Raw genomic sequence first — 1,153,433 nt, forward strand, 5'->3', positions numbered from 1 at the left:
TGCAGACTATTCACAAAGACAAAACAAAGATAACAAATGCCTCATCATTAACATTTGTCTAGCAATGTTTCTGATAGGTATTAAGCAGTTACAATTACACATGTGTAGTTGAAGTTTACATGTGTGCCAGCCATCCAGCAGTCAGGACAAATCTCTCTGACTTGCATCTCCCAAGTAAACACACAGAGGCTTATATTAATTACATACTGTATGCCCATTTGCTCAGGCTTATTACTGACTAGCTCTTACACTTAAATTAACACATAGTTCTTATTCATGTTTAACCATGTGGCATTGTACCTTTTCTCAGTTCTGCCTTGTCATCTTGCTTCCTTTGTGTCTGGCTGACGACTCTTGCCTCAGCCTTCCTCTTCACAGAATTCTCCTTGTCTGCCTATACTTCCTGCCTGGCTACTGGCCACTCAGAATTTTATTTATCAACCAATCAGAGCAACACATATTCACAGCATACAGAACGACATCTCACAGTACACATGTACATAGGATTTTGCAAGGATGTAGGAATTGTATTATCAGGGATGAAATGCCTTTTCCTCCAATAAAGGTGTTTATACTTTTTAAAGGTGTTTTAAAATATGAAATTATCTCCTTTAAAGTACATAATAATATAGAAAGATTATATTTCTATTTTAAAAATTACACTTATTTTAGATTTTGAAAATATTGACTGTGAACTTTAAAAAGTCTATGAAAATGTGGACTAAGAGAGGAAAAGGGCTTTACAATACTAAATAAACAAACTGATGGGACATAGAAGAAAAATGCAAAATTGTAACACATCGTCAAAGTGTAAGTTAATATAAATATGCTAATTTATTTTTTATATGGTAACTATGTCCTCACTGCCCTTATAGGTCACAGAACCTAGGGGAGAATTTCCATTATTATTCAGCTAAACTGACAAGTATTAAAATAACTCCTAATGGCTTATTCTTAATACTCATATATTAATGCATCTTTTAATTCTTACAGGAAATGATCCTTTTTGGAATAGATTGAGATTAACTCAGAGATGGACAGCTGGTCAGTATGCAGAAGTCAGATACTAAACAGTGCTCAGGTTTCAAAGGGACATTTGTAACACATCCCTCCTCTCAGTTCTCAGGGATCATTGAGAAAAACAAAAAGATTGTAAGAGCCAGAAGTGATGGATGAAAACAAGGGAGGAGTATTTTCTGGACACACCAGAGCAGTTTAGAATTATCAACTCATCATAGTTGTGGCAGCATGAATGAGCACCCTAAACCCAATCCAGACAAACTACTAATGTGAAGAGAACAAGTAGGCATGAACTCTCACTCCTGGGAGAGTAGCTACTGACAACTGACAGCCAATGAGAGAGGAAGAATCTGATTATGTAAGTGTGTGACCCCCCCCCCCCCTGCTAAGTAAATCATGCTCCCGTGGAAAGCTACACATGCAAGTATACAAAGGCAGCTCAAATTGAACTAGATGTTTTTATCTTGGTTTGTTTTGTTTTAAGAGGAAACAAAGTTGGTAGGAGCTGAGGAAGGGAATTTTGAACATGATCACTTTAAATTGTATGAAATTCTCAAGGAACTAATTTAAAAAAAATGAGAAAAAATATCTGCAGACAAACAACATTGGAATTTTTTCTGGAGAGAGAGAGAGAGAGAGAGAGAGAGACAGAGAGAGAGACAGAGGGAGGGAGGGAGGGAGGAGGGAGGGAGGGAGGGACTTGTGATCTCCAGAAAAAAAGTCCCTCCCTCCCTTCCTCCCTCCCTCCCTCTGTCTCTGTCTCTCTCTCTGTCTCTCTCTCTCTCTCCCCGTGTGTGTATCTGTCTCCTACACCTTTTTTATTGAAAGTGTATTTTTTCATATAATAAATCCTAATTATGAATTTCCTTCCCTCTACTCCCAGTTCCTCTCTCTTTACCTCCCCTTCCGTGCAACTTAACCCCTTCTATCTCTCATTAGAAAACAAACAGACAGGCTTCTAAGGGATAGTAATATGGTACAAGATAGTAATATGATATAATGTGACAAGACAAAAACAAACACATAAGAACTGGTAAGAAAAACAAACAGAAGGAAAAGAGCAAAGGAAAGGCACAAGATGCAGATGTGGAAACAGAGACAGACACCCTCACACTCACAAACCCCATAAAAACTCTAAACTAGAAGCCATAATATATATGAAAAAGTTGTATATAGATTTTAAAAAAGAGAAAAATAAAAGTAAAAGTAAAACCCACAAAATTTTATTAAGTTAGAAAAGAAGAAAAGCCCTGACATGACATTTGGAGATAAGGAACTTCCAAACATTACATTAAGTTTGTTTTCTGTTTATCCATCACTATGCATACAGACTACCCCCAAAAGCAGTATGTTTTTCCACTGAGACTCCCTTGCAGAAAAGTTAATTTTCATTTGCAAGTAGTTATCAATTGTTGATAGCTTCTAGGTTAAAGATAGAGTCATGTGTCCACTTTTCCTGCTCTAGGGTCCTATTTGGTATAGATTTGTGTGGGTCCTATGCATGCTGCCTCAATCTCTGTGAGTTCATATGTGTATGGATCCTGTTGAATTAGAGGTCCTTGTTCCACTGGTCTCCTCCATCTCTTCTGGATCTTACACTCTTTCTGCCTCTTCTTCATGAGGTTCCCTGAGCTCTGTGGGGGAAGGATTTGGTGGAAACATCCCATTTAGCACTGAGTGTTTCAAGGTCTCCCACCCTCTGCACATTGTCTGCCTGTGGGTCTCTGTCTCTCTTTCTCTGCCCTATGTCTCTCTTTCTCTCTCTCTCAACATGATTTCTTGCTATAAAAATTAGTCTGGTCTTAAAGTCAATGTCTTTCATCATCAACACTCCAAATGTTAATAATTAGTCTCTGGAGCCATCCCATTCACCAGCAGTCCCACTTTGACCTTGACCTAGTAAATGCAATGTCATCTTTGGACAAGTTATACAACTATGTTATAAAAGCACAGGACAACGGAAAGTATCATTTCCTGATTGCCTAATTAAGCTATGACAGCAATGAAGTTTATTATTAGTGTTCTGGACAGTTTTAATTGCACTTGAACTGGGAAGGACTTGAAGGAAAGGAAAAGGATACAAGTAGCTATCATCAGATGCTAGTTTTTCAGAGATACAAAAGCTTCTTTGCTGGCCTTTAAATACGTAAACATGTGAAAATAAAATGTATATTTTACAGCTTGGCACTCTATTTAGTGCATGTAATTTCTAATTGCAGAATTTTATGTAAATGAATTTCCACTATTATTAATTTATATAATTCATAAAATTATGAGACTGATATGATCAATCCATTTGTCTCCTTTTTCTTTCTACTAACATAATGCTTTTTTGCATTTATTTCCATTTCATTTGCAAGCTCACAGCATGTTTTAACAGAAATACAATTACACACCTGTGTTTTTCACAATTGTAAATTTTTGATTTGTTGCAGTAGCTGCATATATTAATGTGTTTCTCTCTCACCACAAAACTTTAAATTCCACAGTGGCAAAAGTACTGGAAAAGGTACAGTGCCCTTTTCTTCAAAGGCATTTGAACAGGCAGTGGCCCGATGGCTTCTGATGTGCAATGGAACAGCAGCTGAAACAGTTATTCTTGAAGAGTAACTAAGCTCACACCTCTCAATAGTAGACTGGCATTTGACAGACAGAGGGATGTGGAGAAGAATGGGATGCTGAGATGAAGCTATATATATATATATATATACACACACACACACACACACAGCCAAGAAGAATGGACAGCTGAATTAAAAAACCATCAACAATTTCCAGAATTTAAAATCCTGAATCATGACATGACACTAGTGGAATTCAGGTGTTTCTGGTACATGGACTGCTCTCACCCAATGTGAGGTTGAACTGTTGACCTAATGTACATCCTACTTACTTTACAAATGAGTCTGTCAGATAACTAAGCCTATAGGCTGGATGATGCACCAGCACTGCAGAGAAACCTCAGGTAACTGTCCAGGCAGCTGGCTGTTTCTGTCAACTCACAAATATTTTGGAAGTTGCTTGCATGCACTTCCTGTTTTTATTTCTGTTAGCTAATATTATTTCCTTCTTGGGTCGATGAGGGAGTTGAAGATTAGTTAGTTATAGTTGAAGATTAGTTAGTTATAGTTGAAGGTTAGTTAGTTATAGTTGAAGATTAATTAGGAAAGAAAGTGAATTAGATACATTTTGGACTTACCAAAATAGGATAGATAATAAAATTATTTTCTCTGAATTTGTGAAATACAAATGTACTAGACATTGTTTAGGTATTTATTAATGTATATATTGTATATAGTTATTGTACTTTTGTATATAGTTTTTCTTTTGTAGTTATAACCTTTTTCTTTTTTTCTTTTTATTAAAATAGAAAAGGAGAAATGTGGTGGTATATTATTTGCACTAAAATGTGATTTTATTTGTATGTTAATAAATAAAGTTGCTTGGGGGTCAGAGCTAGTAGCAAGCCATAGCAGAGCTGGGCGTTTCTGGTGCATGCCTTTAATCCCAGCACTTGGTAGAAGGGCTAGGTAGATCTCTGTGTGGTCAAGGGTACAGCCAGCATTGGAGACACATGCCTTTAATCTCAATACTGTAGAAGACTTGGAGGTCTGTACATACAGGCAGTAACAAGGCAGTCATGGGTTTGGGTTTACAACCAATCAGAAGGCAGAACAGAAAGACTATATAAAGACAAACAGAGAAATAAAGGACTTAACTGATGTCATGACCCAAATGGACCTAATAGATATCCACAGAACATCCTAACAAAAAAGAATATACCTTCTTCTCAGCACCCCATGGAACTTTCTCTAAAATCGACAACATACTTGGCCACAAAGCAAATCTCAACAGATACAAAACAATTGGAATAACCTCCTGTGTTCTATCAGACCACCATGGTTTAAAGTTAGATTTCAACAACAACAAAAACTACAGAAAACCTACAATCTCATGGAAACTGAATAATGCTCAACTGAATCACCAATGGGTTAAGGAAGAAATAAAAAAAAAAATTAAAGACTTCCTAGATATCAACGAAAATGAAGACACCACATACCCAAATTTATGGGACACTATGAAAGCAGTGCTAAGAGGGAAATTCATAGCACTAAATATCCACATAAAGAACTTGGAGAAATCTCACACTAGTGACTTAACAGCACACCTGAAAGCTCTAGAACAAGAAGAAGCAAAGTCTCCAAGAAAGAATAGACTCCAGGAAATTATTAAAGTGAGAGGTGCAATTAATAAATTAGAAACTAAGAGAATAAAACAAAAAAATTAATGAAACAAAGAGTTGGTTCTTTGAGAAAATCAACAAGATAGACAAACCCTTATCCAAACTAACCAAAAGACAGAGAGAGAGAATCCAAATCAACAAAATCAGAAATGAAAAGGGGGCATAACAACAGACATTGAGGAAATCCAGAGAATTATAAGGTCATATTTCAAAAACCTCTACTCCACAAAACTGGAAAACCTACAAGAAATGGACAATTTTCTGGATAGCGACCACTTACCTAAGTTAAATAAAGACCAGATGAACTATTTAAATAGTCCAATAACCCCTAAGGAAATAGAAATAGTCATTAAATCTCCCAACTAAAAAAAGCCCAGGACCAGATGGTTTCAGTGCAGAATTCTACCAGATCTTCAAAGAAGAGTTAATACCAATACTCTCTAAATTGTTCCACATAATAGAAACAGAAGAGATATTACCAAACTCCTTCTATGAGGCTACAATAACCCTGATTCCCAAACCAAACAAGGATACAACAAAGAAAGAGAACTACAGACTGATCTCCCTCATGAACATTGATGCAAAAATACTCAATAAAATACTGGCAAACAGAATCCAAGAACACATGAAAACAATGATCCACCATGATCAAGTAGGCTTCATCCCAGCGATGCAAGGGTGGTTCAACATACAAAAGTCCATCAATGTAATACACCATATAAACAAACTCAAAGAAAAAAACCACATGATCATCTCACTAGATGCAGAAAAGGCATCTGACAAAATCCAACACCCCTTCATGATAAAAGTCTTGGAGTGATCAGGAATACAGGGAACATACCTAAACATAACAAAGGCAATTTACAGCAAGCCAACAGCTAACATCAAATTAAATGGAGAGAAACTCAAAGCAATTCCACTAAAATCAGGAATGAGGCAAGGCTGTCCACTCTTTCCATACTTATTCAAAATAGTACTTGAAGTTCTAGCCAGAGCAATAAGACAACATAAGGAGATTAAGGGGATACAAATTGGAAAGGAAGAAGTCAAGCTTTCCCTATTTGCAGATGACATGATAGTATACTTGAGTGACCCCAAAGATTCCACCCAGGAACTGATAAAGCTTATAAACACCTTCAGCAACATAGCAGGATACAAGATCAACTCAAAAAAAAAAAATCAGTAGCCCTCCTATATACAATGGACAAAGAAGCTGAGAAGGAAATCACCCTTTACAATATCCACAAATGACATAAAATACCTTGGGGTAACACTAACCAAGCAAGTGAAGGACCTATATGAACTTTAAATCCCTGAAAACAGAAATTGAAGAAGATGTCAGAAAATGGAAAGATCTCCCATGCTCATGGATAGGCAAGACCAACATAGTAAAAATGGCAATTTTACCAAAAGCAATCTACAGATTCAATGCAATTCCCATCAAAATACCAACCTCAATTCTTCACAGACCTGGAAAGAATAATACTCAACTTCATATGGAAAAACAAAAAACCCAGGATAGCCAAAAGAATCCTGTACAATAAAACAACCTCTGGAGGCATCACAATCCCTGACTTCAAGCTCTACTATAGAGCTACAGTAATAAAAACAGCCTGGTATTGGCATAAAAACCGACATGTGGACCAATGGAATCAAATTGAAGACCCTGACATTAACCCACACACCTATGAACATATAGTTTTTGACAAAGAAGCCAAAGGTGTACAATGGAAAAAAGAAAGCATCTTCTACAAATGGTGCGGGCATAACTGGATATAAACATGTGGAAGGCTGCAAATAGATCCATATCTGTCACCATGCACAAAACTTAAGTCCAAGTGGATCAAGGACCTCAACATAAATCCAGCTACTCTGAACCTGCTGGAAGAGAAAGTAGGAAGTAGTCTTGAACACATTGGCATAAAAGATCACTTCCTAAATATAACACCTGTAGCACAGGCACTGAGACAATCAATCAATCAATGGTACCTCTTGAAACTGAGAAGCTTTTGTAGAGCAAAGGATACGGTCAACAAGGCAAAGCCACAGCCTACAGAATGGGAAAAGATCTTCATCAACCCCACATCTGACAGAGGACTGATATCCAGAATATATAAGGCACTCAAGAAATTAGACATCAAAATGACCAACAATCCAATTAATAAATGGGCTTAGTTGGGGATTTAGCTCAGTTAAAAAAGAAAAAAAAAAAAAAAAAAAAAAAAAAAAAAAAACAACCAATAATAAAGAGAGATCTTCAGTTGGGGGATTTAGGCGCAGCTCAGGAATGTCGAAAAACAACAACAACAACAACAAATGGGCTATAGAACTAAACAGAGAATTCTCAACAGAGGAAACTCAAATGGCTCAAAGATATTTAAGGAATTGCTCAACATCCCTAATCATCAGGGAAATGCAAATCAAAACAACTCTGAGATACCACCTTATGCCTGTCAGAATGGCTAAGATCAAAAACACTGAGGAAACTTTATGCTGGAGAGGATGTGGAACTCAGGGAACTCTCCTCCACTGCCGGTGGGAATGAAAACTTGTACAACCACTTTGGAAATCAATATGGCATTTTCTTAGAAAATTGGGAATCAATCTCCCCCAAGATCCAGTTATACCACTTTTGGGCATATACCCAAGAAATGCTCAATCATACCACAAGAGCACTTGCTCAGCTATGCTTATATCAGCATTGTTTGTAATAGCCAAAACCTGGAAACCTAGATGCCCTTCAACTGAAGAATGGATAAATAAATTGTGGCACATATACACAATGGAATACTACTCAGCAGAGAAAAACAATGACATCATGAGTTTTGCAGGCAAATGGATGGATCTAGAAAAAATCATCCTGAGTGAGGTAACCCATACTCAGAAAGACAAATATGGTATGTATGTACTCACTCATAGGAGGATACTAGATATGGAACAGGTATGACTGGACTGCTACTCACATCACCAGTGAGGCTACCTGGAAAACAGGACAAGAAGACAGGGATCCCAATGATGAGATGGAGATCAAGATAGCTGAAGAGAGGAGCAAGAAGCAAGGGAAAGAGAGCAGGAGATCCCAGTTGGATCAAGAACAAAGAGGGAGAACAAGGAATAGGAGACCATGGTAAATGAAGACCACATGAGAAAAGGAAGAAACAAAGTGCTAAAGAGGCCCACAGAAATCCACAAAGATACCCCCACAAAAGACTGCTGGCAATGGCCGAGAGACAGCCGGGACTGACCTACTCTGGTAATGGGATGGACAAACACCCTAATAGTTGTGCCATAAACCCCATCCAAGTACTGAGGAATCTGGATGCACACATCCATGGCTAGGCCCCAGGTGGAGCGCTGGGAGTCTAGTTAGCGAGAAAGAGGAAGATATATACGATCGAGAATTGATGAAACCAAGGTTGGATAAAGCACAGGGACAAATAGCCAAACGAATGGAAACACATGAACTATGAACTAAAAGCTGAGGGTTCCCCCAACTGGATCAGGCCCTCTGAATAGGTGAGACAGTCGATTGGCTTGATCTGTTTGGGAGACATCTAGGCAACGGTACCAGGTCCTGGGCTCGCTGCATGAGATAGCTGTTTGAAACCTGGGACTTATACAAGGATGCTTTGCTCAATCTGGGAGGAGGGGCCAGGTCCTTCCTGGACTGAGTCTAACAGGTTGATCTCAGTCCTTGGGGGTGGCCTTGATCTGGAGGTGGTAGGAATCAGGGGTGGGCTGAGGGGAAGGGGAGGGTGGCAGGAAGGGGGAGAACAAGGAAATCTGTGGCTGTTATGTAGAACTGAATGGTATTGTAAAATAAAATTAAAAAATAAAAAATAAGAAAAAGAACAAACAAAAACATTTAATTAAGGATAGCTTACAGTTTTAGAGGCTTAGTCTATTATCCCCATGGTGAAGAGCATGGCAGCATACAGACATGCATGGTAACTGAGAGTTCTACATTTGGATCTGAGTACAGAAGGAAAAGAGAGATCCACTGGTCCTGGCCTAGCCTACCTAAAGCCCACCCCCAGGGACATATTTTCTCCAACAAGGCCATATATACTTCCACAAGTCTATACCTCCCAATCCCTCTCATGTAATGCTATTCCCTGGTGATTTAGCATTCAAGTGCATGAGGATATTGGTGCCATTCTTATACAAACCATCACAGATATTTATTCCTATATATAAAATATATCACATATGTATAAAATAAAAGCAAGAGAGTCACTGAGGCATAGTTATATACATTTTAATTTTAGAAAGGTACTGAAAAATCACAAAATGCTTTGCCAAACTATCTTACTAATATGCAGTGTAATTTCATCAATGTGTTTTGAAAATGTTTTTATCTTTTTTACTAATATTATTCTAAACCATTTTCTATGCACATTCCTTGGCTTTTATAAAAATGATATATGAGAAAATGTTTGATAATTTGTTTCATTAACAATTCATCCTTCCTGGTAAAACAGAATATGCATTCAGGGTTGCTTGCTCTGTGAATTCCTTAAGGCATCTTTTCTTGTTCTTATGAATTTACCATTTTCTTAATTGTATTTTTTTGTCTTAGTTACAAATGAAACAACATGACCAAAAAGCAAGTTGGAGACAGAAGGGATTAGTTGACTTACACTTATATATTGTTTATCATTGAAGAAATTCAGGACAAGAACTCAAACAGAGCTGGAACCTGGAGGTAGGAGCTGATGCAGACGCCAAACTGCTTATTGGCTTGCTCTTCCTGGCTTGTTCATCCTGCTTTCTCATAGAACCCAGGACAAGCAGCTTAGAGATATTATCACCAACAATGGCCAGAGCCCTCCCACATTAATCACTACTTGAGAAAATGCTGAATAGCCAGATCTTATGGAGGAATTTTCTCAATTGAGGGTCTTTCCTCTCTGAGGATTCTATCTAGTAAAAGGTTGACATAAAACTAGCAAGGATAGTTTTGTGTTTATTCTTGACTTTAATCACTTTTAAATATTTAAAATAACTTTTTACTCCTTGAATGCACATTTTAGTTGATTAAGTAGTCTAGTTAATTAATTAACTAATTTTTTGCAAACTCTTAATAAGAAGTCCTGGATGGTCTGGACCTTACTATATGAACCAGGCTGGTCCATGGCTCACTAAGTAGACCAAACTGACCTCCAACTCACAGAGACCTGCTTAGGCCTCCCAATTGCTAGAATTGATGTCATAAAACAGCATCAAACATACATTTTTAGAAAAGTTTTTCTATTTATTATATTTAGTGAAAGAAAATCAGTGTGAGTGAATTGCAGCTGAAAGAATTCTGGAAAAGTATCTGGGAGGCAAAAGAAAGACAGACATGTGCTGTGGATATCGCTCTGTATAAATGAAACACTGATTGGCCAGTAGCCAGACAGGAAGTATAGGCAGGACTAACAAAGAGAAAAATTAAGAGAACAGGAAGGCGGAGAGGAGGAGACTGCAGCCACTGCCAGAACAAGGAAGATGTAAGGTACCAGTAAGCCATGAGCCACATGGCAAAGTATAGATTAATAGAAATGGGCTGAACATAAGAGTAAGTGCTGGATGGAGAGATGGCTCAGAGTTTAAGAGCATTGACTGCTCTTCCAGAGGTCCTGAGTTCAATTCCCAGCAACCACATGATGGTTCACAGCCATCTATAATGATATCTCATGCCCTCTTCTGGAATGCAGTCATACATGCTGTATACATAATAAACAAATAAATCTAAAAAAAAAAAAAAAAAGATTTCTTGGGGTTGGGGATTTAGCTTAGTGGTAGAGCACTTGCCTAGCAAGCTCAAGGCCCTGGGTTCAATCCTCATCTGCAAAAGTTAAAAAAAGAGTAAGAGATAGACAATGATAGGCCTGAGCTAATGGCCACACAGTTTAAATAATATAAGCATCTGTATGTTTATTTTATAAGTGGGCTAAGGAATTGCTGGGGCTTGGCGGGACCCGGAGAGAAAAACTAGCTACAGACCTGTGGCTTGAATGATGACTATCCCTCATAGGCTTGGGTATTTCAGGACTATGTTCCCATTAGTAGTTTATTAGATGCAGTCTTGATGGAGGAAGTGTCCCTGGGATCAGACATTGATGCTGTATAGCCTTATCCAATTTCCAGTTTATTCTCTTTGCTTCATGCTTTCCTTTGAAAACACGAGCACTTCGTTTCTTGTGTCTACTTCCATGCCTTCTTGATGTGATTAGCTTTTATCCCTCTGAAAACATAAGACAAAACAAGCCTCTTTTTCCTTCTATAATTTGCCTTGGTCATGGGTTTTATCACAGCAACAGAAAAGTAACTAATATAGACATTCTCAGCAAGAGAACTAAGGAAAGCCTTTTGGGGGAGGCGAAGAAGTTAATGGAGTGACAGCTGAGCTTTCCAGGGATTGTCACCGATTCCTTGGAAATGTTCACAATAGTCTGTATTCACAATTTTGAGCCCTTCTCTTGCTCTTCAACATATGCAAAATTGAATTGTCAATTTTCTCCAAGTCTTCTTTGAAGACCAGATGTCTGCTTTATTATAGTCTTTTTTCTGTGTAATCAGACATGTTAAGCAGTGTGGTCTCTTTGACCCAGTGAAACTCTATTACTTGGCCTGTAGTGAGTATGTTTCCAGTTCAGAACTTTCCTTGTGAACACTGCGGTAGTACAAAGGTAATGGCTGTACCATAGAGTACTGCGAGATGGTGAAAGCATATTCCAACTACATCTTCAGATATTTAGGCTTGCCCTGTGCTGTCTATCCCAGTTTGGTTGTCTTCCCTAATGCCTCCTTACAGGTTTGTCTGTTACCTTACAGACAAATTAGTAGCTGAATTATCATCTGGCTATTCATTTGCTTATTTTAAAAAATAGCATATTTCAAAATTTAAAATCTTTCTTTCTTTTTTTTTTGAGACAGGGTTTCTCTGTATAGCTTTGGCACCTTTCCTGGAACTCCCTCTGTAGCCCAGGCTGGCCTTGAACTCACAGAAATGTGCCTGCCTCTGCCTCCCGAGTGCTGTGATTAAAGGTGTGGACCACCACCATATGGTGAAATCATTTTTAAAGAAAAAATTTTCATATTTTAAAACTTAGACATGTGTCATTGACTGGCTAGATATCCTTAGAACTTATATATTCCATTTCGTAGGCTGCAGTAAAATACTTTCAGATGTTCTGTGTTCTATTATTTTTTTCTGTATTCCATGATAGTAAAGTTACCTAGAAAATAAAGTTTAGCTAGCTGTTTCAAATGCTAAAAAAAAAAAAATATGTCATTTAATTTAGTATCTTTCAGGAATAATCGAGAAAATTACTCCTGAAGCTGAAATTATAGTTAGTTAGTTCTATAAGAAATTCCTTTTGGTTGTCAATCTTATTGTCCAATTTCCTGAAGACTTACTCTTCAAACCAATAAGCTGCTTGAACCCCATGTTGCAGCTATTGCTTTGTAAGATTCAAAAGAGTTAGAATTACAGTGTCCTTAGTAGACTATGTTCTACAAAAGTAGAGAAACTGTGGCACCTCAATTTTTTATGCATTGCCCCTAAAAATCTGCTTGACACATAGATATCTGTAGAGCTGAGTTGAACAAAATCTTGTCACCATTGAGTACTGTATCCTCAGAATCAGTATTTCCTAGCAAAGGAAAAAAGTAATCAAACAAAACTGCAGTATCAGGGAAAACAATGTGTTTTCAAACATATAGCACTTACTTTGTCATGTGAGTGTTTCTGACAGTGCCTACTGATCCCAAATTAATGATTTATAAGTGTTTGTATAGTGGTGAAAGACTTACCAACTGACAATGGAGCTAAATACTTTGTCAGTCTATCAGAGAAGGGAGTAAGTAATCAGATCAGACATCGTCCCTATATCGGATCCCTCTGTCTCCTGTCCTTATCTAACAGAGTGCTTCCATCAGATCCCATCACAGGTAAAAGAAAAATAATAATATTTCTGTTCAGCTGTTTTCAATTATAAAAGACCATATACAGGAAAGTTTCTAGCTCTATCTGTGGCGCATAAAACAATACTGTGGGGTTCCAGTTAACAGAGCGGATGATTCTGTTTGTCTGGTTAGTGAAGGAGTAGAGTATGGATTTAAAAAGAGCAAATTCTGTTCCTAACCCAAAGGAAGGAAATGTCAGAAACATTGAAAGGTATTATAGGTTAAAACAAAGGATACACAGAAAAACAAAATAAGCCAAGATGAGATGTACTGAATACTTCAAGGAAAGAAGTAGGCTAGAGTAATCACTATTTTATTCCAGGCCGTAATGCAAGACCCACATCTCAACAAGAGGAGTGAAGAGTCAGATGTCTTGTCTTCTCTTAGGCTTGGACACCATAAGAACTGCAAGGTGGGGAGCAAAAGATGGATTGTAGAGATGTGATGAACAGTCAGGAGCACTGTGAACTTAGTGATTCAAGACTTAGAGAACGGTATTGATGGCCCTGAAGGCTTTGGCAAATGAGTAGCACTGGAACTGAAGCTGAAAATTAATATATTTTTGCTTGATTTTCAAGCTTAGAGAATATATGGATGACACTATCCCAACCACTGCCTAAGTGAGCAACAATAGGATAATATAAGACCTGCTGGAGTCTTGCAGATGAAGCAATTGTTCTCAAGTGAGATTTTGGGACACTGGGAAAAGTAAAAGAAAGCAAACAAACACAGCGGCTGGCATCTGGGTGGGAGAAGAGCCTGCAGGAAATGTAAATACAAGTGTGGTTGCAGCACCACATCCCTTCAGAGCCTCAGATGCTAAAAGCTCTACATGGAAACTAAGGTCTCCAGACCACCAGAGACAAGTCTACAGTTGGCAGATGTGTGGAGGGGGCACTGCTCTCAGACTGGGAAACTCCTACAGAAAGCTGAATCTAACAAAGAATCACCTACCAGCAGGGGAGACATAACCAGCTACCTCATTTGAATATCTGAGACCCACAGCCCTCTATCCATCTGCACAGACAGCTACAAACATTAACTTTGGGGATGAGAAACTTTTTGGATGTTGATCACAAATTGACAGTTTAACAGTTTCTAGCTCATGTTATTCTTATTTATGTTTGTATATCTTTAATTTCATGCTTTTAATTCTGAGTGTTTAGTTGTCCTTTAGCTTAAATCATTCCTGATTATAAAATTATTGTACTTGTTTGCTTGTACCTACTCCTTAATATTTTCTCCATTATCTCTCATATCCCTAGCACATATAATTTCATTGTTCAGCTGTGGAATGGTCTTTCTGTATGCTGTGAATATGTGTTGCCATCATTAGTTATTAAAAAAGCTAATTTGGCCTATGGCAAGTCAGGTTATACTCAGGCAGGAAATTCAAGCAAGCAAACAGGGAGAAGAAATGCAGAGTCTGGACAGATGCCCTGAAGCCGCCCAAGGAACAAGATGCCATCAGATCAGTAAGTCCATGGCTATGTGGCAAAATATAAATTAATAGATATGGGTTAATTAAACATGTAATAGCCAGCTAGCAATAAGCCTGAGCCAAAGAGTTTGTAATTCATACTAAGCCTCTGGGTATTTATTTGGGACCAAGCAGCTGTGGGACACAGGAAAACTTCCAGGTACATTGTCTTTCATATATTATTCCCTCTTTTCTCTTTTTTCCCCATATTTTCTTTTCTTTCTTTTTTTACATGTTCATTATTAACACTTTCAGTTACACCAACCATATGGCTCTGTTTCTAAAGCATAGCTGGATATAAACGAAGTCACGAATGTTTTCAAACTGTATAATATCAGCAGGATTGCCATGAAATCATTGTTTCTGTTAATTCAGTCTGCTGCTGTACTAAATGTTACTGTGTACCTAACACTATTGCGAGAAATCCATGGGAGTCTGCTAAATGGTAAAAGGAATTTATTGGGAAAGAAAACTCACTAGACAGGAGAACCGGCACTGGGTCCTGGAAGGTTGAGGTGCAATCCCACAGCTTTACCACCTGAGTCAGTCCGTACCATCCATCCAAGCCCATGACTGAGAGAAGAGAGCAGCATACGTGTTTCTCAGGTCTAAAGGGTAGCCCTGAGGCCACACCCCAGGGGCAGGAACTTCAAAGTTCTAAGCAGAACAGTTACCCACTACATCTTGAGAGGATGTACCTCAAGGTCATAGGTAGAATAAAAAAATCCATTACAAAACATCTGAGCAACAACCAAATAGAAACACCTGGGAACATGAATATATACATGAATGTATATCATGCTCACATATAAAATATTGTTTATAGTTAAAAAGATGTCTACTATTTTTATTTTTACTTATAAAGTCATTTTTGTAATACAAAGCTTTGTAAAGGTTTTTATTGCAAAGTTATCCAATTATAGAAAATTATGAGAATATAGGGTTTCTCAGCAATGATATATTCTTGATTTTTCCAAGTAACTAAATTTTCTTCTAAATTTCCCCTCATCAATCATCAATAATTTCTGAAGCCTAGTCATTGATTTACTTACACCAATATGAGTAATTGTAATATTAAAGAGCAAGATCGACGGCAGTGTGTACAGGTGGTATTGGACTATAAATCCATTGATTCATAATTAAAATCTTTGTTGCTTCAATGTCACTTAAGGATGTTTCATGCTGAAGACATGTGTTATATTATTTACTACTGAACAGTATACTTCTCAAACAAAGCAAGCCTGGGGGAATTCACAGTTTTTCCCTCTTGTCATTCTTTTTGGAGTGAGCACATGCTGTGTCTCTCCAATGTCATCTTTTACCCATAATTCAAATAAACCTCCTACATGCTCACCTTAAGAGAGTGAACTTGAAAAGACACACTTGCCTGAGCATCAGGACTGGAAGTATTCCTCATCTTTCTGCTTCAATTTATGTTGTTTTAGAACTCTAAGAGAAACTTCAATTTCTTGTTCACTTAATATTCAAATCCTGAGAACACAACCTAAGTTTCTTAGGCCTTCTTGTAAGAAGAAGGCTTAGTTAATGAACAGACTCAAGCTTAGAACTCAAGTTTTCATATTTTGAAATCCACATTAAAGATATTCTTTCTATGTTGTTTTCCTCAGCTTCCCTCTAGTCTTTTGTGAAGAAAAGTCATTTTTACTTATTTTTGTTTCAAATACCACCACCATGGTAATTCTTCAAATACTATGTCAAGCTTCAATGTTATTCTTTCTTCACTGAATCTTTCTACTGCTTTGTCTGGAAATTCTGTAGATAATTGAAATATGGATAGGCAATACAAACTCATGTAGTGTTCTGAACATACATGGTAAATTTTCAATTTTCACTAAAGTTATTATTCTGTCAAATACAGGAAACCAGTATAGATAAGTCTACTCCTAAGGCTTCTTTCAGTACCAGAATAAAACCCTACTCCATGCATGAAACATTTGTTCCCTTATAATTCATCTAGAATACTTCCCAACTGCTATAAGTTCTTGGAAAACGATTCGTATAACAATCAGAAAGAGGAAGCTCTTGCCCTTTCTGAACTCAGAGCCTTTTATTGCTTTCAAATCATTTTGAAAACAAACAAACAAATAACCAAATGAAAAAAATGTGTTGTCTCTTTGAGGCCTGCTCTTTTCTGAAGGGAAAGTGAAGAAAAGTAGATTTGGGGAGAGGGGAGGTTGTTGAGGGGTGGTGGGAGGAGCTAGAAGGAGTGAGGGATAGGGAAACTGTGGTCAGAATTTATTATGAGATAAGAATCTAATTTCAATAAAACAAAAAATAGCAACAACAACAACATTCTTTTGTATTTTAAAGCACACCAAGCAACATTTTTTTGGCATCTACTTGTTCCTGTCATCTGTTCCATGCACTATAAACTTCATATGTGGCATTTGGTTAATGAAAAAATTATAATTTAAGAATCTCAAATAGAAAAGAATTATTTAGGCTGTGACTTCATCACATCATCATGTAACTATACAAACCATTAAGAAGGGATTTGAGATATACAGATACCTATGAGCACTAAAGTGGTAGGAAGTGAGATAGAAAGATCGGCAGCAATCTTGCAAAGGGGTTAAAGAAGGCACAGAACTACAATGTTCCCAGATAAAGGTGTGTCTGTTGTATCCTCTTTCAGGGTCCTTTGAGTATACTATCAAGAATGATATAGATAGATTACATTTAAAAATCTTGATGGAATTTCCATAATGATGTCTATCGAAGCTTCAGTCATTTAAATTCATACCAGCAATTAATGTTCTCCCCAGCAGAACCTCACCAGCAATTGTTAAACTAATGACTGCTATTAGGAGAGTGGTGATGTAGTATCAAAATATAGTTTTAATTTGTATTTCTCTGATGGCTAAGCAATTGAACATTTTAAAAATATATATGTTACCTATCTGTTGTTCTTTTCAGAGGTGCATTCATTTATCTTGTCTATGCATTGGTTATTTGGGTATTTAACTTTGAGTGCTTTGTATATTCTAGATATTAGTTCTCCATCAGTGGTATAACTAGTAAGAATATTCTCACAATTTTAGACCTAATCTTAAGCTTGTTAATACATTCACTGGCTGTAGTGAAGCTTTTCTAATATCAGATACTCCTATTTGTCAATTTTTGGAATTTGTTACTCAGCTATTAGAATCCCATTAAGAAAGTCTGTTTCTATACCTACATGAATCATGATTTTTTCTGTGTTTCTCTGGTTGTTTCAGAATCTCAGTTGGTACCGTGTTTGACTGATTTTAAATTGATTTCTTCTCAAGGTAAGAGATACAGTTCGTACTCCACTCTTCTATGTCTTAATATTTGGCTTGAATAGCATCATTTCTTTTTAATGTATATTCTTAACAGTTGTAGCTATTAAATATAGGCTACTAAGTATAGGCTTGTGTTTGGTTTGGAGTTCTATTTCTTGAGCAGATATGTCTGTTTTTGTGCAATAGCATGATGTTTCTTGTGCTCCCATATAAAAGTTGAATTGATCTTTTCCAACCTATTATACAAATATCTTTTTGTATACTAGTTTGCTAGTATCTTTTTCTGGTGATAAACACCCTGCCCAAAGCAACTTGGGAGAGAAAAAAAGCTTAGTTAGATTAAAAGTCACAATCTGAGGTGAAGGAAGCTAGGGCAGGAACTCAGACAGGAGTCTGATATAGAAATGTGGAGAAATGTCTCTTGTTTTCTTGCTCTTGATTTGTGCTCAGAAACATTGGTCATACAGCTCAAGCCACATGCCTAGGGATGGTACTACTCATAGTGAGCTGTGACGTCCTATGACAATAAGCAATCAAGAAAGTGGAACCTAGATATACTCACATGTCAATAGGATGAGGACAGTTCTTCAAATGACATTACTTTCTCCCACGAGTGTCAAGTTGATAAAAAGTTTAGCTGGCTTTTCAGTAGTGAAACATAATTTTTTAATAATATAACCTTGTCTATTGATGTTCATGGAAGATCATTCCACTTTATAGTTCCCTTTTTAATTTCTTTCTTCGGTGTGTAAATATTTATTGTGGAGGTCTTTTACTTCCTTGGTTAAATTTATGCTTACAATGTTTTTGAGATTGTATGGAATGAGATTATTTCTCTGATTAACTTAGTCTCAATATTGGCTTATAGAAAAATCTGAGTTTTCATATGTTGATTCATATCCAGATAATTTGCTGAAAGTGTTTATCAAACCTAAGAGATTTCTACTATAGAATTTAGGGTCCTTTTAACTACAGGTTCCTTAAATCTGCATGTGCATATTTTACTTCTTTTCTTCCTATTTCTGTCTTATTTCTACTTAGGTTATTACTATGGCCAAGACATCAAGTAGTCTATTGCCAAGTTATAGACAAATCCTAGACATCCATCAGCAGAACAATGTAAAAATGTAATATCAAAGTTTCTTTTAACCATGAAGATAAACAGTATTTTTACCCGCAGGAAAATAAATGCTGAGGATCATTTTGGTAAGTTAATTCCCTAAAAATACACATCATGTGATTTTTCTTATAGAATGTGGTGTGTGTGTGTGTGTGTGTATGTGTGTGTGTGTGTGTTTGTGTGTGTTTGTAAGAGAGACAGGGAGAGAGAGAGAGAGAGAGAGAGAGAGAGAGAGAGAGAGAGATGCATGAAGAAGAAAGTGAACTTGGGTAGAAACAAAAGAGGGTAATGAGAAGTGAGTTTGTTCAAAGTTCTTAATACATATATTGTTTATTCCTTGTTTAGAAATATAGAGAATAAAATGAATTTTAATAACATCAGTTTAACCAGTATATGCAATTAACTATCATTTCAATGTACAGTAAGTTTAACAATAATATATAAATGTTTTTTTTTTAATTTGTGAAAAATAAAAGAAGTTAGTAAATATTAAACCGTAGTCTTTCTGATGAGTGTTTGGCCTAAATGGACCTCAAAGCTCAGAGAACGTAATGGAAAATGAATTGGAAGGCCTCTGGCTACCTGAAATAATGCTAAAGAAATAATGATAAAAGAAATACAATAGGGGAAACAGAGGCATGAGAGTAGGAAGGGACTATTTTCCTAGGGTAGGAAAGGGAAATGATGGGAGTAGAATGAAGAAGACAATTGGAGTGGGTGGCAAATGTAGGTTCTGCATATTTTACAAAGGAATGATATTGTTCTTACATGCCTTTGCTTAGATTCTTTTAGGACTGTATGAAAATACTGGGTTTTTTTTTTTTTGTTTTTTTTTTTTTTTTGTTTTTTTTTTTTTACAAGGTAGGAATTTTAAGCCTGGAAATGAACTAAATAATTTGTTCAGAGTTTCAACTTAGCATTTAATAAAAAAGATTCATGTAATCATGGAACTTCTGGTAAATTCATGAATTCTTGGGGTTGCAAAAAGTAACTAGTTTGGAAAAGTTCACAGATTCTTATAATGAGAACACTATAAAATTTCTCTGAGGGAAATACACTATCAAAGCATTCTCTAAGAGAAAATAGAATTACTATTCAGGGCAACTGAGAAGAAACAGTGGTGATCTACCTTTGCAACTGGGTTGTTTCAGTACATTTACCTAAATGTGGTCTCCTCTCTTGTGGTGATGACATGGATGTTAGCAAACATAAGAGCAACTGTTACTGCTATTTTCTCCCTCTACCAGAAGTGCTTGCTACCATCATAAGTCTTCTTACTTGGTATAATTTAATACAGCCCATCTTAACTGTTTTTATGAAATAATTTGATCTGTGAAGGAGGCTTTGAAGAAATCACAAAATAGTGTCATAAATATGACTGAAGAAATTTAAAAAATTATTCTATAATACAAGAAAGAAATTTTAAAGTTAAATTACTCTTTTGCTATATAATATAAAAAAATTATACCACTATATACAAAATTTATGGAGGCTATAATACATGATGAGATAAGGTGAAATAGGAACTAGAAAGATGACTCAGTGGTAAACAGCCATGAATGCTCTTCCACAGGCCCCTGGTTCAACTCCCGGCTCTCACATGGCAGTTAACAACTGCCTGCAACTCCTGTTCCAGGGAATCTGATGGTTTGGGGCCGCTGTGGGCACTGCACACATGTGCTGAGCAGACCAAAACACCCATACACATAAAATAAAAGGGAAAATACCTCAAAAGATTTAAAAGGATACTAGAAAGAGAAAATGACAAAAAACCCTAACTTTAGTTCAATTAAATTGTGAGCACAGACAAAAAGAAGTTTTTCATAATACAGTTTATATTTTTTTCACAACACACTTTAGATTCTATCCATTAAGCAAAAACAATAATAATACTAGTGAGAATGGTCTGAATTATTTGAAGAACAAAATCTCATGGGTGTAATAGTTGTTAAATTATTAAATATTATTAAATTTTATGAATTATAAGTTCTCTTTCCCTTTGCATCTGTTATCATAGGAAAATTAGCAAATATTAGTTTATAAATTCATTTATAATTTCTTTAGTTTTTATATACTATACCATATGACTGAACATTATATAATAATAATACAATGTTAATTTCAAATGAAAATAGCTATCTATCAGTTTTGGAATAAATGATACTGCGGTGGTATTGTGTTCCCCAAAATATTGTGCACCCTAATAAACTTATCTGGGGTCGAAAACAGAACCGCCACAATATTAAACATAGAGGATAGGCAGTGGTAGCCCACGCCTTTAATCCTAGCATTCCAGAGGCAGAAATCCATGTGTTCAAGGACACAGCCAAGCCTGGTGACTCATGCCTTTAATCCCAGAAAGCGAGCCTTTAATCCCAGGGAGTGAGGCAGAAAGCAGAAAGGTATATAAGGTATGAGGAGCAGAAACTAGAAGCATTTGGCTAGTTGAGGTTTTAGCTGGTTAAACTTCAGGCTTTCGAGCAGCAATTCAGCTGAGAGCCATTGGGATGAGGACTCAGAGGCCTCCAGTCTAAGGAAACAAGACCAGCTGAGGATCTGGAGAGGTGAGGTAGCTGTGGCTTGTTCTGTCTCTCTGACCATCCAGGATTTCACCCCAATAACTGGCCTTAGGTTTGATTTTTATTAACAAGACTCTTTAAGATTCATGCTACATGATACTGAAGAGATTTTTAAAATAGTGCATCTTCATGGCTGTAGAACATAGTATCAGATGTACTGTGGTATGTATGACCTGGTGATCTGCTCTTCCGAGTGGCTGTTTCTTTGCTGCCTTTGCTGTAAGCCATTGATTATGTCCTCTTTTATTAGGTAAGCATTTCAAGCTACAGATTTGACCATTAACTTGTCCTTAGAACATGACACATAAACAGATTTATAGTGCTTTAATAATGATCCTGACTACAATATTCCTAAAATTTCATTTCATCTTTTATCTGTGGAAAAATTATAGATAATTTTTTAAGATAAAAATTATTTTAACTTGTCTTCTTCGGTTTACAAATACATTCAGATTTTGGGGTTTTCTATTCTCACTGAAATGGTTATACCATCTTTATTGATATACCTCACACATGTCGCAAAGATCAATCTTAAATACTGGAAATAACCATTCATGGCTGTCTTTGTTAAGAGAAAGTTCACATTCATACACTCATGACCACTGTCAAGATTCTTTCATGACTTACTCTGTAAGACTTACATATTTTAGATAACATTTAAACTTTTGCTGTGTTCTAGCCATTGGAAGATGTTGAACATTCTATGAACAGCACTAAGCCATGTATATTCTATAGTTATTGAGTAAATGTTCTAGAAAGATGTTCATATCAGCATTGTATGTAATAGCCAAAACCTGGAAACAACCTAGATGCCCTTCAACTGAAGAATGGATAAATGAATTGTGGCACATATACACAACGGAATACTACTCAGCAGAGAAAAACAATGACATCATGAGGTTTGCAGGCAAATGGATGGATCTAGAAAAAATCATCCTGAGTGAGGTAACCCAGACTCAGAAAGACAAATATGGTATGTACTCACTCATAGGAGGATACAAGATGTGGAACAAGTATGACTGGACTGCTACTCACATCACCAGTGAGGCTACCTGCAAAACAGGACCTCAAGAAAGACACAGGGATCACCCAATGACTGAGAAATGGATGAGATCTACATGAACAGCCTGGACATGAGTGGGAGCAATGAAGGGCGAGGTTCGAGGGAAAGAGAGCAGGAGATCCCACCTGGATCAAGAACAGAGAGGGAGAACAAGGAATAGGAGACCATAGTAAATGAAGACCACATGAGAAAGGAAGAAACAAAGTGCTAAAGAGGCCCACAGAAATCCACAAAGATACCCCCACAAAAGACTGCTGGCAATGGCCGAGAGACAGCCAGGACTGACCTACTCTGGTGATGGGATGGCCAAACACCCTAATAGTTGTGCCAGAAACCCCATCCAAGGACTGAGGAATCTGGATGCAGACATCCACAGCTAGGCCTCCGGGTGGAGCGCTGGGAGTCTAATTAGCGAGACAGAGGAGGGTTTATATGACTGAGAATTGTTGAAACCAAGGTTGGATAAAGTACAGGGACAAATAGCCAAATGAATGGAAACACATGAACTATGAATCAAAGGCTGAGGACCCCCAACTGATTCAGGCCTCTGAATAGGTGAGACAGTTGATTGGCTTGATCTGTTTGGGAGGCATCTAGGCAATGGTACCAGGTCCTGGGCTCGCTGCATGAGATAGCTGTTTGAAACCTGGGACTTATACAGGGACGCTTGGCTCAATCTGGGAGGAGGGGACTGGAACTGCCTGGACTGAGTCTGTCAGGTCGATCTCAGTCCTCAGGGGTGGCTTTGATCTGGAGGTGGTGGGAATCAGGGGTGGGCTGAGGGGAAGGAGAGGGGGGGCAGGAAGGGGGAGAACAAGGAAATCTGTGGCTGTTATGTAGAACTGAATAGTATTGTAAAATAAAAGAAAAAAATGTTCTAGAAAGTATAATTAAAATACAGAAAAAGAGAGAATGTTCCTATCTTTCATGGCCTAACTTTTAATAAACTTCCAATTGTTTTTGAGATGCTAAAATTTTTTATTACAGTTCTAAAATTGTCTATTTTTTTTTTAAAGTATATAGATTTGCTTCCTATATTTTAAGGTTCTTTTAGAAATATATATTTATAAACATAGTAATTTCACAATTCATTCATATGCTAAGTGTTATAAAGTTCCAAATCTCACATGTAATCATCTTTTTCCTGAATTATACTTTTTCTAACATTAATATGGTCACTCTAGGGCTCTTATTTACTGTTTGCTAGTATTAGTTTCATTCCTCTTAATTACTGTTTGCAAGTATTAGTTTCATTCCAGTTGTTTCCAAATAATTTATGTCATTGTATTTCAAATGCAATTTTTGTAGTTAGAATAGTGTTTTTATTTTTTAATCTATTTCATTAACACCTGTTTCTGATTATAGTGTCCAGTCCATCTGCCTTGAAATATGTTATTGATATGATTTGAATCACATTTAACATCTTATTACCCTTCTATTTTTATTTGTTTTTACACCTTTGTTCTATTTTTTAACTGTTGGAGAACATATTTTAAATATTGAATTTTGTTTTAATAACTAAACTTTACCTCTGCCTTTAGAGTAAAATGCAATGGTTATTTTAGAGATTAAAATATGCTGTCTTAATTTTTATAGAGTTGGCTAGCTAATAAACTCACATGAATCGCAGGAAAGTTGAAATAATGTAGTTTTCTTATTATTTATTTATTTGTGTCATGGATGTATGGTATGTTTAATGTGTGTAATTTCTATAGAATTGACATTTCAGCTGTATTACTATCTGATATAATTTTATTAAATTGATTTTATTTCCTGTAATATAACAAAATGCAGCTAAACATTTTTATATTATGTTATCAAGATTTTATTTAGTTTTTGAGTTTTAGAAGAAGATATCATGCTGAAAGCAGAATTATTTTACAATTTGTTTCTTTCAGTATATTAAAAGGACAACTATTTAGGATATCTGTAGAGTCAGGAAATTACTAATGATCTGTGGGAAGGGGCAATCAAGGAAGAGCAGATACTCTGCACTGTTACAAATGTTTTTAAAAAACTATGGAAAACAAAGGAATTGAGGTTAAGATGTGGAGTGTCTGATAGAGGAATGAGTGTTGTAGTTGTGTTTTAACTCTTTTGCTTTTCTGGAGGTCCTGCCAACAGCTCGCAATTAAATCTACAAGAAGGCTTATTTTTTCTTATAAGTGCCAGAGCTTAGCTTGGCTTATTTCTAGCCAACTTTTCTTAACATGAATTATCCTGTCTACTTATGGGCCTTTACCTTACTCTATTTTTATATAGCTTTCTTGCACTTACTCTGTGGCTGACTATCAGGCTTGAGGGCTCGCACTTTTGCGTTCTCCTCTCCTTGTTCTCTTGCTCCTTCCTGATTTCTCCTTCTATTTATTTTCTCAGCCTGCCAGTCACACCTACTCTTTCTCTTGTCTTGCTGTTTGGCACTTCAGCTTTTTATTAGACCATCAGGTGTTTTAGACAGGCAAAGAATCACAGCTTCACAGGGTTAAACAAATGCAACATAAAAGAACATAATGCATTTTGCATCATTAAAACAAAGCTCCATAGCATAAACAAATATCACATATCTTAAAATAATATTCCACAACATTTCCCCATTTTTGTCTAAATAAAAATGAAAGGTTTTAACTTTAACATAGTAAAACTATACACAAAAAAACTGTTATCAAAGAAGAATTATTTACAGTGTGCAGTCCATTTATATTTAGCAAACTCAGATAAAACATTCTACCACCTGTCCCATTTTAGTGACTCCAAAGTTTCATACCTAATTTACTTTCAATCATAGCTAAAGAAGCTGCAACTTCATTTAGTCTTTAACTCCATCAAAGTCCCCAGAAGGAATTAATGTTACCTAACAATGGAGACATTTGGCTGCCTGGATAGTCACCAAAAGTTTCTTTGTAACACTGGGGCATCCATCTTCAGCCTACAGGCCTAGAGTATTCAGTAAAGCAGTAATTTTGCAGGACTGTCCATCCTTGTTTTGGCAAAGTTCAGCAGTTACTTTCCTGTGGGTTCTGCATGTCCAGTCTGCATATGTCCAGTCTGTACAGCACATAGTCAAGTAGTCACAGCAAAAGCAGTTTCTTTCCCAAATTGCCACAATGAAAGCAAACTCCTGTGGAGTTTCTTCCATGCCCATCATCCTTTTATGAAGTAAATTGGTGCTGCCAGGACTAGATGTGCCTCATTGCCCTAAGTTAGCAAAACATTCTAAATGCCATATTCTGTAGGTCTTTGAAGTGTTTGAAGACCATTTATCTAAAATACACCTGTTCCACCTTGAAAACATACCTAATGTGCCCTCAAGTTTGATTATTATAGATTAACTACTAATCTCTATACATTGAATTTTTTAAAAAGCTGCATAAGAAAAATACCCCAAACAAGAGTAGAAACATATGTATGGTTTACCAAAATCAACTTTAAATTTGTATTAATATTCCAAAATCCATGCCAATGTAAAATATCTGAATTTAGTTGTTGTCTTTTTTAAACCAATATTCTTATATTATATTATAACAAACATCCATAATTAACCAATAACCAAAGTGTCCACACCCCTCTTGGGAATGTGGATGTCACTTTCTCTAGACTGCTTCCTATTTTCTCTGGGTGAAGTCGTTTTTAGGGGTCTCTGAGAAAAAAATTTGAGATAATGGCCAAGTCATTGGAAGACCAGCTACAAACTTTGTTGACAGATATCACCTGTCAATTTTCTTTCTTGATCATACCTGATCCATATTAACCTGGAACAAATCTACAGCCTCTTGTTTTCTGTGGAACCAAATGCAAAATTGCTACTCCAAAACATTTTTAAACTTCTATTTAACAAATACATTTTTGATGTCATTTTTTAAAGTTAAGATAGCCCTAAAGTCTATAGGTTGGTTCAATTTTGTAGACTAGTTCACAATCCCACGCCACCCAACAGCTGTCTCTTGCCCATCAACTAGCAAAAATTCAAAATCAACATGATATTATATAGGATCCAGACTCCCTGCTTATTTGCCATCTTTGCATGGCTTTTTTCTTTTATATTAATTTTAGTGTCTCTTTAAAGACTATTTTTTCAAATTACTTCTTTCTTTCTGTGACTATCTATACCCATTTTCATTTCTTTCTTAAGCATATGCACATTGTGAAACACACTGGAACCTGATTAGAGGATTTTGTTTTTGTTTTTTCCATACTTTTTGACCATAGGAGCAAACTTTAACCTGCTAAGTTACACCTGAATCCTCCATGCATCACTTGGCTGGATCTGTGTCCTTCTAGGGTTATGAAAGCCAAGATTAAAACTTGTAGCCTGGTCAGAAGTGCCCTTGACCAGGAACTACATTCAACCACAAGCTATGGAACACCAGTGCCCTGCACTGTGGAAGGCATTTTTTACTTATTTTTTTCTACTTCGCCTGCTAAGTAGTTTCTGTAGAGCAGAACTTCTTAAAGGAAATGTGTCCATTTTTTTTTGTTTTGTCTTGTTTTTCAAAATTTCTCAGGCCTTATGGAAATATGTGAGCCCCACCCTGATACTGAATTATTATTATTATTTTTTACTCTTTTGCTTTTTTGAAGGGCCCCCAAAAATCAAGGAGTAAAAACTACCAAATACAGAGTAGGCTGAATGATAAATAACACTAAAGAACTCAAAAATTCACATGAGCTGTGTGACAGTGGTACAAGCCTTTAATCTCAGCCCCGGGGAAGTAGAGCCAGTCATATCCCTGAGAGTTCAAGGCCAGCCTGGTCTACAGAATGAGATCCAGGACAGCCATCAAAACTACACAGAAAACCCTGTCTCAAAAAAAAAAATTATGAAACTATACTAGCCTACTTTTGTGGAAGTTCCCTGAACATACACATACACACACACACACACACACACACACACACACACACACACACACAGTTGGACTAGAAGAGAAGGGAGTTCTACATGAAAAAGTTCATGGTAGGGTATGGATATAATTAAAAAACACATATGAAACTACCAAAGCAGTTTAATATATATGTTAAATACATACAAACATATGTACATATGTACACTATATATGTGTATATACAAAATAAAATAAAATCCAACTCTGTGTCTTATATCTAAACTATAATTCATTATATTGCTTCTTACATGCATTCTATTTTCCTGTGTTGACTTCTCAATATTTTTTCATTTATTATATTTTAGAAGTTTGTCTATGTGAACTCTAGTATGGCTTTTTGTCATATTTCCTTGTTATTTTTTATGAGATTGTAGTTTTATCCATTAGACTGCTAAACTCACTTGGTTTACAATGCTCTGAACCATAATTTTCTCACATACATCATTCTGCTCTACTTTCTCTGCTCTGAATGTCAGGATTTGGGTTATTGGCTATTGACACTTATTTTTCCACTGCTGTGTAATATCCTTTGTTAGCTACTTTTTATGAAAATAAATTTTCCATTTAATTTTTTATTTATTGTTGTGTCTGGATGTGTATAATGTGATATATGATTTATAGTAACCCTCCCTCCATCATGAAAACATTTAATTTGTTCTGAAATTTGCTGTTGAAGTCATCTGTAAAATTTTCATTAAAAATGTATGTCTATTTTTCAGTTTCAGTTTCTGTATTTTATTCCATTTAAAGAAGGCTTGTGGTTTTCTTCTCTGACATCTTTATTCATTATTAGTTTGTATTTTTAACCTCTTTAAATTGATTCATGATAAAAAATTTAAATATTTAATCTCATTGTAGTTCAGCATCTATATTGTCCTTATATTGCTATTTTTATTGTGTATGGGTAATATTTTCCAGTTAATGTTATTTTATTTTTAATATCACAAAAATCAATTGTTAGTACTCATTTTAAATGTTTTCCAAAATTTGTTAAATTTTTCTTTCTAAATGGGAATCTAATTCATTCTGAGATGTTGCAAGGTAACCAAATCATTAAAACATAAGTATTTATATAATTGATAGCTATATATTTAGAAAAAGTGTTTCTTTGAAAGATTCCAGTGGTGAATGAACAAAGATTCCTAAAGACTAGATATATATAATTTCCTAAATATTTTCACAAACAAACACAGGAGATCATGAAATTTTGATGTTCAGGTAGAAAACACAAATTAACTCTAAAGACAAAAGAAAAATTGACAGAATTATTAAAAAGAAAGCTTATACCTTAGATTCCAACAAAAGACAGTTTCCATTGAGTAGGTTCATCATCAATTATATACATGAGGCTGCTTGAAACAGGAGCTGAAATTTCTGTAAAGTTAGATGCTATCTTTAGTGGTATCATAAAAAATGTAACAGATAATTAAAAGAAAGAGACTGTGTTAGTCGGGGTTCTCTAAAGGAACATAACTAATAGAATTCATTCTGTAGAGCAATTTATTAGCTGGGATGAGTAGTCTAACAATTGCACTCTGAATGCTGTAGAAGATAAAAACTTGGTAGATGAGCAGTCTAAGAACCTAGATACTATTATAGTCATGAAGTCCTAGGGAGATGCTGGTCTCCAGTCCATGTTGTATGCCAAAGAAGCTGGATTCTAATTACAAAGGAAGATGGTAGCAACAACAATGGCATAGACATCTACCAATAAAAACATAACCAGGCAAACAAGCACGTTTTACCTTTCCACTAGACCCCTTTGCACTCAGACCTCTTTATATCTGGGCCACCACATAAAGTTGCTGTCCAATTCTGGAGACTGTGTTCTCCCTACAGTTTATAATTCTTGGAGATACTTTCACAGACCTGTCCAGGGATTCTGGTGATGAGCAAAATTAAATATTAAGAGACCTAGCTAGTTCTGGATGCTGCAAGTTGGCAAGAAAGAGATATCATTCAGTTTCTTTATTGAACCAGTATTCAAATCCAAAACCCATTAAGTGAAGAGTTGGCCAGGTTCTCAAGTTAAAGTTCCTCACAATACAACAGTGATTGTATGCCATGATATTCTGAGTCATCATTCAAGAGGGCAGTAGTCTTTACTTGTGTTGCTATGCACTGGAGGCAGAAGAATTAGGGAAATGAGCAGACACTTGCAAGATCAACAGAAAAGAATCTGATTTGATTTGATATTTAGAGGAATCAAGCATTGTTACTGTGCTGCTGAGCATTTACAAAGACCACAAAATATAAGTCGTCTTTCTCTAGTTCCTAGAACAATGATTTAAATCAGAACATCAGGCTATTTTGAATAATCCTTATAATTGTCTCAGAAATTAGAGATTTTGACTGAATGATAAAAAAATCATTCTATTTAAAATGAACAAACTTGGTAGATTGTAAATAGCAGACTGCCAGAAACTCTATTATTTGCTCTAATTTAAGGTATAATGAAGGATATAGTGTCATTATATGAACACATTTATAAATATATGATTATTGATTAATGTTGGCATACATTAATATTTAAGTGAGAACTGAATATCAGCAACCATTCACCTAGACATAGTTTAACAGTATCTCATTAGATCATTGTTCTCAGGCTATATCAGTCTCTCATTATCTGAAGTAATATAGTATTAGAAATCTAGATCTACAGGACAGTCTAAGATATCATACATCTCAACACTTTTAAATAGTTTTGATAAGGCATACACATATGTAGTGTGTAAGATAAAGATTTTTCTTTAAAAAATCATATAAATTTATCCTTATCATGTTTTCCACTTCTTAGACTAGCCAAAATAATATAATACTAAAGCTTAATATTTTATTTTATACACTTATCCTTTGATACTATGTAGCTTACAGACTGCATTGTGTCAAGGATCCTACACAAATTTTAATGTATCCCAGGTGTGTGTTATCTTAAACACTTTCCCTGCTATGATCCTAGCAGGCTGCTTGTGAACTCATTCAGTAATAACATAAATGTATTTTCAGCATGGTACTGAGAATGATCGTCATATGCATGTATTTATTTACCTAATAGAATTTTTACACTGAAAAAATTTATTGTGGATCCCAGTGCACACTTTTAAACCTAGCAGTCCAGAGAAAAAAGCAGGAAGACCTCTAAGTTTTCAAGGCCAGGTTGGTCTAAGTATCAAACTTCAGACCAGGCAGAGCTACATAGAGATGATCTGTTTCAAAGAAGGTGGGGAAGGAAAAGGAGGAGGAGGAGGAGGAGGAGGAGGAGGAGGAGGAGGAGGAGGAGGAAGGAGGAAGGAGGAGTTACTTGTGAAATTATTAAGGCAACTCCATGTAGTTAAAAGGGTGGATTATTTTGTGTGGTAACTTACAAGTAAAGGGATAGGTTACAGGGTCTGGGATAGGTGTAGCACAGTCAGGCAGTGTTCTCTGGAGAACTCTGCTAGGTCTACCTCCAGCGTCCAAGGTCCACGAACCAAGAGAGCCAGCGTATCCAGATCTCGGGTCTTCAGGGTCCTCTCTCAGCCCTGCCTTGTAGGCAGAACAGTTACTGAAGCCTCCATAGGGTTGGCACTTCTAGATCAAAGCTGGAATGGCTACCCACTACAGAGGAGGAGAGAGATAGAGAGAAGAGGGCTTTGAAGGGCAGGGAAGGAGAGGGGAGGGGAGGGGACTGAAGGGGAGAGGAGGAAAAACTTGCAGTGCTTTGGTGTCCTGGCTAGTCCTGGTTGTCAAATCGATATACCTGTGCAGAAGGGACTTCAGTTCAGGAATTGACTCATCAGATTGCCCCGTGTGCACAAATATGGGGTTTGGTTTTGATTTCTAAATGATAGAGGAGAGTTTATCCTACTGTGGTCTTGCCATTGGTGGGCACATAGACCTGTATTGTATAAGGATGATAGTTTAGGTAAGTTTTAGTAAGAAACAGGGGAAGCATGTCAGTAAACAGGGTTCCTCTCTGATTCCTGCTTAGGTACTTTCCTCTGAGTCCCATTCTTAAGTTTGTTTTGAGATTTTTGCTTGGTTTCCCTTGAACGATGGACTATATTCTTTGAATCAAATAGACTCTTTTGTTCCCAAGTAGTTTTGTGTTAGTGTTTTATCACACCAACAGAAATGAAAGTAGGAGGACAAAGTCTATGAAGGAGACTGGGGGATCCTATGAAAGGACGCACTAAAGGTTTTTTTTTTTTTTTACACTCTAGAACAGAGCTCTTAGTCTCTCTCTCTCTCTCTCTCTCTCTCTCTCTCTCTCTCTCTCTCTCTCTCTCTCTCTCTCTCTGCATATAATCAAAATATTTCAAATTTCAAAAGAAACAGTTTATCTTCTTAGACTGTCTTTGAGAATTGTACTTGTCACTTATAAGTGAGTAGTGAAAACGAATAAATTGTTTTACAAGTACTGCATGCAGGAAAGTACCCCTTGATAATGCACTGATGATATCAATCTACAGACCCTGGATCTTACTCAGTTCCAGAGCAGTTCATTTTCTTGATTGATTGATTAATTGATGTATTTTGTAAGATTGTTGGACTTCCCCAAGTACTACAAAAGAACAGCTCTTTTAGTCAAAAGAATCTCAAGAATAAGTTCAATATTTTTCAACAAAATAATTTTTATCCTTATCCATATTTATCACATTGTGTCATGCAGAAGTGTTTTGCTAGCATGATCTCATTTATCATTTATTACCTCTGTCATCTCTTTTTGCTGTTGACAGGACACTCACTGAATCAAAGAAGCAATTGCTCCACAAGGCTCCATGGGAAAAGTGCCAAATATCACCCTCCAGATGGCCATTTCTTTGCAAAAATATTGATTTCCATCTCTGAACTTGATCCAAGAGTCCCATGATAATGGTGACAGTTTACTGATCTTCTCAATGAGTGGACCAAGAGGGTTCAAGCCATGGTGGCCTGTCATCATGTTGTAAGCTAGCACAGGCTGCCAGGAAAGATGAGTAAAGTGTGACTTGGCTGAATCATCCTTCGTCACAAATATTGTTGTTACTAATTTAAAATGTTCCTTTGCATGTGAACATTGCTTTCTATACTACAGTGTCACATATTTATACTTTAAAATTCTTGTAGTATCAAAAACTATGCAGAATATCATAACGTTCATGGTGGGCTGTCTGAAGTGAACCTATGCTGCTTTGTAATCAGAACACAGACCACAGTATTAAAACTGCTTGTGTTTCCCTCTCATACAATGATACTCATTACATTATTATAGTGTGATGGAATGTGTGTGTGTGTGTGTGTGTGTGTGTGTGTGTGTGTGTGTGTGTGTATGTATGAATTGGATTGACTGTGCTATTTAGAAAAGAAAAGCGTGTAATACACAGACATAGTGGGGACCTCCACTAACACTTCTAATGCATAGTATGTTGCTATTGAAGGAATGGGCACAAAAAAAGATTGCCAGATGAGTAGCAGTTGGAGAAGCATGTATTCTCAAATTATTATGACATAAAACAACAGTATCCTGAAATGGTTTCAGGAATTGTTTAGTGGTTAAGGAATGAATGAGAGAAAAATAACACTGAAGAATTTCTTATTATCATTACTAAAGTGTTGTGATATGCATTTTTCTCCACTGAACCTGCGAAGGATAATGGCCTTTTTCCTCCTCTCAGTGAATTTGAAGATCTATTTTAAGAGGAAGCATAATTGGAGGTAATTTGACCATTAGTACAAATATATGCAATATCAGATTTGAAGAAATTAATAAGAAACAAGTGTTTGTAGTAGATGAGTCGATGCAGTATGTTTAACAATTTCCTTACTTAACATAGTTCATATTACTCCATAAAGCTAATTAGTGGTTTGAATATGATATATTTTCAATATAAAAGTGGTTGAGTATGAGGTGAGCTATTAGTAAAGGTTAATAAAAGAGCAAATGGTCAGTATTATTATGAATGCTTTCAGAATAAAATTAAATATGAATGAAGTTTGGAATTACAGGTGGTTGTAGTGCAAATGTTTTATAAATATTTTGCAGGTTCCATAATATTAGTAAGGAAATGCTAGGATGATCACATTCAATAATAGATAGGCAGATCTGAAAGACTTTAGTGAGCAATAATAATGCATGTGCTTACTGCATTTTATTTTAAAGGTCATACCTTCTATATTCAGTACAAGCAACATTTTACAAATGTGAAAAAAATGAGACTAAAAAAATGTGCTGTAATGTTTCTAACTTACAGTTAGCATATTAAGTAGTAGGCATGTTATTGGAAGACAAGTGGTAATATTCCACATAATGAAGTTTTAAGAAGTACAACACTTTATACACAGAACTCAATGCCAATTTAGTATGTAAATATAAAACAATGGTCCCAGAGAATGAAAGAGGTCTGCAGACAAAAGATGACACCTGAAAAAGAAGATTCTACAGGAGAAGTTACAGTGCTCCAGGAAAAGATTAAGCTAACAGATGGAAAGCTAAAACATGGAAGACACAGAGGAACGGAAATACATCTGCAAATGTGTGGCACGAGCTAAAGGAGCTCTGGTACCGAAGATGCTGGAAGTCATCATTAGCCTGGTGCCTTGACAAGGAACATGACTGAAATCAAGAGAGGAGGAGCCAAGATTGAGATATTTAAAATTCTATGCAACCATAATAAGGGCTTGTCATTAGGAAATTCATATTAAAAACTGATCACACTGTGAACGATCACTTTGTATGAATTTCATATAATCCCCAAACAAGTTTATGTTATAGATATCCTATTAAATACTGTATTTAATAGATGTAGTAAATATTTTATCTTTTCTCACATCAAGTGTTAACTAAATATTATTAGAAAATTTTCATCATGATAGTATTGACATAACTATAACGACAAATGCAATAATGGTGCACTTGAAATAATGATACTAGAAATGGATTACATATACATAATACACATATAACTTTTCATATAACAGTAATAAAATTTCAATTTTTTTTATAAAAATAAAATTATTCTTTTAAATTTATTGGTTCTAAAATGGATCCCTAATGCTATTCCAATGATTTTATTAAAGTGAATGATTAAACAACTAGTACAGTATTTTTTCTAAGCTTATAAGTTATAACAAATCAATATAAGAATTTATAATAAGTTTTCAATAAATTAGTACATAAAAGGCCATCAATTATAAAGGACATAATTATCTTTCAATTGATTGTCTCAATTATAAAATTAATTTGTATTATTACATAAAATCACATATAAGTAGAATTCCAATAAAATACTTTTTCACTTATCTATATTTGTATATATTATGCATAGCAATATTATGTATACAATTTTATGTTTATTTAATTCCTTGCTCATCCCAATTAAATAGTTTTATAGGGATGTCTAAGGAAAGAAACAGAGTAAAAATCAATTGTAAAATTCAAATGAATCAACACCTTTAATTTTGTGCTAATAGACTGACGTTTTATGGAGTATGTTTCTGAATGTGGGTTGTATTGACGACAAGAATGATGGCACACAGTCAGTTAGACTTACACTGATCAGTTCTTAGTCAGCCTCACGATTTTCGTTTTCTAGTGTTTCCTGAATGTAACAGGCTCGGAAACATGAAATTACAATTTACAGATTCTCATGCCATCCTGTTCCAGATAGTATTTCCAGCAAGACATCCTCGAAATAGAAGGCTTGAAGAGGCCAGCCGCTCTGTGCTTTCTTTCATTATTGATGCTGTCTGCAGCAGAGAATAAAGCTAAAGTAGTTCTGGTGTGGTGATATTGTGTTCTCCAATATATCGTGCACCCTAATAAACTTACCTGGAGTCAGAGAATAGAACAGCCACTAGATAGACATAGAGGCCAGAAAATGGTGGCATACACACCTATAATCCTATCACTTGGGAGGCAGAGATCCATCTGGATCTCTGTGCGTTCAAAGCCACACTGGAAACAGCCAGGCATAGTGACACACACCTTTAATTCCAGGAAGTGATGGCATGGAGCAGTAAGGTGTATAAGACATGAGGACCAGGAACTAGAGCCTTTTTAAGCTTTTAAGCTTTTAGCAGCAGTTCAGCTGAGATTTATTTGAATGAAGACTCAGGGGCTTTCAGTTTGAGGAAAGAGGACCGGCCGAGAAGTTGGTAAGGTGAGATTAGTCTGCTTCTCTGATCTTTCAGCATTCACCCCAATACCTGGCTCTGGGTTTGTTTTTATTAATAAGACCTTTTAAGATTCGTGTTGCAGTCTGGTTACCAGAATTGGTTTTCCCTAAAGAAGCAGTGGAGAGACAGTTGGACAGTTGCGGTAGTTAAGCCACAAGCAACGTGGTCATGTGCACGGACTCCTGGGAAACTCAGGAACACTGTCAACCTTCTAATAGCCAAGTGAAACTTCTTCAGCTTCATTGCTTCTTCATCTTTCCTAGAAGTTTACAAGCATGTCTCAAATGAATTTTATATATTTGAATTTTCAAATATGAGTAAACATTGACTGATCCAAATAAGATACAATAAAAATGATAAAAATGAAGAAGAAAGAATGAGAGGCAAAGAGAGAAAGAGATTTGATGTATACTTTGGCGGCTTATCCCCTTGTTCCCTCCCCTCCCACATACCCTACTCACAGGCGTTATGACACAATCCATTAAAGAATGTAAAAGTAAAGGGACAATCAAGGCAATAGGTGAGCAGAATGAAAGTGGCTTAAAATGTCATGAGAAACTAATATGGACCACGAGAGACTGGCTCCCATGATCAGCTCAGGGTGATAAAAGGAATGCTTCAGAGTAGTGAGGAATAGGAAACTTTTTTATCTGAGGGTAATTAGGAATAAGTTTTAATTTTTCTATGACTAGTGAAATAAGGAAACACACATGCTTTTGGATGTTAACATTCTCTTTTACTTCCTCTTAAAAATGGTCTCTGACTCTTTCTGTCTCCAAACTGCTCCATATTTCCACACTGCTACAGTTTATACATGCAGCTACATATCTTTCTTCCTATACACGCAGCCACACATCTCTATACAGAGTTACATCTGTTTTCATGTGCCTACATGTCTATCTTTTGCATATATTTCTCTTCTACATACCTTTTCTATACAGCTTTATCTTTCTTGCCTCCATACAGTTACAAATCTCCACACAGTTATAGCTAAACATCCCACCTCCATACTTCTCCCATCATTTAGCACTTTACACAGTTCCTAGGCACAGCTCCTCTACGTAGCAGCAGCTCTTTCACATAGCTCTCTCTCATAGTTACTTACTCACACACGCATACTTCTACCATACTTCTACATTATTTACCCACTCTTTACTCACTCCTTCTTTACCCACTCACTTTCTCACACTTCTCCCATGCTTCTTCTTCATCTCTCACCCAGCACACACACACACACACACACACACACACACACACACACACACACACACAAACACTTTACCCACATTCAGCAGCAGCTCTCACATAGCTCTACAAAGCCATCTCTCTCCACACCGCCACTACTGCCCCTCTAAAAGCCAAACTCTGGACAATTAATTTTCAGGGCTCTACCCATACTCAAAACAGGAGATAAGTCACATAGTTTCTCTTAGGCTAGTAATGTCACATTGACCCATGTGCATAGCTCTAAGTTGGTGAGGGGTCCCAGACATTAAACAATTGGTTAAAACTTGAGTCTTGAGCAGTTAGGGTACCTGCAGAAAGAGAACTACTGCAAGGAGCCAATCTCAGGGTAAACAGCCTGGCCTTGATTTAGCAATAAACAACACCTGAGTATTAGTCTTTGCGTATTCCACCTATTCTGTAGAGGCAGCTTAGTCTGTTTTGGACTAGTTCTAAGATCTTTGCAAAATACATAAAAGGCTATTTTTGAGATTGAGGATACTGTTACTTTCCTATGTAAAGAAGAATATTCTGTTAATATTTCTGCTCATCAGAATTATATAGCTTAGACAGAAAACCACAGCTACATGTGTGCTCAGAGATGTAAAACACACTACCAATGGGCTGTGGAAAGCACCTCACAGCTCTTATTACTAGGGAGGTGTAACAGTGGCACCTAAGAAAGTACAAACAGAAAACAACCAGTTTCCACAGCCAGTGACCCCACGGCTTTGCCAGGAGGGACTTCCCATCATGGAGTTACATGTCTGATGGGTCGGCTTCTCAAACACTAGTTGTCGTCTGCTGTATACTCCTAAGGCCCTCAGCAAGAAACTAGGCTGTTTCAAAGACTTTGACTGAAATTTGACTTTGTCTAAGATTCAAGACCATGATTGGTTCTGCTTCCCTCCTGCTTCATTTGGTGAAAAGGAGTGTTTTCAAAAAGTTGAACTTGTCTTTTTCTTTTTTGTGATTGAATATAACCATATCTTTTGTTCATCTCTCCCTCCCTTGTTCTTTTTCAAATACATGACATTTTTTTCTTCCATAATTGTTGTTACTGTAAGTATCTACAGAGGGGTTTCTCAATCCATGGCTCACAGCCCCTTTGATGGTTGAAAAATCCTTTCCACAGGGTCAAATTTTAGGTATCTGCATATTAGATATTTACATTAGCATTCACAACAGTAGCAAATTTATACTTATGAGGTAGCAACAAAATAATTTTATGGTTGGGTGTCACTATATTAAGAATTTATTAAATGGCCACAGCATTAGGAATGTTGATAACCCACAGATCTGTAGACTTAATGTAGCATATAGCTCATTTTTTTGAGCTAGAATTTTCTAATAGATGGTTTGTTGGTAGGCAAATTATGTTGACTCCATTTTTTATGTAGTTGATGCACTCATCTTAACTGAATAAAATTTCTGTTACAATTATATATTATTTTTAACATTTCCAAATTTATGTAGACTTAAGTTGTTTGACAAAAATGTATATATTAGAAAATTATTATTTGTTTGTTTGTTTTTCGAGACAGGGTTTCTCTGTGTAGCTTTGCGCCTTTCCTGGAACTCACTTTGGAGACCAGGCCTGCCTCGAACTCACAGAGATCTGCCTGCCTCTGCCTCCAGAGTGCTGGGATTAAAGGCGTGCGCCACCACTGCCCGGCTAGAAAATGAAATTTTGTTCAAGTAGTTAGCTTTCTTTTCCTTAAACTTTCAATAGTCTATTTTATACTTCTAAACCAGCTTTCTTTTTACTAAATATTTCACAGTGAGTTTCTGTCTAAGGGGAGACTTTTGTTTTGTTTTTAGCCACTGTCTTACTCTGTAGCTCAGTCTTTCCTTACTCTATAATATTTGGGCAGCAGGCTCTGTTGTAGCAGAATTACAAGTTTCTCTCACCATAGCTTTATAGTTGGGTATTTTTAAAGGAAAATAAAAATAGTATCCACCTATTGCTTAATGAGTGTATTGACTCTTCTTTCTTCTTTTTTTTTTTCTCACATTTTTATTTAATGTCATGATATTTAAGCTCTAGGAACTTGTCTCATCTTTAAATGGTTTCCTGGGGATTTAAACTTGTATCTTAATTATCACAGTCTAAATTCATATTCTAAGTATATTCAATTTACAGGAATTTTCAGTGTTTTTTTTTTTACACTTTTGCCATCTTTCAATTTTTATACCAACATAATATTTCTTTCTTTTTTTGTTAATTTCACACAGACAGTGATAATTGTAACTGCCAAAATAAATTAATGTGGTTTAGTACTCAGGTACTTATCTGCTTTGATATTCTATTTCATTTCCCAAGTTTGAAAATACATTTCCAGTTCCAATGCTTCTGGCTTTGTGTAGGTGTACTGAGGATGTTTATTTTATTTTTTTTATTTCCATTCTCACCCCCAGTTTCTCACCCTTAGGAATCAGGACCATTTCCCACACACCGGCCTTCTTCTGGAAGCTTCTACTGAGCGCTAGGGTCTAGAGGAACCAAGAGAGTTTTGATCAGCTCTCCAGTTTGCATATGATAAATGTACTGTGAAAATGTTTCTGATTTCCCATATTTATGTACAGACAGAAAACATATATGTGTGTGCATGTATTTTTGTATATATAGATATAGATATAGATAGATAGATAGATAGATAGATAGATATAGATAGATGATAGATAGATAGATAGATAGATAGATAGATAGATAGATAGATAGATAGATACACACAAATTAAAGGAAGTTACAGAGGTTACTTACACATCAACTTGCAGTATTAAGTGATCAAATTTAGTAAGATGAAAACAAAAAGTATTTATCACTTCAAAGTTGAAACAGTATATGTTTTGAACCCAAGTTACTGACAGGAACCTAGTTGACATACAAACAGAAATACACTGTACACTCTTCATGTCTAAATAGGATGTCTGTATCCCACCACCTCTGTCCCAAGGTGCAGGCATCATCATGGAAGAGGTGGGGAAAATTTAAGGCCAGTGCTGGACAATTGTAATAAAGCAGAATTTCCCAGACTTGTGAGTGCTGTTGAACACATGAACTGAAAAAGACTGTAACTATGTCCAAAAGAAGTTCCACAACTCGCTGATTTCCTCAGGGATATGGCCCCTGGAATGGGTCTCTTCCTCCAGTAGATGGTCATATGACTGTGAACATATAGGTGGCACTAAGTGAATTTGGTGGGCTTAAGAAAAAATACACTCAAGTTGTAAAAAAAAAAAAAAAAAAAAAAAAAAAAACGGGAGTAGAAGGGAATGGAATGGGGGTTTAGATTTCATCAAAATATGTAATATGCATGTTGAAATTCACAAAAAAATAATCGGAAATTAAAACTTAACTCAAAACAGAATGAACTAAATGCATTCTTTACATAAGTCAGACAAAAAAGTGAATGAAGCCTTATGGATAATCTGACTTAAATATCTTGGTTTATATTAGCATTCTGTGACCAATGAAAGATGCAATTCATAAACTGCTTATAGACTAGTACCACTTTTTTTGTATTCATTCATTCATTCACTCATTCACTCATCCATTTATCATTTTGTAGTAAGCCATTAATCTAATAGAGATGTTTTCAGCATACAGCCATGACCTAGCACATTAATACTGTTTTGTATCTCAGGTGATTTCTTATTGCTGTAGCAAAATGCATAAAACACTGTCATTTTCAAGAACAATGAGGTGCTATTCACTGTTCTAGAAGTTTAGGAAATTAACCACAAGGTTTTGATGTCTGATGAAGGTCTTCTAATCCTGATGCAACATCACTGTTGTGAGAATTACACATATAAGTCAGGAAAAGGAGACAATCTCTTCAAGAACCCTGTGCTGTGATATTTAACCTAGCTCTAGAATACTAACTGCATAATAACTGTAATAATAGAATGTAGAATAATGATACAATATTCTAATTGTGTGCTCATCTTTTTACTATTACCTTAATTTTGAAGAATCTTTATATATAGCATTGATTGACTTGTAATTCATTATGTAGACCAGTCTGGCCAAAAATTTATGATACCCTTTTGCTATCCAGCTATAGAGATTATAACATTGTGCTCAGTAAAACAACCAGCTCACAATCATATTTTAAACATCCCATCTCTTTTTATAAAAATGTATTTGTAATTGAAGTGGAATTATATAACTTTTCCAAAACTATTTTTTCCTTCATTCCCATCCTGCTATTGTTTCTAGATCCCTTCTTATGACCCCATTCTCAAGTTGGTAGTCTCTTTTTCTTTGAGGATTGTTGCTACAAACCTGTTTGTTTGTTGCTTCTCTGTGTGTGTATCTTATTGAGTTTATTTGTGTTGGTTGTATGTATACGATTTCAAGGCTGATCGCTTTGCACTGGACAACTAGTAAGGATAATGTTCCCTAGGAGAGGCTGAATCATCTTATCTCAGCAGTTACTAGTTTCCTGTAGTTATGTGCCTAAAAACAGGACTCAAAATACTCTCACTTCTACACTAATGTATCTATTAATATTGGCTTTGTTCTGGTCTTATTTATGCAACATTTCTATGAAACAGATTCTAGTAGAAGACTCCCTGATATTGTGGTTCTTACAAACTTTCAGCAACTTCTTCCTCAATGTTCCCCGAGTGAGAGAAGCAGGAGTTATGAAGTAGATGTGTTTGCAAGGGATGGGATCCCAACAATCTGACGACCTCAGCATTATGCCCTGTTGTGTTTTTTGGCATGGTTTCTATCTGCTCTGCCAAAAAAGAGAGTTTTTTAATTATGGGTGGTAACTATTCTTATTTCCAAATTTCCTGGCTTCATAGAATAGCAGAATAGTATTCCATTGTGTATATGTATTGTATTGTTGCTATGCATCTAAACAGATAGTTTGCAGTAGAAGAAACATTTAAGAAATAACCTCCCCCAAATTTTTATCAACTTTGACAATTACAAATTGTAATTTGTAATTTGTAATGCAACTTTGACATCTTACCCCAGTATGAATGGCTGAGGTCTTGCACCTTTATCAAATATTATTTTCTCAAAAAAGAAAATTTAGGGTTTTTTTTTAAATGAAATACTGAGCCAGGTGGTGGTGGTATACATCCTTAATCCCAGCACTCGGGAGGCAGAGCCAGGTAGATTTCTGTGAGTTCGAGGCCAGCCTGGTTTATAGAGCAGGATCCAGGACAGGCACCAAAACTACACAGAGAAACCCTATCTCGAAAAAAACCAAAACCAACAAAAAAAAAAAAAAAAAATTGAATACTGATTAAAAGTCTTATTTTTACATTGTTTAGACCCAACTTGCCTTCCACAGATTATAAACTGTGGTATGCTCCACAGATTATGAAATGTGTTATTGTATACATAACAATATGTATCAATTTGTAAATGAATCAAAATTTATTTACATCAAAATGTAAATAAATATGAATATTACTTATTCACAAAATTAAGACAGACTATCACTTTGAGTTATGAAATAAATAAGCCTCCAAAGAATAAATTAATTAAATAATCAATTCATTTCTAACTAGAAAACAGTGAAAGTATCTCTGAGAAAATGCTATTCAAGCAATGGACTAATGAGACTTTAAGGCAAGAAAAACAATGAGAAATTATTTTTTGTTTTTTCAGAAAAAAATAATCTTTTCCTACTCAGATGTGTTTTCATATAATAATATTACAACACACAATAAATATGAAGTAGTCCTTTCAATTGTACATAGTTACAAAATTAAAAGCCCATAAAAACAAAATTTGAAATAAATGATTGTGGTGGTATTGTGTTCCCCAAAATATTGTGTACTCTAATAAATTTATCTGGGGTCAGAGAACAGACAGCCACTAGATACAAAGGCTAGAAAATGGTGGCACTCACACCTTTAATCCTAGCATTCCAGAGATAGAAATCCCTCTGGATCTCTGTGAGTTCAAGGCCACATTGGAAATAGCCAAGCATGGTGACACACGCCTTTAATCCCAGAAAGCCAGCCTTTAATCCCAGGGAGTGGTGGTAGAAAGCAGGAAGATATATAAGGCGTGAGGACCAGAAACTAGAGATTTGGGCTGGCTAAGCATTCAGGCTTTCCAGCAGCAGTTCAGCTGAGAGCCATTGGGATGAGGACACAGAAGCTTCCAGTCTGAGGAAACAAGACCAGCTGAGAAGTTGACCAGGTGAGGTTAGCTGTGGCTTGTTCTGTCTCTCTGATCTACCAGCATGGACCCCAATAACTGGCCTCGGGTTTGATTTTATCAATAAGAACTTTAAAGATTCCTGCTACAAATGATGGTTGATTTATACCCTTCATTGGTTTTGGAAAATCCTTACCACCACAGAAGAATACAAAGCATTTACAGTTGAAAACAAAGAAGAATTCACAAAGGCTTAAGCTTGAACACAGTAACCCCCAGTATGAGACAGAGACAGAGTCTCTGCATTCTTGTGAGAACTGATTTCACAGTCAAGGTGTAGCTTAGAGTTGATTCTCAGGGAAGAGACAGTAAACTTCACACAGACTGTCCTGCAGAGCAGATTGTGAAAGACCCATGGCCTGAATCAGTTGGAAGCTACTCAGTATGCTTTCTCTCCTATCGTCACATAGTAGTTACTACAAAAGCAGATAGAATGGGATTGACATTTTGAATTAAAAAGTAAAAGTTCACCATAGAAATTTAGCATAGCATGAAGAAAGACTACTAATTCCTGTGTGAATGCTTTGAACACAGAATGTAGCAAGCCAATGTTGAGGTAAACTAAAATAAATCTCTCTCTCTCTCTCTCTCTCTCTCTCTCTCTCTCTCTCTCTCTCTCTCTCTCTCTCTCGCGCGCGCGCGTCGCTCTCTCTCTGTATGTGTATGTGTGAATAAGAATCCATATGCAGCCTGGTGGTGGTGGCACATGCCTTTAATCTCAGTACTCGGAGGCACAGGCATGCAGATCTCCTCTGTGAGTTCAAGGCCAGCCTGGTCTACAGAACAAGTTCCAGGAAAAGTACAAAACTACACAGAGAAACCCTGTCTTGAAAAAAAAAGAATCCATATGCAAGTATGTGATGCTATTATGGCTTTTGAAAGTAATTCATAGGATAAATTACCTTTTAATTGATTAAAACTTCTAATTTTCACCATCATGGGTTAATTAAATAGGGGATGGTACATAATCCATGACTACAAAGAAAGTAATAAAATAGATAAACAAAGTATAGGACAATTCTTCATTGTTCTCCATTTTATAGCAGAAAATTAGTAATAGCTTCATTGTATAAAATAAAATTAGTAAAATTATGTTTAACTCAAGATTAGTTTTCTTTTCCATAATTATTTCATAGTTGCAAATTTCCTGTTACTAGTTACTCTTTTATTTCTCAACATAATGTAGTAATTATACAGTAATATACTGATAATATTAGAATTTAAAACTTTCAAACCTGTCAAACTTGCCTCTATTAATATGATGAGGACAGAGAAATTGAGCACAGGGACCATTCAGAATTCACATGCTGCATAGAATAAGAGCAAGATTTGTTGGGGCACCCAATATCAATAATCACACATACACACATAATCTTATTGAAGATTAGAAGTGATCAGAGCATGATTACTTGGAAATGTGTGTTCAATACATTGAACCAAAGAATTATCATTGAAAATCTCCTATATGTCTACAAATTGATCTCAAGTATTTTAGCTGAATAGTTCAAATGAAATTCATTTCATTTCAAAATAGGGTTCAAAACAAGGAACAAACAAAAAGTCTTGAAGGTTAGGCAATGTCAGCAACAGTAAAAAGAGTGAGACTATATACTAAAGCACCGTGGAATGAGGATATATGTAATTGTACAGGAGAGTATGTTTGTTTTTGAAGTAAGTCAGGGCTCAAAAGACAAATATCATATATTTTCATTTATATGTGGATATGAGCTTTTGGCTTCAATAAGCAGGCTACAATCTTTAAAACAACAGAGTTTAAGTGTAGAGAAAGGGATTAGGGAGGAGGGATGGATCTTCCTAAGAAGGGAAAATAGACTAGATTCTTAAAAAAGAGTTTTCCTGCCTTGCCCACATTCAGGACAAATCTTTGTCACCCGCCAGTCCCACAGCTGCTCAGACCCAACCAAGTAAACACAGAGACTTATATTGCTTACAAACTTTATGGCCGTGGCATGCTTCTTGCTAACTGTTCTTATAGCTTAAATTAATCCATTTCCATAAATCTATACCTTGCTATACGGCTCATGGCTTACTGGAATCTTCACATGCTTCTTGTCATGGCGGTGGCTGGCAGTGACTCTCTCAACCTTCCTGTTCTCTCATTTCTCCTGTTAGTCCCGCCTATACTTTCTGCCTGGCCACTGGCCAATCAGTGTTTTATTTATTGACCAATCATTGCAATTTAACATACAGACCATCCCACAGCACAGAGATTGAGGTTGGAACTAGAGGATTAAAAAAAAAAAAGATAGATTAGAGGGGGTGAGAGTGAAAATGAAGGAAGGGGAGCTAAGCCTAAGGGCCATTGGAAGGACTGTATGGAAAACTAATACAGTAGATACTTCCTATAATATATACTTATATAAAAGTGATTTAATTGAGTTGTTGATTGTTCTTTCTGGACATCTCTAGTTCACCAAATTAAGACTCCATTTTGGGGAATGTGTTACACTGAATTGAGTTGGTGGACAATGGAGCCCCCTGGGAAGCCCCAAACAACCCAGGCTGTTGTCAATACTATTATTTGCTCTCTGCAAACAGATTGTAAAGGGCTATTTCTGGAGACACTACCAACCCAACTTACTGAAGAAGGAAAAGTCAAACTGGTGCTTACTTAGAGCCTTTAGTCCTAATGAATAGTGTTTGTGGCACTGGAAAGTACTTTGTTCATTACCAAAGGAAAAAGGTAAACACCAAAAAAGCTATCAACTTTTTGATCTACAATGGTGAACTGCATGTATGATATAGTAGTGAAATAATGCCACAAAGTTTGTAGGATTAACTAAGCAATATCTCATTGGACTTTAGGTCAACTCCTTGAAATGGAACCTATCTACCATATCATTGTTTGGGTGACTAAATACCTAATGATGAATAGGCCATTGCCCTAAGGGCAAACAAAATATTGTGGTGATATATTGTGTACCTCAATAAGGCTTGCCTGGGGATCAGAGGACAAAGCCAGTCACTATATTAAACATAGTTGTCAGGCAGTGGTACCACATGCCTTTAATTCTAGCATTAATGAGGTAGGGATCTATACAGATCTCTGTGAGTTCAAGAACACACTGGGAACAGAACCAGGAATGGTGGCACATGCCTTTAATTCCAGCACTAGGAAGGAAGTAAGGTGGCAGGGCACAGAAAGGGATATAAGGCATGAGTAAAGAGGAAGTCTCTCTCTTGAGGCTGAGGATTTCATAGAGGTAAGAACATGGCTGGCTTGTTCTGTTTCTCTGATCTTTCTGCTTTCACCCCAATATCTGGCTCCGGGTTTTTGTTTCTATTAATAAGAACTTTTAAGATCTGCTGTGGGATGTTCTGTATGTCCTGTGGGAGCCCTTCTTGGGTTCTTTGTGGTGTTACCCAGCAGGTCCGCATGGAGGATGATTAGGACCATGGGCCTGAGGGCAGGTGTCTGAGATGGTCTGCACTTGGCTGTGCTGGGGGATGGTCTGTATGTCAAGTTGTTCTGATTGATCAATAAATAAAACCTGATCGGCTGTGGCTAGGCAGGAAGGATAGGTGGGACTAACAGAGAGGAGAAATAAAAGGACAGGAAGGCAGAAGGACTGCCTGCCAGATGCCACCAGTACAAGAAGCATGTGAAGATGCTGGTAAGCCACGAGCCACGTGGCAAGGTATAGATTTCTAGAAATGGGTTACTTTAAGATATAAGAAAAGTTAGCAAGAAGCCTGCCATGGCCATACAGTTTGCATGCAATATAGGTCTCTGTGTTTGCTTGGTTGGGTCTGAGCGGCTGTGGGACTGGCGGGTGACAAGGATTTGTCCTGACTGTGGGCAAGGCAGGAAGACTCTGGCAACAAAGATCAGTGTTACAAAATACTACTAGTCTGCTAAAGGAACATAGTAATAAAGTGACTCCTAATGACATTCCTGCTATACTTATAGTTCAGCACCATGCTCAGCCATGGTCAGAGAAGCTTTTTCCTACAGTAGATGAGAATGAATTCTGAAATCGACAGCCAGACAATGTGCAGATAGTGAGAAACCTTGGAACACTTGGTTTTTAAATGGGTTATCTCCATTAATTCTCTCCGCTTGTGGCTTAGAGAGCCCAAAGAAGTGGAGGCAGAGAGATTGTAAGAGTGGGAGGGAAGGGATGACAATAAAGAAACAAAGCCTTCTAAACACAGCAGAAATAAAGAACATATGAACTCACAAAGAGTGGGAGAGTATGTCCAGGGCCTTGAAGGTCATGGCCTGGTTGGGCCCTAATGCTGAAAGTGGAAGTGGACACAAGACAAAAACTCTAACACAGAAACTATCTTCAATTGTTAACTACACGCAAATGAAAAATTAGATTTCTCCAATGGTTCTCACTGGTTATACAAACAATTCTTAAGGCCAGGTTTCTTGCCTAGGAGTAGATGGCCAATTCAAATGAACTCAACAGTATTTTTGAGTGGTTTGTTGTTGTTGTTGTTATTTTTGTTTTCTGTTTTATTTTATTTTGCTCATGATGCTTTGCCTACGGTTTTTTTTTTTTTTTCTTACCCAACAGGTATTTTGTTTATATATGATGGTTTCTAATTTTGTGTTTTTAAGGAGTTTCTGTGTTTGCTACTGTGTGTGGCTATGTCTATATTTGGTTTTTATGCTTTTGTTTGGCTTTTTGTTTTACTTACCAATTGTTTGCTTTGCTGTATTCAGGTTTGTTTATTTTATCTTATTTTAGATCTTTTTCTTTTGATTCCTGTTTAATTTCTGAAGAAAAAAGCAGAAAGATATAGGATTTGGTTGGGTGGGGAAATGAGGAAGATATGAGAGGGGAATTCAAAAGGCAGGAAATATAATCAGAATATATTGTACATAAAAATCTATTAGATTAAGAAGAGCAAAGTTAATTTTGACATCTTATTTTTCAACAGAAACAAAGGAAGTGGAGTGAGAATACAGTAGAATGATATCTTTACCAGAAAATGATAAGGAAAATGCCAACCCAATATCCTATATCAATTGTAGACAGCTTTCCAAATGTAGATAACAGAGACTGCAGGTATCACTCAAAGGCAGAATACTAGCCTAGCATGTTCAATGCCATTGGTCCCATTCCCATCACCACAAAAACCAGTAATATAAGTAGGTGATGCCTCAGTCACTATCAGTAATCCATAATAACATGGAAGTTCCTTTAAAAAATTAAATATAAAATTTCCATTTGATTCAGGAATATATATATATATGTGTGTGTGTGTGTGTGTGTGTATTTTATTATGACCTATTGTTATCATTATTTAAATATACTTGCTTGAAGTTAAAAATTTGACAGATCATAGGTGACACATTACAACCCTTCTAAAGAACACAAAAGAAACACATATACACACATGCACACACACAAAAACTTGATATTGATAGAAACATTGGAAAGATGAAAATGCTTGGTTAACTTTAGCAGGGTGCTTTGGCTGTCAGTTGTTCTAGAGTTTGGGACAAAGAATAACAATATGAAATTAGTGGAAAATATTGACAGAGTGTCATGGACCATGGCTATTTCCAAATAGCTCATCTTCATTGTAATTTTTGTGAAAGAAGTATAAAATGAGATTTATTAATGAATAATGTTGTTTTACATTATTATCTCTCTTAAGGAAGAATTGTACATAGGTAGGGTGTAAACATGATTGCAATAAGAAAAGATACAGTTCCTTGCATCATAAGGAACCTTCATGGGGAATTTTCTTTCATAAGAAACATACAATGCTAAACTAGGAGCTGTAGGGAAAGAAGATAATAAGAGTAATGATCAGATAATGTTTTACCTGGACACTAGACAATGTTAAAGATGAAAGGGATTTAGGGCAGTCTTTTTTTTTTTTTAACAGAATTACATGCCACTCGGGCTATGACTAGTCAGAAGTTCAGTGTTAAGAGAAAAGGAAAGAAATATCACACAGATATCACACAGGAACGCATACACAAATTTTGAGAGTCAGAGAGAAAGAAAAAGAGAGAGTTTGGATAACAAGCAGTTTCTTGAAATTGAGAACTGACAATACAGTTCAACTAATAATTTATGAGGCAGAGAACAGAAGAGTCACAGCCTCTATTTGCCCTGCTCATGGGTAAGCAAGGATATTTTTTAGCCATATTAAATTGTACAGAACAATGATTCTATATAGTAAGATGCTTCACAGAATACAAGATGATCTGGAAATTTGTTAGCTTTCAATATTTTCTAAGAACAAGAGGCTTAGTTAAAATTCAGTACAGAGAATTTATCCAAAATGTACATATATATGCATATAAATTACTATTCTTTCATCTGGGTACTAGGATTCTTAATATTAAAAGTATCCTTAATTGAACTTTTACTGTTGCTTGTTTCTGTAAATATTTTGGTATTGTGTTTCTCTGAAAAATAGAAAAATAAAATGTGAGCATATTATGTATGCATTTGGAGTTCATAAAAAGCACAAGCAAACAAATGAATATATCATTTATTAATGATTTATATACCTCCAAAATTATTGATATATTCAAGTTAAAATATTTCATTCTCTGACATTTCATAAATTTAGCATGCATGAAATGGAGAGATTCTCATGATTTACAGCTTAGTACTTCCCCAATGTTTATCATGAAATCTGTGAGAGATGCAATTTAAGGTGAATGCATAAACTGGCCAGTTTCATTTTTTTCCAGGTACAGCTCAGACCACTGCCTAGGAAAGATATAGTTTGGTAGGAAATAATAAACACACTGAGTTGCTGAATAAAATCATACACAAATTATTAAAATATAACCCATATGACTTTTTAATCTTGAATAATCAGCACCTACTCCATGCAGCTATTTTAATTTAGAAATGTTTACAATTTATTCTTGGGCAACTTACTTAGTTTTCTGAAGAACTTTGCTAGTGACCAAGTATGTCTCTTGGCACATCTAACAAAACCAAACACTGGGTATGGAGAACCATTTTGAATGTAGCAAAATGTTGTTGGGTTGCTTTTACTCTTCTGGAAGAGTTCACTAACAGATGGCAACTTGTCACTGCTAATGGAGTGTGAGCCTGAAAAACTTCAAGGATCCATGCAGAGTGTGACACCCTTCTCTTCCCCCTTTCAAGTTACCTCACAGAAATAGCCAATAATGACCTTTTTTTCTTTTCACAGATGATTGTACCTTATGTCTGCTGTTTCCTTCCAAGCCACATCATGGATGTTCTCTTCCAAATATGACAAAAGACTTTTCATTGTGTGACAGCTAATCTGTGTACTAAATACTGGCCACATTTGGGCTGCAGTAGGAATGATGTGATCAGATAATTTCAGTCCTGGGGTCTAACCCTGACTCTGTGTGTCTTGGGCCAGAAATTGCTCCAGCTGTGGGTGTCATTGTTCCCATTCAACATGAACAGATTGTCATAGCAAACAATAGATTCATCTAATATAATATATGAGATTCCAAATTCCTTTTATATATACAAAGAAAAAAACGTACTGTTAGTTAACCAGTAAGACCACATTCTGGTGATTTTATTTGATTAAAATTTCATCTTCAAATAAAAGGTACCAATTTGATTTTTAAAGCAGGTATTTGTTGAAAATCAGCATTCTTATCATCTCATCTCTGTGTATTTAATAATGTGCAATTTGTATAGATAATTTACCATATATATCCCATATGTCTTTAAATAAATTAACAATTTTGAAGTTGAGAAATGACAATAGAAAATTATAAATTCCTACCCCAAATCATTTAATACGGAGAGGTAAATACAGACTAAAACCTAGGTAAGAGAAATCTTCCACCAAGCTTTGTTCACACATTGAGCCAGAAGTATAGACTTTGCTACTAAAAATTAATACTACATGATGCCTGTTGTGGTGATTTGAATGAGAAATATCTACTTTAGATTCTGGAATTTGAACACTTGGGTTACACTGTTGATACTGTTTGAGGAGATTTACTTGCTACAACCTTGCTGGAGGAAGTATGTCACTGAGAATAGGCTTTGAGATTAAAAATTATTTCGTTGTTTTCTCATCTTCTGCTCCATTCTGGCAATTTCCCATAGTGATAGACTCATCCCTCTGGAACTGTAAGCCCAAGTAAACTCTTCCTTCTAAAAGTTGCCACAGTCATGGTTTTTTATCCAGAAACAGAAAATTAACTAAAACACCACATGATTATATAATGTTTGGGATTTTAAAATAATTTTAGATTTGATTGTGCTTAAATATTGGTGATATTATCCAAAAAATGGTATTAAAATTGTGTCTAAGACACGCAGCTAGTGAGTGACACGTGTCATTAATGGTCATCTATGACAAACAGGTAAAATGGAGGTAGCTGCAGGTTTTCTCAGGATCCAAGGGCTTCTACATGGTTTAAACTAGCCACTATTCTAAAAATCAAAGGGGATTCTATAACTGAAAGCTTATTGAATAATACAAATAGCTACATTTGCATGCACTTTAGTACTTCAAATTTGCTGATATATTTTCTAGGTTTCTCTTTCTTTTTCCTATATTCTCCTCTCCTTTGTTCCATTCTTCCTTCCTCTATTATCCTCTTTTCCTCCTTTTTGTTCTTCCCTTCCTCCCTCACAAGATAATTGTATTTCTAATCATGATGGTGTATAGAATACATATGATACACATATCATTTACACAATTCTATCATTTAAACTGATAGACATATATAGATACTTTGGAATGAGTGAGCATATGTATACATACTCTCAATTGTATTATGACAGAATAGTTTTCAGGTTGTTTTAGTTGGTATTTTTTATAAGTATTGCCATAGGTAGATTAAAGATAGAATTCAAAATAATTCCTGAGATGATCCTTAACATTGTAATCAATTTCAAGGGAATTTAATAGCATATCTAAAGATTTAGCAAGTATATCCATATATGTTTCATAACTGTTTCTTTTGTGATTTATTCCTTTATTCGGATAGCACATTTAAATATGCAATTTCTTTAAACTGTATGGCATTCTAAACCATTTCTTTTCAACATAATCTCATCTAATTTCAGGATTTTCAAAGTATTTTGACAGCATTTGTTTTCATGATGATATGAAAACTTAGTGCATTCACAATGACTTTGGATTTTTCCATCAGGGCTGAACTAGGACTTCAGTCTAAATTAGTGACTTATCAAAAATTTTATTTAATCTTTATAATTACTACTTTATTAATTTAACTAATTATAAAATATGCAGTTTTGTGCAAGGTGATTGATATGGATCTATTTGCATTCTTCTACATGCCTACACCAGCCCCATTTGTTGAAGATGCTTGGTTTGTTTGTCAAAAACCAAGTGTCCATAAGTGTGTGGATTTACTTCTGGGTCTTCTTAATAGGAGAGGAGCTGCCCAGTCTCACTGCAACCTGATATTCCAAGGCTAGCTGACATCTCTGGGAGGCTGCCCTTTTCAGAAAAGAAACAGAAGAGTAGTGCATTGGTGGAGGGGGGGCGGGTGTGTGTGTGTATAAGAAGCTGTGGTCAGGATTCAAAATCAAAAAAAGAAAGACAGAAACAACCAAAACTGAGTTCTCAGCCTAGAATTTTATAATCATGATAAACATGTAACTATTTGTTTCTAAGTAGCTAACATGTAAATAAACAGTATTAATTCTATTGGCCATGTGTTAATGGTAAACTGAACACAACAAGCAGCAATTATAATTCTTAGAAATCCCACCTCTTTCCTTTCTTCCCTCCAAACTTTCTCATGTACTTTCCTTGCTTTTTTCACATTCATCACCTCTTTGTTTCTCTAATTGTGTGTGCATGTGCCTGCGCGTGTGCGTGTGTGAGCGCACACATTCCTAAATACATAAATGCAACCTGGTTCAGTTTGTATAATGTTAATTGTATCGATGTTTCAGGGCTGAAAATTTGGCATTAGAAAAAAACTGATGTGCTCCCTCCCCGAGGCAGAACAGTTCCCCTGCTCTCTGCATTACCCAGTTATCTGTAGTTGTTTATCTAGTGTTGACATTCCATGGGATTTACCTCATCGATTTTAGCATGTCTGTCACTGTCATCCTTCTTCAGGTCCCAAATAAGCAGTCATTGGGTGAGAAATTATGGGAGTAGTTTCTGAAATTTCCAGGAGATACAACCTCACAGCAAATGCTCTGTTCCTCTGGCTCTTATAATTCTCTGTGTCTTCATCTGCAATGATCCCTAAGTCTTGGGTGCAGAAGTTGTGTTGTAGGTTTATCAGCTGGTACTGAGTTCCACAACTCTGCAATTTGATCCATTGTTATTTTTCTGTAATGGTCTCCATCTGTTGTAAAGTATACTTTCCTTGGTGAATTTTAAGGGCTGCATTTATATGTAGGAATGAAGACAAATATTTAGAATGATGTTCAGAATTATGCTTGTTTGGTAAGGTGTGGGTTGTAGACACATTAACCTTAAGCATATAGTAATGGCATGCACACCTTGGCAGTAACCAACAGCTCTCTAATTTGACTTATGACCTTTTTAACAGAGATAAACCATGGCTGGTGTTGATAAACCTATCAAACTAAATGGGGCTAGTTGTATCATGAATCTTGGAGTAAGAACTCTCTTTGAAAACCTAATTAAGAAAGAATGAATTTTAGTTTAAAATATATTCACAAATAATATAAAATGACATATGGATTAGTCAAAAACTATAGCATACTTCAAATTTATATCAGACCTAATATCATCTCAACAACATCATAAATCTGAAAGATTTTGCTAGGATTTGAAGAGAACAAAACAAAAAAAAATTATATCTTATCACATATGAACTTTGTATTCTTATATTCACTTTACTTGTCTTTCTGCTGTAACCAAAACTACTCCTGTGTTTCAACAAGTATAAGTACCCAGACTCTTCTAGTACATACATATGTTGAAAGGCTCAGAATATGGTAGCATATGGTAGCGTATTCAAATGTGAAAATTGAGCAAACTAATTTATGAATATTGACTTTCTTAAGATCAACAACATTTTTTTTAAATCTCATGTATGATAACTATTGGTAAAGATATGTTCTCTTATCTTCTCATCCAGCAGAATAGAATATTCAATCTTCAATAATTGTATCTCTGAAAAATTATACATAACTAAATGCACAACACCACATATGTATACTTAAAGGGTTTATGTAAGGAAACACTGTTTCATGAGTCCAATGAACACTAAGATTTCAGAATTAGTGAACTGGGATGGTAAAACTATGTCAAATTAAAGATTTAGAATATATTTGAAAGTGATTGCTATGGCTAATGTTGACTGTATATTTGACAAGACTTATTCTCCGATGTAATTTAAAATAGGATAATATTTGTGCAAGACTGTGAGAGACTGTCTTGGAAATTGGCCTGGAAAACAATGTGGAAGGGCCGTCTCTTACTTAAGGTTTCTGTTGCTATGAAGAGACAGCATGGCCATGGCAACTCTTATAAAGGAAAACATTTAATTTGGTGGCTTACCATTTCAGAAATTTAGTCCATTATCATTATGCTGGAGCATGACAATATAGAGACAGACATGGTGCTAGAGAGTACTGCATCTTGTCTCACAGGCAGTAGGAAGTGATCTGTGATACTTGGCATGGCTCGAGCAATATAAGAACTCAAAGCCTGCCTACAGAGTAACACACACTCTCCAAAAAGGCTATACCTTTTCCAACAAAGCCATATCCCCTAACAGTGCCAGTCCCTATGAGATCATGGATAATATTCCACTCAAACTACCATAGTACACTCCCTGGCACCTAAAAGCTTATAACAATATTAACAACATCCTAACACAAAATGCATTTAGTCTAACTTCAAAAGCAGATAACATATTTTCAACATATAATGGCCCAGGATATAGATTATACTTCCAAAATGTAGGGAAGGGAGTATAGTGAGAAAATACTGGACCAAATCAAGACTGATAACAAGCTGGGAAAACTCAAAACTCTCCCTATCCATGTTTGATGTCAAAGTGCTCTTCAGATCTTCAACTTCTTTGGGAGATGTTGACTGCCATACCCTCTTTCTCTCAAGCTGATTCTACTCCCTATTAGTGGATTTCCTTGGCAGGTATTTCATGGCTCTGGCATCTCTAATATTTTTGGTACTACATGGCAATCCAGGCTTCAGCTTCATGCAATGACCTCTCTAGGCCTACATTCAGGGACACCCTGATACATACCTGGCCTCAACAGCTTTCCTTAGTCACAGAGCAAGGTTCTATAATACCTTTCTTCTATTCTTAAAGCCAGAACCATGTTACCAAAGCTGCTAGATTCTGCTTCTTTCCAGGGCTAGAACATGGACTGAATCTACACTGAAGAAAAGGGGGAAGATATAAAAATGACAAATGGTAGACTAATGAATCTATTATGAAAAGAAAAAAGAGAAAATATGGATATGATAAGATAAAAGGGAGATTATGGAATCTACTTTTAAAAAGGAACTACTTTTTTTTTTTTTGGTTTTTCGAGACAGGGTTTCTCTGTGTAGCTTTGTGCCTTTCCTGGAACTCACTTGGTAGCCCAGGCTGGCCTCGAACTCACAAAGATCTGCCTGCCTCTGCCTCCCGAGTGCTGGGATTAAAGGCGTGCGCCACCACCGCCCGGCTAGGAACTACTTGTTTTAAATAAGATAAGTAATGAAAATTTTTTGGTCTGAGTTTATCAGATGTTACTGGACTGGACATTGTTAATATATATAATGGAGTTTTTTGTCTGATTCTGTCAAATGTTAATGGACTAGACATTGTTAATGTAATCTTGACTGTGTATTGCATATACTTATTGAAGATAGTTTTTCTTGTATTAGTTATAAGCTTTTTTAATTTTAGACAAAAAAGAGAGGAAATGTGGTGGTATTGTGTTCCCCAAAATATTGTGTACTCTAATAAATTTATCAATTGTTCAACTATGTCTTCACCAGCTTTCTGTTTTTGATGGTTTCTTTCACTGCCTAAGCTTGGTTGTTCTGCAACTTGCTCTGTAGAAAGGCTTGCCTCAAACTCAGAGATCTGCAAACCTCTGCCTTCCAAGTGCTGGAATTAAAGATGTGCACCGCAACACCTGGATCTAAGCTTTTCTTTAATTCCTTTTCACAAATTATAAACATAATGGATCTGAGACACATAGGAACTCAGAGGAGCAGAGACAACAAGTGCAAGAGCTGCACAACTTCAAACCAAACTAAATCACAACACAGAGCAAAGGAAGTGGACATAAAGATCCACCTCTAACAAAGAAGCTATTTGTTGTTTTTATTTTTTTATTTTTTTTATTTTACAATACTATTCAGTTCTACATAACAGCCACAGATTCCCTTGTTCTCTCCCTTCCTGCCCCCCTCCCCTTCCCCCAGCCCACCCCCCATTCCCACCACCCCCAGATCAAGGCCAATCCCGAGGACTGAAATCGACCTGATAGACTCAGTCCAGGCAGGTCCAGTCCCCTCCTCCCAGATTGAGCAAAGCGTCCCTGCATAAGTCCCAGGTTTCAAACAGCTATCTCATGCAGCAAGCCAGGACCTGGTCCCACTGCCTAGATGTCTCCCAAACAGATCAAGCTAATCAACTGTCTCACCTATTCAGAGGGCCTGAATCAGTTGGGGACCCTCAGCCTTTGGTTCATAGTTCATGTGTTTCCATTCGTTTGGCTATTTGTCCCTGTGCTTTATCCAACCTTGGCTTCAACAATTCTCGCTCATATAAACCCTCCTCTTTCTCGCTAATTAGACTCCCAGTGCTCCACCAGGGGCCTAGCCATGGATGTCTGCATCCAGATTCCTGAGTACTTGGATGGGGTTTCTGGCACAACTATTAGGGTGTTTGGCCATCCCATCACCAGAGTAGGTCAGTCCCGGCTGTCTCTTGGCCATTGCCAGCAGTCTTTTGTGGGGGTATCTTTGTGGATTTCTGTGGGCCTCTTCAGCACTTTGTTTCTTCCTTTACTCATGTGGTCTTCATTTACCATGGTCTCCTATTCCTTGTTCTCCCTCTCTGTTCTTGATCGGAAAACAGGACCCCAAGAAAGACACGGGGATCACCCAATGACGGAGAAATGGATGAGATCTATATGAACAGCCTGGACATGAGTGGGAGCAATGAATGGCGAGGGCCGAGGGAAAGAGAGCGGGAGATCCCACCTGGATCCTGCATCAAAGAAGCTATTTGTAATTTTCTCCACTGGGTGTATTTACCACAGTCTAAGCTAGGTCCTATATCCAGGAATAATTTGCCAACAATAACAGACTCCATATTATTTTGTGTGATTTTTTATTTTGTTTTGGTATTTGTATCATTGGGCTTTTTTTGGTATAATTTTGCTTTTTATTTTTGTTTGGAGGTTATTTTTTTTATTTATTTTTTGTTTGTTTGTTTGTTTTTTGTTTTTGTTTTTTTTGAGACAGGGTTTCTCTGTGTAGCTTTGTGCCTTTCCTGGAACTCACTTGGTAGTCCAGGCTGGCCTTGAACTCACAGAGATCGGCCTGCCTCTGCCTCCTGAGTGCTGGGATTAAAGGCGTGAGCCACCACGGCCCGGCTTGAGGTTATTTTTGAGAGGAGAGAAATGAAAAGAGAGCAAAAGATGAAATGAGGTGGAGGTAAGGTCGATCTGGGAGGAGTTGGGGGAGGGGAAATATATGATTAAAATATATTGTTTGAAAAAGTATTATGTAAAATGAACATGATGGATTATCTGAATTCGTAGTAAGCTATATATGTAGATTGTAATAGGTTATACTTTTGACTCTCAAGTACTTATGAATCTGTCATCAACATTAAAAGCTAGGAGAGAGTGGAACTGAATTGGAAGTGACTTCTTCACTTAGCTCCCATCATATATTAAATATTGATTGACTTATTCTTGTATGCTAATAACAGCTGATTGGATTCCCAAAGCACTATGATAATATGAGTAAAACCTCACCATTATACCAATAAATAGGTCTCTACATGTGTCATTTTGAATCTTATAAAGTGGTTATTTTATATTTACACATTTTTCTACACCATGTACATTATAAAATTGAAACACAAAACTCTTTCATTGAATAATTAGTGAAATATTCTTTTACTGGAACTAGAGTCCAGATTTCATCTACTGTCTCCACAACCACATGCTTGTCTTTTTGCTTTTAGTCCAAAATGAAAGCATGAGAAAATGTAATGAAATTATTCTAGAATTTTCACAAAGGCTTCTAGGTGACATTATGTTGACTAATAAGCTCATTCATTTCTACAAATATTAACATGTCCTTGAGAAATTACTTTTAACTAAGACTAATTCATTGTTTTGGTCTGGCAGAAACACACAATTATTTATTACTGTCTTCCATTTTACAAATCTATGTATTGGCTAATGAGTGTGACTGCTCAAAACCACATAGCTACTCTCTTTCCCAATACCATTTTGCCTCCTTTGCCAAAGTTGACTACCTACAAAATGTCTATTTATAAAACATACATTTCAAAACAAAGTGGACTTTTATCTGCCATATGTTTTATAAGTAAATTAGATAAAAAATGAACAGAATTTTCACTTCTGGCAGGGGAAATTACATGCATACTCTACTAGACATGCTTTTAGTCAATTGACAATACCTTACTAGAGAAGAGGAGAATGGTGTGGATGGAAAATAAAGTTGAAACATTTGTGATTTTACATGTAAAACTTTGGAAACCTTTGTGTGACTTACCTGAAAGTTTAATGTCATTGGCATCAAAGGCCATTCACGGCCAAGGTAGCCATTTTAGTGCTATATGTGATAGCCAGCCATAGTCAGTCAGTAATTTCTTTTAGATAGGGTGGCATGTGTTACTTGAAAGTTACATATCCGATAGAATAGAACAGTAAATGCTACAAACTAGAGGATATATATATATATATATATATATATATATATATATATATATATCAGGACGCATCACTAAAATTAAAGCATGACAAAAACACTCAATTGTGTGTTTCATTTTAGCTGCAGTTTTAAACATGATCCTGAAATTTGCCTTCTCAAAAGTATTAAAGTACTAAGAGTACTAAAAGTTATTTTTAATTTAAACATAAGAATTAATTATTAGTATTATTTGAAGAATATATCAAATGATAAAATACAGATTAAGTTTGGTCTTTCTATATTCACCTTCAAATTGATTTAGACATCTTGCATTGTGAAGTTGGTTATTGTGACATGTTCTCTCAGTTTTTCAAAAAGCTCCATTCAAGGAAGCCTTAACTGACTGACAGTCTATGTTTTGTTCTATTTGTATGTTGCCTTTATTCAAGTGCTTTTCTGAAGCAAAATCAGAGCAACTTTTCCAACTCTGTATGTTGGGATTTCCTACTATACATGTTGTTAGATATAAAGAACAATAGTGAAAAATTTTAGAAATCAGAAGAGTTATAAGCATTTTTTTAAATGGTATTCTCCTTAACTCTTCTAAAGTTAAGTTTCTAAACTTTATTTTTGGATGCAAGATTTATATTACCTCAATGCTTACCTACTTGGTTGACTTCATCTTTCTATGTGTTTTAAAACTGGCATTGGAATGTCACTTGCAGACATTATTAGAATCTCAGAAGCACAGAACTCTAAATATTTTGTGAATATTAGGGCAACATAATGAAAGAAATTTAACTTTTAGGAAACAAAAAAGGCAATAATCATAATCAATCTTCCTTAAATCTCTGCTCTACTTTATGAAGCAGTGTTCTTATACTTTTGTTGGTTTTGCCTAGTATATTGTGTTTTCCATCTAGGAAAACACAGGTCTGTTACCAATGGGTCAGACAAAAAAATTAATATCAGAAAAATATATTATTAAATCCCCGTGCTATGCCATCTTGCCTTGCAGCACTGAGATCATATGGTAAGTGTTCTTACAACTCACATTCACAACTCACTATCCTGCACATCATTGTTTTTAAAGTGTGGACTAAGCAGAGAATAGGATGCCCACTGTTAAAACTACTTTCTACAGAGTAATTCTTAAATTAAAAGCAATATTTAAAAAGTATGCCTAGAAAGACAACTCAGTGGTTAAGAACACCTAGTATTGCTCCAAAGGGCCTGAGTTCAGTTCCCAGCACTCACTCAGATGGCTCATACCCATCTGATACTCCAGCTTTAGGGAATCTGTTGCCCTCTTTTGGCTACACTGGACATTGATAGACATGTCACAGACACTACCTCTCACAAATATATACCTACATAAAATGAAATAAATCCCTCAAAAATGATTAATCTCTGATATATACTTCTCACTATAATACTTCTTTAACTAATATATTATGTTAAAAACATATCTGAAACTTAAACAAAAATCACATTTTCATACTACAAAATTTTTCATAAAGCATATACTCATTAAATTATCACTAAGTTTTATCAGTTTCACTTTACTTTCTTTATCCTCCAACTACATCCATGATTTTGAACATATATACATGTCATTTTCACCCTAAATCCATCCTTAGTTTGAGCCCTTTAAATGTTTTATTGATATTCTTTGAAATAAACCACTTCTCTCTTTCTCTGTAAGACATCAGGTTTCATAGTTATTAGTTAGTTTCAATAAGCAATAGAATAAAAGATAATTTCTGGGTAGTTTGAGAGTGGATTCTATAGAGCTCAAATGAGCAAGTAAATTTTCTCCATGTCTGATGTCCAATGCACATCAGATCTCCAACTCCTTTCTGCTTTGTTGGCAGAAACACACCTCTCTTTTTTGGGCTGGTTCCACTCCCTATTAGCAGCATTCTTTGGCAGGTATTCCACAACCCTGGCATCTCTAACATATTGTGGGCTCCAAAGCAGTCCAGGCTTCTCCATCACAGCTTCACACAATGGCCTCCGTGGGCCTACCTTCAGGTATAACTTTTACACATGTCTGGCCTTAGCAGCTATCCTTCGTCACAGGGGAATATTCCATAACTCCTTTCCACTGTCTTTTGACTCTAAAGCCACAACCACATGGACAAAGCTGCCAAGTTCTGCTGCCTGCTGTGGCTAGAACATCGCCCACTCATTCAGTTACATATTCACTGGCTTGGCTATCCTGAAACTTGCTCTGTAGACAAGGCTGGCCTCAAATTCAGAGAATCACCAGTCTCTGCCAAATTTAATCTTTTTCTTTAATTCATTTTACCAATTTGGAAAGTTAGCTGGGTGGGATCTTGCCCTGAAGTCACCATTCTCTTTCTTTATTTGTTTATTCATTCATTTATTTATTTTACATCCCAACTGCAGTTTCCCTTCCCTTCTCTCATCCCCTCCCCTCTCCTCCCATCTGCACCCCCCCAATCCACTCCTCTTCTGTTTCTGTTCAGAAAGGGGTGGGTCTCTCATGGGTATCAACAAAGCATGGCATATCATGCTGTGGTAGAACTAAGCACTTAAGCAGCACTTAAAAAAAATCCAACTGCTTTTCTAATCCATGGCCCCCAAATCCATATTCCCACTAACAAAGCCATGGTCAGGCCTATCACAACAATACCCCAGTCCCTGGAAACAACTTCTATTTTAGTCAGGGTTTCTATTTCTGTGAAGAGACAGACACCATGACCATGGCAATTCCGATGAAGAAAAAACATTTAACTGGGGTGGCTTACATTTTCAGAGGTTTAGTCCATTATTATCATGCTGCAACATGGTGGTGCACAGGCAGACATAGCACTGGGGGAGTTGAGAGTTGTATATTTTCATCAGCAGGCAACAGAGAGTGGTCTGACTTGTCACACTGAGGGAAGTAAGAGCAAAGAAATCTCAAAGCCCATTCCCACACTGATACACTGCTTCCAACAAGGTCACACCTACTCCAGCTAAGCCACAACTCCTAATAGTACCACTACCTGTGAGCTTATGGGGGCCAATGACAATCAAACTACCACAATACTCACAGGAGGTTTTTCTCTTTCATTCTGTTCATTCTTACCCAAACTTTTCATCTTTATTGGCTTACCACTGTGCATTACCAAATCCGTATATTTGTATTAGATTTACTTCATATACATTCCCTCATAAGTTTTTCCTAGATTTCTTGGCTTCAGTTATTCATCTTCTTATGATTTTTCATGTAACTTCATGTTACTTGCTAAAATAATTTTAACTTAATCATTTGATTGATAGATCTTGCAATAACGTGTAAAAATACTCTGTACAGGTGCTGATTTTACCTCAAAATACCTATAATCTTTTCTCATAATGGATATACAGTGGTAAACCTCTTTGGAAATGATGAAAGAATAAGGAAAAAGAAGGCAGAAAATGCATAGGCTAAGAAAAAACATTGAAGAGCCTAGAATTACTATGACAATATAAACAAAAAATAGCATAATATATGTACTATGAGCATAAGATATGCACATATGTTTATTTACTCAAAAGGAATGAGTGTGTTTTTTTCCATCTCTTGTCATATAACAGCCTCAAACCCTAGCCAGCCTACAAAAGGGCCATTTTGGTATTTAATCCTGTGTCTTTTTCCTCAAATCTGGACTTGAATCAAAAGGCTTCTTTTACCAACTTCTCTCTCTCATTTTTTTTTTTGTCAGCAGCTGTTAAACAAACAAAAACCCCTCTGGAACCCATTTACAATACAATAGAGAAGTAGAGGAAATAATGTAATTGTCTAACACAAAAAACTAAGAAACATGCAGAGTGCAATTTGAAGTAAATTAATTTGAAAAGAAGAAAATGTTCTTGTTTCAATCTATAGGCACACATTTCAATGTTGTGGCTACTGGAGAATGAAAGAAGGTAGTCAATATGCCAAGTATGCCTCAGAGTTTTCAGATTTCTAAAGAGAGAAGAATTGGATATCAGAAATTAGGAGTGAGACAACAGTCTGGGTAGGCCTAAAGTTCTAAGATTTGGTACACACACACACACACACACACACACACACACACACACACGTCAGCATCAACTATATCACAACTCTTGATGCTATACAACAACCAAACAGATGGTGAATTGAAAACTAGCAGCCTAAATATTATAGGAGCAAGTTGTACCATATTAACTTAGCTTTTCCTCGTTAATCCTCTTACCTATTTTAGCTGTGTTCTTGGGAATTATACTCCAATGTACCAGTGTGTCAAATGTTTTAGAGGGATTATAGTATGCATTGTCTTCCTAAACTGTTTTACTATTCAGAATGTCTGGGATATTCCTAAAGTATTTATGCAATAAATATGACCTCATGTATCCTTAACTTGATTCTTTCAGCTTGGGAAATCCTAAAGCAGGATATTTATATGAACATTAAAAGGAAGTAATCTTCTTTCCATAGCACATACTCATCAAAATGGAAGTGAACAGAGGCATCTCCAAGCCACATGGTAGGCTGCATGGTAGATTTAGCTTTTGCTAGTTTTAAAAAAAAAAAAAGTTTTCTGGGCTACACACTACTTTGAAGGAAGCATATAGACCCACTGCTTCCCAGAGTCAGTGATGAGCATGGTTCCCCCAGAGTTGGAAGGATATGTAGTTCTGCCATATTGGGAAGCTGAGGTGGGTGGAGCCAGCAGCTAAGACTGCTGCTTTTTGTTATAGCCACACAGTTTAGCAGTTTAAAATCTCTCCTGTTCAGAGAAGGATTATAGATTCACGATAAGGCAGATTCAGATAGAACAAAATTTAAACAGTTTACAATGTGTGTAAAAATGTACATAGGCTTAAAAGAAAGATGAAAAGAAGGATAGACAGTTAAATAAAGAAATAAATGGTTTCAGAAAATAAAGTCCTTAAAGAGACAGTAAAAGTAATATAAAAAATAAGCCTTGAAAAGATGGATATCACACAGAGAGTCTGGATTATATTGTCTTTGGGATTTTTTAACTGCAGAAAGACATTTGATTGTAAAAGCTGTTGAGTTAAGACAATATATGTATTTTAAAGGTATTTGGACTTCAAAGTTTATGTCTAAGGATAGGTTACTTTGGAAAAGAGGTTCTGTTTTTTGTTTCCAAATAAGATGAGAATCTATGGATTACTTCCAGACTAATAAGGTTTGACCAGCCAAGACCTTCTGAAAGGTCTCCAATGACACCATGGCCCAGATTACCCAACATCCAAAATCAACTTCAAGGCAACTGGTTCAGAGATTACAGCCACACAGACTTCTCCAGTCAGGACTTGATCATAATCCTAAAATTTTATTTATGTCCCCATAAGATTACCATTGCCCTCTATCAGAAGGTACTAGCTTAAAAAACTACACCCACATTCCCCAAAAATAGATTATGGATGTTTGTCTTTGTTTAGATTATTGGTTACAAATTGTTATTGGTCACAGTCAATCTCTTTCTAAAAGAAGAAAGGGGGATATGATATAGAAATATAAGATAAATATTTTACATTACTATAGATTTTAGTTTATTGATACAAATGTAAAGTTAATTTTGTTACACTGTATGTATATTTCTACTCTTGTTTAAAGTATTTTGTTTATACAACTCGCTTGAAATTTTAGTGTATAGTTGAAAATACAGATTAATAATTAGTCTTCTATGATAGTCAAACTTATAGTCATATTAAGTCATATTAAGTTTTAATGAACATTAAAAGGAAGCAATCTTCTTTCCATAGCACATACTCATCAAAATGGAAGTGAACAGAGGCATCTGTTAGGTAGGCAATCTTCAAACACGTCAAAGACCTACGAAATAAGGCATTTAAAATGTTTTAAAAACAGACTTTTTTGGACAATGAGACACTTCTGCTCCTGGAAGCACCAATTACTTCAAGGAGAATGATGGGCATTGAATAAACTCATTATGGAGTTTGCTTTCTTTGTAGCAAAAGTTAGCTACTGGGCAAAAATGTGCCCTTGTGTCAACTGCTTGATAATATGTTGTATGAACTGGACATGCAGGACTCATAGGAAAGTGACCACTGAACTTTGCAAGGCAACATGGTTCTTCAGGTTCCTGCTTCACAGAAGAAACTTCCAGACATTCTACAGGAAACAGGAAAAAGTGACTGAAAGACTAAGCCTATTGGCTGAAGATGGATGCCCCAATATAACAGAGAAACTTTGGGTAACTGTCCAGGCAACCAGCTGTCTCTGTCATTTTAGATTTTTGGAAGTTGCATACAATGCATTTCTTGTTTACTTAGGTAATATATCCTTCTGGGGTCTTTGATGTAGTTGAAGACTAGATAATTATAATTTTCCTTGGTCATGCTAAAAGATAAATTACATATGAAGCTTTAGACTCACAAATATAAGACAGATAGAATATTTTATTCAATTTTGCCAAATACAAATAGACTAGATATTGTAACTATAATTGTTGCTTGATAACTGTTTTCTTATAGGTAATTTCAGTATGTTAAAGTGAAAACCTTCCTTTTGAATAGAAAGAAAAGGGTAAATGATGTGTGATATTCTGTATGCTGTGAATATGTGTTGCTCCGATATGTTTTGTTCACAAATAAAACAATCCTTCTTGAATTACTCTATAAATTCATTTCAATGCCCAATAATTTTAGTAAAGTTGGAAAAGTCCATCTTGAATTAATAGAGGATTTCAAGAACCTCAGAATGGATAAACAAATTGAGAATATTTGCTGATTTTTTTTTATCCAACATCATATTTACACTGTTTATTTCAGAATTTCTTTCTTTTGTTTTTTATTTATAAATATTCATTTTTTTTTTTTTATTTATTCATTCATTCATTTATTTATTTATTTATTTGTCTGTTTTACATCCTGGCCACAGTTTCCCATCCCTCATCTCATCCCAGTCCCTCCCCCTTCACCTCTGCTCGGCCTCCTTCCACTATCCACTCTTCCTCTGGTTTTTTTTTTTTTTTTTTTTTCTTTTTTTTTTTTTTTTTTTGGTTTTTTGAGACAGGGTTTCTCTGTGTAGCTTTGCGCCTTTTCCTGGAACTCACTTGGTAGTCCAGGCTGGCCTTGAACTCACAGAGATCCGCCTGGCTCTGCCTCCTGAGTGCTGGGATTAAAGGCGTGCTTTGTTTTTTGTTTCTTTCTTTTTTTTTTTTGGATGATCAAACACCCTAATAGTCATGCCAGAAACCCCATCCAAGGACTGAGGAATCTGGATGCAGAGATCCAAGTCTAGGCCCCTGGTGGAGCTCAGGGAGTCCAATTATCGAGAAAGAGGAGGGTTTATATGAGTGAGAATTGTTGAGACCAAGGTTGGATAAAGCACAGGGACAAATAGCCAAACAAATGGAAACACATCAACTATGAACCAAAGGCTGAGGGGCCCCCAACTGGATCAGGCCCTCTGAATAGGTGAGACAGTTGATTGGTTTGATCTGTTTGGGAGGCATTCAGCAGTGGGACCTGGTCCTGTGCTCATTGCATGAGTTAGCTGTTTGAAACCTGGGGCTTATGCAGGGACTCTTGGCTCAGTCTGGGAGGAGGGGACTGGACCTGCCTGGACTGAGTCTACCAGGTTGATCTCAGTCCTCAGGGGAGGCTTTGCCTAGAGGAGGTGGGAATGGAGGTTGGGCTGGGGGGAAGGGGAGGGGAGCAGGAGGGGGGAGTAAAAGGGAATCCGTGGCTGATATGTAGAACTGAATAGTATTATAAAATAAAATAAAAGGAAAAAAAAGAAATAAAGAATGACTATAGTGTATTACCAGGATTTATATTAATAAAACATGAAGAGAAATTTTAAAAAAGGGATTTTTAAAATTTTTATTACTAAGAAATTTTCTATTCATATACCAACAAAAGATCCCTCTCTTCCCTCCTCCTTTCCCTCAGCCTTCCCCTAAACCCACCTGCTGTGGATACCACTCTATATAAATAAAACACTGATGGCCAGTGACCAGGCAGGAAGTATAGGCGGGACAAAGAGAGAGGAGAATTGGGGAAACAGGAAGAAGGAGGAGAGACACTGTAGCCACCGCCAGGACAAGCAGCATGTGAAGACGCTGGTAAGCCACCAGCCACGTGGCAAGGTATAGATTTATAGAAATGGTTAATTTAAGATAAAAGAACAGTTAACAAGAAGCCTACCATGGCCATACAGTTTATAAGTGAAATAAGCATCTGAGTGATTATTTTATACGTGTATTGTGGGACTGCGGGGCTTGGGGAACCTGGAGAGAAGCCCTCCAGCAACACCCACCCCTTATTCCCACCTCCTACAAGACAAGGTCTACCATAAGGAGTACTGGTACATTCAGTTGAGGCAGGTATAAGCCCCTCCCCTCTACACCAAGGCTGCACAAGTTGTCCCACCATAGGTACTGGGCTCCAAAAAGTCTGCTCATTCACCAGAGATGGATCCCAATCCCACTGCCTGGGTGTCCCCTAACTAGTTCAAGCTAAACAACAGTCTTGCCTATCCAGAGGGCCTATCCAGTCCCATGGGGGCTCCACAGGTATTGGTTCACAGTCCATGAGTTTCCACTAGTTTGGTTAGCAGTCTTGGTGCATTTTTCCATCATGATCTCAATGTCCCTTGCTCATAGAATCCCTCCTCTCTCTCATCGACTGAACTCCTGGAGCAAGCCTGGAGCCTGGCCATGGATCTCTGCATCTGCTTCCATCAGTAACTGGATGAAGGCTCTATGATGACAGAGTATTCACTAATCTGATTACCAGAGTAGCCCAGTTCAGGCACCCTCTTGACTGTTGCTAGTAGTCTAAGCTGGGGTCATCCTTGTGGATTCCTAGGGAACTTCCCTAACACCTTGTTTCCCCCTATTCCCATGATGTTTTCATTTATCATGGTATCTCTTTTCTTGCTCTCCCACTCTGTCCCTGTTCCAGCTCTAACCTCCCATTCCCTTATGTTCTCATGCCCTATCCCTTGCGCTCCATTACCTATCCCATCCCCAGTTTGTTCATGTAGATCTCATCTATTTCTCCTTTGCTGGGCAATCTATGAGTCCCTCTTAAGGTCCTCCTTGTTAGCTAACTTCTCTCGAACTATAGTTTGTAGTCTGGTTATCCTTTGCTTTACATGCATTATCCTCTTATGAGTGAGTACAAACTATGTTTGTCCTTCTGAGTTTGGGTTACCTCACTCAGGATGATATTTTCTAGTTCCATCAAATTGCCTGCAAATTTCACGATGTCAATAATTTTTAGTGATGAGTAGTACTCCATTGTGTATATGTGCCACATTTTCTTAATCCATTCTTCAGTTGAGGGGCATCTAGGTCTTTTCCAGTTTCTGGATATTGTAAATAATGCTGCTATGAACATAGTTGAGCATATGTCCTTGTGTATGATTGAGCATTCCTTGGATATATGCCCAGGGTGGTATAGCTGTGTCTTGAGGTAGATTGATTCCCAATTTTCTGAGAAACCACTATTCTGATTTCCAAAGTGGCTGCACAAGTTTGTACTCCCACCACACAGTGGAGGAGTGTTCCTCTTGCTGCACATCCTTTCCAACATAAGCTGTCATCAGTATTTTTGATCTTAGCCACTCTGACAGGTGTAAGGTGGTATCTCAGAGTTGTTTTGATTTGCATTTCCCTGATGATTAGGGATGTTGAGCAATTCCTTAAATGTCTTTCAGCCATTTGAGATTCTTCTATTGAGAATTCTGTTTAGCTCTGTAGCCGTTTTTTTTTTTTTTTTTTTTTTTTTTTTTTTTTTTTAAATTAGATTGTTAGGTATTTTGATGTCTAGTTTCTTAAGTTCCTTATATATTCCTCATTGCCTCCCAGTCCCTCCCCCATTACCTCTGCTTGGCCCCCCTCCACTATCCACTCTTCCTCTCTTTCTATCCAGAAAAAGTGTTATCTTCCATGGAAATCAACAAAATATGGCATATCAAGTTGTAGTAAGACTAAGCATCTCCCCACATATTAAGACTGAGCAAGGCAACCCAGTATGAAGAAAAGGGTTACAAAAGCCAGCAAAAGTGACAGTCACTGTTCACACTATTAGGGTGCCCATGAAAAGACCTGCCATGGAATAATCTTTTTGTACACTATTGAGATTTGTCACTTGAATTGTTTTAATAAAAAGCCATCTTTCTGATAGCCAGACTGAAGGAATAGGCAGAATAACCAAATTAAGGATGTTGGAATGAAGAAGGGTAGAGCCAGAACAGTTGCCAGAAATCCCAGCGGGAGCAAGATGTGCTGGAAGACAGGTAAGCCTTGAGCCATGTGGCAATACATAGATTAATAGAAATGGGTTAATTTAAGTTGTAATGCTAGTTAGTAACACATCTGAGCTATCAGCCAAGCACTTATAATTATTATTAAGTCTCTGTGTTGGCTACTTGAGAGTTGCTTGAGGACAGAAACTTCTGCCTATAAAGATCAAGCTACACAACTGTCACATATATGCAGAGGGCCTAGGTCAGTTCCATGCAGGCTCCCTGGTTGTAGGTGCAGTGTCTGTGAACTCCTATGAGCATAGGTTAGTTGAATCTGTGGGAGTTTTTGTGAGTCCTTGATCCCTCTGGCTGTATAATCTTTGCTCCCTCACTTTAGCAGGATTCATTCCCCTAGCTTCGGCCTAATGTTTGACTATAGGTCTCTGCATCTGTTTCCACCATTGCTGGATGAAGCCCCTCTGTTTTGTTTTGTTTTGTGAGACAGGGATTCTCTGTGTAGTTTTGGCGCCTGTCCTGGATCTCCCTCTGTAACCAGGCTGGCCTCAAACTCACAGAGATCCACCTGGCTCTGCCTCCCGAGTGCTGGGATTAAAGGCTTGAGCCACCATTGCCCAGCTCTTTTGTTTGTTTTGTTTTTGTTTTTCAAGACAGGGTTTCTCTGTATAGTTTTGGTGCCTGTCCTGGATCTCACTCTGTAGACCAGGCTGGCCTTGAACTCACAGAGATCCACCTGGCTCTGCCTCCCAAGTGCTGGGATTAAAGGTGTGTATCACCACCACCTGGCAATGAAGCCCCTCTGATGACTATTGGGCTTGGCAAAATCTATGAGTATAGCAGAATATTGTTAGACATCATTGCACTGACATTTTTTCTCCATTCCTGTTAGACTCTATGCTACGTGTCTGGACCATCATGTCTCTGGGTCCTGGCATTCCAGGCAGTGTTATGGGTGGGCTCACTCTCATGGCATGGTCTCAGGCTGTAGCATTCATTGTATGGCCAATCCTACAATCCCTGTATCACCCTTAAGCCAGCATATCTCATAGGTTGGACAAATTATAGGTAAAAAAAATATGTGACTAGGTTGGTTTCCCAATCCCTGCACTGGTAGTCTTGCCTGATACTATGAAGTGACCAGTTTGGGCACCTTTTGCTAGGAGACTGGGGTGGGGTCATCCTTGTAGATTTCTGGGAGTTTCCTATGCAATAGTTGCCTCTTTTAATATTCTCCTCCCACCCCACTCCCAACTGATCCCTCATATTCTCATCCTCATCTATCCACAGTCCACCCACAAACTTGCTCCTTTTTCCCTTTTTCCCTAGGGAGTTCTGAGTGTCCCACTTGGCCTGCCTTGTAATGAGGCCTCTATCATTTTTATTATTAAGAAATTTTAAAATGATAAAAATGAGGTCGGTGGATTGTAGAATGGTTTTTCCTTTACTTTAGAGCTAATATCCATTTATAAGTGAGTATATACCATGTTTGTCTTGCTGGGTCTGGGTTGCCTCACTCAATGATTTTTTTTTTCTAGTTTCATCCATTTGCCTTCAAATTTCATATTGTCATTGTTTATAACAGCTGAGTACTCTGTTTTGTAAATGTACTATATTTTGTTTATCTATTCTTCAGTTAAGAGACATCTAGGTTGTTTCCAGGTTCTGGCTATTATGAATAAAGCTGCTATGAATATAGTTGAGTGTGTGTCCTTGTGGTATGATTGAGCATTTGAGGATATGCCCAAGAGTGATATAGCTGGGTCTTGAAGTAAATTAATTCCTAATTTTCTAAGAAACTTCCATATTGATTTCCAAAGTGGCTGTACAAGTATGTACTCACACCAGCAATGGAGGAGTGTTCGCTTTACTCCACATCCTTTCCAAAATGAGCTGTTCCTTGTGTTTTTGATCTTAGCCATTCTGACAGGTGCAAAAAAGAATCTCAGAGTTGTTTTGATTTGCCTTTCTCTGATTGATGTTGAATATTTCTTTAAGTATTTCTCATCCATTTGAGATTCTTCTGTTGAGAATTCTCTGTTTAAAGCTGAATCCCATTTTTTGATTGGACTACTTGGTTTTTTGATGTCTCATCTCTTGTATTCTTTATATAATTTGGAATGCAGTCCTCTGTGAGATGTAGGGACAGATCACACTCACTTCTCATTTCTCTCAGATTAAAAAAAAATGTTTGGGGATTCACAATTATTTATTAAAATTTACTATAATGGTATACTAATAAATACTGTAGAACACTAATACTATAATAGACATGTGTAAATGTGTAATAAAATAGACTTCAGAAATAAACCTTGCAATCATACTCACAGGATTCTAGACAAGGATTCCATTATAATAGGACAAGAAAATACTTGTCTTTTCAACAAATTACTCTGAGACTTCTGGATTTCTATAGGTAAAACAACAAAATGAGCACTTTATCATGCCACTTAAAATTTGACTAATATTAGGACCAAAATATAAGATCTGTGACTGAAAAATAGAATACAAAATCTTCATAATTTTGAACCTGGCCATGATTTCTTACATTTAACCTTAAGAGCATAAGTACCAAAACAAATCTGTAAGCTACACCCTTTATTGGAAAAAGTATTTTGTACATTAAAGACCACTTTCAGTATAATGAGAAAAGCTTTAATATGGGAGAAAATAATTGCTTATAATGTATTCTGTAAGTGTTCTGGAGCTAGAATATATTAATTCTTCTTATAATATAACATAAAGACCAATGCCCCTGCAAAAATAATAATAGTTTACAGCACATGAAAATTTATTATCATATTAAATCACTAGCAATTTTAAACCAAAATTATGATTAAATGTCACTTCACTGATCACTATAATTTGTATGGAAAATAAGTGTTGACAAGTATGTGAAGAAACTACAGCCCTGGTGTATTGTTTATAGGGATATAAATGTTGCAGGTATAATCTGGAGACCCTCAGAAAGTTAGTTTTACTACATGAAGCAGCAGCTGTTGCCAGATAAGTACTTGAAGAATGGCATACAAGTATTAACACACACACACACACAGCTTGCAGGAGTGTTCATAACAGTACTTCAACAATAGCCAAAACTTCATTCTGATGCAAATATTAAACAGACCAACCAACAAACGAAATATATTACAACATTACACTGGAATACTTTTCCGGTAGAAATCAGAACTCATGACTCACAAGATAACAATAAAATAGCATGAAATGTGAAGTATATCAACATGACTATGTTTATATAAAACATACACAATAGGAAAATTTATTATACAGAAATAATTTTAGGGATTAACAGGGATTGATGAGAGGGAGAACTTGATTAATGGAAATAAAATCATCTTTAGAGGAGATGACCAAGTTTGGGGATATTAAGGTTTGAGATGATTTGTACATGATATAAACAACATCCTAAATAATGCTGAATTGAAGACTTTCAAGAGGTCATTTGCATTTACATTTCACTTCAATTTAAAACAAAACAAAACAAAAAAATGGCTAGTGACTGTTGAAAGACAAATGTTAGGTTGAATTAGTAGAGATACAATGAGATGAAAACAAACTTGAGATACTTAAAATACTTTACATGGTAATGAACATAGAAAACATCATATGACAAAAATAGTGAATATTTGGTAGAAGTTATATTAGTAAAGGTACTATATTGCTGTTGAAAATAACAAGAATGGTTTGTGAATTAAAAAAAATCATATAAATCTTACAAAAATAATCTTTTAGCAAACTTTTCATGAAATTGGAAAATGCTGTATTGAAAAAATCACAATGTACAATAAATGGATGGCCTAAAGAATCAGAAAAAAAGTTGAAAAAAAACATTAAAATGCAAATGAGGGCTAAGAATGTTAATAGAGCAAGTTCCAGAAGTAAGTATAAGTTGGCAGGTTGACTGAATTTTGAAATTGAGGAATGGTGGTTCTTACTCCAAAAATGAGAGAAATTAGTAAAGTTACACATGGTTGTGAATAGCCAGGACTTTTTATTGGCTTTAGGTAAGACAATTTTTATGAAAAAAACAAGATGATAGTAGGTATTGAAACAAATGCAAAATTATTGTCAAGATTCTTTTTAAAATGAACAAACAGAAAACACAAAGCTCTGGAGACATTAGAGGATTTAACATAGATATAAATGATGAAACGGGAGTCAGAGTTGTGACTGAAATGAGTAAGAGAAAGCTGGCTGAGCATAGGAAAACAGATTCAATTAATTTCTTGTAATCTGAACTCAGGATTTCAGAATGTAAAGCCTGCCATTAGAAGCGTTCCAATTTGTGATAAAGATGAGGTTTAATTTCTTAGTGGGTAATGAAAGAAAAATCACATTAGTAGGTATTTCCTAACTCTATATGATATATCTGGAAGAAAGCAAGGTTCTGCAAAAAAGTAATTTTAAGAACAAAATATATTCTAGGATAATAAAACCCAATGAAATTATATCCCAATCTACCTAATGCTTCAATGTGTTGTGCAAAGTATGATATAGAGGGGACATCCAGTATTTTAGAAAAAAAAGAAGGACTTTTTAGAATCCAAGCAGAATGTGATGTTTGAGAATGAGTTGTAAGTGTTCAAAGTGAGCAAAAGTATGATTTTTAGTTGGAATAAACCAAGCAGATTCAGACATGATCAGTTAGGTTGGTAGTTGTACTGAATGAAGGTCACTGAATTAGTTAGCTTTCTATGGCTATGAAAAACTGTAGAGAAAAACAACTTATAAGGAGAAATAACCTATTTTGGCTCACAATTTCAGAAGTGTCAGTGCATGGTTATTACCCTTTGTCACCTTCAGGCTTTTGGGAAAGAAACCTAGTACGGTGGGAAGTAAATGCTGTAGAAAATGCTCACTTCAAGGTAAACAAGAAGGGAAAAGAGAGAGGAGAGGAAAGTTCTAGTCTCAATATTCTTTCAAATGTACAGCTTCAATAACTTCATTACATCCCTTAACATAGGATGTTTGCCCTTAGTCCCAATAGTTGGTGGCCAAGCATTTGGTTTATGAGTCTTTAAGAGCTTGCAAATCATTCCTTCTCCATCAACTGGCAAGTGGGATTTCAGGACAAAAAAACAGTTTTAGTTTAATTCCTTGACTAGCTTAGCTTTTCCATTTCATCTCTAGAACATTGTAAGTTGCATTCAGCACAAAACATACATTGTTGTACTCACCTTCCTACCTAGATGGCTTGGTCATGGCTACTTCAACAGTTGACTTTTATGCACGCCAAAAGTCAGTTGTATTTATTTTAGTGGCAATTATAATTTTGTATACTAACATGGCTGCTGAACTCTAAACAAAATATGTTTTGGTTGATTATAACTAAAATGATGGAAGCTATTGAAGAACTTTGAAGACAAAATGTATAAAAAAGTTGATGAGAACAATTAAATAATAATTTAGGAATTAGAATGATTGCCAAATACGTTGATGACTGATACTTGCAACAAGTATTTCTTTTATAATAATAAATTATACAATAATATAATAATATTATAATCAGAATTTAAATCAACTGCCTTATATTTAGCAAAATGTACTAGAACAATACTAAAAGATAAGCTATTGGAAAATGTGCCAAATAATAATTAATTGGGAATCTATTTGTTTAAGTAAAATGCCTATAGTGTATACTAGTTATGGATAGTAATGCACCTCTTTCCATGGTCTTTTTATAACTGAGTGTATTGGCGCTCTGTGTTAGATGAAAGATCTTGTCTCATTAACTGCTGAGTAGAGAGAAGAGGAGGACTTGAGGAAGATGGGTCAGCTTGCCCTGTAGAAGCACTGATAAAATGCTGAGCAAGTTACCTCAGGGCTTTGCACAGAAGTTTGATCGATAGATACTTGATGAATGAAAGCATAGCTTAGAATTTAACTCACATACTAAGGCAAGACACTAATGGGTTTTAGCAAGTGTGATTGTGTTTAGAAGGATTAGTTTGTCTTACGTAGTGAATAATACATGTTAGCAATGACAAGGTGGGTGGGCAGAAAATGAAGGAGACTATTATAAATACTCCAGTGAGATCCAATTAGGACTAAACCCAATTAAATTTAGTACAGCTACACCACATACATCATACACTTATATTTGCCGTGTAGCTACAATTTGCCATATTGTGGAGTGGGCATTAAGAGTTTATAGGGGAACCAGATAGCATGAATCATGTTTTCATGTAATTTCTATCCAGGATGAAATTTAGCTAAAAGTTATTGCTGTACTGCTGCTGCATATAATGATGGACAAGTTGCAGTGTGCTATGGATGTGTACAGAAGTATCTGCTAGACCAAGGCAAAGACAGGAGACTTTTCAGGAAGGAGGTGAAGTTTAAAGTTAAGTTTGAGGATGGAATCTGGTGTAACCAACAATGAGAATTTAGAAGGAAGGATCTGCTGGGCAAAAGCTGGATAGAAACCCAAAGGCAAGAGAAAGTATGGGATAACATTAGCAGAATGAGTTGTGCAGTGCTGTCCATTGAGATAAGAGAGAGGGGCCAGATAGAGAAAACTACAATAAGATTAACTAAGTAGTGAGGTTATACTGTCAAGGGCAACAGGAAATACTAAAATGATTAATGTAAGTATTTGTTGGAATGAATATTTTCTCTATTAAGAGAAAAATGCATTAAAAAGGTAGCAAAAGGATAATCAAACAATATACAGGCTAAACCTATAACTAGGGTAACTTACAGATTGGGACTTAAACTGAAATAATATTATAGAGTATAAAAATCTAATAATGCTGATAACATTCATTATTTATTATATATTTAGAAACATGGTGAGTGCTTTAACATTTTTCACAAATTCTCAAAATAGCCTATGATAGAATCATTAATGTAAAAAGCTTTGTTTATTGATGATGGCATTGAAACTTAAAGATAACAATTAACCCTCCTAAGATCATAAGATTTAAAGAATACTATTGACAGTACTACTGTAGGAATATTAAAAAGAACTCTATGAAGAATTTGATGCTAATGAAATCAGTGGAAAAGCTGAAGACAGTGATTCCAATTGTGTCAGGAATGACTTTGGAAATGTTGATGGCATTGATAGAGTAATGATTTACCAGAAATGTCAGATCTCCCAATAAGCTATGATGGGATCCACAGCCCATGGCTTCTTCAAAGAATCTCACTATCACAATTTTCTCTGTCCTGTAGTAAAGCGGTGGACTGAAACTAACAATTTTATCTAAAAGAACAGGAAGCCAGCTACTACTTCAGTCTATTACTACATTGTTGTTTTCCATCATTGAAAGGGGAATGGAAATAATTTCTGGATTGGCCATGGCCATGAAAGTTTTTCAAAAATGATATGAGAGAGAGAGAGAATATATACAATATATGTATTTTATATATATATATATATATATATATATATATATATATATATATGTTTATTTTCAGCCTTGCAGACTTGCTTCATGAATTGAATTGACAGGACCAAATAGATGCAAGTACAACAGAGTCTAACAAATATTTTTAATTCATTTATTTTTTGAAATTATAATATAGTCACAGCATTTATGGCTTTCCTTTCTTCTATCTACACTCTGTCATAAATCCCTCCTTACTCCCTTTAAAATTCCTGGACATTTTCCATTATTTTTATTATATATATATATATATATATATATATATATATATATATATATTTGAAAGAAAGTGGCACCCAAAGGGAGTAGCACTATTAGGAGGTATGGCCTGTTGGGGGAAGTGTGTCACTGTGGGTGTCGGCTTGGAGGTCTCTTGCTCAAGCTTCCTTCACCATGACAGTCAACTTCCTGTTGCCTATAAGTCAAGATATAGGACTCTCAGCTCCAGCAGTCCATCTTCCTGCATGGTGCTGTGCTCCCCATCATAATGATAATGTATTGAACCTCTGCAACTTGGGAGCCACCTCAATTAAATGTTTTTATTCATTTGAGCTTCTGTGGTCATGGTGTTTCTTGACAGCAATAAATAACACTAAGTTATATTATATTATATTATATTATATTATATTATATTATATTATATATAACATTCTACATTTTATATATATATATATATAACTAAATATTCTGGATAATGTTACATATATGTATATTTTCAGGGCTATTTGATATTGAATAAATAATTGGTGTGTTTTTTCCCTAAGGAAGATTAAAGTTTCGATTGTGCAAACTTTCTTGGAGGAGAAGGGAGAGAATGGGAGGAGAAAAGTGAGGGGAAACTGCTTTCAAGATGTAAAATAAATGAATAAATTTAATTAGGAATAATTAAAAGAATGTACAGAAAAAGCCCTTAGTAAACCTGTGCACAAGAGGGAAATAATAGAAGATGTCCAGAAGAATATTATAGCGGACCAACTACAACTAATTCCATTTTGAACAGTGAAAATGCATGTGGTGGGAAGGGTTTAAACCGTGTTTAGGAGATAAAATGATCAAGATTTAGTGCCGCATTTGAATGAGGGGTGAAAAAGGACATGCCAATATTAACATTAACATTTTACCCAAAGAGAATGGAAGAATTAGACTTAGCATTTGCTGAGGTGAAGAAACTGGAGAAGCAGCAGGTTGAAAGAGAAACAAAGGGAGGAAGCTTAGGAATCAACTTTACCACACTGGGGAGCTATCATTTTAAACATACAAGTACATGCTCAAGAAAACCATATCCAAAATTCAGTGTGAGCTTAACTTAAAAACTACATTTAGAAGATATCATTCCCTATATTTTTGACATTTCATTGTCCAACAAAAATAACTGAAGAATTTTAGATTGCATATTTTTAACTTATAATTTCCATTTCTTTAAGAATCAGTAAGTTGTGAGCTGGAGGGATGGCTCAGCCATTAAAGGCTAGGCTCACAACCAAAAATATAAGAATTAGCAAGTTGTTACTATAGCAATAATACAGTATTCTCTTCAATATCTAAATAATGAGATATTTAATAAATAACACATGTGAGTGATATGTAGAACAATATCCACATTAGAATAAAAATAAATCTCTAAAATGTCATTTTTGATATTTTTACTGTTCAGGATAATATGCAAAATGCAACCACCTGACACCATTAAAATCCAGCAAGTGTAAACAACGATTTAACACATATCTTGGAACAGGATAAGTAAAGGAAGATGACAGAGTTCATGTTTCATAGAAGAATTGAATGAGAAGCCAATGCAAACACCAAATTCTGACAAAGAATAAAAAAAAAAATCAAGCAAAACCATAATGGATTTTGCACATTGCTTTGCATTGCTATTAAAGGACAGGATGATTTATCAACTCTTATGATACATTGACATATTATTCCAGTTGCAAGTCTTATATCCTTTGCACATCTAATATGCAGAAATAATAAAGATTAAAGGTATTTGTGGGCGATCATGTGTCCCAAAGTTCACAGGTCACACTGTTGCCTTCTGTGCTCTGCTGCTTTGATTCTATTGCTTTTTTCCTCTCCTCACAGCATTATTTATTCAATCTGTTTAGTTTGCTTTACAGGCTGTGGCAGCATCCACAGGGTGGACCTATTGAACCAAGCCGTAATAGATGTAATACATCAATACATTTGAGCTGAACAGCTTTAATTAGGCCTTCCCGGTCATTTCATCAATTCCGTTGAGTACCACTGGGATTTGGATAACGCCGAGCCTCCTGTCGAGCATGAGAATTACAGCACTTCAGCAAGGCTCCACCAGTCACAGTGCAAGGTTAGGCAATCAACTATAATTCACACAGGGAAGTGCCCAGTGCCCAACCCATAAACTTAGTCTTACAGTAATATCTTTGAAATCCTAAAGCCTCTAAACTCAAGTGTCAATTCAGAATGCAAAATGCCTTACACCCCTCAAACTGACACAAAGCTTTTTATTTCTCCCTACTCGATAAATGAGCAAGATTTCTTTGCTCCCAACATAAACATGCAACCAAGTTACCACTTCTGTAGTGATTAGGCTGACAGTCTAGATATGAGTATTTGCAAAAAGAAAAAAGAAAAAGAAAAAGAAGAAGAATTATCCGCCCCCCCCCAAAAAAAAAACTTAGAGTACTCTAAGGTTGTAATTGTAGTATGCAAAGAGTAATAATGAATATCAATTAAAAATAAGTAAATTAATATATTAAACAATAAGCAATGCAGAGAGATGTTTGTTTTCATTCCTATTATATGCTATTCATATCATAGTTTTCCTTCTGAAAACAAATGATTACACATTAGACCATGATTGGCTTGAGATTATAAATTTATTTGGTTTGCTGCATGTTCATGAAAAGGAATGCTGTAATCTAAACAATTTGGGGGTTTTGCCTTCTTTGGTGATTAAATTTTCTCTGAAGTGTCAAAAAAAAAAAAGAATTTGCAAAACCTAGTGCTAGACATAAAATATTGAAAGTTTATATTACTTAATTTCTGTTTCTTCTGTTTCATTTGAAAGGGTATTACTCTATAGCCCAGGCTAGGCTTAAATTCACAACCATCCATCAGCCTCAGCCTCAAAATTACTCTCATTACAAATGTGAGCCACTACTCTCGGCTAACATACTTGACTTTCATTCACTGTACTTATCTCCCATACATCAGAATAAATATGCTGAATGTAACCGGCTGGAGAAAAATCTATACAAATGAGAAGCATATGAGTACAAAACCACTTATGGCTAGAAAAGGGAAGACTATTTTACAGGCAGCTTTGGCATACCTCACCCCTAACTTCTGAATTCAAAATAACACTGTAGCCAGTCTAGCTGGCCTAAATCCAGATAAAAAAAAAAAAAAAAAACCTTATGTTTATGCAGAAGGGCATCAAAATGCCAATCTACTTCCTTTTGTACATGATGTATTCAGCAAAAAGACAAAACCTTGTCAGGTAACTCACTATGAAGGTACAGTGGGGGACAGCCAGCATTGACTACAGCAGGTTTAGCATAGAAAGTCCACCTGTTTGGTTTGCTAAGAAAACTTACAAAGAGGAAGAGATTAGATTTTGAGAAGAGATGGCATTGGGCCAAGAGAATTAGATGGGGGATTTCAGTTTCTCAAATGCCAGGAGAAAATTAACGGATTAATTGTGAGACTTTTTTTTTTTTTTTTTTTTTTTTTTTTTTTTAAATACAACAAAGGCTCTACCAGTTTCAGCAAGGGTTTCTTCTTTTTTTTTTTTTCCAGTGTTACAGAGTTAATTTCCTCAGAATGTATACTCTGGAAGCCTGACTATGTTGTGGCCAAACTGTTAAAACTCGGAGGCAGAGGTCACTCAGGCAGGATCTTGAATCAAGTTGTCCCCAAGCCAAATTATTTTGTCTGTGGATATTTTAAATCATCTCTCCAGACTGAAATAACAATAGGAAAGTAATGCTGCTTTAAAAAAAAATATAACCTTGCTAAAACTGTTATAGTACAAAGTGAAAAAAAAAATAAGCAAAAATAGAAAAGGGGAGCAGAAGAGGTTTCGGTGGTTGCGTTACTTTAAAAAGCTAACCATGTTGCTATGAGCTCAGAGGATAATGCCACACACATCTTAAAATAATACTAGACATCATATAGGTTAATTTGAAATCTTCTTTCTTTCATCTACAGACAAGAAAACCAAATTAGTCTTAATTGTGCCGTGTTCCACTTGGCCATTTAGAGACTGTTTTCTAATCTAGATGCTTTTACAGTTAGCACGTCTTTTTACATGGAATTCTTTTTCTTATTTGCCTTCAATAACCCCTGGAATGTTTATAATGGGACATTATTATTTTTGGAAATTATAAAAGAGGGGATATAATTATGCAGACAGAACTCTGAATATTTCACTTTCTTCATTATGCAGCTCCACATCAGTGACATTTTTTTTTCTTTATTCACACTATCCATAAAAGTAGGAATATATGTGGGAATTTAGGGGACACATGTAGTGCATAGTGTGCATATTGAGTAGAGATCTAAATCATGTTTAAGGGAATAGTGAGAGCCATAATAATGAATGTGCCTGCACTCATGTGAGGCTTATCAGTGGAGCTATGTCTGTCCTTAGCAGTAGGCAAGTTTGTACTAGTTTGGACATCACACTGTGCTAAAATAAACATGAATGCCATGGGTCAATCACAGGATGGGGTTTTTGATGCAGTCAAGATGAAAGAAGCACAGAACATATGCTGCTGCTGCCAGGGTTGCATGGCATGTTGTTTACAATAAATACTTGTATGAGAAGCATACTCAAAAACAGTTGCTAAAATTCAGTAAATTTACAATGTGCAACAAAATCCAAGTATTATGATTATAGAGTGTTATATATTATACACAATTTCATATTCTGTACATTTACAAATGTGAAAGAACAGTATATTGAGTCAAATAGCTCCATAAACATGTTGTGCTTCAACATCTCAATGTCTATGAGATCCCTATGCTACAGAGAGTTTTGCCAACAGGATTGTCTACATGGCCCATTGTGGGTTGAAACATCTTTGTTTGTTGTATGATGATACACACACACACACACACACACACATATATACACACTATATATATATATATATATATATATATATATATATATACACAAACACATATCTACATACATACACACATACATACACACACACATGTGTGTGTATGTGTGTGTGTGTGTGTGTGTGTGTGTGTGTGTGTGTATAAAATGTCTTAGTTAGGGTTTACTATTGCTGTGAAAAGCCACCATGACCACAGTTATAAAGAGAACAGTTTTAGTGGTTCAGTCCATTATGATCATGACAGAGGCATGGCCACATGCAAGAAGATATGCTTCTGGAGCTGAGAGTCCTACATCTTGACTCAAGGGAAACCAAAAGTCCAACTGACGGTCGCACTGAGTGAAGCTTGAGAAAAAATAATGCAAAGGCAGCCCCAACACTGACACTTTCTCCAACAAAGCCACACATCCTAATAGTGCCCTTCCTTTGGGAGTCATTTTCTTTCAAACCATCACATAACACTCCATGGCCTTCAAAGGCTTATAGCAATATCATAATGTAAAAATGCATTCAGTCCAACTTTAAAAGTTCCCAGAGTCTATAACAGTCTCAAATTTATTTCAAAGTCTAAAGTCTCTTCAGAGATGCATGCCAGTCTCTTAATTGTAATCAACTGTAAAAAAACAAAATCAAAAACATATAATGGCACAGGATATATAGTACCATTCCAAAAAAACAGGGAAGGGGCTATAATGAGGAAATGCTGGACCAAAGCAAGATCAAAACCCAGCTGGGCTAATTCCAAACTCTACATCTCCATATCTGATATCAAAATGCTCTCTACATTTCCAATTCCATTGAGCACTTTTGACTGCAACACACTTATTTCTCTTGGGCTGCTTCCACTCCCTGTTAGCAGCTCTCCTCAGCAGATATCCTATGACTATGGCATCTCTAACAACTTGAGTAACCATAAAATTCCAACCTTTCAATATCTTGGATCCACCCTCCATTTTCTGGACTCCTTCAAAGGGCTTGAACCACTGGCTCTGCCTTCTGCAGTACACACAGATAGTCTTCTAAGGCTCCAACTGGCGCCAGCTGGCTCCACTCCACTGCTGCTGCTGCTCTTGGTGGTCATCCCATGGTATTGGCATCTCCAAAACAGTGGGGTCTTCTGCTGCAACTGGGCTGTTCTTTCATCAGTACTTTTCATAGGTTTTCATGGAGCCAAGCCTCAACTCTTTTGCATCACCCCTTTAGTTGTGGTCCTTCAACTGCTACAAAAGCTGTCCTTTCACCAATGACCTTTCCTGGCCTCTCACAGTGCCAAGTATCAGCTGTTCTCCATGACTTGGGCTACCAGCACAAGGTAAAACTTTGGCCACCTCTGGAATACAGCTTCTCTGTGCTCTCAGGAAATACTTCACAGATTTCACCCCAGTGATGCTGGTCTCTTCTTAATTGCTGCTAATGTTTTAGCTCCAGTGTTCAGCATCAAGTGTCCCAGCAAAGCAAAATTTTGCTTTAGTAGTTCTGGTATCTTGTTTATCACAGCTGATTTTTTCATCCCTAGCTAACCATAGTCACAAGATCTTCAGCCCTTTCTTCTATTCTTAAATGTAAAGCCAGAACCACATGGCCAAAGCTGCCAAGTTCTGCTGCTTGCTAGAGCTGAAATGTGGTCCTTGTTTAATTATATCTTCACCAGCTTTCTGTTTTTCACTGACTCTGACTAAGCTGTCCTGAAACTTGTTCCATGGACAAGACTGGCCTTGAACTCACAGATATCTGTCTACCTCTGCCACCATTGCCTAAGGTTACAACTCCCTCTATTGCATTTCTTAATCTGTTTATCTCCTTGAACAGAGGATTTAGCATCATTCCACATTTTGTGTCCTTTTCTTGCTCAGCTTGAACCTTTCATTATATATCTTCTTTAGAGTTTCAACTGATATCCACAGAACAAAGTCTATACTGGATCTTTTTGAGATTTCTTCTGCCAATGAATTAATCCAAAACTCTTCGCTTTATCTCAAGAAGACACTTCAGGCAAGGGCAAAGGGAAACCACTTCCTTCACCAAAATATAGCAAGAATGATTTCTTGGCAACATACTAAAATTCTCCTTTGAAACCTCTTAAGCCAGCTCCTGACATTTCAAATCATTATCAACACCATTGTCTTCCATGCTTCTACTAGTATGCTCCATTAAGCAGTGCTTAAAGCATTCCATTTCTTTCCTAACCCAAAGTACCAAAGTCCATAATACTCCAAACAAAAGCATAGTCAGGGTTATCACAGAAATACCAGTCCCTGGTACCAACTTCTGTCTTAGGGTTTACTATTGCTGTAAAAAGACACCATGACCATGGTAACACTTATAAAAAACAAACAAACAAAAAAAAAAAAACACATTTAATTGAGGTGGCTTGCTTATAGTTTCAGAGGTTAAGTCCATTATGATCATGACAGGGAGCATGGCAGCATGCAGGCAGACATGGTCCTGGAGCTGGCCATGAGTCCTACATTTTGACTCAGAAAGTTGAACTGACTGTCACACTGAATGAAGTTTCAGAAAAGAGACCTCAAAGCTAACCCCACAGAGTGGCATATTTCCTCCATCAAGGCCACACCTCCAAATAGTGCCACAATACATAATACTAAAATTCACTTAAGTCATAGATTATAATATAGATATAATATAATGATTATATATGCTTTTCATTCCTCATAGAATTTATTTATTTACACAAATATGCATATGCATTTACACATGTGTGGCTGATGATAGATCAACTGGTAAATAGCTTAGCTTTCATATCAAAATGTATGTGACTCAGAGACCTTTAGATAAAAATACTAGAGTAGCACTTAACATACTTTTAGCTATTGGTGAAATTATTAAGGCCACTCCACATAGTTAAAAGGGAGGTTTATTTTGTGAAGTAACTTACAAGTGAAGGGATAGTTTACAGGGTCTGGGAAAGGCGTGTGCAATCCAGTGGTGTTCTCTGGAGAACTCTGCTCTGTATATCTCCAGCATCCAGGGTCAAGGAACCAAGCGAGCCCGCTCGCCCATCCAGGTCTCAGGTCTCCAGGCGCCTCCCCTGGCCCCGCCTCATAGGCGTGACAGTTGCCAGAGTCTCAATGGGGGTTGGAACTTACAGATCCAAGCTGGAATGGCTACCCACTACATTTAGCCTTACAGAAAATTAATTATTATGAATACATACCTTAAGTTAATTTCCAGTAGCTAAATTAGCAATGATTATATTAAAAATTTAAAGAATTGTAAAACAGGCCCAAAATTAAATGCTTCTTCTCTGAAATCTAGTACACTATAAATAGCCACAGTTGAAAGATTGCATATATAATTATATGTTTTATAAATGAATATTTATTAATCATACAAGTGAAATATAGATCTAAAGTATATATACATATACATGTGACTTCTGTAATTTGTCACTATTAATTGACCCTTTCAAGAGGTTAATTCACCAGAATTTAGACTTACTTAAAAATACATTTCATTTTAGGTATTTTTTCTATTGCAAATGGTGTACAGTTATATATATATATATATATCTTTAAATTCATAATTGAACATTTGATGACGCATCCTGTGTTAAGTTCATATATATATATTTAATATATTATTTTATTCTATGAGAATTTTATACATGCATATAATATACATTTTGATCATTATGCCATCCAATTCCCACATATTAACTACTCTCTCATGGTCCTTTTCTTCAAATATATTAGTCAAAATCCCTATGTAGTACAGGCTAGCAAAACTTGAGGTAAACCTCCTGCATCAGAATTCCATGTGCTGGTATAACAAAGTGCATTTCTCTGCCTGGTTAAATTCCTAACCTTTATTAGGTAGTTCTACTTTTATTAAGATATTTCCCATTATCCTTTAACTATTTTTCCAGTTCCATCTTACAGATCTGCTTATTAGTACAACAAAGCTGTAGGAGACTCCCATTTCTTCTGACATTTCAAGATTTATATATTAATAATGTAAATGTTAAATACATTGAAATATTTTTTCTCAATAAATATTCTATTTCACTTAGTTTATGTTTTATTACATCAGTGATTTTTCTATTCAGAATAATAAACATCTCCTTTTACGTCTTCATTGTTTCAAGACACTTAGAAGTTACTTTTGATTTTATGATTTAAAAAGAATTATCTTGCTCTAACTATTTTTATGAAACTTCTGAGAAGTATTGTCCAGTATGAGTCATTAACGAAGGCTGAGACAATTCAAGGATGTGAAGAAACCAGCTCAGGCAAAAAGTTCTCACTTAAGAGATGACTGGAGGTTCCTGCCCATTCCCATATAGAGGTCTTCACCATAAATGACACTACAAAGCTTGCCCTACTGGAGACATTAGAGTTGTTCTTCACTATCAGGAATTGATTTCTGGGCTGCAGGAAAGGCATACAATTCAAGAACTTCCTGGACTTCTGAAAACAAAGTGGGTTTCCACAGAAAAGCATAGCTCTTCAGAGAAGGGACAGATGTGAACTATCAGCAGCAGGTGGTGTATGAAGTCACCACCTGTCTGGACAGGGTATCAACACACTCTTTGCTACAAGTACACACCTAGAATTGCTTCAAATTGTTTCACAGATTTCAGGAAAAATCCGTAGTTTTTCTTCCAATCTGTTAAGCCATTTATCTTTGTCTTTAATTTTTTTCTAAAAATATATAATTTTTCATTAAATGTGTTCATTGGCAATTTTGCAATCTTGTTACTCTTTTTAAACTTTTGATTGAGATTATAATACAATTCCTACTCTTTATAATCTCCCTCTCACCCCAATAAATTTTCCTTTCATACATCCATTTTTACTTTTACACCTTTTCGTTCTGTTTTGAGATGTTCTTGTGTGCATGACAATGAATTTGGAGTGACAGTTGGGCTCATTTGTAGGTACACAGCTGACAAGAATGACCATCCTTTACCTATAATCCATCAGCAGCTAATTGTTCAGCGAGGAAGGTTAGGGACTTGTAAAACACCCACCCACAACCAGTGATTAACAGTTGATACCACCAGCCATGAGTTAGCCTATGAAAGATCAAGATTGCAATGACTATGTTAAACCTAGAATATGACTTTTATAACCTCATCCTCTTTTGTCTGGCTCTTCCTTTCTATCCCTTTGTTTGTGATGTTTCTTGAGCCTTAGAATTTGTAGTATAAAAGTTTTGTTTAGAATTCAACACTCAAGCACTTCTTACTATCTGAACCTAAAGGAGTCATTGGTCTCTGAAGTCACCACCAGTCATTGTTGAGCTAGTTATTTTTGTTGAACTTGACACTTACTACGGACATATGTGAAGAAGAAACCTCGATTTAGAAAATATCCTCATCAGATTAACCTGTAGTTAAGTCTGTAGCATGTTTTCTTGATTAAAGATTGATTGAGCTGAGAATCCATCTTTTATGGTCTCTTCTTCAGTTCTTTCCTCCAGGTTCCTACTTTTGCTCCTGACCTTTCTTCCTCCTAATAGACTGTGATTTGGACATTTAATACAAATAGATATTTCACTACTACAAGTTGTTTTTTGGTCAGTGTTTTATTCCAGCAACAGAGAAACAAACTAGGACAAATGTGTCTTGAGTAGTTTTATGTCAACTTAGCATAAGCTACAGTCAGTGGAAAGGAGGAAACCCCAATTGAGAGAATGTCCCCATGAGACTGAGATGTAGGCATTTTCTTAATTAGTGATTAAGGGGTAGAGTCCAGACCATTGTGGGTGCTGCCATCCCTGGACTGGTGGTCCTGGGTTCTACAAGAAAGCAGGCTGAGTAAGGCCTGGGAGAGCAAGCAAGGAAGTAGGACTCCTCTGTGGTTTCTGCATCATCTTCAACCTTTTGGTTCCAGTCCTGTTCAAGTTCCTGTCCAGTTTCCTCCAGTGATGGACTATAATGCAGAAGGGTAAGTAAGTAAGTTTAGAGCATGTCAGTTTAGCTACAGGACAATATTAAGTCCAACCTAAGGCTTTAGCCAGCTTCAGCCATGGACTTTCAGTGGGTTTACAGTAGCAGACATGAACTCCCTTTGTGGAATGATTAAGTTCAGATAGAAAAATAATTTTATTTTTTAAATAGGAATTTAAAAATAGGAATTACAGTTTCTGTTTACCTCTTGTATCCACACATGTGTGGCCTCTTCCCTTATTAACATCACCATAAGAGCAGCACATTGTTACAAGCGATGAAACTGTTAACATAGCAATTTCTCCCAGGTGTCATAGTTCTTATTAGGGCTCACACTTGCTGCCTAGCCAATAGATTCCCACAAATGTACAATGGTTGATCTATCTTTACAACATCATACCAAAGTTGTTCTAAATCCTAAATATATCCTTTCAAAAGAATCAGTTCAGCATGATTTTAATTTATTTCCTTTTTCTTACCCTATGTGTAGGAGTATATCATAATGGTGCATTTGTGAATGTCAGACGACAATCTTGAGCTGTCTGTTCTGTTCTTTCACTTTTATGTCGGATCTGGAGCTTAAACTCGAGTCAGCAAGCTTCCTGAACAAGCATCTTTATCCACTGAGACATATTCCCAGCTCCTAAAACAGGTATGCCTAACATTTAATCAAATGATAGACAGAAATAAAATCTTTTTATGTAAAAAGAATTATCCAAAAGCAAATAAGGCAAAACAAATCATAAGGACTAAAAATTTAAACACTAGGGAAAGAAACAAAGAATGAATAATTAAATGTACCCTCAGGCACTGCTTCTGAGGAAAGTGTAAACCAAAACAAAGAATGGGAGAAAAATCAGAACATATACTTCAGTCACTGTGGAAATGAGTATGGGATGCATTTTTTTCATATTGCTTGTTCTTAAGATTTCATGTGATTTTTAATTACATGTGAAGGTGTATGGACATGCACACATGCATGAAGGCTCACAGAGGCAAGAAGAAGGAAGGCACCAGATCCCACAGGTCTGTAGTTAAAAGGGGCTTTGATATCCCTGATGAAAGTGTTGGAAAACCAAAAACAAAAACATGGGTCCTCTGGAAAAGCCATACATGTACTTACCTGCTATGACAACTTTCCAGCCCCACCACTATTTTTAATAATACTTGGATCAAATATTTAAGAAATTCTTACAATGTATTTTCATCAAGTTTACACCCTACCCTTATCCCTTCTGGATACTTTCTACTCTCATATCTCTACACACTGAACTTCAAGTTTTCTATTTGTTTTTTAACTCATCAAGTCCAATTTGTGTTCCCAAAAACTCTTGGCAATAAGGAAGACAATGGAGTAAGATCAACCTACCAGGGTTATCACATTGAAAAAATAAACAAACGAACAAACAAAAAACTAACTCTCCATCTCACAGAAGCTATCAAACACCAAAAGCTCCTCAGCTAGTGCTAGAAACTGTACCCATCTTCTCCCTACATGCTCGGATTCTGTCTGGCTGGAGCTTATGCAGGCGTTTTGCATGATGCCAAAAATTTGTTAAGTTGCTATGTTCATGTTCTTCATTCACTGAGTCTAAAATAAGAACAAAGAAACAACAACGACAAAAACAAAACCACAGGGAGGCCCCTGTGATGAGCACATTGCTTTGGAATAGGAATATTAGAAAAACAGCACATGAAGTGCTATGCAATTGAAAGAGGTCACATGTAGTTATGGGATGAGATGTGTATACTGGGGAGCTTATGACTCTTTCTAAGGTTATTTTCTAATACACAAAGAAGCTATTTTGTCTTTTAAATGCCACATTCTCTTTTAAAAATTGTGCAGTCCATCAAAAAACAGTGTCATTAACTTTAAATGGTAACAGGAGTCCACCAGAAAGAAAAGTAAAAGTAAGTCTCTGTAATTTAGCATTTCTGCAAGGTAACATATGGTCAAGTTTATTGGAAATTAAAAGGGAACCATCTAAATTTGGCTGCATATTAGGAGAAGTTTTACATTATACTTATTAGTTGGCTGAATTCACTACATGTCAACTCTAATTCATCCTGAACAGGTCACCTTGCCAAATGCATGGGTTTTAATTGTGCCCACATTTCATAATGGAAATTGAACAGGTGCTGAAATTCTAGGGTCTCATGTGTGTTGTTAAGATAAATGCATTTGTATGTTCTTGATTCTGTTTTTTGCTTATTCCACTTTCTCTTTATCTCCTTTGGAACAAGGAGCATAAATGCAGACTGCTTCTGAAGGTACTTTGGGTATATCATATTTTAAGCTATGAAAAAGCAATTGCATTCACCAGGGGTATAGCATTGCATTTAATAGTGAAAATCTTTAGTGAGACACTGATAGTAGATTTGGCAGCTGAATGATGCATTTCTGGAAATAGGGAGATGTCCTAGAAGTAACTTGTGGCTGTTCCTAAAGATTTATTAAAACCAAGCTGACACTTCATCACTGATAGAGGTAATTTCAAAGCTCTTGAAATTCTACTGACCCTAAGATAATGAAACCACCACCTTATACACATTTGTATTCTGTGGCATGTGTTGTGGTTAGTGGTACAGAATTTGAAATGCTATCATTATCTTCCAAAAGAATTCACAAAAGAAACTGAGGGCAAATGCATGGACTCAGAGACATTACAAAGAAAGCCAGATACAGCACTGAGTTTGGATGAGTGGAAGAGCACAAAACAAATAATAATGATAAGAGATTATGTAGGCAGTTAATAAATCATGAGGCTTCGTGATGCCAAATACCTTACAAGCAACATAGTTTTTTCTTTTAATTTCCTTTATCATGTGTTGCAGAAGAGAATTTACATTATGTTCTAAAAGAGCTCAAGTCTAGTGCTAGTGAAGGGTACCACGAATGGTATGTGTGTGTTTACAACAGAGTTCCATAAAAGAAAAATCCGCTTATTATTTAATTAATATTTGAACAGTGTTTTCAGATAAGAGGAGTTGTTAAACTCTACTCTAAACATCAAATTTTAGGCTTACTCAAAATGAGGATTGCCTATGAATGGCAACGATCATCTATATTGGAATTTAATGGAAACATTAATGGAAATCTATGACGATAGTGGGCATTAAACTGACTCCAGAAATTCAGCAATAAACTATGATTTATTAAACTTGTATTCCTGAAAGCAGTTTACTTCTTTTTCCCATCATTTCCCTTCAAGTAGTATATTCACTAGAGCTGAAGCAAAAAAATAAGCAATCAGATAAAATAAGGGATGAATGGAGTGTTTAAGAAGCAGAAGGATGCATAAATGTAGCAGATGTTATACACAGATGTTAAAGGCTAGAAGACGAAGAAGTGAGACAGCATGTGCTCTTTTAATATTATGTGTTCTTTGGCAACTTTATCATTATGCTATGAAATAAAATTGTGTTTCTGTGGTCAGATACTTCCCTCATTGTGGAGGAAGAATATTGAAAATTCTCTCCTAATCTAATCTGCTTTCCATCACCCAAGTCCCTCTTTTCAGTTGACAGTTTATTTCTCAAATTCTCACACTTAAAAGGCGAAAGATTTATACGATCTGAAGACCACATGAGAAAAGGAAGAAACAAAGTGCTAGAGAGGCCCACAGAAATCCACAAAGATACCCCCACAATAGACTGCTGGCAATGGTTGAGAGAGAGCCGGAACTGACCTACTCTGGTGATGGGATGGCCAAACACCCTAATAGTCGTGCCAGAAACCCCATCCAACAACTGAGGGATCTGGATGCAGAGATACACAGCTAGGCCCCGGGTGGAGCTCCGGGAGTGTAATTAGCAACAAAGAGGAGGATTTATATGAGCGAAAATTGTTGAAACCGAGGTTGGGTAAAGCACAGGGACAAATAGTGAAACGAATGGAAACACATGAACTATGAACCAAAGCCTGAGGGCCCCCAACTGGATCAGGCCCTCTGAATAGGTGAGACAGTTGATTGGCTTGATCTGTTTGGGAGGCATCTAGGCAGTGGTACCAGGTCCTGTGCTCATTGCATGAGATGGCTGTTTGAAACCTGGGGCTTATCCAGGGATGCTTGGCTCAGTCTGGAAGGAGGGGACTGGACCTGCCTGGACTGAGTCTACCAGGTCCATCTCAGTCCTCGGGGGAGGCTTTGCCCTGGAGGAGGTGGGAATGGGGGCTGGGCTGGGGAGAAGGGGAGGGGGGAGGAGGAGGAAGAACAAGGGAATTCGTGGCTGATATGTAGAACTGAATGGTATTGTAAAATAAAATAAAAGGGGAAAAACAAAACAAAACATAAAAAAAATTCTCACACTTATAAACCACCTCAGCTGACTTCATGATGCTCTGTCATGGCTGACTTCACTATCATTCTTTCCTTAGTAGAAATGGTCTTTCACAAGTGCTATAGGTTAACCCTCCTCTCCCTTTCATGACTGTATTTACCACTTTCTTATTTAATCACTTGACTCCTTTGTACTTGCATGTTTCCTCGCCTGTGGCTTATTTCAGTTGTACTTGATCTCTTAGGTGTTTCCATCTATGGAAGGTTAAAGCATTTCTTTGATCTGATTTTCTTCCTGCCACTGTGTTTTACTTCTACCATCTTCTTATTCTCTATTCTTCCATAAGAAATATTTTGGAAAACCCCTTTTCAGTTTTTGAAGACTCTTCTTCTATAAAAACTTCTTGCCTAATACTTAATCTATTTAAATATATTTTCTTCAATAGTTCCTTTTTTTGAGACAGGGTTGCTTTGTGTGGCATTGGCTATCCTGCAACTACCTCTATAGACCAATCTGGCCTCCAACTCACAGAGATCTCCCTACCTATGCCTCACCAAATTTCTGGGATTAAAGAAATGTGCTACCACCACTATACTAAAAATTATAAAATTTTTCTAATCCTTTACTAATCTTTCTCGTTAATGCTGTGACATTTATTTGCTTTCAGGTATTATATAGCTCTTTCCAAACTCATCAATTTTATTTTATGTGTCAGGGATTTTAACCATCAGTACAGTTGATATTTTGACTGCATAATTATTTGTTGTCAAGTATTTTCCAAGAACTGTAGGATGTTTATCAGTATCTTGGCCCATTCTTGACTTTTTCTCTCTAGATGCTAGTTACAGACTCCTGCATCATGTTTTTAGTCTCTCCCACAAGATATTAATAGACCACAGATATTAACGTGTCATCAATGGTATGCACTGGTCTCATTTTCACACATTAGGAATCACTGTTTTCCCTCTCTTTCAATACCCTATAGTCTCTTTCTCCTCTCTAGACTGTTATCTTTATTCAATTCAGTGTTGATATTATTTATATACTACCATAAATCTGATTTTTTTCATATTTTCTACATTCTTGTACCTTACAAGCATATATATCATATTAAAATGCTGCTATTGTCCATTATACCCTAACAATATAAAATAAAAGAACTTCTCCTAGGGGCCTAAAACTCAGAATTTATAAAATTACCCTTTTCTCACATTCACCTCTTCCAACTGAACATTTTTACATATTCTTGGGGTAAAACAACATCTCTTCTTCCTGTTGCTACTTCAGAAACATGGGCATTATCCTCCAAAATAGTGACAATCTTAGCAGTTAGTATTTTGCTGCATTTTCTCATTTTAAAAACCACATTTTTTAACAGATTCCTGAAACCGTTTTATGCTTACCTCTTGATTTCAATATATTCCTTCTTGGTGATAATGACTTTTCAATGTTAACACCTTTGCCCATTGAGTTGTCCCAGCAGACAAATGATCTTGATGCAAAGCCTAATGGCCTGAGTTCAATACTTGAGACACAAATAGTGGGAAAAAAGAAGTAAATCCAATGAACTCTGTGTATGTATTTCCTGTATGTGAGCATACATGTGAGAATATATGTGCAAATATAAACTAATACATGTAGACCAAACAACAACTAAAGAACCTCGATGTTGTATGGAAAGTACTTTCCCTGTATGTTCATGGTACACAGTAATAGGAATTCATGAAGACGGTTCACTTCACTTATGATTGCACATTGACCATAATTACCTGCTTACTTGCCTCTTCCCCCATCTTTAGTTCTCTCTCTTCACTTCTTTCTTTAGCCCGAAACTTGCCTTCATATCACATATATCTATGGGTTTGCATCTATGTGCAATCTAGTATCCACAAATGAGAGAAAAATGTGTGCTGTCTTTCTGAGTCTAGTTTATTCACTTTATATAATCTCCAGTCACATTCATTTTCTAGCAGGCAGTATAATTCCATTCTTTATGGCTGAATAAAGCTCCATTTGTATATATGCCACATTTTGTTTATCAATTCATCTGTTGATGGACACCTAGGCTGATTCCATTACTTGCCTATTGTTAGTGATGCAATAAACATGGATGTGCAAATGTCTCTTGTTGACTGAGAATCTGTCAGGTACATACCCAGGAGTAACATAGAGGAGCCATATGTTCCTTCTAGTCTCAGTCGTCTGCTATACATTAATACTGATTTCTAAAGTGGCTGCAGGAGTTTATTTTCCCGCTAGCAGTGTGTTAGTGTTCCCTTTCCCTTGTAATCTTGCCAGCATTTGTTGTTCCTTGTTGTCTTAATGATAGTTATTTAAACAGGGATAGCTCACGGTTTCTTTAATTTGCATTTCATGGATTGCTAAGGATAGTAAGTGTGTTCTTAGATAATTATTGGACACTTGCAGCTCCTCTGTTGAGAACTTTCTGCTCATTTCATTAGCTCACTGAAGTGAATCATTAAATTAGGTTTTGAGATCCTCTGAGTTTTGATGCACACATTTATAGCTCTAAACTTCCCCATCACACCATTTCATTAAATTCTACAGATTCTAGTATGTTGTGGATTCCCTTTCCTTAGATTCTAGGAATATTTTAATTTCCATCCTATTTATCTGATAATGTGTTTATCATTCTACAGTTTGTTCCTTCATCTCTGGGAGTGTTTACATTTTCAGTTTATCTTAACATCTAGTTTTATTCTATTTTGATTAGATACAATATAATATTTTTTTCACTTTTTTGGTATTTGGTAATACTTTCTTCCCTAAACAATGATTATATATACATATTTATTACTTTTTGCTTTTAATAATATAATTCAATTTTCCTCTTCCCCTTTATCCTCCAATTCCCTCCACATAAAACTCCTTGCACTCTTTCAAATTCTTGTCATATTTCCTCATTTTCATTGCATGTATAACCTGCTCAGTCTGCTTATTGTTACTTATATGTGTGTATGTACAAACCAGTGTTTCACCTACAGGGAATATTATGAGAGCAGAAAGACTATAAGAGCCTGAAGTTCAAAGACTTTTTTCTGTGAGACTGTGTCTCCTGGTAACATCACAAGCCACTCTTGTAAAGTCTTGCCAGCATGACTGCCCAAATATGACCTTACAGATGACAATAATAGACATAGAAGTGTTTGAGGAAAAGCCCACTAGGCCTCAACCCTACAAAAAGAACTACAGGCAGCCAAGGAATGCTGAGAGTGGGATAAATTGTCTTCCCTAGTGATGAGCACGTTCAGCCCTGAAAACATACATGAAACTTCTGTTGTTCTGTCGTTGCCTGCTTTATAGGATAGATTCATTCTGAATATCCTCGGTTAATTCCTCATATGTTCTAGAAGTCAATTGAATAGTTCTGATTTTTCTTAACCTTCTCTCCTTCATTTTGCAAATGTCCAAATTCTCATGTATGTAAAAGATTGTTTTCACTGGTTATAGCACCATGAGGAACTTTGGGATATAAATGGGACCTGATAAAAGGGAATTAGGTCACTAGGAACATGGCCTTGACAGGGATACTAGGCCTGTGGCATATTTTCCTTAATTATAGCTCTCTTGGCACTATTAGATGAAAGCTTCCCCCTGTCATTTGTTACTTGCCATAGTATCCTGCCATCCTACATGCCCAAAGAACCCAATGAAAGTGCTGTGGAATATCTGAAATAGTGAGCCAAAGTAAATACTTGCTTCTCATTAGTTGATTATATCAGGTATTTTCACCATTTCAATGTGAAGCTGCCTAACATCCCTAATCTTGGAGTCCATCTGCTTAATCATATCTGAATCCCTATTATATAAAAGGATAAAATACAGAAAGAAAAAAACTTGTGATCCTGTGATCCAGTTCCTGCTGCATTCTCTGTTAACGCCTCTTTTAAGTTATAACAATATTCTGTTCTGCCCATTTCCTTACATATATCATTCCATCTAAATGCTGAGCCCTCCCATGTTATTTCTTTGCAACGCATATTTATGATTTATAACATTTTTACTTGCAATTACAGAGACCTAAGTTATTTGAATTATTAGGTAGAAAATTTTGCGAGTTTCCAAGGTTATATAAGACTTATCTTCAGTGTTTTCAAGAACTGCTGTATATAGATGCATCATTACACAGGACTGAGACTGTACACTTACTGTAATTGTCCTCAAATGGGCATATGCGATTTGAAGGTAATGCATTGTTTCAACCACCACTGTATCTTTGGTAACTAATAGAGGTAGTTAATTACTAGTTAATACTATCAATACTCTATGAATATATACACATTGAGTGAACTGTAAATTGCAAATTTTTAATTATTTCTTCAAGCATTCAATTAGGTTTTGCAATTAATCACAATCTAGTTGAAAATACAACAAAGCCTCCAATGGTAGGGGATCTACACATATAAATGATAATAATGGAATGTGACAAGTCCATTTTAGGGCAAGGACCAGATATAAGTATATATTATAACAGCATTTGAATGTCTTACGATTTTAAGTAGATTGTGATAGATGATAAATGATGTCAGAGCACTCTCAAATGAAACAAGATAAGATGAGATAAGATTATCAAGTGGAAAAATCACCCAACAAATACTTTTAAAAAGGAGAGAGGGAGGTTTTCCACTTATTCCAGAACAAAACGCTAGGTATTATTTTATATACCCATCAAATATTTTACCATTATTCCATAGGCATGGATCCAGAGAAAAATAACAACTGAGTTAGAGGCTATGTTAAGACTTCTTTTGTATTATAATAAGACATGTCAGGCTTTATACATGCTGATACATTACTTAATAGTTCATTCTCCTCAAGTTGTGACTTAACAAGGGTGGAGGTATAGAAAACAGTTCAGTATAAGCAATAAAAGATTTTAAAGTGGATTCCTCTAACAAATTCTTCAGTATCATCTGTCAAGGTGACAGCTTCAAGGAAATAAATTGAGAGAAGTGGAATAGAAATAATATCAACACCAGTAGAATCAGATAAATAAATATTTAATAACTTAGTTACACATCCTAGGAAGCAGAATTTTTATCCTCAACAGAACAAAAACAATCAAGTTTTTAAGGTAGAATACAGATTCAACTCCATAGGAATTCCTAATATGAAAATCAAAATAGTAAAACAATTCTGCAGAGAAATTCGCTATGGTAAGACAGTAGATTTTCAGTTGAGCCTCAGGGTTCTCAGATAAGCAATGAACTTGATAGGCAACTGACCAGAAATTCTCCTCCAGACTGTCATTCAGAGTGCAAAGATGTGTGAGCTGAATCAAATTCCTTAAGCACTCCATCTCATCAGTTCATCTGTAAAACGTGCATAAAATATTGTGATAACATTTCTTAGCACTATAATTAAATTTTAGTTAGTTTTCAACTAACATGAAGTTAACAACTTCCATCACTATAAAATATGAGTAGAAAAATAATACAAAGTAAATTCCAAAGTTTCATTTTATGAAATTAAAAAGTATGCTAGAAATTTTTCTGGTAATTTATTATTGTTAATGTTTAGATATAGATAAACCAAAAATCACTAGAATGCAGAAATCTAGGACATGGAAAACTAAAATAAAGATAACCAGCTATAGATTATAGAAAGATATGAAACATCTGTACATTTAAAGATATTGCAAAGTAGTTTCAAACACTGTTAAACAAATTACAACACATATACTATATATATGATCTTCTTGAGATACTCTTCTGTGAAAAAATTGATAGGCAAAATGTTAGTTTTGATTAGGAGAATATGAAGATTATTTTTTAATATTTACCTTTGGCTCATCCAACATCAGTATGTTTTTCATGTTTCACATATGAATTAGAAAGGAAAATTAGTATATATAATAAAACATTGCAGTGTGATACTGCTAGCATTTGTTATTGAGCTATTGAGGTAATATTGCTACAGTGAACATCAGAAAACTTGGCCTGTAGTTGTAGTAAGAAAAAAAAGAGATCGCTACATTTTTGCTAATGTTAATGAAAGTAGAGTAGTCTTTCATAGAACAAGGTGGGGTGATCATCAGACATTCATCTGGAATTCCAGTCAACATTTCTTCCTGCCATGGTCCCAGATGGACATGACTTTGAGCTGCTTGACTATAGAAAGTGGAGTTTTAGAGAGGTGGTAACTCTTTAGTAAAGCATCTTTCACTGGGAGGTGGTGGCACATGCATTTAATCACAGCACTCAGGAGGCAGAGGCAGGCAGATCTTTGTGAGTTTGAGGCCAGCCTGGTCTACAGAGTGAGACCCAGGAAAGGCACAAAACTACACAGATAAACCCTGTCTCAAAACCCTCCTCCCCCCAAAAAAAGCATCTTTCATCCATCATCACTCATCATTTTTGATGAAGCAGTTGCATTATGTCTCCATGTCCTTGTAAATAACCCTTTACCTGTGCTTCTGTAAGAAACCCCAATAAATTCATTATTTCTTAAAGCTGACCTTGCCTGAGATCCTCTCTTTCATCTCTCACCACTATATCTGGGTGAAGACACATGCCTTTGTGGTTCCTCAAAACTAAAGATCAGTCTGAGCAAAGTAGCTTAATGGCCAGTGCCTTATGGGAAGACCGGTGGCTGAGCTATCTGATAATTGAGTGTACACAGGGTGAATCTTATGCCTTTTCCTCATTTGGCAAAGGAAGGTGCTCCTCTTTGTTTTGGTGGCAATAACATAAAGGCTATTAAGAATAATATGCATATATGCAATTGAGGCAGAGCTGTATGTCTAGAAGAAGCTTGACTTAGTAAGTCATGGATATCAATGGGAAATAGAGTGGTGAGATGTTTTCCTTTATTTTAATTTCTGGTTTAACAGGAAGAATGTATAAGATAATGATGACATGGGGGTGTTATATTTTATGTTATGGGGAGCAGCTGAAGAAAAGAGACACCAATTGCACCTATGTTGAAGATATTCTTCTACTGTGAAAAGGTGGCGCCCTCAGGAAGAATCAGATGGTGAAGATAGAAAAAGGATGAGGTAGAAAAAATAATGAAGGAACAGGACATGAAAGAGGTAGTGTTTGATTTCCAATTCATCAAATCATACAGGACTGGATTCATCTGAGATTTAAGATGGAAGTCAATGAATGCATCTTATCACAGCTACTGCATCTATGAACTCAAAGAACAGCAGAGAAGAGAGGGGAGGAAAGATTATATTGCCCAGAATGCTAGGAAGTCTGCTCCAAAACAGTATTTCCAAGAACTGCTTGCTTATGCAAGACTGGAACAGTGGGTATATTAAGTTAGAATGGAGAAAATTATGTGGGTTCTCACCCCTAGATATAGAGCTGCAGACAAGCAATGACTGGTGGAAGGAGGATTATCTTCTCATAGGGATGAACCTCATTATTGATTATCCAATCTGGAGTGGTAAGCATTACCGATATACACACAAACAACAACAGCAAAATCAGCATGTTGCGTTAATATATATTTCCAAATGCACACATATATATGCAACAATAATAATACAAAGGAGACTACGAACTTGAAATTGGGAAATGGGAGGTTAAATAATAGTGACTGGGTAGACAAAAGGAGTGATGGAAGTTATGGAATTCTATTTCAATTAAAAAATTTAAATATAATTCAGCAAAGTCCAAGAAATGGGTATGGGGAATTAGTAACATTCTGATATACATGTTTGACATCATTTTTATGAGAGAGATAAGGCTCTGTCATATTTGAGTACCACAGGTGAGCATAAAAATGGGAAATATAAAAATAACTAAGTAATCAAAAATGGATAAGGAAGATGAAAGTTAGACAAAAAGCCCTATCCAGATCACCCAAAACATATGTATAAGATTTCACTTGAGATGTGGACCTCTTATAGGAAAAATTACATAATTTTGTTGTAGAATATTATTTTAAGATGTATTATATTTCTTTATTCCATGGGACATTTGTTTAATGATGCAAAGATGTGCTGCATTATTTTCTGTTGCTTTTCTTTAACTCTGTGAAGCTGTGTTATTGTGCCTGTTTAGAACAGATGATGGTCCAATGAAGAGCTGAACGGCCAATAGTGAGGTAGGTGAAAGGATAGACAATGTTGGCAAGCAGAGTGAATGAATATAAGGAGAAATCTTGGAGGAAAAGAAGAATCAAGGAGCAAGAGAACAAGGAGAGGAGGATGTTAGGGTCCAGCTGCCCAGCCACACAGCCAGCCATGGAATGAGTTAAAATAAGATATACAGAAGTAAGAGAAAGGTAAAAGCCTAGAGGCAAAATGTAGTGGGGATAATTTAAGAAAAAGATGCTAGAAACAAGCCAAGCAAAGGCTGGACATTTATAACTAAGAATAAGCCTCTGTCTGTGATTTATTTGGGAGCTGGGTGGCATAACCCCCAAAAGAGCTAAAGAGCAAGAGTAAAAATGACCAACAACATAAATGTACTTCTGTGAGGCTCTAGAAAGCTTTAAATCCAGAACAAACATTCACCAATAGCATGGACTACAATAAAGTTTAGGAGATTACCTATCATACACCACTGCTTTGGGGGAAGAAGATCTCTGGGAACTGAATCTGTCCAGCCAGTCCTCTGATGGTGTAGCTAACACTGTTTGCAAGTTAGCACCATATATGGTAACTGTAGGTTACATGCTAAAACATGGGATTTTTAGAACCCTGCTAGTGAGAAAATGTACCTGAAATTTACTTGCTGCTGGGGTGTTGAGTGCCTTTGTAACTTCCAAAAGCAAGAGCACAGTGAGCATCAGTGAATAGAATTGTAAATAACAAGCATCTAGCTTAACCTAGAGGTGGACCATTGTCCTCATGAAAATTAAACCCTGTATATTTTTCTTCTAATATACTAGTGTTTGATGCATAGCTATGACACATTCTGTTTGTGGCTTTCAGAGAGTCTCACCTAGGGCAGCCAGTTCTAAAGGCAGTCATGCATTATAGGAGGAAATGTTTGTCAGTTTGGTTGATATTTCTCATCCAGCATGAGGACCTTTCAGCAACCAGACAATAACAGTTGATAGGGCAGTGCTTCTCTCTCCAAACATGTTGCTGTTCCTGATACTACTTTGATAAGAAAATAACTGACACAAAGGGTGAGATGTTTTATTATATATTGGGCCTTTCTAATGCTTTCTTATCACATGCTTATCTAGTGCTTTCTTATTTTTCAGGAATACTCTTGCCACAGATTCTTGACAGCAATTTGTACTTGTTTAGGGTAGATGATATTGAATATAGGGGGAACCTACATGCTCTATTAGGACAAACAAGAAGGGAATTAGGTGAAAAATCTCAGGGCTAGAACACCCTTAAACACACACACACACACACACACACACACACACACACACACACACACACACATACACACCATACAAGCTGTGCCACTGCTGCTGGCTGCATGCTAGAATTAGATGGTGATTTGTGGTTGCTAAATATACAACATGTTAATGTTGAAGGACAGAAAGTGATTCCTCCCTGGCAATAATTATTAATACTAGAAAAGCCAATGTAAATTACTGGTGGGGAATTTTTGGTAATGTTCTTCCTTGGCTGTGGATTCTCTGTGTTAGGCTTTTTGACTTTCCAGTAAACATGTGCCTACAAGTACCATAAAACAAACCAGTTTCCCATTTGATTAAAGGTGAGTTTGACAGGTGGGAACTCATCCCATGCTTGGTGTTACAGTCCATGGGATAAAGCATGCAGCAGAGGAAATAGGTCCTCATAGAAAGGCTTCTGCTATTGTTTGGTCAGACAGAAGAAAAGTGCCTATCAAACTGCCCTCTAAAAATTTGTGTGGTCTAGCTCATCTATTAATGCTGTCATGCATTAATAAGAATTACTTATTTGTCCACTGGCCCGAATTACTGTGTAGACTCTTAACCAGTCAAAATATTGATAAGTGTCTGTTGCTGTGGTATACTGGCCTGCTGCTCATAATGTAATTATGCATATGTATCTGTGTAAGAGCTAGAGCAGTAAGTGTGGTAGTGCAGTGGTGTTATTTCCTTGGGTAAGACATGACTATTAATTATCCTGAAGCAGAATTGTTGAGGTAAAGTATAGATTACATTGGCAGTTGATAATGTCAGTGAAATACAGAAAAATTGGTGATAGTTTCATGTATCACAATAGCAATAAAGCTGTTTATATTTTCTAGAGAAGTGGAGAAGGGACAGCTAACCCTTACCTGAGATTTTATTCACTGTTCCCTCTGATCTCCTCACCATCTACATGGTTCCAAGTTTCATGTGAGTTAGGCAGGTGGCACACTAGACTCTGTGGGAGGAAATAAAGGCTGTTAGTACTCTGAAGGAATGCTGATTTCATGAGTCTTTACCTCAGCTCAAGTGGTAAAGTTTGGTGATTCAGCTGCTTCAAATCAATCATGCTCCATTAAGGAAATTTGCACTTATACTCCTTTATAACATTAATTCTTGGTTCACCAAGGTGGACTTGAGTAGAATCATGTCTTTGATCTTTCATTAGTCTATCAGAGAGAATGTGTCTTTCTTTATGACTCTCCAGGAAAAGTCATATATCATAACACATTTGAAGGTTTCAATGCCACTGGATTTGAGGAATATAGTTTTCTTTTTTTAAATATTATTAAGGAACAGTTTAACATTTATCTCATATTAAACAAACTTGAAATAATCTTCCAGATTTTCCTCATGATCACACTATTTTGGAATCGTTTTTTAGAAAACATATAACTTCAAACTACTTATCTCTAAAAATTCAGATATAGGAATTTTCCTAGTCATTCTTTAGTTATTTACAAGCCAGGAATTTCTTTTGGGGGCAAGCTGGAAGACTTCCAGTGAAATGTTCTTTGGAAAATAGAAGAACCTTTTTCAAAATTTTTCCATGCTCTGTGCTTTTCCACTGGCTCACCTCACAGATCTTTGATTCATAAGAATTAAAGCCAGTTTATCTTACCACACGTCTTCGCTGCCTATTTGGGTTAATTTGATGAATCAAAATTCTCTTAGAGAAATTGCATTGGTAAACTATTGATATACTCTAATTATTGATAAGTTTCCATAAAAGGCAATAATTAATTTTCAAATTTTATTTTCTACATTAAAAAGGAAGTTTTGAATTTAATAACAACTGAATCACCTTAAAATATGGTGTCCATCAGTATCTAAAAATGGTATCAAGTTTAGTAATTCATATTTAATTCATATATTCAAAGAACACTATAACATTTAGTGTGTTATTGTCTTTAATATGCCTATTTGTGACACACTTTACCACTTGTAGAGTAATTCTAAAAACTGATTTCTCATTCTCCACCTCACCAAGAGATAAGTTTTACTAGAAGTTGGGATTTTCTGATGGAAAATACAATAACTTTCACAAAACTTTAATGTATTTACTAAGACTTACTTTGTAATGATATTTCAGTTATGATAAGTTGAAACAACTATTAACATACTGTTAACAAAGGGGGCTAATGAGACGGGTCAGTGAGCAAAAGCACTTACTACCAAGCCTACTGATTTTATTTCAATCCCTTATGACCTACATGGTGGGAAGACAGAAACAATACTTGCAAGTTCTTAAAGATGTCCACATGTGTGCTGTATTAATGCATGACCTCTGCAATGAAATGAACGCGTAAGTGTAATGAACTTTAAAAAAAAAATTAAAAGAACTATTGGTAAAGGATATCAAGATGGCTCATTGTATTTCAGTCCTGAACGATTGTTACTAGAAAATGGTACATAATCAAATCGTGGATTCCATTTTTACTTGCCAGGTAAATATTTTTAAATTCTAATTTTAATAAAATCAATGTTAAATATTATGTTGATTGAGAAATTAATTGAATATATGGATATGTAATTTATTTTAGCTATCTATAATTACACATTGAATAGTGTACATGCCATAAAAATGTGTTCTAACTTCAACATATTAGAGAACAAATTTTCAAGTTTATTATTAACTTAGTCATATGAGTCAATAACTTCATTTTATTACATATGAATTTGTCAACATTCAGAGAATAAATGTTTTCATTAATTTCCTAAAGTAACTCAGTTTTTATATAAAGCCTTAGATTTAAGTCAATACCTTCAATTTGAGTATGTATATTCTTATATTCAGAGTTTAAACAGTTTCTTTAATTTCCCAAACTTGTTAATTTTTATATAAAGCCTTAGATTTTTATTAGTGTAGATATTGTCTGATGTGGGATATCTTTCTATAGACTGCGAATATGTGTTTCTACCATTGGTTTATAAAGAAGCTGCTATGGCCTATGGCAAGGCAGAATATAGCCAGGTTGGAAATCCAAGCAAAATCACAAGGAGAAGGAAGGTAGAGTCAGAGAACATGCTGAGTGCTGCTGTGGAAGCAAGATGTAATAGAATACAGTTAACACCATGAAACCATGTGGCAGCACCAATTAACTTTAAAAGAGATGATGGGCATTGAAGAAACTTGTTATGGAGTTTGCTTACAATGTGGAAAGGGCTAACCATTTGGGCAAGAAACTGTTCTTGCCTGGACTGCTTGACAGTATGTTGTATAAACTGGATGTGCAGGATCTCTTAGGAAAATAACCACTGAACTTTCCCAAAACAAGGCAGATGGTCCTTTGGGTTCCAAGACCTTAAAGAAACTGTTAGACATTCTGTAGGACACAGAAAAAGCAACTGACAAACTTTGCCAAAATAGGCGAAACAGTCCTTCAAATATCCTGCTTCATTGAAAACTGCCAGAGACTCTAGGCCAGTAGGCTGAATGTAGATGTCCCAATGTTAGAGAGAAACATTGAGTGACTGTCCAGTCAGCCAGTTATCTCTGTCATTTCTAGAATATTGGAAATTGTGTACAATGCACTTCCTATTTACCTAGGTAATATTATATACTTATGAGGCCTTTGATGGAGTTGAAGACTAGATAGTTCTAATGATAGTTATGCATAATCATAATAAAAAGGAAATTAGATGTGAAACTTTAGACTTACAAAAATAAAAGATGATAGAATATTTTCTTTAATTTTGCTAAATACAAATAGACTAGATATTTTAACTATAATTCTTGCTTGATAACTTTTTTGTTATATGTAATTTTACTATGTTAAAATTAAAACCTTCGCTTTTTGTTAGATAGAAAAGGGAAAATGGTTTCTGTATGCTGTGAATATGTATTGATATCATTGGTTAATAAAGAAGCTGCTATGGCCTATGCTAAAGCATAGTAGAGCCAGACAGGAAATCCAAGCAAAGATACAAGGAGAAGGAAGATGGAATCAGAGAAGATGCTGATTGCTGCCAGGGACTGAATGGCTGTAGCACCAGGCAGGATAGAAACTTCTGCCTACACTTATCAGTGAATATTCTTTATAGAATAAAAGTATTTTTATTTAGAACACTAGTTTTCTAGCACATACATAAATACTATAAAATCTTTCATTAAATATGACATTTTAGTTAATATAAAGAAAGTATGATAATAAAATTATATTTTGGCTTTGATTTACTAATTCATGTCAATAATGTTTATGTATGTTGAAATATGTTTCTAAGAATTTGTTGAGAGAAAACTCCTGACCAAAAAAAATAATAATAATAAAACAGAAAGAAAAGAAAAAAGCCAGGCAGTGGTGGCACATGCCTTTAATTTGAGCACTCGGGAGGCAGAGCCAGGTGGATATCTGTGAGTTCAAGGCCAACCTGGTCTACATGGCAAGATCCAGGACAGGCACCAAAACTACACAAAGATACCCTGTCTTGAAAAACCAAAGAGAGAGAGACAAGACAGAGAGAGAAGAGAGGAGAGAGGAGAGAGGAGAGAGGAGAGAGGAGAGAGGAGAGAGGAGAGAGGAGAGAGAGACAGAGAGAGGCAGAAAGACAGAGAGACAGAGAGAACTGTTTTTCATTTACCATATTTGGAAAGTAAGCATGGAGTATTCTACATAAAGTGAGACACTATAAGTTCTTCAAAACAGAGAATACTTCCAGTAACGATAAAAACATTTCTCTAAAAATATCTGGCATGAGTTAAGCATAAACACTTATCAAATATACAGAAATGTTAGAGATATTCTCAAAACATAACTAGCATTAAAATGTTTCAGGCATCAGAAGCATAATGGGTGTCAACAATATGACAGCAGAAATTCAGAGATGCAAACAATAAAGAGACATGTTGAATATTAACAATGATAGAGGACAGAAAAGACAACATTTTTTAATGTCAACTACCCAAGAAAGATGCTGTTATTTTCAACAGTCAAATATGCAATTTTCTCAAAGTAATTAGGAGTCATAAAAGCACATAAGACTGATTTCTCCTTAAACTAAATGCATATTTTTGGCTAAATTTGGAGATAAGATAATGTTAAAATATTAAACTTTTTATAAGAAACCTTTGTCAGATAAAAAACATTCTACTTCTAGTTTAACTTTTATAAAAACAGAATTAGATGAATACATATCCTAAATTGCATGAGAAAAAAACACATTAGGTAAGTTTTTACTGAGGTTATTTCTTATTTAACCCAAATCAGTTTACTTCATCTAAATGCATTACTGCTTTCCTTTTTATTTTCTTTACCTGGTACTCTGTAGGTTGAAGAAACGATGTAAACAAATAGGCATGATTTCTTACATATAATTCAAAAAGCACAGAAATAAACACTGAGCAAATATCGTGACACAGTTAAACTCAGAATTCAGGAAAATGTACACAATTCACAAAGTAGAGAAAAATATAAAATCTAACATATAGGAAAACAATATAACTAACAACAGGAATCCCCAGTTTTTGAGTTACCCAAGCAACAACTGTTCAAAGAAGTCCTTGAGTCCTCAACCCTACACGAAGAACTATAGGCAATGAGTAAAGCTGAGAACAGGAAAGGTGGTCTTCCCCAGGGAAGAGCACACAAAGTGGTTGTCTAGTTCCAAATGGTGAGCCCTGAAAACATATGTAAAGCAACATTATATGGATTAAATGGGTTATATATATATATATATATATATATATATATATATATATATATGCTAGCAATTAGTGAAAACGGAGGCCATGAACTTGATAGAGAGTAGGAAGGTGTGTATGGGATAATATGGAAAGAGGAAACAGAAGAAATGCTGTAATAATGTTATATACTTAAAAATATAAAAAATAGATAAAAGAAAAAACAGAAAAACATTCCTTCTAGACAAAGTATTAATTCAAAGTTTTTTTTCTGACTATTCTATGAGAGTTAGAGGTTATGTATAGGCACAGAATTGGTAATGTTATTCTATTCAGTAACAGTAATTAAAAGTCTAGATTTGTTTTCTATGCAGTGCATTTTTAATAAATTCCATACAAGACTTATCATTTTTATACAATAAATTAAATATTTCTCTGTGAAAGTGAGAATATTGATAGTACAAGTCAAATATGCAATAATTCATTCAGAAAAAAATTAATTTTCAAAAAGGATATAAATTATTTTTAAAACTATGACTTCACATTTATTTCCTATTATAAAATTTTCACACAGTAATGTCCTAAAATTATTCTATTTGTTCTTTTTGTCAGTACATGAATGAATTTTCTCTGTATGGATTATTTGTTTATTTTTGAAAATAGCTTTTTATTTATTCAGGTAAACCCAGGATTAACATGTTCAGTATAACATAAAAATAATATAACTTAAATTTTATATAACTTTTAATGCATTCACATACTCATAAAAGAAAGTGATTTGACTAGCATGCTTTTTATTCTAGGGCAAATGAAAATGTTTTCAGTAAGGAAGAATGAAGTTTAACTCTATGTGGTTCTAAACTGAAAGCATACATTATCCAAAATGTAACTGAATGAGCAGCCACATATTCATAAAATAGTTAAATATTGGAATGCAAAGGAATGTGTTGTTTAAAAAAATACAAAATGATAGAATACTCAAGTGCTATTTCAAGGGGAATATGGAGAATGAAGCCGGTGTCTTCAAATCTCACATCACTTTGATTTGCAGTGCATGGGTAATTGTATGCCACTTCAATTATCCTGAGTATTATTTCACAACATGCAATATAGTATTTTGTACTTGAAAAGCACTTTGCAATCATTTGCTAATGAAAAGTATTTATGAAAACTATTCTTTTCTTTCTGTTGCCATGTTGTGAATAAAAGCTTGAAATTTATCATGAAATCAACAACCTGTCCCAGCCCTCCACCCCAAAAAAATTAAGACCTTAAAAGCAAGACTAATAAATGAGAAAAGTCTTATCATCCACTAAATCATACAGAACTTGTCAGAAAAAAATCAGTTAAATCATGAGACATTTAACCAAATCTCTGTATATGTTAGACAAATGATGTCAGCACAAAGAAATGAATGTTATAGTTTATAAGACAAAGACATAAGGTTGATATTATAGTAAAATTTGAATTTAGTATAGGAAAAACTGCAAATAGTTTCATGGGAAAGTGGATACTGAATAGAACTCTTTCAGTATGGAGAAAAATATGAATATTTTATATTGTTTTATATAAATATAATATCTATGTATACATTATTTTCTTAGATTATAAGATAATTGCATCATTTTTTCCTTTCCTTTTCTCCCCCCCCAAATCTCATATAACATTCCTTTCTCTCTTTGAAATTAATGGCCATTTTATGAATAATTGTTGTTACATACTTACGTGTATGTGTATCTACATATATATTACTGAATATATAAATACAACCTGCTCATTGTGTATGGTGCTATTTGTATGTGTATTTCATGGCTGACCATTTGGTATTGAAACACTTCTTAAAAAATACATTAGTGAGAAAGAGGAAGGTTTATAAGGGCTAGAATTGTTGGGAACAAGGTTGGATAAAGCACAGGGACAAATAGCCAAAAGAATGGAAACACATGAACTATGAACCAATGGCTGAGGGGCCCCCAACTGGATCAGGCCCTCTGAATGGATAAGACAGTTGATTGGCTTGATCTGTTTGGGAGGCATCCAGGCACGGGGACCAGGTCTTGTGCTCATTGCATGAGTTAGCTGTTTGAAACCTGAGGCATATGCAGGATCTCTTGGCTTGGCCTGGGAGGAGGAGATTGGACCTGCCTGGACTGAGTCTACCAGGTTGATCTCATTCCTCAGGGGAGGTTTTACACTGGAGGAAGTGGGAATGGGGGGTAGGCTAAGCTCCACCCAGGGCCTAGCCGTGGATCTCTGCATGCAGATCCCTCAGTCATTGGATGGGGATTCTAGCATGACAATTAGGGTGTTTGGCCATCCCATCACCAGAGTAGGTCAGTTCCGGCTGTCTCTCGACCATTGCCAGCAGTCTATTGTGGAGGTATCTTCGTGGATTTCTGTGGGCCTCTCTAGCACTTTGCTTCTTCCTATTCTCATGTGGTCTTCTGTAGCAGGAATCTTAAAAGTTCTTATTAATAAAATCAAACCTGAGGAGAGTTATTGGGGTCCATGCTGGTAGATCAGAGAGACAGAACAAGCCACAGCTATCTCACCTCGCCGGATCCTCAGCTGGTCTTGTCTCCTCAGACTGGAGGTCTCTGAGTCCTCATCCGGAATGGGTCTCAGCTGAATTACTGCTCAAAAGCCTGAATGCTTAACCAGCCAAAATCTTCTAGTTTCTGGTCCTCACGCCTTATATATCTTTCTGCTTTCTACCACCACTCCCTGGGATTAAAGGCTGGCTTTCTGGGATTAAAGGCGTGTGTCACCATGCTTGGCTATTTCCAATGTGGCCTTGAACTCACAGAGATCCAGAGGGATTTCTATCTCTGGAATGCTAGGATTAAAGGTGTGAGTGCCACCATTTTCTAGCCTTTGTATCTAGTGGCTGTCTGTTCTCTGACCACAGATAAATTTATTAGAGTACACAATATTTTGGGGAACGCAATACCACCACAGTCTTCATTTATTATGGTCTCCTATTCCTTGTTCTCCCTCTCTGTTCTTGATCCAGGTGGGATCTCCTGCTGTCCAGTCTCTCTTTTCCTCGACCCTCACCCTTCATTACCCCCACTTACGTCCAGGCTGTTCATGTAGATCTCAGCCATTTCTCCATCATTGGGCGATCCCCGTGTCTTTCTTGGGGTCCTTTTTTCCAGGTAGCCTCCCTGGTGATATAAGTAGCAGTCCAGTCATCCTTGTTTCATATCTAGTATCCTCCTATGACTGAGTACATATGTTTGTCTTTCTGAGTCTGGGTTGCCTCACTCAAGAAGATTTTTTCTAGATCCATCCATTTGCCTGCAAACCTCATGATGTCATTATTTTTCTCTGCTGAGTAGTATTCCATTGTGTATATGTACCACATTATATTTATCCATTCTTCAGTTGAAGGGCATTTAGGTTGTTTACAGGTTTTGCCTATTACAAACAATGCTGATATGAATAAAGCTGAGCAAGTGCTCTTAAGGTATGATTGAGCATTCCCTGTGTATATGCCCAAGAGTGGTATAGCTGGATCTTGGGGGAGATTGATTCCCAATTTTCTAAGAAACACTGTATTGATTTCCAAAGTGGTTGTACAAGTTTGCATTCCCACCAGCAGTGGAGGAGAGTTCCCCTAGCTCCACAACCTCTACAGCATAAAGTGTCTTCAGTGTTTTTGATCTTAGCCATTCTGACAGGTGTAAGGTGGTATCACAGAGTTGTTTTGATTTGCATTTCCCTGATGATTAGGGATGTTGAGCAATTTCTTAAATGTCTTTCAGCCATTTGAGTTTCCTCTGTTGAGAATTCTCTGTTTAGTTCTAAAGCTCATTTCTTAAGTGGACTGTTGATTGTTTTGATTCTTTTGGCTATCCTGGGTTTTTTGTTTTTCCATATGAAGTTGAGTATTATTCTTTCCAGGTCTGTGAAGAATTGTGTTGGTATTTTGATGGGGATTGCATTGAATCTGTAGATTGCTTTTGGTAAAATTGCCATTTTTACTATGTTAGTCCTGCCTATACATGAGCATGGGAGATCTTTCAATTTTCTGACACCTTCTTCATTTTTTTCAGGAACTTAAAGTTCTTGTCATATAGGTCCTTCACTTGCTTGGTTAGTGTTACCCCAAGGTATTTTATGCCATTTGTGGCTATTGTAAATGGTGATGTATCTCTGATTTCCTTCTCAACCTGTTTGTCAATTGTATATAGGTGGGCTACTGGTTTTTTTTTTTTTTGAGATGATCTTGTATCCTGATATGTTGCTGAAGGTTTTATAAGGTTTATCAGTTCCTTGGTGGAATCTTTGGGGTCACTCAAGTATATGATCATGTCTTCTGCAAATAAGGAAAGCTTGACTTCTTCCTTTCCAATTTGTATCCCCTTAATCTCCTTATGTTGTCTTATCGCTCTGGCTAGAACTTCAAGTACTATATTGAATAAGTATAGGGAGAGTGGACAGCCTTGCCTCGTTCCTGACTATGGTGGAATTGCTTTAAGTTTCTGTCCATTTAATTTGATGTTGGTTATTGGCTTGCTGTAAATTGCCTTTATTATGTTTAGGTATGTTCCCTGTATTCCTGATCACTCCAAGACTTTTATCATGAAGGGGTGTTGGACTTTGTCAAATGCCTTTTCTGCATCTAGTGAGATGATCATGTGGTTTTTTTCTTTGAGTTTGTTTATATGGTGTATTACATTGATGGACTTTCGTATGTTGAACCACCCTTGCATCCCTGGGATGAAGCCTACTTGATCATGGTGGATAATTGTTTTGATGTGTTCTTGGAATCTATTTGCCAGTATTTTATTGAGTATTTTTGCATCAATATTCATGAGGAAGATCAGTCTGTAGTTCTTTCTTTGTTGTATCCTTGTTTGGTTTAACAATCAAGGTTATTGTAGCCTCATAGAAGGAGTTTGGTAATGTTCCTTCTGTTTCTATTGTGTGGAACGATTTAGAGATTATTGGTATTAACTCTTCTTTGAAGATCTGGTAGAATTCTGTGCTGAAACCATCTGGTCCTGGGCTTTTTTTTTTCCCCCTTGGGAGATATTTAATGACTGTTTCTATTTCCTTAGGGGTTATTGGACTATGTAAATAGTTTATTTGGTCTTAATTTAACTTAGGTATGTGGTACCTATCCAGAAAATTATCCATTTCTTTTAGATTTTCCAGTTTTGTGGAGTAGAGTTTTCTGATGTATGACCTGATGATTCTCTAGATTTCCTCAATGTCTGTAGTTATGTTCCCCTGATTTTGTTGATTTGGATTCTCTCTCTGTGTCTTTTGGTTAGTTTGGATAAGGCTTGTCTATCTTGTTGATTTTCTCAAAGAACCAGCTCTTTGTTTCATTAATTTTTTGTATTGTTCCCTTTGTTTCTATTTTATTGATTTCACCTCTCACTTTAATAATTTCCTGGCATCTATGCTTCCTGGGAGACTTTGCTTCTTCTTGTTCTAGAGCTTTCAGGTGTGCTGTTAAGTCGCTAGTGTGAGATTTCTCCAACTTCTTTATGTGGGCATTTAGTGCTATGAATTTCCCTCTTAGCACTGCTTTCATAGTGTCCCATAAGTTTGGCTATGTGGTGTCTTCATTTTCGTTGATCTCTAGGAAGTCTTTAATTTCTTTTTTATTTCTTCCTTAACCCATTGGTGATTCAGTTTAGCATTATTCAGTTTCCATGAGATTGTAGGTTTTCTGTAGTTTTTGTTGTTGTTGAAATCTAACTTAAACCATGGTGGTCTGATAGGACACAGGATGTTATTCCAATTGTTTTGTATCTGTTGAGATTTGCTTTGTGGCCAAGTATGTGGTCGATTTTAGATATGGTTCCATGGGGTGCTGACAAGGTATATTCTTTTTTGTTAGGATGGAATGTTCTGTAGATATCAATTAAGTCCATTTGAGTCATGACATCAGTTAAGTCCTTTCTTTCTCTGTTAAGTTTCTATTTGGGAGATCTGTACAGTGGTGGTGAAAGTGGGGTGTTGAAGTCTCCCACTATTAATGTGTGGGGTTTTATATGTGGTTTAAGCTTTAGTAATGTTTCTTTTACATATGTGGGTGCCCTTTGGGGCATAAATGTTCAGAATTGAAACTTCATCTTGGTGGACCTTTCCTGTGATGAGTATGTAATGCCCTTCTTGATTTCTTTTGATTGATTTTAGTTTGAAGTCCATTTTGCTGGATATCAGGATGGCTGCACCCGCCTGTTTCTTAAGACTGTTTGATTGGAAAGTGTTTTCCCAGGCTTTTACTCTTAGGTAGTGTCTATCTTTGAATTTGAGATGTGTTTCCTGTATGCAGCAGAAAGATGGGTCCTGCTTTCATATCCATTCTGTAAGCTTATGTCTTTTTATAGGTGAATTAAGTCCATTGATATTAAGGGATATTAATGACCAGTGATTGTTCATTCATGTTATTTTTTGGTGGTAGTATGTGTGTACTTCTCTTCTTTGGGGTTAACTGCTGTGGCTTTTATCTATTGACTGTGTTTTCGAGGGTTTATCTGACTTCCTTAGGATGGATTTTCCTTCTAGTTCTTTCTGTAGGGCTGGGTTTGTGGATAAGTATTGTTTAAATGTGGCTTTGTCTTGGAATGTCTTGTTCACTCTGTCTATGATGATTGAAAGTTTGGCTGGGTATATTAGTCTATGCTGGCATCTATGGTCTCTTAGTGTCTGCATTATATCTGTCCAGGTCCTTCTGGCTTTCAAAGTCTCCATTGAGAAATTGAGTGTTATTCTGGTGTGTTTACCTTTATGAGTCACTTGGCCTTTTTCCTTAGCTGCTCTTAATATTCTTTCTTTATTCTGTATGTTTAGTTGTTTAATTATTATGTGGCGAGGGGACTTTTTTGGGGGGTCTAGTCTGTTTCGTGTTCTATATTCTTCTTGTATCTTCATAGGCATTTCCTTCTTTAAGTTGGTAAAGTTTTCTTCTATGATCTTTTGAATATATTTTTCTGTGCCTTTGAGTTGGTATTCTCCTCCTTCTTCTATCCCTATTATTAGTAGGTTTGGTTTTTTCATGTTGTCCCAAATTTCTTGGACATTTTGGTTCATGACTTTGTTGGCTTTAGTGTTTTCTTTGACTGATGAATCTATTTCTTCTACCGTATCTTCAACTCCTCAATGCCAGAGATCCTCTCTTCCATTTCTTGAATTCTGTTGGTTATACTTGCATCTGAAGTTCCCAATCATTTACTCAGATTTTCTATTCCCAGCATTCCCTCTGTTTGTGTCTTCTTCATTTTTTCTATTTTCCTATTCAGGTCTTAGACTGTTTCCTTCATCTGTTTCATTGCTTTTTCATGATTTTCTTTCAGTGCCTTATTGTTTTCTTCCAGACTTTATAGTTTTCTTCAACTTATTTGTCCTTTCCTCTAGTTTTTTATAGCTTTCTTCCCATTTTTTGTCTTTTCCTCTATATAAGCCTCTACCTTCTTCATGATGTTATTCATAAGGCTGTTTTCTTCTGCTTCTTTCAATTTTTGATGTTCAGGTCCAGATGTTGGAGGATGGCTAGGTTCTGGTGATGCTGTATTGCTCTTCATTTTGTTGCATGTACTTCTGCCTTGATGTCTGCCCATCTCCTTGTAGATCATTCTTGGTCTTATCAGCACACTTGGTCCAGACAGAGCTGACAGATTCAGGAAGAATCTCTCTCTTGTCCAGATGGGAGCTCTCTTATCCAGATGAAAACTCCAGGGCAGGATGGGCACTCTTGTCCAGAAGGGAAGTCTGGGGCAGGATGGGAGCTGGGGCCGGTCCCTAAGTCTCAGGAAGTGGTTGGTGTCTTGGGCAGATGGACTTCTGAGCAGGCCGTGGAGATTGCAGGCTCTGCTGGTGGTCTTGCAGAAGGGCAGCCTTCTAGGTAGGGCTAGAAGGGAACCTGCCAGGTGGCCAGAACCTGGGGCCAAGTTGGGCAGGTCTTCCCCGGAGTGACTGGTGCCCAGGAATGGGGTCTAGGCTGAGCCCGGGCACTCACCTCTGGTCCAGAAGGGAAGTCCGGGCTAGTTGAAATTTTCTAATGTGTGTAGGTGTATAGAAATCAAACTGCTGGTAACCTGGAAGATTTCTCTCTGCTGGATACATCATATAATATCAGAAGCAGAAAATTAGGGTGTTAGGAGAGAGAAGCCATTAACAGACTTAGGCAGCTGTGGACCCAGTATGCTATGCCAAAATGATTAGCCAGACAATAGATACCTATTAGTGTAGTAATGGCCTCAACCTTATGTGAGTAGCCAACCACTTTCTGATTTTAGGCATTCCACAAGAGGAAACTCATACCTAGGATTGTCAATCTAGCCAAGTACCCTTGGCTGGGAAGCCTATGATGCTGAGGAGATAAACTACCATTATGGTGCAAAATTTGCACAATATCAAACTGCCTTCTAAAACCAAAAAAGTAATTGCATGCCTACATATTAGTGAAGCTATTACTCCTCACACTTGGAACTTCTCCTAACACAGAGTGCCATAAATGGCCAAAGTGCAAAGAATAAGTCTTAGTGGTGGATTTCTGCCATAAATGGGACATCTATATTTCAGGTCCTTCCCCTCAAGACTCTAGAACTGCCCTGATCTACAGGGCTACAACGTGGTTCTAGACCACCCTAAGGACGGAATGATAGAGACAGGATATACAAGGAAATACACTAAGACAATATTCTGATCAAGGTGCAACTTTATTTTTCTTCAGGAGGGTTTATATAGTTCCTGCAGGGTTGGGGGAGCAAGAAGCTGTCATCTGCATAAGGTGGGGCAAGCTAACAGGATGTTTGTATAGGATGTCCACAGGGTGAAAGGGTCAAGGGCTCTGACTCAATGTCCTGTTGCTAGGCAACCTGACTGTAAAATAATCTAGTTCCCTTTCTTATGGGGGTCTGTATTTTTCTACTACCTAGAGATTCTATCCTTGTCTCTGACATGGAACCAACTTCTGTTCTAGATTGCTGTATGTTGCTGTGAAAAACAATCATGACAAAGGCAACTCGGGGAAGCAAAGTATTTTTTCATCACTCTAAGGTCACGATTTATCACAAAGGGAAGTGAGGACAGGAGCTCCGGCAGGCCTTGTCAGTGTTCTCATCTTCCAAACAGCAACTCCTTACACTCTGAGCCCTCACTGGGTTTTCAGCTCAAAATGTACAAAACCATCCATCTAACTTCACAAAATATTTCAAGGTGTAAAAGCCATATGGTTGTAGATGTAACCAACTGTCTTATTAAATAAGAAACACAGAACCAATGTAAAAGAGAAAGCCAAGAGGTCAGAGCTCAGAGCTAAAATTTCACCCTTCCTCCTCCGGTCGTCCTGGCTTCCCGAAAGAGAGCTATTTCCCTGTGTGTAAGTCGTTTCATAGTCATTCTGCCTTCTCATTGGTTGTAAACCCAAACACGTGACTGCCTCATCACTGTCTGTATGTACAGCCCCCCAGGTCTTAAAGGCATATGTCTCCAATGCTGGCTGTATCCCTGAACACACAGAGATCTATGGGGTTAAAGGCATGTGCCACCACCACCACACTCTGCCTATGGCTCTAATAGCTCTGACCCCCAGACTACTTTATTTATTAACATACAATCAAAATCACATTTCAGTATAATTAGAATACCACCACATATGGTAAGTCCCATCACAGCAACATCCTATGTTTCTGGGAATAATTTATCTGAACCTTCATCAACACTCAAGCAAATATCAGATATTGCAAGTTCCTATTCAGTAGACCATCTTTCTGCAAATAGTTGAGCCAATCAATTAAATAAACTCTTTGTACCATTTTTAATTATGTAAGCTTCAATATTAATTCAAGAAAATCAACAAATTCAGCCTTGTCTAATTTTATACTCCTTCCAACATTTTCCTACATTCTTAAAATCTATCACTGCAAATTCCCTCCAGAAAACTGCTTGAATTAATTAAAAGCCCCATTATGTTATCTAGGGGTATATTACACCTCCTCATGGATCTCAATTTCTACCTGACCTTTACAGGCCTGCTTAACCTTAACTGTATGGTGAGTCAGCAGGCAATAATAGGTGTCATAATCATGTCTTCTAGATGTGACAGGAATTTTGCACCCAGGAACTCACAGCAGCTGTGGCTGTTGGCACAAATCCTGGATAAGATCAAGCCAATCAATGTTCCAGTATAGATGTGGAAGGAGCACATGAATAGCCCACTCCTAACCAAGTAGCTCTTGATAGCTGATGGATACTAAGGAGACAATTTTCACTGAGGGTGATTCCCCTTGCAGGTTAACAATACTCCAATGGATGTCCTGTTACCCATACATATGTAGCAGGGCTAATATCTGTGGGTTAGTAGAAATAGGACATGAAGTTGGAGGGTATCTAGGATGGATGGAGGGATATATATATATATATATATATATATATATATATATATATATATATGAAATAGCTGAAGTTTTCCTGTGTCTTGCCCGGTCCGTAGCCACTCAGACCCACGTAAACAGACAGAGGCTTATATTAATTAAAACTGCTCAGCCATTAGCTCAGGTCTACCACTGACTAGCTCTTACAATTAAATTCAGACCATTTCTGTTAAACTATTTGTCCCCACGTGTTTCATGGATTTATGCTGCTCCCTGGATGGATGGATGGATGGATGGATGGATGGATGGATGGATGGTGTCTCCCCACTCAGCCTTCCTCTCCCAGAATTCTCCTTGTCTGCTTATTCTACCTATACTGGTAGAATTGACTACTGGCCAATCAGTGTTTTATTAAACCAGTGTACAAAAGCATTATCTCACAGCAGATATGTGATCACAATACATTAGCATCTTGAAGAATAAATAAAAATATTACAACAAAAGACATTTTCATTATCAATTGAAGGTAGCTTCTGGTTTAGGGAAGGAGCTTATGTCCATGTCCAGTCTCATTATTTGTCCCCATCTGAATTCGATATTGGCAGGCCCCATTCATGTTGGGGCAGCTATATTTTAATTGATTTTCGTAGGCTCTAAATAAAATACTCACTCTTATAAAATAACAAATGATAAAAATACTTTAGAAACATAAAAGCACCCACTTTGCAAAACAAATAAAAAAAAACTGGAGATATTTTGCAAATAGTAAGTGTAACAAAATTTTTTTCCATAAAAAAATACTTAAATACTGTAATTCCCAACTAATAACCAATATTTTTTAAAATTAGGTAGAAAGGAATTTGTGTGAGAGGGCAAACCAAAGAGAGAGTCTATCAAGGAGTAAGCAATATCACTAATGACCAAAAAGAAATAACTACGCTTAATTCATATCAAGCAGAATGAAAAGTCAATTCAGTGTTTCACCAGAAAGCACATCAACTTTTTTTTTAATGCAGCAGAAAAGTAATCAGAATTGTTGGTTCCCAAGAGCATTTAAGCATCACAGGTCTATAGAATGTGCAAACAATTGCAAAATGGGGAAGAAAGGCTAAAATTGAGGGAATTACAAAAGCAGGGGAAAACACTGAAAGCCATATCACAGAGGGGGTCTGAGGCTGATTGCTAAAATTTGCCCCGAGTAATTGCTGTACTAGCACAATACATTTGAAATTTCAGAACTTATCAAATTATTTCGTTGAGAAAGCAAATAGCAACAATTTTCTCTTAAATTAATTGGACGGCGAAGGCAGAAAGAAAATGCAATACAAGTAATAGGACTGAAAATCATAGATTGTTAGATTTGAAGGAATCTTAAGATAAATACTAACAAACAGGCTGGGAGTTGAAACATTTTTCTTTAAACATTGACCCAACCAAAGTAAACTAAGCAAGGGCTCAAATTTTGATGAGTTACTTTATTTATTTTGTATTTAAAACTGAGAGGTTGAAATGAACAGAAATACAAAGGACCTTTCTTCATTCAAAGTTTGAGCCTGTTGCATACTTGTTTTATTCCATGTGTCTTCTGTGATTTTTTTATGCAGAAGATGGTAGACTTAATTTCCAGCTGCATGTGATTAATAATGATGGAAAATTCTCTCATGATTCCCAGCCTATTTATTTAAAAACACTTAGTGACTGCTCTATGTTTCCCCCCTCTTTAAATTGTTATTAATAGAAGCTGTTCACTCTCATTATGGAAAGCTGTACACTTTATACTGCTATTAGCCTATCTATATGACTTTTTCTCTCCCTTTTGCCAAGAAATACTAGCATCTGGATCAATATAATCTGTGATATTATATATGAAAGAAGAGTATGTTGGAACTCAATAAATATGGTTCAAATAAAGAATCAAAACTGGTACTAGAAAACAGGATTATAATAAGTATTTTGAAGTCAGATCACACTGGACTAGAAACCCTATTGTTTCTTAAAAGTAATTTTTAACATTTATCAATTTTTACCCTATATACATTGTTCTGTTTGTCTATTACATTCTACTAAAACTTATATCTTAAAACAGCAGCAGCTGCTTTCTCCTTAAATGTGCGATCTAAGCACCATTGCCTGGGGGAAACAGTTTGCTGTTCCATATACTATCATTTGATGCAACTAAAAGTTTGCTGTTCCGTATACTATCATTTGATGCAACTAAAAGGTTGGACAACTAGATTTATGGGTAAGTTTATTTTGTACTCCTGTGCAGGGAAGTAGATGCTTGCTGGAATCTGGTCTATTAGAAAGAGGACCCTCAGGTAGAAAGGGACTCACTGAAACTACAAGTTGGATTCTAATTGCGAGCATCCAAAGAGATATAAGTGGAAACAATATAAGCATGCATAAGCTGAGTCCAGAAGCAGGGTCAGGCATTAGAACAGATTTGGTTGACATCCCTGGGATGCCAGCACTTTTTAGAAGGGAAATGAAAGAGAGGTAGATCTGGAGAAGAGGGAAGACTGGTGGAGGAATGGGAGGAGTTGAGGGAGGGAAGGCTTCAGTCTGTTTGTATTGCATGAGAGAAGAAAATATAAAATATAAAAAGAAAGAACTCCAAATTCAAGAAAATGGGAAACAGATTTTTCTTTTGTAGAGGTTACAATGTTCTAGAAGATCACTCATAGTAGGAGTGTCAAGTGTTCCACCTGCCACAGTCTGGCATACTCACTTGATCTATGAAACACATTTACTCATCGTCCCATATCTCAAGCCTTATTCCATTACACATCTGCATGAACTTCAAAGGAAGGTCTCTATACCTTGTGCAGTTCACCTGTGGAAGATGCTTCATTGATGCAGTGACTCATCTATACTACGTTTGTTGCTGTCACTTTTTTAGCCATGGTGACCATCTTCCAGTAACTTGCCAAAACGGCAAACACAAAGGGAAAAAGGAGAAGCACTCACTATATGTTTTTTGGGCCTTTATAAAACACAGAAATTTCAAACCAGCTACAAACCCTTCTATCTATAAGTATCTCAAAAGCTAGTAAGTTTCCTATGAATTATATATTTTTTCTTTGGAATTTAAATATTTGGAGTTTTTCTGTTTATTTTTACTTTCTTATAAGACATCCCAAAATATGTTTGCTTATAAGAACAACAAAATTTTTTGACGAGTCTGAATTTGGAATCTGCCATATCAAGTCAGATGTTGGGGACTAAGATCATCCTGTCTCCTCATAAATGTATACTCTGTTAATTTTTCTGAAGGCTGAGGATTTTGCTGGGACTGTCTGGCAAACAGTTACACTGTACTCAGAATTTGACTTGTCTTCCTTTATACTAAAGATTGTCTTGTTCCAACTTGGGGTCTCCTGAGTTACAGTAGCACAAAAGGGAGTCCATTGGCCATTTATAATCCATTTGAAAAACTATGCATCACTTTTGCTTCGTTTTAAAAATGAATATCAAGATGTCAAAGTTCTAGATGAGTATATAGGCTAAGAATTACTATTACCAGTTCTGTAAAATGTAATCTGGCATATTCAAAATTTAAATGTAATTTAATACTGTATTGGATTTTGAAATCTTTAGTATCCCTGTATTATGGGTGAGGCAGTTGATTCTCATACAGTGACTTACACAAGCTCATACAAATTTAGCAAATGTCAACATCACAATACAAACCCTGTTTGTCTGAATAAGTGCCTGCAATTACTCCTTTGTGTGGTTCTATAAGTACAGGTTGAATTATCTAATTTCATCAAGTAAAGGAAGATTGGTTTATCTCTTTTCTTTAAGTTCTAAAATAAGAATAAATGTGATAAGTTGAAAGTATTTAAAAAGTTATCAATAGTGCTAATAACAGTAACATATTAAGAAGAAGAAGGATTTTGTTTTCCAGTATTTGAGTGATGTGTTTCAAAACTCACATTTGAAACACAGCAAAACTGGTATAAATAATATTTATAAATTGTCTTTGAAACGGCTTGGAAATTATTGCAAGAGGAACGAATAGGCAATTGTTATGTACTTTAAAGAATATTAAGCAATCTGTAATCTAGATCTCATTGTAACTTCAGGTAGGTTGCTGTTTATTCAAAGGCAGTCTAAGTAAATGCCAAAATACCACAATGAAATATTCATGGATGAGTCTGTATATGTGTTTTTAGACTTTATTTTCAGTCATCTTTAAAGGAAAATTCTGGGTAAAAGACTATCACTAGATTTAAGAGTAAGATTGTTCATAAACACAGAAAAATATTGCTGTTTGCAACATAAAATAATGAATCATATCTGTCACTAATACTCAAAATTTAGAGAGGCACCCCCCAGTCAAATTCAATGATTTTGTGTACTGTTTTGCTGTAAGTATTCAAACAATACTTTAAGATGATTAGATAAATGTTCTTTTTACTTCATTGTTTAGTTACTCCCATTGTTTTATATGGACATGGGGTATTCACATTGACACTTTGTGTCAATTCATGCAGCTTCTCAACCCTGCTGTGAGCTTGGAACACTGACTCCAAGTACTGCACAAATCAACCTGTGTTATTCTGCTTCAAATACAACTGAAATCAGCAACAGTATCATCAAGGACAAGAAGAATAAAGTCCTGAACTCACTTCCTCTTCTGCCTTCTATGGTGACTCTGGGTACTTAACATTACTCATCATCTTCCATAAAGCTTTCCTTCCCGTAAAGTTGTCTTCTCTAGAGTTTCGTGATTGTTCCTTCCCCTGATTTTTCTGACCCACCAAATATTTATCTCTTATTGGTAATAGAGGACATTGCTATATTCTGTTAAATATGAAGGAAACTAATCTAATGTGGAAAACAGCAGAGAAGTTCCTAGCAATAATAACGTAATGTGTACCCTGAAAGAGGAATGCATGGGATATTAGAGGGGAAAGTGGTTTTGAAATGGTTCTTAAATCATTGGTGACATTAACAAACACTTTTAAAATAATCTATTACTTGTTAAACTCTAGTAAGTATATCACATGGTAAACTTAGAATAACATCGAGCTGAGAGCAGAATATTAATAATCCATGAAGAAAAGTACTCAAGGAAAGAAAAGTACCAATGTACAAGGACATTACCAATCTCTTAAAAAATTGTCTTGTAACAGCAGTGGAAAATCTTGTGAGATTTTGTGAAACTCAAAGGAATAACGGTAATGATAAGGAATATTCTTATGGCTGTTGCTGGAGAGCTTCTCTCCATGTTTCACCAAACGCCGCAGTTCCACAATTCACATATAAAATAATCACTCAGACACTTATAATATTTATAAACTGTATGGCCGTGGCAGGCTTCTTGCTAACTGTTCTTTTATCTTAAATTAACCCATTTCTATAAATCTATACCTTGCCACGTGGCTGGTGGCTTACCGGCGTCTTGACATGCTGCTTATCCTGGCGGTGGCTGCAGTGTCTCTCCCCTCTTCTTCCTGTTTCCCCAATTCTCCTCTCTCCTTGTCCTGCCTACACTTCCTGTCTGGTCACTGGCCATCAGTGTTTTATTTATATAGAACGATATCCACAGCACTTCCCCTTTTCTTCTTTTTTTAAAAAGGAAGGTTTTAACTTTAATATGGTAAAATTACATATAACAAAACAATTATCAAGCAAGAATTGCAGTTACAATATTAAAGATGTCCTATCTATCTTATATTTGTGAGTTTAAGGTTTTATATCTAACTTATCTTTTATCATAATTGAGGAAATTACAACTATCTAGTCTTCAACCATATCAAAGACCTGAGAAGGAACATAATGGTACCTGAGAAATGGTAAATGGATGCAAGCAACTTTCGGGAATCTTGCAAAAGTAGACCAAGACAGCTGGCAGCCTGGACAGTCACCTAATGTTTCTCAGCATTGTTGGTGCATTTAAATTGGCTACAGGCCTAGAGTATCTGACAGACCATTTTCAGAAGCAGGAATTCTGAGAGACCATCTTACCCTGTCTTGGCAGAGTACAGTGGTCGCTTTCCTTGTGTCCTGCTTGTCCAGAAAGGAGAGCATTGCATTTGTACTGTCAGCCATCAAGGCAAGGGCAGTTCTTTGCCCAGTAGGCCATTTTGTGCCAAGAAGACAAACTTCCAAATGGAAATGTCTTAGAAGTCCAACATTCTCTCGGGATCAATTGGTGGAGCCAGGAGCAATTGTGTCTCACGTCAACAGAATTTTAAGTTATTTAAATGCCATATTCTCTAGGTCTATGAAGTGTTTGAAGATTACCTATCTATCTGAAATATATCTATGTATACCTAGAAGACTTAACTAACATGGCTACAGATAGGCTTATCATAGATTACTAATTATTAATCTATTTTTTAATTATCCATTACAATTTTAAATGAGTTACATAAACATAATACCTCAAACAAGAATAGAAGTATATATATATATATACAGTATAACAAAATTAACTTCAAGTTTGTATCAATAAACTAAAATCTATACCAATGTAAAACATTTTAAACAAGTTGTTCTTTAAAAGTAGGTTAATTAATCTACCCTTTTATCTTATCATCTCTATATCTTCCTATATATCTATATCATATCCCCTTTTCTTTTTTAGAAAGAGATCACATTCATAATCAACCTGTTTTAAATAAAAATAATGTTTTTTTCTCTGTCCCACACCAGAGGGCTCTTCTGTTTTGGGATATAAGAGTCTCTTAACCATTTTTTTTTAAAGCAATATGTCTGGGTTTAGAGGGGGAGTGAGCCAATTCCACCTCTAAAGCCAGCTTGGTATATTTGGGAATTTGGGCGTAGTATCTCTTACTACTTCCTGTTGGAGGGGGGTGCTGTATCTTATGGGGACACAAAGAAAATTTTAGGCCTATGGGGCAGTCCGTGAGTCTGTATTGTGTGAACCAGTTGCCTTGAAACCACTCTGGATGTTGGATCATCTGGGCCGTGGTGTTTTCAGAGAACTTTCAGGGGGTCTTGGCTGGCGAAACCTGATGTATCTTAATCTGGAACAAATCCACAGCCTCTGACTTTCTGTGAAAACAAAAGCAGAACCTCTTTTCCAAAGCAACATATCCTTAAATCCAAATTTTGAAGTCAAGGTACCTTTAAAATATACATTTTGGCATAACTCAACAGCTTTTGCAATCAAATGTTTTTCTTTAGTTACGAATATCAAAGAGAACATAATCCAGATTCTCTGTGTGGTAGCCATCTTTACATGGCTTATTTTTTATATTACCTTGAGCCTATTGCTTTAAACTGCACCATTCTAAGACTGAAAAGGCGCAGTGGCTGCTGGCTCTGCCCATTTCAGCTTACCAGCATGGCGTTTTCCGCCAGTTCTGTGAGTCATCAAGTCTCAGAAACAGTGGGTCTAAGCTTTTATCAAAGCAGCGTGTAGCCCAGAAACCTTTTATATATATATACTAGTAAAGACTAAATCTACCCCACAGTGTAATGTGCCGCTGGTAGACACCTCATTACCGCCATACTGCTGGTCAAATGCAAACGCCAGGAACCCGCCAGTAGTTCAAACCTGTGTTTTGCAGCGTCTACCTGCCTATATGAGACAAGAAGCAGGAACCTGGTTTTGGCTCTGTTTAGAATTGGTTATTAAATATTCTTAGGTTTAAGGTGGAAACTCGAGCCGTTGGGTGCCATTTGTTGCTTGAGAGCTTCCCTCCAGGTTTCACCAAACCCTGCAGTCCCACAATCCACATATAAAATAATCACTCAGACACTTATAATATTTATAAACTGTATGGCCGTCGCAGGCTTCTTGCTAACTGTTCTTTTATCTTAAATTAACCCATTTCTATAAATCTATACCTTGCCACGTGGCTGGTGGCTTACCGGCGTCTTGACATGCTGCTTGCCCTGGCAGTGGCTGCAGTGTCTCCCCCTCCTTCTTCCTGTTTCCCCAATTCTCCTCTCTCCTTGTCCTACCTACACTTCCTGTCTGGTCACTGGCCATCAGTGTTTTATTTATATAGAACGATATCCACAGCACATGGCAAACTTCTCTTCTTTAGGTTAAAAATTTCATAACTATCCCGTGAAGATTTTGTGCTAAATCTTACCTTGCCATTCATGATACTCTTCAATGTCCATCTCTTTTAATGTTTAGAAGGAGCAATCATTTTAGTTTAGTGTACACTATATTGTACTTATTTATTTTATGTATCCTTCTTGAACTTTGTTTAGAATGTCAAATATATAATGAACTATATATTTCTATATTCAGTACCTTTAAAATAGTTTTAGACAGAGAGTGGATGCTCAATTAATATTTGGTAGAATAATTAGTTGTGGCACTGGGTAGTAGTGCTCACCTGTAATGCCAGTGCTTGGTAGGCAGAGGCAGGAAAATTGCCACATGTTATAAGAAAGCCTGATTAGCATAGTGACTTTTCATTCAGCATTACTCTTTATTTGCATATTCATTTGCTTAGCTATTCATTTGCCATGGTACTCTGATTGCTTTCCCCAATGCTCCATGGCATCTGCTGGGTTCATAAGGAGTCTAAAATCTGTCAGAGCATGATGCTGTTATGCATGGTCTTTGTTTTCTCTCTCTGGTATAATTAATTACTCTGATTTTGATCTTCAAGTTGCTTATGTGTTTGCTTTATACTTCAGTTTTTGATATCTGCTATTTTATGTTCTTTAATTTATTAGATAACTGTTACTTATTGCTTCTCTCTCAACTGAATATATATCTTGGATATTAGCTTCTTTTGATAGTATTCTTTATCTGTCTATCTATCTCTCTGTCTGTCTGTCTCTTTCTCTCTCTCTCTCTCTCTCTCTCTCTCTCTCTGTGTGTGTGTGTGTGTGTGTGTGTGTGTGTGTGTGTGTGTGTGTGTGTGTGTGTTTGTATGTGCATGCTACCAACTCCTGTGCCTGTGGGACTTCACACTTCAAATGCTTAGCTTGATTTTTGTTGTTGCTTTCGAGACAAGGTTTCTCTGTGTAGCTTTGGAGCCTGTCCTGGAACTTACTCTGTAGACTAGGCTGGCCTCAGACTCAGAGAAATCTGCCTGCTTCTACCTCTCAAATGCTGAGGTTAAAGGAATGTGCCACCATTGCCCTGTCTTTAACTTGACTTTATAAAACATCTTAACATAACCTCTTCATAAAAATTTTCATAAAAATTACACACTATAAAACATTCCCATGAATTTCCCTTCTTTAAATTAACCATGTAAAAATTGAGTAAGATTGACGTTGGGTGACTTTTTTGATCCCAGAAAATAATAAATCCCTTGTCCTTGCCATGATTTTCACTTTCCTCATGATTACTATCAGAACTCTCACTTTTCATCTGCTCTCTGTTGCTACTGCAAAGTAGCACAGTGTCATTTAGGTCAAATATAAATCAGGGAGTGTAGTAGGAACCTGCTCAGCCTCCTCTTTTGCACAGTCTGGCCATCTATCTGTCATGCTCTGACATTCCTCTCTGCCCTTCGCCCCACTATTTCTCCATGTCACTCTTGAGTGTGATACTTTATTTGCATATACACTCAAGCTCAGCTGTTCATTTCCCTAGTTCTTTGAGCGCTTACCCCAGTTTTTCCAATTGTCTGCTACACACATAAGACATCTCAAATCTGTTGAAGCATGATTCAATCATACATGACACTCGTTTTCTCTTTCTAGTGTCTTTTACATTACTTTACATGTTTTTAAGTCATCTTGTTTCTTAAAAATAGTAATTTTCTTGTTATCACTTGTTTCTTGGAACATACTTTCAGTCTGGTGATTTGAATTTGCTTGTAAGTTTCATTAGTTCTATTTAAATTTCTCTCTGATATTGAATCCATTTTTCCTGCTAATATATCAGTGTGGTCTATATTTTATCACATAAGCTATTCCACAAATCAACTAATCATATTTTATTATTCTTAATATCTTATCTACACAGAAATATAAGTTATCTATGAAAAGTCTTCTAAGTTATTGTTTGATGACACAAACCTGAGTGGATTTCATTTCAATGCTATATTTTATTGCTAAAATATTTAGTTTAGTAGTTCACTCTTACTTTTTAATGAATATATACTCAGGCTTATGCATTTATTTGACTATTTCAAATACTAATTAAAATTTCTGTAATTCTAATTTTCATCTCCAACCATGGAGGTTAGCTAGATTAAGGGACTAAGATAGGAGGGAATTGTCTCCCTAGGAGGAGGAAATAAAATCTATAGTTATGGTTGAACTTGGGAGGTGCTAGAATGGAAAGATCAAATGTGGGAGAGAGATGATAGACTTAAGGTAAGAACTAGAGGGAGGGACAAATAAAACTATGTGCCATCTGAGGGGTAGAAAACTATAGCTTTCCAAAGTATATGCATATATGAAGGTGAGTAAAATGGAATCAGCAAATAACAGGAGAGAGAGATCTCTATCTGGACAAACAACCTACACTATTGCCAATGCTACTGGTTGCTCTCTCAAACTAATAGTACAGGCCTATTATTGTTGACAATACTTACACAACTCACTGAGCATGAAGAAGATGAGATCTTGCCTACCTAGAGAATCACCCTCTACTGACAGGGTACTTGAAGATACCAAAGGAGAAAGGTAAACACCAAACCAGCTACAAACCCTTCCATCTAAAATTATGATCTGTCTCTAGACACCAGTCAATAGTCAGATAAAACTTAAGGCCCACTCCATGAATTGGAACCCATACCCAATACTGCTAGGGTGGTCAAGAACCTGAGATTGTATAGGTCAGTTGCTTAGTGGAAAAGCAAATATTACTATACTTCTAAAAGACAGTAGCAATAAAATGATGCCTAGCAGCTTTCTGCTGTACCCATAGATCAGCTTCTTCAGCCATCATCAGAGGAGCTCCACACATGCAGGAAATGAGAAAAAATACTGAGATCCACAGCTGGAAAATGTGCAAAGAGTGACCTTGGGATATTTGGGACTAAATGAGATGTCTTTATCAAACTCTCCTCTCAAGGTTCAGGGAACTCTGCAAGAGGAAGCAGAAAAAACATAAGAGCCAGCAAAGGATGGAATCGACTGAGGAAACAAGGCTATCTTAGTCACAAGAGAGGAATGATCCAGTTGTGAATTCACAGAGACTGCAACACAATACACAGAGCCACAATACACAGGAGCCACTTCTAAACCAGAGGCGGCCCTAGTTTTCTGTGTGGAAGTGAACACACGTCCCTATCTCTATGCTAAATGCTATCTGACAAAATGAAAATATAGTTTTCTCATGCAGAGTCACACTGGGTTGTGGTGATTTTGTGTTCCCCAGTATATTGCGCAGCCTAATAAACTTTTCTGGGGTCAGAGAACGGAACAGTTACTAGATAGACATAGAGGCCAGAAAATGGCTGTGTGTGTGTGTGTGTGTGTGCGCGCGCGCGCGCGCACACACACACACACACACACACACACACACACACACACCCCTTTAATCCTAGCATTCCGCAGGCAGAGATCTGTCTGGATCTCTGTGAGTGCAGAGCACCCTGGAAACAGCCAGGCATGGTGACTCATGCCTTTAATCACAGGAAGTGATTTCAGGAAGCAGAAAGGTATATAAGTTATGAGGAACTAGAGCCTTTTTAAGCTTTTAGGCTTTCAGCAGTAGTTCAGCTGAGATACATTTAGGTGAGGACTCAGAAGCTTTCAGTCTGAGGAAACTAGATCAGCTGAGGTGAGGTTGGCTGTAGTTTCTTCTGTCACTCTGATCTTTCAGAATTTACCCCAATAGCTGGCACTGAGTTTTGTATTAATTAGAGCATGTAAAATTCATGTTACATTGAATTTTATGAATACAGTGAATGAGTATACAAGCTACACTGTATGACAGGACCCATACCCAGCAGTAGATGGAAAACATAAAATATACTCAATGGTATTTTTGACAATTTTCTTCATCTCATGATATTTTGTCTGGGCATTTTTTACCTTATGAATCTTTTGCTCATAAATCATGGTAATTCTTCCCTAGAATCACCAGCCTAGAGTCAGTGTCACTACTTGACAACTATGGGCACTTCTTGGACACTGTGAGTATCCACAAATGCCCACAGGATGCTTGGATCAGTCCTTCTACAGGAGGCACCAGATGATATTTCAGCACACAGGTTCTTATAAACATTAATTCCAGGGGGAAAAATGATAGCAGAAAATTTTAAAGGAGTTTTTGTTTGCTTGGACCTGGGAACATAGCTCACAAATAGCTTTGTATGTATGTATGTATGTATGTATGTATGTATGTATGTATGTATGTATATGGCATTTGTAAATTGTTGGGTTTGATATTTATCGAAGAAAACAGAAAAAAAAAGATAACAAAAAAACAGAAGGAAACAGAAAATGAAAGATCAACAAGAAAGAAATTTGATAATTCACAACTTGGGAGACCCATCTCCAGAGAAAGCTTGGTGATAGTTTATTGCCTGTGCAGAATGACAGGCTTGCTTTCCCAACTATCTCCGTCTTCCTCTTATACTAGATATCAGTAGAGCACTATGTCAAGTGTGCTCACTTCTCCTGTTTCTGTTCCACTTGCCTTTTATAAAAATATGTATCGTGTTAAGCATGATTACATTGCTGTTATGATCTATTTTAATAGTTATAAGTTTTGACTGACCCATAATTTTAGTTTATTATTGATGAAGTGATATGCATCTGATCGTACAGCATTTTTGTCTTCAAACAGTAAAATTTTTATATAAGTCACTTCAAATTTCATAAAATATTACAATTGTGGAGAAAGATAATATAGCAAAAATTCATCAAAACTTAATTATTTGTTACTATTTCTATTTTATCTTGTAATTGAGACAAAGGACATGTAAATAGAAATATGGGGAATATAATTACATATATATATATATATATATATATATATATATGGAGAAAGAGAGAGTCATTATATCTCTTTTCTCAGAATAAAGTAAGTATTCATCTTGCGGTATCAGTACAAATTCACCATGTCAATAGTAAGAAGTATTGAACTCATGAACTACAGTAGTAGCAAAGAAGTGGGGATCATTGAGCCTGTACTGAAAATGTCATAAAACTCAGAGCACAGTTACCTATGACTTCAATGGAAATGCTATTTTTGGTAAAAACTAGTTGAAAAACTAGTTACTGCATTAACATCCATATCTGCATACAGCTTACAACTACATAAACATATATTTTATATATATATATACATACATACATACATACACACATATATATGTATATTACCCAACATGCACACATATACACACAACACATGTACACACATGCACATAACATGCACACATATGTGCATACATCCATAAACATGCTCATGCACATATGCACAGGCATGCACACAAACATACATACACACACAGATACACACACACACACACACACACACACTGCGTTCTTTTCTTTGCCTTTTTCAGCTAATGCATAAAGGCATTTATTTCAGAAGAACAGCACTAATTATACAGATATTCAGTGACCTAATTAAAATGTATTTTAGTGACAATAGCAATAAAATTGAAAAGATTAACCAAGTACACTGAAGGACAATATGTTATGATATACTGTTTCAGTTGACAGTCTTATTACTATGTTTTCTAAAACTGTCCCGAGAAATTGTTTTAATATTTTGGAACCTCCTTAATTTTCCTATAGTTATGATTTTTTAGTATTTACCTTCTTGGTATATTGTTCCTTGTATCTAAAGTCATTAGAAACTGCTCATTTGGCTTCCAGTCATACACTATAGAGGGCTTTGTCGCACATCCTTTGTGAAGAGTAGAGACGTGAAATCACCATTACTCTACTGTCTTTGTGTTCTTGTTACTCAGTTTGTTCCAGGAGATGCATTGTGACTTTGATGCTATCTACCTCCACCTCAAACCTCCGTGGCCAAACCTCTTACCTCCTATCATACTCACACTTTTCTGTACTAAATATTATCCATGTAACATTGAAGGACAGCTTCCAAAGCACCAAAGCTCAAAACTGCTCATGGCAAGATAGAAAGGGGACTCAGAAAACCTCATCTTATTTTGAAACTCTCATCCGCTTGATTAAACAATGTCCATACTAGTGCGGGTGTGTTAGTATGTATGCAAAAGGTGTAAGGATATTTTCTAATGCTGAACAGATTGATGATCTCCAAATCTAAATACTCCTGACTATCACTAAAGAGATGAAGCTTAATATTGTACTTACTGTTGAGGTATCAGCATTTGGCCCATACCTACAATCCCTGCTACATTATTCCAAATGCATGCTGTACATAGAAAAGAATTTTACATATTTACCCTATTTCTTTGTTCATGCCTTTTTTTTCTTCTTTTTGCTTTTAGGCTTAAGCCAACATTATTTAATTTTTCTCATTCAATTCAGTTTATTTTATTTTATTTTACAATACAATTCATTTCTACATATCAGCCACGAATTCCCTTGTTCTCCCCTCTCCCGCCGCACTCCCCTTCCCCCCAGCCCACCCCCCATTTCCACCTCCTCCAGGGCAAAGCCTCCCCCGAGGACTGAGATCAACCTGGTAGACTCAGTCCAGGCAGGTCCAGTCCCCTCCTCCCAGGCCAAGCCAAGCGTCCCTGCATAAGCCCCAGGATTCAAACAGCCAACTCATGCAATGAGCACAGGACCTGGTCCCACTGCCTGGATGCCTCCCAAACAGATCAAGCCAGTCAACTGTCTCACCCATTCAGAGGGCCTGATCCAGTTGGGGGCCCCTCAGCCATTGATTGGTTCATAGTTCATGTGTTTACATTCGTTTGGCTATTTGTCCCTGTGCTTTATCCAACCTTGGTTTCAACAATTCTCGCTCATACAAACCCTCTTCTTTCTTGCCAATTGGACTCCTGGAGCTCCACCTGAGGCCTGGACATGGATCTCTGCAACCGGTTCCCTCAGTCATTGGATGGAGTTTCTAGCACGACAATTAGGGTGTTTGGCCATCCCATCACCAGAGTAGGTCAGTTCTGGCTGTCTCTCGATCATTGCCAGCAGTCTATTGTGGAGGTATCTTTGTGGATTTCTGAGGGCCTCTCTAGCACTTTGCTTCTTCCTATTCTCTCTGTGTTGCATTGTGTTAATCAATATTTCATCCTGCATGCAAATTTAACACATGCGTTCTTGATTTATTTCTAATATTTCTTTCCACATTCTGTTTGTTTTTTAACTCTTTGGCTTCGTAGGGAGCCTGCCACCCAGCCCCCAAATAAATCACATAGAGGCATACCCAGCCTTAGTTTGGCTTGTTTCTAGCCAGCTTTTCTTAAATTATCCCATCTACTTTTTGCCTCTGGGCTTTTTCCATTTCTTACTTCTGTGTGTCTTACTTTCATTCTTACTCCACAGCTGGCTGTGTGGCTGGGTGACTGGCCCCTAGCGTCCTCCTTTCCTTGATCTTTTGCTCTTCTATTCTTTGCAGATTTCTCCTATTTATTCTCTTTGACTGCTAGCCCTACCTATCCTTTCTCCTACCTTGCTGTTGGCTGTTCAGCTCTTTAATAGACCAACCAGGTGTTTTAAACAGCAAAGTAACACGGCTTCACAGAGTTAAGCAAATGCAATAAGAAGGAATGCAACACATTTTTGCATCTTTAAACAAATGTTCCACAGCATAAACAAATTTAACACATTTTAAATCAATATCATTCTCTGTTATACGGTTGAAAGGAGAAGTTGAAATTATAATACTTATGCCATGTCTCTATGACTACATAGGCAATTAGTACCCTGGTTCCTTGTACCACCAAACAAAATCTAGAAACTACTAGTCTCACATACAAGGAGCAAGTTGTTTCTGCAGTCATACAAATCACCAGCTAAATTGAAACATGATGATTACCATACTTCTACTTTATAAAATGAATTGCAAATAAAAAAGCCCTTCTATTTATGATTTTTCTAAGCACATCTATGGCTAACTTATAAAAGAGATTATGTCAGTGTGTGCCATTTATCATCTGCATTTTTGGAAAATTTTCTTAAAACAGCTTTAACAAATAAGAACTAGTATAGAATTTTTAACAACTCAGCAAAACCTGGAATTATTCTTAACCTGAACACCCAAGTTTAGAAAAATATATTAAAATTTATTCCTCACAGCAAGACACCTGCAGCCATATTTTAAACTACAAAATATAGTAATAGGAACTTTCTCTCGGTATGTTATAAGTCATTATGTATGTTGAAAATGATTTGTTCAGTATATGAAATGTTGGATCTACATAAGGACTACCAATGTATCCTCACAAAAAAGCCGGACACAGATGCCATTGCTGTGCTTATTCCTTAGGCGGAGGATCATGAGAATTAATTTTCTACTTTCTACATGTTGAAAAATGTCCAAAACTAATATAAATTCACATAAATATATGGAATTTTTGACTCAAATATATTTGGGATAAATATATTGGTAACACATCTTTAGAATGGATGTAATAATGTAATAGAAATATTTTCTATTACAACATTATCTGAGTTTCTTGAGTATTATCTTTTACTCATTAGCTGAATGTAAAAAAAATGAAAAAAAGAAAGAAAAACATCATAAGTTAGTGCATTAATTCTAAATTGTTATATGTATTTCCTCACCCTGGCAGTTCTAGAAAATATAATTCAGCAGAATTTTATGCTTGTCCTCATCATTTTCTCACAGTACCAAAAGAACCATATTCCTACTCCTATCCAGGTATAAGTATTGGTACTACTTCCGTTTAGTCCACTAGAAAATAGAAGGAACAGTGAGCAGAGTTCTTGTTTACTTTGGGAAGTAATGAAATTTTTGTCTGTAAATGTAACCAAAATGTGCAAAGTATTTAGAACCAAATCTTTTAATGTGTTGGTGGTAACCTGAAAATAAAAATGTTTAAATCAAAGCCAAGTGATGTTAAACATATAAATCATATAAAATTGTGTTCAAGTGCAAACAGAAAAAACATACTGTGGCGTTCAAAAACATAACTATTTATGAATAGTGCCATATGGAAAAAGTCAGCGGTATGCATTGACCAGCATAGTACGTCTCCACTGTTTTAATATGTGCCATTTTCTACCTGCATTATCGAAATATTTTCTTAAAATTGTATATGTAGTTAAGATAGAATCAGTCAATATAATTGTATGATGCAAAGGAATTATCATATGTCTAGGAGGTAAATATTTTTCTCTGAGATAAGTCCATGGTTTAAAAGTCTTTAGGTACTCTAGCTATTATTTCTAAATGTCATAGATAAAAGAAGGGAAAATAACTACTATACACACACACACACACACACACACACACACACACATATATATATATGTATATATATATATATATTCTGAAGCTATTTATGTATATATACTTAAAGTATTCCTTGGCCACAATTGGAAAGCATTTAAAGCACTTAAACTTTATGATCTAGTTATCACTTCATTGGCTATACACAAAATAGCACCAGAAAAATAAGAAAATAGTCATTCAATCTGATCTGAACATGTAAGTTTAGACATATTTTGAATTTATGTTTTAACACATATATTGTTTGATATTAGTGCATGACCTATAGATACCATTTCACCAAGTGTGCTAGAACTTTATGTCTATAGTAAAAGAACAAGTGAGATTTAGTGATATGATTCCATGTTGAATATGGTGACATAGAAAAACACCTAAGATCTAATATTAGCCTCTTCATGTATGTGGACAAATAAAAAACTGTTTTAACTTTGCTAATAAAATATTTTTAATTTCTGAGACATTCTATAGACACAAATAATATTTTAGATGACTTGATAACATTTAGAAATTGTCTCTGAGTAAGTATAGAAGCATTTTCTTCATATTAATGCAGACTCTGAAATTTAAATTTGAAGCCCAAATGAATATAAGCAAATAAAACACATTAAAATTTCAATTAAAACAGGCAATACATTCTGCTTACTGTGAAGCTATTTTTTTTTTTTTAGAATGTTGTTGAGTGATAAAAAAAAAAATACTGAACTAGGGCCAGGTGGTAGCAGTGCATGCCTTTAATCCCAGCACTTGGAAGGCAGAGCCAGATGGATCTCGGTGTTCAAGGCCAGCCTGGCCTACAGAGTGAGATCCAGGACAGGCATCAAAACTACACGGGGAAACCCTGTCTCAAAAAACCAACACACACACCCCCACCACCATCACCACCACCACCAACACCAACACCAACACCAACACCAACAACAAAAAAAATAGAATTGAATCAATATTTAATCATCCTCCATCTCTTTCCCTTCTTTCTCTTTCCCCTTTTTTTCTCTCTCACCAAGGGCCTGTTCCAATTTTTTCCTGATGCTGGTAGTCAAATCAAGGACTACATCAATTTTTAGGGAAGCGCTCTAACCTAGAGCTATATAGATACCACTACTAATGACCGCCTTAACTATTTCTTTGTCTATGAAACATTCACAAACTTCAGTGACAGTTCAATGCTCATGTGTATTAAGAAGACACACACTGTAATTTCCTTTATGTGACATTATATTATGTTGTGAATACTCTCTATGATTTTAAGATTTATAATATATACTAAGAAACAAAGAAATGTTGATAATAAAGTTGAGTATTTTAAAAATAGTTTTCTACTTAATGTACAAAAATATGACTAAACATTAGAAAAACTCTGAAGTTTAACAATCAATGAGTTTTCTGAAATTCCAGGCAGTGCTACTTAAATGATGTGCAATTAATCTAATAGATGACATTAATTGTTAAGTATATTTCATAATAGACTAGCTGTCACAGCTTAATTATTATACTTTGGTAGTACTATGTTCTTCAAATTAACTTCAGTGGATTTAATATGAACAGGAGATACTGCAAGCATAAATGATCAAATCATCGTCAAATTGTTTGCATGATTACTCTTTCCCAAGAATTAGCGAGTCTGTAAAATATAACTTTTCAGAGTTTTAAAGAGGAAATGGCTGGAATCTACTTTTAAACTGTTCTTATACCCAGTCTTTCTTCTCCTAGTCTTTTCTATCTTTGCCTTATACTCTCCTTATATTCAGTCTCCATGTGATATCTTATTTCTCCCTTTTCTCCAAACCATCTATAACACTACTACTACATATAAGAGCTAACATACCCATCTAAAAGAAATTATTAATGGATTTTATGTGGTAGAAATTTTCTGTCCTGTTTCTGGGAAATTTTCTCTTGAATGAGTGGAACCAGATAAGCTAAATAGAAGGAAAAGGCATGTGAGGTGAAAAAGTCCATGCCAACCTCCACATTTGAGCTGAAAACTCTTCTGATCTAATTTGGAAGTTACTTTACTACTTTCCTGAAATTTAACAAACATCTATGTATAGGTAATGATGTATAAATTCTGTCTCACTTCCAGTTTTGTAAAAAAATAAAATAACTATACCAAAGACTGGTTGTGTGCCTATAATTGGATAATGAAATCCACAAAATATGTGAGGTTTTTTTTTTTTTTTTTTTTTTTTTTTTTTTTTTTTTTTTTACTGTGTATGGGTGCTTTTTTCTTTGCTTCATGTTTGTCTGAGCAGTACACACATGCCCGGCATTTGATCCCCTGAAACTGGAGTTATAAACATATTCTTCTGTTATGTGTGTTCTGGGATATAAAGTTAGGTCTTCTGAAAGATCAGCCATTGCTCTTAACCACTAGGTTTCTAATATGTGAGATCTTAATCGATATAGTTATATTGGATCATGTTGGAAAAAGAGGCTTTGGAGACAAAGTTGAACATTGTCTCATGTTTCTCTATGTAGATTCCTTATCCAAAATGTTCCAGTCTTCAACTCTAGTGGGTAGACAGACTAAATGTGTTTGTCTAAATGAGTAATTTAAATGATATGTCTATGTTTACTTAAAAGGTAGTAATGTACTTTTCCTCTTACATAATAATGAATATTTATTCTGGTGCCGCTTTGTTTTAAAAAGAACCTGAAAATGTTTATTTCTATGTAATCATTTTTAAAAGCGCATTTTAACTTGGTTGTGAAATATATTCCACATACTCATGTGTTAGAGACTGTTTTGCTAGATAAAGTGTCTTTGAGAAGTGATTGGATCCTGAAGGACCTGAAATAATCAATAGATAAATCCTTTGATTAGTTCTTAATGGGACATAATCATTGGGGGTTGGTGAAAGATGGAAAGTGGTATTTAGTTTGAGAAACTATGTTCATAGGGTCCTAACATGGAAAAATCTATTTTATTACTTACCTTATACCTGGCTATCTACTTCCTATTATATAACATAGGCAACTTCCTTTACTGTACATCCATGGTACCACAATAACCTAGTTTTTAATATGTCCTGGACCAAACAGGCTCTGATTTCAGACTGAATGCTCTTAAGTGCCTAAATTGCAAGTACTACTCACAATGGTGCAAAATAAATAAATAGACAAAGAAAAATTGTACCAGAGTAGTTGAGTCATTGCTGAGGTATCTGGTAATGTTTAGAATTGCTTTGTAACTGAAATGTGAAGTAATTTGGGAACAATGGAAGAGGTAAGCTAGAGAATCCTTAGAATTCTCCAAAGACAGCTTGATATGGCAATGCTCACAAGATCAGTATGGTGGCAGGAATGTGGACAGAGAAGGTAGAGCTCATGGGTTTCACATAGAATAGAGACTATTGTTCATTATACTGGGTTCATATCCCTTTGTGCCAGTAATTTGTTTCCATTTTGTCCACATGCCTAGACTTTGTGAAAGGAATATTTTAAGGCTGAGGGACTAATTGCCATGGTCCCAACTGCAGCATGATTCATGTCCTGAGACAGGGAAGGTGCAAGTGGCTGGCCTTGAATAGCTCCAGCCCTCTTTATTTATAATTTGAAAATAAGCATGTGTTTCCCACCCTTCAGAATTAATCTCTGGGGAAAAAAAACAAATATTTTTCCCAAAAATTTACTTAAAAACAAAATTTAAACAAAAAAACAGTGTTCAGCGTTTTGTTAGCTTGGCTAAATACCAAGCCAGAAACACCCTGTCCTGACAAAGCTAAAAGATGATAAATGTAGGCATACATTCTAAAGAACAACAATGTCATTCAAAAATCTGAGAAACATCAGTGTTGAACAAATACTAATTGATCCTCTAATAAAAACCCAGAGCCAGATATTGGAGTAAATGCTGAAAGATCAGAGAAATAAAGAAACAAGCCACTAGAGAAATTTCTCACCACTACCGAAGCCTCAGGTTGAAAGGCAGGGAGGCAAGATCCTGTCTGTATGAATCCTCAAAAGAATGCTTCTGAGTCCTCAGCTCAAAGGACTGAGTTCTTGTTGCCTCCTGACTTACATGTCTTTCTCCAGAACACTTCCTGTCTCAACCTTCTTAGTACTGGGATTAAAGGCATGTGACTCCCAGGTACTGGGATTAAAGGTGTGAGTCATCACTGCCTGGCTCTGTTTCTCTTTTAGACTGGATTAATATCATGTAGTCCAGGGTGGCCTTGAACTCACAGAGACCCACACAGATCTCTGTCTCCCAAGTGCAAGGTTAAAGAACGGTATGTTCTGCCACCGGCTGGCCTCTATGTTTAATCTAGTGGCTGGCTCTGTCCTCTGATCATCTGGCAAATTTTATTTGTTAGAGTACATACAAAATATCACCACTCATCAGTTCCAAAATAATTTTAGGGTGAAATATTGAAGGGAAAAATGGAATTTCTGGGAATGATCACATCTGTCCCACTCATGACCAACAAAGTGACACTAAAAACCACTGAGACAATCATCAGTATTATGAGAGAGAAGAGAGTGAGAGCATCCAAGCTACATGGTCTTAACAGTTCTCTGTGCTGTCCCAAGGTCAACTGGTCCTTGCAAAGTTAGAGACAATAAACACTGGTCTTGCCTCTCAGAGACCGGTGAGACAAGCATCCATTAGAGGATCTGAAACTAGGCCACATGGCTCCCAGCATCTAATTGCTCTGAGAAAATGCCCTCTAAGGAAATTCAGGATTTGGGCTGTGGCAGGGATTTATTTATTTGGTTCTTTGTTCACTTCTTTGTTTTTAGATATATTTATTAATGAGAAGTAAGAACAAAATCAGACTAGAAACATTCAACAAACTTTTAACACCCACCCCCCAAGAAGTGTATGCAAATTTGGGCAAGAAAATTATGTCCGTTGAGGAGATGTGTGCTATTAAGAAGATTAGAAAAATGTTGGCATTAAGGAAGTTAATATATCATACCAATTGCTGGCTAGATTTAGGTTTAATTTACTTGGAAGATGTTGCCTTGAAGGGAACAACATGGCATATTGTACGTACAATCCTGCTAGGAAATACTCTTCTGTAACACGAGTTGCTAAACAGTCTTGTTAAAAATAAAAACAAAAACCCGGAGCCAGATATTGGAGTGAAAGCTGAAAGATCAGAGAAACAGAACAAGCCAGCCATGGTCTTACCTCTATAAAATCCTCAGCCTCAAGTGCTAGAGTTCCTGTTTCTTCATGCCTTATATACCTTTCTGTGTCCTACCATATTACTTCCTGGGATTAGAGGCATGTGTCCTTCCCAAGCAAAGACATGAGATCTCAAGTGTTGGGATTAAAGGTGTATGCATCCAATGTGATTGAATGAGATGTGCTTGGTTGTTAAATTAACAGCTGTATCTTTAATGGTTCATGTTGATAGTCTGCTTAATCAAATTGAGAGATCCCTAGTATATCAGTAAAGCACATTTCATTGAGGTTCTATGAGGGTCCCAGAGAGAATCATTTAAAGGAGGAAGTACTGCCATGAACATGTGTGAACCACACAGTAGGCCAGGAACCGAGATAGCATAAGCTCATATTCTCTGGGCTTTGACTTCCATGACATTAATAGTTCTCTCTGCAATGCTATTCTGCTGTGGTATATTCCCTTACCCTTATTCCATAAGTCAGAACAAGCCTACCCTAGCCTGAAACCCTGAGCCTTTTCTAAGTTGTCTTACTGGTACTTGGCCAAAGAAATACAAAACTAAACATGAGATAGCAAGAAATAAGGTCTTGCTTAGTTTATTTTATTTTATCTTATTTTATTTGTTTCGTTATTTATAATTGTAGTGAGAGAAAAATAAATTTAGAAGATGCACATTCTATTTAGAATACCCTTGATCATTTATAAATAGCTGATCTTAGCCTTTGTGGTCACAGTTTATTGGCATGGAAAGCCTCTGGGTTGCCATGGTGCTTTAATAGACCTGCAAGTGGCCTTCTAAGTATGCCTGCTGTGTTCAGGTCAGAAAATGTCAATACTTAACTAGGCCAAGGTTTGAGAAAAAGACTTACACTCACCATATGCCATTGTAATTAGTTAATATGCTATAATTCCTAACACTAATTGCAACCCTAATTGATATTTATCTTTATAAAACAATGAAATCAACTTTGGGATATAATATTTTTAAAAATGTTTATAAGAAAATAAGAAGTCCAAACACAAAAGGCCACCATTTGCAGAAATTGCACTCTGAAAAGCAAGCTTTGGGTATGATACTCACATTCTCCCTTCTGGCCAATACATGGAACAGCAGTAATCAATCACAATTGTTTTATAGGATTGAGTTGCTGGTACCATGTCACAACAAACTGATTAAATCCTCCCAGAAGAAATCACCAACATTATTAGGACTAACGATATCTAAGAGCCTGAGTCAGAAAGCTGTTTTCATGTACCCTTCATGGAAAAGTCCCAATTTTGAAAATAACAAATCTAATTCAACATTTTTTTTGCCACAGTAAATTTATCAAGTTGGTACATTATACTATATGTTTATGCTTCAGTATATAAAAATAAGTTGCAGTTTTAGAATATAATGGAAGATCAATTTCAAAATGTCTTACTGTCTATATTTTATGACACATTTATTTCATTTGTTTATGCAATATAAAATTCTAGATTTAAAGAAATTAAAGTTCACTTTAAATTAAAATTGATAATGGATCTAGTGCAGAAGACAGATGTATTTGTGCAGGTAGTAAGAGAAAAGTATCAGGGGACTACTATATGCTACTCTCATATGTTCATGGGGAGAACAGAGACTGGGATATAAAGACAGACAAAGGGTAGAAGTGAAAAAGCCTGAAGCACTGTAGAAAATGAGCCATGGGGCTTAGAGTTGGGTAAGGGATAATCAAACTAGACAGACAAGAGGAAATAACATGGCTACAGGCCAATGATGGCAGGCAGGCTGGCCACATGGAAACCCTTGAGACACATATGTAAAACATATTTTCATTTCGTATATCCTTGTTTTTAGACCAGCTGACTATAAGAGACTTAATTATAGGTGAAGATGCAATCTAACAAGAAGTTTCTACATAGAGCACCACTCCAAACCACACTAGAGACAAGGAGCTAAGTATGGGATATCCAGGAATGACTACTTGGTGGCTGTGTTAGTGATAAATCTTTGGATGGTAAAAGCTACAACCTGGTCATGTGAATGTGAAAACAGAATATAGTCTAACAGCAAGAAAGACACTTGTAAATCCACAGGGCGCTAATACTACCAGAGTGCCTAATAACTAGTAAATAGCCAAGGTCAGTAATTAACAAAGCCAGAGTCAGAGATGGACAGATAGAGGCTTCAACTACACCTAATTGCATAAGCAGTATGTGAACAGTGTCTTAACACTCTTAATGCCCTGCATAAATTGTTATGAGATTGTGATAAACAGAAATTGAAAGACAAAGTTAACAAAATTATGTGGTTTATCTGTTGTTTTAAAGATAAAAAATGAATGTAAAACATAATAAATAGTCTTATCCTACTTTCTACTCAAACTCTGTGGTATCCTACAGCAATAAATAGAATTAAATTCTAAAGGTAGGATCACATCATCTGAAATATCTCATATATAATATTACTAAACTGTAATTTTGCTGTGATGTTTATAATGATATTGTGGAAAGAATCTTTTACTTGGGAAACAGCTGACCAATAATTCAAGATATATTAGAGAGAAGCTGTATGTTCTATAAATAATATTTATCATTTTAGTCCAAATGTGAAATCTCCCCTGTAATCTCATATATTTAAACATGAGATTGTTTCAGAGCTAGTACTGCTTTTTGGAAGGTTGTGTGAACATAAGGAGGTGATGCTCACTAGAGGATGTATGTTACTGGACACAGTTTTCAAGATTTCATAGGCTAGCCCCATTTCCTTTCCAATCTCTGAAACCTGACTTAGAACCTATGTGACCAACCAACAATCATGCTACCCTGCCTTCCCCATTGTGATGGACTATGTCTCCTCAAACTATAGTAAAATATGCCCATCCTCCCTTATATTGCTACCTGTTGGACATATATGGTGATAGTTACGAGAAAATAGTCACTACACTGAGATGTAACTTGAAAATCACCCAAAGGAACCTTACAAAGATTGTATCATTGTTAAGAGATACGTGTCTTTGTATGAGTATTTCAGCACTCTTTTACTCAATAATTTGGTGTCTAAAATTTATGATCATTAGCTAGAATTTGAAACATGACTTTGTTGTATATTTTGAATGCATATATTTAATTTATATGTACCACAACACATTATATCAATAATTAAAGTAAATTAAGTAAATGTTCTAAGGATTCTCTCACTTTTCATATAGTTACGTACTGCTAATGTTTCCCAAATGCAGTTTGTTTTTCTCCTTTCCTTTTTCCTATCTTTCTCTTCTTTCTTTCTTCTCTTTTTATCTCTTTATTTCATTCTTTCTTTCTTTTTTTGTCTCTTTCTTAACTATTTAGAAAAACAACTCAAAGCTAACTGTAAGCATTAACATGTTTATACAATGCTGTTGCCTATACATAACGCCTTGTGGGTTTTGAGGCACATCTTGGTACTGGAGCATGTGAAATGTAAGGTACATGCTTCCGTTGTGCAAATCTCTCAAGTGAATTAAGCATATATTTCAAGTGGATAGAGAGGTAGAGGAGAATGTGATGGCTATGATTAGGTGTCAACTTAAATGCATATGAAATTAACTAAAACCAAAGCAGACAGACACACGCATGAAGGATTTTTCTTGATTTGATCATTTGAAGTAGAAAGACCTACCCTAAATCTGAATCATTTGAAGTCAGAACACTAACCCTAAAACTAGGTCATGCCGTCTGGTGTCAGCTTGCTTAAAGGACATGGAACAAAAGAAGCCTTTGCTTTTTGCCTGCTTGCACTCACTCCAATTGGCCAGTTTGTCTATCCTGTTCCTCAGGCGTTCCTTCATTGGTTTTAGAACCTACTTCTTTTTGACAATGATGCTGAAAGCATACATTAAAAAACTGAGATAAAATATAGTGTACAAATTTCTCAAAGAACTAATGAAACAAAAATTTTAAAGTGGTGCCTGTAGAATACAGAATGCATAGATAAATATTTGCTAGCTAGCTATCTGACAGAGGAATAACATTTAGAGTACATAAAGAACTTTAAAAATGATACCAAAATTACTAATTGATAAATGGACAAATAAAGGGTCTAGAGACGTGGCTTAGTGGTTAAGAATACTTATTCATCTTTCAGAAGAACCATATCATTTTGCAGTACCCACACAGTGGCTTATAACTGACTATATCTCCAGTTTCTGAAGATATGATTCTCTCTTCTGACTTCCAGAAGTTCCAGGCATATAAATAAAAGACATATCTACAAGCAGGCAAAGTACTCATAAAAAATGCAAATAAATAAATCCTTCATAAATGGCCCAATGATATTAAAAGATTTTAAAAGATGAAAACACAGTAAATATGAAATATTACTTCACATCCTTAGTCGTCAGGGTAATTCAAATTAAAATGACAGTAGCATTCTGCCTCATCCCATTAAGAGTGTATATATCATTAAGATCTCTTTATCCTTAATTTGACCTCTTTATCCTATCCTTAATTTGACCTCTTTATCCTTAATCATTCTTTGACTACCCTTAAAATTCTGAAGAGATCACCAATTTCTTATCTCTCAGACTGTGCCTACATATACCTGTATGCTGATTACCATCATAGTCACTATATATGTTCCCTTCTGCATTTACCCAAATGTGAAAAGTAATCCCAGTATCTCGAATTAAGCTAAAGAAAGTGAATGATACATAAATGAGCATTTGTTATGAGCATGCAATAATTTCTTTGAAATGTTGTTAAACTCATAGGTGGTACACTTAATTTTATATCCTCAGCTTATGTACATAATTTGTATCTACTGGGCTAGTGCATTCAATGTCCTTATAACAGAATATATGTGGATGACTAATTTCTGTGGAAAAAGTCTCACAGTTCTGGTGACTGGAAGCACAAGATGGGGTGTTAGCAGGGTTAGGAGCCTGGAAAGAACCTTGTGCTCCAAAGAGTAGTAATAAAAGTAATAGAAGGTGGAAGGTGGAAGAGCAAGGCTGCTCTATGTCTTATTATGTTAAGGTATTAATCTCATTCAAGGGAAATAAGTCTTCAGGACATAATCAACTCTGAGGAGTCCCACATGTACCATCACTCTGAAAACTAATCTGCACCACTCAATATGAATGAAGTCCATCTGTAATAGAACAATCAGTGATAACGACAGCAACCCTAATTCTAAAATAATAGTTCACACCATTTCATGCTATGCAGTGTTCTAAGCAGTAGACTGGTATTAACTAATTTAAACCTTACAACAAATGTGAAATATAACAGAAGAGCTCCTTTACAAAGAAGAGGACACTATGAGATTTTACAAAAGGACATTTTGCCAGTGATAATAAATACGAGGTACGTCTGGTTAAACAGAAAAGTGTAATTGTCTTGCATTTGAATAAATTTTTGATTGACTCAGAACCTAAAAGAATTCCACATCTAAGTTCCAGATGCTTTTGTATTCAGGGTGATTACCTGAGGAAAGAAAGACAGACTTACCTGAAAATCCTCAAATCACATCTTATAAATTTCCACATACTTGACCTCCCTTTAGGGTGTTTCCAAATTTTTAAATAGGAACCCAGGATCATAAGGGCCAGTTTTCCTCATGAAGCACTTCAGATGTCTGAAACAATCTAACAAACAAAACCTCAGAAGAACTCTTAAGGTCCAGCATGTACGTCTTAAACTCTTCTTCACATTCCATAAGCTTGTACATGATAGGAATTTTCATTGATTGTGGTCATGGAGACCATGATTCCCTGTAGTTTTCTTCTCTACACTCCTCTAAATGCTGATAGCAATCACCTTGAGAGATTGATTGCTAATGTTCAAATTGCCTTTTGTGTGAAGCTGACAAATTTAGGATTAAATTGCTGTTGGCCATGTTTTCAGAAAAGTAGATCTTAATAATGACATTTAATTTTTCTTTTTGAACAAGTGAATGAGTTTCAAGACTGTTTCTACAAAGACAAAGTACTATGTAAATTTCACATGAAAGCAACCCCTAATTCAAAAAAAATACCCTAATGATGCCTAATTATTTTCTTGAGAATAAGCAACAACCTAATTAGTCACCTTTATCTTCATATGCACCTGGAATTGCTATTGTGGATGCAGCAGAAAAAGCTCAGTCCATTTTTAAAACCATACTCCAGAGTGGAGCGCACTGAGAAAGTTGCTGTGAAGAAGGCAAGACAATTTATGATAAATTTACATTTTCTAGTAGTACTTTATCCATATTTTAGAAAATTGATAAAATAAATTAATAGAGTTTGGAAAACTTTTCATACCAAGATACATGGAGTCATCAAAGGACTAAACGTAAAAATTTGTCCTCAGAGAAGAGACTGCAATGGGAGGAAATGTTATCTGTACATACCAGATGTTTTTCCAACAATACAAAGGCTGACTAGTGACTCCAAATGTCGAACTTTTTTAGACATAATTTCACAACCTCTTCACCATAAGATAGCAGTGTCTTCACAGAGATGGACCATTGACAGATTTGCAAAACTGAAAAACACTTAGATGAGATGTCAGGTAGGTGCTAACTGCAAGAAAGCCCAAATAAAATATTGATTCTCTTACTTCTATTGTAGACCATGAGTCAAAAATTAGATTGAACCACTTATGAAAATCAGTTAGAAAGATAAGTGGCTTCTGTACTACTATAGTCTATACTGTTTGTGTTATAGCAAGTCTTTGTGTTTTTTATTATACTATGTTTCCCCCCCCCAGGGAAAATCAAAGCGGATATTCTACCCATGAAGAAACACTAACGATTCATATTAAACCGAAAATAAGTTACTTTGGGACTTTAGTACCTTTTTGTTTTAATTACTCTTTAGATTTTCTTTGTTGTAATTTAATACTATTTACCACAGATCCTGGTGTTCAAAACAGTGTTTTCTTTCTTATTATTGTTAATTTTTTTAGATTGTCATTTAATTATATTTTTCTCTTCCTTTTCATTCATGCGAACCCTCCCATAAGCCAGCCCTTCCTAGATCTCCTTCAAATTCATGGCCTCCACTTTCATCCATTGTTATTACATGCATATACACACTTGTTTATGCATATATTGCTAAATATAACCTGTTGAGCCTATATAATGCTGTTTGATATGGGCTTTCAGAGCTGACCATTTACTACCAGAAACCAAAACTAAAGTGTGATATGTGGGATTTTACACGAAAGAGAGAAAATACAATAGACAGATAACAGTAAGAAATAATTGGATTTTCTTAGCTATATTTCTTGATGGACAGAGAAAAATCTTGACACTGTAGACAGGTGATAACATCTAGAAAGAAATGTCTGAATCTTTAATAAATGAGGAATGAATATACAACCCAGAATGTATAAATATGTGTATGCTGTAAAATGTTTCATTTTGACGTTTGTTTCCAGATTTGTTAACTGCTACTTTCTGTCTTTTAACTGGATTTTGCTTAGTACTATTACTTTCTACTCTCACTAATAAATGCTATCCCTATCAGTGCCTGAGAGATATCTCAGAGATGGGTTGGAAACTGCTAATGATGCAAGCTAACTTAAAGAGGAAATAACAGAAGTAGGCCATGACCATGCTGTCATAGTTTGTACTGCCCTGGGCATTATCCTGCCATCTCCAGGGCCTTCCACTAATAGGAGCAGAGATGTCAGGCAGGGACACTGTATCAATCTTCTCATTTTCTTTAATGCTACTGCACCATAATTTTAACCTTACAAAAGATATTTCAGCAGGCTTCACTTTGTTTATAAGATCAGCAGAAGTGAGAGTTAATACTTGAATTGGGAATTGAATCTACCAAGTAGTGCCAGCTAGAAAAAAAAATATTCAAATTTCAGATGAGAAAAGTTCAATATAGTAACTTTGCATTCAGTGGTAAATATGTAGACAAAGTACTAAAGTGGTGTTATCTTCTATCCCATTATATGGGTAATTACTAAGGGAGATGTTACATGACTTAAGCGAACTAAAAGCCTATACATCCCTGGTTGCAGTATTCTGTATACCAGAGGCCAGAATATTTCCTTAACCCTACTAAAGGCTTTTTGTATTGCAGACTGGTTCTTAGTTGTCAGCAACAGTCCACAAAGATACTTAGTACCTTATTAATGTGAATTAGCTTAATAACAAAGCTAATATTCTTAACAGATGTCACTCTGGCTTTGCAGATGGAGAAATTAAGGTTTAAGTTAGAAAACCATGCATCAGTAAACCTAAATGAAATTTAAGAATGATCTTTTTTCAATATCTTACAAAAAAGTAAGTAATTATGATTAATTTTTGGCAATTTTCAAGAAAATGAATTTAAGATCTGTGTGAGAAGAAAACCTGTCATCACATGCAACCTCCATCAGAGAGTGGTAGCATTTCTTCTTGGCCAACCAGTCCTTGTAATAATAACATCTTACTCTCTTAATGTTCAGCTCTAATTAAAGGGAACTTATTGGTCATAGCAATTTCAGTATTTACCACATTCTTGCCCACTTCCACTTTACATTTTTGTTATTCTTGTCATATCCTTTATCAAATTTCTACTTTTAAAGAAAAAATATCTATAATTATTTCACTGTAAATTATAAAACAAATGAATAACATAATTGATTATGAAATAAAATTCAGGTTTTTTTTACTATTTTCCAATAAGACATTACTAGAATAATTTTCACTTGATTTTAAAAATATGCAAGAGTTTATTTTCATGTATTATCTATGCAAGATATATGAAGATGACAGGAAGTTCAAAAAATATATCTTGCTGTCCAAGGCAATCTTCTATTCTCAGCTGTTATTTGCTTTAAGTTATTTTTATAGACCATTGAAGAAGAACTTTGATGGTCAATCATGTTAGAATGGAGAGGATCTGATTTCATTGTATAAATAAGAGAATGGTGCACTTACCCTCTTATCACAAAAGTCAGGGAATCACATTAGGTCATATTCTATTAACATATTTTTAATATCTGGAAAATATGCAAAAATTAAAAATTATGAATTGAAAACTATCAGGTATCTTTACCTAATGTCTAATGACTCCATCAAAGAGATAGGCAAGATTCTATATTTACAGAAAGAAATCTTTCAGTCCTATTCATTGTTTCATGGATAGCATAATTACCTAAAAATCAGCCATTAACAATATCAGAATAATATGATTAAAGACCAAGGCATAGAGAATGACAGAGTCTCAAATTAAAATTCACCTGTTTCAAAATTCATTCAGGAGAAAGTCTATGTCACCAATGGTTCAGGAGGTAGAGCAAAATTTTTCCTCCAAATCACATCCATGTTGATACATAAATGTTGAATGATATTATTAAAAATAGAAGGAGGTTCAATTTGCTTGTGGTGTGTTGGCCATAGGCATTTCTCAGTGTTTTAGTGAATTTTATACATTCTTGGCAACAGATAACTGTTTGACAGCAGCAATATTCAAATTCATTATTTTACTCCTATAATTCTAGATGATCAAATAAAAACAGATTATCTAAACTCTTGTTTTATGAATCTCTTTTGGTACATTATCACCAAGCATGTTATACAGAATAGGTATAGTATGCATTTATTGAAATTGTGAATGTGCTAAAATTAGTGAATTTTGGTTAAGTGTGGTACAAAAGAGCATATAGTCTTGGGATTTCCTTTGGAATAAAAATAAGAAGTTTAAGTTTTGTGCACAGTGGCAGATATGGAAAATCATACTGAGTGAGGCAAAGCAGACTCAGAAAGACAAACATGGTATGTACTCACTCATAAGTGGATAATAGATGTAATGCAAAGGATAACCAGATTGCAACTCACAACTCCAGGGAGGCTACCTAGTAAAGAGGACCCTAAGAAAGACATAGGGATCAACCAATGACAGATAAATGGATGAGACCTAAATGAGCAAACTGGGGGTGGAGAGGATAATGGAGCGCAAGGGTCAGGGGAAAGAGAGCTTAGGGGAGCGGGAGATCCCAGCTGGATCAAGAACAGAGAAGAAGAATAAGAAAACAGATACCATGATAAATGAAGACCCCAGGGGAATAGGAAGAAGCAGAGTGATAGAGAGGTCCCCAGAAATCCACTATAGACTACTGACAATGGTCGAGAGAGTGCCTGAGCTGAACTACTCTGGTGATCAGATAGCCAAACACCCTAACTGCCACAATAAAACTCTCATCCAGTGACTGATGGAAGTAGATGCAGATATCCACAGGCAAGTCCCAGGTGGAGCACCAGGAGTCCACTTGGCAAGAGAAAGGAGGGACTGTATGAGCAAGAGATATTGAGACCAAGATTGGAAAAAGCACAGGGACAAATAGTCAAACTAGTGGAAATGCATGAACTGTGAACCAAAGGCTGAGGTGCTCCCAAGGAACTGGACCAAGCCCTCTGGATAAGTGAAACAGTTGATTAGCTTGAACTGTTTAGGAGGCCCCCAGGCAGTGGAACCGGGACCTGTCCTTGGTGTATGAGCTGGCTTTTTGGAACCTAGGGCCTATGCTGAGACACTTTGCTCAGCCTTGGTGTAGGGAGGAGGGGACTGGACCTGCCTCAACTGAATCTACCAGGCTGGGCTGACTCCCCAGGGTAGACCTTGCCTTGAAGGAGGTGGGAATGGGGGGGTGTACTGGAGGGGAGAGAGGCTGGGGGGCAGGAGGAAGGAAAGGGGAATCCGTGGCTGATATGTAAAACTAAATTATGTAAAAAAAAAAAAGTAAAAAGTTAATTTTAAAAGTTAAGGTGTATATTTTTCCCACAAATTTGAATATTAGGTAGTTATTTTCCATATAGTTAGTATATGTTCATAGAGACAAATGTAGATAGATGGGGAACAGGATCAATATCATACCCACAAGCCAAATGTAAACTAATAACCCCTCAAAAGAAGAGAGGTTAAAACACATTTTTATATGAAATTAAAACTAGAGAATTGGGACACAAGAATATATTTATGCTAGAGAGGATATATGGGTCAATAATGTGTACATATCACAGTTTGCTTATATACACAGATTCATAGCATAGTCATCAAACAGAATATATGTGAGAGACATAAACATCAAGAAATTTTAAAGGTATATTGTTTCGCATGTGTAAGGTAGGGAGAACTGTGATATACTAAATATTCCTAGAAATACTAGGAAGAAAACTCAGCAAGTATCTGTAAACCAAAAGAATTAACAATTTTATGTTTTTTTCAGTGGAATACCATATCAAAAAGAATTCAAATGAGTTACTGATAAATATAACTTGCTTAAATTTGAAACACATAATGCCAAATTTAACTTAAAAAATTCTAGACATCAAAAAATACTTTTGAACATAATAAAATTTAGAAAAATAATAATTGCCATTTCATTTATCTATGTGTACCTTTGTGTACATAGAAATCATGTGGTATGTGTGTGTCTGTGTATGTGTGTGTCTGTGTATGTGTGTGTCCGTGTATGTGTGTGTATGTCTGTGTGTGTGTATGTCTGTGTGTGTGTATGTCTGTGTGTGGGGGGAGGGGGCATTGTTTAAGTTAATGTTCTGGATGGTAGCTAACTCTATACTGGTTCACTTTATAATTTGTTACTGCTACATTAACTTTTATGTGCTTTTATGTGTGATACATTTAATGATTAATAAAATTCTAAAGGGAGATGCAAGATGATTAGCAAAAAATGCTCTTTATGTTCTCCTATGTGTGTTCAGTGAATTTAGAATATATTTAATTAGCTGTTATTTTATTGACATACATATATTTAAAAGGAAAATATAATTTTAAATGTATAGTTGTGTTGATAGTAAAGAAATAATACAAAATTTGTTCTCTTGTATTTTTTTGAGAAAACACTGGCCTTTTGAGTTTTTGTTTCTCCTACTCCAGCCCTCCCAAAGAAATAACTATTTTTCATTCATTCGTCATGATGGAATTTGAAACAATTTTTGTTATGTCACCTGTGTATCAGGCATATCTATCTTTATTCATTGTATAAAATGTAATGGTTTTATCTTAGGAAAAAAATAAAGCCTAACTTCAAGTGTTTCCAATTATCTACATTTACATACAGCTTTATATTTTAACCACATTTCACTGCATACACTAGTAATATATCGCCTCACTGGAAATAGCAAGTTGATCTAACACCGTAAGATGAATTGGCACAATAAATGGCATGAACTATTGCTTTGTTTCTTTTAATTTTATCTAAGTAACATTTCTTAGTTTATTGGGAGAAAGTTACAGAACAATAAGCAGAAGAAATGTAGAATATGAAAATTGTTACAGAAACATTACACATTTAGCTATGACCCGAGCAAGCTGTTTGCTACAACTGCACCATACGTTCTGTGTGATTCGGAATGTGCTTTGTCTGCAGTGGAGAGGGGGCCCACCTCTTTCTTGGTGACTGAAATACTGCTTAGGATGAGGTGGGTGGTAACTCAGATAGCTCTTACTCCTGTGTTCAGACTTTACCGGTGTCTCCTGAAATCCGAAGTCGGTTTAAAATTTGTTTTATGGGAATGGCACACAGTAAGTAATGATGAATGAGTTTTTGCTAGCAGTTCTGATCTTTTGTAGAAATACCCCATTAGGCTTAACTCTTGTGAAAATATTGTACCTTGAAGAAATGCTATGGAAAAAATGAATATATTAAAGTGATGTTTCCACAACATAATACACTAGGAAGCAAATCTTCAGCTATACTGTATGTATATTTTTTTCTGAAATATAACATGATATCTAGCTAATACTCTATGAACTCATGCAAAAATATACCCAAAATTCAATTATGCCTGCTTTTACATTAATATATGTTGTAGTGATCTACTGTTATATTTCTCCATTAAGTTTAATTTCTAATATCATTTAAAGCAATTTGTCCAAATTATTAATATTCAATTATCTTTTACATGACACGTAAGACATAAATCATAACCAAAATTAGTCCAGTTCGTTTAATTACTTTCAGAGGCAAATTTTGTAAACCAATCAGCAACACTCTAGGAAACCCATTAACTCAATTGTGCCGTTGTTTGGTTCAAGATGAGGAAAGATGAAAATATGGGAATGCATGCCCTCATCTTCCTGCATCTTTTCCTCACCCAGCATATAAGAAACACTTGAGTTTTATAATTTTCTTGTCTTATGTCTTGGTGGTGCAGGTTAAGAAGCTAAAACAACTTGTATCAGAGTACTGAAAGGGTGTGGTGGTATTCTAATTGTACTGAAATGTGATTTTGATTGTATGTTAATAAATAAAGTTGCCCGGGGGTCAGAGCTATTAGAGCCATAGCAAGAGTGTGGTGGTGGTGGTGGTGGTGGTGGTGGTGGTGGTGGTGGTAGCACACGCCTTTAATCCCAGCACTTAGTAGAAGAGCTAGGTAGATCTCTGTGTGTTCAGGGATACAGTCAGCATTGGAGGCATATGCCTTTAAGGCCTGGGGGGCTGTACATACAGACAGTGATGAGACAGTCAAGTGTTTGGGTTTACAACCAATGAGAAGGCAGAACAAAAGACTATGGAAAGACTTACACAGAGGAAATAGCTCTCTTTTGGGAAGCTAGGAGCTCTCAGGAGGAAGGGTAAGATTTTAGCTCTGAGCTCTGACCTCTCGGCTTTCTCTTTTACATTGGTTCTGTGTTTCTTATTTAATAAGACGGTTGGTTACATCAACAAAAGGGTTTCTCATGAACTTTGTGGCCTAGGGACTTTTCCAATCTTGTAGGCTTAGGTTCTTTACCTCAAAAATGAGGACAATTGTAAACATATTTTGTCAGTTTCAAATATGCATTCATTTGCTATCATATGGGAAATTACAATATTTCATTTGTTGCTAAGTCTAAATAGTATTACATTTTGCAAATGTGCCACACATTTTGTCCATAATCTGATGGGGGATATCTTGGCTTTGCAAACAGTGCTGCAATAAACATGGAAATACAAGTGCATCTTTGACATGCTGCTTTCTTTTCTTTAGCTAAATGAGCTAGTGGCTCTGAGAGTAATTCAATTTTAGTTTTTATTAGCATATGTTCACTGTATATGATGATAAACTTCATGAAGACATTTTCTTTTTGGTATATAATGTGCATTGACTGTGTTGACTTCCTGTGCTGTCTCCTGTCTCTTCTCTCCCTACTCTAAGTATTCTACTTTCTCAAATATTCTTCATTTGATTTTACATCACATGTATATGATTTTATACATACATATGTGTCTCTGTGTGTCTGTCTCTGTGTGTGTGTGTGTGTGTGTGTGTGAGAGAGAGAGAGAGAGAGAGAGAGAGAGAGAGAGAATCAAGAATCCAGTCATGAGAGAAAATGTGATATTTCTCTTTAAAAATATGGCTTATTTCACTTAGTATGTTGATTTCCACTTTCATCTATTGATTGGAACCTAAATTAATACTATAATTTGGCTTTTGTGAATAGTGCTAGAGAAAATATGGAAGTAAACACATCATCACCTCTTCTCCTGTTTTGCTGAATTAGATTCATTTGAGTTTGTCCCAATGAATACTTATGCTGTATATCATGGAGGTTAAATGTTCAGTTTTATCTGGATACTCCATTCTGATTTCCAGAATTTCTGAATTAAGTTATATGCACAACAACAATGATTTGGATTCATTTTTTCCCTACATCTTCACTAGATTTTTGTAGCATGAATCTTTAAAGTTCTTATTAATAAAATCAAACCTGAGCCAGGTATTGGGGTGAACTAGAAGATCAGAGAACCATGTCAAGCCATAGCTAACCTCACCTGGCCAACTTCCCAGCTGTTCTTGTTTCCTCAGACTGGAAGCCTCTGTGTCCTCATATCCGAATGGCTCTCAGCTGAACTGTGCTGCTCAAAACCTAAAAGCTTAACCAGCCAAAATGCTTCTAGTTTCTGGTCCTCACACCTTAAATACCTTTTTGCTTTCTACCATCACTGCCTGGGATTAAAGGCTCACTTCCTGGGATTAAAGCTGTGAGTCACCATACCTGGCTGTTTCCTTGAACACATGGATTTCTGCCTCTGGAATACTAGGATTAAAGGCCTATGCTACCACTCCCTAACTTCTATGTATAATATTGTGGCTGTTCTGTCTCTGACCCCAGATAAGTTTATTAGGGTGCACAATATTATGGGGAACACAATACCACCACAGATTTTTTCATATTTACTTTCTTTTCTTTTTTTTTTTTTTTTTTTGAAATAGGGTTTCTCTGTGTAGTTTTGGTGCCTGTCCTGGATCTCACGCTGTAGACCAGGCTGGCCTCGAACTCACAGAGATCTGCCTGGGTCTTCCTCCTGAGTGCTGGGAAAAAAGGTGTGCACCACCGCTTCCTGGCCCATATTTAGTTTCTTTTTTTTTTTTTTTTTTTTTGTTGTTTTTCGAGACAGGGTTTCTCTGTGTAGCTTTGCGCCTTTCCTGGAACTCACTTGGTAGCCCAGGCTGGCCTCGAACTCACAAAGATCCACCTGGCTCTGCCTCCCGAGTGCTGGGATTAAAGGCGTGCGCCACCACCGCCCGGCCATATTTAGTTTCTTAATGATTGCTGTACATATCATATTCCCATTTCTTCTTTAGATTGTTCAGTTTCACAGTATTTTTGTTCTATACATATATATACATATACATATATATATATATATATTGGATATTTAACATATGTAATATATTTATTTTATTTTGTTATATCTATATATCTGTATTAGATATTAATCTTTTGTCTAATGTGAAATAACCAAAGCTTTAACACTTTCTCTTTACTCTGTTGATTATTTCTTTCTCTGTGTAACCACAGGGATTGACTTTTGTGATTATTTCCCTAAATAATGGGACCCTGTCCACAAATCACATGCCTATACCGACAATTTGAAGTTTTCCTTATGTTTTCATCCACATTCAACTGTTCAGGTTGTACATACATGATGCTCTTTGTTCCATTCTGAAATGATTTTATTATACAAGGTGAAAATGGGGATCTTGTACATTTCATATTTGGATATCCAATTTGCCTAGCACCAATTGTTGAAATGTTTGTGTTTCTCTAATGTATATTTTATACATTTTTTATAAATAATCAGGTAAAAGTAGTCATATAGTTTTTCTTTATGTTTGTCCTGAATATTTTATTGATTTTCTCTCTCCCCACTGTGTGTGTGTGTGTGTGTGTGTGTGTGTGTGTGTGTGTGTGTGTTTGAACCAATACTGTGCTGTTTTGTTACTCAAGACCTGCAGCATAGACTGACAAGTATATTGATACATTTGTGTTCTTTTTTTACCTAGACTTGGTTTGGATATTTATAAATTTTGTGCTTTTAATGAATTTCAATTTCTATAAAGAAAGGCATTAAATTTAGGAGGGGGTCATTTTGACTCTTTGTGCTGCGTTTAAAGTACAGCCATGTCCACAACATTAATTTTGCTGATCTATGTGCATGTGCATTATTCCATCCTCTCGTTTCTCCCTCAGGTTCTCTCTTTGCTGTTTTAAAGCTTTAATTGTGGAGAGTTCATTCATATTTATTTACTTTTACCTCCCTGGCTAGTGTTATTCTAGTTTCTGAATTTTTTGAAATCTTTTTAAATGAGATGTTTTACACTATTTCTCAGCGTGTTCTTCATAGGTAGGAAAGCTACTGATATAGTAAGTACTGCTTTGTGGAAAGTATTTTTCAGTTCTAAGACTTTTCTGGTGATGTATTTAGGGTCTCATATATATATGACTATATTATCTGAAAATACAAATAATTTGATTTTTTTCTTTCCTACTTGAATTATTTTATTTATTTGTATTTTCTTAGTGTTCTGGCTAAGAATTCAACTATTATATTAAATAATAATAAAAACTGAGCCCATGTGTCTTATTGCTGATTTTAGAGCAAAGCTTTCTTTTATAACCCATGTTTAGTATAATACTGGTAATAAGCTGCAAATATCCTTCAAGCTTTTATTCCTAATTTCTTTAAGAATTTATCAGGCTGGACTTGTCAAGATTATTTTTAGTAATTGCAGGATGATCATGCAATAATGTCTGTCTTTGTTTCCATTTGTGCCATGTTAAATTTATTAATTTACTTATATTACACAGTCCTTTGCGGCTGCAGTGAGGCAAACTTAGTCAGAGGGAGTGATGTATTTAGTGTAAACATGTTTGTAAGTGGTTTGTTGATGCTTTTTGCTTCAAGTTTACCCAGGAAATCAGCCTATATATTTTCTTGTTATATTATTATCCAGCTTTAATATATAAGCAACATACAAATAATACTATTTTCTCATTTTTATTATTTGTGAAACTTCCTCAACAATGATTATTATATAATGTATATTTTCATTAAAAAATATATAGATTTTCTTTTCTCTACATCTGTTCACATGCTTGTTCTTGTTTATTTAATGATGTTTATTCCTACTAGTGTAAGAACTTGGCACACTGTCCTTTGATTTTATTCCCTGGGTGTTATTGATGTTGAACATTTTTTTATATGCCTCTGAGCCTTCTGATAGTTAGTCTTGTCTCCTTAGCACATGATAGTCACCTGTGAAGCAGAACGTCAACTCAGTAAATACCTCCATCCTATTACTTGTAGGCAAGTTCATAGGACATTTTTCTTGATCTGTAATTGATTTGTGTGGGTCTAGGCTAATGTGAACAGTGCCAAACTTGGGGGTTTGTCCTGGGTTTATGAAAAAGCCATGAGGAGCAAACCTATAAGCCATGTTCCTTTGTGGCTTTTGCTTCAGTTTCCTGCTTCCAGGTTCCTTCTCTGAGTTCTTGCTCCAACTGCCTTCAGTGCTGGAATGCAACCTGAGAGTTATAAGATGAAATAAGCAATTTTCCTGTTCACTTGCTTTTTGTCATCATAGTAATCACAGCAGTAGAAACCCTATATAAGACAAACCTGTTACTCATTCCTTCTTTTTTTTATTATTTGTGAAAATTCCATTATAATGTGTACAATAATGTGCATTTTCAAAAAGTTTATAAAGTTTCAGTAGTTGTATGAGCTACTATTATATTCTTTTTTTTTTTTTTTTTTTTTTTTTTGGTTTTTTTCGAGACAGAGTTTCTCTGTGTAGCTTTGCGCCTTTCCTGGAGCTTACTTGGTAGCCCAGGCTGGCCTCGAACTCACAGAGATCCGCCTGGCTCTGCCTCCGATTGCTGGGATTAAAGGCGTGTGCCACCACGCCCAGCTCCTACTATTATATTCTTAATAGTAACCCAGTGTCAGATGTTTGGTTTTTCAATATTTTATTACATTCTATAGGTTATTTCTTCACTGTCTTGATTAGTCCCATTATTATGTGAAGCTTTTCAGTTATATATTATCTATTGCTGCTTTTATTTCCTGTGTTTGGGGGATCTTGTCCAAATGACCAGGTTTTCACACTCCAATGTCCTAAAATGTTTCTCCTATGGTTTATTCTAGTAGTTTCTTGGCTTTGCATCTTATCTTTAAGTGTGCGTTCTATTTTTAATTGATTTTTGTAAACCAGCAAGCTAGTTTCATTTTCCTGGAAGTAAATGTCAATTTTCAGAGTATCATTTACTGAAGTCAATTCTTCTCCAGATTGTTTTCTTGGAAAATTTGTTTACTGTGTCTATGTGCTGAATATGGGGGTCTTAACTGAAAATATTTTTAAATAATATATTCTGATCATGGTTTCCTTCCTCTCCTATCCTCCACACCCAACCAAATCCACCTCTTATCTCTCTCTTTTTTAGTAACAAAAAGGCAAATGAAAACAAACAGAAAAGAAAAACAGAATAAAAAGAAAAGAAAGTGTAAGCAACATATACAGACACACACATACATATGAACACAACCCATAAAAACAACAATCAGATGTGGTGATATATTGTGTACCCCAGTAAAGCTTGCCTGAGAATGAGAGGACAAAGCCAGCAACTAAATTAGACATAGAGGTCAGGCAGTAGTGGCACACACCTTTGATCCTATCACTTGGGAGGCAGAGATCTGCCTGGATCTCTGTGAGTTCAAGGCCAAACTGAGTTGTATGAGAGAAACAGAACCAGGCAGTAGTGACACACAACTGTAATCCCAGGATGCAATACACAGAAAGGTACATGTGGTATGAGGGAACAGGAACTTATAATCTTGAGCTGAGGATTTTGTAGAGGTAAGAACATTGGCTTCTCTGATCTTTCAGCTTTCATCCCAATATCTAGCTCTTTTTTAATATAACCATTTAGCAATTTGTGTTAGAATCAAAAAACATAATAAACAAGCAAAAGACCAAGAAGATAAAAATAAATATAAAAAGCATGAAGAAAGAACTATGAAAGAAAATCTCCAAAAGTATCCTTGAATTTACCTTGTCTTAGCTATTGAGTGATGGATATGGTGCCTGCCCCTAAGTAGGGCTTGAATTCTGAGTGAGAATCCACTGAAGAAAACTGAGTTTTCCTTTGTAAGTTTGTCAATTGGAGATAGCTTCTTGGTTAGGAATGGTAGCTCATGTCTACTTCCACATCTTAGTGCTGGCACCTTATCTAACTTAGACCTATGCAGACTCTGTTCATGCTGCTTCTTTTTCTGTGAGTTCCAATGTCCATCCATCCGGTTGTGTCTGAAAGACACTACTTCCTTGATATAATCTAATCCCTTCGACCCATGCTTACAAAATGTCTACCTCCTCTTCCACAAGAGAAGTTCCTTAAACTCTGAGGGCTGGGGTTTGATGAAGATATTCTTTTTTTTTTTTTAAAAAAAAAAAAAGATTTATTTATTCATTATGTATACAGAAGAGGGCACCAGATCTCATTATAGATGGTTGTGAGCCACCATGTGGTTGCTGGGAATTGAACTTAGGACCTGTGGAAGAGCAGTTGGTGCTCTTAACCTCTGAGCGATCTCTCCAGCCCCTGATGAAGATATTCTATTTATGACTAAAGTGTTCCAAGAATCCTCAATTTATCTGCACACTTTCCAGAAAGAAAGGAGGGAGGGAGGGAGGGAGGGAGGGAGGGAAGGAAAGAAGGAAGAAAGGAAAGAGGGAAGGAAGGAAAGGAAGGAAGGAAGGAAGGAAGGAAGGAAGGAAGGAAGGAAGGAAGGAAGGAAGGAAGGAAGGAAGGAAGGATAACAACCAGATTCTAACATATTTTTCAGATTGTATGTAAGGAGGATGCTTCACTTGTCTTGTAGGTAACAGGTAGTGGTGACTTTATAGTAACTTTTCATGCATTGCACTCAGTAACAAGACCTCTCTGTTACAAGTTGTGCCTGCTATGCAACACTTTACAACAAACCACAAAGACAGATTACAATCCAGATAGAATTAAAGAAAATAAGCTATTTCCTCATTTACTCTTGCTCCCCGAAATATCCACACCCTTGATTTCCTACAGTTGAAACTGAAAGTGATTGATGGTTTGATACTTGTTTTCTCATAAAGTAATACTGAAATCTCTGGGAAATTTTTCTTCAATTCACTTAAAATTTTGAAAAAAATATAAAGTTCTGATTTTTTTTGCCTACTATTTCTTATCGAGATACTCCTCTGCTGTTATTTTCATAGGCTCATCAAAATGCCTGCTTCTTCCACAGAGTCTGTACCGACTCCTTTTGGGAGCAAGTATATTCAATGTTTGCTAACATATGGTGTTGCACTGGTGCCATCAGTACCAAGTGCTGTGCCAGACTAGATTGTTCACTATTAAAGACTATTAATCTTGTCTCTGTTCATATCAGAGCCTAAGTTCAGTTCTGGAAATCTTATTTCCTTAAATGTTCAGTGTTATTATTTAACATTTAGTAGTTGTTTATAAAATTCCTCTCCTTTCTCTTGAACAGACTTCATCTAAGGGGCTATCACCCACTGGCTCAGTCTTTATGCCTCATTTAAAAGTTGCATCTTCCAGTAGAAATTCTCTGATCTTACTTCTTAGGTCTCTTGCATATGTGTGCTCAAGCTACTTTCTCTACTGCAACAGAAATCAAAACTGTTTAAAAGTGCATATGTGCTCATCTGTCTTCCTCACAAATTCTATGGAGGCAGAGACAGTGAGACATTTAGTACTTCTCATACAACATTTCATACTACGGTGATCAGAAAATTCATTCTTAATCAATTAACATATACTAATAAGTAAATTAATATTTTTAAGTTACTTAACAGCACAGATTATAGACTCTAGTCCATGAAGACTGTCCATACAGTACTTCATAGAAGTCTGGAAAATTTCAGAAGTCTTCAAACTTTAGTGATTCTCTTGGAGAATCCCATTGCCAGAATTTTTATAGACATCAAATATTTAAATCTTCAACATATTCCACTTTCCTGAGACCTCAAAATCGGTGGTATTGATAGATTATACTTTCCCATGTTTGCGACACACTTTATAGCATCTGCCTTACTGTTTTGAGATTGGCATTATAGGGCTCCTTATATTAGATAAGAACTTTTAGAGGTTAGGCAGTCAGAAATCACAATGTAATGTATATTTAGTTTAAGCCTGATGAATTGTAAACAGGAGTAGTGTTATGTTTCTTACTGGGAAACAGTTATGCTTTTCAGTTTGAAGAAAATATAAAAGTGTGATTTTTGTTTAATGAATAATTTTACCAACAGTGTAGTTAATGGGTTGTTTTTTACACTGGGTAATTCATGAAAATTCAAATAAACACTGGCAGATATCTGAGCTCAACATTTTATGCTGACAGTTTCTCTAACTATATATTTAACTGTAGGATGCCTTTCTAACTGTTCATTTGCATATCTGTTTATGCATGTATCAAAGTAATAATAAACACACTTTTTCAAAATCCCAATCATCTACATCAAGATTAAATTAAATGGGAGAATGAGTGATGAAAACTCAGTACTAAAAGAATGTGTATTAAAAAAAAATACATAGGGTAATTGTTAATTCTTTACTGTCACTTAATGAACTTGTGATAGTAGGGTTGGTATAATTAGAGCTGTCAATATTGAATTCCATATGTGCATTGCACTATGAATTTAATTTAATTTTTTCATCCCTGCTTTTCCCTTCCCATCACCACTGGGAGAAACTGAGCCACTTGACTGCTGCTGTGGCAAATTGGATCCTAATAAGGATGATGCTTTAGTGATTCTTGTTTTTGCTAAGATACAACTGCAGCATTTCAGAAGAACTCACCTGGGCATTAATTCAACAAGAGATGTTGGTAGGAACATTATATTTTCCACGTTCTAATATCTCAGTGAATGTGTTGCATATAAAGAAGAAGAGTAGCTGGATTGTTTCATTCACCAATGTGCTTGTCATTCTTACTTCAGGTGAGGCTGGCTAATCCCTATGCATTTAGAAGTGACAATTTCAGTGTCTCAAAATATTGTATATGGTAATTTTCAAAACAAGATGTCTATCATATAGTAATGAATAAATATGCTTCAATATGAAGAGTTGATATCAGAACCTATCATAAAAAAATGGTAACAATGTGGGTCCTTATGGAACTTGTTTAAGCAATGTCTGAGAAATCAACAGCTACACTATAAACAATTAAAACTGGACATAATCAATAGTCCCCCTTATAAAATTAAAAATACAAGTTTCAAAAGGGAAAACATCCTAAAAATATAATAAATATGGAGAGATTTAGAAACTATATAAAATACATCAAGCACTAGTAATATTTGAACATTAGAACTCAGAGTCTGCTGAAAAATAAGTGATGTAATTACTTTCTGTTAGTTTAATGCTATCTATTAAATCTGATTACTTCTATAATTATAGCATACACACACACACACACGTTTGTTTTCCTCAAGAGTGACAGCATTAGTCAAAAGAATTTGAACTGCAAATAACACACATATGCATCAATAATAGAATGGACAATAAAGTTGCATTGTAGACAAAAAAAGTGGGAATAAACAACTGACACATGGAATTTTTAACCAATTTCTCAATTATTGTTCTGAATGAAAGAAACCATGAGAAATGAGTTTTCTACCACAGTTAGTTCAGAAGAGCAAACTCAAATATAATAGAGAGCTCAAACGCAGTTACTGTGGGGGAGCTTCTGGAATCAAGTTTTACTTCCTAATATTACAGACATAATTCTCTTTTATAAAAATGCCTCTTGTTGTTCATTTTAATTTTACAATGTGTGTGTATGTATGTGTGTATGTATGTGTGTGTGCATGTGTGTGTGTGTGTGTGTGTATAGAATTACAACTTAAAAAAAAACTGTTTAACCAAAGACTGTTTCAGAGGTTAAGTCCTCTTACAGAGGACCCACATCTGGTCCTTAGCACTACATTTCAGCGAATTACCATCTGGAACTTCAGTTCCAGGGGTTTCAACATCATCTTTAAGCACCAGGCATGTATGTAGTGCACAGACAAACATGGAAGCAAAAGCAAAACACATAAAATAAGAACAAATAAAGATTTTTTGTGTTATTTAAATGGGAAGTGGGAAATACAATAGAATATATGATACACTTGGAAGAAATAAAACTGCAATTTCTAATTCTTAATTATACATGATATTGATAGCTTTGTGACATTACATAATATAATTATATTTTTACCTCATTAAATCATGAAAGTAGTAAATCAGAAATATACATTCCAATTATAGTAAAAGGAATATCTGTGGAGGTACTGTTTACATTTTAGGCTTTCTCATGAAAGAAAATATTTTTTAAACTATTCCTTGTTGAGTGCTTGTTGTGTGCCAGTATTGCTATTAGTTATTTGTGCACCAAAATAAGTTTACCAGAATCATGCAAAGCACTTGGTAGTAGTGGAAATATGATTAAAATTCAGGCTTCAAAATTTGTTTCTGAACTCTTGTAAAAAAAAAAAATAATGTCACCTGCTTAGCAAGTAAGAACTCCGTATATGTATACTACAGACTCATTTAAAATGGTGAAGGTCTCTTTTGTGAAAGCACAGAAAAAATGATAGCAATCCTTTATTTACACAGCATTGCACTAGTCATCCAACAGGCAGATAATTCCATCATAGGAAGTCTCAACTGTCAGAAACTCTACTTGGTAAAAAAGACAGCCTTTAGGAAAATCATCATAGCTGCTGCATGTTATCAAGGAAGTCTATTGATTTCATTAGCATGCATGATAGAATACAAGGTGTGCTGGAGAAACAATGAGACCAGTGTGATAGAACTAAGGCAGCCAGGACATATCTAGTGTGAAAGGAAGACATGGAAAAGGCAGGGACACGATTGATTTATAGAACAGTAGAAACTGCCAGAATCCAATTATTTGACAAAGAATTCAGATGAATGTTGTATTTAAAGAAAGCTTAGGTCATCTTGAGTAAATGTGGCTGAATGCTATAAGAAATAACAAAGTTATCCTAATAAACAAACAAACATACAAACAAAAATAAAGGAAGGTTGCATATGATCAAGAGACAGGAGAAGAGGTAAAGGAAACAAAGTCACAGATGCTGAAGCTGTCATTCTGCTTGAGTGGCAGATTTTAAAGTTTTGCAAACACGTCGTTTCTGTATTCATAAAAAATGGTGAAATAAACAGTCCTGTACTTTTCCTCCATCAGTGAGTCATGTGGCGATTCACTATCAGTGGTAGCTCTTTATACTCTGGTCATTCAACAAATCCTTGAAGCAAGAGTGTTCAATGACTGTTATTTCTACTGTCCAAGTCAAGAGTCAGTAGTGGCTGAGAGGTTACAGGATTGATGGTGCTGGGATTCTGAAAACACCCCTCTCCTTAAGCTCCTGAAGGCAATGACATAGCCTTTATACCATCTTGACATTCATCGCTTTTTCTCATATCTCTATAATAAAATGCCTGCTGCCTGAGAACCTGACACACATCAGGCTCCAGTCATCTTTGGAGGACTCAACACCACTTTAGAGAATCCAGAGTGACATGGCATGGTTCAACACCTTGTGCTGAAATTACAGCAGTGACAAGCCAAGGTGACTCTAAGAGTTTTGTGTTCATTTTAACTTTGCTAATTTAGGTAATAAAAAGTTTAAAAGCAACAGATGTAAAATTGACATTTATAAATATATATTTGTCAAACAATGCAAATTTATTTCAAATTTACCTATGCTCTATATGCTTTTCATAGCCATTGAAAAAGAAATAGAAGCAATAGGTGTGACAGACAGGCAAATTTTGCGGGAATGTGCTAAAAGTGGAGTAGGAATATATTGCACAGTCTCATGAAATAGTGGCATCATTGTCGTACTGTTGATCCTTAGAGCCAGGCAGGAGGATGCTGATAGGGAAGTAATAAACTGGATGTCTCTGTGGAGTAAGAGTCTGATTATTTATGAAAACCAAACTCTTCAAGATTTCAAATGATAATTGTTACTATTGAGCACTTAATCTTTGCTGGCTTTTTTCTAAGTAAATGGCAAAATTTCCCAATTCAATAGTCCTGGCAAACATACTAAACTATGGTAATTACTTCCATTGAAAAAGAACCTAAGGCTTCAAGGCATTTAGTGAGCTCGTGTCAATCAAAGCTGAGTATTAAAAACAGTTGTTCACCCTTTCATAAGACGACTCAATGGAAAAGACATGTCCATACTCATATGGAGTGGATGGAAGAATTTGGACAATTTAGAAGGTGATGTTCCAGTCCCCCTCAGACTCTGCAGAGTCAGTTCCTTAGAAACAAAGTTGCCATACTGTGTTTAATTTTATGTTTTCCTTTATCTGGATTATAACAAATATTGAAGTTACATGGTTTCAGCAAATGGGAAGAAATAAGTTTGTGAAAATGGGAGCCTCAGAAGCAGCTTGAACCAGAGCTAGATATTGAACTAGAGATTTGATCAGTGCTGATATGTGAGAAAGGACTCCGATACCCTAGGCTTCCCTTTATTTAATATCATTATGTAGGAAAAATACCATTTGTAATGTCATTTGTAAATATATGAAAGAAAACAATACTATGTCTGCAAAAACTTGTAATTTTGCATATATATATACATATATATATAATTACTATGTAAAAAGCATTTCAAAGATGTTGACTCCAAAAAGATTTTAAGGTAGTAACCTATTCTAATATTAATATTTTCTCATGGGTTTGTTTATTTTAAACTTTCTTCTTATGTTTTTGATGAGAAACTTCAGTATGTGTATGTAAAAATATACATACAAATAAATATAAATACATTTTTTGAAAAGTAACAGTGGGTCAAAAGTCTTCATAATTCACCAAGAAAGTTTGAGAATTTTCCCTGAGACAAGCTTACTCCTGCTGCCCTTTCCCTTACAGGGGATTCACTTTAGAAAATTTGTGAATGGTTTTGCCATACTTTGGTTACATAAATATTTTTGAAAGCTTCCTTCTAATTCACCGTTCAGTCAGGTATCTCTCAAAGATCTTGGAGTCTTCTATTAGAAATATAACCAGAGGGGAAATAGAATACCTGTTTTCCACTCTCTATGAAGGTAGGAACCTAGTTGATGGAGGAAGGGACACAGAAATGTAAGCAAGTTTTAAAACTACCTCTGGCATAAAGATAAGAAAGGCTTATTTATTTAATATGAAATAACAAAAAACAAACAAATAAAGAAGCAGTAAATGCTATTTAGCTTCTTCCCCATCCCAGCACTTTAAACTCTAAAAGTGTTTCCTTTATCAGAGTTAAGCTTGACCCCTCTGTTCTATTAAAGCAGTCTGAGTATCTTCTTTGCCTCTTTAATTTTGCCAAGTATAAGTTTTGCTTTGGCATTAAGTGGCAGTAGATACAAATAGACAAATTGGATGTTGTAGCTGGAGAGCTTTTCTCTCCGTTTTCCACCAAGTCCCACCAGTCCCGGAGCCCACTTATAAAATAAACACACAGACGCTTACATTATTTAAACTTGGCCATTAGCTCAGGCCTATCATTGTCTAGCTCTTACTCTTATATTTAGCCCATTTCTATTAATCTATACTTTGCCACGTGGCTCATGGCTTACTGGTACCTTACATCTTGCTTGTCCTGGCGGTGGCTCCAGGCAGTCTCCCTCTCTGTCTTCCTGTTCCCTCAATTCTCCTCTCTGTTAGTCCCGCCTATACTTCCTGTCTGGCTACCTGCCAATCAGTGTTTATTTATACAGAGCAATATCCACAGCAGGATGTCACTGACCAATCATGTTATTTCAGTAGCAAAGAGCAAATATAATAAAGCAGACATCAGTGTGATATGTAGTATAGCATGCAAGTAAAGAAGTACTGTAACTAAAAGTTGTCCTGTGCCTGCCCAGCTCCTGCAGCCGTGTGATCCAGCTCAGACCCAAGTAAACACACAGAGGATTATATTAATTAAAACTGCCCAGCCATTAGCTCAGGCTTACTACTGACTAGCTCTTGCACTTAAACACAGCCCATTTCTGTTCATCTATATGTTGCCATGTGTTCTGTGCCTTTACCTGTGTGCCATTACATACTGCTCACTGGATGGAAGGATAGCATCTCCTGACTCAGCCTTCCTCTTCCCAGAATTCTTCTTGTCTGCTTATCCTGCCTATACTTCCTGCCTGGCTACTGGCCAATCAGCATTTTATTAAATCAGTGTACAAAAGCATTATCCCACAGCAGACTACAACGTATGCAGTGGCAAACAGTGGAGGTGGTTTTGGAGGCAGATGGAGAATTCTAATCATTATTTCATCAGACAAAAAGCTGAGGTATGTTACCAGTTTGTGGTTTTGAGGGTGATCTCAAAATCTGCTGAGTATAGCCAGCAGAACTTAAAGAAGATTATGAATGATAGAAATACATCATCAATTCATTGAATGGAGTATAAATAGATTATTCAACTACTGTTTCTATTGAGTTAATAAATATGACAGGACCCTCCAGTCCCTATAATGAACCATCAGTAGACTGTGGTTTCAAATTTCATAGAAGAGAAATCACCAAGCCTGGCCTAACTCCCCTTTTCTGGCCTATTTTCTTCATTTCAGTGTTGATATGTAAATGCATTTTGCTTAATAAATATCAGTATTAAACTATTTTGACTATTATTTGTACCAAATTACAAAGTCAAATGTAATGTTTACATTAAACTGAAGGAAGCTGTATAAAAATATATTATCATAAAAGCTGCGACTAGAGAGGTCATGGGCCCTAGGGGAAAACTTACTACAATTAATTTGCTAAAGACACACAGATGCAAAATGACTCTCAGTGACATATTGTGATACCCATATTAGAGTATTGCCTCTTCAGAGGATCTCCTTACAGCAGGTATGAATTAACACAGAGACCCACAATTGGAGATGTGAAGAGTGAGAAACTTTGGAGCACTTTGCCCTACTTGGGATATCTTTTATCAAACCCTCACTTCAAGGCTCAGTGATCTATGAGGAAGAGGAGGCAGAAAGACTGTAAGAACCAGATGTAGAGGATGATTCTAAGGGAACTACATCTTCCAGATACAAGATGACTCAATACATATGAATTAACTGAGATTGTGAGAAGATACATGAGACCTACATAAGTTCAACAGACAAAGTACCAGAACAGCAAAGGGATAGTAGACACAAAACCTATTCAATTCTAAAAAGCTATTTGCAATTGATAGCTTCTGGCAAAGGGGAGGAAATCAGTATTCTCCAGTGGAGTGTCTATGCCTATATCAAACACAGTCCAGGTCAGGTTTAAGGCCCAGGATTATTTGGGCAACACATAAGAGACTTCATGCTTTTTGTTTGTTTGCTCATTTTGTTTTGTTTGCTTGTTTTGACTTTTTGTTTGTTTGCTTTTTTGTGAGGTTTTTCCTTTGTTTTTGATACATTTGACTAATTTTTATCATTTTTTAGTTTGATTTGATTTTCATTTTTTATTCTATTTTTGTATTCGTTTTTTTTTTTTCCACAAAAGAGAAGACATGAAGTGTAAGTTAGGGAGGTGCGGAGGATGTGAGAGGAGTTGGGAAGAGAAAGAATATGACCAAAATATATTGCAAGAAAAAAATTTAAAAAAGAAATTATTATTAAGACAATTGAAAATGTTTTTTCTAAAATCATGCAGATTTGTCTTTATATGTAGGCAATCCCCCTATGAAGTATTCTAGACAAAGGAAGACAAGAAAAAGAGAGCTGATTGCTGTAGAGCTTCCAGGAAAGTGTCCACAGTAACCGAGAGCTTCTGCTGCCGTCAGTGGCAGGCAGTGGGCCACACTCAGGCTACACTTTTGAAGTATGATTATAAATATTTACTAAAATTATAGACTCTGCAAAACAAAATAGAAACATAGCAGATGTTTTGAAAATTAAAAAAAAAATGAATGAGTAAATGAATACACACAGCAGAGAGGGCGAGGGGGGACATATTAGACCTTCATTCTTCCTCAGTGATCTCATACACTTCTGTAAATCATATTTTGACCAACAAAATACCCTTTGCCCAAGTGTGTGATTACTCATTTTTAATCGTAGTTGCTAAATTAGACTAACAATTTTATCCCTCCTTGCATTTTTGTGATTTTTCCATTAATTTAAATAGTGTATTTTTTGTTTTGTTCTTTCTTTTTTTGTTTTTTTATTAATATACAATTACTTGATAAGGGTTTGTAAGGCCAAATTCAATTGTCCATTTTGATTGTTTGTTGTTTTCAATCAGGCAATTTTTTGTTGCATAAGACAAGTGAAACCTGTGCTACCAATGAGGTGTTTTGGATGATGTTTCTCAACGCTAGACAACTTCATTGACAAATATAGAATTTTAAAAATACACAAAAATGTTTTCTAAGTTCCTGTAAATTTTTCACATGGAAAAAATCTTTTTCACTATGACTAAAAATACAAAAATTAATGAAAGTCAAGTTGTGTTGAATTTTAAATAAAGGTTTTCTGATAGTTTCTGTATTGTGACTCAATGTAATTTACTAAAATGCTGAATTCAGTTTTTACAATACTCTTTTTAGTTTTATATATGCTATATATTTAAAAATATTTATTTTCAAAATAAATATACAATACCTATAAAAGGGAGATGCCAAGTTATAAGAGAAATTTAAAGTATTTCCATAATCAGAAGACTATATTCCCATGTTATCCTAAACATCTAATATTTATCAGTAATGTCCAAATTGTTCTCTGTTACATAATGTGAGGAGGTTATTTCAAAGCATGAACTTCCACTCTGCTGGCCATGGTTACATGCTCTTACTCCCAATGTATTTATTTCTGAGTCAAGTGTTCTGAGCCAGACCAGTGAGGTCTGCCATCCACCTGGATGATGAATTCTTTTTCATCTTTGACAACTTTTCAGATTTTTGCTGCATTTTCTTTCATTTGATTCTTGTATCCATAAGACTTCCCCATCTTCTTGAAGTTTATTTTATGTTTAAACCTCCCTTGGGAACCATCTGCAACCCCGAAGCCCACATAACTTCTGAGGAAATTTTTGTAATGCTGCCATCTACCTGAGTGGCATGAGGGATCTGAAGCTGCTTGAAACATATGAAACACCATCCAACAAGTAGATATTTTGAAACAAAACAGCTTGCATATGGAAAAGTTGTTAATCCTGGAACACCAGATTCCATAAACTAGGAGTTATGAGCAGATTTCAACTATTGAATTGTAATCACTACAAACATTAAACTTTATAATAACAAGGTAAACTTTTATTACTTTTTATACAAAAAATAAATGTGCTGTGGATATCGCTCTGTATGCTGTGAATGTGTTGCTCTGATTGGTTAATAAATAAAATGCTTATTGCCAGTAGCCAGGCAGGAATCATAGGCAACCAAGCAGAGAAGAGAATTCTGGGAAGAGTCAGGAGTCTCCAACCAGACACAGAGGAAGCAAGATGTCAAGGCAGAACTGAGAAAAGGTAGCAAGCCACATGGTTAAACATAAATAAGAATTATGGGTTCATTTAAGTGTAAGAGCTAGTCAATAGTTTGCCTGAGCTAATGGCAGAGCAGTTTTAATTACTATAAGACTCTTTGTGTTTACTTGGGTCCAAGCAGCCACAGGACCATGGGAGCTGGGCAGGACCAGGAAAACTTCAGCTACAAATAAGTGATAAAATGTTCTTGAAAAATGAAATATGCATCCCAAATCTCAGTAAAATTTGAATTTATCTGATAAATTTAAAATCTGTATATACTTACAAATAAAATAATGGGAAAAATAACTGAAATATTGTTGTCAATTTTTTTTGAGAAATCAAATAACAGTTCCCTGAAACAGTTAAGGGTCCTGATAATATGTTATCTCATTAAAAAGACCAAGCTTATGGAGTCAAACAGCCAAAATATGTTAAACAAGCTTATGGAGTCAAACAGCCAAAATATGTTAAACAAACTACAAGATAGTCAATCCAGCTGTTCACAATGTTAATTAAAGCAATAGTAGTCAATATCCTTTACAAATGTCAGATACTTTTGAAGGTCAACATAACTGAATTGACTTACACTCTTTTGTAGTGGCTTTGATCATGATAAAAAAAGAGATCAGTTCTTATTAGATAATATATAAGAAGATAGTTAAATAATAGATGTTATGAGAAAAACCAATGACACAGAGATAATTTATAGTTAGTATGCACAAGTGCTTGTAATCCTTTGATGGCTATGTAAGGACACAGAGTCTGAATTAAACACAGAAATCTCCTGATTGCCTTCTTCCAGATTAAACATAAAGAAAAATGGACTTGCATTGTTAATTTCAAACATAGGTGATACATAAGATATGGAAAGTGCTAATAGACTTATTTATGCATGCTGGGCTTCATTGAGAACATCTTTTGGAATAGCATTATATTTATTTTAATTTGCAATTGTCATGTATAATTATTAAGAAGATTTTTAGACTTCTTTTTGGAGAGAGAAAGAGGTCACAAGAGTGTGGGGTCAGACCTGGGAGGACTGGGAAGTAAGTGTGCTTGGGATTCATGAAATGAAATTCCCAAATAACCAATGAAAACATTAGGGGAAAAAAATATTCTCAAATAAAATTTTCTCTCCCTAATATTATGGGAAGGAAAAGCTGAAAGGCTATGGAGCCAAAAAAAAAAAAAAAAAAAAAAAAAAAAAAAAAAAAGATAAGATTTGAATGCATATGTACTAATTTCTGTTCAATCTAGTTACACTGTTGTTTATTTCAGTTAAATTATATATATTGAATTGTACAAGCTGTTTCAAAGAGCAATCTGTTCCAAAGATGCTGAAAAGTGATGAAAGATGTAGAATGAGACAAATATATGTAGCAACAGCCGTGAATAATGTTGGTGTGTAAGTGAAAATCCAAGCAAATACATTTTGAATCTGACATGTTAGTTTGCAGCCTCTTTGAAGATGATTGCATATTTTCTCTCTTAGTCTCTTAATTCCTGTAACTTTGCAAAATTCAAAATTTCTATAGTTGGAAGATGCTCATTGTTGTACTGCATTGTTCTTGAATGCACTTCTAGATTCTGAATTATGTTCTGTATCACATATTTGCATTGTTTCTTGTATGTAAATGTAACTTTTGATGTCATTTTGTGTGGAGTTTTCATTATTCATTCTTGACTATGTTTCCCTTGCTTTTCTAAACTTGATTATGATATTTTTTTCCTTTTGTATGTGTTGTGCTAATAAAGAAAACTTAAATTTACTGTTTTTAATGGAAATTCTGAATTTCTTGATATTTCCTGAATTTGATGCACTGGAGATCAGGGTTTTTTGTTTTTGTTTTTGTTTTTATTTTTTTTAAATTGGGCAGGCCTTTTTTTTATCCTTTTATGTTCTTATATGTTTTATATACCCTAAGATACTGGAACGTATTTTATAATTATATTTATTGAACTTAATTTTGCATCACAAATTTTTGTTTTATATAAGAAGATACTGTGCATCTCTAATTCTGTTTTTATTTTTCCTACATAGATGATTTTGTACAATTTCTTATTTTGTTAACGTCACTGTATTATTATATCCTTTACTATCATAAAGTGATCAAAAGTTCTTTAATCATTCTTAACGAAATGTTTCATTATGGATGAGGAATGTGCCCAAGATATCCTGCCTTTCCTTTGAAACCAGTCGCAATAAATTGTTACTGGCAGAAGGGAGGCCATGCTGTTCAGGAGTATGGCCACTGTTCAGTTGTACTTGCTATGAGATGACCTCCTGGCCATGCTTGTGCCCGAAGCTCTGGTTAAACTCAAGCACTCATAGGAAGGCATGTGACTAGAAGGGGAATTTGTTGGAAAGAACAGTTTTAGTAGCAAAGAAGTTTAACCGGAAAGGAGCTGTGACATGAAAATGACTAACACCTACTACAGAAAATGGATGAAACTACCAAAACTAGAAATTAAAATGGTATACAGTTTTAAGAATTTATCAGTTTTAAAACTAGTTGATTTGTTTTGTAAATTTGTTTTAGTCTTTTATTTATTTTGATTTGCTGTGATTATGTTATTCCATTTATGTTTTTGACCTGTACATTTATTGCACTTTGTTCCATTTTTAATTTTGTCTTATAATTTTTCTACGATTATTTTTATTCTAAATGCTGACGTATTTTCTGTTTTTATTACAATTGAAATAAAATTTGTCACAATTTTGTTTCAATGACTGTTTATATTAAGTATTTGTGTAAGAAAATTTTGAGGTTTTAGGTTTGCTTCATTCTTTAAATAATTTAGGTAAAAGCAAGTATTAGGGATAAAATGTTTGCTGCAAATCTTGCTCACAAAATAATTTATTTTCTTTTTAGATAAAGATTGGTAAATATATTTTCCAATATTAACTCACTATGTAATTTATATGCCGCGGATTCTTCTGCATCTCAATTTCTTCAAAAGCTATAGATTGTATTTTCAATACAAATTAGTTTGTCAGATACACTATGATAATTGCAATCAGTGGTTGTTTATCACACATCATGAGTACACACAACTTAGTGAATTCTGATCTACAGTAACCATAACACATCTGTTTTCTGAGAAATACCATCATATTTAGAGTCAGATTCCTCATCAATTTTGTTTATGTCAACAAGTTAATTGAACAGGATAAATTGAGCTTGAATACTAATGAATTAAGGATTGTACAAAGGAGGAAGAATGGGTACACTGAATTTTGAGAAAATGCTAAAAAATATATAGTTGTTTGTTCTGCTAAAAAAATATGTGCAGGTTGTTCTGCACATCCAAGGCTGTATGGTTTCCTATTTCTAATCATCTGGACATTATTTTATGGTAGAAACAGAACAAAACAAAATTCAGTTTATCCAGGTTGGCAGTTTAAGTGAAAAAAAAAATACATGTAAAGGATCAGACTAATTATGAAATATAATAAGGTATAGGGTGAGTCAAAGTGTCTATCTCACCATGAAGATAAGCAAATTGAGTGATTCTAAACTTTTATTACTGGGGAAAAGAAAGTCAGTTGTAGCTGGAAGTTTTTCTGTGTCCCAGCATGCCGGTGGTCAGGACAAATCTCTCTTTCGCTTCCCCCAAGTAAACACACAGAGGCTTATATTATCTATAACTGCTTAGCCACTCACTCAGGCTTGTTACTGACTAGCTCTTACACTTAAATTAACCCATAATTATTATTTATCTTTAGCCATGTGGCTTGGTATTTTTTTTATTTCTGCCTTGACATCTTGTTTCCTCTGTGTCTGGCTGGTGACTCCTGACTCAATCCTTCCTTTTCCTAGAATTCTCCTTGTCTGTTTACCCTGCATATACTTCCTGCCTGGCTACTGGCCAATCAGTGATTCATTTATCAACCAATCAGAGCAACACATATTCACAGAGTACAGAAAGATATCCCACAGTACTGCCACTTTTCTGTCTAAACAAAAAGGAAAATTTTAAATTTAACATAATAAAATTACATATAACAAAACAGTTATCAAGCAAGAATTACAGTTATAATATCTAGCCTATTTGTATTTGGCAAAATTAAAGAAAATATTCTACCTATCCTATATTTGTGAGTCTAAAGTTTCACATTAAATTTGTCTTTTATCATAACTAAGAAAAATTATAACTATCTAATCTTCAGCTACATCAATTATCCCAGAAGGATAAAATATTACCTAAATAAACATGAAGAGCATTGTTAGCAACTTCCAAAAATCTAGAATGACAGAGACAGCTGGATGCCTGAACAGTCACCCAAAGTTCCTCTACAATGTTGGGGCATCTATCTTCAACCTATAGGCCTAGAGTTTCTTAGTCACTTTTTCCTGTATCCTGCAGTATGTCTGGCAGTCTCCTCTGTGAAGCAGGAACCTGAAAGACCATCTCCACAGCAGTCAGGGCACTGAGAATTTTCAGGGATTTTAAATTTTTATTAAACATGCAAATATTTTAAATAAAGGAATTTTTACATTTTGTTATGCTCTCTGAATCTGAAGGGTTATTAAACATGAGAAGGAACTAATCGTACACCAGACACAACCAGAGCCCACATAGAGTACTTGTTTTCTGATGTAATGGCTATAACAAAGAAACAGGCACTGCTTGAGTGAGCAAGCAAACCAGTGTCTTTAAGCAGCAGTCCTGATTTTATTTGAGCTAAAGATGAAGTGGTCTTTGAAAGAAGATTTTCCAGAATAGGATATGTCTTAATAGTCACAAAATGGGCAATCTAGCATGTTATGTGGTCTTAAGGAGGTAAGGAGGTAAAATATTTTGAATCAAGGGGATTATTGTAAGATTTTCATGCAAACAGAATGAAGGGATTCCCACTAGACATAGCAGCATGGACAATAATAAAAGTTTTCCTTTGTGTTCTACAGAAATGTAAGAATGTGAAGCACACACTTTAGGCATTCAAGTATATCATTTGAAAAATGAGATTGAGAAAATGAATGGTTGGATATGTAGTGTCAATGACTAGTATTTCAGTCTCTTTGCCATAATTGAAGATAATCGGAATGATGTAAGAATCAAATAATTTTTCTCAAAGACAAAGAACAATTTTGTCTGAAATCATGGTTGCCTGAACATTGAAACAGTGTTATAAGCAATATAAATGAAGGTGGAGAAAATAGCTATTTTATGTTCTAAAAGCTAATATTAAAGAAGGCAGAAAATATCATGTTGAAGGAAAGTGTAAGAACACAGAATGACCAATGTATCACAAGAAAGGAAATCAGTGGCTGAAATGAAATAAGATCTTTCAACTCACACTGTGCACAGTGAGTACTCCTGATACTATGAATATATACAGCATATGAATATGTACAGAAAATATATTACATACATAAACCCGCAGGGAAATAGGTAGATACCTTCAAAATAGGTAGATTTCCTTCAAAATTCAGACCTTGGTTGTAGTAGTAATAGTAGTAATCATCATCATCATCATCATCATCATCATAGTTGAGAGAAAGAGTATATGCGTTTGTGTGAAAATATTGATTTATCTATAAGAAATTTATATGGACGTCTCAGAAACACATTCCAGAAAGGACAAGTAGAGAAAGAGAAGAATACAAGAATCATCAGTGTGGGAAAGTGAGAAACTACAGTGATTATGACTATAATGCTTCTGAGACAAATACCCACTGTTGCAGATGCTGTGGATATCCCTCTGTATGCTGTGAATGTTTTGTTCTGATTGGTTAATAAATAAAGTGCTGATTGGCCAGTAGCTAGGCAGGAAGTATAGGCAGGACAAGCAGAGGAGAGAATTCTGGGAAGAGGAAGCTGAGTCAGGAGTCACCAGCCAGATACAGAGGAAGCAAAATGTAAAGGCAGAACTGAGAAAAGGTACCAAGCCACATTGCTAAACTTAAATAAGAATTATGAGTTATTTTAAACTTAAGAGCTAGACAGTGGTAGACCTGAGCTAATGGTTGAGCAGTTTTAATTAATATACGCTTCTGAGTGATTATTTTATAAGCAGGTGCAGGGTCTGTGGGGCTGGGCAGGAACAGAGAAAACTTCAACTACATGCAGCGTCATATTCATAACAGTATGGAGGAATTATTCAATCGGATGATGCTTTATCTCATGAAACCTTCTGAATCTAGCCCTTTTAGAAATCTTGCTTATAATTGCCACCCTAAGTTTTAAAATATTATTTTCCTTCTCAGGAAATATATATATTTAAAAGTGGTTAAAATCTCACTTGAAAACTTGTCTACTTTCTTTTATAATCCATTTTCTAATCAAAAAAAATATGGGCGCATTGAAATTGACATTGTGAAAAGGGGACTAAAGGTAGCAAAATCTTTAAGAGATCAAAGCTAGGTAAAGTCAGTGTATCTGAGTCACATGTCATTCAAAGGCAACAACATTAATAAATAGTCTTTTGTAAAAGATTACTAAACAAACCTTTAGATATATGTAAGATACTGAAGAAAACTATGTGTACTGAAATGATGTGACCATTGATATGATTTCAGGCTCCAGTGGATAGCCCACAACTGGATTTAGGGAGTTATCCATCCCCCAAAAAAGAAGACATCAAGTTAAGAGAATTTAGAGGGTCAGTGTAAGGGGGAGCATTGGATAGTTGAAGGGATGAAAAATGGGCATATATAATATTAAATATTCTATAAATGTATGAAATTATTCAAAAATTAAGAAAGCATATATTATTATTTCATGGCAGTATCTTACTTTCAATCAAATTAACAAGTTCTTTTGTTTTTCTAAATAATTTCAGAGTTCTTACTCAATATCATGGGGAACTGTTGGTAATAGCCCATAAATTACCCATAAGATAATGTGTTATTATTTTGATGGGTAGTATATGAGATGGTCATTTCACAAGCATTCATTTATTCTATGGCAATTTAACAACAAACAATCTCCCCATGATATTGAGCTTGTTTTGGTGAGGAAAACAGACTTCTGAACCCTAACTTATTCCCAAACATGTGGTTTGATGAATGAGATACTAACAGGTATTTTTAACACAAAAATATATTTTGTGCACTTAAAGTCAACATTTAACCTTTGCCACTCTTATGAAAAAATTATGCAGGTTATTCAGAATACAGAACATATCTTTTGCTTCTTTTTTTCTTTGCGATTAATAAAACATTCCCATTACTGTCCATCAATTCTGTCACAGGCTCATCAATACATGGAGTACACTAGAAACCACATCAAATTTTGAGTGAAGACCAAAAAAGACCAAAGTTTACTAGCACTATCTTAATTGATTCATGGGAGAGAACAAACAGAAATTTAGCATGTTTTATAGGATGAATAATAGAGTGAGTAAGTAGCAACATAGAAAAGAGGAGAGATGTATGATATTCTGTTTCTGTTCTGACAAATAAGGCTTGACTGGAGATCAGATGGTGGAGCTAGTCACTAGTTAACCACAGAGGCCAGAGAGTGGTGGTACTTGCCTTTAATCCCAGCACTTGGGAGGTTTGTGTGTTTGATTTCAGCACAATCGGGAAGAGACAGGAATATAGGATTCCTATAATCCTGGAGACAGGATTTCTAGGCTTTTCAGTCTAAGGATCAGGAGACATAAGAAGTGACTAGTGGCTCCTCCTTTACTTCTCTGATCTTTCAGGTTATTATCCTGATATTTGACTACTTTTTTTTTTTTTTTCGAGACAGGGTTTCTCTGTGTAGCTTTGTGCCTTTCCTGGGACTCACTTGGTAGCCCAAGCTGGCCTCGAACTCACAGAGATCCGCCTGCCTCTGCCTCCCGAGTGCTGGGATTAAAGGCATGTGCCACCACCGCCCGGCTTGACTACTGTTTCTTAGAGAATGAGACAAGTAAGATGAAACAGAAATGATCAGAATGGGTAATTCACAGTATGAGCAAAAATTTAATTAATAAACTTAATTTAATTTAGATATATATAATTCTTAAGTTTAGATGTATGTGTGTTCTTCTGTATCACATTATAAAATATAGGCTGTGCGGTAGTGGCACATGCCTTTAATTCCAGCTCTTGGGAGGCAGAGCCAGGCGGATCTCTATGAATTCAAGGCCAGCTTTGTCTACAGAGCGAGATCCAGGAGGAGCCACCAAAACTATAAAGAAACCCTGTCTTGAAAAACCAAAATAAATAAATAAATAATGATAATAATATAATGAAATAAATAAATAAATGTCTTATTGTAGTTAAAGATTTTCAGAACAATAGAAAAGAGTTGATTGGGATGAATTCCTGAGTTATATTACAGTGTAGCCCTTAATCCTGTACATTTACCAAACTAGCCACTTAATAAGGCATAAAATGCATATTCATTCATTGTTTGAATCACTACAACCAGTGGGAGCAAATCCTGCTCTATAGATTCAACACTACAAAACATCTCACTTTTTGATTCCCATAAGAAAGAGAATGAGTTGATGGAAACTAGCATAAGTAAGCAGGGCAGCAAGAGCCATAAAACCATTAACTCTTTTATAGGTGACATCAGTGGAAATATGCATCACAGGTGAAGAGCAGGATAGACTGGGTCCATTCCATCCCAGGTCAAATCACAACTGGCCTACTTCATTCAAATCAGCACACTAACATTTTTGTAAATTAAAATATCTACTTTGCACCAAAGGAGTTTGTGGATTGGCCTTTAAAACGATGATAGGTAGGAGGTCATAAATAACAAGAGACATTGTGCTATAATAGGGACCATCAGTGGGAAAGTACAAGAAGATAGTGTCTTCTTGAAAGGTGGCTAGGACTTCCAATGTAAGGTAATTGAATGGCATGGTATAACTTGCTTAGTACAATGCTTCCTTGTGTTGGATGATAAGTGTAATGGAGTGTTAAAATCAAACAGCCTATACTAATAGAAAGTCATTAGCAATTTTTTCTCTTAGTTTGATGGGGAAACTTTCTTTGGGTGATGGAATTAGACGGTATTTTAATTGTAATTCTAAAAGGGAAGAGTAAACAGTAAGAATGGTAAGGAAAAAAAAGGGAAGACAAACAGAAAACACTACTCACCAACATAATAAAAAAGAAGTGTAGGTTAGCCAGTACAGAATGAAGCAGATGATTTGAGACCTAAGTTAAACACTTCTCTAGGAAGGGTTAAAGAACAGAACAGGATCATGAAGTGTAGCAAATCAGGAAGACCTCAGCAGAGAGAGCGGTGTATAGTTCTTACTAAACAATGGCAGGATTCTAATGGAACAGGAGGTTCAGAATTTGATAAAAGTTTACAGCAGGTCAGAACATCAAAATCCTCTAAAAAATTTCAGTCTGTCTGTAGAATAGTACTGCCCCTACACAAAACCGTACATGGGCTCCTCAAAAAAAAAAAAAGCTATAAAGCAGCAATAAAATCTACATGTTGAAGAGACAGTTCTGCACTCTTACTACTACAACACTATTCACAATCACCAAAATTGGAAACAACCTAAATGTCCATCAACTGGCCAGTGAAAAGGAAAATCCGGAACATATGCACAGTAGAATGATATTTGGCTATACAAGAATGGAATGCTAGCAGTTACAGCAATATGAACAGAACTGAGATTACTGCATTTGTACAGATAAAACAGGCACAGAAACAGACATACAATCTTACTCATGTGTAGGATATAGAAACATTGATATGTATAGGTTGCTATAGTCTGGAAATGAAGAGATGAAAGAGGAATGATTATGAGTACTAAATTTTAATAAGAAATGAGAAGGTTTGCTATGTTACTACACAGCCACGTAACTGATTATAATAATAGCATATTGCAGTTTTAAGAAATGAAGACAATGATTGCTTTTATCATAAAAATGAAGAGATAGCTTTAATGTAGCTTGTTCATTTAAAGGTACATATGTATCAAAATATATGTATATGTATATCATACACATACAGATTAAAAAATTAAAACTGCATCTTGTGATCCATATATGTGCAGTTCCTCATAAATTTCCATACTAATTTCCAAAGTGACTGTATGCTTTGAACTCCTACCAGTAATAATTAAATGTTCCCAATTTGTCCATGTCAAAATCAGTATTTATTGACATTTAGTTTTTATTTTAATTTTAACATAACAATTCTAATAAGAGTGAAATAAAAATCATAAAAAGTTTTAATTTGTATTTCCCAAATGGCTAAGAACATTGAAGATATATAAAATATTCTTGGCCATGTACCCAAAGGACTCTATTTCCTACCACAGAGATACCTGCCCATCTACATCCATTGCTGCTCTATTCACAACAACAAGGAAGTAGAAACAGGATAGATATCTATCAATGGATAAATGAATCATGAATTGTGGCATATTTATATAATGGAATATTACTCAGTGGTAAAGAAAAATGGAATTATGCAATTTGCATATAAAAGTATGGAGCTGATAACAATCATTTTGAGGGAGGTAACTCAAACACCAAAAGACAGCTGTTACATTTTAAAAAATATTTAATTAAGATTGTGAATATGTTCTTAAGGATTTTTGCATCTGTGTTCATCAGGTTCTCCTTTTTTGTAGTGCTTTTGTCTGGTGTGAGTAATAAGGTAATACTGGCTTCATAAAAAGAATTTAATAGCCTTTTTGTTTTAATTTTCTGTTTCATGGGATACATTTGAGTTGCACTGAAATCAGATTTTCTTTGAAGTTCTTGTAAAATTCTTTAATGAATTCATCTAGTCCTGAAACTTTTAAGTTGTGAGTCTTTTTATTACTGCTTCGATCTCATTGGTGGTTATCAGTTCTATTTTATTTTATCTTTATTTACATTTTATTTTATGTACCTAAAAAACATCAGTTTCTTCAGCCTTTTCCAATTTAATGCAATAGAGAATTTTATTTTAGATAATTCATTTTCTTTTTTTTAATTATAATATGATCACATAATTTTCCTTCTTTTTTCCCCCTCTCATCCTTCCTATGTACTGACTACCTATGTCTCTCCAATAAATGGCTTCCTCATTTATAACTGCTGTTTCTGTCTCTCTCTGTCTCTGTCTCTGTCTCTCTCTCTCTCTCTCCCATCCTTTCCCTCTCCCCACTCTCCTCAACATATAAACATCAGTCACTATAATGTTCCTTGTGCACACATTTTCAGGGCTGATCATTTTGTGTTTGATAACAGATCAAGAGAGTCTTCCCCGGGAAACATAGTTTCTCCTGCTCTCAGCTCTCCTCATTTGTCCACAGTTCTCTGCCTAAGCTGAGTTCCTGTAAGCTTTGCCCCTTCCATGCTAGCATGGCCATTGTTGTCATTGAAGAGTGGTTTCTCTTGATTTTCTGAATTTCGTTGGTATCTGTGTACAGTCTCCATTTGCTTGTCTAATTTCATAATGTTGGATCATCTGTCTTTCTTTTGGTTAGTTTGGCTATAGTTTTGTCTCATTAATATTTTCAAGAAATCAACTCTTCATTTAATTGCTTCTTTGTATTATTTTATTGGTTTTGTTCATTTATTTTATCTCTGATTTGGGGTATTATTTATTTTTTACTAAAGCTTTCAGGTACCTCTGTAGTTTATTATTTTAGGCTTCTTTTTTATTTTTTTAATGTACATACATAATGCAATAAACTCTTTTTTTAGGACTTCCTACATTGGGCCCAATAGACTTTTTATGGTGTGTTTTCATTAAAAGTTAATTAAGTTTTTTTCTTTCCTTTATGACTTTCTTGGTGACTAAATTATCAATCATTAGTGGTTTGTTCAGTGTTTATGAGTACTTTCTGTAGCTTGTAAAGATAATGATGGGTATTTTATTCCATTGTGGTCAGATAAAATGCAAGCTATTATTTCAATTTTCTTGCATTTGTTGAGATTCAACCTGTGTACTAATAGGTGATCAATTTTGGTGAAATTTATGTAAGATGCTGAGAAAAATGATTTTTGTTTTGTTTGTTTTTTAGTGTTTGCATGGAATTTTACATATATGTCTGTTAGGTGTACTTCATGTATAATCATTTAACTCCAATGTCATTTCATTTCAGCTTTTTCTTCAGTAATTCTAATCTTTATTGCATCTTTAATATCTTATTCTGGCATCATTATTTCATTTAGTTTTTTTGTGTTTTTGGAGTGTATTCATGCCTTCTTTTAGTTGTTTGAATATTGTATGATCATTCCTTTTAATTATTTGACTGGAGTTTTTTCCAAGTAATCCTCACTGCGAGCTTTATTAAAGAATTTGTATTTTTTTGTTTCTTTTATTTTTGTGATTATAATATAATTAAATCATTTTACCCCTTTCTCTTTCCTCCTACCGAACTTGCCCAGATAGACCTCCTTGTTCTCTTACAAATTCACGGCCTTCCCCACCTTAAATGCTGCTATATATATACATGTAAATTTAAGTGTACCTATGTACTTCTAAATACATAAATACAATTGTGTCTTTTGTTGTGTTGGGTTTTTTTGTTTGTTTGTTTGTTTGTTTGTTTCTGGGAGGAGTCTTGTACAGTTGGAGTAGTATGTCTCAAGACTTTTTTGATGTTTTCTTTATTTTATTTGTTATTTTGTCAATTCTTTTAGTGGAAATGTGTTTGCAGTGTTCCAGAAGGACTAAGTCTTAATGTGTTTGAGATATTTTTATCCTCTCTTGGAGGCCAAGACTTCTGTCAATGGCCTTTGTCTGAGAGTCAACTTCTGCCTCGTGCACATAAGTAGGTTCCTACAATATTGCCGGTGGATCCTGGCACAAGAAACTCTACATCCTGGTAACTGGAAAGAGTGCCCAGGACTGCATATGTGGAGCTTAGCAGAGGAGGCTGAAGTGGCTCATTTTGGTTCTGGAAAACATGTGAAGTGAGCTTCTAAATCAAAATTCCTCAGTCTTGTAAGTGAGCCTATTGTAGAGGGCTACCTAATATCAGTGCATATTCAATGTTTAAGTCTTTATTGGATTTAGGCCTTTATTATATTTGCCTTTTAAGATATAGAAATATATAGCATAAAATTCAGAGCATTGAAGCTCTGGTTAATGGGGAAGTATAAATTTAAAATGACAGAGGATCATTTTAATTATTTTGCTAGTTACTAATCTGTTATTGCCTTGAACACTGACTATTTTACTGGAAATTTTTGAATAATTTCACATGAGGCAATTGCTACAGTTCTTCTTAGAGCTTTGTGGGAGTTAATCATCATCATGGAACTAGAGTTAGCCTTAGAGATCATTCACTGTAACTGAAATCAAGTGCCACCCATTCTCAGAATTGTCCATATGTCTTCAGCTTGAATAGTGTCAGTGATCACGTTTTAATCAATGTTCACTGCTCCATGATTGTATTAATGCCATTTATTTTATAATTTTATAAATAACTATCATTTAAAACAAATTTGCATAGTTTAGCTAATGCAATCTTCAGTGTCACTAAATTATATCCCAACAGAAAATAAAGTCAATGAACTTGACTAATAACTGAAACTTGTAATTTCCTTTCTGTGCTTGTCATTCTGAATGTATTGTACTCTCAAAGGGCACTGTTCTGCACAGTATTCTGAAAACCAGAAATCAGTCCTTCAAAACAGTGGTTCTTGATATTTTTAAGGTTTTGGTGCCATTAAAACCCTAATTTGTCTACTCTGTGAAATGGAAAAATTAAAGGCTTTTATCATGGAAAAGAAAATGGACCATGACATGGCTTACATAGTCTGTCATGAGAACAGCAAAAGAGGCTGAATCTATTGAGGATCCCTGCTTTGGATGAGCAGGCAAATGAAATCTTCCCATAGTATTTCTGTTTTTGCAGAAAGACTGGCAGGTTATTTTTTATTTATTTATTTTTCTTTTTTAAGAAATTATCTACTCACTCCACATAACATCCACAGATTCGCCCTCCTCCTCCTCTCACCTCCCAGCCCTCTTTCCCAAGTCACCCTACATCCCTACATTCCCCAAATAGAGGTCAGTGAGCCCAGCACAGTGAGCCTAGACAGGTCTAAGCCCCTTCCAATTGCACCAAGGCTATACAAGGCATCACAACACAGACACTGGATTCCTAAAAGCCCGCCCATAGACCAGGGACAGATCCTGATCCCCCTGCCTGGGTGCCCCCAAATCTCTCCTCTCTCTCATCATTTGGATTCACAGAGCTCAGCCTGGTGACTGGCCATGGATCTCTGCATCTGAGACTGGCAGGTTATAGTGGCACATATGGTGATATTTTATTTGTACTGAAATGTGATTTTATTTGTATGTGTAAATAAAGTTGCCTGGAGGTAAGAGCTAATAGCAAGCCATAACGCGGTGACACACACCTTTAATCCCAATCACATGACTGGCAGATCGCTGTGTGTTCAAGGATACAGCCAGCATGGAGATACATCCCTTCAATCTCAATACCAACCATAGAGACCTAGAGGTCTGTATAGACAGGCAGTGAGAGGAGGTCATGTGGTTGGGTTTACAATCAATAAGAAGGCAGAACAGATAGTCAATAAAAAGACACACAGGAAGTAGGTCTCTTGCTGAGGGGAAGGACAGCAGTGGCAGGAAGGGTAAGAAAGGCGTTTTTAAGTCTCAGCTCTTAGCTACTGCTCTGACCTCTTGGGCTATTAACTCTGCATTTGGCTCTGTGTTTCTTATTTAATAAGACTGTTACATCTACAGGCACACATTTTTAATTCTAGTACTTGGGAAGCAGAAGTGGGTGAATCTCTGTGAGTTCAAGGCTAGCATTGTCTATTTAGATCTATATTGATCTATGTCTATGTTGGCTCACCTCTAACTTCTTTCTTCATGTCATCACTTTGATCTTCTCTTTGGTACATCAAGATAGGACTCATCTTTATTGGCAAGGTCGCATGGTAGTCTGATATTCTTATTCATCCTATATTATTGTCATAAAATTGTAGATGCAATAGAATTTCTTTCTTTCTCTTAATATAAAAACAATTGAGAATCCAATTTATGACAGAATCAAGTCAAAAGTAAGTATTATCCAGATGTAACTATATCACTTCCATGAGCTGTTGATCAGTAATTATACTCTCTAAACCATAAGAGGAAAACAAGCATTCTGGTGAAAGAAATAGATGGAGGATAAGAATAGAATCCTCACAAAAACATGCAAAGAACTAGTGAAATAAAATGGGTCTTGATTTCTTGATACATCATGGACAAGCATTTAGAATCTAAAATGGCAAACCAAATTCTTTCAAGTAGACTATCTATTCTAGAAAAAATAAATAAAAACATAGAAAGTAATACATGCCAGTAAGGAAGTAGAGGAAAGGCAGCTTTTGCATATCACTGTCAGAAATTTATATAAGTATGACTATTACTGAGAATAATTTTGAAAGTCCTCACAAAACTAAGTTAGATCTACTAAAGACCTAGCATTCCAATTTTAAGATATATTTCTAAATGAAAAGTAATCAACCAAGAGAGACTCTCAAAAGGACGTACATTATGGCACTATTTACAAGAGTTATATGTGGAATTAGTGTATTCCACAGCAAGAAAGTAATGGATAAAGGGAAAAATGACAAATATATTCAAAGGAATATTATTCATCCAAAAATAAGAATGAAATATGTTATATAAGCCAAACTAGATGGACTAGAAAAGCATCTGTGATAATGTGAATAAGCCAGAAACAAAGAGACAAATATTGCATGTTCTTTGACATATTTTTGTGGCTATGGTTTGGGTTTTGTTACAGTAATAAGGAAAGTGATTAACACAGAGGCTAACAAAATGTTAACCTGAAAGAAGAGGAATGATTAATAGATATTGATTTTAAGAGTGGGAGTAAGTAGATGAGAAAGCAGCAGGTTAGAATTTTTTTTTTCTGTGCAGACTATATGTTTGTATGAAAATATTATAATCATCCTCATTAATATGTATGATTTATATGGCAAAGAGATAATGAAGTGAATATAAAAATTTAAAAGAAAAAAGAAAGGCAGTGGTTGGCAGAGGCAGGAAGGCCTGGTGGACGGCGGCCAAAACACAGTTGTAATAAAGACCAGAAATGCGCTATTACCCCCCTGAAGAGTTAGTAAAAACAATCTCTTAATCAAGAGCTTGGAACAGGGACATCTTTAATCCTAAAACCCAGGGAAGAAGCCATCTCTATGGGACAGAACCAGAATGGATCTGAACACTCTGTCTAAGGCCAATCCAAGGCCCAGCTGCTGACCCTGCAAAATCCAACAACTTGGAGGTGTTGGTGAGACTAACCTACTCAGCTGAAATCCTTTCGGGAGAGGATTCAGATCCCTACAGTTTGAAGTCTGTGGAAACAAGATCAGCTGAGCAGTTGATGAATGAGCAAAATGTGACCTGAGAACACAGAAGAAGGTGCTGCCCAGCCACAGAATCAGATCACCAGAATCATAAGTATATACTTCACTGACTGAGATAAGCTGCTCCCAAAGAAACAGCCCAACAACAACAATTTAACCAAGAACTTCTAGTGAACCAAGACTAAAAATTAGAACAAGAGAGGCACCTTCAGACACAGACACCGCCTGCACCGAGCAGAGGAAGAGATGAGTCGATGCCAGTGCAAAAATACAGGCAACAACATAAAGAACTATATGACAATATCAGAACCTAGTGATTCTACACCTACAAGACCTGAACATACCAAAACAGAAGAAACAGAAAATCAATCCTGAACATGACTTTAAGAATAACATAGAGGCCCTTAAAGAAGAAATAAAAAATTCCCTTAGAGAGGAAATGAAAAACTCCATTAAAGAGGAAATCAAAAATTCCCTTAAAGAAATGGAAGAAAAAAAGAACAAAAATTTGGAAGAAATTAAAGAAAGCCAAGAAAAAGCAATTAAATAGATGAAAGAAACATTCCAATATCTGAAAAAAGAATTTGAGAAAATAAAGAGAACACATGCTGAGGGAATGCTGGAAATAGAAATCCTGACTAAACCAACAGGAACTACAGAAACAAGCATAACCAACTGAATGCAAGAGATGGCACAGCATCTCTGATTCTGAAGACACAATAGAGAAAATAGGTTTGTCAGTCAAAGAAAACAGTAAAGACAAAAAAGTCGTAACACAAAACGTCCAAGAAATTTGGGACACAATGAAAAGAACAAATCTAAGAATAATAGGGATAGAAGAAGGAAAACAATACCAACTCAAAGGCACAGAAAATATATTCAACAAAATCATAGAAGAAAACTTTCCTAACCTAAAGAAAGAAATACCTATGAAGATACAAGAAGCTTACAGAACACCAAATAGGCTCCCCCCCCCAAAAAAAAAGTCACCTCACCACATAATAATCAAAAAATTAAACACACAGGACAAAGAAAAAGTATTAAGAGCTATAAAGGAAAAAAATCAAGTAACGTATAAAGGCAAACCCATCAGAATAACACCAGACTTCTCAATAGAGACTATGAAAGCTAGAAGGTCCTGGACAAATCTTATGCAGACACTAAGAGACCATGGATGCCAACCCAGACTGTTATATCCAGCAAAACTCTCAATCACCATAGGCAGAGTAAACAAAATATTCCATGATAAAACCAGATTTAATCAATACCCATCCACAAACCAGCCCTACTGAAAGCACTAGAAGGGAAAATCCAACCCAAAGAAGCTAAACATATCCATTAAAACTCAGGCAATAGATAATACCGCACCAACATACACCAAAGAAGGACATCACAACACAACCACAAAAAATAACAGGAATTAACAATCACTGGTTATTAATATCCATTAATATGGTCTCAACTCACCTATAAAAAGACACAGGCTAATAGAATGGATAAGAAAACAGGACCCATCCATCTGCTGCATACAAGAAACATACCTTAACTTCAAAGACAGACACTATCTCAGAATAAAAGACTGGGAAAAGACTTTCCAATCAAATGGATTTAAGAAACAAGCTGGTGTAGCTATCCTAATATCCAATAAAATAGACTTCAAACTAAATCAATCAAAAGAGATCAGGATGGACATTACATATTTATCACAGGAAAAATCCACCAAGATGAACTCTCGGTTTTAAATATTTATGCCCCAAATACAAAAGCACCCACATAAAGAAAACAACATCAAAAAAGTCTTGAGACATACTAATCCAACTGTACAAGACCCATCCCAGAAACAAACAAACAAAACCAACACAACAAAATACATTCATAAAAGAAACAGTTCTAAAGCTTAAAACACACATCAAACCCCTCACATTAGTAGTGGGAGATTTCAACACACCACTCTCACCAAAAGACAGATCTACCAGACTGAAACTTAACAAAGAAATAAAGGACCTAACAGATGTTATGACTCAAATGGACCTAATAGATATCTACAGAACATTCCATCCTAACACAAAAGAATATACCTTCTTCTCAGCACCCCATGGAACCTTCTCTAAAATTGACCACATGCTTGGCCACAAAACAAATCTCAACAGATACAAAAAAAATTGGAATAGCCTCCTGTATCTTATCAGACCACCATGCCTTAAAGTTAGACCTCAACAACAACAAAAATTATAGAAAACCCACAAACTCATGGAAACTGAATAATGCCCACCTGAAATACCAATGGGTCAAGGAAGAAATAAAGAAAGAAATTAAAGAGTTCCTAAAATCCAATGAAAATGAAAGTACAACATAACCAAACTTATGGGACACTATGAAAGCAGTGCTAAGAGAAAAATTTATACCTCTAAATGCAGACATAAAGAAGATGGAGCAATCACATACCAATGAATTAACAGCACAACTAAAAGCTCTAGAACAAAAAGAAACAAACTCACCAAGGAGAAATAGATGCCAGAAAATAATCGAATTGAGGGCTGAAATCAACAAAATAGAAAACAAGAGAACAATACAAAAAAATCAATGAAACAAAGAGTTAGTTCTTTGAAAAAATCAACAAGATAGACAAACCCCTAGCCAAATTAACCAAAAGGCAAAGAGAGAGCACCCAAATTCACAAAATCAGAAATGAAAAGGGAGACATAACAACAGACAATGAGGAAATCCAGAGAATCATCATATCATACTTCAAAAACCTGTACTCCACAAAAATGGAAAACCAGGAAGAAATGGATAATTTTCTAGACAAATATCACATACCAAAATTAAATCAAGACCAGATCAACTATCTAAATAGACCAATAACCCTTAAAAAATAGAAACAGTCATCAAAAGTCTCCCAACCAAGAAAAAGCCCAGGACCAGAGGGTTTCAGTGCAGAATTCTACCAGACTTTCAGAGAAGAACTAATACCAATACTCTTAAAAGTGTTCCACACAATAGAAACAGAAGGAACACTACCAAACTCTTTTTATGGGCCTATAATTACCCTGATACCCAAACCACACAAAGATGCAACAAACAAAGAAAACTATAGACCAATCTCCTTCATGAACATTGATGTAAAAATACTCAACCAAATATTGGTAAACCAAATCCAAGAATACATCAAAAAAATTATCCATCATGACCAAGTAGGATTCATCTCAGGGACGCAAGTATGGTTCAACATACAAAAATCTGTCAATGTAATACACCATATAAGCAAACTCAAAGAAAAAAAAAAAGATCATCTCCTTAGATGCTGAAAAAGCCTTTGACAAAATCCAACACCCCTTCATGATAAAGGTCTTAGAAATACCGGGAATACAAGGAACATTCTTAAACATAATAAAGGCAATTTATAGTAAGCCAACAGCAAACATCAAATTAAATGGAGAGAAACTCAAAGCGATACCACTAAATTTAGGAACAAGACAAGGCTGTCCATTCTCCCCATATTTATTCAATATAGTACTAGAAGTTCTAGCTAGAGCAATAAGACCACAAAAGAAGATCAAAGGGATACAAATTGGCAAGGAAGAAGTCAAACTTTCACTATTTGCAGATGATATGATAGTATACATAAGTGACCCCAAAAACTCTACCAGGGAACTCCTACAGCTGATAAACTCCTTCAGTAATTGGCAGGATATATGATCAACTCAAAAAAATCAGTAGCCCTCCTATACACAAATGATAAAAAAAGCTGAGAAAGAAGTCAGAGAAACATCACCCTTTACAATAGCCACAAATAATATAAAATACCTTGGGATAACACTAACTAAACAAGTGAAGGACCTCTTTGATAAGAACTTTATTTCTCTAAAGAAAGAAATTGAAGAAGATATCAGAAAATGGAAGGATCTCCCATGCTCATGGATAGGTAGAATTAACGTAGTAAAAATGGTAATCTTACCAAAAGCAATCTACAGATTCAATGCAATTCCCATCAAAATCCAAACACAATTCTTCACAGACTTGGAAAGAAAAATACTCAACTTCATATGGAAAAACAAAAGACCCAGGATAGCTAAAAGAATCCTATACGATAAAGCAACCTTTGGAGGCATCACTATCACTGACCTCAAACTCTACTATAGAGCTATAGTAATAAAAACAGCTTGGTACTGGTATAAAAACTGACATACGGACCAATGGAATAGAATAGAAGACCCTGACATTAATCCATGCACATATGAACACCTGGTTTTTGACAAAGGAGCCAAAACTATACAATGGAAAAAAAGAAAGTATCTTCAACAAATTGTGCTGGCATAACTGGATGTCAATATGTAAAAGATTACAAATAGATCCATATCTGTGACCATGCACAAAACTCAAGTCCAAGTGGATCAAAGATCTGAACATAAATCCAGTTAAACTAAACTTAATAGAAAAGAAAGTAGGAAGCACTCTTGAACGCATTGGCACTGGAGACCATTTCCTAAATAAAACACCAACAGCACAGACCCTGAGCACAACAATTAATAAATGGGACCTCTCGAAATTGAAAAGCTTCTGCAGGGCAAAAGACACAGTCAATAAGACAAAAAGACAGCCAACAGAATGGGAAAAGATCTTCACCAACCCCACATCTGACAGAGGATTGATCTCCACAGTATATAAAGAACTCAAGAAACTAGACATCAAAATACTGAACAGTCCAATTAAAAAATGTGCTAAAGAGCTAAACAGAGAATTCACAAAACAAGAATCACAAATGGCTGAAAGACATTTAAAGAAATGCTCAACATCCTTAATCATCAGAGAAATGCAAGTCAAAACGACTCTGAGATACCACCTTACACCTGTCAGAATGGTTACGATCAAAAACCACCAATGACAGTCAATGTTGGAGAGGATGTGGAGCAAAGGAACACTCCTCCACTGTTGGTGGGAATGTAAGCTTGTACAACCACTGTGGAAATCAGTATGGCGTTTCTCAGAAAATTAGGAATCGAACTACCTCAAGACCCAGCCATCCCACTCTTGGGCATATACCCAACGAATGCTGATTCATACCATAAAGATACATGCTCAACTATGTTCATAGCAACACTATTTGTAAAATAGCCAGAACCTGGAAACAACCTAGATGCCCGTCAATGGAAGAATGGATGAAAAAAATGTGGTACATATACACAATGGAGTACTACTCAGCAGAGAAAAACAATAAAAGCATGAAATTTGCAGGCAAATGGATGGAACTAGAAAAAATCATCCTGAGTGAGGTAACCCAAACCCAGAAAAACAAACATGGTATGTACTCACTCATAAGTGGATTCTAGATATAAAATAAAGAACAATCAGACTACAACCCACAGAACCATGGAGGCTATATATATAGCACGGAAGTCCCTAGGATGACTGTGACTTATAATAAATTTCGGTTTTACTCAATTACTGAGCAAGCCTCAATGAAACATCTCACTATTAAGATAAGAATACATACTGTATCAAGCTGATAATAGAAAAATTAATTAATTAATTAATTTTAAACAATAAAAAATAAATAAAAAGAGAAGAAAAACTTGAAATATTAAACAAACATTTTACTATTGTAAAAAAAAAAGGGAGAACTAGGGACTCATCATTCCTCTCCACAATCTATTCTTTCCCTTGTTTTACATATTTTACATTTTTTATCAGTGGATTCTGCTGGAGTATCTGATGCAGATAAGCACTGGAGGGCTTCCGTTGCAAATCACCCTCTGGAGCGATGAAAGGAACTTTCTCCTAGCACATGGAAGAGACCTGATCTAGTGTTGGTGTGGCCCTGGGGTTCTGTTTATGTCTTTCCTCAGGACAATGAGGTTCCTCTTTGAATTCCTCAGCACGGAATGTGCCCTGTGGCTGCTGCTGAAACCCAACATGACAGAGACCTAATGGGTCTTCATGAAAAAAAATCTGTACTTCTGATGCCAATGGAGATTGAGAGCCCAATTTTGCCAGCTTTGGCAAGCATTAATGTAAGCCTAGGAACTGTAGCCATGAGATTGGATTCTCCAGAAGTGCTGCCAGTTAAAGTCGTGCTGGGATCAAGAAAAATGGGCCTTGGCGGTTCATGTTACTGGAGTTGTATCCATGCCAGTGGATGTCCACACACTCCAGAAGAGAATTTGACATTGCTGCTGCCGTTCTTTTTGTTATAGCAATGGCAGCCACAGCTGCTACTATTTATGGGATTACCATTTCATAAATGCTTACTACAGCTAGCACAGTGGAGACCCTGGCAACAAAAGTAGCTACCACAATTAGTTAATCTTCCATTCTATTGGGCATGATAAATTTAATTCAGTAGTTATATACATCTCGATTGGCTTTGAAAATTATAAATTTATAAACTCAAGTTCCAGTGGCTTTTGGGATACTATCTTACAAGGACTCCAATGTACAGTATGGCTCATTAAGGAAGGGAATGGCTCTGTTGCCTTTAGCATACTGGCTATGGGTGAGATAGGACCTCTGTTGGTCTTTTCTGTGTCAAACACACAGATTGCAAGTCCAGTGCCACTTTGAGATCTTTGGCAGCAGTTAACTCTGCAGCTCACACATGATTGAGCCTGTATGATAATGAGTATTCAGAGACGGGTAATACCTGGGGGGCACTCACCAACCTAAGACAGAGCACCTGTGTGACCTGGGCAGGCGTCTCCATGACAGGTAAGGTGACCTACTGACGTCCCATTCAACCCAAGTCAGAAGCTCATTTTTTAATAAAAGGGGGACCTGTAGGTCCCTGGCCCATGTTTTGGGTAACTGTTGCCTTGCTTGCAGACCTTGACCTTGATATCCTCCCTATGCTAATTCCCTGCCAGGTTCCACCCTCCTGAATGCTTAAGGGAAGTTCCTTGTCTGTGTATCCTGAATAATGGGCATTAACAGCTTAGATGCAAGATTGTAAAACATCAGTGTGAACTTTTGCCTTCCAGGGTTCTCCCATTGTACTGTAAGCCTGTATTTAAGACCTCCTCCCTCCTTCAATAAATGACATTTGGCATTTAAATATTATATATATAAATATAATTAATATAAAATATAATATTATAAAATATAATTATATATATAATTATATAAAAATTATAAAATATAAAGTTATATATATACATAATTGAATGAATACTGTGAATATAATCTATGAATACCACAAATGTGAGTAATATCATGAGTGTAATTATGAATATCATGAGTGTAATTTAAAAATATATATATAAATAAATAAATAAGTGGGAGTGGCCAAAAAAAAGGACTGCTGCAAAATGCTGTGGGATGTCTTTCTGTATGCTGTGAATATGTGTTGCTCTGATTGGATGATAAGTAAAGCTGCATTGGCCTATGACAAGGCAGCTTAGAGGCAAGCAGGGAATCTAACCAGATATACGGAAAGAAGAAAGGCAGAGGCAGTTGAGTCAACTGCTGAAGGAGCAACAAGATGCCAGCAGACCAGTAATAGCATAGCCATGTGGCAATATATAGATTTATAGTAATGAGTTAATTTATAATGGAAAAGTTAATTAGCCAGAAGTTGAAGCCATAGGCCATACAGTTCATAATTAATATAAGCCTTGGAGTGATTGTTTTATAAGTGTCTGCAGGACAATGGGGCTGGCAGAACTGAGAAACATTCCAGCTACAACAAAAGGATCTGATTGCAAGTTGTTTTGTTTTTTTTTTTTTTTCCATTTAAAGTGAAATACAAGTGAAAATGACCATAACATTAGGGTCAAAGGTTGAGAATACATGATTTTGAGTGCCTATCCCTATACGGGACATCTTTATTGTAGCAGAAGAAGTGGTAATCAAATTGTAAGAGCAAGAGGAGAGGGAGAAGTGCTATTAAACCCTGTCCATGCCCTGGTCATTGCAATTATGATCTCACAACTATGTGAGACTTACAGGGATTAAATCAGCCTGCATTTCATCAAGGACTGAGGAGATGCTCTTGTACATTCACTCCTATCTGAAGAGCAATCGGCAGGTGATAGCTGCTTTAGGAAGGAGAGTCATTCCATGGGAGTGTGGTTACATGTGGGTAGCTTTCTTTATTAGTCTTCATTATCAGCTTGACACAACTTAGAAATGGGAAACCCCAGTTAAAGAAGTACCTTGATCAGATATTCAGACTGGCCTATGAACATGTGGATGAGATATTGTATTGATTGCTAATGGATATAGGAGGTATCAACCACTATCTGCAGTATCATTTCTAGGCATAGGGTCTTGGACCATTTCAAGCTATCTGTGCCAAGTCAAAATATAAAATAAAAACAATACAAAACAAACAAACAAAATCCCCAATCAATAAGGAGAAGTGCTCCATGTTTCCTGATTGTTTTCCTCACCTAACTTCCTTCCATGTTGGATTGGAACCTGGAAGTGTAATCAGATAAACCCTTCCCTCTCTTAAGCTGCTTTTAATCAAAATGCATTGTCACAGCAACAGAATGAAAGCAGGAGAGTTGCCCATGCTCAAGTGGGTGGCCATGCCCAGATATGTAGCACTAATTGAACTTAGTGGCTTACTTTAAATGAAGGAGGAAAGCATATGAATTTGGGAGGGAGTGTGTTGTCAAGGATCTAAGGAAAGTGGCAGGTGTTTAATGTGTTACATCTCAGATGGAAAGGAATCCTGGCAGTAACAGCACAAAGTCACACCATACAACAGACCTCACACAAGAGATTTATTGGGAGGGAAAAACACAGGGGTGGCTGCCTCTTCTCAGGTGAGAAATAGCAGAGAACTGAATGGAAGACAGGGTTTATATAGCTTTTCTCAAGGGGTGGGTTGAGACAGAGCTTTCCAGGGTGAAGCTTTCAATGGTAGGAATTGTTGAGAATTCAAGTCCAGAGCTTGGATTTTTTATTCTGGAGGGTGATAGCAGGTGGTAGCAGCATCCAGCCCTTAGGGCTGTTAGAGTGTTCTGTGGGTAGAATATGGCAGGTGGAGGTCCTCAGGGGAGAGACATGGCCATTTGTGTGCTTTGAGGAGCTTACATTAAGAATGTGGATGAATATGATAATTTCATTTTATATATGTATGAATTTCTCAGAAAATAAATTTTAAAAATAAAATTTTATTTAAAAATAGGTGAAATCAATAAATAAACTCATTTACAGACACAAGCAGCTATGCAACTGTAGCTGTCCATGTTCTGTAGAAGAGATCATGTACTCTCTTCCCAGTCCCATTTTCTTTACAAAAAGAGTATGGAAGGGTTGAGAACACAAGCCAGCAAATATACAAAAAGATACTAGTTTGTTTTGATTTGTTAAGTTCAAATGCTGAGAATCCTAGATCTTAAGAGTTGACGATAGGACTAGCTGAACGTTTTTCTATGTGATGGGGAAGTTTGTTTTCATCATCTCCTTTTGTTTTGGGAGTGCTGAAGGTCAAAGACAAGGAAAAGAAAGGCAATAAAAGCAGAGAGGATTGTGTAACACAGCACAAGTAAACAGAAAGGGTTTACAAGCTTAGAAGTAGAAATGTGAGTCAAGTACCCCATTGTGAGTTGCTCCTGAGACTGCGCTATGAACTTCCTTCACCTTTCCAAAGCCTGCTATAAATGGTGCTTTATAACATAAAGACCAAATGGGAGGCTGATCTATCTGGGTTTACAGATTTCAAACAGTAGAGAACAGTTGTTAAGAACGGAGTAAACTTAAAAGAACTTTATAGAATCTGTAACTTGACAGAGAGGGAATGATCATGAGAAAGTCAGGAGTGGAAAATATATAAAATCAGAAAGAATGGAGTTAGTGTAGGTGCTACCTACTCTTAGTAGTTAGCTGCCAACAAATAAAAACATGTATATGGTATCAAATCATTGTAATTATGCCATTTTCTAATGCATTAACTGTCAACATTGTAGTTGTCCAATACAATGTAAAATTACAACCTCTTTATTTAAAAAAGTAATTGAATGATTTGTCTGAAATTATAAAATAGATTCTTATTTAAACTCTACCAACAAAATACAAAAACATTGTCGCGTCTGCCTCGACCAGCAAGGAAGACGCAACACCAGGCTCTTCTCCAAGCAGTTTATTCAGGAACCTTGAAACAATCTTCTGACTTCTGACCCCAGGGAAAGCCAACCCTCAACCTAAATAGCTTCCGGGCAGCCAACCCCAATCTGCCATGTGGGTACTGCGGATAGGTCCAGGTGTGCGGAAGCAAGCCAAATCCTCAGCCTTAGCCAAATAAGGAGTTGTTTATCACAGAGAGCGCTCACCGTCAGGAGGGTGGAAGGCAGAAGCCAGCGCCATCTTTGAGGCATGGCTGCACGCAGCTCTCTACAAAACATCATTCAGTTAAAAAAAGGTTTTATTTCCTTCAACACTTTAAAGATTATAACTAACATTTCATAAGAAGGACATGTGCAATTAGGTATTTAAGAGGTGTGTATCTATACACACATGCATTCTAGTATAATTAACTACACATTGTTAAGAATATTCTGGAAATATCTTGTATGGGATAGGCTATTTGTCTTGTATTTTAACATTTTATTTAAATTTAAAATATGTTTGATATATCATTATTTTTTCATATGAAAGAATAGAAATTGTAAAGGATAGAGGATTTATTTTGGAGTTGTGTGTATATTTTTAAACTGAACAATATTCTGAAAATGGATGTTTGGCCATGAATCTACAAAAAGTATTTACATCTAAACTTCAATGGGAGTATTCCATGGCATATAAATCATATTTCAGTACAGTTAGCATAATAAAAATACCAGGGCAATGAATGGAAAGTGAAATGTTGTATGCCTTTAGCATTGATTCAATCATAGCACAGATTACATTATCATTGAATATCATTGTAGCTACAAATTTGCTTAAATGAATCCATCAGCTATTAAATAATCTGACATTCATATTCTAAGCTAGCAGGACTACAACAGTGAAAACAGACGTATAACAACAGGATGAAAATCTGAAAAGCTGATACTTTTAAAGGTTTGGCCTTGAAAGTTGTTTAGAATATAAAATTTTCAAGTTTAAATTAGTCTATGTAAACTGCAAATAGTTCAGCATAAAACTGGCTTGAACTGCTTAACAAGTTCATAAATGTGTGGACATCTGGTAATGTAATGCATGTACTAGCCTGATGGTCTAATCATATATTTAGCTCAGTAGTCTACAGGGTAAATATATAAAATATGCATTCAGAATGGTATTTTCAAGTGATTAGAAACTTGAACAAAACATTTTGTGTACACATATTTATATATACATATATGTTTATGCATACACAAATACACATATTCAGGCATGTTATCTTCTACAAAAATATAATCCAAGTATTAACATTGCTGCATTGTCCTTACTTTTTTTGTCTCAACAGTGATTTTTTTAATAAGATAAAATAAAATCCATCACATCAAAATTAGAGAAGGCAACTAACCAAAGGAAAGAACCCCAAGAGAAGGCACAAGAATCAGAGACACACTGTTCAAACACTCAGGAATCCACAAATGTAGTAAACTGAAAGCAATAATATATACTGTGCAGAGGACAAGGCACAGACAAGTGTAGGTCTGTACTTGCTCCTTCAGTCTCCATGAGTTCATATGAGCTTTGCTAGGTTGATTTAGAGGGCCTTGTTCCCTTGATGATTTTTCATTTTTTTTTAATATTAAAAAAGTTGGGGGTTTGAGAATTTATATATAAGTTCTGCATTTACGTTATTCCCACCCATCCCTCTTGCCTTCTCCCTCCAAAAGTCACTACCTCTCCTTCTGTGTTACATGTGTATATATGGACACATAAAATGTATATACAACCTACTGAGTCCATTTATTATTGTTTATATGTATATGTGTCCAGAGTTGGAATTGGACTATTTTGTGGAGCATATCCACAAAATGAAAACAAAAACCAAATTTTCCCATTCTCAATAGTCCTCAATCTAGAGTTGGGACTTTATGGAATATATACCATCCAGAGGGACTTGCCAACTGAGATGCTACTTAGTAACAGGTATTCCAGTCCTCTAACTCTTACAGTCTTTTATGTAAGAGTTGCATTGTCCCTGTATATATTTACATTGTACATCCCATGGACATATATTCTCCATATTTTGACAATCTGTAGATCTCTGTAAGAGTCTCCTTAGGTTCCATAAAGAAGCATCTTTGATGGGTAATAAGAGCTACACATAATCTATTCTTTTTAATGATAAGGGCATTCTAATTATGGGATGGAAGACAGGTTAATGTAATCTTTTTTCTCCACATAAATTTTAAATGGTATTAATTGTACAGTAGATAATGATCTTAACAGAGAAAAGAATTAACTATATATTATATATATATATATATTATATATATATAATGTATATCAACAAATACATAGCTTTACCTGCAACAAAATTCTGAAGAGCTGAAGAGTCTTGAAATAATGCCAGAATTAGATTTAATGTTTGTGAATCAAGAGGGACTGGGCATCTCTATGACTCTTTTTATACAATTCCATCATGATATATCAGATGATAAATTAAGGAGAGGACAGGAGAGAAGATGAGTTATTGCTTTAGTAAAATTTTAGTGAACATATTACATGTGAGTTGGGTCTGATGCCTTTGCTTTATTTTTTGTTTATAAATACAAATTTCATATGAGATACCTTGCAGCTTATATGGCTATTAAGAATACAGACAAATTTTCCCTTAATGTTCAAAGATAATCATCTCCTGTTTGTTAGACCATATAGAGGTTCACATTCAAAACTGCTGTATCCAGGAAGCACAAAACTTGAAAATATTTTCAAAGTCTTCATGGACTTAAAGAAGTAACTGCAAGGTAAGTTAAATGAATTGTGGGCTGTAGCATGAATCTTAAAAGGTCTTATTAGTAAAAACAAACCTGGAACCAGGAATTGGGGTGAATACTGGAAGGTCAGAGAAGCAGAAGAAGCCACAGCCACCTCACCTTGCCATTCCCTCAGCTGATCCTGTTTCCTCAGACTGAATCTCAGTTGAACTGCTGCTCAAAAGCTTAAAAGCTTAACCATGCCAAAAGCTTTTAGTTTCTGGTATTCATGCCTTATATACCTTTCTTCTTTCTGCCATTACTTCCTGGGATTAAAGGCTCTTGTTACCATGACTAGCTGTTTCCAGTGTGACTCTGAACTCACAGAGATCCAGATGGATCTCTGCCTCTGGAATGCTAGGATTAAAGATGTGAGTGCCACCATTTTCTGGCCTCTATGTCTGTCTAGTGACTGTTCTGTTCTCTGACCCCAGATAAATTTATCAGGGTGCATGATATATTGGGGAACACATCACCCCAGTGGGCCCCATATACAACAAAGCACAATGAACAACCATTTCCTGCCAGTGTCTCTACTAGCACCATGAAAATTACACTGAATGTGATATTTCAATTGCATAAAATGGTTACATATATAAAGTGAGTGTCCCTAAATCTTTAGTTGTTACTATTTGGCTTGTGGTATTATACACAATAAATATCTTTTTTTAAATGACTTCCTTTCATCCTCAAAGATATGTATGCATGCACACATGTGCATAAACGCATACACACATGCACACCATAACTGTGTGCACATGGAGACTCTTGCACACTTAGAGTTTCTGACATTGCATAGGCATGATAATTAGGCCAGTGTCTTAAAACTATATTATTATTATTATTACAAATGAATACTGCCACAGAATTTATACAACACTGTACATTTCCCAAGAACTTGATCTTTGTAGTCCAAATCCAAGTACAGAATTCTTGCTCTGTATTACTGGCTTCTAAATCCATGAACTGTTGTCCAGGATACATTAGTTTTTCTAGAGTCATCCAAAATACAAATACTTTTGGCTAATATGGATATCTAATATTAAAAATAACTACTAGTATCAATTATTTCATTTTAAAATAAGATAATTTTTTCTTATTTGTAGAAGTGGAGAAGAAAGTTGACAAGAATTCTAATACATGACCTTAAATTTTCAATATTTCTGAGGATGACTTTCAATTCCTCATCCTCCTATCTCACTACATTCTAAGTACTCAAACCGTAAGTACTACCATATTAATGTCTTTAATTTCCCTGAAATCTGCAATTATGATGTTATAAAGGTAGAGAAATAATGATTTCATTTTTTAAACATTGAAGTCAAGATAAAACATAATGCACAGCTTTGCTTAAGAGACTTTTAGCATGTATACTCAATGCATATTGCCTATTTTTGTTGTCAGTACATTTTGACTTATTGTATTCATCTTCAAAGCCAATCATCTTGGGGCTAGAGAGATGTCTCAGTAGTTGAGTGTTTCTCCTGCTCTTTCAGAGCACTTTTGTTTCATTACCACACTAACATGATAGGTTACAACTGTCTCTAACTCCAATTCCAGGACCTTCTTCTGGCATCCTGAAGGACCAAACATTCTGTGAAGCACACATATGCACATTCATACAAAACATTCATACACATAAAACAAACACTCTAAAAGGCAATCAGCTTTATGAAAATATCTTGCTAAATCCGAAACAAAACCCACACACTAATTGAAAGTGTCCTTGTTTGATCACTAATAGTGTCTTCATGTACAATTAAACACATATAGGGCTGTAATTATTCTAATTATTTCACCATTAAGCATGAGGCATAGAACTGTTTCTCAGCAATTTCCTTGTCAATGTGTCTGTGTAGCTTTGCATTATCTTTTGAAATGTAAAATACTAATAGCCATTATTAGTAATAAACCTGAAACATGTAGAGAGTATTTTCTAATTTTTATATTCTCACTGGTGACTAATTATTGAATATGATAATTTAGAAAATAAACTATTAATGACCTTAAGAAATGCCATGCTTTATTAGTACTTTGTTTTAACTATTTTCTTTATTAGAGATCATGGTGGATGTGCACTGTATGCTTTGGTAATGTTTTTCTTGCAAAAAATCCCAAAATGTTTTCTTAAAACATACCCTAACTAGTAAATTTTGTATAAAAAAGGAATCAGAGACTTAAAAGTCACAAGTTAGTACAACTTTTATGACTTTGGTTCTATTTCTACTCAATTTTTATGAGATGTGGATAGATAATTTATCTAAAACCTAGGATTCTAGAAATCTCTATGGTGTATGCAATACCGATTTTTAAGTACAAATCAGGCAGCAACTGCAGGGAATTGTGGGTACTGGCCACCATTTTTCTCCTCTAACTGTATTGTTTTTCTACATAATTCTTCTGGTCTATTAGATGTAACTCACTGTGGTCTCATTGCATACTCACATGCCTGAACATACTTTTTTTAGTAGCATTTTAATCAATTTATTTATTTATTTTGTGACAGGGTTTCTCTGTGAAGCTTTGGCTGTCCTAGAACTTGCTATGTAGACCAGGCTGACCCGAACTCACCAAGATCCACCTGCCTGTCAAGGATGACTGTGTTGGCATATTGTTCTCTACCTACATCCTTAACTTTTAGAAAGTTTCACAAATAACTTAGGTAAATAAACTTACTCGTTCACATTTGCTACAATAAAGAGCAAGTGGTGATCACAATAAAGTATTTTTAATATTTCTATTTTTTTTATTTCTGTTCAATAGCAGTAACATAGAATTTGTTAAAAATCAATTCAATATAGTTTGACAATTACACTAATGAAATACATCTTTGCTCATGCACAATAAGTTATGTCCTTGGCTGTATTAAATTAGGGGCCAGGATTCAGTTTCTCTTAGAAAACAGTACTCTGCAGAGTCCTTCCAGAGACTGTGCTTCATATTGTAGAGCTGTCCCACCAACATTTAGATGAACATTGTCTATAGGTAACATCCATCTTCTCATCAATAAAATGCTAGTAACTGAAATAGCTTTCTATTTGTAGCTAGAGTTTTCCTGCCTTGCCCACGGTCAGGACAAATCTTTGTCACCCACCAGTCACACAGCTGCTCAGACCCAACCAAGTAAACACAGAGACTTATATTGCTTTCAAACTGTATGGCCATGGCAGGCTTCTTGCTAACTGTTCTTATAGCTTAAATTAATCCATTCCCACAAATCTATTCCCTGCCACACGGCTTGTGGCTTACAGGCATCTTTTCATGCTGCTTGTCAGGGTGGCGGCTGGCAGTGACTCCTTCTACCTTCCTGATCTTTCTTTAAGGTCTCAGTTACCTTAGCATTTGGTACACTTGGCCAATCTTTGTGTTTACATGTGGGACTTGGAAGTGAGGGAGCATCTGTGCAAATTACTCTTTTCCATTGAGAATTTCTCTAAGAGTTCACAAGGGGTAACCACAATACTTCCATTAGCTTATCCATGAACTTTCACTTCCAAGCTCAGTAGATTCTCAATAAACTACCTTAGCCCCTTTGGATGGGTCATAGTCTTTCTCTCTTCTGGGTCAGTGTGCATTCTGTTAAGGTTTTTTTCCTTACCATAGTAAACAGATTATGGCATCCCTTTTTACATTATTTTATTGCATTTTCAGGATGCTTGCATTTCCCTTTGAAGACAGTTGATTACAAGCTAGTAAGTATGTTTCCTCACAGAATCTCTTTTCATAAAGCCAGATTTTGCTTTTGCAGGACACCGAGACCAGGACCATCTTGGTCTAAAGCTCTTAGAGCATTTCACTCTTATCACTCTTGCTGATGACTTCTTGTTAGATGAATTTGAAGTATCTGTTTAAGATCCAAGCACCCTTCTAAACACTGGCCTGGAGTGTTTAGAGAGACTTTAATAGTTCATTCTGATTCAGTTGGTGATGCTGACTAACTTCTGGTGCCAAAACATATGCGATATATTATATATAGTGATATATATATAACACTCTTCAGTAAACTAGACACAAAGAACCATCTTGTCTGAAATTAGGCATAGTTTATCAAACTGTATGTCTCAGAACTCAGAACAAGAGAAACCGGTGGGTTTGAGTAAGGACACTGTTAGTCATTTCTTGGGAATGTGTTGATTTCTTTCGGGTGCCAACTTTCCTGGGTGCTTTATCATTGATGGGTCATAAAGCCTTGCAAATCTGAAGCCTGTATTTTTCAAAAGATTAATACTAAGTGTTATAATTTATTTAAATAATGGAATTTGAACATAGCTTGGTGTTTATGTGTATGTGTGTGGTGTACACATGCATACATGTGTGTAAATGCATAGCTGGTGGCCAGGTAGGTTATTTATAGTGTTAAGAATTCAGGGGGCTTCCTCAATTCCTTCAGCTTATATTTGGACATAAAGTCTTTCACTGAACCTGGAGCTAACTGATTATCTATAAACCAGGTAGCCAGTGAGCTCAAGGAATCTGTCTTATTGCATCTCCCATTACTGGTGTTCAGATAATCATTTGTCTGCATGCCCAGATTTATAACCCAGTTTTCTTTACTAACTTGCAGTCATCTTTGGAAAGGACAAAATTATCCCTGATCAGCTAGTATGTGAGGCTATATTTCAACCTTTTCACTAGCATAAACAAATTAATTAATCACTTTATTTAGCTTGTGTGCAGATATTTTAATGTGTCCCCATGAAAGAAATCTCCTGTTATATTCATTCCTGAACAACCCTTTACTCCTCAGTGTAGATGGAGATTAGGGATTTGCTTCTCACTACTTCTCCAATGATAGATCATAATGTTATGTAAGAGTCACTGTATTAAACCCCTAGTTTTGTTTTTTTTATTAGCTCTGTAGGATAATGCTGTGATGACCAAATCTGGGAGGAAATAGATTTGATCAATAACTTAGATGAGATTGTGCACAGACTATCTCACTTGAGCCTCCACATGAGAATCCAGTTTTGTCTGCCATCTTGATTACAATTTTAAGGCTATGAAATTAGATTCCACAGTCATGAAAAATATATAATGCTAAGTGGGTCATTTACAAATAATAAATTATTTTTAATTTTCTAGAAAGTATAGAAAATAAATGCAAAAAATTTGATGTGGACTTTATCATATATTATTTCCTTCAAAGCATTATTTTTTAATAAATTTAATAAATATGCATGCATATTTATCATTTACATGATTGTACTGCATTTAAATACATGTTTAAGAGGACATGAATGCATACAGTACTTTTTTATTTCCAGTAATAATCCAAAATCAATTAATAAGACTTTTCAATTTTGCCTCAAAACATAGCTAAAACTCCTTGTGCTGCTCTGGAAATGATTTCCCTGTCCTATATTTTTTTGGGAGCCATTTTCATTCTTAGAAACTATTCAATCACACCAAATTAATGTTCAGTGTGTTCTTTTTATTCTTTGGATACAGATTTCACTTTTGGCTTCACAAGAGCTGTCAGGTCTTGCTTCGGTCAAGAACTTGCTCTTGTTTCTGAACATCTGTGTTGGTGAGCTCCACCCATCCTGTCCATCATTGGTTAGCTCCATGCACTCTGTCCATCATTACACTTCCAAACAACACTGGCTTCTCTGTGGGGCTCTCTGCACAAGTACTGCCCAGCTGTTCTCAGCAGGATGAAACTAATCTTTCTTGCTGAAAAAAAAAAATCCATACATTAATTTTCTTTCAAATTTGTCACAAATAGTTTCTAATTGTTTTCTATGTCATTCATTTTTGCTTTGATGGTACCCATCATAATGTCAGTTCCATGAGCTTGGCATCCAGTTTGTGTTTGGATGCTATTCTATGTTCAGTTCTACCTCACTGTCTCATGTCTTTCTTGTAAAGACAAGGCATTCATCTTTCTGTTTCTTTCCATTTTTTTCAATTGTCTCCAGCATTTCTAGTTCTGATTTCTCAATCTGCTTTCAAAATACTTTTAGTTGATTAATTAAGGAATACCCAGAAACATCTCTGGTTATTTTCATGTGGGCAGACTAGATCCATTAGTTGCAGCTGAAACCCTTTTCACCTTTTATGAGTAATATTTCATAGGGATGGACTGCTATTTTACCCAAGCTCAAATTGAGACTGGTCTGAGCACCCTTTATACACAGTTTAACGTTATGGAAGCCACATTATAATTCTGCCTTCTACAAATATTAGCACTCACTTTCTGACCCTGAAAGAGTTTATTCTTTTCTTTTTTCACAGATATGCTACCATTGTGTATCTATTAAATATTAGATTTCTTTTAGACAAGTTAAGGAGTGAAATACTTTAACAACTGAAATGCAAGTTAAAATAAAGGAGCAGATAGCTTTGATATATGTGTCTGGGATAAAGTAACTAAGAAAGAGAAGTATCGTGCTTTGAAAGAAAAGGGCCCCCAAAGGGAATGGCACTATTAGAAGCTATGGCTTTTTGGAGTGGGTATGGCCTTGTTGGAGGAAGTGTGTCACTGAGGAAGCAGGCTTTGAGGTCTCTTATATGCTCATGCCACATGCAAGGTTTTAGTTCACTTTCTGATACCTGTGCAAGATTTAGAACCTTCAGCTACCTCTCCAACACTATGTCTGCCTGCACGTCACCATGTCCCATCATGGTGATGATGGACTGCACCTCTGAAATGTAAATGAGCCACCTCAATTAAAAGTTTTTCTTTGTAAGAGTTGCCATGGCCATGTTGTCTTTCACAGCAATAGAAGCCCCAAAGAAGACAAGAAGCATCAAACTGTTATAAGATGTTTAAATACTCATAAAATTCATGATAAAGTCCAGTAGCAAAAACAATTTGTCTTTAAGTGTTACTGAGGAGTAGTAGCAGGCCTATTATATGTATACAATTAATTTTTTTTCTTTTTTTTTTTTTTTTTTTTTTTTTTTGTTTTTTTCAAGACGGGGTTTCTCTGTGTAGCTTTGCACCTTTCCTGGAACTCACTTGGTAGCCAGGCTGGCCTTGAGCTCACAGAGATCTGCCTGGCTCTGCCTCCTGAGTGCTGGGATTAAAGGCGTGCGCCACCACCGCCCGGCAATTTTTTTCCTTATATCAGACATACAATGAGCAGAGATAAATTCAGATCAATTTATTATTTTTTTCCATTCACTTATTATCATTTCTCAGGGAGCCCAATTCTAATTTTTAACTCTGTTTATTGAAGAATTTTGTGTTAAGTGTCAACTTCAAATATAATGACATTATAGCCCAGTGAATCTATTCTCCAGCTCTTCTACTATGAATATGTATAGATGATGCAGAATTCCAGAGACATTCGCAGGTAGTCTGTGGCTTCATAGTATCTTCTGTGCTAGTAAAATACCCTGCTAACTAAAACTTCGCCGTGCTGTATGTCACAGCAATACCAGTATCCTACTGAGTGCATTATCAAATGTTAAAACTGGCAAAAGACCATTGAATGTTACAACAGCAAAAGACCAGTTATAACATTTTGAATTCCAATTTTTATTTTTAGATATTTAGGTATTTTGTTTGTGTATATGTATATACATGTACACTTCTTGGACTTCATCTTTGTTTTATTTTTTGTTCTGGTTTGTTTGTTTGTCTGACTGCTTGCTTTCTAAAAGAATGAGAAAGAAAGCATGGAAGTGAGTGGATGGGGAGTGGTAAAGATCTGGGAGGAGTTAGGAGAGGAGAAACTGATGTATTACATGAAAAAATCCAATTAAAAAAAGTAAAGGAAGTATGAATTTACCATCTGAAAGGCAATATACTCCACCTGTTTTAAGCTGCCATGTCTTTAATCTTGCCAATCCTTTCATCTGGAATCTTTTCAATTAATTAATATATTGGAGCTTCTTTCAAATCCATTAATCTCAAGTGAAAGACTCCAGTTATTACTTTTTATTTTCTTTGATCCATTCAGGTACTATTCAAACATATATATAATCTCCATTGTTACCTATGAACTTTAGATACTAAATTTCCCAACTTCTTCCTTATACTTTCTGTTAAGAGACAAGGTCTTACACATTCCAGACCATTCTAAGACTATGTTTTTGAGATGGCCTTGAATGTCTGATCCTTCTGCACCCTTCCAGAGTATTATAGAGATTACTGGCATGAAATTGCTGTCATGTACCACCACCCCTGGTTTATGTTGGTGCTGAGGCTCAAACTCAGGACTTTCCATGAGCTATACAATTACTCTGTCACTGGATCTATATTCTCAGCCCTACTTTCTTCTGTTTCTTGTTTACTAATTTCCTCTTTGTGGCTTTAATAAGTCTTCCATTATTTTCCCATTTCTAATTCTAACAATAGCATCATTTGACAATTTTTCTCCTTCCTCTAAACTCTCCCATGTCTATTCCATTCAGCTGGCTCCCTGAAATTCATGATTTTTTTTTCACTCTTATTTTACATAAATGTAACATATGATTACAACCTGCTGATTCTATCTAGTGTTGCTCTTAAGTATGTTTTTAAGGCTTATATATAGGATAACCAATAGTGAGATACATCCCAGAGGAAAATTAATTCTCCCTCTTCCAGTAGTTATTAATTGCCTGTAGCTCTTCATCAGAGAGTGAAGACTTGTGAGATTTCCTCTAACACACTGGCCTATCCACTAGTGTTGTCACTGTTTAGGTTACATTCAGGAAGCAATATTATTGAAATTTCAATGTGCAACTTCCCTATCACATCGAGAGGACACTATCTTGTATCAAACTTCCTGACCCTCTAATATTTACAATACCTTTTTATTTGTTATTCCAGTTTATTATCAATATTCTTGAAAGTTTGCGAGGATGTTCCTTTTACTCTGGATGATCCCATTTTTGACAGGGTGTATATCTGAAATACACTGCTTCTCCAAGAGAAAAGCATTATTTTCATGAGAAAATAGTTTACCAGACATTTATAAATCACACCTACTTTTCAATCAACGCAGACCAAAGTTGGAATCCATATGTATATCAACAGATACCATGATCCATACTTATAAATGAGAGCCATCATTATTCATTGGATTAATATTCAGTGCCCAACACTTCAATGTTTAGACCTGAAAGATTTAAGAAAAACAAAACTTGAGAAAGCCTATCTTTTTGAAATATATTTGTTATTTTACTTCAGAAAAAATGGTCATAACCATATAGTCAAACAATTGACATTAATATAAGTATTTTAAAAGGCAGTCATTATGTAGGTTATAGTTTACAAAATGTTTATCAAGGAAAAGATAACTATGTGTCACAAAATGGAAATGGCACAGCCAGAACCAAGTAAATAACAATCCAGCACCACTGAAACAATGGATAGATTGACTAGAGTGAAAATGTAGAAATACCCAGTATTTGAAGCGTGGAAATTGGCTCAAAAAAAGCTTTCAAGGGCCTTGAAAGTCTTTGTAAAGTTTATTTAATTTTTCTCAAGATGTTTACATCATTTATTCTAATTTTATTTATTCTCTTAAAAATCAACATTATACAGAACAATAAAGGAAAACAAAGAAATCAGGTATTCTTATCTGTGCCAAGGAGACAGGTGGACATTTTGCAAATACCTGGGGGATATATTAAGAACAGAAAGAATGCCAGATGTAACATGTCAACTCCTGTGAGTACTGGAAGCAAAGACTGTTGAAAATATTTAGTGAAAATATGAGAAAAACGAACAGTGACACATATCACAAACACATTTAAACTTGTGCATGTGCGTGTGCACACACACACACACACACACACACACACACCATGTTCAAATGAAGAAAGAATCACTCAAACAAAAAATATACTACACATTCAACACAAAGGGAAATCCCTCACACCACATATCATATTCCACATCAGTTCCAAAGTGGTTAAGGGACAGGAGTCCAAATATGTTGTTCCTCCTAGCTATAAATGAAAAGAACTGTTGGTAAAATCAAATCAATCATTTTAATTAAAAAGTGCATTATTTCTCTTTCATAGAACATGAACTTTATTTTCTATATCTGCATATTAAATAGCTATACACTGTTAATAGTTTGCCTTATCCTTGTGATTTTTAACATATATCTTTAGCCTCAGTATGTGGATCAATAGATGGAGACACTTTAAAATGCCCTATAGAGGCATTCGGTCAGTCAAAAAATGAAATCTTATTAAACAGATAAATAGCATATAGCATGCTTTCATGGCTGAAGGATTTTAAAAGCTGATAGGTCAAAAAGAAATTTAAGCTATAACTCTGACATAAAAAGTTATTTTGTGATATATCTTGAAGGACAAAATAGTTAATAGGACTCCCAGAGAATTATTTAGGTACTAAAAGAAGTTGTTTTGGTCAAAGATTTCTTAGGTGTTAGACAAAGAGGGAGCATTTAATCTGTTCAATGACAGCTTTCTACTTACCAGAATAGTAGCATCTAACCACATACTGACCCAGACAACTGTGTTAACTGCCTGCAATCAGGAACCTAATGTCCACAGCCATATTCTGTCTTCCCAGAACTCGCTAAACTATCCTAGGTGTAAGTCGTTTTGAACACATGTAGAAATGTAGAAGGTGAACACAGCAAGTTCTTCAGTGGAACTGCTTCGTGTGCTCCACGTTGATGCTGGAAATGTCTGTAGGTGTCTTTGTTTGTGACAAGTTTCCAAGATAATCCTTAAGACTGGACAAGTCTGAGTACATCAAATATAAATAATGTGGTGAGGTTTCAATCGGACTATGATATTAACACATTTTCTGAGATTGCAACCCTGGTCTATCCCCGTTTACTTCCTCTCATTTAAAGTACATTGACAACAAGAGAATCTGGAAGACACTTTAAAATAAATGAGGTAGGCAGGCACTCAATAAGCAAAAGAAGTCTTATTAAAAATACTTCACTCATTTTCTACAAGGCCTTTCAATCTTTGTCGGACTGGTAATTGATCTGATAAGTTGTCAATAGCCTCTAAGATGCACAGTTCCAAGTAAATCAGCTGGAAGTTGGTACTGCCTCACGAAACTAATAAACTCCCACGTGGATTCTTTCTGTGAAGATGTAGGGGCAAAGTGATGCAAGGAGGACTATAAAGGTCGGGCAGTAGAAGGATGTAGATCGCTGTTTGTGTACCAGCTTCTGCAAGCTTATGTTTGAGAAATTGCTCACCTTACTAGATAGAGCTTTGCTTTAATAGAGATAATGTTGTCTTGGTTTCTAGTTTCTGATCCTAGAATCCAGAGAAATAAACTGGAAATGCCCTATCCTAAGTAGCCACTAAAATTAGGGATGCAATGATACAATACGAGTGGCATATCATCCCTTCATAAGCATCACAAACAGAAGTCTTAATAGTGGTGTCCATGTAGAACTTTTGTTGGACAATTTTCCAATCTGTATGCTAAGAAATTAGTAGGTACACTGAGAAAAATAAATGTCAAAATCTTACTAATGTAGTTCTTTTAAAGATTTATTTTACTTTAATGATGAATAGATTCTGATATGATTCTTTCCCGAGAAACAAGTTTCAAATCCAGTTAGAAAATGGTTGTTTGCCTCATGAGTCTTTCCACTATTGTCCTGGTGGAAAAATCTTGTCTGGCATATCTGTATTATAACATAATATAACAGGGTCTATTGCTAGGTAAGACCACTGAGACTCTTCTTCTCACACAACACTCTGAAATCTAGCCAGCAGGGAGAATATTTCCATGTCAGTTTGATATTATTTTCTTTATGAAGTCACCAGCACATGTAGTGTACTCAGTGATAAGATCTTATTATTTAGTTATGGTAGAGAACCAAGAGAGCAATGACAGTAGTCTGCATTGTGCACCCATGCATGATACCTATATTCAAACTCTATCTGCAAATATTATAAATTGAAAAGAGCTTACAATCTATTAGATTAACTTTTAATACATGCTTATTTGTGTTGACATATTCCGTCCCCTCTTCTCTCCCATGCCATCACACCCATCTCCACTAATTTAAACCTGTATCCCCGTGATACCTTCTTTTTATTTCATTTCACATACAATGTAAAAATGCCAATTATGCTTTTTTATTAAGAAACTTTCCACTCACTCTACATACCACCCATAGATTTCACCTCCTCCCTCCTCCCATCTCCCAACCCTCCCTCCCAAGCCACCTCACATCACCACATCCCTCAAATCAAGGTCTCCCATGGGAAGTCAACAGAGCCTGGCACACTGAGCCTACACAGGTCTAAGCCCCTTCCCACTGCACCAAGGCTGCGCAAGGGCCACACCACAGGCACTGGATTGCCAAAAGCCTGCCCATGCAACAGGGATGGATCTCAATCCCCCTGCCTGTGTGTTCCCCAAACAGTTCGAGCCAAACAACTGTCTTCTATATCCAGAGGGCCTAGTCTAGTCCCGTGGTGGCTTCACAGCCACTAGTCAACAGTTCATGGGCCTCCAATAGTGTAGCCAGTCATCTCTGCACTTCTTCCCATCATGATCTCGACGATCTCGCCTGCAGTATCTCTCCACTCTCTTATCAAATGGATTCCCGAGAGCTCAGCCTGGCACCTGGATGTAGATCTCTGCATCTGCCTCCATCGGTCACTGGAAAAAGGCTTTATGATGATAGTTAGGATATTCGCTAGACTGGTCACCAGAGTAGTCCAGTCCAGGCACCCTCTGGACCACTGCCAGCAGGTGGTGTCATCCTTGTGGGTTCCTGAGAGCCTCCCCAGCACCCTGCCTCTTCCTTTTCCCATGATGTCCTCATCTGTCATGGTATCTCCCTCTCTGCTCTCCCACTCTGTCCCTGTTCCAGCTAGACCCTCCCAATTCCCTATGTTCTTATTCCCCACTCCTCATCCTCTGCCACCCCCCCACACACACACAGTCCACTCATGTAGATCTCATTCGCTTCTGCTTCGCAGGGTCATCTATACTTACATCCTAGGGTCTTTCCCTGTTAGCTAGCCTCTGGAGCTGTGGGTTACAGTCTGGCCATCCCTTTCTTCAGATCTGGTATCCACATTTGAGTGAGTGCATACTATGTTTGTCCTTCTGAGTCTGGTTACCTCACTTGGATGATATTTTCTAGTTCCATCAATTTAACTGCAAATTTCTTAATATCATTTTTTTTTTTTTTTTACTGCTGAGTAGTATTCCATTGTGTATATGTGCCACAATTTCTTTATCCATTCTTCAGTTGAGGGGCATCTAGGTTGTTTCCAGGTTCTTGTTATTACAAATAGTGCTGATATGAACATAGTTGAGCAAGTGTCCCTTTGGTAACATTGAGCATTCCTTGGGTATATGCCCAAGAGTTGTATAGCTGGGTCTTGAGGAAGACTTATTTCCAGTTTTCTGAGAATCCACCATACTGATTTCCAGAGTGGTTGTACAAGTTTGCATTCCCACCAAGAGTGGAGGAGTGTTCCCCGTGCTCCACATCCTCTCCAACATAAGCTGTCTTCAGTGTCTTTGATCTTAGCCATTCTGACAGGTGTAAGATGGTATCTCAGAGTTGTTTTCATTTGCATTTCCCTGATGACTAAAGATGTTGAGCAATTCTTTAAATGTCTTTCAGCCATTGAAGCTTCTTCTGTTGAGAGAATTCTGTTAAGTTCTTTAGCCCATTTTTAATTGGATTCTTCAGTATTTTGAAGTCTATTTTTTTTAATTTAATTTAATTTTATTTTACAATACCATTCAGTTCTACATAACAGTCACAGATTCCCTTGTTCTTCCCCTTCCTACCCTCCTCCCCTACCCCCCAGTACACCCCCCATCCCCACCTCCTCCAGGGAAAAGCCTCCCCCTAGGACTGAGATCGACCTGATAGACTCAGTCCAGGCAGGTCCAGTCCCCTACTCCCAGATTGAGCCAAGAGTCCCTGCATAAGTCCCAGGTTTCAAACAGCTAACTCATGCAATGAGCCCAGGACCTGGTACCACTGCCTGGATGCCTCCCAAATAGATCTAGCCATTCAACTGTCTCACCTATTCAGAGGGCCGGATCCAGTTGGGGGCCCCTCAGCCCTGGTTCATAGTTCATGTGTTTCCATTCGTTTGGCTATTTGTCCCTGTGCTTTATCCAACCTTGGTTTCAACAATTCTCGCTCATATAAACCCTCCTCTTTCTTGCTAATTGGACTCCTGGAGTTCCACCCGGGGCCTAGACTTGGATCTCTGCATCCAGATTCCTCAGTCCTTGGATGGGGTTTCTGGCACAACTATGAGGGTGTTTGGCCATCCCATCACCAGAGTAGGTCAGTCCCGGCTGTCTCTCGACCATTGCCAGCAGTCTTTTGTGGGGGTATCTTTGTGGATTTCTGTGGCCCTCTTAAGCACTTTGTTTTTTCCTTTTCTCATGTGGTCTTCATTTACCATGGTCTCCTATTCCTTGTTCTCCCTCTCTGTTCTTGATCCAGCTAGGGTCTCCCGGTCTCTTTCCCTTGACCCTCACCCTTCATTGCTCCCACTCATGTCCAGGTTGTTCATGTAGATCTCAGCCATTTCTCCATCATTGGGCGATCCTCGTGTCTTTCTTGGGGTCCTGTTTTCCAGGTAGCCTCACTGATGATGTGAGTAGCAGTCTAGTCATCCTTGTTCCACATCTAGTATCCTCCTATGAGTGAGTATATACCATATTTGTCTTTCTGAGTCTGGGTTACCTCACTCAGGATGATTGTTTCTAGATCTATCCATTTGCCTGCAAACCTAATGATATCATTGTTTTCTCTGCTGAGTAATATTCCATTGTGTATATGTGCCATAATTTATTTATCCATTCTTCAGTTAAAGGGCATCTAGGTTGTTTCCAGGTTCTGGCTATTACACACAATGCTGCTATGAACATAGCTGAGCAAGTGCTCTTGTGTTATGATTGAGCATTTCTTGGGTATATGCCCAAGAGTGGTATAGCTGGATCTTGGGGAAGATTGATTTCCAATTTTCTAGGAAAGTGCCATATTGATTTCCAAAGTGGTTGTACAAGCTTGCATTCCCACCAGCAGTGGAGGAGAGTTCTCCTAGTTCCACATCCTCTCCAGAATAAGCTGTCTTCAGTGTTTTTGAACTTAGCCACTCTGACAGGCATAAGGTGGTATCTCAGAGTTGTTTTGATTAGCATTTCCCTGATGATTAGGGATATTGAGCAATTTCTTAAATGTCTTTCAGCCATTTGAGTTTCCTCTGTTGAGAATTCTCTGTTTAGTTCTGTAGCCCATTTCTTAATTGGACTGTTTTTTCGTTTTGATGTCTAATTTCTTGAGTTCCTTATATATTCTGGATATCAGTCCTCTGTCAGATGTGGTGTTGGTGAAGATCTTTTCCCATTCTGTAGGCTGTTGCTTTGCCTTGTTGACCGTATCCTTTGCTCTACAAAAGCTTCTCAGTTTCAAGAGGTCCCATTGATTGATTGTTTGTCTCAGTGTCTGTGCTACTGGTGTTATATTTAGGAAGTGATCTCCTATGCCAGTGCATTCAAGACTACTTCCTACTTTCTCTTCTGGCAGGTTCAGAGTAGCTGGATTTATGTTGAGGTCCTTGATCCACTTGGACTTAAGTTTTGTGCATGGTGACTGATATGGATCTATTTGCAGCCTTCTACACGTTGATATCCAGTTATGCCAGGACCATTTGTTGAAGATGCTTTCTTTTTTCCATTGTACACTTTTGGCTTCTTCGTCAAAAATTATATGTTCATAGGTGTGGGCGTCTATCTTTTTGAGTTCTTTACATATTTTGGATATCAGCCCTCTGTCAGATGTGGGGTTTCTGAAGATATTTTCCCATTCTGTAGACTGTCATTTTGTCTTATTGACTGTGTCCTTTGCTCTACAAAGGCTTCTCAGTTTCAGGATGTTCCATTTATTAATTGTTGCTCTCAGTGCCTGTGCTACTGGTATATTTAGGAAGTGATCTCCTGTGACAATGCGTTCAAGACTGCTTCCTACTTTCTCTTTTCTCAAGTTCAGTGTAACTGGATTTATGTTGAGGTCTTTGATCCACTTTGACTTAAGTTTTGTGCATGGCGACAGATATGGATCTTTATGCAATCTTCTGCATGTTGACATCCAGTTATACCAGGACCATTTGTTGAAGATGCTTTCTTTTCTCCATGGTACAGTTTTGGCTTCTTTGTTGAAAATCATATGTTCATAGGTGTGTGGATTAATATCAGGGTCTTCAATTCGATTCCATTGATTCACATGTTGGTTTTTATGCCAGTACCAAGCTGTTTTTATTACTATTGCTCTATAGAGTTCTTCCTTTCCAATTTGTACCCCCTTAATCTCCTTACGTTGTCTTATTCCTCTGGCTAGAACTTCAAGTACTATGTTGAATAAATATGGGGAGAGTGGACAGCCTGGTCTTGTTCCTGATTTTAGTGGAATCTCTTTGAGTTTCTCTCCATTTAACTTGATGTTGGCTGTCAGCTTGCTGTAAATTGCCTTTATTATGTTTAGGTATGTTCCTTGTATTCCTGATCTCTCTAGAACCTTTATCATGAAGGGGTGTTGGATTTTGTCAAAGGCTTTTTCAGCATCCAATGAGATGATCATATGTTTTTTTTTTTCTTTCAGTTTGTTTATATGGTGTATTACATTGGCTGATTTTCGTATGTTGAACCATCCTTGCATTCTTGGGATGAAGCATACTTGGTCATGGAGGATAATTTTTTGATGTGTTCCTGGATTCAGTTGGCCAGTATTTTATTGAGTATTTTTGCATCAATGTTCATGAGGGAGATTGGTCTGTAATTATCTTTCTTTGCTGCATCTTTGTGTGGTTTGGGTATCAGGGTGACGGTAGTCTAATAAAAATAATTTGGTAATGGGCCTTCTGTTTCTATTGTGTGGAGCAATTTGAAGAGTATTGGTAAAAGCTCTTCTTTGAAAGTCTGGTAGAGTTCTGTGCAGAAACCATCTGGTCCTGGACTTTTCTTGGTTGGGAGCCTTTTAATGACCATTTCTATTACCTTAGGGGTTATTGGTCTATTTACATAGTTCATCTGGTCTTGATTTAACTTTGGTTTGTGGTATCTATCCAGAAAATCATCCATTTCTTTTAAATTTTTCCAATTTTGTGGAGTACAGATTTTTGAAGTATGATCTGATGATTCTCTGGATTTCTTTGCTGTCAGTTGCTATGTCTCCCATTTCATTTCTGATTTTGTTAATTTGTTCTCTCTCTCTCTCTCTCTCTCTCTCTCTCTCTCTCTCTCTCTCTCTCTCTCTCTCACTCACTCTGCTTTTTGATTAATTTGGATAAGGGCTTGTCTATCTTGTTGATTTTCTCAAAGAACCAAATCTTTGTTTCATTGATTTTTTTTTTTTTTTTGTATTTTTCTCTGTTTCTGTCTCATTGATTTCATGTCTCAATTTGATTATTTCCTGGCATCTGTTTTTCCTGGGTGAGTTTGCTTCTTCTTGTTCTCGAGCTTTCAGTTGTGCTGTTAAGTCACTAGTGTGAGATTTCTCCAACTTCTTTATGTGGGCATTTAGAGCTATGAATTTTCCTCTTAGCACTGCTTTCATAGTGTCCCATAAGTTTTGGTATGTTGTACATTCGTATTCATTGAATTCTAGGATATTTTAAATATCTTTCTTTATATCTTCCTTGACCTGTTTGTAATTCAATTGGGCATTATTCAGTTTCCATGAATGTAGTGGGTAGCCATTCCAGCTTTGGTCTGGAAGTTCCAACCCCCATTGAAACTTCGGCAACTGTCACGCCTACAAGGCAGGGCCAAGGGAGGAGCCTGGAGACCTGTGATCTGGATGGGCAAGTGCTGGGACCCTGAACGGTGGAGGTGGACCACGCAGAGCTCCAGAAAACACTGCTGGAATGTGATACACCTTCCCCAGACCCCACGATGTACCTATCCCTTAATTTGTAAGTTACATCATTAGATAAATATCCTTTTAACTATGTGGAGTGGCCTTAATAATTTCACCAATATCTGAGACTGTAGGCTTTTTGTGATTTTTGTTGTTGTTGAAATCTAACTTTAAGCCATGCTGGTCCAATAAGATACAGGAGGTTATTTTAATTTTTTTTGTATCCATTGAGATTTGCTTTGCTTTGTGACCAAGCATGTCGTCGATTTTGGAGAAGGTTCCTTGTGGTGCTGAAAAGAAGGTATATTCTTTTGTGTTAGGGTGGAATATTCTGTAGATATCTATTAAGTCTATTTGAGTCATAATTTCTGTTAGTTCCCTTATTTCTCTGTTAAGTTTCTTTCTGGCAGACCTGTCCATTGATGAAAGTGGGGTGTCAAAGTCTCCCACTACTAGTATATGGGGTTTGATGTGCAATTTAAACTTTAGTAATGTTTCTTTTACAAATGTCATTGCCCTTTTATTTGGGGCATAAATATTCAGAATTGAGACTTCATCTTGTAAGATTTTCCCTGTGATTAATATGTAGTGTCCTTCCCAATCTCTTTCAATTGATTTTAGTTTGAAGTCTATTTTGTTAGATATTAGGATAGCTACACCAGCTTGCTTCTTAAATCCATTTGATTGGAAAGTCTTTTCCCAGTCTTTTATTCTGAGGTAGTGTCTGTATTTGAAGTTGAGGTGTGTTTCTTGTATGCAGCAAATGGATGGATCTTGTTTTTGTATACATTCTGTTAGCCTGTGTCATTTTATAGGTGAATTGAGACAATAGGTATTAATGGATATTAATGACCAGTTATTGTTAATTCCTGTTATTTTTTGGTGGTAGTGTTGTATGTTTCCCTTCTTTTGTATTTGTTGGTGTGGGACTATCTCTTGCCTGTGTTTTCATGGGTGTATCTAACTTCCTTAGGTTGGATTTTTTCTTCAAGTACTTTCTGTAGGGCTGGGTTTGTGGAGAGATATTGTTTAAATCTGGTGTTATCATGGAATGTTTTGTTTACTCAGTCTATGTTGATTGAGAATTTTGCTGGGTATAAGAGTCTGGTTTGCCATCCATGGTCTCTTAGTGTCTGCATAACGTCTGTCCAGGACCTTCTCTGGCTTTTAGAGTCTCCATTGAGAAGTTAGGTGTTATTCTTATGAGTCTGCCTTTATATGTAACTTGGCCTTTTTCCTTTGAAGCTCTTAGTATTTTTTCTTTATTCTGTATGTTTAGTGGTTTGATTATTATGTGGTGAGAGGAGTTTTTTGTTTTTTTTTTTTTTTTTTTTTTTTTTTTTTTTTGATCCAGTCTATTTGGTGTTCTGTAACCTTCTTGTATTTTTATAGGCATTTCCTACTTTAGGTTGGGAAAGTTTTCTTCTATGATTTTGTTGAATATATTTTCTGTGCCTTTGAGTTGGTATTCGTCTCCTTCTTCTATCCCTGTTATTCTTATGTTTGGTCATTTCATGGTGTCCCAAATTTCCTGGACATTTTGGGTCATGTCTTTGTTGGCTTTATTGTTTTCTTTTACTGATGAGTCTATTTCCTCTATGGTATCTTCTGTAGCAGGAATCTTAAAAGTTCTTATTAATAAAATCAAACCTGAGGCGAGTTATTGGGGTCCATGCTGGTAGATCAGAGAGACAGGACAAGCCACAGCTATCTCACCTCACCGGATCCTCAGCTGGTCTTGTCTCCTCAGACTGGAGGCTTCTGAGTCCTCATCCCAATGGCTTTCAGCTGAATTGCTGCTCCAAAGCTTGAATGCTTAACCAGCCAAAATCTTAACCAGCCAAATGCCTCTGGTTTCTGGTCCTCACGCCTTATATATCTTTCTACTTTCTACCACCACTCCCTGGGATTAAAGGCTGGCTTTCTGGGATTAAAGGCGTGTCACCATGCTTGGCTATTTCCAATGTGGCCTTGAACTCACAGAGATCCAGAGGAATTTCTATCTCTGGAATGCTAGGATTAAAGGTGTGAGTGCCACCATTTTCCAGCCTTTGTATCTAGTGGCTGTCTGTTCTCTGACCCCAGATAAATTTATTAGAATACACAATATTTTGGGGGACACAATACCCCCACATCTCCTCTCTTTTTGTCTAAAATTAAAAAAGCTTATAACTAATACAAGAAAAACTATCCAATAAGTATATACAATATATACAGCCAAAAATTACATTAGTGATGTCTAGTCCATTAACATTTTACAGATTCAGATAAAAACTCCATTATATATATTAACAATGTCCAGTCCAGTAACATCTGAAAAACTCAGACCAAAAAATTTTCATTACTTATCTTATTTAAAACAAGTGGTTCCATTTTATAAGTAGATTCCAAAATCTCCCTTTTTATCTTATCATATCCATATTTTCTCTTTTTTCTTTTCATAATAGATTCAGTAGTCTACCTTTTGTTATTTTTATATCTTCCCCTTTTTCTTCAGTGTAGATTCAATGATCTACCTATTTATCCTATTATTTCTTTATCTTTTTTCTCAGAGTAGATTCGATGATCTATCTCATATCTATATTCTCTTTTTATCTTTTTTCTCAGAGTAGATTCAATGATCTATCTCATATCTATATTCTCTTTTTCTTTTTGCTTTCTAGGGGTGAAGATATCTTTAGGGAATCTTGAAAAGAAAATTTTTTGGGTTAATCATCAAGTCCTGTATCATTTGTCCAGTCTCTGCATAATAGGAAAGTTCAGGGCTTGTTTCAAGTCCTTGTTCGAGTAGTCTGTCAGGCTGGATCATCTCAACTAGTCCTCTCGAAATTGTCCTGACCAGTTTGTAGTCCAAAGTCCATTTTTCCATGGTGTTAATTGGCTTAATGGCTTTATCATAGTCCATGTGGAATCATCGTTGTAGGATCCTGTCATCTTTTTGAAGTCACTGTTAGGCATGGTCATGGTTTCCTGCAGACTTTTTTTTTTTTTTTTGCCTCCTCTGTGGTTTGGAGCAATCACAGTCTGATAAATTTCTGTCTCTTGGAACCATGAACGTTCTTCCCTAGAACAGAAAATCTTCACAACAATTTCTCCCCACCATTTGTCTTGCCAAACTTTTCCAAACTGACCTTTGCCGATGCTTTCTTGTAACACAATGGTCCTGGCAATTCTTCTCTGAACCAGCAGCAGTAAACCCTTCGTCCCAGGTAGCAGCATCACCGCAGTCACCAACATGATGAGAAAGAGCTGGCAACGTGGAGCAGTAGCCACTGCTTCCATGGTCCCACCACTGTTTGTGGCTCAGTCTGGGCAAAAGCTTCTCCCAAGCCTCCTAGGCCGGCCTCAAACTCAGGATCCTCCTGCCTCTGTCTCCTTCAGCAAATCCTACCGGTGTGCACCACCACACCGCCTGAGTATAGCTTGGGCCTGAGCTCACAAGGCCACAGGCAAACAGCTTTTTCATGAATTCGTAACACGAACGTTGGGCGCCAGTTGTTCACAGACATTCTCTCTGAGCCTATTCTAGTGTGAATGCACATATAACTTGCAAACATGTGAGTTCAACTCATTTTTTAAAATCACTATTGTTGGAATATACTTCTGTCTGAGCACTCTCCACTTTACATTTTACTAAATTCTTTGAAAATATGCTCTCTTTTATGAAGGCCTTCATAAAGAAATGACCAAAAGAAATGACCTGATGAAGATTTTTCTATATTAGTTATTCATTGTTCATTCTCCCAGTTCCTTGATTACCAGATAAATATTGGTTCCTATCTTCTTTGAGCACCTTTCATCCTACGCAGTATAATTTTATGTTAAGGTTTAGAGACACCACAATTGAATTGCATAAATCTACTCATTATATCATTTAAGCTTTGACTTTATAGTGTAGCCTCTGGGAAGGAAGGCCTTTCCCCATTCTGTAGTCTAAATGTAAAATCTAGAAATCTGACCAGATGTTCTCATTAAGCATTAAATGAATACCATGCATGGATATCATTTCATTCTTGCACATAAAATGCCTAGCTATTTTAGTTTTAATTAAATATGGATTTTCTTTTCTACTTAGCTCATTCTCTAGATAGCTACACTAACTATAATAATATTCTTAGTATTCTCCAATGCCATTGAATTTTTATAGAGTCAGTGTCTCACTGTGAAAGCTCAGCTAGAAACTTATGACATTTATGATCTTTCTACATAAAGTTGAGAGCTCCTAAAATAAAATATTCTTTTCAAAATGGAACATTTCAAGTATTCCTAGCATGGGGAAGTTATATAAGATTTATAAAATGTATATGCTATGATTTGAACCAAAGTGAAGAATTTGCCAATGCTTCATAAGTACTTTAAAAATATGACATAGTATAACAATAATGGCAAAAATGTGTCCATACTTCAGCATTATCCTTCAAAATCCATAGAAAAATGTACATTGATCTGAGATCCATTCATTACATAATTGTACAGTGTCAGTCACATGGTTGGTATCATGCTGAGATTTGAACTATGAAAAATTCAAGTTTATATTTATTAAGCTCTAGTTTTCCCAGGAGAAAAAAAAATAACAAAGGAAGAGAATCTTTGTTAAAGGAGCTGTATATGAGATGCTCAAAAGACATTTCATAAAGAAGGTATTAATAAACCTGATATCAAAAAACTTCACTATGTAGATATTAAGTCAATGATGAAAATTTATACTCAGTAGAAATATGAATTTCAGCAGCTAAAGGTAGTAGTGAAGGAGCTTGAGACCACATGTATTAGATTCAGATGCAGCTGTACAATGTCCCAAGCCCAAACTTGCTGTTAAGTACCCTCTACATGCCAGAGTTTTTTATTTTTGTGATGGGGTAATAATGGTGACAACTAGGTTGTTTTCAGGTTCTGGCTATTACAAATAATGCTGCTATGAACATAGTTGAGAATGTGCCCTTGTGGTATGATTGAGCATTCCTTGAGGATATGCCCAAGAGTGGAATAGCTGGGTCTTAAGGGAGGTTGATTCCTAATTTTCTAAGAAAGTGCCAAATTGATTTCAAAAGTGGTTGTACAAGTTTACATTCCCACCAACAATGGAGGAGAGTTCCCCTTGCTCCACATCCTCTCCAACTCTGTCTTCAGTGTTTTTTATCTTAACCATTCTGATGGGTATAAGAGTCTGCCAGCCTGGGCTGACTCCCCAGGGGAGATCTTACCCTGGAGGAGGTGGGAGTGGGTGGTGGATTGGGGGGAGGGCTAGGAGGAGAAAGGATGGGGGAATCCATGGTTACATGTGAAATTAAGTTAATCATAAAATAAAAATACTATAAAATAATGGTGACAATATCACTTGGTACATATGGAGTGTTCTGAATAGTTTCCATTTAAGTGTGAGATAAACAAAAATAAATAAATTCAGGATACTAAGTTTCCTGAAATACAGAATTTTAGGCAAATAAATGATGGGTTAAGGTGGTGAGAGCATAGCCATATGAAAATTCTTTAAGAAGATAAACATCAAAGTAATTTTGAGGAAAGTGAGATGCTGTAGACAAGGTAGATTAATTCCATTCCTCTTGAAGATATGCCAAAGTTCATTACAACTTCTCTGACAAATGTGGCAGAAGTTAGGAAGTTTCTGAGGTCAGAAGATGGCTAATACTTGGATAACCCTGGAGTACCCTCTTTTGAAACCCTGAGCCTGGGTATAAGAAGTCTCACTGCACAGACACAACCACTCAAAGTTGCTCCATTGATGGTTTTATGTAGCTCCACATTTTAGTCTCTTTCCAGGTAAAAAACGCAGGAGTGAGAGTGGCATGCTTTTCTGGGCTGACACACATGCTCTTAGGAATACCCAGGGTGCTTCACCAACTTTAGATTCACTAAAACAATCACCTTGGCCTTGGCTGAAATCTTCATCAAGGACATCACAAAAAGTTTAAAGGAAAATAGCCACAGTTTCATCATATTAAATTTGTATATAGTTATTTCTTCATCAATGCACAACCTCATTAGAATAAGATCACATTTTCTTTCTATACATATACTCTTGCTCTATGAGAAATAAAACATAATTAATGGTGTTTCTGTTGGGGAACTGTATCATGATAAGGTGGGTCTTTTTGGTAAGGGAAATGATGAGGGTCTTTAAAAATCAATATGAGTACTTATAGAGGAGAAATTAAAAGAAATTTAAAATTAGATTCACTTGAACATTTAAAATCCTGTGTGTGTGTGTGTGTGTGTGTGTGTGTGTGTGTGTGTGTTTCTCATTCTTTTACTCTGTTTCTGTCTCTCTACATCTCTGTCTCTGTCTGGCTTCTCTCTCTCTTCCTCCCTCTCTCTCCCCACCTCTGTGTGTGTGTGTGAATTATCTTGAAGGACTTAAATTCTTAATGCTTTTATGATATCCCATTAAGTAAGGAAAGTCACAAAGTGGTTTGAAATTTTGCTGTGGTATACCACCACCCTGAAACTGAATGAAATGAGAAAAGGCAAAGGAAAGGAACACTGGGAAACAGTATCGTGTCCTAAAGATTCCAGTGTCATCCCCCAAATCACTGAGGACAATGTAGGAAGTATTCTATCAAATTTACAATTTCCTTTTGTCCAAGGTTAGTTATTAGAACTCACTTAATATTTCACACACACACACACACACACACACACACACACACACACTCACTTGTGCTCACAACACACACTCCAAACATTCCATAAACTCTTTCTTTTTGGTAAACTGACATTTCATAGATGTTCTCAAAAGTGTGGTGAACTCTTATGTTCCACTATACTGATGTCTCCAACTACCACAGATTCCCATTTAAAAAGCTATCACAGCCAGGCATGATGTCACACACCTCTAATCTCAACACTCAGAAAACAAAGCTAGAAAGATGGAGAGTTTAATGATCATTCACCTAAAGAGAGACTTTGAAGCCTGTCTATACTATATTAGGTCTATTTTCAAAACCAACAAAAATATGTATCATTTGCTCGCAGAGAGAGTGTAGGTAAGTAGACAGACAGATACAGTTAGATAGATGATACATAGATATAGGTAGATGATAGACACAGATAGATGACAGATAGAAGCAGATAATGTATAGAATATATTTTTGTGAATTTATATTTAAAAGACAGCATTTACCTATTTAGAAAAGCATTTGAAGAATACTGCATTGAACGTGAATTCACAGCTATTGAGGATCAGCCTCTGAAAAGTGTTACATAAAATACATAACATGTCGATTCAGAGAGGCAAAGGTAACACCTTTCTGTGGCTCCCTCTCAGGGCCAGACTCTATCACAGAATGCATAAATGGAGCAGTGTTTTGGACTCTGGAGAAGCAGCAAGCAGTGAATGTGGATAGGATGACTGCACAACTTCTGAAGACCAACTCACCTGTGTGTGTTGACATTACATGTAAGTCACAGCTGCATCTCAGCAGAAGCCTACACTGACAAAAGACAGGAGAGAATCCACAACACTTCCACCATCCTTACTAAGAGGTTGATTTATTTTTTAGTAATTATGTTTATTCTCTGCCTCAGATTTTCAGATTGTTTTGAGACTATGTAGATTATTACATATAAAGTCTCTCTTTCCTAGCCAGGTTTAGATAATGACAGAGAAACGTGGTATCTCAAGGCATTTGTACCTACACGTTTCAATTACCTAGTCTTTTCATTCTGAAGCAATATATAAAACTACAGGCTGATCCAGGGCACAGGGATGTGACATGGTAGATGGATTAAGAGATAATCTGGGGTAACAAAAGCAAAGTTTTGAGTATGTGGGTTTTTTTTTTTGTGTGTGTATGTGTATCTATGTATGTATGCATCCATGTATGTATCTACAGGCATGTGTGAAAGAGACTACGGCAAAGATGTAGACACAGAAATGGACAGAAAGATTGGTAAATAGTATGACATGCATGAGTAACTTATCTATCAAATATATAACTTTTTTCATGTACAAGACAAGAAATTTAAACTGTTTCCTTGATGCAAACATGAGAATTGAAGAAACATTTTTTTACCATACAAAAAAATCAAACTAATGTGACATGAGTCTCACCATTCACATTCAGATACAAGAAGGACTTGAGCGGCTTGTCCTTCTGTGTCCTCAACTGTGGCTTTTATAGTATGGTCTGCCATGTACTCAAAGACAAAGATGAGAGGTCTGTGATTGATTTCTCACTTCAATATTTTCTATTTCTATTCCACTCTTGTGTCCACCACTTCAGAGACACAATTCTTATTGAGGCACAGGTAAATTAGTTATTGCTAAACTTAAGAGACAAGATGTTTCCCTTTTACATTTCAGTACTCCATAGAAAATGGTATTGTTGCTTCCTCTGCTTCAAAATCCCTTCTCCTTCAGGTGTTAGGACATGAGAATTTGCCCTTTTCATAGACTAGGATACAACTAATTGATCTCTTTTATTTACTCTCCTTTTATTTTCTGTTCATGAAAAGCTGGGGTTTGTCATCAAGCTTAATGAAAGATAAATTACTTGTATGTTTATGGCTGCCTTATTTAAGATTGCAAGCCTTATTTTTAAATAAAAGCTTTTACGGAGCATTTAAAGCAATAAATAATTCTAATATGTTATAGCATCCTATGGAATTCACAGAAAAAGGGCAACTATACAATATCACAGATATTCTGTTGTTGTATTTCAACACCTTCTTTCCATTCCTCTACTTATATCTCTATCTGAGTGAGTAAGAACATCAGCCATGTGTCTGCCTAAATAAGATTTTTAGAGCATCCTTGTTATTCCATTACCAAGCGTCTCCCTGGGGGTTGTTCATATCCATCCTCTCAGATTTTACATGAGGAACTGCTTACATGGTTCCATTTTTACGTAAGAATTTTTTTTTAGAATCTTTGTTAGAGATGTAACAGCTTTGTGCTAGAATATGTGAAGAAACATGTTTCTGCCTTTCAGACAATTGCTGACTAGAAAACACCTTCCAGAGAAAGCAATCTTGGAAAGGAGTCTATGCTAACTAAAGGTGAAATTATTGTCTACATTGGTTTGTATCTATGTTGGATGAAAATCATGACCAAAAATTGAGAGGCAAAAACTAAAGCCCAAATCTTCACTCATTGAATAATTTCCATAGTTTTGATATTGAAGAAGTGGATTAATAGGCAATGAAACGAAATTCGAAACAAACATAAAACATTTAGAAATATATTTTGGGCCACTCAGACTAAGCTATTCAAAGAAAAAAATCTTTGTAAAAAATGTCTTATCAAGGAAAGATATAATTACTACAGAAATTATCTTCATTTTTAAATTTGTTTGTGAAAACAAGTAGTGTATCAATTTAGGTGTTCAATACACTGCGTGCTTTTGCAAACAAATAAGTAGTATTTCTTTTGAAAAATAAATAATGCTTTTGATATAAAGTCTCCTCTACTTCAGGATCTACAACCTTGGAACTTACTCACCTGCATGTGACATCACTCTAACAGAATTGCAAAGGCAGCTCTTTAGACTACTTTCTCATCCTTATAGCTGAAATTCAAAAATAGTTATTCAACAAGACAAATTCGACATCAACATTCTACCTCACTCAAAAGAACTGTGAGTTTAAGCAAAGTCAGACAATTAAATTATGTTCTTGTAGTGCTTTACAATGAGGCCCCAGCTCAGTGAAGTAACATTTATGTTACTGAAAGGCGATGGCACAGTAAATCCTACTTCATTGCTAATAAACTGAAGATCAAAACAATCAACCAAGCTCCACTGGTAATAAATTGAAAGTCAGTGGAGCACAAAATGTATTACTGTTAGAATTAATTTTGGCACAAAATGGGTTGTTGAGTTTTCCCCTTTTCTTAAAGCAAATCAACCCCAAGCAAATAGTTAATAAGCTGTTGAAAAGCAAATCCATTCTGCTAGTAGTATTCTAATGGAATTTGAATTTCATATTTTTTTAGTACAATGTAATCATTTGGACTCTAGCTTATAAGTATTTTGGTAATTTTTTTTAAATAGAGCTTCCTGATTAAATTGCGTCTTGAAAACTCTATTGAATTGCATGTGTTTTTTTTTTTATTTACTAAAATTTTCTCTTAGGGAGCAGCAATTATTCAAATTATTGTTTATAATAAGCTAGACTGGTATTTTATGGAATTCTGTGAGCTATGTCAAAAAGTTTTTTGAATGCTGTGAGGATTTATAGTTATATAAAATAGTACCAAACTAAGGGAGCTGACCTGTTTTAAGGGTACTCCCTAAGTGTAGATATAATACAACTAATAACACTGTGGAGAAGTACAATGCTGTGTACAAGCTATAGCAAATCACTCAAATATATGAGTGTAACTATTACAGGTTGTTAATATTCTAATTTTAATTTTTCTTCCTTCTCTCTCCATTTTCTTCTCCTACACATTTTTGAATAATATTTGATTAATCTCACTTTAATTTTGTTTTCTAATACTGGAAATTGAACCCAGGAACTTGTCCTTGCTAGGTCAATCTCTAGCCCCAGCTACATGCTTTGCCATGAGCAATATTAGTTTCAGTGATGACTTACTGCTTAATATTTATCATTGGGAAAAGTTATTCATTCTTGAAGTGGCTTCTATCAATATTTATTTAGATGTAGTCAAGTCCTTCACTATCTAGAAGAGTAGACAGTATTTTTTGTTGTGTTTGTTTTTTTTTTGTTTTTGAGATAGAGTCTCACTGTGTTGTGAGACAGGCCTGGAACACTGTGTAGCAGGCTGGCCCCAAACTAGTAGACATATACACTTGTCACTCACTACCTCTCAAGTGTGAGTGCTGAGATTAAAATTTTGTGCCATCATATCCATCTAAAACCATTGTATTTGTCTTCTTATTTTCTGGCAGTGCTGCAAATTGAACCCATGCCCTTGAGTATTCTAGGCCAATAAGGGACAATTTGTTGATTGATGTATTTTCACATAGAGGGTTCTACATATAAACAAAGGTACAGGGCAGTACATACTAGATATAACTTAGAAAATCTGATTCCATAGACCATAGAGAAGATGTTTTTCTGTTTCCTTTTGAAACTCTCTGGCATATGTTTTTCAAAGGAAATGTTTTCTGTAAAGTTAAATTTTTTAAAGTATATGTGTCCATTCCTCATTAAAACTATGTTCCATCAGTCAATGAGAAACAGGTATGAAGTACGCTATGTTTTAAAGTTCACAAATGCATCATAAGTGCCATAAATTATCTCTGTACAAGTCAATGAGCCCAATGGTAGAATCTGTGTTGCAAGATATTATACCTGCTAGGCTAGTATCTTCTCCAATATATTTCAGAAAGAGCTGAAGAAAGACACTGATATAAAGAACTCAAAAAACTAGACATTAATAATACAAATAACCTAATTTAAAATGGGATACAATGTAAACAGAATTCTCAAAAGAGAAAACACAAGTGGCTGAGAAGCACTTATATTTATCATCCTTACTCAACAGGAAAATACAAATCAAAACTACTTTGAGATTTCATCTTACACCAGTCAGAATGGTTGGGATTGATAAAGGAGATGACAGCTCATGCTCACTGGTGAGGATATGGAGTGAAGGGAATGCTCATCCATTGCTGGTGGAAAGGTAAACTTGTACAGCCACTGAATAAATTAGTGTGACAATTTCTCATGAACCTGGGAATTTATCTGCCTCAAGATCAAGCTGTGTGACTCTTGCACATATACTCAAGGGAAATTTCATCCTACCACTGAAACACTTGCTCAACCATGTTCCTTGCTCCCCTAGATTTCCTAATAGCCAGAAATTAGAAACAGACTATATGTTCATCATAAAGAAAAATGTGGTACATTTATACAATGGACTATTACTCAGCCAACCCCCCAAAAATGAAATCATGAAATTTGTAAGGAAATGGATGTAATGAGGAAAAATCCTCATGAGTGATATAACCCAAACCCAGGGAGACAAATATGATGTGTATTCACTTATAGACTGCTATTAGCTATTATGCCTTCCACAAGAACCCTACAATGTATATACCCACAAAGATTAGACATAGAGTAAGCAACTAGAACTGTGGGAGGAATCTCCCTAGGAAGTAAAAGCAAATAGATTGTTGTGGTTAGACATTGTGAGGGCAGCGGCTAGAAAGGGAGAGTGGAAGAGCAGTAATAGGGAGGGAAAACTAAAATTAAGGGACACTTGATGGGTCGTATGGAACCATAATACAGTTTAGCTTCCTATAATACATAAATTTTTGAAGGTGAGCTAAATGAAATAGCCAAATAATGGATGAGACAGAGCCACAACTGGACACCTCTTGACATCAAATGAAACTTCCAGTACCAGGAATGATTGCATATAATTGAGCTGTTGTCCAAAGGAAGGGGCCATGGGAACTCTCAAACAACCAAAGTTATTAACAAAGCTAATGATTGCTTTCTACAAACTAATGTTAATGCCCTATTCTGAATGAAGACAACAACTACACAACTGATTGAACATGAAGAAGTCAAGCTGTTGCCTACCCAGAGCCTTCACCCTTATGGACACTAGTCCATAGGGACTGTTAGGTACTCTCCATGATACCAAAAAAGAGACCAATCAACTTTGATCTAAAGTGATGTCCTACCTTGTGCCACAGTGCCATGGTAGAACAAACATTGTGGGAGAAACCAACCACTATCTGACTGGATTTACAGTCCACTTCATAAGATAGAACACATCCCAAACACTACTGAAGTTGCCCAAGAACCTGAGACTAGGTATGCCAGTGACCTAGAGACAAAACACTACTCTTTTGCTGAAGGAATCTAGCATAGTGATAAAATGACTCCTAACTACATTATACTATAGTCATAGATTAGTCTCTTGCTCAGTCATCATCAGAGAAGCTTCTTTGTACAGAGTATAGGAACAAATACAGAGACCCACAACCAGAAAAAGTGCAGACAATGAAAAATCTTGGAATATTCAGTGTTAACTGGGATGTTTCATCACATCCCTCCCATGGGGTCTCAGAAAATCTTGCAGAAGAGGAGGCAAAAAGATTTTAAGATCCAGATAGGATGGAGCACACCAAGGAAACATGGCCTTCTAAACCAATAAGTACATGTATACATAAAAAGTCATAGGGACTCCAGCAGCATGCACAGGGCCTGCAACAGTCTGCATTAGATGGGGTCCAATGCTGAGAGAATAAAGTGGGCACAAATCCCATCCCTAACCCAGAAGCTACCTCCAATTGATAAACAGTAAGAAATGAAAAATTAGTTTTCTCCAATGACATCTCAATGGCATACAAACCATTCTTAAGGGCAGGCCCTATTTCTAACAGTAGATGTCCAACCTAAAAAGGACTCAACAGGATATTTGAAGGTGCTATGTCTCATAATCTTAAGTCAGGGAATTTATTAATTTTGTTATTTTACTTTATACCTTATTTATTGTTAGCATAAATATTATGGCTTCCAATTTGTGATTTTATAGGATTCCTTCATGTGGGAACAATTATGTTTCCATATCTATATGTGTTTATTGTGCTTTTTTTGACAGTTTCCTTATGTTTTTGTTTTATCTTATTATATTTTATTATTATTATTATTCAGTACCTTTTTGTTTTCTAAGGAGAGACAGAAAGGAGTGAATGGACACTGATGAGGGAGAAGTGGATAGAATCTCAGAGGGTTGGGTAAGGGAAAACTATAATTGTGTTTTTCCTCTTTTGAGGGGCCCACCACCCAGTCTCGCAAATAAATCACACCTGTAGGCTTATTCTTACTTTTGAATAACCAGCCTTAGCTTGGCTTATTTCTTGCTAGCTTTTCTTAACTTTAAATTATTCCATCTACCTTTGGCCTCTGGTCTTTTATCTTTATTTTACTTCCGTATATCTTTTTCTTTTTTAAAGATTTATTTATTTATTATGTATACAGTGTTCTGGCTGCATGTATGCTGCAGCAGAAGGGCATAGATTATTAAGATGTTGTGAGCCACATGTGTTGCTGGATTGCTCGACTCTGAAAGTCGTGTTTTACTTACGTCTCTCACTTATATATTTATTTTTACTCTTATTCCATAGTTGGTTGTGTAGCTGGGTGGCTGGGTGGCTGGCCCCTAGTGTCCTGCTCTTCTTGTTCTCCTGTTTCTTCTTCCCCAAGTTTCTCCTCCTGTTTATTCTCTCTTCCTGCCAGCTCTGCCTATCCTTTAGCCTGCCTTGCTATTGGCTATTTAGCTCTTTATTAGACCATCAGCTGTTTTAGACAGCCAAAGTATCACACCTTCACAGAGTTAAACAAATGCAGCATAAAGGAATGCAACACATCTTTGCATCATTAAACAAATTTCCACAGCATGAACAAATTTAACACATCTTAAAATACTATTCTACAAAACCTAATCATTATATATTGTATGAAATGGGAGTTGTTTTCAATAAAAAAAGAAGAGAGGAAAGCAACAAACATCTTTCCATTGTTTGCAACTTGAAGGGCAAATTTGGTATTAATCATTTTGAAATACTATGTTCCGACTACTTTCCAGCACTGCAGTATCTGCTCTCCTACGTGTGTCTCAAGTTTGACCTCTTAATCACAAAAATTAAAACCATGGAATTGTCCACAAATAAGGAGCCATGAGCTTCCAAAGAAAAGATTTTTTTTTAACTTTTTTTAGTTAATCACTTTTAGAACATGAAGATAGTGATTAACAAAAGAAAACCTTTCAAAATATTATGTTGAGTGTTGTTTTCACTGAAGTACATTTAAGTCCAAGGTCAGAGAGGATCTGCCACCTGATAGCTAACTAAAATGCCATAAATTACTCAATATCATATGGTTGTAGGGTCAGAATTTTGACTCAAATCTCACAATTTACACGAACACTTTTAAATTAATAAATATTTTTCTGCTGCCACGTTCCCCCTAAATCTACTGGAGTCCTTAGTTGCATTTAACTTTTCATACTAAAGATCTGCAGCATTTATAACTTCATTCAAACTCATATTTATCCTTGAAGACTAAAACTAAGTGTATTATATATGAATCTTTTTAGAGCAAAGGAGATTATTATCACTGTTTATCCATTTTGTGATACATTTTGTCTGTATCTAAGAAGTTACAGGAGTCCCTTAACTTTCCTGTGGGGGTTAACACACACAGATTTGCCAGGAGATAGCTTAGTTATAAAACTGTATTCTTATTAGGTATAGAGAGTGCAGTTTATCCACTGATAATGATATCACATTCTCTCACAAATAATCCTCACAAATAATGCTTTCCAATGAAATTATAATCCTGAATTTTTTTTAAAAAATCTGGGTTTTATGATGGTGTAGAATATGTAAATAAACTTAGATATCTGGACCTACTAGGTGTGAGATTAACAGTAATAAGAGAATTGGCTGACCTAACAACTGTAGCTGCTTAAAATTACTGAAAACATTGGTAAACAGAAATTATTTGTAATCATTGACACTGTACAGCATTATTAGTTTAACAATTTTGACAAAATAGTTCATAACATATATCTAATGTAGGGGTACATTTTATTTTTTTTTTTTTTTTTTTTTTTTTTTTTTTTTTTTTTTTTTTTTTTTTTTTTTTTTTTTTTTTTATTCTGATGTAGGGTACATTTTAAATTTGTGTTTTTTGCATTGTTACTATACAAGCAAACTTAAAGTGAAGTAATATGTGAATAAAATGAACATAAACTTAACGAAAAATCATGCAAATAAATCTAACACACACACACACACACACACACACACACACAATATAGAAATAGGTGAAAGGTCCTTAGAGAAATAGTTCTTTATCTTACTAATTTAAAACTTAATAGATAAAATTAGGCAAATGCCCTTTCTTTTGTAGATTACAACTTGTAGTAGGTGCCTACTATTGACCAGCCTATCATCATGTTTATGATTGCCAGAGAATCAAACCCAAATTCAAATCTTATTCTCCAATTTGCATTTCTGGAGTTGGTAGCAAAATCTCATCTCATTAGATAGCAATAGAGGTATTTTCTATACAAGACTCAAAATATTTGCTCTATTTGTTTTGTTTACTATATGCAAGATTTATTAATAGAAGTACTAATAACCATCATTTTTACTATACAAAGTTAATCCACACAAACAATTACAGTTTCTAGAATTGTAATTACCCAATTCTTCTATTTCAGCTTCCTAAAAGATCTTATTTTGTAAGATCAACGACTGATTGGGATGCTGCACATTAATTATAGGTTGTAACTATGCAGACAAGGTCAAAACTATTCCAACTGAGTTAAAATACCACATGGTCCTGAAAGGGATAATGGAGAAAGACTAAAATGTTCAGGAATTTTTTTAGTTTACTTGAAAACAAGTATTTACCATTTTGTAAACAGTAACTGAACACCTATTTAAATTTGCCAGCTTTATCTCTGTTTTGAGAATGGTGAGAGAGAATTAAAGCAGTACTTTATTCTCTTTCTATAGTCTAACATTAAATTATTATTAGCTTAGCTAACAAATAAATTAAAAGTTAGAAAATTGCCCAACCTCAACAGCAAAGTGAATATGGGATATGAAAATCATGTGCCCTAAGGTCCCTAACATCTCTTTAGAGTCCATAATAATAATGAAATTCAGATATAACTTCCTTTAACCAGTAAATAGGATTGGATTCTAAGCTTCTTTAAAATTTATTTTTCTATAAATATTGTGTGTTTCACTGAAAACTGTATAAACACAGTGTTGAGCTTAAAATGAAAGCAGTATTTTACTGTAATATTCTGTTGAAAATGTCTGAGGCATCCAGCATGTGATTTGTTTGGATAATAGAAAGCACCCTTACAGCAATACAATGTATATCTGAACTGAACAACTTTGTTATTTGCTTTATAGATTTACAGATACTAGAATACATATCTCAGCTGAATAAGTCTTGTTCATATTAAGCAAGTGGGTAGAGCTTGCTTCCATATAGCAATTGCTTGTGTTCTTAATGTTGCATTCACATGTTTAAAACATCAAGGATAGTCTATAAAATAATTTTAAACTAGTGAAAATCCCAAGTATCATCATTTGCTGAAAGGTGAAGACAGACTTATGAGATTATTCAAAAGACAAAAGCAAATGTTGTTTCTCACCTCAAATTATTGTTACTCTAAATAGAAATTCATCTATAGTTTGTAAAAGGACAAAGGACTGTCATCATTGCTCTCTTGCCATTCCTTTGAGGGGGCTAAAATTCATGCTAAGAAGCAAGTTTTCCACAATTTCTAAATTTCAACATTTAGCATTTAGATAACCATATAGCTTTAGTGGAACTATGCTTTTTTTTTTTTTTAACCATTTCCATCTTCAATGCTAATCACAGTTCTGGGACACTTATCAGTTAAACATGCCAACCTCCATCAGTTGGGAAAGAAATTTTAAATACAAACAAAGAAAATTTCTCAGAAGATGAATTGGAATTTTCTTAAAAACAAATAAACTTTGTCAAATTATAATAGGTTGCAGATAAGACACCCACTCAAGCAAAATTGTGCAAACATAGATGATATTTAAATTTTATGGGGTAATAATACACAGATTACTATCCTAAAACATGTATGTACAACCAAACTAGTCAAGATGAATGGCAAAATGTTATGTTTTTGCAGGAACTACAATCAATTTTGAATCTTCTTCACAGTTAAAATTTTTGTTATTCAAGTTGAAAATGTTGTTATATATTTCTAACGTCAAGTAGAATATTTGCTTTTGTTTTATACCTATGTATTGATATTATTTAACTAAACTGGCCTTATTAAATTAAAACTATTAAGTTCGGACACATTTCAGTGTAACTTCTGATTCATTTCATCATTCCTTGCTATTTTTATCATGGGATTCTATTACGAGTTCATGATACAAGTTCATGCTTAAAGTTCCACTCCAGCATTCCACAAAAGCATAGACCATGTATGAGACAATTTGAAAACGTTCAATGTTAAACAGAGAAGTAGATTTTCCCAGGTGGTGCATGTATCCAAAAACTGTTCCAAATAGATGGAAGCAGTAGCTAGCAGCACAAACCTGTCTGGGAAACTATGAGTTAAATAAAAGTTTAAATGGAGAAAATTGTGTCAATAGCATCATTTCTACCAAGGGTAGAGGTTTATTTAACCTTCAATTTTATAAACATGGATATAACAGTGGTTTGGGAGAAAATAGTTTTCTGGTTTGGAGAAACTCTGTACTTTGGCAAACAAAGGAAATAGTAAACTGAAAAATTCATATCTAAATGACCTGGTTTTACTGTAACATGACCTAGTAAGGAAATTTTTTTTGAGGTCTTTCTATCTCAGACTTTCTCCAATGGGATTTATTAGAAAAATGCCAGAAAAAGTTCAGTCATAAAATTTTCTAACCTACAGCAAACTAGTGTGGTTCTGACCATGTTATACATACCCCAAAGTCCAATGGTTTACACAAGTATAAATAAATTCAAACGTAAACAAAGGAAGATACATTTCATAGGCTGTCTATAGAAGTATATGGAATATAATCATTTACTGATACCTTAACTAGCTAGTCATAATGTGTTTTAATTGCTGTGAACATTACTAAAAATAAAAAGCCTAATGAAGATTCTGATAAAAATATTATTTGTTTTTATTGAAAATAGATTATTCTCTCATATAATACATTGTAGCTAGAGTTTTCCTGCCTTGCCCACAGTCAGGACAAATCTTTGTCACCCGCCAGTCCCACAGTCGCTCAGACCCAACCAAGTAAACACAGAGACTTATATTGCATACAAACTATATGGCCGTGGCAGGCTTCTTGCTAACTGTTCTTATAGCTTAAATTAATCCATTTCCATAAATCTATACCTTGCCACATGGCTGGTGGCTTACCGGCGTCTTCACATGCTGCTGGTCATAGCAGCAGCTGGCAGTGTCTCTGTCTCAGCCTTCCGCTTCCCAGAATTCTCCTCTCTCCTTGTCCCACCTACTTCCTGCCTGGCCACTGGCCAACCAGTGTTTTATTTATTGACCAATCAGAGCAATTTGACATATAGACCGTCCCACAGCACTTCCCCTTTCTTTTTTTTAAAAGGAAGGTTTTAACTTTTACACATCTCCAAAGTCAGCTTGGTATATTTGGGAATTTGGGCGTAGCTTCTCTTACTACTTCCTGCTGGAGGGGGGCGCTGTATCTTATGGGGACACAAAGAAAATTTTAGGATCATGGAGTAGTCCGTGAGACTGTATCGTCTGAGCCAGTTGCCTTGAAACGATTCTGGATGTTGGATCATCTGGGCCATGGTGTCATCGGAGACCTTTCAGGTGGTCTTGGCTGGTCAAACTTAATGTATCTTAATCTGGAACAAATCCATAGCCTCTGGCTTTCTGTGGAAACAAAAGCAGAGCCTCCTTTCCAAAGCAACATATCCTTACATCCAAATTTTGAAGTTAAGGTACCTTTAAAATACACATTTTGGCATAACTCAACAGCTTTTGCAATCAAATGTTTCTCTTCAGTTACGAATATCAAAGAGAACATAATCCAGATTCTCTGTGTGGTAGCCATCTTTATGTGGCTTATTTTTTATATTAGCTTGAGCCTATTGCTTTTAATTGAGGCCTATTGCAGCCTTTTAAGCCTGAAACGACACTGTGGCTGCTGACTCTGCCCACTTCAGCTTCCAACATGGCGGTGGTACGTTTTCCGCCAGCTCTGGGAGCCATCAATTTTCAGAAATAGTGGGTCTATGCTTCTTATCAAAGCAGCGTGTAGCCCAGAAACCTCTTTTTGTTTTGTACTAGCACAAGCTAAATCCACCACGCAGCTTAATGTGCCACTTGCAGAGGCCTCATTCCCGCCATACTGCAGACCGAGCTCGCACGCTAGGAACCTGCCAGTAGCTCAAACCGGCAGGCTGCCGCTCATTTGAGAGAGACAATTAGGAAGCTGTTTTTAGCTCCATTTTAGAATCTTTTCTCAGGTTTTAGGTAGAAACTTTTGCCAACACATTGGGCGCCATTTGTAGCTAGAGTTTTCCTGCCTTGCCCACAGTCAGGACAAATCTTTGTCACCCACCAGTCCCACAGCCGCTCAGACCCAACCAAGTAAACACAGAGACTTATATTGCATACAAACTGTATGGCCGTGGCAGGCTTCTTGCTAACTGTTCTTATAGCTTAAATTAATCCATTTCCATAAATCTATACCTTGCCACATGGCTGGTGGCTTACCGGCGTCTTCACATGCTGCTGGTCATGGCGGCAGCTGGCAGTGTCTCTGTCTCAGCCTTCCGCTTCCCAGAATTCTCCTCTCTCCTTGTTCCACCTACTTCCTGCCTGGCCACTGGCCAACCAGTGTTTTATTTATTGACCAATCAGAGCAATTTGACATATAGACCGTCCCACAGCAATACATCCAAACCACACTTTCCCCTCTGTCCACCTCTCCCAGTTTCCTTCCAACTCCCTTCTTCCCCAGATCTCCCCCCCTTCCATTTCCAATTCAGAAAGGAGCAAACCTCCAAGGGACAACAAACCAAATACAAAGAAATGCTAAATGGAATAAAGGGAGTTATGACCTGAAGGGAAGACCCCACCCAACTAAGCTTCTAACTTATGAAAAGAAATTTAAAAAAATCGCTTAGGCAGTGGAAGAAACCACTCACAACAGAAAGCTGATGTAGATGTAATTGAGAGAGGAGGCAGCTTCCAGCCCTTGAAAGCAGCAGAACATGGCGGCTTCAGCCACATGTTCCTAGCTTTAGGGTCAAACAGATGTGGCTTTGTTTCAGGAAATGTGTCACTAACAGTGGACTTTGAGATTTAAAAATCTATGCCAAGCCTGGACTCTCTCTCTCTCCCTCTCTCCCTTTCTCCCTCCCTCTCTCCTCCTTTATCTGCTTGTGGATCAGGATGTACCTCTCAGATACTTCTCCTTAACGACTCTGCCTGCCTGCCAACCATGCTCTCTGACATGATGATAATGTACTAAGACTCTGAAACTGTAAGCATGTCCCAGATGAATGTTTTCTTTTATAATAGTTGGCTTTGCATGGTCATGGTTTCTTGACAGCAACAGAATAGTGAATACGACATTGCCATTCCCTAAATATTTTAAAATAATGAGCATTTATTTATTATAAACTGTAATACTGAACACATAATAGTTATACAGTGCAACAGAAGAAGAAAGAATCATTATTTGGGATCAGATATTCTCATGTGTTCAAGCAAGAAAAGTAGATAAATACCTATTTAAATCAATAGATAACGTGGAGTCAACATGTCAAGGTTATGCAGTTGTTCTGCTAATCCCATAAAGAAGTCATTTCACCATACAAAAATGTTATTTGTTAAAATAAAATGCTGTCATTTGAAACATGTAGATTTTTATGCCAAGTAAAATGAATAAAGCATAGAAAATCTCATAGGAGCTACCTCATGTAGTGGGTAGAGAAACTTAATGTCATGCAATAGTGTTACCATGCACTGGCAAGGGCAGTGGAAAAATGGAGAGATAGGAGAACAAATGGATACTTCATTATAGCTATATTGGCACAAGAAGGCTGATTCTATTGTACCCCAGTAAACTTGATATAAATTGTGTTAGTGCCTGCATTTCAAAAAATTCAAACAGGTTTAGGGAAATGGGTCAGACTGTGAAGTGATTGCTAGGCAACATTAAGTACCTATGTTCAGACCTCCAATACTGATGAAAAACAGCATAGGGATGATGCCTTTAATCCCAGCTCTGGTGGGAAAGAGATATGTGCATCTACAGAATATGGAGTCTAGCCAGAACAACAAATCAATGAAGACCAGGTGCAGCACCAAACCCTGTCTCAAAATATGGTGGGAAGCAATGGTGGAAGGCAGCTGAATCGTATCTCTGACCTTCACATAGCTGTATAAACAATCAATCATTCACAAATGTAGTAGAATATACTAAGGTATATTACTTTTGTTTATGTTGCATTTGTTTAACTGTGTGAAGCTGTGTTGCTGTGTCTGTGTAAAACACCTGATGGTCTAATAGAGAACTAGCCAATTGCAAGGCAGGAGAAAGGAAAGGCTGAACTGGCAGGCAGAGAGAATATATAGAGGGAGAAATCTAGAAAGGGAGAGATATAGCAGCCAGAGAAGGAGGGCACCAGGAGCTAGCCACCCAGCTACACAACCCGAAAGCCAGGGAGTAAGAGTAAGATTTACAGAAGTAAGAGAACAGGAAAAGCCCAGAGGCTAAAGTTAGATGGGATAATTTAAAGTTAAGGAAAGGTGGCTAGAGAATAAGCCAACCTAAGGCTGGGCATTTATAAGTAATAATAATCCTCCATGTGTGATTTATTTTGGAGCTGGGTGGCAGGTCCCTCACAAAAGAGACAAAATCAACAACATAAAAGTGCACAAACACACACACACACACACACACACACCTTATACACAAATACATAAACCCACATAGTAGGCTCAAGGAAAAGACTTGAAACTCAGAAGCTTCTGTAGGGCAAAGAACATGGTAAATAAGACAAAATGACAGCCTACAGAATGGGAAAAAATCTTCACCAACCCCATATCTGACAGAGGGCTGATCTCCAAAATATATAAAGAACTCAAGAAATTAGACATCAAAATACCAAACAATTCAATGAAAAATGGCCTACAGAGCTAAACAGAGAATTCTCAACAGAAGATTTTCAACTGGCAAAAAGACATTTAAGGAACTGCTCAACATCCATAGTCATCAGGGAAATGCAAATCAAAATGACTCTGAGATAACATCTGTCACCTGTCAGAATGGCTAAGATCAAACACACTGATGACAGCTTATGTTGGGGAAGATATGGAACAAGGGGAACACTCCTCCACTATTGGTGGGAGTGCAAACTTGTACAGCCACTTTTGGAAATCAGTATAGTGGTTTATCAGAAAATTGGGTATCAACCTACTGCAAGACCCAATGATATCACTCTTGGGCATATACCCAAGGGATGCTTAATCATATCACAAGGACACTTGCTCAACTATGTTCACAGCAACATTATTAATTATAGCTAGAACCTGGAAACAACCTAGATGCCCCTCAATTGAAGAATGGATAAAGAAAATGTGGTACATACAAACAATGCAGTACTACTCAGCAAAGAAAAACAGTGACACCATGAGGTTTGCAGGCAGATGGATGGAACTAGATAATATCATCCTGAGTAGGCAACACAGACTCAGAAAGACAAGCATGGTATGGCTTACTCATAAGTGGATACTAGATGTAAATCAAAGGATAACCAGACTACAACCACAGCTCCAGAGAAGCTAGCTAACAAGGATGACTCTAAGAGAGATGCATGGATTGCCCTGGAAATGAGAAACAGATGAGATCTCCTGAGTAAACTGGGGGTGAGGGGAGCAATAGAGGGGAAGGGATGGGTGATGAGAACATAAGGGAATGATGGGATACTCAAACTGGAACAGGGACAGAGTGGGAAAGCAATGAAAGAGGTACCTTGATCAAGGGAGACAATCATAGGGATAAGGAGAAACCAGATGCTAGGGAAGTTTCCAGGAATCCACAAGAATGACCACATCTTATACTACCAACAATAGTGGAGAGGGTGCCTGATCTGGCCTACCCTGGTAATCAGATTAGTGAATATGGAAGTAAATGCAGAGATGCACAGGCAGGCACCAAGCTGTGCTCGAGAAGGGAAGAGGGATTCTATGAACTAGGGACATCAAGATCATGATGAGGTAATCTACAGAGATAACCAAACCAAGCAAGAGGAAACTCATGAGCTCCAGGCCAACAGCTGTAGAGCCCACATAGGACTGGATTAGACCCTCTGCATAATCAAGGCAGGTATATAGCTTGAGCTGCTTAAGGGGCCCCTGCCAGTGGGAACAGGATCTATCCCTGGTGCATGAGCTGGCTTTTTTGGAGCCTATTACCTGTGGTGGGACATCTTGCACAGCCTTGATGCAGGGGAAAGGACTTGGACCTGCCTCATCTGAATGTTACAGGCTTTGCTGACTACCCATGGGAGGCCTTACCTTTTCAGAGGAGGGGATGGGGAGTGGGTTGGGGAGGAAAAGCATGAGGAAGCAAGAGGAGGGATGAGAGGGGGATTTGTGGTTAGCATAGAAAATGAATTAAATATATCTTAATAAAGAAAACAACCTACACAGGTTGTTCTAGAGAAGGAAAAAGAAATTCTAACTGGAAGATTGTAACTTTTCTTTGTTTAATGCTGGTGAATTTAAGAGGAAAAATAAAATCAAGGAAAACCCTTAAAAAAGAAAAGAAAAAGATCTGAGTGTTTTCATTATGAGAAGTGACAGATACATGTTTTAACTTAAATTTTAACTGATTTAACTTGTATACAACACATACTTTTTACAATATAACATAAATATCGTAAGTATGCACAGTTCTTATGTTTCAGTTGAAATAAATTTAATTTAAAATTAAAAAGTTTTTTTCCTTATCTCGGTTTTAAGCAACGCCAGCTATCATTAATTTTTGTGTCTCTGTTTTACTTGACTATTCTTAGTTGTGTAACTAGATCACATCCCCATTATATTAGAAATTGGTGCTTAATTTCAAATTCTGATTCTATGAAAAAAAGTAATTATGACTTACCTATTCTCTATATTTTACTTTTTTTGTACTTTTTGAATAAGTGAATACAAATCTGATCTATTTTATTTGCAGGACTTTCCATAGCTCTATCACAGAAATTGTTATATATTGACTCCTATTACTAAGATTCAGGATTAGATGAATAAATTGGCAGATATTTTTCATGTATTTCAGACCTGAGATGCTACCAGATGGTCCTGTGGTATTCTCAGGTTGATCATTGTGTGAGAAGCCTGGGCTCACAGCCAGACCAGTCACACCATTGACAATAAAAGCAATGCAAGGCTGAATGAAACCTTTGCGAAAAATCACCAGGGGTATATTTCACTTTAAATAGATATCTGCTTTTGCAAGGCATATTTATCATGTCTGTGAAATATAACATAATACATACATGATAAAGATATTATTTTATATATTATAATATAGTTTATATTCTATTACTCTAATATATATTTAATTTTATTGGGGGGTTTCAAGGGCAGAAGGTAGATACAAAGGGACAGGGAGATGTATGGGATCAAGATGCATGATGTGATAGTCACAAAATGTAAATAAAAAGTTTTTTAAGAGACTATATCTATGTTGTGATATAACATATATTTAGATACTTTTATAACTGTCCCTAGGCTTTCCACCCTAAGCCTGACCTGATAATTCTCAAGGGTTATGTTACTCTATTTAACTTGGAAAACTCTCCATACCTCCAACTTAACAAAGTCACAATCTAGGCACAGACATGGCTAAAGACTCTTCTTTCTGTTCAAAGAGTCCTGCAATTGCATCAGAAACTTTTACAGACACAACTTATCATTCGAAACTATAATAAAGTACACAGAAATTTCTTGGGAGGCTCCATTTATCCTCTCTTCTACCTACAACATCCATATTCATTGGTTTAGACATATGCTTAGTAGCCTGTCTGATTGCTTCTTATTTAAATATTTTCAATTTTTGAGTATTATATATGTGTGTACTATATTTACATAATTTTCACAACCCCCTCATCCACCACTAACGTCTCTTCTGCTACTCACTCACTCTCAAATTTGTAACTTCTTTTTATTTAGTTATTATTATTGCATATACATGCATACAGTTAGTGTTGCTCATATGTGAGTGTGTGTGTGTGTGTTTGTGTGTGTTGTGTGTGTGTGTGTGTGTGTGTGTGTGTGTCTGTGTCTTTAAGGCTGACCACTTGTGACTGACCAGTCCATCAGAGGCTTGTCCCTAGAGAAAATGGTTCTCCTTCTCTCAGCAGCCATTATTTTACTTTAGCTCTTTATATAGGAGTAGGACCTTGTAGGGTTTCTTCTACCTGTGTTAAAGTCATATGTGAAGGTTTAAGCATAAATGTGCCTCCCCCTCCGCCCCCATCACCATAGGGTCATATGTTGAAATGCTGGATCCGTGTCTAGTGGAATTCTTTGGGAAAGATTAGGGGATACAGCCTTGCTGAGATAGGTGAGACCTTGGTTAAGGAGGTGTGTCACTGTTGGTGGTCTTTGTGTTTCAAAAGCCCATGCCAGATTCAGTTCCTCTCTCTGCCTGGTACCTGCGATTCAGGATGTAAAGCTCTTAGCCTCTTTTCCAGCGCCAAATCTGCCTGAATACATGTGATCACACTTTCCACGCTGATGATAATAGCTTAACCCTCTGAAACATGAAACAATCCCCCAGTTAAACACTGTCTTCTATGCTTTGGCTTGGCCATAGTGTCTGTACACAGAAATAAAACAGAAACTGAGTCTTATTTAGGCAATTACATTGTTATGATCTCATGGGTACAGTAGTCCTGTCATGTCTAGAATGTCTTATAGCAGACAGCTTGCTCTTATGACTTTCTCACCCTCTCTTCCACAATGTAAGCGAAGGGTTTGTGTTGTAGATGTATTGATTGATTTTGGTGTTACATACTCACTGATTCACTGCATTTTGATCAGTTGTGGATTTCTTTTATGATTTTTCTTGCAGCAAAAATAAGCTACTTGACAAGGGTGACATTTACACATATATGTGGGTATAAAAATAAATAGAAATTTAGAATGCAGTTAGACAATGCACTGGCTTGGGAAAGTGACTGTTGTATGTTCTTCGCTAGGTTCTAGAACTTCACCAGCTATGGGTATGTTTACAGCAGCAGGCTTGAAATTCCTGCTTTTGAACAGGGCTTAAATCCAGTTAGACAGCTTTTGACAGCCCACAAAACATAATTGTTACCATTGGTCTGAAGTATCAGGGGCCAAGCCAGGCCCAGTATCACTCTCTCTTCCTGCTGCCTGAAGATCCAGATGTAGAACTCTCATCTACTTCTCCAGTATCATGTCTACCTGTCTGCCACCATGCTCCCTGCTATCATGACCATGAACTACACCTTTGAAACTGTAAGCAAGCCCCAATCAAATACTTTATCTTATAAAATAAAGAGTTTCCAGGGTCAATGTGTCTCCTCACAGCAATAGAACACTAAGACAGTCGTACTGTTGATTATTTTTCTTCCTGGTTAGCTTGGACAGTACCTTCCAATACAATGAGAATACATTCTCAGAAAGAAGGTTTTCAGGTTCAAATCATGTGGTATCTTTTAGCGATGTGGTTTTACCTTCCTGCTCTGAGAGGTAATCAGGGACAATGGCAAGAACTACTATTGTCTTCAGAGTCTCTTGGATGCCCACTTATGAACAACACAAAGGGAGGGTTCCCATGCCCACTGTGGTTTTTGTCAGTTTATGGCACCTGGAGCAACAATTATCAGAATATGTGCTCTAACTATATATATGTGAGTGTGTATGTATATATGTGTATATATATGCATATGTTATTGTATTATATGTGTATATATGCATATATATGTGTGTATGTATATATATTTATATGTGCATATATTAATATATACATAAAATTATACATGATTCTTTTAAAGATTTTTAATTACAGCATTGCCCCCCTTCTTTGCTCTTCTCCCTCCTTCCCCTCCCATGTAATCACCATGCTCTCTCAAAATTCATGGTCTTTTGGTTTTTAACTATTGTTACAGCATATACATATAAATGAATCAATTTATCAATAGAACCTGGTAAATCCATTCAGTGTTGCCTTCCTGTATATGTTTATATTCCATCATTGTGGATTGTTCTATTTGTTGTGCCAGTCTTTTAGTTCACAAGTAATAATACCCCAAAGTGTTTTTTTGTTGTTGTTGCTTTTTCTTTGTATACTGTCTGAATATGTACATGTATTCATATGAGTATATGTATAGAAGTATAAGATACAGATGAGAAGTAATATGTACAACAAAATATGTACATCTTTGTATACATACATCTTGTCACCCCTTCATATCCTGGTCTTTCAAGCATTCAACCATTAACAATACCTTTCAGAATAGTTAGTGATTTAAATGATAACTGATACACATATGTTAAATGATCATCGGAGATATTTAACAAGAGATATATGTTTTTACCCTCATTTTAATTAACTCTTTATGTAGGGCTTCTTTTACTATTTTGATAGTTTTTGATATTGTATTTTAATTACATTTCTCCCTTTCCTTTCCTGCATCCACACTCTCCTATAAAACAGCTTCTCTTCCAATTTATGCCTCTTTTTTTCATCAATTAATGAAATGTATATCTGTATGTATATGTACACATATATATGGAAATATATAATATATTTATATATTCACAAATATAACATATTAGTTCATATAATGTTATCTCTATGTATGCTTTCAAGGCTGGCCATTTGGCATCAGTTGGTGTGCTCTTCCTGGGAGAGGGCTAGCTCTCCCACTCCCAGCTTTGTTCAGTTGACTGTAGTCCTTTGTGTAGAGTTAAGGCCTCATGATTTTTTTCCCACTCTGTTTGGCATCGTCTATGGTGTCCTCTTTGTTTAGCTCATGTTTGCATGATCATGTGGCTGAGACTTTACAAATATAGCTTTTGCTGTTACTTAAAGACACAGTTTCATGTCAAATTCTCTGATCCCCATTCTCTCCCAGGTTTCTACCCGTTCTTCCACATTTCCTGGGCCTTGAGTGCAGGAGTGTGTTATAAATTTAACAGTTGGGACTGGGCTTCACAAGTCTTCATATTGATTGAATGTGGTTTTCTGTAACAATGTTAGTCTGTTGCAAAGAGAATGTTTATTGATGAGAGGTGAAGACTACACTTATCTGTTGGTAGAAAGATGAATGATTATAGATTTCTGTTAATGATTATGCTGATTTAGCAAAATTTTTGTTGTGCATTCTCCTCTAATAAGCATGATTTCAGTAGCTCTAATTAGATAACTATGTTTCCAGTAACAGGAATGGCTTTTCTCTTGTTGAACAATTGTTAAGTCCAAATAGGGAACTCCTGGTTACCTACAAAATATATGTGACATTACTGCACCCTTAGAGTTATCATGCCATGATGGTAATTGCTGTAGTTCATAGATATCATAGCTGTGTGGTACTATTGGTTACTTTTCTCCTTTGGAAGCTTGAATAGCACTTTTAGGTACCATGAAAGCTGGTTCTCATGGATGAGACATTCAGTTCAGTTCCAGTTCAAGGACCTCTACTCCCTCTTTCTGAAGTGCATAGTGTCAATAGATACTTAGCTACCACCTCTATGGGATAACCAAGAGCAACCTTAAAAGGCTGTATCGTCTGGGGATCTCTCAGCGAACCCTAGCTGAAAACTCAAAAGAAGAATTCTCATTCCTGGTATTGGGTTATTGTTTAGGTGGTTTGGGGCTCTTGGAGGGCACTCAGCCAAGATAAGAAAAGTTCCTCAAATCTACTCTTGTATATTCATGAACAGAATTATGAATGAATTTTTAAGTAAGTAGTAACGTGATTTCCTGTGATTTTTCGAGCCAGAAATATTGTTACATAACTGGCCTCCCCCCTCCTCCTTCTGTATTTTTCTCCCTCTGTCTTCCCTAAAGAATCTCTCTTTTTCCTTTCCCCATCAGATCACATATATGCTGTTATTTCCCTTTACGATTTTTTGATACTAGCCTTTCTCACTAAGAGGGATTCTTTAATTTAATTTTTTTAAATACTGTGTAAATGACATAGTTAACCTGCAAAACTTATACTTCTCAAGTACACATATTTTAATTACCTCCTTAATGTTTAGTTTCACTATTAGATAAAATTTAGAAAAAAGTAATACTGGAGCTTTACATGGGGCACAAAATTAATTAGTAGCAATAAAGATTTAATGTTTACATGGTACAACTGAATAGTGCAATTAATTGTTGAGTAAACCTGAACCATTCAAAAACCATTATGCTTGTGTGGCATGAATGTAAATGAAAATTAGATATGCTTATCCATCTTCCATTATCCTTTTGGATAATTTAACCCAAAGTTATGTAACATATATGTCCATATAATATATGTATACTACATAAATTGCATGTAATGTATACTCTGAGCAATGCATGCATATTTGTTTCTCTATGCATTTGGATATTTATCATAAATATAAAATTATAAACCTACATAAAGGTATGTAAGTTTTTAAATTGTATATTTTGAGTAGAATGTTAATCATACATGGGGTACTTTTTAAAAAGAATTATAAAAAAGTTTACATTGTCAGGAGAACTGCCATACGTTTTACTTAAGACAACAATAGGAAATTAATTGAAATTTTCATTGAAAAATTATATTAACTTCAAGATATAAAATTAGAATAGTTAACTTTAAATATAAAAAATGAATTATCCATCTTCTAAAGATTACTTAAGAAACAAGTTCTGCTAACTTAAATGCTTGCAATAGAATTTAAGGACACTATGGGTTAATTGGAAATACTATTGCATCCATATTTGCGAATCCTTAAATAAATGATTAATTTATTGTTAAAAGGTTAAAAACTATAAATACAGCTGTTCAAAGTATGTTTCAAATAGACAAACATGTTGAAAATTCCAGCAGTTTTACTCAATATCAAATCATTCTTAACAAGAAAAATGTGAGACAGAAATGGATGCTGCATTGTATGAGAAATAGGAAAACCAAAAAGATAAAGTTCGGCTATTATAAATATCTACAGTACTTGTTTATTGCTTATGTAATTAATGTGGTCATAGAGCAAAAATTATAAAATGTGGTCATTGCTGTTCTTACTAGAACATAATAAATGTCAAAAGCTGAAACGCAAAGGTCATGGATCACTGTATTAAACCGTAGTTAGCAAGTGAAATGGCTGTTTATTGAATACAGGTTGTTTATTTTTCTTTCTTCCAAATCCAGACTTCTTTTTGACTTTCCATGGACATTTATAGATTTTTACCTGAATGTATAAGTAATCCCTAAAAAACTATTTATTCTATTTTTAAAACACCATATCATCTCCATTTTAAAAATTTAGGCACAAAGTCATTCAAATATTTCCTTATTTCAAACTACGTGCTCTTTGAAAAACTTCAGTATCATATATTGTCAAGATAATTTTAGTGACTTGTTAAGTTCACACTCTCAATTTATGATGTTATGCTATTTCCTAACTCTCAAATACATATAAAGGAAGTAATTCAGTGCATCAATTAAGTGTTTTAAGCTCTACAATATCTGTTAATTTAATAGAAACTGATAAATGTATCTTATGGAATGTAGAAGATAAAATCACAAAGCATTTTATTACTATATTAATAAAATTATATGTAATAACAACACTTCAAACACACACAAACACAAACATGTGTGCACGCACACACACACACACACACACACACACACACACACACAGAGAGAAACACACAGACACACTCACCTAAGGGACAAGAAAAATAAGGCAGCTCTCCATACACCTTTCACATTATCAAAGGTCTTTTTAAAAAGTCTGCAGAAATCAGTTAGAGATGGAACTTAAAATGATTCAGATCACTGATCTCTTATTATTCTATCTACAAAATTTTAGTTCTGGTTAACTCCTAGATTCAAAGTAATTCAGAAAGATAAGAAAACATAACTAATGCACAAATTTATGTGTGTTTCCTTATGAACTCAGTGCATTTTATAGGTAATATATATCCTAACCACATAGCTAGAGAGATCAAAAGTCCATGAGGAAAAATATCAGACTCATATTGATATAAATGAGTCCCCTCCCATCATTTATCAGCTTCCTGATTCTTGCCTACTTTATTCTCCCTGATGCTCAGTTTTCTTAAATTTAAATTATCCCTGCTTTTAATGTAACTACGTTTTGCCTCTCACTATCATTCTTTCTAAACCAAAATGTGAGAAAATGCTGAAGAAGTTTCTGCTATATTAAATATATGAGTTGTATTGATAAGAATCAGCATCAAACAATAGCAAAAAAAAGCCACATTCTCATCTACATTACATTAACAATGGTCCAATCTCTAATAATTTCTACTTTTCTTTTTTCTTAAGACATAGAGACCTTTCTGAAATTTTACTTATTATTTCTTTACTCTATGTTTAAGAAATACAAGAATTTGAATGTATCACTTGCTTTCAGATTTAAGGTTAGCTCCCAAACACTGTATTTAATAGCAAAATCATAAATGCTAACTATGAAGTCCAAGGACAAACATCATAAAATGATGGGAAATCATGGGAATACAGTTGATTTAAGGAAATAGTAGAATTGCATGTGAAATTAAACTTGCTATAATAACAAACATAAATGTTGTCCTTGTACGTTTAGTTTGCTAATGAATATGAATGGTAAGTAGGCATCAGCAGTTAGTGAAAATTAGATGTCCTTGTTTTATCCTATGAGTATTAATGAAGAACAGTTTACAGTATTAAAGAGGAATATAATAAAACACAAATATCAATAAAAAAGAGTAACAATAAAAAGTCGTACCCCAAAAAACTAGATTCAAATATTTTCTGGGTTTGTTGTCATTACTCTTCCAAAGGCTATTTTAATATTAACATGTTCCTTAGAGTAATAAAAAAAAGGAATTTTAGATAAATGGTGGCATGTAAAATATTTCAGAATGAGTTTAAATAAATTTCTGAGAGGTCAACAGGATTGCCAATTTAGCTACTAAAAGAGCCAGTATGGCTAGACATATAAAACAAATTCATAGTTCTTTTTCCATATGAAAATCTTTCTGTCTAATTAAGGATATTTTAATAACAAAAATTCAATTTCAATGAATAATTATCTCTAATAATCTCCATTTTTATATTTTTAAGACAGAGAACTTTCTGAAAAAAATGAATTAACTATTAAATATTTTTATGTAAAAATATATGGAAATTTGAATGTATCATTTGATTTCAGATTTAAGTTTGACTCCCGAATATTGTAATTAATAGCAAAATCATAAATGCTGGCTATGGAGTTCAAGGATAAACATCATAAAAGGAAGGCTTTTGGTATATGCTTCTGAAGCCTCTCCATTATCATATTTTTTTCACCATATCTATAAAACCTAGGAGAGTCAGTGTTAAGTCAATGGGATGACATCATTATACTTTGTAGGAGGAGGAAGAGCCAGAAAAGGAGGATGAGCAGGAAAAATTAGACAATAAAGGAAAAATAGAAGGTTATGCTGGCAAGGAACCCATAACTGGATCAACAGGAAAAATCCAACAGATTAAAAAATGATGGATTTCAGAAGTTTATTAAATTGAAGCTGGCTACATTGCCATCACTTATCTTTAGAAACAGATTACAATTAAAATTAATGGGGTTAAAAATAAATTTAGATAATGTAATCAAAATTCTGTATTCAATGTATCTTACTCAAATATTCTAGCCTAATAACATAGAAAGATAATTATTACTGTAGACTATAATAACATCATCTCAGGACAAGCAAAAGTTTAGATGTAGGATGATACAAACTATGTACAAGCTATATGGAAAAGTGTTGAACTTGGGGTGGGATTACAAGAATAGACTTAAATATCCATGAACACTGGGAATTATACCTAGACTAGAGCACATACAGGATTTACACAGGCAGAAACAAAAATAAGGTCAATTCATTGAAGTCGAATGAGTCCATAACATTCTGGTTTGACCACCTACAGTTCTTGAAGACACTTAGTTTTTATCTAGACCAATATATTTAATTGAAAATAAAAATACACCTGGGTTACTGTCATGGCTGACTAACTGAACAGAAGTAAATTCCTTTAAAGGCACTAAATTACTATTTTATTTATAGAAAAAAATGGTAGCAAAGAAGACAATGCCTTTCACAACGAAAAATGTGAAGTTAACAAAAAAAAATAGAAGCCATCCTCTTTTTAGTTTCTTAATACAAAGATACACAAAATCAGATGAATATAATGATTATCACAGAGGGAGAAATGTGTACTAAAGCACTCTTACACATTTTAGAAACAGTTTCTTTGAAAATGACAGTATTTTATTCATCTACTGGAATCTATCATAAATTGTTTTCCATCCATTTATAGTAACTGTGTAAAGAAAGAAAATTTTAGAGTGACTCATAGTTATGAGAAAGAGAGTCATCTTAGTAATGGTATCATTATTATAGAATTGTGAGGCTACAACAGGAAAATGACATTACATCTATTTTGTGGTGCAGTAGTGTAGAAAATTCCTATAAAAATCTCAAGGTATTAATGTGTATATAGAATTGAATAAATATAACTCTAATAGAAAATAGCAGGCATACACATGTCACTTGGAAATCTATTCATCACATACTATTAGAGAAAGGTACTTACAGGAATATGTACTTATCTGAAATATAAAGCCTGATCTTTTGAGCATAGATTCATTTCTTTTCATATACTAACTTTGATCCAATAGCTACTTATATCTAAGATTTTCAATATGGTGCACTTTACAAAAACCCAATGAGTGTGTCTAATTTTTCTGTTCTTGTGATGTATTTTGTGTACAGATGATAAATATTCAGTTGTATTTACAATAAGAACTTTCAGTGATTTTTAAAGATAACCAGAAAGACATGTCTCTAAGAATCTGAGCATAGAAATGAAAAATTGTTCAATCTGTGTCCTGAGTAAATCACAAATTACTATATTATTTTCCACTCTGATCTGACATTTACCAAAAATCCAATATTCTTGGACCAAACATTTATTTTAGAATACTTCATGTATATCACACTTTGCAAAGCAATATCATAAAAGTCAGACTCTATGCTGGAATAAATTTACATGTGACCAACACAAAAGAATACTCAACTACAGTAGACATGATTTTCTGGGTAATAGGTTTCAACTTTATAAAGACAAATTAAAGCTTTACAATTTGAAAGAACTTGATGGAGAAACAAATTGAAGTAAAAATTTTATTAATACAAACCCTACAAGAAAAGACACTAATTGCACTTGATACTCGAAGAATTTTGATAAAATTAATGTCTATTTGTATATGAAGGGTATAATAGGGACTCAAAGATACTCACGGGGATACTTTTATGAGAGTGACATGGATGACATATTTGAGATTTTGAAAGGTAAACATGATAGAATAGCATTATACAGGGCTGGTCTAAGGAGGAAGAACATTCTACTCTCACAACACATTGTGAAATGATTGTAAATTATATCAAAGCATTAAAATTGAAAATAGCAGTTGACTTGAACGATCTGCTTGTCATTTGACTAAATTAATTAGTTACTTAGAGTAGATACACAAGAGCCTGGAGGGATGCTCAGAGAGGTTAAAGAGTACCTGCCGCTCCTGTAGCGTATATAGGTTGTATTCCCTGCCCCCATATGATGGCTTACAACTCTCTGTTATTGCAACTCCAATGAATCAAACACCATCTTCTGGCCTGCATGGGAACTACATGCACATATGTTAAGATCGATCCACATGAGTCTATGAATGGGTATTAAGGATTTATTAAGATATAAATTGAGGAAATACACTCATGAATACAGAACCGAGTAAATAGCTGAAGTTGTCCTCTGTTGTGTCTGGGAGTGGGTGCAACTGGCTGTCCGGTCACACCAGGAAGAAAGAAGCAAGGGCCCAAATGACCTCTCTCCCTTTCAAGATGTCATGTAGGAAGGCAAAAAGCACCATCTCTTTTGGGCCATATAGCGCAAGGTCATGGGTAGAGCAAATACTACTACATTTCCCCTTTTTGTCTAAATAGGAAAGTGATAACATAATACAAAACCATATAAAAGAGGAATAATTGTCAAGTATTTTCCAGGTGGTAGGAAAGGTAATAACAAACAAAATAGAAACACAACCATTAAGAACAACACCAGACAAGAGACACATCTTAAATATCCAGAAATATCCAGACCATAGGTAAATGGCATGTTACATAGTTTACTCCAACAGCTGTCCCATTCTGAAGCATCAAACTTTAGTACCTAAAATGTTCTTAACTAAGATATGAGAGGATTATAACTATAACTATCTAGTCTTCAACCCCATCATAGACCTGAGAAGGAAAGTAATATTATCTGAGGAAATAGAAATTTCAAGAATAGACAGAGACACTCGGCAGCCTGGACAGTCACCTAATGTTTCTCAGCACCATTGGGACATTTACCTTTGGCATGCAGGCATAGAATATCTGATAGACTTATCTGTGAAACAGGATTTTTCTGAAGGGCTGATCTACCTCATTTTGGCAAAGGTTGGCAGTCCTTTATTTTGTGTCCTGCTTGTCCCTTTGGGACAAGATACTGTCAGCAGTTGAGGCAAGGGCACTTTCTTGCCTGGTGGCTAGCTTTTGCCACAAAGAAAGTAAACTCTGTATGAAGATTCTTCAGTGCTCATCATCTTCTCTAAAGTAGATTGGTGCTATCAGGAGTAGACATATCTCATTGTCATAAAAATAATAAGAATATATGTTATTAAAACATCTTAAATACCATATTCTGTAGATCAATGAAGTCTTTGAAATAATGTGTCTATCTAAAATATATCTCTGTTTGACCTTGAAAGCATACCTAACATGACTATAAGTTAGATTATAATAGATGACTAACTACTAACCTGCATTTTTTTATTATCCTAAATACTTTGTAATAATAACTTTCAAGGACTAACTGATAAGTTTTAGGCCTCCTGAAGACCTCGCAGCCGATGCAGCAAATCCAAATCAGACTGAATCAGGAAAAGCCCAGGTTTAATGGGTAAAGTGCTCCTAGGTAACTCCCCAGTCCTGCAGAAAGGATACAGGGACATGAGACCAGAAGAACCACTAGTCTCTTTTCTGAGATGCTGCTTATATATCTCCTATGGGAGTCATTCTGAGCCTCTCTGGGGGAGGAGCTGTGTTTGACAGGCTTTGAAGAGGCAGGCTTTGGGAGGAGCTGTGTTTGACAAGCTTTGAAGGGGTGTGTTTGGAGAGAAGCTGTGTTTGGAAGGCTTTGAAAGGGCGGGTTTAGGGAAAGAAATGAAGAAGGGAGCCCAGGTGTATCTTCCACCAGACTCCTTCCAAACACTAAAAATTTGCATTACATTGTTAAATGAGTTGTACAGGTACAATACCTTGAACAAGTCATGCATTAAGTGTGTGTGTGTATATTTAGAGATAGACAGATAGATAGATAGAAAGTTTTGTGGGGGTACTACTACCCATGTATAATTATTCTTAAATCCATATTTTCAAATTTCTTATGACAAATTTTGTCTCCCAAATATTCTTATTAACAATCTGTTTTGTATAACCAGACAAAGGATAAAAAAGTGTTAGGGAAATGAATGATGAAACTAGCACTATTTTAGAGCAGTGGAAATAGAAACATATTCAAATCAGTTCTGATACATAATTATTTCAGTTTCACTGGGTTTGTTTTTATGCCTTTGTTTTATGAGGTTTTATCCTAATACACATACTGGGTTGGCTTCATAATTGAGGTCCTTCTCTTCCTTCTGCCTCACTCACCCTAGTGCTGGAATTACAGGCTTAGTTGCAATTTTCATTCTGAAATACATAATTCTACCTCCCTCTTCCATTGTCTACCATAGCCTACACTGTCTCCATTTGTATGTATTTTTCCAGAATTTTTCTCTGTTTAGAAAAGTGTATATTTAAATTATTAAGCAGATATCACTTTATCTTGTCTTCATGTTTAAAGAATAAAGTTAAAGGGTACATTTATTGTAAAGGTTTTTATTTACTCAAACAGGATTTGTAGTAGATGTTAGATATGGATATTAGATACAAATGTTGGCTATATTAGAATACAATAGCAATTCCAATTCCTATTTCAAGCTCCATATCAACTATGAATACTTTCCTACTGGAAGGCCTCATTCTCAAATGGTAAAATTCATATACTAAAGTGGATTAGAATATAATTCCAAACATAAGAGAAAAGGCAAACTAACTTTAAGTTAACTTTTCATAAGGACACTTAAACTTCTTTAAATATTCTTCTAAGAAATAAAACAATGAGCCTATTTTGTCTTGACAAGTACCTCGTTATTTTTAGGAATATTTTTAGAATGTTTTTGACTGGGGAAAGATGGTTTAAAAATTATGTATAACAAATTTAAAAAATAAAAAGAATAGCAATTAAAGAAAATGAATGAAATCACCAACTGCCAGGGAGTTGTCTTATAGTTTGAGAAGCTTATGTCTCTCATGAGTGCTATGTTAGCTTTGTCTACTATGGTCCCAGAAAGAGCCCTGACTCTCACCATTAACCAGTTAAGAGACCTTAGACAAGCATCTCAGTCCCTGTGGACTATGCTAATTCTCTTATCGAATTCTTGTATTATGCCCTATCTCCTTCAAGGACTTTTTATGTCTGTAGCATGGCAGGTTCAACCTTGCTCCAAAGCAAAAAGGTTTCTTTGTTTATGGTACTCAGTCCGCATTGTACATATTTCCTAGGGCACTAGTTTCCAGACTTCTGTAGACACTCTTGTGTCTTCCTTTCTTCTCTGCTTGTTTACAATCTTTGTTTATCTTCTAGACATAGCATCTGGCATTACTATTTCAGCTCTGCCTTATGTGTTTTCTTTATGACCAGGGCTAATATTTATGTTGCTGACCATTTTTTGTTCAGTGGTTCTAATCTGATGATATTTGGGCTAGTCCAGTCTCTTGATATCCCCACACAACTTCTTATGAACGAAATCTTCTTTAATGTAATTGTATTGAAATGTAAGTCCTTCAAGAGAATGTCTCACTTCATGGCTTAGGTGAATTATTGGATTTATAGAGCATCATGCTTGGGTAACTCGGGCTGTTAATACTCAATATTTGTAGCTTTCATTAGGCTTGATGAATTCATGAAACCAGCACATTAGTCAATGTTTTATCATGGTGACTGAAAAGAAGAGTGATTAAACTCAGTTTATCACCCTCTGTATCAGTTGTCAACGTAAGGCAGAAAGCAGATGAATAGAGAGGAAGGACCGCTTTTACCAAGGTGGGTTTGAGGGTGGGGCACTCTCACAAGAGGTGATGTGGTAAACAATTTGAAGAGGATCCCTGATGAGCCTCTTCTTGCTTTATATAATATTCTCATGATTATAGTGTTTATAAGTAAAGTACTATCTCAATTTAGAAATACCTTATTTCTATGACCGAATAGGAAAAGACACTCACTTATGTCTTGCCAACACACAGTGTCACCTTCAAGTCATCACACTGAAGGGAGACAAATACTGGAAAATATATGATCTCTGATCAACCACCAGAAAGGAAGTGTGGCCTCAGTCCAACAACCCAAAACGCCTAAATTTATGAACAGATCATGGGGAAGTGAACTTGAAGAAGAGAACCTTCAGCTGAGTCCATCCCTGGACAGTTCCTTGGTTACTGCATCTTGGTAAACTCAGTGAGGGGATACAGCTTCACTATGGCTGATTTCTGTCCCATAGAAACTGTAGCTGGAGAGTTTTCTCTCTGGTACCGCCAAACCCCGGCAGTCCAACAGCCCATTTATAAAATAAACACACAGACACTTATATTATTTAAACTGTTTGGCCTAATGGCTCAGGCTTCTAGCTATCTAGTTCTTACAGCTTAAATATATCCATTTTCATAAATCTATACCTTGTCACTTGGCTCGTAGCTTACCAGCATCTTCACATGATGCTTGTCATGGTGGCAGCTGGCAGTGACTCTGCCCACCTTCCTGTTCTTTCAATTCTCCTCTTTGTTAGTCCTGCCTATACTTCCTGCCTGGCCACTGGCCAATCAGTGTTTTATTTATTGACCAATCAGAGCATTTGACATACAGACCATCCCACAGCACTGGCCTATTTTTTTGCTATGTCCTACCCATGACACCCACTTTGCAATAAACTTACAGATCCATCAATTGTTAACTTAAATGACCAGAAATTTACACTAAGAGGAGGGAGAGACTACACAAAAACAAACAGGGCTATAGTTAGAGCTCAAAATTTTCCTGTCTCTATGCCCTCTTTGTTCTCAGCTTACTAGATTCAGTTTTACAGGGATTTTTGGGTGTCTTTTAGGTATGAGCCATTAGAACTAGAAAAAGTTGTTTTTTTCTTGATTGGGTCATGTCATGTGGTCACTTGCTTTTATGTGGTTTTATGCTGTCCCACTTCAATTAAAAGCTGTCTCTGGAGTTGGGGTATGGCTGTGCCTTCTCTAGATGCAAGCACACTTGTTTAAGGTTTTTTTTTTTTTCCAAAATCTCTGTCCCATGTCAAGTGATCCACCTGACTATGTGACAGAGAAAGAAGAGCAAAACAAAATAAAGGGACAGACTATTCCCAATAGGGACTATTGCTATTCATCTTATATTTATAGTCTCATACTTTAGGTTTAGGTTTAAGTCTCTAACATCTTTGCTAAGTACAAATCTTATCTCAAAATTTGTAAAACTATCACATAAAAATTTCTGCAACTCAAAATTTGTAAACATATTGGGTACGATTAAAACCCAGTAAAATCTATAACCAATGGGTTAACTTAAAACTCATAACACCTGAGTTGATAATTAAAAATCTGTACATGGGTAATCTCAAAGGGAACATGTGGCATGCTGACGTCTTAGCTGCTGGCCCTTGTCAGGATGAGGCAAAAATATGGCTGACAGCCATCTTTGCTACGGTTAGAAAGGATGGACTTTGCCATGTGACCTCACTCCCATCTTGATTAAAAGTGACCACATGGCATGACCCAATCAAGAAAAAAAAAACAACTCCTTCTGGTCCTGAGCCCCCCCCAAACCAGATGATTCTTCCACAATTTTGAATGATACTAACAAGCCTCTTCCACATCAGCCTTAAACCACAGTCCTTTCTCTTCCTCTCCAGCCTCTCTGGTTTGCCTTTTTCTCCCCTCAGGAACAGGCCTCCTACCCAGTCAGGACTAAGGTATTCCCCAACCAAGATCCTAAATGGAATTACAATACAGTAAGGGACTGGATTTGTAACTTGCCTCCTGGCTGATTTTCATAAGGCTCACACTTAAAGCAGCAGATTAGGAGAAAATCTAAGATGTCAGCTAAGACAAACATGATAACCCATTTCAATTCCTAGACTGCCTCACAAAGACCCTCTTACAGTATACCAATCTGGATCCTGAGACCCCAGATGAAAAACAACTCCTTATGACCCACTTCTCCTAGAGTTTCCACAATATTAAGGCAAAACTTAAACATCTAGGAAGAGGACCTTTGACTCCACAGGCGGAAGCCCTATCTGTGGCCTTCATGGTATACCATAGGAGAAATGAAAAAGTACCCCCAAAAAACTACCTGAAGGTGGCTAAGACCTCAAAACTGGCCAAGGCAGAAAAGCTCAGGCTCCCTAGCCTTCCAAAGCTCAAGAACCTCCACATCCTAGTTTCAAATGCAGTCAGGAGTGTCACTGGGCCTGGGCCTGTCTGCACCCTTGTAAACCACCCAGACCATGTCCAAAGTACCTTCAAGAAGGGCATTGAGGTGTTATTGACTTGAGGTATGGGAACATTAGGCCTAGATCTTCCTTCTACCAAACTCTTAGATCCAGCCATGGATAACTGAAGAGGCCACTACCGTCTCTGACAAGAAGCCTCAGGGGTAGATATCACAGTATCAGGCCAATCTCTCTCTCTCCTCCTGGACACTGAAGGCACCTGATTAAGGTTTAGGGACCCACATCTTCTTGTCCCCCTGCTGTCAGGGTAGGAGGACAGCTTTGACAGCCTCACCACATCCCACTAAACCCAGATTTAATACTCACTCTGTCTCCACAGACTCAGGGCACTTAATCCTCTTATCTCTGATCCCTAAGGAAAATGTCTTACACCCCATTTCTTCCCCCTTTAATCATTCCATACTCATGATAAAAATAAAAATAAAACAATGGAACCTACCACTTAGTTTAGGGTCTCTGACCTACCAACTCAGCAGTGGTTCTCCTTTACCCCAAAGTATGCAATGCCTATACCCCCTTCTCTACCATCCCCTCAGAGACCTCCAATTTCCCTATCCTAGACCTCAAGAATGCCTTATTTTCCATACCTCTCAATCAACAGTCACAAAATATCTTTGCCTTTATTTGGACTGACCCAGATATGCATCTGTCCACCCAAATCTCCTGGACTGTCCTATCCCAGAGGTTCTGGGATATCCCACTTATATTTGGCCAGGCTCTGGCCTCTGACTTAATCTCTCTGTCTCTTCCTAAATCCAAGCTTATACAATACACAGCTGACCTTATCCTTTGTAGCTCATCCCTTCAAATTAGATAGGCCCACACCTCTAACTTATTAAACTTTCTGTCCATCCAGGGATATAGAGTCTCACCCTCTAAGGTCCAGCTGTACACCCCTCAGGTTACTAATTTAGGATTAGCTATCACTCCAACTCACAAGTCCATTACCCTGGATAGAAAACACTTAATTCAGTGACTCACAGTTACAACCTCCAAGGATGAAATTCTGTCCTTCCTAAGGATGGCCAGCTCCATCCTGGGAGTCTCACAGATCTGCTATGCCCTCCTGGGCTTCTCTCTTACCTCTCAGCTCCAACTTGCATCTTATAGAAACTCCTTCCAGTAGAGTTCATTGTATGACCCTTCCTGTCTTCCTCCATGGACTCAGATTCTATTAAAGCTTCACTCTGTTATAACAAACAGCTTGGCCTCAGAACATTTTGGTGGCCTAAATTGGCATACTCAATTCTCAATGGGTGACTACTTCTGCCACTGCACAATGGATCTGAAAATTTTTGATATCTAAACTTGTTCTCTCCTCCTCCATTTCTTCCTAAAAACACCTGTCCAGTGTGGCTCTTACATATGGATGTTTATCATTAAAGAGACCCCCCCCACTTTTAACCAACAACTGGTCCTAATAGGTTTGGGGAATTGTTATGCATCAGCCTGTCAAGGGCTGATTCAATTTACTATAATTCCTTTATCCATCTGTCCTTCACTAGGGCTTACCCTCAAGCCTGTTTTCTTTATTTTTATGATAATTCATGTCATAAAAATAAAAATCATAAGACAGGGATTTTTTATAAGATTTTTTTAAAAAAATGCTTGCTTAATAAGGTATTAAAGCTGCACCTCCTTGGACTCATAAAAGAATGTACGTAATATTGGTTTGCTGAAATTTGTAATGTAAGAGTCACTTGGGTGGTACTAGTTTTAAAAAGACACGAAGGTATCATAAAGAGAAACTGACACTTGACACTATGTGGAAGGACTAAAGTTTCTAAAGAGAGCCCAGGAGAGGCCATTGGTGAAAACACAACCACCCCATTGCAATGAAAGCCTAAGAAAATGTTCATGAAGGTCTGAGATTGGGAAAGCTTCAGTAAGTTCCTAGTTTCTAAGAAAGTATAAACACCCAAGGATACAAAATCTAAAGAAAATTCTGAAGGTATAAGAAAATGATTAAAGGTAATGAAAAAAATGTCCAGATTTTCCCTCCCCTATGCTATTGTTATATTAAGATTCCAAAGGTTCAGGAAACCTATACTTAATGAAACCTATACTTAGCTGGTTAAATTCAGACAACTCATATTGTGGGGTCTGCATACTGCAACCAAGAGGTTGCCCAAAGGGGATATTTGTCCCTGTAACACCTAAATCATCTCTAATCCACCTGTCCCCTATGCTTGCTTTCTCTAGGATCAAACTAGAGATTACTGTTGACATTGGTCAGAGACTTATCAAGGCTGCCTTTTTTGGTCGTATAGGAGACATGATGCATATTCAGGAAGACTTTCTACCTTTTATGCAAAGTGACCAATCTTTTTTTTTTTTTCCGAGACAGGGTTTCTCTGTGTAGCTTTGCGCCTTTCCTGGAACTTCACTTTGGAGACCAGGCTGGCCTCGAACTCACAGAGATCTGCCTGCCTCTGCCTCCGAAGTGCTGAGATTAAAGGCGTGCGCCACCACTGCCCGGCAAATGATTAATTTTTTTTTTTTTTTTTTTTTTTTTTTTTTTTTTTTTTTTTTTGGTTTTTCGAGACAGGGTTTCTCTGTGTAGCTTTGCGCCTTTTCTGGAACTCACTTGGTAGTCCAGGCTGGCCTTGAACTCACAGAGATCCGCCTGCCTCTGCCTCCCAAGTACTGGGATTAAAGGCATGCGCCACCACCGCCCGGCTCGTGACCAATCTTTTATGGTTTAATTAATGACCCATGGCACCCCAGATGGGAGATGAGGATCATTGGTAAACTTTACTATAGCATTATCACAACTGCCCATCAGGCACAATCAAAATACAGAGGATATACACCCAACTCCCTCAGTTCCTAAGAATAGGCATAGTAGAAGTTGCCCAAAGCTCCTCAAAGATATTACATCCCTAATATCATCTTTTTGTTGATATTCATCCTACATTCCTGTCACCCCATCTATTGTTTCTGACATCAACCTCTGCCTATCAGCTATTGCATTACACTTTGCCTGATTGCCTTGGAGAATGCTGGGTTGTTTGTCTCTCCTGGATCAAACTCACAACTACCATTTGTGGCCTCACCTATTGTCTTTTTAGACTCTCTCATCGTGCCTCTTGTTACTTGCTCTAAGCAAAATATTACTACCACCCCTTATCTCTCCCACACCATTCTCTTAGGTATCACAAACTGGTTTTACTCCTCAAGAAAATGCTTTTTGGGCACACTATATTAAAGGTGTGTCTTCCTCCCCCAAAGACTGAAATTAGGTTGAGATCTTTCCACTTCAAATTAATCAGAAAACATCACAAGTGTGCCCTCCATTTTGGGTTCTAGTTAATTCCAGTTTTTGTCAAGTTGAAAACCAAGAATAGCCATCACATTGACTGTGAGACCTTGAACTCTTCTGCAATCCAGCTTGTTTTGATGTTATAATTGTCCTGTCTCAGCCCCATGAGTAGCTGGGATCACAGTCATGTGCCACCAAGGACTACCAGGATGCCACCAGGCTTTTCAATAAAATGGCAAAAATGAGAGATTGGCTATATAATCAACTCTTAAGGAATTCAGACTAGGTAGTAAACAGAAATAGCTTAACAGTGTCCTTCTAACTAGGAAGCAGTTCCCAAAAGAGAGTACAGTGTTATTGTAGGGTCCTGTGAGGTTCCCTTAGGGGAGGGGGGGAGTAGGTGCAGAGTCAACAATATAGGCTCTGGGAGTCAGGTTGAAAACAAGCTCAGTTTATTCAGGAAGAGGGAAGCCTTACATACTGCCCACCCCACCCCAGGGGAAGGTCTGATGAATATGCATCTGTTAATGTGACGTGGATGCCTCTCATTGGCCCAGGTCATCTCAGATCAGGGCTCAGCTGCTGTTGCTAAGGCCCTTAGGCAGACTCATATTGGCTCTCAGGAAGTATCTTATGCACATGCTCTCAATTACCACTTTTCACTGGCCAGCCATTAGGCCTGGTAGGGACGAGTCGTTCCACACAGTCTTAGTGTGATGAGCACATCTCCGATAGTATAGGTAGAACAAGGCAAAGTCCTGCTGTCTGGAAGAGATTTGTCAAGACCACAGAAGAATCCAATATCTCTCTTACTTTTCCAATGACAAAGAACAAAAGGGTCCTCTGCATTCATGCAAATGGAAGCTGCTGGGTGGGCAGTAGAATAGAATAGTGACTTACATTCAAGAAGTTCAAGAAGATTCTAAGGGAAACATATCTGAAGAGTTATAGAAAATAAAGAATATTTCCAAAGGTCGTCTGTTCCCCAAAATGTAAAAGAGAAAGCAATCTCTGAAACTTAAATTTCTGGAAAAGTCTACGCTACATAGAAAAAGAAATTAGGAGAGAGCAAGACTAAAACTGGGAGTCATGCAGAAAAAACACAGCAGCACCACTGGGGTCATTGGTGGCAAAGTGAATATGAAAGACAGACTCAGGAGGTGTTGAAGGACAGGCAGCCTTCTCAGTTTCCCCACCACATTATGGTGCAGGATGTTTCCTGTCTGTGCTTGTCTGTGCATGTTGGGAGATTTGGACAATCATATGTCTTTCTTTCATTAAATTTGCTCTTTGGCAGTTCTATACATACATAAACATAATACTTACTGAATATTCTATCCTTCCACCTGCTCCCACCTCCCTGTTACACTGGTTTACCTAACCCCCAATCTCTTTCTACGAATCTCTCTCACACATTCATAACTATTCTTTGTTTTATGACTGGCTGAATTTACCCAGGGTCATCTTTGTAGGCAAATTTTGAAGCTATCCTTTGGAGCTAGTGGGCTCATTCACAGATCTTCAAACTAAAATTATCATATATGAGCAGTAGAAGCCACAGAACTCTGTCTATAGTTAGGTTTGGTTTAGGAGTTGGGCATGCTGGAATGGAAAACTGAGCCACATGTCAGTTTAAAAAGAGATCATTCATTTTCTTTCACAGTGGAAGAATGTCTGTGTGTTGTGATATAAACAGTAGTTGCTGTATGTGTGGCAACCAATTGGGAATTTATTTTATGGATAGTTATAGATATATAGATCCACTATATAGATCCACTTTAGAATGTACATCATTAAAACTGCTTCAACCATTATAATATGCCAGAACTGCTGCCATATTATAAAAAGCAATAGATCTTATATATTCAGTAGTACACATACTGTTAATAGTGTTTGGAGACTGCCATACTGAAGAGGTCATATTTGGGCATTGTGGTGACAATTCTGAGTTCAGTCTTTCAGATATTTCCACCAAGCTACCATTATATGAATACTGTTTGTCTTCTCTAGGCAAGGCTCAGAGAACAGATTACTCTCATCAAGTTAGTTCAGTCTTGCACATGGACAGCAAAAGCCATACAGCAAAGCTCTGCTAGACATCTACATGAACAAAAAAATGTGAAGTGCATGAGAATATATATATATATATATATATATATATATATATATATATATATATAATTCCTTCCAAAATCAAAATCTTTAATGGTTTAAGTTATGAGAAGAAGCAAGAAAATGCTGTAGACAAACATAAATTTGAAGGGGGATTACTGAAGGAAAAGGGCAGGGGGGGGTTACGTTCTCCTTTCTTATTTCATCTCAGGCCGATGTACTAAAAGTAGATTGTACCAAAAGTGTGTCTTATAATAAGGAGAAAGTGGAAAGCTATGAAAGTCTTTGCTAGTACATTCTCCCATTCCTTTCTTTTATCACATTATCTTCCACATTTAACATGGCAAGAATCTTCCCACACAGGGATGTAGTAAATATAAATATATTGTAATTCTTTGTAGAACTGACGTGTATTTTGTATTTGATGGACATTTAAGTTCTGCCTTATTTACCCGCCATCTTCCAATCAAACCCATTATGAATGTCAGTAGACACACATTTCAGACTACTTCTCAACCTCAGAGAACCCAGGAGGTCCAGTATCCAGAAGGATTCTGCTGAGGCATATCTGGAAGTACCAATTCAGCAATTAGCATTTCCAGACAAATATATCAGTTTATTCCATTCTTCCCTGTGTTAACATTCCCTTCATGGGTTTTCATTATCAGAATAAATCAAACCTGGGTTCTACATCAGGCACTAGATTCTCTTTATCTCACTGGAATGCCTTGTTGAATCCTGATTTGAATATCTGTGCATCTCCTTACTTACCCAGAAATTTAGTACCATTATTTTTGAGAATATATGCTTCAGTCTGCCTTGAAATTATAATCTGTGAAGTAGGAATTACACTACTTCTTTCCAATTTTCTTAACCTTCCTGTGATTCTCTCTAGAATCCTCAAGTTGACATTAACCTTCTTCAACTTAGTTTTTCTTATTGCTTTTGTTGTTGTTTGGCTAGTGCATTTTTATTGTTATCATCATCATCATCATCATCATTATTATTATTAATTTTATTTTTCTCACTTATATTGCATCCTAATTAGAGTCCCATTCTCTCCCCTTGCCCAGTCTCGCCCCTTCACCTCCTCTCTCTCACAGATCCACATCCCTCTGTATATCCTCAGAGACCAGAAGGCCCCCACCCCCAGGGACATCAATTAAACATGGCATAATGTGCTACTGTAATACCAGGCAGATACTGTCATATCAAGACTGGATAAGGTGATCCAGTAGGAAGAGAAGGGTCCCATAAGCAAGCAAAAGTGTCAGACTAAACCCCAGCTCCCAATGACTTATACACAAAAGACACCCAAATCCCAGCTTCCATCAGTTGCTGGATGAAGTCTCTCTGGTCTTTTTGAAGATGATTCTTTTGGACTCTAGTCCAAAAACACTCTAGGTCAAAGGTTCTATGGCTAGATTGGTATCCCAATCCCTCCACGTGAGGCCATACCTGATTACAGAAGATAACCATTTAAAGCTCTGTGTCCCCCATTACTAAGAGTCTTTGCTAGGATTACTCTCATGGATTCCATGGAGTTTTTATTGCACCAGGTTTCCACACCACTCCGGAAATTCCCCCCTCCCCAATTCTAGTCATTTCTCCCAGTATTTTCTCCTCTCCACGCCCCCCTCAACTTGATTCCTTCTGTTCCCAATCCCACACGCCCCAGTCCACCCTCAAAATCTATCCTATTACCTCTTTTCAGGGTGATCCTTGTGTCCTCCCCTTAATTTCTAGCCAACTGACACAGAGGGGCTAAGTAACTTAGTATTTATTGACTACACACTTCTCTCTTACACTCTTGTTAAATTTTGACAAGAGTGTAATGCTTTTCTGCCAGTTTGTATGTCTGAATTCCTGCATGTCTTGATTCATTTCTGCCTAGTCCTCACCATTATATTCTCTGGAATAAGTCTTGTCTGGGTTTTTATAATGTGACTCTTTATTATTTTGTAAAATATGACTTGATTTCCAAGATTTGTTTTAGCTTCCCATATTCAATTTGGTTGGTTTATGCCACTGCCAGGTCCAAGAGTGGTTATAGGAAAATAACTTGTATATGGTAGCAAATGAGACAAAGGTATCTCTTTAATAAATAAAAGTATAGGATTGATGATATAGCCTAGTGGTAAAGTACTTGCCTCATAAGTACAAGGATGTGAATTTAGATCTCAAGAACCCACATTAAAGTCAAGTGTGGTGATATCATCTGTATTCCTTGTGCTGGAGAGACAGAGACAGGTGGATCCATGGAATTCATCAACAACCAGCCTAGACTAATTGATGAAATCCAGGTTCACTGAAGGATCATGTTTGTCATAAATGTGGAGAATGCTTTAAGAAGAATCATAGTACAACTTCTAGCTTCTACATTACACACACACACACACACACACACACACACACACACACACACACGTATCTTTATGTACCTATTCACATACTCACATGAGCACACACATACACACAAAAATATATCATAAATCAGTTGTGCCACTGTTTTTCAAATGTCTCTCTTCATGTATTTAAGTTTAAAATATTGTGTGCTTCATATCTAATCTTTCATAGAATAATAACTGAATACCATAAACTGACAAATTAAATTACAGTGTCTTTAATGTGTATATATTTACAAAATATCTGACTTTAGAATCACATAATACTCAAGTGAGTGCTTATTTTCATGTTTCCTTTTGAATAATAGCATCATAGTTCTTATATAATGCAAATATAACATAAATACTTCCAAACTAACTAGCTTTACCTATAAAGCACTGAAGAAGAGTATTAACTTGAAGTATTTGATAGTTTTCTCCTTTGGAAAAAAAATGTGTTTAATAATTCCAAGCTAGATTACTGGTCAATGATTTAACAGCAGTCACAAAATATGTATGCCAGCTACTATTATCATTTACAAATTTACAAATAAAGTTGCAAATATTTAGAATGTAGTTCATATATTATATATGGTCATAATATCTGGGCCAAATTGGGAGAGAGACATATAATAATTTTAGTAGAGACATTTTAATGTAACCAGAGATTACTACACTGTCAGAGAATTGTATCTATAAAACGAAGATAAGGAAAACCATTAAAACATACTCTAATTCATTCCTTTACCTTTGACTTTGATAAGAATATATGTTACTTATAAAATAGTACAATGTGGGACTGGAGTGGTCTTTCAGTGGTTAAGAACACTCACTCGATATTCTTCCAGAGGACTTAGGCTCAATTCTCATTACCAAAATGGTGGTTTACAACCATCTGTAGCTCCAGTTCCAGTGATCTGATATTCTCTCATGGCCTCCCAGGAACCAAGCATGCATGTTCTGCACAGACACACATACAGGAACAATAGGTATAAACATTAAAGAAAGCATAATTTTGAATTAAAATAAAGAGTGACTATAACTAACATTCTCCCCTAGCACTACCCCTATATTCCTATAGCCTAAACCAGGATAGGGTGCATTCCTACTTAGGCAGGAAGGCTATCAGAGAAGAAAACTGCAGGATACCATGTTACTTTGTGTCCTAGGTGCCTAGAGTAGGCTGAACACATGTCCCACACAACTGCTCTTTGCTAGAAATAGAAAATCAAAGACAAGAAAGTGCCAAATATCATATAGCCTAACCAGGAAAGTGCTGTCCTTCTCATTTGGAACATATCTTCAGAGCCTTTGGCTGGCAGAGCTAAAGTTGTGCTTTTTATAAGACAGCGTATTCTTGAAAAGCAATTGACCAGAGTGTGCACACTGGAGAGCAAATTTGATTAGAAGCAATGCATTGATGTTTGCTGTATTCATCATGTGATCACCTCACTATATTATATGCATATATTAAACACTGAAAAGACCTTGTTCTGACATGGACATTCTGACATCCCACATTTTCACAACTAACATGCAATTCAAAAAATTACATATTAACATTTTTAAAAAGGTTAGAAGAATAGAATTTGTAGTCTATAGATATTTTAATGACTCCCCTCTACAAATTTGAAATGATGTAATTTTTGCTCTAGAAAGATTTTTCTGCCCCAACACAAAGCAGATGAAGTTGACATGGAGCACATATCTATCTTTATGTTTGACATTTACTAATATATAATATATATATATATATATATATAATATATATATATATATAAAGATTTCTGTGTTTTTTGTTTTAGTCTCTGGAAATATTCAAATGCATATCAGTAGCAAAAAATCCACTCATATATATACCATGTTATGATATAACTTAAAACAAATCCCAGTCTGTCAACTAATTCTGATGCCATAACCAATGTTTTGACCTGTAGTGGTTAGAATCAAATATAACCATTCTATTCTCTGAATGAAACATATTTTCCATTCTCCCATTAGCCAATGAGGACCAGACTAGAGAGTGGACATTTGTTGTACAATTAAAAACATTCATTCACACACACACACACACACACACACACACACACACACACACACACACATGAAAAAAAGAACAACAACAAAAATCCCAACCAACTACACATAACTGGGAATGTTTGGTCCACTACTGATTTTCTAAAATCATGTGGAGCAAGAGAATGGTATCCTGCTGGGAGAGTGCTGGAATGCTCAGTACCAACCACGTGTTCTTCTTACATTAAGGACAGTGCATTGGCTAATTTAATGTAACTTTTGTCTCACCAAGTGTTAAGGAGCTATGATAATTAATATAATGGCATTTAAAAATCAAAACTTGCTTCTTAGTGCTTTAATCTCCCAGGAGTAATTTAAAGTCATTCTGGAATTAGAATGTGCACTTTATGTGCAAGTAAATGAAGTGTTTCTCTTCTAAAAGTTACTCACATGGTTAGCCTAACCTATTGGGTAGAGATGTGTGGCCTGAAGAAAAGAATAACAAATTCTACATTTGAGTTTCAATTTTGTTCAATGATTCATTCTTCCAACTAATATTAGGTAAGGCATGGTGATGCATGATGAGAAGTAAGAAATTAGCAAGCTGAACCCAGTCATGTCCATAGAAACCATATTCTAATTCAGAGTGAGTTCCATACAATAGATAAACAGCTACCATGGTACTTAAAACTATTTGAACTGCTTTGTACAGGGATATGGAGCAATATGAAAAAGAGAATAAGGTCTGTCTTTTGTATTTTCTAGGAAAAAAAAAATGTCAAGAGAATTCTGGATAGTAATTAGGAAGAATCCAGGTAGGATTTGTAGTATTGGGTGTGTTGTCCAGGTGGAGGGAGAAAGCTATAAGCTTGCAGAAACCTATAGTAGAGGGGGGTCCATGGTGGTGTCATACAAGGAATCAAACCATATGAAGAGATAAGAATGAAAACCCCGTGGATGCCGGACAGTGGTGGCGCATGCCTTTAATCCCAGCACTCGGGAGGCAGAGCCAGGCGGATCTCTCTGAGTTCGAGGCCAGCCTGGGCTACCAAGTGAGCTCCAAGAAAGGCTCAAAGCTATGCAGAGAAACCCTGTCTCAAAAAAACAAAGAAAAAAACAAAAAAGAAAGAAAAGAAAAGAAAGAAAAGAAAACCCTGTGGAGATTAACTTCATCAACCTGGATCAGACTTCAGGAAGTCTAATAACAGGTAGTTAATTCCCAATGTGTTTAAGCCCAGTATAGTTTGGAAAAAAAAAGTTTTGTGGTATAATAAATTTCTGCTGTACAAGAAAGAAAGTATAATTACATTGAAACTCAACTCAGGGTACTTGTCATTTCTTCCAAGAAGATGGATTCTACTTGTATTTGCTTAAGAGCCTTAGAGTCTGGCCCAGTCTATGGCATACAGCTAGCATACAGTTCATTTGGACTATTCGCCACCTCTCTTCCTGGTTGTGGGAACTTGGGAGAGTCCCTGGCTATAAGGTCATTTAGATTACTAGCCACCTCTAGTCCTGGTTGTAGGAGTTTGATATGGCCTGACCCAACAGTCAGGGTAGATCACCAGGCTGGTTCATTCTTCAGCTTTCTGAGTGGAAGAACAGGTTTTTCATCATTCATATGGGAAAGACAATCCTATGTGCTTAACATTCCTGGTTTGTCTGAACAACTGCAGGCACAAAGACGTACATGCTATGTTCCCAACATTAATATTCTGACTTGTCTCTTGAAATCCCACCCCTTAGGGCCACCCTGTGTTCGAATGTAAAAGCCACATTTTAAGAAAAAACTATCCCCTTCCTCTCTTCTGCTCCCCCTCTCTCTCCATTCCCACAAGTAATGCACATCTCTGCTTTCTCTCCATTCTCTTTCTTCCTTGTCTCCCTCTTTCCTGTCTTTCTCTTCATCTCTCTATGATAATAAACTCTCCACATGGATGTAGCACCTAGGTGTGAATGACTTTCTATACACTGCCCTCCACTGCTGCATCTACTCCGCATGGGTTTTGTTTGTTTGTTTGTTTGTATGTTTATTTGTATGTTTGTTTGTTTTTCCAAACAGGGTTTCTCTGTGTAGCTTTGCACCTTTCTAGGAACTCACTCTGTAGCCCAGGCTGGCCTCGAACTCACAGAGATCCACCTGCCTCTGCCTCCAGAGTGCTGGGATTAAAGTGTGTACCACCACTGCCAGCTACCCAGCATGTTTTCCCTCATGCATGGGATACCCTGCCCTGGCCAGCTGGGAGTTCCCCACTCCTGCAAATTCATAACACCCAACATGTAGTAACAAAACATAAATAAGACATTTTAGCCTAATTTTACCCAAGTTTTTCACTATTCAGTATTTACTACTATTTGTAAAATTGCTGGATGCAAGAATCAGCACTGGCTGGCTGGGTGGCTGGGTGACTGACCCCTAGATTCTTCCTCTCCTTGTTCTTGCTCATTCTTCTTCTCCTCCCAGATTTCTCCCTCTAGATATTCTCTCTGCCTGCCATCCCCACCTATCCTTTCTCGCTGCCTCGCTATTGGCCATTTAGCTCTTTATTAGACCATCAGGTGTTTTAGACAGGCATAGTAACACAGCTTCACAGAGTTAAACAAATGCAGCATTAAAGAATGCAACACATCTTTGCGTCATTAAACAAATGTTCCACATCTTAAAATAATATTCTACAGAAAAGATTAATAAAGTTCCCAGATATAGATCACACAGTGCTTTAGTAACTTTAAATTTTTTTTAAATCTAATGAAAAGTGAATGACAGATGTGAAGAGACATTGGATAGTAGGAAAAATTGGTGAATTAAATCAGCCTATATATTTTAAAGATGTATTGACTTCAGAATGGAAACTGGGATATGTGACACATTGGGGAAGAGGTTTTACTTTTGTTTCCACAGGAGAAGAAAAGCTATGGATACCATGAAGATTGATAAATTTTGGATTCAAACAGGAGAGACCTCCTGAATAGGAGAGATGATATATATCAGACAGCTTAGTCATTCAATCCACAGTAATGTATAAAGATTAACAAATGCCTTTCATTTGATAAGATATTACAAAATAAAAATAATATTTCTGAATGATAATTTACCAAAGTCACACTTGCCTTACTGGTATGAAAAGAAAAATGGGTTTTCTTAAAAACATATCTTAATTCCATGTTAGAAAATTAGACTGCAGATTACCACATGGCCCTAACATCTTAGATATCAGCTTTTTGAGTTTTCTTCTTATATAAAAAGGATATTTTTGTTGTTTGGTATTACAAACACAGTTAAGATATTTAAAATGTTTTAAGTACATTCAAAGGGTTTACTCCAGTCCGAGCTTGTTTTCTAAATCATTAAGAATTAGAGTGATTTGGAGCTGAGATAAAGTTCTTAAGTAGGGTTGTGGTTGCCCATGCCCATGCCTTTAATCCCAGCAGAGACAGGTGGGTCTCCATAAGTCAGTTGTCTTCTAAATTCTAGAGTTAAAGTGAACAAAGTGGTAGAGGCACACACCTTTAATACCACCACCCAGGGACACAATTCAGATACAGCTCCTCATCGGTATGTTTGCGTCCTAGAGAAATCGCATACCATGTTTACAGATTATTATAAAAACCCTCTACAGGATTACCGGAAAGACAGGGTGAAATTCAAAGTGAACATCCCCTTTTTTTCTAAAAATAAAAATATGAAAACCTTGAATTTATATATATAAAGAGAAAGGGGAATATAGGTATACTTATCCACACATACTAAGGTATATTTAGTTTCAAATTTTCAAAAAGAAATTTAAGTGATAGAGAATATCTTTTCTGCTGTCAAAATAACATTTTCCCTAGCAAAAGATCAGGAAATATAAATGGCCAAAAACAGAACTACTCAAATTTAGGTGTGGGTCAGGATTTTATCTTTGTCTTTCCAGGAGAATAAAAGAATCCAACTAAGAAATCTGGAGACCATGGTAAAGTGAGACATCTGAAGAATAAGGACAGATCATCAAGAGAAAATTGAGTAAGAGTAAACTGGCCAAGTGGTATTGTCCACCTCTAACCTCTTCTACTGCCAGGTTCTGCACAAACGGGAAACACCTTTCAGGTCTCCAAGAAGAGGGAGCCTTGCAAAGACAAATCTACCTGGATTAGGGCAATGCCACTAAGCTGACAAACATCACACAAAAGTCAGCTTCAGATTACAAACTGATCAAGACATTCAAATCGCTGTGTTCATACGAGACTGATACGAAAGTTTTACAGTACTTTGAACTCAGAAATACTTAATCCTAAACCAGCCAATACAAACATGCTGGACATTGTAGAAAGCTTGACAAAAATAGCTTCATTTTTGTAAATAGTGTTACTGTGTTAGCATTAAAACCTTTTCTTTTTATTTAGTTAAAACAGGAGACATATTGCAGGGTATTTGATCACACTGTGAATCCTGAAATTGTATTATTTAAATAAAATCAATCATAGGACAAGAGGTAGAGCAAGCAACCAGTTGATTGGAAGTAACCACAGATAATGAGGGGAAGTTAGGAGGTGAGAGAGAGAGAGAGAGAGAGAGAGAGAGAGAGAGAGAGAGAGAGAGAGAGAGAGAGAGAGAAAGTAGAAGGGGAGGGACATCCGCTTAGAGGAGTTTTGTTTCAGAGGGCATGGGAGAGAGCCCTCTTCCTGAGATGACATCAGAGGAGGAAAGTCAGCTGGCTGCTTTCTCTGCCTCTCTGAGCTTGCAGGCTTTCACCCTGGCATCTGAATCCCAAGTGTTTACTGGTAAAATAAAAAGATAGAGACTTAGTCAAAAATATTAGCTCCCCCTATATGTTTGCAGCCAAGGCAGTGGAAGAGGTAGTGTGATGGGACTGGAAGGCTCCCCTGGGCCTTGGCATCAGCAGTGAGGCAGCAGAAGATGGATAGGAATAGTTGGCAACTGAGGGAATATTAGGTTCAGGTTCAGCCTCTGTGCCACAGATAAAACAACAATTCTGTTTCATGATGTATTCTGTTTTGCTCTATCACATACTCTCCACCATGGACTGCATTCCCAAAGACACGTAGCACAGGGGCCAACATGCCATGCTCTAGAACATCATCACGAGCATCTGAAATTATGAACCCAAAGAAGCCATTCTATTTTTTATTGCTAATTCATTCCAGAAACAGTCATTATAATGATATAAAGCTTCCTTAACAAATAACACAGATGATCAAATAATTTAAAGAGTTGTCTAATTTGAAGAATGCCTGTCTTCAGGATCTTTATATTTGACATACTCCTAGTTTCCCCCACCCCCTGGAAACATGGGAAATACTATATAAACTTGTTTTCTGTTCTTCCTCATGGAACCAGCAAAAATTGCTTGAGTTTAATGTGCTTTCCAATATTCAAATAAATGATTCTTAACATGTAATGAAAACCAGTGTTCCTTCTTGTATCTCCTTTAGAGCAATATATCCCTTATAACGTACAGGATAAGATACCCTCATTTTCAAGAGGAGCTAGAACAGTGCAGATTGAGTGTCAAAGTGTTCCATAGTTCCTCAATGTTTACACTATTATTTAATGTTTCCAAATTCAGCCTTGAAACATATATATTGTTTTTCACTTTTACATTTTAAAAACTGAAACCTAGAAAACTTTCTAATATGTCAATCATTTTACCGTCACAGTTTTTAAAGGCCTTTTTTTTTTTTTTTTAACCTCTGTGGCCATTTCAAATGGCATGTTAAAGGTCTCTATATCTATCTATCTCTCTGTGTCTCTCTCTGTCCCTCATTCATATTTATCCTGTAAGGAATGCTTTGAAGCTCTGCTTTACACAAGAATATGACATCTCTGGCCTCACCAAAGAGAATGCAATGTCTGTTTGTTTTGTTTTGTTTTTCTGAGGAAAATACCCACCAAGTGAATAATTGACCTAGATTTTCTCTTTTCCCCTTTGCTGTTTTCTGAATGTAAATGTGTAAATGATGCTTTCCCCCCTCTAACAACCTAGAAGATATGTATACATAAAAGTCTGAAAATAGTGGCAGCAGCCTGAAAACCAGCTGCTGTTATTCCAATCTGGGCCACTGTGATGTTCAAAGCTGTAGTGTTTCACCACCACCCCAAATATGTGTGTGTGTGTGTGTGTGTGTGTGTGTGTGTGTGTGTGTGTATGCATACATATATATGTACACACACACACACACACACACACACACACACACACACACACACACATCCCCTGTCCTCCAAGAGAAATGAAAAACAAAACACTGCAGTTATGTATTAGGATTTAACAAGCAGGATCATTGAAAGAAAATGACTCAAAATTATCCTCAGATGAGCTATATTAGTAGAGCTAGCAGCACCACCACAGGCAGCCATAATTAGGAATTAACTTCTGAAAGTGTTAGAAGAGATAAAGCATCACAGCCATAGGCATGCATAATTGGCCCTTCCTGGAAGTGGAGAAACTTTCCTTGAAATCCCATGATATAAGGAGAATTAGGACATTTCACTATTGACCGAATAGAGGACTTCTCAAGGGCAAGGCAGACCTTTCACTTCAGAGAACAAAAAAGCTACTTTACCACATAGGTTTCCAATGTAAATGTAGGAGTTGCAATTTTTGTACTACAAGATATGGCCTTACTTGACCTACATGTCAGAAGTTAGGAAACCACTGGGAAGAACCAGGTTTCATTATAGCTTGTGCTTGGTCTAGGGATTAGAAGAGGGGAAGTCTAGGCTTGTACACAGTTTCAAGTGGAGGGAAAATAATATGTGACACTTCCTTATCAACTTGCGGTCACTGACACAAAGCTGAAGGATGCCTGGCCTTATGGTGATATTTTATATGTGCTGAAATGTGATTTTATTTGTATGTCAATAAATAAAGTTACCTGAGGGTGAGAGCTAATAGCAAGCCATAGCAGAATTCTGGCAGTGGTAGCACATGCCCTTAATCCCGATCACATGACAGGCAGATCTCTGCGTGTTCAAGGACACCACCATCATGGAGACACAGTCCTTTAATCTCAATACCAACCATAGAAGACCTGGAGGTCTGTATAGACAGGCAGTGACAAGGAGGTCATGTGGTTAGGTTTACAACCAAAGAGAAGGCAGAACAGAAAGTTAATAAAATGACAGATACACAGGAAATAGGTCTCTTTGGGAGGGGAAGGATGGCAGCAGGCGGTAAGAAGGCGGTTTTTGTCTCAGCTCTAACTACTACTCTGACCCCTTGGGCTTTTAACTCTGCATTTGGCTCTGTGTTTCTTATTTAATAAGACCATTACATCTACATGCCCTAATTTCTGGGAGAGGGAAGAAAACATTGATAGGGTCTGTGATATAGCATGCAACAGTGTCATTAATGTTTTTAGGAATATCAGTATTAGTTAATCATGTGTGCATGATTAATTATGCAGAAGACCAAAAAGACAAATAATAAGAAATCATCTGCATTGTTACCATATATCTTAATTTTAGTTCTTGAGTGAGGTACATAGGAAGATTTACCTGGTCGAGCCAGAAAACAATTACCTTCTGACACACTGAAGTAGACTTGCCATGAGCATGTCATCATTGTCTCATTTCAGAAAACTATCACTTAGATTGCCTTTCTTGCTTTCTTTTTCATTCCCTTTGTTTGAGACGAGGTCTCACTATATAATTCTTAGATAGATAAATAAGATAGATGATAGATGATAGATAGATAGATAGATAGATAGATAGATAGATGATACATACTTATATACATATATGCATACATACATACATACATACATACATACATAAAAAGAGGCAAAGACATAGATAGACAACAGGTACACAGATAAAAGAGATCAGACATCCTGCATATAAGACCATATTTGGAATATTTTCCTTCTCCTCTGTTGTTAACCTTCTTTTTCCCTTACTCCATTGTTTATACATTTTTCTTCCTTCATTGGAGTCCATTTTGTTACCATGTCATATGTATTTTTTAAATTCTAGATTCCACATATGAGAAAAACCATGGAATATTTGTCTTTCTGAGTCCAGTTTAGTTTTTATATAATATCATGACCTCACTTCCATCCCTTTTCACTATAATGCCTGTTTTATGGATCTGGAAGTCATCTATTTGAAACAAAGGCACTCAGGGACACAACACTCTGAGTCCCAGTTTCACTGGGAGAGCTAAGCTAAAGTTTGGCCAGTATTATGATCCAACTTAAAAAAAAAATATGTTCTCTCCTGAGGATATGCTATAAATGATAAACACTACACAAAACAAAACAAACAAAACATGGGGCATGGAACTAAACAGACACTTTTCAAATGATGAAATCCAAATGATTGAGATATATTTAAAAAGTAATCAACATCCTCATTCAGAATGACTAAGAATATGAAACTAAATGATAATATATGCTTGCATACATATGGGGAAAGTGGAAGACATATTCAGTGCTGTGAGGGTGCAAACAAATGCAGCAACTATGGAAATCAGTGTGAAGGTTCCTGAACCATGTACGTGTGTGTGTGTGTGTGTGTGTGTGTGTGTGTGTGTGTGTGTACCAATCATGTGATCCATCAGATCACTCTTGTGGACATACCAAAATGTCTCTACATGCTACTATAGAGATAACTGCTTGTACACATTAATATGTGCTTTATTTATAATAGCCAGGAAATGGACCAGACTATCAACTAATAAATTGATCATGAAAATTTGGTAAATTTACAAAACAGAGTACTATTCAGCCATTTAAAAATGAAATTCTGGGGAGTGCAAACTTGTACAGCCGCTTTAGAAATCAGTATGGCAATTTCTCAGAAAATTGGTAATCAATCTACCTCAAGACCCAAGGATACCACTCTTGGGCATATACCCAAAGACTGCTCAATTGTGTCACAAGGACACATGCTTAGCTATGTTCATAGCAGCATTATTCATAATAACCAGAACCTGGAAGGAACCTAGATGCCCCTTAACTGAAGAATGGATAAAGAAAATGTGGTCCATATGCGCAAAGGAGTATTACTCAGCTGTAAAAAACAATGACACCATGCAGGCAAATGGATGGAACTAGAAAATATCATTCTGAGTGAGGTAACCCAAATTCAGAAAGACAAACATAGTATGTGCTCACTCATAATTAGATACTAGATGTAAAGCTAATGATAATCAGACTACAACCCACAGTTCCAGAAAAGGTAGGAAACAAGGAGGACCCTAAGAGGGATGCATAGATCACCTTGGGAAGGGGAAACAGAGGAGATCTCCTTGAGTAAACTGGGGATGAGTGAGGCAATAGAGGGGAGGAGGTGGGGAATGGTCAAGCTGGGGGAGGGATGGAGTGGGAGGACAATGAAAAAGATATCTTGATAGAGGGAGACATTGGGGCATAAGGGAGAAACCTGGTGCTAGGGAAATTCCCAGGAATCCACACAGATGACCCCAGATTAGACTTCTAGCAATAGTGGAGAGGGTGCCTGAACTGGCCTACCCTGGTAATCAGATTAGTGAATATCCTGTCATCATAGACCTTTCATCCAGTAATTGATGGAAGCAGATGCAGAGACCTACAACCAAAACCAGGCCAAGCTCCAGGAGTGCAGTTGAAGAGAGGGAAGAGGGATTATGTGAGCAAAGGGAGTCAAGATTATGATGGGGAAATCTACAGAGACAACTGAACCAAGCTTATAGGAACTCATGAACTTTAGACCAATAACGATGTAACATGCATGGGAGTGGACTAGATCCTCCGCACATGGGAGAGACAGTTGTGTATCTGGGTATGTTGAGGGGGCCCTGGCAGTGTGATCAGGATCTATCTCTGATACATGAGCTGGAATTCTGGATCCCATTACCTATGGTCAGACACCTTGCTTATCCTTAATCCAGTGAGGAGGGCCTTGGTCCTGCCTCAGCTGAATGTACCAGGCTTTTCTGTCCCAGCATGGAAGGACAGGATGGGGGGTATGTTAGAGGGGAAGGCAGGGAAGGGGGGAGCAGGAGGCAGGATGGGAGGGAGATCTGTGGTTGGTATGTAAAATGAATAAATTTTTAAAATAAAAATGGAATTAGAGAAGCTGGGAGGTGGTGGTGCATGCCTTTAATCTCAATTCTCTGGATGCACAGGTGGGTGTATCTCTGAATTTGAGGCCAGTCTGTTCAACAGAGTGAGTTCCAGGACAGTCTGGGCTAAACAAACACTATATCAAAAATTATTAAAAATGAATTCATGAAAAATTCAAGTCTATATGGATAGACTTCAAAACAAAAATACAAAGGAAACACAGACTTAGAACAAATGTTGCATGTTGTCTCTCATATGTGGATGTTGATTTTGAATCTTTAGATATATGTGCTTCATCTGGAGGTCACAAAATTAGTAATGTGTGATAGAAAGGGGCTGTCTAGAGAGCAGAGGGAGAATGGAGTGGCCTGTGATTTTAAATCAATGATTTCAATGCTGTTCTTATGACATGACATTTTCAGATTTTCAAGGTTGCAGATTAATGGTGGGTTTCTTCAAATCGTTGGATTAGCATTTGTGATGCTTTGAATGAGAATAAGCCCCAAAGGCTAAAATATTTTAAATGTTTGGTCCTTAGTCCACGGAACTGTTGGGTAAGGATTAGGAGATGTAGCCTTTTTGGAGTAGGTGTGGCCTTGTTGGATAAAGTGTATTACTGGAAATGGATGGACTTTGATGTTTCAAAAGCCTATGCCAAGCACAGTCTCTCTCTCTCTCTCTCTCTCTCTCTCTCTCTCTCTCTCTCTCTCTCTCTCTCTCTCTTTCTCTCTCCCTACTATCTGCAAATCAGGATGTAAAGCTCTGCTTGCCTATCTATCACTATGGTTTCCACCATAATGATAATGGATAATGGAATAACCCTCTGAAATTATAAGCAAGCTAACAATTAATTGCTTTATTCTCTAAGTTCCCTTGGTCATTGAGTCTCTTCACAGCAGGAGAACAGTAAGACAGAATTCATTTATTTGACTTTCTTTTTAATCATCAGACTAATATATAGAAATTATTTAATTCAATCAAATAAAATCATATGACATGGTAATATTAACAAGTTGAAGTAATGATTGTCAGTAGCAACACAAATCTTTTTAGCCTGTTTCTTATAATCACTAGTACTTCTAAAGCTATGTAGTTGACTGAATGCTTATGCCCACATAATAAATAAATATGCCAAAGTCCTATACACTGATAACATAAAATCATGAGATGCGATGGAATTTCTGTGAGGTGTTTAGGTCATGAGGATAGAGTAGATTAGTGTCTTTTAAAAAGAGACTCCATAGAGTTCCCTTGTCCTTCCATAATGTAAAGATATAACATAAAAATAAACTTGAACGTTAGCCTTCACCAGATAACAAATCCCCCGAACCTTTCCAGCAACTTTTAAACATTCATCGTTGTGAGAAATAGGCTTCTACTGCATATAAACCATTCTGGGTGTGGTCTTCGGCTGTAGGAACCTGAATCGATTAATGCAGGCAAAGAGAAGCTACCACAGCAGTCAAGTGCACCTCATCACTTTCAGAGTTTGTTTCAGAGTTAGGAAGCAGCAAAGGCCTGTTGGGTGTTCATGGAGACAGCAGAGGTTCATTATCATTACATCATCCTCTGAGCTAAGAAAAAAAATTAGACATATATATTATTTAGTTGTCAAGAGAGCTCACTGGAGATCTGATCTATGGTTTACTGTTAGCTGACAACAGGTGTAGAGGAAGTCTATTGAATGTATTATATTGGATATAATAAATAGTTTTATATAGGGCTTACTGTATGATACAAATTAGACATAAGGAAAGTTTGCTGTTTACTGCCACTATATATTAAGGAAGACTTATCAGCTTCTATTGTAAGTTGTATCTGTTGTTTTTAGTTTGTTTTCTTAGAGAAATTTGTGGACTGATAAAAGATTATTTTTCTTAGTAACACAGAAATATATCAAGCCCATTAAATAATAGATATTAATTATGCTGGCAGAACATAACATAGTTATATTAGAGGAACCTAAGTCACTCATTGTTTATACCCTGCAATCCTAGAGCTCGTGAAGCTGAAGTGAGACGATCATGAGCTGGTGATCAACCTGGGCTACACACTGATTTCAAGTCCAGCTGAGGTACATAATGAGAGTTTCTCTAAAAAATATTACAAAAAAAGAAGACACACACAGAGAGTTTGGGTACCCATACAATACCAAAATAGATATATGGAAGAGACATTTAAAGAAACAGACCTTTAAAATACAGCCTTGAGCTGGACATCATGGTACACATTTGATAGCTCATTATTTCAGAGATGGAGGCAGGAGACTCAAGAGTTCAAGTTCAGCCGGTGCTACGCAAAACACTGTCAAAGGTCACCTCCAGTGATATACCTTCTCCACTAAGACCACACACACACACACACACACACACACACACACACACACACACGTATATTATGAAAAATATTGTGGCTGATGACATAGATTTAGATTATCAACACAGATATAATCATTAAGACTTTGGCATCAAGAAAGTTCTGAAAGAACAGTAATATGAAGCAAAAGACACTAGGGTGAACTTTGAGAAATATGAGTGCCATGTTAGTTGGTGTGATGAGACATCAGAAGGCCCTTTAGCTTTATGAATTGTTGAGCCAAAAAGGTATATTAGATAAATATTTTCAATAAACTGGTGGAGTGAAACTTTATTTTAACTGACTTTTTCTGGTTTGGTCCATCACTTACAGAAAATGTCAAGTGATTCTGAAGACCACCTGGAGTTTCTTTAACTTCAATCCCCCCAAGAACCTCAAAAGGTCAAGTATCAGCTCTTCCTGCTTCTCAGATGCCTTCGCCCCACACTGCGTTCCCAGTTAATCTTCCTCATGCCTGTGAGATTCACATTCACAGTGTTCTTGATAGAAATCATACACACTCTTTCAATTTCAGAAACTCAGCTTTCCTCGTAGACTCAGGGGGATCATCCTTCATTTTAAAGATAGAATTTAAAATGTTGAAAGCAGGAATGATCAAAAGATTAGAAGAGCTCTTAAAATACCCTAGAAACATATTATACAGTAATAATGTACATTGTTTTAGAAAGTACATGAATTAAATTTAAATATACTGTAAGGAATTATTTGAAGGGAAGTTTTATATATATATATATATATATATATATATATATATGAATTATAATACAACATACATAAAATGCTACTCATACATGAGTGTGTACATGGTAATCTAAATTCATCAATATATAAATATGTACTGTGTGCATTAATTACACATAACATATTCATAAAATTATTCCAAAGCTTCAGCAGTAGTAAAAAAATCTCATAAATCTTTTTCTTTTGTTCAGATACTAAATGGGTCAGGTGATGCCTACTTCTATTAGAGAAGACTCTTTTTTTCTCTAGGCTACTGATTCAATTGCTGGTCCAGAAAAACCCATAGACACTCCCTGAAGCAATCTTTAATGTAGGCACTTCTTGAGTTGTCAAGTTAACAGATAAAATTAATAAGTGCAAAAGAAGGACAAGCCTTGCTTCTCCAATGAATGAGCAACATGTAAGAGAGACCTATAAACAGATAAGTATTCTGCTTTTCATTTATTCATAGAAATTCCAGTGGAGAAAAGATGTTAAATGGTGGTTCCCAATAGAGGAGAATAAACATTAACTTTAACCAGAGGTGGCAAGATGAGCTGGAATAGCACAATAAAGGAAAACAAGAATTTAAAACAGTTGAAGGATGTCAGAGAATGTGATCCTTGCCTTTAATCCCAGCACCTGGAAGGCACATGTGTTCAAGGTGAGCCTTATCTACATAGAAAGTCCCAGGGCAGCCAGGACGATGTAGTCAGACCCTGTCACAAACACAAACAAACAAACAAACAAATAAGTAAACAATAAAGACAAAAATCATATATCCTGGTATGATTTATATAATTACATGAATATCTTACTTAAGGAAACTATTTCTATGATAGAACACCATGTAAAAAAAAAATTGGAGAGGAAAGGGTTCAATTGGCTTAAACTTCCATGTAACAGTTTACCATCCAAAGCACTTAGGGCAGCAACTCAAACAGGGCAGGGCCCTGGAGGAAGGGGCTGTTGCAGGGCTGTAGAAGAATGCTGAATTTCTGATTTTCTCATCATAGTTTGTTCAGTCTGTTTTCTTCTAGCACCACAGACCAACGGCCTAAGAATGATACCATCTACAATGGGATAAGCTGCCTACAACATTCACTCATTAATAAATTCGCCTACAGGCTTGTCTACAGTCTCATCTCATTTTACCAGTTCTCAGTTGACTCTAGCAGCTAGCTTGTGTCAAGCTGACAATAAAACCAGTCAGGATAGTGAATTTTCATATCGCCTCATTCCACTGAATTATCACAAAACCCTGTGATTGAAAAGAAAATAAAAGTTTAAAGAGCCCTTGGTTTTTGTCAAACAATTTTTAATAACAATACTCTAATATTGAGTAAAAATATTGAGTAAATATGCATAAAATATGACAGTAACTATTTAGTGTATTTTGATAAAATTAAAAAAGTATTCAGCACAAGTCACTAACTATAGATATATATTTATTCAATGTGATTCTCATTTTGTACTTGCATGATACTGCAGCTTTTAAAAAACTGATTGCCAATTCACAAGAAGGGATTTTGCACTAGATAGTAATAGGAAAAGATACTCCAAATAAAAATTGAAGATAAGAAAAATAAGCTAAGTCTAGACAAACCTTTTTGAATGAAATAGGTGAGAATCTCTGAATGAAATATCAGTACTGTACAGTAAACTACCTCCCTAAGGAAACATGGAAATTCAATTCCATGGAAAATCTAAATTACACACACACACACACACACACACACACACACACAGAGAGAGAGAGGGGGGGGGGGGCTACACATATATATGTTTGGCAGCGGGTATCTTTAGCATAAGGATTTATTCCATCTGTTTTTCTTCATTTGTCTACAAATGGTTGTAAATTTGCATACATCATTATATCCAAGCCAGGTTTGCATTCTTTGTTGTTTTTTGTTAATTCTGATATCCAATTTCCTCACCCTCACCAAACCTAAAGTAAGTACAGGCATAGTATACCTTTGAAAAAAAAGTATCATTTGAGAGGCATCACAGTGACAAATTTAAAAGTAAATTGACAAGAAGGGTGCTTTGATACATCAGAATCCAAGCACTAGAATTTGAAAGTGTTCTCTTCAAATCTAGAAACTTTGTAGTCTGTTATTTTTCCAAATCAAATGGAATTTTTAAAATAAATTACGGCTATTAGTGACTTATACAGTGAGATATTATTGTTCTTACAATTTCATGTATCTTCTTTTGCCAATAATCTTCACGTTAAAATTAAGGAAAAGAGACAGAATATATGGAATCTTGCCGAGTCTATAATGCTAAGTCTAGAACCCACACTACAACGTTGACTTGGTCCATCTTTCAACTACAAATTCTCAAGTAGCTCAACTATGAAATTTATAATTTAGATGAACAGTTATAGCTTTCTCTAAAATACACCAGAGTTTTATGAAATGTTCCTGAAATCATCTGAAGTTTATGGTGGGTTTGGATTAATTCAATATACCCAGAAAATAAATGATATGCACAATGAAAAAATTCATTTAAAAATGACAAAAATCCAAGCTTTCTTCTGTTTCCTCTAAACCCTCTTTTCAAGGAGGCCTTACCTTTGGCCTTACTGGGTCTGCACTGCTGTAGCCAGAATGTTACTAAGTAATGTAGAGAGTATCCCTCTTTTGGTGTCTGACCACCCTTAAGGTCTATGAAATGTGAGCAAGTTCTTACATGTCCTGTGAAGAATATCTCATGACCCTGCCTTTCTTTTAATTAGAATTGTGTTGCATCAGATTATAAGAATATCCCTGCTTGCCGGGCGTTGGTGGCGCACGCCTTTAATCCTAGCACTTGGGAGGCAGAGGCAGGCGGATCTCTGTGAGTTCGAGGCCAGCCTGGGCTACCAAGTGAGCTCCAGGAAAGGCGCAAAGCTACACAGAGAAACCCTGTCTCGAAAAACAAAAAAAAAAAAAAAAAAAAAAAAGAATATCCCTGCCTTAAGTTCCTTGGGTAACTGACTAGATTCTACCACTCTTCTCCACTCTTGATCTATAAATCCCTACTTGTTAAGTTGAAAAGAGAATACAATCTTATACTCATGTACTTCCTGGGATATTTCCTAGATAAAGCCTCCCTTTTCTAGTGTAGACAATGCTATTTTCTTTAACACTATATGCATGTGTCTTGGTGAGGGTTGACTTTGAAAGTCAAACTACTTTGGTCCAGGTGCTCATTCTTACAAATAAAATAATTAATGAGCAGTCGCTGAAACCCAGGAAACAAAAGATTTTCAAATGCAAGTCTTGATGGGTCAGGGACACACTTCAATTGGGAAAGTGATTTCCAGAGTTTGATCTCCAGAAGCCTTATTGAAAAAAAAAGATGCTTTCTTGGTTAATGATTAGTTCGAATTGTTGACTTGACACATCTTAGAATTACCTAGGAAGAGACTATCAATGAGCAATTGTTTATATCAGGTGTTGGCCTGAGGCAGGTCTGTGAGGGATCTTTTCTTAATTGAGTCAATATAGGTGGAAAGAGCCAGGCCACTGCGGGCAGAACCATTCTTTGGGCTTGGGGGCCATATAACAGTCAAGGAACCTAACTGATCACAAAACAGCCATACATTTGTGCTCTCTTTTCTCTTAACTGCAGATGTGATGTGCCTGGCTGTCTCAAGTGCCTGCCAGGATAATTTCCCTGAATTTGTAGTCTACATTTGTGTGCTAAGGTAACCACCTTCTCACCTAAGTGACCTTTAGTCAGGGTGGTTTGTCACAGCACAGTAAAAAATTAAACTACTGCAGATGTCGAGTGAGAATCACTAGCTCAAAAACCCAGGGTGGATAGTGTCTGAACAAGAATATCTGAGATTGTTCTCTGTCCTCCAAACTCACAGGATACACACGTGCACTTTCAGCACTGTATGTCACACACTTGAACATGCAAACATACAGGTACCTGCAGCTGCAAACAAAACCATATACAAAAACACATGCATTAAAAAAGAAGGGGCATTTGAGATAGTAAAAGCAGACATACCAGAAACAATGCTGGTGAACTTGTGAGTAAAGATCACTTGTATTTGTTATATTCTTTTGACCAACCAAGAGGTGTTGAAAAGAAGAGACTGAAGAACATTGGGATCACATCAATCTTTTATGATAAATTATAAAAACATTTATAAAATCCATGACCCATGGCCATACATTTTATTGACTTGAAGCTGGGGGCATTTGCAGTGGGACTTTTTTCCTTGAATTTGTCTATTGTATTACCAATGGAAGCTCAAGTACTCACCACCTGGTGGGGGATTTGTGGGACTGTGCATGCTTTGGAGTTTCATGTACTCTACTCAAATGATTCTGAAGGACACAGCATTTGGGGAAGCAGTCAAGCCTCCCCGTTTTTGACTAGATGGAGGACTGATAGTTTACCTCAGTGTCATGAATTGTTTGATAATTATACTTGACCCTGGACTCGCTCTTGGTTTCTCACGCAGGACTGAGAAACCATAGGAAATTGAGGAGTTTTGAAAACAATTTTATTTTATATCCACAGAGTTTCCTGCTTGCATTGAGAAGATGCCTTATAAGCTTGGAATGCGATCTTTCATTTCTTATGCCAGCGGGATACTGCAGGAAACTTCCTCTACAGTGGAGCAGACAACATGGTTGTTTACTTCTTCAAAAATCTCAAGTTTGTGGAGGAGATGTAGACTACATCTTTTAATCTGCTAATGGACACTGTCCTGAGAGAGGACACAATCGGCATGAAGCAGGCTCTAGAGCTCCCCATTGTGTCAGAACACAGTTGCTTTGATTAGAATTCTCTCTGGCTAAAATAACACTCTTATCTTTCTGCATGCTACATTTGATGAGCATAAAATTTATTTTGAGAAGAAAGAAACAGTTTGATCCCCAATCTGATCTCTGCAGGGTAAGCCAGTTTATCATTGATAATGTTCTTATGGAGAGAGATTGTATTGTTCAAAACTGTATCTCATGAAGCAGTCATAAAGGACTTTCAAATATCATCAAGTGAGCACTCTGAATGTTAGAATAACAAAAGCAGGGTTATCTTGCATTTGATAACAAGTCTGTTGTGATTTCTCTTGTGTACTAAAGAAACCATTTACAGTAGCAGCTGTAAAAACAGCATAAAAACAGCAGCCAAGTCTCAGATAGCAGTGAGTACTGAACAGACATGTTTTCACCAGCAAAGTTAGCCCTTTCTTCTGAAAAGCAAAATTTTAACTTATGACATGATGGTTTGGGTACTTTTATTATATGTGACTACATAATAATTCCTTCAGGTCTGGAAAATCCCATTTATTGCTATCAAAATGCACTTAAAATAAGTCTCTGTGTTTTTTCAATAACATGATTAAGAAATATACCCTACTATCTGGGATCCTACAATAGATGCTTTTTCATTATTTTCCAAAAGATCCAATAGAACATTCTTGATTTCAATCAGGTGGGACATCCTGTCACAATCCAATCTTGGCACATCAGTGACAAGGCATATCAGAGCAGTCAAAAGTTTACAACGTGTAATAAAAACTGAACAAAAGTTAAGCATGCTATCCTCTTACAGGCCAACGGGGCCTCTAGGCAACTTATGATTTGTAGGCCCAGTTACATCCAAATGTTCACTGTATCTAGCCCTTGGCAGGATGTCAAGGACAAGAAATAATCAGTCTTTAGAGATCACTTTTGAAAAGCTCTGCACTCTGCTTCCTTCAGGTGAATCATTCCTTCCTTGTTGTCAAGATCCTCTGATGGAAACGGATGCCTTTCAGTCGTGTGTGACAGGTGAGGCATCCACGTACTAGAATGCAGAAAATGATACTTCCAAGCTTTTCAGTCGGCATGTTGTGAGTGAGTGATGAGTTTGTCTTTCCCATGAACCGTTGCAGGGACAAAGTTCAAAAGAGAGGAATGGACATGATCTTATACCTCAGAGCACAGTGGTCACCACAAGGTTACACAAGAGGATGTCTAACTATTTATTTATACAGAGTTCATGTATAGGATCTCTTGGAGGACAAACAGTACAGTTTAGTTAAAATCTTAATAGATTAAAATCTGGCAATATTAAACAGGGTCAGTTTTACAATAAGTGATGCTGAGGAGTTCAGTTTTATGACAAAAAGGAACAGCAGAATATTGAGGGATTTATTAAGGCAACTCCACATAGTTAAAAGGGAGGTTTACTTTGGGAGGTAACTTGCAACAAGTAAAGGGATAGATTACAGGGTCCAGGAGAGATGAAGTGCAGTCCAGCAGTGTTCTCCAGAGAACTCTGCTCGGTCTACCATCCAACATCCAGTAGTACCAGGAACCAAGAGAGCCAGCATATCCGGATATCAGTTCTTAAGGGCTCCTGGATCAGCCCTGCCTCAGGGCATAGGTAGGTGTGACAGTTACCAGAAGCCTCAACAGGGGTGGTACTTACAAATCAAAGCTGGAACAGCTACCCACTATAGCAGAAAGTAATAACAACACCCAAAAAGAAGACAGGACATTTAGAAATAACTTCCTTGTCAGATAGAAAACCAAGGCAGAATAGAAAAATATCTGAGCTGGACATGGTTGCTCAGTTGTATGATGCCAACCTTCCTAAGGCAGGAGAATAGCAAATTCCTGGCCAGCCTGAGCAATCCTGTGAGATTCTCTCAAACAACAAAATAAGCCTGGCTAACATAAAGGTACATTAGATCTTTCATGCAAGAATTATGTTAAAGGGAAAAATTATCAAGTAAAATGGCCTATTTGGAAAATCGGGCTGCTGTGTCTATAGTTTTGATTTCAGTTGAAGTCAGAGCACATTTACCTGGGAGTTAAATGTGACAGATAACAGTTTGATTTTGAATCTAATGTTCTGGGGCCCAGAACAGGAGTTTAATGCAGAATAACAATCTCCTGTAACTTTAAATGACTGAAAAAAATGTTTTCACGATTAAAATCCTTTAAAACTGTGCACAAATATTAGGTGTTTAAAAACAATGTGGGAAAATGTTTTCAGTATTCAAACAGTATCAACCTAATATGCCTTAATATGAATTTTACTTTCCTTATCGATAATCTAATATAATTATATTCTTAAACAAATGAAGCAATCACAAAGGCTAACTATTTATTCTAGGTTCCTTTCCATGTCACTGTGTAAATGGCTTAGCACCATTCTTTTGGCATTTAGACCGGATGGCATAGCATGAAAAAATCAGATCTCAAACCTTTCTTTCTGCGAGTTCCACAGAGCTTATAGTAGTCATTTTCATCATTGAAGTCACAAAATGCTGACACAAAGAACTGAAGGAAGGAAAAATGTATTTTAGCTCACAGTTAGAAAGCACAGTCTATCACGATGAAGTCACTGTGGGACATCTGGTCCTAATGTTCCCGGAATCCTTGGGTAGAAAGAGGAGAGCTGGAACTCTTCTGTCTTTCTCCTTCTTATGCAGTTCTGGGCTCCATCCCATGGGATAGTGGCACCTAAATTCAGGGTGAATCTCCCCTCCTCTGTTGAAATTTTCTGGAAACATCCCAATAATACATCAGAAAGTGCATCTACATGGGGCTTTTAAAGGCATTCAAGATGTCAATAAGTAGTAACTGTCACAGAATCCATGCCAGCATTCTGTGAGTAAGAATATCAAATCTTGTTTTGGGATCATAGAAAATAAGTCTTCTATGCACTATGCATTCCAAAGATTGTTATTTAAAACAGTTCAACATAGTTGTTTTTATTGTATCTTCAAAGGAGTTGTTGATTTTCAAATAGCTACTTTTTACATCATGATAGGTTTAGACAGCTTTCACTCACTAGAATTCCAATTTTTTAAGTCATAAACCTCTAATTTAAGGTTTTCTTGTCATTACTCTTTTATATTTATGGAAACAGCTCCTTTTAAACAAAGATTATTATGTATTTCCAAGTAAATTTAGATCTTTATTTTTAGTTTTTTTTTCATTTGGAATAAATCCACTAAACTTTATGGAAAACCAGGTGAAAGATCGTAAGATCTAGGGGTGATGGATGACTTCAAGAAAACAGAGTTCTCCAGACACAAGAGGGCAGATGCACATAGAAACTCAGAAACTGCATAAGCTCAAGCCAGACAAATCCCAGAATGGAAGAGGGGACGTGGCCATATACTCCTAGCCACAGTATTGGCAATTGATAGCTGCAGGGAGAGGGAAAGTCAGTGTGTTTCAATGACATGATGCTGGTTAGATCCCACCACCAGAAATGAGTATAAGCAAAATATATAGTATGAAATTCTAAAATAATAAATGAAGACATTATTAAGACAAAATTTTTAAATTAGAAACTATTGATTATGTATCTTGTTTCATTAAATCTTAAATGTTTTCAATCATTCATAAAAATATGCATGTACATAGGTTTGCATAATCTGTTAAACTTTAATTATACATTTTAGGGTTTTAAAATGCAAAAATTATTGAATATTTTAACAAGTGTTGCTTATTATAACATATTATTCTAAAAAAATTAAGCTTAAGTTTTTACTTGAAAAGTAAACAAATCCCAAACTGTGGAATAATTTCTACTGAGTCACTTCTAATTACATTCATGTTAGATTATAAAATATACATTATTTTATTCTAAATGCTGAATGTTGCCCCGTGCAGATGTTTTTGTATGTGCTTAAGTTATATAGATAAAGAATACTACTGGTCCATATTGTATCTTCATGTTAGTCATCTGATATATATGTGTACTAAAATATAGACATTTGTGACATATATAACATTCCCCTAAAAATTATATGTGAAGTCATGTGGACATGCATGCCTGTAATTCTAACACTAGGAACCTGAGGCAATATGAATTCCTGGCTAGCCTAGGCTAAGTAGTGGGACATTGTCTGAAAATAAATTAGATACACACACACACACACACACACACACACACATATATAAAGATATATGCAAGTGCACATATGATATATACATATGCATGTACACATACATGCATGTCATCACATACATATATCATATACCCAAAATGCAGGATATCTGATATACAACCCCTGTGAAATGGCCATTTACCCCCAAAGGGGTCATGACCTAAAGGTTGAGAACCAGTCCTCTAATGCACTAGAAATGTCTGCTGTTTTCATGGTATGACTCTGGTTTCTTGTCTTCTTTCTCTACCTTTTCCCTCTTTTTCTAGTCTCTTTACAGTATGCATACACAGTGAGAAAGTTTCAAACTTACAATTGCCTCCCAGAGAACTGTCTCCAACATGGATTAACAAAGTTGCAATATAGATTTGTGGCAGATACATACATTCAACATCCATTATAACATTACAAAATTCAGTGGAAAAATCATTTAAATATACTACAAACCAACATTTATTTAGGTGAAACACCATAAGTTGAATATATCCTGTTGTTGAAGTCTTAGATGGTCTTTTAATAAAAAAATCCAGAGCCAGATATCAGGGTGAAAGCTGAAAGATCAGAGAAGCAGAGCAGCCAGCCACTAGTTCTTATCTCTATGAAATCCTGAGCATAAAGAGAGTGAATTCCTGTTTTTTCACACCTTATATATCATTCTCTGCCCAGACATCACTCCTAGTATTAAAGGCTTGTGTGCTTCCCAGTACTAGAATTAAAGGTGTGAGCCACCACTGCCTGGCTCTGTTTCCAATGTGGCCTTGAACTTACAGAGATCCAGAGCATCTCTGCCTCCTGGGTAATAGGATTAAGAGTATGTGCCACCACTGTCTGGCCTCTATGTCTAATCTAGTGGCTGGCTCTGTCCTGTGATCGTCAGGCAAGTTTTATTAGGGTACACAAGATATCACCACAGTATACACATATAAATTTTCTTTCCTTCTTTTTTTTTGGGGGGGGGTTGTTTTTTGAGACAGGGATTCTCTGTGTAGCTTTGTGCCTTTCCTGGGACACACTTGATAGCCCAGGCTGGCCTCGAACTCACAGAGATCTACCTGCCTCTGCCTCCCGAGTGCTGGGATTAAAGGCATGCACCACCACCACCGCACAGCTAAATTTTCTTAATATTACAAGAATGTTTTAAAATATTTAAGACAATATGACAAACATGATAGAAGAGTAAAATCTCATGTAAACAAATTTATAAGATGATAAAGTAGTAAAAAAAATGATGCCTGGCTTATCAAAACAATAATAATATGAAACCTACAGGAACAAGAGCACCAACAGGAAGCCAGCCTGGGAAAAAATTCAGAATTAAATAACAACAAAGTTCTAAGTAACTTTTTAGAAGGAACAGGAAGAGACAACTTTTATCTCTAGACAACGACCTGTACCTAATGAGAAGCTATCAGAAATGATTTAATTGAAGAGACCTGTACATGGAGAGTAGGATAAAGCTGAATTTGAGAATTAGTGCTCAACACAGAAATAAGTCAAGATTTAACTTCTATAAATACTTGGTGCCCACCATGGGGCAACATGGATCCACATAAAACCTGAGAAAGCTTAAACAAACAAACAAACAAAAACAACAACCAAAAACAAAGCAAAAAAAAGAAAGGAAAGAAAGAAAGGAAGGAAGGAAGAAAGAAAAAGAGAAAGAAAGAAGGAAGGAAGGAAGGAAGGAAGGAAGGAAGGAAAGAAAGAAAGAAAGAAAGAAAGAAAGAAAGAAAGAAAGAAAGAAAGAAAGAAAGAAAGAAAGAAAGAAAGAAAGAAAGAAAGAAAAAGAAAAAGGTTCTAATGTTAAACCCGGCTTTCTTGCCTCAGGTCTCTCATGCCAGCCACAGTACAGAGAAGCATCTCCTGGCAGCTGTCAGCATGCCATGGTCTAAGCTGCATGTGGGTTTCTGAAGTCTCTCACATGGGCTGAGGTACAGAGAAGTTTCTTCCAGCCACTATCTTTGAGTTTGAGCCCTAACATGAACTCTGCTGGAACACTGCCTGGCAGGTTTGGGGTTTTGGTCATACAGACAGAAAAGATAAATGGTGCTTACCAAAGACCAATCTAGGTGGAAAAAAAAATGTTGTAAATGTATTACAGTATGTTTAAAAATATACATAGGATTGGGAAAGAAAAGAGAAAGGTTAAAGACAATCATTCATTAAAAGATAGTTTTAAAAATATTTAAGTCCTTAATAAAGTAATAGAGTAAAAAATACATAATAAGCCATGTAAAGAAGGAAAATACAAAGAGAGTCTGGATTCTGTATGTTATTGTCTTTTTTTTTTAAGATTTGTTTATTATGTATACAGTGTTCTGCCTACATGCTGGAAATTGAACTCAGCACCTCTGGAAGAGCAGCCAGTGCTCTTAACCACTGAGCCATCTCTCCAGCCCCATGTTATTGTCTTTAGATTTTAGGATTGCTAATAAAGAGACGATAACTGCTAAGACACATTGGATTATAAAAACTCCTGAATTGGAGTTGGGGATTTAGCTCAGTAAGAGCGCTTGCCTAGCAAGCATTCGGCCCTGGGTTCGGGCCTCAGCTCTGAAAAAACAAAAACCAAAAAACAAACAAACAAAAATCCCTGCTGGATTAAACCAACCGTATATTTTTAAAATGTCTTAACTTCAAAATGGAAGTCAAAAGGTATGCTCTCTTGGGGAAGAGGTTATGATTTTTTTTCCACAGGAGATGGATTTGTTCCAGGTTGATATGGATCAAGTTTGAACAGGGAAGTTCTCCTAAAAATCCTGACAACAAACATAAAGAAAAAAAAAAATAACCTAAAAGAACTATAAAACATGATGTATATTTTACTTGCTCAAACATAAAATAAAAAAAAATCTTTGCTGACTTTTGTACAATGCACAGTCTATACTTGTATTAATAGAGACATGCATGTTACCTTTAAAAGTTTATGTATTTTCAGAGCAAGAGGACCAGACATCAATAAAAACAGATGGCTCAGTTAATCCGCACTCATAAATGCTTCAAAGCTGCTGAGATGATTCAGTCTCAGAGAATACTCTAGTCAAAACATAATTATCCTTATTTTCTCAAGGTTCCTCAAAAAAAGCCAGCACCCTCAGACAACAGTAAACAGTCTAGCAAAAACAACATCCATATTCCTCAAAAGATGGGTGATGAATATACACCATCATTTAAGGGGGGTTGGTTACAAGTTGCTGTTGGTCATAGTCAGAAGAAAAGCTAAACAAAAGAGTTAAATGCTATCATCTTTATAAAGGAATAAAGGGCAATATGATATAGATATGATGAGATAAAAGGGTAAATTATTGAATCTACTTTAATCCAAAAAACAACTATTAATCTCAAGATATTTTACATTGCTATGGATTTTTGTATATTGATAAAAATTTAAATTTAATTTTATTATACTGTATGTATGTCTCCACTCTTGTTTAGGGTATTGTGTTTATGCAGCTCATTAAAAAATGTAATGCATAATTAAGAAATAAGATTAAGATTAATAGTTATTTAAAATACTCAAACTTATAGTCATGTTAGGAATGTTATCAAGGTCATACACAGATATGTTTAGATAGATAGATAGTCTTCAAACACTTCAAAGACCTACAGATATTGTATTTAAAACATTTTAATAACATAAAGCTTTCCTTGACAGTGAGACAGGTCTGCTCCTGGTAGCACCAATTTACTTCAGAGAAGATGATGGGCATTGAAGAAACTCTGTATGAAGTTTGATTTCTTTGTGGCAAAAGCTAGCCATCTGGGCAAAGAAACTTTCCTTGCTTCAACTGTTGAAAGTATACTGTCCAAACTGGACCAGCAGAATGCAGAAAAACTAACTGCCAAACTGACAAGACAAGATAAGGACAGTCCTTCAAAATTGCGTGCTTCTCAAAACGTCTGTCAGATATACTAGGTCTGTAGGCCAATGTTGAATGCCTCAACATTGCAGAGGAACTTTGGATGACTGTCAAGGCAGCTAGCTGTTTCTGTCATCTCTTAATTTTGGAAATCATTTGTTCTGCACTTCCTGTTTACTCAGGCAATATTATATCCTTCTCATATCTTTGATGGGGTTGAAGACTATAAAGTTATAGTTAGAGCTTCTCTAATCATGGTAGAACATAAATTAGGTATGAAAATGTGGACTCTTCAAGAAAGGATAGTTGATGGAGTATTTTCTCTACTTTGCTAAATACAAAGGCCTGCATATTGCAACAACTGTAATTCTTACTTGATAATTGCTTTTGCTGTATATAGTTTTACTGTGTAAAAGTTAAAATGTTCCTTTTTATTTAGACAAAAAGGGGGGAATGCTGTGGAATAATCCTTCTGTACATTGTGAAAAATTGTTGCTCTCATTGTTAATAAAAAGCTGATTGGCCAATAGCAGAACTGGCAGGATTTTCCAGGCAAAGAGAATTCTGGAAAGAAGAAGGGTGGAGTCTGGTGAGTATCCAGCCAGATGCAGAAGAAGCAATATGGGAATTATTTTCTATGATAAATTGTATTTATTTTTTTAATTAAAATTTTTTTATTCATTTTATATATCAAAGATCCCCCTCTTCCCTCCTCCTCCCTCTCCAGCCTCCCAATCCACCCCCATGCCCTTCTATAAGAAGGTAATGTGGAAATTTTATAGATGAGGTAAATGAACCCTAGGGCAGCATGTAGATTAATAAAAATGGGCTAATTCAAGTTGTAAGAGCTGGCTGGAGACAAGCCTAATCTATCCACTGAGCATTTATAATTAATAATCAGTTTCAGTATGGTTATTTCGGGGGCAGCTGCCAGGACACATAGAGAAAAGTCTACCTACAGATATTTTTAGATCCTTCTATTCCAATCAATAATATTGGAGAATACAAATTAAAATATTAATGATGCTGATATGTAGAAGTCCTAAAGACTAAACTCCTATCTTCTCACCATATACTGAGGTCTGATAGCAGACCTATGAATTGCAAATAGCAGTTGGAGCTATGTAAATATAATGAGTTATTAGAGAAATAAAAATGAATTGTAATATATTTTGCCAATATGAACTTAAAGCTCCAGAGCACAAGAAAATTCTAATTTAAGAATAAACATCTGGTCTAAGGAGTGTGGTCTAGTTGGCAAAGTGATTGCCTTGAAGGAATCAGGATCTAGGTTTGATTCCCACACCTTCATAAATGTGCCAATGTAGAAGCATGCTTATATTCTCAGAGCTAGGAGGTGGAGATAGGAAGATTCCTGAAGCTGTTTGGATAGTCAGTCTAATATAATTGTTAAGAATCAAGCCAATAGAGGATCCTGTCTCAAAAGAAGACAGTGTTCCTGAAAATGACACACAGGGATATCCTCTTTCCCCACACATACATATGCATATATGTATTAGCTTTCACACACACACACACACTCACATACACATACACACACATGTACACACACACACACACACACACACACACACATACACAAACTCAAACAAAAGAAACAATTAAATGAACATCTGGGAATTAAACAAAAGGGCAAAATTTGACAAAACAGATACCCCAACTAACTCTAAAATAAAACTTGAAAATAACAGAAAACTGATTTTATGAGAACGTACTAGTCAAACTTAAAACCAAGAACAAATCAGTTAATAGATACAACAATAACAAATCATATGTTTCAGAAAGCTGATATAGAATTAGATAAGAGAAAATTGCATGGAAATCATAAAAAAAAAAAAAAAACTGCTGTGGATATCGCTCTGTATAAATAAAACACTGATTGGCCAGTAGCCAGACAGGAAGTATAGGTGGGACTAACAGAGAGGGGAACTGAGGGAACAGGAAGGCAGAAGGGGAGACTGTCTGCAGCCGCCAGGACAAAGAAGATGTACGGTACCAGTAAGCCACAAGCCATGTGACAAAGTATAGATTAATAGAAATGGGCTGAATATAAGAGTAAGAACTAGACAATGATAGGCCTGAGCTAATGGCCAAGCAGTTTAAATAATATAAGAGTCTGTATGTTTATTTTATAAGTGGGCTCCAGGACTGGCAGAGCTTGGTGGGCCCTGGAGAGAAATTCTCCAGCTACAACACACAATCTTTCATTAAACTAATTAAACTAAATGTTTAATGAAAATAATGATAGATTTTTTTTTTTTTTTTTTTTTTTTTTTTTTTTTTTTTTTGGTTTTTCGAGACAGGGTTTCTCTGTGTAGCTTTGCACCTTTCCTGGAACTCTTTTTGGAGACCAAGCTGGCCTCGAACTCACAGTGATCCACCTGCCTCTGCCTCCCGAGTGCTGGGATTAAAGTCATATGCCACCACCACCCGGCTCATGATAGACTCTTTTTTAACAAAGTCACAATGACTACTTAGCACAACAAAACTATATAAAACAGCTCTGTATAAAACATTTTAACAAAATTTATTTTTTACAAAAAATATTTTGATTTATTATATGAAGATTTCATACCAATGTATTTTATATTTATATTCTCCATTCCTGAATCATCTCAGGTACACCATCACCTTGGTACAGCACCAAATTTCAGCTTCTTTCTCTCTATCAACAATCCAGAACAAAAAGCAAATAAACAAACATGGAGTACAATTTAAAGTACCCATGAGACTGGGTGGTTATTGTGCCTACTCTTATTTTAACATGTTATTCCATGTTTGTTTCACATACCGGAGAGGCCTGCTCTTTTCTGAAGGAGTGGATCTTTGGGAGAGGGGATATGGGGGGACTGGAAGTAGTAGAGGGAGGGGAAACAGCAGTGAGTATGTAATGCATGGGAGAAAAACTAACAAAAAAAAAGGAGGAAACAAGTATGGGTGTATTAAGTATCCATATTGAAAATAGCATTTTACTTTTTAAGAGTACTTCAATGCAATGGAAAGAAGAAAAAAAAATCCTCTTGGTTTAGAGCAAACTGGTATGCAATCCTAAATTGTACATCAAAATAGTCAAGTCTAAGTCATACTATATTTCAATGAGTTTGAAAACGTTATTGCACATGGGCAGACCTTCACACACCTCTTGACTATACTACTCTTTGTACTATCTTCTCTCTGACCTAGGTTCTTAATCTTTCTTCTTAGAACACTTATTTTAGAAACATTGTCATTGTGAATTATTTCTCTGCCCTGATGAGAGTTAACTCTATTTTTTTATTAACAGAATAAGTATTTTTATAGCTCAGAAATGTCTTTCTTGAAGCCTGAAAATCATCTCCTTAAGATTTAATCACAAAAGAAGACAGAACTCTTATCTTTGTTTCCCAGCAGGTGCCTTCCTCTCACTTGGAAAACTACTGCCTGCTGTAAAGCCTGAAGAGTTAATTGTCCTTTAAACAAAGCCAATTATCAGGCACAGATCTCCCCATCAAATTCTTAAAAATTCCCCAGTGCTTTGTTTTTTGTGAGGTTGATGTCAGACTGGATTTGGGACAGTCTTCTTAGCGTCTTTAAATTTTAGATGTTTAAATTTTTCCCTGGATACAAAATTGATGGAGAGTTTTGGTTGTCAACATGAAGTGAAGTAGAGTCATGTGGAAAGGGCATGTCCATACAGAACTTTCTAGATGAGATTCGCCTGTGGATGTCTGCGAAGGATTTTCTTAACTGAGTTAATTGAAGAGGAAAGACCTGCCCTGGATTTGGCATCACCAGTGATGCTCTGGAGTGAACGAAAAGGAGACAGCACCCTGAGCACAAGCACGTGTACATTAATTCACGGCTCTCAGTGTGACTAGCTAGTTCAAGTTCCTTTCTCCCTAGAATGCCAACCAAATAAATCTTTTTTTTTCCCTTAAACTCTTTTAATTGGGGTTTTCAGTTAAAACAATATGAAATGAATCAAGAAAATTGTGTTGCCAAAAGGGTGTAAGACACAGCATGCAAAATAGGACACGTACCAGGAAAAATACGACTAAAACCTCCACCAGATTATTAAGACAATACCTGAAAGACTCTGTGGAAACGCAGGGCACCACAAGACCAAGTTCTCAGCACAAAAGTTCTCAGCACAAAAGAAATTTATTGACCCTGAGGGACCAAGGGCAGGGAATAAGAGACAAAAACAGGAGATAGATCATCAGCGAGAAGGGGAAGGGAACAGAGATTGTTTTTGGGGGGGGGCAGGGGAGAGCACAAAGGGACTGCCTCTGAATAGAGAGGAGACATACTTGGAACATACAAAAAATGACAGTTCCAGGGAAAAGGGAAAAGGAAAAATCCTGTGTTAGAATGAGGTGTTTAATTTTAATTGGGCGTGTTAATTATGTGAGTCAAAGGGATATTTTGCTTTCTGGACTTCAGGACTTTGATAGCTGGACCTTGGTAGTCGGCCTCAGGAGGAAGAAGTGACCAAATAAGGAAATAAACTTGGGGGCTAGATTTAGGGATGTAATCTAATGGTTTATAGCAAGGCAGAGGGGATGCAGAAGAAGGGCAAGGTCTGCCAGAGCCATGTTTGCCATGCTTGGTCTCTCTAGGGTCTCTTCAACACTAAAGATGGCCTTTACAGGAACTGAGATTATAAGAATATGTCAAGAGAGATGTTACTGTTGCTCAGATTCTTCAGCAAAATACTAAATACTGTAGATGGGGTGGCCTAAGGAATAGCCATTTTTATTTTTTTTTTTATTTTATTTATTTATTTATTTATTTTTTTGGTGAGGTGCTATAACTCTGGAGTCTAGTAATTCTAAGACTTAAGTGTTTCTTTCTGGTGAGGCTCTCTGTTCTGGCTTCTAGACAGCTGGCTGCTCACTGTATTCTCATGGTCCTCCCTTGGGAGGCAGGAGACATAAGAGAAAGATTCAAACAGTTGGAATGAATAGATCTGTTTGCTTCTTCTTATAAAGTCATTAATCTCATTATGGGGTCTCACTCTTGTGGATTAATATAAATTTTATTTCCTTCCAAAGGTCTTACCTCCAAATACAATTACCTTGAGGGTTAGAGCTTTAACCCAAAAACTTACTAGGGAGAGGAACAAAAACATTAAACTCATAACACAAAGCTGCCATTTTGGATGAGTTACATTATACTGAAAGGAACAAACATTTTGGATTTTTTTTTTTTTTTTTTTTTTTGCTTAACTATACTCAAGGAGTATAGAATACCCAGACTAGGAAGTATCCATTATGGGCCAGTTTCTGATTTTCTTCAGTATTGACTGGAGCAGATGTCTCACTTTATAAGCTTCTGAAGGAAAGCAATTCAGAAAGAACACTGTAGTAAATGAACCAGCTGAAAGTTTAATTAGAGCAAATGAAGGCATAAAGGCATACTCTTTAGGAAAAGGGTGGTCTAATGAGGCCAATGATACTACCAGTTCCTGCCTACTGGGTCCTGGAGTTGTGCAAAAAATGGGGACCAGACCACCGAAGTCTATTAACCAGAAGCAAACTTTATTCCAAACATCGCAAGGTACCAAAACTTCTAACTAGTTAGGACCATAGAGAGTTATTGGGCTCAGTGACCAGATTAGTGGCCAAAAGTGTCATTTTATAGTAAAAGACCATCCAGGGTGGGGAGAGCATCTCTGAGGTCAGCATTACAGCTAAAGGAGAGTGCATTCCTGGGGTCAGGATTTACTACCCCTGTGGAGTGCACCCCCAGAGTCAGGATTTAAAACCTCTGATTAGAGTGTTAATTCAAGATGTTTACATAGCCTGAGAATATAGGTCAAAGTGTCAGGCAGCTTGTTTGAAGGCCATTATCAGGCCATAGGGATACAACTTTTCATATTCCTGGGCCCTTCACAGCCCACACAGGTTTGTTTAAATCTCTCCTACTCCTGTTTTGTCTCTCATGTGTCTCTCTATAGTGGAACACTTCTAGAACATAGACTTCTTCAAGAATATAAAGCTTATTTTACCATGAAACCTGTTTCAGTAGAAGCATTAGGAGCATATATGTACAATAATTTAATTATCGACATATATGAAATATAAGAAAAGGGTAACAACACTCTATGTATATTTTCTTGGCATTACTTTGAACTGATCTTGCTAGGTTAAGTCCACAGCTATCTTAACATCTTGACTAACAGTTAAACACCACATTTATTTTTACACCCTCTTTCAGAGTAATGAGCATGCCCACATATTATTCTTTTTAAAGTTATTTTTGTTCAATTTATTTTTATCTTATGTGTATGTGTGAGTATCTCCATCTATATTTATGTAACATCTATCATCCTGGAACCTGCAGAGTTCAGAAGACAGCATCAGATCTTCTGGATCTGGAGTTACAAACACTTGTGCATCTATGTGACTGCTGTATATATCTGAGATAGTTCTCAAACTCATCACCTATTCTTTATGGACTAGTTTGGGACCTCTTGATCAATACTTCTCTGAGCTAACCTGAATGACCTAGATAATAAATCACTAAGAATAGACATAAAAATTCACGTACAAAAGTGATGTAAAACAGGTATATTAGTTGTCTCATTTAAGACCTACTCAATGATGTATAAGTGATGGCTTTTTTTGTGGTGCTCTTGCCCCAAGGAAATGTCACCACACATGACAGATTCCACTAACAAGAGTTTTATCAAGACAAAGAAAAAGGGATAGACGTGATCAGGCCTGTGGAAGGACACGTGAGAGAAAGAGCCCAGGAAAGATGGGGCTTGCCTTATAAAGGCAAGGATGCACCTGCACACACACGTGGCTATTCCACACATGTGCATAGATCATGTGGTCATGTCCATGCAGCTACGTGACCATGTAACCATGGGGCATGGGTCACACAGGACATATGACCCAGAAATGACTAGGCAGAGATGACTAAGTGTTCCCCTGGCAATGCACGACCGTGGGGGCGTGGTTGGAATTCCTATCAATAAGTCATGCCTGGTACTGGAAACATAGCTATACAAGTCTAATGAAGTGCTTCCCTTTAAAGGAGAATCTACAATGACTACTCTACAAAACCATATAATCCATAACTGTGCTCTAAATATTTGTCCCTATCCCCACAGATAAGTGCCATCTTCACAGCTCATCAAGAAAACTTTTCTTTGCACCAGATGAAGATCATCATGAACAATTACAATCAATCAAAATACAGAGTTGTGAAGACTAATCCCAAAGGATACATCACAACACAGTTCCTATGCCTCATGTCCAAGGATCATTATCTAATAGCAGGCAGAAAGATTTCAAGAGCCAGATGAACAAGGTGTTTGCTTTGAACATGTGCCTCCTAGAAATGTCAAAAACTATACCCATAAATTCTCACCAACATAAGGTTCTAAACATATGCTGAACAAGGACAACAAGAGTTTACATGGTAACAAGGATGGAGGAAAGCCCTACATAAAGAACTACAGGCAACTAAGAAATGTTTAAAGTGGGAGAAATGCTCTCCTCCAGGGAGGAGCACAGAAGTTTGTTATTCAGCACCAAATGATAAACTCTGAATATATGCATATGAGTAACATTATGCAGACTGAACAGGCTATAGTTAAAAATATGTATGTATGTGCATATACATATATACATGTAATAACAATAACAAAGAGGGAGTGAATTTGAAAGTGAACCAGAAGGGTTATTATGGGAGGTTTTGGAGGGAGCAAAAGGTATAGAATAGTGATATAATTATATTGTAATACCACAAATAAAACAACAGCAAAAAAAGACATGTGACAGGAGAGTAAGAAAAAAACAGTCAAAATTTTTTTGTAAAGTAAAAATGGTGCTTTTGCTCGGTGGTGAGAGCACACACCTTTAATCCCAGCACTTGGGAGGCAGAGCCAGGCAGATCTCTCTTAGTTTGAGGCCAGCCTGGTCTACAGAGCTAGTTCTAGGACAGCCAGGGCTGTTGCACAGAGAAATCTTGTCTAGAAAAACAAACAAAAATAGTGCTTTAAAATTTTAGTTTAAATAAACCACTTCATAGTATCTCTGGGGGATCACTGGACTTGATCAATACTCTACTAAAGAAAAGCAAGTGAGCCAATGTAACATTGATAACTACCACAAACTGTACTCCTTCACTGAGTGAGAGACTTAGACCTAAACTCCTCAGCTTTCTATGAATCACATCTTATCACTACTACCTTCTAATTTAGTTCTGATAGAGTGGACTATGGGAGTACCATGGGGTTTTCCAAAGTTCTCTACAATTCTCTATGTATTGACATTTTTTGTCCTGAATGAGCTATTAAAAGAGTTCACCATCCTCTTAAAGTCCTATAGTTACTCCCTGCCCCACTCATTCTCAGCAAATTAACCTTACCTTGAAAAGAAATTGAACACCATCAGATCACACCTTTCTTTCTCATTTGTAAATTCCACACCTTCAAATACATCTTAATTTTCACCTATACATTCTGCATGACTCTCTTTTTAGCGGTGGCTGAAAACGAGACCCAGTACCTCTCTTGCACATGTCTGGTGGTTTATAGAGTTCCAGGCTAAAGTGCTGACCACCAAGAATATTGAATATTTGTTGAATTTGGAAATTTTTCTAGTGTCTAGAACTATGTAAAATGCACTTTAAACAAAGTTATTAGAAAATCCACTACAAGTATTTTCATAAGCATGTTCATTGCCTGAGTTGCATATATCCAAACTTGAAATCTTATCTCCCTCACATGCAATTATGCAACTGTGTATTTATCCTTTATTTTTTCTTCTGCTATCTACATTTTAATAATTACCCATTCAGTTGGTTAATATTGATTGTCAATTCCACAGGATCTAGAATCAAGAATAAATGCCTTTGGGCATGCCTCTGAGGTGGTAATTATGTTAGGTTAGTCTCTGATCTTGTCCATGAGAGAGTGTCTTGATTAGGTTAATTGTAATGGGAAGATCACGATGAATGTGAGGAACACCATGCCTGGAGTTCTAGACTGCACAAAAATAGGAACCAAGCTGAGCACCAGCATGGGTCACTCTCTTCTTAACTGTGAATATGAAGTCTTTGGCTGCTTCAAGCTCCTGGTGCCATGACTTCCCTTTCATGATGTACTGTACCTTTATGCTCTTGATCAAAATAAACTCACTCTCCCTTAAATTGGTTTTGTCATGGTACTTTATCCTAGAAATCAGACAAATAAGTAAGATACTGTATTAGTTGCATTTCTGATGCAGTGATAAAATATCATGACTAAAAGTTTACAAAGAAGTTTATTTTGGCTTAAAGTTCCAGAGGATAGTTGTGCGCAATGGTAAGATAGGCATGGAACAAAGAGTAGTAAGTTGCATCTCAACAGCACACAGAAAGCAGAGAGAGCAAGCTAGAAATGGGAAAGAACATATATTCTCAAACCCCAGCCCCACTGATACACTTGATCCAGCAATGGTCTACATCCAAAAAGACCATATTCTCCCCATGCAGAAACATCAGTTGGCATCCAACTATTCAAATACATGAGCCTCTCAGGAACACTTATTTATTTATTCAAACCACAGAAGACAGACATGTAAAATTTTTCTCTCATAAATGTCCTTCAAAAACATCCATGACTCTTAATTCACACAGATAGACACCTAGTTGAATAAATGGTTATTTCCATTTGGATTTGAGAGACAACTTCATTGCTGATATTTCTTCCATGAGATTTCTTCTCCACCTGCACATTTGATGGAGAAAAACAGTGATTTCTCATTGGATTTTACAAACTATTATCAAGATTTATTGCTTTTCCAGAATGAAAAAAATTTAAAAGTGGTTCCCAATTTTTAGTGCCTTAAAAATAGAGTTTTTCATCTATATCCTGTTTTACATGTACTTGAATATTCATTCATATATTTTTACTTAGCTTAGTTGCTTCATCGCTCATTTCAACATTCCTTCTTATAAGAATTAGTTTTTCAACCAAATAATTTCTTCTATTCTTGATTTTTACATACATACTGTGTTCAATATTATTTCAAAGCTTCTTTCCCTTTAACACTAATTTACGTCAATTTTCCTCTGGTTCTAATTAGTCCTTCTGAGTTTTGTAGAGCCACAATAAAAACCAACATAATAGGGTTGCTTCAAGATATCTATTCTTTCATATTTCTGCAGAGTATCATTCAAACTTACAAGGCAATCCAACCATGTTCCCAGTAACATCCCTGGGGAGAAAACATTTCATGCCTCTCTCAATAATCCTGATGGTTACTTGGGTCTACAAAAAAAAAAAAAAAAAAATCCAGATTCCAATAGGACACACCTACTATTCACTATCTCAGGAGGTGGAAGCTGGTAGGATTTTGTGGCCAGTCCCACTTACATAATACTCTGAGTCAATAAACCAAAAATAAAGTGAAATAATAAAATATAGTTTATATCTTATTTCCAAATAAAGTCACATTCTGAAATTCTAGAGATATAAATTTGTGAGGGATACTGTTTCACTTAGGAAAGATACCCTTTTTACCTTTCTTCTGTGGCAACTCAATACCCTTTAACAGTCTAGTTATGACATTTTATTGAAAATTCCTCCTGACTTTTCTTTTCCACAATTGCATAAAGACAGCAATGTGCTTCCCTTCTAGGTCATTTCATCTCCAGGCCCCACTGCAATGCCTGGCAGAGAGGAGAGGCTCAATAGACTTTTGAAAATAAAAGAATAAAAAAAGAACAGAGGATAAAAAGCTTCTTAAAATTCTCACAGTCTGCTCATAGGATTCAGGATAACTTCCTGAGGTAGAACAGACTTTTCAAGCAGGCTTTCTCTCATTCTCTTCTTCTTATGTCCTTGGGTCACTTTCTGAACAAACAGAAAACAAAAATAATGAATACTCGAATGAAGTATGTTTGAAGACAAATTATATTTTATTTGACTAATTATTACTCTCAGCATTTTATTTTACCTTATTTTGTATTACCTTGATCTACTCTTCATCTTGATAACTTTTACATATCATTTACCTTGAATCATTTAATTTTACTGTTAGCATTTGATTCTGTACCCTCTCCATTCCTTTGAAGTAGATACATTCCTGTATATTCCTATAACACTCCCAATCACCACACTGCCCAAGATCTCATCTTTGTGATAAATCACATACATTCTAGTTGCATCTTGGTACAAGTACAACAGAGTGCTGGGCTGGCTAAAAAACTATGGATCTGAAGTCCTAGAAAAATCTCTGACAAAGATAACATTTGCAGTAGGATCAGCAATTAAGGATTCAGCTGGGGAGTATCTGTACCAATTACCCCAGAACCTGCAGGCAGTCTGCTTCATTCTGTGTATCTATCCTGTAGTGAAAACTGACCTAAGACATTCCATCAAGCTCTTCTAACATCATTCATTATGCTCTGCCATCTACTCACTGGTCCTTTGCAACTACTGCTGTGTACCAGCCCCAGTGGTTTGAGTACTACTTCATTACCCACTGATGCCAGGTACCTAGTAGTAATGCTGGCAGTATAGTAGGAGCCAATAAATGTTTACTGGATTTTTTCTTCTGTCTGTATAGTTCATTCACAATTTTATTATCATATGACAAAAATTAAATTTAAAAGTGGTGAAGACTTTAAAGTAGCATACCTGACACTAACATGTATCATGTTTAACCTTATATTAACTATATCACAAACAACATATTTGCATTCGTAGGCAAAGCACGACAAGCGTGTTTTAAAGCACAGGGCAATTTTTCCATAGTTTTCATTACATTGCAACTCTATGGATTCTTGCTGCCTGTACTGGTTTTAGCCCCTTAGTACTTTTTAAGCTTATTTTGAATGCTTGACAGTATTTTTGAAATTTATTTTCATGACTGTGTTAAACTAAGTCATTGTTTGATAAATTGCTCATAATTATTTTAACAAACAACACAGATTTTACCTTAAAATGATGACAAAAAGCATTGTTCTACCTTAACTGTTTTTCGAGAAGTACAGACCTACGAAAAATTGTACCATTTAATGCTGATGGGCTTCATACTATTATTTTGGTGTAAAAACATACACTTAACATTTAGCTTACTTGTTTTCAGAACATTCAGAATGCTGTCTGAACAGGCAACTTTATATTTAAAATCAAAACCCTTTTCTTAGTTTTCTTTTCTCTGATGTTTACTCCCTCATCAATTTCTACTTCTTTACCAAATTGCATTCCTGTACTGGAATAGTTTACACTACATTGTTAGATTTAGTTGGTTTTGTACACAATGTGGCATGGAGTCTGATGTATTGTGCCCCCCTATTGTCTTTTGTTTTCTTATTTTATCCACTGCTGTGAAGAAGAGTTGAGCTCACAGACCAATTCAGTGAGTCTTAGCAACATGAAACAACATATTCAACTTTGCAGTGTGGGCATATTTACGTAAATGTTCTCCTTAAAATATTCTAATGTACCTGCTGCTAAAATTAGCATGGTTGGAAGAGATACAATGTTATCTTGTAGGAAAGAACAATAAAATAGAAGGAATTCTTTTATTCAGTATTGAAACTCTGAAACAACTTTTTTGTTTTTATTTTTATTTTAAAACATATTTTAAGAATTTTCCACACTATTATATTTTATAAAAAAATATAAAACTAAAAAAGATGACAATTCTGGAAGATCTATGCTTGCAATTAATTTAGTGTTTCTTCAGTTATGGCAAATAAAGAAATAAATAACAAGAAGGAAAAGGACAAATTCATTTTGTCAATAAGAAGATTAAGATAATTTTGATAGCATGTGAATTATTTTGTTGTTATCAGTCTTCCTGCTTAGATTTCATAGAACATAGGATGCTCAAACTTTGGTTTAACAATTATTTCAGTTTGGTTGCATGTTTATTGGCCTACACAGTCTTGAACATTAACTGATATGTAATCTATTTGATTTCAGTGAAAGACTCATGTCACTACTTATAACCAAAGATTCTTTTGAGACATGCCTTTTTTCCTACTTTCAATCTGGGTAATATGTTAGGTATTTGAATCACTGTAACAAAATGTGTAAAAGAAACAATCTAATTGAAGAACAATTTATATTGGCTCAGAGTTTCAGTATTTTCAATCCATGACTGCTTAATCTAATGTCCTGGACTAACATCCTCGTCATAGAGGAGACAAGGCAGAGAAACTCCTTCATTTCCTGAAGCACAGAGGCTTAGGAAGGGACCGAGGACCAGGCATAACTATGCTCAGCCCACCCACAATGATCTACTTCCTCCAGGTAGGTCCCCTTTCTAAGACTTTCACCTCCTACCAAAATATTTCCAGCAAGTAGACTCAGCTTTCCACACATGAGCCTGGAGAGGACATCGCATATTCAAACCAAGAATGGAAGCCTTCATTTCAGCCACTGGGAAGAAATGTCTTTGTTCTCTTTTCGAGGAGGTATATGTCCCCGTGAATTTTATAGATCAACATTATATTCTTCAATACAAGGACTGATGTAAATATAACCTTCAATCTTGAGTTCTATGTTACAAATAATTCAACAGATTTATAAGTTCTTTGTTACAGATGCGAATACCTGTAACTCTCAACCCAGAAAGTCATCAACCTCTGAATTCTCTGCTTTCTTTCCATTTAGCTTCAAAAATAGTCTCTTTGTTTCTAAACTCATTGTCCATCCAGGCACAACAGAAAAATAGAAAACACCATGAACTTACTGTTTGGTTTGTTCTGTTTGATTTTATTTTTACCTCCCATCTAGACTATTAGATACAAAATCTCTTTTGCAAGTTAACACAGATAATACTTTTCCTAAGTATTTATGTCCTTCCAGTCTCTAACAAAATTTCATTTTTTTATTTTATAATATAACTTAATTTTACATATCAGCCACAGATTCCCTTGTTCTCCCCGCCCCCCTACTTTCCCCCCAGCCCAACCCCATTCCCATCTCCTCCAGGGCAAAGACTCCCTTGAGGATTGAGTTCAACCTGGTAGATTCAGTCCAGGAAAGTCCAGTCCCCTCCTACTAGGCTGAGCCAAGTGTCCCTGCACAAGCCCCAGGTTCCAAAGAGCCAGCACATGCACTGAGGACAGGTCCCGGTCCCACTGCCTGGCTGCCTTCCAAACAGATCAAGCTAATCAACTGTCTCACTTATCCAGAGGGCTTGATCCAGTTGGGGGCTCCTCAGCTATTGGTTCATAGCTCATGTGTTTCCATTCGTTTGGCTATTTGTCCCTATGCTTTATGCAACCTTGGCCTCAACAATTCTCACTCATACAAACCCTCCTCTTTCTTGCCAATTGGACTCCTGGAGCTCCACCTGGGGCCTGGACGTGGATCTCTGCATCCGGTTCCCTCAGACTTTGGATGGAGTTTCTAGCATGACAATTAGGGTGTTTGGCCATCCTATCACCAGAGTAGGTCAGTTCAGGCTGTCTCCGCCCATTGCCAGTAGTCTATTGTGGGGTACTCCCAACTCCAGGGAGGCTACCTAGAAAACAGGACCCCAAGAAAGACACAGGGATCGCCCAGTGACAGAGAAATGGATGAGATCTACATGAACAACATGTACGTGAGTGTGGGTAATGAAGGGCAAGAGTCGAGGGAAAGAGAGCTTAGGGGAGTGGGAGATCCCAGCTGGATCAAGAACAGAGAGGGAGAACAAGGAATAAAAGACCATAACAAATCAAGACCACATGAGAATAGGAAGAAGCAAAATTTCATTGTTAATGAATATCTGTCCTATAGGCTAATGTCACATGTTTAAGTGACATTTAAGTTATCAGTTAAGGACCCTGATCTACTACTAAGATTTGTGCCAGTCATAAGAGGCTCAGTTATTTCATGGAAATGAAAATCTCATCTTCTTGAAATGAGATTGTCTTTGTCTTGTTGATGAGGTGTATTATATCACATGTTACTAGAGGGGCTCTTTGCAGGCTGATGGTGGTTGCATTTTAACACATTAGAGGAGTCAGGAGAAAAATAAGAATATGGTATACTAAGTGTTCACTCTTAAAACTCATGCTTACTATCACATGAGGCACATCTGCATGCACTTTATCCAAGCAAGTAACATAATGTACTGGGCTCAATAACATCCTTTTCAAGTTCATATCTCTTTGGAACAGCAGAATATGAATTTAATTGGCTGTAAGTTTTTTGTAGTTGAAATTAGTTAAAATGAGATCATACTACATGAGGTCTGCTTCTAAACTGAGTGACTGTTGAATTTACAGCATAGAATAATGTGATGATGCTCAGGCATTCAATCAAGGAAGCTACAGGAAGATGAAAGCCTGGATTGTAGTGATGCATCTACAAACCAAGGAAGAAAAAAAGTATTGTTGTCACCCGCTGAGCAGTGGACATGGGGTAACTTCTCTCTCAGAATTTTATGAAAAAAATCTAAGTATTCTGACTCATTGAATTTGGAATTCCATCCTCGACTAAAACGTTACATTGCTTTAAATCACCTAGAACCACTCCTAGATAATTTATTATGTTATCCTTAGGAAATGAATCATACATGAGGATTGAATTTAAAATGAATAATCTTTCCATGGATAGCATACTAAATTAATATACATTTACTCAATTAGTTAATTTATTATTGTGCGAATGTATGTGTTTGGTTGTATGCACATGAGTATGCATTTTTGCAGATGCACTTTTCAAAGCTTCCACATATAGACTTCAGGGGTGGACCCCAAGGATCTTCCTCTATCGCACTCCACCTTCGTGTTGACAGAGGCTCTGTCCCTGTACCTGGTGCTCACAATTTTACTTAGATGCCCAGTTCTTCTCCCAGGCCATTCTGTCACTCTCTAAGTCCCTGCCAGTACGGGTTTTCAGATGGAGTTGCCACACCTGTGGAACCCAATCTCATGTCCTCCCCCTTGTACAACAAGCAGCGTATCCTCCGAATCATTTCCCCAATGGATACATCTTATTTTCTGTTGCTGTTGGTATTTCTGTCTTCTTGCTGTTTCTTTGTACTCGTAAATTAACCCTATTTTCTCAGGTTTTGAGGCTGTCACATATGGATACAATATATTTTCATTATGTTTAAGTTCTGCTCACTTATCCTTCTAAATTCTCCCAGATCCAGCTTCACCTTTCACATTTATTTCTTGTGTTTGTTTGGTTAGTTGGTTTGATGTGATGGTAAATGTTGACTGTTTAATGGACAGCATCTAGAATTACATGGAAGAAAAGCCTCTAAGACATCTGTCAGAGATTATCTCGCTTAAAATTGCCTCTTGTCAGGCCTGTGGGGGATTGTATAGATTAAGAAAACTGAAGTATCAAGACACATCCTTTCAATGGCTGCACAGCTGCATGGGTTAGGTCCTGGGCTAGATCACAAGAAGAAAGTAAAGAAGAGCTTGCCCACAGCGCCCTCTGCATCCTGACTGCACATGCCATGAGATCAGCTGCTTCCAGCTCTTGCTGCCATGACTTCCCTGGAACACAGAACTATAAACCCAGATAATCCCCTCTTCTTAAAATTGCTTTCTCTAGGTATCTTCACTGCACAACAACAAAAAAAAAAAAAAAAACAAAAAACAACGCACTTGGTCTTGCAGTGATGAGGTGGAATGCTAGACTTTGTCCCTGTGGAGCTAACGCTTATCTGTGAACTTTACCTGGAGTCCAGGAGTGCCAAACACAGATTATTTTCATGAAGGTAAGCACAATGGCAAAACATGCCAAAGTAATTTTCCAAAGTTTACATCTATATTTTGAAGTGATGTTGATATTTGTTAGTTTCTGACTTCTGAAAAAAAAAAACTGAATTAAACGAAGTGGATATAAAATGAGTGTCTATAAGTGAAATTCATGAACAAATAGAGATATTTGAGAAAAAAACTATAGAATGTTTTTATTTTGTTTTTTATATAGAGCCAAATGTCCTTATCTTTTCTGTTGTTGTAGTACCTCAGAGTGTAGCTCATGGAAAGCAAACATTAATTTCTCTTAGCTCTGACATCCAAGATCAAGATATTGGCAGATTTGTGATGTCTAATGTGTGCCAGATTCTCCATGAATATATGTTTTTGTCACTGCCAGTTCAACTGATAAAAGAAGTAAGGTGCTCTGGTATTTTTTATAAGCATGCAAATCAATTACATTCAAGAGAGCTGTACACACACACACTAATTACTTCCTAGAGACCTAACATATGAATTTTTCCAGATTACTCACACGTATGGATTTTAGCAACAAGTATTCTGAGTGTGAAAAATTCAACAAGTGAGTTCCTTCCAGGCCTGTTGTCCCTTGAGTTATTAGAATGTGAAATATGCAACCTCTGAATTTGTGGTTTTACCTATGAATTAGAATGTATTCATTTATTATAGTGTCTTATCAAAATTTGTGTGTATTATTTTCCTGTATAACAACACAATTATAAAATCAGTGGTGACCCAAAGCCTTAGAGATGGAGGAATCAGTTAAGATAAGAAGTTTAGTGAAATTTAAGTAGCAAATCATATTCACACAAACTACAATTCTATGAATAGGTCAGAAATGGTCATTTTAGGGGAATATTCTATGAGAATTATTTCTATGCAAAAGTTCTTCAAATAAAGGCACAAAATGTTCAGACTCAATGTAAAAATATATTGCATTGTGAAATTACCTTTTATATACCCTAGTTTCATAATAGTTGATATTTTCTGTTACTCATTATAATGGATGCTTGGAAAATAGTATTTCTGGTCATACTATCTGCTTTAATATTGTTGCGCAGTACATAATTTTATTATTTGTGTCAACCTGATCCTAAATGAGTAGCTGAGTCAGAGGGATATTGATCTTTTGAGTTGAACTAGAAAGATTGTTCATTCATTTGTTTGAATACCAAGCAGGAAAAAAAGAAAGGTGTGTTGAATCACAGTCTGGAAATGAGGCTGCTCTTAAAGGAAAGGAAGGTCTTTACACAATGTGTAAGGAAAGAGCACTTTGCTAGGAAAAGAGACTAGGACAAAAGTGTTTGATTCCCTAAATATCAGAAAATGTTTCTAAGATAACAATCAAAATTTGAAAAAGTAACAACATTCATGAAATAACTAAAGGTTATACAAGACCATTTGGTAGCTCCACCAACACCAAATATTATAATAGTGAGAAAAGGAATTAGACATCGAGAGTTGTAAAGTATGACACAGAAGTCTCTCTTGAGGTCTGTAGTGAGAATCATTCAGGACATAGAAGTGAGGAGTCAGCTGAAGGTGGAAAAATGTCCTTTTCCTTGGCATTCATTCTGAAGACAGGCTGAGATTTCCATTTCAGGACAGGCTACTGTCTGTCTTCAATGTTCTTGCTGACCTTTGCCATGTCTTCAACTTTGCAAAGAAAGCTAAATAGGATTGAACTTCATTAGGCTGCATATCAGAGGACAAGTCAGGATGGAATTTATGTGTATATTTTGGAGAGAAATAGAAATCAAATACCTTGAATAAAAAAAAAATATAGGACCTTGAAGGATTATCTGAAGTTTAAGATATTTTTAGAAGTCCACTAGATATACTTCATTCAACAGAAAATGGTATTGGTAATGATTTTCATAGTTTATATGTTGATGTTTACTTAGTCTATACTTCATTATGTTAATATGCCCCAGTTTATTTTGCTTTTGAGGGATTTTTGTTTACATAAATTATATATGCTCTCACATATACTTATATAGGTACTTATGTCTTCATGAATGAAAGCACAGCTAGGCATAATCACACTTAAACTCCATGAAATGCATTCATACATTAACTCATTCATGATTCAAAAGACATAGGTTTAAGAAGCAATTAAATAAGCATTTTTGAACACATAAATGTTTATGCAAAAATTTCATATACTTAAATTTAAACAGTATTTTTTCGAGTTAAATTCAAGAGTGTTGTCAAGTGAGCACTTCAAAGGCTAATAAAATAAAAGATAATGGAAGTACTGGATAAAGAGAATGCTTAAATGTGAAAGAAAACATGAAATCTCCAATTGCATCTTGCTTTTACTAGTGATAGAGTTTGAATTTGGAAACAGAGGAACTTAAATTTAAGTATTCTTTTCAAAGCTTTCTAACTACAAGATTCTGGATAAATTACCTAATTTAAATCTCAATTTCATCCTTATACTTGAAAACACTGTGGATTCTTCCTGTAGAGTCTATTTGAACATTGAATGAGGCAATCAATGTCAAGTACTTATCACAGATGTTAGCATATAATGAGCACCCCACAAATATTGGTTATTATTGATCTCTCACAGGGATGAACTCACCATTGGAAAGAACACAACAAGAACCCCAGAGAAGGAATTGAACTTAAATAACAACGATTACAAAGAATACCTACACTCTGTGCTTGAGTTTAAGTGCCTGGCTTGTATACTTCATAGAATTTTAGAGTTTCAGGAGCCAAGATTATCTCCTAGATACCATAGGGGCACTGTTAATATGAGTCCAGGTCCAACTTCAATTTCATTGTTCAACAGGGGAAGAACTCAATACTGAAAACGTGTTTTATATTTTATTTTATTTTATTGGGATTTTTTTTTGGAAGAACTAATGATTGAACATAGAGTCTTATACATGTTAGGCAAAAACTCTACCACTGAGCTACAGACCCAGCCACTATGGTAGTAGTTTAGAAGTAGCTATTAATTTGTAATAATTCAGGAGGAAAAACTGATGATCATCAACCAAGCTAGAATCACTGAGACAGGAATTGAAGGAAGGAATAACAAACCCATTTCCATGTATCAAGGATCATTAGAAATATAGCATTATACATTTACCTGCTGTTAGTTTTGGGTATTTTGTCTCTAAAATTGCTAGCAATAAACCTAACAGTTACCTTTCAATCAAAACTAATGGTTGTATAGGTGGATGGAATAAGCACAATAGATGTTTTAAAGATGAATGTGGTGGGAGGTATAGTGTCACCAAAAGGAACCTATTTTCCTAGGAGAAAGGGATTTTCCTGAATATACAACTTTACATGCTAAAAATAAGGGTTCCAGTAAATTAGGATCAATATTCTAATTGAAAAATAAAAGATAACTGTGGTGTGGTGGTGTACATCTTTAATCCCAGCACTCAGGAGGCAGAGAGAGTTGAAATCTCTGAGTTTGAGGACATTCTAGTCTAGAAAAGTGAGTTCCAGGATAGCCAAGCCTTCACTGAGAAACACTGTCTTGATAAATAGAAAAAGAAAAGTGAGAGAGAGAGACAGAGACAGAGACAGAGAGAGACAGAGAGAGAAAGCAGCAGTGCTTTCACAATGTATTCAAGTTCCCACCAAGCAAAATAGATGGATAGGATCAACATTTCATTTATACACCTTTTGATTCTCTGAAAGCACCATAGTGGTTGGTACCAACAAATCCCCGAGAAAGATAGCAGGTAGGGGCCAAGATAGATGTGCTTGATCTAAAAGCTCCAGCTTAATTCAATACTACTAACATTGGGAAAGAAGTCTTCACAAGGACACAAGGAACCAAAAATTATATCTGATGGAGGTCATGTATTTGTAGTGAGCCTTACTGATTTACAGATGACAACATTGTGTATACAAATTCAAGCTAATTACTGAGTAGGTCCATGATAAAAAACTACTGAATGACATGCATAGCATGGATCTTACCTGGAACAAGTTGTGTTCTGTGGTCAAAAAAAAAAAATGGCAGATCATTATATAAGCAGATGTCAATGTTAAGACAACCCACAGTTAATTTTTTTTTTTCTTTTCTATATTGACTTTACTAAATAATGTTACAAGTACAAGATCTCTTATGTGAAGAACCCACAGGTTCACCAGATCTGGAAACCTTGATGAAAATCATGGATAGATAATTGCACAGCATTAAATTGAAAGAAGTGCTTAGTAAATGGATCCCAGTCGGCCCTGGGAAATCATAGGAAAGGCTCACCATTCTATTTATCCTCTTCACAACATCTCTGTTAGAAAAGTGAAATTTTGAAGAAAGCCCCTTTTGAATTGGGAAAAGAAAATTTCATGGAGCTTCATGGTAAAAGGTGTAGTTCTTGAAAGACTGGTGCTGTGCATATCACTCTATATAAATAAAACACTGATGGCCAGTGACCAGGCAGGAAGTATAGGCGGGACAAAGAGAGAGGAGAATTGGGGAAACAGGAAGAAGGAGGAGAGACACTGCAGCCACTGCCAGGACAAGCAGCATGTAAAGACGCCAGTAAGCTACCAGACACGTGGCAAGGTATAGATTTATAAAAATGGGTTAATTTAAGATAAAAGAACAGTTAGCAAGAAGCCTGCCACAGCCATACAGTTTATAAGTAATATAAGCATCTGAGTGATTATTTTATACGTGGATTGTGGGACTGCGGGGCTTGGTGTAAGCTGGAGAGAAGCCCGCCAGCAACAAATAGCACCCAACGGCTCGAGTTTCCACTTTAAACCTGAGAATATTTAATAACCAATTCTAAACAGAGCCAAAAACAGGTTCCTGCTTCTTGTCTCATACGGGCAGCTAGACGCCACAAAACGCGCGTTTGAACACTGGCGGGTTCCTGGTGTGTGGGTTTGACCTGCAGTATGGCAGAAATGAGGCGTCTGCCAACACACATTAGGCTCTGTGTTAGATTCAGTCTTTACTAGTATTAAAAAAAAGAAGAAGAAGAAGAAGAAGAAGAAGAAGAAGAAGAAGAAGAAGAAGAAGAAGAAGAAGAAGCAGAAAGAAAAGAAGAAAAGAAAAAAGAAGAAGAAGAAGAAGAAGAAGAAGAAGAAGAAGAAGAAAGAGAAGAAGAAGAAAGAGATTTCTGGACTACAAGCTGCTTTGATAAAAGCTTAGACCCACTATTTCTGAGACTTGATGACTCACAGAACTGGCAGAAAACGCCAAGTTGGTAAGCTGAAATGGGCGGAGCCAACAGCCACAGCTCTGTTTCAGTCTTAGAATGGTACAGTTTAAAGCAATAGGCTCAGGGGAATATAAAAAATAAGCCACGTAAAGATGGCTACCAAACAGAGAATCTGGATTATGTTCTCTTTGATATTCGTAACTGAAGAAAAACATTTGATTGCAAAAACTGTTGAGTTATGTCAAAATGTATATTTTAAAGGTAACTTGACTTCAAAATTTAGATTTAAGGATATGTTGCTTTGGAAAAGAGGTTCTGCTTTTGTTTCCACAGAAAGCCAGAGGCTGTGGATTTGTTTCAGATTAAGATACATCAGGTTTCACCAGCCAAGACCCCCTGAAAGGTCTCCGATGACACCATGGCCCAGATGTTCCAACATGCCACGTGGCAAGGTATAGATTTATAAAAATGGGTTAATTTAAGATAAAAGAACAGTTAGCAAGAAGCCTGCCACCACCATACAGTTTATAAGTATTATAAGCGTCTGAGTGATTATTTTATACGTGGATTGTTGGACTGCGGGGCTTGGTGGAAGCTGGAGAGAAGCCCTCCAGCAACAGACTGGTGCTGATAAACAGGTGTTAAAGCTAAATGAGGCATTGATGGATAGAAATAAACCAGTTCACAAACCTCTTTAAAATCTAGCTTGTAATAGTGACAAATAAAAAGTCCTATTTCTGAAAAAGAAAACTATTTCATAGTAGATTCTGAACATCTTGATGCTGGATGTTCACAAAAATACTAAAATTAATTATTTTGTAAAAATATGCATTTTGTCACAGTATTATAGAGATTGTACATTTATCATTACATTATTTACTCTTAGAGTTATTTGAAATATCTAACTCTATTATCTTTTTTATACAATAAAAAACTATAATGAAAAACTAATTAAATAGTTGTCCTGTGTTCACATAACACTTATGAGATTAAGATTAGTCCTTAACAGTGAGAGCATACTTTAATACATTCGAAGTACAGTGAAAATTTTCTTGTAATTCATCCTCTAGTTGTATGTATTCTCTAAAAGAGGAAGATCCAGGACAGAGGATAATATAGAGAAAATGATATATGTGAAGTTCAAGGATCATTTAGTCAATTGAGGCTTCTATGGCCTCATTACTTAAGTTCCAAAATAGCTGAGGAGTTAAAAGGAGATGCAGAATATATGTGGTGCATATAAATGTCAGGAAATGTCTACAGTAGACCTAAGATGTGAATCCAGATCCACCGCTCACTTTGGTGGTTTGTCTACAATGGTGGTGGCACCAGTATGAGCCATAACCTGGTGTTCAAAATTGAAGGCGCTGCTGATTTTCTGGGGACTAAGCTATGTTCGCACTCAGCAGGAGCTTTGAGGGTTGGTTTGGGCACTGCTTGCAGGCATCTGAAAGGCTGTGCAATTGCAGGGCTCCTCTCAGCATCACAGTTAGAGATTCCTCTTCGGAGTGAGCCTCCCTATTCATGGAAAGAATTAGAGAGATTGCAATCAGACAGTGATTTTTCTGTGAATTTTCTTCTCCCCTGGTAGTTGGTACTATAAATTTCTCCTTCCTGGGAGGAAAGACTGCACTCCAGGAATTCACTAGATGGAAAGGGATGCTCAAGCTTGACACACTAAAATGGAAATGATAGTGTAATGAGAGAAAGCCATGGAGTTTAACTATGTTATAGCTTATATGTTGAAAAATAGATTCATGTATAAAGTGCTCAAAATTAATTCAATCAAAGAAATGTATCAGAGAGAAATAAAATCCCTATCTTTGGATTCCTTTAAGCATAATTATATTTCCTTCATGCAGAAAAGTTTCAAATAGTAGAAAAGCTAATAGATTAACCAACCATTTGTTCACCAAATGCCCATTATATTTTGTAAGTAGACATGATGGTTTCATACAGTTTATGTAGTGTTTAGTTTATTATTTTTAAAGAGTTTCTGTTATTCAAATATATAATGAAAAGGTTTTTAAAATATCATTAATCTGATTTCACACTTATCACTTATCTACCTATAATATCTTTATTTAAACCTCTTGATTATATTTATTATTTTGGAAAAGGAAAAATGTCAGATAGTTCATTTTTTTTCCTGCATTTTTCTCTCCCATTCACAAAATGAAGACAATTTTTTTTTTATTATCACTGTGTTCATATCAATAATATGTGGTACCCAAACTAAGATTTAACTGCCATGGACTTAAAATATATTTCTCTCTCAAATAATTTCCCAAGACAACAATTAAATTGAATTTAATGTTTTTATAAAAGGCTATGTGTGATACAACAGGAATCTTGGAAACACTAAAAATGCCAATCTTAAAAACATTGAAACAGCTTACCATATATTATTTTGCTTAATTTTTAAATATATATCATGGTCCAATACCTGTTCACTAACGTTTACATGTCAGTAAGCCAGTTCTGCTGTTTGCCTGATAATGCCTTGGAATTACTCTCATTAGCACCCTATATAGGTACCCTGTAGGGCACACAGATTCCATGGTTTGGATCATGTTGTTTTGAGCTCTTAAGTTTTCTCCATTCACTTGTTTAGTTGGGATCATTTCATGGTTCTCAAGGAACTTCTTTTAGTAATATTTCAAAACTATGGAGTCTGAACTCACCCAGCTAGTAAATGAATGCCATGATGTAAAATATTAATGTACTCCTTGACCACTTCAGTCATTCATCAGTCATTTCACAGTCATTGAATGTCTCTGTTATTCATGTAGGAGGCATACAGTGTACAACTGGGTATGAGATGGTTTTAGAGTAGTGAAAAGGTCTCCAAAACCCTTAGAGATAATTTCAGGTGACAGACCACCTAGACTCTGGTATGGAGTGATATATTTCAGCCAAAGCATTTAAATAATGGAATCTCATTTTATCTAGACATAAGTAAATAGTATACCATGTTCTTTACTTTTTCTTACTCCAAGATACATGCTTCTTCATTTAAACTTTAATATGTTTTATGATAGCTCAAAAGAACAAAGAGCAGGCATTTTACAGGAAATTAGGCTGAATTGAGATTGATAACCTCTAAGGACCCATTTACCTTCTGATTCATGCTTTTAAGGTATATGTGACATGGTCTAAATAGGAAAATAAGTCAATAAAACACATAGATAATTTAATTCAGAGACTAATCTTAGGATTCAGAGGTCATACAAGAGTCATACATGGAAATATTGATAACCCATAGCATGGCAGGAGCAGGAACTACTATGACTTTAGGTCCAAAAGCAGAAAAGAGAGCCCAGTGCCCGAGACAACCCATAGAAAGCAGTCAGCATGATATAAACCACAGGGAGCCACTCTGCCAACAGAACATGCAGGGATAGATAGATAGATAGATAGATAGATAGATAGATAGATAGATAGATAGATAGATGATAGATAGGTAGATAGGTAGATGATAGATATATCTTGTAGGGTACACTTCATTAGGCAGAGAGAGATGGAGGATTGCCCTAGATTCTTCCTCCCTGCTCACTCCAACAGTTCCCATCCACTGGCTCCATAACCTGACCTGAGTTCAAGGCAATATCACACAGAAACTTCCTCTGATGTCAAACTGAAACTGGCAGAGGGCCACAGATGTCCAGGATTGACACATAAATAGAATCGTCTCTTCTAGAAATAAAGACAATATTTATGTCTTGAGACTCAAAAATGGAACACAGAAGCTCCATTACCCTTGTTATGTTATTTTTGAGTAAATCATCAGGTCATTTTCTTATTCTTTCTGTGGATTATATTGGATGCACATGCCTGCCTTTCAAGTCTCTCAAGAGTTAATGGCCAGTGTTTTGCTGTGTCTATTGGTTAGAACTGGTTCATTCAGGTTTTCCTGCAAGCCACCAATCTGATGGCATTTTTCTTATTGGTGTAGTTACAGGACTACCTGTTTCTTTTTTGAAGGCATTAGGATACTTCTCATAGCAGCTACACAGTGACATTTTTACTACTGACAGCACCAGCTTTTCTAAACTTTTACTACCTGATATTTTAAAAATAAGCTTCAATGTTTCAGTGGAAAGAAACCACACTTTCTCAAATTTATGTTTACCCATATTTCTTCTCTCTGCATGTTTTATGTTTCAAGACTTTATTATTATTTAACATGTATTCTCTCTGTTTGAAGAATTTCCTTTGCTCTAAGTATAGGTACAGAACTAGATAGGCTTTTGAAACTATTTTCAGTTTTCTTTCTTTTTAGTGCAGCTTTATTTTTCCATTCATTTCTTAAAGATATCTCTCCTATCTATAGAGGTATTGGAATTTCATTGCTGCTAGGTGAGTTCTGCTGGCTTCAGTTCTCTTTAACACGGTGCCATTTGGTATACTGACCATATTCTACCTGTCATCTAGCAGTAGTTGGTCAACACAAACTGGACTCCATATTTTACTTTCTGTTAAGAGAAAAAAAATCGAGAAAATATTAAGTTGGGTGGATAAAGAGATAAGAAAGATCTGGAAGGAATGATGGGAGAACAATGAATGTGGTAAAAATGTATCATGTGAAATTCTCATACAATAAGTAAAAGCATTATTTTAAAAAGTAGATTCTAAGACATCATATCAATCACTGCCAGTACTTCAGCATCTTTAAACAATATCACAATACTTAGGTTCTTTTTGCCTTCAGATGGGAAAAGAGTTCTTAAGTGGGTGTCTATTCATCTTAGAAGTAATGTTATTCTTTCTGGGTCCTTTAAATATTATTTTCATTGAATTAAATTTTCAGAAATTTACTTATGATTTGCCTTGGAATATAACCCTCTGAATCTATTCTGTTAACATTTACTTAGCATCCTCAAAATAAGTGGATATTTATCCAGAAATTTCAATTATACCAAAGACTAATCTGTCTAGTTACTATTCTGCCAGTTCAGGAGAATATGTTCTCCATGGATTTTAGTCTGTCTTCATCTTTGTTGTGCAGGTTGAGAAATTCTATCAATTCTTTAATTCCTGGGTTCTATGGCCTATCATTTCTAATATTTAAGAGACACTTACAATGTTCGAAGATTCATAGCTGGTGGTTGGACCCCTGGCTCAGAAGTGTCTATAACTGATATCAATAAAATGTCTGCGTCTTTGCAGAATACAAAGTCTTTCTCTAGCCTCTGTCAGAGTCTCTCTGTCTTCATGGTGTTTGGATCAATGATTCCCCTTGGTGGTTTTGAGGGGCTACCACATACTGTTAAAAGGACTTTAGATCTTGGCAAGGGAAGCTCTCACCTGGTCCATCAGGAAGCCTGAGATAGAGAACTATTCTTCTATTGGGCCAAATTTTGTATGATCCCTTCTGCTCTATTATTTCTCTAGTCCCTGACCCCTACGGCTTATTGTCTTACTGCATTTCACATTTCTCTTTGGGTTGTCTCAACATTGAAGAGAATTACAGTCGTACTGGGAAGGCTAGGCAGAAATAGTGCTGTCCTGCCTGGGCTCGATTAACAGACCTTTGTCTCTAAACAAATAGTTTCTTCTTCCTGGCAATAGTGCATGAAGATATAGCTGGTAGTAATATTGAATGGTGGCATTTCTGATATCATACCTTGGAGAATCTAAAATAGAGAGCCCAGAGTATTGATAAACCTCTTACAATGAACAGGAGAGACCTCCAGAAGAAAGAAACATTACACCCAATGTTAACAGTGCTAAAGTTTAGATATCTTTTTTTAAAAAAGATTTTATGCTTTAAGAGAGAAAAAGCATTAATTTTCCAGTTTATTTTAGAGATTGATTTCAACATCACTTTTTTTTTCTGTTTTCCAAGTAGTTTTTAGTTCAGTGGTGCAAATCTTGCAGACTTGCAAAGAGTCTTCTAAATATATATATAATTTTCAAATTTGAAAATGTCATTTTCTTAATTTAATGCATTTACAAATCAAAGTAATGGCTATTATATTTCATGGCCTCAAGATGATCTACATTAGATTTAATCAAGGAAAATTTTTAGAAGCTAATAACTCCTACCCCTCCCATCACATTTAATGCAGTTACATGCACAAAAGTGGTCTGGGGCTTTGAGCTTCATTAGCATAGGTTTTATTTTGAATATTAAATATAATCTGGCACTCATTTTAGTAATCATTATTCTAGTACCATTTGATGTTGTAATTTAGGCTTTATACTAGTATCTAAATTACTGATGATCATTTTAAGAGCTGAAGAAGTTTCTGGAAACCTTGCTTCTGTAAACACTGCTACAGACTTGGGAACTCAAAGAATTAAAGAAGGAATTGATATAGCAGTTCATTGCTGAGCTGTGAGCTCCAGGTCTATTGAGTTACTGCCAGGAAATATTTGTATTCTTCACTCATACACTTTATCCTCTGTCAATGAGGTCTAAAGCACACTACCCGAGTGTGGCTAGTTCTTCCTGCTTCCTGATGATGCTCTTCCCTGGTATAGAGGAGTTCTTATCAGTCTCACTGTTCCTGCCCTGTAGTAGTAGCATGTAGGGGCCAATAAAGCAGGCAGGTATTGCTTCTCAATACATAACTCATCAAAAGTCTGAGAACAGAAGGTTTTGAATGAATCTGAGTATTCTGGACAGTTGTTCAATTGCTAATGAGGAGCACAGACACTTTTCTCAAGCTGCCCAAACCAGGAGGCCATCTGTAGGGCAGAATTGTTTTTCTGAGGATAGATACAAAAAGTACAAAAAAAAAAAAAAAAAAAAAGTACTGAGCCTGACCTCTCAAGGGAGTACTTTGTACTGGACCTTCTGGCTTCAAAATTATATAAAGCATGCATAAGAAATAAAAAATATCAATTATTGAAAAGGCCCAATTTTAAAAATATTTTCTAAAAATTTTCCTATGCGCTTAAGCCCTATTTGTTAGATTTAATAATTGCTTTATTTTACTGTTATATATCTTAGCAATACTTGTAATTATTCCTACTCTCTGTAGGTCAAGTACTTCTAATATGATAATTCATAATGCATCTCTTTGTTTACATCCTTGATTTCTTCTATTGTAATTGCATTTCATTTAAGGGTAGATTATGTCATGCCTTTAAAAAATAGTGCAATTTTGGAAGGTGGTGAAATAATGTGATATTTGAAAATATTTATTTTGAAAACTGTTTTTATGATTCTATAGATATATATTCAGATTTATAATCAAGCATACTTGTATATGAAGCTTCCTTGGACAATATAGCTATTTGTTCCTTATTCCTATATACTTGAGCTGAACACAGGAAGATATAGTTGAGAGCTATTGAAATTTTTCCTCTACCATATCAATATAAATTTAAATATTAATCCTCTATTAATTATATCCTCTGTTCACATCATCTAAATTGTCATCTTTATTAAATCATATGTTTATGCCCAAGATGTGAAATTGAGCCCTTGGATTTGTGTAGTTTTCTTGATAGGCTATTGAGTCATTCAGTTCTTTTTGAGGCGCCTGGACAGTATCAAGAGATGAACAGAACCAATGCAGCTACCTCATCACCTAACTACTGCACTTGGTGCTTAGCTTTCATTATCAACTTGAGATTTAGAAACACCCAGGAGATACGCCTTTCAGAGTGTCTATGAGGGTATTTCCAGAGGTAGGTTTACCTGAGAAATGTAGATTTAGCTTGAATGTAGGATACAGGGTTGAATCAAAAAGAAAAAGAATGAGGAGATTAGATGAAGACCATCATTTAACTCTAACTTCTTGTCCAGCTAGAGGTAAGCAAAGAGCCTCTCATTCCTGCCACCAGGCCTTCCTCGCCATGGTGGACCACATTCTGATCTCAAACTACCAGCCAAAACAAATTCTTCACACCTTAAGTTGGTTTCCATCAGGTAATTTATCACAGCAGTGAAATAAGAAACTAACGCATCTCCCTTTCCTTTGTGGAAGTACAAGCTTCTTTTCAATGATTTCATACTTTCTTATCTCCATAGTCTTACCTTTTTGCCTATTTACTCAATGGACACACCCTAGTTTTCATTACAAGCTGTTCAAGTGCATGTAAAGGACACATATGAACAATAACACGGAGGAAGCTTAATGTTTGGTGACAATAATCAGTAAGATAAAGTTTATATTTAACTATAAAATAAATAACAAGAGCATATAAACATGTATGTACACAAGATAGAGATAGAGACAGACAGACAGATACATGATAGGTAGATAGATATACACTCAAATTCATTCATATTTTTATAAGTAAAAGGACTTCCAGTCTTCTGCTATGGAAAACAAAACATTCTTCTATAAATAAATGGCTGACATTAAAAGAAATTCTAAACTAATGCTTTCATTCACACTTATCATTCTCTATTTTCCTATAGGAGCTATATGTTACTTTCCAGTTCACTCAAGCATTTGGATTACATCTCTCCTGTCATCAGTCTTGAGGCAGCCGCTATAATATCTATGGGCTTCATAGAGTGCTAAATATGACCTATGATTGGTGCTTTATGGACATTAAATACATCAAAATCTTCCTTCCTAATTCTCTCTTTCTTTTTTACATTCATCTTATTGGTCTTTTATTGGCATATTATTTTTTCCAAAAATACATCTCCATGATTTTTGTTTGTTTGCATTATTTTTGCATTTTTATTTGTTTCTTGTTTCTGTTTGTTTATTTGTGCATGTGTGTTTGTTTTTTAAAGAAAGAGAAATAAGGGGTGTTGAGGTGGGTGGGTTTTAAGTTGGGAGGGAAAAATAGTGACAACATATTGTGTGAAAGATTGTTTTCATAATATATATGTAAAGAGAAGAAAAGTTTTCAAGGCAATATTTCAACTTTCTGATCCTTTCAAATCATTTTTCAGTTCTGAGTTATACTGATCCATCAAAGAGATTCATGTGAAAGGCTAACACTCTGAGCCAGAGAAGCAAAGTATGTCATGTATACACTAATTTAGTTTTATACAGATGGAAAGTAGCTGAAAGGTTACAGTGTAATGGGAACCTGGGATGTTATGGTTTGAACAGGAAGTGTATCCTCAAGGCACCTGTGCTGACACATCCAGTGCTGGTGCTATCACTGGATGTGGTGAAACTTTGGGCACTGCAGCTTAATTCACTGAGTTGTTAATTCACTGATGCTTTTGATGGTTACAACTGGCTCTCATTCATTCCTTTTTCTGTTTATTGGCCATGATGACATGAAGTTTACCGTGTTGGCTTGTCTTCTCTGCTTCAGTGGACTGAAAAATCTGAAGCGTTGAGTGAAAATAAATATTTCCTCCCTTATAGTATTGTAAATAGTATGTGCCTTCTTACAACAAGAAAAGGTCTGACTCAAATATATAGGCAAAGCGGGGCGGTGGTAGCACACGCCTTTAATCCCAGCACTTGGGAGGCAGAGGCAGGCAGATCTCTGCGAGTTCGAGGCCAGCCTGGGCTACCAAGTGAGTTCCAGGAAAGGTGCAAAGCTACATAGAGAAACCCTGTCTCGAAAAACTAATATATATTGGTTCTGATTTCCTTTATATATAGACTAACAAAAGAGTTTTAGAAATGGGAAATCAGGCCTAAGTGGTTATACAACATTGCAAATATAAACATACTATCAAATAAACACTTTAATACAGTTCATCTTATTTTATGTGATGATAAATACGTTAAGTACATTAAAATATTGTAAAGATAATTAAGGAATAGCAAGACAGCTTATCAACTTGATGTACTTGCAGTCCAAGGCTGACAATATGAGGTCATTCTCTGTGACCTCTGTGGTAGAAACAGCTCCTGGAAGGTGTTCTTTGACCTCCACACATACACCAATACATGCAAGCATATGCATATACATATGCACACATAAACAATAAATATAATAATAAATAATAATAATAATAATAATAATAATAATAATAATAAAACATATGTTTTTAAGAACAGTTAAAAAAAAGTATGACTTGGTTACAAAGTCCTTAAGGAAAAGAATATTTGTACCTGCTGACTACAGGTACAATGAAGTGCTAGATTCTGAAAAATTGAGCTTAAATCTTGTCTATAAGAAAAAAAAATGGCTGAGCAGTGGTGGCACATGCCTTTAATCCCAGCACTCAGGAGGCAGAGCCAAGCGAATCTCTGCAAGTTTGAGGCCAGTCTGGTCTAAAAAGTGAGTTCCTGGACAGGCACCAAAACTACACAGAAAAACCCAGTTTTGAAAAACCAAAAAAAAAAAAAAAATGGTTAAGCAATGTCTTTGGGACAAGGGACACTGAAAAAGTATAACTTCCTAAAGCAGCCAGAAATATTTATGACCCAGGCACAATGCCTTTTTCCTGTAATTCAGGGTTTAGGAAGTAGAGTCAGAAGGATTAAAAGTTCAAGGTCATCCTCTTCTATATAACAACTTTCAGGCAAGCCCTGGAACAGAAGACACTGTTTTAGCAACAAATCACACACACACACACACACACACACACACACACACACACACACACACACACACACGTTATTTCTGTTTTGAACAGCTGCAACAGTATATTCAAAATCATGAGGGATTCTCCAAAGGACACTTAGAACTTCCGGCATCTGTAACAGAGCTGTCCTCCAGGTCCCTGTCAGAGAATGTGATTGTTTTCCTGGAGTGGCAGTCATTTGAAAGGATGCTGACTAGAGTCCTTGGTGTCACCTGGAACTCAATCCCTTCTAGGTTTAGGGTTTTGGATATTTTCTGTAGGTCATCAGAAAACTTCTGTGGCTCTTACTCTGAAGAAAGCAGTACCCCATTTTCTGAATGTCATTCAAGAACTCAGCAAATAAAAATAATAGGACACTAAATTAACCATCCTTCCTTCTAAAGAAAAGCAAAATTAGTCCCTATAGCATATTCCCCAAAGTTCTGGAGCTGTCAGCTTTTTAAATGATTCTGTGTCCATCCTTCCTCTCTCTCGCCTTAGTGTCTGGTATTGCTTCCAGTGATTTATAGTGGGGGTTTGCTGTGTGAGATGTTCACTGGAGGACAAGTTCTTCCAATCCTGAATAAATGAATGCCTTCAATTCTGATGGGAACAGATTTCTTCTAGGTCCACTAGATGATGATGATAATGATGATGATGATGATGATGATGTGTGTGTGTAGTATGGGTGTCTGTGTGTGTTTGTGTGTGTATGTGTGTGTAGTGTAGTTTAGTGTAGTGTGTGTGTTTATGTGTATGTGTGGTGTAGTATAGGGTGTGTGTCTGTGTGTGGTGTAGTATAGTGTGTGTCTCTCTCTGTGTGTAGTGTAGTTTAGTGTAGTGTGTGTGTGTGTGTGTGTGTGTGTTGTGTAGTGTGTCTGTGCATGCCACAGTATACCTGTGAAATGAAGAGGACAACCTTTGGAAGTAACTTCTCTCCATTGTAGACTTTTGGGATCAAATTCAGGTTTGCATGGCACAAGAGAGAGCAAAAGGGACTGAAGGAGGAAAAGGGGACTTGAGAAAGGAAGATGAAAGACAAGGAACTGAAGAAGCAAACAGGCCAAAACAGGAAAATTACTCTAAGTAGGATGAGGTTTGGTCCCATGATAGAAGAGTATTTAAACTATTTGTGAAGTCTGCTCACAATTAAGGATTTGCCCAATTATCCAGAACTGCTATTTAAATTAGGAGGTTATTCTAAGGTCAAATAATGGCACTTTTTTTTAATCTTTTAGATAAATACTAACGATATTGGATGAGGATTAGGGACACAGAAAAAGTTTGAATTTATTTTAGAGATAAAAATATCTTCCTGGAGCACATGGAACAAAATGGAAGTGTAAATCCTGTAACATGTCTTATCAATCACATCATAAAGAGAGAGTGACTGAGAAATCTAGTGTTGCTCCCACTCAGAGCTGAGACTGTGGTGCTCCAAACCAAGTGAACTAAGGGAAGTACTGTCTTTGCTAAGGTCAGGGGAGGGGAGAGTTTTGTTGGTGGCTAGTTCCAAAAAGGGTGAGACCTGGTAACTCTATAAATTAGCCTTTACAGCTCACTCCTTTGTCTCACATGTCTTTACTGATTATGATTATTGTTTATGGCCAATATGCCTTTTTATGTAGTGCACACTCCTTTTCCATTTGAAGCACACATAGCATCAAGATTGTAGGTGGCATTATTAAGTAAAGATCTTGTAGAGACAAGATCACATACATCACAAACGTAGTGCATTCTTGGTAGATTAACCATTGAGTATGGATTTTTAAGTTTCTCAAACATTTTGGGGGGAATCAATTGAGGATATCCAAATCCTGGTTGTTTCAGTGCCTTATTCTGGTTTTGTTTTTATTTTTTTCTTTGATTTTTCCATTTCCTTATATTGTTACCTAATTCAGGTGGTGTTGGCTACAGCTTGGAATAGACACAGGAATCACCAATCATTCCCTAAGCCATGGTTATCTTCCAGACCTGTGAAGCTGAATCAGGACCAGATGGTTTGCAGAGTGCTCAGGACCTTATAGAAAGCTGCCTTCTCTGAATGGAGAAGACAGGGACATTCTGAAGACCTTCAAAGAATCTGAACCAGCAAGCTGCTTGTCCTCAGTAGATTGCACCTGGGGTCTGCTCATATTTCCCAAGACTCTGCTCTCCTCAAATCTACTAAAGTATTCACCTGACTATATTTTCCTCTGAGTTCTCATTTTGTTTGAGGAGTCCAATGTCCCATGACAACTTACGCTAAACAAATGTCAACTTTTCTTCATTTCGTGGCATTAGAACACGAATCTGAGATGCACAAGGAAAAGATTATTTTTTAGCATTTGTTTGTCTTCTATGTGAAGAAGGAAAAAAATCTGATTCTTTTAAAGATAAGACTCCCCTATCCCATAAAACTATTTTATGTTTTATTAACTTCTATTTTATTTCAATTGGTATTCTTCCTTTATATTGTTTCCCAGGTATTATTACATTAGTCCTCTTTCTTTCATAATGTATACTCTCCTGTATTGCCTCCCAAACTCCTATGGTCATGATCACCAAACTCAGGAATATTTGATGAGAAGCCTGTTCCAAAGACTATTAGTTCTGACTGAAGAAGCTGCTTCATTTGAAGTTGCCTGCCTCCTGCCACTTCAAATAATAATCAACTATCAAAAGACTCCCTCCAGGAATGTCATTGAGATGAACAGCTAGATTCGAGGAAAGTTCCCTGTACCCTCAGAATAACTAATAGACCTGAATTTTCCTCACGGAATGATGACTTATTACCTTTAGAGAGCTAAATAATCATGAATTCCCCATCTCTAGGTAGAGAGCTGTAGATACACCTGCAGACTCCACAATCATAGTAGTTTTCTAGATAACATAAGAAAGATAAACACATAGGTTTACTTCAGTTAGTAAGATACTTAAAAGAAAACCATGAAAGAGTTTTTTTTCTTAAACATCAACATAATAGCTTCCTTCCTCCTTTTCCTTTGGAACGTAGAAAAAGAAATAAATTTTAAAAAAAAACAAAGTACTGTGTTTCTCTAGGGGAGCTTAAAAGTTCTGACCAGAGTGGCTTCTGGTGCTGTCCCAGAGATGCACAGAAAAAATAACTGCAACTCTCAGAGTACTTGGTAGAGTTTCATTCACTATTGAGTTCTGCAAAATTGGTCTTTATTCTACATGAGCACAAAGAAGTAAACAATGTTCCTAGAATTTCTCAAGATTATCTGCATTTCAAAATATCGTTTCAAACACAAGCTAAGTGAAAATAATAAATTTTAAATGCCTTGTTTTGTCTAATGTTTCTCAGTCTAGCTTCATATTAATAACCACCTGTGACATTTTATACATACTGCTTCTAATGATGTACCTGAAGAGAACCTGGTTTCAGATGTCTCAGGAATGGATGCTTTTTAATGGAATACTTTGGTTGTTCTTAATGCACATTCACACTTAAGAAGCATTGAGCTAGTGAATAACTTGGGTGATGTTCAGTCTTTTCTTGATTAAGCACTTTAGCTTATTATAGTTTATTATTGCATTTGGATTCAATTATTATCATAAATGATAATGTGTGAAATATGGCTTAATTCATAAAGCCTCAAAATATAAATATTAGCTTTTCAGAGACTGTTGCATTCTTTGTATTTAGGTTGGCGGATCTTTGTTTTTCCTGATCCCCTATCTTAAGTAATTTAATTTTTCCACTTGTAGTCTTAATATTAATAAAACATATCCTGAGTAAAATGGTATCAGTCATCACATGCCATTAGGAAGAGGTTTAGAGTTCGTTTCTTTCATGGCAACTGCCAAACCTTGAAGTTCTTTTATCTCTTTCACAATATAATGGTCTCTCTTTGCACCATCCAAACGTCCTTCCTAGACCAGATATCTTTGTGTCACTCCATTTATCTAATACAGACCACAAAAAAAAAAAAAAACAATTCTCTTTCTCAGCACTATAGTGTATAATTAGTGCCTTCCTAATGGGAAGATCACCTGCAGTGACTCAGAGTTCTATTGCCCTTGGATTCTGTCAGCAGCACACCACTCTCTCCATTATGTTTTTAACCTGGTCTCAACCTACAGAAAATAACCGTGTTTCTGGATATTTCACTTGCCCTTATTAGACGTTCTTTACCAGGCCAATTTTTTCTTCCTTAGCCCAAGACTTATTGCAACAACACCCCCGCCCCCCTTACCACTGTGTTCCACAGAGATGCTAGCTTACCTATTATTTTGTCTGCTTCTTACCTTCTATAAAGGTTGATTTTCAGTTGTGTTTTCAATTAAAAATTATTGTCACTTACATCAACAAATCTATGCATTCACTTATTTGACTGCTATCCAGTTGCCAGAGATTACATAATATACCATATGTGCTAACAACCTTCAACTTGAGAGTCCCAAAAGCAATGAAAGTGTTCAAACAAAACAACCGTCTTCTTTAAATGACACCGTGGAGATCAGACAGGCTTTAATCATTAAGTCTAAGCCTGGAGCATTCCAAATGCCTTCCAGGAATTTGTCTTTTTCTTGTTTAAAATTAATTGAACTTGCAAAACATTGTACTTCAAAATCATAAACTGTCTTCAATTATTAATATTTATATCATTGACCTTTAAATAAAAATTCAAGGAAAGCAAATGTACAAATTCTAAAATGTGTTTGTTTCTTAATTTAAAAAATACTTTGTTTCAATATTACAGAAGGAAGTTAAATTCATTCAGCTTGTTGGAAAGATAAAATATAAACTAAATATATTTGCATAAATTGTTACATTTGTTTTCTTTGCTTTTCCAAGTAACTACACTAGGATTCTTTCTATAATAAACAGCATCAGAACAACAACAGTCATCATGATAACTCACTAGACAATTTTATATATATTTACTCTGGGGTTTGTGTGTGCTCATGTGCATTCTTTTGTGTGTATGTATGTGTATGTGTGTGTGTGTGTGTGTGTGTGTGTGTGTGTGTGTGTGTGTGTGTGAATGGATCAACGCATAACAAGGAATAATTTAAAATTCATCAATTATAAATAAGGAAATTAGCAAGCTACATTTTTTATCAGTATATACACTGAGTATGACACATTGGCTATAACCCTTGAGTTCTGATATCTTCTAAAAATACACTAAAACGAAAATACCACCTCAACCTTTTCAAATATTTGTTTCATATTACCCTATACACAAAACTTTATGTGCAAAAATGTCATGTGTTGAAAATGTAATTAAGTAAACCATAGATAATTGTTTCCCCATTGATGAGCCATTATACTCCAGTATACTGCAGTATCAGGTAATTATCACTGAAATAAGAATTTAGCAAGAAGAAACCAAACATGGGTTATGGAATAATCAAATAGATAATATTAAACTATTCTGTCTCATCTTCCAATGTAATTTACTGAGTTTTCTGATAAATTAATATTGGCTTTCAGACTTAATGATTTCATTACAATAGTCATTAATGTAACATTGAAATTCACCGTGAAATGTAAACTTGATTTAAGATATTCAAACTGCACAATTAGCCAATTATTGTTCTTGAAAGCATATACATACAGAAGGGATATTTTGTCACTTCCTCTTTGTTTTATGAAGACTCATGTCTTTATCATAATGTACTGTATCTCTTGTGATCAGTGTAACTGATGCAGACTTAGCAGGACTCTTTACTCCTTTGTATTTCACTACTACTATATAAAGTGACTCCTGAACACACAGAGCTTTCTAATTTTGCATAAGTAATAAAAGTGGTAGCTTTACTCTGTGATTCCCTTTATACAACATCACAGGTTCTTTTCTAATTGACAATTTGATGGCTAGGAGGTATCTATCAATATAGCCTGTGAGGTATAATGTGCAGATAGATATTTAATGACTGCTAACTTTCTGCTGTCACCAGCTTTCTGGCTGTACATCCTAGGAGTCTTACTACTCAAAAAAAAAAAAAATGCTTTTTTAGTCAAATGTATTCACCGGCATTTCTAGGTAGCAATTATTTCTTGACCAAGTCAATTGTTGCATTAACAAAAGTCCTTTCCATGGAATGATTATAATCTGAATCTGCCTTCCTGGTTGATGGGCTACAATTGCTTTTGGTATTTGTAGACATGCATTTCACAAAATCTAGGAGTTTTTATTTCGTTACTTTTATTTTACATTATGTTATGTGTATTGATGTTTTACCTTCATGTATGGTTATGCACCACTTATGTGCTGATAACTGTGAATGCCAGAAGTAGGAAATCAGATACCATGGAAGTTTGATGATGGACTGTAATAAACTGTCATGTGGGTGCTGAGAAGTGAATCCAGGTCCTTTAGAAAAGCAGTCAGTGCCCATAAACACTGAACCATATCTGCCACCTGGAGGAGTTTATTAGTTTGGACAGTCCTAGAGTAAATTTCACTTCAGATGGTGTATATTATTCTTGCCTGGCTAAACAATTATTTCTTTGTTATTTTCTAATTCTAGTACATATGCTGATAAAAGTATCACAATTTTGATTTGTTTAAATTCCAAATTAAAAAATAACAAATGAATAAATAATAAGTAAATAAACACCATAAGGCTATTCTTTCATAGTTCTATTTTTTATATCAATCTTGAAAACAGGGTATATCTTGCTGATTGATAAAGCAAAGCCTTAGCATGTATGAGTCCTGGGTTCATACACATATATGCACACAGAGATGCACACACACACACACACACACACACACACACACACACACAATTTTCAGGAAACAGACTATTTGATCTCATAAATAATCTGTAGGTCTTGAAATTATGGGTTTTATTGTATTTATAGATACCATTGTTAAATAGTCTGTATTTTGTATTACCACAAGATGCCAGATGCAGGATTTGAAGGCAGAATGGTGCTCAAGAAAGCAGTTGAAATTTGCTTTTTTGAGCACCATTTTTGAAAAAAAAAAATGCTTTGGGTAGCATTGGGGAAGGTACTTGGGTACTAAGGGTACTAAGGGTAAATCTCTGGACATCAACAAAGTCACCACTTGGAGGGACTCCAGCCAGCTCAAGCGTGGCAAGCATGGCTCTTGCCGGCCTTACCCTTATCTCCCATACCCCCTGCCTTGCTAAAAACCATTAAATTACATTCCTAAAGCTAGCTACCAAGGTCTATTCCCTTATTTGACCACTTTGTCTTCCTGAGGATGATTACCAAGTTGCAGATATCAGTGTATTGAAGACCAGCAATCAAAAGCTACATTTGGTTCATTTAATTAATATGCCCAATTAAAATTAAACTCCTCATCTCATCCTAACAAGGGTTTTCTCATTTTACCTGTATAAACTGCCATCTGCCTATATGCCTTGTCTGTCTCCTCCCTATCCAAAGACAGTCTTTGTCTCTCCAGGTCAAACACCTTTCCCCGCTTTCTCTTGTCCCGCTTCCCTTCTCCCTCATCCCCATCTCCATTACCATGGTATCCTAGCCCATTCTAACCCAGACCTCCCCTTCTTCTCCTCTTAAAAATTACAACTGCTAGGTCATTTGCTGCTGTTTTTCTGACAGAGTCAGAAGGCAGCCACTACTTTCTTTCGCAGCTTAATAAATGATTTGTCTTAGAAAACAGGTGTTTGTGTGGTTTGTGCCTAATCCACAGTCTGAGAGAGAACATCTGCTGTGTGGGAGTCCCCTTCCCAACTCATTCATATCTAGGAACTAAAATCAAAGGGGGGAAATGTAATAATTGGCTTTTGTTACTTTCAAGCACATCATTCTCTTGGAACACTACAGAGGGAAATAGAAAACACCTCACTTTGAAGCCATTGCTACATGTTGAATTGTAAGCTTGACTTTGGTAAACCTTTTTGCTAGTCTTTATTGTTTTGAACAAATTCAAAAATGAACACCAAAATTGTTTGAAATTATTTATTTTTATTACCATTCTTTAATTTCTTATCATTTTATCAGAAAAAAAAACAATTAACTAATATAAGGAAATTTTTAAGAAGGAATGAGCCTTTCCTGATTTTGGCAAAATCTCAAAACAACATAGGCAAATTATATGAAGAATTGAAGCAGGGTTTCAGAAAATTAAATTAGTTTAAGTCATTACAATTTATTATAGCCTAAGTGGTGAGTCTAAGGGCAGGGGTTTCATTCTAGCTGATACCAGGACTGTGCTGATGGTGGTCTGTAAAATTCACTCCCACCCTCAGCTCACTCAGATTTGCTCTTGGATATAGATGGCATTCCCCAGAAGGATGGATTTACTTTCTACTTTGTCTACTTAGAGAAGAAGCTTTGTAGCAAAACATATAAATACTCCATGTATTTATTTAGATCTTTCTTTACAGTCAGAATATAAAAATGATTATCAACCAGAAATGTACGAAGATTTTCCAAGTAGTCTTCAAAAATACATACATATACATACATATATATATATATATATATATATATATATATATATATATATATTATATGTGTGTGTGTGTGTGTGTGTGTGTTTCTTTTGGAACAATCTAGCTCTCCAGAAAATCAATAATAGTCATGCTTGAACTGATAGTCTTGGTGTGTTTAGAGCAGATAATTTTGTATGCCACTTTGTAAAGAAGAAATGTTGTCCACTGGATCCCACTTGGTAGTTCTACTATCCTCTAGATTGGATCATATATGATCTTTAACCACTTTGTCATCCTTATCACTGTAATACTTAAAGCTACAATAGTGATAATTTGAAACTACCATGCTATTTGATGGTTAAAATAAAATTTTCATTTTTGGGGGGCATCTTGTCATGTACCCCTGATTAGCTGTGGATCCTTGGAACTTGCTCTTTGGATCAGGGTGGCCTCAAACTCAAAGAGCTCAACCTGCCTCTGTCTCTGCTGAGTGCTAGGATAAAATGTGTGTACCATCACACCTAGCTTAATATATTTAATTGTGTGTACTGTAGACATACATGCATGTCTATTGCTGAGAATTCATATATTTCATAGCATATTCTTTATACATAAAAATATATTCATGTGCTCATGTGTGTATGTACATGCATATATCTAGGATAGCTGTCTCTGTGTATAGATGTATATTTCCCTTGCAATTTATATTAATTGAAATGATGCTATAATTCTATGTTTTGTACACTAGCATGAGGTATCCCTTAAATGAAAAATTAATCAAAGGCTATAGAGCAGAAAATAATATGTAGACATACACTTATGTATAACCAGCATGTTTCTATTGGGATGTTTTCCTCTGAAAAACAATCCTCTCAGTCATAGAGAGAAATTCCATGTTTAAAATAAATATAGTATGTATATTAAGAAAAACTCTACCTAAATATTCTACAGAAGTAAACTACAGGTATATAACTAGAACAACTTAAAAAAAAAAAAAAAACCTAACATTCAAACCACTTTGAATGATGGCTACATTTGTCTAAATCCCCTATCAGAATGCTATCTAATCTATAAAGGTGTACTCCATCACAAAGTATTTAAGAACAGAGACCCAAAAAATATAGTGCTACTAAAACAGAATGAATTGATGGCCTTACATGAATAATTCAGAAATTTATATGTGGAGTTATGTGGAGTCATCTTTTACATTCTTTTATTTTGTGGATACTGAGAACCAAACTAGGCTCATGCTCATGCTTTTAAGACTAATTATGGTTTGTTGTTATGTGCATGTGTGAGTGACTGCAGGTGTTCATGTGTAACACATGCATGTCTGATAACTGTGAAGGTGAGAAGTGGGTGCCAAGTCCCCTGAAACTGGAGTTCCAGGGGTTGATGAGCCCACATTTGGATGCTGGAAGCCAAACGTGGGACCTCAGCAAAAGAAACAAGTGCTCTCAATATCTGAGCCATCACTTCAGCACCCCATGTTTTCATCATCAGCTCTAGAGTAATTGATACATAAACACTATCTTTGTCTATGTACAAACCTACCAAATAATATGTCATACAAAATAAGATCCGTGTTTAATTGACAGGATCTTTGATTAGTTTACAGGAAAAGCTGAATTTACATTCTCAACTTCATGTAAAATGTTGTAACTGTAGTTAATACAAAAGTTTTTCCTATAGAAAATACCATGATTCATTTAATACGTCAATCAATGATATGAAGAACTTTAGAAACTTTCTGGATAAAGCCAAGTACAGAAAATCATAGGCAATCATGCATAAGGAAAATCTGCTCCAATCGTTCATGAATGTTAAATGTCAACAGTGATGGATATTTATACACAAAGGAGGGAAAGGTGGAACAGTGGTATTATGGATCAGAGTTTTTGAAAGTGACATTGATGTGTTATGACAGATGAAAGAAATAGTAAAAAATTTGAAATAGGTTAAAAAGTTTAAAAAAGAGAACAGAAGGAATTTGCACCATGTTCTGTAGGCAGAAGCCTGAAGGTCAACAGAGTCATTTCTTCATGAATAAAAAATCATTTGTCAATTATACAGAGCCCTGCTTTCCAAGCAAGATCCAAGGGATGAATGCATGGCCCTGCAGGAACAATACTGTTTGCAAAACTCCACCAGTCACTTATTTTAACTAATCATGTACAACAGAAAATGACTAATTTTTGACAATCCTGTGGACATGATTTCTAATCAAAGCTATCCCTTGGGTTAAGTCTAGTTTGAAAATAGAAACAAGTTTGCTCTTCTAAATTATTCAAGAATATTAATAAATTTATAAGAAATGAGATTATACAGGAATCAACATGATTTGAAAATACAGGAGTGAAAATAACTATGATACTCCTGACCTCATATTTTTGTGCTTCATTCTTTATAACAAATGGTAATATTCCTAACAGTATTAAGGGAGATCAGAACACTACAAATACAAAGAAGATAAAATAAACTTATAAGAAATACCTTCCTCCTTATGCTATGTCTAATTCTGAGAAGGGACTGAGTAAATCTGAATAATTTACAAATCCTTATGTATCATATATACTATCATTTTTATTCATTACAAATAGTGGTTATGTAAGCTAGAAATTGTTCATGGCATGCTTTATAAAATTAGTTCACTCTTAAAACACCTGTTGGTGGAATATATGATTGTGTATGTGTGTGAGATACTTATAATTTTGTGAATTAAATTCAAATTTTGTGAGTTTCACATACTGGACAATAATTTATCAATAAGTAAGTGGCAGAAATATATTAAAAACCCATGATACTGTATATTATACTAAAATAGTGCCAATATCACAATCTCTAAAAGATTAATTGAGGAGAAAGGTAAGTCAAACTAATGCATATTTACTCAGTAGGAAAATGCCTTTCTGTTGGAAAATGATTACTTTTAAATTAACCAGTCAAAATAACTAGAAAGGCAGTGTGTCAGAAGTTTTAAGTAAATTCAAGAATTTTTTAAAACTAAGATGCAATTCATATTTTGGAAAACTTAAATTTGAAAGAATATAAAAACTGATACTGTAATTTAATTTAGCTCCTGGGACTTCAATTCACTCGTGCCTTGTGCTAGCTAATAGTATCCATCTGAGTAACTGGATCCTTTGGTAAACAGTGCAAATCAAGTGTCTTGGAATATATTACTCACCTTCCTATGGATGTGGTAAAGTACCACGATCAAGGCAGCTTACAGGATGAAGAGTGGGTTAGGTTGTGGGACCAGAGGATGAGAGTCCATCACCATCATAGCTGGGATACATGACAGCTGCAACAGCATCAAGTGGGGAGTTCTCATCTTGAGCCACAGACAAGAGAGAGAGAGAGAGAGAGAGAGAGAGAGAGAGAGAGAGAGAGAGAGAGAGAGAGAGAAGGGAGGGAGGGAGGGAGGGAGGGAGGGAGGGAGGAGGGAGTACACTGGAAAAGATTGGGAGGTTTGAAACTTCAAAGTCCCACCCCAGGTTGGAACTTCCAACTAGGCCATACCTGTTAGATATTCCCTAAAGGCACTACCAACAGGGGCCCAAGTGTTCAAATACATAGAGTATTTAACCGCATGGAATATGCGATAATAGTCAACTCATATAGCAAAATTCCCATGTAGATTCCCCTATATGTTTCCATCAAGTAAAAACAATCCACTTATCTTGACGTCAGGAAACCATTCATTTCCAAGAGAAGGTGTAATTAATATTCCCCAATAGCTTGTGTCTATACTGGGCAGTGTCCTCAGAGACCTAAAAATATTTCTGAATGATTCAAATAAGTTTATTATGTCATTCTGTCTACAAATTGTGTTCTAAGGATAACTGTTTCAACTCTCATATCAGAACAGGCAAGTACGTTTTCCATAGATGTGCATTCACTATAGGGCCTTGCCTTGGGAAGTGAGCTGACACAAATAGATGAAGATCGTCTTCAACAAGGTAGTGCTGGAAGCCGACCACTGCTTTATAAAGTGAAAGGAGTTGGACCCTGCTTTCGGGTTGTAAGAATGCAGCAGCAAAGGAGGTCCCCATATATAGTTCTCTGTAATATCGAGGCCTCATCATCAAGAAATCCAAGTTTGAAAAAAAAAATCATTTTAAAGAGGAAATATTCCAGGGCTGGTAAGATGGCTCAGCAGGTAAGGGTGCCTCTGACCAAGTCTGACAATCTGAATTTGACCTCAAGGACCTATGTGATAGAAGGAGAGAACCACCAATGCCCACAAACTGACCTCTGACCTCCACATGCTCCATGACACACATGCATGCACACATGTACATAGATAATTATTTTAAAAACTTGAAGAGAGTTATTCCGTCAATTGTAACATTTTTATATAGGAATGTAGCCTAAATAAGTCTTTGGAGGTACCCAAAATGTTCTATTTTCTTCAAGAAGTAACATTACATGTTCGTCACATGTAAGTCAAAATGATAACTCCCTAGAGCAACAGGAATTTGAAAATATGTAAAGGTAGCACTAAAAAATAGCACTTACAAATATGAGGTTCAGAGGAGGACACATTCTGGTACAAACTTGCAGCACCCAGGTTGTGTTGCCTTTGACCTCTGACCAGCTGATGGCCATCCACTCATGGTTTTTAGGTGCTTTTTTTATTCACGAAGGACTTCTTCATCCACTCTCTTTGTTATTTGTTCTCAGCAGGATCCTCTAATCTTAGGTGCATCTACTGTATACATTCTGAGAGGTCAGGACTGTCGATGGTTCTGCTAAGTTTGGAGACCCACTCTTTTAAAGAAAACTGCTGGTTGCATTTCTACCTGATGTAACCAGCAATTACAGATTACCCAGCAGCTACTGAAAGTGTATTTTTTAAAAAAGCTCTTAAGAGATGTTAAAAGAAAAAAAAAAAAGCAACTTAATGAAATAAGGCAGTTGTTCAAATGTTTTTCTCTTTCTCTGAGTGTCCATTATGACAGATTCAGATGCTGATGAGAATTCTGAGCTGCAAAGCCATCAAGGGTGCTATCACTTTTCATAGATCTCCTTGAGACTTTGTAGTCCATTATTGCACTTGAAAGTGTTTCATTATATCCAATTTTTTTTTGGACCAGTCAAGGTAAGTGAATACAGCTGTGACAAAACCTCTTTCTGTGTCAAAGCATAAATCCCACGAAGCCTGCTGTGTGATCATCACAATCAATACCAAGATTATTAGATGAGACTCTCAAGGCGAGTCCTGTTTTCCTATCACGTTCTTCTGAGATGTTTCTGGTAGCTTCATCTAACAAGAATACTTGAATTAAAAGCACATCCCTGTGTTCCTGACAATAAAATATTCCTGTACAAAAATCAGTGGGAAAAACAGTGGTGGTGTGTGGGTAAATTGCCCTCTCTTACTTGCATCTGTGACATGGAAAAGTAATCATGTCTTAAATTTATAATATTGCTCTTAAAATATATTAGTGAATTCTCCCTCAGTGCAAAATCATTCTTTGCATCACTGGGCTCTGTATCAGGAATCTTAAAAGTTCTTATTAATAAAATCAAACCCAAGGCCAGTTATTGGGGTCAATGCTGATAGATCAGAGAGACAGAACAAGCCACAGCTATCTCACCTTGCCAATTCCTCAGCTGGTCCTGTTTCCTCGGAGTGGAAGCTTCTGTGTCCTCATCCCAATGGCTCTCAGCTAAACTGCTGCTTAAAAGCCTGAATGCTTAACCAGCCAAATGCTGAACCAGCCAAATGCTTCTAGTCCTCATGCCTTATATACCTTTCTGCTTTCTACCATCACTCCCTAGGATTAAAGGCTTGCTTCCTGGGATTAAAGGTGTGAGTCACCATGCCTGGCTGTTTCCAATGTGGCCTTGAACTCACAGAGATCCCAGATGGATTTCTGCCTCTGGAATGCTAGCATTAAAGGCGTGTGCTATCACTGCCTAACTAGTGGTTTTTCTGTTCTCTGACCCCAGATAAGTTTATTAAGGTACACAATATTTGGGGAACACAATACCACCACAGGGCTCCAGCATAAAAAGCCAGATAAAGTGGCATGGAGGCACACACAAAGATTTTTGTCCAAAATCGATTCCCAGAATTAAAACTTCCACAAATATGTACATAGGTATAGATAATAGATGTTATTCTATATTGACAACCTATTACAGTACACAAGTTGGGAAGAACAATCACTGCAGATGAGGATTTTATTGACTTACTAGTATTAAACTAGTATCTTTTGGTTCTTTCTGAACTGATGGAATCATAAGGTAAGGCATTATTTATTGTAAGCATTAAGCATCTCCTTTGTAAATCAATTATTCTGACCCTGTCCATCTGTATTCATCAATTAATGCAACGATAATAAAAACAAGGGAGAGAAGCAGGGGACATTATAAGAGAACATTGAAAATTTCTACAGCAAAAACTTAACAAAATCTAAATTACAAGTCATGTTACTTTTTTTTAAGTTAATGCGACAATGTAAATAAATGAGTAAAAATAGAATGGCGATGTGAGCAGGTTTCAACCCAAAGATGGCTTTTTTGAGATGGGCATGTACTCCCAGTCCTTTGTGGAGCTTTTTTCCTAAGTCTGGATTCTTTGTATATCCACAGCACACTTGTAGACAGATCTTACTGCTGACTCCAGCTTTCTCCCACATGGTGATGCCTCTTTCCTCATTTTCCAAGTCCTAAGTTTTCTATCTTAAAAGTCCCTCCTTTTACTGCTTGGCATCTACAATATTGCATATTAAATACTATTAAGTAATTTTGCCATAACACCAGACTAAGAACTTTAATCTACTAATAATCAGTACATATATCTAATATAACTTAGAAAATATCATTAATTTTGTAAAAAATATATGCTGGTTTGATTAATTCTTGTATTTCCCTTTCCTTAACCACTTTAAAAGAAAATTTTTATTTTAATAGATGTGTATGTATGTGTGTATAGTAACAGGTTGAGATTCATAAGAACAGTATTACTGGAAGTTTAGATTGTAAACCTTTTCATATCTAGGGATCGGTTTGTAATCACTCACGGTAAAGTAAGGACAAAAGCAGACAGTAAACCAGTGCAAGCTTTTACTGCAATTTGAAGGAGTAACACTGTATCCATTTTATTTTTTCAGAAATACTAAATATTTTTAATGGAGTCTTGTGTTCTGTATATATATTTCTTAATTATTTCATGTTTACAGGAACTAAACATAGTATGTGTATTAGGATTTCCTATAGAAAGAAAATCAAAGAGAGTTTCTGTGCATGCCTGTGTATGGATCTGAAGTTAACTGATGGCCTACTAGTGCTGAAGTATGCATTTATTGTTCAAAATATGCCTGCTGAGTGGTCAGGTCAGCAGTATATTTCGATGTTTTTTTCCCTTCTATTCTGTATATGTGGGTGTATATAGAATTCTGTTTCTTGCAAGGCATTGCATGGTAACATACAGTGCCCTAGTCCCAAGAATTGCAGGCAGAGTCAGCAAACTAAGGACCAAGGGGAGCTGATAGCACAGTTTGCAGGCCACATGGATTAAAGAAGCCCCACCCACACTTGGGAGATAATTGGCTTCACTCTGTCTAATGATCTTTAAAACCTTATTTCTTCCAATGACATTAAATAAATACATAAAATAAGGAGGAAAAACACAACAAAATTTGCTGTCAAGTAATTTGACCATTCAGCAAAGACATTTAGAACAACACATTAAAGTAAGAAATATAAATGTCTATAGCTCACCCATCCCTCCTGGAGTCACTGTCCTTTCTCTGTTTGTATCTGATTGTTTGACTCATGCTGGTTTTACTCTAACAAGCTTCTTTTAACATTTTTGCAAAACAAGTCTTCCTGGAGCACATTTCTTCAGTTTTGGTTGTCTGAGAAAGCCCTCATTTCTCTACTAATTGTAAAGGTTAATTCCACAGAGTGAAGAACTATGGACTGATATTTTATTTTGTCACAATCAACAATTAAATTCTCAATGTACTACTGTCCAGCTTGCATAGTTTCTGGGAAACAGTCAGAATGTTTTCCTTTAAAGATCATCCAGCACATACATCTCCCAGGTTCTTTCCACACTTTCCTTAGCTTTGATTTCCTGAAATTTGGAGGTATCAACTTTGCTACATTAATGCTGCTCATATTCTCTTAGCTGATGGTAGACTATGGTGTAGTGCATAATCTTAAGTTAGGAGAAATTCTCTTCTTATGGCTTCAGATACTTCTTACTTTCTCTTCTCCTCCTTCTATTCCCATTTTGTGTATTTGCCCATTGATAATTGTCTTAAATTTCTAGGTATTTTGTTCCATATTTCCATCTTTTTCTGTTGGACTTATGTTTGGGGACTTTCAAATAAGATATACTCAGAAAAAGAGATCATCCTCTCAATTGAGTCAAGTCGACTAATACCCCATCAATGGCATTCTTCATCTCTGTTGTGCTGTTATTTCTGATATTTATTTTTGGTTCCTAGCACTTCCATCTGTTTGCTTACACTGCCCATCTGTGCTTGCATGCTGTCTACTTTGCCCGTCAGAGCCCTTAGCATATTAATCACAGGTGGTTTAAACCCCCATCTGATCATTTCAACAACCCTGCTTTTTCTGAGTCAGGTTCAGATGCTTTCTTTGTATCCACAAACTGTGCTTTTGGACTTTTAATGTGCAGTGTTACTTTTCTCTCTGGAGTTGGAGTTGCTGCACACTGACCTCAGTATGAAGTTGTAAGAGTCTGGAGAGAAAAATCATTCTATAAACCTGTTATCAGGTTTCAGTCTTCTAGTGAGAATTTGCTTTGGACTGTGAGCCTCACACCAGCTTTTCACAGAACTCCCTACCTTTAGGTGAGAGAGGATGGCCACAGTGGAATGAGTTTAGATATTTCCCTTCCCAGAGATCAATCCTCCTCTGATAAAGCCCTAGCAATTTTGCTGTGCTTAACTAGCTCCTCTTGAAGGCACAGCTCCTTCCTAAGAGGAGAGATTGTTCAGTGGATGAGTGTACTTGCTGCTCTTGCAAAGGACTGATGTTTGGTTCTCAGCACCCACCTGGTGACTCACAACTATCTGTTACTGCAGTGCCAGGGACCCTGAATGGTCCATTAAAAATATCAGACATGAATTCCATCTTGTGGAACAGACTTTACATTCAATCAGAATTTATTTAGTTATTCCTATAACCCTCATGTCACCATTGCTCCAGTCCATGCATCTTGCTAGGTTGGCCATTACAGGAACTCACAGGCTCCACAACTAGAAAGGACTGTGTATTCCTTTTCTGCCTCTGGTAGCAGAAATAGAATCATCTGGCCTAGGAAGGCCATCTTGAGGATGATTCTTCCAGGTTATTGATATCTTCATCTCTTTATGTTCTATGAGGCAAGTGTGTGGTGTCTTTAGCAACAGTGTTTTATCATCAAGGTCTGGAGGGTAAGCAAGAGCAATGGCAAAAGACTTTAATGTTTTTACTTGGGGAAAGGTGGTATGGAACCCAGCTGATCAACAACTCAAAAAGTGGTTGCTTCTTTGAAAGCCTATGGTGTCTGAGAAAGACATTATAAAGTAATTATTTTAAAGCTGTTTTTATGTGTGTATTACATACATAAAACCCATTAATATTATATATGTAGGCATTTTATTGAATTTCTATGGCAGTAGGTTTCCATATGGCTTTTTCATAGGTCTTTAGTATTGGTAATCCCTCCCTGTACTCCATTTTCCACCCTTCCTTTCGATCACTCATTATTAACCCTTCCTGTTTCATTATCCCCCTTTTCCCCTTCATATAACTTATGCTTCCTTCCATTGAGCCCCATCCTCCCAGCACAAACCCTTACTCATTTTGTGACTTCTGTGGGTCCTCAACTTAAACACACATATCCACAGTCTCAAATTTAACATTCACACATGAGGAAGAACATGTGGCAGCTTCCTGTGTGTCTGGGTTACCTCACATGGTATAAATATTTCTAGCTCTATCCATGAGCCCTAGGAGAGAGCTGCAAACTTAATATTAATTCTCTGCAGATTAGCACAGTATTAAACTATCCTCCAGAGTTATCATTATATTCATAGATCAGTGTCTCTCAACTTTCATCATAGGAGCTTCTTTCTCTAGAAAATGGCAATTAATGAAGAGACCCACCACTGGTCAAGTGCAGAGAATAAGGGACTACCTAAGGCTCAGTCCTGAGTGGGATCTCATTATCTCACACCCTCCCAACAAGGAAATGGGACCAAACAGATGGTAAGAACAAGGAGAAATAAACATCTACAAAGAAACAGTGTTTCTGGACATGATAGATCTGCTATGCACATGAAATTACAATGGCTATGACTGCATGCCTACATTCTACAAAGGTATACAACAGATCAAGCCAGCCAAAATTCCATTGAGGAATGAAGAGGAGATCATGAGGCCTTACTCTTATTTGGGAAACTACTAGAAATTGGTGGCTGCTAGGGGAGTTGGAAAAAGTTTTGCTGAGTGATGCAACCTTTGAAGTCCTACCCATATTCCTGAAGATTCATGTTCCTACATTTATCTGGTGGCACTAAGTAGACTCATTTGTGTGTGTGTGTGTGTGTGTGTGTGTGTGTGTGTGTGTATGTGTGTGTGTATGTGTGTGTGTATGTGTGTGTGTGTGTGTGTGTGTGTGTGTGTGTGTGTGTGTGTAGAGGGGGGAGAGGGAGAGGTGGGGAGAGGGAGAGGGAGAGCGAGAGAGCACATTGTTGTGACTTAAATGTGTGGTAGGGTCAATACAAGAAAAGTTAGAGAGGAGGCCATAGAAGGTGGATTGATCAAACACATAATATGCATGTATAAAACTCTCAATTAAAAAGATAAGAATGTTTTGATATATTTTAAAAGCTTTACTTCCCTCTATTCTTTGCTAGACAGCAAGAGGGTATTTACCAAACATTCACTGTAAAACATGTCAGAGTTCCAGAATACAAGGCTCATGTTGAGGGATAAGGAGGCTCTTTTCTGACTGAGTTTTCTTCAAAAATTGAGTTATAATAATTTTTTTTTTGCATTTAACATCTATAAGTATAGCAGTTGTGGTCCTGATTTCTCTATGGTTAGTATAGAGTCATTTCATGGAAATTCCTGCTTCAGAGCTCTGCTGTAGAAGGTTTTGATTTTCAGTTCCTGCCTGTTAGTGTCTCCAGTTGAAGAGAAGCAGTGGTTTACCCTGTGACCTCACTTTTCTTAAACCTTAAAGAACTGTGGAATCTTCAACTCTTTCCTCTTTTACTTGTTGGGATAAAAAGAAATTTTGTAGCTTCATGTATGTCAGACCCACACCAGAAGCTAAAAATGGTTTTTGTGTGCCAAAATCCAGCTAGACTTGAAGATTGAATATATGAATTTTAAGCAACAAATATTTGTCAAATACTATGTCACACGTATGAGTAACAGAAGTATTTAATTCATCATTATAACTAAACAGTGAGGAAACTGGCTTCATTTTACAATTGAGGATATTGAAGTTTAGAGTACCTAACTCATATATCAAATAATAAAATTATAATTTAAATTTAAGTCAAGGTAAAACTGTTAATAAATAGTCTTTTGAGTGTAAGAGAAAGAACAAAAAGAAGAGTGAAAGAGAAAAAATAGGGAGGAGGGAAAATAGAGAGATTAGGTTTCTTTGAAAAATATTTACAGCCATTGACTTTATTTCATGAAAATAAATAGATTATTATGTTTTCAAACATAATAGAAAATAATATAGATATTATGTTTTCAAACATAATAGAAAGAGTCTATTCCAAACTTTTGTGCAATGCATATCTTCTTGTAGAATAGAATTGTGGTTATCAGTAAATATATGAAAAACTTTGGAAATTTTTTTCTCTCAACCTGTGAGAAAACAAAAGGACATTTCATATTTGAGTTAGACATGTCATTGTCCCAGTGATGTACAATCTTATCACCAGAAATGTGATGAGAAAAAAGTGCCTGTCCTCCATGCCTTCCTGGTTTAACGTTGGAGAGCTGGTGTTTTATCACCACTCCAAGGTGGTGCCATCATTTATGTATATAAGAATTACTCAGGTAAATGTCAGTCCAGTTAAGGCCAGGAGGCCTGTGCACTCTGTAAATCATGGAAGCAAAGCTCACCACCACTTCTTTACCTTAGGCAACAAGCTCCCTGAAAGGAAGGGGAAAAAATTAAAGCCGTAAAGCCAGTTAAATGAAAGGAGAAAGTTGAGTGAAAATGCACAGGCAGTTTCTGCCAATATACTTTATTGTGAGTCATTTTGTAATGTTTTGATTCCCCATATGTATTTGTTGAAAGTTGCATACAACCATTGCTCTGCTTATCATCAAGGCAGTGAATATATTAAGAAAGCATCTCAGTCCAGCAGGGTTCTCAATGTTGGGAACAAAGTCTGTTTAAGAAAAAACATTGTCTTTGAAGTTTGTCCTCTGCTGTCAAAGCATTAATAAAAGTGGGAATACACCTCACTTATTTAAATCAGAAGAGTACACAAGTGTCCTTCCAATAAGGGGCCATATAATTATATGGGAAAGATCATACAACAGGACTCAGAAGTCACTGTGCAATTTCTCTCTGATCAAAGAAGAAAAAAACTGTTTCAGTAGAAAAACTAACACTTGTTTAAAACGGTTGTGTAATGAGAAAGTAGGTTAATGGCTGCAATTATTTAGAGGCAACTGTATTGAGTTTTTGTTCCCTTATATTTACTTTTTTGGTTTGTTTGTTTGTCTCAAGACAGGGTTTCTCTGTGTAGCTTTGGAGCCTTTCCTGGAACTTGCTCTGTAGACCAGGCTACCCTTAAACTCAAAGAGATCTGCCTGCCTATGCCTCCCGAGTAGTGTGATTAAAGTATTTTCAGGATTACAAAGCAGACTTTTCAGATAACACTAACAGTAATATTCCATGAAATTGCTTTTAACTACTAAATGACAGATGTTGAAATATACCATACCTAGTGCTTAACATTATAAACATACACCATCAGCTTATTTCTAATACTAACTGTCATCTTCTATTAACTATTATTAATTGTTTCTTTTGCTATGTCGTTATAAAAAGACATACAAAAAGTGAATATAAAGCCGATCGGTGATAGTGCATGCCTTTAATTAATAATTTAAGAATTGACTCTAATGTTACTTAATCATGGCTGTGAAGCCTTACAATGATCATGATGTAATTCAACTGAAGAAAGGATGCACTGTAATACCCTTTCAGTGATAAAGTTCAGGGTATTTTCTTATGAATGAAGAATATATATTCTGAAGGTTTTTCAAAACTGTAATAAGTGAAACTTCCCTCTTTGAAATTTTGAGGGAGAGAAAATATCCTGCCATGCCTTAAACTAGAAAACTTATGAGAAAAAATCACTTTCAAATAACTATTTATGGTAATTTGCTGCATGATTTATTTTATTAGTTGTTATTGTTGTTAGTTTCTTCTGTTCCTAATTTATGCATTTAGTTGCATCATGTATGTATACACATGAAAAGAAGGTAATGTATATTACAAATATATAATATGCATGAGTATATATATATATATATATATGTGTGTGTGTGTGTGTGTGTGTGTGTGTGTGTAACCAACCGTCTTATTAAATAAGAAACACAGAAACAATGTAAAAGAGAAAGCCGAGAGGTCAGAGCTCAGAGCTAAAATCTCACCCTTCCTCCTGCTGTCCCAGCTTCGCGAAAAGAGACCTACTTCCTGTCGGTTCGTTTTTTTATAGTATGTTGTTCTGCCTTCTCATTGGTTGTAAACCCAAACACATGACTGCCTTGTCACTGTCTGAATGTACAGCCCCCTAGGTCTTAAAGGCATATGTCTCCAATGCTGGCTATATCCCTGAACACACAGAGATCTTATGGGATTAAAGGCATGTGCCACCACCGCCACACTCTTGCTATGGCTCTAATAGCTCTGACCCCTGGACAACTTTATTTATTAACATACAATCAAAATAATATTTGAGTACAATTAGATTACCACCACATATATATATATATCAGTATTTTCAAAAATATGGTTGAGGAGGGGTCTTGGAAATTATCGCCATGGTTAAACAAAATAACCCATAATCAACTTTCACATAGCAAAACTAAAAATAAGGAATGCATATAATCTAATAGGCATATTATAATCATTTTAAATACTTATATGGTTTAATAGTATTAGATCTAATCATGTTAACTTCTGCAAAAAAGACAGGTAACTAAAACTGTTCATGAGGTTGTGTGGTAGATGATGAGCTCTCTATGCTTATGAGAAAAAATCTGGCACTTTTGTATAAAACTGAGTAAGTAATACAAACTGTACCCCAAACATCATTTGAGATCATTTTATACAGACATAAAATGAAAACAAACATGAATATTCTGTACTACATTGGCATGGATGTAAGAAAGTACTGCCCATCAAACTGTCTATCATTTTTAGAATAATGAAACAAAGCATAATGAACAGAACCATGGAATTCAACTAAAAACTGAGTTTACATATGAACACATTTAAATAATTTAAATGTGTAGGATAAACCAAAGAGCTATGAAACTGTTGGCATAATAATTTATGTGCTTTAAAACACATCCACAAGACATCAATACACACTTCATGAGAACAGGTGGAAAAGTTATCAGTGGATGCTGAAAAAAAAAAAAAAAGAGCAATGAAGTATCAAAGAGACAATAAAGTTAACTAGCATAGACCAGAATTAAGGCCTGGAACCAACTCAAGTTGTTACATTACAATACAAAAAGAAAGAGTGTTTTCAACAAACTTTGTCACACGTACTAAGTATGTTTCAATGTGAAAATATAGTTCAAAAGAACTATAACTGAAATAGTAAGGTCATAGTTTTGATAGATGAATTTGATAAATTTGGCATCTTTCAAATCACATGATCAAAGCAACTACCTAACGCCAAACAAACGTGTTGTGTTCATTGGCAACATTCAGTTTCTGCTGTTATGATAATGGGTTCTGAGATTTATGGGCTTGGTCATTAATTCTTTAACAAGAGAGGATTTTTTTGTTGTTGTTGATGTTTTTGTTTGTTTCATCTCTGTTCTATCTTTCCAATTCAGTAACATTCACTCAAAATCAATTTAAATTTTTTTTTTTTGTGATATGCCCTTCCAGTCAAGCTAGACACATCAAGAAGAATATCATTTGGAGTAGAGAAGCTCTAATTTAGTTCATCAGGCTAATTGTACAACATATTTTTTAACAAATCTCTACAAATGAATTTAAAATATATCACAAATCCACACAAATTCTCACAAACTTAATTAAAAATTCATAAGCCAGAAATTTCTAAGTGAGACTCTAGTCTGTGTGTGCTAGCTTTTTTATTACAATTATTATATATTGATAGTGGAGTATTACCCTTAAACACAGTGTGAATCACCATACACAAACTGTTGAAAGCTCTCCACTGGTTAGAAAGAAATTCTGCACCCTCTTCTAATACTCATTTCTCTACCGATCCCATCTTTGTCCCTTTTCTCCAACTTAAATAGGTTTCAAATTAAGACTTAGAAGACAGAAAATGAGTCTCATATCTACTCTATTGATGTTTCCTTTAGGTTAACTATGCTTCTTCTCTGATAATTAAATCCCTGCTGTTGTTTTAAACTTAAGTGCTTCTACCTCTACCTAGAAACAATTATGCAGTTGAAAGTCACAAACTCTTATCTTGTGCATGTATCTGAATTTATTTATAACACTTCTATTAAACAAAATACTTTGTCCTTGTGTGGCAGACATGAAAATATTTATTTCTACATGTCCATAGCATTTTAATACATGATTATGCAGAAGTTTTATGTTTGTAAGTCTTGGATAAAATTTCCTTCCATCCTTACCTCTTAATTTCCTTCTTTGCATATTATAAATTTACTGAATAATTTGAAATTGTAACAGTTGAACATAATAATATCTCAAAAATATACCTGTAAATTCTTGTTAGTTGTGATAATTTATTTGTTGTAAATTTCTCTTTTTTGTAATTTTAAGAATGAGATAGCAAAACTTGTCAGGGCAAAATTGAAGATGGTAAATAAATTGATACATTATGCAACAAATAATAGAATGAGAGGAGTTAGAGATAGATGATATACAGATAAAGATAGATAGATAGATAGATAGATAGATAGATAGATAGATAGATAGATATCCATCATATATCAAAGGTAAGAGTAGCAACATAGAGGCACCAATACAACAGCAACCAGCACCTACAAGTTGGCATAAACCCTGAAAAGTTTTCATAAAGATTATGAATCAGGAATTGTGGTATATTAGGTACTTGCACTGAAGAGTTGAGTTCATTTGAAACTCTACAAATGTGTATGATTTAATCCCCATTTTTTGAGATTACAAAAAATTATAACATTCTTACTTTCATTTCTTCCCTCTAAACCCTCCCATATACCCTTTCCCAATCTGCTTCAAATCCATGGCATCTTTTTTCACCCTACTTGTTATTTCATACATATATGCATGTGTATGTACATTTAAATTTCTGAATATAACCTGTTGAGTACATATAATGTCACTTATATGTATAATTTCTGGAATGACTATTTGACCCTAGACAAACAATTGGTGTATTCTTCCCTGGGGAAAACCACCTCCCAGCTTTCTTCAGTTGCCTATAGATCTTTGTATAAAGTTAAGTTCTTACGGGCTTTTCCTTGTCTACTTTGGCATGTTCACATCCAGCTTACCATTGGACACGCATAATGATGAGAGTTTTGGGGTATAGCTTCTGATATTGATAGCAGACAAAATCTCACAACATACTCTTGGATCCCCTGGCTGTTACATCTATCTGCTCATTCTTCTGTAATATTCCCTGAGCTCTAGGTATGGTACTTTTGGTAGGTGTATCCACTAGGTTCCATAGCTCTACATCTTACTTGTAGTTTTCTGTAATAGTCTCCATCTGTTTGAAAGAGAAGTTTCTTTGATGAATGTTGAAGACTACAGTTATCTATAGGTATAAGGATAAATGTTTACAGATTATTATTGAGAATAGTGCTAGGTTAGTAAATTAGTAGTTGTAGAATCTTAAATAACCATATGTCACAAGCACTGAGTAAATAGCTAGATTTACAGAATTATATATTTTCCCTCTTGTAAGGGAAAGCTTGTTAAGCTTGTCTTAAGTTCAGTTACAGATTTGTTGGTAATAGCCAATCACATGTGCCACAACTGCATCCTTGGGTTTGCCTTGCCATGCTACTTATTGACGTGGCTCATAAGCATCAATGCTAGGTAAGACTATTGGTTGCTTCCCTCATTTAGTTCCCTTCGCGTAAGATGAAAGCTAGCTTTCAGGAAGGAAAATTTCAGCTCAAGGGTCTCTGGGTCCTGTTTTTTCAGTGTGTAGTGTCATCAGCAATAAAGACTTGACTTCTAACTCTGGGCACAACCAAGGGCAACAACAATAGGCTGTATGTTTTGTGAGTCCCTTTGACACCACTGATCAAAAACTCAAAAGAGTGGCATTATATTCATTAAGGTAGGATAGATAATTGAGTATTTTCTGTTAATTTGTTAGACACAAGTGGACTGGAATTCATTACATTGTGAATGCAGTCTTTACTTGATAATTGTTCATGTTGTATACAGTCTTACTGGGTTAAAGTTAAAACTTTATTTTTTTTGTTTAGATGAAAAGGAGAAATGTTGTAGAATGTTATTTCAAGGTGTGTTACTTTTGTTTATGCTCTGGAATATTTGTTTAGTGATGCAAAGATGTGTTTGATTAAATAAAATTCACCTGTGGTCAGGAGGCTGAGTCAGAAACTAGCTGACAGGAAGTGGTAGGTGAAGCCAGGTGGAGAAGGGTCTTTAAGTAGGGGCAAGGAAAAACACAGGGCTTTTTGGAGGACATGAGCAAGGTAGGGAGATGAGCTACTTGCTATTCAGCCTCTCTGCAGAACAAAATTCCACCTTAAAAAAAAAAAAAAACTCAAAAGAGTGTTTTTCATGCCTAGTGTTTGTTTTGTTTGTTTGTTTGTTTTAAGTGGCCATTTGGCTCTTGAAGGAAGCACTATCATCTCAGATAATAAAAGTTCATTAAAACTGTATAAATATGATTATACAAGGAATTACTTATCCCCATTTTATACATGATACAACAAAAGACAGAAAATTTCTAGTGGCCTAGATCTTCAGCTAAAATTACTTTCCTGTGCCAAAAAGTCTGTTGAGAAATGAGTGGCAGAAGAAGAGAGGCACACTTGGAAGAGGAGAAACAATCCTGATTTGAGAATTGAATTTAAAAATGTTAACAATCACAAAACATGGAAAACCTTAGATGAGGATTGTTTGCTTAAATCTTCCAGTTCTCACTCTGTCCTGCACATGAACATGGAGATAGATAAAAGAGATAAGATAGGTGTAGAGCATGAAATGCATTAGATAGGATGTGAATTACACTCTTCTCAACCTGCTTAACATATGATGTGAAGTAGCCTGTGATGACATTGATGTTATACTTTCCTTATAATTTGATCCATCCTTTATTCAACACACTTAACAGTGAAGAGTAGAGAAATATTTATTTTACTTTAAATCAAGCCAATGTTGACATCACACCCTGAATTTCCAATTATTTCAATGGAAGACAGGCACAGAATTAAGTTCATTTCATAGTTGATTACCCATACACTCAACTACCGATGCTCCTTTTCAACCAGGCCCTCTTCCCATTTTCTCATTCCTTAACCTTGTCCAAGAGGAACAATCCTCCTTCGTCACACTTTATAAATATTTTTGATACACTTCTTTGTATTTTGCCCAGAGGATACATGTCTTTGATAAGATACTAGCCAGCTACAATTGTTACCATTATTTTGTAGTGCTGAAAACTAATTGCCTAGTAAAAGAAGTTGGATTTTTATACAAATTTGATGTGACTTGCTTTCAGTCCCTCCTAGAACAGTAGATAGACAGGACACCAGCTGTCTCTCACACAATGGACTGGCTGACTTAACTTTCCCATCAGCACCCTCTTCATCTTACAAGAGACCAATATTCTTGGCTACACATCAGATTATTTATTTCCCAGTGATGGAGTCTCCTTCGTGATTATGTCCTTAGCTTTGTTTCAAATCAGACACAATTGCATGGGATTTTTATGATCGCAAATGTTTGGTCTGCTGATTTGTTTTTGTGTTGTTTTGTTTGCTTTGTTTTGTTTTTCTTATAGCATTTAGTTTAGAGAACTTACATTCTTGCTTTTGAGCTCTTAAGTCTTCTAGCTATGTTTTACCAGTTTTGTATCCAGAAATGTCTTCCTCGGGGACTTTGGTGCCGTTCCTTCAACCTTCAAGGTCTAGGAAGATGGTGTCCCTGTCTCAGTCTCAGGGTGGGTAGGTGCCTTATTGTAATGGTTGCAATAGGCTAACAAATCAGAGAGATCAGCTTCCTCCTAAAATCCTCCATCATTGTTTTCCTTATTTAATCTATGCTAACCCCCACATCTACTGTTTCCAAAAAGTTGAAAATCATCTTTCACCTATATGTCAATAGCCTGGCCTTATGTCTCACATGTCTTTAGAAAAATGCTTCACATCCTTCAGTCTGTCCAGAGCAGCTTTACTTAGACACTTTGAAAGTAAGGAGGAAAATGGACTACAGTTCTTAATATTTTATGAAGAAATAGAAGACAGTATATCCTTTGGTGTAAACAAAGACTATTCTCACACACATACATATGCAAACAAGTTTGAACCTGATGGGAAAGTCAAACCCAAGTTGCTTTGTTCATTTCGGTGTCTGCCTGCATCTGTCTGTATTTGAATTTGTGACCCTGAGTTTATACTTTTACAAAAGCCAGAAGGAGGTTATTTTCAAGTACCTTCTGCTTTAGGCCCTGAAAGGCCCCTCAGGCAAAGAAACACAAAAGACTTCTTAGAACAGAAGGAAAAAATGCAGAGCACAAAACACATTGAACTCTCATTCCTTCTGATCACTCCTCAGTGGAGTAAAGAAAACACAAATGAATTTTCCAATAAATGATCCTGCCACACGGTGTTTGTGAAGTGCCATGATTTCTGCTCATCTTTGCCACGCAAGTGCCTGCTTGTTAATAATTCACCAAGAGAGATTCATTACCCACTTTTCTTCTGTTTTGTAGTTTTTAATAAAGTTAGGATGCTGTGCTTTTTATTTTGAAATGTGGGATTTCAATTATCAGGATACTTTTTACTCCATGAAAGTCAATGTGAAATGTGTTAAAATGCCTTGAGATCCTCTAGTGAAATGAATGAGATAAATAATAATTCACTCCATAAACAGTTGACACTTAAGCTTTTGGGAGTTCTTCAAATGTCTCTTGCCCTTGGTGATCTAAATGGGAATCCTACCTACTACTTTACACTAATCTGCATTGTAGCATCATTGTAATTTATACCTGTAGCAGAAAAAGGTGTTCTGTGGGAAGGAATGAGAAACCACAGAGGAGTTCTGTAATTTATCATACTCGTTACTCAACTTCACTGTTTCTAACATATGGAGTCCTTACTCAAGTTCCAATTCAAAATTTATTGAATTCTTTACAAAACAATAATTTCATAATTTCTATGGAACGTGATTTAGGTATTGCATATATCTGCCTGCTGTTTGCCTTAAGCAAAAAGAACTTTACTGCTTTCTGTCATCTGTATTTAGAGAAGAATGCTTGCTTGGAAGGCTCAGACATGGAGATAATGTCCTATTCCTCATTGAGTTTCTTTTTATTAAGCCTCAGCTACCCTTCCCCTGATAGTAAGTCTTCACAATTCAGATTCACATCTACAAAACAACAGGTTCTGAATTAGAGGCTCAAAAAGATCAGTCTTCTCTTACTTTAACTCATTCTTAAATTATTAATTGTGATTTAACATTGTCACTCATTCATTCAGCACATAAATAAGAACTCAAATATGTAGCAAATGTTAAATATGAGAAATGGCACAACATTGACATTAGCTTTTTATACTTTGCAGAATTTGAAATCGGAAAGTAAATTCTACTTCATAGAGCCCAGACTGTCTATATCATTTGCTTTTGTTTGTTTTGTTGCTGTTGAAAAAAAAAATAATAATTTAGACTGGCTGGTTTCAAAGGTAGCATACTTTGACAAAGAGACTTCTTAGTCCTTAAAAGTCTCTTTCTTAAATGAGAGTGTTAATGATAAGAAAATGGAAGGGTTGATTTTTGTATTTGTTGTTCTATTGTGGTTTTCTATTACATAAATGAGAGACTTAGAAAAAGAGGTTTCTTTAACAAGTTCCCCCCCCCAAAAAAAAATCAACTGGATTTTAGCTATTTGTAGCTGGGGAAAAATAGGGAGGAAGAAGAGGGAAGAAAAACAATAGAATTTTATTTTCAAAATTCCAGATGTATCATAACACAATGAAATACAAATGAAGATATTTTACTTGTAAATAAATACACATAACCATATTGTTTATACTCCACATACTTTTAAAACCTACTGTATCAAATTAAATTTGACAGTGGATATTATGTTATAGTTAGATAGGAATAAAATGTTTGGGTGTGCTATTGAACTGTGAGGTAACCATAGATAACAGAGCTTGCTTACCTTACATTTTAGAACATTTTAACTTGTTTTATTAATTTCTATAAGTTTGGAAAGGAACTATGTTATCTTGTTTGGAGTGTTTTGACAATTGACTTGGTGAGAACCATTTGTCACAGATACTTGGACATTCCAGTATCTGTGGTGAACTTTAATAGACATTTCCAGCCAGGATTGATTGTAAAACAGTCTAGGAGTCCTTTGTGGTAACTACAGTAAAGCAGCAGCCATCAATTTCTGATACCCAGGTCAAACAAGTGAGGAGGAAGAGAAGGGCTTGGCCTGGCTCTGTGGAATATTGGAAACCCCAGTGGTAGCAAGCCCTGGGAAAATGAATATTTCCCTTTTCTGCCTGTTTCAGAAAAACGATTCCTCATCCTAATTTATTTTGCTATAGTTTTGTTAAAGAAATCAGCTGATTCTCTTTGAAATGTGCTAGATGACTTCAGAGCAAACCACTGATGAATGAAATCAGATCACTGGCTACTTAAACTCAGACTTCCTAAATTATTGAGCAGATGTGTTTCATAGCATCCTAACATCTACATTGTACCCCTAGAAAGGAAATAATTCAAAGACTTCACACCTAGTACGAAATTTCTTCATTCACTACTTAATGTCTAAAACTCTGTATCTTATATTTCTCCCTCCAACTTCTTGATGCTGATGGATTTACTTATTGATGATTATTCAGGTTTCTTCCCTGCTCAGTGAATCCACTGCTGAAGTAACTGGTCCTGGCAAGGTCAAAATAAGCATGCTCAAAGCTGACTCACAGCTGCCTTCCTGGCAGGGAATCTCTCTTTCTCAATACCCCCCTCCTCACCACGCCCAGGAAGATATAATCACATATTTCTTTTGAATATCAAAAGCAAACAAAAAGATAAGTTCTTTGGCTTCAATTTTCACATTTGCAATTATTTACAGAACTCAATTGGTATGTGATATTTGAGAAATCCTTCACGATACCTCATTGAATATAAATATTGAGTGAACTGGTTATATTTCTCAACAAATATAAATAGTTTTAAGCCCCTTTATAATGTCTGACACATTAGATAATTACTCACAAGATTGACAGTTCTCCATATGCTTGTGCCACTTGATGGCTCACGGAGTCTCAAGGCAGTTGCTGTGAATCCTCTTCCTAACCACACTTGGCATAGAATTCAATGAGACTCTTCAATAATTATAATGATGATCATAATAATAATTGCTTGATCAGTGTCCCAGTCAGAGAACAGATGGTACATTGAAAAGAGACCCTTGAAGATGGTTTAGTAAAGAGATGATTTACAAAGCTGTGCACTAGTTTAAGGAGATCCACCAAAGACAGAAGACTGGAAATGATTACATCAGGAGAACTCCTACATCCCTACAAATGAAAGGAAAGACAAGGGAAGAGGCAGGGGAGACAGTACTTGACAGGACACCAAGGTCTGCCTGAATTGAAGCACAGTCCCTGCCAAGCCATTGGGAACAGAAATGGGATAATAAAGATCTACACCCATTTCTTATGTTGTCTCCTTCTCCAATTCCACTGCCAATGCTGATTAGCTGCACTGTGTCCCATATAAGGAAAACTTGTATCTTATGTAGTTCCAAATATTTTCTTTACACATAAATGTACATACATTCTCAGTACTCACCCAAAGTAAGATTACACTGAGAAAATTTTAGAGCTTACTTTAAAGTATTGCCTATATCAAGATTCTTTCCAGAAAATATCCACCATTTCAGTTTATGAATATCTATATTCCATCCTCTACTTAGAAAAATCTCAGCAATCCTCATCTTATGCCCTTATATTCACATGTAAGTATAGTCTTTACCCTTCATCAAGGAAATTTCTCCATGTAACAGATGGGGACCATCACACAAAAACACAGCCAATCAAATTTCAGAGTTATGTAGCTCAGTCTCAAAGAGTACAACTATGAAACACTTGTACACCCAAGGATAAGGGCACATTGTAGATGAGGTAGCAGAAAGATTGAAAGTCAGAGGATCAGGGATTTTGCTGGGAGATTGTGTCTCCTGGAAATGGCAGAAGCTAACCTCTTAAACTCTCACCAACATGACTGTATGAATGGGAGCTGAATAAGGACAACAGCAATAAACATGCTAAATTAGATATGGGATAGCCCATGAGACTTAAGCTGTACACAAAGAACTAGAGTGCGGAATACTGTGAGTGAAAGAAATAGTTTCCTCTAAGGAAAGCTCTGTCCATTGATTATCCCACACCAAATGATCAGCTCTGAAAACATATGTACAAGTAAAATCACAAACTTAGCAACTTGCATTTAGAAATACATACATGAATATACATATACATATATGCCTGTAAAAATAATTTATGAACAAATTGGTCATATATTTAAAAACAAGCAAGGAGGTATATGTGGGAGGTTTGAAAGGGAGGAATACAAAGAGAGACATTATATAAATATATCATTATCTCAAAAAGAAGAGAAAAAAATTAGAATGCATATCTGCACCATTTTAAGATCTGGGTATGTTTTGTTCTGTCTTGCTTTGCTATTTCAAAGAAAACGTTTGTTTCCAGAGTTTGCCCTATTTTCTTTTTTTTATTTTTTATCTTCTCAATGCTGATTTTCACTTGTTCCATATTCCAGTAGCATCTCTGTATTCATTATAAGGTCCAGTTCAAACCCTGAACATGAAAATCATGCCTTCATCTTTGAATCTAAGTCAGGAATGGGTTTCTTAGCAATTGCATCTTTTGCATAACACAGAGGCAAGAAAGGAAATTCAAAACACAAAAAAGAAAAACCATGAACCTGGCATGATTAAGTGGACAGATTATTCAGTTATTTGGTCATTAGAAAGAATATGGAACTGAAGTCAATAAAACTAGTCTCTAAATAGTTTGCTTACCACTACTTTATCTGCAAATTGATCAATCACATGTCATCCAGGGACAGATTGGTAAATATTCAAAATAATATCATTGATTCTCAGAAAATTTTATGGAGATAATATGGGACAAGACATATAAAAGAATTATAAATAACAAAAGCAATAAATGTTCTTAAACATTACTGATCATAAATATTATTATCCTCTTTGGGAGTACTATTTATTTTGCTTGGAGCACAATACTGCTTGGTTCTTTTTCTACTTTATTTTTACACACTATGATGATCTCAAGAGATGACTACTAATCATTGTAAAGGATCAAGATGAAGATATACAAAGAGAAATTAGCTAAAGAAATAGAAAAAAGAGAGAGAAGGAGTATATAGATAGAGAAAGTGGGAAGGGGAGAATTATTTCTAGGTTTGCACACAATTTTATGGCCTAATTTATGTGTTATTGAAAATGTATTATTAAGTTGAATGAGCTGAGTGCATACGCGGCTGTTGCTGGAAGCAGTCATATGTCACATTCTGACAGTTTACAAGTATTTAATGCAACTATTTATTTTTTATACTGTAGAATGAATAATTTCTTTAGTAATTGCCAATCATATACTTCCTGAAATTCATGGCATCTTCTTGGGGAAATACATTTACCAAAATGTCATATGAGCTTATGCATATTTTGAAGTAAATTTAGGAGAAATATGCATAAGAGCTCCCGGCTTCCTTACTGATCATTGGCAATGACAGGCTGTATTTTCTTTTGTTATGTTTTTTTTACAAGATTTGAAATTTTTAAATACTTCTTGCAATTCAATAAAATTTACCCAGCTCTAAAGAATCTAAATATATACACTATTGAGGCTAGTAGACAATAACAAGATCAATATTTCTGCTATGTTCTTCATCCCTTTGGGGTTAAGGAAGACTTATTAAACATATTTATTTGGCTTCATGACCACATAATATAGTTGATCAAGTCAAGGGATTTGACTGTATAACATTTTATCTGTGCCATTGGGTGGGACTCATCAGTTAATATTTCACCAGAAAAATGAACACAAATCTGTTAACAAAATTAAGGAATCTAAAATTACACATGAAAATTAACTTAATTCTTTTTTTAATTTTAATTTTTTTATTTAAAATAGTTTTTATTCATTTTACATACCAACAACAGATACTCCTCTCATCCCTCATTCTTCTTCCCACAGTCTCCCCCTGCCACCTGCCCCTCATCCTCTCCTCCAAAAGGGTAAGGCCTCCCATGGGGAGTCAGCAAAGCACTGTACCTTCAGTTGAGGCAGAACTAAACCCCTCCCCCTGCATCAAGGCTGAGCAAGGCATTCCAACAGAGGTAATGGGCTCCAGAAAGCCAGCTCATGCACCAGGGATAGATCTGTATCCCACTGCTAGGGGCCACCCAAACAGACCAAGTTTCATAACTGTCTCCTGTATGCAGAGGGCCTAGTCAGGTCCCATGCAGGTTCCATAGCTGTTGATCTAAAGTTTGTGAGCTTGGTTCAGTTGTCTCTGTAGATTTCCCCATCATAATCTTGAACTCCCTTCCCCCCACTTGCTCATGTAATCCCTTTTCCCTCTCTTTGACTGGACTCCCAGAGCTGGGCCTGGTGCATGCCTCTGCTTCCATCAGTTACTGGATGAAGGCTCTCTGATGACAATTAGGGTAGTCACCAATCTGATTACCAGGGTAGGCCAGTTCAGGAACCCTCTCCACTATTGCTAGTAGTCTAATCTGAGGTTGTCCTTGTGGAGTCCTGAGAATTTCCCCTGCACCAGGTTTTCCCCTAACCCCATATGTCTTCCTCTAGCAAGATATCTCCTTCATTGCTCTCCCACTCCATCCCTCCCAAAGCTTGACCATCCCATTAATACTAGTGTTTCTAGTGCTGTGAAAGATCAGTCATTAAATATTATGAGCCAGGTATTTTATAGAGTTCTAATTTGAATTGAGTGGAAAGCTAATGTAATATATAGTATTTTTCTGAGGAGACGTAGTCTTTTTTCATCTTTAGTGATCTTCATATTGTCTTCGGCATTTAAATAACATGGCGAAATATTTGTTAGAGTGATCTATTGATCTCAAAATGTTAGCTTGTAATATGATAAGAAACATTCCCCTTATCTTTTTATTTTCTAAAGAAAATTTCAACAGTTAGTTCTTTTTTTTTTTTTTCAGAGTCCTTTGAAATACTTGGCTGAGCTTCACTGAGCTTCAGTCCTTCATTCATTTTTATGCCCGATAATAGACTAAAAAAATGATACAATAGTTCTAACAATAGATTCAAGGCCATTTAAAAACATCATTCCTTTCTTTCCCACTTCTCACCGTTGTCATAAAATCTTATAGCCCATTGTTAATCCTTCATTACTTTTATAGACTTGTAGGAATTATGATACATTCTTAACTATCTCCATAGTCTAGAAAGAATAATTAAAACAAATGCAGAATTGTGGTGATATTTTATTTGTGCTCTAACAAATAAAGCTTGCCTGAAAATCAGAAGGAGGAGCTAGCCACTAGTTAACCATAGGTCTTGAGGTTTGTATAGACAGACAGGAAGTGATAGAGCTGGGCAGACAGAGGAAGTGATAAGGCAGGGTGCAGAGAGGAGCTTGCTCTCTTTTGGTGGAAGATTTCGTAGGGGTAAGAATTAGTGGCTTGCTGCTTTGCCTCTCTGATCTTTCAGCTTTTACCCCAATATCTGGCCCTAGGATTTTTATTAATAAGACTGTTTAGCCATTCATGTTATACAGAATTACTTTCTTAACTAGAATATCAATGCATCACAAAGACATAATTAAACTTCTTTAGTTATGTATATCCATTGTTTCTTCCTGACCTTTACACATGGAACAATATTAAAGGAGAATCTCACAACTGTTCACTGCCATCTATTCAGATATAAAGTGGTGATTTTTCAAGACTGATAACCATTCCTCTTTGTATCAGTCAGCACAAAATGATTCAGGCAAGAATACTTTAGAGTGACAGTGATAGGAAGAAGAACCTGTTCAAACATGATTCTTCTCATGTAGCCTTCTTATCTAATCAGTCATGTTGACAAACATAGCTGCGCACTTAATATATTCTAGATGCAGAAGAAAACAGATTTTGCTATTGAAAACACTAATATCAAATAAAAATTCTGTGCCCTTCAAATCAAGATATATTTAAAAGTTGTAGGAGATGCTAGTATCAACCCATGCTATGGACAGTTATAGTATGAAAATATTAGTCCCTACTGAAAAGATCAGGCAGTCTAGACTATGGTTAGGTAGGAGACAGAATGAAAAGAGAAAGAAGATTTTTTTTTTTTTTGCAAGTGAGGAAGGGTAAAAAAGGTGAAAAGCATCTATGTGGACCAACGCAGGAAAATAGAGAAGGATATGATTTAAATTTGCTTACTTGATTTGATTATTAGCATCTTGCAGTAGGACTTAGAACACAATGCTACTTGATTTCTACCATCTATAAGTAGGGATCTCTCTTCCACAGTTTTCTATGACATGCCAGTGAGTGATGCACAGCCAGAGGGAAAAATCAAGAGGAATTTAATTTAACAAGTCTTTAAGAGCAAATTTCAGAGTGGCCACTACTCTATTAGGATGAGTTAGCAAATGAACAAAGAATATAATTGGCAGAGTAACATGCCAATAAATGTAGACTCAACCATGGGTGCACACCTAGAGTATGTGGGGCTCTGTTTCACTATATTCTAGCTTACAGCATAAGCAGTAAGCAATGAAGTTAGGTTAGGTATTGTCTTCAGATTCTGTGAGTGTATATACTGTATGTGTATATGCATTTATATTGCCTTTGAATGTTTTCTCTTGGGTAATGTGTTGAGTGTATTTCTGGAATTCTGAGTTATACTAAACTAAGTATGATCAAGAACCATGTAATAGTATTTTGGATGGACTTTGTTTATGACAGTGATTCAGAATATTCTATTGTTAGTGACATCCTATCAGGTTAGTGTATGCAAGCACACTCTAAGATATTTGCAGAATCACTGAGCATTCTAATAATGCATTCATTAGGATAGCATCCCTTCACCAAGTGATTCAAAGCTATTCTATTTAGACCAGAACATGAACCCATTTTCTATCTCAGTGTTAATACAAAAGAAGTTACCTAGAGAAATGCTTCTTGCATGTTTGTATTTCAGGTCTAGCTGGGTAATAAATTCACCTAAGGTGCTCACTAGAAAAACAGTTCCTTTTCATGCTGTTATTGTTATGACATTCTCATACAGCAAGTATTAGTTAAGGGATCTAGGGTGGAGACTAGTGATTCTAAAGCAGGGACAGTACTCTATAATATAAGAAAGGTTATCGTAAAGATAATTATAGGTTGGAAATCTGCTATTACATAATCAAAATCTCCCCATCAAGAATAATGTAACTAATTAGATAAATTATTTCTGCATGCCTTTGTTAGTAAAATTTGGATACTATCGATAATGCTTTTATGAAAGACACTATTCCAAAGACAGAATATTACACTTTTTTCATGTTCTAGTAATATTTGAAAGGAAAGTTCTTAATTACTGTCTAGGGAACGACTCTGAGGTGGTCCAGCCTACACTCTAAGCATTCTGAAATGAATGGCAGATATGGAAACATTAGAACTCAAGTCTTGTGCACCCTCATTATCTGAAGCCTATTTCTTAGGTTAGTATCTAAAATTTGGCAATTCTTTAATCTTTATCTCATTTTTATTTAAATTTATGTTTATTTAAATTGACAAAAACTATGAGTAACATTAATCATATTCAACAGGATTCTCTGAAATGCAGCATCAATATGTGCATACCACATGAGCTATTCTTTTGATTAGAAAACAAAATATTACACCCCCAATTCTTTTAGAATGCAAAGTGTTAATTGTAGTCATCATGCTTTAATAGCCTTTTTAAGATTTTCCTTTTGTCTTATGGGACTTCTTTTCTCTTTGTCATGAAACATAGTTACCTACCTATCGACTTGACTTCTTAGAGTTTCCATCATGGCAACAAAGTACATGTATGCAGAATGTCTTCCACCATGCCCAGTTTTGATTTTGACTGGTACCAAACCTGTTTCCTCACCACATCCAAAATACCAGTATCATTACTGTTGTTCACTACTTGTGGGAAATTCCTATTCCTGAAACCTCTTTCCTTTTTTTTTTTTTAATTCTTGTATTAGTCTAAGCCCCTTTTTAAGTTTTCACAAAACTATTTTATTTCTATTCTTTGTGAAAGTATTTATTGAAAACATTTTTTATACAGTATATTCTGATCTTGGTTTCACCTCAACCAGATCCTCCCAGATCCTCCCCGCCCACCCAAATCCATGTCCTTTCTTTCTCTTTAGAAAACAAACAGGAAAAATCAAAAAAATCAAAACAAACAAACAAAAAAAAATAGGAAAAAGAAGCCAGAATAAAATAAAAACTGAAAAAACATAAGAAGCAAAAACTCACAGAGACATATACTTTTTTCTTTTATTAGCTCTCTCTCTCTCTCTCTCTCTCTCTCTCTCTCTCTCTCTCTCTCTCTCTCTCTTACTCACTCTCTGTCTGGCTCTTCAAGACAAGGTTTTTCTGTGTAGCCCTTGTATCCTGAAACTCTTTATGTAGGCCAGGCTGACCTCAAATTTACCAAGATCCACCTGCCTCTGCTTCTGCAGTGCTGGGATTAAAGGAATGAACCACCATCACCACCTGGCTTGTTTTTTGATGTGTGTGTGTGTGTGTGTGTGTGTGTGTGTGTGTGTGTGTGTGTTTGGTTTTTGTTTTGTTTTGTCCCAATTAAGAGAAAGGCTTATTTCTTTCTTCTGAATGGTGGATTATTTATAGTCAAAACAGCACAAATAGTTTTAGCCTGATTGCACCAGCATACTGGAGAGCAGGGTAATAACCTTTTATAACTGAATACAAAGTTAAATAATATTCTTATTTAATATGCTGAAAATTGCCACTCATAGTAAAAGTTTAGCAAAAAAATTAAATAAATAAAAATAGCCAGTACAATATCTCCAATAGAGTTCAGCTATCCTACCACAGCAGGTCCTGAATATTCAAACATAGCTGAAGCAGAAGAGAAAAACTTTAAAAACACATATATGAAAATAATAAAGATCCTTAAAGAAGAAATGAATAAATTCTTTAAAGAAAGCCAAGAAAAAAAACCCAAAGATTTGAAGGAAATAAAACTGTTCAAGACCTAAAAATGCAAACAGAATTAATAAAGAAAACACAAACTGAGGGAAAAAATATTAGAATAAGATTCAGTTAACATGAATGGTTAAGTTTATAAAAAACTAGCTATGATTTGGAAATGTCCTTAAATGATTGTGTTAACATCGTGGTCCCCATTCTATAGCTCCATTAGAAGTGGCAGAATATTTAAAAGTGAAGGACTCCTTGGAGGAAGTTAAGTCATTGGGAATATGTTCTTAGGGTAGACATTGAGATCTTGGGCCTTACCTATCTCTCATTTTCTGAGGCATATCAGCTAGACGTGAACAGGTGTATCCCCTATATGTTTCTCCAATGATATTCTGGCTTTCCATCCTCCCAAAAGCAGTGGGCCAAATATCTGTTGCCTGAAATCATAAAACAAAATAAACTTTTCTCTCTTTTAAATTGCCTTTGCTCAATTATTTTGTGATATTAATGGAAGCATACTGTTACTTAAATTGCAGCAGCATGTGTTTAGTATTATTCCTATAGCCATATAAGATGATACCTTGCATATTATTATGTATTAGAGTAAATAAGCACACACATAAAACTTCATGTTACAATAAGGAAATAAGGATTATGGAATGGGAATTGGGGTTTTTAACAATGTCGGAAATGTCATCCCTATTTGGTTAAATTCTATTCTATTGGAGGATAATGGGTGGGGGATGTGGGCCAACACCACACAGCAGGGAGAGAAGTGGGCATGGACAAAAGGAGTCTAGAGGGTGGGGAAGACTAAAGAGAGAAGAGGAGGGAGATGTTAAGATCTATCTTTAAAAGTAAACTTCTTCCTAGCTATGAACTTAAGTTTGATATCTTTAAAGTATATGTGTTCCTTTTCCATTCAAAACACTTGCTGAAGATTAACAAACATCTTCTATACTCTGAAACCTGTAACACAGGCTGAAAAAAAAGCCTTTCCTTTTTGTCCACCTTCAAATTCAAGAACCTACTGAGTGAATATTTCTTTTTCTTTTTCTTTTCTTTCTTTTTCTTTTTTTCTTTCTTTTTTTTTTTTTTTACAAAAATACATTTTATAACATTCTTGTTTGAATATAATTTCCAGTTTATTCAAGATTTGGTCTACCATCTATACTTCATGGTGAGATTTTCTTAAGTCCTTTCTTTTACTTGTGTGTGCTCATACTTGGGGTTTTGGTATCTTGAATTTACCACTGGGAGACCTTCATCAGTCTTTCAAAATTAATGAATCATATGCTCGCGAGCACATGGATTTCTGAAACACATTTGTAAAAGAGCAGGCTTTAAAAGTCAAAAATGATAAGGAAGAGGATCAGCTAAGCACCACAGCCACCAATCTCATTCACTCCTCAGTGCTTCTGAATTTATTAGCGGGGTTTCACTACACCTGAATTACTTGAATTACTTCGGCTCAGATAAGTAATTCCAATAGATCAACCCTAGAGATAATCGTCCGACTTTAAATTTAGATGCTCTGAAAAGTCTGCTCTCATCAAAATATCATTTTCGAGGTTGAATATGCTGTCCTATGAAGATCTGAGGAGCTTTAAGATGAGAGGCACATGTGATGTATTACATCACATGCATAATATAGATTTGACTTTCTTCTCAAGGTGTCACATTTTTATCAAGTTACACTGCTCAAATACAATTCAAGGGACTTCTCATTACCCTGGCTTCACTCTAAAGGGAAATGGTTGAAATAATAGTTATTGTAGTGCTATGCTAGCAAAGAAAACTAATTAGCTTAGGTCAGAGGCTATAAAAACAGAACAGTAAGCAGATTCTGGATCATTATAATTAAAGAGAAAGGATGATTGCATGAAGGAAGTGACTGCAGAAATAAAACTGAGACTTCGACATGTTCATTATTACCATCATTCCCCTGAATGCAGTGAAATAGATGAGGAATAATTGCAGTGAGTGATTTCCTTTATATCTGACATACCATCATTTCTACCCTATGATGATTTATCAAAACTGCATAAGTGAAAATCATTATTAATGTAAAAGTAGAGTACATAACTATAAATTTTGGGGGGAGTTCATGCAATGTCAAATATCATTAAAGAAGCCACTTAGCATTTCTAGACAACTTTGGAGGATCCTTGGGCAAAATGAAAAATACAAAGTGATTAAATCAGCATATGAGAAAGGAAATCAGATAAAGATGGCAGAAACAGATATGTCAAGTATCCCCTGAAATTTACAAAACCTCTCAATAATTTACTCTGAAAACTTGGTATACATTATCAATGAACTAAGAAGCACTATCATATTATTAAAGTGAGCTAAAGTAAGATATTACAGAATGATCTTTCCTGCCTACCAATAAATAGCAATGTCTGGTACAGCAGCTTGATGTGTAAAACTGGCCATTTTAGTTTCTGTGAACCTAATAAAATGCAATAATTTCTCTGATATTCTCTATTTCTTAAGTCCTTGAGTAGTAGACTCCTAAGAATTCTCATAGCCATTTTGTACTGTCATTGCCCCCTTCTCCACTACAGGCTTAAAGGTACCCTCAGTTTGCCCTTCAGGTGGTAACAACATATTCTACTTTTGACAGTAATATCCTCCATTTAGCCCAAATAATCCAACAATGGCTACCTGTAAATGATGGAAAGTCCAAGGATCTAGTAGTTGCTCATTCCACGAGGCCAGGTGTCTCAGTTGATCTTCTGTATATGCTGAAGTCCTGAATAAATAGACTCTGATGCCATTGAAGGAATGGATGTAGTGGCAAGGTGAGGGTAAGTAGGCAAAGAATGAATGGACGACCCTTCCATCTTCCATAGGCTTCCAGCATAAGGTGTGACCGAAATTAGAGATTTGTCTTCCAGCCTCAAGATTCAGATTAAAGGAATGTGTCATTCCATCTCAATCAAGATCTGGATCAAAATCCTGTGTATTCCAGCTTCAAAAAAAATGATAATCTCATTAGATGCTGAAAAAGCCTTCAGAAAAATACAACACCACTTCAGAATAGAGGTCTTGGATAGATCAGGAATACAGGGAACATATCTAAACATAATAAAAATAATTTATACCAAGCTAACAGCCAACACCAAATTAAATGGAGAAACTCAAAGCAATTCTACTAAAATCAGGAACAAGACAAGGCTGTCTACTCTCCCCATATTTATTCAACATAGTACTTGAAGTTCTAGCTAGAGCAGTAAGACAAAAGGGGATACAAATTGGAAAGGAATAAGTCAAACTTTCACTATTTGCAGATGATAGGATAGGATACATAAGTGACACCAAAAATTCTACCAGGGAACTCCTACAGCTGATAAACTCTCCTTCAGCAATGTGGCAGGATACAAGATTAAATAAAAAAATCAGTAGCCCACTTATATACAAGTGTTCAATGGGTAAAAAAAAAGTAATCAGAGAAAAATCTTTCAATGTAATCCATCATATAAACAAATAGATGTGATGTTTTTCAACAAGACAAAAGTAAACAAAATTAAAAAAAAATCTTGAAACAAAATAAAAACATGTTCATGACTTTTCCCAAAGATGTAAATAGTATCAAAAAAAGTAACAACTAAACCACAAGTAAAATTTCTTAACAAGTAGCATTAATTTAATTAAGTTTTAATATTTAGTAATACTTTTTTCTCTTGAATAAAATTGACAATGAAATTTCAATAGCTCAAAAATCTTTAGACAGGGTATTGTTATGACAAATACCCCTCATCACAAAATTATGTGAAATCTCATTTTTTAAAATATAAACATTTTATTTTATGTCTATGTGGGATTATAATAGCATGAAATTAAATTTAAAGCATTTTAATCCATATATGTTTATAAATGATGACTTAGTCAGAAATATCCCATGTACCCCAAAGCTTCACTGCCCTGGCTCACAGATACACATGTCCACACCCAGGTACTGAATCACTGTCAAGAATGAACTTGCAAAGCTCAGCAGTTTTGCCTAAAGTAACCTTGCTGTTTCTCACCCACCAGGGAGAAAGCACATTCATTCCTTTTATTGTGTCTTCCATACTCTTGGCCTTATCCATATACCTATTGTTTACCATGCTATATTTGTCTACTCTGTATTTTCAACCTTCCATCAAGGGTATCCACAAAGGCATCTGAATGACTACTCTGTTGCCAGGTTTTCCCTGTTCTACTCTAATGTCCAGAGCCAGCAAGCAACGGGAAACAGTGTTCTAAGCACAGAAAAGATTACTGCATTACTGAGTTGCTGTAGTGCCTCCCTGCTTTAAGAACGTTAATGAATCTCCTTTGCTTTCAAGTTCATATGCCCTGGTCAAATACACCAGCTCCTTCAAGGCCAGAGTGTAATTTTTTCAACCTTTTCTTCACATGCCCCTTTATATTATATCTATTAACCTTTCATTCTACAACCCTTTAGTGGCCTTTTTTACCCCACATAAATGCCTAAAGTGTGTAGCCTCTGTGTCATTATTGGACATCACATGCAACTTTTCTTAGAAGATTATCTCATTTCTCCTACACTGTAATTGTCACTAAATTTTGTTAACCACTCCCATCAAATGAATCATTCTTCAGAGTAGTCAGGACTCACTATGCTTTTAGTACAATGTCCAGAGCATTATATTTAATAAGTATGGTGCAGTAAATGTGTAGAAGAACAAACTATGGTCTAATCCTATAACCACCTGTAACTGATTATAACTTTGAGGAATAATGTCACTATACATAATTGCTTTGAAATCATACAATGAAGAACGCAGCTAAGAGTTGTCAATAAGTCTCTTTGCTCTTGTATTCTCAGCTTCATTGAAATTTCCTGCTCCTGAATTTCTAACACTTTCAATTTCTCTGAAATATACATTTAATTGAGTATGGTATTTATTGAAGATTTGCTACCCCCATGGCAGTTACAAAGATACAATGGGAAGACATGAGTGACATATCACTGCTCAGGTAGCAAAGTGATGAAAGACAAGCATCATTTATCATGCTCCAACTCAGCCTTAAATTATGTTGGGAATGCACAGAGATTCTACTTTGCTGATTTCATTCAAATGCAGACCTGTCCCCATGTGGCAGGCAGTTCAGTTCAGACTCCCCAAATTAATATTATTAAATAACAAAAAATGAGTTCTGAATGATGAAAAATAATAAAAAATATTCATAGTGAAATATGTTCATTATTTTTTGCTTTTATGTGAACAAAAGCAGTTGCACACATAAATATCTTGCTAATAAAGGTTTATATATACAATATACTTTTCAAAAAGGGCTATTATATAAACCAAATCAGCCACAGAATTTATGTGTTATTCTAATCACATTCTTTGCTTATTGACACAGTACCACTAGATATTGAAAGAATATTTTATTGACTTATTTAAATTTCTGATATGTATCGAAGCCCAAATATATAGCTTCTGTTGTGGAAGATGTCAGAAATAATTAAGAATACATCTCTGTGGTATTGTATTTCCCCAAATATTGTGCATGCTAATAAACTTATCTGGGGTCAGAGACAGAGCAGGCACAGTATTAAACATAAAGGATAGGCAGTGGTAGCACACACCTTTAATCCTAACATTCCAGAGGCAGAAATCTATGTGTTCAAGGATACATACAGGCATGGTGACTCATCACGCCTTTAATCCCAGAAAGCGAGCCTTTAATCCCAGGGAGTAGTGGTAGAAAGCAGAAAGGTATGTAAGGTGTGAGGACCAGAAACAAAGCATTTGGCTGGTTAAGCATTTGTCTGGTTAGGCATTTGGCTGGTTAAGCTTTCAGGCTTTGGAGCAGCAGTTCAGCTGAGAGCCATTGGGATGAGGACACAGAAGCTTCCAGTCTGAGGAAACAAGACAAGCTGAGAAGTTGGCCAGGTGAGGTTAGCTGTGGCTTGTGCTGTCTCTCTGATCTACCAGCATTTACCCCAATAACTGGTCTCGGGTTGGATTTTATTAATAAGAACTTTTAAGATTCATGCTACACATCTCAGATTTTACTAGTTAATAATCTAAGGCATTGACATAAGTATTGTTAAGGATAGATCATAGGAGATGTTCAGTAGATTTCATAAAAGTAATTCTCCCTTTTTTTTGGTTGTTTCTTTGTTTGCTTGTTCTGTGGAGTTTGTTTTGATTTTTATTTTCTCTTTGGAATATAATTTTTGGTTATCAGAAAAGGAAAATTCAGATAAATATTGGTGAAATTATTAAGGCCACTCACTCCATATAGTTAAAAGGAAGATTTATTTAGTGGGTAACTTACAAAAAAGGGAAAGGTAGGTCGTGGGGTCTTGAGAAAGTGTATCAAAGTCCAGCGGTGTTCTCAGGAGCTCTGCTCGGTCAACCTCCACCGTCTAGGGTTCAGGAACAGAGAGCACACTGGCCCATCCAGATCGCGGGTCTCTCAGTGCCTCCCTTGGCCCTGCCTTGTAGGCATGACAGTTGCTGAAGCCTCAATGGGGGTTGGAATTTCCAGATCAAAGCTGGAATGGCTACCCACTACAGATAAAGCTCATCCATTCTGACCCTATTCAAACACAGCCTTCTCTGTCATCAGCATCCCTCATGAGAGGAGTATAACACCTCTGTTATAACTGAGTAACCTACATTGTTTATCATAATCACCTGAAGTACAGAGTTGGCCTTAAGATTCCATCTTATTTGCAGTGTATCATTGAGGTTTCATACAAAGTATTGTCCCTGACATAAACTTCTATGCTCTGCTCTGGTTAAATATTTCTACTTGCCCCTAAACCTTGGCAAGCCCTAATAGTATCTTCTTCATAGTTTTTCCTTTCAAAGTACAGTATATGTCAGAATTAAATATCATTTAGCATTTTATTGGCTTCTTTTATTTTTATTCTTTTTAACAGCTATCTATGTCATTTGTTTTGTGTCTAATAATATTTTAGGTTTGGGTGCAACACCATATATTTATCCATTTACCTGATAATTGACATATTGATTTTTTGCAAACTTTGGATTGATGAAGAAGTCTCCTACAAACATTCAAGAGATGGTTATGCTGCAAACACAGAATTTTAATTTTATGATATAGATTATAAGGAGCTTGATTATTGTTTTTGATGCTAAAACTATGTTTTGTTGTGTAGAAAACTTCCAAACTCTGGCATGCAGTGTTTTTTTTTTTTTTGTTTTTTTTTTTTTGTCTTTTCACCACAAGATGTTTATGAAGGTTTGTGTTGTATGTGGAACTCCAGATGTTAGTTATTCCAATAGTTCATGCAATTTACATTTCCATGAAAACATAAATATGCTGTATATTTTCACATATTTATGTGTTATCTTCAATTTTCATTGGTAAAGTATCTGTTGAGGTTTTTAGATTATTTTTTAATTAGGTTGTTTATGCTTCTTGTTGAGATTTAAAGGTTCTTTGTTTATTTAGAAATACAATCTAGATGAGCATGCCACTGTGAACGCCTTATTTCTTAATTTTTCATTCTACACATCTTTGTTTAATTTATTATTATTGATATTGAAAAGGAATAGTTGATAGTAAGAAATCTTAAGAGCAGGGAGATGACTTATGATTAAAAGCTTTGGCTAAGCTTTCAGAAGACCTGGTATGATTTCAGGCATTTACATGACAGCTCAAGTCTATAACTAAAGTTCTAGGTACAGAAAGGCACAGCAACCATACACACTCAAAATAATAGAAGGAGGAGGAGGAAATTTACTCTTTCTGCATTAACCTAAATGCTCAAGTTTAACAGAATATAGCCTGATGTTATCAGCAATACATTTGTAAATATGCATTAGCAAATTGAAATTCAACTCTAATCTTAGTTTGCTGAGATTGTTCCTAATATATAATAATTAGTTTTAATTATTTACCTATTTGCTCAGTTATCACTGATATGATATGATACTGTTCCTTAAATAGCTATTTCATAAGTACTGAGGCTTGTTTAAAATTTTGAAAGGTAAGTGAAGGTGTCTACTTGTATGTATTTATCCATGCATTCTTTTCTGGTATATTCTGGGGAAGATTACAGTAATGTAATCCTGAGTAAAAGACTCAGATAACACAGTTTACCTCATCAGTTCTTCTGAGACATCAAATAGACAATATCACTCAGTTCTCTGTACTCTTTTTAGGTCCAAGTAACAGAACCAAGCAGGAGCTCACTCATTCAAGTTCTGTGGTCAATACTCTCTGATAGATTGTTCTTTAAGGCAGGAGCTTAGTGTTATTTATTTTTCTTCACCCACAGTGTAAGTCAGAGAAGCCAGCACTGGAGTGTTTACTGAATCAAAACATGTCATTGTTTACCTCTACAAATGTAACAATTTCATCAGTGGCATTTAAGGAGAGCTATTCTTTGCAGCTAATTTTTAAGGAGCCAAAGCAGCAGAGAAGCCATATTTATCCAACACACCACTTTAAACTGGATACTGAAGTTGGCCTCTGGTGTAGATAATCAATAAATAATGCGGAGTGACTTTTGAATCAATTAATTCAAGTGACCATGAAGAACATCTAAGGAATATATTGCTCTAAAGAAACTGTTTCGGTGTTTGGTGCTGGCAGTCAAACCCTAGTCCTTGTCAAACAAATATTTCTCTTCTGATTCTGTGAATAACATCAAGGAATCACTTTCAATCTATTGTCCAGCAGTGCCTTTTGTTTATCCATCAAACTGCTTGTGAGGATTCCAGAACTGTCCACAATAATTTACATTACAGCTGTTGAATAAGGAAAGAAAGAAAACTCAATCACAGGAAATGGTGGTGAGGGTAACACAAAGGGATAAGACCACAAAGAAGGGCATAGATCAAATAATTATGCTCACTTAAAAATCAAGACCTTTGGGAGGGAATATTCTACTCAGAGTAGAAGCTTACCAGTCATTATACAAGACTGGCAGGAAGCCACTGGACAAAGGTACAGAAAATCCTGGGAAAACAGCTTGACATAAGGACAGAAATGAAAAGCATAGAGAATTTCAGACACTAAAAGGAAAAGAAGATTCTGTAACCACTACTTACTGTGCTCACATATACTAGACCCTTCCACGAACAGTTTTTCCTGTATTTCTTGCCTTCAAATTTAAAATATCAGTTCAATTCAGCCTTTAGAACCATCCTTCCTAGCCATCCCCTTTCAGTCATCACTGAAATACTACCTCCATCAGCGAGGCTTTCCATTTCGTTTCTCTTGGTTACACTCTGTCCTAACTGGGCCAGCAAGTTTTACCAGTATCAGAGAAGCCAGGGCTCTGTGATCCACAACCTAGTGTCTGATTCCTTTCATGTAAAATTGAAAGGAGACTGGAAGACTGGGAGGTAGGTGATTAAATGGATAGAAGAGAGAAAGCATGACCAAGCACTCTGGCTGACCTGTGTACAGCCAGGAAATTTCTGGCACCAGGGATAAGGGCAAAATTGTTAATAGAACAATGGGTTTTTCTAAAGACATCTTGTCAAAGACAGTAAATAAGTCATGTTTACTTAAAGCCAAAGATGATGAATAACCTCCAGGTTTCTAGGATACCTTCCTCCCTCCTATTCTAAGCAATAACCCTCACAAATCCACCTCACCATTTTGTTTAGAGAAGAGAATCATCTTTACTTTTTACCTTGTTGTAAACATCATTTCATCTCGGGGTGATGTTTAAAGCTGGGGGTAGGAAGCTGGTCTTAGAAGCCTTTGGAGATAGAAACAGAGAGCCTGCTTGTCCATTGTAAAGGTTCATAAGTGTTACTCTCCCTTGAGAAGCCCACACCCTGCCACCAGGTATGTTTTCTTTTCTTGGGGTGGCTTTCACTGTCCTATTAATAAATTCAGTCTTACATCATATTGGCAACATCTGAAATTCATTTTACCTTGAAACCATGAATTCTTTTTGTCTGAAGAGAGGTCTCCAAGGGGAAAGGGAACCCTTCAGGATGCTGAGGGCTAGGGGGAAGGGGGACTCCTAGAGTTGTGTATCATCCTTACTGCAGCAACAAAACAAATCCTGTAACCAGATGCTGGTGTTTACACTGGCCTAAATGATTTGTTGGTGGATTAATCTAAAATGAACTGGGTTTTTTTAATCTTTCCTATTTATTGTGATGCTCTTTAGATATTTATAAATGCAAATATTTCCATGTCCTTTACTCATTTAAACCAAGGGTTTCCAGTGCATGAAAGATAAGGACTATCAATAATCCAGTGTTCTTTATCAAATGAGGTTTGTAGAATTTGGCTTCAAAATCCCATAGAAGTTTGAGCTGAAATCTCCTGCTTTCTTCTCCAGAATTAGGATGCAAGCGTTCTGCAGTTCCTTGAACAGAACTCCCATTTCCCCCCTGCTTGTCTTTTCCTCAGTTACTCTTTACTCTTCTAGACCCTTCGTCCCAGTGGTCCTTTTTATAGAGTTAATTCAGGACACATTAGCTCTATGTAGACATGTGAAAAAGGTGAGATTAACAGTGTATATGTAAACAAACTTGTCTGTTGGATGTTTGGGAAAATATTCTCCTTAGGGTCTATAATCCCAAGGCAGGGCTTCTCAAGGCCCTAAGGGTTCTGTCAGACTCCATCCTTCCACTGCAGATTTTTCAGCAGTGTCTCAAGTCATAGCCTTTATAAAATTGCATTTTCAAATGTTGTATATATTTGGTTTTATTTTTGCTGGTGGAAGTTTATTCAATCAAATGTATATGTATATTTATAATCAAAACTGTGAAGTATTGTCTTCCAGTTGGGGTAATCAGTTGGCATAGGTTTCCTCAGAGAAAACTAAAATACTGAACAGGAATGTATTTCTGGAGGCTCGGCACTTGACTCCCTTTCCAGCATATGAAAACTAGCTAAGCTCTCAGACCTTCAGAAGTTATGATGGTACTCATAAATAGGTGACAAATTAACATGAAGTAGTAGGTAAACACATTAGAACATTATTTGTTTCTCTGAAAAGAGTGAGATTGTGGTCACTTGGATGGCCTAGAAAGTAAAGGAGCCTGAGGGGCAAGCCTGGCAAATTGAGTTTGATGCCTTGAACCTATGCAAATGTATGAGAGAAGAGATTCCACAAAGGTGTCTTTTGACCTTCAAAGGTATGCAGTGGTGAAGGCATTGCTGTACTCACTTGGGAGCTTCCTGATGGACCCCTCTTTCCTTCCTATATAAATAAATGATTTAATTAATCCCTTCACTAAATTTTAAAAAATACAGTAAATTCTGCCAACCACAGCCAAGTGGCTGGAACTGGAGTTCTTCTCAAATGTAGAAGTTACAAAATAAAGCTGTGCTGAATGTAGCTGAGTAATTTTTGTAGGTTGGGTAGGGTAAATAACAGAAGCAAGACTTGATTGGGTCATACTTTCCATGGGTTGAAATATCACTTTGAAACCCATTATAGAAAATATATATTTAAAGAACATAATGTCATATTAAACATTTGTTTCTCTAAATGTCATTTTCTTTTTGTTTTTGTGTTTTATGAGACAGGGATTATCTATGTAACAGCCCTGGCTGTCCTGGAACTCACTTTGTAGACCAGGCTGGCCTTGAATTCACAGAGATTCTCTTGCCTCTGCTTCCTGAGGGCTGGGATTAAAGGCATGTATCACAACACCCTTCTATATTTCTTTAACTTCTAAATGTCTCTAATATCATAAAATTGGACTGTAGCCATATGATTCCTCCCTTCCTCCCTTCCTTTCTTCCTTCCTTCCTTTTCTTTTTTTTCTTTCTCAGATGCCAAAAGGTTTTTATGTCATTTGCTATTATAATGATTAAATAATGTGATTGTGTAGATGTAACCAACCTTCTTATTAAATAAGAAACACAGAACCAATGTAAAAGAGAAAGCCGAGAGGTCAGAGCTCAGAGCTAAAATCTTACCCTTCCTCCTGCGGTGGTCCTAGCTCTCTGAAAAGGAGCTACTTCCTGTGTGTATGTTTTTTCATAGTCTTTTGTTCTGCCTTCTCATTGGTTGTAAACCCAAACACGTGACTGCCTCGTCACTGTCTGTATGTACAGCCCCCCAGGTCTTAAAGGCATATGTCTCCAATGCTGGCTGTATCCCTGAACACACAGAGATCTACCTACCTCTTCTACCAAGTGCTGGGATTAAAGGCGTGTGCCACCACTGCCACACTCTTGCTATGGCTCTAATAGCTCTGTCCCCCGGGCAACTTTATTTATTAACATACAATCAAAATCACATTTCAGTACAATTAGAATACCACCACATGATTGAAAGAAAATAATGGATTTCACAGTGGCATTTCCATACATGCATTAACTGGAATTTCTGGAATTGTGTCCCCAGGTGATTTAAAATCTATACATCTTGGTATTTTCTTTGGCAATTATACTTTGAATGATATCATCCTTATTTAATTTTAGAAGTACATTCTTAATTTAATAAGTAAAAGAAATACCTGAGAATACAGTCTCTTTCCAAAGTCATGTTACCCCAGTAATCTGTCATTTAATGCAACTGCAATCATCAATATGTGATATATCCAATATTCATGCAAATTCCAAATTATTGTCAAACAAATGACTTGGCCTACATATAATTATCATGTTCTGAAGTGCATATTATTTTTTTACCTTCTCAGGATCTATGGAATACTGTTATTGTATGCCTCTCCATATGTAAGTGTGTATATGTGTGTGTGTGTGTGTACATATTCATTTGTATAAACACTGAGGTATTTCTCAGAATACATACTTGTGCACATTGTTTTACCTAGTTGAGTAATAATTTGCCTTCATAATACTCTGTATATAATTTTGAGAATTATGCATTTATTCCAGTTAAGGAAAAAAATTTGTGGTACGGCAGAGTAGCTCATTTCATATTATGGCAAATAGGAAGCCAAGAGCAGTAAAACCTCATTATGTCATCTCTCTTTTAATAGTCTGACCCATTCATTAGACCAGAGCCCTCAAGATGGTCTGTGGAAACACCATTAAATAAATAAGTGTAGTTCACTAAGCTTCTAGGAACTTCTCGCCCAACCATTTTGACAATTAAAATTTACTATCCCATGTAGACCCAGAATATCTTAAAAGAATAACAGATAGATAAACTATGTAGAAAATACACCCATGGCCAACCATATAATAAAACTGTTGTGAAGCAGGGATGTGGAAATGTTGGATTACATGAAGGTCATTATCAAATTTTTCTTTCAGGATATGTGCATATTCAGTAAAAAGTAGAAAGATGTTACCAAAGGGTTGTAGTAACGTCATCACATATGTATGTTGTCTCTTTGCTATTATAAAATCAAAGGTAGTCTTGATGTTCAGTACAAAGATGGTTTCATATAGCTCTGTCATTCAAACAAAAGATTTGGAACAAAGGGTGATTGAATTGAGTTAAAGTGAAATGAATGCTTTAAATCCCAATAAAATTGATTTAATATTTAAAGCCTAGAAGTAGTTATCCATAGTAAAAATTTGACCTGAGAATTTACAGTACTTAATAATTTACATTTTTTCCCTAAAAAATGAAAAATATAGGTTTCCTTTAAATTTAAAAAGGTTTTCTGAAAAAAAAATAAGGTTATATAAGTGGATAATGATTCAAGTGTTTTTAAAGAAACAATTCTGTTCCTTGGCTACTATAATTCTTGATTCTGTGGGTTTCAATCTCAGTTGTAGCATATATCAGCATGATGTTTAGCAATTGCTAAAACATCTAGGGGGAAATAAAAAGTGGCTCCTTATAGATTTTTGGTTTTAAAATGTTTAATTTGTAGAAACAATATTTACTACTCCTTAAGGTTAGTCAATATCACTACCCTCCATTATATTACAGTGTTGGAAACTCCCTTTAATGCAACTAGAAACTCTAAACTCTCCTTTCTTTAATATTTTTAATGGATCACACTCTTTAAACTGTTACAGCCCAATTATTTTTGCTTGGAAACAGAGTGGGAGGTTTCTGGAGACAGAATTCAAGCCTCGTGCTAATTATCTGAAATTCAATTTGTTGTCTACATCCCTTTAGAAATGTGAGCTATGTAGTATGCAATATTCATAATATGACTAGGTACCTCATATGAGAGTAATTTAATTGTCAGTGCTACTCAAGCATTGTTTAATGAATTCCTAACAATTTGAAAGGCAAGCTGTTGGAAGGCCGTTATTAAATTTCATATTTGTGCTTCAGTTTTCTTTACCATTACTTCATCTATTTAGGCTTATGATAACATTAACTTTTTAAAAAATAGAACTTTTGCATAATCAAGCCATAGCTTTTTATCTACTTGCAAAATAGAATAAATTCATTTTAAGGCAAACTTGGGACCGGTCACAGAATAATGATTACATGAATCTGGTACAGATTCATAAAACAAAAGGAATTATTATTCATTAACTCATTTAGTAGCAACAATAAAGAATGATCTGTTAAAACACAGAAGAGGAATTCAGGTAATTACAGTAAAAACTAATCTTAGCAGTTAAATATGTTAATAAATTGTGACCAGTAACATCTAGAAAAATTACACAAGGCACACTTAATTTATATTATTTATCACAGGAAAGAACAAATAGATTATTCCTGTGTTAAATTGTAGGAATACTTCAAGATAACATCAAAAAAAGAACAATTTTGTGTGGGTTTATTTCCCAAAGAGAAGCCAAAAGATATCTAAAGAAGTTAATTAGCTTGGTGAGTAAAAAAGACAAATAAAATGTAAGATATGTATTTCCAAATATCCATAATCATGAATGATGACTTATACTCCATTTAAATCAGAATTTCCATTTATGTGTCTTTGTACATGTCCCTGATTTCTAAAGTGTCATGAAAAAAAAAAAAAAACATCTACTTATGATCTTGCTGTTGTCAAGAAAATCATCATAGTGCCATGTTGTGAATGTGAGCACTTCCAGAGAGTAGAGAAGGAAAGGCCAACCTTGTCCAGGCTCTGGAGAAGGCTTCTGGTTATTAATGAAGAGCTGCTGAGAAAGCCATAAATTCAAAACTGATAGATAGAAAATAAAAGAGCAATCAGAAAATTTTCTGAATGAATAGATTCAGGCACATTTAATAAAATATATTGATTCAATGAGCATTTGATGGAAAGGCAGTTAAAAACAAAAACAAAAAACCTTGTAGCCCTAAGTGAAGGTTGACCAGTTATCAAGCACATCAAAATGATATGTGTGTGTTGGCTTTGGAACCATACTGGATTCATTGACCTGATCTTCAATACTTAACTTGAATTCATTATGTAAATGTTATCCAGGAAGATAGAATGACAGCAAAGGACAATAAGCAAATTTCGTGTTTCAGTGGTAGAGACTCAGATGTGTGCTTTCATGATAGCTCTGCAGGTTTGAAATTACTAACTCAGACCAATTTTTACCATGCATTACTAAAGACCTCTGAATACATTCTGTGGTAGTCAATTTTCTTGGTAACTAATAATCCTTCCCAATGTTTCATGCAACAAAGCCCATTCTCCTAGACACAGATTGCCCTTCTCATCACCTCTCAAACTCTATGCCCAACTTCTAAGAGCAGTTGATGCCTTGAAATTTGAGCATAGATAAAACACTCAAACTTTTATGCAAACTAGTTATGGAAGAGACCAGACACCTGATATCTGTGGTTGGGAATCTGCATGGCATTAAATTCAGATACACTGAATTCATAATTATGACAAAAAGCAAAGTCTAACAAAGATCATGATAATGAGTGTATCTACCACAGTTGATTTTATTACCCCTTCATCTATTTTCTGCCTAAGGACTCCTTCTATCTTCTAGATCTTTGATGAAAACTGTACGTGAAATCATCTCATTGACTGAAGCAACATACACAGGGCCTGCTCGGGTCTGCACCAGGTCCTCTGCGCTTATATTTTGGCTTCCAATTTACTGTTCTTATGGGAATCCTTATGCAAACAAGTTGGTCTCTGATTTTTATGCTTTTGCTTGGACCCCTTTTCCTTCTGTTGGTTTGTCTTGTACAACTTCAATGAGATAGTTTTTGTTTTATCTTATTTTTTTATTTTGTTATCTTTTAAAAAATATATGAATGAGTGAATGGATAATGGATGAAAGAACGAATGCATGAATGCATGAATGAATGAATTAAAATATAGCCACTATTGTAAAGGTTAATAACTGAACTGTCATTTATACCTCCTGGGAAAGAGAAAATAAGTTTTCTCCAAAGGAATGGCAGTGGGTATATCAACTATTCCAGGGCAGACCTCATGTTCAAGAGTAGCTGAACAACAGTTTTGGGCCTGCTTTTATTTGCCTTCAGCTTGATATTATTTTTTTGTGGGTGGAGGCATTTATTTTGTTCTTTTGGTTTTTCAGGGTTTTGTTATTGTATTGGGTTTTTGTTTGTTTGTTGAGATAGAGCTTAAGATTGAGTAGTTAGGGAGGCATAGAGGATTGTGGGAGGGCTTTGGGAAGGGTAAGAATAAGATCAGGATATATATAAACTTAAAAATTATTTTAAATAATAATAAAAATATAATAAAGAAAGAGAAAAATCATCTCATTTAATCTTCACGATTTATGAGTATTCTATCAATTAAATTTAGTTTAAATTATAAATGAAACAGCCCATTAAAAAGGCCAAGAAACTGAATTAATGTTCAGATCCATTGTACTCTGTACTCAAGTACCTAATCATTAAGGCATGTTTTCTAATCTTCCTATAATTCCAGGGAAAATTAGCCTGTCATTTAAATCACCCAGACAATCTTACCGCTTCTCCAGGTTTCTTGATATGTACGCATGTGGCACGATTACACTCGGTGAGATCTTAGAACCTTCCAAAATAAAGCACACTGCAGCATGCATAACAATGGTATGTGGTCACAGTATTGGGAGATGAAAAGAAAGCTAGGCTCCATTCTGCTCATTTGTCTTCAACAGATTTTGTAGAGTCGACAACAGTTAGGTAGGGAACACTTGCATCTTCAGAATTTATAAAATCAGGAGTGACGAATAGTGACATTGCATTCTCCTTTCAGCCTATACCAAGAGTTTTGGAATGAGCATAATATATAATAAATGCTACTGGTAAGGAAAAAGTAAGTTGTCATAAACCTACACAATCTTGCAAAGAAAAAAAAAAAAGATTATCTTTAAGTTGAATGTAGAGCTGAATATTTCCAGTAGCAGAAGTGGATTCTAAGGGAGGGACAAAAAGACGACATAGTGATCTGTGACCTTTGTTCTGGATCTTGTTTTTAAATGTTCTTTAGCTGTCTCTACTTCTACATCATGACATATTATTTGCAGTTAATTTTCCTTGTCATTTTTTGGTTGGTTTTGGTATCCTTTTCTTTCTATATATTTTTGAAAACAAAATTTAAAAACCATCTTTGGAAAAAACTGTATTCTTTTCTGCAGCTGTCAAGATGATTTAAAGTATGAACTTTCAATCAATGGGCAGTGGCCACTTTGTCTCTAAATGGTTTTTTTCTTTCTGATTCTCTTTTGTCTTTTGTTCCATAAATGTGCCATTAAAGTAGTGCCTTTGAGTTGTTCAAATTGGCCCATTTCTTGAATTGTCTTGTCTTTTCAAAGTTTCACTTAATGTCTCTCTAATGGTTACTGTCAGAGGCCCGGCAGAAGGTGTGACTATGAGTTTATGTCCTCACTAATGCACATAATCTTGAATATTTAATAATGCATGTCTTTGAAAGGATGCAGTTTTATCTAATTGCAGGCTCATTTTCTTGTCCTTCTCATGAGATATGTGCTGTGTTGTGAATTTCCTCTTGGTCGTTTTTTAATCTTAATTTTGACTTCATTAAAAAAAACTTTATAAAAGACATCTTTACTAAATGTCAAACATAATTCTGCCTTCAGTATGCACTGAATGTAAATGACAACAGGAAAGAAACAAAAACCTACAAGCTTATTATTAGTGCCAATTTTCTATATTTACAATATTTTTACCTTATTTAATATTTCACACAGCTTCATGTGATTTGGGCACTGTTCAGCAAATATAAATGAATAAGTATGCTTAAAACTTAATTATTGCTTCTTCCTGAAGCTGTGAACAGAATCCTGGCTTTGGTTCACTTTGCTTTTCTGAGTGATTCTACTCACACACCTCTGCAACCCACTGTCTCATCACCACTAGACCACCTCATCTCTGCTTGGCCAGTCTTTCTCCTTTGTTCAGCTTTTGTTGTTGTTATTTTTGTCATTTGTTTTATTCTTCTCTCATATATTGCATTCTTACCATAGTTTCCCCTCCCTTACCACGTCTCCTCTCCTCCAGATCTACTCTTCCTTTCTCTTCAGAAAAGGTCAGGCCTCCCAGGAATATCAACAAAACATGACATATAAAGTTATTAGGACTAGACATATCTCCTCATACTAAGCCTGGATGAGGCAACCTACTAGAAGGAAAGGGGTCCCAAAAGCAAGTCAGAGTTAGCCCCCACTCCCATTGTTAGAAGTTGTACAGAAACATCAAGCTACACAACCATAGCCTATATACAGAGGTCCTATATCATACACACATAGGCTCCTCCATTGTTGGTTCAGTCTCTGTGAAGCCTCTATAATCCCTGGTTACGTGATTCTGTGGGCCATATTCTTGTGGTGTCCTTGACTCCTCTGGCTCCTATCCTCAGCCTGTAAGCCCCTGGAGCCACTCAAGGCTCCTTCCCCAGGCCCCTTCCCCAAGAACCTCTGACTGCCAGGTTCCACCCACAGAATACTCTAACTGCCCTTACTGCTGGATCCTGCCCCCACCCTGCAGAGCAAAAAACAAAAAAAAAAACCCTATCTCTGGGCATGAAATCCTACCAATCTCCACCCTGGAAAGCTCCACACTGAAAAGTTCCATCCCCTCCCCAAGAAGCTCTATATAAACCCTCTATCCTGTTCAGTTTGCTGCCCTTTCTTGTTGGAGCAGAGGTAGCCACTCTCCTGGTTCTTTTCCTCCTAATAAATCTCTTGTGTGAGGTTTGTTGTGTGGTGTGACTTTGTGATATTCCTTGGCTTCCAGCTGACAGGATACTCTTCCATCTGATATGCAATGCTTACATTTAAAAATGTAAGCGATTGCTGCAACTCTGGGGGAAAGAGATCCTGACTGCTATGGGAGTCAGGCTATACCTGGAGCTGCAGTAGGACAGCTGGGCTCTGGAAAGGTATCCTGACTATTCCTGTAGTCAGGCTATATCTGGAGCTGGGGTGTGGTGGGGGAGGTCTCCCAGCAGGATATAGCAAGCCTGCTTCTCTCCTGGAGAGCTGCTACAGTTGAGCTTTGCTCAGCCCCCTTATGAGGGCTTCCTACAGAGCTCTGCTTCTTCTCTCTGGCCCAAGATGTTGCTTCTTTTGATTCACTCTGCTAAAGGGGAAACCCCTGTAGAAGTGTAGCCATCTCCTCTGGCTTCAGAGAAAAGTTGGTACTTTTTTCTGCTCCAACTTGCTCAGGACCCCCTAAAGGAATATCTTTGCAAGATTTTTTTTTTCTGCTCAGTCCCCCAAGGGAAGTTTTAACAATGTTCTTCTCTGCACTGGTGAATTGAAGATCAACCATCATCCATGACTCTTTTGAGAAAGAGATTTATTTGGGAAGGAGGAGTTCAAGAGAGTAGCTGTACCAGGGTGGGAAAGAACAGACAATAACTGAACAGACAGGGTGGTTTATATAGGTTTTCTTAGGGGTGGAGTTTCTCCGGGGAGAAGATTTTCTGTTCAGAGGTTGGTTAATTTCATTGGTCAGGGGCAGAGCTGGCTCTGATTTCAGAGCCAACCTGTGTTTCTTTCACTGGCTCTTTTTTAGCCTTTGGCTCTAATTCTAAGGCCAGAACATATTTCTTTCACTGGCTCTGATTCTAGAGACAAAGAGTGTTTCTTTGGCACTGGTTTCAGAGTCAGCACATGTTTCTTTGGTTCTGGATTCAGGGATAAAGTGTTTCTTTCCCTGACTTATGTCCCAGATCCAGGCTGTGTTTCTTTCACTGGTTCTGGGTTTCAGGGTCAGGGTGGGTTTCTTTAGCTGGCCCTCTTTTCCCTACACCCCTTTTTGTTTAGTAATAAGCAAGTGGGGATTGGAAATGGGGCGAAGTTATCTTTCAACTATTTCCTACTGAATTTGGGCATTGAGGTTCTTGAGACAAGCTTGATCTTCATCTTTGGAATGTAACCAGGTTCTGCAGATATCTGGCTCCATAGTTAGGGGCTGGTAATCCTGTAATAGTAACTGTTTAAAAGTCTGGTTAGAAATATTTTAGATCTGTTGTTGAAGAAATCTAGACAAGAGGTTAACAAGGCAGGGTGCAATTAGGAGGATTAAGAAAAAGAAGAAAAGAAGGGCTAAGAATGATAGCACCCAGTTCCATATCTGACTATTAGTGATCCACTGGCTAGAGGTATCAAGCTCTTTATGGGCTTTAAGATCCATTTGGAGTTGTTGGATCTTATCTTTTACTATACCTGATTGGTTGACATAAAAACAACATTCTTCCCCAAGAAAGAGACAAACACCACCTCTCTCTGCTGTTAGTAAATGTAATCCTCTCCAATTTTGTAGTACTATGATGGCCAGCAAGTCTATTAGTCCCTGAAGGGTAAGGATAGTCTGAGTTACCCAATGGAAATCCTGGGTGAATTGCAAGGAAAGCTGATGGTAAATAGCTAAGGAAGTAGTCAGTCTTGCTGTTCCAGTGGCTACACCTGCAGTTATGCCCAGGACTGCTAGAATGGGTATTACTTGGGTTGCTCATTTGTCATGCTATGCTGCTATGAACTTGGCAATGAGAATTGGCAAGGGTTCTTCAACTGGTACCATCCCTAATTTAGGAAACAGTAACAACAGTATACAAGTCCTGGACCACTTAACATGTAAGCAGTGATAAACTTGAGTACCACAGAGAATAGAGGCATTGTGAATGTTTGGACATAAGGGCTAATGATATTATTACAGTCTGCAGAATACACAGTAATCATAAAGTGTGTTCTTGAGGAGTTAAAGCAGTCTATAATGCCAAAGAGAGGAATATAAGAGAGATAAGAGTTGGTATTGACATTTGGTTTGGAGCAATTAACCAGTGGTAAGGTGAGAGAATCTAATAAGATGATGAGTGAGGCCAAAAATGGTGGGTGCAAGTGTGACCCTGGCAGGACACACACACATCACTCTTCAAAGCAGTTAAGGCTGAGCATTATTCAATAGCTAGTATGCAGTAGTTAGGGTCTGAAACAAGAGACAGTGCGCAGGGAGGTGGGATCAATATCATCAAGAAAGGGTGATATTAAGGATATAAGAGCCTTCAAAGAGCTTTGGATCACTTCTTTCACTGTGTCTATACCTAAGGTCTGAGAGAGTGGAATGTATACCACTTGTATTTTGAGCATATCTGATGGTCAGGTTTGATAAATGCTATAGTAAAGCTTACCAATGACTCCCATTTCCCAGTTGGGATGCCATGGGTCCTTAATTAGGATGTAAAAGATTCCCCATTCTTCATAAAAGGCAGAGTGTTTTCGTGAATATACATTATGTCTCCAGCAGACTCCAGACCCTACTACTGAGTGGTCTGGTTGAACTACTGGGCATATATCTCCTGAATCTCAAGTCTCCATACATAGAGTTTGATAGCAATATGGGTGAGTGGGAAAAAGTACAAGGAGAAGACCAGATAGGGTAGGGCTCGAGTCTTGACAGGTTTGTGAGGTCACATTCTTCTAAGGCCAGAGCAGGCTGGCAGTCTGTATATAGTTTTAGAGATTGTCTCTTTGCTAATTGACAGGCACCAGTAAGAGCTATTAATTCAGCCTGCTGATTTGTGGTATAGGCAGGAAGGGCTCATATCTCTACCACTATGGTGTCTGAAACAGCAGCATATCCTACTTCATGTACTCCTTCATATAGGAAGGAGATGCCATCTGTATAGCATGTATAAGTGGCCTGAGGTAGTGGTCCTTCCTGTATATGCGTAAAATAAGGTAATAACTCTTCTAGGGTCTCGATGCATGAGTGTGATGGGGAGTATTCCAGGATTGGTTGGGGAAGAAGATTTGAAATGTTAAGAAGTAGACAAGTTTGAAAAGTCAGTGTTGTGTTCGCTACCAATGTTACCTGAAGGGAGAAAACTCGGAAGGGAAGTAATGTTTGAAGGCCCTTGTATGTTAAAAGGTATGACAGGTGGTAAGGAGAAAGGACAGTAATGGGTGACTCAAAGGTTAATTTCATAAGGAGATGCTTTCCATCTGGGGTCTCCGGTTCCAGGTTGCTATATTGTTAGAAGGCCTTTGTAAGGCAGTTGAGGAATTGAGATGGGTTTTCATGTTTTTCCTGGATGAACTCTTGGACTTTTTCATAATTTACTGTCTTAAGGGCAACCCTGAGAAGACCAGCTAGGAGGCAAGTTATAAATTGATTCCTAGCTAGGATGTCCCCTGGAATATTGTAGTCCCATTCAGGGTCCTGATCAGGGACTACCTTAACCCCCACTGGGTAGGTTTTAGTCATTTGATGGAGTTCATCTGGATGGATGCTAGCCTGATTGCAAAATCACCTACACTCTTGTGGGAGGAGATTGTTGTTAAAGATCATATAAACACCGTGAAAAGTTAGGTGATAGGATTGGGTAATGCACTGGAATTCTTTAGTAAAAGCGGAAGAATTGGCAGTATAGGACCCTAATCTTTTTTCTACTTGGAAGAGGTCAGATAATGAGAAGGGTTTATTTGCCCTAAACCATCTACCCCATCAATCTCTCAAAAAGGGAGAACTGAGGCTGGTTTAGATCAGGGAGATACAGGAGGTCCTAAGGAAGAGTGAGAATGAGTAGCGAGAGGACTAGGGGCTGTTGGTGGGCTGAAAGTGGATGCCAGGGAGAGTTGACCTGGCAGATGACCTGTCACTGAGGAGAGAGAAAGGAAAACTGAAGGGACCAGAAGAGAGGGAGCTGTGGTCTTTGGTCTCTAATGGGGAGGCTCATTAGCTGCGTCAAAGGAAATAGATTCATCCTGTTCTGACTTTACAACTAACAGGAGCTGGATGGGGGAACAGGAGGCGCAGAGGGAAGGGTTTGCGTGAATGTAAGAGGAAACTTGAACATAGAGGATCTCTTTCCATTTCCTTGATCACTCACAGTAGTTGTAAAGGTCCTGAATAATATTGGGATAGAGTGTGCCATTAGGTGGCCCATCGGATAGATTATTTAAGGGGTATTGAAGGCAAATTTGATTGTAGAAGCAAGTAAATTTAGTGTTCTTCAGGTCAGGTGCCAAGTGGGGAGGCTGGAGGTTTTCTAAAAGGCATCCTGATGGGGCAATGGGAAGGTATAGACTTCTGAGTTCCCACGGATGAGAGAAGTGAGGGAAAAGCTCACTGCAGCCTGTAGTTGTGGGCATCCCCTGGACTCAGGGAGGACCAAATGAATGAGGACCAAGCCATTCAGAGGGTCATCACCCAACTCAACAGGGGTCAAATGTAGCAAGCTTAACCAAGCCAAGCCAGTGGAGAGACTCGGGTGCCTGGTACCAGGGCTTCCATAGAGGTGAGAAGGCAAGAGAAAACCGAGCTCTGGGGGAGGGTCGCGTCCAAAGGAAAGGACCAGAAAAATTAGGCTTTTGTGGTTTCTTTTTTGTGGGGAAGAAAGGGGAGAGCACAGGAATGGATGCTATAACCCAATAACTTAATCGGGCCTAAGAAAACTGCCTGATTGTGGCTCCAAGAATCGGGGCGTGTGGTCAGCTGAAGAGTGCTAGCTGCAGCCTTAAAGACTGTGCTAGGGGTAACTCCGCTTCCAAGAGTACTAGATGGGTGCTTGACACTCAGTGGTCACTTCCTCAGACGCAGGGAAATGTTTACACCAATCAAAGGGAAAACTTACCGAACTGATTCTGATGGATGGGGTGCTGAGTGATCGGTGATCCAGAAGGTGAGTCTGTTTTGGGTGGACTGGAGAAGAGGGATAGGGTCCCAGTGCGTATTAGACCAGGAAAATCTGAGTCACAACACCAAATTTAAGAATTGCATCTTGGATGGAAAGGTATCCTGGCAGCTGGAAGCCAAGGAATACCACAAAGTCACACCACACAACAAACAAGAGGTTTATTGGGAGGGAAAAACCAGGAGGGTGGTTGCCTCTGCTCCAACAAGAAACAGCAGCAAACTGAACAGTATAGAGAGTTTATTCAGAGCTTCTTAGGGAGGGAGTGGAACTTTCTAGGGTGGAGATTGGTGGGATTTCATGTTCAAAGACTGCTTTTTTTTTCTCTGCAGGGTGGGGGCAGGGTCCAGCAGTAAGGGCAGTTAGAGCATTCTGTGGGTGGAACCTGGCAGTTAGAGATCCTCAGGGGGAGGGACCTAACCACTTGAGTGGCTCCAGGGGCCTACATGACCTTTTCTATGGGATTCCTGGAGCTTTGGGGGTGCCTAGTGTAATAGAAACTCACAGGGAATGATGAGGGTGACCCTAGCAGAGACTCCTTGTAATGGGGAATACAGAGCCTGTACCCGCCATCTTTCATACCTGGCAAGGATTCCAGTAGAGGGTTTGAGACACCCACCTAGCCACAAATCTTCCAACTACAACCTGTCCTGCCTGCAAGTTATGCTAGGGTAATGATGGAGCAGAACTTTTGGGAGTGGCCAACTAATGACTAGTCCAACTTGAGAACCATTCCAGAAGAGGGAGCCTACACTTGACAATGACTAAAAGACCAGGGGCCAGAATCTGGATAGTCCAGAGACCTAGAATAGAACCAAACACAGCCAGATTTAAAAAAAAAATCAATGAAATGATTCCTAATAATTTTCTGGTATACTTATAGACTAGAGTCCAGCATAATTACCATTAGAGAAGCTTCATTGCACAACTCATCACCCACAGCCTTGTTTAGTTTTAGGGAAGATCTCCTTGCCCATCTCCTTATTGATGCTTCACTTTCTCTTCACTAGGTTGTAGGTAATTTCTGTAACAATGATCAGAATATAAAGAAAAATAACTTTCAACCAATATTGAGTCATCTTTCCAAGTATATCCAAAAAGACTTAACATGAAATCCTATAATCCCTTCACTTCCTCGTGATCTATAAAACAAACCAATCACAAAGATCAAAGAAATCATTATATCTATATGTAACTGGTTTTCAACTATGGTGCTAAGGCATAAAAACAAATAGCAATGATAAGATTGGATATTTTCATTAAAATCAATTACTTACATACTTTCTTCATATCATATGTACATAAGTTATCTTTCTGTTGCTGAGGTAAAACACTGCGACCAAGACAATTACAGAAGAAAGTTTCCTTGGAGTTATGGTTCTAGAGGGACAGTTCAAAATGGCAGGGGAGTTATCATAGCAGGCAGACAGAGTAGAAAGCAGACAAATCCCATGTTAAACCACAAATAGAAAGTAGAGAGTGAACTGGAACTGGTGTGTCTATGAACGCTCAAAACCCACTCCAGTAAGAAACTTTCTCCAGGAAGCCTCCACTTCCTAAAGGCTCCATAAGCTCCTGAAACAATGTAATCAGCCGGGGATCAATCTTCCAAACACATGAGCCCCTGAAGGCATTTCTCACTCAAACTTCCAAATATGCAAGTAATTAACCAAAAGAGGATGACACATCAAAATCAGAACACTAAAATGTAAACTTGTAAATTAACACAGACAAGAAAAACTCAGTGAACCTTATTTAGATGCAACTAAGAAATAATACATTTAAAACTATGTAAATTTGACTTAATTAAAAAATGAACCTTTGGTTTAAAAAGCTTAAAAATTCTTAAACCTTTGGTTTAAGGAAATGAAAAAATAAGCCACAGAGTGGAGAAAAACTTTGTGAAGTACAGATCTGATTGAAGACTTGTGTTCAAAGTATTTAGAGACTTAAAATTTAATAAGAAAATAACACAAGTCAAAACTGAACAAATCAATAGAATATACATTTTACCCAAGAAAATATGTGGATGACTATTGAGCACATGTAAAGAACTCATTGTTAGTAATCAATAGAAAAATGCAAATTAAAAACATCAGCAATACCACTTTAAGCCCTCTAGAATAACTATAATTAAAAAGATAAGACAATCAATGCTATAGGCAAATTGACAGCAAGGATTCAGCTAGATGTTGTGAGCAACAAGGTACAGCCACACAACAGACTACTTTTTATGTAAGTTTACTTTATTTACTGGCCATCTTTCTCCTATATCCCCTAGGCCACAGTAAAACATGGGTCACAGGAGACTTGTACAACTACACATAAACCAAAACAGAGGGGGGAGAGGGAAGGAGAGAAGGAAGGATAGAGACAAGGACAGAAACAGGGAGAGAGAAAGAGAGACAGAGAGAAAGAAAACATGCTACTGGGAGAAGGAAACCAGATAAAAAGACCGCACAACATATGAAGTGTCCAGTAAGAACCAATGGCTGGAAAGCAAACAGTGTGGCTGGCTGGGCAACGAGCTAGAGTTGAGTATAGCTGCTGACAGATGTGATATATTTCACGATATGGAAATTTCTAAAACTGGATCATGGTGGTTGTACTGTACAAAATTTACTAAAACTAAAAATGTGTACTTAAACTCAGTTTTCTATTATGTCTATTGATTTTATATTTTGGCTACAACAATCTGTCAAAAAACAAGTGGATTCAAACAACACAAATCAAGCACTATACATCCTCTACTGGGTGCAACATCTAGGCTAAGGTGAAGGTGCTGGCAGCTGTGTTTCTACCTTCTGGGGCGTGGTTAAGGGACATTACCCTTCCTATTTCCCAGGAAGTAACAGAACAATTGGAAGACAATGTGGGTTTACATTGCCCAGAGGACTCTATCTGCCATTTCAAGCACCATCTGCATCTCAGAGATAGAAAGAAAATGCAATCACATCATGGACATTCTCTCTGTCTCTCTTTCTGTTGTTATATCCCATCTATTTCAGCCAGTATAGTTTTCATACATTAAAGGATCAACTTGTTAGCTTTCATCATGGAGATACTCTCATCATTTACAGATTCATAACCTCATATTCATCTTCAAAAATCTCCTCTATCATGTAAAGTAAAACATTCATGACTTAAAAAGTTAGAGTATATGTATCTTGGAGGATCCATTTTTCTACCTACATGAAACACTACATTTTAAATACAAATTTTTAAATCAAAATCACATATTGGACATGAAACTCTCAGGAGAATTGTTTAATATGGAGAACATTATTTTATCTGCATACACAGACTGCATGGTTTCATTACTTCTATCTAATCAAATATCTATAGTTTTATTTCTGTTCATTTTCTTATCACTTATATCTCCATAACCTCACACACAAATAATATTTTAATAATATCAGACCATAATGTCAAACCATTTTAACTCATCTAGCTTTCCCTCAAGTTCCTCAATGAACTCAACATTTCTCAATGAAAATAAGCCTGGTTCTTCATATCTCTCTGCATCTTGCTATTTTCAATTTCTGAAAGTTTTCATCTGGCCCTGTTCCATTGTCTTTATGATATTTCTACTTCTGCCCTCCTCTACTCTCCTCATCTATTATTCTTTTTATTTGATATATGAGGTGAGTGAAGGTCACTGTTTAGAGAGTGGATCATAATGGCTATGCACCATGATTTTTTGTAATAATCAAGACTCACAGAGTGTTAGCAGTCTCATGAATGTCTTAGATGGATTTACTTATCTGCTTTTCAAACTAATGTTATGAAGTAGTTTTATTATTTTACCAATTTTCACACATATAGCTAAGAAAGTACTGAAGTAATTTAACCTATAATGAAGGAGACAGCAACTTCAGTGGCCAGCATTCAAACACAGCTTAGTTATTCTAAAGCCTAAGTGCAATGCCTATCATGCACCGATCATTTAACAAGTATGATCAATGCTAAATTTGTCTTGCTCTATTGACCTGGTTGTTCTTATAGAATTAAGTCATTCCCCATTTCACTCTTGAATATTGCACTAGAATTCCAAGGAAAATCCCAAAGTGCTTCACTGGCTATATGAACATGGGTATAAATACTGAGAGATACATGGAGCTCTCCTCACAAATGATAGAGAGGCTGCAAAATAATCATTTATAGGGCTACTGCAGGAGAATTTGGTTTCTTTGTTGAGTCTCTAAGTGGTAAACTTGGCCTCCCTTCCTTAGCGTTTCTTACCATGGAGAAATCAAATGACTTAGAATGATGGTTGTCTGGCTCTCTTGGAACCTATATACTGACGCTCAGGCATCTAGGGGTGGAGGGAGGTGAGAACTTACTTGGGAATCAGAATTCTAGACCAGTAATCTAGGCAATAGACCTCAAGAAATGTCCATATGCTGTGCAGGAAAAAGCAACCAACCAACACCAACGGGGTGCTTGCCGTCCAGAGACTGCCCACCAGCAGTGTAACTTGGAAGGTATGAAGAGCGAGACAGGAGGGGATTAGAGCACAAAGGCAGTGATGAGGAGCCATTTCAACTCCTCTCTCCCTTGCCTCTTCCTCTTCACTTGGCAGAGGGGCACAGGCTGCCGTAGGAGGGAGAACTGTGAAGCAGTATTAAAACATGAGGCCATAATTTTCAAAAACTGAGGGTATAGATTTCAACAAACTATGAATCAAAGGCATCATTTCAGAATATAAAGGTGTGTATTTTCGTTGATAATTAGCACTAACCATCACAAACACATCGACAGGCTTTATATATTTTATGTTTATTCTCCGTTATGATGAAACTTTCGATCACCATATTACTAAGTTATAGACTGTATGGGAGTAGACTCATACCTTCTCACCCCTGTTTTTTTCCTTACCATACACTAGATACAAACAATTTGTAGCCTCAGGATCCTTGTGTAGGCATCCTGCACTGCTTTCCCCTATTTATTTTTCATAACTCAGCTGTCAAGTTTTAAGTCTATCCTGAGGAAGCTTTCTAAAAGTTGACCCTCTCCTAGACCTAATGACCAAATTATTTTCATCAGCATATCTGGTTTACTGTATTCATCACTTTTCCAATAATAGAACATTTAGGATGAGTGAGAAGCTGTTCTATTAGTTAGCAAATTCATCAAAGTATATAAATCTCCAGTTAGGAGATTTGTCTAGAAACTTAAAAATTGTCTGAGATTATCATTCTCTGCCTGCCACATAAACTCTACACACCCCAGGGCTGGCCCAAGAATCCAGGGGCCATTCAAGAGGATGGTAATCACACCCCAAAATTTTTGAAGTTCTTGTTCCTTTCTCTGTTCAGGATCCATGTAATCTACCGTTTCCATTTTCCACTGCCTTTTCAGTTCCAACTCTATTTCTCTGCAGTTTGCAAGATATGAAAAGTATAAAGATCCACCTACAGAGAAAGGATGCAAAGTCTCCACTGCTTCTGTTCAAGATGAAGTGTGTACTGAGCCAGGGAAAATCTGTCCAACTCATATCTGGCCTCACGGTTGGAAAATATTTATCTAGTTATCTCTTTCCCAGGTGCTATGAGTCAAATGTTAAGAATGGTATTTGAAAAAAAAATTGCAAGCTTTTAAATGGTATCCAACACCTTCTGATTAGTTCTTATGGGAGTGACGTGGGCATTTACTTCCTCTATTCAAGCCATTTGATTTTTAAAGATGTGCTGTTTTTTTGTTTTTGTTTTTGTTTTTTCTGAACCAAAGAACAACTTTAACTTTGCTCTACTTGAACTCTTCTACACTATTAAAAGGAAGGGGCAAGGGTGGCACTGAGCCTCCAAACCTTAGTGTCTAAAGATTCACTCCTTCATGGAAAACTCTGTAAATGTGAGTCAACATTCTGGAGCTTGTTCTTTCACAGACCATGGATATACAGAGCCAAAGAACATGTTCCTGCTAGAGGCAGATGCAAATTCCCATCAAGTACAAGAAAACAGAATCATTATTCTTTCAGACAAATGAATATCTAGAAAGAAACCCTGCTGTGCACATGCAATTCCTAGTTAATACATTCTTTGCAAACTAATCATTTAACACATTTCTGTCTACAGACCCATACTCCTCACTAAAAACCAAAGAAACTTGGTTGATTTCCTAATTCTGTTCAGCTAGAAAATTAAATTAGTTTATGCTTTACTTCTCCATTTTCATTAATAGTTCAGAACCAAAAGCAGAAATAAACAATGCAAATGAAAAAAAAATGTGTAACTTCTGTAGCACTTCTAATAGTCGGTAGAAAAGGTGGGATACAAGGCCACACAGTTAATTGTGAGTTGTATTCATTATTAAGACCAAGATGAGTTTCATGCCTAGAGATTTGCAACAGAGTTTTTACCTGGAGATACTTAGCATGGAACCTGAAGGGAAATGAAATAATTATGACTGATTCTTCATGGTGTGATTTAGAAGCCGTTACAATATGATCCTTTCTATTTTCAGAGTCACAATTTAGGAAATAATTTATCTTCCAATTAATAGAGGTAGAACTACTGCTAATATTGGTGAGGGTCTTATCCAAACAACTTTAAAATATGGTGATTGTAATGAACTCAATTATCTGTGTTTGATATCATAGAATATACGTGTGTGTGTGTGTGTGTGTGTGTGTGTGTGTGTGTGGTCAGTTGGTTGACTTTTTGGAATAATTTTCAAATATCTCAGACCCAACTCAGACTAGTTATCCAATTGGCTTCCCCCTTCCCCAAGTGCTGATATTACAGGCATATGCCACCATACTCAGCTTTCTACCAGTGTATATAATGGTTCCTTTGACTTCCATGTATTTCCAGTTGCATGTTAAGCACAAACATGAATAAATTAGATGAGCTGTAACACTCAGAGGCATAGTATATTACCCATCAGTAACATAGGATCAAGACAATAGATGATTACTTCTGCAGACATGCTTATCATACAGTTGCATGGAATAATGCACACTGTATTCCTTTGTTCCTCTAACCATGTATTGGGTACATCCTGAGTAGGAGATCTCATAGTGACTACTGAGACAAAGAAGAACTTCTGTGTCCAAAATATCTGGAGGAAATAAAAACATAGACAATTAAAAATAGATGTGACAAGGAGGTAGCACGTTGTGTGCAGGAGTGTTTTGTGTTCACCCGTCCTGTGAGGCTGAAGGAAATCTCTGTGGGATGACACAGGGCTCAGCAGGAAGTTAAATTAGCACTTTGTATGTGGGGTGACTGGTAAAGTAGAAAGTGACATTTAAAAAGCATGAATATATAAGGCTACAAATTGTAATAGTTGTTTTAAAAGTATCTTATCTAGATTAATCCTAAGCAATAGACATGTCCTAGAAAATATGTGAGTGCATTTACCTGAAATGCAATCAAGATTTTAAAATAAATTACTTGTGGCTTACCATTTAATTGATGTTGAGGATAAAGCAAAAAAAAAAAAATATGTTAGACACATTTCTATCACTATAACTAATACCTGAGATAACTTATAAAGAAAAAAAAATGTCTTTGATTGACTTACAGTTTCAGAGCTCCTAGTCCTTGATTGCTCAGCTCTTGAAAGGATATTACTTTATGACAGGGGTTAGTAGCAAATACACAAGCTTCCAAACTTCACAGCTATGAAGCAAAAGGGAGGCATAAAAAGAGACAATCCCTCAGCTATGTCATAATCTAAGTGACATCTCCATGGCTTACCTTTACTCTATCAGTTAACAACTAAACTATAGTAGATGGCATTGAAAATATTCTAGGTTCTTATACTATAGTTGCAGATCCTGTACAACTCCATAACACAATCTGAATTATTGCATTGTAGAAAATGTTATGAAAACTAACATAATCAAATTAGAAACATTCATTAATTTGGTTCTTTGTCTCTGTCTCTCTCTCTGTCTATCTCTCTGTCGTTCTGTTTCTCTGTCTCCCTTTCTATCTGTCTGTCTCCCTATTTACTCTCCTTAAGGGTAGTATTATTCAACTATAACATTACTAAATTTTTAGTGTTTTTATTTATTTATGAGAGTCATGTGCTGTAATAACCTGGACCATTACTTCAATTTTAACTACGGCTAGACCCCGGGTGGAGCACCAGGAGTCTAATTAGTGAGAAAGAGGAGGGTTTATATGAGCGAGAATTGTTGAAACCAAGGGTGGATAAAGCACAGGGACAAATAGCCAAATGAATGGAAACACATGAACTATGAACCAAAGGCTGAGGGGCCCCCAACTGGATCAGGCCCTCTGAATAGGTGAGACAGTTGATTGGCTTGATCTGTTTGGGAGGCATCTAGGCAGTGGTACCGGGTCCTGTGCTCATTGCATGAGTTGGCTGTTTGAAACCTGGGGCTTATGCAGGGACGCTTGGATCAGTCTGGGAGGAGGGGACTGGACCTGCCTGGACTGAGTCTACCAGGTTGATCTCAGTCCTCATGGGAGGCTTTGCCCTGGAGGAGGTGGGAATGGGGGGCTGGCTGGAGGGAAGGGGAGGGGGGCAAGAGGGGGGAGAACAAGGGAATCTGTGGCTGTTATGTAGAACTGAATAGTATTGTAGAATAAAATAAAATAATAATAAAAAAAGAATTCTTCTCATCAGACACTATTTTGTACTTCTCTTCTGTACATACATATGATGTAGCTAGCATAATCTATGTACCTTCATATAAGACACAATAAGTAGTCATCTTCAAGCATGGAGACAAGACTAATTCGTTCTATTTTACTGACAAAAGGAAATCATACTTTATATTCTAACCAGGGTTTCCTCTCCTCCAACTCCTCCCAGACCCTCTGCATGCACCCTTTTCTGTGCCCCTCCCTCTCTTTCTTTCTCTCAAAGCCAAAAAGGAAGGAAATGAAAAATACATAATAATCAAATCCAAGAAAAAAAAAGCAGCACACATACACACAACCTAAAATCAATGAAATAAAAAAAATGAGAAACCATAATATTCAAGCAAAATGCCGGTAAGACAAAGACAAAATATATTCAAGCAGAACCCTATGAGTCCAAAAGTCTACAGAAATACCATTGAAATCATTTTGTGTTGTCCATCTACTGGTAGGCATGAGGACTACCCTAAGTGTTCTTTAATATATCCATTGAGATTCCAGTGAAGAAAACTAACTTTCCCTTTCAAATCAGATGTAATTGCTGATAGCTTCTTGGTTAGAGATGGAAGCTCATGCCTATTTTCCCCTCTTGACACTCATGCCCCATCTAGATTGTACTTGGGTGGGTGCTGTCCATGCTGCCCTGGTCTATGTGAGTCCATACATGCCTCAGTCCTTTTTTGTCTAGAAGAAAACATCTCTGGAGTCACCTATCCCCTCTGTTTCTTACAAGTTTTCTTCCCCCTCTTCTGTAAGCTCCCTGAGTACTGAAGGGAGGGGTGTGGTGAAGACATCCCAACTGAGTGTTCTATAATCTCTTACTCTCTATATATTTGTCCCTTGTAGGTCCCTGTGCTACTTCCCATCTGAGCCACTCTTAAATGAGTCTGTGACCTGTGATAACTTATGATAACAGTATACATAATGAACATTCAGTAACACCAAATTTCCTCTTCACAGTAAACATTCTTCAGTTTATTTCTACCAACGTAGTGTTTAGACTGTCAAACAAAAATATCAGAACTTACTAGCAACTGAAGACTAATTTACTATTCATACATGTGCAAAGCCTAGCAGGGAGACATAATTATTACAAGTAGTAAGGGATTTTCCTTTGTAGCTTTTCTTTCCTTTCACTGCCTTGCATTAGCTGCTGCCACGCTTTTTCTCATGCTAATATACAATATCTCAGGAACAAGTTAAAACCTTATTCTGAGGAACAGAACTGTGAGTCTTGTGGATTTTATAGATGAAAAAAATCAAAACATTTAGACACCTGTCTGTCTGTTGATGTTTAATGCAGTATACATAAAAATAAATCAGTTTAGTATTCTAAGAAAGAAATTTATTTTTTCTTCCTACATTTTTTTTATGGAAAATCGCTTTTTGTCTTGAAAGTTATGGACTATAATAGGCGATCTGATGCTTTTAGACTATGTTAGTGTATTACCGCACAGAATGGGCATGCCGGGCACAGCACTACTCTTTAGCCAATATTCCAGTATCCACATTCCTTTTTCCTACCCACATACTCAGCCCACTTCAGCTTCACACCTAGCAGCTGGTTCAGCATCCTGCCTCCATCCATCCTCCACATGTATCCAGCTCAGTGGAGCTGCATTAAAGTGAGCAGGGCTTTGCTGTAGTGAGGTTGGCTGCCTGCCAGGACTTCATTATCAGTGATCCTTCTTACTGCCCATGTTTCACAGGCTCTTGGGTGACACAGAATCAGGTTTTCAAGAAACTTCATGGAGAGCTGTGGCAAGCCTACACTTCGCTGCCTTCACTCTGTAGAGGCCAAGCCTGACTGCTGACAAGTCTGTCCCTTGCACAAAGGAAACGCGTGTGTAAATAATACATAAATTCTGTACACTAAGGTGACTTGGCATGGATGATGGTGAATACATTTATTTGGAAGAAAATACATCTCTACAATACTAAATAATATTATGTTAAACCATACTCATTTCAACATTTACTTTCCACTGGAAATTATAAGTATTGGTGCTTCACCACAGCTAGTAGAACCTGTGTCCTAATTGCTTAGTTTAGCAGTCAAGAATCTTACATTTTAGTAGAACTGTGCCTTTTTGTGTGATAATGGCTCACATTTGCCATCCAATTTAGGACAAAGTCAGGCAAAATACAAAGTTAAATATACATAAGAAAAAAGAAATTGTTATCCAAACTCATGATTCTGAGAGAGTTAGGAGTAAGATTAATAGGGTGTGAAGTATGTAAGAAAGTATGGGTGTAAGTGGGGGGTCATACTGTATTATGTACATGCATAAAATTATAGAAAAAATAAGATGAGCTATGAAACCAAAACAGAAGTTTGGATCATTTTCTTTCTCTAAGTTTTTGTTCTATAAGGAATAATGATTCGTACGTAGATAGTCTAATCTCTCATAATTCAATTGACCCTACAAGTCACCCTGGTGACATTATTTGAATAATGTTCAACTTGATAAATACTTTGGTAATAACTGTTCTAACTTTTTTATACTTCAAATGAGGAAAAAGTTGAGCAATGTATTGTCTCCTAAAGAAGCAACCCTGATTCACTAACTCTGTTCATTCTGTCCCACTGGAGGAACGGACCCTTTTGCTTCAGAGAGAAAAGTCCTGATTTATCTCTTTATTATCCATGTTTATTATCCATACACAGTTATTTCTATTTCCTCCCCAATTACCACAAGCTCTCTTTAGTGAAAAGCCTTATTGAGAACCTAGAAAGGTGAACCAAGGAACCATGTGTTTCCATTGTATTTGGTTAGATTACACCAGCACTAAATGAGACTGGTTGGTTGAGTTTCAGAAAACTCAGCTACCTCCTCTCTCTCATCCCAGAACAAGTCAACTGTAGAAAGAACATGACATAAGAATAAGATCACAGGACACATGATCCAGAAACCCAGGTCTTAGTGTCCCATTATTTTATTCACCATATGGCTATACATACCAGGCCTTCCTTTGTGTCACATATAAAATATGTGAAACCACATAGTTTTTAAATGCATTGCTTACAGAATTGGTTCATTTGCTCAGAAAAATTCATATTACTTGGGAAACTATTGTACATGGGTTGTTATTGCTGTAAGCAGTATTATAATGAAAATAAAAAAAAATAGGTACAAAATCCTATCCTTACAGCATTTAATTCTGGTGGATAAATCAGAACACAGTCACAATAAACATGTTAGGCTTATAGTATGTTTGGCTTACAACAAATGTTATGGGCAAAATCAAAGCCAACATAGGAGAGTACAGTGTGCAGGGTAGCTTGTGGTCTAGGTATGCTTTAATGAGAAGATGACAATAGCAAGGAATGAGAGCCACTCACATGGATAGCAGGAACCTGACAAGTGCAACCAAACAGAATATTTGATGTGAAGATCTTAAGCTAGAAGGAGGCTTCATCCTCTGGGAAGACTGAGGAAGGTATGAAGAATGGTGGAAACAGGTAAGTAAATGAAGATTCTGTGGGATCCAGAGCATATAGGCCCTTTAGGGAATTGTAAGCAATTATTTTATAACTGAATTAATAAAAGAGCTTATTGGTCCGTGAAAAGGTCTTACAAGGTTTGTTGTGGGTAGTTATGACTTCTGTACAGAAAATAGACCAAGCCAGAGGTAGTTTGACACTGTTAAATGTCCAATTAACAGATAAATGAAATCATTCAAAGAGATATTCCCTATCAAAATATGATGAAAACCTTGCCATTGATTAGGAGTTCTTCCATTGGTGTATTTTTGAAGTAAATCGGGAGGATTTCCTAGCAGCTTGCATGTGAATATGAAAGATATAATGAGTTGTGATGTCAAGCATTTTGGCAAGGAAACCCAGTAAAGCCCACCAGTAATGGAGATCAGCCACTGATGTCACAGTTACTGGAATGTCCTAGGCTTGGTAAGAACTTGGGACTCTCAGCTGCCCAGAGAAGACCAAACAATTTTGAGCAGATGCTGAAAAGGGAGTCCTAGTTTCAGAACAGAGTGTAAGGAGATATAATTTGAGAGACATTCCTTTGCAGATTGTATTTTAGGGCATCTGATATGTTGGTTTTTGGTTTTTGTTTTTTGTTTTTTTGGTTTTTTTTTTTTTTTGGATTAATTCTCTATATTCTTCTGCCAGATTTCAAGGATATACTGTAGAGTATATATGTTCTGCTCATATAGAAATATGGTGTGTTTTATAACTTTGACTGTAAATTTATTTTAAATAGATTTAAGTCTGTAGAACTATTTTAAACTATTTTAAAGACACTGAGCCCCCCTCCCCCAGTGGCACACGCCTTTAATCCCAGCTCTTGGGAAACAGAGCCAGGCAGATCTCTGTAAGTTCGAGGCCAGCCTGGGCTACAGAGTGAGTTCCAGGACAGGCTCCAAAGCTACACAGAGAAGCCCTGTCTCAATAAATAAATAAATAAATAAATAAATAAATAAATAAAATAAAATAAAAAGACAACAAGGTATAAAACATTTGGTTGAACTATGATATGCTTTTGAAGTGATATGGGTTAAAAATAAATTGAAGATCTGTTTTAGATGTTTTCTGTTTTTATTTTTGAAAGGTACCTATGTATGTGCAACATTGATATAAAAATTTTCCAATTTTTAATAAGCAAAATAATTAATAAAATACTGATAATGAATTGCATGAACTTCTGTGCTCTGACAATAATGATAATGATACATTATGCAGTAGCCATCATTATACCAGACATGTTAACAATCTATAACATTCTACAGATGGAAATGCAAATAATGTAATCTGGTGGCAATAAAATGTAAATAAAAAGCATTAGCACAGATAAAATTAACTTTTAAAGCATGCTATCTATACCTTAAACTACATATTTATAAATATAAACTATGAATACATATGTAAATATAAGATATACCAAGAATTAAAAATAATGTAATATATGAAGATAAAAGATAGCAATTGTAAAACTTAAATATATAAATAACAACTTGCAACCAACAAAAGTTGGAGAAATTATTTCTTTAAAAATATTTACTTTAAAGAAGGTTATGTACTAGTTTCAAAGAGTTATAGAAGTATATTATTTGGCTCCCCCAAATACTCTTGTAAATTTCATCCACGAATCTCAGTACAAAAATCCAAACTTCTCACTAATAGGCTTATGCTATTAAGTTTCTCATTTTGTGAGAAAAAAATATAAAGAAAATAGGTAAAAAATGAATCATATTTATATAAATAACATTTTATGAAAATGGAATATTATGGCCTATTTGAATTTGCACATGCATGTGTGTATATATTAAGATACATACAAAGCACACATACATGCAAATGCTGCTATGAGTTTGGACAGATGTAGATGATATACTTACAAAGGAGAATACAACTGAGGGAAAGCTAATATTACAAATATGAATATTTTGTCAGGAATTATTTATTATATTTAGACTGAAGAAAATGTCAGATATAAATATGTATATTAAAAGATTTGTTCTTATTTTTATTTGTTTGGATGTGTGTGTCTAGGTGTGTTCCTGTCATGTGAGTGTGGGTGCCTAGAGAGATAAAAAGAGGGTCATCAGATCCCCTAGAGTTACAAGTACAAATTGTAGTGAGACACTTTGCAAGGCTCCAGGGAACAAAATTCTTTGGAAAAACACTAATTATTCTTAACTTCTGAGTCATCTCTTCAGCACCCAAATAAATGGATTTTTGAAATGATAAAATAATGTGCCATAGACACATAGATCAGTGTGTCTTTCACCCATCAACAAAGAATCTTCTTTTGGAAGTAGATGGGGACCATTACAGAAAGCCAAATTACTCAAACTGCAGAGGGCAGTTAACACCAATTAATAAATTCATAACACAATGCATACACATAAGTCTCAGGGAACATCCAAAATGGGGCACAGAAAGATGGTAGATCCAGAGAGCAAGGACATATGCTGTGGAATAGTGTCTTCTAAAAACAAATAAAATACAAATAGAGAATATAAAGTTGGTGAGAGAATCGGGAAGAAAGGTTGGCTATGGGAGAATAGGGGAGTAGGTCTATGCAATTGTCAAAGAATTAGTAAAAATATTATATTATTTAAAAATGTATTGAAATTAGAAAATAGAATATAAAAAATAATATTCTACCAAGTAAATAAGAGATTTTGGCATGTAATATTAGAAAGTTTTGCTAATTTCTGTAGCACGCTTAAAAGTTCTTATTAATTAAGAACAAACCTGGAGCCAAGTACTAGGGTCAATGCTGGAAGATCAGAGAAGCAGAACAAGCCACAGCCACCTCACAGAACAAACCTTGCCAGTTCCTCAGCTGATTCTGTTTCTTCAGACTGGAAGCTTCTGAGTCCTCATCTGAATGGATCTCAGCTGACTATTGCTAAAAGCCTAAAAGCTTAAGCAGCCTAGTTCCTGGTTTTCACGCCTTACATACCTTTCTGCTTTCTGCCATTACTTCCTGGGATTAAAGGCATGAGTCACCATGCCTGGCAATTTTCGGTAAGTCCTTGAACTCACAGAGATCCATGCCTCCAGAAGGCTAGGATTAAAGGTGTGAGTGCCACCATTTTCTTGCCTCTATATCTAGTGGCTGTTCTATCCTTCTGACCCCAGATAAGTTTATTAGGGTGCATCATATTTTGGGGGACACAGTATCACCACAAATTCCTTTTTTCTTTATAGCTAAATAGTATTCCATATTTGCCATATTATCATTTTCCACTCATCAGTTAAATGACATTTAAGTTTCCATTTCTTAACTATTGTGAGTATAATATAGGAAACATGACTGATCAAGTTTCTGTATCATAGAGTGTTGAATCCTTTGGGCCAGTACCAAGATGTAGTATTGATGGGTCATATAGTATTGTATTTTAGCTTTTTTGAGGACTCTCCACATTGATTGACAGACCAGTTTGCAATACCAAGAGTGAACTGAATGAGGGTTCCCTTTTTCCCCATATCAGCACCAATATTTGGTGTCAATTGTTCTCTTAATCTCAGCCATTGGGAAAATATACAATCTTAAAGTTGATATTATTTGTGTTTTCATAATTGCTAAAAATGGTTGGAATTCATTGGATTATTACTTGCTAATTAAAGCAGGTTTTATGTGGAGTCTGAAACCTAGGCCCAGTACTGGGGAAGTGCTAACAGATTTGTTGTAACCACTGTCTCCAAACAAAAGAGATGAAACTAATAGTGAAAGGTCAAGGAAGGATTTGGGGGGATGACAGTGATCAAGCATGTGAGCAGGGGCCTTGGGTACTGAGGTGACCTTTAGGTTTAAATAGAAGAAACACTGGAGCAGGTGGTGAGAGGAATGTATAATTGAGCAGTTGGTGTCAAACTGATACAAACCGGTGACTATTTTCCTGTGAGATCCTTCTTTCTGCAGCACTGGGACCATGGTGTGCGTGTGTGTGTGTGTGTGTGTGTGTGTGTGTGTGTGTGTGTGTGTGTGTTTGCCTCATTTTCTGTTGTGCTCCCATGGTAGGTGACTTATCAAATCTGCTAGGTGCCACTGTTTGTAGAATGTAAAGTGGCTTCAAACTGAGGCTATTGACTGAAGAATTCTGGATGCCATTTCACAATTAGGATCTTACAAAAAGCTGACAGGAGACACTCCCAGTTATCCTTATCTTTGTGCCTTTAGCCCTGATGGGGGTGACACAGGTTAAGTGTTACCAGCTTTTAGACAGACACTCCTTGAGCAATTAGCATGCATATTTGCATAGTTGAGTAGTAATCCAATCCAAAGTTTTTGGTTCTTTTTTTAAGCATTGGGGAAAAAAAAAGAAAAAGAAAAAGGCAGAGATATCAAGTTCAGCCTACTTTTAGTTACCTATCAGGCATTTGTGGATCCAAGTGAGGATCCAGTGCTTTTTAGTAAAAGTATTAACTAATTATAGATTAATTTAATGACAATAGTCAGACTTATATCTTGGCTGAATATGCTTGATTTTTTTTTTGATACAGTATGTCAAGTGAAAGTAATAATTTTTTTTTCAAAAATGTAAGATAATAATCTCCCAAGAACTATATTTTATTTGGGAGCAGAGCTTTAGAAGCTTAAAATGGCTACATATATTACCAGTATTTGATTCTCATGTTTCAATCAAAGGAAGAAAACCAGAGTAAAAATGTCTTTTCCAATTTTATAGATAAATATGAATTTTCAAAGTTTAATTGACTAACACGTGGCATATCTTAAAGTGGTTCCAACATTTTTAAATTTTTACTTCACTTCTTTTTTTTTTTCTTTTTTAAAAATTTATTCTTCTCTTATACAATACATTCCGACTGCAGTTTCTGCTCTCTCCACTCCTCCCAATACTCCCTCTCCCCTAGATCCACTCCTCCTCTTTTCCCTTCATAAAAGAGCAGGCCTCCCAGGGAAATCAACCAAACAGGCCATAACAAGTTACAGTAAGACTAGCCACAAACTCTCACATCAGGACTGGTGAGGCAAACCCAGTAGGAGGAAGAGGGTCCCAAGGGCAGGTGAAAAAGTCAAGAGATATACTCCCCACTTACTCCCACTGTTAGGAGTCTCACAAAAACCCCAAGCTAACAACCGTAACATATATACAGAAGACCTGGTGCAAACCCATGCAGGCTCCGTGATTGCTGCTTCAGTTTCTGTGAGCCCATGTGAGCCCTGCTTAGATGATTCTGTGGGCTACATTCTCCTGGTGTCCTCGACTCCAGATCCCAGCTGGATCAAGAACAGAGAGGGAGAACAAGGAATAGGAGAAAATGGTAAATGAAGACCACACGAGAAAAGGAAGAAACAAAGTGCTAAAGAGGCCCACAGAAATCCACAAAGATACCTCCACAAAAGACTGCTGGCAATGGTTGAGAGACAGCCTGGACTGACCTACTCTGGTGATGGGATGGCCAAACACCCTAATAGTTGTGCCAGAAACCCATCCAAGGACTGAGGAATCTGGATGCAGAGATCCACGGCTAGGCCCAGGATGGAGCGCTGGGAGTCTAATTAGCGAGAAAGAGGAGGGTTTATATGAGTGAGAATTGATGAAACAAAGGTTGGCTAAAGCACAGGGACAAATAGCCAAACGAATGGAAACACATGAACTATGAACAAAAGGCTGAGGGGCCCCCAACTGAATCAGGCCCTCTGAAATTTTTACTTCACTTCTTGACAGCACATTGTTTCTCACAAAATGCAGAGAAATCCTAGATTGGCCTAAGACAGGGACAATTCACAGGGCACAGTGCTTCATTGACAAAACAAAGGTAATAGATGCCACCAGTGCATGCTAACACACCGAAGGGCAGTGTTTAAACTCTAAATATGTAATGCTGTTAAGTATACAGAAGATGCAAGTGTTTTACATAAAAAAGATTAGTCTTTTACATTTTCATATGTTCAGTTTCTGGGAAGGGGAAATCTACAATGGTAGCTTCCATCTTTTTTAATGTTGCTGTGTTTTCAGATGAAAGATAATTCCAGGAATCTTAATAAATAATGTAGTCTTATGTAAAGGGTACCAAATTACTTATGCACTTTAGTAGAGTACCATAATTGATAAATACAACCTCAATTCCTTTTGACATATTTAGAGATACTTGATGAGCCATTCCACCTAGTCTTCTGAAGGTACACTGCAACAGCCAACACAGTTATGGCTATGCTTTACCTTCTGTATGACTACTTTCATAAACCTATCTCAGAGCCACACACAGTGTTTCCAAATACTCTGCGCAAACTGTGATGAAGACAGCATGATCTGCAAATAATGGTGTGTTTGATGTGACATCAGAGGGAGTCAGTTCCTAACATATCAAGAAAATGAACTGTCCAATTCATAAACACCCCTAATGATAGATAAGAAAGGAAAACATGAGGGGGAAACCTGAAGACATGACCAGACCAAACTAGTGGGAACTCGTGAAAATTGAATCAATGGCTGTGGAGCCTGCATGGGACTGGACTAGGCCCTCTGCATGGCAAGACAATTGTGTACCTTGATTTGCTTGGGAAGCCCCCTGGCGGTAGAATCAGAATCCATCCCTGGTGCATGAGGGGGCTTTTTGGAGCCCACTACCTATGATGGAACATCTTGTGCAGCCTTGAGGCAGGGGGCAGGGCTTGAACTTGCCTCTACTGTGTAGCATGAATCTTAAAAGTTCTTATTAATAAAATCAAACCTGAGGCCAGTTATTGGGGTGAATACTGGAAGGTCAGAGAGACAGAACAAGCCACAGCTATCTCACCTTGCCAATTCCTCAGCTGGTCTTGTTTCCTCAGACTGGAAGCTTTTGTGTCCTCATCCAGAATGAATCTCAGCTGAACTGTGCTGCTCGAAAGCCTGAAGCTTAACCAGCCATATGCTTAACCAGCCAAATGCTTAACCAGCCAAATGCTTCTAGTTTCTCGTCCTCACACCCTTATATATCTTTCTGCTTTCTACCACCACTCTCTGGGATTAAAGGCTGGCTTCCTGGGATTAAAGGCGTGAGTCACCATGCCTGGCTATTTCCAATGTGGCCTTGAACTCACAGAGATCCAGAGGGATTTCTGTCTCTGGAATGCTAGGATTAAAGGCATGTGCTATTACTGCCTACCTAGTGGCTTTTCTGTTCTCTGACCCCAGATAAGTTTATTAAGGTATACAATATTTTGGGGAACACAATACCACCAACTACTGAATGCGCCTCCCCATGGGAAGCTTTGCCTTCTTGGGGAGGGGGGTTGGGGGCATTGGAGGAGGGAAAAGAGGGATCTTTTCCCCCCTTGCATGGTGGTACATGCATGCCTTTAATCACAGCTTCCAGGAGGTGAGTTTGAGGCCAGCCTGTTCTATAGAGTGAGTTACAGGACAGTTAGGGCTTTTATACAAAGAATACCTTTTTGCAGCCAGGCGGTGGTGGTGCACGCCTTTAATCCCAGCACTTGGGAGGCAGAGCCAGGCAGATCTTCGTGAGTTCGAGGCCAGCCTGGTCTATAGAGTGAGTTCCAGGACAGGCTCCAAAGCTACACAGAGAAACCCTATCTCGAAAAACCAAAAAAAGAAAAAAAAGAATACCTTTTGCAAAAAATATCTAAAAAAAAAGAAGAAGACGAAGAAGAAGAAAAGAAGAAGAAGAAGAAGAAGAAGAAGAAGAAGAAGAAGAAGAAGAAGAAGAAGAAGAAGAAGAAGAAGGAGAAAAGAAATCCCAGAATGTGTAAAATTAGGTATATACAGAGATGGCTTATTGTCTCTTTCAAAGTTTCTTACTGTCAAGCTGTGGATAGCAACTAAAAGTATTGGTACCAAATACCTGAATCATAGAACATGGATAAGTAAAGCTGGTGCTGTGGTGCTGGTACCAACCTACAAACATTATCAATCCCTACTGGTTTACTTTCATAATATTGGAAGGTGCTATCTATGCTACTCTGGGGAAAAGTAATTAGCTATCTTACCCAGCTGTGAACCTTGCTGTCTATAATAATGACTGGCATAAAAAGACATGGTCGCTTGTGTAACTGTGACATGAACATCTTTTGAGTAACCAACCACTTTTTGAATGAATTTACATCCTGGTCCATAACATAAAACCCATACCAAGCACCACTGTCAGGTCAATAACCTATTGCTAAAGATATCATATGCCCTAGTGGAGAACTATTATCATTCTGATAAATGGAAATAATATTAAATCTATTACTAATTATTTATCATTATACATAGGCATCTCCCAGACATTACTAGAAAAGCTTTTAGTTGTAGAATATGGTCATTAACCCAGAGACTCACAACTGTCCATTGCACAGAGAATACAGACTGCAGGTTGCTACCTATAATAGAAGGTCTCAGTTATGGTTTCTATTGATGTGAAGAGACACCATGACCATGGCAACTCTTATAAAAGAAAATATTTAATTGGGATGGCTCAGTTTCAGAGATTTAGTCCATTGTCATCATGGCAGGAAACATGTTGACATGCAGGCAGACATGATGCTGGAGAAGGAGCTGAGAGTTCTACATCTTGATTTGCAGGCAGCAGAAAGTGATCTGTCTATACAAGACTGACAGTAGCTTGAGCAAAGAGACTCAAAGTCCACCCCCAAAGTGACATGCTTTCTCCATCAAGGCCACACCTACTCCAACACCTCCTAATAGGGCCACTCTCTTTGGGGACCATTTTCTTACCACCACATGAAACATACATGCTGTACTCCCTCTCAAAGTATCAGTGATCATTGAGAACACAGGCAGAAAGAGTATAAGAGCCAGGGACAATGAGTGGCTACAAAGTATTTTCATCTGGACACAAAAAATAGATGCACATACTAACTTGTATCAGTTGTGACAGAATGAACAAAATCTGTGCAAGCCGTAATGAATCCTAACATGCAGCGGGGAGTTGGGCATGAAGTCCCATGGCTAGCCAAAGAGTTATTGGCAACTGATAGCTGTAGGGGATAGAGAGTAGATTTTCTCTATGAGTATGTATCCCACAGCAACACAACCAAACTCTGGGGGGAAAGCACATGTCAAAGAATATTTGAGGAATATAAATTGGTCTTTAAGGACTTAAAATACTTTTTCAGAGAGCACAAATTTTGGTGGGTAGGAAAGAAGGGTAGATCTCTAAAGAGTTGAAGAAAGAAGAGTAAATATTATCAACATGAAATACTTAAAGATATAATAAAAATATTTAAAAGGAGTGATGTTTTGGTGAACTTGTCTCCCCTTTCTGCTAGTTATGCTCATATAACTATATTTCCTGAACATAGAACGGTCATTTAAAGGTTGTGCATATCTTCAATAATTGTCAAAGTATTGTCTTGTTGATTGACATTTGATATCACTGAAGAAATCTGTGGAAACCCAAACCCACCTGAGTCGAGGACCAAGTCATGGTTTTTACAACCTGGGCCTAGAAACGCTCAGCGCAGAAGAAGGTGATTTTTATCTTCTTAGTTATCAGTGAAAGAGTGTCACTGATGTTAGTAAATTATAATTAAAGTGAAGTTGCTATATTGGATGAGACTACAAAACCGAGAAACAAAAAGTTAAATAAATAAATTAGAAATGAATTTAATAGCTTAACAAGGTTGATGTAGAGGCAAGACACTTTTATAGTAGAAACTAAAATTGTTCATACATATATAACTCAAATATACATTCATAGGTATACTTTATACTTATTTGAGAATTTTATACACAAGAACTGTATTGACATCATTTCTACTCCTCCCTCTTCCACCTCCTCCCTTGTTCACCCCACACCCTCTCCAATTTATGACGTCTCCTTTAATTAATGCTACATACATACATACATACACACACACACACCAATCTAGCTTGCTAAGTCCATTTTGGGTTGATCATATATATTATATATTTATATATATATATAAAATATATATATGACTATATATATATACTATATATATATATGACTATATATATATATATCACTTATTTATTTAGCCATCAACTGTTGTAATTGGATAATCTCTCTACATGTTCATCCCTGGGGAAAACTAATTTTTACCTCTCTCAGGAGTCATTAGTTTCATGGAGCTCTTTATATAGGGTTTAGGTCTTGTGAGATTTCCACCTTTTACACTGGAATGCTGACTAGGATTTTTTCATTGTGTATGACTTGTTTAGGTAACTATACTGTTGACATTTTGTGGGTGCAGCTTCCCTGTCATATATAGCAAATGCAATCTCACAACAGACATCTTAGTCCTCTGGCTCTTACAATGTTTGTATGCATGTGAGCACACACAACTGCTTTTGTGCATGTGTGTGTGTATACATTTATACACACATATATACATACATACATATATATCTATGCATATAAATACATACACATATATACTATACACACACACACACACACACACATATATATATATATATATATACATATACATACACACACTATACACACACATATGCTGGCTAATTTTCAGTCAACTTGACACAAGCTTGAGTCATTGGAGTAGAAAGAGTCTTAGTAGAAGGGCCTGCTTACTGGTCCTGGTAGTTCTGGATTCTTTAAGAAGCAGTCAGAGTAGTCTATAAAGATAAAGCCAGTAAGTAACATTTTTCCACAGTCTTTGCATCAGCATCTGCCTCCAGGTTTCTACCCTGTTTGAGTTCCTGCCCTGACTTCTTTCAATAATAAGCAGTGATTCAGAGTTGTAAGCAAAATAACCATTTCCTTTTAACTTGCTTCTGGTCATGATGTTTCATCACAGCTATAATGAACCTAAGTAGGACAGAAATTGGAACCAGGAAAGTAGGGAATTGCTATGACAGATCTGACCATGTTCTTGGGAATATTGTGAAAGTACTTTGGGACTTTCTGCAAGAAAAACCAGTGAATGTTCAAAATATGGTGTTGTAGTTTGAATGTAATTGCCCCCCATGATCTCATAGGAAGTGGCACTATTAGGAGATGTCATCTTGTTGGAGGACTTATGTCACTGTGAGGGTGGGCTTTGAGGTTTCCTATGCTCATAAAACAGCCCAGTGTCTCATTTGATTTCTTGTTCCCTGCAAGAAATGACACTCTAAGTTCTAGCCCCAAGTCTGCCTGCATGACACCATGCTTCCTGCCAAGTTGATAATGGACTGAACCTCTGAAGCTGTAAGCTAGCCACTTCAGCTAAGTGTTTTTCTTTGTATGAGTTGCCATGGTCATGGTGTCTCTTCACAGTAACAGAAACCCCAACTGAGACACTTGGTGAGCTGTTCTATGAGCTCTAGGAAGATAAAACTGTTAAGAGAAATGGACTATGGAGGCCTTGCTTGTGAAGTTCCAGAGGAAAATTTGAGAGTCACTTAAAGACTCTCTTGGAGTCACTGCATATTTTGAGTTAGGAATCAGAGAATCTGGTTAGCTGGGGAAGAATCAACTGTGATTTAGAAGATACAAGAAACACTAAAGTGAAAACTTTGCTTTACAAGGATATTTAATACTGGGCAACTAAAGCTAAGAAATTTTGTTCTATCACAGAGAACTGGTATCTGGGTCAGGTGTACAAACTAGCCTTGCAGTAGAGAACACACAAAGAAATTGTTTACCACAATAATTAATTATGTAGAAACACCTAGTTACACATAAACATATAAACAAGAATCCTCTAAAGGGATGGCAGCCTCCTTATGTTTTGCTTAATGGTTTTCTATGTATATTCTGAATTGTTTTCATAGAAAAATGTGACCTAATCAGACATATCTTTCCAAGGGTTCAAGGCCATATATTTGAATCAAAATGAAATATTAGGAGTCTGGGAGTAGCAGACATGAGTAGTGCACATAAGAATAGCATGGTGGTGGGGGAGGATGTTCCTGGGAATTTAAGTTCCAGCTCAGACAATAGGTGTATGTTGTGTGGTCTCTGCCTTGAGCACACAAGAACAAGCTAGATGTAACAACCTGTCTTTCTAATCCCATATGTCTCTAATTAGACCACAGTAATCTCAATATAAGTGGCATCAATGACAGCTCTGAAAAGTTAAATGCCAGGTTAAGCAGATATTCTCACAAAGAAGGCAGAATTTGGTTCCTCCTATTCCCTATGTCTGCAAATCAGCTATGTGTACAATGCTCAGAAATATTTCACCCAGACCCACAAGTTAGTAAGGACAGAGTTTAAACATGTTTCTTTCAGTCAATCTGTTTGATGGAAGTCAAGTTAGTTAACACTCCAGATTATCAACTGTCTCCTAGGTAATATAGTCTAATATCTTGCTTGTAGAATTGTTGAGCTTGGCTGCTCAGGATAGACAAGTATAGACTTTTCATCTTACTCTAACAGGAAGTAAGCTTCTTGATGTCAGAGATTAAAGACATATGGTGTGCTAATACATTGACCAGTAATTGACACACTTACATTGCTGTGTAAGGATTATGTTTATTGGTTAATCAAATACATTATTAGCATCAAGTGTCTGGAGGATATGCTGCCTTCAGAACTATGTCCTAAGGATACATGATGAGTCACGTTGCCTTTTGGAAAATGAGGAATACCAATGATACCATCTTCTACAAAATGCACACAGTAGCCAATAGACTTCGAGGACTTAAGTGCTCACCTTGACTGTAAAGAGACTTTTAAATTATGTTCATGTGCTCTTTCAAAGGGAAAAGGGAAAAGACCGACCCATAGTTTAAGTATCTTTTCGTTTTAAGTACAAGGACAAGCACGTGTGATTAAAAATATTAGCTCAGCTGTTTAGAAATCTGACTCGGCTATTTTATCAATGTCATTTTCTCTTTTATATGACTTTTCAAACACAGACATTTGGGCAGGAGAGACAGCTCAGTGGGGGAAAATGCTTGACAAGAAAACTTGATGGCCTTTTCATACCTGGATTCCAGGGCAGTAAGAGAACATTGATTGCTAAAAATTACTCTCTGTTCTCCATATGCATGCCATCACACAAATGCACCCATGCTCAAGCATACATATTGTAGATAAACATCCATAATAATAATAAATATAAATGATATTTTTAAGATTGCCTTCTGCAACATAAAATACTAAATATAAATTCATTGGTAGAACCCCCCAGTACTATAGAATAAACCTATCAATCACAATTTTTTTTATTATCTCTTTATACTTTGAAAACTATTAAGCAAAACTTTGGGAGATTACCATCCCCTTAGACAAGGTTCTGTACACAGAACAACGATTAATATTCCATGCCTCAATATTATAAAATACCTTTTCTTATTAAATTATAAAGAAAGTTCTGGGGTGATACCTTAGTCAGTAATGAGATTGCCACCCTAGTTCAGCTCCTCAAAGAGCTATGCACAGGGATGCACATTTGTAAAACCAAAACTGGGAAGGCAGAGATAGAAGGACTTTGGGAGAAGGCAGTCTAGCAGAATTGATGAGGTCAGGTTCACTGAGAGACCCTGCCTCAAAAAATAAGATGAAAGTAATAAAAGAAGACACATGCACACACACACAAACACACACACACACACACACACACACACACCACACACCACACACCACACACATATATACAATACACACACCACACACACACACATCTCACACATATAACACACACACACACACACACACACACACACACACACACACACACACACACACACATAAAATATAATCTAAACTTAAATGTTTAATTGATTAGGGGACTGAAATAGGAGGATTACCATGAGATTGAAACCTGCCTGGAGTGCATATTTACTACCTGGCCAGTCATGAATATACATTCAAACCCTGTCTCAAAAAACAAACAAACAAACAAAAACTAATCAAAGGAAATAAGTAACAAGATTAATCATCTAGAAATTACTTGTGAAAAGTACATGTCACTGTCAGTATTAGGTCAGTACAGCCTTTCATGTTTGTGCTTATGTGAATGTGAATTTGTGTTTCACTTTTATTTGTTTCAAGAGAATTATAATTTGAACACTATCACATAAATTTTATTTTCTAGGCTATTAAAAATGTACACATTTAAGTTATTTCAAGTCATTCCATGGACCATTTGAACCTGGAAGATTTGGAAGAGATACTATTACAAAAGCAAGTAATAATGTTAGAATTTTTACATAACCTATTCAAATATTTTCCTTTTTAACACTTTACTTTTGAGATGATAATATAACATTTCTCCTGTCCCTTTTCTCCCTCTAAGCTGTCTTTTACACCCTTCCCCACACTCTTTCAAATTTATTGACCTCTTTTTTCACTAATTGTTTTTGAAAGCATATGTGTGTGTACAAATATTTATATTCCTAAACAACATGCTTATTCCATATAGTGTTATTCCTTTGTATGCTCTCAGGGTTGACCATTTGGCACTGGAAAACCAACTGATATGCTCCTCCCTGGAGAAGGCCACTTCTCCCAGTCTCAGATTTTTTTTTTCCCCCTGTTGTTTGGGTTTGTTTGTTTGTTTGTTTGAGACAGGGTTTCTCTGTGTAGTTTTGGTGCCTGTCCTGGAACTCACTCTGTAGCCCAGGCTGGCCTTGAACTCACAGAGATCTGCCTGGCTCTGCCTCCCAAGTGCTGGGATTAAAGGCGTGGGTTACCACCACCCAGCTCAGTCAGCTTTTTTCAGTTGCCTATAGTCTTTGTGTAGGGTTGAAGCCTCGTGAGCATTTCCCTCCTACTTTGAGATGTCCATTGGTGTTATTCTTGTTCAACTCATGTGGGGCAGAGTTTGCGTGTAGCTTCTGATATTACAAAGTCATTTTTTAAAGTTATTCAAACTCAATTTTTTCTTATTTCCTTGTCAAGCTTTTGCAAATACTATGGTAACTTTCATATTGTTTCTTATGCCAAGTGAATAATGTAATCTCTTACCATGAATAAAAATAATCATGTTTTATTTGATTTTTAAGATTGCATGATTCCAAAATTGAGAAATTGTAAGCTCCAAGAATAGTTAGTATATTAAATCTCTTACAAAATCCTTATAAATTTGCATGTAACTGGAGCTGTTCATATTTCATTTCCCATTGTGCCTTTCCTTAAAATTGAGGGAAGGAGAATCACAGTGCTTTCATGGAGATGGCACTTCCTAGAGGTGATTGCATTCAAGATAAGAAAAATGAGGCAATAATGTGTGATTTTTCCTACAGACACTAATTTCTCTGTTCCTCTGTTAGGATTTACATGTATAATCTTCCATTCTTAAATCTTAAATACAACTTTACTTAGTATTCTTTACTTTTTCATCCCATGCGTTGAGAATTTAATCAGCAGACTTACATTTCTAGCATTATTTTCATCAATGGCTATGTGAGTAAATGAAAATGCTGTACAAGAGTACAGCAGGAGGCTGAGGATTTTTCCTGGTATTTTCTTTTGTCTCCAAAGGACTGGTGATAGCTGAGCGTGTACTGGCATACCACAACCAGCTAAATTGGAACAATTTGAGGAGGTGCCTGGAGGCTTGAAATCTTCCAGATTATTATACATAAATCCAACACACCAGTTTTTATTTTCTATTTTCATAACTCACATTAGTAGCATATCAATTTGCAGTACCAATGCCACATATTGACTCTTTCAAATATTTACATATGCATTTCTGAAACTTCTTTTCCAATGTCAGTTTTCTTCATACTGTTCTTTGTTAGCTTTTGTCTGCATTTTTCAGTTGTCTCCTGAATTGCCACATATTTATGTTGTAGTTTTTGTTTGTCTATTTTGTTTCTTATTTTTATTTCATTTTACCAGAATTTATAGTCTTAGTCTTACGTCCTCAATAAATTGTTCACTTTGGCCCCTTAGCATTCTTTCATATTTGTGCTTGGACTCTCATAACAAAACGCCATAGACTGGATGGTTATTTTATGTTAGGAATTGTGAAGTTTTCTTAAACTTAACATTGAAGGAGAGCGGGAGGAACTGGGAGGAGTAGAGGGACAAGAAACCATAATCAGAATACAGCATGTAAAAAAAAAAATCTATTTTCAATAATAGGAAAAAAAATAAAATGGTCTTCAACAAGTCAAATGAAACAAAGAAGGTCTTTACAAAAGACTTCTAGCTTTCCCATATGTCCATGAAAATTATTTGAGGAAGCCTGACAACTCAACCTGAAGATAGCTAGAAGGAATCAACAGTTGGTTCTCAAGTCTAAATGGTACATTACTTTCCCATATTCAAATGTGATTTCTCTATAGCTAATATTTGAAAATAACATCAAAGGCTCATGGGTAAACACATATTTACGACAGTGTTCAAAACTTTTAAAAACTAAAATTCATCATGTACTTAAGGAAGACTTTAAAATAGGAACCATATCACATTTATTTTGATCACCAATTAAAAGAACTAAGCAAGGCATGGTGACACTTGTTGACACCAGGCACTTAGGTCTGAAATGGGACGACTATGAGTTCATGATTCATCTTCATTCTAGTAAGATTCTGTCAAAAACAACAAACAAAACCACAACAAAACTTAACAAATGTATTGATGGGAGCTGGCATGCGCTGAATAAAATATTTTGTTTTCTTAATTTATGAAAAATGTATAAAGAGATTGGAGAAAATATGTTTATCCTTATTTTAATTTAAATAATTCATGTACTCTATAACAAAAAAGCCAAATGACTAAATTTATCTTATTAACAACTAAATCTTTTTTGATCGGTGATGTATTTTCTTTACAAACATACACTGTACAGAAGCCACTAGTTTCTTCCATTTAATCACAAATAGTCAGCTCCTCCATTGTTGTTAAAAGTCAAAGGAGAGTCAAGGGAAGGTAAAAGAAAGTTTCATTTCATATAACGTAACTAGCATTCTTTTTCTTAATATACTCAAAAAGTCCAAAAGATGGCTCAGGTGGAAAAGTATTTGCCTTACAATCATAAAGACCTGAATTCCATTCCCAGAGCCAAACAAAAATTCCACACATTGTGGTTCATGTGTGCAATTCCAATGATAGGGAGAGAGGGAGAGAGAGAGAGAGAGAGAGAGAGAGAGAGAGAGAGAGAGAGAGAGAGATTCGCTGAAGCTCACAGGCTGACAAGCCTAGCCCAACTTAGAGAGTTCCAGACCAGTGGAAGACCTTGTATAAAAAGAAGTGAACACTGTTCCTGAGTATGATACCCAAGAATATCCATCCTCTGGCCTCTCCACACAGGTATACACAGGTTCATGTACATCTTCACGCATACACGTACACAAACACACAAATGCACAGATTAAGAAGTCATTCTGACACGTCACAGGTAAGCATCAGTTCAGTTTCTAAGACAGGCAACCCATGGTCCTCCTTCAGTGTAGAGTTGTCTTACTTCCAAACTACCAGGCCAAGTTTCACAACCTTCCTTTCCTGATGTGTAACCCTGAATTCTTGGCTTATGTTCAAGGCAAACTACAGCTCTGTCTAAGAGAGCTACGTTACTGATGGCTTTCCTGTCTGGTTTTATCCTAAATATATGCTTCACTAAGCTTGTCTTAAGAACCATTCTGTTTGTCTCAGACTTGGGAATCATATTTGCTTATTGTTCGTAAGGTGTAAGAATGTTTAAAGAACCTTTATTCTTCTTAAGTAAGAACAAATGCCCTCCTGTGTTCAGAAATGTGATATCTGAACAGAAATGCACCTTGTCTTTAAATGGAAACTTCTTAGAATGCTTGGCTAGGTGTTGATGGAAGCTACATGCAGTTTTCCATTATGAACACTGTGTCTTATGATAAATTTCCAGCTGTGTTGTTTTTTCTTTTAAATCAGTTAAATATAGCTGTCTTTGTATTTCTGACTTTTTAAGGTTTCAAAGGCTATAATTTGGAGTTCCAGATAAGCTTTTAATGTGTTTAATTTAGTTAGTAATCTAAGTTTCTATTGGACTTTTCAATAACAATGCAATGATGGGGTCACTGAACACAGCTCCATTTAGCCTCCATCTAAGAGTTTTGAAGAAATTGCTTGAAAATTAATACCTAAGTTAATAAGTATGATGGGGCCATGTATAGACTTTCTTTGAGTTCAACTTGACAACTTTTCACTGTTTTTCTGATTCCTTGTGACAAATAGAGCCCACACAGTTAAAGAACAAGAAGACACTTCAGGGACAAGAATGAAAATGTGACAAGAGTCTGAATGCTTCATACAGTTAATCTCGGCTCTTTCGCTTTCTTTAATATAAGAGTATGTTTAATTTTATACAATGTTAAGCAATGTTACATAGATATATTTTAAAACAAAAAGCTTACTACTATAGTAATATTCCTTCCCTTGTATTTACTGTAAAATTGAAGATGAATATCTCATATCATCTTTGGAAACCTAACCTTCACATGTCTTTTTTTATAGCATTTTATTTCTGTAAACTTTTATGAATACTTCTGTTTATATAATTCTATAAGTGTTGTCTGTACCATAAAAATCTTATTTATGCAGTTACTGTAAATTTGTGGAGTTCTTAAAGCAGTGAAATGTAGCACTACCATCTTAATCAAGCCAATCCTTTCAAACTTCAATTCTGGCTAATCTGATGGCTATTGTCTCCAAGCCTAAAAATTGTTTAATTGTTAAGCTTGTACTTTCAAATGACTGTGTACTCACATACTGTTAAATGGTCACATCGTTTCTATATTATAGCAACATTATATGTATCTATACATATTCATGTTGGTCTGTGTGTTTATGTGTGTGTAGAAAGAATATTCTGGGCCATGATCCATGTTTTCAACGTTGATAGATGCATGAAATTAGATTGGTCACTCTGAGCCTTGGTTGTGTTACTTGTGAAATCAAAACAGATGGCTATGTTTCAGTGTTTAGAAAAAAAGGGGGGGAACATAGCACTAATAGCAGATAACTGATATTCAGTAGAAGGACTGTGTTCATAAAAAGAAATAGTATCCTTTCTCTTTTTTTTTTCAGTGCAAGTGGCCTACTCCATAAAAAAAAATTCATGACAAGCTGTGTTTGAATTTTATATTTTCACAGTATTACTTTCACTCTTTTATTTTTTTCTCCTAGAATTTCCTACATGTATCATAAAATTTGGTTTATATAGTAGTTCCGTGATCATTTTCCTTTCTAACTGATTGATTTAATTACAACAGATCAATTTAATTTCAAAACTTTTGTTTGGGGAAAATATGAAATAGTATGAAGAATCATCAATAACATGGATATGATGGTTGCCAGCCTGGTACAACTCAGGAAATTTTAGTAGGCTTGTGACTAAGGCATATTACAGGGAAAACATAGACACATTGAGGGAGAAAATGAACCAAGACGTCAAGTACAAGCTGTCACAGATACCCCCTTCTAACTGAGGCACATAGAGGCATGCTCAGGCTACCTTCTTACAGCAACTGTTGTAGCTTCCAACTATAGAAGCTTGCTCACTACTTTCTGCTGGTGCTTTGTCAGTCTTGAAGGCATACTGTAATTAAATTATTAGACTATATACTCTTCAACTCCCTACCTATCACTTTTATTCCCACTCTGTCATGCTTGCCTTTCACATTCCTAATCCTCTACCCTCCGATAGCCCTGAAGAAAACAGACACTCAGAGCCTCAGTTATACAGAATTAGTTTCCTTTGGCAGAAGCCAGATCTTCACCCAGAATAGACCTAGTTGGTCAAAATACTGTCTGAATCCATAGTTTGAACAATTCAGAAATGTCTATTAACCTTTCTTGCCTAATGTTATAATCACATGACAATACACTTAAAATTTCCCTTGCATCTGTTTCTTAGTCCATTAAATTGCTCTGAAAACCGGGGAAACAATCTCATCTGCTGATGCAGCCCTTCAGTCCCATGTGTGCATCTTCCTTTTTGAAAAGCTGATGTGTATAGTGCTTGATACCATATTGAATAAGTAACCTATCTTAATTCCCTGTATTCACATAAGCAACTTCTCTACCCTTTTCACTATATGTTTTTCATTTAATTACAGAACCATAATTGTCAGAACCATCTACTTAAATATGTTGACATAGAGTCAAAGATTTACCTTAGAAATGATGTTCCTCTGTTTCATATTTGTGAAAATTTGGAAATAGTCTCCATTTTAAACTTCAACAGTTTTAAATGCAATTATAATTTTAGAGTCAGTATTGATAAATAACCCGAAATGATTGTGCTGACATTAGGTCACAAAAAAATGTGATATTGATATATTTTTTAAACACTGGCAACATTTAACAGAAATAGAAGTAATCACATTTCACTCTGAAGTATGTAAATCTTATCATGGACAACTTAATATTCTGCTCTGTATTCATATATAGACTGAATTAACGATACTATTTAGGCATTTATGTTTTATTTTCCCTGCGTATGAATTCTCCTACAGAAACAAATGAGAGCATTGCTGCAAAAGGCCTTGTAACTAGGATCCATCTGAATCTTGAACCGTATGTGGGATATGAGCAACTAAACACATCCAAAGCTGTACGCAGACCACATCAGTAGAGGTAATGGAATAAATTTCTATGAACTGTAGAGATGACCATGAGTCTAATTGCAGGGATGCTGAGATCACAGCTTCATGGGGTTGTACAGGATCCTGCAAGGAGTATCTTTGCTTATAAAGACATGATTTTTCCTCTAAATAAAACTCTGGGAAAATGTAATCTTTTTAAATATAGCAGAATCACATTTCCAGCTAATTTTAGCTTGAGTGTGAAGAAAACATTTCAAGCAGATAAGCTCACACTGTCTTCATTCCGATGACAATGCTCGGCCATGTTGTATGATCCTGTGGTTTTTGTAATGACAATGGAGTCTTAGTTTTTCCTCATCTTTGTCATTTCTGACACAAGAACAAGTCATCAGCATTTTAATAGCCTGTATATATTTTCAGAGGTTCTGACTATGCTAAATTGCCAGCAGCCTACATTATTGTAATTCTGCTTTGCAAGCCTCCCGGCTGCAGACTTCTTGTTCATGACAAGCTTCCTGAACATATTTCTTCTTGTTGGAACTTCTTCTACACTGGCTGGCTACCTGTGGCATATTTTATGAGTCTTTAAAGAAATCATTTACAGACTTTTCTACTTTCAGATTTTTTTTTCCATCGTGGTACTTGATATTTATCAGATCTATGCCACTGCATCATCATTGAATCCTAAAGACTTTATACAGAGCAGGCATTGCCTTTAGTATGTGCTTAAACAGAATAGAAATTTATCATCTCCATAGCTGGATAGTGAATCAAGTTATATATTTTAGTTCTTTCTGTTATTAACTTTTGTTTTTTTTAATTAACATGTAACATTGTTTCTCCCTTCCTTTTCCTCACTTCAACCTTTCCCATGTAGACAACAACCTTGCCCTCTCCTAAAATCATAGTCTCTATTATTTTAATTGTGACATCTATAAATATGGAATGTGGTGATATTTCATTGCTGTACACTGTTGCTTTCCACTTGCTATTGATCAACTAGGCTTAATTAGTAACGAAAGATATTAGTTTATATCACATACCAATGTATGTTTTAAGTATTCTTTAATGACATTGGCTGTACATTTCTAAGAAGAAGAAATTGAGTATTTTGTTATGAATCAAACAGAGGAAAAACTATTGAGATGTTCCATTTAAAGCAGTGGTTCTCAACTTTCCTAATGCTGTGACCATTGAGTACAGTTCATCATGTTGTGGTGACACCCCCAAACCATAAAATTATAACTTTGCTACTGTTAGGAATCATGATGCAAATATCTGGTATGCAGTATATCTGATATGTGACCCTGAAGCGGGTCATGACTCACAAGTTGAGAGCCCCACTGATATAAAGGCTCATTATTGTGAGCATTAAATAAAGATCTGATTCTCAGGTAACCATCACCCAATATTCTTCTCTTTTACATAAAAGAGAAACAATGCTCCCTTCAAAGGCTCTCTCGTTTGCTCTGACATGTGGCATCCATATTCAAGATACATGCCGCCTTCTTTATCTGTTTGGTCCAATTTCCTAACATGTAGAAGCTATCAAAACTTTGGATAAACTTATGTTTATATGAGGAAAACATTTCCTTAATTAGAAAAAAAAACTGGGGCTTTTACAATAACCTTCCTATATGGGGAGATTACAAGAATACTTAAAAAGTATTTGCTTAAATTATTGGATGTGACATGTGTGTTCCTGAGTGAATATGTGTTTACCACATGTTTGCAGGTGAGCTCAGACCTCAGAAGAGTCTAGCAGAGGCCCTAGATCTGGAATTACAAATGATTATGAGCTATGAGATACAAATATTGGGAAGAAAATCTCAGTCCTCCAAAAGAGCAATAAGTGCTATTAACCAATAAGCAATTTCCAGTCTCCATGTGGTGATATTTAAAAAAAAAATGATTTATTAAATTTTTAGTATAATGAACTTGTAAGTAGAAAACATCACAAATCAAAATGAGTCAGATTCAAAGTCTATACATTTCAAATAATTTTTATACTGTTAAAATAGCCATTCTGAAGCTAGTGTCACTACATTTCAAAAAGATTATCAGATAATTTTAAGGCTCAAGGAGTGACAGACTACCATTTACAAAGAAATTTATATATCATGGTATGTGTATATCACCCCATACATAATTTTCTTAAAAATTTTAAATCAACAATGCACTTAAAATGTAATTAATAATCATAGAAAGCATGAATAGATCCTGGGAACCTACATAAATGCTAGTGGGTGTAATAATCCAACTGCAATTCCATCTTCGGAAAGCAGAGACAAGGATCCCCAAAGCTTGCAGTAATGATCACTAATCTGATTGGTGAGGTCTGCGTGCTATTGGGATACCCTCCTTCAAAGAGTGTCGGTGACCATATCAGAGGAACTCCAGTTAGCAATGGAGTTTATGGAATATAGTCCAGTGGATAGCAAAGGTACAATGGGTTCCTTTAAGGGCAAAAGCCTGGGATATTGTTTCTAGAACGTCCCTTGATTCTGCTGTGCTTCCTCCTGCTTGCTGCTACTGTGTGTCTGCTGTATTGGCGTGGTGTGATTACTATGTTAACACATCCCACTGTATCTAGTATAGGGTGATTGTTTCATGGGAAAATCTCACTCCTCACTTGGCGATTTACTTACATTTCATACTGAAGATAATTTTTATAAGAGCAATGATACTTAGTTGAATCAATGATTGAATTGAACTTTCTTAGTCAGCCTAAAGATACAGGTGGATAGGGAAATAATTTAGGTTATTCTGCCAATTGCTCCAGTAAGAGATACAAAATGGCAAAAAAAAAAAAAAGCCAGACATCACCTTTCCCTTCCTTAGATATGAGATTTGCAGAGGATGGAAAATAAGAACAAAGAAGTTTCATGCATTTAAGACTCATGAATTCTGCCTGTGGATAAACAGCCTGATGATGAAAGAAGACAAATTTGTTTCTACACCCAAGGTTAGGTCTGACTTCCTTGGTCATGTAGCTTACAGGATTAATCACAGGTTTTGGTATGCACCTTGAAAAAACAAAACTGTGAAAGGAAATTAAATGACTCTATTGTGTGTAAAGAAATATAGATGATTAGCTGACCACTTGTTTAAAGATTTTGCAGAGTAGAAACAGAATGGGAATCTGCTACACTGAAACCACAAATAGCTGCCTGCCAGCACAAAAGGAACTGGCTGAAATATACATAACTTGCATAAAACTTTGTTAATCAATTATAAAAGAATCATTGGTCTTTATTGAAGATGTTATGGTGAGAAAATTAATACAAAGAAAAATGTTTAACTCTTTATGTACTTCTAAGAAAAACATATAACTTTGTGATCCTAATGTGATGTCTTCCTGTATAAAGATTTTAATTTGTTTTTGGAAAATATGTAACTTGTGGTTGTGTTGTGAAGTAATCTTTTCTTGTGTAGAATTTTTAGTCTTAGGAAGTATAAATGAATAAGAGAATAATAAGAGAAGAAGAGCAGGAAAAAGGAGTAGGAAAAGAAGAAGGAGGAGAAAAAGAAGGAGGAGAAGAAGGAAGAGCAGAGCAGGAGAACAGAAAAAGAGAAAGAAAGAACAGAGAGGGAGCAGAAAGAGAAAACAGCCAAAGTGTTTCACCAGCCTTCTGAGAGCTTAAAAATCCTTCCCACTTCTGTCTTAATAAAGTTCAGAATTGACTTCCTCCATCCTCTCAGCAGTCTTGAATAAAATCTTCCACGTTGTTTGTTTGGCCTTTGCTAAATTTAGATTTGATAACTCTTTGGAAGGAGACTCTGGGGAAAGGATTCTCTGGTAAGCCACTATTAAGTGCTACCACTGTCCCAGGAGAGATGAAAAGCTGACTTCGACTCTCTTCTTTGGCAGTAGGCCTTGGTGAGGTCAACAGGAATGCTCCTGAAGCATATGGAACTGGAACTTAGTTCAATAGTGTTTGTTAGCAGACTGATACGCTCTTCTTCTTCAGGGAGAGATTAGTTTCACATAAACAAATGAAAACTACAACCAAACTACCACCTGAGCAATCCTCACTGTTCCTACTTCTCTTACATCCCCAGACACTGGAGAGTAAATAGAAGAAATAAGGAAAGGAGCATGAGAAAGCAGAAAAACCCAGCATTGTGCATTTCATTGAGGGGATCGAGCCATAGGTGTTAACCTTCAAGACTAAAGTGAGACTGCCATTTCTGAAGGAATAGAGTTATGTCTCAGTAATAAGCATCATATTGCTTAAGTATCACATTATTTGAAAACTTATATGTGGTGATATTTTATTTGTGCTTTGATAAATCTTTCCTGGAGATCAGCGGGGAAAGGCCTGCCTTTTTAAGTAAATGAAGTCAGGCAGCACACACCCTTAATCCAATTACTTACCACGCAGGAACACTATGTGTTCAAGGCCATACTAGGGAACAGAGTCAAGCATGGTGTCACACGCTTTTAATCCCAGTACCAACCATAGAGACCTGGAGGTCTGTACAGACAGGCAGTGACAAAGAAGTGAGGTAGCTGGGCTAAGATAGCCAATGAGAGGGCAGAACAATAAGGCAATAAAGGTGTAGGTAAGACAGGAAGTAGCTTGTATTTGGAAGCTGCAGAGTTGGTGAGGTAATGTTGGCTGGTGGCTCTCCCTATTTCCCTGATATCTCTAAGGCGTTCACGCCTATGTTTGGCTCCATGTCTTTTTATTTAATAAGACTATTTAGAAATCCGTCTATACTTATAAAACTACATTTATGTGTTTTAAGTGAACCTGCTATGTGGAGAAATGATTACTGTTTAAGTCATCTGATAGAGCACTCCCTTAGACTCACCACATTGATTTTGATCCCATACATATACAATGTCCCTCTTGCATAATGAGTGTTTATCAAGCATTGTGTAAAATTGACTACTTAAAAAATTGAAGTTGAAAGTTTCAGGAGGCAATGATCTGATTGTTCTCCCAACTACTACAGCACTAACACGTGGATGATAGATGGTATAGTGGAATCGAGAGCCTTCTACTGGTGAATGATGCTGAGATAACTATTTTGATAGCCTAAGCTGAGGGAGAATCCTTTGTTCTACCAACTACTGAGTCTCAAATACAAAAAACAAAATGGTAGAAATGGCCAAGATTTCAATACAAATACTGTGACAGAAAATATGAACATTTTGAAAAAGCAGCTAATTGTCTCATCATCTAGTGATATTCTAAAAAAAAAAAAAAAAACAGGAGAAATCTGTCTCTAAAACAGTAACTGAACTTTGTAGCCCATTTCTCATAAATGCTGCATTCTTAGATGAATATTTGAATATGAAATGTTTATGTATTAAATCTATTTCACAAGCTTTCTCCTAAGTTTCTTTACCTATTCCTGTTATGAGGGTGGTGCTTCAGACCTACACAAATCTTAAATGCAGCGAAGCAAAAAGTGCCTCAGAGACCATTATTTAGTTTTAAAAACACCTTTATTGGATCACCTTGTGAAACAATGAGCCTTGAAGTTGTAGCCTCTAATTCCAAATGTATCAATAAAAAAAAAATACCCAACCTTTCAAGCCATGCTTGAGCTTGTCCTTCATCTAAAAATAAGGACATAAATGCTCTTCTTTTCACCAGGGTTCTCAGAGGAATAGCTAATTAAAATAACAGTAGCATGCTTATGTTACAATGGAAGGGCTATGCAAATACTAAATAACATGAAGGGTCATAAACACACAACTAGGGCTGAGTTAATAACAACAACAAAAAAAACTGGGCATTTTAAAAAATAAATGGTAAATGGAATACCTCCTTACAAAAAACATATATCTCTCAGAATTAGCTCCCCATGTTCAAGGGAGATTCATATTAACTTCTTTTTTCTAGACTAAAGGAGTCTAAAAGGCTTTCTAACTAAAATGATTCAGTGTTTTGAATTGTGGGAATAACCAAAAATATACTGTGATAAAAATTAAGAACTATTGAACTTGGTTCAAATGGATCATCAGCTAAATTAAACTGTCCAATATGATCTTATTCTCTATATTGCACACATAAATGACAGCAGCATTTTCCTTTGTATCTATACAGACAACAAAATAGAATTCCTTGTATGAACATAAAATCAGTTATGAGTGGAATGAATGTTTTCATAATTCAAGGATGGTTTATATTTTAACACATGACCATGTAAGCTGCTTTTTCCTGTTCTTTTAAACTCTGGTAAATATAAATTCTGTTACCATTTAATTGCTGCCACATTCATCTTCCTTTATTTTCTTTAAATAATTTTATTTGATATATTTTAATTATGTTTTCCCTCCATAACTTCACCCATATCCTACCCCTCTCCTTACCCATACAAATTTATGTTCTCTCTGGCCCTCTTTACAAAAAAACCCACACACAAAAACAGATTAAAACAAATAAGAACATTACTCTTTCTTTAGGGAAAAAAATTGAATCATATCATGTGCATCTGTTGGGGTTTTCTTTTTGCACAATTTCCCAAAACAAAACAAGAACTGGGCTGGTAAGAATAACATTTGAATTATGGGACATATTCTAAAAGTTCACCTTTAGCCCTAGACAATAATACGGTATTATCTAGAATAGGACATAATAAGAGGAGATTGTGAAGAACAGAAGTTATCTTAAAAGAGAATGCAGAGCATCTCAGAGCTTAAACTCAACCCTGTAAGTTGGAGGCTGTAGCCTCTTGGTAGAGAACTTGTCTGGTAGGTGTTAAGCATTGAGTTCCATCCAAAGCAAAATGAAACAAATCCAAATCAAAACTCTGCCAAAATCAAGTCTTCTGAAAAAACAAAAGTCTGTGGAGTAGTTTTGATACCATAAAAGTAATCACCAGTTTACCTCGTCTTTTCTCTGAGTATCTCAAGACTCCAAGTGCCTTTACAAAGCTCCACAGGACACCTCTCCATAGGAACATGATACTAGAGGGCAATCTTGTACCTTCACTCTTTTTTTTTAATAGTACAGAGAACTTTTCATTAAAGAATCTTTTCTATGTATGACCAACCTGTTCAAAAATAGCTCCTGTGACACCTCCACGCCTTTTCAGTCCTGAACTTATGCTATGTCTTCTCTCTTCCTCTTTCAAGGCTCTGAAATAATTGGAAGAATATTTGTATTGTGCCATCTTTCTGGAAAGGAAAGCTGGGATAGTATAAGAAGGGCCATTCTTTCTTGTAGTATTTTTGGCCACGACTCAGGGTGGGACGCTTTATATGTGTCACAAGAAAGATGGCCCTCATTACATTTACACCCCATTTGCACAGGCACCAGAAGAGCTCAAAGGAGAAAGTTCAGTGTCCTGTCAGTCACCTAAAAATGTCTATCTTTTGACTTTTGTCTTTCACTTTGTCTTACACACACATTTTTTCCCTTTTTGTTAGTATTCTTTAGTCTTCCCCCCTCTTTTCTTTTTAACTTGAATGCTTTTTTACATTGAGACTCTTAGTAGTCTAGCCACAGGCCTAGGACCATTTGCAATTGTATAATAATAGTAATAACCCATGTGTGTGCAGAATGTTTCCCTCAGGAGCCCAGAGAACTTCATAAATGCCCTCCTGTTAACCTTGGCAACTTTCTGATTGATAGGCACATAGCTTTGGTCCTCTAAGCTTGTGAATTTTCAGACTGGGAGCTGAGAGGTTCAGAAATGTACATTTGTTCATTCCCATCAATGCTGCGGCAGCTTGGCTGTGCAGCACTGTGATGCCACAAAGGAACCAAGGATTTAAACAATACCTGTTGTGGGTATCATTAGTGTTCTTTTTATAACTATGTCTTTCTTTTTAGACAGATTTTCCCAATACCTTATCAACTGTTAATTAGAAGTGTTAATTCTGCATATTTGACATAATATCTCTAATATTCATAGACATAATCTCACCTGAAATGGTCTCTTTCTTTGTAATAGATATAGGGAATATGAGTGCATGTAAATAAAAAGTGAAGAGAATACTAGCAAATTCACACATAGACTTAATTTATTTACTGTTAGGTTGAAGAGCCAAGTAAATAACTCAGAGATCACTGGTGTGAAATTTGCACTTGAGGATATTTAAAATGATAAAAATAGTAGATGATTAAATGCTAGTTTTCTCATATTCAAATACAAAAATCATAAAAAGTTGTATTAAGAACCAGAAGCTATGTATATATTTGTGTTTTGTATCTTTTTGTTAACAATTTGTCCTTTGGCCTCATTAGTGATGTCAATCTCTCCTTGCTCTAACTCCTTCTTTAGACCATTAGGTTGTTAAAAATAATGACTAAGAGAAAAAGCTCTGGAGCATGATTGACAAGAGCTTGTTTTAATTGCTCTAGATTACCTTTTTGTTGTAATGAACAAGATATTGTGAAATCCTTTGGAGCCATGGTCAGGAGAGGCAAACAAAAAGCCTAACAGAACTACCCTGGTATCATTATGGGGATAAAGCATATACCAATGATATCAAGTTCAAGTCTCTGTCAAGAAATAATAATCTTCCTTGCATTAGTTACTGTGCTTCGGGTTATGACCTGAGGGTCCTTTTATCAGACTCCATCAAAGGCTCTTCCCCTTAACTCTCTCACCTGGTAGTTGTCCTTTATGATTTCATGATTTACTGTGACATTAGGATATTTAGTGTCTCTAGAGGTGTCACATTAGCTAGTTTGTTTTTCTTTGATGAGTTAGTGAAAATCAAGTGAAATGTGTTGGTGTTTAATGTTGCCCAGCTTACCACTGGCCACATGGTGCGTGGAAAGAATTCTGAGAGCCGTATTTGCAGTAATAAAATGTATAAAGGGAAGAAAAATCCGTGTAATCAAAGTCTTTCTGTAACAACTAAGTGAAGTCTCGGGGACTAAGCATGTATCTGTGTTATCAATCAAGTCTTATTCTAAAATAAGACAGCATAGAAATATTTTAAACAAACACATACATGTATATTTGTTGTATATGTTATTTGTTACTTATTAGCTGATGCCTTAGACATTTTACACCATGTTAGAATGACTAAAGCGCGTAATGTTTAAAGAATGAGATTTTATTACTGTTAAGTCACTCTCAGCTGTCTCTCATCTGGTGAGGGTTGAATACTCAAAAAGAGAAACACAATTTTCCCTTTTAAAATTTACCTGTAAAATGTTGCCCTAATGCTGTGTCCTAAAGGAGTGGTTCCCATCTGATAATCTTTGGGAGGTAGTAGAAATGTAAGAAAGGAGAGTCTAGTGGAGATAAGTTAGTCACAGGGCTTTTATGCCTGTAAAGGTGTTTTGTTTGTTTGTTTGTTTGTTTGTTTTACCTATGTCTCTGTCATTCACCACTCTTCCTAGGTGGCATGCAGTGTGCAGCGTTCTTATGCTTTTCTTTTATACCCTGATGTTTCTGCCTTGCTGCATATCAAAAGCGTTGGAGCCAGCTCAACATTGGCTGAAATCTCTGAAATCATGAGCCAAAATGAACTTTTTCCTCCTCTTAAATAGTTTCACTAGGGTTGTCACAATAACAGAAAAAAAGTAAAGAAGAGGAAAACCTGAAGGAGTGAATTATGATCTAGAAGTGGAGCCGTTTCTGTGACTGCACCTGACAATGCAGCCCAGAAGAATGTGGAAATGGATTAAAGCAGGGCTTTAGAAAAGTTTAGAATGTTTGCTAGAAATGGCTCAGAATGCTGCAAACATAGCTATAATAGATAATTGTGGTGAGAGCTCAGAAGAGAAGGATGTTGACAAAGGATGATCAAACCTATGCTGATGGTTTTCAGATGGAAAGGACAATTCTACTCAGTATGTTACTTGAGATTACTCATGTTGTTTTGGAGAAACGGGTCTGCATGTTGTCCATAGCTTTCGGTGAATCTAGGTTAAAGGCTAACAATTCATTTAACCATGGAGACAACATTAAGGAAGCAAAACATTCAGGCTGGGCAAAGTTTTCTGCTTTTAGCCAGAATTACAGTGAGAATTTGGAGCAAGAGCAGATGAGGAAAAAAAATTTTTTTTTTTTTTTTTTGGTTTTTCAAGACAGGGTTTCTCTGTATAGCTTTGCGCCTTTTCCTGGAACTCACTTGGTAGCCCAGGCTGGCCTCAAACTCACAGAGATCCACCTGCCTCTGCCTCCCGAGTGCTGGGATTAAAGGCGTGCGCCACCACTGCCCGGCCAGATGAGGAAAAATGATGAGGAAAAAGACTTCCAGTCTGTCTCTGAAAGGAACACAACAAAAGCATGGAGAAGGATGCTGGGATTGTAGATTAATACAATTAATCACATGTCAGTCAATAGAACAGCCAAATAGCTTCCAATGGGACAAAATGAAAGTTGCCTTGCAAGCACCTCAAAGATTAGCCAGACCAAACCCATTTCACGTTCAAGTGTAATAAGTGTAATTTATTTGGAAAGACATTTGTTGGAGAAGAGAATACCAGGGTACCTTGTTCACATAAGACCAGTGATTTTTCTCAGACTTAAGAGATGGCTCAATCTACAATGTGTATACAATGCCATGCAAACATGAGTACCTGAGTTTGGAAAAGCCAAAACAAGAGGATTCCTGGGCCTAGCTTTCCAGCCAGTGTACTAAATTTGTGAGTTCCAGGTTCAGGGAAAGCTTTGTTTTGAAAACTAAGTGTGAGGAGCTAGTGAAGGAGATACCTGACACTAACCTATGACTTCCACAGATACATGCACATGTGTGATAACATACTAAACATACCCATGACTACCCACAAATGCACACATGTGAACACATGCATACATGTGCACATATACAAAGAAAATGGTATCTCTAGAATTCTTTCAACTGTGCTTCGCTGTTCAAGCATTGACACTCTACTGAAGCTGTGCTCTAAGTCCTCATGGCTGCTTGGATTGTTCTCAGGCCTAGTGTTGTATGTGCTCCTTGTTCTGTAGGCATGAAAAATGTAAAAGTTGTGGGGTGATGGAAAATTCTACCTTGAATTCAAAGAATAGCCTGGGAGGCTAGAAGTGTGTGGTAGAGTCAGAATCTAATGTTGAGCCCCTAAGAGCTGATGCATTAACCCAAGAGAGTGAATTTGAAGCTTCAGTGGAGATCCTAGCATATTAGGAATGGGAGGGGTGTGGGACAATTGCAAGACAAGCCCTAGCCTATGAGTCAATCCAACCTAAGACAGTATTAATCTGTGGTTCAGTCAGCATGGTAACAGCAGCAAGGCTGTCAAAGCTATTTGGAGCTCATACTTTAGAACCATGTGTCACAGTGGACGGACATGAGTGTACCTGTTTGTCCTATTGGATTCCATATTGTTTTGATCTCATTCCTCCTTGGTATTCTATTCCAGAATGAGAATGGGAGTGCTTATGTTATACATTGAAATTATAACTGGCTGCTACTATTCCCTTATTATTGTCAGATTACTACCAGATTGCCTTCAGTCTCAGAAGAGACTTCGGGTTCCAGTATTCAGCTGGAATGGTTTGCTTACTGGCGAACTGAATGCACTTGCCTTGTGAGACTCTTATGTGTCTTTGCAGGCCAGGGGTGAAATTTCATTATGTAAATCTTAGGGTTTTCCTCTGCCAGCAACTTCCACCATGAAGTTTCTGCTTTACCATGGGCCAAAAGCAATTTCAGACCATTGACTGAAAACTCTGGAAACTGAGATTAAACAGACCTTGCTTATTTTTATTTATTTATTTTTTTATGTCAGGTATCTTGTGAGAACAATGAAAATCTAACACTGCCCCCATATTGCTGACAGTGGAAGGGGGAGATAGTTCAGTGTTCCTTGAAACCTCTTTAATTAATAAGGCCCTTTATCTCATTCCGGAGGGGAAATTCCGGTAACTCCTTCTTACATGTTGCACTTTTTATTGTCCCTTGGTTAAACTTGACTCTGGGAGGTCACACAGTCAAGCCTTGCATTTAGGTATTGAAAAACTGAACAGTGAAAAAAAGTATTTTTTTTTTTGAAGAGGTAGTAGCTGTAGGGTGAAGCTTCTACCTATAGGGCAGAGAAGAGGTTAGAATTACTGTAACTTGGAAGCTTCCTAGAAGAATTCTACAAAGCTAAAGTTTAGAGTGCTAAATAATGGGTGCTACCTGTTCTTACTGTTATATCTCAGTTCAGAAAAGAGACTTGTGGAGCTCTGAGCTAGAGGGGTTGTCCTCAGTGACATCTGTGCAGAGGCGGCGACATGGCTGGTTCTACAAGTGCTGACAATACTGGAATGTGTTAATAACTAGAATCAATTTCCGATGCCAAGGTAAAGCAACATTGTCCATAAAATACAAATAGAAGAAACACATAAGAAAATAAGCTTTATTTTTTTAGCCATTACTTCATTCTCTAGAATTCATTATTCATTCTCTAGAATTGCCAATTGACAGACATATTGGAGGGCCAAATGAGCAAAGAGGAATGTAATTGGAGCTACAGTTCCATCATCACAGATGGATGAAGACTGGATTAGACAGTGTATGTTTTACTAACTATAATGAACAGTTAGTGTGAATGGTAAGTATACCACTAAACCAAATGGGTAAATCTGCTGGTAGATGTTGAAGTGACAATTGAAAGTACATCTTCAACTTCAGTTAAACTCTGTTTCATGTCTTATACAAGTGAAATCATGCCACATGTGGTTTTTCATCTAGTAGCTTGGATATTAAAATCTTTTGCCTACACAAATTAATTTGCACCTTGACTTCATCTCACTGAATCTGTTTTCTATATCTTAAATAACTTTAAAACTAGACTTTAATCTCTCATGCTTTTTTTTTTTAACTCAAGAATTGTCTGAAAAAAGGTAGGACAACTTTAAATGAATTTAACCTTCACCAGAAGAGATTACACTTGGCTGTAGACCAAGACTCAAGAGTACCTGCTCCCAGAAACATTGTCTCATAAAAAACCTTCAAGATTATCTATTTATCTTTGTCAATCAACATCCATCTTCAAGAGGCTATCCACTTGTTCACCGTCCATTATCATGCTATATCTGTTTCTCATGCTTCTGTGCTCTTAGTTCATATGACTGGCATTGTGGGTCAGTCAGTATCTGAAACTATGATTAACACCACCCTGCCTACATATGCTGTTTTCCAGCTCCTCTGATTATATTTTAGTGTTGACCTGTTAGGCTAAATCATCCTTTTATTATGATAGTAATAGGAGATTTATGTAATGACACAAAGGGTAATGGTTAAGAATATGACTTTAGAGGTGTTATTCCCAGATGGGAATCTTAGTTAAAACACATACTTATTATGTGACATTTGTGATCTGGACCAGAAGATCATTCTTCAGTGATAGTGTCCTGAGAGAGAGGACCAGAAGATGAGAAGATAAGGGCATAAAGTTTGGAGTCAAGGGGTCTTACAGAAGCTATGTCTGATGCCAACCAAGTTTTTCAATATGTACAGCAATTTATACACTATTTGCAGGACAAAAATGGGACAGAGTCAACAGAAAGTTATCATGCAATAGGAGAAATCACCACTATGCAGTGGGAAAACCCTGTAAAGAGTTGGTCCCAAACAGTGGTGCAAGACCTCCTTCTGATAAGAAGTATAGAGACTCAAAAGGAAGGTAATGACTATGTTTGGAGTAAGGCTTCACATAAAGCATCTTACTAGCATATATCAGGGTTATCAGGGAAGAGCTATCTTGGAAGAAGATGCAGGACTTTGTGTTGTTATTGTTGAGTGGATGGTATCTTTGGTTATGAGTTAAAATTGTACATTTGCACAAATGTGCAGTAAATCTCACAATTTAACGTCATTCCAAATTAGAACATTTCCTCTTGTAGATTCATGGGAGGTTCCCTTGCACCAGGTTTCTACATGACCCACAAATGACCCCCACATCAAGACATCTCTTCTATTACTCTCTACCTCCATCTACCTACCCAACCCAGTCCCTTATGTTTCCGTCTCCATTGGCCCCCAGTCTACTCAGGAGATCTCTTCTATTTCCCCTTTTCTGAGAAATCTATGCATCCCCATACCTCTCTGGGCCCTCTTTGTTACCTAGCCTTTATGGGCCTGTAGGTCACAGCATGGTTATCCTTTACCTTACAGCTAATATCCACTTATGAGAGAATACATACTTTTTTTTTCTTTCTGGATCTGGGTTAACTTATTCAAGAAGACTTTTAGCCATATTGGATAGGGAGCCTGAACTGGCCATCTCTTGTAATCAGATTGGTAACTATCCCAGTTATCATCAGAGAGCCTTCATCCAGTGGCTGATGGAAACAGATGTAGAGATCCACAACTAAGCACTGAGCTGAGCTTGGGGGATCTTATTGAAAAGAGGAAGGAAGGATTGTATGAGTCAGGGCCTCAAGGTCATCATAAGGGAACCCACAGAAACAACTAACTTGGGCTCATAGGAGCTTAAAGACTCTGGACCAACATCTAGGGAGCCCACATGGGACTGACCTAGTCTCTCTACATATGTGTGACAGTTGTATACCTTTATCTACTTGTGGGACTCCTAGTGGTGGAAGCAGAGCCTGTCTCTAAAGCTTTGGCTGGCTTTCAGGAACCTATTACTCATACTATGTTGCCTTGACCAACATTAATACAAGGGGAGGAGCTTTATCTTACCTCAACTTGCTATTCAATGCTTTATTGACACCCATCGGAGGTGCCTTTCTGAACAGAAACAAAGGAGGAGTGGATGAGCGGGGAGGCCTGGGGCATGCAGGGGAGGTAATGTAAGGAGAGAAGTGAGGAGAAACTTCAGTCAGGATGCAAAACAAATAAATAAATTTAATTAATAAAAATCATATATTTCCTTTTGCATAGTACATTAACAAGAGATCAGTATCCCTCACTCCAAAAACACTTGTGATAGTAATCTATTTAAAACTCTTAATCTTTTCATGTATTACAGAAGCAACATAAACAAAATAGCATATATTTCTATTTAGCATCTTAGTTTAGAGCATAGTAATAACCTTCAAAAAGTAGCCAAAAAGGTCCACTGCCCAGATGAGTTCCAGACTAATTCCATTACCTTCTATAACTTCCCTGTTGAATTCATGAATATATAGTTTTTAAAAACCCACAAGCTTTACCATTCAGCATTACTTAGGGACCTGTGGGAAACACTGGTTCTTGGCCGCACACCATTTCTACTAAAACAGAATCTTTATTCAAGACAATTTCCCGATGTGACCCTCATTATTCTTTGAGAACTCAACCTGTGCAGGCCTTACTCAGCCAGGCAAATTGTGCCTTACTAGAGAAGAGTATCTTTATCTTAAAGAAATTACATTCTCTGATGTTTTAGGTGGAAGATATTTAATATTAGTGGTCAAACTGAATTTAGGACACCTTTGTTACCCATGTGAAAAAGAGATATTTGTAGTATCTTATGGAGTAGATTGCAACTGATGCTGCTTTACATCAAATGCTGTGATCATAAAACTATTGAGAGAACAAGCTCTGAGACAGTCAGTGTTTTCATTTTTAGTAAAAGGCATTATTGTATATTTACATATTAGAAATAAAATATGCACCCTTTTAATAATGAAAAAATAAAACTTGCCAACTTTCTCTAGATAAATGTTTTTGCCCAAACTAGATTTGCCAAAGGGTACAATACATGATATCAAACACTTAATTACAACTTTAATGTAAAATTTATACTGCATATAGAAACCAGAATAGACATTTTACTTGCAAAGACTTTTAAAATATTGTATTGATGTTCTTAAAGTATTCATAGTAGTACAGAATTGCACATGTTCTCTTTTAGCTTATGTTCATTTATCATTTGGGTATATAAATATTACTGAGAGAGAGAGAGAGAGAGAGAGAGAGAGAGAGAGAGAGAGAGAGAGAGAGAGGTGAAATACTCCTGAGACTATTTTAATATGAAATCCATGTAAATTTCTTCTGAGTTGATTTATCCTGTAATGTTTGCTTAATCAGTGTCTTAGCTGTCTTGAAGTAGGAAGTTTGAAATGTTCCATTCAAAAGTGTTAAATTCCCTCTTCTTATCTGATAACCATTCTAAAGATCATTCTTGGGCTGCGTTTTTCTAAGTAACCTGGCAGTTGGACTACTTCTTCAGCACATAATTGTTTAAATGTAGCATTTTGGAATCTTGTATTTATAACACATGATGACTGATGAGGGAAGATTTGTTAGGTTTACCTTTACATTTACTTTATGAACCTGTTTTCTAGCAATTTTTACTAGAGTTCATGGCTGTATTGTAGTCCTATTAATCTTGTGTATACTATACAAAATAAATGAAATTAACACTTTCAAACACCATTTATTTGGCATTCTCTAAAAGAAATGGTTACAGTAAGATCTCTATAGAATTTTAAGGACTTTTCTATGTGTTTTTACACAATACAGAAATAAATATATAAAAACTTTCAATGTATGGAAATAGCCATAATAAACTGTGTTACCATGAGAAAAGCAATTCAATATTGACCCACATGGAAAATATGCTTTCATTTATACACACACATACAGAAACACACACACACACACACACACACACACACACACACACACATACACACTCATATACACAAATATAATAGGTACATCCTATGCACTAGTAATGTAGTTCCCCCAGGAAGAATGCAATTCTAAATTGTGAATACTTTGTTACCATGGAACATATTCAAATGAAAGGCAAATAATAAACTATGGAAAATAAAACCAGGCATCTATCTATGTGTGTGTGTGTGTGTGTGTGTGTATGAGGCAAGTCAAAGAGGTAAATAGGTGAAATAGAGTAAGAAAGACTTTTCTTAATAATTCACATTTGGGATAGTCACCAATATGATTACAGCAGATGTCCAGTTCTATTGCTAGGAGTCTTAGCTGGGGTCGTCCTTGAGGATTCCTAGGAGTTTTCCTGGCACAAGTTTCTTTTTATCCTCGAAATGCCCCCACATGGATATGTCTCTTTCCTTATTCTTCCCATTAGTCCCACCCCCAACCTGCCTCCTGCGCCCAGCCTTCCCAACCTTCTCCCTCAAGTTCCCATCCAGTCATCACTCCCACCCCACCCCTAGTTGTTGACTACCCTAATTGTCATCAGAGAGCTGTTACCCACTAACTGATGGAAGCAGATGCAGAGATCCATAGCCAAGCACTATGCCAAGCTCCCGGAGTCTTCTTGAAGAATGGGAAAAGGGATTGTACAAGCCAGGGGGGTTAAGGTCATGATGAGAAACCCACAGAGACAGCTGACCTGAGCTCATGGGAGCACATGGACTATGGCACAATGTTAGGGAGCCTCCATGGGACCAACCTAGGCCTGCTGCATTTGTGTGACAGTTGTATAGCTTGGTCTGTTTGTAAGGCTCCTAGCAATGAGATCAGGACCTGTCCCTGGCACTTAGTTTGCTTTAGGGAACCTGTCCCCATTCTGAGATGCCTTGCTTTTTTCAAGCACATGGAAGACCTGCCCCTTTCTGAATGGAGACAGAGGAGGAGTGGATGAGGAGGAGGGTAGATGTGGAAGGGAGGAAACAGGAGGAGAGGAGGAAGGGGAAACAGTGGTCAGTATGTAAAATAAATGAAAAATATTAAATAAAATTAAATAAAAAAATAAGTTATATATAAGTTGACCCAAAAAATCTTCACATAGAGACAGTCTGAGAATTTTTGAATATGGGAAATTGTTGAACTGAGTTATGAAAGAGTAACATTCAAGTTGAAGGTTAACAGTATGCTCTGAATTAGCTGTAAGAGGCCTTGCCAAACACAGAAGCTTGGATTTCACTTGAAGAATCCTCACCAATTATCATAACAGATTGAAGGTAAATTATTGAATTTGTATTTTAAGATTTTTCTTTAGATACTGAATGAAATTAAGGGAAGATAAGCAAGAAAGAATAAGGCAGTAAGCTTGAGGATTTGAGATTTAAATAGAAAGGAAAGTTATCTTCAATAAATGAAATAAAATTGATCACTTTTTACCTTAATTACATGTTATAGTTTTGGTGTGAAAACACATTTACTAAGTTATTAGTAAAACATGTCTACTTGCTATAAGGATTTTTTTTTAATTTAGCCATTTACTATTTTTAGATGCAAACATCAGAAATGGCCATACTGAAGGAAACAATAAGTTAATTTGAGGAGTGTAAGGTGGTGTTTATAAATACAAATGCCTTGGAGATATGTAGAAATTATGGAAATGCATTAAAGTACAAGCTTTTCACTGATCTGGTTTCCATAATCAAATTAAAACACAGTAATTATTTTACAATGTACAATCAAAATTAAGTCTCCAGCAGAATATGAAAGACTGTACTTTCCTTTGTATTACTAGAGCTTTGAGAGAAAGGAATTATGAAAGAAATAATGAATAATCAGACCTACTTCATGGTGAGAGCCAATATATACCTGAAATTACACAGAAACTATCAGTACATGACATAAGAAATATATTATTCCCTAAAGGAGGATGGATACCAGGAAAACACAAATGTGAAAATGTCCATAAAATAATATGAAGCTATCTGCTCTTTGCGGGTATGAAGATGTATAACTTTTAATTACAATACTTATTAAAGGAAATATAATATGTTGCCTTAGACTTGATCCAGAAAGACATATCCTTGAGAAAGTAACATGAGTAGATTCGTAGTGCATTAAAGGGGGATCTCTGTTCCTTGATGGTATACATCGCCACATCATGTCAATGTGGTCTACTACTTTTCACCTATGAGTATTGGTGTTTGGTTGGCTGTTGGTTGTTACTCAATAAGAAAACCTACTAGACAGTTATGTTATCAAGACACATTAATTTGGCTACATTTATCACACATTTGTCAGTTCAGTCCAATTAATGTATTAAAAATCAATATGATTATCAATATTTTAAGCTTTTCTATCACCAGCTAAATTTTCATGTTTATCAAATACTAACAAAAGTATGTTAATGTGTGAAAGTAATACATTTGAATTAATAAGGACAAAGAAGCAGGCATATTTTACTACTATCTATCTTTAAAGACATATCTGAATCAAACATTTGGGAAGCAAAATCAAATATACATAACCCACTTGGTTGACGTCTATTAATTATTTTTTGCTGCTATGATGAAACACCAAAACCAAAAGTGATGCATGGAAGGCAGTTTACTTTGTTTTTACAGTTCGAGAGTGGAGTCAATAGTAGTGAGAAAGGCAGGGTGGTCCAAGTAGAAAGATGAGAGATAGCAACGTGTCATATAGAAACATGAGGGCTGACACTGAAGTCGTTTGAGTCTATACACTCTTAAAGCACCCTCCTTCTGTGGCACTCCTCTTCCTCTAGCAAGGCCCTACCTCCTATAGTGTATAACCTTCCAAAACAGTGTCAGCTGAGCATGAGGTGTTGGCATTCCTGAGCCTACAGGAGACATTTCCCATTCAAACAAACACAGTCAACTACCTAGCTCATATAGGATCATGGCCATTTCATGATATAAACTATATTCCAACTTAACTATTTCCCACAATCATTAACAGTTTAAACCGAAAACTGTTTAAAAGTCCAAAGTTAAATATCTCTCCCAAAGACATAAAGTAATGTCTTAACCTTAACTGTTAACTACTTTAAAATAAAAATAAAAAGCAAAGCACACACATCAAATATACAATAGCACAGAATTTGGATTAACATTCCATAAATGGAGGGATGGCTACATAATAAGGAAATACTGAACAAAAGAAAAAGTAAAGCCAAACAAGACAAATACCAAATCCTACCCAATGTTTGAAACTACAATTTCAAGTGGCTTAAATGGCTCATTCCCTCTATCTTTGATATCTCTGACAAATACCTCACTCCCAGATTTTTCCTTCCACTTCATGTACCTCTCCTTTACAAATGTCTGATGTTTCTGCAATCTCCAAGATCTTGGGGGCTCCATGACCATGCAAGCTTCACTTTCATACTTTCACACAATAAGCTCTCAAGGCCTTCCACAGGGACTACCTGCCCTGCATTGCCTATCTTCAGTGGTTCCCTGAGACCCCAGAGGAAGAATCCATTACCCAATGACTCTTACACGTTTCATGCCTCTAAATTTAGTTCCACATAGACAGTTCTAGCACATTTGGCTGCTAATATGAGATGTGCCTTTACCTCACGTAGAGTACATTAGCAGTATCTTCAGTATGCTATTTTTTTTTTCTAGGAAGAGAAGACCCTTCAGGCCCTCTCCCTTTACAAGTTGAAAGTTTAGCTCAGTCATACGGTTCCCTTAGGTTACCTTTCCTATGTTTCAATGCAAAGCAGGAAGCCTTTTATTAATGGTGCTAATCTCTTCAGCAATTACACCCTCTTTTCCAGCTCATCTCTTGACGGTAACCATAAACTTCCCAGTGAGTTTTTTTTTTTTTTTTTTTTTTTTTTTTTTTTTTTTTAACAAACTACATTTGTAAATAGTTTTGTCCAGTGTCTTCTTTTCCACTGTAGTCTTGCAGAAGAGCTATCAGTATCAAGCATGCCACAGACTCAAGGTAATGTCTTGAAATTGACTCAAAGACATTAATCACTCTTACATGAATAACCTCTAACCCACTTGTCAAAAGAGTCCTTGTTTCCCTCCTGAAACCTCATAAGCAGGAACTCTACTGTCATCACTCTGCTATCCATTTAAACCTCCACACTTGTTATAAACAAACTACAACAACAAAACAAACAAAAATACAAAGAACCGCACCAATGCTAAATTTCTTCCCTGTATTGCATGGTATTTAAAAAACATTATTTCTTAATTTTGACAACCTACTGGTGCCTTATTAAATAGTGCTTCTCAAGGAATTCTATAAAATCCATTAAGTATAGCAAAACAAAAATCAGTGAATATATATTTGTAGAAGAATATCTGAAGAGCAATATTATAAATCAGCATTTGGAAGGGAGTATTGCACTATGATCATGAGCCTGGGCTTTCCACACAAATATGGTGTCTTACTTCTTTTCCTATTTCCATGACAAAATACCATGACTAAGAAAACTTATAAGAGGAAGCATTTAATTTGGGGTTTCATGTGTCCACAGTGTTACAGTCCGTGACTATTAAGATGAGAGAATGAAAGCAGGAATGCAAACATGGCACTAGAGCAGTAACTAAGAGTTGACTTCTGATCCAGAAGCTTGAGGCAGAGAGAGAGCTATCTGGAAATGGTGTGGGCTTTGGATACTCCAAATCCCACCCCTAGTGACATTCCTCCTCTAACAAGGCCACACCTTCTGATCCTTCCCAAACAGTTACACCAACTGTGGACCAAACACTCAAATATATTAGTCCTTCTCTCTAAGTCACATTTGTGTGTGTATGTGTGTGTGTGTTTGTGTGTGTGTGTCTGCTTACAAAATAAAATAAAAAAATATATAGAAATGCTGTTGGGAAGCAAGTTTATTGATTCACATACATTAAAGTGTCTAGCAATTGATGATGAGGATAAATTGTGACTATGGTGTTGTACAAATAAAGGCATATTATAAAACTAGAAGAAAAGGCTTGTGTAAGATTACAGCAATCCCAAGGATAATGTGTCAATCAGAGCACAGAGAAGTAGCAGAAATTAATGGAGAATCAAAGACCAGGATAAAATCCTTTCTCAGAAAATTCTTGAGCTTGTCAGTTCATAACTGAACTTCAATGAACTTGACAAAGTTCACTTTTTTCCATCATATTAACCTTCCTTCAGTCAAAATTATTAAGGCAAGTGATAGGATTCCTGGTCATGGGAAGCTATCAGTGCAGCATTGGACTGCTAGTTATCAAAGGTAGCTGAGGAGAATACACAAGTGGTAATTTTCCCCCTGGTGAATTTAACAGCATGAAATCTCAGATAGTCTTTCCTGCCATATCCAACTTCTTTAAAAATAAAATAAAGTAAAATTGTAGCCTGCCTATTTAATGAGTGTGTAGAATGCTGTCCACATTGCAGAATAATCCTCTTTCGGCAAGAATACTGGGTATAATTTTCTACATAAATGGAAAAAAGTAATCTTATCTCGAGTATATCCCTTTTCTGTGATATGCTGGGTTATGCAGGCTAAAGCTGTTGACAGAAAATTCACCACTCGGGTGAGAAGCAAAGATGAGAAAAGGCATCCCAATGGTGACAGGAAACCTTTATATAATGAGGGAAATTCCAGAACCTCGGGGATCTCATTCACTATGGAAAACATTTCATGTTTCTTTCATTATAGGAATGATATGCTGTCTATTAAAAGTACAGAAGTGAGATTGTCTCAACAGTTATTTTAATAGAGTAACTCGCTTTGGATTGTCTTTTGGTTTTGGCAGACAATAGCACATGAGCCTTCCCCCACCTCTACAGAACCTTGCATCAAGCCAGCCCAATCTATCGCAGTACGGTAGAGTTAGAACCTCTTATTATACAAAATTGTCAGGGCATTACAATATAAACAACACATTCTGCACAGCTGCAAACCACCTATTCGAGGAGTCCATTTAGTTTCATAAACTTTTTCTGAGTCTCTGACACCTTAAAAAACTATGACAGGCGTTTATATTATATGCCAAACAAGAAGAGTCGCTCACTATGTGACTACCAACAAAAGAAAAGAGTACAAGATAAACTCCATTGGGGAAAAATATCAGATATATTAATAATCCCTGGGAAAATATTGTTTGCCTGTCATCAAAGCAAAAGACAACAAAGGATCAGATTTAGCTCAAACTCAAAAATCTCTCTCAACTATGATTTTATATAATTTACTCCTCTTGGTATTGGTGCTGTTTGGCTGTTCTATTTGATGTGACTCTACTTAATACTAGCATATGTATGTAAGTATAATCTGACTGAAAACATGAATAAGAGAATGTGTATTTGCTATTTACACCTTCTCACAATTGTGTGTGTGTGTGTGTGTGTGTGTGTGTGTGTGTGTGTATACATGTGTGTCCATATAAAACAGCAAATAAAATAATGAAGCAAGGCATACTGTTCTGGGCTTATATATCTACTTTCTTTAGAGTAATTATTCTTCTCTAAGCTGAACTTCCTAACTGAAACATGCCCTAAGGCAATTCTGTATCATAACACTGTGGTTTATAGAAAGGCTTCCAATTTCGCCCATCCACACAATTTAGGAATCTCTGCAAGTGCTGCAAGAAGAAGCCAAAGCCATCCACAGAGGGATGCAGGCTTATAGGAAGAGAGACAAGTACACTTTCAAGGGACTGAGATTTGAAATATTGATATAGTCACATTAATTGAATTTTTGCCTTGAGAAGTGATTACAAAAATGTTGCTCCAATATTAATTTGTATCTGCTTTGGATGAGATTAACATTAATTTCTTCACCAGTCCCCATTACTCTTTTATTATTCATTAACATCTCTCTTTGCATGTGTAAGAGACCTTGATGAAGCATGTTTATTCATAGCCTAACCTTTTTAAATAATTCTAACAGCTCTCTAACAGTAACCTTCCTGGCATGCTGAATATTTCTTCTTTGTTTCATTATTCAATGCTTGCACTCTACCCTCCACTTGAGATGCTGAACATGAATCAAACTCCTCTTCCTGTTGCTCTCTTCCTCCCCCTAAAATGTCCTCTGCAGTCTGTTCCCACCGGAGAGCTCTGCTCACAAAACACACAAAATACTCCAGCAAAATCATGCCCTGGTTGGATCAGGGACAGTATAATTTTCAGAGATCCGGATTGCAATTATTGATTTACTTCTCCTGTAGCTCATTACAGATTTGTTACCACATTTTGGCTTATTGTTCACATATCTTTTGTTAGAATATTTAGTTTGAGCCTGCCTTTGACAAAAGCTCTCGAGGTGACATTTTATCTTTTCTTTGAACGTGTAAGCTCTCAGCTTATTTTTCTGAGCAGATAAAATGGACAAAGTGGGAAATGAAAGGGAGAAAAAGAAAAGAGGAACAGTTGAATAAGTGAGGCTATTATATTTTTTTCTACCAGCTGCAGTATTGTTTTTGCTGGAACTTCATAATCACATATAAAATACAAAAAAGCAACATTTGCATTTCAAATACAGATTTATGTTAGATACATATCTTAAAATAAAATTTGGCTATAAGAGGAATTGCTAAACAGTCTTATTAATAACAAACCTGGAGCCAGAAAACTGAAAGATCACAGGAATAGGAGAAACCACAGCCAACCTCACCTTACCAACTCCTCCGCCTCCAGAGAGAGCTGCTTCCTGTATACTCACGTCTAGATACCTTTCTGTGCCCTGCCATCTCACTTCCTCTCTCTACCCAGCTACATTACTTTCTCTTTCTGTCCAACTCTATCACTTCCTGTCTGTCTGTACAGACCTCCAGATCTCTATCGTTAACTAGTGCTGGGAATTAAAGGCGTGTGCCACCACGCCTGGCTTTGTTCCCAGTGTGGCCTTGAACTCACAGAGATCCAGATGATCTCTGCCTCTTGAATGCTAGGATTAAAGGCATGTGCTACCATTACCTGACTTCTACGTTTAATATAGTGGCTGGCTTTTTCCTCTGATCCTCAGATAAGCTTTATAGAGGTTCACAAATAAAATATCACCACATTTGACTGCATCTCACTTAAAAATTACCAATCTTCTGTTTTTTGGAGTTCTGTCTTTTTTTGGGGGTGGGGGGCTGGAACAGACAAGCATATTTGTTTAAGTGTTTCTGACATTAAATATGTCTTCTTTTTTATGACATGGAAAGGACATCTTATAAAATTTTGGCAGGAACACAGTACTTTATCATTGATAAAAGAATAATTATTTTAATATATTTTCTGAGTTTGAAATAGATAATTATATGTTTTCCTGTAATCACTCAAATATTTTCACATGGCTTCTACTTTGTCATAACAATGGAATGAAAAATAAATCCCTTCACTAGAGCTTGTAAATACTTTGTTGGCTCTTAGCAGCCTACAGAATTAGGCTATGTCATTTCTTATCATTTTTCTTCATAAATGTATTGAATATAAGCTTAGTTTGCAAGAAAGTCACTTAACTTCCGTATGCTTGGGTAATTCATTACTAATTGTTCATTTTATAACATTTCTATTTTAATATTATGTTTAATCCTTTGCTACTAAATTCCTACAGGAAGGGTGATATATGTCAAGTAGAATATTGTTTTGCTGAATGTATACAAGTGTAAGGGAACTTCTTTTAAAAGACTACCTGGGTCTGTAGGACATAAAATAAGTCCTAGATTGGCTGTTACATTTCCAATCAAGACCTGCTGAGCAGGTCTTAGAATTCTTCACAGTATAATTAATTCAAATTCACTGCAATTGCAATTGACTTCACTTCATTCAACTATAACAGAAATGTCTGAGGTTATAATGGATGCAGCCTGTTTATATCTCAGAAACCACAACAATGAAAATCTGTAAGCTACAACAACAGTTAAAGACAAACCACACCAAGCTGTGCACAAATGGCAGAAACAGAGCAAAACTAGTAAAAGGAATGTCCTTTTAGGAGAAAGTGAAGGTGCCCATTCAGTGGTACTGGTGAGGCAGAAGCTCTCAGGAGGGTTTGATATCTTTCTTTGACAGAGACAATGACCTAAGGTCCTCAGCTTATCAACAAGTCTCACTTGTAAAATGATAAGAGGAAAAAAATAATCCCAGTTCAGTGATGATATTTCCAAAGGAAGATAAGTTTGAACACTAAAGTCTTCTATAACTTAAGAAAGTAGATGGCGCCAGGCGGTGGTGACACATGCCTTTAATTCCAGCACTCAGGAGGCAGAGCCAGGCAGAGCTCTGTGAGTTTGAGGCCAACCTGGTCTACCAGAGCGAGATCCAAGACAGCTCCAAAACTACACAGAGAAACCCTGTCTTGAAAAACAAACAAACAAACAAAACAAAACAAAAAAAGTGACTCAAAAGATTATGCTGTTTTTGCAGAGGACCTGAGTTCTGTTCCTACTAAATCACAACTTCTTGTAACCCAGCTGTAGGAGATCAAACAACTCTATCATCTACAAGCTCTCACATGCACACATACTTACTGGGTCCCCACCCTTCAAACATACACAATTAAAAGAAAACAAAATAAATCACTAAGATATATGCCAGTCAGCTTACATATTTCTGAATGTATACAGAAATCTTAGAGTGAGGCTTGAACAAACATCTCTGTGATTTCTGTGTTTATATCTTCATGATGAATTATTAGACATAAAGGAAGCACATGGGGGAAGTAACAGCTTCAAACACTAACATAAAAATGAGTATTTTTAATTTGTACTGATGAGCATCTCTGGAAAATTTAGTTCAATTTGCAATCTCCTTTAGTATTCTGAGTTTAGCTTACTCTCCAATCTCCGTCAGACTCATTTGACCATTATTAATAATCAACACAGGTCACCTGACACTGCTTTTAAAGTTTACAACATAACAAACAACATTTTTTACGCTACATTTGTTTTCCTATTTCATGTATATGTACTTATGATTATTATTTTCTCAATAGGTGTCAAATCACTGATGCATTTTAATCATTGACATGAGATAATATATGGATTTCTTCTTTACTTACTTTCTCTTGATGATTAATTTGGGGACAAAGGTTAGAATTAACTTTTTATCTTATTTAAGTGATTTAAAGATCAGAAAGAGATAATTTTTTTGATTGAGGTAGTGGTAAGTTGATAGGTTAAATTGAGATAAATTAGCTTCATTACCATGTTAAGATTATTCATCCTGGATATTTTTTCTGTTTTTCCATTTTATAACAACTAAAACCATACTTTTAAAAATTAAATACATTTTTACATTTTAAAAATATTTAATACTTTTAAATATAGTAAATACTTTTAGAAACAGTTTTGAAGAATTTTTAAACAATTTTTATTAAATATTTTCACATATCTTGATCACATGATTTGCCCTCCCTCAACCACTACATGATCCTAGCCAAGTCCTCCCTCCCCAACTCATTGTTCTTGCTCTCTTTCTCTCCTCTCAAATTGCCCCACCAAAACAGGAAAACAAAACAAAAAAATTAAAAATCAAAAGAAACTAACTACAAAAAGAAAAGGAAATCAATAAGGCACAAACGAAAGGAAAGAAAGAAAAGAAGGAAGGAAGAAACATTGAAAGACAGGAAAAGGAAAATGCACAAAAAAAATCCTGAAGTTATTTTGTGTTTGCCAATGGTGCTAGAGTGCTGTGATGTGGCCAGTGGCACTCCGCTGAAGAAAACTCATTTCCCCCTTTCCAGCAGGTATCAATAGCTCATAGCTTCTTGGTTAGGGACAGGACTTTGCTTCCACTTCATCAGTGCTGAGATTTTGTTTGTATTCAAACTGTGTAGGTCCTTTGTGTGCTGCTACAGTCCTTGTGAGTTCACATGTGCATTAGTCCTGTTGTGTCTCAATGACTTTTCCCTTGGGGTCACCTACCACCTCTGCCTCTTAAAAATCTTTCTGCCTCCTCTTCTGTAAAGAACCACTATCCCTGAAGGGTGGTTTTTGATAAAGACATCCCATATAGGACTGAGTGTTCCGAAGTCTCTCACTCTGCACAGTATTTTGTTGTGGGTCTCTTTGTTAATTGCCATCTACTACAAGAAGCTTTTTTGATAAGAGATGAGAGACACTTTGCTATACAGACATGGCAATATGTCATTAAGAGTCATTTCATTTTTATGTTCCTTTAACAGAATAAGATTATGTTTTCCATGAGGCCCATGACCTATCTAATTTCATACCAGGTTATTATTTACTTTGGTAGTGTCATATTTGAGTTCCATGACATAGGGTGAACATTAAATTCAATTTTTAAAAAAGTGGTTTGTTACTCCCATAACATATTGCCACTATCACACTGTAGAATTAAGATTAAAATCTACCTAAAATATAAATACTAATTTTGCAACTTTTATAAGACATATGATTGAGCTATGTCTTTCTTTTCCCTTGTTTATTATTTGCTTCTTTTCTACCTTTCTGGAATTTCCAATTACATGTGGGAGAGAATACTTTCACTTTTTATAGAAGTGTTCTACTCCAGACTGTGGTAGATTTGCCTGCATTATTAAATTTCCATAAATGGTAACTTGCCGTGTTCTACAAGATACTGTCTGTCTCATAAAATATATATTTATGATTTTTAAAATTAATCTTAAAATTAGTATAACATATAATATATAAAAACAGATTCATATATATGATTTTATATTGCTATTTCATCTTAAATATTGTTTTGATAATTTGCTTCAGATTTTTAGCATTATTGTGTATCTTCATATCAAAGTTTAATAAGCACTGTCATGTAGCTATGTTTTATTTTATTTTTTTCTTCAGAGAGGCTTGAACAAAGCCCAAGCTAGCTTCCAGTTTCTTAAGGAGCCAGTGATGACCTTGAATTCCAGAACTTCATGCTTCCATCTTCTTAGTGGTAGGAGTATAAGGCACATACACCATGCTTGTTTTTAATGTCATGCTGGGAACTAGGGTTTATGCAAACCAGAGTGTATATTAGGCATGTATTCTACCAACTGAGCTATATTATCAACCTATAAAAAACAATTTTATTAAATCTCATGATATTTTACTTATTTAATTTCGCAAATTACAAATTATATTAATAGAATTTGATCTCTCTTACTATTTAATAAATTTTCATTGTGATAAACCTATCTAAATCTAAATTGTTTATAAATAAAACCCTTCTGAAGAACTTAATTCTTCCCAAGTAATTTTTTAGGTTATACTACAATTATGTTTTTTTCTATTTAGTTATTTGAGAATCTTTAAAAAAAAGTCTGTTCTTTAAATTTTGTAGTACTAGATGAAGAAAATTAGCATCTATTAAGAAAATAATCATCATTAAATTACTTTGCTTTTTTACTTTTTGAAGTTATTTGAAACATTAATTCTTCTAGTTGCATCATTTGCCTGCAAATTTCATTGTCACTTTTTTAATGCTGAGTAATGCTCTATTGTGTAAATGTACCACATTTGCTTTATCCATTCTTCAATTACAGGACATCTATATTTTTTCTAGGTTCTGGTTATTATGAATAAAGGTGCTACGAACATAGTTGAGCAAGTGTCCTTGTGGTATGATTGAGCATCCTTTGGGTATGTTAGGCCTCTGTTGGATGTGAGTTGGTAAAAATCTTTCCCATTCCATACCTTGCCTCTTTGTGTGATTAATGGTGTCCTTTGCCTTACAGAAGATCTTAACTTTAATGAGATCTTGTTTATTAATTTTGATCTTACTGCCTACACTATTGGTGTTCAGTTCAGCCTACTGACTACACTATTGGTGTTCTGTTCAGAAAGCTGTCTTCTGTGCCAGTGCGTTCAAGGCTATTCCTCCACTTTCTCTTCTATCAGGTTCAGTGTGTCTGGTTTTATGTTGAGGTCTTGATACACTAGGACTTGAGATTTGTGCAGCATGATGCATATGGATATATTTTCATTCTTCTACATTACAGACATCCAGTTTTACCAGCACCATTTTTGAATATACTTTCTTTTTTCCACTGTATATTTCTAGCATTTTTTTTTTTTTTATCAAAAATCAGATGTACATATGTGTGTGGATTTATATCTGGGTTTTCAATTCAATTCTGTTGATCAACATATCTGTTTTATGTCGATAATATGAGATTTTTATTGCTATAACTCTGCAGTATAGCTTGAAGTCAGCCTCGGTGATTCCTCCAGTGGTTCATTCTATTATTCTTTAAGCTATCCTGAATTTTTCACTTTTTTCATATGAAGTTGAGAATTATCCTTTCAAGGTCTGTAAAGAATTGTGTTAGAATTTTGATGGCAATTTCCCTGAATCTGTAGATTGCTTTTGTTAGGGTGGCCATTTTTACTATGTTAATCCCACCAGTTCATGAGCATAGAAGAACTTTCCATCTTCTGATATCTTCTTCAATTTCTTTCTTCAAAGACTTGAAGCTTCTATCATACAAGTCTTTCACTTACTTGATTACAATTACCCCAAGATTTTTTTACATTATTTTAAGTTCTTGTGAAGAGTGTTGTTTCCCTTTTTTCTTTCTCAATCTGTTTGTCATTTATATATAGAAGAACTACTGACTGTTTAATACTTCATCTTGTATCTGGCTACTTTGCAGAAAGGGTTTATCAGCTGTAGGAGTCACTATACAATTTTTCAGTTTTTTTCCTTCAATTTTTTATTATTAAGAAATTTTCTATTCATTTTACATACCAACCACAGATCCCCCTCCTCTCCCTCCTTCCAACCCCCACACTTCCCCCCTCAACCCACCCTCCATTCCCACCTCCTGTCAGGCAAGGCCTCCCATGGGGAGTCAGCAGAGATTGATACACTCTGTTAAGGCAGGTCCAAGGCCTTCCCCTGAAACAAGGCAGTGTAAGGTGTCGCACCGTAGACAGTGGGTTCCAAAAAGCTCACTCATGCACCAGGGACGGATCCTGATCCCACTGTCTGTGGGCCTCTTAAGCAGCTCAAACTACAAAACTGTCTTGCCTATGCAGAGGGCCTAGTCCAGTTCCACAGAGGCTCCACAGCTATTGGTCCACAGTTCATGAGTTCCCCACTAGTTTGGATTGGTTGACAGAATCCCTCTTCTCTATCTTTGACTGGACTCCTGGAGCTCAGCCTGATGCTTGGCTTTGAATCTCTATATCTGCTTCCATCAGTTACTGGATGGAGGCTCTATGATGACAGTTAGGGTATTCACCAATCTGATTACCAGGGTAGGTTAGTTCAGGCACCCTCTCCACTACTGCTAGTAGTCTAAGGTGGAGTCATCCTTGTGGAATCCTGGGAACTTCCCTAGCTCCTGGTTTCTCCCTATCTCCATGACAACTCCCTCTATCATGGTTTCTCTTTCATTGTTCTCCCACTCTGCCCCTGTTTCAGCTCGACCATCCCATTCATTCCCTTATGTTCTTTCTCAACTACGATCCCCTACCCTCCATTGTCCACCTCACCCCCAGTTTACTCCTGGAGATCTCATCTATTTTCCCTTCCCAGTGTGATCCATGTGTCCTAGATGCTCCTGAACCAAAAAAAAAAAAAAAAAAAAAAAAATAGATAAAGAAAATGTGTCACATATACACAATGGAGTACTCAGCATTAAAAAAACAATGACATCATGAAATTTACAGGCAAATGGACAGAACTAGAAAATATCATGAGTGAGGTAACCTAGACTCAGAAGGACAAATATGGTATGTACTCACTCATAAGTGGATACTAGATGAAAAGCAAAGGATAACCACACTACAACCCACAGCTAGCCTCCAGAGAGGCTAGTTAACAAGGAGGAGCCTAAGAGGAATGCATAGATTGCACTGGGAAGGGGAAATAGGTGAGATCTCCTATACAATTTTTAGGGTCACTTATGTGTATTATCATGTCATTGGCAAATAATGATACTTTGACTTATTTCCAATTTTTATCTCCTTGATCTCTTTTAGTTGTCCTATTGCTTTAGCTAAAACTTCAAGTACTGTATTGAATAGATTAGATAGAGTGGAAAGCCTTGTCTTTTTTCTGATTTTAGTGGAATTGCTTTTAGTTTCTCTCCATTTAATTTGATGTTACGTACAGGCTTGCTGCAAATTACCTTTATTATAACTAGGTATGTCCATTGTCTCTTTAATTTATCATCCTGAGCGAGGTAATCCAGACTCAGAAAGACAAAGATGGTGTTTATTCACTTATAAGTCAATATTAACTGTTAAGTAAATAATAATCAAGCTATAGTCCACAGATCCAGAATTGTTAAATAAAGAGGAGAGATATAGAAAGGAAGCAAGGGTCTCCCTAAGAGAGGAAAATGGAATAGATTCTGTGGGTGGACTATGGGCAGGTTGGAATGCGTGGAATGCAAAGAGTACAAGGAGAAACAGCTGGAACTGGCATGCATTTAGGGAGCTGTGTGAAAACCTAGTTCAGTGGAAACCTCCAGGAATCTCCGAAGGTAACCCTAGTGAGGACTCCTAGTAATGGAAGATATGGAGTTTAAACTGGCCATCATTTACAGCCAGGCAAGACTTCCAATGGTGGGATTGTATTATATCCATTGAATTGTTGGCTGAGGAGTTCTGGTGGCCAACCCAGGTTGATGTCAGGCAAAACGTTACCTTCTGAAAGCTGACACCAGGCCCTATGGATGAGAGACAACTTCCACTCAGCTCATTTAATGTAGAGAGGTCAAGCTGCTATATCCTTGGGACCTTCACTTCTATGTTTTATTTGCTTTGGCACAAGAAGGTGCACTGCAGGCTACAGAAAGAGCAACCTAGACATCAAGCAAGCCACAAAAACCCTCCACCTACAATCTGTCCTGCCTCTAAGATATGCTGGGGAATGATGGTACAAAATATGTGGGAGTAGATAACCCATGTTTGGTTTGTTGAGGCCTATGCCATGAGAGAGAGCCCATGTCCTACACTTTGTTGATGGCCAGGAACCAGAGACCAGATAACCTACTGAGCTAGGGTAGAAACAAACATGATGACGTGAAAGAGTACAAATTGGAAGTCTCCACTGAGTTCTTCCACTTGGAGATATGGAAACAACACAGAAGAGTGGGGAGGAAAAATTGTATGAGTCAGAGGGGATGGAGGAGGCCAGGAAAACAATACCCACTGCGTCAACTAAGCAGGGCTCACATGGGCTCACTGACACTGAAGCAGCAAGCACAAGCACGGGGCCTGCATGGATCTGGACTAGGTCCTCTGCATATATATTATCACTGTTAGCTTGGTGTTCTGTGAGACTCCTAACAGTCAGAGCACATAAATCTCTGACTCTTTTGCTTGCTCTTGAGACTCTTTCTCTCCTATTGGGTTGCCTTGTTCAAACTTGATCTGAGGCTTTCACCTTGTCTTACTGTATCTTGTTTGGTTCTGTTTGGCTATACTCTCTTGGAGAATTTCTCTTTTCTGAAGATAAAATGTAGGGGGAGTGGATCTGAGAGGGAGGGGAGAAAGAGGGGAACTAGGAAGAATAGAGAAAGGGAAAACTATGGTTAGGATATATTGTATGAGAGAAGAATCTATTTTCAATAAAAAATTATTACTTTATTTATTACAATAAAAAATTCTCTAAAAAAGAAGAAACATTAATTTTTCTAGGAAAATTACACATGTATAAGCACTGGACTACTCAGTGTTTTATTTTAATAATCTCCAAATTATGGCATCTGTGGCTTCATAATCATCTATGTTTCTAATGGCAGAAATTTGTTGTCATTTTTTTTATATGTTGAGCACTAAGTTCAACTGATCTTCTTGTTTTAGAAATTAACTCATCAATATACTGATTAATTATAATTTATTTTTCTCTATTTTACCTTGTTAATTTTTTGTTTGGCTTTAAAAAAATTTTTTTGGAGGCATGCTCTAACCTTATAGACACAATGATCTAAACTAGTTATTCTCCTGCCTCAACCTCCTTAGAACTGGAAGTTCAGGCATGCAATCATTATGACAAGTGCTGATTGAACTGCTCTCTTGAGTATCCCTGTAAACCGTTCTCTATAACTCATTAAGCAAAACTTGGAAGATTCTGTATTTTTAAAATAAAAGTTAGTTTTTCTCTATACATGATTTGAAATATGTTCTTAAATAAAAATTTCTCATTTATTATCTTCTGACTTGCATTTTCTTCAGAGAATGAGTCTGAACAAATCTATCCATTGAATATGTTAATCAATTTCATTCCAATAATATTATTTTTGAAAATATTTAAGAGATATAAGTAAGTAAGTTCATTCTGGTTTTGCTTTAAATGTTATAAAAGACATAGAAATTAACAAATATTCACATGTTTGAAATATATTTCCAAACACAGAGGTTGGAACATGGTTATTGCTGGGTGTCTTAGTAAACATCTAATTATTAATTATATCATTCAAATTCATATGTCTGCCTCAGGGTGAGAAAAAAGGTTACACCTATAACATTACAATCTCTACCCATTAATATTTTTTATTCTGTGTTCTCTATGTTATGTATACCTTTTTACATAACCTAGAGTTTAAATGTTCATGTGAATTTAATATTCATTGTGAATTTTCCACAAATTGATGTAAATATAATTTTTTTTTTTTTTTTTTTTTTTTTTTTTTTTTTTTTTTTGGTTTTTCGAGACAGGGTTTCTCTGTGTAGCTTTGCGCCTTTCCTGGAACTCACTTGGTAGCCCAGGCTGGCCTCGAACTCACAAAGATCCGCCTGCCTCTGCCTCCCTAGTGCTGGGATTAAAGGCGTGCGCCACCACCGCCCGGCTGTAAATATAATTTTTAAAAATTAATTTCTGTGTAGATGTTTTGGTTAGCTTTACAATGTATTCCTGTGATTTTTAATGTTTAAAAATCTGAGTGTGGACTTGGGGACTTTATTATAGTTGCCCTGTTGGTAAATACTGGTATAGAGAACACATGAAAAACCTCAGCTTTCAGTTTATAATTAATAAAACTACCTACTTCTTTTCTTTGTTTTTTGTTTGTTTTGTTTTGTTTTTAAGTTGTAATGCTGCAGATGCAATCTAGTGCTTCACACATGCTAAGCAAGACTTTTTATTGTTACTTTGCTTGGTCTCAGTCGTAATTACACATCTTCTTTAATATTTTATGGTTGCTCTTTTTGATCATTCAATATTCAGTAATCCTTTGTTTACTCAGAGTGTGCTCTTTCTATCTACTTTCACTTCCAGGCTTCCATGTCTGGTTCAAGAGTTTAAAACTGATGTCAAATAGACATTTTTAAGAACTAATACTTATGGAGCCTAACAAACTTCCCAGTGTCTATAAGTAGAGAATTTCTACACCAAATGCTATTTTAAATGTTTTAGTCTTTTAGATTATAATGTAATCATTTTTATTAGTTATTTTACACACACACACACATACACACACACACACACACACACACACATGCTCACGTGCGTGCTCCTAAATACATAAATAGAATGTGCTCAGTCCATATAATGTTACTTGTATGCAAATGTTTTTAGTGCTTTTCTGTGATTCTACTCACATGCTGTTACAGACGCAAACTGTAGCACAAATCTTAAAAGTCCTTATTAATAATAACAAACCTGGAGGCCAGTTATTGGGGTGAATGCTGGAAGATCAGAGAAGCAGAACAAGCCACAGCTACCTCACATTGCCAGTTCCCCAGCTGATCCTGTTTCCTCAAACTAGAAGCCTCTGTGTCCTAATCCAAATGGATCTCAGCAGAACTGCTGCTCAGAAGCCTAAAAACTTAACCAGGCTAGTTAGTTCCTGGTCCTCATGCCTTATATACCTTTCTGTTTCCTGCCATCACTTCCTGAGATTAAAGGTGTGAGTCACCATGCCTGGCTGTTTCCAGTGTGGCTTTGAACTCACAGAGATCTAGACAGATCTCTGACTCTGGAATGCTAGGATTAAAGGCCTGTGCTGCCACTGCCTAACCTCTATGTTTAACATTATGGCTGCTCTGTTCTCTGACGCACAGATAATTTTATTGGGATGCCCAATATATCAACCACAGTAAACCACCAGAATACTATGCTGTATTTTCAGTGTTGGAGAACTCAGTTGTATTATGCAGTCTCATCTGCCTACAGTTATTGCTTCAAGATGTCATACTCCTATCCTTGCTTCACTATTTTTTACTGATTATACAGCATCATCTTTGATATGTTTTAATTGATGAGCTTAACATAGAATCTATATGCCTACAGACCTATAAATTTATTTATGCATTTATTCAATTTTCACAGGGCAGATGTGCTTTCAGAATGGTCAGGGTAATTGTTTTGGATTTGTCTATATCTCAAGGCAAATGAATGTGGGTTTGAGCTCGTGCAAGGATAAGCAAAGTTTCAAGGAGAGAGTATAGCACAAACAGAGCATATTTTAATACTAATTTAGGATGCAATAAAGTTTGACTCTTTGGGGCAGTTCTTAAATCCAGTTAGAGAGCTGTTGGTAATAACGAACAAAACCCACCATGTCTATTCCTATAGGGTTATCATGCTATGTGGTCATTGAAATGGTTCACAGGCAACATAGGCTGGCAGGAGTGTTGGTTGCCTCCAGTTCCCCCTGGGGAAGAGCACACTAACTGGTTATCCACTGCCAAATAGTCATCCCTGAAAATGTACATACAAATAACTTTATATGGATTCCATAGATTATATTTAGGATTTTATACATATAATACATATATAATATATGTATATAAATATAAAACATTAACATTGATAAGCATTAGCATTAATGAAAAAAGGCCAGAATTTTGAGGGAAAGTGGAGAGGGGCATATTGGAGTGTTTGGAAGGAGGAAAGGGAATGGAGAAACATTGTAATTAAAATTACAATATCAGAAAATAAACAACAACAAAACAAACAGAAACTTAACTCTCTTCCCAGTTAACTCTTTCAAAAATGCCACAGAGTTGTGCTTGTATAATTCCCCTTTGTGTGTTTGTTAGGACAAATTAGTTGCAACTTACTACACAGAGCAAATGCATTCAATGTTCATATGAAGAATTTAAATTTCTGCTTAAGGGAGATGAGCGTAGCAGGAAAGACACAGGGGTCATAGAGTACTGGCTGGTAGGTACTATAAGAAAATATAGATGTTGAGAGAATTTAAAGAAAAACAGTTAAAAACCAAGGCTTCCCAAAACTGCCTGGGATATACATGAAGAATGAAATACAAACTTTAAGAGTTGATGTGTAAGGAATGAAAAAGAAGCTTTAAGCAAAGGATGATCAGCTACAGATGTTTACCTGAGTGTTGGGGTAGAGGTTCTGATAGATCCTGGGATGTTAGTCAGGTGTTTTGCCTGCAAGGTAAGACTGATAAGCTAAGCAATTAACAGACTACAAAGGATCTTGTAAACATTGTTAAGGAAGGTTATTATCCGCAAAGTAACACTAAGACATTGAAAATGTAATCAGGGAGTTGACAGAAGAAAATGCATTTTATAAAGATCTGGTGTGAGACTCAAGCATTATTTGGAAAGGAGCAAAAGACAGGGGTATCAGTTAAAGAACAATTACCTTTGGGGAGAGAGAATGGTTCTGAGGAAGGGAGTTAAAAGTGCAGGGAAGTGAGTAGATTTCCTCAACAGTTAAGACATTTGAATTTAAAGGCTTGGAACTGATAAGCTGGTGTGAGAGTGCTGTAGGGCAAAGCACTGGCTTTACTGTGTTCCCCATCCCCTTTTTATGAGTGTGAATGACAAATTCTGTGGAAGGGAATGAATATATTTATTTGCGTGAAAAACAGCAAAAGAACAGCTGGATGTGGCAACTCATAACTAGAACCCCAGCACTCAGAACTAGGAGACAGAGGCAGGAAGATGACCACAAATTCAATGCATTTCTACTCTGCCTGATAAGTTCCAGGCCCTCCCTGGCACCATAAAGCAAGAGCCTGTCTCAGGAAAACAAACAAACAAAAGGCAGCAAATAACCAATCGGTTTTATGCACAGTATTATTTCACCACATTAACTTGACAGTTCTCAAATAGTATATTATGGAATTGTTATGTATTAAATGTTAAATGTACCCTATCCCCAGGTTCATATATTTAAATATCTGTGTCCTGTTGTGGTCTTGTTTCCAGACATTATAGGATGAAGGTCCTAACTGTCAAACATAAGCCATGGATGGGGGACTCTGCTCAGCTCTATCTGCTTTCCATTTTGTCCATATTGTCCATGCCATGTGAAATGCTCTGTGCCAATGTGCTGCTACCGTAGCCTGTCCTCTCTAAATAGGATCCAAAATGATCTCTTCCTGCCTTAAAATGCTGCTTCGGGAAGGTGATTGGATCTGTTTTTTTGTTTTGTTTTGTTTTGTTTTTCTAATTTTCTTTTGTTGAAAATAGAATTTTTTTTTTTTTTTTTTTTTTTGCTGGGTGATGGTGGCACATGCCTTTAATCCCAGTACTTGGTAGGCAGATCTCTGTGAGTTTGAGGCCAGCCTGGTCTACAGAAAAATCAAACAAACAAGTAAACAAACAAAAACAAAAAAGCAAGCAAACAATACAAAAATAGGTTTTTTTTCATGCAACATATTAGGATTATGCTCTTCTGAGTTCCCGCTCACTTCTTCCCCCATCCAGATCCACAACCTTTCAGTACAAAACAAACATACATCTAAGGAATTATGGTAAATAAAATAAGATAAAACAAAAACAAATAAACTGCAACAGAACTGAATGAATGAAAAGAAGAAAAAGAGCCAAAGCAAAAGACTAAGAAACAAGGGCAGGCGGTGGTGGCGCACACCTTTAATCCCAGCACTCGCAAGGCAGAGGCAGGCAAATCTCTGAGTTCAAGGCCAGCCTGGGCTACCAAGTGAGTTCCAGGAAAGGAGCAAAGCTACACAGAGAAACCCTGTCTCAAAAACAAACAAACAAACAAACAAAAAAAGACTAAGAAACACATACAGACACCGAGGCATTTGGGTTCTATGAAATGAAGAATGTCCAAAGATGCCACTGAGTTTGTTTTGTGTTGATGATCTACTTCTAGGCATGGGGCCTGGCCTTAAGAGTGGTTTGTGTCCCTAATGAGACTCCAGTGGAGAAAACTAATTTTTCATATACAAGTCATTATCAGTGGTAGATAGCTTCTGAATTGGGATGGGGTTTGTTACTCTTAAGTGATGCTTTTGTTTCCTTTGCTTAAGGTAGATCACTGAAAGATATTTAAAATTTTGATGACAATCGGCAATATTGCCATGGAAGCAGGGGAGTCATAGCATGAAATGATTTTAGATTATGGATTTGGAGAGATTGTCTTAAGCATTTAATAAGCAAGTTGTTCTCCTTCCTCCACTTCCTCCTCTCCCTCCTTCTGCTTTTTCTTCTACCTTTTGAAGACAGGTTTCATGACCGGGCATCTTCTGTTTCTTGCTTGCATGGAAGTAAACAATGATCGCTCTATTATGTCCACACCCACTTTTCCCCTTACGCCTTGAGCTGCAGTTGTTTTTGTATAACCTTCTACGTGCAATTGAACCAAACCTATCATGCTGGTCCTCACTGACTACTCCCTCAGTGTTCTCCTCTGAATGGGTGTAGATTTATGTCAACTTTCAGACAATATTTCCTTTTAGCCAAAGCTTGAGTGACCAGCATGTTTTGTGTGCAAATATGTAAGAAGAGGGCACTTTAGGACTAAGTTCATGGAATTCTTTAGAAGTGTAATGCACTGAAATTTGGAACAAATTCTTGTCTTGTGCCAATTCCATATGCCAATAACAGATTATTCCTTCCTAAACATAGTGCACAGATTAAATTCTTTGGTGCTCGCTTCCATACCCTATTTTTCCTTAATTTAAAGTCAACTATGAATTTAAGCACCAAAATAAAAAAATCTAGGAATTCACATTTTAAAAAGAGTTTTGCCATAGGCCCATGGCATTTTGCTTGCCTGGGAAATTATATATATTTCTTGCTTCAAAAGTTTCCAAAATCTTATCTCTCACATTGAAGAATCTAACACAGTTTTTCAATAATGTGAGGACTCAGATCCCAAATTCTACTCCTTTACAATTCTGAAGTTTGAGAAATTTTTCTCACAGCAGAAAAAGTAATAAGGTATGCAAAGACACAGACAGACCAGAAGCCATGATATCCCTAGCCAGAACTAGGAATATCCTAATTTTTAATCAAGGAAACTGAGACTTTCTAATAGACCCATCAGTCTCTGTAGGGGAAATTAATACGTGTATAGAGTTTTGAAAATTAACCACAATGAGGTAAAAGGCTCATAAAATTTTATATTGCTACTATGATAAAGGTAAAACAAAACAAAAAAAATAGGAGTGCAAATTCACATCTGCCTGTGTCTTCTGCCATGGCTGGAATGATTATCCCACTGGCTATAATTATGATTGCTGTTGATAGTTTGGTTAAGAGAACTAGAACTCCTTCTCTGATATTCTCTGCTGGAGCATTACTACTCCATGGCAAAAGTCCTTTCCTATGGTACTCCATGCTTTTGAGCCTGCTCTCCCCTAAGGTGAATAAAATCATGCAGTTACAGGAGTTGGAAGCTGGTATAAGAGTTTTTGTTTGTTGGTTTGTTTTTCTTTTTTAATTTGGTGTGTGTGTGTGTGTGTGTGTGTGTGTGTGTGTGTGTGTTTAATATGCATTCTCTTTCATCCATTAGTCACTTCCTGAGACTCTGTAGTATTTTGGTCAGTCCAGTCCAGATCACACTTTCTATTTTTATATCATCTAAAGGTTTCTAATCAGTTTAATTGATTCTGTCAGTCAAAGATTAAAAAATCAGCATTTCCCTTTCATGAAATCAGTTACAGCATAATTGAGACTCAGTTATCCTCCTATTGTAGCTGAAGTTTTCTGCAGTCCTGCCCAGCACCACAGACCCCGCAATCACTTATAAAATAATCACTCAGAAGCTTATATTAATTAAACTGCTCTGCCATTAGCTCAGGCCTACCACTGACTAGCTCTTGTATTTAAACTCAGCCCATTTCTGTTAATCTCTATGTCACCATGTGTTCTGAGGCTTTACCTGTTTCCTTTACATGCTGCTCCCTGGACAACAGGCTAGTGTCTCCTGACTTAGCCTTCCTGTTCCCAGAATTCTCTTCTCTACTTGTCCCATCTATCCTTCCTGCCTGGCTACGGACCAATCAGCATTTTATTTATACAGAGCGATATCCACAGCATCCTATCATGTTTATGAACTATGTGATGACTTTGCCTCTGTAATGGATTTAAAGCAGCCTGAAGCCTAGATGGGAAAACAGATAGACAGCTTAGAAGGACTTAAGTTTAGTTGTTTGCTTTTACTGCCCAGTTTTTACTTACTACTGCACAGCCATTTCCATGGTTCATTCCCCAGCCATCAAGATCAAATCAACAGCCTTTGGCCAAAGAGGGTGCACAGAGATTTGTCTCTGTCTTCATGTTCTGAGGACAAAGTACTCCTTGCATCTCATATGCCTTATGAAACCCATTGTTGATGGTGCTGATGGCCATACTTGCAAACACAGGAAACAGACTTACTTATCTCCGAAGTTATCAGAAAGCCATCATGTTCCTCATTTTAAAGCATGAACATAAATGAAAAGACATGGGAATGGTTACAGACTAAAATTAGACAAGAGGCTATTGAGAAGGCACAAGAGGTATTGAGAAAAGTGAGTGGGGTCAAAAGCAGCATGTGACATGGAAGGGTAACAATGGCAACTGAGAGTGGGTGGGAAAGAGAAGCCGGGTGCCATGGGGAAGAAAGAGGACAGAGAAACAACAAAAACAAGTTTTATTTGAAAGTTACCTCAAAGAATCTAATTATTCAGGAGCTAATAAAAAGAAATAAGATGACATTATATTTAAAAAAAAAGATACATATTTTTCCTTTGCTCTAAAATTGGCTTTCATGCCCGAAGTCAGGATGCCACAGAATTAGCACAGCCATCAACACCATTCAGCACTTACAGAACTAGCAGAGATGGATCTGAAGTTGAAATGAATCCCCAGCATGCTGAGCGATGTGATCTGTCATATTAGTCTAGATGTCAGGTGCCTAAACTTTCTCTGTGAGAAGTATTTACGAAGTCTTTGCTCAAAAAGTCATAAAGAACATATGGGGGAGATGACTGTTATTTATGTTGGTGAATTGTAACTATTGTGAACTTCATTTTAATAAAAAACACCTACATCAATTAGTTCATGATTTTTATTGAAGTGATTATTTTCAAATTTCATTTTCTCTAGTCATATCATTGTTTGCTGCAGAAACAAGGCAGGCTGTCAAATGAGTGAAATTTCTTTTTCTAATCCTGATTTATTAGTATAATTTTTCCCTTCAAAATTCACAGAAAAAAAAAAAACTATCCATGGAAGCTATAATTGGCTATGGAATGAGATGTTGCCTCTGGCAACTGAGTCTAAGTTAGTTGGCTGTTGAATGGTGAAGATCTTGTTCTTAGCTGGCTTCATAGCTGGCTCTCCATCCTCTCTCTCTCTTGCCCTGTCCACCTGGCCAAAGTTCATCAACAATCTGCAGTGTAAAGTCCATGGTATTCTGTTTGGGCTCAATTTCATGATGACTAAGTGAGTTTGGAAAATGGCTTCACTCCCTTGAGTATTACTTTCCTCACCTGTAAACTGGGTACCATGCCACTTTGGTGAAGTGTCAAGAAAAATTGTGATACATATTTTGTAACTTGCAGAAAATGTGTACTAGATGTGTGCTGGTAGTTATTGGAATAAGTTGCTCTACTCTAGAAATAATAAATTTACTAATTTGAATTGTATATTCAAAGAACCCTATGTTCCTTCCTAGGACATGACTGGGCTTCTTCCTTGGACAAAATATTAAATGTTAATTTTAAACCCTGAGCAAAATTTTATAGTGAGCTATCAACTCCAGAATATGGAGGTTGATAATGGAAATGCTGACAAATCTTTGATATCCTCAGAATGTAATAGGCTTCTTAAGGAACTGACTTGCAAGGTAAGCTGTTTACTCTTTTCTGCAAGGGAGGCAATTATGCAGGCCTGGTGGAGAAGTTTATAATATGATTAAATAGTCAACATTAAATCAAATGGTGATTGAATTCCCAAGAAGCACTTTACCTTTACAGTACTTCTGAGTTACTGAGTTGTATTTTCAAATGTCTTTGCACTGAATACAAAGAAGGCTTTTGCTAATGTTTCTCAGAAAGTATGAAAATGCCTTCAGAGTGAGAAGGTTTTAAAAAGTTCAAACTCTAATAATTACTTAAGGAAAAGTTACCTCTGTTTACATTAAAAAATGTTCCAACAGAAATAAATAAGTAGTCTAAACAAACTCCCAAATGTTTGCTCACATGAACTTCACAAACTTTACATTTACTATACAGTAAAGCAATTTGTACTAACACTTGTAGCTATTAAAAATTCCCATTTGATTTGTATAGTAATTGAATTTTCATTTTCATTAATTAAAATTGATGAATTGAGTCCATAGTACTTGAACTTCTAACACCTAGGACATTACTATTTCTGCAAACAATAAATATATTAAGCATATTATATATGAAGGAAGAATCTGTGTATTGTCTGTAGAAGATAAATGTTCATCAGTAAACCAATAAGTAAATTATATTTTTATTTTTAATATAATGGTGGTTTTATTTATTATTATTGTCTACATGGGAAAAATCTTGTCTTTAATTTTCAGAAATATATTAATAACTACTAGTAGCCTCTTTATCAGTGAATTCACATTTAAAAGCTTAATAAATGCATGAAAATGTATCTTCCTTTCAAAACAAAATCTGCTCAAACTATCTATTATATGGGACAGAAACAGTCATGAATCCTGAGCAAGTCCCAGTCAAGCTAGTATAAAGCAGAATAAAATTAAATGAATCAATAGAGAACTGTTTAAGCATTTAATATGAATTCAAAATTTTGACACTAATGAGATAGTTACATATGTTAGTTTGAATGTAATTGGCCACCATAAGCTAATAGGGAGTGGCACTATTAGGAGGTGTGGCCTTATTGAAATAGGTGGCCTTGTGGGCAGAAGTGTGTCATTGTGGAGGTGGGCTTTGAGGTCTCATATGTGCTAAAGATATCACCCACTGTCTCAGTTCACTTCCAGTCACCTGTAAGATATAGGACTCTAAGCTCCTCCTAGTACCATGTCTGTTTGGATGCCACCATGTCCCACCATGATGATAATGAACTGAACTTCTGAACTGTAAGTGAATGTCTTAGTTAAGGTTACTATTACTGTTACAAAACACCATGACCAAAAAGTAAGTTGGGGAGGAAAGGGTTTTTGGTTTTACAAGTTAGCATTGCTGTTCATTACTGTTCATTACTGAAGGAAGTCAGAACAGGAACTCAAACAGGGCAGGATCCCAGAGGCAGGAGCTGATGCAGCGTCCGTGGAGGGGAGCTACTTACTGGCTTGTTTCCTATGGCTTGCTCAGCCTACCTTCTTATAGAACCCAGGACCATTAATCCAGGGATGGAACCACTCACCAAGTTGACACACAAAACCAACCAGTACAACTGACATCTTGTCAACTTTACACACAAACACATCACTATTAAGCCACAACCCTTCCTTTCTTATTCATCCCCAAGATCTTAAATAGCATTAAAAGCCCCACCGTCTTTACAAATTTGAACACATTAAAATTTAAAAATCAAAAGTCTTTTAACATTCAAAGTCTCTCAACTCTGGGCTCCAGTAAAATAGGTTCTTACTTCAGGAAGGGAGGGTCAGAGCATAGTCAAAATTAAACAAAACAATATTCCAACCATCCAGTTTCTGGGATCCACCCACGATCTTCTGGACTCCTCCAAAGGACCTGGGGCACTTCTCAGGTGCTGCCCTCTGCCTTACACACAGCGCATCTCCTAAGCTCCAGCTGATGCAACTCCATGGTTTTGGCTGTCTTTGTGGTCATCCCATGGTGCTGGCTTCTCCAAAACTCTGGAGTCTTCTGCTGGCACTGGGGTGCATTTTCACCAATAGCCTCTCATAGGCTCACTTCGTGGTACCAAGACTCAACTTCTCTGCATGACCCCTTCAGTCCTGGGCCTTCAACTGTCACTGAGGCTGCACCTTCACCAGGGGCCTCTCCTGGCCTCTCACAGTGCCAATCCTCAGCCGTTTCCCATGAACCTTTCATGCCTCCCAAAGCAGCAACCCCTAGGTGACTCCTGCACAGTACCAAGTCCAGATGCCAGCAGAAGATGCAACCTTGGCCACCTCTGGAACACAGCTTCTCTGTGCTCTCAGGAAACACTTCCCAGATTTCACCAGTGATGCTGGTCTCTTCTTAATCACAATTAATTTCTTAGCTACAGCTAACCAGCAGCAATGGTCCCAGCAAAGCAAGGTTTCACTTGAGGAGTTCTGGTATCTTGTTAATCATAGCTGATTCTATAGCCCCAGCTAACCAGAACCATGGGATCTTATTCAATATAACAAATGGCCCTGATAGAGTCTTTAAATTTCCTTCTGAAACTTTGTAAGCCAGGCATCCATCTTCTTCACTGTTTTTTTTTTTATTATTGTTTGTGATTTTTTTTATTTGAAAGTTTTTTTTTTTTCATTTTACATACCAACCACTGTTTCCCCTCATTCCCCTCTTCCTGCTGGCCCTCCACCTTCCCCCCCATCCACTCCCATGGGGAGTCAACGAAGTCTGACATATCAAGTTGAGGCAGAACCAAGTGCCTCCCTCTGCATCAAGGCTGAGCAAGGTATCCCTCCATAAGGAATGGGCTCTAAAAAGCCAGTTCATGCTCTTGGGATACATCCTGGTCCCACTGCCAGGGGTCCTACAAACTGCCCAAGCCGCACAATTGCCACCAACATTCAGAGGTGACAATGGGGCCTAGTTCAGTCCCATTCTGCACTGTTTTTAATATTCTTATATTCCAAGTTTCCACACAACATCCCACTGAGTTCTCAACACTCAATGGCTTTTCTAGCCCAGTGTTCTAAAGTCCTTCCACAATCCTACCAAAACATGGTCAGGTCTGTCAAGGCAATACTCCACTATGCTAGTACCAATTTGTCTTAGTTAGGGTTACTATTACTGTTACAAAACACCATGACTAAAAAGCAAGTTGGGGAGGAAAGGGTTTATCAGGCTTACACTTCAGCATTGCTGTTTATCACTAAAAGAAGTCAGGACAAGAACTCAAACAGGGCAGGATCTCAGTGGCAGGAGCTGATGCAACAGCCATGGAGCAGAGCTGCTTACTGGTTTGCTTCCCATGGTTTGTTCAGCCTACCTTCTTATAGAACCCAGGACCAGCATTCCAGGAATGGTACCACCCACCATGGGCTGGGCCCTCCCCTTCTGATCATTAATTGAGAAAATGCCCAGAGAGAGTATGTACTCCTCCCAGGTCTTAAGGGGTCCCCATCTCTGGCCATGCCCCCTGGGGGGCAGTTACCTGCTGCTTCATTAGGGGCAGTGCTTCAGTGTAAAGCACAGATAACCACCCCTACACTGGATCTCATTGAGGCATTTCTCAACTGAAGCTCCTTCCTCTTATGAATCTAACTTGTGACAAGTTGACGCACAAAACAAGGCAGTGCGGTAAGCTACCCCCAATTAAACGTTTCTCCTTTATAAGAGTTGCCATGGTCATGGTATCTCATCACAGAAATAGAAAGCCTAACTAATACAGAAGTTGACACTAGAGACTAGGGTATTTCTGTGACAGACCTGACCATGCTTTTGTTGAAAGGAATATGGACCTTGGGACTGTGGATTAGAAAAGCAGTTGAATGCTTTAACTGCTGCATAATGGGCCATACTAGTAGGAGCATAGAAGACAGTGGTGCTGAATGTGATTTGATGAACTGTGACAGCCTTCCAAAAGGTGTTTCAAAGAAGAATATTAATATGTGGCCTAGAGATCATTTTTGTGATATTTTGTTGAAGAATGTAGCTACCTTTTGCCCTTATCTGAAGAGTCTGCCTGAGGCTAAAGTGAAGAGTTTTGAATTAATTCCATTGGCAGAGGGAATCTCAAAGCAGCTTAATACAGACTCTGTCATATGATTATTAGTATTTATTCTGATGAAGATTTATAATGAAAAGGAGCAAGCTGAGCGAATAAAAATACAAAATGTAAAGATTGAGAAAAGGGGCACCAGGAAGTGGAATGGAGCTAAATCCTGTGGTCAAGGAGATAAACAAATTAAGAAATGGAATATAGGGAGTGACGACCTCAGGACAAGATCCCACCCAGCTACATTTTCTATTTGTGAAAAAGAATTAAATAAAAGCTTAGAGTCAGGTATGGTGGTATCTGCTTTTAATACCAGCAATAGAAACGATAATGAAGACAATACAGTAAAGCTAATTTAATGAGTGACACAGAACAGTACATAGGGCACACTAACTCCTTTGAGTTCAAATCCTTTAGTCTCTCTCAACGTGCTTTGTGACTTTGGTATGTTAACCTCTGTGCTTCACTTTCCTTAGTTGTAGAATAGGAAGTTTCTAATACTTCTGAAATTCATCGATAGTTTATATATGTATAAAATATTTCAAAGTGTTCTTAAGAAAGAATGTTGAAATACTAGATGTGCATATACATATATATGTATATATATACATATGCATATATATACATATATGCATATATATATATATATATATATATATATATATATATATATATATTTGAGACAGAGTTTCTCTATGTAGCAGTGGCTGTCTTGGAACTCACTCTGTAGACTAAGCTAGCCAAGAACCCACAGAGATCCACTTGTCTCTGCCTCTTAAGTGCTGGGATTAAAGGCATGCACCACCACTGTCAGGCTGTTTGTATATGCTTTTATTTTAAAAAAAATTGATCTTAAAATGTACTTTTCAAAAATTTCCAAAGATTCTTTCAAAGTGTTTTGTTTTTGTTTTTTTTTTTTTTTTTCGTTTTTGTTTCTTTGTTTTCGAGACAGGGTTTCTTTGTGTAGTTTTGGTGCCTGTCCTGGATCTCACTCTGTAGCCCAGGCTGGCCTCAAACTCACAGGGATCAGCCTGGCTCTGCCTCCGGTGCTGGTGTTAAAGGCGTGCGCCACCACCGCCCAGCTATTCTTTTTTCTTTTCTTTTCTTTCTTTCTTTCTTTCTTTCTTTCTTCCTTCCTTCCTTCCTTCCTTCCTTCCTTCCTTTCTTTCTTTCTTTCTTTTCTTTCTTTCTTTTTGTCAAATGTTTAATACTGACACAAACTATACCTTTTCTCATTTCTCCTATGGCAGGCAAGGCTTACAAGAGAGTAGTAAATTTCTTTTTACTAATCTCACTTCATTCAGGAAGAGGAAATCAAAACAGTGGCAGTGGTTGCTTAATTTTTGTGCCATCATATTTAGAAATGCAAAGTGCTGTAAGCCCAGAAGGATAAGCTGTGGGACTGGAAAAGGAAGAGGAAAGGAATCAAGGATAGCATGAGAAGAGAATTGCAGAAGGTGGTGGCCCCCATGGCTGTCTAACCTCTTGAAGTGGTTGGGGAAAGACCTAAGAAAATTTAGCAATAGCCAAGGACACCAATCACATCATTTTGATCCGAGACATTCTCACCTGTTGCCAAGCAGAAGCAGCTGCTACATATAGCATCATTGTGTACTTTGCTTTTGTTGAACACAACACATCAAAGGTGGACCTATGGCTGCACTGATTGTTATTTTATACAGCTACCTGTAGTGAAGAATGCCTTACACATTTTACACTAAGCTGTTTTTGTTGCTGGTAAGCAATGTAAAGCTAAAGTGCTCAGCAAACATTGAAAAGAAAAAAAAAAAAAAAAAACCATCAAAGCAAAAGAGCCAGACCCCAAAGCTAAACACCAGAGGTCAAAGTACACCAAAAGGAATGTAGCCACAGATGTCTGGTGTTTAGATGGGGAATTCTAGTTTGCCCACATTTGAGAGAGCATTTTATAATGAGCACAGCACCTAGTATCTATTATGTATCACCAGATGATGTCTAAATGACAAAACTGTCTGCAAATGTCTCCTTCACTTCTGTGTAAGATATTTTTAGAGGTGAATTCAGTGACAGAGTTATGACAGCTGATAGCTTGGTACCATTTAGTGTGAGATCCTTTAATGTGTTAACACCAAATCCATTTTAATGCTTCATAAATTCCTGCAATTTAAAAAAAAAACACACAGCCTACTAAATATGCACATTATTTATTTCTATATGTGCATTTTTGAAAGTGAAAGTAGAAAAATTTGAAAGCTCATCACACTAAGGGAAATTTAACCTTGCATATAACAGTGGATTCTTTACATTTGAGTTCTTATGGTTTGTAATCTTGATCATAACTGATATTGTAAAAATGCTTAGTACTATAGAAAATTATGAAGTCAGTTATTCATTCAGATACTTTTTTCAAATACAATGTTTTATACAGTGGAGAAAAACAAATTTAATGAGAAGGATAGAGATATGCTTTCTTAAGAGGAGACATATAAAAAGAATCACTGAAAATTCTTAAAATTATATTTTAAATTTGGTATTTTCTAGAGCAGTTATTCCCAATCTTCTGAATGTTGTGGTCATTTAATAACTTCTTCATGTTGTGGTGACCCCAACCATAAAATAATCTCATTACTACTTCATAACTGTAATTCTGCTACTGCCACGGATTGTAATATAAATAGCTGATATGGAGGATATCTGATATGTGACATGTGAAACAGTCATTTGACGCCCAAAGGAGTTGCGACCCACAGGTTGAGAATCACAGCTCTAGAGGAATGGGGAACAAAGGTGAGAGCTTTCATAGTGATTGATCCTTGGTCTTGAGGACTTTTTTTTTTTTTTTTTTTTTAGTTTTTCAAGACAAGGTTTCTGTGTGTAGTTTTGGTGCCTGTCCTGGATCTCGCTCTGTAGACCAGGCTGGACTTGAACTCACAGAGATCTGTCTGGCTCTGCCTCCCAAGTGCTGGGATTAAAGGCATGTGCCACTGCCGCCCAGCAACCATTGCTCCTTTAATAAATCGAACATTGCTCTAAAGAAAATTTTATGCCATCTTCAAACTTTACCCTGTGTTAAGAAAATTATATTGAGTGATGTTCAAAGAGACATTTGATTGGCATCTAATGTAAATTTGAAAGATCACTCAGAACATCACTCCCATTCAAACTGTCTGTGCATTTCCAACAATGGTTTTACAGTTGCCCAGTACACTCACAAGGTGGGCCAGTAGTGCAAACAGAAGATACTATTACCTAAAGGCATGAAAATTCAGTTTCCCAGTATCCACCAGTGTGGAGAAAATCCTCTGAATGCCTCAGAGGATGCTCAGTCATACTTCTGCATTATATGCTCTTCTGTTCATGTTTATCCATGTAAAAGCTTCTTTCAAATGCTTATTGATACTCTTGTCTGGCCTGGCTATTGGCACAATCTGGATCCTTATTTAATCTAGCCTAGTAGATATTAGAAGCACACTCTTAACTGCTCATGAAGCTCAGCTCACACATGAAAATAGAAGCCTCAGGCACTGAATCAGTTAATACTTTGGTTTCAGTTGTATACCAGATACTGTGTCATGTAATCACAAGCGTTATCTCTTTAATCTCTCTAATGTGTCTGTAACCTAGAAGTGATATTTTATCCCCACTCAACACTTGTGCCAACTGAAATCAAAATCTCATTGATGAAAAGTTCCTGATCCCGGTGTTTTATTTCAAGAGCTTGTTCTTCATTTCTCTATTATGTTCTGTCATCTCTGAAGGCCAAGAGTTGGGTCTGCTTCAAATCAGTCCAGGGAATCAAAATTCCCTATTTTATCTTCTTCAAGAGTTTTTAATCATTTTTGTCTAGAATATGTACCTTACTTGATCACACATTGTTTGTGGAAAAGTGTTCCACATGTTTTAGGAACTCAGTAATCATCAACTAACTTGAAACTCACCTGTTGAAAGAACTCATGAAGTTTCATAATTGCTATCAAAATAGTAGATGAGTCAGCCATGGACTTGCATACTTTTTCATTCTAATTGCATGGAGTTATTAATTAACAATATTTTATTTCAGGAATATCATCAGTTTATGAACTAGTATATTCATATCACCAAAAACAATTTAGCATCATCTTTTTTAATCTTTTTGAAAGAACAAGCATTCCTTCTGTTCCATCTGATAGGAGAGGAAACTGAGATTCAAGTCAGGTAATAAATATCTCCTCTCTTGGGAAGCTACTTATCAGCAGATCTGGAAATTAAAACATTGCATGTAGAATCCAGTGCCCAAGGTCTTAAACCCTGTACAACACTTGCTGTCTGTAGCCATAAATTATGAACAATGTTTTCTTTGATGTCTAATTTCTTTGAAGCTCATATCTTCTTTAGGTCTGCATACTAAGCAGTTATACTTAACTTTTATTTTATTTTATTTTGTTACTGTAAATTGGATGGAATGGTCAAAATTTCATCAATATTGTCTTTGGAAACAATTAAGATGTAAAAATCTCATTTTAAAATATATTTAGGATATGTCTTATAAAAATGCTATGGAGAAGAATGAAGGGTTAATAAAGGCTTAGGGTGATCCTTTCCCTTGATAACCTTATTTCCTGCTATGTTATTAATGGGAATGGACTAAAAGATGCAGGTATCTCACAATAAGCATTTTGAGTCTTGTAAGTGACAGGCTTGCAGTCCTTTCCCAAAGAATGTGTTGTCCCCAATTCTGGGGTTATTCTAATACTAAACAACACCATAAGAGGAAAAGACAAACCCTGTACACATTCCTGTTTTTAGTCAGTCTTAAGTTAATGCTCATGTTTATTCTTGAAATTTATGAGATCAGCATATAGATTTCTTAAGTAGTAGTCTGAATAGTTATTTGATATTAGGGATGGAAACAAAGCAACATCACTGGTGGATTGCTGACTATTTCTCTGCGAAATAGAGCATGTTCCTTTCTTTTGGAGATTTGAAGCCAAAGCTTTACATCTTTCCATTTGAAAATGCCTGAGAATTACAGTGTGCTGAAGTTTTAGACCTTCATAAAGTTTTCTAATGCAATGTCGCTAAACTGTTCTCACTCAATTCTCATAATAATCACCAAATTAAATAATGTGTGCTTACAAAAAACAGAGAAAATATTCTCTCTGGGAAACACAGGGCAGTGGCTCAAAGTTAAAACATTTACTAAGCAGAGATGTATGAAATAAATAAAAACCATACAATCTTTTTATTTATTTATTTTTTTGTTATTATTATTTTATTTTACAGTACTATTCAGTTCTACATAACAGGCACAAATTTCCTTGTTCTCCCTCTTCCTGCCCCCCTCCCCTTCCCCCCAGCCCACCCCCCATTCCCATCTCCTCCAGAGCAAGGCCTCCCCTGAGGACTGAGATTGACCTGATAGACTCAGTCCAGGCAGGTCCAGTCCCCTCCTCCCAGATTGAGCCAAGCATCCCTGCATAAGTCCCAGATTTCAAACAGCCAACTTGTGCAATGAGCCCAGGACCTGGTACCACTGTCTAGTCTTTGTGGAATAACTGCATTGGAAAGGCTACTGTGAAAGAAGAGTGTGGCATCAGGTTACAGTTTGACTAAGCCAACTACAGAATCCTCTGAAAGAACATGAGTCTTAAGAGGGTATTCCAGTGTCTAGGATAACACAGTTGATGAAAGAGGCAAATCAAACTTGAAAATACTTCAGTAGTACTGAACTAATAAGGCTCAGGATAAAAACACATTTCAGATCTATGTTCATGTTAATCGCATTTCCCTAGCAGGTGTTAAAATATAGTTATGTAAACTGTTAGGAAAGTGAAGGCCTCTGTGATGATCAGGCTTTCAAAATCAACCCATAAAAGTAATTCACAGCAACCTACTTACATCTAATCAGGTCAGCATGACAATGATAAAAATCAATACTTTCCTATTCTATAGGAAGTTGAGTCCCATCATTTTCTTCCTTTTTTGTTTGTTGAGAATGAAAACGCAGTTTCTATTTGGATGCTAGATAAAAATGCTTGAAATTTTACTACATCTCTATGGATAACTTTAAAAAGTTTTTTTAATATTTAATATGTCTTTGATGAACAATTTTAGTTAGAAAACTTAATAATCAAAACACTTGACTATCATCTAAAGGGCTTGTGGTTTTGATAGACAAGCAAGAGGCAAAGGAAATCCCTACATGCATCCAGCAATATAAGTGAAATTTTCAGTTATTACAGAACTGACTTCATTTACAAACTGTAACTATAGATTTGAATTAAAAATCAAAGATACAGCTGGCGGTGGTGGCACACACCTTTAATCCTAGCACTTGGGAAACAGAGGCAGGCGGTTCTCTGTGAGTTTGAGGCCAGCGTGGGCTACAGAGTGAGTTCCAGGAAAGGTGCAAAGCTACACAGAGAAACCCTGTCTCAAAAAAAAAAGGTACACCATAACTGATTTTTCAACATTTAGTAAAATTTTCTTGCTTACTTTAATAAAAAGACACGGAACTTTGATTAATATAGTACACAAGTCTTTTAAGGAATTTTTTTAGCTACATGATATTTGCTTGATAGAACATACTGTAATATGATTGACCAACATCTTATTCTTTGAAACCTACCATTTCTGGATAAAATATGCTTCTCGTTGAAACAGATTGTTATAAAAATGTATGCATGCTATAAAAGAACAAAGACAAACTGTTTTCTAAAACATTAACTTTTTATATTCACACGTTTGAATACTGGTGAAAATAAACATTCAGAGAAACCTAACTAATCTAACAAGCTGCCCCAAACCTACTCAGTCTTTTTGTGTTTTCTCAGAAGGACAATGTGGGAGGGAAGAGTGAGTGGTCTCCCTTAGAAGAAAGACTTACAAAGACAGTGCTGCCAGGATTTTCCAAACTCACATTTCTCAAATTAAATGAAAGTAAAATGGAGAAATGAAATGGCTAGTTTTTTAAAATTTTTAAATATGTGACATCTCGTCACATTGTATCTGTTTCTTTCTGTCAACCTGTTCCAGAAATAACTGAGTTGAAGTTTCAAAATGCAGAAATTTACAAATTGGTTAAAAATCTATAAAGTGGTCTCTTTTCACTTCAATGCTATAGCTGTAAGGCATCAGAGAGGTCATACTATTATCAAAAAATTATATTCAGCTTGACCTAGTGGTCAAAACTCACTTTCCACTTTCAACTGCATTTAAGAATTATACCAGTATTTGATGGTCAAAATTAAATGACAAGAGGTTTAATTTCCAATGAACTTATGGGTCTGTATTTTCCTAGCAACCCAGGCTAGGCAACCCTGAGGTGTCACAATTGCTCTGCTCTCAAAATATTGAATAATCCCCACTCATTCATGTTTCCTACATCTGACTTCTGACATCATTAAGACAGAGGCCCCAAAGATTAAAAGGAAATGGAAGGAATATAGAGTGAACCAAATGTATTCAAGAACAAAATTGCAATTACTGAGCTGTAAGTCAAAGTAACTCAGCAAGAGAAATCGCTAAGGAAGTCATCCTCTTCGTTAAGTATGAGACTTTTTCTTGCCTAGTGTGAGATGACAAAGAGGGTGCTCTAACCATACCTTTCTTTCTTGAGCAGTAATTCAGCTGAGACCCATTCCGGATGAGGACTCAGAGGCCTCCAGTCTGAGGAGACAAGACCAGCTGAGGATCCGGCGAGGTGAGATAGCTGTGGCTTGTTCTGTCTCTCTGATCTACCAGCATGGACCCCAATAACTTGCCTCGGGTTTGATTTTATTAATAAGAACTTTTAAGATTCCTGCTACATCTGGCGCCCAACGTTCGTGTTATGAATTCATGAAAAAGCTGTTTGCCTGTGGCCTTGTGAGCCCCAGCTCAGGCCCCAAGCTACACTCAGCCGGTTGTGGTGGTGCACACCGGTAGGATTTGCTGAAGGAGACAGAGGCAGGAGGATCCCGAGTTTGAAGCCGACCTAGGAGGCTTGGGAGAAGCTTTGGCCCGGACTGAACCACAAACAGTGGTGGGACCATGGAAGCAGTGGCTACTGCTCCACGTTGCCAGCTCCTTCTCATCATGTTGGTGACTGCGGTGATGATGCTACCTGGGATGAAGGGTTTACTGCTGCTGGTTCAGAGAAGAATTGCCAGGACCATCGTGTTACAAGAAAGCATCGGCAAAGGTCAGTTTGGAAAAGTTTGGCAAGAAAAATGGTGGGGAGAAATTGCTGTGAAGATTTTCTGTTCTAGGGAAGAATGTTCATGGTTCCAAGAGACAGACATTTATCAGACTGTGATTGCTCCAAACCACAGAGGAGGCAAAAAAAAAGAAAAAAAAATCTGCAGGAAACCATGACCATGCCTAACAGTGACTTTGAAATCTTCAAAAAGATGACAGGATCCTACAATGATGATTCCACATGGACTATGATAAAGCCATTAAGCTGATTAACACCATGGAAAAATTGACTTTGGACTACAAACTGGTCAGAACAATTTCGAGAGGACTAGTTGAGATGATCCAGCCTGACAGACTACTCAAACAAGGACTTGAAACAAGCCCTGAACTTTCCTATTATGCAGAGACTAGACAAGCGATAACAAGACTTGATGATTAACCCAAAAATTTTCTTTTCAAGTTTCCCTAAAGATATCTTCACCCCTAGAAAGCAAAAAGAAAAAGAGAATATAGATATGAGATAGATCATCGAATCTACTCTGAGAAAAAAGATAAAGAAATAATAGGATAAATAGGTAGATCATTGAATCTACACTGAAGAAAAAGGGGAAGATATAAAAATGACAAAAGGTAGACTACTGAATGTATTATGAAAAGAAAAAAGAGAATATGGATATGATAAGATAAAAAGGGAAATTATGGAATCTACTTTTAAAAAGGAACTACTTGTTTTAAATAAGATAAGTAATGAAAATTTTTTGGTCTGAGTTTATCAGATGTTACTGGACTGGACATTGTAAATATATATAATGGAGTTTTTTGTCTGGATCTGTCAAATGTTAATGGACTAGACATTATTAATGTAATCTTGACTGTATATTGCATATACTTATTGAAGATAGTTTTTCTTGTATTAGTTATAAGCTTTTTTAATTTTAGACAAAAAGAGAGGAAATGTGGTGGTTTTGTGTTCCCCAAAATATTGTGTACTTTAATAAATTTATCTGGGGTCAGAGAACAGACAGCTACTAGATACAAAGGCTAGAAAATGGTGGCACTCACACCTTTAATCCTAGCATTCCAGAGATAGAAATCCCTCTGGATCTCTGTGAGTTCAAGGCCACATTGGAAATAGCCAAGCATGGTGACACACGCCTTTAATCCCAGAAAGCCAGCCTTTAATCCCAGGGAGTGGTGGTAGAAAGCAAAAAGATATATAAGGCGTGAGGACCAGAAACTAGAGGCATTTGGCTGGTTAAGCATTTGGCCTGGTTAAGCTTCAGGCTTTTGAGCAGTAATTCAGCTGAGACTCATTCCGGAAGAGGACTCAGAGGCCTCCAGTCTGAGGAGACAAGACCAGCTGAGGATCCGGCGAGGTGAGATAGCTGTGGCTTGTTCTGTCTCTCTGATCTACCAGCATGGACCCCAATAACTTGCCTCGGGTTTGATTTTATTAATAAGAACTTTTAAGATTCCTGCTACAGCTAAGAGATCACAGCAGGTTATAACTGAGGTTCATATGTCAAGCCACTAAATGAATGACTTTGATGGGAAGCTCCACCTGGCACGGCCATGAGGTTACTGACTATAAATGACCAGTTGCTCACTGTCTGTGTTTCTCTCATGTGCCACTTCATTTCTTCCCTAAGAAATGCATTTCTTCCTTAATAATAGCTGTGACATCTCCCCATTTACCATGCATTTCTATGTAACATGTACATGTAATCTCAATCCTATGGGAACGTATAATTGTGGATGATCAAGAAGATGGTTTCTTATTTAACTGTATGATTTTTATGAATAGAAACATACTAAAATATACTTCTTACCTAGGTCTATTGTTCCATGTGGACTGTAGACACACAGAGGTCTTGTTCTCCACTGACAAGGCAAAATTGGCCAAACAAAGTGTCCTTGTGGAACTTTCATAGAGCAGAATTGCAGGTGCCTGGCCTTGTTGGAACAAAACCCTTCAGAAGAAATGTAGCAAACTAGAAGTGATAGTAGAGGTGTCTGGCCTCATTATATCACAGTCCTTCAAGAGATCAAGAGCACCTATGTTACCCTAAGCTTCCTCCACCAGCACCTCCACTATAATTCAAATAACAATTAATGCTTTGTATTTATTTCTACACAAGTTTTTAATGCAAGGTTTTAGGCTCAGTAGATTAAGAATGTATAGGTCCTGAGATTCAGATGAGTAACAGAAAAAGGCTGTTAACTGATTAACCATGTACCAGATATTAGTCACATAAAATAGTACACATATTCTTTTCTCTTCCTTATATTTCTCATTGGTTCAGTTTCTTCCCTTGTAAGCCTTGTAGTTACCCCAGAACTTTTTACAACCTACAGCTATTGTCAGACACAAATTAAGCTAACCAAGGCTTTGTCAAGTGTGACCCTTATCAGAATGCTTGTCCCTGAAAGTTTGCCTTGTAGTTTTTACTAACAAATTGTTAATGAATGGATATATATGTATATGTACTTGGGAATTTGTAATGAGTACTAGTAGAATAGAAATGTAGTAGAATAAAGATGTAGAGAAGAATAAAAGTGGAAGAAACAAAGAACACAACAATAAAGAACACATAGAATGAAGAAGCATTGGCCTGTGTGTAGGAAGTTATTACAGAAATCTTTCATGTTTCCCTTCACTTCTGGGAAGCATTTCTTGGAGGATCCTGTGTACAGACTGAAGGTAGGTACCTCACCCCTATGTTTCTGCAATCATTGGGTTTCTGAGCTGTAATTTTAACCCACTCTAAAAATGTAAGGTCAAATTTTCTCCAAGAATGCCACAAATATCAGCACTGTGTAGATAAGCACAGGAGCTCAAAGCCACCCTCAAAGCCAGGTTGAAGCAAGATGATATACATGAGTCCCTGTCTCAAAAAAAAAATGGTGTACAACTCTAAGAATCTGAGTAAATGCATTGATGTAGAGCATCACCACAATCAAAATAGATTATTCTCATAATTTTCAAAAGTCTCCATATTTGACTAGTTATTTAATTAAGTCCTCTCGTTCCCAAAAGGCTGATAAGTGATTTTCTTGCTTGAAAATGTTTCTACCCTATATTTATGCCTGTCCAACAATGCTGAGTAGAGGGTTTCTTAAAGAATGTGCTTTTTTATGATGTGTGTGTGTGTGTATGTGTGTGTGTGTGGTGTTTGTTTCTGATAATTATGTATACTATATTATATATATATATATTATACATATAATTAAATAATTTGTTCAATTTATTCATGATTGTTGTTGAATTACCAATGTAAGGATATTTCTTCTACAATTTGTCACTGGTGGATACTTTAACATCTGCTTTTAGTGATTATGAATGAAGCTGTTACAAATATTTGCCTATAGTTCTCCTGAACTCCTGCTCCCAGGATGTCTTAATTTCCTGTAAATAATTACCTAGGAATAAAATGTTTCATCTTAGGTAATATGTTTACCCATATGTGTTATTATAAAACTTTTTTCTAAAGTCATTAAGCCAGTTTGCATTTCTACAGCTTATATTAGAATTATAGTCATTCTGAATCTTGGAAAGCAGTTGATGTTCTCTGTGTAGCTTTTTTTTTTTTAATTTTTTAAGCCACTCCGATAGTATTGTTACAGCTTTTATTTTTATTCTTTTCTAGTAACTCATGATATTGGGTGTCTTTTATGGGTTTTTGACATTCTTATCTTCTGTTTGGTGTATATTCAAATATTTTATCAAGTTTCAAATAAACAGGCTTATTTTTGAATATTAAGTTTTCTTCGAAATAATATAAAAAGGGAAAAGATGCATCAGTTTGGGGGAGTCAATGGATAGAAACAAAACAGTTTCCTTTAGTTCATCGTGTGTGTGTGTGTGTGTGTGTGTGTGTGTGTGTGTCTGTGTGTGTGTGTGTATGACAGAGAAAGAGGTATGTAAAATACATATCTATGTGTTACTGTTATATATGTGTGTATATTATATGTAACATATATAATATACACACATATATCTATATGTACACATACACACACACATATATATATATATATTTTTTTTTCAACTTAGAATTTCTCCCAAATGTCATTTGAACACTCTAGTATGATCTACATGACTTATGTTTTAAGTTAAAACAAAGAATGAGACTTGGCAATCAGAAATTCTTCTATTCAATCTGTTATGATGAGTTATTTGCATACAAAAGGAGATGATATAAGCATTTGAACATTGTCAGTATACTGGAAGAGAGGAGGACCTGTAGTTAACATTGGACTGGAGTCAATTATCTCTTAAATCTTAGCTGATTTGTGTAAAACAAAGTTTATGGCATCTACAGTATTATGTGAGGAATTTGAAGACAAATATATAGCTTGTGCATAAGAGAAGGCCTTCATAATTATGGCTTTATTTTAGTGAGTACAGAGGAACCCTCCCTCCAGTGTGAATTATTTTATGTATTATAATACTTGCAATATGGTAAATCACAGTCTTTCAGATGAGGTCAGTATCCTTGAATGTGAGGCAGAAGTAAATGAGCCCAATTCCTCAAGAGGACAGTGTTTGCAAAAGGGAATATTTTATTCCAGCAGGTATTGTTTTTCTTCATTCACACAATATACACAATAATAAATGGTTGATGTGATAATGATGATGATGATGATGAAATTCTTCCAGAAAAAAAGGTATTAAATACTTTGGATAAGAAAACTAAAGAAGAGCAAAAACAAGCAAACAAGAGGAACCAAAAAAGAAAAAAACAACCAACCAACCAACCAACCAAACAAACAAACAAACAATCAAAAACATCAACTATGTGTGCGGTGCACTCCTCAGCCAGCGAGGAAGAACAACCACCATGCGAGGATCCTTCTCAGAACACACTTTATTGGAGCGCCTCTTGGTTAAGGGAGAGCGGGAGGTGAGGAGCCCCGAGGACTAAACTGCAGCTGCTTATATAGGGAATCAGGCAAACGTGCCGTACTGTGATTGGGTCCCGCCAGAATGTGAACACGGGGAGCCACGGGATAGGCTGAGGACATAAGGCCAATTACCATACTCGTGCATCATAGCCAAATATGGAGTTGTTTACAGCTAGGCTACCAGGAAGCCAGCGCCATCTTTGAATGGCGGCTCCCTACATCTCCCCCCTTTATTAATTAAGCAGCAGGAGAGAGTATAGGTCTGATTTCTGCAGCACAAGTATTTCATCCGATCAGGTCCCCACCTCATGATGTGTTGACTGATCGAGGATGAGTTAACTGTGCATACTTGCCTGCATACCTTCCTGAGTGCAATGGACCAACCAGTCCCAGGGGTGCAAATGCTATGCATGTAACAATTGTCCACATACCTTCCCGTGTGCAATGGACTAACCAGTCCCAGGGGTGCAAAGGCTATGCGTGTAACAATGGTCCACATACCTTCCCAAGTGCAATGGACTAACCAGTCCTAAGGGTGCAAAGGCTATGTGACTCCATATGCAGTCAGACTTGCTCTCCTTGAAGGAAGGAAAATGTCCTACACTTCAAGTGCAGTGCACGAGCCTGGCATCCTGTGCTCAATACAAGTATGTGAAAGCTGTCCACATACCTTCCCGAGTGCAATGGACTAACCAGTCCTGGGGGTGCAAAGGCTGTGTGGATATTAGGTAAAGCCAGATCTGGGGGGAGGAGCCACACTCCAAAGCGGCTAATGCTTGAGTGATAATGACCCTGTCCTTTTTTGTATGTGCTCGCAAATGGCAGACCAATCACAGACAAAACACGCATCCTCCAAGGCAGCATGCCAAAAATATACCCTACCCCCACCCATTCTAAACAGGGAAAAGGTAGAAGCAATCCAAGAGGATAGTCCCTCTGCCATGCTGAGGTCTACTCGTGTGGAGTTGATGGTCACCACTGCCACTCTCAGTTTTTCCAGCGTCTCTTCAAATTCTCCAGACCAATTTCCTATAAGATAACTGGACAATTGTTTAGACAAATTCGCTGCTCGGGAACCATTTTTGAATTGTACACTAGTGACACACAAACCAGGCATTCTCCACTCACAGCCCAATTGGGCCAGCCGCCAAAGGATGTCAACTTGTTCTTGTACCAAGTCAATGCGCTGGTTAAGCACCATAATGCCACCTTTCAACTGTGTATTTAAAGAAGAGATATGAAGGATGGTTTGGAGCCATCAACTCCTTCCACCTGAAGAGGCTGATATGGCCAAGCCTGCATCTCTGGAGACAGGGACCAGCTGCAGCAGTTTGAACCTCCACTGCAAAGGTGATGCCTAGCACCTGGTCCCCAGCCAGCACAAGGATTCCCCATAACCTCTCTGAGGATGATTAGAATAACAAGTAATGTGTGAACACTGTAATTCCCTCCTTGGAGCATAATTAAAGGAGCTACGTCAGAGCAGCTAGCATCCATTCGTGCAGCTCGTGTGGCTGCAAGGACTGCTGCCGCTAGGCCAGCATTACTTAGCGGTCCTCCAATTTCCCGACAGGCTTTTAGCCAAGCTTCTAATCCCTTTCCTTTCCACAGGGTAATAGCTCTACGACATTCTTTTGTGCTTTGCTCATATACTAATTGTTGAACCAGAGGCATAGCTGTTTCTACATCACCAAATATCTTTCCTGCTGCCTCCATCATTCTAGCTACGAAATCTGAAAAAGGTTCATTAGGTCCCTGAATGATCTTAGTCAAATTCCCTGATACTTCTCCTTTATTTGGTAATGATTTCCAAGCTTTAGAATAAATCTCATTTATCTGTTGATAAACTTCAATAGGATATGCCGTCTGATTTACGGTCCATTGTCCTTGACCCAGTAGCATGTCAACCATCCATTGTGGTCGATTATTCTGAAGATTAATTCTAGCTTGTACCTGGGCTCTATCTGTAACTATAGATTTGAAATCCAGATACTGTCCTGTAGTTAAACATGCTCTGGCTATTTCGAACCAATCTGTTGGAGTCATAGCCTGAGTAGTGAGCCTAGTCAATAATGTTAAGGTATAACTGGCTGTTACTCCGTAGGCTCGAGCAGCCTCTACCAGGTCTCTTAATTGTTTATAAGGCACAGGTTCATGATATCTGTTTGTCTGCGGATCTTCAAAGACTGGAAACGCGGACGCTAGCCGCGCCCAGGTGTCTCTCCTGATAAAATGACAACCTCCACCTGTTTGCAGGCACGAAGGTGTTGCCGAGGGTGGATGTGGTCCCGAAGGCGCCGTTGGTTCCACATTCACCCCAGCAGAAACATTATAAGGAGGAGGTCGCCGCCGCCCATATCTCTCTTTTTATATTCAGCGGCAGCTTCTTCTAAATTTTCCTCCTCATCTGAATCTAATTCATTATCAGATAAATCGAGTTTTGCAAATCTCTCTAGTACTAGATACAAAGGATCCCCTTTCTTTTCTGAATTTTCTTCCTTTTCTTCATTCTTTTCTTTCTTCTTTTTAGGCCTACTTAAGTTCTCCCCTTTAAAGTCTGATTCTGATAGACTATCCTGCTGCTTAATTAATGCCTCGCGTCCCTTTCTAATGATTTCCACATTGCGTCCTTCCTTAAGACATGCATGTACAAAACAGCAAAGAAGAACAACAATTGTCATAAGAATGAACACAAGAGCAAGCACAAACGGATTAATCCCAGCAATCAGCATACCTGGAGAACTTACCAATGTCATCGCCGTTCCTGGCGAATTTACCGACATCACCGTTCCTAGAGAACTCACCGACGTCACCGCTCCGTGTGCTGAGTTCTGAATCCTCTTCGACCCCTCACCTGGTGTCCGAAGTTTCCTTCCCGGGTTTCGGCACCAGTTGGTGTCCGAAGTTTCCGTCCCGTCCCGGGTTTCGGCACCAGTTGCGGCGCGCTCCTCGGCCAGCGAGGAAGAACGACCACCATGTGAGGATCCTTCTCAGAGCACACTTTATTGGAGCGCCTCTTAATCAAGGGAGAGCGGGAGGTGAGGAGCCCCGAGGACTAAACTGCAGCTACTTATATAGGGAATCAGGCAAACGTGCCGTACTGTGATTGGGTCCTGCCAGAAAGTGAACACGGGGAGCCATGGGATAGGCTGAGGACATAAGGCCAAATACCATACTCGTGCATCATAGCCAAATATGGAGTTGTTTACAGCTAGGCTACCAGGAAGCCAGCGCCATCTTTGAATGGCGGCTCCCTACATATGTGAATGCCGGTTTTCATATCTCAGACACCCAAATTGATTGGTAGCCTTGAGGTACTATTACTATTTACTAATGGATGTACAGTTGCCCATGAAGAAATGTTATGAGCACTGGGGAACTTGCTCCCTATGAAGACTCCCTGTTGAAAGTGTGTGTTCAGGTGACAGAATACTGATGGATCATGATATCTTTGGGTACTGCCTGAGAGAATAGATGATTGAAGTATTTCCTGCCTCCACAATGAGGTGGGATCACATGAGTTTGGAATTGTGGGGTCCATTGAAAACCTAGAACCCCAACTAGATAAGATTCAGTATTTTTCCTATTTTTACTTCAAACAGTAACAAAAAAAATCAGCACTTGAGAGGCTGAGGCATGAGGATCACCATAGGTTCTAAGCCAGCCTTCACTACACAGTGTCTTCATTAGACAGTGCCTCACTCCCTAAAAACAAAACAGAACAAAAAGGAGACTAAATGTATATGTCACTATCTGCTCATATTAATATGTGGGCTAAAATTCACCTTTGCCCCATGATAATATATTAAGATAACTTGCACACTGTACATAACAGGACTGCTTTTCCTGGGGGCTAATTATAGTGACTCTGTTGTCTTTTTCTTCAGCGTGACTGTATGTATAATGTCAATTTTTATACTCCCATAATTATTAAGCATGATGGCTTAATCCCAGTAATCAGTAAGAAAATTATATCATTTATAATTTCAAAAGTCAGGGAACAAGTATTCACCAATCACATCGAGTCTTAAGAAATTATTGAGCATCATATCAATCATATATTTAGGAAATTCCCAAGTTCAAATGTAATTTCAAAGTTGAATAGACTAAAATCTACATTCTGATTCTAATCTGCTTTCCTCAAGCTAAGCTAATGGAGCAGTTGTTAAATGGCCATCCAAGACAGAATGATAAGCCTTGAAACCAAATAGATGCTAACAACAGAAATGGACTTAGCAAGGTTGTATTGATATGGATTTGTGCCTATACATGCATGCATGCGCGCACGCGTGCGCACGCACGTGTGCACACACACACACACACACACACACACACACGTATGTAACAATAATAAAGAAAAAGTGAGTAAGGGAACATAAGAGTTTGAGGGAAAACAGATGGCAGACACTAAAGGGAGGAAAGAGAGAGAGATTTATGTGATTCTATTTTAATTAAAAACATATTAAGTAATAAACAAATAATTTGGTGATGGAATAATAATAAAAATTAAGAATAATAATAAAATCTACTATTACATCATAGAAATTTGATTGTATATTTATTGTTACAAGCTCTTTAAATATTGTATTCATATTACGATATTTTGTGTTTGGGGTAGTTTTCCTTTAAAAGTTCATGTTTCCCAACACTCTTCTATTTTGCTGCCCCTTGACAACAGCCAATGTTAGAAAGACTTTCTAGAGAACAGAGATCAATTCTAAGCAACTCAAATGTGATTCAAAATTCACTTTGAAATAACACATGCTTTTGCTGCTAATACATGCTATTTTGAGTTTAGCTTCCCATAATTTCTCTGATTTCTTCACTGGTGAAACCCTGATATATAGGGAATAATGTATTACTATGTTATTTTCTTAGTTTGATGAATGCATAAATTAATAATTAACTATCCAGAGAAGATAATCTCTCACATTCCTTCACACAAATGAAATGGATTATCCACTTCATACATTTTTCATGGCATACCAGATAAACCTCTAGAACTGGGTGTGCAAGAGTTAGCTTGTGGTTATGACCCCTGAAGACAGTGCTGAGTCTTACCTGAGGGGGCCATCTTGCCTGCGTTGTTATTTTTGTATGTAAAGAGGGCATTTTGTGGTTATCAGAGTAAAAATTTCATCCATATGCTTTCTGTATACAGAATCTAAGCAGAAACCACAGAACTTTAAAACTTTTTTTTTGTTTCAAGAAAATGCAATTTCAGAATCTTCAATTATTGAACCAGAGAGATTATATAAAACTCCATGCCAACAGGAGCCAGTAGAGATTACAAACACATTGAGCGAAAAACAAAAGCATCATGAATGCCTTTACTGAGTAAACTGCCTCATTACTTAGTTTTGAAACACAGCTTGGGTTTTCTTCCCCCTCCATTGTCTCTGATGTGATTTCAAAGTCAGAAAGATAATTGGAGGATTGGAGAGCTGAAGACACACTCTGTACATGACAGGGCAAGCCAAAAGGATGAGCCAGGGGAGGCATGCAATAGTAACTTTTGAATCCTTTTAGAACAAAGCAAAAGATTCATCATGTGAGAGGTACTTACACTCACATTAATAATCTCAACTGTTTGAGCCCCTAATGTGGCATTTTAGGATATTCAATATGAATTGTGTGCTGCTTGTTAAGATAACATATTGTAACCTTTCCTTCACCTCTGTGCAAAAGAAAATAGATGTTGAACAGTATTGTTTGTCAGAGAATATTTTGATCATTATTTTACTGCTTTCTAAATATGAAACATAGTATGTGTGTGGGCTAGCATATCATGACTGCTTGACAAATACGTTTCTTTTTTTTGGGTGGGGGTTGATTTTCCTTTTTATATGGTTAAGATATTTCATGCTAATGCTGGTTAAAGACAATTCATAGCAAAAGTAGAAATATTTTATCCATCTACATTTGAACTTCCTTCATGCATTTAGATTTCCCATCGTGATCTACTATTTCTCTCTTAATTCTGTCTTACTGATGACCACACAGCTTAAAAACACAATCTTCCAAGGGAAGTCACTGCCTTTATATGCTGTTACTTAGCTTTGTTGCTTGTTTGTTTGTTTTTGTCTTCTAAGTACATTTCTTACTGACAAGACTCAAACATATACATTGTTGAAATAAATTAATATGATCCTAAGGCTAGTTAATTGTAAACAAACCTGCTTTCCAAAATTTAATTGTGGTGATATTGTGTTCCCCTAAATATTGTGCACCCTAATAAACTTACAGGGGGTCAGAGAACAGAATAGTCACTAGTCATAGAGACCAGAAAATGGTGGCACACACACCTTTAATCCTAGCATTCCAAAGGCAGAGATCCGTCTGGATCTTTGTGAGTTCAATGTCACACTAGAAATAGCCAGACATGGTAACACATGACTTTAATCCCAGGAAGTGATGACAGAAAGCAGAAAGGTATTTAAGGCGTGAGGACCAGGTATTAGAGCCTGGTTAAGCTTTTAGGCTTTTAGCAGCAGTTCAGCTGAGACCCATTCGGATGAGGACACAGAGGTTTCCAATCTGAGGAAACAGGATCAGCTGAGGAATTGGCAAGTTGAGGTTAGCTGTGGTCTGTTCTGTCTCTCTGATCTTCCAGCATTCACCCCAATACCTGGCTTTCAATTTGTTTTTATTAATAAGAACTTTTAAGATTTGTGCTATACTTAATGAATAGAACACTGTTTAAACTTGAAATCTAATGTCTTAGACTACGAAAAGAAACTGGCTGAGTGTTTATTTTCTAAGACATCTTCTCAATTCATGTTTTAGTTCTACACTTCAGATTAGATTCATTAACAGTAAGATTAATGTTGAATTCTGAAGTAATTTCATTCAAATAAAGGTAATGATGAAAATATTATCTATAATTTTACCAAAATAATTTCATTCCATGAAGACTTAAATCAACAATTTATCAAGGTGTACAAAACTTGCTTTGTAGTTTTGTGAAGTCATGTGTATTTGAGTCTGTTGCTATTTCCAATAGTAACCATTGTAAGACAAAATTTGAACAATGTAATCTAGAATTTGGCAAACTTATCTCTAGCCAAAGGCAGATAGTATATCATTTGGGTTTTGTGGATCAACTGTCATACCTCCTGAAGTCCATCTACTGTAAGTTATAAGCAGCCATTAACCAGAAATGGTCTTGGTTATATCACAATAAAAATTTATTTATAAAACAGGCTATGACTTGCATTTGTCTTTTGAACCATAGTTTGTCATTATTGTAAATCAGAATCATTAGGACCAATGAAATGGCTTAGCAGCTGAAAGGCCCTTGCCACCAAGCCTAAGAAGCTGAGTTAGAACTCAGGTTCCTGTATGGTGTAAAGAGAGGACTGACTCCAACTGATTACTCCCCTGATCTCCCTACATGCACCATGGCATTAAGTACTGCCTCCCCACAGACATGAAATATATAAGCAGAATTAAAAATATTTTAAAAAATGGAATCATCAAAACTTAATCACTCTCATGAAAAAATCAAGAATCTTACATACTGGTTTATAAAAACGGGGTTTTATTCAGCTGTATGTAAAGCATCACGACAGACCTTTTATCACATGGCCAACAAAATCAGCATTTCACTCAATCAATGACCTAATTCAGCCAGCTATGGAATAGTTGTAAGGTGTAAGAACCTTGTTTCCTACATGGTTTTCATATTGTATGCTATTTCTGATTTCTAACTTACTTACTGAAATCTTGCAGAACAGGTCAACTTTCTTCTACTGTCTTGCAATTTCCCTTGTCAATAAACAGTTCAATATAAAACTCTGATGGACTGAACCCATCCTTAGTCCTTAAAATCTTCCTGTAAATTATTAAAATATTGATGCAAACCAAACAAGCTCCTGAAGTGAAGATCACACACAGTGAGGGTAAAACACTGAGGTTAATTTACAAAACAGCCCTGGAAAAACAATTTGGGGCTAAAAATCCTTCATCTTTCATGAGCTCTTTCTAAAGTATGTCTTCATTGTAATTCATAGCAGTACTCTACCTACAATGTTCCCACTTTAATGCTTCTGCCTACTTCTCTGTTGATATTACCAGCAGGAAGAGAGTCCTTTACATGCATTTTCAGCGGCATAAAGTCTGTTTAGAGGGTTTTACTAGAGTCAGCTGAGAGCTTTAGTTTCCTTAGTGGACTCCAGTTCCTGCAGTTTGATCATGTCCTTAAGCAGCCTGTCACAATGTTTTCTTTACTTTATCATCTTGTTACCATTTAAAGTATGCATACTTTAGCCACTTAAATTAGTGAAACCAATTTTCTCCTTTCACTGACAATAGCAAAATAGATCTATTAAAACTTTACAGGGGTAAAAAAAAAAAAAGAAGAAGGAAGAGTAAACTTTAGTATTTAGCAGGAACTAAGCAACACTCTCCTGTGCCTGCTGACTCAGACCCTCCCACAACATCTCATTTACCAGGTTGCTGTCAAACACAGAAAAACTAGAGCACATTCCATGTGTTTCATTCCTGTTACAGCCCACTCTCTCCGCAACCCTGCACTCTTCCCACAATGCCCCATCTGCCTTGCACCAAAGAAGTCGGCCCTTGATGATTAATTCTGAGTATAACAGAAAAGATGACCAACCTGTGGCAATAATGGAAACATGAGCATGTATTTCTTTTATCATAAAGAAATTACTAAGTCCTATTTATCCCAGGTGTGTAGATTTATGTTATCAGCATCTGCTGTGAATCACATGAAGTTATTATTTTCATTCTACAGCACCAATGGGTGTTTATGAAAATAACTACACACTATACAATTTTGATTGCATGGAGAGAAAAATAGTTATTTGGAATGCAATTTGGACTGCAATATTTCTTTTTCATTTGCCTCTCATTTGGCAGCTTATTCTACTCAAATATTATCATCAATATGCCATACATAAACTTAAATTCATCACAGTCATTACTGGTACTTAGGCTTATTAACTAAACAGCAATTATAGTATGGTAGGAGGATCATGGGAGTGTGTACAACTAACTGTGTTTCTTTCTTCTTCATTTCACAATGTGGTTTTCTTATTGTTGCTGTTACCAGCAAATCATAATATAAACAATCTGTGTACAAATATAAAAAGTGTCATTCAAGGCCAAACAACATATGAAGTCATTCTCCTAAAAAATTTAACAACTCAGCATTTTCTAAAATAAAGTCTATCAATCATAAATGACACAGAATATTCATTAGTAGCACAGTTATGCAGAATAATTAAGGTCTCAGTCGTAGTTACTTTTCTATTGCTGTGAAGAGACACCGTGAACACAGTGAGTTATAAAAGAAAACATGCATTGAGGCTCATGGTTGCAGAGTATTAGAGTACATGATCATCAAAGATGGGAATATGGCTGCAGACAAAAGGCATGATGCTGGCTGGAGCAATTGCAAAGAGCTTATATCTCTTCCACAAATACAAGGAAGAGAAGGGGCTTAACTGAGAACTGGTATAGGATTTCAAAAACTCAACTGCTGTCCTCAGTGACCCACTTTATCCAACCAAGACATGCTGCCCATTCCTTCCAAAATACTACCACCAACTGGGAACCAAACATTTAAGTATATGAGTCTTTGGGGGACAATTCTCATTCAAAACACCACAGTCTGATGAATGAAAAAAATCAAAGTACTGAACCAGATCTCAAGATTAAAAACAATAGTTTCAATAGTTTGAGACCCTAGAGAGATGACTTCATTGGTAAAGTGCCTGTCTTTTAAACATCAGGACCCAAATTTGGATTCCCAGCACCCATACAAAAGTCAAGAGTCTCTTTGGGAACCCCATTGCTAGACAAAGATGTGGCCAGATAGATAGAACCTTGAAATTCAATGGCCAGCCTACTTAGCTGAATAGATATGTTCTAGATTCAGTGAGAGTCCCTGTCTCAAAAAGAAAAAAAAAAAAAGGGAAATTGGAAATGATATCTGTTATATGATAATATCCTATGCTGACCTCTGGACTACACAACCAAGAACATCTTCACAGACATGATCATGCATGAACATGTACTCATAACACAGGAATCCATATATGAATAAGGTTTTTTAAATTATCAGTGCCAGTTCATGATTTAAAAAAAAAAGAACGCATTATAGTGGGTCATTGATAGTCTCTTGACTATCCTTAGCATCTATAATGCAGAAGTCATTCCTCTCTTTGTTTTTATATTTGGAAAGAGCTCAGTGAAATATCTCTGTCTGCCACATACATGGATAATTCAGTAAACTGGTTTTAGGAGTCTATGATTATTAAAGTTTTTCTATAATGTCATCAATAAAGTATACTTGAAGACTCACAGACATGGCTGATATTAAAAATTACTATGTTTCATTATATTGTTTATTAAGGAAACAAGTGAAGTTTGGATCCTGAAAGTTATGTTACAGAGTAAAATAGTCATAAAACATATTCATGTAATCTGATAGAAATCACATATATTAAAAATTCAAAATACTTAGACCTGGAGACAGAAACATGTTTCTTAAGGAGTTCTAAAATTTTAGCAGGAGCTATTACTGTGTGTATAAATAAGAAGTTATAATATTTATTGTCCTGAAAGTCATTCTTTCAACATTTTTTTCTGAATTTACCAAGTCTGTTGGTATAATTGCAACTCTGCTCTAATTTGCATACATTAACAAAGTTGTGTATTTGCTATGTAATAAAGCAACATGATGCAACTAAAGGCATGACTACAATTAGGCTGGCAAGCTAGAAACCCTAGGTGTCCATTAATGCTCTGGGCCATGATCCCACTTGCCCTCGAATGAGTTGGTTTTCCTTACTCTGTGTCCATCTTGCTGAGTATATATTAGAACAACAGTCCCTGTCTACTGAATGACACCTTAGCAATAAAACTGTATGTTCTAATTTTAAAGTTATCCTAAAAGTCTTTAAAAACAGGAAACACTCCTATACAAAAATAATAATGACTCTGCAAGTTAACTTTTATATTTAAAAGTTAATATGCAAACTTGCATTTTATTTTTGAAGCACACCACTGCTGTGTGGTCCAGATGCTCAGTTGACACTTCCACTATTAGCAAGAAGTGAATAATTTTCTGTGTGTTATATGACAAGTCTCAGTTTATTTACTCTTTTAGGACCACAAGAATCTTGCTTGTTTTTTGCACATTTTGAACATAGTGTATCATACACACAAAACTAATTATAACATTTAAAGAAACATCTTATTAATTCAGAATACATATTCCATAGTCTGAATCTCCCTTCAGTTTCAGGGTGGTTTTTCTCTGAAGTTTCAAGAACATAATTTTTTGTGTGTAAATGTAAGTCATCTACTTGAATCAAAACATTTTAAGCACAACTACTATGCTTATATTAATGAAAAAGTATGTTTTATCTTATTTTAATATAGAATTTTTATTTTTAATATGTATTATAGAAATTTTAAATTTTCATTGTTTTCTATTTTTAAGACACACACATACACACAGACAACACATAGTGATCTAATCATTGATTATAGGAGAGGAACTAGACTTCTTCAAAAAGGAAACTAAACATTGGAAAATAAACATGGCTTAATTGTATAACTTGCTAAATTAAATATGTTTAATCCTTCACTTATGGGTTGGTGCTCTTACTGCTTCCATTTTGCCATTGATGAAACAAAGGCAGACAAATAAGCTTATTAATTTCTAGTCAATTCAACTAATAATTGGTAAAGAAATATATCATACAAAGGTTCTATGTACTCCATAGTCATTGCTTTCTATCAGAGTCTCTTTCTAGAGTGAGACAGGAAGAAAACAGAAGAATAGGAATACTGGCTACCCAAAAAGAGAATTGTTACAGAAGAGAAAACTGGAAAGATATAGGATATAAGGTAGGGGAAGGGGCAATTAGGGAAGTACATTTGAACATTCTATGGTCGAGGACTTAATTCCAAATTCTATAAATTGAGTTGAATCTTCTCAAAACATTTTGAAGTCATAGTTCCCCCTAACTGTGAATGTGCCCTTTTTGGCAAATAGAAAGTTTAAGGATGTTTACTTTAATTTAAGGCCATTGTGGTGATCTTCAATACACTACGTCTATACTTATAGATCTATGAAAGTCACAGATGGCACCACACATAGAAAAAACTGAAACAGAGGAATGCCAACACTTTGATCTAGCACTTACACCATCTATAACTTAAAGAAAATAAGATGTTTGAGTCACTGAACAAATAAACATGAAAACCATTTTACTAAATCTTAATATATAGATAGAAGGGTTGGGATATTTCTCAGTGGTTAAGGGCACTGTTTGCTCTTTCAGAGGAACCAGGTTCAATTCCCATCACCAATGTGGTGGCTCACAACCAGCAACTCCAGTTTCAAGGGATCCAGTGCTTCCTTTTGACCTCCTTAGGCACCAGGCATGCACATGATGCACCAATATACTTGCTAGCAAAACATTCATGCTGGGAATGTCTTTCTGTATGCTGTGAATGTGTTGCTCTGATTGATTAATAAATAAAATGCTGATTGGCCCATAGCTAGGCAGAAAGTATAGTATAGGTGGGATAAGTAGAGAGGAGAATGCTGGGAAGTAGAAGGCTCAGTCAGGAGATGCTGCCAGTCGCTGCTGCCAAGAGAAGTAAGATGTAAAGTATTGGTAAGCCATAAGCCACATGCAACTTATAGATTAATAGAAATGGGTTAATTTAAGATATAAGAACTAGATAGCAAGAAGCCTGCCATGGCCATACAGTTTATAAATAATATGTCTCTTTGTGTTTACTTGGGTCAAGTGGCCAGCCGCATGGCCACTGGAGCTGAGCTGGATCACGAAAACTTCAGCTACACATTCATACATATAAAAAAAAAACCTAAAAATAAAAATGTAAGTAGAACATGCATCATTGAACATGCATTATGTGCCACAAGTTGTTCTCAGCTCTTGTTTAACTTTTACTGTTATAATATGCAACTCAACTGTAGTAAATAAAAGCAAAAAAGGCATTTTTACACCACTATTTTACAGCTAGATAAATCATTAGTATATTGTAGATGAATTTCTAAGCAATCTTATTAAATAAGAAACACAGATCCAAATACAGAAGTAATAGCCGAAGAGATCTGAGTGAATAGCCATGACTAGCCTTAGCTTACCACCATGCAGTAGCTTCCACATAGAGAGTTTCTTCCTGTCTGACCTATGCTTTTGTTGCCTTCCTATTCTGCCTTCTCATTGACTCTAAGCCCAGCCACATGACTACCTCGTCACTGCCTGTGTATACACACCTCCAGGTCTCTATGGTTGGTACTGTGATTAAAGGCTTGTGTCACCATGCTTGACCACACAGAGACTCTTCCTGCCATGTGATCAGTTTAAGGGTATGAGGTATCACCTCCTGACTTCTGTTTATGGTTAGCTGACCTCTGATCTCCAGGCAAATTTTATTTATTAACATAAAAATAAAATATCACATTTCAGCACAAATAAAGTATCACCACAGTAGATCTATGGAAAAATGCTATGGTACAAAAGGAATTACATTCAACTATGTAAGCTGTATACAGAATTCATCTAGTGAGGAGGCTATCCTTACTTACAAGCCACTAAGAAATGTACCTGCCTCATTTGACAATGATGCCTGATGGGATAGATTCTATAGAATTCATTGCTGATTCTTTTACCAGAAGGAGAGAATCTTGGTCATATTGTAATGGGATCAGAATCTATGTCAATGCCAGCCTCAGTGCCTGACAATCCAGCCAAAACTAGAACATGTTCCCAGTCTCCGTTCCAAGAAACCATAGAAAGTGTATTACAACTTAGAATCAACACACTCACTGTCTATAATATCATATGATATAATCAATAAGATCCATATTGCAAAATATTTCAAGCATACAAAGGAGATAGGTACTACAGAGTCATATTCAACACCATATGGCATAGACCATCTCATTCAGCTTTGTATCACAACACATTAGAACATTCAAACATATTGTAAAAAAATTACTTTAACAAAATCTCATAAGGAATGTGGGTAAGAACAAAACTGAAATAAGATGCAATTTTATTTATTATTGAAACAGAATTTAAGGCTCAATTTTGGGGATCATGATTTATGTCATGGTTGGTCCTATAAATTAGACTGGATCCTGTGATCACTAGCTTGACTCTGTTTAACCTAAGAATGACTAGACTCTTAAATGAAGATGTAGAACTAGAAATGCAAGTGTTTTTTCATTTAATAAATAATTCTAGCAAATGTATTAGAAATATCTTGTTCCCAGGCCCCCAAAGAAATAATATTTCATTTGAATTCAGTTGTCAGGGAGATAAAACTAAAGTAAAATCCATGTACCCTTAGGACAGAAAGTCATTAAGAAATAGATCTGTGGAACTATTTTGGCCAAATCCTCTAACCAATTAACTCCACATCTCACTCCTGGTCTTTGAACACACTCCATTCATTATTCAGGATACATTTATTGAGGGACACACTAAGCACACTCTTGGAACCAAGTAGAACCTAATGAGAAAAGTGAAACAGTCATGCTTCCACCTTGGAGGATGAAGGAGTAGAAAAGTCCTAATCTTAAACAGTCTATTGAAATCTAAAATGTAGAGATATCCCTTAAGTTATTTTTGCCTACATTATCTCGAATGTTTTTATGTCACTCCCAATATAATTGTCAAGCATGGTTTGTGTCTCAGCACTCTTCCCATATCCTTTCTTTGGCCTTTCATTCCATATGCTTGATGCTTTCCTGCCTGTGGTTTTCTATTTCTGTCTCCATAAAGAAAAAAAAAAAAGGGAAAAAAGATATCACTTTGCCTGCTGTTCACTAAACTGAATAAGGAAATTATATCCATCAACTTTATCTCTTGGCACTATTCTTTCCAGTAATATATACCATACTACTAGTTTGCAGGTTAACAAAATGCGCTTGTCACCTAATTATGGATATATGGATAGGTCCTGTCCTTTTGTATGTATTCTCACTGCCTTTAGGAACTTTCAAACTAGACAGAAAGTCTAAGGATCACTTGTCTTCTTATATTTTATAGGATCCAACTTTAGAATATTTATCCACTGGTCCATAAGCCTAAAAATTACCCTCAAGAGCATTAGCTTCACTTTTAGTCTGAATGTTTACATACTCTAGGACCAGAGTCAAAGAACACAGGGATGGATTAAATGAACAGACCTCAACACTCTGCTTGAAGTAAGATGCCATCTGTACAAGATGTGTTTGAACTCACATGGAGCTGTCTATCACAGGCAGATCGAAGTCATAAGAGGACAAGGGGAGATCAAGTATAAACGCCACGGAATGTTTGATGTAGAAGCAATTTTAGACTTTGCTTGACAAAAATCCTTCTAGGTAATAGCTAATTTTGTCAAAATTTCTCCTTTGCTAGTTAATTTTAGAGATGTAGGTTTATTCAAAACTTGGGAATAACCATGTGTTGGGGAAGAGTTACATTCTTCAATAAAAAGTTTTAGCTTCTGGAAACTTAAAATACAATCAAACACCAGCTCTGATAACATTGGAGTTAGTGCCTTGCAGATATTCACTGTCACTTAATACCAACTTTTTCTTTTCTTTTTTTTCCTTTCTTTCTTTTTCTTTTTAAAAAAATACCTCCATTCCAAGGACCAGGTGCTACATCATCCCTGGCACTACCCAAGTGCAAATGTGAGTGTGGTGTCATTTTAAAATTCTGGGCATCAGAGTCACCATTGTTTTTACCTTTATCTTGTTTACCTGCAGAGTATTTTTATTAAACATTCCAGGAATTATTTACTCCAGGGACTAGAGAGGCGAGATGCGCCAGAGAGAGAGTCACAACCTGGATTTCAGATGCTGTTGTTCCTCAGATCTAACTACACACTGAAGGAGAAATGGGATACCCAGTGAGAGCCCAGTTTTGGGGGGGGGGTTGTTTTGTTATGTTATGTTTTGCTTTTGTTGTTGATATACCTGAGATCAAGATGTGTCCTAATCATAAAATTTAAAAGCATTTTCAACTGCTATTTTTTTTCTTTGTACTCTTAAAAATATTGGCAAGTAATTTTAAGATGTTTAAAATATGTGAATACCAGTGTGTGCACTGGCTATGTTCTTAACTATTGAGTACAAATATGTTGATTACTTCTTGGTCAATGGGAAGATTACTAGAAGTACTATTTTGCTGTTTGATCAGGGCTGTGATAAAATATATGGAGGCTATTTCAAATACACACACACACACACACACACACACACACACACACACACATATATATATATACACACACATACACACACACATTCGAATTACAAATATAACCTCTGACCTCTGGAAGGTGGTTAGTTGGTTGACTGGTTGCTTTATTGGTTTATTGGGAAAAGTTCTTTCCATGTATTCAGGCTGGCCTAGATTTTCATATCCTCCTGATTCTCCCTTTCAAGTGCTGGAATTAGAGCTATAGGCCACTACATCTGGATCCTCTAGATGTTCTGAAAGTTTTAACTGAAGATAGTCATAGGACACTCCAATCTACAGTCTATGATTTCATTATATTTAATTTTTTTAATCCATTCAAAGACAATTTCTATAATTCTGTAAATCAGTAAGATTTGTTTGTTGTTGTTTTTAATGGTTCATTGGAGACCATGTGTTGATGTGTATCCAACTTAGGGATTTACAAATCTATCTGATATAAACTCAGTTTGGTTCCTGAAAACTCAGAACCAAGTAACTGCTTCTGACTTCTCACTGTGGTAAGCACATAGGGATGGCTTTAGTTGTCTGTTGTTTGCTTTCAACCTATAATATAGAACAAGTTAGATTAAAAACTGCTGACAATTTCATTACATCTCTATCTGAACAGCACTAATATATTACTCTTTGTCCATGTAAATTTCAGTTCACTTTTAAATGATATTTTTTTACTTATTCTTTGAGAATTTCATACAAAAATTCTCTTCATCTTACTCACTTTTTCATTCTTTTTTTTATCATGTTACAAGATCAAGCCAAGCTGGATTCTTTACTAAATAAGACTCAAAACCATAAGTATATAATTTAAAATTTTTTAGAAAACTTTAGTTATTTTCTGACAGAAACTAATATAGTAATTAAGTTATAATTCTAATATTGATGAATATAATAATTTATATTATATTAAAATTCTAATAAATGGCCCATAATAAAGCAATAAGAGGAGGATTTTGTAGTAACAATGACAACTGCAACCAGTTCAGTGGAGATGACCCAGGAAATGTTTCTGCTGACTGGAATGACCAGCTATGGTTTGGCTCTAAATCAAATTGTCTACAAATGTGTCTACTTTCATGAACAGAGTTAGAATATCTATTGAATACAAACCATGCAATATTAATAAATGCCTTTGTTCAGTTCAATGACATGATCATATAAGAAAAATCTATTTGATATAAGTAATACAGTGCAGCTCTTTGCTCATTTTTCCTATGTTTTGATTTTTTTAGATAGAGTCTCACTCTATGACCTTGACTTCTTAGAACTTGTAATGGTCTGGAAATCATGGCAATCATCTGGCCTTAGTCTCCAGAGTGTCAGGATTACAGGTGTGAGGCACTATACACAGTGAATCACTTCTTTATATTTTGATGATGCTGGGCACTGACCCAGTGACCTGCTAGGCAAGTCCTCTATCACTGAGCCGTACTTCCAGCCACAGAAAATGATGTGCAAAGACCAGGTATGTCCTGGGATACTTCTTTGATCTTATGAAATCATACACAGGTCATAAAATTAATGTCATACTTTTACTCCAATTTGTTCTTAGTAAACTATATAGTTTCCACCCTAATTCTTTCATATTGATTGTTTTTATTTCAGGCCAAGCCTTCATATCTTTTACTGAATAAGAACATAATATGGTTTCCAAATTATTTACTAAATACTCAGTAAGTCAATTCTTTTTCCTTATAGTTCTTTTTAGATCAGTTCTATAGGGTTTTCAATATGGTTTGTAGGTATGGCTAAACAATTCAAACTTCTGGGACAGAAATATACTTCTGGGATAGAATTATCTTCATCAGTTTTTCATACACAGCAGATGAAAAATACTTCAGATTTATAAGGTCTTGTTATCCCTCAAATTTTTTCCAAAACCTGAATATTAAAAGTTGGACACTTTGATCTCCAAGGCATTCTTTTCTAGATCTGTGTCACTGCTAGTAGACCTACTGTCTCCAAACATATCTATCTACGTAGGGGCATCCCATTGGGAAGTAAAAGAACAACAACAACAACAAAAACAAACAAACAAAAGTGCTGGGTGTATTTATTTAGCTCTTCATCCAAATACTGAATTAATTGGTTGGGGATGTTTCTTTGGCTTTGGGACTTTTTCTTTAATTTTTGAGGAACATGTAATATTTATAGGAGTATTTTTTTTTATCATGATACACGATATATCAGTGTTGTATACCTTTGTCCATATTTTCTGAACTTGGTCCATCTTGTTCAAGCATATGTAACTCAGCAAAAATATGAAGGACTCAAAGAGAATTTTAAGGGTATATCTCTTATGAAAGACCATATTCAAGAAGGGTTCTGGATAACAATAGGTAAAAGAAGTGCGTAATGAAAAGTGAGGCATGTATAGAGGTATAGTTATCAGACTTTGGTGCCAAAAGCCTCCTACATGTTCCAATGAATTGGAATCCTGACAGTCTCTTACTCCAAGCAAATCCCTTCAACTCTCTGCACATTATTGCAAGAACAAACCCCAATTCCAGTGGATCAATTAAGCACATTATTTTCAGAAAATATAGATAATAGTGCTATAAAGAGATATAGTATTTATTATAGCATTTCATTTAATGGTGTTTAATTTAGATGGCTGTATACAAGGAAGGTAATAATTGCACTGGTGCTTAATGTACTGGGACCACATTATAGCAATCCTATACAAGAAATGAAGTGTTGGAGGAAACAGCTTTATATGCAGTGTGAGGTAAATGAATATTTTATTGTGCACCCTGGGTGCTTGATAAAAATGGAATTCTTCTGATTGTCATTAGTTCAACACTGAGAGTCATGTAATAAGTACTCATGGGTGTCAAACCGCAATTGTCTCTTTTTCTTCAACACAGCTTGAAATTCAGAAAGTAAGGACACAGCTGCTAACAAAGGAAGTATTCGATATTTATTCATCATCTGCCACAATTCCATTGCCACTTGAACCAGATAAATTATGAGGGGATTTTAACAACTGGCACTTAAGCTAGTAATCAGAATGTGTACAGTTCAGTACACATACATGCACCATCAAATAGAACAGTCTTTTACATAACTATGAGAGTATCTGAACTTTAAGCTTTAAGAAGCTTATTCGCATTTATTTTAAACATTTTAAATTTTGAAAAATGCAGTAAGAATAGTCTACTTTTTATTTCTGCATTCGACAGTCTTTCTGGAAAACTGACTGATAACTTCTGTGATTTTTACAGGGACAAAGCTCTTCATTTATAAATATAAACTTCATTTCTTAAATTATAACTACTGTTCAAAGAGTTCACATACTAATACATTATACAAATTGATTAAGTGTTTTATATACTGGGGGAAGTGTATGATCTGATGCATTCTCAATATGTTAGCTATGTGAGTGAACATAGAAAGGGGCTTGTGGTCATCTAACACATTTGTTTAAGGATGTATGTTAATATATTGAACATTAATATGACAAATATTATTTGAATATCTACTTCTAAATATGAATATAAAGGGTGAGTCATAGTAAACTGAAATATCACAACAAGAATTAGTTCCAGGCTAAAACTGGAATAAAAAGCTAAAATGTCTGGCATCCAATACTGTAGCATGAATCTTAGAAGGTCTTATTAATAAAATCAAACCTGGAGCCAAGTATTGGGGTGAATGCTGGAAGATCAGAGAAGCAGAACAAGCCACAGCTATCTCACCTCGCCAGTTCCTCAGCTGATCCTGTTTCCTCAGACTGGAAGCTTCTCAGTCCTCATCCAGAATGAATCTCAGCTGAACTGTGCTGCTCAAAGCCTGAAAGTTTAACCAGCCAAATGCTTCTAGTTTCTTGTCCTCATGCCTTATATATCTTTTGGCTTTCTGCCATCACTCCCTGGGATTAAAGGCATGAGTCACTATGCTTGGATGTTTCCTTGAAACATGGATTTCTGCTTTTGGAATGCTAGGATTAAAGGCATGTGCTACCACTGCCTATCCTCTATGTTTAATATTGTGACTGTTTTGTCTCTGACCCCAGATAAGTTTATTCAGGTGCACAATATTTCGGGGAACATAATACCACCACACAATACAGTGCATATTCACTTCATGAGATTGTGACTACTATGGATTTGTCGGCCATCAGCTCATCAACTTCTTGCCACTGCTTTTTTCCTCTCAACATCCCTAAACCATAAACTTAAGATTTTATTTAAAGAAATTCATACAAATGTCCCAAATGAACTGGGTTTAGGGGTATATTTTTTATTCACTACCTAGATTTCCCAGTAATATTTAATAACTTTGCTTTTTATTGATTTTCTATGATATGTCTATTATCAATCCATCCATCATTTTTTCTGTCACTTATTTACCTTTTTGTCACATATATTTTTAGTATTAAATGTCATTTTTAAATGTTTTTAAATTACAGTTGCCAACAGAACATTGACAAAATGTTTCAACACAACTACCATTACCTAGAGTCCTATATATGTGCCACCTGTAATGAAATACACTTGCTTAAGAATATATTTCCTGTGTTTTCATGAATATGTTCACCTATTGAAATCTGAAAAAATAAAGTTTAATTAAAACATGTATGCATGTTTGTTTCTGTATTATCCAAGACTGTTTTTCTACAATGGCTGCAGTGACAGTTTGTAGCATGTGTCCTAAAGGTCCACAACACCTAAAATATTTGCAGCCTGACCATTTACAGAGGGATTTGTTTCCATGATAATCTATCCAATCTTTTCCCAGCTGAATTTTTGGTTCAAGCAGTTCATATTTGACATGTATTATATAAACAGCTTCTATCGTTCACTTACTGATTTTGGGACGCATTCAGTTTGTGAACTATATTGATGTGGGATGTTTTTTTTTCTTTCCATTTGTTGCTTAGGGTACTCCACTATATACTCCAGTGTGCTCATTTCTTATTGATAGCTTCCAATTCATTTCTAGTTCAAGGATCTTTTTTTTTTAACTTTGGAAGATTTCAGATTTTACTAGTTATTTAACTTAAAAATGCAAAAAGAAAACAAGTATCAGTATATAGTCATCAATAAGTACATGAAATCAAACTGCTATCAAGTTAAACCAAAATAAAAATTTTCTTTGATAATTTAAAGAAAGAACCAGCTAAGGCAGTGAATGGATCTTCTGTTTTAATGCACAACATAAAAAGATAGTAAAAGATATTCAGTTAAATTACAGCTTATTTGCATAAAGGATTTCTGTTTTATCAACTTGGAAATTTTACATGCAAAACTAATAAACAGAAATATAAATATGTCTAGTTATATTAAAAATACTGACAATATTTAGATTAAAAATAGAAGAAATGTCTATAGCAACATCTGTTTTTTTAAGTCTCTAATGAAATTAGTTCTTGAAGAAGCCCAGAGACTGGAAAGGAATAAAGGGCCAGACACTAAAGCCTTCTCAGAGTCCTACCTTGATGAATACATATGTAGTTGAATTAAGCACACAGAGGCTTATATAAGAGCCAGGTAGAATGATGCCTGACATAGACCATACAGTTCAATGATTTTATGCAGAGTATGAAGCCAAATGCTATCTTATATTATTTCATTTTTCTTGGACAAGCACCTAGGGGTTGAATCACTAGTTTACAGAACAGATAAACATATAGTTTGGTAGGAAAATGCCAGACTGACTCCCAATGATAATAAAATTTTACATTCTTACTGGCAGTGTATGAGAATATATTTGCTTCACAGCCTTACTACATGATAATGTCAGTCTTTCTTTCTTTATATGGCTATTCTATTGGGTACAGTAGTATCTTGTCTTACCTTAATTTCAATGTTCCTAATAATTACAGATGACCAAAGACTTCCTGAATTCAGTCATTAGTGATTGGCAACCAAAAAAATATACTCTGAATTTCATATATTTGATGTGTCTCATTATTATAAAATTGATTATATATCTTTAATTATGACAATTTCCCCCCAAAATGTGTGAAGAATATATTAAATAGTTAATTGCTTCATTAATACAAGCATTTATGGGACCTTTGACTTGTGATAGGATCTCTTTTTTTTTTTTTTTTTTTTTTTTTTTGGTTTTTCGAGACAGGGTTTCTCTGTGTAGCTTTGCACGTGATAGGATCTCTTATCCAAGAAGAGCTCAGGAACAGTTAACTATACTTAAAATGTTGCCCAGGTTGACCTTGAACTCGTTATTTCTGACTTTGTATTAAGAAGTTTATACTCTAGAAAAGACAGATAGACATCAAATACATAATTATATAAGCAAATAAATTAAATATAGTTGGGAATGAAGCACTGTGTGAAGGAAATGAAAAGATTAGTGAAAGAGAAGTGGGTATTCCTCAGGAAAACGATAGTCATATCTGGGTTAAAATCTAGGAGTAGAATTCACATTGTCTTTCTGAAAACCATTTTTCATGTTACATGTTATCCCTACTCATGGTGGTATTTTATTTGTACTGAAATGTGATTTTATTTGTATGTTAATAAATAAAGTTGCCTGGGGGTCTGAGCTAATAGCAAGCCATAACAGAAGCCAGGCGGTGGTGGTGCACACCTTTAATCCAGATCACATGACAGACAGATCTCTGTCTGTTCAAGGATACAGCCAGAATGGAGATACACAGCTTTAGTCTCAATACCAACCATAAGAGGACCTGGAGGTCTGTGTAGGCAGGCAGTGGTAAGGAGGTAATTTGGTTGGGTTTACAACCATTGAGGAGGCAGAACAGAAAGTCAATAAAAAGACAGATACACAGGAAGTAAGTCTCTTGCTGAGGGGAAGGACAGAAGCAGCAGGAAACGTAAGAAGGCAGTTTTAAGTCTCAGCTCTTACTACTGCTCTGACCTCTTGGGCTTTTAACTCTGCATTTGGCTCTGTGCTTCTTATTTAATAAGATGGTTACATCTACACCTCTTCCTTGTCCATAATGCACAGATTGATCTATATCAGGTTTGCTTCAGTTAAGTTCCATCCCAATGAATAGATTTGGTCAGTGGAATGCTAGGAAGCTTCTGGTAGAATTCTTCCCAAGTCATTAAGAAAAGCTTTTACCTGCAGACAAAAGGCTTGATCACACACCTAACAGCAGAGGAGAGTACCTACCTGCAAGAAGGCCTGGGAAATTCATGAACCTACCTTCCAACGCTCTATACTGCCTACTTCACATAGACATTTTTAGGTGGATTTTTATTCCTTTACCTGAAAATTATCAAGTATCTATATACACTTACAACAGTTATCTGTATATAATAACTTTGCTTTCCATAGTAATACATATTTTTTAAAGGAAGGAAAACCAATAATTTGAAAAGAACTTGGGAAGAGCCTATATTCCAATGTATCTATAGTTCAAACAGAAGTCAGAAGTGGCATGTCGTAGTATTTCATCTAGCTTCTATTTCTTTTGGAAATAATAACAGTTAATAAAAATTGCCATTGTAAGAGTATAGGCAACTATTCTTCAAGTAATGACTAAAATTGACCTTTGTTAAAGCAATCCGAATGGATTCTCTAGACACCAAATTGTACAAGGAGAGTATCAATTAAAACAGTTAAGTGGTCATTATCCTAAATTCGAATGCTAAGTGTTTAGGTTTGATAACACAAACTGGTTGAGGAGGCCTACTCACCATAGTAGCAAATGGGTCTGTGTTGAAATCCTTGGAAGTAAGAATTGAATATCCATTCCTAGAACCTGTGCCACGGTGGCTTCGAAAACTTCTTCCTTGTTCATACTTGCAGGTGAGAGGTCAGATAAGTGTCTGGTTTGCAAATTTCAAAACAGGTAAAAATGATTATTTATTCATGAATCGCTAAAAGGTTCTGTTCCTCTTCAACTATAATTTCACCTTATTTACTACAAGTAATTATGTTGTTTTAAGACAGTGGCTTTATCGCTTTCTACATAGCTGTAATTCCAGTGTTTCAAAGAGTGCTGATAACACTAGAAGTGGGGGTGCTTTTTTCCTTTAATTCAAGGGGATCTAAATCTAAAACAAATTAACCGAAGAAGACTAAACCTCAAGACTCAATGAGAGTGCAGCCAAAGGTACAATTAATGTAAATTTCCATAAGTTTAAAAGCCAGAGTTACATTTTAAAAATTGAAATATGCAGAGACACCATGAACATGGCAATTTGTAAAAAAATAAAAAATAAAGGAATAATGTTCATTTAAAAAATTGTAATATGCGAGCTGAGAATTCTCCTTGAAATTAGACAATATTTACTTAAATAAAACATATCATACAGTAATATGTATTCAGTGTAGTCTTAGTCATATAAAAACTGTCATAAAAATGAATGTAATAAATAGGTTAGAGAAACACACACACACACACACACACACCACAAACACAAGCAGCTAAAGAAAATAACAATGGGCTGGTTCTGTAACTCAGTAATAGAGTCCTTGCTCAGTCTGCTCAATATTCTAGATTCCAGGTACAACACACACACACACACACACACACACACACACACACACACACACGTCTTATTTGTGGTATTCTATTTTTACCATCTTATTTTTTAAAGAGTTCAAATAAACCTTTATAAAATTTTAGTAACCCTATGCAAATCTCTTGCTTAAATGAACGATTATTTTTAATTTTGGCATTGGCACTTGGCAATAATTATAGGAACAAAATCTTGAAGATCATTTAGACCAATTTTCTCATTTTTACAAAATAATATTAGAACAAAGAAAAGAAAAAAAATCTGGTTCAAAGACACATGGTCTTTACATAAAAACTAAAGGAGTTATCTGGTTCAGCAAATGATTTTAAAGTCTATTGTGTATCAGACATCATGCTAAGTGCTTGTTCCTGCCCTACAGGTATGTGAGATGTGAGTGACTGGCATACATAAATAATATGAGTAAAACTCAGTAAATATTATAAATGGAGAACACAGAGAGCTAGTGCCAGTGGGCTGAGGAGATCCAAAAATTCACACATGATGCATAGATTACCTTCCTGGCTGATTTAAAGAAAGGATAGCTGAGCCATCTGATGCTTAGCATCAGCATTTTGTTTTGCCCAAGATGCAGACAGTCTGGATAGAATGTCTACCTGACAGGCTCTTTGTGATCATTGGATGATATTTTACAAGGTAGTAGCTTTTATTTCATAATAATTCTATAAAAATTTCAACACCCAAATCATTACATGACTAAAGCACTCATTTATTTCTTCCTCACATATTTATATGTGGATTGGTTTTTGACAAATTTTTGCTATGTTCAGTGAGATTGGCTCAAATGGTGAGTGGAATGCCAGTCTTTTCAGTATCCCTTTCATTGTTCTTAGGACTCCAGCATGGCTGGAAGTGTGGTCTTCTCAGAAGAAGGCAGAAACACAATCAATTCCAGTCACAGAAATCATCCTGCGTTCTTTTGTGTGATATTCAGGCAGATGTGGCTGTAAGAATGGACCAATAAGAGCCTCAGAGAAACAAAATTATTGTTATACATAGAGGTCCACAAAATATGAGGAATGCCCTGGTATGACAGATGGTAGAAAAATTTTCAGGATGGGGCCGTTCTATTTTCAGCTAGCTTTTATCAACAGCCTCCTAGTTATGGAAGGTCTAATAATATCCATTCATATCATCTCCTGCAATGGACTCTTGTTTCAGGCAAGCAAATCTAGCTAGACTAATCTATTTCAGGTGGCCTTGATCGTATATCATTTAGGGCTAATGGGTTAGGATCTTGAAACTTTGAAGAGTAAAAATTCAGCTCAAAGAAAAAAAAATCTCTGTAATTTTCTCTAACAGAATTCTTCTTGCAGCTGTCCCTGTTTGTGGGCCTCTGGCCATAACAGAGTGACATAAAGGTTTCAGTGTCTATGATATCTGCCCTCATGATGGTTGAATAATAGGAAGTTTCACTGGACTTCACACTTTTCTACTTTGTTGTGGTCCCCCCTCCACACCATGCCTTTGATAGTGGAAACAAAAAAAAAAAAATGGCTTAGTTCCCAGAGATCATGAAAGAATGAGAAAATTCTGACTAAAAATTACAACTCTTATGCAATTAAAATACCCCACTGATTTCATCAATTTTGTTTTTCCAGATGGGATGGGAGAAGGTGGGGTTCAGTAAGCTTGCTATAAAATCTCGCTGTTCAAGATGAAAAGAATGAAATAATTTATTATTATTCCCTACTGCATCTTCTAGAGGTGTCAGCCATTGCATGTGTGTGTGTTGGGGGGGGGGGCGAGGAACAGATGTTTCTTTGTTAGATAAATCTAAACATCTTGCAAATAAAGAATCTACTTACCACATGTTCTATCTAACCAACATCTAGTCACCTGCACCAAGGCAGCTGAACTTGTCATTTCAGACAAACAGATACTGAAAGGTGACGGGAAAATTTGGTGAGAACAGATGAGAGACTAATAAGAGAAAAAAAGCCAAAATTATATGGGATGTTTCCCTGTATCTGGAGGCAGAAAAAATGTAATTAATACAATTTGATTCATCAGAAATTCATTCAGAACTCCACAAAATACCTACCATTATGTCATTCACATTAGGGAGGTCCTAGTGCCTTTAAGTGTCATTTAGGATGAAAGTCTTACTGTCTCCACCATTCACAGGATTATGTGGTACCCACAAGACATCCCTTCGTATCAATCCTGTGGCATTAGATTTCATGATATTATTTCTTTCAAAATATTCTGCCTCATCTATAAGTTATCACTCAAGGCAATGGTGTTTGTAGAGCATATGGGGTATCTCTCATTAAATACACAGAGGATTGAAAGGAATGAAGGAAAAGAATTGCTCATCTATCATGGTATCTCCCTCCCTGCCATCCCACTCTGTCCCTATTCCAGCTCGACTCTCCCATTCCCCTATGTTCTCATGCCCACTCCTTGCCCTCCTTCACCCGCCCCCCACTCCCAGTCCACTCATGTAGATCTCATCCACTTCTCCTTCATTGGCCATCCATGTGTCCCTCCTAGAGTTTTACCCTGTTAGCTAGCCTCTCTGGAGCTATGGGTTGCAGTCTAGCCATCCCTTCCCTCACATTTAGTATCCACTTATGAGTGAGTACATACTATGTTTGTCCTTCTGAGCCTAGGTTACCTCATTCAGGATGATATTGAGGGAGATACCATGATAGATGAGGACATTATGGGAATAGGAAGAGGCAGGATGCCAGGGAGGCTCTCAGGAATGCACAAGGATAACCCCACCTTAGAGTGCTGGCAGCAGTCTAGAGGGTGCCTGGACTGGTCTACTCTGGTAACCAATCTAGTGAATACCCTAACCGTCATCACAGAGCCTTTGTCCAGTGACTGATGGAGGCAGATGCAGAGATCCATGACCAGGCACCAGGCTGAGCTCTGGGAATCCAAACGATGAGAGAGAGAGGAGGGATTCTGCGGCAGACATCGAGATCATGATGGGAGGATGTGCAGAGATGACCGGCCACACTAGTGGAAGCCCATGAAATGTAGACTAGTGGCTGTGGAGCCCCCATGGGAATGGACTAGGCCCTCTGGATATAGAAGATGATGGTTTGGCTCGAACTGTTTGGGGTAAGAGGTTCCAGCACTTAGCAATATTGCGGGTCCAGCACAGGGACCGCTGCTGTAGGCATGGGCAGGCTTCATATTTTATTTAATAAAGCAACTATTAACAAGGCTTGAAAAATGACTCAAAAGTTAATGGGTTTCCTGCTCTTGCAGAGGACTTGGATTCAGTGTTTAGCACTCACACTGGCCAGCTCACCACTGCCTGTAACTCCATCCAGTGGATTTGGTGTCCTTTTCTGTGTTCTTTGGATACCTGGACACATATAGTGCCCCTACAGACAAATGGACTCAAATACATAAGCATAAAATTAAAAATTCAATAAAAAAGAAACTATTGGCATATATAGGGTGAGAATATCATGTGGTTGTGGTCATTAAGATTCTTCCAGCTATGTATGGTACAAAGATAAAGAGTAAATGTGGACAAGCATGATGCAGGGAGAGGGTAGGGACAGTGATTGGTCTGCTTCAACAGTAGAGGTCATTTATGAGTGACTTTATCCACTCCAGTGAAAACAAATACATGATAAATGTTGCGATTCAGAGCATATTTTAAACTTAAACCCAATGGAGTGTGTAAAAGAAGAAAAAGAAAGGAGACAGGAATGCGTCCGATATTCTCACCTGAGTAACTTGGTGCAGTGAATAGGTAACCAGAGACAGGTCTTTAAACTAGGGAGATACGAGGAGTGTGCTTGCAAATGTGTGTATATGGACATGACTATGGATGCATATAAATGTAGAAGTATGTATGAATTACCAAGATTTCAGGTTTTAGACAAACTTTAGCTTTCCAGAATAGAAATTCCATAAATGCAAAGATACCATCTTGCTCACTATTACAGCATATAGAGAACACTGTCTGGAAACCATTAACAAGCAAACAAAATAGTTTTGTATGAGAAAATAAATTAATAAATGTATGAATGAAAATTGAGGCATTGTAGGCAACTCAAGTTTAAAATTTGAAATTGGTGAGTTATTTGCATAAGGGTGCTACAAAAACAAGCTACCGAATAAAATCAGGTTGAGAGTTTATGGAGAAAACTCTTAAGAACTGCTTCGTGGAGAGCATAATCTAACATTTTAATGGAAACAGAATACCCAGCAAAGAAACTGAGAGGTTTCCATCAGTAAATAGGAAGCTGCTAGACTGTTATTTCTCAGAAGGCAAGTGAAAATAAGCAAGTACTTGAAATGAGAATAGGCTTTTTCATTTGTAAATGTGGAAGTCATCCTGATTTTTAAAGGATGGTGTAATATAATGAACACATAATTTGAAAAACATTTTCAACACCTGTTTTGTAATACAAAAGCATAATTCATTAACTTAATTGTAATTAATTAATTCATTTTATCTAGCATAAGCAACGGCATCATGTGGAACTAACATATTTGAATGTAAAGTGCTACAAAATTTTTAGCAAGTTTAGGACAAGAGGTGTTGCTCCTGTTTCCTAGGCATGGTTCTGGGAAGATACACAGTGTTCAAGGAAACTATCAGGACTGTGTTTTTTGGAGGCAGCAGTAAATAATGTGGGATGGAAGTGGGAGGCTGGGGTTCACAGAAGGCATTCAACTGCGTAGAAACCAGGAGGCAGAAGGGTGTCAGTGGAAATGACAGAGCCATAGGACCTAAAAGCACCAGTGTCGCCAGCATTCTATGTCTGGATGTTTTAGGGTCCCTGTTAGCTGTTTTGCATAATTAGGAAATTATGCAAAGATAAAAAATAAGCACCAAGAATTTTTGCTTGTAGTAAACAGCATGCAAAAGTTTTGGATATATGCTATGGAGAAGACAGCAGCCCACCTGAGTAGGAGAGTATGCAAAGACTTCTGTGGACAGCAGGCATGTAAGTAGTATGCATACATACACGCAGACATTCACACAAATGCATTAAATAAAAATATTTAAATAGATTAAATAAAAATATTTTATTTATATAAAATATAACCAAGTGATGGTAAAAAGGAGATTAGCTCTAAAAGTTCACCCAAAGAACACAGTTTGCCTTACTGTGCATGCATCAAAGCAGTCTACATCAGGTCAGACCCTGTATTCCAAACCCAAACATATTTAGGATTATGTTTCCATAAGAAGCAAAATAATATCACGAGGTTGCTAAGAAGAGTAACTTATTTCCACTGATTAAGGCACATATACTTGCAGCCTGATGTTTGTGGGAGTTCCAGTTGCCAACAGGTTGCTATGTACATTATTTAGAAAAGGCTGTGTTGTTTTGTCTGAAGAACATAGAGTCCTAGATTACTGAACTCTTCCTGTGTTTGCCTGACTCACCAGGTGTGTGAAAAACCACAATTTTGGACTACTAAAAATAAGCAATGAATGCTTAATGTTCTTCCATAGCTGCTCTCTTTTCCCGATGTTCTTTTCTTTATCTCTCATGCCAAAATTTTCTACATTTAAGAAATAGCACAAATTTCCTTTGGTTTCAGGACATTGGGTGAGAAGGGCTAACATTTATTTCTCACACTCAGCACAAAGATATAAGCTTTTTTCATAATCTGAGGAGAATAATTTGATGTTGCAAATTTTCAAATCCTCCTTATACCAACCTGAAAATCAATAATGACAGTAACATATATGAAAGGATTATAGTGAGTATTTGGTCACAAATTTCATATAACTTTGTAACATATAACACTATCTGGGTAATTTTATAGATCAAGAAGTGAGTGATTTATATTAGTACCCCTCAGATAATATTCTGAAATTAACCCTCAAACATCAGTTAGTTATCAGTGATTCTGCCCATATATATTTCCAATAATACACAAAAGGACGCAGAGATAAGAACTTCTAATAGCCCTAATATGACACAGGGGCACTTTTACAAGTTAGTGTGAGTTTCCTTTAAGATGGAGTCCTCTGTATATAGGTACTGGGTTTAGAAATATAAACATATTGTTTCATAATATCATTGCTCATGATGCCTCGGCATTTCATCTTTCTTCTTGAAACATTATTCCCTTGTTTGTTGATACTTTAACAGATTCTTGTTTTTATTTCAAATCCCAGAGGAATCACATTACTGTCTACCCACTGGGACCTCCTTAGAAGCATAAGCACAAGAATGGGCTGGAGTAGGTATCACAGATGTTTTTAATGTACCTACCCTACCTAAATGTTGTGCATTGTTTTAGTAGATTGCAGAAGATACAGTACAAACATCTTTGTGTGTCAGTGGGACATGTTTTCCCCTTGTTATATGAATGTTTCTGTGTGGTAGGGACTCAGGACAGAGTTAACCAGACTTTGCTATACAGCTTTGTCAATGACAAAGCACTCTTTTTTTTCCACCTGAATACAAAAGCAATTTTCTTATATCTGTTGTCAAAAAATAAATGGAAGACTGTACTCAATTCGAAATCATTTAAAGCACAATTAAAATAATGAAAAGATTTTTCTTGATTATAAATATTTATATGTTTAGATTCATCATAAATTAACACTATTTTTAAAACAGTATAGTGTATGATCTGATATGAGAATGCAATCAGATGGTCTGATGGTTTGAATGAGAATGGCCCCCATAAACTCATATGTTTGGAATCTTGATCCCCAGTGGGTGGAACTGTTTGCAACGATGTGTGGCCTTGATGTAGGATGTGTGCTTGGGGTTTCAAAAATCCATGCCAGGCCTAGTCTCTTTCTCTCTGAAATTTGTGATATAAATGTGAGCTCTCAGCTACTTCTCCAGCACCATGCAAGCCTGACTGTCATCATGCTCCCTACAATCATGATAATGGAATGATCCTCTGAAACTATAAGCAAACTCTCAATTAAATCCTTTCTCTTAGAAGTTACTTTGGTCTTGGTGTCTCTTCATGGCAATAGACTAGTAACTAAGAAAGATTGCATTTAAAAACCAAAGCAGAAACAGAAAGTCCTTTCATGTAAAGAGAAGTATTGAAATTTTACAACTGGAACTGTGAAGCTAAGAAATGCTACACATTTCACTTAAAAACCCAAGACCAAGGCAAAAGCCAAATTGGAGGAAAAAAAAGATAGACCACTGAGTATAGACAGAAGGGCATAAAGGTGAAGTTAAAATATGAGAAGAGCTTCAAGAGTGAGCTGTTTGCCTGCTTTCTGTGAACATGCTGAAGGCATACTATGAATAAATACAGCTTCCAAGCACAAGATGTCCTTATGAATCTTGAGAGGCCTTAAGCATCAGATTGGAGTGTGCAGAGACTCAAAAAAAAAAAAAAACCAGAGATTGGCCAAAGTGGGCCAAAGTGAAAAACAGCATAATGTTTAATATATTCGGCGGTATTCTGCAAAGACCTATTTTTATGCCAACTCGTTGAATAGAGACATTAACAAATGGTGATAGGGGGAAAAAGGGAAGAAGAAACTATCTATCTAAAACAAAAGAGCTCTCCCAAAAGCACAAAGGAAGAGACAGAGGTGAGGGGCTCTGGGAAGCACAGAGAACAACATTGCTTGTTTGGGAACAGAAGTTAAGAAGTAAGAAGTGTGTCCTCGGGCACCTGTGGAAAAGATAAATAATCAAGGATAAATCTAAAGAGGAAGATGAATTAGAAAGACTGTGTTTGTGGGATATAAGTAGGAACGTTTTTGTAATAAAACTCATTTTCTGTGTTTCCCTTTCCTAAGAAAAATATAGTTAAAGCAAAAAGAGAATATATCACCCGTAAGAATAATGCCTTTAAAGATTCAGAATTTAAAAAGAGCATCAAAGCTCCTGGACTACCTGTCCCTACTGTTATATGTAAATTTGAGCATTCTATTTAACTGCAGAGGTTTGTCATTTTAATAATGGGTAACTGAAAGATTGACTATTGGAGGATGATGTGAGAAGAATTCATGGTCCTGTATTATTTTAGGCATGGAAGCATTTTGTTGTTGTGGTGGTGGTGGTATTTTATGGCATAGATGACCACCAAGTCACTTTTTTCAGAAGTCCCTTGGTGAGTACAAAATCATCTCTTTGAGAACTGATTCATAGAATTAGATATACTTAACCTGATTTGGGGTAGTTAACCAATAACATTGCTTAAATAAAGGGATTTTATTCATTTACATGTTTTTTTTTTTCTTTTCTTTTCAGTATTCCTATTCTAGTGACCAAATGCTGTTTTCTAGTACAGAGGTCTCTGATTTATGGGAGAAGAAGATCCAACACACCTAAATAAGTATTCCCAGCAGCTTGTCCTGTGTCTCCCTGGTGCTGTGATTCTTGTATACTAACAACAAAGTTGTCTGCCATGGTTTTTAAGCTTCTCCTGTGTGACTTGGCATAAGGTTTCTAAGACTCTTCTACCAACAAGCTTCCTTCTGTTAATTTATCTCCTCTAATTTAGTTAACACGCCAAAGAGTTTCCAGGATTGGATATAATCAGAATTTTGTTAAAATACATCCAACCAAACCTTACCCTGAAACAAATGGCAGGCTCTGTGGTGTTGAGGAAGAATGTGGAAGCTATACTTTAACATATGTGATGCCATACAGAAGGAAATATATTTTCATATACTTGTCTTGGATCTTTGGCTGGAAACTCTATAAGAAATGATACATTGATAATCAAAAAGTCTATAAACTTGCTTAACAAGTTTTATTCGATCCTAGAACACTAAGAAGAAAATGAAGACTAGAGATAGAGTTAATGTGTGCATTCTTTTGCATGGCTAGTATTATTGAAGAACAGAAAACTGTTGAAAACTATGATAGAACAAAGAATATAATTGAATGATAAACTTGGATCAACATGGCAAGTCCTGGTTGATAAGATTCTTCTCCATGACACCTTAACTTTATGATAAGGACATTCCTTTCTTCTAGTATGGACAGGCCTCTCAAAGAGGTCTTACAATTTGCTTGTGGGGAAGTCATAAATCCTTCCAGTGATTTATATTGGTGTTTAAGGTAAAGGAAATGGAAAGGAAAGATGAGAAACTTTCCTAATTCTGCTATTTCATCAAGTGCCAGACATTTTGGGGCAGGATGTAATGAACACTCATCAAAGATACTCTTCATCTCTTCCCAGATTTCTTGTAATCTAGAAATTTGGGTTCAGGAAGCATAATGGCTTCATATTTAAATATTTTAAATGCCTTATTTTAAATATTAATTTCTACCTATTTATGTGACAACATATTGACTGCAGTTCCATGAATTTTCTTTTCATATACCTGGGCATTCCCAGATTTGATCTATCAGTACCATTTATACATCTTATAGACACAAAGACCAGACATCATTCTATAACAAATGATATGATCTGTGGATTGGAGAAGAATTGGGTAATTATATATTTCACATACTTCATACTTTAAAATGGTCCCAAGAAGTGTGTTGTTACATTATTCTTACTGTGTACTCCTAAAATATATCTAAGTTTTCAAATGTGTTAGGTTTTGCTTTGCTTCTCAGAAATATCTGTGAGCTATTTTAATGAAACTAAGATAATAATGATAACAATAGGCAGCATTATACATCAGGATTTTATTCAAAGAGTTTTACATTTAACTTTGACAATGATGCTGCAAACAGACCATAATTATTACCATATTCCCCCCAAGATTTTAAAGGTAAAAAGTATAACTTGAATTATAATTTGGAGTACTGATCTAATTTTCACTGCAATAGGTCAACTGTAGACTTAGGAAGCATTGGATTTTCCCAAAGTTTTCTCTGATAACTCATAAATTTATAAATTCTCAGAAGAATGGTCCTATGTTGTTTATTAATAACAACTATATGATAACATATCTTAGGGATATATGAGGAAAAATGAAACTTAGCAACTGAATTACCTTCACCAATTCATGGATACAATAATTGCTCATTTGACATTCTAGAGTAAAGTTTGAGAGGGAGAACAAAATAAAATACTTAACTAGTAAGTCTTGTCCCTTCTGATAAAGGTGGCTTTTAGTCTATCATTTCTACAAGATTCAAATTTCTTACCTCAAAGGAGACAATGATACATGTTGCATATTATATTTTCAAAGTGAAGTGAAATGGTTAGTAAGGTCTCAATAAATGGTAGCAATTGATATTATCATGATCACATATCCTGAAGGCCCAGTGTTCTTAAGGTGGCACTTGCTGTTACTGACACAAAAGAGAGAGGAAACAGAGAAGAGCTTTCCTTGTGGGTGCACATAAACCCCAAAATTGTTAATAAGGAAGCAGTAAGACAATACATGAAGAAATAAAAGCAAGGAGGCAACCGATTTGTGATAGCAAAATCTCACTAATATGCATTCATTTGAGATTCTACACATTAAATTCTGAGCAACAAATTTGATTATTAAGGGATGTTAATAAGCATATAGAATGTGATACATCAAGAGCAATAGATACCCTTAACAGTTCAATTACTACTAAGTGGAAGTCATTTATTATGATTATGTGAGTCTTAATTTTTATCATTTGATATATTCTTTACTCTAAAGGTGATACAAACAACTACTTTTTACAAAGAATTTGCCTTGTTCTTTTAATTCCTTGTTAGATTCTAACCATCTAATGAGTAGAGTATCAGAGCCAGGAGTGTTTGCCATAAAAAAATGATGAGTCATTAATCTGATTATTACTATCTTCCTAAAAAATATGTTCAAAGACTTCTGTAAATAAAACATACAATGATGAAACTGAAACCATTAATCATTTAAATTTAATTGAAAATTTCTTTTAAACATTAACTTTAAAGTCAAAGATGTCAGAGATATGAAAATACTGTCTTGACAGTAGCCCTGAGGGAGAAGAAAGAAATGATTGCTTTGGTAGCAGATCAAATAATCCAAGTAGGACTTGCTTCTCCAGCACCAGAGCTCTGTTTAACCTTTGAGAAGATGGACACTTCACAATACTCTCCACGCAGTAGGTAGTGCATCAATAACTGATCATTCCATTAAGTATAAACCCATGTTTATACTTCACGTCTCCATTAGCAATTCTTCTACTAATCGATTCCAGTTCAAATAAAATAGAAACAACCTAAGAATATGAGAAATTATGAGTGCCCACTATAGATGGATCCTAGAATTCTGATAAATTCTCACTGGATGTGAAATGCTATAGCTTTTAATAGCAATGCTGGTAGAATCTGCTCAAGAAAGGGACTTCCTTTCTTTTAGATTTGTCTACTCTGAAGAATTCAACATGGTAGAGATTCAAAGGTGTCTGAGCAATCACTCATTTGTTACTATTAGTCTACTCGAGTCAGGTTTTGCTGATGTAATAATGAACACATGTTTCAATGTTCCCAAAGCTTACTCCAGGCATATTAAATAAGAAAGCACACAAATATATGTTTGCATTCTCTGTGAAGGACAATTAGATGATGTTTAAAAATTGTCATAGAACATTTACTCCAGTAGAGAATGTAAAGTCCCTTATGAAGTGAGAGTGGATATATGTGTAGGTGAATGCATCTGGTATTAAGGGAAGAATATTTGAGGCAGTGATAATGTAGTGAACAGACCATGGAGTGAAGAAGCATGGGAAATGCAAGGACAGAGGAAGACTAAGGCAATTCAAACAGTGAGGGAAAGGAAATGGTTCTGGAAGTCTGGGAAGAGCACACAGGAGGCAGTAGAGCCACATGCCACTGTGGAGTGGTTTTAAACAGGTAACAACTGATTACCTTTGCCTGTGGGTCATTTGTCCTGACTGCTGCCAAGAGAACATATCTGGGAATGCCATCTGGGAAAACCATACCTTGCTTTTTAAATGTGGATTTCCAGTCTAAATACAACATTGTTTTTATCCTCATAGTCCTCTCCAGTAGAACTTTTTGTGTATGTAGAGTAAAACAGCCATCAGCTACATGCATTTATTCTGCATTTTAACATTCCTAGCACATGACTGAAACTGAATTTTAAAATTACTTACAGGCATTTTTTTTTTAAATTTACAGTGAAGACCACAAGATTTGATTCTAATGATATTTTTCCAATAGCTTGTCATTGTTTGATTCCACTGTAAGAAATTATAGGGGGTAGGAGATGATAAAGGAGATATTTACAGAGGAAACCATAGGTGATCAACCTCACCTCTGAGTAGTTGACACACACTTACACTGTGCATACATTGTGGATGTCCTGGAGCAGTTTAGTTAATATTATGCTACAATCAAAGCATAATATTAATGGCACCTCCTCATACTCCCAAAAGTATCATGAAGTAGGTGAAGAGTTATATGCCTGTTTATAGCCAAATAATGCTTAAGACATTTGTTTTATTGCACAAGATAATATTTGCAAAAATAAGTAATGAAACTAGGAATACAGCCTCTGATTTCTTGGTTAGAGCTTTCACTAGGAGGATTTAAAACATTGAAGAAAAATGCATATAAATTTATATTTATCAAATCATAAAGTGTAAAATTTTAGGAAGTTGGAAAATAGAAAAACTATTTGAGTGGCTAAGTTTTGTCAGGTTCTCCTTAGCAATGTCAGATAAATATATTTCATTAATTCTTATTTGCCTAACTCTCCAACTAAGTAAGTTATTAACCACCCACTACTTCTTCTATGACAGATTAAATGGTCTAAACATTGAGAAAAACAACATGAATGACATAGATGCCAAGACTTATTTGAAATGTGAAAATATATTTAATACAGAGGTTATGTTTACAACTCCTACAAACATATTCAAAGAAGAACATAGTTAAGTAATATCAGTAATTAATGAGGACTAGTAGAAAATCTTCATTTCTTTAACTCTTACTCTGTAAGCTGTCAGAAACTTCATGTAGAAAATCTCAGAGGCTAAATGAATAGAGAAAAAGGGCAATATATTGTACTAAGAGCTAATTGAGTAGAAGAACCATATCAAAGATATTCCAAAAGTTGAGGTAAGTTAAAGCCTTGGTGTAGTTAACAGAGTAAGAGAAACATACCACAAGGAAAGATGTGGAGCCATCTGTGACTCAGTTTCCCATACTGAACCCATCTGCACTCTCTGTGGCCATTTTCTGTGTGCTAAACATGACACCATGCCTCCTAGTGATCAAGCATTGCTTAGTGAAGTTTCTGTGATCTTTTTTTGCCCAAATGTATTTTTCCCATCTAAGACAAAACTGAGTTAAGCAGTTGCAAAAGAAAGGAGCATACTCATGTATATATGGTGATTAAAGAAGGCTGTGTTAACACACAGATTAATAAGTAGCTAATGTTATTTGCTCCCATATTATAAAGATGGGACAAATAGCCAAAGACAAAGATTCTCTGAAGATGTATCCCATGGAGGTTGTATCTCAAAAGTAAAATATTTCAACTATAGAGAAAAAGCTTTAGTCAAAGGAATGGGGTTTTCCAGGGTAATATCTTGAATGCAATGTCTTTTCAACACATATCCTGATGTAGAATATTTCATCAACCCCCACACACATGCACAAATTATTCACTTAAGGAAATAATGATTTCACATATTTTCATAGATTTTTTTTTTTGAAAAACAAACAGGCATAGATGCAACTCTTACAAAGTACAGCTGAATGTGAATGTGAATGTGAATGTGAATGTGTTATGTCGGGTAAAGACCAAGGATGTGCAAACATTCTGCCCACACACAATTTGCTGTGAACTGATGGACAGTGCAGCATGGCTTGAAGCCCAGAGCAAGATGAGCACATTGACAACTATGTACAATTTGAATTTGGTGCACTTGTTTATCTAATAAGAACCTACAGAACAACTCCTGTGATTCACACTCATGATGACTTATTTCTTGTTTACAGTTAGTCATTTGTTTGTTTTGTTTTATTTTGACTTAGTTTAATGTATTATTTGGTGTCCAGATTCCATGTGAAACATGTTGCTTAATTGGCTGTGGCATTTCTGTGTTTTTTTTCTTTCTTTGTGAGTATGTATTCAAAGTAAATAATGAGTACTTCTAGAATGATTTTCTGAGTTAAGCTCCCTCCTGTTTCAATGTGCCATATATTAACAATACACAAAGAAAGGTGAAAGGGGAAAATGAAACATAGGACTTGGGAGAACTAATTTGACAGGAAAGAAATGTTGCTTGAAAGTTAATGAAGATACTTCTTACAGATGCATCATACACCGTATGAATCAAAAGAATACAAAGATAATCAGGGCTGCAACTTATTTTCGAGTCACTGGATAATAGGATATAACAAGAGCACATGTAAGTGCAATTAAAATTAGAAGTTATTTATTGAAAAGAAAGAGATACAAAAGTGTTTGGAAGTTCCATGGGAATGAGAGGAGATAATTGAATATTCAAATCACACTCTGTGCTGATCCTAAAGCACTGGTGGAGTTTTGACAGATCGATATGAAGTGGAGGAGCATTTCATGTGAAAAGAACATCATCTCAGAGATGGGAAAGTGCAGGTAATGTCAAGTTGTCAGGTTTCAAAAACCATGTAGACATATTACAGAAGAGATGAGATGATAATTGCAAAGATATATTGAGACTGGAGCACAGACATCTTTGAATTGATGCTTACCCACATCAATTTCTTTAGAAAGGACTAGGAATCGGTATTTGATGTTTGGTTAGGACCCTGCATGTCATTGAGGATGGCTCCTTACCAACCTGTAGAATGGGCAAGAGTACACAGATGAGGGCAACACCTGCAGTAGCTGGGCCTACAGTAGAGCGCTCTGCTGTTGTGCTTGAGACCTTGGGTTTGCTACTCAGTAACAATAAAAACAAATCAATGGACATTCTGTTTCAGAGTTATGGATGCAAGATGAAGTAAGGGACTTCAAATAGGATGTCTCTTTCCAAACATGCAAGAGCCTTAATATTTCATTTGTTATTATATACTTAATATATTCAGGAATTTGCAAATTACTAAAAACCTAGTAAAATGTACCCTGGGCTCCACAAATCTAACCTTCTAAGCTCATGGTTTTTAAAGCTCCTTAATCTTTCATGTCATTAATCTCTGTTATAAAATATATAACTTTTAGTGTTTGCCTTTAATGTTTTGTTTTTATTTACTTAAATATTTTTGATTCAGACTATTTTGTTTTGTTTTTCTTTTCTTCCTTTGACCTTAACACCAACAGAAGTTGCAACTCATGGGAAACAGGATGTCACATCTGTCATAAGGGTCTTATTTATTTATTTTATGACAGCCACTGATGACAGGTTCTATGAAGTATTTTAGCACATTGTAATCACAGATGGATTTTTTTTGTAACAATGAATTGTAATATTCATTATATTTAATTCTTACTTTGGCACACTTGGAAAAGTATCTTCCTTTTCAGGTAAATCATTGACATTGAAGCATTCATACCCAAGTAAATTCTTTGTATGACTCCAAGGAATCAATTCTAACACCTGTCAAGTGCTTTTCCATTGTCACCCATGTCCAGATCTCTGCCTTTGAGGTATCCTTCTGCTTAATATCGTTGCACCAAGTAATGTCTGAGAAATATCCACACAAATGACAATTTCTACATTATTAACTGCATTTTCACAAGGAAAAGTCCGTATGTGTCTTTATCTGCTAAGGAAAGAGTAATCTACTCTGAACACTTCCAAGAAAATATTCTTGATGATGGACAGCATTTCAATGTAAGGATGAAGGTGAAAGTTATTTATATATCATATATATGTATACATGCAAGTAAAAATGTATACATATGTAATGTATGTACATTCGTATACAGAGAAAGACAGAGAGAGAAAACAGTGAATTCAGAAATAACCAAAATAAATAATTATTTAGAATGCTACATAGGGAGTAGATTTTGGTATTCAGATGTGGGCTTTGAGATCCAGTTCCAAGTCTTCCTTAACTTATTTTGTCCTTTTCTAAAGTGTCACATAACTTTATAAAGCCTCAATTTCCTACAAAGAAAAATGAAGGATTAACTTAGTTGATGACTCCAAAACAGTTTTCCATAAGTCTTGTGTTTCTTTCTCTCTGTGGTTCAAGTCATGGTCAATCTTTTCCCATTTTGATGTGGTGAACTACCTTAGAAGACAGGGATGATGTCACCCTCCAGACTGATGATGGTCAAGCACACTTAGTGTCCTTACAAAGTGCTTGGGTACCTATGTTTGAAATGTCATTCTAATAGCTCATCTCACCATATGATTAGATGATTTTTGCCTACTTCTTGTCAGCCTGGGAACTTAGAGTAGTGGTGTATGAACGAATTAGTACTCTGTTGCTTCTATTGTGAGTGATGAAAACCCTTTTCTGTGACCTAGAAGCCTGCTGGTCTTTTGCAAAGAGCCATACAACTGTGTCAAGCTAGCTAGTTAGAAAGTCTAGATTAAATTCCCTATTCTTCACAGTCTTGCACATTGATGTAGTCTTCACAAACCCTGGCAGAAATTTATGGGCCCTCTCCCTAGAATCTTCAAATTCACTCTCTCTAACCTCCATTTTCAGCTCAGACAACCACCCAACTCCCTCCTGACCTTTGCCAGAGTGGTTTAATTAGCTCATCTTCACTCACTACCTCACTGACCCCAAAGTCCTGCTCTGGAAACGTACACTGCAGTTATAACTAGGAAAAGGCTAAGACCTTACAGAACCTGAATAATAAAATGAACCTCCATGTGTAATTCAAAGTGAAACCAGCACCTAATAGCTACAGAAACACAATAAAATTCTAATTATACATATTGTGACCATGGGGTCACTGCTGTTGCTCTAGTAGCAAATATGAAGAGTTTTCATTTTTCATAATTTTCCCACTGCTCTTTTGTGTACTTTTTATTAATATTTTATAATTAGAGAAAATACAATTTTAATCAGCACACAATATTCACAACTTAATAGGGTACTTTGTAATGTATATGTGAATATACACATATATATTTTTCTTTCCATTTTATTGCTATCTTATCCCTAGGGCTTGTATCTAAAAGAAATTTAACCAATATGCCAAGAAGACACATAGATGTGCCATATTTATTTCAGTTCAATTTTCAATAGTCAAGAAATCAATGATTCATTGACTGACAAATTAATAAAGAAATACAGAAACACCCTAACACAAAAACAGGATAGTGTTCACTCATAGTAAGAATAAATGTGTATATATTTAATAAGAGAGACAGAGACAGAGAAACATTGAAGTAGTAAGTGTATTCTTCTCCTCAAATGCTTTTCATTTCTCTTTAGTAAAAATATTCTCAATCTCTTTCCTTGTCCTTCTGTAAATATTCTTTAACTTTACCTAAAGCTCCCCTGTGATGCAACAGAATGTCAGAGTTTATTTCACTGAGTTCATTATAAAATAACACTAATAAATAAGTCATACCTACTCACTTTAACTTATAGCAAACTCTATTCTCTCGACCTCTTAAAATCACATTCTTAGAATCCAGATATAAATGAGATCATGAATACTTGGCCTCATGCCAGCTTGTGTTATAAAAAAAAAATTCCATACATATGTGTTGTTGCAAGTGACAGAATTTTTTCATTTTTCAGACTCAGTACTATTCCAAATTCGTGTCAATGTGTGTGTGCATATGTATGTGTTCATGTGCATATGTTTGTGTGCAAGTGTATTGTGTATATGTCTATGAACATGTGTGTGCATGTGAGTGCCTGTGTATATTTATGATTACATGTGTGATTGCATGGTTGTGCACATGTGTCAGTGTTGTGTGTGGGTGTTTCTTTATGCATGTATCAGTCAATGAAACACTGATTTAATTATTTATTTATCTATTTATTTATTTTTGAGACAAAGCCTCACTATGTAGCTCTGGCTCTCCTGGAACTCACCATTTAGACCAGATTAGCCTTAAAAATCACAGTGATTCACCTGCTTCTACTCCTGAGTGTTGGATTCAAAAGTCATAACTAGTTAACCAGTGATTTCTTGACTATTGAACATTAAACTGAAATCAATTGTACATGTACACATCTTTTTAGCATATTGATTTAATTTTCTTTAGGTATGTGCCCTATTAATGAGATTGTAAGGAAATAGGAAAAAGTGAAAAGACTATAGTACACTGTAATAGTATAGAAGAAGGCATTTCTCAGAAAAGGGCACACAAGGCACTGATTTACGTAGTTAAGTGAAACATAGAAGCTTTAGTGTTCTGTTACCCAAAGGGAATTTTACTCTACATTACCATACATTTCAAGGAAAGCGTGAATGGAAGATCTAGAACATTCTCACTAAAAAGAAAGGATATTTGTTTGAGGAAGTAGCTATACTTCATTGTGGAGTAAAATATTTGCTTAACTAATTAAAGATGTGTTACATTTGTTGGTGTTGCAGAATAATTGTATAACTAGGTAAAGATATGTTGAATTTGTTTAAGTTAAATTTGTTTAATTATGTAAAGATGAGTTACTGTTTAGCCTTGCCTGCCTAAAGCACCTGATTGATCTAATAAAAAGCTGAATAACCAATAGCAAGACAGTAGAAGTATAGTCAGGGCTGCTGGGCAGAGAGAATGAGAATGAGGAGGAATCTAGGCTCTAGAGGAAAGAAGGAAAGTGAAGAGAGAATAAGGGAGAAAGAGAGGAAAGAAGACAGAGGATAGCCAGGCAGTTGACAGACAGACAGACAGACACAGAGTAGGACATACAGAATGAAAGAAGGGTACAAAGCCCAGAGGCAAAACGTAAATGAAGAGAAACAGGTTTAAGTTAAAAACAGCTAGCCAGAAATCAGCTTAAGATAAGGCTGAGCACTCATAACTAATAGTAATGTCATGATTTTGGAGCTTGTTGGTGGCCCAAAAGAAAGCATGCTACAATACTTATTTAGTTGAACATTCTTTTCCATATATATATATATATATATATATATATATATATATATATATATCAGACGGAAAGGCACAAACGTTTTTTCCGGCTCAGAGAAAATGAAACCCTCACATCCTGTAAGCTAGTAAAGCCATTATAGAAAATAATAATAAGTTTTTGAAAATGTAAGACTTTTGAATAACCCAGCTACAGTTGTTCTAAGTTTGAATCTCCTGTGCTGAAATCTACTCTTTGTGTTCTCCTCAGCTCTCTCTGTCACAATTCTACCCTCCTTTGAAGACTGACTTTGTCAAATTTATATAAAAATAGCAAAATTAACTTCTTACTAGTTACCTCAAAAGTTAAATTGTGATATAAGATCATCAACACACAGCATAATGAATCTTGCTACAAAGGAAAAAAAAATCCTGCCACCTAGCTAGAGTACATCCATCTGCAGGCTGTGCGGGGTTACACATATTTCCTAAGTCAAGTTCATTTCAGTCTTACCAAATCTTTTTATACCGTGTCTCAATTCTGTTTTTCATCAGTTCCTGCCCTCTCCTAATCCAGAACATTCAGGCTGGGTCCCTGCCTTCCTACTGTCCACACTGTGTTATACAAATTATTGAACCAAATTAAAACGGAAATTTTACTTGAGTCCGCGGAGTCCTCCCAGTTTCCTCTCTTAACAAGAGACCAACACTTCTTTACCATCATCCCAAGGGGTTCTGACTGCATCTCTGCTGCTCACTCCAGCTCTACCAAGATCTTCCCTGACTGGAGGCCATTATGGCAGCACAAGGGTAGAAGATTGATCTGAACAGCAGGAAGAATACTGGCAAAGCTGCACAAACGTGGTACAAGTCAGTGTGCATGTGGATCTATTAGCAACTACTCGGAGAGACTAGGGAACACAGATAAAGGGACAAAGAAAAGGAAAAGAAGACCAAAAAAATCAGTCCAGACTGGAAAGGTTTGGGCAGGCACAGAAAGGCAGATGAACCAGGTGTTTGGGGCCATGTTGTTGGTAGGGGAATGCTGACATCGCAAGTTTCCTGTTAGATACTGACTGTCATGGCTGCACATTATGCAAATTGGATGTGGAGGTTTTGCAAGAGTAATAGTTCAATTAAACTCTGTAAGAGATATTAGAAAGCAAAATAATGATCATGGAAACGAAGAGATAGTTAAGGTGCAAGAGGCATTTGAAAACTTGGGGAACTGGGAAGAAGAAAACATTGAAGACTGTAGTTTGTGAATTTAGTTTCCTTAGATGCTGCTGGGGAAAGTGAGTAGAGGAATTTTGCAGTTATCACAGGAATTTTTCTTATTTGGAAAGCATTCTGGAAACTGTAAACACCAAGCTATACAAGACAGCACCATCATTATTACAAGCAGTGCTGTTTTAATAGTCCTTTGGGTGTAGAGCTTGATCTGTAGGCCAATTCTTATACTTGAAAGAAACCATATTCCAGCTACTCTATTTTGGATGGTATGTAACCTGTGTAAGATCCTCCAGAGATGGAGAAAAACAAACTGGAAGAATCCCTTCTTTGTAGCAACCATGCATCTTTCCAAATGCATGGCACAATCTCTCCCGGGTGTTATGCAGTACTCTGGGACAATTTTTAAACATAGTTGTGACATTTGACTACCACAGGAGCACTCCTTTTGCTGTTCATTAAAATTCAAATCTAAGTAAAACCCTTGTCTTCATTTGCAAAAGCTATAAAAATAGAGATCAGTCCATCCTAGCATATCATAGAATCTGTTTTCACAGGAATGCTGAGATGACTTTCATCTGCTCTTTAGTCTGAACTGTGTCTTGGGAAGCTGTAGATGCAATGAGTATGTCACAGACACACAACCTTTCTAGACATCACCAAAGACAAACACTTTAAATGCCATATTGTCTCTGTCCATGTCTTGTTCCTACTGTCTTGTTCTCTTCATGTATTTTCCCTTTCCTTTCCATATAAAATTATTCATATAAAAACATGGACAGAATTTATGCTTAAATATTAAAGTGCTTTTGTTGTAGGTGGGGTAAACAGTTTAATTAATGCAGCATTGCATGTGTGTTAGCTATGAGGAAGATACTTGATTTTACTTCTTTCTGTGACGTGATAATAGCACCAGTGAATATGTGCTGAATTTCAAAAATAAGACCCTACTCTGCATTGGACTGCTTACTCTCAAATTCTATTTTGGTTGTATTTAAGGTTTCATTGTTGTTTGCTCTTTTTTTTTTCAGCACTGACATGAAAACAAAGAACACCTATTTATTTAAAATATATATCAACAATAGAATCTTAAATTTATGAGAAAACTTTTTTTTACTTGAAGTGTTCTCCTCCTTATCTTTCACTTTCATGCTCCAATAGTCACTGAGTTTGATATTCCTGTTACTGAGAATAACAAGCCCCAGTAGCACATCTATGAAACAGTCCACTGTGAAGAGGTAACTTAAGTTAAATGGAGATTATTAATTTTTATCTTCCCTAGAACTTCAGAGAAAAGCACTGACAATGTCTTATTTCATTTGAAGATAAGCCTGTATTCATCTTAGGTTAGCTGCTTACCCCTACTCACTTTCGTATAATGTTAACATATCTTTTTTTTTCTTATAAAATAATGTCTACTTATATTCTAGAATGAATCACTTGTGGCTATTTGACTTTTTACAGCTCATGGATTCATAATGAATATCTAAATTGTATTTGTACTCCCCAGCATACAATATTTTCTCAAAAAGCAAGATTTTTATTTTATGTGTGCAGCTTGGTGCCTAACTTATCAGCAGAAAATGTCTTCTTGGTTTATTCATGAAGGAAAGAATGAGAAAGGTGCCTCCGAGCATTTGGACTTGATGCTTCCTATTTGTCTACTGTTTCCACTCTGCCTTTTCTGTATCTTTCTTCCTTCCTCCTTGTACTTCTTCCTCTACCTTCTTCATGCTCTTCATTCTTTTCCTCTTTTCTACTTAAAGTCTTGCTATATATCACAGGCTGGCCTTAAATGTGCAGTTTCATCCCCCTGGATCTGCTTCCTGACTGCTGGTTTTATAGGCCTCTTTTCCTAAGATTTGTATTGCTCTATTAGCAAAAAAAGAAATGATGGTAGACTGCAAATATTGTTTTTCTCACATTATGTTTCTTACACACATAATTGAAAATGCATATATCTACAAACAGAAAGTAAAAACTTCTAGTAGAACTACTGGTTCTCTAAAATAAGTCAATTCAGTGTCAACACTCCTTGTTACATAGGACATTTTAGAATGAACAAAAAGAATAAAAAGTGGGGTTGCAATAATTTAAGTCAGCATTTCTCAACCTGTGGGTCACAACCCATTTGAGAGCTTGATCAACCTTTACACAGGGGTCATCTAAGACCATCAGAAAGCACAGATATTTTCATTCTGATTCAAAACAGTAGCAGAATTACAATTACGAAGTAGTAGTGAAAATAATTTTATAGTTGGGATTCACCACAACATGAGGAACTGTATTAAAGGGTCACAGCATTGGGAAGGTTGAGTACCACTGATTTAAATAAAAAGACAGGAAAACAAAGAGTTTAGATTACAATATGATAAGGAACATTTTACTATTTACATATTTTGACCACTGGCAAGTACTAATATTTTCAGAGTGAATACATATTTTTCACACTCTGAGATGTGTATTTTATGTCATAACACAACTCTTTACATACAAAATAAATAACAGTACATATTCAAGTAGGCTATGACTTCACATATGCAGAATTGCCATATTCCCAGATTTAAATATATGATAGCTATATAACTGAACATAATGAAGCAGTAGTTATAATAGAATCTCTCCTCAGCATCTTTCTTTATGATGTCTACTCCTTAGGTGCTACCTAAATACTGTGTAGTAGCAATTTTTGTTTGATGTGTGCATATTTAGAATCAAACTGTACAAAATTTGAAATAAATAATGCATTTTGTATTGAGGTTTTCCATCTTTATTAAGTACAATAAACAACACAAGCTGAGCATATTCAAAATATGCAGCATTGTGTTTAATATATGATTAAAATTTTACATTTTGTATTTGCTTTGACAGTTATTTGAATTGACTTCAGAATAAGTTTAAATTTCTATTCCATTGGCAGAAGATTTTTGGTTCAATCATTAGATCCTCTCCACTATTCTACTTTTCTTTTGCATTTCCTGTGTTGTTAAGGTGATATTTGGACCACTGCATTATTGCCCGAGGCTTGGGATATTGAGAAAGCCACATCCCCTGGGATGATTTGCCTCATGATCCTTTCTCAAGTTTATCCCATTCAGAGAATAACAGAATCACATCCTAATAGTAACCACTTACCTTGCACAAAACAGATCAATCTTTTCCATTAGATTTGTCACATGAGACACAAACTCAACTGTAATTGATTTCAAAGTCTTGTGGCATCACAGCCTCTATAGTATTTTTCCTATGATAGTCTCAATCAATAGACTTAACAGCTTAACAAAAATAATTACACAGACATATCTGCTTTCCTGACACCATTTTGTTTGTAGATGCTGGAAACAATCTGGCAGTAGAAATCCAATAGATTAGAAACAGGAAGGCAAAAAGTCCAGGTGTCTAAGTGCTGTGCCTCCTGGACTGCAGTGGTACCAATTCCCTCATTTTTTCAGTCTTTTCACAGCTCACAGTGCAGTCCATCAGTCCTGCAAGCAGTTCTAATAGCTCCTGGATTTGAGGTTTGATGCAGGCTTTGTATGAACAGATGCTTATACAAAAGCTAAAATAGGCAGGTATTAAAAGGATTAAGTGATTCAGTAGAGTATCTCAGCCAGCCATAATTCAAGACACAATAGTTCAAATCTTTCATTGCTGTTTTCTTTGATAAAATGTAGGTTTTAACCTTTTGGGAAGTCTTTTTCTACAGTGTCAGCAGCAACTCCAGACTTGTCAACTCAACAATACCTTACAACTAATGCCTTTCACAATGTCTGAGGTAGAAAAAGGAATTGCAATGAGACCGCCTAGGATTCTGTGAGATTGGAAATGTGGTCGCATGCACTGGCTAGTTACTTTGTGTATGGAAATGGGGGAGTCGACAATGACATGAGGGAATAAAAATACCTGCAGCAGAGCAGCACGCCACTAGAAAGAAGAGCATTATTCTATCAGAATATGTCTGAGACAAGTGCTTTCTATGTCAGAATTCAAATTATAAACCATTAACGTGTCATTGTAGTGCTTATGTGAAGAGCTTCCAGAGACTAAATTTTGTTTGCATCAATAAAGTAGAAATTAATTCAGTCATTTAAAGGCTCAGAATGGACATTTCTGCTTACCATGGTTATTTATTTATTTATTCATTTATTTGACGCATTTCTTAAACTTTGGGGTCTGATCATAATTATTCACTCAGTCAACAAGCACTGGTTAGTTGCCTGTTGTGTTTTAGATAAAATAGCGAACAAACAGAAATTGTCTCTTCTGAGAATTAAAAATAATCCAAAACAGGTGAACACTGAAGTCAGATGAGTGCATATTTTAGCTATAATGATGAGTATATGCTAAAAGCATAAAGCAGTAGATCTTAAACACTAAAATAACGTAAAAATTAGCTTTTATATGTCTGAATTTAGTTATGAATTATTAGGGAATATAAGTTGTTGCAGGATATATGATCATATTGTAAACCCCAAGTTTGCATTTGTGTTAATTAAATAAAATCAACTTTGAATCAGGAGGCAGAGCCAGCAACTAGTTGACTTACCTTCTTTGCCAGCAGCTCAGAAAAAGAGCATCTCTTCCATGCTCCAAAACAAAAAGCACCTACACACTCAAGTTCCTCCCTCCTACTTCCTGTGCATCTCTCTATCCATTTTATGAACACCCTCTGACTCTCTATGATTTTTCTTTCTTAAGTAGTTGCTGGCTCCACTTCCTGACCCAAGGTTTATTTTATTTTTTTAATGCAAATGCAAATTTGGAGTTCACAGTGTGATCATTTATCCTGCAACTATAAGTTGTCAATTAATTAGAGAAAATAGATTGTATGATTAGAAAGTGTCCAGAGGGGTTTGAAATTTTATATACGTGTACTGAAATATAGTTATACTTAAAGTATCATATACCTCTACTGTGATCAGAGGTATGTGCTTCTGTTTTAAATGAAAATTCTTCTAAAGACATAACAGAGTGATACTTATGATTATTTGCACTTTTGCCAAATCAACTTGGGATTATTTAATTATAGTCAATCAAAATTAAAACATGGATATTAATGTGGAGAAATACAATTAAACTTCAGCACTGTTGGAGAAGTTCCACAAAATAAACATCTGAAGTTACACAAATACATTTAGACAGAGAGATGTGTAGAATGTGGAGTTACTCCACAAAGAACTTTGTTACAACCTCATAGTAAACTTCTCACTGGAAGAGAACATGCTGATGAAATTCTGAATTAGATTTATGGTCAGATATAATTCTAGATTAACACAGTAATCAATTTTACACGTCTTCTGCTACCAAGGAACACAGAGGAAAGAAGGGAGGGACACACACACACACACACACACACACACACACACACACACACGCACGGACACGGACACACACGGACACACATTGATCATTAATGTAATTCCTATTGCCCAATAAGAGATAGGTACATTCATTACACAACCAAGTCAGAAAATACATAGATAAAAGATGGGTGTGATTTATTTTTCCAAATAATATTTTCCTTAAGGTAACAAAGACATCCTTTTTAAGAGAGTGGTCTCCCCCACAGAGAATTTTCTGATATTCTTAAAATAAACTGTTCTTAGAAATTCACTGAGAGGGATGGGAAAGATGCCTCAGCATTTAAGGGCATTTGGTGTTCCTGCAGATGAGTGAGGTTTGGTTCTTTGCATCTAGGTAGTGGCTCAAAAGCATCTGTAACTCTGGTTCCAGGGTTCCACTGCCCTCTACTGGCCCCTGACACACTAGGGGCAAAGGTGGCACACACATACACACATTCCAGCAAGGTACTCATACATATTAAGTAACTCATCAATAACTTCACTAAAAAGATACCTTCAACTGGAAATAGAAAAAATTAACTATGGACTTTTCCACAGAGGTATGAATTTTTTTAAACATTTTTATCAAAAAAATTTAAACAGTTCTTTTTCAAAAAATGAAAAATAAGGGAAAACCCCCTTCCCTCTTAACCCCTAGTCCACTAGAATCCAACATACCTGAAGAAGGGTGCACAGAAACCAAACCCTGGAAGATCTATGGCATCTATAAGGTATTGCCATTGCCCCTGAATGTATATGAAAAAGAATTGTGTATTTGTAATATTGCCTTCATAAAATATTTCTTGCTGTGGGATGGTCTGTATGTCAAATTACTCTGATTGGTCAATAAATAAAACACTGATTGGCCAGTGGCTAGGCAGGAAGTATAGGCGGGACTAAAAGAGAGGAGAAAGAAGGGAACAGGAAGACAGAGGGAGTCACTGCCAGCTGTCGCCATGACAAGCACCATGTGAAGATGCCGGTAAGCCACGAGCCACGTGGCAAGGTATAGATTCATGGAAATGGATTAATTTACACTATAAGAACAGTTAGCAAGAGGCCTGTCACTGCCATACAGTTGTTAAGCAATATAAGTCTCTGTGTTTACTTGGTTGGGTCTGAGCGGCTGTGGGACTGGCGGGTGACAGAGATTTGTCCTGACTGTGGGCAAGGCAGGAAAACTCTAGCTACAATTTCTCTTGACAATTTAATAAAAAAAAATTGATACTTCTTATGCTAGTCCTTAATGTCCTATGTCAAGACTAGCTCACCATTTTGTATCAGAAATAACTGTATAAAATTGTTCAAGTTATTTTGGCCCACGTTTTTAATATTTTGAAACCAGCTGAAGTTATTAATTTTCAAAATATTAATTTTAATATTTAAGGATATTTTCATAAATTTTCTTTACATTATATGATAATTTGTAGAATTTTTCATCTTATCAAAGTGATAGAGTCCATATTAACAGTTATATTTATTAAATCATACATTATAGAAAATAAGTTAGCATAACTTTAAGCTTGATTACACTCTTTTTCTACTACAAAATGGAAAATGGGGTAACCCTTACACACTGAACTCATCATAATGGACCAAGGTTGTGGGGGAAAAAAACTTATTCCTGTTACTTCCATAATCATTTTAATTATGTATGGAAGAAATAAATTTCTCATTTAAGGAAGTGTATAGAAATGTATTATTACAACTAAGGAACACATCATTTGCTGGCATAGGAGTATGACAGCGTTAGACTTTGGTTCAAAGTTTTCTGAACTGTCAACAATTTTATCATGAGAGATACAGATTTACATGGCATGGGAAGAATAATATCTTTTCCTTTGGATTTCTTGTTGTTTGCTGTTCAATTTTCTTGTTTATTTTTTGTATTGCACCAGGAAGAAATGAAGATGAGAAGTCTGCTTAAAACATGATACAGCAGCTGCCATACTGTGTGAACCACATATTGATAAAGAATCTTGCAGACTACAAGAGGTGTTAACTTCTGATTTTCATTTGGAAAATTCCATTAAAGAAAACACATCTGGCCAGGCGGTAGTGGCGCACGCCTTTAATTCCAGCACTCGGGAGGCAGAGGCAGGCAGATCTCTCTGAGTTCAAGGCCAGCCTGGTCTCCAAAGCGAGTTCCAGGAAAGGCACAAAGCTACACAGAGAAACCCTGTCTCGAAAAAAACAAAACAAAAAAAAAAAGAAAGAAAGAAAACACATCTGTAAACTTTGACAATATATTTAGACAGCTATCTTTTCCCCCTTTTCTCCCCTAGTAATAGAAAATAGAATTTTCCCCTCATGTAACATATCCAAATTTTGTTTTTCCTCCATCCACTTCTCCCAATTCGTCCACACCTGCTCTCCATCCAGATCAGCCCCAATTCTGTCTCTCAAAAGAAAATAATTAGGCTTCAAAGGGATAAGAATAAAATAGAATAAATAGGATAAAAATACTAACACATTGGAAATGGACAAAACAAATAAACAGAAAGAAAAGAGCCCAAGAGAAGGCACACACACAAAAAAAGAGAGATAATTATTCGTTCACACATGCAAGAATCCCATAAAGCCACTGAACTGGGACCCACAAAGGACTGGTAGAGTAAAAGGATAGGAAAAACAAATAAATATTTAAGAAAATAAAATGAAAATTAAAAATGAAGTACAATGAAATCAAAATTCCTAACATGACATCATTATAAGAAAAGGAACCTCCACTGCTGTTGAGTTCATTTTCTGTTGGTCATCTACTGCTGGGCGTGCAGCCTACCCTTAAGAATAGTGTGTTTCCCTAGTGAGACTCTCTCTAAGAAGAGTAAATTTTCATTTGCAAGTGGTTATCAATTTCCTCTGGGGATTTCCTCTGGGCTAGGGATGGGTGCCTATGTCCAGTTCTTCTTTTGCTCTAGGAACCCATCTGGTACAGACCTTTGCAGACCCTGTGCATGATACCTCTGTGTCTGTGAGTTCATAAGATCTTCAATTATGTTAATTTAAAGGGCTTTGTTTTCTTGTTGTCCTCTATCCCTCAGGCTCTTATACTTCTTCCCCTTCTTCCACAGGTTTCCCTAAGCCCAGAGGGGAAGGATTTGATTGAGATGCCCCATTTAGGGATAAACTTTGTATAGTCTCTCAGTCTCTAGATATTATCAGCCTGTGGGTCTCTATATTTGTTCTCATCTGCTTCATGAGGAAGCATCTCTGATGATGGTGGAGCAAAGCTCTGATCTATGAGTATAGCAGAATGTCATTAGGAGTCATTTTATTGCCATGTTTTCTTGTTGTTTGTTTGTTTGTTGTTGTGTCTTGTTGTTCTTTTTTTAAAAAACGGTAGTACTTGGTTTTACCCTAGGTCCCTCAGATATCCAGTCTCTGGTTCTTCTGGTTCTTGGTCATCCAACCAGTGTAGGTTATGGGTTCCATCTCATGTAGAAGGTTTTAAGTCAAACAAGATAGTGATTAGTTGCTCCTACAAGCTTTGTGTCACCATTGACCTAGGATGTCTTACACCATTATAGACTGAAGAGTTAATAGCTGAGTTAGTGTTAATCTTCTCCTTGGGTAGCATGAAAGTTCTTTCTTGTATCAAAGATGCTAGCATGTAGGGGTAAAGTGTCTATGTAGGCATCTGCTTGACTTCTCCATGTTCAATGAGTTCTCTAGGTGTTGTCTTTAGAAATAGGGCCTTGCCACCAGCTTGTGGAGAGCAACCTATAGTCTTGGCAACAGCTTGGGTTGTTTAGGGATTCTCAAGGGACCCCTTTACCCAATAACCCAATTATATGCATTGTATTCCCAGTATTGGAGGCTTCAATTGGTGACAAGTGATGCCCAGTTGGGGCTCTGTCTCTACTATTACTTAGCAACTTAATAGTTTCATTTAGATCACATTTATAGTTGTATAAATTTTAGGAAGCTTCTAACCTGTTAGGTTTCTATACTATCCTGCAAATGGCCCTTCGTTTTACGGGTCTCTCCCAGTGTTCTCTCACTCATCTCCCTCTTCCTCCTTCCCACACTTGAACCTCCCATTCCAGTTTCCATCAATATCTATTCTGTTTCCCATTCCTAGGAAGATCTATCTGTCCACCCCCCAAGTCCCAGTCACTTACTCTGTTCATAACCTCTGTGGTTCTACAGTAGATTGGTTACCATTGACTTAGCAGAAAATATGCACATATAAGCAAATAAATACCATATTTGTTTTTCTGAGTATGTATTATCTCTTTGTGGTGGTATTGTGTTCCCTGAAATATTGTGCATGCTAATAAGCTTATCTGGGGTCAGAGAATAGAACAGCCACAATATTAAACATAGAGGATAGGCAGTGGTAGCACACGCCTTTAATCCTAGCATTCCAGAGGCAGAGATCTACCTGGATCTCTGTGTGTTCAAGAATACAGCCATGCATGGTGATTCACACCTTTAATCCCAGAAGTGAGCCTTTAATCCCAGGGAGTGATGGCAGAACGGTATATAAGGCCTGAATATCAGAAACTAGAAGCTTTTAGCTGGTTTAACATTCAGGTTTTTGAGAAGCAGTTCAGCTGAGATTCATTTGGATAAAGACTCAGAGGCTTCCAGTCTAAAGAAAGAGGATCAGCTGAGGAATTGACGAGGTGAGGTAGCTGTGGCTTGTTCTGCTTCTCTGATCTTCCAGCATTCACCCCAATAACTGGCCTCAGGTTTGATTTTATTAATAAGTACCTTTAAGATTCATGGTACATCTCCTTGTCTTATGTTTTTTTGCAGGCATGTTGCAACTCTCAGGCTCTGCTGTGGTAGTGTTGCTGGGCTTTAATGTAGACACATTGCCCTGGCTGTTATTTACTGGATTTTTATGCTGGTGTCTAGGCATCTGAGTTTGGGATGATTATAATTCTAGGAGTCTGTATCTTCATCTTGTCTTGTCTGTTAGGTGGCTTGTTTGTTGTTTTTGTTTTTCTCTTTGTTTCTGTTGCCCTCTCTGGTTATTAGGAAGTTGTAGTAGCTTTTCTGGGATCTTTGAGGGCTGGTCACTGTGGTTTCCAAATAAAATGTGTTTCTAGATATTGAGTGATGACACATAAAAATGAGAATGGGCTAAGAATGACAGCAACTGAGTGAGTCCACAGGAGGGAGGAAAGTAGGGTGTTACATTAGGATCTGATGAGTCTCCTGTGAATGAGTACAGAGCATGAGAGGCCATAACAGGTAATCGGCTACAGAGTTTAGGATAGGATGGGGGGATTGGATTTGGAGGGAGGAGACTGAAGTATTGGGGGGATTATTAAGGCAACTCCACATAGTTAAAAAGGAGGCTTATTTTTGGGGGATACAGGTAGGTTTTGTAAAAGGTTTTGTTACAGGATCTGGGAGAGGTGAGTTCCAGTCCAGCTGGGTTCTCTGGAGAAGTCTGCTCAGTCTACCATCCAGGATCCAGGATCATCAGGAACAAAGAGAGCTGGCACATCAGGATCTGGGATCTTAATGGCTCCCATCTCAGCCCTGCCTCAGGGGAAGGTCATTGGTAGTTGTGACAGTTACTGGAAGTCTCATTGAGGGTAGTACTTCCAGGTCAAAGCTGGAACAGCTACCTACTACACTGAAGCTTATCTATCTGATATACTGGCCTTCTTGCTTCTCTGGCAGGAAATGCATGCTGGAATTGAGGGCTGAGATAACAGGATGGGTAGAGAGAAACTTGAAGGAGATCTAGATCCAGCCCCCAGCATGTCAGAGAAACTGAAGAGGAGATGAGGATAGGCAAACTACTGGACAGATGCCCAGACTCATACAGGAACTTTATCTGAGGGTCAAAGCTTAATTCTTCATGTTATTTTTCTTTTTGCTGTTTGTTCTTACTCTGTTTTTTCTCTTTTCTTGTCTTTTATTCTGTTGTTTTTCTTTTAGTTTTTCTTCCCAGTTGTTCTCCTCTACATCTTTTCTGGTGTTATCTTTTATTTTTCCTGATGTTTTCCCTTCTATTTCTTCTCTGATGTTTTTCCTTTTACATCTTTCCTGGTGTTTTTCTTCTAACTTTATTTTTTCCCTTATAGCTTATATGCCATAGCAAAATCTTTCAAGCAATATAAAAATTAAATTGTAGTTACATTCTATTTTTTAACTGAATGATTACAATTAATACAAAAAACCATATTTTTCATTTCCCTTACATGATTAAACATTTTATGTATTACAGATTTAAAAAAATTATTCATAAGGACCCATATACATTCATGTCTAAGCAACTTGTTGTAGATTAACAAAGTATAAGCAAGCAAGGTATTTTTCTCAGCCAGTTCTTATACTGGCAGGATGCATTTTGCAATTACAAAGAAAGGATCAGTCATTTTATTATTTATGTCAAATCTTATTAAAAAAAAAGTCTTAAACCTGGACTGAGTCTACCAGTTTGATCTCAATCCTTGGGGGAGTTTTGCCCTGGAGGAGATAGGAATGGGGGATGGGCTGGGGGGAGGGAGGGAGAACAAGGGAATCCTTAGCTGATATGTAGAATTAAATTATATTGTAAAATAAAATAAAAGAATCACAAATCTAAACTTAAATATAAGAAACAGTCATTTTTACTTTATGTCCTCCAAGTGCATACCCACTCATCAACATTATTTTATTAAATTATATCAGTAAGCTGAGAGCAAAAATGGATACATAGAATTAATCATCGCCTTTGATCAGCAACCCATCTTTAGCAAGAGAGGCAGCTCAGCTAATAATAACTAGGCTGCCATTTTTCTTGTTCCCTGACGTCAACAAGTCCTTTGCTCAACTATCAAAAGCATGCCTTTCTAAAGTTTAAATTGCTCCGCAAGATTTTCTACATCAAAGCCATCAACAAAAACATCTAACCCTAATTTTACTAAACCTAACTTTACTGTCTAAATTCTTTATAAGGGTAGTGATTGAATCATTAATCTGCTCCAGCAGCAATGCTTGGAAAAAGTCAATCACTATTATTGTACATACCAATCACACTGCTCAGTAAGGGGCTAAAATCCCCCTTAGAGTTTTCACTCAACTCATAGATTATGAAGCACAGGGGAGTAGTGACCACTAGGGCAGTGAGCAGAGCTATTATCTATATCAGCATTCTTAGGACACATAATCCCCAGGGCCTGGCTCTCCAAGGCTCACTCAGCATATTTATGCTGACTGCCAAGCCATATTCCATGAGTTCAAAGCTGCTTGCTGTTCCTCTAACATGGCCCCTGGCATGGATCAGTTGGAGATGGGGGCAGAGCAGGGGAAGGGCCACAGCAGGTGGCCTGCTATAGAGTTAGTGGTGAGACTGAGGGATTGGATTTAGGGGAGAGGAGAGAGGGAGATGGATGTCTGCAGTTAGTCTACCTGCTTCCCTGTCTGGATAGGCCTGCTGGTTCCTGGGGAAAAGCCTGATGGTGCTGGGGGCTGGGATAATGTGATGAGTGGGGAGACTGAAGGTTTGGAGGCTCTGTGTGATGCACTGAAGGTGTGGGCAGAATGGAAGGAGAGGCCCCAGCAAGTGATCTGCTAAAAGAGCTGAGGGGGAGACTGTGGGACTGGATTGGAGGGCAGGAGGGAGAAATGAAGGTCTGAAGTTAGCCTCCCTGCTTCCTAGACCTGCATGGCCTACAGGTTCCCAGGGAATGCCTGCCTTGCTTTTTCTTGATAACTGTCTCCATCTTTTAGGAAGGAAGTTTAGGAAACTATTTCCTATTCATAGTTTAAATTTGTATTTCACACTACTTAATTGTCTGATTCTGGAGAAGTGGAAAACTGTGCTTAGAGTATTAAAATTTGGGTCAATAACCTCTATGGAGAGTTCATAGTGTACAGTGATTAAATGTATTTATAATATGAAACCAAAGAAATGAAAAACATAGTTTTAATTTCCCTGAGAATCATTGTAGTTATCTATATAACTGAACTTGATTTTGAAAGCGTATGGTTTTTATCTTCCATTTAAGCTAAATTGTTAGTACACTGCATATTTAAATACATAAGAATTAATTCTTGAAGTGGTTCTCAAGGTTCCTAATGCTGCAACCCTTTAAAACAGTTCTTCATGTTGTGGTGACCACCCCCCCAACCATAAAATTATTTTGTTGCTACTTCATAACTGTAATTTTGCTACTGTTATGAATTACAGCCTGATATGCAGGATATCTGACTTGTGACCCCCAAGGGGGTTGTAACTCATCCATTGAGAAGAGCTGCTTTAAAGGGACTGTAATATAGATATTTTAAGGAGGTACCAATGCTTTAATAATGATTTACTCAATGTAATTTTTTTCATCTATCAGCTTTTTTTTGTTTTATTTTGTTTTGTTTTTTCAAGACAAAGTTTAGCTGTCTTTGAACTCGCTTTGTTTGGAGACCAGGCTGACCTGAAACTCACAGAAATCTGCCTGCATCTTCCTCCAGAGTACTGGGATTAAAGGCATGCACCACTTTGCCAGGCCATCTATCAGCATATTTTTATCTAAGGATTATTAATAGTTACAGGTGGAAATAGAAGAATATTATGAGATAGTATACTTTAAAAGGCCTTCATGCTATTTTGTTTTTAGAATGAAGTTATTTTAGGCCTGCTCACATATATTTATTTATTTATTTATACTATTTTTTATTTTAAAAATTTTTTATTCATTTTACATACTAACCAGAGATTCCCTTCTCATCCTTCCTACTGTTACCCACCATCTTCCTACCCCATCCCCTCTTCCAAAAGCGTAAGTTCTCACATGGGGAGACAGCTAAGCCTGGTACATTCAGTTGAGGCAGGACCAAGCCCCTCCCACGTACATCAAGGGTGAACAAAGTGTTCGACTGTAGGTAATAGGATCCAGAAAGCCTGCTCATACACCAGGGATAGATACTGATCCCACTACCAGAGACTCCTCAAACAGACCCAGCTACACAACTGTCTCCTGTATGCAGAGGGTCTAGTCCAGTTCCATGCAGGTTCCACAGCTGTGGGTCTAAAGTTCATGAGTTCCTGTGAGCTTGGTATTTTAATCTATGAACTGAAAACCTAGTACAGATGCAGCCCATGGGTATTTCCTTTACATGTGTGTGTAACTCACAAACTGCTATAGGAATACACACTAAAGAAATAATTGCACATTTAAAGTTAATATTCAATACCTCAAAGAAAATATTATCTGCAACTAAAACCTTAAAGGATTTAAACTAGAAAAAGTGACATTTATGCTCAAACTTGAAGAACTAGTGAATGCTATAAAGCACTGTCTAGTCAATCACTAATTTCTGATGAGGAAAATCATGTCTGATATGTCCGACTTTTATACAAAGTGAAAAGATGAAGAAAACACAGGTCTTCCAAAGCATTTTCATCCATTTAAAGAATCCAGTCCTGGAAATGAGACACTTTGTGTATGAATGTCTACAGATGTATTAAAACTTTTGTGAAAATCAGTGAGCAAATATAATAGGATTTGTACTTTCTTCTAGATTGGGCTGTTATATTCTCTACCATGTCATGGCCAAACACCATAGGAAAGAAGAATGAGAAATATAATTAATTAGATTGATTTGGAGTTTATTTTGTTAAATCATTTGTTTATTCTAAGTAGGACACTCCTCTCTCAAAATTTTGCTGGCACATATGAAATGGCAGTATTACTGTGTCTTTTGAAATCAGTGGAATTTGAGTCCAGAAACTGAGAGCATACAATATCACATGCCCAAGCCAGAACTAATGTGAAAGTGTGATTCAGTGAATATTTTTTTTTCCGATTATACTGGAGAAAACTCTGATTAATGAATTTGTCATTTGCCTTTATAATAGCTTTTGGTAAATATTTTTATTTTCTGTAAAATTTTGAATACACTAAGGAATGTATTGGATTCAAGAGGTCAAAAGATCTACTTATATGTATAGACAGGACTCTGTGTCACTTATGCTGCTGAGGATCAAACCCAGGTTTTCAGCAATACTTGAAAATCAGTCTACCATTTAGATACATGCTATCCTCACTAGATAACTCTTATAACCATAGTTATCATATTACTATAAATAGATATACAGGACCCTGTAGTCTCTATGTAAGCTCAGGGCATGTGAGACAGTTATATGTCTTCTAAGAAATCTTGGTACAGAGAGTGGCTAAAATCTGAAATATTTTCTATTATAAATAACATAAAGTTGAAGTCAGAAGACTTCTAAAAATGATCGCAATTATTTAGTCAAATTAATTGGGAATAATAATTCAAATACATTTCAATTTATTGACCGTAGAGAATGCCAAGTTATGGAAGTGATTGTTTGACATGTAATAGTAGTTAGTAGTTAAACTCCTGCCTTCTACCTTCTCTCTACTGTGTAGGAAAGACTACTCTTCTAAAGAATTATTTAAATAAGTAGAACAGTCTTGTTGTCCTTCTTATGGGTTCCTTTGGCTTTCCTGGGTCTGAAGATGACTACAGAGGTCTGCGGTTGAAACAGTGAAACAGTGAGAACGTGGGAACAGTGGTAACAATGAAGAAGGAGAAAAATAAAATAGTGATTTGGTATGACAAGGCGCTGTCCCTGTGGTTGTGGGTGATAACAGTAAAGGGAAGACACATGTTCACTCTCCTGCCTTGGGAAAACAGGAGATGATGACGGTAATAACATAGGTAGAGACATACGAGAAAAAGCAGAAGGAAAAAAGTAAAGTTGCTTTTGAAATGTATGTATACTGTTTTGTGAGAATATACAGTTCCAGGATAAAGATGTGCAGTTCCATCTATACTACATGTTATTGTCAATTGAGAGGAGTCCACGCCCTCTCATTTCAGAATATTTGATTCTAAATATCTTGTGTTTAACCATCCTATCTTTTGACATCATGTGTGCTTCATTCCCACGACAAGGAACAGGAAAAGGAAAATGTTTCAGTTACCATGCACTAAAAATCTCAGTCTGGAGCCATTTATCAAATTATTCTTTGCCAACTTCCAAAGCCATTTTTGCTCAGCCTTCTTTAACTTCTGTTTTGTGAAAAGGTGCATAGCATACATATTTATTTGAACCAGCTTACTTATATTTCACAGGAAAGGCTGAGAAATACATGAAGTGTGAATTTTCTGGTTTCACCATCCCTTGGAGTTGACCTGCATCATGAACTTCTGACAGGTAGAGAGCATGACTGCTGAGCTTATATTTCATTTATCTACAATTTGACCTTTGCCTCAGCTTCATCTCATAGCCATGTGTGAACATGACTGCCATGACTTTTTCTGCTCACGACATATAATCAATATTAAGGGCATTAGTCATGTTTCTAACACCTATGCAAAGGTGAAAGTTTCTGAGGTCACGAGGATTCAAGGAAGCCCTCTAGCTTTCCAGACTTGTGCTGCTGCATTTAATCTATCCTGCTAAAATATTTAATGAAAAGTCGATTTCTTACTAGTGCATTGGTCTGAAAGTGTCAAAAGAAGTTTTCTAACAAATGTTATTTTAGAAGGAACGATTGAGGGAAATTCTCCTTTTCTCTTCTATAGGCAAAGATGTTGTTTAATCAATTTTGAAATGAGAGATAAATGAATAGGTTGTAAAAAAAAAACAAACCATCCCATCACTTTGCAAGGTTAGTCTAATAAAAATAAAGAGCTTCAACCCACAAATTCTATAATTTGACTGGCTATAAATTATAAATGCCAATTCTTATCCTACAAATGCAAACTCATGGAGGGAATATCAATGGAAAACAATTGCTAGGTGGATTTTGTGCTCTGGATCCACAAAATAAAATACATTTAGTGTTTTAAAATCAATGCTGGAGGAAATGTCAAGGCTGGAGTATGCATTTACTCATTTTGCAGAGATGTCCAAAGCTATTAACTTTCTGCACTTTAATTAGAAAAGCAACACAAACTCTTCTCTCACTCAATAGTAGGAAATTCAAGACATTTAGTACTGGGAAAATACCTGAATTTGTGAAATCTTATAGATCCAAAGGTATTCTTTGGATAATGGCAGTAGTTACTAAAAATCATTTCTATTTTTATGACCATAGATTGATTTTAAATTACAAACCTTAAGCATACAAAGATAATGGATACTGAAAGAAGAAGATAATTATAGGAAAATTAGAATGGTTAAGTACATTCAAAAATAGTATAATTTTTAATATAATGTATTAAGCTGCTTAATTGTAAGCTCAGTTATAGGGTGGAATTTGTCATGGCCAGTAAGGTATTATTGAAGACTGTTATTAATAAAATATTCAGTGATTTTTTTCTGTTTTTTAAAAAATATAGTCCATTCATTCTATATAGAATTACTTAAGAATAAATTGTGTTCTAATTATAAGCCACATTAGAAACAATATTGCATTTTCATGCCTTAAGCAAAAATATATTTACAGCTATGGATATAAGAAAAGTGTCCAACCTCGAATATTTTATGCCACATGGTAATCTCAATTTCTTTATTAAAACTTCATTGTCACATTTATCATGCAGATTAGTAATGCTGGAAAATGGAAAGCTTAAAGAAACGATTGGAAGAGAGAAGAATAAAGAGGAGAAAGCAGTTCTATAAAGCCTTTGCAAGTCACTCATAAAATCCACAGCTAGTGCCCATGGACTCCAGTTTTCAGAATGACTTGCTAGACCATTCACAAATCATGTTAGTGTCTTATAAGTGAATAGAGTCAGTGTGGGGGTGTTTTAGTATTTTATGATTCTCAAGTGACTAGACATGTTTTAGATGGCTCTGTTGCTGGACATTCAGAAAGGTTCTCTGTGGCCATAGGGTCTTTACTACCGTGTAGAGTTATGTGAATGAGATAATAGCTCTTATTTAAATTTTCTTGTTCTGATATTATACTTAAAATTGTATTTCTTTAGCTGGCTGGATATTTATTACAATAATTTGTTGCATTTCAAATAACAAGCTGCTGATTGCAGTATTTCTCTTTTCAGGAAACAACTGATCATTGACTTAATAATGTAAGTTGGCATCAAGGCTTTCCTAAAATCATTCATTTTCTTTTTTAATTAAGAAAAAATTTTTATTCATTTTACATACCAAAGATCCCCCTCTTCCCTCCTCCTGTCCTTCCAGCCTCCCCCTCCCAAACCACCCCCAATTCCCTCCTACAAGAAGCTAAGGCCTCCCATGGGGAGGTACATTTAGTAGAGGCAGGTCCAAGTCCCTCCTCGTGTCTCAAGGCTGTGTGAGGTGTCCCATCATAGGTAGTGGGCTCCAAAAAGCCTGCTCATGTTCCAAGGATGGATTCTGATTCTGCTACTAGGGGGCCCCTTAAGCAGATCATGTTACACAACGGTCTCGCTATGCAGAGGGCCTATCCAGTTCCATGCAGGCTCCATATCTGTTGATCTAAATTTCATGAGTTCCCATTAGTTTGGTTTGGTTGTCTCTGTAGATTTCCCCATCATGATCTTGATGCCCCTTGTTCATATAATCTCTCTTCTCTCTCTTCAAGTGGACTACTGGAGCTTGGCCTGATGTATTTGGCTGTGGGTCTCTGCATCTGCTTCTATCAGTTACTGGAGAAAGGCTCTATGATGACAGTTAGGGTATTCACTGATCTGATTACTGGGATAAGCCAGTTCAGGCACCCTCTCCACTACTGCTAGTATTCTAAGCTGGGGTCATCTTGTGGACTCCTGAGAACTTCTCTAGCACCTGGTTTCTCCCTATCCCCATGATGTCTCCCTCTTTTATTGCTCTCCCACTCCATCTCTGTTCCAGCTCTATCATCCCATTCCCTTATGTTCTCATCCCCGATCCCCTACACTTCATTGCTACCCCTCATCCTCAGTTTACTCCTGGAGATCTAAAATTACTTCTATAGATGGGAGATATCTTGAGGACACATGAAAGTAGTCTTTTGAATTCACTCAAGCTTAGTAACTTTTAAATTCTAACTAATTGTAGTGTGGGTTCTTACATGCCCTCAGTGGACATAAACTCATATAGGCAAACATATACATATACTAAAAATAAAAGAGAGCAAGAAAGAAAGGAAAAAGGAAAAAAGGAAAAAATTTTATGGTATATACTATGGTTTGAATGAAGGTGTCTTGTCTTTTCTAAAATTCTTGTTGAAATTGAATCTCCAGTGCCTCAGTATTAAAAGATGTGGCTTTGGGGAGATGATTAAGTCATAAGAGATCTGATCCTTGATGAGAATGATACCCTTGTGATTAAAAAGGCTGAAGTTGAATAAGAGATGCCCCTACAACCCATCAAATAATGTCACTTTTATTTTGGGGAATTTCATATATGAGTATTTGTGTTTGCTTAGTTTCTTCCAGTTTCTAGGGCAACATTTTGGGGTTTCACTGCAGTATAATTAGCACACAGGGTTCAGGAAGGGGACTAGAAAGAGCTCTTAACTCAGCAAAAACCTAACAAATTAATCTTAAGAAATTTACCTTTGTGCCATTTTTTTCATTATATGATTGGCTAGTCATAGTTACAAAGCGGCATTCAGTTAATATATGTAAATCAGTGGTCTAGTAAAAACACTCAAATGTTGGCAATGATTTTCTCTATTAAAGTGCATTTTTTAAGTTAACTATAGATAAGTAAAAATATCTACCTTCTTACTCCTCTTTGACACATTCAAAACTGTTGACTTGTAAGATAAGGATTAATACATACAGAATATGTTCAAGAGAATTGCAAAGCACTATTTCAAATATGCATCATTTGAATTTTAGGAAAACCATAAAGATCAGATCTAGGAACACAGTAAGACAATTGAGTTTATTTCCCTCAGAGTTTCTGTTGCAGGTTTTTATATTGTTTAGTTACTTATGTAAATGAAGATATAAGTAAAATTATATCTAATACTTAAATAGTATGTCTTTGAAGGACTAAAGACCTTTATATGGTTTTCAGATGAAGTCTATTATAGTATTTTTTCTCACTAGTGTAGTTTTATTAGAAGGTTGCTTTTATTATGTTAAACTAAATGAGACAGCTGTTCCACTTACTATCTCAGAAAATTGATTATAAACTGAGCCAACAATATGATAACAGGAAGTCAATAAGAAACTGTAGACAATGTGAACACAATAGTTTTGTTCCCCTGAACAAAACGGTCACATTTTAGAGGAAGGATTATTTAATACTTAAAACAGGAAAGCAGGACAGTAATCTCAACTGTACATGAAGTTAAAAAGAGTGTCCTGACGGTATTTATAAGCTGTATCAGTTCCTTGTTCGAATTTTTGGGGCCAATCATGTATACTATCATGTCATCTGCAAAAAAGCTCTACTTCTTCCTTTCCAATTTGTATCCCCTTAATCTCCTTATGTTGTCTTATTGCTCTGGCTAGAACTTCAAGTACTATATTGAGTAAGTATGGGTAGAGCAGACAGCCTTGCCTTGTTCCTGATTTTAGTGGAATTGCTTTGACTTTCCCTCCATTTAATTTGATGTTGGCTATTGGCTTGCTGTAAATTGCCTTTATTATGTTTAGGTATGTTCCCTGTATTCCTGATCTATCCAAGACCTTTATCATGAAGGGGTGTTGGATTTTGTCAAATGCCTTTTCTGCATCTAGTGAGATGATCATGTGTTTTTTTCTTTGAGTTTGTTTATGTGGTGTACTAAATTGATGAACTTTCATATGTTGAACCACTCTTAGATCCCTGGGATGAAGCATACTTGATCATGGTGGATAATTGTGTCGATGTGTTCTTGGAGTCTGTTTGCCAGTATTTTATTGAGTATTTTTGCATCAATGTTCATGAGGGAGATTGGTCTGTAGTTCTCTTTCTTTGTTGCATCCTTGCTTGGTTTAGGAATCAGGGTAATTGTAGCCTCATAGAAGGAGTTTGGTAATGTTCCTCCTATTTCTATTGGGTGGAACAATTTAAAGAGTATTGGTATTAACTCTTCTTTGAGGATCTGGTAGAATTCTGTGCTAAAACTATCTGGTCCTGGACTTTTATTGGTTGGGAGACTTTTAATGACTGATTCTATTTCCTTAGGGGTTATTGGACTATTTAAATAGTTTATCTGGTCTTGATTTAACTTAGGTATGTGGTACCTATTCAGAAAATTATCCATTTTTTATAGATTTTCTAGTTTTGTTGAGTTGAGGTTTTTGAAGTATGGCCCGATGACTCTCTGGCCTCATTGTCTGTTGTTATGTCCTCCCTTTCACTTCTGATTTTGTTAATTTGGATGCTCTCTCTTTGTCTTTTGGTTAGTTTGGATAATGGCTTGTACAGCCACTTTGGAAATCAATATGGCACTTTTTTAGAAAATTGGGAATCAATCTCCCCCAAGACCCAGCTATACCACTCTTGGGCATATACCCAAGGAATGCTCAATCACAGCACAAGGGCACATGCTCAGTTATGTTCACAGCAACATTGTTTGTAATAGCCAGAACCTAGAAAAAACCTAGATGCCCTTCAACTGAATAATGGATAAATAAAATGTGGTACATATACACATTCTCTACTCAGCAGAGAAAAACAATGACATCATGAGGTTTGCAAGCAAATGGATGGCTCTAGAAAAAAATCATCTTGAGTGAGGTAACTTAGACTCAGAAAGACAAACATGGTATGTACTCACTCATAAGAGGATACTGGATGTAAAACAAAGGATGACTAGACTGCTACTCACAACTCCAGGGAGGCTACCTAGAAAACAGGACCCTAAGAAAGACACAGGGATCACCCAATGACAGAGAAATGGATGAGATCTACATGAGCAAACTGGAAGTGAGGTGGGTAATGAAGGGCAAGGGTTGAGGGAAAGAGAGTGTAGGGGAGCAGGAGACCCCAGCTGGATCAAGAACAGAGAGGGAGAACAAGGAAAAAGAGACCATGATAAATGAAGACCCCATGGGAATAGGAAGAAGCAAAATGCTAGAGAGCTCCCTAGAAATCCACAAAGATACCTCCATAATACACTACTGGCAATGGTCGAGAGAAAGCCTGAACTGACCTACTCTGGTGATAGGATGGTCAAACACACTAACTGTAGTGCTAGAAATCTCATCCAATGACTGAGGGAACCAGATGCAAAGATCCAAGGCCAGGTCCCAGGTGGAGTTCCAGGAATCTAATCGGTGAGAAAAAGGACGGATTGTATGAGCTAGAATTGTTGAGACCAAGATTGGAAAAAGGACAAGGACAAATATCCAAACTAGTAGAAACACATGACCTATGAACCAATAGCTGAGGAGCCCCCAACTGGATCAGGGCCTCTGGATAAGTGAGACAGTTGATTAGCTTGAAGTGTTTGGGAGGCACCCAGACAGTGGGACCAGGACCTGTCCTTAGTGCGTGAGCTGGCTGTTTGGAACCTAGGGCCTATGTAGGGACAGTTTGCTCAGCTTGGGAGGAGGGGACTGGACCTGCCTGGATTGAATCTACAAGGTTGAGCTGAATCCCCAGGGGAGTCCTTGTCCTGCAGTAGATGGGAATCGGGAGTGGGCTGGGGGAAGGGCAGGGGGGCAGGAGGAGGGAGGACAGGGGAATCTGTGGCTGATATGTAAAATTAAATCAAATTATAAAATTAAAAATAAATAAATAAATAAATAAATAAATAAATAAATAAATAAGAGTGTCCTATGTCCTCAGCCTATAATCCTTCCTGACATCTTATAAATATATAGATACATGAGTATTAGATAATTGTGTTTGTAGTGAAACTAAACCAAAACAAAACAAAAAAGCTACAGTTATTTAAATTTGGCGGAAATAATTTTTAAAGTGGATCAAAGCACTTGCCTCACAAGTCTGATTTTCAGAGTTCAATACTTGGAACCTATGGAAAGGGGAAAAGGGAAAAGGGAAAAAGTTGTTCCCTGACATCTGCACATGAGGTGTGCACATCTTTTATGATCTTACATATGTGTTCATGTGATAATAAAGTTGTTCGGCCAGCCTGGGCTACCAAGTGAGTTCCAGGAAAGGCACAAAGCTACACAGAGAAACCCTGTCTCGAAAAACCAAAAAAAAAAAAAAAAAAAAAAAAAAAATTAACACTCTTTAGTGGGGGCTGGGGGGCTGAGGAGCTGGCTCAGCAGTTAAGCGTGCACGCTGCTGTTCCAGCTGACTTGAGTTTTTTTTCAACATCCCTGTGAGGTGGCTCATAACTACCCATAACTCCAGTTCTAAAGGAGGCAATGTCTTCTGGCCTCTGTGGGCACCTGGACATATGCAGCATACACTCACAGGTATGTGCCCAGAGGTGCCTGCAAAGACATATAGACATAAATAAAAACAAGTCTTCAAAAAATAGGTTTAAGCTTTAAATTGAAATATAAAGAACAATGCCATTTTTTAGTATGAAATTGTAGTTTATTTTATGTACAGAAGGATCGATCCCATGCAGGCATCTGAGTCAAGTTCCAGACAGGCTCCTTCTGAGTTTTGTGAACTCCTAGCAAATTGTTTTTAATTTATAAGAACTTTCACAGTAACTGCTGGAGATATAGCTATATTTAAATTTATGAAACCTAGGAAACACTCAAGATATGTATTAATGTATCTGTTTGTTAGAGAAAATACTCATGTTGTTTATCTTCCAGTGGATAGTACCTCACTTACAATGCTGCTGAGTTTAAGCCTTGGTTTATTGCACTCTGATTTGGAAAGCTCCAGCAGAAGGTCAATATCTCTCAATATCTATGTGATTTAGGACATATCCAATCTATAGGTGATTGAAGCAAATTATTGTGAATTCTGGAACCATTTTGAAAGCATTTTGCCTAACAATAAGTTTAGATGCTGAAGTTTAAATTTTATATTTTCCAACAACATTTGTCCCTTCTCAATTGTGCTTGAAATTTTCAGCAAGTATTCTGGTGGAGGAAGGATTTGGTAGTGTGGAATGGCAGACATGAACTATTAAAACGTAAGAAATGAGCAATGTTTAAAAAATTGTAAGGTAATCCATACTTCATTAAAGTCACTGAAATAAATATCAGGAATCTTGGGTTTCATGCCAGCTCAACCACTTTCCTGTTAAGTAATTTATCTGAGGTTGAGTTTCTTTCCATAAAACACCTCTGTAACCATTAGTGAGTTTGCCATAGGTCATCCTTGGACAATGAGGGTTAGAGCTCCCAAATGGGCTTGGCGTGACATTCTGGCTCCTTCCTGATCCATTTTCCACATACTAAAAGGAGCAATGCATCATTCTTTAGCATGGCACCATGCCACATAAAGCCTCCCTGTACTGTTTCACCGGGTTTTGTCTGAAATACAGATTTCCTGGTTGGTGTTCAAGGACCACTATGGCCTAACCCCTTCCAACCTCACTCATTCTTCTTTGACTTTTTTGTGAGTTTACAAAAATATTTCTTGTAATCTGCTTATTTTGCTTCACTCAAGATGATTTTTTAATTGGATTTCCAGGAGAAATAAAGTTGAAAGAGCTAAGAGAGAAAAGCAAAATCCATAAGGCAGAGTTAACTATATCTCTTTGTACCACAATTCATGGTCAAGGTCCAATAAGTTATTAATGGAATCGTTAAGAAGCAAAACAATAACCATTACACTAAAATATGCGGTGTTAGCCAAGTACTAGTAAGTAGGCTCTAGAGAAAACAGAAGTAATTGGTATTTGAAAAATACTTTGTGTCAAGTATTTTAAATGTACAACCTTATTTGTCATTATAATAAAGCACTTAACTGTATTCACCAAGAATGACTGATGAGATTTTGTCTATTCAAGTATAATACTAAGATTTTAGTACAGTAGTGAACACTGTGAGTTTCCAACAATGTTAAATGTATTAATTAAGATTGATAATAAAAGCAACACTGGAGAGGCTAAATAGCATGCCTACATTTTTCAGCAATTAAATGCTGGAGGACCCCAGTTTGTTTTGCTTCAAAGGCTTGCTTACCAATCACAGTGTATACCTCCTTTAGGGTAGCCTCCTTTTTCAGTCCAAAAGGTTCCAAAATTTCTGATGTTTCTGTAATGTATATACTCCAAATAACAAGAAAGCACATCACTAATTAACTTGAGAATCAAGAAGTCAAATTTGTTAAGTAATTCTAAACTGTTGAAGCAAGAAAATAGAGGCCAAATTTCTGAATATATATTTAAGGTACATAGATGTATCCTTTATAAGCTTTCAGAATGTGAGATGACAATTAGGCATGGATGTGAATATGTGGACAGCAGTGGAAAGAAGGTCTAAGACTTAAAACAATATCATTGGAGCTAAAGATAAACATTTGAGTGTCACTGACAAAGTTTTGGTTGAAGTTAGAGGGGTGATTGCATTTTCTTGGCAGGGAGAGTTTAGAGAAGAGAGGCTAGGAACAGGATTTTGAAAAGCAGCTGCTCAGAGAGGCAGAGAAGAAAACATGAAGTCAATGTAGAAGGCAAAACTGTACCAATCACTTCTCAGCAGATGGGCAGTTTTACTCCAGGAGGTGGGCCATTAGGTCTCCAAGGTGTAGTTGTGGAAGGTTAGAGGAATTCATCCTCATGATACCTTGGAGAGAGATAAAAATGGGGTGTTTATAATTTTCCTATTGAATAAAAATCAACAGAACTCTCAAGAGTCTGGCCTATTAGCTGCCAGAATGAATCCCTGAGCTATCTGTTCCTCTGGAAACCTTCTGGGAGTTACAGGACAAACTCTAAGTAAAATCTCCACATTTGTTTTTTGTGGTACTTTCAGGTTCGAGCACAGGGCAGCTGTGTAACTGGCAGGTCCTTGGGGTGATACATTAATACACTCATTTGAAGAGAATCAGTTCAGTCCTGTCTATTGGTCACAATTGCTTACTCAGCAGCTACCTGAAAGAACCCAAAATAATGATTTTCAGTACCTGAGAACCGGAGATTCTGAAACATGCAAGACCATTGCAGTCCCTTATGATAAGTACATGCCTTTAATCACAGCACTCAGGAGTCAGAGGCAGGCGGATCTCTGTGAGTTTGAGGCCAGCCTGGTCTACAGAGCAAGTTCCAGGACAGCCAAAGCTACACAGATAAACCCTGTCTTGAAAAAAAAATGAAATTTGTTTAAAAAATAATAATTGCCAGGCCTTATCTCCAGAAAATCTGAATTAAATGGTCTGTAGTTTGGCTGTGCATTTTTCAAAAGCCCTGAATATTTCTGAAATTGGATGGTCCTTTGAGCAATTAAAAAACAAAGCAAAACAACCACCACTACAATAGATAACATGTTCTGAGAAAATCTTGAACTGGTTTGAAATGTTACCAAGTAGCCATATTCTTCATTAACATATGAACAGCAATTTATCGTGCTGTTTTATGTAATGTTATTTTATCACATGCTTCAAAATAAATGATTAGTATATGAAATGGTTTTATATTATTTAGTAATATTAAATACACTATTGTTTCCTGTCCTAGAAAAAAAATGGCCAAATTAACCAAATCTTGAGGGCATCATAAATCATGACCTAAACACTCTCACAGTTACACTTTGATAGATTACTGAGGGGAACATGTTCAGGAGGCAAGGGCTCTCCACTGAGAATATCATGCTTCGAATTTGTATCTAAGAATAGATAGGATTCTAGCCAGCTGCAACTGACATGGCATGGAGTGGGGGATGAAGTACCTTCAGAAATAATTAGGTCCCAACACATTCAGAATGTTATAAATAATAAACCAAATGTTAAACTGGATGAAGAAATGGAACTGATGTTCACTTGAAAGCACAGGTGTTTTGTGTTTGGTATGCTGTGCCTCACCCATGAGGCTGGCAGACACATTCGATACAACTTAATGAATCTTCTGGGAAGGCCCCAAATAGATAACTTCAGGAGCATCCAGTCCAGGAAATGTCAAAGGCAGACAAACTACTGCAATGAATTGTTGAGAAAGACAATACAGCCTCAAATATTATTGACTGTAGAGCAGACTAATTCACTCATGAACCACAATGCTAATAGACCCATTAAGGCACTTTACTTAGATTCCATTGAAGCAACATAGAAAAATGCTGGGCAGTCATGTGTTTCAAGTTTCATACAGGTTTGTTGTGCTTTACATTTCCATTTTAAGAACAGATGGCTTTTTAAGGTAAAATCTAATTAATTGTAAAAGGACTTTTAGTAAAATTATTTGTATGGCACATGATATTTTGTAAATATTAGCCACTTACTCCTTTTATCCATGTTATGGGCAAATACATCTTAAAGTACAAAGTAGTGAAGTAACCTGCCCCAGGTTGCAAAGCAAAAAGTGAAAATAGGTGCCCAAATGACTGAACCACAGTAGCATTTAGACATAATTATTTCACTATTCTGCTTTTTGCTATATTTTGCTGCCAAAAGAGGAAAACTAAAAACTAGATGTTAATCTACTAGACTAAATTTTTGTAGAATATCTACCCTTGGAAAGATTTAGAGATGTATCTAAATTTAATTAGATCACACCATAAAACGACACAGCTGCTGGGGGAACATCTGTTCGGTTCTGACAAAGTAATCAATACTGTGTCTATGCAGACATCTCATGTCTAGGATTCCTTCAACTAAGGATGGGGCTGAAGGGCCACAGCATGTGAAGCAGCCAAGGAGACCACAGTTGTTCCTCACCTTTGACATTTTTGTCTAGTTATAATTGTGTGCTGTTAATTTCAGTCTGAGTTTGCTTAATCGTTAAATGAAAAGGAGATATTAATAGCAGCTTTCCTGTGTTATTAATAAGACAATGTTACTTTCCAAAGAATGAAAGTGGCACCTGACACAGAAGCCAAAATATGAAACAAACCCTGCTATAATAAGGTTAGGTGCAGGAGCCCGTCAGTGCAGAATGAAATAACTTCACATTTTAACTACTTTGCTGAGGTAATCCTCAGGGTTCTTCACAGTAATAGAACCTGTATTTTTCCACGAATGTACACCCATATTGAACATACTTGAAAACTTTGTGGTTCTTTGAATTTCTCTGAACCTATTTCTTTTTCATTTGTACTGTAGTTCTCTTTTCTGACTGTTAGTGATCTTCTGCATTAAATAAGGATAGGAGTGCTCTTCTAAGAATTTGGTAAGGGTCACTGAAAAATTGTAAACCACATGAGAAGCAAGCCGTGTATCTTTGAGATGAATGATTAGACATACTGTAAAATAAACACTGCAAGTTTTTCCCAGTAGTGTTATCAACACGTGCTTAACAAAACCAACTTAATGCCCAAAGATGTAGACAAATGGCCTTAGACATGAACTCCATCCATTATAAGGTCATCACTACAGATCTCTGTGTATTCCAGACAGCTGCTAATGGGGGTTACAAATTTAGAGAAATTTAAGGGCAGAGGAATTGATTTGCAGCAGAATTTCAAATGTAAGGTGAGTTAGTTGAATTGAAGAGAATTTGTACATTAACTCATACCAATATCCAATAAAACTTGGCAAACCTTATGCCATGTATTTAACTACATGGTATGAATATTCTAAATAATCACAAACACATTAATGTATTTACTTTTAATTTAAAATATGAAAGCATAGCTGAGTTTTAGTTTCATGAGTACATAGACATGGCTCCTTAACACCAACAGGATGGGCAAGGGAATGCTAAAATCTCAATGGGGCCCATTCTGCTGTTAAAAAACTAATGTTTGCAATAAACATATGAAATGAAGGCTTTTATTGAAAGTTTCTTAGCATCATAGTATTTGATGCATAAGAAGAGGAGCCTCCAGGCATCAATGTGCAGTGAATCTTTCCTCCAAATTTATTAAATACATTCTGTGAATTTTCTTTTAAGATTATTGTGTTATTAATATATTACAGCCATTGTCTTTCTTTGAGGTTAAATTTTCAAGTGTTCCTTTTTTTTTCCAAATCATAATCATATACAAGTCAAACATGCAATGCTTCTAAGCAAATGCAATTCCCATGGAGAATTGGTTCCATGGGAAGTCAAGAAAGCTATATTTGATTATTTATGTGCCTGACTCTCCTGTGTCCAATATAATGCCATTTCTCAGATAAATCCTCTTCTGGGCAAAGGGACTGAGGATTAACTATAAACAGCTGCAGGCTTCTGTGCATATCATGAAAGGTAAGGTAGAAGTCACTCATAAATCAAAGGTTGGTGTATAACGTGATGCCTTCTGATTCTTTAGGAATCTCCGAAGCTAATATGGAGACATGCAGTGAAGTCCCATGTTAAAATCTTGCACATCATCCCTTACACCCCTGACTTTACCTCCCTTTTGCCATCTAAGACTATTCAACACATACAATATAAACAGCTTCCAGCAAACAGACATGATAATGCAAGCCTGTGCTCTTAGCACTTCTTGGATACAAGTTTAAGATCATCTTCTGCTACCTATTGACTTCAAGGTCAGTCTGAGTTACATGAGACCCTATTACAAAAAAGAAAACAAAGAACAAAAACTGCCACCCCAAATTGGCTTATTCTTCTCTAAAGACTTACATATGCGACACATCTCACAGTAAGTCTAAAATTTACTGTTAATTTTATAAAAAAGTATAATTATGGGCTAAGATTTTGATTAATTATTGCTTTTGTACTATTTGATCCATATCATATTACATGGTGAATTTTTCAGAATGGAGCCATACCATTGGATATATTTCTATTAGTTCATTGGAGAAGCTGAACTCTTTGCTCTTATAGCTCACAAATTAGTGCTGAGAATTAGCTAATAAGATGTTTTCAAAAAGCATTAATTTTTGTTTATCATGATGAACCACTAAGTTATATCCACAATGTGATATAGGTAATCTTATATTGTATGTACTTTATAAATTCATAAATTATAACAAAAAATCATGATAAGTGTGTTTTATTAAACATGAAAAATGTTACTTATGAGTAACTCCTAATACTTAGGAAGAAGCTTATTAAAAAGTAAGGTGGTAGCCAGGCCATGGTAGAACACAACTTTAATCCCAGCACTCAGGAGGCAGAGGCAGGCGGATCTCTACTAGTGAGAAGCCAGCCTGGTCTACACAGAGAGTTCCATATCCACCAGGAATACACAAGGAAACCCTGTCTCAAAAAAAAAGTAAAATGCTGTATAAATAAAAGAAAATTCTGATCTGTATTTTAAACTTAATATACAAAGCAAGAAGAACAAGGGACAAAATAAAATATTTAAAGTTAAGTGTAAATAATATCAGCTGTAGAGATAGATCAATAGGTAAAGTAATGTACTTGTCACCGAGCCTGAGGATCTGAGTTCTTTGTCCAGGACCCACACAGAGAAAAGATAGAATTGATGAAGTCAAGTTGTCATTTAGCTTTCACATACCTGCTATGACATGTGAGTGTACACACACACACACACACACACACACACACACACACACACACACGAGGGAAGGAAGGAAGGAAGGAAAGAAGGGAGGGAGGGAGGGAGGGAGGGAGGGAGGAAGGAAGGAAGGAAGGAAGGAAGGAAGGAAGGAAGGAAGGAAGGAAGGAAGGAAATGTTTTAACAGTTAATAAGTAAACTGCCTTAGTGAACATAGCTATCTTTTCTTGCATTTCATTTTCTGGACCATTTCACTGAAATCTCCGTTCTCTGACTTGTGGAACAGCACCTGTCATGATATATTGTGTAGCCTACTAAAATTTGCCTGAAGATCAGAGATCCGAACAAGCCACTAGATTAAACATAGAGACCAGGCAGTGGTGGCACACACCTTTAATTCTAGCACTCAGGAGGCAGAGATTTGTCTGGATCTCTGTGAGTTCAAAGACCCCCCTCCCCAGACTACATGAGATTGACTCAGTCTAGGAGAGCAGAAACAGAGCCAGGCTGTGGTGGCACACACCTAAAATCTCAGTACTTGGGAATCACACACTTTTAATTCCAGCACTTGAGATCTCATGCCTTTGCTTGGAAAGTCCATACCACTTTAATCCCAGGAAGTGATGGCTGGGCAGAGAAAGGTATATAAGGTTCGAGAAGACAGGAACTAGAGGCTTTTTCAGGCTGAGGAGTCCTAGAGGTAAGACGAGGCAGGGGCTTGTTCCTTTGTCTCTCTGATCTTCAGAAAAATTTTACTAGGGTACACAATATACCACCACAATCACCAGATCATAAAAGGAATCCAACTGAGTCCTGCTCAATGAACCAAAGTTCTTTTGGGGGTTGTTTATAGGAACATGGAAACAGTCACCTACAGTGACATGGGTGATTCAGGAAGTTGCACCACCATAAAGTCCACCCCAGCATGAGTGAAGGCTCATAAAAGCTTCGTCTTTGGAGATCTCTAAGGAACTAGCAGGCAGCCATATCACTCAACAGTTTCCACTCCCCCAAATACTGCTTTGTTAACAAGCCTGTAAGTTTCCAACTCACACTCAGAAAGTGTCTCCATGTGGAAGAAACAGCTACAGAACTTTCATTGGTCCCTTGCACTCAGGCAACAAAGACAATGTGGGGACAGGATGAATTCATGCATCTTCATATTGTAAACTTGTGCTGTCCTGGTGGGGCTACACTGGGACAACCAGTTTCTCCAGTATGACTCTTTTTAAAGTCAACTTTGTGTTCAATAAATATACTGACTGAATACTTTTGCAAGCAAAACCGAAGAGATGGGCAACTATGTGTGAGCTAACAATGGAATAAATAAAGAAATATGAGCTGTGGATGCTCTTTCTCATGACCCTACCACTCAGATAAAACAAAATGAAGCAGAAAACAAATGAACACAATCTTTCTGCCAACTCGTCTGCAATGTTTGCTGAACCATAGGTACAGAAGTTGTGTTGTCGATGGATCAGTTGGGACTGGGCCTCACAGTTGCATTTAGATTAGTTGTGTGTGTGTGTGTGTGTGTGTGTGTGTGTGTGTGTGTGTGTTTAAATGGTCTCCATCATTTGTGAAGAAAAGTTTTCTTGGTGAGGGGTGAGAACCACATTTATCAGTGAACAATCAGGAAAGCTGTTTGCAATGTAGTTAGAGATGACTCTGGTTTAGTAAAGCAGTGGTCATGGGAAGGTAGGAAATGATTTCATTATATAATCTAAAAGAATATTTTTTAAAAAATTAAGACAATCAAAGATCAATGATTATGAAGTCATTGTATGATAAAGACAGTGACACATTTGAGTCCAGGAAAAAGAACATCGTCTATGATGGGGCAGATTTTCTCTAATATTAATCTTAGGTTTTCTTTTTTATTATAGTATTTTTATTTAATAATTAACTTAATTTCACATATCAGCCATGGATTCCCCCGTCCTCCCTCCTCCTACCCCCAGCCCTCCCCCCAATTCACCCCCCATTCCCACCTCCTCCTCTGGGGAGTCAGCCCAGCCTGGTAGACTCAGCTAAGGCAGGTCCAGTCCCCTCCTCCCTATACCAAGGCTGAGCAAAGTGTCCCAGCATAGGCTCCAGGCTCCAAAAAGCCAGCCCATGCACCAAGGACAGGTCCTGGCTCCTTGTAGGTGGTATTTTTTTTCTTTTGACATTTAAATGGCTTAGATGAATTTTGTTTTAACATTTTAAATTATATTAAAGTTTTTATCAATATATTTATTTTGAAAGTTATTCTTCATACCTGAGGATGTACAGGTGCCTCTTTGTACATGAACATGTGGAAGCCAGGAGTATACCTTGGATTTTGCTGCTCAGGGAATGTGCACCTTGTTTTTAGAGACTGAGTGTCTCACTGAGTCCTATGCCTTGCTTATCTGGTAAGACTGACTGGCAGTAAGTCCCAGAGCTCCTTCTGTCTCTGCCTGCTCAGTGCTGGGATCACAAACACAAGCCACAGTACCTTGAATTGTACCTTGGTACTACGGATCGGATCGAACCCAGGTCTTTTTTTTTTTTTTTTTTCCGAGACAGGGTTTCTCTGTGTAGCTTTGTGCCTTTTCCTGGAACTCACTTGGTAGCCCAGGCTGGCCTTGAACTCACAGAGATCCGCCTGGCTCTGCCTCCCGAGTGCTGGGATTAAAGGCGTGTGCCACCACCGCCCGGCCAAGCCCAGGTCTTTTTGCTTGTGTGATTCTTTCCCCACCCCCTACATTTGTTATATGGGGATTATATTTTAAGTGGTAGTGTTTGAAAATTATATGAACATAAATATCTATTGTTATTTTATTGAATGGGGTCAGAGACAGAATGATTTTAACTTAGAGTTCAGCAGAGAAATGCTGGGCTATCAAACTGCAACATACCTGCATTTTGATGTCACATAGTAGTAATCAAAACCTTTTCAAACCATATTGCAGCTGCACATTCAAAATGATACTCCAACAGATTGTACTTTAAAGGACATAACACTTTACAACCACTAAAATAGTCTTCCAAAGGATATATTAAAATGGAAAAATTGCATGGCATAAATTGTGCCGTCATATGAATAATTTTCTACTATTTATAATCTTAAATTTTCACTGACTCTGTTGTTTATATGTTGACTTTCTCAGTGAAGTGAAATGTATGAATTCCTTATTCCAGATGCATTGAACTGTAGTAACTGGGAGGAAATTGTCTTCCTCTAAGGCCACTCTTGCTTGCGGTTAAGTTTTATAAGCTATAGTCTGACACCTTGGATATTCTTTCTTGTTTTAAGTTCATATCAATGGAAGTTTCACTTTTGTATGGATATTTTACATACAAAGAGGGACTTATGGGAGACAAATATGTCCAAATATGAATTCAATTAATCCATTTTTAAGGTGGAACTTATTTATTCTTATGTGTAGTACATTTGAATATTTGAAATTTTCTAAATGATAAATTAACTTGTTATTGAACGATGTCATGCTAATGATTCTACATTGTATTGTCAATCTCAAATGGTGAAACAATTTAGGTATGATTTCCTATTATTATTATAATAGGTGTCTTATTCGGAGTTTCTATTGCTGTATAGAGATACCATGACCGTGGCAACCTTTATAAGAAAAACATTTAATTGGGGTGACTTGCAGATTCAGAGGTTCAGTCCATTGTCATCATGGCAAAAAGCCTTGCAGCATGCAGGCAGATGGGGTGGCTGGTGACCTCTTGATCAGAAGGCAAGAAGGAGTGATCTGTAAGTCACAGTGAGCGAAGTTTGAGCAAAAGAGATCTCAAAGTCCACCCCCACAGTGACACACTTCCTCCAAAAAGGCCACACTTACTTCAACAAGGTCACACCCCCTAATAGTGCCACTTCCTTTGGGGTCATTTTCTTTCAAGCCACCACAATGGGCTTATTTGTTTTAAGCCTTATAAGTAGAAGAAAAAAATTGAATTGAAATTATATAAATTTCTTTATGTTCAGGTAGAAATGAATTTTAAAATATCTTATTATTAATTGTTTCATGCCTATCTCTGTGTGTGTGTGTGGTGGGGGTGTATGTGTGTGTGTGTTTACATCTTCAGAGACAAACATTTGATATTGGATCACTAGTCAGCATTCTCTTCTTTAGGGAAGGCTATTTTCCCCCACTCTCAGCATTTATTAGTGGCCTGTAGTTCTTTGTGTAGGGTTGAGGCTTTTCCTCATGGGCTTTCCCTATCAACTCTCACATGTCTATATTGTTTGTTGTCCCTGTTCAGTTCAATTTTCTGCAGCTATGTTGATAAGACACTATGGGTGTAGCTTCTGACATTACTAGGAGGAACAATCTCACAGCAAACTCCCTGTGCCTCTGGCTCTTTGTCCTTCTGTGCTCTTCCTCAATGTTCCCGGAGCTGTGGTTGTGTGAGTTGTTTTGTAGGAATTTCAAGGTGGAAGCTTTTGCTTTATAATGATTTTTATCAGTAAATACTTTTCCAAGGGAAAAAAATTAAAGCCTGATCATTTTGTTTGAATAACTGTCCATTGTCATTACATTCATAAAAACAGAATATGAGGTTACATGTAAAAATTACCACAGAGTATATGTTAGTCTAAAATGACATAAAGAAAAACTTCTGAGTAAAATGTTTTAATATAATACCAACCTTGAATATGGCACATAAGCATTCAATAGTGGTTGTGAAATATGGGTACCTTAAGAGTAGTCTTCTGGCAACAGGCTCTGTCTCCTAGGTATTGTTATGTCCCCCTAGTCACCCTACAGTCTTTCCTTCGCTTTGCTATGTGGATAGTATCTACTCACCGTGTCAGGAGCCAAGCAGCAGCACCTCTTCCATAACAAAAGTACCTAGTCCAGCTGGTTATGGTGCCTCACTCCTCTAATCTCAGTACTCCAGAGGATAAGGATATGGAGTTCAGAAAATTCAAGGCCAGCCTGGACTACATAGTTCCAGGACCACCAGGGCTACATAAAAAGATCATGCCTTAAAATAAATAAATAAATTAAATAAATAAATAAATAAATAATAAAAATATGTCCATTCTTATCAAAGAATTGTAAACCTCTGTAGTTGTCAGATGCAAACATACAGATTAAAGATAGGAAATGCTGCATGTAGCATATCAGGTCTGAGAGTGAGGTATTTGGGTAGACATGCATTCACCACATATTAAAGGGAGTAGCATAAAACTTTTTGAATTTTATAGTTCTTTAAAATTTGATTACTTGTAATCATTCTCTTCATCTATAACTTGTAGGATTACAATTTAATGATAATTGATTCATCTTTGGATTGCCATGTTTCCTTAAAATGGTTGTTACTTGATATAATTTAAACAATACAAATATAGGTGGATAATTATTTTCTCCTGTTGATGAGTTAGATTTGACTTATTGAGTCCTGTCATTTGGGAAGATTAAGAAGGTGAGACAATGTAGTATGAAATAAAGATATAATGGAATAATTGAGTTTTTGTTTCTTTCATAGATGATGAGAAACTCCCATAAACAAGAAGGATGTACTGGGGAAGACATGTGATGAGAGGTGAGACTTGTAAATAAGGTTTTGGTCTGCTCTGTAAGACAGAAGTGATCAGAACATGAGGTACCTTCTTAGGGCTAAAGATGACACTGGGATTGTCCTGTGAGGTCAATTAGTCATAGTGGTCTTTCTTTCGAGCACATGCTTGGTTCTCATGGCACCTTTCCTACAAAAACTGAAGCAAATAAAGCATTTCGTCCTTCTTATCAATAGCTACCAATTTTATGTTGCTAAATTCTTTCATTAATTTAATAAAGATGACCAAAAATTACTGTTCAATGTTCCTTTCTCTTCAATAGGATTATTCACACCTCAATATGCCACATAATGTTTCCACATCTTTTTTTCCTCTTGGTGAATAAAATATGAAGATGTACACTAGCAACAAAAAATGTGACTTTGTATAATATGTATGTGAAGTAATTATAAAACTAGTCAGGAAAAAAGTCAATTTTTGTGTTTTTTTTTTTTGTTTTGGTTTGTTTGTTCACAAAGAATTATTTCAAAACATTAAGGGTTTAATTCAATTATCTAGAAATAGGTTGCCATTTCTTTCCCCCAACCTTCTATATACCTCTCTGAGATGAAGATATAATAAACAGACATCAGAACAAGTTGGGAAGAAAAGAGAAACACTGTGAGGTAAGAAATGGGAAAAGAACTATTGATAAAATTCAGTGTCTGAGTACTTGTCTAGTAAATGTAATCCCTTGATACAATCCCCAACATCACACAAGCACACAATAACAAAAACCTACATAGATATATTTATGTTTAAAACAACTCTCTCTAGCATCTGACACAACCAAAATATAGAGACCTTTTTAATATGGTTAAATTCAACTACTGCAAGAAAATTATTTACATATGAATGAGCAAAAAGTGGCATTTTGGTGATGTTAAGATTATATATTTGAGCTGAAATAAACCTTTTGTCTTTTTTAATGTTGAATTTTGGTTGAAATGTGTTACATATTTTATACTCAAAAATACTGTCATTTTCAATTATTAATTTTATGCATTTAACCTATACCTTTGTCCTCTATGCATTCTATTCAATCTAGCCAATTGAGACTTTAAACCATAAAAAAAAAAATGGAAGTCACATATGTATCATGATCCGAACAAGGCCAATTATACCACAATACCAAGTAGTTAGATTAGTCAAGTAACTTATGAAACAAACCTATTAGAACATTCTTATCTAATATTCCTTCAAGGGTAAGTGTTTGTTTTTTTTTTTTCTTTTTAAACTTCATCATTTTGCTTGGCGGCCTTGCATTGGGTACATAATTTAAAATATCGTGGATGGGAAAAGCTAAATGTTTTAAAAACATTTATTTCAGTATAACAGTGAAATATGAGTTACCGTAAATATCCAAGAATGGGGATATGATTAAATGAGTTAGGACATGATCTTTAACTTCCACTTTTAGACTATAATTACTTAGATTTATAGCAACATAGAAGTTACTTCTAACTGGAAAAATGATACATCCTGGTATAGAAAAATAAAAAATATAGATTAATTATAAAATACAAACTCATTTAGAAAGATGAACAAAAAGAAAAATGACAGCCATATTTTAAATTTTCACTTTATTTTTTTACTTTCAATGTTTTTGATGATGTTAAAATAACATTATGTTGAAAATAGTTATTATTTTAGCCATTTTTGTAGTTACTTATTATTGTCCATTGGAAATTTATTCAGTGATGATAATTAGACTTAATATTTTGGTATATGCAATTTTATCATCAGAAAAATATTATTTCATGAATAATAAAATGAGGTATTCTATCATCTGGAAATTTTTTACATAGTGTTAATGTTTAGAAATTACTTTTTCTGTGTTTGTCAGTGCTATTATTGAATGTATTCATAATTTGATATTGATATGGAGTATTTTTATAACATAAAGTCAGCTAGCAACTCATATTTTGCTTACTAGAATTAGTTTAGGGCTTCACAATAGATGAAATAGCTGATGATAGATAAGATTTCAGAACAAAGAAATGTGAATGTAGAGCCAAGGGAACAATACTTCACTTTAATTGAGGAACCTTATGAAAAGTGTTAGCTGGCCATACATTCTCATTTGTCCCAGGTGTAATCACACCAACATTATTTAAGTATAAAATTATCTATAGCACTCCCTGGCCCTTATATAATCCCAAGGTTTAGTGGTAAAATATAAGGTCTTCTTATTTTTCAATGTAGGTGAATAGATGGCTTGTTTTGCTCACAAGTACATTGCGTTTTTTCTATGGATTGGAACAAAAATCGATTTTTGAAGTAACAAAGTTACAAGAACTATTTATGGGCTTCATGGACTGCCTCATGTTCTTGGGTCTGTTTCAGATCTAGGTCTTATTTACTTGATTTGGTACACACTTCTAATGGTGGCTAGTATATGAGGATCCTGCTTCCCAGCACTGAGCTCTTTGCCTTTGAAGTTGCTACGTTTTGCTTTGATCATGAAATAATTTTTCACAGTGTTTTGATGATGAATAATGGTTAAAGTCATAATACCAGAATGTGACTTTTCTTGTGTTTTACCTGTAAGCTTAATGGGATTGTCAAAGATGAACTCTTAAGTTCTTCTTTGATGAAAATCCCAAAGTTCTTCTCAAACCCATTTTCTCATTTTCTTAAAAATAAAAGAAAAGGGGGTGTACAATCTTGTGGAGGAAGATAAAAGAACACCTTCTCCTGCCTTGGGAGTTTTTCTTTTATCCAGAGAATATGTTTTGAAGGCCATCATATGCATTGTTTATTTTACGAGAAAAGAGACTAAACTAGTTATTATTATATTAAGTATTAGTTCTAAAGTCAGACTGAATATTTTTCTGGGAATCAAACATCCTAGACTGTATAAACTAACATTTCCTAATATTAACCATAAATATTTAGAAGGCAGTTTAATCACACATCCATTAGCAAAATAACAATTATTTACTGATGAGCAGTAATTTTAAGACAGGGTGGCACTCTGTATCCAAGCTTGCCCAAGATACACAGCTTATGTTGGCCTCAAAGTCTTGTAGATTCTCTTCCTTCAATCTCCTGTATGATGGGAATTTTAACATTCACCACCACACCTAGTTTATGAAGAAAAACTCAGCAGTGTATCACTAAAATAAAAGAACAAGAAATGAACTAAACTGTGAGATAATCTTGAGACCCGTCTCATCTTGTCATAGTAAGTGATAACTGAGTGTTCAATTCCAAAAAGGACATCTATAATCACCCCCTCTGGCACCCAGGAATCATCACAGAAGAGGGATTTGGAAAGCTGTAAGATTTGGAAGATGGGGGGAGTGCTATGAAGACTTTCTTGTGAATATGACATCACACTGTACTCATGAATACATATCAGTGTGACCCCCTGCAGAAAACCTATTTAAAGAAAAAAATGAAAGAGAGAAAGAAAGAAAAAAAAAAAAAACAGGAGGACTGAGTGAGTAGAAAATGGAGGTCAGCATGCCAGGGGTGAGATGGTAAGAGAGCAATACGAGATTGAATATGTTCACAGTGCATTGTATCTAAGTATTAGATTGTCAAAATTTAAAATACTAAAAAAATACTGCCCCCCTCAAATGAGGACAGTGGATATCATTGATATCAAATTAAACATAAATTCACTTATAACTCATAACGCTATACTGTGATCTAAGAGACTCAGTGGGCACTATCACTACTGCTTATATTTATTTCTATTATGATGCTGGTGGCAAACAGTGAGGACCCAGTTGTGTCAGAATACTGAGGAGATGGGCAGTCCAACGGGAAAGGAGATGACATCATCATGTTGACTCCATTTCTCAGAATGCAGAAGAGGTTATCTAGACTTAGGCAGGGTTTCAATACTAAATAATCAATTAGTTGAAAAATCTGTGTGGGACAGATGGAATGTAAAGAAAAAGGATTTTCAAGCCCACAAAACTGTGGTTCTATAGATTAAACACCACATTCATAACAAGGGAAATTTGTGAAAACCCATTGTGCAAAATGGAACATTCAGTACAAACCAGCACTGTGACACCCAGTACAATTCGCAGTTCCAAACAGAAGCAGAAATAAAGAGAGTTGGGCACAAGGGAGCTCACCTCATGTACCTGTCCCTGTGTCTGCAGAATGAGATCTCCAAACTCATCTGCCTTGGTAGCTGTAGCCTTTCCTTTTTGCAGGCTTACAATTACTCTGTTTATACTTTATTATATATCATTTATTCTTCTGTTTTTTTTGTGTGTGTATTTTGTGGTGCTGAAGACTTGACACAGGACCTTGTGCTTAGAAGACAAACACTGTGTGACAGAGTCAAATCTTTTGAATTTCACTCTAGCTTCTGATTTCCACCATTGTTTAAAACATTCTCAATAACTCCTACTTCAACCCTGTAGAAGAGATTGATTTGGTTCCCGCTCCGCATCCTTCTTGTCACATCCCGAATTCCATAGCATTCTGTGGCCATCATTAACTCATAAGTCAGTTTGTATAAAGTTTCTCGGTTAGAATAAGTTGACTGTTTTATTGTTTTTGTTTTTCCTAATTTTGAACTGAAAAACAGATTCTTCGCTCATACGATACATCCCAACTGGCTCTACGTTAATTTAGATTTTCTTTTTGTGGCTTTACAAATATCTGTCTCCACATTTCAGAGTTCTATAGCATCTATTAAGCAGGGACGTTTGTTTCATATCACCTTAGGGTGACTTACCTCATTTCCTAGTTTACTACTGAAGTCTCCTCATAGGTGACTTTTGTTACTCAGTGCGAGCACCAGAAGTACTTTCCTGTGGTCTTGGAGGAAACCCTCTTGCCTTTGTAGAAAAGCTTCCTCAGTACCTTGTAGAATTTAAGAAGAAAATCTAGCAAAACTGATCACTGAATAACTGCATTATGATGGATGGATTTATTGATGAATTCATTTGCATAACAGAAGTTCAAACATGTGCACCTATGCGTTACTTAACAGAATGGCAGAACTGGAATCTCGGTGTCACCCTATCTTAAAATATTTCTAGTGTAAAGTTACTCAGAATTTCTGGGATTCCATTAGTTATCAGGAAGTTTTAAATAACAAGTTTATTATAATATATATATATATATATATATATATATATATATATATATATATATTGAATTCAGAGTCCATTATACATTTCCTTATACATCAAAGGTTTTAATACATTCTAACCATAAGGATTTGCATTTTTTAAACTACTAATTACTGAATGTCATTGCTTGTCCCAAACCACCATTTTCAATGAAGTATCTTTTCATTCAAATGTTTTCCTTCTTGTTGTACCGAAACAAACAACTAGAGGCAACTAAGGAGTGCTGGAAGTGGGAGAAATGTCTTCCTCATCCAAAGACACGGCAGCTGGCTATCTAGTACCAAATTGTAAACCTGGAAAACATGCATACATATAGCACTACACAGACTGAGCAGGCTATATTTGGAAATATATATGTGTATATTCGGGTACATAAATGAATATGACATCATTTGATGGGAAGAGAAGTCATAGAATGTATGAAGGATTTGGAACAAGGAAAGGGAAGGGAGAAATAATGCAATTATTTCATAATCTCAAAAAATAATTTTAAAATTTAAATTTTAAATAAATAATAAATAAATAAAATTAAAATTAAAATAAAGGCAAATGTTTCATTACTATTGTGGGATATTTGATTATACCATGTGAAAATGTGTCACTGTTTTATTTTGATTGGTTTAATAAAGACCTGAATGGCCAATAGGCAGGCAGGAGAGAGATAGGAACTCTGGGAGGAATCTGAGGCAAGGAATTCACTAGTAAGATGTGGATAAGTACAGTATGGAAGGGAGGTAACAAGCCATATTTAAATGGGTTAATTTAAGTTTTATAATCTAGTTGAGAATAAACCTAAGCTAAGGTCAAGCTTTCATACTTAATAAGAAGTCCCTATGTCATTATTTGGGAACTGGCAGTCCAAAGAAAGTCTGCCTAAATTTGGCATTCAATATCAAGTGTAGAGTAGCTGGTGCTATACCTGGTAGGAAACTAGATAGAAATTCCTGCAGCAGCAGGAGCTCAGCAACTTCCCAGAGCTGGAGCAGGTAAGCACGGCTCCCAGCTGGGACCCACAGGCATGAATGAGGCTAGGCTCCCATAGAAAGAAGCAGTGACTACAGCCCAGAAACAGTGGGGTAGCCTGCTGGACCAACTAGAGGGACCAGAGCCAGCTCCCAGCACCATGTGCTAAGCAGAGTAGCATAGCCAGGGGCCTAGCCAGTTAAGTCTTGGCACACATGATCAAAAAAGTCTGCATACATACAAAAAGCCATGTCCAGACTGAGAAAATGTCTGAACAGGTACAGTATGTTTGAAAATGTGCTTAGATGCCAAAAAAAGGGGAAAAAATGGGTATGGTTAGTCATAGAAAAAATAGTATAAAAATAATAAATTAAAATCTTTAAGGAAAGAGTAAAGCAGTATACAAAGAACAAGCCACATAAGGCTGGGAAATACACAGGGTTTCTGGACCCTATAGAGTGCTTTATTAACTTTAATTTTTTAATGCTAATGAGCAAAAAAGAACAGTTGCCAAGAGATATTGGAGATATTGGATTATGGAAACTGCTGAATTAAACCAGCCTATATCTTAAAATAGGATGTTTTGACATAAGAATGGAAGTCAGGAAATGTGTTGCATTAAGGGAGAGGTTATGCCTTAGTTTCTACAGGAAATAAAAAGCTATTGATTCCTTCAAAATTAATAAAGACCAGATCTGATCAGGGGAGACTTCCTGAAAATCTTAGCTACAAACATGAAGGGAGAAATCATGAAAAACTACAAGATTGGTGACATACATGCTAAACTTTCTACATGGAACAGCTCTTGAGACTGGAAAAAGCATGATTATTATTATTTTTTTTTTTTTGGCTACAGAGTCCTTGACAATATTACATGCCATTGTTTCATATAGCATGGGTGGAGACTCATATTACAGTTTGGTCATTCAGTCCAAATAGACTTAAAAAATTGACAGATATGCTTTACCTGCTCAATCATAGAACAGAAAACCATTTTTAGCTGATTTGTGCACACTGTATATTCCATATTTATGTTAATGAAGATATGCACGTTACCTTTAAAAGTTTGTGTGTTTTCACAACCAAAGGAGCAGATATCAATGAAGACAAGTCATTAAGGTGATACAGCCTCTCAGAGTGCCTCTGTGGCAGTTTCCTCAAAAATCTGTCTTCAAAACAACTTCTAAAGAGCTAGCTGAGATTGTGGAACCTCACAGACTACTCTAGCCAGTCCATCAGATAAGCCCTGCATTTTCTTAGCACAAGAGACTGGACAAGAAATTATACAGATAGCTTTCCCAGGGCTTGACCATTATTCATATTTCCTCAGGGTCCCCAAAAGATGCAGTTGCACCTAAACAAAAGGAAGTAATTTTAAGAACATTATGCCCACATTCACAAAAGTTGGGGTGGGTGGTTTTTGGTCATTCAGTGGATTATGGATGTCTCTCATTGTTTAAGGGGGTTAGTTGCAAGTTATTATTGGTCATGGTCAAGGAGGAAGATAACCAAAGAAGGTTAGACTAAGGGATTTCTTTCTTTTTTTCTTTCCTCTATCCTTCTTTCTCTCTATGGTGAAAAAGGAGGGATATAGGAATGATAGGATAAAAGGGTAGATTATTGAATCAACTTTTAAACTAAAAAGCAACTGCTAATCTCAAATATTTTATGTTGACATGGATTTTTGTATATTGATACAAATTTAATGTTATTTTGATATAACATACTGTATATATGTTTCTATTCATGTTTTGAGGTGTTATACATGTGCAGCTCATTTAATGTCATGTTAAAAATATTATTGCAAAGTTCTATTCCTTGAAAGCTATTGTTATAAACTATTTAGGATAATTAAGTAATTCAGGTTAGTAGTTTGTCATCTATAACAATCAAACTTCTAGTCATGTTTTCAGGGTCAAATAGGGATATATTTCAGATATATAGGTGATCTTCAAACACTTCAGATATCTACAGAATATGGCATTTAAGATGTTTTAATAAGATATGGCTTTTCATGATAGTAAGATCCATCTGCTCCTGGCAGCACCAGAGAAAATTATGGGCATCCAATAATGTCTATACTGAGTTTGCTTTCATTGTGGCAAAGTCAGCCATTGGGCAATGAACTTTCCTCGACTGCTGATAGTATGCTGTCCAAATGGGACAAACAGAACACAAAAAAATGGTGACTACCAAATTTTACCAAAACAAGGTAGGACAGTCCTTCAAAATTCCTGCTTCACAGAAAAGTCTGTCAGATATTTTAGGTCTATAGGCTGAAGATGAATGGCACAACATTGCAGAGGAAACTTGGGTGACTGTCCAGGCAGCCAACTGTCCCTGTCATTTCTATAGATTTCAAGTTGTTTTCTCTGAACTTCCTGTTCATTCAGGTAATATGTTATCCTTCTTGGGTCTCTAATGGGGGTTGAAGACTAAATAGTTTAACATTTTCTTTGATACCAAATTCAGAAAGAAAAAAACTTATGAAAGAGACATAAAGTTTATAGGGTTGAGAGACATAAAAGCTTAAGTTGTTTATCAAGGAAAATATTTTAAGGTCTAGAAAGTTATTTTTAGGTTAGTGGAAATACAAGTTAGGGTAAAAAGTGGTTTGGGTATACAACTTTGAACTGACCAAGATAGGATAGATAATAGAGTATTTTCTCCAAATTTGCAAAATACAAAATGACTGGGTAGTGTGAGTGTAATTTTTACCTGACAATTGTTTTATTGTGCATAGTTTCACTGTGCTAGAGTTAACACTTTCCTTTTTATTTAGACAAAAAGAGGGAAATGTTGTAGGATATTTGATCACACTGTGTGAAAATGTGTCACCCTTTTATTCTGATTGATTTACTAAAGAGTTGAGTGGCCAATAGCTAGTCAGCAGAGGATAGAGTAGACTGTCACAGAATGATAGGAACATTGGAAGGAATCTGAGGTGGGGAATTTTCCAGTGAGACATGGGTAAGCCAGATGTACAGTATTAAAGAGAGGTAATGAGCCACAAGATAGAACATAGATTAATATAAATGGGTTAAATTAAGCTTTAAGAGCTGGTTGGAAACATGCCTAAGCTAAGGTCAAACTTTCATATTTAAGAAATCTCCGTGTTATTACTGGGGAGCTGACAGTCTCATTGAAAGTCTGCCTATACAGTACAAATAGTTTCACCTTACTAGACTGTGAACAACCCTTGTCCTGTCCCCACCCTACTCCTGTTTATGATGATCAACCAGCTGTGGGTTCACTTTTTCTCTCTTTTTCCAACTATTCTGCTTTCAAGTCTGAATTTGATTATTTACTTCCTATGAACACTACACCACCACTCAAGTCTACAAATGTCTGTTCTATAATGCTTTAAACCTTTCTTTCACTCATAAACAAATACTTTGTATAGAGAGGATAAAATTCATAACATTTTCAATATTCAGATTTTTCTATTCTGTAAGATCTATATAGTGATAATTTCTTATGATGAGATAGTGCAAATAGAAAGAATCCAATCTTCCCAAATGGAAGACAGATTGAAAAATCAATCAAGAAGATATCCACATCTCCCCCCACCTCTGTATGTGTGTGTGTGTTTATGTGTGTGTGTGTGTGTGTTCCTGTGCATCTGTGTGTCTGTTTTAAAATAGCAAATGATGTGTGCTCCCAATTTAAAGAAAGAAAAGAAATAAAATAGAAAAACATCCATAAAAATGACATTTAATACATGTTTACTAAGGAGTTGCTTTGAGAGACAGTGATATTAGACAAAGTAGTAGACATACAAGTTGGTGCTGGTTGTACATTTATGGCAGTATTTACAGAACAACTTGAAAGGAATAATCTGTTTAAAAGATTTCCAGAAAGATTCACATGAACCAAGTTCCAAAATGTAAGAACTTCAACATGGGGTGTTCAATAATTACAAAAGTCTGAAACTGTACCAATTGTGAGTACAGATTTCAAAATGGAAGAAAATGCTTGATCCTGAAGGAAAACTTCAGAGAAATTGAGGAATGAAAGATGAACTTTGGACTTAAAGACAACAGAAGGACACATCTGTGATCTAAAGAAGCACTCTTATTAGAGTGACAAGAATGTAAGAGCAGTTAAGAAGGGCAATAGGCAAATTAGGAAATTAAGAACCGAAAGACAGATATGTATCAAGAAGTCTTCTTAAATACAATGGAAACAGAAGAAAGAGCAAGTTTATGAAATAGCTCAAGGTATCTAAACACAGGATTAGGGAAGGAGCATGTGTGTGTGTGTGTGTGTGTGTGTGTGTGTGTGTGTACAGAAAGTGTATACTTCACTTTCAAATTAATTGCATCTTATCTTATTTGTTTCATATAATTTAAAAGTTAATGTGAATTCAGATTTTGTCAAAATGTTTTAAATACAACAGGAAATTTGCTAAGAAGGCATCTCTTGATGAATCATTGATTAATTATGAGTAACTTTCTACTTATTCCTGTATCTCACAGAAATCAGCAATGACCATTCATATTCATGCACACTAGATATTTAGACCTGATTAACACACACAGATTTTAGTGCCACCTTGCAAGTCCTATTATCTGTATTTATTTGTTTTTATATTTGAGTCCAATTCTATTTTCACATCCCATCTAAGTGCTAAATTAGGTACTATTTTCCAATAAATAAAATACTTGGATCCTTTGGGAAACAATAATTGAGCTTCTCTGATAAAGATAAGAAAAGGTATTAACTGTTGTTAATATCCTTGCATTTTATCTTCCCAGCATCTTTTCTTAGTGGTTCTTCATTTAAAAAAAAGAGAATCCAATTTCTCATCCTAGATACAGCCACCTAATCATGACCCACAACAGGGAAATATGTTCAACCTTTAATAATGGAATGTAATTTAAAGGCTAAGTAAATCAAATTCCCACACACAAAATGCTTAGGACACTCTTAATAGGAAGTCAGAAATTCATCTGATTGGGATAAGGCATGATCTATTAGGAATTGATACTCTGGTATAAATTAGGCATATTTTGTGTTGAAAACCCTAATAGCCTATAACATCTACTCATCTTCCTTTAGAGTAACAGAAGATTCCTCCTGTTTTTCACAAGCTTATTGGATTTCTAAATATTTGGAGTCAGTGTTTTCTTTTTTAACAAAAAAATATTTTTGCATCATTTCCCCTTTCTCTCCTCCACTCCAACCCTATCACACCCCCAATCAGACCTACCCTCTACTTTAACAATTGCTGCTACATATACATATAAAAGAATAAATATGTCAATGTAACTGACCTGCTGAGTCCATCCATAGATGCCACTACACTCATTTTTATTTTACGCTTAATCTCCTGATTTTGTTAAAGCTTAACTTCCACTTTTCTTTATCAATTAAACATTTGTCTTTCACCATTTTGCAGTTTGCTATTTTTTCTCCCACTAAAATGCCATGACAAAAACTAGCTGCAGGATCTTGTCAACTAATAATAATTTCCAGATTGATTTACTGACTAGGTAATACTATTCTGGATTTGGGGAGTAACGATGGTTAACAGGCAGAAGAAATTACTGTCCTTAAAGAATTTGAGCAATAGTCAGCAGCTTCTTCATGACCATTTCTCCTAGTAGTCTCATCACCAGGTAGATTTCCTTTGGCTAATTTTAAATCCAGTTCCCTAGTCTATCTGTCATGTACAAATAAGGAAAAGGGATAGAATTGTGCCAGGTCATCTTAGTTGCCTCTTCTACCAAGCTATTATACTTTTAAAATATTTATTTATTTCTTATTAATTAATTAATTAATTTATTTATTTATTAGGTATCCTTTCTGTAGACTCAATTGCTTTCAAGTGGAGGCCTAATAATGGATCAACACAGAACACTTTCCAATATTGTTACCATGAAATTGGACAATTATAAAGTGTGAGATCAAAATGAGCTATCTTAGAAATAAGACCAAAATGAGCCGGGCGGTGGTGGCGCACGCCTTTAATCCCAGCACTCGGGAGGCAGAGGCAGGCGGATCTCTGTGAGTTCGAGGCCAGCCTGGGCTACCAAGTGAGTCCAAGGAAAGGCGCAAAGCTACATAGAGAAACCCTGTCTCAAAAAAAAAAAAAAAAAAAAAAAAGAAATAAGACCAAAATGCTTTCACCCTAAAACTAAGGCCTAAGATTTCTCCTTTTAGATACAGGCCAAGAGTTACTGGGATAGGCCATGAATTACTGAAACCAGTCAATCCAGCTTCCAAAAACTAGGAAGTGTAAAACTACAGAGTCACTAGGTAGTCACAAGGTAATGACTGCCTTGCTGTGGAATGTACTCTCCCTGGTTCCCTAGGTAACTGTTTGACCAAAGAATGTTCCAACCCTGGTTTCCAGGGTAACTGACCATAAAAATGCCCCCACCTGAGGGCAGCCAGTGAGAAATGGTGGTGGGCAACCACCTCCTTAGAAATAAGATTAAGCCATGATTTCTAAAAAGTCCCTAGAAGCAAGCCAATCAGAATTGTACCCATACTAGCACCCCTGAGTGAAGTAACCTTGTGGTTTTGCCCTTAAGAACTGAGCTTGCAGCCGGGCGTGGTGGCGCACGCCTTTAATCCCAGCACTCGGGAGGCAGAGCAGGCGGATCTCTGTGAGTCGAGGCAGCCTGGCTACCAAGTGAGCTCCAGGAAAGCGCAAAGCTACACAGAGAAACCCTGTCTCGAAAAACCAAAAAAAAAAAAAAAAACTGAGCTTGCAGAGAGGCAGGCACTTCCTCCAGCCTACACTGCATTGGGTCTGTTGGACAAAGTCCCTGCCTAGGCTTGTATTGCTTTTGGATATCCAGAATTAAACTTTGCTTTTGCATTCCGGCATACTTGTCTTCGGTGGTCTCTCTGGGGGTCACGATCTGGGCACAACAAAAGTAATACTATACATTAAAAACTTAAACTATGTAGTTTAATTGTAGCATACAGAGAAGACAAGCATTAGTAAAAGAAATAATGAATCTTGAGCATGCTAATTACTATGAGTACAAGTTTCATAAGTCAGAAGGGCCAAAAATATTACCAAAGTTGTTCATTTTTGAATATATTTTGATTTTATTTTTGGAACAGGGTGTCCTGTGGCCCAGGATAGCTTGGAATTCCATTTACAGCCTAGGCTAGCCTCACACTAAATGGTGGGCCTCCTCCTGCAGGCTATGGAGCTCTGGGATTATAGACATGAGCATTACACCCATCTTATACTTCTAACTTAAAGAAAACAAAGAAGAAAAAACACATATGACAGCTTTCAGGATTAGTGCAAGTGGTCTGTATGTGAAAAGCTGTAAAGGAGATGAACATCTCTGTAGATGAATTTCTAAATAGTCTTATTAAATAAAAAAACAGAGCCAGATATAGGGGTGAAAAGCTAAGAGATCCGGGAAATAGGAAAAACCACAGCCAACCTTACCTCACCAACTCTGCAACTTCCAAATGTGAGTTACTTCCTGTCTAACTACACATATATGCCTTGCTCTTCTGCCATCTGATTTGCTCTCTCTGTCCAGCTACATTACTTTCTCTTCCTGGCCAGCTCTGTTACTTCCTGTCTCTCTGTACAGACTACCAGACCTCCATGGTTAACTAGTATTGGAATTTAAGGTGTGTGCTAGGATGCCTGGCTGTTTCCAGTATGGCCTTGAACTCACAGAGATCCAGACAGATTCCTGCCTGCCAAGTGATAAGATTAAGGGTGTGTGCTATCTTGCCTGACTTCTTTGTTTACTTTAAATGGCTTGCTTTTTTCCTCTGATCTCCAGGCAAGCTTTATTTCTTAAAGCACAAATAAAATATCACCACACACCTCAACTTTCAAATGTCTGTAATTCCACATTCCTTTAGCATAAGTAAGATGTATTATAATTCTGAGTGTTTGCTGAGATCCAATCTGGAAATGTTCCTGATCAATTTTAAATAAATACTTGTTTTGCTTTCTGAGTATCAGCATCTAGAATACAATGCTGTCTAGAGTTTAACCTTCTGTACTTTCTTTCTCAATTTACATCTACATCCAGTTTTATAAGTGCCATTGTCTTAGAACATATATCATAATCTTTGTAGTACTTTCAATAATTTTGAAATATTTTTTCTGTTTTTTTTATTTTTGGTAGTTTATGCATTTATAATCATGGACTTGCTTTGTATACTTCTTTGCCCTTTTGTGGCTTATCTGTCTGTTCAAAGTATGATACTGACCAGCTCTGATGAATTAGTTTGGCTGTTTTTTAATTATTTATCTGCTGTGTTCACACATGAAACTGTTTTTCTCCTGTCATTTTGTGCAACTTAAAATTAAAGATAAATTTTGGCACCATTCATAGTAATGCTAAACCTTTTCCAGAATTTTTTTTTAAAAATATCAATTCTGATTTAAAAAATAAACATAGATCATGTTCTCATCTTAATATTTAATGCATTATTACAAAAGTACTTTATCACATGGCTCTCATCAAATAATTTCCATGAGCCCCTTAGGCCAGCTTTCTGTGCCTTGGAAGTTTCACATACCTGACTAATTAGTTAGGAAACCTTTTCTTAAAGGGAAGGATTACTTACTAGACTTCTGTAGCAACAAGTAACTATACAGAATTTGCTTATATCACTAAAAGTCAATTCTCACTAAAAGTCAATCAACTTAGTCTAAATCTCTAAACTGCATTTAAGTAAAAGGTATTACCATAAATTTACAGTTATCCTAGTATCTTTTTATTCCTCCACATTGTATTCCTATTATGCTAGATCAGTCTATACAAAGAAACTTGATTATTTTCCTAAATTTGTTCATTTTCTTCACTTTTTAAACTTTATCTGAATTCTTCCTAAAATCATTAATCAAACATGTTTCTAACTGTCTGTTCACACAACTACTCTCATATTCTAAATTGGCATATTTAAAAATAAAAGCAAACTGTAGTGCAATGAATCATGTTTCATACTTCTCATCTTTGTACAGCAGATATGGACTGATTTAATTTACATTGCTATCCTAATCACAAAGAGAAGTTTTGTCTCTTTACCTCGGGTGATCTTTCTGTTTCAACTGCTGATTTTCAGCCTAATTCTACAAACTCAGTTTATCTTATAAAACACAGCTTTAAAACGCAGTCACAAGGTACACCTATCCAATACTTTATTCTGTCTTCATTTTCCATGCTTTTGTTCTCATAGCACCTTATATCAATGGTTAAAACGGTACTTAACTCATTATTGTTAATTGTATATGGATCTTTCCACTTTGTGATTTGATATCATTGACAATGGATTATGGAACTTAAATATAAGTATATTTATATTCTTATACTCTAATAAAGTGCCTGACTGCAAATATGATATATGACTAGAAAGCAATAACATATTTTACATAGAAATTGTAGAACTTTTCCTAACTGATTTCTAGTAAATGTCTCTACAGAGAAATTATAAAAGCAATTTACAAGCCAACTTTGTAGTTATACCAGTTCTGATAGTCACCATTACATTTTAGAGTGATAGCAATTTGATATAGGTATTAGTATTCCCCATTTTCTAAGTGAAGAGACTTGAAGAGGTAAAGAGATTTGACAACAGTCACACAGGTCCTTTAATTCTCCCATTCTATTATCTTTCCACTTGAATTGAATCACTTAGATTTAAGAAAACAATTTAATCACAACATGGCAAGAACAAAACCCCCACAAGTGTTCTACCTCTGAGTTCATACAGAGTGAAAGGTTAAAAGTGTATGTGAATATTTGAAAGTGGAATCTCTCCAGTACAGTTTTATTAAACTGATATGTTTTCACATGTGCAGGTTCATTGCAATTCTGGTCTTACTAGCCTGAATTGTCTTATAAATATGAATATATATGTATCTGCATAGATAGATAGATACATATATACATACATAGATGATAGAGAGAGAAAGAAAAGAGCATAAGTGCATAAGTAACTGTAACGATTACAAATTATCTTCAGCCTTAAAAATTGTGGAAATAAGTGGAGATACACTTATATTTAAATTTACATTTTTTTAATAACAAAACTTCACTTTGATGGGAATTTTGTCAGTGATCGTCTTACAGTATTTTTGATATCTTCACTTGCATGGGAGAATTCCCTGTAGTTGGTATTTTCTTTGGCCACCAACCAACTCCCAAATAAAGACATGGAGACTTCTTATTAATTATGAATGTACAGCCTTAGCTTTAGTCTGTCTCTCTAGCTCTTTTACCTCAATTTACCCTGTTTCTATTCATCTACATTTTGTCTCACAGCTTTTTACCATTCTTTCATTCTGTTTGTCCTGCTTTCCTGCTTCCTCCATGGTTGGCTAGTTGGCCTGTGGCATCTCACTTATGCCTCCTTTCCTTTCTTCACCAAGTCTAGATACCTCCTCCTACTTATTCTTCCTACCCAGAAGTTGTAGCTATACCTCCTCCATTACTACTGGCTATTTAGCTTTGTATTAGACCAATCAGGAGCCTTAGGCAGACAAGGTAAAAAAGCAACATATCTTTACCTAATTAAACAAATACAACACATCTTTGCACAGTTAAACACGTGTTCTGAAACAATTCTATTTGTTCCCTAGCACCATACATGTTTGCCATTTCTGTTTTTCCTTCTCAACCTGAAATGACTTTCAAATGCACGGAGCAGGGATAGTTTTTCCTCTGTGGATTCTTTTTTATGTTTTATGTGTGTGGTATGGTGTGTGTGTGTGTGTGTGTGTGTGTGTGTGTGTGTGTGTGTGTGTGTGTGTCCATATATGTGTGTATGCACATGCAAACATGTGTACACAGATGTATAGGCACATGTTCAAGTGAAGGTCATAAGTAAACATCACATGCCTTTCCTATGTCACTTTCCACCATTATTACATAGAGAAATAGTTTCTCACTGAATTTGATGCTCATCAATATGGTCAGGCTAGACAGACTGGATAGTAATGAACTTAAAGAATATACATGTCTCATTGCCCAGCACTGGGGTTACAGATCTATGCCATTACACCTGCCTTTGTATGTTATTCTTATGCATCCCACTCAGGTTCTCAGACTCAACCAATAAGTACTTGAACAATTGTATTATCTTCTTAGCTTACCTCTGTGGTGATGCCATATAAAATAATAAAGAATACATCTTGACATCATTTACCCAAAAGCAGACCTGATTTATTCAGAAGTTTTATTATTCCCTGTTCTAATTTAATAGATTTCTAAACTCAAAGAGTCATCTAATCTAAGAGATTGCTTTAACCCAAGAGAGTATAATATAAAGAGTAGTAGTCCTAAACAAAGACTACCCTCTTTTTATATTGAACAGCAAAGCACACATAGAAACAAAAAAGAATGAAGACTGTTTTGTCTTAATCAATTATTTACAGAAATCTCATAAAGAAGGACATGGTTTTTCTGGCCTCACTGACTCTAAAGAGCACACAAAGCCACAATTAGATAGTATTGCTCTATGCCCACATCCTGCTTCCAACATATTTTTGGGGGAGGGGAGTACATTGCTTTCAATGCTTTGCTGCTTCCAAAATACACTTAGATCTGCCATGGCATCTCACATACATATGCATCCTTCTGAGTAAAAGGCATGCAAAACTACAAAGTAAAATCAGGAAACACCGTCCATTGCAATTTGTATAACTTAGTAAGATTGATTATTATGTTTTTCTTAGAGGTACTTTAATGTTGAACATGTTGAACATACAATATGTAGGCAGAACAAGTACATAGTTGTAAATGATCTCAAAGCACAGTATTTACTTGGTTACCGCTTAAAAATTTGGTTTGCAAAGGCAAGCTTTAAACAACATTCCTCAAGAAAACCATTCCCATAAGTATCCTATGCAGATTCAAGACAGAAGCAAAATACTTTTAATGTAAATTACACATACTGATGAAATCAATAAGTTCATTGACCACAAGTGGACAGCAAACAAAATATCCAAAATTACTATTGTCAGTTTGAAGAGAATGACTTAATAGATTCTGGTTCGTTTGCTTGAAAGTCACTAATGTGTCCAGAGCCCTTGTTGGACCATTAAGTGTACTTTATAGAGAACTGAAACTAGAACTGGAAGCAAATCAAAGCAATTAAAGAAGGGTACCCTAGACAAAATGAAACTCACTACCCCATTATTTCAGAAAGAGCTCCCATTCATAGTAATTGGACCTCTTCATCAGGTCTGCCAATCAGCACAGTAAAATTCTGGAAGTTTTACAAGATGTCCTATTAAACTACATGAAAATAAAAAACTACATGATACTTACCTGACTCTAGTGCCTATAGAGCCCTATAGAGCAGGGGAAATACATTTACATACTATGAGACCCAGAAAGAGGAAGTTTGTTTTTGTACCTATAGGAGTTATCTTTATTTATTCTTGGCATCTTAGCCACTAAATATCTATTACAAATATCTGTCAGGACATTTTCTTAAAATTTTAATGCTTTTGGGGGAATTCTATTATAGGCTTCTGCGTCTATATAAGCGAATAAACTAAATTTTTACTTAAAATGTATCCGATAAATAACCTAAGATCCTCTATTAACATGTAAATATTTAATGAAATGTTTCCCTAATATCTTATCTAGTAAATTACCACCCACTCTAACTGAGGGGATAAAGTAAGTTAAACTAATGGCTAAAATTTTTCTTAATACTGTTTTTCCTCCACACTGAATTCAAAATTAAATGATAACTGAAATCCTGCCTTGCTTAAACTCAGCATAAACTAGATGCAAGTATTTCCCAAAATTAAGTACCATGATTCTGGGTACCATGTCTCAAACTTTCTTATTTGATGAAACAAATACAAATAGATTTATAGATGATTCAAACAAGAAAATGGACTAACTTGTTTGCAGGAGCAGAGTAGAGCTGAAGATTCAGGATTGGGGATAAGTTCATTAGAAGGAATAATATGTTTTTCCTAATATGAGTTGTTTTTTATCCTGAATAAAAATAGAAGTGCTGAGTACCAGTGTCCATGCAATTTGGAGTGGTGAGTCAAGAACTGTTAGAGAATAATATTGTTGACAGATACAATAAGGAAATAAATAAATATGTCCATCTTATTTTTTCATTTGATTATCAATATATGTGTTTCCACCTTATATTTAGCTCTCTTGAAAAGCTAGTGCATGGATATCAACAAATCAAAATGTATTAGAGTTTGAGACATGATTAGATTTTACGTTATTAAGCAAATCAGTGTGTAGAAAAGCCTGAGATGTCCCTAACAGGTGATTTCACATGTCCTTAAATGAAGTTCTTCATCAAGAAAAGTGAAATAATTCCACTATAATAATGATAGCAGTGATAATATAAGCTTTCCTTCTCAGAACATTGCATAGAAAAAGTGGAAGTCCACAATGTCCATAGAATCTGAAAATTTATTCAAGTTCCAATTTTCATATTTCATTTTATGTAAACTAGGGCACACTTATTATTTCCACTAAGCTGTCATTTTATTAATCTAATAATGAATGTTCCACCTTCTGACCTACCTAATGTGATTATTATGAAAATAAATAATGGATATGAAATAGTTTTCAGCACATGCACTTCAATGAGTTTGACTTATTAAGTGAGTTTGATTAACATTTGAAAATTTTCTCTCCAATTATCCTCATATCCTACTAATTACTAGGAATTTAAAATAAAAGAAATCTGGTAATATATCCTAAATTACTAAACATTGTAGTCTTTGATTACTTATTCACTGAGAATTTCAGGGCAGTGATCACTCCAGTTTGTTTGTAGCAATAGCTCTAGGTCTCATACCTATGGTAATTGATTAGAAATTAATAGTAATGCATGATTTAGATTAAGGAAGGTTTCATGTTCAATTGATCTGTTTTATTCCAAGATTAAGATCTCAGAGTTCATGAATTCATGAAGACTGCTTAGAGAAGAACCACAGACTTCATATAAAGTCTTGAGCATCTCTATTTTATTTTCCCTAGAATTCCATTCTAGTGAGTTTCTGTTTGGAAAATAAGAACTGCTTCATAAAACATACAACTTCTTTTCTCATCTTTAGAGGGTCTAATTTGCCTTTTGTTGCTGTGCTATACATCATGAACAAAAGCAACACGGGGAGAAAGGACCTATTCCATTTTACAGGATACAGTCTATCATGGAGGGATGCCAAAGAGGGCGTTTGAAGCATAAACACACAAAGATTTCTGGATTGCTTCCTCTGTCACATTTAGTAATTTTTCTTAAATGGTTCAGGCCCAAATGCCAAGGATGGTACCACCCACAGTAGTCTGGACCTTATTACATCAATTAGGAAACAAGAAGATGCTTCATAGATAAGCTCACAGGTAAATCTGATGGAGATATGCTTTCAATTGATTGTTCCTCTTCCCAAGTGTGTCAGGTTGATAACTAAGTTTATCTGTCTTGTTAGAGTGATGGAACTAGTTCACTTTCTGACATTTTCATTCTCTTACATAAATGTACTGGCAGAGTGGAATGTTAAGTTACAGAGAGGTGCACAGTTCCAAACCCAGATGTGAAATATATTATTCAGCAATATAAATGGTATGTTTATGTGTATGGGTACTGCCATAAAGGTAAGACATTTCCTAAAAAAAACTTCAGTCTACTTATTTTCACAAAATGTAAGGGTTTTATATACATATATATATAATATAATATATATATATATATATAATATGTTTCTTATAGATGATCCCTTGATCAAACAGGCTAATCCTCTCTTCACCTTATCTTGGAAAAAGGATTTTGATCAGTATCAGGGCAACATTGTCATGTTCACAGCATTGATCCACACTCATCGCATAAGATTTTATAGCCCAGACATTGGGAAAAACATAATAGCGAACATTCCCACTAAATATTTTTACTTCAGCTGATACTGTGTAATATGACTGAATCTCTGTGGCTGGAGACTAGACAGTCATAGGATCATTGTAAATGACAACTAAATTTCCTTTTCTCTTCCCTTCTCCTCCACATGCACTCCTTTACACTCCAACACTAACATATTAGACTCTATAATCAAATGTATCCTTAGAGTCTAAGCATATTAGGTTCTATAAACAAATATAATCATTATTTATTTGTGAATTCAAGCATAGAACTAGAGAAAAATCTGTCAGGCTTTTTTAGTATTATAAAATGAAGGAGTTAAACATTATGTGTGGAAATATATAATTTTTGTGATATTGGAGATGTAAATGCTATTTGTATTTTTAAAATACTTTGTACCATTACTGGGCATTGGAGGCGCATGCCTTTAATCCCAGAACTTTGGAGGCAGAGCCAGGGGGATCTCTATGAGTTCATGGCCAGCCTGATCTACAGAACAAATTCCAGGACAGTCATGCCAACACAGAGAAACCCTGTTTTGAAAAAACAAAGAAAAACATATGTAATTTTTTTTTCTTTTTATTGAAAAATCCTAAAAATTTTGATCATGTTTTCCCCTCCTCCAGGTCCTCCCAAATCCTCCCCATCTCCCTATCCAATCAACTTTATGTTCTTTCCCTCTCTTGCTTTAAAAAAATAAATAAAAAAAAAACCAAAAAAATAAAACGAGAAACACACAAATACAGAAACCAAAATATATAAGAAAAGATCAATAAGAAAAGAATGATTAAATGAAGTAATATGAAAGAAAAGTCTACCACTGATTTTGTTTTGTATAGGCTGACTACTCCTGGGCATTGCCCCTACCCTGAAGTGTGGTTGATATACCAAATAAGACTCTATTGGAGAAAACAAATTTTCCTTTGCCAGAGGTATCAACTACAGATAGTTTCTTTATTAGGGGTGAGGACCCATGTCCACCTCCTCTCTCAGTGCTGTGACTCCTTCTGTCTTGAATTTGCACATACTGCCACAGTCTCCATGAGTTCATATGTGTATCAGTCAAGTTGTGTCTGGAAGACATTGTGTTTTTGGAGTAATACATCACTTCTGGCTCTTAAAGTTTGTCTGTTTCCTCTTCTGCACATATCCCAGAGACTTGAGGGGAGGGCTTTGATAAAGACGTCTCATTTAGGACTGAGTACTCCAAAGTCCCTCACTTTCTGCGCATTGTCCAGTTATAAGTAATGAAAAATTTTTTATCTGAATTTGTCAAATGTTAATGGACTGGACATTGTTAATACATATAATGGAGTTTTTTATTTGAATCTGTCAAATGTTAATGGACTAGACATTGTTAAAGTAATTCTAGTGTGTATATATTGTATATACTTATTGGATATAGTTTTTCTTGTATTAGTTATAAGCTTTTTAAAATTTTAAACAAAAAAGGGGAAATGTGGTGATATTGTGTCCCCCAATATATTGTGCACCTTAATAAACTTATCTGGGTTTTCTCTATGTTTGTTCTCAGTTATGGCAAGAAGAAGCTTCTTTGATGATGCCTCAGTGAGGTATTATTGATTTAAATATAGAACTAAAGAAAGATCTGTCTAGCTTTTTTAGGATCATAAGATGAAAGAATTAAAAATTGGCTACGTGTGTGGAAATATGTCATTTAGGGGGTTAAACATTATTTGTGCTTTTTAAATGTTTGTGTCATTTTTCCGTTTTAATTTTTTTTTTTAGTTTTTGAGATAATAATATAATTACAACATTTCTACCTTACTTTTTCTCCCTGTAAATCTCGATATACCTCTCTTTGCTTTGTTTAAAATTTATGACTTTTCTTTATTATTATTAATTTAAAACAAGTTAGTTATTAACTTAACAATGATAGCTTTGCTGAACCATCTCCTCAATTAAGAATTACTTTCTAATGTTTATTCTTATATTTTTAAAACTTAACTGAATTTTAAACCTATATCTGTGGGAAATTTATGTTGACAGTACTTTTTCATAATTAATAAAATGTTTTTTTTAATTTTATTCCTTAGAAAAAATTTACAGAAAAAAAAAGAAGTGTTAAATCTCATTTTATAAGATTAGCCTGGAAAAACCAAGAGGTAGAGGAGGACAAATGCTTCTCATAGTTAGTAGAGGCCGAAGAATGCAGAGCAGTGATGAGGATCTCATTAATAAAGAGCCTATATCAACTTCAGTAAAGCAACTGACTGCACTTGTTACTTTTATATGGCAAAGTTCACAATCATGCCACATATTAATTACTTGCCAATATTTATTTTGGTGACTCTGTCTTTGCACTACACTATCATAAACTCTTATTTGCAATAACTTTAAGACTACACATATATAAATATATCTAAATATAGATATAGATAATGCAGCATTTCATTTGTAATTAAAAAATGAGATAAGATAGAAATGTAAATGGTAAGATCTCACTATAGAGATTATTTTCACATCTAGTCTAGAGCACTCTGCCAGGTTTTAAGAATCACTTTTTATCTACACATTCATTTCTTTACATCTAAACTGACCAGAAGTTATATAATCGATTGCTGTTAGAGCCAAAACTAAGAATATTGGATGCTTGAGAGATTGTGCTAGGTGGATTTTGGAGAATTAGTAAGAGTATTGCTTTTGACAGTGTCAGCCAGTACTTATTCTCTACAGGTTATTAGAAAAAGCATGCTAAATATTTCAGATTTTCAATTTTGTAAAAATTAGTAGCAAATGTATAAAATATCCTAATTTATAAAATGTTGACAATTCAGTTTTATTGAACATTATATGCACAATATTTCATAGCCAGCACTGTGTTTGGAGATTGTGTGCTGCTGGTTTTTAGCATAACTAAGGTGCTATAGTATCTTAATTCGAAGTGTACTAGACATAATTTAACATTTCATTCATTATTCAAAAACTTCCAAGGGGTTTGAAGTTGGTGGCTCAGTGGTTTAAAGTGATTTTTCTGCAAGCATGAGGAGCTGAGCTTTAATCTTCAACATGCACACAAAAAACAGACACCAAGTTGCATGCTTGCAACAGCAGCAAATCATGTCACAGAGACAGGCAGATCCCAAGAACTCACTGGCTAGCCAGCCTGGGTGAAACTGACAAGCTTCAGTTCAGTGAATGCTCTTGCCTTAAGTAAATAAGGAAAAGAGAAAGGAGTGATGGAGGAAGAGATTTGATCTTCTTTACTGGCCTCCACATGAAGCATGCGCAGGCACATTTGTTTGCATAACACACACACACACACACACACACACACACACACACACACACTTCAGAATTTTAAGGGTAGCATTGTTTCAGAGAACTAACAAACACAATTATTGTCCAAAATGATAGACAGAAATTATTTAATTGCTCTGTTAGTAACTAAAGTCACTTTTGTTTTCCTTATTTTTTCTGAACATGCTCCATGCCATCTGTAGTTATAGGAAGAGAAGTGTTAGTGCAATTTGATGTTTACTAGGTATGAGTTAAACAAACCAGATAGTTCTGTGCTGCATAATTTGCTATCATAGAAAATGTTCCTGGAAACATGCATTATTACCAAACCAATGCCTAGTATTATAACCTAGTGACAAATAGAAAGCCCAGTGCACCTGCTAATAATGGCAGTTTCTACCAAAGGCTTGGCCTACAATCTGTTTGTTAGGGGAAAACCAGCTTTCTAAAAGTCTAATTATCATCATTTCAATTGATTATGATGTTTCTCAAAAAAATTACACTAAAACATAGTGCTGCTTATATGACAAGATCGGATAACAATGACACACACAATGTTCAGTCTCAATGACAGACTAGACCTTCCAAAAACCCATCACTAGATATCACACTGGAAAACATATATGTGTCACAAATAGAAATTACCCCCGAATTCATGAGGGAAATTAACATTTTTCAGTTGAACTTTTTAATGTGCTTCAGAAAATATTACTGTTCAAGTGCTTGGATTTTCTTTATATCTGTTTCTAAAAAACAGTTCTCACCCCGAAAAGTCAAATTCTACTGATTGCTATTCATGGTACTCACACCAAAGCAACAGATGCATTTACTAAAATTCAAAGTCCTGAAACCACCTCCGAGGTAGCTTTTTCTTCAGAAACAAATAGCAGGCAGGAAGTGGGTTTAGTCTTTGTGGAGATGCAAATTCACTTGCAAAGCTCCCTTCCCTCCTGCTCAGCACTTAATTGAAACTTCAATTAGAAAATTGTGCAATTTGGTTTGGCTTATATTAGTGAATTACTTTTCCCCCCACTTCTCTTCCGCTTTGTTCATTAAATTTTACCTTGGATAGCTTTGTACTTGCTGGCTTACATTACTCCTAGATTTATTTGCAGTCAAATTTTCAAATTTTTGTCTACAGTCATTTTTCCTGACTTTTTACATTTCTGCACAGTCTTTGCTCTAATTTATTTACCTCCTTACACACAAACAGGCAAATGCAAATATAATGAGAAAGAGGAAAAGGAGAGAGGAGAAAGAGAGAGAGAGAGAGAGAGATCTCCATTTCTTCAAGTTCAATACTAATATTTTAAGTAGCTTATTTTTTGGCTTATCTTTGAGATTCTTTTTCTTAGAAGACTGATAATTATAGGAACATACATCTTTTATCATCTTTATAAGAATGCTAATTTCAAACTTAAAAATAATATTCCACATATAAATTTACCTTGCAATTTATAGTTCTGTGTTCTGAAAGATGTTAGATCTCTCTGTGTTCTGAAAGATGTTAGATCTCTCTAAACACTGCTGTAATCAGGACACAGAATAGTTTCATACCTGCCAGATCAGCATGGTCTCAGGGACTTGGACATGACTAGGGTGTCAAGAAACTGAAGAAGAGACAAATTCAGACAGATACAAAAACAGAAACTGGGACCAGGTTGTCTAGGCTCTCTGACAGAAGCCTCAGCACTCTGGAAACTCAGTCAGGCTACTATATAGAGCTGAACACAGAGGCAGGTTATTGTACATAGTTGGACACATTGGAGGAGTTATGATATACAGATAAACAAGAAAGTGGGATTCATGGGATACAGAACAATCAAGGGGACAGCCAGGTTTAGCTAATTTTGATAAGCAGTTTCTGTAAGGGAAGCAATCTTCATGCTCTAAGCATCTTAGAAGAAAACTACATTGGGCATTTTCTGCACATACTGTCAATATCATCACATGGGCCAGAAGGGAAGGCTCTACCTTTTCCTTCTCAGACTTGCCCCTAGGGATAAGGCTTAGGAATTCCTTCATGGGTCTGAGTTTCTAGCATCTTTGCCATGGCCATGGCCATGGCCATGTCAACAGTACACAGTGACTCAAGACATCACTCATTCAGGGCTTTCTCTGCTCTCCTCTGCTGCTCCTTGCTGGTCAGTACCCTACTCATGACTCTTGGCAACTATGGATATGTGGATATTTTATTATCTGTCTTTGTGGAATATATTCTAAATGAAATCATGCACCATACAGTTGATTGAGTTGGGCCTCAGCAATTAGCAAATTGCATCTGAGCCTCATCTATATGACTGAACATGTCAACAGCTCTTATTATTTTATCCAAAACAAGTTTAATATTTCTAAAATTGGTTCTGTTTGGAATCATTTATTACATGATAATACTTTAGAGTGTGGCTTAATTTCTGTTTATTTTTATAAATGATAAAACATTGTTGTTCATAAAAGTCATCAGTATAGCTTTCTGCTTCAAGCAGGTCTTCAGTCACTATCACGTTCCTTGGAAAAAGAAGAATGGCAGTTTGCATGTAGAATGAATAATATTGACTGTCAAGTTTATGTGGCTAGAATATGGATGGATATATATCTGGTGTCCTGGGGTAAATAGTCTACATAGTTATTCAATATAACTAAACAAGAGCTTTTTGGTACTGTCACCATTTATATCAAAGTCTATAGTTTTCTCCTGGAAGTTCATCTCTCTCTCTCTCTCTCTCTCTCTCTCTCTCTCTCTCTCTCTCTCTCTCTTCTCTCTCTCTCTCTCTTGCTCTAAAGAAAGGTATATTAGGAAAAGAGGTAAGTGCCCTGGTTAGATTTTTGTCAATTTGACACAAACCTAGACATATCTGGGAAAGGGAGCTATTAATTTAGAATATTATCTTCTCAGATTGGCCTATAGTCAAGTATGTGACCGGGCATAAGATAAACCAGCCAGCCTCTGTCTTAGGCTTGAAAGCAATCTTAGAAATGTCAAACTTGGTTTATTCCTGTATATGACTAAATCTGTTTCTCAAGGATTAGGCTATGGTTCACCTGTAACCTTAACAACAAATGATTCTGTATCACCTGTTCAGGAAATAGCAACCATGCTTTTGATTCAAATAGTTAACTCTTTTGCCTGCTCTTGGAACCCCTTTCCTCCTACTGGTTTGCCTCCTCCAGAATATAAGGGTTTATGTCTAGCCTTACTACATCTTTTTATGCCATGATCAGTTGATATGCCTGAGATGCCTGTTATTTTTCCAAAGGGAAATGAAGGACCAATGAATCTGGGTGAGAGGGAAGGTTGGGGAAATGGGAGGAGTGGAGGGAGGGGAGGCTGCCATTAGGATATATTGAAAAAAGCTGTTACGACCACCTTGTTATGATTTCCTTGCAACCATGTCTTTGTTTCAGGAGGCTACTGTGACCAACTTGTTATGCTTATATTCTGCTTCTGTAAACCCACTTATTTACCCACTAAATCGCCTATTTGGAAACTCCCTACTTCTGAGCTATGAAACCCTTTATGCTGGGTGGTGGTGGTGCACACCTCTAATCCCAGCACTTGGTCAGCAGAGGCAGGTGGATTCTGAGGCCAGCCTGGTCTACAAAGTGGGTTCCAAGACAGCAAGAACTAAACAGAGAAACCTTGTCTTGAAAAACCAAACCAAACCAAAACAACAACAACAAAAACAAAACAAAAAACAAAACCCCACCTTTATCTTTGCCATATCCAATGCTGATTTCTTGAACTTTGCCTTTAGGCCAAGACAGCGCTGTATGCCAATTTTTTTTTAAAGTTTGCTTTAATTAATTTGACTATGATAATTTGGGTCAGTGATCTTTCTCCTTGAATCTGTGGCATTAATGTATTGTCTTAATTAATGATTGATGTGGGAGAGTTCAGTTAAATGTGGCCAGTGGCACTACTGTGGATATGGTCTTGGGTAATATAAGACAGAAAACTGTGATATACCGGGGGTTTAAGACAGAAATTCTTGTTCCTCTGTGGCCTCTGCCTTAGTTCACATACTCAGGTTTTTGCCTTAAATTCATGCTCTCACTTCCTTCAGTAATGCAGTGTGGCATGAAAGCTGTGCTCTGAAATAAACCTTTTACTACACAAGCAACATTTGGTCATGAGATTTTTATCACAGTAACAGAAACCCTAAATAAGACAAAAAATTTAAACCAGGTTTATGGTGGAACTTTTTGTTTTGTTTTTTCAAGACAGGGTTTCTCTGTGTAGCTTTGTGCCTTTCCTGGAACTCACTTGGTAGCCCAAGCTGGCCTCGAACTCAGAACTTTTGTAACAAACTTGACCATATCTTTAAGATGATTGTGAAAGGAATATTGAACTTCGGACTAGACAAGCCATTGAATGGTCAGAGAATAATGGGCTATTATGGGAACTGAAAACATAGTGCTAAGAGAGGTGCAGATGATGGAAGCCTGGCTGGTGAAGTTTCAGAGGGAAGCAAAGATAATAGCAGGACTAGATTTGTTCTTTTACATATTAAGACTATGGTTCTGGTCAGCTGGAGCTAAAGGATTTGTTGTTGTGATTAACAAGAGATCAGACCACTAAAGAGAACCCTTTGCTTTATTAGGATAATCAATACTGTAGATCTGGAGCTGACACATCAGCTGTAATTAAAAAGAGAACATCATCGAGGCAAAATCATCTGGAAAGCATTACCTCAGTGTCAGTACATTGTAACTGTGATCCAGAGGTAGCCAAAGCTTTACCTTGTGCTGGACACCAAACTTGATCATATGCAAGTGTCTACTATGTGGTATTGATATTGAGGGCATGAAAGTGTCATTGGGAGCAGCAGTCTTGTAGCCTAGAGTGGCCATTGGTGAAGGTGCGGCCTTAGCTGCAGTGAAGACTCCAACGTGTGAGATGTCTGAACTGTCAGAAAACCACCAAGTAGAGTAGAGGGTGTGGAGTGGAGCTATCCTGATCCTTTTAGAACTGTTGGTACAGAACCAGAAAAGTAGAGCTGCCTAGTACCTCAGCAGTCCAGAAGAGCGTAACAAGTACATATGCATTAGAAATAAATGCTATTTACAAGGGAAATATATGCCAGGCGGTGGTGGCACACGCCTTTAATCCCAGCACTTGGGAAGCAGAGCCAGGTAAATCTCTGTGAGTTTGAGGCCAGCCTGGCCTACAGGGCGAGCGAGATCCAGAAAAGATGCCAAAGCTACACAGAGAAACCCTGTCTCAAAAAAAAAAATAAATAAGGGGAATATACATACATTTCTACAACAAAAATCATGCATAGAAAATCCTTTCTTGCCTAGTATTAGCTCTCAGTCATTTTTCTATGAGACACATTGTAGGAATGGAGTTAACATTCTTGACATATTTGCTTCCATAGAATATTCAAGTTTTAACCATTGTGGTACTGAAGCTAGGGGCAAATAAGTGGCAGCAATGTGTGCCCATCAGGTAATAACTGCCTTGCAGACACTTACAGAAATATGGATGAGTGGCTATATGTAAGATTGTGGACAAAACTAAAACAATTCATTGCTCCAAAGTTCCATTATATAATGGATGACCAACCTGTGAAAGCTGCATTAGAGTCCCATTTTCAGTTACCTTTCCATTTCCTGTCCACTTTAACACCCTCCAAGGATACTTGTGGCTGTAGATGAAAGACAGGAATAAATGCCGAAATTTATATGTATTATGATATGTGGATGAATCGTTGGTTACAAGAAAAATATCTAGATATTTATCTGATATTTACTGTCCTGCTTGTTTTATTGCCATGGCTGCCAGGTAAAGCTATCTTTACTCCAAGACAGCAATGGGATGATCATATTATACTGGGAGGAAAAAGCCATATGACAACTCCATATGAAAGCAAGACTGTTCCTTTATGTTAACTGTTTCTATGTTTCAGAATACTATCTGAATATGTTTTAAAGATCTGAATAGTTGTCCTAAAAGAATGTTGAAGGACTTATAGAAAAACAAAGGGAAAGCAAGTGAAGAAGAAGCAAATAGAGTAACATGCTTAGAAATTTAAGTTAAAAACATGCGGACTCTCGGGTTGCACAGAGGCAATTGCTAATTTGTACTCTTCTATTTAGTGGACAGATGGATTCATTTATTTCTCTCTTCCTTCTTCTAGGGGTGAAAGTGATAATACTGATATCAAAATACTTGAGTCAGACTGTACAATTTTTAGCACATTAGCTAACATAGAATTTCTAAGTAACTTGGATTCACTGTACATGGCTCTTTGAGAATATCTTACATTATATTTAGCTTATGTTATATTTCTGATAGACCACTTTACTGGTGTAGTAAGTCTTCATAGACCTTTATTATTGAAATGTACTTTTCCAAATAGTCACCCTTGAGCCACCAGAAGGAAAAATGTGATATATTTTGGTCCACTATTCGTGAAAGCTTTCATGAAAACAATCAGAGGAACTAAGTAAATAAGTTTGATAGCATGTTGTCCCAACATTCAAGAAACCCTGGGACCAACACTTAGCACTGTATAATCAGAATATAATTTATGCATATAATCCTGGGGACAGACACGTCCAAATTTTAAAGGTCATTATTGGCAGGTTATTGAGTTTGAGGCAAGCCTGGGCTAAAATGCACCTAAAAAAATAAATAAAATGGGAGAGGAGCTTGTGTGTAAACAGAAAGTGCTCATTAGGAAGAGCAAGGAGATAAGAGAATAATTGAGGGGTGGGCACTGTGACAAAGTACAGGATATGTAATCAAAATGTAGAAAAATAAATTTAAAACTTCTCTGATAGTTGGCTTAAAATGACCACTTATCATGACATGTTCCACCAATGTTATAATTTGTATTTTGAATGATGCAATAGTTGTTTGTAGTGCATGTCTTTATTTTTTTTTCTGAACGGGCAATTTAGTTTTCTTCAATAACAAGAGAAACAATAGGTTATACATTAAAACCCTTAGTCTCTGTAGTCCTAATATCTGTTTGTATCAGCTTCCTATTATTGCAGTGGTTGTGGCCTATGAAGACTTCATGAATGAACTGTTACTCCTAGGGGAAACTTGGGCTTAGGTTCTTGTGACCCATCCGGTCATAATTTCCTTGTCTAAAGGTCAATAATTTCATTATATTTGTGTTTTGGCTGAATGATGCTTCCTATGCATAAGCTTCAGAAGCATCAGCATTGCACTCATGGCAATAGGACTAAAATTCACACGTAGACAAAGACTATGTAGTATGTGCCTTACCCCTATAGAGGACATACACCTAAGCACTATGCTGAGCATCATTTTTTTATGTAGTAAAATAAACTAAGCACAAAAGTTACTAAAATACAGTCACAAACTGATGAAAAAGAACATTTGTTTATGTCAGAAAATGATTTCTTCTAGTGCCACTTCAGTTGATGACATAAATTCTAGCAATTATAAGTTTTTGCTTGCTTCTCTGTGCATAGCACTGAATGTTTGCAAAATGCTATAGTTCATTTATACCTAACTAAATGTTAACCATCTGATGAACTTATAAAATCTATGGATGATGAGAATCAACTATATTTTCGAATTATACAATTCTTGAAACCTAGCTATGAGAAATGACATTATTATTTGTGCTTGTGTAAATGTGTACATGTGTATGTACAGGTTAATTTTTAGGATTGCATGCCCATGCACAGGCATGGAGAGATGAGAATAACTGGTCTATTGCTCTCCTTACTGTCTTGAGACAGTCTCTCACTGAACCAAAGCTAGCCTTTTTAAAAGTCTGGCTGGACAGTAATCTCTGGGAATACACCTGTTTCCTGCATTGGTAGGGTTTCAGGCACATCCAGCTTGCCTGGCTTTTTATGTGAAAACTGGAAATTTGAGCTCAGGTTCTCCTGTTCTCCTGTTTACAAAGGCATCTCAGTCACTGAGCCATCTCAGTCTTTGTATGTTAAATATAACATATTAATCTTAAACTGGTGATTTGTTATAATCAGTACTTTCAGAATATACAGAATAATTCAGGATCATCCAGGCTTTGACAGGTTTGTGTTTCCATTCCCAGAAATCCTTAAAATGGTCTATATTACTATTGACTCTATTCGCCTCAACACAAGCCAAGGAAAAACACCAGATCTCCAGGATTCTGTGGGAAACCATGATCATGGATTGAGAACAGTAGTTTTAGAAACTCTAACTCTGAAATGCAATAAAGGAGTCTGACCACTCATAGGCAACACTGTAAGCAGTAAGTGCCAATCAAGAATACCCACTGAATTTACAGAGCTCTGACTTGCCTACCGTGTGACTTTCTCCAGTGGTGATTTTCACTCTAGGTGTTAGATGAGAAGTATTCAATGGGTAAATTGATCCAAATGAAAAGTTTTCAATAAATAGAGTAGAGAGGAAGACAAAAGGCACCTGCTGAGTTGCAGCATGGTGTGTCTAGACGTGAATCAGATTGGAGACACTCAAGTCTTTAATAACATCAGAGAGATTTCCCTAGCATAAGAATAGAAAGAAATTGAGATAAATGAAGTTGTGATCAAAGATTATGTGTTAAGAGTTTAAATCAGCAGTGGTCCAATAGTTTGAGATGCCAACAAAGTCCAAGACATCCCCAAAGATTTAAAAATGAAAGGTTTAGATTGATTGATTCCTGCTAAAGACTTTTTCAGTGTTGAGTATTGGATTTTTTCCACATTTATTCTGATTGAAGCTCCTGAAACAAAATAATGTGAGTTATACAGCAATGTCCATTACAAATAAGGGATGATAACTGTAGAGGTTGAAAGTAGCTGTAGATGCTTGGAGTTTAATGTAATAAGCCTTAGGAGGGAAGAGCTTATATGAGATTAATAGAAGAGCTATGAGGATTTGGGGATAGGCAATTGGGAGGATGCCATTGTCACCTCAGATCTCAAGTACTCTGTTGTGTAGGAGGCTGAGAGAACATCATGATCCTGTTAGAAGAACCGTTGGGGAACAGAATGTGCTCAGTCTGAAAGGAAACATAAAATAATGTCAAACATGTTCAGAGAAAATTGTGTGCATAGGCTTAGCATTTAAGGCATAGGTTTATAATAAAAGACTAGTAATACTACAGAACACACTTTACAAAACTGGCTGTGAAAGGAGCATGGTAGTAAGTAGAAAGATGGAGAATGCTGAGCAAGAAGGAAACAGGGTAAATTGGTTTGTATATTTGGTTGTACTTAAGGATAGTTGGAATTAAATGAGTTGATAAGTTAAATAGGAATTTCATTCTCAGCAAAAGCAAATGTAAAACTCAATCAGCAACAGAAACTCAACTCACCAGACTGCGTTTCCCAGTCTTAACCCATGCATTTGGCTTTGGGTTGATTAACATGGGTGCCAGTGTTTTCAATCATCTGGAAACAGCTGGCCCATTCTGAAACCTGCTTCTAAGAAACTTTCCAGGCTGGTTATCAAGACTGCCTGTGCATAGATTTAGAAGCCGGGAACAGCTGGCTCTTCTATCAGGGAGATTTGAGAGTGGAAGATGATTGTGTAAATTTGATCTCAACTGTGTTCTTATTTTCTGCCTCTCCTTTTCTCGGGCCTTCCTATTTAATCAATATGCTTACTTATGTTTTCACACACACACACACACACACACACACACACACACACACACACAGAGAGAGAGAGAGAGAGAGAGAGAGAGAGAGAGAGAGAGAGAGAGAGAGAGAGAAAGAGAGACAGAGACAGAAACGGAGACAGAGACACAGAAATTCAGTGTATAAAAGAAAATATATCCTGCTCCTGTACTCCATTACTACTTTTTGTTATACCTTTTTTCTCCCCTTATACCTCTTTTTCTCCCTCCATACCACTATAGTCCCTTTCTACATACATAAATACATACTGTGTGTGTGTGTGTGTGTGTGTGTGTGTGTGTGTGTGTGTGTGTGTCCTACAGCTGGAGAAATGGGTTAGCAGTTAACAGGCTGTGATCAGTTCCCTAAACTCACATTAGGCAGCTCACAACCCTTTGTAACTCCAGCTACAGGGGGATCTGGCACCTCTATACACTGCAGGCTTCTGCACTCAGCTGCACACACCCCCTACACACATGTGCATAATCAATAAATAATAAAACTAATGCTTAAAATCTAGATTTGGCTCATTTTGTTGGCCATTATGATCTCAAGTTGCATTTATTTTCCTGAAAATGACATAATTTCTTCTTTATGGCTGAATGAATTTCCATTGTGTCTATATATCACATATTGTTTTATCAGTTGGTTCATTGATGATCATCTAGGCTGGTTGCTTGTCTTGGCATTGTGAGATCACAACAATCAATATTGTTATGTATCTCTCTGTGTGCTACTCTGATTTAGATTCCTTCAAGTTTATGATCAATAGTGACAGACCCTGAACATACATGCATTGCTCTATTTTTTGCTAATGTCTGCACCATTCCCACCAGGATTCCTCATCAGATTTTTTGTCTTTTATGTTCTTCAGAATAGCCATTTCACAATGTGATATGAAATCTCAATATACTTTCAATTTCTATTTCCATAATAACAAAAAATACTGAAAAGTAAAGTACAATGGCCATTTTTTAGATCCATTTGTTCAAATTATATTTTTACCAACTTTGTGATTAGATGTCATGCTTTTTGTGTTAATTTTTGGAGTTTGCTATGGATCCCAGATACTAATACTCTATCTAATATATAATTGACAAATATTTTCTTCCTTTGGAGGTTGTCTCTTTATTCTACTAATGGTTGCCTTTGCTTTTTGAATTCTATGCCGTTCCATAATCCATGGGATTATTCCCTGATCTACTGAAATATTTTCCAGAAAGGTTTTGAACAGGCCTGTATCTTGAAGTGTTTTGCCTAAGTTTTTTCTCTAGAACTTCCAGAGATTCATTTCAGTAGATACAAAAATGGCTTTCCTTAAAGTTTAACATATTTTCATGATAAAAATTCTGAAGAGACTAGGAATAGAGTGTATCTCCATGTAACAAAGACTATAAATTATAAATAAATAGCTAGTGTTGTACTAAATGGAGAAAATCTGAAAGCATTTCCTGCAAAATCAAAGAAAAGAAGATACTGCTTGCTATCTCTACTCCTGTCTGATGCAGTTCTCCAAGTCCTAGGAAAAGAAATTAGCCAAGAGAGGAATAATGAGATCCATGCAAATTTTAAAAGAACAGATAATTCATTTCTATTTGCGGATGGCACGATCCTGCATTTTAAAGCCTCTACAGATTCTCCCAGGCATCTCTTCATCCTGACAAACACACTGAGTGAAATAGCAGTACAAGACTCAAAGCCAGTAAGTGAAGACTTCTAGCATCTGTGGCATACAGCAATTAAAAAATAACGGAAAAAGGATATGTGCAGAACTTCTTTCTCAAGTTCTGGAGATGGCTCAGTATGTTTGGAGATGTACTGTACAAGGATGAGGAACTGCGGTTGTTTGAATAAGAATGGCACTCATAGGCTCCGGTATTTGAATGGTTAGTCATCAGAATGTTAGTCATAGTTAAACACTACTTGAGGAAGGATTAGGAGGTATAGCATACTTGGAGAAGTTGTGGCCCTGTTTGAAGGAAGTGTGTCACTGGAAGTGGACTTTGAGGTTTCAAAATCCCAAGCCAGGTCCAATGTCTGTCTATTTGTTTGTCTGTCTGTGTGTTTGTCTGTCTGTCTTTCTACCTCTCTGTCTCTGTCTCTCTCTTCCTGCTACTTGTGGGTCTGAATGTACGATTTCTCAGCTACTTCTCCAACACCATTTCTGCCTACATGCTGCTATGCACACTACCATGCTCCCTACCATATCCCATGATGATAATGGACTAAACCTCTGGAACTATAATGATAACTGTTTGAAAATTCCATAATGAAACATATTACTTTGTAGGCTAATCGGAAAAAAAAAAAAAAACGAGGGGGAAAAGTGCCCAATAATATAAACATTTTCTAACAAAATTAGATAAATGTAAGAAGAATATGTTAATTTTTTGTCAGCTTGTCACAACTGGGGTTATCTGTAAAGAGTGAACCTGGTTTTAGAAAACGCCTCCATCAGATTGGGCTGTAGGCAAGCCTGTGAAGCATTTTCTTAATAAATGATGGGCATGTGGGGCCCAGCCCACCCTGGGTGGTACCACCTGTGGGCAATGATCTGAATTGTATTAAATAAAGCTGAGCAACCTGGAAAGCAGATTTGCTCCAGGGACTTAATACAGTTCCGGCCTCCAGAGTCTAGTTTTGCTTCCTGCCATGACTCCCCTTCAGGATGGATGTAAGATGTACAAAGAATAAACCTTTTCCTTCCCATGTTACGTGTGGTCATAGTGTTTAGCACAGGAATGAGGACAGGCTAAGTTAGAGAGTAAAGTAAATAAATACATACATACATACATAAATTGATACAACAAGATTTTTTTAAAAAAAAGATAAAGCCACAATCCTACTAAAAGTACTGCAGAAATTTTGTTTGAGAATGAAGAACTGAGACAAAGAAAATAGATTAATAGTAAATGATGAAAAATAAAAACATAATAGTTCTAAAAATATTTTAAAATAAAAGTATTAGTAAAATGTAGGAAACAAGAGAACAGACAAGAGACAGATTTAAAAAGATGACCTATCCATAAGGTGTGGGGCTATTTTATTTGTGCTGGAATAAAGCTTGCCTGAAAATCAGAAGGACTAGCTAGCCACTAGTTAACCATAGAGGTCTAGAGGTCTGTACAGACTGATAGGAAGTGATAGAGCTGGGCGGAGAAAGGAAGTGATAAGGCGGGGTGGAGAGAGAAGCTTGCTCTTTTTCAGTGAATGATTTAATAGGGGTAAGAAGAACTAGTGGCTTGTTCCTGTGCTTCTCTGATCTTTGAGCTTTCACCCCAATGTCTGGCTCTGTTTTTCTTTCTTTCTTTTTTTAATTAATAAGACCATTTAGCAATTCATGTTACAATAAAGTTTCCAGTTATTGAAAATTCAGTAGCCCTGCATGTATATGTCAGTGGGGGTGTGGTGCTGAGGCTGTGGAGTGTTTTGTTTCATATGACTCATGCTAGTGGTGTTTCCATGTGGGAAAAGTGTCAGGTGTCAGTGCTGTGTCTCTCCTCTTTAGTAGCTTCTCTTCTTTGCATACTAGGAGCATCTGGTGACCACACCTAGCTTGGTGGTCTGCCCTGTGCAGGTTCTATCATCCTTCTGGGACTTCCCAATTTATATCTCCCTGTGAAAGCTAAGACATCCTAGGAGAGAATCCTCCACCTTGATGGAAGTGCAATGGGTACTTTCTGCACTGTGATCTGCATAGGTAAACCTGTCTATGCACCTTTAAAATCCACCAGCTTTCATTCACCAATCTTGAGGGATGCAGCTGCAGATGTCAAGAAGTCATCTGGAGCTTCAGAGCTCTTGAGTTTCACAGAAGTGAACCTTGAACAAACAAGGTTGATCAACACTCAGACCTCAGTCCAGTGCTGAGCATGCCTTCTGTGCTTTTTGAATGAAAATGGCCCACATAAGCTTATATGAAGTGGCATTATTAGAGATGGGGTCTTGTTGAAGTAGGTGTGGCCTTGTTGGGAAAAGTGTCTCAGGAGATGGGCTTTGAGGTTTCAGAAGCTCAGACTAGGTCTAGTGCTCACTTTTTCTTCTTACTGCCTTCAGATCCAGATGTAGAACTCTCAGCTACCTCTCAAGCACCATGTCTGCCTGCATGAAGCTATGCTTTCCATCATTTAGACAATAATTGACTAAAGCTATGAACTGTAAGCCAGCCCCAATTAAATGTTCTCCTTTATAAGAGTTCCCTTGGGCATGATGTCTCTTCACAGCAACAGAAACCCTAACTAAGACATCTTCTCACCTGAGGAAAGTGACAAAATGGAATTCCCCTCCACTGGTTACCTTGTGTCATTGAAGGAGTCACTGTCCTCAGTAGTGTTGGAGAACCCAGCTATTAAGGTGGCAGTCTAGCATGTCCCAATAGCTCCCTGAGCTTGACACAAATTGAGAACTCCCTTTCTTAGTGGGGTTTCCTTTTCTCTGTCTACTCTTAATTGGAGAAGGTCCCTAAGCTCACATGCCTGACCTTATTTGGAGGATGACCCTGAACAGAGCTCCCTACAAATGCTATATGATTCATCACCTAAGTCCCACTCTTTCCCCCTGCTTATATGATAATTAGGTGCTGGGTAGTAACCAGTCAGTCCTTCCCACCCATAACCTTATATACCTTACCTCAGGAACAGATAAATGAGCTGTCTCTCTGAGGCTGACTCTCAGAAGTTCTTCCCATCATGTTCATGGCCTGTGAATCCTTCTCACTGCTTCTGCTCCCTTTGCCCTCATTGGCTAGTGACCATCTGCCACTGGATTTGAAACAAGTGAGAAGTGTCAGACTGTGCTATTGATAGGTCTGCCAGTATCCTTATATAAAAATCATGTGACTTCCTTCCTTTAGAGAGGGAACCGTGCTACTAGAAGGGGTTCAGCTTGGTCTTCTTCTCTTTGCAGTGCCATCCTTCTATATTTCCACACATTTCAGGTACCCATGAACCTCCATCAAATTACCTGCAGACGGATTTTACAAAAAGGTCAAAAGTATTGTCTATAGATGCAAGGGCTTCCTCCAAGGTAGATAATGTGATAAGAGCATGTGTTCTTCCAGTTTATTTTGTATGCTGAGTACTAACTGTGAACAATCAAAGTCTTGCTACAAAAGATAATTAAGAACTAGACCTCTGATTTGTATATGGTACGTTGTGTATATTTTATAGACACAGTATTTCTTCATATTTACACTGTGTATATATGCATCATATACATATCCCCAAGCCATTTTCTATAAACTCTGTTTTTACAGTGTTGACTATCAAACCCAGGGCTTCAAATGCTAGAGAGTACTTTGTCACTCAACTGTGTCCCCAGCTTCATAAAACATATGTATTTTTTATTTCATAACTCCATTGTACTTATTTATTTTTCCTAATTTATGCTTCTATATTGTGTTCTTCATACTTTTAAAGGTAATATTTCCCTTCCATTCTACTTTTACAAAGAGAACCAATAACATTATTTGATTTTCTTTGACTTTTTCAATTTTATCATGCACACACACACATACACATTGTTTTCCTTCTAATTTGACTTTGACATCTATATTAGCATTTTGCAGTCTCTAATCAGATCTTAAACACAGACTGTGTACAGCCTTCCTTTTTAATGCTTTTGTCTTGATTTTGAGAACCTAGACTCAGACTTCTTTCTAATGATGTGGTTAAATATATTGAAAGATTAGAAACTTAATGAAGTTTATATTCTGTTCCTAAATGGGATATACTTGACCATGGTCAAGTACCTGCTCGGGGCCAAGAGTGAAGCGGGATACCATGGAGGTATTGTGTCACTCATGACACCATGGAATATCAATTTTCAACTTTCTAGTCTAGAATCATTTGGGAGATGGGCTGATGAGCATGCCTGTGGTAATGTGGATGGAGTGATTCTATGAGCAGAAGATTCTAGACTGTATAAACTGGAGAAAGCAAGGTAGTATTCAATCATCCCTCTCTATTTGCCAATTGTGAAAATGCAATGGGAGCAGCTTTTTCAAGCTTTTGCTGTCTTAATTTCTGCGCCATGATGGACTGTTTCTTGAAGTGTGAGTTCAAAGAAACCATTTCTCCCTTAACTTACTTTGTCAAAATATCTTATCACAGCAACAGGAAAATAAACTAAGACACCCTGAAACAACACTAAGATACTGATGCCCTAGGCAGTAGGAAGATGTTCCTCAAAGTGATCTTCCATTTTTTTTTTAACCTAATCCATGTCTCTCCTAATTGTGTGCTGGGGAGAATTGTACAAGATTAAAGATTGTTTCTACTTACCCTCTGTTAAGTTGTTCTTGCTTTAATGTGGCAGAGGGGGCGGGGGGGCAAAGAAATAAGCAGAGACTTGACAAATGAATGAATCATCTTTTACATACAATAGATCTATAATAATGCTAACCACACAATGAGAGTCTGAAACAGACAAACAGGGTGTCTTTTCTTAATGGCTTCTCACAATAGGGAGGTCCTGAGCCTCAAGGAAACGGGTTTAGTTAATATGTGGTTAATATGTTATGTGACTGAGGTATAGAAGAGCTCTAGCTATTCATCAGGGTCACAGAGGCTTTGCATGAGGGCTTCAGTTAAGTTTCTTTGGACTCCAGGTAACTGGGTGGGTAGGACTGGGTGATCTACCAACTGTGCTCACAGCAGCACCTAGGAACTCTGTGTCCCAATACCCCTGTCTTAAGTGCAGACTCTGAGGTCTGAGCTGGGATCCACTCTTAATGAAAGTTTTCATTTCTTTGTTTATAGTCCATTTTATGGGGAATAGCTATTCTTTGATAACAAAACTTTTGCAGAACTCCACTCTCTCTTATGTTTTCATATTTGTAAGAATTTGGTGAGCTCACTTCTTTGATCTGCTTTGCCTCTGGTACTTTTACTCAGAGCACTCAACACTCATTTTGAAAGGTGGAAAACATTAAGGCCCAAAGAACAACCCCATTTATCTATGTTTGTTCCAAAAATAAAAGCTTTTTTCAATTTAGAGAACCAGAAAACTTTTTTTTATTAAAGCATTCTTGTGAAATTTCATACACTCAAACAGGCCTAGGTGTGAGGCTGTTCATTGGAGAATGTATAGGAACCAGTGCTTTCATCACTGAAGACAATGAGTTTTTCTCCCCAAATAGATCTTAACTGCCATTGTCTCCCCTGGGCAAGGTGGGTTCCCATGAACCCTCTCCACTTATAACTAGAACATTTTTAACGAATACATTTTGGTGAAATCTTATATAAACCAGTTTAAGTAAGAAAAAATAAAACAAAATATATTACATAGGGAAAATTATTTTCAATTACTATATATAAATAATAAAATATTTTTTAAAAACAATAAGTGAAATACAATATAAAGAAAAACATGAATTTACCACTTTAGAGAATGTTATGTTGTTAATTGGTACTTTCCTACACACCTACGGCTTCTTAGGAAGAAAAATTGTATTTAATATGAATCTAAAAACTGAAGTTGAAAAGAATGTAAGATTTATGTTAAATGAATGTAATATATCTAAAACTAGTTCCTATTGTTATGCTGCCACTGAATCTAACACAACCAAGGACTACAGTCTTTGTTGACTAGACTGAGGCACAAGCAGTGTTTCATTTCTGGGCTAGAGAAGAGGAGCAGGAAGATAGGGGAGGACAGGGATGTGAACAAGGAAGGGGGAAAGGATCTAAAACAAACATTCTTCCATCTCCAGGAGCTGTGATTACTTAAGTGTCTGAAGAACTTTCTTGTGAATCTACCAATCTTTTAAAATCATTTTCTACTTCCATATCAAACATCAGCTCACTAAATGTGATCACAGCATTAGGTTGTTCAGTGCTTTGTTAGTAGTATGGAGCATCATAGGCTGAGTGAAGAATCATGTATCTCCTTAGGACAATGAGACCAGTTATGCATTTATTGACTTAAGAGGCAAAAAAATCAAATTCTTTGTGGAGGATGCAATGTAACATGTTTTGTTTAAATTCTACCAACTGGTAGGGGAATGTTCCAATGTATGGAATGTTATGGAAGGGTCATCTTAAGTGAAAATAAACAAACAAAGTGACATACACAAAAATCTCAACCATTTTGGAGAGTTAGTCTTCTTTAACTTCTTAAGTCTCTTCTTTCTTTGATTAGAAATTTGGGGATTTATTTTAGGGCTTTGATAGTGGATAGTGACTTTGTTCAATCTATCAGCTCTGTGTTACCATACTCTTCACTTCTCTCCTAGGCAGATCATTCATTTTAATTCAGTGAATGGGCAATTCCCCAATTTCTTTGTTTTGGGGGAAATAATAAGTCTTTTTTTACCTTCACTCAGCTGGTATGTTGTCTGTCAGCCTCTAGAGATGGTTGTTTCTATTACTATCTTATACATATTAGACTTGTCAAGTACTTTAACTGCAACTGTGGCCTATTTTGAGTTTCATTGTACTGTAGGATGTGCTGTATGCTCTGAATGTGTTGCTCTGATTGGTTAATAAATAAGGGCTGATTGGCCAGTAGCCAGGCAGGAAGTATAGGCAGGACAAAGAGAGAAGAGAAGGCTGGAAAGTAGAAGGCTGACTCCAGAAATGCTGCCAGCCGCCACCATGAGTAGCAATATATAAGATACTGGTAAGCCATGAGCCATGTGGCAAGGTATAGGTTTATTTAAATGGGTTAATTTAAGATGTAAGAACTAGATAGCAAGAAGCCTGAGCTGCTGTGGGATGTTCTGTATGCTGGAAAAAATATGTTGTTATGAATTATTGATAAATAAAATGCTGATTGGCCTGTAGCCAGGCAGGAAGGATAGTGTAGGTGGGACAAAAAGAGAGGAGATTTCTGGCAAGTGGAAGGCTGAGGCAGAGAGATGCTACCAGCTGCAGCCATGGGGAGCAGGATGCAAGCCAGGAGCCATGTGGCAAGGTATAGATTTATAAAAATGGGTTAATTTAAGATATAAGAACAGCTAGTAAGAAGCCTGAGCCATTAGGCCATACAGTTTGTAAATAATATGTCTCTGTATGTTTGCTTGGGTCTGAGAGTCATGGGAGCCGGGCAGGAAAATGATCACTTCAGCTACATTGAGCCATTATGTCAAACAGTTTAAATAATATAAGCGTCTGTGTGTTTATTTGGGTCTGAGTGACTGTGGGCCTGGGCGGGACCGGAGATAACTCCAACTGCAGATATGCTATTGTTTTACACATAATTGTTCCATTAAATGCTCTTTGTCTTTATACATTCTTTAGAGGTGACCTTTGTTTTCAAACCACTAGAAAGAAAAAATATAAATTACAGTTATACTGACACAGACTCTATTATATTTCAGGTATATGAATCATTTTTACTGACAAAGAACATAGGTATAAATCTGACTACAGACAATCAACCATACAATCTTGCATTTGCAATTCTAAAAATCAGTCTCTGAGGGAGGGGAAACTTGTTTTGATTTGATTTTGAATGTTTTATTATTTGATTTTTCTTTAACTCTCACTGGTAGCATGATCTAACTTCACTAGAACTCATTTGCTGGGAAAACTGGTATATGAATAATTATAGATACTCTGAGGAGTATCCTTGGTACTTGAGTGGACCAATGTGATACTAATAAGTAATACATTTACTTATAGAATTCTGTCTCTTACTCCACTGAGGTGCTATATATAATCCAGCATTTTTATAATACTACTTTGTTAGGTCAAAAAATTTCCAAATATGCTTCTTACCCAACTGTTTTATTTAAGGTGCTGAGAAATGTAGAGAAGTTCAGTTTGTCATGTCAGATTGAAGGCTTCTGTGCATAGCAACTTAAAATGGTTTAATGTGGTGTTAGTACCTACAGGTTGTCAGGACATGGGTGAATGCCTTTCATTGGGCTAGTTTCCCATGCCTTTTTCTTCCTCCATTCATTTCCTGATTTGACTAAGTGTTTTGATGCCATATGAAATGGAAGTAAGGTCTTCCTGTGGTTTATATTGGTGTTCAAAATTGAATATACTATCTTTTAATGTTCAAATTGACTAGTTGTAATTGAATCTATCCAGAAATACAAAAAAGAAATGGTGCAATTTTCATAAGCATCTCATAGATTTTTCACACTGGCACAGTTAATTTAGCCTACTATTGACAGATTTGTGAAAATTATCACAACATGCCACAAATTTATGAAAACACAATTGTCTAACAATGTGCAGCACTTAATCTCCCTTTTACATACTTCCATCAAACAGGGTATCTTCCAAAAGCAGTTATCTAAATTATGTATAAATAGCTCAATAATTTAATATCTTCACATTTTTATGAAGACAATTCATTTTAGTCTACCTTTAAAAAGACTTCTAAGATTCTAAGTAACAAAGGTAAATAATTGAATCAATTATTTCCATAAACTATGTAAAATTGCCTTTTCCTCTGAAAAAAAATCACTTTAAAGAAAATTTATAATAAGCAAATAAGTATCTTTGCTATTATGCTTTAGATAATGAAAATGTTTAAATAATAGAGATTTTAAAACATTAAATTACTGGAAGTAGGTACTGAAGCAAATACAACACTAAGTAAGACTATTTGATAACAAGATTTCTGCTGATGATTTTTGTGTTATTAATGAATTTTCAGAGGTTTATTTTATTTTTAACATCTGTGCTATTTAAATGATATGACTAGATTTTTTAAAAACATTTTTAAACAGTAGAAAAGTATGTGAAGTGTAAACTTTGAAAATATAAATACCTGGGTTACTTTAAAGTGATGAATTTATTTTGTCTTCTGATCATCTTGCTTAGACTATGTGGTAGACTCCCAAAACATTTCAGTCTATTGCTGTTGCTCTATATTATCCCCTAGAGGTGGAAGTAAAGCCCCTATTGCTGATACACCATGCACTTCAGACACAGGGCTCAAAGGACCCTAAGATAGAACTCACCAGCCTTTTCCTTGAGGGCTAACATTCAGGACACCAGAAGGCACCATGCAAGGCTCCAGAGGAGGGAAGCAACTAACAGTCCAACTCAGCTATGACTCCTATGCATGAATCACAACAAATGCCAGAGTGGCGCAGTAATTCTAAGAGCTAATGAAGACATGTGTCTTTGAGGAATCTCTACTACTATCTCTTATTAACCAGCATAACCTCTACCTACATTCTAAGTATTTGTCCTTATACCCACAGTAAGTGTAGTCCTCACCCCTCATCAAGGCAACTTCTCATTGCAATAGATGGATACCACTAGAGAAAATTTTAAACAATTAAAATACAGCTTTATGGAATCAAGCCCCAAAGAATATATGTAGTGGTATTTGCTCCACCCATGACCTTGGGTTCTAAGGCCTGAAGGAGGCGGTGATTTGTGCCTGCAGACATGACCTCGGAAAAAGAAAGTTAGAGGGGTCATGGTCACTTCTTGGTGTGACACAATACTGGATACCACCAAATTATTCAACAATTTTGAAATGTTAAAAACATTTATGGTCTAACTTATAGAGTGAGATGACATTCAGCCTTTTAAATATGGAAATAGATGAATATGTATTACTCTGTAAATATCTACATGGCATTTATTTTTTTAAAAGATCAGGCAATACATAAGCTAATTTTTGCTTGAACTCATAAACATGAAATTATATATGGTAAATTAGATAGATTTGACTAAATTCATAGTCATGTTGAAGTGAGAGATGAAAGTTACAAATAGAGAAATATGAGAAAAATTTGATTAGTGTAATTCCTTCTTGAAATGAACGATTTTTTTAATAGTTTTAGCATTAAGGAAAGGTCATATTTTTTCATAAATTGAAATAAGAGAGGCAATGATCAACACTGTGATCTAACAATTTCCTCACTCTGAAGAAAATCATGTTTATTATTTTTCTCATACATAATCTTAGCTACTCCTACACTTTCTAGTGTTCCTTTTATTTTTCATCATACATACTTCAAGGATTAGAAATTCATGCTTTTCAATATTTGAGAGTTGTAAAACACATCACAATGACAAGATCTAACTGAAGTCTTTCTTTGTGAATCATTTTCATTTATTTATTTATTTATTTATTTATTTATTTATTTATTTATTTATTTTGGTTCTAAGCATTCCACCAATCCTTGTCTTGTTTACTGCTTTCCATGTATGTTCTAAGAAGCATGGGAAATGTTAATTTTTTATCATTTAGAAGTTTAAAAGAGAATTTATTCCTGAAATTGTTGGTACCATTTTTTTCAAGATTAGACACTACATGAAAAATTAATTCAACAAGGAGAAAGGGGAACAGAAAATGGGGATGTGAGTGTTTTCCTATGATATCACTGAGTCTTTGTGAAAACATTTTGAAAAAAAATTTTATTCCTAGACCAGTTATTATTACAGTGTAGATGCTACCCTATAGGACTTGGTTGCAAAATCAAATTATCAGTCCCCTTTTCACATCTATTGCTTAAGAAACTCTGGAAGGGAGCCCAACAATTTTCATTTTAATAAGACCTGTGGGAGATCCTCGTGTATGCTAAATGTTGAGAATCACTGCCCAGACTTCTAAATTTCACGAGTCATTAGATAACCTTCTGCCTGTACCTTCTGATTTAAAAGCTCTGGCTGACAGGTCAGAAGAGCTACTATGTGTTGGGCTTGGTGGCACTTACCTTTAATTCCAGAGTCAGCTGGATCTTTATTACCAAAAAGCCGGGTTGCTCTACATCGTGAATTCTACACCAACCAAGGATATGTATCTCCCTGTCAGGGAATAAAAGGCTACAGGGTTAAAATAAATAAGTTGGTTAGTAACAGGTGATCAATATTGCGAGACAAAGGCAATTGGAATTATTATTTTTTTTTTAGTGGCACCAGAACACATGGTCATTGACTTCCTTGACAAAAGCTGTCCAAATATAAGACCAGAAGTGGTAATTTGTTAAGATTTTAGGGTCATTGCTTGAGAAAAACATTAGCAAACAATAGAACCATAACTGAAAGTCCCAATAGGAAGTGAAGCTGTAAAGAAAATAATCAATGGAAATACAAAGGTAAATGCAGGAGACAAGTTATTGGAATGATTTCAATATGTGTTTCTGAGAGTAAGGCAATAAAAGGAAGTAACAACATGGTCAAACATTTACATATACTCATTCAGGTAACACCAGTTAATAAGGGATAATAGAGTTCATGATGACATGATCAAAACTGTTCAATTGTTAATGTTAATCAACACATACTGGTATTGAGAAAACAATTTTGAGTCTTTGGATAGGACGCTTGGACACTCAGAAGAATTTAACAAAGAACACAGCTCTAAAGTGAACAAAGTAACAGGCATTTGGTAAATAATAGCAATGAGGTATCTTAGCATGTGGCATCTAAGTGAAACGGGTCTCAGATGTGAACGTAGCGTTTTAGGAGTGGAAGTCAAGAAGTACCATACACAGTTATGGAAACTGAACACAGGAAGCTGGATTATAAACAACCTCAGTCAAGTAGAAATAAGAGAAGAAATATTTAGGAGAAATCAAGTTTGGATTGGAAGCTACATGTGCACATGCATACTAAGGACTGATGCATCTGTTTCCTGGAAAAAGCAGCATGATTTTAGGGATGACAAAGAAACATAAATAAACATGCTCTACTTAGCTTCCATTTTCTCCACTATGGAGGATAATATTCAGAATGGAAGCTAGTTGAAAAGAAAATTGAAGATGAGAAACATTTTATGCTTTGTTACTGTGTATTAACATATATCTTAGACAAGCTAAGATTATAGCTGATCTATTTCTACAAATAATTTGTAGAAAGTCTTCATGAAAGATTCTTCGTGTGTGTGTGTGAGTGTGTGTGTGTGTGTGTGTGTGTGTGTGTGTGTGTGTGTGTGTGTGTGTGTAGTGGGGCATGTTTGATTACCATTCAGACACAGTAGTTTTGTCATTTTGCTTGTGGACAGTGCAGCCAGCCTCTTCTAATAGATAGTTGTTCTTTCATAGATAGCAGAGACTTCTGTTTCATGGCCCTTTTCTAACATAGCACCTTTAATAGAGAGGACCAGATTTCCTTTTAGGTTTGCACTCTGTCTTTAAACAGTGTTTATTATGATTGACAATGGACTATCACTAAGCATCAAGAAACTTGTTTGAGATAGTGAATAAAATACACAGAATACACTGCTTGGGAACCAAAAATCTATAAATCTCAGATGAGAAAAACTGTCTCTGGATTACTAGTAAATAAGTAGTCCATATCCCTTCCTCAAGAAACAAAATATTCTTTCAAATAACCTGGGTAAATGATACAATATCCTTCACAAAATGAGTTGTTTTATTTTCCCACTCTCATCAGAAATCCTTAGACTTTACATTGTAGAGAAAATAATGCAAAAATAAAGTCTGATTTAAACAGAAAAAAAAACATGGTTTAAATTTTTATAATGTTATTTATTCATTGTTTGTGATTTATTTGTTTAATTGTTAATAATAATGGATTATTGAAGAATTAGTGTTTTTTTTCCCACTCTAAGTGAAAAGAGAATAATTAAAATGGCAAAGCACATTGGGTATGGGAAATTGCGTATGGGGTTAACTAATTTCTGCTATGTGTTCATGGAAATTTGCTTATTAGTGAGCTATGGTATTTTCCTTTCCCACGTAGACAGGTGCTACATAGGTGTATGTAGCTGCAGCACATGGAAAAGCACGTTTATTAAGAATGTTAAATAGTCCCTATACATCAAAATGCTTCTGAGAGGCTCCCTGCAGAGCTTGTCTAACTCCAGCTAATGAGTTCTAATGCATGATTTTCTTGTACCTCGCCTCTCTTTACACGTCAATCTGTTCATGGCATCTGTCATGCAAACAGTAACAGAGAAACCGCTGGGGCTGTCAAGGAAATGACACCTTTCTCCTTTACCAGAATCTCAGAATGATGCCTAGATTTCTCTGAAATTCTCCAGGCAAACTATGTCTTTCTTTTAAAACCAACACCATCTGCCCAGCAGACATTTGTGAGCCAATTGTCACATAAAGGAATTTTAGCTGATTTTTTGATGTTCAAGCCTGTTACATTATGTTATCAAGCTTGCACTTAGCTAGATGGCATACCTTGCATATTTCAGGATGAAGATAGGTAGTAAAGAATAAATTCATATCAATTAACTTCAGCCACAGTATTGAATGATAAGAGAAGCAGCCTAGGCACATAGATAAAAATAAGGGTACACAACATTTGATGTTCCTATGTGTGTTTGCATGAACCCACATACAGACAGAAGCATTCTTACTTTTTAATATATGTACATAATTATTGTTTAAAGTATTTTCTCTCAAAAAGAAACATGAAAATAATCCATATAGTATTAATGAATGCAAATTATTTTAATTCCTATATTTTTGACTAAGTAAATTTAGAGACAAATTTAACATATATAATTATGTATGATATCCATAAAACTCTCAAATACATCAAAATATCTCCTCTATAATCATTCCTAATTACATACCTAATCATGTTTAACAGATAATTCATTAACAAGAGTAATTTTTAGATGAATCATCTAGATAATTTGATTAAATTATTTTCTTTAATCTACAAACTTTCTAAAATAATTATCATCTTAGAGGATGAGTTTATAAACATGAAATATTTAATTTTATAATGTTTGAGTGACTATGTATTTACATTATGTTAAACATTTTAATTTTTATTAAAACATCAATGTTATTTCTATGTATATAATTATGCATATAGAGCACAGATTTTAATTTTAATTTCATGTATCTGCATGTCATTTATGTAAACCTCCTTGTGCAACTGTTAGAAATTTGCAATATATGGTTCTTGCCAAAAGTAGCTTGATGAACATAATTATGAACATGTTTTTATAAGCTTGCACTATTTTGTTCATTTTCATAACTCCCAAGGATTTTTGATTAATCATCTAAATGCTATGAGTATTATAGGTATTTTGATATATATTTCCATGTGGTTTTTATAAAAAATTATAAAATTAGACTTCTTACAGCGGTAAATGAATTTCTCATTTCATACAATTTTCAACTTTGCACATTTCAATTGGATACCTCTCACTAACTGAAAATATCTTCTTGTTGGAATAATTTCATCAGTAGATATTAAGGATTACCTTTTCATAAATTTAGAGGCCATTCCATGTATTCCTATCATGACTTGTGACTCAGGTCATTACTCAAGAAGACTGGTGATATTTTTATGTTATTTGCAATAACCATACACTCACTTAAAGGTAGAGATTCTTTATTTTGTTAATCCCAAAGATACAAGGAGAAAGAACATGAACCCAAATAATCATGAGTTTCAGTTAATTTGAATCCAAATTAATTAAACCAAGCAACTTATTTAAGCAAGATTTTGTTTGTTTGTTTGTGTATGTGGGCTTTCCTCTAGGGCTGAGTTCAAGAGATCAGAGGAAGACAAGGTTTTTATAGTTTGGGGTAGGGGTTTCCAAATGAGAAATTTATTGGGCAAAGTAGATGGGGTTTACAGAAGTAGAACATGAGCATAGCAAGTTAGTCATAATGGCCTCCTGAAACAGACATGATTGCAAGGTAGTCATAACAAGGTTGTCATAACAACGGGCAGTCATAACAAGGTAATCATAACAACCTTTTGAAACAAAGGTAGGGTTGCAAGATGGCTATAAAAACATCTTGAAACAAAGATATGGTTGCCATTTCTTGGATCAGACAATACCGTTTAGAGGTCAGGCATAGCCAAATCCCTGAGAAGCAGAGGTTTAATCAGAAGCAGGAGTGAGCATAGTAGATCTTTACTATAAAATCACTTTTAATCCAAAAACTATATTGACATCCCCAGATCTCTTATCTCTAGACTGTTAAATGACATGTTGTATAAATCACATGAGAAATTCCCAGATTTTATTTATATTTTGAACTTGAAAAGTTCATCCAACTTAATGCTGTATAGTGTTTCACAGTTTCTTTGATAATGTTTTGCTTCATGATTACACAAATGTTCAAGTGTTGTCTTTTCTAGCCTTTAGCTCCAATATATATGAGAAATGTCACAATAAAATATCACATATTAATGGAGTCTATGAAATTTTGAAATATCTTTAATATATGGAATTTCTTTAAAAACACAGAATTTGTTCCTGTTTTATATTTTAAACCATTTGTGTATTCATTTATCATCCCACTCCTTTATCATATACACTAAAATAACTTTATCAAGACTTTTTCCCAATACCTTTTTAGTACTAGAATACAAATTGGTCTTGTGTGCCAAGATTCTGCAATTCTTCTCATGGTTTCTACTTCAAATTGATTTTAGAATGATTGGTTAGTTTCTAAAACTAAAGGTACATTACTTTTGTACCCGTGGCCATCAGAACCTCTAGACACTTCTCACTACTCATTATTCTTTCCTCTTTTCTCAATAGGCAACCCAAAGTTTATCTGTATATAGACCACCTAGCTTTGCTATTTACCATGGCTATGTTATTTGTGCCAAAGAGAGACAAGAAATTGTGGCATTTATAGTCCTTTCCTTAAAATTGATTTGTTTTCCTACTTCCCTTTCTGATTAATGATTAAGAGGTGTAAATTTTTCCTTCATCTAAGAAAGTATACAGTAAGATTTTTTCTTCTATCATTTCAACCCTAAATTTAAGTATTAAAAATTAATTCTGTGTAGCTTAAGTTTTCCTGTGTCCACCCGGCTACTTCAGCCATTCAGACCCAAGTAAACACACAGAGACTTATATTGCTTATAAACTGTATGGTTGTAGCAGGCTTCTTGCTATCTAGTTCTTATATCTTAAATTAATCCATTTCTATTAATCTAATTTGCCACAGAGCTTGTGGCTTACTGGTACTTTTATATCTTGCTTTCTCTGTGTCTGGCTGGTGACTCCTGACTCAGCCTTCCTGTTCCCAGAATTCCCCTCTCTTTGTCCCACTTATACTTCCTGCCTGGCTACTGGCCAATCAACACTTTATTTATTAACCAATCACAGCAACACATTCAAAGCATACAGAGAGATATCCACAGCAATTCTAGAATGTGCGATACTTAAAATCCTAGCTTAGAAAGTAATGGTTTAAAAACATAAAAAGATATAGATAGCATTGTAATCATGAAATATGGTTATTCATTTTATGACAAGGGAAATCATTGGGCAGAACACTTGCACGCAGTTCATGCTACGGTTATGGGAGTACTGGTTGCCAACTTGTCTAATTCTTGAGAAAAATGCCTCTCCAAACTGCTTTCATTAATTGCATTTGCAGCAAACCAGGCTTTCAGAAAGAAAAAAAAAAGTAGTTTTTAAGCAAAGATAGAAAAGAAAACAAGCTTGGATTAAGAAGCATATGACTGGAAATGGCTTGGAATATAAACTGATTATCTAGTAAACAAGGCCTAAACAATTGGGAATCCCCAGTGCTTCTTTGTGGGAACAACAGGAGATACTGTTACTGTACAGAAGTAGTCTGGAAGCCAAGATCCAATTAAAGGTGCTACCTCTGCCAGGAACACCGGATCACAGTGACTACAAGGAAGTATCTGTTACAGGGCAGAAGAGGAGCTAGAATCCAAACTCAGAAGTTATCCACAAGACTCAAATCAATATGTGAGGAATTAAATCTAAAGAAAATGGATGGTTAGTTGGCTTATAATAAATATAAAGTAGACTATTCAACACTAAATTCGGTGGGAAAAGTATTGACAATAAATGGAAAACTTAAACAAAGGAACTAATGGTTGTTTCTTGCAAAAGTAACTTTCAGATTTGTTCATGTCCGCTAGATGAAGAACCACAAGGCATGATGGAGGAAGAGAACCTGCAAAAAGTTAGGTTGGAGATATGAAAATTTTTGACAGGTGCAGTTACATCTAGATAGAGGAACTAGGTGTGGCAAGACAGCTTCAACCACAGAACTCACTCTCTCTGATAAGGAGTCTTCTGCCAACTATCATTTGTTTCTGTGATGGATATCTGAATATTTGTGAATCCCCTTTCCAGATAAGTTTTACTTGGATTTATTAAAATTTCATAATCTGATCTTAGTTTTCCATACATGCTGATTAGTTTGCTATGAGTAGTCTTTATTACCAGAATTTCTTAAGGAATAAAACACCAATCAGTTCATTCAAAGAGACCACATGCAAAAGCTCAAAGTCATATGAGATAGAAAATAGTTCTTCCATCATTCCACAGCATTACTTTATTTACTAAAGGATACCTTCTGAATACAAGTGGAGTTTTCCTGAACTAAAGACATCCAGAACTTAACTTCTCAATCTATTATTAAGGTCATTTGTTACTATGAATGTACATATTTCTATGCTGTCAGAAATAGTTATAAACTCAAGGCCTAGCCTCCCCCACAGCCAGCTGAGGAAATGTGACTAAGTTCTTGCCAATGTGATAGATACAAATTCTAGGGCATCTTAAAAATCTCTTGTTTTTAGAAAGCATAATCCAGAATGAGGTAACTCAGACCCAAAAGGACAAACATGGTATGTACTCACTCTTAAATGGATTTAGATACAAAGCAAAGGATAACCAGACTACAATCCACAGAAGCTAGGCAAAAAGGAAGACCCTAAGAGGGACACATGGAGGGCCCCAGGAAGGGAAAATAGTTAAGATCTGGGTAAACTGGGGCTTGAGGAGGTAGTTAGAAGGGAAGGAATGGGGGATGGGAACAGGAGAAACTGAGATGGTCAAGTGGAGGGAGGGACAGAGAGGGAGAATAATGAAAGAGGTATCTTGGTAGAGGGAACCATTAGAGGGTTAGAAAGAAAACTGGTGCTAAGGAAATCCTCAAGAATCCACAGGGATGACACCAGCTAAGACTTCTAGCAATAATGGAGAGGGTGCCTGAACTTACCTTCCTTGATAATCAGATTAGTGTCTACCTAATTGTCATCATAGAACCTACATCCAGTAATTGACGGAAGCAGATGCAGTGACCTACAACCAAGCACTGGGCTAAGCTCCCAGACTTCAGTTGAAGAGAGGAGGAGGGATCATAGGAGCAAATGAGGTCAAGATCATTATTGAGGAAAACTACAGAGACAGCGGCTCCCAAGCTGGTGGGAGCTCATGGACTCTGGCCTGTCAGCTAGGGAACATGCATGGGTCCAAACTAGATCGTATGAAAGTGGGTGACAGTTATGTGGCTAGATCTGTTTGAGGAGCCCCCAGCAGTGGGACCAGGACTTATCCTGGGTGCGGGAAATGGATTTTTGGAACACATTACTTAGGATGGGATACCTTGCTCAGCCTTGAAACAGGGGAAGGGTCTTGGTCCTGCCTCAACTTACTATGCCAGACTTTGTTGACTCCCCAAGGGAAGCCTTCCTCTCTCTGAGGAGTGGATGGAGAGAGGTGGGAGGAAGAAGGTGAGGGAGGGGAAACTGGAATTGGTATGTAAAAATGAAAAAAAATTTAAATAAATAAATAAATATCTCTTGCTCTTGCATCTAGTTTCTGTTTGTAGGCTTTTTAGGAAATAGTAAAAGCTATACCAAATCAGGAACCCATATGATAACCATTCAAAAACTATATTGACATCCCCAGATCTCTTATCTATAGACTGTTAAGGAGAAATAAGCTTGTTTCATACTCCAGTCATTATCATTACATATCACATTATTGAATTTGTAGCACTATGGCCTATACTGCAATAAGTGAAGTATTATTGCAATAGACCCATACCTGTCTCTTCCATAAAACAAGTTTTTGATACACATTTGATAAGAATGTGTGTTAACTTTCATTCATTCTCATTATCTCTTCCTTATCTAAAATGATTTTTACAGCTCTCATTTTCAATTAAAAATAGATTTTTTTTTCGTATAATATATTATAGTTTGATATCTCCCTACTCCTCCCAGGACTCCCCATTTCTCCACCCACCCAACTCACACATTTTCTCTCTCTTACTAGAATACAATCAGACATCTAAAAAAATAGTAATAAGAACAAACCAGAATTAGACAAAACAAACAGAAAAAGAGCCACATAAAAATCTCAAGGAACAGGTAAAGTTGCAGAGACACACAAGCTTGTGCAATCAGAAATCCCATAAATATACAAACCAAAACCCCATAACATATATCCAAAAGACCAGTAACATTTAAAAAAAAAAATCCCTGACAAAGCATGATGAGAAAACGAACTCCAAAAATTCCATTGAGTTTGTGTTGGTCATCTACTTCTGGTCATGGAGTCTGGCCTTAAGAGTGGTTTGCAGTTCTATCCATTTGCCTGCAAAATCATCCTGAGTGAGGTAACCTAGAACCAGAAAGACAAACATGGTATGTACTCACTCATAAGTAGATATTAGGAGTAAAGTACAGGATAACTGGCCCTCAATCTACAGCCGCCGAGAGGCTAGATACCAAAGAGGGATGCATGGATCTCCCTGTAAAGGGGAAATAGAAGAGATCCCCTGAGTAAACTGGGGGCAGGGGTAGAGAAGTTGGGGTGTGGGAGAAATGGGAAGTGTAGGTGATGGGTATAGGAGGTGGGTTGGGGGCAGAATGGAGAGGGAGCATAATAAAAATATTTCTTCATAGGGAGAACCATTTCTGAGCTTTGGGAGAAACAAGGTGCTAGGGAAGCTCCCAGGTATCCGCAAGGACAGCCCTAGCTAAGACTCCTAGGAATAGTGGAGAGGGTGCTTGAATTGGCCATCTACTGTAATCAGATTGGTAATTGTCATCAGAGAGCCTTTATCCTGTAACTGATGAAAGCAGGTGCAGAGATTCACAGCCAAACACTGGGTCGAGTTCCTGGAGTCCTCCTGAAGATAGAGAGGAAAGAGTGTAAGAGCCAGGGGTCTCAAGGTCATTATGGAAGAATCCACAAAGACAGCTGGCCTAAGCTCATGGAAGCTCATGGACGCTGGAAGCTCATGGACGCTGGACCAAAAGTGAGGGAGCCTGCATGGGATCCACCTAGACCCTCTGCACGTGTGTGAAAGTTGTCTAGCTTGGTCTGTTTGTAAGACTCCTAGCAGTGGCATCAGGACATGTCCCTGACACTTAGCTGGCTTTTGGGAACCTATTCCCCATGCCCAGCCTTGAGGTAGAGGGAGGAGCTAGGTCCTATCTCAACTTGATGTACCATGCTTTATTCAAGCCCATGGGAGGCCTGCTCCTTTCTGAATGGGGACAGAGGAGAAATGGATGGGGAGTGTGGTAGATGGGAGTTGGGTGAAGGAACAGGAGGAGAGGAGGGAGGGGAAACTGTGGTGGGTATGTAAAATAAATGAAAAACATGTTAATTAAATAAAAAAAAAAGAGTGATTTGTATACCCAGCGAGAGTCTGGTGGAGAAAACTAATATTAATTAATATCTATTTGTGAGAAGTTATCAGTTGAAGGTAAATTCATTTTTTATATAGCCCTTATCAGTTATATTTATCTTTAAGTATTTTACATATTTTTGTGTGCACAAATAAAATATTTCACCTCTCTCTCACTCTCTTTTTTTGTGTGTGTGTGTTTACTGTGTGTTGTTATAAGAACACATCTCATTTTCAGTTATCAACAATATTCAATCCCAGTTTTGTAATTTGTTTCTCTCTTCTTTTTTAATAATTACCATTTTATTTTATTTTACAATACAATTCAGTTCTACATATCAGCCACGGATTCCCTTCTTCTCCCCCTTCCCACTCCCCTCCCCTTTCCCCCAGCCCACCCCATTCCCACCTCCTCCAGGAAAAAGCCTCCCCCAAGGACTGAGATCAACCTGGTAGACTCAGTCCAGGCAGGTCCAGTCCCCTCCTTCCAGGGTGAACCAAGCATCCCTGCATAAGCCTCAGGTTTCAAACAGCTAACTCATGCAATAAGCACAGGACCAGGTACCACTGCTTAGATGCCTCCCAAACAGATCAAGCCAATCGACTGATTCATCCATTCAGAGGGCCTGATCCAGTTGGGGGCCCCTCAGCCATTGGTTCATAGTTCATGTGTTTCCATGCGTTTGCCTATTTGTCCCTGTGCTTTATCCAACCTTGATCTCAACAATTCTCGCTCATATAAACCCTCCTCTTTCTCACTAATTGGACTCCCGGAGTTCCACCTGGGGCCTAACCGTGGATCTCTGCATCCAGATCCTTCAGTAGGTTTGGCCATCCCATCACCAGAGTAGGTCAGTTCGGTCTGTCTCTTGATCATTGCCAGCAGTCCATTGTGGGGGTATCTTTGTGGATTTCTGTGGGCCTCTCTAGCACTTTGCTTCTCCCTATTCTCATGTGGTCTTCATTTATCATGGTCTCTTATTCCTTGTTCTCCCTCTCTGTTCTTGATCCAGCTGTGATCTCCCGCTCCCCCAAGCTCTCTTTCCCTCAACCCTTGCCTTTCATTACCCCCACACATGTCCAGGCTATTCATGTAGATCTCATCCCATTTCTCCATCATTGGGCAATCCCATGTCTTTCTTGGGGTCCTGTTTTCCAGGTAGCCTCCCTGGTGATGTGTCTCTCTTCTTTTTCTATCACGCTGAGCCACTGTAGCTCCTTCTTGCACTCTGACAGTCGTGGTACCAAACAGAAACTTACATCTTGATTTTTTTTTAGAGTTTCAAATGCACTTACATCAATTCACAAAATTCATCATTCTGCTCTTTCACATTCTTTCTCAAGTGCCATTTTTCTGTAGGAATTGCTTATATTTTGAATCTCAATTTTGTTGTGTTTAGCTCAGACTTAAGGCAATCTAGTAAAGGAGATTCCTTTTATAAAAAAAATTAAAATGCCAAAATACTTGAATAAGAAGAACTACCAGTTTTTAGAAGGTTTTAATAAACTATTATGACCTTTATAAGCAGGTTGAAATTCTCATTGATTTTGACAACTTAGTAAATGTTTTTATTTAAAGAGCCTTGTTTAAATATTTTGGATCCTCCTAGGTAATTTTAAATTACACCTGATTTTTTTCATAACAACTTTGTGTGTGTGTGTGTGTTTGTGAGCTGTATGAGTGTGCATAATTGTGCAGAGACCAGAGGTTGACTTTGATGTATTCCTCTATCACTTACTTTTCACTGTGTATGTGAGATTTTTTTTTTAAAGAATAAAATTGAAACCACCTGGCAACAGTCATTTATGGAGGGTATTTATTCTTTCATAAATTAGAAAATTATTTAACTATGCAATATATAGATGCAAATGTATTTATGATTGTGTGGGCTGGATCTATAAGTTCTGTAGGTAGAGGCTTGCCCAGCATTCTGGAATCCCTGAGTTTTATTGCAGCTCTACATAAAATGTGCATGGTGTTATGCAGATGTAATGCTAGCCTTCTCAGAAGGCTAGCCTGGGATATATGTCTTAAAGCAACAACAAGAAAGACAGCAACAAACAATTATGTGCATAATATTAACATTTCTAGAAAACTTTGGAGTTTTTATCTCCCACTTGTCATATACTCAGAGTTTGGCACCATGCTACCTCAGTTTGCTCACACAGATTATTGTACAAACATATGACAGGTCAGCTAAGACTTACACTGAGCTCCACAATCTCCATAATAGGTAGAAGGCTAACGCTTTAGTCATTCATTTTACAGAATGAATTATAAGCAGGCAACTCCTCAAGGTTAGAGACTGCACAGTAGTTACGAAGCTCTTGAGGGAGAATGTTTAAAGCTGCTGAGTGTTGCCTTTTAATTCACCCTCACACTCGACTGTGAATGCCTCATGCTCTTTGGATGCCTTTTGTGCTAGACACTGTCCCTGACAGTGTATATAAATCATGAAAGTTACACCTAAGCTGTTATATTTTTAGCTCTTGTTAAGATACAATATTTTCCTTGGACTTCTGATGCAGCTCACAGCAGTATCCTCGGACAATCACAAACCGTAAGATATTTCTGATGAAGTGTAAACTCCTCTACAAGAAAAATACAAGAGACACCAATGTAAAGAACACATGAAAAAATAAAAAAGGAAAACTTACCTACATGAAATCACAATATCCCTCACTATTGCTTTTAAGTAATTTTAAAATAAAAATTCAGAATTTTCTTCATCTTTTTTTAATTGTAAAATCTGGATAGAATTAATACTTTTTTTCTGCAATATATTTCTAATCTCAGAAACACAGTGCCAGGAAACAAACTAAAATGTGTGATTCAGAAGGGCAAAAACAAGCCTTGTAGTGAGGAACTTCTGTGGTCAATATGGATTCCTTATGACAGTGTACAAAAGAAATTCAGTAAATTATCTTACTGCAAACATGTGATATTACTGCAATCATGGCCCAGCAACTATAAGAACAGTTCTTGAGAACTAATTTTGCAGAAGCCTTAGAGGTAAGGCTTAACAAGACTGGGGTGGTTTACTAATCCCTTTGTAGAGTGTGTTTCTCATGTTCTTGGCCTACTTTAGATAGCTTCTCACTGCGGAGCCCAGAAGTCTTAATCAAATCTTCTAAGACAATGGAAAGGAATCCTGAATAAATACACCATCTGTTTTCATATTTTTCTTTTTTTTTAAATATTTACTCTAAGTATATTGGAGTAAAGTTTACTTCTCTATGTTTGTTTTCATTGGAATGTTTTCTTTACACATGTAAAAGTGTCTTCTGATTGCATTCTTGTGGCTTATTACTCTTCAAAGAAGCCATGCTTCTAACCACTGTAATAGAGGAGTCTATCATGATGTTGACGTCCCTCGTCTGCAGAATCCCTTCTCTCATCAAGTGGATTCCTGGAGCTCAGCCCATGGGAGACCTTGATTTGGGGCTTGTGGGGATGTGGGGTGGTTTGGGAGAGAGGGCTGGGTGGTGGGAGTAGGTAAGAGGTTGGATCTGTGGATGGTATGTGGAGTGAGTAGAACATTTCTTAATAAAGAAAAATGAACAAAAAAAGAAAAAAGAATAGAGGAGTCTAGAATAGATACTTTCAAGTTTGTTGAGTGGAACTTTTTTTTTTGTGTTTTGTTTTGTTTTTTTATCTGCTCCCACCCTCCATAGAATGGTCTTATTCTCTTTTGACACTGGGAGTTAAACAAAAAAAAAAAAAAAAAGAAAAAGAAAAAAAAAGAAAACCAAACAAATTAGCCACCTGAGGAACTATGTCCGTACATGTCTCCCTCATAATTTTCTTGCATCCCAGATAGTATGAGCCACTGAATTTACCACCCCTACTCTGTTAGCTACCTTTGACAACCGCTGTGCTAAAATTAATGCAGAAAAGTATCACATTCTCCAGAATTTCTGCAGACCATTGGATCAAACAGTAACTTTCCCACAGGCTTTTCCTGTTAGCTTCAACCTGGAGGTAGGACTTAAGGAGCTACATGCCTTAGCTCACTGACACACAGTAATTTTTCTCATTGTATTGAGTCCCCTTCCTCAAGTCTGGCATTGAAAAAATAGCACATACAGCTCCTACTGAGGATGCTTTGCTGCATCAGCCTCAGAAAGCTGTCTTTAGGCACTTTCATTATTTAAAGTCCTGATAAGTTGGCTCAGCAAGGACTCACAGTATTTTCTTGTTAAGCAGCCTTGTAGCGTGCTGTCGAGCAATTTGGCAGTTACCTTCTCTCAGACTCATTAGTTTTTCCTCTAGGTCACTCATTTGCAGATTTGAGTTTCTTGGGGTAAAAAATAGCTTCCACATTATGCTTGAGAAAGGCCAATGTCTCTTTGAACTGATGCTTCAAAGGGTCTCAGCAAATGGGTGTCATAGCATATGCTCAATCCATGCTCAGTGTAGATATCCAAAACACAAATCTAATATGACTGAATGGCCGTTGACTCATTAAAACAGAGTTTGCTTTGGTTAGACTGTTAAGGGTTCTGCAAAAGCAGAGCATGGAAAGGGAGAGATTCATCAATCACTTCAATTTATCTAGGACTTAAAGTTCTTTCAAATGGCCTTTCAGTGCTAAAATGTGGGTAGTCCTGTGCAAGCATGAATTGCGTATCCTATTTTTTGTCTTTTCTTGGAGTTAGTTTGCCTTTGTATCCATTCCTACTAGTGCATTTATAGGAAAAATTAGCAAGTAAACTGATGCAAGTAAATAAAATATTTTCCTTCTACGAATCATATTATTTAACCAACATTGTTATTCCCATCCATTTCAATTATTCTCCATAATCTCCAAAAGCAAAATTACCAAAAGAGTTGAAGAGGGAGGCAGTTTATTTGCTAAAGGAAATTGGTGCTCTACTTGATTTCAAACCTCTGCACCCACACACTCTTGGACATACCTGTAACCTCAGTCTGTGGGAGTTAGAGACACAAGTATTACTGAGGCTTGCTGGCTGACCCTTTAGAAAAAGTCCTAGGATCAGGGTTCATGGAGAGATCTTGTTCAAAGGGGTAAGACAGAGAATAATAGAGACAATGAACGCTTTCCCTGGTCACCATACATAAGTGTGTGCACCTATGCACAAACCCAACATACCCACACAAATCTGTACATGCACCAAATACACACAGACCACATACAAACAAAAATTACAAATGAAATTGTTTCTAAACATGAAAATGACAGCGTTTTGATCTGACTTTGACATATCTTTCAGTCTCAAATTTTTTTAAAGATTACTCCCTGGCTTGTCATTCTATTTCTGTTTTCTTTGGGACCATTAGGAGATGAGGCCTGCATTATCAACATAGGTTAGTAAAGATTATACTTTAAAAATATTATCCCTGGTTTCAGCCATGCTCTTTCTTATTTTTTTTTTCAGAGCTGAGGACCAAACCCAGGGCCTTGCACTTGCTAGGCAAGCACTCTACCACCGAGCTAAATCCCCAACCCCTCAACCATGCTCTTACATGCATCCTCTACCACCATGTGAGTAACTGCTGTCATATGCTCCCACCAGCACAGTCCAAGCCACAAGTCCCTCCTCTCATAAGTTGTTTCTGTCAGGTGTACTGCCAAGGCAACATAAAAGCAGTTCATACAGATATGTTAGTCAACAGTACATTCTAACCATTCCACACACTAGTGTTTACACATGTACTGCAATACAGACTTGACTTACCAAATGCTAATTATCTCTGTTAATTGTGTCAACTTCTAAACTCATGGTAGAAGAGATAAGGGCTTGTTTGAATATCACTTGAAGCAAATAAATAAATTAATACATAAATAAACCTGATATTTTATTGGCTATGAGTTTTGGCCATATAAAGCAAACATTTAACTCTCCCCATTGCTAGTGCCTCAAGGTATATTGTACATAATAAATAAAAGTAGATTCTACAGGTGAAGCTTAGGTAATAAAAAAAGAAGGCAACATCTGTGTCAAAGGAATCACTAAGAAAGTTAAATCTGCGTTGTTTGACCTGAAAACTATCACAGCTTGTTTGAATTACACTGCCACCTGTCACAACTGTGCTTGCGATTCTCTTAAAACAGTAGGAGTTTGTCACATAAATGGGATGTGCAGGATTTAAATTATTGCAGACGATGTGGCCACCACCAATGAATGTGAAAGTTTTCAAAATAGAAATGAGAGGGCTTGTGTCTTCTCAAGTCAAGTAATATTCCCTGTGGGTGACTGCCCAGAACTCTCACAGTGTAATGCAGGATTAAAACAACATCATCATCATTGCTCTTAGTGCAAGGTGACCAGTGTGAACTAGCAAGATGGAATTCATAAACACTCACTTTGCATAAGCCATTTGATTACTAATAGTACACAAGATTACTGAGTCAATTGTCAGAGTGGGTCTAAATAGGTGACCAACTGGAAGTAAAACAGAAGGGACTGTATTGTTAGATTGTAGAGTTTTTGTTGTTGAAATCTTATTCATTCCCTCAATCTTGAAAATACTTGCTTTTCAAAGTAAATTCATGTTAGTCTCCCAGTGGATCTCTTCCTCCTGGACCCTTCACTACCATATCTTCCCAAGTGGATTCCTCACTCCAATCTCTCCCTATTGGACATATTACTCTCCTGCAGTCCTCAGCCCAGTCTCTCCACCTGGATGCCTAACACTCCACTGAATTATACATTGAACTTCCTGACTTGGTCTGTCCTCAGAAATGTTTTTTTATTTATTTACACCCAAAGCCATTTTTCTATGTTTTACAAATGAGTCCAGTTTCATCTGTTGAAGTTACACTCCTTCAAATATTTTCTTAAATTTTCATTAAATTTATTTCAACATCTCTCATTTTAAAATAATTATTTTTAGTTGATAATATTGGTAAATCCAAGAAATTATGTGTAATATCATACATATAACCGGTATATGTAGATACATACTGAAATTGCATATAAATTCGTCACACACAAAAATGGCTGTTTATATTTATGTCGTATCCTGTCAGCATATGTGTGACTTTTCCTTTATTCTCTTCAACAGGCACTACCCATGCTGATTGCAGACCTACTGTCAACACTCAATTTAAGCCATCTGTGTTTTGAGATGCCTTTCAGCTTACATAAATCGGAACTAAAAGGAGCCTGGCCATCAGAGAACTCAGCCCACTTTTTTTCACAGTTGAACAGACTGAGGATGAGAATTATATTCCTTTAATCTAGATATATGTCTTTTATCACTTAGATTTCATATGAATTAAAAGAAAATGGGTTCAGTTGCATGGATTGCGTAGTACCCTTACTAAAATTTGCACCTGGGCTGAGCTCTGTGTCATCTTCAGAAAGGGGGAGAAAAGCACTGCCTCATTAAGGGGCCATTGTAGAGCATGAGGTAGGCTGCAAGTGAGAAGAATTTCTGTGTCTGTGGGGTGGGAGGTTTCTTTCTCATTCAACTGGTAAGACTCAGTAGGCAAAGCTAGATGTGATCATTAATGCTGGTAAATCATTACCCTTCATGATCGATTTCTATAAGGGCACTTAACTTCTTTCTACCTAGCATACTTAGAGTCTGTTTCAAAATTTTGAGATTATTTCTAACAGATATCAAAAAAAATCATCACCCTCCAACTCATGTTATATTAACATAATCCCAGTATGGAAAATGGATTAGACAATGAGTAATGGATTGTGGATCTATTAATGTAAATCATGCACAGTAGGAGAAAGGAACAATGAGTGAAATGAGGATCAAACATGTTGATGTCACATTCCTGATTTCAAAGAATTTAGAGTAAGAACCCAAATGAGCCATCTTTCTTGCCTCCAAATTCAACTGTAGAGAATATGTGATCCTAATGTGTACTGAACATAGAATTCAATTTCTTGTAAGTTATCTTTCTTCATTTGAAGGATGTAAACTGAAATATTAAAAAGAAAAATCTGATGTATTTTGCTACTGGGTAAAAAAAAATGGTGTGTTCATGAAAGGCATATACCACATATTTTCAAAGAGCTAAAATATGTTATGGAATGTTATGAAATTTTTCTTGAAAGGCCATGAAGGCACAGAGAAGAAATTATGTGAAAGAAGCAGAAAAAAAATAACAAAAAAACTATTGCTCATCCAAACAACAAAACATATAGTAGGTAATGCAAGATATTAATTACTTAATATTTGCTTCTTTGGGACTTGTATGAATTAGGAAGGATATCAGGTAGACTTTATACTGTGCACTTTTTGAATTTTGAACTGTGTTACATGCCAGTTTATTAAAATATAATTGAAAGTTAGAGTGAAAGATACTTTGTTATTAAACTCAAGCATCATGTTCTGATCTAGCTCTTTTCCATTCTTCTTCTTGATTTCCTGGTATCTCAGTGACATTTGCTTTTCAAGCTTTCTATAACAGTCTTCTGTAATTGTTCCAAGAAAATGTCACATTTCATCACATTGATTCTCCAGAGGCTGTATATAATTCAAGGATTAAAGGTGCATCAGCAATTCATTTCACATTTCTGATATTTATTTATACTGGTTAGCCAGATATTTTATCAGCTTATTCCTCTATGAGGATACACATTCTTCATAGACCTTGAACTTTATTTATTTATTTATTTTATGTTAAATGGACCCACTTCTACAACTTAGAGTTCATGTCCTTGAGGGTAGAGAAAAATAACGTTTTTGGAACATAAAGGATAAGGAAGTAAACAAAATTATTATGATAGAGGAAAATGACTCACTCATTCTTTTCCTGGTAGAATATTTTGGAAGTCTGACTGTTGTCTGTTTTCTAATCAGTTAACCAAAAGAATAAAGTGACATCTATATCAGTGTGTTCATTCATTTCTGGATTATAGATAATTATTTTAAACTTTCTTTAAATCAATGTGCTGTAAAGAATAGTATAAAAAAACCAAGATATTTATATCCTATGGAATCTGGGATATGAGAAAATTTCCATTTTATATTCTCACACCCAGAAAGAATATTTGAAATTGAGCATTTTAATGGGAACATATAAATGATATACATTTACAAGCTAAGACTGTATCCTAGCATTGCCACTATATCCTTTAATGATAAGAATTCATATATGCTATTTTGGAAAGTTAATTTCTCACATTAGAAAAAATATTGCCAAAGATACACTACTCAAAATTTGCCAAGTGTTTTAGACATTTCTTCATATGATGAAACCATGTGTAAGGTCAGTAGAATTAATTGAAATAAACCACAAAACACTAAGTAGATATTTGTTAGTTATTTTTCATTTACATAATCCCCACAGAAGTCTCATGAATTGTTCTTATTCTTATTATTCTACTTTAAAAATTTTTTAAATTAAAACAGAAAAAAGTAAGGTGCAATTATAATGTGAAGGTGTATGTATGTATGTGTGTGAGGGGAATAGGGAATATTACTTGTTATTTGGCCTGTCACTAATAAGGATTCTTGTAGGCAGAATTTTCTGTCCCACCTGTCAGTTCCAAAATAACCACACAGGGACTTCTTAATAATTATGAAAGCTCAACCAATAACTTAGGCTTGTTCTTACCTAGCTCTTATAATTTAAATTAACTCATATTTTTATTAATCTGCCTTCTACCAAATGGATTTTACCTCTATCCCATTTTGTATGTCTGAATTATTCCACTGCCTTCTCTGTCTTTCTTCTTTCTAGTATTCTCTCTACCCCAAAAATCCTGTCTAGCTTCTGGCCATTCAGCTTTTTATCAAACCAATCTGAGTGACTAATCTTCACAATATACAAAAAGATTATTCCACATTTCCCTCTTTTGCATAAATAAAAAGAAAGAGTTTTAACTCTAACATAATAAAACTATAAACAATATGAAAAACTATCAGATAAAAATTACATTTACATTTCCCTAGTCCATTTGTATCTGGCATATTTGGAGAAAATATTCCATTATTTATTCTATCTTGATCAGTCCAAAATTCTTTAACTAATTTACCTACTATCTTAACTAAAAAAACTATACCTATCTAGTCTTCAACCTCATCAAAGACCTGAGATGCATATAATATTACCTGAGTAAACAGAAAGTGCAGATCAAACAACTTCCAAAACTATAGAAATGATAGAAACAGAGACAGTAATCCAAGGTTCCACTGTAACATTGGGGCATCTATCTCCAGCCTACAAGCCTAGAATATCTGTGAAGATACACGTTTGAAGGGCTGTCCTGCCTTGTCATGGCAAAGTTCAGCAGTCACATTCCTTCATGCCATGCTTGCTCATTTTGGACAGCACACTGTCAGCATTTGTGGCAAGGTCAGTTACTTGTCCAAATAGCTAGCTTTTGCCATAAAGAAAGCAAATTCCATATGACAGTTCTTTGATGCCCATCATTCCTTTTCTAAGTAAATGCTGCCAGAAGCATATGTCTCACTGAAATGAAAAGCCTTGTGTTATTGAAACATTTTAAATACCATATTCTGTAGGTCTAAGTGTGTGAAGACCATTTATCTATTTAAAATATATATGTTTAATCTTAATAACATACCTAATATGACTACAAATTTGATTATTATAGATGGCTAACTACTAACCTAGATTTCTTAATTACACATTACATTTTTAAATGAGCTACATTAGCACAAAACTCCAAACAAGAGTAGAAACATATTTTTAATATAATAAAAATAACTTTAAATTTGTATCATTATGCCAAAATCCATTCTGATATAAAATATTTGAGGTTAATAGTTGTCTTTTTATCCTATATTCCTATACCCCCCCACCAAAATGATGACAAACATCCACAACCCACAGAATGATCAAAGCTCACCCACCCCACCTATTGATAATGTGGGAGTTCTGTTCTCTAGATTGTTTCTTGTTGTCCAGGGTTTCTGGAATCTTTAGGGGACCCTGAAAAAATTAGGATAATGGTTTAGTTCTAGCTAGAATAGTCTGTATGGTTGGACCATCTCATCCAGCATCCTTGAAACTTTTCTGGATGTAGAACTCTGAGGAAACTGTAACAATGGCACTCTGAGTGCTGGATCACATTGGCCACCTGTTTTTATTTGTGTCTGGTCCCCTTGCTCTGAAAATACATAAGCTTTTAAAGGTAAAATATGTATCTATATTAACACTGTATGGACAGTGCATTGTACACAAGCCAGCCACAGATGATTAAAATATATGTCACCTGTCTTGTAGTTTTTATTGGTTTGTTTTCTATGTCTGTAGCCAGGATTTTCAGGCAGTCTCTCCTGATCAAATTTGATCCTCTTTATTCTTGAATAAATCCACAGCTTTTTTTTCTGTAGAAACAAAAACATAATCTATTCTCCAACACAAAATATCTTTTTTATTTTCATTTTGAAGTTAAGACATTTTTCAAATATATAGGTCCATGAAAGACAACTCTACACTCTACGGGCCTTGACAAGAGCTGTTTTTTCACCAGGAACTACATTCAGTCTCCCAGCTCTGGAATGCCAGTGCCCGTGTTCTTACTAAGTTTGATGTTTCTACTTTGGTACCAGCCTCAAGTACATACTAGATGCAGAGACTCTTAAAGAAGCCTTGTACCCGTTTCTTTTTTAAGCTTTCTCAGGCCCTATATGGAAATTCAGTTTCTGAATCAGAATGCCATTTGTAGGTGAAGTTTTCTTTCCTGCCTGCCAGCTCCCAAATAACCACACAGAGACTTCTTATTAATTATGAAAGCTCGGTCAACAGCTTAGGCTTTTTCTTAACTAGCTCTTATAACTTAAAGTAATCCATGTGTTTTTTTTAAAGATTTATTTATTTATTTATTTATTTATTTTATTTATTTATTTATTTATTGTGTATACAGTGTTATGCCTGCATGTATGCCTCCAGAATACAGGCACCATATCTCATTATAGATGGTTGTGAGCCACCATGTGGTTGCTGGGAATTGAACTCAGGACCTCTGAAAGAGTAGCCTGTGCTCTTAACCTTTGAGCCATCTCTCCAGCCCTGTAACCCATATTTTTATTAATCTACATTCGACCACACAGCTTTTACCTCTATCACATTTTGAGTATCTGAATCATTCCATATCTTTCTGGCTTCTTTGCCACAAACATTCTGCTTAACTATTGGCCACTTAGCTTTTTATTAAACCAATCCAAATGACAAATCCTCACAGTATACAAAAAGATTATTCCACAACAGATTTCCCCTGCCCTCACTCAGTTAACTACAGGAATTGAGAATAAGATCCTGTCTTATATAATTGACAAGGTGAAGCAGCTTTGCTGGTTATGCGATTTTTAGAATCAGCAAAGAATGTGTGATTGGGAGGTCTTAGAAAGTGTGTCTGGTGGGTAATAATGGAGTCAGGGCTTTCTCTTTCAGCTTTACCCCAAAATGTAAATGTTATCACAAAATCACAGAAACTTTGCTTTGGAGAAAGATGAGTATGATCTCCTCACTAGGTAGAAAACACTTGAATTCTGACTGAAAGAGTAAGGTTAAAAACACTACATGATCCAAAATAAAGACCATAGAAAAGAAATAGGCTTAATAAAGATTGTGTCCAATAAATTTTATTGAGCTAATTCAGACACTAAATAGTATGGTACTGTGGGAATATAATTTCCTCTGTAGTAACACTGATGTGGAAATAACCTGAGAAATAACAGAAGTTTCTGAGGGCCGTGTTTGGTTCCTCCTACCTATTCAAAGTAGAAGTAATATCAACAGTGGGAGCTGCAGTTGGATCTCAAAGAGGAAATGTCAGCATTCATAGTCATCAGTTAAACATTTATTCCTCATAACTGAAAACTAACTGACATGTGAAAATCAAATTATAGGGACACAAGACAAGACTGGAAGGTCATTTAGGAAGTTGCCACCATTAATGCAGAGCAGGAAATAAGTGAAGGTAATCACAGTAGTAGGGAAGGGGATGACGTAGCTACCACAGCAGAGTTGGTGGAGCTCAAAAATTCAAACCTCCAGGAACATAAATGCCCACACCAAATAATGCTCTGATCCATTCCTTCTCAGATGAGGAAGGTTTTCAGTTATCCCCTTGCAGAGATTTTGGAAGAGAATGGCCCCCATACATTTATATGTTTGAGTGCTTGGTCCCTACTTAGTGGAACTATCTGGGAATGAGGAGGTATGGACTCCTTCCAGGAGGTATGGGCTTGTTTGAGGAAGTGTTTCACTGGAGTTGATGGCCTGTGAGATTTCAAGTGCCTATGCCAGACCCTGTCTCTCCATCTTTGCCTGCTGCATGTAGATCACGACATAAAGCTCTCAGCTACTGTTTTAGAGCTGTATGTACTGCTATGCTCCCCACCATGATGATAATGGGCTAACCTCTGAGACTGTAAGCCAGCTCCCAGTTAAGCTTTCTCTTATAAGAGTTGCCTTGGCCGTGGTGTCTTTTCACTGCAATAGAAGAGTGACTAAGACATCCCTTAACGGAATGTGCTCCCTTGTCCCACAAATGAATTGTTATTTATAAAAGAACATCACTGACCTCTGAGGAGTCACTTGGGATTGTGTATATCTGAAATTTACTTCTTCCTGATTAAAATTGCTGCACTTGAGGTATAAATTCTGATCCATTATAAGAGTGGTAGGTTATCATTTCTTTGTTCTTTTTAATGATTGAATAGAAATCCATATTCATACTCATTTACATCAAGAGTAATTTCTTCTGAGTTCAATGTTTTCAACACTTAAGAAAGTCAGCTCCTTTTGCCCATTTTGTTCCAAGGCATAGATTTTAAAAGTGAATTTTTCTCCTAAAGTGTTTTTGAAAGGAAAAAAAAATCTTTAAAGATCAAATCAAGCCCTCATTCAGATCTTGGGGGAGCTATGGAATGAATTCCCATGGTGGTAGAACATCCTTGGACTCTGTTGGACAATTTTCCCTTTTCCTCATTTGTTTATTTTATTTGTCTATCTGTGAATGGATAATTATTTCCCACCCTCTCTGTTCCCTCAGTGTTAATGTTCTGTGTTTATCAGTCTTATTTTCCCTTGGTTGTTTTCTTATGGTAATCATCAGGCAAGAGGGTGATATCCACTTTTCATTTAATTACAATTTTCTTTATCATGCAAATTTCAAGATTAATAATGGCACAAGCTGATAAGAAAAGTCTCTTTAGAGTGTCAGTATTTTTACTACATAATGATATATTGTTTATACTAAATCATTCTATTTTATAGACAGGTTTAAAATACTTAGAAAGAGTTGAATTATCTTTTCAGCTTAAACAAATTCTGCAGGAACAAGCTCTATTCCCCAAGACGTAAGTTGCAGCAGAGTTTTGATCAAAATAGTCACAATATAACATACAGAAATTTTCCACAGTGAATTAAGAGTTTCAATAGTTATATAGTTTGTTTTTTTCTTCATATGTCTCTGAAAACAGCATTTATGTTATTCAAATATCAATTACAATCAATTAAAAACTGTAAAACTCAAATTTCCCATTGGCTATTCATTACAGATATTAAAATCATAGCTCTCTAGAAAAAACTATTTGTAGTAAGCCTTTTATTTAAAAAAACTACCTTTGTGTATTTGAATTTAAATGTAATCATTTATATCAAGTTATACATTGTTGAATGAGCTTTTTACTTGTTTTGACAGTGGTACTTGGAGACCAACTGGGAGTCCAAGTACTTTAAGAACATATGATACAGGAGAAATGAAAGTGATAATTCAGGTGTAAAAGGATAGGGCCTCTGCAGTTTGTCTACATGCCATACTTCTGGTGCAAAGAGCATGCTCATCCATGGAGAGAGCTTCCTGATGTAGACAAATATAAACATTGCACACAGGTACCATGCTATGTTGTATAAAGCACACTATGTTACCTTTATACTTTTGGCATAAGAAATTAACAGTGAATTAATTGTTAAGATTAGATCTTACATTTCTGTGAATGTCAAAGAGAGCCTCACTGCAATCAAACTAAGGTGCTAGCATGATTATAATCCTGTCTGCAGACTCCATAAAGGATATCTTTCTTTGCCATTTGCGAATTCTGGGGTATGTGTACATCCCTTGGCTTCCTTCCTCCATGGCCATAGTCATCAATAGTAGAGTAAACCTATCTCATGCAGCATTATTTTGGCTATTTTTGCAATCTTTTGCTTTTAAATGTTCTAAAAATTATTGAGTCTATTTAAATAATCCAGAATGTTCTCCCTTAATATCAGCTTATTTAAAATCTGGCCTCTTGCCTTGTAGCTAATTCTATTAGCAGATACCAGGCATTAAAACATGGGCATTTTTAGGGAGTCATTTTCTTCCAAATAAATATGTCTTTTGAAATGGTAAATTCATCTCATCATGAATTTAACTGCACAAAAACTACATAAAACTTTAATTTGCTTCTCAAGGTGCAAAGAATACCCAAAATATGTGTTTCAGAATTAATAGAATTACACAGATTTGTGAAATGGTGACAACAAAGAAGTTTAATGTGTTAAATTAGGATTATTTATTTGTGTATATGTGTGAATGTATGCTAGAGCACTTGTGTGGTGTGGAGGCTAGAGAGAACTGTGTTTGAGTCAATCCATCCCTTTTTGCATTATGTGGGAATTTGGGATCAAACTCAGGTCATCAGTCTGGAGAATAAACACTTTTATTCATGAACTACCTTTTCTTTCAAGATAAATAACATTTATACCTATTAAATTCATGATTTATTTTATTTTAACAAATAGATTTGAAGTAATGATATATTTAAATCTACCTTTAATAGTGGTTAAATCAAATCAAGATATAAAATGATCAGAAGTTATCTTTTCATTTAAAAATCACTTACTTACACAGAAATAAATATTCTTGTTTGCAGTATCTCCTTTTCCATTCCATATGCCAAATGGAATGAAGACCATAAAACCCACATTAACACCACTTTTCTCTTATTTATTTAGAATTTTCTATGCTACTCTGAGGACAATAAATACCAATGGTAATTAAAAAACCTAGAGAAAGAAAAAACATATCTGAGTTACAATATATTTTATTCCATTTGCACTCCTCTAACAAAATTCCACAGATTGAGTAAGACTGACAACTGACACTTATTTCAAGCTTCTGAAGGCTGGAAAGTTCAAAGTCAAGGCTCCAGGGTCATTAGTGACTAGCGAGGTATGCTCTGTCCATCTGAGAGCTTCTGCACATACAGACTTCTGTTCTAATATGGCAGAAAGGAAAGAAGGCAGGTGAGGGTTCCCATCAACTGAATTGGTTTTTCAGACGTCTTCATCCTTATTTATTCACCTCCCAAAGCCTACACCTCTTAATATCTGTGCACTGCGAAATCAGTTGGAAAGGGACACCACCATTCAAGCAAAATCAGATGGAAGCAAAGATGCTAAGAGGAAAAGTAATCATTTGGGCAAAAGAACCATCAATTAACAGTGTTGAATCTCCCACCGAGAACTTTATGCTTATCTGCCTACATGCTTGCAGTGGTTATGAGATGGAGATTCAGAACTATTCTTTAATTTTAAGCCTTTTTAATGTAATAGGAGCCAGTTTCTTGGATGAGAATATCTGCAGCTAGATAGACAGTAAGGAGGTAATCCCTTTTGATTAAAATAATGGATAGTTGAAATGGTATTTTCATTGATTTGTTTATATTGAGGTATTATTGTTCTCTGGGGCTGTTGCTCATTACATCATAAATCTAAGGAGCACTATACAATATCATTCTAGACAGTATAAAACTAGACAACAGAAAACATGCTATAATGCTACTGTTTTATACCTATCCTGAATGGTGGATGATTTTCTCTAGACATGTTTGGGTTGATGGCCAGTAGATTCAAAAGTAAAAGCTTTAAGTTATTTCTTTCAAAGTGTTGTCCATTTAATTACTCAGAAGTCTGTGGCATTAAATTTCCCAGATCTTCCATAATCCCACATTTTCACTTTGCCAGGCATCAAAAACCCAATCCAGTGTTGCCTTTAAAAATATAATGAAATGTTGTATAAAAAAGTTTTCTTCACGATTTACTCATGAGGGGTAATTTTAGTTTTTTCCTCTCATTTATATCTTTGTTCTTGTCAAGCTCTAAAGTATGTCTCTATAAAACCTATTAGATTTTTTTCCTCTTACTGAAAATAGTTTTTTTTTCCCTCACAAATATATACTGATTACGGTTCCTCTTCCTTTTGTTCCTCCCCATTTCTCCACATCTCTCCTCCTACTCAGATTCAACTCTTTCTGTTCTTATTAGAAAACAAATAGGCTTTTAAGATAATAATTAAAACAAATGCGATAAGATGAAACAAGGTGTAAAATATCTACAAAGAACAAATCTAACAGAGGGATAAGACCCTAGAAAAGGCTGATGAAACAGCTAGAGATGCAGAGACCCACTCATTCACACAATCAGGAATCTCATAAAATCCATAATATATACACAAAGGACTTGTAGGGTAAAAATAGAGAAAAAACATATAAATAAAAGAAAAGAAATAAAAAATAAGATTAAAAAAAAGCCCTGACACATTATGAGATAAGGAACTTCCATTAATGCCACAGAGTTTGCTTTCTGTTGGCCATCTACAGATTCATATGTTGCCCACAAGAGTAGTTTGTTTTACTACTGAGGTTTCCTTGGAGAAAACTACATTTTCATTTGCAAGTGGTTATTAATTGGACATAGCTTCTGGGTTAGGAATGGGGGCATATGTCTACTTGTTTTAGCTCTAGGACCTCATCTAGTATAGACTTGTGCAGGCCCTGTGCATGCTGCCTCAGTCTCTGTAAATCATGAGATTATTTCAATAAATCGAACATTAAAGAAATATATATATACATATATATGTATGGTACTAATTAATATGATTATTAAACCAAAAGTTTTAATGTATAGATGAATTGAACACCAAATGTTACATTGTGAAGATTTTTTTCTCAATTAACTATTCTATTATCTGATTAAAAAATGTGTGTGGGTGTGACTATTACTACTGAGAAGCATAATGTTGGTTCATTTTTGTTTCCTGATGCAGTGATAAATACCCTGACAGAAGACTTAAGAGAGAAAGGATTACTTTCAGCTAACGATTTTAGGTGACAATGTATCATTTTGGAGAAGCCAGGGTGACAGGAATTTGAAGCAGCTTCATGGACATTCAAAGGCAGAGGATGAATGTATGGACACAGTGCATGACTTGCTCTCTCCTGTTTGTTAAGCCCAGGACCTGGCTCATGACATGGTGCCATGACATTCAAAGTAGGACTTCCTACTTCAATCAATCCAATCGATCCGGGTAATTCCTCACTTTCACGTCATTCCTGGGTGATTCTACATTGTGTCAAGTTGAGATTTATAACTCTCAAACAGGTAAGGACAGAAAAAAAAATGGATATTGTCTTTCATATAATATCTGAGAGTCTGATAGTCATGATGAGCTAGTACACTCTACTATATGCATAGAAATATTATCTTAAATCAATACATTAAATAAAGTGATTATAATTTTTAATATCATAGTTCACTTATTTTAGTTTTTTTATGAGCACATAATTACAATGTTGGAAAAATGTTTCACTAGTTCTGTAAAAAACACTTTTCCAATTCTACTCCCAGTGTATAATTGGTTATTTACATCCTAGTAAATTAAAAAAAAAAAACCTCTCTTGAAATAGTAAATGCTACAATAGAATTACATTGTGTTTAAGGACCTATACAATCTAATATCATGGCTTCATGTGTAGGATTTTTATTTCTTACATACATTTGTCTGAGGGAATTTTTCAGAATGTACGCGAGTAGAAGATCATGGTTCACAAGAGTCCATAAAATACTCTGAAGGTTAGTAGTTAATATTTTTCTGTTATTAGGCTCAAGTTCCTATTGACTAGTGGATCAAGCATCCTGGCTGAAACTTGAACAGCCTTACCATATTTTTGTTAGTGCCCACAGAGAAATCAGCTTCTGACTAGACCCTGACTTCCCAAATTAATTCACCTGCCTGTAGTAGGCAGATAATAATGTAAAGTGCTTAGAAGCTTTCAAGGAAAGATATTTGCCAGCCAGAACATGAAATAAACAACCAATCTTTGAAAATACATTGACACTACCATGTGGTAAAGAGAAATAGTTGCTTTAGTCTTTTCAAAGTATAGTCATCAAATGGTTCCTTCAAAATTAGGAAGTGATATGGTGTCTCCATCACTGAACAGACTTTAAAACCAAAATGTTTGCCTTTTTTTCCTTCTGCTAAATTTATTTTATCAGAATTGATTAAAATAAATTTTGTTTGATCATTTTCCAGGAGATGTTATTTCAAAACCAATTATAATACTCCCAAGAATTTTGAAGTTTCAACACAAATAAGACTGAAAATATTGCTTAGCACATTTTTCTCTTTGAATATATATTAAAGGAGTCAACTTTTATGGCCTAATTTGATTTTTCCATGCTGTTAGAGACAGAGTCACAGTCTCAAAGGAATTTCATCATGTTGAATTAGCTCAAACCAAAGTGTATTAACTGTTAGGCATTCCAGAAGTCATACTTCAAATAAAACACAGCATTTTCAATAAAAGGATACGACTTCCCTGCCTAGTATGTTCACAGAGACAAATCGTAGGCTTTTGGCGTTATACCTTAAGGTCTTCAAGTCAAAAGCTCTATTCTCATTTGGTGATAGGTTTTAAAATGAAAGAAGAGGATTTGAGTTCTCAATGACAACTGTCATGAGGTATAAAAGAGCCTTGGAAATTCAGAGATAGGCATCCATACCTGTCTTTTAAAATAACCCAATTTGTGTCAAGTGTAATAGCCCAGACTGTAGCTCGAGGCCCATGAGCACTGTGACAAAGATTTCCATTCACACCTTTATATCCACAAAATACCCACATTATAGTGAATAGTGGGTAGAATTTCTTTTTATGTCTCTAATATTAAAATAGTAGGCAATGCTGTTTGCAAGACAAAGAAGTATCAAAGGAACAGATATCCCATAATGAAGCCAGGGGAGGGAGACCAGGTAGATACAGAAGAGGTAACAGCCTGATGTTTAGTATTTTTATTTCTTATTTTGTATGGCAGCTTGTAATGAAATAGAGAATTGATTTTTTTCTAATGTCTGCAATTATGAACCAATCATTACCTGTTCTTTCCCAAATAATACAAAACCTACAAAATGTTTCTTAATTACTTCAAATCTTTGCTTTTATGTACCTATTATGTTTTAGTGATGACACTGTCATAAAGTATTGTGAGGGCTAAGATTGTATATATGTACAATTTGGCTGTATGTGACAGTGTGCTTTATTGATTTTTACATGAGTGAAGTCCATCCGGGTCATTTCACTTTTAAGAAGAGTATGCTGTCATGGTTCTTTTGCTGAAATCTATAGTAGATATATGCTGAGAATTTTGATGTCTTGGGGTTTGTTTTCTTCACTTTGAATCATAGTTGTTGCTCAATTGCTTCATGGTAGAATTACTCTGGGAAGTCATTCTTCCTAGCTGCTTATTGCACACTTTAGTCCTGATCTCTCCACTCTAATTTATTTTTCTGTCTACCTACAGTTAATTTTAGTAGATTAAGATTTCACCACACTATAGGAAACATGTAGGTTTTACTCTATTGACTTGCCTTTTTTTTTTTCCTTTTGTTTTGGTTTTTTGAGACAGGGTTTCTTCTTGTAGTTTTGGTACCTGTCCAGGATCTCATGCCTTAGACCAGGCTGGCCACAAACTCAGAGATCTGCCTGGCTCTGCCTCCCGAGTGCTGGGATCAAAGGCATGCGCCACTACAACCTGGCTTGACCCTGGTTTTGAACTCATCTCTTCCTTAGCTCCTGGACTGCCTTGCACTTGTTTTGTCAAATACAGTAGTTTATCGTCATCTTCTGCTCTTCCTCCCTCTCTAGTTGTGTTTCTTTAAAAGTTTTGGGTTATCTATAACAATTCTGTATTCTTTTCTCTTTTGTTTCATGTTTCTGTACCAGCTTCTGGATAGGAAGGTGGATTGACCATATGGAGAAATTTGCCCCACAGATACTTCAAGGGCTGGGTGAAATATTTGATGTCCAGGAGAAAACTTACTACATTCAAGAAGCTAAGAATAAAGAAATATTTAGACAAAAAGTAAATAAGTACATCTCCTCATTTCAGAGAAATGACACATCTGTCTACATGTAATACTTATCTTTGTAGTTTGTTTTGTTTTCTTTTAGGTGATGGTTGAACATGGGGCTTTACACTTGCGAGGCAAGGGCTCTGGCCTCTGTTTTAAGATAACAGTATATCTGTATTCAAAGTTAGTTGTATAGTGACTCTAAAATAAAATGGAGTCAGGAAAGGCCAGGTGCTTTAGTCCAAATCTGTACATCTAAGCGCTCTCTCTCTCTCTCTCTCTCTCTCTCTCTCTCTCTCTCTCTCTCTCTCTCTCTCTCTCTCTCTCTTTCTGGTGGGGAGATGGAGATGAAGACAGAGAAAGACAGAGATACAAAAAGACAGAAGGAGAGAGAGAGAGATTGAGACCTGGGTCTGGAATGTTCCACAAAGGAACATGTATTGAGGGCATGATTTCTAGCTGATGGCATAACGACACAGGAGGGATGAAAGTCCAGGAGGTGAGGCAGAGTTAGAGGGAATAAGTCAGGTGGCCCATGAAGAAGATGTTAGAACCAGTTCCCTTTATTCTTTCTTTTCATTTCCTCACAACCATGATTGGAATAGTTTTCTCTATCAAACCCTCCTGCCCAGATCCAAAGGAAGCAGGAAAACTGCCCTAGAGAAACTCAAGGAGGCCAGGAGTTGAAATAAATCTTTCTGCCTTTTGCTTATCCTGTTTTTGATCATAGTGATGGAACTATGTCTAACACATAGTTGTTGACTAGGAAGAACACTCTCAAAAATCAAAGTTCTTAAAATTTTCTTTAAGATTCTCTACAAAGAGAAAGTTTAGAGACAAATGATAAAATCATTTCAGAAAATAAAGTGCTAACTAAGGAAGCACACAGATTTAACAAGCTATAGAATTTCAAACTTAGTATACTTGTGAAACTAAAGTTTAAGTTTCTATCACAAAGATAATCTAAAAATGTAGTGCTTTAAATTCCAAAGTGGTCTACACTAGCTAAACAATTCTGCCATATGTTGACTTAGACTCTCAGGCTCTGAGCTCACTTGTAGTTGACAATGATTACTGTTACCTGTCACGTTCTGGTTCCAGGAAACACTTGCCTACTCTACCACGCACTAGGAGCTGACATTTCCTCCAGAAATAAAATCATACATGACCTTGGTCTGTGGTTGATATATTGTACACCCCAATAAACTTATCTGGGTGTCAGAGAACAGAACAGCCATAATATTAATCATAGAGGTTAGGCAGTGAAAGCACACACCTTTAATCCTAGCCTTTTGGAGGCCGAGACCCATCCAGATCTCTGTGAGTTCAAAGCCACACTAGAAACAGCCAGGCATGGTGCCACATGCTTTTAATCCCAGGAAGTGATAGCAGGAAGCAGAAAGGTATATAAGGTGTGAGGACCAGGAAATAGGACCTGGTTAAGCTTTTAGGCTTTTAGCAGCAGTTCAGCTGAGATCCATTTGGATGAGGACACAGAGCTTCCAGTCTGAGGAAACAGGATCAGCTGAGGAATTGGCAAGATGAGGAAACTGTGGCCTGTTCTGTCTCTCTGATCTTTCAGCTTTCACGTCAATACCTGGCTCCAGGTTTGTTTTTTTTATTAATAAGACCTTTTAAGATTCTTGCTACATTGGTCCTCCTAGCTTGCTACCTTGCTAGCTATGGAACTGTCTTAAATGCTGATACCTTATACTGCTGTTACTTAGCTTAGCACTATTTCTATCATTGTAATGGTGGTTATCGATCCTCTGGTTGTATAAGATAATAATCTGTTTGGAAAGTAATCCCCTGAACCAGATTTTACAGCAAGGGAATTCCTTCACCCAGGTTAGAAGTCTTTAAGGAGGGCTTTTGAGAAAGGTACTAATCTTAACTTTGTGCCTAATATTAGCTCATAGGTAGTCACACCTTCTAGGCGAAAAGACTCCAAGGATTTCTGTTCTTTTTCTTCCAATTTCTACTTATAACTCCTCAAATTTTAATGAACATATTGATGTTATGTAGTCTTTGGTGAGAATAGTAAGGTACGATGACCACAAACTAAAATGTCTAGTTCTTTCTAAATCTTTCCCTTTAGGATTATGCTCAGGCATTTGTTATACCCTGTCTGTACTCTGTTCTGCCTTCCAAATGACTGGAGGCCACAGTGAGTTGTGAATTATTTGTATAGCAGAACAAGAATTGCTGGCTCTCCAAATGCAATATTTCTTTCTTTTTATCTATCATTTGCCCTTTATGTTACTGTTACATATTTTAGATATATCATGGATCCATTTTAAAAAGTCCATTTTTTTCTGTAGTAATAGTGGATGTACTATAATAAAAAGACATGAAATAAATGAAGTGGATGGCAAAAAAAGTATATTTCTTTCTCTTGTGACATGTGAGTACTTCAGTTTGCAGGTCCCTTTAGTCTACATGGTAACTCAGAGGCAAGGTCTTATAAACAATTTCCTACCATTTGCTAAGGCACTGGCACCCACATATTCAACCTCAAACTGGAAATAACTACTGGTTAGCTTGTAGATGGTTGGAAGGACAAAATCTAAAATACATTTCACTCTTTATCGCTCCTATGAACTGAAATATACTCAGCTCTATGGCTACTCCTAGATGACAGGGAGACTGATATCCAGCCCATAGCTTAATAGTTATACTCTGTCAATGAAAGATAAAAATGGAGAATGGACAGCAGAGAACAATTCTCTCTCTCTGTCTCTCTCTCATCATATATATATGTATATACATATATATGTATATATACATATATATGAAAGAAGCTGTGTAGCCTATAGTATAGGCTGAATAGTGCAAAACCAGGAAACTAAGAAAGTGGAAAAGATCAAGTAATAACATTTAATAGGAGAATACCACCAAGTTTTTTATATGCAAGTTCTTTGCTATAAAGTTGTAGTTAAAAATTAAGTAGGGGGCTTTCATGTATTAACTTTAGATATTTAAATATGGGGAGAAGTTGGTGGGGTGGGAAGAGGGAAGAGCAATCTGTGACTTGTATGTAAAATTAATAAAAGTTCTTAATAAAAAATAATTTAAAAAAATTAAATTTTCAAAAAAAATTCAATATGAAATTAAGCAAAAATAATGAAAATCTTATGCAATGTCAAGTGTTACAGGTCATTGCTTTAAATGTGTTGCATATCTTAACCCTCTACATGGAAGATCAGAAATGACTAGAGAGATTAGTGAGCTAAAATCACATAGAATAGTACACAGAGAATTGATAAGATGGGGAATAGTAAAAAACAGGATACATGGTAAACAATTCAAAGGGGGAACATTTTTCTAAGAGGGATTCTCATAAAAAGACTCTGGAAAGAATAGAGGAAGATAATATTTTGAAAATATAATTGCCTGGATCGATTAAAGGCACGACCAAACAACATAAAATTAATGTTGACTGCCATACTAGTAGAAGAGTATAGTTGATTTTTTGTGAGTGTTTTATGTGTGCATGAGTTCAAATGTCTCTGTAACTCAGACATAACTTTAAAATACCTGTCCTTGCTATCTGCTCATGGATTATTCATTTGCTGCTCGCAAGCACTCTGCTTGCTGATTTCTGGAAGGTGTCCATTCCTACTTTTTTAATGTAATGTCTTCATCTCCTACAATGTCTTGAATATATGTATTGATCTTCAGATTCATTTTTCTATCTAGGATAATTGCTGTTAACATCTGTTTTATGACACCAACTTTTCTCTTTTCTCAGTGCTGCTCTTTTCCAGCTTAAACCCATTCTTTGTTAGATACTTCTAATTACCAGTGTCCATGAGCCTTATTTCATGGAGAGTTTCATAAAGTCCCATTAACTTTATATAAATGTTGCAAATAAATGTCAAAGGTTCTCCATGGATTATATTTTATAATTCTAATATATCTCAAATGAACAAAAACAATACTAAGTCTCCAGGGAAAATAACTCCAGTGCTACTTATGTCTAATCAATGTGAAAATACTTGGAGGTTTAACGGTTCAAGACTAACTGCCATGTGAGAAAAGTTAACCTCTCAACTTGTGCTGCCACTTAGAAGAAGTGATATTAAAACTCAGGAATTGGCAGGCTTAAAGCAGATATATGAAGAAATTACATCCCTTGAAGGTAACAATCACTTTTTAATAAAACTTAGTTTAATTCTATCTTCTTTCTTCATCCCCATGCTCCACTTTCCTGGCTTCCCTTCAAACTCTCACCCCTTCTGAGGGAGTGTTCCCAAATCTGAAGTTCACTCTTCTGTTTTCTTTCTTGCCAATTTCAACTACATTTAGTATTTCAACTGTCACTTTCCTTTCATGCAAATGATTGCCAAATATACATCTCTAGTCATAATTTCATCACTGAGATCTTGGTGTGCTTTTCAACTTTTTAAAAAGAACTTGATATACTTAATCCAATTAACATATAACTCATTGTGTCTAAAACAAAGAAAAAGCACACTAGTTCTTTCTCTCTGAAATATGTAGAGTTGCTCAGTGTTCTGCCTTTCCACTAAGGTCCATAATTTTCTTCTTTTTGTCAGTTATGATACCATCCAGTCATTTATCCAAAATACATAAAATACTGTAAAAATAAAGAACAGAGCATGACATAGTAGATAGCTTTTAGGTGCTATTATGGAATAGCCTGAAACAACTAACTTATTAAGAAAAAGAGTTCTATCTCTTATAGCTGTGGAGAACAGTATAGATCAAGCAAACTGATGGCTTTGAGCCTCTAGTGAGCATGCCAGATGGCAACGAGGCAGCATATATAACAGAGCAAAGTGTTCAAAGCACAGTTGGAAGTCAGAGCAGGGTCCACAATCCCCTTAGAGAGCTCATCACCAAGAACTATCCCCAAAGTACCTCTTCTTGGATATCCACGGCATCACCCAATAGCTCCCCCTCAACACAGTGACTTCCGATAAACATTCAAGACGCAAACTCTACATTGACCTTCCATTCACATTTCTTCAACTATAGCTTACATAACTACAGATCTTGAGTGTGTGACTCTGTTGGTGCTTAGCTAGGCCGTGTGCTGTGATGGAAACCATGGAGTGAGCCGAGAAGCTTGTTCAGGGAAACTTTATTACAGAAACTGTTTCAGTTAGTGGAGAGGACTCCATCATAGGTGCTTGCAGTAGAAGAGAGCAAGCATGGATTGGAATATAAGAAATACTCTTTCACTCTGTTCTGAGAAAGAAGACAAGGATCAGTAGAGACAAAGAATACTTCTAAAAACACTTGGAAGTTTGGCATAGCCTAAGGCATGGGAGTCTCAAGGGTACCATTTGGATTTAGTCCTAAGTGCCAAACGAAACCTGCCCAGCAGAGGTCAATTTGTAAATTACCATCACCTAGAGCTTGGTAATTAGTAAAATGGTATAATGAGAGATTTTAGAGGTAGAAGAGCTTTTAGGATGGAGACCCAGTGTCAACGTGCAGACTCATCCAGTAAGCAGGTAAAAAGCTGAGGCACATTTTCAGTGGAAGAGGATGACGAAAGTTTCACTAAAGAAAACAGTACAATAAAGCTGAGGATATTTTTGTTCAGATTGTCAACTGAGAGGAATCCAACAAACCTGTCAATACATATCCAGGTAAAGAATGAACAAGCTTTTATCTGAATTCAGTCTTTAATAAATACTAACATGGAAATATTCATAAAATAATTTCTTTACTGTTTTTAAAATTTAGGCAGTCAGAATAATTTAATCTTTCCATAAAACTCAGTTGTGGAGTTGGCCAGATGGATCAAGTAAAGTGACTTGCCACAATGCTGAAACAATAAATCAAATTCCCAGAACCCTCTTAAAGCTGGAGGAGAGAACTGATTCCATAAAGTTGGCCCTGACATATAAATGTGTGCAATAGCATATACATACATCACACACAAACACACACAGAAAAAAATATATGTCACATGCAAACACACACACACACACACACACAAATTAGAAAATCACCACCACCAAAAGACATTCTGTTCATTAGTACTTTCTTGATACTGCTACTACAACTGCAGGTCATTGTGGTGCTGCTCGATGTCTCAATGGGAGAAACCGGAATGTGTCTGTGTGTGGTGGTTGTTTGTTTGTATGTATTAGCATTTCAGTTTGTTATTTCTCTTGAATGCTAAATTATATAGCATAACTTACTACTGTCTTGTTGGTTGGTCTGTAAGTGATTATAACCTTTATTGAAAACAAAACTGAAAAACAAACTGAATTTGTTTCATTTGATATGTACAAACCTTTGTGTTAGTTGTGTCAATAAGAAGATAAAGTTAAATCAAGCAGTCTCATTAGTAAATGTCCCTTCCAAAATAAGTGAGAAACCAATAAGTAGTGGCATATTAGTAGAATCATAGCAAACTATATAACTACAGACACAGCTACTGGATGAAAGTTCTAGTCCTATTCTTAAAAAAAAAAAAAAATGTCCCAGGCTTGGTGGCACATGCCTTTAATCCCAGTACTTAAAAGAAAGGTGCAGGCGGATCTTTGTGAGTTGGAGGCCAGCCTGGTCTATAAAGAGAGTTCCAGGACAGCCAGGTCTACGCAAAGAAACTCTGTCTTGAAAAAATATATATATATATATATATCCTTTGTGTTCTTCCCTGAGTTAGAAATTCTGATGAAGATTTTTATACTTGCCTTTACTAGTGTAACTGGTGATAGACTGAGTCTAGTATTTCCATGTTCTTAGCCTCACACTTGAGAACTGAAAAGTTAAGGCTCGCAGATTCAAAAAAAAAAAGAGTCACAAAGATTGTATTCAGGACAAAAAGGTAACACAGACTGTAGAGGAATAAGCTGTTATGATGGACACCAGAAGTTAAAACACTCCATGGCTCTGGGCCAGTGGTCTATTTCTCTGGAGCCTAATGGAGAGGATAAGCTGGTTTCTGAGTATCATACTTCGAGTGGTTCTTTATTTTGATCTATCGATTAGGTCATTTATTCATTTTGCCTACTGTTGTTACCTTTACCATAACGAATCTTACTTTAATTAGATGTAGGCCCATTTGTGCATAGGTGTGTGATGGGAAATAGGGTTTATCCCTAAAAAGTCACCCAGAGGAGAGGGTTTGCCTTACTCTTCACTGTAGCAGAATATTTTAAGCTGTGTTACTTTTTTTAACGTTGCATTTGTTTAATTCTGTGAAGTTGTGTTACTATGTCTATTTGAAACATCCGATGGTCTAATGAAGAGCCGGACCGCCAATAGCAAGGCGGGGAAAAAGGACAGGCAAGGCTGGCAAGCAGAGAGAATGTATACAAGGAGAAATCTGGGGAGAGTGAGCTAGCAAAAAAGAGATGGAGGACTGAAGAAAGCTAGGAGCCAGAGAAGGTAGAGGTCTCCAGTGGTCATCCACCCAGCTACACAGTCAGCCATGAAGTAGGAGTAAGATTTATAGAAGTAAGAGAATGGGAAAAGCCTAGAGGCAAAAGGTAGACAGGATAAGTTAAGGAAAGCTGGCCAGAAGGAAGCCAAGTTAAGGCTGGGCAGTCATAATTAAGAATAAATATAAGAATAAGAGTGTGATTTGCTTGGGAGCTAGGTGGCAGCCCACCCAAAAAAAAAGAGTAATAAAACAGTCAACAACACTACATATATATAAAACCAGTTCAGGCCATATGGTCCTTCTATTCTTCAAAACTATATGCATTGAGAATATACTTGAATAAAAACTAAATTGCATTGTTTCTAGGTGTAGCAAAATCTACAATATTGGTCAAAGAAGGGAGAGAATGTAGCCTAATGTAGGTGAAGGCTTGAGGGGTTGTGAAATTACTAGGAGCACTGCTTGGAAAAGGGTGCTTGTGCACAGAATATGCAGATGTAGGAACTGGGATGTCAACTGTATTACAGGAAAGAAGGTATGTATAATCCAAACCAAACAAGGTCCCAGTCTAAACTACCTTCTGTGCTTGTCTGCCTAACTAGTAGTAATTTTTTTTACAAGACAATCACTTGATTTTTTACCAACCTTACAAGTTAGTTTGATCCACAGTTCTCCTTCCGTGATACTTGAAAGTATGGTAGGTTCTTATGGTTGCCTCCAAGTAACCTCGGGAAGTCAGGGTTTTTCAGGACTCATTTTGCTGAGTATTGTGTAACAGAATTTACAAATTCTCAATGGAACTTGAGCAATTCCACTGAACTATTATGTCTTCCCATTTAATCCCAAGGTAATAGTACAATAAAGAAGAAATAAGCTATCTTGGTGGCAGCTATTGCTGAAATATTGGTTTTCTAATTCAAAATACCTGTCTCATGGGCCCAGAAGCTTTGCAGTACAGTTTGCTATTCCAGAAAATAATTGCCCAATATGCTAAAAGAGCAAAATCAAATTACCTAAACAATAGTCAGAATGGAACATGCAATAGTAGATTTTGTTCTCTTGTTTATTTTAATGCATGAAACTTTATATCAGTGAGTACTCCTGGAAAACACACACCATAGAGAAATCTTATTATAACACAGCATTTAAATATGAATTCAGATTGTAATCATGCGGGGCTAGTAAATGCCTATTAATTTGCCTCCTAAATCTGAAAGTAAGAAATTAGTCCACAGGTAAGTAAAATCTGCTATGTCACAAGGTCAAAATGCCTTCTTTCTCATTTATAATTCTTTTCTTTCTAGAGTGTTAAAATCATGAGTCCTGGGAATTGAATAAAGGTAGGTAAGCACTCCACAACTGCGCTGCCTCTGAAGCCCATGTAAATATTAAAAGATTCATAATCCAGACCAAAATAAGGTAAAGAACTATTTTACGAAATGACCAAGACTTTTGTTTACCTGCCACTGTATCAAGACAGATAGTCATAAAATAGCACAATGTGATAACAGCTTTGAACTCACTGATGTAAGTAATGGTTTTGAATGAGAAATGAATACCCAATATGCCAAACTCTTCCTTCATCTGTATCTCTATGGCAACAGCTTAGACTAACAATAGCAAAGGGCATAAATGCAATATCATACATTATTTCTATGGGTCTTATATGACCAGCAGGAACTTAGAAATGAGGTTTTTTGTATGTTTATGTTTTCCTAACACTAGCAGAAGAGTGAGAGAAAATCAGGTTTAGTTAATTTTTACCACAGCTGAATTCATGTTTGGAGATGATCTCCTGGAGCCATATGGCAATCTCTGCCAGCCAACAAAAGTTTAAAAGTTTGTCAAGAATGTCTGAATAGAGGCCAATCTAATCTTAGCTAAGCAATGACTGTTAAGTCTGGGAAGAACACTATCATGATCACTATTGGCATTAAGAATGACATTATTGCATCCATCTTGAATGGTAACCAACCTGGCTGCCTCACTGGGCAACCAGAGTCTCTGTTCCCCATGCAGGTTTACAATACCCTTGAAATAAATGAGACCAGGAAATGCTTATCTGGAGATTTATTATCAGACACCAGAATTATATAATAGAATCTACATACTTGATGGGACCATCTCAGCAGGGTCAAAAGTCACTTTTGTCCTGAGCACTGTATTGCCCTCTCTTTCATGACTCTAATCAGCTACTCTGATATTGCAGCCACCTGAACCTCACTTATGTACAATGATTAGAGCTGCCCATTTTAACTGATGGAAGCAGATGCAGAGATCCGCAGCCAAACACCAGACCGAGCTCCAGAAGTATAGTTGAAGACAGAGAAGAGGGATTCTATGAGCAAGGGGCATCAAGATCGTGATGGGGAAACCTACAGAGACAACCAGAAGAAACTAGTGGAAACTCATGAAATTTAGACCAATACCAGAGGTGGCTCCATGGGACTGGACTAGGCCTTCTGCATAAGCAAGAGAGTTGTGTAGCTTGACTTGTTTAAGGGGCCCCCTGGCAATAGGATGAGGATCCATCCCTGCTGCATGAGCTGGCTTTTTGGAGCCCACTACCTGTGGTGGAACACCTCGTGCAACCTTGATGCAGGGGAAAGGGCTTGGACCCGCCCCTACTGGATGTACCAGGCTCTGCTGACTCCACATGGGAGGCCTTAGCTTCTTATAGGAGGGAATGGGCGGGGAGGCTGGAGGGTGGGAGAAGGGAAGAGGGATCTGTGATTGATATGTGAATAACAATTTCTTAATTTTTAAAAAAAAAAAAACTGCCCACTTTGTACTGAGTCTACCTCCTTTGCATTCTATCACGTGCTTCCCACCATATATAGTAACTACTTCATTTGTGCTGAATTTGCTCAGAGCCATCACTAACTAGAGAGAACTTGATCTTTATATGGTTTTTGCAGATATTATACAAAAAGCTGGTAGTAAAAGGGTAGATGATTTGATTCTTTTTTTTTTTTTTTTTTTTTGCTGTTACAATATCACATAAGGGAGTAATTAACAAATAATAGAAATCTGTAGGGCTTTTTGTTCTGGAGGCTGGCTAGGTCAATGTCAAAAGGCCACATTTTTGACAACTTTCTTGCTACATCACGATAGAAAGCTTCACATGCAAGAGGGTGAATGAGGGACTCAAACTGTCCTCTGTAAAATTTCCACAGTCCTGATAATAGTACTATTACTGGAGTCCATTCATGGAACCTAGTCACCTTCAGACAATGCATTTCTCTTTTTTTTTTTTTTTTTTTTTTTCTTTTTCTTTTTTTTTTTTTTTTTCGAGACAGGGTTTCTCTGTGTAGCTTTGCGCCTTTCCTGGAGCTCACTTGGTAGCCCAGGCTGGCCTCGAACTCACAGAGATCCGCCTGGCTCTGCCTCCCAAGTGCTGGGATTAAAGGCGTTCGCCACCAACGCCCGGCGACAATGCATTTCTCAATACTGTTGTTACACACACAATAATTTACCAGGATAAGAATGTTGGAGGACATACATACACAGATCACAACAGTGCGTCAAGCCACTGTTTGAAGAATATTTTAGGTATCAATGAGACCAAATCACTCAAAATTCCACAATCTGATAGTACAGAAATAAATGGAGGGATGGTTTGGAGAGGCTACAGCACATGTTGTTTCTAACTTACTAATTCAACACTGTGTTTAGAATGTAGCTTAAGTTCATACTATTTGTGATGCTGTTTTAGGTTTGAGCATGTTGTCCATCTTTGTGAACTATGATATCAAAACCATCAATCTTCAAGGTATCTATAAAATGTACAAACAAAACTTGTTAGTTCTACTTCATTTTCATGTGAAAGAGGTGTGTTAATTGTTAAATATCTATTAACATTGTCTCGTCTCCCTATCAATGTGAAACTGATGAAACAAATTTGAAGATGCATTTGTTAGTTTTCATGTCTCCTTCATTCTTTTTGTTTTTACTATTATGAGCATTACACATAGTATAGAGTGATGTTTTTAATAAACAAACGCATGTGTTTACATAGATATGCATTGGACTATTTTAACACAGAAAATGATACATTGTGGCTGTCACTGATTTTCCTTTCTATTCTAAAACTCACTAACAGGAATATGAGCATTATTCTCATTCAATGAAAGAAGAAGTTGTGTCGCAAAGAACAATGATTGTTTTTATGATATCAGGGAGTAGAAAGTGGAAAATATCTGAAGGAAATTTATAACGTAATTTATATTCAGTCATTGCTCTTTAGCTGCTAGAACACTTGAGTGAAAATTTCCCTTAAGCCCTATTTTTCTTCAAGGGGTGAAATGAAACATTCTACAATGTTGAGATGGATTTGTATTTATTTCCCAGATGGAAAGTGAGACCAATGTCTAACAAGGATATTTAGTTTGTGAAACAAAGACAAAAAGCAAATAATTTGTAATACATAGAACAAAAATAATACTAGTAATAGATATATTTATTGTTGTAAAATTCTGAAACATAAAAATCAGAGATCTAATTTTGGATAAATAGACACAAGGTAAATAATGTAAAATGTATGTGCAAAAATTAATTTCTAGATTTCAATGAAATGAAAAATAGATTATAAGAAATATACCCAAACTTTTAAGCTTTCAAATTTTAAAGTAGATTTGAAACTTTAGATTACTTTCATCTGTAAGTTTTCAATAAACTTTTGGTATTTATATATCATATTTTATAAAACAAGAGTTTTTTGAGAGACTAGTTGTTAGACACACCCTGTTGTTGGGTTTGTCTCATTTGGCTCTTTTGAGGGGGTCGCCACCCAGCTCCCAAATAAACCACACACAGAGACTTATACTTACTTATAAATGCTCAGCCTTAACTTAGCTTGTTGCTAGCCAGCTTCTTTTAACCTAAATTATCCATATCTCCCTTCTGCCTCTGAGCTTTTCCCATTCTGTCATTTCTGTACATTTTATTTTCACTCCATTGCTTACTGTGTAGATGTATGGCTGGACCCTGGAGTCCTATTTATCTGCCTACTTCTCTTTTCTCCCAGATTTCCCCTTTGATATATTTATTCTCTCTGCCTGCCAGCCCCGCCTATTCTTTCTCTTGACTTGCTATTGGCCATTCAGTTCTTTATTAGACCATCAGGTATATTACACAGACAATATCACAGTTTCACAGAGTTAAACAAATGCAACATAAACAAAAGTAACACATCTTAAAATAACATTCTACAACAAGACTCCCTGGTAGGCAGACAGATAGGCAGAGGAGCCATGGCTAGCTAAAGTTAGAGATTTTCCAAGATGGAGGGCCTCTTCCTTACTCTACTGACTTGAGACAGAAGCATAGAAATTTAAACTAAGGCTTTGTAAGTTTTTTGTCATCCACCATCAGACTTCCTGATGATAGATTGGATCAAAACTTCAAGACCAGATCAGGACATGTTACAAACCTATTATGGACTAATTAGACCTCCTGTCTTTCTAGATTTGAGTTAGTTCACTGAGGATGAATTTTTTTCTTCTAGTTCCATCCATTTACCTACAATATCATGATTTAATAATTGTTTAATGACTGAGTAATACTCAATTGAGTAAATATGCTAATATATGTATATATACATATATATGTGTATATATATTATATCAGTATATGAATGGAGATATACATATATGCATCTATTTAGTTTCAAGTTTCAGAATATTAAAAACAGAGCAGCACTGAACATGGTTGAGAAAGAGTCTCAGTGGTAGGATGAACTGTTCTTTGGGTATATACCCGAGTGGTATAGCTGGGTCTTAAGGTAGATTGATTGTTATATTCCTGAGGCTTCCACATTGATTCCCATCATGGTTGTACAAATTTGCCTTCTCACCAGCAGTGGATGAGTGCTCCCTTTACTCCAAATCTTCAGCAGCATGAGCTGTTATTTCTTTATTGATCTTAGCCATTTTGACAGGTATAAGATGAACTCTCAAAGTAGTTTTGATCTGCATTCCCATGATAGCTATGGATGTCAGATACTGACACAGGGATGTCCAGTGTTTCTCAGCCATTTGAATTTCCTCCTTTGAGAATTCTCTGTTTAGAATTATGCCACAATTTTTAATTGAGTTATTGGTTTTATTGCTATTTTTATTTTCTTTTTTAATTTTTTATTTATTTCATTTTTTTAAATTTTATTTTATTTATTGCTAATTTTATTTTCTTTTTGGATATCAGTCTTCCATCAGATGCACAGTTTGTAAAAACTTTTCCTATTATATAGACAGCCACTTTGTCCAAATAACAAACCAAGTACACTTAACATTTAAAAATAGAGGAATAAAAACAGAATCCAGAGATTCCATAACATGAGTCCTGATTTTCAGCTTGAAAGAAATGTATAAGAAGGCCAATATAAGAAAATTGTAATATGTCCTCTAAAAAATAAAAACTATCAATGGAGAAAGACTCTGTCTTAAACATAATATTTCATTTATCTGTTAACAATTTCAAAGGGTTGCAATAAATACAATTAAAGAATAAAAAGAAACAATGTTTTAAAGAAGCACTAAAATGTGATTACTTCAATGATTGTGGAATTTTAATAAAGAAATAGAAATTATAATAGTAAATCTAATATAATTTAAAGAACTGAAAACAAAACTGATGGAAGTAAAAATACATCTGATGAGCTCAATGGCCAATCAAACAGCATCTTTTAATCCTGGTTTTATCATTTTCTTTGCATTTTGCATTTCTTCGATCAGTTGTATTTAAAAGCACTGAAATTTTATTAAAGATCTTACAAAACAGAATAATTTATTCTCACACTTACCATAATGGTTAACTGAATTCCTTTTTTAGGTTTAACATAGGATTTTAAGCATCTTATTCTCCACAAGTGTTCACATAGTTTGCTATTATCTTAAAAATTCAATCATTACCAAACAATAACAGCATGATTAAAATAGTCATAAAATTGAATACCGTCTATTTAGTCACCTTGACTTGCATACTCCATAACTTGAGCATCCTCCTTTCTGAGCCTATCACTATGGGATGGGTCCTCCCAACCCTTCCTTGTTCATGAATAGCACCATGATCAATGTAGTTGCACAGTGCAGACCTTGTGCAATCTCATAGGATGACATCATGCATTCATTTCTCTGTGTCCCACCAATCACTATGTCCAGGAAAATAGACTTTCTATATGGCACCATTGTTCACTTCCTTTGTTCAGTCCCCCATCATTTGCATCTGGATTAAACTGGCAGCCTCAAAAGGAAAGTCTCACCCAATCTGTTTCCCACATTTTAACCAGATTCATTTATTACTTATTTATTATTTCATGTGTGTGCTATATGCATATGTGTGTATATGTAATGTGTGTGTGTGTGTGTGTGTGTGTGTGTGTGTGTGCTTGTTCAGGTGTGTATACCTGCATATGGAGACCAAAGGAGGAATTTTGGTGTAGTGATCTATAACTCTCCTCTTTAGAGGCCTCTCTAACTGGAGCTAGGCTAGCACCCAGCAATCCCCAGTGACCCCCTTTCCCCTTGGAGCTGGAGTTACAGGTGTGCATGGCTATTCACAGATTGTTACATGGCCTCTGGAGTATTTAAAACCAGATCCCCTTACCTGCTCAGCAACAGCTCTTACTCACTGAGACACCTTGCCAACCTTATTGTCATCACTTAAAAAACATGAAGACTGGTTCGCTTAACATGAACCAAGTTGTTTTAACTAAGTTTTCAATTAAATCCAAAATTCTAGAAATGATTTAAGGCTAATCTGATGAGATTATGTGGATTCACCTTCATCTGTAACCACTCACCACTTGACTCTTTGACTCCATCCTTGCCCTTTCACCCCTTCTGCTGGAGGAAGTTCCATCCCCTCTTTGATCACAGCACCTTCCTCCAGCTGTCCTTCAGCTCTCAGGTGAGGTGTTACTTTCTCAGTGACATTTTCCCAGGCTAATCTCCTGTCGCTGCTCTGTGATCTCTTATTACCACTTGTCTTTCCTCTGGAGTGCTTTTTCAAGTGTGCTTAAATAATTAATTGAATAATTTATTGTGTAATGTCTGTTTCTCCTACTAAAATGTGCGCTTCAGGGATCTTAAGAACAACTTCCACGTTTCCCTTCCTGTGTAATTTAGAGGTAGCGTTGGCTGGAGAGAAGTTGATGAGAGGTTTAACTTCAAAGTGGAGATTAGTTAGAAAGCATTTGTCCTCAAGAGTTTGAGTTCAGGGGCATCTTTCTTGTGTGAAGTTTTTGTTTAAATCCAGGGGCATGGTACCTGAGCTATAAATAGGTTTCTTATGGATTTAATGAGACAAAAAATAACAGAAATTCTATGTATGGAAGATATACACAGAATTCAATTAATATTGAAGACTGAGCCTATGTTCTACATAGTAAACATACATCAAGACTGATTTTTTTTTTTTATATTAGAAAAAACTTATGGAATCAACTAAACTGACCTGGGCTCCTTGGTGCTCACAGAGCCTGAACTGCCAACCAGAGAGCCAGTATGGGACTGACTTAGGTACTGTACACATATGTTACAGTTATATAGCTTGGTCTTCTTATGGGAATCCTAACAGTGGGAGCAGGCGCTATCTCTGAATCTATTACCTGCATTTGGGACACTTTCTACCTACTAGGTTGCCTCAATAAGAGAGGAGGTGCCTAGTCTTACTGCAACTTGAAATACCGCAGCTGGTTGATATACATGGAATGCCTGTCTTTGTGGAAGAGGAAGGAGGAGGAATGGGTGCAGGGAGAAGAGAAAGGTTGGGGGAAGTTTGGGGACAGGGACTGGGAGGAGAGGGGGGAGGAGAAATTGTGATCAGGCTGAGAAAAATTAATTAATTAATTAAGAAAAATAAATGAAAAAAACTGAAAATATAGTTGAAATTGGCTCAAAATTATTCAAAATATTCCACACTAATTGCAGATAAAAATTTTTATCATCATCATTATTCGTTGTTGTTAGGACAGGATATTTGACAGCTTAATGCAATCTTCCAACTGTATCATATCATGTATGGGTTATTATGGTTTAATAATTAGGAAATAAATGGAATAGTGCATTTATGTTTTCTTTAAAATCTAGATTAGTAAATGCATGTTCATCACTAAATATGTGAATAAGAGAGACAGAGAAATTGATTCTAATCTAGGTCAGCAATGTACTTAGATTTGGAACACATATATTCAACTCTCAATATCTTCTATGGAGTTCTGTTAAAATAAGGACCATAGATGAATTTCAAATGATTCATAATATATAGAATGAAAAATTAAAAATATACATAATTAGACTTTGGAGAAAAAAATTATTTTTCAAAGTCTCATGTGCATACAAAAAGAATGCTTGACATTCCATTTTATACATCTCCACTAATACAAAGTTCAATATTTTAATTTCAAAATGTAAATGAAACTTTTATATGGCACACTAAAATATATGCATGCATGCATACCTGACTATACTACTCAGTTTTTATACAGTTGAATCTATCTGAAAGCAATCGAGGCAATATATTTTTCTTCAAACCATAGATAGAGTGCTTATTGGCATAACTACAAATTTTAGATTTCAATTCCCTGTGTAATACTTAAACTCCCTGGTTTAATACTTAAACTCACCTATTAGCACAGAGCCTCATGCTTCTAACTAATAATATTGACTGCTGTTTCAGATTAGAGAATACAAAAACAGCTAAATTAATCACCTATACCATTTCCACTGAGAAGCAAGAAAACATGCTTACCAGACTATCCCAGGAGTATATTCTAGGGTTGTGAACAGTAGCATAAATTCAGAAGCATTATATCTTCCTCCTGGTAAAATGCCTGAGCTACTTAATTTTTATCTGGGCAATGGTGCAAAACTAAGGCATTGGTCAGCCCCAGTGCTTATAGAACCACTGCAGAAGAAATCTTTATTTCATATACCTGGAACTGGCTTCAGATTCTTCACATCAGAGGCACCAGACATTCTGTGTAAATGTTGATGATAAGCTAAGCTTTGGCAGTTATTTTGGGTAAAGAATATGAAGGTTTGGAACAGGCCAGACGAATTTAATGAATATCTAAACTTCTAGTAGGAATATGGGAGCTGACAGCAGCAAAATTACAGAATCAGAGAAGCCAGAAACATTAAAGTGGCACTGGATGACATCCTTAGGATCAAGATCTGAAAGGATGGCATGGAATATTCTGCATATCCAATCACAGTCATCAAGCCAAATTGCCAGTGAATTTCCCTCCCATGTTAAACTTTGGAATTCCCACAGAGAGGGCTTGGAAGGCAAACGTATCCCTAGGTGAGCAGTCAGAGCACCTGATTCCTGTATAATTACATGGAATGAGAATTTGATACATGACAGTAATTACCTAGCTGAAGGTGCAATTAGCCATTTGTGACCTCATTCTGAGTGGCAACTAATTAACCCTTAATGTCAAAGATGTCAACCTTCATCAAGACACCAAAGGAAAGTACTACACGATCAGCTAATACTTGTTCCAACCTATTAATGGTTGAATCTGTCATTAGAGAGGTGAATGTTTCATTTTTACATCATCCTGTATGTTAAGATATGAATTATGCTCCATTTTCTTTTTTTAAAGGCCCATCTCATCCTTTATCTCTGTGTGCATAAAAATTCTTCACTAAAATAGAAATAAATTTTCATATGCATCTAGAATCATCATGTCAGTAGCATAAAATACAATCAAGGAGATACACTGAACTGTAATGACATGATGGTATATTTATTTCTTGGTTTTAGAAAAGTCACCAAATTAGAAACAGCACACAACAACACTATAATTATTGTCATCAACATATCTCAATTATTGACCAAAATGGAAATTGGTACTAGTAACTTGTTTTTACAAATGTTGAAGAAATAAGAAATTTTCTCTGTTTTTCCCCTGAAAGTATAAAGTCACTATAATTTTTTCACACATTGGCTTACAGTTGGATTCTTGTATATTGTTGTTATTTGCTACCTTTAAATGCAAACATTTGTGCAGCCTACCCTGATCTATGCACATTTTATCCAAATAAGGCACTACACTCAGGGCTTATCACTATAATCTAAATGATAATATTAAAAATAATTAACATGGACCATGGCCATTTCTTCTGAAATAAATACAATTATTAAATAAGAGCACCATGGCACATATTTACTTTAGAAATTGAAAATAAAACCTAGAATTGATAAGTCATTCTTTTGGATTTATCACTGAAAAAGTGTGAAATGTACTACTGAATTTTGTCAGCTTGAATTTTTCTCTTGTTTTGGCAAGGTTGTTTCAAGGGTCTAAGCTTAATCCAGGTAATTTCATTTTTATAGGGAACAAACAATTTTCTCACAAGCTTTACCATCTTATTTTTTGGAATAGCAGGTGCCAAGCAAAGAAAAAGTATGTAACAAATGTAACAAACACGCCATGGTCTTTAACTTTGATGTATGGGACCTCAGATTCCTGGTCATTTTTGCATAGAGGTTCAGAAAAGACAGATTATTAGAACTCACCAAAATTATCAATGTCTTTTATTATTTACAAATAACCTCAAAGCCTAATTTTGCATTGCATAGAAAGGCAAATATGTATGATTTCCATTTATTTTAATAAATTGCAAATCATTTAATTGTAGTTCATTTATTTACAAAGTTATTTCATGGCGCTAGTATTTCACCCAAATATAAGGAGAATCCATGAGCAGAAATCAAGATAAGATGGAAATGCCTCAAGAGTTCTGCAATGCTGAGGACTAGCAAGTAAGAAACATTAAAAGAGACTGGGGACCGGTCTTTCAGTTCTGTGCAAGCAGATGCTGAGATGTTGAAGTACTAGATTACACAGTAAGTGCAATTTAATTTTTGAGGGGCATACTAAATACTTTTGACAGTGTTGCATCTCTACTGATTTGTCTTGCCAGTTTCTTTTTTTTTTGTATTTTATATTTATTTTATTATATGTGATTCAGTAAGACGGTTCAGTGAGTAAAGCTGCTTGTTGCACAAGCCTGAAGACCTGAGTTTGATTCTTGGACTCATATAAAGGTGGAAGGAGATAACCAGCTCCTTACAAAGTTATATTCTTACCACATACTTGTTTGGATTCATGTACACACACACACACACACACACACACACACACACCACAACCACACACACACACACACACACACACACACACACATACACACACAGGAATAATAAATGATATTTTAAACTTAAACCCTCTAAAACTTTGCATTCATTTATTTGCCACTCAGGTGGTAGAAAAAAACAGATGAATCGATATTCGGCCACCTGTGCTGTATACATATAGTAGAATATTATCCAACATTAAAGAAGAAATTATGGAAGAATATGGATAAAACATGAAGGTATTGTGCTTAGATAATATACTTGCTACAAATATAATGCTATGTGAGTCTGCTTATATGAAGTATTGACAAGTACCAAATTCACAAAGCAAGATGGATCTTGCCTGTCACTGGTTAGTGTGAGCATTTAACTCTCTCTCTCTCTCTCTCTCTCTCTCTCTCTCTCTCTCTCTCTCTCTCTCTCTCTTTCTTTCTCTCTCTCTCTCTCTCTCTCTCTGTGTGTGTGTGTGTGTGTGTGTGTTCCAGAAATTAGCAGTTACTAATCAGTAGCTATATATTTTCAGTGAAGCAACATAAGATTTGATATACAATAGTATACTTACACTCTGTAATATGGACTGTCTGCTTAATTTTGTCATGATCCAGGCTAAGTCTTCTTACCACAAGATATACAATTGTTGTTTTTAAAGCTTCCAGGATAGGTGAAGAATGGACATCAAAGTTTAAAAATAAAACTCCTGCAACTTGACTGAAAGCTAATATAAACCATCACTTGACAATGAATTACAACCTTTGATGACAGCAATAGATGTCCTTCCAAGGGGTTAGAGCTATGTTTCTGCCTCCTATTTGTTCAGATTGGAAATCTACAGAACACAGATGGGAGCTTAGCAACCACAGTGGTGATGGCTTCAGCTCTATCCAATGCCTGCTTTTGTTTCCATATCCACATTTCCAAGGTCCAGACAATGCGGGCTGCTGCCCAGGCACTCACTCTCCCAGTTGCTTTTGTGGTCAAGGGCATCTCTGGCCTCTCTGACCACCACTTAATGGGGTGTGGCTGGTCTTTTATTCCAAATTATAGTTGTTGACTCAACCCCTCCTGTTTTCACATATCAGTGTGTTGGCTGTGGGAGAAATTCACACATCAAGCATGTATCCAAGTGGCTGATTTGGCTTTCTAATTGAATTACATAGGAAAAAAAATGTGTAAAATCTGTCCACAGTCACACATTTCGTAAGTGTGAATACAAGTCATTATTCATTCAACAAGGTTTTCAATATTGGTACATTAGATCTGGGAGCTTCCTATAATTGTTTGCTGGGTAAATATTTTAACAAATAGCTTATAACATCTGGCTCTAAATTCCAAAATATAAGCTGAGACTTATTATAGCTCGAAATATTACTGGGAAAGATAAAACTTTGTCACTAATGACAAATTCTGAATTATTTTTAAGCATTATGGTTAAATAACTTAGTAAGTTTGGTGGATATTATGAGTTCATATGTGAATTTTGCATTATTCTAGTTTTCCAACTATTTATCAATTTTTATTTTCTAATTTACCAATCTCTCCTTTTAAAAATGTATATTGCACTTTTTTGTGTACTGAACTTTCAAATTCCAGAAATATAGCCTATTACATCATAGATCATATTGCAATAAGCACAAGTACGGATTTTAAATCAAGATATTTAAAGCTTTTTTTTTTTTTTTTTTTTTTTTTTTTTTTTTTTTTTTTTGGTTTTTTGAGACAGGGTTTCTCTGTGTAGCTTTGTGCCTTTCCTGGAACTCGCTTTGGAGACCAGGCTGGGCTCGAACTCACAGAGATCCGCCTGCCTCTGCCTCCCGAATGCTAGGATTAAAGGCATGTGCCACCACCGCCCAGCTTAAAGCTATTTTATTTGTAAGCATTTGCTTCAGTTTTAAAATCGCAATTAGAAGGACACATGTCACCTCAAGACTGAAATGTAGGGTTTTGTCATATTGTCTTTTGTTTCTTACATGGAATAACATAGAATTTTGCTCTTGTTTTTACTTAATGGGTAAAATGCAAGAACCATAAAACTATGGAGGTGGAAAAAAACATAGAGATGTTCATAGGTATTGTTATCCAGGACTTTATCCAGAGATATCCAGAGTGAAAGCTTTAAGGAGGATATGGTTTTGAGAAAAGCTTTGAGAATAATTCAAATGGGAACAATATAATTGAGCAGTTTGGGGTACTCTATTGCATGCATGGTAAGATTGTGAGACAAAGTATCCATGCTGGAAAACTAAACATTAAACATAAAAACATTTATATGGCAAAAACTCCACACTAAGATACATATTGTTTTGGTTTGAAGTAGAACCTGCCACCCCCAATAGGTTGATGTATTTGAAAGCTTGGTTCCTAGTTGTCGGAACTGATTGAGGAGGATTAGGAGTCATGGCTTTGTGGCAGGAAGTATGTATAGGTTGTGAGCTTTCAGGTCTCAAAGGGCCCAGTCTCTCTCTCCTCTGTCGCTGTCTCTGTCTCTGTCTCTTCTCTGTAGCTCTGCCTCTGCCTCTTCCTCTATCTCACTTTCTGTGCCTCTCTGTCTCTCTCTGAGTGTGTGTGTGTGTGTGTGTGTGTGTGTGTGTGTGTGTGTGCGCGCGCGCGCGCGCGCGCGCGTGCGTGCGCACGTTTGTCATGCCTGTGAATCAGATGTAAGCTCTGAGATACTGGTCCAGAACCATGCCTGCCTATTTTATGCCATGATCCCTGTAATTATGTTCATTTACACACCCTCTGGAACTGTAAGAAAGGCCCCAATTAGAGATTGTCTTCTATATATTGTTTTAATCATGGTGTCTCTTCATAGCAATAGAAAAACAGCAGCAATGCAGGTATATCCCCAAACCAAAACTACACACAGTTGACATACATGAAATAGTTATGTTTTCTTAATACTAGAGATTGAACTCAGGATTTTGTGCAGCCTACTTATTTGTGTTGCTTTTCATTAACATCATTCACAACATGCCCCAAATAAAGCAACTTGATAGATGACACATCAATACACTTGAAAATGCCGAGCAATCTTGAAAAGTCAGCTGAACAAAGAACACAGGTCTGGTGATTCTTTCTATACAAAAAGTCCAGAATTGACATATCTATAGTAATAAGTATAGAAATAAATGGATGATCATGGTTTGGGAGAACAAATCTCATGATGAGCAAATTACACCTCTAGAAAGAATTTAATGAAATTTAAAGAAAAAATGTGATAACAATGCTGAATAAAATGCTTGCTCACTCATTGAAACAATGCATATCTTTCAATAAAGAAGGAATCAATATGGACTACTCTATAATAAGAAACTAAAAGTCATGAACAAATGTTCATTAAATCTTCTACTGAATTTCACTTACTATATAAACAGCAATAATATAGCAGGATAAAAAGAAATTCACCAGAGCTGAATTTACTATCAGCTTTATTTTCAATAAATGTTCATAGATGTTCTTTTATTAGAGTGGAAGCAAATATATGTTACCTCTCTTTTTCTCAACTATACATCCTTCCTGCAAACTCCTTTACTAAGTAGGTGGTTTCCTACTTCATAGCAAAGGCCCATTCTGCCTTCTTCATTCACTCAACCTCCAACAATTTCTCTTTCCTACTCATACTGCTCAGGTTGAGGCTCTTCTGTAGCTAGAGTTTTCCTGCCTTGCCCATCTACACTCTTCATTTAATGCCCACAACACTCCTCCCTAAATTTTCTTCTCTGGCACACAGCTTCACCAAAGGCCATACAAAGTAAGATTTCAGGACTCTTATAATCTATTCAAGAAGCTGACTTTCATGATAATTATATTTAGAAACTGCTTTGGTCTTCATGCTCAAACATTTATCTTAAACATGCATCATCATCTAGAGTTTAATGTCACAGAATTAGCTATGATTAGTTCAACACCTCTCTGATTGTTTTCTCACACAAATATGTGGTGACCTCATCATCAAGCTCCATGAAAGCAATCATATGGCTGCAATTTTTAATCACAATGTTTCCTTGGTCATTAGTAACTTAGTTTGGGGGTGATAAATAAGGTGGAGAATTTTTTGTTACATGAGAGGATTTTGCTATTTATAGACTAAGCAATTTATGAGACAGCTGTTTAACCATGAAGAGATATTATGTAGGATTATTTTATTCTTTTAATTCTCCAATGTCTACTGCACATTTGCTAAACATTATCTTCTACCAATGCAATTTGAAAACTAATGCATCTGAAAGGATAAAGAAATTTAACGTATTTCTTTTGTATTGAGTAACTTAATAGAATAAAAGAATGCTCTTTGCAACACAACAGAACCGATGTACTCCCAGAGACCTTGGCAGTATGCACTGGGCCAGCACAATTCCAACCCAGACAGGATCCTAGCACTAGAGAAGGATGTGGACACAAGCATCCATCCCCAACCCAGAAGCTATCTCCAATCAACAACCGCTTGCAAAAGAAATTTTATTTTCTCCAGCGGAGTCTTAGTACATTAACCACAATTAAGGGTATGCCCTATGCCCAGCAGTAAATGGTTAACACAAAATGAATTCAATGGTAATTTTGTAGATTTTTTTGTCTTGTATTGCTTTGTGGGGGCCTTTTTTTTTTAAAGTTTACTGGAGTTTTGACTGTAAATTATGGTTTCTGATTTTGTGGGTTACTTTCTGTGTGCCTGTGTATGTATGTGTTTCTTGTGTTTTTTCTTTCTTTATTCCTCATTTGTTTTCATAAGAGAGAAAGAATGTCTGGAGTTGGACGGTGGGAAGTTAGGGAGTGTCTCAGAGAGGCCAAGGAAGGGGAAACTGTGGTCAGAATATATTGCATGAAAAAACTATAGAAAAAAGAATATCTAGGTTACTGTAATATGTGTGTGTGTGTATACATGTGTATATATATATATATGATACTATATCTATAAAGATGCTATATCTATTAAAGATGCTGATGTTACAGAGAAAATGAAATACAGGCAGATACTGATATCAGTATATTTATTGAGTTTTCAATATCTAGCAATATTTATACATACCCAATATTAATAGATACATAGACAGCATTTCAACTTAAATAAAGGCCGTGTAAATGACCTTTAAGGTTTGATATGGCTGGCAGAGACTTTATTGTTATTTGAAATCAGAAATATCCTGTTTTATTATAGCTAATTAAAGTCAAAATTAATTAACTAAATTTTATGAAGGCGAGTTTGTGCAATGTAATTTGCATAGCTTAAACTCAATCATTACTAGTTTTTGTATTAAATTTTGAGTAGTCATATTTATCAGTTCCAGGATAATATCTGGAATTCTGTAATACATGAAAGAACGCTCACTGAGTATTTAAAAATATAATGAAGTTGCCATACACTTCTTTTAAAACTTAGACCTTCAAAATAATAAACATGTCCAACAAGCTTCTATAGATTTCAGGAAAATCTTCCTGTCCACAAATTTAGGCAACCAGAACTTTTAGGAAAAGAGATTTGGAGTGATTTCTCCCCTGTTATAGAATGCACTATACCTTCAGGATAGTCAACACTGTATGGCAATTATGATCACTAATGCTGAGACCACCTGGAGTGACCCTGGCACTGTCAGAAATGGTACTGGGACGATTTCTTTACTTGTAAAATGTAATAAACTCTCCTTTGGCAGGAGCTATTTTTAATTTGTTCCTTTTAAAATTGAGACCTGTGAATTGTAACAGGACACACGGATTGTCCTTTAAATTTTAATTCCTAATTCTTAATAACCAGGTGCTATGAGGGAAATTCAGATCCACAGCATGCAAAAAGTATTTGAGTATTGTTTCTACGTCTCCTGTGAAGTGCAGGCGGCTTGCCTGTTCTTCATTTAAAAGTCATTGCTCACCTTCAGCAAACACTGAAGCAGCTTCCTTGGATGCAGAGGTAGAAACTGGCAGCTGAGGGTAATGGAGCCTATGCATGTTGGGACCTGGATGGTTAACGCAGAGAAGAGATCATATCCTTGCATGAACTACCAAACACAAGGAAAATAATTATGTGTGTTTTCTAAGGCATTGTAATTTTGCTCTCTTTCTTTTAGTCCTTTAGTATATGTTTGTACCCTGAAAAAGTACTCCTTCATTATGATTAGAGTAAAGGTCCTACTGGGCACAAAGCATCACAAGCAATGGTTGACAAGTAATGAATCATATGAAAGAGTTGGACATTGCTTCTACAACTATTATTATCAATTTTCTAAACTCCATGCAACCAGAAAAATCCCACCAGGCAAAAAAACTTAGAATAATTTATCAATAAAAAAGAATTCTAGCATTCATGATTAAGTACTTAAGACTATACTCACATAATATTGACCCAGATATATTTTACTTTTCAAAGTAACGTAAAAATACAAGGAAAAATAAAGTGAGATAATTTAAAAAACTACATTATATTTAATGTGTTCTATTTATTTTTCTAATGAATGAAGAAAGTTAGAGAAAATCAAATTTAAAAAAAAAATGAGTTGATTAACAGTGTAGTCTTTGGAGCTGGCTTTGTGTTTCTGTGCCAAAATTCAATGCCTGGAAAACTATTAGAATTTTTTGAGTTTGAGATCTTTACCAGTAAGAAGCTATCAATTCTTCACCAAAAGTGCAACAGTCACACCTTTTCTGTGGACAAGTGGTCCCAAACACTGCTCTACACCAAACCTGATGATCACTACACCTTAGCCACAATGACTGGTACTGTAACAGAAGTCAGTAAACACATGACATTTCTGGCCACTGCAAATATTTATTTAGGGAGAGTGGTATCATCATGAAGCCTGTTATTGTATCTATGTGTACCCCATACCGCTATCTACTTCTCCCCAAGTGGCGAAGGAAGTGAGAGGCTATATTTGTTGCTTGAAGAGACCACAAAGAGCCTGTGCAAAGATGAAATTCACTGAAAAACAAAAACAAAAACAAAAACAAAAAACAAAGTCTAGAGAATTCAAGGTGAGGGCTCTCATAAATCCAAGGGCCAAGGGGAACCTACAGACTTTTCAGTCTTATGTAAACTACCTTTAAACTATAACTGTTTTGATATGGTCCTCATTATTATAAGTTGAAATCACAAGGGCCTTTACTATCGTATTACATTTTTTGTGTAAATGGAATATTGTGGGAAATACATTGATTTGTATTCTATAGACAGAAGAGTAGGAGTAGTGATATTTACATGTCCTAAAAAAAACTTTTAGAATACTGTGCAAAGGATTTTCATGTTTTTATATATAATTAACCTGTTCTATGTCTCTTTTTAAAATTGGTATCTTTGTTAAATGTCAATAATTATGTTGGATGAACACAGGAGTGGCTCACTTGAACTGTATTTTTACATTTTATATTTTACAGATAAAATACTTGCATATTATAAATCAAGCTAAATCTTACTATATTTAGCCTATTTTAGCTGTTTTTGGCACTTAGGAAATCTTCTGCCTGCATGTGAAAGGTTTGAAAATGTCTGGTTATGAACTTTGCCTCTGAAATCATTCAAAAAGAACTCAAACTGGGTAAGCAAAGCACCTAACACAATTAAATGGCTTCCATAAAATGGTGAATTCAAGATGAAGAGCAGAGGGGTACTGGGAGAAAGGAAGGTTAGCTTTAATTAAAATGGAGCCTTGGGAGCTAAAATGTAGCTATTCCTGAAAAGCCAAATCCATAGGGTGAGATTTCAATGAGGTCTAATCACAACCTTTGACTGAAGAGCACACTAGGAGAAGGCTTGAGTAGACACGGCCTCCGGCCAACAGATGCCTCTCACTCACAAAGAATGTCACATCATGTGCTCTTTAATCCAGGCATCTCTTAAATAGTCACAGTGGAAAAATGCATGAACTGATTTTGCTTTTGTTAACCGTTTCTCCTTTGATGAACTGGCCGGCCGTTTGGCCGCCATAGACTTCTATGTAAAAAGTAGCACTGCTTACAGATAGAATCACTGTTAAACTTAAAACAACCCTGGTTACAGATAAGAATCACCCTCAGTAACCTTTCCCTGTAGGTCACAGAACTAGCAAATACCAATTTGCTTAATGAGTTAAAATTTGCATGTCATCTTAATAGATACCATGAAAGTGAAAAATACAGAAAGAAATGTCATTAATAAAAGCAAGAGAGACATTACAAAGGAATACTGTGGTAGTTGACATAGAGACTTTTGCAAGAACAGTGACAAGAAGTTTTAACACATTCAGTTTGACTCCCTCCAGCCCCCACCAACCCACAAGCATTCAGACATAACACCATGGGTTCTGAGCTCTGAATTCACTTCTGTGCCTTCCATATTCTGCATCTGCAGTGAAACCTCTTTTAGTCTCAGTGTATTCATGGTATAAATAGATATCTTTATCTCTTAGACTTGCTATGAGGATTAGGAAAAATGTGAGTAAAATGTTTTCAGTATAAAGAAAAAAGTAACTTAATGTCTATGAAAAACCATTCAGTGAATAGAAATAAAAGTCATTATTGGTATGGTGATGAATGAGAACTACTGAGGAGTGTGCAGTCTAAATATTGTAGTTTCACCTAGCACTTCTTTCCTTAGTTCTATAGCATAAGATTAAGGGCTGAGGTTAGTGTTGTAGAAATATACTCATGACAGCTCTGCAATATCTGCTTCCTGTTTTATCAGCAAACTTAGGCATTGATATGAAATACCATCAGAGAAGACAAAAAAGCACATTGATAATTGTTGTAAGGGTAATTTGGGGGTGAAGGCAGTTCTTTTCCACTGTGGAATTCAACACCTTCCACACATATGTCTGCACACACTAAGGAAAGTTACATCTCTGTGGATTTTTTATGGTTCTTGCAATGGCAGTCCTTTCAGCCTCCACATCCTACTTACAACGCTCTGCCTGTAGAAAATACTTAGCTTGTCCTTTCCCAAAGAGACAAACCTAAGTCCAATGCATGTAAAAGCTGAGAGACTCTGGATGACTCCAAATCTTCCCCAAGTGGATGTGCTCATGGTCCTTCATAGTCCAACCACTAAAAAGTACAGTTATTGAGTTCCTACAATGTTCAACATACATAACATGAAGTGTGCACCATAGAGTTTTTAACATTACCATTAAAAAAGGAAGTAGGAACACTTGATTATTGGCAGTAGGATCCTTAGAGTCACGAGGCATTCAAAGTAATGACCCCATACTGGCAACCAGAAAGATTCCTTGACTAGATCCTACTTTATTTCACATTAGATTTTTCTTCCTCATTCTCTTTCAATTGTTCTCATAACAGCTAACTTGAGATTGCCTGAGATTTGGACATGAAACACATCTTTATCTTCACTTATACATACATACACACATGCACACACACACACACACACACACACACACACACACACACACACACAATTTCTTTACTGAAGGACACTATAGGACCACTAATCCAAAGTAGCTAATGTTTTCACATTTTAGAAAGTACTGAACCATAATTTAAGTTCTCAGTGAAATTCCAATAGTTAAGGCTTACCAAATTCAAGTTTCTATGGATTCCCAAACATCAGTGTCTTACGCATTGAAAATTTCTTTCTCATTCAACAGTCCAGGGAAGCACAAAGGGCAACACATCACTTTTTGCAATTAGAGACACTGAACTCTTCTGAAATGAGCAATAGTCTGAGACCTTGGTCATAAGCAGTTCAATGCCCAACTATTTTGACCTCAAAGGACAAGTGAAGTTTCCCTTATATTTATGAAAGAAGTAGGTTTGCAACTTGGATCAAGGTACCCAGGAATTTATTGGGAAGGGTAGACTGTAGGCCATCCCAAAGAAATTGGGTTCAGCCAGCCCTGTGGTTCTGGCCTCTATCTGAGCTATTCTTTTAATGTAAAACTGGTAAGATTTCAAAAAGATTAACATCCCAAAGGGGCAGTAAAATAATTCATAATTATAGTTCGCCAAAGTAAACACCATATTAAAAGGCAGGTCAGGGGCTAAAAGCCAAGAAGAGGTCTGTCTAAAGTTTAATCAAATTAAGGAGAATAGGCCTCAGTCAAGAATCATCTAGGGAAAACATTTAATGATCGTTTGATCAATTTTAATAAGAGGTGTTCAAGGTCACCTTGCAAGGTCAACAGAAAAGACAAAAAGCATGGGAAGCTCACCTTAGCAGTCTGTTTCCATCAATCACTATCTTGCCCGTTCTATTCAATGTACATATTTAATTCAAATGTCTTCTCAGGCCTAACTGTAGCCGAGGCTGGACAATTTAGCCATTTCCATAAAATGTGAAAGAGTTTCTGATAGTTCACTTTCTACTCCATTACAAGAAAAATAACAAAGCAGGTAAGTGCAGACATCAACTATAAACTAGGAAAGATTTGGGAGGAATTCATGGAGGGGAAATCTATTATCAAAACTTATTGTATGAATTTTTTTTTTCAAAGAGGTATGTTCTTAGAAGGATCTGAAGTCTAGAAAAGACCCAATATTCTTGAAGCTTTATCAATGGGAACAGGAGTATAAATTCAAAAGTTTAATATTTTCTTATTCACAGCATAAATATTTGTATCATCACATTTTACTGATTTATTGAAATAAGCATTATGAAATTATTTTTTGCTAAAAATGAGTTACCTGGCATCCTTCAAATTATACATGCTAACATTCAACTGTCTACACATAAAGCATTTTAAATTTGGAAAACAAATAATGAAAGGGATTGATTAACAGTAATTTTAAACAATAAAATACTTTTTTTTCAGTTAGATAGAATCTAACATCTCCATTTGATACATTTGCAAATAATGTCTAGTTAATGTGTTTCCAAACAAGGGCTGGGAAAGGAAAAGGAGAATAGATATTCTAATAAGAGTGTGTATTAGTACTAGTAGTGAGTGATTACCCTAACTTTACAGCTGATTAAATGAAACTAAAGCTTCTATTCAATACACAGCTACTAGGAAGACACTACACATTTTACATTGAGAATTTTTACATATATGGTAAGTTTCAATTCCCAAAATAATTTTTCAGTCAGTAATTATTATACCTACTTTATAGATGCAACACATCTTAAAGAAATCCTTCAGCTCTCTTACTGTTTCTCTCACAAGCCCATGACTGTTCTGCAATCTTCTCAGTAACTCCAGATTCCATTCCATAGGCCCAGAGTCAAGCAGTTTGTTTAGTAGTTAACAAGGATTTGCAAATCTCATGACATTGCCAACAGTTTCTTTCTACCACATTTTGTCAAAACAATGACAAACATCCCAGTGAAGAAGAAATTTAATTAGGCTGCTTTCCTGCAAGGGGCCAAACATCAGGACATTTTAAACCAGCTGGATGACTAAATGCTTTTTTATATTTTCTTAAAATATGAAAAGGGAGTTTACAGTGACAAATATATAAATGTATATATATATATATATAATATACATAATATTTTAAAAGAAAAATACAGCCAAAATGAACAGAGTCATGAGCATAATATTCTAGATGAGAGCAATGAAACAGATCATGTAACTAAGACCTAATAATATCAGCTAGAATATTTACTATGTAAAAACTCACACGTACCTATTAAGGAAAATTATAATTAGTAACAAACTGCAAATTCTATCTCTGACATCCTTTGTCTATAATATTATTTGTATCAGCAACAAATGAAGACCCCTTTTTAAGGACTGGGCACAAGGACAGAGAGAAATAAACAAGGGAAATAACCAGCCATCAGAAAGTAATCCCGCCTTGTTCTCTCAAGGATTGTTTTCTCATTTTACTTTAATGACTACTTAATCAAGATGTATTAATTTATCCCTGAAATGGTACAAAAAGTCAAGATTGAAATTAAAGCAATTTTAGAGCAACTGGAGAATATTTTAAGGGTAGGAAATCTTAATAAATATGATTGATGGAATGGCAGACTCTGCAGTGGTTGAGGTAGAGCTGGGTATAAGAACAATTTAAACAAAATATGCACTTAGGGCTTTCATAGAAGAAACCACGCACACATGCTGAACTGTATAATAGTCACCACTGTGTTTATGAGGCTGCTCACCATGACTCCAGGGAGCACTAAGTTTTCCCAAGGAATGCAATGGAACTCTCAAGTTATTCTTAAGATAAAGCTAGTGTTAATAAATACATATGTCGAAATAATATGAAATCATAAAGCAAAGAAGTCATTAGTGGTAGAGTACACATTTTACTACTTGGCACAGAGCTGGATATGTCACAGCTGTCAGCCTAGATAATTATTGATGAAGATAATACTGAAATGTGTAAAACCTCTTGGGTACATCTATCTCGAATCAAAACTGCTATATTCCATTTCATTTAATATTTATAGAAAAGGTGTATTGTCTATTTAAAAATAATTTTACTATGTTTGTAATGTATTTTAATATCAAACGGATCTTTTTTAAAATTCAGGAAACACAGGCACTCAGAGCACTAAAATACTGCGACATAAAAGTTCTAATGAACCTCACAGTTGGGCAGAGTGAACCAGCAGGAAATACCTGACAGGAGCCTTGGGCACTGATACTGCAAATATGGCCTGAAATTTTTAATGTATACTTACAGATAATAATTATGTAAGCTACCTAAATGTTTCTAAAATATATATGTATGTATACACATACAAAATTGCATATATTTTAACCTCAAAATATATTTGGTGACAAAACCTCATCTTAAATTGTTTATAGCTATCTGTAATCTATTTAATGTGAATACTCCTTCACTAGTGTGTTTAATTGCAGGTGTAACCAGAATACATTAGAGGTGATTTATATCATAAAGTGAACACTGTTGACTCTGAAAGCTGAACCATTCTCATCAGATGAACACACTGACAGACAACGTCTGTGGCAAAACCTTTTGGGGCTGTCTCTTCTCTGAGTGCTTGTTATTGGGGCCACTATGATCTTGGGTATTCAGTCTTTTATTACCAGTGTCTCCATCACAGTATGATGGTGTTATTCGATGTCAGGGGAGTGCTTAAGTTCAAATCGAACAGTGCCTGCAACTCTGTGTATCTCTGTCATATGAAAATCACCATTTCCTGCATGCAAGAAACTTCACATTAGTACTTTGCAGGCAACAGCCAGACAAATCTTCATGCTTTACTTCCATGATGAAATATAAGAGCAGTGTCAATATCTGTTTGAAAGCACCACAGTTGGAAACCTGAAAGGATGCTGTATACACAAAAAAAAGGGCCAGAAGTCTAATAGGAAAATGTTTGGCTGGCTATAGACCAAACCTGAGGGGACAAAAGATATGAATTACCTTAAGGAAAAAAAAGAGAACATCTAAAATGTAAGTAAAGAAATACATTACTAGTCACAGATAAGCCACATCCCTGCACTCCTTGTCAACAATGAAGGGTTTTAAGATGACCAGAATTTTTGTTCATTAGCTACTATGTATTGAATACATGGGTTGACATAGTTTCAGTTTTGCTAAGAAGAAAACTAGATTTCTGACACAAAGAGATCAGAGCAGTATTTATAAATATGAGGCAGTCAGAATTAGGAAATATGCTAAGCATTCCATGACCTGAGAACTAAGACAGTAGGTAGAAATTCTCCTGTGTAGGAGAGGCTTCCATATTCAATGACACAGCTCATGATGAACCTCCACAGATTTCTGGAAATGCAGATGTCAAATATCACTTATTTTTTGTTGGCACTATCTCAGGAATTTTATACAGCCAATATCATTAGGTAGAATGCATAATAGAAAATATTATTATCAAACACTACATTCATTTTGGGAGGGGCTGTCATGAAAGGAGAGAGATGAAGGGTTTCAGAATCTACTCACAGAAAACACTTCACTCTGCATCTCTTCCTTTGCTAGAGGAAAATTCTGCTTTTCCATAAAATTCAGTTGAAATAATTCTTTAATTACATGCTTCAGAATGACTTTCAGGAATATATTTGATAGTAGCCTTCATGTACAAACTATACAAAAAGTAAGTAAACAAGCAAAACCAATGTTAAAAACACAATGAGATCCAGAAAGCAAGTTGAGTTACATGATTACTGGTTAGCACAGCTAATGAGAAACACTGGAGCCAAATTACTAAGGACATTTTAGCAAGCTAAGGCATATGGATTTTCTCATCTGAAATGGGAAATCAACTAAGGATTTAAAGCAAGCAAGGCCATAATGATCACCTGAGTTAGGGCATTAGTAGGGCAAAGCTAAAAGGAAATGATTAATTTGGAAGACATTAGAAAAATAGTGGAATCAATAGAGAGAGGCCTGGTCTCCATGTGTAAAGGGAGCAATGACTTTTCTAGATAACAATGAGAAAGTATAGACTTGCTTTTTAAAAAATATATATCATTAGGTTTAATTTTTCCAGTAGGTCTTAAAATTGCTAGTATCTATAGGGTCTTCATTTGGGAATACACTTTTTCCACAACCACGAAGGATAATGATTTTTCAAAAGAACTATTGATGAATCACAGATGTCTCAAAATATTTTGAAAAATATTTCCCGTGTCTCCATTATCAGATATAATTTAGAGAGTTTGTGCAGATATAGAAATTTGCATTAAAACAAAACAAAATAGCAAAATCTCCTGATGATTCTGTTATTCAGCCAGGTATGCAAAACACAATGAAAATGCCTCTGCCTTTGGCAAAACATCACAAAATTTTAGATGAATTCTTATTGCATAAACATAATGTGTGACGAAAATAACCACAAAGCTGTGGGTATGAGTAAAGTTTCAAGATAAGAACATAATTATGAGTGAAAATAAATAGATTTTTCTTAACACAGAGTTCTAACTTAATTTTAGCTTAAATTACTTTTTACATTTTTAATTTGGAAGAAAATCTATTATTCCATCTATTTCTTTTGTCTTAAATACTTGCTCAGTAAATGGGCTCAGATATTTTATTCAAGATTCTGTAAAATTGCTGGAGGTGATCTGCCTTTTCTGACTTTTTTTCCTTGCTGCTCTATAAAGGTACCAGTTTATTAAACTGTCACTTTGTTATGAACTATTACTTGACATTTATTAAGCACAAACAATGAATTAGGTGTTGACAAACTATGTTAATTTCTCTGCAGGCATCTTATTCTTCTTTCCTTTCTTGTGTGTGCTCCAATATCCAAGTCCTCATCCCTTAAGTGGCAATCGCCCTAGTCTTTCTGTTTCTGTTCATGACTTCAGGCTTTATATTATATTTGTCACAGAAAAAGTTTCCAATTAAATTGTATGAAAGTAGAGTAAAACAACTTTTTCATTTCTGGATGCATGAGAGAAACAAAGAGCAATTGGAAGAGGCTTGAGGACTAAACTGTATTCATTAATCACTTTGGAGTTATTCCCAATGCTGTTATTTATTGGGATAAATCAATATAATAGTTATACAAGAATGAAGAGAAACAAGATGAGTTCAAAGGAGAAGTTAACTTATAAAGCATGAAGAAATGCATTAATAGGCTTAAGATGGATAGTTACTCATGTGATCCAGTAGCGTGTCTGCTGAGGTACCCAACTTCACCAAGATCATTTGCTCTGCCAATGAACTACGTTCTCCAATGCTGTGGATATCATTCTGCAGAGCATACATGCTGTGAATGTGTTGCTCTTATTAGTTAAAAAATAAAGTGCTGGTTGGCCAGTAGCCAGGCAGGAAGTATAGGTGGGACAAAGAGAGAAGAGAATTCTCAAATCAGGAAGGCTGAGTCAGGAGACACTGCCAGCCACCACCATGAGAAGGAAGATGTAAAGATACCAGTTAAGCCACAAGCCACGTAACAAGGCATAGATTTATAGAAATTGGTTAATTTAAGATGTAAGATCTAGCTAGCAAGAAGCCTAAGCCATTAGGCCATACAGTTTTAATTAATACAAGCCTCTGTGTGTTTACTAGGATCTGAGCGACTGTGGGACTGGTGGGTGAGAGAGATTTGTCCTGACTGCAGGCCAGGACACAGGAAAACTTCAACTACACTCCCAGGCATTATCAGCAGTGCCAGCAGCTAATACACAGAAGTTGATGGAGAGAGAACCTGAAAGGCTCCCAGTGTTCAGCAGAAACTCTGGCAGTATTGTGACATGACAAGTTAAATGCACAAAAGTGGAAAATGACCCATACTCACCTCAGAGCTATTTCAAGCTTTCTGAGTATACATCCAAAACTACATCTATTGATCCCTGTTTCAAAGACAGAAGAAACTGGTTTTTAGGAACTCTTTAAAATGTCTGAAGTAACTGTAAACAACATCTTCTCAACAAAATCTCTTTTTGAATAGAGTTCCTAAAATGGACCAGGAGGTTTTTTCCCCTCTGACATTATGGACAGGCAGATAGCTACTGCATTACATGGTTGCCACTGGCCATTAATTTTCCCAGCTAGGATGACCAAGTGGCTGGCCCATTCTGAAGGCCAGGTCACCAGAAGGTCTAAATTTAGCGTTCCTTATGACTCTCCTATTATCTTCGGGTCTGTAAGTTAACCCACACCAGAGTATTCCAGCTGAGTAGACAAAGTAAAAACCATGGCCATTCCCAGACATGCTAAAAGCTGTTTTTTGTTTGTATGTGTGGAAAGGTTGAGTATACAGAATTGAAATAAGAGAAGAGAATAGTATGAGGTTACTTGTTAGACTAGAGGGCAAGTTCCCACATCCCATGGAAAATAAAGGGCCGAAGTTCAAGTTGATAGGACAATTTCATGGTGCCATGGCAGCAGCAGGAGATGAGAGGAAACATGGGAAATCAGGAAGAGGGAGGGATGAACAGGGGACAGTGGGCAAGGAGATCTTTCCCTTCAGTGATGCACATCCTGTGAGCTGTCAGCAGCACTGGCACATGTGAACACTCTAAGATCATGCTTGCCCATGTTATCTGCCAGTATAGCAACAATAAAAATGATTTTTAAATCAACATTCCTTAGTAATTCTACATACACAGAATTGCTCAGTGGCAGTAGAGAGTTCCTGTACACCTTGAGCCTAACATGTATTTTGGAATGGAAACAATTTATATGTTATGTTTGTGAAAATAATGACACTAATGGTGATACATTAATATCAAGCAACTGCAGACCATTCAGATATCATTAATATTTTTTGAATAACCTTTGTCATTCTACATTCAATCTTTAATAGCACATAGTGGTAAACATTTTATTTTTGAATTACAGAATCACTTATTAATTTAAAATCATATTCATAGCTAAAGAATGGGGAAACATATTCTCTAACTTCAAAGACATTGTGATATAATAGACAAAAGTTAGCAGGTTTGGAGGGATGTTATGACTACTGAGAGTGGGTACTGCTCTTGCAAGAGGCTCTGAGTTTGTTTCCCATTACCCATGTGAGACAACTTGTAACTCTAGCTCTAGGACTCCCATACTCACATACATCCCACAGACACAGCTAAAAATAAAACAAATCATTTTAAAATTAAATAAACAGCCAAAGGTAACCATTGTGTAATGTATGATCAATGTTATTGTGGGAGCAGACAGATTGGACTGTGAGAGCAAATTCACAGAACCTACCTGAGGAGCTAACAGTTGCCTGGACTCTTCAGAGTGGACAGTTAACGCTAGGAGACAAGTGACTAAAGTCAGAGAAGCTAACAGTCAATGAAAAGAATTTTAGATGAAGACGATTAAAAGAAAGCTCATTAAACTCTGTTCACATAGTTTAAAAAATCTGACCCGGTTCAGTGTCTCAGGAAATATTTAATGTTTTATCTTCTAACTATGAAACTCTTTTCTCCTCAAACATAGTAGAACTGGTAGTTGGTAGTCGCTTACTTAGTCATAGACATTCTCTTGTCTAATGCCTCAAAGTCATTAGTGTGATTACAGAATCCTCTGGTATTTAACATGGTTGTGTATTATTGAAATGTTAATTTCATCCCAACCATTTTAAAGAGTAATTGTAGAAACCTTGTGGACAATAACCTACTGTATGTTTGCAAGTGACTGATTTAGTTCTATATATTAGTGATCCTTCATGAACACTGTGTAAGAGGCTAGTTCTCCCTCTGTCTTATGCATATTTGCATGTAGTTGAGAGAGAGAGGAAGAAAGTGGGGGAAGAGAGGGACAGAACAGAGAAGCAAGAGAGAGCTTTATATTCTATTTTTCTTTGCCTTTTTTATTTTTTTAAAAATATACAGTATGTAATGACTCAAAAGACAAAATGTGAGTTCCTGGAAATATAATTGAATTTGTTAAATAGAACCACGGAACATTCACTTTAATAAGGCAGCAGACTAAGAAGACCTTAATTTTTTTCACCTTTCCATTAAAAAGTCAATGAAGCTACCCATGTAAAGCTTAAGAAGCCATAAGCCAAACTGATATGAGAGTGATGTTGTAGTTAAAAAACACACATAAAAATGGACATATATACTTTAATAATCTCAAATAACACCCCTTGCACACATCGACTGGTCTATTCAGTCAACAGACAATAACATTTCTTATTCCTTTCCCCCTTTATCTTCATATGCCCTAACTGTTCTATCTATTTGAAGAAATTAACTATCAATGACTATAACATGTAATGATTTACTCTAATTATTAGCTGAGAATCTACTCACTGGATTCAAAGATGCTTGTGAAAGTTGTGAGTGTCTGGATCTGAGATAAAGAATGTTTTATTACAGAAGCAACAATAGCCAGGGTGTCAACATCACTGAGCAGCTTTCCTAATTTGAAAAGCACAAAACAGAGAAGTCAAGACACAAAGCCAGTGGATGGAATCACTAAGAGAGCAAAAGTATAAACCTAAAGAACAAAAATTTTACGATGTGATCATGTTTTTTGCTGTGGCTAGAGATGTTCTCTTTATCGTACTTGACCTGAAGAACCATCCCAACCCTTGATTCTAAAGAGTACTTCATATCTATCAAGGCTAATTACTATCTAAATAGTCTTTCAAAGATGATTTCAGGGCAAAAATATCAATGCATAATTCACAAGAAATTCAAATACATAAGATCCAGAGAAAATTGCCATCCTACAATAATCTTTGCCTGCTGTTTCTCTTAATTCTCAAATGCAGAAACTCAGTAACCCTTCTGGAAAGGCCATATACCTACAATCAATAGAAGAAATGGGCAGGTATCAAAATGTGTCCTGTTGCAAGTGTACGTGTGAGAGGTATGGGTTGAATAGTCTAAAGGAACTCATAGATTGCAATATTGTATATTTCATAGAGAAGACAAAGTCAACCATTGGAAAGCAGCAGTATTGTGTTGTTTCTATTAAAAATTTGGTAAAAAATTGTTGTTTGTAATAGTTTTCAAAAACATCTCTTAAAATTTTGTATTTAGAAAGACATATCCTTACCTGCTAAAAGAAAAAAATAAAAGGGAGTGGATATAAAAATATCAGTTCCTCTCCACTTTTGCCCCTTACTCTGAAGCCTAGAAAATATATCAGGAATCATATTAAAGAAATAGCCCAGCTGTCATCACACTAGTGCTATGTTCTGAGAGGCAAGGCTTTATGAGACTCACAAACTAAGTGCTAAAATGTGGTGGTTCCCTAAACCCAGTATCTACTTATAATAGACCCATATTGTCTATCAGTATCTGTAGCTAGAGTTTTCCTGCCTTATCACAGTCAGGACAAATCTTTGTCACCTGCCAGTCCCACAGCCGCTCAGACCCAACCAAGTAAACACAGAGACTTATATTGCTTACAAACTGTATGGCCGTGGCAGGCTTCTTGCTAACTGTTTTTATATCTTAAATTAATCCATTTCCATAAATCTATACCTTGCCACGTGGTTGGTGGCTTACCGGCATCTTCACATGCTGCTGGTCATGGTGGCGACTGCAGTGTCTCTCCTTCTCAGCCTTCTGCTTCCCACAATTCTCCTCTATCCTTCTCCCACCTACTTCCTGCCTGGCCACTGGCCAATCAGTGTTTTATTTATTGACCAATCAGAGCAATTTGACATACAGACCGTCCCACAGCAAGTATCATTGCATATAAATGCAGTGAAAACATCGCAAGCATCCATCATTGTAAACTTTCAAGGATAGAATGGACTAGCCCATGTAGTATGTTTAGAACCACATATATCAAGATGCATGAGCTGGCCATCTCCCAGGATACAAATATAATCCCAGTACATCATTCCCATGACCCTGACTTCATCCAACTCCCCCATCACTGCATCCCCAGTAAATTCTTGTATATTGCTTTTTCTGAAATTAGAGATACTATGCAATTTCTTTAATCTAGGAACCCAATAACCCAGGAAGTTTTGTTCCTGGAAAGCAAATATAAAATATATTTGTAAAAGGTAATATAGTACTTGTGATATGTACTATTCTTTAAAAGAACAACCATCTGTCACTAAAAGAGAAACAAGGTGTTTCAATTTAAACATAAGTGCTGTTTTCTCAGTAATTTGAAAATCATATTTCTTAATTTACTTCAAACTATTTAAGGTAACTTTTAATCATACAGAAAATTATAGTCAATAAAAATATACTTTCACCCTGCTTGAACAAATATTTACAGAGTCAAAGTTGCTTCAGCTATATGCCAAGCTGCTTGCTTACAGTATAAATTAAATTAAAAATAGAACTGCCCTCTGAACCAGCTAAACTACTTCTGGATATATGACTAGGGAATCTATGTCAGCACACTACAGAGATACTTGCTCATCCAAACTTATTGAAGCACCATTCAAAACAGTTTGTCTGCTTCATCCTATTCTTTTATGTTTGTTTTTGTTTTATATTATTTTATTTCTAAGGAAAAATAGAACAAAAAGTGTGGGTCTTTGGGTGAGTGGGGAGGAGTCAGAGAATATCTGGGAGGGGAAACCACAATGAGAATTTGCTTTGTGAAAACACGCATTTTCAAAAAACAATGGAAAGCCCAATAGTCTCATCCACCTAGGTGTCTGCACACTTAAAGAAACTGTTCAACTTGATATGCCATGTTTTTGTTGACACTCATGGGATACCTGCTGTTTCCTAAGCAAAAATAGAGGAGGAGTTGATTGGGGGTGGGTGGGAACAGAGGGCAGGGTGGGGGCAAAGAAAATGGAAGGGGAATGAAATAGTGGCTAGGATGTAAAATCAATCAATCAATCAGTCAGTCAGTCAATCAACTGATAAGAAAAAAGAAAGAAAAGCAATTGTCAATTTAATAGTATCTAAAATAACCTGGAAGATAGGTGACAGGAAGCATGCTTATGGGAGATTATGTTGATTAGATTAGATGAGATGGGAAAACCCATTGTTAAAGTGGGCAGCTTCTTCCATTGGGTCTCAGAGTGGACTAAATGAAATAGAAAATGTAAGTGAAACACGAGTTCTTCAGTGTCTCCTTTTTGGCTGTAGATGCAATGTGATCATCTATATCACACTCCTGCTGTTGGGTCTTACCTACCTCCATGACAGACTGTAACCTCAAGTTGGTTGCCAAAATAAATCTTTTCTCCCTCAGGTTGCTTTTTTAAGGGTGTTTAATCACAGCAATGATAGAACTAGGAAAATGTTAATCAACAAACATGTGTTGTATACACAATGGACTTTTCTTTAGCCACAAGAACTGCAAAGAATGTACACAAATAAAAACTAGAAAAAAGTTTTATGGTAATTTTCTTCATTTGCAATTTCTTTATTATATTTTGCTACCAAATAGTGTTTATTTTTCATTCTGACAAATATATTTCAGGAAAAACAGCAAAACACAAGGAGAAGTCATAATTATTGCTTGATATTTCTATAGGGTACATACAGTGCAAGGAGCTGAATTATCTATTCATTGCATGTGAGTTAAAATATATTTGCTCCATTGATCATACATTCTTGCAAAACTAAAGTCAAACAGAATCTAGATAACAACTTGCACATTATAAATGTCATAATGAGTGTTAAGAGTCTATGTAATGGTCAGCTCACAGTACAGAATAATGAGGCATTTTTGCCTTTGTTTGAGAATAGCTTGAGCAAAAAGCTACTTAGGAAATGAAAGAAGTACAAAGAACACTATGTACATCGGGTCCTGAGAGTTATAGTCTTTCATGTTCTGTACTGTGAACACAAAAGGGTTAGAGTCTGCTTAAGCTACCACTGTTCACTGCAGGAAAAATGTGATTTAGTAAATGTATGGGAAGTCCAAGGAGATAGCTACTAAGAAAGTATATTAATTCTTAGGAAAAATAATCTTTAAGAATAAAGATAAAGAGGAGAGAGAGAGAGAGAGAGAGAGAGAGAGAGAGAGAGAGAGAGAGAGAGAGGCAACTTAGAATATTGATATGTTTTTGGGACTATGGTTCCGTGGGGAAGCACATGACAAGCAAGTCTTGGGTTAAATTATAGCACTGGGAAAGAATTACATGTATATAATATATTGATAAGAGATAGATAGACATAGATAGATAGATACATACATACATACATACATGTATGATATAGCTAAATTATTGAAGATAGATAGGTAGGTAGGTAGGTAGACAGAGAGAGAGAGAGAGAGAGAGAGAGAGAGAGAGAGAGAGATAGGTAGATAAATAGATGATAGATGTGTAAATATAAGTGTTGAACAGAATGTAAAATTTATACTTAATTTTAGAAACATTTTATGTATGGTCTAGCAAGATGGCTCAGTGAGAAAAGGCCTTACCTCTGAACCTGAGGACCCACATTAGATCTGAAAGATTCACATGGAGGAAAAAGGAGCCCAACACTGCAAGATGTCCTCTGACCTCTATGTCTATGCCATTGTATGTGTGCACCCATGGGCATGCACAGAGAAGGAAAATAAGTAAATGTAATTTAAAACTTCGTGTGTGTGTGTGTGTGTGTGTGTGTGTGTGTGTGTGTGTTTGTGTGTGTGTGTGTGTGCAAGTGCGTGCACATGTGTGTGTTTGTGTGTGTGAATGGACGGGTGGGTGGATGGATGGATGGATGAATGGACAGATGGATCGATGGATGGATAATAAGAAAAGGGCTAGATATAAATGGAACTTAGCCATAAGCTCATGTAGCATTTACTAGGCAAAAACACTGTTGTAAACACTGAAAAATGATCTCTATTTATGTTATTCTGTATCTACTATTAAGCACCTTCTAAAGTAAATTTATAAATATGTTATCCATTTATTTCACTGCATTAAACTGTACAAAGTGTATCATTCATTTAACAGTTACATGTTTCATGATAACAGAACATGTGAGTAAAATATTGTAACCTGAAAGGTCACATACACCCAGAGTACTAACACTTATGTGGGAAATCATCAGGAAGTCATAAATATGTAAAGTGCAAATAATACATAAGTTCTTGAGAATATCTGCAAACTTTACAGCCAGAAGCAAGAACTGCTGCATTCAGAACATAATTACAAAAGGGTTACATGTACAAGGCTGAAGTTGACAGTGTAAGAGGACCAAAGGATTATAAATAAATCTTTAATGTTAAAAATACAGTATACAATGTAGACTCATTTTATTTATTAAAACACTTGTTTCACAACGTGAAACTCTCACTTAATTAAAAAAAACCCATCCACTCAACAAATAATGGTTTTAAAAGGTGTCAGCAGCATGAGATTCATAAATTATTATATCACAAGTTCATATCGCCCATGAAGATAATAAATGGAGCTAAAATTAAAATATTACAATGAAAATATTTCTATAAAAGCCAATATTATCCAATAATGAGATCCCAGGTAATTGAAGTTCCCATAGCAGGCGAAAGAAAGGTAGTTTACAACAAGCCTGACAAGAACACATGAAGATAGGGACGTGAAAGAAGCACAAGTTTTGAATGTCACTTGGCAGTAGACAAACAAGGTGAGGATGGCCCTGCTCAGTGTAATTTAGACTCTCTGCACTACTGTAAATGAAAGTTTAAAGCAATATGCACATATCTTCCTTGCTGGAATCAGCTTACAGCTCATAGCAGTGTGTGGACTGAGTTTTTTTGATTCAACAGGAAGAGGAATTCAAGGGGAAGTAATGTCAAAGAGCCTCGGTAAAATGGTAGAGTGTTGGATGGTATGGTGGTGGGAGTAGAACAGGTCAAGTTGGTGGAGAGTGGTAAATATGGGCAAAATGCATTGTATAACATTCTCAAGGAATTAATAAAAACACCATTTAAAAGAAACTAGATAAAGTCTTGGCAAAGTTGATACAGGCACACTTTGTACTAGTAATAAAAACAAATGTAGTAATTAAAAAAATCACGAATCTCTGCCCTGCCTAGTGTCTGAAAGGCTGAGTGTACCAGTATTGCCACAATGGACAGGAACAGCAGAAAGGCAAGCTTCCCTAAATACCTCCCAAATCAATAAGCCAATAAGAGACTTTAACATCTTCCTCCTGCCCTTCCAGTAACTCTACATGCTATTCCACAGTCCTACTGTAGATTATTCTCTTACCTTCTAGCAATTTAAGGATGCGGTCCATGTACATACTTAAAAAGGCTTAGAGAACTATCTGAAAAACCACAGGCAATCTACCTAACATTCATACTTGTTACCATTCTCAAACTTAAATTCCTGAAACTCTCAGATAGCCTGCATGCCACTGGAACCAACACTTTCTTTGGTTAAGTGTTAGAATACCAGAATATGATAATGTCTACAGTTCTATTTTCTGAACACCTGGGCATGCTTTGATTTCTTTCTATTCATACTCAACACCAAATGACTCTCCAAAAAGCATCCCAGTAGTGCTTATGAGTAACCAATCACTACATTCACATCATCTTTAACAGTAAGCAACTTGGTCTAGGATACCCCTACAAAGTCTCTAAGAAGAAATGTTTTTGGTATATGGAGACATTCTTCATTAAATGTGGTCATTATATATGAAATTCCATGATCAAACAAAAACTAGGAACACATAACCTCTGATGTCCCTTTCAATTTACTGCTTATATGATAAGCTATCTGTCTTGTAGAACAATAAAAATTTTACCCTTGGGCACACTTGGAAATACATCTACATATATCACTGCCATAATTTTACAGGGAGTAGCAACTGCACAAGCTGTGACCAACTCAACATGCCAAGGGATTTAATGTGATATATGACCAGACTCATTGGACTGGACTGCTTTATTGCATTCCCCAGTACCAGCATGGCTGGTTGTCAAGAGCTGACACTGTGGTAAAGCTACTTTAAGCATAAAGGCAGGAAGAAAAAGAAATACAGTAAAATCTTTGTTTAACCCAGTTTCCCTATTTCTTCACGGTCTGCCTGTATACTCCAGTGTACCTTATCATAAAAGCTTTACATATTTTACCTTAATTTGATTATACCATAACACTTCTTTTAACTTGGCTGTAAAAAACTCATTCCTATTTGGAAGGCTATTCTTTCCTCTTGCAACACAATGTTTTTTTCCCATTTTATTTGTTCAGAAACACCACATATTATGAATATGTCTTGTAATAAATTACAGGTATTCCCATTCTTAGTATCCTTAGCTAAAGATTCTACTGATAAGGACTTTATGTTTCTAAATAACACAATTATTGGAATATTTCTTGTCTCTTTTTTTAAGAAGTATCTGTTGACTGGAAATCATAGGTTATACCCTTTTTCTAACTGTTCTTCCTCAGATATAGATTCCTTTGTCTTAGTTACTAATGGAGTTATGTTTGTGTTTGGAACATCAGTATGAATACATGTGGTTGCTCTGTTCTTATGATATCTTGCTTTTCTGGGTGCATGAATTTTCTCTTTATTACACAGAATGATTTTTCTGTACCACAGACTCCAAGAAATATGTGTATATTTTGTTTCAATATATACATTAATGGCACCATGTGCTTTAGAGATTGATAACTATAACTCCCATTTCAGTGCTCTGCATTCCACATTTTATACAACTCTGATGCTTCAGAAACTTCTCCTTTCCCACATTCTACAGTGTAAACAAGCTTGCTTCCCAAAGCCCCACTTACGTCTAACGTACCAATAAATTAGCTTTACTTCTAGCATCCAAAATTTTATTGCTGTCAAATTCTCTCTCTTTTCTGTTATCTGTATTTATACCAATATCTCATATATAGTGTATATACAGAGAGCGATAATTCTTATAAAGTGGAAATCTCAGGGACTTTTTATGCATTTAATTTTAATTAATCAACTTCAACCAGTACAGAGCTCCCCTATCTCACATAATATGGCCGTATCTATGCTGAAACTTGGACTGGGCATCTTTCAACAATACCAAAATAACTGCAGCAAAGTTCAGCTTACTATTTCTTCATTTTGCAAGAATATGTTACTTATGCAAGCAACATAAAATAATTTGCTTTAGTTTCCATAATAATTAGGGGTCCAACTTAGAAAAATAAATGGAAAAGATCATACAATGAAACGATTGTTTATTTTGATTTTATCTTATTTTATTATTTTCGATACATATTTTTGCTAATGAGAGACAGAAAGAGCATGAATTTGGGTAATGTGAGGAGGTAGGGAGGATCTGGAAGGAGTTCAGGGTGAAGAAATAATAAACATAATATATTCTGGATTTTTTGGTTGTTTGTTTTTTTCAAGACATGATTCCTCGGTGTAGCTTTGGAGCCTGTCCTGGAACTTGCTCTGTAGACCAGGCTGACCTCAAACACACAGAGATCCACCTGCCTCTGCCTCCTGAGTGCTGGGATTAAAGGCATGCATCACCACCACCTGAATCAACAGAATATATTCTATAAAAAATCTATTTTCAACAAAAAAATAAAAAGAAATGTACAATGCAAAAAATAATTTTAATAAACAGAGTTTACAGCAAGCCTATACCCAACATCAAATTAAATGGAGAGAAATTCAAAACAATTCCAAAAAAATCAGGAGTGAGACAATGTTCTCCACTCTCTCCATACCTATTCAATATTGTAGTTGAACTCTTAGCTAGAGCAATAAGAAAACTAAAGGATATCAAGGGGATACAAATTGGAAAGGCAGAAGTCAAAGTATCTTTGTTTGCAGATGATATGATGCGCAAGTGGATCCCCCAAAAAGTATATACACAAGTGGATCCCCCAAAAAGTATATACACAAGTGGATCCCCCAAAAATCGACCAGGGGATGTCTACATCTGATAAACAATTTCAGTAAAGTAGTGTGATACAAAATTAACTCACAAAAATCAGTAGCCCTCCTATATACAAATCACTAAAGGACCAAGAAAGAAATCAGGGAAACAGTACCTTTCACAAAAGCCTCAAATAATTTAAAATATCTTGAGGTAACTCTATCCAAGCAAGAGAAAGACTTGTATAATTTAAAAAAAAAAATCTCTAAGACATTGAAGAAATGATTTGAAGAAGATATAAGAAGATGGAAAGATCTTCCATGCTCATGGACCTGTAGGATAAATATAGTAAAAATGGCCATCTTACCAAAAGCAATCTACAGACTCAATGAAATCCCCATCAAAATTTCAACACAATTTTTCACAGATTTTGCAAGGACACACACACACAAACACATGCACACATACACATACACAAAGTGAATTAGATATGGTGATATATTGTATACCCCGATAAACCTTACCTGGGAATCAGAGGACAGGGCCAGCCACTAAATTAGACATAGAGGTCAGGAAGTGGTGACACACACCTTTAATCCTATCACTCAGGAAACAGAGATCTGTGTGGATCTCTGTGAGTTCAAGGCCACACTGGGCTACATGAGAGAAATAGAACCAGGCAGTGGTGACACTTGCCTTTAATCCCAGGAAACAATATGGCAGGACCCAGAAAGGTATATTAGGCATGAGAATTTTGTAGATGTAAGCTAGTGGCTGGCTGTTCTTCTTCAATGATCTTTCAGCTTTCACCCCAATATCTGGCTCTGGATTTTTTTTTTTATTATAACACCTTTTAAGATTCGTGTCACAATTAGGTAATAGAATTTTAGATAACAAATGATTTGCCAGTGTTGCTGGAGGGCTTCTCTCCAGCTTCCACCAAGCCCCGCAGTCCCACAATCCACATATAAAATAATCACTCAGATGCTTATATTACTTATTAACTGTATGGCCGTGGCAGGCTTCTTGCTAACTGTTCTTATATCTTAAATTAACCCATTTCTATAAATCTCTACCTTGCCAAGTCGCTTGTGGCTTACCGGCGTCTTTACATGTTGCTAGTCCTAGCCATGGCTGCAGTGTCTCTCCCTCCTTCTTCCTGTTTCCCCAATTCTCCTCTCTCCTTGTCCCACCTATACTTCCTGTCTGGTCACTGGCCATCAGTGTTTTATTTATATAGAGCGATATCCACAGCATGCCAGAGATATCACTAAAATTTCAAGTTGTACTATCAGGTTATAGCAATAAAAACAGCATGGTATTGGAACAAAAACAGATACATTGATCAATAGTGTCAATTTGAAAATGCAGACATAAATCCACATACCTATGGACTCCTGATTTCTTATTTAAAAAAATAGCAAGGAATGCACACTGGAAAAAAGAACATCTTTAACAAATGGTGCAGGTTAAACCTGATGGCTGCATGTAGAAGAATCTGAACTGCACAAAGAATCACCCTGCACAAAACTCAACTCAAAATGGATCAAAGACTTCAACACAAAACTAGATATGTTGAACCTTATAGAAGAGACAGTGGAAATAGTCGTGAACTCATCAGCACAGAAAATGACCTTCTGAATAAAACAATGTTAGTACAGGCACTAAGATTAACAATTAATAAATGTAATCTCACAAAACTGAAAAGTTTCTGTATGCTAAAGGACACTTGGTATTCAATCAAAATGTCAGCCTACAGAATGGGAGAAATTTTTACCAACTATACATCTGATAGAGAGATAATGTCCAAAATACAAAGAAGTCAGGAAAAAAAAAAAAAACAGTCGATGACACAAAAACAAATAATTCTATTTAAAAACTGGGTACAGATAAAAACAGAAAATTCTCAAAAGTTGAAACTCAGATATACAAGAAATATTTAAAGAAATTTTCAACATCTTTAGTCATCAGAGAGATGCAAATCAAAATTATTTTGAGATTTCCCTTACATCCATCAGAATGGCTAAGATCAATAAAACAAATAAGAGCTCATGTTGTCAATAATATGGAGCAAGGTGGGGAGGCACTCATCCATTGTTAATGGGAGTACAAACTAGTGCACTCACTATGGAAACACTCCGAGAGTTCTTCAGGAAGATGGAAATCTACCTACTTCAAGGTCCAGTTATACCACGCATGGCCATAAACCCAAAGATCACTTCTTCATTCCACAGAGACACTTGCTCAAGATGTCCTTTAACAGAAGAACAGAAGAATAAAAATGTGGTATATTTACACTATGAAATATTACTGCATTGTTAATCATCCTAGGTGAGGTAACCCAGGAAACCCCCAAATAACTCAGGCTACTGTCAAGAATATAGGTGTTCTCCATGAGCTGACAAAACAAAGCCTTGTTTTTGAAGACCACACCTTCATAACACATTGAACATGGAAACATCAAGCTGATGCTTACACTCCTAAGTTCTAGCATCTTTGATAGAGGAAGGTACTCAGAATGCTACCCAAAGAGAAACATAAACACAAACAAAGCCAATAACCCTTTGATCTATAATGGTTTCCTGTCTACAAGATATGCTAGTGCAATGACAGCACAACTTTTGTGAAAATAACTGACCAATATCTGATATATATTAAGGCCCCTCCACAACCCGGAATCCATTCCTGACACTGTTTGATGACAATAGCCCAGGGACCTAGGGGAAACTCAAATACTACTGTTACTACTATTGCAAAAAACAAAATGACATTCTGCTATACTCATCAATCAGTACCTTGCTCAGCCATAATCAGAGAAGCAGATAAGAACAAATACAGATACCCAGACCCAGACAACATACAGAGAGTGAGAAACCTTGGAACACTCAGCTCTAAATGGGAAGTCTCCATCAAATGTCTCCTCTCATGCTTAGGAGCCCTGAGGAAGAAGAAGCAGAATGAGTACAAGAGCCACAGGGGATGTAGGACACAAAGAAATCATATCCTTTGAAATCAACAGGATTGATGTGCTTATGAACCCACAGAGACTGAGGCAGTATGCACAGGGCCTGCATGAGTCTGTAACCATGGAGGCCTAGTACTGAAAGAAGTAGAAATATGTTCCCATTCCTAATCCTGAAGCAGTCTCTAATAGGGGACCACTTGCAAATAAAAATTTAGTTCCCTCTAATGGATACTCACTGGGGAACAAACTACCCTTAAGAGTAGCTGAATAAGCTGTAACCCTTAGGAGAACAGGCCCTGCACCTCACCTGGGAAACACAGTAGAGCCAACCCTGATATTGAAGGCGTGAGTGAGCCAGCTCTGAAGTTGTGAGTGGAGAGCTATCCCCATTACTCATCTGTCTTGTGGTGGCATGAGCAGAGATAGGTACCTTCCCCTCCCGCTCATCAATGCCTGAGGCAGGTGGGAGGGCTCGCTCTGAAGTCCTAAGAGTGGGAGAGCTGCTCCTGCCTCCCACCAGCTGCAACACCCAAAAGAGTGTACATCACTTACCTGGGCAGCACAGTACAGCCAAACCTGTTGTTGGAGGTGTGAGAGAACTCACCCTGGGGATGTGAAAGCAGAAGAACTTGTTCTACCCCTTGCCCATCACTGCAAGGGATGAACTAGCCATGGAAATGCTGGAGAACTCCCCCTGGTGGTGAAAACAGGAGAGATCTGGCAGGCTGGACAACCCTGCCACTACCCAGGCCCAGAACCAGAGTTATATGTAGTAGGCCCACCCCAGCATCCACTCCTTCTGTGATGTGCTGGAGCAGGAGGAGTGGGAGTGGTGTCAGTCGTGTTCCCCAGGGCTACAGGATCTCCATGACACAGGGGCAGAAGCAGGATGTCCAGGGAGAATCCCAGTGAGGGCCCAGCGGCAATGGTATAGCTGAGACCAGAGGCCTTGAACCAGACCAATAATTCTTCATGATGAATGAATGCCTGCATGTAAAAATGTTTGAATAAAGGGTTTATTGCATGATTGACTGTGTCACACTGCAGCTTCCATGATGAGATTTTCTCCTTCTCCCCCTTGCCCCCCCCCTTTTTTCCTTTTTTCTCTTAAATTTTATTTTGTTTTATTCTGGGGAAAAAGGGGATGGGTGGGATCTGGAGACCTGCTGTGAAAGGTACAAAGAATAAATAAAAAGAAAGTTTAAAAAAAGATTAAACTGTGTGAAAAGAAGTTACTAATGAAGGGATCAGCAGGAACTAAAAACTTCATCCACTCAAATAACCATGACAGTGGCTGTATTTTACCATTCATCCTAACAAATAATTGAAGAAATTAAGAAAAGGGATTAAAAAAATAATGGCTGAATATCCAGCAGTAGATGGTCAACAAAAAATGAACTCAAAGACATGACTGGATCTTCCTTGTCTCATTGTGTCATTCCAGGGCTCTTTTATTTTATATAATACTATATATATATATACATATATAATATACATTTACACATATAACATATGTTTATATATTATATATTTACATGATATATAATATATATGTGTGTATTTCTTCTCTCTTTTTATTCTACAGGTCCTCTGCTTATATATTAAGCTTCCAGATGAATTTTTATGGGATTCTTGACTGTGCGAAAGAGTGGGTCTCTGCTTTTTTCACTTTCTCTTGAGATCTTTTCCTTCTGTTTTTGTCCCACTCTCATGCATTAGATTTTGTTTCATCTTATATTTTATTTTACCTTATTATATCTTATTTTACCTTAATATCTTACTATCATCCCATAGAAGACTGTTTTCTAATGAGAGACAGAAAAGTGGTGGATACGGATGGGAGAGGAAGTTGGGAGGAATAGATGGAGAGGCAACTGCAATCAGGACATATATGAGGGGAAAATTTTTTTTTTTTTTTTTTTTTTTTGTTTTTTGTTTTTTCGAGACAGAGTTTCTCTGTGTAGCTTTGCGCTTTCCTGTGACTCACTTGTAGCCAGCTGGCTCGAACTCACAGAGATTCGTCTGGCTCTGCCTCCCGAGTGCTGGGATTAAAGGCGTGCGCCACAACCGCCCGGCTAGAGGGGAAAATTTTAATAAAGGGGGACAAATTACAAAAAGGTGATGAGAAAGTAGTTTAGTAGGCATGGTGCTTAGAGTGAGATTGGGCCACTTAGGCTCATGCATTTGCATGCTTGGTCCTGCATTGATCTGACAGGAAGGATTAGGAAGTGTGGTATTGTTAGAGTTTACGTGTTGTCATTAGTGGGGGCTTTGAGGTTTCAAAAGCCAGTTCTAGATCCAGTCTCACTGTTGTCTCTGTCTCTGTGGTTATCTCTCTGTCTCTGCCTTTCTGTCTCTCTTCATTTCTCTGTTTCGTTCTGTCTCTCTCTCTTCTCTGTCCCCCCATCTCTCTCTCTCTCTCTCTCTCTTGTAGCTTTAGAGTTTTTTCTGCCTTGTCCACATTCAGGACAATCTCTGCCCCCCAGTCCCACACCGCTCAAACCAACCAAGTAAACACAGACACTTATATTGCTTTCAAACTGTTGCCGTGCAGCTTCTGCTAACTGTTCCTTATCTTAAATTAACATTTCCTTTTATCTTAAATAACCATTTCCATAAATCTATTCTTAAAGTAATCCATTTCTACAATCTATACTCGCCACTGCTGTGGCTTATCAGCGTCTTCACATGCTGCTGGTCTGCGGGGTGCAGCATCTCCTTCTGCTTCCTGTCTTTTATTTCTCTCTCTGTAGTCCCCCTATCTTTCTGCTACCGGCGATCAGGTTTTATTTATTGACCAATAAACAATTGACATACAGACATCCCAGCACAGCCAGTGCAGACATCTCAACACTGCACTCAGGTCCTGTCTTCATCTCTGCCTCTTCCCCCCCGCTCCCACAGCATACGCTCCCACTCGCTCGCTCTCTCTCTCTCTCTCTCTCTCTCTGTCTCTCTCTCTCTCTCTCTGCCAGCTTTTTGTGAATCAGAATGGAAAGCTCTCAGTTACTTCTACAGCACCAAGCCTTTCTGCCTGCATAGTGTTGTTCTGCTCACCATGCTGAAAATGGACTCACCTTTAAACTGAAAATAAACTCCCTGTTAAATGCTTTCTTTAATAAGAGTTGCCTTGGTCGTGATCTCTCTTCACAGCAAGAGAAGAGTGACTAATATAGTAGGCAAAATATTTGACTCGCAAGCAAGCACAAGGACCTGAGTTTGATGACTGATATATCAAAATATTTGTTCAGCCAATGATTATATTTAATATCACTATTAGCAGTGCACATACTAATGTTTTATATTAAATAACTTATGTGAGAACTGCATTGTCAGTTTTGTCTTGTTATTTTATTATACTTAAGAGGCAGAGTAGTTGAAGTGGTTGTAAAACTATTAGCTGCACAAGCTGAAGCGAATTATGCAGCTGACCATCTCACTTTGTAAATTGGGGCTGGTAACTTCTCTCTCCAGTGCTGTCAAGTGTAAGAAGTTAATATTCCATGAGCAGCATTTACCAGACATGTAGAAAACAGGTGTTTCCTGAACTCCTGGCAAAAAATAAAAATAGGAGTTCTGAAAGGGAGGTGTTGTTTTTGTACTTATGGAAGGAGTTGGAATTCACAGAATACACACCATCCTGACTCTCACCATTCCCAGAGAAGGATGCCAGAAATGTTCTAAAAGCATCAGAAAAGTAGAATAAGAAATGTCTTTGAGAGAGAATCACTTTCTCCTGATCATCCTCAAAAAATGAGGACTGTGGGGAGGATGGGATTTAAGGTTTGAGAGACCCCAAGCCTATTTCAAAAGATATTATGAATGATACATATCCATAGAGAGTATTATTCGAATATTATCTGGAAGGCCATTTTTTACAAGACTTGAGATATGGAAACACAAAAATTACTATATATAAACAAGTGGATAAATTAAGATAGTACAGACATATAAGGAAATAATATTATTTGACTATAGAAAAGAAAAAATCTGTCAATATGTGAAAATATGGATGAAGTTTAAGGAAATTAAGATAAATAAAACAAGCCAGTAGAGGAAGACATTATCACATGACTCCATTTTAACAAGGAATATGAAACAGTCAAATTCACAGGATCACACAATTCACATAGTAATACAAAGTTCTTCAGAGCTGGAAGGAAAGGTAAACAGGAAGTTGTTGTGGAATATTATTTTAAGATGTGTTACATTTGTTTATGCTGTGGAACATTATTTAATGTTGCAAAGATGTGTTGTGTTCTTTTATGTTGCATTTGTTTAACTCTGAGAAGCTGTGTCTCTTTGCCTGCCTAAAACAACTGATCAGTCTAATAAAGAGCTGAATAACCAATAGCAAGGCAGGAGAAAGGATAGGTGGGGCTGGCACGCAAAGACAATAAATGAGAGGAAAAATCTGGTAAGAGAGATCTAGGTGTGAAAGGAGGAGTACTCCATTGGCCAGCCACCCAGCTACACATGAAAACCATGGAGTAAGAAGTAAAGAAAGGTATATAAGATAAGGATAAAAGTCCAGAGATAAAAGATAGACAGGATAATATAAGTTAAGAAATACTGGCTAAAATTAAGCCCCACTATGGCTGGCCATTCATAAGTAATAAGCCTCCATGTGCATACTTATTTGGGAGCTAGATAGCAGGCCCCTAAAATCCCAAAAGAACCAAAGACTGAAAAAACAAAACAAAACAATGTTTTGGTGTTCCAATGTGAGGCTGTCAAGTATCCCTGGGGCCTGTGAAAGGTTAAAAAAAAAAAAAAAAAGAAACGGCTCCTTTAAGAGTTTTTACCTTATAGCAAGCCCTTGAGCTGTCAGTAAGTTCAGTTAAGAGAGAGAGAGAGAGAGAGAGAGAGAGAGAGAGAGAGAGAGAGAGAGAGAGAAACAAAAAGGTAAGTTCAAAACACCTGCCACATTGCAAGCACTGGCATTCCAGAGCTGGGTGATTGAGTGTAATTACTGGTCAAGCACACATCTGACCAGGCAGAGAGCTTTAGGCTTGGCTCTCAGAAACTAAGAAGCTGGCAGAGCCAGCCAAGAAAGCCTGTGGAGGAACCAGTGTGGATTAGCAGTTTAATGTTTGCTCACAAAGTCAAAAAATACTAAAAGATACACAGTAAAAGAAGTCTAGATGGAAGAAACTTCTATATAGTATCCAGCATGTTTTATAATGTGCATAGGCTTAAGAAAGAAAAGGGCTATTGACAATCATAGAAAGAAAGAGTTTAAAAATAATAAGGTGAAGCCTTAAAAGGGAGTAAAAGCAATATAAGAGAAAAAAGTAACAATGATGGAAATTACACAGTGAGGCTGGATCCTGTATAGTATTTTGTTGATTCTGAATTATTTGAATGTTCATAAACAAATGACAGCTGCTGACAGACATGGAATTGTGAACAGGATTGCAAAATTGCACCATCCTAGATATATTACGGCTATCTTAACTTTAAAAAGTAAGTAAAAAATGTATTCATCAAATGGAAGTCAAAAATGCTTTGGAGAAGAGGTTTTGTTTTGTTTCCACAGGAAACAAGAGGCTGTGGATTTATTTCAGGTTAATATGGTTCAGGTTTGATCAGGGGAGACCTCCTGAAACTTGACAGGTGATATATATTAACAAAGGTTATAGATAGTCTTCCTAGGACTTGCCCATTATCCTAAATTCTCTAAGGGACTTTTAAAGATGCCCTTGCTCACAGAAAACAGGAAGCAGTCTAGAGAAAATGATGACCACATTCCCAAGTATTGAGGTGTGGGAGGCTTTTGGTTATTTGGTGGGTCATGGATGTGTGTTATAATTTAGGGGAATATAGGATAAAAAGGCAATTATTAATCTCAGGTATTTTGCATTGGCATGGGTTTTGGTATATTGATACAAACTTGAAGTTAATTTTATTACACTGTATGTATGTTTCTATTCTTGTTTGGGGTATTGAGCTTATGCAGCTCTTTTAAAAATGCAATTTATAAATAAGAAATAAGGTTAGTAGTTAATCTACACTAATCAACTTTGTAGTCATATTAGGTATGTTTTCAAAGTTTGAATGAGTATAGTTTAGACAGAGAAATTTTCAAACACTCTAAAGACCTACATAATATGGCATTTAAAATGTTTAATAACCTAAGATTTTTCATGGCAATGAGACTCATCTGCTTCTGGCAGCATCAATTTACTTCATAAAAAGATGATGTGCATCAAAGAAACTCCACATGGAGTTTGCTTTCATTATGGCAAGGCTTGTTATTTGGGCAAGAAACTGCCATGACTGCTGACAGTATGTTGTATAAAGTAGACATGCAGAACATACAGGACAGTGTCTGTTAAATTTCGACAAAGCAAAGAAGGACAAAATTCCTGCTTCACAGAAGAGTCTGCCAGACATTCTGCAGGACAGACAGGAAAGTGACTGCTGAACTTTACCAATACAAGGCAGGACAGTCCTTCAAATTTCCTGCTTCACTGAAAAGTCTACCAGGTAGTCTAGGCCTATAGGTTGAAGATGAATGCCCCAATGTTGCAGAGAAACTTTTGGTGGCTGTACAGGCAGCCAAATGTCTTTCTTGTTAGGTAATATTACATTCTTATGTGGTATTTGATGGAATTAAAGACTATACAGTTAAGAGTTATATTTTATTTAGTTATCATAGAAAGTAAATTAAGTGTAAAACTTTGGAATCATTAAAATAAGATAGTGGAGTATTTTCTCTGAACTTACTAAATACAAATGGACTGAATATTGTGAATGTAATCCTTACTTGATAATTGATCTTATTCTCTACTGTTTTACTTTGTTAAAGTTAAAACCCTTCATTTTTATTTAGATAAAAAGGGGGAAATGTGGAATATTGTTTTAAGATGTGTTATGATGGGCGATGGTGCTCTGTATGCTGTGAATGTGTTGCTCTGATTGGTTGATAAATAAAATGCTGATTGGCCAGTAGCCAGGCAAGGAGTATATGCAGGATAAGCCAACAAAGAGAATTCTGGGAAGAGGAAGGCTGAGTCAGGAGAGGCCAGCCCACTGTCCAGGGAGCAACATGTAGTGACACACAGGTAAAGCCATGGAACACGTGGTGACATATAGATTAATGGAAATGGGCTGAGTTTAAATGTAAGAGCTAGTCAGTAGTAAGCCTGAGCTAATGGCCAAACAGTTTTAATTAATATATATAAGCCTCTGTATGTTTACTTGGGTCTGAGCAGTTGTAGACCGGGCAGAACACAGGAAAACATTTAGCTACAGTGTTATATTTGTTTATGCTGTGGAACATTTGTTTTAGTGATGCAAAGATGCATTGCATTCTTTTATGTTACATTTGCTTAACTCTGTGAAGCTGTGCTACTGTTCCTGTTTAAAATTCATGATTGATCTAATAAAGAGCTGAGCAGCCAATAGTGAGGCAGGAGCAAGGATAGGGACGCTGGCAGGCAGAGAGTATATATAGGAGGAGAAATCTGAGAGGAGGAGTTCAAGGAGTAAGAAAAGAAGGGGCCAGCCACCTAATCACACAGCAAGCACAAAAGAGGGAAAGAAAAGACACACAGAAATAGAAAAAGGTAAAAGACTAGAGGCAAAGGTATATAGAATAACATAAGCTAAGAAAAGCTGGCTATAAATATTCCAAGCTAAGGCCAGGCATCTATAAGTAAGAATAAGTCTCCATGCAGGTATTAATTTAGGAGCTGGGTGGCAGGACCCTCAAAGAGCAAAGAACCAAAAGAGTAAAGAGTGACAGAAAAGAAAAGGAAAGAAAAGAAAAGAAAAGAAAGAAGGAAGGAAGGAAGGAAGGAAGGAAGGAAGGAAGGAAGGAAGGAAGGAAGAAGAAGGGAAGGACCAACAACAGGAAGTACTCATCCAAGAGTATGAAGTTTCACTTAAAAAAGTGAACATGTTCTAGTGAAGCTGTACAATATTGTAACTATATGGTAGGACTGTGTTATATACTAAGATTTGTGGAGAATAAAACTCAACACATTAAGTGTCCTTACAAAATTACAATATAATTAATATCAAGATAAATACTTAAGGGTTTCTATAATTGAAATACTATTTTATTATACCTAGAATTTCCTAAACATATATCACATTGCTTTGAGTCCATGTATGATCTACTCATATCATCTACACGAATTCATTGTTTTTTTTTTGTTGTTGTTGTTGTTTATCTTTGAAAATGCATATTTTGCCATGTAGGACTTTCCTGTTTCTGAAGTTTGTTGTTATGCTAACTTTAAAAAAATTTTACAGAGGGTGTTCCCTGAAACTGGAATATCTCTTCTACTATACTACCTAGTTTTGTGTCAACTTGATACAAGCTAAAGTCATTTGAGTGACAGACCTACAACAGAGGAAATATCCCTACTAGTATGACCTATTGTCAAGACTGTGGTACACTTCTTTGATTAACAATTGATATGGGAGGGACCAGTTCACTGTGGGCAGTACATGAGGTGTGGTCCTGAGTGCTATAAGAAAGCAGGCTGAGCAAGCCAATTGGAGCAAGCCAGTAAACAGCACCCTTACATTTATCTGCACTCTATGTCCATAATAGTTTAATTAATGATCGACCTTTTATGCCAACCTATAATTATAATGAATTGACTTAAGTAACCACCTGACACATTTCTCTTTTGTAAATCTACTCAGGAGCACATTGCTTAATGTTGTGTCCCACCAATGAACACATCTCAGTGGATATTTGCAGATAAATGGCTGATTACTTACTGAAACTGCCTAGTTCAAGGCTTGGCCCTATTTAGTCTCAAAACAGAGTATTCATATTTAAAGACAATCAGTATGGTGAGCTGGGAATAACTTAGTAGATCAAAATTCTCCCCATTATTTTTCAGTCTATTCTGCACAGTCTCCTGGGAAATTGGCCTGTCATAATCTAGGTTTGTATGCCCCCCCCCCTTCACTTTCTGTCTTGATTTACAGGAATCAAAGAAAATGTCTTGTGATTAGACAAGCCAAGATGTTCTTCTGGCTGGGAATAATTTTGATCCATTCTTTAAGATGCTTGAGGTAAAGAAGAATAATTAGAAAAAAATGTATTTTTTGCAAAAATGAGAATGAGGAGAACTCTGTACTCTCTAACACTGCCTCAAAGTTCCAAGGATCTCTTCTATAACAAAAGCCCACCTGCCCAGTGACCCTCTTTCCTGAATGCTGATCTGACTGCATAGTGTAAGATTGTTCCTTACTGGTGCTGAAGAGAGAAATTATCCCCACTCAGCTCTCACACATAAGCAATTGTCACATTCTACATTCTTGTGAACAAGCAGATGGACCTCTGGGGTCTATTTTAGACATCATTTAAAAAGGTGGACTTCGAGAAACTTTAAAAGTCAATACTTAATCATCCGAGCACTTGTCAAGATGAGGCCAGTATTTTCATCTGACAAGCTAAATATGAACCCCAGAACTGTCGCTGTAAAACAAAGTTGATTCTTTAATTTCCAGCACACTCCAAGAAAATCTTACCATTAAAGTCTAATTTCCTTACCTGGAAATTAGTTTATTATTAAAAATACAAGGCAGGGTCAATTTTCTGTTGATTTATATGATTAAGTTACCTTCTCTCATTCGATTAAAGAGAATCTTATGTTCATTTCTAGGGAATATCTTTGAGACAGGAAAAGACCTTTGGCCTTACCATAAACCATAATATCTGTCTGCCTAACTATTATTTACCATCTACATTTTCTTTTCTTTCTCTCTCTGTCTCTCTGTCTCTTTATCTCTATCTCTCTGTTTCTCTGTCTCTGTCTCTCTTTCTTGCGTTCATGCGCTTTAAGCTGTCAAATCTTAGCAAAAACAGCCAAATTCCTCCTGTTTCTCTCTCTCTTCACTTGTTCTCCTGTGTGCTCTAGAATACCTGTCAATCAACAGCTTCTGTCTGTCTTAATATACTCTGAAAGCATGCTTGGCGCTTCCTGAGAGAGTGCTTCCCTGTCTGCCACCAAGGAAAAGGAATAAACATTATTAAAAGTCTAACCACATGAGGCTTACATGGTTCATTTAGACAAAAGTGGAAACTATTTTCTAGATTGTATTGAAATCTCTTGGGTCCCCCAAGCTTGGCCAAAATCTTCTTTTTCAATGCTTTGTTAGTATCTGCAGGTTATGGACAGCTTGCTTTGGGAATTTGGCATTGGACATTACCTAAACTCTGATAATGCAAAAATATAAATGAATTTTAAAAGGTTAAAAACATTCATTTTAGTAATTAAAGAATAGATTGTTCCGGTTTTATTTTATTTTATTGTTATTATTTTTTTGCTTATTATCCAGCATTTATGGAGAACAGGCAATATAACAGAAAATGAGGCTGACACCTTTACTGCCTAGAGAACAAACAAAATTAAATAGATTATATGTCTAAAAAGACTAGTTGGGGTCTCAGATGTGCACCTCTTAGAGACAATTGGATGAGATGCTACATTTACAGGGAATGGCTGTTATCTCTGCATTACTAGGTAGAACATTTTATTTTTATGTCAGAATTGGACTTACCACCCTTAACTCGCCTATAGAAAAGACAAAGATAAAGTAAAACTATTAAGAATGTTGGAGATTTAACATAAAAGCTTTTGAAATACATATTTCTGGTAAAACAGAGGGGCAAGACTGTGCCTTTCTAGCACATGGAGAATAATAGACACTGAGTTTTTTTTTTTAAAGAAAAAAAAAAGAGGAAACATATCCTGAATTTTGAAATGGTTTATTTATCTAGAGCTCAGAGAGACCATATAAAAATATTTTTAAAAACAATTTAAAAATATTTTATATGTTTTAATGTCTGATGTGACCAAAGATTTTTTTTAAAAAAAAATATGGTATTATTTCAGGGCAATAAATAATTTTTTTTAATTATTTGAAATCAGAAATGCTCAATGTTACTCAATTAATGCAGAGGAATTGTACAAACCTTGCCAGCTACAATAATGCCTGGCCTGGCAAGACATGCCTCTGGCCCATGCTTACTTCCATAATAGATTTCAATGTAAATGGTAGTAATAGACCAAAAGGATTAGCACAAGAACCAATGGCTGACAGACATTTATAGAATATTTAGAAAAGAAGAAGAGAAGGAAAGCAGATGACACACGTAGTCCTTCTCGGAATAGACATCCATGCATTCTGAATTTACTCATAAAATGATTCATCATTATTTAAAACTGGTCTTTTTTGTCCTTTCACATTTTCATGACTTGGGCACTTTCCTCTAGCTAACGTGAAGACAGGGAGAAGTTTTGACAAAAAGTCAGGCATAGTACCTTAACGGTGCTTTTGGATGGAGGCTCATTTGAACAGGCAGGGAACAAGTGAGTGGCATTCTGCATGAGGGCTTCGAAAGTCAAGGCTTTCACGTGCCATTTGTTAGAAACCCCATTATAATAACTGACAGTCATACTCAGCAGATGCACAGTAGAAATGTTGTGCCAATTTCTTTCCTAAAGAAATGTTAATATTGTGAATTTTAATATGAACTATTCCTGCAGCAGAAAGCTGTGCTGTTGTCCCTTGTTGACAGGGTAAGAACTCAGCATCAACACACATTTTAAAACTCATAAAAGCTATGTAAGTGATGAAAAACATATTAAAGAGTCACAAACCAAATCATGTGAAAACTGGACAGAATGATACATTTAAAAGCACATGGGTTCTTTTCATTGTACAAGAACATCTATGTGAGGGACATACCTTGAAATCAGAATTTATCTTTTACATAAGACTACTTGAGAATGAAAACACTGCCTTTTTTTTTTTAAACAAAGGATTGGATATCTAAAGAACACACCTAAGTATTTCAATCCACTGTTTTATAAGAAGTATTTACTTAGTACTCAAACACAGGAAGGTTGTAGCAAGGAAAAGGTATTTAATCCATCCCTTACTCACTGAAGTGAAAAAAATTAATAAATACACTATGCTGGAAAGGAAGAAATCACAGAGTGAAATTGGGGCAAACAATTTAGGCATCCGCTCTGGTCAGCACATTATTACTTCACTCATTTCTAAAGCCCACTCACTCTATACTGACAATTTGCGTGATTTTCAAAGAGAAGATTTTGAAGAAAAGCTTTTCAAGAGTTACTGAGTACTAATCTTCCTGCGGAAGGCAGATGTGTGAGCACAGGTATAATAACAGCAGACAGGGAGAGGGGCTTTACTGTTAACACACACTGCTGTTCTCTTCCACGGCCAGCTGCTCTGAGGAGGGTGCCCCAAACAGCACTAGGCACTGGGAAGGTTCAGTTAAAAAGCTATTGAATGCACGATGGAATGTAGTGCTTTGCTCAGAAGTGATGTGACTGACTACTCCAGCATCACTCATTGGTACTTTGTTTTTAAGGACACAGAGGCATAGGGAGACAGGGTGGGTGCTACAACACAGATTTTTACCTTCTACATCGTCTCCACCTAAATGGATTCCCAGTCCCACCTCAGGGCTTGTGTGTGTAGAATATAAAGTTCTGACTTAATATCATTTCCCATTTGCAGGTACCAATGCATGGACGAGCATCTGCAAGGTCAGTTCATTTTCATTTCATAAGACCACACAAATGCACAAAGACAGAGAGAATTTAGAGGCCCTTGTGAGAGCAGTAATTTAAATTGATCCCAGTGATATTGGGAGGAAGGAGTCTGCTAAGGATGACAGCTAGCCTCTCATCTAATTGCAAAAGCCTTTCTGAATGTCTCATTGTGGTTTTCACCTAATGGCTTATTGAAGCCATTATACTCAGGATAAGAATCCTGAGATACTGGCCTCTGGAACATAAGCCTAGAAGGCATGTGTCCTATTGATTCACTGATGAATTAATTAATCCAAAGAGCTTGTGTTCTTTACTAAAGATGTATGCATTCAGGTTTAAGGGCTAGGTATTTAAAAACAGGTTAGCAATAAAATTCATCCATTTTACTCCCTTGCAAACCTCACTTATAAAGACAAAAACCTAAGCTCTTTGCTGCAAGAAGAGGTAGAGGTGATTCTGAGAACTTCGTTAGGAGTGTTGCTGCTCCCCTATCTGCATTTACCTTCTTGATTAGGGAATTACCTTACAATACCCCTAATTAATGCTAATTTATGCCCATCTAGTGACCATAAAAATGTGTCACCAAATATAATTGCATGGGGAGGGTAGATAGATGAAAGTACTAAAGAATTAGTGTGTCATTTCCTAAAGAGACCTTTAGGAGCAATAAAGACCATCTGCCCTGTCAATCTTCATCTCAGGAGACAGCACTACACCTTAAAAATAAAAGGATAAATAAAGTTTGCCACCGTAGCGCTGAGGGTAAATGTTGTCCTTCTTCGTTATTCGTGTCAAACCAGGGTAGCAGGGACTTTTCAAGAGACAGCTTGCACAAGTGCTGACTTCTCATTTTAAAATTAAGTTTTCCTGGTAGCAGAGCACTTTTATAGAACAGAGGTGACATCTATTATCCACTTAGGTCTCAAGAGTATATTTTTCATAGGTTGTTAATTAAATAGTTCAGAAGGCAGATTCTGAAATATATCAGGTGAGTTCTTTATTTATGTATGCCCCAGATTCCCAATATTCATGCACTTAAATGAGAATTCCACGTCAGTAGTTTTTTGCAGACCGCAGCAATGCTATTTCTGGATATCACCTAAACTTTCCTTTGTATTTAACATCCTTGCCTTCACTAGCAACTGACTTCAATATATAACAAGGCACACCTGCTGTTCGAAGCTTCAAGACAATTCAGGAGGCAATAAGGAGTGTCTTTGATTCCTTGGAGTCTGGTAAAGAGCCTGGCACCTGGTAAGGGCTCAATAAATATTCACTGAGTGAATCAATAAATGGGCCTCATCATCTGCCAATACAGTTGCAGTACTGACTATCATTAATTCCTGACTATGTGAAACTTCCTTTTCTTCCAGTTTCCTTTAATGGAGGGGAAAAGTAACCAATGAAAATTTCAATTAATAATAACTATATCCAAGAATCTGGTACAATGTCCAATTATGTCACACTTCAGCTTTATGAAATTGCTAAAAAAAAAAAAAAAAAAAACCTTCTTTAGACTACTCACTCTGTAAAGTTAGTATTCTTGGAATAATTCCTAGTAATTCAGGAATTTCTTTGGGTAACAGCTGTGCAGACAAAGCCAGCATGTTTTGGACCCATAGCCCACAGCCCACTTTTCCCAGACAAATCTTTCTGAAATACCTTCTCCTGCTCCTATTTCACCAAAATTACTAATTGCAGAGACAGAACTCAGAATGTCAGGCTGAGGATCTTCTCCCAGCCTGTATCCTACATCTCTTCTCCCATGTGGGAAAGAGAGTCTTGGGAACTAGGCTTGAAAGCTGGAGTTGTTCTTTCAACACACAGAAAATCACAGTGCTGCTGCATGCTGGCATCCGTGAAGTCTGGTTACAATCTCATCACAGACTATCTAGGAGGAAACTCCCACAGATGTGGAATCAGCCATGACGTCCAAAAAAAAAAAGAGAAGGTGGTGCCAGGGCATCGAGGGCACTGGACCTCTTTGTGGGGAAGATTTGCAAAGAACAATGAAGAATGGGCAACAAAAATTCTATAATAAAGTATCATGGAGCCGGTGAGGTGGCTCAGTGGGTGAAGTACTTACCGAACAAACAGGAGGATTGGGTTCACCTCCCTGCTGTCTACATGAAAGCAGGTCAAGGAAACAAATCCCTGTAATCCCAGAACTGGAGGAGAGGAGTGTAGACAGGCAGATCTTTGGATCTCACTTATCAGAGCATCGTCTAGCAAAATGGTGGGCTCCAGGTGCACTCAGAGGACACCCTAATATATATATATATATGCAGAAGTCAACCTCTGGCCTCTACCAGTTGCACTGGACAGAGTACACTCATCCATACACACATGCACATACATGCATGCACCACACTTAAGAACATACATCCCAAAGAGATAATGTGCAAATAATATGTATCCACACACTTGAATAAAATTTCTAACTAAATTCTGCCTACCTGTATACAAATGTGTATATATTTGTGTGTGTGTGTGTGTGTGTGTGTGTGTGTGTGTGTGTGTATGTATGTATGTATGTGTATTATATTTCAGTACTTGGAAGATGAGAAAAGGGAAACTTTTTTTCTAATAATCTCAATTTTCTGAAAATATGAATGTTTTAAGTGATTTAATAAGAAGAAATGACCATGCATTTCACCTCATACTTGCCTTTTATCACTCCTCTCAGAAACACTAAATTGTGTAGAATCAATCACGTTTGTGTTTATGTTTATATTATATGTTGAACTGTACTAATTCAAAAAACTTTTATGAAAGCCCTCACACTGTGTCATTATTAATCAATTTCTTGTAATGCCATTCCCACTAATACCTTTGCTAAAGCAGGAGTGCTTGTAAAAGGCTAGGACAAAAACCGTTATTTTCTCCAAATGTCTCTGAACCAATGTCTCTTATTTGAGTTCTTTGACACCTGGACATTTATAAAATGTGCTCTTTTTCTAACCATTAAATGTTTGAAACAGACTAGCACCACCAAGTCTGTATAGAAATAAGATTAGAACTATTTTCTCCTTCTCCAGACTTGAATTAATAAAATGGCACAATTGACCACAGGGATTTTCAGGCCACTTAGCCCATTGTACTGAATCCCTGCAGTTCCACGGCAGCATCAAAGAGATGGCAGAGGCAGAAAATGAATAGGGTGAAACAAAACATGACCAAAGGGATCTCAAAAATAGAAGAGGAAAAGAAAACAAAAGAAAGATTTTCTTTCTGCTTTTAACCAAATTCCCTTGGGCTGAGTCTTCAATGCTTTCCAAGGTCTTAGGAAGGAAGCAAGGTTATGTTATTGGCATGAGGAATGCTATCCTGCAGATTTCATTACAGCGGAAGGAATAAAGAAGCCCAGATTCTCCATTTTCCATCCAGCTCAGGGTCACCTCTGCCTGTGATGTTCTGTATGTTTCAACTGAATGATATAAACATATGCCATCTCAAACTATTTTTGTTAGTTAAGACCACGACACAGCCTGGGACATTAAACTAACTCATACGTGATCGAGTTAGTGAACTACTTAGAGCACATTTTACTAGCTGGCCTCTTCCTCAGAAAATAAAATATTTTCCCTATACCTATGAAACATTGTTTACTTGTACTCCATATGCTGAATTTCATCTTTCTTTTCTGACCTAAGGTCAGACAATATACTGTTTCTCATAAAAATGAAACAATTCTTCCTTATATATGCAGGGTATAATTAAAATGCATCAAGATATGTGGCAGTGAACTTTAAAACACTCAAGCACTGACTGCCAAGTACCAAATCTAATCCACTCATCAAGAGAGTGACAACTGGAATTTCACAGTTGCGAGCACACAGAGATGGTGCCAAGATGCATGTGAGAATATGTGTAAGAAAGGAATGATAGGGACTGAGCCTCTGAGCTGAGGCATGCAGATAACTTTCAGTTTCTGGAGCAGAAATCATATTCATGCCAATATCTTTTTTATGGCTTGAAGGGTGTTAGTTAGGCACTCGGTGCCTAATGATGGCATTGTTGACCACAAAGAGTCATTAGAGACATTTCAACTAAATAATTTCACAAAATGATCTGATAAGCACTAGAGATATTTTACACATGGTTATAAATACTCTGAAAATTACTTTGGGGCTTCTGGAATTACAATTGCAATGAAAAGAAAGACCACTAATTGTGTAATATTGGAGAAATTTCAACTATAGAGAAGAACGCTTATGAAAAAGAAAGGAAAGGCTGTTTAAATGAGTATAAGACAGACAAAAGTATAAACATGGGCTGTTTCACCTCATGGGGGTCTTCATACTTTTGGTGCAAAGATGGATGAAGCAATAGGAAGACACAGCTCAGATTATCTCACCTGACCAGAATGCAGACAGCAGAAAGAAACAATGGGAAGAATAAGTTAAAGATAGCCTACAACAAGCCAGACTATTGAAAATAATACAGCACAGCCAAATACTAGGAAATAACTCAGGACAGGGGAGAAGGAAGTATATACAGCATGATCTTCTATATTTCCTTATAGATCAGTTTACTTATAAAGTCTAATTAACTCTTCCAACTCCCATGCCCCTTGGAGGCCACCTCTCTCTCTCAAACACACACACAACAAAAACAACAACCACCAAGAAAGAGTTAATTACCATCTTATGTTTCAAGTTACAGCTGAGAGAAGCAGAACATGTTTTACCCCTAGCAGCTAAAATGAAAAGAAAGCAATAAGGTTGTAAAAAGTATTCAAATGCACAGATCACAGACAGTTCTCTAAACAGTTTCTTAGATGTGAGAAACTTCATTTTAAATTAGCATAATAATTCCACATCTTGATTATGCACAAAGTAAAATTTGAGTTTGTTCACAAATGTTATTTTAGTATTATTATTTTAACATGTGCTTTGTGTCTGAAAGAAAAGACTCACTGGTAAACTTTGGTAACAGGTAACATTAGGTTTGAAGGGAGCATGGCACATTTTTACATCTCTTGTCAAACCTTTTGGCAACTTAATGTATATAAGAAAACAAAATATCACCTCTCTGATATTATTGTCAAACAACAGACATAGGAGGCTTTTTATTCTCTTTTCTAATCTAAACTTTTCCTCGGAAGAGTGTAATAGAATAACGTTTCAAAGATTTGTCCTACAGGAGTCAAGCTGGTAAAATAGAAAAGCGAACATATAAATATTGGTTTAGGAAGAATAGCTGATACTGCTGTGAATAAAGCATTACAGTTTTTCATTTTTACTGACCAGGTACTACCACCAATGGATGTATAACAATAAAGATATTATTGGGGTTGTCAAGAACCTCAAACTGGGTAAAGGATTAAGACCATAAATCATTATGTAAGAGAGGAAGAAAGAATAAAGCTAAAACATAGCCAGCCCACTATTGTAGATATAGAATATATATAAAAAGACAAAATTGATCTTAACAAGTAGAGATTATCACAAGGAAAGGATAAGCTCAAGAGAAATATAGACTGTAGAATACATGATAAATTATCAAAAGTCCACATGGCAAACAAACATCATTGCAACATATAAGGACAAGGCAGATGGAATATAGATTGGAAACTCTTACAGTAAACTTGAACACACTAAAGGATCCCATGACAAAAATAACCTTTGATTTCTTCATATTTCCCTGGCTTCTTACTTGTTCTGTACTGGATTATTTTCTGATATCCATGAAGTTATTTCACAAATCCAATACTCAAGACTAATATATAATCACATAATTTACTTTATCCTTCATACAAACTGATTGAAGTCTAATGACCTCCAAATTTGTTTCAAGCGTCAGAAACCCTGTCCAAAATACTAGATATCTAAAAGCTGATACTTCTCAAATATCCTTGTAAGTGCCTTCAAGCCAATATCCTGTTACTTTTTTCTTTTCTACTTCTAATAAATGATGCTATCAATTTCCTGGCTATTCTTTGTTGACTAGAAATAAACCTCTGACTAGTAACAAAATAAATATTTGGGAAGAGGAACATTTATTAAGAAAATGTATCCATCAGATTATCCATAATCAAAAACTGAGGGAGTTACATTAATTAATTAGTAATTAATGCCATCTGTCCCAGTCCATAGGAAGATATGACATCTCTGGGCAGTTGGTCATGAGTTCTATAAGAAAGCAGTCTATGTATATACATATGCATGTATAGGTATGTAACAAACACTAATGTACTTGAAAGAGAGCAAGGAGTGATATATATATATGATGGTTTGGAGAGAGGGAGGTGTAGGAGAGAATAATAAAATTGCATTAAATCTCATAAAAGAAAGAAAGAATTGCAAAAAATAAAAAGAACAAAAGGAAAGGTAAAGCAGTCTGAGCAAGCCATAGACAGCTGACCAGTAGGCAGTACTCCCCTATAGCCCCTGCTTTAATTCCTGCATCCAGGTTCCTGCTTTGAGTTCCTGTCCTGGCTTCCATTAGTGATGGAGTGTTACCTGAGACTTATAAGTTAAAACAAACCCTTTCTTCCACAAGTGATTTTTGGTCGTGGTGTTTCATCACAACAGTAGAAACACTACGTATTTATTAAACATCCTCTGTGCACAATGACAGAAATCAGTTTATATTTGTTCCCATGTATTAACCATAAGAAATCATCTGTACATTGAAACTTCTCTTCTCTGAGAAGTGGTGAAACTTGGAATCGTTTGACCTAAGATGAGGTGGTCTCTAATCTGCACTGTTGCCTATGAGGAGGGCTGGCAAAAGGCACAGAGAAAGGAATAATAATATTGACTCAGCCAAATAGATATCCTCACATGAAGCAGAACTTTTCATGTGAAGAGTGATGAGTAATATCATAAGCAGCACCAGGAGTCAGGCTGTGAAACAATAGTTGAGACTTGTTATAGCAATTCATTGAAGTCAGATAAAGTAGTTGCTACAACTGACTACATGTCCCTTAGTGTAGCACAAAGCCAGTTATTTGATAGTAATTGAACCAGAGTGTGATATATTTGTTTTGAAAGAAATTATATGGCCACCAGAATGTTTGGATTTCATAAATTCAAGTTTGAGAAAGGACAAACAGGAGGAATGGATACTAAATAAGAGACAAGAAATCCTGAGGACCAGAACTAACATGGAAATCAAAACATCCCAAAAATTAAGGAGAACAATTTGGGCACAAACTCTCTGATACTTTCAGGATATAAATATAAGGGCAAAACCAACGATAACCCTAATCAATTAAGACCAACCTTCTGAGATGATACCAAACCTTTAATAACACTTTGGAATAACAATGGGGGATTTGTATGTAATTGTGTTTTTCAGAAGATGAGGGTCAAGACTAGTAAGGAATATTGATCATGAAGGAAAGATGTTAGTCAAATACAGTAGTCTTTATGATTTTTAGTATTAAATACTACACACAAAAATGTTACTACTAATGGTATATAAAGTGATTTTTATTTACTGCTATGCTAAAAATATATAGTTTGCTTTTCACATAATTTGCTGTATACTTTCAAGCAAATACATTAGAATAAATTAAATGATTCCTATCAATACTATCTCCAGGATATATCTTTACATCTTCCTGATGGATTACTACATTACAATAAATTAAATGCAGCTTCCTAATGTAGATAACACTACTAATCATTAAGTTTTGCAGCTTAATTTATTATCATCATCAATCACTAATGGATATTTCCTGAAATTAATGCTAGACTTGATTTTAGGTTCACTAAAATTTCACTAAAATGTATGTGGAATTTATTAGTAATATTTTCTATAATTATGATAAAATTCATTCTACTGCATTTTTTCTCATTCCAAACACACCAAGGAATGACTTAATCTGGTTTCTGGTTGGATTCAAGTGTTATACATTTTACTTATTTTAAATAAGATACAATATGGTTGTGATTATATAATATATTTTAACTGAGTTGGTCAGTCATCATTAAGCCATTTCTGAAATGTGACTGTTTCCTGATGTTCTCAAAATCCTCTTAAATAAAAGCAGTCTTTTCAAGTCTACTCTCTATTCTTTGACAAGAATATTCTTTGTACAGGCACAGCACGTTTTGTCTGATTGCAAGATGCTGAATATTTATTCTTTCCTGATTCATTTGTCATATTTTCAGTGTTAATATTGAGGTAGCCCAACTAAATCACACAATCTTATAACCTATTATGCATGCAAAACTTATCTACTATTAAATATCCTATTTCTTATAAAAAAAACAGTCTGATTTTTGGAACATATTTCAGGAAATTAATGAGAGAAACAGAAAATTAGAAAGCAGTAAAGATAGAGCATTGCTTTGACCTAATAATGATGTTCATTAAAAAATGTGATAAGCATACAATAATTATAGTTTTTCTTTGAATTTATGTCTATTACTAGTTGAAGATAATACCACATAATTTTGAGGGGGAACTCTTGCCCTATGGAGTAAGTCATGTTGTAGACAGAATGGTGGATGCTTAGCATAGTGACTACATTTGAAATTTGTGCTTTACGTATCCTTCTTGATTAGCTTGACTAATTGAAATGCTATTATTCATCACTTTAAAATGATGCTTCTACTCAAAGTTTATTGATAATTATGATAAGAACATTATTGATGATGGGAGGGACTGACTGGACTTGTTATGTTCAGTCAATATGTTGGAAGCCTGTCAGAACCATTGGATATTCATAAGATGTCCAACTTGTGCCAATTTTGTTTGTATTCAATTATTTGAACTACTGTTTTCCATCTGGTATAGATACATAAATGTGATCCTTCATTTGTGAGATGAAATAACATGCTTCTTTCTCCATTACCTAGTAATTACTAAGCTGTGGAATGTAGAAGAGAGAAGGTAGACAAGGATGACCTGGAGGAAGAAAAGAGGTGAGGAGCAGAGCAAAGAAGAAAGAAGATAAATGGAAAAGAGATACAAAAGGCTGAGAAAAAAAAGGAGAAAAGTCAATATTTGAAGGGAGACAATGGTATTCCAAATAAGGAAAATTAAAGATTTAAAGTTGGTAAACAGGTAAATGAATTCACAAAATATTTAGAGAATCTAGACATAGAGTTCATTGAAAGACAATACATGCAATTATAGATTTCTGACCTAAGAGACTCGAGAGATGATGAATGGGTTGATACAAGTTGGAATATCAAAGAGAAGTAGATGATAGTAGCCTTCACATGATACGAAGGGTTCAGTACGAACACCACAGGTTTGTTTTATGCTTTCTAAATTTGTGGCAACTACCAGAAAATTAAATTAACAAATGCATTGCTATATTCGAAACTGTTTTAGCTTTGAAAAAGTCCCCTAAGTATTGCTACCTCCTGATTTCAGTACCCTCTGCAATCTCCTTCCATATTTGATCAGGTCTGGACTACAAAAAAAATGATCATGTGCCACTTCGGGCAGATCATAAAGCTCACCTGACTTTCCCCCTTTGCTTTGCATTCTAGAAGAAACTGTAACTGCTTTTTAAGGACACTTGGGAAGCCCCTGTAAGAGGTCACATCAAAAGATTTTTTTTTTTAAGAAGTAACCTAAATGTGATTCCAACTCTTGTCACAGAAGTACTGAGCAGTTACCTAATGATCATGTATACAACTAAAGACTTCTTTTTTCAATGCAAATGTTGTCTGGAATATTAGCTTTAGTGAATCAGCAAAAATATGTCAGGATATATATCAGGATATATCAACAAAAATATATCAGGATGCCGAACACCATGAATGAGCTGATTGAAATTCTCAATAACTTAAGACACTCACATTTTAAGGGAAAATGTACAATTTATTCATATAAATTTTCAAAAATTAAAGCATGAGAATTCAGAATGAACAAGCTTTGTGAGAATTCTCAAGACAGATAAGCAAAGCACACACACACACACACACACACACACACACACACCACAATAACACAGCTCAGTAAAACTAAATGCATACAACTTTAAAATTCAGTGAATAATGAATATCTCTAATAAGTATGCACAAAGTTTGAATTGTAGCAAATTGTTTTGGTAAATACTGACTAGTAAATATTTCAAAATACAGTAAACACAAAGGGTTAAATACAAAACCCACCAAAGGTTACACTAGAGCAGGCTGAAACCAGACAGAGTTTTAGAAGTGATACTGAGTTGAACTGAGAAAGGTAATATAGAAAAAATATAAATATAAAAAGCATATTTTTCTTTTCTCCTTCCATAAAAAATTGGAGAGAGACATAGAGAACAGAATTGACATGTCTGTGAATGATACTGGAACAATTATATCTATACGGTTACTGCTAACTTCAAATTATACAAAATCCACCAAACAAAATCTTACTGAACAATTACTGTGCTAAGTACTGCTTGGATCAAGAAATTTAGTGAAGCAAGACTTTACTCACACATATCGTGCATTTCTTCTTCCCTTCCCATAGTGTCCTATTTTTACATTAAACCAAATACTTAGATAGTGATTATTATCTACTAGGTGATGTTTCTCAAATGGCTGCAATCTCCATGGTATACAGAATAGTGCTCTTATAATACAAATCAGATTCCATGTTCTACTAATAGCTTCTCTTTGGGGAGTTAAACAGCACTGTAGAGCATGGAAGATAAATTAACTTCTATAACCAAGGCTTCTATTGCTGTTATATTAAATACACAACACCTTGAGTGTTTTACTGTTTTAAGTCATCTGCAACCTTGTTCTCTCACTTTCTCTCCTTTCTATGAATTTGTTCAACCATTTTCCCTGCCACAGGATATAGCACCCCATTCAACTTGGTCCTTACAGAGAGACATTTCTCATCTTTTTTAGATTTATTATTATCATCTGCTTTACAAAGTACAGAGACCACTCCACCTGACCTTTTATACTGCCTTGCTCTTTAAGATTAGTTCTTTCCGCCGGGCGGTGGTGGCAAACACCTTTAATCCTAGCACTCGGGAGGCAGAGCCAGGCGGATCTCTGTGAGTTCGAGGCCAGCCTGGGCTACCAAGTGAGCTCAAGGAAAGGCGCAAAGCTACGCAGAGAAACCCTGTCTCGAAAAACCAAAAAAAAAAAAAATTAAAAAAAAAGATTAGTTCTTTCCAATAGCATCTCAGTGGGTATATTAAGTACACTTAAGGGTATGTGCTGTGGATATCACTCTATATAAATAAAACACTGATGGCCAGTGACCAGGCAGGAAGTATAGGCGGGACAAAGAGAGAGGATAATTGGGGAAACAGGAAGAAGGAGGGAGAGACACTGCAGCCACCGCCAGGACAAGCAGCATGTAAAGATGCCGGTAAGCCACCAGCCATGTGGCAAAGTATAGATTTATAAAAATGGGTTAATTTAAGATATAAGAACAGTTAGCAAGAAGCCTGCCAAGGCCATACAGTTTATCAGTAATATAAGTCTGAGTGATTATTTTATATGTGGATTGTGGGACTGTGGGGCTTGGTGGAGCCTGGAGAGAAGCCCTCCAACAACAGGTATGTCCCATGCCCAATAGTAGATGGCCAATGATATTTTTGTGCACTTTTTATCTCATGTTTCTTTGCTTGGGCCTTTTAAATGTTTATTTATTTATTTTTGGTTTTTGGAGACTGGGTTTCTTTGTGTAGCCTTGGCTGTCCTAGAACTAGTTTTGTAGACTAGGCTGGCCTCAAACTCTCAGAAAATCCTACTGGTCTTTGTCTACTGAGTGCTGCAATTAAAGGTGTATGCCACTGCTTCCCATTGTTTGGGCCATTTTTTTTTTTTTTTTGTCTTACTGGCAGTTGCTTATATATATGGCTTCTGCATTTGTATTTTTATGGATTCTCTTCTCTCTCTCTCTCTCTCTCTCTCTCTCTCTCTCTCTCTCTCTCTCTCTCTCTCTCCCTCTCTCATCTGTGTGTATATTTTCCTGTTGTATCCTAAAGACAGAAAGAAATAAATGTCATGGAGTTGGGTGAGTCAGGAGGTGGGGAAGATCTGGAAGAAGTTAGTGGATGAAAAAGTTCGATTCAAAAATATTACATCAAATGTTTTAATTAAAAAAAATGGTCAATGTTGGTTTTGGTGACACATGCTTGCAACTGTAGCCTTTGGCAGGCAGAGGCTGGGAGACCTTAAGTTTGAAACCAGCCTGAGTTACAGGGAGTAAGTTGGAAGCCAGACAGGATTACATAGGTTTTGTCTCAAGACAAAAAAATAAATAAATAAATAAATAAACCAAAACCCACAAAAGAGAGCCCTCATTCACTTTCCTGCATTTACTCTAAAATGTGAGCCATGGAGCCAGAGCATCTTATTCAGCTCTAAGGTCATCACAATGTAATCTACTCAGACATAGTAAAAATATGTCTAAAAACGTTTTTGCCCAAAATGTAAAACAAATAGTGTATTAACTGATTTAATTAAAAATATATTAAAATATAACTGTTTTGGATTTGTTAAATAGTGTAGCATTGAGGAACGTCACAGGAAAAAAAAAATGAATAACCAAAGTTCCAGAATAATGGTATGAAACAAATTCTAATGACAGCCTTTGACACTGGCCTGTGTCATGATACTCACCTTCGAAAATTTAGCAGACACTCCTCAAGCAAAGAGCTTAGTAACAGAAAAATGGCAGGGTTTGTTTCCATAATAACTTGAAGAGAACAACTGGGCAGCCCACTGAGGTTTCTTATTTGGTTGGTTTTGTCCTGACAAACTGCAAACTCATGCACTTACAAATAATAGGATTCTGATTCAAAGACTCCTTTGAACTATGACTTGTGTCTACAGAGAGTTTGTTCTTGCTAGTGAACTTATCAATTTCTTCTTATTTGCCCAGCAGACACCCCACACTACCACCACCACCAAATTGGGTTTCTAGGAAAAGCAACAGGCTAGATCCCATTACTGTCCTACAGTAAGGCTCACTTACTTAAACAGAACTGTTTACCTCTGACAACCCCACATAAATCCCAAATGGAAGCCATGGTGATCAAGAGGCAAGCTAGAGGTACACTCTGCTGCTTGAACTAGCACATTTCTACTGCTAAATAGAAAGAACTCTCCACTGATTCAATTTGAATCAGTCTGTGTTAAATTGGAAAAGTTCTGTCTGATTCAAAGGTATAACATAAAGAAAAAGACAGCCCGAGTGGGGAAAAAAAATAAGGTCACAGCAAGAAAGGAGCCTGCTGCAGTTACTCAAAACTCTCCAATGCCATGAAAAAGTAAAGCAAAGGGCCTCAGCAGCATTTCAGGAGACATCAGTGCTTCGGTGACTTGGCAGCTCAGTTTATCAAAACCAGCGCTAATGAGTCCTGCTGCCGAGTCCTGAGTGGACCATTTACTTTGGCCGTGCTCCAAGGCCACAGGCTTCACCCCTAACCCAAATCAGTAGCTGTGAAGCATGTGCTGTCAGTTACAGAAGAAGGTGCGTGAACGTTTGACGCAGGAGTGTGAATTCATCACTGTACACTGAAAAGTCAGGTCAAGGTCCAGGTGCTTCTGATGGCATATGAGTGGTTGAAAGACTCATCTCAGGATAGAAACAGTGTTACACAGCTTAAGATTTATCAGTTGACACATTTCTCTCACTCTTCTGGGCTAATAACATTTTCTTTAATAATTTAACAACTAAACATGGGCAGAAGGTCAATTGTAGTTACGAGTAACTTGACCTGCTTAACCCAGTTCAGAGGAGGCCTGGGATCTGACAGACCCATAGAAAGAAAACCATCCTAATATGTAACCTTTCATAACCAACCACTGCACATTTTTTGCAAATAAAATTTATAATGCCATGATTCTGCCATAAATGCAACTATAATATCAGTTGAATATAGGTACACTATATGGAAATTATTTTTTATTCTTCTTACAAAAGTTGTGCTTTTATTATTATTATTATTATTATTATTATTATCACTATTGATGTTTCTTTGAAGGCTTTTCTGACCTTAGTGACCATTTTTCCTCAGGTCTTTTATATTCCATATGGCAGACTTCAAACACAGCTGTTGAGTTGCAATTAATTTATTCTTAATTTTTAAAGTTTAACAAACAATAATTGTACAGATTTATGAGACATAATTTATGTTTATAATGTAAAATGATTAACCCAGGGTATGGAACAAATCTATAATCTGATAGTCATTTTTGTGTGGTAAAAGATTTATTTACTTTCAATAAAAAAATCTTTAATCTATTCATTAATAATTTAAAATATACAAAGCACTATTGTTTGTTATAATCATCACTTTATATTTAAAAATATAAAAATCATGAAACATTTCTCATGTCTCCTCCGATCCTGCCCCCTGGTAGCCATGGTCCTATTCTTTACATTTATTAGTTCATTGTTCTATATTTGATTTAGACAGATTGTGTACTCTTGGATTTTCTGTACCTAGTTTATTTACTCAATACATATTCCCAAATTCACCTGCATATTTTTAAACGACAATAAACTTCCCAATTAAGAACACATTGCATTTTGTTGTACATGCCACGTTTCCTATATGCATTTGATGAACTAATTTGTTTCTAATATTTTGTGAGTTGTAAATGATGATTCAGTCAAAGTTTCAGTCAATATCAACATGAATGCAGATATATCTTTGGCATACTGATGTAAATTATTTGAGATACATACCTAGAAATTAATATCAACCACAGTGTTTTCAACAGTTATGTTAATGTCCATTCCTTCAGTAGGAACAGGATTTGCTTTACTGAACATGTCAAAGCTAGCTGTCTTTCTCATATAGAAATGAGGTGATGCCTCTTTGTGATTTTAATTGTTATTTGTCTGAGTAGTAATGATGGATAATTTTCATCTATTTGCTATCATTTTTGTATCTCCTTTTGAAGTATCTATTTCTTCAGAGTAGTGGATTTCAGCTGACAATAACCTAAAGACAGAATGAAGCCTCCCTCTACTGACTCCTGGGAGTGGTCAGCCAGAATCTGAGCACTGACAAGAAATTCCTCCAAGGAAAACGTGCAGCAAGGACAGGAATGTAATTGATGAAAATTACCACTATTGGGTCTTGTAATTATCATGCGTTTGAAACTAACAAATGTTAAATCGTGAGCATAAATAGAAAATGACTATAAATTATAGGATGACCTAGGATCAACAAAAGCAATAATGAAGGATGGAGAAAGTTATGATCAGCAACTAATTTTTCAGTGAGTTAAAAATGTTTTAATAGAACATTGATGGACATGTTTTGATATTAAAAGAATTACAGTGTGAGAATATACAAAAGATAAACACATTAAAGTTTTATGTGAAGGATTTGCTTCATGGTTAATTAGTCATCCCAACTTGCTTGATTATTACAATAGCAAATTCTTGACAAAGAAGCACATAAGTCAGAAAAGTGTTATCATTAAGTAAATTATAATATCCAGGCATTTGTTTGAATATGACAAACTCTTTTAGGGAATAATGTGTAGGCCCAACAGAAATCCAGATTTTTCAATCATTAAATCTAGACAAAAGTTTGTGCAATGAAAAGATAAGAAATAATCCAATAAGTTGGACAGTATAACTACCCAGGTAATTAATATCAATCGATTGATAATTTAAATGAACAAGTGTTAGAGAAAATATCCAACAAAATTAAGACCATTCAGAATACTCAGTATTGGAAAAGTAAAATGAATGCGCAACAAAAGAAAAATAGGAGCACACATGGGGTGGGCGATACAGGAAGGTAATTAGAATAACTAATTTTAAAAAATGGGGAATTCCCAGAAAGTATGTTTGACATTAGCCATATGACAATAAAAAATAAATACTGAATGACTCTGGGAAGGGTAATATGTAAGGGTAGAATGCCACTTTATCTCTTTATATCTTTAACGGAAACTTTTACTCATTTTTAGATTATATGTTCCTAAAAATGGAAGACCAATTCATTTTGTTTTCTGTGAACAGGGGCTGGGGAGATGTCTCAGTTAGTGAAATTCTTGCCTTGCAAGCATGAGGTTGAGTTCAGATCCCCAGTACCTAAATAAATCACAACATGGTAGGTACTAGTATGTATCTGTAACCCTTGGATAGAGTAGTGGTTTGAGAAGTAGGGAGTGGAGACAGATGGATCCAGTAGGGTCCCTGATCAGCCGATCAGTGTGCTTTGAATCTAGTAAGAGACCTTGTTTTAAAAATAAAAGATGGAGAGTGATAAAGAAAGATTTAGGCTCTCTCTCAGGCCTCCCCATCCACTTGTGCACATGTGCACCTGCACCTGCCCATACACTAGCAGAAATGTGCACACACCCATGCACCACATATACATTAAATAAATACATTTTTTAAATCAACAATAAAAATGAATTCTGTGAACAATCTGTAAAGGTGAACTCTAAATGTGGGTTAGCATCTAATCCACAGAACACGAAGTTTTCAAAACAATGAAGGCAGTAGTTTTCAGGATTTTTCTCCTTCACTCAAGCATGAGCTAAAAGAATGAGTTGGGTAGATTTTTTTCACCCCATTATTTTATCTCTTCACACAAAGATACAGTGTGTTTACATTCTTTACAGGAATTCTGTGTAGACAAAATTATGGGTGACATTTTTCTGGTTGCTCTCAGGGTCTCTAAGATCACTGTCACCCCCTCTTGACAGGCTGATGTCGATGCCTAACCGCCTTCTTAACACAGATATGTTGCTCTATATGAAGTTTTTTACACGGGAGACTTGGGATATCAGAGAGTTTATGAGACATCATTGCTGCAGTTTGTAAGATCTCTTCAGAAGCAGAGCTAAAAGTATTTTGGAAGAACAAGTGTTTTGAATCAGGGCCAGATCCTATGAGCACCAAGCATCCCTTTATTGAGTCTGGAGGGAAGGATTAAAGCCAGATGGGTGCTGCTAAAAGCAGGTGTGCAAGAGGAGGTGCCTGTTCAGCACTTTAGAATAAAAAGTTATTGGCCTAGGGGTGCCTCAGCAACATTTTTAGAACAGCAGAGCCACAGCAAAGTAGCACTGATCTACACTAAGCTCATCCTGTGTGGCTTCTCTGCGAACCACGGAAAAGCGACCTACCTCTTTGTTTGATCCCATACTTTGCAATTCTCCTGTTACTGCTGTCCTTTCCAACTATATTAAAACGCAATTCACTCTCTCCTTCGATTTGTGCAAAGATGAGACTGGGATAGAAGTGCCACATAGCTGACAGGTCATACTTTAAATTAAGTTTCCCAAATAAGAATTTAATCTAGTTTCAATAAAAGAGTTATTAACTACTTTTAATTAGGAAAAGCAAGGCTGAATGAGGGGCACTTTCCTCAGCCTCCCAATGCAAAGAGCTAATCACTAGTCTGTGATTGCAGGGCTTGTCTTCCAATGCTGTTACACAGAAGACAGAAAATAAATCGCAGTGAGAGAAAGGGCCTGCAGTGGGTTTGTCTGGGCATATTGCATAGGCTTCCTTTTGACTTGACTTACAAAGCTTTACCATGTTATCCATAAATGGGAAGGCTCTTTCTAAATTGATCAAAACCTTTGACATTCAAGAAATTAAATCAAGCAAGACCTTCTACTACTAACTACATGCCTGGATATTAGCAAACTAGAGATGCTGTGAGCTCTTACTTTTAGTCTTTGCTTGATATGAAATAATGACTTGGGCTTCTCAGATAATGGTGGACTTGATCATAAGCCTGTCTGTCTTAGGACCAATGGCTTTTCTTTCACTGACTATACCTGGTCCCAAAGCCCAGTACGGCTGTAGCCAATGAGACCCAGCAATGAGTGAGAATATCTATCAGTAATCTACACTTGGGTGACTATCCACTTTTCAGGCAACTTCAGGACTTTCAGATTAAGTAGAGAGTGAACTTACAACAAAGTAAAACAGTTAACGTACTTTACGAAAGTACTTGCAGACTAAGAAGGAACTCAATAAAAGCCACCATGGTGGCTACTTAAATTAAAGGAGAGAAAGAAGCCTGGGCATTCGTGTTTTAGCACTTTCTGTCATGAAGGTGGCACAAACTTAAGGAAGAGATCAAGTGGCAGGGCCTATTCATTTAAAAATGTATTATACTTTTTTGTTGAAACTTTCATATGCCTATAAAATGAAAAGTGATCATATCAATCCCCATTTTCCTCCTCCAACTCCCCCATGTATCTCCCAAACAATCCCTCCCTCCCCATTTTTCCTACTCCTCCCCTTCTTCAAGGGAAGATAAATTTCAAAACAAATCAAAGTTTCAAATATGATGTGTTTATTTCCTATGTTTCTACATACATGAGGGCATTGCAGTAATACCTGTAACAAAGGGAAATGAAAACTGACATTTTTCTTTGCTCAAGGACTTTATAGCCATGATTTTTCTCTTTTAGGTTTAATCTTAAGAGCACAGAAATAATAATGAAAGTGGGCAAACTGGATTAAATCAAAATGATATGCTTCTGCGCCCACATAGAGTACAGCAGAAAGAAAAGAAAGACTATGGGACTGAAAGCAAGTGTCGCAATTCACATATTTGTTAAAGATAATAGGCAATGTTATTGAGGAATAACCATAAATCTGTATAGGAAGGTAATGAGGAGCCTAATCAAACTGGTACAAAATTCACAAGTTGACCCTGGTCACTTTCCAGACATACCTAGGAGCTTTACATTCCTCTCTTCATCTTCTGACTCAGCATTTTCCTCCACAGGCACTAGGTGCCATCCACTAAGATGCATAAGCCCTGAAACACACTAAGGAAAACAGTGAGGTTTTAAAGACTAATTTCAAAGCCCCAAGGGAAACTGTTAGTTGTAAAAAAAAAATTTTGAAGTTATTAGTGTTACTTCAATTTGACTGCCTTGGTAATTCATTATTTCTGCCTAAATGATAGGTAATTCATCTTTTGCCCATCCCTTACCTGTCCATTCTTAATGATAACTTGCTCCCTTTCATTCATGCCAGCCTTAAAGTGGCCATCTTTGTTGGCTTTTCGTTCACAACTGAAAAGAAACTTAGAGTCCTCAGAGATTCATGCTCATGTCCCTTGAGTCTTCCATGAGGTGGAGGCACACACTTAAATACAAGAAAAGCTGGGGGAGGCAACAGAACATCGCTCCCCAGAAATGATTGGCAGGACAGTCACTTCAGGCCATGTCATTATTTTGTTGTAGCTCACGAATGCAAATAATTTAACAATAATTTAACAATTTGAAGTTTAAGAAAACAATGTAAAGTAAGGGTAAGAAGCATATTTGAATCCTGAGCAATTAAATGAGAACTTTAACAGAGACTTAAGTATTAATTAATTTAACAGGGAATATAAGATCATGACAATGAACAAGAGACTAATTCTTTAAATAAGATTTGTGTTTTTAAAAGTACAATTTTGGTTAAAAAATATTGAAAACTATCTACAAACTCTAACTTAGTAATATAATTGCAACAATAATACAATTTTATAATAACACTCAAGGTATAAATATAAATTAGAAGAAATAAAAAATTGAGACGTGGAAAATTTGAAGTCAGTTGCCATGAAAGAATAGCTACCCCCTCAAATACTTGAAGACAACCACTTATAGAAAAAAGATGAATATTCATGCTTCAAATCAATAGATGAAATGAAGGAAAAGAAAAGGAAGTGACAGAAAGCATAAAACCACAAAGCAAACTCATACAAAGCATATCCATTTTACTAAGAGCCCTAAATTAACTTTAAAAGCTACACTAGAAACACAGATTCTCAGAGTGTGGTTAAAAAATTAAATAAAGATCCAATCCTAAAACCCTGTGCTCTACAAAATGCATACCTCAAATAAATTGACAAATAAGCTTGATTTGCAAACCATATGAGGCGCTTGAGTGCTTATCATAGTGAAATTGGCAATGGTAAACTCCTCCACTCAATCTTAATAAATCTATAGAACCATGTGAAATAAGGAAAGTCATTTCTACATGAAAGGACATTATTTTTAGCTAGAACTGAGACATCAGGTTGTTACAAATACTTCAAAAGGAGATTAAAGCATGACATAGATTGCTCTTACTTTTGCATAACTGTATATATTTGTATAGTTTTATTTGAGTAGTGGGACTATGGATAATTTAAGATTATTTTCAATATTCTACTCCTCTATAAATACATTTACAGAATGGCTTATTTTAACAATAAAACTTAAGTGAAGGCACAGAGTGAACTCTGTTATTTCCTGAAGTGAGAAGGTGCCTGGCCAAAGTCTCCATATTACATGGTCTACTTTCTCTTCTGATGGCAATTGCTTCAAAAAGAGCACACATTACGATTTTATTTAGAGGTTTATAGGTTCTGGTCTCATTTCCTTTCTTTTACATTAATGTTATACTTAGCCACTAAAAGTGAAGGAAATTGAATAAAGGCAAATTTGAAATATACAATAGCACGCGCAAAACAGTTTAAGAGGAACCTTAGAAATTGCTTTTCATAAATATAAGATGGAACACCTAATTGTCTCCTGCCTCTTAATGTGCGGTCTGTACTATTAAAGCCAATTGTTTCTTAGACTCTTGGTAAAGCAGAAATGTTGCTTTCTCTTCTCCAAACACCAATCTAATAAAAACTTCCTAACCTTAGAATACGTTATACCTTTACATTTCATCTTCATAATCCATATTAACACTTACTGCACAAAAGAAATAACAACAAAACAAAATACTAAATCTTCACCAGGCTCCAGTCTGGATAATTCCTGTCCTTGTATTACTCCAAGCACACAGGTGGTGATGAGAAAAGACAATTCAAAGAAGGTACACACAGTGATCAAATTGAAAATCTTCCTTCTGCCTAAGAGAATGCTGGGAATTAACAAGGTCGTTTTTGTAAATGCTTAGATTTACATGAAACATGCATTATACAGTAATTTTCTAGGAGAGTTGATATTTATATGCCCGCCATGTATCATGAAATTTTGATCCATCACCAACATTTGCATGAATTAGGATTTTCATTTTCTATTTCCAGTTTTGGATCCCATATAGAGAAGTAATTGTTCTCATTAACACCACCTCCTGGCACCTGGCAGCTCTGCCTATCTTATCCTTTTTCTATTTATTGTTTCCTAATGTTACCCCACTTTCTCCTTCTTGATTAAAAACAATGACCCAAATGTATCTGAGCAATTACCTCCAATGTGGCACTATCTTTATATAAAATGCATTGTTGTGTGTCTTAATTCAACCTGTTTGCATTAAACATTGTGTTTCTAAGCTCCAAAGTACTCTGATATATTTTGGCTTATATTTATATGATACATTGTATATTCAAATATAAAATTACAAATGTCTACATAGGCATGCACATACCCGTAGACATATATCCAGGTACCCAGGAGAGAAAATGCTTAGTCACAAGGAATATATCCTTCATTTTATTAGCTAGGAGCCAGAACACCAAGAAGCATGGTGACATGTATAAAAACGAAGAAAACTGTTGAGTTTTTTCTCTTTATCATTGAACATCAATCCCGAAGTCTTTTAATTTTAACTTGCATGATTCTAGTGAGTATAATCCTCTCATTTGCATTTCTATGATAATTAATTACTTACGCATGTCTTCACACATTTACCAGGTTCTGTGCAACCATCCAGTGAATTTGGTCCTTTTTGTTACTTCTAAAACTTACTGGAATTCTAATCATATTTGTTTTTTGTTTTTTTTTTACTCAGGGTTCCTTATAAATGCTGGATATTAGTCTGATTTATATACTGCAAACATTTATATGAAAAGTTAGTCAAGCAAACCTTTTTAATTAGGATGTAGTAAAGTATATCATTTTAAAATCTAGCCTGTGTGTTCCAAGTCTTGCAAAGATGAATGTTTCAATCTGAGTTTATAAAGATATTCTGCATATATTTTTGTGTGAACTTTATTTTTACATTAGTTCATTTAATCCACCTGGTACAGAAAAATGAAAATTAAACTTTCTCCATTCTTCATGCACTGGCATGATGCACCAAGGACCAAACAAATTCTCTCTCTTCCTTTCAGTTTTGCAGTGTCTTCTTGCATAATTATAGCTTTACGTTCAGGTCTGTGCTCTTCAATACTAGCTGGTTCATCTGTTACTCTATTAGCACAAAACACTCACTTTCCTTGTAAGAACCTTAAAGCTTGCCTTCAGGTCTAGTTAGATATGTCTTGCTCTCTTTGTTCTTTTAAATATATGTCTATTAATAATTAAGGAAGGAAAGATTGGTCATGAATTTGAAAGAGAGTAAGGAGTAATACATAGGAAGGTTTGTAGGGAGGAAAGGAAAGAAATTGCTGCAAACATTATATAATTTTAAAATAAAGGAAATAATTTTCAGAATTTAATGTTATTTGTAGAGGGGAAAAGTATGTACAGGATCACTGTGGGACTTTAGAAAGCCCAAGATTTTATAATTATTTTTGTGGTATTCCAATTTAAAACAAGCTGATAAACTTCTGTCCAAACTCCAGTTATGAGTTTATTTTAAAATCAGCAGCAGACATAAAAGTGTTTGTGTGTGTGTGTGTGTGTGTGTGTGTGTGTGTGTGTATGTTTCTATTTATTGCTGTTGTTAGAAAGCCTTTGGTTGTATTTGCCATCATCAATGGCTGTTTATTCAAATTTAGAAATATTGCTACCATTGTATTTTCTAGTTGAAATATATTTTTTATTCAATAAACCTACTGAAAAATATTGTTCATTGTAATAATTGCTTGATCTCTTAGATTTTTTTATGTAGATTGTATCACCTGAAATATGCTAGAATTATTTCCCTCTAAGCATCAAAATCATGTTTTCTTCTGGCCTTAATTCCAGTTCCATGTTAACCAGAATGTGGCAGACACTAAAGTCTTATTTCTCAACTTAAATTGGAAGTGAGTTACAGTCTCTCTGTTAATTATTTTAGCTGTAGGATTTGGTTATGTAGTCTTTAATAAGCTCAGAAACCTCCCCTACTTTTCTAAAGTATGAAGTAAATTTGAAAGTGAATTTCTTCTGCTTTCATAGAGACAAGCATGTGATGTTTTCCCTTCAGACCATTAGTATAATGAATTACATTTTTTTCTAATATTAAGCCAATCTTACATGCATCATAGCATCTCCTTGAAGAAGGCATTAATTAACTAAATGGATTTAATTAGCCAATATTATATTTAGTACATTTTACGAGTACATTCATGATGAAATAAGCTTACCCTGATGTTGTCTTTGTATAGTTATGCATGCTGTTCATAATTGACTAACAAAGTTTGCCTTGTATACAATAACACCTTATACTTTCAACTCACATAGTATGATAACTAATAATGTTGAGTAAATTAAGATATAATATTTGCATTGTATGTTGTTCTTAGTTAATGAACTGTCTAAATCTGCTACACATTTACAAAGCAGGTTGGTTTGTTTTCTTGACAAACAGAAATGTAATTCATGTATATTCTCTCTCTCTTCTCTCTCTCTCTCTGTCTCCCTCTCTGTCTCTCTCTCTCAGTCTCTCTGTCTCTCTCTCACACACACACACACTCACACACATACAAACACAATACACATTTAAATATTTAAAAAATATTCCTAGCTTCTGGCTTTGTTTTTAATTTTTGAATTGTGTATCATTTAAAGGTACAATGTATTTAAGTAAGATATAATGAATTTGTTATGTATTTAATCATGGATGTTTGCTATGTTAATGGAATTTTTGTTTGAATGTTATGTGCTTGTGTGTGTCAGCCTGTGGTCAGTGATCATTCTAAATAATGTTTTGATCACTCATAATGGAAGAAAAAGTTCCATTTCTGTACATACCCAAGCCAAATCTTTTAGTATATGTAGGAAAGACAATATTGCTTATATTTGAGTGATTTACCATCATTGTCCAATGTTACTTTGTTAGATTGTGTGAGTCTGTTTCTTGATTCACCGTTCTGTGACATTAGACTGGGTGTTAGTTATTCTGACCTTATTACTATGAGTTTACAAAACTCCTGAAGTCAAGAAATACTTGGTATTTAATGCATTTTTGTGTTTCAGCTTGTCTTGGCATAATAGGTCATTTGAATTTGTTTTAAAGTTTTAATAATTTGTCAATTTTAACCAATGTTTGATATGTGTGAGTGTGTGTACATGTCTGTCTGTCTGTGTGTGTGTGTGTGTGTGTGTGTGTGCATGTGTGTGACTCTATTGACTCTAGCAGTCAGATTGGAGATTCATTGCAGTTTATTGTATTTATTTGTTCATTATTGCAATTTTCTAAGAATTCAAAGGAAAAAAATTTTGTGACTCTTACATATCATTATATATTATGTTGATGCTGAAATGTAATTATTTTTATTTTTCATTTTTGTTACTAATTAAATTAATTTTAATAGTCATCTCAGTTCTGTAATTATATATATATACAATTATATATATATACAATTATATATATATATACAATTATCCAGTATCCTAATTGCTATATTCAGTAGAATATCATGAATTAATGACCATGCCCTGCTCAATAAAGATACTGGATATATGTCATTCAATATATTGTGTTTTTCTTTTAATTGCACAAAGTATGTCTTTCACAACTATGGTAAGGAGATATAAAAGTAGAAGTAGGCTCTCTTAACCTTGTTTATGAATTAAGGGAACATTATTGTGCAGTCAAGCACTATTTTTCCTCTTTTTTCATAGATGTCTTTTTTAAGCCCAAGGTTTCCTTATCAAAATAGGTGCTGCTAGAACATTTTTATTATAAATTTCTGGCAAGTCTTGTTAAGTACATTTATGCAGCTACTAGTACAGCTGCACTAATCTTTGTTTCTGATGATGCTGCCAGCAACAAGAGTAGAACTCAAAGTCTTGTATATGCTAGGTAAGTGTCTACAACTGAACTGTATCTCTAGCACACACAAAAATGTCGTATTTTGAAACAGGGTTTAAATTACCTAGACTGGCGTAAAAATTAGTACAGATGCCCAGAAAAGCCTCAAGCTTAAGGTCCTCCTGCCTCCACTTTCCAAGTGTCTGGGATCATAAATGTCAGTCACTACTCTCAGTAAATTTTTCATTCTAATTATGTGGTGAACTTCGATGGTGCCTACTTCAATATTAAATCCATTAGTTTGTTGAATGCCTGGATCAGACTACCCATGTCTTAATATATAGAAGTCATGAAGAAATCCTGATAGGGTGCTAGTAAATTATAAAATTTTAATTTTTATGAGTATGGGAATATTCATGACACTGATTCTTTAAAATTTCATTTTTATTTGTTCTTTAAAAATTTTGTGCAGTGTTTTGATCCTATTTGATGCTATTCAACATTTGTTTTAGGGTTTGCATTGCTGTGAATAGACATCATGACCTCAGCAACGCTTATAAGGAGAACATTTAATTGGGGTAGAAGCATATAGCTCAGAGATTCAGTACATTATCATCATAGTGAGGAGCATGGGAGCTTGGAGGTAGATAAAGTGCTGGAGAAGTAGCTGAGAGTCCTAGATCTTGCAGGTAACAGCAAGCTGACTAAGACACTGGACAGTATACTAAGCATAGGAAACCTCAAAGCCCACCCCCACAGTGACACACTTCCTCTAACAAGGCCATATCCCAACCAGCAAAGCCACACCACCTAAAAGTGCCACTCACTATGAGATTACGGGGGCCAATTACACTCAAACTGTCTCAGTCCACTCCCTGGCCCCCATAATCTTTTAACAATATTATAATGCAAAATACATTTAGTCCTACTACTAAAGTCCTCATAGTCTATTACAGTCTCAACAATATTTGAAAGTCCAAAGTTCAAAGTCTCTTCTGAGATTTATGGAATCTCTTCACTGTAATCCCAGTAAAATTGCAATTAAAAAATCAGGTTATATACTTCCAACATATAATGATACAGGATATACATTATTGTTATTAGACTTTTTATGTGGGCCTCCAACCCTCAAAAATAACACAGAGACTTATTATTAACTATGAAATCTTGGCACTTAGCTTAGACTTGTTTCCAACTAGCTCTTATAACTTATATCAACTTGCCTCTATTAATATATGTTCTGCCACTTGACTTTTCCTCTCCTCCATTTTGTATGTCTGACTTGCTCCATTTCTCAATGGCATCTCCTATGCACCTAGATACATCCCAAGTTACTCTACCTGGAAGTCCTGCCTATTCTCTCCTTCCCAGCTAATGGCAATTCAGTTCTTTATTAAGGAAAAAAAAGCAGGTGCCTTAGGCAGGTGAGGCAAATCATAGACACATCATCATGTAATATAAACAAATATCCTGCAACTTTTCTCCCTTGTTAATTAAAAAGGAAAGGTCTTAACTCTAACACAGTAAAAGTATATATAACAAGAAAAATTATCAGGTAAAAATTACATTCACAGTGTTCAGTCCATTTGTATTTGACAAAATCAGAGAACACACTTTATTATCTGTCCCGTCTCAGTAGGTCCAAAGTTTTGTTCCTGATTTACTTTCTGTCATAACTGGTATGTTCAACCTAGAAATATTTTTTTAGACCTTAAAACATTTTCTTAGATTAAACAACTTAAGCTTTTATGTTTTTTAACCTTATACATATTAGCTCTTTTTTTGTGAGTTTCTTTTCTGAGTTTGGTAAAAAGAAAAGCTGTAATTATAGCTACCTGGTCTTCAAATCCATCAGAGACTAGAAAAGGGTATACTATTACCAGAGTTAACAGGAAGTGGAGAGCAAACAACTTCCAAAACTATAGAGACAACAGAGACATTTGGCTACCTAGACAGTCACCCAACATTATTCTCTAACATTGGGGCACCCATCTTTGATCCACAGGCCTAGAATATCACACAGACTTTTCTGTGAAGCAGGAATTTTGAAAGACTGTTCTACCTTGTCTTGCCAAGTTTTAGCAGTCACCTTCTTTTATTTCCTGCTTGTTCAATTTGGACAGCATAATGTCAGCAGTTGAGGAAAGGGCATTTTCTTGCCCAGTGGCTAAATTTGCCACAATGAAAGCAAACTTCATCTGGAGGTACTTTGATGCCCATCATCTTCTCTGAAGTAGATGCTGTCAGGAGGAGATGTGTCTCACTCTTACGAAAAATTTTGTGTTATTAAAACATCATAAATGTTATATTCTGTAGATCTCTGAAGATTTTGAAATCTATTTATCTAATGTACCTCTGTTTGACCTTAAAAACATATCTAACATGACTAAGCTTGATTGTTCTAGATAACTAACTACCAGCCTGCATTTCTTCATCATTCTAAATAGTTGTAATAATATCTTTCAAGGACTAGAGCTTTATATTACATTTTTAAATGAACTGCATATGTATAATACCTTAAACAAAAGTAGAAACATATGTACAATATAACAAAAATAACTTTAATCTGTATTAATATACAAAAATACCTTTAAAAAGGGTAGAAATATGTATACAGTATAACAAAAATAATCTTAAATTTAAATAAATATACAAAAATCTATAGCAATGTAAATTGTTTGAGTCTAGTAGATGCTTTTTAGATTAAAGTTGATTTAATAATCCACCCTTTATCTTATTGTTCATATGTCCTTTCTTTTTCTTTTTCTTTTTCTTTTAACCTTTTCAGAAAGAGATCTCTTAATCCACTCTCCTTTGCTTAGTTTCTCCCCTGACCATGATCAGAAACAACTTGGAAACAACCCGCCAAAATGATAACAAACATCCATAATCCACTGAATGACCAACACCACCCATCTCACCTTTTGAGAATCTGGGCACCACGTTCTCTAGACTGCTTCTTGTTGTCTGTGGATGATGACTTCTCTAGAGGACCTTGAGAAAATTAGGATAACGGTCAAGTCGTGGTAGAGCTAACTGTTGTCAGTCTCTGTATGATAGGAAAGTGTAGAGCATATATGAAGTCCTGGCTGGAGTAGTCTGTGAGGCTAGATCACCTTAGCCATCCACTTTGAAGTTGTTCCAGAGACAGATTTTTTTTAGGAAACTGCAACAGAGGCATTTTCAGAGACTGGATCATCTGGACTACTTGTCTTCATTGGAGTCTGGTCCTTTTGTCTGAAAACACACAAACCATTTTTTTCTTTATTAAGAAATTTTTTATTCATTTTACATACCAACCACACACCCTCTCTCATCCTTTCTCCTATGGCCTCCTCAGCCTCACCCCAACCCATGCCCCACCCCCTTCTGCAAAAAGGTAAGGCATCCCATGTGATATATTCAATTGAGGCAAATCCAAGCCCCTCTCCCCCCTACATCAAGGCTGTGTAAGGTGCCCCACAATAGGTAATGGGCTCCAAAAAGCCTGCTCATGCACCAGGGGTAGATCCTGATCCCACTGCCAGGGGTCCCTTAAACAGACCAAGCTACAAAACTGTCTCATTTATGTAGAGGACCTAGTCCTGTCTCATGCAGGCTCCACAGATGTTGGTCTAAAGTTCATGAGTTCCCACTAGCTCAGTTCAGTTTTCTGTATATTTCCCCATCAATATCTTCATGCCCCTCTTCCCTCTCTTTGACTGGACTCCTGGAGCTCAGCCTGGTGCTTGGCTGTGGATCTCTGCATCTGCTTCCATCAGTTACTGCATTAAGGCTCTATGATGACAGGGTATTCATCAATCTGATTACTAACATAGGCCAGCTCAGGCACCCTCTCTACTATTGCTAGTAGTCTAAGTTGGGCTCATCCTTGTGGGTTCCTGGGGACTTCCCTAGCACCAGGTTTCTCCCTATCTCCATGATGCCTCCCTCTATCAAGATATCTCTTTCATTGCTCTCCCACTCCATCTTGTTCCAGGACAATCAACCCTTATGATCTCATCCCCTATCCCCTATTGCCCCCTTGCCCCCATTTACTCAGAAGATCTCATCTATTTCCCCTTCCCCAGGCATTATTTATAATAGCTAGAACCTGGAAACTACCTAGATGTCCCTCAACCAAAGAACAGATAAAGAAAATGTGGCACATATACACAATGGAGCACTACTAAGCAGTAAAAAATAATGACATTATGAAATTTGTGGGCAAATTGGTAGTACTAGAAAATATCATCCTGACTGAGGTAACCCAGACTTAGAAAGACAGACATGGTATGTACTCACTCATAAGTGGATACTAGAGGTAAAGCAAAGGATAACCAGGCGACAGACTTTTAAAGGAAGCATACATATCTGCATTAACACAAATATAGAATGTGCAATGTGCACAATTCAGCTAAAGATGATTTTTAATTCTATGTTTAAGGAGGTAAAAGGGATCTGTAAAATTTATAAGTCCACTTGGACTGCATAACCAAACTGTAATATAAATCCCCATCCATGCCATATGAAAGGATGGCATGAAATAATAAGTCATGAGGATTCTGTAGCCAACAAGATTTGTCATGTCTCATCCAGTCTTACAGCTGCTCTCATGACAAAGGATCAAACAACAGGACATTGACTGAGATACTGAGGATGTATAGTGAACATAGGAAACCTCAAAGCCTGCCCAGCAGTACCACACTTTTTATTTAACATGGCCATACACATTCCGACGAAGTCCTTCTTCCTAATTAGGACCACTCCCTAGAAGCTTATGAGTGCCAATTGTATTCAAACCACCACACGGTTCCTCCCTCAACTCTTCCCATCTTCTCAGACCCACTTCCTCTTTCTTTTGCTACCAATACTATGTGTGTACATGTGTGTGTGCATGGGTGTGTGTTTTGTGTGTTTTTTCCTCATGAAGGTCAATTTATGCCACCCAAATATTCTTGGATTTGTGGCTTTCTGTTTGAGAATTGTCACTTCCCCTCCCAGTAGGTAATAACACCCAGGCAGATAGTCTTCAGTGAGTAAAGTTCACTTTGGAGTCTCAAAGAAGTGCCTAATTTAATTAAACTGTTTCAATCACTGATAATATCTTTCTAATGTTACATCTTAATTCCATGTAGATTCTAAGCTTTCTAATATTACATCTTAATTTTATATAGATTCTAAGCTGCTTTACCTATTTCCTGTCTGATGTTGTTATTTGGGCATTCATTCTCATACTATCACTCATTACATTCATCTGTAAAATTTTACTCACTCAGAAAATTTACAGGTCTTATGAATCTCTTCATCTTTTTAATGAACTAAACAATTTCTTTTTCCATTTCATTGTTTTCTGATACTTAATATCATGTTTATTTGGTTCTTTAATTTCTAGTTTTAGATACAAGACTAAATATTTGCTGTTTCCATATATATATATAATATATATGTATGTATATATACATATATATACATACATATATATATATATATATTCCCATAACTTCCCATTTAAGCTTTCAATGGCGCCTAGAAATTTTGTTATACTGTTTCATTAGCTATCATTTTTTTAAAAAAAAATCTCATTTTTTTACTTTCTTATTCAATAAACTATTTATGACATGGTTTTTTTCAGCTGAGAGAGAGAGAGAGAGAATGTGTGTGTTGATGCATACTTCTAATTTATTATTGCTCTGTGGGCAGAGAACATATTGTGTAAGTGTAGTGGTCATTGGATTGAGTTTGTCTCTTCAGAGTTGTTTACCTGGGGAGGAAAGACCCATCCTGATTGTGATGGGGTCTATCCTGTATGCTGGGTACCAGACTGAAGAAAAAAGAAAATGAGACAGCCAGGTGAGCACAGGCCTTTCCCTGCTTTCTGGTCATTAAACAAGTACCAAACCTTTCTATTTCATGCCTTCCCTTCCAGTACAGACTGCATGTCTCCTTAATAAATAAATGATTTTGCCTTATGTTCTTTCTTTGTGAGATTTTTGTCAGCAATGAGAAAAGTAAACAAGAATTTACTGGGTTTTGTACTCACTGAGATTTGCCTGACAGAACAACGTTATTACATATCTTGTCGAGTGTTTCGTGTGATTTGAAGCTACTGTGCCGTACAAAGCCATTGGTGTACTGAGTACCGTGGCTGGATGTCATTCTTTCTAAATGTCTGCTAAGATGTTTTTAAATTGGTCTGTCAAATATTGAGCGAGACACAGTGAAATCTCAAAAGATGATTTTCCGTTTGTCTCGTTCTCTGAGACTCATCAGTTTTGCCTCATCTATTTGAAGTACTCTTAGAAATGAGGATATGTAAAAGATATCAGTTCTGATACTTCTGTCTTCACTACAGTTCTTCTATCCTTGCAGCAGCCTATGTATTTAATTTACATGCGTGTACTTCCGATCCCCTCATTATTGTCCCATCTTCATTTTTATAAAAGTTTGGAAAACACCTGTTTTTATTAAAATGTCCATGCTGCAAATTATATATTTATTGTTATGGTTATTTGTATACCTACCATTTGTCACTTTTAATCACTATATTAAAGAATATACAGTTATTTTCTATTTTTGTTGAGTCTACATATTCATTCATTAGAAATATAGAAAATTTATTGAAGGCTGCATAAAAGTTACTTGCAATCTTGATAAAAATACATTTCTGTGAGTTTCGATTTAAGTAATTCCTAGATACAAATTTTTGTGTTTTCTAAATTAAAAAAATTATTTTTTAGCACGTATCTGTATGTTGGAATGTATATGTCTGCTCTGAACCCCACTGAGCCTGAAGACAGCAGCAAATCTCATGGAGCTGACATTCTATGCACTTGTGATCCATCAAATGTGAGTGCAGGGAACCGAATTTGGATCTTCGATAAGAGCAGCAAGTGCTCTTTATTGCTTAACCTTTTCTCCTCCCCTGCCTTATACCTTTTGATTGATTGACAATTGACAATGTAAATAACATGATATATTAATTAAATTCCATTGTATCTTGAGGATATAAAAAATATTGTAGTACTGTAGAGATGGTTTAGGCCATAGAGTTCCTGCTTAAGATTCCTGGACATTGAATTGCTTCTTTTGGCCTCTGTGTGTGCCTGCACTCCCTTACAAATAGCCCCACACAGTCACATATACATATACACACAGTTTAAAATAAAAACTATAGTCAATAGTTACTAAAAACAAAAATTTTCACTCTGCCTCTGTGTATCACTGTGGAAACATTGAACATCTAACATCCTTTGGTTTCCATTTCAGCTGTCTTAATATAAGCTCCAGTTTGGTTCCCATATGCTTAAAATATTTGGCAATCAACTATGGAAAGGGGCAGAAATATGACCCCTATTCCAACCTGATAATATCTAACAATTACTTCCCCATCTCCATATTTCTACTTTGACATTTTCAGCTATCAGACTCCTCCTTCATCCTCCTTAGTTGTACGCTATAGCAAATATAAGAAAAGCAAGAAACCATATGTGTTTCTGGGCAACTTGACCTTTGAAAAATCAAGTGTTTACTCTCTCCTCCCTGCTTTTCCTTTTTCAAAATGTAGCTCCTATCTAATGTTTCCACCAAAATATTTGAAAAGTGACTTAAGTTATGATTTTCCTTGCTATGCTACTATGAAAATTTCATCAAATAGTCACCAGCCTGTAATATGGCACTTGGGATAATCTAAGACTGTTCGCAAGCTGTGGAACAAAAATTGTGCTCCACAATGATCCATCTCTTATTCCCCGGAAGGTAAGAGTTATTTTCTGTGATGATAATGGTAAGTCCTCTGTAACAGGCTTCTTAAAAGGTCTTATTAACAAATCAAACCTGGAGCCAGGTATTGGGACTAAAGCTGGAAGATCAGAGAAGCAGAACAAGTCACAACCACCTCGCCTCACCAATTCCTCAGCTGATCCTGTTTCCTCAGACTGGAAGCCTCTGAGTCCTCATCCAAATGGATCTCAGCTGAACTGTGCTGCTCCAAAGCTTAAAAGCTTAACCAGGCTCTAGTTCCTGGTTTTCACACCTTATATACTTTTCTGCTTCCTGCCATCACTTCCTGGAATTAAAAGAATGTGTCACTATGCCTGACTGTTTCCAGTGTGACTTTGAACTCACAAAGATCCGGATGGATTCCTGCATCCAGAATGCTAGGATTAAAGGTGTGTATGCCACCATTTTCTGGCCTCTATGTCTATCTAGTGGCTATTCTGTTCTCTGACCCCAGATAAGTTTATTAAGGTGCACAATATATTGGGGGACAACAATATCACTACAATCTGCAGCTTTTATGAAACCTGCTTTCATTAGGTTGAGCCCTATAACTTGAATCCTTACTTCCACACTGTGTTCATGGTCTTACCCTTCCATTGCAGATGTTTGAAGTTAAACTCTCCTTTGTCTTTGTATGTTTTGGGACAGTTTCCAATTTTCAAATACCTGTATTCTCAATCCAACTTTTGATCTGTCCTCACTGATTTCTAGTAATGATTAATTACCCTGTGCTGCTAAGGTAAACCCCTCTCTAGTTAGATATTTGTACATTATATGTTTTCCAGAATCCTACAGCAGCCAAAGCCTTGATGTCTTGAATCTGTGTACCATACAGTGTTTAATGCTACTCCTATAATTTGGAAATAGCATAGATCCATAAGAAAGCACTTTACTCCCAAAGTCACTTTGGAAAATGAACCTGAATTGAAAAACCGACTTAGCCTGGCCTACCCTTCCACTGAAGTGATCTTTTACTATTTTTCTTTTAGAATGAGAATTGCTTTTGGGGATAGAAAGCATATCTGAGATGTCATGAGAAGCCTTCACTATTGTCTTTTTTTCAAATACTGACATTCCCGTAAGAATACTTAATTTTTCCAACAAAAAAGTAAACAAACATTTTACAATCAAGACATGGGATGTGTCAAAAATTCAGAGCCAGAAATTGACCAAGGACATCCCAAAAGAGTGTACCTATGACTGTTATCATCTATATTTGTTCCTAGCCTGGTATCATGATGATGAAGAAGATGGAATGGCCCACCCAGGTATGGCAGTATCAATTTTAGGAGGTGTATGTGCTTTGGCACATCACAAATATCATCACTTAGGTTCCAGATCAAAGACAACTCTTAATAGTCTCCAGTACCATTCCACAGTTACTCCTGCATTTTCTTAGTCTGTAGTTTATTCCTTTACTAACATTTAGTCATTTAAGTTAAAGATTTTAGATTTACAGTAAAAAGGGAAAGGAGTAAAGAAAAGCTCACCCCCCCCCCACAGCACTCAGTGGGAAGGTGGCAGTCGGCAACCAGATCAGGTGACCACAATCCTAATCCCAGCATGCAGAAGGCTGAGGCACAAGGACTTCCAGGACCAGGTCATCTCAGGCCACATAGACTTTGATTTGAGAAAAGGGAAGTTTATGAATGGGTACAGCTGAAGTCAGGAACCAAAGCCCTTGTGCCTGTTTAATCTCTGCCTCTTTCAGATGTTCTACGACATTTTGTGAATTTCCTCCATTTCCTTCTTTACTACTCAGATACATAATCATTAAGATGCTAATGAGAACATCTTAGGCCATATCCTATGTGGCATATATTCTGGAATTATCCTTGAAATTAATCACATAGGAGGTATAGAAGTTTATTCTAATGCCCTGCAGGCAGAAGCCCTGTGTTTGACCAGAGAAATGAACTAACTGTCTGTCTGCTTTCACAGAAAACCATAGCATACAAGTGAGCAAGTATCTGCTAATTGGATAACCGACTTAGAGATAAAAACTGTGTCTTAAAACATTAGTTAGGTATTTTCTCGTTGAGATCACTACTGTTTACAAATACATTCTCAGTTATTTTTGTTAGAGAGCATGATTTACACTCCAATTTAATTGTAAATGTTTCCCAAAATGTAGACTAGTGTTATTTTATTGCCTTCAGTTTACTTGCCTGCTTTTTTCTTTATGCTTACATATAGTATGCTCTATCTATTATGTAAGCATTTGTAAAACAAAGGAATATTATAAAAATGTGAGAAGCCATTACCATGTACTTACTATGCAAGACTCTACAATGCCCAGAGCCCTGAAGGGAAGGGAATTCTCCATGCAGAGCAATTTTTTTTCCTACTGCTGATACATTTCTCAAATCACAATCATTTCCATGGTAACAGACTGTGATATCTAAGAGACAGTCACTGTCTTCTAAGACAAGAAGAAAAATAATTTGTCTATGAATGCAAAAGCTGCTTAGTCAATCACAAATATTGTCAATAATTAGCAATAACAGAAAGGGAAATTCAATTACAGGCAAAGAAATTTGCTTTTTATTTAAATGTTTGCTCTATTTGCTACATCCCACTCTGAAAATCCCTCTTTAAATTAGGAAAAGCATGTATAACTTCAATAGCTCCATTGAGGATTGTGGTAATGTATGAAGCTGCAATATGTGGCTAAGAGTTTAGAGGCTTTTCATATCACTCCTGCTGTAGGTACATTGAAATGACAGATATGGATGGTAATTTAGATAATTAAATGTATTCTAGCTTTATTTCAATTTTCTTCAGCTGTAAAATTTGTGTCTGCTAGCTTAATGGATTTGAATGTATGCTATGTAAATTTAAATACAATCATATGCATTCTACAGTCATTATCAAAACAGGTTGGGCTATCTCCATTTCATTTTCAAATGCTTTTTAACCTTCTGGAAAAATCCAACAAATGTTTTACTAGAAAACAGCTGAGAGAACTCATCTCATTTTGGTTCCTGTCAGTTGGGTTTAATTTTTGCAGTAGGTACCATTTTAGTGAAAACAGTAGATAGTAGAAATGCAAAGAATTTATGAGCAGGAACCATAGCATCTGGAGGAAGAACTCAAGATGTTCACCCTTCAGTAAACTCATTAAAGTGATGAGAATAAAATAATTCAATTTGGGCAACCTGGGAAAATTTGCCTTAAGGTCAAAGTTTATCAGCTGGTAAGAACTCTTCATTATATACTATTATGACTCTCTTCTCAAAACAACTCATATTCCTGAAAATGGTTATTCTGCCTACTGACTTGTTACTTGGCACAGAAGTATTGGATGTGCAAATTAGATCACTAACAGAGCTGAGATTGCAAACTATTGGAAAAATAGATTCTATAAGCAACTTTCTTCTCTAAAGTATAAACTCCAATATTTTCACTCCATACACTTCAGGACAACGTACTTCAAGCTGATTTAATATATGAATATTAGTCATTGGTCCATGGCCACAACACAGGCAATTTTTAGAGGTGTGAACTATAAGCACTAAGGCATTTTACATATTTACCTTTGTTATTATACCTGTTTCAACAAATATGATTGTTTTCAAAAGCAAAAAAAAAAAATGTTACTGAAAAAATTACTTCTATCGTTTTTAGTGCCTTGTACACAGTACAAAAATATGTGATGACTAATAGCTGCCTGCAGATGGCTAGTTACTCCCACTGGGAGAAGTGAAATTCAGTTCCTCTCTCCTTAGAACTGGGCTTGAATTTGTGACTTGCTTAAAGAATGGCAGATAGAACATATGTGAAGCTCTAAAATTTATGAAGCTTGACCATAAATAATATTGTATCTTCTACCTATGTCTCTTGACATTCTAACTTCATCGGTCCTTTACTATTAAGCTTTATAGATTTAAGAGATATGCACTGCACTTCCTTTCCAGCCTGTACTACTGATTAACAGTTTGTTTAATTTCTTTTCTCCTGCACTCTAAAGTCATAACCAGAAAATGTTAGAAACCTTCTTTTACTAGACAAATGAAAGGGTTTAGAACACACATAAAGGTCTCCTAGTACATCTTGCAATGTCATATAAAGGACAGAGAGAGAGACTTTAGAAAACATAATTCTCAATGGGATGTTTCCCATTTCAAATACTTCCCCTCAGAGCTCAAGAAACCTTGAGCTCAAAAAAGCCAGAGGGGATGGAGGACACTAGGAGAACAAGGCCCTCTGAATCCACTGAGCAAGGCTCATGTGAACTCAGGAGGCTGAAGCAGCAGGCACAGGGCCAACACAGGTCTACACCAGGTCTTCTGCATATGTCTCGCAGCTTTCAGTAGAATGTTTTTACAGAACTCTTGGGTATATGAACAGGTTTCTTGATTCTTGTGCCTTCTCTTAGGGATCTTTTGTCTTTTGGTTTGCCTTGACCAACTCTGATATAATGATTTTTGTTTTGTATTATTATTATTATTATTATTATTATTATTATTATTATTATTTTGGTTTTTCGAGACAGGGTTTCTCTGTGTAGCTTTGTGTCTTTCCTGGAACTCACTTGGTAGCCCAGGCTGGCCTCAAACTCACAGAGTGTATTATTATATTTTATTCTGTTATATTTTGTTGTTATCTCACAGAAGGCTGTTCTTTTCTAGCGAGAGGCAAAAAGGTGTTGATTCAGCAGGAAATGGAATTTTGGAGGAATTGAAAGGAGTATAGGGAGAGGAAACTCTAATTAGGATATGGTGTATGAAAGAATATATTTTCAATAAAATGGGGAAAATACAAAAAATGCACTTATGTTTTTAAGGTTAAATTTTGTTTAATTAGAGATTTGCAGTAATAAACATTATAGTATACTGATGAGCTCTGTCCTTTGAGATAACACATGCTTATAAAATATCAAAAAGAATGTTAGAGTTTACAATAAAAATCAAGGTGATAATTGTTTGAAAATATAAAATGAAAAATCAAACAAGAACAAAATGTAAAACTGTATGAATTTCAGATGATGGTAGACCTGGAAGTACCTTTGTTACTGGAGCAATGTGGAACACACAATTTTGCTTATGCATTTGCTAACTCAGTGACTTAGAGGATTAAGGTGTTCTAGAGAGAAGGAGAATTTTTTAACACACCATGGTAAAAAAAAAAAAAAAATGAGATGTTTAATTGAAGCCAAAATTGAACCAAAGAAACTGAGGAAATACAATAGATAGATTATAGATAGATAGATAGATAGATAGATAGATAGATAGATAGATAGATAGATAGATAGATGATAGATAGATATAGATAGAGAACATAAGCAAATAAAATAATGCCACTCATGCTATAACTACAGAAAAATAGCTCTCTAAAAGAAGAGGTATGAATTCTAAATAAAGTAGGAACAAGTTGTTTTTCCATGTTTAACAAAAATGAGTTGACTTCTGCCCATCTCCTTGTGATTTGTTCTTGGTCTTATCAGCACACTTGGTTCACACAGAGCTGACAGATTCAGGAAGTCTCTCTCTCTTGTCCAGATGGGAGCTCTCTTGTCCAAATGGGAACTCCGGGGCACGATGGAAGCTCTTATCTGGACGGGAAGTCTGGGGCAGGATGGGAGCTTTTGTCCAGACAGGAAGTCCGGGGTAGGATGTGCACTCTTGTCCAGAAGGGAAGTCCAGGTTAGGATGTGAGCTCTTGTCCAGAAGGGAAGTCCAGGGCATGATGGGAGCCCTCTCTGGTCCAGAAGGGAAGTCCAGGGCAGGATGGGAGCTGGGGGCCAGTCTCTAAGTCCGAGTCTATCAGGTCGATCTCAGTCCTCCGGGGAGACCTTGATCTGGAGGAGGTGGGAATGGAAAGTGGGCTGGGGGGAAGGGGAGGGGGCAGGAAGGGAGAGAACAAGGGAATCTGTGGCTGTTATATAGAACTGAATAGTACTATAAAAAAAAAAAGAAAGAAAGAAAAGAAAAAGAAACCCTTCTAAGTAGGTGAGTTGACAATAGCCCAAAGTGTCTTTGTTTGTTTGTTTGTTTACTCAGCTGTGGAGTTCCCTTATACAAATAAATTATTTTAAAAAAATGAGTTGAACCTAGGCACAAAAATACAAATAATCATTCTGAGTGCATAACAGAGTAAAGTCATAGTTCTACACATGGATAAGAATCTCAGACAGTCAGAGAGTAGATAGCAAAAAGAAAAAAGATGAAGTCAAAGTGATATGCATTCAATTATAGTTTGTCTAATTATCATATGCAAGACTTTGATCAAACTTTAAAAACCTACATGCAACTCAATATTAATTACTACTTCCAAATAAAGTCAATACTTTTTTAATTAGTATTATTAATTTTATTAGACTTTAATTATATTAATTCTTACTTATTAAATTAATTTAGAAGTAATATGTACCTGAGATGGATAGATGCCTAATAGAACGTTAATTCCCTTTCCTTTCTTTAAGGAGCAGAAAATACCTCCAAACATGAATTACTCTAAAGACAATGTAAACAGTTTTTAAAACCTGAAGAAATTAAATAAAAAAATGTGTCTAACTTTTCAAATCACATTCTATTAGTTTTTTTTTCTGCTTGTTCATGTGTAAAAGGAAAATAAAAACAATAGCTTCTATGTGTTATACATTTTTATCTGTAGACTTAATAAGAGTACGAGTGATGTTTTCCTTTAAGAAATATGTATGACTTTGGGAAAGAATAGAAAACATCCTGCATAATCCTATTATCCTATCTATGGGGAAATAAATCAAACATTCATTTTTAGTAAAGGGGACTTAATTAAATAAGAGGAATGAGAAACAAGATTTTGAGATAGAATATCCAATGTGAATGTGGCTTTACAGAGACCCATGGGTGGAATTAAAACAGAAGTAAAAACAAGCATTTCTCATGAATTCTTATGATTATAAACAAATGAATATGCCATAAGAAAATTGAAATATTAGATATATAATTGATTATAATTTTATGAAACACAAATAGAGAATTGATTTCTAAAATCAAGACTTATTTCATAATTACTCAGTTTTGAGAGCCAGCCTAGAAACTGGGCACTGTTGTTATCTTATTTCCTAAAGCAACAAACTATATTGCTCAAACACATATTGAAGTGTCCAAAGTTGTATAACTGTGGACAATCTAGATACAAATGAATATGAAATTTTCAAGTTGGGAAGTGAAAACATCCCATACATGTTTGATGACATAGCATATTATGTAGAAATGACAAAAATATTAAATTACAAGGCAATAATAGAAAATCAGCTTTCTACTCAAGTGTAGAAAAAATCATCCTGAGTGAGGTAACCCAGACTCAGAAAGACAAACATGGTATGTACTCACTCATAGGAGGATACTAGAGGTGGAACAAGGATGACTGGACTGCTACTCACATCACCAGTGAGGCTACCTGGGAAACAGGACCCCAAGAAAGACATGAGGATCGCCCAATGATGGAGAAATGGCTGAAATCTACATGAACAACCTGGACATGTGTGGGAGTTATGAAGGGCAAGGGTTGAGGGAAAGAGAGCCTGTGGGAGAGGGAGATCCCAGCTGGATCAAGAACAAAGAGGGAAAACAAGGAATAGGAGACCATGGTAAATGAAGACCACATGAGAAAAGGAAGAAACAAAGTGTTAGAGAGGCCCACAGAAATCCACAAAGATACCCCTATAATAGACTGCTGGCAATGGCCGAGAGACAGTCAGAACTGACCTACTCTGGTGATGGGATGGCCAAACACCCTAATAGTCGTGCCAGAAACCCCATCCAAGGACTGAGGAGTCTGGATGCAGAGATCCATGGCTAGGCCCTGGGTGGAGTGCTGGGAGTCTAATTAGCGAGAAAGGAGGGTTTATATGAGAGAGAATTGTTGAGACCAAGGTCAGATAAAGCACAGGGACAAATAGCCAAACGAATGGAAACACATGAACTATGAACCAAACGCTGAGGTGCTCCCAACTGGATCAGGCCCTCTGAATAGGTGAGACAGTTGATTGGCTTGATCTGTTTGGGAGGCATCTAGGCAGTGGTACCAGGTCCTGTGCTCATTGCATGAGTTGGCTGTTTGAAACCTGGGACTTATGCAGGGCCGCTTAACTCAGTCTGGGAGGAGGAGACTGGGCCTGCCTGGACTGAGTCTACCAGGTCTATCTCAGTCCTTGGGGGAGGCTTTGCCCTGGAGGAGGTGGGAATGGGGGGTGGGCTGGAAGGAAGGGGAGGGGGCAGGAGGGGGCAGGAGGGGGGAGAACAAGGGAATCCGTAGCTGATATGTAGAACTGAATGGTATTGTAAAATAAAATAATAGGGGGGAAAAGTGCTCGATGGCTTGCTTTTTAGTTGATAGCAAACACAACTATCAAATGCTGCAGAAAAATGTCTGTGGAAACTGGCATGGTTCTCATAAACTCACTGAAGCTATGGTTATCCTTAAAAGATCTACATATATTTAAGCCTGTAAACATTTCATCAAGGAAAACAAAGGGCCTCATGAGGTCTTATACTATCTGAGGGACAATTAACTGTTAATGTTGGCTAGGGAGGGGGTGTGACTTTCTTCAGTGGTGTAGGCAATGATAAAATGCCAAGGTCAGTAATTAACTATCTCCCATGTTCATGAATAAAAACCTAATTAAATTCAATAATTCAGTACACACACACACACACACACACACACACACACACACACACGCACGCACGCACAAAGGGACTCACGTTGGGAAGAGAAAAAGGTTTCAGAAGGAGGCTGAAAAACAGGATTAAAAACAACACAAACTTCATTATATGCATTTATGAAACTGTCAAAAAATTTTAAAGAATTTTGAAACATTGCCAAGAGTTATCTGTAGAACAGAAGAATCCATGTCAAGCAGCACCTTCAGAGGCCCAATAATGTGGACATCTTTATACCAACCATGTCAATGATCCTGATGTTCTTTGACGAATGTATTGTTGTGGTACCTAAAGTAAGTCCATTTCCTTGTTTTTTTTCCTTTGTCTTTTATTTTAAAGATGTACAAAGTGAGGAAATGAAGGCTGATTAATTTTAGGAAGAGCTTATGTATACATTTAGAGAAGCGATACTTCATCTTCTTAGAACAGATAATTATTTCATTATTTTTTCCCAAGAATGTGTAGCCATTTTAAGAGACAGATCTTTGACTAAAGCTGAAATAAGTCAAAATTCAAAGGCAAGCAAATTTTTGATCATGTGGTAAATTAAACCAATTCTGAAGCCATCTAGCTTACTTTGAGTACTACTACTACTACTACTACTACTACTCACACACACACACACACACACAGAAAGAGAGAGAGAGAGAGAGAGAAGAGAGAGAGAGAGAGAGAGAGAGAGAGAGAGATTGGCATATGTAGTTTATTGATGAACTTGCTTGAATTATGTGTCAGACCAGTTAACTAAAAACCTCTGCTGTCTGAAAGATACTTCTGTGATGAGGTAAACATTCCATGTACACACAAACTAGCAGCCAGAACCACACATAGTGGTAAATATTTATAATTGGTCTGTAGCTGAATATTTAAATAATCCCCATGGTATACAAAACAGATATACAGTACATTATAAAAAAAAAAAATGACCATGCAGTCAACCTTGGGTTGTCAGTCACCTCAAGGCAATAAAGATGTCTGGTAACACTACAATTCTCAGACAACTCCACAAATAAGGATACATGAAATATTCTTGAATTATGAGGTGCAAAAACTAGGATGACTATACAATTAGGCAAATATTAGTATTCTCAATAGTGTCATGACTGGCATTTTTCTGAACACTGAATGAGGCAACTTAATTTGGACAAATCTGTATCATACCTTAGTTGGTCTTACATTTACTAACAAAAACAGCAGAAGATGGGCTGAAAGACTTTGGATCAAGTGCCCACCGCACCCATACTGAACTGTGGTACCTACCTATAATTTCCTTGGCGGGTCTCACAGACATTAAAAACAATGAATATTACCATCTCATAGTCTCATAATTTGAATTTGCTTTCTCCCAGGTAAGATATGCCTTGCTGGAATACACAGTGGACCAAAGCCCTTAAGGTCATGCCTATGCTATTATACCGCAGAGGCCTTAGAGACAACTAAAACATTTCCCTGCAATCTTCCCACATAGCCTCAAGCTCCTATGCCTTTTCTGTTAGCTTTGTCTATCTCTGCTCAGGAAACAATTCTAAAAATCGTAGGTCTTTGCTATGTCTCATTCACAATATCTTACTAAAACTGATGTCTTCTGTAAATTCAAGAACTGAACCTTTCTTTTCCTCAAAATTCTAAAAGCATTGTTTCAACTAAAATATCAGCTGCTACCAAAATCTACCAACACCATGTTACATGTGACCTTGGTGTGCAAGCTTAGTCACATACTTTTGTGACAAAAGGATTATCAGTTTTGGAGTGGAGAAGTATTTAAAAACATTTAATTTACTGAAGCCTCCAAGACAGATCTATTTCAAAGGCTAAGGTATGAGAGGGTGAGTCCTGCTTTGTGCTTTCAGTTATTTGCAAAGAACCTCAAATTAAAGTATTTTAGCTGCAATTCTGAACAGTAATCCCAGGAATAAGGAAACTAGATGGGTGGTAGCTAGTAAGGGACATCCCAGTAGATATGACATGATGTAAATGTGAGGCTCAGTGTTTTTATTAAATAATTGCAAAAACAAAAATTTAACCTGAGCAGCCCACAAGCTTTCCATAGCAAGGCATGTGGTGTTTTCCTGCATGTAGCATAACTTAAAACACACACACACACACACACACACACACACACACACACACACACCACAAACCAAATATCTGCCGTTCAACTTAACAAGTGGCAGCATTTATGAATCAAACTATGCTTATTCTTTCTTTGTAGAAACCACATGACATAAACTTGGAATAAAATGTGCCACAGACTGAGTTTATAATCTACCACATCTTTGATGCCTTAGCTAATGAGTGCTGTGATAATCCTTTACAAAATGGTTCAAAGAAAGCAATACTAATATCGCTGCTGAGAAAATTATTTTAATTTTTCCAGAAAATTGTTGGAACATTTAGAGAGATGATGAGCAAATATTTAGGCTGGGGAGAGATCTGCCAAGGTAAAGGTCCTGCACTGAAAAGGGCATCAAAATTTCTGTCCAGAATGCAGTGCCTTGCCAAATGACAGTATCCAAAGGGAAGGGTTATGTAAAACATAGCAAAAGGTTTATGATTACTTCTCAGAGGATGCAGGAAGGACTTAGAGAGGAAAAAATGCATGCCCTAGCATCCTAATGTAAATAAAAATTTAAAAATCTGGGCTTACTCCATAGTACCCACTTTACAAAATATAAATATATAACATGAATGAATAATTTAATAGACAGAGACAAGAGAGGATAGAAGCTGCCTGGAGAGGTAAATTCCGAGCTTCAGCTAAGTGTTCTTTCCAGACTATTCTCTTTGGAAGTATTTTCTGCCAAAAAATATGCTCCCAGGCTCACCTCGGGAGAGGCATTGACATGCTGAAAGCTTTTACCTAAACCAATAAATGAAATTCCCTGATTAGCTCCAAGCCCTGCAGACTTGGTAACTTTCCCTATTAATTAACAAAGAGAAGGAAAAGGAAGTAGAAAGCAAAGCAGAGAAGTGTAAACCCAGGAGTGTTGCCATGAAACCTTCAGATAACAATACTCAGAGAAAAAATTGATTTAGAGCCAATATTTCTTGCATGACTTGTTGAGACCTACAGAATTTAGTTTTAAACAACATATTATTGCTGATCAATGACCTGTCTATACATGATATATATATGGGGCTTGCTTATGAATATGTGCCTAGGACAATCTTTTACACATATACATTCACAATGCTAACTGATAAGTATAAATATTTATGACACATTTGTAAATTCTATTTAGGGAAATGTTAGAGTTTTACTTCGAAAATTGTGATGCAGCAACTTCCAGGAGCCTGCAAACATATTTCCTTATAGAAATCCGTCAGATACACATGTGCTAGTAAGATGAAAAGAGACCAAAGCAACCTCCCTTTCTGCTCAGAAATTAATGTGATGTCTGGATTTTAAAGATACAGAGGGATAGGTAGCATTGAAATGCTTATTAACTGAACCAGAAATCTCAGACACAGGTAATTTCCCCTCTATAAACAACTGATCTATTTGGATAGGGAAATGTCACATCGAAGCACAACAACACCTGGAGTGGGGATAGAGGGAAGATTGGCTGCAGGGATTCTACATGAATTTCAAAGAAACAAATCAGCCCTTGGCAAGAACCACACTGGAGAGTAGAATATAAATATGCTGAGGTGATACTCTAGAGTGGAGATGTTGGAACCAACACTATGAATCTAATCTGTTTTCAGTATCAACCATGTTTGTTTTCTGTTTCTCTCCATAGAATTAAAACAGCAAATCTGACCTACTCTAATCGCATACGCACACGCACACACACACACACACACACACACACACACAAGCACAAACAAACATACACACCTTCTGGGGAGGTTTACAAATAGTATTTCATAAGAATTACCAAACTAATTCTCCTAGGGATCAGAAATTAAACTACAGCTTCTGATTCTTATATAAACCTATGCATTTATCAAAATTTAAATAGTAACTAGGAATAATATCTAGGTAAATATTTGCTGAATATAACAGCTAAATAGAGGGGTAAAATAAATATATAAAATTAGTTGGCTGTCCTTAGGATGAAGCAAAGTTCCTTTCTTTATAAAGCCTAATAAGAACAAAATGACCTAAATCCACATGTGTTTAATATAAAACAAAAGATAAATGTGAGAATTTAAGACAAAAGTTTTGGTTGTCACAGTAAAGAGAATTGGAAAATTTGAGTGATTACCAGAAAGGCACTGGACTGCCATGAAGAGATGTTGAATTCTCAATACAAGTTAACGAATACACTGCAATGAGTATCTTCCATTTAACAACCTATTCTTCTATTTGTTACATACTTACTGAGCAAGTTATACTTGAGAAATAGTAGATGTGTTAGGACTCAAAATCTAAAGATCAAATTTCTCCCTCCATGCATCATGTTATCTAGAGGAGAAAAAGGAATTTAAACTAAGGATAAACAGTTATCTAGTTAGATCTATGAGAAATACTGTGAGATAATGATACATATTTTAATTTGTATAGCTACAGTTGAAAAGAAGATAGATTAGGACTGTGGTGATATTATGTTCCCCAATATATTGTACACCTTAATGGACTTATCTGGGGCCCGAGAACAGAACAGCCACTAGACAGACATAAAGGCCAGAAAATGGTGGCACACACACCTTTAATCCTAGCATTCAGGAGGCAGAGATCTGTCTGCCTCTGTGAGTTCAAAGACACATTGGAAACAGCCAGGCATGGTGACACAGGCCTTTAATCCCAGGAAGTGATGGCAGGAGGCAGAAAGGTATGTAAGGGGTGAGGATCAGGAACTAGAGCCTGTTAAGCTTTTAGACTTTTGAGCAGCAGTTCAGCTGAGATCTATTTGGATGAGGACACAGAAGCTTCCAGTTTGAGGAAACAGGACCAACTGAGAAGTTGGCAAGGTGAGGTTAGCTGTGGCCTGTTCTGTTTCTCTGATTTTTCAGCATTCACCCCAATATCTGGCTCCTGTGTTTTTTATTAATAAGACCTTCTAATAACTCATGCTACATAGGACAAATAATATCTGTTCACATATAACAAATTTCCTTTCATTTACTATCCAGCTAATGTTTAAATTCCATAGTTAGCTGAAATTTGACTTTTAGAAGTTTTAAGTTTTTACAAGATAGCATTTTGATACTTTGTTTTAAATGATCCACACTAATTCTGGTTGTAGGAGTTGATAAAGATAGTCCAGTAGGATGAAATGTCAACAGCTGTCTTAAATGAAATAAGACATGCTAATCAAGTGGGTATGTGTGTGTTAATAGCAATGAAATTAAAGATGGTGTTAAAAACCTATAAAAGAGAACAATCATTTTGGATTTTTAATGGAAATTACATAATCAATTGAGTGGTGACACAATTTTCTGACTTTCTCAAATAAGTAGGTATTCACAAAGAGCTTTATAGGGGTCTCATAAATTAGCGGCAATTTTTTAACAGATAATCATCATGATCATCTTCCAGCCATTTCTCAAATGTGTAACTGCATGAAATGCCTGACTAAATGCAGTGTAAAGCAAAATTAAAATTGCTGCACCTGTTTCATCTAACATGCATTATAATTTGCAGATATTGTTAGTATGTTCACCATATCCTATGAACCGGCATGTAGAATTTGTCTTTAAGACCTAAGACATTACATCTTTGATCCACAGGACTAATAGTCATGTACCTCCCTTTTAACCATTCCTATAAGGCCATCAAAAAATCTCTGAAGAGGCCATAATGTGAAAAAAAAAAAAAAAAGCTTAAAACTACATTATGCATAACAGCTGGTCTTGGGACTTACTTATCAGAATTTTTCTCACTAAGCTAACATGTGTTTGGCTTCAGGGCTAAAGGTATTTCCATGTGTAAATGCTAAACAACAAGCAACCATTTTGTTTAGAACACTACCTTTTGGCTCCTGGGATGTGTTCAAATAAATGTCTGTTTACTGATGGCTAACAAAGACCTATTAAGGATTTCTCCAATATAAGCATGCTGCCAAAGTCAGATATCACCAAACAATGAATGTGGCTTTTGGTGTTACCACCTGCGTTAACCAATACTAGGCTTCAGATATTTGTAATGTAAATTAAAGTGTTTTGGAAATACTTAAATTTGAATGACATTATGAAAAAAAAAAAAACTTTAGTTGTATTAAAACAAAACTACCCAAATACTTAGCTTATAATTTACAAAAAAAAGTGTTAACAATCTATTGTATTCTTTTATTTTGGGTTGAGCTTTATTTACACAATATTCATATGTTTCTGCCTTAGTCCCTGTGGTGTAAATAAAGACCATGATTTATAAAAGCAATTGAGACGAGCATCACAATGCTGAAGGTTTAAGGGTCACAAGAGGCGTGTGCACCAAGAAAATTCTGGTCAGGATAAAACATGGGGTGTCTATTGTTAAAGCAGGACAAGTGGGATGAGCAAAAACAAACCATGTCAGCACCTTGGTCTTGGATTTCTAATTCTCCAGAACTGTGAAAATGCACATTTCGGTTGTTCTAGTGACTGATTGTGTATTTTGGTATAGTCCCCTAATAAATGAATTAATTCCCCAAATGATAAACATTACTATATGCTATGTTTAGTGTCATTATTTCAATTGACACATGAAAAAAAAAAAAATGACAGTGAGCTACATATTCCAAGTCACAGAGTCGGTTAATGCCTACCGTAGTATTCTTCGCAGTTTAGATCAAATGTGATGCATATCTGGAATCCCAGCATCCAGGAAGCTGTGACAGATGGTTGCTGCAAATTTCAACACAGTCTGGACTACATTATGAGTTCAAAGCCTGCCTGTGATACAAAGCAAAATCCAGGTAGAAACAAAAACAAAAAAGAAAATAGTGTATGTGGAGGAATGACAGTGAGCATATCTGCTTTTCAAGAAATGGACCAAAGCCATGCAGTGGTGCATGCCTTTAATACCAGCACTCAAGAGACAGAGGCAAGCAGATCCCTGTGAGTTACAAGCTAGCCTGGTCTACACAGTGAGTTCCAGGAAAGCCAAGGCTACACAGAGAAACCCTGTCTAAAACAAAACAAAACAAAACAAAAACAAATCAGAAATGAACCAAATAAACACAAAACATATCAGTTCTATCACAAAGCACCCTATTAACTAACTAATTTACCCATAGTTAGTAGTAATTTTATAATTTAATAACTGAAGAATGCTAATTCTTGTAAAACAAGCCTAATTTTTTTTTTTTTTTTTTTTTTTTTTGGTTTTTCGAGACAGGGTTTCTCTGTGCAGTTTTGCGCCTTTCCTGGAACACACTTGGTAGACCAGGCTGGCCTCGAACTCACAGAGATCTGCCTGCCTCTGCCAAAACAAGCCTAATTTTATATGACGTTCTTTAAAATAAGGTGAGAAATACAAATAAATAAAGACGAGACTAGAAAATCAAGGATTGGGCCGGGCGGTGGTGGTGCACGCCTTTAATCCCAGCACTCGGGAGGCAGAGCCAGGCAGATCGCTGTGAGTTCGAGGCCAGCCTGGTCTACCAAGTGAGCTCCAGGAAAGGCGCAAAACTACACAAAGAAACCCTGTCTCGAAAGACCAAAAAAGAAAATCAAGGATTTCTAGATAGTATTTTATAGAGTACTTTATAGGGATAGATTTGTATCTGTTTCTTGTATTTATTATTCTGTTTTTAAACTTCTTAGCTCTACAATAAATATACATAAGTTATATTTTCAAGGAATTTTTAAAATCTGAAGCAGTAAAGATTTAGGAGGCCCTTCAACTAGATATGGTTGTATATGTACATGCACACCTCTTTATAAACCAAAACTTACATAAGCTATTAGGGAGCTATTCTTACTGTTGTAAGAGAATGAAGAATATACTGTCATTCCTTTTTAAGGATTTTTATTGCATGCAAATATACATAAATATTGATGAATATAACCTTTTTAGTCTATATATTTAAAGAGAGCAGGGAGGGGTATATAAACAGGTTTGAAGTGAGGAAAGTGAAGGGAAAGGGTAATTAAGTTATAATCTCAAATAAATCAATTTTTTTATTAATTCATTAATTTTAAAAATTGTGTGTATATGCTTGTCTGCTTATCTCTATGTACTTACTATACACCATATACAGGCAGTGCCTGCCTAGGTCTGTGTGAAGAGGGTATTTGATCCCGTGGAACTGATGGGGTTGCTGGGAGCTGAACCATGCCCTCTGAAAGTGCTCTTACACACTGAACCATCTCTCTAGCTCCATGAAATTATAATGAATACTGGTTGCAGATGTCATTGCAGCAATTAAACACCAAGGCAAGCTAAATGCATATTGTATTTATTTTCTGAGTCCTTTTCTCTTAGTAATTACTTTTATCTCATAATACATGGATTCGTTATTATTGTAAGTAATACTAGAATGTTGAAAAAAAGCTTAACCTTGATGTTTTCAGTCTATGTGAGCATATTCTGATGGTGAGAGCTAGATGTTCCAAGTGGTAGGAAAAACAGACGAAAACATGAACGCTTTAACTAACATTCCACTTGATACTTTCTTTTTCTTCCGACATAGTGAATCTTTATTAGTATGAGAGTGAATAATGCAACCATTTTAAAACATTTTAGTCTGATTATACCTATAATGGTCAGCCTTGACAAAAGTAATTTGGATTGTCTATTACTTTACATAAAATTAAGTACATTGCTTAAAGCATTTGCAATGTATATAAAATATCTCTCTCGGTTGGTCCCAAATGCTAACTATCAGAGGTTGTTTTACAACTTAGGTCCTATATACGAAATAGACACACTAATTTCTCTACACCTACACATGGTAATTCAGGCTGAGTGATATAGCTATAAATAAAGAGGACAAATGCTTTCCATTAACACCTCACGATGAAGGAAACTTACCTCCAAAGATAAATAAAGGCAGAAAGCTACGGATTATTTATCTCAACACCTCCACTCTTCTGGAGTCTCTCAAAGGACTTATAATGAGAAAATTACATCTTTGTGATTTGAGCCACACACCACTTCTCTTTTGGTGAAGGGATGCAGACTGTTGCTTATGCGCACACTAGATTCTTTAAAACAAACCTCAGCAATGCTAGACTACATGACTGAATAATTCCATAATAATCATCTACACATAAATCTGGGTAGGTTTTTATGGCTAAGGAAATAAACTAGTAACTAAAATCAATTCCCTATTTTTCCTTGGCTCCCACTTAGACTGTCTTCTACAGTTCCTTTGCAAATGAGTGTGTCCTGATGATTTGAGTTGAATTCTAATAATTATATGGCCACAGAATTGAGTTCTCATCAGTGGAATATACTGCTGTCTGAAGGTCTGGGTCACATAATTCTCCTGTGGTCACTAACAATGATATCCCCTTCCCAGTGTCCATGGAAAGAACTTTAGAAACAGGCATAGAAAGCATTGTTCAACAAGCCATAGCTTCCACCAGTCCAGCAGTCTCCAAAGAACATATGACTAAAATAAATAAGAAATGAACTATTTCATGTATTTCATTGTCATCTTTATGAATTATTTGATCCAATATTTACTTTGGGGGTTGTTTTCATGGGATTCAATTAAGCAGCATTTGTAGAAACTTTTGAAACTACATAAAAAATGTCTATTTAATGGCCACAAAGCAAATGATTTTAGCTATCTCATTTCTATGAAATCGTCACTGATAAATATGTAGCTGATAGTTCCACAAACTGAGCAAAAACCTATGGAAAATATACATAAACATCCTCCATGAAATCTAAAGCCATAATCTCCAAGTGGTTTTATCTGTTTCCACTGATTTTTATAAAGGAATGATACTCAGATTTACCAACCATTATATCCATACACTGATTCTGATTAACTTAGCCAATATCTTAGGAGCTAACATGCAATGACAGGGATCATACACTCATATTCTTCAAAAAACACACTTTATAAACTTGAATTTGGAAATTTTTGGTCAAGAGAAAGCTCTGAAAATAAAAATTTGTTATGTTTTGGAATGTAACAATTAATTCATACTGGGAATGTAGGAATTGAGAGCACTACCACTCCATTGTCAGTTCCTCATTATCATTTCTATCTGCAGTCACTTGCTTATTTTTGTTAGGTGGCTTCACTGAATAAAACTGTATACTCCGTAAATCCACTCAAATGATTATATCTGAATTGTAGTGGGTAGCAATACAATGAGATAAAAGTGAATGAGTAAGTGTAATGGTGTCAATCATTTTTCATTTAAAAAAAAATCCACTCCCCACAGGATCCTTATGCTACTATGTGACAGGTGACTATCTTACCTAAGAAGCTTTGAGTACGGCAGAGGTTATCAATATATTCATAGTCAAGCTTAATTTGTCTCACACATTTTAGAGGCAAAAAGATTGAATAGCTTAGCATTCTCTTGCTGTGAACGTTTGGATGACCCATCCTCCACCAGTCTAGAGTCCTAGTTTCTTTAGCTATTTGGTACCCGAACAAACCAACAAAAAATAAAAACAAAAGGAGGCATCAGCTTAATTCCTTTTCAGTTCTGTGTTGTCAACCATGCAAATTTCAGTCTCAGAAATGGTTCACATACCTACTTCAATTCTCTGTTCCCAAATCTCTAGCCCCATTACTCCCTTCTCTTTCTGTACCCGGTTTCTAAAACACGTCCAGGGCAACAGCTAAGCATAGATGTCAAGCCCTTCGCATCAAAATGACCTGGCGCCCCTATTCTGATGTCTGTCTGGAACCACCCCACTCCCTCCTGACCTGATCTTTCAGAGAACATTTACAGGAGACACATAACCACAACACATATACCTCAGAACTTCGGTGTTTTTATCGTCACACTGAGTGCAATGAACTAGGGAACAGAAGAACAGGGGTTTGTATGTAGAAATAATAAAGGGAAAAGGCCTTGAATTTCAGAGGGAATGAGGGGGTGGACATGTGGACCTGGGAGGAGTTGAGGTGAAGGTGGTTAGAGGGAGAAAATGGAAGAGTGGATGATGCAATTATTTTAATTCAGATAAAATTATTAAGAGGGAAAGGAAGAAACCTAAGTACTTCATCCCCAGAGAGTCTCAACTTGACAGTCACTTGCTTTCAATAAACGGGAAGAAGATGGTCAATTGGCAGTATTTTACAGATCAGCACTAAGGTTATATGTTATTCTCTGTCCCATAGAATGTCCACCTTAACAATAAGGAATCATGAAGAATGTATTCAAGCTAGGAATTCAAAAACAAAGAAGAAGCTTTTGGAAAACAATAACGCTCAGTAGACAGCTGACATGTCTCTTTTTCCTTCCCAGGCCTGTAATTAATTGCATTTTCAAAACAACAGCAGACAATTTCCTTTAAAGATAAGTGAGCTTCACACTATTGCTGCAAGCTCCACAATAATGTCCCCTTTTATTTGGCGTAAAGACAAAGTCTTTACCATGGCCTGCTGCCTCACTACATCATTGTCCTCAACTCCAAATGTCTCACTTAATCTGCCTGGCCTCAGAGGCTGCTTAAATGACCTCACATAGGGTTGGCACAACTAGCCTTATGGTATTTGCACTAGCTTGTTCACTCTGTCTCAAATTCTGATTTTTATTTAAAAATGAACATGGCTAAATATATATTTCCTTTAATTGTTGTTCTCACACCACCATTCCACACACTTGGGAGACAACACGTACCCAAATCAAGCTGTAGCTGGCTAGTATTCATGGTGTAGGGAAGCACTACTCAGGCTAGTGGGGTTCAAAGGGTATTGCCAGGCTTAACCAGTTGTGGATTCAGACTAGTGTACCAATCTGCCATGAAAGCCAGTTCTGCTGACACAATAATTGAACAGTTTTGGGATGGCTATGGTGGTAGTAGCAAACCACTTTCTGGTTGGAACTGAGGGCCATTCCACAGGAGGAAATATATCCTGGTACCATAAACCTTGGCAATCTATGACTGGGAGTCCCAGGCCCTAGAGCAGAAGTTCTTAGTGCTATTAAACTGAACAAGTATGTAGGAAAACTGCCTTCTAACTGTTTATATGTATATCTTAGATGAGCACTTCTGACTACCTTGGCCCACAGAAGATTCTTTCTTCATTGGGCAAGGGCTAATACAGAGACTTAAAGCCAGCCAAACTATTGTGAGTAAATGAGTGTTGCATGCTCAGCCTTCAGTGTGACATGTGTATCACTTGCTTCAAGACCCATGGAGTATCATAGAAAGGGAACAGAAAGATTATAAGGAGTTGATGGTAGAAAGGAGCTCTGTGAAACACTGTTGTCTGGATATCCCAAGATGATATAATCATGAACATACAACAGAGAAGCTAGCAGCTATGGCTCTCTGCACAAGCCCCTGCTAGTGCGCACACACACACACACACACACACACACACACACACACACACACACACCATGAACATCAGAAAGGAACTATTTGCAAAGAAGAAATAACGGAAGAAAAGAGATAAGATGGGGTAATGGGTAAGTATATTCACAATATATGAACTTATTCTAAAATAAATAAAAAATTAAAACTCATGCCTATTATTTCTTCAAAACTGTGTAAATACTAGATTATAGTACTTGCAAGCATAGAAAGCAAAAGCATACAAATATAGTTTATATCAACCAGAATATATTTATCTGTATATTTAGTAAGTATATCTACTTAACTGAGGCTTACAAGCAGGCAGTCATTTGTGCATTTGTCTTCTTTAACCTTGTCATATTCTAAAGATATCTGGACTTTGGCATCAATGTGTATTATCTCCTTTTTAGTAAGGTGGTTCTACTGGTTCTAACTGGACATCTGCAAACTATCTTCTTAGATCTAGCATATTGTTTCAACAACGCTGTTCTTACATTTGCGATGAAGAAGTATGAACAAAAGCAGTAAGGAGTTTAGATCATTTTTAACAAAGCTCACCCATGACTCCTTGTCTCCTTTGTACTACTGGATGAGAAACGATGGAAGTGTACCACAGGGCCTTGATATATTTCATAGCTCACATGCCCTTTGGAGGGTGATATAAGAAAATAAATATCTTAATTTATTTTATAGTCTCTTTATTGTAGCAGTTGAACTGTTAGCTGAAATATCACTAAGCTTATGTACAAGGTAACAGAATGGAATTTATATATAAAGTCCATGTACTTACGTTGTTTCTCACCAACAACCGATACAAAGACATCTGCACATGGTGCTTCCTTTATCACAAATGGGTCACTTTAAGGTAGAAAGATAATTTTACTTAAAATACTTTCTTTGTTACACTTTCAAACGACATAGGAAACTGCATATGGGTATGTTTTATGAGAACACAGAAAATCTATATTTTATATGATTGTTCATCTTTATTTTAGAACAGTTTGGTGTGAATTATTTTCCTTTGTATGGGGTAGGCATGATTAAATTTGTCTTGTTCTAGAAATGCACAGCTTCATTTATTTCCTGAACTCTGTCTATAATGATTTGCATTCTATTGTTCCTGCAGTTAGCTGACACTTACCCTAATATAATCATGTCCCTCTAGTTTTGTTCTATTTCTCTTCTTACCTCCTCTTAATTACCCCTTTTGTACCTCTAGTCTATGGTCTCTGTGTCTCTAATACATAAAGGTACCAGTTTCACAACCCCCAAGGCTTGTCAAGTTAAAGATTAATGAGCAGAGCATACCCAGAGGCTTTGGAAAGGTTAAGCATAATTACAAATGGGTATTTTATGCAATGCTGGAGATGTGCAAGCTGTTTTTATAAAAGGACAAGAAAAAAAGTAATGAAACTTAGGGGATCCATGTCAACTATTGTATCTCAGGGAAAAAGTTATCCTTTAAAGGGGAGATTAACATGCTAAAGAAAAATGATGCTAAATTCTCTTTTGTTTTATTCACAATTAGAACATACACATTAGCAAATAATATGCATTAGGTACAATCAGAACCCATATTGCCTTGACTTTTAATTTCTTTTCTTTTCTTTTCATTAAGAGGTTTTTTTAATTTGTTTTACATATCAAACATGGATTCCCCTGTCCTCCCTCCTCCCACCCCCCAGCATTCCTCCCCAACCCACCCCCCATCCCCACCTCCTCCAAGGCAAGGTCTCCCCTGGGGAGTCAGCAGAGCTTGGTACATTCATTTGAGGCAGGTCCATTCCCCTCCTCCCTGCACCAATGCTGAGCAAAGTGTCTCAACATAGTCACTAGGTTCCAAAAAACCATTCATGCACTAAAGAAAGGTCCCGGTTTCACTGCCTGGGGGCCTCCTAAACAGTTCAAGCTAAACAACTGTCTCACTTATCCAGAGGGCCTGGTCCAGTTTCCACTAGTTTGGCTAGTTGTCTCTGTACTTTTTCCAATCATGGTCTTGATATCTCTTGCTCATATGATCCCTCCTCTCTCTCATCATTTGGGCTCCTGGAGCTCTGCCTGGGGCTTGGCCATGGATCTCTGCATCTGCTTCCTTCAATTACCAGATGAGGGCTCTATCATGACAGTTGTTTAGCCATCCCATCACCAGAGTAAATCAGCTCAGGCCCCCTCTCAACCATTGCCAGTAGTCTATAGTGGAATCATCTTTGTGGATTCCTGGGGACCTCTCTAGAACTCTGATTCTTCCTATTCTCGTGGTGTCTTCAATTATCATGGTATCTCTTTCCTTGTTCTCCCACTCTGTTCCTGATCCAGCTGGGACCTCCTACTCCCCTAAGCTCAACTTCCCGCGACCCTTTCCCCCCTCACCCCCAGTTTGCTCATGTAGATCTCATCCATTTCTCCATCACTGGGTGATCCCTGTGTCTTTCCTAGGATCCTCTTTACTAGGTAGCCTCCTTGGAGGTGTGAGTTGCAGTCTTGTTATCCTTTGCTTTACATCTAGTATCCACCTATAAATGAGTACATACTATGTTTGTATTTCTGAGTCTGGCTTATTTTTCTAGTTCCATCCATTTCCCTGCAAACCCCATGATGTCATTGTTGTTCTCTGCTGAGTAGTAATCCATTGTGTATATGTATCACATTTTCTTTATCCATTCTTCAGTTGAAGGGCTTCTAGGTTGTTTCCAGGTTCTGGCTATTACAAATAATGCTGCTATGAACATAGTTGAGCATGTGTCCTTGTATGATTGAGCATTCCTTGGGTGTATGTCCAAGAGTGGTATAGCTGGGTGAGGTGGTATTGTGTTCCCTGAAATATTGTGCACCCTAATAAACTTATCTGGGGTCAGAGACAGAACAGCCACAATATTAAACATGAGGATAGGCAGTGGTAGCACACGCCTTTAATCCTAGCATTCCAGAGGCAGACATCCATGAGTTCAAGGATACAGGCAAGTATGGTGACTCATACCTTTAATCCCAGAAAAACCAGCCTTTAATCCCAGGGAGTGGTGGTAGAAAGCAGAAAGGTATATAAGGTGTAAGGACTAGAAACTAGAAGCATTTGGCTGGTTAAGCATTTGGCTGGTTAAGCATTTAGCCTGGTTAAGCATTCAGGCTTTTGAGCAGCAATTCAGCTGAGACCCATTCTGGATGAGGACTCAGAGGCCTCCAGTCTGAGGAAGCAAGACCAGCTGAGGATCCGGCGAGGTGAGGTAGCTGTGGCTTGTTCTGGCTCTCTGATCTTCCAGTGTTTACCCCAATAACTGGCCTCAGATTTGATTTTATTAATAAGAACTTTTAAGATTCATGCTACAGCTGGGTCTTGAAGAGATTAATTCTCAGTTTTCTGAGAAACCGCCATACTGATTTCCAAAGTGGCTGTACCAGTTTGCATTCCCACCAACAGCGTAGGAGTGTTCCCCTTGCTCTACATCCTCTCCAATATAAGCTGTCTTCAGTGTTTTTGATCTTAGACATTCTGACAGGTGTAAAGTGGTATCTCAGATAAAAAGTAATGACACTGAGGGGATCCATGTCAACTATTGTATCTCAGGGAAAAGTTATCCTTTAAAAGGGAAATTAACATGCTAAGAGAAAAATGATGTTAAATTCTCTTTTGTTTTACTAACAATTAGAAATACACATTAGCAAGTAATAAGCATTAGGTATAATCAGAACCTATATTGCCTTGACTTTTAACTTTGGGGGTGGGGGTTGAGACAGGGTTCTCTGTGTAGTTTTGATGCCTATATATATATATGATTTGAAATGAATACAACAGCTAAACATTACTATAGAAAAGTAGACCACATTCAAGGAAGGAATGTGTAGTTTCCACTTAAGGTTTTATGGATCCCCATGTGAAGATTGTCTTTCCAAGAAAAACATAACATGAAGCTTCTGTAGAGGTTCAGTTACACAGTTACTGAAAAATATAAGTTGAACATCTGGCCATCTAAGCACCATGGGGCTTGTATTAGTATTACAGTAATTAAAAGAAATTCATCCAGTGTTTTACTAATTATAAAGTCTTACTAGGGTTAAAATGTTAATGTTTAAAAGTCAAAAAGCTGTTGACCTAATTGGAGGTGCTTATTCTCAAAATGTTTCAGAATTAGAGGATATGCTTGAATTAACTATTCTCAAAAGTTAAAAAAAAGAAAGAATATCGCTAAGTGATGTGTTGAGAAGTTGTTCTTTTTTTGAAGAAAAAGATTAGTAATGCAGAGAGTTAATTTTTTTCTTACAATGTATTGTTCATTATCAGGCATAATTTCTCTCTTGTTGAGCAAATCTAAGTCAAATGAGAGAACTGTTGACTCCTGCCAAAGTATGGGTGCTATTACAGCACTCCTAGTTTTATTCTGCCATGATGGTCATTGTTGTGGTTCATAGAATTCATAGCTAATTACAACTGTTGGTTTCTTGCCTCCTTTGAAAAAAATGCATTGCTTCTTCTGGTTCCATGAAAGACAGTCTGCAGAAAGGAAGTTTTCAGATCCAAACAAGCTTGGATCCTCTGAATCCTGCATTCAAATGACATGGTCTCTTCAGTCATAGGAAGTGACCTTCAATTTCTGGTAGGCAATCAAGAGCAACAGCAATAGCCTATATTTTTGGAACTTCTAAGAAAACTATGACCAATAACTCAAAATGGAGCTTGTCTAGCCTGATGTTAGGCTTTTTGTTACATAGGATCTTTAGGAGAGCATTATCAACACAGATTGAAAATTCTCATTTAAACTATATTGTGTATATGTACAGACTTTGGAAACTAACCCAACTACCTGGAGGTAATAAAGTCATGGATCTTGGAGGAGAATTTACAAGTTCCCTTTACTAAACCAGTATATTCCTAGCTACATTCTAAATATGTATTTTTATACCCACAGGAATGTATAGCTCTTACTCCTCATTGAAGAAATGTCTCCTTACAGCACAAGGAGACCATGATTAAAAGAAAAAAAAAAATACAGCTGATTAAACTGCAGAGAACAGTGGACTATGTCCTGTCCAGACTAACTAATACATCTACAACAAAACTCCAACACCTAGGGTTCAGGGATCATAGTGAAGGGTGGAGGGACACAGGAGTGTAACAAACAGAGGAATAGGAAGTAGAAGTGTGCTGAGATCCCAGGAATGTCAGAAAACTACATTTATGAAGTCTCCACAACATGGATATATAAAGAAGACCTGAACAAAGATAACACCAATAGGATGAAATGGGACTTCAATTACAGACAAAGAACCACAGGCAACTAGGAATGATGAGAGTGCAAAAAAGAATCTTACCCAGGTAAGAGATACCAAATGGGTTATCCAATATGAATGGTTAGCCCTGAAATCATATAAGTAGAAGTAACATATGGGATAAGCAGGTGTGTGTGAGAGTGAATGCAGGGTTGTGTGTGTGTGTGTGTTTGTGTGTGTGTGTGTGTGTGTGTGTGTGTAGCAAAAATTAAAGAAATAATGTCCATTAGTTTTAGAGAGAGCTAGAGTGTATGTGAAAAAGTTGTAAGGAAGAAGGAAAAGGAAAGCAGGAGATGATGTAGTTATATTTTAAATTAATAAAAAAACACTTTTAAAGGCATTATTCATGCACATACTAAGAGAATAACCTTTGCTTGTCTACATAATTACACTATTGGCTCCATTTAGTGACTTTGCAATGGCCTTTTCTTTCTTTCTTTTTTTTTTTTTTTTTTTAACATTTCTCTGTGTATTTGTGCTTTCCTGAGCTCACTTGTAGGTTGCTAACTCAGAGATCCTGCTCTGCTCCGATGCTATAAGCGTGCCACACTCCCTGCATTTTTTTTTATTTTTTTTACTCTCATCAATATTTCTATTAACATATATACATGAAGATTTGTTCATCTAGTTTAAAAGAAAAATACACATATATGTGTGTTTGTATGTATGTATGTACATCTATATGTAGGTATATATTTATATCTATATATCCATGTATATAACAAAATTTCTTGAGACATTTGTTCATCTTTGTGTCTCTTGATCACTTCTAAATTCACTTCAATCAGGTTTTCAAGTCACTTGGCTATTGTCAAGGTTTCCAATGGTGTTCTTACATCCACTGACAGTCCCAGTAGTCCTCTTCATTAGGTTAACATCAGCATTTGTTATATTACTCTTTCTAAATACATTACCTTCAGTTGGTATCCAAGACAACCAAGAATAAATGGTGTTCCACCTGCCTTTCTAGTTGTTCCTTTTCATTCTTTGGACTATCTCTTTGTCTTCTCGGATTTCAATTTTCTTGAAATTGCTTAAAAGTATTTGAATGATTTCTTAAAAAGAAAGGAAGAAAGAAAGAAGAGAAAAGAAAAGAAAAAAGAGAACAACTCTATACTTTGGTGAATGAATATAGCCTCATTCCTTAAAACATCACATACATAGATATAACATAGCCAGGAATTTACTCTTGAAAAATATCCATTTTCTTCCTCACATAATGCAGGTCCCTTGCACTTAAAGCCCATGGGCCTCTACACCACTAGCAGGTGTCATCTAGCTCTCACAGGGAGAAACTTTAAGAATTGGGGTGAGACAATTGGCTCTCCATCTGACACACTGCAAAAGGCAGAGCTTTATTTTGACACAACATGGTCCTGAGGTGGAACCAACATCTAGGTCAATGCCTGGAAATAAGCTGGTGGTAGAGGTGTTTTTCATGCAAAATATACCTGTGAACAGGAAATTAACTCATGCTTCAAGTGTTAAACCAGCAAAGGTTTCCTATAAAATTGCAATAATACATGAAGATTTACAAACCATACGGTCTGTATTCTGACTGATCATCTATGCCATTGAAGTAAGAAGCAACCATGCACAAAATGTGTGTCTTTTATCTGATAAAATCTTATTTATCCTAATAGGTGTTCATCTGGGTTTAGCATGTGGGTCCTTTTTTATTGCTCAATAATGTAAGACACTGAAATATTGAGATTGCCATATTTCCATTGAATATATCCTATTCTTTAACGATTTCCGTAAGTTTTCAAGTTCACATTTCTATCAAAGACCTTCAGATTCAATAAATATAGTTAAAGAAAATTAGAGTGGGTACTTAGATGTTTCTTAATAATCTATTTGGGATTTTTGTTGTTTGTTTGTTTCACTTGGATTTGATGTTTTCCACATCCAGGTTTCACAATGACAAATTATACACTTAATTTTTCTTTAAATTGCATTCATTTATTTATGGACCACTCATGCATACATGCATATGTACCTGTAAGATGAGTGTCTCTCAAAGGACAGATTGCTGAAGTTAGTCTGTTCTCATTTTCCACCATGTAATCAGGGGAATATACTCAGGTTATCAGGCTTGGTGCAAGCATGTTTACCTGTGGCTAGGAGGATCCTGAATAACAGTGAATAGTGAATAATGTACTTCTATTATCAAAGGCCCAGAATAATCATAAATATCAACAAAATGAGTACTTTTAATTTAAATCCATGCTTTTCCAATAAATAAGTTGCTTACATTTTCCTATTTCTTAATAACAATTTTAATAGAAGGCTCTAACTGATACATAGAGATACCCATGGTTTTAAGACATGCATCTTTAATAACTATTAAACTATTGAGGTAGGAGGAATTTCTAACCTTGAACTTAAAAGTTGTATTAAAAGGCTATTAACTATACTAAGCCCCCAGTAGTTTTGCTCATCAGTTATACTCCTTTATTCAGTTTAGCCTTAATCTGATTAGCCTAGCAGATTAAAAAAGGGTTTGTGATAATATCTCATAATTTCAAAACTGGTTATTGAATTAGGAAATGTTTGTTAAAATTTTTAAGGGCCAACAATTACTCAGAACAAATACTTAGAAATAGACCCTTTATCTGGAAGACCTAGGTTAATAATTATACTATTTTCTTTTCATAACTTATTAAAAGATGTGGCAGACAGGATCTCTTTATTATCCATTGTATTGGATTACTTATTATTTTTAGTAATATTATTATGTAAGCTGAAAAACATTTTAAAAACTGTGAAGGGGAAATGTTTTAGACACCTTTGTCTAACTTATATACAGGAAGGAACACATTTATTAAGAATTTCTTTGATGAATAGTCTTTTTGTTTCTAATGAACAGTCTTACAGCACACACACACACACACACACACACACACACACACACACACACACAACAGAATTGGGAGAAAAAGCAACTAGAAACTAACCTGTGTTTGAGTTTTTATGGACCTAGGAATTGAACCCCAGGCCTTGTATATGCTAAGTAAACACTCTGAGTTATAACCTCTGACCAAGAAAACAGTGTTTCCAAAGGATTACAGAGTTTTTGCCCTCAGACCAAATAAATAAGTAAGTAAGTAAGTAAGTAAATAAATAAATATTAAAGTGTTAGTATTGCCAACAATTGGATTTTTTGCTGTTTTCCTAAGAACACTTTCTTTAATAGCAAGACCTTTCAATTTAATATCCTTTAGAGATAAACACATTGATTGGAGGAATTCTTACTTCACTAATTTGAATGCATTACTGTGTAAAATATGTTAACAGTTGAAAATCATTAAACAAAGAAGAAAGAGGTAGGACATGTGGGAGGGAGGGTGTGTGCTATGACCTTCTATGCAGTTGGAATGTACTCAATATATTTGATAAGTCACTTCAGACTAGGGGTAATAGAAAAGGGGGCACATAAATATTTAAATTTGGTATATATAAGTTATTGCATGTGATAGTCTCAGCAGTATCATCTTTTCAAAAACAGTAAGAATCTCAGAACTTTAGGAACTTTTCAGCAATCATTTGCATCAAACTATTAGTTACAGTATGATCACAGTATTGGCATTAAAAATGCAAGTGTCATTCATTTGTCCCAATGTTTTAAGTTTAGTGTTTCTTTAGCAACTTTCACACCTCTCAGTTAGTGCAGAACGGAGAAACCTTGATTTGAACAACCAATAGCAAGGCGAAGATGCCTATGTTCTCATTAAAAAAGCCCTAAGTCCCAGCCCAAGGTAGCATTAGACAGAATTACACTAACGTAATTTATAATATGGCTCTTTGAGAACTAACATTGGGCCTGCCAGTATTTAACTTTGCGTACTAGGCCATTCTTCCTTTCAAGTGGCAGAAAATTACTCTGAGGTTCAGTCCTCCTTGCAGGATTCTACTCTACGTAAACATCACCTATACTGATTTGTTCACTTACTATGTTGCTATAATTTAAATTTTAGGAAGTCAAAGATTCGTTTGCTAGCAGTGCTGAAGACGAGTAGATAAGATGTCTTGTTTCCTCCAGGGAAGCAAGAACTTATGATTATTTGTACCACAGAGGCTTGAAGGAGCTGCATCTTTGAGGTTTTATGGGTTTACCTATTCCCCCTTCGCACATACTGAATTCATTAGCGCATAGATTTAGAGACCTGGTTAATCATTAAGCATAATGTGTGGATGCAATGTGGTCAAGTAAATTCTACTGCCAGAGGTTTCTCTTCACAGAGAACTTATTCATTAAATTGTAATAATACCTTGTCACTTTCAAATGAGAGTATCAACAAACACTTTTCAAAACATCAGAACACCAGAAAGTATTTGAAAAACCCATGATCCCAATGTTATCCACACAAAATATATAAAATCTATAGGTTAAATTAAAAGTTGAAATAAGAATAAATTCATTATCACTTTCTTATTTTTTCTATTACTTTAAGACTTTACTTTATTCAATAATGTTTTAGAGTTTTACTTGTCTGTTTTGCATTTCTTTGTTCTATTCTTTGATATTTCATAAATGTGAACATTGAATTTTAGGCATTTTACACATAGTCTATTTATCCGGGCTTATCTGCTTTTGTTCTGATGAAACTATTCTCCCTATCAAGTTTCAATCCTACTTTGATGTCCTTTTATGTTCCATTTGTTTTTTAACCTACTGAGTTTAATTGCAGTTACTTTCATGAACATAAGCAGGGAGTTATTTACTGGAACATGTCAAATAGCTTTTGTAATACTCATGTCTATACACATTGATTAGTGCTGCTCTCAGCCTCAACCAAAGAAGTTTCCTTTGGCAGTGAGCTCTGGTTAATGCTGAGACATACAACTAATCGAAGTTTAGACAATAAGTTACTGTGGGTTTTTCAGCCACAAATGGAACATTTATGCCACAAATTCTAAGGCTCAGAACACATAATGGAAGAACCATTATGGTGGTTTGAATGAGAATGGCCCCCCTTGGTCTCATAGGGAGTGTTGCTACTAAGAGGTGTTGCCTTGTTAGAATAGGTGTGGCCTTGGTAGAGGAAGTGTGCCAGTGGGACTGGACTTTGAGGTTTCAAAGCTCAAGCCAGTCCCAGTGACTCACCGTCTCTTCCTGCTGCCTGCAATCTAGCTGTAGAACTCTTAACTCCTTCTTCAGCACCATGCCGACCACCATGGTAATGGACTAAATTTCTAAAACCTGTAAGTCAGATCCAGTCAAATGTTTTCTTTGGTAAGAGTTGCCATGGTCATAGTGTCTATTCACAGCAATACAAAGACACTAACTAAGACTGAAGTTGGTCCCAGGGACTGGGGTATTGCTGTGACAGGCCTAACCATGTGACTTTTTAAAAAATTTTTTGTTTTTTGAGACAGGGTTTCTCTGTGTAGTTTTGGTGCCTGTCCTGGATCTCGCTCTGTAGATGAGGCTGGCCTCAGAACTCACAGAGATCCTCCTGGCTCTGCCTCCCGAGTGCTATGATTAAAGGCATGTGCTACCACCACCCGACATCTATGTGCCTTTTGGTTGGAGGAATGTGGACTTTGGGACTTTGGATTAGGAAAGCGGGGTTTAATGAGCCATACAAGTAGAAACACAGAAGACAGTGGTGCTGAGAGCAATGTAGATATGATGGCCTGGTTCAAGACGTTTTAGAGGAGAAGATTAGTAAGTAGCCTAGGAATTGTTCTTGTGACATTTTGGCAAAGAATGTGGCTGCTTTTTGCCCTTGTCCAAAAAAATCTGCCTGAGGCTAAATTGAACAGTTTTGCATCAATGGCATATGGCATTGGCAGAAGAGATTTCAAAACAGACTAGTATTGACTGTGTCATGTAGTTATTAGTGGCCAGTCTTATCCAGGCTTATACAGATTTATAGTGGACCAAACTGCGTAAGGAAAAAATACAAAATGTGCAGTTTGAGGAGAAAAGGGAACGCCAGAAAGTATAATGGATCCAAGTCTTGTGCTCAAGGACATAAACACATTTTAAAACCCTGAAGCTAAGCAGAATAAAGGCAATAGAGACATCGAGATAAGACCCCATTCAGCTGAGCTTCCAACTTAAGAAAAATAATCAAAGAAAAGCTTAGGGCTGAGCATGGTAGAGCATCCCTTTAATCCTAACAATCCAGAGGCAGAGGCATGCAGATATCTGAGTTCAATGCCATCCTAGCCTACAGAGCAAGTTTGAGGACAGCCAAGTTTAGACAGTGAAGAAAACCACAAAAAACAGAAAGCTGGTGAAGACATGATTGAATGAAGGGACTATGTTCCAATACTAGCAAATAATAGATCTTTGCAACATTAGTCATATGATTCTGACTTTAGAGTAAAGGATAGAAGAAAGAGGTTATGGAAACTCCTTCCATGACTAAGAAAAGCTACTGAGGCCAGGTGTGTGGCAGGGGTGTTCTTGTGTGGAGGCCAAGAGAAGCCATTTTGTGAATCAGTGAAGGTGAAGCCTGGACTGCCTTGGAGCTTTCAAGATGTTGGAGATGCAGAGTCATGGGACACCTGCCGAGGAAAGCTGCTAACATGGAGTAGAACCAGCCCAGGAGAAAGAAATGTGTTTCAGTCAACAAAGCTAATAGGAATTGAAGATCTGAAGAGTAATTTTGACATCATACATCGAATAGCAGAGTTTGGAGTTTACACAGCTGGTTTTAGACTCTGCTTTGGCCCAGTATTTGCTCATTATGCTCTCTTTCCTCCCTTTTGGAATGGTAATATATATTCTGTGCCACTGTATGTTGGAACTATGTCATCTGCTTTTTTATTTTGATTTAATAGGTGATTATAGTTAAACGATTGCTGTGTGTATCAGAGACTTTGAACTATGACTTTTGAACCATGTTCTGTGTTGCTTGACTTGCTTTTAGGACTGTCAGCTAACAAATAACAACATAGTGACTACTTATTAATTATGAAAGCTTAGCCTTTAGCTTGGGCTTGTCCACCTGCTAGCTCTTATAACTTAAATTAACCTGCTTTTATCAAACTATGTTCTGATACATGGCTATTTTTTTAACCACTCCTCCACTCTGTATGTCCAACTTGGTCCATATCTCACTGGTGTCTCTGCATGCCTAGATTCATCTCCTCTTCCTCTCTTTCCCCAGATATCTTGTCTAGATATTGGCTATTTATCTCTTTATTAAATCAAAGACATATCTTCACAGTGTACAAAAAGATTATCCCACAACAATTGAACTATGATAGACTATGGGGACTTAAGAAGTTGGGCTGAATACATTACTGCATTATGACATGACTACAAGCCAATGAGGAGCCAGAAGTTGAATGTGGAGGCTTGAATGGAAGTGCCCCTCTTAGGCTCATAGGGAGTGGCACTATTAGGAGGTGCGGCCATGTTGGAAGAAGTGTGTAACAGAGGATAGGCTTTGAAGTTGTAGATGCTCAGTTCAGGCCCAGTAGCTCACCTTCTCTTCCTGCTGCCTGCAGATCCAGATGGAGAACTTTCAGCTCCTTCTCCAGCACCATGACTGCCTATGTGCCACCATGTTTCCCACCATGAAAATAATGGACTAATCCTCTTAAACCTGTAAGCCAGCCCAATTAAATGTTTCCTGTATAAGAGTTACCATATTCATAATGTCTCTTCAGAGCACTATAAAATAAACCCTAACTAAGACAGAAGGGTAGAAAGACTTTAAGAGCAAGAAGCTGAAGAATAATATTGCAAAATACTATTTTTCAGAAAGGACATAGGCATTGCACCTATGAACTGACTGTAGCTGTGGTTACCTGTTTAAGACCTCCATAAGTTTTGACCCCTGTCACCATTCCATCATGCATATGGAAGGGAGTCATGAGGCTCCATCACTCACTGAGGAACTATGGACAGTTAATGGGTGCTGGGGAATGAAAAAGGGGAATGATTTTCCCCACACTGATATATTCACTTATATTTTGTGCACATCCCTGTAAATAACTCCTCACTCATATTCTTATATTTTTACATGGTGCTTAAAGATAACTATTTTAATTTTTTTCAGAGAGGAATTTTATTTTATTTTTTAGTGTCCTTTTTATTATTATTAAGAGATTTTCTATTCATTTTACATATCAGCCACAGATTCCCCTGTCCTCCCTCCTCCCACCCACCCCCAGCCTTCCCCACCAAGCCACCCTCCATTCCCACCTCATCCAAGGCAAGGTCTCCCATGGGGAGTCAGCACAGCCTGGTACACTCAGTTTCGGCAGATCCAAGCCCCTCCTCCCTGCACCAAGTCTGGGCAAAGTGTCTCACCATAGGCACTAGGCTACAAAAAGCCAGCTCATACATTACTGGCAATAGTAGAGAGAGTGCCTGAACTGGCATACTCTAGTGATCAGATGGCTGAATACCCTAACTATCATCATAGAGCCCTTATCCTGGGACTGAAGGAAGTGGATGCAGAGATCCACAGCCAGGTGCCAGGCCGAACTCCAGGAGCCCAATCAATGAGAGAGAGGAGGGATTCTATAAGCTGGGGACATGAAGACCATGATGTGACAGAGACAGCTAGCCAAACTAGTGGAAACGCATGAACTATGGACCAATAGCTGAAGAGCCCCCATGGTCCTGGACTTGGCCCTCTGGATAGGAGAGCATGAACTGTTTAGGGTGCCCCCAGGCAGTGGGATCGGGACCTAGTACATGAGCCGGCTTTTTAAAGTATGTTTTTAAAGTAAGTTGTTTGGGTATTCCTTCACATTAATGAACAAACTATTTTATGATTACATAAGTACTGCATTTATTCCCTAATTACATAACCATGTATTGGGTACTACTATTTGCAATTTCCAGTCTTTAATGTTTTTAGTCTCTTAAGGATGAGAAAGTACCCCTGTCCTGAAAAAAAAAAAAAAAAAAAAAACAACTGCAATTTATTATATTAGCTCATTTTATTAGTGAAAACCTACTCAAATTTTTAATGACACAAAATCTTCAAATCATGGCGAATGTTTATAATATGGATTTTAGACAACCGTTGCATCAATTTCAACATCAGATAGCATAACTTAAGTCTTTCATGGTACTGGGTCAAACAAGACCAGAAAAATATACTTCAGCCCAAGGGTCATGTATGGAAATCAGGTCATATTAATGATGACAGAAGAAATTGTTGGGCAAAGAATTTTTATAAAAATATAAAAAGTAAGATTACAAAATAAAGAACAGAACTATGTTCATGAAAATGCGGTAGTTACTTTTCTATTCCTCTGATAAAAGGCCATGCCCATGGCAGCTTATAGAAGGAAAGGTTTATTTGAGGATTATAGTTCCAGAATGCTAAAAGTTCATTACCAAACCCAGAGGGAAAGTGCAGTAGCAGCACCAGTGGCAGGAACAGCTGAGTTCTCATCTCTGTGATGAGACGTGCAGGAAACAGAGCCAGTTCAAGATGGTGAAAATCTCTAGGATGTCAAAAGGTTTCCCTATGACGTACTTCCTCCAATTAGGCCACACCACCTAACTCTCCCCAAACACAACCACTCACTGTTGACCAAGCATTCAAATGCCAGAGACAATGGGAACATACCTCACTCAAAACACCACATACTAAGATAAAAGACTCCTTCCAAAACCTTATCATATGATAGATTGATATTAGAATAAATGTTGTTACCACAATCCATGGAGGGGGAACACATAAAATGCATCACAATTTTTTGAGGGAATGGTCATTTTTGCATTGCTTGTTAGGTGTGATTTTTGTTAGCTAGCTTTCATAATTTAATGATAGAGAGGAAGAGCAGTTATCAAGTGAACTAGGTCTTGTTTCCTGTTGTCAGTAAACATCAGATGCGCAAGTTACATCTGCATGTCTTAATTTTCTCCTCTGTAAACTGGAACCAGGTAGATCAGTGTTTGGAGGTACAGTGGAATGACAGATTTCACTGTAAGACTATGTGACAGAGCAACATACAGTCATGGCTCAGAAGAGAATAGGGTAGGTTATTAGAGCCTATCTTAAGAGGGGTACTGCTTATCAGCCAGAGAACAAGGAAGCAGAAAAGTGATTATTGCGTAATGCATATGGAGGAATCATTGTTGAAGCCAGTGTCATATTAGTATTTCTAACAGAATGATCATGCAAAAGGAAAGGCATGATAATTCCTAAATAATTAATTGGGATTATAATGTTGTGGAAACAAATAAAATAAAAAAGAAAAATAAACAATTAAGATATTCTTTTGCTAACTGTATTCAGTATAGAACTTATAGGAAACTTATACAAAGAAAACTAGTCATGACCCAAAAAGGGAGAGAGCATAAGATGCATATCTAGGTTTGAATATTCTTTGAGTTTGACCTTTGCTCTGGCCATAGCTGTAATTTAGGATATGCTAAAAAGTTGGTTCTCAGCCCATCGTGCTATTGAGAAAGTGGAACCTTCAACAGTGAGAGCAGAAGGAAGCTAAGTCACTGTGGGTATGCCCTCAAAGAGAATATTCAGTCCCTGGATCCTGCTTCCTCACATGTCACCTCCTCACATCATAGCCTCCTGCTCCCTGCCATAATGAACTGTGCTGCCACAGACAAAACTAAGTTTGAGCAACTATAATCTAAATTCTTGACTTTTGGAGTCAAAACAAATGCTTGACTCCTTTCAAATTCTTTATTTTATTTCTTCTGTGACAACCACAAGAAAACAAACAAACAAACAATAAACAACTGTGGTAACCTACATAGGCAGTCTATCACCATTTTCTGTGCAGACTTGTGAGCCCAGTAGCCTGCCCACCATGAGTCTATCCCATACAGTCTAAGACTATTTTACCACTATCAGCTTCTATAAATACAGGAATATTGATAACAAAGTTACACACTGTGTTGAATTCCTATTTTTGAAAATTAAATTATAGCAGGAGTAAAATGAAGCCAGGAATGAGTCTCTGGACTGCAAATGTGGGGAGTTGAAGGAAGTGAATATAAGAAAGTTGTAACATCTCTGTCACCTGTAAGGTGAGCTATGGAAGGGACCTGAGCCTCTGACAGGACTCTAAGAAATCTACCTAGAATATTTGAAGGCCAGAGAGCCAAACAGCGAAAAGCACAGGAAAGAGATGGTGGCATGAGCTGTGAAGACTTGGGGATGTAGGCACAGATAGGACTACATATGAGGGATTGGAACAGTCTGAAAGAAAGCACATGCCTTTCAGATATGAGGAAAGTAATCATCAAAAGTAGAAATTTGACTACTGTTTGTAAAAGACAAAGAAACTGAAACCTGGAAAAGACTCTTGCCCTTGGAAGGAGAAGAAAACTACCTTGCTTCACAAATTGGAGACCAAGAAGGAATATTCCATAGTCTCTTTACTGGCTTCTCAGGCTTAAAGGCCTTCCATTCCTACTAACAGATGTGAGGGTTTACAGGGAAGCAACAGCGTTGTGTAAGTGGAAAGAAAAATCATGGGGCAGCAAAAGAGCCAGTCTAAGGCAGAAGGAGTAGAAGAATGTCCATGCAAGAAATGTTCTCCCCAATTTCAACCTGGCTCACTCCCTAGCTTTCAATGATGCAATAATTGGTAGCACTTCTGCCTGCAAAGTTCAATGCCTGCAAAGTCATTCTTTGTGAAAATATTTGTACCATGCTAAGAGTTAGATTTATATCAGAGGATGGAATGATTTTCTGACCTCTTTGGGGTCTTGTTTTATATCAATTCTTACAATGTACAAGAAATGGGTGTGCAGTGATGACCACACTAGAATCAGAATGCAGCATCACCGACATTGAAAACAAAGTTGCTTATTCATGATCCAGTAATTTTATCAATTTACAAAGAAAAGGTGGAGACCATTATATGCTCACTAAGGCAAAGCATAGATAAGGAACTATCCTTACCTTCAATATAGTGATTTTTTTGCATAATTATGCTGAATTAAACTCCAGAAAAGGTACATCTGTGTGCACAATTTTAAATTAATTTTAAATTTCATATTTGAGCTGGTTTTGTTACCAAATCATCAAATAAAGGAATAGAAAGTATCATTGTGGCACACTCACGAACTAATTTGGGTTCCTGGTCATGTTCAAAATCATTGCATCAAACTTTCATCTTTTACCTTTTGTTCAACAAATATAGCATGTAAAATGAGCTCCATACCATAAATGTTTGTATTTATATGTTTTTCAAATATGGATAATAACATTTCAAAGAGCTTACAATTATACACCCATGACAAGTTACCTTAATTTTGCTCAGTGTTGTAGAAGGTAAACTATAGTTGGTCTCCTCATGGTGAAAAATAAATAAATGAGTTTGAATTCTATTTGCTAAAGCAAAATCCTCAGAGCTGAGTAACAATTTAGGATATATAATGGTCAAACAGAGATATTTGGTCCTTGGTTGTCTATAAATTCAGGTGTTAATTGTGTAGGATAACTGTTTTTAATTCACAGTTTTAATATAATTGTGTTTACTCTATCAGCATTGTTGGAAATTGTAATTTCTGAGTCCTAATACATTGTTTGAAAAGGGAGAGCAAGCACTGATTGTCCTCATTAAAGTTTGAACAGTGTCTGTAAAAACAGCATTATGGAGCTGGGCTTCAGGAGGAAATGGAGAGAAAATGATAGAGACAGCCAGCAGAATGGGAGAGGAGCTGCAATTGATGCACCTGGTTTATGTACTGTTTGGTGTGAGTTATCAGGGTCTACAAAACGGATGCACAAGGTAAGGAAGCATGGCAGACTGCTGACTGCTAGAACTAAGTCTAAATAGTTCAAAGGCAGCACTAGGGAGCACAGAACTTACCAGGGGAGCGAAAGCAGAAAAAATAAGGAAATAGGAAATGTGCTGAACAAATTTACAAAACCAAAGATCCCACATTTCAAAAAATATCAACATAGAAAAATAAGCACTGTATACACAAAAGAACCCGAGTACTCTGAAATAAATTGCAAACTTTTCATCCTTACTGCGCTGTGCTCTCAAAGCTATGTTTTTGTTTTTAAAATGTATTACAATGACCTGGTGATTTGATATGTATCACCTTAAACAAATGTAAATTCTAATTTATCAAGTGAATTAACAACTGCTTTGTCCTACTGTGCTACCACACCATTAGACATATGATTAGTCAATGGCTCAAAATGGAATATTATAACTCATAACAACTTTAGAATCTCATGGACAGTTAATTGCTTTTGGAAAGAAATACTACTCAAGCCTCAAATTCCAGCTGAACTCTGCATGTTGTAAGGGCAAGAGAACTTCGACCAGATGAGTCCCTTTCACAGACTCTTGTCATGCTGGGAAGATCCGGCTGTGGAAGCAGTTTGCGAGTCTTATCTTCAGAAACACATAGTCAGGGCTCAGAGAGTAATGAATGTCAAAATAATACTTAGCTTCCCTTTGGGTGATTCAAGGGATTTTGGCCAGAAAATAGGCATAATAACCGTTCTGGTAGTGTCTCATTAATTGTCCTTCAAACTGAGAGAGGTATTTTCAGAAGGTTGTTTGTTTGTGCTAGAAGATCAGTGAGCAGTGAACAGTTGAAAACTACAAGTCAGACAAAGTCATTACCAGTGATATACTGCATGCAGAGAAATGAAGTCCAGTCTTGGCACTGGGCTCTGAATAAGCATTCTGCGTGTCTATTATCGTGTTAGAGACAATGGTGAAGCATTTCTAAGCATTTACATATATTACCAACATGTACATATGACATATGTTTGCTTTTTTCTTTTCTTTTTTTCTTTTCTTTTTCTTTCTATTAAATCACAATTTGGCCCTGACTTGAAGCTAGGAGGAAAGACTCTAATATCTATGAACAGTTCAATAGGAATAATATTGAAAAAGCCACATGGAGGAAACTGCCAAGCAGCCCCTCTGAATTTCCCCTCAAATCTAATCTCCTATTTAAAAAATAATAGTAATAATTCAATGAAGGAACAGTTGTAATGAAATGGTCCATCAAGGAAAATAGATGCAAGCTCCCAAAGAGTCTTCTTTGTTCTCTTGAACATAACAGTAAGTAATGGATGGTAGCCAACTTTGAGGAAAATGAACATGGTGATGAAAGAGTCAGGATAGAACTTAGACAATAGATAATACTCTAGTCTTGAGAAAGATTATTTCCAAACTCCTTTTACAGGGATAATTTAAATCAAGATGACAGTAATAGAAAGTTCTCCCCAAAGCACCATGCAGATCCCTCTGGCTTCTTTGAATGTTTAGAGTGTTTTCCTATAGATTACAGCACTCCTCTTCTTTTTCACTACTGGGAATCTTGATGACTGTAGGACACTTAAATTTTACAACGATCATTTTGTAAGATTGTGAATAAGGTCAAATCCTCTTTGTTGGAGAATTGATCAGGTATGAGATAATATATGTTAAAAAACTATATGATATTGGTATACTTTAAAACTTTCAAGATGAGAAAATAAGCATGAGAGTATATATATATTTACAAATCCAATCTATATATCAAGATATATGTAAATATATTTATATATAATGAAATATAAACTAAGGCAAGAAGATGACGGTTAAGTAACTCATAAAACCATCAGTGTCTTGAGTCTGGGATTTAAGGCTTAAAATTCCCTCCATATGAATCTTATTGTATGTGAATTTGTATGATAAAAGCACTCAATAAACACAAAGCGTGTTGGATAGCTTACAATGATTTTGATCATTAGTACTAATATGACAACAGAAAGTTTAAAATTAAAGAATCAATAGAATATAAAAATATTAAGAAGAAAACTATATTTAAGACAATTTCTGATATTCTTTAAATACTTTTGAGAGAAAAAAATGACATGTTGATCCTTGAAATTATGTAGAGAAGAATCTGCTATCCTTTGTCAAAGTAGAAATTAGGACGAATTAAGCTCAATGTGTAAAAAACTCATAAGAAATCTAGAGTTAGCCACACTACAGCACTGTGAATTGTTCAAAAACTCATAAGAAAGGCCTTCTCCTCCAGTGTCTCTGAATTACTCCTCCACCAGTCATCTGGTGTCCAACTCAGGGGTAGGCTGGTTGTCACATCTTGTTACTCTCATCTTCGATAGACCCAAAAGTCAACTCTGGCTACCTACAGTATTCAACATAAAAATACCTAAAGAAGTAAATGAATGAGAAAACAGAGATCAGAGAAAACAACATTGAACATATTGTGAATGAGATGTATAGTTATTAGGGGCACCTAGTTTATGAATCAATATTCTTCGAATGTCTGATATCCATCCCTAAGACAACTTGCCCACTTATTAGAGAAATCTTCTGGCAGTCTCTCCAAGTTTCTAGGTGATAGATAGATAGATAGATAGATAGATAGATAGATAGATAGATAGATAGATGATAGGCAGATAGATAGAGATAGATAGATAGATAGATAGATAGATTTAGTTTGACCTTGCTTGACTTTAACACTATTCGTGTTCTCAGCTTCTTATAACCAAGGTTGGATTCCTTCTCATGTCCTAGTACATTCACACAGGCTGTTCCCTTTGTTACCAAATCTTGCCTATGAACAATCTCTCCCTATACATGACTTGTATTAAAGGAACAATTTAAAATTTAATTTAAAGATAGAATTTTAAATCTTGTCTGACCAAAGAAAGTCTAAGATTCTCTCCTTCTAACACACTCTCATGTCCTTTACAGTTTTGTTTCTACTATGAAAAAAGTTTCTATATTTAAACACCAACCTAGCCCCAAAGCCTTGGATCAACAGGGCTGTACTGCCTGCAAGATATGCTAGTGCAATGGTGGCAGAAAAAAGCTTGTGAGAGTAATCATCCAATAACTGATTTGATTTAAGGCCTCCTCCAGGAGATAGAACCCTTATCCAACACTGCTTGGATGACCAAGAACCTTAGAAATCCCATGGACTGAGGGTGAAATCAAATACAGCTGTGCTCAAACAAACAAAATCAACATAGTGATGAAATGACTCCTAATAACATTCTGCTATATATCACTGCCTTGTTCAGCCATCATCAGAGAAGCTTATTCCTGCAGCAAATGAGAACAAATACACAGACCCACAGCCATTCCATTTGCAGAGAAAGAAAAACCGTGGAACACTCATCCCTAAATGGGATGTCTCCATCAAATCCTGCCCCCAGGGCCCAGAAAATGCAACAGAAGATGAATTAGAAAGAGTGTAAGAGTAAAAATGGATAGAGAACACCAAGAAAACAAGTTCTTCTAAATCAACACGAGCAAAGCTGATATAAACTCACAGAGACTGAAGCAGCATGCAAGGGTCTAGACAGGTCTGTAGCAGGTCCTCTGCATATATGTTATGCTCTCCAGTTAAGTGTTCTTATGGAATTCCTGAGAGTACAACTGAGGGGCTCTCTGTTTCTTGTGCCTTCTCGGGCTCATTTCCTTCCGTTTGTTTGTCCAATTCCAATGTGTTAGTTTCTTTTTATCATATTATATTATTATATTATTTTTTACTCTTCTCCCTTAGAAGCCCGTTTATTTTCCAATGAGAGATGTGAGGGGAGTGGTGCTGGATGGGAGGGAAGGTGTGAAGGGACTGTAAGGAGTAGAGGTAGGAGACACCATAATCAATACATATTACATGAGAAAAAGTCTACTTTCAATAAAATGAAAAAAAAAGAAAATATTGTCCTGCATAATATTGGAATATTCAGACCAGAGGACAATATACTTGAATATATTGTGTGAGGTAACATGATAAATTTCATAGATATTGTAATATGTAGAATGCTTTTCATTAATTGGTTGATGATAACTGCTACAATAAAAATAAGAGTGTTTTATGTTAAAAAAATATTAAGTTCCTTTCAAGCCAATGTGTCTTTTACATAATTTTTCTACCATGAATCCTGACTAGGAACCACATGATGATATATTTGTTAATGGATGTATGATGGATTTTAAAAATCCAATATATGCACCACAAAATAAGTGATTATCAAATCCAAATGTAACAGAATATCAAAAAGTATATAAGGTTGAAATGTTAACTTTCTATAAAATCAACATTCTCACTTCCAAAAGTTTTGAAGCAAACTTACAAAATTGTTTCAATAAAAGGAGATAAAATGGGAAGTTAAGGGAGTCATTTCAAAGAGGAAATAATCAACTTGGGGGGTGATAAGCACAATAAAAACACATGCTGCATTGTATTACAGGGGCATAGAGAATGAGAGTCCTCAAATATGATTCCCAGTGACCAATGCATGATCCATGGCCAGATTCACAGGGACCATAATAGGAAATCAAATCAGTTTTTCAGTAGAAGCAGAGCTGTTCTTGATTGGAAAACCTGGGGGAAATTTCTTCCTTGGTTTCTCATAAGAAGAGCTCTGGGTGATAGAGAGTTCAATGTTTTCTTGTACCTCCTTGCATTGCCCATAACACATTCACATCACTGCTTCAAATAAAGTCTTTCAATGTGGGTCCATGACCTATCACTAAAACAGAGTTGGGTAAAAGTAAGCATAAGAGGGGTCAAAATAATACTGGTCCACACACTACATAGAAATCTGATGATGAAACATGACCCAAAATAGTCATGTCACAAGAAGAATATGCTGCACAGACTGTGAGAAGTTCTCTATAAACACCATCTCTCAAATGGGCACTTAATAACCAAGTAACAACAGGAACACTCAGTTGATATTACTGGATGATAACCAAGAAAAGCAAGTTCAATTCCTCTAAATAAAACAATCATATCCATTACAAGCCAGTTGAGAATAAGGAAGAAATTAAATGTCTCCTGGAGGGTGGTGAGGTGACTTAGGGGATAAGAGCTGTTGTTCAGCAAGCATGTGAATCTGAGTTAGAATCTGCAGCTTGACATAGTTTTTATTTGACATATACCTTGAAAATATATGTCTTAGAGATTAATGGAAATTATATGTGTGAGCCTTATGTATCTGTCCTTGTATGGCAATGAATTTATATGTTTGGTTTCTACCAGCTACAATCAACAACGTAGAATGCTACTTTGTAGATATAGCTCATAAACACATGACCTCAACAAGATATTTGTCAGAATATGTAATGCTCAGTTTTCATCACTGGGTGTTTTTCTTGTACTACAGGTGCTAAAATCAAAACATCACTTTCTGAATCATTGCCCTATTTCCAGAAAGGCTATGAGTAATCCAGAATGACCCATACAGTATACCAAAATTATGTCTATCCAATATAAAACATTCCAACTTTGGTACTCATATATCACTATACATACTTCTTTATAAAAAAGAGTCATTATCACTTGGAGCAACTAAAAGAGCATCAAATAATATTCCTCTTATAGTCAAATCATTAACAACACCTTCATGCCTTCTTTACCCCAGAGCACATTGATAGTTAAGTTATGGCAGTTCTCTTTTCTGATCATGATCGGGATACAACTAATAGCAAAATGTACATAAATTGCAATGGGGTGCACTGGAGCACATACTGGAATCATACATGTGGTAAGTGTAGAAAGTCAATCTGTGTTAAGAATGATGTCATTTGAAATGACTAGAAAACTCTAGAATATAAGGTATTGTATTGTTTTCCTTTCCTACTATACACATTAAAATCTTGTTACATATATAATAAGGAAAACCTGAAATTGGCAATTTTTATGAAGCTATGCTTACCATTAAAGGAATACGATCATATTTCATTATATATGTATGTATACAAAAATAACCCCATATACTATTTATATAATGACATGAAACCAAAGATATTTTAAAATAAAAGCATTACCAGAGATAATGTGACTATGGTGATTAATTAGTCCATAAAAATTTATAAAACAATGCATATAAACTATGATGTAATAGTTTGTTGCATGCATGCAAGACATTTTAAGCAGTTTTGAACATAACAATAAGCCAATATTAAAACAAACTATACAAGTCATTCAGGTGTATATCTATTCATTAAATACTGTTTTGTGACTAGTGTTTTCTAAAATTTATATCCCGAAGGGCTTCATGAAGTATCAAATTAAAATATGATAGCAATGGAATAATTTCATGCCAGAAAACTGCTACTCATAATCTTGAATTAATTCCAAGTGTGTCAATTAACAGGTTATAATTGTCAGAGAAGAAATAAAGTCTAATAAAGCAAATTTATTTACGAACTATGAGAAAATGTTAAAATTAATATGTAATATGCTGTATATTATGAATTATTTAAATTTATTTATTCTTAAGCACATAATAAAGACCATTGGTTGGTGAAAGTTACAAAATCCTGAAAATCAAAAGTAAAACTTATTTCCAGTGAGTTTTTTCTTTATATGAAACACAACTGTTCAAATATAGGCCCCTTAAGAGAAATCTGTTTTCATTCTGATTCTTAAATTTGTAATATGAGAAATCACAGGGTTTGTTTCCAGGGATACAGGTACATAACAAAACTGAAGAAATATTGAAATTATTTTTTAATTTTTAATTACTTTTAAAAGTTCCATACATACATATACATATAATGAAATATGATCATATCTACCCTAATTTCTCCTCTTCAACTCTTCCTATGCTTCTCCATATATGTCTCTCCCTCAACTTATGCCATTTTATTTCTTTTGATAATCCACTGAAACCACTTAGTGTTGCCCACATATGAATGGATAAGGGGCCATCCATTATATCAGGGGGAATGTAACAGTAGCCACATCCACAATAGAGAATGATTCTCCATCCTTAGGCAACTATCAACTAACTGACTCTAGTGAGGGATGGGACTTGAAGGTTCTCTGTCCCATTTATGCCAGAACTTTAACTGACTCTATCTTGTAGAGGCCTTATACAAGTTACCACAATGGCTATGAGTTCATGATTTCAGTAGCCATGTGAAGAAGACAGCATGTCACAACACTGTTTTCCATCACCTGCTTTTATACTCTCTGTAAGTCGTCTTCCACAATGTTCCCTGAACCTTGGTGGAGGGGGGTTGATAAAGATGTTCTATTTAGGACTGAGAAGTCAGTCTCTTATTCTTAGCACCTTGACCAATTGTGCATCTCTCTATTGATTTCTGTTCACTGCAAAAGAATCTCCTCTGACCTAGGATGTGGGAAGCCCAGGTCTATGGATGTGAGCATAGATGTTTAGTAGATTCTGTGACAATATAACCCTTTAGCAGATTAACAATCACAGTTTCTAACCTAGGGCCTTTGGTATCCTTACCATGGGCTTTTGCCTGGAATTACAGTACCAGACACAAAGTTCCTTCCTATATAGCACACCACCAATGCATTCAGAAAGCTATAAATTAGCTGATGATACTCATATCATCAGTACGCAGGAGTCAGATAAAAAGTTATGAGTTTATTAAAGATAACTTTGAAATAGTAAGAAAATTAGTAAACTAAATATTTATCCTTTAAAAGTTTCTACAATATAATACTACGGGATACAATGGTTATTGAAATTGAAAAGTTAAACATAAATGCATACTATTCTCAATTTTACAGTTCAGCCCCCATATAAGTTAGCACTTCACTGCATACAAATCAAAGAGAGAAACAAGTTTCTACAAATCCCTGAAATATTTCCAAGCTCTCTGTTTATTTATTCTGTTGTCGTATATGTCTTGAATTACTTATTTAAAGTCTAATGGCAATCTGATAAATCCAGCTGTGTTCTAAGTGTTTATTTGAAAAGCGTTCACTTGATAAAGAAGACAAATAAATTAATGAATCTTTGGTTTTAGGAAATGGGCTTTGGAAAATTTCTATAAACCAGTGACCATTAATAATGAACAGATATTCGGCAAGGCTAGAGCAATGACGTCAGTGAGTTATATGGCAGCCCACAAATGTCTGTAACTCCATTTGTTCCAGTAGAGTCAGTGCCATCTTCTGTCTCCACAGATACCAAGTGTACATATGGCAAAAAGATATCCATACAGGCAAACATTCACCCATATACTAGAACAAAATAAGATAAATAACAACTTTCATTTTGTGACATTATGGCAAAACATTAGGAAATAAGGAGAAAGTGAGTCAAGAGAAGATTCTCTAAAAAAGAGTTAATCCACAGAGTGAAATCCTAATTACAATCCTGAAATTCAGTGAAGAGATCATGGTTACTCATGAAATTCAATTTATTCTTCTAAAGCTTTGCTTAATATTACTGTGGTTTCTTTTCAGTTTCACCAAAACAACAATTATCCCTGCTCCTCCTTCAACCTTTACATCCTGTGTTAAAAGCTATTGTAAATTTTTACAGAAGTCTATGAAGAAAAGAACACTGGAATATTGTGCGTTAGGCATCTTAAACAATAGATCTGGGATTTTACTCTTAACAAACATGAATTTGCTTGTAATTATCACATACTAAGTTGATTACTCTCATTGGTAGAGCCAGCAATGCCAGATTATTATAACATAAGAAAAACAAAAACAAAAAACACTACAAAACTCATGGTATGTAACCCCATCACAAAACATCCCCAAACAGTTCAAGGTCTGGTAAGATGACTGAATGTGTAAAAGTGCTTGTTACAGAAGCCTGGTGACCTGAGTTCGATCCCTACAACCTACCTAAGGATTTAAAGAGAGAACGGACTGCACACATTTATACCTCAGTCTCCAAATACATGCTAGGCACATGCCACCCCCACAATAAAAACCAAAAGATTCCTTCTGACAAAGTCTTTAGCTGTGACATAACAAGAAAAAGCAATTGAACGAGCTCTTTGCACATTTGACAATGTCTTTATCAATGCTGCTATAACCCCCATGCTTGACGATAAACAGAAATATTTCACAAATTACAAATTTAAAACGTATTTTACAAGTCTTGTTAATTTTTCAATCAAGTCAGTGAACCATGAGACTCAATTCACCCCCTTTCCTTTTTAACTTCTGTTTCCTGGTGCTCCATTATGAAGCTATTAAGAGTATTACCAAAATTCAGAGAACAAAAGAATAAAAAGTAAAAATATAAAATCCCTCTTCCTTCATGTCCTATAGGTAAGCCTTGCCAGAAATTCCTAGTTTTTCTGGAAATTGTCATACTAAGAAAAGAGAAACTCAAATAAATTTATAATTATATTTATTGTTGCAGCGACATCTTTCTAAGGTTAATGATAAAGGTTTTCATAAAAAGAGATAGCAATAAGCATGTAACAAATTGAAAGTCTCTTACAATTCCTTTTGAATTTTATGACAAATAGGAAAATGATGAATTATTTCTCCTGTTCCTAAGTTCATAGTTTTTGTTTCTTGTCACTGCTAAGCATCAGTGACTTTCATACAAGAGTGTTTGGACAACAGTGACCCCATATTCATCTTTCAGTGAGACAAAGCAATTTCTCCAGCTGTTTAGATTCATACACGATGAACATGTTACTCATTTCTGACCAGATGTGTCAGGTCTAGAACTTCTGTTTGTCTTAGTAGAAGAATGATCTGTCTTACGAAAGCTTCCTAATGTATTTAGACCTAAGACACAATACTGTCTAGTGTAGATTTAAATAATTCCTACAAGCTGGTTTTTACCCTGCTTCCTTTCAATCCTGAACCTTTGGCTTGGGCTTATGTGCACAAATATAAAAATTGTTGGGTTTCATGTACCTGAAATATCTAAACAGTGTTCCATCTCTAACTTAAATATTTTTGGCATGAGCAAAAATCATACTTTGAAACTTTTTTCTCATAATCTCATATCGAGTAGCTTTGAAAAATTGTTATACAGATGGAAAAAAATAAAGATAGTGGGTGATATAAAAATCCTAGCAAATAATAGTGGATAAACACCTATATTTTAACATCCATGCATGCAAAAAATCCTAACATAAAATTGGAGAAAGTTTTAAATAGATAAATTTACTAAATTTTGTTTGTTTATAATAGAGTAGTATTCATTCCATTTGTTAGCAAGTTAAATAATAAACACTGACCATATATACCAACAAAAGGTACATGAATCAAATTGAAATCACATTTGTTTAAGTGGATATAAAACATATATATTGTTCTTATTCATACATAATCATCTTTTTAATCACTGAACATTCATATTTCATAGGAACAATTCATAAATATTGTGTCATTTTCAGATTTTAAATCTTAGTGCTTCCTATCATGTGTCAGAGTCATTTACATTCAGAGCAGCCCAAGAGGTTCACGTGGCCTTATGCCTGAGCTTCTATTATTTTTCTTCCAGAAGAATGCAATAAATATGTCTAGAGACAAGGGACAAAGTTAATAAAAGGCTGTCCTTTCCTTTTCCTAAGACCCTGGCTTAAAATGAGCTATTTTCCCTGAGCACCATATATTAATTGGATGGTTTCAGCTTCAGCCACAGACAAAAGCCATCCTGATCATGATTATTTGCAGTATAATTCTTCTTGATATGATGAGCAATCTCTGAGCAGAGATATTTTTTTTAAAAAAAACTTTCTTCTGTGGTAAGAAAATGACCTTAGAATATAGCCACTTAGTAGACCAACTAAAGGAATGCTCATGACATCATATCTTGCACTGTGTGCCTCTCCCAGAGATTCATGTATGTTTTATAATCCTGACATTCAAAAGTATTTGATATCAGACAGGCTGACATTTTTTTTTTTAAAGTGAGTTGCTTCAATAAATATGTTTATAGTTTTTTTTAAATAGATTTATCATCTTTCCATTGTGATTACTATCAAGCATTATGTATAGGAACCTTGTAAGAAGACAGAGTTTAATGGGCATTAGCCTCTCTTAGGAGATGTCTGCTCACTTTGATTAGAAAGAGGAATGTGCTTCAAAATATTTTGTTATTATTGGTCAAGTATAAAATGCTGACTTAGTTTTTCATAGTATACAAAGGTGATGTTTTCAGGACTGTTATCTGAATTATTAACTACTAAAATCCAGTTCTGAATCTAAATTACATGTATATCTATAGTACTGGTTTTTGAAATGCTGATTACACACCTGTGCTGGCTAGTTTTATGTCAACTTGACACAAACTAGAATCTTCAGAGAGAAGGAAATTAAGAAAATGACTCCATAAGAATGGGCTTCAGGCAAAATAGGGCATTTTCTTAATTGTGAATGCAGCTGGTGGTCATGGGTTCGGTAAGAAAACAGGCTAAATAAGCCTGGGGGAGAGAGCCAGCAAGCAGGACTCCTCCATGGCCTCTGTATCACCTTTGTCTCCAGGTTCCTGTCCTGTTTGAGTTCCTGTTCTGACTTCCTTTAATGATGAACAGTGGTGCTTAAGTATAAGCCTTTCCTCCACAAGTTGCTTTGATCATGGTGTTTTACCACAGCAGTGGAAATCCAAATTAAGACACCCATCCAAAGAAGGATAAAAATTAGCTAAACTCACATAGTAACTTAGCTATTCTGCCTTGAGGAGGGTCATTTTATTCTCCTGAGTGAGTTGTTAACTAATCAATGATTTCATCAGTTCATTAGATGTGACAATGCAATCCTTCCTTCAGTTGGCATCTTTTGCCTACCCTTACATGGTTTTATTGCATACAAACTATTATAATACTTATTTTTTATGTATGTCTAATGCCCGTGGAGGACAGAAGAGAGTACTCAACCTCAAGTATTGGTGTTAGAGGTAGTTGTGAGCTGCCTGAAGTGGCTCCTGGAAATAGAACTCTAGTCCTCTGGAAGAAGAGTCAGTGCCCTTGACCACTGAGCCACTTAGCCAGAATACTTTTCTTAACTTTTTGAGAACCATAAATACTGTCCTGTGATTCTCAGCTGGAAGAGAGTTTGCTCTCCAGGAAGGCTAGAGACATCTTTGTTATGGGAAATGCTTTTTGAAAAAGGCCAGAATTGCTGTTAAATGTCTGCAATGCTCAGAATGGCTTCACACAACCAAGTATTATGTGTCCCACCCCTAAGATGCAGTAATAGTAAGACTGGGCTGTCCTGACATAGGCAGATAAGGAGAAACAACACTCACAGAATATTTTTATTGTTAAATTCTGTTCCCTGTGCCTTAAATAATAATCCAATTAGCTTTCTACTTGTCTAAATTCTAATAGCCCCAATTACAAGTATTCACACACTTTCAGCTATTCATTTCTTTGTTCAAAAAACAAAAACCGAAACAGAGCATATAAAGTAACTTTAAAATCCCAGATCAATTAGATATTGAAATGTTCTATATATTAAAGATAAGCAAGTCAAGACAGGTGTTTAAAAATGTTTATAATATACAAAAATGTTTATAATATAATATATATATATTGTGTCTTGTCTAATTGTCTAATCAGTGTGTCAATGCTATCACCAACATCATATCCAGATAACCTCAGCCTAAACTTCACATTTTGAACACATATTCGCACAGAAAAGTTAAATGCATATACATTTAAAAACAATGAACATTAATTAGCAAATAGATTTCCATCCCCCCTAATGATTTGAGATGTGCATTAAAGAGAATGAATCATAATAAAAAGATGTGTTTCTATGTGATTATCTGATTTAAGAAGTTAAATATTTAAAATGTTTATTATGGACATATACATGTTAAATAGATCCATGCTCTCAGCAGTAATCAGTAGCACACAGCGTCCACTGAATTTTTTAATAGGTTCCCAAGATGGACAGATCATTTTCCATTTTATTACTAAATGTATATTTTCAAGTGACCTTGGATGTCAATTTTAACATCCAAGGCTTCTTAGAGTAGGCACTTCTGGGGGAAAGGAGCATTAACATGTGCTCTGGTTTCAATGCTGCAGTTCCTCAAATAAAACTGATAATGACCCCAGGACTGCACGTGCTTCATCGGTCCCAGAGGCCAAGTCACCTCATACCAGATGCAGGAAGATGACTGCATTTGTTCATGTCATTCCAAGAGGTCACAGGTAGGAGGGAAATGCCAGAGGAAGGAAGGGTAAAAAAGTAAAAGCATATCGTACAGAGGCTGTGTGTAAGTCTTGGAAGGAGGTAGTTTAAAAATTCTTCTTTGTCTTAAGTATGAAAGTAAACTGCCAGTCAAGTCTACTGCAAGGGACACTTTGTGTTACTTGGGTCATGCACATTCTGGTGCCATCAAGGACATATAGAAACTGTTTAGAGTTAATAATACTCCCTCCATAGACTGTCTTCATAAACTATAAAATACTTTTTTTTTAAAAAAAGCAACTTCTCACTTGGTAATTTTATTTGTGTTGGGGAAATAAGAATTAAAATGTGGGATTCTTTTATAACATTCTCTCTGTCAGTCTGTGTCTCGGAGTTGAGCTTAACTGCTTCAAGTGAATCTCCTGCCAAAGTGACTCCTGAGGGAAAACACAAATCCTTGGTTAAGCTTACTGCACAGCTTCCACAACAAGCGCTGAGACCTCCTCATCCAGCTTCGTCCTGCTTGCACAGTTCAGAACTGAACCCCGATCTCCATTCCAGCAGCATTTCCCTGGTGACTTGAGCGAGCCTTGTTAACAGTTTCATCTAACAGGCTCAGCAGGTTCAACATTTGATTATCTTTCCCTCAGGTTCACGATCAAGTCTTTCTCCTTCGTTATGCATTGACAGGAACACTGTGTAGGGATGTGTGTGGTGGGGGCGGGAGGGTTAGTTTCGCAGACTGAACGTGAAGAAAATGTAGAGTCGACAATCTGGATAAATCTTGCATTCAAGGAATTTAATTGTATTATTGAAATGCAGGGCTGTGCCCCTGAGACATTGATCCGGAATCGTCAGTTTCAAATCCTAGGTGCAACACCAGCATGGCGATGTGTTCATGGAATTTGCAATTGAGATAATGAGGAATCAAAGCTTGTGACAGGATCGCTAACCGACAAAAAACAGGAGAAGCAAAGCAAATCAATACGGGCCGGTCTTCCTGGCAGCAGGCAAGGTTGGCAAGCTACTCCGCTTCCAATTTAAGAACAGGATCAGGACTTAGGAGAGGGGCACAGTTGGGTGTGCGCACTGGGGTGACGCTTTTGCTTTCCAAAGCACAGAGAATGTTTGTTCATAAGCTTTTATTGCCAAAGGCAAGGCGCTGTGGCTCCAGTAGCCAAATAAAACAAAGGGGGATTGGAACAAAACAGTGAATACAAAATGTGAAGAGAAGAGAAAGACTTTAGCAAATGATTGCTTTTTGCTTTGCAAGGTCTTAGATGTGAGCTTCTCCTCCGTCTGCTGGGAAAATTTTAAACATTATTATTTTCTTTTCCTTTTTTTTTAAGTGAAGGTCTGTCTTCTTTGTTTATAGACAAAATTTCCTCATGAGGTTGGAGTTTTCTGAAGTGTTATTTGTCTCGGAATTTAGAAATGACAGTTTTAATTTTAGAGTGATGAAATCAAGTTCAAAGTGTTTCTTTGGCACAACCAAAATAAGTCCCTGTTCAGCCCATCTTGGCTCTGAGATTATGAATAACCTTGTGATAAAACAATAATGTGGAGAATTAGTTTAGATATTACAACCAATCTGTTTATTTATTCAGGTGTAGTGATTATTCACTTGACATGTTTTTTCCCCAACAAAAGATAAGGTGGGTTACAGCTCTAATTCTGACAGTCTCTTATCTAAGCTCTCCTCTTCTGCATTCTAGGGAGACACTGGTTTGAGCAATAAGTTATGTGACAATATGTCCATCCTGAAAATCTAAAGGGCTCATCAGTTCAAAAAGAGACAAATTTTCTTTCACCAGATTTACTGTAATATGTGATTCTCCCTAAATATCACAAGTAGATGACGAATTTGTATCACTCCCTCAGATTTCTTCGAAGATAACAACGACTTTGAGAAGTCTCAAAATGACTATAACAATTATTTTTTTGTATAGCCACTAGTACCAAAGTAACTCCTTAAATACTTTAGCTCCTTAAATAATTCAAGGGCACATTTGAAATACCAAAATATACCATCATTGCCTAAAAATCTGTTGGGCTAAGTGATTTGAGGGGCACTCTGTCCCCAAATCAATGTAAGGGAATAATATTACCACAGAGTGAAAAATGAAAGCTAGTAAGAGCTCACCTGAAAGTGTTCATAGCCAGCTGACTGGACGTGTAAGTGATGATCTACACTTTTAAAACCTTTTGATAAAAAAAAATTCTAAAACATATGGAAATTTTCCTAGCTTTGTTATCAAAGCATATTTGAACATATAAATGTTTTCCCAATGGAAAGGAAAGACTGTCAAAAACAGCATCGTTTTCCACTGACATCTTAAATTGATCTCACCCCACTTTGAGACTGACCTGTAGTTATTTTTTATATTAAAGATAATGAAAAGTTTAAAACAGATTTTATTAGAAAGTTAAGTAAGTCATTGAATAAAACACACTGTTCAATAAAGGGTAAAGGAAGTTTTTCTCAACTATTTTTTATCCCCATTCACTTTCAGAATTTCACAAAAAAAGGTGGCACATACATACAATGGAATTTTATTCATTCATAAAGAAAAATGAAACTATGACTTTTGTAGGAAAATCGGTGGAATTAGAAAATGTCACTTTAAATGATGTAACCCAGGTTCATTAACACAAATACTGAATGTCCTCTCTCATTTGTAGATCATATCCTTGCGTCTAATTCTTTTTTTTTTTTTTTTTTTTTTTTTTTTTTTCGAGACAGGGTTTCTCTGTGTAGCTTTGTGCCTTTCCTGGAACTCGCTTTGTAGACTAGGCTGGCCTCGAACTCACAGAGATCCACCTGCCTCTGCCTCCCGAGTGCTGGGAATAAAGGCATGCGCCACCACCGCCCAGCAACTTGCGTCTAATTCTTAAATGTGTGGATATAGGGGGGAGCAAATGTGGGTAAAGACCTAGAAACTATAATGCGTCCTATGTTCCTGGAGGAAAAGGCTTTAAGGAAGTGGCTGGGGAATCAAACTGGAAGGAATGGGAGAGAGAACAGAAAAAGGATCCATGAGGAAGAGGACCGGCTAAGGCAATATGCATGACAACTACATGTAGAAACTTACTTACTTCCTAAATAAATTTATTAAATAAAAATGAATTTATATTTAAGAAATACTTTCAGGATCATATTTTTAACACCTCCCAATCTACCAGTCTCCTAGAATGAGATCTGACACATGTGCACAGGTTCACAGTCAATTCTACTAACTTGGGTGACAACAAAATTGGTTGTCTAATCAACATTTTTTAACTAGACATAACAATGGCTCAACTTCCCTTTAAAACCTGCCAGAGTGTCTCATCTTTCATTCTGTCAAAAAGAACTAAACTGTGTTTTTTCTACAGAAGAAAACCTGTTGTATTTTACATTTTGGTAACACTTAAAATCAGTTGTTAACATACAAATTTTATTATACTTTATGTTTGGAGAATGCATATTTTAATACAGTGCAAGAAATGACTGATTCATGGTCTACTTGATGGATCGACACTCAGGAACACTTGTCAGAGACAGAGGGGGATGTGGTAGAGGTGCCCCTGCTCTTAGCTTCATTAAATTCTTCCCATTTGGGAGGCAAAACCTACAAGGCAAAAATAAAGGCAAAGGTGACTGTGATCTTTCTGCAATGCCTCCCACGCCACCTCTACCTTACCATCCTAAACCTAAATCTTTAAAACTTTCAGAAATCTTCACCCTTGATATAAACATCTTACAGTTTCTACTGAATATTGATAACACACACACACACACACACACACACACACACACACACAAAATAAAATAAAAAATCCTTAATCTCCTCTCTTGTCTTGCTTTTAATTTTTTTTTCAGTTCCACGCCAATCCTGGTTTAATATTCGCTCTGCTATGAAGAAATTATCCTGTTGCAGAAATTACCCTCACTCCAGAATGACATGATTAGACATTTTTAGCTAATCAGTAAGAGGTCTGCAGTTTGATTCCCATTTGTCAGTGATACAGAAGGAGGAGATGTCAGGGAACAGCAAGCACTGTCCTATTAAGCATTCTCTATTAAGAAATGAACACTGAAATTGATTAATAATTGAGGAAAGGATTAAATTCCTATTCTCTCTGCCATATTATAGGAAAGAGATTACTGCATTTAATAGCAATTATATGAAATATTCAGGGTAATGAAGCAACTTAAATAAACTTTGCAGTCACACTCATCAGTGCAAGAGAATGCCAATTTGAATATAAGATGGAAGTGTGTATTGAAGATCCTTAGGAAAACTCATTGCATGGAATAGTTCAACCTATTAGGTAACAATATTTTCAGTAATAATAGGTGTTATGTTTAGTAATAGCTGTAACATTTTCTGCTTCATTTTCTTTGATTAGCATAGTTTACACCCAAATTTTATTTCTTGGAATTCCTAAGGAGGCATAGATAGCATGGAAACAGGAGTGATACTTGGGTGCTTCAGAATGTTTTTCTTTTCTTTTATCATCTCTCCAGAAATTTGTCTAGTATCTTTCTGCATGGCAATTAGTCTACTAATTTATTTCCTGAATAAGATTATAATCTCTGTACTTCATACATAATATAGGTATTGTCAGTGCCATGGTTGACTCTATTCATATATATGCTTCTTGAATTCTCAGCTACTGAATTTATCAAAGGCCTGTTCACTAACACCTAGCAGTAAGAGATGGTGTGAAATAGCAACTACAGGAAGCTCTTGAGAGCTTCCCCTGGGACCACCAATGGCATCATTAGTTCACAGAATGTTAGCAAGTTAGAATAAAAATTTAAAGGGTAAAAACACCATGATACCTGCCAGCTATCAATTCCAGGTTAGTCTCTTCTCAATAAACTATGATAAGGTTTGCAAAAGAGATTTGGTTCAAATAAATGATCAGTGTTACATAAAAAAATACACAAGGAACTATAAATAACTCTAAAGGTCTAAAGATATTTTTCTCATCTTAGTGGCACAATTATGTTCCATTTGTTTTCCAAACCATAAAAAATAAACTTTAATTTTATTCCAAAGTCATCTTTCTGGAAATAATTTATCAGCACATTTTCTTCTTTTATTTATAAATATTTAGTGTTTATTCTCATTTATCTTCATGATATGAATAAAGTTTGACCTATTGTTTAAGAACCATAATTTCTAAACAGTCTAAACTAAACACAGTTAATAGACTATGCTGCTGGTCACTGCCCATTGTGTTGCTATCAAAATCAATTGTTTTCTTCAACTAAGAAACACAGAAAAGAAAGATATACTGGCAATTTCACTAATTTAATCACACAAGAATCTTCTACTGATGATGGTCATAGATATTTACCAATAGTATCCTCCAAAACTTCAGACTATTTTCTCACAACTCACTAAACAGGAGATGAGAAAAATAAGGCACTCTGTAAACATAATCCCTAAAAGAATCACCTCCAGTTCCAGACACACTTAGATTTCTGGTGTTTCTTGCTGTATTTTGTTGTTTGTTTTTGCCCATGATCCATTCAGACCTGGCATTCCTAGTGTTGATCTAGAGAGAAAAACCTTTGAGCTTATTTTGTCATGGCAGCAGACAAACTACCTCAAGAGAGTTTTAGGGCCTAGGATAGAAATACAAACTCAGTTTTTAGAATATATGCCTAGCATGATCAGAAACTTGACTCAATTCTCAGCATTTCATAAAGGTGGGCATAATGACAAATCCCTCCAATCCCAACACTCATTGGGTAAAATAGGATGATCAGATGGTCAGTATCTTATGTGGCCTCATATCAAGTTCCAGAGCAGATATCAATATGTGATCTTGTGTAAAAAAATATAAATAAACACATATAGAAATAAACAAATACAGAAATTAGAAGTCTAATGTGTTCATATTGAGCTCTGATCATATTTTTTGCTTTACTGAATCCTCAGAATTGCTAACAATTTTATGACAAAGGATGGAGAGTTAAATGTGTGTGTGTGTGTGTGTGTGTGAGTGTATATATATATATATACACATTTAAGTAACAGGTTAGCTGAAATATTTGTTATATGAAGGTAATTTGATTAAGTGATGTATGGAATTTATATGTGAATTAATAAAGACATGATGGAAATCAGTCTGGACTTTCTCAGAAAACAAGAAATTGGAGTTATCATGTGACCCAATCATATCACTCTTGAGAATACACCTATAGAAATTTATATCCTACTACAGAGATACTTGGACAACAAAGTTTATTGCAGTTCTAGTAACAACAGCTAGGACATGAAATCAGCCTGTATGTCCACCAATTGATGACAATATAATTAAAATATGATACACAGTAGAATTTCTACAGTTATAAAGAAAAATAATTAATTTGCAGATAATAAGTGAAAGTAGACAAATTATGTTGAGTAAAGATGTAACCCAAGTTCAGAGAGACAAGTGTCTTGTGTATTCTTTCACTTGGAGATCCTAGGTTTGATTCTCTATTTTTGCATGTTTAACTTCGAGTACATACAAAAGCTATGAACCTCAAAAGATGATAATGGCCTTAAAAGAAAGTAGCACATAGACAAAATGAGAGTGTAAAGAGGAAATACTAGGATAGAAAGTTTCAAAGGGGGCAGGAATGGGAGAAAAAGGTAGGCAAGGGTATAATGGAAAGAGTACATCAAAATGAGAAAGCCACTCAGAATCTTATCTTATAATACAATTAAAAATATTAATGAAATTTTGAAGAAAGATGCCCCACAAGACTAGACTATGAGTAATAGCCCAATAAGTAATGGATCACTAAAAGCACCCCTGTGCCAGGTATGGGGCACCTTCATAGGAGTTCTTGGCTGAGAAGGACCCCGAAGCAGTACAGGATCATTACTATGACTATTGGTTGTCCACAAGAACTAGTTGATAAGACCCTATTGCTGAAGGCACCATCCCTAAGATGCAAAATTATAAATAAATCAAGCTGGAACTGAGCTGGGAGTTTCCTCCCTACAGGCTAGCATTCACGCTGCTGTAAAGTTTTACACAGGCTGGCAGGTGAGTAACGAACGGCATCAATGGTCTTACCCAAATGTGAAGTCAGGGAAGTACAATAGGAAACTGCAAGGGATGTTGTGCCTGTTGGTGCAATAGTGGTACAACAGCTATGAGATAAGCAACCCCTTCCTATTTGGATGGTTCCACTGGAGGGAAGCCAAGCCTACTACTGTAAAATTGGTCTAAATCCCATGTCTCGTGGGCTAGGAAGAATCTACTAAAACTACTTAGCTAAGTTATCTCCACATATATCCACCTTCTACATATTTACGTATCTTTTTTCAGTAGGCAAGTAAATCTAGCTCTTAATTTTCAGGCAACATTGTAGAAGAGGTGGCAGAAGGAATATGAGTCAGAAGATAGGACCATGAAACAAAAAAAATCAAAAGTCATGAATACTATGAAGATATTTCTGAGGAATAAGGCAGTTTAGCAGAGGGAGAATAAAAAAAAATGTATGAAGGACAATAACCAGAATACATCATACACATGTATAAAGTTGATAAAGAAAAATTGATACTAAAATAAACAACAAAAAATGACCAGACTACATCTACAGAAATACCTAAGAGATTAGAAGACATCAACATACGTGAGAAGGACTCCCAAATATCCCTGACCTATGAATAACTCAGCTATGTAAAGAAAAGTAAACATAAGTCCATCCTTTTATTTTGTAATTACATCATGGCCTTACAAATGAACAAGATGTAAGGATTTAATTCTCTAGCAGTGTCTACAAAATGTGAAGGAAACATTGTCATCACCCTGCTTTAGAATTCTCTTGGAAACCGAAGCTGACTAGATCCACTTATTGTCATGGTCCCAGCCTCCTGCCAGCATCACCTGGCTGACTGTAGTGCAGTTCTCCGCACAGCTTTCCCCGACGCTGCTCCGGTACTCCGTTGCTCTGAGTCTGCAGCAGCGTAGCTTTTATCCTGGAACCCAATTCAAACCAATACCGAGACTGAGATCATGAAGAACTTCTGAGTGTCATGTCAGAGTTGACTGTTGTGGAATATTAGGCCTTTCATAACATTTAGAATCTGTTTTACTCTCATCTTTCATGACACATTTCTACCTTCTCAGTTATGCACATTTGCTTATGTGGCAGGCAGGAGAACCGCAGGAAACACAAATCATGCAAGACTACTGGAAGATTTGGGATTTTAATACAAGTGTAGTTTTTATAATTATGATCCAAAATGGGCAGGACAGTGGTCACATCCACATTAATATCTTTGTATTCCACCATTCTTCAATACGAAAAGCAAGCAGAGGAAATCTGTCTTTAATCAATGGAGATGGTTAATACTTCAAAACCAAATCCCCTGTATTCCTTCTTTTCTTTCTATTATCTTGTTTTTCTGGTTATTTTTTTTTTGTCATTTTTACAAGAGCTTTGTTAACCAACTGGGCAAACAATACCTAGCACTAGGTATTAGTGTAGAGGGTAGGAAGGACTAGGGAGTGTCTCCTGATAGGCTCTGTTTTCATGCAATTGTTTTCTCCTTTTTACTTCATGTCTTTATATCCTTGATCTTAGCACCTTATGTTCTTTAATTTGGACTCATTATTAGTAATATTCTGGCAGTTGTCTACTCCAAATCTTCATTTTAAAATACACTTTCTGAAGTTGGTCTCAGATATTCAACTATTTAAAAGTTTTAATCTTGAATTCTACCTGTAAAATAAGAATTTATTTTCTTCCCATGAAACCTACTCTGCCAATATATTCTCCCCCCTCTCTCAAGCTGAATAATACCATATGCATCTAGCCATGAATTAATAACCCATAATCATTTGGATTCATTTTTACTCCCTAAGTATAGTCAACACTAATAATTTCTAAAAATCTTCTAATCAATATGAGGACAACCTGCTCCTGGACACCTTGACTATAACAAGCCTTTTCAATGTAGCAAAGAAGTATGTATCATAGATAATAGAAATCAATTATAGTAATGATTTATCACTCTGAGGATCAAGGCAAATTATTCTAGATGAAGGCTTGAGTTCATTCACTCCTCAATGATAAATGACAGGAACCTGGCTATATAGTATGGAAAATGTTAGCCTTAAAACAGGGAGACATGAGTGAAGAAGTTTTGGATGGATGATCAAAATTTCAAGTTCTCAAGTCTATTATGGAAGTGACTGAGTGATTACATTATACTCTCTAGTATTTCTGGTTATATAAACATGGATGCAGAAATCGGAGATGTTAGATAACTTACAGGGCCAGTGTAAAAGGAGGAAGTTGTATGGTGATTAAGCATGCTTATGGGAGAAATTTGGAGCTATATTATTTGGAGTGGGGCTGAAGATCATTAGCATGGAGGTAAAAGAAACAGAAGGATATGGAGAATTTAACACAGCATTGCTGTAACCTCCTAAGACGATATCAAGAGTTGACAAAAATTATGTTGATGTAGGTGAGAGTGGGCATGGTGGATTTATGTATATTTTATAAAACTTTATTCAGATATCTACAGTCCTATATATAATAACAATCCATTCTCTTATATTTAATATAAATGTATCTTCCTATAAATAAGAAAAATAAACAGAGTGGATGAAAGTTCTTCACAAAAGGATAAATTTTACACTTAAGAAACTAAAATGTTACTATAAAGTGTTGTTAGTGGAAATAGAAGCCTAACTCAATATATTCCATTCTCCCTATCAAGTGTGTGTGTGTGTGTATACTTTAAGAGGTAGAACCAAATTAAAGGAAATTAGAGTATTTGAGGTGTGCTCCCATAGGAGTTATTGGATTAGAACGGTGGCCCACTCATTATCTCTCTTTGCTTCTGCTATCAATGAAGTAAGCAGGTTTTCTCTACCTATGCCTCCCACTATGATCTTTCCAGAGACCCAAAGACAATGCAGCCACCTGACCAGAAGCAGTAACCTCTGAATTCATGAGAGATGATATTTGTAGAGCTTTTGTCACAGCACTGGAAATATGACTGATACCATGACAAAACACGTTCATATCCAAGGTTATTAGTAGAGAAATCATTACAGAAAAAAAATACACTCTGTTATAGGCTTGATTCATTAAACAATGTTTTATTCTCTAAATGACTTTTTATATTCAATAATTTACAGATGACATTTTGAGTCAAGAATTCCTCTTTATAGAAAATCTTACATTCTTCTGAGCAAAAACTTTTGTCAGTTAGCTGTTTATTATACCTTCCTTCCAAGAGGCAGAATGGAAACATCATTTACTCAGAAGTTGAAATATATAACTTTTAGCATCATTTTTACAGTGCTTTTATTTTATTAATTATACCGTTTCAGGTTAATAATAACTGAGGTAAGCCACTCGGTGTTCATGGTTGATATTTTTCCATTCTTCTAAAATAGGAGTTAAATATAATACTCAGAGTCTTCCAAGGCCTGTAATTCCATAAAACTAAATAAATTACAGACATGAATATAGAATAAATGATTCTTGTTTCATTACTATCAGCCTTTTAAGTCCAAATATTAAAAGTGTCCAATGTAATGGCAATGAGAAACAAACTGCCATTACACATTGCCAATTAAATCAGCCTTTTTTCCTGGAGAACAGCAATACTTAGTTCTTAATCCTGGCAGGAGAGCTGTACATAGTTCTGTTCTGATGAGTGAAATCTTCAGGAGTAGAAGTGAGATACCTGTTTCAAGGAAATGCATTGGGCCAATTAATATCACTACTAAAGAGTCTGCATGAAGTTCACATAAGTATACACACACACATACAAACAAAACATTTGTTGGAGGTTGTATACATTTTCATGGACAAATTAGATTAGTAATAATGAGCATAGTGGTAAAAGATTGATGGAGGGAGGCGCATTGCCTTTTCTCATTTCTATATTTTAAGCCATTTTAAATTTCTCACTCTACTCTTAATTTTCTTTCATAACCTCTTGACTTCAACTTAACATTGTCCTATGGAGATTTATTCATGTCCTAAAGGATCCCAGAGCTTAATTAATAGAAGAGCCAGCCAAAAGGATAAAGCCAGAGATATCAGAAGTAATTACAATTTAATGAAGCTAGGATGAACAAATTACCACAAAGACCAGTAGCCTAATAGTGACCTAAAATGAAAGTTTGGTCATCAAACGGATAACCCCTCTTTTTGCCTGCCTTTCATATAGAAACATCAGCTCACTACCCCATTCCATAATCTTCTTACCTTCAGAAATATTAGCAAGATATTTACCATTAATAATAGTAATAATAATAATAATAATAATAATAATAATAATAAAGATGTTGATGGTGATAAATGCAGTATCATATCTCCCTTCCTCAGCAAAAGCTCACAGATTGTATGGTCACCATGAGGGGCAGAGGGTGCACTACGGAATTGGAGCTGAATTCCAGTGAGAACATTAATGTTAACAGTTAACTAAATATTTGTTCAGGTGAATATTTGGTTTTAGTTTATAAATGTTATAATGTTTTGTGAGTTTTAATCATATGATGAGGCCCACATGGAAGTCTTTAATGCCTCATAAGCACAGTTTCTAGGGTGATATTCAGCTAGCCAAAATGCTACAGCAGCTACAGACATCCAGCACCAGACACTATCTGGAATAAAAGAATGTTTTAAGTCCCATGCTGTTTGTTTTGACAAACACGATCTCTTTTTACACCATAGGAAAATCTCTTTTTACACTGCAGGAGAGAAAGAAAGGGAAGCACACACACGCACACACGCACACATGCACATACACATGCATGCATCTCAGAACATCTCACATCATTGTTTTGAGTAAGTTGCTCTCAGACATTTACAACTGAAAAAGGAAAATTAGCTTCCATTCCTCTCTGGAGAAGCAACAGCTTGGTGAAATTAACTGAGAAGGCAGTCACTGTCCTATTCATACTTCTCATGGAGCTGAAATGAAAGCTTGCTCCAGAGTCCATCTTGAGCCCCTTTCCCACCAAGATATGCTTCTGTATGCTGTGAATCTGTGTTGCTCTGATTGGTTGATAAACAAAATGTTGATTGGCCAGTAGCCAGGCAGGAAGTATAGATGGGATAAACAGACAAGGAGATGTCTGGAAAGAGGAAGGCTGATTCAGGAGTAGCCAGCCAGACACAGAGGAAGCAAGATGACAAGACAGAACTGAGAAAGGGTACCAAGCCATGTGGCGAAACATAAGTAAGAATTATGAGTTAATTTAAGTATAAGAGCTAGTCAGCAATAATCCTGAGCTAATGGCCAAGCACTTATAATTAATATAAGTCTCTGTGTGTTTATTTGCGACTGAGCAGCTGCAGACCAGGCAGGACACAGGAAAACATCCAGCTACAAATATATTTTGATATATTATGTACTACAAAAAAAATGTCAATTTGAGACAGAGAAGGGTGTATAGATAGGCAAAGCATAGTTGTTAGGATAAACACTTGCCAATGCAGCCTGTGGCAAACTTCCTTAGGCTGGATTCTGGCAAAACTGATTCCCTTCCTTCAGCAACCATCAGACAAATTTAAACTTACGCTTTCTAATGTCCAGGAGATAACTGCCTCTGTTCACCTATTTAAGGAAATTAAGGAAATGAATTAACAGTTAAGTGTTAGACCAAATTTCTGAAGTAATTCTAGTCAGTATGTTTTAATGAACAAAATGACTAACTCAAATTTCAATATTTTTTTCAGAAGGCAGATAGCTTTAGAAATGCATTAAAAGTTGCCTTATCTAATCATATTCTTAGAAAATTGTTTATTAGATAAATGATGCTGGTTTAGGAAGGTTTGATAACTAACAGCAGGGAAGGAAATTAGGTATAATTGAATCATAAAGGTACTTAATAAATATAAGAAATGAAATACAAAAGTAAGAAAATTAAAATCCATTTGTCTAAGAAGCAATGTGTTATGACTAGAACATGATGTGATTTTGAGATAAAAGAATACTAAAGTACTTTATTAATAGCCTCTTTAAAACAGATTAAGGTTGAATATTAAATTCACCTAAAGAACTGACATATCAACAAAGTGATGGACATATCTAGAACATATAAGAAAGGCACCTAAGACCAATACTAAGTTATATATGTGGATGTGTGTTTGTACAATGTAGCCTTTTAAATAATTTTATTTGAAATATAATTACCATAGTTTCTCCTTCCTTCTATTCCTCTCATGTTTGAGCCTATCCACAAATTTATGGTCTCCATTTCTCTAATGATTGCTACTATATATGCATACAAACAAATCAACATTATAAATTGTAGTTAGAGTTTTTTTGCCTGGCCCATAGTCAGGACAAATCTCTCTCACCCGCCAGTCCCACAGCCGCTCAGACCCAACCAAGTAAACACAGAGACTTATATTGCTTACAAACTGTATGGCCATGGCAGGCTTCTTGCTAACTGTTCTTATATCTTAAATTAACCCATTTCTATAAATCTATACCTCGCCACATGGCTCATGGCTTACCAGCATCTTTACATGTGGCTTGTCATGGTGGTGGCTGGCAGTGTCTCTGACTCAGCCTTTCACTTCCCAGAATTCTTTCCTCCTTGTTCTGCCTATACTTCCTCCTGCCTGACTACTGGCCAATCAGTGTTTTATTTACTAACCAATCAGAGCAATACATTTGCCATACAGAACATCCCACAGCAATAAATAAAATGTGCTTACTCCATTCAGTAGTTCCTGAATGTGTATGGTTTGAGAGCTGACCACTGCACACTGGATAACTAAAACTACTTCATTTTTTAGGAGTCTATTAAGAAAAATATAGGTAGCCTATTTTTTAAACATGAATTATAGTGAATAAAATGTTTTATTAATAGAAAATCCCTGTAAAGTTACATATTAAGATGTATTTTCAAAATTTAACTAAATTATCCTTGCTGCACAGGCATAAAGCCAGATGGACGCTTACAGCTGCTGTGTCAATTCCTACAGAGCATGGGCGTCTTCTTAGCCGAAATAAAGCCATTCCACATGCCATTAGCACTGGGCCCCAAGGGCACATTTGTAGATCACACTGAAAAATGTTGAAATTATTTTTATAATTAAAGCATTTTATGGGTCTGAGAAAGAGGAACTCAATGTGTATTTCAAAATATTTTTTTTCTCTGATGTTTCTGAGTACATTTTATATGTATGCATAGGGAAATTGTAAAACATTAATACCATATTTTTATTTCTTAGGTGTCCTTTTTATTATTTTTTAAAAATAAAATGTAGTTATATCATTTTTCCCTTTACCTGTACTTCCCGCAGGCCCTCTCTTGTCCTGTCCATCTAAACCTTCTCATGTCCTCTAGTCACTCTCTCTCAAACCAATGGTCTCTTTGGGATTATTACTGTTACATATTATGTGTGTGTGTGTGTGTGTGTGTGTGTGTGTGTGTGTGTGTAATGTTATGTATATATGTAACAACAATTATATATAATATAAATATATATGGTGGTTTAAATGAGAATGACCCTACAGGTCCATATATTTGATGCATAGTCCTCATTTGGTAGAACACTTTGGGAAAGGTTGGAAGGCCTAGCCTTTTTGAAGGAGGATATCACTAGGTAGGTTTTAAGATATCAAAGGTCCAGGGCAGCATTCCCAGTGCTCTCTCTCTCTCTCTCTCTCTCTCTCTCTCTCTCTCTCTCTCTCTCTTCCCTCTTTTTCCTTCCTTCCCTTCCTTCTTCTGTCTTTCTTTGTCTGTCTCTGTCTCTATGTGTATGTCTCTACATCTGTCTCTGTCTCTCTGTCTCTGTCTCTCTCTCTTCATCTGCCTCTGGCTTGTGAGTCAGACGTAAGCTCTCAGCTACTTCTCCAGCTCCATGTCTGCCTGCCTGCTGCCATGCTTTCCACCATGATTTAGAGGGTCATGGATTCTGATCCTCTAAAACTATAAGACTACAAATTAATTATTTTTATAAGTTGCATTGGTCATGATGTTTGGTCACAACAAAAGAAAAGTACCTATATCAGTATATAAAGAAATAAATATATAAATACAATACACTGAGTCTGTTTATTGTGGCTTGTGTATATATGATATCATAGCTGACCACCCAGTATTGGGTAACAATTAGGATGTTCTTCTCAGATCAATCATAATTGTCCCTCTCTCAGCAGTCATTAGTTACTATTAATTCATTGTCTATGGGGAGTATCCACTGAGATTTCTCCCGTAATTAGCATGTCTGTTGGTATTTCCATTCTTCAGGTCTTATTTAGGCAGTCATATGGTTGAGGAATCACAGGTATTTCTATGAAACAATTTTTAAAATGACAGCACTAAATTAACAGTTGTACTATTACTACTTCCTTGTGTATAGATTCTTCCTTGTTTATTTTTGCTTCAGCATCTTCATGCTTCCCATCCTGATAAGTAGTCTTACACATGATGATGTCCTTCCCTGAAATTAAGACACAGAGCATATATTTGTGAATGGCCCATGGATTAGTCAAGGAAAAGACAATGGTATACACAAGTTGAATGCACTTTTGCTTTATTTCTAAATGAGAATTTCACAGTGTCTAAATATGCCAAGAAAATCTGTACCCCAATTTTTAAATTCCATCTCAAAGAAATCACAGACTCTAAAAGCAAAAGATAAGTGCTAGGTATGGACTATCCCAAACCTTACTTTCATGTCTTCAGCCTTTAGAGTTAGGGGTAACACGCATACTTGTCCAGTATACTAACTACTCTTCAAGAGGAAGCTGTTTCTGTAGGTAGTGTGTATACCAACTCTCCAAGAGACCATAATATAAGTAAACCTTATTCAGTCTAATATATCAAAAGAGACAAGTGGGAGTCACAAATAATGAACTTGTATTTTAAATCTCAACATTATTATAGTTGAAAGTATCAAACTTGCACAAGTATCCTGGCTTTGCGAAAGATACTCAATGAATAATTAATATGAGAAAAATCTAAATGGAGAAGACTTTTGAAGGCCCATTTTGTCTCATCATCATGGAACTGAAAGACTTTATTATAAAGTTGGATGTGATAGTTCTACCATAAATTAGAGCCACATCACTCTATTAAAAAAAGCACATTTCAAGAGAATTCTAGTTCCCAAAGACAATCTATCGACACATCCACATATCTGAAAGATTTTACACTTCAAATTTATTTTGTAAGACTAGTGTCCATCTTTGATTCATTTAAACATTCTGAAAAAGAAACATATTGTGTCAAATGGAATGCCATAGCCCTGTTTTGAACTTCAATAAGGAATGTACCACAGACAGAATAGCTTCTGGAATTTTGAAATGCATTGACTTGAATTTCTGGAGCCTATAAATTCCAATGCCTTATGGTGGTATTCTATTTGTACTGAAATGTGATTTTAATTGTATGTTAATAAATAAAGTTGCCCAGGGGTCAGAGCTATTAGAGCCATAGCAAGAGTGTGGCAGTGGTGGCACACGCCTTTAATCCCAGCACTTGGTAGAAGAGCTAGGTAGCTCTCTGTGTGTTCAGGGATACAGCCAGCATTGGAGACATATGCCTTTAAGACCTGGTGGGGGGGCTGTACATACAGGCAGTGACGAGGCAGTCACATGTTCGGGTTTACAACCAATGAGAAGGCAAAACAAAAAGACTATGGAAAGACATACACACAGGAAGTAGCTCTCTTTCGGAGAGCTAGGACCACTGCAGGAGAAAGGGTGAGATTTTAGCTCTGAGCTCTGACCTCTTGGATTTCTCTTTTACATTGGTTCTGTGTTTCTTATTTAATAAGACAGTTGATTACATCTACAATGCCTGAGTGCTATCACCTGGTGAGGTGATGTCCTTCTCATTATAGAATACCATGGCAGAACACCACATTTGGTGGAAAGACAAATAGGTGAAGAAAGTAGAAATCAAACTCAGTCATCTACAATGAAAGCTCCCCTGTGAAAACATCTCTATCACTCAAGATTGTCTGGAAGAATAGACCAGTAGAACAATTTAGAGGAATTACCAGTTCAGCTTTCATTCCACAGCAGGGCTGGACAGTCAACAATGGTTATTAGTACCCTGGAGGGGCTGGGGTCCCAGTTGCTGGTCAGTTCACGATTCTGAATGTCTCAGCAGGACTGAGCTGGTACAAAAGGCTGAAGAATTTTCTCTTAACTCTGTGGCACAGGAGAGTAAGGTCCTAACACACACTTTTCGAAGGGGTATACTCAAACCTTAACAGGGAAATACTTCACTTAAAAGCATTTCAGTGTCTTTGAAATGTGATGAAATGAGCCTGGTGGTGGTGACACACACCTTTAATCCCAGCACTGGGGAGGCAAAGGCAGGTAGATCTCTGTGAGTTCAAGGCCAGCCTGATCTACAGAGTGAGTTCCGGCCCTAAAGCTACACAGAGAAACTCTGTCTCGAACACCCCCCCCCACCGCAAAAAGAAATATGATGAAATGTGATGTTCCTCAACTACTAGCTTCAATCCTGTGTCTTCCTCCTGCCAAGCTGATTGTGTGAGGTTCTCATGGGATAAAGGTAGAAAATAATAGTAAATATTTCTCTTCAGAAGTTAATCTATCAAAATTCTTTAAAAATAGTTATAAGTCTGTGTGGTGATATTGTGTTCCCCCAAATATTGTGTACTCTAATAAACTTATCTGGGGTCAAAGAACAGAACAGCCACTAGATACAGAGACTAGAAAATGGTGGCACTCACACCTTTAATCCTGTCACTTGGGAGGAAGAGATCCATCCAGATCTCTGTGAGTTTAAAGCCACACTGGAAAAGGTCAGGCATGGTGACTCATACCTTTAATCCCATGAAGTGAGCCTTTAATCCCAGGAAGTGATGGCAGAAAGTAGAAAGGCATATAAGGTGTAAGGACCAGGAATTAGAAGCTTTTGGCCCGGTTAAGCATTCAGGCTTTCGAGAAACAGTTCAGCTAAGATTCATTCTGGGTGAAGACACAGAATCTTCCAGTCTGAGGAAACAGAATCAGCTGTGGAATTGGCAGGGTGAGGTGTCTGTGGCTTGTTCCGCTTCTCTGATCTTCCAGCATTCACCCCAATAATTTGCCTCAGGTTTGATTTTATTAATAAGTACTTTTAAGATTCATGCTACAATTCTGTTCATTTCTACATGGTTGAACAAAATGTTTTGACATGGATTCTTGCTGTTTTCCCAGACTCAGTCTTTAGAAGGAGTATGTAAGGCTGACACAGAGGACAAAGTGTTGGTGTGAACAGGAGGTCTGAAATTCTCATGCTAAGGTCTTCCACCCTACCAATTTTTTGTTGCCAATTCATACAGTGTTCAGATAATCTACTTGCTGAGTTGTTTTCCTATTTCTGTATTTATGCCCCAGCCCATGAGGAAACAGAATACTCTTTATTTGACCCTATACCCAATACAAATGTTTTCAATATAGAAAAATCTATGTTTTTCTATGAATATGGATAGTTAATTTTAGACTGCATGGTCTCAAAAATAAATTCAGCAGTATGTTAAAAGAATTAACTAATGACTAATTAATCTTCAAAGATCTCGAAATTTTTTAAAGAATCAACAGAAATTTATTCATAATTACTTAAAACAGATACTCCATAACATTTGGTGTAGTCAAACACAAAGCCACATTTAAGTCCAGATTTATGAATTGATTAATAATTAAAGGATTATGCACCTAAAAAAGATATATATAAAGCAACAAATGACTTTTTCAGGTAATTAAGTATCTAAATGATGTTTTGCACTGGAAAAGGAAGAAAGTTTATTATTACTGTATTCCTTAGCCTGAGTAACACTCCCCTAACACAATAAGAACATAATTCAGTGAAACTAAAATAGCAGGCTTTGAATGGCTGCCTCACTGCTTTCTTCAAGTTACTGGGGATGTTACTAGAGCAAGGGAGAGGTTAGGAGAAAAATGAAGCGAGGGCAGTTATAAAACTGGAATAATTATGAAGGCTGGATATAAAGAAGTCAAAAGTTTCCACTCAGAAAGATCTGTGCAAGAGAGGCAGTGATATAATTAGACATTTTAAAGCCAAGAAGAATTCCAGCCTTAAATGTAAATGGGAGACTATCTGGAATTTAGAAGCCAGCATTGGCTAGACTCTTCTCTGGACCTGTAATTACTAATGAATGCAAATGTGCTCCTCAATAATGAAATGCTTTCACAGACAGAGAATGAAGGAAATGTGAAAGGTACTTTCATCAACTATGAATAGACGCAGCCAAAGATAATGTGCACCATACAAAAGATTTGAAAAGAACTACTTCAGTAAAGTGATCATAAAGGGTCAGTTATGGATTTTTTTAAAAGGGCTCTTTTTATTGTGACATGAAAAAAATTGTATGTAACAAACAATAAATATACATTATTGCTATGCATGGCAGCATGGATGCTAAAAAATGCATTCAATTCATTTTAATTTATGCAAAAATGTTGGTAGTTGAAAAATCATACCCTAATTAATTAAGACCTCATAATATGTGATGGAATTGAATGCTGGCTTTTTTTCAGTGTCAATAAGTCTTTTATAAAAGTATACTTAATTGATTTATAATTTTCATGATACCACCTACATATTCTCTGAAAAAAATAATATAGGTAGTTTAACAAATGGTATCGGATGTACTTGGTTCACAGCCTTTGCTTCATCATTGTCTTCTAATCCTTTGCACATTCTCTTTTCACAGTCAGTTGAACCTGTAATCACACCCTACTCAGAGGGCTGTAGCTCTGAGAGGCTCTGCCTTGCCCAGTGCAAGAAAAGGGCCCTGTGCCCTGGAGCCTCTCTGACATGATGACAAGAAATGAGTTTGCTGCATTCACTCCAGCCCTGTGTTCTCCTCAAAGAAACACAAATAAAAAATCATAGTTCAGAAGACAGGCCATTCTCAATGTTTCAACTTTTTGTCACTAGCTACTACGATTTGAAATACCATTTTTGTAATGTGTTCTACCAGTTTCAGAAATAATCTTCATCCACAGCCACTGTCTTTCTAAGAGCTTTTTTTGTTACTTCAATCAAAGAGCAGTGTTATCAACTCAGAAGGGAAGGAAACTCTAAAAAGATCACAAATCCATGGAGAGTCTTATCAAGGAAGCCCAGCAATTAAGACCTTGGTCCTTCTAATCACACAAAACTTTCTACAGTTATTGACTCTAACCTTTACAAGTTGAAGACCATGAAGCATGTAGTCTTTGTGGTATGCATAGGTTGTTGGGGGAATTAAATTAAAAGTCTGTAAATAATCCAAATATGTAGTTACTCCTTTTGTTTTGCATCCTCTTGTAGGGACTAAAGGAATGACAGAATGCCAGATAAAGAGTGGATGATGTGATGGTATTTTATTTGTGCTGAAATGTGGTGATATTTTATTTGTGTGTTTATAAATAAAGCTTGCCTGGAGATCAGCGGGGAAAAAGGCCAGCCATTTTAAGTAAACAAGAAGTCAGGCAGCACATGCTCTTAATTCCTTAGCAGGCTGGACCTCTGTGTAGTCAAGGCCACACTAGGGAACTGAGCCAAGCCTGGTGGCACACCTTTAATCTCAGTACCAACCACAGAGGTTTGGAGGTCTGTACAGACAGACAGACAGTGACAGAGCTGTGTATGAAGAGGAAATGAGGTAACTGGGCTAAGAGCCAGTTAGAGGGCAGAAAAACAAGGCATATAAGCCTGGATAGACAGGAAGTCACACTCCTTGGAAGCTGCAGAGTTGGTGAAGTGAGGCTAGCTGGTGGCTTTCCGTATTTCCCTGATCTCTCAAGGGCTTTAACCCAAATTTCTGGCTCCGTGCTTTTTATTTAATAAGACCACTTAGAAATTTGGCTACAGGATGGCCTGTTGTGACTGTGTTCATAACTGCCCATTATTCCATTGTCAGGGATGCATTACACTATTTTATGCTAGTGATGGAAGAGCAAAGTTAATAAGTAGTTTTAGTTTACATAAGAAAATGAAGAGGAATCCAGGTATAGGTTTAACAAAATCACTTTCAAAATGACGTTTTTGGTGGGAGTGGAAGGGGCTGAGTTGCAATTACTACATTGGGACCATCTCATCATCCTCTAAGAAAGAGTGTATCACAGTAGACATGAATATCATTTATCTGTGTATATTAGATTCAAAATACTGAGAAGGTAGTCCTCCAAAGAATTTCCCTTGAAATTCTGCATTAAAATTATGGAAAAGATAAGAAGAATATTATGGTGATATTTTATTTGTGCTGAAATGTGATTGTATTTGTATGTTAATAAATAAGGTTGCCTGGGGATCAGAGCTAAAAGCCAGCCATTTAGCAGAAGTCTGGCCCAGCGGTGGTGGCACAGGCCCTTAATCGCGATCACATGGCAGGGAGAGTCTCTGTGTGTTCAAGGACACAGCCAACACCCTAACCTTTAATCTCAGCAGGAACCATAGAGACCTGTAGGTCTGTATAGACAGACAGTGACAAGAAAATCATGTGGTTGGGTTTAGAGTCAATGAGAAGGTAGAACAGAAAGGCAATAAAAAGACAGGTCACATAGAAGAAGGTCTCTCTCTCAGGGGAAGGATGGCAGAGAGTGGTAAGCTAAAGGCTAGTTCGCTGATCTCTTGGGCTTTTAACTCTGTGTTTGGCTTTGTGTTTCTTATTTAGTAAGACCGTTTAGAATTTCATCTATAGAATATTATAGCAGAGGAAAAGAAGGAGAAATTCAAGGATTGGTTTAAGGAAATCGTTATAGGTCCTGAAAATTAATTCACTCTATTGTTGACTTTTAGAGGTTTCACATGAACCTGAGGCATGGCAAGAAATTCTAGGGAATTAAAGTCCATATACAATGAATAAAATCATGTCATAGGATACCAATATTCACTAAGGAATTACTACTATATAGATTATCAGAACATAGGTAAATTTATTTCTCCGTCTTTAAGAATACATATTAGTATGTGGGTAAAGGGAGTATATGCATGCTGACAGGGTAAAAGAGTTTACATTTTAACCAGTGAGGAAGGGGTAGCTCATTCAACAGTAGTGAATGGTACAACAGACATAAAATAAAATTGAACTGAACCCTCCCTATCTTATGCACACATCAAATGAACATATGCATACATATTTGAGTGAATGAATGATTTAAGTATACAGGACAAATGTAACCATGCTACACAAAGTTCTAGGAGAAAACAATAAAGATTTTAGAAGACCAATATTATACACATAGAGAGAACAAACAGAAGCCATTAATTAAAGACATATCCTAAATAGTGTTTTACTTACTCATAATTGAATGGGGAAACCACAAAAAAATTAGTTTTCTTAATGTGTAAACATTATCTTGAAATATGTATGAATAAAAACAATAACTCACAGAAAACCAGAAGAAAAAAAGAGATTCTTCCTATTTTACTAATGTGTAAGGAAAGTTAATATCACTACTGGGTTATAAATGGTCTCTCAAGAGATGAGAATAAGAGCAGTATATTTATTTCTACTTTGTCTGAATTCTACTTGGCCAATGCTGCCTTTATCATTTGACCAAAACAAGCCATCTTATGAAAGGAAGCACTGACTAAGTAGTTTTCAGGTCTAGGGTACCAGAAAATTATTTAGAAAGAGTTTGAGTTGTGCAGTGGAAATCATGAAGAATATACTCATTGAACTTAGGGTAAACAAGATGGCACACTTCCTTTTCTTTATCTACTCTTTTCTTTCTTTCTTTCTTTCTTTCTTTCTTTCTTTCTTTCTTTCTTTCTTTCTTTCTTTTTTCTTTCTTTCTTTCTTTCTTTTTCTTTTTTTCTTTCTTCCTTCCTTCCTTCCTTTATTTCCTTCTTTCCTTCTTTCTTTCTTTCCTTCCTTTAGAGTATACTACTCAAATAACCAGAGATTTTATTTTTTTTATTTTTTATTTTATTGAAATTAGACTTTGTTCATACAAAATATTCTGATTATGGCTCCCTTTCTCCTATTCCTACTCTTTTCCAGTTCCTCTTATGTGTCTTTCCATCCCGATCCACACTCTTTCTGTCTTTGTTTAGAAAACAAACAGGGATCTAAGGGATAATAATAAAATAAAACTCAAAAGTTAATTAAAAAACCAACAAATCCAAATAGGACAAAACAATCAAAAGAGAAAAAAAGCCAAAGAAAAATCATAAGAAATACATATAGACAGAGATACACATGTTAGCACATATGGGAATCCCATAAAAAAAACCCAAAACAGAAGCTATACTATATACACAAAGAGATTGAAAGGGAAAAAAGAACCCTGACTTAAAAGTATCAGACCAAGAAGATTAAAAGATGTCATTAGCTTTGTATTTGTCAGCCATCTACTGCTGGGGAAGGAGCCTAATTTAGTAGTACTTTATTTCCCCTATGAGACTTCCTTAGAGAAAAGTAATTTTTCATTTGCAAGTAGCTATCAATTGGAAATAGCTTCTGTGATAGGAATGGGCTCCTGTGTCCCCTTCTCCTTTCAGCTCTAGGACCCAGTCTGGGGAAGAACCCTGAAGGCTCTGTGCATGCTGCCACAGTCTTTGCAAGTTCATATGTACCAGGTCATGTGCACTGTTGTGTCTGGGAGGCGTTGACTCCTTGGTGTTCCTCCATACTCTCTGGCTCATATACTATTTCTGACTCCTCTTTTGTAAGGTTTCCTTGAACCCTGATGGAAGTATTTAATGGAGACCTCCCTTTTAGGGCTGAGTGTCCCAAAGTCTTATACTCTCTGCATAATGTATGGCTGTGGCTCTCTTTGTTTGTTCCCATAGGAGACAGGAGAAAGCTTCTCTGACTGCGGATCAGGAAGGCATTGTTATATAACTATAGCAGAATGTCCTTAGGACTTGGTTCACAGCCTTTGCTTCATCATTGTCTTCTAATCCTTTGCACATTCTCTTTTCACAGTCAGTTGAACCTGTAATCACATCCTACTCAGAGGGCTGTAGCTCTGAGAGGCTCTGCCTTGCCCAGTGCAAGAAAAGGGCCCTGTGCTCTGGAGCCTCTCTGACATGATGACAAGAAATGAGTTTGCTGCATTCACTCCAGCCCTGTGTTCTCCTCAAAGAAACACAAATAAAAATCATAGTTCAGAAGACAGGCCATTCTCAACGTTTCAACTTTGTGTCAGGGATGGTGATACTTCTAGCATTTCTTTTATTATTCAGATTTTCAAAAGTTACCCCAGGTTTTTTTTGTTTGTTTGTTTCCATAAGAAGCTGAAGATTGTCAAGATTTGTGAAGAATTGCATTGAATCTGTAGAACACTTTTGATAGAGTAGCCATTTTCACTATGTTAATTCTACTGACCCCTTAGCATAGGAGATTATTCCATCTTCTGATATATACTTCTGAGTTTTATTTCACTGAATTAAGGCTTTTATTGTACAAGTCTTTCACTTACTTGGCTATATTTATCCCAAGATTTTTTTTTTTTTTGAAGCAAGGTTTCTCTATATAGCTTTGCACCTTTCCTGGAACTCGCTTTGGAGAATAGGCTGGCCTCAAACTCACAGAGATCTGCCTGCCTCTGCTGGGATTAAAGGCATGTACCACCACCGCCTGGCATCCCCAAGATATTTTTGATGCTACTCTGAAAGGTGCTATTTCCCTGATTTCTTTCTAAGTCCATTTGCGATTTGTATACAAAAGGGTCACTGATTTTTGTGTGTTAATTTTGTATCCAGCTACTTTGCCAAAAGTATGTATCAGCTGTGGATGTTTCCAAGTAGAACTTTTAAGGTCACTTATGTATACAATCATATCATCTGTAAACGAAGATACTTTGCTATAGCAAGCTTTCTTGTCGGTCTTTCTTTGGACTGCCAGCCCACAAATAATAACCCAGAGACTCAACCCATATATTTTTTAATCGACATTCTACCACGTGGCTTGGTAACTCTTCGTAGTATGGCATGCCTGACTTGCTCCAAGTCTGTTGGCAAAATCCCATGCCTAGACTCCTCCTCCCAGTTTCTCTCTCTGCCTGCAAGTACCACATATTATTTCCTGCCTCTCTATTGGACATTTAGTGCTTTATTAAACAAATCACAAGATGTCTTATGCAGAGACCCATCTTTACAGTGTAAACAAATTTTCTGCACCATTTACCCTTTTTTGTATAAATAAAAAGAAAGGTTTTAACTCTAACATAGTAAAACTATATACAGTAAGAACAATTATCAGGTAAGAATTACATTTACAATATCCAGTACATTTGTATTTGGCACATTTGGAGAAAATACTTTATTATCTATCCTATCTTACTGAGTCTAGAGTTTTATACCTAAACTACTTTCTACCACAACTTGTATTACCATCTTAAAAATATCTTTCTAGATCTTAGAACATTTTCTTAGATAAACATCTTCTTAGATAAGCAACAAAATCTTGACCTGGTACACTTTATATCATTCATGTAATTTTTTTCCTTAATTTGATAACAAGGAAAACCATATCTAGCCTTCAATCACATCAAAGACCAGAGAAGAATATAATATTACCTGAGTAAACAGGAAGTACAGAGCAAACAACTTCCAAACTATAGAAATGACAGGGAGAGATGGCTGCCTGGACAATCACCCAAGGTTCCTTTTCAATGTTAGGGCATCAGTCATCAGCCTATAGACCTAGAATATCTGACAGACTTTTCTGTGAAGCAGTAATTTTGATGGAATGTCCTACTTTGTTATGGCAAAGTTAGGCAGTCTCTTCCTTTTGTGTCTTGCTTGTCCAATTTGGACAGCATACTGTCAACTGTCATATTCAGCCCCTGCAGTGATGAGCAAGGAGCAGGGCCAGTTCTCTTGCTTTTATGTCCTCAGGGTTGGTTCTTTCACACCTATATCTTCAGGGCCATCTCTACTGTGTTGCCCAGGTGTGGTGCAGGGGCCACTGTCCAGAGTACTGCAGCTGATGAGGTGCAGGGACAGCTCTCCAGCTCTTTTGATATTGGGACCTTCTCTCTCATCTGCCTGGGGCATGGATGGGTGTGTGGGTGGTGTAGAGGAGGGCATCTTTCTCCTGCCCATCCGGCCACATGACAGATGTGTAACAGGAGGCTTTTCTCTGTCCTACCCAGACCCACAGCCCCATCCAAATAATCACTCAGAGGCTTATATTAATTATAAATGCTTGGCTGATGGCTCAGGCTTATTACTATCTCTTACATTTGAATTAACCAATTTCTATCAATCTATCACCAAATTGCCCATGGCTTACCAGTTCTTTCACATCTTGCTCCTTGGCAGCTCAAAACACTGTCTGCTCTGACTCTGCCTTTCTACATCTATGTCTCAGTTTGAATGAATTTCCTAACCTTATTCTACATTGCCATTGGCCAAGCAGCTTTATATTTCAACCGACGAGAGAAACACATATTCACAGTATACAGAAAGACATTCTACAGCACAGATGTGTAGTGGGGATAACTCCCTCATATTCACAACTTGGGGTCTGGCTCACCCACACCTCTGCCAGCAGGATTGGCTCTATTATGCTGTCCAGACAAGGTGCAAGGCCTGTTCTCCTTAGTGTTACAGCTGGTGGAGGACAGGAGCAGCTCTCCAACATGCCTCAGGCATTGATGGGCATGTGGGTGCATTTCTCCCCTGCCCATACTGCCACATGACAGATGAGTAATGGGAAGATCTCTCACAACTTTGGTGCTGGCTCACCCACACCTCCCCTCCAACACCCCGGGGTTAGCTCTATAGTACTGCTCAGGTGAGTTGCAGGGCTTGTATTTATTTATTTTTTTTATGACTGTCTATAACCATTTTCTCTCCTTTCTTCAGCATCATTTTTAAGCATACTATATCTGTTTAAAAGTTTTCTTGGTCTGGACCTGAACTTTTGTACATCTTTAGCTTTCTTTAACCGTGTAAGCTAAACCTTAAGTTGCCAAGCAATGGCTAGGCCCTCCACCACATGACTCGATTTAGCACATGGCCTGGTGGCTGGCTCTGGCCCCTTTGGTTCTGTGAGAGGTGAGAGCAGAGCCTCAAGCCTACTGTCCCAGCCTAGAGCCCTTCTATCTGCCCCATCTGTGGTAGGAACTTCTAGCTAGTCTCCTACCACCAAGTGTCATACCTCCCAATGCTCATAAACACCATTCAAGTGTTTGGTACCAGGGCTCTTAAAAGATCCCCATTTCTGTATGCCATGAGCACTGAGCCTACTCATAGTTTTATTATTATTATTATTATTATTATCATTATTATTAATTATTAGAGTATGGCCTTAGCTTATGGTTTTTTCCAACTAGGTCTTAGAAATTAATTAACCCATATATATTTTAATTTCCATTCTGTCCCATGACTAGATTACCTTCTTAGTACAGCACATCCAACTTGCTCTGAGTCAATCCTGTGCCTAGATTCCAGTTTCTCTCTCTCTCTGCCCAGAAGTCCCACCTATTCTCTCCTGCCTGGCTGTTGGCTTTTTAGCTCTTTATTAAACCAATCACAAGGTCCCTTAGGCAGACACACATCTTTACAGTGTAAACAAATATTCTATGACACTGAATTCTTCCTTCCCAATTTGTTTTCCCCCCAATGTCCTTCAGTTGTCTTATTGCTGTAGCTAAGACTTCAAGTACTATATTGAATAGGTATTGAGATAGGGGAAACCTTATCTTGTTCCTGATGTTGTTGAAATTGCTTTGGGTTTCTCTCCATTTAAGTTGGTGTTGGCTATGGGCTTGCTGTAAACTGTATTTATTATATTGATGGATGTCCTTTGAATCACTAATCTCAATTCATACTAGGTTTCACAGATTTGGGAAAAAGAAATAAAAAATGATAAATAAGAAATATGGCAGTAATTTTATATTGATGATATTAGGATACATTTGCTGAATAAACTATTGCTAAATTTTTTAAAAAAATCAAGCATTTTAGTGACGCTGATCATCATTTCTATGTTTTGTGAAAATTCAGAGTTTTTCAACTCAACTACAAATTGACTTGATCAAAAATTTATAATTTAGAAATACATGATACACTAAGCATTGCTTCAAGCAGTTTTTATGGAGCAGTACAAACCAAACTGCATAAGCCCTTAAGCAAAATTTGAGAGAAATTACATGCAATGCAGTGTTTCAAAACTAAAAACCCAAACACTCATCAACAAAATCCTTCCCCAAATCTACCCTTATTTGGGAATTGAATATTTGTATAACTGAATACCATCACATTATATGGTATGAATATTTACTACACACTTTCTATGAGCCAAAACTTTTCTATTCTGGATGTCAGTGAGAGAACATAAACAAAACAGACAAACTTCACTCTTCTCTCTGAGCATGTCTAAGGGTGCGGATATAGGGGATATGCACATGCTTAAAGTTTTATTTTATTTCCACAATGCATCACATAAGCCACTTTGAAACAAAAACCTAGGACTCTGATGAAATTGTCAGCATTGTTTCTAAATCAAAGGACAAGAAGTTCAAATCCCCAGCCCCCTCATATTTTATCTTCACTCACAGTACCAGTCAGGCAGGTCTTTTGTTCACTATGGCTCCCAGAATCACATGTTCATTTGTACCGATTGATTCCAGCTTTCTGTCCAGGAAAGAAAGGTCCTGAGGCTGTGTTTCATTCAGTATAGGTTGGGTCTGAATTATAGTCTAACCCCTAAAAGCAAATTGAGTATCATCTAATGGGACTGGAGAAGTAGAGGTTCCTCCTGAGTAATTTGTGCTTCTATTTTAAGAAGAAAGAAACACATGTGATGTAAGTCTTCTTCTCATATCTAATTCTTCTTTCCAGTTGGCTTTGTCTCCTGTACTCCCTCCACCCTGTTCTTTCTGCTAATGTATCACCACCATTCTCCCTACGGTCCAAGATCAATGTCATCTCATTTCATTTCTAAGTTGAGGAAATTCTTTCTTCGTGACTTCCTCTTAGCTTTCCATTATGTACTACTTCCTCTCTATATCAGAAGGCATTGAAATCATGTACAGACACATGCCATTATCAATACTTCCACTCTAGTCTCTCTCTGGAGTCCATGACACATTACGTCTACCTAGTACTGCAAAACTCAAACAAATTACCAAAAAAAAAATAAAATAGGTAGTTTGTAAAATGGTCCTTTTCCCTAAAACAATTATGAAAAAAGTAACATGAGACCAAATCACAATTTTATTCCTGATAAATTACTCCTAACGGAACAAAGTTGAATAGCCAACTAAAGAATAATCCATGGGAATATCACATTACTCTCAGAAGTCATACTACCTTAAAATGAACAGATAAACATAATACCATCTCAGTATGGTGATATTTTATTTGCACTGAAATGTGATTTTATTTGTATGTTAATAAATAAAGTTGCCTGGGGGTCAGAGCTAATAGCAAGCCATTGCAGAAGCTGGGCAGTAGTGGTGCACGCCTTTAATCCCAGCTCTTGGGAGGCAGAGCTAGGCAGATCTCTGTGTGTTTAAGGATACAGCCAGCATGGAGACACACACCTTTAATCTCAATACCAACCATAGAAGACCTGGAGGTCTGTACAGACAGGCAATGTTGAGGCACTCATATGGTTGGATTTACAACCAATGAGAAGGCAGAACAGAAAGTCTTTACAAAGACAAACACACAGGAAGTAGCTCTCTTGGCTGAAGAGGATAGCTGCAGAGTGAAGGGTAAGGCTCTTAGCTCTGACCTCTTGGGCTTTCATCTTTGCATTGATTCTGTGTTTCTTATTGAATGAGACGGTTATTTCTACATCTCAGTGTGTATCTATTTGAAGTGAAATACACTTTGTGAAATGTGAATTCACATAACACCATCAATACACATATTCTAACATATTTTCTTCAACTGTGTTCTAAATCTTGACTGTGTGGCTTTAGACAGGAGCTTGGACAACTTCTCTGTTACAGCTCGAGACAGAACAACAGTGTGGGCAGTTGTGCGTATCCTTGAGTTCTAGATGGAAAACAAATTCTATCTCATCTGTTAACTCAGTTCAGCAGTAGTGAGCATTTTGAGAAAGATCACACCTTAGTTATTTCTTGTCATTCTTTTTTTTTCCCCAACATTGGCAATTTCAAAACCCCACATACAATGAATACTTAACAAATAACCTGTGCTTTTCAGGCCCTTTCATTATTCTTTGTCACAGAATAAGAAACCAGCAGCTATAAATTAATATGACATCTCCATAGTTCTTAAGTATATTCTAACCCTGGTGGAGTTTCTTTAAAAAGAAGAACAGAATGTTTTTCTCTACCACATTACTGACATCAAAGTACTCAACTGACTTTGGAAGAAAACAGTGCTACAAAATTCATTTTACAGGAGATATCAGCAAGAAATTCTTTCTTAGACTATGATGATTTGTGTCTCAGAAAGCCACAGGTTAAAATAACATTTGAACATTATCTCCATTCAATATCTATTCACCTTATTCAATTTTTGATTTTCATTATCCGTATCTATTTAAAGTCATCTTTTAAAGTGTCTACAGTCTTTGAAGCACTTTGTTTAGTTTAGAAAGGTACAAAAGATTTGAAAAATAAAACACAAATAATCTGACATATTTCACAAGAATATTTACTGCTACAGAATATATTTTTAGAAAGTATTGTATTTTCTATTTCCTTCAGATTAAAATAAAGGTAGTTTAAGGTAGAATTTGACTTCCCATAAAATTAACTTATCTTTATTCCTTATTCGAGTCTCACATTTATTTCTACAGCCTGTTGTTAACTTCAGTTACAACAGGAACATTTTGCAACATGTACTAAGCCAAGGAGACATTGAAGATAATCTCTTTATATCAGCGGTTTTCAACCTGTGTGTCACAAAGCCTTTGGGAGTCAAATGACCCTTTCACAGGGGTTGCCTAAGATGATCAGAAAACACAAATATTTATATTATGATTCATAAAACAGTATAGAAATTGCAATTGTGAAGTAGTAATGAAGCTGTGTTATGGTTGGGGGGGTCACCACAGCATGAGGCACTGTATTAAAGGGTCTCAGCATTAAGAAAGTTGAGAACCCCTGCTCTATATGGATTTGCTATACATAATGCCAACACAAACTTGGAGAGAAAAGAAAAAAAAACAAGTATCTAAACATTTTAAGAAGCAGCATGGCTGTGTTTTCATCAGCCTGAACAGCAAGAAGATGACAGGATAATCTTGCTGACTCAGATGTAAGAAACATCCTCAGTGCATGTGCTGGCTGTTTGGAACCTGGGGCGTATACAAGGACACATGGCTCCGCCTGAAAGGAGGGGACTGGACCTGCCTGGACTGAATCTACCAAGGTGAACTCAGTCCTCAGGGGAGTCTTTGCCATGGAGGAGATGAGAATGGTGGGGGGAGGGGGGGACAAAGAAATCCGTGGTTGATATGTAAAATTAAATTAAATAATAAAATTAATTTTTTTTAAAAAAGAAACAAGGCTGTGTGGCTATTCCAAATGCGTCCTTGGTGAGGTTAAATTAAGACATTCTGTGCTATTTGCTATGATTCCAGTGTGAATGTGATTTCAGTGATGCACGGAGTCAAGGCCACAGCACTGCTGATTGAGATGAAGCATGCCACTCCCAGGTCAGTATTACTTACTGCCTTACACCAAGTATTTCTAGAGGTGGAAGCTTTTAAGCTCACTAAAGATATGCCTTCTCATCTTTAAAGTGGCAGGGGTGACACCTGCCCCTGGCAGACAGTGTTTTACAAAAATGTCACAGCAATATTTCCGGACTTCCATGCCCTTTGGAATCTTGCTTCTAATGAGATGAGATTTTACTTAGCCTCCCCTTGAATCTGCCCAGGAGTTCATGCCTCTCCACATTGAGTGTGGGACAGTAATTATCACAGGACTTTAAGGTCATGTCATGAAAGGTGCTACAACTGCCTATTGGCTCTCTCCTTTAGGCATGTCAACTTTTGACTCCATGAGGCACCACATGAGAAGTGCTTGAACCTTCTCATAAAAGGCACCTGATAAGAGACCCTAACCCCAAACCACATGACCAAGCAGATTCAGAACTTCTGATCCCTAGAGACTATGAGAGAGAAGAATAGATTATTAATAGTTTTAAGACATTAGTGATATGTTTTGTTATATGTCAATAGACAACTAATGTACTGCTCTGTAATTTATGAAGTATATTTTAACTTTTCAGATTCTACCGTCAATTACTAGCAGATGTTTATTAATGTGATACCATGTGTTTTGCATTTCTATTCCTTTGCCCATCTACTGCCTCCAATATTTCCTAAAAAAAATAATTATAATAACACGCCTCTCTGTAATGAAATTTTTAAGCGTCTGCTTCAGATTCTCTTTTAAGAATAATTTCTGTAAAGCAAAATAAAACATTTGGAGAGGAAAGATGTAGGGTGCATATGCCATGTCTTTTTAATAAACGGGGGCAGGAGGGGGAGGGAAAGCTCTCCAGATGAATAAACTATGCCACATTAGCTTTGGCTGGCAGAGTAGCACAGTAACCATGTCCACAGTGCAAAATGATGTTAATTGTGCTATTTGTTTGTGTGTGTGTGTGTGTGTGTGTGTGTGTGTGTGTGTGTGTGTGTGTGTGTTTATGTGCATGGGGAAGCCAGGGTTTGGTGTTGTGTACCTTTTATCAGTCGGATTTCACCTCTAGAGATAAGGGCTATCACTGAACCTGAAGCCCAACAATTTGCATAAGCTAGCTGGCCAGTGTGACTCCAGGAGCCATTTGCCTCTGCCCCTACCTCAGCACTGTGGCTGGATATGCACTGCTTTTCGTGGAAGTGGGGGATCCCAACTCAGGTACTCAGGTGTATGAAGCAAGTGCATTGCCAACTAAGCCGCCTCTGCAACTCCATTTATTGTAATATTTTAACGAGTTAAACTTATACATCATAATATTTTATTTCTAACCCAGCCATTTTTCTCACTGTTGGGGATTGAACCTAGGGCCACATGCATTATATTCAAGCGCTCTATCACAGAGATATAAATAACTCCAGGCCCAGTAATCATTTTTGACATAATACATAATAGACCAAATGGTGCATAAACTAAAAAAGTATGCAACCATAAAAACAAAATTATAAACGATAGTACTTTTATGCTGTTCTAATTACTCTTCCTTTGTTGTGACAAGATACACAGACAAAAGCCACTTAAGGAAAAAATGGTGTCTTTTGGCTCACATTCCAAGGGTACAGTCCATCATGTCAGGAAGTCATGGGAGCAGAAACTTGGTCAGGAAGTAAAGAGTGATAAGTGCTAAAGTGCAGCTTTCTTTATCCTTTATACACAATATACCTAAGCCTACAGAATGGTTCTTTCTCCATTTAGACTGTGTCTGTCTTTCCACTTGATCAACCTAATCAAGCTACTCCCTCTCAGGTGTGCCAGGAACCTGACACCTAGGCAATATTAGATTTGGTAAAGCTGCCATCACATATTAACCATAATGTCTGTCTTAAACCATACTTAGTCCCTTAGGGGAGATGGCAGTCTACACGTACTGGCCATGCAAAGTCAAGCTGTAAACAAATGTGTTTTGCAGGAGAAATGAAAGAAGTATGAGCTCTTGTTCTTTAGGAAACAAACTGGATGAATGAAAGTGTGGTGACAATACAGAATGACTCAAACTGTGAAATAATAAAAAATACCAATCTCTGATCTTTTACACTCAATTATGAATCGAAGTGTGATGTTGCTATCTAGAGAAAGTTGATGAGAAAGAGAAAGCAATACTAATGATCCTTTAGTATAAAAGTGTCTCTCCCCCACGCATGTGCCATTAGAAGGATTAACACTTAAAGAATTGTTCCTGTCTACAGTTAAAATGCATTGATGATTATAGCAACCTCCTTATGATTTTATTAGGAATACTTTTATTTTGCCAATGATAGGGACAACACAGTGATTATGTCTGAAAATCTGTGTACTTCACCTCAACTTTCAGATGGAATAAGGACAGTATCTTTTCCCACATGCATAACTACTTCTGTGTGAAATAGAGAATATAAACCTAATGATATATTTTATAAAATTATTTAGATATTGAAAGAAAATGTGAATAAAAAGATGTGAGTAATCCTCTGTTCAAGGTGGGCACTTAAGGATGTAACTTCTGGTGGCCCAATCACATTCCAATAGATGACCCTATACCCAAATGTACAAACATGGGCAGCATAAAGTGGGCTCATCCCTGGAAGAGTCTAATTCTCCTCCTAGCAGTCAATAGTTGCCTACAATTATTTGTCTAGGGATGGACCCCATGAAAATTTCCCCCTTCCATGTTAACATGTCTTTTGCTATTGTTCCAGTCTTGTGTATGCAGCCATTTCTAGGAGAGAATGTTTTACAGCAGACTTAGTATTCTGAATCTTTCTGCTCATTCTTCTGAGATGTTCTTTGATTTTTAGGTCCAGGAGTTGACGTCTGTCAGTTGCAACCAACTAATATCTAACTGGACTCAAGGCTCACTGAACAGGAGGGGAATCATATCTGGTAATGGAAACCTAGCCTGCTTCTCAAGACTACTAAGGTCATGAGTCTTAGAAAAGAATCTGCTACCACCACTTTGCTAGACAAACATAATTTCTTATTATATGTTTAAGTCTTATCATTATAACCACAGATAACTGAAGCTACATCACCTCATCGGAGAAAGCTTATCTTTGAAGCAAATGGAGACCATAACACACACACACACACACACATACACACACACACTCTCTCTCTCTCACACACACACACAAACAATTAAGCACAATGCAGAGATCATTAGATCATGGAGAATCTAGCCCCAATGAATAAAAGCAAATCAAATTTTCTATTGGAAAATGGAAGCAAAGAAGTAATGTGACTTTACCATAGTCACCGAGTTAGTGATAAAACTGGAAAAATAATGAATAAGTAAGTATCTAATCATGTAAGTAAACAAATAAATAAATGGATTCAAACATCTTAGTTTAAAATGACGAATCTAATCATGCAGATTTGAATTGCAGTCCTGATATCTTGATGATACTCAGGGATACATCAGCATTTTCTCACATGTTCATAATTTTTTATCCTTGCTTCTTAGAAATATTTCTTCTTTTTTTTTCTATCCATCTCTGGGGCATAACACACACAGCCCCATTATGCCACCTTGCTTAGCTCAGTCTACTGAAGACCTACAAATTAACTTCACACAGAACAGCAGTATCTAACACCTGGCAAAACATGGCTATGCTAAGCCCTCAGAGACCATCAGGAGCACATGTCGGTGTGTCCAGGCAGACCCTGACCTGCAGTCACAATGCAGTGACCGAGGCCACTCTCCATCAGCGTCTTCAGCTCAGTGTGCACCGATGAACTGCAGCCTGCATGCATGAGTGAATCACAAGCATAGCAGTAAGAATGGCAAAACCATTGGGGGAATTTTCACACCTTAGTAGGTCTAAGACGCACAGAAAGAATAACATTTTTGAGCAGAGCATAAGTTTACTCTTCTCGGTTGTGTGTTTTGGTTTTCCCAGGCTTCTTTAAGGCTCGTTTGCTGACCTCTGTCCTCTTCATCCTGAACATTTCATCTGAAATGCTAGGCTGATTTTCACAAAGATTCATAATATAAAGTACAGTTTAGAAGGCAAAGAGTCCAGGGTCCATGAGGAATTTTGAGTAGGACAGTCAAGTAACGGGGCACTGGACTCTACAATTAAATAGCCTTGAGGAACTGTTCATAGCTAGCTAGTGTGGCTAGCAGGCTAAGAGTGCTCTTCTTCTCAGAGGTGCAGCTGCAATGCACAGAGTGTCTTTTCCTGGATGACTTTCTAGTCCTCAGAGCTGTTTGGTACATGTGTCATGTGCTTCCTTATGAATTCATGATCTATGGTTCTTGACTCTCATTGTACCCAGAAAGCTAAAGAAAACCCTTCTAAACAGAGAGTAGGTTCCCATAATATTGCAAAAACTATCTCAAGTAGTTAATCATGGTTGAAGGAATGGCTTGTTAATCAATTATATCTCATATATGGAACAAAGTCAAAAAAGAGTTTGTATATCTTTTGTCTAATTTGGAGCTACTGATATGGTTTGTTGCCAATACAATATTTCAGATACATGTTTCAAGAACTTCCATACACAGCCTGTATAAAAATTAAACCTTCAAATTTTAATGGAAAGCTATTTGATATAAATGAAGAGAAAGACATTGATAACCAATGAAAACAAAAACCACAAAAAAAACAGAAAAAAATTAATTTTCAATAATTTATTCTACCTTTGTTAGGCCAAGAAGATTTTTATATATTATGGATGATCAAAGAATCTTAAGTTTAAGGTTTCCGGTTTTGATGAATAATCTTACTATATAACCAAAATGGTGAACAAGTGCTATATTTTTCTAGACAAGAAGTGAGAAGTTGAAAATGAAAAGTTGTAATTCCTCATCACCCATTAATTTCTTAAAATCCGTTCCAATGTAGTTTCCAAACAAATTCAGATTCACTCTTTCACCAGTGTGCACATTCTCTCTCTCTCTCTCTCTCTCTCTCTCTCTCTCTCTCTCTCTCTCTCTCTCTCTCTCTCCTCCCTCCCTCCCTCCCTCCCTCCCTCTCTCTCTCTCTCTCTCTCTCCTGTCTTTCCCTCCTCCCTCCCTCCTCCCTCCCTCCGTCCCCCCTCCCTCTCTCTCTCTCTCTCTCTCTCTCTCTCTCTCTCTCTCCCTGTCTTTCCCTCCCTCCCTCCCTCCCTCCTCCCTCCCTCCTCCCTCTCTCTCTCTCTCTCTCTCTCTCTCTCTCTCTCTCTCTCTCTCCCTCTCCCTCCCTCCCTCCCTTCCTCCTCCTCCCTCCCTCTCTCCCTCTCTCTCTCTCTCTCTCTCTCTCTCTCTCTCTCTCTCTCTCCCTGTCTTTCCCTCCCTCCCTCCCTCCCTTCCTCCCTCCCTCCCTCTCTCTCTCTCTCTCTCTCTCTCTCTCTCTCTCTCTCTCCCTGTCTTTCCCTCCCTCCCTCCCTCCCTCCCTCCCTCCCTCTCTCTCTCTCTCTCTCTCCCTGTCTTTCCCTCCCTCCCTCCCTCCCTCCCTCCCTCCCTCTCTCTCTCTCTCTCTCTCTCTCTCTCTCTCTCTCTCTCTCTCTCTCTCCACTGTAGGAGGGCTTTCCCAACACACTGTCATTGCTGGTCTGGACTGCTGCAGTCTGGCATCTTCACTTACTGTCACCACCACTCAAATCGCCCACAATGTCTAGCAATACCACTAAGAGGCACATACTATCATATTGTCTTAGCTTTTTCCATATGGTCCCTTTCTTAGGCTACAATTCAATTTAGTGCCTTGCCAGATCAAAATGGCCTTTCCTCTCAGTCTTCTCTTTACACATGAAATCGCTTTTTCCATTGTAATTCCCACCATTCCTAGAACTATGCAATGTAGGATCTCCTATTCATGTAGTTCTACTTAAAAAATATCTTCTCCAAAAACATATTCTGAGCTCCAATTTCATCCTTAGTGACTCTCTATTATTATGATTAGTATTTGGACTGAACAGACTTGGATGACTGTTCACAACATGCAGTCATAGTCAGCGGTTTTTAGATAAGTGAAAGAATTTAAAGGACTTATGAGATGGGAGCTACTAAAGGGATACAAATAAAAGGACAAATACCATAAACTTAAAATACATTTTACTTTAAAACAAATGTATTGGTGATACTTTATAAAATATGGACATATTATATACATATTACATTAGTTATTTTGATATATTGTTTCTTGTAGTCAGGTAGAATAGAGGTGTTGCATTTTTCTAAACCTTTATTTATACTTATTAATGAAATTATTAGAAAATATATAAGATGTGATTGCATTATCAAAAGACAGTGTTAGTTGAGCTTGGCTTCTTTTTTATTAATTAAATTAATTTTATTTCATATCCCGACCACTGTTTCCCCTCCCTTCTCTCCTCCCATCCTCTCCCCACACCTCTCATCAGCCCCCCAAGGAAGGCCTGCCCACTTCTGAGCTTGGCTTCTTAATGAGACTTCTGATCTCAAATGTGTTTGGGAAGCTAAATATATTTTAATAACTAATAGTTATTAATGCCTTTTAATATCAAGGCTGAATTTGTTATTTAAACAAATAATTATCTCTTAGGATTGAAGGATAAATAGAGGCAAATCACATCTCTATTTGCTTTTCTCTCTATTGAGTTTTCACTGAGAACATTCTATACGTGATAGTAAGCAAGGACATGAACAGTTATATAAGTCTGGGGAAAATGGCTTTGAAAAGGTCAGTGGACATGCAAAAGCATTCTTTAGTATGAGGCTATAAACTGAGAGCTAAAAAGAATCCAAACTTTGCCGGGCGGTGGTGGCGCATGCTCTTAATCCCAGCACTCAGGAGGCAAAGGCAGGCAGATCTCTGTGGGTTCGAGGCCAGCCTGGTCTACAAAGTGAGTTCCAGGAAAGGCGCAAAGCTACACAGAGAAACCCTGTCTCGAAAAAACAAAAACAAACAAACAAAAGAATCCAAACTTCATATGTCATTTACATATGTGCATTGCATACACATTTACATATATGATATGATATGCTAGTTCTCCTTTGTGTTTTCTGCTCATGAAAGCCATTTCTTGACCTGAAATTTCACAAGTGCTTTCTCAATGGAGAAAATGTTATATTTGTCTCTCATTTTTTTTCAGCACATTGAATATTCTTGTTGTCCTTTTGTGTTTCTGTAACAAATCACCACAGTCCCAGCCTTTTGAAGGTTCCTTTTCATAGTTCTGGAGCTGAGGCATGTAGAGTCAAGGCACTGGCATCAGCTTGGCATCTGACAAGAAGCTTCATCTGTAGTATTCTTTGGAAGAAGGTGAGGATCAGGAAACAAAGGGGAGTAAAACACAAGAGAAGTCAGAGAAGGTTTGCTTTTGTAGAAAGTTGTTTCTCAAAACAAGGACCCATACTGGCCATAGTAACATCAGTCCTTCTTGAAGGCAGAGCGTGCATGATCTAATTCCTCCTAATTGTCTCTTAGGCCTGCTGCTTTGAGGATTAAGTTTTCAGCACATGAACTTTGAGAAACATTTACAAACTATAGTAGACAATTCACTTAACTTTATATAACTCTCGAAACACATTCTATACTTAAGAGCAGACATTAAGTCTAACGCTACTGGATTTGGTAGACAGCCTGATGACATAAAATATCCTCCTTTATGGAACCAAATAGACCTCGATATCATGTAATGACTTTGTGACTGTGCAATTTCACTTCTGCAGGCCTTAGATTCTCCCTCAGAAACCATGTTAACTCATAAGATCATGGTGAGGTTGAGTAAAAAGGCATTTGTAGAGGTGGCACAATGTCCACCATACTGTCTTCTCCATCCCCATGTCAGACTCAATTCTAGCAAAGGGGTCTTGTTGATTTATTCATCATGTCTGGCTTTAGTTTTCAAATTTCAATAATAGTATACTCACCAATGTGGGCTTCAAAAGATTTGTAAGATCAAAGTCTGTTTCCTGTTAACATCTGAATGTCTGCTTCAGTGTTTCTGAGAATTCTGTCCATATTCACTTTGTCAGAGGTAAATGGTTGTTACTTTGGGGACATCCTTAAAGGAGAATGTACAAGGGTTTCAGCAAATTATCTAAGGCATTGTTTTCTGAAATGTTTTAATACGATGTGGAACATCTGTGTTTGAAAAGTCAATTTGGGAGGGGTCCCCCCACTCCTCTATTCCCCAGTCAGTCCCCATGGCCAGACAAATTACATTAGTTTCATTTCTAGAATATGCCAGAGCCTAATTCCCTTGACTCTTTTCATAGTTTGTCAAGAAAGGACAAAGCATAGCTAAGGAAACACGCAGCTGAAGTTGCACTTTGGTATTAACGGAGAACTATGTATTCACAAATTATCACTCATGCGAACAGAGAAGGTCATCCATCCCAAGTGCTCCTGCACATCTGCAGCCACATGCTACAGAGGAAAGAGGGATTTCTGCATCCTGAGAAATTTGCTGTAGGAAACACTACATGACACTCTTTTCCTTTTTTAATTTCCTGCATCCTTCTGAAAGGAAAAATGACATACAGGAGATATTTTTCCTTTTGCTGTGACCTGAGAATAGAAAGAAACAGACAATAAGCTGTAAAACTGCTACTTAAATCAAAATCTGGAAACAATACCAGCCATTACTTGTATTCCTGACTATTAATAATCACAGAAAATTGCACACAGATTTATGAGTATGTACGTGCACACAAGTACAGACCACAAACAAAATTTGATTTGTGCTAAAAATCTTACATTTTACTTGTGATTGAAAGAGTACCAGGATCTTGGGACAGGAACTCGGAGACTCCAATTGTATATCTCAGATTATTTTATTTTATATTCTCATCTATTTTATAGTAGAAATAATCGTATCAATTGAAATAAGACTATATAATGCAAGGGACATGAATAATACTTTATTTTAATTATATACTTCCATATATAATATATTTAATTATATACTTCCACTGTGGTGGTCTGAATCAAAGGGCCATCATAGGCTCATATATTTGAACACCTAGTCATCAGGAAGTACCACTACTTGAGAAAGATTAGAAGGTGTGGCCTTGTTGAAGTTGGTATGGCTTTGTTGGAAGAAGTATGTCAGGGGGTGTGATTGGAGGTTTCAAAAGCCCAAGCCAGTCCCAGACTGTGTCACTCTTCTTGCTGCCTGTGACCCCAAACAGAGAACTCTCAGCTAATTCTCCAGCACCATGTTTGCCTTCATACTGACGTCCTTACCTGTCATGTTCCCGAACACGATGATAATGGACAAAACCTCTGAAACTATAAGCAAGCCTCAATTAAATGCTTTCCTTCATAAGAGTTTCTGTGGTTACAGTGTTTCTTCACAGCAATAGAACACTTACTAAGACAATAAAGTCTAATGATCAAGATTTTGCCTTATTTTTACAATTTAAAAAGAATATTTGTGCTCTATAGAGACATTTAATTTCTGTTTTCTATATTGAAATGATGAACATTTTAAAAATATGCTTTAATTTAAAACCTCATATAAAATGATCCCTGATGATGATCTATAAGAAACTTTGTAAACGTTTAAAAATTGTTCCACACATCTACTTTATTTTATAAATTATGTGACTATTTCATGGTGCTAATCATATTTTTTAAAATCTTATTTTTATGATTATGAGTATTTTGTATACATATATGTAAGCATACCACACGCATGCCTGATGCCTACCAAGGCCAGGAGAGGTTCACAGATCCCTCAGAAGTGGAATTATATACGATTGTGAGCTTCCTTGTAGTTGCTGGGAACTGAACTGGGTCCTTTACAAGAATCTTTACATAACCCTTTATTACCATTTCTGTAGCCTCACAACCATTTTTATGGTCTTCGAAAATGAAAACACAGATAAATATTGAGATAGGATCTAAATGAATTTCTCGGCAGCAAATCAATTGTTTTCATCTTCTCGAATTTTAAACCTAGAGATCTAGACAAAGCACGCTATTGTTTCAACTGTGTTTTCTCCTTAAGCAGAAACAATGCATTTGCAGCAACCAAAACAAGGACAGTGTCTACAGGAAGGGGTTAATCAGCTTTTATCCTTCAGTAAAGTATGGGAGGTATGACATGAACATCAAGCCAGGCAGCCTTGGAGGGGAAGATGGTTATGAGTTTGCTACTGAAAGTCAGAGAATTCTGGACTCCCATTCAAATGTTCTTTTGTGAACTTAAGTAATTCAGTTCAACTACCTAAGCGTCAGTCTCTTCACTTACAGAATGGTAACAATAACAATATCCTTGTTGGATATGTGTAGTGGGTAGCTGTTCCAGCTTTGACCTTGAAACACTGCCCCTAGAGTGACAGCAGGGAACTGCCACACCTGCCCATGACCTGCCCTGGGGCGTGGCTGAGAGGGAGCCCCTTAAGACTCCAGGTACATACATATTGGGCCCTTCTGGATATCTCATGATCCTGGAAGCTGGACTGGACACCAAGCCAGAGTTCTCTGCTGTATGTTACCTATCTCTCCTGGATCCTGTAACCAACCCCTATTGGCAGTAAATTATCCCAGAAATAAACCTCTCTTGATTACCAGATAAATTACATGGAATTGCCTCATTAATTACAGTAATAGGTATGTCTGATAAGTATTTATGTTACTTATTAATTAGTTCATGCTAATAATCAGGAAAAATTATAACCACCATGAGACGCTATACCTTGTACCCATTAGAATGGTTATTATAAAAAAGATCAATAACATTAAGACATTGAAGACAAGAGAGGCTTTGTGCACTATTCAGTGGGAATTTAAATTAATACAGCCACTTGGGTATAAATGTTTTTTTTAAAAAATTTGAAGCTATCATATGATACAGAAATCCCAAATTTAATTATATATTTAAAGGAGATACAATCAATTCTGAAAGAGATGTTTGCATTCTCATGTTCATTACAATATCATCTACAATAGACAATATATAAAATCACCCTAAATAAACATACAGATTTATAAATGTGCAGTAATATATATAAAATATGGAGTACTATCATCCTTATAAAGTGAAAACCTCTTATTTGCAAACATGGAAAAATGTGAAGTGTGCTGTGTTTATGAGTGTGCCAGACAAAGAACAACAAATACCATGTGATCTCAAAAGCTTGCAAAATCCAAAAAAAGTTGAACTCATAATAGCAGAGAGTATAATTGTGTAGCTGAAAGTCAGTCAGGCGGGACACAGGGAAACTTCAGCTACATAGTTGTCAGAGAATGACTGGAGAGTGAGACATGAGAAAACATGGCCAATGGGTAAAAAGTTTTACAGAGAATAAATATGTTCTTTGGATTAATTATAAGTCACTGTGCAAGTAATTAGTAGGATTATAGTATATTCTTGAAAATACCTAAAAGAATAAACCTTAAACGTGTTTTATATAAAAATAAATACAGGAGCTGATGAAAACTTTTAGTTCTTTATAATGATTGCATATTTAACAAAAATAACATGATATAAAATAATATATAATATTATCATGTATGACTTAAAGCAGTCAAAAATAACAAATTAGTATATGTGCACTATTTTGATATGATGTTCACATAATTCCTCTCTGTGTGATAGAGTTTATTAATTATAGCTTAATCAACATTTACTCATCCATTGATACTGTGACTTTTAATCACTATTTTTCAACAAATATTGGATATTGATTATGCAGTAAGCATTGCCTTGGCATTTGGGGATTTTATAATTACTCTGTATTTACTAATGTGTTAGCCATGGTTTTTCATTGTCTCATATTTTCTATCATATTGCCCTCTTAGCATCATTTTCTTTTCTTTTCTTTTTTAAGACAGGTTTTTCTCTGTGTAGCTTTGGTGCCCATCCTGGATCCCTCTCTGTAGACCAGGCTGGCCTCCAACTAACTCACAGAGATCCACCTGGCTCTGCCTCCCAAGTACTGGGATTAAAGGCATGTGCCACCACTGCCCAGCTTTAGTATCATTTTCAAGTGATCACAGATACTTAAAGTTATGTAAACGTTTGACTGATAAGTAATTCCCAACATAATGGATCAGTATTGTAAGGAACTCATTTCTTTCCCATATTGAAGAAAAACCTGATACAGCTATTATTCACAAACTCTCAAAGTTGCCAAGAATTGAAAAATATTCTTGCAAGTTGGTGTTTGTATACAATTCATTTCCCCTGCCTATGTTCCATTACTTACTTTATCTATAGTTCATTCTCTCCAGTCCCTGTCACCTTCTCAACTTGCCATGATGTAAGGCAATTATGACCAAAAATAAAGTTGGGATGCAAACAAGAAAACAATATAGCAAAACCTTGTTAATCCAAGGCAACTTCATTCAAAATAACATTCAAATTGAATCAACAGTTATTCCCCAGTCAAATAGATATGGTTTCTCATTAAAATTGTTCATTTAATACAAAGCATGCATTATGAATTATTTAAGGGAGAAATTAGGTCCCAAGAGTACCTTGCATTATTAAAAAGGTACGAATAATTCCAAGAGATGCTACAAAATAGCTGTACATCAGCCACAAGTGAAACTGCATCCGTGAGCCACAGGGGGCTGCAGAGTTGGAGCATGAGATAATCATGTAGTCACCCTTCTCTTTTAATACAAATATACAGGACCATCTTTATAAGTCTGTGACATTACTCAGAGGAAGAATTTCACTGATAATAAAGGCATTCAGAATCAGGTACAGAATTCTTTCATTTTAATAATTAACAATAATCAATTTAAGAAGTTTGATCCTAACTATGATCTAATAAATCAATGGTAGACTTTGTGGGTCTTGAATTTTTAAAGACTGTAAGTTTCCCATGGTGATCGTTGTGGTTTTATCCTGGAGCACTCAGAGTCTCGCTGTCATGACAAGGTTCTGAGTGTAGCCAAGTGAAAGAAGTTGCAGTAGCAGTGCTGTGTTTTCAGGAGACAGATGCCCTTGCTGTGGCCTCTGAAGGAGATCGGCGGTGATGGAATGCTCACAGAACTCAGATACCAGCTTCCAAACAATACACTGAGAATGCCTAAGAACCTGAGAACTATGTTTTAGAGGTGTTATAAAAGGATGAATGAGGATTATTCAAAAATGTTCCCTGTCTCATCTCTGTCTACCAGTAAACCTTATTTAAATCAGGCTCTCGGGGGATACAGGTGGTATCTCTTTTAAAACTATCAAGCAAGCCAAGACCTGACAGTACAGTAAGTATTGTGGGAGCTACTTCTTGCCACCAGGCATAATACTACCATGACATCCCCCTCTGCTACAGGCTATGTAACTCTTGAGAACAATTATTCCCCATGGTAGGCCGAGTAGTGTCGATATGACAATTCATTTGGGAGATTTGTAAATCATTAGAAAAGGTTTGCAGTATCTTATCCCCTAAGGACCATAATGTGTTATGTCACCATGGTGATTTATAGCTTCCTCCTCAATTTCCTTGGAATAGATAAACCATGGGTAGCTTAACATCTTATACTCTTTAAATTAACCAGCATAACTATCTCTACATGATCCATTTACAGCACAGAGAGGGGTAGATTTGAAGGTTAAATCAAAACCACATGCTAGCAGAATCTGTTGTATGGTAATAATTCATATTGTGAAAAACTACAATTTTGAGGAAAGCCAATTCAATTCATGCAAAAGGCATGATAGCATCATATTTGGAAATACAATTTGTTAACAGCCATACTTAAGACAAATATTTATTTAAACTATATTGTGTGTAATTTCTTAACCTCAGCAGGAAACAGATATTCAAGAAGGGCCCCTATTCTAAAAATGAAGAACAGAAGTCTATGAATTTCCTACTGTCTCATCTTGAGTCCACCACACCAATGTCAAAAAGCAAGCAAAACATGCAAGCGTCACCGAAGCCTTTCTGCCTCCATTTTGGACATCACTTTGAGCAGAGCTAATGCGATATCTTTTAAATTCCAGTTTATTTCTGACAGCTGTCTGTGGTCCTCAACTCTGCAAATATATTTCAAAAGTCAAAGGAAGCAGAGTTGGTATTCAGCCCTTAGGAATACCCTGGTGCTGTTCCTTGTAGAAAAGTGATCAGGAAACTAGTGTCCATTCCTCCACGGGGAGGAAAGTCATCTCTCCCTCCCTCCATCATGTTTCCTGATCTCCTACTCATCTTCCATGTGCTTGGCTCTTCCCTCTGTATAAGCCAGTTAGTCCCATCTTCAGGTGCCCTTGCACTCTGACTGCATTTATCCCCTGTGGTTATTGGCAATCCTGCATTCCATGGCAGATATATGTCCATCTCCAGGGCAAAAATTCAAATTGTGTAAGTTCTATGACCTCCTCTAAATGCACCTCGTGCCTCTGCAGTGCAGGACCAGCCTGATATTTAGGAGTAAATGATGGGCCCAGAGTCCATGTTTTAGTTATACATGATGGTGTGATAGCCTTGCTTACATGGTTCCAGGATCAAAATGAAATTTTCTGTGTAGAAACTCTGAGATTATCAGGCATAAAAACAAGACAATAAGGTCACTGGTTAGAAATTGTCTGTGGCTGTAAAGTGTTAGAAATTGTTTGTAGCTGGGTATACACAAGCTGAAATTAATACAAGGTATCTGATGATGGGTAACAGGATATACATTCAAATTAGTTTGTGTCAGACCCTTTTTTAACCTTTAGTAGCATCCATTAGGGAACGAGTAATCATGGAATTCTTAGGCTATTTGACAGATGATGTACCCTCTCTCAGTATGAGAGGTAAGGGAACATAGGGACCATACACTTGACATATCCATTGATTTTTGTTTTCATGTTTACATCCAGATTGGATCCACCTATAGTAAGGATGCACGAATATCACTCACATTTTTCACAATGTCTGATCCAAGTTCTTAGTTTGCATCTGTTTCTGTATGTTATTAGACAAGTTGTGTCTCTCACTTATCTTTGGCAGTTTTGGGTCTGCATCCCTTCTGCATCTTCACATTCACTCTTTCCTTCTGAGCACTTTGTTCCTAACTGAACAAAGCCGTTGACCACTCCAATCTCCTGCCTCAAATCACTTCAGTCCTGTATTCCCAGACCAGCATGTTATAGTCAAACATTTTTCTAGTAACTTAATTATTCTGTGAAATACCTTTGGCTCAGTTCACTTTAGATTTTTTTTTTAAAAAAGGAGAACAGATTGTCATTCAATTTGAGACTAGATTCAATTTTATATGCTATGGAAGAAGTAGCAGTAGAAATATATTCTGCTGGTTCCCACTACCACAGCCATGATTGGGTTGGCTTTCTCAGTTCTGGGTCAAGCTACCACGCAGGGGAGGGAAAGAACATTGATTTGCTTTGTTTGTTTGTTTTTGGTATTTTTTTTTTTATTTAAAAGCTTTTCAACTCTGTGTTCACATACACCTGTAAGAAGGCTTCACTCAGCTACTCAGAGCTTTGCCATCTGAACTCAGAATGCAGAGCAACCCATGCCCAGGACAAAAATCATTGCCTAATGCTACCCCAGATTATGGGTCAGACAGATAGGACAAGGAGATGACAGCAGTGTTAGTGGCCCCCCATCACTCTGTGCTTGCAGGGTTAGACACAAATGTAATTAAGGGGTTGTGCTCCTGGTCTCAAGGTTAATTAACCACAGGAAAATGACACCTTCAGGTGTCCTGTATCCTAACAGCACTTGTGAGGAGAAGCACAGTTTTAAATTGACAGGGATGACACAGCCAGACAGCTCGGTTGCCGTGAGCAGAGGTGAAAACCAAAGCCTGATGGAGAGGGCTGTGCTGCCAACAAGATGGACAAAGGAAACATCCATCCTGCCTCTGTGAGACACAGCACTGCAGCGGAAAAAAAACTCATCCATGATGCCTCTCTGGTGGGTGTGAGGTCCCTGGCTGACCACACCTGCCTTGCTCCTTCAATTCAGCCCCACACACTGAAGGCTGATACACCCATGCCCTGGCTTGCACTCACCAGACAAGTATATTCTTGAGATTACCCACTTCTTTTCCAGAGCACACCAGCTCCGCTTGGCGACACGAAAGTCCCAGGTATTCACTGCTAATGTCTTTCAGGCAGCTCTTTCCTTCTTGGAGGCTTACTTTCTTTCCTTTAAAGGCCTCTTTTGGTTCTGCATTAAATCTTGATTCCTGTTCTCAAGCTATATCCCCAGTGGGTTTCTCTGTATCTTGCAAACCCTTAAGACCAAGAAGAGATTGATTTAGACAGAGAGTCTTCTGCCCTCAACATCAAAGCTTGGTGTTCTCACCAGGGATGTTTATGTTCCTTACAGACCTGGACCCCCGTGCAAACTACTAAGATACACTGGGGTGAAAAAAAAATGGAAGAAATTCTTTTTTCTAGGGAGATTGGAAGCCCATCAGACAGTGCAGACACCACTTGGGCTGTACAGAACTCTGAGTGCAGTGTGCAAGACTTTCTCCCCTACCAAATCCCCTCTGCTATCAATTTGTAAACAACTCAGCTCTGCCTGCATTTGTGAGCAGGCAATGCCAGCGCCACACTGTGCCCTTCTCTGTCCCCAGCCAAGTGCACCTGCTGCCCAGGGCTCTGGCTGCTCCTGCTGCTACTGCTGTTATTATGCCCTGCCATAGCCTGTCCTGCTGCTTGAGGGACTTGTGACATATCCACAGTGAGGGGAGGCATGTTTATTAGTTTTAATTGGTGAACACAGCTAGACTGTGACATTTCGGGGGGTGCAGTGTGCCATTCACCCTGCATCAGATGCTGGCTGTGGTGGCAGATGCAGGTGGATCAGTTAAGAATATAACATAACTGATTATGGACTCCTCAGAAAAATGCATCGCTGCATACCTCCGTTTCCAGGTAGGTAGGAAGCCCCTTCCCATTCTTTACACGCTTCGTTAGTCCTGTTCTCTCCTAAGAGGAGAGTTATATTTATTTTGAAATACAAAGGCCTCATTAACAATATATCCCCACACTTCCTCCACAACCCATTAACACCTAGTCTAAAAATGTGAGTGCCTGTTTGATGCAAGCGCCCTCCTGACTGTACTGCGGCCGCCCCCAGAGTTGCAGGAGGTCCTCTTTCCCAAATAACGTCCTGGATGTGCAGTTAGCAAATCCCTTTAACAAAGAAGTTTTTCCAACCAGATTCTTCTCGCAGTGAAGTCGGTATTAGTATCCTCTCACTGTTCTGAATCCTCAAAGCTGCGTGAATTTTCAATCCAGCTGATTTAGTTTTGCGTGTTGTTCTCCCTCTTTGCTTCCGTTGTCTCTTTACCCCTTCTGCAGCAGGCAGGGGGAACATCCTGGGAGCAAAATCCGGTAGAGCGCCCCTGCTCTTTCCAAGACCCAGTGAACGCGTGGGCTGCTGTCTTTTATGCACTAGTCCCGCTCCCTGGTTCAAAATCACACACAAACTTAACCCCAAGGGAAAAAACAAAACAAGACAAATACACACAGAAAAACAGTCTTCATTTCAGAGTTCTTTACTCTCAATCCATTAACAAAGCACTGGCTTCCTCGGACCATTTGAAGCCAATAATTTGGCTCAGAACTGCTGCGTTGTGCTTTAGTAACGGCGTTGTATATCACATATGGCTTCTACTCCTTCATACATTTATATCAGACTCAGCTGCTGTGGGAAGGAACTGAGACAGTACTCAAGCGGCCAATGTGCAGAACCAGGAACTGTAAAGCTCTTCTGCCACCTAGCGGTGAAGCAAGAGCTGCAATCACCGGGGGAATGTAAATATGTCTACAGGGCCTGGAATAGCAACTTATTCAACTTTGGCTACAGTCTGAAAACAAACAATTAAAACATATACCCCATGTCCCCAAGTGTAGTAATTAAAAGAGACCTAAAAGTGATGATTTAATGATTCCCGATCTTTAAACACTAAACAGCTGAACACAATGCCCTGTGCTGATAACTAATTACAGTACTCCCAAATGTTGATTTATCAAGCAGTGACCCAGGCAAATAAAACCATTGTGTGGAATTTCTTCTCAGGGCTTTTTAAGACTATCTGTTGCTTCCTGGGCTACCATTCCAGAGTTGAAGGAAGGCTTATGGTTTGCTTGTGGAATGGGGATTACCTCAAACAAATACAGCTCGTGTGACAGCAGATAGGAACAGCCACAGAAGACAGCACTCTCCTAAACCACAGTAAATAATAATAATAGTAATAATAACAATAATAAAGATCCAAGGGACTCAAACATGATCATAACACAATCACTGAATACTATATACAGAATGTTTTAAGTAATGGCATTAACTATTGCAAGAATAACTAACAAATTACCAAATAACTTCCCAAACTCTGCTCTTACTCTTTTGACACAAAGAAGAGTCTAACGAGTTCCTCTGTTGAAACTGGAAGTTGATGTGCCTTCTAAAGACAAAATAGCGTGAGATGGAGTGAGTACCCTGAGAAGATCTTAGGAAACACTACAGAGCAGATGGCATGGTTCCTCCTCGTGAATCTCAGCATTCAACACATAGGTTTAGCTAAGGCTAAAGGTGTAGAAACTGCAGGATCAAAATTTCCTCTCTCTCTTCTAAAAATGTACAATAAGAAAACAAAACCTATGCATAATTTATGGGTGCCCCAGGACAGTTTTAAATTATGCAGTCCACATACCCATGAAAAGTTGCTTAATATATCCCTTAGTTACTTCATGATGATAATTGTCCCCTTAAAACACACACACACACACACACACACACACACACACACATTTCTGAAACTACTGGGTTAGGGAAGCATGCTTGCCTCTATCAAGTGAAAAACATTCGTTTCTAAAACAAACCCATCAGTGAGCTGGGAAGCACAAAGGCATTTGCTAACTAAATGCTTCTTTTATCAATTCAATGGTCTGACTCACTCAGAAAGCTTCTTAAACCTGCATAATGGAATTAAAAGCACTCTCAATAAAGTTCATTACCTTAGTGGCCCTTCCCATCTTTCTGTGAAATTAACTGTGTCTCCTCTATGTACATCTACTTAAGGCAGTAATTTAATAGCAATAACATCTATGCCAAGAGAGTTATTTTCCCCTTGGATCTACTTCACACTTAGAAATCTTTTCCTGCTACTTAGAATAAAAACCAGAAACATGGCTTATGTCCTTCTGTTGCGGGATATAATACAGAAAGTGACAAAGGAAGAGACAAGAAAAAGTTTAAAAATCAGTGATCCTAGAAAATCAGGATGCCACAGACATATACTTAAAATGTTTAATGAGAGAGGGAAAGGAATGGCCTTCACTTAGGTTTCTCATTCATTAGTATATAAAATTGTATTTTAAACTTTCCTCTTATGGGCTTTTCTCAAGAGTGCCTCTCCTTTTGTTTCTCTGAGTCCCACCCTATGAATACCACATCTAATCTTGCCCAATTCTATTTAGTAAATCATTCTTGATTCCTTCTGTTCATACCCTTCCCAGGACTTAATCTTTTTTTTTTAATTTAAGAATTTTTTTAAATTTATTTTACCTACCAACCACAGATCCCCTTCTCATCTCTCCTCCCGCTTCCCCCCAGCCTTCCCCACCTCTGACCCACTCCCATCCCCTCCTCCAAAAGGGTAGGGACTCCCATGAGGAGTCAGCAAAGCCTGGTACATTCAGCTGAGGCAGAACCAAGCCCCTCACCCCTGCATCAAGGCTAAGCAAGGCATCCCACCATAGGTAATGGCCTCCAAAAAGCCAGCTCATGCACCAGGAATAGATCCTGATCCTACTGCCAGGGTCCCAACAAATAGACCAAGTAACACAACTATCTCCCATATACAGAGGACCTAGTCCAATCCCACGCAGGTGCCACAGCTATAGGCCTAAGGTTCATGAGTTCCTACCAGCTTGGTTCAGTTGTCTCTGTAGATTTCCCCATCATGACCTTGACTCCCCCAGGCAGGTATTCTTATCCCCATGTTAGAGAGGGCGCCATAGCATACATGCAACTGTCTTCTCCTTTTATGGAGAGCTCACTGAGCTTTTATAAATACATTCTACCTTCTCACATGACTCAGGGATGATTGATCTATCCCAGCTCTTGCAGAAATCCAAATTTGACAAATCACTATCATCTTATTATCTTCATTAATTGAAGGTAGTCATGAAACCATAGTTACACCTGCAGAATAGGAGAGATACTGAGGGACACACAGCAGGGACTGGGGAGAAGCAAGTGATAAAGGCTGTGGAGCTCTTTGACTGCATGTTGGGGAAATACAAACTTCATTTTTGCCATTTAGATGTGGTTCTTGAAGTCCTTATTTGTGGCTCTCCTTCTTCCTCAGGATCTTTTGCCAGCCAGAGAGTGGGGAGAGATAGCTGTGGCCCTCAAGAAATCAGTGACTCAACTCAACTTTATTGTAGAGTATAGGAAAGATATAAGATTGGAAAGCTTGGAGACAAACCCTAATTTGCAATAAGTGACATGCTCTTATCATAAGGTTTCATATGTGGCAACAGGGTCTTATAGCAAACAAAGCTGCTAGTACAAGTCTTAGTTACCATATGTGCAGCAGGGTGAAAGCTTCTAACAGAAAACTGTGCCAAGGGTCACTTCTAGTGACAAATCAGGCATCCAAGCTTAGAGACAGCTTTCAGATAAGGTCAGTCCTATGGACCTAGAGGCATTCTCCAGATAAGAACAGGTAGAGAGGAGAAAGTCTCACTGGGGAGGGAGTCCCTCATGTAGCCAAGCTTTGGAGGGAGCTGCCAGGCCATAATGGACTGTAACATCTGGCCATTTCCCAACACTTCTAGCCTTCGTTTACCTCTGAATAAAGTAGTATTTAGGATCATCATAGACTAATGGAATGTTGGTCCATGATGACATTGGACTTGAAGGTATGTTGCTTCCAAGGCTTTGACCTTTGTATAGAATTAACTCATGATCTTAGAGTGTTTTCACCAAATATATCTTAATTTCTCCTTCTTAACTGATACATGATTGAAATGTGTTAGAATGGCTCCAGAACTCATTCTCTTCAATACATTGTTTATAAACTCAAAATTATTCTGTGTCCATTCCCCAGCCCCAAGGAATCATTTGGAATCTATAGATTTTGCTTTCTAAGAATTTCCAAAATCAGTCATTCATAACCTATTCTGCTACATTCACTATTTTATTTCAGGTTCTCATTTTTTCTTTCATCCCAGATTAATTTATCTCTTCTCTTACAAATAAAGTCTATATTTTGCTTTCATGTGGCTCTGCAAAGTTCATATACTACAGTTCCAGCTTATGCTTAAAATGCTTACAACAATGTACATCTCCATGTTAACAGTAAACCTTGCATGTATGTGTGTGTGTGTGTGTGTGTGTGTGTGTGTGTGTGTGTGTGTGTGTGTGATTGGTATTATCTACTTGATTCATGCTTCAAAACCAAACTTTCTGGAACATTTGTTTTGTCTTTCCCTGTTAAAATGATTACCCACCTTAGATAATACAGCTTGGCTCTGAGCCTTCACAGATCATTCCTTTGGCCTATAATGACTATAATCTGCTCCACCAGCATTTACTTAGTTGGGTATTCTGTAATCAGATACCTGTAATCCGGTACTGAATCCTCTTATTGTAACTTCTGGTCTGGTGGTATGCCCTCCTCCCACATTGGGCCATCGATGTCTCTTAAACAGACCTGTCTTCATTTCATCTGTGAATTTGCTCCACTAGAAGATGATCTCATTTGAAGTATGAAATGTAAGTTTATAAGTTAACTCATACCATGTCTGGCATAAAAAGCCCTCTCACTAAATGATTTTTGATAAAGGACTGTTTCTAATAGCATTTTGACTTAAAAACATTCCTAAAAGTCACCGAGCTTGTTAGTGGTGCAAATGCAAAGAGAACTGAGATCTTGATTCCCAGTCTTGTTATCTCTCTATTGCAAACACGATGTGTTAGACTTATTTTACACTGGGCTCTAGCAGTTAAAACTCACAACTGTCATTTAAGACAAATAGCTTCTTCTACGGGCTTTACCACAACCCTACAGCTGGAATTGCCCAAAGCAAACCTCTGAACCTTCCTATATCCTCTTTTCTAGTTACAAAATAGGGTGATACCATTTCTCATCTCTTTTTGCTTAGAAATGATTAATGTAAGAGCCAGTGAAACCAATATCCATGGAAATGATTAAAGACAAGGCTGGTAGTAAAAACAAAAATCAAAACTGTACTCAAGCCATTTTTAGGTTTGCTAATATCTTTCTGTGTGTTTATTGAATGTATGAAGTGCAGCCACAGTGTAACAGCTTGAAGTAACAAGGCATTTCCCCATCTTTAAGAACTGAGAAAAATCACACAAAACAAATGAGTCTTGAACATCCTCTGTACATGCCTTTCTGTGCTTAAAGAAATAGAGTTTAAAGCATGCTACTATTTTAATATGTGGTTATGAATCTGGCAATGAGACCCTGACTTTGTAGAAATTTAATTTTTTTAATTTAACTTTTTTATTGATTCTTTAGGAGTTTCACATCATGCACCCCAATTCCACTCACCGCTAGAACCCCTCATATCCTCCCCTCACCCCTGCAGCACACCCCTCACAAAAGAAATTTTAAAAAAATCAAACCAAACCAAGCAAACAAAGAAACAAACAAAAAGAACAACAGAAACCAAACAAACAAACAAAACAACAACAGACTTGACTTTTTCTTTCCTGCCTCTCTAACACCTCCTCATTCCTCTTGGTGGCAATGAGGGCCAGGGTGTATCACATAGTATTCCCTTTTTCCTATCAGCTTTATTAGCAAATATTCAGTGCAGTCACTTGTCTGATTCAAGGCCCCTGGCTCCTGGTACATCATTATCATTATCACTGCTTCCTCACAGGAATTCCTCTGGGATATCCTGAGGCCTCCACAAGTCATGGAGACTCTGTCAGTATTGTTCCACTGGACCAGTCCCTTCACAAGCTCTAGACATGCTCCTCAGCTGCAGCTCTGACCCGGGCTTCACCATAGCATTGAGTAGCAACGCAGGTCACTCAGATCTGCATTGCTCCAGATGCATTATGGCCCTTGAACACCAACTTGGACTTGGGTGGTTGACCTGACCCTGGGCATCCTCACAGCCCTCGGCGGCAACAGCAATAGGAATCACATACATCAATTCAGACCCTGGCCACTATAGGGCCACGGAATCAGACATGGCCAGGCAGCAGCTCAGCTTAGTCAACATCCTGGCTCCAGGTGCAAGTTCTGACTACTCAGATCAAGTAGTCTGGCAGCAGAGTAACCCCTGGACACAAACACAGCCCCACATGACAGCCCAGACCACTGGAATCAGCACAGCCCTTGATGACAACAGGAGCCACAGACATCAATAAAGTCCCTGGCTGCTGTAGGGCCACAGAAATCTATTTTTTTTTTATTTAGTAAGTTTCATATCTGTGTGTGTGTGTTTTAAGTCACCACTGTTTTAGATTCTATGTAGTAATAGTAACATGAATACGAGAATATGAGAAAAATGAAAATGTTTGGTATGCACAAGTGGAGGAAGGCAGAACAGAAGTTCAACATTCTCGGGTATACAGCAAGTTTGAGATTGATATAGGATACGTGACACTCATTTTGCACAATAGCAATGAAGTAAAATGTGAGTTTTCTTTGCATTGTGAATTCTAGAGGAGGTCAGTTATATTATCATATCTGCCTCCAAATGTTACCTGAAACTCCTTTCTGGCCTTATTACTCCTGTATCTTCACATTAGATGGCATAATATCTACTTTGTTTAATGAGTTACTCTCTTTCTTCTGACCAGAGAGTACATTTTATTAGGACAGAAGCTTGTGTTTACATGCTTCTGGTACTAGGGCAGCATCAGCATTCACTGAGTGGGAAATATTCAATACGTATCTGGTATCTGTTCAAGTAAAACTTAACCAGCACAGATTATTTGACTTTAAATGTTGTTATATCTTCTCATTGATATCCACTCCCTCACCTCTCTCTCTGTCTCTGTCTCTGACTCTGTCTCTCTCTCTGTCTCTGTCTCTCTCTCTCTCTCTCTCTCTCTCACACACACACACACACACACACACACACACACACGTGCGCGCACGCGCACACACACACAGGATTGCTGTGTCCTATGATATATCTTCTTTGCCTGACACAATTGTCAACATAGCTAAAATATTCCTATTGAATTCAGTAATCACTCTACATGAATTTAGCATCTTTTGCAATTTCCAATGAAATTTGCCAAAACTTAGTTAGTACAAAACATTCAATCAGGACAATCTACTATTGTTGAATTATTTAGCAGTCTTCTCAAGTGTTTGCTTGAGAATCTACAGCCTCAGAAGCTGCATCTCATGCATAGGAACACACAATGAAAACATGATAAAGGAAGACTAGTGGTTCCGTGGTTTATCTCACTGTATTTTTTTAAATATTGTATTTAATCTCTTACACATAAAATATGGTGTTATAAAGTAAAAGACAGCAATGTTCTCATGGGTACCCGTGCTATCTCTCATCCTGTGTCAGCACTGTGTGTTACTGGAGCTTGTGAACCACTGCAGGTTGAAAAGTAAGCGAAGTCTGTTTCAAAGGTGGCAGTGTCTTCTTATGTGTTGGACTGTAATGATAATCCTATCATTCTGAGGACCAGCTAGGATTTTTCAGAGAATAAAACAGTGTAAATTAACGAACCAGTTAAACTGAACTTCAAAGCAAAGCAAGAACTAGAAAAAATATTTATTTTTAGTTTTGAAAGGGTTGCAATGACTCCACAGGAATTTAAATTGATATAGCATGAAAAAAAAAGGCAAAATTCAAAATTTAGGAAGAACTTTAGCTACTGATAAAAATAACTTATTTTTAAATACTATCCTTCTGGTAATAATTGTAGTAATACAATAGTTATTTATTAATTTCAGACTTCTAAAAAGAATCAATTATCTCAATACCTTATAAACTCAATCACCTTGACTATGCCCCAAATGAAGGAAGAGTGAAATATTTGAATAAAATGAAATCATAAATTTAAAAGAGCTGCAAATCTCCTACGTAAAAAAGTTGGGAGAATATATAGCACAAAGAATACAACATCACTAATTCTAAAACACTGTATGTTGAGATAATAAAACCTTCTCTTCCTCCATATGTTAGTGTTTTTGTTCTGTCAATGATATTTCATTCTCATGGATCATATTATCAGAACATGTGTTGCTGAAATGATTTCTAGAATTCTTTTTATAGTTGTCAAAACAAGGAACGGGACAATATATATTGGATTCAAGATTTTACAAAATAATTACTCATACTTATTATGTTTTATAAAGTGTTATATATGGGGCATTGAAATCGACTTCTTACCCATCTTTCCATTGCATATTTACAAACCTGCTCGGTACTATATTTCAGAAGGTTTTTTATTTTTGTCTTTAAAATACCTAAATAAATTTAAAAAATACTTAAAAATTCAAGTCAAGAAAAGCTACAGATGATACAGAATAGTGTTATGAGGAACCATTGGAATTAATGAGTATTTGAGTAAAGGAGAAAAAAGCATAAGGCAAACATAGGACAATATTATGAGAAAAATCAACAGGATTCACAAGCAATGACTTAAAGATATGAGCAAACAATCCTTTACCTTTATCTCGCTCTCACCTCTGTCTGATCTATGGCATCACAAGGGGATATTAAGCATGGTAATAGAAAAAAGTAGACATATAAATCCAGGATTCTCTATTGTTTTCCACTAATCTCATTATGACCATGAATATAATAATGCATCCAATATTTACTTGTTTCCTGAGACATTATGCAAATACTATTCCTCTAGAGTCTGTTTTCTTCACAACAGTGAAGCTACAGCTCTCTCAACCATCTTTTCCTTCGGAGCTGTCCATTCCCACTCCCCTTCCCTCATGATCGTTTAGATCAGTGGTTCTCAACCTTCCTAAGGCTGTGAACCTTTAATACAGTTCAACACATGGTGATTCCCAATGATAAAATTATTCTGTTGCTACTTCATAACTGTAATTTTGCTATTGTTTGAGTCCTAATTTAAATATATGATATGCAACCCCATATAGAGTCTCGACCCACAGGTTGAGAACCAGTGCTTTGGATCCTTTCAATGCATAAGATTGTCATCCTTGCCATGCTTAATTGGTTTAAGAATGAGATTTAATGAAACAGCTCATCATAAACTTCAGCAAAATCAGTACATATCACCAAACTTGCAAGTCTGTAAATAGTCAAGGCATTGAAACAAACATATTCTATGATCTAGGTATCTGTCACTCATGCTCAGCTGTCTTGAAAGCTTACAGATAATTTTTTCTTATAAGTAAAGATTTCATCATGTATTAATTAGAAAATTAGACAATATTCAAACTAAATCCAGTTGCCTATTATTTTCAAAGTTGAATGGCATTCTGTCTCTTTTATATTTTTCAGGTTCTGTGACATTTCGAAAGACAATCTTTATTTGGTAACATGTGCATTCCTTATACAATTTATATCCATTATGTTGGCAGTTTATCAAGATGAAAATATATTTTGTAATTGATTACTTTGGTTTATATGTCAATTTTTCGGTTAATATGCTCTGTGTACTCAATGGTCAAGTTACTAGATTTTTTTAATGTTTCAATGCTAAGTGTTTTGGTTAAATTGAAAAATATATTGCAAAGTGTATAAATAGATGTAAGTATTAATATGGAATAATTTATAACAACCATCTCGATAAACATACATAACAATGTATCAATGCAAGTTCAAAACCCTGATAGTTTTGGACACAACTCTGTGTGAGCCACTGGTCAGGAAGGCATGAGGCAAATGTTGGTTCTGCCCATTTTGGCCACATCTACTCTGAATCCTACAGCGCAGAGATAAAGGCAGTGTCAGGAGTGTGCTTCACCTCTATACAGTGCAGCTTGATTAAGTCTGAGTCATCTAAAATTTTCACTCATTTTTACATATATTTCATTTAACCGGAAAAGCACAAAGTAAGAGATAACTGGGTCTGCTGTTTAAAGCTCTTAATGTCAAAAGACACCCTTAGGAAGACACACAGGACAGATTTTTTAAGGTCCATAAAGTCTTAGACGTATTAGAATGTGTAAGCACTAAAGAACCTTGATGATTTTTTTTAATGGCAACTGATAGGAATATTTAATAAACCTGGATACAAAATTCAAAATCAGAGAAAGGGCACAGAAATTGGAAAACAGGTGATGGAGAAATTTCTTGAGGTTTTTGTGTTATGTGTTTCCTCAAAGATCAATAGATCATCGTACTTGTACACAGATAAATTGCAGAGAATTTTGCTGGTCATGGCTTGAGTCTTAGAATACAATTCCATACTGCCCAAACTGATTTGTCAAACCTATACTGGCCCACGTAAAATTAACTAATTTGGGGAAACACACACACAGACAAGCAAAAAAGCCATTACTGACTTTGTATCCGCACTTGGATGCATTTGTAAATCTGTGTTCACACTTGGACTGCCTCTCACTCTCGATGGATTTGACAACTTCCAGTTTCAGCTGCCGGAGGTTGAAGCCTAACATACTCTTTTGGTTTTCATGTGCACAATCACCACACAGACCATCAAATGGTACCGGTGGAGCCAAAGGGGCTGCAGCTGGTGTTTAAGCCTGTAGTTTTGTGCAGGCAGAGTAAACTAAGGGGAGCTATGAAATCTGAACACAAACTCGGGACCAGCAAAGGGCAAGCCAGCCAAGTTCCTAGTGGCTTTCCTTCCTGGCATGAATAAACAAACACTTTTCCTCCAAAAGTCTCATCGGTGCTCCTACGTCACTGCACCTAGTAACATATAATAGGCATTTAAAATAAAATTACATTTTCCTAGAAGCTATGCACACACAAATGCTTTCGGGATCATTGACTACTCATTTTTTCTGGTCTCCTGCACCCCCACTCCAGTGTACAAGCACTGGAGGGTCTTGACTCTCTTCCACTGAGGACATGGGATATTTAAAAATTGTCTTATGATCTTTTATCACCATTCACTTCAGTCATTTATAGTTTTCATCTCTGCAAATGTTGGTATACAAATTGGCCCAGGGCCCTGGCTACCCAGAGACTTCTTGGGCATCTGAGGAGAGCCATCTAAACTCCAATCTTCTTTTTCTTAGGTATGCAGAAAGTTTTTCCTGGGTTAAGTAAAGCCTGGTCAATCACAGAATTTTCAGAATCGTTAGCAGCACCTTTGGAAAGCCCTTCAGGTTATTCAAAGCCAATGAAGGGAAACTGTAATCAATCCTCCTCTTAGCTAGCCTCTTCTGCAGTTATTTTTCCTTCTTAAACCAATATTTCTTCTTCAACTTGTGCACAAAACCCCATTTGTGGTCCTGTCGTTTCACTGCTGGAAACGACGGCTGATGAAATGGAATATCCTAATCTTTAAAAAGTTCTTTTTGAACTTTTTCTGGTCACATCGACGGACATGCTAGAAAACTTACACCTAAAAGGCAATTCTCCATTGCTCCCACAACTACTTGGCTACATCCTCACACTCAAACTCCACAAAGGTGCAGCCTTTGTGTTTCCAGTTCATCTACTTCTGGACAATGGAGCTGGCTAAGTGTGCCAAACTAGAAAAACAAAGTCTTCAGAGATATAGCTTCTAGAAAGTGTTAGAGGTGGATGGCCCAGAAAGATTATTCAAGGAGGAAGCTTTTTTATTGTTGTTTTGTTTTCCTTCATTTGCTCTTTCAGGTGCCAGAAAACTTGGTGCCAAGTCCTTCAAAGAGAGAGAGAGAGAGAGAGAGAGAGAGAGAGAGAGAGAGAGAGAGAGAGAGAGGAAGGAAGGAAGGAAGGAAGGAAGGAAGGAAGGAAGGAAGGAAGGAAGGAAGGAAGGAAGGAAGAAAGAAAGAAAGAAAGAAAGAAAGAAAGAAAGAAAGAAAGAAAGAAAGAAAGAAAGAAAGAAAGAAAGAAAGAAAGAAAGAAAGAAAGACACCCTTGAGGCTTCCTACTTCCTATGGCTTCACTTAGCTTGTGAGGCCTGCAAACACCACCGTACTGACTAGCGACCAGCAGCTTTAATTCCCTCACTCTGTAAGTATAGGAAAGGTTTCTATGCAGGTCAGAAAACTTTCTTAGAGCTGCCTAGTGATTTAGAAACAGAACAAAAATGTCCACAGAGTCTACAGATATCCACTAGGCTGTTTCCATCATACTATGCTGGTTCTTCATTCTTCAATAAAGAGCATAACTATTATGCTATTCACAAGATTTGAAACTACTATGAAGTGTGTTTAAAGAGATAAACTATATCGGAGGATGGTTCAAAATTTATTATAATATTTTAATTTTACTATAAACAATTGGTTTATTTTGTAGAATTTGAAAAGGAGAAAGATACGGAGTAAGTCGGCTCAGGCCACCCCCTCCTCACATAAACTGATTCTACCTTATGTGTTTAATTCCTCTCTCTTCTATATGACTGCTAGCTCTGCACACTAACCCAAAGTTCTCTTCTGCACCAGAGCTCACCATTCAAAGATCAGCCATAACCTGTTGTCCACGCAAGGCTCAAATGTAAGACACAAAGTAGAAATCAGCTGTACAGAGTGGCTCACAGAGGCTCTCAGCACTCGAGAGGCTGAGGCAGGAAGCTTGTTTTCAGTTCACAGCCAAAATGTGTGAGGCCCTGTCTCACTCTTCCCTGACCCCATGGGAGAAAACACACAAAAAACATAAACTTTTTTTTTTTCTCACTCACCCTCCCCAGAAAAACTAGAAAAGAAAAATCATGCTAGCTGTCTCTTCCTTGCACTGTATCATCAGTGAGTTATACCCGCACCTCTTCCAGTGAGCAACCTTAATTCTACTCTGCAACCCCATTTCGCTTCCCATTGAATTGCTCACCAAACCTTGCCTGCTTAGGGCTCAGATATCTCCATCTCAGCTCTCAGCCTTCCTCCATCCTTGCCCTACAGATTAGCCTTATCTAAGACTTGCTTGACATTGTTCTCCTGGCTTGATGAAACAGCAGGTGCCAGTCTGTTCCCTTTACAAACCACAATTGTCTAATCTGAAATTTGTTCTGGGTCCACAGTCTTTACCGTGCATACTGACAGGTCTTCAGCTGACTCTACTCCAACTCTTCACTCCTTCTCAACTCTTTTCTTCTCTCAGGAGGTTTTCTCTTTCATACCCAGACCTTTACATAGCTTACTAGAAGAACTACTTTCCTTTTTGGAGGACTCTCCCACTGACTCGATCTTGGACAGAGTCTTCCTTCACACCCAGTTTGACCAATGTGTTCAGAAACAGGCCTTCAGTCACTGCAAGGAATGTGTTAGATGAGGCTCATAGCTGCTACTATTAAAAATCAGATATGTACCTTAGTAATTACCAAAGATCACTGTAGTCTTGCATTTTGAAGTTTTCACTGTCTCTTAAATTTTCTGTGAGCCTATGGGTTCTATATCAGCAAAACAAAAAGGTTGAGTTGAATTAGTTTAACACATATTCTAAATATAAATATACCTTAAAGCACACCAACTTCTAACTTTATGGCAAAAAGAAAAATTAAGCACATTTATGTGACAGGGTTTTTCTTACTGTTCATTACTTTATTTAACTTATTTTCAGTGAAAATACTTCATGTTACTACAACAGAAACTTAAATTAACTTAAAATAGTTTTGTTCTGTCACAAAATTAACTATATCAATCAACCAAGAAACAAGATTTCCTGATAAAACTGGATATTAGTCTCACTTTCCTTGGCTATTGATCTTTTTTTTTTTTCTGTAGCTGCCAGTGCTTCCTCAGACAGTGTGTGCTCCACGCTCCTCTCATACAAAGAGGCTCTGAACAGTCAGTTTTATTATCACACACCTTATTTTAAAGGAAAATGAAGTTTCTTTTTCCTATAATGTTAGCAATGGTCCTAGAATTTTTCTATCTGCAGTTCTGATAAAAAAAAAATCCTAAGATTACATTGTACTTGACCAAGTGGAGCCACAAAGCCATGTCTGAATAAATCCTTACAAAGAGGATGATTGGTACACAAAACAAATCAGGTAAGGCATCTGGCCTTAAGCAGGTGTGATGGAGTTAGGGTAGTGGGTACCTAATGGGTGAGAAAGAAAGACTTTCTAGTGCAAGATGTATTTATGCTGGCTAAGTAAACTCATTATATAGTCTACTACAAGTCTACCAGAGTCCCATGTTGTTGTTATCAACCCAACATGTGCTTCTACTAGAATAGTGATCAGCGAACTGCTTCTGTTAGGAATCAAACAATTAAACACTGTCTTTTTGTGAGACATGGTTTTCATTGCATTTTTTTCTTTACATTCCTAGAAATATATTAATTTGTGTTTGTTTGAGGTCTGACCTAGATTTTTACAAGATCAGTTTGCTCACTACTGCATTAGACAGGGTAATTAAGGTAAGGACAGAAGCCACATATTTTTGTTTTCTATGTAGAGTTACATCCAATTTGCAAATAAGCATTCCTCTACTTCAGTCCTCTCCAGGTAAGAGAGTTGGAAGAGAGAAAGCATAGTAGTATTAAAGATAAATCTCCTCCATATTTGTCTCTAAAAGACCCTACAGATTCTATGTGCACATTGAAACAGTTTCTTGTTAAGACCATGGTGAGTACAGGTATGAGAAAGTAATTCTGAGACATCAGTGGTTGAGACAGTGATTATTACATTTCTAAAGAAATGGCCATTGGGAGAAACCTTGAAGAGGCAGGTGGAGGTGCTAACTACGGCATCCTGCATCCAATCTAAATTATGCTTCCAAATTCATAAGGCCTAAAGTAATTAGTGCTCCATGGGCACTTCTGCTAAGATCCATAGCTGTGGCAACAATTAGAAAGTCAGAACCTTCACACTGCCTGGGATCAAAATGTATTATAAATTATTGCCTATACTAAAATGTTCTCATTGACTCCTGGTATAAAAGATGTTTTCTCATTTACCTTTAATGCATTTCTTACCTTAATATATACTGTTTTCCTACCATCATTATCATTGTAAACCAACATTTTTTTTTTTAGTCCGAAAGGCTCACCCTCCCCTAGAATTCCCATTTCACATCTCAACATAATTCCCACAGCACTCACTTTTCTTCAACTTAGTCATTTCCATCTTTTTATATAGGTTAAAATATACAAGTGCAGGAGCAATTGTATCCAAACTAAATTTCTGGTAGTTTGTGACGTCTGAGAGGAACTCTCCACTACAGTGATATGACCATGCACTAATTTCCATAACCTTTGACAAGGGCCACTGGGCATATAAATTATCTTTAAAATTTTGAGCTGAAATCTCCACAATCCAATGCCCTGTCCTCAGAAAGGAGACCCACAGAAGACAATATAAAGTTGGAGGCAGAGAATCAATGGTGAATACAAGTGTCACATAGCTATTTCCTCTAAGCTGAAACCCTCTTCTGGAGGGAGGAAAGAGGCTGACAAGACTCAAGAAGGTATAAAAGGTATAAATGTTACAAGGCTCATGCACTACCTCTGGCTGCTAAAAATGCACAGCTGGTGTTATTTGTCTCAATGACCATACCCTTCCTGCTAAATCCATTCTCTTTTCTTCCCTAAAAATGGCTTATTATACTCATTTTCAGCATAACCTTATTTATCTTTCAGAGAAAATGAATAAAAGTAAATGAAGAAGGTATATAGAGCCTACCAGTCAACATTGGCACTCACTCTTCTCAGTTGTGTCAATCAAGCAGAGATGCTTCTAAGCGTCTAAGATCTATTCATTACATGAGCATGTCATGCCTCTCTTACTAACCAAAGGACAAGTCCCTCCAAAAGTCTCACCTACAGATATATGAGGGTTTGTTTCTCTGAAGAATTATTTCTTCAGCTCACAAAACATTTTTCTCTGTACAATCCACTTCTAAGAAATAACCACCACTAAGAGTTGTTTGAATGACTCCCTCCAATTTTTGTTTACAATCTCTTATTCTATTAACTTGTATCCACTGTTCTATGAACAGAATTCTTCTTTCAAGGTGACTCATGGCCTGAATGTGGATAAATTTGGTGATCAGTTTCTATTTCTATTACTAAACTGATCAGGGGCAATCAATACAGTTGTTACTTCTCCCTTGTTATCAACTCGGTACTTGATTTTCAGAATCCCCATATTCTTGTTTCAATGTGTATGTCACCCACAGTTCACTCTTGATAGCTTCTTGCAGTGTTAATGTATGCTAAGGATATCATTTGTCCTTTACACTACCCATAATATAGGCTTTCAAATTTAACACCACACACAGAACATGATTCTTTCCCCAAATATTCTTATTCCTCTTTCAGTTCAAACAGCTTCATCCTGCTAGTGATTGAGGGCAAAGTCTTGAACACACCATCCTTAGTCCATGTGCCCATTTGTCCATGTGCTCTTCTGATACCTCATATACTGTTAGTGCTGGTTAGTTTTTGTCAACTTGACATAATCTAAGGTCATCTGGGACAAGGAAATCTCAATTGAGAAAGTGTCTCTATCATGTTGGCCTGGGGCATCTTCCTGGTTAGTGACTGACAATGGAAAGCCCAAGCCGCTACAGGAAATACCAGCCCCAGGCGGGTGATCCTGGACTGAATCAGAGAGCAAGCCAAGGAATCTGTCTAAGCAGTTTTCCCCCATGATTCCTCTATCTGCTCCAACTTTTGTTCTTGCACTGACTTCCCCTAAGGATGAATCATGACACATAAGTACAAGCCAATCAATCCTCTCCTTAAGATGCTTTGGTTTGGAGTTTATTACAGCCATAGAAAGCAAACTAGAAAATTTTCAGTCAAAGACCTAATGGTTCTATTTTCAAAATACATTAAAAATAAAACTATTTCTCTCCACTCCACCAAAACTACCTGGTTCAACCATCATTATGTCTGATTTGGTCTCTTTCACTTCTTTCTCTTGTATGATCCATTCTTAACCAGAGTTGCTAAAATTATTTTCAAACTGCATTTGGGATTATAACTTTTTTCAAATTAAATTTTGCAAAGGGATTCCTATTTCATTCAGAAAGAAAATCATATGTTCAGAATGGCCAGCACTCATTTATGTCTGCTACCTTATCTTCAATGACGCCTTACCTATCCAGTTACAATGTCATCTTTATATTTTTTCAACAAAGCATCTGACACTCCCACCTTCCAAAACAGTTCACAGATTTGTTCTCTTGGACTGGAATATCATTCCCAACACACCTACAAGTAGAACTTTTCAGCCTACTTTAATCCCTGTCTCCAATACTCAATGAAGTCTACAATTACTATCTTATTTGATAATTTTTGTGTCAAACTATTTTAACTTCCTATTTTCAATCACAGCTCTATTTTCAACAGACTAACCACTTTATGCTATAGTATATAATTCATTTAATTCTTTGATGCATTGTTTAATTTTGTCCCTAAACTGTGACCTTCATAATGTGGAGACTTCTGTCTATTTGTTCACATGGAAAAATACCAACTTCTTGGAACAGTGCCTGTGACCTCGTAAGTACTGAATAAACTAAATTACATAGTATTATAGTGGATGAGAGTGAACTTGAACTCTATTCTCCACTTTGTCAAAAACATGCAATTGATCTTTGAACAGTGCTTTCTAGCCAATGTCTCTTCTCTAAAGTGAGTAGGACATTGAAAAGTTAGGAGAAAACAAGTCACATGTCTCCTTACTGATGCCAATACTTCACATATCAAAATCTATATTGCTAATTTGAGATAGTAAGCAAATTAGCCACTTAATATTGGGCACTAGAATTCTTTTAGATATTTAAAATCCATCATTTCAACTACAGAAAATTCTGTGAAGGAAAGTGTTGTCATTCTTATTTTACAAATAAAGAATCTCTGGGAACCTTTAATTGGCCAAAAAGTAAAAGGAAATGAGATTATAAAATATAAAAGATATAAAAGTCATGCATTGACCTATTTCCTTTAAAAATAATGAATCCTGCTTCAGTTAGGGTTAGGGCCCTCTCTGATATTTCCTGCCCAGGGTTCTCTTCCCTAGTATCTAACAGCTCTCCATCTTCTATAGAGCTCTAGAAGGAACTACAATATTTAAAGAATATCCAACAATCTGTTCACAATCAGTTTTAGAAGTACGTAGTTTATGGAAACTCAGCCAATCACTCCCTTTCCTTTGAAACCACATGGACAATAACTTGATAATCTTCAATGGCACTATTTGCTGCTACATGTCTGGCTATATGTAGGAATGATCACATAGAATGGAAAGACAAGAGTTGGACATAAACAGAAAGACTCCAATGCTCAGTCCCCAGAGCAGTTGCAATTCTATCTCAATTATCCCCAAGGTGGTATCTGCTCGCATTAGGAGAATTTTCCTTGGATTCATAAAACATTGAGTTCTATCAGTCATGCTATTATATAATCTTATACACTTATATAATTTCCACTCCTCCTCCACCCTCCAACTCTTCCCGCACTTCTCCCCTACATTTTTTTTTTGAGTTCATGATCTCTTTTTTATTATTGGAACACTCTCATACATACACATATATATGTACATAAATATAAATTACATACACACGTTTGGAGTAGAAGCTTACATGGTTATGCTCATTTTGAGCTGGTATACTTGGAGATGGCATACATGGCTGTTTGAATCCCTCAGGATGTGATATCCTAGTGCAAGGCACTCCTGACTCCTCCCCGCCTAATGTCTTGAAAAATGCAATTAGCAAATGATTTCGTGCTAATATGTACACGTGTTTAGGGCTGATCCCTTGGGATTAGATAATCTATCAGAGGAAAAACTGATTCTGTCTCAGCAGCCATTGATTACCTATAATAGCTCATCTTGGGGTGGAACCTCCACATATCAGCTAATATGGTTACTATACAGGCATTGCTTAGGCAATCAGATTGTTGCAATATCATGGATGTATCATTCTATCACATCTATAAAACATCATCTTGCAGATGACATCATGATCCTCTGGCTCCCACAATCTTTTTGAACTCTCACAAAGTTCCTTGAGACTTAGGTATAAAATTTGCATTGTAATTGCACCAACTTTTTGGTGAGAGTAAGAACTACATTCATTTTTCTGTATATATAAAGATAAGTACCTATACTATTGCCAAATTATATATGTATAGAACTCAGAATTATACCCTAACATAGTATCAACACTACCTAGTATACTCTAAACTCCAGATTCAATGTCCCATGAGGGATAAAGTTTGAGTAGGCATGTCCTGAAGAGTTGAAGCAAGCTGGATTAATTACATAGACCTTACAGCAAATAACTGAAATAAACTGTTCTATTTCCAGGAAATAGTTCTACAAAGTAGGAATGTAAACCTGAAGTAAAATTCAGTGGTATCAGAAAACCATAAACCTTTGGGCACCAAGGAAGCAGGAAAGTAATAAAAATCAATGACCTGGCATGGATATGTTAAAAATAATGATAAATAATGGTTTTGATTGCAGATAATAGAGGAATTCCTTCCTTCACAAAGAGATGGTTCCTTCCATTTCTTATAATTTCCAAAGACTTTCTAAAAACATTTCTAAATCCAATGTTTTATATTTAACTTGTATTTATAAGTTTTGACTCAACATTTTAACCCTGTAAAGGCCAGACTATATCTGTGGGCTCAATTTAGTATTGATCTGATATTTTATAGTTTAAACTTCAAACTGTTATCAGTTGTCTGGTACTCATAGTAACCAAGAAAAGCATGATCTCACATACAGGAACATAAGCACATTTATCACAAGTAGACTCTTGTGAGAACACTTAAGAAAATCTTATCTCACTGTGGTTGTCTAAATGTAATTGGTTCCCAAAAGCTCATAGGTATTGGCACTATTAGTAGATATGACTTTGTTGGAGCCTGTATGGCCTTGTTGGAGGAAGTATAGCACTGTGGGGGTGGACTTTGAGGAGGGTTTGATCAAGATAACACCCAGTGTCTAAAACCACTTCTTGTTACCTACAAAGTATAGGACTCACAGCTACTTCTCTAGCACCATGTCTGTCTGCATGTCAACATGTCCTACCATGATGATAATGGACTGAATCTCTGAACTGTAAGCAAGGTAACCCAATGAAATGTTTTCCTTTATAACACTTGCCATTGTCATGGTGTCTCTTCACAGCAATAGAAACCCACCCAACGCTGTGCCCCCCAACCATTTTTTGTAACCAGTTAAGACTAGTTTACATTGCCTAGATTTTCATGCAGATTGGTCTTCCACTGGGCATGGTCAATTTTTCAGGGGCTATAGTCTTACAGAAAACTATTTGTCTTTCCATCAGCAGCTAATAATACCTGGAACTATACCCTCAGCTTGAAGTGGTGTTTGATGGCCTAACTCTTCTCTCCATGCTGGCTTTGGTCTGGGTGATACTTGCACAGATTTTGTACATATTGTCTCAGCCACTATGAGTTCCAATGTGTACCTGCCTGCTGTGTCCTGAAAACACAATTTCCTTTTAGTCATCTACCATATCTGAATCATATGTTTTTTCCTGCCTCCTCTCCATGTTGATCCCCAAACCTAGGGAAGATGGATTGTGGTATATATGTTCCCATTATGGCTGAGCATTCCAAAGTCTTTTATTTTCTGTACTTTGACCAATTGTGAGTCTCTGTGTTATTCACAATCTAGTAGAATTTTATACAAGACTTGATAGATGCATTGGTCCATCAGTATATGACAAGTCATTAGGAGTTGGTTTAACAACCATCAAGAGTTGGTTTAAATGGTTTCCACATAGCAAAATAATAGGAGCAGAACCTTCCTTAGTGCCTGTGACCTATATCTATACACTCTTGGTGGATAATGTTGCCAAGTATGGGTTTCATCTTCTGGAGTTGGATTTGAATCCAATAAGAGAGTAATTGGTTACTCCTATAATGCCCATGTCACTATTGCAGAAGTGAGCATGTTTTAACATGCCAGTCATATTTATTAGCATGCAGGGTTTACAGATTGGCATGATTGATGATTACTTTGCCTCTCTGGTAATATGGATAGCATCTTCAAAACTATGAAATCTAGCCAGTATAAGATTGTTGCCTCTCAGTTAAATGTCTTTGTGATTTATGAGTGAAGTGTGTGATATCATCAGTAATAATGTCTTACTGTCCACTAACTGGAGGGAGACCAAGTGTAATGTCAATAATCTGTGATGTTTTGTGGTCTATGGGATTGTACTGATCAACACTTCCAAAAGAAGCACACCATTCCTTGAACTGGGATTTTTATTTGTTAGTATCTTATGTCTAATAAGGGTGTTATTACCCTGTTACAGGGCAATATAGAGTAACTCCACTTTGTTTCATAACTCAATGTAGGTGTAGGTATGTGTATGTATGTTTCTTATGGTGACTTATTTTTCTTACACATGATCTCTGTGTCCAGCCTCTGCATTCATTTGTCTATAAGAATGTTAATGTTATAGGATGAATATGAAGAGAAAAGAAAAACTAGCTTTTTCCTGATTCTATAGACACCTGCTTCCCAATATTTCCAATGTGGTTATTGCCCAGGAGGGCAATGAAGCAAGTCTTGACTTCAGGGTCTATATTTCTCTCAACCTACACTTGACTTGCAAACAAGTACACTGGGGTCCTTCTCCATTCTGCCTCTCTGATGCCTTTAGAATTTTAGAGATTGGTTTACAGGGCAAAGCACTGACTTCTGTTCTCCTTTCTCCAAGCATGAACTTCTACCTGGAGGCAGCCCCAAAGGATGCACATGAATATTTCCTCTCAGCATTCCCCCAAAATAGGATATCAAAGTCCCTCTGTACCACATATCCTTTACTCCTACACGCCTCTCTAATATCATGAAAGCCATCTGACTCCACATCAGAAGGAGTTAACAAGCCTTGTTCACTCACCCTGGCTTTTGCTCCCCACAAACATGAACCAAGATAGGAATGTTTGAGATGTTCCTAGTTCCTACTTTTTAAATATACTAGGATTAGTTTTTTGATAAAGCTATAAGGGTAGGAGATGGAAGTTAGGAAATATTTTTTCTCTGAATAAAGAAGCTCCAAAATTATTGCACTATTAAAATATCATAATTTATGTGTTAGCAACTGAATGCTGTTTTTTTTCTCCCTTTTCTCATCCTAAATCATTAGCACTCCTAGAGAGACATGGATGCACTAGGCTGGACACACAGAGGTCATAGGCAAGAAAGTAAGAAAAGCAACATGACAAACAATTCGTTAACAGGTGAACAGAAAAGTAGGTCAGGAATCAGACATATTCAGTCTGGATGCTCCACTAAACACAACTGAGCCCTTGGCACACATCCCTGTTTGTGCACCCAACGCCTCAGTTTGAAACTTGAACACTTTCTGAAGCTGCGAACTGCAGAGAATCATTCTTTCCATTACGATCAATTTGTAGACATGCCTCTTGCTTTTTCAGGTTCTGGTTTTCAGTGAGTGGCGGCTAACACAATATTCTCAATGTAAGTCACTCTCTCCCCACATTACTCCCTTCCTAACCTGTTGACATTTTTCTTTTTCTCTTAAGATTTCTATCATTCTAGCATCAAATGAAATTCCCCTTCTAGCATTATAATTTTATTTGATGTGATATATTATTTTAATATGCTTACTAAACTTTTCATTCTAACATATAAAGTGGTTTCTCTTTTGAATATTGGAAGATTATCTTGATGTTTTATGGCATAATCACCTTTTTTCATGTTATATTTCTTCTTTGATATTCTACTTTTCTCTGAAATGATGGGTTAATGTAACCTGAATATTTATACTTCTTTAGTATTTTAAAGTAGTTTTAAATTAATGTTCTTTGTTCCATAATGACATGGTACATGTATAAACATGTGTAATTTATAACAAATGTTATTTTTGAAAATGTCTTTGGACAGTAATTAATCTAATTCAATTGAGAATAAATATTTAGCCAGGATATAAAAACAATAAACTTCTGGGTTTCACATGGTCTGGAGTGACCTTAAAAATGCACAATATGGGAAATATTTGTAAAGAGTTGACAGAAAATAAATATATTTTCAGTGAGTTGGTATAAAATGGAGACGTTCTCACCAAGTCATACTTGTAAGATTATTGACTAAAGAACAGGGTGTGATATTTTGTGTGTGTGTGCTTATAAAAATTGCAAGAAAGGAAATCTCATTTTGATTTTTAAATATTTATAAATGTTTATAATTCCATGAAAACACTGATTCCTGTGGATTACACGGTTCCCAATATAAATGAAATAGTTTTATATGGGATATTATATTAGAAATCTCAGCATCTACTCTCTTTAGCCTCCTGTGATGGAAAGAACATGCATCCCCAGCCTACCCATGCTGGTTTTGATTGTTGGAATGAGTGGTTAGGGGAAAAACAAAAAAGCACCACTTTTGAGTATGGTCTTGAGGGATTGTTGCAGTTTGTACAGGCCTTCTGTCCTCTTCCATCAGTGTGCCCAATTAGAGCTGCTCATTTTTTCTGTTTCTTGGTTGAGATGCCAAGAGTCTAATCCAGACTCACACTGATGTGAAGTGGCTCTCATGAATAAAGACTCAATACACATTATTGTAGCCCACTGAGGCTTAGATATTCTGGGTTCATGCCATCATTGTAGAGATAGCTGATACAAAAATAGACATAGAAAAAATACTTACGAGAGAAGTAAAAGTCTAATATGTATACATCTTGTGGCTTTGGGATAATGCGTGACACTGAAACTGATTACAGAGAAGAAAAGTGATATGATAACTAATATAATACCACCTTCATTTTCTTACCATATCTCTCCATTCTTAACCTGTTGAAAATTTCCTTTTACTCTTAATATTTCTATCATTCTAGCATCAAAGAAATTTCCCTTCCTGGCATCATAATTTTATGCATTGCAAAATATTATTTTAATGCAGTTACTAAAGTTTTAAAGTAGTTCTCACTCTGATCTGTAGATCTCATTCTGAATCAACTAGAAAAATCTGAATTAAAATCATGTTAACTATATTCTGAGACTTGACTGTTCCAAAGCAATGTCACTGACCAGGAAGTGTCAGATTCCTACTGGTCCTTTCCCCAGGGCACCATTATATTAGGAAGCTCCCTCCAAAGGACAGCATTCTCTACTCCTGTTTTGTAAAATCTCTACCTCTGGTAGTGTTGAAGGCAGAAAACACACATAGTAATTCTATGCCTTTGAGAGGGGAGATTTTGAGATTGAATATCATAAACAAGGAAGGGTTTAATGTTAGCACAGCTGATAAATACTACATAAAAGAGATGAGCTCAAGAAACAAAGGGGGTAACAGAGAAAGAGGAAATGCACATATCTCTGGATGTTTAAGTTAACAATGCAACTCATTGCTTTAATGAAGTATGAAGATTCTTATACTGTGTCTCCATGGAATTGTCACACTGAGAAAGCACCAAGCAGAAAAGTCAGATTAAGACAATGCAAGCACCCCATATCCGTGGCTACTATCAGATCCTTAGGAAATATTTTTTCTCTTTGAAAAGGAAAAGAATGAGAAGTTTTCATAAAAAAAAAATTGTCAATAATTGGTATTTTCAATGAAATAATTCTATGACAATAGATTAGGGACAGTCTGTATACTTTTAACAATTTCAAACTACATATATACTAGGACATGGAAGCAAGCAGAATTAAATATATTTATAATGCATTCGACAGACAACTGCCAGGGCTGCTGTAAAACCAGACTTTAGGTGACTGTGATGCTTAAAACAATGACTTGCACTCTACTTTCTAAGGACAAGGATTGGGTGGATAATGTTACTCAGCTTCCATTGGCAGCAGTTTCTTCAATGTCTCCCTCAGACGCTATGAAGGTGGATCATAGAACAAGAAGACCTGCAGAGGATACAAAATCTTATAAAGAACTGGGGAGATAATATTGGCCAAAACTGTAGTCCACTCAATCTATTTCCTATGCTTAGAATAAAGAGCCTCAAAATATCTTCCTAGTGGGATTTCAGAGCTCCTATGGATCAATGACTATTGAGAGATTCCCATTGTTTCCATCTTTTGAATAGGAATGATGATTGTTGTCTCAGTTCCTGGCTTACCACTGTGCATCAGAAATGTGGGAGAAAATGCTTTCTTTCCAGTTTATTGATTTCCAGATCAATAAATCCAAGTTTCACATGGAGACTCTCACAAGATGTGTTGTTCAATAGTATTTATTGCTTACAGGAATAAATATTTTGTTATGAAAAGCTTATCGTACACAATTTGATCATTTAATACATTCATTCCACACACATAGATTGGTACAATAGCAACCCTAGTAGTTTTGTAGGTGTTGGAAATGGAACAGTCAACAATAGGGACCAAGATGATGAGCATGTACATTAAAGAATTAAAACTATTTCTCTTATCAACCCAAGTATTGCTCCAATACCTGATTGCTGTGCACATTGTCACTGGAATAAAATCTCTAACAATATCCTTAAGCTAGAGACTTTTAGTCAAAATCATGTTAGATACATTCTAGCTGAGACTTGACACCTCCAAAACAATGTCACTCATAAAGATGCATCAGATTTCTCCTGGCCCCTTCCCCAAGGCACCATTACACTAGGAAGTTTTCAAACCCAAATCACCATCATCTGTTCCCTTATCTAATTCATTACCAAGATCATCAATGTAGCTCAGCATCATCCTGTCAAATTTCTGGTTTTTCAACTTCACACTCTTTTTAGTTCTAGAATCCCTATTCTACTCAGAGCTTTGGCATTTAAAAACCTATAACAAGATTTTTTTCAGTTTTCAGTTGAATTATCAATTTCTTTCATTTTAATCATTACCCTCTATATAGTCACCAAATTCACTTGTCTAAAAAATGTTGACCACATCAGATTCAATCCAACTAGTATCTTCTCCCCTCTAGTACGTACATTTATATTCCTTAAATGTTATACAAGTGTCTCTGGGAAATGGGTCTTGCTTTCATTTTTATTCTCATGTTTTCTTTGCTCTCAAAATTTATACTTATCAATATTAAATTACTCAGAACCAGCATAACTTGTTTTACAAATCCCTAATTACCCAAAACTAGTGGGCATGTTATATTCATGTACTGTGATCAGAGGTGCCTGAACAAACCAATTAGCCTCTCAGATATTTCAACAAGAAATCTAAACAAGGAATAAAGAGTTGACAAAGATATGTCTGTGTTATGTTCCTTCTTTGGCCCATGCATCTCAGATTACCCTTATTTAATCAGAAGTTATTACATTAATCTTTTAGCTCAACAAAAGTGAATTATAAACTAAGAGTTATGAACTCCAGCCTATGTATTATTTATTGCTTAAAAATAATAACAGTAATAAGAGGGGAAAGATCACATAGGCAAATGATTTCTTTATTCCTTAAAATGCTAATGAAAGAAAATATGAAAAGAAAGAATAAATTGCAAGATTGCCAAATTTTCAGAAAACGTCTGAACTAAAACTGTGGTACACTGAGGTGCGTGTGGAGATTGTGTACCCACTGGAAGAGTAACAAAACTCACAGAATTTTATAAAATGTCAACTCATTTTGCTTCGGTTCTCTTGATTGACTGAAGTAGTTTTTCTTTCAACCACAGGCCACTGATAAGAGGGGTCAGAGTCTCCTCTGCTGTGGGTATCTGGGCCAAAGGGGAATGGCCTGAAGCTAGTAGCCTGTTTAGCAGTTCCCATGCCTCTTATACAGAAGATATCTACCTTTCCACTTACTGTCAAAAATCTCTACAGACACTTTCAGTTACCCCACTAGGGAGAGAAAATAATAGCAGAATCTGAACAGCTAAGCTTTGCAGGTCAAAGCCTTTGAAAGTTTATATTATTTTCCCCTTTATTTGACTCACTTTGCTCTATGTCTCTATAGTGAGATTCTTGATACTTTTTGGATATATACATCTATGTCCATCTTAATAAGATTTTCTTCAAAATTATTCATCACTCTAATGGAAAATAGTGGGAAAATTAGTGAATAATAAGACAACTGAACAAGAAGACTGTGTTACCAGTTCTGCTAGAGTGTTGTACAACTGAATATAATTTTACTTTAGAATCTATTGGTTTCAGTGTATGATTTCCAAACAATCAACCAATGAACACTTGAAGAATTATTTAACTAACTCTGCCTCAAGTTTCCTGATACGCAAACAAAAAATCCTATCTAGTCCAGTCAACTAAATGGTGTCCCTGAGGAGCAAGGAATTTAATCAGTGCTAAAGTATAGTTAAGTGGTAATCACTCTAAAAATAAAAGCAAAAAAAAAAAGAATATGCCATTTCTTTAAGCCCAGCTTGAATGGGAAAATTTAGATACCCTGCTTGGCTGACATCATCTTCATTCTGATCTCAAGTCTCTAAATTAAGGCACTTCTATAAGAAGATAGATGGAGGATACATTAACAGTTAACTCTTTTTAAAAAGAGATGATCTGGCAAATATTCTCTGAGCCAGTTAAATTTTAATTGCTTGTACATGGATGATTCTATAGTGCTTTGCTCAGATAAGTACTTAATAAATACTTGTGGAATTGAATTAACTGAACCAAAAGACATATTTCCTTCTAATAGATCTTGCAGAGTGACAGTTACTAGTTCCATTAAGCAATGATAAAGTACGATATATTGAAATATATGCCTCATATGGAATTGATAAAGGAAGTTCAGAATATAGTGTGCTATATTATCATCACCCATTTTGGCGGTTGTGTTCAGTCCAACATCATGAACATTAACAATTGTTCTTGTAATTTACTTCTAAGCTGATAATTTTTAAGCATTTCATTTATCCTATTGTGTTTTCTGACTCTTACCTTTTTAAAAAAATTCTCCAATCTTAGAAGCCAAAAGTCAGTGCTTATATGCAAGGTCAAGACCACATTGATCTTTATGTTGAATTCTACTCAGCTATTGATTCTCTAAAATCAGAAAATATACTTTATTTTTAATTTAAAATTTCATTTCTTTTACATAAATGTTTTTCAGCTCATTACTTTTAGTTTTATCTGTTCCTGAAACCTGCAAGTTATACGAATTCCGGGCCCCATATCTCATATCTCCTTTGCATTCCATGAAGAATTTTTTCAACAAATATTTGCTGAATATCTACTATATGCAAATCACTGTGCTCTGTGCTTTGGGGACATAAACACACATCACCTGCAATCCTTCTCCTCCAGTAGTTTAAATGCATAATTGATAAGTGGCCTGAAGCCTATCATATGATTATACAAATTTCTTCCATTTAAGATATTTTAATATGTCCAAGTAACTTTTCCTACCACCTGTTTGTTGTTTTGTGTTATTCTTAAAACAGAACATTTTAATAGAAAGGCAATTAATTCCTTAAATATCAGAAATTCATTCATATGTGATGACCTTGGTCCTACTTTCCACTTATGTCTTTTTTTCCCACTAAGAGAATGCCATCACACACATGTTCATCAGAACATCTGGTCTCATATTGGACTTTCATATTTTCAATCATCCGTTTCTAACACATCATCTATTCATTACTTTCAAGTTCACAATCTCCCTGCTTAAAGAAGAGCTTCATCTTCCTGTTCCAATTTGGACTTCCATGCCTTTTTTGGGGTAATTTTGGAAGAGTCAGCAGCTGCCTCTAAGTAAGCAAGACTTCACAAATTCCACAATTGTCATCATAAATGCTACTCATAACTGAAAGCTAATTCAGTCAGCAGCCAAAATATACCTTTGAAAAATTACCTTTGGAAATTTTTCATGATCTGAATTATATTCTTATATCATTTCCATATAGAAACTGTTGCATCATTTCTGTTTGCTAACGTTAATGTACTACATTTCATTTATTTTTTCATAGGAAAGTTTTTGTTAATATTTTAAATATGAAATATTTTAAAACATAGACTTACTACATACATATAATAGAATAAGTACCATGGCTGATTGTCAAGTTGCATTGACCAAAGATTATAGCTTAAGTAAGAACTTCAGTTTTCTCTCCGTATTCGTAATCGTCTGACTCCATGTAAAGCAAAGATAAAATTACATAGAAAAGTCTTCTTTGAAACATACACAGGTCTGTAGGATACAAAGCACATATAAGATGTTATCTATAAATTAATTGTAAAATCATACAAAACCACAGCAAAAGCACATCACAAAGATATGTAATGAACAGAACCAGTAAGAAATCAAGATGCAATTCTAAAAAGAGGAACACTTACACACAAAGTAAAGTGGAATGTCTCTATTTGTAGTGCCCAATTCCTACACACAGTCAACACCCACTACTTGGTAATTCCCAGACATAAACTTTAATACTATTTGTTGACAGCAATCATTCTACTAGATTTCTTTTTATTCCCTATTTTCTTTTTTTTGAGACAAGGTTTCTCTGTGTAGTTTTGGTGCCTGTCCTGAATCTCACTCTGTAGACCAGGCTGGCCTCGAACTCACAGAGATCCACCTGGCTCTGCATCCCAAGTGCTGGAATTAAAGTTGTGCACCACCACCACAACCCAGCCCCTATTTTCAATCACTGTTTAATTTACATAATACCAAATTGTCAACCCTGAAAACAAAAACATGCAAGTAGCATTTTATGGACTGAGCATGGTTGTATTATGTATTTTGGAATATTTATGTGGGGACACACACACATACACATGCATGTAACAAAAATTAAATAAAAAGCAGCATTGAATTTGAAAGATAGAAAACGGGGAGGGGAGCACATTGGAGGATTTGGAAGGAGGAAAGGAAAGGGGGAACTGATTGAAAATGACTTCCTAGTGATCGTGTTAAATACTTTCCCCCAGCTAGGCAGAGTAACAGTGACATTGTTCTAGGAAAGATGGTCTCTAGCCCTGACTCCTGCTGAACAAGTGTTCCTAGTTACATGGATTTTTTTAACTGCTATGACCTTGAAGGCTTCATGGATTTCTACAGCTGCCTGATTTTTCAGGACCATTTTTAAGTCCAAGACACCAGACTTCGCATCCAACACGCTTTACTTGGAGTATAGCAAAGTTGGCTTCTTTCATTTTCAGTAACCACAAAACAATAGTTGCGATGACAATTACAAAAGTTACAGAATCTTTGCAATTAAAACTGCAGTGTGAAACAGGTGCTGACTCGCAGCTCAGAAAACCCTTAACCACTCACTACGAAACTCTCCTTTGATTGAAGTCTCCTAAATATGGTACATAATGGTTGTTAATGTCACTGAAAACTCTGAGACTAAAGTGGCATCTCATTGTGATTTTCACTTTATTTCTTCAAATGCTGGGGAGGATCAATGCTTTTTCATATATTCTGTGGCCATTTACATCTCTTCTTTTGTAAAATGCCAGTTAAAGCTCTTCATTTATATTTCCATGGAGATATTCATCTTTTCATACTTATTTCTAAAGGCCATTAGAATACACATTAACTCTTTGTTAAATGTAATGTGAACTTCCCAACAGTATAATAAACCTGCTGATTATTCTCATCACATTTTGGCTGAGCAAACCATCATTAGTTTTACAAAAATAAAACCTACAAGTTCTATTTCTCTTTGATTTTTTTTTTTAAATTTCGTATTGAATTTGTAACATTGCTTTTAAAAGTTAGTGCTTATACCTAATTCTTTTCTCTGTGTAATCCATATTGACATGAATTGGATTTCTGATTTACTAGATTGCTTTTTCAATAATGTTCTTGCCGTCTTACTGGAAGTATTGTTTGTAATAGAAGTTTGGGATTTCAACTTTTTACTTCTTATTCTTCATTTTTCTAATATTATCATTTCATTTATTTTAGGATGCAAGTGTCAGTCATGTGCCCCATACTAGACTGACATGTCTGATGTGCTGGGTGAGGTGATCTTTTTCTGACATTTGTACTCTGGAAGAAGCAAGCTGTAACTGAAGTTCATTTTTTCCAGCAGTGACCCAATACAGGCTCTGCCTTATGTCACAGCAAGTGTCAATGGCAGTACTACTGTCCAGTTAGACCCCTTCCATATCGAGCCAGATTCTTAGTATTTGGTTTCTCTTTAAGGTTCTGAAATACCTAGCATATACATCTCCCCCTTTTTTGTACCCAAAGTCTGTGGCAGGAATCTTAAAAGTTCTTATTAATAAAATCAAACCCGAGGCCAGTTATTGGGGTCAATGCTGGTAGATCAGAGAGACAGAATAAGCGACAACTATCTCACCTCGCCGGATCCTCAGCTGGTCTTGTCTCCTCAGACTGGAGGCTCTGAGTCCTCATCCGAATGGTCTCAGCTGAATTACTGCTCAAAGCTGAATGCTTACCAGCAAAATCTTAACCAGCAAATGCTTAACCAGCAAAGCTAACAGCCAATTCTTCTAGTTTTGGTTCTCACGTTTATTTTTCTGCTTTCTACACACTCCTATTGGCTGCTTTCTGGATTAGCATTCACATGCTTGACTATTTCCAATGTGGCTTGAACTCACAGAGATCCAGAGGATTTCTATCTTGGATGCTAGATTAAGGTGTGAGTGCACATTTTCTAGCCTTTGTATCTAGTGGCTGTCTGTTCTCTGACCCCAGATAAATTTATTAAGGTACACAATATTTTGGGGAACACAATACCACCACAAAAGTCAGTTAATGTTTTTGAAGAAACACACACACACACACACACAACACACACACACACACACACACAAAGATTCATATTTGCATGTTAAAGAAAAAGATGAAGAAAAATAAAATGTTTTCTTTTGAAAACTAAAATGTTGATGTATGCAGTTTGTTATTGTTTTAATCCACAAAGGACCAAAATATCACCTGATATAATAGCTTACTGATTATTTTCATGGGCCATAAACTAATGTCAGTCAAACCAGTCTTGAGAATGCTGTCTTCTGTGACAGTTGTCAGCAACGGGAACTTCATTAGAACCTCCTTAAAGGATGCCAAACCTCTAGCAGTGGAAAACAGAATCTTTCCAAGTCTAGCAAAGTGCAGTACCACCACAGCTGACTCGGAGCTTCTTCTGAAAAGGTGTAACAACTCAGACTCATGCCCAGCCAGCTGTGTCTTGACAGAAGAAAGGCTCTTCACCTGGTGACATGGCTGGAGAATGTAGAATGACATAAAAAGAAGCTTCTTCAGGCATCACCAAATGATATCCAAAAAACGCTGTACTATTTAGATATTTCAGTGAGTCTGTGTGACTCCATGTTTTCACAGGAACTACAGCCCAACAAATGTCTATAGACATGGAATTGTTATGGTGCCCATGTGAAATTCTCTGCACAGGATCCTTAGTTGAGCTGTGTGCTCAGCTGAAGCACTATGTTGGGAGTTTGTTGAAAATTTTGGAGCTGGTGTCTAGATGGAGGAATTAGATCACTGACTGTGATCTTATTCCCTCAACCTCAGTTCCCTTTCCCAGCAGAGATGAACAGCTTCCTACTAGTCATGTTTCCACTCTTGGGATAAGCTGATACTCACACAGGACCAAGCAACCATGGACTTTGTGAACGCTCAGGAGCCAGCAGCCATAATAAATCATTCCTTCCTTATTTCTGTCTGAGCTATGCAAACGTAAGTAATACAGGATTCTGGGTTTTAAACTGCCCACCAAATTGGAATTGTGCTATAGTTTAAACAAAGTAACACTTGAAATCCTTAAACACCAGGAGATCCTGAAGCCTCCTCTATTTCAATGATTACATTTTATCTCCAGCTGTCTGACCAAAAGGCAAATCCTTTTGAAATTTGCCTCTCTTATTCATATACTTCACCTGGTTCTATGTTCAAAACATATCCAGATGCTAATTATCTTTCCTGTTTCACTGTTTCTGCTTGCCCAAGACAGCCATCTCTTACAAAGTGCAAAAGACTGCATACTGTTCATAAGCTATTGACCTTGCCTCCCTAAAGTCTTGTGTTATATAGGACTGCTAGATCAACATTATTAAAAATATGCTATGCTATATTTTGTTCACAATTCTATGATCTCTCTTCTCATTCTAAGAAGCAAAATTTTCAGTTAACTAGAAAGCTTGCTATAATGGTCTCCCATGAACTCAAAACCTCACATTTTTCACTCTTTCTGCTCCTACTACACGACCCTTTCAACAATATTAAAGCAAGTCCAGGTTGCACCCACATCAGGGCGTTGCACATTCTTTTCGCTCTGCCTGGAATATTTTTTATTCAAGTATCCAGTTCACTTCTTTCAGGCTTTATTCAAATACCATTTTTCCCTGAAGCCTTCCCTGCCACCTTAGAATTAGCATCCCCCTATCAGCTTTACTATTTCTGCTCAGTGAGCATCTATAATTCTTAAACTACTTGCTTGCCAACATATCTCCCTTTGGCATCTCTATACCCAGTGTAAGCTCCATGAGGGCTGTGAGTTTTTTCCTCCTAGTACTCTACTGAGAATGGTTAAAGGAACAATCACAGTCAGCTCATTAAATTGACTAAAAGTATAAAAGTCTTTGCATTGATAGTGATCAGCATTAAGATATAGAAAATAAGGTCAAAAAGTACAATCGTTAATACAATAGACACAATTCACTTGAGTGCATTAGTAATGAAACATGGGATTTGGGAAGATCCACAGAGAAAACTTAAAGCCAAAGAGGTTCAGAAGACTCTTTTAAAAAATGTTTTAAAATGTATGAAAAGGCTACATCGTTGTTTATAAGATCATATGGAGAGACCACAGTGAACACAAACTTGCCCAGTTATCCAAGATGTTTATATGAGTGAACAATCCTTGAAGCTATAGAAAACAAATTAAGGTAAAAATCAAGCCTTATTGTTTTATAGAGTAGGTAATAAAAGCTTGAATTCATTAGGACTGCAGTAGAGGAGCGCTAGGAAAAGAATCTTAAAAGAGAAATCTGAGAAATGCATAGGAAAAAATAATCTATAGAAAGTATTTAGCAAAGAGGAGGGTTCGGCAATTATCTGATAAGTAAAGTGGTCCATGTAAGGAAGACCCCCACCAACCCATACAGTCTCTTGGCCCATGCCCCTGGAAGGATGGAAAATTAGGACACACCTTGGATCTGAATCATGTGGTAATTTTTTTTTAATGTTCTTAGGTCTAAATATCTTGCTCCATCTGGTTCAGCTGCACTGATCTAGATCCCATTTCAGTTTCTTAAATAATAAAAGTATTTTACTAGGGAAATAAAAATAGCAAATGCTGATCACTGGTTATGGGTTGTGAAAGAACACATTGCTTGTAACTATAGATATATATTGAGTCCTGATGAGTTGGATTTTATGATTGCTCACAAAACTAAATTAATCTTCTACTTATATGGCACAGTAGAGAAAATCAATGTAAGGGATAATATACCTTGTAATCAAGTGATGCAAATAAATTAGATAATCAACATAAAATCAATGTGCAAGTAAAAATGAAATATAAAGCCATAACCAGAAGTCTAAATGTGAGTGCTGATGCAAATTATTTTATTATTTTCTTTTTAAAATGTGGTTGTGATCAGAATTATCTAGAGAGAATTTTAAAACACGTATTTCTAGGATTCCAGTTCAGAGATAGAGTTGGAACCTGCAAACATCAATATACCATTCACATAAACATTTGAAAATTGGTAGAGATGCAGTGCTAATCAATGTTTTTGTTATCCAAGATATCAAAAACCATTGAAAATAAAGCGAAACCTGATGTAGAAAAAATGAATTGGAATAATCTGGAATGAAACAATAGTCCGGAATTCTTATATAATTCTCTAAAAATTATAACTATCTCAGTTATGTACATACCATAATGATAAAAGTTCAAAGAAGCTAAAACTGTTATAAATTTATACTGTTGGGAAATAATGTGAAAGGAAGCCTTTGGACTAGACTATACATCTTAACATATCCACAAGTACAGCCATTTATGACATTTGCAAAAATTATGGAACAAGCAAAGAACAAATTTAAAACAATACAAAGAAAGAGTTTAATTGTTCATTTCTATATCATTTATCTAATCAACAACAATTTAGCATGGAATCTCAGAATTGAAAAATACTACTCACTCTTCAGTTTCTGCCCAGGAGAAGTTTAGAGTTCCGTCTAAGCTTTCTCTTTACAAAAGAATCTGCCCTGTTTAAAGCAGGGCATCTCCAAAAATACAACTACCAGTTTCAGACATTGCACAGTACCCAACTTCAAATACACATCTTTAGTTTTCAAATAGGAAATGAAAATAATAGCAATATCTACATGCTGAAGGTAATACTTTCTGCTGTAGCTGAAAGTGTAAAAATTGCAGCCTGAATAAAGGGCTGGCTGCCTCAATATTCCACACATTTGGGACTTCCAACGTCACGACGATCAAACTAATTATCTTATTTCTTTAACTGATCACGTTATACATAGATACTAAAAACCTAGTGTGTAAAACAGGACATGGGCTAGAGAGAGATGGCTCAGTGGATAAAGTTATTGCCAGGGAAGAATGAAGACCTGAGTTCAAACACCCTTAGCCTATGTAAATTCAGATGCAGTACTATTCCTCCACAGTCTCTATGCTCTTTTTCCAAGATGAGAAGTGATTGCAGGAAAATCCCCAGAAGCTTGTAGACCAAGTAGCCTGACATTCATAGCAGTGAACAAAAAAGAGAACCATTCTAAAGCAAGGTAGAAGGTGAGGATCAACATTCAAGGTGGTCACAGACATGATAAAATGTATGCCTGTATTTATACATGTCAATATTCATGCACATCATAAGTCATATATGTCATACATACACAAGCTAAAAACCCAGAATCTGCCAGTGTAACTGAATCATTGTATTCCTCCCTGGCTTTATCCCACACTTGACGTTTTCCATGTTTTATAATTGCAACTGCAAACTTGTTTGCATTCACACTGTATTTGTGTAACCAATAGACTGACAATGGTTTTGTGCATCCTATACATTTTATAACAGCCTTGAAGTATACATATATGCATGCGCACACATACACACACACACACACACACACACACACACACACACACACACCTGTATATGTGTAAGTACATATTGTGATTATATTTTCACTCAACATACATGTGAGATTCATCCAGGTAAGTATCTGGAGCATTAAATTACATCAACACTTGCATTTTGTATAGCCTTCTAATTGTGTTATTAACCATTTATATTGCTTCCTTGTTTCTGAGATAAGATTAAAATAAACATTATAATTAAATTTTGGGGAAATCTCTTGTCTTTTTTAAAACCTATATTATTTTGTACTTCATAATAATTTATCTTATAAATATTTATCTTATAATTTATCTTATAAATGTCCCGTGATCTCTAGCTATCATAAACTATAAAAGATGTCTTATAACTTATGATTATTTAGTATATTTTTCAAAGTAATAACCCAAGATCATTAGTAATTTTGCTTTTTGCAAATATATATATGTAATCCTTGAGGAATGGATCTTCATACAGAGAATTATTGAATTTTACATGCTTTTGAAACTTTCTAACAAGGTCAGTGGCCAGATTGAGATGAATTGGGACTGAGCTGTGTTGCCTGTTTTACTCCTCAGGGTAGGGGTGGCTGATCACTCCAAAAATGAAGAAAATTGGTATCCTATGCCATCACTCAAGAAATAGTTTAACTGAACAGTTAATAACAGTGGCAAATTATTTTTCCAAGTCTTTTCTATAATACCAAACTATTTTTACTTCAATAAAAACAATTACGCCTTTAATCCCAGCACCCGGGAGGCAGAGCCAGGCGGATCTCAGTGAGTTCGAGGCCAGCCTGGACTACCAAGTGAGTTCCAGGAAAGGCACAAAGCTACACAGAGAAACCCTGTCTCGGAAAAAAAAAAAAAAGACCCAATTACTAAAACACAGGAGCCTCTCTCACCAACAAAAAGCAAGAGGGTTTTGTTGAGGAGGCCACAGTTCTTATTCAGTTGTCTGCCTAAGACCTAAAGCTGACCCCATCCCCTCAGAGAGCTAGTAAGCCTATGTGGAAAGCAAGACCTATTACATCAGTAAACTTCCACAACAGAAGATGAAAGCCAGACTGTGGCTAAGACTCATACATGTAATCATACCTTTATATAATACCAATAGAAATTTCTACTTACCCAACACATGGCAGGCAGAAAGCAACAGGAATAAGAGCAAAATAACACTGATGGAGGACCATGACTGGAAAACCAAACAAAGAACCCAAGCAACAACTGACACCCTACTGCAGTACTTAGGGATATCGTTATTGTAAAATACAAGCAAAATCTTTCACAGATGAGAAAAAGCTTTCACAAATTAAGGTAATCAGAAGAAATAACACAAAGGATTAACCCATGCCCAGTGAACAAGTGATAGTTGCTCTAGAGAGAATAGATGGTACAAAATGATGAAATGTAGTTTAAAAACAAAGCATTTTCCAACAGTGAAGATACAGTTCTTTGGATTAAAAGCATCTAAGAAATGAAAAAATAAGTTTTAAAGCTAATCTTTCAGAAGTCAAAAACAAATGATTTCAAAATTTACATTGTCATAAAAAATAAGTCTCATACAAGTCAAAATGGGAAAAAATGGACATCAAATTTTAAACCAATAGAACTTAATGGCACAAAATTTATGAAAGTATTATACTATAAATGTATTGTCAATGTATTAATAATCAAATATCAATAAGGTCACAACAAAGGTTTCAACATATAAGTATGTATGTATATAGTATTTACTCATATCTTCTCATAGAAAAGAAACGAAATATAAAAGAAACTGTGCAATAAAAAAAATCTCCAAAAGATGCCTACACAGCTGACCTAAAAAGATGTGGGTCCAAATTAGAACAGGAAGTCAATGATCTATGAGCAAAAATATCCTCAGGGAAAGGTGTATGTATTTCCCACTCAACAAATTTCTACAAGAAATTTTAAAAATAAGAAATTTTACTTAATATCAACCTTGTTAAAAATACAGCACAGTTTCAATCAATTGATGGAATATAGAATGTGACAATCTATCTGAACTTGATGTTGAAAATGATTTTGTAAGATTTCACAAGGTATCACAAATAAGGAGGAAATGAATTAATTAATCACGATATAACACAGGTTTGTAGAGCAGGGTTTCCGTAATATAAATATCAAATAATAGTTTTCAATTTCTTAGAATTTTTATAAGAAAAGAGAAAGGAAATAATTTTACAAGATTCAATTTTACAATGTAAAGGTACAGCTATCACAGATTGTTTTCTGAAAAAATAATATAAAGGACAGAATATCAACATCGTCAACTATATGAAGGAGGTAAAGAGATAGAGTGAGAGAGCAAGATTTCCTGGTGCAGTATGGACGAGTGTATGTCTGTGATCTAAGTGGAATTTTTTTTTTTTTTTTTTTTTTTTTTTTTGTTTTTCGAACAGGTTTCTTGTGTAGCTTGACCTTTCTGATCATTGTAGTAGCTCGAACACAGAGATCCGCCTCTGCTCCAAGTGCTGGATTAAAGGTGCGCACACGGCTAATTAAGTGGAATTAGTAAATAGAAGATGAAGGAAAACACTCTAAAACTTATATTTGGAAAAGAGCTAGAGATTTGTGAGGTTAGCATTGATAACTAAATCTTCATCTTCTTTAAAACAGAACCAGTAAGTAATCAGAGGTTGATCATTCCTCACTACAAAAGCAGCATAAATATTAGAAATTGTTATTTTAGCTATAAATGTGGTTTGATTGGCTGTCACTTGGTTTTATATATTATTTGAAATCAGATGCTCCATTTTCTTTAATATCATTGGATTTTCCTTAATAGTTTTAAATGATTTTAAATAGAAAAATGTTAAATATTATATTAAAAATATCTGCTGAAGAACAAATAGACCTAAATCCATATGTAACAACTTACACATCTAATACAGCTCTCCTTTTTTGAATCCAAGAAAACAATGTTGCTATGGCTGGTAAGTAGACAAGTTGGCTTTCCTTGGTTAACAAAGGATATCAGTGGGGAAAGAAACACATTACAGTGGTGATGGGAAGGTGGTGTGGAATTCTACCAGTTTCTTTTCTTTTTTTTTTTTTTTATTATTTTACAACACCATTCAGTTCAACATAATAGTCACAGATTCCCCTGTTCTCCCCCTTTCGCCCCCCCTCCCCCAGCCCACCCCCCATTCTCACCTCCTCCAGATCAAGGTCTCCCCCGAGGACCAGGGTCGACTCAGTCCAGGCAGGTCCATTCCCCCCTCCCAGACCGAGCCAAGTGTCCCTGCATAAGTCCCAGGATTCAAACAGCCAACTCATGCAACGAGCCCAGGACCCGGCACCAATGCACAGCTGCCTCCCAAACAGATCAAGCCAAATGACTATCTCACGCATTCAGGGGGCCTGATCCAGTTGGGGGCCCTCAGCCTTTGGTTCATAGATCCTGTGCTTCCATTCATTTGGTTATTTGTCCCTGTGCTTTATCCAACCTTGGCTTCAACAATTCTCGCTCATATAAACCCTCTTCTTTCTCACTAATTAGACTCCCAGTGCTCCACCAGGGGCCAGCTGTGGATGTCTGCATTCAGATTCCTCAGTCCTTGTATGGGGTTTATGGCACAACTATCAGGGTGTCTGGCCATCCCATCACCAGAGTAGGTCAGTTCCTGCCGTCTCTCGACCATTGCCAGCAGTCTTTTGCGGGGGTATCTTTGTGGATCTCCTGGGCCTCCCTAGCTCTCTGCTTCCTCCCCTTCTCACCTTCTCATGTGGTCTTCATTTACCATGGTTTCCTATTCCTTGTTCTCCCTCTCTTTTCTTGATCCAGCTAGGATCTCCCACTCTAGTTCCCTTGACCGTCGCCCTTCATTGTTCCCACTCATGACCAGGCTGTTCATGTAGATCTCGTCCATTTCTCCGTGTCTTTTTTGGGGTCCCGTTTTCCAGGTAGCCTCACTGGTGATGGGAGTAGCAGTCCAGTCATCCTTGTTCCACATCTAGCATCTTCCTATGAGTGAGTACATACCATATTTGTCTTTCTGAGTCTGGGTTACCTCACTCAGGATGATTTTTTCTAGATCCATCCATTTGCCTGCAAACTGTATGATGTCATTGTTTTTCTCTGCTGAGTAGTATTCCATTGTGTATATGTGCCACAATTTTTTTATCCATTCTTCAGTTGAAGGGCATCTAGGTTGTTTCCAGGTTTTGGCTATTACAAACAATGCTGATATGAACATAGCTGAGCAAGTGCTCTTGTGGTATGATTGAGCATTTCTTGGGTATATGCCCAGGAGTGGTATAGCTGGATCTTGGGGGAGATTGATAGTATACTTGAGTGACCCCAAAGATTCCACCCAGGAATTGATAAAGGTTATAAACACCTTCAGCAACATAGCAGGATACAAGATCAACTCAAAAAAATCAATAGCCCTCCTATATACAATGGACAAAGAAGCTGAGAAGGCAATTAGAGATACATCACCCTTTACAATAGCCAAAAATGACATAAAATACCTTGGGGTAACACTAACCAAGCAAGTGAAGGGACCTATATGACAAGAACTTTAAGTCCCTGAAAAAAGAAATTGAAGAAGATGTCAGAAAATGGAAAGATCTCCCATGCTCATGGATAGGCAGGGTTAACATAGTAAAAATGGCAATCTTACCAAAAGCAATCTACAGATTCAATGCAATCCCCATCAAAATACCAACGCAATTCTTCACAGACCTGGAAAGAATAATACTCAACTTCATATGGAAAAACAAAAAACCCAGGATAGCTAAAAGAAACCTGTATTATAAAACAACTTCTGGAGGCATCACAATCCCTGACTTCAAGCTCTACTATAGAGCTACAGTAATAAAAACAGCTTGGTATTGGCATAAAAACCGACATGTGGACCAATGGAATCGAATTGAAGACCCTGACATTAACCCACACACCTATGGACATATAATTTTGACAAAGAAGCCAAAAGTGTACAATGGAAAAAAGAAAGCACCTTCAACAAATGGTGCTGGCATAACTGGATATCAACGTGTAGAAGGCTGCAAATAGATCCATATCTGTCACCGTGCACAAAACTTAAGTCCAAGTGGATCAAAGACCTCAACATAAATCCAGCTACTCTGAACCTGCTAGAAGAGAAAGTAGGAAATAGTCTTGAACGCATTGGCATAGGAGATCACTTCCTAAATATAACACCAGTAGCGCAGACACTGAGACAAACAATCAATCAATGGGACCTCTTGAAACTGAGAAGCTTTTGTAGAGCAAAGGATATGGTCAACAAGGCAAAGCGACACCCTACAGAATGGGAAAAGATCTTCACCAACCCCACATGTGACAGAGGACTGATATCCAGAATATATAAGGAACTCAAGAAATTAGACATCAAAACGACCAACAGTCCAATTGAGAAATGGGCTTTAGAATTAAACAGAGAATTCTCAACAGAGGAAACCCAAATGGCTGAAAGACATTTAAGGAATTGCTCAACATCCCTAATCATCAGGGAAATGCAAATCAAAACAACTCTGAGATACCACCTTACGCCTGTCAGAGTGGCTAAGATCAAAAACACTGAAGACACTTTATGCTGGAGAGGATGTGGAACTAGGGGAATTCTCCTCCACTGCTGGTGGGAATGCAAGCTTGTACAACCACTTTGGAAATCAATATGGCACTTTCTTGGAATTCTACCAGTTTCTATCTATCCCAATTATACATTCTGAAACAGGAGAAATAACCACAGAATAAGTCCAAGGACCTACTGTGAGTCAAACTTCAGCAAAAACTCCATTAATCACCTGAAATCCATAAGCCTTAAATTTAACAAGAGAGCCAAAATCATATTTATCATCAGTTTAGAACCAGTACCCAACAAATCTCAAAAAATCTGTTTTGTTTTGTTGTATCTCTTTTCCTCTGTATAAAGCTACCCTTGTAAAAGGCTCTAGGTCTCTCTGTAAAAACAACTAACAGTAAAATTCTTAGGATTTTAGGAAGGTCCTTCCTTAAAAGAACTTATCTTCCCTTTACCAGGAGATCCTGATTCAAGTCTGGAATTGTTTCAGGCCAAAAACGTATTTCCCTCTTGCTATGATCTAATGTAGTCTTTCTTTCATTTGTTCAAAAATGTTCTGTTTATTTAGCTTGAACAAAATAATAATATTCTTCTTATCTATTTCATTTCTGAAAACACCATGATTATTAGTCAGTGCCAAAGGTGCATATTAGTCATGGCATCATAAAAATCATTTTGCCGATGCTTCCCACTGGGGGTCAGGACACATAGACATTGCTTTGTTTATGCTGACCATTATAAGTTAAACCATAACAAACATTTTTTTTTTCTTCCTGTGATGTCCATTGTGATAACTATGCCCAGATTGCCTTTGGTAATTTAGTGCTGCCACAGAAGCCAACTAAACCTGTCACATCAAATTCATTCAATTGAGTAGCAGCATCTCCAATCCTAAGGTCTGGCAAAAGAACAACAAAAAGGCTCTTCAAATGTGCTGGTGCCTTTCCACCATTTTGCATGTTATAGCATTAGTGAAGGCCATGTCTGCTGGCCCCTCCCACTGTAAGGATTAGTTTGTAGTGACCACTCTAACATTATAGTTTCCCCGAGCCTTAATCCATTCATCAACACTAAGCAAAGGGACATCAGGCGTCTCCAACTCCTTTTCAGTAGGCCATATAGCAACAAATGCTTCAGCTCACTGATCTAACAAAATTTGACACCCTAATGACTGTGAGAGCTCCCATATTAAATACAGAGTCTTTACTCTGTAGGCCCTTTTTAAATAATCTCAGCCTGGTTCAGTTTTATGTTTCCTTCACCATTACTCCACACTGTTGTTAAAGTCCACTCCCACACCTCTTCCCCAGACTTCTACTTGAATGAATTAACTACACTCTTTAGTTGTATAGCATGCCTGCTCAGAGACTACCCTTTCTATCTTCCCTCGGGGAGCCTGTTTTGCTTTGAATACTGCTGTAGTTCTAGAAGCAACTGTTGTTGGGACCTCGGGGACATCATTATTGTCTTGCCGGGCATCTTCTTCTTCTTGGAAATTCACTTCCAGTTTGGGAAGCAATACAGGATTAATTCCCTTAGGCAAAGGTGAAGAGGGCAGTATTGCAGGGAGGGGTGGTGGAGTGGGTAGGGCTGCATCTTCTACAAAGGGTAGAGAGACTACTTCCTCAGGTGAGATAAACCCTTCAGAATCCGTTTAAAGCCTTCAGCCCTGTGAATGTCCTCCCACATCTCTATACGGAAAGTTACAGTATCTCACCCACTACCAATCAGTGCCCTTACTTAAAGTGCCATCACTTCTGAGGCTGGGACTTGAATTTTCATTGAATTTTACATCAGCCAATCTTATACGAAGATTTGGATTTGATTTTCTCCAAGTTTTTCACAGAGCACACTTAGAACTGTTTCAACTGTTTATGCATATCTAGAGCCAGTTAATTTTTTTCAATGAGTTCATATGCTTCATTTGTTAGTTTATTCAGATTCTAGAATCAATCATCCAGCACCCCTCCCCCCCATTTTCTTTATTTTTCCACAAATAAACCAAAGTTTTACATAGAGAGCCACTAAATTTCTTGTCCCTCCCAGTAAACTTTTCAAATATTTCTAATCATGGGCTTTCTCCATTCCACAAGGGGAATTTTCAGTAACTGTAGGTATCTATAAATCACAAAGCTAGTTTCAGAAATTTTAAAATGTCATCCTTACTATTCTGTTTCTCTCTAAAGTGACAGTGTGGTGATATTTTATCTGTGTCCCCCAATAAAGTTTATCTGAGGATCAGAGGGAAATGCCAGCCACTATATTAAACATAGAAGTCAGGCAAAGGTAGCATGTGCCTTTAATCCCATCACGAGGGAGGCAGGGATCTATCTGGATCTCTGTGAGTTTAAGGCCACACTGGGAACAGAGCCAGGTGTGGTGGCACATGCCTTAAGTTCTAACACTACTTAACAATAAAGGTCTGGAGATTTGTACAGACAGACGGGAAGTGACAGAGCTGGGCTGGAAGAAGTGATGTAGCTGGGCAGAGAGGAAATGGGTTGGCAAAACAGAAAGGCATATAGGCCTGGGTATACAGGAAGTAACTCTGGAATTGATGAGGTGAGGTTAGCTGTGGTTTTTCCTATTCCTCTGACCTCTCAGGTTTTAACCCCAATATCCGGCTCTAGGTTTTTTATTTAATAAGACCTTTTGAAATTCATGTTACAGGGGAGAACTGATAGAATGGATCTGGTGTGGTATGGTGTTTGTGTGTGTGTGTGTGTGTGTGTGTGTGTGTGTGTGTGTGTGTGTGTTGTGTTTCTAGGTCATCCAACAATGACTATTAATCAAGGGTAAGACTAAGAACCTGGTAGCTGTTGAGTCCATAAGACTAGATGTCTCAGCAGTCTCAATCTGGGGCTGGAGTTCCAGAGGATTCCTGGAGAGATGCTGGCCTTCCATCTAGAGTGGAATCCCAAAGGAGTAGGTACCAACACCAGAAAAGTAATGCCTCAGCAAAAGGATGGATGAACTTGCCAATGAGTGTGAGGGCAAACAGGCAAAAAGCAAAGATCCCTCCTTCCGTGTTCTTTTATCTGGGCTTCCACCAAAAGGTATAGCCCAGATTTAGGATGAGTCTCTGCACCTCAAAGCCTTTATAGGCATTTCCACCTCTTTGAGTTTTAGTTGATTACTGATGTTGTCAAGTAGACAGCTAAGATTAGCCACCACAGAAGGTATGGCTCAACAAGTGATTTTATTCTTTCCATAGTTAATAAAATATTACCCATAATAAAGTATTAGCAAAATATGTACTCTCTAGAAATATACAAGTAAAAGCAAGTGTTAGTAAAGATGGCTCAGTGAGTAATGTAACTAGTTGCTAAGCCAGGTGGCCTTAATTTGATCCCCAGGACCCACACAGTGATAGGAGAGAACCATAAGTTGTCCTTTTGGACCATCATTAACTCTCTAATGTGTGCACTCACCATAAATAAATACATAAATGCAATAAAAATTTAAAATTAAATAAATGCAATACAATGTTTCAAACAACTCTTAATATCAAATTATCATCTCTTAAGAGTACAAATAAATGTCCTTTCAAATGTTTTCTATCATGTTAAATGATATTTCAGAGTACCTTGTGTAAGCATGATGTTCATTTTTTTTTTAATATTTCAAAGTATGTTGCAATTTCCTTGGTCAAGAATAAATACTAACATTCTATTCTCTAGTTTTATTTGCTATTCAAAAAGAAAAAAATTATAACATTGGGTTTTAATGAAAACCTCCTTATGGGATCTCTAACAAAGCTAAGACCATTTATTAAAATGAAAATTATATTTTTGAAAGCACATTTTATTTTGTATATTGAAGACATACAGAATGTAATATTACACATATGTAATAAAATAGCTATGAAAATTGAACAAATTTATATGTTCACAATTTTAGTTATCCATCTTCTCCACCTCAAGCCCACTTAGCATAAATCCTGAATATACTCATTAAGTCTCTACTTATAACAATTTTCTCCATAATAGTCCCCAACTTTCCATATTCCTTGAATAATATATACCTTATTAATACCATTTTAATAGCTATAAATGAGTCTATATTTTTCTTCCAATTTATAGTCATTTTAAAATGAACTCTGATTTCCTAAAATGTAACATTTATGATTCCCTCTATTATTCATCAAATCATAAAAATGTTCATTGTAAGAAGAAATAGGTAGATCTGATCAGTTTCTCCTTTATATCCAGGTCACTTCTACTAATAAAGAGAAAAGAAATTTAAAAATTATGACAAACTCTTTTAATTCTCATCAATATGGGAGTTACAAAATCACTTCCATCAAATACAGTAGTTCTATTCATCTGTGGAGCTATGGATTAGTAGGCATGTGTCTATATTCTCCAGATTAATATGGCACATTTACATGGACAGTGTATTCAAACGCACTCATATTGATTTCACAAAACATCCTAAATAATCAAAATACATTTTGGCAATCAAATACATTGATTTCTTTTATACCTATCTTTCAATTACATTAATAAATAATATAAACTTAATTAAACCTCACCTTTAATCACAGCATTTGCAAGGCACAAGCTTTCTTTGAGTTCAAGGCCAGCTTGGTCTGCATAGTGAGTTCCAGGAAATCCAGAGCCACATAAAGAGACCCTGTCTTTAAAAAACAAAAATGAAAGCAAAACAAATAAATAACAACAAGAACTTAAAAGTAAATGAAAATGGGTAAATAAGTGATACAAGTTTTAAGTTTAGGTTCAAAGTTACACTAAAGCAAAATAGATTGCAAAGAGTGGATCCATCATCCTATAGCAGAAAAGCATGAAAGTCACATGGTACCCACAACTGAAAACTGAAAAACAAGAGTCATACTTTCGCAAAAACGTTCTCTCTTACTAAGAGTTTTATGAACTCTGTCTAAAGAAAATGAGTAACAAAGACATGTCATTAAAGAGAATTATTTTATATATGCTATACTTAAATTTAGAAACTAAAACTAGTATTTAAATCACATAATTTTATTTACCAATATTGTTTTCCCTTCTATACAGATCATTATGGCATTAACATTCAAATCCAGTTATAGGACTAAGTGTCAGCCAGAAGAACGCAGGCTTGTCCTCCTTTCTCCTCAGCAAACCTCTGATGCTACACTTGGGTAATTTTCCTTCTAATTGGGTAATTTTCTTTTCCTTCTAACTGGATCCTTAGGACAAGATGGGATGTGCTAGAGACCTTAAAGTTGATGTAAACAAGGGATGCTGTCTTATTGCACCTTGCATTTGAATATACAGCCATAGAAATTTAGATTTACTTCTTCTTTAAGAATGTAAGACGCTGTCAAGTAATAGAATAAACACCCTTGGATTTAGAATCAGGAAGACTTGATCTAAGCCTTGAATATGCTGTCTCTCTCACAAACATCAATGGTGGTACAAGGCCCAAGTGGGCTACTTTCCTCCTCAATAGTATAATAGAAACCAATATAATACAATAGTTCCTTGCTTACCAGGCTAAATAGATATCTATCTCCACAGGTATGAACAAATAAGTTCTTATTTTTCAAAATAGTATAACTACCAAGTATAAAAGACAATGTTCTCCAAACCTCTGAAGCCTCCCAATAACTCCCAAACAGGCTCTGCACACCCAGACTACTAATTCATGCTTCAGTTTCCTTATTAGGAAAGGGAGAACAATTCAAAAGGGTCTTTGATCCCAACATATCCCTTGGATAAGAAACAGAAGTGTGTGTGTTCGCATGTCCTAGAAAACTGTATGCAGGAAGGAACTGGGCTCACCACCTTCTTTGCATTGATCTCTAATCAACAAACATATAACACAACTCCCACAGTCCAAAACAATCCATGACGAAATTCATGCCAACAGTACAAGAATAGAATACTGGGAGACATAAGGGAAAGCAAAGATAGTCTATCCATGCTGGGAGACAGGACATTCTGTTTAGTATATACTGCTGCTTTATAATCCTGGTTGCGACTTTCATTCCAACCTGACCAGGAACCATTCTACAAACAGGATTTGAACAACCTCTGAAGGAAAAGGATTTTTAACATGTGAAATGGGGCAGTGAACTTGCCAGAAACAGAGAAGCAAACCTCAGGAGGCTTTAAAGCTCAGGAAATATGTGCATCCTGCTACAGCACAGGACATTTCATGTGGTCTCCTACTCCTTGGAATTATACATTTGAGTGTTTTTCAGGGACTCCTAGCCTCCCAACACACCTACCATTTACTAGCTGTAATACAAATTTTTTCATATCTATGATTTAACTAATTTAACACACATACATATGTATACACATATATATCATTGATTTATGATACTTGTCTAAGCATTAAAACTCATTCATTTGAACCGTCAATCTCACAATGTTAATGTAGCCTTTTCCCTCATAGTATGGTGAGGAGATAAGAGCCTAGGGAAGATGTAGAGTTCTCTCAATATTCACACAGCTATTAAGACTTAGAACTTGGGTGTTTCTGTTTAATTCAGATGTACTTCCTGAATCTTAGACACCACATCATATACGTTTTTCTGTGGCGTAAACGCATAGTGTCTTCTAAGCACTATTTTTATGACCTATTTTTAGGACTTTGAGGTTCAATAATTGAATGATATTATTTACAGAATGCAGGAGAAAATAGGTAGAATTTCCAATTTTCCATATTTAAAAACAGAAGGAAGCAAAGTTTAGCATAAAGCTGAAAACAAGATGGACACACACAAGTGTCAGTGAGATCCCAGCCAAGGTGTAAGACAAAAGCATGTCTGATGAAGACTGCAAAAGTCAGTGACATGAACTTAAAGACAGAATCAGTAGTGAGATTTCTTATGACTTGAATGACATCACTCCTGAGAGGAATAGACAGGAGCAATTAAGTAAAGCCCTGATGAGATACTTTCTAAGGTAAAATATGGTTATTAATAGCCACTGGATTTGAAGATTAGATGGTGTTTAAGCGACCTGGAAATTCCCTAACAACATAAAAACTATTTTACAAACTCTACAACTTTATTCCTTCCACCAATGAATAAAAATTGTCCAAGGAATTTATTTTATTTTTAATTCTGTGTATTCACGTGTGATTGTGAGTTTGGGGCAGTGGGCATATCTACTCGAGTGAGGCTGCCTATTGAGGCCAGGAAAGGAAGTGGGCTCTCTTTGGAGCCAGATTTACAGGTAATTATGAGACTGCTGATGTGGGTACTAAGAACTGAACTCAAGTACTCTGTGAGAGCACAATGTGCTCTTAACTGGTGAGCCATCTAGCCCTTGGTCATGTAATTTCAGTGCTGACATATCACAGTATTTACTTCATAAAGAGAAAAAAAAATGGCCAGAGGGATGGCGTGTTACTGAGAGTCAATCTTCAAAAGCAAATACTGAGGTTTCCCCTCAGCTGCCAAGGGACCCAAGAAAAGATAAGTCAAAGCCAAATCTACTGGTATTTCTTCATATTACAATTTTCTTGTGTTATTGTTGTTTATTTTATTTTATTTTTTCTGTTTCATAGACACAGTTGAGGGAAATCGTCAATCAACTCCCCCTCCCCCGCTGTCCTGAAACTCACTATGTAGACTAGGCAGGCAGCAAACTAACAGAAATCTACCTGCCTCTGCCCCCAGTGCTGGGAATAAAGGTATGCACCACCAAGCCCAGCTCTGATTTCCTCTTTTAAGTAGACATCCTCATGATTACATGAGAAACTCTGAAGGGTAAAATTCTTCCCATTTGTGCCCTTTTATTTCCTTATGATCCCACATTTAGACATAAACATCAAGTGCTTCAGGTGAACAGATGTGAACTTTTGCTATTTGCCATCATTTGATGTAATTTTAGTGCCAATTTTTCCACTTTTAAAATGTCAGCAACACTGTTCAAATGAAAAAAAAAAGTAACGAAAAAACTCAAAACAAATTTTGGCTGTTGGGGTACTCTAAGAGATAATGGAATGAGAGCTAAATACTTGCTGCCATCTTCTCTAGTGAACTTCAGAAGGAAGGACAGTAGTGAGATGTCAGAAATCATGAAAATGATACAATAATCTTTACTATCCCCTACTCCAAACTTAAAGTCATTTTCAAAAAAAAGCTCTGTTTTATGTATGTGTATGGCTGAGTGAAAAGGATCTCAGAGTCAGCACAGAACACACCTCAACACCAAATTCTTTGAACAAAGGAGATTCATTACCCGGGAAAGACAAGTAGAGATGAGGAACGGGATGCTGCCTCTGGACCAGTCAAAGATAGCAGCAGCAGGTATCTCTGCAGGAGTGGCTTTAAAAAGAACGAGCTGAAGTCTGTGCTAGGAATTGTTGGCAAGTCCTGATTGGACAGTTTAGGCAATGTAGCCAAATAATGAATTTGGGGCGCTGGACCTTTGTGTTTTGTCACAGGAGTGAGTTAGTCATAGGTAAGTGGCCAAATAAGAGAATAGATCTCTGGGGCTAGCTTTAGGGATGTAATCTAACCTTTTAGTAAGGGAGAGGGAATCAGGAAGGACAAGACATGCTGGCATCATGTTGGCCATGCTTGAGCCTACTAGAACCCTTCATTCCTACCTCACTGTTTTATTATTGGGTGGCTGGATCTTGGGTACATGGGCATTGTTCTCTCTGGCTGCTTCATGCTGATCAGGGTCATCTTTGTTAGGAATCCAAGGAAGCTGGAATGTTGGTCATGGTCAGGAAAAAACAGGCTGTGTCCTTCAATGTCTAGGCTCAATGAGACCATCTGGGGCTAGGGAAGTGCAGGCAGCATTGGAGCAGTTTGTGAAGCTTGACCTTCTGGGCCTAACCGCTTTGGTGCCATCTAGGATGCAGATTCCAAGGGAATACCTGGAGCTGGTGAGTTGCTGGAGCAGTCTACAGTGGATTCAAAATCTACTGGGAGAGATAGATTAAGGACAAAAATAAAGTTAAGGAGTTTAGGGAAAAAATTCTATCTTGTGTTGTAGAATATTACTTTAACTATGTAAAGGTGTGTTACATTTGTTTATGCAATGGAATAATACTTTAACTGTATAAAGATGTGTTACCTTGTTCGTGCTGCATTTGTGTTACCTTGTCTGCCTAAGACACCTAATTGGTTTAATAAAACAAACGCCGAACAATTAATGGGCAGGGCTAGTGGGCAGAGAGAATAAGTAGGTGAAAGAGAGAGAGGAAAAGAAGGAGGAGAAGGAGGAGGAGGAGGAAAAGAAGGAGAAAGAGAATGAAGGGGAAAGAGAGGGACACTCCCAGGACCAGAAGTCAGACAGCCCCAAGACAGACAGACAGGAGAGGCAGTGAAAATAAGACATACAGAAGGAAAGAAATGTAAAAGCTCTGAGGCAAAATATAGATGAAGAGAAACAGGTTAAGTTAGAAGAGCTAGTTGGACAAGCACAAGATGAGGCTACAAACCCATAACTGATAAGAAGTCTCCGTGTCATGATTTGGGAGCTGGTTGGTGGCCTAAAGAAAGCCTGCCACAATTTTGGGTGTACATTTGAAACTTCCCAACCCATGGTCCTAGTAATTAGAGGAAGTGAGTCCCAGGACAAAGGAAAGGGAAGAGATCCCAGCATCAGGAAAATGAAGGTGGGGAAACTTAATTTGAGCACTTATCTGGAGTTAATATGACCTATGAGAGGTGGATTTAAGTTGATTTCCTCAAGCTTACATGAATTTTTTATCAAAAGAGATCAAAGTTTTAGATATATTAGCATTGCCATTTCTTGTAATCTACATTCAAATCCACATTGTAGAAAGGATAGTAGTCTCACATCTTTGAGTCAGAGTAAAAGTTTGGAAATCCAAAAATGATTTTGGATTAAAAGTATTGACATTGTTTCCAGAAGGCTAGATATATATATTGGACAGAAAATTCAGTGAGTGCTTCCTACAGGGTACATGTGTAGGTCACAGGACAACTTACAGGAGTCAGTTCTCTCTGTCTACTGTTTGGGCACTGGGAATTGAACTCAGGTAGGCACCCTTGCCTGCTAAACCAACTTCCTGTCCCTTAGAGACATTTTAGAATAATTCACAGACCCAAAGAAATTAGGTAACAAGGAGGCCTCATGGAGTGGGGAGCACCCTTGGATCTCCTTGGAAAGGGGAAATAGAAGAGATTTCATGAGTGGACAGAGGGTGGGTGGAGATGGGAACATGAGCAATCAAGTTGTGGGAGACAGAGCAGTGGGAAAGAACTGAAAGAGACTACTGGAAAGGAGGGACATTTCAGAGTTAAGTATAAACCTGGCACAAGGGAATCTCCCAGGAATCTGAGAAGACAATGATGAGTCCAGCTAAGCTTCCTAGTAATAGTGGATACAGAGCCTGAACTGACCTTCTCCTGTGATAAGGCAACACTTCAAGTAGAGGGAATGGAAAAGCAACCCAGCCACATAGCCTTTGACCTACAGTCTGTCCTGCCTATGGGATGTGCTGGGGTAAGGGTGGCCTAGAGATTGAGGGAGTGGCCAACTAATGACTGGTCTAGTTTAAAACCCATGCCAAGAGAGTAAGCCCACCCTGACATTGCCTGGAGCACCGGGACCCGGAGGCTGGATGACCCAGAGACCTAGGATATAACCAAACACAACTGGAGGGAAAAAAGTCAATGTAATGATGCCTAACAATATTCTACTATACTGATAGATTGGTGTCCATCCCAATAGTCATCAAAGAGGTTTTCATCCAGCAACTGATGGAAAGAGATGCAGAGACTCACAGCCAAACATTAGGAGTTTGTGAATCCTACAGGAGGGGTGAAAGAATTATAGGAACCACAGGAGTCAAGGACACCACATGAAAACTCACAGAATCAACTGGGCTCACAGGGTCTCACAGAGACTGAACTGACAACCAGGTAATCTGCATGGGATTGACCTAGGCACTCTTTATATATGCTACAATTGTGTCACTTGGTCCTCTTGTGGGACTCCTAACAGTGGGAGCAGGGGCTGTCTCTGACTCTTTTACTAGCTTTTGGGCCTCTGCTCCTCACACTGGGTGGCCTTGCCCAGCCTTAATACAAGGGGAGGTGCCTAGTCTTACTGGAACTTGATCCACTAAGTCTTGTTGATATTCATGGGAAATCTGCCCTTTCCTAAACAGAAATGGAGGAGGGGAGGACTGGATGGTGGGAAGAGAAGTGGGGCAGGGAGGGACTCAGAGGAGAGAAACTGTGGCCAGGATATACAATAAGTAAATAAAATTGTTTTTAAAAATATACAAAAGCCAGCAATAAACAGTATTGGACACAAGAGTTCTTACATGAAAGGAAGGAAGGGAAGGAGGGAGGGAGGGAGGGAGGGAGGGAGGGAGGGAGGGAGGGAGGGAGGGAGGGAGGGAGGAGGAAAAAGAAAAGAAAAAAGAAAAACAACTCAAGATCTCAAGAAACGATTCCCTTCACTGGTTCATTGCCCCCAGCTCCTGAGGGTGGTCTTAGGGTAGTGAAATAGACATGGAATTCCCTGAGCCTTCTACAAAGTAACTTTCCACCCACTGATCCCCACTCTCAACCTAGTTTGCCAGCCTCTGTGAAGCAGAGGGAACGATATGGAATTTCAGTTGTGACTTTTTTTAGATGAGGACTGATGTGCAGAGGGCAGCACTATGTGTGGGTAGAAAAGAGCAGAGGGGTATCAGTTCTCAGAAGCAGCAGTAATTGAGGCTTAAGCAGACAATCTTGCTCAGTGACCTGTGTGGAGACCATGTGGAGATGATTGCCACAGTTTCCTCTAGAGTACTCTGATGTATGATGTGAATGCGGTTTCTGGTTGCTCATCTGGAACGTTAGTCCTCATCCTCTTGAACACTATAGATGCCTCAGCTTCCTTTAGAAAGGTGCTTTTTCATTGACATGATATAAGCACTCTTTTTTTTTTTTTTTGCAACTAAGAGTGCTTATCTTTAAAAGGCTCACTGCAGTCATAGCCTTTCAAAAGCATACCATCATATTATAATAAATACTGTCCTCCAATTATTTGCAGAATGCTACCTTTACCTATGATCAACTTTTTCCTATTAAACTGTTGGAAACAAGGGTGGATTTTTAGCTCTACTAGTTTTAATCATTTCTATATTAACATCACTTTGATGCGAAGAACTTTTTTAAGCTTACTAAATTTGGAGAGTCTAATTCATTATGACGCTGGCAATTCTGACTCTGACTTAATACACTTCCAGGTCTAGTGGGATAAGCGAACTAGAAAGCATATGATAGGTGTGATACAATGACATCAAATGATCAGTGTTGATAAAGCTGAGTATAGGTTACTAAAAGAACAAGTGATATAGTGCTGAGTTTAGCCCTGACTTGGTAAGTGGGAAAATCAAGGAAGCCAAAGTAAAGATATTTTAAAGTTTAATAGCAAAGAATAAGGGAAAGTAAGTAAATGTGGAAGACATGCTGTAAGTATGGCATTAGCGCCAAGAAAAGAAATCAATTACAAATCAGATATAAGGATATTAAAGATAATACAAATATAAGGAAAAATAAAGTTAATAGTCAACAAATTCACCATATCACACATCAAGGAACTAGTGAGCCATAAAATCATTGGTGACTCAGGCTTCTAGACCAGGAACATAGACCAGAAGTGAATGAAGAGGAACACAAGACTGATTCTGTGATGAACTATATAAAAGGACATTGTTTCTTTCCTTAGAAACATAGTTTCTTCCACACTCCACAAAACAATTGAGGTATATAGAAGCATCTACATTTAGAGTTCTCATGTGGTTTTTATTTTTTTTTTTGGAGCTTAATTATACATGAATATTACTGAATGCCAAACAGGCTATCTTTTTCCTTGGATATTTACATTTCTCTCAAAGTCAGTCCTCAGTATCTTGCTTTTTCCATACCAAGCTTTTGCAAGATAAAATCATTAGAGGTAAACAGAGTCCTAGTTGAAAGTGACACCATTACTACCAATCAATATCCCTGCTATTTTGACCTTAAAATGCAAACCAGTATGTATGATATATCTTTTTCCCTCTCCCTCTATAATCTACCCTCTTCTGACTAAAGGATGATTTTTATCTTTGGCCCTTATATCAAGAGCAGTATACTTTTACTTCACCTAATTCTACAATGACATCAAGTCTCTCTCTTTGTGTGTGTGAGAGAGAGAAGGGGGGATGGGGACTCCATTTGTCACTTCATTCTCTCAGATAATTTCAGAGTCATGTTTCTCCCAAGGATAGGTGCCCTGTCTGTGAGATCTCAACCTCTATCAATTCCTAATTTCCCAGGATTCTTTATGCAATATATGTAGCAAGCTTAGGTCTCTCCAATATTCATTCACTAGCTATTCATTGGGCAGTGGCACCAGATGAGCACTGTGCTGGGTCCTATACACAGAAGTTGAAGACAGCCAAGGTCCCTTCTTCAGAGAAGTCTAGACAGCAGAATTTTCAGAGTCTGAAGTTTCTAGGAGTCAGTGTCTCCTTGGCACTCATTACAAATCAATAAGGAATGTGACAGTATGCTCCACAGTCTGCCAAATAGTTTTGAAAGCTGTGAGCCAGTAAAAGGTGCATAATAATATTAAAGAAACCAGAATATTTTTTTATCTTTTTTGTATAGCAGAAATTTAAATTCTATTCACATCTATGTAATTTATGCTTATATTTACCATTGGCATGTGAATTGAAAAGGAACTTTTAAAAGTACATATATATATATGATTGTCTGTGTTCTCTATCAATCCAGTTTCCCTGTCTTGAAATGAGTTATAATTCAGGAAGCAGTGACCTGTGTGGTAAAAACAGAATGACAAAAATAGTCCAGTTCTTCATTCTCTAAGCCTTGCCTTGGATCCTCTGTAACCAGTGATGCTCAAAGAATGGTCCCTCAATCAGCAGCACAAAATCACTTGGGAAGTTATTAGGAATGGAAATTACATGGGTTCATCCAAGATATTCTGAGTAAGAAACCCTTTAAATGGGAAACCAGTATTCTCAATTATGACAAGTCTCCCAGGTGATTCTGACATATACTTCAGACTGAGACTCAAGGTGTTAAAATATTACACCAGTTAACTGCCCAGTCATTAACCCTGAAGAGCATCGAACCTCAGAAAAGGATTCAGTCATGAAGCAGGATAATACTCCATTAAAAATTAAAAACCACCCAGTGAACAATAGACAAAAATACATAATCCTACAAGTATTATACTAGTAATAAATTTTCAAAATTGTAATATGTTGGTGATGATTCAGGGAACTGAACTAGGCAATGGGATGAAGTGTGCATGTGTTCATAATGCTCACATGACCAAAAGTTTAAAGTGTCTAAATTCTCAAACCAAAATTCAATTTAGAATGCAGTAAGATGATAAGGAGAAGAAATGCATCTCTCACAAAGTTAGGCAAACCCAGGCTGTGAAACATCTGACATTTATCAGCTCAATGACCTCGATGGACATTCTTTAAATTATCAAGGCTCAATCTTCTGTTGACAGCATTAATTAGAGCTACCGCCTGAATGTTCATATAGACTGAAGAGTCAGACATGAGGAATTATGAAACAACTAACTATACTTATATTTCACATCAACATGGAATATTATAGTGTAGATACAACTCAAACATTAAAATATAATTATAATAAAAATATTATCATGGCAAGCTAGATGACCCAGGAGGTAAAGGAATGGCCACTAAGCCAGGAGACCTGAGTTCCATGCCCAGGGCTCACAGTCAAAGAGGATAACTGACTTCAGTTAGTTATCCTCTGGCCTATACACGTTCATGCTGTGGTGCATATGTTCCCACACACATAAGCAGAAACTATATAAAACTTAAAACAAAAACTATCATGTGACCTGCTAGAACAACTGGGTGTTCTTGATTCACTGACATTACAACTCCATAGTATATTCAGGATAAAAGTCACCATAAGCTAGGAACTAGTAAATATCACTTACTAGTCTGCTGTATTATTACTTAAAAGATTTTATAATAAAAAGCAGTGAAAGGCAAGTTTGCTGGTTAAAATTGAGACTAGCAGCTCTGTAAAACTCAAAAAAAAGTTATATTTATGAAAACTTCATAATATGCAGATGAGTGTGCTGAAATACAATCTTAGGATGCTACAGATCTAGAAATACCCCTGAGTAATCAAAGACATTCAATATCCTGGGCTTGAATAAACCCAAATTAACTAGAAAACCTGATTTGTTAAAACATTTGAGCATCACATTTCTGCTGCACTATAAGAAAATATTTGCTTATCTGTGTATCAAAAAACTCCTCTGATAATAGAACAAAATAGAGAGTGAAAGTAGGGCTGCTGACTCTGGGGCAGAAAGAAACCCATATGCTATCAATTCCTTACTAATAAAACGTAAACATCCTGGAACTTTAAATTGCATTTGATTCAGCCACCAAAAATAAATTCATCATTTTAAAAACTGTAACATTATCTCCTATGTCAATAAAATCTAGTGACTTATAATTATGCCCCCAAAGAGTATGTGACATCGCTTAAAACATAAAATTTGAGGCAGAGAGCAGTGATAGCTGCATTTTGCCTCATCGTCCCCTCATTTAGAATGGGGGCTGCATGCAAAGCTGAAGAAGACAGCGTTGTGACTATCACAGTGACAGGATGGTGAGTGCTCCTGAATGATCGAGTCATTCCAGTTGTCTTCATGACAGATGGTGATAGCTCCCTGATCAATCCTGCTTGTTGTTGTGATGGGTATTGACCTACAAGGCAGCTGGAAATGACACAGTTGTAGATGAATTCACTGGCTACAGAAATATCTGCCTGAAGTTGAAGTTGTCTAGAAAAACAATGGGGTCCTTTCTTGGTGGAAACATCTGAAAAGAAGTCCAGGGAAATATCCTTCTTGACTTTAGTTGAAAGTGACTAAACTAAGCAGATCAAGTGGAAAAGTGGAATTCCAGACATGAGGATGATACAGAGAACCAGTGTCATAGGATCAATAAATAAAATGGAACAAAGTGTTCTCAGAAAAAAAACAAAATGAGTAAAATAAATAAATAGGGCCAAACCTGTTCATGAGGTTCAAGAAGTAAGGGGCATGGTCCACCACAATAGGATTCTGAGGCCTTATCAATAGAGGAATAATAATACTCAATTGGATTGTCAGAAAGCTAGTCACAGAGAGCATAGAAAGCACGCTGGAGGAAGGGTGAGCTGGAGATGAATAGGTTGGAAACCAAACAAAGTCTCAGTGCAAAAAAGTAAGGAAAGAGCTCTGTGTAAGCAGACATGTCAAGGATTAAACATCTATGCTGAAATTAAGTCCTGCAGGCAATGATGAGTAATAACATCACTTGAACTGAGTAAGAAAATGTATGAAAATAGAGAAAACTACCAGGTAAGGATCAATGTTAACAAAGTAGAGTGGAGGGGATATGTAAAAATACACCACTGAATCTTTTTTTAAAAAAGCTTAGAGATAAATATTTGGAGAGAATTTTACCAAGGGAAAAAACATACAGTAACAATGAATAAATGGATAACGTAAGAATATAGGTATAGTGCTGACATTTAGTTCCCAAATAGCTTCTATAAAAAAAAAAAAAAAAAAAAAAAAAAAAAAAAAAAAAAAAAAAAAAAAAAAAGGATGGAGGAAAATGAGACATTCAAATGTAGAACCACACCTCATACAACCAGAATGGTAGTACTGTAAATGCTAATAAAGTTAGCCTAGAATCTTACAGTAGCTAAGTTGGAAAGATCATGCAGATAGCTAGAGTAGAGAGTGACTTGGAGTGGACCTACACAAAGAAACAAGATCCCAGCAGGTCAGATGATGAGAACTTGTGCCCTGAGTGACCAACTACATTGTTACTTTCAGATGGGAGAAGACTATGTAGTACTTCATCCAGTTAACTATTCTGAACTCATTCTCTCATCAAACAAGGAGCTGAACAGTCATCTGTCACAGGATAAAAATGTGTCTGCCTGAAATACACACAGGTTTTAGCTTGACCATTCTGTTTTGTTGTTACAAGGATTAAATATATAGAAAATATTTTGTTTTCTTTGTAAAAAAAAAATTAGCCAAAAATACACATTAGACAAAAGACATCCTCTTCAGGAAATAGCACTGGGAAATACAGTTATGTACATACAGAAAAAAATGAGACAATACTTACCTCTTCATCTATGTAAAAATCAATTCCAAAGGCATCAAAGACTTCAGTGTTGGACCCAAAACATTGAAAGTGCTCAAATGTTTGAAGTGAAAAGTACAGTTCAGGATACTGACACAGTAAAGGATTTTTGAATAGAACTATAGTTGAGAGAGAAACAAGGCCAACAAGTGGAAACTCATGAAATTATCAGTCTTATACACCGCACTGAAAACTGTTAATGGAGCCTACAAAATGGGAGAAAATCTTTTCCAATTACACATCTGACAGAAGATTATTGTCTAGAATATATGAAAAATTTAAAAATGTGAACTTAAAGAAAATAAACAACCTGTTTAAAAATTGTCTATGAACTAGTCAGAGTTCTCAAAAGAAGCACAAATGACTAGTAAAGAAAGGATGTTCCACGTCAGGAAAATGCAGGAAAACTACTTTGAGATTTCATTGTACTCTGGTCAAAATGGCTATTATCAAGGAGACAAATGATTACAAATGCTGGTGAGGATTCAGGTAAAGGAAACTCTTATCCATTGCTTATGGAGGGATGGATGAACTGGTGTAGCCACTATGGAGGTGGCTCAAAAAAAAGAAAAAAAAAAAAAAAAAAAAAACCTAAAATGGAGTGCCACCTGATTGAGCTCTACCATGTCTGGGCTTGTGTCCAAAGAACATAGCCTCCTCCAACACACCTATGTGCTTTTCCTTGGTCATCAAGGCTCTGGTCACAACAAGTTAATAGCATATGCCCATTTATCAACTGATGAATGGAAATGTAGTACATTTGCACAATAAATTTGCATTTAGTCATAATGATAGAAAATATGATGGATATATCTGAAAATATTATATTGAATGGGGGATCCCAAGGCCAGAAAGACAAATGTTATGTTGTCCCTTACACGTTGGTTTTACTTATGAATTTTTAGAGTAGTATGCTTATCACTGAATTCTGTTAAAGGCCATAAAGATAGAAAAGGGTCATTTGAGAGAGCAGAAATATTAAAACATAACAGACAATAAAGTGGAAGAGGAGATACTAAGGATAAAATGGTCTAAGCATGGAGGGGGTGAGTGCATGGGAGAAGAGGTGAGTTGACTCAAACTAATGATATATGAAAATGCCATGTGGAAACACTATTTTATACATTTATTTAAAAATATAATAAAAGCTCTTTAAAAAGAAGTGCCCTCCATGTATGGATAATAGTATGCACAGAAGCCGTAGATTAATAAATGAAAATCCCAGTACAGAATGTAAGACATTTCCATCTCTATTGTTATCCAGGTAGGTATCAGGGGCACCTAAAACATTCAGGCTATTGCTACTATTCTTTTTGGCCCACCAGAACTTGATAGCAAAGGCCTAGTGCTGAAGACACTGCACACTTTGGTCACAGTTCAAAATGAAATCAAGCTAAATCCACCAAATAGAATCCATAATGCCAGAAACTCCTACACTAGCTGTTAGGGGAGAAATTAATTCACAATCTTATCTGGCTGTGAATCCTGTAAGCTACAGTAATAACTTGACAGGTAAGATATGCCTCCAGGTTCAATTGGCATGAGTGTTCTGGAATAATCCACTGCTTTCTGATTGGATTTGAGGTTCACTCCACAGGAGCCTAGTTGTAAACCTGATCAAGAACCTGTGACTGGGGACCTCATAGGTCCTAGAGGCAAACCTACTACTGTCATTTTGCTAAGCCATCATGTCAAACTGCTTTTTAAATCTCATGTTTATATCCATGGATTAGTGCTTTGCCTAGCCTTTATCAGAGAAGCTTTCAGCTGCAGCAGACAGTGGCTAATGCAGAAACACTTAACTGACAAAAATGTTAGGAATAAGTGATGATGGAGTGCTCTGCTTTAAATGGGACTGGTGTCTTACCTCTTTCATGGCTCAGAGAAAATCACAGAAGAGAAGGTGGAAAGAATATAAGAGCCACAGGATGGGAATTGGGATGGAGAGAAGAAGACTCAGTGACGAAAAGTGCTTGCTGCTCTTGCAGAGGACCAATGCCCACTTTTGGAAGCTCACCATCACCTTTTAACACCAACTCTAAGAAATCCAATGCCATAATCCTCTATGGGCATCTACATGTACATGCACACGTGTAGGCACATCGACATTTTTTAATGAACCATTTAACAGCGGATGGTGGGATGTGCAATTAAACTATGTCTTATGGACATGGCATAGCTTTTGTAGTCATGAACTCACTGCAGCTGTAGTAATTAACACTAGAGTTGCACAAGAATGGGTGCTACCATTTCATCATGGACAGGAGTGGTCCATGAGATCATATCCTTCCTTGTCCCTGAATGGCCAGACTTGAACTTCCTAACATCAGTCCAAAGGATTCAGAACAGAGTTGCACACTGATGCCAATGGAAACAATAATTTGTTGAATACACCCTACCAGATATTCCATGGGGGAATATAAATCCAGCACCATTGCAATGGTGTGTCACTTTGTCCTATTGGTCTATTGTTCCTAAAATGCATATCTTCCATTAAATTATCTTTCCATATCCAAAATTAACCTCATACTAATCATTTCAATTGATATTCTACATACCATTCATTGTTTTTATCAAGATCTCAGCTTGCAGATGATACAGTGTGACAAATCTATTCTCTACTATAAGTCCTAGCAAATACTTTTATTTATCTTTGAAGTGAGTCTATTGATCACTTATTTGTAAGGTATTGGTGTAATATAGAACTTTAATTTCAAGATTCTGGATGATATTCTTTTGGGTAGTATGAACATGTGAGCATGCAATCAAATACACAGAGTAAATATTCATTGACTCATATGTATTGATAATTTATATATTGAGCAAAAAAAACCCCACATATCAACATGCCAGATTTATCCTGGTAATTTTTCCACATTGAATATGACCTTTTCCATTCTGGAGGAGAGACTGCCTCTGCTTCTGCTCACAGAGGGGGAAATTTGTGGATAGCATCTTGTATAATATCACTGATTTTCCTTTAAACAATTTCTGATTAAATTGGCCTCTACTTTAGGAGCCACTGAAGCTCAGGTGAGCATTGATGACCCATTTATCCAACAGTTTGTCATGTTAGCACAGGTCATAAAGTCTTAACAGGTCACTTTAGTTTATGGAGCTTGGTCCTCCCTTTAGAAAAGCCAGTTAGCAAACAAAGAAGGGCTTTGCGGAGCTGTTGGAGCAGTTGGGACCACAAGTGAAGCATTAACCAGGGGCAGAGGCTACTTGCTCTAGTTGTCTGCACCCAAAGAGGGTACTAACAGAATAAGACTCTCCATGCTTATCTGCTTATCGCTCCATCCCTCCCCAGGTTCAGTATCGTTCTGTATAATACCACTCCAGGTATCAAAGCTCTAATTTGGGCCTTCAACGGCCATTTTCCCATGAACTTTCTTTGCAGTGCCATTCCCCTTCCTTTTCTGTAATTACAATGATGTACACAGACTGCATCTTTCTCAACTACATTCTGATAAGTATGTACTTGCTGATTGAGAGTAGACATCTGACACGGTAACACTGCCTGGTGGATCCCCAAATCCCCTGCTTCATATTCAAGTAGAACTCTTTCTTGTCTTATCCAATTTCAATGTTCAATAGCTTACAAGCAGTTGGTCATTAAACAACAGTTTCACCAAGCCAAAAAAGTGGCATCAATTCTCACAGTAACCTTTGCAATGCTGGAACTATATGGTGCCGCCCAAAACCCTTTTGCTTGCTGGACCACTCTTCACAAGAACTGTCCTGCTCTGCTCATTCCTGAAACAACACAAAGTGGAATATCTGAGATCTTTCTAAGCACGGATTTCTTCAGAAACCTTGGCATCTTCTCCTTTAAAGTAGCAATTGCATTTCCAGAATCCTGGTATACTGATAACATACAGACAATACCCCCAATAACAACACCTTTTTTTTTTTTCAAATGAGTGAGTCATTATGCATATTGTGAGCAAAAGTAAAAGAACAAAATAGCAAGCAGCAGATGAGTACCACAGCATCAGGAGATGAGGTACTTGCATCCTCCAGCAGCTAGTACAAAGGAAGTCAACTGAACTGTCAATAGACAAAGTCCCTGACAGAAAGGCCTTCTTCTTGAATGAGACTTCCAGTGAACTTTTCCCACCATGGACATTTTTATATTATTGGATAAAATGTATCTGAGTCTCAGTTTTGAGAGGACCCCAGACAATGCTGGGAATGATTTACCTTCAAGGACACAGTGTTTTCATTCAAATAATTCACTCTCCTTTTCCCAAGGGCACAGTGGCATTTTTACTCTTGGTCTGTTTTGTTACCCCCACCCCTTCCTCCTCATCAAAAGATAAGGGGACTGTCCATCATCAAACAATGTTTCCTTGAAGACAACTAGGGACAGACCTTTTGGGGTTTGAAATGGAGGTGAGGAGCAACCATACCATTTGCTAGTAAGTTTAAACAGCACACAACAATTTATTTATGTGATATATATTACACCACTCAGTAAACTTATTGTGGTACCCACTGGCAATCAGAAGACAATAGTAGACAAAAGAAAATAAAGGACTTGAGGGAGGAAATCTATAATGAAATCTGAAGGTAATTCGTACAACATTCAGAATGGCTGCTACAGAAATTAGCTGTGCAGGAACATCCAAAACCCATTACACTTTTGGTCTCTGTCTTTGTTCCTGATAATTATTTATATATTTTTTAGACAGAATCTCACTTTGTAACACCAGCTGACCTTGAACTCATAATGCTCTCCTATTTGCTTATGGAATCCTGTCTCACCATGTCTGATTAACTTCCTGTTTCTCAATATGGGAAGAACTGTTTAAAGTGGTAAAGGCACCACCAATGCAGTTTATAGAAAAGATTAATCCATGGATACATTATGTACAAACTCCACAAAAAAAGAAAACTTTCTGATGAGGAATTCTTTACACACAGAACAGCGTATAGAACTACATAGAGAAAACCCATGACATAGGATGTCCCTAACACTCTTGTAGGTTTATTTTTCTATTTGTTTTAAATTGATTAAAGGTTTCTATCACCCAAGCTGTTGCCAGATTCATTCATCAACTGATAAATATTAAGATGGCATATACCTAGAGCTGACAAGGAAGCATGCTTTAGCAAATACAGCTCACTGTGAAGCCTTCTGTAGTACTATTCGGGACTATTGAGAATGAAGACCTGCTATGGGGAAGCACACTCCTATACTTGCCAGGGTGAATTGGATTAAGGGATATTGTGACACAAAGAAACACCACCTTCTCACACCAACCAACGGTTTGGTGCCTTTGTACTATTTGATGCCATTCTCCTTGTCTCTACAATGCATGAAGTGCATGAAACGTATCTTTATGGGATGAGGGGAAGTATATTCTCTAGGTTTCAAACTCTTGTCCACTTTTACTTCAGGTGTGTATGTGTGCAGGTGTGTACAGGTTCATCCATATGTGCAGAGGCTAGAGGATGCCCTCAGATATTATCTTTAGGAATTCTATCTACCTCCTTCCTCCTTTGAGCAGGGTCTTTCTCTCCCAATGGCCTGGAGCTCACCAACTAGGCCAGAGTGGCTGGCAAGAGATCCCTAGGAATCCCCCCGTTTCTACCTCCCAGTGCTGGGGTCCCCTGTATGTATCACCAGGGGTGACATTTTTCCATGGGTGCTGGGGATGAATCCTGGATCCCCATGCTTTCGAGTCAAGCACTTTACAGAGTACCACGACAGCAGGTTTTGCTCTTTAATAAAGCTGTTTTCTTGTCCCTGTCCTCCTGCTGATCCCCTCTCACACCTTTACTGTCTTCTCCTGTGGGTGACAAATGGACAATTATAGGCATCCATAAGCATTTTTTTTTGTGTGTGTGTGTGTGTGTGGTGACTCTTTTTTACTTACTTTTTCAAAAGGTTAAAAGCTTTCTGCTGGCCGGGCGGTGGTGGCGCACGCCTTTAATCCCAGCACTCGGGAGGCAGAGGCAGGCGGATCTCTGTGAGTTCAAGGCCAGCCTGGTCTCCAAAGCGAGTTCCAGGAAAGGCGCAAAGCTACACAGAGAAACCCTGTCTCGAAAAACCAAAAAAAAAAAAAAAAAAAAAGCTTTCTGGTCAGTGATGTGATTCCTAAAAAGAAAGAATGCACTATTTTTATTTATATTTAAAACCATGTTCGGGTTCCATGCACTTGTAAACATGGAATTGGTAACAATCTCCAAGGAATTGGGGCAATTTCTATTTTAACCAAACAACATAAACTATTAATGTTAACTATTTACTTTGTAATAAAAGATTAACTGGTAATGCTATTATTCGCAGAAAGAGATGCCATAGTTCCAGTTGCTGCAAAACTCCATTAGCAGATAATACAGTGGTCTTTGACTTTTGATCTGCTGGCTTATATTTAATTTTCCCTGATGTTTCAAAGTGATAAACTTGAGCCATCTTTATTAAGAGATAAATCATCTTATACCATTAATTCATAGATAAAATAATGTATTCAGATTGGTTCTGTATTACTTATTTGAAAAAAATGTAAGTTAGCAAATCAGATTTTTAAATCGCATTGTTCTCTTTGTGTTTTGTGGGCTCAATATGCATGAAAACATGTTTTCACCTAATTTCAAATAAAGACACACTTATACTAACTCAATTAGCAAGAACAGTTCTGTGAAATGATTTCTGATATATGACCTCTTTTATTTTACTCATCATACAAATGGGATAAAATTGATGTAAAAGAACTGGAAAAATAAAAAAATAGTGAGGGGCGCATCCTACTCTCCAATATAGAAGGGTGGTTTTAAAATTTTAACTGTTTTATTTTTCCTGAAAAACCTTCATGAATCCTTAACTGGAATTGAAAAGAAATTCTAAAGCTGTAAAATGAATGAATGCCTTTTCCTATAGAGCCATTATGGCAGAACATTTTTCTTCCATTAGAAATTTATTGGCCATGCATCTTGTCACTATTTGCTAGCCACTAGTAATAAAAATGGTAAGCCTGGTCCTTGGTATCTTGGGCCTTGCGGTGTTTTACACAATCTTAAACATGCTTCTTCAGGCTAGTTTCTCTAAGGTCTGATGTAGAAGAAGTTGAGAAGCCAGAATGAAGATGTAAAGACTTCACTGATATATAGAAAGAACACTGTGAAAAAAATTATTTTTTGCTTATTTTGGTAAATCATATTTTTATCTGGCTCATAACATGAGGAAATGGAAACTTGATTTATCTCAAAAATTGACAGAGTACAAAGGGTGCACAAATAACAGTTCAATATTCATTACTGGTTCCAAATCTATTTAAAGGATAAACTCATATACCTTGAATGCTGCGAGCAAAAGCCTCTTCCTTTAAGCGTAACAATTGCAGAGCAATGGGAACAAAATTTGATACTTCTTTCATGCAAAACTAAACAGGAAATATCAAGTCAACCCATCAGCCTGTTAATATCCACCACGGATTGCTGATAAAAATGTTCATGCAGGGCTGAGGTGGAGAAAAGGAAGACCATGTTACAGAACAATATTTGTAGAGTGGAAGGCTTAGGAGGCTACTTCTGTGCACAATTTGAGCTCTTGAAATCCAGAATCACTTCAGAAATGCAAATTAAACAGAAGTAAGTGCAATCAAAAGAAAATAATGCACTACTCTACATTCTATGTTATTCCTTTAAGACTGTATAAGAAGAGCATGGTTTGTCCTACAGAAAGCAATGACCATGACTCCACCATGAAGGAAATTGTGTTTTAACCTGTCTAAACAAGGAAAATTGCTTTCTTGCTCATATCAATACATGTGCTGTGTTGGTGCTTATGTAATTCAGTAAAAACTAGAAACTTATTATCCATCCTCCTGCCATAAGGATGGTCTGGACTCTTTCATTTGTTATTCTGATGAATATGTCACTGACAATATCATCAATAAACACTTATCATCTCACAGACAAAATTATAGCTCTAAGGGTAAAAATCACATTGTTACACATGGATTCCTCAAATGAAAGTGTTTAAAGTTATTCATATCTCATGAATGTTTCTAGAGCCCCGATAGAGAGCACTACTCTACGTTTACTAAGGGATTCATGACTGTTCCAGGTACCAGACTTGTGAAAACATCTCTGTTCATAAAATGAAGGGAAGGTAATGTGCAATATAGTCTGAAATGAAGTTATGCCAAGAAAATATGTAACTGGATTCAGATACAAACAAGCCTTGTGATTATGACAAAATGCATGTTTTCTAAATAAAATTCTCTGTTGGTGAAAAAGGATACTGGATGGAGACCAACAAAAATGAACTAACAAGAACAATGGTGTAGATTTCCTAAGGACTCTAACTCTGAAACATTACTGAAATCATATGGATATGTTATTTTCTTGACTCAGCTTTAGCTGTTTCACACATCAGGCATTCTAGCTCCCCCCATAAACACTGTCTAGCCATAAACTCTTACAACCTTTCAGAGACAAGGAAAGCATGGATAATTTTAGTGTCTGGGTGCATTTCTCTAACTTCATTACTTTATAGAAAATTTCTTTAAAGAAATGAACAATATATTGAAGTCATTAATAATGTCTCTGAGTGGATCCCTTGAACACTGTAGGTTAGTACTGAGTCTCAGAATGTTTTCTTTTGCATCCTTCTGCTTTAAACAAAAGACTGAATTCTATAACAATGGCAGACCACTTCTCTCATCAATAGGTCTGAGCATTTTCCTAGAGAAGAAAAAAAATGAAGTGTAGGTTTAACATAATGAGAAGACAAGACCCTATATAAAGTTTGTTTGCTCTGTCTATGCAAACCTTCTTTCAAATCCCTGTCAAAGGGACTTACTTCTGATCACTGTAGAGAAATAGGGAGGATACAAAACAGAACCATTTGGTGAAATCATTGAAATGGTGACATTTGTAAGGCATGGATTACATAGATGCTTAAAAAATAGTTGAGAGAATGATCTGTACTTACAAATAATTACTTACTTTGATTTTTCAATTTAAAATGGGAAAAGGATTCACCTTCTTTAAATGAGTATCTCTTATCAAAGAAGAAAGTGGAAGTCAGTATTTTGTCCTATAACTTTCAGAATTAAAAATGGAGAAGACAGATTTCAGTCCTTTTCTGAGATGTATACTTCTTGAATAGTGGGGACAGAGCTACATGGAGAGAACTATGCTTTTAGACAATGTAAACATCAGTTTTATAATAGTCCATACATAAAGAAATCAAGAGACACTCTCAAAAAGTCATGCATTAAAACCTGTATGATCATGACTAGGCATGGCAGCACATGCCTTTAATTTCAGCACTAGGAAGGCAGAGGCAGGTGGATCTCAGGCCAGCAAGGTTTACATTCAGAGTTCCAGGTTAGCCTGAGCTACCTAATGTTACCTATTTTCAAAAATGAAAACACAAATAAACAAATCTTGCTGTTAAATGCATGAACCCATCCTCACTCTGATCCAATGAGATAGAAATAATACTGGAGTCCTCAGTTGTCTAGGGTGAGAATAATGCCTAAGAAAACATTCCAGGATATCTTTTCCTTCTTCATAGTATCTTAGTTAGGGTTTCTATTACTTTGAAGAGACACCATGACCACTGCAACTCTTATAAAGGAAAACATTTAATTGAGGTGGCAGCTTACAGTTGAGAGGTTCAGTGTTTTATCATCCTGGTGGGAAGCATATGATGCTGACTACATCTTGATCAGAAGACAACAGGAAGTGCACTCTGTGTCACATCGAGGGAAATTTGGGCAAAAGAGACCTCAAAGCCAGCTCCCACAGTGACACATCTCCTCCAACAAGGCCACACCCCTAATAGTACCCCTCCCCTTGGGAGCCATTTTCTTCTGAACTGCAACAAATAGTGACACTGTTTCTCAACAAAGCACCAATGCCTTCTTGGCATTTCTCCAAAAATGTGTGTCATATGTTGCCAAAATTTATTAGACTCCACAGCTCTTTAGTCCCCAAGGCCTGTCACCACTGCTTCACCTGTGTCATGAACCACTTCAGATTCTAGGAGCTTCCTCAGACTTCTCTGGTTCACCTACTCCATATCCCAAAACAGCAGTGAGCTGCATTGTGTCAGGTTCATTTCAATGCTGTTGTGCTGTGTTCCTATTCACACTGTTCCCTACTGCATTCCCCATTCACGTAGCCCAGTTTTGAACTGCCCTTTCTGTAATTCTTTAGGGATGCTAAAGTGACTTGAGGCACTTTTTCCTTCTATAATTCACAGGTCACTCAAAACAAATGATGACAGACCTCATACCAGGATTTGCTGTTTATAGCTCACTCATCAATAACAAATCACAGTCTCTAAAATCTTAGTTACTAATAACCTTACATTTTATTCCTTAATTTAGAATGAGCTTGTAAATGTTTTCTGAAAAATTTCCAGTTCTATTACTAAGATATTAAAGCCATCTAGTATCTCATATTTGTCTTTAAAAGGTGAAAACAATTAAAATGCATAATTTTTATAACTGAACTTTTAACAATCTGTAACTGTGAAACTCAGAAATCAATGATTAATCATCTAAATTCCTTTATAAAATGGATATTATCCCTATAATTACATCATTTAAAGTTGAAGAAACAAGTATTTTATGTTTTGTTTTTGTTTTTTTTGGTTTTTCGAGACAGGGTTTCTCTGTGTAGCTTTGCGCCTTTCCTGGAACTCACTTGGTAGCCCAGGCTGGCCTCGAACTCACAGAGATCCGCCTGGCTCTGCCTCCCGAGTGCTGGGATTAAAGGCGTGCGCCACCACCGCCCGGCTAACAAGTATTTTAAATCAATGGACCTTTGCATGACCTATTTTTGAGGAAGATTTAATTCACCAACAGTGAAAAAGTTTTAATATATGGATTTGGTAGTGAAAGCATGAATTTGTCAGTACAGACCTTGACATGGGTCATTCCAGAAGTCCCTTAAGGAAATAAAGAGCATCAGATGTATTTCAAGACTAACACTCAAGAGAAAAATGTTCAAAGCCAATTTTCAAAACTACTGTCTTCTAAAAGAATTTGTGGTATTGATGAAAAGGCTGGAATTCTTTGTATTAATAAGACTGCCGGTGGGTGGGCAAAACAAATGGACATAAAATCAACCATGAGGATTCTACACTTAACGTATTTAGATTGTGGCTTGGGAAATCCAATCTATGAAAATTTGTGTTAAAATTCCCATGATTTTCTATTAAGTCTCTGAAACCTAAGTGCATGAACTATTCCTTTTCTCTCTCACCTCTTCGTACTGGAGACTTTGTGTGGACTTCCTCGGTGAGCTGTGAGCTGAGTCGGCTTCCTTTGTTCTCAGAACTATTCATAGGAGTTTCTCTAGTTTTAACTATGTAATTAAATAAAAGATATGCTGATGAAATACCAGTATAAAATAGAAACTTCCTGTTTCATGAGCACTATTATGAATGCTTAGGAAAATCACCAGAAAGTTGTGCCAGGGGGTTGGGGGGGGGTGATGCTATTAAATTAGTTGTGGGTGAACAATTATAAGAGATGAGTAATTATTAAAAATATGAAGATGTTCCTTTGGGTGGCATCATCACGAGTTTAGCAAGTTCTCACCTCGTCACTGAGTGAAGCCAAAACCCCCCCCCCAAAAAAAAAATTCTCTGAAAACATTACTGGCTGCTAGGCAAGTATTGCCTATACAAGAAAAGTAAAACCAAAAGAATAAAAATGCCTTGTCTTTTCCCTCAAATGTAAGTGAATATCACACACAAACACACACACACACACACACACATACACACACACACTCACACTCACACAGACCATGCACACATGCACACACACACATACACACCATGCACACACACACCATACACACACACACACATACACACACACACACACACACACACACACACACACACCACGTATCACACAAACCACACACACAATATTATAATACTGAGAAAGTGTTTATATATTTAGGAAAATATACTTTTGTGTGTATGTGTGCATGTGATAATGTATAAAAATTTGAAAGAGAGAAAGAAGGGTATATGGAGGGCCTGAAGGTAGGGAGAGGGAGAGGGAAATGGTGTAATTATATTAAAATCACAAAAATAAAACACATAATCATAGAAGGGGAAAGTCAAGCTTTCTGAATAGGATCTTATTGCTAACAAGGCCAACTATTGACAGATGAGAATGCATGAAATTCAAAGCTTCTATCCAGCAGGTAAAACTAATAACAAAGACAATCTGCAGAACAGAAGGGAACTTTCCCCAGCCATATATCTATCAGAGGATTAGTCAAGAGCATACCAAGAATTCAAGCAAACAACCGGTAAAAATGTGTGGATGGAGAGCTCTATGGAACTATTCAGTTCTCAAACGGAAAAGTACAAGTGGCTAACAGCATTTTAAATAGTGTTTAAGTTCATTAGCTCAAAGAGAAATACAAATTAAAAGTAGTTTGAGAATCCACTTTACCCTTGTGAGGATGGTTATCATAAACACACAAATGACAACAAATGCTGGTGAGGACAAAGGGAAAGAGAAACTGTTATTGTTTGTGAGACTGCAAACTGTACAGCTATTATGTCAATTATTGTGGAGGTTTCTCAAAAGGTTAAAAATCAAAATACTACATGACCCAGCTATACCACTTTGGGCATTCATCCCAAAGACACTCTATTGTAGTTGGAAGTTTTTCTGTGTCCTGCCCTGTCCCACAGCTGCTCTGACACAAATAAGCACATAGAGGCCTATCTTAATTATGAATTGCATGGCTATGGCTTAATGGATCAGGCTTCTCGCTAGCTAGCTCTTGTGACTAAATTCAGCCCATTTCTATTAATCTGTGTGTCGCCATGTCTTCTGTGGCTTTACCTGTGTGCCACTACATGCTGTTCCTTTGACAGTGGGATGGCGTCTCCCCTGCCTCTCCTTTCTCCTTTCTGCCTATCTGCTTGCATTTCTGCCTGTCTCTAAGCTGCCTTGCCATAGGCCAGTACAGCTTTATTTATCAACCAATCAGAGCAACACATATTCACAGTATACAGAAAGACATCCCAAAGGCATTCCATTCTATTACAAAGGTACTTGAACATCCATGGCCATTGCTCCTCAATTTTACAAAAGCAAGGACATGGGATCAGCCTAGATGTCACTCAGCAGATGAAATGATGGTACATATAATGATAAAATATTCAGACAAATAAAAATATAATATATAATTTATAGGAAAATGAATGAAACTGGAAAATACATTAAGTTGAGGTAACTAAGGCTGAAGGAGACAAAGCACATTCCTTCTCACATGCTGATATTAATTGTGTGTGTGTGTGTGTGTGTGTGTGTGTGTGTGTGTGTGTGTGTGTGTGTTTTGGCCATTTATGTGGAAGGGAGTTTGCGTAGATGCTATGAGAATAGAAAGCGGCCTGTGAGTGTAAATAAAATAAAAAGTGGCTTTAAGGGAGACAGGTTGGGGGAGGGTGTGATAGAAAATGTGTAACATAATAGTGTAAAAGGTCATTGTTGGGGGAGAAGGAGCCGAGCAAAGATGACAGGCATGGAAATGTGAACGGAAGTGATCAAAGGCAGGGTCAGCCCAAACCAAGTGTATATGAAGACACAAATGGAGAAATAAATGTATTTTAAAAAGGGGAAATTGAGTTGTGTCTAAACATTATATGCAACAAGATACATCGAAACATCCACTGCCTTAAATATCAATGGAATTTTTTAAATAGTTTTATTTTTTGAGATTATATTATAATTACATCATTTCCCACTTCCCTTTCTTTCATCCAAAATCTTCCATTTACTCCCTGCATTGCTCCAAAAATCCTAGCCATACAGTAATAAGAAGGAATCTAATGAGGGCTATTGGGGTCCCGTGCCAAAGAGCCCTCTCCTAGGGTCCCAGGGAAAATCTAAAACCACCTGGAAATCCAATCTTAGGAATATTAATTGAATCTATGTACATTGTGCTCTTTCTTTATTTTTCTATGTAAGCTAAATCTAAATCTACAGCTTCTTCTCAGCTCTCTCTTACATTTCTCTGCTGTTCTATCTTAGTTCTACCCTGAGTCTCTGAAGTTTCCAGTTTTTATACATATATAATCCACGATTCTCTGGCCAAAGCAAGGTCATAAGGCTTGACTTCTGTCAGGGTCATAAAAGCATATAAGACATATAAGAGTTTACACCAGTTAGTGACTATCAGGCTTTCTTTATAATTCAAGGAGGGGGTGACTTGTAAATGCCTCAGTGAATTCTTAAAGGGGAAGGGTCAAATGAGAGGAAGAGAGACCTTACATCAATTAGGGAAAACCCAAGAAGGGAAAAAGGGGAATCCATGTGTAATACTGCATTCCTAACTGTGGTTAGAGAATACGCTGACTAGTAAACCAAGGTGAAAGGAAAAGGAGTTAAGAATTTGTTAGTGCAAGGTTAGCTTTAGGCAGCATTTTCCTATCTGCTGGCAGGGTGAGACCAAGGCACACTTGTTCCCTATTTGTCTAAAGGCTGTCAATTAAACAAATTCAAACATGTTGTAATTCTATGTCCTTGTGTATCTGAGAATGTCTCAAATGAGATACACTTGCCTGGACATTAAACATTGACCAAATGCCTGCAAATGGAGATAATTGCAGGAAGGCAGATCCTCTAAGTTTACATTGGAGAAAGGAACAAAGATCTGGTTGTGGGAAACAGGTTTTGAGTGTGTGACTATTTTTCATCTATAGCTGGGGGGATATTATCCAAATACCCGAAATATATAGGGGAAGTTGTGCCCAATAAATTATCTGTTAAAAGTTCTTGGGAAAAGAGTCAAATGAGAAGGCTACAATAGCACAGGAGAACTTCATTGCAGGAAACAGCTATTACATGCAAAAGACAGTATCACCAAAACATCTTGTTTTGGCTTCAACCTCCATCAGAGCCCCTGGCTCTAACAGGTGATCCTTGTCAGTGTCAGCTGAGTTCCTGCTTCATATTTTTGTAGCTCACAGCAGGAATCCATGCTTCCCAACACCTCAATTTCTTCAGCTGTAAGAGAAGGATGACACTGATATTCTACACAAAGCCCCTTCAATTTATGATGTTTCTATGGACCTGGTGGCTCCACCCAAGAAACAGAAATTGTCTAGAAAGGATAAACTAATAATGGAGAAGGGCTGACACTGGCCTGTGTGTTATTATCAGCGACAAATAATTTCACCTTGCTACTAGATTGAACTAACCAGAATCAAATACACCTTTAAGACACTAAGATTATTTCTGAATCACAATAAGTGACTTTGCAAATGTTATTTATGCATAGAGCCATTTACACTCGAGTCTGCAGCAATACCCTTATCTGCTAGATCTTTGTAATTTGTGAAGAAACATTTGAGTCAATCACCTATTTCGTACCATAATCTACTTTACATTAATCCTAGCTCACACTATGTGTCATTTGACTTCATTTTCCCAAGAGTGATTGGGAAACAGGATCGCCGGCTCTCAAGCATGAACATGTGTTAGAATCCCCTGGCTGCAGGACGGGGAGGGTTGATACTACCACGACTCTTCACTCTCCTTAGTATAGCTGAGACTAGATACAAACATGAGCTTTGAAAAAGGTTTTCAGGTAAGGTGAATGTTGGTGATCTGCCAGCACTAACCTAAAGATTGCATTAATGTTATTTATCATAGTTTAATAATGTACAAACTTTAATTTACAGCAATCACCTAGGGGAATCTTTGGAAAAGGAGTATTCTGATTCCACGAGTCAGGGAGAGCCTTGCCACTCTGCAGTGGGAAGGAGCTCCCAGGTGACAGTGCAATAAATGGCCAGAGTGAAAATCATGTGGGAGCAGCCAAATGTGCCAGATTGCAACTTAAGTGTACAAACTTGCTCATGCTGACTACAGGTGAAATTAACATGCCATATATTCCTATTCCCAGGCCCTTCCTTCCAAGAAAATCAACTGTGAGGGACTCATCTGTTAACTTGATTATGATAATAATTTGGTAGTGTACACAAACAGGAAGTCACTACATTATGTACTTTAAATATATACAATTTCTCAATTTAAAAAATATGTACTGTATTAACACATTGATTGTCTTCTATGTACCAAACATTATAAAAGTGGACTGTGTCCCCAATGAGTTAGACATTGTCTACAAGATTTATTAGTTTATAGAGAAAAAATAGAAAATTAAGTGTATATACATGTTGAACACATAAAAAGCAGGGGAGGGGGGCAAAGAAACACTAACCATGATGCCGTTTGCTGAGAAGACGATTCTGAGCAACATGGGACAGGTCTTTTCTAATAGAAATGGAGATATGCAATGTTTTAAAGACATGGGGAAATTAAGCCTAAAGTGCAGTGTGAGCACTGTGAGCCTCCTTGAGTAAATACAGGAATTCAAAGTGGCAAATAAACAAATGGCAGCTTTTAATAGACTAAACAAATGATTGTTTTCACACAGCAAGGACCTGAACTTAGTTAACCAAACAAAAAGACATGATATCCTCCACTTAGAAAAGTAAACACATAATATGGGTCCCCTGAAAATTCAGGTAAGGCAAACAATACTCTAGAAAATTACTTAGAACCCCAAAGAGTAGATGCAAATGCCACAGAAGCTAAGGCGAGTAACCAATTGCCTCTGGCTTCCAGGAGTGAAAGGCCAGCTGGACAGATTGAGCACGGTTAAATGCTTATCAGAACTCCAATTGTCCAGGACTTTTCTGCCTGGCCTGATAGGAGAGCTGTTTCAATGAAAATAATCCTGAAGAATTTTCTTCTAAAACAAGAAAAGTCTAAATACCTGTGTTCTTTGCTACTTGTCTTTATTGTGTATATGGACAACAGATAACAAAATAAACAAAGTAAGAAGCATGCCTACTTTCAAAAATGATAAATTAAAGTTGGAAACACTCAGGTAAATAATTAGATAATTTTGCCTAATGTTTAAAAAAAAAATTAAAGAATTTAATGTCGTTCTTATAATAGAAAACCTGAGAGAATAAAGATAATGAATGAGCGTGGGGGGAGGTTTTAAAAGCCAGTCCTATTTGGATGGGAAGTAATGCTGCCGCTCCATCTTCTCAATGTCATCTGTTAAAGAAATGACCTTTAACTCATGGCAGGTGAGGAATGGCTGGAACTGAAGCTAAAGTATGTCTTCGCATACAATCCTATCTTTTTTTTCCTCCGTTTTCTGGCTTTAACCTCAACCCCAAATCTCCTTTTAGAGAGCCCGGAGAGAACAGCCAGAAAAAACAATCGAAGGAACAGAGCAAACACGGAAACGAGTGGAGAGCTGAAGGTTAAGGGGCTTCTGCATCTTCAGTTGGAGAGCTTTCGATCTGGGCTCCGCGAAGGAGGAAACAGGCTCGCTATCTGAAAATGAGCTTGCAGGTGGCTTGTGTGACCTAGAATTAGCATGTTCTTGGCTTCATTTGAACTTAGCACTTTCATCTGACGCCACTTAGTGCCAAGTCGCGAATTCAATGTTAACAAGCTCTCCCCTTTCCAAGTTTTATATTTACTGTTTCCAGATACATACTTTATACACAAGATATCAGTTCAATGACAATACTGACCAGTGTGCACTGTCATAGGTGTCACATCTATTAGAATATCACCAAATTCACAAAGCAATTGACAGAATATAGTGAACAGTATCTTTGGAGTCCATACCCTCCTGTCTTTGCATTATATTGCACCTATAATGGCTTGGCTCACAGCAACGACAACCTTGGAGCCATCACTCACCCTTTGTTTATTTACTTCATTTTAAATAACGCCAGAACTGAAAGGGGTTTTATATGCATGGGACTGAAAGTACTGTGCCTGCTTAATGGAATAATACAAAGTCTGGAGGATTCATGGCCCTGGCTTTTAGATGGGTGGAACAGAGAGGGCAGGGTGAATAGAAACAAGTGGTTTTATTGTGTGTGCATGTTTTTTGGCATAAAGCAAAATAAAATTTTAAAAAGGCATTAGCATTTGGTTCTTTGTGTTGCTTTGTGTTTTAAATCCCTGTTTCTGTAGTTAACACACAGCCGTTAAAGAGTATGCAATAAAATACAGAAAGGAAAATGAGTATGAACTATTTCAGAGTGCTGTTTTTCATAGGTTTTAATGTGTTGTTGCTCTCTATTTAAACCTAGGCAGATGACTGCACTGACTCACAATGTATTGGATGTATCAGAATGTGGAGTTTTAATAAGTAGGAAAAAAATCTCAGATAAACCTGACGTTTAGGCATGAACAAAAATGTCATTCTCTTTGCAGCTAGATTTTAATACATCCTTTAAGGTATACACAGTGCTGGAAATCAATATCAAATCCCAGGGCTCTTATACTAGATATTCAAAATGTTAACGCTAATGGGAGTCATATTAGGGGGAAAAAAGCAAGCAGCTATAACCTAAAGCTGAACAGTTCCTACAAGACCTAAAAAGAGTTATTGCTTGTAAGCTAAAGACATCTCGTCTTTAAGTAACAAAGCAAAACCTTTTCTTTATCATCGTAATGTTAATAAACAATGTAACTTCTTTTCAAAACTGAAAGCTTGAGACAAAAGGAGACAATTACGGAAAATTATTTTCTCTTGTTTAGTAATTATCACTGATGAAAGAAAGATTTCTTAAATACTAATAAATCAAGGCTGAATTGACTGACCATGCATTTGAATTACTGTATTATTCACACTGGAATTACTCCAAAGATTAGCTGCAAATTGCCCTCTAAATTGAATTTATGGTTTCATTTTTCATAACTACTGTGTTGTGACAGATGAGAAGAATCTTAGAGGAAGATGACAGCGATGGACCAAATGTCTTAATGCCCCTTCTTTTGAGAAAGAGTCAAACCATCCCAATAATTTATTTTGGCAAACAACAAAAAATGGTAAACGGAAATACTGGGTGATCAACTTGCCCTCCCCCAACCCCGCCCCAAAAGGGAAAGCTTCATGATCAGTTTTTGTTGAAGAGAAGCTAATGAAATCATTATCTATGGATGAAGGAAGTTTGCATATATGATGTGATTTGTCAAAGTATTTCTTCCTTGTTTTAATCCTTATAAAAAAAACACCTTGGGATAGATCATCACAGTCTCATTCTAGAGAAAAGGAAAATGAGTCTATTTCCCACAAAGGGCTACCGCTTCAGTCCTATCACCAGGTCAGCCCTGTGAACTCCACGTTAAGCAAACAACTTGTCATTTCTTTTGCATCAAAGAAAATACAATTGAGTACAGAGCAATACCGAGGGGATCACAAGCCAATTCGACTCATCAGGCATCACAAACACATCTGAGTCTTTGGCGTTGCATTTTTAGGCTTGTATTGACAAGCCGAAACAAAGTGAGTGCTTCAGCTTCAAGAGACAGTGAAGGTCTCCTTTCTATGAAGTGGATCGTGCACCGCAATGCAGGGAAGAGAAGACAATTTTGTTAGCCTTTAAATTGGGTTTGTATCATCCAGGCCTCTCGGGTTAGAAATGATTGAAAACAAATATTGGGTTGGAGTTAGTGACAATTGCAGTTGATGCCTTCAGGTTTATAAGACACCAGTATGTGAACATATGCTCTGTTTGTAAGACAAATGAATTGGCAGCCACCTACAGCTTTCTGATTCTAAAAGTTTAGAAAGTGTCAACACAATCCTCCTACAGTGGCCTCAGGTGTCCTTTCTCCCATCAAGCTAGCTCTAAGATTAGCATATATATATATATATATATATATACCTTGACACTAATAGCATTTCTAAAATCTGAAAGAAACTTTTGCTTTTTTAAAAATTTACAAATAAAAATTCGAACTACTTTTATTAACCAAGAAACCAAATGGTCCTCTGAGATAACTAGATTTTTTTTTTTTTACCCATTATGGTGATATTGAAAATCTCTGGAGCTTTAGATAATTCTTTAACCTTTAACTTTTTAGTGAATCACGTCATCAAGTGATTTTATAAGGTATTTATTCTCGGTACATGAGACTTAATTTCCTTTTTTCCTGTGAACATTATTTTAATATTTCCAATGATGTTAGTGTGCTATTTTAAGACACGTATGATCTATGGATTACTGCCTTTACCTTTGTATTTTTCCACTGTTTAATTAGTTCGTATGTAACTGAGTGTTTACATTTAAATATATAATCATACATTATTCTTCCTTTAAAAAATATGAAAATGAGAACATTACTCATCACTCCACTTAAATGGGCAGCCTAATATTAACTCCAGATGTCTACAATAAGCAAGGAGTTCTTACTTTCTGTCTATCTCTAATGTAGGAAAGCTACATCCCTCATGCTTAAGTATTTTAATAGAGAAAGCTCACGTGTTTAGCTAGCTATATGGTTGCTTGTGAGCTCAATACATGGCTGAGGCCTGCTACTCTTCAGAGTGCATGAGGTTAGTAATGCTTATGCCCAGGAATTTGTGAAGATAAAAGGATAAATCTTTGCTGGGGAGATGACTTGCTTAGCAGGCCAGAGGTAAGAACACTTGCTGTGCAAGCTTGAAATTTTGAGTACAAATCCTCTACATACACATAAAACAGTGAGTGAGGTACAGTTATCCACAGTAGCCTGTGGAGACAGGGTCACTGGATCATGCTGGTCACCAGCCTAACACTAGGTTCAGTGTGAAGACCTGTCTCAAGATAATAAAGCAGAGAGTAATAGCATGGGACACGTTATACCCTCAGGTGGCCTCTGTCTATACTTCCATTTACATATATACATATCACACACACACACACACACACACACACACACACACACAGGAGAAAACTAGGTCTCTGTGTCTTCTTCATATAAAATCACTCAGAAAAGGGATTAACCCTCACTACTAAACAAAGAGAAAGGACTTCAGAGGTGAAAGGCCACTTAATCTCATTTTAGACCCAAAACTTGAGTTTTGGTTTTAAGAAAGACTTTCCATATAGAATATAAAAGCATACCTGGAGGAGTATCTACAGTATATAAACAATAGTAACCTTAGGACCTGGGTTACATAGACATTGTGGTCTGTAAGTTTTCTGGAATGCTAGAAGGAATTTAATAAACATTATGATCAATAGCATGATCTTTTAAAATCAGATGTCTAGGATATTCAGTGTACTCAACTGATAAATTTATTGTCAACTTAACACAATTTAGAGTCATCTGAAGAGAGAGAACCTTGGTAGAAAAAAATGCCTCTATCAGATTGGCTTGTGTGCATGTCTGTGAGAGACTATCTTGATTGATGTGGGGGTTGGGCCCAGTCCATTGTGGGAGGCACCATCCCTAGGCAAGTGGGCCTGAGCTGAATAAGAAAGCTAGCTGAGCACATCAGTGAATAAGTCAGTAAGAAGTGCTCCTCCACAGTTGCTGCTTCAGTTTCTGCATGCATTTCTGCCTTGTCTTCCCTCAATAATGGACTGTGACTTAAAGGTATAAGCCAAATAAGCTCTTTCCTCCTTGTTTTGTTTTTGGTCACAGTGGTTTTTTACAGCAACGGAAAATAAACTAAGACAACAGGAGTTCTGTTTTCACCTTCCATGGTCACTGGCCACAGAAATAAAGCATTCGTTTGTGCATCCACACTGATAGTTACTGACTTCTAGTCCAACGCTCTTCTCTGGGCTTTGGATTCAGACTGGAAGAAAATGCTCTGTGTTTTCTGGATCTATCAATACACAACTACACGACTTTTAGGGAGGGGCATTTTATAATTTTCTTTTTCAGTTGAGTTCTCTCTGAGTTGAACTCATACCATAAAGATTAGAGATTTTTCTCTCCAGAAAATTACTCACTGTCCTCTCAGATGTTTGAAAAAGTATTATAGACATATGTAAATAAAATACCAATATTGATGATATTGTATTATTGTGGATTCATTGTTAGAAGGTCAAGTCTACAGATGAACCTAAGGACACTTTTAATTTTTACCACTTTCTTCTATTTATGTGATTTTACTCCTCTGTGTATTATTTTTTTTTACAGTCTATAGTTCAAACACAGTTGCCCAATATTTGTGATGATTTATCCTGCATGTTAAAAATTTGCTCAGTGTTTTTCTTACATCTTATTCATTTTACGTTCAGTTTTGTTCTGGCTGAGATATTTATTTGTATGTTTTTAAGCAAAAGTCTATGTATTAACATTCTGCTTTTCTGAAAGTAGTTTTGCTTTCTTTTTTCAAAGCAGATATGTATATTATACACAAATGCATTGACTCTTTTACTAGGTAGAAAATTGAATAAGAAATGCACACATATAAATCCTAATAGACACTTCATAAAAATTATATATAACCCAAAGCAGAGAACAGAATATGGGTGTGACCTAGAATATTCACTCAGATTCTTTTCTAGATATTATGGCGCTTGACCAATATAAGAACAGCAATCTTCCATGGCTCCCTAACTCAATCACTATGCATTAGTTCTGCCCATTTTTGTTGATACTAAGAAAGAAAATATGTACATAACCATTGCTTTGGGTTCATCTAGTCAATGTCATAATTGTAGCATTTTTGATATCAATAGAGTGTTTGCATATTTCATGTGTGCTAAGATTTCTAATCATACTTTTTTATTTTAGCACATTTTCTTATTTCATTACAATGTTGTTGAGATGTGGGTTCTGTCTGGCCATAGACTACTAAAAGTAATCTTTTTGTAAAATTTTCTCATGTTTGATGGGCATGTTTACATATTATGGAAGGAAATACACACAAGACATTATACAAGCTTATATAGAAACTTACAAATAGTTTTCTTAAATAGCAGCCATAAGTTACATACCTGCAGCGTTTCAGAATAAAGGGAAATTTTCAGAATTGGGTGAAATTTTCTGGCTCGTACTGGATTTTAAAAAATGAATATATGCTATAGACTCTCTTTAACACATTAAACAGAGAGCCAGGCAGATGTTTTAGTTGATTTAAGAGATAAATGAAAACAAAAACAAACCTGTATTTAAAACAGTTGAAAGTAACTGTAAACAAAGAACGGTAGACTCAAATAACTAGAAAGGGGCACCATATGTAGATAAACTTATTGCAAAATGACTGACAGGCTAGACTCAAAGGGACCTTTACATCATGTTTTTGTTTTTTTTTTCCATTGTGATGTACTTTTCCTTCCTCCTAAGCCCTAAGACTTGAGGAAGCTCAAGTAGATCAGCAGATTTTCCCACAGTTGCCATTGCCTACCTATTTTTATTTCTTTGAATCAAATTGTTGATTTATTTAATGACCGCATTTTCATATGCTAAGTGACAGCTCCCTATGCCCTGGTTAAATGTCTACTGAAAACATTCTCCTAATTTTCAATTCCGCAGTTGTTGAAACCCCTCATGCATTCTGTATGCAGATCCTTTCTCTACATATGCACATACAGTGGTATATGGTTTGGCTTTTGGGTGACTCTTTTGGTTTACTGGAGAGTAATTTTCAATGAACACAAAAATTACATTAAAATCTATCTTGTCTAATTTTAATTAAATAACTTATTTGGGATCCTTTTAAAGACAAACAACACCTCAGTCTTTTGAAGATATTAGTCCATTTCAAGGGCTTCTAATTTTGTTCTTAGGATATGACCTATAAGTTTATGTTATTTCTTTCCAGGTTTCTGATTGTTTTCAAATTACAATTTGTTCTTTGTTTGGAAGACTTATTTGACTCTAGGGTTCCAGCCTTTCAATAATTGATGTCAGTGTTAATTTGCTGGTGTCAAATCTACTTGAGCTTCTTTGTATTTCCTAAATAAAAGTAATAAAATCTCTCAGCAATTCTCTACAAATTATATCTTCAAGCCTCACATCTCTCTTTGCCTATGGCTCCTCCAAGACTCAGATTAGATATTTCATTCTCTCCTCCATATGTCTGGATTTTTCATCCCTTCATGTCACTCAGCTGGCTGTGTTCTTAGTGATTTCTACAATCTGTTTTCCAGTTCACTAATTCACTCTCCAGCTCCCACAATATTCTTTTTATTTAATGCATCTTCTATTTTGAACTTCAATGACAACTGTCTTAAGTTTTCAAACTGCCATATGATTCTACCATCTTAAGTTCTAGCTCTTTTCTGCTTTATCCCTCCAATTATACCTTTGATGATGACTTTTTTTTTCTTTTTTAGTTGCAAAAGCTATAATTGGAAATTCACCTTCCTAACCATTTGTATAATGCTAACCATTTATATATTATTGTAAAAGATATCACCAGCAACTTTTGCCCTCTGAAAACTAAAACTCTGTATGCACAGAACATCTCCCTTTAGCCCTAATCCTAACCTCCAGCAACCATGCCCTACTTTCTATATTTCAGAATTTGACTACTTTAAAGGCCAGTTGGTGGATTTATATAATGTTTTCCGGTTTGTGACTGCGTTGTTTCCACTTTACTCCCCTTAAAATTCATCTGTGACTTAGCATTTGACAGGGTTTCACTTTTATGGCCTAATAATACACTACTGTATGCGAATAAAATGTTTTCTTTGTCTGTTTAGCTGCCAATAGGCATTTGGGATGTTTTCTGCTTCTTGACTGTTGTGAAAAATATTGTAATGTTCATAGGTGTATGACAATCTCTGTAAGCTTCTCTTTTTGTAACTACAGAGATAAGATTACTAGCTTAGATACAGATGCTGGGTTACATTTCTCTATGCTTTTAGGATTATTCCTATCATTTCTCAATAGAGCTACACCATTTTACGAATAACAACTAATAACCAGCTATGTGCCTGTGTTCTAATTTCTCAACATTCTTACCAAAACCTTACATTTCCTTTTTTTTAATAGTATCCATTTAATTAGTGAAATTCACCTCCAAATGCTAGCAGATATACAGTGGAAATATTTATTTCTATTTCACTAATGACTGGTGTATTTGAATATTTTTCCTTATACTCACTCGATATTAATATACTTTTCATGGAGAAATATCCATGCCACCACTTTGCCTATTTGTAATTAAATTGTGTTGGCAATTGTGCTGGAAATGATAGAGATGATGGAAATGAAAGCATCAGCAAAGCTGGAGCATTAACCCCTTATCATTCAGTAGATTTGCATGTGTCCCCTCCATTCTACAGGTTACAGTTTTTTGTTTGTTTGTTTGCTTATTTTTTACTATCTTAATTCTTCTGTCAGACCAGTTTTTGAGTATGTTAGTCTTGTCTATTTTTTGCTTTATCTATGCTTTTTGTATAAAGTCCAGTATCATGAAACTTCTATTTTTTCCTAGTTTTAGAGTTTGGAGTCTTAAATTCAGGACTTTACTTTGAATTTATTTTTCCATAGAATGTAAAATATTCCATCTTCATGCATTTGCATGTAGAATACACAGGTTCCCAAAAATCAGTTCAGTTTTGTTAAATCACATTGTGTGTGTGTGTGTGTGTGTGTGTGTGTGTGTGTGTGTGTGTGTGTGAATGGACATGTGTTCTACAGTATATGAATGGATGTCAGATGATGACATGTGAGAGTTGGTTTCTTCCCTTCTTGTCATCATCAAGGATCAAAATTATCATCATGTTCATGGCAAGAGCCTTTATCTGCTGAGACATCTTGCTGGCCTCAAAACCATTTTTGAAAGAATCTTTCCTTTCCCTACTGTGTAGCCTTGACTGACTATTGAAGATCATTTAGTCACATGCATGATGTTTTTATTGTGGGCTCCCTGTTCTGGGCCATTAGTCTATGTAGCTATACTACACTAGTGCCAGACCTTTTATTTTACTGTGGCTTTGTAATATGCTCTGAAGCCAGGCCTAATTATGCATAAACATTTTGCCTGTATTGTTTAGATTGGTTTGATTATTTGGAGTTCTGTGAAATTCCAAGTAAATTTTAAGATATTTCCTCTTGTTTTTGCAATACACATCTTCGGAATTTTAATTAGAATTTCACTAATCTGTAGACTGCTTTGGGCGAGGCTATGGTTTTGAAAAGAATTGATTGTATTGCTGTTCTGAATGAAATCCTGGTCCCTGCGATTGAGGTACGAGGAGACAAACTTTGAAGAGCCAGGGTAGTGAAAGATAGCTAGGTTGCTAAGCCATGGGAGTACCATCCTTAAAAGCACTAATGCAGCTTATTGGTACGAATTGCCATGACAGTTGTTACAAAGAGATAACTGGACTTTCCCTGCCCTCTGGCTTTCTGCAGCAATACCTGACCCCTTCCTCTCCTATGTATCCCTGTCATAGTGCCATCTGCCATACTGTGGTATGCATCTTTGTGTAATCAGAGCTCAGTGAAAACAAGTACCATGTTCTTTGACTTCCAAAATGATAGAACCAAATAAAATCTCATTTTTTTACCCATTTATTTTGTTGTATACACACACACACACACATACACACACTCAGACAAAACAAAACAACAAATGAAAAGCAGCTGTATTAGTTATTGAAATGACTTGCAGGCTGCAGTCCAACAATGGCTAGCTGTGAATGGAAAGTCCAAGAATCTAGAGTTGCTCAGTACCATGAGGCTGGGTGTCTCAGCCAGTCTTCTGTATATGCTGGAATCCTGAAGAAGTAGGCTCCAATGCCAGTGAAGGAATGCATGTGCTGACAAGGCGAGGGCAAGCAGGCAAAAAATGAATGAATGACCTTTCCTTCTCCCATTGTCCTTATACAGGCTTCCAGCAGGTGTGGCCAAGATTAAGGGTGTGCCTCTAGCCTCAAAATCTGGATTAAAGGCATGTGTCAACCTGCTTCAAATCCAGATCAAAAGCCTGTGTGTTCCAGCGTCAAGACCCAAATCACAAGTGTGCCCTCTATTTCTGGATTGTAGTTCATTCCAAGTATAGTCAAGTTGACGACCAAGAACAGCCATCACAGCAACCAAAACTTACACAGACAATATAATATGAGTGTATATGAGCATGTAATCAATGTTAAATCTTTCAATAAATATGAAGTGCTTTTCCATTTTTGTGTTTTCTTTTGTTTTAGGTATGTGTTGAAGCTTTCATTACACAAGTCCTGTACATCATTGATTAAGATCCTTCTTTCTAGTTACTCCTTTTGGTGTTATTACAAATGGAACTATCTTCTTACTGTTCTTTTCAAATCACACACTCATAAAATGGAGAAATGAAATTGATGATTAATGTTTTACTTATTATGTTTTTGAGTTACAGCTTTACATATGGTTTCCAGTAATATGTTGAAGGTATATGATGCTTTGACTTTAATTGTAGAGAGTTTCTAATTTAGTTTTGAAGTTTCTCTGGTCAGTGTTAGGGCTGTGTTTCCCTGTTTCTTTGTATTGCTTATTTTTCATTATTTGTCTAATTTTTTAAAGTAACATTCTCCCAGTCTTCTTATGATAATTCTTTGTGGAGGAATCCCTTCTCCTTAGCCTGATTGTAATCTCTGGTTGTGACAAACATCTTCTAGAAATCATCCTTCTCTCGACTTGTCAATGTTATTGCTCTCTACATGCAAGATTTGATTCCTTTTGCAAAAATTTCAATCTCTTCATTCTTAGATGTCTGTTCGTGATAGTTCATGCTTCCTTGACACAGACCACTGAACTGTATGGTTCTTTGCGCTTTCCAGGCACCCTAAAAATTCTGGCTCTATCAGTGCTCTAGATCAGGCAAAAGAGAATCCAGAAAATAGCTCTCAAAAATCAAGAGGACTAGATGTACATTCCTCTCCTCTCTTTTTCTCCCAAGGAAAGAGCATTGGGCAAAAGTCATACTGAGTATTGACCATGTCTGTCTGTGGTAGTGCCCATCTTCTGGAACTACAATGAGTTGCTTTGGTTCCTAGCAACCCTTCCACATCTAAAGTGTGCCAGTTCCCCATCAGCAACACAGTTAGGCAGGATGGAAAACAGTCAGTCATCAATGGAACCAGGCAAAATGCTGTAACACTGGTTGTGTGCCTCAGTCTTCTCTTTCCACCCCAAAGGAGAAGGTATAAGCTGAGCTTCTCTCTTCAGTTTTGGCACACTGTACCAGATATGGAAAGGACCAGGTATGATGCCAATGAAACATCTTCTCTTAAGCATTTGAACGTGCTCTTTACTCACCCCCAAAGCCACCTATTTTGTGTTCTTACTATCATTAGCAAGTATCTGCAACAGTTTTTTAGCACACTGCTTTAGTAAGTTTATGGGACATTTTGGATAGCCTGTTGTGTTTGCTTTTTCTATGTATTGTGTATTTCTTTTTTGTATATTTTGAATTAGGTTTATGTGTTAGCCATCTCTTAATGAGAATATGTAGAATTTATCAGATGCATTCATTTTAATACTATAAGCATGAGATATATTAATCTATGACTATTTCAGAAAAATAGTGGAAATTAAAGAACCATAAACTTATTGAAAATATGCATTAAAACTACTGTGCAACCCTAAGTATTCCTTTGACCATAGTCAATTAACACACACTGCTGTTTCTTTGACTAGAGGAAAGAGTGCTAATTTGGTTAATGAGCACTTGTTCCCCAGTTGCTGATGGGGAACTGGCACACTTTAGATGTGGAAGGGTTGCTAGGAACCAAAGCAACTCATTGTAGTTCCAGAAGATGGGCACTACCACAGACAGATGCGGTCAATATTCAGTATGACTTTTGCCCAATGCTCTTTCCTTGGGAGAAAAAGAGTGGAGAGGAATGTACATCATGGTTAAGTTAGAAACTAGCTAAAGAAACTAACTGTACAGCATCCTTCTACTCCCTTTTCCTATGAGAAGATTCTGCTGAACCTGATTTAGTACGAGTACCATGCTGTATAACAAGTACTGCAGTTTCTATTTCTATAGTGAACCAATGTAACCATTGTGAGTGTTAGACTGCAATAATCCATACATCACTATGCTTTATTGGTAGGGTTTTATGTTTTAGAATTCATTCAGGCATATCCAGCCCCCAATCCTTCAATCAAATTTAATTCTATGTTCACAAATTTTACTTACATCATCACAACTTTTAACCTAACTCTGCAGCATTTAATTTCATGACTAGAAGGGAAAGGGTAGACATTAGCTTTATTTACATGGGGAAAATGAAATTCCCTTTTTAATATGATTGGAGTTGAATTTGTTATACTATGGCACTTAATTGAAATGAATACTCAATAAACATCACTCTTCCTTTGGAGCTTCTAAAAAACTAGATATGACAGATCCATCAAAATCAGGCAGTTATAATTTATCAAAATATCCTTAGGTAAGCAGACATTTTATGTAGGGGAAACAAAAAGATCTTGCTTTTATATATTTATATTTTATATAAATATATTTTATATAGCTTTATATTTTAGATAATAATTGGTTTTGTACATAGAATTGAAATCACACTTGATTTTCCCCTCCCAATGCATGCAAAGCGTATTTTGACATAGAGGAGCATAGCAAAGTGAGACATATTGTCATAATTAACTGAATTATTCCTGGCATGCCATGAACAATTACAGAATTAATAACCACCCAACCAAATGGTGTTATGTTGAAATAAATTGACCGACAAGGTTTCTCAGCCAGGAAATGAAACTCAGATAGATCATCAATAACAATGACTGTGATGAGCATATTTGTGAGAATTCTACTCTTTTACATTTCAAAATATGACAATATGACTGTGGTATTTGTGTTTAGTGACTGGAAGAATGTATTTTAAAATGCAATTAGATTATTTTGCAGTTTTTAATTGCTTGCCGAAAGTCATAACATTTGATAGTCTTTTGTAGTGATATATTGTATCCCCCAATATATTATGCACCCTAATAAAGCTTATCTGAGGATCAGAGGAAAAAGCTAGCCACTATATTAAACATAGAAGTCAGATAACAGTAGCATACACCTTTAATCCTAGCATTAGAGAGGCAGAGATCCATCGAGATCTCCATGAGTTCAAGGCAACACTGGGGAATAAAGTCAGGCATAGTGGCACACACCTTTAATCCAAGCACCAACCATAGAGGTCTGGAGGTCTGTACAAACAGAAAGGAAGTAATGTAGCTGGGCAGAGAGAGGAAGTGAGATGCAGAACAGAAAGGCATATAGACTTAGGTATATAGGAAGTAGGTCTTTTGGCTGAGGATTTCCAAGTGGTAAGAACATGGCTGGCTTCTTTCGACTTTTCTGATCTCTCAGTTTTTACCCCAATATCTGACTTAGGGATTTTTATTAGTAAGACCATTTAGCAATTTGTCTTAAAGTCATTAATGTGCTATACAATCTATGTTTATTTAAATACATGCAGTCTTTTCCACATAAAAAGGCAAAAGAGATGGAAATAAAGACAAGAACTTCAATATTGTAGCTTTCTAGGAATATGTATTGCAATACATACATCTGAATTCAAATGATATTGTCTAGGGCTGGAGAACTGGCTCAGTATCGAAGAGTACTTGCTTCTTTTTCACAAGACCTGAGTTTGATTCCCACCCACAACAGGTGAGGCACAACACCCTTTATCTCCAGTTCCAGAGAATCTGATGCCCCTTTCTGGTCTTCACAGGCATCTACATACAGCTGAAACACACATACACACACACACACACACACACACACACACACACACACACACACATACATAATCCCACACGTACCTACAGACCCACATATACTTACATAAATAAAAATATTTTTATAACCACATATATATGTTTATTAGAAATTAAGAAGTATGTACAGTGTATAGGTTAGAGAAGCTAGGAATTTTAAATTTTCCTAGACTAAAGATATTTGTTAGTAATAGGCTTAAAATAAATTTCTGTCATTTTTTAAAAAAATGCTTAATTTTTATTTTATTTGTTTATTTATTTAAAATATAATTACATCATTTCACTACTTCCCTTTCCTCCCTCCAACTCCTTCCATGTATTTCTCACTTACTTCTTCTCAAATCTATGGCTTTGTTTTCCTTTTTATTATTGTTTACACACACACACACACACACACACACACACACACACACACACACACACACACACATCTTTAGATACAACCTGCTGAGTCCAATTGATGTTACTTGTAATCTATATTATTTCATGGCTGACCACTTCATATTAGGTGACAAATCAGTTGGCTCATCCCTGGGGAAGACTAATTGTTCCTCTCTCCGCAGTTGTTAGTTGTCTACAGTTCATTGTCTAGGAGAGAGGCCCTTTGAGATTTCCCCCTTCCATGTTAGCACGTCTATTGGCTTTGTCATTGTTGAAGTCCTGTTTAGGCAGCTATATTGTTGAGGTATCCTAAGTGCAGCTTCCCAGTCAACGCTAAGGGAGGAAATCTCCCAGCAGATTTCCTGGCACTTAAAATCTTTCGACACCTCTTCCGTATTTTCCCCTGAGCCTTAGGTGCAAGGGTTGTATTGTAATGTTGTATCTATTGGCGCTAGGCACTCCATGATCTAAAAAATATTTTTAAAAAGAACAATGCAGGCTAAAAAAGAAACATGTGACATTTAAAGAAGTAATGTTTTGATTTACTGTAACACAAAGTTTAGGCACAGGACTAGTGTTTACATTCTTATGTATAGTTTTTGAAAAATGTCTTTTTAGGTCAGAGAAGGACATGAAAATATTTGAGAAGGCATAATGTATATGAAAAAATTTTTAAATAATTTCAGCATAACTGAGATTATGAGGATATGATGAATGAAATTATATTCTACTGTATTTAGGAGAAGTTAACTTGTAAATTAATTTGAACTCCTCCTATGTCTTTAAATTCCACTCATCTTTTAAGACATAAAACATATTTCCTTTTCACCCTTTTTTCTCATGGGTACAACAAACACTATACATTAGCATAGATCCCTCAAACATTCTTGCATTGAGGTTTCCTAACAACTCAATCCATGTGCTTCCTCATCTTAACCCCTTATATCCAATGACCACTTGAATTCCTTAATTTCCTTCATAGCATCTATCTTCCTCTATGGAAGTTCCCAAAACATCTTAAAGGGCCTCTATGTCCTTACCCTCACCTTATTCTAAACAATGTGGAAACTGATACCAATGAAACCGAGTTCTTCTATTAAAATCAGCAGCAGCTCAGTTGTCTTCAACATGCAGAACCTCAGGGCCTGGGTTTGCCTCTCTCTTCATGATCAGTTCTTCCCATTTTTTTTTTTTCTTGCTCAGAGGTTCAAGTCCTCCTGGCCCATCAAAAGCTTCCTAAAATGCACCACTCTCTCCAGTAAGTCTCTTCCTTTGTACATACTTTATTATGGATCCATGGAGCACTGAATTTCTCCTCTCTCTAAACGCTACTGTCCTAACTCCTCCTGATACTATATTCTAGGTTCAGTCTTTGATACTTGCCTCTTTACCAGAGTGGAGTCATTTTCAAAATACCTGAGATGGTCACCAATACTGTCAGTCATGCCAAATAGTTTGTGAATTCTCTCTTTGGGCATCTTTCACCAAAATCAGCCTCTAAAGTAGTGATGTGTACCCAGGAAATTTACTGGAAGTGTGTGAATTTAACATCAACAACTGCTGATGAATGATGGAGAGTGAAGCAAGCTTGGACAGTAACCCAATCACAATAAAATCCCAAAATTTTTATGGGGAGCTCTGGAGTTTTGATGGTCTTTCAAGATCTCCAGGTTAGGATAAGACAAATAAATTTCCATGCCCGTAAAAAGTGAGCATGACCCTACACAGATGTCTTCCTGCTGCTATGTACCAATCAGAGAGCATTCGGCAGAGAGCTGTCCGCTGTGAATACCGCCAGCAACCACAGTAATGTTGTCTTCAGTCCTGGAAGATGGGACACAGGCAAAGCAGCAAGGAATCAGCAGCAGCTCTTTTAGACAAAACCTTTCCTCCTTCATCTGTATGTGCCCTGCACTATCAAAGTCTCTGAGTCATAGGAGACATTCAAAAACAAATGTTTATTAAATGAATGCATAGCATAATTTTTAGTTAAATTCATCTTTCTGAAAGCAATCTGTGCTGCAGATAGCTTATGTTCAATAGGAAAATAAGGACCAAGGAAAAAAAACAAAGTACAGAATAAATAGCTTTTAATCTAACTGCAATCCCTTGGCTTCTTAGAAGGCTCATAATGATCCTCTGTCTTTAATCTATCCAACAGAATGAAAAGTTAAAAAACCACAGCAGCCAGGGCTAAACTACAGAAGAAAAGGCTTTGTATTAAAAGGTCATTTATAAAGTTTTTCATTTGAAGAAAATATAAGGCTGCTGCATTGCCAGCCGATTGCAAATCCCAGCATTCTCGTCTTATTTACATTTGCTAAAGCATGTAATGGTCAAGTCTGGGCTCCGATGGTCATCAGAAGAGCTTTCAAAAATGACAAGCAGAAGATAAAATGTGAAATACCATTGTTAAAACAGAACACATATTCATGCTTAGATTTTCCCTGAGGAATCTAGGAATAAATGTCACAAACTAGACCTAGACTGACTAATATGGAGCAGAGATACACGATAAAATAAATTAAAAAAAAAAAGATCAGGGCTGATGAGGACATTGGGGTGGTTTAGGGAGGGGAAAGGGGAAAGATTTTAAATGGTGTAAAGTAATTCCAACCAAACAAGGTGAAAATTGCAGAATGTATTTAGTTGAAACATAAAAATAACTAAGTTAGATCCAGCACTCATTGAGGGTGGAGAGCTGTCTCCCTTTGAATGGGAGTGAATAAGAAATAAGAACAGCAGTTGTGCATAAGTCTATAGAGAAGGCATGTAAATCAGCTTTGGAGCAAGGGATTATGCAGGAGAGAAGTAGAGAAACTGTTCTCCCATCTATATCTCTCCTCAGCAAATGAAAGGAAATCTGAAACGAGTAGATCTGCCTCATAGAAGACACAAGAAAGAGCACATGGTATTGTTCAGGAAGGCCTAAAATCTTCAGTCTTATTACTTGAAATTGAGTTAGAATCAAACACTAATGTATTATTTTTAAGTGTGTACATTTTTTCCAACTATTCTGGCATAATGCAAACTTTGCTTTTATTTCTGTGTGAATTCATCCAAAGACACATAGGTGAACTCAGACTTCTGCATCACTGAGCAGAGCTACAAAGTGTGAACGAACAAACCCTTGAAGCATCCAGCGGCTGCCTCCCTTTACCAAACAACTACATCTGCTATTACAGCTTTGCTCTGTTGTGGACAATCCTAACCATATTACTATAACAAAATATGTACCTCTCTGACTCTCTACCCATACAAATCAGTTTTTTAAGATTAAAGGTCATTTCTATTGTAGCACATAAAGTGTATGTGTGTGTGTGTGTTTGCACACGCGCGCCAATTATGTTCAGGCAACTGCGTGCAGACATCAAAGACCAACCTGAGGTGTTCCTCAGGCACCATCCTCCTTGTTTTGAAACAGGATCTCCGACTGAACTGGAGATCATAGGTTAGTTTGAGTTGGCTGGTCAGCGAGCTCCAGCGAACCACCTGGCTCAGCTCCCCCAGCACAGGTCATGCACCACTCCTAGCTTTTTATGTGGTTGAGGCAGATTAGGTTTCCATGCCTGTGGAACAAGCGCATTACTGTTGAAGTTGTTGCCCCAATCTATATTTATAGATTTCTTGATCATGTATGACATACCAAACAATAGTATTACCTTCATTCTCTTCCTATCTTTTTCTCAGTCAAAATTAAGGATGGTTTTGAGATCTAGGATTCTACCTCATTTTTCACATAGTGAAGTGGTTTTTATTGTATGGGTTGTATAGCTCAGTGACTTATGGGAGCACTCAGGTCTTGCTGCTGCAGAACATTGGTGTTCTTAAACCTGCTCCTAAGATTCAAAATCAATAGGTCTAGGATGAGTCCTATAGAGTGGACTGCTTTAGTTCTCCTTTTTTGTTCAACCAGTTTTCAAATGTCCTTCCAACTTTGGACAAGTAACCCATTGTGTGAGCTTATCAATAATTAACATACAAGTTTTTAGCCGATGGATGTTCCCACTGGAGACAAAACTGGAGCAACTCAGGGATGATTCTACATGAAGATAAGGCAGACAGAGAGTCTGCAGATCATGAAAGTGGAACAATGGCACCAAGAACAGTGGTGGCTGTGAAAGAATCCAGCAGCCAGGATGCCAGAGGTGGAATCAGTTCCCATTTGTGCCCAGTGCCATAACTCTGTCCTGACCTTTTTGTTATTTTGAAGCAGCTCAGCACAAAATTACCCACCATTTGAAAATGTTTTTTTCCCCTCCTAAGGTCTACCTTACCAATCATTAAATCTTTGCCCCTTGGATCTTAATAGGAGTCATTTTCTTTAACATTTATGCACTTTTACAGGTGGCAGGGTAATCACGCCATGCTGGTTTTGTTGAGGTTCAGAGGCATCATATCTAGGTAAGACAATGGGCTATTTCCCTCCTTTGGAAACTTTTGTGGAGCTTTGTGTTACCAGGAAAGCTAAGCCTCAGAGAGATCTTCAGGCCAGCTCCTGATCAGGGGCCTCTGGGTCCTGTGTCTGAAGTACAGGGAATCTTCAACAGGGACTTTCTTGTTTAGTTTTGGCATCTGTGTCTTACTGATTTTAGTTTGGAAATATTTTCTAAGTAAGAAACAAGAGCTAGTATAGTGGCTCTGGAGGGAAAGGCACTTTCTGACAAGCTTGGTGACCTGAGATCAATCCCAGGTGGTACAGGGAAAACAGACACCTGTAACTTGTCTTCAGTCTTCACTCCAATGGTAAGGCATTTGCATGTCTCCCCCCCCCACACACACATGTAACTCAATAATTTAGAAAGCATAAGAGATGCCCTAGGGATGACTATTTCTCGGCTCTCACCATTCCTTCATTGTCTGAGATTTTTCCTCTTCCATGTTATCATGTCTATTGGTTATCATCCTTTTTCAGGTCCTGTATAGGCAGCCTTATTATTGAGGTTTCACGGGTATAGTTCTGTTGGCATTTCTAGTAGACATAATCTACTGGCAAATTTCTTTTTCTCTGGCTTGGACAATTTTCCTGCCCGTTCTTTCACTATGCTCTCTGAGCCTTAGCTGCTGGAGCTGTGTTGTTGATTTATCAGCTGGGACAGGGCACACAAGGCAACTTGGTCACTTATTCTCTGCATTTTCCCAATTGGTTATCTGATACCAAGTGTTCAGCCCTAAAATCATATACATACTAGTAAGATTATAAGTACTGAGCAGGTTTTATTTATATATTTGGTCATATGTTTGTATTATATATATATATATGTGTGTGTGTGTGTGTGTGTGTGTGTGTGTGTGTGTGTATGCATATCATAAAAATGAAAGAAATAGAAGCCATAAATTTGAGAGAGCAGTGGGGATATATGGAGAAAGGTTGGAGAGGGGAAGAACAGGAAACGTGATATCATCATTTTTTATTTCAAACAAGTTTTAAATTTATAAAAATTGAAAATTATAAAAAACACCTTTTCAATAATGTTCAGGAACAGAACGTGTAGGCTAACTCAGGGCATGTACTCATATCAAATTGCTGTTTTCCATCCAAGACTTCAAGCTAAGTTATATGTTAGCTACAAGTAGTCTTTTCAAGAAAAGAAGTTAGTTCCTATACTTGGCAAGAGATGACGGTTTATTATTGTGTAAAATCTGAGTCTAACCTAGAAAGGTTTTCTAATCCCTCTATAGAATTATACACACAAATAGATACAAATACAAACACAAACACACACACACAGACACAAACACAGATACAAACATATACAAATACACTCAGACACAGAAACATAAACACAAACAAGCATACACAGACACAAACACACACACACACACACACACACACACACACACACACACACACACGCACATGCATATGCACACACGCGCGCCCCTGACCTCACAGATGCTCTCTGAACTAGTTTCACATCATTGGTTGTCTTACTAATAAACAGTTAAATTTGGCATTCCCATAATAATATAAAAAGCAGACTTTAAGAGCACTGCATTCCCTGGAAATATCATTACCATCTAGCATGCTTCAATCACTATGCTGAGAACTTCAGGGGACAAAAAAAAAAAAAAAAAGCACACCTCAGCCCTAGAAGATGCCACAATCTAATCAAGCAAGTAACTAGAGAACAAAGAGATAAATGCTCTGGCAGAGGATTGATCAAATTGCCAACAGGATCTTAAAGGGTCTTACATTTTTACTGCAGGGGAATAAAATTTTAAAAGGAGATTACAAACACTAATGGCATTGGGCTGCGCCCTAAAAAATGTATTGACAGACTCTTGGTTTCTAGGGTGGAGCTGCAGTTAATTTATTAACCAAGTACATGGTATAAATGCCATTCACAAAATATATTGCCAATGAAAAATCCTTATGTTCATCTTTACATATAAAACCCTGTGTGGCACTAGGGATGTAAAATTATCTAATACATACAGGGTTATGCAGCGAGCAATCTCCTATCACAAGTGGAATTGTTCAAATGTTAGTAGAAACATTTTGAAGTCACTACAGCTTCTTCTGAACTTTGTTTTCAATTTTTGACTGGATAATTTTAAAAAACTTTTTAATAGACTGGTTCTTTAAACTCTTCATTAGAGTTTTTGTCTATGAATAATTCTAAAAATAAAAGTCATCTCTAACAATTTCATGGGCAGCTGAACAATATACTTCTTTACTAATTGCCAGGGAAATATTAAATGATTCACAGGTTTTTTTCTATTGCTTTGGCCAACAGACGTTTACTGCATCTGCCTTTGTTTTATTTGCTGCCAGGATATACACACTCACGTTAAAAATGCAGGAGACCAAAATTTACAAGCTCTGTAGAACGTTTTAAACTACTCCTGGTGAGTCACCTAGTGCCTTTTTGGTAAAGGAACAAAGAGATTTGCTTTGTGCCTAGTGAATTTGGCTGAATTAAGTAAGTTGGATGAGTTTATGTACCAAGGATCTCTATGGTTACAAAGAGGCCATGCATATAAACAAAAGGAATGGTGTCGATCACAGAAGTATCTTAAAGCAACTGAGGAAGCTGAGTAACAACGAAACACCTACTCATTGTGGTCATCTTTTCAAATACGACCTTTTAATGTATAACTATGAAAAGAAAAGCAGCTTCCTAAATTTCCAATTTGGGTCACCATCAAGCCTCACCATAACCTTGGGAGGTGAGATATCTAAAATAATTAGTTAAGAAATGTAAGACACTTATAAGGAGCTTTACCTACACACTTATGGAAGCAAAAAGTGACACTATATAAAGACTATATATATATATATATATATAAGCAATATAAGAGAGAGAGATCAGAGGTTTCGTTTTAAGCAGGTCTCATATAGATCAAGCTGTCCTCACAGAAACTATGTTGGAGGATGCCCTTGATATTTTGATTCCCCTGCCTCCACCTCCTGAGGATTTATTAGAGAGATGGAGTAGATAAGACATATATAAATGTAAAAGAACTAGAAACAACAGTAGACATTTACCATGCAAAGCAGGACTGCCAGTCAATGTGGGACACCACTGATAGTGTATTGAATGTAGAGGTTCCAGTACAGTTAATTTCTTTCATTTAACATGCATACATGTAATGAAAATCCGTAAACTAGAAACAGGTAGAGATTGACAAAACTAATGTGTAGCATGAATCCTAAAAGGTCTTATTAATAAAAACAAACCTGGAGCCAGGTATTGGGGTGAATGCTGAATGATCAAAGAAAGAATAAGCCACATCCAACCTCACCTTGCCAATTTCTCAGCTGATCTTGTTTCCTCAGACTGAAAGCTTCTGAATCCTCATCTGAATGGTTCTCAGCTGAACTGCTGCTAAAAGCTAAAAGCTTTAAAAGGTTCTAGTTCCTGGTCCTCACGCCTTATATACCTTTCTGCTTCCTGCCATCGCTTCCTGGGTTAAAGGCATGTGCTACCATGCCTGGCTCAGTTTCCAGTGTGGCCCTGAAATCACAGAGATCTGGATGGACCTCTGCCTCCAGAATGCTAGGATTAAAGCCATGTGCTCCCACTGCCTAACCTCTGTGATTAATATTGTGACTGTTCTGTTCTCTGACCGCCAGATAAGTTTATTGGGGTGAACAATATATCAACCACACTAATGATAAAATAGAATAATTTTAATAATGTATTCTACCAAAATTTATATAGCCCCTCCCCAGTCACCCCCTCTCTCAATATTGTTCTTATCTTTCACTTACATGAAGGACTTTATAGTTTTCCCTGGTGTACCTAGTCTGTTTGCTAGTAGTACTACTCTCTGCTTTGAGACCATTGACTAAAACAAGGATTTCTTGAATTCAAGTACTTTATTAACTTAAAAAAAAAAAAAAGACTTTAAAGGTGATCCTGGAAAACATTTATTTGAGATCTAGAATTGCAGTCTGAACCACCTGGGATAGTATTCTGGAATAAGGCAAAAGCAGAAGATCTTTTCATTGTTAGATTATTGTTGATTTCAATAGGGATTTCCACTAAGAGTTGTTTGAGGAGTCAGTTCACTAATGGGGGAGAAATCTTAAATTGCAAGCTTATGATTGGTTGCTTGCTTGCTGTACTCCCTGTTGAGAGATGCTGACAGCCAATAACTACTGATTTTGTTTATACAAGTCTTTGGAGGACAGTCTATGGGTTAACCTTTAGGTGATTATTGTACAACAATTTCCTCTGCATGAGACATTCCCTCTAGGAAGCAGGGGAAGCTTCTGAGACTCAGGAAGTTAACAAACTTCACATGTCTGGGAAAGCTGAACTTTATAAGATGCAAGAGGGAGGGTCTCCAAAGTTATGAAAATAACCAGTTCTAGGGGAGGACACTCTGAGCATCAGAGTTGCCAAGTTGTCTCTACAGCAGGCTCCAGCAGTTTGCCTGTTGTATACAGGATTCCAGGACTGCAGATTTCATAGGTCATCATCAATCATGTTGTATGGGCCTTGCTATTATGACTTAGTAGGTGTGTGTGTGTGTGTGTGTGTGTGTGTGTGTGTGTGTGTGCGCGCGCGCCGTGCGCGTCGTACTTGCATGTTGTGGCTCCCTAGGAAAAGTCTCACCAAACACTGGTGTGAGTACAATCTTCTTGCAGTCACCTGACTCCCTTTGGAAACTTTTACCTCGTGTTCCTTCAGAACTATAATATTGTAAAAGATCAGTATAGGCTCAGGACTCCTAAGACCAAGTTCTCAGTACAATGCAGATGTATTTGCTCCAGAAGAACAAAGGGCAAGCAATAAGAGACAAAGACAGGAGATAGAGGATGAAGGGAAGGAACAAGAGGGGATAGAGCTATTTCTCCCGAGGAACAAACAACTGCCTCTGAATAAGCGGCGACAGACATAGCCCATAGGAAGTGGCAATTTATAAAGGAAAGAGGGAAACCTTGTGGTAGAATAAAATGTTTAATTTTAATTGCACATGTTAATTAGATGAGCCAAAGGGGGCTTTTGATTGCTGAACTTCAATACTTTGATAGCTGAGCCTTGGTAGTCAGCCTCAGGAAGAAGTGGCCAAATAAGGGAATAGAACTTGGAGGCTATCTTTGGGAAAGTAATCTAACTGTTTTTAGCAAGGAAGATGAGTTGGAAGAGAAGGATAAGGCCTGCCAGATCACAATTACCATGATCACAATACTTAGGCCAGCCAGAGTCCCTTCAAATACCACAACAGTAGATCTGATAACCTACAGATGTGATGGGGACATGGGGGGAATGGGCAAATAATCTATCAATATGAACACACTGATAATCATTTTCTGTGCAGGGCAGACAGCAGAACCTTAAATGTTAAAATTGTTTGTTTACAAAATCTCTCTTTACTATTGTCTGGTCTTAAGTAATCACAGGTAATAAACTTCAGAAAATAAAATGAGAATAAGGCTTCATTATGGTGCCTATGAAGTTGCCAGAGAACCAGGAAAGCCATTACCTTCATTCAGTTCAAGTGGATGGCATGTTCTTCCAAGGCTAGAGGCCCAGTTATCTATAGACAAACGGAATCATCCCTAACATACGTAGCTTTGAGAGTTTGGCTTTGTTGTGTTCAAGCACAGAAGTAGGGAATCTCAGCTTTCAGTCATGAGCCACGAGTTCTATTTCCTCCACGAGTTGATTGTATGGTTCCCAAGCATGCTGAGGACCCACCTTCTACACTCAACCTGCCAATTCCCCTGCCAGTATCTTCAAGAAGCACTCTCACAGACACACCTGGGCAGGTGTGATAAAGCAGAATCACCTGTTTCACTCCAGCAGGAAGCCATCAGTCAGTGCCTACTGAAGCATTGAGGACACACACAGCTTTGCTTGCAAACCCTGTATATCTCCTTCCAGCCAAGCTGACACCATTAACCAGAGCAGATATTCCTTAAAGAGATGATTTGGAGAGGCTTACCGAAGATAGAGTAAATTATATCTGTACGGCTTTAATATTCAAAGCACCAAACAATATTAATAAATTAGCACAGACTGTCATTTGGATTTTAATTGGTGGGGATAAAATTTACCCAAACAATATAAAAATTATGTATGAAACACTTCGTATAGATTAAAACAATTTTTATGTGATCATTTAGAAATAAATACAAAACTAAGAAAAGCTTGTAAAATAATGAAGATATAAATATAATAGTTAGAACAATAAACAATTTAAAAGAAAAGTAATAATTTAACCCTGGGCTACTCAAAAACTTTTCAGATTCTCCCAACATATAGTCCATTAAATAGTCTATTAAAATTGATGACTTTGTTTCATCCAATTAAAACATCTTATTTTTACAAAGCTATATGAAGTGCTATTAAGAAAATGAAAGTCAATGTCGGCTTGAAGAAAATATTTGCAAATTAGACACATAACAAATTACATATTGAATACATAATTTTCATCATTCTTTAATAAGGCTAACAATAGTTTGAATAAAATTTCACTGTGGCTGCAAAACACATGAAAGAATGAAAATGATCTTCAGTTTTCATAATAAAATGCATACAACATTTAATAAGGAGAAATTCTCAATAAATCTATATGAAAGAGAAGGCAGATTCTATTTTTCAAACTCTCTCTTCTTTTGGTATATTTTCATCTGGTTTATTTCTTAGCCTACTGCTCTCCCAGATGAACTACATTAGCATCTTGATTTCTTTCTTTTCCTCTTTTCCACTACTTACATGCTAGATTTTAAATTTAAATGATTGTGTTTTTATATCTAAATTTCCCACTTTTATGTTTTCACAAATACTTATTCTTCATAGAGATCTCACGGTGTTATCAACTTTGGGAAACAGTCTAAGGACAGAACTGCAATGTCCTTTTTTAAGGTTTTATTTTTTATTTATATTTATAGGATGTGTGTGCCTGTTTGGCTGTGTGTGCAAGTGAGAGAAATTTCTAGAAGCCAGAAGAGGGTGTCCAGTTCCCCTGGAGCTGGAGTTACTGTAGTTGTGAGCTGCCTGATGTGGATAATGGAAAACCAACTTGGGTCCTCTGCAAGAGTAGCAAGTGTTCTTACTGTTTCTCTAGCCTGTAAAATGCCCCTTTTGAATAACTCCAATAAAGTGATCCATGGATCTGTTTCTCGAGTATGTTTTTCCAGATTTTTTCTTTCAACTTAGCACTTTCTTATGTCAAGTATGTTGATTTATGCAAGATTATCTACAAGCACACATGTTGACATTCAGTGTGATGTATTTCCCCAGAGGCAGTGTGATTTTTTTTTTTCTCTAGGCAATGACTGGAGGCAGGAATGTCACCTCAGTCCAGTCATTTTTTTGAATAACTTTTAAACTGATTTTCATTTTTATGCATTCAGTCTAAATTTGATTTTATTTACAGCCTTTAGAGATTCACTGATTTAATTAAATGTTTTGAGTATTTGGTACTATTTCTCTTCATTAGTGGACTCCTGTTTGGCATCTTTTTGTAATAATTTTTTTATTTATTTTAGATAGTTTTTTTTTTCAATTTACACACCAATCCCAGTCCCCCCTCCCTTTCTTCCCCCTCACCTCTCCCCCACCCCCATGTCACACCTCCCCATCCACTCTTCAAAGATAGAGTCAACAAAGTCTGGTTTAGTAAGTTGAGGCAGTTCCAAGACCCTCTCTGCTGTGTCAAGGCTGAGCAAGAAATCTCCACCGCAGGGAAGGTGTTCCAAAAAGCCATTTCACGCACCCGGAAAAAATCCTGGTCCCACTGCCAAGGACTCCCCAGGTAGGTCTAGCCACATAACTGTCACCCACATTCAGAGGGCCTAGTTCGGTCCCTGAATGCACTCGGATCTCGTTTGTTTGGCATTTTCGATTTTGCACTTTGAGATTGCCCAATGGCTTGCTTTCATTTGTCGAAAAACAAAAACAAAGCAAACAAACAAAAACAACTACAAAGATGTATTTTTTTTCACTTATCTAATTATTTATTTATGTATGTATGCATGTGTGTGGACAAGCTCTTGTCAAGGTGTGTGGAAACCAGAAGACAACCTTTGGGATTCAGTTCCCACCTTCCTTCATGTTGATGATCAAACTCAAGTCATCAACCTTGTCAGCAGAGCCATCTCACTGGCCCTCACTCACTTTCTCAATCATTCAGTAAGTGGTTTCTTTGTCCTTATTGCCTAGAAAACCAGGGCAATTTAGGAAAGTGTAAATCCCAAAGAAAACATTATAGATGATGAGTCCTGGTTACCCTATTTTCTCCAGAATCTCATTCCCCAAATCCTGGCTTTCTTAATGCCTCTATTCCTTGCTCAACATTTCTGTTTGGGGCCTTTTGTTTTTGTTGTTTGTTTTGTTTTTTGTTTGTTTGTTTGTTTTCAATGCCAAGAGAACATGGAAACCTCCAAACCATGTCTTTCTTCCTGAAATTTTAGCTCATATTACTTATGAATTAAATGTTTCTCTTTATCCATATAATGTTTTCATCCACATCCTAGCTGCCATACATGCCCTTGTCTTCTCAGGTACCTAAAGTTTGTGCATTTGTTTTTGTATTTTTACTCAACTTTCAAAGCTCATAGCCAGACAGTAATTCTCTCACTGCACTTATTAATTTATTGGTTACTATTTAAAGAGGAATAGCAGTCCTCAAAAAAAAAAAAATGTCTTCTCCAACTTTGTTCAGAATGTGGCCTTATTTGTAATGACATCATCTTTTCTGCCTCCTCTAGTTTTCAATTCATCAAGTTGCCTCAGTAATTCCTGATTTCAAAGATCTTTTACTAAGAAAGAAGTGACTTAACTTCTCACACATTCACTGTCTCTGTTAGTAAAATTGTATTACGCTTCCTAAGGAAACACAATTTGGAAATTATTAAACACACAAAATATATATAGCTATAAATTCTTTACATAAAACCCACCAACTTCTTGTGGTGTCAAAATGTGACCATGTAGTATCTTCACAGAACACACTTAACTTGTTTTATGAAATATGAAAATAAAGCCTTTTTATATCTCATCACACACAAAATGTAATAAGAACTTGCTGTAGAATATACATATTCAGTGATGTCCTTTAACTGAAAGGAAATGTTACTCACAGTACAACTGATATAGTTAATGATCACTCTTGTTAACATGCAATATAATCAGCGCTTATGTATTGAAAACATATTGCTTGTTTCCTTCAAATTATTCTTGAAATGTTAATGCCCAGAGCTCAGTTTCGATTTTTCTCCTTTTCCCACTGCTTTTGTACAGAATAAATTTAAATCCAGAAAAGGGCAACTTTTTCTTCTTTGTCTTTAGGCTTATTTGATGCAGGACACATCCTATTAAGAATGCAATTTCATCATAGGCTTTTTTTTTTTTCTGCCAACAGTCCTATTTTTGAAGCAGTGCTTTTATTTTTCATTCCGTTTTGCCCCTAGCCCCTACAACACGGTAGCTAACTTCTCTCTCTGCTGGTGATTATTTTCCAATACACTGATCAGTTGTCAAGCATTTGATCCCTGACTTCTATTTGGCTTGTGAATGAGGGATATGTATGTTGGCAAACCTTTGGAACGTCCTTAATTCTTTACAGTTGCTGAAGTATAACTTTCTGGCTTGAGGGGTAAAGGCTTAAGAAGTCTTATCCAGAAGACACACAAGATTTCTTAAATATCAAAGAACTCTTAAAAAGCAATATGTTGATGAATCAAATACAATGAATCATAATTTGCTCCATTCTTATTTGAAATGTCTAAGATTTAAATAGACACAAGTGAAGTGACTGAGAAAAATCTACTTTGATCGCTTCACCTGAAAATACAATACAAATACCAAGTTTGAACATTTGAAGTCTTAAATTCTCAATACTCAAATACCCTATACTCAGCATTTACTTCAGTTATTTTGACATCTACTCATAAGCTAGAAGAATAGGACAACCAAATTAGTAAGCAGAAACATTAGGTTCATAGTCATTTTTTAGGATTTTTGGAAAGTATCAAAGAAATTAATTTGAGAAAATCAAATTAGTCATTTAACACTATTCCCGTATTCCATAAGAGCACTCTTGGCATAGCAACTTCATTAGATGACTATGCTTTGAAATCTTCCTGTGTAGCATTTTTGTTCATTTGGACCAAGGTTTCCTTATGAATTTCAGATGTTTAATTTCAGGCCCTTTTATGGAATGGCTGGTTCCAGTTTCCAACTCCACCTTCTCCAGCTCAACTTTGTGTGTATTGATCCATATAAATTTGTTTTTCAGAGATGTGCAAATTTACTTGGTCACTAGTTCGCCCCCACCAGAGGAGATGCTGTTGAAAGCTCTTTGGCAAGTAATTCTAATTATTAGATTCACCTTTTTTGGTGTTCATGACCTTTTACTTTTCAACAACATTGCAAGAGAAATCAAAAAGTTCTCCTGTATATAAAAAAGGCTTCAAAATGATTATTCCACTCTAAAAATTATGTTTGTGGTATCAGGCAATTACCTCACTTACTTTGCTTATGAATGGCATATACTTTAAAATGTACTTATGGATTATACCTGTATAACTTTTCTATTAGCAGCATTCTGTTTTTATTTTCCAATTACAAAGTGAACATGGGTACTCTCCATGCATCTGGCTTCTGTTGATCATCTAACTTCAATGTTATCTGTTAACCACAGCGAATTTCCCCTAGTTTCTTCACTTTTCAGCTGAATTCTCCAGAACTTAAAGGTCAAATGCTGTGGGATGGTCTGTATGCCAAATTGTTCTGATTGGTCAATAAATAAAACACTGATTGGCCAGTGGTCAAGCAGGAAATAGGTGGCCAGGCAGGAAGTAGGTAGGACAAGGAGAGAGGAGAATTCTGGGAAGCAGAAGGCTGAGGCAGAGAGACACTGCAGCCACTGCCAGGACAAGCAACATGTAAAGACGCCAGTAAGCCACCAGCCACGTGGCAAGGTATAGATTTATAGAAATGGGTTAATTTAAGATATAAGAACAGTCAGCAAGAAGCCTGCCATGGCCATATAGTTTGTATGCAATATAAGTCTCTGTGTTTACTTGGTTGGTCTGAGCGGCTGTGGGACTGGTGGATGACAAAGATTTGTCCTGACTGTGGACAAGGCAGGAAAACTCTAGCTACAGTCAAAGGTTTAAATCATTTCATTTTTACTTTTTCATTCCTCAAATATTTCTTTTCTTTACCTTATGTGTATGCTTGACTAATTTCTAAAATTGTATCACACGACTGCATCACTAAATCAAGTTTATAGATCATAAACAAAGAATAATATGGAATGCTAGCCAGGTAATTCAATAATCTATTTAGCACAACTTCAAAATCTCCTGATCCAAATGTCCAGAGAATTGTTGTGAAGTAAAATGATTTTCAAAACTAACATAAACGTTAGCCACATGCAATTTGAGTAGTGTATACATAATAAATTCCTGATTGACTATTCCACTATTCAAATTCTGGTGTGTGTCAAGGTGATGCACTTATTCTTGACATTATCTAGAGCAAAATGACATTTGTACAAATATGCTTATTTTAGCAATTGTGAGATAATCTATAAATGTCTATTTTGTATTCAGTTTTTAAAGTACAAGCCAAGAGTTTGATAATTAACCAGTCTTATAAAGTATTCCTCACACTCTTTTATTTTTGATAATTGCTGATCTTTAGAGTTGCTTAAATTAGTCGCAAGATTATTAATTTTCTATTTCTATTTCCTGCATTTAACATTAAATGGATAAACTTGAATTTAGCTAAAGTTTAGGTTTCAGCAAAAATAAGTAGTTAGTTCAAATATATTTAAAGAAATGTAAGGGGGAAGAAGGCACAGTTTTAGAATATCAAGCATGCAATATGTTTTTATGCAGAAAGCAAGTGCCTGTGGTGGTATTGTGTTCCCCAAAATATTGTGCACCCTAATAAACTTATCTGAGGTCGGAGACAGAACAACCACTAGATACAGAGGCTAGAAAATGGTGGCATTCACACCTTTAATTCTAGCATTCCAGAGACAGAAATCCCTCTGGATCTCTGTGAGTTCAAGGCCACATTGGAAACAGCCAGGCATGGTGACTCAAACCTTTAATCCCAGAAAGCGAGCCTTTAATCCCAGTGAGTGGTGGTAGAAAGCAGAAAGGTTTATAAGGCGTGAGGACCAGAAACTAGAAGCATTTGGCTGGCTAAGCTTTTAGGTTTCGAGCACAGTTCAGCTGAGAGCCATTGGGATGAGGACACAGAAGCTTCCAGTCTGAGGAAGCAAGACCAGCTGAGGGTCCGGCGAGGTGAGGTTAGCTGTGGCTTGTTCTGGCTCTCTGACCTTCCAGCATTCACCCCAATAACTGGCCTCAGGTTTGATTTTATTAATAAGAACTTTTAAGATTCATGCTACAAGTGCCACTATGAGAAAGACATAATCTCAAAGTGGGAAGGGAAATTAATGATCATCAAAATCTTCCCTTTGTCTTATCAGTGAGGAAAAGTATTTCCAGAGACATGTTAGCAGGCATGACCTAGACAGAGTCCTAGGTCAGGGTTGCGATTATTGTGGTTTTGTTCCTTCTCCTAGTTGTTCTGACAGTTCTCACTAGGTCATACAACTATACTGAGCAGAGTCGATATCTCTACTCATTCCTTCATTACACATTTTTTTGGTAATGAAAATGACGCCTGAAACAATTCTCAAACCAAAATGTTTGTGTGTTCTTGGTGCTAAGATGACATGGCAGGGAAGTATAACTATCTGCTGATATCATTATGTTTCCTGTCAGTATGTCATCAATGCTGGACAGACCTCTACTATGTTCAGAAGCCAGTCCCTCAGCAACACTACACATTGCTGGGACAAAATTAGAACAGGACTTCAACAATGAACCCATCAGTACCCTACATCTCAGTGATCTTCCTGGTAGGTGGGGCTCTTTTAGAGGATTCCAGTTGTCAAGTTCCCTTGGGTCTGACAGCTCTGAGCAATGCCTGTTAAATCAATATCATTTAACAATGACAAAAACCGCTACTTGTTTCAAAACCATGAATCTGAAATATAGAATTTTACTATCTCTTTCAGACTTCATATTCTCTGATAATCTTCTACCTAGTAGCATTAAACTGGCTCCCAAATGTGATAGTCCATATCACATAACATAATCAATAGATATGAAACATTCCAGAGAACTTGTTATTATTTGCCTTTCTGCATTTTAGCTATTAGTCAACATTCTGAGTGAAGGTTAAATTTTTAGAGATTTTATTGAAGCATAAGTAAAGAAAAATATTACCATGTTACAAATGTATTTATTGATGAATTGTCCCAAACTGTGAACACCATATTATCAGTGCCAAATCCAAAATTACTATGCAGATGTTAACCTTGATGCCATTTCAGTCACTAATACTCCATTCCCAAATAGGAAGTAATTTTTTTTAAATTCTAAATTCTGTTTTGATTTTTCACTCATTTTTTATTAAGTTGGGACAAATGGGATCACACAGTATATACTGTTTTATTTCTGAGAGTCTTGTCCTGTATTGTATTTGAGATATGCACCATATACGTTGCATATAGACTTCCAGACAATTCATTCTCCTTTCTCTCTACTTTGTTTGTAAATGCATCCAATGTATTTAGGCATGCCTCAGATGTTGGTAATTTCAAATTTTCTTTTGGTAATTTCTACTTTTAGTCTTTTATTCATAGAATTAATATGAACATTCCAATGTATGCCTTTTGATGGTTATGTATGAAATGCATTAGTATATACACTATATAATGCATTGTATAAATTCTTATAATTGTCAGAGCATGTTCAGTAAAACTTTTTTAAAAATTCATTTGTATTTCACCATTTATAATTTATATTTTTATAATCTGAAATCTGAGTCAAGAAATGTATGCATTTATTTTTAATACATAGCCAGATAATATTGCCATATGGTTGTATCTACTGACCTTTCTATATCCTGTCACAATGGGCATTTTTGTTTTTTACCTTCATGCCTTTTGACAATGAGTACTTTGGCATCAAAGTGTAGATTTACACTATTTCCCTGACTGATGACAAGGAGCACATTTTAGGTGTGCTTGATGATCTTCACCAATTTGGGCATCATTACTCATCAGTACTTTTATTGGCTTAGAGGAAATTTATATTATATTTTATTGGTTATATTCCTTATACTGATAATATTTTCATAAAATTACATCGTGTATCTTGATATTTTCCAAATACCCACCTTACCTCTTCCTTTTTTCCTCTGATAACTTTCATTAGTCCCCAGTCCTTCCACTAGGCAGTTGTTTCTACCCTCATGTCACATACACATACATGATTTATGCACCCACATAAAATCTAGGGTCTATGATTGTCAGAAAAATGATAATTAACTGTAGTAAATAGGATGATAATCCCCACTTAGAATCATGTTTTCCTGAAAAATAAGAAAATTACATTCTCACATTTTCTTTACTTCTGTCGATTATTGCATAGGTATACTCCATAAACTTAGGTATTTTAAATAGTGCAGCAACAAATATGAATGTGTTTTTCTCTGTAGCATACTGACATATAGTCCGTCAGGTATAAGACCCCAGAAGGATATAGGTGAATAATAGAGTAGACAAATGATTAGGTTCTTGAGGAAGGTTTCACTGATTTTTGTAGTGGGTAGACTAATTAAAATTCCCCACAAACATATATAAGGGTTTCATTTTCTCTGTATCATTCCCAGCTTAGAGGAATGAAATGTATTCCTATCTCCTACCATATACAAAAATCAATTTTAAGGAGATCATTAAAAAAACTGTAGAATAATATATGTAAACAAAAAGCTATTTGGATAAAAAGCCTATAGTTGAGGAACAGGAATGCCATAGGCACTGTTGAGAAACCTGCTACTCTTGTAAATGGACATGTTACTATACTGCTTCCTAAGTAAGTGTGTTTGTGCCCATAGATTAGTGCTAATCTCAGACATCATCATAGCTTCTTTGCAGTTGGTGATGGTTAATGCATAGACTAAGAACTGGTCAAGGTCCTGAGAACAAGCGATTGTTGAGTGTTCTGCTGCAAACAAGACATCTATATCACCCTCCCCACAAAGGCTCAAGGACCATCACAGAAGAGGGGTCAGAGTGAATGGAAGAGCCAGGAGACAGTGAGCACTGCTGTGACATGCTGTCATCTGGATAGGAGACAGCCTTTGTTATTGGTAGGCATTGGTTGCTAGGGAGGGAGAGCCCGTGGAGTAGCTACTCAGAAGTTGTCGGTGCTCCATGAAATAACTTCCTACCTATTATTCTCATGCAAGCCACCCTAATTAAACATATCAGGTCAGAAAAAGTTATGAAGTAGGAGGAGGTCTTCCTGGGTAAAAACAAAGGTTTTGTGGGGGATAAAGAAGATTAATTGGGGGTTATAGAAATAAAAAAATGACCAAAATTCACTTTTTAAAATTTTTTAAAAATATAAATTATAAATGGTGAAATACAAATGAGTTTTTAAATAAGTTTACTGAATATGCTCTTGGACAATTGTAAGAATTTATACAATGCATTATGATTACTGGATCCTCCAGCCGTCTTTTATCCCCACCAGTCCTCTTCCCTCTCTACAAGTCCCTTTTCCTGGGTTTGATCAGGGCCACCTGTGAGCACATATACACATATACACGTACATACATATACATACTAAATAATGGCCAGTTGTCAGGTGGATATATTGATATATATCTGAGCCCATTCATACATTGTCTTCTGCCTGAATGATGTCTTCTGTGTAATACAAACATCTGATTTATTTACTAACTTATTTATTTTACATCCTGATCATGGCCTCCCCTCCTTCCTCTCCTCTCATTCCCTCCCTCCTTTTCGCCTCCTCCATAATCGCTCAGAAAGGGGCAGGCCTCCCATGAGCTTCAGCAAAGCCTGGCATATCAAACTACCATATGATCAAGCTTGCCCCCCTGTATTCAGGCTGGGCAAGGCAATCCAGAATGAGGAATAGGTTCTCGTGAGCCAGTCAAAGTAATAGGGAAAGCTAGTGCTCCCATTGCGGGGTCCCACATACAGACCAAGCTACACAACTGTCACATATACGCAGGGAGCCTAGGTCCATTCCATGCAGGCTCACTGGTTGTTGGTTCAGATTCTGTGAGTTCCCATGAGCCAGGCTAGTGGTTTCTTTGGCTTCTCCTATAATGCTCCTTAGCCCTCTTGCTTCCTAAAATCCCTCTTCCTTCTCCTCAGCAGATGGCCCAATATTTGACTGTGGATCTCTGAATCTCCCTCCATTAGTCACTGGATGAAGGCTCTCTGATGACAGCAGGGGTAGTCACCAATCCGATAACTGGGGATGGCCAGCTCAGACTATGTAGCCACTGCTGCCATGAGTCTCAGCTGGGGCCATCCTTGTAGACTCATGGACATTTCCCTTGCCTCAGGCTTCTACCTGACTCCATAAAGCCCCCCTTTCCAGTCATCTGTTTCAGCACTGTCTCCCTCTGTCCACCCCAGAATCAGATCCCTTAAGCCCACCTGCCCCCAGTCCATGAGTCACTCTTGGGCCCACCTTGTTACCTAGCCTCTCTGGGACTATGGATTATAGCATGGTTATCCCAGCTAATATCCACTTACATGTGAGCATATACCATTTTTTGTCTTTCTGTGTCTAGGTTACCTCACTCAGGATGATTTTTTTTTCTAGTTCCATCCATTTGTCTGCAAATTTCATAATGTCATTGTTTTTAAAAGCTGAGTAATACTCCATTGTGTAAATGTACCACATTTTCTTTATCCATTCTTCAGTTGAGTGGCATCTAGGTAGTTTCTAAGGTTCTGGATATTACAAATAAAACTTTTATGAGCATAGTTGAGCAAGTGTCCTTGAGGTATAATTGGGTATATGCCTTTGGGTATATGCCAAAGAGTGATATCGTTGGGTCTTTGGAAGTCAATTGACTCCCAGTTTTCTGAGAAACTTCCATATTGATTTCCAAAGTGGTTGTAAAAGTTTGCACTCCCACCAACAATGAAGGAGAATTCCCCTTGCCTCAGATCATTTCCAGCATAAGTTGTCATTTATGACAAATACCTTATTTTCATCTTAGTTTAGATTGTCTATTTATCTATTGTGATGGTTATTTTAGGCTCATACTTAAGAAATTTCATCTAAGTTGATTAAGATATTCTACTAAAAATTTCCTTGGTTGTTTTATCTTTCGTTTTAAGATATGCTGGCCATTTGGAAGTGTATATGTCTGTGTGTGCATGTATGTAATATGAGATAGAAAACAAGATAGTTATTTTCTACACAGATACTTCATTAGATCAACTTTTATGTAAAATATCATTCTATTTCCCTTTTATTTCTATGACTCAATTTAAGAATAATCACTTGAGATTCAGACAGTCCACCAGGATTATTACTAATGGGTTTTTAGGGAGAAGATTCATGAATTTATTACATTTTGTACTATTAATTTTATCAGGAAGTATTATTTACAGGAACTGCAAGAATATTGATGTTGCAAAAGAAATTATAATTGTCAATGCTGTAGCTCAATTTCCATACAATAATCTAAAGTAGTTTATAATATTTTTATGTGCAATCTTTAGGTTTCTTCAGGAAAATTCAGTGTCTAACATAATTATCAGTATCTTCACCATGTTACATCCAAGAAACTAAAACTTGGTATGACTAATTTTTCCAATTTATCCCCTCTGATAATGATTTCATTACACTGAACATCTATATTCATTAGGGGAATAATATTTTATGTTACTTGAAGTTATATACATCTAAGTGTATCTGTGTGCAGAGAAGGTGGGAGGGGGAAGGAGTAAGAGAGAGAGATTTTTAAGTTAAGATAGAGCAATAGACCAGCCAAAACCCCATTGCCAGACATAATGATCCTCCCTTTGAGTAGTGAGTCAGGGAAATCCAAGAAACTCTCATAACATAATTTGAAGATTAGACCCTAATACTAAAAATACAATACACCATAACAGAGGACTCAGGAAGAACCCTATCACACTGATCTAGAATCCTCTTCCCTGAGGATTAGTTCACATAGTACCAGGAGGAGCCAAGCAATCTGCTAAGGAAGAATAGTAATGAAGAGTCCTAACCAACTGTAATGGCTATGAACAACAAGGTGACCAGAATGACAAGATGTCTCCACCAAAGTATAATAGTGGCACTGAAATCCTGGAGACAACCAACAGCCCATCAATTTGGACTTAAGGCCTGCTCAAGGGAGGAAAGTCATGCTTAGCACACTACCTATTGCTGATGAGGTAGTGGACCCTTCTACTGCTGCTTCACCACACCAGTGTGGTTTCTAAATGCATTCTAAATATTTATCCTTATACCCACAGGCAAGTGCATCGCTCATCCTTCACCAAAGAAGAATCGTTTTTAAGCAGATGGATACCATTTCAGAAAGCCTTGGCATCTTCACCCTAATCTATACATCTACAATGTAACCCTTACCCCTCAGGCTCAGGGAACATTGTAGAAGAAGTGGAAGAAATTATTAGAAGAGCCAGAGGATCAGAACAGGATGGACATCCGCTGGGAAATGGTGTCTCCTGTACATGACAGCAAAACTGTATGCAGGAAATTTCAAAACAGTTACCTATTTTTAAGACCAAAACATGACTGAACCACCTGGCATGCTAACATATAGAGGGGTATTCTCACAAGACTTCACCTCTAGATGAAGAGCTAAAGACAATTAATGGTTACTGAGAGAGGGAAAAACAGTTTTCTCCACGGATGAGCCCACTGATAGGTCAGCCAGTCCCAAGTGGTCAACCCTAAACATAAGTGAGCAAAACTAAATGGTCTCAGCAAATTGTGTTTGTGAGCACACACACACACACACACACACACACACACACACACACACACACACAGAATAAGAGTTTGTGTGTAAAATATAGTACTTATATACAAAATTCTCAAAAAATTAGTAAGAAAATCTTCATTGGAGTATCTTTACAGAAGAAGCAAAAGTCTTATAATAATATATACATGTCAACTATGGATTCTTTTTCTGGTGGGGAAAGATAATGCCTACTTTCTCAGCCAAAATTTAGTAATAAATACATACAAAAATAATAAAAAAGGCAACAACGCCTGTGACACTATTTTATTGTGAGATATGACATGTCAGTAAAATAGTTCCTCTAGTAAGAGACTATGGAGACATACTGATTCCCAAGCTTTGTAGTGAGACTGCTTGAATCAAATGCTGCTTTGGATTTCTGGTTGAGCCTCTTCTCCCAGTATACCCATGTAGAAGACACAACATAGATTAAACTGAAAAAGAAAGTAGAATGTTCTATTTAGCAAGGTCATTGAAATTTATGCACAACAAGAATTTTCCTCATATATCTATAATGAAAGAAAGAAAGGTACTTCTCCTTCCCGTCTGTTTCTCTTTTAAAATTTCAAGACCAGCAGTGACTGACAATCAGAAATTAAATGTCCATCCTCAACTTTATGAGTAGTGCATTGTTCTATCACTCTATGCCGCATGCATAGTGGTGTGTAGGCTGTATCCTATCAAGCTGAATTTTATAACTCGAAACGAAGTTTCTTTGTACATTCCCAGAACACAATGGAGAAGAATATAGGAAGACACAATCTGGGTAGACAGTAGGGTTTAATGTGCATTGGATTCTGGGAGATATAGTACCTTGAGCTAAATTCTGGTAGAAGATGCTTAATGAAAGTACTTGAGAAATTTGTTTTTCATTTACTATACCAGGTTTTAATGACAGAGAACAAGGCAATGTATTACCATTTTCTTTCATTTCAATACAGTATAAAATGCTGACAAATGTTTCCAGTTTTCAAAAAAAAAATGAAATAAAAACATGGATTGTGATCTGTTTTCTACAAGAAAATCCCCTCCCCCACAAAATCATCTGTTAAGGAAACAGATAACATGCAAAGATCGAGGGCAGTCTACAAGCTCAATGTTGGATACGAATAGATTCTTCCATTTTTAAAGCAGTAGCTGCTGCATAAGCAAAAGGAAACGGCATCTTGTGTATTTGGAGGAGAAAAATACATATCAAAATCATTATTAAGCATTGGCATAAGAAGTTTGTAATTCTACCTGAAAATTTTAACATACTGTAATTAAACATGAAAATGGGGATAAAAGACCATGGGATTATAAGAAAAAATTCTAAACAGAAACAAATACTGAGATTAATTGGGAAGTCTGGATGATTTGCAAATACAAAAATAAATATGAGTTGCGCAATAAATTGTCCATTAGAGCCAATCAAGGAGAATAAGTAGCCTTGGATAGAGCTGAAACAAGATACTTTGGTTATGTATACAGAGACATGTATAATTGCAAAGCAGAAGAGGATTTAAAGTTACAAGATTATGAAAGATGCAAAAGACAAAAGGAAAATATGGAGTTGTACATGTTTAATAAAGTGTGGTGGTTATAGCATTCTATTTACATGAGAAGGTACCCTTTTCTCAAAGAAAATTCAAGATAGATGGTTTAAATGCCATGATGCATAACATTTTCAACTGCCTAAATCTAATGTGTTCAAGAAAGTGTAAGCAATGAATAGTCATAGTTTAATAAACCCCTTGTATATGTATATGATTCCACACATGCATGAATATATATCCATCATAATTTTTAACATGATGCATATGTGTGTGTATGTGTAAATGTGCATGTGTGTGTAGAGAGAGAGGAAATATGACATTAACAACATGTGAAACATGTCTAGAGATGTTTATTACCCAATTCTTTATATTTTTAACTAATTTTTATTTTTATATTTTTGTTTTAATTTTAATTTTTAATATTTATTTTTATTTAGATTTATTTTACTTTTAATTAATAATAAAATAAAGATATGATAGTAAATATTTTGGTATAAAAATGTTTTCCAGACAAAATTAAAAGAATGAAATTTATATAATATGAACATAATTTTGACTTGTAAAGCAAAATATAAAACTCTGATATGGGGGAAATCAAACAGACTACATAAAACAAAAGTAGCTGATTGCAGACTCTTCTGCCATGGTATAAAAGGCCCTGAAGCAGTGGAAATATCTACAAATATTTCCCATAAACGATAGTAACCTAGGAGTATCTATACTCTGTTCTCCTTTAGTAATGGTAAGTGAAATACATTTGCATTTACTGCATAATTAAAAGCTTAGCATATTCGAAGGGGGCATAGCTGAACAAAATGTACAAAGGTATGAAAGAACGGGGAAGGGGCATGGCCATTCTCATATTAGACAAATTCTGCAGATAAAATACAATCACTATAGTATGAAAAAACATGTATAACAAAAATGATACCAAAACAAAGGTCCAAACCTAGATGCTGTTAAAAAAAAAAATAAACTGCTGAACGAGAAGGAAACATAGAACAAAAATGAAAATTGGAAGTCATTGTTTCTTATGTTCGATAATAAAACATCACTGAAGGATTGATAGGTTAAATATTTGTTAAACTGAGGAAAACTGTTAAAATCTTTAAATGCTAGCTTTCTTATCTAACACATAAAATAAAATGTAAACAATAAAACAGAAAGAATACAGTTTAGAAAACATCAGAGCTAGGATTTCAGGCCTGTTGGCTATGTTAGCTGAGATTCGGAGAGTCAGCAAAGTGGGACCCACAGTTCACATGAGCAGAGGAAGTGGAAAGAAAACATCACCTTCTGAATTGGAAGTGGAAGCCGACTCTGTGATATCCAGGACTCTAGGCAAACTGTACTCTCTGGGTCTTCTTATCTATGCATTCCTTGTCCCTTTGAAATGTAATTTTTTCAAAGCCTAGACACTCTATCTTCTTTCATGTATACCAACTTAATAAAAGCCATCCCCTTTAGATGTTCATTTATCATGTAGTTCCTGAACTAGATTTCATTCTTTCCATGCCCCTGAACATCCGCACCAACTTCAAAGGCAGGAGTACTTCCTATTAAGGACAGGCAGTTCACAGACACTAACTACAAGGCTGCTGGCATCATGTGAAGCAAAGGTACTTCTCTGTCTCCTCTGTTTATAGGTGTTCAAAGCAGAGTGTGCCAAACATTAACCAAACATCACAGAAAGGACTACTACACAAGAATGAAAGCTTGCATAAATGAAAAAAATCAGATCCCTTCCACATAAAAAAGGCTGTTATGAAAATGCCTCACTTGTTCCCTACTCAAAAGAACCTGTACCCACACCAAATTTTAAGTCTGAGATGATTTTTTTCATTCCAGTTTCTTTATAATTTTATATTTAAGATTATCCATAGCCTCACCTTTTAGCAATAATGTAGAATTCAAATATAAAACATCTTTATTGAAAAAGACTATTATTTTAGGCTAGTTACAAATTGTTATGAAATACACCACAGGAGAATGCTATGAATACCTCATGACTTGATGCTGGCTGGACCTTGTAGAAATCTGTAATACAGATGATATTAGTAAACTACCACATTTGTTCTTGTTGAAAGTAATCTCTGGGAGTGATGAGAGAACCTCTGTGAAACATAAGCAGGGACCCTCCAAAATTATTTACCTTTGTTGTAAGGAAAAAGAAAAAACAGCAACCAGCTAAGGGTATTAGAAACATTGCACCCTCAACAACAGCTGAAAGGTAAACCATTTCCAATAGAGGTAACAATAGTTTATCCCATGGTATAAAAGTTCCTGTGATAGGAATGGGAAGCCAGAAGCTTATCCATAGGGAGAAAGCTCTGCTCTCCCGGGAATTTCCTGGTTGGGAACTCCAGCATCATGCTTGCAGCAGAGCTTGCCCAGTCATTGCTGAGAGATGCTACAAGCACACCAGATGATGATGCTTTCTTGTTTCTCTACTGTCTTTCTCTTTCCTATGTGCTGTGTTCTTTCACTTTTGCTCACTACATACTTCTCGGACTCATTCATTTAAAACACAACTCCCATAGATCATTCTCCATATGGAATACAGTTGAATATATCTAGTTCCAAATTTTGATAATATGAGATTTCTAACTGAATAATAAAAAAAATCTTAAAATGCTTTTATACTTCATATAACTTTTAGAATATTACTAAAAATGGAGATGTGTGTTTTATTCCAGAGTCTTAGGGTCAAAGATATAGTATTTTCCAAAAAATGAAATGAAATTGAAATAAATAATAATTGCAAATGTCCTCAAAATGTTATGAAGAGACTTGAACACTAAAAGTCTCAATGTTTAGAATTATAAAGTTATATCCCAATAATGGGTTTTATTTTGTATAAAAAGAAACACATAATGATCTAATATTATTATTTTTCAATATAAATCTTCATAGTTTGTCTGTAGTAATAGGGAATTAAAAATCTGAGCTGATGAATACTTTTCTTTGAAAAGCACATAAAAATATGACAAAACACTCTCCAAAAACTATAGTGTTCTACATATCACTGCTAATGCTCATTAAAGCTCAAATTTTTCTTGCAAAAATCAGCATTTGCCTCTGAACTTAAATGTGAAATCTGCAATAGTAAGAAAGAAAACAACATTCTGGTTTTAATTTATTAGTTGAAAATTTGTTTTGAATTTATATATGAATTATGCTTTAAGATTCTTCTTTCAAAACATTTTATTAACATATTAGTTTATGGTTAGTGTTCATTTTGCTGCATTTATATACTCTGCCTATTTTAATTAACTCATCCATGCATTCTGATGCTTTTGCTAATTTTAGATGATGAATCCATCATTGTTTGTTTATAAAGGCTGATTGGAAACAAGGCGTTCATTATGTCGTGCCTGATAATCTGCACACTTCATTATCTCAGGGCAGTTCCTGTACCTACAGAGTTGCTGCCATCAAATTTTTATAAATACTATGTTCCCTTTGATTGATTTTCACTGGCAATATAGTTTCCACTGGCTACAACCTAATATTGTCACTTACTCTGTTTTCTACAATGTTTCCCTAATGTACAGAAAATTATGCTTTCAAGAAAATCTACATCTCGGTCATTTCTTTAATAAATCTTTGACCAGCAAACATAGTATTTAGTTAAATTAACAAGCAGGCTGCTGCTCCCCAAACCGCATCATATTCACCGATAGATCAGCTTCCCTAATAAACTGTCTATATTTGATGCCTCATTGAAATCTGGCTACTTTGAAAGACTTCTGGATGCTTTACATCATGACAAGTCCACTGAAGAAAATAAATTGCTCTTCATGGTTTAGGAAAACATGAAATTTTTTTAAAATAGATCATTCATTGACTATCAGTCTAGAAAACTGACTATAAAGACAAGTAAGAGGAATAATTGAGCTGTGGGGTTTTTTTTGTTGTTGTTGTTTATTTATTTGTTTTGTGTTTTGAAGCTCCTTTTTTCTCTAGGTGTTTGTATGTAAAATGAGAAATTAATAACTTGTAATACGTTTAATCATATGTATATACTGGTATGGCCTAAAGAATCTATCCAGAGAGTTCCTGAGCAGCCATCAGCACAAGACTGCAAAGTCCTTTGCAGAGCTGGGTTGCAGCATGTCCTGGAGTTTCCATACTCGTATGTCTAGTTCCCTCTCTCATTTTCACTAGGAACTTGAAAAGCTCCTGGACCTGGCTTTGTAACATTTTAGGTGAGAAAGGGTTGTTTGTAGTCAGACAGTCAGACTCCACGTTTCCAGGAGATATAAATTCACAGTTCTAAGCCACTCATCTGTGAATATCCTAGCAAGAAGCACCAACATATGCCTGTAACATTCATCTCAGCTAGTGTGGGTGTTGTCACTCCAGTGGCCCAATCCGTTAGCACTAAATACTTACAGTGTGTGTGGGTGCTGGAATCGGGTATTGTGTAAAATAAACAACCAAATCATGTAATGACCATTAATAGCCAAGAAATTCATTTTGCTCAATAAAGTGAACAAAAATTTTGTTCATAAATATGCATAAATAGAAGCTTTGAAAGCCAGAAAAAGACTGTTTTAAGTTTCTGCCAATATGACAAATATGAAATGACATATATTTATTTTAATTTACATTATCTTGATTATTACTGTGGCTAGACATTTTACAATGTTTATTGACTTAATATTTCCTTTCCTGAGAGTTGGTCTGTCATAGTCATTGTTCATTTATTTCTGGGTCATTTTTTATTTGATTTATAGTGATTATGCAGTCTTTGCATCAATCTTTGGCATTGTAGATGGAGTGTACATGCTTTCTTATCATATGTAACACTGATCACATTGTAATATCTTTTGACATAGAGATTACCTTTCACACTTTAAACGTTTTACATTAAGAACATGGAAAAATACAAAGAGTTATATGAATTTATTGTTTCTTCCTAATGGCAGGATAACTTCTCAGCTTTCTTTTCACATTTAGTATGACGTGTGGCCTGTTTCACACAATAATTTTCCACTAACTTGTTTATCTTTCATTAGGATTTTTTATTCACTTCTATTGACTCACACACAAACACCAGTTTGAATGTATGTATACATGGGAGTATGTATATTCATATATAGCTATACAGATGTAATACTGTCTTAATCGTATTTTTATTATAATCAGGAAGCTTTAGAATTGCTTTATTTCAATAGTCAACATAATTTAGAAATTCAGATGCTTTCCATGTTCACTCATGTCAGCCTTTACACTAAAGTAGTATTTAACAGAATTTCATTGTTTCTATAGATTAAATTGATGAATGTGGATGCATTGTACTAAAACCACATGTGAACACGATATATTTCTCAACCTATTAACCTCTATACCATTAAATGTGTTGAATATTGCTGAAGTATAGATTATGGTGGAGTGAAATCTTATCTTGTCTCAGGTTTTGAGTTCAATAGCCAGCGCACGCGCGCACACACACACACACACACACACACACACACACACACACAAAGCATGTATGACTTTTCTCCATGAGATTCGATTAGAATAGTTTTTTCTACAATTAATAACTTTTTAGTGGTATTATCTAAACTATTTTAAGTGACATTTTCTAGCAAATATAACTTGTATCTAAAACCATTAGTGATTTTTGAATCTTGATTGTGCAATCTTCAAATCTGATCAGCAGTTTTTATTTGTTTGAATATTTTATAGATAATCTTGATTTTCTATGAAAGTAACAATACCATCTACTTTCCAGTATGCCCTAGTGTTTATTATGATTTCTTATTTTAGCCAAGAGCTATTTAGATCTATGTTATTAAATTTACAAACATAAGATTTCTACCTTGGTTTGCATTTTTAATCAAATATATTATCTCTGGTATACACCCTTCGAAAATTGTTGTGTTTCATGTTTTCTATAGCTTGACAAATTTTTGCTTAATATAGTTAGTACTAACAACATTGACTTAACATTTCCTTCTATGATATTGGGGTTTTTGCTGTACTATGCATGTCATTAAGATAAGTTATAAAATGTTTACTAGGCTATCCCTGTCCACTGCAGGTCATCTCTTCTCCTCTTGCACACAGTCCACACTGTAAACATCAAAGTCTTTCAATTTCCAATTTATTTCATGTTTTCTCTTGCTTCTAGACATCCATTCAATAGTTTTTCTCATTCTTATCATTGGGTTAGATATTTTCTCAAGTAAACAACTTTCAAAAAGTCCCATAATGTGGAGAAAGGGGCCTCTATCATATCATATCACACTACAGTATGTATTTTACTTCCCTCTCTATATTTGTTATTTTTCTGTTGCTGTGGTGAAATATCACGATGAAGGGAACTCATGGGAAAGTAGTTTATTTTGACTGGTGGTCCCAAGAGGGTCAAGAGTCCATCTTAAGAGAAGGCGAAGCAGCAGGCAGGCAGGCAGGCATGGTAGCAGGAGCTCAGCTAAGAGATCACACCCCTAACAACAAGCACAGAGTAGGGAAAGGCTACATACTCCCAAAGCCAGTCCCTACTGATGCATGTCCTACAGCAAGGCCATACCTCCTAACCCCCACACCCTCCCCACAAAAAAACTGTGAAACCAACTTAAAACCAAGCATTCAAACCCCTGAACCAATGGGGTCATATTTCATTCAAACCACTGCATCCTCTCTTTTTCTATCTATGCTTCTGAAAGTTAGGAACAAAATCTTATAATGTGTTGAGTACTGTATTTCCAAGACAGACCACAAAATTTGACACACAAGAGCTTCTATACACACACATACAGTTTTGTACACTTGTGTGTACACACAAAACGCATAAACTAAATACAGAATCTGGCATCAGATGGCAAATATAAGGACATAGTGACATAATTTCTCATTTTAAAGATAACCACATACTTAGAGGTAAAGGCCACATGTTCTTTAACTTTTAATTATGTCCTCTTTCTTGTCATTCATCAAGATGATAGCTACCAAAGCCTGATAAACCCTAAAGCAGGGACATTGTCATCCCCGATGCTGTGCCACTTTACAGTTCCGCATGATCCCTCTCACACATATGCTGCTCATTAGGGGAAAATCATTCTAAGACAGAGAGTGTATTTTCTGCATTATCTTGCTGGGTTGGAAAATCTTTCCTGTTGGTAATTTTCTTAAAACTAATGGCTTCTTTTATGTCTATGTTAAAAATTGACAAATGCCTTTCTGTGGTTTTTCATCTTCATAATTGCTTGAGCTTCAGAAAAAAGGGCTGGGGCCCTAATTGCGTAATATTATAACATACAAGAAAGGAAGGCAGGAAGCCTCATTCCTGACCTCCGCTGGTCAGCTTATTATAGACCATCTTTCCTTTAATTCAGGAACTGCTCAAATACTACTCTGTGTGTCTTATTTTGAGTCGTTCTCAGTAATTTACTGTCATAATTTATAATCACATATTGTAGGTTAATTACAGAATCTTCAATCAAAAAAAAATGTGGTTTCTTTTTTATTAATCCCAGTGATGCTACCTTGATTTTATTTAGCATTCTCCAGATGTTTTTCTAGGATAGAAATGGTAAGTAGCTGGTCTCAAAATAACCTACATGTAATTTTATAAGCTCCTTTCTTAACCTTTACATAATTCGGTTCCAAAATTATGAAAGTACTTCTCATATCTTCTTTACTATCTTGCACACTTATTGACCTTAAATTCAGTTGCTGTCAACCAAACAACAACAAAAAAAGTAACAATTAGTGTTTCTCAACATCTTCTAGTGTTTTGTATAAAGAACAGGGTTACATGAAATTGATTTCGGTGGAAAATATCCATATTTTATGATTACTCCACCCCACCCCCTCACACAGAGATTGTCATTGCTTAAACTATACAATTATAAATATAGCCTTATTAAATGTGACATGGCTATGCAACTACTTTCAAATTTGTAACAATATGAATTGGATTCTTAAAATGATTGAAAGTAAGGACTCATGAAAATGCTAGGTAGACATGGTAACCAGATTGTGATTGCAGGATTTGAAAACAGAGACAGGGAGCTCACCACCACATGATGGCTATTTAGACAAGACCCTGCCTCAGAGACTAAGGTGGACAAGGATTAAGGAAGACTCCAGATGCCAGCCTCAGGTCCGCACATACATGCCCATGTGCTTCTGCATCCACATACACACTGTGCCCACACACATGAAAATGCACATACATACAAACCACACATGCATACACAAGAAAAAAAAAGTAGTCAACCAAACAAATCTTTTACTTAATATAGGTAGTTTTCATACAGAATTAATTATTTTTATTTTTGAAATGATATTATGATTACATTTCACCCTTCCTTTTGTTTCCTCAAACCTTCCCACAATCCTCTCTCTGCTCTCCTTCAGATTCATGGCCTCTATTCTTTTTCATTTTTCACTAATTGTTACTGTATGCATATATGTGCATTTTCAAAACAAAACGAGTGATAATGTAACTGACTTCCTAAAAAAACACTCTTTTGTTTGTTCAATGATGCTTTTGTTTATACTCCACCAAAGAAGTTGTGATTAACAGGGAAGTTGAGATCAGGAACTAATGCCTGTCACATTATAAATGAGAAAGAAAGAAAGAAAAAATAGACCAGAAGTCGAAGGACTTTTCTGAGCTGATTTGTGTTTTATTACAACAATAGGTGATAATGGATTTTTAATCGTTACAGCTTCGGCTATAAGAAAAGAAAGGGCATCACTTTTAAAATAAAACAAGATGTAAACATTGGATTTGTGTGGTGATAGTCAAGTTGTATGGCCTGCCTCTTAACAAAAACAAATCTCTTTACTGTTAAGGTTGTTCAGTGCAAAATCATAACATTGTTAATAAAAACAATGATGTCCTTTCTCCACTGGCAGCCCACTCAGCTCTAAGAGGAGGCTTGAATAAGAGCTGGCAGGGAGGAAGTTTCCAGCTGGGTCCCATCCTACTTTCCCTACATCTGAAAGTCAAGGGGTGTGGTGTCACTTATCTTCTACCTGCCCATTTGAATGTTCCTTTTGTCAACAATACCTAATCATCAGTTACTGGATGACAATGATTGAAATAAAGTGCTAACTATAAACTCAGATAGGTCCTAAAATAAAAACTGCAATTCTTTGAGCTGTGGTTTCTTTGCTGTCCTTAAATTTTCTTTTTTTAAATACTAAGTGGTAGCTAAAAGGTCTTCTTTAATTGTGCTTTGAGAGACAGCATAGCTTCACAGATAGGATTATATCATGCTAAAAAAGAAAAATCCAATTGTTACATGTACTTTCTAGGGTAACAATGGAATCCCTCAAACTCAGAATTTGGTTCAGATATTGAGATTAAGAATGCCACATATATTCAAAAAGAACCTTAGTGTTGGGGTTGGAGGATGCTAGCCAATCTTACAAGAGGAGTTTAAAATGTCTTGAGGCAGCTAAAAATAGAGACTGATGTTCCTTGGAGAGTAAAGAAATTGAGTATTCTCACATGCATGGTAGTCACGTTCTATAAGATTACAAGAAAGGAGCACTGGAATTCTTGATCAGTGTCTCCAGATAGGAGAAAACAGGAAGAATAAAGATTGGCATGAAAGCTTTATGGGCAGAATTAAAAGATGGCATCAAAAAAAAAAAAAAAAAAAAAAAAAAAAAAAAAAAAAAAAAAACCCACCACCAACAAAACCAACAGGACACCAACCTCCATTAGAGACTAAATTTCAAAAGGAAAATTATCTAAAAAAAAAATAAAATTTTGTCAATGTGATTTTATAATCTAAATGGCTTCTTTTAGTATTTAACTTTATACGGTTTATTTGTATGTAAATTGTGTGCATGTGCCACTAATGGAATGCAGATATTTCAAAACTCCTGTGATTCTATGAAAAGTAGCCATTTAACAAATACTCAATATTTTAAACAAAATTGATACCCAGAGCCCAGATAAGCTATCATGCAATCCTGCCTAGTTATGCATTTGGTCAGTAAGGGTAATTAAAGCAAAGCTGCACGTGTGGGAAGAAAAAAAAATAAAGAATTCATTCAAAATACACATAATTCATTTTTCTTCTTCTTTCTTTTCATTTTCCTCTTCTACTTTCTTAATTCTTTTACTAAAGCTGTGTTATTAAAATAGAATCGCATCACTCTACCCCACATTGTCCTTCCTTCCTCCAGCCCTGCCAGCTACCCAACCTTGAGCCCCTCCCATGTTCACTCATATTCTCAAGTTGAAAGCCTCATTTCCTTTATTATTACTGTTACATACATTTGTGTGTGTGTGTGTGTGAGTGTGTGTGTGTGTGTATGTGTGTGTGTGTGTGTGTATGACCGAATATATATGAACACAACCTGCTGAGTCCAATTTATACCTTGCTTGTGTAAATATGTTTTCAAGACTGGCCACGCTTTACCAGACAACCAATGAGGAGTCTTATCCCTGGGATAGGCTATTCCTCCTTCTCCAAAACACTGTGAGTCCCTTGTAGTTCTTGGTTTAGTGTTGGGACCATGTGAACAGATAATGCCTCTGATTCTTTTCTTGATATGTCATGATTCAGGCAGAGAACATTACAAATAGACTGAGAAGACAAGCCAGAAGTTGCTCTTTTGTGGATTAAAATGAAGGAAATTCAGACAGGGAAATTTACTTGCCCGCATATTGAACAAAACGGTTCAAAATTTTTAGGTGTCTGTGCTATTCTTCCCAGGGAACAAGCTAAACAAAAATGGAGACTGCACATCTTGGCCATATTAACAGTTTCTGTTGATTATGAAGAAATTGCTGAAGCGTGATAGTGTCATATAGACCTCAGATCTACTCAGTAGAATGCAATAGAATATTATGATTTAGGGCTCAATATTTAAGACATTCATGACAGATTTATGAGAAAATAAACAATTTTACAAAACCCCATTAAACTTGTCATTGTATAGTTTTTCTGAGAACTATGAAAATGAAATATTATTTTGCTTGGATTTTTTTAGAAGACTAGCATTCTTTAATTTTACTCTTTATGGAAAAAATTGAAATGGTGAAAAATAAAAACAATAGATCCTACAAAGGAATGTTTTGTGAATAAAATAGGAGTCCACCAAAATAGTTAATGATTACCAGCCACACCTAAAATTTGTTTTTCCTTTCCCAGTGGTTGAATTATATTATCTAGCTGTTTGAGATGCAAATAATGTTATAATGTCCTATAATATCTAACTTGAATCTGAGAGATGCTGAGAAATAAAGCCTGTGTTCTGGTTAGTTTTTGTCTACTTGACACAAGCTAGAATTATCTAGGAAGAGGTACCTCAATGGAGAAAATGTCTCCATCAGTAGTCAAGTCTATAGGGTATTTATTATTATTAATAATAATTGATGGAAGAAGGCCAAGTCCACTGTGTGTGGTGATTTCCCTGGCCAAGTGGTTCTGGGTGATATAAAAAAGCAGTTGGAGCAGGCCACAGAAGGATGCCAGTAAACAGCATTCCTCTGTTGTCTCTGCTTCAGTTCCTGCCTCTAGGATACTGCCTTGTTTGAGTTCTTGTCCACTATTCTCAGTGATGGACTGTGATCAGAACACGGAAGTCAAATAAAGTTGCTTTTCGTCATGGTCTTTATCACAGCAATAGGAACCAAACTGAACAGTCCATATACATGTACTCCTGTCCTGTATTTGAGTTTATAGTTTTCACAGGAATGGGAGTACTGATATGAGGGAAACTAGATATTTGATGAAGAGTTGTTAAAGGATGACAAAGTATGAGTCAGAGCAGCAGGAGACATCCAGGAACCTATTTTTATGGAAGACTAAGGTTGTCAGCAGGAACAAACAAGCCACTGAGAGATACGAAAGAGGATGTCATGCTTTTTGCGGAAGACCAGCAACACCATTACAAATAATGGGAATAAAGGAGGGAGAGAGGAAGGAAGTCCAACACAAGCAGCAATACATGTACAAATGGCTACATGTCTATGTTTTGTGGTTAATATAAAAGGAATTAAATAACATTCTCTCAGCTTTCTGACCTCATTTTTTGCTTTTTCTTGGATTGCTATTAGTACCAAATTTTGAGAAGGACTATATATGAGTAAATTCTTTAAAAAAAAAAAAAAAAAAAAAAAAAAAAAAAAAAAAAAAAAAAAAAACTTGCACTGTTATTTCTACTGATGCTTCCATTCCATTTCATTCCATTCCAGAAGGTCTGATCTCAAATGCAAGAACAATGTGTGTAGGTAGACTGTCTTTTTGTCTTAGATATCGTGTTTATAGCATTATAAACATTATAGCATTATAGTGTTTATCTGCATCAGTCTCTGAAGTCATGAACCGTATTGTGGGGAATTAAGGTATAAAAGCCATATTCAATTTCAGAAGAAAATAAAGGAATTGACAGTGGAGGCACAAAAACTTCAGTTAAACAAGAGAGAAAGAGAATTGTCAAAGCAGATAACTTGAGTCCTAAAATCTAGTGTTGAGAAAACTAACAGTGTCATAATATCTTGCTGTTTTTTTTCTGAACTCTGGCATAAAGAGTGTCTGGGAAAAATGAAAGAATTGTCATCTGTGAGGCAGATGAAAGGTTTACTTGACACAAAGTTCAAGAATATTAATTAAAAGTAAAAATCAAAATACCATTTTTTAAAGTAGCTTTGCCCAGCACCCAGTATATCTTGGATATACAGAAAAGGCAACCGACTGCTCTGCCTTTACACTTGCATAATATTTTTCACAGACATGCAAGGTTTAATAGATGTCTATATCCTTTCAGTAAGTGCTTCCACTTCTAGGAATTTTTAAAGAAAATTGGGATGAAGAGCAAAAATTATTTATCAGCCAAAAAGATCACATAGCGCTATTTATAATATTTTAAAAAATAGATAAAGCATAGATGCTAACCAATAAGTGATTGACTCAATTAATTATGGCACATAATAGTGCACAATTTGGGAACACAATTTATTAGTATGTCTCAGATTAATATTGCCTTGGAATCATTAAATACCTTGCTTGTAGAAATTACTGAATCACATATAAATACTCCAAGTGTATTCTAAAATTGTTATAATATTGTATGAGAAAATAAAACATTGTTTATAAAATAATTTTCACATATAGGCAAAATCTTCTAAATGAACTCTTAAGCAATTGTTTCTAGATATGTTAGATTACATTGTTTTTGTTTAGATTACATTATTTTATTTTATTAATCTTATTTTATTTTTTTGCTGCATTTTGTATTATACTGCAGTAAATTTGTGTGAGTCTTACTAGCTCTTATTTTTTAATTAACTCTTAATTAAAAACTACACAAACCTAGTGAGATGGCACAAAGCATAAAAGTGCTTGCCAACAAGTGTGACTCCCTGAGTTCAGTCCTGGGAACCCACATAGTAGAAGGAGAAAACCTCCTCCTGAGAGTAGTCCTCTGACCTACACACACAATTAAAAAAAAATCAATTACCAAAGAACAATATGCCATGTTGGCATTTACACAAGGAATCCAACTTATGAGTTAAAGTCTATAAGCAGGAGGTCAAATGGTAATTGATGATCAAGAGGAAGTGGAAACTTGCTGTTCATTGGGTATTCAGGTAGCAGTTCAGGAAACCAGCCAGACAATACTCACCTCTAGTGAACAGCACATTATCAGTTCACTGAAATTGTTAATGGAATAGCTATAGTACTCTCTGCTTGTAATACAAAAATAAAATATTCTTACTATGGGGATTTTCCATTTCTAGCAAAGATAGAATCAGAGGGAATACTTTTACTTCCTTCCTTAAATCATTAAAACAGACACATGAAACAACTCTCGAGATCTTAGACATCAAAGATTAAAAGCAATGATCTCTGAGGCAAAGGATTCACATGACAATTGGTGCAACTACTAGCTGAACAGTATCTAGGCCACAGTCCAGAGGACAGCCTGGACAAAGCATGGTGGATGACAGGGCTTGTTGAACTGCAAGTGGGGCCACAGATGAGGTACATCGGGCTCTCAAAAGCAATACTAGAGAAGAGAGAGCTGCCCAGAGAAGAAACTCCTCTGATCTGCAGAGCATCCCCAGGGTGTTCAGCTGAGTACTTGTCAGATCCTTTATGTGGAGACCTGAACAGTTGGACAGTGAGCATTCAGAAGAACAAGAAGAGAGGTGTGCTAGTGCCCAAAGCTGGAAACTGTGCCTGCTACAAGTTAGAACAACACACCAAACAAGTCAGGGAGGAGTTGTAAGAGTTCATGGCAACATTTTGCCACCATTGTCAAAACAGTAACTTAATGGCCATGACAGCAAAGAAGACAGATTTCAATTTAAAAACCTGATTTCCCTGCAAATCAAAACTGCTTTGAAATCCTGCCTTACAACTGTCAGAATGGCTAAGATCAATAACACAAGTGACAACTCATGCTGGTGAGGATGCAGAGCGAGGGGAACACTGCTCCATTTCTGGAGAGAGTGAAAATTTGCTATGGAAATCATTATGGCAGTTCCTCAGAAAATTAGGAATTGATCAACATCAAGACTCAGATACCACTCTTTGGCATATACCCAAGAGGACACTCCCTTTTACCATAAGGACACTTGCTCAGCTATGTTCACAGTGGCTTTATTAATAATGTCTCTCAATCAAGAATGCATAAAGAAAATGTGGTATATCTACACAATGGAGTATTACTCAGCTGTTAAAAAAATGGCATCTGTTGGAGGGCTCTGCTGCTTAGGGTTTCAGTCCACCGTGTCCAGACAGACCTCTGAGCTCAGCAGGGCTTAATGCTCTCTGCCTGACTTTCTTTGGAAGCCTTCCCTGAGCCTGGATGCCTGACTTCTGTATGGTCTTTGACAGAGTTCCCTACAAATGCTCCCCCTGCTATCCATAAGATAATTAAGCACTGTGTTCCCAGCTGTATGGTAGGACAATGCTGCCAAATGCAAGTTAGGTGATGCCCCAACCACTGTCCCCATCCCATGTATTCCCCTTCCTCTGGAATAGACCTTATCTGTTTCACTGAAGCTGAATCCTGGTAGGCTATTTCCCTCATTCACAGCCATTTGAACTGTGCTCACTGTTTTCTGCTCCCTCCTCCCTCACAGACCAGTGGCCGACAATCCCCTAGGAGGAAGGAGACCTACAACATCATGAAATTTTCAGGTAAATGGATTGAACTAGAAAAAAAAAATCATCCTGAGTGAAGCAAATATGGTATGTACTCATTAGCTATAAGTCAACAATAATCAAGCTACAATCCACAGACCTAGAGTTAGGTAAAGAAGAGGGCTCTAGGGAAAGGGAAATAGAACAAATTTTATAGGTGGACTGGGAGCAGATGGGGATGGAAGCAGGAGGGATCAGGTGAAGGGTTAATGGAGGGAGAGAGTGCAAGGAGAGACAGCTGGAATTGGGGAGCACTGGAGGGTTGAAACCTAGTACAGTGGAAACTTCCTGGCCAAGGGAGTCCCATAGGGTCCCATCCCAAAACCATCTAGGCTCATACTAGGACAGAAAGTCATTCTCTGAAAATTGAAAGCAGGGCCCCATTGCTGAGGACAAAATCCACATGGCTCATTGAAAGTAGAGCTGGCGCCTACATGGTGCCTTCAGCCCTGTATTTGTTCTAGTCTCTTTGCCAAGAAGTTACTATGCAGGTTATGGAAAGAGAAACCTGAACACTAACTAGCCACAAAACCCTTGACAGTCTGTCCTGCCTGCAAGATGTGCTGGGGCAATGGTGGCACAGAACTTGTGGGAGTGGCCAACCAATGTTTGGTTTAACTTGAGGTCCACACCATGAGAGGGAGCCCATGCCCTATACTGCCTGGATGGCCAGAAATGGGAGAATTAATAGCCCAGAGACCTGGGATAGAACTAAACAAAACTAGTAAAAAAAAAAAATCAGTGAAATGATTCCTGATGATATATATATTATTATATATATTTATACTTATGGATCAATTCCTTGTCCAGTCATCATCAGAGAAGCTTCCTCCAACAGCAGATGAGATCAGATGCAGAGACCCACAGCCAGACATTAAGATATTATGCAGAAAGAGGGTCTAAATTAGAAGTCTCCATTGGGTCCCCCCTCTAGGAGATCAGGGAACCCCATGGAAGAGGGGAAGAAGATTGTAGGAGTCAGAGGGAATAGATGATTCCAGGAGAACTTGGTCCACCAAATCAACTATGCAGGTCTCACATGGTCTCACAGAGACTGAAGCAGCAAGCACGGGGCCTGCATGGTCTGAATCAGGTTGTCTGCGTATGTTATACCTACTAGCTTGGTGGTTTTTTTTTTTTGTTTTTTTTTTTTTTTTTATGAAACTCCTAAAGTTGGTGTGGGAGCATCTCTCTGACTCTTTTGCCAATTCTTAGGACTCTTTTTCTCCTATTAGGTTTCCTTGTCCAGCCTCGATATGAGGACTTTTAACTTGTCATATTATATCTTGTTTTCAGAGGAAATGGGGAGGGAGTAGATTTGGGGGAGTGAGGAGGTATGGGGTAGGTGAGAGGAGTGGAAGGAGGGGAAACTATGGTCAAGATGTATTGTATAAGAAAAGAACCTGTTTTCAATAAAACATACAATAATAAAAATCCTAATTTCCCAGTGATAGACTGTGATGGGGACACACAAGCCAAATAGCCACCCCTAAGTTGGTTTTATCAGTATTTTATCACAGCAATAGAAAACAAACTATCAGGCTTTCCATATCAATACAAGCAAAGCAATCCACTATATACACACCCAGTGGCAAAGCTAATCTAGACAATCCTTCTTGGAGACCCTTCCCAAGAGGGTCTAGATTGTGTCAAGTTGTTGACAATTAAAACCAACAACATGACTTGTCAGGTACTAATTTGGATCCACAAAGGAATGAGTCTGTCCTCTTCAGTCATTCACAGTCTACCAGAGGGAGTAAACTATAGACATTGCATTGTATCTAGCTACAGAAGAATCCTGCAGGTACTGAGAACAGCTGGGCCAGGTTTCTAAGACAATCAGATACTTGAGCTAGCCTTTGAGATTCAGGGTGAATTTGTCATGGAGACAAACACTGAGAACAGTGTGAACTAATGAAGGAAGACTCACACAAAGAAAAATGCAATGCAGGAGTAAGACCACAAAGAGAGACACATTGAAGACATGAAAGCAGTAAACAACTGGAAAGCTGTTTGTAGACTCACCTATGAAGGTGTAAAATGAGTCTGGTTAGATATCAGGGGCAATTTAAGGGGAGGAGAATGAGACTTTCAGTTTTTACACCCAAAAAGAGGTTTACCACAGCCACACGGACTGTAGTTCTGAGGAAAGTAAGAATGGCTGCAACACGACCCTTTAGAGAACACTGTTGCAGTTTGTGCGAGAAGTGTTAAGTGCTGTGCTGGATGGGGAGAATGGGAAAGCTTAGTTCCAGCAACATTAAGAGATAGATACCCAGACATTGATGGCTAAGGAACTGAAGGGTGCTTTGGTGGAGGCACTTCATTTGCACAGCCAGGCAGACCATGGTGCCACTCATTTATAGTACTGCTGTGTCCGAACTCACTCTAACGGCCTGTGATCTATTGTAGCAAGCAGTTTGTCTTCAGAAATATAAGCAAAGTGAGTAGCAACCATAAGATGAATCCAGTGTCCAATCCTAGTCACCAAGGAATAATCTGCCTTTCTTTGAATCTTCTCAAATATGTACTTGGTATTCTCAGAAACAATGATTTTGTCTGACTGATTTCATATTTGAGTGTCATCATCTAACCTACACAAAATGTGGATTCATCTCAAGTTATAGTTCAGTAAACACTTTTACATAAGGACTGATCTCTGAGCAATACCCCTGTGTCTGTCTCTGAAGGTCTAGATGATGTCATCTCTCTGAGCTTCACTCATCCTTTGATGAGACTGATACATACAGCCTATTTACTTTGGTAGAATCTGCTCAGAAAATATATATAAACTGCATTAAAATCCACAAAGCACCACAGAATGAAGAAAAAAAATACACAATCAACTTTTGCTTATTTCTTCATATATATTCCTTGACTGTTTATTCATATATATTCCTTGACGACCTTCTATGCATAGTTTTCAAGGACAAACAGAAGACTTTAAATTATCTGGTGCAATTTATTCCCGAAATTTTGCTTTCCTTGAAAAGACGCTGATAAATTGCCTGTACTTTACAAAACAAAGAAAATACTCTGTTCTTTTATCTACTAAATTGCATAGCTTCTATCTTTCAAACCATTTCTTAAAACCCAGTTATCCAGTCTGTCTTTTAAGTCAACTTTCTTGCATAAAAAATGGATCTATGTTCATAAAACACAAATACTGGCATATTTCCCCATATATTTTATTACTTTATTTTGTAGTAAAATGTAACTTTAAGTTCTTAAACTGCTGAGTGGAATACTGGATCAAAATAAAAGATCAATGTATTAGTAATGGTGCTTACATCAAATGATGTCCCTCAAAAACCTTCATTCCCATGTCTGTAAAAAGAAACAACACTAAACTGAGAAAATTCTAAAGGTGAAAGAATATGTGAGTGTGTATGTGTGTGTGTATATTCATTGTATGAATAATTATACATGTGTATATACATATATATGGTTCAAAATTGACTAATATAACTTTTATATAATCAAAAATATGGTGGAGCATGCTGTTAATACCAGCCCTTGAGAGACAGAGGCAGGCTGATCTCTGTGAGTTCAAGGCCAGCCTAGTCTACAGAGAAAGAGTTATAGGACAGTCACAGATACACAGGGTATGTGTATATATGCATATATTTGTGTATATACATATATGTATATATGTGTGTATATACATATGTGCATATGTATATATACCTTGCATCCACTCTATAGCTCTACATCTGTAGACTATTGCTAAAAACAATACATTTCTATTATCATTTTCTTCTTTTTCCTCTTTGTTGAAATAGACTTTTTTCACACACTTAGGAATCCCACAAAACACTAACCTGGAAGTCATAATATATAGCCAAAGGCCATGGTGCACACCTGTGCAGACCCTGTGGATGCTGCCTCTGTTGTGACTTAAATATGTGTTTCAATTATGTGAATTTAGAGGGAGTCCTTGACCTGCTCTGACTCTTACGCTCTTTCTGCTTCCTCTTCTGCAGGGTTCACTAAGTCCTGAGGAGAAGAATTTGATGGAGGTGCCAAGTTTAGGGCTGAGTTTCAAGTTCTCACCTATGTAGAAGGAAGCGTCTCTGATGATGGCTGACTGAGTCAGTGACCTATGTATAAGTCTAGCAGAATGTCATTAACTGTCCTTTTATCACTACTTTGTTTTTAGGCCAGTGTTATATGGATTTGTCCTAGGTCCCTGGGCTAGTCTCAGGTTCTTGTTCACACACAACAAGCACTGTTAGGTATGGGGTCCATCTCCTGAAGTAGGCTTTAAGTCAGATCAGTTATTGGCTGGTTACTCCCACACACTATGTGCCACCATTGCCCTAGCGTATCTTGCAGGCAGGACACCATTGTAGATAAAGGGTCTGTGGCTGCCTCGGTGTTAATGTTTCTCTTTTGAGAGCACGCAGAGTACCTTCCTGAAATGAAGACACTGGAACATAGGGTGAAGGCTCTATATAAGCATCAGCTTGACATCCTCAAATTCAATGAGGTATACCAGTGTTGTCTTCAGCAATGGGGCCTTGCTGTCTATTTGTCTTGACAAGAGCGTGGGTTCTTTGGGGGTTTCCATGGGACAGCTTTGGCCAACATTCAGTTAGATATAACTCCAACTCAGCACAAGAAGCTTCATTAAGTGATAAGAGATGGCCAGTTGGAGCTCTGTCTCCACCATGGTTTGGTAATCTTATTTAAATAGACATTATAGATGTATCTATTTTATGAGGTTTCTACTGTATTTGGTTTCTATACTACTTCTCAAATGCCCCCCAATTTTATTTGTCTCTCCCTCTATTGCCTCCCACTAGCCTCTTTCCCTTCCCCTCCCTGTTTGATCCTCCCATCCATAGACCCCTATCTATCCCTAAATATCTATTCTATTCCTCTTTACTAATAATATATATCTGATGGACCATCACTGCTTCTCTAGGATAAGGCCTACCTGATTACAATGGATTATCTTTTTGATGTGTACTTGGATTATACTTGCAAGTATTTTATTGAGGAATTTTGCATTTTTTTTCATAAGAGCAATTAATGTATAATTCTTTCTCGGGTCTTTATGTGGTTTGGGTATCAGGGTAGCTGTAACCTTTGTAAAATGGATTGAGTAACCTTCTGTTTCTATTCTGAGGAATAATTCGAGGAGTATTGGCATTAACTCTTCTTTGTAAGTTCTGGTAAATTTCTGTGCTAAAATTATCTGGCCATGGACTTTTTTTGTTTGGTTTTGTTTGTTTGTTTGTTTGTTTGTCTAGGAGACCTTTAATGGTTAATTCTATTTGGCTAGGGGTTATAGGTCTGCTTAAATTGCTTATCTGATCTTGATTTCATTTTTATAAGTGATATGTATCAAGAAAATTATGCATTTTTTATATTTTTCAATTTGGTTGGGTACAGGTTTCTAAGCCATGATTCTCTGGATTTTCTCAGTGTCTTTTGTTGTGTTCCCTTTTCATTTCTAATTTTGTTAATTTGGGTATTCTCTCTGTCTTACTTAACTTGGATAGGCATTTGTCAATCTGATTTTCTCAAAGAACCAACTCCTATTTTCATTGATTCTTTGTATTGATTTTGTTTCTGTTTTATTGATTTTAACCCTGAATTTGATTATTTCTTGCCATATTTCTTAGGGTTTCTATTGCTTCGACTCAATGAAATACCATAACCAAAAAAACAAGTTGAGGAGGAAAGGATTTATTTGGCTTACCCTTCCAGATCATAGTCCATCATTGGAGGAAATCAGAATGGGAAGTCAAGCAGATATGGAACCTGGAGGCAAGAACTGATGCAGAGGCCAATTAAAGGGGACTGCTTTCTGGCTTGCTCCTCATGGCTTGCTCAGCCTGCTTTCTTACAGAACCCAGGACCACCAGCTCAGGAATGACAACACCCACCATGGACTGGGCTCTGCCCCACTGATCAATACTTGAGAAAATGCCTTATAGCTAGATTTCATGGATGCATTTCCTTAACTGAGTCTCCCTCTTTCTCAGATGAATCCAGTTTGTGTCAAGTTGACACACAAATCCAGCCAGTATACCCTATACTCATTTGGGATGTGATTTCTTCTTTTGGTTCTAGATCTTTCAGATGTGCTTTTAGGTTACTAGTATGAGATCTCTCCATTTTTATTTTTGATATAGGCACTTAGTGTTATGAACTTGCCTCCTAGAACCACCTTCACTTTATTCCATAAGTTTAGGTATGTTGTGTATTCATTTTCATTCCATTCTTTAACTTCTTTCTTATTTCTGTCTTGACCCATTTTTTTTTCATTCAGTAGAGAGATTTTTATTTTCTATGAGTTTGCAAGCTTTCTGATGTTTCTGTTGCTGTTGATATCCAACTTTAATCCATGGTGATAAGATAGGATGCAGGGTATTGTTTCACTTTTCTTACATCTGTTGAGACTTGCTTTAATCCAAGTATGTGATCAGTTCTGGAGAAAGTTACATGAGGTGATGAGAAGGTATATTCTATTGTGTTTGAGTGAAATGCTCTGTTAATTACTGTTAAATTCATTTGGTTTATAATGTCAGGTAACTCCAGCATTTTTCCTTTTAGTTTTGTCTGGATGATCTGTCTATTGGTGAGACTGGGAATTAAAGCTATAGTAGTAGGTCTTTTACAAATTTGGGTACCCTTGTGTTTGGAATATAGATATTAAGAATTTCAATGTCCTCTTGGTGAATTTTTCCTTTGATGAGTATGTACTGTCCTTCCTCAACTTTCAGATTAGTTTTGGTTTGAAGTCTATTTTGTCAGATATTAAAATAGCTATACCAGTTTGCTTCTTAAATCAATTTGCTTAGAATATCTTTTTCCATCCTTTTACCCTGAGGTGATGCCTATCCTTGATGTTAAGATGTGTTTCTGGGATGCAGCATAACTATGGATCTTGTTTTCACATCCATTCTGTTAGCCTGTATATTTTTACTGGGGAATTGAGACATTGAGAAATATCAATTACCAATGTTTGGTGGTTACTGTTATTTTGATGTCATAGGGTAGGTTTGTTGGTTGGTTGGTTGATTGCTTTTTGTTCATTTATTAGTTTTATTGGTGTGTGTGTGTGTGTGTGTGTGTGTGTGTGTTTTCCCTCTTGTGATGTGCTGATCTGGGATTATTTGTTCCTTATATTTTCCTGGGTATAGTTAGAGTTTTCATTCCAGTATCTTCCATAGGGCTGGATTTGTAGATAGATATCGTCTAAATTTTGTTTTATCATGGCATATTTTATTTTCTTCATCTATTTGATTGAATTTTTTGCTAGATATATAGCAGTCTGGCCTGGTATCTATGGTCTTTCAGAGTTTATAGAATATCTGCCCAGGCCCTTCTGGCTTTTAGAGTTTCCATTGAAGAGTTGGGAGTAATTCTAATAGATCTGCCTTTATATGTTACTTGGTGTTTTGCCTTGTAGCTTTTAAGTCTTTCTTTGCTCTGTATGTTTAGTGTTTTGATTATTATGTGCTGAGGGGAATTTCTTTTCTGGTCCAGTCTATTTGGTGTTCTGTATGCTTCTTGTAACTTAATAGGCATGTCCTTCTTTAGGACAGGGAATTTTTTTTTTATTTTATTTTATGATTTTGTTGAAAATACTTTCTGTGACTTTGAGCAGGATTTTTTTCTCCTCTTATAAGTCTTGGATTTGGTCTTTTCATGTCCTAGATTTCCTGGGTGTTTTGTGCAAGGAGATTTTTAGATTTATCATTTTCTTTGGCTGAGGTATCTATTTCTTCTATTGTATCTTCAATGCCTGAGATTCTCTCTTCCATTTCTCATACTCTGTTGGTGAGACTTGCCTCTGAGGTTTCTGGTTGAGTTCCTAAATTCTTCATTTCTAGATTTCCCTTAGTTGGGGTTTCCTTTATTGATTCCATTTTCACATTTTTGAGTCTTCAACTGTTTTTTTTTTTTTTTTTTTTTTTTATTTCTTTCTGCTATTTGTTTGAGCTTTCATAGATTTCCTTAAGGAATTTATTCATTTTTCTCTTTAAAGACTTCCATCATATCCTTAAAGGTTATTTTAGGTCTTTGTCTTATGCTTCAGCTATGTTGCAATTCTCAGGGCCTGCTGTGGAAGGATTGCTGGGCAGTAGTGAAGGTATGTTGTCTTGGTTGTTACTGATTGTAGTTTTGTTCTGGGGTCTAGGCTTCTGGGTTTGGAAAGATAGTAATACTAAGTGCTGACATAGGGTCTTGGCTATGTTGGGTGGTTGGGTTTTATTTTCCTTTATTTGTGTTATTGGTTTCTTGTGCCATCTCTGGTTCTTAGCCAAATCTGGAAGCTGTGTGTTGCTTAGCAAGAAATTCTGGAATTAATGATAAGCTTGGTCATTGGTGTTTCCTGGTAAAACGTGTTTCTAGGTATTGAGAACTAATACTTAGGAGTGTGGGTGGTTTAAGAGGGGAATTTGAGGGGGTCCAAAGGAAGGAGGAAATCAGGGCACTCAACCATGATCTGCTTAGTCTCCTGGGAATGGGCACAGAGAGTGAGAAAATGCCACAGCAGGTAGTCTGCTGTAGAGCTGTGGGTGATACTGGGGGGCTGGATTTGCAGGAATGGAGGGTGAGGATCTGCAGTTAAACTACCTGTTTTCCTGGCTAGAGTTCCCTGTGGGTTCTCTCAGACAGCCTCCTGAGTTGGGAGCTGAGATAAAGCAATGAGTGTGTTGGGGGGTGAGGGAAGTTGGGCAGCGAATAGGATGGGAAGATCTGGGTGATCCACTTGAGATGGGGGCAGGGCAGGAAAAGAGGCTGCAGCAAGTGGTCTGTTGCAGAGTTGAGGATGAGACTGAGGGATTGTCTTTGGATGAGTGGAGGGAAACATGAGGATCTGTATTTAGTCTACCTGGCTGCCCTGTGTGTTCTCAAGGAGTGCCTATTATCACTTTCTTCCTCTTTCATTTTATTTCTTCCTTATTCTATCTCTCTTATATTCTGCTATCCCATATCATCTCCCCATTGTAATTTTTTTCTTGTTGCTATTTCTAGTTTTTAGGTGGATAGGTGCATTCCTCTGAAAGAAACATTCTGTAATAAATTGATATCATTTTAAATATGGCTTTCTGTAGAAAATATTGCCACTTATTAAATTTCCATTAATAGAGAGATCTCATGTCTGTTTATTCTTCTCAATCGTTCTGAGACACTAGGGAATGATCTCTAGGTCTCTGAATTTTTAATTGATGTCCTTATGTTCCACTAATTTGCATGACCAGATCATGTTTCCTTATGTTCCTCTAATTTGTTGTAGCAACATTTGGTGAATATTTTAGAAGTTTTAGTAAATTCTGTGGAATGGTGCCCATGCAATTATCCAACCATATTCCTGAAATCATCATATAATATGCTCTTTTATATCTCATTATTCTATCATCTAATCTCTGCTACAATCATGTGACCTACTTTGAAGGCACTTTTTCAGCCTAGTATGCACAGAAATTTTATATTGCCAGCATAATAATGAGTGGATAGACTTCCAAGAGATAGAGTCACCTCAGCTAGGCTCATAAAATGTGATCTATGAAGCTTGAGTGATAATTTACTAATTTTGTGGGAAATTTTAAGTATCACATAGATCAGAATCCTGGCATTAGCTTCATCATTTCATTCTATGATTAATGCTATATATACAGTAGAGGATAATCACAGCTATGGAGAAATTATTTTCTCAGGAACTGAAAAATGGGGAGTTTCTTGAACAGGACATCTGCTCCCTAAGCAGACTTACCTAGACAGCAACATTCAGTCAAAGTCACCTCAAGCAAAAGATCAGAGCAGCAGAAATCTGGGAAATTAGGGGACTCTAGAACAGAAGAGTCCTCAGTTTCTCAGTCTGCTGACTAAGGTTTTCTTTCCTGTGAGGTGTGTTAAATGATCCCAGCAAAGGAGATTCTCTCCCCTTCTATCTTTGTCCTTCTCTCTCTCCTTCTCTAACTTGCCTTAAGTTAGCCCTCTACTCTTAGATCTATTTTTTCTTTACTTATATTAAAATATTCAGTATATCAGGATTAAGTCCACTTATGGTCATTTTATATTTTTCTACTATGCTCTGTCTTACCAATTTCACAGTTCAACTACATTAACTATAATCCTACATTCTTCATGTCAATTCCTGAGGGAAAGTTAATTTAAATTTAGGTTATGATTCAAAACATACCAAGGATAAAACAAAAAAAAAATACTAGCCATCCCATGATAACATTCTATTTTATAAGAAGAAATTATTACATACACAGATATATTTTTGACATATACAAATAACTCAAGCAATGGATTTGAAAAGAAATCCACTTTGGTTTTGGTTCAACTCCTAAAGCTCACACTCCTAGACTCTTTATTGGCCACTTGATCTGATGTTATTCCTAGGGAAGTGACTTTAAGATTGGTGAATCTGGAAGAAATATCTGCGTAGATCCTACTGGATTCATTGTTATATTTCATCATTTGGGAAGCAACCCCTCCAAGTCTGAACCTTTTATCCAGCTGTCTGCAAGTGAGGGCTAGGACATGCCTATTCTCAGGTGGTTATTAGAAAACTCACTTTGCACTTTCTGAAACCTGGCTCAGCAAATACACAGTTTTATCCTTCTTTACTCCTTCCATGTTCCTGCAATAAAGACAACGCTATTTATAAAACAAATAAAAGACATTCCATTCCAAGATATTTTGAATCTTAAAGTACATACAAGCCAAGAAACCAGATGATTTAACATCAACCTTTGGATTGACAATTTACTCTCTAGTCTAGTGAAGATGCTAAATTATTTGTTTAAATCTGCTTTGCAGACTGGTGCACACATTTTCCTGAGATTGAGCAGTCGAAAGCTTTCCCTATGCCTTTTAAACCACAAATATGCTTCTGAGACCACACAGGCCTAAAGGATACACTTTTCCTTCCCAAAGACATCCCTAAGGCAGACACTGTAATTAATTCTTTAGGGACAAAGCAAAGAAGGAAAACTCCTGGGACCATTTTCACTCAAACCTCCAGCTTTTGTGCAAAGGTGAGCTGGGCTCAGCTAGGAGTCTCAATTACTCCAGCCTTTCCCCTTGTTGCCAACACGGGTCATGTTACTGGGAACCAAATCTTCCCAGAATCCTAATGTAACAGAAAAGATAAAGTACAAGGGACTTCAATTCTTTTTAATGAGAAAGCTTTTTCAAACTTGACAAAACAGTACTGTATGATCACTTGATATTCGTCTTTATGAAGTAAATTTATTCCCAATCAATTCCCTCTGTTCACAGGTAGATTTAGCCTTTCATTAAGATTTGTTAGTATAGTGATATCCTATGTTTGCTGAGTCTCTCAGTCAGACACTGAATTTATTGCTCCCTCTTCATCTTCTTTCAAGGCTGCTCAGCTTCAGCAAACAAATTTTTAAAAGTCATTTTTTTTTGCTGGAAGAATGATGTTGACTCCCTGTTAGAATTCTGATTACATAGTACACCCTTTAAATGTAAATTTTAGAAGTACATACAGTTTCCAAAATGTCTCTTTCTCATTTGATCCGATTAAAGCATTCTTTTAAAAACCATTAATCCTTTCCCCTCAGATCTCTTTGACATTCAGAGAACTACCCTTCATTGGGTCAAGTAGTTGAATGAATGTTTTGCAGAACAGCTTCAGCTGAAGAACAAGGAAAATCATCACTGGCTGCTCCCCTCTAGAACATTATATAAAACATGGAGAGATACAAAAATTGAATCACAGTATTAGATTTTCCATATGGAAGCAAAGGCACTTGTTTATTGTTAACTTCAATTAGGCATATAATAGTCTGTTTAATTCCCTAAAACTAAACTGTTTTGTTCCAACTAGTCAGTTCTCTTTTGCAAGCCAATGTATTTTTATTCGTCAACCACAAATGGTACAATTAGAATGGTTTTCTTCCATGTTGCTCAGCAGCCACAAATGCTCTCCACAATACAGTGCCTACCTGTGGCACACCTTAGGACTTATGGATAAAACCTGGATAAAATCACTTGCGGGTCAATATGGTTTTGCCTGAAAGCTCCAGGAATGCCCCCAATTATCACTAGTTAAAATTATTGGCATGATCTTGCTTGATGTAACTACAGGGAATATTTAGACTAAAATTCACCAATAAAGTAGCAACAATACTGTTCCTGCAGAGTTAGCTTTTAGACTTGAACAAGATGGCCACTTCTTGAGAAGGAAAAAAAAGTACAGGACATCTGGAAAGAAGAAGAAAGACAATGCAAACCTCAGATGGGGTACAGTGGGCAGTAGGGATGCTGTCAGACACCTGCTCCCAAGGACAGCACTGCTTCCACAGCACCTCCGTTGATGCTAAGACAGCTGTTTTTGACTCAAGAGGCTACTTCTTTTCGGCTTTTTGAAATCTGTGACACAGCACTGTCAGCAGCAGATGAGATGAAGAATTAGAGCTGCTGTCAGGAGCATATTAATGCCTCTGCGGTCCAGGGTGTCTTATGAGTTGCCACGGTGGTTCCACATAAATTTTGACTTTAGACATAAACGAATAAGTAGTCTTCTGGGATGAAGGAGATAAGGCACTTAAGTTAGATGGAAAAGAGAGGAAAGTACAAAGAATCAGGAACCTGCAGTCATCACTACAGTCTCAGGATGGGATCTGATATGGAGATAGCTATGAAATCTAAAAGCCAACATATCGCCCAGGATTTCTCAGTGGCTGGCATGTTTTGACTGGTAACTCTTTGTTGTAAGGTGTTGCCCTGTATGGTAGGTTAAGTACCATTTCTGCCTCCACCACTAGATATTAATGCCATTTACCTATGTAGTACTGAATATCAATAATATCTCTAGATATAGCCAAGTGTCCTATGGAGTAAAATCAGTAAAACACTACTAAAATAATGCACCATCTTGCTGCATTTTCTATGTGTTTACCCAAGATTTGCTGCCTTTATCCACATAGAGGAGTCAGCTTTAGATATTTCTATTTTTATTTTAATAAATAAAGTGTGCTAAATTACTTAAAAAATAATTCCAGATGGTAAGACTCTGTTGTTGAAAACACTAAATGCTTTGGTTTCAGAACACAGAGAAACAATCTAACAATCTTGAGATGACCAAGAAAATTTCCCCCTCTGTACTAGTTTTCATAGTGCTAGAAGGAAAACAATGCATTGATACTATTTTATATGCATTAACGATTGATCTTACTGCTGAGTAAAACTTACTCCCAAATCTACCTGCTTGAAATCATAGATTTAACTGGCTCATAATGTCTGTTCTCTAGGAGCCAGGACATTGATTAGCTGAGCCTATTGAGGATTGCTCACAAGGTTGTCATCTGTATGATTGGGCCACAGACCTTGATTCTTTATGGGATAAGAGGAAATTTCAGTGCCAATCATGAGGCTATTAATGGTTATTTTTGCTGGCTCTTCCAGATGTAATAGTCTTAGACTGTCAACTACCCTGCAAGACAATAGCCCAGAATAGTAGCTAGATACCCAAAAGTAAACCAGTGAACCTGGAAGAAAGGGCTCTCAAGATGGACAATGTGGCCTTTTTGTGATTCAACTTTAGTGGTGACAGTTCACAAGTTTTGCCACATTTTTTTCCACTAAGAAAAAAAAAAACATTATAAAGTCTAATTCACCATACATAAGGAAAAAGTTACCCAAGGCTGTCTATATACACAAAGCAACAGGAAGTGAGCAGAAAGGAGAACCTGGAAATACTGGAGATGTCAGGTAAATTAGGTTTATGCTTTCTGTCCTTGTTCTTAACATAGGTCATAGAGCAAGAGAATACAAATTATTTTTGAGTGAAGCATTTTCCCCTCGTTTGCTGATGCCCTGTTTAGAAGCAGAGCATTTTAAGACAGATTCTGCCAGACCAATGGCTCTGCAGCAGCCAAGGCTAATGAGCAAGCACCACGACAGTGTTTCCATAAGTACCACCTCTCTAGTAATCTTTTTCTTTAAGATTTCCCCGGAGGTCCCATTTATGTCCTTTGAGTAAAGGATGTGTAGTTGTTCACTGCGGAAAGATGGGGTCCTGCAGGAGAAAACCATCTACACAATAGTATTTATTCTCTTCTTCTCTGCTTATTCTAAAATGAGGGGAAACTGAAATAGAGGGAGCTTTTGAACACAGCATGAATACAGAGCTTGTAACTGTCATGTTACTTTTAGTTTAAGGGTAAGCCTCCTGTATTATTCCAGGAGACCCTTTGAAACTGCTGCTGCCAATGCAGGGGAAGCCACATTATTTCAGAGTGACTACTTTTCAATCGAGCACTGTATCTAAGTTAATTAAAATGCCTACGTTGTTTTCTTTCTCTAGCCTTAACAGCTTCAAGGGAAAGAGGCAGACAATTCAACTGCCAAGGGGACAAAAGGAAAGTCAAACAAACAGATTAAAAAAAAAAAAATCACGGACTGGATATAATCATCACCACACCCTTCAAGCTGCGCACTTCTTTGATTAGATATTTTCGACTACTTCCGTCTTTGCTTGTAGCATGCTGGTGACTCACTGTCCATTTACTTCTGGGTTTTAATGACTATATCATTATCAGCTATAATGCTTGGCCCTTCCTTCACTCTTCTGAAGCTACTGAGCTGCTGCTGTGAGCTTTGCAAGGTCTGAAGAGAGATGAGTATTTCATACTGCCTTAGCCACCTGTGTGGGCAAAGGACAACTCCAGGCTATGCTACAGGCAGAGGAGCATGCTATCATCATGTTCCATTCTTGTGTGTAGTCTTCCTAATGCGCTGCTAGTCTGCTTCTCTAAAACTCTTGGGAGGAAGAGTAACTCATGCAGGGACAAATAATTTCACATGAGTTCATTAACCAAATTGCAAAAGACCATGAACCACTGTACCTCCAAATGAAATATTATCTCCTCTCCCTTTGTGCCTCAGCCCAACTAACCAGGATTTATTGGGAATGAAAGCAAGATTACATCATCCATCCAGATAGGTCCTAAAACTGCTTTTTGAGACTGAGATATGGTTTCACTTAAAATTTAGTTTTATGTCTCAATTTGTCTAGATGATACTCCCTGGTTATTTACTCAAACATTAGGTATTACTGTGAAGTAATTTCACAGATCCGGTTACATCTAAACCCAGTTGATTTTAGTGGAATCAATTCATTACTCATAATAATAAGATGGACCTCTTCTAGTTGGCTAAATCTTTAGGAAAAAAAAATTGTTTGTATAGAAAAGAAATTTTGCCTCAAAATTATAGCATTATAAAAGTTACATTAGTGCAATATATATGTTATGTATAATATATGGTATGTGGTATATATATAATATTATACATATATAATAGATATGTGTATAACAGCCATCATGGAGAGCTTTTTCTCTCCTCCATTCCCTCAAGCCTATCAGCTCTACTTCACAGTATTTTCTGAAATGGGTAGAAGTAGGAAAGCAGAGATATATGAAAGGGATTGGATCCAAAAGACCTGGTCACCAGTTAGGAGCTTGACAAGATAAGAACATAGGATGACATTGGAATTTTGCATCATATAACTGAATTTACATAAAGATCTGTGATTAAAACAAAAAAAATGTAGCAGAGAATTTTTGTTTTTCAGAGAAGGCTAGCTTAGTTTGGAAATTTAGATTTTGAGGCATATGTGTAACTGCCAAGAGAAAATATATAGCAAATTTTAAATTTCAGAAAATTATTGGTTATGAGCAGAACAGGGAAGATCCCATCAAGATAGTCAGGAAAAACTGAGGCAAAATGTTGTCAATGGGATGCCAAGAAACTGTCTCAATAGGATAAAAAGAGCACAGAAACTGAATAGAAGTTGCAATAACCTACAGATATTTCCTTTCTTCATTTTCTTCATATTTTAGCATTCTTACCCTACAAAAAGAAAAAGTATGATGAAGACTTTAAAGGTCCCATTAGAAGCCAAACCAAGAAGTTATGTGGCTATGCGACCAAGAGTCATCTAGTGGAATGGAAGCCCTATAGCACATTGTAGAATAGATGGGGCCTGTTAAAGAAGACACGGGGATTAAACCAGTAAAGATGAGAAGAGAAACCAGGCATCTCTCAGAATGACGTATGTTCAAAGAGTGAAGCACATGTTAACTACAGAGACCCCAACATACCCAGCCGTGGAGACATCATTGTGTTTTGTGGGCTTGTTTGATCAATGTGTGAATCATTTTATAGTGTATTTTCACAATAAAGGAAAAGAAATGAAGTGGATTCTCTTACTTTGAGAAAGATATTGATAGTCAGGATAGGACCAAACATATTAGAAATTGTTGTCAGTCATGGTGCACATATGGTTATATGCAAGCAAAGTCATTATGAAGAAAACATATCTACTTAAAATGGTTGAATTTAATCATAGAAATCTGTGAGACCACAATGATCAATAAAATCTTCAACTATAAAAATCAAGAGGGAAGCCAATAGGTATTTCCTATGAGTGTGAACATGTTTCATTTTAATAAAGAAAAGCCTTGATGTTGTTTAATTCTATAGCACTGGATATGTTTGGACAGGCCTCAGTTAACTCTGAGAAGATTTGGCCACAGGATAAACATAGATTTCTGGAATATTTACCAGCACGTGAAGTACTAAGCAAATTACTTAAAGCAAAGTACAGCCTTTTAGGCAGTCTCTTATTTTTCTTTCTGTTTTTCTCTTGTTGAAAACAAGTTTCTTCATAGAAATTATTTTATGGTGTCTCCTTCCCCAACCCCTCCCCATTCCTTCTCATCTGCATCCACAACCTTTTGTCTCTTCTTTGAAAACAAGCATCTAAGAACAATAATAAATAAAGATGAGATAAAACAAAAACAAACAGGGATAGGATAAAACAAACAAAGAAAGAGCCAAAGGAAAAGCACACACACACACACACACACACACACAAAACCCACAAAGATACAGAGACACAAATGTTTGCACACATTGGAATCCCATAAAAACACATAAAAATCCCACAAAACTGGAGGCAATAATATGCACAAAGGACCTATAAGGTTAAAAAAAAAAGATTCCATTGAGTTTATTTTGTGTTGGTTGTCTCCATTGGAGAAAAGTAATTTTTTATTTTTGAGTGGATATCAAATGGAGATAGCTTCTGGGCTAGGAATGAAGGCATGTATCCATTTTTTCTGTCAGCACTGGGAGCCTGTCTGGCATGGACCTCTGCAGACCCTGTGCATGGTGCTATAACCTGATTTCATATTAGGTATCTGTCACACTGTGTTTAGAAGGCCTTGTTTCCTTGATGTCCACCATCCCTCTGGCTCTTACACGTCTTCTGCCTCCTCTTCTACAGAGTTCCTTAAGCTCTGAGAGAAGGGATTTGATGGAGATACCCTTTTTAGTGCTGAATGTTCTGAGGTCGTTTACTAACTACATGTTGCCTGACTACAGGCCTCTATATTTGTTACCATTTGCTGTATGAGGAAGCATTTTTAATTATGGCTGAGTAAGGCACTGATCCCTGATTATAGCATAATGCAATTCAGGATATTTTTATTAAGTTCCTTTAGCTTAGTAGTATTTGGTTTTCTCCTAAGTCCCTGGCCTATCTAGTCTCAGGTTCTTGGATACCTGAGTCATGTAGGGTACAGGTTCTGGCTCATGGAGTAGGCCTTAAGTCCAGTCCCAAAGCTTTGTGCACCTATTGCATTAGCACATTTGATAGGAAGGACACCATTGCAGATCAAAGGGTTTGTAGTTGGATTGATGCTTACCTTTCTCCTTTGGTAGCATGCAAAATACCTTCCAGTAACACGAACTCTAGCTGATAGAGGTGAATGCTCTCTGTAGACACCAGCTTGACTTCTCCATATTCAATGAGTTGTGTAGGTGTTGTTTTCTGCAAAGCACCTTATCATCAGTTTATAAAGAACAACCAATAGCCTTGTAAATTATCTGAATTGTTTGGGGGTTCCCATGAGGCTCCCTTGACCAAGAATTCAATTAGATGTAACCTATCTCTAGTACTGGAAGCTTCATTTGGTGACAAGAGATGTTCACCTGGAACTCCTTCTTGCCTATTATTTGATTTTCTTTAGATTGCCTTTATACATGTATGTGTTTCAGGAAGCTTCTAAAAATCTCTTATTTTTGATGAATGGAAATTTATTAATATTGTAGGTTTCTGACCCTTTCTCTTTATTCAATCCAGGACTTTGACTACCTACTTTAAAAACTCTTTCTCTAAATATGAACATAAAATGAATTGTCTTATTCAAGGAATGTTTGAAAAAAATCAACTCAGCTTAGTCTGGTATTTCATCCTGGACTCAGATAAGGCTGTGTGAACAGCAGATGATATGCACTTACTCCTAAGGAAATATTTCCAAGCATTTCTCTTAATGAGGGCCTGGAGGAATAGCTGAGGAGAGACCTTAATGGGAGGTATTCAATCTTGAAAGATTAACATATAAACAGGTACTAAACCAAACAAACCACGGATATTTAAGCTGTAAAATGAAAGGAAAGAAAAATATATTCTAAATCTATATTAAAAGTAATGCCAAGTCGCTGTGTAGAACTCCAGTGAGGGTTGTGGAATGAATCTTTAATGGTATCATTTATGCTTGTCCCAGTGCACTATGTTCACAATGAGAACAACCTACAAATCTTGATGTACCATTTTATTTGCTCAGAGAACTGGCCACCATCCCGCAGAGCAGCCACTGTAAATTAGAAATATATTCTGTTTGGTTTGAGCTTTGAGCACAACACATTTGGAAATTTATGAAGTTGCATAAAAGCACACAAAAGCATTTCTGAGGCAGTTTAGCCCCATGGCTTTCTTCTGGACTTGAAAGTCAGACAGGGAGGAGCAGGGTCTGTCAAGCATGGCACTGCTCCATGCAGAGGCTCAGGAGAATTCTACCTAAACACGGTCTTCCACTCCTCATTGCGTGACTGGCAATGACTCCCACATGCTCCAGTGGATTGCTACCCTAGACAAGGAAACATGAATCCTAAGAAACAGTGACTCTTACTGTGTGAACATGCTGATGAATATGCTCATCTATCCTTTTGCTACATACTGTTTGAAGTAAGAGAAGCCCCATTTTAAGTGCGGTAATACATACTAGAGCAAGTTCAGACATGAGAAACTGCCAAACCACAGCTTTCACCCAAAATATGTATTTTGCTAAAAGTGATAAAGACCTTGAGCTTATTTTACAACTAACAAAATATGGATTTCTTGCCTCTAATTCTATTTAAAAAATGCTATTGCATCTGGTGATCTTGGGCTTAAATACTGATAAAAAATTTTGAAGGTTGGCATTCACTTACAGTTAGTTGTAGCTGAAGAGTTTTTTCTCCGGGTCCTGCCAAGCCCCGGCAGTCCCTTAGCCCACTTATAAAATAAACATACAGATGCTTATATTATTTAAACTGCTTGGCCATTAGCTCAGGCCTATCATTGTCTAGCTCTTACTCTTATATTCAGCCCATTTCTGTTAATCTATACTTTGCCACTCGTGGCTTGTGGCTTACTGGTACCTTACATCTTTCTTGTCCTGGCAGTGGCTGCAGGCAGTCTCCTCCTCTGCCTTCCTGTTCCCTCAATTCTCCTCTCTGTTAGTCCCGCCTATACTTCCTGTCTGGCTACTGGCCAATCAGTGTTTATTTATACAGAGCAATATCCACAGCAGTTAGTCATTTGAACAGTCTTTGAATTCATAACTGTCTTACATTTAAAGCAAAAATAGATGATCCTCAACTTACAGTGGGGCTATGTTCAAATAAAATCATTATAAATTGAGAATAACACAGGCTTGAAGTAACTCGGTGCATCAACTACACTGTTGCCCATCAGAGCTCAGCCATGCAGTGTACTGAAAAGTATTGATTATTTACCCACGTCATTATGGCGCTGAGGTAGACTGGAACCTGTTGCTCACAATATTGCAAGAGAATACATAATTCTGCATGCATACCATTGTCCCTGGGAAAGACTTAAATTCAATGTACTATTTCCAGCTTCTGATCCATTGTAAATGGAAAAATTATAGGGTGAACCATTAGGGATTCACTGTACCAATTTTGGCAGTCTAGACTTGACATTTCCTTCCTGATTGATGCATGTCAAAGAGACATTTTCTCAAGATAGAACAGTATGGGAGAATATTAATTATATATTGTTTTCACACAATTAACTCTGAAACATATATAAAAAATATTGAGAGAGTGTGTGTGTGTGTGTGTGTGAGAGAGAGAGAGAGAGAGAGAGAGAGAGAGAGAGAGAGAGAGAGCTCCAAATAGATTGAAAGAGTGGTTTCTTAAAAAAGACTTAATTTCAAACAAATAATTGGATAGCTTAGGAGGTTAGAAACTTATTATCAATAAAGACAGTTCTACATAATTAAAATCCAAGCTTGGAAAAGAGAAAACTATTAGCAGATAATTTCCCTATTTTGGAGGCAATAGTTTCCAAATATAACTACTTCTAATTTGAGAATGGAAGAGAATTAAGATAGAAAACAAATTGATAAAAACTAAAAATAAATTAATACTTTTTCATAATATGTAAACAAAACTCATGCTTCATAGCCAAAATAAAGGGTTATTATTTATTGCATACACACACACACAAAAAAAAAAACATCAAGAGGTAGTTGCTTGAAGTTATCAAATGGGGTGCATTTGAATAGGTTATAAAATACTGTATCTAATACTAAAATTTTAAAAGAGATTCAGAGCATGCCACACTAAAATATGTCACTCTAGCATGAGTTATTCTGAGCTGAAAGGAACTGAGAATCTGATCCATCCTTCCTTTGCCTAAAAGTAGAACATAAATTCCTCTTGTGGGGATGTTTTCTGATTTCTTTCCTACCTGGAAGGAATGACAGCCATTTGTACCCAAAGAGAAGAGCACCTGAGATGGGCCTGCACAGACACACACAAGAAAACACCGGTGAAGGACTTGGCATCTTCCATTGCTCCTGCCAGATCTCCATACTTATCTCCCTTCAGCTTCCCACCATGGAAAGCCTGAAGTAGTATCATTCATTAAGGTAAACTAGAAGCCCAAGTTTCCACTTCTCCTTTGTGTTACTCATCACCGTAACACTGTGAGCATGTTCATTGTATGTGATAACATACTCTGTTTCTTTCCAACATATTAATCTATGTTTGGTCAGCTAAATATTCAAGATTCTCTCTAGAAAACATAGAAGTGTAGAAGCAAAAGCCTGTTTTCCTTACCATACAATATTTTTGAGGAATCTGGTAATTCCTAGTTATAGGAAATTTGGTAAAAATTATATTTAACCTTGATTGATACTTCTACATCATAAGCTCCACACTTAAGCTTCAACAACTATCATGGACAAGGGGGCAAAAAGAATGTAAATGCTAGAGGACCAGGAAATTTATTATGAAATAGTATCTTATATGAGAGGGAAGTTGCATCCATGAAATCTCAAAAATATCATAGTTTAAATAAAATTTTCATAATGACATCTCTAGTTGTCATGGCAATAAAAATAGGGGAAAATCTCTGAGGGTCATACTCTGCAATTAAGAACTAAGGCAATTAATGACTACTGAAAGACGGGGAATTAATCACTCTTTACCAGAGATGAGCCTCTTGACCAATCCTAAGTGGTCATTCATTAAAACATATACATACAAGCAATACTAAATGGACTCAGAGGTTAGTGTTTGTATGTTTGTGTGTGTGTGTGTGTGTTGTATGTAGTGGGTATGTGTGTATATTAATAATAATGAAAGAAAGGGCGGTAATGAATTTTAGGGAGTAGGGAGTCATAACAGGAGTGTGATGGGGGAGAAACAGGAGAAAATGATGACTTCATTACACATCTAGAATATTCTCAAAGTGTTAAAAATATTTAAATTTTCAAGAGTTTAGATGGGACTGCAACCCTGTGTTTCATATCATGCCAAACAGTGGCTGACAATGTAGGCCATACTTTGTGGCATAAATATTTTTACCGTAAAGTGTTGTAGAGATTTCTCTTTTGAGAGGAACCTCACCTTCAAAATACAAGATTTTTAGGGCTCAAACAAGTATTCATAACCGTCTAGATTTTTTCAGAATTACAAAAGTTACAAAGTTTACTGTCATTATTTTTTTATTTTATAATTAATTTAATTTTACATATCAGCCACGGATTCCCCTGTCCTCCCTCCTCCTACCCCCCAGCCTTCACCTCCAATCCATCCCCCAATCCTACCTCCTCCAAGGCAAGGAGTCAGCCCAGCCTGGTAGACTCAGCCCAGGCAGGTCCAGTCCCCTCTTCCCTACACCAAGGCTGAGCAAAGTGTCTCAGCATAGGCCCTAGGTTCTAAAAAGCCAGCTCATGCACCAAGGACAGGTCCCGGCCACACTGCCTGGGGGCCTCCCAAATAGTTCAAGCTAATCGACTGTCTCACTTATCCAGAGGGCCTGGTCCAGTTACACGGGGACTCCTTAGCTATTGGTACACAGTTCATGTGTTTCCACTAGTTGGGCTATTTGTCCCTGTGCTTTTTCCAATCATGGTCTCAATATTTCTTGCTCATATAATCCCTCCTCTCTCTCGCCAACTGGACTCTTGGAGCTCCACCTGAAGCCTGGCCGTGGATCTCTGGATCTGCTTCCACCAATCATTGGATGAGAGTTCTGTGATGACAGGGTGTTTGGCCATCTGATCACCCACCAGAGTAGGTCAGTTCAGGCACTCTCTCGACCATTGCCAGCAGTCTATACTGGAGTCATCTTTGTGGATTTCTGGGGACCTCTCTGTCTCTTTCCTTGTTCTCCCACTCTGTTCCTGATGCAGCTGGGACCTCCTGCTCCCCTAAGCTCTCTTTCCCCCAGCCGTTGCCCTCCATTACCCCCCTTCACTCCCAGTTTGCTCATGTAGATCTTATCCATTTCCCTGTTGCTGGGCGATCCCTGTATCTTTCTTGGGGTCCTCTTTACTAGGTAGCCTCCCTGGAGTTGTGAGTTGCAGTCTGGTTATCCTTTGCTTTACATCTAGTATCCACTTATAAGTGAGTACATACCATTTTTGTCTTTCTGAGTCTGGGTTACCTCACTCAGGATGATGTTTTCTAGTTCCATCCATTTGCTTGTAAACCTCATGATGTCATTGTTTTTCTCTGCTGAGTAGTACTCCATTGTGTATATGTGTTGTTATTTTATTATAAATTGATAGATTGTTAAAAATAAAAAGCTAGGTCATTTCTTAGCTTTTTTCTGTGAAGAAACAGGAGAAACAGGTAGGAAGAAGATGTGAGATGAGAGTTATTTGACAAGCTTTAACCTTATTTTATTGAATTTTTAGATATCCAGATCCTAAGATGCATATGTTCTATTTTGATTAAAACATATGTTCTATTTTGAGTAAAATTCCAGAAATAATGAACCTGATTTTTTCTAATAATACAATCTTGTTTAATAGTTTAATAGCAAAATATTTCTCCTGATTACCTTTAAAATATGTCTTCCATATACCCAGTAATATTTTTTTCAAATCAGAATTTCTCTATGAAGCCTGTACTTCTGGAAACTGCTGCATAGCCTAGGTTAGCCTTAAGTCATGGATACTTGCAACTGCTCATTTTACTGAGGTATGCTGCCATGCCTAGTTCACATATCCAAAATTAATCATTGAATTAGACAATCAATTGCCCAAAGACATCAATTAGCTTTAATAATGACTAAGTGAATCTCGGGAAATTGGGATCCTTCTCCTGGGGTTCTTACTGTTATTAATATAAGCATTTAAGAATGGACTCAAATGGAAGCTTGAGGACAATTTTATTAGAGTTTAAAGGAAAAATCCCAAGGAAGCAAAGATAGGAAACTCAGAAGCTGTCCAGAAGAGACAGATGTGTAAGATCAGATTGGGAAAATCCGTGGGTATCAGGACCGTGGTGGACAAACAACTAAATCATGGAAGGAGAGCTTAAGAGAAGAGTAAGGAAGTTCAAAGTACCCAAAAGGCATTCTTTAACTCTGGCCAGCATTCCAAAGAAAAAGACAAAATAAAAAAAATTAAAAAAAAAGAAAAGAAAAGAAAAGAATAAGGAAGAATCAAACCTTTCTGATTCACACAGATAGCCAGACCCAGCTAAACACCACGGCAGCTGATGCTAGGGGTAAGAAATTCTCAAATGGAAAAATACATTATTTCATTAAAAGGGCAATTGTTCTTCCTATCTTTCAAGCATAGCTTAAGAATCTGTCTTCCTAGGGGTGGTCCTGCATCCCTGAGCCTGACATTCCCAACTGGATTAACTTTTAAAGAAATAGAAAATGGCAAGTCTCCACATAGGGGTAGAGTTCACTCCTTTGGCTAGGAGGCGACAGCTTCCTTTCATGGTCCTTTAACGCTATTCTAATATAAAGACTATTAATTTTTTGATCATGATATTTAAACTTCCATTAAAATGAAAATTTTAACTAAAATACAGTAGTGAAAATAGTACTTTACAAAGCTCATATGCACTTCAGAGCTACGGTAGACAGAGTCTCAGATGTTCCTGTCGGCCCTTCCTTACCCTTCTGCCAGCCTTTACTTCTCTGTGTAAACTGAATCCAAAGAGCTACTTCTGCTATATAGATTACAACAAGGGCAACAGAATGACATCTCTGAACATGGTTTTGCCATGTCTGTTGCTGTCTTGTTTGCTCTGCCCCACTCTCTTGCAGCCTTGCTGTAGAGAGAAAGCCGGATGTCATGCCATAGGCTGCATGGTAGAAAGACATTGTAGCTAGAGTTTTCCTGCCTTGCCCACAGTTAGGACAAATCTCTGTCACCCGCCAGTCCCACAGCAGCTCAACACAGAGACTTATATTGCTTACAAACTGTATGGCCGTGGCAGGCTTCTTACTAACCGTTCTTATAGCTTAAATTAATCCATTTTCATAAATCTATACCTTGCCACATGGCTTGTGGCTTACCGGTGTCTTCACATGCGGCTTGTCATGGTAGCGGCTGGCAGTTTCTCTGCCTCAGCCTTCCACTTCCCAGAATTCTTCTCCTCCTTGTCCCGCCTATGCTTCCTCCTGCCTGGCCACTGGCCAATCAGTGTTTTATTTATTGACCAATCAAAGCAACAGATTTGACATACAGACCATCCCACAGCAAGACGAAAATAGCAAGGAATGACCAGCAGCCACAGAGGATCTACAGCCTGCCCATAGATGCCTGAGTCAACACAGAAGCAGATCTTTCTCTCAGTGTGCCTGATGATGACATCAGCCCACTAGCACTTTCTACTCAACCCTGTAAACAGACACTTCACTAGACAGCTAGATATCTGAAACACTAAATATGGATAACAATAAGTATTATTTTAAGCTGATATGTTTGGAGGTGACTTATGCAGCAACGCATAAACATGTCATTCTAAATTTAAAATTTTCCATCCCAGAAATATTAATTTTCTGTACCAAGTGGGAAATACCTATGCAAAATACTTATGTGCATAGTAAAACCTAGCTAAAATCATAATCAGAGCTATCCTAAAAAGAGAAAACAGTCATGGGAAGCTTGAGAACTAAGACAAAAAAATGTAAGAAGCGGAATTCCCTTGTCTTGCTCTCATAATGAAGATATGGTAATGGAATCCTCTGGCTGACCCACAGGTGGGTACTCCCTCGGGAATCCAGACTGGCTCTGATTACAGTCATTTCCGGGTTTTAACTAGCTATGTGGTTTCTGAATCTGCAGGAATTCTATTAAATTATGACTTTTTTAAAATCAATGACCTTGATATGGCTCCAATCCCAGCAGTAACAAGTTTATCATTTTATTGTCTTAATTAAGTAAATTTACAAGCAAATGCTAATGATCTATTTGTTTTTTATTGCCTTTCTTAAACAAGCTCTTTTAGTATTTTTTAAACAATTTCACAACGATTTCTATTTTTTTAATTACCCAGAATCGTTTTTCTAATTAAGGGATATTTTCATATCACATGACAAGTTTAAGGAAAAAAATAACAGTGAATATTCAAAACAGTAGATAAATTAAAACTTCAGAAAATGATTTTAAAAACTCACAGAACACAAACAGCAGGAGTAGTGATCCTCTGACTAGAATCTCTTCCCTCAAAATACCTTCCATGGGTACCTTTAAATAATTACTAGGACTGTGAGATGGCTCTGTGGATAAAAGGCCCTTACCTCCAAACCTGACACCAGTATTTCAATCACCAGGCCCCACACAGTAGGAGAGAGATAACTCCTACAAGTTGTCCTCTGACCTGTAAAGCCATGCCTGGGCACATGGACACCCTGACATATGCATTATCTGCTCCCCCAAATCAATAAATACATGTAATACATTTTAATGAGATATACTTTAAAAACCAGTTTTCTTCTGCTGCTTTTCCTTGCTATTGATCAAGGTTCCACAGCAGACGAAAAGAGGGAAGTGGCTGGGTAGTAGGATCCCTGGCTTCGCAGATCTGGAAATCACTGTTGCTCCATTGCCCTGACAGCATGCTCCATGGATGAGCTTGCTTAGTCACACGTGCCTCCAGTGAAGGCTTCTGTGCTTTATCTCATGCCCACGAGCTTTATCACATCATTTCTCCCCTGGGAGGATAGAAGTAGAAGATGTGTTTAATTCATATGCCAGCTTTCAACTGTTGATCATGTTTGTGTTAGGGAATCAGAAAGAATCAAATTTGGAAGATTTTTTTTTAACAGTGATTGCTCTCCCCAGGAGAGGGTAGAGGATAAACATACAGCAATTCCACCCATTTTTTTCATCTTTATTGTATGTGTGCTATCCAGTCATGGATATAACAGTGATTTAAGCACAGGAAATAAATTATCTGTTGTCAGAGAGGTGAGACTAAGAAAAGCTATAATGGTTTTTAATGGCCAAAGTAACTTCTACCGTTCCTTGTCCCAATGAGGGCTTCTCTTGACTTTACCGTAGCTTGCCTAATCATCTAATTCAGGTGTGGGAAATGTGCATCACACTAAGAAACGTCGTCATTTGTGAACCATATAATAATGGGCCTAAGAGTGAGGGGAAAACTTAAAATTGAAATAAGAAATGAACAAAAATTTTGTTTCAAGGTAATAGTTCCATTCTATTTCCTTTGGCAGGCCCTTAATATGAGCTGAATATGAACATACCTACACATAATGTATAAAAGACAATAGTAAAAGCACAGTAGACACGTAAAATTTCCTAATATTTAATTTTTTAAAAAATCTTGCCTTAATTAGCTCTCTGCTATTATGTTGCAGATTCCCTGAATAAAATGATGATCCTCACATCTTTTCACTCAAACTCTTTTGCTCTGGTTCTGTGATGTTCTATTAGCTGGGCCAAAGTGGTCTAAGGGCTATTAACACCCAAATCTGTCAGATCTGGAGAAGGAGCTATTAATTCTAATGGGTTACATATTAGCACATCGACTCAAAGGAATCTTTCAGATTGGAACTAATGGATCAAGCCCTCTGCTTTTGTAGGACACGCCTATATTCTCAACATTTCCTAAGAAATCTTCAAACATTATTTTCTACAAAGCTCATATTGAGTACAGAAAGAAGTCTGAGGAAAAAAATTAGTTGGAGCGTACAATCCAATCCTCTCAAAATTCACAAAATCCTTGCTGTTTTAAACCTCAAGTTAATTAAATCTCTGTTACTATGAGGTCTGGGTTTATTTTCTTCTATTGCAAGTCTCATAAAAAAATTTCCTTCATTATTTCCTAATGTATTCTTTTTCACATTTTTTTTTAAAAAACTGGTAACTTTGTATTGACTCTTGGTCTGAATGTCACCACAGATATGTAGCATCACAGGGGTTTTTATCAGTGAAGCATCGGCAGTTCTTACATTTAATATTGTCAACTTGTTTGGATAAACAAAAACATACAGCAACAGGGAAGCACACATCTTGATGCCTTTGTCTTCACAGAAAGGATCACTGGAAAGGTAGAAATATCCACCCCAATGTGGATAACTCCCAGACTGAAGAAAAGGAGAAAGGAAAAAGCCAGCCAAGTGCTGGAACTCCCCTTTGTCTACTTCCATCCAGATGTGGCGAACAGCCTCCTGGTTCTGTGCCACAATCAAAAGCCCTTCCTGCTACCATGCTTGCCCTCTCATGAGAGACTGTGTCCTCAAAGTATGAGCCAAGGTAAGTCCTTCTTCCCATGACGTGTGTCTTACTGAATATTTTATCACAGCAACAAGAAAGGAGCTAATACAGTAATATTCCATACTGTTCTCAGCATAACATGTATAAGCAACAACAATAAAAACCCCTCAACCCTCAGGAATATGTCTCCAGAATCACTGTCAGTCTCCAGGGTCAGGAGCCTCAAAGCCACCCATCAGCATTTAATGGCAATCAGAAAACATAACATTACAGCAACAGCATCGATTCCTGTTCCCCTTAAGAGAATGTAACATTTCCTTTCATCTCTGAGCAATAGTAGGGGTAGTGATTAAGATCCAAATCTCAGAATCAAAAGGAAAAACAATCTTCTTATAGTGATAAAATGGCAAAGATTTCAGGGGAAAAAAAAGAGTGATATTTGCATGTCCTGTGCCAGTCCCTTGAGCTGGGTCAAGAGACACCCGGACAGTATTCATATGATTAAAAGGGACACTTTCCCACTCTTAGAAACCCATAATTTAGAAGACAGAATTTCTCAGGACTCAAAAGGGTATCTCATTCTATTAAGAAAACAATTCACACAGATTACTAAGAACTTTATATAATGAGAAACTAAGTGCTGAAGTGCTTCAAGTCACTGTTGATTAAGTAACAGAAATTACAGGGAACATTTGAAATTGCAATAATTGAATGACATTTACATATTGAATTCTATTTTTCCTCTTGAAATTTTCTAGAAAGTTAAAAACTTACTTGGGGATATGACAGCAACTTATTCAGCTGAAACACTGACGTGTGACTCTTTGATGTCTCGCCTTTTGTCCCTATAGCTACCCATTCCGTGGACCTGGACAATAGGTACGCAGATGGTTACACAAACAGAAGAATGGCATAGACACGTTTTTGTCCATGCAGTTTCTTCCTTCCTATGCCATCTATGTAGTCCCGTGTCCATAAATGCCACCACTTTGAGGGAGCTTCTCTAGTCTGTCTCCACAACATGCTCTCCAGACTCAACTTCCATCTCTGATTCATCTACACCAACCTCACATTTCTACATGTTCCAAGCTACTCCCAATAATGACTGTATTCCAATCTTCATGTTTTCTAATGATTTTAAAATACATACCAATGCTTTCTTATTTACCCAATCAATATAACTTTTTCATATCATAATCTACATAAAATTACATGCACATATGCATGCAATATACAAGTACTGTCATGATCCACATATGATGAGAAATGAAAAAATAACTAAAATATATCCTTTAGATGAAGTAAAAAACAGGTTATACTTAATGCTATATTTAATAATGACCAAAAATTCACTTACGTTGCTAAAAATGTTTTTAATACTTTAAGAATATGTGATTTAATATGTGCTGATTTAAAAGCTTATTCCAGAATTCTATTTACTAGGAATGATATTTCAAAATAAATTTGCCTCACAAAGATTGACCAATCACAGCGAGCAGAGATTAGTGTGTGACAAAGTGGCTACATATTTCTGGTTTGCCCATGATCTGACAGTGTGATCAGTGAGTTGTTGGTTAACATCTCTGCACCTCAGTTACAAAGAAGGAACATGAGAATTGGGCCACAGTCCATGGAGCTGCAGTGTGTAGATGAGTCTGTAAGTGTACTACAAAGGTAGTATTGCTTCTGAGAAAGGGCTTTCTCAATGCAGCCGTCACTGTGTTTACACATTCAGGGACATGCTTTGTCACTTTGTACACCTCAGACTGCAACCAAACCATAACGCCAAGAATTATCACACAATAAAAATACTTCAAGTTTGAGGCTAACTCTGCATCCTTGCCCATCATCATTCTTATAAATTCCTGCCTAGCTGCCACTATGCAAGGGTTTGTAGCTATATAGTTTATCTATACAATGTTTGAATTAAACAAGTTGAGTGCCCAATATATCATTTCTTCAAGCAAGTAGCACAAATATTATTACTTTTCTATTTAACTACTAAAACAGAGATTTCAAAATACCATAAGTTCAGGCACGCTAAAATAAAAATAAAATCGAAAAACATGTTTCTTCATTTAATGTCATGACAAACCTCCTGTATTGTCAGTTTTCTCTAATACTTATTTTATTTGAATGTCAGGGCTGAAAATATGGCTGTGTATGTAGAGACACTTTTCACCAAACCCCAGAACTCACATGGCAGAAGCAGAGATATACAGGCATACCATTGCATGTGATATGCACACACATTCTCTTCTCTCTCTCTCTCTCTCTCTCTCTCTCTCTCTCTCTCTCTCTCTCTCACTCACTCACTCAACAAAAAACCCTCAAATTTAAAAAATGTATTTTCTGTGTCATATGTGCCAAATAGGAATAGTTATTTGTTTGTAGCTAATTGTTCTCCATGTCTGATCTCAGCCATTTTCATTACAGTATCAAATTCAAGCTGATGTTCTTAATAAGCAGAAAATCTCAAGAACCTGGCTCTGAGCAGCATCAGTAAGCTAAGTCCTCAAGGAACTCTATGGTTGGATCCTCAATCGAGTAACTAAGTATTCAAGCAGAGCTTGCACTGAGAATGTAAGAGCCATCTCTGTCACATTTTGGTCCCTCTCCTTGCATTATTAGGGCATTCTTCAATGTTCATCAGTTTATTTAGACTAGATTAGAAATAGAAATGTACATGATAAAAACCTGGGACAATATATTATGATGTATCTCACTATGCCAAGAACAAACAGAGACACACCCAGTTCACTCTAAGCCCTCTTCATTCAGAGTGTCCACTTCTCTCAGGACATCACATGTCTTTAATACAAGTCATGTTTGGCAAATCAATTTGGGATGGCATAAGTAGGTGAAAAGCACTTTAACATGGTCCAATATAATATTTCTTTCTACCTGAAATAAACGTGCATAAGCTACAGTTAGCTCCCTTACCACTCCTCCAATGGAAAGCTTTGTACATGCTCTGGGTGTGACATCTCTTCTTCAGAGGTCATTCTTTGAGCTCTCCTCTCAAACATTTTCTTTGGGGAGCTTGTCACGAGAAGTGACAGCCCTATTTTGGAGACATGTCCTTTCAAGGATTATAATACTTCATTTCCACTCCTCAGAGACCAAAGTTGACAGAAGCAGTATACAGGCTTGGTGTAGCAATGTACCTTATCACCTTAATCCACACAATTGACAAAAGCAACAATGTAGATTGTTTTACTTTTTTTGTTTAAAAGTTCTCTTTTCCATTTTACATACCAACCACAGTTCTCCCTCCTCCTGTTCACCACCACCCCCCTTTTCTCTCACCCCCTACCCACTCCTCAGCAAGGGTAAGACCTCTCATGAGGAGTCAACAAACTCTGGCCTATCAAGTTGAGGCAGGATCAAGCCCCTCCTCCCCGTATCATGGCTGAACAAGGTATCCCTTCATAGGGAATGGGCTCCAAAAAGCCAGTTCATGCACTAGGGATAAATCCTAGTCCCACTGCCAGTGTCCCCACATACTGCCCAAGCCACACAACTGTTACCCACTTTCAGAGGGCCTAGTTCGGTCTCATGCAGGTTCCCCAGCTGTCAGTACAAATTCAGTGAGCTCCAACTAGCTCTGGTCAGCTGTCTCTGTGGGTTGCCCCATCATGATCCTGATCCCTTTGCTCATATAATCCTTGTGGGAGACCAGCCCCCACCATTATTTACCCCAGGTGGTCTTGAAGAATGAGGCATAAGAGACTTAGTTAGAAATAGAGGGGAGAGAAAAAGAGAAAACACAGGACAGAATCACGTGGGCCTGGATCCTTATCCACCGGCTCAGAACTTTATTCCAAAGGTCTATTTATAACAATGCCAAGGGGTGGAGCATAAGACCTCCCCCTTGCTAGTTACAGTCAAGTGTAGACCCTTACAAAAACCTGCCTGCGCTCGGGCCAGTAATACAATCATCCTCTCTATTCAGACCTGCTCAGTAAAGCCACTAGGAAACCTGAAAATAGGCTCTCACAAATTCCTCTTCCCTCTCTTTCGACTGTATTCTAGGAGTTCTGCCCAATGCTTAGCTGTGGATCTCTGCATCTGCTTCCATCAGTTACTGGATGAAGGTTCTAAGATGATAATTAGGGTAGTCATCTTTCTGATCACAGGGGAAGGCCAGTTCAAGGACCCTCTCCACTATTGCTTGGAGTCTTATCTGGGGTCATCCTTATGGGCTCCTGGGAATTTTCCTAGCACCAGGTTTCTCCCTAACCCATAATGGCTCCCTCTATCAAGATATCTCTTTCCTTGCTCTCCCTCTCTTTTCCAGTCTCAACTCAATCATCCTATTCTCTTGCCACCTCCCCTTTTCTCCTCCCCCTCCCATGCTCTCAATTTTCTCAGGAGATCTTATCTATTTCCCCTTCCTAGGGGAATCCATGCATATTTCTCTTAGTGTCCTTCTTGTTACCTACCTTCTCTGGAGTTGTAGATTGTAGCCTAGTTATCCTTTGCTTTATGTCTAATATCTGCTTATGAGTGAGTACATACCTTGTTTGTCTTTTGGGGTCTGGGTTACCTCACTCAGGATGTTTTTTTCTAGTTCCATCCACTTGTCTGCAAATTTCATTATGTCATTGTTTTTTACAGCTGAGTAAAACTCCATTGTGTAAATGTACCACATTTTCTTTATCCATTCTTCTATTGAGGGGCATCTAGGTTTTTTCCAGGTTCTGGCTATTATGAACAACACTGCTATGAACATAGTTGAACAAATGTCCCTGTGGTATGAATGTGCATCCATTCGGTATATGTCCAAGAGTGATATTGCTGGATCATGAGGTAGATTGATTCTCAATTTTTTAAAAAACCACCACACTGATTTCCAAAATGGTTTTCATATGTCATCCTGGCCACTCATGAGCCTTATTATCCCTGATTTGTGATTGGCACCAGTGTCAATTCATTATTCTTTTACTTAAATTTTTGAATTAATTTGACATTTTCCAAATTATATTCTTTGGCTTTTTTCTGAGCCTCTCTTATCTTGAGATTGGAATGTTAGTCCATTGATTGAAAGATGGCCAGAAAAATTGGGTCTGAAAAGAGGTAGATGCTCACAAAACATGAAACCTAAAAATAATTCAGGAAAGAAGAAAAAGAATTACACTAAAAGGTTTTACGTTTCATTTGTGAACCCCTCTCTGGTGTGTGTGTGTGTGTGTGTGTGTGTGTGTGTGTGTGTGTGTGTGCTCTACTGATAGATTAACTGTCTACAAAGTAAGCAATCATACACATTAAGAAGCAAAAATTTACAGCAAAATTCATGGCATGAAGTTGAGGCACAGTAAAATGCATGTATTGTTTCTGAACGTACTTTCGATAGTGAAGACTTTTTTACTGAGCAATAAAGATTCTCCAAGAAAAAGTATGGGAAAAGTCATTATAATCACCTGTTGTTCCTGATGAGATGGTACAAAATACTCTTGAGGGGATGTTATGAAGAATAGTCCTGAAACCACAAAACAAGCTATTGGACTGGTAGAATTACTCGATTTTTCCACATCTGACTTTTCAAATTCAATCAATTTCCAGCCAGCTTTTCTACTTTGCCATCTGTTTCTAAAGCAAAACTTAACAGGAGTCTGTGGAGGATGAAGTTTATTTCGTTTCTTTCAATCTAAGATTTAGTGAATCATGCGTAGGCTAAATTCCAGGTTGAATGGATCATCAAAACCCAGCATCATACCCGCATGTTTTCTTAAGTTCAGAGTAGAGCATGTTGTCTTTCTTGTTGAGTTACTTTGAACCACAGAAATAGATTTACTATGCTAACAAGCATACGAATAGCACATGCGGGAGGGCTTCCTAAGGAAAGAAGCAGTTAATGGGCATTTCCACACTGCTCATCTCTACCCAGAACAGAATTCATGCTGTATGAACTCATGTGTTTTGAAACTCTTTCCTAGGAGTCTGATAGTTTTTATTGTAAATCAATTTTATATATTTTATATAGGGTAATCTGGCACATGATGACATATAAGCCATAAACATAAACAAGCCACACATTTAGCAGTCTGAATTACTAGAAAGCCACTAGGAGTTCAAATCTGCCTGTCTAGAGTGTAAGAATTCCGTGTCACATCACAATAAATTTTCATACAAACAGTCATTCTTTTGTTCTCTCCATGGGTGAAAGGTGCATTTGCCATTAAGTTTTGAAAGAAAATGTCATGAAAAAACTGCGGAAGTAACGATAGAAAATAACCATGTCAATAAAACAACTGGTCCTAAAGTACCTATAGCTTCACCTGAAAAATAATACATGAGGACTGGTTGGTATGTATAAAAGTATTCAATAAATATTAGCTGTTATTAAATAAAGGCAAAACTTAAAGTTATGGTTTGCAATTTATACAAAACAGAAACCAGCAATTATTAGTATAACTGTTACTCATGTAAATAAATTCCATATCTCAGGGAAACAGGGGCCATATTGTATCCTCCTTATAGATAAGAGAAAGATGTATACAGAAGCATGCATAGGACATAGTAGCTATGTGGTATTCACAATAGTGTCTGTTTAATCCCTTCACAAGCTGCAGTAAGTTACTCTGTGTGCAGTGCTAAGCTAAGAGTTGAGAGCCTAGAGGTTAAGAAAAATATCAGCTTGAATAGGGAACCTCTCTCCAAGAAATCTCTGTAGAAAAACTGTGGCTCACTTGGTTACTGTTAAAACCTGCATATCTTCAGGTACTGAACTTGATCTACTCTGAATTGTTTCTCTCTGACTAAATAATTTGGATGTCTAGACCTATTTTCTGAAATCTGCAATGTAGATTGGACATCCCCTAATAGACTATAAATGTCTGATGGGCGGGAGCTATTCGTTTTCCTTCTTATTTTTCTAACTTCCCTCAATGTTTATTGGTTTGCACTTAGAATAATTTTATATACATGAGTTTATACAGAAAATACTTTGGGGTGTAGGTTCTCTCATGTAGCATTATAATGATTATATTCATATTTATTATTATGTCATATGTCAATAGTTCATTTCACACCTGAGTAGTATTCCATTAAATTCATATAAAACAGTTTTATAGTTCATCTGCCAGCTGATATGCAGTTGAGTTACTTCCAAGTTTTAGGCACTAGAACAAATCCTGTTATGAACATTTACAAATATTTCTCATAGGAACATAGTCTATCATTTCTTCTGGATAAATACATTGGAGATTAATGGAGAGAGTCAAATGATTATACAGGTTCAACTTTAAACAACTGTCACAAGCTCTGTTCAAAAGTGGCTGCAACATTTACATTCCAAAGAACAGTGTAAGAGTCCCCATTGTTTCACATTCCTATAAACAGTTTATAAAACTGGAGGCTTTTTAATATATTTAAATAGTATTATAAAAATACATACAACTTTAAAAGGAAGAAAATTTTAGAAAGCTTATAATATCTAATTTTAAGACTTGTTATAAAAGTTATAAAACTAACTCCATATATTGGAAGAATGATAGGTATATAGATTAATAGAACAAAAGAGAAAGTACAGAATTAGGCCCAAATGTCTAATTCTGATTGATGTTTTTACAGAAATGCAAAGATGATTCAATGCAGAATTACAGTGCTCATTTCAACAGAGTTACACTAAAAAAAAGGAATATATATGAACAGGAATTAACTTTGACAAAGATGCGTGTAGTTATTATTTCTAGAAATTAACTCAGAATAAATCCATATCTAAAATTATAGCATTTTAGGAGACTATCTTTTGGAGCATGGGTTCAGTGAATATTACTTAGATATGATATCCAAATCATAACTCATGAAAGAAAGTAAGTGATAAATTAGACAACATCGAAAAAATCTATGTGTAGAAATATACACACAGTGTAGAGAGAAGTGTGTGATAATAGATGATTCATGTTACTGTCATGAAACTAAGATGATACACCAGAAAAACTACTACTGAAGTTTGATTTCTGTCCCTGTCTATTTATTCCCTTTGCATTCAAAAGTGATCCGGGAACCCACATCGTTGCTGCCCCTTCCAAGCTCAGAAGGAATGCACAGTCCTGGGACCCTACTGGAACAGTTGCTTCTGCAATGGTCTCTCCAAGTGTCTCAAATTCACATTTATGATTTTAAAATCCTAGAATTCTTCCTACACTGAGATCTTTCCAGGCTGCTAAAAGTAAGCCTAGAGATTTCTTATCTGTTCCACAGCATGTAAAAATCTCTGACATCTTTACTTTTCAACTAGAGATTTTTACCCATAAATATTTTTAATCCTTAGGAGGCCCTTCTTGTTTTCAAGAACATGGATCACTCTATTACTTTTCCTTACAAAGCATAGACAAATCCATCAAAATCCCACTTGCCCATTAGATAACATTAAAACTGTTACTTCTTTCTAGTAAGTAATCCCTTCCTTCCCAGTCTGCCTTAACCTGTGAGTTTTGTTTTGAGGGATTTTTTGTTTGATTCTTTCTTTCTTTTTTGATTTTGGTTTTGGTACACTTTAAAGCCCTAGTTTTCAGGTACATGCTTTGTAGTAAATATTTCCTGTTTACACTCAAATGCTTTCTTTAATACATGAGCAAAATTTCCACCTTAATTTTAGAAAATGCTTTCATTTTTAAAGCAACTCTGCCCTAGCTCCTTAAAATACTACTTGAAAATTATGGCGATAGTCTGTAGACAAGCTTTGTTATGAAACTGTAGATTTGTCTACTCAATGCATGTTGCGTGACTATCTTTAGCAACAAACTTTTTTAACAAATACACTCTAACTTAAAGGTCAAAGTAACATTTTAATGATTAATGCACTATCTGCATACACTATTACTAGAAGATAATGAATTAAAAAATTAAGGACTCTTACTATTTTTTTCTACTTGTTTAGAGCCACGAATGTTTCAAAGCAGAAGGAGTTAAGGAAATACTGTTATCAAGAATAACATATTTAACTCTGGTTAGCATAAGACAGAAAAACATGCAAGGAACAACTTCTGCCCTATATATGTATGAAGAATGATGTTATGTGTAATTTGTACTGTAATCAACCAGTAGTCTGAGAGCTCATTGTGTATTGATATGATGATTAAATAAATAAAATTATTTTATTTATAATTACATAAGAAATATCTTGGACTCAAATTAGAATTACTGATGTATTGTGGTTTAATATTTTTTTTCATTCCAGAACATGTAAGATCTGTGTAAAATATATATCTCATATTTTAAAGGTGAAAATATCAACTTGGAAATAAGTTTTTAATAATTTCTAATGTTTTGACAATATAACTATTCATTAGTATATTTATACCTATAGGTTTATAAAGTCTTATGTTTTCTTAAGGATTATTAAATCCAAGAGGAAAATGGTTACTTAATTTAGACTGGTCATCCCAAGAATTTTTCTTCTTATATTTCAGGCTAACATTTGACATGGCTCAAATATAATGAGCTTTTGTGCCAAAGCCTGCAATTTAAAATGAATATATTTCTCATTTGAAATATGAGCTGTTATGTGCCAAGTCCTACCTTTATGATAAATATTTTTCTCATTGAAAGAGCAGTATAATATAAAGTTTGCTGAAATAATAAAACCCAGGTTTCTAAATGAAAAACAAATAATTAAAAAGTAGTGAGACATGCTTCACCAACAGAAATGTAATAAAGACACATCAATGACTCTCTCTGACTTCTTAGAAATATCATAGCCTGACCTTTTCTCAACTTGATTCAGGAAAGCTCTTTTTAAACAGATTTTGCATTGACACAATTCACTTCCATGTTAACCCGTTCGTGTCATCTCAGTTTTTGCACTTACCTTCACTCTCAGTTTTACACATTTTCACAACCACTATAAATAAGCAGAGCTAGGGAAAAAAAAAAAAAAAAAAGATGAGATCAATTGGTCCAGCAGCAAGCTTTGCTTTCCTTTCCCTGATGCTTTTAGAGGATTTAGCTGGTTTTGTCATTTTTCCCTCTGTGCTATAGACCATGAAACAAAAATCTTTAAAGTTCAAATGCACGAACTTGGCTCAAGAAACAAATAAAGAATTGACTAGTCTCAGAGATGGAATGCTAATTGGCATCTCATAGCTTCAGTTTTCTTCAGAAGGACTGTTGGCACAGATTCTTTCCAGGAAAAAAAAAAATCAAGATATTAACTAAAAGAGAAAAGGGGGGATAGAATACTAAGTAAGTTGGTTGGGCAGAGAAAAGTTCAAATCCTCTTTTCAGTATTAGTTCACAGCCAAATGATTCCTCCGGCTTTCATACACTGGGAGAAAATACTCTGAGGGTCCCTTGGATTTCTGCACATCTTGCAAGCAGATGCAGTGATGAGCTTTATACAGGAGTCTCTTTTCAAGGATATTTGTATAGCAAACAGCCAGGGGACACTGAGAAATGTCTTATTACAGAGCAGAAGGTAGTTTTGTTTACTGTCCAGTATAAAAAAAAAAAGATAATGTATCCCACTGGGGCAAAATTTAAGCAGCTTGCTTGTGCCTTGTTAAAGACTGGCATTTTGTAAGCTTGAGGTTTTTCAGCTGAGACACAAACACAATGCCTGTGCAGCCTTCATCTGTATCCTTCTGTGCTGCCTGTGGGACCTGGATAGCATATGAAACAGTGGGATCACGATGCTAATGTTGCCTATTGTGACACGACTAATAAGGACTTCTGCATCTCACTCAGGAGCCTCATGTCTTCAACTTCCATTCATAAGACTTGCAAGCTAACCTGTCATCTAGCAAGAAAAATCGAATCCCAGGTTCTCTCCACTTATTGATAGCTGTCATGATTTGGATCTAGAATGGCCTCCCAAGACACCTGTGCTGGAGGTGTGGTCCCTAGCTTGTGGCTCTATTGGGAGGTGGTGAAATAATATGCAATAGAATTAGTTGGGATAAATGGGTCGTGGGAGGAGCTCCTTTAAAGGATATATTTTGTGCTCTTTCCTGTGGATGAGCTTTATGGATGCTGTGAGGTGAGGTGCCTCCTTGGCTGCATTCTCCTATTACAATGACATAGTACTTCTCCTCAGGTTCAAAACAAAGGATCCAGGTGACCTTCAACTAGAACATCTGAAACTGAGAAAAAAAACTAAGTTCCTCTTCCTTTAATTTTGCTGCTTTTCTTTAGATATTTTGTCATAATAACAGAAAACTGCATAGTACAATTTCCAGGTTGTAGCATGGGTCTCTAGCCATTTCTGAACATGTAATTCACCTGCCTTCCTATTTGAAATTTATTCATCAAGGAGTGTTGAAACTAAAGTTTGAGCCAAAAAATTTTATTAGTTGTTCATATTATATAATCTACATAACAGAATAACAATGACATGTGTTAATAGCAAGGGAAATTTATTATTAGTGAAATCGTCATATTTTTATCATGAATATACTTCCTCTGCTTTCTGCAGAAATATCAGTTTCTAGCAGAAGATATTTAAGCAGAGATATCAAAGTCACCATGATCCACTCCCTTAGAAAATGTATCTGAATAGGTTCCACAGTAATTAATGAAGTGTCAGAGCAGCAAGATATCTCAGTGGGTAAGATGCTTGCTGCCAAACCTCATGACCTGAGTTTGATTCTTGGAAATCTCACAGTGGAAGGAAAGAGATTATCCCTGAAAGTTGTTCTTTGACCTCCATAAACATGCCCTGGTACATGGACACACAAACACACACCATATATACACACAAACAGAAGAAAAAGGCCAAAGAATCTGAGTAGAAAAAAAATACTAACAATGATCAGAAATGCTTTTGTTCAAGGGAAATTATTATTTTGGAACTGTCTATGTATATACTTAAAATGATTAAGAGCTGATAAATTACAGCAATACCAGAAAAGATAGGCTGATATTAAGACAATATAAGGTGCATGAGAAAATATTTTCTTCTTTCCTTATGGTCCAAACAGAAAAGTGACTCCTAATCGATATGGACTCAGAATCAAATCACCCCAAGCACAGAGATGACAAGTCAACAATGCCTATATGCTCAGTAAAGGGTTCTCCGTAGCACTCTTAGCTACTATTAAGCCAAGCTCTCTAGTGAGAGTTTGTGGTGATATTTTATTTGTACGAAAATGTGATTTGTATGTTAATAAATAAAGTTGCCCGGGGGTCAGAGCTATTAGCAAACCATAGCAGAAACTGGGCAGTGGTGGTGCACGCCTTTAATCCCAGCACTTGGTAGGCAGAGCTAGGTAGATCTCTGTGTGATCAAGGATACAGCCAGCATAAGAGACACACGCCTTTAATCTCAATACCAACCATAGAAGACCTGGAGGTCTGTACAAACAGGCAGTGACTAGGAGATCATGTGGTTGGGTTTACAACCAATGAGAAGGTAGAACAGAAACACTATAAAAAAAGACAGACACACAGGAAGTAGGTCTCTTTCGGAGAGGTGGGATAACAGTGACAGTGAAGGGTAAGGTTTTTAGCTCTTAGCTATTGCTCTGACCTCTTGGCTTTCATCCCTGTATTGGCTCTGTGTTTCTTATTTAATAAGATGGTTGGTTACTTCTACAAAAGTTGGCAGCTCATATAGATTTTTCTAGTAGCCAAGAGCACACTAGGGATAGAACATAGGTTTAAACCCAAGGTTCCCTGATCCCCAGCCTCACTTGAATATGTTTGGGAGGAGATCATGAATGGGGCTGCAAAGACTTAATAAGAGGATTACAATGTGCACAGCACACTGCTAGGCACCTGATTAATGAACAGTGATGTTATTGATGGGTTAAATTAGTTTGGAAAAAGTCAGTTGAATCTGAACTCAATTTTACTTTGACACAAAGCATATATCATTACTTCAAAACACCACAGCTATAAGTTGGGGCTGTTATGGACACCCCTATCTGGCATGGAGGTGGGGATCTTACTATCATCAAATTTCCCTTAGGTTTCCTTTTCATTAGACAGGTTCATGTCAAGTTAGCTGGTTGATTTTAGGTTACAACAGCTTGTTCCCAATAAGCCTCTGCTTGATGTGGAACAGGTGCCTGTCTGCAAGAGATTTACAGACTTAATAAATGCCAGCTACCAAAGTGACAATTAACTTCTGTACCCATCAAACATCCTTCTAAAACCAGAGTCCAACAATATGGTATTTTATTCTGTGGCTTTGCCAACGCTCAAACATTAAAGGATCACACTGAACTGCTAGGTCTCAATTGTTTTCTATATGTTTAAAATGAACTTGAAAAGAATATCTTTAAGGAAAGTTTTCCCTGTAGAAATTTGAAATAACTTTGACTTCAAAACCTTTCCACATGTTTTGCGACTCAGCAAACATGCTATAAGGAAGATAGCCTAAGTTCCTTTCAATGCTCTGCAGGTGTGTCTTAAACTCCCCTGAGTCCCTCTGCCTGAAATACCTGAAGAGATCTGGAGCCAATCCAAAGGCAGAATAACTCCTCAGAGGCACATTAATTTAAAGTGAGTGCCCGTTGCCCTGGGGGAAGAAGACCTCTAAAGACTTGCTTTATCTCTCTGCATTCCCACAATCTCTCATAAAAGAGAGATTTGAAAACAGACACTGTCCTGCCTTCTATCTTCTTTCTGAACCAGAATGACTGCCAGAGTTTGGGAAGGGTTGAAACAGCAAGAAACAGAAATGGGATGAACAGACAGTCACATGCTTTGTTACAAAAGCCACTCTGGGATGACCCATCCTTTATCCTTGAAGTATACAAGTGCCAACACTGGAAACAAACACACACATATAGACTGAATCAGAGTCATTGAGGATGTACAATGCAATCCTCATTCTTCTGCAAACAAACCAATTCCCTATTCTGAAAACATGACACTCTCTGAGCTGACATTCATTTTGCTTTATGAAAACACTCAGAACTTCTGTTAGCAAAGAAACAGTCCAAAAAGGTAGACAGACAAATGCTTCAGTTATCAATAGGAAGTTATTTTACAACCTCAGCTATTTCTATGATACCAAGGATGAAAGCCTCTACAAAGAGCAAAATCTAGAATCTAGACAGTGTTTTAGCTCGAGGTGGGAGGATCAAGAGCAGCTTTGGCTGTAGAGCAAGTTTACAAGCAGCCTGGGCAGCATTAGTCACACTGTTCAAGAAAGAAAGGAAACTAGACTGAAAGAGAGGGAGAGAGAGAAGGAAGGGATAAAGAACAACAACAAATACAAAAGAAAAGCCATTTCAAATGTTTATTTTTCTCTCTTAAAATGGGAAACAAAATAAGAATATGTCTCCATGTACTCATTTAAGTTTCTCCTAAGATTATTCTCCAACAATGAAGCAAATGTGATATTTTCCTCCACAGGATTGTCAGACTTCAAAACAAGAAAGGCCAAACTATACTGATATTACGAAATCATCTATACATGCAAAATGAATCTTGAAACATTATCTTTAATGAATGTGACCCATAAGTATCTGATCATTTGACCTATTATCTTGTGAGCAATAGGAAGATTACAAGGGCTTTGTGTGTCTAGACAGGAGATGAACAATGCCCAGGTGAATGAGTACAGTCACCATGGGTGGTTGACATCACAGAGTTCTTGGCTGATCATAACAGCCTTCATAGGTGAATATTTGTGTTTACCTTGGAAGTTTACACCACAGAATGCAAGGAGGGAAACAAGACAGCGAGAAGGAAGGCTGATGGACTTCTATAGGAGTACCATTCAATGCAATAGAAATTAAATCTTGGAACCTTGAGGACAGCTCATTTTTTTCAGCTGCTGAATAAAATTGGAGGTTGCAGAGGCTTTTGTGAGAAGAACAGTCTTTGACTTTTACAGGAAAAAGGTTAAACGCTTTGTTTCTTTTCCTTCAACAGTTATTCTTTTAATAATTTTAGACTTTTCACAGGGATTTTCTTGAAAAGCTTTCATTTCCTTGATAGGTATGGAAATGTGCTCTTTTAAAAAGTAAAAATCCTCTCAGCATGCTTGTCTGTACAAGGGAAACACACCCTCTCAGTGAAGAACAAGGCAGCTCTTCTTGTGTCAGGGCAGACAACAATATCTGGAGAAAACAATGGGTCCCAAGAGGGACACTAACCCCAGTAATCTCGATTCTGTAATGAGAATAGCATAAACATTGATGTAGTAAAATCTAGCAGCCCAGCAATTGCCACTGACCACGTCATTAGACCCAAGCTGGCTGTTGCTGTTGTCTTTACTGTTACTTTCGTTGGCTGTGATTGTAATAGTAGAATTCGGGGCACATGGTGTCTGAGACACAGCTACACACATGAGATAAAGCATTTCTCATCTTCACAATTCCTTTGATACCTGCACTTATTCTCATGATACAAGTGGGGATACAACATGTAAACAGAGCCTTTGAGAAGTTCAACTTGAGCAATGCAGCTGTGGAGAGAAAACAACCCTGGAAGGAGCCGAGGGTACGCTGCTGTGATAGGTTAACCCCAGGACAACAGTCATACGTAAATCTACACACCCATGCAATTCAGTGAGCATAAGCACTGGAGCTTTCTGGTCCAAGTCCGACCTGAATGTTTATTTTAAAATGTGGAAAAATACTGCATTCCACTGTTGTTAAGTTTCTGTCTACAGGGCAGAGTGTAACTTAAGAGTTGAGGTGAAAAGTCCTGCACCCTGGGTATGTGGAGTCATCATACATTCAAGTTGTCAATGACTCACAGAAGAACGTTCCCTTTGGGCTCTGATCATGAAAATACACAGAAACATGATTTAAACTCCTAACCTGCACAGCCATGATCTCTGGGTTCTCTGAGCTAGTAGAAAATTGAATTAGAATAAGAATGCATACATAGTAACTCCTACTAACTTACTTTAAAATATAAAGAAGTGGTATTTGAATCACTGTAAGGAAATATATGAGATAAATAACTTATTAAGAAAATCAAAACTATTATTTTGGCTAGTATTTTTAGCAATTCCAGTCCAAGACTTGAGTGTGCACATTTTGTAAAATGCTGGAGACCACACTGGATGGTCAAGGCAGGAAGTAGATGCCTCAGCATTTATGTTATGAGCCAGGAAGCAAAGCAAAAGACAGGAAGGGGCTAGTATATCGCAATCAACTTTCAGACCATGTCCTTAATGTTGGAAGAACCACTTATTATACCCAACTCCTAAAGGTTTTACCTATTATGCCCCCAAAGCAGCAGCCTAAAGACCAAGTTTTGTTTTGTTTGTTTGTTTGTTCTGGTTTATTGAGACAGGGTTTCTCTGTGTAGCTTTGTGCCTTTCCTGGAACTCATTTTAAGGTTTACCTGTTTATTTAAAGTTTTCCTTTTCATTTTACATACTGCCCACTGTTCCCGCTCCTTCCCCTTCTCTGCTTTGCCCTCTACCTCCCCACCTCCCATTTCCACCCATTCTTCATAGGGATGTGGTGGTATTGTGTTTTCCAAAATATTGTGTACTCTAATAAATTTATCTGGGGTCAGAGAACAGACAGCCACTAGATACAAAGGCTAGAAAATGGTGGCACTCACACCTTTAATCCTAGCATTCCAGAGATAGAAATCCCTCTGGATCTCTGTGAGTTCAAGGCCACATTGGAAATAGCCAAGCATGGTGACACGCCTTTAATCCCAGAAAGCCAGCCTTTAATCCCAGGGAGTGGTGGTAGACAGCAAAAAGATATATAAGGCGTGAGGACCAGAAACAAGAAGCATTTGGCTGGTTCAGGATTTGGCTGGTTAAGCATGTGGCTGGTTAAGCATTCAGGCTTTCCAGCAGCAGTTCAGCTGAGAGCCATTGGGATGAGGATACAGAAGCTTCCAGTCTGAGGAAACAAGACCAGCTGAGAAGTTGACCAGGTGAGATTAGCTGTGGTTCATTCTGTCTCTCTGATCTACCAGCATGGACCCCAATAACTTGCCTCGGGTTTGATTTTATTAATAAGAACTTTTAAGATTCCTGCTACAGGGTAAGGCCTCCCTTGGTCTAGTGCCAATGCCCTTTCCATTGAACATTCTCCTTCATTTCCCACTACTTAACCAACTGGGAAGCCTACTTCCCTTCCAGGAATTAGAGTTCCATGTCAAGGAAGAGAGATCTTCAAACTTCCTCCTTCATTTTCACTGTTAATATTGACTATCCCAGGCTTGGTGCACCTTTATTTTTAGCTGCCTTGCAACACTGATGACTCACAATCTGTCTAGCACTCAAAATAAATCAGCTGACATCAATCAATGCACATGTATTGAACAACTATTATAAGTATGCAGGGATTCTGACCTTTGTTCTTACACAGCCAATTATTGCTCATTGTGCTGATGAAGGGTTAGCTTATCCCTCCAAAACCCACTGCTTTATCCTTGCCCTCATTGACCCTCATTTGGGTTGGCTTGACTTTCTACTATGATCAACAAGGGCACTTCAAATTTTGAACTACATTTTCCCAATGCTGGCCACCCTGCATATCCAATACAAATGAAAAATGTAGTAAAAATGTGCCTTGCTGGCTCTTTCTCCAGTGTGCAGAAGTATTAATGATCTTGAGTTCAAAATACAGTAGCACAATAAAAACATTGATTGTATATTGCTGCAGAAAATTATTCTGAAAACACAGCAGCTAAAATAATAAATATCAATTGTTTCATAACATTTCTATGTGTAGGATCCTAGGTCAGCTTCCCTGGATACTCCTGGATTAGAATCTTTTTACAAAACACAGTTAAATTGTCTTGGAGAGTCTCAAGACTTACAGGCTATAGAGGAGCTAGGGATCTATATCCAATATGGCTATTAGTTAAGAATTGTACATGGTTGCAGAATTGGCTCTTCATAGAGAAAGTGAACTAAGAACAGAAGGAGGAAGAAAGTCACCACGCCTTTTTTTGATCTTGCTACAAACTGCTATTTAAACTATATTCTATCCCCTTGAAGCAAGTCTTTACATCCAGCCCTCATCCAAGGGAGAGGAGTCCTAGGCTTTCTGTTTTCTATGGAAGAACTAGTGAAAATATTTCAACATTACCTTAGAAGCTGTATCAAACAGGCTCCCCAGAACAAAAGAACAAAGAAAGGAAAGATAGATGACAGATATAGATAGATAGATAGATAGATAGATAGATAGATAGATAGATAGATATAGATAGATAGATGATAGATAGATAAGTGATAGGTAGATAGATGATGGATGGATGGATGGATGGATGGATGGATGGATATAATACATGCCTAGTATAAATATATATGAATTATAAATCTACAAGTAAACTTATTGTAATACTGCTCATGTGATCAGGAATGCCAATGAATCCATACACTGCAGCACTGACATTCCAGCTCAAGTTACCAGTATGGAAGGGTCTGTAGAAATAAGAAGAGCTGCTGGCATGGTTAGACGGCCACTGACAGGCAGGAGAATTCTTTCCTGCTGACCCCTATTTATGAAAAGAGCAATCTCACCTACATCATGGAAAACAAGAAGCTTTTTTCCATTTTTCTGATTTTAATGTTCAGCCCATGCAAAGACACTGTCACAGAGACATCCCAGAAGAATGTTGGATGAACTATTGGGAATGATAGGGCCCAATTAAACTGACATATGAAATTAACAAATATAATAGACATACAAAGAGTTTATCAGTAATGATATATCTGTGTTTTCTTTAGAATTTCATTAAATTACTGACTCATTTTATGAACAAAAACAAAATCATGTTTGAATTGAATATTGAAGTTTGTGACTTTCTAAAGCTCCGTTATGTTTCAATTTCACAACATTCATGACAAGAGGACAAAGGATCAGAGAGGGTAAGCATGCTTCACAAGGTCTCACAGCTAATTGAAAAGTCAAAATAAACATTCGTTTGCATTTAGATCTACAGTATTTCCCTTTACATGACCTGTGCATCAATTGTATATCCACCAATATTTATGTACAACACACCAGCATTTATTGAAATATTTACAGCACTCAAGTTCCTTTTCAAGTAAAGTCCTGTAGATGATGAGGTAGTTTTAAAATCAAGTGAACTCTCTGAGAAATAATGACTCTGTTTGAATGGAATATGAGTAGGATGGAATAATGAGGCTCACCTTTTCTGTGTCTTTTCCTCACCTTGGGCAACCTTTGAGTGTCATCTGGAGTCTTCATGAACTTGTTTAAAATCCACTGGCCTGAATCTTATTTGCCACTGTCTTGAGAGTGAGGCTTTATGTGTGAAAGAACAGAAACCCCATTTCTTACGTCAGAAAGAATTGCTGGGATATCCCTGTTCTTTCTTTTTCAGCCACATAAGAATATAGCTCTGATATTTAAAAGAGATTTCTAGAAAAAAAAAAAAAAACCTCAAGATTTTAAACTGGAAGGCATAATACAGCAATGAAGTTTACCTCAGACCCTTGTGTGTATAATGTTAAGTGTTTCTAAGTAACACCATTTCATAAGTTCAAAACTCTCCTTAGTTTTCTACATTGTTAAAAACAAAAAAGAAGAAGTAGGATGCCAGAGCAAAGGGGTTTGGAAAGGTTCTTGGCAGAGTGAATGGAAATATAATTTAGAATGCCTGACTACATTACTTCTTATAATTAGAACATTTCATGATTAGAAATAATTGATTATAAAACCCCAGCCAGCCTGTCAGGCAGATACCTCGAAAGTTCTAGCAAGAATTTTTAATCTCAAAAATTTCCCACCTCCACAATAAAGTAAGATAAAATAACACTTCCATGTCCCAAATGAGAAAAGAACAGGAGTTCCTGAAAAGTCAGGCTGAAATCAATCCACTCGGCTGCTATTGTCTACTACTGACATGGTGGTGCACTCTGGAAGCCTCTTTCTGACTTCCTCCAGCTCAGACATGCTAAATTACATCATGTCAGCCGAGTCTTCCAAGACACCAGTGTCTCACCTGCAGCTCCTGAGCAAAGCTTCAGCTTCTAATCTGTCCCAGCAGGAACCATTCTACATATGCCATTGTTTGTGTCTTTACCTCTTTCAAATCAATTGATACAAACAAGTCTGAAAACGTTAGTCAGGAATTATTAAGTTCTATGCTAGTTGAGAGAACATAAAGAAAGACACAGTTTGAGAAGGTCTTCAACTAGTAGATTAGACTTACACACATAGATACCCTAAAATTTATAGCATGATACATGTAATTTAAAAATTTAGAAAAAGGAACAAACACATGATAATCTTGAATATTTCTGTACAGCAATCATATGCTATTAAATATTATTAAATAAATAGTATGCTGTTAAAAATAAAATAGTTCATAAAATGCAGTATATGCTTCTTCAGTGCTCTTGGTTCTCTGTCAGGGTGAAAAGATACAGATAAAAACCTACTCTCATCCTTGATCAGAGGTGACTCTCTATACGGTGAATGGTGGTAAGTTCAGAGACTTCATGGCCGCCAAAGTTACTGAGAATACATAACTCTTATGGGCTTTGCCCTAAACAAGACATTGATTAACACCACCCCTTTCAAAGTTCAAGGAACATTGTAAAAGAAGTGACAGACCATATGTAAGAACCAGAAAATTGAGTGGAAAGACTAGGAAATGACATTCTTTCACCTTGATACAAACATTATAATCACATATTTAGTGATTTAGTGAATCACACATGAGCCCACAAGTTACAATGCAATCACTGCAGCTCCTGCCCTGAGCCCATAAAAGACTGGCTGTGTTAATAATAGGGAGGAACTTTAGGGACCTACCACATAGTGCCAAAGTACTAGCTCTTAACAAATTCTGGGAGAAGCAGAACAATTGTTGTCAGTTGCAAGGGCTAGGTCCGAACCCTTGGTCATATAAATTATACTCTGTTAAACATGGTATGTTATAAAACAAAAGGAATAGACACAAAATGAGAAAGTCATAGGGAAATGTGGAGGTAGCGGAGGTAGTAGGGGCATGAGAGGGTAGGGAGTAATAGTGGTTAGTTATGTATTATGTACTTATGTGTAAAAGTGTCAAAGAACAATTACAATTAAAAAAGATAACAAAAAGCATTTATTCACTTTCAATCTGTGTGATGTGCAGAGGTATATATCCCATTCTGTGCATGTAGATGTTATAGGTAACTTCATGGAGTCAGTCCATCCCTCCTCAGTTCATGAGTTCTAGAAATCCATCTCAGGTCCCAAGGGTCAAGTATCAAGCACATTTACCCACTGAAGCATTCTTCCAGTCCCAAATGATATTTTTAACAAATTAAAATAAATAGCCAAATAAGGAGAAAACATTACGTTAATAGGAAGTGGGGAGAAGGTAACACCCCACCACAGGAAATAGCTTCCTAAAGCTTGGTCAAGGGACTGACTACCCATGATGTCCCAGATATTTCGGGACAGTTGGAGCATCGTCACTAGAACAAGAGGCTCCTGGCTTCCTGCTCCACAGAAACATTAAGATACCAGAAAGAGCGAAGGCAGATGGCCTGCATAGTGGCCACTGCACATCGGTCCCCATTTCCCCATCCCAGGGTATGGCAGCTCCTGACTTGATCAACCACTTCTTTGTTATTGTTATGGTTTGGTTTTCTTTGTACCCCCCCCCCCTTTGTTGCACTGATGCTTCTAATCCACTCTTCACAAACGTACCAGAGGGAAATCTCTGTACTTGTGATGCCTAGAAGAGGCTACACTGTCTTGCGAAGGCTTTGACTAAAAACAAACTTCTAACACGGTATTAGCACAAATAATGAGTCTTTGGAGATGAGCAGATTAAAAAAAAATAAGAAAGAATTTTTCTAAAGTTTAGGCCTGGTTTTGGTAAAGAAACCATATGTTTATGTAACATCAGGGGGGCTTAAGTATAGGCTCATTGAAAGAGTGAAGACTCTACTAATATTCTTAAATTTAAAAAGAATAGCCAGAGTTTCATTATAAACAAATTAAGCTACCCTGGAGATTTTCTCATCCTCTATCGTCATTCTCCAACAAATAAGAGGAGATAAAATTAGTAATCATTTTGAATTCAAATATTATGAGATGCAAAGTACACCATGTTTTTTTTTTTCCTGTTGAAAATGAAAATGCCAATGGGAAGATTTTACAAGTTTATAAGCTTTCTTAATCCATGTGTTTACTTTCTTTGTACTTCTGCACAGCCCTGGGAGATCAGATCTGACTTACCTGAAAACATCGTTCGTTTTCAATGAGGCCACATGTTTAAAATATACACAACATCGTCTCTGGACTGCCAGCATAGAGTTTACAAGGGCTAAAGGGAATGGACGATACTTTCCATTTTCTAGAGGACAATTTTGTCAGTGTGCTCTGGCAAGCACAGATTAGACAAGGGAATTGCAGGGACAGTTTGATCTCTCAGGGAGATCAATGAATATGACAGGTTAATAGGTGGCACACAGCTTGCATCAGGTTCAGAAGAAGTGATGACAGGGAGGAAAGGGCAGGACAAGAAGAGCACCTAGAGAAAGAGAGTCCATCCCTGTGTGGAAAGTCAGAATGCCCCAGGGAAGAGAGGCGTTAGCAGATATCTTTCCTGGGATAAGCAAAGCAATCAAAACATTTTAGACATTCAAAGTACTCCCTAGGAACTCAGCCACTGCTTCTTCAGGCCACAGAGACTCCACACAGAATTGCGCACAGTGAAAGCATCAGTCACAGTTTCTGGATCATTCTCCCCCTATGACACAGTCCCTGGGCAAAGCAGGAAGGAGTTGACACCCAGAAGGAAGTTCACTGGTGACAACCCTACCCAGGGGATGCAACATATCTAAGTGGGAAAACTGGTCCTAGAAATTAAATATACATGTATCAGAATCCATACTCCTTGACTTCATCATTCATTAACTAGGCAAGTAACTTAGCCTCTATGAACCTGTTCCCTTTGCTGTAAAGTAAGGCTAATAAAGTGACTTCCTTGGATCATTACACCCTTTAAATTGAGATAATGGAACAATGGCAATGACCATTATAAAAGTAAACTTTTATGTAGATTTGTTGCCAGGCACCACTGGGTACTCACACATGCCAAGTTACTTACAACACATGGTGTTCCTAAAGAGCCTATAGGACTTGAACACTGAGTCTTATACTTAATAAAAGTATACATCTTGGTGGTGTGGGTTGATAGAATTATTATCACTCTTGCCTCTTGAGGACTAGCCTCTTAATGCGTTGTCATATAAATTGGCCATAAGTCAACAACACACATCATTACATGAGAACAGTGTGGTCTAAGCAGAATTTGGACACCTACATGAGACCTAAACAGTATTATTTATAATACTTATTCTCTTGCATGCATCTAGAAACACATCACTTTAGGAGCCAGAGAGATGGCTCAGCAGTGAAAAGCAGTGGCTGTTTTTGCATAGGATCTCAGGTCAGTTCTCAGCACATGCAATTCACAACCACATTAATCCAGAATTTTCTTCTGAAGTCCACAGGCTCTTGACATGTGGTCTACATATAGACACTCATTCATACACACATACACATAAAAGTATATATATATATATATATATTTCAAAGAACTTAACTTTAACTACCAAGAAAGCAATTTGGGCCACAGTGAATAATGCTGAACTATGTCAAATGAGAAATTCTTACAAACCTTTAGTAAAATATTTTCTTTAATACTTATGAAATACAGTTATAAGAAGAACAAATGTACATTAATGGATGCTAACTAGGAAAACAGCAGTCAAAAATAATGCAATGTTAAAAAGAAGTATATGAATAGCTATCTAATAGTAATTATAGATACTGAACCTTCATTATAACAGCAATATACAGAATATAAAAACAGAAGTATTTATGTCTATAGAATGTATGTTATGATCATTTGGGGAAATATATTTTTAAATACATAAAATACTTGCAGAAATAGTAGAGTGTTTCAGCACATGCCATGGTATTACAGTCAGGTTCAAGCCTTCAGGGTCTTATCATATCTGAAGATTCTTGCCCTTGTCTAATAAATGGAGTTATTAATAGTTGATACACTGAACTACACCTGTTAAGTGAAGTATCTGAAATGCATAATTTGTCAGCCACTGCATGGCATTCACTACATAAATATTAGCTTTCTCCATGTTAAAAGCTATAAACCTTTTATTTTGAGCATGATACTTAGGAAGGAATTAACAGCCTTAGGAATCCAAGGCAAACAGAAGGCTTTAGAAGATGATACTGTGTGATTGTTTATCAGTGATAAAATACATGTCAACATAGGCAAAGCAAAACTGCATGATAGGAACAAATTGCAGATGTTTTCTAGAAGGATGTGATGGCCAGTGCATAGGACTAAAAACTCTAGTTCATAAACCTTGTCTGCTCAAAATGAAACAAATTTTACGAGGGTGAAGCAAGAGAGACAGAAATGTTGGAATGCTGTATATAATAGAAAGGATATCTGGCAGTAGTGTCTCATGCCTCTAATCCCAGCATATGGGAGGCAGAGGCTGAGAGAAAGAGCTCCAAGCTCAAGGCTAGCCTGGTCTACATAGTGAGTTCAGAAACAACCAGGGCTACACAGAGAAACCCTGTCTTGAAAGAACAAAAACAACAACAAAAAAAGAAAAGAAAGAAAGAAAAGGGCAGGGGGAGTCTTCTTGTAACTGGGCAAATCCTAACAGAAACAGCAATATGTCTCCATAAACAATTTATTTGCCAGTTCTGTTTAAAATACAGAATATTTTTAAGTGTTAGGCTCTTATTAGCTTAATAGGTAAACAGAAAATAAAAGTTCTTTAGAACTTGCTCTGGGTATTTTAGAAAGAATCCTTAGGAAGGAATTAACAGCCTTAGGAAACCAAGGCAAATAGAAGGTTTTAGATGAGATGCAGATCCATAATGAAACGCATCACTCCTCACAGGCAGAGCAAAACTTCATAAAAGGAACAAAGTATGGAAAAAATAACTTGCAGAAAAGCAGAATTATAGATGAGAACTAATAAAACCCACGTGAGTCTATTGTACCACTACTGTCATTGTATTAAGACAGGAGACTTTAAAGCAACTGCTGGGGCTTTGGGAATGAGACATCATCCACAGCTCCAATAAAGGCAGCATACACAGAGCCTTGCGAGATCTTCGTTTAATTCCCAGCCATTACCTGTTTTATCTAGGGCCATTTGCTTGTACATGCACTAGACATTGCACGTAACGTGATAAGGGAAAAACAGAAAGGCTGCCTGTGGGGAGTCAGCTAAACTAGTAACAAAAATACTTTTTCTAAGAATTCTCTCCAGTTGTTCGGAACAAGTTTGCCGCACAACAGAAGAACCTACTGCTTGCTTCTCCTTGCTGTCTGCATCCTTGATCAACAGAGCTTCAAAGCTGTAGTACACTGTCTCAGGTGGAATGACTATTTCAAGTCTGAATCTTCCCAGCCTGTGCATTCGGTGTTGCCTGGTTTGAAATTTCTCAAAGTGATACAAGTGTTTACATCTAGGCACTGACTTCATAAAGAAAAATTTCATTCCACTGAGGGATTTTTTTAAGCAAACTATATCCTATTTTTCTAATCTGTTTGCAACGAATCATTTTAAATAACAAAAGTTTTCTCTAGATGCGTGTAGCAATAACTTTTGATTAAATAAGATTTTATACTGTGTGCAGGGAGGTAAAGAGAAGAGTGAACCTAAATTTTCTACTATATGTCTCAGAAGTCTAGAGGTACAGTAAAAATTGTCTTATTTTGCTTCTTCCTACACAGGCTATTTATTAAGCAGTCACCAATACTCAAATTTCCAAGCATTAAATGATTAAAATAATTAAAATATGCCTCATTTTCCAAATCTCTGTAAGTAGCAAATGAAAACACATTAAAGCTATAAGAAAACAATTGTGCAATAAGCCCCAATTTTTGAATCATAATTCAGACAACCTGTATATTTATTAATGATACCTAAATCTACATGACATATACTAGAAGGCATCATATGCAAGCAACACCCTATGCACATGAATTCAGGGTTAAAGAGAAATAGATTAAAATTGAGGCTCTATTAATGTCCTATCAGCACACTCAGCTGTAATTACATCACTTACTAAATAGAATACTGTGAATACTCCATAGAAATATATTATGTACAAATGAGTTGTGATAGCCCATAATAACTCCTAGGGAATATTTGATTCTTCTCATATGTGCCGAGACATAGTCTGATAGCAAGGTAGAGAGTGCCAGTGAGGCATTTTAAAATATAGGATACTATATGTATGCCTATACAGTTATCATGGATGGGGTGGCATGTGTGTATCTTCTATTTTGTTTAAAGCAAGGTCTCCTACTGTTTGCCACAGTTCTCTGGAACTACAGGTAGGCACTCCCACTTCCACCTTTACTTGGATGCTGGAGATCCAAGCTCTGCTCCTCAACCTTGTAAAGCAAATACTTTTGTGGTGATATTTTGTTTGTGATCTAACAAATAAAGCTTGCCTGAAGATCAGAGTGTGGAGCTAAGCCACTAGTTAGCCATAGAGGCCAGGCAACATACCTTGAATCCCAGCACTCAGGAGACAGAGGCAGAAGAATCTCTGTGAGTTCAAGGACACCCTGGGCCACACAAGATTAATCCAGTCTAAAAGAGAAACAGAGCCAGGCACTGGTGGCACATACCTTTGATCCCAGCTCTTGGGATCTCATGCCTTTAATCCCAGCACTAGGGAGTGGAGACAGGAAGTGATATGGCTAGACAGAGAGAGGAATATAAGGCCAGAGGAGACAGGAGCTCAGCTCCCTTTTGCCTGAGGAGTTAGTGAGGTGAGAGGTGGCTGTGGCTTGTTCCTTTGTCTCTCTGATCTTTCAGCATTTACCCCAATATCTGGCTCCTGGGATTCATGCTACATACTTTATCCACTGCATGAAAATACTATACAGATATCTTTCAGGGAAAGATAAGTCACAATATTTAAAGGCAGAGATATTTATGCTGAGATGCCCATAGGATTTAAATGCAGTTTTTCTGTCTGAAATTAATGAATTAAATTGAATTAATGAATCCCTTAATCGATGAAATGTGAAAAGTGAAGAGGTCCATAACAGTAAACCTGTACAAATACAAACCTGGGGAGGATTGAGGGGACCAAGTCCAATCAAGGAAGTGGGACCATGTTTATGGTTGCAGTGAGAAGATTGTCTAGGAAATGCTGAGAAAAGTTAGTCAGGTAACTCAATACTTCTTGCCATGACCCTAATGTTCTTCACTATCCTTCTATTTACCAGAACCTTTTCATCAGAACTTGATGTCCCATTGGGGGTTGTCATCCTGGGGCTAGAATTCACTTACCTTCAAATATAAGCATTTCTTTCCATCTGTGAATTCTCTTTTCATCATAAACTTCTTACTATAACTTAATAAATATCCCTGTTGCTGATGAATTTTCTGAACCAGAAGTATCACCCTCAAATCCAGTCATCAATGAGCATAAACGACTTAAGAAGGATCTAGATAACCAGGTCGTGTCCAGTTTCTATATCAAGAAAGAGGGATGGTTTTACCAATATCTAATAACACTAGGCTATATTGTGTATAGTGCAGGTTAAAAAATATATAATACTAAATTTTCATCACAAACAATGGAAAAGAAACATTCTTTAATGTTTCTAATACAATTTGTATTCTAGTTTCATTTTGGTTGCTGTGACAAAATACCCTGGAAAAAAAAGCATTTTAGGAGAGAAAGAGTTTATTCTAGCTCACATTTCCAGGTTACTATCTATCACTGCAAGGAAGTCACAGCAGTAGGAATTTGAGATAGCTGACCATGTCACAACCATAGTCAGGAACAGAAAGACAGTGAATGCATGTCTGCTGGCTTTCCTGCTTGTTCATGCTTATCACAATTTCTCCATTCTTATAGAGTTCAGGATTCTCTGCCTACAGACTTGCGCCACCCACAGTGGGCTGAATCTTTCTAGATAAATTTACTTATTAAGACAATCACCTACAGATATGCCCAAAGGCCAACCTAATATAAACAATCCTCCATCAGGTAGTAATTCTAGGTTGAAGTGTCAAATTGAAAATAAAACAACCATCATAATGTTTTTTGTTTTTTTATCTATCCCCTATTTTCCATCCCCTCTCCTTGCCTTGTGCCCTCTGACCCAGTGGCTTCATTCCCACCTACACATCACACACATGGTCTCTTGCCTTCCCTCCTTTCTTCCCCAATACCTATTCTCTCATTGTTTCCTCTCTGGTTTCATGGTCTTTCTGAGACTAAGCCATCTCACTTAGCATAATTCTTTCCAGCTCAATTCATTTTCGTATAAATTTTCTTTTCCTTTTCCTTCATTTTTCTTGCCTATGTTAGTTATTCACAACTTAAAATCACAGAGAATTTTATAGTCTCATACAATGAATGTGAGCTGAGAATTTGGTCATAACCTAGCATGAAACTTTCCAGCTCAGACTTTTCAGTCATGTGCCCAGTGGGCCTCACCTTGGCTAAGACAAGAGGATCAGCTCCTAGCAGATACATATCCATGGCCTACAAGCCATTCCCGGTTACTGACAAGAGGTCTTAGTTCCTCTACACATGGAACTCCTAAAGACTATTTGATTTTTTTCAAAAAGGGATAGCTTAAAGGTTAAGTGCACTGACTGTTCTTCTAGAGGTCCTAAGTTTGATTCCCAGTGACCACATGGTGGCTCACAACCATCCACAGTGGGATCTGATGCCCTCTTTTGGCATATAGGCATATATTCAGACAGAACTTGGTGTACATAATAAATAAATAAATCTTTAAATTCCGTTTTTCTTAACAGCTGAATAAAATTTCATGGTTTGTATACCATATTTCCATTTGATGGACATTTAGGTTGGTTCCATTTCTTCGAGAAAGATTAACAGCAAATATCCCAAAAGTGATAGAATTGAACTTATAAAGAGAGACATTGGATAATAGAAAAAACTACAGAATTAAATCAGCCTATATACTTCAAGGGTGTGCTGACCTCAGAATGGAAACCAGGATATGTGTTAAGTTGGGGATGAGGTTTTGCTTTTGTTTCTACAGGAGAAGATAAACTGTGGATACCATCAAAATTGATAAAGATTCAATTTGAACAAAGGAGACCTCTTAGTTAGAAGAAATGATAGTTCATCAACCAGTATGACCATCCAATTTAAACTAACTTATACCATGAAATGCCTTTTCATTTAATCAGATATAACTTGGCAAAAGGGAACCTCCCCAAAATTAGTCTTGGGGAAAGATTTTTGGTTTTGTCTTTTAGGAGAATGAAGGGTAAGGAATCTGAAGAACACTGGACAAATGGAACATCTGAAGAAAAAGATCAAATCATCTAGAAAAATTGTCCCAAGAAAAGGAGTAAATTGGCCTATTGGTATATCATCTATAAAATTTCATAAGTCTTCCTAGATGTTTGTTTCTGCTCTTCTCTAAAGACACTTTACACAAATGGTCTTCCTGTAGTCCCAGTTCAATTAAAAATTAGAGTTGGTTTTAGAGTTGGAGGATGGCTCTCTCCTTCTTTAAACCCAAGCATGTTGTTAAAAGGAAAATGCAAACTTTCTGTGTCATGCCAGAACAAAGAGCCATCTTCTGGTATGGGATAGGAGAAAACCCAAAAAAAAATTTAAGGGACTATTCTATTACTAGTAATCTCAATTCTTTGATTTTATTTTGATTGTTTAAACTTTCCTTAAGGTATGAATTTTATAGCAAAATTTATAAGAATAATATATATATATATTAAACTTTTGTTATGATATTAATGGTCATATAGAGTACTAACTAATTCTAGAAAAAAGGCTTCAGTTAGCTGCCTATACATGTTTTTGTGTTCGAGTCTCCATGAGTTTTCTGCTGGGAATCACAACCAGGCCTAAAATCGAATTTGAAGTCTCCAGAAAGATGATGGGGACCCACAACGATTCCACATGGACAATAATAATACCACTAAGCTGACAAACATCACCTACAGATCAGCCTTGGACTACAAACTGCTCAGAGCAATTTTGAGATAGTTAGCTAAGATGATCCAATTTCACAGAATACTTGAACAAGGACTTGAGATAAGCCCTGAACTTTGGCATCATGCAGAGACTGGACAACAAATGATAGAGCTACCTTTCCTAGAATTTGACAATTAACCCAAAATTTTTCTTTTCAGAATAGACGCCTTTACCCACAACCAGCAGGAAGCAATTTTAAGAACACAATGCCCACATTCCTAAAGAGGTGGTATGGGGTGGGTGGTTTTTGGTCTTTCAGTGGGTTTTGGGTTTGGGATCATTTTCATTGTTTAGGAGAGTTGGTTATAAGTTGTTTTGTTAATGGTTCATAAAAGGGCTAAGCAAAGGAGATTAGATTTAAGGTTCTTATTTGAAAAAAAATATATAAATGATAGAATAGAGGGTAGATTATTGAATCTAAGCTGAAAAGTAAAGAGAAGATATACATACAATATAGATAAAAAGATAGATTATTGAATCTACTTTTAAAAGACAATTACTAGTGTTAAATACTTTACATTGGACTGGATATTTGTATATTGTATACAAATGCATATATTGAGATTGAGTTGTTAGAAAATCTTATATGTATATTTCTAATCTTGTTCAAGATATTGTACTTATACAGTTCATTTAACAATGTAATGCAATTTGCTAATCCTTGAGTGTTATTATTACCAACTATTAGGCTATAAAGAAATGAAATTTAGTAGTTAGACATCACAATTGAACTTGTAGTCATCTTAGTTATGTTTCCAAGTTTGAACAAACATATTTTAGATAGACAGGTCATCTTCAAAACTTTCAGAAATATGCAGATATGACATTTAAAATGTTTCAATAACTTAGAAATTTTTTATGACTATGAGACATGTTGGCTCCTGGCAGCACCAATCTACTTCTGAGAAGATATGGGCATTGAAGAAACTGCATATGGAGTTAACTTTCATTCTGGCAAAAGTTAGCCACTGGACAACAAAGTGTCCTCAAATCTGCTGCTGACAAACAGGACAAAATGGATAGACAGGACACAAAACAAAGTACTTCAGATTCCAGCCAAGACAAATGTGGTTGTGGCTTTAGCAACAGGCAAACAGGCATCCTCTGAGGCCAGGACAATATGGCAGCATCATTGAAGTGGCCTTTGCAATCTGGAAAAGGTACAATGCTCTTTTCTTCGAAGTTAGCTGAACTGGCAATGGACTGATGGCTTCTGTTGTGCAATAGAACAGTAGCTGAAACAGTTATTCTTGAAAGAGTAACTAGGTTGACGGAGTCTAATCTCTAGAAATGAAGCCACTCACAAGCCAAGAAGAATGGGCAGCTGAATTTCAAAAACATCAACAATTTCCAGAATTAAAAATCCTGAATCATGACAGGACACTAGTGGAATTCAGGTTTATCTGGTACATGGACTACTCTCACCGAATGTGAGGTTGAACTTTAGGCCTTGTGTATATCCTACTTCGCAAATGAGTCTGTCAGTTACGCTAAGCCTATAGGCTGAAGATGATGCCCCAACATTGTGGAGAAACCTCAGGTGACTGTCCAGGCAGCTGGCTGTTTCTGTCAACTCACATTTTTTTTGGAAGCTGCTTATATGCACTTCCTGTTTTATTAGGTAATATTATTTCCTTCTTGGGTCTCTGAAGAGGTTGAAGATTATGTAGTTAGGGTTATAGTTATAGATAATTGAAAATTAATAGTTATAGTTATAGTTTTGCTTGTTAAGAATTTCAGAGAAGAAATTCACTAAAAAGGTGTAAGTGTATAAATTTGAAAGACATTATAAGATAGTTCTCTGTTAGTAATATATGTTAGGATAAAAAGTGAATCATGTACATTTTGTACTTACCAAAATAGGATAGATAATGGAATATTTTCTCTGAGTTGGTCAAATGTCAATGTGAAATAGACTAGATATTGTTGAGGTATGTATTGCTTATATATATTGTATATCATTATTGTACTTGTTGTATATAGTTTTTCTTATATTAGTTATAGCTTTTTTCTTTTTATTAGAATAAAAGGGGGAAGTGTGGTGATATTTTATTTGTAGTGAAATGTGATATTTTATTTCTTTGTTAATAAATAAAATTGTCTGGCGATCAAAGGTCAAATAGCCATTAAGCAGAAGTCTGGGTGATAGCACTCCCCTTAATCCGATCACATGGCAGACAGAGTCTCTGTGTGGTAAAGGACACAGCCAAGCATGGTGACACGAGCCTTTAATCCCAGTACCAACCGTAAAGACCTGGAGGTCTGTATAGACAGGCAGGGATGAGGAAGTAATGTGACTGGGCCTAGAACCAATGAGGAGGCAGAACAGAAAGTCAATAAAAGCACAAGTCAGGCAGGAAGAAATCTCTCTCTCTGGGGAAGCTACTGCTGGTGGTAAGCTAAAGCTAATTGTGGCTATTGCGCTGATTTCTTTGGCTATTTCCTCTGTATTTGGCTCTGTGTTTCTTATTTTCTAAGACTGCTTATAATTTTGTCTACAGTCCACAATAAATACAGTTGTCCACACAGTTCTGTGGTGGGATATTGAATTATTTAGGTATATGACAAGGAGTGGTATAGGTGGGTCTCATGGTAGTTCTACTTTTTGAGGTATCACTGCGAGTGATTTTCATAGTGGCTACATTAGCTTACACTCACACTAGCAATGAATAACCATTCCCTTTCCCCACATCCTTGCCAATATTTGTTACCTTGATTATAGCCACTCTGACTGGATTGAAACAGAATCTCAAATAAGTTTCTGTAGCTGGATGTTTTCCTGTGTCCTGTCCAGGCCCTGCGGTTGGGACAAATCTCTCCCACCCACATACTAAAGCCGTTTGATCCCAAATAAACACACAGAGGCTTATATTATTTTCAAACTATATGGCCTAATGGCTCAGGCTTCTCATTAGCTAGCTCTTACATCTTAAATTAACCCATTTCTATAAATTTATACTTTACCACATGGCTTGTGGCTTACCGGTACCTTACATCTTGCTTCTCCTGGCAGCGGCTAGCAGCATCTGCCCCACTCTCCTTTCTTCCCTTTCTATCTTTCTTGGATTTTCCTGCCTGGTTCCATCCTGCCCTACCATAGGCCAATGCAGCTTTATTTATCAATCAATCAGAGCAACATATATTCACAGCATACAGAAAGACATCCCATAGAATGTTTCCCTGATGCCTATGGATTTTGAACATTTAAAAATATTAATTGGTCTTTTATGCTTCTTTCTTTGAGAACTATCTGTTCATATTATCAGCCCATTTACTGATTCACAGAGTTTTGGTTCAGGTATTTAATGTCCCTATTCCTTAAATAGTCTAAATATCAGCCTCTGTGTGAGGTATAGCTGGCAAAGTTTACCTTTTCCATTTTACAGACTGGCTGTTCACTTTGTTGATAGTTTCCTTTCTGTATAGACAGAGACTTCTTGGTTTATATAGTCCCATTGGTTGGTTCTTGGAAATATTCCCTGTGCTTGTTCAGAAAGTCCTTTCTTATATCTGTAAGTTCCAACATATTCCCTGTGTTTTCTTTTTGTAGTTTCAGCATTTTAGGTTTTAAATGAGGGTCTGTGATCCATTTTGAATTGGTTTTTGTGAAGGGTTAGAGATGTGGATCTATATCCATTTTTTTTTAGAAGGTAGCTATTCTTTAATAGTTTAACCACTAAAATGGAAAAACTTCAGACACAACTCCAAACATCACAGCAATGGTTCCCTACTAAGTTATACAAACTGCCTGTTTTCTTGATTTTGGAACTGTACACACATGGCTATGTACATGCAAATGATCAGACCTAAGTCCTATCCTATGTAGGTGAAATCTAATGTTAAGGATGCCTGTATTTCCACAAAGTTCTTCACCTGACTATAGCTTCTGTGTAAGGCTTTAGGAATCTGTAATCTGTGGGCAACTGACAGAAATGGGAAATGATAGCAGACAGCAGAAAGTATAGGTAACTAAGTGGAGGTAAAAACCCCAGGTTAACAGGGCAGCTTTTACTCCTCTGGACTGTTTGCCCATGGAATCAGATTTACTGTCATTAGATCATGAACATTGGGCATGTTAAATAACATAAAGAAATCCATAGTTTTTCTTTCTACAATTTCCTAAATTCTTAATTGTTGAGAAAAAAATGTTTGAATTTCATTCTGTTAGTTTCTGAAAACATCTTCAGGTCATGAAATTGTATCCCCTCATATAAATTAGAAAAAACTATGAAGCACAAAGAATAAACACAAATTTTAATAAAGTACCCCCTTTAACACAAGAAAAAATATGTAACCTTACATCATATTTATTGTTTGATATCTTACAAGTAAAATTACAGAGTAGAATGTTTTGCCTTCTCCACTAATATTTTCTCTTGATTTAACTCAAGAGGATAATGATCTTAAAAAAAAAAAAAGATGTGTGTGTGTGTGTGTGTGTGTGTGTGTGTGTGTGTGTTGGAGAGGATGGGTATGAGCACATGAATTCAGGTGTTCTTGGAGGGTAGAGGGGTCAGATTCCGTGGAGCAGTTACATGTGGTTGGGAGCTGATTGACATGGGTGCTGGGAATAGAACTGGGTCCTTTGCAAAAGCTGTGAGCGATCGAAACTGCTTGACCACCTCTTCAGCCCTGAGGTCTGGTATCCCAAAGACATGAAATAGATTCGATGTCTTCAGGTTGGTTTACTGTTCAAGACCTGAGCATATCCATGCATATCCACGAAAACTGGGATATTTTGTAACACAATGCATTAAGAATAACCTGGTCTGCTTTAACATTTACTCAGAACATACTGCGATTTGGGGAATGTCTGTGCTGTCTACGCCAATGTGTGAGTTGGGATGTTCTTAGCTCTTCATCCTCCCTCCCTTTGCTTAACCCCCCTACTTCAAAAATCAGGAAGCATTGTCTGGAAAATGCACTATCTACCTGAAAACAACCTGTAGGAAAATGGAAAAGAGTAACTTTTCTTAAGACTAACAATGAACAATCATGGAAAGGCTGAAATATTGACCATGAAAGATTTTAATTACATTGATATTGATTAGGATAATGGAAATTTAATTATAGAGAAGAGCAGACACTCTGCCCTCCAAGCACACAATTTTCTGTTTCTGAGAGTCTCTGCCTGCTTTATAGGAGAAAGAAGTTTTCTTGGGCTGTTGTTTTGTTATTTATTTATTTCCTGGAACTTTCCCTAAAAATTCAGCCAAGTATGATAAATCAAATTGAAGCTCAGGAGCATCTCAAATCTAGTTATCAACTTATTATTTGATTTGAAATGCTCAAGAGAATGTGCTACTCATGATGAGAAACAATGCAGGCATATTTTTTTTTAACTTTGGGAAGGAAGGTTTTGAAAGAATGCAAAGTGCCCTGAGGAATGTTGATTGGAATTCTATAAGGTATGAGACAGCTATGGCACATAACTAAGGAACTGAGCATTTAGGAACAATTGGAAAGGCTGGCGTTGAAATTCAACTGAGACAAGTCATAATCACAGTGCTGAATTCAGAGTGAGAATATTGAATATGAAATAAAATACAAAAATTCTCAGGAAAGATAGTTTAGAAAGGCACTGTTTATAGCTGAGTAGCCTTGAAAAATCACTTTGTGTGGGATACAGGTTATCATGAATATGCAAATTATTACTTATTTTGAATATGTAATGATACAAATAGATACCTTGTTCTGGTATTAGAAAATGTGAAGATGGCCTCTGATTAAACATTTATTTTTTTATGAAATGTATTTACTCAAAATAAACAAATCCAAGAAAATGAAATCTCTAATGAAATTAGACCTTCATAAGAAACTTTTCAGAAGTATGATCAACAGCCTTTATTGTAGGAAAAATTACATTCAGTTAATTTTTTTATTTGTAATTTTTGATGAAACTAGAAAAATTTTAAGTAAGGGTTACAATCATTTGTTACACAAAGAATATGACCAATCTATGTGTGACACACACAGGCATATATACATTCATATATACATATACATTTTATAAGAATGTGAAAAATCTGAATTAATAGAGAAAGAAACTTCTGATTTTGGTTAAGTGGAAGACTGTTATAATTGAGATCGTCTATTAGAAACAGAATCCTACCTACACACTTATAAAATGGAATAGACAAAAGAAAGACAGGTAAACAAGCTTAAAATTTAAAAATGTGAGTGGTTTGCCATAAGTAGGTGAATCCAGGATTTCACAGTGTTAGCAAGTGTAAGTGTCATAACCCAAAAGAAACAAGGATACCAAAATGAACTAACTGTCTGCAGTGCTGGCAACAGAATTACAGGGCAAAGATGTAAGGACCCTGGATTAGGACCCTCCTTTTTTAACAACATTTCTAAGTACTAGCAGTTGTTACCAATCATCACGATATGTGTCTATATCCCATCCAAACTAGAGCTAGGCAAAGGCAGTAACAAGGCAAAGAGCAAGACGGATAAGAAGAGGAAGCCAGAAGCTGACATCAGAGATGAGAAATCAGGGGTGGAGCCAGAAGAGAATCTATCCAAACAGCCTATTTGCCATAATGAACAATTCCTAACGTTGCAAACCAGACTCTGGGTCATCCCAGGCTTAAGGCTAAAGTGCCTAATCTCTGGCTATAGTCACTCAGCATATGTGTTTAGTGGCTTCCACAAGATCGCAAAAGAACAGGCAGCTAAGATGTCCATCGTCAGGAGTCCTGAAATGTGCCCAACAGGGAGGGACTTGGCCTAACCCTGACCATAAACAGAAAGAATTATCTACCAATATTTTTTTTTTATTAAGAATCAACTATATCACTCTTGGTAACCATATCTATGTATCTATGTATGACATTTTCTGTGCATATAAACAATTTAATGTATTTTATTGAAGTTTAAAGATCTATCTAACCAAAATCCACTTTTTCAGGGAGGAAACTCAAATCCCAAAAGTTGACCTGGTTTGGGTTTAACCTGCAGGCCAGTCACAGAGAAAAGATGGCAAAACAAAGAATAGAGTGAGGTTTTTCTGACTCAGCCCAGGAATCTACCCAAAAGGGACCATTGCAATATCATTAATTTTACTGGTGAGGAGACTTCAGTTCATTGTAATCACAGCAGTTGGCACACTATCATCATATATATATATATATATATATATATATATATATATATATATATAAATGTTTTGTTTTTTGTTTAATGTCCTCCTTATTATTCTGGATTCTCACCCCATTTTTCCTTCTCTATGTAAGAATCCACTTAAAGGTGACCAAGATGTCAGTATGTGACCATGTGACCATATAAATTGCCTTTTCATCTTCCTGTCACTGCACGTACATGAAAAGAATGTATTTCTAATTCCAGTTCTCCATTTTGTTTCTTAAATCTACATATTCAGAAATGAGCATGGTATTGTGCATAACATTCTTTCAACCATCACATAATTCTAAGTTTGATTTAGCTATTTCCACAGTAATAGAATCAAGTATCACACAGCTGTTGGTTAATTTTTAATTATGTCTAGTATTGTTGTTGTTATATTTTGCTGAAATTCACACAATTAGCATAGTTTACCACTAAGTTTTAAGGTTTAATAGGCTACTTAAAAGTTTTTTTTTATTTGTTGACACTCTTATTTTCAATGATGCATCAGATAGATGTCTATGACTTGGAAATTTTTTAAAAATATTTTGTTAAATATGACATTTCTTAAATACATTACTAATAACTAATAACATGAAACAGATGTGTTATCAGTTACAGGAGTTTGGGATATGGATATATGTATAAATTATAGTCAAAGTGTGTGGGTGGAATATGGATTTTCTGGAACACTGAAAATGTGTTCTGAAGTAACATTCTTTTCTTTTGCAGTTTTCATGTATGTGTATTTCTTGTGCATGCATGTGGGCCTGTAGGCATATAGAGACCTTGGGCTGATGTCAAGACTCATCCTTGATCATTCATCTACCTTATCATTAAGTCAGGGTCTCCCTAGCAAACCCATACCTCCCTAATAATATGAAGAATCTTCTAGCCAACTTGCTCAGTGAATCCCATCTCTATCTCCTGAGGCTTAAATTACAAGATCATTATATGGGTTCTAGGGATAAGAATTCCAGGCCTCGTATTTGTGGGGCAAACCCTTTAACCATTTAGCCATCATCCAGCTTTGGTAGTATGTTTATTTTTTGTAGTTAATACTAAAAGTATTGGTTCACAATACTAAAAATATTTATGATGTGTTGAAGTATAACTTACCCATTAAAATTCTAAAAACACAAATCCATTATTCCCTTGATGACTTCTGCCACAAGCACATAATGAGAAAGTATTCACAAGACAATGTGTAGGAGCATACAATCAAAACAAGACAGTGATCCAGTATCCCCAAAACTAAAAAGTACAAAATGCAACTGCAGCTGCCCAACATGAAAGGAAAGTTTGCTTTTATTAGTAAGCATCTATTAATATCTGATTGTGCATTTTGTCCAATGTATGAACACATTTTTCTTATAATTACTACCTGAAACTTAGGAAAGGAATGGCGGGGCATCAGGCACACGTGCATTGAGAGTGGAAAATCTGGACCATCAACACAGTGTGGTCGGTGAGGAATTCTATCACACGTATTTAAAAACTTCTTTAAGATACTGCATGAAGTTTAAGCTGTGACTGTCAGGACAGCTGAGCTCTAAATGGAACACCTTGTTCCAGTGATGTACAGCTTAGGTTAGTCACCAAACCTCTCAAGAATACCCTGTCCTTCTAGTAAATGAGAGAAAGAACAGTCTACCCCAAGTAACATGTTGAGATTATCAAACCCCAGGCAGCACAGCAGTTAATGTGAAAATGAACGTAAGATTTAATATTAATACAGGATGATTCATAACCAGAGCTGAAGTGCTGACCACCAAGAAGCAAACATACATAACAAGAAAACTGGTCCTGTGGGATTTTGAAACTCTCTTGCAGCTAAATCTCTTTTTTTCCCCAAATGAAGATGATGCTTTTGTAATTTGATAATAACTTAAGAGTGTTAAAAAAAACAAGCAATATTATTCCACAATATTAGTAGGTGAATAAACACTGACTCATCATCTAAGACAGGTTATTGAGTACTATTGTAGTGCCAGGTACCACAAACCAGTCACCTAAGTGAAAGAAAAACCCACTAACATTTAAACAAAGAGCAGGACTCTGTCCACACTGCCTGTGACTTACACATTCACATACATATGCCTGCATATGTACGCATGCACACACAAGCGCATCAAGGAACAAAAATCTAAGTGTAAGAACAAGTCTCAAAAGAACTGATAATAATCAAAATTATAATACTTATTTGAATGAAAAAAGCTGAGATGGCAGAGCACTGGATGTTTTAAAATAATTTCAAAATAAAAATAGGAAACCATAAACATGCCAGTGACAAAAGAAAAGAAAATTATCAGTAAAAGTCAGAACTGAGTGGAAATATTAAAAAAAATCTTTCCTAATGCAGTTCAAGATAGAAGACTTGTTTGTAGTTCTCTCTTTGAAAAAAAAAAAAAAGGATTAGAATGATGAAAAAAAGTACAATTACAAAAGTACAAAATCAGGAAAAACTATGCTAATTCATATACCAAAAATAACTAGTCTACAATAAATAAGGTACAAGATGAAGAGAAAAGCCGGGCGATGGTGGTGCACACCTTTAATCCCAGCACTCGGGAGACAGAGATAGGCGGATCTCTGTGAGTTCGAGGCCAGCCTGGGCTACCAAGTGAGCTCCAGGAAAGGCGCAAAGCTACACAGAGAAACCCTTTCTCGAAAAACCAAAAAAAAAAAAAAAAAAAAAAAGAGAAAAGCATAAGAGTTGCTCATTTTATACTGGGTATATAAAAATAACAATGTTACAATTTGATAATTAAATACAAATTCTGAAAGATGTTGAATGAGTGAGAGGAGAAGGAAGAAAAGGGGGGGACAAAGAAGAAGGAAGATGGAGAGAAAAAAGATGAAGGAAGAGGGAGAGACGCATGCCTTCAAAATAAGTGTCATTAAAGAAAAATGGAAGCAAAAAATTAAAACAAAGGAAGCAGACATGGTGATGCAGGACAGTCATCTCAGCTTCTCAGGATGCTGAGACAGAGATTGCAAATTTGAGGACAGCCTAGACTACATAGCAAATTAAAGGTAAGCCTGGACAGCTTAGTGAGACATTTTCAAGATTTTAAAAATTAATCAGAAACTGGTGGGAGTCTGTCTTAGTGGTAGCAGTTGCCTAGCAGGTATAAGACCTGCATTTCAATCACCAATGTAAAACTAAAAATAAAGGAGGGAGTAGAAAAAAATATGTAGAGGGCATCAAATTATTCCTTTGTAAAGTCTAGAAAGTGCTGAATGAGAGAATACTATTGGTTCTGTGACTCTTCTTTCCTCTAAGAATGTTGTGTAAGTCCCCAACCCTTTCTCACAGAGCCTCTTATGACAAGGATCCTCAAATGATGTCCAGTTGTACTGGATCCCCCAAAGTCTACCTGATTGCTCTTTACAGTGATTGGTTCATAAGTGGTCTGTTGATAAGCTCTAGAGAGCTCCTCTTCCCAGTAAAGCAAGCCAAGTGAAATTACTCTCTCACTTTTTTCCCCCTTGACATAGTCACAACTGGGTTCAAGACTTAGAATTGACACTGTCCTGATACCATCATCTTGATGTCATATCGTTATTGTTCAGCTATTTATATTGAAAAGCAGTCCAGTGAGAGCAGCTATCTATTAATCATCTCTGTTCATGAATAAAGAAACAGACACACAGAGGATGGATAACTTGCCTGGGGAGACACAGTAAATAACTTAGAAATCTAAATACATCTCCAGATCTACTTCATTTTGGAATTCATGGTCTTTCTCTAACATTTCTTCTTTCCTTTAACCAGGTTTATGTTAGTATTAGCATCAATTTAGTGTGTTTATAAAATTTTATTAATCTCAGTCCAATGTTGATTCTATCATCTCATAGTATAGCATATTCCTGTTATTACTTTTAAAATAGCATATACCTCTTAAACCATGTTTACAAACAGAAAAGGAAATGCATAATGGAATCTACACAGAGAGGGAGGATTTGCCAGAGGAAGCAATTAACTGGGGTTTTTGCCAATCACACAAAGAGAGAAGACAAAGGATGGGGCAGTCTGGGAGGGATGAGAAAAGCATTTAGTGCTGTCCATGGCCAAAAGCAAAGAACAGGGTCACATCAAGTCTAAGTATTTACTATCGTGTTCTGTAAGAAAACGTTTGCAGATCACCGCTCTACATAAGATCCAAATATCCAATTTTATGGGAGTGTTCCTTCACAGTGAAGACACATTCTAGAAGATGTTCAAGAGTTATGTTTGACATGATTAAAATGTATTGAAACCACTTTACTAGCGTTAAGGGACAATTCCAGGAGTTCAAAGAGCATAAGCAGAGCATACACATCTATTGAATAACCCAAAATGGAAATCTGCCTTTAAAATGTCAAGTGGCCTGTTTTTCTTCATTAGAAAATAGCTGCAGATACATGTACAGTGTGGATTCCTCACAGCAGCAGCATTCTAATTGCAGGCTATGAAGAGTTCTAATTGAAACAAGATTAATGAAGAGCCAAGCCAGCCTCCTACAACATCCCAGTCCCTGTGAACACTTAGATTCTATGAGTCATTTTCCTCCCCGAATAACTCAGCTTCAACAGTGACTTCCAAACTAACGGCAACATTTCCGTCCAGATTTCTTTTTTATGCCTTGCATCATGTTCCAGGATATAGCACACAGAGCCGGCTCATCTTCTGCCATCAGCTAATGCTGCTAAATGTCAGGCATTTAATAAAGCTAAAGGGTAGAAAAGTTTTAAACAATTTATTCTACCAAGCGATCAGTCCTTGAGAAGGCTTGGGAAAAATTCATTGCTTTATTGACTGAATCAGAAGGGGAAATTTTCTTACCAGTTTCTGAAATGACTTTAGAGATCATTCATATATATGAAATTTGTATTTATTTGTATACACCATGTACCTAGGAATATTCATTAAATGTAATAGTATGCATACTCTTGTATATATCAACTGTGAACTTTATTTAATAGCAAAGTGGTTTTGGAAATCCAAGTGTTTGCAAGCCAAGAAATCGCTGCTAAAAGAGCTATTGGGATGTCCCAATAATTCAAAGGACAAGTATTTTCCATATTGTCCAGTGGAATAGGGAACAATAAAGACCTGCTGGTTCTGCAAAATGAGAATACTGGGTTCCCAGGAATCTTTCCAGTGTCTGTCGAGAAGACAACCCCTCCCTGGCCTCCTATGTTCTATTCCACTTGAGTGAAAGAGAAAAAATTGACTTTGTTCTTCCTCATTACCTATGTCATGAGGTGAGACAGAAGGATTTGTTAGAAATGAAGGAAGAAAGACTAATTTGGAAGGCCTTGCTGAGTTCCCATTCTGAGATGGATTTAGTGTAGAAGTTTGTAGTTAAATTTCACAACACATAAGGGCCTCCTTGTTTTCAGTACAAGCCATCAGGTCTCAGTCTCTCTCTCTCTCTCTCTCTCTCTCTCTCTCTCTCTCTCTCTCTCTCTCTCTCAAAACTTGAAATGAAAATTCTAAAGGGAACGACTTATTTTAATGAACTATGTGTTGTGAACTGAGCACCCTTCTACTCCTGAAGCAATTTCAGAGAAGGAAAAATATGTATATGTAGAGTTATTTTTAAAAACCTCTAGAGCAAGGTGCCATGAGCCTGAGAAATTGTTTCTTCTGATCCCTTGAGTTTTAATGACTAGCTAGCAGCATTCAATTACACAGTGATCATTAACAAGAAACCTAATTGCTACTCACAGACAGGTAAACAACTCATATTGACATCAGAAAGTGCATGGAGGGCCATTTTATCACATCAAGTGAAATACAGGCTTTCATGGTGATAAAAAAGACTACCATAGTATTTACAAAACTTTATTGCCCCTCCTCCTCACTTCACGTACATTGTAATATTGGAATATCTATACAAAATGGTGGACTATGATAGCACATATTTTAAAGCATACTGAAAACTGAACTATTAAATATGTTTCAAGTCCCATTCTGCAGACATTAAATGCAACAGAATTCCATTACAAATTTTTGAACCATAGGTAGCAATTTGTCTTTAATCAAAGGTAATCAGAAAAGTTGGCCTGTGTTAACCATTCACTAAATTAAATTATTAAATATATATCTTCATAGTACATGTATTAAGACAGAGAAAGTGAAAGTGCAAAATTTGGTATCTAACTAGAAAATGTGAATTAGAAAATAATGATTCCTTTTTCCTTCCATATGGTTTCAAATTCTTACTTCTGTAAAATTGGTCCATGTTTGTTACTTTGACTAGAATATGACAGTGACTCATCTCCACCCCTGTGGAGTCTCTCAGGGTGATTCTGTGTCACCCTTATCCCTGTAACAGCTAGATCCTAATAACATAGATGCCTACACATAAATTGACATCTTCCAGAGTATTTTCCACTCTGAGAAAGAGTTATAACTGTGAATTTTAATTTATAAAGACAATGTTGCTAATAGTCATTATAAACTCCAGTAACACAGAAAAGAAAACCATTTTTGCAAAGACTCATTTTATCCACACATTACCCCTGTGTCAGTGATATCCAAATGTCGAGATAGACACATTCAGAGGTTCACTAATTAAGATATCTATGGCATTCTTTGTATTGTAAATATTCAAAATTGAGCCTTGGTGAAGGAAAAGGTAAATATTCATGTCTATTTACCAATGATCCAATGTCATGATCATTAGTAGGAAAAGAGAATTTCTATCTGAAATTAATTTGCCAAGCAAACCTGTATTAAAGAACTCTGATAGAAATGAGTCAGGTAGTTATCAAGCCCCTCTCAGATGGGATCCTGTTGATTTTATTCTCAATATTGTATATATTTGTGCAGTATGATGGAATAGGCCAGATGGCATTTACCCTAAACATCACATTGTTTCAAAAGTCCTCACCTCCCCTACCCTACAAGTCCCTCTCTAAGTATTTAACATCCCCACAGTTAAGCCAACACATAATAATCATGTTCCTTCTAAGTCCTGCCACTTTGCAAATTCATTTTCTCTTGTTTTCCTCTTTAGAGACGGAACAGCTGGTTGTCATCTTCCAAATGCTGGAACAATCTCTCACATATTTGAAGATAGTAATTAAGTCATCCCCTCAGCCTTCTCTTTTTGAGAAACTCAAATTCATTTTTAACACAAATTATCAAAAGACTGCCATAGCCATGAATGTGAAAATTGTTATTACATGGGCTTTCTCAGCAAACCACTCCTATCTGGGTAAATAGTCCCTCCAGAAACACACGGCCTTGAGGAATTCAAGGACCCTGGCCATATCACTAGTGAGTTCTGTATTACCCTCTGAGGAATGCTTTGCAGCTCACATGTAGACACAGGTGATTCTTTCCACCCAGTCACCCCCTATCTTCAACTCCACCCCCTCTTATTCTAAAAAGAGAAAGGATCGTAAGGAGAGGTTCTTTGGAATCCTTGAGTGCAGTTCCAAACATGACTTAGACTGAATTGCATGTACCATTCTTAGATGGGTGAGCATCCTCTAGAGGATACTAGTATAATAACAAGAATTTTGAACTAAGCAAAAGTTTGCTTCGAGCCATTTTAACATAAAACTTAGCTCTCATTGCACAGAAATAAGGAAAATGTATCAAACTCACTGGCTGTGTGATTTTAGACAAGGCTTTGAAGCTCATGTCATCATCTCATAACAGTAACCCTTGGGGTTGTGTGAAGAAACTAATGAATGTTTGCTGCCCATCAGCTTGCTTAACAAAAATGTTCTCTGCTGTGGGATGTTCTGTATGGCAAATGTGTTGCTCTGATTGCTTAGTAAATAAAACACTGATTGGCCAGTAGTCAGGCAGGAGGAAGTATAGGCAGGACAAGGAGGAGAAGAATTCTGGGAAGTGGAAGGCTGAGTCAGAGTCACTGCCAGCCACCACCAGGACAAGCAGCATGTGAAGATGCCCGTAAGCCACAAGCCACATGGCAAGGTATAGATTTATGGAAATGGATTAATTTAAGCTATAAGAACAGTTAGCAAGAAGCCTGCCACGGCCATACAGTTTGTAAGCAATATAAGTCTCTGTGTCTTTACTTGGTTGGGTCTGAGCAACTCTGGGACTGGTGGGTGAGAGAGATTTGTCCTTACTGTGGGCCAGGCAGGAAAACTCTAGCTACAGTTCTCTGGTATCCAGGCGGCATTTCTATCCATTGGTACCATTTTCCCCATGAAATAACAATAAACTAATGACTCCATCCTCCATCCATATTTGCACTTAAGAAAGAACTTTCTAGAGTTCTCACATATTGGAGCAAAGTGGCTGCCCCAGTGAGCATTCCAAGTGTGAAGTCAAACTTGCAAGGACAATGTTTTCAGGTAGGATTATCCCAAGAACAGCTTGCTCATAGAACTGCTATTTCACCTTTAATGTGAGGCATAAACATGTTTATTTAGAGACAAATACCTCACTCTGAGTGAGCCTGCATGGTTTATAGCAGAGCATTTTCCCTGAAATATAAACCTATATATTTTGCATTACATTATTCCACACTGGTAAGAGAGGATAATTCTAACCTTGGGAAGGTTTGACATGCCAATTTATCTGCAATATACATCTGGAATATTAATGCATCAACCTTTTACTTCATTTTGCTTTGAATAAAGCATGACAATTATTCTTCCTTGGAAAGGAAGTTTCAAGTATGAAAAAAAGTATTTCAAGTATGAAAAGTTAAATCATTAAAAAAATTTCTCACATATAACTACAAATTAACTATTCTTATTCTCTCTCCTCCTGCTTCACTCTCCATCCCTCCTTCCCTCCCATAAATATGCTGAACAGGGATAAAAGGACTGCTCCACCTTGAATGTGGTTTGAATGGGAAAAGTCCTTCATAGCTTTGTGTGTTTGAACACTTGGTCACTAGCTGGTGGTGTTATTTTGGAAGGTTATGGAATCTTCAGTAATGAAGCATTGCTAGTGGAAAGTGGACCATTGGGGTGGGCCTTAAAATTTTATCATCTGTACTCACATTCTGTTCCCTTTCATATTCTGGTAGCAATATGGCCTCCTGTTCCTGCTACCATGCCTTCCCAACCATGATAGACTGTATCCCTGAGGACTTACCAATAAAAACAAATGCTTCTTTTCTTCAATTACTTCTTATCAAGTATATGGTCACATTAAAGAAAAATGGAACTAAAACAAACCATCATGGCATTCATTGTAAAGAATTCTTTGAGAAAGGTTTTGATATCAAATCTGCCTGTAGTTTTCATGCCTGGCCTCTAGAATTTCATGGTTCTGAGATTTATCTATTTCTTATTATCCATATATAAGAACTCATACTTTACCTTCACTTAAATCCAGAACTTCAGAGAAAAAAATGAAGATAAATAATCTCATGTAGAAAATAGTTCTTGTTTCTATCAAAAAAAGAAAGAGGAGGAAGAGAGGAAAAAGAAGAAGAAAAAGAGGAGGAGGTAGAGAAGGAGGAGGAAGAGGAAGAAAAGCACAATTAATTTTGTAAGCAGGCTAAATGACTCAATCAGCTCTGTGGTGGTTTGAAAGAAAATGGTACCCAAAGGGAGTGGCACTATTAGGAGGTATGGCCTTGTTGGAGGAAGTGTGTCACTGTGGGGACTGGCTTTGAGGTTTCTTTTTCTCATGTTTCCCTCAGTGTGACAGTCAGTTGACTTCCTGTTGCCCACAATGTGTAGCACTCTCAGCTCTAGCACCATGCCTGCCTGCACACTGCCATGCTTATCTTCATGATCATAATTGACTGAACCTCTGAAACTATAAGTGAGCCACCCTCAATTGAATGTTTTCTTTATAAGAGTTGCCATGGTCATGGTGTCTCTTCACAGCTATAGAAAACCCTAACTAAGACAGAAGTTGGTACCAGGCATGGGGTATTATTGTGATAGGCCTGACCATGTTTTTGTTTGGAGTAATATGGACTTGGGTACTTTGGGTTAGGAAAACAGTAGGATGCTTTAAGCACTTCTAAATGGTAAATACTAGTAGAATCATGGAAGACAATGGTGCTGATAATGACTTGAAATGTTGGGAGATGACTCAGAGAATAATTTTAGAGTGCTGCCTAGAAATCATTCTTGTGATACTTTGGTGAAGGAAATGACTTCCTTTTGCTCTTGTCCAAAGAGTCTGCCTGAAGCCAAAGTGAAGAGTTTTGGAATAATTCCATTGGCAGAAGAAATCTCAAAACAGCCTAGTACAGACACTGTCCTGTGGTTATTAGTGGAAACTCTAATGAAGATGTATAATGAAAGAAGCAAGCTGAGCAAGGAAAAATATTTGAGGAGAAAAAGAGCACCAGAAAGCAGAATGGAGCTAAGTTCTTTACTCAAGGAGATAAACAGATTAAGATATGGAATAAAGGGAGTGATGACATCAGGGCAAGATCCCACCCAGCTAAGTTTCCAACTTATGGAAAGGAATTAAAATTTTAGAGCCAGGTGTGCTGGTGCATGCGTTTAATCCCATCACTGGGATGCTGGAAGCTGTTGGATCTCTGAGCTTGAAGCCAGCCTAGTCCAAAGACTAAGTTCAAGGATGGCCAAGCTTAGGCAGTAAAGGAAAACAGAAAGCTGTTAAAGATTCAATTAAACAAGGGGGCCATCAGAACTTGGCAGAACTGGCCATGTGGTTCTGGCTTTAGAGTTAAGGGTAGAAGAAATGAGTTATAGAAGTTGCCTCTGTGTGTAAGAACAGCTGCTGAGGCCAGGCATGTGTCAGAAGTGTCCCTGAATGGACACCTAGTAGAGAGGCCACTGTGGGATGCTGTGAAGTTGAAGCCTGGATTGCCTTGGAGACCCCAGGATGTTTGAGATGTCAGAGTCATGGGATACCTGACAAAAAGGTATCCTGCTAACAGAAAATGAAACCATCACAAGAGAAAGAAGTGTGTTGCAGTCAACAAAGCTCAATGGAAATGGAGATTTGGAAATAGAATGACAGAATAGCCTTCTGTGGTGTGGGATGTGGATAGTGAAATATACATATAATATGTGGGCTGGAGAGATGGCTCAGCAGTTAAGAGCAGTGAACAAATTTGTCATGACCTTTGTGATTAAGGTATATCAGCAAATATCTCATCCCGTGAGTCATATGTGAAAATCAGTACAGCTCTTTCAAAACCACAATCTTGAATTTTAATAAGTAAAATTTTTACAAAGAGTTCAATCAAATAAAATGTTAAACTTGAGACGGAATAGTGTATCTTTATAAACAAAAGCATAATTAGTTGTAATATTCTAGAACGTGTAGAACTGTTTACTTCTTACAGGAGGTGGATTTTCCAAATAAAAGCTCAGGGTGAATTAATTGTTGCAAAATAAATACATAATCAAGCAAATAATATTTTATAATTCTGAAACAAGCATATAATAGAAGCCATTTCAAAGATGCTTAGTCCAAAGGAACTGGCAACTCAAAGTAGGATTGTGAATTAGCAAACATGATGCTCTGGCAGTCAGCATCTCCAGTTTCCAGAGCTTGAATGTACACTATAGAAAACATCCACAGGAAATTAAATTTATGCACCATATGAAAAATTAAAGAGGTAGAAGAACAGAGAAAAGGAATGAGCAAACAAGTCTACAGAGAGCAGAAATGCCAAGAAGCAGGAGAAGAGTGAAGAGAGGGAAATGAAAAAAATACTTGAGTACTCAGAAAATCTATTTATCTTCTTTGTTCAACAACTCCTATTGATCAGCATCAGTGTTGGCAAGTAGCTTGAAGCTGTGATCCTGAAATGGTATTTAATTAAAAGTCAGTTCTATTTTAATAATATAGCAAACACATCACAATTCCATATGTAAATAACATCAGGAGATGAAGATAAAAGAAGAATCAAAACTAAGTGCTAGGAAGTTTGCAAAGAAGGCAGAGAGAATCGTGTGTCGAGAAACAATAATTAAACACTGTTTCCAATTTATCATTACTGTGGTTTTTATTAGGATTCTGCATTAGCCCCAAAATTGTTTTTACTCTGTCATATTTGATATTTCAAAGAGAAAAATAAGTACAAGTAGCATTTAATTCCTACTTTCTACAATATTGGAGCCTTCAACAGGTATGTCCAGATCTCCAAGTTTTGATTATTTTCTTAACCATTACCACAACTTCCTTTCAGTAAAATCTTTGCCCCAAATTCTTATTCATAGCCAAACTAAAATACCAAGAAATGCATTATCTAGAGAACTACTTGGCATCTGAGATGGATTATACTAGTCATTCTAGCCAACTCCCATGAAATTGCTGTAATTTCGAAAAATCTTAACATATTACACTTCATAGATGTGTTATATCCCTCTAGGAGGTATTGTTAGGCATAAATTTTTTTACATGTATATCTAAATGTAAGCATGTATAAAGTGAAGAAATGTTCATAATATTTCTTCATAATGTGTGAATGTTTTTCAAAATTCAAGATGATGTATAATTATAATGGTTAGTCATTGTCACAAATCTCTGTGCTACAACCAAGAAAGAGTCTAAATTACAATTCCTTGGTGAACTGAAATTGTTTCAACTACAGCAAATCTTTAGGTTCTTCACATAAAGAAACTTACTAAATTCCACACCTTTTCTTCCTCTCCTAGTAATTGGAAAAAATTCTTCCTGAAATAGAATCACTAAACTGTCTCTGTATTTTATCTTGCCACTGATCCCCTAGGCTTCAATTCCAGAGTGAGACATGGATCCTCAAAGCAAATGGATACATACAAAGAAGATGCTTCTTTGGTACTGGGATTAGAAAGAACAGAGGCAATGTCTCTCATTGAGGCCATAAAGGAGATAAGATGTAAATTTTGAGTGGACTCAGCCAAATCAAAATATTCCTGCATGCCCCACTTCACCCAGGCCTCGAGACAAGTAAATATTTCCCATATGGCCAGCTTTCACTATGTTGGAAGGTGTTATGGGGACTGCTGAGGGAGAAAGCACATGAAGGGTCTTATGCAGTGCTAAACCCTAGACCTGTCAGGAAAGATATATCCACTAGGGCAATAGAAGCACAACTATTATGGGATAACTAATCACTTTCTGATTAGATTTGAAGCTGCTCCACAAGAGGGGATTTCTTGCCTAGTATTGTAATATTGGTAAACAGCCCTAGGTTAGACCCTACAATTGTTATTCTGCTAAATGGTCATGCTGTCAAAATGTATTCTAAAATTGATGTTTATACCAATAGAACTTTGGCTGTTCTCAACCTTGCTTCTCAGAGAAGCTTTCTGCAGTTGTCTGGAACCAATCAAGAGATGTATAACTGGTCAATGTGCTGACAATTAGAGACAGAATGCTGAGCCCTAAGTAGGCAACTGTAGCCCAGTCATCACCAAAGGCTCAAGGAGCATCATGAAGTGAGGGGAGAGAGAATGTAAGAGCTGGGAGATAGGGAGGGGTGTTGTGAAATCCTGCCTTCTGAGTATGACAGGGCTATCACCCTCATGAACTCATCAGTGTGGCTACCTGCACAAGATCAAGCGAGCCAAACTCCCAGCATGAATGAGGTAGATGGTCTCCAGACCCAGCCTACCTGAAGAGCTAGCTACTGGCACTTCATAGTTTCCAGCAAGAAGAAAATCACTCTGGTTTGAGAATGTGATCAGTGATAGCATTTCTATGCTCTGAAGACTGACTCCAAAATCCATGCACACATGGGCATCACTATCTGCACTTAGTGGGTAATAATAATAATAACAATTAATAATACATGAAGTTGGGAGGGAGCATGTTGAGCAGGATATGGAAGTTTGGAGGAGAAAGTATTGATAGATGTAATTATATTTATTTATATTAAATTGTATTTATGTATGAAATTTGCAAGAATAAAGAAAAATTGAAGATTTCTCAGATGAGTTAGAGAGAGTTCAGTTGGTAAAGCACTTACCTCTCAGGGATGGAGCCCTAAATGCAATCCCCAGCACAAGTAAAAGGAGTCAGGCATGGTGGCACCATGTGTAACCACTGCATTGTGGAATTATCAGCAAATGCACCCTGGGACTCACTAGCCCGACAGCCTAGGTTACATGGTGAGATACAGACCCACCTGTGAAAATAGCTTTCTCAAACAGCAAAGCGGATGGTCTTGAGAAACAACACTGCAAGTTGTCCTGTGGCCTCCAGACTCACAAGCACATTCACACAGATACACACAGAGACGAATGTATGCATACACATATAAAAAATCTTCCCAGAAAGCACCATTGGTTTGATATGGGGAAGGGTCATTACTGTGTACTTCTCAAATTCACATTCCATGCATCATTATTCTGTGGCAACACCAGCAGATCTCAGGTTCTAAGACTGTTGCAACAGGTGACTCTTATAGTGAAAGGAAAGGCCTTCACCATCTGTGAACCTCTTGGAGCTGTGCATAGGAAAACCTCTGCATAGGCAGAAACAAGAGGAGAGCCTATTTACAGTGGAGTTATGTTTTTCTAGGGCTAGTGAACAACTGAGAAAGAGGGGTATGGAGTGGGCCAGAAAGGAATGATTTTGTTTTCTCCCAAACCAGCAGAAGGAAGTTAAGCCAACTTAGACTCTTCAGTAGTTAAGCACAATCTAATAATTTGAATAGAGAGGAAGAGCAATGCCACAAAAATAAATCAGTCAGAAGAAATTCAAAGACCAGAGAAAGGATGTTATTTGGCTAAATTGTTTCTGAACTTCCAACCCACTTTAACTCAAGTAGCTCACATCTGGTGTATCAAATGAAGTAAAGAGGAAACCCTGATTGAACCAATGTTGTACATCTCCAGGTTTGAAACTAGGCCCATGTACTCAGGGAGGAAGAGGCCATCACAGAACAGGCCCTTCCTCCTCGCTCTGGTTTCAAAGCCCAGTATTTACTATACCTTGAGCACCTCCATTTCTGATACAGGGAATAAACAAAGCATAGATTTAAAAAATGTTTATAGTATAGTCAATCAGAAGCAAAAAATAGTATCAGCACTATTATGTTAAAAAGCAACAACCTTGTATCTTGGATTCTATCTACAGAATATCCAGATGATGTTTTCTACATCGTTAGAGTACTCTTACTTTCAAATTCAATGTTATTTGTTTGAAAATTAAAAAAAAAAATATTATCATCTAGTTATGAAACTTGTAATGTTTTAATTGCAAAGATGGATTTGTAATATCCTGCACACAGCCTAAGAATGTAGTTCAAAACAAAATAAAAGTGTATCAAAGCTTAACCACTGTAGTTATTATTTTCATTATGTCCTAATGAGCTAGACTGGCACCATGGGTCTCCTTTAATACTTGAAAAGGGGGAAAATCTTTTCTATTCCTAACAACATGTTTAAAAATATATTGCTCATAACTCAAAAAACTATGTTGATGTATGGTAACCCCTCAGGTCCAAAAGGAGAAATATCCCCCTTGGAAATTCCATCTCTACTAATCTTACTCAAAGGAACAGCTGCCAACATCTAATATTGCTCTGTCCAAATTTTATACCCACTTACAAATGAATATTTTAGAGTGATTTATCAGAAGCTCCTTAATTCCAATTCCAATCTGGCCTGAAAAGATAGGTGCCATAAATTCATGAGGACTCCTGGGGTATTTCCCAGTTTAGCCTAGCTTCCAGTTGTCATCCTTTTGTGAGTCTGCTCTCATTATTTTGTTCAATTCTCAGGGATCAGTTGGAGCTTCAGTTCTTATTGCCTATATTCCCTCTGGAGGAATTCTGAGATATGTCAGATTACACTTTGTTTTCTCAAATTAAAAAAAAATAAAAGCAGATTTTTTTTTTTTTTTTTTTTTTTTTTTTACCTTCCTCAAGAGGTCACTGTTGAATCTGTATACGGCCACTCGGGGACACATGTCATTTTTTTCTACCATAATGCTCTGTATAAACAAGGGGTCAGATGGGCCCACTTTCTCCTACAAACCTGAGATGTATCTGAAGCTGCTGCCAAAAATGGGCAGAGGATCCTGTTGTCAGACAAATAGTCACAGCTGTGCCTACGAGAGAAGGAAATGTTGATGCCAATCCAGCTATGGGCGGAACGGTTATAGAAGCAGTTGACCAGCATTATAGCCTGTATCACCTGGTAAGAGGTTGAGGAGCCAAGTATGCCCCAAATAATATACTGAGAAATGATTCACAGAGTGTATTAATGTTGATTAATGCAGATAAATTCACATATTAAACATATGCATGTATTAAACAAAACACACACACACACACACACACAAATTTCATCAATGGCTTAACAAGCAGCAGAAGACAAAAATAGAGTTGATCATCCATCCACATCTTCTGGTTCTGAAACTTCAGATTCAACCAACTATGCATGGAAAGTACTCTGGGAAAAAATGACATCTGTCCCGACATGTACAGACAGTTTTTGATTATCCTTAAAATGTAGTCTCTCAGTTATTTACTCAGAATTTCATCCTATCAGTTATGAATAATCCAGAGATAATTTAAAGTACCTGGGAGGGCTCAGATTATATGCAAATACTATGTCCTTTTATGTAATGGGCTTGAACATCTATAGATTTTGATCCATGGATCCCTGAAACTCACTCACTGCAGATTCTAACCATGACTCTGCAAAGCTACAGTTCAGCCTAACAAGCTGTACCTGTGTTTTCACATAAAGCTTTGAAGTCTTGAAGAGTTTGAAGTCCTTATGAATTGTCTTCTTTGAAAAGCACTCATATCAGGGAAGCATATTCATGGTGGCATTATTGCCTTTCATCTTTTTTATCAATGGTGGCAAGCCAATCAGACATTACAGAAAAATACAGCTGCGACCCTGACTAGCTTAAATTAGCATTACTCAGTAATACAGACCACAATGTGTACCTATTTCTCCACAATTTCTATAGTTTGGACCTAAACTTTAGCTCTTCGTAAGGTTGCAGAGATACTCAAATTCCCAATCATCAACTTGTTAATGTGACTACAGTCATTGAGTTGATTTGAATTCATACCAAGGAGCTTTATGTAAGAGCAGATTTTCAAAAAATAAAGATAGTGATAAGATGAAATGGAGACAGAGATGAAAATTTTAAATTGATATTATTATAGATAAATGCAATATAAATTTTGTACATCTGTCATAGCACAGGACATTTTAAAGATATCATTACTCTCCAAAATGAAATATTTTGATATGTTCTTAAAGTAAATGTTCCTAAAACTTTGCCTAATTGCTTTCCTACCATTACAGTGTATATTTTACATTCTATTCTAGACTTGATATTTGCTTGGAGTCACCTTTAGAAAATAGAATTTCTGGAAGGTGATCTTCAAACCTTAAAATCAAGTGTGAACTCTTAGAACTTGAATGAGTTGGCACAGATTCTCATTCTATTCATAGGTAGAAAAACAGCCGAATACAATCCATGGCTTTGCTCAAGTGTTAATTGCATAGAGGATCAAACGAAGAGAATCATCCATGAAAAAAAGAATCGAGCAAAATGTCAAATTAGAAGGACAAAGAAATTGAAAAACATCAAAATTTTATATTTTGTGTATATATTTGTGTGTGTATATATGTATACATATATTTTTAAGTAAGGATTAAAATATACATGGCAACAGATCATTTTCTTTGTAGTTTTTATCGTTTCCTTGATCTGAGATAATTTACAACATAAAAGCTATCATCTTTCTGTATTTAAACTTTCCAAGTACGCAGAAGCTTGAGAGTTCATTGTTTAAAAATGAAAACAAAAGTTAAGCAAAACTTCAGCACATATTGAGGAGAGATCACAGTTCAATTTAGAATAGCACCTAATTCATTCCTGCTGATTTTTTCATTCATGTTGGCAAGGTTAATTCGTGTCTCATATTACTTCACTCTCTTTACTCACTGTTTTTTGCAAAGAAATAAAATAAATGCAATCTCACCTTTGAAGAGTGATAATTACGTTTCTGTCGCTTGTATGAAAGATCTTAGTAACTCCCTCATGCCTGAGGTGCTTTGAGTTATGGGTCTTTCACCTTCATGACAGAAACATAATAACCATACTTTACACGTGAAGCCATCTGGGACTATGAATGAGGAGAGAGAGCCCAGCTCCCCTTGGCAAATGCCTACACTGGAGACTGGAAGAATGATCTCTCAGGCATTCAACATGCTGAGTTCTCTGGGAAAGGTCCTTTTTACCAGATAGCAATGTGAAGAATGAAGACCCCGATAGCCATCTGAGCATGAAAAATACACACATGCATTTATTCATATGTAATAAGTTATAATCTATATATTATATTTTATGGAACACACATAACAGGCTCAATCACAAGCATTCTATATGCTCTCAGAGTATACTCTATACTACCAGTATAATGGTGTGTGTGTGTGTGTGTGTGTGTGTGTGTGTGTGTGTGTGTGATCATCTGTGTGTGTATGTGTGCCTGCGTGCATATATACAGATACACTTGCAGGGTAGCAAGCACATGCTACCATACTCATACATACATGCTTATTACATGGTGTTTTGTGTGACAAAGCTTTTCCTGGAAAGATGAAACACACTTACCTACCCTCCCTAGATAAGGAACCCAGGAAGACCTAAGTACAAATACCACAAAGTTCAACTTGGTGAACCAACGAGTTTTATTGTAGTTACTTGCTGGAATATGGGTGAGGGATTACTTGCAAAAGTAGAAATGACTCAAAGATGGCTGCATCAGCAAGGCCCACCCCAGCACAGGTAACAGCTCACAAAAGCTGGAAAACCTGGAGTACACTACACAGCTTGCAGACAGTTCAAAAGGCTTACATGCTTATAATATAAGACATAACTTCATAATTTATTCTTTTTTCTTTAGACAGACTCTTCAGTAAATGGTTCAAACAGGCCTTGAACTAGCAATTCTCCTGCCATGATCTTCAAATTACAGTTCCATTCCACAAGTTTTGGATATCATTTTTTTTGTAATCATTTTTTTATGATAGTTAAGTGATACTTCTGTAATTTTCTATCAATCAGGGAAATTCAGTTTCCACTCATATCATAATTTATTTCCATATTTTTCTCATTAATCTACTTGCCAATTTTTGAATAAAAATGTTCCTAGTAGTAAATCAATGCACCTATTTGTCCAAGTATACATTAACACATCTCTACCCTCCAGAGTCTTCATCTTAGAAGTTGGGGCAAAGTATTTTCTGCAAATATTAAGAATTATTGACATGGCAGGGGGCATGGTTCGGTGGATAAAAAGCTTACTGTACAAGAGTAAGAACTAGAATTTAGATCCCCAGAGTCCATGTAAATGTTGGGCAAGTGTTGCAGCCAGCCACAATCCTATGACTCTGGAGGTGGATACAGGAGATACCTGATGCAAGGTCATTAGTTTATACTGAAAGAATCAGGGACAAGTGGGCGAGGTACCAATCTATGACTATAGTAGAATATCCTTATGCATCATTACATTGACTTTTTTTTTTCTTTGCCAGTCCTGTTGGTTTTATCCTAGATGTCTGAGTCATCCAGCCTCTAGGTCCTGGTGCTCCAGGAAATGTTGGGGGTGGGCTCACTCTTGTAGCAGGGATCTTAGCTGGCTGGACCAGTCATTGTTTGGCCACTTCTGCAATCTCGGTGCCACCTTAACTGTTGTAGAATATTATTTTAAGAAGTGTTACATTTGTTTATGCTGTGGAACATTTGTTAAATGATGCAAAGATGTGTTGCATTCCTTTGTGTTGCAATTGTTGGTCTCTGTGAGGTTATGTTACTTTGCCTGTCTAAAACACCAGATTGTTTTAATAAAGAGATGAATGGGCAGAAGAAAGGATAGTCGGTCCTGGCCAGGCGGAGAAAATAAATAGGAGGAGAATTCCAGGGAGAGAAGATCAAGGAATGAAAAAAAAAAGGAGAAGATGTCAGTGACCAGCTACCTAGCCACACAGCCAACCACAGAGTAAGAGAGAAAGTAAAATTACAGAAGAAAAGGAAAAAGCCCAGAGGCAAAAGGTAGATGGGATAATTTACAATAAGAAATGCTGGCTAGAAATAAGCCAAGCTAAGGCTGGGCATTTACAAGAAAGAATAAGTCTCCTTGTATATTTGTTTAGGAGATAGATGGCAGGCACCCCAAAAGAGTAAAGAGTGAAAAACAACAACACTTATCCCACCCAGCACATCTCACAGGCAGAACAAACTATAGATGGAAGATTATGTAGCTGGGTTGGTGTCCCAATTCCTCCACTGGTAGTCTTGCCTGGTCACAGGAGATGGCCAGTTCGAGCTATGTATCCCCTGTTAATAGGAGTCTTAGCTGGGGTCACCCTTGTAGATTCATAGGAGTTTCCCTTGCACAAGTTTTCTACCTCACCCAAAATGCCCCCCTTTTCCAGTCATCTCTTTCAGTATTTTGCCCCTCCATCCCTCATCTGATTCCACATGTTCCCATCCCCACCTGCCACCAGTCCACCCATGAAATCTATTCTATTTTCTCTTCCCAGGGAGATTCAAGTGCCAAGCCCCCTTGAGCCCTCCTTGTTACCTAGCCTCTCTGAAGCTATGGACTGTAGTATGGTTATCCTTTAATTTACAGCTAGTATCTACTTACATGTGAGTAAATACTATGTTTGTCCTTTTGTGTCTAGGTTACCTCACTCAGGATGATTTTTTTTCTAGTTCCATCCACTTCTCTGCAAATTTCATGACGTCATCATTGTTTTTAACAGCTGAGTAATACGCCATTGTGTAAATGTACCACATTTTCTTTATCCATTCTTCAGATGAGGAACATCTATGTTGTTTCCAGGTGATGATTATTACAAATAAAGCTGCTATGAACATAGTTGAACAAGTGTCCATGTGGTATGATTGAGCATCATTTGGGTATATGCTCAAGAGTGGTATAGCTGCATCTTGAGGTAGATCAATTCCTAATCTTCTAAGACACCACCACATTGATTTCCAAAGTGGCTATACAAGTTTGCACACCCACCAAATATGAAGGAGTGTTCCCCTTGCTCCACATCCTCTCCCGCATAAGTTGTCATTAATGCTTTTGATCTTAGCCATTCTGACAGGTGTAAGATGGAATCTCAGTGTCATTTTGCTTTGCATCTCTCTGATGGCTAAGGATGTTGAACAGTCCTTTCTCAGCCATTTCAGATTCTTCTGTTGAGAATTCTCTGTTTAGAACTATACCTCATTTTTAGTTAGATTATTTGGTTTGTTGATGTCTAGTTTCTTGAGTTCTTTATATATTTTGGAAATCAGCCCTCTGTCAGATGTGGGTATGGTGAATATCTTTTCTCATTCTGTAGGCTGCTGTTTTGTCTTATTGACAGTGTCCTTTGTCTTACAGAAGCTTGTTTAGTTTCATGAGGTCCTATTTATTAATTGTCAGTCTTAGTGTCTATATTATTGATGTCCTATTCAGGAAGTGATCTCTTGTGCCAATGCATTCAAGTCTATTACCCACTATCTCTTGTATCAGGTTCAGTGTATCTGGATTTCTGTTGAGGTCTTTGATCCACTTAGACTTGAGTTTTGTATAGGGTGATAGATATAGGTCCATTTGTATTCTTCTACATACTGACATCCAGTTAGACCAAAGGCTTCATTGAGCAACTGATGGAAACAGATTCAGAGACTCACGGCCAAACATTAAGTGTCGTGCGTGCGCGCGCACACACACACACACACACACACACACACACACACACACACACACACAACAATGGTTGTTCTCAACCTGTGGGCTATGACCCCTACAACAAACATCTATCTCCAAGAGAATATTTACATTGCAATTCATAACAATAGCAAAACTACAGTTATGAAGTAGCAACAAAAATAATTTTATGGTTGGGGGGTCACCACAACATGAAGAACTGTATTAAAGAGTTGCAGCATTAGGAAAGTTGAGAACCACTGTTTCAGAACCTATTCTCTTTGTGACCAGAAGCAACTTAAGATAAAAGAATGTTCTTTGACTTGCAGCTCCAGAGGGATAGAGCGTCCATCTTGGCAGGAAAGGAGGGGTTTGGTGGAAGGAGAAGCAATCTGGTAGATCACATTTTATTGCAGGAGAGCCATTTTGAGCTTTACTTCATCTAATAGAAAATGGGGGGCTGGAAAGATCACTAAATCTCCCTTGGCCTTTGATACACTTAGGTCTGTATTCTGATGATCTGATTGATGCTCTACTCCACTGACTCTGCACTGCCATTGTCGTCAAGAGGTACTGTATATACCACAAAAGAAGAAAAGCATGTCTGATAGCTACATTTTCCTGTCTGGAGACTTTCACTTTCAATTCATTCAAAGGTATTTTAAAATTTATTTAGACATAGATTTTTTTTCATATAGTGCTCTTTTTTTTCATCCTTCCTAAAGGAAATGTAAACAGGATAAATTGGTTAAGGTGCATGCAAAGCTTTTTGAATTCAGCAGTGATTTCTGTACTAGCTCACTAGGTCAAGAGTGGGTTCACAGCATTTCTTAGAAAGTCTTTTACTGCTAAGCTACTTGTGCCCATTTTTTCAAATTTTCTTAAGAGGGTTTCAGACTAACGATCTCCTCCCGTTTTCCTTTCTGAAGCAGGCTTTACATGTTGACTGACAAGTAAAAGGGTTATACACCTCCATTGTGCTTTAACTTTCAAGGATTCACAGGCGATGGAGACCATGGTGACCCCCCGGCGGACTATTAGCTAAAAGATGCTCTGACATCAGAGAAGGTTCAACTATAGGGAAGGGGAACAACACATTTGTCTTAAATTGATGAAATATAAGAACAGCAGTGGGGACTCAATGATGTATATACATTACTCACCAGTTTCTCAACTGCAGTCTCATCCCTCCTCCTCCTCCTCTACTTGCCTCACTTTTTCTATTATTTCATACCTGAGAACCATCATGCTTCTGCTAGAATGTGTCCAGGCGACATAGTATCAGGAGATACTTTGCTCAGTTTAGGTTGCTTATTTCATTGAGTTACTGAAGTTTGGGATTCTACAGTAAATCATTCAACTACCATTATATTCGCTACAAGGACATATTGGATGGACAATGCGATAGAGATCATCTTAAACAGGTAGTGATTTCCTGTGTACATGCCTGTTACATACAGTGAGCTGTGCTCACTTAAATGGTTGTGTCTCCCATCCTGCCAATACACATTCAGAAGCATGAGATACCTTTAGTAAGACATCTGTTTCTGGATTTCTACTCCCCAGTGGTCTCTGTATTTAATCATATCTGATTGCTTCAATGGATGTCACTTCCTCTCTGGAGGCAATAGGCCTAGTTCTTCTAAGAATTAAAAAGTATAGCACTGTGGAGTCATTAGGTACATTATAGAGGAATAGGTTGTAAACAGGAAATAAATATACACATGTCCTTATCACTACTGCTGAAGATGAATAGCCAGGAAAAAAAAAAAACAGCTGATCAGTAGGAAAATACACATTTATTTTTCCTTGTTCAGGCTTGTGAGAGAGTACAAAAGTAAGTTATCTCTAGGACCAATTTCTCCCTGCCCTTACTGCCCTGAAAATAACATTCTTACCAGACCATTAAGAAAACTGTTATAACTTCTAGTGAGCCCACCTGCTAGGTCTCAGTGCAGGGACGATTACATCTATTGGAAATAATGACCCATAACTAGAATAAAACACATTAATAACATCACATTTATCCAGGATAATGCATTTCTCCATTTTATATTGCAGAGACTAAGTTAATCAGTAAAAGCATTACCCCAAAATGCAGCAACTAACAGGCACAGAGTAGATAATGAATATAAAAGCAGAATGCCCAAGCTATTTTTTCCCCTTTAGAACTGAGAAGATGTATAATGAGTAGTAATGGATAGAGCACTGAGCCAGAATGGATAATCCTGTCTTCTGTCTGTGGCTTCATATGCTGAGCAAGAGCTGGAGCTGTCTTCTTCTGGAGTATAAAAGTTGAGCTTATGTGTAATAGAGAGAGTTCTGGATTTGAGTTAGAAGACCACAGGTCTTACTCTAGCTGTGCTGTTAATGAGCTGTGTGACCCCGGGAAATTCACTTCACCCTTCTGATTCTCAATTTCTTATCTGAAAAATGAACAGCTTAGACCAGGTGATCTCTGTAATCTCTTTCAATTCTCCTATGTTGTGCTACGAAGCAGAATGTCAACCTGATGTGGGAATACTGTGAAATGTAATAAAACTGCCTGTAAAACCCGGAGCTCCACAGTCCTGAGAATCAGCCTATAATGGCATCATGAGTCTCCTTTGACAGAGTGGACAAAAGCCTGGGTGGAACTTGGAATTTTGGAGAAGTATCACATATAGCTGAGAGGAGAAAGAGCCTGTGGCGTGCTCTCTCTCTCTCTCTCTCCTCTCTTTTCAGGAAAGATCCTGAGTAATTATAGTTTGCTCTGTATTTAGAGCAAACTTTGTAAGGAAGAAGACAGGTATACAAACTGAATAAACCCCAACTGTTACTATATATCACATACTCAAAATGGAATCTAACAATCTAAAATGTCTAGTAATTTGAGGGCACATGAGGAAGAAATCAAAGATATTACAGCCTTGCAAGTTGTGACTTTGAATACTTTTACCTTAGAAAAACGTATTTTTCCTTAACATAACAGTATTTCCTCTGGGATATAAGATGACTAGAAACAATTATGGGAAAATTGTGTAAATAATAAAACCCAGAGATCAAAAGGTTCCAAACCAGTCAGTGCCTAGCCTCTGCTTATCATTGGCATCCGAGTTGGTAGATACTATATTTTTATGATTGCTATCAATATTTTGCAGGGGAAAAAAGGTACTGTGACCTTTACATTTTAATCAAGATGCAAAATAGAGAGTTGATTTTAGGAGAAGGTATAAGTGGGTACAGTGCATGTTGCCATTTTACATAGAGAGCTGTAAAGACACCTACGCACCAACCCCCTGGGACATGAGAACTCCAATCTTGCTACATAATGCTGTTCCATTTCAGCCTTGCCTTATTACTTGAATGGAATTTTAAATTAGTCTACTTTAAGAGCAAATTGCCAAAAGTTTAATTTTCTTATTCCCATAAATCTCACTTCAAGCACCACAACCTGAAATCAAGTGAGTTGTCTTTTTGTCTGAATGCAAATGAAATAAAATATCAAAATTAACAAATTCTCCTTCAGAACAAATGTGCAGCCCATTTATACTAACAATCTTTGGTCATGCCGTATTTTAGCCAAACATAATCAAAAATAATCTCTAAGTCAAGCGTTCTCATAATTAAAATACAAAAGATAATACAAAGCCTGATCACATCGTGTGATGAAGGTAAAAGTAATTGAAAAAATATGCAAAAATCAATGATATCTGGGTAAGATTCTTTAAATAGGCAACGACTGTATCAAAAATGAGAAGGAAGCCCCAATGAAAGTGTTTCATGATGGAAATATATTAACAACTTCTCATCATCTGGAACCTTCATAAATCAATAAGAGATAATATTTACTCTAGCCTGCTGGGTTTTTTTTTTTTTGTATTTCTAATAGAATTCTTTAATTTCTGGTTGCTATGGTTACAGTGGAGTTCTAAGATGAGTCTGTTTCATCATAATTGCTGTATGTTAGTATATAAACAGCTGAACCACTTTCAACCAGACCAGCAGCACTCATTTGCAAATAAAGCAAATACTTTATCATCAAGTAATTGAACTAGAATTCAAAATATTCCACTGAGCTTCTGCCCCTATACTGAGAGTTCATAGATGTTTCTGGAAGTTTTAAAGCAGTTATCCAAAAGGCACAATAATGGCACAAGAAAAAATCTTTGAGAAATATTTAAAGCATTTTAAGTTATGTGGAGACATATAGAACATAAAATAATTTACTTGGGTTCTACAAGACATCAGGAAACATTTGGACTCAGACAAATAGGCAACCCTTGACCTGCTTTTAAACAGATGTCTGTCAGATGCTAAATTTGAAATGAATTCCTTACTAATCAGTTCAATGTCAATCTGATTAATATCAATTTATCTATTTAGAAAGCACAACAGTAAATAGAGTCACTGTTAAGCCTAACATCATTTTAGCATTAGTTTCAAAAACACAAGTAAAGAAAAGGAATGCTTTGTCTCCTCTTGTTACTTCTTTAAGATAATAAATATCCAGAAAACATTTTTAAAAAGCAAAGGGGGATAATTAAAAGCTATCATTTGGGAAACAGGGTACAGGGAAGTCACAATTAGGATTATTCATGCCTTAAGGAATCCTAAAACAGAGTTTTGAATGCCAACAAATATATGCCACTATCAATTAAATGCCCATTAAAAACATAAGCCTCTAACTTTTGAAAACAGGTACACTTTTATGTAACCCAAAATAGTTTTTGCATGATTTTACAGTTGTAAAATTCCACAGTGCAGCCTATGAACTATAAAGAACATGTCAAGAGACTGTAAGAATTAAAGAAGAAAAGAAAAAACTTCAAAAATTGTCCTCCTGACATGGCCACATAAACAAATGGTTTAATTACATTTGTTTGTAATAATATAAAATTTTTAAATTACTTCAGATATCTGGGATTATTTTCAAAATGAAAATAGAAGTTTTCTTGCTTATTCATCTGACTTTTCCTATTATGGTGCAGGTCTCCCCATTTCATTTGAAACGGCTTTCTGTTTGTGCCTTTGCTTGGTTTGGAGAGTAATTGTGTTCTGATATAACATACTCGAGTTATGACCATTTAGAGGAAACTGTGTTGAAATGGATGGGTTGTAGTATGAACAACACAGAATGCTATTAATTCCAGAGACATAGAGAAAAATAAGACATTCATTGGTTTTGTGTTTGTGTATATGTGGTGTATGCATGTGTGGAGGGTGCTTTTACCTCTATGCATATGTGAAGAGGCCAGAGAGTGACTTTAGGTATCTTTCTTGTCGTGGTTCACTTTAACTGTCATCCTGATAGAATCTAGAATCAACTGGGGTGAGAGTCTCAAATGAGAAACTACCTAGAATGGATTAGCCTGTGTACACGTCTGTGATTGTCTTGATGGTCTTAATAATGTTAGTGGTTATGGAAATACCCAGCCCACTGTAGGTAGAACCATTCCCTGGGTATGGATTCAGAACTGTTATTATAGAACACTAGAGAAAGCATGATGAACATTATTAGGCATGCATACATTCATTCCTGTCTCTGCTCTAGCCTGTGGATGGGACAAAATACTTCAGGTTCTTGTCTTGATTTTCTTGCAATAATTGACTGTAACCTGAAACTGTGAGACTAATGAACACTTTAAGTTGCTTTTGTCAGGGTATCTTATCACAACAAAAGGAAACCAAACTAGAACAATTCCCCATCATTCTGTACTGTATACTTTGAGACAGGGTCTCTCATTAAAACTACACCTTGCAGTTTCAGTTAGGCTTGCTGGCTATTCCATCCCCAGAATCTACCAATATGTACTCTTCCACCACTGAAGTTATGGGCACCCACTGCTGTGCCCACTTTTGATGTGTGGTGCCTATCTAAACTCAAGTCCTCCTACTTGCACAGTGACTACTTAACCCATCTCCTTAAGGCCAACTCCTGCTACTTAAAGGAACAACTACTAGAAGAACTTAAAGGAATAGAGGGAAATGTGAAAATGAATAGGTCTGTATGGTTATGTATTATGAGTTACATGTGATCACAGTAAAGGAAGAAAGAACAGAGGACTATGAAAGTTAGCACAGCAAAGAGATGCCCTCTGTACTTCAAGATTTGCTATTTTAATTATCCTGATAAAAGTAGATTCAAGAGCCTAAGGTTATAGAATTAGCACATTTTGTATTACTGTAACAGAACACCAGAATCTGGATACTTATGAAGAAAAGAATTTTTTTTTTTTCCTGGAACTCACTTGGTAGCCCAGGCTGGCCTCGAACTCACAGAGATCCGCCTGCCTCTGCCTCCCAAGTGCTGGGATTAAAGGCGTGCACCACCACCGCCCGGCGAAGAAAAGAATTTTATTCAGCTAATATCTGAACACCTTAATGATGTTGCTGTCCAGTGCTAAATTGCTTTCCAGAAGGTTCTAAAAATATGTGTAAACCTGAAAGCACAGTATAAAAATGCTTGTCTTCTCATATTTTTGCCAAACTAATGAAAATTAGTAACTCATTATATATGAAGGTGTTTTCATGGTTTTTTTCTGATGATATTTTAATGTTAATTTTTCAAATTTTTAAATTATACTAAGGATTGAAATCTCTTATCTGGACTCCCATAACTTGGCCTGGTGCTGTCAAAGAGAGGAAAGAGGGATTATTTGAGAAAGGGGAGTCAAAATCATCATGGAAAAATCTACAGAGACAACTGAACCAAGATCATAGGAACTCATGAACTTTAGACTGATCTAGGGACCCTGCATGGGACTGTACTAGGCCCTCTGCATACAGAGACAGTTGTATAGCAAGATCTGTTTGAAGGGCCCCTGGCAGTGGGATCAGGATCTATCCTAGGTATATGAGCTGGCTCTCTGGAGCCCATTACATAAGGTAGGATGCCTTGCTCAGCCTTGACGCAGTGAGGAGGAACTTGGTCCTGCCTCAACTGAATGTACCAGGCTTTGCTAACTCCCCATGGGAGGCCCTACCCTTTTGGAGAAGGGGATGAGGGCATTGGCCAGAGAGGGAGAGCTGAGGGATTGAGCAGGAGGAGGAATAAAAGGGGGATTTGTGGTTGGTATGTAAAATGAATAAAGAATTTTTTTGAATAAAAAAATATCTTTTATCTGTCTTGTCTTTTCTAAACATGTTTTCCAGTTTGACATATTTTCTTTTTTTAACTTTTAAAAGATGTATTTTTAGTTTTGAGACTATAATTACAGCATTGCTCCCTTCCACTTCCTCCCACCAAATCCTCCTATATAGGCCTCCCCACTCTCCTTCAAATTCATAGCCTCTTTTTTTATTGTTCTTTTATCAGTGTGTGTGTGTGTGTGTGTGTGTGTGTGTGTGTGTGTGTGTGTGTGTATTCCTAAATACAGGCTGCTCAGTCCATATAATGTACTTATGAGTTTATGAATTAGATTTGATATTTGTCTTTTAGATATTTTATAATTATTTATTTTTTTTTTTTTTTTTTTAACTTGAATCTATGTATTATACAGTATGTTCTTTGTAAGATAGATGTACTGCATAAGAACAAATTACACAAACCGGATCCTGACTCTTACAGCCACCCCCACAACTCTGGCTTAATGATTATGTGCAATTAGAGAATTTTATCATTTGCTAGGTCAGATTTGATTTTACACCATTTTTCTACCCTATTTCTTTAGTAACTTTATGTTTATAAAACCTTTAATTATTTTTTTATTATTTTATTATTATAATTTTATTTTATTTTACAATACTATTCAGTTCTACATAACAGCCACAGATTCCCTTGTTCTCCCCCTTTCTGCCCCCCTCCAAGGATGACTGGACTGCTACTCACATCACCAGTGAGGCTACCTGGAAAACAGGACCCCAAAAAAGACACGAGGATCACACAATGATGGAGAAATGGCTGAGATCTACATGAACAACCTGGACATGAGTGGGAGCAATGAAGGGCTAGGGTCGAGGGAAAGAGAGCGGGAGATCCCAGCTGGGTCAAGAAAAGAGAGGGAGAACAAGGAATAGGAGACCATGGTAAATGAAGACCACATGAGAATAGGAAGAAACAAAGTGCTAAAGATGCCCACAGAAATCCACAAAGATACCTCCACAAAAGACTGCTGGCAATGGCCGAGAGACAGCCAGGACTGACCTACTCTGGTGATGGGATGGCCAAACACCCTAATAGTTGTGCCAGAAACCCCATCCAAAGACTGAGGAATCTGGATGCAGACATCCTGGGTGGAGCGCCAGGAGTCTAATTTAGCGAGAAAGAGGAGGGTTTATATGAGCAAGAATTGATGAAACCAAGGTTGGATAAAGCACAGGGACAAATAGCCAAACGAATGGAAACACATGAACTATGAACCAAAGGCTGAGGGGCCCCCAACTGGATCAGGCCCTCTGAATAGGTGAGACATAGAACCAAGGGCCAGCCATAGGCTCTGTCTTGTGCCCTTGAATGGATCTCTTCATTCCAGTACACACAGAGGAAGGACAACCCACACTGGAATATATATATATATATATATAGTGGATCACATGGAGAACTATGAAGCCAGCTGCCCCCATCCATTCGGCCCACACAACTGGCACAGGCATCCTCTCCACCTCTTCATCCTTGCTGTTCTGTTGAAGCACTCAAATAACAAAGGTAAGGCAATAAGTAGTCTGAAAAAAAAACCACTGTTCTTCGCAGTAAGCTACTGCTGTTTCCAGCCCTTCTACTCTAGTCTTAAGATGCACTGAGTAATTTTCCACAAGCAGAAAGCGAGTCAGCAAGCCTACCCAACCAAGACAATCCTAGTTAAAAAAAAAAAAATATTCTGGCTCCATTAAAATTTTACTTGTGGGAATGTAAAACATATTTTCATCCAACTATTTCATTGAGTTCTTACTCAATAAACAAGGAAGGAAAAGAAGAACAACTCTACTGAACAACCATGTGTAGGATTTTCACATTTGCTTTCAAGGCTAAAACAAAATAAGATTTGAAACCAATTCAGAGTGCCCTATCTTCAAATTAAGGCCTGAGTCAATGAAACATCAAAGTGATCAGAATTTGGATCACAGCTGAATTTGATCAAGTAACATCGAACTCGCAGTGAGTCAGCTTCTGTCTACCCATGATTATCATACTTTTTTTCTTATTCAGTCGCATAATGCTACAGCTAGTGTCTGCAACTTGGTCTCTGACTTAACCTGCAACCACGAATTTTGTCTTCCTTCATTAATTCCTGTGTAGGTGTCTGACTCTCCTCCAAGCAGCACAGAGGATGGGTGGCTCTGGGAAGCTCATTAAGAGAGCCTTTCCCGTGAGGGCCCTTAGCTGGGGCTCTGGAAGCCTCATCCATGAGCAAAGCTGCTATCAGTTTTCTCTTGAGCTCAAAGGCTGAGACTATGTGAGACTTAACAAGAACTTAACACTTCCTGGGGAACTGAACTCCTTAGTGGTGGAAGAAGCCCCCCCCCCGTAAGGTTTTTGTTTTGTTTTGTTTTTTACCTGATTTCCCAGCTCTTCACTTCAGGAGGTAGTGAGAGCTACTGCAAAGAAAGACCCCTGCCTCTTGTCTCAGTAGGATTTGTTGGCCAATATTAATTATCCCATATCTGTTACCAGTCCTATTTCTGATCTTGCTTGTGCCTGGCTGTCCTTCTCACCTGTCTGGATAGGTCTATCCATATTGCTAGTATATTTTTCTCCTTTGTCCATTTATTATTAAATCTTGCCTGCTAACAGAGTCAGGGTCCCTATAAAGACATTTGAGTTTTTGCTATTGTCTTCTCTCATGATCCTAATTTAGTGAAAATAAAACAAGCTTTTAACATGTCAAACAACTGTGAAAAAACACATAACCAATTAAAACGTAACCATGAACATTATAATAATCTCTAACAAAGGTATATTTTTACAATGTGCCCAGCATCATTATAACTAGTCCCCACACATGATTTGTTTACTACTACTATTTGCAGCCACCTTGAAAGAGAATTGCAAGTAGAGTCCTCAGATTACAAAGAAGGAAACTGTAGCACAGAAAGAACAGATGAATTGCGCAGGTCCATGAAAAAAAAAATAGTTGTCACAAAGACACCCTCACAACTGTCACCAGACACCCTGCTCTGACCTCGACACCTAGACTACAATAACAACTCTTCAGTAGCCCCATGATCCACTGCTATCTAGTGTAATCAAATGTGTGTTGCATCCTCCTAAATCCGCAATTGACTCCTGAATGTACCTTAGTGGATTCACCCATGAAGATCACCGCTGAAAAGCTCAACAGGAATGACGTATAGCAGGGAGAGAGCAGCAATTGCACTTGCATCTGCGTCACAAAACAGCAACTTTGGTGCATCCAAACTAACATGTAAACTAGCCTAAAAGTCAGCTAAGAATGTGTGTGGCTTGAGGATGGTATGCTTTCCTAATGTTCTAGAAAGTCTGGCTTCAAGTCCCAGCATCCCCAATAATTTGTTTTCAAGGATATATAGGTTTAAAGAAGTCAAATTATTTGCCTAGAGAATATATGTTCTTTACTATTTTAACACACTGTGTATTAATGAAAGATATGTTAAGGAACTTTATTTAATTGTTTTTAACTTTAACTCTAGAGGATTTAAGCTTAATCTTAGGAGAAATTTTCTTCAAATCTTAACATCTTGTGGTTCTGAATAATGAGATCCACCATCTCCTAGAAGTCAAACGGCTCTTCAGAGATGTTCAGGAGAGAAAGTGACCTGAGCTGGAGGTATGGACAGTGGGACATGGCAAATGTCACATAGTCTACCACACACCTCTCAGAGTCAAGGTTTGGTTATGATTGTACAAACATCTGAAATTATTTTCTTCAATTCTTCATGTAATTTATACTTAGCTCGTTCAGTAACAAAACACCCAAAATAACTTTTCTGCTGATAGCAAATCAGTTTACCTAAATATCATTGGGAAAGAGATTTTGGTACATTCACTCTTTAGAATCACTATAGTGTGGGTTGGAGAGATGGCTCAGTGGTTAAAAGCACTGACTGCTCTTCCAGAGGACCTGGGTTCAATTCCCAGTACCCACATGACAGTTAACAACTGTCTGTAACTCTAAGACCTAAGATATCCTCACACAGACATACATGCAGGCAAAATACCAATGTACATAAAATAAGAATAAAAAGATTATTTTAAAAAAGGAATTAGGCCGGGCGGTGGTGGCACACGCCTTTAATCCCAGCACTCGGGAGGCAGAGCAGGCGGATCTCTGTGAGTTCGAGGCAGCTGGCTACAAGTGAGTTCCAGAAAAGCGCAAAGCTAACAGAGAAACCTGTCTGAAAAAAAAAAAAAAAAAAAAAAAAAAAAAAAAAAGGAATCACTACCATGATCTTCTGTAAGACAGTAGGTCAAAGAAACAATTTTAAAAATTGAAAACTGAGACTCTAAAGCATTCTTTTTGATTCAGAGGACTTGCTATTCTTCTAAGAGACCCATGTTCAGTTCCTAGCATTCTCACAAGGTAGCTCAGCTGCCTCTAACTCCAGATTCAGGTCAACCAGTGCCATCTTCTGGACTCCTAATGTACCTGCACACATGTATAAATCAGCGTTTTTTAAATAAACAACTAGATTTGAGTCTAAATTATGCCATTTACTACTAGCATGAACACAGGAACATGAAGAAATATCCAACAATGCCCACACCAAATCAATTCACATAAAATTATAACTTTTACTATTAATTTTTGTCTATACAGACACAATGAGTGCCATCACAACTCTGACTTAAACTTAGGAACAACAGGGCAATAAGAGGGAAAACTGATTACTCTCTATCAAAATTCCTAATTTACTGGCAGCTATTCGGAGACCATGGCTCACATTTGCAGCCTGACTGATGTCTTATGTCTCCTCTGTGGATATCATCATTCCTCCACTCACTAGTCAAAATTAAGACAAATCCTGGCTTGCTGGAAAATAGCAGGAATGGAAGAAAATACTTGTGTCCTGCAGATGTGTGAGCTCTGACATGAACAGACCAGAAAGCCTAGGGTGCTCAGAAGCCTTCAGATTTATCTGTGAGACAACTCAGTTTTTCTTCTCAGGAGTCCATGAGGAAAGGAAGAGGCACTGAGAAGATCCCTTTATATATATATATTATATATATATATATTATATATATATATTCTTCAGCATGGAAATCTTCTCTTTATAAATTCACTGATAGCAAGGAAAAAGTACCTCTTCTAAAACTTAGCACCAAGAATGATGTTTTCAGCTAAAAATGTTCTTAGGCACACCCTACCTCGTGTTGAACATTCTAATTTGAATATAACACAAGTACCTGAAATCCAAAAGTACATTAGCAACTTCAACTTGTGTCTTAATTTATTCCTTCTCCATTGTGTTCCTCCTCAGTAAAAATTCCCACACCAATTCAGAGACTCATACCAGAAATCTAGGCATTGTTCTTAATGTTTCTCTGACTTTTTCTCCTGAACTTCATAAATATAAGATCTTCCTCACCTCTCACTGCCAAATATAATTCAAAAAGCATCCTAATTTCAATTCTCGCTGTCACCAACTTTTCCAGGACATCATTAGCTCCTGATTTTTTTTCTTTTGAATTAATTTTTCTACCTTGGTCCTCTAATGTCTTATTTACTTTAACCAATTCTTTTTTATTTGTCCGCCAGTTTTTATTATAAGTAGACAAATTGAAACTTAATTCTGTAACTTTAACACCCGTTCCTTCTTCTAGTTCCAATTTAAAACTCACTGGGGGAATGCAATCTTGGTTTTCTGTGGAGTTAGGTTAAAATGCCACATTACTTATTTCTGTGGCACTCTAGAATTAACTTTATGACAACACATATTATATTTTCATTGTTTTGAACACCTGTATTCTCCACTAGCTTCTATTTTCCATGAAGAAAAGGACCAATACCAAAATGGTCACAATTTTATTCATGACTCCTAGTAGCATAGGTAGAGAACAGTATAGGCATAAAAAAAAATCATGAGTTCTAGTTTTCATATTAACCTTTATTGAAAATCTGTAAAATTAATTATAAGTTGTGGTGCTATTGTGTCTCCCAATATATTGTGCAGCTTAATAAACTAATCTGGGGTCAGAGAACAGAACAGCCACTAGATAGAGGCCAGAAAATGGTGGCACACACACCTTTAATCCTAGCCTTTTGGAGGCAGAGATCCATCTGGATCTCTGTGAGTTCAAAGCCACACTGGAAACAACCAGGCATGGTGACACATGCCTTTAATCCTAGGAAGTGATGGCGGGAAGCAGAAAGGTATATAAGGCGTGAGGACCAGGAGCTAGAGCCTGGTTAAGCTTTTAGGCTTTTAGTAGCAGTTCAGCTGAGATCCATTCAGATGAGGACACAGAGGCTTCCAGTCTCAGGAAACAGGATCAGCTGAGGAATTGGCAAGGTGAGGTGGCTGTGGGTTGTTCTGCTTCTCTGGTCTTCCAGCATTCACACCAGTACCTGGTCCAGGTTTGATTTTATTAGTAAGAACTTTTAAGATTTGTGCTACAATAAGTAAAAGAAAAAAAAAATTAATCAGCTTGCAGAAATGACTGTCATAGAAGCCAGTGATTTCAATGAAGAAAACGATCAGTCTTGGAAATAACATAATAAGCAATTAAATAGAGACACTAGAAGCAGAACAAAAGCAAATAGATCCTCACATGAGCACACAAACACAGAGAACGTATACATAAAAAGGGTAGGTTGAGTACAAAAATTCCCATTTTTATTTTTTGTAACCTATGGAATTTTAGTTGGTAGAAAGGGTTGCTGGCTGAAGAAAAAGTCTCTCTGAAAAGGGAATTCTAAAAATTTGAACAAAGCAAAACTTAGCTACTGGCAACAACAAAGTCACAGAATAAAAAGAGGAAGGTCCATATTTTTACCTCACTACTTTTCCAGCTTGATAATGAACTGTGAAATAGAATGTGTTCAAATCTCTTCAGATAAAGCACATCCTCTCGAAATCTGTAATGATAGCAGAATACCACCCAATAAACAGGTTATCATTTCTAATGCTCATTCAGAAAAGAAGAACCCTAATTAGAGATAAAAAATAATTAAGAATATCCACAATTTTACATTCACAATAGTGAATAGACAATACAGAACTATCTGATAATTGAAGAGCCAAAAGTTGGATAATATTTGTTATAGAAAAGGAAATCAAGGGATGGGGATTTAGCTCAGTGGTAGAGCGCTTGCCTACCAAGCGCAAGGCCCTGGGTTCGATCCTCAGCTCCAAAAAAAAAAAAAAAGAAAAAGAAAAGGAAATCAACCATTAATCTCTAAAACCACAAGATGCTAGAGTTGGTTATTAGATTTCAGCATTAAGAATTTTATTATATTTTAGCACCATAACAATACCTATATACTATTAACACTAATTCATATAATTAGTTGTTAAGCTATCTTAAATAAAATAGTCTTTCAATATGTTTATATATCTAAAGACCCAACAAAGAATTGGAACATACAAGAAGAATCAAATGGAGAAACTGGGTAGATGACTCAGAGGTTAAGAGCACTTGCTATTCTTGCAGAAGACTTGGATATAGTTTCCAGCACTAACATGGTGCCTGACAATTGCCTGTAACTCCAGTTCCAGGATATCCAACACCCTCTTCTGGCCTCCATAGGCATTGCATGCAAACACACACACACACACACACACACACACACACACACACAAAGTAAAAAAAAAATGAAGAATCCATTGAAAGGTTGAGACTAAAACCTGCAGTGATTGAATTTTATTTTTAAATGACTGGATAGAAGAGTCAAACAATTACTACAGAAAAAAAAAAAAAGAGCAAATGAACTTGAATGTGTAGACCAATAAACGTATCATTAAAAGGACTGGAGAGATGGCTTAGTGAGTAAAAGCAGTTTCTACATTATCTGGAGGACTTGCATTTCTATCTGAGCATCACATAGAAAACCAGGTCGTGCAGAGGGTGCACCTCTTACTCCAGTGCTGTGGGGTTGGGGACGGGGGAAGCATGGTGGCTTGCTAGCCATCAGCCTAACTCCAGGTCTAATGAAAGACCTTGTCACAAGGAAGCAAGGTAGGGAGTAATAGAGTAAGACATCAGTTGCTCTCCTCTAAATGCCTACTAAATGCAATTTGAAAGAATGAAAATGTATCTGGAGTTTAGGATTTCGCTCAGTGGTAGAACATTTGCCTAACAATTGAGGAAACCTTGGTTTAGTCCTCACTGCCAGACCAAAAATAAAACCAAAAAGGCAAAACCACATACAGATATTTAGTGAACACTAAGCAGAATGCAAGTGCAGAAGCCTTTCCCACAGCCTGTTGTGAAATGCTGAAAGCCAAGGATAAATGACAGATCTTATAATCAGCCTGAGAAAATAGCATTGCATGCAGAGGGATAACCATTTCATTAATATCAAACTTCTCATACAAATCCACAGAGTCCACAAAGAAATTGGAACACTTGTTGAGCTGAGTCGAATAAACAAAATCTCAACCAAGGACTTTCTAACCAATACAAGTATTTCTCAAGAATGACAAAATAATAAAGACATTTGCAATGAAAGGACATTCAAAGAATAAGAGTAGTTTTGCATTAAGTGCTAAAGAAAGTTGTTTAAGCTAAACATATATGTTTAAGATAAAAATCTAGATCCTTGGAGTATAAAAGAAAACATAAAAGGTGTTATATATCTATTTAAACTTTAAAATTATTTCTACTCTTTTATTTACTTCCCTTATATATGTGAAGAGATGCAGTAAAGAGATGCCAACATAAATGACCACTCCATGGTATGGTTAATATTTGTTTGTTTGCTTGTTTTGTTTTATTCTCTCATATATTACATCTTGACTGCAGTTTCCCCTCCCTCCTCTCTTCCCAGTCCCCCACACATAACCTCTGCTCTCCACCCCACCCCTCATCCACCCCTCCTCTGTTTTTCTTCAGGAAAGTACAGACTTCCCAGGGATATCAACCAAACATGCCATATCAAGTTGCAGTAAGACTGGGCACATGCCTTCGTATTAAGGCTGAATGAGATAACCCAGTAGGAGAAAAAGGGTCCCCAAAACAGTCAAAAGAGTCAGAGACTTCCCCTGCTTCCACTGTTAGGATTTGCACAAGAAAACCAAGCTACACAACTATAACATATATGGAGAGGACCTAGATCAGACCCATGAAGGCTCCTAGCATAATCATCATCAGAGAGGAGTCATCCAGAAACTAATGGAAACAGACACAGAGATCCACATCCAAACTTTAGATGGAGCTCAGGGACATTAGGCAGGGCTCCTGGAATCTGACAGAAGAAGTGGAGGAAGGGTTTTAGGAGCCAAAGGGGTCAAGGACATCACAAGAAAACCCACAGAATCAACTAACCTGGGCTCATAGGGGCTCACAGAGACTGAACTAACCAACAGTCATGGAGCTTGCATTGGTCTGACCTAGGTTTTCTGTTCATATGGTTAAAGTTTGATTGAGAGAAATAATCCAGAGGCATCTGGAGAGACCAGAGTAAAGATATGTATATGTATGTATGTATGTATATATATATGTGTGTGTGTGTGTGTGTATGTGTATATATATGTGTGTATATATATGTATATGTATATATAGAGAAAGAAAGAAAGAAAGAAAGAAAAGAAAGGAAGAAAGAAAGAAAGAAAGAAAGAAAGAAAGAAAGAAAGAAAGAAAGAAAGAAAGACAGTAGACTGACCGTGGCCAACAGACTGACATGGCCATGCCTATGTGTGAGAGAGGGGAGAACAGCCAGGGATACAGAACAGGGAGAGCATAGTAAGGACAGCAAGCACCCAGAACAGTGAGAGTTGCTGGGTTTTAAGAAGGGAGTAGTTGTGGGAGGGAAGGGTCAGGAGACTGGCATGGGGGACATGGAAATGTATGACAAGTACTTGTGAGTAGGGACTGATGAGCCTGGAGGCTAGCATGGACCTTGATATGCTGACAGGCGCCACAGATATCTGCTGATTGCTTGGAGGAGAGCCATATATCCCTTTGGCCAGAGGCAAGAGAAATAACTCCCTTTGGAACCTGTAGATGTAACCAATCGTCTTATTAAAATAAGAAACACAGAGCTAATGTAAAAGAGAAAGCCGAGAGGTCAGAGCTCAGAGCTAAAATCTTACCTCCTGCAGTGCTCCTAGCTTCCCCGAGAGAGAGCTACTTTCTGTTTGTCTGTCTTTAAATAGTCTGTCTGTTCTGCCTTCTCATTGGTTGTAAACCCAAACACATGACTGCCTCATCACTGCCTGTAAGTACTGCCCTCCAGGTCTTAAAGGCGTATGTCTCCAATACTGGCTGTATCCCTGAACACACAGAAATCTACCTAGCTCTTCTAACCACCACGCTCTTGCTATGGCTCTAATAGCTCTGACCCCAGGGCAACTTTATTTATTAACATACAATTAAAATCACATTTCAGTACAAATAAAATATCACCATAGGAACCAGCTTCCCAAGTTTCTGAGGAATGCTGGCTCTTATCTAACCACCAGCAATCCTCCAATAGTCCAGGGTGAGATCATTTCCAGATGTTTGGACTGCCTCTTGGAGTTTGAGGAAGTGGAGTTTCCTTTGAACCTGATACCTTAACCCAATACAGCTGCCTAAACCTAAAATTATAACATTATTTAGTAGGATTTATAGTATATTTAGATGAAATTTACACTATAATATGTATTGATTTTCTTGTCCTGCTAGAACAAATTAACATAACAGTAGATTAAAAAACACAAATGTATTATCTTAGAGTTGTGGAGATCAGATCGGAAATATGATGGCTCCCTCTAGTTGTGTTTTTACTCTTTGGGGCCCACCACCCAGCTCCCAAATAAGTACATGGAGACATATTTTTACTTACGAATTCCCGGCCTTACTTGGTTTGTTTCTAGACAGCTTTTCTAACTTAAATTATCCCGTCTCTCTTTAACTATTTTGCCTCTGGGCTTCTTTCCTTTCTTTATTCTATATATTTTTCTTTCCTTCTTATTCTGTGGCTGGCTATATGGCTGGGTGGCTGGCCTCTGGCATCTTCCTCTTCTCCTTTTCTTGCTCCTCCCTCTCTTCTTTCTTTTCTAGCTTAGAATTCTCCTCCTATTTATTCTTTCTATATGCTAGACCCTTCAGTTTTTTCTCTGGCCTTGCTATTGGCCATTCAGCTCTTTATTAGACTAATCAGGTGTTTTAGACAAGCAAAGTAACAGCTTTACAGAGTTAAACAAATGCAACATAAAAAAATGCAACACATCTTTATATCATTAAACAAATATTCCACACCATAAACAAATGTAACACATTTTAAACTTATATTCCATAACAAGTTCCCCTGGAAAAATTCAAGATGTCAGTGGCATATCTTTTCAAGTTTCTAGGGAATTGCTGATTAGGGCTGTTTGTTGATAAAATTCAGTTCTTTGTATTTCAAAGTCTGAGAATCTACATTTGCATTGTTTGCTGGCTATAAACTAAGGCTCATTTCTAACTTGTAGAAGCTGCTTACATTTCTTTTCCCCTGAACTTTATCTGACTGTCATTTTTATCTTCAACTATTTTTCTTTTATCTACTGATATTACCCAGTTAAGAAAACTTTTTAAGGAAATCATATAATTATACTTGGTCCATCCTTATAATTAACAATAGGCTTTTCTTTCAAATATAGTGCTTCTTGCTATGTAAGATACCTTTGGAGAATCATAGCTGTACATAGTATACAAAAGTTTCCTGAAACATGACTGTGAGGATTTTATATACTATTAGCTTGCAATTCTAAAAAGGTTTACAGAAAATAGTATAAATTGAAAGTATGATATGGAGAGCTAGAACTAAATATTAACCCTTACTTCTAAAATATTATTGAGAAATATAGGTATATGTTTAAAATTTTTAAAAAAATCTGAGAAAAATTAAATATACCAAACACAGCAAACAAACAAAAAACAATGAGTTGAGGACCAAAGATGAAGAAAAATAATAGAAAAATAGTAACAAATAATAGATAGAACATCCAAATATACTGATAATTACATGAAGCTCCAGAGGACTAAAAGCAATTGAAAGGCATAAGTTATCAGAGTTCACTTAAAAGATAAAATAATATGGTCTATATAAGTTATAGTTAGTACAATGAAGAGCCAAAGTGAATAAATGTAAGATATAACATGCAAAAATGACAGTAAACATAACAATGTTGGAGTGGTTGTTTGTACCACAGGAATATTATTTTTAAAGAATATAAGTATTCTCAATGGAAATAGTGAGACACAGAAACCATACCACATAATTACACTGATAGGAAATGTCTAGAACAGGCAAATCCACAGCAACAGAATGAATTTGTTGTTTCCAAGTCCCTGGATGAAAGTAATCAGAGTTGTCTGCCAAGAAGTCCAAACAAAATGACTAAAAATTAGAGACCAGTGGATGTATCAATCTACTAAAGCTCTACCCTGTACACTTTAAAAATGTAAACACTCCCATTTATAAATTACTATAAACTATTTTTAAAGTGTATGGAAATATAAAGGATCATTTATATTAACAATATTTAACTCATCAAAAATACCAGTTATCTATGTGTATATACGTGTTCTAGCAAATATAACTTCATAGTAAATAAGGCAAAAATATAGCATTTGAGAAAGAAGTTGAAAACTCCACAATCATAATATGAATTTAAAGATCCCTCCCTGGCTTGATGGAACAACTGGACAAACATATAAAAGATAATATAAATGGCTGAACAATACTAGTCACCATGTTAATTAACAGAGAGAAAAGATGAAAGAATTGGTAGATAGGTAGGTAGGTAGGTAGGTAGGTAGGTAGATACATACATATATGCATGCATACATACATATATACATGATAAGTATATAGATACATAGATACATACATAGGTAATAAAAATATACATAGATGATACAAAATAGATTAAAATACCAAATTTTGATGATAGATAGATAGATATAGATATATAAAGAAAGGGGTGATTGTAGCAGGAATCTTAAAAGTTCTTATTAACAAATCAAACCCGAGGCGAGTTATTGGGGTCCATGATGGTAGATCAGAGAGACAGAACGAGCCACAGCTAACCTCACCTGGTCAATTTCTCAGCTGGTCTTGTTTCCTCAGACTGGAAGCTTCTGTGTCCTCATCCCAATGGCTCTCAGCTGAACTGCTGCTGGAAAGCCTGAAGCTTAACCAGCCACATGCTTAACCAGGCCAAAATGCTTCTAGTTTCTGGTCCTCATGCCTTATATATCTTTCTGCTTTCTACCACTACTCCCTGGGATTAAAGGCTGGCTTTCTGGGATTAAAGGCGTGTGTCACCATGCTTGGCTATTTCCAGTGTGGCCTTGAACTCACAGAGATCCAGAGGGATTTCTATCTCTGGAATGCTAGGATTAAAGGTGTGAGTGCCACCATTTTCTAGCCTTTGTATCTAGTGGCTGTCTGTTCTCTGACCCCAGATAAATTTATTAGAGTACACAATATTTTGGGGAACACAATACCACCACAGGTGATATAGAAAACAGGATAGCCCCCCATGGAACTGAACTAGGCCCTCTGGATATAGAAGACTGTTGTTTGGCTCAAACTGTTTTGGGGGCACCTAGGCAGGGGGATCAGGAATGGGCAGACTTTTGGGAATCCGGTGCCTGTAGTGTGACAACTTGGTGCAGTGGGAAGGGGCTTGGACCTGCCTAGGCTCAGTGTGCCAGGCTCTGCTGACTCCCCATGGGAGACCTTAATTTGGGAGATGTGGGTGGAGATGTGGGGTGGCTTGGGAGAGACGGCTGGGGGGTGGGAGGAAGGAGGTAGGATCTATGGGTTGTATGTAGAGTGAGTAGAAAATTTCTTAATAAAGAAAAATGAAAAAAAATTAAAAAAAAAACAGGATAGCAAGGGAACAAGAAAAATTGAAGGAAATAATTACACCTTCTTTAGCAGAATGCTAATCTTTTCAATACCCAAAATGCTTTTTCTAGGATAGATAATAGGCTATGCTGTGAAAGAAATCTCAATATATTTAAAATACTGAATCGTACATAATGTACTCTTATCTTCGGTGGCATTAAAGAGGAAATAAAAATAAGTATTATTATAACTGGGAAAAATACTAATATGTGGAAACTGGAGAACCTAATTTCTAGTAACATATAAGCTAAAGAAAACAACCCAAGAGAAATTATAGAAGATTTTGAACTAGATGACAATTAAACAACAGTGTGTTTAAATTTAAAAGATATATCCAAAGCAGAGATTAAAGATAATTTTACAATATATCAATGCCTATGATAAAAACTAAGAGCTAATTATTTTAATTTCCATCTTATAAAAAGAAAAATAAACAAAGCAAATGAAAGAAAATAAAATTTAAGTCAATAAAAGGCAAAGCAGAAAAATGTATACACAATAATTAATAAAATCAAATTTGAGATATATGTTAAATTAATAAGAAAATAGAGAGACCCATTTCAAAATATCAGCTTTGAAAGAGAACATACCACTACAGATTCTACAACCAATGAAAAGATAAAAAGATAATAATGCAATCTTGTCCACAATCTGATGACAGGGCAGTGGTTCCCCTTTCTCTGTACATTCAATTTCTTGTGGTCAGTTGCAGTCCAAAAATAAGTGGAAATATCGGTAGGGACACATGTTATACATTTTCAATAACTTTTCTTACAGCATTTTCATAATTCTGCTTTATCAGGAGATTCATTGATGATCCCTTAGCTGCTAAAATTCATAAAGTGAAAATTATCGAGTATATATGAGAAAAAAATGTTGTTATACAGCTTTTGGTGCTACCCATGGTTTTAGACTTGACTGAAGATTTTATAATTGGTCAAAGACATGGAGGGGATGGTTACTTTATAAGTAACATCCTACATGAAATGAACACATATCTTACACTAAGAAAGTATCAAATTTAACCCATGAAAAATTTTAAAACTTGAATCCTCTGTGTCAATCAAAATTTGAATTTGTAATTTAAAAAGCTTCCCACAGAGAAAACTCTATGAGTGAATTGCTCCACTAGGGACTTCTACTACGCATTTATGGGAAGAAGAAAAAAAAAAAAACTCCTACCAATTCTGTGTTTAATCTTTCTCAGAGAATAACAGAAGTCAGAAGGCTTCCAAAACCCCTTTAGATGCCAGTCTTGAAAGTGTAAAGACTTCTACCAAAATTTGGACAAAAACTGCATAGGAAGATGAACTCTAAATCCACATCCATTCTGAAAGATGAGTACATAGTGTAGGATATTAAGCGAGGTAATCCAAAGTTAGAAAGAAAAGAACTTGTGTTCCCCCTGTTATAGCAATCATAACCTATAATTCATATTATATTCATATAAAGATGTAACAGTTGTAAGTGTGAGTGAAGTCCACGCACTTAGAAAAGAGACCAGGAGAAGACAATGTGAGGAAGAACAGACTGTAGGCAAAAGGCATGTGAATCAGGAGAGAGAATGTAAAGCTGACATTTCCCCCCTAGTTTTCACGGTTGATATGTGAATTCACCTTTCTGGGTGTTCAAGGAGCAATAACCATTTTTACATTCCTAAATAATCCAAAGTGTCACATTCTTTTGAGGCAGGTATTGTAAAATCCAGGCTTCCTATTTAATTTCATTTACTTCCAATGCAATGGGAATTAGACATGCTTAGTTACTGAATATATTTGTCACGTTTACCCATTTAGAAAAATTAACTTTTTTTTTTTCAAGTTTCCTCTAAGGAGAAGGGATGGTAATACCTGGAGGTTTTTTTCTTTTTCCTTCTCTTTAAAACTGGTTCAAACCATTTTATTGTAGGGCTGTGGAACATGTAAATTGGATTGCTATACATAAAATAAAGCATGGTCGTTTAAGAAAAGATGAATACAAAACAGTAAAATGTATCCTTTCAACAGATACAGGATAAACATTTCCAGGTTAAGATTTTCTTTAACCCTCTGAAAACAGAAACAGGAAGCAAGTTGTTTCATGACATCCATGGATCCCAACAGCCAGTGCCAGTCTCTCTCTCTCTCTCTCTCTCTCTCTCTCTCTCTCTCTCTCTCTCTCTCTCTCTCTCTCTCTCTCTCTGTATGTGTGTGTGTCTGTCTGTCTGTCTCTCTCTGTCTCTGTCTCTATGTCTCTGATGTCTGTGTGTGTGTGTGTGTGTGTGTGTGTGTTCTCCAACTTCTCATTAATATAACAACACTAAGTTCCCTGGCTAGGTTAATGAGGCCAGAACACTTAACTTAAAAATCATAAAGATTAAAAAGAATAAAATGAAACTGTACAGAGAGGACATGGTTATAGTCACAGCAAACCTGAAGAAATCAATAAAAAGTTGGCTAGAACTAATGAATGACCTAAGTAATTTCTCAGGATATAAAGTTAACAGAGCAAGATTGCAGTTAATATACTAGGTATGACAAGTTGGAAAATAAACTTCAAAAAGAAGAACCAATGCAATTTCATTTTTAAATGCATCATAATAAACTAAACAAAGCATGCAAAAGGATCAAACACAGAAAAGTATTAAATGCAGATGGAAACTAAAGAGTAGCTAATGAACAGAGATGGACCATGTTCTTAGAGGCAAAAGATTAATATTGGTAAGACATCAATTCTCCACAAGTATTTAGCCAAGTTTCTGGCAAGGTGAGCAATAATGCAAGAGGATTTGTTAAAGAAATTGTGTAGGCTGTTTCATATAAAAATGAAGCAATAAATTAAAATAGCTGAAAACAAATCTGAACTCTAGAATAGTCACAGTGCTTATTTAAGATAAAGTTACAGCGAGCTTGACAAGTGTGGCATCACCACAGCAGCAAATCAAAAAGCAAATAAATATATATTTACAGCTAAGCAATTTTCAACAAAGCACTGGGTAACCGGCTGGCTTTGGGGGAAAAGAAACCTCAATATTTCCCTCACATCGTACACACAATTAACTGCAAAAGGATAAGGGCCCTAAACACATAACCAGACCAGGTACCATTCAGCTTCAAACACACACACACACACACACACACACACACACACACACACACACACACACATTCATTCACTCATGTTGGCTTTGGGGATTTCTTACATAGAAACTATGAGAATAGTGACAAATTGGACTTCATCCAATTCACAAAGTTTACTCTTCTAAAAACAGGTAAAGATAATGTAACTTGTAGCTGGCAAATAAGAAATTGAGTTTCCACATCAGGTATAGTAGGCATCCATATGGACTCTGGACTCATTCTGAAGTAAAATTTCTCTGGTAGAGACATTTACACATATCATTATACTTCTATTTTAAAAAGCACAAAACATTCTTAAACATAGAGCAGATCAATGACAAGAGCTAACATGAGCATTAAACAAGACTAAAGTACTAAGCAAATGTAAAACAAATCTTAAATGGTCTTATTAATAGAAAACCCAGTGCCAGCTATTGGGGTAAATTTTAAAAGATCAGAGAGACAGAACAAGGCTCAACCAATCTCACATCGCCAACTCCTCAGCTAATCCTGTTTCCTCAGACTGGAAGCCTCTGAGTCCTCATCCAAATGGATCTCAGTTGAACTGCTGATAAAAAGTCTAAAAGTTTAAAAACCTCTAGTTCCTCGTCCTTATGCCTTATATACCTTTCTGCTTCCTGCTATCACTTCCTGGGATTAAAAGCATGTGTCTTTCCCAAGCAAGACATAAGATCTCAAGTCCTGGGATTAAAGGCGTGTGTCCTTCCCAAGCAAAGATATGAAATCTTAAGTGCTGGGATTAAAGAGGTGTGCCACCACACCTGACTCTGTTCCTAGTGTGGACTTGAATTTACAGAGCTCTGGATGGATCTCTGCCTCTGGAATGCTAGGATTAAAGGCTTGTGCCACCACTGTTGGGCCTCTATGTCTAATCTAGTGGCTGTTCTGTTCTCTGACCCCAGATAAGTTTTATTAGAGTAGGCAATATATTGGGGGACACAATATATCACCACAATCAAAGTTGTTTTTTAAGTAGGTAAGTTTTCCTCAACATATTACAAAGAAGGCAAGTAATAAACTTGAGCTAATATTAAAGTGAAGAGTTCACAGATGGGAAATGGGCCTGACAGGGGACTTGTGTTCCAGTCCTAATTTTATAGTTGAGTGTATGCACTTTAGACTCCCTCTACTAAAGCTACAAAGGTTGACCCAGAAGGGCAATTCTCTTCAAGCCACTTCTATACTTAACATTCACAATAAGTGATCCCCCAGTTCTTTAATCAGTAGCCTTTGCTGCCCAGTTCTAATGGCATACAGTTGCTAAGGGTGAGTGAGCCATGTAACAAACAGAATCAAAGGCCCAGATCTGAAGTCAGGTCCATGGAGGTGGTGGTTCTCACCCTTGGCAGTTGAGCTATTTAGACCCTGCTGGGGCACCGTCTGTCACAGCTGTGTGAAGTCAGAGGCAAAAAGGTAGGAAATGTTCACCAGCTGTAGTAGGTCATTTTTCACCAGCTGCAGATGGTTCTATGGAGAAAAAAAATGTAGGGGGCCTTAGTGACTGGAAAATCATCCCTAACAGCTCCTTCAGAGATGGATGAGGCCTCTGTCTAACTTGAGAGCCAGGCCTGCAGAGTCACTTTGAGGAGAATCCAGGCTCCTCCAGGCTTTCTGACATTCTCCATCCAAACTCCCCACAGGCCTGTGGTGTATCTTACTGCACAGCCTCTCATAACTCCTGGATTCCTGAGGCATAGTGATTAAGGATGCAAGACAGCAACTCAGGGTCACTTACCTATCCTAGAAGTCCCTGCAAAATCAGTGTGTACTTGGCCCTCTGTAGGTGCCTGATAGGTACTCACCAAAATAGATTGCACTGAACAGTCATACTCTTCTATCATGGACAAATCCAGATCAATTTTGTTTTTATTTTGTTTTCCTTTGGTCTGTTGTAGTTGTGTTTTTAGTTCTCTGTAGTATTTTCCAGTGTGGAAATATATAAAACAGAAAAAGCTAAACACTATTCAGTATTAGTTTTAAACTCCCTTCCATTGTTCCAAATTCCTGTTTTAATATTGAACAAAAACAAATGGAGCTTTGTACTTGCAACACAGCCAAGGTGATGGAATGGTCTAGAGTTAACAGCCAAGTTAGGCTTTGGCAAGGTGGTTAAATACTAAAATTTATTTGGACATCCATATATTTCTTTCTGCTTCAACTGTGGGCACCCTCATCTATGTTAAAACACGCCTTCCTTCAGAAAAGGCTCCGACATTTCTCACCCAGTTTGCTGATCAGTGTGATGGGCAGTTTATAAATAGGTATAACTCTACAGCTTTCCTGGCCAGCTTAGGTGCCTGTACAGCAGTTTTAGAACTGGAAGAGTCCCTAAAGAGGGCCTCTGTTACATCAGAGCTCTTATTTTCTATAAGGAAAATCAGCCTTGCTGTTATGTAGTGATGTTTCATTTTTTGTGTACTTTCCAGTTCTACTTCTTTTGGCTCTCCACACGTCTGATCTGCTGTATCATTGCTTCTCTGGGTAAAATATGAATCGGATTGCTAATGACTTAATAGAGCTACTGCCAGGGAGTGATTAACCGCCTGGGAAGAGGCAAGCAGAAGGTGTCATCAAGTACATCTGCGCGTGTAAAGAGTTAATGCATTTCCAAAGACTGCCTCCCCTTAGGAGAATAGCCCTAGCTTTGAAGGATGGGGGAAAAATCCAGGTGTGCCTGAAGGGAAATGCCAAAGAGGCTGCTTTTAGGAGATATCGAACTCCAGACTTTAAGTGATTTAAATGCAATCCCCGTGTGTAGCTGCTAAACCAAAGCGCCTCACCCCAGGGAAGAGATGAGAAATTTTGAGGGCGACTGAGCACTGAGAATTCTCATCGTGGCTTAGCAAAAAGTGACTTAGAACACGTGTTTCCATAATTAGGAAGCGTCAGAGTGCTCACTGGCTCTGAAACAGAGTCACCGGTGTGACAACTCCTGTGCCAGTGTGAGAGGCAATCAGATGAGGCAGGAATGGACACCCTATGCCTCTGCAATCTGCTAATGCTCAAGGCAGCTTTTCCTCTGGGAAGACTTGTCTGAGTTGGGCATTCAAGCTAAGATTATTCATTGCTTTTTTTTTCTTTTTCTTTTTTTCTTTGGATTAGGTGTGTAAAGCTAATCAGGGAGAAAAAGAGTGAGGTGAAATGCTTATTAGGTAACTACCCTTCCTGCAGCACTTAATAAGGGGTCTGAAGTTTTACATACAAATCTCATGGCTCTCTCTGGGAAGGGGAAATAGAATAGATTTTTGTCGGTGAGCAAGGGGTGGGTGAGGATGGGAAAGGAAGGAATCTGGTGGGGGATGGGACAGACAGATGGAGAAAGTACTGGGCAAAATTATTGGAACTGGAGAACATATAGGGGTCAATGTAGAAACCTAGCATAGTGGAAACTCACTAGAATCTACAAGAGTGACCTTAGCAAAGTCTCCTAGTTAAGGGGGCTACAGAGCCTGAACTGGCCATCTTCTATAACCAGGCAAGGCTCCCAGCAGAGACTGGGACATTAACCCAGCCACAAAACCTTTGATACAATCTGTCCTTGGTGAGAGCAGATACAGAGATCCACAGCCAAACAGTAGGCAAGCCAGGGGAACCCTGCAGAAGAGGGGAAGAAAGGGTTGCAGAAGCCAAAGGTGACAAGGACAGCATGAAAACAAGGCCCACAGAATCAACTAAGCAGTATTCATAGGGGCTCATAGAAACTGAAGCAGCAAACACAGACCCTATATGAGTCTGAACTAGGTCCTCTGCAACATACCTTATGGTTGCATAGCTTGGTCATCTTGTAGGACTCCCAACAATGGGAGTGGTGGTGTCTCTGACTCTTTTGCCTACACTTGGGATCCTTTTCCTCCTACTAGGTTGCCATGTCCAGTCATGATATGAGGATTTGTGCCCAGTCTTATTGTATCTTCTTAGGCCATGTTCCTTCAGTGGATATCCCTGGGAGGCCTGCCCTTTTCTCATCAAGGGAAACAGGAGGAGTTGCTCTGGGGGAGAGGGGCGGTAGGGGGAGGGACTGGGAGGAGTCCAGGGAGGGGAAACTGTTTGGGGTGTAATGTATGAAAGAAGAACAAAAGTTAAAAAAAAAAAAAAGAAGAAGAAAATCTAGGCTTGGCATACTCCCCTCTAACTCTGCACAAGTCAATAAGACAACCTTGCTAGACTCCAGAAGGCTTTTATAATTTTTACAAAAACCTGCTATTCTCACAGACATTAGCAGCTCTTCTTCTGGCTGTCCCTTCTTCCCTTTGCCATGTAGACGGTCCATGAGAACACTCAGCTCTAAGGTCACAGTTTCACTTGCCTCTGCTCTCATGTACATGGGGTCAGATACCACAGATTCTCTTGTCTCTGCAGTCTTTAACCTAGTAACAACCTTGTGCTGTTTTCATTATCTATAACTGTAGTGTGTTCATTTCAGCTGCGTTCAGACCTTATTATGTTACTATCTCACAATGCATTCATTATACTCTTGATGGGATTTGGGTTAGAACTATTAACAATCTATGAACATTCTTAGATATATATATTTTGGTGTAAATAAATATACATGGCTTTTAGAGATATAATTGCTGATAAGCTTGGAGGATATGATTAACTAGGGGCCTACATGGTCATATACATGGGTAAATTCACTATGTGATCAATACATTCAAATAATTTAAAGTTGTCATTTCTGATGCATGGCCCAGAGGACTGAGGTGGATCTGATCTGAAAGCCTCCTCCCTGAAGACTAACTCTTGAGGTACCAGAAGATGTCATGTAAGCTCCAAAGGAGGGTAGCAACCAATAGTTGTGGTGATATTTTATTTGTGCTCTAGTAAATAAAGCTTACTTGGAGATCAGAGGAAAAAGCCAGCCACTATATTAAACATAGAAGTCAGGCAATGGTAGCACAGGCCTTTAATCCTAGCATTCAGGAGGCAGAGATTCAGCAGGATCTCTATGAGTTCAAGGCCACACTGGGAACAGAGCCAGGCATGGTGGTATATACCTTTATTCCAACACTAGTTGGACATAACTACAACACTTAACCATAAAAGTCTGGAGGTCCATACAGACAGATAGGAAATAAGATGGCAGGGCAGAAAGGATACAGGTGTGAATATACAAGAAGTGGCTCTCTCTGGAGGTTGAGAGTTGGTAAGGTGAGGTTGACTGTAGCTTGTCCTATTCCTCTGATCTCTCAGTTTTCACCCCAATATCTGACTCTGATGGTTTTTTTTTATTAACAAGACGATTTAGCAATTCATCATACAAATAGTTCTACAAAACTGATGCGCATGAACCACAATAATGGCCAGCATGGCGTGGTAACCATAAAGATGCAGTAGCAGACACATACCTTGATGGCAGCAACAGCTCTCTAATTAGAATAAATGACTGATGACTGCTCGACAAGAGGGAAATCATATCCAGTGCTGGGAACATAGCAAACTCCCAGGGCTAATGAAGACATGGATCTTAGAGAAGACCTTATAATTGCTACTTTACTAAAGTAGCATAATTCCTAACTACATTCTAAATATTTATCTATAAACCCACAGATAAGTGTTGTGGAATACTCTTCTTGTATACTGTGAATATGTGTCACTCTGATTGGTTTAATGAAAAGCTGAACGGCCAATAGCTAAGCAGGATTTTCAAGACAGAAAGAATGTTTGAAAGAAGAAGGGCAGAGTTGGAAGCCAGACAGAGAGGGAGCAAGACATGCAGGAGGACAGGTGAATGCCACAAGTCATGTGGCAACATGTAAGTGAATAGAAATGTGTCAATTTAAGTTATAAGAGCTAGTGAGACAAGCCTAAGCTATTGGCTGAGCTTTCATAATTAATAATAAATCTCCATGTCATGATTTGGGAGCTGGTTGGAGGGACAGAAAAATCTACCTACCAATGGCACCCAATGTCCAGCCATATATGTCCACATAAGGTCTGAGAAAGCTTTAAAAAATGGTGGTCTCTCAGGTAGGGTTAGTGTTACCAGTGTACAGAAGAATTTTTTTTTTTAATTTAAGAAATTTTCCCTCTCATTTTATATATCAACCACAGATCCCCCTCCCATCCTTCCTCCGGCTCCCCCCAGCTTTCACCCCCCAACCCACCCTCCTTTCCCTCCTCAAAAAGGGTAAGGGCTCCCATGGGAAGTCAGCAAAGCCTGGTACATTCAGTTGAGGCAGGATCAAGCCCTCCCCCATGTAACAAGGCTGAGTAAGGCATCTCACCATAGGTAATGGGCTCCAGAAAGCCAGCTCATGTATCAGGGATAGGTCCTGATCCCACTGCCAGGGACCCCTTAAGCAGATCAAGCTACACAACTGTCTTCCATAAGCAGAGGGCCTACTCCAGGTCCAGAAGCATGACAGTTTTTAAGAGACCCTGTCACCAAGCACTTGAATGAGGTTTATGAGCAGTGGACATCATGCAACTTGGTGACATGAGACTAGGTAAACATGCCTATAGCACTGTAGACCCACAAGCTTCCCAGAGCTGGACCAGTAAATGTGACTCCCTCCTCTACATCCACCATGAAACTAGGCTCCCAGGGAACCAAGCTGGGAGGAGCCAGCTGCCAGTCAGCCATGAGCTAAGCTGCAGGATGATTTAAATTTTGCTCATACAGACAGAAAAGGTTACAGTGTTTCTAACAATGTGCATAGGCTTAAGAAAAAAAAAGAAAAGGGTATAAATAGTCATTAAAAAATAAAGAAAGTAATAGTTTAAAATAATGAAGTCTTTAAAGAAAAAGTAAAGTAAGTAATTAATAAAAACGTAATAAGCCACATAGAGGTGGGAAATACACAGGGAAAATGGATCCTGTATGTTATTATGTTGTCGTTAAATTGTTTGATTGCTGATGAACAAATGATAGCTGCTGAGAGACATTGGATTATGGAAAATGTTAAATTAAACAAACCCATATATTTTAAAAATGTCTTAACTTCAAAATGGAAGTCAAAAAATATGTTGCATTGCAAAAGAGTTTATGCTTTTGTTTCCACAGAAAATGAAAGGCTCTGGATTCATTTGAGGCTAAAGAAGATCAGATTTGACCAGGGAAGACCCCCCTGAAAATCCTGACAATGGACATAAAGAAAGAAACCTAGAAAAACTACAAGATAGGTGACATATATTTTACCTGCTCAAACATAAAACAAAAAAATCATCTTTGACTGGCTTGTGTACAATGCACAGACCACACTTGTGTTAGTACAGATATGTATGCTATCTTTAAATGTTTATGTGTTTTCAGAGCAAGGGGACCATACACCAATGAAAATGGGTGATCCATGGGCTGGAGAGATGTCTCATGGTGATCGGATGGCCGAACACCCTAACTGTCATGATAGAACTCTCATCCAGTGACTGATGGAAGCAGATGCAGGGATCCACAGCCAAGCCCCAGGTGGAGCTCCAGGAGTCCAATGGCAAGAGAAAGGAGGGATCATATGAGCAAGAAATATTGAGACCATGATTGGAAAAAGCACAGGGACAAATAGTCAAACTAGTGGAAACACATGAACTGTGATCCAATAGCTGAGAAGCCCCCATGGACCAGGCCTTCTGGATAAGTGAGACAGTTGATTAGCTTGAACTGTTTAAAGGCCCTCAGGCAGTGAAACCAGCACCTGTCCTGGGTGTATGAACTGGCTTTTTGCACCAAGCTCAGCCTTGGTGCAGGGAGGAGGGGACTGGACCTGCCACAACTGAATCTACCAGCTGGGCTGACTCCCCAGGAGAGACCTTGCCTTGGAGGAGGTGGGAATAGGGGTGAATTGAGGGGGGAAAGCTAGGGGGGTGGGAGAAGGGAGGACAGGGGAATCTGTGGCTGATATGTAAAATTTAATTAATTATAAAATAAAATTATTTATAAAAGGAAATGGGTGGCCCAGATGATCCAGTCTCTCAGAATGTCTCTGTTTCAGTTTCCTCAGAATTTTGCATCCAGAACAGTTTCAAGACTGCTGCTGAGATGATCCAGCCTCACAAACTATTCTAGCTAGAACTTGACCATTATTCTAATTTTTTTCAGGGTTCCCTAAAGATGCCAGTGTTCCCAGACAACAGGAAGCAGTCTGGAGAACACGATGCCCATATTCCCAAGAGACAGGGTGGGTTGTTTTGGTCATTCAGTGGATATTGATGTTTGTATTGGTAACTGGAGCACCAAAATAAGTAAACACATTCTTTCTGATGGTAACTTTCCTCTTTTACCGCATCTTGAAAAAATCTCTTTCTCTGAAAATCTCTCTGTCTCCACACAGCTAAATCTCTTTACATGAAGTTATGTATTTCTCTACTCTGCTACACTCCTTCACATACTACTGCATCGTTCATTCACTCTTTACCCCTTCACTCTATCACTCACTCACTCTCTCCTAAATCTTTCTGTCCTAAAACTTTGGTTGTAATTCTCTCTAGTTTCAGTTCTCTTTAACTCCAATTCTCTCTATTTCCACACAGCTACACCTCTCAGTCAGCACACATATACCTCATCTCTGCCCAGTTCTTCTCAGAGTTCTTTCACATTGCTCTTTCACACAGCTCCCCTACAAAGCTCTACACAGCCCCCCCACATATCTCTTTACATACAGTTATATATTTATCACTACTGCATAATTCATTCACTTTTTTACTCATTCACTCTCTCACTCACTCATCCTCTCACACTTCTCTGTCCAACTTTGGACAACTATATGTTACATTTTCTCTCTGTGCATTCACTCAGCACACACACCTATACACATTCACACACTCATTACTTTCTCACAGCCAAACTCTGGACAATTATATGTTATATTTTCAGGGTCTGACCCATTCTCATAACACATGATAAGTCACACAGTTTTTCTCAGGGTAGGAAGGTCACACTGACCAGCCAATGAGTAACACTTGGCAAAGCACATAGCCTCACTGGTTAGCGTTCCCAGACAGAAAATGACATTGAAATTCAGGCAATAAACAATTAGTTGGCTGAACCTTGAGCCTAGGAGTATCTGTAATCAATTACTGTAGGGGGTTGTGTCTCAGTATAAACAGCCTGACCCTGACTTAGCAATAAACATCTGAAAACTAGTCTTTGTGTATTTTCTGCATGGGCAGCTTAGTCTATTTTGAATTTATTCTGAAGTCTAAAATTAGCTGTTTTTGTGACTGAGAATACTGTTGCTTTCCTATATAAATTAAGAAAAATATTCTAGTATATTTTCTATTTATCAGACTTATACAGCTTAAACAGAAATCATCTTCCTGACCATCCACAGCTATAAGTGTGCCCAAAGATGTAAAACATACTACCAAGTTATTGACAGAAAACAACTGGTTTCTAGTCCATCTTCATTTTGCGTATTTGGAGAAAATAGTCCATTATCTATCCTATCTTGATGAATTTAATGTTTTGTACCTAATTTATATAACAATAATGAAAAGAGACATGAATTTTATAGAGAGTGGAGGTGGTAAATAGGAGTGTTTAGAGAAAGGAAAGAGAAGGGAAGAATAATGTAATTATATTATAATCTCAAAAAATAAATGTTTTTAAAAAAAACATTTAGAATAGGAAATGAATCAATACTTTTTGGATCTGGTTTGCAATGCACTGTGCTAGGCCTACAAATGGGAAACTCACAAGAGGTAATTAAGATCTCTTGAAAGTTGTCATTCATTCATTGCAAGGATTTGGTTTTCACGAAGGATCTGTTATGCTTGGCAGCTCTGCTGATGCCTTAACCTGTCCTCCTCTGTGGAAGAGAAAATTCTGACAAGAAATAAGAATCTCAAAATTATGGCCAGTTAGAACTGAGTGGAAATAATACATTTGAAAACTATTTGTTAAATAGATCGAAGGCACAATCACAGAGCAAGAATGGAATTTATTCAGTGTCTATAGAGTACTATAAAATCCAGGTCTTCTGATTCTCAAATCAGAGAATCTTTGCTGAAGAAAACAAGGACTGGGAAAGAAAGCCTGCATGTTCATATGTTTAAATTCAGATTTCTCTGAGATTCTATTTCCTTCTTTCCAAAGCTCCGCAGAAGCTGAATTGAGGGGGGGAAAGGCAGGGGGTGGGGGCACTGACCAATGTGCAAGGTTTTCATTTCTCAGTCTACATGACTTTGCCTCCTGCATGTTCTACATCTTCCTTCCCCAGTTGCTTATCCTGTTACCCACAGGTACTTAAGAAACTCAATTTAATTCTTTGAAAATAGCCACTTTTTTAAGACTCCAGAAAGGCCTGTATTCTCAGCTTTTTCTTCTATATTGCTACAGCCACAGTGTCACGAAAGAACCAGGACTGAAAAAGAATGATGTACCTTGTCCAGACAAAGCTCAACATTGCCAGCAAGTGAGATTTACACAGTCATTTTGACCTCATTAGAGCTCTCTCACTCTGTACCTTTTTATACCTTTCTCAAAAAACTTTTGAAAAGTTCCAAGTCGATGCTTTTAGAAGATACTTTGACCTATTTTATCTTTCTTTAAAAAAAAATAGGACAACTCTATTTTCTTATAAGACTGCTTTTGAGTTTCTTCTAAGAATTGGATGGTTTGGTATGTGATGGAGAAGTTATGCAGTTTGCGAGCAAAATATATTGCAGGAACCCAGGCTACAGGTATATAAGTTACATGTGGGTTAAGATTAGTGTTATTTATAGTGCATATAAAGTATTCAGTAGTATGTCCTTTAAAAGCTATCAAAATATCTCTCTATATACCTATGATTCTTCTACCTCTAAATAGATCATCTAGCTAACTCTCCATCATCCCTCTTCCCTTATTTCTTTCTTTTGTGTGGACTGGTTTGTGGAAAATATATTAATTCAATACTCAGAATAAAACAGTATCTCTGGATGCATGATGATGCAGAAATCGTGTTGAGCTTTGTTCAATGGCAGGTCCATTCCTAGTTGAATATACAAGTTCAGCTCCTTGATGACAAACTGCCATGTTCATAATGCACTTCTTGAAAAGCCACATATTTCTTATACATATAACATCCTCTCTCTCCCTATCATGTTCTTATAAAGTGTGGGGTTTTAAAGTGGCACAAGACAGTCTCTTAATTTCTGTGTCAGAATGTGGTGACCTACTGTCTTACAGTCTCATAGCAGTCATTCAGAGATGAAAAATGACATTCTTGGATAAACATTTTAGCTCTAGGTTAAACCACAGTGTTGGAAATTACTGGAACATAGATCATCTTGCTGTGAAAGAATTCAATCGGGCTCAACCTACAGCAAAGTTAAATTAGTAGAATGTTTATCTTTCAGAGTGTTCAATTGGAGTGCTCAAATTTTGATGCATTTTAGTTGGATACTAATTAGCAACTGGCTGACTGCTAAATGGACTGTCACCTTTCCTTTTGACAACTTACTAAAAATTAGCCTCTCTGTGTTATTTGAACATTGGTGAAATGGGTTGGGAGGGCTGAAGCTAAAGAGGGGATTTCATTTGGTGCATTTATTTGAGAATTTTTTAGTATGCTGCTGGTATTTAAGGACTTCAGTAAATGTAAAAGAGGGGGAAAGGTTGGGAATGACAGACAGTGAGTTCTGCTCAGCAGGCATTGACTACATAGTAAAGTATAAATGGATCTCATTCCTTTTAAATGTTAATAAGCTGCTGCACTAGATGGGATTTCATATGTAGTTGCTATAATATCAAATATTGGCCTATTCTGTGGTTTCTAAGGTATGTCTGATGTTTGAACTGCAGTTAATGTTAGGTAAGAAGAAATCCAAATCCAAAAGAGGTGTTTAAATATGAATAAAAAATGTTATACTTGGGAAGTAAACAGAAAACAGTATGTCCTTCACAAAATCTTTTCTTAGTGCATTTTTATATGTAATTGAATTTCCCTCTTTCATGGCAGTATTTATCTTATTGATAAAATTATAAAAGTTGAGAATGAGCAGGGGGTGACATAAACAGGACCTCTTTGCAGTGCTTACACACAAAGGTTTTTCTAAGTATAACTGTGATATTTCAGGTTTGGCTCTCAAAGATTCACACTCTCTTCTGACTTCTTAAGCAGGAAATGTCAAAGGAACAAAGCAACATGAGATGTTGTGGCATTAATTTGGACTGAAAAAAAAAACTAAATGATATTTATTTGGGCCTGTAAAAATAGTGAAACCTATTTTGGACAGAGTTCAATATTAGAATTATATCAATTTTTTACATTGACTTGCTATACTCTTACTGTACTTATTATATGTGTGAGTAGGGATCTAGACAAAAATTTTTCAAAATCTGGGACCAGAAAAATGGTTTCTTTTCAAACTATTTAGGATAAAACATATTGGAAAAAAATAAAGATTTCAGGAACTTACCTTTCTGGTTTGAGTAAAATAGAGGGCTAGAAGTTTATCAAAGTTGAACTCTAGCACTGATCACTTCCTGTAAGGCATTTTTAGCAGTATGATCTTGTCTCTCAGACTGATACTTACAGCAGAATATGATCCTGGCACAGACTAGTCATCAGGTTTAAAAAAAAAAACACCAATATGTGGGACAAAACAAGCAGGACAAAAAACATAAATTATAAAATTATAGTAAAGGTACATCTTCAATAAAATATGAATGATGATGTGTTTTGAAAACAAAATAACATGTTAAAGCTTGCCTTAAAAGCATGTGGCACTACAGTTTAAAATAAACATGGAAAAAGAAGGCAGTGGGTAAGTATTTGTTTTATCTAATATTAAATCACATAGAGTTGAAACAAAGCAATAAAGAATAATGTAGACGAGGACAGAGACTAACAGTGAAAGGAGATGATCATGGCTTTTCCATTTCATTTTCTAGAAAAGACTACAGAAAACCAGATTAAGCTTGTTCACAGCTCAACTCATTCTAAGCTCTAACACCAGCTGCCTTCATGCCCCATGTTATTTTAGGCCAAAGATTAAGGCTCCTAAAATTAGATTACTATAATATTGCCTACAACCTACTTTAATTGCTCTCCTAATAGACTGACTACACTCACCCACACTCTGTGATAAAAGAATGGACTTCTTCTAGAAAGAAGTAGCCATTCTCATATCCATTGCCTGGGGAAGAGGAATATCCTGGAATGTTCAAGGAAGATTTAAAAGCCAGTTAATGACCCAAAGATGTGAGGGCGATAGGCTTTCTACAGATGGATGATGAAAAGGACCCACGAATTTCCAGGAGTTCAGCCTTATGAAGATAACCATGGAAATTTTTACAAAATCTAGGGCCAGAAGAAATAATAGATTAGCAAGAGATACCTCTTGAACTACATCTTGAATTTGAGAGCTCTGTGTGCTGTGGGTATCACTCTATATAAATAAAACACTGATTGGCCAGTGACCAGGCAGGAAGTATAGGCGGGACAAGGAGAGAGGAGAATTGAGGGAACAGGAAGAAGGAGGGGAGACACTGCCAGCCACCTCCAGGATAAGCAGCATGTAAAGATGCCGTAAGCCACGAGCCACATGGCAAGGTATAAATTTATAGAAATGGGTTAATTTAAGATATAAGAACAGTTAGCAAGAAGCCTGCCACAGCCATACAGTTTATTAGTAATATAAGCATCTGAGTGATTATTTTATACGTGGGTTGTGGGACTACAGGGCTTGGTGGGACCTGGAGAGAAGCTCTCCAGCAACACTGTGAAAGACCACATCTAACACTGACATCATGTTCTATGCTACACATCTATTTTGGCTTTATCAAGCATTACAAAAGCAGTCATTGAAGTTATAGAATGAGAATATTTATAAAAAATATCCAGCATAGCATCCTGTGTAACAACAAAGGCTTAAGACTAGCTATATTCCCACCATCAGGAAAACTGAAAAGGAGTTGTGATGCATGAATATAATGGAAGGGCATACATTGAAAATCAAACATTCTGTGGCATGGACTACCAGCACATAAAAGGTAAAATTGTAAGGTAAAACAAGGACATGGCAAACTCACAAAAGGAAGTGTTGATTAGAGGGAAGAAAAGGTATGTGACAAAAGGAGCATGATGAGTTTCAACATTATCAGTGTCAATTTCTTGACTAAACTCACTGGTGGACTCTGGGTTGTTTATCTACTATTAGCTTTTATGTAGTACAAGAATTCAGAAAGCTTTATCCCATGTGTCAAATCTGAGTGGTAAGTTTGTAGTCTACAAGCTAAGAGTATGTTTCTATACATACATTTGTGTGGGGTATGTGTTGGGGGATGTGCAAATTATAGATCAATGACAAGCTTCCCCAGCTTCTTCCTCAGTACCTCTCCACTGTACTTTTTGAGATAGTCTCTCACTGAACCTGGAGCTTATATACCAGTTAGAATGGTTTACCAGCAAGTCAAAGGCACCCTCTTGTGCTGCTTCCTCAATGCTGTGATTGCCGATGCCTTAGTTCTTTAGGTAGGTACTGAGGATCAAACTAAAGCAACTAAGTCACATACTGTACCATCTTTCCAAGCCCCATTTTCATACATTTTAAAAGTGATATTTAAGAGAGGGTAAGAAGTGGAGGACAATACAACAGAAGTAAGTGTATGTGGGCTGCAATGTCTAAAATATTCATTATCTGAAGGATTTCATTAAAAATTGCTATTTTCTGATTTGCAGTCCCCTCTCCCTTTTTTATGTAGTCTCTACTGGCATAAAACAAAGGAAAGGCTATCTAGGGGGATAACAATGATATGAGTGTGAGTATTCACTCAGGGGAATCACACAAAATAATGGGAAACCTTTTCCTTCCATTACCGGTTAGACATCTGCTTAAAAAGATTAACCTACATTGAAATGGACTAGCCCAAAGGCTGCATACCAATTGTAAGACATTAGTCACTGGAAATAAAAGTTGTCTCTAGAGTGACCAATTTCTCTCCACTCTCCAGGGATGGAAATTTAAAATGTGTTGAAAAGAGAGGGAAGGGGTGTTGTGGAAAACTGAAAGAAAACACACACTCCTTATGATTTTTCTGGCTTTCCTGGACTTCTCTTTCAAATTCTGCTAAAAATTTGTTAGCTCCCAAGAACAAGGAAGGACACCAATTTTTCTTCTTGTTTGTTCCTCTGTATATGGGGAGGAGAGACACTGGATGTGATAAACTAGACAAAGGATAATGAGAGCACAGCAGAGTGCCAAGAACAGATTTCAGAAGATAGTTTTCCCCTGCCTCATCACTATCTTGAAGCAAGATCCAGACATCGCTTTCCACGTGGTATGGGCCCGAAGGGAGCCAGTAGAACATATGGGCTACAGATTAGTCCCCTTTGCTTTTCCTATCCAAACTTGTCTGTTATGGCAGAAAGAGTCCAGCAGCAAAATCAAGAAAGGGTGTGCTTGTTAGGAGATGAGAGCCCAGTTTCTTAAGACCCTCAGTATGGTCAGGGCAATTAGTGGGGCCACAAATAGGAGGAGGTTTGGGACAGCAGAAAAGCTCTGTGCACTTGAGAATACATGCTAACTATTGGGAAATAATTATACAAGGAAGAAACAACCTTACCAAAAAGGCAGGCTGTGTATTTTCTGTGTGATTTCTGACTTGTGAATGGTGATTGGCTTAATAACAATAAGCAATATCCTAATAATATTGAACTAGCAATAGCAAACTTCCCCACCAGAATAATTAGATGAACATTATTTATGCTTGCACTGTCCTTTGCAGCAGGCCAGCTTCCAGTCCACATGCTAGTTTCATTAACAGCAGCTACAGAATTCACTCAGAATGTCCTGTGAGTGAAGAATGCCCTAGCAATGATTTTGCAGGTTCTGATGGGGGCAACCAGGAGTGCATGGCTACCCCAACAATGTGAGGGTTACTCCTGCTGTAATGTGGACAGGTTTTGTAACAATAGAGCCGGCAGTGTAGTGCCAACAAGGCACTATTATATGTCGTATAGTCCCTTAAAGTGCCCTATAAAGAAAGCATTATTTTCACTGTTTTATAGAAGAATCTGAAACTCGGAAAGGTTAAATACCTAACATCACAGCTAACAAAGGAGAGTTGGCTCAAACAAGAGACACTCTCATCAAGTCTTTAATATATGTTAAGTCATTTGCTAGATGTGTCCACATTGGATGTGTCATGTTAATTCCTAACCTTTGAGACAGAATGAAGAAACACCATTTCTGGAGAGTTATTACGTTATTCAAATACAACCAGGCAGAAATTAGCATAGTCCAAGTTGAATCCAAAACTCTCTGATAAAATACATAGAGCTTCCTGTGTCCTGTGCTACAACAGTTGCTAATACCTGGTTAAAAACATAATAAACAGACAGACTGATGACAAAGTTCTTCTCTTGTGTTACTTTTCCTCCTGGAGTGCTACATCTATCATCAGATACACTTCTCTTTTTTTAACTCCTTGGAAGAAACTGATGAAGTAGCAGCAGCCACAAGTGCGGTATAAAGCTCTAGCTCTCAACACAGAACAAATCTCAGTAAGATGCTCGCCAAATGAGAAGGGATTTGTGTTGATGTGTTGTTTTCCCACGTGGCCTCCTGCAAGGCACACAGCAAACGGAATGTATTCAGATATACTGACAGAAAACCAAGCCTTCCAAATGACTTGCTTGGATCTGGGACTACATTACCCATGTCTTCAGTGTTAGTCATAGGACTAGGGTGCTTTTTAAACCTCAAGTTGGCTAAGGATATATGTTCATGCTGTCTTAGTTGTGAGCTGCAAAAAGAATGAGTTTTGCAAAGGGTTAGCATGGAACTTACTGTGTGTGTGTAAGAACCAAGTTCAGCTTGATCCCAAAAACTTGTGAAAGGGAGATGCTTCTAAGGAAGCACTGGAAAGGATCCTTTACCAAGGGATAATACATATTCTAAAAACAGCCTCAGTGGTATAGTTTATTCCCTCTGGCAGTAAGTTCAGATTTTAACTTATTGACTCATTAGCCTGGCTATGAGAGAAAGATGGATTGGCTTTCAGGCAAATTTGTGATGAAAGCCCCATTCTACCACTGACTGGATTCTCTCACCTTGCATGAGTTTCTTTACCATCTCTAAGACTCAGTGGCTCCCTCTGTAAAACACCAACTTCCATGTGTACTGTTAAAAATGAGTCTAAAATCATTAATATTTGTCCCAGGCACAGAAAACAACACGGAACTACAGAGCAGAGGTTCAGTCAGAACCATTCTCCTGACCTTGCTCTTAAGTATTGACCGTCTATTAGTCATTTATTTTTTTTCAATACTCCATTTTCTTCAATTGAGCAATATGAATAATAAAAGCGATTGGGAATATTAGCTAAAAATATAGGTGTAATTACCTTTCATAGTCCTCAGCACAAACTTGGTCACAGTAATACATCATATCCTTAAACCATTATCTTCCACTGCAGACTCTGTTTCTTTTCAGTTGCAGTATTTGACTTTATATTATATCTGCCCATACTTTTCATACATGTCTAAGAATTAAACAGTGCTTCTACAACTCAACAGTACCCAGAGGTGCTCATCTGGTTTTAGCCATCACACCATGTGGACCTGTCCAGAACATGTGGACCTCCCATTAACACAGTTATCCTGTCTGTTCTACCTTGTAACCCAAGCCCAATGACCCGCTACCTGCCAACGCTCATTATGATAGAAGCATTGAATAGCTGTGCTAGGCCTTGCTAGGAGCTTTCTAGTCACTCACTTCATGCTTCTTGTGGCAGATTATATTTGACTTTCAATTTAAGATCCAGGACACTGGAAAGTAAAACCTCAGTGATAGAGCAGTGGTGATAGAGCAGAGGCACATGCCATTGTGACAGGAGGACTTTTCATGTTTGTCATGAAGCATCCCCACTCGTCCCTACTCTACCTCCATTGTCACCCACACACCAGACAGGGATAAAGGCTGACCCATCCAGACCATCAAAAAAGCATAGCATGAAGAAGCATCTTTAAGAAGCAGAGGATTACTCTCCTGTTGGCTGTCACAGAGTTAGGCTTGGTTCACTGAGCATGAAATGAATGGGAAGAAAAGCATATCTCAGCAATAAAGTTCCCATCTTATTTAATCAAACACGTATTTGCATATTGCTTTGGCACAGACATAAGTTCCTCCTGTTGATGAGCTAACCACATAGTCTGCCCAGAGGAATCGTCTTGATTCTCACTGTTGAATAAGAAACATTAACAGTAATTTTTCAGCATGAAACTTTGGTGGCCAGGAAGGTTATTTTTAAATCTTTTGGGTGTTATTTCGTTACTTCATTACAGACACACAGTCTTGGGTTTAGAATATGGAGGAGTTCGATAGTTGCTTGCAACAGCATTACCAATTGCAGGGAAATTTGAAAAGGTTGGTCAACTCCGAGTAGAAACTCTCAAGTATTATATGCAGCACTGCACTGCAGCCATGAGTTTCTTCTGAATGAGGATGTTAGAATGAGGCTATTGGATGTGCATAATGTAAGATACTTGATGCTTTCAACATATTGGAATTGGAAACCTTAAAATCAATGGCATATTAAGGAATTATTTAAGCTGACCTCTTCCAGGCATTCTTATTGATGCTTCTTCCCATACATTATTGTCACACTGATTCATAAATAATTTCCTCCTTTCATGCTTTCCAGTTAGACCATAAACCAATAGTGGTGGAAGGCAAATTCCATTGCTAAAAATCTTAGTAAGTGCCAAAACTATTAAATTCTATAATTCAACTTACTCTTAGAGATATGTAAATTATATACTAAAATTTACGCTACCTAGCACATATATTCTGAAGATGGGCTTTGGTTGCATATAAAATTGGTCTTCATAAATATTTAACAAATATGTCCCATGCAATAGTTTTTAAAAGTACACAAAACCCTGTTTTCCCCCATGATATCGTGCATATCCACAGGAAAGAGCTACGTGAAACACCTTCAGCATAGCTGGGTAGGCATTCTCCTGCTAATAGCTTTTCTACTCTCCTCATGTGCTACTGGTTTCAGTTGTTCCTAATTCCCTCACGCTATCCACTCTGAGCATATATATTATGCATATATATATATATATATTCAATATGCATATATACTATCCTATATATACACACAAATACATACACACATATATACACTATCAGCTCTTAATGTATATATATATATATATATATATATATATATATATTGACTTAATGAGAAAAAACACTACCTTGACACACAAGTTTTCAGCTTCATGTCTTCAGAAACTTCAAGAAAGAAGTGGGTGGTGAAGACCATGTCAAAGACTTCCCAGCTGTAAGCAGCATCACTGTTCACCAGTTGCCATCCCCTACTTCCCTGTGCCTGGGGAGGAGCTCTATGCTGTATGTCCATGCTGAGCAAACACTTCCTCTTCTCCTGCACCTTGAAACTCAAGTCTTATTCATTATTGAACCTCAGCAAGTGGTAGTTTCTGTAACATTCACTGTGATGTAGTGTGTGAAACCATACAGTGAACTTTTATACGGTTATGCTAACATTCATTGTTGTCTTTTAATTTTAACGCAGCTCATAACAATATGTGACTCCATAATATCATATATTAGTCACCTGGAATTCTTGAATTAAATCATTATGCACCCCTAAAATAACACTAGTATTACTACCATCTCGTTAGGAAGTCTTAAGCACTGGGAAAATTCTCTATAATAGACACAAATTTTCTAAAATTCTCGTTTCTGCTTGACAGCTCTCTCTCTCTCTCTCTCTCTCTCTCTCTCTCTCTCTCTCTCTCTCTCTCTTGGTAACGGGCAACAAATGTTGTCAATTGTTTTCCTTGTGGAGACAGGCACACTTCACTCATCTTTGATAAAACATCAGAGAAATACAAATCCAGATAATTATGATCTATCCACCAGTAGTTCAAGTTTGGGGAAGAAATTGTGTTTTATGAGAAAAGTAACTAACTCAGCTCATAACTTAAACAACTAGATAAGTACTTTTTCTTGAGACAGCTACTATGGTTCAGTACACATAAGTACTTTATGTAAACATGCTATTCTGTCATACATAATAATACAATGGTCAAGATTTAACTATTTGATTGATGCTAAGACAGCATCAATTTCCCCTACCATGTTTTTGGGTCATTAGTGCAAATGCTGTCACTTGTAACACTAAATGACATCCTAATCTTACTTGGAAAGTAACTGTAACTTCATGATCCCTGTGAAACAGTCTCATGTACATCCATGTATATATAACCCATGTATGTCCACAAATTATACTTTTAAAATGTTACATGATGACATATTGTTTCAAAATTATTGTTTCCAGGTATGTTCATCCCGCAGCTTGAAGACTTATGTATGCCATAAGATAACTATAAATATAGCCCCATACATACTCTTCTCCCACTCCCCCTTCATCTCCACCCTTTCTTCTTCTGAATTCTGACTACTGAATAGCATAGATCTTGATAGTTGATAACAGAACATAGTCCTAAGCAAAGCCTCAAATCCTTCTATGATGCAAAGATTAGAGATGTATTAGGAGCCGACATACAACCACATCAATTTACACCAATGCTTCTCCCAACTATAGTGTTCTAAGAGAAAACACAGACTTAGAGAAGATAGTCTCAACACATATAATCAGCAAAGCATTACTTTCTAGATTGGCCTGAATTCTAAGCGGCTCACACATGGATTTGGCACATGACCCTTGTACTAATTGAGTTTTCCCTTTCTCAAGACTATTTTGAGTTTAAGTCTCTGATCCTGCTTTCTTTCTTTCTTCCTTCTTTCCTTTTTCTTTTGTGAGTCAAGGTGTGCAAGGTACGTGGGTTGGGACTGGACACATGAACCTGGCAAGTACTGCCAAAAGCCTCAGCTCTAGCAGATGCGCCCACTGTTGAGTCAGAAGACAACAAATGATGCTGGAGAATGGGACAGCAAGAATTCAGTTGTGTTTGTTTTTGTTCTAGGGGGTTATCTGGTTTTCTCCCTGTTGCTTTCTGCTATAATCCTGATTTTATACCTGAAACACCTGAAATGTATACCCTGAAAATGTATCTAAGTCGATCAGATACGAATGAAATTTCTTAAAGTCATGTTCAAGTAAAGTCATTCACTTCAATTCAAAGTCATTACACTTCACCCATACTCTCTTTGTGTTGAGCAGACAGCCAGTCAGCTGACACATTCATATTTATTATATTTGTATGGTCTGACCCTGTCAGGGAATTGGCAGGCCAGGCACAAGCCTCCCAGGGCTACTGCTCTTGCCACACCCCACACTGCCCTGAAAGACAGCACTGTGAACAGTTTAGAATGCTCCAATTGCACTGTAGGCACTGTTCGAGAGATGCTTTGTCCCCAGCAGTACCAGCTTGCCTTCCTTCAGAGGTTGCACTTGAGGAAGTGCCTGCCAGAACATTCTGCTTCTGCAGAGTGCTTAAACGCTCTTAGCAGAAGAGGGAAAGATCTGTTCCCACTGAGACTAAGAAATGGGTCCTTAGCAGAAATGAAACATCTTCAGTCAGCTATCTGTGTTTGGGAGTGAGCCCTTGACCCAAAGGAATTTGTTAAAAGTCCTTGTGTTTTTTCAGACCCTTCATTTTTAAGAAAGTTTTTTCTCCAGTGACTTCAGAGAGCTGTTTCATTTGATTCACCACTAGCCATCTCTCTTGCTTTTTTACTTGGGGCTGTGTGTTGCATTTTGCCTTCCAAATAAAGACCGCAATAATTATAGTCTTTGCTTAGAACCTGCTCAGCAGAACCTGAAGCATTTGCTCCTTCTGGTGAACCCGATTGAGTCCATCTTCCATCAGCTTCTCAATTTCCAAACCAATCCCTAAACTAAGAATAAAACACGATTCTGATGGTCCAGCCTCGAAGAGTTTGTTCTTCTGTGTAGATTCGGTTCTGATGGTAGGAAATTTTGGCCAAGGATGCTTGACCAATTCCTTATTTTAGATGTAGCTCCATGTTTCCAAAGCCAGTTACCTTCCTGGCAACTTCCTCCCAGATCCTTTAAACAGCAACTGATATCTATACACCAGCATTTACAAAGTGTTTCCACAGACAGGAGGCAAAGTAGAGATATCTTTTGCTATGAGTCAGGCACTGGGTAAGAAATTTCATAAGCATTACTTAGCTGACCATCAAAACTCTCTTCAGGGTTTTTTATTCCTAGTTTACATACAAAAAACAGGAAATAGTTAGCAAATGGAATTTGCCTCATGATCTTTGCACAAGATGTACTAAAATGCATCATTACCTCGCCCCAGTGTCTATTCCTAAGGAGATGTGTGATGATCAGATATAATTCTATCATTTATAATTGCCTTGTTCATAAGTAATTCAGCAATATTGTTTTTAAAGGTACTGAGTCTTTTCAAAGTTTCAGCTCAGTATTTATGGAAATAGCTCTCTTTCTCTTCGAGCTCATACTTTTAGATCCTACCTAAGATAAATTACAACAAACAAGTTTTATATAACAAGTACAAGAAACATCAACAAGCTTGGTTAAAAAAAAAATGTCTTCACACACAAAATTTCACCTGGTAGGTTCAGGTATGTGCATGCATACTAGAGGGAAACTTTCAAACTATAGTAGAAGAATACTAGAAGTTTAGCCATTTTGATGCTAGTTGGTGTGTATAGTATGATAATGTTCTTTTCTTGTGAGTATGCAGCTATTATTATGAATAAAGCAACTTTAACAAGAAGAATGTATGTCTCCAGATTTAATGTATACCAGAGCGATATGGAATATAGTTGCATCATGGAGTCTGCTAACCACAGATGGAAAACATTCAGAATAAAATGTTGCATCTGTGTTGAACATGTACAAGCTTGCTCTTCTTATCATTATTCCCTAAACAAATAGCAAAATTTGTATAGCAGTTACATTGTAATACACATTATTAGTTATGTGGTGATAATTTATTGGTTTTTACAAAGGTCACACAAAAACTACACTAACATTTCCTGTGAGAGATGAGTATATTTGTCTAAGAGAGGAATGCTGGATCCAATTTCCTGTGCATCATGCGTTCCCAGAAGTGACTATATAATGATGTGTGCTGATAAGGACAGCAAACTGTGGCCCCTGAGGAAAAGCTTCCTCCTCCTCCTCCTCCTCCTCCTCCTCCTCCTCCTCCTCCTCCTCCTCCTCTTCTTCTCTCTCTCTCTCTCTCTCTCTCTCTCTCTCTCTCTCTCTCTCTGTTAGAAGTATACTTTTACAAAGTCTTAAATCTGTACTGAAATGAGATCAGAAGCTAAGAAACTAGTGACAAAATAAAAATGTTTAGAGTATCTTGTGACTGAAATCTATTAGTTCATTCATCCATTAATTCTCCAGTATTTATTGATCACCTTCTATGTTTTGTTTTTTTTTTATAATTAATGTGGTATTTCAATTTATTCATTATTGTTGTTTAGACCACTGACTGATTTATATAAAATGAACCTTATGAACTACATGGGTTCAAACTATGTTTTTTTTTTAATTTATTTATTTTATTTTACAATACTATTCAGTTCTACATAACAGCCACAGATTTTCTTGTTCTCCCCCTTCCTGCCCCCCTCCCGTTCCCCCCAGCTCACCCCCCTTTCACACCACCTCCAGATCAAGGCCACCCCCGAGGACTGAGATCGACCTGATAGACTCAGTCCAGGCAGGTCCAGTCTCCTCCTCCCAGATTGAGCCAAGCGTCCCTGTATAAGTCCCAGGTTTCAAAGAGCTACCTCATGCAGCGAGCCAGGACCTGGTACCACTGCCTAGATGCCTCCCAAACAGATCAAGCCAATCAACTGTCTCACCCATTCAGAGGGCCTGATCCAGTTGGGGGCCCCTCAGCCTTTGGTTCATAGTTCATGATTTTCCATTCGTTTGGCTATTTGTCCCTTGCTTTATCCAACCTTGGTTTCAACAATTCTCGCTCATATAAACCCTCCTCTTCTCGCTAATTAGACTCCCGTTTTTTTTTTTTTTTTTTTTTTTTTTTTTTTTTTTTTTTCTAAGACAGGCTTTTTCTGTGTAATATCCCTAGTCATCCTGGAACTAGCTCTGTACACCAGGCCGGCCTCGAACTCACTGAGCTCCTCCTGCCTCTGCCTCCTGAGTGCTGGGATAAAAGGTGTGAGCCACCACTGCCTGGCACCTTCTATGTTTTAAGTGAGGTGGATATAGTAGTAAACAAAAACATGGATAACCTTCCATCATGATCGAGTTCTCAGCCTTTAGTGAATTCCTTGGAGAAATGAAAACTAAACTGAAACCGATACGGGTGCTATATTGGAGTGCTACATGGTGCTTCAATTTTATGTAAGTCAGGAGGTCCAGGGTAGAAATCCCCAAAGAAATGAAATGATAAGACAGTGGCTTAGAAGACAGCTAGGTACCAGCAGAAAGATGAGTACTTAGGGACAGGAAACTAACAACAACTAAAATATAGGAGCATTGAAGGTAATACAGTAATGCCAAGACAACAGAACAGACAGTGATTGAAGTGACTAAGAGGAACACTGATCTTACTAGCAGATCACTCACAAGTTGAAAGAGGAAATTTGGGTCTTTTTCTTGGTGCTGTCCAGAGAATCCAGACGAAGGAGGAGCATCCAGTGTTTTTGAGGACATATAAGAATTAAACTCAAAAGGTCAGACTACCATGGCCTAAGGGTAGAGAAGGGAGGTAAGCAAGAATGAAGTATGATTAGATAGGTCGCAGTAAGTCACTCAGCTACATGTCACAGACCCTAGGATGAGCCTCGGCTCTGTTGAACAGCAGCTGTCTTACCTTTTGCAAATCACTGCTCTTTCTGTGCCAACAGATTCTCATCAAAGTCCTGGGTATAAATTAAGGATTTTTCTCCAATTATTATATAACTTAGGTCATTTGCACAACTAATCTAAACTTTGCCTTTGTTGTTATGAAAACATAGATATTAATAGCTTCCTGGTAGAACTATAGGATCCAATGAGATTATATTTGTGAAGAGCTAAGTTAGAGAGGATATAATCAGCCCTCCATTAGCATGTTTCATACCAGTTCTCTACCAGTATAGCTCACAAAAGCCAGTGTCCCCTGACAGATTTTTAACCATCAATATCTATGTTTTGTGCACAGAACTCATAGAAAGGTTGGCTTGAAATCTGCAGAGATTATCCTGCTTTAGTCTTCCAGGGAGGACATGAGTGAGCCACCTAACCTAGCCTTTTCTCCCAAAACATGAAAAGTCACTTTGCCCTGTTAAAATTAGCTTCTAATTCCCACCCCTAGCATCCATCAGGTAATTAATAGCCCAGGAATTGCACATAATGCTGTAGCACCTTTGCCCTTTATGCAAGTAACTCAAAGGTTGGGGTTCTGTTCATGTCCTAGATTTTGCCACAGAATGAAGCTCCATCCATTTCAATTAAAGAGGCTACTTATCTTCAAATCTTTATCTCAATTATCTTACTAGAGAGGGTCTTTTTAGGTTAGAGAGAAATCTGGTGCCAGGGAAACTCCCAGGAATCCACAAGGATGACTCCAACTAAGACTCCTAGCAATAGTGGAGAGGGTGCCTGAACTGGCCTTCTCCTGGAATCAGATTGGTGACTGCTCTCATTGTCATCAGAGAGCCTTCATTCAGTAACTGATGAAATTACATACAATATCCACAGCCAAGCACTGTGCAGAGCTCCAGGGGTCCACTTGAAGAGAGGGATGAGGGATTGTACGAGCCAGGGGGGTCAAGGTCATAAAGGGGGAATCCACAGAGACTGCTGACCTGATTTAGTAGGAGCTTATGAACTCTGGATGAACAGCGAGGGAGCCTGCATGGGACCAGCCTAGGCCATCTGCTATGTGGGTGACTATAGCTTGGTCTGATTGTGGGGTCCCTAACATTGGAATCAGGACCTGTCCCTGGCACATGAGCTGGCTTTTTGGAACTTATTCCCCATGCTGGGATGCCTTGTGCAGCCTTGGTACAGGGGGAGGAAACTAGTGCTGCCTCAACTTGATATGCCATGCTTTGCTGACTTCCATGGGAAGCCTGCCTCTTTCTGAACAGAGGAGTGGATGGAGGGGTGGGGTAGATGGTAGGTGGGAGAGGAAATGAGAAGAGAGGAGGGAGGAGCAACTGTGGTTGGGATGTAAAATAAATGAAAAAAAATTAATTAAAAAAAATCTTTATCTCAAGACTTGCTCCAAGGAAAACCCAAACCAATATATTACACAGCTATCATATAGTAATCTTGTAGTATTTGTTAAATTAATAATGTATAGTGAAACCTTGAATCAAGATTAACTTTTCTAAAAGAATTCTAAAGACAGTTCCATTTTTTAATAGAACTTTAAAGACTCTTTCAGCTCAAAACTTGAAACAAAAGGTCTCATTCTTGTTCCCCTGGCATAAGAGAAAGTTAGCTTAATGGACTAAATACAAGGTAACTAGAATTAAAGAAAATGTCATCTAGAAGTCATAGTGAAAGGGCTTACAGAGCTTCAAAACCAAGAGAAGGGTTCTCCCCCAGGAGGCAGGTTGATGCCTAGGCTTGATAAGAATTGGCCTCTCCTTCTTTCAGCCAATATTTCAGTATAGTCCATCAGAAGCCACTGTGATAACATGGAAGACAGAATAGTAGACTTGACGTGCATGCAAGTGAGTGCTGGATCAATGGCCTAGCTGATCAAGTAGGTAGATGCTGTGAGATTCTAAGAACTTTCAAACTTCTTAAAAGCATATGTCCCTAGAAAATCCCAAGGCAAGGTCAAGTCCAGCCTGGAAGGGGTTAAAGTGGTAATGCTAGCAAACCCTTGCTAATAAGAATACTGAGAAAAATGCAGTGATTATTGTAGCCGTGGGCCATAAAAGTTGTTATCCAAGGATTTTCATTGAGGAGCTCAAACTACCGGACACTAAATATATTTCACAAATATTCTTGATACATTCAAGCCAAGAGAGGAAAACTAACTCCTAGATCTTAAGTTGATCTTCAGAAATAATCATGTTCATCATTTAACCATCTAAACTTCCTGTTTAGATGGTTAAATGATGCTAATGGTATTGAAAAATATGCACATATACAAAAATATTCACATTATACATAAATAATATGGATTGTGGGAAACTGCTAGATCATCACAATTCTTCCAGAATAAAAAGAAGAAGAAATGAAATGAAATGAAATGTATGTGTAGTTAGAACAGGGCACCTATAAACTCAAATGCAATTGAAGAAACATAAAAAAAAATAATTTCCACTTTATTATATAGTAGATACTGAATGGAATATTTCATGTGCATTATTTATTATATTTATCATATATCTATGATCTGATGTTATGGTTGTACATTAAGCAATTTAAATGTTTGATGTTTTTAACAAAGTAAATTTGTTATTCCCATGAGTCTACAGTCAAATTATTCTGGATTAGATGACCTCATTTCATATAACTCTTAATTTCACTAATGAGATTTCCCTTCTGTTCCACTGTAAGTCTTCACTTAATCTTATGTCAGTACTAAATTCTTCAACCACTGCTGTCTTCCTATAGCACCATATTATATTGCTTCATATTGTATTGTAATCTATTATCCTTTTTTTAAAGAAGGTATTTATCTAAGGGCAGCAATTGTCCTCTCTCTTCATTATGACATATGTTCTTAAACTAGCCGAGATTCTGGCAAAACCTGCCCACAATGAAAAAAAAATCTTGTATTGGCTGATACATGGGAGCTTGAAAACTGTGAACAAAAACAATAACGAAAGATATGAGACTGAGAGTAGACAGACAAGAGAAGAGGGGGAATTCCCTGTGACAGAGAAACGCCAGTAGTAAGTGCTGGGCTGCACACAGCCAGCTCCCTTTCTACTCTCTTTCTTAGGATGAGTCGCTGGTAGCTTGAGAAGCAAAGCATTTTAACACCATAAAAAGAGGCAGGCAGTCATTTGTCTGCAGGCTCTTGTGCAATTGAAAGCTAAAGTCCATCAGAGGGTTCCAAACAAGGACGCATTTCTTGATTGGATTTCTGTCTACCACAGAGCATGGAAATAAATTGTCCCCAATTTTGGGGTGAGGTATACAGATCTGCTGGGCCATTTTCTCTTCAGGCATGTTTCCAATCGCTAACTAATTATTTTCTCCAATTCCTACCTAATAAAACTTTATTTGGGTCAAAATTGAATAGCTGCGGTTATATGGAACTAGACCTGGGAAATATTGTGTGGTTAGAGAACAAATCAGGAGGTATCAAGGGTGCCTTTTTGGATGTGACTAGCATACACAATTAATTTCAACCTAAAATATACTAAAATCGAAGATGAGTTACTTAAAAAGGCAGGAAATACATAATACAATTACTTTTCCTGCAATCACGTGTATACAAATGAAGGTACCCCACCAGCCACAGGCTCACACACTTTCTTGTAGTATTTTTAAGTTGATCCAAAATACCACTTTATAGATGATTTACTAAATTTTGATATTTAAAAGACCTTTTATATGAAGTTTATATTCAGAATTTCAGCAAATTTATTAAGCAACTTAACTACAAGAAACAAGCTAAAAACTCCATAAGAGTGGAAGGCATATAAAATAGACATGCTATTTGAATCAACAAGATAATAGGATGGCATTTATTGACATATCCTTTTGTGTGTTCTCAAAAATGTACATTAAGGAACACTGATTATGAGAGCTTTTAAAAAACTTAAGATAAATCTAAACACGCAATTAAAGCTGCTGAAACACATTTGGATACAGAAATAATTGAATATTATGCAGCAATTAAATGTGTTAACATGTACCTGTATGTACACATACAAAGAGAAACACAGTTGTATGCCATATGGAGCTTTCTCCAAAAATATATTGCTTTTAAAATAAAAAAAAATCAAACGGTCAGCTGATGGTTCCATGCACAAAGATATCTGCCACTAAAACCAAGGACCTGAGTTCAGGCCCTAAGTCGAGGAAGAAGACAGGAAAGAAGCCTGAGTTCAGGTCTAAAACACCGCAAAACAAAACAAACAAACTGACTCATGCAGTGTCCTCTGACTTTCACACAAGGCACATGTGGGGGCGGGGTGTACGCGTGCACACATGAGAGAGAGGGGGGAGTAAAAAATGTAATTTTTTTCAAAAGTAAAGAAGAGGGCAAGATAGTGAACAATATATTTGCCTATGGAAATGTACACTAAATTTTTTTTTTTTTTTTTTTTTTTTGGTTTTTCGAGACAGGGTTTCTCTTGTGTAGCTTTGCACCTTTCCTGGAACTCACTTGGTAGCCCAGGCTGGCCTCGAACTCACAGAGATCCGCCTGCCTCTGCCTCCCGAGTGCTGGGATTAAAGGCGTGCGCCACCACCGCCCGGCCTAAATATTTTTAAATTGAGCATGTATTGGTATTTTCCAGCGGGATGCACCAAACGTAATAAGTAAGAATGACAGTCCTGCATACAAAGCAGACCCTATGGGACAAAAGAGTTAGTTTTCACTTTATTTGTTTTATACCTTTTAAATTATTTACCCCATCCTTGCATTAGCTAGTCAAGAACGAGCAATAACACTGCCCAACATGAGATACAAAACAAAACATATGTCTATGTAGAAGAACATTAACGTAAGAGCTTACTTACAGCCGATAGTTCGCACAAAGACAAAGCAGGAGCTGAAAACAGTGGACAGTGCTTCGTCATATGTACACAAGCTAAATCTAAGTGCATTAAATTACAACTCAGAAAGAATTTCAGAGGTTTTCCCTTCCCCTGAGTCAGTTATAAGATTTCTACCAACAGCTTTTCTCCCAAAGATGGAAGTAGTTTGGTCAGCGGCACTGTCGAGGTTTTTGAGCACTGGCTCTGGTTTTTAGCCTTCTCTTAGTTTCCCTCTCCTGAGAGGGAGACAGTAGGGTGGGATGGGATTAACCAAAACCAAGTAAGGCTTTGGGAACCTACTATTTTCTGACCCCACTAAAAACATAAAAATGCGAGTTTGGAAAGGAGAGTCCCTGTGTGGCTAAAGACGCTGTTTCTAAAAGCAGTAAGATATTAACACAGATCCCAGGGTTACGTGTGAGATATCTCCATAGGAGCTATTGGTCAGAGAGGCACCCAGGACCCCCAAAACAAGAAGAGCTTTTACCTTTCTGTTTTGTTCCCACCAAGAACTGTATGGTAAGACCTCCACTATAGCACTAACTATGGTTGCAAAACACAGAGGAATCAAGGTGGAAATGAGCCTGAAACCTCTTTGCTGGCTAACACTCAAAGCACTGAAGGAGCAGCACAGGCTGCTGGTGGAAAAAGCAACAATGGTCTTCTTACCTACCAATGAACTCTACAAACTACACCACCACAAGATATATCCATATGTGCAAGAATGATATGACTATTATGGGGGCAACCAACCACTCTCTGCTTTTATCTGAAGACTGTTCCACAGAAGGCATCCCATGCCTGATGCTGTAAGCCTGTAACACACATCTCAAGAGGTCATAGGTCTTAGGAAGGAAATTAATACTGATATTTAGCTAAATAGACATTGTATCAAGTTACTTTCTAAATACCTTTATTTATGCCCTTAGACAAAGTCAACTCTCAACACTAGTCAGAAATAACTCTATTTACAGTAAATAATGGTGAATGTAAAAACTCATGATTACTCAAGAAGGGAAGACTAATTAACAGACAAAGAGTCAACCTGAAACAAGTCATTGATATTACCACCTCTAATCTCAGGGAACATTGCAAAGAGGAGAGAGGAAAAATGCAAGTGCTGGAAGCCCGGGTGAAAACAGCAACAGTACGGGCAATATAATCCCAAACTCACCATAGCTACAATTGCTTTTACTAGGCCTGTGCAAGACAAGCCCTCCAATCAGTCAGACATGCATGGAGAAGGTGTTCACGGGACTCTACCCATTTCAGGTGAGCTATGAGCTACTACTAACGGGCTGAGGAAAAGAAAATGCCACTGTCTTCGATTGCAAACCCAATGATGTAACCATCAAGCTCCAAGGGACAGTTCCAACCCCAATGCCATACAGAAATCCTTGGTCAAACGCAGAGAAATGCAAACAAAACAGATATACATGAATCTGAGGAAGGTCTTAGGACGATGAGGAGGGGTGCACACGGGTGGGAGAGCAATCAGAATTCATTACACACCTATGAAACCGTCAAAGAATAAATTTACTTAATAAAAAGTTTCAATTGAAAATATGTACACTTTGGGAAACTTTGTCGAGACAGATACGCTATGCAGCCAAAGCAGATACTTAATAGCAGCAAGCAGAGAGTGTTATACAACTCACGCTTATACCCAGTAGGGAAGCACTTTTCAGCTTGAACTCAGCAGAGAGGCTGCACTCTTCCTGCCAAAGAAACATCAGCAGGGAAACCAGTCCTGCTGCTAAGGTGCCTGAGGACCATTTCATCCCCAAATGGAATCGGTCATGTATGTTGTGCGACCCAGAAAACATCAATGGAGACTGTGGAGTTAGAGGCAGGGAGGAAGTGAAGAAAGAAGAAGGGGAAGAATGAAGAGGAGGAGGAAAATGAAAGGAGAAAGGCCAGGCAGAATTACTTTAGTGGAATAATCACTCCTGGTATGAAGCTTCCTAGAGCCATCGCTGAGACGGGGATGTGGACGCAAGTGACTTATTAAGGGAAGGCTCCTTAGAGAAATGGAAAGGGAGGAGGGAGTTAGGACAGTGAAAGGCAGCAAACCAATCCGGTAGCCGTTGTAGGTGAAATTCCACCCTCTACCACATCCCATTTGGGGGTTCACAGTGTGAATTCTGCCTTAAAGTTCGTCTATATTCTGAGACAGGCATCTGGGTCTCAGGATTCCTGTAACAAGAGTTTGTTAGGGCCATGTGACAGGGCATGCCAGCTTCCAGGTATCTCTAGCTCCACAAGTATAGTAACAGCAGCTCTTGTCTTGTAAGGACAGTCTTATGCAGGAAGTTGCTATTGTGAGCTAATAAAACCCAAAACACACAGAAGTCAAGAGAGGAGCTGACCAGTGGTCAAGGGAGTCCAGAGAACGGCAGTCAAGCACTAGCTGTGTTATTACAGCTGTCCAGAAAGGACTGCAAACTAATGTAAACAATGCTATGTTGTTACACTTTGATATATATAACCCTGTTTCTTACACACTGAGTGTGACACAGTCAATTGTCATTCATAATATCATGAGCATCATTCGCAACTACCATCTTAGATTATACTAAATTAGCCTTTGTTGGAGATATTTAGACTCATTGTTAGAGGCAAATACTTAGCATTCTTTTTAGTAACTGCAGTCACTATTTTTAGGTCTCAGGCAGTAAGCAATGGCTGGAAACTTATATTCCTAATCTGAATTTAACTTTGTACAGGCATTATGGAAAATATCACGGAGATTCCTTAAATAATCAAACCTGGGATTACCATATAATCCAGCAGTCCATAATGGAGTAAAGAAACATCTGCATTACATATTTATCATGTCACTCAGTACTCAAACTAGACATGATTTATAATAAAATTGAGTTAAATAAAAGAATATAAATAATAAAACCTGGATAAACAGAGAAAAGTAGAATATCACTCAGACTAAAAAAGAATGAAATCCCATCATTCACCACAAGATGAATAAACCTGAAGGGAACTATGCTAAATAAAATAAGCCAGGTTTGGAAGAAAATCCATTACATAATCTCACCTGTCCTTAGAGTCTGAAAAAGGCAAGTTCATTGAAATAGAAACACAAATGGTGGTTACCAGGGCATAAGAGGTGAAAAGGGTCATGGACAGATGTGGGTTGAAAGAGAACAAGATTTCACTTAAACAGTGTAAATGCAGTAGACTTCCATTGTAGTAGATGGTAATTATATCTACTAATAACATATACTTGACAATCACTAAGAGACCAGATCTCAAATGTTATCACCACAAAGATAAATACATGAGATGGTGGATTTGATAATTAACTTGATTTAATTATTTCACAAAGGTTTCATATATCATAATGTCCTGAGGTACAATGCAAATCACATAATCTCTACTTGCCAAATATAACTTAATAAAGCTGAGTGGGAGATGAAAATTGCCTTTAACCTTATGGTGCTTAGAAAAACTGCAGACCCTTATAGGCGAGCTAGGAGCGTGTTCATTTTGAAGGCTCATCCACACAAGTGAAGAAGACAGCATGCTGCAGTCTAGTGAAATGAACAGAAACAAACTGAAGGAGCCTCCATTCTAAACCAGGTCAAATTCCAACTTGTATAAACAATGTGATAAATATAACAATACAAATACAAAATTGTATGCCATGGAGAGGTGGTTCATCTGAGTAAGACTTTTCCAAACAAATTCAACAAGCATTTTCTCATAGTTCGGTGGTCTGCCATCACATTGTCACACTTGAGACAAGGAAGTTGTCATACTCTTTACAATGGAAGAAACCATGAGAAAGGCAATCCTCAAACTATGAACTACTGTTTCATCTGCGTTCTTGATACCCTGACCCAGCAGAAATTATTCAAGAGCAATGATTTGTGTTTTTCAGTCTTAGGTGAACACAACGTGGAATATACCTAGCATTTCAGCTGACAGGTCACTCCAACTGAGATATGCCTCTCAAGAAGGCAGATCTGCCTTAAGCCCTGCTAAAGAGGTGGGCAGAATAATTCTCCCTTTAACGAAATGATACACTTTTCTCCTCATAACTCCTGATCTCTGTGGAGTGCCTATGGGGCTACCTGGAGGCTCTTAAATTCAGCCAGCCTGTCTGTATCCTGGCTTAGAAATGTATAACTCCTCAATTCTCGTCTTTCCTGCCTCTGCCTTCTGGGTGCCAGCAAGCATGCTTTTTCTGGTACAGAGGCCATTTTACTCATTTTCTCTGAAGCTATTCATCACCCACCCTATTCCTGCACCCTTTAACCATACGGCTGCTCACCAGCACCATGCCTGTCTCTCTTCCCCTTCTTTATCTCCCTTCTCTAGGCAGCTGTCAAAATTGACAACTTGCCTACCCTAGGGTTTTTCTTTTAAACTCTAATAAAATCAGCCTTGAGCTTCTTTTTGGGTCTATTCCAAAATTCTTTTATTAATGAGACTAAGAGGGGGCCCTGATTTCCCTGGAAACGTGGAGGCTTCACCAGGACTTCTCAAATAATCTGATAACATTAGGATATAGCAAAGTGTGTCTTTTCCTCCTTGATGAGTTGAAATTCCTTGGGCACAGGTAATGTCTATTTACACAGAAATGTGTCGGGAATAAATGCAGTAGGCAGTCCACAGCTGCATACTGAATGAGCAATCTGCAACCATAGTCTGTAAGCTTGCAAGCTTTTTAAGACACGCTTAAAGAAAGCTAGTGGGAACTCATGAACTTTAAACCAACAGCTGTGGAGCATACGTGGGACTGGACTAGGCCCTTTGCATAAGCCAAAGAGTTGTGTAGCTTAGTCTGTTTAAGGGGCCCCTGGCAGTAGGATCAGGACCTATCCCTAGTGTATGAGCTGGCTCTTTGAAGCCCATTACCTATGGTGAGATATCTTGCTCAGCCTTGATGCAGGAGGGAGGGCTTGGACCTACCTCAAATGAATGCACCAGGCTTTGCTAACTCTCCAAAGGAGGCTTTATGTTTTCGGAGGAGGGGATGGCAGGTGGGCTGTGGAGGAAGCCTAAGGAGAGAATGGGAGGAGGGATGAGAATGGGATCTGTGGTTTGTATGTAATAAAAAAATTCCTTAATAAAGAAAAAAAGAGAAACCTTTAGACAAACACACTGCTTCAATTTGAGGCCTTCTGCTGCCTTGAACAGTGGTGAACGTACTGGCTAATCCAAAGGTCCTGAAATACCAGCTCCCAAAATGACTCAGTTTGCCAAGTTTATGTTCAAAACTAATGGATAAGCTTACAAATAAAGAGGAAGTCTAAGTATGTGGATCAAACTTGTAATCTTACATTTGGGGGACCAGGGCAGGAGAACAGAAAGTTTAAACTTAAAGCCAGCCTGTGCTACATAGAGATACTATGATTTGGAGCATAAAGTTACATAGACTATGTTGGGTTTTTGTGTGGACACAATGTTATTCATTACACAGTGCTCTTTACCGTGAGAGAAAAGCCACCAGGTATGACAAAACCCACTATGAGAGTTTACTAGGAGAAGGGAGGGACAGGAGAGGGTGTGCTCAGGCCTGTTGGAGAGACATGTGCAGAGAGAGGAAGAAGAAGGGGAAGAAGAAGGGGAAGGAGTCTGTGACTCATTTTTTATGGATTCCCCTGGCACATGTGCAAATGGACTTATGGAGCTATCCCACGCATGCGCATGGATTTCGTGATCATGCTTCATGCAAATTGCATGACCACAAAGCACATGGATTACATAAGGCCCTGGGATAACTAATCGTTTTGCCAGAACATGTGCGGTCATGTAGCTAGACTAGAATTAGAATAAACATGATATCTTGGTTTTCAAAAGAACTCATAAATACAATAAGGTAAGTTAAATGCATTGGTGGTTAAGTCAAAATTTAGGAGAATGAAACTTTTGCCTTTATTTTGAAAATGTATTAATAAACCTAAAGGTTGGACTTAACCTTTATATAAAAGACAGAAAGGATTTTAAAATTGAGATAAGTGAAACTCTGTCAGCAGGAAAAAAAGAAAAATAAGATTTTAACAATTAATGACCAGACTGATGAATGTTTTTGGTCTGTTTGGCATCATTGCAAATGAATTTAATTATTTCAGCCTTATCAATCTATGTCTTCAAAATAAGTATGGTGGGTTTTTTTGTTGTTGTTTTCTTTTGTTCTGCTTTTAGTTTTTGTTTGTTTGGGGTTTTTTGTACTGCAAGAAAACTTTGGTTTCACTTCGGAGGGACTAAATGGTTCATTTATCATGTGACCACATTGTACCTGGTTGTGCAATTTCCTTCAGCGTCCCACAATTTATTTCTGAGTAGATTTGCCCATAACCTTATTGTCATTCAGCGAAGTGTCTGTCCTCACTGAGGATTGATTTGTACACAGGCCCTTCCTACTATCAGTAAAGAATGCATATAAGCTGCAGGAATTGAATGATTAAGGAAAGGAGTCAAGAAAGCTTCTTACTTTAGAAGACTATCAAATTTGGGGAGGGGGGATTCACTTCCTTAAAGCTGGTCACTCTAACAGGTAACTCAGCTGCTAATTATTTAAAAAGTTATGGAAGCTCCATTTGAGTTGAGCCTAAGTTGGAACTTCTGACACAAAGATGCTTTCTCACCTCCTGGCTGTGTTCCCTGCCTGAGTTGCTCCTTTACTTTCTATTTACTCAGACAGAGAATTTTATATTAAGAAACTGAACTTTTTCATTAAGTTTTCCTTATTTAGTTCTGCCTTGAGCCTAATAATTAGCCTTCAGCATGGGGCATATAGACTTCTGCTCTTATTGTGAAGCCCAGTCAAAGCCTTGGGACGTGTCCTTGGGCTCTCACAATGAAAGCAAATCCCTGAAAGCTTGCGCCCCACTCCTTAGCATAAATCCAAACCTCCTGCAACTAGCAGCAGGGGCCAGCTCTAACATGACTCCCTTCACAGTCAATATCTAAACAGGAAGGAGGGCTGTACCTCCAGAATTTGAATTATTGCAGCAGGAAGCTGAATTCAAGCCATTAATAAAACAAATGGTCTTCTCCCTGTAAAGTTGACCCCAGGTAAGAATTCAATTTCCATCTCTACAGAAAACAGCCAGTCTTTAGCTACCTGGAAGGTCTGCTTGGAACAGTGCCAGTTGACTAATGGGTGCTGGATAAATACATCTGGAATTATTACTGTCAAATCTCTTAGAGTCTTTCGGGGTAAGTCAACGAACCAGCATGGCCTTTGACATTGTTCTCTTGGGGACTTTCTTGGTTCTATAGAATAAGGACTGCTCTGAAATTACTCTCACGTGTGGCTTAGTGCTTTCTTCTGCCTGGGAGTTAACCCACAGTTTTTCAATAAGACAGGTTTGGCTCAGGAGATCTTTAATAACTAGACAGGGAGTTTCATCTGACCCAGACAATTAGGTTCTATCTTTACTGCAGGCCAGAGACACATAGTAAATAGACATGGGTCTATTACTCATGGACACATGGGTTTCTGATTTAATGTTAATGCTGTAGAGAGAACTTTCTCAAAGTGGGCTCTTCACAACCCAGTTATTGTCACTCTGAACAGTGTCATTTTATATACTAAGAAACATCTATGCCCTCCCAAGTAAAAAATGAAATTATGTATCCTCTTAATAGAGTGTTTTATTCTGTCTTGGTGACTGAAATTGAGAAATCTAAGTTTCTGAAAAAGTAAGGCAAAAATATTTCCAACCTTATCTTCCAAAAATGGAATAACTTAATTCCTGAATTTTTGTCTGTCATTCACAACTTTTCATACTCTTCTTCCCACCCTGATCTCAAAAGCCCTGCAACACCATGTCAACATTATAGTGAGAACTTAAGTACCAGAGGGGCATGGGCTAGGATTTAGAGATAAGGCTTTATAAACTCTCTCTCTCTCTCTCTCTCTCTCTCTCTCTCTCTCTCTCTCTCTCTCTCTCTCTCTCTCTCTCCTCTCCTTTCTTCTCCCTTTCTTCTCCTCTTCTCTTCTTGTCTCTTCTTGAAGGACCCTAATTATCACCACTATCGTTAACATAAGAGAACTTAAATTTATGTGGCTGTCCAAGATAACATTTGTTTCATTAATGTACTAGACACTGAACTGAAACAAGAATGATGTAAGCCACCTCAAATCCCCTTCCAGAGTCTTCTAGTTGCTCTTAGAGCAAAGCCCAATACTCAACATCCTGACATGGAAGATGAGCACTGAGTAAATGTCCCAGTGTGGCCACCCACCTGCCTCATGTTGCTCCCTCTGTTCTCTCCAGTCATAGCACACAGAAAGCAATCGTTGTCCTCTTTAGCTCTTTATATACAAGCATCTCTCTTTATGAAGAGTTGTTTCCTATATCCTATTGCATCCTTACTGCCATTTAATTTCACCTTAAATGTCACTTTCTGAGATGTTTTCTCTGATTCCCCTTGTGCTAAGAGGTGCCCTAGAGGTACATCCTTAAAGTACCAAGCACTTCTCCTCATTCCTTAGTCCAAAGTATTATAATATCACCATGTACCAAGCAACAAGCACCCTGAACACAAGTTTTGTTCAGAATTTTTTACAGAAGCATACCAAAAGATGTGGAAAGAAATATATGGGAAACAGACACAAGGAATGGAAAGGCAAGGTCTACCAACTAGAACATCTTAAATGATAATATCTAAGAATTTTAAAAACATCATTGCAACTGATTTTGTCCTTAATTATGCTTTTTAAAGCTTAATAACCACAGAAGAAATTATACATATAAATCACCTGTTTCCAATTGCTTTCTTGTTAACTAATTTTCTTTTTCTTTAGTAGACATCACTTAGGGTCTCTAAGGAAATGTAATAATAAATTATATTTTATATACATTGAAAATAGAATCTAATAATATACATTATTGTTTGCATATTGACAAACTAAAGTCTAAAACTAAACCTGGTATCTGGGTGATTATAACTCCAAAATCCATATTCATTTTCAAAAACGTTTTATTACATTTGTTTATTTATTTGTGTGTATATTTGTGTGCGTGTGTGTTATATGCTTATGTGTGCATGGCATGCCACAGTGTTCATGTAGAGGTAATAGAACAACTTATAGAAGTTTGTTCTTTCCATCCACAATCAGGGACCCAAAGATCAAACTCAGGCCACCAGGCTTGGCAAGTGTCCCACCTATTAAGTTGTCTTATTGACAGCAGCTCATATTCTTCATTTTATTTAATTTCTGTATATGAGTGCTTTGCCTGCATGCATATATATGTGTGCTTGGTGCCCATAGAAGGCCAGAGAGAGTATGCAATTCCCTGGAAATGAAATTACAGATTTCCACATGGGTCTTGGAAAAGTGCTCTTAACCACTGAGTTATCTATTTTTCCTGCCCCAAATCCATGTTCTTAATCACAAATTTGCACCATTTTCTCAAAATGTTCCCTAAACAGTCACTTATGCGTTATCAAATGTTTTCAACATAGAGTCTGACAAAGTAAAAATTTACTCTTCAAAAGCTCAGTACATGTTTACAATGTTATATACATGTATATAACATATAATTGTGTATACATATATAATGCTTATAATGTTACATATAATTCCTCATTACTGGATTATTGTCTGGATTATGTCTCAGTCTGCTGAAAACTTACAGAAATTTATTTAGTGAGTATTGTTATAATACATTATAATTATTGACATTGTTAATTTAAATTAATAGTTATGCTTTTTAATTCCATGCAGAATATATTTACTGATATTTAATATATATCCTTGATGTCAAAGTATTTGTGTTATTAAGATTTAAATTGACTATATATGAAACACATAACAAAAAAAATAAAAAATATATAAAGAACAAATAGAGCCTGTTTTGAGTAAGAAATGTAATGTGGCAAGGTGTCTACATTAAAATCATAATGTGTGCATAGTTATCACTTGGTCTTTCACCTGAATCATACATTTCTTTTGCATATAAATTTGAGATTTCCTGAATGAGACTTTACTCCCTTGCAGATGGGGTTCACATTCTGTAATGCCTTCACTTTGCAAGTGTCTTGGGAAGATTTGGTAAACTTGTTATTCTATTAGTATGTATTTCCTTGTGGATAAAAAATAATGGGGTCATCTCTGAAGGCATTTGCAGACCATAAAGAAGCAATTGGCATTAAATGCAATGGCAAGTTAAAACCTCCGAATGCTTTTCAGTACAGGAAATTGTGCATGGCAATAATGCATTAGTAAAATTTAATTGAAGAGTATGTCAGGAGACTAGAAAATGGAGGGAAAGAAAATATTCAGGAACATGGGTTTAGAAGCATCCATAGTTACCCAGAAGTAGTAGGAGAAGCAAGAGAAATAGAGGAGAGAGAAGCTTTCAGCTAAGAAGTGAAAGGACTGAGTGACTGATGTGTGACAAGAAGCTGAGGATATTTCATCAAATGGCTCTAAGGCTCCAGATGTGGTGAATCTTCCAGCACCAAGTTGCCAAAAACTAAGAAAAGTGCTTCAGATGGGAGAACAGCAATGAAATGTCACAGGAAAGATAGTTAGAACAGAAAGCTAATCCTGGAAAGAACAAACAAGTCCAGATATGTGATAACAGATATCTAAATCACTAGGTCAGATGAAGAAATGATTGTCCTCAGCACAAATGAAATGCATGTTTTCCTTAGGAAACTATATCTGATAGTGCTATGTTATATGTATATTTATAAAAGCATTCATATTGTACAGTGTTATCATATAAGAACAATAGTTCATATACCTTAAGATGAAATCAAGCTTTAAAACACTGAATTTGCTAGAATGTTACGTGATTTATTTCTTGCAAAGCATAGTGTATTTCTGGAGTCTTAAGAGTATCCTAGAAGCTCTAGATGCTACAGTGTGCCAATTGGAACTGGGTTGCATTCTGTCTGTTTTCCCTAAACATTGCTAATATGATTAATGAAACAGACAAGAAAATTGGAATGATGATGATTTTTTTTCTCCCATTTCCTATGGATGTAAATGCAAAAGGCGTTTTTAGAAAGCAGTTTCTATCCACATTCTACCACCCTAGGGAGTAAATGTACATTTCTGTTTCTAGGCTACGCATTCTCTCTGGCATCAGATTTATTCTCACAGGATTTTCAACTCCAAAACGAGTATGTTTTCTCTGCAAATTGCATAAACAACCTAAACTTCAGTAGCTTCAGTGTTGTGCCTTTTGTTATTGTAGAGCAATATGAAAGTACAGGGACATTGCCACCTTTTTGGAACCTCATCCTTCACATGTTGTGAAAGACATGCTTTCTCAGGTCTATTATTAAAATGATGATTCTTCATTCTTCCTTCCATCTTTGATAATACATCCAGAAGTTGTTCACATTGGTTCTACATTTCTAAGAAGCATTGTTTTTTTTATGTCCTAGCCTCGTAACTATTAAATGTAACTAAAAATTTAATGGGGAGGATATTATTCTTATATTAAAAGCTACAATTTTACTAACAGTAGTGACTAAAAGAGATGAAAATGGGCACAAATGTGAAACTCGAATTATGCATGCTTTTATTTAGAAGACAAACTCTCTCTCTAAGGTACATAAGTGTTCATTGGGGATGTATATTCTCCTGGGGGAAAAGTTTCAATTTTTTTATGGCACTATGTGGTAAGGTTTTAGGACAAACAGAAATGAGGGATAAAGTAATGTTTGTAATTGAATAAAATCCACAGGATGTTTTTGGAGTTTCTTCAGCCTACCCAAACAATGCACTCAGATGTTACAGTGTTTCTAGGACCCAATGATGAAACTCTGGCATAATGGTGGTCCCTGGAAACTGCTTCTCCCAAATCAGCGTTACTATTACCATCTGGGCAAAGATGTCCATAAGTGTAGAAGAGATTCATGAGGATGCTTGTGCTCATGTTCTATGTCACTTCTATTGTCAAGAAAATGGTATACAGCACTGGGATTATCACTTAGGAATGAACCAAGATAAATAATTCACATTAGCCATCATAAGAGTTACTGATTAGGATAATCACCTAAAGAGTATTAATCAATATGAAATAAATGTAAAGTACAAACTGAAACAATTGAGTGTAGCATCCAGACATCACCACAATATCTAAGAATGTGAAAACATAAATCAGTAATCCAGAAATTTTTTACTAAGCTCATAACTGAAATAAAAGGGGCTAGATAGTAGTACAAGAAGTGTGTGTGTGTGTGTGTGTGTGTGTATGTGTGTGTGTACATAAATTTTCCTATTACATTTAAAGTTTCAAAGATAATTTGCTCTTTGGGCTTTTAAATGTTTCATTATAATATTTCTCTTACTTTTGATATAATCTCACTTTCCATTTCTCCACATAGTGTCTACTGTTTAGACAACTACTTTTGTTTAAATCCATCATTAAGTAACAGTCCTTTTTTTCTTAGGCCATTAAAATGAGTCCAAGTTTGAAATTATGTGAAACTAACAAATTTTGGGTTATTTGCTGTCTGGTTATATAAATAAAATATCTCATCAGCAAAAAGACCTCAGTCTCCCTTCTGATGCTCTGCTGAAAACATGTTCATTCAACCTGACTTGGAAGGTAAAGTCACTCTTCTATCAGGCTGTTAATATGTAATTGCTTCTTCATTTTGACTTTCTGTGGCAGTGTTGAGGTATACCCACTCTTTACACCCCATGGGAGAAATGTGATTTACAGATCATCTCCCAATTTATCAGTGACTCAACTGAAAAGCAAGAAACCACCGGGTGCAACTCAAGACTGCCCATTAGTCCTTGAAGGCCTGTTGATTGCAAACAAACATGCACAAAGATGGAGAAGATAGACATTTACAGGAATTTCTCACAGGAAATTTACAAAATAAAGTGCAATAAAAATGCTATTAAGCAATCAGTGTTTTAGAGAAAATGTCAAAGAAGCAAAAAAGTGGAGTGGGAGACTTTGGCACTCTGAAGAGACAAAATTTGAAGAACATAATTTTGGCTGGTAGGACTGGGCAAATGTGCATTCCAGATATGTATGTATATATGATGTATATATGCTTCAGGCTGAAAAATGATTCAGCATCTTTCTCACTTATCAAAGTCAAGTTCTGAGATGTGTTAGCAATATGCTTATGTATTCTTATTCATTCTGTGTACTTAAGAGATCACAGCTGCTGGTGATACTTGAAATTTGCATATTCATTACCTGTTGTTTTTAGAGCATGCTGACCGTACTATAATCTTTAACAATTTTTTTTTAAAAATCTCAATAATTTATTTTTAAATTTGATCAGTGCTCATCTCCATAGCATCAGTTTTATGAATTCAAGACAAAGTATATAGACATTGCCTTAGACTAATGAAAACACTAAAAATAGCCAGCCACTAAAGATTCTTATCAAGAAGGCAAAAAAAAAATTCTTTTATTCAAAGCTTGCCTATTATACAGCTGCACTGGATGTTGTAGGTAAGCCCATTGATTTCTCCACAAAGCCTTCCTTACTTCCTGGGGATGAATACATATATTCTTGTCCATATGACTAGGTCTTAAAATGCAACTCTGAAGCTTTTCAAATTCCAAATCCCACTCTTGCCATATTGTAACACTAGGAAATTTACCCAAACTCTCAACTATTCCATAAATTAAGGAGGATGTTAAGCATCACAGTGTCATATGGATTAAATCAGTTCATACATGAAGAGTACTTGCAACAGCACACTTGAAACACCACTATCAATAATAGCTATGAAAACTCAGTTCAGTATAGTGAACATCACATATATGTTTTCTCTTACAATTTATATTGCTTTTAGCATTAGATATGTTTAAGGAAACAGAACTCCAACTATGACACAGCAAAAGGGTTAAGTGGATGAAAGAAGGTAATTTCTTGTCAGCTTGTCAAGTGAAGCCATTTCCTGGAGAATAAAACTTTAAATGTGGTTGATTCTGTAAGTCTGAAATTTACAATTGGTCTATGGCTCATTAATGAAGCACTAAATTAGACAATCAGCGTTAATGGGAATTGCACAGTAAAAGCATTGCACATCAAGTTGAGGCTCTGGACAAAATGCATAATCATACACTTCAACAATTCAGTTCCAAGCACTCTCGGTGTCATCCTTCAGACTAGACAGATGGATAGAGAGATAATCCTTATTTGTAGAGGATGTCTTATTTGTCATTTATTAATTACATCTTACCTACTTCAAAAAATTATGGTTTAAAAAATAGTACAGCTAAAGTAGATGGCAAAATATTAATATTCAGTACAGAGAAAAACTTATCAAAGAATTAGACTGATATAGCTATGACATTTGAATATAAAATTGAGTTGAAAACTTCTTGGTCATCCAGGATAAGAATAAGTGTTTAATGTTATTGGTAGTTCTCTTTGCGAGCATTTTGAAGTCTATTTCTCAGCTATACCTCTCTAGCTTTTCCCATTGAATACACCAGAAATACACTCTAAAGCATCAACACTCATTATCTCACTGCTTTAAAGTTTTGTCTTCCCCTTATTTAATATGAGGAATTGGCCATTTATAGCAGAGGATTCTTTATCCTGTCTCCAAGGAAACCTGGCTAATCCTCAGTCATATAAGCCTATTTGTATAGATGGCCTTAACTCCTGGAGTCCCCTACAGAGAGATGGAGAGTAGCAGTTGCACATTTCTCTTCCTTGAAGAACTAACCCTTTGCTTGTGAAATTAGGCATCTGAAACATATCTCACTTTCCTTTCACAGCTTCTATTTCCTGGACAGATGATTGACGTGACACCTCTCAGTTTAGCATCATGGAACAGTTAAATCCGGCTCCATTACCTGTCGAATTTCATTTCTTAATCCTAAACACAATATGCACACAACTTAGCCCTATCCAGCTTTTATTTAGAGCTCTTGTCATGGTGCTTTGTGTGGAGTCAAGTGGTATTAAACTGTGTGGAGTGCAGCAAATGGAAAGATTAATTTTGCAATGTGACACAAAGAGGAAGATTTTTAAAACAGGGATTAGGGGCTGGGTCTGCTCAGGGGAAACACTGAAATACAGCCATTATTGGTACAGATGCCTCCACCGACTGCCACAATAAGACCTAACTTCTCTATTCACAGGGACAAACACACCAGAAATGGAATACAGACTTCAACACTTCAGATTGAAGCAATCTGGCATTTTTGGAATTTAGACTTTCTCATTACACTTCTTTAATCAAAAGTTGTTTAAACAAAACTAAGTTTCTACAGTAAAGAAAGGAATGTTAATATGTATTACTTATGAAAAATCCAAGCTTACTGAACTTTGCAACCAAGCTACTACCTTCAAAAGTAGTCATTATAACAATTTTGGAGAATATTCATTAAAAACACAAGGGAACTGGAGTAACACTTCAGTGTCAATTTTGTTTGCTTTTTTCCTCTGCTAATTCTTTTGAACATTAGACGGGAAACCTTTTAAAGCTGTAATGACAGTGCAAAGACCCATTATTTTATCTCGAGAAATGGCTGAAGGAAAACATAAAACTTTCTTATATATGAAGAGTTATCAGAGTCAGAAAGACTCTGCTCTACAGAGAGGAAATGGTATGAGGTGTGCAGATAAGAACCAAGGGTAACGTGCCTGACAGTTAACACTAATAGACCTTGGGATGTGATACCAAGGGAAGCAAAGGAATCTCGATTTTCAGTAGCATTAAAAACATGAAGGTTTCTCATTCCCTGAACAACAGCATTTATTGGATTTCCATTCTAAGTAGAGAGCTTTACTAGAGAGTCTGTGGAGAATTCAAAGAAACAGAATTCATTCCCTAACTTTGAAGACCTTTGTGTAGGAAGGTAGAAACTACAACCATAAACCATCAAAAATTCTGAACTATGGTGAAGTTGGCCAGCTATTCAAGTCAACACGAGATAGTCATGGCAGGCAATATTTCGCAATTCTCAATATAATAAAAAAAATGATGGCAATGTGGTTTTAAGCAGTCATTATTAACAACAAATATTTTGTCCTATCAAAAACTTCACAATGGAAAAGTAAAAGGCCAGATTATGCGTCTAATAAAGAATTGCTTCAGACTCCTTTAATCGATGAAATACAGTATGAAAACAAAGAAACTAGTGCTGTTGGAATAATGGGTCTAAATGTACAGAATTCGACATTCCATAAGAAAATGATCAGCGTTTTCTACTCCTCTCAATAAAAAACATACTAACCATTTCCTCTTAGTGTATCTGACACCTTCTCTGGCTAAGGGAGAACTCAACAAACAGAAATGACTCATAAGGATTATTGTCATCAACATCAATATCTTCATCACCAGCTTGGAATGGCATCCTCCTGTCCTTGGACCAGTGTCAGAGTTGACTGTAACAGTGGCAGATCTCGATGTTCCTCATCCCTTATGATCGTCACTGCCTTTTGCTTTTATTGTCTATTTTGATTAATTTTTTTTACTTAGCATATGAAACAATGAGTTTTCTTATGACATTTTTCACAGGTGTTTGTCAGCATACTTGGAGCCTGCTTTTCTAGCCAGTTCACATTCTTACCAGTTAACAGTCCTTAAGCTTCATAATCCCTCCAATGTTGACAGCACCCAGTAAACTCAAAGTAAGAGATTCTCTCACTTCACTCTGGGTTTAATAGTCTCCCTTGTCTGAACACAGGTAACCTAATGCCTCAAATTCAAACTCTTGTTCTGATAAATCAAGGCAAAGAAGCCACATTAGTGTTCAAAATTTACTTTCATTTGTAATTTCCTCAAAGAAAGGACTGTATTTATGTGAAGGATAATTTTCAGGTATTTTGGATTCATTTCTTTTTCATGTGGGTGGTGAATGATTTTTATTAGTGGCATTCATTCAGCCTTGTAATTTGGAATCTTTTGACAGATCTCACTAATTTATCATTGTGAGTCCCATCTTCAGTCAGAAGCAAAAAAGTTCATTACTGCATTCAAAATAATCCTTAATGAATGTGTTAATTGGGATCACATTAGCACATTTCATTTGCTTCTGTGTTTATTTCTAAAGAAAAGTAGTAAATTTGCTTTTCTATGTATGTTAAGTAAAATTCTAGTATAAAAAAAAATGTTTTTCAAGCTCCTTACCTCAGCAGCAAAGGATTAAGAGATGAGAGAAATTTATCATCAAGATATTTTTGAAAGTGTTATTATTCAGAGAAAAGTGATGATGCCTTTTAATAGAAATGGCAGACAACACTGAAGGTGTCTTTTAGCTTATTCTAAAATGAGTTATTCATGACACAGGCCAACAAGAGTCTCCTCAGCCCCTGAAACCTAAAATCCTATCCAGCATCAAATACAAAATGAATAGTCACAGATATGACATATTGACACTTAAATAGTACTGAAGGACAGTTGCAAGGGAAAAAAATTCTTTCCTAGAAGAGTCATTCATTTAAAAGTGTCTTGGTTATCAACTCCAGCAGATAGTTCATGAACTTCTCAGGGTACACATAACTAAAAGTGCTTTCAGTGTTGACAAATGTTACAGGAGCTTGGGAGATGCTCAGGGGGTTCCAGACACCTGTTCTTGCAAAGCTCTGAGTTCCATCCCCAGCACTCACTTAGTGGCCCCCAAACTCCACTCCCAGAGGATCGGACGGTTTCTTCAGGCCTCGACAGGCACCAGACACTCACACAGCACATATATGCAGGCAAAACTGACACACATCAAACAGAAGTAAATTAGTCATTAAGAAATTACTGTGTCATTCTCTTTTCTACAAAATCCCTTAGTTTAGACCTTTATGGACTTTACCTGTCAGTAAGAAACAGAATGGTACTGAAGTAAGATTTATCATTCTACCCTGCTGTGGGATAATGCTTTTGTACACTGGTTTAATAAAACACTGATTGGCCAGTAGCCAGGCAGGAAGTATAAGCAGGATAAGCATACAAAGAGAATTCTGGGAAGAGGAAGGCTGAGTAAGGTGACACCAGCTTCCCATCCAGGGAGCAGCATATAATGGCACACAGTAAAGCACCAGAAAACGTGGCAATTTATAGATTAACAGAAATGGGCTGAGTTTAAGTGTAAGAGCTAGTCAGTGGTGGCCTGAGCTAATGGCCAAGCAGTTTTAATTAATATAAGCCTCAGTGTGTTTACTTGAATCTGAGTGGTTACAGCACCAGGCAGGACACAGGAATTTTATAAGTGGCTGTAGGACCTTGGTGCTGGGTGAACACAGGAAAACTTCAGCTACACTGCCCATTAATCACCTGGGTAGAGGAGGTGTTTGTCTGGTTTTGTTTTTCATAATTCAAGTGGCAGAGAAAGAGGAAAAACAACCAAATTTCATCACTCAAAGTTCTTCAGAGAAACAGAACCAAAAGGACATGTATATAGAGATAAATAAGAAGAGTGTGCGCCATGGTACTTGACTCAAGCCATTGGGGAAGTTGTCAAGTGTCTAGGTAGGTCATCTACAAACTGAGAAAACCACACATGCCCATAGTACAACTCAGCCAGAGAACTAGAGAAAATATTGGTTTGAGGCAGGTGGCCTGAGGAACAAAGATGTCTCTGAAACTTTGGTGGAGCTCAGAGAACACTCATGTTCTGATGGTTAAAGGCAGGAGGTATAGAATGCTATCTCACTTCCGGGACAGAGAGGGGAAGGTGTAGAAATTCCACTCTTCCTCTTTCTGCTCTGTCTAGGCTCTTCAGCCAGTTGTGTTTTAATCACTGTGAATGAGGGAAATCTGCTTCACTTGGTCTCCCAATTTAGCATGAATCCTAAAGGGTCTTACTAATAAAATCAAACCTGGAACCAGGTATTGGGGTGAACGCTGAATGATCAGAGAGACAGAACCAGCCACAGCTAACCTCACCTCGCCAACTCCTCAGCTGATTCTGTTTCCTCAGACTGGAAGCCTCTGAGTCCTTATCCAAATGGATCTCAGCTGAACTCCTTCTCAAAAGCCTAAAAGCTTAACCAGCTCTAAGTTCTTGGTCCTCATGCCTTATATACCTTTCTGCTTTCTGCCATCACTTCCTGGGATTTAAGGTGTGAGTCACCATGCCTGGCTGTTTCCAGTGTGGCTTTGAATTCACAGAGATCCAGATGGATCTCTGCCTCTGGAATGCTAGGATTACAGGTGTGTGTGTGTGTGTGTGTGTGTGTGTGTGTGTGTGTGTGTGTGTGTGTGCCACCATTTCTGGCCTCTGTATCTAGTGGCTGCTCTGTTCTCTGATCCCAGATAAGTTTATTAGGGTGCACAACATATTGGGGAAACAATATCACCATATCAATTCAAATATGAATCTCTTCTGGAAATACCTTCAAAAATATATTCATAAACAAAGTTTTCAACCATCTGGAATCCTGTAATCCACTCTTATTTACACCTAAAAAACTCAAACATACAAATAAGTAAAACTTGGGGCAATTCTAAGCACAAGAAGATGCTTAATGGGTGTCTTGGTTAGGTTTCTACTGTTGTGAAGAGACACCATGAGCACTGCAGTTCTTATACAGAAAACATGTAATGAGGGTGGTTCACTTATAGTTTCAGAGGTTCAGTCTTTTATCATCATGACAGCCAGCATGGCAGTGTGTGCAGGCAGATCTGCTGCTAGAGTAGTAGCTGAGAGTCCTACATCTAGCAGGCAGCAGGAAGAGCACTGAGACACTGGACAGTATCCTGAGCATAGCAAACCTCAAAGCCCACCCCCACAGTGACACACTTCCTTCAACAAGGCCACACCTAACAGTACCACTCCCTATGAGATTATGGGGGCCAATTACATTCAAACTACCACAAAAGGAATGAATGAATAAATACACATGCAACTGAACAAGGGTGTGGAAGAATTAATTCTACATTAAATGAATGAAGGAATGACTGTGTATATGATTGAATTAATTTTCATATCAAAATCTATTTGAATGTTGGCATAGAGTCTTCTAAGCTCTCCTATTGATCACATGATAATCACACATAAACCAAATGAATTACAATTGGATTTGGATAGACATGTGACAGATAAAAATTCAATTTAATTCAATATGTATTTATTGGTCATCTGGTATGTTCCAGGCACTGTGCTATGTGCAACATGTTCAAGTAGCCTAGCTGACTTCAAAAATAAGTTAAAAAGCCGTTGTGACCTGATAAACTGATCATACATCTTATTATCCCATCATGGAAAACATTTAGATTATTCATCCCAAACACTACTTTGGTTATGAAACACTTAGGATTTTTATCTATAGGCTAGTAGATCAAGATTATGATCTATCACATGCCAAACAAATTAATCACTCCAATTCCTAATACCCCTTAGATGACTGCCCTATTTTTCACAACCATCATAATGCATCCTACTAACTCCCACCATCAGGGGTTTGTTCCTTCATTCTACCCACTGAACATGTCATTTTCTGACTTGTCTATTAATCAGTATCTGATTCTACTTATAGCCTTGTAACAGAAGGACCCCATTTTCATGGTTTCTCAAATCCTTCTGTGCATAAAACTCTCAGTGACTGTCTGTTTGTATCTTTAACACCAACTTGGCACTTGTTTTACTAATTATACAAGTTTATGGAATATATTACAAAACAGTATCACTAACAGCTCTTGAACCCGAGTTAAACATTAACAACTGTTCCTTCTGAATTGCATTCTACCTAGCTGGGAAGCAGTATGGAGTATTAGACTCTTGCTTTGCATTTTCTTTAACTCTTTTTTTTTTTTTACAGCATTTAGATACTTGGTATTTATTGCCTCAATTCAACATTTCTGCAAAACCAACTAAATAGAAAACAATAGCTACCCATTCATAACCATTATTATAGATTCTCTGGTAATTCTTTCCTCTGGAATTTAACTTAATAAGGGCAATTCTATTTTCTCCAATCTTCAATCCCTCCAAACAAATATAAGAACATCCCTGTGGTCTTCAATTTTAAGGTATGTAGAACCTCATTCTGTGGCTTCTTAGGGACCATTCCAAAACAAGTGGGCTGGGAGACTATCTGTCATTCACAATACAATTATTATGTGGGCAGCTATCTTTATAGCTGGGTAAATTTAGATAAATGAAGTGTGTCAACTTAGTAATTACTAAATGTTGTATGTGAAGCAATTAAAGCATGACTGCTTTTAGTCCCTGTTTATAAGATTTTTTAAATAAATTATGATCAAAATAATAAAGGCTGACTTGCACATGACAGAAATGTAGAGCAAATGTGAAGACACGCAGAAATCATCCTACTTTTCAGAAGGTTGGGTTTTATCTTTTAGTAACCAAAGTGTAACAATGAGATGAATTTTTATAGAGACATCTTCTTCCTTTGTGATTAAAAATGAACAATGCATCATTTTTTTAATATCCCCAGGAGTGTAACTGAGGCAGAGATAGTATACTCATTCATAGATTAAAGTATGAATCTACAACTGAGCAGGAACTCAGCACTCACATATTACATATTAAAACATATCTGCTTGACACACCTAATATTAAGCCATTTCTCAAAGCCAGAAAAGTTTTTGAAAATTCCTTTACAAAGAACAAAATAATACAAAGTTGAATTTCCTCACAATGAACAAAACATAGCATGCACATGCTTCTTGGTGATAAGGCTATTTCAGACAATAGTAATTTTCAGACGGTATCCTAAAGTGAGTTGATCAATACTCCCCTTTCCTTGTAAATATGTTGGAATAAGATCAAGCCATGCATTCATTTTGTTAAGGTCTATGAATTCTCATCAGTTCTGGGAACTACCAATTTCACCTATATTGATATTTGGCTTCAACTTAAAATGAAAAATCAATACTTTAGAGAAAGCATGCCTTGCTCTTCAAATATCCCTTAATAGATAAGCACAAAAAAAAATTCCTCTGCCCTCTCCCTCTTCCCCTCTCCCCTCCCCTCTCTCCCTATCCATAACAGAGTGATAAGCAGCATCTGTTACTGCTTCAAAGCCATTTGCTGAGTGCTGAATTGTACAAAAAAAAAAAATCTGTTCATTATGTTCACCATTAAACGATTCCTTGTTAATTCTGTGTCCACTGGGTAATGCCCATCTAGGAGGAAGGTATGTGAAGCAGGGTGACAGAAATTGCAAATTTTCCACCAGCACCTAATTTGAAGCTGAGCACAAGGCTGCCCACAATAAAGAAACGTTTCTCGGCCTGTTTTTAAAAATGTATTTATTGTTTTTCAGCTTCGTACAATTATATTACATTCTAGTCACACTCATTCTTCTCTGACACACCTTTGACTCCCACTCATTCCCCTTTACCAAATTCACACCTCTCTTTCTTGTCTTTTTGCTTTGTTTCTGTCTTGTGACCCACTGGGTTTACACAGGACCCTGGGAGTGTGCTTTCCTGTGAGTAAACTACCGGAAGTAACGTCCTCCTCAGAAACACTTCTGTTAATAGCTCCCCTGGGAAAGGCTGGGACTGATGAAGTCCTTCCTCATCTGTAGCTGGATATTTATAGGTCAGTCTTGCGCAACACAACCACAATTCCTGCACATTCATGAATGCCACAGCCACGTCAGGCCTCCGAGACAGAATTTCAAATGCTCCTCCTCAACCATGGGGAGGGCTTATATTTGTCTACTTGGTTTTGATGTGGGTTTGTTTTCATTGTTGTTACTGTCTTTTTTTTTTTTTTTTTCTTTTTGGTTCAGGCAGGTTCTCACTGTGTAGCTTTGGATAGCTTGGAACTTGTTCTGTAACCCAGACTGGCCTTGAATTCACAGAGGTCTACCTGCCTCTGCCTCCTGAGTGCTAGGACTAAATGCACGTTCCACCGCATTCTGTCTGGGTGTCCTGTTTTTAAGTGGATTTAAGCAGGAGGTAAAGTTTAGAAAAGCTGGACTTTACTTAGGGAAGCACATCCTTTTCCATGTCATTTCTGAGATCTTGGTGTCTGGTCTGAAGGTCTGATCTTGCCTCACATCAAAGAGAGGGCCAACTGATGAGACAGCAAGACCGGAGAAGCTGAAATGGCAACAACCAGGGATCTACTTCCCTCTGCCTTTATTTCTACATCAGTGAAACCATTTGTTATTTGGAAATTGCAATAAAAGGCATAAAACATATTCTAACAGATACAATTAAAAAAAAAGTTACTGTATAGCTCCTTTTCTGGATACTTTATTTCTAAAATCTGAATGACAAATACAACTTCTCCCATATACATCTTCTCCACCCTCCCCACCCATTAAGATTTCTTCCTTTATTTTTCCCCTATCAAGTCTAGTTTGTATTGCCTGCTTAGTATTGGGAACAGGGCCTACCCTGGAGTGTGGGCAACCTACTAAGTGTCACATCATTAAAGAAAATGAGAGAAAATTTCTCTCCTAGAAACTTTCAAGAATACTATTTCTATTTAATTGAAAATATATTATTTTCATAAAATATATTCTGATTAGTATTTTCCCTCCCCTACTCCTCCCAGTTCTTTCTATCCCCTCTTCCATCTGGTTCCACACCCCATCTGTCTATCATAAGAAAACAAATAGATATCTAAAGAACAATAGTAAAATAAGATAAATAAAAAACAAACAAATACAAATATGACAAAATCACCAAACATAGAAAAGAACGAAAGTAAAAGCACAAGAATCAAATGTTCACACACAGAATAATCCCATAAAACCCCAAAGCTATAAAATACATACATGCAAAGAACCTATGAGATATTAATTAATTAATCAATCAATCAATTGGTCAATCAATTAATTAATAGAATACCCTAACTTCACATCATGAGACAAAGAACCTCCAAAGTTCTGTTGAGTTCATTTAGTGTTAGCCATCTACTGCTCGCCATGGAACCTACACTTAAGAGTGGTTTGTTTCCCCAGTGAGACTCTCTTAAAGAAAACTAAGTTTCCATTTGCCATCATCTATTACTGGATACAACTTCTGGGTTAGAGATGGGGTGTGTGTCCACTTTTCCTTTCCGCTTTAGGACCCCATCTGGTGCAGAGCCATGCAGGCCAAGTGCATGCTGCCTCAGTCTCTGTGAGTTCCTATGTTCACCAGTCCTCTTATAGATCAAGAAGTCATTGATTCCTTGGTCTCCTCCATCCCCTCCAGCTCTTAAACTCTGGCTGCCTCTTCTTCCGCAGTATCCTGAGTCCTGCCAGGGGGCATTTGATGGAGACATCTCTTTTAGAGAGAGTGTTCCAAGGTCTCTCACATTCTGTCTACTATATGGCTGTGAATCTGTATTTGTTCTCATTTACTGCAGGAGGAAGCTTCTCTGAGGATGGCTGTGCAAGGCATAGATCTACTTCCCTGGCCAGCATGTTTGGAGGGCTCCAGGGAGTCACCAAACCTATTTTTGAAATTAAATTCAAAATAATGGTTAGTTCAGAGGAGTGGGAAAATAAAGTAAAACAGATGTGTATTAGTTTATGTTGAGATTACTGTTAAATTCTTAACTCGGGTTTAGGGTGGCATTTTTGAATAGCCATTGAATTATTAAAACTGACAAATTACTCCTGTGTGACAATATTTAGCATATCTCATAAAACAAACATTATGTCAATTTGGGGCAACTGGAGCCCAAACATGGAGAGGAAGAAAAAATATACTCCTTAGCATTTTTTTAATCTCTTGCCAATGGGAAGCAAATACAAAGAGCATTCACTACTCTGGAATCAAGCCATCTGAGTTTGTGTTCTGAATATATAACTTCTTAGCTGTGTAACCACAGATTAATTCCTGAAGGTTATGTACCCATTTCCTCAACTGGAAATGGTAGTGCAAATGGTACACCGATTTTAGAGATATCTTGTGATTATGCAAATGCATGAGCCTGGTACAGAATGCTAATTAAACAAGTTGATATCTCCAAGAGATAAATAAGTATTGACTGATTATAATATGGAACTATAGAATAGAAGTTTATATATTATGCTGAAAAGTTTATGTTTCACCTGAGGATATTTTGGTTTTAACAGGTTATTCCAGCTCCACTGTTTTGAAGGGTTTTAATACTTTCAACTGATATAATTTTATAATAGTTTAAAAAATTATTAAAGCTAATACAAGGTGTTAAAAGTGAGAAGAAACTAGGGACAGAAATGATTAAATGGTAAGGAAACAACATAGTAAAGTTTTACATTGAATGTAGAACCTGAAATGACTACCAGGCATTAGGATTACAGAATGAGTAGATGTTGACACAGAAATGGCAGATGTTTCTCAATCCAGCACAATTGACAAGTTGGCCCAAATACCCCTTGTAAATTCAGGAAGAATGTGTTTATAGGAAAAGATAATGAGTTCAGTGTTGGGTGTCTTGGATATATTGGCTAGGTGATGCCTACTAGATATACAGCAGGAGCTTTCTAAATAAAGAAGTGAATGGTAAGAAGTGTGAGATTCTGGAGGCTGGCAAGATAACTCAGCTGTTTGGAACACTGATTGCTCTTCCAGAGAACCTGGGTTCGATCCCAGCACCCACATGGTGGCTCACACCTGTCTGTAACTATAGTTCTAGGGGCCATGACACCCTTACACAGCCTTACACACAGACAAAACACCAATACACATAAAAATAAAAATAAATAATAATTTTTTATAAGTATGAGATTCAGAGGAAAAAATCAGAAAGTCCGGCAGAGGGTTCGATTCGTATCTATGTAGTCCAAGCCATGTAAGATGATGTACTCTCCTAAATAGACTTCTATCACAGATTCCTTAGGAGAAAGCCCTAGCTTCATGCCCCATGTTCACCTCAAACCAACATACTCAGTGTTGTACCAACTATATGCCTTGTAAATGTGTTCACTCTGGGGTATGGAATGAACAAAGCAAAATCATTGAGGGTATGAGCCTGGACACTATCCTGATTCAGGGATGAACAGAAAGTGAGCAAGAAAATACCTGTTTTTCCTATCTGGTTACACTCTCTAGGACATCCTCTACAATACTCCATTGCCCTGGTGACAGCAGGTAATAGTGTGTTGTTTCAGATACAGAATAATGGCAGTGCCACTACAGCTCTCACCATTTAGAATGGTGCTTCCAGAAAAAAAAACAAAAAACAAAAAAAAACCTTCCATGTTAAGAAAGAAAAGTAAAAGCTATACAGAGAAACCCTGTCTCGAAAAACCAAAAAAAAAAAAAAAAGAAAGAAAGAAAAGTATTACTTTCAATGAAATTAAGCATAAAGCTGACCACAGATTCAATTGGAATGATAAGGTTGAATAAAGGAATATGTAGAAAAGGAAGCATACTTTTCTGCAAGAACACAGAAAAGGTGGTGCTGTTCCTTGACTGTGAAATATTCCCCCACAGGCTCCATGTGCTTGAACATTTGGTCCCCAACTAGAAATGCAGTTATGGAAGGCTGTGTTATCTTTAGAAGCTGGAGGAAGGGGTCAGTAAAACTGGGCGTCAGGGGTGATTGCCTGCCCTTGCCCTCCTGTGTATTCTCTGCTTCCTTACTGTGGATGTGACCCAACCAGCTGTCGTCTCACAGCCCCCCACTAGGTTTTCCCTACCATGACGGGATGCATGCCTTCTTGGACTGTTGGCCCAAATTAACTCTTCTTCCTTTAAGTTGCTTCTCGTCAGATATTTGTTCACAGAAAAAAATGGGGGAGGTAATTAACACAGGAAGTGAAAATGAGCCTTTCATATCTTTTTAACTACTTCTTTTATGTAAATTATATAAAGTGTTTAATTTACAAGGCATTCATAACCATTCTGCCAATAAAATCAAACCAATATTTTCACTGTAAATCCACAGGTTTAAGAGTGGAAAGGAGCGTGAGCCTTCTAGTCTAAGAGATTTTTTTGTTTTTGTTTTGTTTTGCTTTCTTATTGTTTGGTTAAAGTAGTACTCCATCTGAATGCAGACATCTTTCTTTGAATCAAACTGAACCTCAAGGGCTAGAAATGCAAAGCTTTGTTTACATGGGGAACCCAACTAGGCTGATTCCACTTAGAAAATAACACTTAAATATAATTTCTGTCATGTTTAAGTTAAATTTTGCTGTCGCTAAATACCTATAACAACATCAAGAAATTTCCTTGAATTGAGATGAAATAATCCTCCCAGAGGAAAAGGAAGCTGGCAAAACACAAGAGGAAGGTAGTGAAATCTAAAATCCAAGCTGGTAATGATCAGGGGATGACAGACTACAGCCCGGGAATCAGACTCCTGCTATTCGAAAACCTGTTAAGCTCACACTGTGAGGTATATGGAGTCAGAGCCAGGCACCCACTGGTGTCCTCTTTCTCCAGCTCAGTGCCCACCTCTCCAGCAGGTAGCACTCATGGCTACTGGAGTGTTGAAGTCTTCTCTGTGATGGAATCGTGGTGATAGTGTCACCTCACTACAAGCCCTGCCCTTTGAACCAGTCATTATTTCTCCAGAGTTATTTACAATGAACTCCTACCACTTGGGACTTCACACTCTCTACAAACCTGGTGGGAAACAAAGAGAGTTTTTCTACCCTCATTGAAGAACCTCTATTTTGCCTAAGCGTCAAATGTTTACTACTTCACACTGAAGTTCGCTGATCTTGGTGTGGACCATAACTTGAAAACTGTTTAGGAGGAGGAGCCAAGAATAAAAATTTATTCTGAAAAACTAATATCTATTTATTGAACTATGGAAAATTCATCCTTCTGGATGAACCAAATTACTCAAAAATGAATCACACTTAAATTAAGTCAGGGTCTCATGCAATGAAAGACCCACCTTTGAGGTTTGATAAATCCTATGCAATGAAGGATACTTGGGGACGTTCCAGACTTCTGACAACTGCAGGCCCTTGATGTGTTGCCAAATGTTCCCTGAGAAGAGGCTGTAAATCACTGGCAGTGAGGACGGCTGGGGTAATTAAAAGGTAATGAAAGGCTCTAGATGTGTCCCCTTCTACTCTATCAGTATCTTAACATTGAAAAAATTACTTCATCACTTCTGGGAAATTATTTTGGCAGTATCCGTTCCTCAAACAGTATGAGAATACTAATCACAGAAACAATAGTCACAAGATCCTGTTACAGCTTGCATTTTAAGTGCCCCAAAGATTATACAGGTTAAAGGCTGGGACACCAGCCTGTGGCACATTTGGGAGATGGCGGAAGTGTAGGAGATAGTACATAGCGGAGTGGGTGGGAGGAGGGGGAGTTTGGGTCATGGGAGGAGCTCCCTATAAGGGGACATTAGGACATTGGTCCCTTTTACTCTTTCTCTTCAATCCAATAAACATGCCCAATCATGGTGCCCTTATCCCACAAAGCTGCAAATAGAGTCAATTGAGTATGGACAGAAATTTCTGAAACCCTAATTCCAAATGAACCTTTTTTCATTTTCAAGTTTATTTTCTCTAGTACTTTTTCATTGCAACACAAATATTTCTAAATCACCTTGCTGGTGGCATATAAGGGATGTGACATGAAGGCAGGAGTGTGGGGAAGGGACTAAATGGAGGAAGAGTGTGAAGGGAAATAATTAAAAGTATTTAGATAATATTTTGTCTTTCCTGGTATACTGGAAACAGGAAACACTTAAGAGCTACAATTGAACTATTACCTCATACCATGAAGGACTCTAAAGGTTTACCAAAGACACAAAGGCCATAAGCACGGATTACAGCAAGGTCACAGGCAACGAGACTAAGATGAGGATGAGACCGCACCATCATAGGGGAGTATCCAAGGCTGTCATTATTAAATCCCATAGAGCCTATGGCTTTTGTTTTTGAACCACCTATAAAAGTTGAAACAGCAAGAGAATATGGTGGCGTAGACATTTGCTCACATTGAATATATGTTGGCAGAGGTAAATAAAATACTTCATAAAAATAAGATAGAAGATATGATGATACACTTGTGTTATCAAGAAGGCAACTTCAATTTTCAGACAAAAACATAGGCTTCTTTGTCCCTCCAAAAAAAGTCTGCATCAAGCTGAGATAGAATATGCAAAGAAGGTTGCAGTCCCAGGGCAACTGGACCAGGAAACACTGAGCACAGTGAGGGCATCTCTAGCACGCTGAAAATCTGTATTCAGTTTCTTTTCTGCTAGGTGCAAATTCATTTGGGTATTCAAAGGCTTCTTATTCAGTAAGACCTTATGAGACAATCCTTGGTGGATTCTGGTGTCTCCTGTCACTGGAACATCTTTAGCATGCGGGTAGTGTTGCACTCGTTTACATATGTCTCTGAGTATAAGTAGTTTTCTGTGTGTTTCCAGTACTGTTTGTCCATTTTTATTAGAGTGCTTGTTTTCCTGTAATTCCCCACTGTGATTGGGACAGTTGTCTGCAGCCCTGCAGGTACCCAGTAAATGCTGCCACCTGCCTGACCATCAGACAAGGATTCTCATCCCCAGCATATTAATGGAAAAGCTTCCTTTGAGATGACACAGCCGTTGTGTTATGTCTATGCTGGAGATTCTTGGAGTCTCTGTTGGTCTCTGGCTCATTATCTCTCTTTCTAAAGGCTTTATCAAGCACACACACAAGAATTCTAGCCATGTCTTTCCCCTAGGAATCAGAACATGGGCTGGAATAGCAAAATGAGATTCAACTTAGAAAAGTGCACAGAATTTTTCCTAAGAGAGTTGAAGAATAAGGAAAAAATTTAACAAAATGGAGAGGAGTAAATTTAAAAGCAAAGGAGAGAGAGACAAACAGTAGAACAATAGTCGCTTTTGTAATGCTTTGCCCTTGAACACTCTGAATCAATTTGTACTTGTCTGAATGAGAGTCCTTAACACTGGTCTGAGAAGCGAAGGTCCAAGAATGCATGTACATGTGTGTATGTGGGTCTGTCTGTCTGTTTGTCTTTTCTTCTCTGTCTCTCTCCTTTCTCCTTTCTCTCTCTCTCTGTCTCTTTCTTTCTCTATCTCTCTGTCTCCCTGTCTGTCTCTCTCTCCTTCTGTATGTGTCTGCCTCTGTCTCTCTTTCTCTGTCTGTCTGTCTGTCTGTCTCTGTCTCTCTGTGTGTGTGTGTGTTGTGTGTGTGTGTTACCTCTACATACACAAATAACAAACACCAACTATCCTTCTCAATACGTAACCTGTAATGATCTCCAGAGTGCCAGTCTTAGGAAATGTACAAACAAGGTATTTGATGAGGCAGTGTTGAAGGCACCCTTCTCCAGAGGTCCTTCCCACAAACTGTCATAACTTGGCTGTGATACCCATGTCTCCCTCAAGACTATCCCTCTTATCACTCCTAGTTTGAGTAACTCTCAAGCTGGGCACCTACTCTGCACTGAAAGATTTGGTTAGAAAAGAAAGGTTATCTGCAGACTGGTGTCCAAATGCCACTCTCCTCTACCCCTTTAACCTTAGCAGGGAGAAAAAGAGTACCAGGGGGCAACCTCTCTCTCCCTTCAAAGCAGAACACTATCATTAACAAACACGGCTAGGAATAGAGGGCATGAAACGCACTCCTTTGTTCCCCCATGACTTCCCAGAAAGTATTCTAGAGGGTTCCACGAGGAAGCCTGAGGCCAGCAGTAGGGCCATGCCCAGCACTGACACAGGATGGTCAGTGGGGATCTGGATGAGGCTTGACAGCCTAATAGCTGCATCATGTCAAAGAGAAGCTTAAAAAGGAAGGTGGGGAGAACCACGCCGGGTCACTGTACTTTTCAGTAAAAACAATGACTTCAACAAACCAGCCTGACCTCTCAGGCCAGGCCACTCACCGGGCTTCCTTTTCACTCTTTATTCTGTTTGGATCCCTGTGAGTGACAGCTGCGGGATGAAAAAGAAGCAGACAAGTCATGACATCTGTCTTTTTCTTCCTTCTCTAATATAAGCTTCAAATCCTGAGGAAAGGCCAGAAGTTACACAGTGACTTTCCCTACTGTCTGCAGTTAATGAGGCCTCCAGTGACATTTCCCCACTAGACAGTGATGCAGGTAACGATGTTGGTTCATAGAAAGGGTCACACCTGGAGCATCCCTGATTATTTCCATCAGCTGATCCCTACCTCAGGAGGACCCCAGCCCTGGCAGGAACACTAATCATGCCAGTGTGGCTGGGATGAAAGGTGTTGGGTTATTGCAGTGGTGACCACGCCACGCCGGCTTGTCAGGCATTCTTGGAGCGACTGCCTGTACAGCCAGGTATCAGGTCCTGAGAGCCTCTGCACGCTTTTGTGGTGCTCTGGCCACTTGCAGAGAAGAAAGTTTTTCCAAGACTTGTCCCAGGCATTTGCTAACACTCAGCCATGCTACAAGTAGTCTTCATGTAGAATCTGAAGCATACAAAACAAAACAACTTTGTTACTAAGGTGTGTTTTTTTTTATTCCCCAAGGTTACTACCAGCTATAAGGAAACTAAACCAGAAAATGCTTGCTAAGATAGCAGTGGCTATGACTCTTCCCGACTGATTTGTTTTGGTAGACAATGGGAGCCTTTCATCCTTCTCACCATCCTACTCTTGTCAGGTGTCATCTCTACTAGCTAACAGATGCAGCTCTATCCCTGCACACACACACACACACACACACACACACACACACACACACACACACACACGCACAAATCCATTTGTTAACCACAATATGGCTCTGTCATGCACAAGTTTTCCACACTACCTTTTCTCCCCCATAGTTCAGTATATTATTACATTCTGAGCAATTGCGATCTCCCTGACTATGATTGATCCCCCACTTATTTCATCCTGCATGCAAAGTATTTGATTTCAAGTGTGGTTCATTCTGCTCAGTGAACTCATTATAAAGTCAAGCTGAACATCTCACAGATGTGAAGCACCTTGTCTTTGAGGTTCAGCAATCTAATTTGGAATCTCATTATAGACCTTCCACTGGCAGTAGGCACAGGGGCAGCTACCTGGCTGGTATGCTCCTGCCCATCTTCTATCCCATAAAGAAACTGTCATTTCAATACGGACACACCAGAATATTTCCCATTTTGGAAAATAGCTTTATTTATCTCTCCAGAAATGCCTGTTGGCACTGATGAGAGAGTAATGCTTTGTGGGCTATTTTATTAAGCAGCTCAGGAGGTCAGGTGCTGAAAGAGACAGCTCACAGCTGTTTGCCTCCCATCTATTTAGCAGTCTTCTCTGTGGATCATGTGCTATATTTTCTAAAGTTCACAGTGTAGTTGTCATTTTGCTAAGAATCTATATACCACGAATCTTTCCACCCTAATGCAGTCTAACTCAGGGGAGGCTGATTTCTGGTGTCTCTGTGGTGGATGAAGAAAAAAGGGGGGGTGAAATTGAAAGTTAGCTTCATTTGCAGAGAGATGCATTGATTCTGAAAGATTGATGCATTCATTTTTTTCCACCTATTTGGTGCCTTCAAAATCAATGAGCATCCAAGGCTCAGTTTTGGCTGTTAATGAAGTTTTTATTTCTCCACTTTCTATTTTAAAACTTTGGTAAGAAAGAATATTTGCTTTTCCAATTGCAATTGCTTCTATTCCCCTACAGAGCAGGCTGACCCTTGAAGAGAGCTAGAACTTGTTTCTTTGCTATATAAGAATAAATAGATTTATAGAATTGCATTAAAGGAACAGTGAACTGTTAGTGTATGCATGTGTGTGTGCATATATATATATATATATATGTGTGTGTGTGTGAACATATATACATATAATAAGTGAACACACACATATGAATGAATGACAAGATAGTATGCCTATGATTTACATACAAAGATTTGCACATGCATTCTTGTGTGTGGTGGTGGTGGTAGTGGTGATGGTGGAGGTGATGATGATGGTGTGTGTGTGTGTGTGTGTGTGTGTGTGTGTGTGCATGCTAGCTCTCACACATGTGCGCTGCAGCTAGAAGACAACGTCTTCAGTCAGTGTCAACCTGTTTTTTCAGATAGGGTCTCTCAGTTAACCTGGAGTTCAACAAGCTGACCAGCAAGCCCCCGGGAAACCTGCTTTCTCTGCATCCTCCATGTTGGGATTATGTGCACACCCCTGGGTCTGGCTTTTCATGTGGGTACTAGGAATCCCAGCTCATGTACTCAGCTTCCTCGCCAGCCATTTTACTTACTCAGACATCACTCCATCTCCAAGATGTTCTTTGTATTCCTTTAAAATTCAACAAAATTCTATTTTTTTCTAGAATCACACCCCACCCCCAAACTTCTGAATTAGATGCAGAAAGGAGGTCAGTAAGTCAAAATCAGTTGACTAAATCCCATTACCTGTTTGAGAATTTGCAGCTTTGTAGAACACATATTTTGATTCACATATGTTCATTGCTGATTTGGAGTTACCAAAGTAGAGGGAAACAGTTGACAGACACCATACAGCCCTCCAATCTAAAGTATTTACTTTCTGGCCTTTTGCAAGAACAGTTGGGTGACCTCTTCTAGGAAAATACATCTTACATTTCCATTTAATTCATGTTTAACAAAGCAGATGTTTTGAACACAATTTTCAATAGAATGACGGAGATGAGGATTAAAATGAGCACAGAATAAGAATCTGACCCTTCTGAACTTTTAAGAAGTTTTTTTCTGAATCTTAAACCTCTACTGTTTCTACCCAAGAGAGGTCTTTGAATGGAATGGTTAATTAATAGAAAAAAATCAGTTATGGTTTATTCATATTTCAATGATTTTTTTAACTCTGAAAGCTCTCTCTTCACTGGCTTTGATTTTTCACTATGGACTGGGGAATTAATTATTTTATATTTTTTATTGCACTACATTTGAGTCAGTCAGATGCATTTCTTTGGAAATGTGGAATTAGGAATGGGGACAGTGAAGTTTTATAGCATGACCATTCCTATTATATTGTTGAACTGACTGAATGTCTCCCCATTTGAGCTCATCTTCTGATAGTGTCCCTTTTTGTTGTGACATTTGGGGAAGCGGTAGTAGCTTCAGTGTTGGCAGCCCATAGGGCATGGTACACACTGCAGTCTACTGTGTAGTTGGAAGTATGCTGACCATTGGTGAGTATTTCCTTCTGGATTCTATGTTCAGACCTTGAATTATATATTTTTATTAAAAAATGATACTGCTTATACATGCCACCCAGCACTAAGGGACAAGGGTCAAAGGATCTAGGCAAACTTAGTGCCAGCCTGATCTACATACTAAGTTCCAGGTCAGCTACTGTTACTATTTCAAAACAGGAAAGAAAAATTATACAGTAATGGAATGAAATGGAATTGGGGTTGGTACAGACAGAGATGCAGAAAGGCAGATAGACAAGAAAATATCACAGGGTCATGAATTACAAAAACGAACCACTGTATTTTGAATCAGGAATGCTCCAAGGCCAATGGGTAGATTTGGTTCCTAGGGTGACAGTATTATGAGATGGTTGAATTGTTAAGATGTGGAAATTAGTAGAAGGTTATTTTTATTTTTTTAAATACTGTGTGTGTGTGTGTGTGTGTGTGTGTGTGTGTGTGTGTGTGTGTGTTTGCAAGCTCCCAGAGACTACAGAAGAGAGCATCAGATTCTTGGAACTGGAGTTATTGGTAGTTGTGATTTACCTATGTGGGTGCTGAGAACTTGGATCCCCTAAAAGAATAAGTGTACATGCTTTTAACCAGTGAGTCATCTCTTCAGCTTCCTCAACTCCTTTCCTTCTTTATTTTTCTTTTTAATTATTTCTTTTATATTATGATTATAATATAATCACATCATTCCCCCTCCCCTTTCCTTCCTCCAAACCCTCCCATATACACCTTCTTGATTCTTTCTAATTCATGGTCTCTTTTTTCATTAATTTATACACACACACACACACACACACACACACACACACACACACACACTTGTATGAATATTGTCAGAGTTGATCATTTGGTATTGGATAACCAAATGGTATGCTCTTCTGTAGGGAAGACTATTTCTCCCACAAACTTCACCAATGTGACTGCCCAAACATGAGCTGAACAAGGATAGCAATAGAAATAAATGCTAACATGGATGTGGAAAATTCTCAGAGACCTCAACCCTGCACAAAGAATGACAGGCTACTAAGGAATGCTGAGAGGTGCAGAAATGGTCTTCTTCCCTTTCTTTTTAATGGAGCTTCTCCATATCTTAAACCAAGAATTCTTAATATTCTCTGATAAGGCATTTACAAATGATGATAGGACACACTTATATGGAGCCTGTGTTGTTTATATGTGAGACATTGATACAGTATTTTAAAATGAAGAAAATGAATTTATCAAAATGTAAAAAAAACTTCCTTCTAAAATTTATTTAGAAATAGCTACTGTTTGAATGTGTTAAGAAAGATTTATTTAGGAAGATAAAGTTAGAGTAGTAGTTCAGAGGTTTTCAAAATGGGATATGGATGTGATGAGATTTGCTAAATGCATGGTTTGGAAAAGTACACATATCCAACCTACTTTCTTCTTAAATGAAAGGGGCTATAACTCACAGCCCCTTGTCCATTGGTGATATGTAAAAAAACCAAAAAAAAAAAATGTATCAAGGATGAAAAACTTTAATGGAAATATTTTAAATGAGATTGACTCTTTTCTGTCAGTGACTTGAAATGAATCAAACTTGAGTTAGCAATTTCTAAAAAATTGAAACAAATATGCAAGTTTAATGGCAGAAGAAATGGCAAGTTGAGAAACTACTATGTGCAAAAAAAAGTTGTTTACACACATTATTCCATTTAACCTATTGAATAACCCTTAAAGAAGCTATAATGATAATTACTCAATGAAAATAATTAGGAAAGTGGCTCTGGTTACACATCTAGAATGAAAGCTATAACCCAAGTTCTATCAGCCATTTTCTACTCCAGGATGAATGGTCATGCTGAGGCGATAGACCTCAAAACAAGAAAGCAAAAGATATTTCTATATTTTGGATATTAGCCCTCTCTCAGATATGTAGTTGGTAAAAATATTTTCCCATTATGTAGTCTACCATTTTGTTTGAATGGCAGTATCCTTTGCTTTGCATAAACTCAAATACACAAATAACACAATAAAAAAAATGAGGAACAGCTCTAAACAGAGACTTCTCAAAAGAGGAAAGTCAAGTGGCTGAGAAACACTTAAAGAAATGTTAAACAACCTTAGCCATCATGGAAATGCAAATCAAAACTATGCTAAGATTTCATATTATGCCCATCAGAATAGCTAATTAAGATCAATAAAACAAGTGACAGCTCATGCTGGTGAGGATGTAAGGTAAGGGGAACACTAATCTATTACTGATGGAAGTGTAAACTTGTATAGCCACTGAGGAAATCAGTGTGGTGGTTCCTCAGAAAGATAGGAATTAATCTACCTCAAGATCCAGTTATACCACTCTTGGGCATATAGTCAAAAAGATACTTCATTCTACCACAAAGAAACTTGTTCAACCATGTTTGTTGCTGTTGTATTCATAATATCTAAAAATTGAAAACAACATAGATGCCCCTCAACAGATTGATGGATAAAGAAAATGTGATACATTTGCACAATGGAGTATAGCAGCTGTTAAAAATAAAATGGCATCATGGAATTAACAGATAAATGGATGAACCCGGAAAAAAATCATCTTGAGTGAGGTATTCCAGACCCAAAAAGACTAATACAGTACATATTCATCTACATGTGGATAATTGCTATTAAGTCAATGATAACTGTGTTACAATACACAGAACCACAGTGGTTAGGTATATAAAAAGGGACTAAGGGGAACAGATGGCTCTTTCTAGAAAGGGAAAGAGAATAGATAGTTATGAATGGATGAGGGTACAGGAACAGGGGAGATAAAGTGGAGAAGGGGAAGGAAGACAGGAATGAGAAAGGGAATATGGGGATAGCTAATATTAAGGGTTATTTGAGGAGTAGTATAGAAACCTAATACAGTGGAAGCTTCCTAAAATATATACATATATGAAGTTCACCTAAATTCAGTCACCAAGTAATGGGGGAGACAGAGCTCCATCTGGCCATCTCTTGTCACCAAATGAAGTTTCCAGTACTGGGATTGGGTTACGTCTAATTAAGTTGTTGGCCAAAGGGGTCCCACTAGAATCCCCAAACAAGCCAGGCTGTTGCCAAGACAATGGGTTGTTCTCCATAAACTGACATCAAGGTTCTATTCCTGAAGACAACACCTACACAAATCATTGAATATAAAAAGGTCAAACTTGTGCCTACATGGAGCCTCCACCTCTCTGTGCTACTTAGTGTCTTCAGTATAGGAAGGTACTGTTCATACTACCAAAAAAATGGTAAACACTAAGCCAGTCACAAATTCTTAGATTTACCGTTGTGTCCTGCCTGCAAGATATGCTAGGGCAATGGTGGCACAAATCTTGTGGGAATAACCAACCAATATTTCATTTGACCAAAGATTCCCTGCACAAAATGGAACTCATACTCAACACTGCTTTTATGACTAAGAACCAGAGACAAGGGGTTGGGAATTTAGCTCAGTGGCAGAGCACTTGCCTAGCAAGCACAAGGCCCTGGGTTCGGTCCTCAGCTGCTCCATAAATAAATAAATAAATAAATAAATAAATAAATAAATAAATAAAAGAACCAGAGACAAGATAGCCCAGGGACCTAGGGTAAAACCAAATATTACCATTCTAAAAATGGGGAGGGGGCATTGTAGCAATCAAATAACCCCTAATGACATTAGGCTATTCTCATAGATCAGTGCCTTGCTCAGCCATCATCAGAGAAGCTTCTTCCCACAGTAGAGAGAAACAAATACAGAGACCTACAGCCAAACATTATGTGAAGTATGAGAGACCTTGAAACATACAGCCCTAAATGGGTATCTCAATCAAATCCCTTGCCTCAGGGCCTGGAGAACCCTATAGAAGAAGAGACAGAAAGAGTGTAAAAGCCAAAGGGTCTGGAGGACTCCAAGAAAACAAGGCCCTCTCAATTCACATGACCAAAGCTTATATGAACTCATAAAGATTGAAGAATAATGCACAGGACCTGCACCATGTCCTTGTGTATCTATTCTGACTTGCAGCTTAGTGTGTTTATGAGATTCTTGAGTGTGTGAATGAGTGTGTCTGTATTTCTTGTGCCTTCTCTTGGGCCCTTTTCCTTCTATTTGCTTCTTTTGTCAAATTCCAATGTGTTTTTTTTCTTTTATCTTATAACATTTTATTTTACTATTATCACTTAGAAAAATGTCTGTTTTCTAATGATGTAGCACGAATTGTTAGAAAGTGTTAATAAAATCAAACCTGGAGCCAGGTATTAGGGTGAATGCTGAAAGATCACAGAAGCGGAACAAGCCACAGCCACCTCACCTTGCCAGTTCCTCAGCTGATCTTGTTTCCTCAGACTGGAAGTCTCTGTGTCCTTGTCCAAATAGATCTCAGCTCAACTGCTGCTAAAAGTTTTCAAGCTTAACCGGGCTTTAGCTCCTGATTTCCATGCCTTATATACCTTTCTGTTTTCTGTCATCACTTCCTGGGATTACAGGCGTGAATCACCATGCCTGGCTGTTTCCAGTGTGGCTTTGAACTCACAGAGATCTGGATTGGTATATGCCTCTGGAATGCTAGGATTAAAGGTGTGAGTCACCATTTTCTGGCCTCTGTATCTAGTGGCTGTTCTGTTTTCTGACCCCAGATAAGTTTATTACTGTGCACAATATTTTGGGGAACACAATATCACTACAGAGAGACAGAAAGACAGATGGGAAGGGAGGAGGAAAGGATCTGGGAGGAGGAGAGGGAGGGGAAACCATAATCAGGATATACTATATGAGAAAAAAAATCTGTTTGTAATAAAAGAGGAAAAAACAAATCCAAGTATCAAACCCAAAAGCTTACAAAGACCCACAATGTACTGATTTAATAGCTAAGGTCCTAATAAGTTAAGTGGCTTTCCCGGGATCACACAACTAATTACTAGTTCCTAGGATGCTAATCTCCTCAGTGGTACCCGAACATATTTCTCAGGCTGCAGGGGAGAGACAAGAGGCAAACTGGAGCATTAGTGGGAAAAGGTGGGTTTCCACTATCAGCTTTACCTCTTAATGGTTTTCTATCGCTACCTTCTAGAAACCTTGCTATTTTTCCTATTTCCTATATTAACAATATAGCTAAATTCTGACTTTTGCATGTTATTCCTTTTGTGGTTTCTGGAAGAGAATCAAACTGTATAAATGTCCATAATAAATTGTCATGCACTTACTGGCTTATAAAAATAGCGATTGGGACCGAGAATATCGCTAAGTAATTGCACCCTTGCCTAACATGTGCAAAGCCCTAGGTTTCCCCTCCCCCCACAAAGCACAGTAAATTAATTAAGACAAAAGTTTAGTCTTTGAAACTTGTATGGTTCAGAGGAGCAAAACCGAAGTTAAGACCTATTCAGTACAAAAGCTCTGAGGAAGTCCCCATGCCAAATGTCCCCATATTCTGGATTTTGAGAGCACTTTTTGGTGTCCCTGAGGCATATACCTTCCTAACCCAGGCTCCATCTTTATGTGACATCTGTGTTCTCTGCCTTTTTTGATATTGTTTATAAGAATATTCAGCTTATGATTAAGAACAAAGCTTAGGCCGGGCGGTGGTGGTGCATGCCTTTAATCCCAGCACTCGGGAGGCAGAGCCAGGTGGATCTCTGTGAGTTCGAGGCCAGCCTGGTCTCCAAAGCGAGTTCCAGGAAAGGCGCAAAGCTACACAGAGAAACCCTGTCTCGAAAAACCAAAAAAAAAAAAAAAAAAAAAAAAAAAAAAAAAAAAAAAGAACAAAGCTTAAATTTAGAATGAGCTCATCCAGAGATCCTTGCTTATATTTGCAAACAATCATTTAAAGTCACATTCATGGGTGCAAGGTTAGGACAGGATATACTTTTGAGCTTAATACCTTATATGGATGTGATTAATGATTGGAGAAACAGCCATGCAGACCCCGTTCCAACTGTGAGCAAAAGGAGAATGGGACTCATGCCTCTGAGAAGTCCGGGCGTGAATCTTGCCATTGGGATTTTCCAGGAATTCAATACTTCAGGCTTGACATGAAAGAATGAGAGATGCTCTTAAAGACAGACTGAGCTCTGAACCTCAGAGGCTTTGAGCTTTGGTAGAATGCTGGATGTCCTCAAGCCTTAGTTTCTCCATCTATAAAATGAGACAACCAATTTTGATGATTAAAAGTGCTTTGGAACTTAGATAATAGTAATGCCTGTTGTTAGTTAGCTTTGAATATGAGTTGATAATTCTCTCTCTCTCCTTTTTATAAACAATATCAAAGACGGCAAAGAACTCAGATGTCACATAAAGGTGGAGACAGATACTGGAGTTAGGAAGGCTCATGCTCAGGGACAGCAAATCCTGTTCACAAAAATCAGAAAATGGAGACATTTGGCATAGGATTGTCTCAGAGAGTTTACACTAAGTAGGTCTCAACAGAGGTAGCTTTGTACCTCTGACCCATAGAAGTTTTGAAAAGTAAACTTCTGTTTTAATTAACTTGTGGTACTTCACCGAGGGAGGAAAAACCTAGGGTTTTGCACAAGCTAGGTGAGACTGCAACTACTGAAGACAATGATTTTTTTTATTCCTCTATTCTTTTGGGGACAACTTTATCCCCATTGTGCTTCTTAGCCCTATTTTTCCTCTGTGGCATACCCTTACCACAGTCTAAGTAGCTTTCTGTGCTTTAAATTTATGTGAAATGGCTTTGAACAGGTGTAGACATGAAAACGGAGAATTTAGCAACAGTTGATTTGCGAAATCAAATATCTCAAAAGATATCTATCTAAATATTTCACTGTGTTCCCGACTTGCAATATGGCTTATCCCAATACCAGATAAATAAGAACAAAAAAACAGAAAAGTTAAATGTCTTTGGCAAATAACATGTAAACTTGTCCTTCTGAAGGCATTTTCATGATCATTTAAAGGAAAATGAATAATATAATTCAAAGATATAAATAGATGGTCATATTGGACTGCATTGAGAGCAGATGTTTTTAAGTTATGTAAAAATCTTACCCCATCTGGTCAACAGTAAAAATGTCTCAACAACAACCCACAGATGAAATGTTGCCAATAAAACAAGTGTAGCGAGGATTGGATAGAACTCGGCTTTACTGGATTACTTCATAAAATGCTTACAGGCTATTAATATGCATCTAATAATTTACTGCTTGCAGTGATTGTCATGACAAAAATTATTTTCAAATGTTTCAACATTCCAGTAGGCTAACTGCATAATAAAATTCACTGTGCATCACAATTGCAAAACTCTCTTGCAGACAACCTTGGACCTAGAAATCTACCCTGGAGTGAATAGACGTTCAGTTTGCTTGGAACATTTATCCCATATCTAGTGTGATTAGGACACGAACTAATCAGACAGAACAGAGTTTGAGATGAGAAAGATGCCCAACCTTGCAGATTCCTTCCTGTTTTTGACAAGTACTTGAATCTCTCATAAACATTTGGTTTATGTCAGCTTGCCTTGTAGCTGGTTTTTATTGTGTGAACTCTTTCCAAACTTTGCAGCCACACAAAAGTACCAATAGAACTTGCCTTACTATTCCAAGCTGAATTATTACCAGAATTTTTTTTTTCCAAAAGAAATCGAATTGAATCTCTTCAAATATAAAGTATCTCACTTATTTGGATCTAAAAGCTGTTATTCCTGTCACCTTTCTTCTTCTGTCTTTTGAACAGCTGTGTGGAGAGCCTGTGCCGTTTTGGTTCTTTATTGTGTTGGAAGAAAGGCCAACAAAGGTCCCTTGCACTACAAAAATATCTAAAAAGTTAAATTAGTTACTCATAGATTCCTGCTTAGAACAATAAAAGACATTTTTTTTGGATTTATGAGAGGTAACCCAGGATGAATCAAGAAACACAGTAAAAGGAGGAGATTTTAATTACAAGGGTAAGTTATCTTGCTATCGTGTTGTAAAATGTATTTTGTGAATTCAATTAAAGGGGCACACACTCAAATAATAAAAAAAATCACCCCATTCCCCAATGTTCTATTTACACTAGGAGACTGCTTAACAAAACCTTTTCACAAATTAGAAGAGATGAGACAATCAAAACTAACTGGCTAAGACAATGAATATGAAAATTTCAAATCATGTTGTTTTTGTTAACAGTTTCATAGTTTTACCCAATGAGTCCTAGAAGGCTCTGTAAATGTTTTACATAAAGAAAGTATGTCACCATTAGATGCAACTACAGTATATAAGCTTTGGTCTTCTGAAGAGATCATTTAATTCAGCAAATATGTGTGTTGCCCTTGAAAAATGTAAATCATACCTTATCTCATTTCTGCTGTCCAATTGTTCCCCACTCTGTTTAAGACTTCTTTTCCTGAAGGACCTGACACCTGTCTACGAGTTCAGTTCTGATTCCCTCCTTTCTCCTTATATACTTCACATATGGTAAACATTGTCTCACCTTAGAAATATATTGGTCTTACTCTCCAGGATGCTCCATTGAGCCAGCCCCGTTATCACTTCTCATCTTCTTATCCACCACTGCAAGAAAACCTGTTGCTATGCCCTATCTTAAGAAAGATCCTCTTCCCCAGAGACTCTGCTATCAACAAGCCCAATTTTTTGCTTTGCAATGTTAAAGTTCATAATTATTTTATTTCTGTGCTCCCTGTATAGCATTATAATACACTAGGACATACATTACATGTAGCTAGAGTTTTCCTGCCTTGCCCACAGTCAGGACAAATCTTTGTCACCCTCCAGTCCCACAGCCGCTCAGACCCAACCAAGTAAACACAGAGACTTATATTGCATACAAACTGTATGGCCGTGGCAGGCTTTTTGCTAACTGTTCTTATATCTTAAATTAACATATTTTTATAAATCTATACCTTGCCACGTGGCTAGTGGCTTATGGGCATCTTTACATGCTGCTTCTCCTCGCGGTGGCTGCAGTGTCTCCCCTCCTTCTTCCTGTTTCCCCAATTCTCTCTCCTTGTCCCACCTATACTTCCTGCCTGGTCACTGGCCATCAGTGTTTTATTTATATAGAGTGATATCCATAGCATTACAACAGACCAAATGTCATTCAGCCTCTTCTCTCTATTCTCCTGACATCCACTAGAATGTGCTCAATAAATGTTTCAGGTATTCTCATTTCTAAAACAGACAGCAAAGACAATCTTCCACTGTTGCCGGGGACTTACATTCTGAAAAGGAAGAGGTATGGAAACAGAACCTGCGTGCAGGGAAGAATGGAAGATGCAGACAGAACAAAGAGCTCTGAGAACAGGGTAGTAATGATACAAAACAACAAAACAAAACAACAACAACAACAAAAAAAACGCACAGATTTCTCCTCAAAGAGTAAGAGTCTATTATGGATTCAAATACGAGTGACCATGGACCAAGAACACAAATTCACATTACTACAAACACCATGTTCCAGTGCAGAAACACTCTCATGAAGTTTTTATATGAACACAAGCAGAGCCATAAATGAAGAACTTTTTTAAATGCTTTAGTGTAAACATCAGGTAGGTGGGTTAGAGCACAGCAAGGGAATCTCTGCTATAGGCCTCACGTATCCTCTCATGACACTTGTAGCCTTTGGATTGGTGGAAAACGGAGGTCTGTTTAGAATGACAGGCCACAAAGAGAAGTGTACAATAAATGGCTGCTAAGGAGACAAAAGACAGTCCAAGATAATTTTGGTTCCCAACCTGTAACCCTTGAGCTCTCTACAATCAGCCAGTCAACCACTTTGAATGTTTAACATAGTTGTAGATATTTCCTGGGAATTTCAGTTCATAGTATCAGTAATCTTCATAGTATGGTAGAAAAGATGAAATGTGAATTGGGTCATAAACATGATAGGAATACCCAGAGCTAAGCCTTGAAACGAGGCAAGTGCATGGGAATCTGCAGTAATGGAGCATTTAGAAAGATATGGCATGGGCTATGCAACATGTGAGGACCAAGGCTATGAAAATGGGTCAGAGGATGGGCACAGAGAACAAAAATGCTTTCTGAGATGTTAAGACCACCCTTTAAGGATATCCAGACAGTAATCACCTCAGGCCTAAAAGAGACATGAAGTCTACCTGGGTGTGCATACTCTAAGACACCCAGAGCATAGGGGAGCTAAGGGAAGTAAAGTCCTTGCTGGCACAGGGAGCTTCTGTTCCTTGAGGAAACTCTTTTCTCCTCTGTTACTCTGTGCTTGCTTCAGCATCTCTGGCTCTTGATTGAATATGTCCTCTAGAGATAATGCTTCTATCAGCTGGGCCTCAAAACTGAAATCTAACACTTCCTTCTCTTTAAGTGCCTTTCATTACAAGGAGCTGCCTTCTTCCTCTCCAATTCCCCAAGGCTCTGGCGAATGATAAAGAAAGAAGTGAGGACTCAGGCATCTGAGGTTGTGTTTGTAAGTAATGTTTCTAAGCCCGCGTCTGGTTTTTATCAACAGAAATCGGGCAATTTTTCACAGGGTGAAGATAAGGGCTTATGCCTGTGGCCGGCAAAGCAGCTGCACTGGCCTCTCCCTTCCAGGCTTCAGCACCAAGCACAGCTGTACTAAGCCGAGCCTGGACAAAAGGTGACAGGATGGCAGACTGTTTGACCAAGATAAGAATGAAGGTGAAATGAGTCTTTATGCCCCTGGCACACATGTTTAAGGTAGTAGGAAGCACATCTGTTAGTGTCTTAGAAAACCAGCTTCAAGGTGATGTAATGGAAAGAGATTTCAGGTCATCAAACATAAGAAAAATCCAGAGTGAGGCCTGTTATCCTTCCCAATTCCTGACTGAGATCTGTCACCACTTTGACTCTATAATGATTTGTAATTTGCAACATGGAGGGTTTGGATCACCTGTCTCTGTCCACTTCCCACAATGATTGTGCCTATAATCATGTGATGATATTTCTGAGTAGATGAGGTGAATATTAGATGAAGAAAAGACACAATTTGATCAAACTGCAATGCCAAGACTGATCTAAATACCATTGTCTAAAGTCTAAATCCACTTGTTTTAAACTCACACACACATAGAGAGAGAGAGAGAGAGAGAGAGAGAGAGAGAGAGAGAGAGAGAGAGAGAGAGAGAGAGAGAGAGAGAAGTCTGAATCACTGTATTTGGCTGTGGTGACTACAAACTTAAGCACTATCATATTAAAATATACTGACAAACCTAGAATTCTAAAGGAAGAAGATACAAAGAAACCTCTTTAAAGACTATTTAATGACCTCAAGTTCAAGGACTTGATTCTCTTTGAACTTTAAGTTAAGGAGGCATGGACTGCAAGTATGAATAGAGTAAGAGAGAAAAGATTTGAAATATCAGAATAGTATTGGTCTTTTAAGAGTCTAAGTTATATCAATAAGCCTGGCATATTTGGGAAAGTGAGACAACATATTCAAGCTTTCCAAATCACTCATGTGAGTATATTACCCCTACTCAAAACCTTCCAGTGGCTGAGTATAAATCCATACATCTCCCCCATGGCTAAGAAGTCCTTGTAAATAAGGCCTTCTACTCATCATATACCACTCTCTCCTTCTCTTATGAACCCCACACACCTGAGAATATTTAATGCATAGAAATCACACATAGGGCCAACAAGATGTCTCAGTGGCCGAAGAAGCTGTCCACTAAGCCTGATAAACTTAGTTTGATCCTCAGAACCCACATGGTGGAAGGAGAAGACTGACTTCAGTAAGTCTTCTCACCTACACATGTACCATGGCACACTTGCATGTGCACACCACAGATAGATAGATGGTAGGTCATAGATAGATGATAGATAGGTAGATAGCTAGATAGATTATAGAAATGTAAAGTATATTTTAGAGAAAAAAAACCACACCCAGTCTTTCTCACCTCCAGCTCTGCTGTTCTTTTGGTTTGGAAGATTCTCCCCTTCCCAACACTATATTTTTACAACTAGCTCCTTTCACATCAAGTCTCAATGAAAACGACACTTCTTCAAAAACATTTTGTGTTACCGAAATTTGGCCAAGTGCTGTGTCTGCTCTTTGATTATTACATTTGCTTGTTTTATTATCCCATCCTCATCCTTGCTTCCTCCATAAGCCTTAAATAAACTGCACTATGCATTTATTTCTGTGTGACATTCCTCTGTATATGTGTGTGTTGGGGAGAAAAAGAGAGACTCATACCTTAGAATACTCCATGAAGACAGTGCCCTTTTCTATCTTGTTCACCGTTGTATCCCTAGCAACTGACACAATGCCAGGAAAATGTTGATTTTTTTTTTTTTTTTTAATGTCGAGGAGTAACTTTTCAGGCAATAGGAAGACCACTATTACTTCCACCCAAATCCTACCTCTGAGGGAGCATTTTAAAGATTATTTTTGTAAGCATCCTCTGACCCTTGTGTTTTCAGACTACTCTTGGAGCAATGAGTCGCTGCCATCTCTAGAAGGGTCAAATGAGCAGCTGTGTGGTTGGTTGAGCCATTTAAGTACAATCCATTTGTAAGTCATTTTGATGTGTGTAAATTGTACGCTTAAAAAGAGCACTCCCTTTTGGAAATCCGGCTCATTAGCAACTTTGAGGACTAATGGGGTGTGATCAGAGTATCAGTGCCCTTCCCTGAGGCAGTAAAGATTAGGGCCCCTGTGAAGTAAGGAATCCCAAGTGGCTAGTACCAGTCCTCCCATCTCAACACAATCATATCCAGGCACACACAGACATAGATATTATAGTATACACAGGTAGGTAGGTAGGTAGGTAGGTAGATAGATAGATAGATAGATAGATAGATAGATAGATAGATAGGTAGGTAGGTAGATAGGATGTAGATTAGATAGTTACATAGATAGAGTCATACACAAACACACAGATACACAGGCACATAAACACACACAGGCATTCATATATACATAGCCATACACACACACACACACACACACACACACACACACACACACACACACACCATTTAGATACAGAGATACACTGCCCAAGAGCCTGATTTCCAGCCTGCTGGTTTCACAAAGCTACAGACCATTCTTTCAACTTACGAAGCACTTTGTTGTTTATTTGGATAATAAAAAGCAACCTAAATATCAACCACATCAAGTACTCAGTGCCAGATGCATGCTGCCAGCTGTCAAAAGAAAAGAAAAAGAGAAACACAGAATCCCTCTATTATTAACAGAACCCTTTCCCCACCTAACACGTTCACGCCTTGTTTTCTATACACTGGTAAGTTTGGTCGGGGTTCATTTCCACTTCTTGACAGTTGTTGCTCTTGTTTAAGGAATTTCAGAAGCACGTACTGTATGGAGATGATGCACAGGATCCCTAGGAATTTAGCTGGAGAGGCAATGGCTCCTTCTGTCAGTTTTCATCAGAAGCCTCAGCTCCTCTTTGGGCTCTGCAAGCTTTGCTTTGAGGAGAGCAGGAAGGGTCAGTGGGAATTCAACACTCATCAAGTCACCCCTAATCGTAAAGAAGACACACTTTAGAATTTGGAACAGCTAACGAGTGTTTTGGCACTTCTCTCGGTGGCTTGGGAGGCAGGTTGTGTTTGTTGACGGTGTAATAACCGCACAAAGGTACTTCAGGTGTCCAATTGAAACTTTACAGAATTGATGGGTTTTCAAGTATACTCAGTGCTCTCAGAAAAGTTTAACACGGCTAAAAACTAAAATAAAGTGTTAGTGTAATTACAGTCTTGAAATGGCATCCAACAGGGTTTCCAGCAATGTCAGTAACATCAACGGAGAGGCAAACTGATGGTCTAATTAGGGGACAGACATATACCTTAAAAGTTCAAAGACAATATAGGGAAGAGCTCATAAATAAGCAAATACAGGTCTCTTCCATTCTGTAACTTTGCAGTGGTATTCAGTTGAGTGTATGAAAAAGAAAAATCAAAGTTCATTAGCAGAGTCTATACAGTGTTGTGTGTAATTCAACACTCATCCAAGTTCTCTTACCACCTTCCTCGTTCCTCCCCCCTCTGTTCCAAGTTCTTATTCTGCCCCAGGCTTTCAAACCACCTGTCCCATCTTAGTGGAAATTTAGCACCGTATGTGATTTTCAAAATTCTGAATCTGCATGCACACACACACACACACACACACACACACACACACACACACACACGCAGGCACACACGTGCTCCAGCGTATGTATGCATGCATGTAAGTCAGAAGACAACTTTGTGGAGTTGGTTCTCAGCCATCTCACCTCTCTGATAAAATTCACCTGAGCTCACAGGAAACATCTCTTTCTCATCACCCTTACCTATATCTTAATTGCCTCATGATGTTTATTATAACCTGACATGACCCCCTCTACTTCTTTCTTTGCTTATTATTTGTCCATCCATTGCCAAATATAACAGCCACAACGACAGGGACTTTGCAAAATTTAGTTTCTGCTATTCAATCATGTCTCAGTATCTGTGGAATTTGGTTCCAAGATTGATGCGCACAACATAATCTATAGATCTGCAAGTTCTGTATATAAAAGGCCACTGTATTTGCCTTTAGCCTGTGTGAGTTCATCGTCCAATATACTTTAAATAGCCTGAAGATTTCTTATAACATGTACACAACACAATGTAAAATGGCATATAAATAGATGTCACACTGCATTACCTACTGAATGACAAGAAAAAGTCTGTACACAGTCAATATAGATGTTTCTGTTTTGAATGGTGTTTGAGCTTACAGGGGATTGAGCCGATGGATACAAAGAGCTGGAGGCATGCAGAACCTGTATCTATCACACTGTGGCTTTAATAGTTGTGTGTTGAATGGGTGAATTAATAATAAATAAAATATTAATAGCAGTAGGAAACTCTTTAAGACCCTAGTGTTAAGAAATGGATTCTACAGTGAGGTAAAGAAATCATATGATGGATGGGACTAGCTATATTAGGGACTAACACAGTTCAAGG

This window comes from Peromyscus leucopus, chromosome 9, assembly GCF_004664715.2.
Source record: "Peromyscus leucopus breed LL Stock chromosome 9, UCI_PerLeu_2.1, whole genome shotgun sequence".
Taxonomy (NCBI): domain Eukaryota; kingdom Metazoa; phylum Chordata; class Mammalia; order Rodentia; family Cricetidae; genus Peromyscus; species Peromyscus leucopus.